At 43.6% G+C, this 1003335-nt stretch overlaps 15 protein-coding genes, 3 long non-coding RNA genes and 1 pseudogene across 60 annotated transcripts; 10 read left to right on the top strand and 9 right to left on the bottom strand.

Annotated features, from left to right (window-relative positions):
• Positions 1-8638: 8638 nt before the first annotated feature.
• On the bottom strand, positions 8639-19918 carry LOC128415895 (uncharacterized). 2 transcript variants are annotated; one of them, XR_008331099.1, is made up of 3 exons: positions 19090-19918; positions 11192-11267; positions 8639-10232 (listed from the first exon to the last, which is right to left on the bottom strand). It is a non-coding gene; the product is annotated as an uncharacterized LOC128415895 (long non-coding RNA). The 2 variants fall into 2 exon arrangements; XR_008331098.1 differs by lacking the exon at positions 19090-19918 and having other exon boundaries at positions 11192-13413.
• On the top strand, positions 16602-26466 carry ARTN (artemin). The gene is made up of 4 exons (XM_053392703.1): positions 16602-18152; positions 22414-22508; positions 23634-23826; positions 24554-26466. Exons 1-4 carry the CDS (start codon positions 17447-17449, stop codon positions 24973-24975), a joined length of 1416 nt encoding a protein of 471 aa, XP_053248678.1. The 5' UTR covers positions 16602-17446; the 3' UTR covers positions 24976-26466.
• A 1987-nt stretch (positions 26467-28453) lies between these two features.
• On the top strand, positions 28454-71849 carry IPO13 (importin 13). Of its 4 annotated transcripts, none has more exons than XM_053392695.1 (20): positions 28454-29429; positions 41257-41993; positions 50814-50954; positions 51690-51831; positions 54136-54302; positions 54533-54653; positions 56432-56579; positions 56773-56954; positions 57933-57959; positions 58525-58659; positions 59039-59182; positions 59720-59800; positions 60174-60311; positions 60695-60791; positions 62274-62326; positions 67336-67402; positions 67681-67739; positions 68112-68201; positions 68571-68752; positions 69543-71849. In XM_053392695.1, exons 1-20 carry the CDS (start codon positions 29355-29357, stop codon positions 69640-69642), a joined length of 2886 nt encoding a protein of 961 aa, XP_053248670.1. In that variant the 5' UTR covers positions 28454-29354; the 3' UTR covers positions 69643-71849. The 4 variants fall into 4 exon arrangements, with proteins under 4 accessions (XP_053248670.1, XP_053248671.1, XP_053248672.1 ...); XM_053392696.1 differs by having other exon boundaries at positions 59039-59186; positions 59724-59800; XM_053392697.1 differs by having other exon boundaries at positions 28455-29429; positions 69546-71849.
• A 3143-nt stretch (positions 71850-74992) lies between these two features.
• On the bottom strand, positions 74993-81161 carry DPH2 (diphthamide biosynthesis 2). 3 transcript variants are annotated; one of them, XM_053392699.1, is made up of 7 exons: positions 80986-81161; positions 80174-80343; positions 78924-79036; positions 78220-78440; positions 76745-77377; positions 75763-75945; positions 74993-75388 (listed from the first exon to the last, which is right to left on the bottom strand). In XM_053392699.1, the coding sequence occupies exons 2-7, from the start codon at positions 80324-80326 to the stop codon at positions 75264-75266; spliced, it is 1428 nt and encodes a 475-aa protein (XP_053248674.1). In that variant the 5' UTR covers positions 80327-80343; positions 80986-81161; the 3' UTR covers positions 74993-75263. The 3 variants fall into 3 exon arrangements, with proteins under 3 accessions (XP_053248674.1, XP_053248676.1, XP_053248675.1); XM_053392701.1 differs by lacking the exon at positions 80986-81161 and adding an exon at positions 80869-80891; XM_053392700.1 differs by lacking the exon at positions 80986-81161 and having other exon boundaries at positions 80174-80840.
• A 113-nt stretch (positions 81162-81274) lies between these two features.
• On the top strand, positions 81275-98014 carry ATP6V0B (ATPase H+ transporting V0 subunit b). Its single transcript, XM_053392702.1, has 8 exons — positions 81275-81459; positions 89911-89959; positions 90974-91057; positions 91749-91826; positions 92538-92607; positions 93231-93282; positions 94490-94680; positions 97406-98014. Exons 1-8 carry the CDS (start codon positions 81393-81395, stop codon positions 97430-97432), a joined length of 618 nt encoding a protein of 205 aa, XP_053248677.1. The 5' UTR covers positions 81275-81392; the 3' UTR covers positions 97433-98014.
• An 8782-nt stretch (positions 98015-106796) lies between these two features.
• B4GALT2 (beta-1,4-galactosyltransferase 2) lies at positions 106797-121706 on the top strand. Of its 4 annotated transcripts, none has more exons than XM_053392691.1 (7): positions 106797-106906; positions 114778-115154; positions 116453-116688; positions 117348-117538; positions 119247-119369; positions 119779-119883; positions 121428-121706. In XM_053392691.1, exons 2-7 carry the CDS (start codon positions 114845-114847, stop codon positions 121576-121578), a joined length of 1116 nt encoding a protein of 371 aa, XP_053248666.1. In that variant the 5' UTR covers positions 106797-106906; positions 114778-114844; the 3' UTR covers positions 121579-121706. The 4 variants fall into 4 exon arrangements, with proteins under 4 accessions (XP_053248666.1, XP_053248669.1, XP_053248667.1 ...); XM_053392692.1 differs by lacking the exon at positions 106797-106906 and adding an exon at positions 107129-107364; XM_053392693.1 differs by lacking the exon at positions 106797-106906 and adding an exon at positions 111345-111368.
• A 1464-nt stretch (positions 121707-123170) lies between these two features.
• Positions 123171-127979, bottom strand: LOC128415888 (von Willebrand factor C domain-containing protein 2-like). Its single transcript, XM_053392690.1, has 3 exons — positions 127153-127979; positions 124391-124520; positions 123171-123845 (listed from the first exon to the last, which is right to left on the bottom strand). The coding sequence occupies exons 1-3, from the start codon at positions 127498-127500 to the stop codon at positions 123661-123663; spliced, it is 663 nt and encodes a 220-aa protein (XP_053248665.1). The 5' UTR covers positions 127501-127979; the 3' UTR covers positions 123171-123660.
• A 248-nt stretch (positions 127980-128227) lies between these two features.
• On the top strand, positions 128228-139448 carry CCDC24 (coiled-coil domain containing 24). Of its 3 annotated transcripts, none has more exons than XM_053392689.1 (9): positions 128228-128330; positions 129695-129855; positions 131624-131808; positions 133497-133604; positions 135427-135513; positions 136497-136551; positions 137860-137929; positions 138137-138257; positions 138648-139448. In XM_053392689.1, the coding sequence occupies exons 2-9, from the start codon at positions 129700-129702 to the stop codon at positions 139015-139017; spliced, it is 1152 nt and encodes a 383-aa protein (XP_053248664.1). In that variant the 5' UTR covers positions 128228-128330; positions 129695-129699; the 3' UTR covers positions 139018-139448. The 3 variants fall into 3 exon arrangements, with proteins under 3 accessions (XP_053248664.1, XP_053248662.1, XP_053248661.1); XM_053392687.1 differs by having other exon boundaries at positions 128236-128330; positions 129668-129855; XM_053392686.1 differs by lacking the exon at positions 128228-128330 and adding an exon at positions 130470-130738 and having other exon boundaries at positions 129774-129855.
• On the bottom strand, positions 139385-194571 carry SLC6A9 (solute carrier family 6 member 9). Of its 3 annotated transcripts, none has more exons than XM_053392685.1 (14): positions 194552-194571; positions 184979-185124; positions 150175-150331; positions 149219-149350; positions 148260-148515; positions 147102-147234; positions 146227-146361; positions 145952-146055; positions 144987-145224; positions 144069-144203; positions 143862-143961; positions 142405-142505; positions 141882-142052; positions 139385-141774 (listed from the first exon to the last, which is right to left on the bottom strand). In XM_053392685.1, exons 2-14 carry the CDS (start codon positions 185006-185008, stop codon positions 141556-141558), a joined length of 1911 nt encoding a protein of 636 aa, XP_053248660.1. In that variant the 5' UTR covers positions 185009-185124; positions 194552-194571; the 3' UTR covers positions 139385-141555. The 3 variants fall into 3 exon arrangements, with proteins under 3 accessions (XP_053248660.1, XP_053248659.1, XP_053248658.1); XM_053392684.1 differs by lacking the exon at positions 194552-194571 and adding an exon at positions 193465-193815; XM_053392683.1 differs by lacking the exons at positions 184979-185124; positions 194552-194571 and adding an exon at positions 166787-166889.
• A 37908-nt stretch (positions 194572-232479) lies between these two features.
• Positions 232480-238625, bottom strand: LOC128415884 (Krueppel-like factor 2). Of its 2 annotated transcripts, none has more exons than XM_053392682.1 (3): positions 238366-238625; positions 235706-236687; positions 232480-234992 (listed from the first exon to the last, which is right to left on the bottom strand). In XM_053392682.1, exons 1-3 carry the CDS (start codon positions 238456-238458, stop codon positions 234817-234819), a joined length of 1251 nt encoding a protein of 416 aa, XP_053248657.1. In that variant the 5' UTR covers positions 238459-238625; the 3' UTR covers positions 232480-234816. The 2 variants fall into 2 exon arrangements, with proteins under 2 accessions (XP_053248657.1, XP_053248656.1); XM_053392681.1 differs by having other exon boundaries at positions 235706-236690; positions 238366-238623.
• A 50678-nt stretch (positions 238626-289303) lies between these two features.
• Positions 289304-290284, top strand: LOC128415107 (exosome complex component RRP4-like; annotated as a pseudogene).
• A 43202-nt stretch (positions 290285-333486) lies between these two features.
• Positions 333487-368832, top strand: DMAP1 (DNA methyltransferase 1 associated protein 1). Of its 2 annotated transcripts, none has more exons than XM_053392676.1 (11): positions 333487-333599; positions 335912-336021; positions 337052-337143; positions 338417-338612; positions 339756-339914; positions 341846-342013; positions 343211-343396; positions 347537-347608; positions 360125-360197; positions 361205-361488; positions 365799-368832. In XM_053392676.1, exons 2-11 carry the CDS (start codon positions 335920-335922, stop codon positions 365856-365858), a joined length of 1392 nt encoding a protein of 463 aa, XP_053248651.1. In that variant the 5' UTR covers positions 333487-333599; positions 335912-335919; the 3' UTR covers positions 365859-368832. The 2 variants fall into 2 exon arrangements, with proteins under 2 accessions (XP_053248651.1, XP_053248652.1); XM_053392677.1 differs by having other exon boundaries at positions 333495-333594.
• Positions 368833-369836: 1004 nt separating this feature from the next.
• On the bottom strand, positions 369837-587960 carry ERI3 (ERI1 exoribonuclease family member 3). 3 transcript variants are annotated; one of them, XM_053392678.1, is made up of 8 exons: positions 587933-587960; positions 558028-558296; positions 542825-542941; positions 536507-536566; positions 534193-534284; positions 506750-506822; positions 441026-441125; positions 369837-371259 (listed from the first exon to the last, which is right to left on the bottom strand). In XM_053392678.1, the coding sequence occupies exons 1-8, from the start codon at positions 587943-587945 to the stop codon at positions 371177-371179; spliced, it is 807 nt and encodes a 268-aa protein (XP_053248653.1). In that variant the 5' UTR covers positions 587946-587960; the 3' UTR covers positions 369837-371176. The 3 variants fall into 3 exon arrangements, with proteins under 3 accessions (XP_053248653.1, XP_053248654.1, XP_053248655.1); XM_053392679.1 differs by lacking the exon at positions 587933-587960 and adding an exon at positions 572887-572993; XM_053392680.1 differs by lacking the exon at positions 542825-542941.
• Positions 587961-588836: 876 nt separating this feature from the next.
• Positions 588837-600110, top strand: LOC128415883 (uncharacterized). Its single transcript, XR_008331096.1, has 3 exons — positions 588837-588876; positions 591045-591177; positions 600091-600110. It is a non-coding gene; the product is annotated as an uncharacterized LOC128415883 (long non-coding RNA).
• Positions 600111-600509: 399 nt separating this feature from the next.
• On the top strand, positions 600510-932008 carry RNF220 (ring finger protein 220). Of its 6 annotated transcripts, none has more exons than XM_053392650.1 (17): positions 600510-600536; positions 613723-614464; positions 723400-723474; positions 805804-805933; positions 825245-825301; positions 828084-828129; positions 842001-842096; positions 849876-849918; positions 862440-862483; positions 866276-866408; positions 889458-889554; positions 890237-890323; positions 892782-892837; positions 896426-896504; positions 916359-916467; positions 919214-919288; positions 928805-932008. In XM_053392650.1, exons 1-17 carry the CDS (start codon positions 600525-600527, stop codon positions 928874-928876), a joined length of 1953 nt encoding a protein of 650 aa, XP_053248625.1. In that variant the 5' UTR covers positions 600510-600524; the 3' UTR covers positions 928877-932008. The 6 variants fall into 6 exon arrangements, with proteins under 6 accessions (XP_053248625.1, XP_053248623.1, XP_053248624.1 ...); XM_053392648.1 differs by having other exon boundaries at positions 862440-862561; XM_053392651.1 differs by lacking the exon at positions 600510-600536 and adding an exon at positions 603780-603874 and having other exon boundaries at positions 862440-862561.
• Positions 932009-954891: 22883 nt separating this feature from the next.
• On the bottom strand, positions 954892-957493 carry TMEM53 (transmembrane protein 53). The gene is made up of 3 exons (XM_053392674.1): positions 957350-957493; positions 956839-956951; positions 954892-955658 (listed from the first exon to the last, which is right to left on the bottom strand). Exons 1-3 carry the CDS (start codon positions 957411-957413, stop codon positions 955002-955004), a joined length of 834 nt encoding a protein of 277 aa, XP_053248649.1. The 5' UTR covers positions 957414-957493; the 3' UTR covers positions 954892-955001.
• ARMH1 (armadillo like helical domain containing 1) lies at positions 957492-975454 on the top strand. Of its 18 annotated transcripts, none has more exons than XM_053392663.1 (14): positions 957635-957815; positions 958125-958172; positions 961797-961823; positions 962444-962662; positions 963075-963143; positions 963825-963991; positions 965587-965783; positions 966858-966942; positions 968215-968337; positions 969289-969361; positions 970362-970491; positions 971496-971573; positions 973027-973141; positions 975010-975454. In XM_053392663.1, the coding sequence occupies exons 4-14, from the start codon at positions 962457-962459 to the stop codon at positions 975072-975074; spliced, it is 1308 nt and encodes a 435-aa protein (XP_053248638.1). In that variant the 5' UTR covers positions 957635-957815; positions 958125-958172; positions 961797-961823; positions 962444-962456; the 3' UTR covers positions 975075-975454. The 18 variants fall into 18 exon arrangements, with proteins under 18 accessions (XP_053248639.1, XP_053248643.1, XP_053248638.1 ...); XM_053392658.1 differs by having other exon boundaries at positions 961674-961823; XM_053392664.1 differs by lacking the exons at positions 957635-957815; positions 961797-961823 and adding an exon at positions 957492-957545 and having other exon boundaries at positions 958122-958172; positions 962441-962662.
• LOC128415880 (uncharacterized) lies at positions 971783-976962 on the bottom strand. Its single transcript, XR_008331095.1, has 2 exons — positions 975480-976962; positions 971783-973200 (listed from the first exon to the last, which is right to left on the bottom strand). It is a non-coding gene; the product is annotated as an uncharacterized LOC128415880 (long non-coding RNA).
• Positions 976963-981157: 4195 nt separating this feature from the next.
• Positions 981158-1002946, bottom strand: KIF2C (kinesin family member 2C). Of its 4 annotated transcripts, none has more exons than XM_053392631.1 (21): positions 1002758-1002946; positions 1000821-1000915; positions 998727-998831; positions 995496-995544; positions 994308-994430; positions 994014-994133; positions 993400-993500; positions 992302-992397; positions 991112-991166; positions 990510-990672; positions 988753-988843; positions 988378-988441; positions 988034-988125; positions 987078-987220; positions 985859-986063; positions 985061-985171; positions 984480-984547; positions 983932-984040; positions 983739-983843; positions 983393-983516; positions 981158-981659 (listed from the first exon to the last, which is right to left on the bottom strand). In XM_053392631.1, exons 1-21 carry the CDS (start codon positions 1002819-1002821, stop codon positions 981580-981582), a joined length of 2163 nt encoding a protein of 720 aa, XP_053248606.1. In that variant the 5' UTR covers positions 1002822-1002946; the 3' UTR covers positions 981158-981579. The 4 variants fall into 4 exon arrangements, with proteins under 4 accessions (XP_053248606.1, XP_053248607.1, XP_053248609.1 ...); XM_053392632.1 differs by lacking the exon at positions 1002758-1002946 and adding an exon at positions 1002281-1002615; XM_053392634.1 differs by lacking the exon at positions 1002758-1002946 and adding an exon at positions 1002373-1002615.
• Positions 1002947-1003335: the final 389 nt, after the last annotated feature.

Below are 1003335 nucleotides of genomic sequence, written 5' to 3'. Positions count from 1 at the left end.
ACTTGTTAAATTTTTATCCAATACTTTCGTTTTCTGTTTGTTCAGCTTAAAGCCTGCTACTTGACCAAATACTTGTATTAACTCTAAAACTCTTCTCGTACTAGTGTCTGGCTCTTGTAAAGTTAAAACTAGATCATCTGCAAATGCTCTCAGTTTGTACTGTTTAGCTCCGACCTGAACCCCTTTAACCAGCTGGTCCCCTCTAATCATGTTTAATAAAACCTCCAGGACTGATATAAAAAGCAGTGGGGATATTGGGCATCCCTGTCGTGTCCCTTTTTCAATAGCAAATTCTTCTGTAACCACATTATTTACGATCAATTTTGCTTTTTGTTCAGAGTAAGTCGCACTTATACCGTTCTCAAAGCCCTGGCCTACCCCCATCCCTTGGAGATTCTTTTTCATAAAACTCCAAGAAATATTGTCAAAGGCTTTCTCCGCGTCCACAAATATTAATACTGCCTTAGTGTTAATATTAACTTCCAGTAACTCCATAATGTCTATTAAGTTTCTCACATTCTCTGATAAGTGTCTTCCTGGAAGAAAGCCCGCTTGGTCTTTATGAATCTCCCCCACCAAAACTCTTTTCAATCTTTTTGCTAAAATGTCTGCAAAAATTTTGTAATCCACATTGAGTAATGATATAGGGCGGTAGTTCTTGACCTGGTTCTTCTCAGTCTCTGACTTTGGTATAAGTGTGATATAAGCTTCTTTCCACGATTCAGGTGCCTTTTTCCCCTCTAAAATCTCATTACAAACCTCCTTCAACGGTTGTATAAGCCATTCTTTCAGAGCTTTGTAGTATCTGGAGGTTAGTCCATCAGGTCCTGGAGATTTTCCCAATTGCATACTTTGAATGGCTCCCTCAATTTCTTGATCAGTAATCTTCTGGTTCAAAATCGCTTTACTTTGTTCAGAGATTTTTTGTAATCCATATTTTTTAAGAAATTCTTCTATTTCTTTTTCGTTCACTGGCCCTTGTGCATAAAGTCTCTTGAAGTAACTCTGAAAACAATTTCTAATCTCATTTGGTTTATAAATGTTCTTTCCTTCCACTTCTAGATTTGTAACTGTATTCTGTTTTTGTCTCTTCTTCAATTGCCATGCCAGAAGTTTCCCACATTTATCAGCCGATTCAAATGACTTTTGTCTCATTTGTTTTATTTTCCATTCTATCTCTTGGTTCATCAAGTCCATATATTGTCTCTGATAAAACTTAATTTCTCTCAAAATTTCATGTGACTTTGGTTTAGATCTCAATTTCTTTTCCCCTTCTTTTATCTTTTCCAAGATCTTATCCCTCTTCTCATTATATCTCTTCCTTTTTATAGAGTTCTGTTGTATTAAAAATCCTCGCATGACGGCTTTACTTGCGTCCCAAATCACTCTTTTTTCCACTTGTGTTCTCAGATTTATCTCAAAATAGTCCTTCAATGCCTTCTGGGCCTTTTTATACACCTCTTCGTCTCTAAATAGGGAGTCATTCATCCTCCATCTAAAGGATCCAGCTGTTGTTGTATTCATTTCCATCTTTACGGCGTTATGGTCGGAGCAAGTCTTTGGGCAGATTTCCACTTTCTTTATCTTAGATGCCATTCCACTAGTTACCCAAATTTGGTCAATTCGAGTCCAGGTCATTTTTGCCTCAGAAAAGAAAGTTCCCTCTCTCTCAAGAGGATTCCTTGTTCTCCAAATATCAATCAGGTTCATGTTATCAGTCATTTCAAAAAAAGTCTTAGGTAGTCTCCCATCTTTGGAGACCACCTGTCTTTGTGCTTTGTCCATATTTGTGGAGACCACTCCATTCATGTCTCCCATTAAAATTACATTATAATCCAAGTAGTCCATTAGTGTCTCATGCAATTTCTTAAAAAATTCTGACTTCCCTTCATTCGGTGCGTAAACTCCTATAATCAGTAGTTTTTCTCCTTGAACTTGAATTTCAATTGCCAGATATCTTCCTTGTTCATCTTTAAGTACAAATTTAGGGGCCAACTTCTCCTTTGCATAAATCACCACTCCTCTTTTCTTCACTTTGTCTGATGAAACAAATTCTTGTCCTAATCTTTTATTGATAAGTAATTTTCGATGTACTCTAGTCACATGGGTTTCCTGTAAACAAATCAAGTCCAATTGTTCTTTTTTCAAAATATGAAAGACTTCTCGTCTCTTTCTAGGAAGGTTCAAGCCATTACAATTCCAACTTAAAAGTTTCAGAGACATCTTGTTATTTATTCGGTTGCCCCCACACCAGCTACACTTTGAGTTGCATAAAGTCATATTGATCCAAGAACATGAACAGGTACTGTAATGATGTGCCCACAGAGTGGAAACTTGGTAGCCTTCCATGAAATCTGCTTTCATTCTGCTTTCTTAGAATCATTGAGTTGGAAGTGACGCTGGGGATCATCTAGTCCAGCCCCCTGGAATGCAGGAATATGCTGCTGTCCCTTACAGGGATCAAACCCGCAACATTGGCATTATCAGCACCACACTCTAGCCGACTGAGCTATCCAGCTGTTTCTTGCATCTTTGAAGGGTGCAGAGTAAAGTGGAGCAGAACATGTTGGGCTACAAAGCAGGTAAAATGGTCTCTTTCCCTGTAAGCTAGGGGAAAGTTTTGCTGTTTAGAATGGAGGCGCACACTCATTTCCTCAACAGTTCTGAGACTGACTCTTAATAATTAGACCACTCCAGGGAGGCTCCCCTGAAAGCCAGGGATGGGTAAGGCTAGGGACATGATACTTTAGTTCCTCTCAACTGAAGAGATATTTATTTATTATAATGCTTAGCTGCATGGAACATCCTGAAAAGATGAGATGTAAATATATTTTTGAAAAGCAGAACTGTGTTCTGGAAAAGTCTGGTTTCTTGAAAGCGAATTGACAGTGCCTTGATGCAAATATCCATAGTGATGGACAAGTTTCTGCAACCTCCCTTTACAATGTGCAGCCACAGGACAGTTTTGGTATAGGATTGCCACCTTGCTGTAAGTCTGCTCCTCTATAACAGAAGCTTGCCTTGCAGACATTAACTAGTTTAAATGTTTCCCATCTATCTATATCCTTTTCTCCATCCAAATGCCCAATTTACTCAACTAGTTGATGAATTTTGGAGACAAACAGGGTTATGCAGGAGGGGGAGGAGAATGTGGTCATGGAACCAAGGTATGTTCTGAAAGCACATTGGGCAACCACTTGGCTGAAGCTAAGCATGTCTGGGTCTGGTCAGGGCTTGGATGGGTAGCCACCTAGGAATTACATGATGCGTTCCATGATGGAAGAAAAGCAACATATAAAGGTAAGAAAATAGTGTTCTCCCTGTGTATTTGGATGGAAAGTGGACAACTATTTCACTGAGCCTGGGATTGAGGCAGCCCAGAGAGAAGATAAAAAATTGATATGGATATGAAATAAAGAGAAACCTGCAAGTGATCATGAGAGGAGAGGAGAAAGCTGCAAGTGGATTGAGAGATGGAGGAGGAGATGCACAGAGAAAACAAGAAGGAGGTGGAACAGAGAAAGTTATGCCCATGCTGTCATCAACAGAAAAAAGGATTTCAACATAGCTTAAAGCAACACACAGCAGTCCTTTTCAGTACCGAGAAATCCCTACTGGAAACAAGTACCTCTGAGATGTCTGTTGAGGCCAGCTTCCACACTTCCAGCTGACGTACATACTGGGGAGAAGAAGGGACCATAGCTCAGTGGCAGAACACAAGTTTTGTGTGGGGAAAGTCCCTGGTTCAATTCCTGGTGTCTTGCACTGAAAAGGTCAGGTAGGAAGTGATGTGGAAGAATCTGCCCTGCAGAGCCACTGCCAGAGTAGGCAATGCTAGGCTAGATGGACAAATTGTCTGACATGACAAAAAGCTACTTCCTATGTTGCCAGCATGCTTAAAAGGAAAACATTCATGGAACTTTCAGTCCTACATGTGAAGCATTTGGTGTTTTCTGCCAGGTTTATATGCACATGGGTCTGGATCAGAAGCTACACTAAGAAAGAAGAAGTTACTTGCTGTTCTTGATTAGCCCAAACAGAGTGTTCACTATTTATTTTATTTTATTTTATTTTTAGTCATTTTTTGTTGTTTTTACATAAGATAAATGGGACACTGAGGCTTTGTCTAAGCAGAATGCTTCCTGACATACCATTTGCATTGGGATAGGCCACATAATGTAAATTTTAGGACAGCTTAAAATGTTAGGGAAAACATCCATTGTGTCAGTTAAGTAACAGAAGAGAATAAACTTGAGATAAATATTGCATAAGAAGAAGGTTGGTCTTGAATAATAATTTTGGATTCTTATCAAGCACTACAAGTTTATCCAGTTGATCAGTCAATGCAAGGCATGCCCCACCCGTGTTACAAGAACCAAATAGAACTTCAGTACCCAATTCACACAATACTTTATTAAGAGATTTACTGGGGTGATATAAACATAAAAACATCATGATTCTTAAAAAGAATTCCCAGGGCTTGGCTAAGTATTTACAGAGACTTGCCTGTGAAATTGGCCCTGTGGCCTTAAGCGAATCAGGATGTTAACAGGACTGAGACAATGGTCATAAAAGTCAAACCTGATTGTCCCTAAGGAAGGAAGGGGGGATGTCCGGAACATCAAGGTCTTCAAATGCTTTTAAGGCATTTTCTATAATGTAATCCTATAGCTTCTAACTGTGTGTCACCCATGCAAATCCTCCTTTGTGCAATATATATGTTATAGGAAAAGCCGTAGACCTGCTATGGGGAAGGAGAAACTAGCTCATCAATATGTGTTTCTGCATTCCAGCAGGCCAGAGTGAGGCAGCCACCTGAGGCAGCCGGTTGTGAGAGTCACGAAAGGACAATAAATAATTTGTTGTTATTTTATATTATTCCTGAGGAGAAGTGTTTTGTGAGATTTTCTGCCTCAGGTGTCAAAATAACTCAGCCAGCCTTGGGTACTAGGGGAGGGAGGGACACCATCTCTGTTTTGCCTTGGGTGAGTTCTGCATTTAAGCACTGAAGAAAAGTACAGAAACCACTGAGCTGTCAAGAAAGACGCCAGAGCTCAGACACGGATGAGATTTATAAAAACGAAAATCACAAAATACTTCTGTCTCATCCACCCTTTAAAAAGGTAAAGGTAAAGGACCCCTGGCAGTTAATCCAGTCACTAACGACTCTGAGGTTGTGGCGCTCATCTCGCTTTACTGGCTGAGGGAGCTGACCTTTGTCTGCAGACAATTTTTTCTGGGTCATGTGGCCAGCATGACTAAGCCGCTTCTGGCAAAACAAGAGCAGCACACAGAAATGCCATTTACCTTCCCGCTGGAGCGGTACCTATTTATCTACTTGCACTTTGATGTGCTTTTGAACTGCTAGGTTGGCAGGAGCTGGGACTGAGCAACAGGAGCTCATCCCATCGCAGGGATTCGAACTGTTGACCTTCCGATCGGCAAGCGCTAGGCTCTGTGGTTTAGACCACAGTGCCACCTGCGTCCCTGTATCCACCCTTTACTGTTGTTTAAAAGAATTCCCCTCACCCCTTCCCAATTATACAAGCTGGTGATGTGTGACATATGTTAATCAGCCTCCATTTCCCGTGGCTTCCTCTCTCACAACCCTGCTCTCCCTTCAGCTTACTAGTATGTTAAATTCTGTGTCTACGTATTCTAAAAAAAAAAACTGAAGAAAGGATGAGGTGTGGGGGGGGAATAGAAGGAACAACACAAAACACAGTGTTGATGGCAAATCACTTTTAACATTACAGACATTATAAAATAGGTGATTTGACATTTCTGCAGCCATCTTCTAAATGTCAGTGCCAACAGCAGTGATATCTGTGGGAGGAACCAACATACTGAGGCCTAAACAACAAAGAGCCTTGCGGCATTTTGAACTAACAACTACCTAGAGACCCTCCTATTGAGACAGAAAGGCAGGACATGAATGCTGTTAATAAACAAATAGACAGCTAAAGTCTTGGAGAAAGTCCTTTTCCAGTCTTGAGAGGCACAGAATATCTTTCTATGTTAAGGGCTACCTGTCTTCCAGTGTTGCCTGAGTGGTCTCCTTTGTGATGTCAGTGGTAATGAAAGGAGCATAGCACCTTAGCTGGGCCTGGGAACTTAAAGGAAAACCCCCCACTATTTTTGCTTCGAAGAAAAATGCCAGCTACTACTGATATTGCCCTGAAAGGGACAAGGAGTGGGTTCTGAAGTCTGGAACTTCAAACTCTATTATGAATCAGCAGCATTCTGCTGGTTGAAAGACTGGCTGCTTCTTGAGAATACAGACATTTTGGATTTAGAAGGTTTTAACAACGTTTTTGGGTGGCATGCATATCTGTGGTACGACAAGGTTAAAGCACACAAAGCATTTAAAAACCATATTGTCAGGAAAGCATTGTTTAATGTTTGGATTAGATATAAGGATTTACTGGAAAATAAAACCCCAAGGTGGTTGTCACCAATGGAGGCTAAGGCTCAGAAAAAACTCAATATGGAGGCCAAATGGCCAAAATATTGGGAAATTTTGGAGCAAGAAGGGGACAGACTGAAATTGCAGAGTTTTGAGAAATTAAAAGATAAAGTACGAGACTGGCTTCACTATTATCAGATAATGGAGGCTTATAATTTGGATAAGAAAGTTGGTTTCCAGGTGGAAAAATCTAAATTGGAAACAGAACTGTTAGAACCCAAAACTAAGACTTTGTCAAAAATGTATAATTTGCTGTTGAAATGGAATACTCAGGATGAGACGGTTAAATCTGTAATGATTAAATGGGCACAAGACATTGGACATAATATTATGTTTGCTGACTGGGAACAGTTATGGACCACAGGTATGAAGTTTACGGCATGTAATGCCTTAAGAGAGAATATTATGAAAATGATATACAGGTGGTACATGACCCCAGTCAAGCTTGCAAAAATCTATCATTTGCCCGATAATAAATGTTGGAAATGTAAGGAAAATGAAGGTACATTCTTTCACCTTTGGTGGACGTGCCCTAGGATTAAGGCTTTCTGGGAAATGATATATAATGAATTGAAAAAGGTATTTAAATATACCTTCTTGAAGAAACCAGAGGCCTTTCTCTTGGGCATGGTCGGCCAATTGGTGTTAAAGAAGGATAGAACGTTTTTTATGTATGCCACAACAGCAGCAAGAATACTCATTGCAAAGTATTGGAAGATGCAAGACTTACCCACTCTGGAAGAATGGCAGATGAAGCTGATTGACTGTATGGGATTGGCAGAAATGACTGGCAGAATCCGTGACCAGGGAGAAGAGTCGGCAGAAGAAGATTGGAAAAAATTTAAGGACTATTTACAGAAATATTGTAAAATTAAGGAATGTTGAATGATGCTGGATTGAAATTAAGTGGTTTCTAGCTGTAATGGTATAAAGGAATATGAAAAAATTGTTTTTTATAAGTAAAAATTTAAGGTTATAATAACCTAAGATGTTGGATAGAAAATAAGGTGTTTTTATAAGCTGTAATGCTTTGAGATAAGGATTTGCTGAACAAATAATTTGAATTGGACTACAAGAAGGGGAGGTATGAGGAGTTCTGAGAAATATGTCATTGAAAATTAAGTATTGTGAACTATATGTGTTTTTTAATTTTTTTGTTTTTTGTTTGTATAAAAATTGAAAATTTTAATAAATATCTTTAAAAAAAAAAAGGACAAGGAATGGGTTCTGGTTATTAGAAATTAACTCTGCTGAAGTTCAGACACCTTTTCCTCCAGCAAATCGCCTAAGAAAATACAACTTTTAAACGATTTGAAATTGTGAACTGCCTGAATGTTATTTCGGAATTACCCGTTTTCCCCTATAACTGTATATTTTAAATCTGACTGTCTATTAAACGACCTGCTTTAATGAGGGAAGATTAGATTCAAGCCATTACTTCAATGGCTCCTGATGCTCCTGTCAGAATGACTCATCAAAACAAAACAAACAAACCCACTCCAGTGACATTAACAGAGTTATAAGATAGGCTTTAATACAAGATCTATAAAATAAGCCACAGAAGAACTCAATATTTGAACAAACTAAGCACGTGTGGGGGAAAATAAACTAGGTTGCAGGCATTTTCAGAATTTGCTCTTAATTGTTTTGGGCCAAAGTAAGTTGTTGAGGTTGGTTGTTGTTTTTTTCATAAGAATGTAGAGAGGACCTTTTAATGCAAATTGCAAATCACGTACTGTCAGGAATTTATGTTCTTAATGCCTTTCTTCATCTAGGTCCCTAGGTACAACCCTATATATTATATATTGACTCAAAAGAATGTCCTAATAATGTGGTGTGGCACCTCAAGTGTTGGACTAGGTAGGACATGGGAGAGCAGTGTTTGAATTATCATTCAGTCATGAAGCTTACTGGCTGACCTTGGGCCAGTCACAGTCTTTCAGCCTAACCTACTTAACAGGATTGCTGTGAAGATAAACTGGAGTGTGTACCACCTTGAGCTGCTTGGAGAAAATGTGGGATATAAATATAAATAATTATGTTCGATGATGTTTACTCTGTAGTGTGTTTTGGATTGCAACTTTAGAGTATTGTATTTTGAGTTTTTCTTTGACTTACTTAACAAAGTTTGTGCACTCCAGAATTGGTGAGGAACACACAGTCTAGAGGGAATATTATTATGATTATAATTTATTAGGAAATGTCAGGACAATATTGCAAGGGAGGAAATAGTCTTGATGGGGTTTACCCAGCTCGTTACACATTTAACAAGGCTGCAGTTGGCACTCCTGCTGTTATGCTACAGAAGGAAAGCTCATTAAAGACCTTTAACTCCTGAAAAGATTTTTTTTAAGAAACATGTTTTTTAAAACAACTTCAACAACAGCAACTTTAAAAGTAACACCAGGGGGTGGGGAAGAGTGGTGCTTGTCACCAGTGACATCACTGACATTAACCAAAAAGTGCTTCTGACATGCCAGAACCACATTCCACACCAAGCATGCTGCTGCAATTGACATGCTATCTGGAAGAAGAAACACTTTCCTTTCTTTTTTTCTTTACCAGCAACAACAAGAAAAGCTATTTATTGCTAGGAAAATGTTATTTCCCCGCAAAACAAGTGATAATTTGGCCAACATTTCAGAATGATTCCCAAATCCTAGGCACACTAACTGAAAAAGAGCAGCACATTCCTAGCATAGAATGTAATAAAACCTACCAGAATGTTAAAAAGGCCCTAGAACATTCTCTGACCAGGCGAGGGGCAGAAGATGGTTTCAAAATTGATAATATAGCCCAGCCTTTACCATCCTAGTGCCCTCCAGATGCTTTGAACCATGTTGTCCATCAGATGCAAGATAAATGATACAGTATATTCTGTCCTCACTGTTCTTTCCCTTTTCTCTAGAACCTTTAGCAATTTCACTGCAATTCAACCCTCATATTAGCGGTGACTGAGGAAAGGATGAAGAGCATTTATGCTGATGACATGATTTGCATGTTAACTAATCCACTGGACACCTCACCAATGCTAAAATCAGAATTAGGTCAGTTTGAAAAAATGGCAGGCCTTAAAACCAATCTCAATAAATCATGGATCATGTACCACAATATAAGCCCAATGGAGCAAATTAAGCTTCAGCAAACACCTATTCCACATTGTGGGACTAATTTTTAGGGGTAAAAATCCCATATAAATTGAATAAATTATACATTTTAAATTATACTCTTATAAAAAGTTAGGAGCCTTGGGTTGATGGGATAAACTACATCTTTCAACTTCATAACTGTGTTTATTCAAATAATGATAATACCTAAAATTTTATATCCTTCCCAATTGCTTCTAATTTGACTTCCACCCAATTGACTCAAGAAATGGTAAATGATACTTTAAAAGTTTGTGTTTGTGTAAAAAAAAAAAAAAAGGTCCAGCCTGGCTATTATTATTATTTTTTACAGGAAATCAAGGGAGTGGATAGGGGCTACCACACCTAGCCTTATCTCACGATGCATTCCAACGATGTCAATGTAATTTTATCATCACTAAAACAAATAAGAAATGGATTGACCTCAAAGACTAAATGATATAAAATAAAATATGGGTACTCCTGAATTTCCAAAACAATTTTAGATAAAATACCGCAACCCATATACAAAGAACACAATATGGAAAAGGTTGCAGCGATGTCTATCTCCTTTGTGTTCACCTTTAACATCACTTGGCTTTCACACCCAAGTCCAAGATCCAGCTCTATGAAATCTCATCCTATTATGGAAGAAAAAACATTTATTTAGACTTTGTAGTTTTTATGCTAATGATAAACCAATATCCAAAGAACAACTAACAATAAATACAGGTGACTTGAGACTCTACTGGTTACAATAAATACAGTTCTCCCACTTATTTAGCATATAATGCTTTAATTGCACAAGCCACCAGACCGTTAACTAAATTTGAATTTATACTCTTAAACCAAGGGCATGTAGGAAGAGGCTTGATCTCTACCATGTATAGTATAATGAATTATTACACAACTACAGGCCAATTAGTTGGCCTGAAAACTGCATAGGAAAGAGACCTTAATTTCAACATTGAAGACTATGTGGAATGGTATTTGCTCAAGTAAACCCTTCGAGTCAATATCTGCTTATATCCAAGAATACTCTTTGAAAGTACAATATTACATAGATGGCACCAAACTCCTGTTCAGATCTCACACATAAACTCTCAACCTTCCCAGGTCTGTTGGAGGAGGGTGTGCTCAAAAGGGAACTTTTTTCCCTTTGTGGTGAGAATGTCCATGAAAGAGATATTTGCAGAAATGTCAGACATATTTAAGTTTCAGATTCAAGCAACCCCACACATTTATTTATTTATTTATTTATTTATTTATTTATTTAATATGTGGGATAATAGTATGAAGCAGTGTCCTTCAAAAGAGCTATTACTTGGATGCTGGCAGCTGCCGGAATTTCTGCAGCACAAAAATGGAAGACATTAAAGTTGACTCTTGCATTATGGTACAAAGATTTGCAGACTGGTGATCGCTGAAAAAATAACCCACAAACTTTGTGTAATTAAAGGCAAAGATTCTGCAGAGCACTTCTATGCAATATACTGGGACTTTACCAATAATCTACAAGATTCTTTACCTGCACATAAAAAGAAATCTGGACTTCATGATTAGAATATATTGTAAAATGAATGTATCGGATTATACTTACCCATCTTACATATGTATGCATCTCTCCTGTGACTTTCCAGATTTCCAGGCTGAATTCAGTTGCTCTTTGTTGTTACCTGCAAAAGAAAAAGTATAATAAGAATAATAAAAACTTCCCCATCAAATCGGATGGAAGTTTTCATCTAACACCTCTGGAAGCCACCAAGTTGGCAAAGGCTGCTATAGTTGTACCTCAACCAATCTCCTCTGAAACTATTCTAGAAAAATATTAGAATTTCTATTCTGGCAAGGAGGACAATTGATCCCCACAAACAACATTTTTCCTGTGCTACAGTATTTTAAGGAACAAATATGCTTTTGATGCTGTGTAGGCCAAGTGGCACCTGTCATGGTTTAACTCTTTACTCTTTCCCTGTACCTTAAGTAGATTCCATTCTCCTACCCCACTTTTTAAAATAAAATATGCTTACTGTATTCAAAAACTAAGTAGGAGGAGGTGTTGCATTTGCAATTGGTATTGTTCACCCCAATCTCCAAATGGCAAGAGACTTACCCAATGCTTACCCAGGTTTCCGGTTTCAGGAAAGAAGCTCAAAGGAGACAGTTATGTCTTTATTTACACACATATATACAACCTGAACATAGGATTGGCAGAGAAGGGCTTACAGCATAAACACACCAACAGATCTTGCCTCCTCATTAGGTTCCCAGGGGGATCCCCAATCCACAGCTTTTGAGTCCAGCACAGACCAAGCCTCTGTGTCTCCAGCTTCCAGCGTTAGCCAAAACTCTCTCTCACACAGCCCCTCTTGGCCTAACGTTTTCAATCCTAGGATGATGCGGCATCCAGTCAGGTGAGGTGGGAAAAGACCCACCCATTTGTCTCTATGACAACAGAACTCACTGTTTAAGATGCTGGTGATGAACATTTAGCTGAGCTAACAAAGGAACTGGTTTAACTGGTTCAACAGGTTTCATCTTACATATTCTAACCCAGGGGTAGGCAACCTAAGGCCCGGGGGCCGGATGCGGCCCAATCACCTTCTTAATCCAGCCCGCAGACGGTCCAGGAATCAGCGTGTTTTTACATGAGTAGAATGTGCCCTTTTATTTAAAATGCATCTCTGGATTATTTGTGGAGCATAGGAATTCATTCATCCCCCCCCCCCCAAAAAAATATAGTCCGGCCCACCACATGGTCTGAGGGACGGTGGACTGGCCCATGGCTGAAAAAGGTTGCTGACCCCTGTTCTAACCCCACAGATACAAGCTCTCAGGCCTGGAAGGGACCCATGGATATAATCCAGACTGCCCCCCCCCCATTCTATACAGTTTACTCAGCTATACAATGTAAATACAGAGAATGAAAAATTGTGCAAGAACATTTTCTTTATATTAACTTAGAACATCTGTCCAGTATCTGAAGCCGATGTCCAACTATTTCATTTCCAGAAGTAAGAAAACGATAAAGTACATAATTTGACCCATGTGTTTCCCCTTTAGCAACTTTTACTTGGTTGGTTAGGGGTTTTTTTGGCCAAGGGAATGTTGCACACTTTGCTCTACCCATGGTCCAATCATGTTACTTCGCTGTGTTAATTCTTAGGTTATACTTGCATGGCTGCCACTATCACAAATAACAGAATTCTTTGTATAGCAAGTTTTTGTTTTGTCCACCCAATAATGAGATCAGCTCCAGCTTTAGTGTACAATATATCTGTTGACCTTTTATAGTAAAACTTTTAACCAAAAACTATTAACCGTTCCACAGGTCCACCTCATGTGGAAAAACTATCCCAATTAGGGCCTTTGTCGCCAGCATTGTGGACTGGTTGTACTGCTTAGTTTTGGCAGTGGAAGGCAGTGGGTGATTTTAAATGTGTCCGCTCTGATTGCTAAAATAGATTTAAATGGTTAACACAGCTACACTTGAGGCTTTTTTGAGATGTGACTTTTATTTCTTCAGAAGGTCAGGCTAGCTGATTGCAAGCAATTTGCTTCATTTTATTTATAGTCCATCTTATCTCATGGGGTCAGGGCAGGAAACAATCATTTTATCAAAAAATGACAGGCATATCCCATCCTTGAAGGCATAGGAAATTGATACAAATGGCTTAGGGCTGTTGGGGGGCGGGGGCGGAGAATAATACTACTAATAATAATTTGAACACTAGTATGCTTCAAGGTATCAATAAAAGCTAACCCCATCTCACCCGCTCACATCCACCCATAGCAGGGTGTCAGCAGCAGTTTATAGATAGATAGATATACTGGTAGATATAGATATAGATATTAGATATGCCTTAAGCCTATATCTATATCTATATCTATATCTACATGCACTGCTGTTGCCTTGGTCCCTGACATGTCCCTGACAGCCTGCAACAGAGAAGATCATCCAAGATTTAGCACAGACCATAAATTCTGCAGGCAACCAGCTTTCTGTTCCAAAAACAGGGAGAAATATACCTTCTTCTTTAAATAGCTCTTGCATCCACTTTTGGGTTTCACTGTAATCAGACTCAGGCAGTCTTTACCATCTGTATATGTGTTATTTATCAAGAGGGTTTCTTCCCAGCCTCTCCATTTCTAGACCCCACAAGGCAGCTTATGGCAAACTGATTTAAAAATACATAGCAACAACAAACCAACGCTGATATTAAAACGGAGCAAAAATGGCAGCAGAGCCCCACAAGAAGCATATAGTTCAAAAATAACCTAAAAGTGCAGTGCTGATAAATGCGAACATAAAAGACTCTGTTACGCTACATTCCTAAATCCAGACAAAGGTAATCTGAGGTGTGGTATAAGTGCTGCTCTGCTCCCAGAGAAGTACTTGTGAGACAGTATTCATGCCACCGAGGGTCCCCAGGTATGTCCATGGAAAGCTTATATGAAGAGAACTGTTGGATCAGACAAAAGGCCCATTTTGTCCAACACTGAGTTCTCAAAGTGGCCAGCCAGATGTGTATAAAAAGCCTGCAAGTAGGACTTGAGTGCCAAAAACACCTTTCCCCAGCAACTGGTATTCAGTTGCATACTGCCTCCGACAGTGAAGGTAGAACATAGGGTGGTTAGTATCCATTGACAGCGTTATCCCCTGTGCATTTGTCTAATCCTCTTTTAAAGCCATCTAAGTTGGTGACCACCCCAACACCTTGTGGGAGAAAATGCCATAGTTTCACTAGACAGTGTGGGAAGAGGTACTTCCTTTCATCTGTCCTGAATTTCCCAACATTCATTGGATGCCCCCTTCCCTTTTGATTTCAATTGTTATGCTTTCTCATTTACAAAGTACCTACATTTTTAATAAACTCTGCACAGATTAAAAACATGACAGTCCCCGCTGGCAGGCTTACAACCTAAAAGGCAGGACCCAAAAAGGGGTGGGGGGGAAGGGGTGGGGTAGAAAGAGCAAAACAAACATCTCTGGCACCAGTTATTCTTCTTATATTTCCCAGTTGCAACACATCAAGTGAGGGGGTGGGGTTGGCACTGCTCCTTGCTGGGGCCAGGATTCAAATCTCCTCCTCCCTAAAAACCCAGTTTGTCAAGGATCTTGGGTCCACACTAGTAGATTTAGCACAACACCCTGGTTGGGTCTAAAGCTGGTGCTGGTTCTCTAAAGCGTTATTCCGCTGAGACTGCCTTGAGCAGGGCAGTTTTAGCAATAGGTTTACTTGACACTATAATGCTTATTAAGATCACTGCACAGCAAGTGTAAGTAAGGGAGGAGTGGCTACACTTTAACGAAACGGAGCTGTCATACAGGATAATCCTAACGGATTTAAGCAAATGTGCTCAGGGGTAAGACCCTATGTAGCTAAGAGTAAATAATGCTTGGCCTATATATAGCTGGCCCAGGGCAGGAGGTGGGGGAAGGGCCAGGTGCAGAGGCATCCCCCAGGCCCATTCTCTGGCCAGCAGTGGAAACCACTAATGAGCGTGCAGTTCCTCTCTGGAGCAAAGAATTATTATATAAACCCAGAGAGATTGGGTTGGCAATTTATCAAGCGATCCCAGTTTAGATCCTGTGCCAACAGCAAGCGCCCCATTTGGCTCACTCCATTGGAATAGCTAATTAGAGGCAAGAGAGAGCAGCTGAGGGCAAGTGCAGCCAGCAGAGAAACGGTGCAAAGGGGCTTACGATGTACAGCAGCGGCAGCAGGCAGGGAAGGGGACGGGATGTGAGAACTGGATGCAAGCTAGTGCCCTTGAGAGCTGCCTGGTGCCAGGGGAGCCAGGAAGGCGCAGGGAATACATTCCCTTCCCAGGCCTCCAAGGGGTAGGGTGCTTGGGGACCTGGGGTGGTGGTTCTGCTGAGCCATCTCAGTCCCTCCGCCGAGGTCCGGAGAAGAACATAAGAGTTGGAGGTAAGAACTGGGCTGTCTGCCCACAAACAGATTAGCAAGCTATACCCTCGGCAGCTATGTGGGAGTTAATCCATGATCCACTTGGCGTGGGGAGGGGGTTCGTGGGACATGTGAGCAACGCCAGTGGTGATTTCCAGAAAAGATCCAGGCTTCTCCTCCAGCCGGCAAGGAAAGACTGTGGTTCAGCGGCAGAGCCGAAGGTCCCTCATCTAGCCCCAGCATCTCCAGATATTGCTGAGGAAGGTCAATACTGGAGAACTGCTGCCAATCTATGTGTAGACCAGCCTTTCCAAACCATCAGCCCAAGCTGGGCAGGACTCATGGGATGGTGGTGGAATTCTGCTCTAGATAATAGCAAGCTAGATGGACCAATGATCTCTTCTTGGACTAAAGCAGCCTTTTATATTTTGAATGAGGAAGCGTTAATCAGAGTAACTGAGTCTTCCGAAGGTGCATATGAAAACCAGTGTGCCATATCTGCTTACATTTGTGTTGAGTCCCCAGCAGGGCCATCTTAAGCATATCTGGCGCCGTGGTGTAAAGCTCCCTCTAGCGCCCCCCGCCCCCATTTTCCAGAGCTTTTTAGGGAGGACGGCGCTGCCGGCGGGGCTGGAGGAGGCGGGCAGCGGCTGGAGGGTGGCTCCTCTGGCAGGGAAGAGGTGGAGGCTGGCCGCGGTGCCTCCCGGCTCAGCTGGCCGCTGCATGGCATGGTGGGCAAGGGCGGCGAGCTGATGCTGGCAGGTGCCGCGTCCAGCCTCTGCCTCTTCCCTGGCACCCTCCAGAACTTGGCGCCCTGGCGCCCTTAGCCTCTATGGGTAAGACGCCCCTGGTCCCCAGCAAAAGCAGAGTGGCCACAGGCACCAGCCTAGCTTAAGGAGAGGGCCCCTAGCACATGCTCCTGGGCCCTCAGGCCAGGATCTAGGGGCAGAAGACGGGGGTCCCATGCAGCAAAATGATGAAGGACCCCCAATGCATGACTTTATAAGTGAGCAAAGTCCTACAAATTATTACTATCTAAGGATGATGGGGCGGGGGATAGAAGACAGTTAACTGCTACTGAGCACCTGGAAGTAGGGACTGGGGGAGCTTGATGAGACAAGAGCAGAACTTGGCAGAACAGAACTGTGCGTCTGCCGTTCTGTCCAGAGAAAGGCAGCCGCGATTCAGCTACTGGGGTCAGGGATCAGCACTGCCAAGCCGCTGATCACCAGCACCGCACTGGCATGGACTACAGACCAGTTCCTGCTGTGGCACAACATCCTTGAGAAGTTTTGGTGGGCAAGGACTGCTCTGTACCTCCCCTAGCAATGGATGTAAGGAGCAACTGCCACGGCTTCCAGCCACTCATCTGCTCTCTCCTGCCCTGGGCAGCTCTGCCTGCGGGTGATGCAGCAGTAAGGACTGCCCAGCTTGAGAGTGCAAGCAAACGTCATGCCCAATACTGTGCCACCACGAGGGAGGATGCAGGTGAGAGTGAGTATGTGGGTGGCCCACGTCTTGCATGAGCAGCTGCCTCTGCTCACCTGCACCCTCCCTGCTGTCCCTCCCTGAGAGAGAGCGCAAGCCGGCAGAAGCTGCACCTTACTCTGGCTCTCCTTGGGCCCAATCCTCTCCACCATGTTGTCCAGAGAGCGAAAGTGCCCGCAGCCTCCAATCCCCCCACTCTCTGGTGGCAGCGAGGACTAGGAGGCAGAGAAGTGCCTCATGACCGTCGCCAGGGCGCCAGCTGCCCGAGGGCCCCAGGGGCCTCCGCGCCGGTCCCAGGGGCGGCGCCTGCGCCGGCTGCTCGGCTTGGCGGCCGGGGTGGGGTGCGGCGAGGTCCCACCCGTGGCTCTTTCTCTTGTCTCTCGGGCGAGCCCCGCCCTGGGGATCAGGTGACAGCGGAGGCTGGAATTTGACACCAGACTCTGCCAGCCGCGGAGATGGAGCCGGTGCTTTTCTTCCTGCCAGAGGCCGCCTGTCCCGGAGCCCGGCCGGCCGTAGGTCCGCTTCCCGAGGGCCGAGCGCCCCGCCGGGTCCCTGCCTCGCCGTGTGCGGTGAGTCCGGCCCGGCGTGGAGGGGGGTCCCGGGATCGGGGCTGCCCTGCCAACTCCGGCCCGGACGCCAGCCGTTCTAACCCGATCTTTCCCCGCAGGGGGGCGCTGAGCCCACCGGGCACCTGCCGGCCATGCAGGCGACGTGAACGTCGGGCGCCCGAGGGAGCGATCCCGGCGGGGCCGGGCTATGGCCCCCGGGGCCGGGTGAGCGCAGGAGCCGCCGAGGAGCCGCTGCCGCCGCCGCCGCCGCCGGGAGGTAAGGAGGGGGCTGGCGAGCTCGTGGTCCTCGCGGGGAAAGGGCTGTGGGTGTGCGCAGTTCTGTCCCAGAGCGGGGAGAGGCGAAATCTCTGGCCGTCGGGAAGAGAGAAGGGGCGCGGGGGCCCTCCTCTTTGCTCCCTCCCCGGTATTCCCCGTGGCTCTGACCAGGCCGCCGGTGACCGTGTGTCTCCCGTGCAGGGAGCGGATTCGATGCCCTGGAAGGCCCGGTACCCGAGGGCAGAGGGAGGCGCTTCCCGGCCCGGATCCTCGGAGCATGGTCCCCGGAGAGCCGCGCGCAGCAGGAGGCGCCCGATCTGCCGAGACGGAGCGCGCGGTGAGTGCGGCGGGCGGGAAAGCGCGAGCGCAGCGCCCCCTAGACTGGGGCGGGGGGAAGAGAGCGGGGCAAATGCGCGGCTGGGGGGGGGGCGAAGAAGCAAGACTCTGGAGCGGAGCAAGTAGGCAGGCTGTTCGGAAGGGGAGCGGGCGCTTGTCGCGGCAGGGCTGCTTCTCCGCCGCCGACCCGGGTAACTCTTGACGGACTTCGAGCGCCTCCGTTCTCCAGAGGGCCGCTTGCTCGGAGTCGGACCGCACGCTCGCTCGCTCTCTCGGTTCCCCGTATCCCACAGCTCAGGTCTGCCTCGTGGCTCCAGTCTTAAGTTTTCCAGGCAGCTCCTCTGGAGAGAATCGATGGTTGGGTGTGTTGTATGTGTGTGTGAGAGAGGCAGAGAAAGACAAGAGAGCCGGATGCAGGGTGTCTCTTTGCCTTTTCCCAGGCGGTCCACGGTCCTCTTCTCTTCTAGAATTTCTCTGCGTTTCCTCCAGTCCAAGAGTGGCTAACCTTTGGCCCTCCAGATATTGCTGGACGACAACTACCATCATTCCTGACCATTGGTAATGTTGGATGGGACTGAGGAGTCATAGAATCACAGAATCGTAGGGTTGCAAGGGACCTCCAGGGTAATCTAGTCCAACCCCCTGCAATGCAGGAATCCTGCTCATGTTACCTGGGTGGACTTGACCCACCAAAACAGCCAGATGCACTGACCCTACAGAGCCTAACAACTTCTAGCGAGCTCTCTGGGGCTGTTAGCCCAGGCCTATCAGGAAGGACCTCTCTGGCTTCCTCAGGCACTTCCAGAACATATTTCCACCAGCATTCAAAGGAGAGAGAGAGAGAGAGAGAGAGACAACACAATTTCTACATCATCAAAACTTGAGAAACTCAGCTCTTCCACCTCAGTCACTGAGCCTACAATGCTATGCAAACTTACCTGAGAGCAGCGGGACTTACGTCTGAGTAAACGTGCCAAGGATTGCACAGCAGGTCTGTTTTCCACTCTCCATCACCACCGGTGTCAGGCGGCCCACTCTTCTTTTCTGCTGTGGTTCCGATCCTGGCGTGACTTCTCTGTTGCTTCCTCGCAGATATAATTCCTGCTGTTTTTGGTTACTGTGGAATGTGGCGTCAGGTTGTGAGTCCTGCATTAGCTTGCTTGCTCACTTAGTCTTCTGACTGTGTTCGTTGTAGACACCAGGGACATGTTGGGCTGCTCCGGTGGCTGAGTGTCCAGAGAAGAGGCTCCAGAACTGACACTTTGGCATGCTGTTCCAGCCACAAGGGGTCCAGGATAGCATATGCATGGATGCTTTACAAAGTGAGCAGGATGTTCAGAGTTGTGGGGGTGGGGGTGGAGGAGAAGGAGAAGGAGCGGGGTGTATATTGGCTGCTCATCAGCTTCAAGGAAGACTTTGCTGCCAACATCTCTTTGTTTTGGAAAGTAAACATAAATCTTCAAACCAGCTTCCTTCAAAAACCCCTGCAGCTCTGCAACAGAATGCCTTAGAGTCACCACTTCAGATTGTTATGACAGTTCGAGGCACCAGAAAGATAATATTCTGTTCTCCCCGCCCGTACTAACCCATTCCTTTCTTACTAGCCATTGTTTTGTATATTTCCCTAATTACCCACAAATAGACTATGTGGTCCTATGTGCTCTGACTGCCTATTTGGCTCTCCCAGAACCTGTTCCAAACACTCCTCCCTGATTTGCGAAATGCAGCACAAGCAGCCCTTCATTTCTTAATCGAAACAGCTGCATGACAGGGGAAGATGCTGTTTTGATAATGCCCTTGCCCCTGTGTGCTACTAGGTGGCACATACCAGGCAGGAGTCTTCAGGAATACATTTCAAAGGATTTGTGTCATCCTTCTGACACAGCTTCTGAATTCATTTTGCAGCCAGCAGTCAATGGATAAGCCTCCCCTCCCTTCCATTCTTCTCAGTCCTCTTGGGTTTCCCTGGGAATTGAACTTGATTCCCCACCCCCATAATTCTGATCCAGGTCTGTGGAAGACTTGCATTAATGAACATGAGTCAAATTCAGGCCTCTGCATCAGAGGAGGCATGGCTTTTCCACCCAAAGGTCTTGGGAAAGCGGAAAGATGTCTTTGAAGCTTCCAGAGTTGTTGCTGGAAGCTGATGACTCCCAGAAGCTCTGCAATCAGTGTGGTTATTACTCTGTGCTGGGTCTGGCAAGATATGGAGGCAGATTTCCACTGGGCCTCAATGTCTGCATGGCTGGGGACTCTGCATACTAGGTATGGTTGCCTGGATGGCAGAAAATAAACAGAAGTCTGAATTCTGAAGATCAGTAGTATCTATTAGGATGTGCTTGGACATTGGACCCAGAGGATATAATTTCCACATTTCACAGGTTGATCTTCAGAAGCTATTCTTTTCTCTACAAAATCACTGGTAGGACCTCCCCACCTTCCAGGACAGACATGGATATTCTGTGCAGGGCTTAAAGATAGAGATGTATCTGTTTCAGTGGAAGGCTCATAGACTATAGAATTGTAGTGTTGGGAGGGGCCAAAAGGGTCCTCTAGTCCAGGGGTAGGCAACCTAAGGCCCATGGGCCGCAAGCAGCCCACGGGGGTCATTTAACCAGCCCACGAGCCGTCCCCTAACTGAGCAGCCCACTTGGCGAGTCCCCATGCGCTGTGCTAAACCAGCACAGCACGGCACAGGGACTTGCTTTCACAGTGCCGGAAATCACGTCTGCGCATGCTCAGACGCCGGAAATTGCGGCCATGCATGCGCAATCTGGCCCACGGAGGGATCTCTGCTGGAGTGAACCGGCCCAGGCGAGGTAAACCTTGCCGACCCCTGCTCTAGTCCAACCCCCAGTGATGCAGGAATTCTTTCCCCAATGTGAGGTTTAAACCCATGGCCCTGAGGTTAAGAGTCTCCTGCTCTACTGACTGAACTATCCCAGGAAGCCTGTCTTTCTCACAGCTACCCGCACTGCTACGTCTTTAAATCATTTTGGAACTCTCTGTTTCCCAGTCTGCGGAATCAGGGCTAGGTTCTCCCTCTTAGCCACTGAGATGAGATAAAAGGTTCCCCTCTCTGTGTGTGGTATGGGCAGTGTAAAAAATGCAACAAAACTCTGGTTCTCTGTTGCCACCTTGTGGGAATCTGATAAAGTGCACATCTCTGCAAACGACCAGATTTCCCAGATGTTCCCTCATGCAGGAGATGAATCCTGTCTGGTCAGGTCAGATCAATGCCAGTTGAAGGTAGTCTAATATCAAAGCTGGCTAATTAAGGTGGTGGCAACTTCAGATGGAAGGATAATCAAGAACCGAAAGGGTTTACCTTTGCATCCAGCCTCTACACAAGCTCTTTTAAAAGGGCTCAGCTGTTTAATACTCTGGGGAACCGCTCTCTGTAGTTGCAGGGCAGAAAGTAGTGTGAGGGCAGACTGTGCCTCTGATTAAATCTGGTGCTTCACTCAGTGCATTAGCTCTAACAATAAGCTTACAATCTAAAATTTTACACTGGGGTAAAACTGTCTGCAGTTGTGGGACAGGTGTGCTCATATCTCACAAATCATAGCAGTGGCATAATAAAGTACCCATGTTGGAAGCACTTACTGTCATAATAGACTCTTCCATGTGAGCCTTTCCTGGTTGCATGCCTTACAAACCCCAAGCCATTTGTGTGCGTGTCACCGTAAACATGAACTAGCACAAAACCTTCAGAAATTATCAGGCTAGGTCTCATCAGAGTTGGAACTGGCCAGGAACCTCTTTTGTCCCAGTCCTGGGTAGGTGCCTGATCTCTCCATGGTACCCCTCTAGAGACGATGATGAAATACAAGGAGCTGCAACACTTATGCCTGTTTTATTTATTTCAGCACCAGCATCCACAAGATAGTTGCTTGCTGTGGATATTGGTGGTCTTAGCTGATTCTAAGGAAATGGCTTGTTTTAATTTTTCATTGGCCAAGATACATTATTGGGACAGAGCCATGGGAATGTCTCATAGCCCAACCCTGTTCCTGTTACAGACTCATACCAGATCCTAAACTGCAAACTTTCGGGTCAACTATCTCTTGCAAGGGTCATCTGAACTGCTTTTATTTAGCTGAACTGACTCACTTATCCAGAGAGGCTTGCAGTGCAGGAAGGAGAAGTGTAGATCTAGACAAGGGTGATGTCTGGGCCACAGTAAGGCTGAAGGTGTAGAAATTAGGCTATCCAATTAGGAAAGAAAGGTCTGGTTCCTGAACTGTGTCTTTGTGTTGCAGGTAGGATGGAGTGGAGAGTGGAGGGGCCAAGGCACAGATCGGACAGATCTCCCTCTGCCTACAGGAGTTTGCCTGTCCAACAAGAGCGATACAGGGTGAGTTAGCCTCGCCAGAGGGTGTTTTCAACACGGGAGCAGGAGCCTCAGAAACAATGGGTAGGTAGAAAGACCCTTGTCTGCAGGAGGATCCCAGCTCTCCCAATGTATGAGAGATGGAATGGCTCCTTGGTACATCACTTGCCTTGGGTTTCCAATGCATGAATCTGGTTCTTTGCTGCTCTCTGTTAGCCTAGCCCAGTGTTTCTCAAACTTGGGTCTCTAGCTGTGGTTGGACTACAACTCCCATCATCCCAAGTTAGCAGAACCAGTGGTCAGGGATGATGGGAGTTGTAGTCCAACAACAGCTAGCGACCCAAGTTTGAGAAACACTGGCCTCTCCCCTTGTGGGAACCTTGTCTTGAAGGGCTGCATTGTACATAGCAGTTTTCTTAAAGGTAAAGATAAAGGTACCCCTGCCCGTATGGGCCAGTCTTGACAGACTCTAGGGTTGTGCGCTCATCTCACTCTATAGGCTGGGAGCCAGCGCTGTCCGCAGACACTTCCGGGTCACATGTGTGACAAGCTGCATCTGGCGAGCCAGCGCAGCACACGGAACACCGTTTACCTTCCCGCTACTAAGCGGTCCCTATTTATCTACTTGCACCCGAGGGTGCTTTCGAATTGCTAGGTTGGCAGGCGCTGGGACCGAGCGACGGGAGCGCACCCCGCCGGGGGATTCGAACCGCCGACCTTTCGATCGGCAAGTCCTAGGCGCTGAGGCTTTAACCCACAGCGCCACCCGCGTCCCAGCAGTTTTCTTACATAGGTTTAATTTTTATGTAGGCCAAAGCTTCTCCACTGCTCATGTGAACTTGCATAAGTCTTCTTTGCTGCATGCATCTATAACTGTAGCTTCTCACTTGGCATGCATGTGATGAAATGGATTCCTGGGCACCTTTATCTTTTCACATAATGGTGCAATTATGGCACATATACGTGGCCAGCATGTGTTTTCCAGCACAGAAGTGACACTCACATTAGAAGGTGAAGTAGCCTCGAGACTCCAGCACAACACATTGCCTCCTCATCGCACCTTCCTTTGTAGGACAGCCCTGTTGCATTCTCTGTGCCCTTGTTTCCATGAGGTGTGCTTACTGAGGTGTGCCATTATCTCTTTCGTAGGAGCGGGGTTTGTGGGGTACAATCACCCTGCTATCATTGTTTGCTGGTGCAGTCATGGCAACCCCGCAGACCTGGCACAACAACCAGACATTGGGAGCTGCCTCTGATGGAAGCATGGGCACTGCCAGCCCTGCCTCTCTGGAGGAAAACAGCAGGGAAGCATCATCACTGGGCACATGGAGCCACTGGCACGGTAGGAACCTGGCATGTCTCATGGGGAAGTGGGTGACAGTCTGGGGTAGTGAGGATCTGAACTTTTCCCAGTTGGATCCTCACCCGTACAGTGGTCCCCAGCTTCCTTTGTCTCAGGCACTGCTGTGATGCTTTGCCTCTCTTTAAATCTAAGGGAGCTGGGCATGTTTAGCCTGGAGAAGAGGAGGTTAAGGGGTGATATGATAGCCATGTTCAAATATATAAAAGGATGTCACATAGAGGAGGGAGAAAGGTTGTTTTCTGCTGCTCCAGAGAAGCGGACGCGGAGCAATGGATCCAAACTACAAGAAAGAAGATTCCACCTAAACATTAGGAAGAACTTCCTGACAGTAAGAGCTGTTCGACAGTGGAATTTGCTGCCAAGGAGTGTGGTGGAGTCTCCTTCTTTGGAGGTCTTTAAGCAGAGGCTTGACAACCATATGTCAGGCGAGCTCTGATGGTGTTTCCTGCTTGGCAGGGGGTTGGACTCAATGGCCCTTGTGGTCTCTTCCAACTCTAGGATTCTATTCTATGATTCTATGAAATCATTCCCCCCCCCCATGTCCTTTGAAACAGGCAGTCCATTTGCAGAGCAAATGGAAATAGGTATATTTCTGCCTGTTATCTTTTGGGCAGATTGAGCCCCATGCCCTTTTCCTTGATTCCCGGTGCCTAACATTCTCCCCATGTCCTCCTTTCTGCTCGCCCCTCTTCTTTTTTTCCTTCAGGGGGAAACGTGACCATAGACAGGCTGAGCTCTTCTGAACTGCTCAGGGCTGAGCGCTCCCCAGCCAGCTCCAGCAAGGCCAAGAAAGGATCCAAGAAAGCTGGTCGCAGCAAAAACAGCCGCTTCTGCCGCCTGCACAGCCGCCTGGTGAAGGTGCGGGACCTTGGGCTGGGCTTCGAGTCGGAGGAGATTGTGCGGTTCAAGTACTGCAGTGGGTCGTGCCAGCGAGCCCGCACCAACTATGACTTGGCCTTGAGTAGCCTGCTACAGCAACGCACCATCGTGCCTGGGCCTCATGACCACCCTTCCTCCCACCCCTGCTGCCGCCCCACCCGGTATGAGGACTTCTCCTTTATGAATGTGCGCAATGCCTGGCAGACTGTGGACCATGTCTCAGCAGCAGAGTGTGGCTGTGTGGGCTGAGGGGGCTGCCTACTCCGAGCTCGCAGTTTGTCACTGAGGCTGCAGCCATGCCTAGGGCCTTGCTCCATTTGTGGGGCATGAGACACAGAGAGACACAGTCTGTGGTGGGGCTTTCCAGGTCAGGCAGAAGCAGCACATGGACAATAAGCAGGAGGAGAGCATGATGGCCACAGCTCGAAGGTGCCTGGGCCTTCATCTCCACATCTGTGGAACATTTTCATAGGGTACTTTCCTCATAGCAGCAAGATGGTGAGATGGAGGCCAGCCAAGCCTTTGAGGACTGCAAACCCACACTGGGAGGAATTCTCCCCTTTAGGGTTTGGTCCGTCAACCGTGTCGTGCATTTGCTCACCCATCAAGTTGCACCCTCCAGTGGAGAAGCAGCACTGGGATTTCCCATACCTTTACTCAAGGGATGAAGGATAGGGATGTAGCCTGAAAGACCTGTGGTGCAAATGGGTAGGTTCTTGAGCATCAGTCCTTGCCACTTTGTCAGGCAGTGGAAAGAATTGGCTGCTCGCTCAGGTCACCTGGCCCTGTCAATTGCAAGGCTGATGTTCTCTCCCACTTTAAGCCCCCAAACCTTTCCCTGAGCAAATTGGTTTGCTCCATCAGAGAGCAGATGTAGTTGAACATGAAGGACAGAGTCACAATGCTTAGCAGCAGCATCAGGGTCAACCTACAACTGGTGAGCTTGTGCTCTGACGGTCCAGCGATTGCTACTGCTGTCAGTCTTGTGCTGGGATGTTCGGCACAGTTGTTGAGGACTGAATGGAGCACCTTCCTGGTTTTGTACTAAGATGGTGGTAATTCTTAGAATCTTTGACCTGGTTTGGGGAGCTTCTCCTGGTGAGAACAAGCCCTTGGCAGATGGGAGGCTGGTGGCTGGACCTTGTGGAGATCGAGAAGCACAGCTGATGGAAGTCTTATGTTTCCACAGCGTAATTAAGGCATCTATTGCTATAGAAAATGGTCTTATCCTATAAAACCAATGATGGTGTTAACATCCTGGTTTGCAACATTCCCTAACACACCAGCAGCAGCTTGGAGTTTGGCCACTACAGTTGCCAGGCCAACACTGGAAGCAGCAATAGCCCCTGCCAATCCCTGAGTCAGCCATCACTTGGTGCCAGCAGGGTGGGGAACTCTCTGTCCTAGAAGTGACACTTTCTGAACAAAGTTATTTATTCTCTAACTTATTTATTTATTTGTTTGAACCCCACTCCCCACCCTACCCACCCAGTGGCACCTATTTATGATGCTGAGAGTCGGGCCTGGTGTACCATTGAAAACGGGTGCTGATGTTATGTCCCGGTCTGTGACCAGCAGTTCCTACTCCCTTTTCCCTTCTTGGCCTGATCAAAGGCATTTCCTCTTTTTCCTTTCCTGATTTTTATATTCTCTACCCTTTATTTGCATTTGAATAAACTCTATTTTTGTACAGCAGCAACTTCCTGTAGCAATAAAGCCTGTTAAGGCAGTGAGAAATTGGCTTCATGTGTATCTGTGTAGGAGGGGGGGGAAACAACAAATATGCAAACCAGCTTAATTCATAAATATAGTTTCTGAAGCAAGTGTGGGCGCAGACAAGCATTTGACTATGTGCCTTGTCATCTCAAAGTTTATCACCCATGTGCCAAACCTCTTGTTTATTTATACGTGCTTGGTTGAAAGTGAGTTAAAAGGCCAGCAGATTGAACTCTGGCCAGCAGTGCCTAGGAGAATTTACTAAGAGCTGCTTCCTTTCTAGGTAAAAACCTGCAAATCCTGGGAGTCCTCGCACCTCAGTTTCATGGTAAAAAGAGGGTTTTGTGCAACAAACGTTAAGTAACTTTGTGAAAAGTATTACAGACTAGTCCATCTTAACATGGCAGTTGACGTTCCTTTATTCAAAACTGAATCCGCTGACATCCAGTGTTGGTAAATGGTTGCCAGATATTATAAAAATAAGCTCTAGAAACCTCTGAAATGCTTAGAATATGTTATTTTATTCATTTCTAACAACAGCACAGGTGGTAAAGAATAGATTGTGCTGCTGAGCTTCTCCAATTTGAGCCAAGGTTAAGCTGGCATCTATCAACACATTCCTGAAAGGAAAAAGAGAGTTCTGTTGGAGTGACTTTTCCACACTGAAAACAAAAATTATGAAAAGTAAGACCCCATTAAAACTAGAGACAACATTGTACAAATCACATCTCCCACACTGGTCAGAATAATCTGAGATGTTTTCAAACTTAGCAGGTAGTAAATATCAGTGGTAAGCTATTTTATTTATTAATTAATATATTTACAACCTGCCGTCTACACCAATCATTAAAAAGAACAAATCCAACTACCGATCAGGATTGGATAAACAAATAATAAAGAATCTTTAAACACAAGTGATGGTAATAACAAATTAGGCACGCATAACTGCATGTACTCCAGCAGTTAGTTATGCAAACACGTTTCACACATTACTAAATCCTGGACTAGTGCCTACCACACAAGTAGCTTAAGCAGTGTTTATACTGGCGCCTGTTGTGCAGTGTTTACTTAGAAGTTAGTCCTGGTGACTTACTCTGTCGAAGAGTGTAGGAGTGTATCTGTAAAGTAGCTGCCCCCCCTTTCTGCCCAGGTTCATAAAGACACCTAGTTTTGTTTTTTATGTTGCTGGGACTGGTGTGGTCTTAGGGTTTGGTTGTTTGTTGTTTAAATGTTTAAGCAGGGCTGAGGAACCTCAGGGATGGGGGCTGATTGTAGCTCTCCAAATTCTCTTTCCCGCCCTGAGACCTTCCAGGCCACATCCTTCACTGACTGGCCTATGGGCCTATGCCTTTTAGGGGACCCTCGACAATGGATCAAAATAATATTGACTTGGTCTTTTAAGAAATTACAAAAAATGTATTAGGAGATAATTTGTGAGCCCTCCCCCAATATTTCAACTGCCATGGGGCCTCCACAGGGTTTAATCCAGCATTGTCACTGACCGTGCTCTGTGCCCCCTTCAGCTTTTTTATCTGACCAGAACATGTCATTGAACTGTAAAAAGTAGCCCACTACGCAAAGGTGAGTCACATCCGATGCTCTGCCTTCTTTTACACCTGGCCCCACCCACCAATGCCACTTGAAAGGTTGTCTACCGGGATTGGGAATGCTTGTGTAAGTTGCTTTGAGTGATTTATGGGTTACCTAAGCGTTTCCATAACATTCTATTTTATACCAGCTGCAAATTTGCTGCTGCTACGAGGTACCTGGACCAGACTCCCTTACCGGGGTGCCACTTCCAACTTCGTCCGCCCCAGTCTCGCAGAATCCCACTGCTTAGCTGAGATTCACTATTTTTTCCCCGCCACCAGGGGGTGCAGTAGGCAGAGACTCGCCACACTGCAAGAACTACAACTCCCATGAGCACCCCTCGGCCAATGTCTCTCTCGCTTCCGGAGCTGAGAACTACAACTCCCATGATCCTTCCGCCACAAGCTTGGTCCTCAGCGGGAAGCGGCTGTTCTTGGCGCCTGACTGGAAGCGAGCGAGCGAGCTGGCAAGAGGGCTTTTGGCGAAGACAACCCGGCAGCGCGTGAGGCCCTCCCTCCCTCCGCTCTCACTGAGTGCCCCACTGGGTGCCCGGCCCAACTGCCAGTCAATTAGTCCGACTGAGCGGCCAGGGAGGCGTCTCGGCGGCGGCGGCAGCGGTTGCCGCCTCAGGCAGATAGAGCGACCCTCCTCGGGGGGCGTTGAGCGGGAGGGGCCGGGCGAGTACGAGACCGGCAGACGCCCTTCTGTCTGTCTGTGTCTGTGGCGGGTGATAGGCAGGTACCTCCTCCGCCATTAAGGGCAGAAGGACAGATTCCCCGCTTCCCCAGGAAATTTGCGTCAGTTTATCAAGCCTTTTCTGTGCTCCCTCCCTCCCAATAATCCCGCTCAAGGCGGGGCGCAGATAGTCCGTGCGCTTTACCGGGGCGGAGGCAGGTAGCTTCCATTCACTCTGAATCTTGTTGGGATATTCTCCCCTTATTTCCCTGCTGAGAGTCCCGTCTCCCCCACATCACCCTGTGGGGGGCAGCTAGGCATGTATCCCTCTTGCAGAGAAGCTGATAAGACATCGCGCCTTTAAAAAAAGAAGAATATTGGGAAAGAATCCGGCAGCCCCCACCCCTTTTTTAAAAAAGAAAAACCCTCCCATTGACAGGCTGAGCACACGTAGCACTCCCCTTTCCTTCGGGCGAGACACAGGCAGAGAGAATTGCCCTTTCTCTCTCGTTTGGGGGGCTGCTCTTCTCTTCTTTCGCCCGTCCTTCCACCCCAAGATGCTGCCGCCGCTGTCGCCGCCGCCGCCTACCCCCCTGTAGCTGAGCCCCAGTGCAGGGCGAGGCTCAGACCGTCGGCGTGCCGGCGCCATGGAGCGCCGAGGGGAGGCTGCCGCCGCTGCCCTCCCGCAGACCCTGGACTTCACCGTGGAGAACGTGGAGAAGGTGAGAGGTGGGGAGGAGGGGCCGCCTTAGGGTACCTGTGTTGGGGTTGTGGGGTGGCTTGGGTGGAAGTGCCTTATCCTGCACCCCAGTTACAGTAATTTCCGCACACGGGATTAGGAGCTTTCAATGTGCTCAGGCTTTTAGTGTACATTTGTCTCAGGCAATCCTGTCTTGAGTTCCAGTAGTTTTGTACTTCACCTATTCGGTGGGCATAGCTGCTCCCATCTTGATCTTTTCCAGGGGATTGAGAGTGCCCTTGGCATGTTATTGGTGTCTGACATTGGCTTCACGGTTTAATTTGCACTACTGTAGCCTCTGAATCCCATTGAATCGCACACACTCTCTTTGGAGTGGCAGTAATATTGGTCCTTATGTTATAATCTGGGAACCTTTCCTCCGCTTACCTCCTTCTGAGAGCGTATCATGATGAGCCTGGCGGGGGGGGGCTGCCACTACTGCTGCTGGCTTGAGGGGGCATTTGCAGAAGTAATGAGCATACCCAGGGGCATCTTGTTACTCATTGAATCCTTAGCATGTCATAGTCAGAACTCATGGCACTTTGGGCTTTCTCCTTTAGCTTCACTCCTCAGGAGATACCCTCTAGTTGTAGAAAGCAAAGTGGCCTTTAGAAACACACCTGGAAGATGAACTGTTGTCTGATGACTGCTTTATTCTTTTGGCAGTTGTGTAATCACCTGCCTCTGTTCTCTTTTAGATGTAGGTATAAATGTTCCCTAATTCACAGGAGTTATTTAAATGGTATTGTAATACTGGCTATGACTCCTGGCATCTCCATGTAAAAGGTTCTGATGGCAGGTGATGGGAAAGACCTCTGTCTCAGACCCTGGAGAGCTCCTTCCACTTAGAATAGTCTGTCATAGTATAAGGCAGCTTCCTATATTTACATGAATTTTGTAATGAGAGTAACCTTTTATTTTTGAGGGCCTCATTCCCTTAGCAGTTGTCTGTCGGGGACTGCATGCTGATCATGGGTGGGGCTGCCACCAGCTTTCCTTTCTCTTTTCTGCCACTCCTTACTTCTCTCTCTCTCTCTTTCTCTCCCTCTCTCCTCCTTCTCCTCCTCCTCCCTGGCCAGCAGGCTGGGGGCAGGGGGAGATCACTCTTGCCAGAGATGGCTTGCTGAGGGTTTTTAAAAATTGGTTAGCATGTGGCCCACCTCTGCTATAGGCATACCACAACTTCACTGGCAAATATGCTAGACTAGAGTGAGTGCCACCACTTGGTTCAAGGCTAAAGAGGATCTTACCTATGTAATTGTTCCACATTCCTTCACTGTAATGCTTTTGCAGCTATTTCTCAAAATTCTTTGTGGTGGCCTTGTGGAAGGCAGGCTGCTAATTAAAATACAATTGTTCTTCAGATTTATACAATGCATTTTTGAAAGATCAGAAATAACCATATACTGTAGACAAGTATTTTTGTTCCCATGTTGCAGATTGAATGTTGAAGCTGATGAATAGTAGCTTATTCAAGACTATCTAGTGAGTTTATGTGTGGATTGAAGATGGACTTCCCAATCAAAGCTCACACTCATAGTCACTACGGTATATTGCAGTAAAACAGCTCTTTATCTGTATCCAGGTAAACTATCCCTATCTCTGGAGTGTGATGTGCTGTATAATGGACATTAACAAGGAGAAGCAAGAAGAATGGATGCTGTGGTACTAGTTACTGAAAGGGCACCATATTTCTTGAGGCTCCATCTTAAGTTGTGGGGCAGTCTGTGTTATGATAATAGTGAAGATTTCACTTTGCCAAGTGATTGGTGTCTTAACTGTTGCTGCCTGTTTGTAAGAATAAAATTCTACACTTACAAGATAGAAAAGCATGAGCTTGGAGCTGTTTTTGAGAGGTTGTTAAGGAATGATACTTAGAAATATCTATAACTATGTGTTTTTGGAGATTTCACTCACGTGTAAGTAGAACTCCAATCTGCTCCCGTTTCCCACATTGGGCATATGTATAATTCATTATAATTGATTATGATGAATATAATTTATCTTTAAATGAAAAGGAACATTTCTAGCCTCCAGGTTTTTGAAGGTGGGCTTGAAAATGTGTGAACAATATCTGATGAAATATTGAAAGCCAGGGATACCTTGTAAGTTTCCTAGGGGCCATGGAACTGGAGCTCTGTGGCCTGCATAGCTCCATGTCTAGGAAAAGCAGAATAAGTGCACTCACTTTGAATAAGTTATACATACTGCAGAAATTTTATTTTCCTGGTTGAAACTGGGATACTTTGGCCTGAAAGAAATTAAAAAGCAGTTTAGGGTTAGTCCTAAACAGTTTATTTTTCTCCCCTTCTGTTGAGTAAAGTTCTGCAGGGTGGAAATTGTTATTTCTGTTAAACAACACACATCTTCCATTGTGGCTTTGTAGAGTGCTCTGTTGTGGACCTGTTACTATTCAGGCAGCTTTAACCTGCCTTTGCTGCCCATTGTATTTTCAGAAGCACTGGAGCAGCCACTCCCTATTGCACCCTGAATTCTGTCATTCTGCTCGTGTTAAATTGTCACACAGGTTCCAGGCAGCTCACTAGTAGGGATTATGACATTTAGCCCTCTTCCTAGCAAAGCCCAGATAGTGACAACTCGCCAAGGTATATCTTTAGCTGGATATGGACCCTGACTTGCTTCCCTTTCTTTCTTTATTAGATCCATAGCCAGGAACGGCAGACTCCTAGTCCAAGATTTTAGGCCATGATGTTAAAAACCTCCCACTTTCATAGTGCATATGGAATAAGGGTTTGTGCCTTTCTGCAAAGTTATGTAGCAGCACTAGCTTTTGTGGCCTAATCTGTTACTGGGTAATGCTGCTTTATAATTCCCTCTGGAAGGAACGCACAGGCAGCTTCTTTGTGTGAGCTGACAATAGAGCAAATGTTGACATCAAGAAAGGTCAGTACACCCCAGGTGGTGATTAGCTCAGCAAGTGCTGGGGTAGAAGTTGGAGCCATCAGGGGTGTGCCAGAATGGCTTCCACACTGGCTGGGAAGGGCTGTAGCAGGCTCTCAAGGATGCTTTGGCTCCCCACCCCCCCACCCCCGTCTGTCTCAAACCTTCTTTGCTTCGCTGCCTAGCACTGCTTGCATCAAGCTTTCCCGTAAGATACAACTGTTATGCTATAACAGTGGAGATTGGTTGGCTGAATGAGGAGGAAGGGTGTAAGCAGGCGATTGTGCCATAATAGTCTGTATTTAGTGCCAGTTTATGCTGCAGGAAGCATTGACTATTGGGGTCAAGATACAGGTTTTTGAGTAGGGTCAAATCTGCCATGCATTTGCCTCATCAGCCCAAGGCTTTTTTTTGCTGCAAGTGACAGAAAGTGGTACTCTGCCAGAGTAGATTCAGACTGCTTTCTTACACACGTGTTGTATTTTTGTAATAACAATCCTCTCTGGTCTTGAGGCTGCCTCTTCATGGCAGGTGCCACAGATCCAGGGAGTCAGCATCTAGCCAAACCAATATGCTCATGCTCCAGTTCAGCCCTGAGGTGACTGAGTAGGCTAACCAGCTTTTGCAGGAGCTCATAGATTTGATTTGTAGTTATCACTGTACCAGACATTTAGACCAAAGTAGTTAATGACATCTTGCTGTCACAGGCAGGGGTTGAACTAATACTGGGCACTTCTTTTGTATTCAGTGCAGAGCTACCCAACCTCACACATTAGTATATGAATGAAGAAGCTTAATTGGTTCTGAATGTTTGAATTATCCAGTTCAAAACTTCAGTGAGCAGGGGAAGCTTAGGAAAAGCAACACAAAGGACAAGGAAGTTAAAACAGTTATACCAATTAAAGTGCAGCTTAGATTTTAACCCTAAGGAATATTTATGGTACAGTGTTCAAAACATTGGGGTTTTTTGGGAAAGGTCTTTCTTACTCTTAGCCAGAGAGCAAACCAGGTAGCTTTTCTGTTTCTTAGCCTAGACTAGCTAGCTTTTCACACAGGAGTACAGACAGGATGCCAGAAACTCCAATGAAACCAGAGACATGCCCTTACATCTAAAGCCTTTTTGGTCTTGTGATAACACAGGCCCATTTGGCTTAGAGTGAAGTATTCTGGTTGCATTTCACATTGGATAAAGGCTTCAGGTCAGAGGCAAGGGTGTAAATTGCCATTTTGCGCTTTTTATAGGGTGACCCTAAGGAGGTGACTTATCTCCCAGCAGAAGCCAAGGGATGTGAAAATGTATAGAGGAATTATCTTATGCTGTGTGTAATGCAACAATTGTTTGGGGTACAGGAAAAAATGGTTGCACTTTCAATAAGTGATGTGTAAAAAATTCATATTTCTCTGGCTTCAACAAGTTGGTAAAAAATAGAAAAAATGAATCTGAACATGGGAACACCTTGGAAACACCACATTTCCACCACTGGAAGACATTGGGTTGAATCTGTACACACATGCACTCCACTCTTCCTATAGCCATCTTGATGGTACTTAGGCAGCAGTTCCTGTTAACTTTATGGCCTCAACATCAGACATAACCTTTCTGCATTTGTGTGATTGTGTTTATTCTCAATCCAGTGTGTTTTAATGGTTAAAGTGTTGGGCTATGACTTGGGAGACCAGAATTTGAATCTCTAGTCAGCCATGAAGCTCACTGGGTGATCTTGGATTTCTCAGCCAAACTACCTCACAGGATTGATGTGGGGATAAACTGGGGAGGGGAGAGCCATGTAGACCACACTGAGCTCCTCGAAGGAAAAGGTGATATATAAATGAAATTAATAAATCAAATCCTCCCACGTCCCCTGCTGTTCCCCTTTTCTTGTGGGCATGTGTGTGTATTTGAGGTGAGGGCTGTATCATCTAGGCTCTCTCCCTGGATAAAAAGGTTTTGGTTTCCATCACTTCTAATTTGAGGTGGTGAGCCGCAGGCCTGTGTGATGTGACAGCTGAGACAGCTGCCTTCAGACCAAGATATTGGGGAATAGAAATACAAGTGAATCTGCCTCTTTGACTCTTTAAAAATGCTGTTGCTGATTTACTGTTGTCAAAGTAGTCTGAAGATCCCCTTGTATGCAACTGGGAGTAGCTTTCCTGACCTGCTCCTTTTCCAGTAAATTTCCATAGTACTGTTGAGGATTTCATTGGACTTTCAGGGTATAGTAGCATTTCATTTCAAATGGAAGTCTGCAGAATGATAGTGGTCGCGAGTGCAAGCCTTAGCTCAAGTTTCACCGGCTGGCCTTGTTTACTTAGAATCATAGAATTGTAGAGTTGGATGGGACCCTTAGGGTCATCGCTACTCTAACACCCTGTAATGCAGAAATCTCAACTAAAGCATTAATGACAGATGGCTACCCAACTTCTGCATGAAAACTTCCAGTGAAGGAGAATCCACCACCTTCCGATGGAGTCTGTTCCAATTTTCAAGCAGCTCTTACTGTCAAAAAGTTCTTCCTAATGTTTAATTGGAATCTCATTTCTTGTGAATTGAATCCATTGGTTTGGGTCCTAGCCTCCAAAGCAGGAGAAAACAAGCTTGCTGCATCTTCCATGTGACAGCCGTTTAGATATTTAAAGATGGTTGTCTTTCTCATCTTTACATACCCCACTCCTTCAACCATTCCTCTTAAGGCTGGGTTTCCAGACCTTTGATCATTTGGTTGCCTTCCTATGCATATGTTCCAGCTTGCCATTATCTTTCTTAAATTGTGCCCAGAACTGGACACAATACTTTAGATGTGGTCTTACCAAGGCAGAATAGAGTGGTAATATTGCTTCCCTTGATCTGGACACTATACTTCTGCTGATAACTGGGTTATTTTGTCTTATGCCTGGTCTTATGAATCATAGTATCAGCACATGGCCTCTCCACTTGCACAGAGCTAGCCCTGGAAGTGCTGCTGTTGAGAGCAGCAAAGCAACAGGTCCAAGAACACACCATCTTTAGCTCTAACAGTTTTGGGTTGCCTGGCACAACCCTGTGCTGGCATCAGCTAAAAGTGACTTCCCCAAGGACATGCCTCTGCTTGATTTCCAGGGATAGGATGCTGGAGTATTTGGAACAGAGCAAACCACTACCTGTGCATATTGTGGCTTCTTAGGTTTGCTTTACACTGTTCATTATGAATTGTGTTGCAGAAGGTATTGGTGCTGTGCATGTTAGAAAGAAGTTTTTTGTTCCTGCGGTACAAGATGTCATTACTCATAGACAATGGGGCTTCTGTTTTTTACAGGGTATGTTTGAATTTGCTTACAAAGGATATTGTGTAGCCTGCGGTATTGTGTCGCCTGGTTTCATGGTTGCAACTGTGATCAATGCTGGTCTCTTGTGCCAAGCAAAGAGTCAACCATATATTCTGATGTTCTTGTATACCTCCTAGTTAACAGCAAGTAATAGGTGTTTCCTTCATGACGACAGATGGCCAATCATGCTAGCCCTTGTCTATAGCCCATTTTAGAAAGTAAGTGAAAGAGGCAGTTTGTGATGTTTCAGTTTGAGAGTTTATTTTTTAAAGCAATTTGCTAGCAAGAAGCAATCTCTGACATGGACTGCATATTTCTGTGACTTTTGTAGTCTTGATTCTTTTGTAGGGTTAACATTAACTGGGCATATGATCCCCTTCTTCTTGTAAATTTTGTGTATGTGTGTACACCCACACCAAGTGTCTGCAGTACTTTCCTCTTGTAAAGAAGCTGACTCTAGTGTACTAGAGGTGAAGAATGTAAATCCTTATGTGTTCCTTTGTCTGGAACTTCAGCTGCTGCTCTAACTGTAGGCTTTCTTTCTCCCAGAATCTGCATTCTTTGAACACTCTTCTGTTCCGAAGATCAGCCCTGGGTCATCACTCTTCTTCTGTCACTCCTAAATGTCAAGCTTCAACCACATTGCAGCTTGAGCCCTAGAACTCATGCCCCTTCCCTAGTTCTAGTCAGTAGTAGTGGCATACTCACTGTAGCAAGAGCTATTGCTAGAAGCTGCTCTTTTGTTACTGAATTAGCTTTTTTAAATAAACTTGTTTTCTGTCTTGTTTTAGTTGATTGTACTGTATGTAAGCTGTTCTGCAAGCCTTTTCTGTGAAGACTGGGTACAAACATTCTAAATAACACCATCACTACCATCTAGTCTTCTTAAGCTGTTGGTCTGTTGGTGCTGAAGGCTGGCCCATCTTCCTCTGTTATGTACTTTACTGTCTTTGGGGTGACAGTATGTTGTGTACTGTGGGGGTTGAAGGCAGTGGGTAATGCCAGCAATGTTTTCGACGTGTTGAAGGATGTCATTGGTTGCTGGCAAACATGTCTGGCGGCTTGGTTGGCACAGAACTCTATAATATGGGCCCATCAATATTTGGCTCAAGTGGGTGGGAGGAAAATGCTTGTTATGTTCACGCCTGTATTGTGGCAGAACTGAGACTGTGGTTGCAGCTGACTGCGCTCAGTACTGCGGAACCAGGGCAATGCTCAGCAACCTTTCCGCCTTCTACGTAGATTGCCTGTGCCCTCTACGCCATAGTGGAGAGGGCTAGGTCTTTGCTTGAATGAACAGATGATGCTCTGGTTGCTATGGTTCCTGTTGCTTGGTGGCAATTGGCTGTGCTGTTCAGGAGATCAAGATATTGGGTGCTTTGGACAGGACTGAAAGGAAAGCAACCCAGAATGCCTTCCAGGAGGTGAGGAGTGGTAGTCGCTGCAGAGTCAGCAGCAATACAGTCCCTCTTTGGCCCATTGGGGTCATTGGATTATGAGGCCATATCCTGAGTGTGCACAGTGTCATCATGTTGGTCTCCATTCACTTCAGTTTGATGGAGCAAGAAGTATGTCTCAAACAACTGCATCTCCTGCAATTCCAGGGAGAGAGATTGTATAGGGACACGGGATGGGTTTTGTGTGTTCACTAACCTGGAGTAGCCTCATGTACTCATGCTATCTTTAATTGTTGATATCTGCTGGAACTCCTCTTCTCACTTAGTCTCTGGGACTTTGAGAATTCAGCTTGCTGTTATTTACATAGTGCTGTCAAGGAGACAAACTGCTATTTTCTTACTCTTCAAAAGCTCAGAGGAGGCCTGGAAGGAGGAAGCACTGCACCAGGGACACTGAGCTTGTGGCAGTTGCTGCTGCTACTTAAGCATCAAAACCTGATATGTCACATTTTCATTCATGCTCCTTTAATAAAGCAAACCCAGTGCCAATCTGCTTGAGAGGTCAGAGAAAAGAAATGAATCCTGTTTTGGGTCTCTGGTTAAGGCTCAGGGTTTCAATAGTGTTGTCTCATCAGTTGAACTACATTAGTATACCATGTGCTGTGGTGTTCATTAGGTGAGTTCTTTCCCAGCAGTGATCCTTTGCTGGCGAGACCTCACTCTGTTGCACTGAAAGTGCCGTGCATGCTGGGCTGCTTACAAGATATAACGTTACAAACTTTGCCATTTCTATTGGCCCAAGAATAGCACAGTATTTCAGGCTTTCTTACGACACTCCATTCTGCATCCATTTCTTTAGTCACCGGATTGGACGCTGTATGCCAACTCCTTATGGTGTTGACAGTGGTGTAGCGTGGGTTGTCAGCACCCGGGGCAAGGCAAGTAATTTGCGCCCCCTAACCCGTGGATTTGCGCCCCCTAACCCGTGGATTTGCGCCCCCTAACCCTAACCCCCACATGTTGCGCCCGGTGTGGCCGGCCCCCCCCTGCACCCCCCACGCTACGCCTCTGGGTGTTGAACCCATAAAGCTGGTCTGAGGCTTGAGAAACCGTTATTGCCACTTTTAAAGTGCTCATTTGAAAGATCCCTACAATGCCCTTGCCTCCGTTGTCTAGAGGAAGGGGCATATGTATGCTGTTACTTTAAGATGCATTATCTGGAGCAGGGGTCAGCAACCTTTTTCAGCCATGGGCCAGTCCACTGTCCCTCAGACCATGTGGTGTGCCGGACTAAATTTTTTTGGGGGGAAATGAACGAATTCCTATGCCCCACAAATAACCCAGAGATGCATTTTAAATAAAAGGACACATTCTACTCATGTAAAAACACATTGATTCCTGGACTGTCTGTGGGCTGGCTTGAGAAGGCGATTGGGTCGCATCCGGCCCCCAGGCCTTAGTTTGCCTACCCCTGATCTGGAGGTTTTGAAGTCTCAGCAGGTCAAGTCATGAGACACTTGTGTAGGGAGACTGTAATATGGTTTAGTTTATGCAGCAGTTGAGCTCCTGTGTGTTTCTGTGACTGTGTTAGTTATGTGCTGACTACATACAGTAAGTGTGTGAGCAAACTTAAAGCCCGAGTGGTGTAATGTTTATTCATGTACTTATTAATGTTGGATTTCAGCTGTCATTTTGTTGCCAATTCATCCAGCTAGGGACAGCATCCTGGAGCTCTTCAGTCTTGCTGAGATTTCACCATCCTGAATAATTTGGCATCATCTGCAAATTTGGTTGTCTGTCAGTTTGCATCTTACTCCAGACCACAGTGGACAAATTATATAGCACCAATCCAAATACAAATGGGCATGGTTTACTGTCCTCCTTCATGAAAGCTGTCAAACTCTGCTTTCTGTTTTGGTGTTGGAGGCTCTTAAGAAACTTGGTTACCTAATGACAATCCTTGCTCAAAAATATAAATAATTTTAACCCTTATATTTCAATAGATTCTGGCTGCATGGGAACCTACTATAAAGTTCAGTAGTTAATAGGAATTTTATGTGTGTTTGTAGTCTGCTTCAGATTTGTACAAGGACCGAGTGCAGTCTGTGCCACATCTTGAGAAATATCATTGATTACAATTTGTGGAGAACCTGACACAAAGTCAGGCCATGGCTGCACAATGCACTCGTTGATCAGCAGCCTGATGCTTTTCTTTGTAGGCACTGCTTAAAACATCTGGAGCTATATGACTTCATATTGTATTTTTCCCCTTTGCTACACCTACCCATTAAAATATTTGCATTTATGTTTAGAGACTTCTTGTTTTTACATTTGATAAAACTAAACAGTTTTGTGGTCTCTGTTTTTCAACATTTTGCATTGTTAAAAGCAATGGTTCCCAACCTTTTTATTATGACGATCCACTATTAGAGTCACATGAGTTTTGTACTTTAGGTCTTCAACAGCTGTCGATTTCATGCATTTTAACTGCATGTTTGCCTATTTTATAACCATTATTTGAGGCATCCAAGCAAAAATTTATTTAATGCCCCTATTAATATGGAACTTGTTGAAATATTTATAATACTTACAGAGATACTCAGTTTTTATGGGAATGTAACCACCAATCACCTGGTTACAGAATATTGCTTCATGAGCTATTAAAAATATTTTAAAAACATGCTATTACACAAGCAGTGTTAGATATTTTGAACTATGAATATTTTAAATAGCTTTATTCACAATAAAGTCCATTTTGGCAAGTATAAGTGGGATGGCTGAGCTTGCACTTCGCTAATGAGTAGATCAATGTGGGGATTGATGGTTGTCAAGCATAGTCTCATATCGTTATTGATACATAGCCGGCTACTGTATTTATAGTATTTATACTGTATTTATACTGTCTTCATAGTAGTTATTGCTGAAATACCTGTCTCGTAAATATATGCACTATCAAATGGCAGCAGCACAGATTTTGCTTCATTGGCAAGCTCAGGATACTCAATAGTAGCTGAGTAATTTTGGTAACCTGAACCCAAAATTCAGAGAGCCTCACTTCCAAAAATGTATCTTTGAGGGCCCAGTGAGTTGTTCCTTTTGCACAAAGACAGGTTTGTGACATGAGTTGCAAATAGGTTTTGCACCCATTCAAACTTCTCTGTTTCTTCAGCAGAAAGGTAGTGGAGAAATCAAACCACCCTTGGCTTCACTTTTAACTTACTGGCAGTCTGCCACAAGGTACAGGGAGTTGTCTTGAGTGACTGCTATAGCTCGCCTCTGATGGGCAGGTGCACAGCTTTTCTGAGTGAGAGACAGAAAAGAATTTACTGTCTATGTAAAGAAAGACAGAAAAGAGACAGAAAAGAATGTAGGAGAGTAGGGAATGTAGGGAAGAATTTACTGTCTATGTAAAGAAAGTGAACTTCAGGGCTCGTTCACACTTCCATTGCCCCTCTGCTTCCTCTGGGGAAACCCTCTCGTTGCCACTACATCGTAGCAGATGTCAGTCGAATTTTCAGCAGATTGATGTTTGCTCCGACTCAGCAGTGAAGAGTGGGTTTTCCCAGAAAAAGTGGTAGGGCAAATGCAAAACCGCCAGGACGCATGCTTAGAAAGCATGGGACAAGGTGAAAACCTTTCAGACCTGTGCTTTCTAGGTATTGGACAAGTGTGGAGTATCCCTTAGCTATAACTCAATATATCCAGGAAACAGCCACTACCAAGATGGACCAGACTGTTATTCCCATATGTAAAATACAGAAATAAAAGGTTTTGGTTGGTGGGGAATATTGCATTGTGTGTTCAGCAAAGTGGCACTGAAAACTGGGTTCACCTAGATGTGACAGCACCATGATGAACAGGTATCACATCCAGAGGTACCACTGTAGTAATTAACACTTTCTGTTCACTGACTTAGAATACTCTTATCCTGAATTTCTTCTGTTGAGGGCAGTTGAGACTTTTACCAGTCCCCAACTGCTGTGTTGTACTTGATTGCATGGTTATCTGTAGTATCGTCCCCACTCAACCATATCTGCCCTCTTCTGATCTAAAGTATGGGAGAGCAAGGGTGTTACTCTTTTTTGTAGTATGGAGAAAGTTAACGTTTCATGCACCAGGTACCTAACAGTAAGGGATCTGGATTTGGCTTTTTACTGTCTTACAAGCATATATAAAATAGTGGCTAAGTTGCTATTTTCTACCTTCTAGGCACTCCACCAGTTGTATTATGACCCCAACATTGAAAACAAGAATCTGGCTCAGAAATGGTTGATGCAAGCTCAAGTCTCACCACAAGCCTGGCACTTCAGTTGGCTACTTCTCGATATGGACAAGGTGCCTGAGATCCAGTACTTTGGGGCCAGCGCCCTCCACATCAAGATTTCACGCTACTGGAATGACATCCCAGCTGACCAGTATGAAAGCCTCAAATCACAGCTCTTCAGCCAAATAACCCGTTTTGCTAGTGGTTCCAAGATTGTGCTGACCCGGCTTTGTGTGGCACTGGCTTCGTTAGCACTAAACATGATGCCAGAGGCCTGGCCATGTGCTGTTGCTGACATGGTGCGCATGTTTCAGGCAGAGGACTCTAATGTCGATGGGCGAGCACGCTGCCTGGCACTCTTAGAGCTGTTGACTGTTCTGCCTGAGGAGTTCCAAACCAGCCGCCTGCCTCAGTACCGTAAGGGGCAGGTGCGTAGCGTCTTGGCACAGGAGTGCAGTTCTGTCTTCCCCCTGCTAGAGCAATTACTACAGCAACAAGACTCTCCCAGCTTCATTAAACAGAAGGTGTTGAAGTGCTTCTCGAGCTGGGTGCAGTTAGAGATTCCCCTGATGGAGTGTGAGAACTTGATCCAGGCAGCCTTCACCTCTTTGCGCGATCCAGAACTCTTTGATACAGCTGTGGAGGCCATTGTCAATGCCATTTCCCAGCCTGATGCTCAGAGGTAAGTGTTGGTTCCAAATTGTGGGTCAGTTGTGGTTACAGTTGTGCAGCCTCCCCTGTAAGCTGACTGTTTCCACATGCAGCAATCAAGGGGAGAACCTGTAGTGACAGAACTTTCAATCAGCTTTCTGAACCACACTCTGATTCCAAAGAGGTTATAGAGTGTGCTTGTGTAGAGTTTCATATCCATGGACAGTACATAAATTCCTCAGGTCTTCTTGAAGATGGGGGGCAAGGGAGGAGATTGAGGAACTCTTGAATTGGCGCAACCATTGGCAAGCAAGCATCAACCTTTTGTGGACTTTTTCAGTTACTACGTATCAGCCAATAAAAACAGAATTACCTAATGCTGAAATTAAGCTAAAACCAACCAATAAGAACAGAATTACCAGAACTGAAATTAAGCTAAAACTAGTATTATTAACTTTTAAATAATCATGTGGTTGATTCTTGTGAGACAGAATTCTACCAGGCTTCAAAACAGACATTCTGTAGCCACAGCCAATCTACAAGAGCATCTGTTGGTTCTGTTCTAATTTCAACTAGGGAAGGATGTCATGCATCCTCTCGTAAGTTTCAAGAGAGTTCATGGAGTGGCCAGACAGCTCAGCTTTGGGCCCCTACCCATTAGAGTCTTGCATTGTGTCTTCATCCAGGTCTTAAATCACCTCTCTGTTAATTCATTTGCTGTGGCTGTTGGTTGTAGTTCTTTGTCTTGTGTGATATGAAAGGTAGTCATGAATGGAAAAATTCACCTTTTTTCTGTAGAGGTTCACTGGTGTACATTAATTCAGTAACCCCTCTGGGCACAGTATGGAATCTAAGTGAGTAGGGGAGTTGTCCAGGACTATTGGTCTGTTTCAAAATCTGTTAATGACTAGCAGAGCTAGAATCTGTTGTGACTACATTGGTGTGGTTCTGGGTGCAAACATAATTGGGAAGTTTCTGTCAGCAGACAGGGCCTGTGATATAGTTTGCTTCCTATCTCCTCTCATCTCTCTTTCCTTCTCTACTCCCAACACCCCTCCTTCCCTGGCTGTATTTGTTCATAGTACAGATTGCATCCTTGATGTCTGGGAGTGAGAGACCTTGCCCACAGGCTCATCAACAAAGCTGGGGTTTTTTTGGTTTTTTTTTAAGGAAATGAGTGCTGTGGTTCTTCAGGTGGCAAAACTATTCATGACAACAGATATTATAGGCTTGGAAATGTATAACATGCTCAATTTAGATAAAAGAAAATTATAGGGAACCTGATACCAGTGTTCAAATATCTAAAAGGATGGCAGAGTAAACCACTATTTACCAGTGCTGCTGGAAAAAAGAGAAACATTGGCCTTTAGTGGTAATAGAATAGACGGGTTAGATTTCAAAAATACATTTTTCATAAGAATAAAGGTGCAATAGAACAAACTCCTCAGGGTTGAAGTAGAGCAGGAGTCGGGGCTTTAAACCCGGAGGCCAAATGAGACCCTCCAGGTCTCTTTCTCGCCCTCAAGATGCTGCCCAGGCCAGGCCCCTTCCCCAGGCCACACCTCTCATCAGCTGTACTCCACTCCTTCCTCAAGTGCTTTTTTGGGGCTGAAATGTGTCCTTGAACTGTGATTGATAATGTCTCTTGCCTGGATGGGGAATGGAGAAATAGGTATGGATGTGTAAAAACCTGACTTTTGCTTAGCTGGAATGTGGTCTATTGTATCAAGTCACAGCTGTTGCTTTGTTCTCTTTTGCCTCTGACCCTATTTACTACTGGCATGCAACCTCTGGAAGGTTGCCCATGAGAGATATGGCCTTTGGGCTGAAGAGGTTTTCCCATCCCTGCTGTAATGTCTCATTCTATGCAGTTCTTATGAGAGAGCTGGATGAGCATTGGCTGTGTGTGCATGAGTTTAGATCTTAGAGTGGTGATCCAATTTAGCCATACTCTTAATAGACCCATTGAAATCAGTGGACCAGCCCATTGATATCAGTGGGTTTACTCGAATGAGTATGGCTAACATTGGATAATCACCTTTATAGTCTCTTGCATTTTCTTAGTGGTTGCCAAATTAGAATTATAAGGTCAGGTGTATAGTAAAGTAATTATTTCACTTGTATTCAAGTGTGTTGTGACACTGGGCCATATTCAACTAAACTGTTGCTCCAGCAGGAGCCAGTGCAATGACCACAATGGGACTTCTCCCTTCTCCCCCCCCCCATCATATACCCCTGTGCCATCCCCAGATCTACTCCAAAGGGTTAGAAGAACCCCCACAATGGGGCGGGGGCGGGGCGGGAGACGGTTTGTCAGACAAGCATAAATTCTTGTTCTGATGGAACAATTCCCTTAGCACTAAGTTGATTGCAGCCTATTCAAAATGGACCAGAAAGGGAATTTGTTAATCTTCTTTAGCAGTAATATTAAATTCTGAATTATGCTTACTGCTACAACCCACCATTTATTTAAACTCAATCTGCTGAATGACTTAAAAACCACTAGCAAGGACTAATTTAGATGTGTCCTAGTTACATGATTTGAGGTGGTTCAGCCACTACTAGCTATGCCAAAGTGGTACATACAGAAAGACAAATACCCCCAACAACCTTATGCTTACCATGAGGAACCAGCAATGTCTTGCTGGTCCTGATTATGGAGATCACACATACACAGATGTAGTTGCTGTGTAATGACAACAGGGAGCATGCTTTAGTACCAGGAAAAATATACAAGGTAGTCATATCATTCACATTTCATTGAAATCACTTAGGAGGTATCTACACATTTTGCTCATAGAGACTTTTTTTTAATGAAAGCTGAGTCTAGGGCACCTGCCCAGTGGCACCACTGGAAGCCTTCAGGGGTGCCATGTTGCCTGTAGCAACCACTACATGAAAGAGGATCTTTTTGTGGTGGCTCTTCCTCGTCATGGTTCATAAATCATCAACCCTATAAGCAATTACGAGAGCACTAAAAGGCAATCTGTTCTCACTGGCCTTTGCTTAAGACTGTGTTTTGCTTCATGCTATAGCTGGTGATTTTAGACTGTATTTTATGATTTCATAGAATCATACAAGTGTAGAGTTAGAAGGCACCCTGAAGATCATCTAGTTCAACCCCCTGCAATCCAGGAATCTCAACTGAAGCATCCATGACATATGACCATCCAGTTTCTGCTTAAAAACCTTCAGTGAAGGAAAGTCTACCACCTTCCAAGGGAGTCTGTTTAGCTTTGGGTTGCCTGAATGTTCATTATTTTTTAACTAGACTGGCTTTTCTGAAGCATTCTTATCATGGTTGCATTGTGCCTTGAGAGGGTTTTTGTCCTTAAAGGTGGTCTAAAAATATTATAATTCTCCCTGTCCCCCCCCAAAATAAGAGCTTAAGCAAGGTCAAAAGAAACTTAAAACACATCACTAGTAAATATACCATAACTGTGCGTTTCAGGGATCAGAATACAGGTCACGGAATAGCACTGGCACTCACTCTCAGTCGGTCAGTCTTTAATGTTTTAACCATAGGTTACAACAGAAGCACTCGCTACCTTAGGGAATAAGTAAACGTGTGTAGAAGCCCAAAATGATAGACACTGGGTGCCCTTAGGTGGCCACAAGGAAAAATGTGACATAGAGACTAGTTTGAAAATGGGTGGCAGCAGGGCAAGATAGTGGTTGCATAAGCTTTGTAGGGAGGGAGCAACAAGGGTTGTGTGTGTGCATGCAGTGCCATTGTTTTCTCTAGAGATCAGTGAGGAATGAGAGGAAGTTGAATAGCAATATGATTCTGGCTGGATCAACAGGATTAAGCTCTGTTTCTCCTTTCAGTCTCTGTTGCTCTTAAGAATCTTCCTTGACCTCTCTGAGTGTGCTGCTGCCCCCTCCCCCCATTGCATTGTCTGTGGATGCTTGCTGGCAGCCTTGATGCACATGCTTTTCTGTTGTCGGCGACCACTGGAGCTGGCGCACTTCCCCTCCTCCACCCACTTCAGTTTTTGCACACAGCAATGCAGAAATGGATTCATTTGAGTTGCCCCTCGGGGCATAAATGCTGCCTTCTTCCTCACCTCCTTCCTACGTTTGCAGCTTATTGAGCAGCCTGATCTCTCTACCCCAGGCTTCTAAACACCAGTGACATGACCACATACTTTTCCCTTTGCAGGATATTATATGCCTAGTGACTGTGGGGAGATGGGCATCTGTCTACTCGCTTAGGCTGCTTTCAAACCAAAACCTGGCATTCCGTGATATGTCCCAAGTAAATTGATATGAGGGTGGTCCTAATTGTCCTGAGAGCTTAAAAAAATGATAGAGGAATTGGGTCTCCAGTGCAGAACTCAGCCTTGAAGGTGATGCTAGCATATGGATGGCCTTTGAACTGTTTAGTGCTGCATGCATGCACATTGGTGTGTTCTTCCACCTGTATCTGTGGGCTGCATGTGTGGTGGGGGCAGGCATGCGAGTGCAGAATAACTGTGTCTCCAGATAATATGCCTCAGTAGCCAGGTAACTGACAGCTGGCCGATTAGCCGCCAGCACAGCCTCTCTCTGGGGGCCATCCTTTGCTCTTCCCCTCCATTTCCTCTGTGCTTGTTGTCATGGTTACAATCACTTATTGGCAGCAGCAGGGAGATTGACAGGCATGAAATTGCTTATATGGTGCTGGAATACTGCTGTGCACAGGGAGGCAGTAGCTGCCTGGATGCCCCCAGGAGACCACTGTATGAGCATTGTACTTTTGATTTTAGGAAATGGATATTCAAGGGTCTTGACTCTTTCAGCCTCCCCCCTCCCCTTTACCAACAGATTCTTCAGATGGAATAAATTCTGTGAATGGCATACAGCTTTAGATTTGTATTCCATTTCAGAATATGTTTCATCCTGAATGCATGAAAATGTTGACTATGTGAAATGTTGTGGGGTAATGGAACTATACAGAAGGAAGGACAAGCACTGAGCACTGTGAGTAGACCAGGGAAGCCAGAACAGGGAAACCATATGTAGATTATTTTCCCCTGAAGTTTGAGCAGAACACACTCATCCTTAAAATCTGAGTTCAGATTTTAAATTCACCTGTAGCTGGTAAATTCCAGAAGAGTAGTGATGTTGAGTTTTTGCACCAAAAACCAAAGTCCTTTACATTTATGTATTGGTTGAGGTTTAAGGGCCATATCTCAGTAGCAGAGCATCTGCCTTGCATAAGAGGGAGATAAAGAACTACAGAACTTTTAAAAGACATCTGAAGGCAGCCCTGTATTGGGAAGTTTTTAATGTTTAATGTTTTACAATATTTTATATGTGCTGGAAGCCGCCCAGTGGCTGGGGTATAAATAATAAAATTATTGTTGTTATCAAGAAGGTCCCAGGTTCAATCCCTGACATTTCCAGCTAGAGCCAGAAATGTCTCCTTGCTCAAACCTTCGAGAGCTGCTGCCAGTCAGTGTAGACAGTACTGAGCTAGATGGGCCAGTGGTCTGACTCGGTATGAGGCAGTTTCCTATGTTCCTGCGTGTGCAATTGGGCCTGTGCATGTATGGGCACCCACCTCATATATTAAGTGGTGTGTGTGGTGAGAGGGAAATGCACAGCTGCATCTCCACCAGAGTTATATTTTTTGATCCTGGTATCTAGTGTGTGCTCATTATTTTAAGTGTTTGGATAACCCTCACAAAGCAGTTTGTATAAATCATTTAAAATAACATGCTTCAATTAAAGTACAATGACAATGAACATAAACAGCAGGGGAAAAACAAAAGCCAGATAAAACCATCATTTGAGACTAAAAGACACTAAAGTGTATGGCTGAATGAAAAGATCCTCATTTGGTATGGAAAGTAAGTAGAATTAGCACCAGGCGGACCTTCTGGGGAGAGCATTGCAGAGACAGGGCATCACAGTAGAAAAAGCCCCATTGTGCATCACCATCCATCTTGCTTCAGATGGGGGAGGGCACAAAAAGCCTCAGAGGATCTTAAAACCCTGGCTGGTTCATGTGGGAGGAAGTAGTTACTGAGGTATCTTCATCCCAAGCTGTTTAGATCTTTAAATAGCACAGTGAATTTGCTCTGGAAATCAATGCAGGAGCCAGTGCAGTTGTTTTAAGACTGGCAAGATGTGTTCCATATATCTCATCCCAAGTAGTGCAAAATATGGCAACTAGGTTACTAACTGACTTCCAAACTCTTCAAGGTCAGCCCTATATACAATACATTGCAATAATCTGAATGGGATTTTCCTGGAGCATGAATAATTGTGGTTAGCTTGATTGTACCAGCCTAGAGTAGTAAAAGGCATTTCGTACTGCTGAGGTTACTTGGGCATCCAGAAGTAAGGCTAGATCTCATAGCACCTCCAGACTGTGTATCCAATCTACTAAGGCAGGCAAACCACCTACCAATAGAACTTGTCATGATTGAGCTTCAGGACATTGGTCCTCATGCAGCCAATTACTGGTTCCAGGCACAAATTCAGCACTTTTAAAGGCCACAGCACCAGCTGAATTAGAAGGAAAAATGATAGAGGTGGGTGTCAAGTGCGCCCTAAATTCTCAAATCTCACTCAGTAGTTTCATGTAGATCAGAGATAGAGAACACATGACCTTCCTGATGTTGGTGGACTCCCAACTCCCATCAGTCCCAGCCAGTGTGTGTAATAGCCAGGGATGATGGGAGCTGTACTTCAACATCTGGAGAACCACTGGTTCCCCATTCCCAAATAGATATTGGTATAACATGGGAAGGGCAGACTAGGGTTGTGTGGAACAACATGGCATGACTGTCATGGGTCACAGCAATAGTCCAGCACCATGACCTTCTAGAACTGATGATTCAGGTTAGTATGGGATCGCCAAAGTGTGGTTCCCCTGTTCTCCCCCAGTGCAGCCAATCTAGAAGGATAGCAATGTCAATAGTATTGAAAGTCATGAGGTGTATAGTTGAATTAGCAGGGTCTCATTCCCTTGGCATAGGTCACCCATAAGGGAGACTAAGACAGTTTCAGTTCCAAAACCAAGCTGGAAACTAATTTGAAATGGCCTCAGAAAATTAATGTTGCTCTGGGGAGCTCCAGCCCTTTTCAAACTATTTTCTAGGTTATAGCATGTGCCCTAAACAGTTACTCTTCTAGCATGCAGAATAATAATAATAATAATAATAATAATAATAATAATAATAATAATATAATCATCATCACCAGAATCATGCTAGAACGTAACAAAGTAGACTGAGTTGTGAAGCCTACCTCTCACAACATTGTTATCAAGGCCTCTTTCACTTGTTCAACCTTAATGAGATATGTTCTGTCATCTACCTACAAATCTGTATCTGTTATCCTATGTTATCCTATGTAGAAAATAATAGAGGATTCTTAAGATGGCTAGGACATGATGTTTGTTAGCGAATTTTACACTTTACATTATCTTTTGGTATAAAAAAGGATTGTTGATGGCTACCTCACTGCATCCCATGAAGTGTTACAATCATGGTTTCATCTTGCACAGACAGGACACAACTTAGTGTGAGCTGGTTCCTTTGGCATTCATCTGGGGAAAAGAATGCATCTAACTGGGTTATATGTTCATCTGCGCTCAGCAGATATTACTACACTTAGGCTTTATTGGGACCAGGATATGTTAGATTTTGTTGTCTTGGCCTTACTGTAAAATACTTTCTCTTCCATGGTGTATACAAACCTGCTTCCTATTTCAGGTATTTCATGTAGGCTCATGTCATGAGTTACAGTGGTACCTTAGGTTAAGAACTTAATTCGTTCTGGAGGTCCATTCTTAACCTGAAACTGTTCTTAACCTGAGGTACCACTTTAGCTAATGGGGCCTCCTGCTGCTGCTGCGCTGCCGCCACACGATTTCTGTTCTCATCCTGAAGCAAAGTTCTTAACCCGAGGTACTATTTCTGGGTTAGCGGAGTCTGTAACCTGAAGCGTCTGTAACCTGAAGCATCTGTAATCTGAGGTACCACTGTATTAGTCTTTAAAGTGCTACAGGACTCTTCATCATGAAAGTTCTAGGTATGTTCTCTCAGCAGTGTTTGTTAGCTTACAAGACCTTTAGATCAGGAATTTTGAAAGGTTTGTTGTGGAAGAGAAGGCCATTTAATGTAAGTTATCAATATTCTGTGCCAGGAAGAATCATTTAAGAGGTATAGCAAATCTCATATCTGAAAAATTTCACTTCCAAGAGGCAAAATGAGGATTGATGTATTGGTTAATGTGACAGTAGTTTGCATGCGACAAGCCTAGAGATAACAAAATACACTCTTTACAGTTGGCTTGGGTTTCCTGACTGATGTTGGCACTTTCAGAGTTGTGGAGTAGGGGTCTGTGTAAGATGCCCTTGGTGTTTGGGGCTTTTATATTTAGATAACAGACAAGAAGAGGATGATGGAGCTTCAAAAAAATCATGAGTTATGTGGTGGAGAATTCTTTTCTTCCTCCCAACACTCAGGGTCACTCACTATTGGAAAATTGAGGATAGACAAAAAGAAAATAGTTCTTCACACAGTGCACAACTAACTTGTGGAATTCACTGGTGCAAGAGATAAGCCACTTTATGAAAGGTCAGTAGCAATAGTATTTACAGAAACTCCAGGTTCACAGATTATATAACTCTGAGTACAGTTGCTGCAGAGCAAATTGCAGGACAGGACTGTTACCTTCATCCCATGCTTACGAGCTTCCTGAAGCATCTGGTTGGGCAGCATGGGGAATGGAAGGCTGGACAAAACTGATATCTGGCTTGATTCAGCAGGAGTCATCTTACATTTGTGATTGACGGTTCATTATTTTAGGAGGCTATATAGGCATAAAGCCTCCCATCTCCTCTCTCCCTTGGCAGGTATGTGAATACTCTTCTGAAGCTCATCCCACCTGTTCTGGGACTCCAGGAACAACTACATCAAGCAGTTCAGAGCAGGGATATGGAGACATCTCATGGGATCTGCCGCATTGCTGTTGCCCTGGGGGAGAATCATTCCCGGTGAGGAGAATGGTGATGGACTCTGATAGCAATGATCAGTAGAAAATGGAGCTATTTTGGGGAGTGTTCCCTCTGCCCTACTAGCTTTCTTTGTAGCTAAGCAGCCTATAAGTCTCCCAAACCTCATTCTAAAGCAGCTCAAAGATCCAAAGGGTCATATGGACGCTAATGTATCTGTGTATGATAGCAGAGATACTATACCAAGTGTGGCCAAACTTGGCCCTCCAGCTGTTTTGGGACTACAGTTCCCATCATCCCTGACCACTGGTCCTGTTAGCTAGGGATGGTGGGAGTTGTAGTCCCAAAACAGCTGGAGGGCCAAGTTTGGCCTTGCCTGGACTATACGGAACCCTTTTCCATCTGGAAGCCATTGAAGATCCTAAACCTACTGTATCTAGTCCACTTGCTGGGGTATTTGTTCCATGAGTTGGCCGAATCGCTTTCAGTTTGCTTCCTAGCTCTTTTCCTGTAGAGCACGCATCCCCAAACTCTGTCCTCCAGCTGCTTTGGGACTACAATTCCCATCATCCCTGACCACTGGTCCTGTTAGCTAGGGATAATGGGAGTTGTAGTCCTAAAACAGCTGGAAGGCTGAGTTTGGGAATGCCTGCTGTAGAGGGTATAGCGCACTGATATACTGTACTGTATTATCCCAAATGTGGGGTGACTGCTGTTTCTATGCACCTGCAATGGCAGAGACAATTCCTGATGCAGTGTGCCTACTATCTCCCACAGAGCTCTCTTGGACCAAGTGGACCACTGGCAGAGCTTCCTAGCACTGGTTAACATGATCATGTTCTGCACTGGGATCCCAGGACACTATCCTGTCAATGAGACCACGAGTTCACTTACACTCACTTTCTGGTATACACTTCAGGTAAGTGTTAGCCACCTTCATGAAGTGGACTTCTTCAGTGCCATCTTTATAGGTTTGTTCTCCGGCTTGTACTTTGGTTGGTGCCAGGCATGTTCTTGTACTAGTGGTTCTGCATGCCTCTACATGAAAAAGTTGGCAAGGCTAATAGCTAGCACATTAAAGTTGTTTATGACGATTACACTAATTGTTCTGCATATGCAAGCACTTGTCATGTAGATTGTATAGATATTGGCTCTGGATTGAGTATAATGGAATGTTCTGGAATTGTCCACTAGAAGCTCTGAGGCCAAACTTGATGTATGCTCTGTGCTTAATAGAGTGGAAATTCTTGCATTCTTGCATACATATATTGAAGGCCAGAGTGAGTGACAAGGATGTATAGTAATTCTGCTTACTGCATAAACATGGTGTATAAACATGGTTGTGTTCCAGTAATATGTTCTGTGGCAACAGAGAAGATGCTCAGATATACCCGTGAGCCTTAAATTCCCTTTAGGTGCTGCAGGTATTTATTTGCAGCTCAGACTCCACCATCTTCGAGAAGTGTGTAAACTAAACACCTCATTACATGAATCAAATTACAGTGGTGCCTCGCAAGACGAAAAGAATCCGTTCTGCGAGTCTCTTCGTCTAGCGGTTTTTTTGTCTTGCGAAGCAAGCCCATTGACGGATTAGCGCTATTAGTGGCTTTTAGCGGCTTAACGGCTTAGCGGATAAGCGGATAAGCGGCTTAGCGGCTTAGAAAAAGGGGGGGGGGAGGAAAAAAAACCCGCAGGAACTCGCAAGACATTTTCGTCTTGCGAAGCAAGCCCATAGGAAATTCGTTTTGCGAAGCACCTCCAAAACGGAAAACTCTTTCGTCTAGCGAGTTTTCCGTCTTGTGAGGCATTCGTCTTGCGGGGCACCACTGTATTCGCTATGAGGTAGATTTATCATCTTCCTCTCTTTCTGCTAGAGAACAACTTGACTGTGAGTACCCTGTTTTGACAGGAAGAGAGCTCCATTTAGTTTGCTGTCTAGTGGTGGCAAGGTGTTTCTTTACTAGAGTAACCCATAGTGCATCAGTGGCCTTATTGGAAGAGCCTTACAGATAATAGCTCTTTTCAGCTATGGAAGAAGACCAAGTTTGTTCTCTGTCTTGACAGGCAAAGTGCTGCTATTCCCAGTTGCAAGCACAATTAATGCAGATGCAGATTTGTCTGTTGTGGTGTATGCTTGCTGCTATGCTGAGACACAGTCCTTGAAGCAGTGCAGCCTGGTCTGACTTGCCCTCCCCACCCCCACACTTCCTTGGAGCCCAGAAGCTTCATTAGCATGGCAAATTAGCCTGACATACTCCTGCACTGCCCAAGAGCAAGGCTAGCTGTTGAGCTGCTGCTTCTCTGGGTGCCAGCTTGAAATGAGATGAGGTCATGCATTGTCTCAGTGTGTGACTGGCGCAGTACTTGAGTCCACAGGCACATCGTTCCTAATGAAGGGAACAAAACTGAAGCAGCATCTTTTATAGGCTGCTCAAGAACAGAGAGACAGCAGAAGACTTTTTCTGCATGGTCTAACCCACACCAGTACACACCTTTGCAGTTTCCAGTGGGTTCCCAAAACCTTTGGTAATTTTGTGCCAGGCAACCCAGGATCATCCTTTTCTATTTCCTTCATAAGCTCTGCCTAGTGTGAGAATCTTGAATCAGAGGTTTAGTGAAGCTCCAGGATTGTATTCAGTGACCCAGAATCCCTTCTTACTTTTCTTTTCTATACATCTGTTTTTGCATCAGCCTAGTTTATAAGGTAACCTTGTCCATGTCAGCCTTGAGCAGCATAGGAATACCCAGCTTTCTTCTTGGAGCAGACATTGCTATACTGTAGGGGGTGGATTTATTCCTTACCTGGCTAAAACTGTCTCTAAGGGAAAGAACAAGGTGTTGGTCACTAAAAGTAGAAGAAAGCAGACGTGGTCAGCTGCTTTACCTGCCTGTGATAGCTTCTGTGCTTGTCTAGTTGGTGTCAATGTGTTGAGAAGGAATGATACTACAGAGAGAGTGACCTGACAAAGTATTATGTAGAACTGCTCCTAGAAGCTAGGAAGGATCTTAGATGCATTAAGGAGAATATTTGAGTGGAGTAACTTGACTCTAAAATGTCATTTCTGGGTTTCCCATATAGAGATTCAACAGCAATGAGAGGTGATCCCCCCCCCCATCACATCAAAATGCTTGGGGGACTGATTGTGTTAACATCAACATGATTGCTGGAGTTCAGGGCTGATTTTTCCAATCTCCACTTGATGAATGATCTTTTTCTTTGCAGGATGACATCCTCTCTTTTGATCCAGAAAAACAGGCCATGTATCAGCAAGTGTATCGGCCTGTCTATTTCCAGCTGGTGGATGTGCTCCTGCACAAGGCACAGTTTCCCTCTGATGAGGAGTACAGCTGCTGGTCCTCTGATGAAAAGGAGCAATTTCGGATATACCGGTATGACCTTTTGCCTAATCATATCCCTTAGCATTCAGTTGGTGTGCAGTGCTTATAATCTGCAGAAGAGGAAGTTGATCATGCTTCATTAATGGGAGTAAACATTGAACTTGCCCTGATTTGGCTATGGGCTATAACTGTTTCAGCAATTTCTATCTAGCTGCTATTTGGTAATGTGGGAGTGTTTTGTAACTCTTTTTTTTCTATTGCCCATTTGCTCATTTCCTCAGAGTGGACATCTCTGACACCTTGATGTATGTGTATGAAATGCTTGGAGCAGAGCTGCTGAGCAGCTTATATGACAAACTAGGTCGCCTCTTGACCAACACAGAGCAGCCATCCTCATGGCAGGTGAGTGGAGAGCTCCACCCTCAAATGGAACACCAAGCTAGAGGAATGCAGCAAACACAGAGGCTGAATATGCTGCAGATTTTTAAGAAAGGATGGTACTAGTTCTGGTTAGACCTGGGGGGAGAGCATTGTGGAAGAGAGGTGCTAAGGTAAAGTGAAGGTGCAGAGTGTCTTGGTTAGAAGAACCATCTGTTAAATCTCAGAGCAGCATGTGTGGAAGGGCAATCCAAAGTCACAAAGCTCCAAAAAGTTGTTAGAAGTGTTGAATGGGTCTGAAATGTGTAAACCTCTTCCTTGTAGTGTACGGCTGAGTTGGTGGTTTATAAAATTGGGACTGAAGGATTGCTTCGATGTCCCAACTTCCAGCTTGCTGATTTCTCTCCTAGTGTAAGACACTGCTGGTGGTTTTTGCAATCATTCTGGCACACCTCCCATCACTGTGTGGCAGCAACCAAATTATGCAAGATACCTGACAGCAGGATTGCGGACTCAACAAATGCATGCTCAATTACATCTATTTTTCCTTATCATAGGGTTTGTGTTACCACATGTTTTTGTCACTAGTCTACAAGTTAGGTTTCTGTAGTGGGAAAACTGAGGAGTGTAGTTGTCCCACTACCTCCAGTGTTACAAAGAAAATATGCCTTTACAGTTTGCTGAAAGATGCTGAAAGATTCTTTGATATGTCTCCTGTGCCATGATGGGTGGTAATGCCAGGCTAGAGGTCTCTGTGTGGCAGCTAATCAGAATGTATCTGTTCACCTTGGCATGTTGACAGTGTGTTACTGGCACAGCAAACAGTGATGGGCGTCAAGGACCAGTGACCGCAGGGGCTCCTCGTTCATCAATGTGACAGCCAAGCAAAAACCCAGCCTAGCCATGATTTACAGTCCATGCACCTGGAAGACTTAAGACAGTAGCAAACATACCAGCACTCCAGCATACTAAGTATGCAGCCTCAGCAGTCCATATCTTGCTAGAATAGCCCTTGGTGAGAGGGAGCATGGATGCAGGTGTATCCTGCCTCCTCTTGCGGGTACAGGAAGGAGAGAGACTACACAATGAGCTCATCCACACTTGCACTTGCCCCGCCCCTTTCTCCCCAGGAAACCCACTTTTTACTGCTGAATCAGAGCAAACGCCAATCGATTTTTCTGCAGACTGGTGTTTGTTCTCATGGAAAGTGGTGAGACAAATAGGACAAGTGGAAAACCTCTTGGACCCATGCTTTCAAGGTATGGGACAAGTGGAAGTGTGGGTGAGCCCTGTGTGTTATATAGCCCAGCGGTTTCAGGATGTCTAGTTGGGGTTGCACTGAAGGATAGCAGGTGCTTTATGTTGCTGGGGAAAGGGGTTCCTTGACCTGAAGAATTTGACTCACTAGATTCGATGCCCCTGCAAAAAGCTTACTGGTGAAAGAATTATTATTGTGCTACTAAGTGTAAAGGATCAACAACTCATCATAACTTTTTATGGAAGTTAGCCCTGCATATTTTTTGTAAAAATGAAATCTAGGTTGGGGACTTTTTCAACATACTGTCTCTGCCTTCATTGCCTTCAAGTTTGATTAAATAAATTTAAAATATTTATATATCACTGTTCCTTTGGGTAGTGGTATTTGAACCACCCTTTGTAAAATTCAGCACCAACATGCAGTCCATGTTGCAAATCGGATGAAGGGAGGTATATACATTTAATAAATAAAAAAAATTAAAATATCTATGTGGGGCATTAGAGTTCGGCCTGGGCTCAAGAATGAAATCTTTTTTCTCTGGCAGCACACAGAAGCTTTGCTTTATGGGTTCCAGTCCATCGCAGAAACAATAGATGTAAACTACTCGGATGTAGTGCCTGGCCTCATTGGGCTCATTCCTCACATCAGCATCAGCAATGTGCAGCTTGCAGATACGGTTATGTTCACTATTGGTAAGAAGACTGGGTATGGGGAGGGAATGGGTGCTAAAAGGGAAGGTTAACCCAAAGAACCTCAGGCTGTTGAGGTCTTACAACACTATGGAACCAGCAGTCCATAGGCTGGATGTGGCCTGTAGGGCCTCTTCATCCAGTCCACAGTACCCTCTCCTTGCAGCTCCTGACTCTGCATTTTCTGTCTTTCTAGGAGCACTTTCAGAGTGGCTGGCTGACCACCCTGTCATGATCAACAATGTCTTACCCCTGGTGCTACAGGCTCTGGGCAATCCTGAGTTGTCCATCTCTAGTGTCTCAACCCTTAAGAAAATCTGCCGTGAATGCAAGTATGACTTGCCTCCCTATGCTGCCAACATAGTAGCTGTCTCTCAGGTAACTGAAATAATGGTCTAAGGATACATGGTTTTATGAGACAATGGAAGTTTAAGTGACTGACTAGTTTTGAGCTGTATGTAAAGGAGAGATCATTCAACAGGGCTTAAAGCAGTAGGAACATTCTGAGGAGGATATCTGCGTGTGTATGTGAGATTTAGTGGGGTAAATATTTATTGCACATTGTCAGAATGGGAATTCTGACTGCATGTATCAGTTAAAATAACTTGAATCTTATCAGTTTGAAGGTATGGGTGCATCTGTTTTGGCAGCTGGCAGGGTACGTTGACTTTGAGCTACTTCTGCAGTGGAAATTTGGTCAAGATTCAGCTCAGCCTTCTGCTTAACTAAATGCTGTCTTTGGTTTCCGCTTCACATTTCCTGCTAGAAGAGGAAAAATTATGCTTGCAGGGTGTGTGGAGGAAACAGAACTGTTGACCCTTGTTGCTGACATTATGGAGCTTGGGAGACAAGCTATATGAAACCGCTGCCTATAATGAATCACTGATGACTACTTATCCATTATGAAGCATCCTTGAGAAGGGTTGGCTTTCACTGTAGGAGGGAGAGGGTGCTTATTGATTATTTATTCAGCTATTTATAAGCTGCATTTTAAGATCAAGCCCTCACCGGTATGTAAAAAGATTGATGCAAGATAACAATAGGTACATCAGACAGGTGTACAACTACTATGAGAAAGCTGCTCTGAATCATACAAGTCTTTAACACTCTTCAGGAAAAGCAGTAGAGAGCTTTTCAAGGCCCTCTTAAAAGCATGTATGGAAGGGGCAAGCTTAAGTTAATCAGAAGGGAGTTAGCCTTCTCTTGCTTATCCACTTTTCCTTGAAATTTCATAGCGCCCATGCTCCAGATCAGTGTTTGTCTCCCAGAGTTGTCAGTTGATATTGTGGTTGGAGCATTGTTAAATGTTTCTGCTGTGGGGCGAGTACTCACTTTCTCACATCTTTCCTTCTATAGGATGTGCTAATGAAGCAGATTCACAAGGTAAGATACTTATACTCCTCCCTGGTGCAGAGGGTGAAAGAGTGTACGGAATATATGATTACCTATCAAGTTATTTCCGAAGTATTGAGCATTCCAGTCAATGAGAGGAGGATTAGAGGAATTGGTGAAATTGGATGCATGTCTCCCAAACAGAGTTTTGATCAGGAGTGGGGAATCTGTGACCCTCCAGAAGTTGCTGGCCATTGGCTTTGCAGGCAAGAACTGTTGGGAGTTGGAATCCAAAAGCATCTGTAGAGTCACACATTTTTCTTTCCTAGTTTAGATAGACATCCATTATGTTTCCAGGCATTCCAAAGCTGCATGAAAGAGTCTTATTTGTGTTTATCTGTGACTCAGGGCTCTGACAATGGCTATTTTGGTGCTAAGTTCTGGCACTAAACACAGGTTTCTGTGTTGAGACTTCCAGAAGGCATAGCTAAGACTTAAGCATTAGAGTTGACGAAGAATAGAGGGAGAATAAACTCCAACTGAGATGTAGTGTAGCATGACTTTCTGAGGATAATAGGAGAAACTAAGAATGTTGTCCATCTTGTTCTGTCCCCAGACAAGTCAGTGCATGTGGCTGATGCAAGCTCTGGGCTTCTTGCTCTCTGCCCTCCAAGTGGAGGAGATTTTGAAGAATCTGCACTCACTGATTACTCCTTACATCCAGCAGCTGGAGAAGCTGGCTGATGAAACGGTGAGCTACTTCACTTGCTTGGTGGTGGCTGTTTGCCAACCTTCTTTTAAGAAAGAATAGAGCCTGTTGTGTGTAAAACTCTACTCTTCTTCTTGCAAGTTGTGCCTTGTTTTAACCATACCTCCCTGGTCTTGCAAGCCTCTCATTTCTTATCTCTGTCCTCTGGTTTTTAAATTCCTTCCCCCTGCCCTGTTTTCCATTATGCTTCTGGAGTCAAGTATGGAGTGGGTGGGAATTGGCTGGGGGTGGGTGGGAATCAATCACTAGACTATGCTTCACAGTTGTGCTGTCCATTCTTGCTGCCAATCTGGGACATCTGATGTGAGTGGCCCATATCCTGGGTCTACTGTAACTGCTATAGTGATGCCTTGCCTTGCAGCCAAACCCCTCCAACAAGCTGGCCATCATCCACATCCTGGGCTTGCTCTCCAACCTCTTCACCACATTGGACATCAGTCATCATGATGATGATCATGAGAGCTCAGAGGTCAAGAAGCTGCCGGTGCCTCAGGGCCCCAATCCGGTGGGTGTTACATGTGTCTGAGTAGTTCTTTTTATACATTAGGGCATACAACTCCATGTTTATTTGGCTGTGTCTCTTCCCTGCCATGTAACTGTAGGCAGCTTCTTCTAACTTTTGAAGGGCAGTAGCATAGAATGGTTGAAGGGTTGTGAAAATAGGTGGTGTACAACATAGCACTGTGTGTGTGTTACTTTAACTATTGGAATGAGCCCGTGTAGATTAGCCACTTCATCACTGCATATTGTGAGCTTTTTGACGTGACTACTGAGTGATCAGAAGAGAGCTCAGAATGTCCCTTCAATTGTGTATATTTTCTTTGTGTTCGCTTTTAAAAAGAAGTGAGGCCAGCTGCACATCTGGTATTGTGAGACTTTTGAAAACTACTCTGGCATAATATGAGTTGTGGAGCAATCTCTAGAGAGGCCTCTAATACCATCTTTTCATCCCTGGATCTGAATGGTTGTGAGCTGTCTCCTCCTCCTCTAACTGTAGTAGACCAAGCCAGTTTCATAATTATCTTCTATCTTCTTCCTCTAGGTAGTGATGGTGCTGCAGCAAGTCTTCCAGCTTATCCAGAAAGTGCTCAGCAAGTGGCTGAATGATGCCCAGGTTGTGGAGGTAATGCATCTTCTAGGTTAAAAAACAAGCAACACTTTGCCCACATAGCTATAGTTAGATAGGAGATTCCCAGGTTGGCACTGGTGGTTGTTGGCAGAACTTGAAGAATGTATGTTTGTGATGTTGGATAAGTCTCTCTTTTCAGTTGATTCCCACATTCTGTTCAATTTGGTATTCTACTTTTAGGCTTAGGAGTTTGGCCGACCACGCCAAACTTACCTCACAGAACTGAATTGGAGGTGGGTGGAGGAAACTATATATGGCACCTCAGGCTTCTTTGAGGAAAGGTGAAGGACAGAATCAATAGATATTTAGCTAAGGAACAAGTTATTTAACCAGTCCTCCCTTGACGCAGCCCTTCCTCTTCCCACAGTCTGTGTGCTCCATTTTTGAAAAGTCTGTGAAGACCCTCCTGGATGACTTTGCACCCATGGTGCCTCAGCTGTGTGAGATGCTGGGCCAGATGTATAGCACCATTCCTCAGGCATCTGCCATTGATCTCACTCGACAGGTAAGTCTAAGTACTAGAATTCCTGGAAGCTACTAAGTTTACAATGGAGGCTGATTACTCAACAGATTAATTCCTACCCACTTAGTATCTTTAGCTTGTCTCCTTTGTTTTGTTCAAGCACAGATATTGCTCAAAATGTGTTTTCCCCCATACACACGAATTGTGTATGCACATATCTGAGAAGCTACTGTAGTGTTCCTATGCCAGCTGGTCTCTGTCTCTTTTGCTGTGTTAGCAGCAAGGGTCTTGTTGATGTTTTTAGGCAAAGAACAGGCAGCTAGACTTACACAGGGGATAGCTAGGGGCTACAAATATGGGATGGAATGGAATGGGTCAAACCAGACTGCTCTGGCTTCAGTCTCCTTTGTATTTTATATCCCCAGCTGGTTCACATCTTTGCCCATGAGCCTGCCCATTTCCCACCTATCAAGGCACTCTTTCTGCTCGTCACATCAGTTACGCTAACACTGTTTCAGCAAGGTACGTGTGCTTGGGCACCTTCAGTCTTGTGAGGCTGCCACGTTGAAAACTGCTGTTCCTGGTTTCAGCTGTTCAGACTCGACTATAAGGTGTGTGCAGGTGGGGGGAGGGAACACCTTCCTCAGGTCATGGCTGTGCTCGTTCAGTTCCAAAAGCTTTTAGCTGGTACAGATGAAGATGAAAAGCTCTTGCTGAGGTGGACTCTCTGGCATGCTTCTCCTCAGGTATCAGTGCCTGAGTGGACAGTAGTGCTGCCATTTCCCCCTCTTCCCCTGTCCTTCATGACTGGAAATGTGCCCTCCCCGTGTCAGATTCCTGGGTTACAGCCCCAAGAGGAAGATGAAGTGAGCAATCGGCTCTGAGTAGAAAGCAAGAATCACTCAGGAGTGTGTTGTAATGTCTTTCAGTTAACCCCATCATGGCTCTTTATGGAGTCGACCATATTCATCAGGGTGTTTTTTTTCCTGTGGCCTAAATAAAACATTTGTCATGTGGACTCTGTATCCTATCTCCCTGGTTCTCCAGCTCAAAGGATTCCTTTTACAGCTTTGTGAAATTCCCAGCAAGTGTTTGGACTTGCCTTTGCATGGAACTGCCATATTGACCCCAGCTGAGATGAAAAGCTTGGAATACATGTACAGATCCAGTCAGCATGGTTGGTGGGGTATCTGCTTCCTTCTCCAGGTTCTTGTTTGAACTCAGAATTGATGGGGAGCAACTAGTACTTGGAGTGATGCCCTGTTACTGCCTGACTGGGTCAGGCATAGCCAACATGGAGGAAGAGAATTCTCAGATCCAGGAAAGCTTATGTGATAATAAATTTGCTAAATTTATAATGCCACAAGGCTTTCTGTTTTGTGGAATGGAAGTATGCTTACCAGCAACCACACTGGCCTTTCCCTGCAGAAAATGCCAGAAAGTTGGGTTCTTCCCAACTAGGCAGGCATGTGGACATGGGTGTTAGGAAAATACTGTGTTGGGACTGTCCATCCGGCACTCTAGTGGATTTCCAATACTTTGTGCCTACTCCATGTCAATACTGGATTTGTTGTTTGACTCTGGAGTTGTCTTTCAGGACCAAGTAAATCATGATAACATGTATCCAGTTCAAATGTGCTCGTTCTCCACATGAAGCTGGTTTCCAGTTAGCTCCTGCTTCTCTCTTCCCTTGCTAGGGTGCAATGAGCTCTCCCCTTCCTATCCTTGGTGCTTGGCAGGGGACTCTGGGCACAGGCCTATTCCTTTGCACTTTCTTTCTGTTCTTGGGTTTCCAAGCTCCATGATTTTTGTATGTTTTGTTTCTTTAACTTGCTTCAAGCTGCTCATGTGCCTGCCCTCCTCAACCCACCCCCTTGCACCCTCCCCTTCCTTCCCTTACTCCTGTTTTCACTTGTAAATTCTTTCTGTATCACATAACTATATGATGTTGAGTTGCTGTTTGTATGATTTTTCTCTTCAGTTACATCTTTATTATATTTTTAGGGCCCAGGGATCATCCTGATATTGTTGATTCATTTATGCAACTCCTGGCACAGGTGTGTTTTAGTTTCTTATTCATTCACTTTCTGTTCTCTCTCTTTCTCTTTTTTAATTCAATTTAAACCTATTTTTAGCTTTCTGTTGACAACGTTTTTTCCTTTTAGTTGAATATCGAGTTTCTCCATCTGTTTCCGTGGAAGTTGAAAACAAAACATTCTCCTTTTTCATAGGTGTGAGTTTGCCCTTTCCATTCCCCAAGGGGCAATACCTAGTGATGCAACAAGGCTTGTAGGTTGGGTTTGTTTTCAGGTCATGTGGTGTAGCCTTGCCCAGAAGGGGGCTGCTGAAAAATTGGTAAATGTAGTTCAAGAGTTCTGGCAGCAGCATTCCAGTCCTGGTATAGATCTGCATGGTTTTCTGAAGTGACTCTGACTTCTTTACAAATGCTGGCAAGTCCATAGTTTCTGTTTATTAGGTAGGAGTGATGTATTCAGTAACTTGGTGGATCTGGGAGGGGCAGCTGATCTAATGGGCAAGCATAGCAGATGAGCCTTGTCACCCGTGTTTGACCCCAAAACCCTTCTGCACTCCAGCATTTCTGCCAAGGCTTCCTGTGTCTGGTGTTTTGTTTTCCCCCCCAGATTGTGCATCTTCCATAGAGCTCTGTCTCTAATGCTGTAATGACATCATGCACAGGGCAGGGCAAAGCAGTGGTGGTGGAATACAAACAGAGGCTGGTGGGTATCATTCCCTGGAGTAAGTGAAGGATGAAGCACCCCCAGCAAGTGGATTAGAATGAGCAATCCCTAGACTGAAAATAAGCTGCAGCACTAAGAACTGATGGAGCAGAATGGGGTGGGATCTTATATATTGATCTCCTGACTGTAATAAGATGCTTTCTCGTTGGCTCTGGTTTATTGTTGCCTAATGGGGTTTCTGTATACTGTGATGGGGGAAGTATCTGAGTGCTTAGCTCCCCCTTGTGGCAGTTAATACAGATGCAAATATGGGAGGCAATGTTGCTAATAGGTAAAGGTAAAGGGACCCCTGACCATCAGCTAATACTCACACTTCTCTTCAGTAACACAGTAACAAACTTCCAGAAAATTCTGAAATTTGACAACAGCAAATCGCAGAATTAAAATGCCACCCTTTAGAGTTCTTATTCTTGTTTTGTCATCATGTTAAGGGGATGTCAGCTATCAATGTACAGTTAAATATCAAATACTGAAATCAGTTATAATTATATAGGTGGAGCCCTATGGTGGATCCATGTTCTCAGGAAAGGGTTGGAACAATCTCATCCTAGGAGGGGGGTAGGGAGTAGCTTTAGCCAGATGAAGGAAAAGGAGTTGGAATGGTAGATGTGAAGAGAGGGACTAGGAGAAGCCCCTGGGGCATCCAGACACAGTTGAAAGCCCCACAGTAGCTCATGCAGTTCGACATGGAACAACTTGGGACCCCAGATCTTCTGACTGACTGCATCCAGATGAGATCTAATCACCAGCCAATATTCATCCTGAAGAATTAAAAAATGCAGCACTGTGTCTGGGACAGTGGGTGTCATAGTTTGGCCCATGCTGGAAATTAAAGCAGTAGTGTTTCAGTGGACTCAAAACAATGCTATTAATACTTTTTTATATTGTATGTCTTCCTCTCTTGCATATATACACACATATATACACACACACATACACACACACTTTCCTCCCTTGGTTGAATAAATATTGTTTGTTTGCCTCCATAAAATTTGAGAGAAGCTCAAATTAGAAGTTGCCTGGGTTTGGGCTGATTTAGCTACTAGTGCCCAGTATGTTTTGTTCACCGCTTCTTTTGGAGATGTGAAAGCTGGTGGTCTGGAGACACTGCACCCTGCATCTTGGGGTCACTGGCATTCTTATTGTCTCTTATTCTACTTCATCTGTGAGCCTAAGTCCCATTGCACTTTTGCTATCTCTCAGCATTCACATTAAAACTTAACACACACCCCAAAAGAGGAGAGAGAGGCTGCTGATATACTGGTTATTCCCCATATTGTCATTAGCACTTTCATTCTTTGAGTAAAAAAATAAAATACTACCTCCTGGTCCGCCAGTCCCACAAAACAGCTTACAATAAGATACAATAAAATTCTGAAGCAATATTCGAAACACTTGTAACTAAAAGATTAATTACAGTAGTCCAGCATTTGAAACTCTTCATCTTCCAACTGCCTTGCTAAAAATATGTTTGGGCCATGCACCAAAATGCATCTTAGCAGACTCTCTAGAGAGACACTTCCAAGGGCAGGCTGCCATCACCCAAAGAGTCATGCTCTTTGTGGCTACCAGCCTACATACACCTGTAGTACTTGGAGCAAGAACTCAACTAAAACAAAAGAGGCAGAGTGGATTTATATGGGAGAATATGACCCTTGAGGTAACATGGTTCCAAACTATGCATGGTTCTGGATTCTGTATGAGGCAAAGAGGACTGGGTTGCATTTGAAAGTGCAACTTCTGCAGTCTGCCATTTTCCTATAATTTGCTGACGGTGTCCCGTTGGCAGAATGTCACCTATACCCTTCTCTCTTGGAGTAAGCCTAAATTGGCAATGCCCTAGAAGACTTATGTTAACATTTGCTGTGTTTAACTTGCCCAACTGGTGGCCCATGTCCAGGCTCGTTCTGTCCCAACAACCAGGTTAAAAGACACTAGATATAGGAATATTTGAGAAGTCTGAAATCCTAGGGGAATGTTCTCCCCTCACGCTTAGTGTGGAGACAAATCAGTAGGAAAATTCTTCACAGCATCAGCATCAGGCATGCACTTTCTTTGAAGCCATCTAGTGAGACTAGAATACAGGCCTAGCAGAAGGGTCAGTTTGCTAAAATGAGAAGACCATTGAGTATGTAACAACACTGCTTGTCCATTCAAGTGGACTGGTACATTGTGAAACATAAATGTTGTGTCTGTGGGCAGAATTATGTAAGAATATATACCATTTTCCTTTCTTTGTTCAAAAATCAAATCATCTTGATTTGCAAGTATTGCCCCACTAATGCCTATATTATCCCTAAATCAAAAGACCAGCAGCCTAGGCTTAAATATAGATTTGAGCTTTCCTGAAATTGTGTGTGTGTACTGCCATGTAGAAGAAAAAAAGAAGTGAAGAGGAAAGGGAGATGCAAAAGAATGATCTTTTGTTGGAACAATTTTAATTGCTTAAAATGTCAGAACACTAGAGTCATTCCTCTAGCATAGGTGTTTACATGAAAATTTTAAATATGTTCTTAGAGGTCCTAGTTTTAGTGCACCCCCATAAGGTTGCTTTGATACAAAGGTAGTTGTTGAGAGACAAAGGGTTAGTGTCAAGTCATGAGCATATTGTGAGCTAGCACTGAGTTTCCTTTAACTGGCTGTCATTATGTGGTATATTGGCTAAATTGTTTATGGAGACCTGTATAGGTATTAATATAATTTATTCTGCATGGTTTAATTTGCTTCACTTTGGATATGAGCAAATGTTTCAGTAATGGAATACAAAGATGTGTGGGCTCAGACATTTGATTTAATTGGCCTTTTTATCTATTTCTATACTGATGGCTCACAATGCACTGTGTACTAAGCAAATCTGTTTCAACTTAGTTGGCTTTAACACATTGTGGGAGGAATTCAACATAGCACTATGGCAATCATTCTGTCAAAGCAAGCGCTTCATCTTGCCATATGGAATGATGCCCCTCTCTTCCTCCTGCAGGCTGTTTTGGGGGGCCTCCTGGCCCTTCTCCAGCCAATTTGGGTGCAGGGAGAGGGAAGAGGGGAAGCCCCATTGTGCTAGTTCTGCTAGTGGGGCTCATTAGTTGAAACTGGCCGTCAATATGTAAAAATGTACTTGGAGGGATGCAAACAAACGAAACATTCTTTACTAGGGTGATGGAATAAAAATCATTTTTAAAACTTTAGAGTATTAGCAATATTCCGTTGCAGTTTTAACAGTAGCATTTGCAATACAAGAGCCATTGAAAACTCTGCAGATTAGCACCAGGCAGATATTTACCATTGCATGACAGAAAGGGACATAACGTTGGATCATAGGAAGATGCCTTACACCAGGTCAAACCATTGGTCCATCTAGCTCAGTATTGTCTACACTGACTGGTAGTGGCTCTGCCAGGTTTCAGGCGGGGGACATCCCTAGCCCTACCTGCAGATGTCGGAAATTGTACCTGAGAGCTTCAGTGTGCAAGGCAGATGCTCTGCCACTGAATTACAGCCCTTCCCTTAACTCTCTTTGCTCCTTCCACCTGGGTGATGAACAAGTGGACAATCAAGGTGTGTAGAGTGGAAACTGAGAATGCAAAGCTTTGGAAGCTAGTCATTGCAGCGATTGGTATCCAGTTGCAGGTACAACAAGCAATACTTCTGCAGCCCCGGAAGATCGTGCTTCACTGACAAAGCACATACTTCACATAGCTATATGGGAGTATAAGTTGTTTAGGGCCCTGTTTGTTAATAGGTCTCACCTTGTTTTGCGAATGCCATGGTGGAGCAGATGTTTAGGTCATTCAGGAATGGAAGTAACAGTGGGGATTGCTGTCCAAGGTGCTGAAATGGATAGGCTCGTAAAATTCTTGCCTGTGCTTGCTGTCTATGGTGCTGAAATAAGCTGCCAGGCAGCAATATTTATATTAAGTCACAAGTAAAATCAGCCTTTTTGTAGTTTAACAGGAATACTGAAACTAGATGAGCCCCCTTTCCTGACGGTGTAAGAAAGGAATTCCCACATATCTGGATTTCTTCATTTGTAGCAAAGTAGGAATCCTAGTAGGTTGTTTCTAGGTAATGTTTCAATTACATGTGTCTTCAGAGGCTCTTAATTACCTGGAGTCCTTGATGCCCTTGACTTCAGAAGTGTCCTACTTATGTTCTTTCCCTTCCTGCCATATCTGACTTACTGTGCACCATGGCTGATGGCCAGGTAAGTGCACATGGGGGTCTTGGCCAGGGAGCTATTCTGTGGCACTTTTTTGCCCCGGCTTGCCAGAGCTGTGTTTATTGTCTGTGTATGTGTGTGTACCTTGCAGGCACTCAAACGGAAACCTGACCTGTTCCTGTGTAGCAGCCTGGATGTCAAAGCAGTATTCCATTGTGGTGAGTAGGCAGGCCCCGTAAGACTAAGCTATCAAAAAATTGAGCTCCCTTGATGCAGTTGGGAAAGCTGATTTAGCCAAATGAGGCAGTGTTTCTTAAAGGTTCAGATATATGACAACAGCCTGCATGTTTGATGTAGAAACACCCCTCCAATCAGACCAGCTGAAGCTCCATGTAAAGTCCTTACGCTTGGAGAAGGGAAGGCTCCTTTCCTTCCCGCTCCTGTGGAAAGCTTTGAATTGTGTTAGCTGAGTCCTGAAGTGTTGCTTTCCCTCTAGGTGTGATCTCCTTGAAGTTCCCTGAAGCACCAACTGTCAAAGCTGCCTGTGGCTTTTTTGTGAGTGTTTTGCTTTTGCTAGATCTGCCATTGGCCAATGGTACAGGCAGAGTTGCGTTTGGGCCAAGTGGCTTGGAAGCACTTGTGCTGGGACAGGATGGAGAAGCACCCAGAACTGGTGAGAGGGAGCCTCCTCCAAATTCCAGAAAGGAGCTTCTCCTTTCATAAGTTGCCATTTGGGCCTTTTTATTTTCTTTTGCAGTTGGGATTTTTTGTATGGAGGCATTTCCTCCTAACTGTATATGCCTCCACTCTGTTTGGACATGTATACAGGAATGTGCTTGTCTCCTACATGGAACTGGAGACAGATGGCTATATATCTGAGTTCTAGCAATACAGTTTGCATCAACTCCTTCTCACTGTTTCTTACAGACTGAGTTATTGCCACGTTGTGGGGAGATTCCACCGGTGGGACAAGTGGTACATGAGAATGGCAAAATGCTGCTGCAGGCTGTGCTTGAGGTAAGGAGTGAGGCTTTTCAAGCTAAGTCAGGGACAGTTAGAAGGAATAACTGGAAGGAGCCATGATCACAGATAAGCTGCACTTATTCCAGTATGTTTTATTAATTCAGCTCCCTTCTAACCAGAATATCCCTGAATGATTTGCAGCCTGATCTAGTATTTCGTGTCTGTCTTGGAAGCGTGTTCCACTAGGTTCAGTGGTGCTTACTCCCAAGCAAGTGTGCCACCTTGGCCACTTCCTTTTTAAAAACTATTCCTTGATGCAATCTGCTGGAGCCTTCTTAGGTTTGTAATGTAATGCTCCCTCCTGCAGTGCAGGCTCCTGGGAGGATTATTGTCTGGTGTTAACTGGATTTGCTCCATCTGCAGGGTGTAGGTGGCCAAGCCGCACGCAACTTGATGGATCACTTTGCTGAGATCCTCTTTGCTCTCAACAAGCACTGCTTCAGTTACTTGAGTGTCTGGATCAAGGAAGTGATGCAGCAGGATGGTTTTCCATCAGCCCGTGTCAGCCCTGAACAAAAGGAAATCTTCAGCCAGCAAATTCTCAGGTGAACTTTCTCTTGAAGACTTTTCTGGAAGACTGAGTTGGGGGAGATGTGTGAGCAGGTTTCTTGGCTCTTCAGCTTTCTATCTGTGCCCCCAAATTGTCATGAGTGATCATGATAGATACTGAGCATTTCTCCAGGTTCAATAGTCCTCCCCAGAATCTTCTACAATAAAGAGCTTGCTTATTTTTTTATTTTTTTGTAAATTAATTAAGATGTTCAGAAAGGTTCAAGGTATTTATATAAAGTAGAGGTAAATAGAAAAGGGCAGCACAGAAACTAAACATAAACTTGAGTTTTTATCCTTGTAGAGACATGGTACCTATCTTGGTGTTGCTTTGGTTTCTCCTTTAAGCCCCTGCTACTCCATGTAAACACCCATGAATTCACCAGCATTTAATAATTATTATAACAGGAACATAAGCAGAGCCTGCTGTATCGGGCCATTGGCCTGTTCTGGCAGGTTCTTCTTGTATTGTTATGGCTGGAAGAGCAGGATTCACTAGATTAATCCAGCCACCGATGAACTGAGATGCACTGGTGAACGATAATTTGCAGAACAGGAACATGAGTTATTTGAAAGAGGATGTCTTAATGGAGGGCAGCAATGATTATAGTAGCTGTGCGGACCACGTCTGCAGTACCCAGCTCTCAGTGCTGGGGATTCCATGGGTTTGGCACTGGGTGGTGCCCTTGTGTATGGGAACATCCGACTCAGCTCTAGCTGGTTTTTTTAAGTGACTCATTCACCATCCTTCTATATCAGCCTTTTATCATTATTTTTCTGTGTTAGCAGAGAGCGTGTGAACAAACGGCGTGTGAAGGAGATGGTAAAGGAGTTCACACTGCTGTGCCGAGGACTGCATGGTACCGAATACACAGCAGACTACTGAGGGGCCATGTAGCAAAACAGGAGCATGAACAGATCTGCTGGCTACCTGCCACGGCCTAATGCTGCTATTGAACCAGCTCATAGGACGATAACTGCAACTAACCTGCTGAGGCTGCTCCTCTCAAGAATGAGCTGTTTGTCCATCCCTCCTGCATGTTCAGAGGCAGCAGGCTACAAGGACTTGGAGCACAGGCTGGAGCTGAGGAGATTTCCTCCCCCTGCTAGACTGGTGCAATGATTGCCCCTTGTTTTCCCAGCACACTCCTGTAGACATATCTGTGGTATTGTCTGTTCCTAAAGAGTCTGCCTTTGCCCTGCATGAGGCAGCTTGTGTCTGACTGAAGTGGAAGGCCCTGCAGCCTTGAATTATATTAAGGCTTTTCTAAGCTGTGGTGTTTGGTGAATTGGGGGAAGAGATGTAACTTCTGGACAATATTGGGCAGGGGAGGGTAAAAAGCTGTAGCAGCTGCAGTTGCACTTATAGCTGCCCTAGCCTAACGGGTAATAAAGAAGAGTACGATGTCGTTTTGGACAAAGAAGAAATCCAAATTCTGCAACAAAGTATTGGAAAGAATCAAAGTTAGCTTCTCAGAAGGAAGCATACCTGCCAGCCTTTGCATTTCTTGGTGTGCTGGCAAAGTTGCGTAACCAGTTCAAATTTTCTTTTTGCAGTCAACAATCTATATGAGCATCCCGTGGAAGGCATATTATCATACTAGCCTGTAATATGAATGATAGTTTCTAGGTTCATTTAAAAGGGTTGCAGCCACCTTTACGTGCTCTGATGAAAAATATCCCTGGTTGCTTCTACAGCTGAAGATCAAGATGTGACAATGGATCTGAGGGTGTGCTACTGTTTATGGTGGAAGGATGGAAGAGGAGCAAATAATTTTCATATGGGGGACTGTTGGTATTGCAGGTTTGGAGACTAACCAGGTTGAGCAAATGTGCAATTCAGAATGACTCCAGGGCTAGTTTCAGTCTTACCTCCCCATACAACACGAGTAGGTTCCTAACTTGGGACTTGCTGTAATGTTTCCTAACCCTTGGTAGTGAAACTCAGTTTACATAAGAGCAGGTTGGGATGGCTTGAACCTTAGTCAATCCTTTCTATTTAACAAGAGCTTACCAAAGTAACTGTTGAACCATCTAAATAACAATAGCAGATACCAGTGTGGTAAGTACTGGAGCAGAAGTTCTCAAACACATTTGCAGGCTCCATTGAGGTGGTTTGTGGGGTGGTCAAAAGTATCTGTACTTGGCCCTGCACTTTATATTTTCTGATGATGGAGATGGACTTCACAGAACGTTGCTCACAAAAAAACAGGCATATCCATCGCATTAGAAATAAAAGACTGCAGTTATTTAGAGTATGAGTTATAAAACAAAAAAGTAGCTGGCTGAGCCCTGCACCATCCACAGCATTTTCCAAGTGGTCCATGAAAAAATGGTTTGAGAACTGCTGTACTAGAGGTTTATGTAGACATCAGCTGGAGCTTCTGCATTTCCAAGGCAAAACATATTCTTGGGGAAGAATATGCTTATGGGACAACAGAAACTGAAACAAAATCAGGCATCTTAAGTAAATGCAAAAAGTAGCATACTGACAATGCACTGTTCTAGGTCAAGTCTTGAAAAGTGAATAGGGTATACTGGTTTTTTTTCCCAAGTAAGGGTTGTTCCAGTTCAGGCAGATGAAGTACTCTGAATCTGGAAACAAGATAAGCATTTTGTGTAATCCTGGCTTGTTAAGTAACTGTTTTCACTGGTTAAAAAAGTCAAATTACATCAGAAACCTTCACATCAAATGTGGACTTAATGTTTAACTAATCAGTGCAACCAAGTAGTTTATGTGTTTTGATCAGAAATTGAAGTAGTGATCTGTAATTAAGTAATCTATAAGATGGCTTGGTGGCTTATCTTGAATAGCTGTGAAACCTTCACATTGCACATGGAAAGAACAAAGTACAGTTGGCTATATTAGGGAAAAAGCAGTACTCCAGTATTTCTATAGCAGTGGCCATGATTACACCCCGGTAAAGAGAAGTATCTACATTAATGCACAAAATAAGCAGTACTTGGCAGAGAATGTGCCTTCTAGGTTTGGGCATGTGGTACATTGCTGCACCTTCTCTCTTTCCACTGATTTCAGTGTTTCTGTCTGGTGTTCTTTGCACTGAAACATTCCTTTAAAAATTAGCATTTTGAGGCTGTGTGCTATACCTTTCAGTTATTTATTTGAAGCTCTTACTTCCATGCTGCTTATCTAAGCACTCCACATTTTGCCTTATTAGGAAAGGTATTGATCACTGGTGTGGTCATGGGCTGCTACAGGGCTTAGCATATGATGTTGCTGCTTTCCGGAACCTGATACCTATGCAACTGCTGTCCAGGACCTTGACTGATGAACTTGCATTGCACATGTCTTCATAGGTGGTATAAGTAGAATAGAAGGTACAAGCAAGAGACTGTAAGAGGCCATGGAACTGAATCTTACTTTGCAGCATGGAGCAAAAAGCAACATAATCATTACTAGCTTGTGCAAAAGACTGCCTGTTATACCTTTCTTGTGGTGTTTGGTTTTTTGTGTTTTTTTTTTGGTGTTTTTTTTTTTGGTCTGGTATGGCATGGCAGTTGGAGAATGGAATGTGGAGGTGATGTTCTGAAAATAGTGTTCAGAGGAAACAAACTTAAGGAGATTAGGAACAGTGCTCATGTCTAAACATGGCTTCTCCACAGTTATGCTGCATTTTGTAGTATGGCTTATGGAGTTGCATACTTCCTTGGTTATTCAGTATTCTTGTTTGCCCCACTCCTGTCTATCTTAGCCTTTCTGTCTATAACTCTTAAGCTATTGCTATGCGGTGGTCTCTTTCTTCACTTTTTGGACCATGTGTGAAGGGTAGAGGTGTGTGACTTCTCTACATTGCGGGTGGCCGTGTAAAACAGGGATAGCCAATGTGGTGCCCTCCTAATTATGATGGGCTACCATTACATCTAACTAATGGCCATGCTGGCTGGGGCTTGTGGGAATTGTAGTTCAACAACATCTGAAGGGCCAATGGTTAGCCACCCTGGTGTAAAATAACTCACCTGGCTGCTTCTAGGGCCTTGGCCTGCTACAGGATGCCCCTCTCACTTCAGCAAACTATTATAACAGCAGCAGAAGGTGAGCAGGAGCACCAGGAAAGCAGCTATGACATGGTATAAGCAGTGTTATAAACAGAAATATGAAAGCTTGGAGCTAAATGGCACCTTAAACTTAGGGTATGGGCACAACAACGGAATGTCTAGGCACACTTTTTTGTAACAAGATTGCAAAGCTGAAAATGAATGAACTGCAGCTAAAATATTATGTTCATTTTTCACATGGTCTATCCTTCTACTGCTCACCCCACTAATATTCTTGAGGGTCTCTTCTCCAGTCTTCAGAGAGTAGCTGGAAGTGGAAAGGTAGAAAAAGGTCCTTTCCTTCCACTCTGCAGTTTTAATCTGAAAGCTTAGGCACAGTACTGTACCCAGAGCTCAGAAGCTACTTGCGCTAATGGAATTCCATGTCGCAAAATGTGCCTAGAACAATGGGAATTTTGAACACTGGGTATAAGCTAGTCTTTCTTCTCTGTACTACCCTGTGCTATTTTATGCTGTGCTCATTTCTGGAGGTTCCCATTCTACCAGTTACTATCTCTCCTTCTCCCACTCCCATGACTTTTCTTTTTTGCTGGTATGTATCACAAGCCCCCACCCCAGGGATCATACATACGCAGCCAGATACTAAGAGCATTGGCCAGATGGGCTGTAATGTGCATAGCATACAGTGGCCCTCCTATTATCTGATAAACAATTATGACGTTGATTTGGGTGTATTAATGCTTCAGAAAAGTTGCCCAAATAAGGAGAAAGGAAGGATGCCAATGGATTTAAAATAGAACTTCATTTGGCATAGCAAGGTCTACAAATAGAGTTTAAAAATGGTTTTTTTATTGGCAAATTATTCTAAGTCTTAAAAATGTTACTAGCTTTAACTAGGTTACTAGGTTCTTGACTTAAGGGATGTATATATCCCTTACTTGGTACATCTTGTACCTTGTGCTCAATGCTGTTTTGATTCCTGATTGAATGGCAGATGTTTACACAACACAGTGCCAGCTGTGTTATATTTTTCTTCTCTATTAGGATATGGAATGATGTTTCTCCTTTCTGTTTGATAGGCAGTGTCATATAGTCATGTTCAACAGAAATAACTTTGAGCGTTATATCTGACATCTAAGGATGTCAGTGACTTATGCTTGTGGGTCGGAAATGACGAGTGGATAAACATATGCTATCCTGCTACTGGGAGGAAAGATGCTAGTACAAAACTCTTTCTCCAACACAGATCAACAGCCACCCCTTTCTTCATTCTGTGCTTTTAAACTCCAAAGAGCTGCAAAATATGTAACCTCCAGCTGAGCAGACAATGCATATTTTGTAGGACTATAACTGTATGGAGAACTATTGGGCTCCATTTCTACTTGTTTCTCTAGGATGCCATTGCCTCTCATGTTCTTGTGTGCTTCCCATAGGTTGCCCACTGTGAGAAACAGGATCCTAGGCAAGATGGGCCTTTGGTTTAATGCAGCAAGGCTGTTCTTATTTATTTACTACATTTGTATCCTGCCTTTCCTCCAAAGAGATATCAAGGAGATATATATACTTCTCCCCATTTTACCTTCAACCCACCTTACAGGGTTGTAGTGAGTTGAGTGGCCCAAGATCACCCAGTGAGCTTCATGGCTGAGTGGGCATATGAACCCTGGTCTCCAAAGTCCTGTTCAGCACTCTACCCACTATACTGGCTCTTTATCATAGGATTCTTATACCCCAGCTATTCAAAGCCTGGTTCTTGCTTCTGAGTCCTAAAATTCAATTCCTCATGCTATCAGCAAATCTAACTCTTCGAGGATACAAAATCCTAGCCTCAATAGGAAAACTTTTCCTGACTTCTAGTTATACCTTTAACACTGGACGGTGTGGATTAGATCAAGGTTCAACCAGAGTATAGAAACCTGCTCTCCTTCCTCAATCACACTCTTACCTGCTTTTCCCATGTATGAGAATACGGCAGAGGTTGAGCCTGGGCATGTAGGGGCACGATTGGCTTCCAAGAGTGCCCTAAGTTATAGCTAACTATAACTTCAACTTCCCAGTGGAAGCTGGATAAATGGGGATCTGTCGTATAATTCCACATGTGAATTAAGCTGCAATGCTACACACCCCTGTTCCCCCAACAGAACCCCAAATCTACTGTGCTGCCACTCTTAGCCCAGGGCTGCTTTATGTGCACAGATAAACACCAGCACAATTGAGAGCACAGTGAGAAGAATAGGTTTACTTAGCTTCTTAACATAAAAAACACCATTTGGCAGAACTACTGTATTGTAGATGTCAGCCAGTTAAAATGTTGATCTGTCCATCCACCAAGAGGAATGTCCAGGCCAGGGAAAGTGATATTCCTTGCCTTATACATGTGCCTAGTTGTGGGTAGGAGGGAGAAGGTTGTGATAAAAACCATGTTTGGTTATCTCATCTAGATGCAGAAAGGGAAGGCAACTTTTTCTCAGCATGGCCCGGCTGGAACTGTCATCCAGAAGGCTCATCTTCATATGCAATGGCAATCCCCCGTCGTCCAGCCACAGCTTTTGTGACTGCTGACTGCCCCAGCTGCTGCTCCAGCCCCCGCCAGCTTCGTGACTCCAAAAATGAGCCTAAGACAAAAAAGCAAACAAAACAGAAGAGCAATGATCATGGCATAAATGATTTCCCCAAGCTGAATTCCAGACACCACTCTGGAAGAGAACAGAGCTTACAGTATATTCAAGATTATGGATGAAAGAGCCCATGGGGCCCACTGCCCCACTCATTACTGCAACTGTAAAGGGAGGAAGGTGACTAGGCTGCTAATTGCTATTCTGACACTAGCATAAATCTTTGAAACATTCACCACATAACAGACTTCAAAACAGCCATTTTCATCTCCCAAGAACAACCATTAGTCACAAGAAAGGTCCTGACAGATGAGATTTGCCACCATTTGTGTGGACCGTTAACATAATCCGTTCCCGACCCCTCGGACACATACCTGCTGGGCTACTCTCAGCCATATGCATATGGCTGCGGCAGGTCACAGAAGTGCCAGAGCTTGGCTCTGGGTCTGGTGCTGTATAAAGACAAGTTGAGCGTAGCTCGCCGGTGATGAGTGAAATGCTGGGTTCACTGTCAGCCTCTGAAACCTTGTCTGGGAAAGGGGTGTGCGCACATGCTCCTGCAGGCAACAGCAAGGGAAAGAGTATCAGCTAAGCTTGGCCCATCCAGAATCATGCCCTGCTTTTACCCACCTAAGGATGATCAAGATGTGCAGAATTAGCACATGGAAAAACAGCAGTGGGTGGGGTTGGCATTGCTCGCCTGGCTTCCCAACATGATAAGAGCATAGCTACTCTGATGCTTCCTTTCCTGCACCTACACCACACTGAGCTCCCCACTGCCTTGCCCTTCATTGACCACCATTTCATATGGCAAATGTGGAGAGGACTATGGGAGGTAAGCATAGCCCAATTATATCTGCTTGCACAATGGAACTTCCCCACTTCCTCCTTTCCCAAATCAGCTCTGAAGGGTTAGGGGAACCCCTAGAATAGATTCAGGGCAAGAGGAGGGGGGAGTTTCATTGCGCAAGTGAAAGTCTTTGCACTGACAGGACATGTTACTATTTTGGATACAACCCTATGTATTTGAATTATCCCCAATGTAGAAATTGTTCCCTGCCGCTGGTCTGTCTTTGTGTGGGTGTAGGGAACTTTATGGTCATTGCTGCTGCAGCAGACTATGCCTTCAGGGCAGGCCCAAGAGCATTGGTAGAGCTGTGCAGCTTTTATGAGTCTGAAATTGCAATTCATCGTGAGACTCAAGTTATCATTATAATAAAGCAACTTTCAAACCCTTATGCCTGCAGAGAGAATTTTGGAAGTGTGTGACCAAACATAATTTCCAGAGTCTGGTGTGAAAGGAGCTCACTGGTTGTTGCCTCTACTCATTTCTCCAGTTACGAAGCCTAGTATTACCTGGTAGGAGGTGACGGAAATCTGTGACATAGCTGCCTGTCCAGGTCCGTGCTGGATTGCATGCCATCTCCAGCTCGTAGGGTGTGACCACAGGCCGGTAGAAGTCAGCTGAATCAAGCAAAGAGTTCTGTGGGCAGGCTACCAACACAAAAATGTCCACCTCTAGAAAGTTTGCCAGCTTTGCAGGGTTGGGTTTACCCACAGCCAAGGTATAGGCCCGTTTGCCTGCCCGCTGAATGATGCCACGCAGATGCTCCAGAACAGACAAGTAGTCTGCCACACCAAGAGTGCCCACCACAATGCCCACTACTTGGGCATCCCGTGCCCGCTCCACTAGATAGAGGCGTCGCCTCAGGGCCCGGTTCACATCCAATGTTTCCCGTCGGCCTTGTCCTGTCTGAGGATTAAAGGAGCTGAAGGGACACCGGTTCCAGCTCAGCATGAAGTTTGTGAGTTCTGGGCCTTCACAACCCACGTAGAACATGGCGTAGTTGTCAAGACCATGCTGACTGTCCACTACAAAGTGCCGCCCAAATTTCTTCACCAGCCCGGGAACTGGCTGAAGTTCCTTGTTATCCAGTTGAGAGAAAACTACATTGGGATAAATGGGGTGCAGCAGAGCGGCCAGGTTATCTGAGGGGAAGAGAAATGAAAGGTCATTCAGTTTAGAGACAATAACTGTCACATAGGCCTCACTGTTCCAAATACTCAGCAAGCCTCTTCCATGGACAGGGAAGGGCCCTTGTGCTAGACACTAGGTTTAAAGCTGTGATGGGGAACTCCTATCAGCCTCATGCAGCATAGCCAGTGGTCAGGGATGATGAGAGTTCTAGTCCAACAACATCTGGAGAGCAATAGGTTCCCCATCCCTGATTTAAAGGATGTAAACAGAGGGGAGTTAACTGAAAGCGAGTATTACAAGGAAAGATTACTTCTGTGGTCCTTTAAAAGAGAACAACCCCTCCAGCCGCCAAATCAGAAATATAAATTGGAACATTCACAGCAGTATTGTTTTGAATTTTCTCACTTTCATAGAATCATAGAACTTATAAAAGCCTCTTTGGCAGGTATCTGTGCATTAACTGACCACATTCCTAGTTCATTCAAACTACAAAGGAGTAAACACTGATTAATTTATGTGGTTTTGCCTTTGAACATTAGCATGCAGGTCTATTAGCTTTGCTCTGAAGAATGTTGTTGTTGAGGAAACTGCAAACTAGTATCCTAGTGGCAAATGAGGTGGGGAGCACGGAGAGAAATAGGCATTTCCTGGTTAATCCAGCCCTGAGGATAGTAGAGAGGGTTAAAAGCTGGGACTGAGTAACATTGGAAGGCAGATAAGACATAAAGGGCAGGACTGGCAAGGAGAGCACTGTTTGAGGTTAGAGGATGCCCGCTGTAGCTTTTTCCCATCCTGGCCTGATGTATCTCTTGAATACCACCCACCACCCACATTGTGATCCCCATGGTCTCACCAAGAGAATGAAAATAGGCCACTTCACTCAGCACAACCACATGAGCTAGAGGGTCTGGATGCAACTCCCGGAAGACTTCTGTGCAGCGCGCCACGTCTAGTTGTTTGCGGCCAAACACATGGAGCACGGGCAGCTTGCGGCAGGGACTCAAGCAGGCAGGGCCGTAGTGCACCACAGCCTCAGCGCCCACGTGCTCTGCTGCCACTTCATCCACGCAACAGCTAAAGAAAAGCAACAGCATTAGCTATGGAGGGCAGCTTTCCTCAAAACACCTACCACCTCTATCACACAGAAAAATGCTTCCTTTGTAGTAAATGGGTTACCATTGTAGAGACTGGATTTCCCGTCACCAGCTCACTCAGCATGCAAGGAGCCTCAGGCCTGACAGCAGATGGGAAAAATACTCTGTTACCAACACCCAAGATGCAGGAACTGGAGAGCAACTAATGATCCCAAAGTCCTACTCTCTTGTCATAAATAGTACCCCCACCCCAGCAGAGGCAGTCAAGAGACTGCTGAACATCCAGAGGCTGACATATTACTACAGAACCCCTTGAAAATGCAAGCCTGCAGTATAGTCCTATGCATGTTCTCAGCACTAAGTTCCATGTTTTCAATGAGGCTTACTCCCAAGTGTCTATAGGACTACGGCCTGAGCTTCTATCATGTGTTTATGTGGAAGGAGGTTCCTGCTGTGACCTCACCTGCCGTATGATGTGTCCCCCAGAATGTACATTTTGGCACCAGTTGCTGCTTCCATCTTGCTAGCAAGGCTTGCTGAATCTGGCAAGAGTTCATCGGGAAACTGAAGAGCAACCTACAAAACAAACCCAAGATAATTATTCAGGACATGTCCACTGTACACAGCTAGCAGTACTGTGGGTTTCCTGGGGAGTTAGGCTTTGAAGAAAAAGGTCCCATCCACATGGACAGGATTTTTTCTTGTAAGTCTAATTGCCATGGGGGGAGGGGTTTGAAGGGTGAGGGTGGCAGCACTGGGGAGAGGGTTAATTTACCCCCCCCATCTGCATTGTGACTCCCTCAAAAACCTGCATACTGAGTGAAATGAATTTCCTCTAAGCTTAATTGCAGCAGGGAAGGGCAAAGAGCAAAAGCAAAAAAAGGAGGAAGAATGGGTGGGGAGACAGAATAGAATGGATGGACATACATGTGTAAGCAGTGATGTGGGTTTGCCAGTCAATTCTGAACTGGAACAAAATCCTTCGAAAATTAGGATAGTGTGAACAGGGCAATATGTGATGCCCTAGAACACTGGCCTTCAACAGGTGGACTTGGACCCACTGGTGGGTCACGGCCTGATCCAAGATGGGTCACAACAGGAGCATAACCACCATGCAAATATATGATAAAAGATTAAGAAATAGTTTTCCATATGTATGTTGGGGTTAAAAGTGGGTCCTGGGTCTGAAAAGGTTGAAGAATACCTGCCTTAGAGAAGGGTCTAATTTGGTATTTTTATTTTACTTGTATTTAGCAAACAAGAGCTAAAAACTTGAAACTGCCAAGTTTGCCTAATGCTGTATTTGCAACTGGCATCCATTCATTGTTGATCGTGACCTTATGAAACATATTTTTTCCTTGTGGAAAAATAAAGCACCAGAAAGTGCACCTCACATCACTGGTGAAAAGGAAAAGGTGGGGGGAGAAGAGATGTGCCTTGGGCGGCCTCAGCTCTCCCATCGCTGGCATGTTCCCCCTGGGAGATATGGCCCTTGGGGGAGGATTCCACATCTCTGCCTTAAATACTGTAGTGTGTGAGCTGCTTCTACATATTTATTTGTTTGACATACTTGGTAAACAAAACTTTTTAAAAGTCCCCCATATTTAGTGCCCCAATACTTGATTATTTGGGGAGGGATGTCCACTAACTCTAGGGGAAGAACTGACATTCATGCCTGTAGCTTTCTGGCAAAAGGGCAAACTACTGTCTCACCTTAGTGAAGCCATTATCAGATACAAATGCAGCTGCTCTCTCTAGTTCATAGAACTCTTCCAGCCTGGTGGTTGGGGGACGTCCACTTGCTTCTGCAGGAATCACGGCCCGCTGCATAACCTCAACACCATCACTGCTGAATGCTGTTGCCATGGTGGCCTATATCCAAACTACAAAAATACAAGGTGATGCTCGTCCGCATAGCAATATCCCACTACTAGCAAGATGCTGGATGAGAATGGTCCTGAGCGTCAGTTCTCCAAGGTCATATTTACAGGATCATATTCTATATTAATCAGTAGGGAACCGACATAGCTAAAACCCTTTGTATCCATGCTTCTAATCACTAACACTGATTAGAATGCCTCCTTCATTCAGAAACATGCACTGAAATGGGTTTGGAGAGAGACAAGAAAATGGCACTGAAGCGGCTTGGGAAACAGAAGAACTCAGGAAGGCTCCTTACACAAAGACAGACCACCGGTCTCTCTAGTTCAGGGATAGGCAAACTCGGACCTCCAGAAGTTTTGAGACTACAATTCCCATCATCCCTGACCACTGGTCTTGTTAGCTAGGGATGATAGTAGTTGTAGTCCCAAAACATTTGGAGGGCCGAGTTTGCCTATGCCTGCTCTAGTTCCATGTTGTCAAGAGGACTGACTGGCATTTCGGGCAGAAGCATTTCTCAACCTTACCTGGAACTGCCAGGAATTGAATCTGGAACCCCTTTGCACACAAAACAATTGTATCCCCCCGCCCGCCTGCCATAAGAAACATTAACTACTGTGCCCCATTACTGTCACTCTACTCACCTAGAGGACCCCCCAACATCCACCACATGGCCACCAATACACTTCCTGGGTGGGGTTAAAGGCACCCAATGCGAACGCCACGCTCCTTTCCCTATCGGAACGCGTCTTTTTTCTATCGCTTCGCTTCTCTTTCTCTCTCCTACGTCATTAGCGGGAAGCTTTGCAGCCAATAAAAGATCCCGACACAGCAAGGCCCTCGGAAAGTAGAATAAACGGGAAGCCTATTAGCGCGGTGCATTGTGGGGGTTGGAGTTTCGCCTTCCTCCCATCCGACCAATCATCCCAGCCGGCGAGAGGCGTCAGATAAACTTCGTCTGGTCACGTGGAGCGTGGTTCCCGTCATTCTGTGGGTCAGGTGATTCTCGGTCGCGTTCAGTCCGTGCTGAGGACTCGCCGCCGCCGCCGCTATGTCCGGGCTCGCGCTGCTGTATTCGGGACTGGGGCTGACCGCGGCCGCCACCATCACCGGCATCGGTTAGTGCTTTGAACGGGGAGCTGGGAGCGCCGCTGCGAGGGCCAACGCCGAAGTCATCCTCTCCCCTCCCTTCGCCGGGGCAAAGGAAATGGCTGTGGGAAATGGCTTGTCGTGGGCGGGGGGCGCAGGGCGCGAGGGAGCACACTTGGGGCGCTGGGGGTTGGATGCCGCCCTCCAGGCTCAGCGAATGTTTTTGGGTGCTTCTTGATCCGCGGTGCTGCCTTGCCCTACGCTAGTTTGCCCGTCAGGCTGTTCTCGGGGTTGGGGGGCGAGGCGACATCCCTGCTGAGGGGAGACTCGCATCCTCCTGCTTGCGCGGGGAGAGCCGTTTTGTCTTCAGGGGGTGGTCCGGAAGATACTGTACTTGGTTCTCCTTGTCCATGACCTTCTCATAGGGAAGGTTTCCGGAGGGGCCTTCGCATGTAGGTTTCCCACGGCAGGCCCACCTCTTGTCGTTCTCCACATCCTTGGTCTCAAAAATAAAAATAGTTTAAGAGACGACTCCAGACTTCCACCATATTGGGCTCTGTGGTGCTCAGTTTGCTTCCTCATCTGTGAAAGCAGCGAAAAGGCGAGGGGTGGGGAAAGGCTTTCTTAATGGCTGTTCAGTGCCATTAAGTTGTGAATTTTGATGCTGTGCACACCAATGGCATTTTGATGTCTGAAAGTAGATCAAAAGAAGTGCATTTGGAGGAACTTTCTAAAAGTGCAGTGTTGTTTCCTTTTTTTATGTGGTGAAATTTGAGCAAGGCCTAGAGGGTGTAGCCTTGGAACCAGGGGACCTGTGGCAGAGTCTGAAGCTACTGTCCCTTGGTTATCTTTAGTATCAAAGCAATTGCACTTTAATGAACTCCTGACTAGCTATGTAAATGTTTATACATTGACAGGATTACTGGGTCTTAATGTTGATATATATCTTTTCCTTAACTACCAAACATTGATTTCATTGTTCATCATGGTTTCGATGTTAACCATGCTAGCATTGGTAAGAAGTTCTGCATGTTTTTGGGTGAAGGAGACTTGGCTCACCAATAGCCTGGATTCATTCTTGCTGGAGAGATATTTGCATTTTCTGGTAGTCTCTACATTTGTTCAGGTGATAATTTGTTCTTGGTGAGCCCATGCAGGTATGCTGTGTCCTTATTCAAAACAAGGAACAATTCAGAAAGTCCTCCATCATGAGTTGAATGACATATTTGTTCTTGTATTGTGTGGTTGCAATTTATTGGGAACCAAAAAAGCGTTAACACTGTTGGGGGAAATGTGTTGAACCATGCAAAAGGTGCACAGTGGACTCCTCCCCGCCTTCAGTTTGTTTTGTCAACAAGCTTTGGAGCAGTTGTCCTACAACAGTCCTGTCCCAGCTCTCTGGGAGCTGTTGGTGGCTTCAACTGGATTAGCCCAGCTGATTTGGTTAAGACTTCACCAGTCAGGGTTGAGGAAGGACAAACAGCAAACTAAGCTCTGACCTTCTGATTCAATCTCAGTTTCTTTAAGGTCATTTTACCAATTGGACACAGACCTTGCTTAGAAGCAGAGAGTTTCTTACTGGTTCCTGTTGGGACTAAGCAGTCTGCTCACGTATACCACTCTACTCAAACAGTACTCCATTTCCTTTTCTCCTTCATTATATCTTATTTGCAGCTAGGGTTCTTCTGCCCCTCCCCTCCTCTTTTTGCTACTTTTCCAGTGGTAAGTGTGACTCTTAGTTCCCCTTTCAGATCAGCATGGATGGGAAGAACAGAACTTCTCCTTTTCTAGCCATGATTAGTACAGCTGTACCAGGGAGGACGTTAACATTTTCCTTTCTTTTCAGTAGGATGTGAGCATAGATGCCTCATGGTGGGTCTCTGAGTATCGCCCTGTCTTGGCTTCTGTGGACCCTGAACCAAGCATGATTCTGTTATTACTCTGGGACATTCATGCACCTGAGCTAGGGTTTGTCAGACTGGTGGCTGTGGCCAGGAAGGAATGTTCTCCAAGTCATGAGACATCTGTCCCAAAATGTGAGAAGCTATTTGACCTATAGATGGGCTACATAGGTAGAAATACCTTACCCCATCCAAATATATATCTGGAAGGGACAATGAAGAACTCTTTCCTATAACAGTACTTCAGTGTTCTGCCTCATGACTAAACTTATTGGAGAGGAAGCAGAGCGGAGCACCACTTGAATGAATAAATGATGTATGTAACCATACTTGGGGGGGGGGGGTAGCCTGTCATTTGACCTTGCTACTATAGGGAAGAAGCAGTGTGATGAATGGAGGTTTATTCACTGTGCTGTCTCTTCTTTTTTATGGTAGCTTTGGGTAACTGTTGTTGCAAAACAGTGACTTAACTTCTCAGATGTGATTGAATGATTAATAACTTTGAAGAGTCTTAAAGGTTTTGGATCTTAACCTTTAGGATCACAATCTTTAATGTGAAGGATTTACTGAAATATTATTCTCTCTAGGTTTTATGCTCGAAACACTGTTACATTTTTATTTTTTCATCATTGTTAAACGATTAATAAGATCAGTTGTACAGGCCAGTTCTCAAAGCATCAGCAGAATCATGGCTTCACTGGTCAGTTTGCTGTTGTGCAACTCTACTTTGTGTAATAAACTACACTTAACTTGGTTTTCCATAGTGTCTCCTAACAATTTTGGGACTTTGTATGGGTTGTCTGGGGGGCGGGGAGTTAATTTCCCCCAAGAATTCTTGTAGCTTTAAAACTTTTTACATGCACTGCATACAAGGGTGTCACTCATGTCTTTTGGCAGGATGATGAACCATTTGGTCTTGGACTTAGAGGTAGGATAGGTTTGTGTTGCTTTTTATACTATCTGGCCCAAATTTTAAGAGGGCTCCTGTACCTCTAGGAGTTTTACAGAAAGTAGTGTATTTTCATCAATTGCTGCAGCACTGCGTTGGGTAAAACAACTCTGAAAAAATGCTACCTGTATTCTGAAATAATGCATTCCAAAATAGTATTGGGCCTGAAAGTGGTAGTTTGCTTCCTTTCTTTGCAATTGCATATTCCATCCTTGCTATGTGTTATATACTTGTAATATAAATCAAGGAGGAGAAAAGTGAATGACTACTACCACAAGGGTAAAAAACATTAATTGTGACACTTCAAGCAAGAGACAAAAATCTGGAGCTGGTCCTATTGGAAGTAACATATCAAGATCAGCATTGTGGAACAAATCCACATAAGGACAGGAAGCTTCTTTTGCCAGCTCACTTCACACTTTTCTTGTGAAGAAAAGTAGAGGTGTCCTTAGGGTTCATTTTTGGCCCTTGGGTTCTCCTGCAGTATGTAAAGAAGATCCTTCAAGCAGTGTGAGTAAACTACCGTTCAGCTGTGCTTTGTCTTATTATGCCTTTCCATTCCTGTATTCCTCCATTGTTGGGATGCCTTCAGATACCTGATTGCTGACTTCAAAGTTCTCATTGTGTGCTGCTTCTGAATGATGCTGTTGTAGTCCGTGAGGGTAGCTAGAATTACTGATATGTTTTCCTACCATGTTGTAAAGACTTGGGAAGGATTACAAGAACCCCTCTTTTTTAGTAGGGTTCTTGCACTCAGTGGGATATGCCAAGGTTGCCCACCACCCCAGGATGTTTTATTTAATGCTGCTTAGCATGAAGCCATTGGTAAGGAGAATTTTGAGCTAATATTTGCCAGATTTAAAATTTACTTGTAAATCGGTATGCATTAAAATATACCTTTGGTATAATATAATAAAAATATAACTATATTTTATGCAATAAATTATTATAACCAGAGAAAAAGCTTTAATTTATGCTAGTTGATCTAATTTTCTACATTAGAAAGGGGGACCATAAGTTCTCAAATTGTCCCATTTATTTGTCTACTTTTGCTTAATTGTACTATTTCTCTTTAATTTCGTTGCTGTAGCAAGATACCAAACTCTATCAAACCATTCTCATTCTGTTGAAATGATTGGAAATAAAACCCAAATAAATTTCCATGTTCTGATCTCACATCTTCATTAGGATATTCCAGAAAAATTATTAGCAGATTTATAAGTATGTGATATGCAATTATAATTATATAAATGCATCTAGTGGTCTTTCCTACCAAATTCCTAATTTTGTCTCATGTCCATCAGACATTAATATAACCCTCAACTGTTTCCCCACATTTCCAATATATTCCACTAATGTCTTTGGTTATATGTTTGGTGAATATTTGAATATAATTTGATGTGGTATCTTTTATAAAAAAAATATTAAATTGAATATAATCTGGAGCTTTGGGCAGTGATGTTATTGACATAACACCAAGCTGTATATGTTGTTAACTAAATGAACGGGTACTACTATTTTGGTTTTAGTTAACATTGACACATTTTGGTGGAGTGGATGGTTAAACAAACTAGATTTGAATTTAGGCAAGTTGAAGATAGATCTGGTAGATAGTTCTGGACTGGTAGCAGCCCTGCCTCTCTATTAGACAGAAGTGACAGTCACCGCATCAAACTAGTTAGGTGTCTAGACGTACCGTACCCTTAAACCATGTCTTATTTTTTGACAGGCAGGTTTGGGGGTTTCCAGGAGCACCTTTAATCAACTACATCTATTGTGTAGCTGTGTAGCTTTCTGGAGAGGAATGCTCTAGCTATGCTTTTTGATATTTTGTAACTAGTACTGTAGTATGGATCTTCCAGAAATTTTTGAATTAGATACCTTTCTGGGAAACTTTCTTATGCTATTAGGCTAATTTACACTGTAGATAATTCAGTTTGTGTTGGAAACTTTTATTACACTCCTAATTTAGCATGTTCATTTTTCTAATATTTTGTAAACAAAGCAAAAAAACTTGGGCATTGGCAAGCTTGCCTGTGTTTGCAGTTGGCATCCAACTCACAAAATGGGGGGGGGGAATTCCACAGCAAAATAAATCACTGGTAAATTTTCCATTCCACATCTTGGTTTGTAACTGCTGGGTTTGACTACTTTTTGTAAGGAAGACTGCAAAGTGCAGTTAATACAAAATGGCATCAGATTATATCTTATGCTAACTCTCTCAGTGTTGGTGGCATGGCTTGGCAAGGAAGGATGCTATGCCACACTCCCCTCTTCTCCAACCTTCTCCTGGGTTGCTCCAAAAGAACACTTTGCCTTCATGGGGCCCCGTTCCCCCCTTGTGCATAGACTATTAACCTGCGCAGCATACAAATTTGAATAGATTCTGCTCCTAGTTCTTACCTAAATGTCAGGAAGAGTGTAGCTCTCCCTGGGTGTATATGCCCATTATCTCTCTCTCTCTCCAGTGTTGCTTTCAAAGCCTGCGTGTGCAGGGAAAGGCAACAGGCTGTCGGCTCCTGGTGCCAATTTTTTCTGAGATCAGAGTCTGCTGCTGCTGAGTGAAGGGCCTGGAGTTGGCAGTGCCTGGGGCTTAAAGCTGTCGCTTGAAGCAGGCTGCACACCTATGAGCAGATAGGCTTCTGCTCACGGGGATGTGAATATGACCCTGATGAGCTCTGAGCCATTGAATAGAGTCTTCAGTTTCCTGACCCACTTTCTTCTGCTTCCCCATACATGGTTAATTCTACCAGACTTGTTTTTGGCGTGGTGTATTATATCAACAATGTCTACTGATAGGGACTTCACACCCTCTGTTGAACTGCCTTGTTGTCTAACACTTCCTAATGTCAACGCTATTTTTTAAAAATAGATCAAAGGGTCACCCTACTTGCATTCTCTCTTTAGTTATTCTCCATGGGAGCCAATCTATCCTTTCTTCCCCAGTTCTGTGGCTCATTTGTTCTCTGTCCTGCCCCATGATGCTCTGTTTCTGCAGCCTTGCTCTTTCTTTCTCAGCTCCTTCCCACCTCTGTGTCTGTCTGTGTCTTTTTTCACATTGTCAGGCTCACAGGAGGATAGTTCTGCCTGGACCTTGCAAGTGGAACATTTGCATCCTGTGACTGTCCCATCATATTCTATTCATATATCCCGAAATACAGTTCCCATCATCATGTCATTGACTCATCTTCTTCCACTCTGCTTCCCAGTCTGAGGTTGTGGGGTGATTTTCCCTTCCTGTCTGCAGTATGTGATACTGCTAACTTTTTCACAGCTGGTTTTCTTCCCCATGCATGTTCTTCATCCAGCCCTTTAAAAGGAGAAAATGGTTTTTGGATGAAAAAAGGCCCCTAGAGCCAAGATTGCTGTGGATGTGAAGGTACAGCATTCTTGCTTATCTAAGAATGAAAGCTGCTGGGGATCCTTTTGGTATTGTTAATAATAATAATAACATTTATCAGTTGCTTTATGCAATAAAAAGTCTCAAAGCAACTTGACAAATTAAATTACAACACCATTTAAAGCCAGAAAAGTTTAAAACAGCGAGAATATATAGTACATAAAATGCACATTCATCAACAAATTAATAAGGACCAAGTCCTACCCACCCCACTAAAAGATGGGCACCACCATAGGAGGCAACGTTAATTAACCAAAGGTCTTGGCTTGCTGCACCTAAAAATTGACAAAGATGGTGATAGGCGCATCTCCCTAAAAAGAGCATTCCACAGGTGAGGCGGTTGGGAACATCACAGAAAAGAATGACTGATTATACAAAGCCTTCATGAATAACTTTGCTTATTTGGGTTGGTCACGAGTAGTGTCACAGATGGATGTGCTTCAGACTGCAGCAGTTAGATAACATTTTCCATAGCAATGCCCATTAGGGCTACCACAAAGGGGCCATGCCCTTCCAGTTAGCTGTGTGAACATGGGGATTTTATTTTTTATACATAAACATAATATTTCAATGAATATTAAACTAAGAAACATTTTCATTTATACGTACAGAAAAAATGGGGCGGGGGCAGAAAAGTGTTTCCATTACTGCACACAGTAAAATCAGCAAATCTATAGACTTATAGATTCATTAAGCATTATATTAAATCACCCTGCTCCGTATTTATTTTAGGAATTACAGTACATCATTTCTCCTGAAAGCCGATATTTTGGCTAGATAAGATGATTCCCAGACTGTCACTGATCCTTCCCTGATGATATAGATTGTGCTTCCCATTGTTTGGCATAAATCAACTTTGCAGCAACCAATAAATTTGAAATCAGCTCATGCAATCTTTCGCATATTCTTCTGTTACATAATTCAAAAGAGGGAGGATCAAATGGCAGCTACATTTCATTTTATCAGTCCCACTAGCATTTCCCAAATTCTCTAGTTCTTATACAATTCCACTACCTGCAGAGAAAATGTTTTTTCCCCTGATGCTAAAAAGGTACCCAGTATCTGGTTTACACATTTCTGTGGCATAAGATGCCACTGAATTGCCATGTTATAGCAGTTTCCCCTTAAATTCAAGCACAACAAAAACATTGACCTTTCCGTAAATAAAAATGTCTGCACTTCCACAGAATTTTTGTAAGTTTCTTTTTCAGTTTGTCATATGCACTAATGGAAGATGAAACATGGGTGGTTGGTTTTTTTTTTAACCGGAGTTCATAGCCATTATCTCTCTGAACATTGCGTTTTCTTTTTGTAGAGTCAAATTATGAATATAGGGATAAAAGGCCATATTCTCTGCCTCCAAGATACCTGTGACTTCTTTATAGGCGATCATAGGAGATCTTCGTTACATTTTTCCAGTAAACTGAAACTTTCTAAATATTGATAAAGATCTAAATCACTTGTTACCCAAGCCAATGTGTTGTATCAGGAGCTGTTGTTTAGATTTTGAGGATAGACATAGACAAAGATACATTAATGATAGGTGGAATGGTTACATCTCTTGAGTTTTTCTATAACTGCCAATTGTGCCATTAGGAAGCTTCCATCATAGCTACACAGAACATCCTGCCCGTACATTGGTGGCTGTTATCTTGCCTTTGGCTGAGCCTGGCTTCTGCACGGGCCTGGCAGAAGTCGAAAGTGTTTGTTTGAGGTCCAAGGTGTTGTATTCCTATGTGGGTCAGTGCTGCAGCACTCAGAAGATAAAGAGTGAGGTAGCCAGTATGGTACCCCAAATGTTATTTTTGCACTACTGACTGGAGATGATGAGAACTGGAGTTGCACAGCATCTAGAGGATGCTCACATTGGCTACCCTGGAACAGAGAGGGGCAAGACTTCCTGTTAGTGCTGAAAGGATTTTAAAAAGTGTGCTGGTAGGAAGCCTGTAGGATAGGAGTCCTCTTCTGTCTCTTATTTCTAGTATGTAGTGACCTTTTGGGTCTTGTTAAACAGAGCACAACAGAAAGGAATAAGTGATAGTTTCCCCATGAAAGAGGTGATTTGGAAAGGGGCAATTTGTGGTGTAAGCTGTATGAAGACTATATAAACCCTTTCTGCTCTCCCTGTGGGGGGGTTCAGCACCGGTGGCAAGGTGTGAGCATCACAGATTGGGCTTTGAGGAGACCAAGCCAAAAAGTGGAATCATTCTGTGTTTCTCTTGTTTTTCAGGAATCTGCTACACAATATTTGACCTTGGTTTCCGTTTCGATATAGCATGGTAAGATGGCACTTTTTCCCAGAGGCTGGGGTTGGAGTAGCATGGGGAACAGTGGCTTATTGGTGTTTTCAGCAATATATTGGGGAAGAGAGCATGAGGAAAAGCAGTAATTTGCCTTTGCGTTTTCTTTTCCATGCGCGTGAATTACAGAAAGCCCAACAGTGCTCTGCTCTGAGGAGTGGTAGGCAGGCAGATGTTTGCATGGTTGCTTCCACAGGCAGGCCGTGTCTCTCCCCCCCCTTCCCCCATTGGTTGACAACAGTATTGATGGCAGTGTCCCATTTCACTAGTCGATGCTGCTAATTGCCTTATTTTGCCTGCAGGTCAGCTGGCTGCCTCTCCTCTTCGCCTGCTGTTGCAAGCCACTTGTCCCTGTGCTTAGCTAGGTTATAGGCCCTGTGCTGCTCAGATTCTGTTGGCACATCCGCACACACATCTTGAAGATTTTTGGGGCACTTTTTTCTGTGCTTCTGGACTATTGCTTGGGCCTGAAAACAGATGCTTCTCCATGCACCCACTAGTCTTAATGGTATAGGATTAGTGGTCTTGAGGAGTTGCCATGACCCATATCCTGCTTCTGCTAGTTCAAGAGCTAACCAAAGAGTGCTGTATTGAACAGCATCTTAAGCAAGTCTCTAGCTCACCCTGCTTTCATGGACCTCCTTTCCTGTTGGCTAAACTAGCCTAGGGTTGCTTGGGCTCAGCACAGCTTTTCTACAGTGTTGTTTTGTAGCCCAAACTATAACAAATAACACCTTTCCTAATGGGTTATGAAGTCTCCTAGTTACTGCTAAAGAGGCAAGGCCTTCTGGCTGCCACCCTGGGCAGCAGGCGTTAGTTCTCTTTTACCACTTACCAATTGTGCAGGATGGGTAGACTGACCTGACCAAGTTCTGTCCAGAAATGGGATGGATTGGTTTGACTAGGGCTGCTTCTCCCCTGCGGGTGCTATGACTTGATGCTATGATGGAGAAAGGAATAGAGTATTCATAAGGTAATTCCTCCTATGTACAGGTTCCTGACAGAGACCTCACCATACTTGTGGTCCAACCTGGGCATTGGGCTGGCCATCTCATTATCAGTGGTTGGTGCTGCCTGGTGAGTACTTCATCTCTCCCAGCCCCTAGCGATCTGTTAATGGACATCATTCCTCAACCAATACTGCTGAGCCCTACTTTGGGCTTCCATTTTGGGGGGTTAGTCCCAAGACACAGTCTGAGGGCACATGATGCAGCCACTTCACCAAAGGTCTGTGTCTGGTCACTGCCTGGAGGGAGATCCCCAAACTCTGTCTGGACCCTGGGATTGTCATCTGAGACCCTTTTCTGCCTGATGCATCAAAGGTAGACTCAAAGAGTGGTGATGAGAGAACAGGCCTTTTCTGCAGCTCCCCAACTATGGAGTGTGGCAGCAATTCTGTCATAGTTCAAGTACCGGACAGATACAGTTTTGTTTCCCTGGGCATTTGGGAAGCACCAATGATTGGATATTCCCCTTACTCTGCCTGCATTTTTAATATGCTTATGTTTTTTCATTACTGTATTCTATTATTGTTGTAAATCACCCTGGGAATTTTGGGATTCAATAAACCTAACCTAACTTCATGTACACCACCTTGACTTCTATGATGGAAGAAAGTCAAGATATAAGTGTACTTAAATAAGTGCAGTACTGGGCATTAATGAATAATAAAATGATTTTGGCAGGGTGCAATCTAAGCAAGCCGCCCCCCCCCTTTGCTGCCTATCAAGTACCACTCCTCTAACCGCTTCTGTAACTATTTTTTCAGGGGCATTTACATTACTGGATCCAGCATCCTTGGCGGTGGTGTCAAAGCACCTAGGATCAAAACCAAAAATCTGGTCAGGTGAGAGGACCCCCTTGTTCAGCATATATTCCACAGGTATAGGTACTGCAAAGTCCAAAAGCTCACTTGCCCATCCTTGATATGCCTTGTTTCCTGCTGCACAGATTTAAAAAAATTGTACATTCCTGAATTGGCTTCTGTGTACCGTAAAATCCTTGTGAGAGCTAGGCATTGAGTTTGATCCAGCACAGGTGTGGGGACCCTCAATGCTTGCAGGGCAAAAGATGGAACTGGGCACAGCAAAATACAAAGAAAAAGCAAATGAATAAAATCCCCTCTAGTTCAGTACATTACCTGTTCCTCACCCCTGGCTTAATGGGTGGGGTGTGAGAATAGGGGTGTTAGCACCTTGTGGAAGGATCTGCTTTGGGCCGGCTTTGCCTATGCTGGGAAAGACTCTGCCTTAAGTGTCAAGCAAAGACTTTAAACAAATGAATCAGCTTTACTTTTGGGGGAGCAAGGTGTGCTCTGAAACTTGCTGCTTCCTTGGTTGTCTGGTCCTTCTCAGGCTGCTGCCTCATCTGCAAGGTTACCACCTCATTCCTAGCTAGCCAGGGGAAGGAAGGAGGTGGTTGGGAAGCCAAGGAGGGTCCCAGTGGTAGATGTGCCATTGGAGGCCAGCCCATTCCTCCCTCTCTCGTTCCCTGGTCCCATGCCCACATTGTCACCCTTGAGATGTTGCAGCTGCTAATCTGTGTTTTCTCCTGGCAGCATCATCTTTTGTGAAGCTGTGGCCATCTATGGAATCATCATGGCCATCGTCATCACCAACATGGCTGAGGTAATGGGGGGGGCAGGGGCTGGCTTGTATGGGAGGGACACGGTTGTGTGCCAAGTCTCGCTCTTGGCCATGCTCCACGGTGAAGGGAGCTGAGCTGTTGCCAAATGGAGGAGGGCAAAGAAGGTAATCAGAGAGGTATTGATGGAGTCCAGGCAACTGTGGAGCCAAGTGCTATGCTGGGTAGAAGCCCAGTTGCAGGAGGCAATCCTGGCTCATGCCTCTGAGCAAAAGTTTTCTATCCTTGTAGGGGAGAACAAGCCCTGACTAATTGCTCTTGAAGCAGGGGCTGGTATTGACACAGGGACATAGTATTGACATAGAGAGAAATAGGAGTTATTTTCACCTGGGATAAATCCCACTACTGAGCCATAGATTGCCCAAGACCTTGGAGCAAGGTTAACCTGCATCTGGCACATGTTTAGAGTTATGAGCTTATGAGGAATGAGGCACCTTGGTGGGCCGCAGTCCTCTCAGCTCCCTTTCCCCCTGCTGTAATTCTGAAAAGGGTACGAGTTTATTTCAACTCAAGTCTGGATAGTTCCTATCTACAGTGACGTGCCTTAATGCCACATCTAATGTCTTTGTCAGAGACTTGCTTATTAAAATCCTTCCTTTCCTTGCAGCAATTTTCGGGCAGAACCCCTAAGGCGATTGGCGCCCAGAACTACCATGCAGGTAGGCTGGGTTTGTGGGGACTGGGGATAGGCAGGCATAATGGTTCTTGTCCTTGCGATATCATCAGGCGCCACTTGTTACGTAGGAAACCTAGGAGGCTGTCTTATAGCAAGTCAGCCCATTGGTCCATCAAGGCCAGTGTTCTCGACACTGACTGGCAGCAGTTTCTCAGGGGCTGCCAGCCCTACTTAGATGCACCAAAGATTGAACCTGGAACCTGCTCTATCTCTGAGCTGCAGCCCTTCCCTAGTTGAATTGTGTCTTGGCACAAGTTCACCTGCAGTAGGACAGCTTTTTTCCAATAGGCCACCGAACATTGTCTGACAAGCAGGGGGTATATGTATTATCTCCAGTTGATTTTCTGGCTTTGCAAAGCTCCCTACCGCCATGTTGCAGTATCTGATGTGCCAACTATATCTGTGCTGTCACCCTGGGGTGGTGGGTATATCTTCTTTTGTCATCACAGAAGAGACCGACACATCTTGACATATTTGCTGGCAGCAGCTGTCCTCTTGGATGGCTATAGTGGCAATGCTATTCTTGTGGCATGCCACAGATGCAAGCCTGAGCGAGGTGTGAGCTGGGCCAAGATGCTGTCTTTGGCTGTATCCTGTCCCAAAGTCTTTAGAATTGTGACATCTAATACCACTCTGTGGCCTGGGAGGCTTTCTAGTGCTCCAGAAATAACTAAATAAATAGTATATAGCCATTGTTCTGCTTAGATAGTGTTACTGTCACCACTCTTTGCTTTGCTGCATTTCCCCTGAGTGAGTCAGGAACACCTTTCAACTTTGTAAATCTGAACCCAGTAGTCTGGTTCATGGCTAAGGTGTGGCGAGGGAGGGTGACAGGGAGAGCTTTCTTCAATAAATAAGGAGCCCTTGCACCAGTTGCACTAAATTCCTAAGAACTGGTTTATTTTATTTGTGGATTAAAAGGTTTGCATATAGAAAGCAAGGGTTAATATACATAACATGCACCTTTTCTTCCTAAGGAAAAATCGGTTTGTGTGTGAGTTTGGGAGGGAAATTGTTACAATTTACCTTATTTCCATCTGCAGATAATGCATAACAAGGACAGGCTTAGAAGAAAACATAAGGGCCTTCATCCTAACAGTCTCTAAGGCCAGTCTTGTCAGGCCTGCAGTGATCATCAACTGAAAATATAACTGGGTGCCGCCCATTCCTAATACTCTTTCCTCTCATAGGTTTCTCCATGTTTGGGGCAGGCTTGACTGTGGGCCTGTCCAATCTCTTCTGTGGTATATGTGTGGGCATTGTGGGCAGTGGTGCAGCATTGGCAGATGCCCAGAATGCCAGCCTCTTTGTCAAGATCCTCATCGTGGAAATCTTTGGCAGTGCCATCGGACTCTTTGGAGTCATTGTGGCTATCCTGCAGGTGAGTCTCTCCGGCCTTGCTATCCCCAGACAGTCTTGCCCATTCCCACCTCCTAAGCAGAGGTAGAAGGAAGAATTTAGAGAGGATGAAGGTTTGGAAATGCCAGTAGTCATGCCTAGACTGCTCTTTGCAGATTAGCTAAACAAAAAATAATTTCAAAAACTAATTTGTTCCTTCAAAGGGGCTCTCATCTACTCTTAAGTTGCGCCCAATATTTACTGGTTCGGTAGGTTAGGTAGTTATCTCGCGGTGCTAGTGTTGCTTTAAGGAATCCCCAAGCCATCCCCACCTCTATTGCATCTGCAGAAAACAGCAGCAGCAGACTTTTTCAGGTGGTTCACAATTTAGCGGAACCACCTGCAACATCGGGGCCCAGTACGGGCCACATGTTCTCCTGCAATGATTTTGCAAAGTTTTTTGCAGATAAAATCGCTCAGATTCGGGAAGAAGTAGACTCCACCGTGGGAGCAGGGCCGGGGCAGGAGAGTGCTAGAGTTCTGTCTAGTCAAGTTGAGTGGGATCAATTCCAATCTGTTACCTCCGAGGATGTGGACAGGCTGCTTGGACGAGTGAAACCAACCACCTGTCTCCTGGATCCTTACCCATCCTGGCTTATAAAAGTTAGCCGGGAAGGACTGGGCGATGGGCTTCGTGGGGTGGTGAATGCTTCCCTCCGTGAGGGAGCCTTCCCAGACCCGCTGAAAGAGGCGGTTATTAAACCGCTTCTTAAAAAACCATCTTTAGATGCGGCCACGATGGCCAACTATCGCCCAGTCTCAAATCTTCCATTCTTGGGCAAGGTGATTGAGCGAGCGGTTGCTGAACAACTCCAGGCACGCCTGGAAGAAGCGGACCATTTGGATCCCTTCCAGTCGGGATTCAGGCCTCATCATGGGACTGAAACTGCCTTGGTCGCACTGGTTGATGATCTCCGGCGGGCTAGGGACAAAGTTGAGAGCTGTTTCCTAGTTCTGCTGGATCTCTCAGTGGCGTTTGATACCATTGACCATAATATCCTTCTGGACCGTCTTGAGGGGCTGGGAGCTGGGGGCACTGTCATACAGCGGTTCCGCTCCTTCCTCCTGGGCCGTGTTCAGAAAGTGGTGGTGGGGGATGAGTGTTCTGACCCCTGGGCTCTCACTTGTGGGGTGCCTCAGGGTTCTGTCTTTTCCCCCATGCTTTTCAACATTTACATGCAGCTGCTGGGAGAGATCATCAGGAGGTTTGGGCTGGGTGTTCATCAGTATGCGGATGATACCAGCTCTACCTCTCTTTTAAATCAGATCCAGTGAGGGCGGTGAAGGTCCTGTGTGAGTGTCTGGAGGCGGTTGGAGGATGGATGGCGGCTAACAGATTGAGGTTGAATCCTGACAAGACAGAAGTACTTTTTGGGGGGACAGGAGACGGGCAGGTGTGGAGGATTCCCTGGTCCTGAATGGGATAACTGTGCCCCTGAAGGACCAGGTGTGCAGCCAGGGAGTCATTTTGGACTCACAGCTGTCCATGGAGGCACAGGTCAAATCTGTGTCCAGGGCAGCTGTTTACCAGCTCCATCTGGTACTTAGGCTGAGACCCTATCTGCCTGCGGACTGTCTCGCCAGAGTGGTGCATGCTCTGGTTATCTCCCGCTTGGACTACTGCAATGCACTCTGCGTGGGGCTACCTTTGAAGGTGACTCGGAAACTACAACTAATCCAGAATGCAGCAGCTAGACTGGTGACTGGGGGCGGCCGCCGAGACTATATAACACCAGTCTTGAAAGACCTACATTGGCTCCCAGTACGTTTCCGAGCACAATTCAAAGTGTTGGTGCTGACCTTTAAAGCCCTAAACGGCCTCGGTCCAGTATACCTGAAGGAGCGTCTCCACCCCCATCATTCTGCCCGGACGCTGAGGTCTAGCGCCGAGGGCCTTCTGGCGGTTCCCTCATTGCGAGAAGCAAAGCTACAGGGAACCAGGCAGAGGGCCTTCTCGGTAGTGGCGCCCGCCCTGTGGAACGCCCTTCCAGCAGATGTCAAAGCGATAAACAACTACCTGACATTCAGAAGACATCTTAAGGCAGCCCTGTTCAGGGAAGTTTTTAACGTGTGATATTTTACTGTATTTTTGGTTTCTATGGAAGCCGCCCAGAGTGGCTGGGGAGGCCCAGCCAGATGGGCGGGGTATAAATAATAAATTATTATTTTTATTATTATTATTATTCAGGGCAAGGAAGAGGCAAGGCCTTTAATGGGTGTGTGTGGCTCAACCTTCAGTCTTCTTCAATGACAAGAAGCTTCCCTGTCCATAAGATCTACTATGGCTCTGTCTCTTCAGCCTCCCTCTCCACAACTATTGCCCCTCACTTTTGGCTGCTGCTCTGTGCACCTGTCCTGAACAGCCATATTTCCTCATGATCATGTACAGGTGGATGCATTTGCAGTGTTAAAAAGCTGCTACATGCGACAAATATGATAGCATGCCCAGTTTGCATTTCACAGTCTGTAATCGGTAGTTAATGGTTTACTGTGAAGGCACAGAAGGCTCCCAATTTGCTCCTCCCTTCTAGTCAGCAGGAGCAACAAATCACCATTCCTGGCCTGGGGGTTGCTGTTTGTTTCACTCCAAACACTCTTAAGCCAAAAACAAATCCTGGCATTATTCTTGGCAATAGTGGGGGTACGTAGGGGAGCTTAATTCATGGCGCCTGTGTTTTCTTACCTTCTCTCCTTTTTGTCTTTTGCAGGTGTCTAAAGTGAAAATGGGCGACTAAGCCCTTTGCCACCAGCCTGTCTGCCAGCTGCAGACTCTGTACATATTTATTTAATGTCTTCTGTTGGCTTGGGATGGAGCTTGGTGTATAAATTTATTCCCGTGATCTTTCCCTGCGAGGCCGTGGAAGAACCTGACCAATTGATGTGTGTGTGAGAAAGAATCTGTCCTCCTTTCCTTCCATCCTTTCCTGTTCCACTTCCCCTGAAGAAAGGGGCTGGATGGACCTAGGAGAAGGAGCCTAGAGTCTTCCAGCCCTTGCACTCTTTGTGGCAACCACTGCCAACAGCAATGCCATGTTCTGTGAAATAAACTCATCCGTGTCCCAAGTAGTTTCCCTTCCTTGTGCGCCCCGTGCTGCTGTGCCCCTCCTGCTACCCCGGCTCCTGCTGCCTCTGACAGTCCACATTTTCTGGAACAGCCAGTGGTACTGACTGAAGATTTGGCTCTGCAGGCTATGGGAGGTGCCCTCCTAGGCACATCTGTTCCATAATGAAGGGGTGCATAGGAGCTAAAAGTTGTGATTTTTTGAGTTCCCTGAAACTTCACAAATGATTGGTTAATTAAAATTAATTATGGGAAATGTCTTGTACTGTGATTAATAGTTGCTGTTTCTCTGTGGTGTGCCTGCTGTTCATCAAACTGCTCAATGCAGGGGTGGGCAAACTTCAGGCTTATCTGATTGTCTTTGTTTCTTTAACTGGAATCCAAAAATCTACTAACCAGGGGCAAAATATAGATTATTATTTTTTAGAAGGGGTTCCTCTGAGCCCATTTTGAATCCTAGGAATTGGTTTTCAGTACTAGAACGGAGCTCATAGTCCTTTTGCCCAAGTCTTCTGCGTAATTTTCATCATTTCAGCGGCCAGATTTAGATGGGAAAGGTCATTTTGTTATTTCCTTTAGACAACTGATAGTTGAAAAGCCCTGCTGATTGATTGCAAATCACTCAGAGGTTTGATAGAGCCTGTGAGGTAGGTGCAAAGGCTGTAACTGGCCCAAGGTCACCCAGTGAGCTTCATGACTTGAGTGGGGATTTGAACCCTGAAGTTTTAAAGTGTTGTAAACTTTAAGGGTTTTTTTCCTTTATAATGTGGTATAGAAATGAAATTAATCATCATCAACATCATCCCTGAGAAAGAAAATGAGACCTGGACATTCCATTGTGGCAGCCACAACCTAGGTTTAAATTACCATTTAGCGATTAGCTTATATATCTGAGTTTCTACACTGGACCCCCATGGATTGGAGGTTCCCTCTCCCAGGGTAAAGAGTATTCCTGCTACCTCTTCCCAGGGGTGGGTAGTTTTGCAGTCCTAGGACCATGAAGCATATTAATTTACAAAACTGTATTTGTATCCTATCTTGGGAGTTGCCAAAGGCAGCTTTCAGTTAAAGCAAAACTTAGCTGCAAATTAGAAGCCAGAGAGTCACTTTGCAGAATGGGAAACACTTCTTATGGTAGGATGAATCTAAAGATCTTATAGCTTAAGCCCTTAGCAGGATTTGCCATCTGTAATCCAATCCCATGCCAGCCTTACCTGGTAACTGTAAGGGTGGGAGGAAAGAGCTGGATTCCAGGCAGCAAAATTTGTTATTTTCCCTGCAAAGTTTAGATAGTCAAATGGGGGGGTGGTATTGTGATATATTCTTATTTTAAGGAATATATAAAAAAAGAAAACTGATTCTGTTTGTTTGTTTTACAGCAAGTCTTCACTGTTCTGATTGGCTCAGTGCTTTTGGAGAGCAACAGAGCTGTGCTTATTTTTCTACAGGAACTTAAAAAATTATGTGGCAGGGTGTTTAGTGTCACCTTTTGGGTTCCTTGCTGGGACAGAGCCCCACCCCGGGAGATTTCCTGAAATACTTTTGACAACTGTATATTTAGCCTCTTTTCCACGTTTCCCACTACTCTGAGTAAAAACACTTGAATTTACATGTGTGAGCCATTCTGCTGTTTGTTCTGAAGGCAAAGATGTTCCTTTGGGACACTCTCGGCACTTCTCAATGACATAACTGGTGTTCATCTAAATAAAGCTTTTAAGAACATTGCTAGTGGGGCAAGATCTGACCCATATAAGCTAGAGCAGGGCTACCAGATGGGGTTGCATGTTCCCTTGCTCTCCATAATTTGATTGTCAAACTGTAGCTTTATCAGCATGTGGTTATAAAAGTCATCAAAGGATAGAGAACATCATCTTTATGTTGATGATACCCCGATGCTCTCTCATAGGCTGACTGAAATGGATTCATTTAGTGCTTAAAAAATGATGTAGGTCAGGTGGTGGAAGAAGCCCTCCAGTGAATGGCTCTGTCAAGGACGTTTCCTTCACTTCAGATCTGTACATGTTTTGATAGCTAGATGTGATGGCTTGTGTAAATTTAGAGGACATAGATCCTCAAATTTCAGTTCAGCTTGATAACTGACAAGCCTAACATCTTGCTGTGGGGCAAAACGGATTTCAAAAGACAAACATTGTTTTGTCTAGTGCCACATACATTCTTTCCTGGTGATGTATTTACAAAATCTTTCCTATTTATTTATTTTTTTAAATAAATGTTTATTGGAATTTTACAAAACATAGAAATCAAACAAACACATATATCAAAACAGAAACAGAAAATACACACTTAATAAAGAAAAGAAAAAGAAAAAGAATCCACTTTTAAGTTTCAAGGTTCTATATCCCTCTTTTCCTGACCTCCTCACATCTCCCTTTTTTGTATTCCTCTTTATTCCGTCAAATTCAGCAAATTCTAACCCTCTTTCAAACCTCGTTTATAATTATATATTCCCACTTATTATGTCTCTGATTTCCCTTATCTTGGTCCTTTACTACACCCTATATACTTTGACATAATATTATTCTAGTCATACCCCCCTTCTCTTTTTTAAAAATTCTTTTTTCATACCTCTTTTAACCATATCCCAAATGCCATGTTACTTTCACATCCCACATCATTTTAACATTCAAACATTTTACAATATTTCTGTAGATATTGTACAGAATATCTACCACCTGTCCTCTCGACCCGTGCCCGTCTTGGCTGATTAGAGCGTGTCCAGACGAGGTGCGGGCCCTCCTGGGGGATATCATCAATTTGTCCCTTGGCACGGGGACATTCCCAGGGGAACTGAAGGAGGCAGTGGTGCGCCCGCTCTTAAAGAAAACATCATTAGATCCTTTAGATCTATCCAATTACCGCCCAGTTTCGAATCTTCCGTTCCTGGGTAAGGTGATTGAGAGAGCGGTTGCTGAACAGCTTGGTGGGTTTCTGGATGAAACATCGGCTCTGGATCCATTCCAGTCTGGCTTCCGCGCTGGTCATGGGACCGAGACAGCTCTGGTTGCCCTAACAGATGATCTTCGTAGACAGCTGGATCGAGGCGGGTCGGGGCTGCTGATTCTTCTAGATCTGTCAGCAGCTTTCGACATGGTCGATCATGAACTTCTGGACCACCGCCTTGCCGACGTGGGGATCCAGGGCACAGTCCTTCAATGGCTGCGCTCGTTTCTCTCTGGTCGGGGACAGAGGGTGGCGCTTGGGGGGGAATTGTCATCGCGCCACTCCTTGGTGTGTGGAGTACCTCAGGGTGCGATACTCTCCCCAATGCTTTTCAACATCTTTATGCGCCCCCTCGCCCAGCTTGTCCGGAGTTTTGGGCTGGGTTGCCATCAGTATGCCGATGACACCCAACTCTATCTGTTGATGGATGGCCATCCTGACTCGGCCCCAGACACACTGACCAGATGTCTGGAAGCTGTGGCTGGATGGTTACGTGGGAGCCGGTTGAAGCTAAATCCTTCGAAGACAGAGGTCCTGTGGCTGGGACGGGACGATATGGGATTGGGGGGGCAACTCCCATCTCTTGCGGGGGCGCAGTTAGTGCCAGCACCGTCCGTTAAGAGTTTGGGTGTAATCTTCGACACCTCCCTTTCCATGGAGGCGCAGATTGCAGCTATAACAAAGGCGGCATTTTTCCATCTCCGCCAAGCTAAGCAGTTGGCTCCTTACCTCTCTCGCCCTGACCTAGCCACTGTGATCCACGCGACGGTCACCTCCAGACTGGATTATTGTAACTCGCTCTACGTGGGGCTGCCCTTAAGACTGACCCAGAAACTCCAGCGGGTGCAGAATGCTGCAGCGAGACTCCTTACGGGGTCTTCGCTGCGAGATCACATTCATCCGGTGCTATATCAACTGCACTGGCTCCCGGTGGAGTACAGGATCAGGTTTAAGGTGCTGGTTTTAACCTTTAAAGCCCTATACGGCCTTGGACCCTCGTACCTACGGGACCGCCTCTCCTGGTATGCCCCACAGAGAAACTTACGGTCTTCAAATAAAAATATCTTGAAGGTCCCAGGCCACAGAGAAGTTAGGCTGGCCTCAACTAGAGCCAGGGCTTTTTCGGCTGTGGCTCCGACCTGGTGGAACACTCTGTCACAAGAGACTAGGGCCCTGCGGGACTTGACATCTTTCCGCAGGGCCTGCAAGACAGAGCTGTTCCGCCAGGCCTTTGGCCAGGGCACAGCCTGACTCCCTCCCTCGGCAATCTTCGCGGAGCTCTGGCCCAATAGTGGCCAGTGGCTTGAATTTAATTAATTTTATAATGAATGATTTTAGAGTGTTGTTTGTGTTGTACTTTTGTATTGTTTTATTGCTGTTAGCCGCCCTGAGCCCAGCTTCGGCTGGGGAGGGCGGGATATAAATAAAATTTATTATTATTATTATTATTAGATAATCCTTGAACTTTTTCCAATCCTCTTCCAAAAATCTTTCCTATTTAAAACATATAGGACTATAACAATATGTCCAGAATAGCCTTAACACAAACTGGAGTTGCTATAGGTGGGGATGAGGGATTTATTTTCCTAACCTTTAAGCTACGCTACAAGACTTACCTGCTTTTGAATGCAGCCCGGTGGTCCCTACACAACATTTCTTAAGCACTGAGATATGTATAACAAGTCTCTTCAAGGTCTGCATCTCAGTTACTTGTGATGGCTTCGTTTGCCTGCAGTTCATACTCTTAATGTTCTTCTCATTGTGATTGCAGCTTAGGGGGGGGGGGCTTTTCTTTACATAGATAATAACTCAAAATTTGACCTGTACACGTAACCTCAGGTCCTTGATTTTGCATACCCCACTTCTGTGTATTTAAATACAGTCATTGGGTGAGCAGTCAGTATCACAAGGTGAATCTTGATCCAAACAAAACACCTACATTCTGATTGTCATATGTGAAATCATAGTAACTGTCACTGTTCCAAGAAATGGGCTAGTTTGGCTTTATTCTCATTGGAAATATGCTGGAGAAGTTGTGAGGGTTCCTTCAGATCAGGACAGGTTGCTGTTCTGTGGCATGAGTAGGGCCTGCTACACTGTAGCTCCACATTTCCCCCCTCAAAACATGTTGTGGTTACTGCCTTGAGGTGGCTTATCTTGCAGAGGCATAACCCTGGCATGCCCATTGCTTTTTAGGAACCTTACACTGGCCTTGCGTGTTTCTGTGCTGCAGATAATTCTCTCTATTTAACAAATGTGTGTCCTGCACTGTCTGCTATGTGCCAGGCTGATGGTAATAAAAGCAGCTTAAAAGAAGAACAGATTCCGACTGGTGAGCAATGGAAGTGGCAGCACAATCAAATGCTTGAAAATAAAAACAGCAGCAAACTACAAAACACTTCAACTGATATTTAAAAGGCTAGGAAAATAAAAGTCTAGGAAATTAAAAGGCTATGTGCGTCACATCAAAAAGGCATTGTAGTTGGCACTAGGTGTGCTTTCTTGGGAAAGCATTCCAGTGATGTGCTAAAATGGTGGAGGCCCTTTCTGTAGTCCCCACCTGCTGTGTTTTTTCCTACACTGAAATGGTGTTGCCTCCTAGCACTATGTTAGGAGCTGTTGTCCTCAGGAATCTTGCCACACCATTTTTCTGAGGGTGTTTCTTTCCTTAGTGCCATGAGGTCCTGTGTCTCATGTGGATGACCTCTGAGGCGATGCAGACTGGGCCTGAGCCTATACAAGGAGTGAAAGTGAAGTCCTCCATTTTTCCTCTCTAGGAGGCTTAAGTACAATCACAGTGCTTTTGCTGGCTTAGTGTTGGCTCCCTGGGTGATTCTGCCACATCCCTGCAAATCTGCTGTAAGATGCAGAAAATCCACTCACTTTGGATGTTTGTAGAGTGCCCGGCATAAGGAGCCAAGCTGGCTCATCAGACTAATGAGCTGGCAGGGATCCTTGTAGCATCGTGGGTGGGTGTTGTGGGGAGAGTCTTCCAGGATATTTGTATCCTGCCTCCCACTTAATGAGCATGCAAGTTGCTGGGTGTGGTAGGAAGGTAAAGATTACCAGATCGAGGCACTAGGCTGGCATGCAAAGCTGTAAAGAAGAACTGGGGAGCTTGACAGCTCTCACACAGAGAGAGAATAATAAACACATGAGCCCCGCGATATTGCACTGGGACTGAAGGAGCTCAGATGTGCTTGGGCAAGAATGTTGGCATGGCTTGCAGAGTGCCTGGAAGCACTGAACTCATTAGGTTACGTTACATGATAGTTGGAGGGGAAGGCTGGGTGGGGCTGGGTGGCTGAGAGGGGAGAAAAACAAAAGAAGCTCTTTGTTCGGAACTTACAGGGTTCTCCAAATTCTAGTGAGGAACAAACAATACTTCCTGATGATTCTTGAGGGTATTAGGGTGTGGAGATTTTGGAGGCTAGTGTTAATGGCACTGTCTTGGCAACAGCAGCATGGTCCTATTGGCAGAGGTTATAGTTCCCTGGGGGAAAACATGGTTTGCATGCAGAATGCCCCAGGTTCAATAATTAGCATTTCCAACTGAAAAGATACCAAGTGGAGAAAAATAAGAACCTTGGACTGCCACTGCTAAGATAGACAGTGCTGTCTATTGTGAGTTCTTCCCAAGGCCTACCTGTGTAGTTGCAAGAACAGCCATTCTGAAGTGTAACATACAAACAAGTGGCATGTATTTGCTTGTCTCAGCTCAAAAATGTTCAGAGAGGGTGATGTTCCATCAGCCCTGCCATAGTTTACCCAAGTTAAAGTTCAATCCTATTTATTAAAGAAAAGGATACAGAGATGAAATAAAAAGAAAGATGCATTTGTATTAAATATATGTAACTATGACAAGTTCATCGTTCAAATTTCCTGGGCCTCTCACCACTGTTAACATGTAGCATGTCTGCCAAACCATATTCTCATTTAATGAGCTCCTTCTCTCCTAGAATGTCCTTTATGAAGAAGGCTCAGTTCACAGTTACCTGGAAATGGATCCCAAAAGCATTCTATAGTACAGCTGGAAAGAGAAACTTTGGGAGGAAGGAGTCACAAATTGAACTGAACTGGTGGGCTGGGGGGCGGCGGCAGACAGACAGACCAAGACAGAGAACATTTGAATGGTCCATGCCAGGTAGGAAGGTGACAGTGCACTAGCAGACACAGGTTGGATAACAGTCTCCTAAACATATGGACATTTTGGGAAACCCTAAGCAAGTTAATACCTTGCTATAGCCGATGAGTTACATTTTATGTATGCTTTATTTTTATTTATTTTGCATATTTTGATTACTGATGTAGTGCTGGAAATGAAGAGCCCAAATCTCTGGTGTTAGGCACATCTATACCCTACCAAATTCCATGGGTCTGATTATGCACCCCCTTATCCAAGTGATAGCCCAAAGTTCTTATTAATACAGAGCTTGCTTCAGGGAGAGGCAACTGCCACTTGCTGGGTTCTGTTCTACTCCAGCATGCCTAGAAGTGTGACTTCTGTGTGCCGCTTCTGTGGGCAGCATTGGCATCACCCTATCATACCTTCGGCAGCATGAATTTCCCTTGCATCTCCACTTCATTTCCAAGTTGCCTAACCAAGCACCAACATGGTGACAGCCACATTTTACATTTCTGGCTATATAACCCTGCTGAGAGGCGGGTCCTGTGAAGCCACATTTAGTGGAAACATTCAGTTAACACTGTCCTGGGGCCTCAGCAGATGTGCTTATAAACTTGCCACCTGACCATTATATGCCAAATTCAGAGAAGAGTGGAGAGGCACCAGGAAATGGAAGGACCTTCCCCTTTGCTTTTGCAGTACCCTAGACTTGAAAGGAATCTTAAAAGCGAGATTTATTTATTTTTTAATTCTAGAGAGCTGCAGATTGGAAGGAGGCCCAAACTTCCTTGTTTGTTGCATTTCACCAGTTGGACTCAGGCTCCTTGCTGGTTTTGGTTACCCTAAGTAACACCATATTCTAGCTTAAAACATGGCGGGCAGGACTAGTAAGTGGCCTATGATGAACCACAGTGCCACAGAAAATGGGTCAGGGTGGCGAGCTCTGTGGAAGGGACAGATGGGCCACCACCCTATCTCGCATGTCAAAAACTCACAACCACAGAAAACATTAATTTTGGAATACCAACTAAATGCTCCTTCTTTTTTTGATGTGGCAACCCAACTCCTCCTGTTCGGTGTACCTTTGTAAGAGTGGGGCCTAGATTTCTGCGTGCCTGGACCCTGCGTACCTGGGAGCCCTGCTGCTAAGTTCAAAAGTGAGAAAAAGGAGTGGGCTATTTAGAAGGGAGGGAGATGCATTCTGTATGCAGTCAAACCCGTTCCCTTGTTGTATCTTCACATGCTCCAGAGCCCACGACTGAAAACGTGTGTGTCCCATGGAGCTGAGCCCACAACGTTTAATATATGCGATTCTATTTATTTTATTTGCAATATGGTGTGTACAGTTGACATTATGGGAAAATATCATGGCGACGAACAGCATAAAATCAACAATAACATGAGATTCACAAAACAAGTACGAAATACATCACAGATCGGCAGAGGAGGTCAATACATCGCCGGTTCACCCCTCAGGTGAGCATCACCACCACTGGGTGATGAGATTCATGCCTTGGCTGGAGTGCGTGTGTGATGAATGGGTACTCCCCACCCCCTAGGATCTTCTCCTCTGATCGGGACTGAGAGCCGGCGAGGAACCTGTGATCTCCACCAATCCCGAAGACGCTCTCTCCGCGTTCCCTAATCTCCCACGTGACTTCTTGGAGAGCAGCCCCCCGTCCTGTTGCACTAAACGGGGCTGACGAGGGCGGCGGCGGCGGCGGCGGAGACGGCGGCCCGGGGAGCGGGCTGGCTGGGAATGGCTGGCCGGAGCTGGCAGGGGCGGCGCTGAGCGCGCAGGAGGCGGAGCTGCCGGCGCGCCCAAGCAGGCCTGATCCGCTCCCCGGTGTGGGCGCCGCTCATCGTCCTGCCTGGGCTCCGCTGTGCTGCCCGGGATGGGGCGCAGGAGCCGCTGTTGCAGCTGGCCGGGCAGCCGCCCGCTCTGAGGCCGGGCCGGGCTGGGGCCGGGGGAGCCGCCGCGCCGTCCCCTGAGCCGCCCGGCCCGGGCGCCGAGAGACAGCGGCACCACGAGCGCACGGCGCGGCCGGGAACGAGCAGGCGGTGAGCTGGAGCGAGCGGGGCCGAGCCGGGGAGGGAGTCCGCTGCTCGGGGGCGGGGAGCCCAGAGGGGCTGCACCCATCGCGGGCGGGCGGGCGGGTGGGCGAAGAGAGAGACCCTGCCTTTGCGGCCGCCAGCCTCCTTTTGTTGTGGAGAAGGGGCTGGGTGTGTTCCCAGCAGGTCTTCCTCACACGGCTCCTCTCGGCGCCTCCATCACCTGCACCCACCTCCGGGGTTCAGGGGCGCATCCCCAGGCGGGGCGCTTCCTCCGGCACCTCAGCCATGTTTCGTCTGATCGCCCACTCCTGGGCAAACTGGGCATTGTGTGGACCGATGGGCTTGGGCATAGGTGTGTCGAGAGGCGCGGATGGATGCTCTCGCGTGTACCAGTTCTCGGTGGTGTGCAGCGTAGATGCGTGTCTCTAGATAACAGTTGTGCACGGATGTCTGTTTACAAGCAGGTACGTGGGCGAGAGTAAAGGTGTGCCTCTGGCTGTCTGTCTGCGCGTATCTCTAGGATGCTGGCACTTGAGCCCCTCCCCCAGCCAGCCTCGCTCCCCCTCCCCCAAGATGGCTCCTGCACAATCCCCAAGGCGCTTCTTCGAGCAGAGAAAGGCTGGGGCTGTGTCTGGGCCGCCTGGGAATTGGGGAGGGGGGCGCTCTGGCACCTGCTGCACAAGCTTGTTCTCAGCCCCTCCGCCTCTGGGCCGGATCACTTTTGAGGTTCTTCTACCCGTTTGAGGTTCCTGACAAGACGGGGGATTTCCTGTTCCAGGCAGGGGGATCCGTGGAGAAACAATGTAGCCTTTCTCTTAGGAAAAGGGAAGGGGCAGCTGCTTTTAGGAACGAGGGGCCTCACAGCCAAGGCAGCCCAGGCGGAAAATAATGGAGCTTGTATATGTTTACCAGGCTGTGTGCTCTGTGTGGAACAGAATGGCCTTGTTGCTGTCTTTTGGATCAGTTTTGCAAAAAAAGAAGAAGAGAGGAATAAACACACACACAACAGCAACCCTTGGCTGGCATCCACTTACCTTTCCCAGAGCTTCCCCATGGGCTTCTCTTCAGCCAACTGGTTTTGTTGCCCCTTGGGAGCCCATATGGGACTAGGGGCTAGCACTATATATAGCCTAGAAATGTGTGTGCCTGGGAAGCAGGGGGCTCTGTGCTGCCTGTGCCTTCCTGCAGGCACCACTTAACGAATGTTTCACTTTCCTGTTTTCACAGATAGGTAGATAGGTAACTTTCCAAAACAGGTAACTGTTAGGGATGCTTATGCCAAGTCAGGTCAGCAAGGAACATTATTGACCCAAGACTATGTTTTCTGACTCCAGTTAAAACCTGGATATTTTTTAATGCCCACAAATTGTATAAACATTGGTGTCTGCTCTCTTTGGTAATCATCAGGCAGAAGACAAGACTGAATTTCCAGATAAATTATTCACAGCCAAGGAGCAGCCCAGCTGCAGTCTGGCTCCATTAGTGGATTGTTAACATTGCAAAAGCCCATCTCTCCAGCTTTGCTAACTTGTATTTTGCACAGCTTGCCTGCACTCTGTTTGTACAATGGGATATCCAGCTACATACTTAATCGAGGGGAAAGGAATGGAGAGACTCCTGTGAGGGAAAACACAGGCAGACCTGGGATGCCATCTCATTTAAGAGGCTGCTGTAGATAAATATCCTAGGAATAAGATGGTGGCTAATGGGCTCCTGCAATGTGTACTAGCTTCACAAATAGTCTTTCTTGCTCCTGAGATGAGCAGTCTCTGACACACGGGCCAAGTTGCCACTTAAGCAGTTTCTGACTTCTGCCTCTGTTTCTCATCCTCTTGCGTGAGAGGAGGCCAAGGGTTTTCTTGAATGCAGTGGATGTAGGTTGGCAAAGGAAGTATCTGAGGATGAACTCGGGGACCAGCAAAGCTCCTGGGAGGAGATAATTATATTCCTTTGGCAGCCACTCCACTAGCCAGAGTGCAGGAAAGCCATAATTTTGAAGGAATTACATTATGGACTACAACCTCTACCAGGCCCAGCTAGCATGTGCCATCTAAGGGCTGTTTGGGAGTTATAGTTCAAAACTTTGGAGGGTGCTATGTTGACAAGGGCTGCTTTAGGACAAGAGACATCTGGTTGACAGGTAAAACGTGGTGTTTCTAGGATGCCAATGTGTATCCACATATTCTGTTTTGAGATATTTTGTTCCTTAAGAGGAGCCATCTTATTGTGAACAAAGATGTGTTTGGACTGGTTTTCTCAATCTTCAGGTTCCCAGTGGCAGACTTTGGATCCCCAAATCTCAGTGGCACCTTGTGTGATGCTAAACTTTGGTGCCCCCCACCTCTCGTGCCCCGTTCTACATCACTGTTGTGGTGCCCCCTGTGGTGCCAGTGCCTAGTGCGGCCAAACTGGTCGCGCTACCGTAAAACTGCCTCTGAGGTTCCCCACACCCTTCCATTTAAGCAAGGCCTTGTTATCTTCACCACGAATAGAGCAAACTCTGGTGAGGTTATTCCTCCAGCAGACTCAGCAAGGCACTGGGATGCTGTCCTGGCACATGTTCTGAGAAATGGCTACTTTTGAGATTCCAGCTCTGCAATGTGGTTGAGTAGAGCAAGTGCACCCGGCCCACTGCGAACCGTTAGGAAGCTACATGGCCCTGAGACCAGTGTGATGTGCTCTGCAGCCCGCTTTGGCTTGGAGCATGACCCATATACAGCAGTGGTGCTGGTGTCGGTTGGTTTGGCAAGGAAGCTGCAAATTTGTATGGGGCTTCTTTCATTCCCCGAACCATCAGAATGTTGTCTTCTGCTCTTGAGCTCTCCTTAGTGTATGCTTTGTTGGGTGTGCCGTAGTGGCAGGTGAGATGTGTGAATCTCTGGAATGGGAATTGTTGCTTCAGCTCAGATGTTTATATTGTTCCTCTCATTGCACTTTCCTCATTGTGTCCTGGAGCAAGTAAGTAGGATGATTGGGACATGCAAGGTTAAAATTAAATGAGAGTGCCTTATAAATCCTTTTTCCACTCTGCTGCATTCACAATAAACATACCTAGGGGCATTACTAGTACCTTAAAATACTCAGGGCACATGCCCATGATATATATTTGCATATGTTAATTTCCGTTCATGTGTAGGTTTAAATTTAGGCTCGCTTTCAAAGGGAAAGCTAGCCTGCAAGCAAAGTGGTTTTGCAAAAAAAAAAAAAAAAGAGGCGGGCAAGAGATCTAGGACCTAGTGCAAAAGATCCAGGACTCAAGACTTCTGTTCTATCCCCATATAATGTCCCAGCATGTATTTCAGAAGTTGTGAAAAGCTGTGGTTTGTGTGCCAGGGTGAACGCTGTCATTTTAGTTCAACTCTTTTCAACCCCTAGCTCACAGCTGATATAAAAACTCCCTGCACATAGAAATGTGGATGTTTGGGAGAAATCCATGCTTTCCCTGACATTTACATTACTTTGTGCATGCATTTTTCCCCATGGGAAAGCATTCAACCTCGCTCCAAACCTTCAGGTCAGATGATAGATCCTTAGGAAGAGTGTTACAATTTAATCTGTTGGCTGTGTGATCTAGACCTGGATGAAGTGAAGATTCCTATCCGTTAGGGTTGCATCCAAAGCAGCATCAACAGAGTCCTGCTGGCACAGTGGCACTTCTGTTTCTTCTCCTACCCCTGGTGTTCCCCCAAAATCTTCTCCAGAGGGTACCCCAATCCTCCAGAGCTGATTTTGAGAGTGCATGTGGAGCTGAATGGGAGAGGAGGTTCCATTACATTAGCACAAGGTCTTTTGTACCAGTGGAACAGGAGCGTTGGACACTGCCCACAGTCGTTGTGAATTTGGAGGTGGAAGGGAAGTAGTGATGATCAACTGATTGTTGTAAAATGAATACAGGAGTGTTTTCTTGTGCATACATATTTTGGAAAGAGTGACTACTCCCACACTCAAAACCAAAATTTATTCTGACAGCTCAATTGGAAGAGCATGAGACTCATAATCTCAGGGTCAGGGTCAAGGGTTTGAGCCCCATGTTGGGTGAAAGATTCCATTGCAGATGGTTGGACTAGAATAGATAATCCTCGTGGTCCCTTGTATTCTATGATTCTGTTATTCACTGCTTCCCCATGTAAGGAGAGAGCTATTGGCTTCTTCCCTTTTTGTGAGGGTCATAGAACTCTATAGTGCAGTAGTAAGGCAGAAAGTCTGCTGTTTCAGTCACAAAGGATGAAAGAGATTTTATGGGATTAAGGTATGTGGGTGAATGTACTGAATATGCAGCTGTCTGACGTGCTAAATGCTTTGTGATTAGCCCAGCATTTGCCTGAATGAAACAGCTTATTATAACTTTCCTCTGTATTAAGCTGAGAGCCAGATGCTTTGTCGTGGTGCCTGAAGTAGTTACTTGAAAACTCCTATTTCCTTCCATCAGTGGCAGTGTGTGCAGTGAAATGTTTGACTTTGGCATAAGGTAAGACTCAAAATAAATAAATCTATTGTTATAGAGACTTTATTCTTCTTCTAACACAGGGATGCAGAACCCCTGGCCCTCCAGATGTTTCTGAACTACCCATCAGCCCCACCACAGAAATGGACAGTGGACAGGGATGATGAGTGTTGTATTCCATCAACGCCAGGAGGGCCAAAAGTTCTCCACCCCTGTTCTAACAAAACCTACTTACACACAATCCCATGTTCAGTACTTCCTAACATTTCAAACAGCTAGAATGAATTAAAGGAGCAGGTTTATTATTATTTTTAAGCTGATATTTCAGGGACGCAGGTGGCGCTGTGGGTAAAACCACAGTGCCTAGGACTTGCCAATCGTATGGTCGGCGGTTCGAATCCCTGCGGCGGGGTGAGCTCCCGTCTTTCAGTCCCAGCTCCTGCCCACCTAGCAGTTTGAAAGCACCTTTAAGTGCAAGTAGATAAATAGGTACCGCTTTATAGCGGGAAGGTAAACGGCGTTCCGTGTGCTGCTCTGGTGCAGGCTCGCCAGAGCAGCGATGTCACACTGGCCACGTGACCCGGAAGTGTCTGCAGACGGCGCCAGCTCCCGGCCTCTAGAGTGAGATGAGCGCACAACCCTAGAGTCTGTCAAGACTGGCCCGTATGGGCAGGGGTACCTTTACCTTTACCTTTTAACTTGAGATGATGATGATTATATATTTATACCCTGCACTTTTCCCTGACAGGGATTATGAAGGTCTGGGCAGGGAAACAAAAATATTTGGGGGGATACCCAGTTCCACACCAAAAAGCCTTCCCCTGCCCCTAAAAGTGAAAAAATAGACTTATGAAACATTTTCTTTTGGAATGGTGGATAGAGTTTTACCCCAAAAAATGATATCTAAAAACTACGTAATAGGAATACTTTTATGTAAGACTTTGTACAGTACAAGATCCTTACAATATTATTCCTGTACACTTAGAATAAGCAGGTCATGAGTTGCACACTGAAAGCACAATTCTCAAATGCAAAAGCAAGTTGCATTGCTACCTCTGTGAGGCACTGCAATTGACATGAGAAAGATCCAGTTACTTTGCTTGTGGGCTTCCTCTTGTTGGCACAGTTGTTGGGTTTGTTTCTGTGCTCTTGCCTGGGCCTCAAAGGACTGTGGGTGTGAGTGGAGAAAGTAGAGGTTTTAGAAGTCTCTGATAAATATGATGACAGATATTAAGAAGCGGAAACTGATGGCAATACCTCTGAAAATGAGACTGATTAAATTCCATGTAGTATCCATTGGTCACCCTCTTTCCCCCTCTCAGTTCTTTTTATGGAATTGAGTGCTTTATGTCTGCTTGACACTTTGGAGGTCTGGAGGAGACAATAATATTCTTTGTCTTGCTATAATGTTGATGATTTATTCTCTCTGTATAGTGTTTTGCCTGCTCCTCATAAACTGGCAGAACCAAAGAGATGCTAGGTTCCTTACAGCCTTCTTGACCATTTGGCCCACTATTGGTCTCTTCTGCTGAACATGTTGGAGCCTGTCTTTGCATGCAGGGAAAGTCTTTAACTTACTGAGGATTTGAGATCCATTGGCCACCCTTACCTGGTTTAGCTGGCCAGTTGAAGCCATTTCCTGGAGTGTGCCACTGTCACATTCTGACAGCCTATAGGAGCCACAGGTGAGAGCTGAGTGCAGGGTGGGAACCAAACACGGACAAACTTTCCCAGAAAGAGCATTATGAGTCCGCTGCCAGAGGTACTCCTCCTCCCCTAACACCCCTCAATCTGCATAGTGCATTTCAAAAGTATTGCAAATGTTTCAGGGTCCCCAGAAATGTCTATTTTGAGGTAGTGGTGGAAAAAACCCTGGGTTTTTTAATCATGGCTTCAATATTTCCAGAAAATTTACTTCTCTAATTAGACTTCAGACTCCTTGGGAATCCTAAGAGTGCCATCCTAACCATTCCTATTCAGAAGTAAAGGTAAAGGTACCCCTGACCGTTAGATCCAGTTGCGAACGACTCTGGGGTTGCAGCGCTCATCTCGCTCTATAAGCCGAGGGAGCCGGCGTTTGTCTGCAGACAGCTTCCAGGTCATGTGGCCAGTATGACTAAGCCACTTCTGGCAAAACCAGAGCAGCGTAAGGAAAGTCATTTACCTTCCTGTCGGAGCAGTACCTATTTATCTGCTTGCACTTTGATGTGCTTTTGAACTGCTAGGTGGGCAGGAGCTGGGACCGAACAACGGGAGCTCACTCCGTTGCGGGGATTTGAACTGCCGACCTTCCGATCGGCAAGCCCTAGGCTCAGTGGTTTAGACCACAGTGCCACCCGCATCCATCTATTTAGAAGCAAGTCCTATTAAACACAGTGGGGCTTACTTCCAGATAAGTGGGGCGAGGAGTGCAGCCCTGCTCTGCGTTCTGTTCTTTCTGCCTGCTTTCTGCTATTATCCTACAAATTCGTTGTCATAGATGAGGGGGGATCCTGCTGATAAGGATAAGATCAGACACTCTCCACATGTGTGCAATTGTGCCTTAGATCCAGCTTGCCTTTTTTTATCCCCTCCACACACACAAAAGGGACTCCAGCATGGGATGGCAGGATTTCAAAGTGAAAGTGGGACAGTCCCTCTTAAATAAAGCTCCTGTTGAGAATTGTTCCCTTCCAAATGCTGTGGAACTGGTGCCTTTTTCTGATAAGAGGTGTGATGATGGGTGATTGATCTGTGTTATCTGTCATGTCTGTGTGTGCAGGATGTAGGTCTTTGAGGGAGCAAAGGATAATTGAATACAGAAAAGGGGGCGTAGGGGGTGCTGGTCTGTTGTGGTAAAGGTCTAGTTCCAGAGCTGGTATCTGAGTTGCTGTTGGAGAGATAAGACAGGCCCTGATCCCTGGAAAGGGATGCATTGCCTAACTTGGATCATTCCCCTCTTGATTCCTGTGTCTGCCCTCCCCAAAGCTCAAGGGACACCTGCCCTTCTTTCATTTCTGATGTTAAGGGCAGGAGGATATCAGTGCTGGCAAGTGGGAAGCCCTCTCCTTCCTTCTTAATAACCCCTTGTTGAGTGCCAGCCCTTCATCTCTTTTGTTTTTGTTTCTTTGGCTGGGCTGCTTCTTGCCCATTTGCCAACATTTCTTTATAGGGGGAGATAGAATGTCAGGAGAGTTATTAGATTGAAAAAGCTCATCTACTTAGACTGGAATCAATGCCATAGTGTAAGCATGCATAGTCATTCTGCAGGTTGTGGGTGATGGTAGTGATAGGATGGCCACCCTTTCCCCATGAAACATGCCCAAAATTTGTGGGGAAGACAGAAGGGGTAGTACTTGCTTGCCTTTAACACACTGTGCTCTTATGAGAGTGTTTGGTGGGTGCTGCTAGTAGGGGAGGTGTATTTGCTGACCCCTCCATCTTTCCCAAACAGGCTTGGTGCCTGGGCCAGAGCCCCCTACACTGTGCCCCCCTGATGCTGGCTGGCCTGTGCCCAGAAGATGAGCAGATTGCTGGTGGGAGTGACCCTGGAGAGGATCTGCAAAGCTGTGCTGCTCTTATGTTTACTGCACTTCCTCATCATCATGATCCTCTACTTTGATGTCTACGCCCAGCGCCTGGACTTTTTCAGCCGCTTCAATATGCGCAACTCCTCCCGCACTCTGCCCTACGTCAACGTCTCTCGGCCTAACGGGACCGCCGGGCCTCTGGGCCCTGAGCTCCTGGCCCCGAGTGTGAAGTCCGTCAGTATGAACAGCACTGTCACCGAGAAGCCCTTACCACCTTGTCCAGAGATGCCTCCTGGCCTAGGTAAGATTACAGATGAGCTCTGTCTGCCTCATGCCATGTCCTACAGAAGGCCCTTTATTGGGAAACTGTATTGCACTTATTGGGTTTATTTGTGCCCTGCTTGCCACCTGCTGTTTCCCTGTCTCTGTTGCCTGTCAATGCAAATATGTCAAGTGGCTTTGGCTCCTGATAATAGGAACTAGAAGATCTAGGAATCTGCAGAACAGGCATGGTATTGCAAATCATAGGCTCCAATAGCCTCTACCATTGGAGCCAATCCTGCAGTGGAAAAACAGTTGGGAATATGTGGACAGTATTTGTTGAAAGCTGGCAAACTGAATAGTGTTCTTAGTATATTTACAGTGATCAGATAGCAGACTTTTTATTTCCTTTTTTGCCATGGCAACTCCTTGTCTCTTTCCCAGCCCCACTGTACCTAGCTGGTGCCTTTCTGCAAGTGGGCTACAAGTAATTGGGGAAAGGGCTCAGCTTCTGCACAAACATGGCTTAGTAGGGGCTACAAGGGTTAGCTCCTTCTTATGCTGATCTCTTCTAATGAATGCACGAAGTAGACCAGCTTTCACTCACCTGATGCCCTCCAGATGTATTGGACTGGCTGTGGCTGATGAAACTTGTAGCGCAGAAACATCTGGAGAGCACCTGGTTGGTGAAAACCAAAATAGAGCATCTCCTCACCCTAGGGGGCAAAACATTTAAGGCATAGAGAACTTAATACCCTTATTCCTGACAGGTGGATAAAGAGTTGAAGCATAAGCTTTGGTATAGTGGTACCTCTGGATGTGAACAGGATCCGTTCCAGAACCCCGTTTGCATCCTGAAGTGAATGCAACCCACGTCTGTGCGTGCGCAGGTCACAATTCGCTGCTTCCGTGCAAGTGCGTGACGTCATTTTGACCACCTGCGCATGTGCGAGCGGCAAAACCTGGAAGTAACGCGCTCCGTTACTTCCAGGTCGCCGCAGTGCCCAACCCGAAAATACTCATCCCGAAGCTACTTTAACCCAAGGTATGACTGTATTAATATTTAACTCGGGCTAAAACTTTTATTAAACAATGCAATCTGCAACAAGCAACAACCTTTCCTCTTAACTCTGAATCACTTAGCTGGGTATTCGAGTTAACTCTGCTTTGACTGTTTGCTGTCTCTATGCTTGATACATGTTTCGGTTTTTAGGTTTCTTTGCTGATTTTTTTCTGGGCAGTGCCCTGCCAACTTGGCTGGTGAAAGGGACATGAGCTGTTTGTGTAAGTCAAGAGGCTGTGGCTGATGCATAGATAATGGAATCCTTTCTCCTGCAGTGGGCCGGCTCCTTATCGAGTTCAGCACTCCCATGAGCATGGAGCGGGTGCAACGGGAAAACCCAGATGTGCGGGAGGGCGGCAAGTATTCTCCCCCAGACTGTGTGCCTCGCCAGAAGGTGGCCATCCTCATTCCGTTCCGGCACCGGGAGCACCACCTCAAGTACTGGCTGCACTACCTGCACCCGATTCTACGGCGCCAGAAGGTGTCTTACGGCATCTATATAATTAACCAGGTGCGTAGAGAATGATAATGTGGGGGCAGTGGTGCACTTGGGTCATTGAGCATTCTGGACTGAATGGTCTCATGGGCAACCCCTTCAGATGGTAATGTGCATTACGTCAAAATATGGTGTTCCAGCCCTGCTGTGCTCCAAAGCAGAAGGAGTAGGGCCTAGATATCTGACCCAAAATTCTGTCCTAATGGCACCACAGATGCGGAAGAGAGCAAGATGGTTGGGTTTAGAACATAGGTCCATCTGGTTCCCTTGAGAGGAACCTGATTAGGGAAAGCGGTATGTTAGTTTTCATGAATATATGCATCTCTGTTCTGATTGGAAGCAAAGGCTTCCTGCTTTGTGGGGGAAGCAGAGTGTGGGCCTTACAATGCACCATGAACTTTGCACCTATGGTAAGTGTGGAATGTGACGTAGATGCTTCTCACTTGCTTCTCATTTAAAAAAATCAGGCCTGCTCTCTGACATGACGATAAACCTGAAATACAGTTGGTGGGACTTTGCAAGATCTATAAAGGGAGATAGAACAGTTCTAGAAAAAAATAGAATGTTATTCACAATGAAATGTAACAAGAGAGAGGTCAGCCAGCTGCATCAGGTAAGAGTAAGAGGGTCGTGGCAGTTGATGTGACCCCGTCCTTCATTATCTTTCCATACAGTTTGGTGAAGACACCTTTAACCGAGCTAAGCTGTTGAATGTGGGCTTCCTAGAAGCCCTTCGAGATGATGAGAGCTATGACTGCTTCATCTTCAGCGACGTTGACCTAGTGCCCATGGATGACCGGAATCTCTATCGCTGTTATGACCAACCCCGGCACTTTGCTGTTGCCATGGATAAGTTTGGCTTCCGGTGAGTTTGTGCACTTTGATCTTTTTGAAATGCCAGTGGCCCCTTGAAATTGTTCAGAGTGTCAGAGGCAAAATGGAAGGACAAATGTATGACTTTATTGCACACATAACTTACCTTGCCAATGTAGCATAATTGAGACTGCCTTGTTGGAGACCGTATGGGGAGAAATATCCCTCCTGCAGTGTGTGCTCTCATTCTGTGTGGCTTGGACCTTGTGGGGACCTGTAAGCTGTGAAATGTGTTTCTTATCCAGATTACAGTACAGGAACCTCCCCCATTCTTAAGACTACCATGTCACATTTCTTCATAATTTGCAGGGGTTTTGTACTTAAAAGTGGAGATATACAACGGCTTTGGATGAATCCCAAGCCAATGCAGTGTGCTTTGCAGGGATTCTGGGATTGTCTGAGACAAAGTGGAACCTCTTCAGGGATCCAGAGACAAAGTGGGGATTACCCAAAGTGCCTCATGGCACCGTGACAACTCTGACAATTGTCTGCTGAAAGCAAAACTAATGTAGCTAACCTTAGTGTATAAGGAAAACACAAGGGGTGTGGAATGGCTGAAGTAGAACAAATGCCAGGGTAAGGGGGGCGGGATTTTGCTGTGACTGACAGGTCAAGCTTGTAACCAGAGGGAATGAGTTCACCTGGAGTCTTCAACCCCAGTGCTTTGTGAGGAGGAAAGGAAATCATTTTTAGTTCTGTCCCCTGACTCCCAAGCTTAACTTTAAAAGTCCCTAGTTCACAAAAATTGAACCAATTTGACTGCCATTGGCAAGTTTCATACCTAGGGAAACTTCTTTCATGTCTGCTTTCCGAACAATTGCCCTCAAAAGACATGGGAAGTTTAAGTGGACACTTTTTACCCATCCCCAAACTGTGAAGGCTGTCCTTGTGGGAAAACCAATGAAGCTATCGTTCAGAAATTTGACAGGATTCATCTTTCTTGGAGACTCTGATGCCTGCAAATTTCATCCAATAGTGGGGGAGGGGGAAAAGTTTCCTTAGAAAAAAACCCATCAAATTTCAAAGGTACCTGACAGAAAAAATCTCCACCCTGGAATTATTTGGCTGGCTGAATCTGCTGTGGAACAGCTAATGTGCCTGCAAATTTTATCCACTGTAAAAAGGGGGAAAGGTATAGCTTAAAAAACAACAACCCAATAGTGAACGAGGGGAAATGAAATCTTGTTTTTCCCAAACTCAGAAGCACTTGGGACTTAGGCATGTTGTTTTCTGAAGTACTGACTCAAGGTCCAAACTGAATCTTCTGTTTGGTGCACACCCCTAATTTAAACTTTGCTGCCTCTTATATGACTAGATGAAATGCTCCAGGGAAGTCCTTGTGATACTACATTATGGAATGGGCGCTTGCAAAACCTATATGAAGGTGATGTAAACAAGCAGACAGGATCCCCACGTGAATGTTCTGTGTTGCCTATATTCTTACCTGCCAAAGATGGCAAAAGGAGACGGAGGAGGTACAGTGTGTATAAAATGGAATCCTGCATTCCAGCTAAGGAGAAGGGAAATGGGAAGGATTTAGGAGAGACCTGATGCAGTGGGAGCAATGGGTGACATCACATGGCTGATTTGGAAACTGGGATTTAGACTGTGTCAGGTGTAGCTTGGACCACCCAGGTTCTGTGCTCCTGAACCCATTCGTGGCTTGACTGATTCCCATCTCTCCTGCTTGTCCTCTGCAGGCTGCCATACTCTGGCTACTTCGGAGGTGTCTCTGGCCTGAGCAAGACACAGTTTCTGAAGATCAATGGCTTCCCTAACGAGTACTGGGGCTGGGGTGGGGAAGATGACGACATCTTTAACCGGTGCGTGAGAGGCTGGGCCAAGCCTAGCCAGAACTTGTTCTCTGCAAGTTGGTTGTAGTAGCCATGTAGTCTGTTTTTCCATGTGGTGTCTCCTGGGAATGTGCTGAGTGGCAGGGAACAGCATTCTCTTCTGGGGTGGGGTAGCTGTGCAAATGGCAGGTGGCAATATGCAACACCTGCCTTTTCTATAACAATGCTCCCAAATCTGAGAGAGGAGGACATAGGCAGGTAGGTATTCCACAGCACATAACAATCAGGGCCAAATAGCAGGCCTGGGGAGCCAATACTCTGAAAGCCAGAAGGGGTTGGGGGTGCTGAGGACTGGAGGGTGAGGACTAACTCCTGCTTTATTTAGAGTTTGCCCCCGACCTGTCTGCTGATCTTTGAGCTGCACTTTTTCTTTGCACAGGATCTCGCTTAATGGCATGAAAGTGTCACGTCCTGATGCCCGCATTGGGCGCTACCGCATGATCAAGCACGAGCGTGACCGACACAACGAGCCCAATCCCCAGCGGTGAGAAAGACAATGTGCTTGCTAGCTCCCTACCTAGTCCATTGCAAGCTACATAAGGAGATGGAAAGCTCCCACAAAATTTCTGCACCATTTTCCAGGGCACATAATGGCTTTCCATCCTGATTTCCAATGGAAAATAATCTTCCAGACGCCTCTTCCCTTTTATAGCATACTACTCTACACCTCGAGGGACGCGGGTGGCTCTGTGGGTTAAACCACAGAGCCTAGGACTTGCTGATCAGAAGGTTGGCGGTTCAAATCCCCGCGACGGGGTGAGCTCCCGTTGCTCGGTCCCTGCTCCTGCCAACCTAGCAGTTCGAAAGCACGTCAAAGTGCAAGTAGATGAATAGGTACCGCTCCGGCGGGAAGGTAAACGGCATTTCCGTGCGCTGCTCTGGTTCACCAGAAGCGGCTTAGTCATGCTGGCCACATGACCCGGAAGCTGTACACTGGCTCCCTCGGCCAATAAAGCGAGATGAGCACCGCAACCCCAGCGTCGGCCACGACTGGACCTAATGGTCAGGGGTCCCTTTACCTTACCTTTACTCTACACCTCATGAGGGGCCACATTTGTTTGCCTCCCTGTAGAATGACCATGAGACAAACCAAGATAGCCTACAAGTCCTTAGCCTTCCCTCAGAGAGTGTTTTCTATTACTGCGTGTGCGTTCCTCTCTTTCTGACCTACCCCCCGTTTTAATTCCACTCTCTGCCTCTTACTTCTAAGAGACACAGACATGAATCAGAGTCCCAACCATGCACCAGGTGTGTTTGGTTAAATCTATGTTCTGCTAGTTTTAGGCAAGGAAAGAGAAATAGACTCCTGTCCTGTGCCCTACCATTTATTGTCTGGAACCAGAGAAAAGCCACAGCTGGCATGGTTTCAGGGCAATACACTAAACCGTATTTCATGAGACCCTGACATTCCACTTGAGAAGGTTGTGTGGTGGTAGTAATCACCTATCATGAGAACTAAATGCAGTCACCATCCATGGCCCTCCAGGATCCTATGATGCCATCACACTTTGCAACCTTGCTATATCATTTGACAGGGACTGTTGTTTTACAGCTGAGCTCTGGGTGGAGAAGCTCACTCTGTTACTTGGGACTTTCAACCTGGAAGGGCTGTGCATGGTGACTGTCCGTTCATGTGTCCAGAAGACACAATTTCATTTCGGAAGTCCCACAGTGCTTTGTATGCTGGAAATCTGACATAAGAAATTGCTTTATTGTGCGTAGATAATGTCACGTAAGGCTCTACCCAAAATCCTTCCAAGTGGCCTGAGCTGTCATTAGACTCTCTATTCCAGGCTTCCTCAAACTCAGCCCTACAGATGTTTTTGGCCTACAACTCCCATGATCCCTAGCTAGCAGGATCAGTGGTCAGGGATGATGGGAATTGTAGTCTCGAAACATCTGGAGGGCCAAGGTTGAGGAAGCCTGCTCTATTCCATTCATCAAGGAATGGCTTGTAGGTTTAACTTGAATTAACCTAACTGCCTACTTCCATGTGTAAGATGACTTTCTCTCTGGTTCTCCTGGCAGGTTCACCAAAATCCAGAATACCAAGGTGACCATGAAACGCGATGGCATTGGCTCGCTTCAGTACCGCCTGGTGGAGGTGGTTCGTCGTCCCATGTACACCAATGTAACCGTGGAGATTGGCCGCCCACCACCACGCCCCCCTCGGGGCTGACTCTTTGCTGCCTGGCTCTGCCCATGGCCCCATGCATGAGGAGCTGTGCGGATCCCAGCCCTGACTGGTTCAGAGGACTGTGTCCTGGCTTGGAGGAGCTGTCTGCCTCCTTTGTGGGGATGCGGGAAAGGCCTTTGGCTGAAGCCCATCTCCTGATCACTAGTCAGTTCTCCACAGTGCCCTTCACAGGTTGGGGAGGAAGTGTGAGTGTGTCATGGTGCCTGGCGCAGCGCTTAGGGGTCCTGGGCACAGCCAAGCCCCACTCCTGGCTGGAAGGCACTGAGAGCAGAGAAACCTTGTGCAGGTTCTTGAACCTCCCTATCCTCTCCCAGAACTTTTCACAGAGCGGCATCCCTTAAGGATCCCAGAAGTACAGTACAGGTAGTTGTTTTCCTTTCCTCTCAGTGTGCAAGAGTGCCGTTTGAGCCTTCCTTCCAGGGCGTGGCCTGGCCTTATGACAAATGCCAGCTCGCAAGGTGTCCATGTGGTTCACTCGTGCCCAGCTGAGGAGAAGCTCTTCCAAAGGAGAAGCTCTCATGGGCCTGGCCACTGCCCACCTCCATTCATGGCTTGGTGCTGTCCCCCTGCTGGGCCCTGGGTGTCACTTCTGGCTCCAGTAACACAGGGGTGTTTTATACAAAACCCTCATTAGAATACTTGAGTGCTTCCTGGGTTAGTGTGACAGGTAGCCTGTCTGTCAAGGGACAACAGGTCATTCTTCCTAGCAGTGTTTGCTCTTCTGTCTGTGAATGGGGAATATTGGTTGGGCAGTGTGTGCTTCACTTCTCAGCAAGGGTGGAATCAAAATGGCATGGTTCGGCCTACTCTCTGGTGTGGGCTAGCTTCTCTTTTTTACAGGCACCGATGGGCCTATGGCCATGGCTACTAAACAGAGGAAGGTGAAGTTGGCTTCTTGCTGCCTGTCCCCTACCTCTCACCTCCAACCCACTTACCCCATACCAACCCTCACTCACCAATCAACCTTCCCGCCATCTGCCAGGCAACCTGCCGTTGACCACTCATCGTGCCCTCTTTGTCAAGCTGCCATCTGCCACCACCTGAGGCCAGGCCCCTGGGTCCGACCGTCTGCTCATGACACATGGTGGCCGTGTGCCTAATTCCTGGAGCTAGGAAGCTGCTGGTGTCCCTCATCTCTGGTTATGGTGCCTGGCAGGTAGAATCTCCTGCGCCGGTCCACTTTGGGATGGCAGCTGGGCCAGGCTTGAAGCCAGGCACCAGCGTGTTGCGCAGCCCAGGTGTTGGTGACTTTTGTACATTTGAATGTTTTGATCCCTTTTCAAGCCTATGGTGAATGCAGCACTGGTCACTACGATCAGACTTTTGTATTCAATAAAGTTTCAAAACTTGGGAGACTCCTTGCCTATGGGATTCAGGTGGGGTCTGTGGATAGAGGCAACACTGCAGGTTTATGCAATCTATCTTGGCAAGGTACAAAATTAAGAATTAAATTCGTTTCCAAATGAATGGCACCTCATTGTGCTTCCCCAACATGTTTGTTTAAACCAGGGACTGGGTTTTCTGGCCCAGGAAACTCTGGGCGTAGTTACTCAGCCCAGAAGACAAGAGAGAACTATTCTACAAGGTTCTTTTATTGATGCTCACACACAGAGAAAAACTGTTAAATAGTAGCAAAAGATGCTATGTTTAGTTGAAGCTGGAGTGGGAAGGTGGTGGTGGTTGGTGGGTGATTCCCTAAATCATATGGGGAACCTCTAGCTCTCAAGATGTGGCTAAATTATTCCTAACCATTAGCCATGCTGGCTACAGCTGATGGGAGCTGGGAGTCCAGCTATATCTGAATGGCCACAGGTTGCCCACCCATCCTAAATAAAACGGGCTTTCTCATATGAGCTACTCCCCTGTGTAATAACTCTAGACATTGTCAAGGGAAAGGGGGTAGATCTGGAAAGGGGTCTGCGACTGGCAATTGCTTATGTGTATGGTTGAAGGAGTTGGGCCAGGGCTGGGTGTAAGGGCACACTAGGGCTTGTCTGGGTAAGCAGAAGCCTTGCAGGTCCTGAAGAATGGCTGGCCCAGGAATTGTTTGGTGTTTGGAGCAGCTCAGGTGTGATGTGCACCTGTAGCCCGGCATCCCCGTAGCCGCTCGCATTTAGCTAAGCGGTTTCCTTCCCAGTAACCGGCGTCCTGGCCATCATGACAGCGGCAACGGGTGCAGGGCCCCACCCATATGCTCTCCCCAGCAGGAATTACGCGTCGCTGGCTCCCATCCACGTAGCAGTTGGGCCCTGTGGAGAGACATGTCCATGTATTAGAGTCTGCCATTGTTTGCAGAAGTCTCATCATGACTTTTAGAAGCAGAAATGGCAAGCAGTTTAAAAGTACGTGTGTAGGTGGGGGCAACCCAGCCAGATGGGCGGGGTATAAATAATAAAATTATAAATTATTATTACTCCAGCCTTGCACCCCTATCCTCTACCGGGAGCTCACCTAGTGCCTGTTCGTCCACAGGTTCTGTGCTGCAGGCTGCTTTTGTACCAGGAGGACATTTTTCATTTTGGGGGGAGCCCCTCCTCTAACACTAGGGCCAAACACCTGCCAAATCCTTCAAGATGAGGTTGGGGCTACCAGGTGTCCCACCATCATTTCTAAGTAGGAGGCTTCCTGTTCAGTTAAGCAACCTTGTGTCTGGTCAGCTTGGCCCAATTCCTCTCACTTCCCTGCTCCAGTAGGACAGGGGCCCTGAACAGCGAGGGAGACAAAGTTCTCTCCCCCTTCTGGACAGCTTGAAGTGGAACACTTGTCCCTTGCTGTGAAGGTGTGTCTTTCTCACCGTCCTCACAGGTGGGGCAGCAGTGGCCCTTCTCGTAGACTGGATTGACACAGGGCGGAGGGGCACAGTCTGCCACTAGGCAACGAGCGATGCCATCTAGGTCACAGGTACACTGCTCACACTCTGAGGGCTGTGAGAGACAAATATTGGTCAATAGAGCAAGGCAGCTTTACGTGGACAGCACACGGTTATGATGATGATGATGCAGCTCCAGAACTATTTTGCATCAGTGGTGCAGAAGCTTATTCTTTTCTGAGACTTGCATTCCCTTGGGAATCTTCAGAATTGCATGCCAGTGGTGTGCTGGTTCAGAGTCAAAGTGGGTAGGGCACCTCCTCTGCTACCCTGTTTCCCTCCCCCTTTTCCTCCTAATGAAATTAGGCTGAGAGAAATAGGTTACCCATCCACCCCACACCACCAGGTTGCAGAATTGACTGGATTTTGCAGTTCCAGAATGAATTAGTCATGTCTTCTGTCTGTAACTTGCAAAAAGAGATGTGTGTATGCAAGCAGGTGGGAAACTCATGCCTCAGATACTTAATTGGATTAGGCTCCTGGCTGCATCTTTGCTTACCTGTATCTGTGCTTTAAGTATCAGGGGAGGGGGTGATCACAAAAGAAATATAAGGCCCATCATCTTCCTTTTTTTGTAATGTGTGAAGCAGCATTCCAAACTGAATGCATAGCCATAGCAGTACTGGGATTATACCATCAGATGGCACTATCAACCAAGAATTGATAGATAATGAGGGAGGAAAAGCTTCTGTCCCAATCTCCCTTGACTTTGTGTATCTTGTCAGCTCTGGCCAACTCAAGATTACTCTCAAATAATCATGCGGCTGGCCACTGGGGAAACTGACTGGTCATAAGAAAATGTTGACTAGAGAAAACTGTGAGTGAGTGAGAGATTGTCCCCAGTAGCACAGAACCATCAAGGATCCCAATATGCTAAAAAGGCCCATGAATGTGTTTTGGAACCCATTAACCAATCAAGCTCCTCCTTAAAATATCCAGCAAAGGATCCTGAAGTCATTTTCAGCACCTCACCTCTCATTCGCTTTCTCACTTGCAAAACATGAGGTAATTCTAGCCAAGCCACATGCTTTTGTTCTCTGCCCTAAGGGGAAAGTTCCAAGATTCTACCTTCTGTCAAATTCCCTCCCTCCTGAACTAATAGATTGGTTGTCTGATTTCACACCTTCAGGGTGGGTGATGATAAAGACTGGGCTCCACTGAAGTTCAAGTGGTTGCAAATAAAAACATTGGTCACTTGTTCTAGATCACTCGTCACAATACTTTAAAATAACAAAGCTGGAAGATGACATCAACATTTAACACCAAAAATCATATCTTAATGATGTAATTGTCCATGATCATCTTTATAACTCCAGGGAAGGAGATTGCACAACTTCACTGGCAAGTTGATATCTTGTTCTTACTACAAACCTACAGTACAAAGGAAAGTGTTTACCCTTCCTAATTACAGAACTTTTCTCTCTCTAGATCTACAGCACTTGTCTTGCTTGTAAGCAAATGCAAGATAACCTAGTTCCAGGAGGTGCTGGGAAGCAGCCCTATATTACTGTATCCACAACCCAGATGTTCTGGACCTAGAGCAAAATGGCCATCCCTAGTAAAGAACTGAGAAGCTTTGGCTGAGCAAAGTATTTTAGGGCAAGTTAGGCCCCAGCTAAATGGTTCTGGATAATCAAAAGCTTGCTTGCTATTATATGATATTTTGGTTGGCCATAATAAAGTTATTATTTGGGGGGAAATTATGGCTCAATATGGCTTTGCAGAAAGCGTTTACTTTCTGTGTACCTTTCAATAGAATTTTGTGTTTGGGTAAATGGGACAGGCCAAGAGATAAGTCATCAAACAGACACACAATAATTTGGTGTTTAGCTAATGGACAATTCACCTAGGAAGAACCCCACTGCCCATTCTTTGACTATATGTAGCAACTGGTCCTTTCTTCATCAATACACTTATTTTTTGCAAACACTCAATTCGTGCTATCCAAAGAGGCATGGAGCCCAGGAATGGAGGGCTTTGATCTTCCACCTGCAGCCTCAGGGCCAGAATTTGACTCCCTTCGGCTAGTGCAGGCTTAGTGCCAAAAATACTCCTTTCCCCACCCACCCTCAATTGTCCAAGTCAGCCATGCTAGAGATTGTTTGGTCTGACTCAAGTCCTAAAATAAACTACACACATTTTTGGCAGCAACAGACAATAGCCAGAAGCAAGGTCTGAACAGGTCAATGTCAGGCCTAAGAAATGGATGAAAATGAAATTCAATTAGTCAAAGGATGCTCAGCTAGGTACTACAGCCAATAAAATTGCCTTCTGAATTATCAAAGAGCTTTGGTTTTATGGGAACATCTTAACAGCACCTCCAGCTTCATAGAGCACTTTTGATTTGGTGCTTCTCACCCACTTTGGAAAAATGCAATTTATTAGTTTTGTTTGTATTTTCTTTTGCTTCAGCCAGTAATGAAGAAACTATAAAGACACAGCATTCCTGCTTCCAGTCTCTTACTCTCCTGCCTAGGCCTCCCTTTCAGAACAAGATTTAAGAAACAGAAGTGACCGCTTGCGATTCTTAGGCAGTGCCTTTTTCAGGAGCATTTGCCTTTTCTCCTGCTTTTGAATATCCTCACTTTGCCATCCATCACATATCCATCCCTGCCCACCTCGCTCTAGATTCCTTCTCATGCCAACCCATGCCACCCCTTTGCCTAATTCTCCCGTGAATGCCTTACCTGGAAATGCTGCCCCAGCTCATACACTTGTCCACGGTGCTCACAGCCAACCCTTTCGCAGCGTGGGCAGCAGTCGCTGGGGTAGTGGCTGACGTGAATGCAGGCAGGTGGCAAAGCGGTGCAGTCCGTGCGGGCGCAGGCGGGCCCCTCCGCTGTGCACTCGCACTGGGTGCAGTGGTCACTGTCCAGGAAATACCACTCCCCAACGTAGTACAGGCTCCCGTTGGCATCGCACGTGGTCACTGGCCCTGCCAGTCCTGGGATGGGCACCAGAGTCAGCAGCAGCGCTAAGCTCAGCTGTGCCAACGGAAAGGGCATCGCTGAACTCGAGGGACAGATGCCGGGCATGGGAGTTGGCGAGAGGGAGGAGCAGAGCAGCAGCAGCAGTAGGGAAGCGAAGCAGAGGAGAGCTGGCGGGAAAAGTGGGCATCCAGTCCGCCCCAACGCCGCCCGCGGGGTCCCGCCGGGAGGTTGCCTGCTGAAGCTGCGGCTAAGAACCGCCCTGGCGTGCCTCGGCCTTTGTGCAGCCGCCGCCCGGCCCGGCCCGCCCCTTCTTGCAACCCGAGCCCGCCCAGGGGCACAGCACCCCCTCCCCAACGGAGCGGGCGGGACCGGGGCGGTGGGAGGGACCTGGCCCCCTATCTGCACCTCAGGAAAAGCCTGCTAAGACAAGTCCACTGTGCTCCCTCTCCAAACCCCTCGAACACTCATCCGGGGAGCGAATGCTGCGTCTCCCCAGTTCCCAGTCTCCGTGGCCTCCAAAACACGCGCAGCGCTGGATCTCTCTCCCCACCCCCCTATTCCTGGGAACATTAATGGACAAAGAAAGAAGTTTCTCAATACTGTACTGTTGCCAAAGCGTAAAGCCAGTGGCACCCCTTCCGGATGAAAACTGGCCGACGTGTGGCTGCTCTTTACCTCCGATTGCTTGGGTGCAAGCGCGGGCGCGCCAAGAGCTTCAACGCGCACGTTTCCTTCCTCCGGGACCCCCGTCTCCACGCTCGACCGACATCCTGTCTGCCTCGTGGGCACGGCTCCTTTAAGAGGCGAGGCTTCAGAGGAACGCGGCGGGGCGTTTCCATGGAGACGGCGAGTTTATATTCCTGAAAGTTAGAAGGTGGAGGGGGCTCGGATAGGGCGAGACGCCTGGCCCTCCGCCCCTCCGCCCGGTGTCGCAGGTGAGGGCTACCGCAGAGTTATGTCCGTGAGTCCGTAGGGAGTGAGGAAGTGGGGGGAAAGTAAAAGGTCTGGGGCGGAAGTGGGCTCGGTGGGCCGAGACGTAGGTGAGCTAAGCACTGGGGAGCAGCTATGGGGAGGGATAATGGGCAATAGGTTACATTTGGGGCTATAAACAACTACCTGACATTCAGAAGACATCTGAAGGCAGCCCTGTTCAGGGAAGTTTTTAATGTGTGACATTTTAATGTATTTTTAATCTTTGTTGGAAGCCGCCCAGAGTGGCTGGGGAAACCCAGCCAGATGGGCGGGGTACAAATTAATAACAACAACAACAACAACAATAATAACGATTAACGGGAATTAGTGTGACTCTCGAGGTTAATGTGAGGGGATGAGTTTGGTATATGGAGAGCAAGAAAAATTATATGCTCTTATTCTCTGGTGGCCCACGTGGGAGAAAGGTGAGTGCAAGTAACATGATTTGTAGACAGTAGTGCAACTCAGGGGGAAAGTACAGAGCACCACAAAAATGGGGTGCCTCAAATGGCCATCTAGAGAGTGTCAGGTGATGGAATCAGGAACAAACGACCTGTGGCAGCACCTGGGCTGACATGGGCATGTTGTGGTCTGTTGGCGCTGATGGTAGTCACAGCGGCATCCTTATTTTCTACAACAGTTTTAGTCAGAGGGTGGTTAGCCAGGCATGTACATGGGACTCGATTCTATTTTTTACTTTTACTTTCATCCTTGGTGATCACCTCCCCCCAATAAATGTGTTTAACATCAGGGCAGCTGAAGCAAATTCCATTGTATTCCTGTAATGCTAGTGCTATGACTTAAGTGAGTTTAGAATGTGAAACTGTACATGCTCAGAGTATTTCACAACCATTTATCTATTGTGCTAATGTATCAGGAATGTAGGAGCAGTTCTAAAACATGGGAATGGCTTACCTTACAACTGACAACTGACAAATGTAATATGTAGTGGCTGTCTAATGGGAGAGGGGTGTAAAACCATGGACGTGGCCAGGATTTTAATTCGGGAGGGACAAAGTTGTTGAACTTTTCTTGGGAAATCATGGGTAAAAATACCTCATAAATAGGACATTGCGGGGGGCCAGGCTTCTGTTGGGGGGGCAGAACCTCAGATAATTGAATACTTTCAATGCGTTTCAATAATATTTGTGAATCTTAGGAGGGCAGCAGCCCATGTGTAAAACCATTAAGTTCAGTGTCTAAAATTACCTAGGTGCACCACTGCATGTTGCACCGAGTAGTTGTGATGTGGAGCTTCTACTCACTGTCTCATTGGCACAATCTTTCCCCCCCTTTAAAGCCTCATTTATCGTGGAATCGGATACAGCACCCATGTTGCCCTTGCCTGGTGCATCTGGGGAATCCTTGCAGTCCGTACCATCACTCTGGACAATGGTAGAGGAACAATTAGCACCCAGTGAGAGGCTTGAGGCGAAAGCTATCTTGGGTCATGGCCTTGTGGAACGGAGCTTGGAACTTCATGCTGAGGTTAAGTACCGAAATACTGGATCTCCTATTCAAAATGATTCACAAAAGAGCAGAACAAACAAACCACCCCTCTTACTACACAATTTAGAAGTGGCTGGTGACAAAGGGATGTCTGAATAAAGCATCAAATCTAGGTCTCATCAGCTAAAGAGGCAGCACTAATTTTGTAAGGAGATTTGACTGATGAAAGGGCCCGCCTTTCATGTCTATAGATTGAGTGGAGTGGACTGAGTGCTAAAATTGAGTGAAGCTAAGGGAGGGCTTATAAATTGTATTAAGCCCCCTTCCACTGAGCACTGGCCACTAGTTTTGGCATACATGCATTTTCATATAGAGTAGCATTCATGTGTATGATAATCTTGTATGGAGAAAACCTCTGGTTTGCCACTTACATCTGCTTTGAGTGCTGTTTAATTTAAGTGAAAGGAAAGCATATCTGAGAAGGCAAGTCAAGGAGGGGGTAAAATATTGCAACCACCCCCTCCCTGTTTGACAAGGTCCCCATTTGCCAGCTCCCAGCTCAGCTGGTTCCTAATGCTTGGCCAGAGCCCCTAATCCATGCTATTCCAGGCCCTTTGTTCTCTTCCAGCCATTCATGCCCTTTCTTTATTCAGCATGGTCCTGACTGCAGCTGAGAAGAACAGTAAACATCCCAGAGGCTTTTCACATGGTAATTGCCTTACCTCCTCCTGAAACCAGAAGAGCAAGCACAGCACACCCTGACAAGATGGCACCTTTTTCACTCTATCACTTCTTCATGTTAGAGCTTTGCTTGAGATCCAGCCCCCCCATTGTGATTAGTGACCCCCTCCCCAGCCTTTATGGGGTCTCTCACCTGGCTGTCTATTACCTCTTCATCACAAGCCTGATAAATGTAGCCCAGGTACTGCCTGTCTCCCTGCTGTGTTCTTGTATGTGTCTCCGCTCCCCTCCCCAACTGGATATCTGAGAGGCTGCCCAGGGAAGCAGCTGTACCATAACGTTCCTCTTGTGGATGTGTGGGGCCAGAAAGGGAGTTCTGGCACTCGCCTGCCTTACAAATATCCTGCAGATATTTTTGCGGCATGACCTTGACTTTCCTCATGGGGGGAGGGAGAGAATGATTGTGGGTGGGCTGTCTGCAGCTTTGCACCTTTTATGGAGTGTACAGACGGCAACAAAGTAGTGCCCTCTTGCCAGCTACATTGGAATGACAGTGTCCTGGCTGGTGTTCTTATCTTCTGCAGGCAACTTTGCCCACTTTCTGCAAAAGAGTTGTTTTTTTTTAAACCTAAAAACTTCACTCTTAATCCTAAAATACACTTCACATAAACTAATAGCCTCATAGTCTGTTCCCAGTCTATGGGAGATGCAACGTTTTACTGAATTCAGTGTGCTCTCACACACATTTATCACATTTGAGGCATCTTTTATTCCCTTGATGCATGACATACTTCCAAAAAGTTGTCAGTTCCCTGACTGTGGCCTTTATGAAATGTAATTGTCTACCATCAGGTGAGTAACTAACCCATGGCTAGGTATTGGTTTTCTTTTCTTGCAGGCAGGCACCTGGCTTGATTTCCAGGTGTGCAGAATACCAATACTGGAAATGGGAGTGCAACTTGTATTTTTAGGTTGTGTCAGTGCTTCATCATTTGGGGAGGTGGAGGGTGGGGGAAAGATTACTTTGAGAAAGTTACTGCAGTTTGTGTCAATGTGCACATGTGTGAATTTCTGCATGTGGCAATGCACTGTCCCTAATGCACTCCAACCCCTTCCCTATTTACAGGTGCGGACATTGTTGGAATTACATCAGGAGTTGCAGTCAGGCCGCCTTGGAGTGGAGCAAAGCCCACTGCAAGCGGATGACAGCTGGGCCTTGCTGGCAGCTCCCCCCAACCTCAAGGAGCTGGTGAGGGAGGAGATCCGCCTTCTTCTAATTGGCCTACAGCAGAAGGCATCGCAGGAGGGCAGGTACTGGAGATTGGAAGAGAAGGGACTTGAGAGAATTAAGGGCTGAGTTGAGGGGGAGCAGGTAGAAGGGAGAGAAGAAAAGCAAGCAGAATATCTTAAGACCTGAAGCCTATTTGATATAAGAATGAGCCCATTAGTTTCCAACTGATGTGGCTGGTGGTATTTATGTGTGTGGAATGGGTGAGTTTTATATCATCTTTTGGCCAAAGCAGTCTAGATTGAGGAAGCCATAACTATTTGTTATGAGAGGCTTAGAGTTTCATGGGACAAATCAGTTAGGAGGCTAGACAATAACTTGATTGTCTCTCTTAACAAGAACAGGATGGGGGAAACCTCTGATTCCACTCAGATATAAATAAGTCCAGTGCCACCTAGTGACTAAACTATATATTTACACTAGTGACACAGTATTCTTTCTCCCTTTGCCTTCTAAGGGTGACTGTTCCAGAAATGCTTACTAGGAAATATCCACTCCAATGCAATTTAATTGGCAGTTCCAGTATAGTTTCAACATGATTGCCACTCAGATGGCCAATGTCCAGCAAAAATAACCTGTGCCAAACCTATGTTTGCACCATACACCTCCATCTGTAACTTGCACTCCCCATTCAAGTGCAGCTTGTCAGTTTGTGTGTCTCTCTAGTCTTTTTTATCTGTAGAATTAATTCCAGCCTTACATTCCCATTCTTTGGGTCTCAATCATATAGCCTTTGTCATTCCCACTTAGCTCCCTTACATCATGCAGGAATCACATTGCTGAGCGCCTCTATCAAGAATGCCAGTCCTGCTAGTGCGTTTGTTTTTTATGGTGTGTTCAGTCCATAGCCTGAGGCTGGGATTATGTCCCACCTCCAGGTTCAAAGTGAGCATTCATCTGAGTGAGCACTGGGATCAGCACCTGCTGGAACCCTTGCCTGAGGATTTGCTCCCTGCCTTAGCCCTGTGTAACCAATGAATAGCTCAGTGAAGGCACGGATTAGAACAGGCTGGCTAGTAAGGGATGAGCTCTCAAACACCTGCAATTCTGCATTTGTTTACTTACTTTCAAATAGTTCCCCTCTTGTTGAATTTCCCTACATTGACATGAGCACAGGCCATGGCTCCCTGTGTGCTGCCTAGAACTGGGTGGTCCAATGAATGACCTGAGGGCTGCATGTAGCCCTCAAGGCCTGTTTTGTTGGCCCTGGGCAACATTTGACACCCTCCCCAGCCCTCATGCTGCCTTCCCAAAGCCAGATAAGCAAGGTACTAGGCTTAGCAAAGGAGGTGTAAAGGCTCTGGCAGGGTCCTAGAGTCCTCCTGTCTCCTGCCCAAAGCCTAATTGCTGCTTCCCTGGAGTGCTCTAGGACCCTCCCAAAGCCTGTTGTCTCACTTAGCTGGCTTTGGGAAGGCAGGGCAAGGACTGGGGGGGTAGCATCAAATTTTTGCCTCAGTCTCCCCACCGCACAATACAGTATGTGTTCTATTGGTTCTGTGTCAAACTACTTTTGTGGTCTACTTTGTATGGACAGTTGGACCTCACTGGGCTCTTTAGTCCAGCTTGTTTTTCCTTTTAGGCTTCTATTCATTCCAGCTACTGGGTGGTTTTGTGACCCAGCACTGCCACCAACTGGTCTTCTCTTGTCCTTGTCAGCCCAAAGACTGGGGATGAACAATTGCCTTATGGCTGTACGTTTTCTGCTTCACAGGAATCAAGATTGTGCCATCGCTAAATATAGCCCTCATGTGGTCACCTTTGCACTGAAGGCAAATGCTGGCAATAGTCAGTCTTCATCTGGGAGTAGTGCCCTAATCAGGTAAGACTGAAGGAAGCTGCAGCCTCCACACAATGAGCTTCTGGGCTGTGTTCTTACCCGGAACACCATAAACTGTATCACCACAGGAGGTCTCAGAATCCAGGACTGATTTTGTTGTAGGAAGCCTAACACCACAGAGTGCCATATGCCATAGACTTAGAAACCTAGCAGTGACTGGTTCTTTTTTGCATCTATGGGCGGTTAGGGGCTGATCACTATTAACCCATTTGATCCTCATACAAGTTCCAGGAGCGGGGACTTGCAATGAGTTGGCCTCCGTGCTGGTTTCAGTCCCATTGTGGCATTAATCTAGAAATGTGTTTGTATTATTTATATAGATATGCATATTATGCATATGTAGAATTAGCAGTGGTGTGCCCACTTAAATTATAAGTCTCCATTTTGGATAGAACCTTAATGTTAAGTCAGACTCAGCCAGCAAAGATGGGTCAATATCAATGGGGTGGGGTGGGGAGACTCACTGAGCAAGCAGAAATCTTTGTGCAGGGCTTCCACTGACAGAGATGTAGGTGAATCCCACCCCTAGTGTGTTTTCCTTTTATATCTAGTTGAAGAAACCAAGAGCAGGTTGGTATGCGGAGGTACAGTCTCTCAAACATCTTGGTGAGGTTCCTGGGCATATCAGCTCCAGTTTCTGTGGTGTTAAGTACCACCTGTAGGTGAGTTTCAGAATGAGTTCCCTTCTTTTGGCTGATATGGACTTAAAGGGAGGTATAGACCACATTCTAGTCCATTGGGTGGGGTTAATTTCATAGCCTATATCATGCTCCCATTGTTCTTTGATTGCATCAGTGTTGTGGGGATTTACTTTAGTTTGTTTTGGAGAAATGGGTGTGCTGTTGTGGGGATGTTTTCGATGGTATCCCCATGAATTTTTGTTCCTCTGCAGTTATGGTTGGCATGGTCAGCCCTGTTAGGAATCTTCTGATTTCCTGTTCAGGTGGGTTGCGGGAGGTGTATAGGTTGGCATAAAATTCTGAGGTTATTTCTTTGGTGGTGGATGTTAACGCAACCATCTTTTATAGTGACACAGTATATACTTGTTTTGAGTGATTCCCCCCCCCATCTGTTTGCTAATAGTCTGGAGTTCTTCCCTCCATATTCGTAAAAGCATTGTTTAGGGTATAGGATGTTAATCATTGTTTTATTGATTTCTAGAGAGTCAATTTCCCTTCTTTTTTGTTCTATGAATTTAAGGAGTTTTTTGGGCTCCTGTTTGTTTGTAGTGTGATGACAAGGTTGAAATGTCTTGTTCTAATTTACCAATTTTTGAGGAAGTTTGTTTTTTAAGGGATGTCCTCTCCTTTATGTAAGCTCCTCTGATGACCACTTTCATTGTGTCCCAGAGAAGGGGGGTTGCAATGTCGTCTACATCGTTGTCCTTAAAGTAGTTTTGGAGAGTTTTCAAGAGACTCTCTAGGTAGTTTGTTTGTGGTTAGGATGGGGCTGAAGGACCATGATTGGGTAGTTTATGCTTCCTCTCCTGTTAGGAGGGTTGCTTCTACTGGGGCATGGTCTGTGATTTTAATGTTCTGTGTCTGAGTCCTAAGAAGCATGCTAGTTCAGTTTGATGAATCCCTGTCCTGTGACAGCCATACAGAGAGGATGGGAGTACAACTCATTGAAAGAGACTAGGGGTCCTGGAAAGAAAATGACTGACATCCCCAACCAAATTCTGTTACCTGATCCTTGTGCCAGTGTCCCATTCAAGCTTTGTTTAGTGCAGGAATGCCCAATTGCAGGCATCAAGCCCATCTGGTCACAGGAAAATGCAAGTCTCACCCAATCTCTGTTTCCTTAGGCCATTATTCTCCAGAACCGCTAATCTGGAATCCTTCTGTAATAAACTGAATATTGCCCATATCAGTGAGGTAGCCTCTCAACTTCGGTAAGTTTTTGCTCTATTAGGTTTTTTATTTGCACAAATATTGTAAGAGGGAAGAAGGCACAAGAGGGTTACAGGTATCCGTTGCAGGTGTCTGGAAGGCAGATATAACAGAAGACCTTGTGTCTGAGAACAGTAAACTCACTGCAGAGACAGAAGGGAAGCTGGGGATGGCATTGTGTGAAAATGTGTGCAGATGGACCCAAGCAGCTTGTATTCTACCTTCTAACTCTCCCCATCAGCTGTCTCCCAGTCTGGCCTATACCACAATCATGAAGACAAGGAGGGGCAAGAGTCTCTTTCCAAACTTCCTCTGGGTACAGATATAGTTTCTATGGCACATTTTGCTCTGTGTAATTGCAAGGAGTGAAGCAGATGAAACAACAGTTGTGGCAGAACTTGGTGGGAAGGGCATAGCATAAAAAGGTGGGAACCTCAAGAGAAGGTCAAGAAGCAACACAGGAGTGTGGTGTCTAAGCCATACATAGTCTTGGCTCCCAGTGCAGTCTCCAGTGGGGAACACACAAAGGGCTTTGTAAAGATTCTTCCATCTTGTGCCACTGGGCATCCTGCATATTCCAGGCAGTATCTATAGTTATTGAAGGCAGCTTGCTCAAGTCCACCCTCAGAAATGCCAGAAAGTGTTCACCAGCCAGGAACTTGGGGAACTCTGAATAAGGAGAGCAGCAGAGTACAAAACAAGGTTTAGAAACACTGTCAGCATTAGAGATACTTGTACCTAGTTACGAACTGCTTCAAAGAAGTGTGGTTTTCTCTTCTCATCCCTAGCAACATGAGCTGCCATTGCAAGCAGATGGTGGCTATCCTCACATCTAACTTTCATTTGAATTGCCAGCCCCTACATTGGGAACGTAAACAAAAAGTGAGGAAGATGTGGAGACACCAAGTCTGCAATGCTGGCAATTGCTTTCTGTCCCAAATGTATCACCTCCTTTGGGTCTCACTGGCTGTACTATTTTTTCTAGAACCTTGCTAGAGGATGAGTGCTGTGATCTGGAAAGATACATCCCCTATTTACAGGTAAGGGCTGAACCCTTCTCATCTCAAGGAGGGTCTCTAGAGTTCCTCATAAGCAGTGTTTCTCCCATGTGCTTCCAAGCATCTGCTTCAAGTTTTGGCCAATAGGTCTGTGAGACTGGTTTTTGTTGCAGCTTGGGTGGAGCATCTGCGGCAACATTTCCTCAGCCCTTCTAGACTATTGTGTAAGAACAGAGGCAAGGCTCTGTGGGATCTGACCAAAGCCCCATCTAGTCTAGCACCCTGTTCTCAGATGCTTATAGAAAACTTGCATGCAGGATATCCCCACGGCACGTCATCTAAGTTGGCACCCATCCCTATATCTCATGGGGGCAAATTCCATAGTTACTTTTGTTTGTCCTGAATGTTGCAACCATCTTCTTCATTGGATGGACCCAAGTTCTAGTATTACTGCTCTCGTGTCTTCCCTCCTGCCCACGTACATAGGAGCTTGGTCTCAGAGCTGTATCTATGGCAGCCTGGGTTAGAACAAGCCTTGGGTCAGAACTCTTGAGAGGAGTGACAAGGGTGTTTGGCTTCCATACCAGTTCTACAACTGCCCAAATAGCTAGCTTTTTTGTCTCCTTCCCAAATCTGGGGGACAGGGAGCAGCTGAGGAAAGATGTGAGTGGCAGGAAAACTGTTATGATGATTTGGATGTGAAAACACCATCACATTGGGCTGCAGGACTGCTGCAAGAGTACTTCCTGTCACCAGTGTCTGATTATTATTATTATTATTATTATTATTATTATTATTATTATTATTTTAAAAACACACCTTTGCAGCAGTACACCCATAGTGCTGAGAGCTGCCAAGCTATGAAATCACAGTGACTTGTGACTGTGGAATCAGGGTCAAAAGAATTGTTGAACTGCAGTTGGCATGATCATCTAGTCCCAATGATCATCTACTCCAACCTCCGGCAATGTAGGCTATCCACTGCTAGAGCATCCCTGAGAAGTGGTCATTTAGCCTCTGCTTAAAAACCTCTAGCAAATGAGAGCCTATTAATTCAGCCCACTAAGTTTCTAAGTCAGCAACCTGACAGACTATTTTCCAGAAGAATATGAAACGAGCGTCATCAGCTGAAGGGACTGGATATGCTGGTGCCTATCCATTAGCTTTCTGCAATGACTGGGGCAACTAGAAGGCTGGGAGGAAAGTAAGGTATTTAATACGGGAAGACATTCCAACACGAGGAAAACCTGTAAGCAGAGACATGTACATCTTTAAGAGAAATTGTATAGTTAAAGGCGCAGCTTCTATCTTCTGTGTTGTGTTTCCTATAGCATTTTTCATGTTCCACAGTGCCAACTGGAGGAGGCGCATCAGCATGCTACAGAGCTGCTAGAGGCAACACATGAGCCCACCATGGCTGGTATGCAGAACCCGAGTCTCAGATAAGGCCAGGCTGGGAATTGGGGAAGGGATGCAGCATCATGGTGCCTATAGCCATCATCTTTAGGCAGGTGTTGCCAAGGAGTGGCGTTTGCAATGAGGCATGGTCTTTGTGAGTGCCAGCCCCAATGCTCTTCATGATTGTTGCTTCCCCCAACCCCCATGAAATAGGGTCTTCTCTCCACAGAATTACAAGAGGAGAAGCGTGCCATGGAACGGGATTTGCAGCTAAGCCAGCCTAAGCCAGGCACCAGCCCTTCCCTGATGTCGAAACATCTTGGGAGTAGCAGCTACCAACTGCAATTCAGGTGAGCCTGCAGGCACCAAAGCTATGATACCATGAAACTGCATAATATTATAACTGAGGGGTAGCTGTCAAACTGGTGCCTGCAGCAGAGAGGTGCAAGCATAGTTCAGGGTTGGTTTATTATTCTATGGCAGGGGTCACCAACGCAGTGCCCTCCAAGTGGGGCTGTTGGGAGTCTAACATCTAGAAGAGGGCATCTTGCTGGCTCTTTGTGCTGTATGGTCTCTAGCATACCTGCCATATTTTAAGTAAAAATTCTGGAGTTTGTTCTGTGCAGGACCCATTAGTTCTGCTGTAGTGACTAAGGCTTTTCTGTCCTTGATGCTTTACATGGAAAGATGCTTGGGCAACACCTCCTGCTTCTTGGTAACCCCTTCTTTTCCTTTCGCAGTGGCTTAAGAGGCTCGGCAAAAGGACCAAGCTTTGGAGAGATCAGTCCTGCTTCTTCACCAACTCTCAGAGACCAGACTTCTCCTTTATGCCATCAAGCACTACCCCGGCGGGGCCACTCGGCACGAGGGTCCTATGGATGGCCTCAGCGAGATGGTGAGGAACCCAACCAATCCAGGAAGGACAATGATGTTCTGTTGCCCAGACCTGTGCTGCCAGTGCCTCTGAAAGGGGGCAGGATTGCTTCAGCCTGCGGGCTGGCAGTCGCAGGGTTGGACCATGTCTTCCACCCCACGCCTCCTACAGAGCCATGCCCAGTGCCCCGTTTCTGCCCTCGCACTCGGCTGCTGCGATGCAAAGGACCCAGCTAGGGAATGGAGAGCTGCTGCCTTCCCTTAAGTACCCCATTTCCCGCTCCCATGCTGCAGAGTCTTCAAGGGACCTAGCCCTGCAGCATCCTGTGCCTCAAGAGTTGCTGCGGTTGCCTTTTGCTCATCCTTGTGAACAGGGTCAATGGGATTCCAGGGAAAGCGAAAAGGCAAAGAAATGCATACACACAACCTCCCCCAACCCATGAATGCAGATAAACTACTTGCAAGTGGGACCCATGCCAGTGAGATGCATCTTCTCCTTCTTGTCCACAACACAGGACAGTGGGCCTTGTGGCAGTGAGGCTGTGAACCCAACCCACACCTTCCCCATTCCTCCACGCACACCAAAGAACTGTACCACCCAAGGTTCAGGAATATAAATTTCATTAAAATCTATCAGACTTTAAAAATCTACAACTGGAAGAGTCACAGTATGGGAGACGCGTCACAATTATTGCTATGAACAATGAGGCGGCAATGCTAGCTGCCGCCTTCGACACAGGAGGAAAGGACAGACACGGAACCATGCATTAAATAGTGCAGCCTCAGCGCAGAGGAGGGAAGGTCTGGGGGCTTGCGGCTTAGGGCAAAAGTACCATCATGGCATGGAGCCATCTGTCCCCCCTCTCCCTCTTAACTGCTCACGATGCAGACGTTTGGCACTTGAATGCTGGCTGCTATGCCCTTGCCACCGGCTGGAGCAGGTACCACGTAGGTAGGAGCCAGGTGTGCCCTTGCTGTTGGCACCATGGCTACACCGCAGCAATCGTGCACGGCTGGGAGCTGAGGGGTGCCCCCCCGACATGCACTGTTTGGCATTGGTTAAGTGAATTGGCATTGGGGTACAAGACAGGATTGTGGCTGCCGGGGTCTCCTGTCTCCTCCACCCAGGCGTTTCTAGGGGGTAAAGTGCAGGCAGCAACACTGACATGGAAACACGGGACGGTGAGGCCGGAAGACGGAACCATTAGTACCTCCTACCCATCTGAGGCAGCACAGGCCCTGCTTTGTGTTAGGGAGAAAAGCCTTGGAGCTGGAGACGGGGCTGGTGCCTATGGCCAACTTCTCCAAAGCTTCACCATGAAGCTAGCAGCTTCTGCCCCCACCACTAGTGGAGAAGTGGGCCACATGGAACCCAGGCCTGGCCAGGATAGCCTTTAGGGAAGCTTGTGCTTTTGCTCTCTGTGTGTGTGTCTTTCCCACCTGCAATGGTGTGGGCAGGACTTGGCACATCATCTGCTCTTAGCACCATGGTTGGCTCTGTCCCTTTCCCTGTGGGATAGGGCAGAGCTAGGTCCCAATGGTCTCTTACCTTTGTGGAGACCCCATTCAAATTAATTTATTCCCTTTAGGGGAAGAGTGTAGAAAAGTGCTTCAGAATAACAGGCTTGGGGGAGCATCCAGAAGATGCTGTCTAGACCAGGAATGCACACCTGGGCAAAATCTGTCCAGTGGGCTGCATGTGCTGCCCAGAGTCTGTGGCACTGCCCAAGATGTCTATCATGGTAATACGGTGCATCCAGCCTCTCAGCTGTCGCTTTTTCTATTTGTGAGAGATGCTGTTTGCTTATGTTTCACTCTGCAGGTGTGCGATTCTGGATGGTGTGCAAATAAGGCTCAATATTAAGATCAGGAGGGAGACAAGTGCATATTTTTGTTCATGGAGTTGTGATCCTCCCATGCTCTTGCAACCCAATTAAAGAGAGCTCTCCTGCCCCCTACCCACCCACCCCAATCATTAACCTGCCAAATTCAATACATAGTTTCTAGCAGGAACGTTTCTTATCATGGGAGGCCATGGCGAGAAGTGCAAATTGGTAAGTGCTGGGGAAGCTAGCTTTCCTTTCCTAGGTGGGGAAGCTGGGAAGGTCTGTGCAGTGGTTGGGGGGGGGAGGTGCAGTCTTAAGTGCATCTCTGGAAAAGCCCTCGCAGGGCAACAGCCTAGCTGAAGGCTGCCTAGCCTGTGGCCAAACGATGCCTAGAATGTCAGGATTAACATTTACAATTACAACCAACCCTCTTGCCCTCCCCCTCCCCCCACCCCAATCCCCCATTTGCTTATCTGTGGGGCCAGTCCCCAGGGCCCTGATCCAGGGCAGTATGGGGCATACCACCCCCAATAGATACCAGACCCCCTGGGCCCAGGTGCAGCTGCCAGAATCCACCCCCAAAGGGGTTGCTGAGCCAGCGAGGCTCCAACCGACCCTCCTCCTGGTGCCCTTTCCCAAGGCACCCCCAACGGTTCAGCCAGTGCACACCCTCCCCACCCCTGACCCTGGTCCTGGTTGCGAATTGGGGCCATCCGAACGTGACTGTAAACATGAGGGTTACAAGATGGCACGGGGGCACTAATGAGGTGGGTGGGGTTGGAACTCACAGCCCCTCCCCCAGAGTCCGGCGCAGCCCGGGAGCCAGGGCTCCCCCACCCAGTGGGGGGGCGCTGTCATATATCTGAGCAGAGTAGGGTTTGGAGAACCAGGGCAGGTGGGAGAGGGGAGGTGCAAGGAGGGCTCCCTGCCCTGCCTCCCAGGCTCATGTTCAGATCTTGGAGTCCTGGCTGTGGGTAGAGCCGTTGGTTCCCACGGTGATGGCAACAGCCACGCCAGCCTCGTCGCTCTTGGGCTTCTCGGGGTTCAGCAGCTGCACCTCCAGCTGGGACTCCGTGGAGGAGCTGAGTACTGGCGCATAGCGGCCTTTCCGGTGCTCCATAAGGGCTGGGCCCCACTCGCGGCTGGGACGGGTAGCGTTTTTCAAACGCTGCAGGGAGACAGGAGGCAAGGGAGCGGGTTAGTGGTTTCAAAGCCCTTGGCCATTGGGATCCAAGGCAGGGGGCGCTCGGCTAGCCTGCTCACGGACAGCCTCACCTGCATCAGCGAGTCCCCTTCTGAGCGCAACACGCAGAACACGGCATAGATAGGGATGCAGATGACCGACGAGAGCGCCATAAGGAAACCGATGGAGATGGCCCAGGTGGGGTACACATAGGTATTGTAGGAGATCGGTCGGTACTGGATCACTGTAAACACGAGGATGAACTGAGGAGAGAGGGGAAAGAAGACTGAGTGATACAAAGCCCAAGGGGAGCAAGAGGGGGGGCGGCATCAGGCAACTGCCCTAATTCCACACCCTCCTGTCCTCCTTCATACTGGTTACGCTTATGCCCAATGTTACACTCACTGCATCTTTGGAAACCCCTCTTGCCTCTGCAGATGTGGCTCTTCCTTGTTGGTATTTCCCTTGTCTTCTTCCTTGGCACTGTTCTCTCCTGTACTGGTGCGCTACCTAACGTCTCCCCCCTCCCCCAACTCATATGTGAGTGGCTGTTCACAGTCCTCTCCCTCCCATTCTAGCCCCCTCTCACTGGGAGTGTTCTCGTCACACACTCACAAATATGATAACAGGAGAGATGAATCTCCAGCAGATTTGGAAGAAGATGGGTGGTGGGAAGCCCAGCATCATCTCAATGTCCTTGAAGTAGTTCCGGTGCCCTGTGTGGAACAGAGGCAAAGGGTGGTCAGAGGAGTGGCATGAACCAGGGATGTTGTAACTGGGCACTAGGGCCAGTTGCAGGTTTCCATGGGCCCTGTTGTATGTAGTAGGGTGTCTGTGGGACTCCACATTATAGATTGTGCACTTTCTCCCAGCATGATGGGTCTCTCTTCCCACCCCACATCATGATTCCACAGATTTTGCCTGCTTTGACAGAGGAAGCAGAGCACCAGATAGTCAGTTTGCCCCAGAGGTTCCAACTGCTTCATGGGAAAGGACCTGGATGAGACAACGGAGCCGAACCCTTGCACACAGCCAGTTCCAGGGTTGTGTTTCTTATGTGGGGTGGGAACTGGGCCCTCTAGTGGGCCAACTTCCACAGACAGGAGATACCCTTGTACTTTCCCACAATGCCCTTGGGTGCCTGATGTAGCTCTAGGGCACTGTGGGAAATGCAAAGACTTTCCCAGCTGGATAAATAGCTGTTTACAAGAGTGTCCACTCCTTAGGGTTTTAATTGTATTTATTGTTATTGTGTTTTTAATTGCTTTTAATTATTTTAAGTGTACATTGCCTTAAGACCAGTGGTTTAAGAAGGTGATCAATAAATTGTGGTGATGGGAGTGGTGGTGGTGGTGATGATATAGTGCTGCCTGCAGTCCCAGCTGAAAGGCATAGAGGATCCAGAGCAGCCATCAGCATTGGTGGGCCAAGAAATAATACTGAGGCCTCAGCAGTTGTCCAAGATTCCAGATGCTGACACCAGGCCTGCTCTTGCACAGTTTATTTTCCTAGCAACAAGCATTTCTCTCACTGGCGAATGGGAAATCAGGCCAGCATCTTGGACCTCAGCAAGTGCCTCACCAAACTGACCATTGGTAGAAGCCTTGTTGGACATGTTATCTTCAACAGAATCCGTATCGCCCTGCCTGAGTGACGTTACTCCTATATGGATTTGGGGACTAGGGAAAACATTGCCTTCATCGTTAGTCTGGAGAAACTAATTTATGGTGAAGGTTTCACAAGCCAAGAATGAGCAGAGGGTTTGCTGATTTCCCTCCAGAGGTACCACAGTCCCTTTTTCTTGTTGAATATAATTTATTCAATTTCCCTAACAATCCTAGGGTTCCTATCTGTCAGTCACACTGCAGACAGAAGGAAGATGTCTTGGTAGTCTTGACTACCAATGAAAGGTTTTGTTGGACTGTGGAATACCCTGCCCAATTCTGATTGGGAATGCCAGTCGCTGCCCAGCTTATTCCTGACATAGCTTCTAAAAAGGACGAAGTGCAAACGGCCCATATCTTGACTCGCTACCCCAGAAGAAGCATCCAGGCAACTCTCAGGATACTTACCATAGATGTACATGATAGAGACACACATGATGCACGAAATAACGACAAGTGAAAAGCTTGCTGCATAGTTGTCCATTAACAACAGCCAATAGATGCCAGCCTGGAGAATGGAGGGAAGGAAAGCTGTCAGTATGGGCAACACCTATTGCCTTCAGCTCAGTAAGGGCTGATTTCCCTAAGAATGCCCCCACTCCCTGTGCCCCATACCTGTGTAGTGAGTGGAACCCCTAGAAGAAAGCCCACTACAGCCACACCTAGAGTCACAAAGGTTTTCCGACGGATGATCCACTCATTTCCTATTTCATCCACAATGGCTGTGACCAGAGTCTCCAGGAGGCAGAACTAAGGAGAGAATTGACCAAGGAGAAACAGGACGTGAGGAATATTGAGATGGCTCCAACCTCTCCATCCACCCCCTTTAGCAACAGGACCTGCTGCCTTCCTCCTCCACCTGAACCAGTTCTAATACACTTTCAGGGCAAGGATCTGGACTGTTTGAGATGTGGCCCACCCCCTGTGATCAAAAATGCTTTCTTTGTTCTTTGGGACAACGTGGGCACAAATAACATTTTATATAACACCATTCTTATCTGTTCTTATTTTATCTGTAAGCCACATTGAGTCCCTGTCAGGGTAAAAGCTGTGATATAAGTAAATGCATGAGGATGATAATAATAATAATTTAAAAAAAAATGTAACTTTTTTGTCTGCAGTAGGGATAGCCAAAGAGATACCTTTCAGATGTTGTTAGATTACAATTCTTACCATCGTTGACCATTGGCCATGTCACATGGGGCGGATGGGAAATTTGTAGTCCAAAACATCTGGATGCAACCAGCTTGGCTACCTATCCCTAGTCCCTAAGCATGTGACTCAGCTCGTCCTTGCTCTACCCAGTCTGGAAAAAGGAGAATTCATTTCTGATGCAGTGCCCTGGGTGATTTCTGTCAAACCCTCCATCACCCAGTTCTGCAATGCCTCAGACACCAGTGCCCACTCTCACATATCCAGCCCTCCATTACTAAAGCACTCAAGTGCCCCAATTGCAAATGTGTCTGTTCTACATAGGTGCCTATACCTTCTCTCCCACCCCACAATATCTGATGGGTCAATTTCCATGATTACCTGTGTTCCCAGCCCCAGCAGGATGAGCATGAAGAAGAAGAGAACAGACCAAAGGGGCGAGATAGGAAGTAGTGTCAGTGCCTCTGGATATGCCACGAAGGCCAAGCCAGGACCATGGTCAGCCACCTTGGAAACATCCACACCTAGATGATTGGCCATGAAACCAAGGATGGAGAAGATGACGAAGCCTGCATAGACACTTGTGGCGCAGTTGGTGATGCTGATGATGATGCTGTCCCTGTTGGAAGTGGGAGGACATGTCACATTATGAGACACCAAGGAAAGGGTCAAAGAATGAGCCTTGGAGGTGGAGAGAAGGAGAGATTATTTCAGCCATGAAAAAATCATTGAATGAAGGAGGAAAAGGTCAAGCGAATGGTTTCATGGTATCTCATGTACTTTGTATTTCCTAAAGCTAAGCGCTTCTAGCTCTCAACAATATCAGCAGAGACCCTCTGTAGAGCCCCAGATAAGCAGCTCTGATTTATGGAGGAACAAAAAAGCGTAAGACACAAAATTTAAATTTTAAAAGGAGTAGGGAAAATCACCTCTTACTTCCCTTAACAAAGTGTGGCTGACATATGTATGAGGTAACTAGTCCACCGTGTTTAATTCTGAACATATCCCCTATATTAGGGGTAGCTAATCTGTGGCCCTTGGAGTACATCATCCCTGACCATTGGCCATGCTGGCTGGGGCTGATGGGAGCTGGCGGTCAACAACGTCTGGAGGACCACAGGTTAGCCACCTTGCCCTATATGTTTTGTTAAGGCTCTGGTGATGAAATCAAGTCCCTAGACTTCATGGTTTCATGGAACAACTTGAAAATGGGCAGCATCTAAAATTGAGCACCTCAAAATGGAAGGGGTGCACCTCCCTAGAGACACCTTCCAGAGACAAGAACTATGCCACGCCAACAAATAGTTTCAGCATCCTTTCTGGATTGCTTATAGAATGAATCTTACCTGTAGCAGTTGTTGTGGAACTTGTTATATGATGCCATGGTGATAAGTCCACCCCAGGCACAGCCCAATGAATAGAAGATCTGGGAAGCCGCATCTCCCCATACCTATGAAAGACAAGGAAAGGGCATTACCAGCACAGCTCCTTGCCTAGTTTACACAAGCCCCCAAACTCCTATGGTAAGGAGGGGAGGGGAAGAGGTGGTGTGATCATGAAATCCCAGAGATCATGTCCCAGGGGCAACAGCTCAAGCCTACCAGGCATTCCACACAAGTACCTTTGCATCAAGAATTTTGTCCCACTGCGGTGTCAGATAGTACATGATCCCGGTAACGGCTCCTTCAAGGGTTATCCCCCGCACAAATAGGATTGTCAGCACCACGTACGGGAAGGTTGCCGTGAAATACACAACCTGGGAGTCAATAGGAAAGTTGGATGAGAACATTAGAAGAGTCAGCTGGATCAGGCCAATGGCATCCTGTCCAGTGTTCTGTTGTCACTGCGGCCACTCAGATGCTTGTGGGAAACCTTCAAGCAGGACCCAAGCACAAGAGCACTCTACCTGCCTATGGTTTCCAGCAACTGGACAAAGATGTCTTCTTCCCCAGAAAACTTAGTTTCATCACTGTGTCAGTCGCAACAGGCTTGCAACTTAACTTTTACTCCCTGTCCCGCTCTTAAGGAAAACTTGCCACTGTTGCTACTGCTATTGTTGAATGTTTCTTTAGTACAACGTTTCTCAAACTTGCATCTCCAGCTGTTGTTGGACTATAGTTCCCATCATCTCAGACCACTGGTCCTGCTAGCTAGGGATGGTGGGAGTTGTAGGCCAACAGCAGCAGGAGACCCAAGTGAGGAACACTGCTTTAGTACCAACAGTCTGTTAGGCAGCATGATTTTTCTGCCTATATCATGAATCCGTGTCCCCTGCTTAGTCAAGGTCTAAGCACTGGGCACACAGCTCAGCCTCTTCCTAAGGATCTAGAAGGGCAATTCTGAAGTAAACGTTTCTCACAAGCAACTCGTTATGCCTGGATAAGAGAGGAGGGGTAGACTGTTCACAGGCATTGGGTAGGCCATGTTGGAGGGCCAGAGAGGTCATTGTGCTTTGGGTTTCCATGGAGAAGTTAGAAGAGAAGGAACACTACTTGCTTTTCCTGAGGACTTGACACCCTTGATGAGGCAGAGGAAGACGACGACCCAAGAGACGCCCAGACAACCCAGAAGAGGGAGCCGTACTTCGCCCAGGTTCCCAATGTCATCTGACAGCTTCAGCACATACCGCCTGGGGTAGAAGACAGCAGCACAAACCAGAGTTCATATGTGCTCCAGAAAACACACCCCAACCAATCTGCACCTGCCCAACCTGCCCCCACCCAAAGGTCCAACCCCAGACATTAGGGCTGCTGACATTGCCAGGAGTGACAGCCTATTATGTTAAATGCTGGCGTAATGGCCTTATGACATTAGCTGCTTTGATCAAACAGTTGAAAATCGGAGATAGGAACCTGTGCATAAGCAAGCAAGCAAGCAAGCGAGTGAATGCACACAATTTAGCACTAGCCTCAAGGTTTTGGTTATTTCTAGACCACTTGCATCATGAGACTTAGAAAAAGAAAAAAAATATCACAAGCATCTCTCAGATTCCTATGGGAACAGTCCATTTATAACCCTCCTCACAATATAAGAAACATTTTGGGGCCCGACTGGAGCTGAGGTCAATCAGAAGATGAATATAAAAATAATCCTCAACATATATTCTGTTCCAATCTTGTAATTCAAGAGGCAAAATACACAGGATGGTTTTGAACTTTTAAAGTGAAAATGCTGCAGGCTCATATCTACTATCATACCTACTATCATACCTACTATCTCCATCCCTTGGCTCAGCAATAAAGAGCCTGCCTTCTAATTATCCAGATGTGCTTGCCTCTGGCTGCAAATCCTTAGACACTCTCCCATCATTTATGACAAACAAGAGGTTTCCTCACATTCATTCTGATGACCCATGAAACTTTCAGGACAGCTGCATTCAAAACTTCTGTGCTTGGTCCCTATTTGGGGCAACATCTCTCCAATATGCAGCCTCCCTTAGAGACACCCAGTGATCCCAGGTCTGGAGGGTTTTGGTAACATCCTTAACAATTTAGGTAAGGTAAAAATAAGGCCATGATCTCCATCTGGCATATTTGAACTAAGATGTGTCCATGGTGGTCAGCTTGTCCTCTTGTGAGGCAGGCCCTCAGTTCCCGACTGACAAGCTGGTTCCCTCTTCATCCCACACCCATTTGCCCCCTCCATCATCATCACCTCCAGTATTCCTCACTGGGGCTCGTGCGCTTGGCCGTCTGGTTAAAGAGTTGTGTGAAGTTGAGCGATGACCCAGCTGAGCCATTGGTAACGTCCAACACACCAGCGCAATCAGGTGTGTTCCAGTAGTTGCCGCAGTACGTCCAGGGTAGCACCCGTGTCATTGATGAGAAGAAATAATAGAAGGCAATGCAGATCACAACGTTGTAGTAGATTCCAATGTAGCTGGACACAACCATCATACCATACCCAACACCTGGAGGGAAAGGAAAGCGTGAGCACAAGTTGCAAGGGGGAGAGCTCTAAGGCATCTAGGGATGGGAGTTTGCAGCCAAATAAAGTATAGGGCCTGTGCCAGTATGGACACACATACACTGAGGCTGTGGATATAAGGCACAGGCAGACAAATTGCAGCACAATTTGGGCCTGGTTATGCAATTTGTTGATTTATTATTTAACGTACCAAGATCTCAGCTTTCTGCCTAGTCAGCACTCAGGCCTGCATGCCTGCCCACCCCTTTCACACATTATGCTGCTGCCTGCCCTCCCTGGTTCACTAACAGCAAAGGCACAACTGCAACAAGGAACGTGGGATGCAGGTGGAGGGAGCACACTGGCTGCACAGATGCTGCATCATGCCCTGCATGGTCTCCTGCACTTACAACAGGTGAGACTAAGCATGATGAAAAGGAAGTGGTATTACATGTGCAGTATTACATGTTCTAAATTTTGCTTTTGAACTAATCCTGCCCAGAGATGCCAAAGGTCCACTGCCCCAAAATACTGATTATCTGTCTTAAATTGATTTTGCTCCTAGCAACTCCAGTTGAAATGCAAATACTGTACGGATGTGCGCACAAGTCTCTACCCACACATGGGGCGCAAAGGATGCAGACTGCAAATGTGTTTGTAGCACAATAACCAGACAGAATGTATGCACTGAATGTGCTGCCTCTCACCTTTGAACATGGGGCTAATCCTCCAGACACCAAGGCAGCCCTGGCTAGCAAACTGTCCGAACGAGAGCTCCATGAAGAAGAGGGGGATCCCGCAGAACACCAACATGATGAAGTAGGGGAACATGAAAGCACCTGGAGACAGAAGAGGAAATGAGCACCGGAGAGGAACCATAGCTCAGGGGTAAAGCACATGCTTTGTAGGCAAAAAGGTCCATCTCCAGCATCTCAAGATGAAAAAGCTCAAGACGGGATGTAATATTCATTTGTTGTACTTACATCCCACTTTCCCCTCGTTTAACTCCTCCCCCTGTGAGGTAGGTTAGGCTCAGAGGCAGTGATTGGCCTAAGGTCACTCAGGGAGCTTCATGGTCAAGTAGTGATTTGAGCCCTGGTTTCCCCCATGTCCTAGTCTGAGGCTCTGAACCACTATATCACACCGAGGAAAGACCTCTTCTACCTGGCACACTGGGCTAGATGGACAAATAGTCTTAGTACAAGGCAATTTCCTGTGCTTCAAGCCAGTGGAAAAGGAGCTTCAAAACCCTTAAGAAATGCAGAGATTTCCCCCAAGTGTCATATTCTGGGTGGGGAGAAAGCTGCCCAGAGTGTGGCATGGAATCCCAGTCCTCTCCTGCAGGAGGAGCCCTATACTCACCAGATAGTTGTGTATGAAGCTCCTAGGATACACCTTCGTCTGTGGGGACAAAGTTGCATCCCGGAACTAGCAGGACGCAGCACTGCAATTCCCACCACACACAAACACACACACCAGTGCTATGCCAGAGCACTGGGTTTAGTACCGGCTGGGGGCAGGGAATCACTCCTACCCTGCTATTTGCAACACTGCACACGCTCTAGCCCCAGACAGCGTCAGGGCCAGGACTGTCAGCAAATGTAATACAGAGTGGGTCCTATCTCTCTTGTGCTGCATGCACCCTTCCCCGGCCAATACTCACCTCCTCCATTGCGATAGCAGAGGTAAGGGAAGCGCCATACATTGCCAAGCCCAACAGCGTAGCCAACGCTCGTGAGAACAAACTCGATCTGGTTGCCCCAGTTGCCACGCTTGAGGTTCTCGTCTCGCTTAGCCGTCTCGCCAGGCACAGCACCATTCTGCCAGAAGAGGACAGTCAGTTATTGCAGGTAGGGGAATGGCAAGAGGGTGGGCGGAGGTAAGTTATCCTATTCCTTCCTTCTGGGTCTCCCCTACTGTCAATCCTGTAAGGTCTTCCCACAAAAAGAGGGACTTTAGAAGGGGCAACAGGCAGATAACAAAACAAGTCATATGGATGGGGAGACACACACACAAACACACACCCTTCTGTAACTTTGGATGCTTGCGCTGCTGGTGGTTTAAAGTCACTCCCCTTCCCCAGCTGGAGGCAAAGCAGGCAGGGGGCGGAGAGTTTGATTATGCTAAGGGGGCTGCTACCCCCTGCCTGCCCAGATGAATAGTCCTGGGTCAGGCTGTAGGGAAGCTGGCAGCTGCAGCACATACAAAGCAGGCATAAGAGGAGTCAGCACAAAGGAGCCTCTGTGCCTCTTCCCTCTGCCTGCCTACTGATGGAGCGCAAGAGGCCACAGGAAAGGCAAGCAGATCCCTTTACTCACTGGCAGGGAAGCTAAGCCCATCAGGGCATCAGAAAAGCCCTGCTGGACCCCACCAAGCCCCACCTAACCCAGCATACTGCTTCCATCAGTGGCCAGAACAATTGCTTTGGGAAGCCCACAAGCCAGGAGGGGGGCTTCATGAAGATACCTGGTGTTTTGTCCCTGGCACCTGATATTTACAGATTTATCTGAATCATTTATGTCATTACTTCATGAATGAACTCTCCATGTGGAGGTTTCATTTAAGCCAGAGGTTTTCAACCTTCTTGAGTCCATGGCTCCCTTGACCAACTACGTTCTTTCTGTGGCACCCCTGTGGGGCTCAGGAGCCCAGTTATGTCACCACTTGCTTGCAGAGCTGGCAGCCTCACACACTTTTTCGAACACCCCCCCCCTTGTGGAGTGTTCCCTCAGCCTCCTCTCCGCTCCCCTCTCCTTGGGAGTCCTCCAGGCAGCACCTTAAATTGGGAGGCAGCAGTGGCTGCAGCAGGAGCCGCTGGGCCTACATGGCAGATAGGCTCCCCTTCAGCACAGGGCACTCGGATCCCAGGCAAGCCTTGGAAACAGCAAGAACAAGAAAGGCCAGCGCAGTACCTGCCTGCCTGCCCAGCCTCCCAATTGTCTGTCCATTCCCAACAGCAAGGGCTGGCGGACTGGCTGGCTGGGCTCCCTCATCCACTTGCTTGCTTACTCCGAGGCTGCCTCAGCTCCTGGCAACCAACACCTCCTGGCCAGCCCCACAGGCACCAGTTGCCTGGGGAGCTTGTAGCCAGGGCTTCAACAAACAGCTATGCAAGCCTTTGGGAGGTAGATTTGAAAGGGCATCAGAGGAGGGAGGGAAGGAAAGAGGGACAGAGCCCAGTGTTGCCGGCAGCACACCTGACCATCATTCAAGACACCCCAGGGTGCCACAGCACACTGGTTAGAAACCACTGATTTAAGCCATTGTGACCGACTGCTGTTGAGACTTCGCATCCTGTAATTATTTATCGCCCTTTACAAAGCCCTATAAGCCAGTGACCATTACTGTATCCTGTGACAGGGAATGCCCAATGTTAACTATGTTTTGTGTGAAGAAGGAACAGAAATATACTCGTGCTTGTTCCTGGCAATCTCAGGAGGAAAACTGGATCCTCTCTTTGGCTCTTGGTAGCTAATTCAGAATATGCCCATTGAGCGTACAGTCTATGGATGTTTACATGGCATCACTAAATTGCCCTTTTATAGATGTTAAGTCCCTTTTATACTCACAATAAAAGTGGGGAAATTACTATATCTGACCTGTCAGCCCATAAGTGAGAGCTGTTCTATTAAGAACATATAATGGTACACAGACTACAGGCAACTCCCCGTTTGCATGAGGATTGAGTTCCGGGTCACTGCGCATGTCAGCGGTCACATGTAAGCCTGTTCCACCCCCATCTGGGGCCAAAAACAACATATGCACCAGCAAATTTGGGTTGCACAGTTATAACTTGTGTGACAAGCCAGCTTCTTCCCTGTAAGACTGGAAACTGGTGGGAAGAATGCACTAGAGAGTGGAGAGGGTGGGGAGAGAAACACTTGCTTTGACGCAATGTCATCTAATCTCCCCAAAAACAATTCCGAACCAATGGTCATTAAATAGCCAATGTTATCTCCCTGCAAACAAATCAGGGCGAATGCTTAGTAAACAGGTCATCTGGAAGGAAGTGCCCACGGTGTGTCTATCTGTGACAAAGGCTGGTTATTGGCTGTAGTAAAAGGATATCACCAGGAGAGGGAGCCTCAGTCCTCCTTAATCATACCGAGTCCTTTAAGGTCTGTCGGAGAAAATAAATGATACTAAAAAATCTTGGCCCATCACCCTAGAGTTCCCCTTCCGAATGTGTCCAATGCTAGCCCAAGCCTTAGACATGCCCCCAATTTCTCTATCCCCTAAGGGGCAGGGGGAAGAACAGAGGCTACTTGCCGCAGCGTTGACAGAGCCAAGGTCTGAGCTACCTTTGGAACAGTACGACTTCCAAGTGGCTGGAAGCACTCAGCCGCACACAGAAGAAGCCCAAGCACCACACAGGACAGGATGCTGTCATCAAGCGTAGCCGCTTTCCGCAGGACAAAAATGGAGCTTTTGTGCATCTAGCTCCAACCTGGCACCACCAGTTCCCTGTACTGCCCAAGGATAACAATGGCAGCCTTCAGATCAAAGGAACGGGAGATGTGCTGTGTCAACAACAAAGGCTGGCTTCTCTTCCCTTAGAGCGGATGGGGCACATCTGGCCGTGCTCTGGAGCAATATTTCTCTGGCGGCTCCTGCCTGTACCTTGCCCCCTCCTCCTACTGAGAGATGGGACATCACCTGAAGATGCTTCTGGGTTCAGTTCTCCTGCATGAGACTTAAGTGATCGTTAGTTCGCTTGCCTACCTACTTGAAGGGTAAATCAGAATTTGAAGTAAGTTGGGTCAGCAATTTGCAAAGACTCTCTGTCAACTGCCACTTGTAAAATTATTAACATCTTATTAAGAAAATTTCAGTTATAGAGAAAATAAAGTGATAAAAGAGAAGGGAGAGAGAGAAGTACAAATAAAAAAGCAAAAAAATAAAAAATAAAACATAAGAAAAGACATAGGATACACTAAATATAATCAGCTACACTCCCATACATATAGATATATCAGTACTATTATTGTCCAGATACATATATGGTTATTAATAATCTACTATATTCTGTATAATCTCATTCCAAATGTCAATATATTTCACCTATTATTCATAAGCAATTAAATAAACCATGACAGAGCTGTTTCTTTCCAGTTGAAGGAGAGATCTGTCAATAAGCAAAGATTGGGAGCAGGGCGTTGCAGCTGGCGCATCCTAGAATCCCTTGGTTATACGGATGGATGATCAGCCCTGTGCTAGCAGCTTTTGCATCTTGACTGTTTAAAGCAGGGGCAGGGAAACTTGTGGCCCTCCAGACACTGCAGGGCCGAAATCCCCACCATCCTCAACCAGGGATGCTGCGGTTTGTAGTTCAGCCACAGGTTTTCCCAACCCTGGGTTTAAACCTCCCCAACCCAATGCTGCTGCTTCTCATGAGGGTCTAAAGCATTTCCTTTTATCTTCTGAGAAACTCACATTGGCTCCTGTGGTTTGCACCTCACACCCAGCCAGTGATCCCTCCAGGTGCTGGTGTGTTAGGAAGAGGGTGCTGCACTTGAGTGCTTATGAGATAGGTCAGCTTTACTACAGGAAGGGAGAAAAGAGGGTATTGTAAAGAAAAAGTGGGTGTCCTAGGAAAGGAGCGCTTGGCCTTTGTGGGCCCTCCTGTTCATGGCTGGGGATCCAGCAGCAGCCTGCCCCTGCCCCATGTTCCAGGATGCTTTGCTGGGGAGGATGTTGCTCCCTGAGCCCCACTACTTCTCAGGAGCTCTGAGATGAACAGGCTGCCAGCAGGAGCGTTTCGCAGGAGCCTCTCCTGTGGATGCACCTCCTTTGCTCTCCCCCTGGTGCACGCAGCACACTCCACGTAGGCGCACGTGGCTGCCCGCTGATCGCAAACAATTGCTGTGAGCACTCAGCAAATGGAAGCCGTCGTTTCAGCTTTGCCTCCTGCCACTGGGATGGGAGGGGGCTGGCAGCCGGCGAGTTGTGCACCTAACCGTGTCATTCAATTAGAGCCAGCAGCCGCTCTGGCACAGAGCTGCCAAGGAGCCATCTGCTGCGCTAACTGGGGGGACTGGCAGGGTACGGGAGAGCCACGCCTGCTAGAAGTGACCTCTGCTGTGAGCCCTGGCCATGGAAGCCGGAGTGGGGATTGTGGCATCATGGGGACTCAGCGGCAGCCTAAAGGATCACCTCCAAGGATCTCCTTGTTCTGCAAGGGACAGGGAGACCCTGCACACAACCTGTCTCCAAAGAAAAGACTGCACACACAATACATTTATAGCACACACCCCCAAAGAATCCTGGGAGCTGTAGTTGGTTAAGGGTACTGTGAAGTGTAGCTCTATGAGGGGCAAACTACACTTCCCATTATCCTTAGGGGGGGTGTTTTAAAAGTATGGTATGTACACAGCCAAAGGTATACATTTGCCAGTGGCAATCAGGGAGTAATACCACATCCTAATATCCTTATCCCAGTCTTTCTCTGTATTCTTCACATCCACCCTTGACACGAGGGAGGCTTGAAGTCATTTCCCCATGATAAGTGGAGTCTTGGAGGGGCAAATGCAAAGAGGGAAAATCAGCAACACTTTGCACACACAGAATGCATCCCAACCATAGTTGCAAGACAAGGGAGTCAGGCCAAGAGACAATCCTGCATCATGGCAACGTTTGACCCAGCAGTTCCAAGGGCTGCTCTTATGGGGGATGTTTGTGTTTTAGGGGCAGAGAAACTGGCACTTTTGAAGAGCTGTGGCACAATATGACCTTTAACAGATGTTGCCTCTCCTCCATCAATTCTGAAATGAGAAACAGAATATGAACAGAGCCCCAGAGCATTCCAAGACTAGCAGTGAGATACATGTATTTATGCATATTTGTCCCAAGGTTTCTCTGCATGCTTGTTTACAGAAAAGTATGTGTGTAACTGTTACATACCTGCACATATATATGTGTATACATGCATCTAGCTATGTGCAAATAACCTTGCAGGGTTTGCTTACAGAGGGATAAGGTTGATGGCCTGAGCATTGCCAGCAACTTTCCCTTGGTGCCTTTTGGCTGAAGGCTAAACCAGCCCTGCCACATGGGGTCTTTAATATGGGTGGCTACTCTTAACCAAACAGCCTTCTCCCTCCAGATACAGTCAAGCTGTTACTGCATAAATGCAGCTTCTGGAGGGGCAGTTCTGTTAATCTGTTGCAGCAAAACCAACAAAGTGCCTTGTGGCATCTTAAAGACTGAACCAATTTATTACAACACTATTATCCTCATTTGGTACTGTAAATACACCACACACTCACACTGTGCATAGCAAGAAGAAGAAAAAGGACAATCAGTGGAGCGGAATGGCAATAAAATGCAAAAAGTACATGCAAAGACTGATTTGAACTTAAATGGGGATGGGAAGAGCAGCAGCATTCACAACAGCAGTAACTAGTAAAAATACAACCATCCTAGCATTGTTAATTAGCAAACTGTACTGGGACAGGAACCACTGTGTCTATTTATGCCCAAACGGATACAAGAAAACTTCTTAATAAGTTCTGATTCAGTCCTTTCAGCTGCTGACATCTCTCTTTAACATTTCCATGTTGAAGAGAAGCAGCTTCCAGGCCAGCAGTGGAGTGTGTCGGAAGAATTAAATGTTCGCTCAGTGGATTCTGATAAAAAGGCAGGTATCTCACCATATCAGACCTGGGCTAGCAGCTCCAGCCCACTTGGATGATGGCATATGTGTAATTTTATCTCAAAGAGTCCCCACAAAGACAATCTGAGGATTTTGGAGTAATAACTGGTTATTCCACTCCTGGCTTTAGTGGCAAGTTTCCTATTAAGGTTCTGGGTCTGTACCCACCTGAAGGAAGCTTCTTTCTTTGGCTTTGTAAGATGTGTGACACAATGGACAGCAGAGGCTCCTCAGTGCTTTTCCACTTAGACCAATAGGCCTTTCACCAGGGCACAGCAGGGAATCTGGGGCAGAGAGAGGAAGTGCTAGCACCCCCTCCCTTTCTCTCACTCGCGGAAGCAGGGAGTCCAGATGCTGTAAATCAAGCAACGAGTGCGTTTCCAGCTCCCCTCCCGCTCTGCCCCCCATTCCTTCTGCATTGATCGAGTCCTTGCCGGGCGCTTGCGGCCATTCATGTTCCCTGAGCATGGGCTCGGGACGAGATGTTCAGGCGGCAGCCACATGTGACCGCGTGGCACGTTCGCTGGCGCAGTTCATGGGGTTGCCAGCCTGGCTACACAGCACTTTGCAAGGAATTGGATACACAGCCTGGTAGCCTTCCCCATAAGGAGTCATAACGGTGCGGTAGCTGTGTCAGGCTGTTGCAGCAAAAACAGCAAGAATATTGCAGCATCTCAAAGACCTGTGGAATAGAGTCCACTTTATCAGATGCATGAAGCGTTATCCTGCATTTGTTGGTGGTGGGGGTCTCTCTCTGAGTGCATGTATGTATATCAGCTGTGTCTGCATGCCACAATAATGCTGTTGGAAGCGGAGTTCTGATTTGTTACCATGAAATAAACCAAAAATGTAAAGCCAACAACAAAAGTTGACTGCTGTTCACAACTGCCCAGAAATAAATATACCATGAATACGTTTGTTTGTTTTTACACTAAAACTTTGTCAAATCACTATACAAATCGTTATGTATGGCCAACACACAAATCCTCTCTCTAATAATTAGTAAACTAATTAACAATGTGGTAAGATGAGCTACTGTTGCTCAATTCTGGCACAGGTGAGAGAACGGAACTTTTCATAAATTACAGTTCAGCAGTTTCAAGCTGGAAGTCTCCCTCTGAAGTTCCTTTGCTCAAGAAGGTCAGTAACAGTGATCTGGGTGGTTGAAGTGTTCTCCCCCCGCCCCCGGTGGTTTCTGAATAGGGTGGCAGTTTATGATGTTCTAGTACTGTAACATGAAGCTCCAGGGTATCACACAACACAACTGCCTCTATCCTTTATATTCTACTTGTGCCAGCTTGACATTAAAGAATGACTCTACACCATTAGGCTGTGAAGAAAAATGGTCATAGTTCGTCCTACCAGTTCAGCTGCCCTAGCTGGTACACAGTTTTCCATGGCCAAAGGAGCAGCATCTCAAGAGTAAGGGCAGCACTATAGTTGGCTGCAGGTCAGATCCTCCATGGCTGACTTCTTAAAGCATGCTGCTCACTCTGAGTAGCCTAATCCAACTTGAATTGCAAAGCGAGCGCTAATGAGGCTTCTGTTCTGCTTAATTAATGGGAGCTCAGTTCACTCTGGCCACGTGGTGGTCTATTGGGCAGAGAACTCCCAACATGAGCTCAAAGAGAAGGCTGGAGTGAAACTCATGGAAGTAGCCCATTGACTTGGGCAACTCCCAGCATACACTTCTTAGCATGTTAGGATCAAGCCACTCTTTGGAAACTTTGGACCAGTTCATTTCACCTCCCTGAGGAGGAAATGTAGGGAATCGGTCCTCCACTGCTTCTGTTACTACTTCTTAGGGGGAGGTGAGTACCGAGGCTAATCCTCCATTACCATTGCCTTTCCTTCAGCCACTGGAAGAAACTACCAACCCTGCCATTTTGGGGCAGGCAAGACAAGCAGCGGCTATAGCAGAGCAGGAATGGGCCACACATTCCCTTATTAGAGGAAGACATGTGAATTAGTTCCCACAGTGGGTCAGAAATTAAATCAGTTGACTTTTCATGAAGAAAAACTGTCTTGGCAAGAAAACAGGTATTTGGCGGGTCTGGCCAAATCATGTATCGGTGGCAGCAATTTTACCTGTCGCACACAGACAGAATGTTTCACTGTTTGGGAAGATTTATAATGATATCCTCCCAGAACAAGGGCTGATTTAAATCAGTGCTTTAAATAGAGTTTCCAGCTTTCTAATTCATGTATTTACTCAGCAAGTGTATATACTAAACAGATGAAAGTCAATGAAATTCTATATATTTTATACTAAATTCTGCCTCAGCTTTATACTACTACCTAGGAGCATATATGGTCATGCAGCTTTCAATGGCGAAGTTAATTATTCTGTTTGGCATTCTTTCTATACATATGTGTAAAGTCACTTACTTGAATACTTTTATACAGAACTTTCCAGAAACAAGGGCTGGTAGTTACTGTATAGAAGAGCACTGTTTCTCCATGGTTATTTTAATTTGTTTTTTAACATTATTTTGTTTTTTCCCCATTTTGCCAGCAGGACTCCCCTGTAACAGGCTCTCATCACATTGCTAGGGCATGCAGCAATACAGCCTGCTCACGCATTCCCATCCAAGGCCTGCCAAGCATCGTCAGGAAGCATCCAGCAGCTCATTCGTGCTCCAGATCCAAGGGCATAAGAACCTCCTGGAGTGGGGCAGAATAGGAGAAGAACCATGTATGGGACCCTGGGGAAGAATGAGTTGCTGGGTATTCCTAGGGGAAGCAAGAGGTTAACCCAATAGGGGAAGGAACAGCTACACCAGCTTCTAGGGGGAAAGTTCCACACACCTTTCTATACTTGTGGAAGAGGATTCCATTTGGATCAGACATAAGAAGGTGATTCATAAATTAAAAAATAGCAGCAACAACAACAACCCTGGTCCAACAAACCAAAGAATAAGCTATGAGAACACAGACTCCTGCCTCTTCCCTTTTCTATTCCTTAATTCAACATTTCCTTGTTTCCTGAAAGAGTTTCCAACAATATATGAACTAGGAAATGATCATTTGAGTGATCCCTGTCAAGCAGGATAACAAACCATGGACTGCTATCTTGGTTTGTAGGGATCATTCAAACCACAGTTTCTTAGTTTGGACATCATGGTTCGGATGCCACCAGTTTAATAACTTAAGTAGTACTGAATTAAAGTCCATGTGGGATAAAAATGAAAAGTCTAAAACAAGCTGGTAGGCAGACACACACACTTTCATTATCAGTTTATGATTCCAAGCTTCTGTTCTGACTTTGTACTTGGCAGTTCTAGAGTGGCATCTGTCTTAGCCTATTGCAGCAACAACAAAAGGGTCTTGTGGCATCTTAAAGGACAACAAATTAATAAAGAGAATTACGGCATAAACGTTTGTGGACTACAGTTGATTTCATCAAGTACATAAAGTTGCAGGTATATCTTCACATGGTTATTTGGGGGGAGGGTTTTGAAGAATTGCAAATGCTGATGCCAGAGGTAGTAATAAATTGTGTAATTAACAGTGGTAATTTACAAAACAGTTGTTGCTGATAACACAGAAACCCTGACATTTGTAAGCTAGGTTGCATGCAGAGTGTGATAAACAAATAAGCAATGTCCCAAATTTCCAATTCAGTCAACAAATTATAGCACTGAACCTCTTGATGAATTCAGTGGTTTTACACTGCAATTTCTCTTTAAAGCTCTGTGATGTCCTTGGTTTCAGCATGCATGCACAGGGGCCTCCTGTACGGACATGGTGCAGCTATTTCATCACACTACATTGGTACAAGATGCCTTTGTGCAGGTATAAATGTATCACCTTACGTGCCAGACAATCATGATGAAAGCTACCAAGTTCTTGGTCTGCTGTGGAAGCACAGGTTTCTACCAAATTCTACCTCAGGTAGAATTGTGAGCACTCCTTAAATGCTGTTTGTTAAGTCTGGATTTCCTCCCCATACATAGGCAGTGCACCAGGAGTCATCATTCTCCAGACATTTAGCTTGCCTCTCTCCCATTACTGAAATGTTGTGGTTACTTGAGGGGGGAAATGCATTTTTAAATGTTCACCTCCCCAGGAAGGCTCTTTATCCCTGGTGTGCTCCTGAATATAGATTCTTCCTGGTGCTGCCACTATCCCCATATGAGTGCGGTACTATACCTTTCCTCACTATTTGTGACTATTGCGGAAATACCAAAGCCTCAATGGACAAAAGCAAATGCTGCAAATGTTTTCATATTCAGCTGGAGCCATGTTGGAACTGATCCTGAGCAATAGTTTGAGGTGGCAAAACTAGGGGAGCCATTTACCCTGAATCCCCATGGATGCCATTAACCTGCTTCTTTCTCTTCTTGCTCTAACAAAGCACAAAAGGGGAAAGTACCACAAACTTCACTTTTTACTTACAATGCTGGTGAAAAGTGTGTGTGCATCTATATTCACATACATGCATGATTTTGCATCCTCCTACCTGCACCCATCAAGTCAGGACTCATTCACACTTCCACATGCCCTGCTGCTTGCCCTCGGGGAAACCCAATCTTTACTGCTGAATTGGAGCAAACATCAGTTGGGTTTTTGTCCAGATTGACATTTGCTCTGATTTAGCACTAAACAGCAGGCTTTCAGGAAGTTGTGGGGCATAGGCAAAACCACTCAGACCCATGTTTTCCAGGCATGGGACAAGCGGAAGTGCGGAAGTGTAGACGAGCCCTCAGTTGCATAGCAAATGTGGTACAAATACATACTGAATTTGACCCAAGTGATGACACAGATCAGAGAGTCACCCATGGTTTCTCCTAGAGACACAGCAGGATTTCATAGGCATGAGAAGGGGAAGGAAGTTCTTATACCACCTCATGCTCATCCATCAGGACTCCCTGGCAAGAGCTACCTTTCTTATGCTAATTCACCTGTTGGCTCAACTGGTGGGCCTCATGGCTGAGCTTGTAAGGCCACTGGGCTGCTTCCAGAAGGAGGCTTCAATCAGGCAACAGGATTTATGCTAGAGAAGCTCCTGTCAGCTGCACAGCCCCTTCCGGCAAGTGGTTCCCAAGGGACATGCTGCCCTTGCGGTGGTGAAGGAAGAGAAGCAGGTCTGGGCTAGAAGCCAGGTGGCAAGGAAGGCTTAGCTAGGAGCCAAGGGAAATCCCTCTTTTGATCCCAGCTCACTCACTGCTTGAGTCAACTGGAGCCTCACCTGACCCCCACTCATTACCCCACAAAGCCTCCAACTCTGGGGCAGTGCAGGCAAGAAGACAACTAGCTGCTCAGCTTATATCAACAACAAGAAGCCTAGAGCATGCTGGAGTCAAACTGTTCACAACATGATGCCCTCAGTACCAAAGGGAACAGGGAAGATCATTTTGGAGTGCCAGTGGGTAGAGACTGGGCACAGAATGTTCATCCTAGGCTAGGAGCTGCACAACGTGTGTGTTTCTAAATATTCTAGTGGAAGTCAGGAGGAAAAGAGGAAGCAGCAGATATTACCAGAAAAGCTTTTCCCAATTCCCCCAGCCGTGCTGGTCAAAGGGCTCCCATGATCACCTTCACATACTGCACCTTTATTGCATTGAATCAGTGTTGTACTCAATATACAATGGGTCAGAGGGGAGATGACCTTTCTTAACTTATTGAGCGTTCTATGCTTCAGTCTGAAGCCCAAACATTTTAGTAAAAGTCACATAGGACATCCAGCAGAGGTGCTGCTACCCAGGTGTTCTGAAGGCACAGGAGGTCACCACTTGGCTGATGCTAAACAGGTTTGTGGCTGGATTGCCTGAGAACTACATGCATGCCTCCTTGGATCCCATGATAGAAGAAAGGAGGGATATAAGTGTAATAAAATAAAATAACATAATAGATGCTATTCACACAATATGTGAAAGTATATTTAATTGGAGGGAGATGCCTGAATCAGCAGATGTTGAAAGAGTGGATTATTATGCCAGTGAGAAGTTAACATTAAGAATAGTGAATCCAAGTATCAAATTAAATTTTATTCAGTGTTTAATGGACAGGGCTGATCTTTTCTTTTCTTTGCCTTCTTTTGCTACAACCTTTAGACTGCATTCACTATCATTCTATAGATTTTCTCCTTCTCTAACACATATCAAGTATGAGCACGGGGGGGGGGGGGCTTCTCATTTCATTTGCCCCCAAACTTGAATCCTTTTGGCGTAGGAAGCAGCACTTCCAAAATGGTGCTAGGCAATAAATTGCGGGGATGGAAGAGAGAAGCTGCTTTCCTAGGTGGGATGTTTTCTCCGCCTCATCCTTCTCTGGAATTGCAATAGGGTGGTGGCACTTTGGAAAAAAGATTACATAGATCAATCAGCCTTCCTCAGCCTGCTACCCTCCAGATGTGTGGGACTATAACTCCCATAAGCCTCAGCTAGAATGGCCCATGGTCAGGAGAGTGGGCATTATTGTCTACTAACATCCAGAGGGCCACAGATTGGGGAAGGTTGTCCTCCTAGATGGATGACTAAAAAACAAACTTACTTGCCATGTGCATCCTTGGTGCCATCTTGCAGGCACTTTCCCACCTGCCAGTTCAGGGGCTAGAGCTCTTAAAGTTAGGGCCCAGGGGTGGCATATTTTGGAGAAAATCTGCCACCCCTAAATTGCTCTTCAAATTCATTCCCTGTGATGGAGCTTTCAGCTTGCCTCAAGATTGATTCTTGTCACTCTGGTGCTTCTCTATAAGCTCACCTCAGCACTATTCTATATATTTCCTCCATAAATTATTTGCTTATATTACCACCCTCTTAATTCAAAATACTGTATGGTTTAATGGATGTTGAACTAAAGGGAGCCTGTTGAATGGACAGAGGCAGCAAATCAAAGGGTTGTGTCAAAAGTAGCACTGTCCAGCATGCCAAGAATAGCCAAAACAGGTAGAAAAGAATAAGGAACTGAGGTTGTGCATCCAAAAATAAGACTTATGCCACCACAAGTTCTATATACACACACAGCTCTACAAGGTGACATTGAATTGCATTTGGCCCAGTGCAATTCAAACATAGTTTTGAGCTGGGAGCAGGATGAATTCATTATGCAACCCATGACCTCAAAGCAGCTACAGAACCACCTGTATGATCTGTAGCAAGTTCATCAAATCAGAAATCTCACTTTGGGTAAACCTTTGAAAGGAAATGTTGCTCCACACTGCAAAAGAAGTCACCAATTGTGATGTCCCTCCCTCCCTTCATGTACTGATGAGCAAACTTCTTTTTAATCACGGAAATTATTTGTCTGCTTCACTGACTATAACAACGGTTTGGACTCCATCTGGCACCCAGGCTGAACCTTAAATTGCTACAGAAAGCAACTGAGGGTAAAACATATGACCTGATTAAATCTATGCATCAACCCATCAAATGCAGGATAAAAATAAATAGGCAAACTGAGGTTTTAAAAGAGGCATAAAGGAGTGAGCCGGGGACGCAGCACTCAACTCTCCTCACTCCAACCCATACACAAGCTGCAACCACAATCCATCTGGCCTCAGACTTCCTTTAATTGGGATAGATCAGCTTTGTTAGCTATCACATTCAGTGCGACAGCAAGGAAATCGACTGCAGTATCGGAGCCCCACAAGTCAGGTTGGGAGATAACACATACTGTGACCATCCAGGATTTTGGGTAGGTGGGATTAACTTAGTCAAGGTTTAGCCCATGTACAGGCAATTCGTGGCTCTCCAGATGCTGGACCACAACTCCCATCAACCCCAGACAACATGTCCAATGGTCAGGGATGAGTTGCAGTACAGCAATTATTTGGAGGGCCCAGTGGTAGACCTTAATTTTTAGGGCCCTGGAGCTTGAATTGTTATGGGAGCCCCTTTGCAACCAGCAATTAGGTCTGGATAACCACTGTTATCTTCTTCAGTTGGGTTGTTTACAATCTTTACAACATCCATGCTACTGATTCTCAAAACTCTGAGAACTATATACAAAAACAAATAAATAATCAATCTGAGCCATGCAACTCAAATTGAGTCTACTAGACCCATTATTTTTTTAAAGCAATGTGGATGAAAGTTGCTTCTGGGGCCCCTCTGGGATTAGGGGCCCTGAAATTTAAACTTCATTAGTTTCATAGTAGATCCACTCCTGGGTTCCCCCATCCCTGGTTTAGGCTCTTGCCTTCGGAAGGGGCAGTCAAGACTGATTCACAGAAAAGTAGCAATGGAAACTCAGAAGTCTTTGCCGAAGGGAGAGGAGGGGGTATCCTAATCATGATGGCTCTGGTTGTGATGCAAGCAATACATTTGCTTGCAGGTGTTGAGATTTGGTGAAGTTGGCGTTCCATTTTTTAGAGACAGTTCCTAGATATCATTCTTAAAAAGGTGAAACCTGTTTCAAGGTGCTATGAGAAAAAACCAGTAATAGGTCCCACCCCCAATAATCTTAATTAATGAGTTGGTTTTTCTTTTGTACTTGTAGTCATTCTGATACTTCATTTAAAGTTTCATAGTATATTTCTTGGTACATCCAAAACTAAGGGAACTGAACGTGACTTTCATTTTTTAAAGTCATTCTTCCTGGCTGTGGGACTTCTTCTAGAAGTGCAAAAATGCTGTGTTCCGCTTACCGCAAACCAAGTTGCAGAACTTACAAATTGCAGCTGGCTTCCAGTATTTGAAGTTTCTTGCTAGTATTGATATCTCTTGTAAAAATGATAGTATAACCAAGTCAGTATTAATACATTTTTTTAAAGGTTCAATTTCCTCTCTTTTAATTTTACTGCTGACAAATCACCAAAAATATGACTATTCGCCCTATACTATACTTTGTGTTGAAAGCCATGCATATAAAGGTATTGTTTGCTTGTGGCTGATGCAAGACATTTTGCTGCCTTTGGCAAAAGACAAAATGGCGTCTCACCATTCCATGTACAGAAGCCAACTAGATTAGTATTTAAATCTTATTTCAATACTAGCAATGGTATAGTGTCCACCATACCTGACGGCAGCAGACTACTTCTGTGGTTGCAGGATAGGTCACAAGGCAGCATTGTCCACAACAAAATGGTATGGTCTAGGAACTCACTAGGAGGAGAACCCAAGGGGCTGCTGTCATTGCACCCCAGCACCTGGTAAATTAGACAGTCACATCACTCTGTCTAATGGTAGGGCCGGCTTTGTTGACGCCTCTTCTTCTTGCTTTTAGTTGTTTTCACTTTTAAAAAGTTACTGAGAGCATGGATCCTGCAATCTGTTTTAGGAATCCCTCTGTTCAAAGGCTCAGATTAATTCCTTGTCCAAGCCCCTGACCACAGACACTGTCCCAGCAGAGCAATCAGTGCATCTGTATTTGAAGCTTCCCCTTTACTCCACACAGAGCATCAAAAGTTCTGGACAGGTGTTACTAAGAAAAGTGAGGGGAAACTTCTTGGCTCCATGGGCCAGATCCTTAGCAGGATCTGGTCTAGTCTCACAGGCCAAATTTGACAGGTAGGTGAGGCTTCCCACCTGTCAATCACCTGACTGCACAAGGGAATCAGTGCTTTGAGGTCTCAAAGCTATGACTTCAAAGCACCACATGCAGCTAATCCAGCAGGCTTCCGATCCACAAATTGGTGGTGGGCAAGCCTGTTTTCCCTTGCTAATTCACAACAAGGAGTGCACTTCAAGGTTCCTGATTGTGCATTGGCAGCTGCATCTTACCTGCCTCGCACCTAACATCGTATATGACATCAGGTGTGGGGCAGCTGGGGTGGCTGGCCGTATTTGAACCTCTGATGAGCCAAGTTTGGTCCGTGGGCCAGAGGTTCCCCACCCCTGTGCTAAAGTGTGCAGGAAGTGGAGTTACCAATAGCTACATGGCCTTTACAGCCCCTCATGCAGTAAATACTGTTCTCTGGCTCTCTCTAGAGGCCACAGGGAAACACAGCAGCTCCCCACACCTCCAGCTGGCAAATGTAATTTAATGTATATAAGCTGTGAGGGTACAATGGTGACCCCAAAGGTGTAGGGCCTGAGCAGTGCTGGAAAGCATTTTCTGCTACCGGACAACACAGACCATAAGGTGATGGAAGCGAGCACTACAAGAAAGCAAGGGCTAGAGGCCTCAAGAAGAAAAAGGCCACCTTACTGAAGTCCACAGCGGGGGGGATAATGCACATGTGCAGCCACAAAAGTTTATTCACTCACACCTACAACCATAACCAACCTTAAATGCAGACTTTCTGGCTTCATAAAGCGGATGGAATGGCAGCCAAGGAGCAGCCCCCCCTCCCTGCACTCCTGTATGTTTATGGGCTGGAGCCCCCAAACTGTTTTATGCATCTCCACCCTCATGAGAAACAGCCTGGCAGTGATGCCTGAGCCACATTGAGCCTGGCAATTCCTCACCTCTTTGCGCTGTCTCCCCGGGAGCCAGCACAAAGAGGCTTTGAGAGAGTGTGGTTACCAGCTTTCATTGAGTCTCCGGCATTAACTTCTCCCCTTTACCCCCTTTTTAAACTTGCTGTGGCAGCCGCAGCAACAGGACCCCCTCGCTTCTTTGTGGAACTCGAACACTCACACACACTCACACACTCACATGAATCCTTCCTCCCCCATTGGAAAAACGGCTCCCTCCCCTCCCCCTCACTTTAGGGCTTTAGGGAAGATTCCCCACTGACCTGCTCTTGGGGGCAGGGAACCCCTTGGCTGCTCATTCCCGGTATCCTGGGGCGTTGCTAGAGCTGTGGCTGTTTGCTGCCTCCTTCACATCCAGCCCCGCTGCTACTGGGGCGGTAATGTGCTTGCCTCTCCCTCATGAACTTGGCATTACTCTCAGCTCAGTTCTCCCAGCACCATGCTGCCCCCGCCTGCCCAGTGCCCAGCACCGCGCTGCCCAGCACTCGCCAACATTCTATACCCAGCCACATGGCTCCCCTCTACTGCTGCAATCTCTCCCTCTCTCACACACACAGAGGAGCCCACACTCCCAGAAGGACCTAGGATCACCCATTTCCTCTGCTATTAAGGCTGTATACACCCCACCATCACCAAATCCTGGGAACCATAGTTTATCCATTCACAGAGCTGCGATTCCCAGCACCTTTAATGAGCTACTTTTAATGTATGGCGCACATGCAGCCTAGTCTCCACTCTCATGGACAAAAGGTGGCTCCTCCTAAGAAGTGATAATCTACAGTACACAGGGAAAGCTCATCATGTTATCTGGGAGATCTGCGGTCGGATCTTCCAGTGCTTTGGTTTTCATTAAAGACTGGGTCAGGGCAGAACTGCTGTGAAAAGCAGCATGCAACTCCTCTCACTCAAAGCATTTCCCCTGAGGCTATTTGTACCACTGCAGAAAGTGCACTTGGTAAATGATGAACAAACGTGAATGAGGTAAAGACTCAGAGGGAACGAAGAAAGAGCGTGGAATCCCAGCAAATTCCACATGCTTTCAGGCTACAAACAAATGAAGCTGGAGGGTGCAAGGCAGTGTCAGGATATATTTGGCCAGCATGACTAAACCAAGCAAAATGAGCCTGGAGGTCTATCCCTGTCGTACAGCCCATATCCATTTGCTTTCCAAGGGTCCTATGTGGAATTGCTCTTGTGAGGCATGGATGTACTTCATTTTCCAAGTGTGGCTCATTCCTTCCCAGCATTCAGTATTCAGATCCCACTGAACCAGAACCTAGGAAGCTGCCATATACCAAAGCCAGGCCATTGGTCTAGCTAGCTGCGTAGTGTCTATATTCAACTAGCAACAACTCTTTAAGGTTTCAGCCAGAACACTTTTCCATCTCTACCTGGAGATGCTGGGGACTGAACTGGGTACCTTTTCTATGCAAATGGTTCCCATTATATCCACTGGCCTGTGGAGCCAGCTATAAGCACCTTCAGGTAGAGATGCAGCAAACAGCTCCAGGGCAGGGATCTGGCTTACCTGAAGTTGAGACTTACATGCACAGCAACATGGAAAGCTGCCGTATATCATTTAGCAACATCTGGATAGCTCAGTTGTTAGAGCATGGTGCTGACAATGCCAAGGCTGCAGGTTTGATCCCTGTTTGGGGCAGCTGCATATTCCTCCATTGCAGGAGGCTGGACTACAGGACCCCTGGACAGTTAAGTCCAGTCAAAGGCAACTATGGCTCATCTTGCTTTCAGGCTGAGGGAGCCAGCGTTTGTCCACAGACGGTTTTCCAGGTTATGTAGCCAGCATAACTAAACCACTTCTGGAGCAATGAAACACAGTGACATAAGCCAGAGAGCATGGAAACACCATTTACCTACCTATTTATCTACTTGCAAAGATCCTTAGGGTCCTTTGCAACTCTACAATTCTGTGATCAAGTCAGACCCTTGGGCCCACCTAGATCCCCCCTCCTGCCTTTCCCAGGGATTGAACCTGTGACCTTCTGCATGCAAAGCAAATGTTCTACCACTGAGCTACAGCTCCTCCCCAACATCCCCAACTCTGACATCCCCACCCTGACTTCCCAATTCTATTTGGAAATGGAGAGAACTCTGGGATGCAGGGCTGAAGGAGCATGTGGGGTCTCTTGCTCCGCTTTGCATCCAATAGTGGCGCAACCCTTTCCCATTTGCCCAGCAGGCACTCAGTGTGGTGAAAGAGCCAGCTCAGCCTGACCTCGCCTAATGAGGCCTCATTAGCAGCATCCAGCTGTTGGCTGCCCCTCCCTTTCAATTAGCTAGCACTAGAAGGAGGGGGCTGCCTCACAGATGGGCTCAGACCCCACAGCGCTTGGGCAAGCTGCCGGGCGCCAAGAGGGAAAGGCAGCCAGGAAGGGCTTAAGTTTTTCTTACTCCTGCGGTGAAGGAGACCCCACCCACTTCCGCCCCCTCCGCCGGCCACAGGCAGCCCCTCCCAAGCCCAGTGCGGGCTCAGCGCCTGTGCTTTCAGCCTGGCCCGGCTCCTTGGAGGCAGTAATACCTGGCACAGGATTACAGTCTTGCTGGAGTCTGCAGAGGCAGGCATCCTGGGCCCAAACAGATTTCATAACAACTCATTCACAGTGCTCACATACAGTATTCCTTGCTGAGCTATTTAAGTCTTGGCTTGGCACACACCCCTGGCCTTATAGGGACTTCTGCCTGCACCCACCTGTTGTAGGGCATCCCAAAAAGCCCAGCCAGTCACAGAGCTGAGAAGAACTCAGAGCTGTAAAGAGACAGCTCTGAGACGTGTACGTGTGTGTGTGTGTGTGTGTGTGTGTGTGTGTGTAGCCAGGCTTGAGTCTAGTTCTTGGCATGACAGTGTAGGTCTTGCCCCACAGCCAGCTTAGCCCTCTGAGGTCAATGGCAACTGTACGCAGCTGCCTGCCCCTCTGCAGGGGCCTGTATATAGCACCACAGTCTGCTTAGGATACAGCTATCTAGCACTGGGCCTGGACTGGTGTCGAAGGCTTGATTGTGAGAGCCAATGTTCCTCTTTCTCCTTGCCACCCTTGGATGTGTGTGTGTTCTGTAGCCATGCCTTGGCCAAGTAGCTCTGACACTCAGAGAATACCAAGAACTATGACAAGACGGTAGGTTTGAGGTCCCAGGTGGAAGATCAGTGCTGGGGCAGCCCTATGAAGCCTGCCTGCCTGGGGGTGGGGCCACCCTCGGCAAGGCTGCCCCTGAAAGGGGCACAACACCAAAGGGGGCAGCAGCAAAGGGGAGTTATCCACTGTGGGGGTGGAACGAGGGTGTGAGCCAGCCCCCTTGTGTTAAAGTTATTGTTTTCACGGGGATGTGGTTTTAACTTGGATGGGTGCTGTTTTATTGGGAGAGTGGCATTGTTTTAAATTGTTTTTAAATGTTATATGTTAAATTGGATTTTTCTATTTGTATTTGTGGGTGGGCTGGAGCATTGTTTAGGGGCTTTTGTTGGGGAATGTATTGTTTATTAGTGTCTATACTGTACATCACAATTGTTTATTGTTTTGATTATTTTTATCATATATTTTGTGCTTTGATTATTTTTCTTACGAATTTTTTGCTTTGTATATTGTAACTTTGTGTTGTGAACTGCAGTATGCAAATTTAAATAAATAAATAAATGGAAACCTTTAGGCAGGCATATTGCTGGATACATGGGTTCATGACATAAATTTGCATTCAATCTCCATGTGCTAACTTAAATGTATAGATATTTATGGGAAACTAAGGTAGCGGGTGACTAAGGTAGTTGGTTCACCGGTAGTGAACTCTGCAGTGTGCCCAGCTGTCCTATATGCAAACTGGTTTTTTAAAAGCCCCCCCCCCAAGAGGCAAAGGAGTAGGCGATCCAGAGCCTATTGCAAAAATCCTGGGGTTCAGCAATACCTCTGCCTGCAGGTTCTCCTTCCAGTAGAGAAGGGCTATAGCACAGTGGCATGCTGACAGTCCCAGGTTCAATTCCTGGCCTCTCCAGGCAAGGTAGAGAAAGATCTCTGTCTGAAACCCTAAAGAACCTCTGCCAATCCTTGTTGACCATACTGGGCTAGATGGACTGACCTGGTGTAAAACACTTTCCTATATGTGAGTCTGGGTTTTGCTCAGAGTAGACATTGAGTAAAACTAGCTATCACTCATTTCCTTAAACCATTCCATTCCTCACTGAGACCTTCTGACTTTGGGAACAAGAAGGAGAAAAACTGAAACTGCAGAGTTTTGAGAAACTTAAAGATAAAGTGCGAGATTGGCTTCATTATTATCAAATAAGGGAGGCTTACAATCTGGACAAGAAAATTGGCTTCCAGGTGGAAAAATCAAAATTGGAAACAGAACTGTTAGATCCCAAAACTAAGATACTATCAAGAATGTATAACTTGCTGTTGAAATGGAATACTCAGGATGAAACGGTAAAATCTGCTATGATAAAATGGGCACAGGATGTTGGACATAACATTATGTTTGCTGACTGGGAACAGTTGTGGACCACAGGTATGAAATTTATGGCATGTAATGCCTTAAGAGAGAATATTATGAAAATGATATACAGGTGGTACATGACACCAGTCAAGCTTGCCAAAATTTATCATTTGCCCGACAACAAATGTTGGAAATGTAAAGAGAATGAAGGTACATTCTTTCACCTTTGGTGGACGTGCCCAAGGATTAAGGCTTTCTGGGAGATGATTTATAATGAAATGAAAAAGGTATTTAAATATACCTTCCTGAAGAAACCAGAGGCCTTTCTCCTGGGCATGGTCGGCCAATTGGTGTTAAAGAAGGATAGAATTTTCTTTATGTATGCGACAACAGCAGCAAGAATACTCATTGCAAAGTATTGGAAGACACAAGATCTACCCACCCTGGAAGAATGGCAGATGAAGGTGATAGACTATATGGAATTGGCGGAAATGACTGGCAGAATCCGAGACCAGGGAGAAGAGTCGGTGGAAGAAGATTGGAAGAAATTTAAAGATTATTTACAGAAACATTGTAAAATTAAAGAATGTTAAAATGATGTTGGAATGAAATTAAGTGGTTTTAGCAGCAATGTTAAAAAAGAGTATGTAAAAATGGATGGTTAACAGGTGAAAATGTAAAGTTATAATATATTAAGATAAAGAATTAAGATAAAAACAAAGAGGGAAAGGATTTGCTGAAGTAACCACTTGAACTGGAATACAAAAAAGGGAGGTGTGAGGAGGCCAGGGAAATAAGTGAATGAAAGGCAAGACATTGAAAGATGGATTTACTTTTAACTGTTTTTATTTCTCTTTCTGTATTTTGTATCTTTTGTTTCTTTTTTCTATTTTTATTTCTTTTTTACTTTTGTAACCTTTCCTGAAATTCTAATAAATATCAATTTTATTTTTTTAAAAGAGACCTTCTGACTTTGTATCACAGTGGTATTAGGGTGCAGGAAGGCAGGGTGAAATCCACTCTGCGTATGTGCAGTGCTGCTAAATATATCCTAATCCCCACCATGTTTTAACAATGCCTCATCTTTGGTCAGTTCCGGCTCTTTGGGTGGATGAACCAGATATGCTTAGATTAACTTTCTGAACCTTTATCCCACTATCTTGAGATGCAAAGGTTCCCAAAATTGATTGAGGTAGTGGCCAAGGGAAAAGAGCAACAACTTATCCAAGTGGAAAGGGAAGCCTATCCAATAGTGCAGACCTCACCAACCTGGTGCCTTCCAGATGTTTTGGACTACAAATCCCATTGGCTGGAGGGCACCAGATTGGCGAAGCTGCTTTAGGGACATGTGATCCCTCAGAGCCATCCCAGGTTGCCTTTCCTCCAAGAACCACATGCCACATCCTGCTGCTGCTCTCCCTTCCTCTTGATGTCATCAAAGCCATCTCCATGGTAACCATTTATGAAGTCACCATGCACTGAGCTGACCATCTGGTGACAACAATGAGCAACAGAAAAGAGGGGAAGTTAAGATGGCACCACAAATGTCTTCTATTTTCTCCAACTTGGGCTCCCCAAGAACTTGATTCTCAGTCTCCCCTTTTGGACTCAGTCTGACCTGCCTTGTTCTTTAGGGACGCTCTTGTTGTCTTTACTGCTTTTGATAGAACGGTAAGCCTCACCACCTCCCCGACTATGGCTTCGAGCACCCCAGCTGTTTCCTGAGCATCAACTGTCCAAGGAGCCCAATGAGGCGTGAATGAGACAGCAGAACATGGCAGGGAAGTGCAGAGGAAGGGGGGGGGAGAGACCAGATGGGGTCTGGGGGGCTGCCATTGCTACACATGGACAAGGCATGGTCCAGTGATAAGCTGCCACGCGTGGGGGCAGTCGGCATGCAATACTAGCTTAGAACCAGTAAGTCCCACTCTGCAAAACCTACTTGCCACCACAGCTGCAAAAGGCAAATTGAGGGTCATGCCAGCAACAGAGTCTGATTCAGCCAGAAGGTGGAGCTAGACAGGACAGGCAGGATAGGAATCCTATGTCAGATATAAAAGCAAAGGGCAAAGGAGACACATTCATTCTTATTAGTTACATTCATTCTAATGCAGAGAAGGAAAAATACAGTTGGCAGAATGATAATGCTTTCCGTGCAGATACAAATGTCTTACATTTCAGGAAATCAGACACCAAACTGCAGGGTGAAACTGTGCTCTTGGGGATGGCTTATTTTTAATGGGAGATACTTATGACCAGCACACAGAAGGAACATGCTCAAACATCTCAAACTAGAACAACCGTGTTCTGCAAGGGCTACATAAATCCTGGATGGGTCAGTCTCAGGAAACCCAGCCTGGCTAAAAAATCTTGAGCTGAACGGAAGCTTAGTCATTCTTCTAAATTGGAAATATGTACAAAGACTTTATTCTACCTTAAACCATTTACAACAACAAACAAAGCAAGAAAGAGAGCGTCTTTCCATTTAAAACCACCACACAAGTATTTGTGCCATATCACAGAAGAGCTTCACACTGGGTTTGGGGTTCCATCTTTGAGTCCCTTTGCTGTCACTTCTCATATTTTCCTTGGAAATAAATCCAGCACAGGAATCATGGTGTACAAGTCCATGTCACCTACTATCACTGCTTAGGACAATGGTGTTCTTTGCTAGTCTCTGTGGTCCAATAATCTCCTTAAAGTCACATCATGTACTGTGTCAATCTACATCGCAATAACTGTGTTACAGGGCCACATACCTGTCTCTGGACATCTTTGGGGTATTGGTGGGTGTTGCAGTGGCCTATTACAGGTTCAACGGGGTGTGCTCAGGTGTATTATCTGCCAATGAACATGCATAAAGACTAAATGAATGTACACTGAAACTGTCCACAAAAGATTCTTTCAGTTGCAGACTTAGCTCAATTGTTTAGAACGATTCCCCTGTGTACACACACACACACACACACACACACACACACACACACACATGGCTTGCACCTTTTGGTTTCCATGCATTCACAACAGCACACACACCCACTTCATACAAAGGGATTTGCACATCTCTTCTCCTGATCCCCACTGGTATATCACCTTGAAGCAGGTCAGAGTTTCTGGCATGCCCTTCTTACTCCCAGTTTCTCAGTTGTGTACACGACAAGGATACATACACCCTACAGGAACCCAGGAAGAGTGGGAGCAAGCTTTGGAATTGTTTTAAATTCCTAGGCACGTATTTATTCTCAGGCTCAGCATATGAAGGATGAGAACAGGTCCTGACCAAAGGCTCCTACGGACAAGTAGATTTCCAGATGAGAACAGGAAGGGAATAAATCTGGCCACAGCCTTAGTTGCATCTGTACTGGATAAATGTAATGCATACACAGAGCTACCTGGAAACATCTGCTGGTAGTTCAAAATGCAGGAGCTAGACTTAACAGGTGCTGGTTTATTCGGGACATGCAACTCCTCTTTTGTACAAAGTACACTGGGTACTAGTTTGCTTCCAGGCACAACCCAAGAGCTGATTATTGCCTTTAAAGCCACTGATGGTTTGGAGCTTACACAGCAATCCAAACCCCTCTTGGGCCTGGCTATGGCGGGGTTGGATAGAGTGGAGCTACCTTTCGACTCAGCACTGATGCCTGAGCTTAGCCTTCCACTGGAGTAACTGCCCACCGGCAGTTTCTGCACCAGCAGCAGCCAGTTGAAATCCCCAGAACCTGGGTGTTCCAAGTGCAGGGAGGTAGTAGAGCAGCGCTGGCCCAGAATCTGCTGGATCTTGAGCTGGTCTTGCTGCCACCACCTGATGGCATCAGGCTCAATCCTCCTCCATGCCCCCCCCCAATCCATATGTGTGCTGCCACCACTGCGAGCAGCTGGGCTGCGGATGCTGCTGTGGCTCTGCTGCTTTGCACAGCCCTGCCAGAGGGGTGGGGAGTTGGGCTGCACTCATAGATACCTAAAGGACTGCCTCCTCCCATAAGAACCCACCCAGCTTCTATGTTCAGTGGGAGATCCTGTTCCTCATGGCCTCTCATCTTCAGAAGTACAGCAGGTGGAAACCAAAGAAAGGGCCTTTTCTGCCATGGCACCCACAATGTGGATTGCTGTTCCCTAGGATATTTCACTCACCCTCTTTTTATTTTTCACTCTTTTAGATACTTTTCTTGTTCTAGGAAGCCTTCACCATGCTTATTATGAGATTTTGTTTTGCTTCCCCCACCCCACCCCACCCCACCCCAGAAATTGTTTCTGTAATTTTACACATTTTAAAAATGTATATGTTTTATATTTTTAATACATTAGCCATCACGTGTTTCATGAAAAGGTAAAGATGGGTACGAATCTTAAAACAAATAAAATAAAGATTGGTCACACAACTGAGTAAAAGAATCTAAACAGATGGGCATATAACTTCAGTTGACATTTTGCTACGGCAATGAATTACTCAGAATGCAGGTGAATGCTGTGAACTGAAAATCTGGCCATAACTTCACCCATCCTCTTAAAAAGGGACAGTAAAGGCTCCTACCATTTCTGTTGTACAGTGTGAATGGGGGAGCAGTGGTAATAACTTCCGAGACAATAGCTGCAAACGAGTACTATATATTCCATTACAGACAGATGGAGTATGGGTACATTCCTCACTGTGTATGTGTGGGGCGATAGTTTCACCTATAACACTGAGAGTGACAGTAGAGTGGCATGCCATTTCTATTATAAAATAAGCTTGTCGCCTCATCCCTCACCCTCTACCTCCCAGGAAGCAGCAACAATGCAACTGAGGTGAGGTGAGCCCCACTACCCGTGATGCATATATCTCATTCTCTAACAATTCTCTATATCTCATATCTCTATATCTCATTCTCTAACACCCAGTCGGTGTTACCACTTCGTGGATGTGAAACCAACTGAAATAAGTGAATAAACTTATGCAACAGCTTTTCTGAATGTACGGGAACTCCCACAACAGCAGCTGACAACAGGTCTTGGGACACTTCCTTTCAACAAAAAGAAGAGTTTCCCATTTCTCATGTAGCTTTAGTAAAGCAGCCAGCAATGCTCTGCAAGATCAAAACTTAAAACCCAAACCTATCCCAACCTGTGAATCGCAGCCTTCCTGAACCACTGTGAAAGTCAGACCAGAAGATGCTCAAACATTCAACCCACGCCCAACACAGCAACATAGAATTCAATGGTAAGCAGCAAATACAAATCAGTCAACAAGTTTGGCTGCTATGGAACCTTTTGTCTGTGTAACCTCTTGTGGACAAAGGATTAGAAGATTAGAAACCTTTGTTCAATTTCAGTTCAGTGACGTTTCATTGCCATTACAATATACAAAACTTTTGGCAAAGTGTATTAGAAGGACTTGCTCTCTGAAGTGTTCGCCAGAAAGTACAAGTTACAGAGCAATCCTATGCATATTTACTCAGAAGTAAGTTCTACTCAGTTCAGTGGGGCTTAGTCCTAGGGAGGCATAGGATGTCAGCCTTAATGTACAATTAACTTACAGAAACCATTTTCACAAGATATGATTGTGGCTACAACTGTAGATGTTTTTTAAAAAACAAAATCCAAGAGCTGGAAAAATTCATTGGGAATAGGAGCTATACAGTGCCTTTTAGAAAAATAACTAAAAATAGAGGCCCCCATGTTTAGAGGCAGCAAGCTTCCAATTATCAGATGCTGGGGGCATAGAACAGGGGATGGCTATAGTTGCCTGTGGCTGTTTTATGTAAACTGTACTTAACCATTGGTTCTTTATTGGAAAACTCCCACTAAGAAATAGCCCTATTAAAGCAACAATCCAAAGAAGTACAGTACGTTTGTATATTCAGTTAGTTTTAGAAGATTTAGTCCCATTGATTTAAATGGGTCTATTCTAAACAGGACTGAGCCTGGACCCAATCCTATACTGTTGACAATATATGGAGCATCTTAGGAGGATTAAATATGCTGATTCGAAATTGTATATATGGAGATTAGATAACGCACATATGTGCAACTATATTCAGTCAAGCTTCTTAGAAGGTGAGTTAGAAGGGAGCATAGCCCAAAGGTGAAACCTTTTATTAGACCAACTTTTGTGCAGTAAAGAAACTGCAACCACTGGAAATAATACAACACTCTTCTCAGGCAGATAAAGGTTTTAGCATGATTTGAAGGGCAGCTTGCTAAACCAATAGAAACAGATCTAATTACCTTATTTATTTTTACATGTTTTAACTTCTCTGGGAGAAACCTGGCAGTGGAAGTTTATGCAAAAAGAAGCCAAGACAGATCTATATATCTTAAAACATATTCCACTCATATATCAGACCATTAGAAAGAAACCGTGATCAGCTTGAAGTTGTTCAATATGCCCAGCGTGCTTTCCCCCCTTAATCCCAAATAATTATTTTGCTGTAATCAGGAAGGAAAGTTTCCCTTTTTTCTGTTCCAGGTCTCCCATGTGAGGAAAAGTGTGAAAGTGGTATCTTTAAGCTACCAGTGTTTTCAGACAACTTCAAAATTTGAAGTTCAAAGAAGAAGAATGTGTGCGTTCAATGCTGGGGTGTGTGTTCTATCCTGGGGGATGGAGAGACCAAGATTAATGGAAACTACTATTCCAGTGCAGTCCATTTATTATCCAAATCAATGTAACCGCAGGGATAGGAGGATATGTATTTGCTTATAAAAAGCATGTCAAAGGAAGGAGAGGCACCAAGGATGGTGGCTTTCTGCACTTAAATACACCTTGAGCATGCAACATCAGAAAACGCAGGCATCCCCTCTTTCATTTCCCCCAAAAGGAAGATGTCTATGACAAAGGTGTCTCTCACTAAATGTAAATGAACTGTGAAAAAGACTACAAATTGAAATTGGAGACAATAGCTGTACCTGTCCCTCTTTGTCTGTTTGTTTTGTAACACAAAAAACTTTTAAAAAAACTAATTAGAAATTAAGAAAGAAAGAAAACTCAGACATAGTGGTACTGGAACATCTGGTTCTTCGGCACTGGCAAATACTCCATTCTCTACCATCACCATCAAACAGAGGTGAAACAGAACTGAGACGAGAGCATGGTTAGAATCAATAATTGTGCACTAAAACCACCACATTCTGTAAGCAACATGCCACAGTTTCTCAATTAAAATAAAGTTTGCATAAACCTATGCGAACAGAGTCCATACTTGGCTGGAAAATATTTTTTAAGGTTTTTGCAAAACTTGGATTTTTATCTTAAATTATTTATGGTAAAGAAGTGTTGGGATTCAGATAAGAGTAAAGAGGAAGAGAGAATATATGCAGGAGTTTGGTGTGGGGTGTAGCTGTAAGGAGTATGATAAGCTAGGCTTATTATTGTTTTGACCTTTGGAATCCTTAAACACTAATGTTCTCATCTGAATGTTCTGTATTCTGTGCTTTTTAAAATATGGACCATGTGTTTTCAATTTTTTCTCTGCAATCATGCAAGCTGAAAAGCCATTACTGAGAAGTAATACCACCAGCATGGCAGCAGGTAACTATCAGAAGAAAACCTGCCAGTAAGAAAAGAAAAAATAAATTCTAACAAAGTTTCTAATATTTAAAAGTCAAGATGTATGGAAATCCCTGTATATTTCAAACCATAGACTCTTTATTATTAGCAATTCAAATATGGTGGCCATCTTCCCTGAACACCATTTTAAAAAATAACAACAGTGCAATCATATGCAAAAGTAAATCCAATTATGTTCAGTGGAGCTTATTTTCTAGTAAGTGTGCTTAGGTCACGTTCTTAAGCAAGCTAGGATTCTTGGGATTTTAGCTATTGTGTTCCATGTTAAATGTTTATTCTTTGTTCTATGGCAGGCATGACCAAACGTGGCCCTCCAGATGTTTTGGGACTACAATCCCCAGCATTCCTGACCACTGGTCCTGTTAGCTAGGGATGATGGGAGTTGTAGTCCCAAAACATCTGGAGGGCCAAGTTTGGCTATGCCTGTCTATGGCATGACAACAGCCAAGCATATTTGCAGAACCCCCAAGGACTAGAATGCCAGCGTGATGAAGGTACATTGGTGGGACACTACAGATAGATAAGAGGTAACTCGGAGTCTAGGCAATCTTATGGCACATCACATATAATGCTTCAAGCAACTCTCTCTAAATTTCCACTCAGTTGATGCAGATCAGGGGGACAGAGAGAACCCACAAATCTTCTATCAAGCAGAGCATCCCTTAGAAACCCATTGAAAAGAGTGGTGTAATGCTTCAATATGTGTGTCAGGTCATGCTGGAGGGGTTGAGAGACTGGAGTGACAGAAGCCTTTGCCTGAGCAGACAGACAACTTGATGCAGTTGAGCCTCATCTACCCTTGACTACACTGTGAATATCAGCAACAGGGCTGGCGTGCCAGGTACATATAACACCTCAGGATACGATAGGTGCATTTCGAAAGGATGGGACCGGGTCCTATCTAGCTGCCTCATTCACAGGTGGCAGCTCTTGTCTCTGTCATGGGTGTGGGGGGAGAACATGGGGCAAGGAAGTGGGTAAGGAGGGAAAGAAAGAGGCCTGTGCCAGACACATACATCCTCAGGCGACTTTCTCAGGCCCCGCTGACAGCCCGGCCTCAATTCTCCAGGGCTGCTCAGGCAGAAAATCCTCACCAACCCCCCTCCTTCTGCTCCCCCCCTTATTATTCCAGCCAGAGGAGCTTCCGCAGCCTAGTAAAGGCTCAGCACCCACAGCGGGGGTGGTTTGGCCAGAGGCCGGCAGGCATGAGCCAGGCTTAAATCTCTTGAAACCCAGAAGTAAAATTCCCTCATTAGGCTTGAACCCCGCAGCTAAGTGGAAGACAACCGCCCGGGTCATCACTGCAGTATATGCCACGGACGCCCCTGCCCTCTTTACCCGCCCCGTCTGCCTAAAAATCCCCCAGCAGATGCTGCAAGCCCCCGGGCAGCCAGGGAATCTGCCCAAGAGTCAGGAGGCGCTGGCAGGGGTTGCTGTGCAAACAAAGGCAATGGCAAATCCAAGGACAAAACATAATGTCCTTAAAAACGAGCAAGTGAGAGAGTGTCTGGCACTGACTTCTGCTGGGCGGTTGGGAAATGCCACCCCCTCAATGGGAGAAAACACACACACACCCATCAGGCAGTGTCAGGGCAGCAAATGGGATTTGTGAATGGATCCCCGTTCCAGTGAAAAAGGCAGCTACCTCAAGAGCTCAGCATCCTCTCTCTCACTCTACTTAGTACCCTCTCCAGGATTCACTGTGTCTCCTGACATCTCCCTGGAAATCAGAGTTCCCAGCTGAATTAAAGGTACTGCAGTCCACTACACACTATTGCAGATCCCCCTTTACTGCCACACTAGCCATCCCCCTTTACTATCTGGGCCCCAATCCCACTGCAGGCAGCCTGGAGGGATGCTGTAGCTGGCTGGAGCCCAGGTCTTGTCCATCCGGACTCAGGAAGCAGCAGGACAGAGCTGTTTTTCTCAGGTCCAAGTCCTGCCCACATCCTGGTGTTTGCAAGCTGTACTATGATGGCCCCATTTGCAGAACTTGTGGAGGGGGAGCAGGATCCAAGTGATCTAAAAATGTCCTGCTGGCACATTTGCCCTCACCCCTGCATTGGACTCCCAAAATGTTGATACTGTCTTTCCCTGAGGCACTTGAAAGCATTTCCCAGCCTGCAGCAACCCCTCTGAGGTAGGAATGCCATACAGCATCAGGATTTCCACCCCAAACCCCCTTGATCAGAAAGAACCGAAACAAAATTCTCCAGAAGTTGGCTCCACAGCACAGCACTGAGAGGTAGAGTTAACACCTGACACATAACCGTTCCCTGTCTTACCATCTCTGCCTCTTTTCTGTAATTGCTGGGTGCTTCCACACAGCCTGCTCACTGAATATTCATCCTGATGCTTGTAGGGTGATCAGACAACATTGGTTATTTAATGAGTGCTCATTCTGATTTATTTTCTTTGCATTTTCTCATATTTCCTTATCAAAAAAAAGTCCAATCTTTCTAGGGAGTGTGGAAACTATAAGTCACAAAGCAATGGGTACTTTTTAAGTTTAGAAAGAAAGCAAGAAAGAAAGAAAGAAAGAAGGAAAGAAAGAAAAGAAAATAGAATGAGGCTACAATCCTGTTCCTCATTTTTTCTTACATTGTATAGAACTCTGGGTTTGAGGCAAGCACTGCTGCCATCCCCAGAAAGTAAAAACAAGGCCAGTCCAGGACTAAGAGTCACATACTCAGAAGGGCTGGAGTCAGAGTGCCAACACCAAGGAAATTTGAGGAGAAACATCCACACCAGTTTTGGGGAGCATTATATACACATACAGAACTATGAACACACAGTTCTTCAATGGCTGAACAGACCTAGATGCTTCTCAGTGGCCTGTCTTCCTCCTCCTCCCTGTTTTAAAATGAATGGTTCCTTCTTTCACCTTGTCCTAGAGCATTAGAAGCAGGAAATACACTGTCCCATTGACAGAAATATTATGTACCCACAGATTTCCTAGTAGCTGACTGAACTGGGCAGAGGCCAGATGGAGAAACCCCATTGCACCACAGATACCTGTAAACCTGGCTCTTGAAACACTGATCAATTCCACAAAATAGATGCTAGCACTATGGGTGAATGACATCGCTGGCCCATGCAATCATCTCACTTGTGGCTTTGTGCCCAGCTTGCTCCATCTCCCCAACCGGCTGAAAAACTGTAATTTTCCACAACGTCAGACTGCTCCACACGATGTCACTTTGGGTAAGAGGTAAATAGACCAAAGTTGGCACCTCTGGGCATACCTGGGCATTTGATCCGTCCAAACATCAGAACCCCAGGCACTGCTGGCTGATGTTGGCGGCAAAGAGTGCCAAATGAATGGAAAGGACCATCCAAGGCTAATTACCACTAGCACTTCTGGATCTCACTGTGTGTCAACAACACTTCCCAGTCTCTACTGCCTTTATGTTAATCCACAGCCAATATAGAGCAAAGGGACTGGGCAGCTGCATAGGTGGCATTTTGCAAAAATTCAGTCCAAAAGAGCCCCAGTTATGGATAGAGCCAATTTCATGACACACGTAAACATGCAACAAGATGGGGAACAAGACTTGGCTACTATGGCTCCAGAAAGAAGCAAGTGGCCCAAAACTATTCCCCCACCCACAACTGCATAATTGTCTTGCTCTGCACTACCTAACAGAAATAGGCATTATGACAATAGTTGAATGCTGTGCGATAAGAAAGTTATGTTTTGTGACAGACAATCCTTGAAAAAGCCAGGAAATATTCTCTTCTGAGGGCAAATCCTATGCAACCACAAGTCCGCCAATGCTCGTCAGATGAAAGAGAACTACCCAAGAGGACAAACTGGGGGGTGGAGAACAGGACACAAAGAGGTGAGAGAGGTGACCAACAGGGTTTTTATGTGCTATTGACACCACCACCCCTTGTTTGTCTCTTCTTGGAAATGCTTGTGGTTCCCAGACTGGGACATCCTGTGCCAAGGTCATGTTTATTTGGTATTTTGGGGAATGTGGACATTAGCAAATCAAGCCCCATCAAAAAGAAGTACCAGAGAGAGCTGTCCCATTCTTTCCCTGGACCTCAAAGAGAAGCTGTAGGCTCTGAGATACTATTACTGTCTTGGGATAGGCGATTAGTGGGTGATGGGTTTATGCTGCTATTTCAATTATGTCTAGGCAGCTCAATGAGGGGATTAGCTTCTTCTCTGTGGAAGCTCCGAGTGCCTGCTCCAGTGACCTAGAGACACTACATGAACTGCATGAGAGCAAGCAGGAAACTTCAACGCCAGGTGACTGGGTGGGGTGAAATGCAGGGGCATTTCTGATTCACCTTCCCATCATAGAGTTGGAAGGGATCCCAAGGATCACCTACTAGTCCAACCCCTTCCCTTGTCCTAGTAGCCTCTGCAAACATCCTCTTTCCCATTTGACAATACTGACTCCCAGAATTGGTTAAAGATTGACTCGGAATATATGTCGTACTCCAAAGCTACGCTGGACTCTCCCCGCCGCACATCCTCTTTCCCCCACCCCAGGGCACAAAACAACATTGACAAAGGACTCCAGAAACAAAAGTAGCAGCCAGAGCATTGAGCAACAGTATAAAAGTTGTGTCAAGGGAAGAAGGCAAGGATGTGCAAGTCATTATATACTATTTCACACAAAGAGCACTGCAATATAGCAAAAGAGGAGCAGTGCTCTTAGTGCCTGTGCATGTGAAAGCATGTGCACACATTTGCAGGCCTGCTGGGATGCTTTCTAACACCAAGTGCTGAACCTGGGCAGCAAAGGGTATGTGCACAGTCCAAAATGTCCCGCAACCAGGCAAATATGGGAATCTGAGTAGTTTTCACACATACCCTTTGCTGTCTAGGTTCAGCCAATCTGAACCGCACTTGGGCAGGTGGTTCACCCGTTTATCATCTCCTTTCATTTTGATTAATGCTGGCTGGCCTGACTTGGTTTCTAATCAGCAGAATCACATTCAGTTGAATGGAGATGACCCAATGGGCACAGCCCTTTACACGTGTGTTTGTGTGCATGAAAATATGTCTGTGCATGCATTGATGTATTATTATTTATTACATGTGTATCTTGACATTCCTCCAAAAAGACCCAGCAGGTCAGCGAGCAGAGCAGCAATAGCACAATTAAAACATCTAAAAACAATTCCAATACACATGCAGACATGTGGATTGAAAAAGCTATGGGAGGAAATAGTGTGTGCGGGTCACAGATCATACAGTGCTGTGCTGTATGCACGAATGCCAGGGTCTGAGTGCTCTGTGCTTGCAAAACGATGTTTTATGCAGGAAAAATATAAAGCAGCACATGAGAGGAAATGTGTAGAGGAATGCATGGACGTGCCTGTGAAATGCTGCAGTAGAGAAGACCTGCAATCTCTATGGATGGAATGCAAGGGGCTTTGGTGTCTCTGTGTTGCAGCTATCCAAACTCCCCTTCCCCCACATGTTCCAGGCCTGAAACTGGCACGGTGCCCCCTGGCTGGGGTGCAGGCTATTTCAGGCGTCTCCTGGGAGCCTCGCTCTCAGTAAATGTAGAAATCCAAAACACAAACAACACAGCGGTGTGGATGGGGGCTAACATTTCCCACCTGCAGAACTCTACATGTTTCCTTGGTAATGTCTGATGACTTGCGGAGCGGGGGGCTTTAAGGGAAGTAGCATCACTTCACCTATGAGAGAAGCGAAGAGCCTAGCTCTGGTAAAGGCACCTGCGGAAGGCACATCCTGCCTTCCACTTCCCAGGCTATTTGAGGGAAGAGGAAATGGACAGGTGCATGAGGACTTCTCGGTAGTTGTGCCCGCCCTGTGGAATGCCCTCCCATCATATGTCAAAGAGATAAACAGTTATATGACTTTTCATAGATATCTGAGGGCAGCTAAGTGTGCTTTCTTAGTTTGGGGAATTCCCAGACTCTACATCCACTGCCCTTCTGCTTAAGATTGTTGTGATGCATCTGCATCTAACACCTTTTTATACCGATAGCTGTAAAATATAGGGCTGCGATTTCCTGCACTTGACACATCTGAGGAACTGCCTGCGGGCTACATTATTTATGAAAACCTGGCTACACTGGAAAGCTTTATTGTATCTAATTCTCGCTTAAATGTGCTTTAGCAACTGATAAATAATATAAATTGATACTGTGCTTTAATGATTTATACTGCCTATTCTGAAATGAATGTACTATGTTATAACAGTATAGTATTAATGAAACAGACTCCTTTGTGGAGATTGCTGTATTATGATTTGAAACGAATTGGTACTGAGCTGTTTACGCTAATGCTGCTTTGCTGCGTTCTCATGTAGTGCATCGCTTTGGGCACATCTGTGCAGAAAAGCAGCAAACAAATTAAGTAACAATTCCTCACCATCACCCCCCCAGACCACCGAGACCCATGGATCCCTCTCCCCTGCATTCCAAGAGGGCAGAATATGCCAACTCAAACCTGACGTATTCCCCACAAACTCACCAGCAACCCCTCACTGCATTTTTCTGCCATGGTTGGGGGCCGTGATGTGAGCGCCCAGCTGCCCACTGTCCGTCTTGATGGCTAGGCTTCCCAGGCTACACAGAGAGCTCAGACAGAAGCGCAAATTAGACCAAAGAGACAGGAAGCTGTGGAGAATAAAACGGGCTTTGGTTAGAGAAAATGAAACAAGAGAAGACTCCTGTCCTCTAAATTAGGGGTGACAAAACTTTTTTGGGGGGGAGGTTCAAGGGCCGCATTCACTCCTGGCCAGTCCTGCAGGGGCCACATACTAATGGTGTGTGTGGCCTAAAGTTATTGCAGTCACCTCACATTTGCACACACACACACAGAGCTCCCCTCTCCAGCAGATCAGTGTGGAAGGAGGGGGTTATTGCTCATCTCTGCTCATCAGATGATTGATCTGATGACCACAGAATGAGAGATTTGCATCCCCATCAGGGTGCTGAGCAGAGAACTTGAACCCTCCCTGACCACTCAAGTTCTGTGTCTACTTTACTTCATCCACACCAGCACTACTTTTTTGCCACTGCCATCAAAATTAGGGGCGGGGAGGTGGTTTGGGAAGGTGGCTGGATCAGGCCTCTGGGCCAGGGGTAGTTACCCCTGCTCTAAATATTCAATGAGGGGAACACACACACAAACACACGTGACCAAGACTGGTGCATTTGCAGTCTCTTTTTACAGCAAAAATTACGTTGCCGTTTCCCAGTCTACATTCAGCATATGCCCAAAGATGGTAAAATGAGAGCAGGGCTGGGAGGGGATACAGAGTTTGGGTTAGCAGGCACTTATATCTGCCCCGTCATTCCTGGTTCCTTCAGCCTATTGCCATCTCTGAAGCAGGAAGAAGCTGCAAGAACCACACACGTGGCTGCAAAGAGTGTAGCCAGTGCTCAGGGCAGGGGAAGTCTTCAGGGCACCAAACACGCACAGGGGCACAGCTGCCACTGAGGACACAGATGGGAGGCAATTGCCTTCCACCCTGGTGCACCTAGTCACGTGCCAGGTCAGCTCTGCCATTGTGCTAGAGACCAGGTGGTACTGCCAGGCAGCGAAAAAGGGACAGCCATGGTGTCTGTGTGTCTGTCTGTGGCAGGGAAAGGCATCGCCCGAGATAGTTTGTAAGACACCAGCGACAAAAGTGAATTGGTTGTTGGTCATGAAGGGGGCAGAGCATGAAAGTTTGCCTCTATAAACTCTAGCACATGGGGAAAAGGGTGGGTGGGGAGAGGACAGGGTGGGTACTTAGAGGGACCTTGCTGGTGGCTGAGCCTGAGCCAGTGAGATAAGGAGCTGAATGAAGTGTGCAAGCCCTTCTCTACTGTCTCACACAAAGGGGACCCAAATTCCGAGTCATTTTTCTCTCTTCTGCGATGATTCAACTCCAGATAAGGTGACTTGGAGAAAGCAAACCTGAATTGACTTTTGTTCAGACCCTCAGCTCAAATGGCCCAGGTTCATGTTAAATGCCAGGGGTCAAATACCCCATGGAGACTGAATACCAACCACCCAAAATGCACACAGCAATGAGTAGTGTTAAAAATTCTTTTTCATGTACTATCACTGCACTTAGCCGTCACTCCATGGATACGGCTACTGTAAGGAAAGGGTCCTGGTAATTCTGTCTTCTCAGCTCCTAGCAGACCTATCTGAGCATCCACTTCTGCCTGTGCCTTACAATGGTGGGCCCCAGGTGCCCTCCCCCCCCAGGGGGCTGACCTAGCTGCATCAGACATTTCTGGTCACCAGGGAGGAAACATCACCTCATTCTCTTCACCTGGTCTCCTGCTAGGGGAATGTGCACATGGAAGCATGAACACCAGAGTCCTGGTCTTCTCTTCACTTCCATAATATACTTGGCTCTGAGTACCAGGATAAACTGGCACTGAAAGCAGAACTCGGCAACAAGAAAGTAGACACAATCATTAAGTCTCTCTAAACTATTGAATCGAAATTCAGAACCCAAATTCGGAAACACTAACGACTAAATAAAAAACATCAGGACCACAGGATCCGCGATTGAATATAAATTATGTAAACCAATATAATTAAGCAAATGTGTATGGCTTGGGTTTTTGCAAACGTAGAGCAGGGCAAAAGAGAGAGGTGTTTATAAATAACATGGCGGACTCACTAGTTTGGATGAAATGCAGCGAGCCATGGGGTTGGGTGGGAGGACAGCGCTCCATTTCAGCTTCAGGACAAGGCTAGATCCTTTTGCTTGACATTCTATGGATGCTAATTGTATTCAGCAAGCAATAAAGCTGAACAAATTGTGCTTCACTTCCTGTGAACAGGACAGTGAACACAAAACTGGGCCCTGGATATCTTATTGTAAGACAACTACTAAACAGCTGGCACATTCACTACAGAAAAACAGGAGGTGGTCACTGCCACTTTTTTTTTCAAATCTCCAGGACAGAGGTGGCAACCTCAGTACCACAGGGCACGTTTGGTTCCTGGACACTTGAAAGGGCAGCTCCTGAATAGTTAAAGACAGTGAACTGGAACAGAAGCTTCATGAGTATGAGCACACAGACTTGCCTCTCATCCCATTTCTTCCATCAACTATTTTCTCATGGATCAGTTAAAATATATTCATATTTTATGTTTATTAATTAAATTTCAACACCACCCTTCATCCAAAGATCACAGGATGGTTTAGAATATAAAAACACAAAAATATATAACATAATAACAGACAAAAACAATAACAACCCCCACCCCCCGTTTAAAAGGCTTTAATTAACCAAAGGCCTGAAAGAAGAGGAATGTTTTTTGCCTGGCACTCAAAAATATGCCATTCTTTGGAGACATGATTATATTCATACTTAATATTGTATAATTTTCAAAGCACTTTATACACACTGTCAGTTGCCCTTACAACAGCCATCTAGGGTACTCTGTATTATTAGCCCTGTACTGCAGACTGGAGAAAAATATGTCTCGTTCAACAGCCTCTACCAAATTCATGGAAGAGGGGATATTAAACAAGGGGCTTCCTGGTTCAAAGCTTAGTCATTTAGTTACTACACTGTGCTGTGTTAGGAGCTGGTCAGTGAAATCCCTGCCCTGGAACTTGTGTAGAAATGAATTCTCTCTACCACAAGAATAAGTTTCAAAGCTTTACTGCAGAACCATCTTAAATACTAGTTAAAATGAGATAAACATTGCAAAATAACAAAAGTAATACATTGGAAATAAGAAATGGGGTCTGGTCCTTTATGCAGTTCAGTAAACTTTTCTCTCTCTGAACCCGGAGAGAGATCCTAAGCTTGATCATCATTGCAGAGCTTCTTTGCAACCACTGCTGCTACTGCCAGCTATCTCCCAGAAACACATGCTGGCTTCTCAAGTTCCAACTTCCTGCTGTGAGAGCTCTGCGGCTCTCCTGTGATGAATCACCAGGTAGTTTACCTTATTGAATGAAAAAGTATCAGTCTTCTTATAGGGCGGCTTCCCATACATTTTTGTACCAGTGGTCTATGTTCACTTCTTATGGGTCCTTCCAGTGTCTAGTTACAATATTTCTAGCTGCTGAGAGTAAGTGACTTAAGCTTAAAGCAGCATGCGGACAAGCAAAGGAGGACACCTTCACCCCGGTGTAGCTCTTTTTGATCACATATAAAGCACAACAAGACAACGACCTATCCCACCCCAACAGCATACAAACTACTATGGCTAATCTGACCCAACAACACCCTCCCCCAGCTCACAGATACAAACAAACCACACTGCAACCAAGCAAGCTTTGAAGCCTCTAATCTCTCACAATGCCAATACACATAAATATATAAATAAAGGACCTACACACATGATGCTGACACAAAAACCTTGTGCAAACACTATGCAATAGAATGGAAGATCGCTATCCCCCCATCTCTCTCCTCCCCCTCTCTTTTCCCCTAACCACACAGTGTCTATGACAATAGTGTCTCATACCAAATGTAAATGAAATGCGAAAAAGACTCTATGAATCAAAGGCAGAGACTTTCCTTGTTCATTTGTTTGTATTCCAACACAAGACAATCTTTAACAAGAACCAATTCAAAAATATCAGCCTTCTCTGACATTTTTGCGGGAGTGAAACTTCTTGCCTAGGGTAAACTTCCCTTTACAGCATTTTAAATAAAATGCATTCAAACACAGCATGTGATGTATGTTAAACATATAACTATAACATGCTGGCTGCAATGAGGTGGGGTTTCACTTTGTATTAGAGACTGGCAGCATTAAATGAAGGAGTGATCATTACTCCAGCTGAATGCAAATGATAAGGGTGTGATCTTGTGCGCTGGGAAAGGGAACATTAAAAAAATGGTGCACTGCAATCTCTAGGCCTCCAAGTAGTGAGCTTCTGAAGAACACAGGGAGGGAACAACTGCCAAGTGAAGAAGAGGAGAGAGAGGTAGCAGTGGCAGGATACAAGGCCAACTATACTGTTAGGCAGAGAGAGGGGTTCACCTCAGGTGGCAGATTTAGGTTGTGGGGAGCAGCAAGGTTGGACAGCAGTTCTGTGTGTGCCACACAGCCCACACCAGACCTCTACCTCCAGGCAGAGTGGAGGATGCTAACATGTCACCAGTCTGGTTAATTTTAGATAGAGGTGGCACTGAGGCTCTCATGTTCTTCAACTTAAGCAGCAAAATGTTTTGGGCTAGCCCTTGTTTGATGTTTGAATTTGTTGGCATATTATTATTATTATTATTATTATTATTATTATTATTATTATTATTTCCTGAGGAGGAAGGAAGAAATACAACATAAGAAGTACAGACATAAGTTTAGAAGCAGCCAGAAAATTCAGCATCCTGCGAATTTTAGCTCTTGTTGATAAAGAGGTGGGTGGAAAGCAAATTTCTGGCAGTTCTGAAGGCAAATATAAGCTTGAACATCCAAGTCCCAAAAACCAGAAGGGAAATAAGCACACGATTTTGAGTTCAGGAGGAAGCGTGACAGCACCCTGCAAATCTCTTCGGAAATCAGGGAAATGGTGATATGCAAAAGGTGCAAATCTGATTTACATGCTTGCTACCACAAATTGTGGCAACCTCTGTGCAGATCTCTCTCTTAAAAAATAAATAAATGTAAGAGTATGCACAATCTTGGATATATGGCTGCTACACACGAGTTTTCAGCAGCCCTGTTTCAGGTAAAAGGTGAAGTCTCCACAACATTATAACCAGGAAACAGGCCCAGCATAAAATATGAGGCATGAGTAATAATCATCTCTGCTGCTTCACAGCCTGGCTCTCACAACCAGAAAGGTGTTTAAACCACCAGCCTAGCAAACAAATTGCCCTCAGGATCCTGCCCAGTGCACACTTGCAAATAAATGTTCATTTCACTTCAAGGAAGGACACCATAATAATCACACTCTTATGCTTGCAGCAAGGAACTAGCCAAAGACCCAAGGTGAAAATGCAGCATAACAAAGGACACTCTTGAGGCCAGAGGAGACGTTGTGCAACCAAAGGGACCCTGAGGAGCAGCTGGAACAGAGGCCCTTTCTGCTCCGGTGTCCTAAATATAAGGAAGTACGTGAATGATACACCCTCAAGCTGTCAGGGATCAGACAAGGGGGGGAAAGTATGCTCTGTGGGGAGGTGCAGGAATGAAGCGACACAGAAGGCATTATGTGATAGGGAATCTACCCCGTTCCTAAGCTTGAGTGACTTGCCCCCACTCTAGATAGACACCAGAATGATGGCTCCCTTTTCATACTTGAGCAGTCCTTGTCCTGCCAACAAGCAGCTACTGAATTGGGATGCAGAAAAGTTTTTCTGCTCTGCTATGCCAAAAGCACGGAAGTGCAATTAAGAAACCCTGCAAAATAGCAGGACATCTCACAAAGGGGACACGAGGGAAGCTGTGCCCAGGGATGGCACTTTCTCTCACAGCCACTTTGTCACTTTGTCCACACACTCTTTCTCTCTCAAGTGGACTGACCCACCCTGCCCACGGGACCGAATAAGGAGCTCTCCCCCCCCCGCCACACTCACTGCATTTTGGCCAGGGGGAGGGAGCACTCCTGCCAACCATGTCTTGGTTCACTGAATAGCCTTCAGCAGCTGTACGTCACAACTATAAGGGGATCAGAAGTCGTGCAAGAAAGTCAATTGCCTTGGAAGAGTCAGCAACGACTTTCGTGGGAGGGAACTTCTGAGAGCTGGCGGGAATATATCACACTTCATACTATGAAAAAAATCCTGGCCTTAGCTCAGCCCAAAGTGTTATTTTAACAGTAATCAGATCTCTACTCTTGCCACTGATTCACTACTCAGGGTTAGCATGACACAATAATGAAGACTGCCCTAGGATTACATGTCTGGCTACTCAAGCTGCTGAACCCAGATGCTGGGAAACTGAGGACCACCCAAACCACACTGGCAACGTCCACATCTCAGTGGTGCAAACAGCTTGATGCTGACATAAAAGGTAAAGGTAAAGGGACCCCTGACCATTAGGTCCAGTCGTGGCCGACTCTGGGGTTGCAGCGCTCATCTCGCTTTACTGGCCGAGGGAGCCAGCATTTGTCCACAGACAGCTTCCGGGTCATGTGGCCAGCATGACTAAGCCGCTTCTGGCAAACCAGAGCAGCACACGGAAATGCCGTTTACCTTCCTGCCGGAGCGGTACCTATTTATCTACTTGCACTTTGACATGCTTTCGAACTGCTAGGTTGGCCGGAGCAGGGACTGAGCAACGGGAGCTCACCCCATCGCGGGGATTCGAACCGCCGACCTTCTGATCCGCAAGTCCTAGGCTCTGTGGTTTAACGCACAGCGCCGACATGCATGAGCACTATGGTTATGTGGAACAGGGCAACCTGCATTTTTATCTCCTCAAGGATGGATGAGACTGTCTCAGAATGAAACATTGATCTGGGATGTAATCTAGTGACTCTTGCACGTCCCAGCCCATGAGTGTTGGTACTGTTTTGCTGATGGGCTGAAATGGAGATCTGGTGGAAGATTATTCCTCATAATCGGAAATAAAACATTGTTACAGATTCTTTTTTTAAAATAAGAACTCCAGGGGGTAGCCATGCTAGTTTTGTGACAGCATAAACAAAAAATAATATCACAGCAAAAAATAATTATACATTCATTCCCCGCTTTCTTCTTTCATCTGTATTCAGGGAGGGTCAACGTATATTTCACTTCAGGCATTTGACAAAGTGAGCTCCGACCCACAATAAACATGTAATTCTTTAAGGTGCCACAAGGGTCTTTGCTGTTTTGATTATTCAGAAGGAGTAATTTTGTAAGTTTGTTCAGTCTCTCTTTGTAACTGAACAGCCTCCATTTCTGAGTGCGAAGTGAGCTTTGTGCCTTTCAGTCCATCCTCAGGACTGAATCTATTATTTAGGCTCTTTGTTTTAGTTGGGCGCACGTTATTGTGGCAAGCTAGCAGCACATTCAACAAAGTTGTCTGCAGCCATCAAACCTGTTGCAATTAACAATATGTAAATTATGTGTAGATTTCCCCCCCACCATACCATAGGTACATTGTTGCATTAACTGATTTCCTACTGCCTGAACACCTTTAACTTTCATATTTGTAATTCTACAAGTCGTCATGTGGCCAAGCTAGAAAGAGGACATAGGATACTGTGAGGCAAGTTTAGGCTCCCAAAGTTGAGTGAAAAACTAAGTTCTTTTTCGGTATAATGTGCTTGTGCGTGCGTGTGTGTGGCGTGCACACACACAGAGAGAAATCCTGGTGGCACACCATTGACAAGTGCTGGCAAAAACCTCTCACTGATACTACCCCCAAGCTGATGTAGCTATTAAGTCACTCCTTCAACTCCAAATCCACACCATTCTCCACTTTCTATATGATGTCACAATACTGAACCCACCACAGCATCGGTTGGAGGAAGCACCACCACCCCGGCACACACGCACACACACACCCCGTGGGTGAAAACAAATCCAGAGAAGTCCGAAACACCTGGCCAGAGAGGGCGCGCGATCCCTTTAAAAGCAGCGGAGGGGGCAAGAAAACGGGGGGGTTACATCAGCTGCCACGTGGGAGCTGCTCCGCGCCCCGCCCCCGCACATGCCGGGGTGGAAAATTACAGCGCGCGGATCCCCCGGCCCCCGGGAGCAACTTCACCTCCCCTAGGCCAGAAACCCGCGGCGTCCAGACAGGCCGCGCGCACCCGCTCCCTTCCCGCGTGGCGGTTTCCGTAAAGCTCAGGGGTCCGGGACACCCTTTGACAGCCCGCCTCCGAGGCTGCCTGCTACAGGTCTCGCCTCGAGGCGGCTCCGGTGACAGCGGCGGATGGAACACACTGGAAGCCGCGCCGCCTCCGGACCTTCGCCGGCGCTTCCTCGGCGGCACCACGCTTTCCTACCACGCTTTCCCCGCCCCTTCGTTTCTCTTTTTCTCTCGCGCACACCGGCGCGCGTGTCTCCAAACCCAGCCCCGGGATCCTTTTCTCTCTGCCCGCGCCTTACCCTCGCCATGCCGCTCCCGCCTCCTCCTGCCGCTCCCCGCCGGTGCCTCGCCCGGGCTTTTCAGGCGCGCTGTCAAGGTGGAGGATCCTCTTATTGAGAAAATTGCATCAGCCCGAACCGTACTCCTTCAGCCTCGCCTCGCCTCGCCTCCTCTGCCGCCGCGCACCCAGCGAGCTCGCCTGCTGCGCGTCCCGGGAGCAGCGTGTCCGCGCGTGGCAGCCGACAGTCCCTCTTCTGCCGCGGGCTCGGGGGGGACGCCGACTTTAATGAAAGTTCTGGGAGAGGATTCCGAGGGGGCGGCAGCAGCAGCAACAGCAGCAGCGGCGGGCACGTCCCGCCTTCCTGGCCGGCTCCGCCCCGCCCGATCCCGCCCCGCTCGCTGATTGGGGCGATTTGTTTCCCCGACCTGCTCCCGCCCTGCCGCGCCGTGGGGCTCTGGGGAGGGGGCTGCGCAGAGCCCTGGTGGCGGCGGCGGAGAGAGGCGGCTCGGCGGGACCCCAGAGGCGGCCCCCTTCCTCGCGCGCGCAGTGTCAATAAATATCGTCGCCACCCACATGACAGGGAAAACATATACCTCAAAGGCATGCTTCGGCTTGGAGGCGCGCGCGCACGGGCCGCAGGGGGCGCGGACGCACAAAAGAAGCGCGCGGAGCAAAACAGATGGCTGTGGCCACGCGCGTACTCCGAAGGGGCACCGGCGCAACGCGCTCTCTCCCTCTCTCTCAGACAGACACACACCGACGCAGAGAGCCGGCTGGGGGCACGTACATTTTCTCGTGGAAACATGTGCGATGCCCTTGGCACATAGATGCGCAACCAGGAAGACATCCGCGCAAGCGCCCCTCCCTCTTAGGGCTCCCGCTAGCAGACCCGAGAAGCCCCCACGCGCCGAGCAGCACCTTGGACAGGCACGTACCAGAGAAGACGCGCGCGCGCGCCCCCGAGGTGCTTTGGGTGGACCCCGCGCAGCGGCTGTAGGTGCCTCAGGTCCTCATTCCAGTCATGCATCGGACGAAGCCGACAATAAACCTGTTAAGGCTTCAGGTTGCTCTCTAGGAAAGCCTCGTTGTCTTGGGCCCCTTCTTACCTGACGATCCCAGCGATGGTTCCCCAGCCTCGGGGGGCCGTGCCTTAGAAGCCTCGTGTCTTCCCTTCCCTGCCCTGCCCTATCATCTTGGGCCCGCTCCCACGAGAGTGCTCGATCTTCTTCTCCAGCCCAAGACCGAGGGCGCCCGGCTTGTTGCGTCTTGCAAGCAAAGGGATCGCATTGCTCAGCCTTGGTCAGACAAACGCGGGGCTCCCTTCTATGTACGAACTGCCCCAGGTGCTGTTAAGAGCCCACTTGAGGAGGGATAGAGCAGCGCCCCCTCTACCCTAGCCCCAGAGTATGAAACGCCCCCCCCCCGGTTAAATTGGTCCACAAATTTTGCTCGAGATTTGCGTGTTGCTACGTGGCAGCGATTCTTTGCTGCGCCAGGGAAGCGAGGGATTTTGCGCGCTGCCGCCCCCTGCCGGTCCACCCTGGGGCCTGCGGGTGGGGGCTTGGGGCAGGGAGCAAAGCTGCCTCCATCCATCCCAGGACGAAGATCGCAGCTTTGAGCCAAAGAGTCTGCTAATCAATTCAAACTAAACAAAAAAAGTTCCCAGGGTCGACTTCCCTCCGCCCCTGACTCTCGGCGCCCACCTGCCAGCAACAATCGCCCCCTTAAGCCGCAGCAAGGTGCAACTGGCTGTGACAGTGTCCCCCAGAAGACAAGTAGAAGTGTTTCGTGACGCTTCCTCGCCCGCCCCCCTCACCCCAAATGCAGATGCCATCATTGTACTGAAGTGGCATTTCTTTTATAGGACAGGCGCCACAAGTGCCAGTGAATAATGCAACGGATTCCAGCAATCATCGCTGTGACAGGTCGCTGGTGCTGCTGCTCCACCTCGCGTCACGGGGGGGGGGGGACACCTGTTGACCAAGAGAGCGCCTGCTACTGACCTCTGCCTCTTTCCTCCCCCACCACTGTCAGCATATCTCTTCCTTACATCATGAGCACATTGGGGGAGGAGGAAGACTACTTTCTGTCCGTCTGTTTTATCATGCAGAATCTGTTTGAAGGCTCAGCTGTACAATTGTACTAGGGATGGACTTCAGAGGGAGACTCCAAAGTAGCCAACTCCTGCTTAGCCATTGGCTGTTTTGAGTTCATTGCTGCGTGTGCCTCTTGCACCTTATGCAGAGTATCTCCTACTTTACATCTCTACTCACAAGCCTTAGTAAAGGCTAGAACCCCAGCTTAAGTGTGTTGGGGAAGTAGGAAAATCCACCCTTTTACCACTTTTTAATCACACAGTTGTCAGCACAGCAGAAGTATTACACAATGTTGAAAGATACCTAATCTCTGTTTAGACAGATAACATGCTTTCTAAGGGACATGTTCCAACAGCCAGGTATGGCAGCAAGCAGTGCTTTTTTGGGTATTAAAAAAATGAGGTGCCAGCACTCATATATTGAGACAAGCAAGACTGACCCGCCCATTAGCCTTGGTCCGGCAGCAGGCTGGGGACAGCTGGGAGGGGCAGCAGATCCAAACCTCTGAGGAGCGCACCTCCTGTGCTTGTTTCCCATGCGCAGGCTGGGAAGACGCAGGGCTGCTGCCACCTCCTCTTCTCTGACCTCCTTTTCTCTCTTCTCCACCTTTGGTGTTCCAGGGCTTACCTGGGCCTCCTCCAGGTTGAGGTGGGACATGGCAGCAGAGGGCTGGTGGTGGAGGAGGAGGAGCCTGCTGTGGCAGAGGTGTCATTTTCTGTTCTGCCTCAAGCGGCAAAATGTCTTGGGCCAGCCCTGGATACAAGTGCTGTGGGTGCCAGCACAAAATGGCTGCCACGGGCAGCAAAGAAAGAGTAGTGTTGGGCTGGGGGGGGGGGGAGAGGGAGCCCTGGCACTGCTGGCAGTCAGTTTGTGCATGTGAGAACATACGTGTTGAGGTCTGAAAACTCTCTCGTGTTTGTGGACCCAGGTAATGAGACTGCTGGGCAGGCAAAGGGCCTTTAACTCTGCCCTTCTGGGCAAGAAGCATGAAAGTAAAAGTTATGACTGAGCTTGTGGTTTCTGAATAAATGGATAAGCATGCACACGCTGCATGCAGAAACTTGTATTGGCTGCTTATTCGCATATCTCCCATCTCTGAGGTAAATAAAAGAGCAGGGCTTGCACACAAGCAGGCTTTTCCCCCGTTATCTAAGAGGAAATTAAGGAAGAGGGAGCAGCGTACATTTCAGTTTATCATGGAAACCACCAGAAATCCCCACCTCCCCGATAAGCAGGTATTTGGGGTGATGAACTTTTCCCAATTGCCTTTTTTCAGTACAACAGATCCTTATCTCTTACTTTTTTCCTGAAGATGGTATTTGCAGAAAGTGAAAGAGCTTTAGTGGGTATGGGGGTGTGGGTCCTTTGGCCTCCAGACCTGATGGTGGTAGGGAGCACTGGCATAGCCGGGGGGGGACAGGGAGGGTCAACTGCCCCAAATCAATAAAATTCAATAAAAATACATAGCAAACTGAGGTTCTGCACCCCCAACAAAAATCCTGGCTATGCTGGCAGATGAAGGTGATTGACTACATGGAATTGGCAGAAATGACTGGCAGAATTCGAGACCAGGGAGAAGAGTCGGTGGAAGAAGATTGGAAGAAATTTAAGGACTATTTACAGAAATTTTGTAAAATTAATGAATGTTAGAATGATGTTGGATAGAAATTAAGTGGTTTCCAGCTGTAATGCTTTAAGAGAATATGAAAAAAGGCTTATAAATGGGTAAAAGCTTAATGGCAAGGATTTGCTGAACTAATAAATCGAAGTAGAATACAAAAAAGGGAGGTATGAGGAGGTCTGGGGAAATAAGCTTAAGGAAAATAAGTAACGGAAAATCAATGTGTTTTTAACTGTTTTTATTTTGTATTTTTCTTTTTCTTTTTCCATTTTCACTGTAATATTTAAAAAAATCTTAATAAATATCTTATTAAAAAAAAATCCTGGCTATGCCCATGGTAGGGAGCCTTCACACATGAGAGGCCCCCACTGTTTCCATTGCTCAGCATCAAGCCCACATTCCTGATCAGCTCCCACATCAGTGCCTATTTCATAATACCTTTCCCTGCATTCTTAGAGCGTTACAATCCACTGCTTCTTGAATATGATCTACTGCTTTCCTTTGGGATAGCAGTAGATCATATTTAAGAAGTCTGTTTACCTCACATGTTGGCAGATTTCTACCTCTTCCCAAAGGATCCCCAAAGAGTTGCTTAAAGCTTGCACACCTCACACTGCAGCACAAATAATGGAGCCCCGTGGCTCCTGAACAACTAATAGGATATATAATGACTGTTTGTATGAGTGCGGAAGATTAGATCTTTATCTCAGGAAACTGTTGAAGCAGGTGCTTGGTACATATTAGCAGGATTGGCAATCAGAAGCATTTGGCAAAGAAATAGGAACAAACATTGCAGCGCTTCAGGTTATGCCGTACACTTGAAGTTCTTTAGAAGGCAAGATGAAAGGCTCAGGCTATCTCCACATGATGACCAACAAGGGATCTGTGTGATTATTTAACTAAGCACACTAGGTAAAGGTAAAAGACCCCTGGACAGTTAAGTCCAGTCAAAGGTGACTGTGGGGTGTGGCACTCATCTTGCTTTCAGGCCAAGGTTTTTGTCTGCAGCCTTTTGTCTGCAGACAGCTTTCTGGGTCATGTGGCCAGCATGACTAAACCACTTCTGGCACAATGGATCACTGTGACAAAAGCCAGAGCGCACAGAAACGTTTACTACCTGCCGCACCAGTACCTATTTACCTACTTGCACTGGTGTGCTTTCAGATTGCTAAGTTGGCAGAAGCTGGGACAGAGCAACGGGAGCTCACCCCATCGCATTTGAGCTGCCGACCTTCTGATTGGCAGGCCCTAGAGGCTCAGTGGTTTAGACCACAGTGTCACCTATATCCCTTTACCTCAGGGGTCAGCAACCTTTTTCAGCCATGGGCCGGTCCACCATCCCTCAGACCATGCGGTGTGCCGGACTATATTTTTTGGGGGGGAAATGAATGAATTCCTATGCCCCACAAATAACCCAGAGATGCATTTTAAATAAAAGGACACATTCTACTCATGTAAAAACACGCTGATTCCTGGACTGTCTGTGGGCTGGATTGAGAAGGCGATTGGGCCGCATATGGCCCCTGGGCCTTAGGTTGCCTACCCCTGTTTTACCTATTTACCCTTTACCTTTACCTATGCACTCTAGGCAATGCTAACTTGAAATATCCTGTCCTCATATGTTATTTTTTATGGTGGGGCTGGGGGAGTGGAATTAACCATTCTGCTGTGAATGTCCTTCTTAGTTTCTTTCTTAAAAAAATAATAACATACATAGCTGCAGCACTGGTGAAGGGGAGGGAACAGTAAAAACAAAAATTTAAGAGTGAGAAGAAGAAAAACTTTTCACAAGGCAGCAGGGCATTCCTGCATGGGAGGAGACATGCGTGAATGGGCATCAGTGATGTCCAGAAGGCCAGCTAATAGATGTATATGTCAGTAGCATAACCGTAACATATCCATGACATTCCAAACAGATGCAAAAGTGCTAGTAGTAGATGGGGCCGGAATAGCATTTTTTCTAATGGAGGAAAAAATGCAGCTTGTTGCCTAAAATGTATGCTTTCCTTTAAAGGACACGACATTTCAGGAAGGAGATTCCGTTTCCCCTGATTTCCCTGCAGTGAGTACACAAGCTGGAGGAAAGACTTGGGATCCAGTTCAGCAATCGCAACCTGCATTTGTACTGCTCAGTAGAACAGAATTGTTCAGAATGGTCCTCATCTGGACTACTTTGTTCAAGCTGAATGACACTGCTCCTTGCAAGATATGAGCAACATTTGTGAAGGGAGATGGAGAAGTCTGGAACTGTTTCCTCCAGAAATGAAAAGAGCAGGATGAGAAGATTAAGAAAAGGAAAGGTGGAGGGTGTGTGTGTGGAGAAAACCTTGCGCTGTTTTTTGGGGTGTCCATTCTCCTCCCCACCTCACATAAGGCAGGAACAGAACTACTGTATATAGAATATCCCCAACATACTTTCACCACCAAAATAAACCACCAATAGACTAGTGCAATAGTGCATCCAGGGATTTCCTTGTCAGAAATGCTTGAGATGGCTCCAAGTCAAGAAGTCTCTCTCTCTCTCTCTCTCTCTCTCTCTCTCTCTCTCTCTCACACACACACACACACACACACACACACACACAGCCCTACCTGTTAGGGGAAAACTTTCTAACACAGAGCAAAAAATGCATTCCAAAATTATCCACCATATTTGCAGGTGGGAAAAATGGAAGGAGGATTCACTGAAGATTCTACAGGGGGAAGGTGAATTCTCCAACAGTTTAGGGGGAGAGGGACCCAAAAAATAAAATTGACAACATTTCACAGAAAATGCTATTTCAAGAACTTTTGTCTCAGGTAATACTGAATGGAACTACTGTTAATCCATGTAGTTGGAAGAAACAATAGGATAAGAGAGAAGGTTTGGAAGGAATACAGTCCACACCCGTTGCTTCCATCAACAATATTAAAATTATATTAAAACTGCATGCAAAACATTTCACCTTATTTGTGAATGCTGGAATTGGAGGAGGGGGTTTCACTGAATATTCTCCAGGGTCCTGCTGTGATTTCTCCAAAAATATAGTTCTCAGTAAGTTTACCTGTAAATTCTTTCCTGACATTCTGTGTTCCAGTTCTAAAACTTCCACACATCTCATGAAATAGGACCTTGTCACTAAAAGCATATGCCAAAATAAAGCTGCTAAGCATTTACAGTGCCACAGAACTGTTGCTTTTGTTCCCTGATACAGTGCTAGGAAGATAAGACAAAATACATATAGCCAGACAGTAAAAATAATTCTTGTAGCATCACCTAAGTAGACCAGGTGAGCAGAGCAGGTGCGTTGAGCTTCATAGGACTTAGCAGGGTGACCAGAGGAGTGTTAATTGCCATCAGTTAAATACTGCTGTGGGAGATTGGGGGCTGGATCTCACTTATGGTTTCTGATGAGTTTCTTGGGTATCTATTGCATGCCTTGAGATGAATGCTGCACTGTTTGAAAGGATACATATTTGTATACACACATCCCTCCTTCAGATGCTTTCGTATTCACCACTGGACATGCAGTACACGGTCAGTCAGACAGGCAGCTGGACAAATGCCTGAATGACAGCGGGGTCAAGGACAGCTTAGGGTACTGTTAAAGGGCATCATGTTATCACTAATTTGTTTTTTATTTAAACCATTAAAACACACACACACACACACACACACAAATAGAAGGAACAGTAGCAGTGCTAGCAGGGGAAAGAGTTCTTTTAAGACACTGTCGTCACTATCCCCACTTTCCAAAATGCTGATTGACAGGGACAAGATGTGGTGTTTAAGGAACAGCAATCGTGGATCACTTGTAAAGTACTAGATGATGCATATTGATATGGCTGGGCTTTACTTATTATTTGACAGGTCTTGCTATACAAATGAGGTTGACCTTTACATTTTTGCTCCTGGTGAAATTTGTTTAGTTTTCCTTGCAGCACACTGCCAAATTAAGGTTAAGCTGTTGTTGTTGTTGTGGTTGTTGATGATGATGATGAAAGAAGAGCTACATATTTCTCTTGGCATTCTCTAAGCTTGGAGACAGCTGCAATATCTCAGTGTGTAATACTGAGCAATTAGGTAGAATACTCTCTGAAACATGTTCCCGCATATCTCTATAAATAAAAAGGACTAGAAGCTTGCTTTTCCCCCGGATTAAAGAAGGGGCCTGGAACACAGGGTGGCAAATTACATAAGATTGCCAGTGTATGCCCCTGCTCCCATAACTATGGTCCTGTGTACACTAGCAATTAACAATTGTGTCTTTTTTTAAAGCAACAACAACAGCAACAACAATAGTTTTTCATTATCAGGGTGTGTAATTCTGTGTCCCTCCACCATAACTACTTAAGAAGTGCCTTCTCATATATTGTTCTTTCAAGCCACTCCCACCAGGTAAATGGCCATTTCTGGGAAATAAACCTAGCTGTAGTCCTATGAGGATAAAATAGCAAACATACCAAACAAGACAAGCAGAGACTGGAGTAGGAAAGGAGAGTAAGTCTCACTGAAGGACAAAAGGCAGAAAGGTCTAGAGGGCAGGCAGCAGGGAGAGGGCAGAGAGAGAATGCTTTGGGGAAGTGGGAAAAGTGTATTGGGGCACTCAGACAGGATGATGGGTAGATTAAAATAAAGGTTCAAGGATTTATTGCATGTAGCAAGCTGCTTGCATTCAACCAGTCGTTATAAGCACCAGCCAGAGAGTTAAGTGTTATTTAAGTGTCATTCATATTCCAATTTTCTGTCTAAAAAACCAGCTTTAAAACTGTAAAAATAATGCAACCAAGAAGTTACAAGAACAATACGTAGAATAATAACATCGCTAAAATCACATAACAAAATAAAAGCAGCAGCCCACAAAACGTAGCAGGTGATCAGACATTGAAAGGTTCTTGTAATAAGAGAGGTTTTTTTGCATACCTTTTAAAGCATAAAGAGAGGGGTCCCAGTGGGTCCAAAGATTGATGCTACCACTTAAAAGGCCCTGTCTCTTGTGATACTGAGCATTCAGGGAAAGCATTGTGTAAATTCTAATCATTATATTATAACTAAGATGTGAAGGTCCTGTGCTTTACAGCTGCAGCTGAGCACCATGACTAAATTAAGATTTTAATTGGGGGGTTTCCAGTTTACAGCCAAACACTTATATGCTATAAATTATTCACTTTAAAAAGAGGCCAAAAAAACAACTCGCACCACTTGGGTCCTGTACCTGAGAAAGGAAATGAGATATGTTTCACCTGTGCCTTACCATTTATAACTCTATCTTTCTGAGCTGGTATCACAATATTGTTCAAGTTTCTATGAACCCTCCTACCCACTCTTGCACTGAAGAAACACATTTGCCATATAAAGCAGGAAGGAACTCAAACAGCACAGCTGTATACATGTCTTCTCTGTTTTCCCCAATGGGATTTACTCCCAGGTAAGTGTGTATAATATTGCAGCCTAAATGTCCTTTGCCCCTGAGTAGTTCTGAATGTATTTCATTTCAGGCTGTTGGTTTAGACTGTGTTCCATGTGAGTGGGTGGTATCTTATTTATTTGTTTGAAAAACCATTCCTATCTCACCTTTCAGGAAAAATAAAACTTCAAAATCCACTAGCAGCAGTCATGACAATCAGTTTGAAACTGTTTCCCTGCCGGTGGGGGGAAGTATAAATAAATACTAATAATAATATGAAACACTTTAAATAAAATATGAACTAAAACAGCAGTACAATGTAAGATGGAAGTGTGAAGTCACTGTATAAAAAGTATTTCATTTGTTTTGTTGCTCTCTAATTTTGCAGTAAGGAGGACCTGATTCACTTGATAAGATGAAAGGGCTCAGCTTGCTAAACAATCATATGGAAGGCCTGAACTTCGCCTTCCGTCTTCCCATTCCGCCAGAGGAAGGGCACTGTGAGGTTTCTACACTCTTGCAATTCAACCCAATAAAAGTACTTGTCTTACCTCCTCTAATTATAGCATTCTCGGGACCCCGCCCCTCGTTTCTGGTCTCCCCTTGGCTGGCACTCTCCTGCACAAACAGCCCAAACCTGGAGAGCTCAAGGTTTCTCCCACACCAATTGCCCATACGTCTTCCATCGGCAGGCCTGTCACAGCAATGATCTCCAGGCCCCATCTCGCCCTGCCTGCTGCTGAGGCTGCACAGACAGAGCTGAGCGCTACCCTCTGGAAACGACAGCCGGTGCAGAGACAGCCATGGCACACTCTCTGCTGCAAGCACAATGCCCAGGAGCACTGCCATGTGTCTCCCTTCCCAGCAAAAGGACTGCAAGCCCATCCTCCCTGGGATGACAATCGCCTCTATATCTCAGGAGAGAGCCTGAGTGCTGTGTGTTTGCCACTGGGTGTGCATGTGCTTGCCATAACAATGAGTGCTGTGAGAGGGGAAAGGTTTGCACCTAAGCAGGGCACGATTTTCCCTTCAGATCCTGTAGAATAGAACAAAAACCCTACCGAACACTACTGAAGCCTGCCTTGTTGAGGGAGCCGCATGCTCCCAGCTAACATGGACAGCAGAGTCCCAGACTGTAGTGGAAAACCATATACAGAAATCTGTATGTGTGTCTAACAAGGAAATATCTGTTTTAGCCTAGCCAAACTCTCCTTGTGTATCCATCTCTCTCTCTCTTCCTCCCCAGAGACATTTGGATGCTAGGGATCAACACCCCACAGAGCTATGTCAGATTTCTAGAGGAGTGGTGCAGATGTAATCTTGTCTTTCACAGAGCCTGCAGGGTGACTGTGCTGGTGCAGACTTCCCGCTGATGAGGCTTTCATTACTCCCAGCTCCACTTGATGGATTTCCTCCTGTAGAGCGTTCAGGATACAGGCCATGCTGGCTGGCAGAACGAAGAGATTTTGCAGGGCCAATGCTTTCATGGCAGGAGATGCTTGCGCGTAGTAAATGCAGTGTGTGGAAATAGTGGCTGCCATATACCAGGACATATTTGTTGCTGTATTCAGCACAAAAAAGCCCACTGTTAATGTGTCCATTTGTGAAGAGGGGCAGCATATTGAAAGGAAAGGACACAGTAGGCTAGCATGCCCTGCCAACTCCCACTTGTGTCTCCATTATGTCGTGGGGATATGGAACAAAGAAAGAATTGATGCCTTCTGAGTCATAGTCCTTCACACATGCTACTTGCCTCATTGTCTATTAGTTCCTGCACTTCTGTTCTGTTTTGTTTGGGGATGTGTCTTCTTTTATGCGGCTAAGATGATGATGAATGCAACTCAGCCACAACATTTCCCAGAAAAGCAGTCACTACTGCAGTGTCATTGCTGTCTCTTCTAATATTACCAGAGAAGCCACTTGTTGGTTGCCTAGGAAACGAGGTAGAAGATTTGGTCCTTAGGATGGATCAATTGTTGCCACCTGAAAGGAGAGGTTTCAGAAAGAACAAAGGGGGCAGAAAGATTAATGTCTGAGGTAAGGAACTTCAGTAGATCATTTTCTGTAATGAGTAAGCTCAAAAATCTCTCAGTGCACCTTCCAGTTGATGACCACAGGGCAGTTCTGATAGTTTTGTACAAGGCTGGATTAGCCCCACAGGGCTGGCAATGGCACCTGACTCTGCCCAAGCACAGGCAACCATCCATGCCAGTAGTTAATCACCCTCCCTCCCTTTCCAGACTGTTAGTTTCATTGCATTCTTTTCCACTTTCTTCTTCACAACTGAGATATGATAATAATACTCAATTTTTAAACTCAATAATGCATTGGTAGGGCTATCTCTATTCTACATTCTCCCACTCATTGCCCCAGTTTGTCATGAGGCGTGAGGGTGGCAATGGTGTCATGTGGGTTGTCAGCACCCAGGGCAAGGTAAGGATCCTCAGCACTGCCCATCAGTAATATGGAACAATGGGGCAATAGCTTGGCGGCCTAACCGAGTGGCAGCCACGGTGCCCCATGAGTGTTGAGCACGGCAGAGAGTGGGACAGAGGATTGGTTAGGAGCGAGTATCTTTCTAAAGCCCATGCAGACGGTGCCTTAGGAACTGGCCATCACTCAAATCCGCCCCTCCATCTGTCCAAGCAAACATTGGGAGATGTTCTGTGTGAGGGGGAGGGTGCACTATTTTCAATTTATGATTTCTACTTTCTCTTTTTTTCTTTTGAAATTTTGCACCCCTAAGAATTTGGCACCCAGGCAACTGCTCCCTTGAAAGGGAGAAATTGGAATAGGGACATTCTTTTTCATTTCTTCTTTCAGCTCTATGGGATTTTCAAGGTTCAGATTCATTCTACTATATTTTGGGCAGGGGTCCTGATCTGGGGGAGGGAGTGGGATACGACTCTTACTGAAAAATCAAAATTTGCCCCTGAACCTAGAAGGTTGGTGACCCCGGATTTGTAACCAGTATTGATACTGTTAAACTCTCTCACACACTGCTTACTTGGCCAGAATGAACTGGAAACCTGTGGCCAGCACCTGCTGCATTCTCAGGATGTTTTCACGGTTGCTGCAATGTGAAGCTGACAATCTAGAAGACTTGGACAGTACTGCTGGCAAGCAGAAGAAGGCATGCAAAATAAGGACGCAAACCCGTCTTTGTAACCTTTTCGTGCTGTGTGCCTGAAATGATACATGTAACAAGAGGCAGGGATTCTTCCCCCCCTTCCCTTCAGAACACCAGAAATGTGTCGCTTTGATCCGTGTTGCAATGCTGACAAACCTGCACAGCAAAAATGTAAGCTTGTGTGTTGACTCTATAAAGCAGAGTTAAAACATTGGAAGCATTCTGCTAACATTCTGTTTCGTGTATGTATTGATCAGGCTTTTTGAAAAATCACAAAGACTGGGCATTTACATGGCTCCTTACCGCATTAGAAGCAGAAGCATGAACACGCTCACTGCTAAAAAGGGAAGTCTTTACCAATGGGCTCTGCCTGTCATTCTGTTTCACTTTGTTTCCAAATTCTGCTGGTCTTCAATGTTGTCATATTGATATATGTGAAAATACAAACATGGCCACACAACTTGCGACCACCCAAACCTCACAGCTGGTCTGTCTTGTTCCTTCTTGCACTTCCTTTCAACACAGATGCAGAGACTACACATAGTAAAAGGAAAATACAGAATTACATTTTAAGTTGTCACAAAATTGGGTTGGATATGGGTTCCACCCTTAGACTGTTCTTGTAGCTACTTCCATTTTCTGATTCAAATCTGTGGTTATTTCGGGGCAGCCTAGAAACAAAGCAAGCAGCTTAGTGATGAGGAAATCTGTGTCACACAATTAGAAAATTGCTTCATTTCCAATCAGTGCATGTCCCATAGCTTTCTGCTGAAATTCTGTAAATTTTTGTACCATAAATATTCTGGTTTATTTTTTACCTCACTTCTGTTTATTTATTAAATTTGTATACCACCTTTCTGTTGTACTGCGATATAAGAGTGCCCCTCCAGACAACAATAATATGTAAACATTGGGGAAGCATTGCCAAACACCTAAGAAAGCAGAATGATGTATGGATGGTCCAGGATAAATCCACCACTGATGCCCTATTATTGCATCAATGGCATGTTGCAGAATACGCCATAAAGAAACACCAGTTTCCAGTGGCCCTGTGATGGACAGATACCCTCTCAGGCCAGATAAGTTGTCGGCTTCTGTGAAGGGGTGTTATCCAGGGGTGGGGGAAGGAAAGCTCATAGTTATTGGGGGTGGGGTGGGAGAGAAATACGTTCAGGCTGTGAATTTAAGGCTCATCCACACTTTTGCTTGACCCATATTTTGATCACATTGTGTACCAATTAATTCCCCCATGTCTGCAAGCTTTTCTCGTTGTTCCACAACTGTGCCTTGCAAAACCCCAGTCTTATTTATTGCATTTATTGATTGCACATTTCCTCCAAGAAGCTCAAGGTGGCATACATGGTTCTCCCCCTCCTCTTTTAACCCCCACAACAGCACTGTGAGGTAGGTTAGGCTGAAAGGCAGTGACTGGCCCAAGTTTCATGACCAAGTGGGGATTTGAACCCTGGTCTCCCCCCTAGCCTGACATTCTAACCACTATACCACCCTGGCCTGCTCAGTTAAGCCAAATCTCTCTTCTGATTTTCTGTGCATCTGATAAGATCCAATTTAGCAGGCAAGGTAGGATTTTCTCAAGGAACCAGCCATGAAACAATGAGGAAAGCTCTCAGACTCAGGGGAATTACATATGCTTCAGGTTACAGATGCTTCAGGTTACAGACTCCGCTAACCCAGAAATAGTATCTCAGTATCTAAGAACTTTGCTTCAGGATGAGAACAGAAATTGTGCTCCAGTGGTGCGGTGGCAGCGGGAGGCCCCATTAGCTAAAGTGGTACCTCAGGTTAAGAACAATTGCAGGTTAAGAACAGACCTCCAGAACAAATTAAGTTCTTAACCCGAGGTACCACTGTAATCAAAATACAGGTCAAGCAAAAGTGTTGCTGAGCCCTAAGAGGAGAGCAAAGTTGTGATGGGAAATTGTAGGGTTAACGTTAAGGTTTTCACTATATTGGGAGCAAAGGACTCCACCCTTAGACTGTGCTTGTGGTTACTTTGATTTTCCTACTCAGTCTTGTGTTTGCTTGTTCTTCAGCAGACAGCCTATGATTTGGGACCTATGAAATTTCATGAGGAATGTTGGAGGGTATGTCTGAAAAGTGAGTACTGTAAACCATGGGCGTGGCCAGGATTTTTGTTGGGGTGGCAGGCCTTTTGTTAGGGGGAGACAGAAGCTCAGTTTGCTATGCATTTTAATAGATTTTTAGTGATGGAGGGGCTCCTCCCTGCCCCCTCCCATGCTGTAAATGGAAGAGGTGGCTGGCTGTGGCCCCAGTTATGTGTGCCCAGAAGGCCCACTGCAAACTGGAACACCTGGCTGCTGAGTGCTCACTAGAATTGCTCCCCCCAGGGGGCTTTGGGTGGAGCCAATTTTCTAACTGGCATGTCATATTGGGCCTGTATCATGCCAGCTTCTCTTGTGATTTTGTGTGTTGACTGCCAGCTCACTAAGCAGCTTGGGTTCACACCCAACTCCACAGCTCAGTGGCCGACGTGCTGAGCATATGAGCAGTTCTCTCTTCTCAGTGCAACCCAATCCGCACATGCTAGCTGCCAGCAACTAGGGTCTGAATGCAGAAGAACCAGTTTGCTGGTTGGTCCAAGGTTAAGTTGGCTGCAAGGTCTGGATGCATTTCATGAAACTGTGGCCTTCCCCCCGCTTTATGTGCATTGCATTTGGAGTGCCAGACACACTAGGTTCAATGTTCCGCTGCCTTTCCTGCTCTGCTTCTCCTAGAGAGGCATTTGGAGAGCAGTTACATCCACTCACTCTAGCAGACCTTAGCAACACTAGCCTTCCCAGATTACAGGGCAAACAATCTAAACTGGGGAGCAGTTGGTATGGTGCAATGACAGTCCTGTCACCAATGAAACCGTACAAAAGTGTTGCTACAAAAGTTGCACCAGTATATACACCACATTGTATTTAAATCAAAGAATGTGCTGCTCTTTTCTTTTTCTTTTTCTTTTTCTTTTTTCCCCCCCACCCACTCACCCACCCACCCTCACCCACCCCAATGTGCTGCTCTTTTGATAGGCAAGCAACTACCATGGATTCAGTCTATGGTGAGTGTTGCTTGTGGTCTGTCAACAGAAGCACATATCTCACTTTATCCATTATCAGGCCAGTGGCGGAGCTTCATGCTCCAGCACCAGGGGGCAGAGAGCAGGCGGGGGCGGGGCTGGAGTGTGTCCCATGGGTGTGGCACACCGCCTGCAGGGGCGTGGCGTGTGTCCTGGGGGTGTGGCACCCAGCGTGGGTGGGGGGATAGCTGTGATGGCACCCCACCGGGATCGTGCTGCCGGGGGCGGTGCGCTCACCCCGCACTCCTCTTCTTCTGCCAGTGTATCAGGCTAGCTCTGAACCTAATTTTGCTTAACATGTGTCTCCAACTTCCACTTTTGTAATGTTCTGTAGGGACCAATCTAATCCACGGTCAGATCTCTCAACACCTTTTTTCAAAAACAGCCTGGCCTTACCCAAAATTGGATCAGGACTGTGGCATACACCATTGCCTTGAGTGAAATCACACATGCACACGAAGCTGTTAATACCCTTTCTGGGGCTTAGAGTAGATTGGGCGATTCAAGGGGGCTGAAAAATAACACTGACATCCAGTTAAAGACCTCTCATATATCATCTAGGTTGGTCCTAAATAGCAGAGAAATAAAAGATGATTGAGGTTTATTTGGGTTAAGTCTAGGCTTGATGCTTTTGAATTATGGTGCTGGAGGAGACTCTTGAGAGTCCCATGGACTGCAAGAAGATCAAACCTATCCATTCTTAAGGAAATCAACCCTGAGTGCTCACTGGAAGGACAGATCGTGAAGCTGAGGCTCCAATACTTTGGCCACCTCATGAGAAGACCCTAATGTTCCTCCCTGGAAAAGACCCTAATGTTGGGAAAGATTGAGGGCACAAGGAGAAGGGGGCGACAGAGGACAAGATGGTTGGATAGTGTTCTCGAAGCTACCAGCATGAGTTTGACCAAACTGCAGGAGGCAGTGGAAGACAGGAGTGCCTGGCCTGCTCTGGTCCATGGGGTCACGAAGAATCGGACACGACTAAACGACTAAACAACAACAACAACAAAAGGTTTCTAAATAATGGAGAAAATTGGGCAATATTGAAAGGGGAAAGTTTGTTCAAAACAAAGGACAACATAAAATTAAGATCTATAAGAAAATAAAGGAAACGTAAAATGCATCTCCCCCTAACATACCGTTCTACCTTACATTTGAAGGAGAAAGATCACATGGGAAGATATGGAGAAGTTACTAGTCCAAGAATTACTGAAACATATCCAGGCATGTATGTATTCACAACCTGAAGAGCAAAACAAGCACCTCTCAGCTGTATCCGGTTCTTGTGATCCAACAGGCATGCACAGCGGAACCCAAAGAGTAACCTATTGGCGTGCCCTTCTAGAGATGGAAGCACTTTTAATTGGCATGAAATCACGGAGTTTGTTACAGTTGGAGATTTAGGGTAGAATAACAGATGATTCAGAGCTCATTAAAAGTGTTTCAGTTAGATATTGGAAAACATATACTTGTGCCTGCCAGGATATTTTTGTGCTGTAAAATGAGAAGACCTGGGAGCTCAGAGACGTCATTTCCAAGAGGGGCCAAGCTGGTTGTTGTTTGCAAGAAGGAGCTGCAAAAGCATAATTGTGTTGCTTTTCTCTGCAAGCTGCCATGGCTGCTTTTGGGCTAATGTTTGTTTTTAATATGCTTGTTTTTAATAATTTTAATTTTAACCCTGATTTATGTTATAAGGTAACCCTGCTTGGTATCTGTTTCCTGCCATGGTGGGTGCAAGGGAGAGAAGGATCTGTACATTTCTGTCCTCTCCATTTCCCATTTTTCCAATCTTAAATTCAGTTATCCACCAACTTACAGCAATTTCTGATATAAAAATTTTTTTCACAAGAATTCAGCAGCATCTTAGAGCAAATGTTTCCTTTAAAAAGATGGTTCATATGCAGTTTTGACTAATGTACACATTTTGCAAGCTATTTTGCCCCTAAATTTAGTGGTCAGTTTCTGCAAAATTGGCAGAAACCATGCCTTTGATACCATGCCTTTGCAGAAAGACCCTCCAAATATTTCCAGTGCCTAGAGATCTTGCAGACATCAAGAAAAAATTCAGCTCAACTTTTCCCTTTCCCAACTCTGTTCTAGTTGTTACTGGAGGTTAACAGTGCCAGTGAGGACACTGGCAATGAAGCCTATGCTGTTATTTGGATAATCACTATGAACACAGTTCTTCAAAAGAGGCTACCGTAGCACATTCCCATCAAAGGTGAAAAGACATTCCTTTATGCTGCCGACATTTTGGGGGAAGATGTTTTCAATACCTAAGCTCATTCTACCTCATCCTATTCCTGCCAGTCGGGCTTTTGATGCCAGGGGACCCCAATCTTCCTTGTTAAACCAACTTGGGTTCAAACAAAAACGTTATGAAATGTTAACATCTAGTCATGACTCTTATACTGACCCCATTGGGATAGTGCCTCTCTGGGTACCATTTCCTCTCTTATCTTTCTGAAATGCAGGGCCAGTTGACACTTACCCTCTAGGCCAGGCTTCCTCAAACTCTGCCCTCCAGATGTTTTTGGCCTACAACTCCCATGATCCCTAGCTAGCAGGACCAGTGGTCAGGGATGATGGGAATTGTAGTCTCAAAACAACTGGAGGGCCGAGGTTGAGGAAGCCTGCTCTAGGTTTAGCAAGTATTTCCACTGTCTCCCCTCATTTCCATCTGCATCTCCATATTACTGAACTGCAAACAAAGATGTTCAGGTCTTTCCCCCTGATTGGCTCTGATTAATTTAGGACCCAGTGATGCGCATGAGTAATTCTTATTATGCTCTCCAGTGTGCATTTACTCTGTATTAGTTGACACTGATTTGCATTTGTCAGCATACAACTCATTCCCTGAGCTTGTTTAGGTCCCTCTGAAATTTATCTCTCACAGAAGTTGCACCCCTGCTTTATCCATCTCAGCTCATTTCCATCATCTGCCTAGCTCAGTCACACTGCTTTCTGATTTGTGGTGGCCGCTGCAAAAATAGAAAAGAAAGGAAACTTCTGGCTTTTCTTACCCAGGAAAATGGGTAACGCTCCATTGCAACAGAATGGGATCTGTGTGACACGGTTCCTGCACCTTCAAAAGTTGTGTAGCAGAGGAAATTTCTCCTGCAGGCTTCCATCTGCTGAAATGTCTGCACAATTAAAGGTGAAGGAGCCCTAGTCTCCTTTTTTAAACCTAGCCACCCTAGAGCTGTGTGAGCATATTTATCCCACCCTCCCTAGGTCTTTGGGAATGTTTCTGTACAGGTGAGATCCTAGGTTTGCCTCCCACCTTAATATTTGTGAACACAGAGCCAGGAATTCTAGTGCTCCAGCAATCAAAATGCTTTGTGCAGAGACCATAGTGGCTGGTGCCCATCACCCCAACCTGATCAGAAATCAGATATGCTGATTTCTACTTTTGGAACTAGTTCCTAAATGTAGGCTTTGTGAGATGCAGCTCTCAGGCATGCCCACAGTAAACAGTTACAACAAAAAGCAAAATTCCTTCTGAGGCAACAGCCAGTTTGAATGAAATTACATAATTTTAGTTCTTTTTAAAGTCTCAGACCATTCAATCCTTTTAATGGTCTCTCATGTAGAGACTTGAGGCTTTCTTAATTGGAGTACAGGCATGCAGGACAGAACAGAACTTCCCCTTCTTGACTGGGCATAGTCATGCTCCCCCCACAGTCTACTTTACGGCTTCCCTACAGAATTACCAGCTTTCATTCTGTTGGGAGGCCCCCCCCCTTGTGGATTGTTAAACTACTGGTTTTAATAGAAATGTCAAGTTGTGGTATGTGTTTTTCACTGTAACAGATTTTTGTGCTCTTCTCTCTCTGCTTGCAGCTGTGACTGCTAACCATCGTCAGAAATGGAATGCCAGTAGTGATTGCTTAATTCTGTCAGGGGCCCAGCAGTATCTATAAATCAGTCAGGAAGCAGGAAGTTACCCAAGACTGGGGATAGGGAAAACACAGCCCTCCATATGTTGCTGGACTCTAACTCCCATCAGCCCCAGCCAGCATGGCCAATGATCAAGAATTATGGGAATTGTAGCTCAGCATCTTCTGGAGGGCTTCCCATCCCTGCTCAAGAGCATGACCAGGAGACTTACAGCACAATCCCATACATGTCTAAGTCCCATTGAGTTCAGTGGGACTTACTTCCTGTTCCAGGTAAGTGAGGGTGCTAGGATTGCAGCCTTGGTATCATAAGAAGTTCAAGGGAGGTACAGACTCCAGAGTGGGTGATGGAGGCAAAAATCCTATACACACTTACACAGGGAGTAAGCCTGATTAATCTCACTGGGGTTTACTTAGGTGTAGAGGTGCATAGGATTGTGCTGTGAAGCACTGGGTAAAAGTGGAGACAAGCAAGGTCTAGCTATTGCAAACTGAATTAGCCAAGTAGACTTCTTTAGGCTATGTGCAGATAGAGAGTCATGAGACCTGGTCTAACAAAGGTGCCAGTAGACTCAAGTCAAATGAAACCAGTCATTTAGGTGAGGTAACTAAGGTGTAAAAATTTATAAGAGTAGGAATCTGGGCAGCATGACTTAACATGGCCTCATGAGAGGAGCAGTAAACCCCATTGCCCCAGTGGACATGGACTAGCTGTTGAGCAATTCAAGCTCTGTTCCCACTGGAGATACCAGAATAGTGTAACTCAGGCTCAATAAGATCTACGTCGAAGTAAACAATCATCCCAACTCACAAGCTCATATATGAGCAGCAGATTGGCTTTGTTTCCTCTTCCTACTCTTGCAATATGCCAGACAAATATTTCCCAATAATAAAAGAAGTAACACTGTTATGCTGTGTGCTCAGTACACTTCCTCTCCCCCAGCCCTTTCCTTTCATCAGGGACAGGGACTGCAGCAGCACTGTGAGACTCTTTGGAGGAAGAGCTGTGAGAAGGAGCAGAGAAGTTTGTTTATCCAGCTAGCATAGACATCTGGAGAAGAGGAAGGGAGCCAACATGGTGCCCTGCAGATATTGCAGGCGATTCACTCCCATCATCCCTAATCCTGCTGGCTGAGGCTGATGAGAGTTGGAGGACACCACATTGGCTGTCCCAGGGCTAGATTAGCCAGTGGGAAGCAGAATTCCATGATTTCATTGTTATTGGAGCCCTTCCGAACCCAGCAAATGCAAAGCATTTCCCCATATGTTGAATAGTGAGATTGCTACCTCTTTTCTGATAGGGCTCATGGACCTTTAACTGCTGCATGTTAACTGCTGTCCTGTCTCTGAGCCTAGGGGAGATGCCCCCTGCTGTATTTCTTCCTACCAGGCAGCTGATAAAGGCACAGGAGCCTGTCCTGGTGGTATACTATTTCATCACAGAACAAGGCTCTGTTTTGTAAGCTGTTGAGATACACATGCACACATTGGTATAATCCTGGTGCTGGAGTAAAGATATGCATGTGGTCACAGGACAAACATAACTGTATTTTGTCAGCATGGTGAAGGCACACGGCTATGGGAAGTTTGAACAAAATCTGTATCCCAACCAAAATTCCTCCAGTATTACTTGCTCAAGCTTTTTTGTAAGCACCAATGGCTATAACGCCTACCCTATTTACCCCATGATCTCAGGTAGAGGATCAATTGTGGCTTGATGTTCTTTGCTGCCCTCTGCTGGCAAAGTGAATAGAATTATTGGCTCAGAAAGCGGAAGATAAGCATTCTGCATGGGGGTCACCATTGGGAGCTTCCAGTTGGGAACCATCATTCAAGAGGATCCACCATACCTGCATTTCAAGTAAGGCAGCCATATGCTAAGTGTCATATTCAGAGCCATAATAAATAACAAGATGAAAGATTAAAAAAATTAAAAGATGATCCAAAAAGAACTCCCTTAAGAGAATCAAGTCTTTTCGTCTTAAGACAGTCTTTGAAACAATCTTTCAAAAGAATCTTAAGATTGTCTTAAGATATTTCATCTTGTTATTTATTATCACTACGACTGACCAACACGGCTACCTACCTGAATCTATAATCAGAGCCAGTCCATTTTTCACTGAATGGACAGTTATGAAGGGGCATCACACATGATAGTCTTGTCTTGTCTAGAACTGTCTTTTTAGATTTCTACAAGGTCCTGCAGCTACTAATAGGTGTACAACAAGCACAAAATCAACAAGTGTAGCTAACTTAGCTACTGCTTCCTCAGCAGTCGCAGCAGCACCTCATGGAAAGCTCTATCTGTTAAGCTGTTTGCCTTGTGTCTGTTAAAAATGTATTAGCCTTGTGTTTGTGTAGCAAGACTTAAAACTGAACCCCTTTCCCCCCTTTTGCTTGTAGCAGTTTTCTATTCCCATCAAATGGATTGTCTTTTTTTATGTACTACGAGCAGAATCCTCTCCAGTTTGTAGAGCACCTCTTAAATGTGGATTGAATAGGTAGCCTGTCGACTGTTACAAGTTCTGCTGGTGTTCAGCATAAGCAGGGAGCTACGCTACCACAAAGGAAAAATTGGACACCATGTGCAGGATGATTATGAGCGCATGTGCTGAAGTGAATGACAAGATCTGTCATCCTACAAGTGTTAAGAAGGCAGTGTGAGAGATCTTGCGCTTACCAGGAACATGCCCAGCCCCAGTAAGGACAAGTGAAACTGTCCCTCTCTATGGCGATTCCACATTGAGAGCAGCTTTGCCTCCTGCAATAGTTCTGCAGCTATTTGAACAGGGTTGGGGAATCTGTGGCCTATCAGATGTTGGAGATCACCATTAGTCATGCTGGCAGGGGATGAAATCCAGCAATACCTAGACGACCAACACAGGTTCTCCAGCCCTGTATTAAAGGCATAAGGAGCTTGCCAGCAAGAAAAATGGCTAACAGGTCTAACAGAGGTGAGAAGCAACCAGATCACACATTTCCCTCCCCCTTCAGTTCCGCAATTGTGTTAGCAGAAATGCATCCCATCTCTTGCCTTTCTGTAGACTGATTTGATGAGTCCCGGGCAGTAACTGCATTAGCTTCAAGTGTGATGTGAACTGGAGTTATTCTGGAGGCAGCAAGGGTGGGTGCCATTTGTTGGGCAAGGAGATGAACACACACAGGAATGTGCCATACATTTGGAAAGAGATATGTGGGGTACACACCATCCACACTGTCACATGAGGAGAAGGTATGACTGGGCTGTCCTTGGTTTCATTTTAGACACTAAATCACTAGGGAGCCTTACACAGCAATTCTATACTGGCTTACCCGGGAGTAACTGAATGAGAGCTCACTGAACCTTGTTTCTAAGTATCTAAAGGGCTGTCACATGGAAGATGGAGCAAGCTTGATTTCTGCTGCTCCAGAGGGTAGGACCAGAACCAATGGATTCAAATTATAAGAAAGGAGATTCCGACTAGACATTGGGAATTTTTTTCTGACAGTCAGAGCTGTTTGAGAGTGGAATAGACTACTTTGGAAGGTGATGGTTTCTCCTTCATTAGAGGTTTTTAAACAAGCTAGATCTGTCAGGGTTTTTTTTAAAATAGTTGTGATCTTTCATCGCAGGGGGTTGGACTAGATGACCCATTGGGTCTCTTCAAACTCTATAGTTCTAAGATTCTAAATAAACATGTATAGGATTCTGCTGTTAGGCAAATTCCTGTTCCTTTCAGTCACCCACCACCGTTATGAGGAAAATAATATTGGCCTACTTGGAGGTTGTAAGAATTACAGAGATTATGTCATACAAGATCTGGGGAGGCTGAAACCACCATGTTATCTGAGCAATTGCATTCACTGAAATATTGCATAATATTTGTATTGAGCTAGCAGTTTCCTTTCCCTGAGATACATACAGTTTAACCTTGTACTGTTTTCTTCTTGATAGTCCATTATTCTAGGCACTGTCATTCTTGCAGCTTCAAAATACTAGCTTTAGAGCACTGGATAAGTGCTGTGATTTCTATAGCAATCCCAAGGAGCCCCTGGATGAGGGAACAGAGCGTAACCCCCACTGCTCCTGGATGGCTTTGCCCATCCTTTGCAAGCCCTTCCCATTATGATGGGCACAATATGAAGAGCTTCCAGCCAAGAGGTCTGTATCCATTGCCCTGCCCTGCTTGCAGTGGGGAAGCTCAACAGCTGAGCTGTCTGCAGCTGCTCAAAATAACCTCCAACCAGTGCAGCACTATCATGTGACTGGGCCTCAAAAGGGGCCTCAGCAGCTGGGGTGAAGGCATCTGAGCTGGGCTGGCAGCTGGCACCAATTACTTTGAAGGATTTATGGAGTCCATGGGGCTAAGTATAGGGAGGGGGGCTCCACGCATGCAAGGAGTCCTTGCTCCGGTGGGTAGCACCTGCCGCTGGATCATCCTGGGTGTCTCTTGGGTGGTTCTTTTGTACCAGAATAAACAACCCGGAATAAGGCCGTGTACACACTGCCAGTTTCAAATGCTGCTAGGTTGTTCCTTTCCTCGATTTGCATTGAAGGTGGTTCGTGGAAAAGTGCACCAAAATGCAGAATTTCATAAGAAATGGCGGGATGGATACAGGATATAGATTGTGGTTAATATGATGTGTGTACACCACTGCCCAAACCAGCAGGGGGAGCACACAAGATGCAGAGTCAAGAGGATTGCCTCCACCGCCCAAATCCACTCTCTGGTTCTCTTCTTGCTGACAAGGCTTTTTATTATAACACCCACACATTTAAGGACCTGCTCTCAAGATAATTCAACATACACTGCATGTTTTTAAGGGTTTTTAATTATCTAGTTAGGATGGTTTAAATTACAGGGGTCAGCAAACCTTTTCAGCAGGGGGTCGGTCCACTGCCCCTCAGACCTTGTGGGGGGCCGGACTATATTGGGGGGGGAGAATGAATTCCTATGCCCCACAAATAACCCATGTTACTCATGTAACAACACACCAATTCACGGACTGTCCGTGGGCCAGATTTAGAAGGTGATTGGGCCGGATCCGGCCCCCTGGCCTACCCATGGTTTAAAAAAAGATGAATCCACTGCTTCAAAGATCAGTTAAGGGATAATTGTCCAAAACCTATAATAATCTATATAGTTCAGGATTCATGAACTGTCCTGAAGACACAAGTATGGTCCTGAAAGCAACAGTTTGAAACCACTCTCCCATCCTTTAAGTACTTCAAAACCAGTGTCTTACTATTCTAATTGTGGAAACAGAAAGGCAATCAAAATATACTTGTGATCATTAATACTTATAAAATCCTTGCAAATTCTTTCTCTTGCACAGACACACACACAAACATACATACAGTGGCACCTCAGGTTACATACGCTTCAGGTTACATATGCTTCAGGTTACAGACTCCGCTAACCCAGAAATAGTACCTCGGGTTAAGAACTTTGCTTCAGGATGAGAACAGAAATTGTGCTCCGGCAGCGTGGCGGCAGCAAGAGGCCCCATTAGCTAAAGTGGTGCTTCAGGTTAAGAACAGTTTCAGGTTAAGAACGGACCTCCGAAACGAATTAAGTGCTTAACCCGAGGTACCACTATACAGGTATCTTACACCTGTATATCAGATCAGGCTGGATCTCTGAAGTATCACCGCTCTCCAATAGGGGGAGGTATCTATACATGCCGCAGCAGAGATAGCAGGCTACAAACCTTTCCCTACAGCACAAATGGCTGACAGATTGCAAAAGAGGACAAAATGACTGTGATTTTGTGATAGCTGTGTTGAAGGGGGAAGTTTGGAACGTTCAGCTTGTCATGGAAGGATAAGAAAAGCATCATCAGTCTACACAACTCTCCTTTGCTGCCCGGTATGCTTGGAACTGTCTCCTAGATTATCTCTGCGATGCCACCTCTCCCTTCCATCAAATTCCTCTTCAAAATCCACCTTTGCTGTGAAGCCTTTTGCATAACCCACAGGCTCCCAGGCCCTCCTGAAACTCAGCCTAGTACACAGACAACTGGAACCACTGCTTGCCTGAGTACACCTGTCTCCATTTCCTTCCTCTGTTGGCTTCACCTGTGTCAAATTTTAGACTGTAAGGTCTTTGGGGCAGGGACCTGTTCCTTTGCACTCTGTAAAGAACTATGCACACCGAGGGCATTCTCTTAAATTCGTTTTGAATCCAAGATGGGCAGCTGTGTTAGCCTGCTACAGTCAGAAGAAAAACAGGAATATTGTGCCTCAGACTAACACATTTATTGTGGCACAAGCTTTTGTCTACAAGAGCCCACTTCACCAGATGCTACGTGTGCACACTCACACATATATATAGGGGTGAGGGGAGAATCTTGTAAACCATGGAGCTGAAAGTCCATGGAATAAAAAATATATAGTGTGTAACATTTCTGTGCAAAACACAAATAGCAGTGTGATCATTTACAACAGGAGTTACAGTGGTACCTCGGGTTACAGACGCTTGAGGTTACAGACCCCGCTAACCCAGAAATAGTACTTTGGGTTAAGAACTTTGTTTCAGGATGAGAACAGAAATCGCGTGGTGGCGGCGCGGCGGCAGCTGCGGGAGGCCCCATTAGCTAAAGTAGTACTTCAGGTTAAGAACTGTTTCAGGTTAAGAACAGACCTCCAGAATGAATTAAGTTCTTAACCCGAGGTACCACTGTATAGTGTTCCTTGCATTTTGCAGTCTTTTGGTTCCATAGTTTATTAATTTCCCCCCATGTACCCCATGTGTACACTACTGAGGGACCATGCATCTGATGAAGTCGGTTTAGGACACAAGACCTTTGCCATGATAAATCTGCTAGTCTCTAAGCTGCTATAAGAATCTTTGTTGTTACATCTATTAATGGCACAGGAGCCTTGTCCTTGGGATTTGGTTGCCCTCATAGTACCTGCCTGCTCAGGAAGACCTCATAGGAACTTGGCTGGAAGCCAGAAGAGTTGGGTGCCTCAAGGACTCTTTCATTCGGCACAGAGAAGCAAATACAAGAACTGTTTGTGAAATACAGACAGGTTAATTTTAGGAATATCCCGGTTTCTTTTAAAATGGAGGCTGCTTTAATCATCTGGCACAACAGGTCCTGAGATGGGAGGGATTCTGAGTTTTGAAGTCTCCACGTTCCCATGCCTTGACTCTGTAACAGGAGAAGCACAAGTGCAGTTGGCTGTGCAAAAGTGGGCCTGATCCAACAGTACTAACCAGAAAGGACATGAATCGTAAGAAGCTGTCATATTATCAGGTCAGATCACATGTCCATTTAGCTCAGCATTGTCTTCACGATGGCAGTAAAGCTTCATACTGCATGCAACCTTGTCCTTTTTACAGGAGATGGCCAGGAATCAGACTCAGACAGCCAGCATAGTGTAGTGATTAGAGCATGGGTAGGCAAACTAAGACCTGGGGATCGGATGTGGCCCAATCGCCTTCTAAAACTGGCCCACGGACGGCCCAGGAATCCATGTGTTTTTACATGAGTAGAATGTGCGCTTTTATTTAAAATGCATCTCTGGGTTATTTGTGGGGCATAGGAATTTGTTCATTTTTTCCCCCTCCCAAAATATAGTCCGGCTCCCCACAAGGTCTGAGGGACAGTGGACTGGCCCCCTGCTGAAAATGTTTGCTGACCCCTAGATTAGAGTGTCACCCAACTAGGACTAAGGGGAGTTGGGTTCAAATCCCCACTGAGCCATGTGTTTGGTTTTTAGTATGGTTGAAATGTTCTGAATTTATATAAATTGTATTGTTTGTATTTGCATTATTTTGTATTGACGTTGTTGTATTTGTGTGTATCTGTTGATACTTGAGCAGTGCCTCCCTGGAGAAAGGTCCAACTGCCTTATCTTAGATCCTAACTTAAACAGTTAAGGACTGCAATATCTCAAGGACTGCCTCTTTCCATATGAACCTACCCAGACCCTGAGATCATCTTCTGAGGCCTTCCTTTGTGTGCCTTCTCCTCGAGAAGTCCGGAGAGTGGCAACATGAGAATGGGCCTTCTCTGCAGTGGCTCCTCCCTGTCTGTGGAATTCTCTCCCCAGGGAAGTTCACCTGGCACCTTCATTATACACCTTTAGGCGCCAGGCAAAAACATTCCTTTTTAACCAGGCCTTTGGTTGATCTGTTTAACATCCTATACCCTTTTAAAATGTGGCTCTTTTCTGTGGGGGTTTTATTGGGTTGTTGTTTTTATTCTGATTATATATGTTGTGATTTTTCTGTGAACCACCCTGAGACCTCCAGGTATAGGGTGGTATATAAACTCAATAAATAACTGCTACTACTACTTTCTCCTCCCCTGACTGCCTATGAAATCAGCAGTTCAAAAAGGCCGCCTCCACCTTCTACTCTGCTTGAAGAACTTTCCTCATCCTCCAACTTCTTTCTTTTGGCAGATTGGTATGATTTAGCAATGGCGGGATTAACCCACAGGACAATGTGTTTCCAGCTTTCTCCTGGCCTGGCATCCATCCCCTCCCCCTGGCTCTGTTCCCAAGGGGTGAACTGCACATGCTGCAGCTGTGCTTTTAGAACATACATGTTGCGGCCCAAGCAGAGGAGGGTCCTGCAGCAGGAAGAGTGAAGGACGCCTGGCTTCACTGTCCATATCTTTGGCACATTCACTAAGCTCTTTAATTCCTGACTCTTTTGATCCAGGAGATCCTAGCAACCCTTGCAATGTGTATCTTCTCTCTGGTACCTGGCAGTCCTCCAGTGTTGGGGAAGGGCCATAGCTCATTGGTAGAGCATCTGTTTGGCATGCAGGAAGTTCCAGGTTCAATTCCCAGCATCTCCAAGTAGGGCTGTCCCCTGCCTGAAATCCTGGAGAGCTGCTGCCAGTCCATGTAGACAACCCTGAACTAGATGGGCCAGTGGTCTGACGCATAAAAAGGCAGCTTCCTTTGTTCCTAGCATCTTCCATGATCCTCACATCCAGGATCCACACCACTGAGTATTAAAGCCAGATCAGCCCCTCACTCAAATGCTGTTTTCCCTCTCTGCTCTCAGCAGGACTATTTAGGACAGGGCTTGTGGAACAATTGCCCAAGCTTCTCGCATTATTCAGGGCTTTTCCAGATGATCGGACTGCTGCACAATATATTCACAGTAGTTAGCTGCTTTGCTGTGCATGGTCCAGACATCTTGCCTCAAGGTAATACTTCTGTTGTGGGAGAAATACCACATTTTCAAAGCATCCAAACAGCAGCATTTTGTTCTTAGCGAAACACGTTTGTTTTCCAGCTAGTGCATCCATGGCCATTGTGAATGCTGAGTGTGATGTGGGTTGCACAGGAATTTGGGGTGGGGGCGGGGGTGTCACCTACAGGATGATACCCCCCACCCACCCATCCCAGATGGTACTGCTACAGGATGGTACCAAGAGCCAGCCATGGGGTGAAACACAGCCTTTCCCCTCATGCCTTTCTATCAAATTGGGCCAATGTAAGGCAGAGTTTCAACAAATGTTGAGTTGGTTACCCCAAACTCCCAGGGAAAAACGGGGGTGGGGGTGGGCAGAAGACATCCAACTGGAAAAAAGTGACTATGGCCAACATTTCAAGGGAGAGAATGAATCAGGAGGGTGGGGTGGGCAGAGAAAGTTTCTGCCACTGCAAGGCTAGTATTTGAGGCTTGCAAGTATTGTAGTGCCTAAAATAATTAAGGACTAAGTGTCCTTGTCTCACTGCAAGATGAAGAACTCGAACTCCCAGCTCTGTGTTGTTGTTTTTTGCCACAGGTTTTAATTTGTAAATCAGATTGGGTATGCAGGCCAGACACAGGTTACAAAGTGTGGCAGGTACACAAGAGGTGGCTAAGTGCAAAGTAAGACATTGATCCAACAAGCAACACACTCTGTCTGCACCTTCCGCTTGAAGAGCAGGACAGGCCCAGCTCTTAGGGTGGCAAGCAGCCAGAGCCCCAGAACTGGTCAAGGGAACAGGCACGCTTTGAGTGGGTTGGATCTGTGAGCTTGTTCATGCCATCACTGGCGTCTCTGCGTCCCTGGAGGCAGAGGGGTGTCGGCCTCAGCAACTGATTTACTCTGTCACCTCTTTGAACACATAGACTGCCTATGTTAATCTGTATGTTTAAGTTAGGATTGATGCAATGCTTTTAATTGCTATCGTCAGTGTTTATTTGCCCCCTGTTATATTTGCAAAAACAAAGTGTGTAAGACAGAGCTTGATAGTAGCTGCTAGTTTGTTTACCTGTGAGATGTTGATTTGGGAATAGCTTCTGATTGTATAACTCAAGTGATCACACCACACGGTGCATGCACACCATTTGAATGGCAATGTTCATTGACTTTGGGGGCAGTGGCCCCCTCAAATATTTTCGGGGGTGAGCGAAGGGACCTCCGCCCCAAGGAGCTGGCCCCTGTGTTTGGGGCCATACAGCACTGGGAAAACCCAGCCCGTCCAACCGGGGCAGAGTGGATGATATCCAGGGTGAAGTAACAGCTCATGAAATGTGACTTGTAGTCGAATTAGATCGCTTGTAATAAAACATGGAGCAGTTTCTTATAACTTTGAGTAAGTTAATCTGGTCTGTGACCGTTTAATAAAATTTGATTTGAACTTTGAGTAAGGGACGTTTTCACTTAAATGTCTGTGTCTCCCAGCACCTGTGAAAAATAACCACTACAGTTTGACTGTAACACTGTGTCAAAGCACGGAGCAAAGGTTTGCAGGAGGCCAGAGTGGGATTTTATTTTATTTTGCACGCTTGCATTGTCACAGGATTGAAAACCAATAAAAATATATGCTTTAAAAAACTGAACTGGAATGCACGGAGCTGCAAAGCATAAGGGGAGGGGGTTTGACCAGAAGCCTGCGCCAGCTGGCATTCCCTAGCAAGCGCTGAAAGCCACGCGGAGGGCAGTGCGAGCTCCCGGGTTACGTAACTCCGCGCTCCGGCAGCCTTACCAGCCGCGTCGGCTCAAAAGGAGCACAGTGCCCTCTGGTGGTTGCTCTGGATAACTGAGCATTTAGCAAGAGGCTGCGCTCCTTTGGTGCTCCTCCACATTCCTCTCTGCCCGACCGTTTCTGTACATTACTAGATGCTCAACGGGCCACGCAGCCAGATCTGACGCTGGTGAGAGCAAGGCGGGGTAATGTAAGTGTCAGGACCCAGTGGAGCCTTAATGCAGGCAGAGGCTCATGTTGACAAGGAGCTTGTTGCAGGAATCCTCAGGCACCTGGGAATCCAAGGAGAGGTGTCAACAGGGCCCCTTCAGCCAAGCACTTCTGGTTGCCAGTTCTTGGAAAATCAAGACAAACTTTGATTGATTGATTTGATTTGATTGAATTTAACTTCTTCCCTCTCAAAGGAGCCCAGGGCGGCCAATACATCAGTGTTAAAACCGTACAGTTTTTAAAAGAATAACATATTAAATAATAAACATCTAAAACAATTGCATACTTCCACAGCAACTGCTTCCAGGTTACAAGGAACAGAAAATGTTGACCTTCCCATTCCCCCATATGTAGCCTACAATACCAAGGTCCCTAATTCCCAGACAACTGTATACGGAAATTCATTTCTTAATGCAAACCTCTGTAGGACAAACATGCCAGTTGCACAATCTGAGCGTGTGGCCATGTTTTTCCTTTGCTATTTGCCCAGTGTTACAGCTCTGATCAGATTACAAATTGAAGGGTGAGATTATTAAGCCATGGGTATCACACTCGTACGCACGCACATGGAGAAGCAGGCTGGCCTCACCCTTAGGAAACATTTGCCTTTGGGCACCAGAGTCCACAGGGCAGTGATAATTTCAAGCTCTCCCTTGCTGCCTGATGTTCACATTTGGTGCTATCAGATCTTAGCTGCACTCAAACAGAGATTGCCCTATGGATGGTCACATCATAGCCTTCCTCTGCCTTGCTAGCATCGCATCACAATTTGCACCCAGTCTCCTCTGCTAGCAGGGCAGAGATCTCAACTTGGGGAGGCATGTTAAAGACCCCAGCAGAGAAAGAAGATACTTTGAGCCCACTGAGGGTAGCTAGTGCAACACCCCAACAACTTCAGCCTACCCTTGCCCAGCCCCCACCTGCCTATTTACTTACCAGCAGGCCAGAGGGTGGACCTAGCTGCTAGCTTCCTCCTTCATAGGGTCTATCCAAACTGTTTTCTCTGTGTGGGGGAGTGTATTCTACAACATATAATTAATAGTATATTAGTGGTAGATTTATACTGGACCACCTGCATATCATTCCACTTTACTAGTAGCTCTGCAGTGCTTTCCCCATGTTATTGCATTATTGACATCTTGAAGGACACCCTTGCACTATAGTGCAACAAAAGCGAGACAAAAATATTTTTCCCAGAACCTTTGGCATCATAAAGGTATAGGATTCCATCAGTAAGTACAGGACATGCACTGACTGGAAATGAAATAGTATGCACTGAAATAGTATGTCCACCACAAAACCTGTGCTAAAAGCAGGTTTGTGCATAGCTATCCCAAGACCTTCATGAGTGCACATAATCACGAATGCACACAAAAGGACATCTAAAGGAGCCATATAGTGTTGCCATTATAGATGTCTATATAGGAATGCAGGCAAAATGAGAATTAGTTGGTTCCGCCTCTCATTGACTCCAGCTCCATGTATCATTGGCCTTTTGACCTGTCAGTTCCAATAGGCACCAGGCACCAGTGTCTGAGCCAACACTTCAGTCTAAACAGCTGCACAACGCAGAGCCTAACAGGAGTCAGGGAAAGATAAAGAAATGTCTGAGGTAACAGCCCACAGAACTTACAGAAATACATGATCTAATTTCACTGTCAAACAGGTCATAACTCCTTTTAGAGGGCAATCTGTTAACCATTACTGAGGATAGTAATTTAGTGTCCTGATTGATATGCTCTATTGGGCAGCAAGAGCCCACTAGGAGAGAGCATTTACCTGGTGTCCGTAGCGCCACGATTTTTGATTTCTGCCATGAATCAGCTACGGTACCTCCATCTAGCATGCTGTTGAATTTAGTGAGCCATGGTGTGGCTTTATAGAAGTTGCTAATGAACCCATGTTCCCTGGGTGATTCACCACTTGTGAGGTGTTTCATAGTGTTAATAGGACTTGCTTCTGAGTTGACATTGTCAGGATTGTGCTGTTTGTCACCTCCCCCCCCAAAAAAATTAGAAAGCTACAGACAACATAGTCTTTCCTCCCATGCAAGGTGCTGATAATTTTGGTTGCCCATTCCTGCACCAAACTCTAAGATATCCTTTTTGAGCTACAGCAACTAGAACTGTACACAGTATTCCAAGTGTGCTTGTATAAGGGCATTGTGCTACAGGCAGTTTTGTTTTTTATTCCCATCCTAATAATCCCTGGCATGGAATTCACCACCTTCACAGCACACTGGGTGAACATTTAATTGAGTTGTCCACCAAGTTCCCTTTCATTGTGAGCCACTGCCTTTTTGGATCAAATTGGCCTATGTGTGAAGCTATTCCCCCCCCCAATCACTTTATTAATTTGCCATCTTGCTGCTCAGTTCAGCCAGCCAGAGAGGTCTTTTGAATCCTTTGTAGCCTGCTTGCGTTTTCAGTATCCCGAATAATGTGAAAATTGAGATGCCACAGATGAAACTGTGTGGCCAGATGACTCATGGAATTTGGAAGCTAGGGCTATCATGATGACTATGTATTACCTCCAGGACCAGAGTCCATAAGCCTCTGAATCCTCAGTGTTGCTGGGGAACACAAGCAGGAGATGGCTGTGGTGTGCTCATGTCCTGCTTGTGGACTTCTCAAAGGCACCTGGTTGAGCTTTGGAGGAACAGAATGCTGATGGAGATGGGCCTTTGGCCTGATCCAGCCCAACCTTGTTGATTATGTCTCTTTACTCCCCTACCTGGGGTGTATGGGGTGTTCAGGGAAGGGTAGTACCTCTGGTGGGGGACATGTCATGTTCCTTTTGGGGTAGTTTGTCCACCTTTGGTTCCCATCCAACGCAGCTCTCACCTTGTGGGTCCTGGAAGCTGTCAGCAAGTGACAGCAGCCACACCCTGGTAAACAGTTTTGACTGGCCGGCTATACCAGGTAACAGTAGCCAATGGATCTTAAACCCTCAGTGTTTAAGGGACTTACCCATGCATGTGAAGACAGGCTCCAGCAGACTGAGTGGACAAGACCAACAGTGGGCCCAATACTCAAGAATGTGGTTTCTGCACGTGCTGTAGAGGGAAGCGAGGGGCAGAGGGGCTTCTCAACCTCAGAACATAACCCATCTAGGAGGAGGAAAACTCTGATCCTAAACCTCCTCTGCCTTGTGCAATATCTTCGGGAGAAGAAAAGGCTAAGGAGTAAACCCTACACAAATCTGAAGCGTAGTCCCTAAGATGGTTGGATGGTGCCTTGTATGCCTCCTTCCAGCAACTCTTACAGCCCAGCTGATGCCAAAAGCACTGCTCTGCTTTCTTTTGGACCACTTCAGTGAGACTGAGGGGGGTGGGTCTTGTCATCTGTGCAGCCCAGGACCTCCATCTATACTGCTCAGGCTTGTGCCCCAGGGAGGTCACCAGTGCTTCTAATGCAGTGGTTTGACTTCAACCCCAGAGGTGCACTCCAAGGTCTCTTGAGACAGGCGGGTGCCAACAAACTCCCCTATGTGAATTTCTTTTTCCATTTCAGGACAGTTATTTACAGGGCAATCCTATACATGACTACTCAGAAGAACTAAGGCTGTCAGAATTAAACAGGGCTTGCTCCCAGGCAACTGGGGTAATGCACTGCCGACTTGTTTCTGGAAAGAATAAATACATACGATTCTAGCATTCTTATCGAGCTGTGTTGATAGTACACTATACAAAGTCTTCACAAGGGGGCATAGTTCTACTTTGGAAATGTAATTGAAGTTAGGACAAGATACAGTACAGCCTCTTTGCATCAAGACCTGCCAGCGACTGGTCTTGGTTCTACAAGTGCTGCTCCCTGGAGGCTACCTGGCATGCAGGCATACAGAACTGCTACACTAACTCCACCCAAAGCAGCTCATGTTTGTGATTTTTACAAAGCTAACACAGAGAACACCAGCCACTTCATGATTTGCACTGAGGGCCTCATTCACTTCCAATGGTTGGACCATCACGTAACGTATGCAAGCAGGCAGGATGAGCTGGTTCCACTCGAATTACACACCCCCAGCAGTTCAGTGAGCAACACCTCAGAGGCCAAGTATTGTGATTCTTTCTGCCCTGTTTATAGGATCAAGGCCTCATCACAATATCCAGGTGATTCATGTTTTCTGTCATCTTAGGGCATTGCTGTGCTAGTTGCGTTTTCATTTTCCCTTACCCCACAGAACAGGAGCTTATATTATCACCAAAGATGGTGGAGATGAGGAGCCTGTAGGCCCTTCCTCTTGGTACCATCTTCTTTCCCCTCCATCTTTCACATTTTGCATAGCTCTACTCAGTCCACCTCCCTCCATCCCAACACATAACATTCCCATTAGTACTGCTTTTTCTTTAGATGCCATCTGAGCATTAGACTTGTATCCTATTTCCAGGTGTTGAATAGTCTCTTTAAATGTGAAGGTTCATTATTGTTCCACAAGATGTGTATGTCTTTAAGGGCCAGAGCAAATAATGAGACCGAGTTTTACAGCTGTGAAACAGTATAGCAGGTGCTGCTAAGTTGTGTTAATTCAGCTGTGTCAGCAATTGGTTATAGTATATAAAGAGCAGCACCTAGCTCTCTCAGTACCCTGGGGGATGGGTTGGTGGTTGGGTCATGCTTGTTGATATATTTAGTGTAAAAGGAGTTTTTGTTTTTATTATTAAAACCTTGTTAAAGTTATTTTTGAGTTCCTTGTAATGCGTGGTCGCCCCAGCAAGCTTTCTGCAGCGCAACTAAACTGCAAATAGCCAACACCAGGGGCATACCTAGGGGTTGGCAAAACCAGCCCCAACCAGGGACTCAAGCCAGGGGTGGGACAAGAATCACTTATCAGATCATGGAGTGTATGATGTATATATGCAAGATCAAATGCGAGAGAAGTTTCCCGTCCTTGTTGCACCATGGCACAAAGGTGTGCATTTTATTTATTTATTTATTTATTTATTTATTTATTTATTTATTTGCCCTTTCTACTCACCTCGCCCTCACTCTGAATGCTTTGAGTACTTGAATCACGTAAAATGTAGTAATTTCTACAGTAGCTATTGTGGTAATGTGTTTTTTTTCTGGCACCAGTGCAGATACAGCTCCTTGCCAAAGGTGCAAAGGACCCTAGGTAAACCTCTGCCTATTTCAGTTTTAGAAGCTGTATAAGGAGTTTCAGAACAATAGACGCTCCAGCAGCCGAAGCTTAGGGAGTTTTCACCTGACCATCTTGCCTAAAACAGTAAATATTTGTATCCCACTCATTTTCGGTTTTGTTTGGTACACCACCTTCTCTCTAGTAAGCTATAAACACTATGGGAACAAATGCTTTATTCCCTCTTGCAAAATATATGAACAGAGCAATACACCACCAAAGATCTAAGTAACAGTGCTGTGGAAAGTAGGGTGTTGTACTCATCTTCAAAAAGAGGGAAAATTAAAGCTCATTTAACTACCAACTGGTAAGCTTGACACTGATACCAGGAAAGGTCCTAGAACAGTTAATTCAACAGTTGGTCTGTGCACACTTAGAAAAGGATGCTGTGATTATAAAGACCCAATGTGGGTTTCTCAAAAACAACTCATGCCAGATCATGGGTGTAGTCAAGCCGGGGCAGGGAGGGGCAGCTGCCCTCCCCCCAAATCAATAAAAAATACATAGGAAAGGTTCTTCCCTGCTCCCCTACGAAAAGGCTTGCTTCCCCCAACAAAAATCCTGACTATGCCCCTGTGCCAGATGAATCTCATTTCTTTCTTTTTTTATAGTTACAAGCTTGGTAGATCAGGGGAATGCTGTAGACATAGTACGGTATATCTTGATTTAAGTAAGGCTTTTGGCAAGGGCCCCCATGATAGTCTTGTGGAGAAGCTGGTAAATGTGGATTAAACAAGGTAATTGTTAGGTAGATTTGTAGCTGGTTGGCTGACCAGACCCAAACAGTGCTCAGTAATGGTTCCTCATCATCCTGGGGGGGAAAGTGACAAGTGGGGTGCCACAAGGTTGTCCTGGGCCTGTTGTTGTTCAACATCTTTATAAATGACTTAGATGAAGGTATTCAAGGGATGCTTATCAAATCTGCAGTTGACACCAAACTGGGAGGGGTAGTCAATGCCGCTAAAGAATCAGGATTCAAGATTACCTTAACAGATGGGAGAACTGAACCAAAACTAAGAAAAATAATTTCAACAGGGACAAATGTAAGGTTCTACACTTAGGCAGGAAGAACGAGCTCCACAAATTATAAGATGAGGAACACTTGGCTAGCCAGTAGTAGATGTGAAAAGGATCTAGGGGTCATAGTAGACCACTAGCTTAACAATGTGATGCAGAAACAAACAAACAAACAAAGCTAATGTTATTCTAGGCTGCATCAACAGAACTATAGTGTCCAGATCAAGGGAAGTAATAGTTCCGTTCTATTCTGCCTTGGTCAGACCACACCTGGAATACTGGGTCCAATTCTGGGCACAATTTCAGAAGGAGAGCAACCAAGATGATCAAGGGTCTAGAAACCAAGCCTTGTGAGTAGTGGCTGAAGGAGCTAGGGATGTTTAGCCTGGAAAAGAGGAGACTGAGAGGAAGTATGATAGCCATCTTCAAGCATCTGAAGGGCTGTCACATGGAAGATGGAGGAAGCTTGTTTTCTCCTGCTCTGGAAGGTAGGACTTGAACCACAATAGCTTCAAGTTACAAAAAAGGGTATTTCGACTAAACATCAGGAAGAACTTTCCGACAGTAAGAGCTGTTAGACATTGGAGTGGTCTCCGTTAGGAGGTTGTAGACACTCCATTTGAGGCTTTTAAGCAGAGATTGGATGGTCATCTGTCATGGGTGCTTTAGATGAGATTCCTGCATTGCAGGGGGTTGGACTATATGACCCTTGGGGTCCCTTCCAACCCTAAGATTTTATTATTCTATTATCTGTCATTCCACATAATTTTTTCCCCACAATAATCGCTGGCTGTGGATATTTGCTGAGAGCAGGGGAGGTAAACTCTGAATCCAGCTTTTCCAGTGTTACAGGATGTTTGTAGGAACTAAGAGGCTTAACTATATCAAGAGCAGTGGTGCTCTCTCTCTCTTTCTTTCACAAACACACACACACATACATACATACATACACTTGCCTGATTAATCAGGTATTCAGCTTATTCCACACCTCTTTCTCTGGTCTGTAAACAAAGACACTCCTTAGAGAAGTATCACACACACAAACCTGGATCTATTAGAAAATCTAATTTGAGGCCAAGATCATCTTCCATTTATCCAGCCAGACAAGCATATTTCAAAATTCAAGCAGAGCTGGCCAAGCTTCACACAAGGGACCAAATTAGTTTATCAACACACAAGTATAAAACCAGCCATCTGCACACCAAACTAGCTAGTTTGAAATCAGGTTATGCACTAGCGATTAACCAAATCCAAAATCATGTCAGCACTAGATTTAGTGAGTCACAACTAGTTCAAAGGCTTCCAGCAGGGCGAAATAAGATTTACACCGTCAACATGAGCAGAATCTAGCTCTCTCTGTTACAGCAAAGAAGTGAATAAAAGTTATCCTTTCTGGTAAGATGCACACAACTAACTGCATGCTTTCTTCAGATCTCGCTACCAACCAGCTACCCTAGAATACCCCCCACAGGATAGCTGCCCTTACTTCATTTTAAACCCCTTAATAAGTCTGCAAAGTTCTCAGGACAGATCGCTATGTACAGCCTCCCACTGTGCACCTAGCTAAGTAATCTACAACAGAAAAGCTCCCTCCACCAGATGACTGAGTGGATGGCCAGAGCCCATCATCCCTACAGATTCCTCTGTTCAGATGTGGCCTCCAGTTCCAGCCCGAGCTCATGAAACCCATCTTGTTTGGGACACTCATTTTGCCTGTGCTAATAGCTCCGCATCAAGTTTGCACAAGCCCAGCCCTTAAAATGAGTATGAGTGCCTGTGGGAGGGAGGGAGAAAGACCTGCTTGTTGGGCTTGGGACCTGCCAGAACTTAGTCACCCTTATTAATTTAAAGAGGAAGCCTTCGTGCCTAGCAAGGAGTGAAACTACCAGTAGATCCAGTGCGGGAGCTCAGCTGAGCCAGAGGGATGGGTCATGCCCAGCCTTGATAGAATTTGTGGAGGAACCTGTCCTCTAGCCACCTGGCATCACAGAGACTCAGAAGTCCTTGCTTCCTTTTAATACAGCTGCAAACACAATCCTGGTTCCTGAGTAGGGTGGCCAGCTACAGACAATGATGGGACTCCTGCGCCTTTAATAAGTGTGTAAAAGTGGAGATTTTAGCACGTACATAAACACCACTTACTTCCACACAACTATTAATGGCATAGGAACCCTATCCCTCTTTGCACCTGGCCACCTCATACCTGAATTTCCGTCTGTGTTAGGCACCCAAGCAAAATGGGGAGAAAACTGAAACTGGCACATCTGCAGGTTTCGTTAGTCCAAGTGTTACTGAACTCCCAACTCGTATCAGCCACAAGGGATTGGGAATGACAAGAGTTGCAGTCCAACCACTTCTGGAGGGCCACAGGTCCCCCACTCTTGTTTTTAAACCTAACTTGTGAAACAAAGAGCAGTTTCCTATTTTAAAAGATGTCTACCTCGCCATTTCAGACGCCGTCCTCCTGCCCACATTTTTTTTGCAGTTAAATTAGAAATAAACTACTTTAGTTCAGATTTTTTATTATTTGTCTGCATCAGATCAACAATCTTTAAAAGGTATGCATATAGAGAAAACTAACATTTTGCACGGTAGATTGCTCGATGGGCCCAAGCCAAACACACACACAATATTAACAATATAATACAGACAGGTGCAGTGCACATACCAGGGCTGAGGTCATTTACCTAGCCTATAAAAAAACAACAACAAAAAACAATAACAATACATTTACAGCATTTTAAAAAAGAATTACAACTTGTTTGCAGGAGCTACATATTGAGAGGGTCCTTTTCTCTTTGGAAAGAAAGTTTCAAGTATAGCAGAAATGGACAAAAATGCCCTTTACAAAAAAATGAAAAGTAAAAAAGCTGCCATGGCAGTTGTAGGAGAGGGATTGCAGCTGCAGCAGTACCTGGCTTCATGATCATCCTTTGGAAGGAGACACCAAAACAGATTTTAAAAGGTTATCAGTTAATCAACCAAATCATTAGCCTTGTAGAACAGATTGCTTTCATGATCCAAACAGCATCTTTGCTTTGAGCAAAGGAATGGGCAGTTCAGGACAAATGATTGCAAGAACAGAACCATAGTTTTCAGTTGTACTTTTACAAAAATGTCGCTAGTTAAATTCATAAATCTACAAGAGTCTTGGAGCATTCCTTGCCTTACACATTTGTTTAAGAAGCAAGCAAAGATGGCTTTCTTTCCCATTTACGAAGACAAGAGGTTGAAAATCATGTTACATTCTCACAAAGCACTTAGAGGTATTGCAACTAAGCAGATGTATGGACATCTTCTTGTCAGTTAAAAGCTAAGACAGTTTGGTTACAGTACTATGCACACTTATCTGCGAGTAAGCCCTGCTGAAAAAAAGTGGGATTTATTTTTCAGTAAACGTATAGGATTGTACAGTTAGCCAGCCAAAGCACAATTCTATATAAACTTATTTAAAAGTGGCTCCCACTGCTTTCAGTGTGCCCTTGAAAGCAAAGATCGCATCCACAATAAATTTAGCTGGTTGACAGCACCGAAGTAGTACACATTTATACGGCAACTTTTTCAAGGTTTCACCTATAAATATGCGATATCTCAATTTTGCAGGAAAAAAGTGTATTTGAATGTTAAGGCATTTTTGGCAATGCTTTAGCACCATCCCTGAGCAGGACAAGGGGGAGGGGGAATTAACAATGCAACTCTAGGCATACTTTGGGGTTAACGGCTGGAAAAAAAGACAGGATTCCTCTGCTTAATAAAAGTTGTGTAGAAGATGTAAGCCTGCGTGACAACTTACAACTATTAAACTATACAACTATACAACTAATTAAAGGTGCCGGAGTCTTGTCCTCATTTTCAGCTTGGCCACCTTAGAACACTTGCTAAACTCAATGGTGCTTTTTTTGAATGCATGGATTGTGCTGTTAGTCCCATTAAACTCAAATGGGACTTGCTTCTGAGTTAAGTATCAACAGGATTGTCTTGCACTACATTGGTCCTTGAAACCCTTCAGCTCATGCGATCTTCCAGAGTAAGTTTTGCCTTTTGTTCAGGGTTTATATTTTGGTTTTACAGCCTGTTCCAGAAGTGACCATCTTAGAAAAAAGAAAAAAGTTGACTTCCCCCTAGTCCCTTCCCTGGTCATTATATACATTGGCAAAACATGAGGTAACACCCCCCCATCTATCTTTGATTAAAAATTTTTAGTATGAGATGCAGATGTTTTAATTCACTGGGGTAACTTAGTTCAAGCCAACCTTTTTGGATCTGTCCCTTTTGGCACCATCCCTTTGAACAAAAGGAGCCAGCAAGTTTAAATTTGTCCCTCTTTTCCTCAAGGATACCTACTACAAAAAGGTAGTTCGACAAGAGCAAGCATTTTACATTACAAGATAAAAAATAAAGACCATTGTACAGAGCAAAACATTAAAAAGTTAAACTCGCTTGAGGCAATTGACATAGTCTTTGAACTATAGCTGTGTGCACACTGAAGATTTGGAATGGGAATGGCAGAGATATGCTGCCACAATTATAGTGCCCACACACAAATATTTCCAGTGCAATTTTTCATATACTCTGCTGCAGTTAGATCTGTGTAACTATTCACTCTTAAATACACAAACGTTTTCCATATTGCCATGGATGAACCAACTGGGTTTCCTCTTTAAATATTAAAATGTTTTACTAATATATACATAATTTACCTCTTCCAATAAGAAAATATTCCATCCCTTCATAAATAGAGTTCAGAGTCTCTTTGCGTCCCTGCCCCGTTGTCCTGTCCCATCCCCCTCTTCTTCATCCCTACCACATCCCACCCAGGTGCCCCAGGGAGCAGGCCATGCTTCACACATGCCTCTTCATGTGCAGGGCCAGGTGATCTGATCGGGAGAAGGCACGGTCACAGAGGTGGCACTGGAAGGGCCGGACACCAGTGTGTTTGCGGTAATGGCGTGTTAGTTCATCTGACCGTGCAAATTTCCAGCCGCAGCCTTCCCAGTTACAGTGATAAGGCTTCTCACCTGGAAAAACAGAAAAGGAGAGAAAGGTGAACTTTCTAGCCTGGTGAAAAGGAGTGCAAATGGCCCTGTCTCCACCCACCCTGGGGCAAACACTCGCCCAAATAAAAGATCGAGTGGGCCTATTCCAGGGAATGTGCTCTCCACTGATGTCACATCCCTGGTGAAAACTGGCCCCAACGATGTCCTACATTGGACATAACCGCTTTACATCAAACTAGCATTAGTTCAAACCTAGTCAGCGGTCTTAACTGGAGAGTTCTGTAAACAAACTTCCTGTGCAAACAACATGCACAGGATTGTATTGCATGCGCCTTTCCAGAAACAATTTAATTCGTGGAATAAAGCAACAAGGCGCAGTGGCGCTGTCCTGCCAAGCTCTGCTCCTGCAGCGTCCCCTGTATACAAGCCGCACATTCCCGGCAAGACATGATTGGCCAAAGCACGCCCAAGTGTCATATAAGATCAGCCTGGCAGAGTTTGCTGCCAGTTTTCGCACACTCTGCGAGTCTGCCCTGCGTCCAATTCTCCACATTGCTACACCCTGTGCGCCCACGGGGAGGGGGGGCAAAACACCTCCGCTCCGCTCCTCCTCTTGGGGAGCCCTTCTCCGCGAGCCCGCTTCCCCACATCCACCCACCCGAGGCGGTCCGCATCCCCCCCTAACTCCACTCCCAGCCCCGCGCCCTCCTGCCCGGGCCCTGCGCCCTCCTTACCCGTGTGGGTCCGCATGTGCGCCTTGAGATGCGAGCTCTTCGTGTAGGTCTTGCCGCAGCCGGCGAACTCGCAGTTGTGGGTGGCCGTGCGCTTGCGCGCCCAGGACCTGCGGCCCCTCTTCGGCTTACACTCCTCCGGGGGCCCCATCGGGGCATAGTAATCCAAGACGGGCGAGTTGGGCGGCGTTACCAGCAGCCCGTGCAGGCCCTGGGCGTGCGCGTTCAAGGACTCCCGGAAGACGCTGAAGTGTCCACGGAACTGGGGCTGCATCTGCCCGGCGAAGTTGGGCGGGAAGAGGTGGGCCCCCCGGGGGTAGTGCTGGGGGGCTCCCATCTGCGCGTGCATGTCGCCGGCCACCTGGCACTGGGCCGCGGGGCTCATCTGCTCGCTGGGGAAGCCGGAGGGCGCGTGCTGCGGGAGGGGCGGCTGCTGGTGCTGCTGCATCATGGCCTGCATCAGGAGGGGCTTGTGGTCCAGAGGAGCAGGCCCCAGGCAATCGGGGCTGCCGCTCATCATGCACGGCTGCACGTCCATCGGCTCCTGCTTGACGCGCAGGTGCTCCATGGATAGGCCCCGAGCTAAGCCTGGGGGAGCGTGGGCCAAGCCAGGGGCGCGCAGCTCCGTGTATTCCCGCCGCTGCAGCTCGCAAGGGCCCGGCCCCGCTGCCGAGTGCTGTTGCATGTCCTGCGTGAAGAGCTCGGCCATGTAGCTGTGGCCGGGGCTGGGCATGTAGGACGCGGCGAACTTGTTGGAGGGCTGCTGGTAGTTGGAGCTGTCGCTGTCGTAGGTGGTGCCGCAGCTCTCGGGAGTCTCGGGCAACGGGTAGTTGGGGTTGGGGTGCGGGGGCGCCGCCACCCCCGTGGGCTGCCCGTTCGTGGTGTGCGCCAGGATGAACTCCAGGTCGACGAAGTTCCCTAACTCGTCCGCTTCCCTCTTGATGGTCGCGGCGCCCTCCACGTGGGTGGGGATCCTCTGCTGCTGCTGCTGCGTGGATAGGAGCAGCGGGGTTATGGCGGGGAAAGAGTTAAGGTGCCAGGCGCAAACATGCTACTGGGGAGCCAAATCCAGACACTATTTATAGCACCCCCTAACCTGAAAAACGGGTTGCGCGCACCTTCCCTCTCCGATGAGTTTAAGGGCAGGGCGCGCCTGGCACTCAAATCACTTCGAATTAATACCAATCTGCTAGGCTCCACTGGATCCCACCCGGTCCCCTTGCTATGGTTCGGAGGAGCGGATCCTGCATCTACACAGCCTACTAGTACGCCAGTCAGGAATGAGCCGGGATCGCTTCCTGATCTCTCCAAAATGTACCCATCTCCTCTTGGAATGTAGTTAATTATGGAGGAGTTAATTGACTTGACCCCCCCACTAGCCCCGCCCTCTCTCCGCCCCCGCCCCAATATTTGATTGGTTCCGCTCAGCGAGAAGCCCCTCGCGCTGGAATATGACTGGTACGCTCCGTCTTTTGCAGATTACGGCGGTCTTTACCAAAACGTCTCGCGGAGAGTTAAGTTTAAATTTCTCGGCCGTCAAAAAAACTTCATCCCTGCATCCTTTCCAAGTCCCACAAAAATATGTTCAAGGTGTTTTTGTTTCTAGCTAGCCTTTAAATTGTTAGATCGCCCAGAAATTTTCGTGGGGACAAAAATACATTTTACACGCATATGCGTATAAGGGAGCCGTGACGACCTTTAAGAAGAAAAGGGAGATTTTAAGTGGAGGGTGGGGGGAGAGCAATGCTTAACCACCTTCCTCCTCCACTACCACGCTTTTCTGCTCAAAATCGCTTTCCCCAAGAGCCTTTTTCGTAGGGACACCCATTCCGGCTTCAAAATGCCCCTCTCCCAAAGTTTCTTTATTAGACGACCAGAGCTTGCACGCGCCGCAACTGCCCCTCGGGGGGCCTAACGCTGCGCAGGATCGGGACACAAATCAGGTAGGAATTCCAGTAACTGTGAGGGGCTAACTTTGCTACCGAACAATTCGGGCATCAATTCAGCCTGATCAGGAACTCCACCCTTACTCTCTGCACGTACTCCTGGACCAGGATAAAACTCGCTTATATACATTCTAGTATCCTGCCCGCGCTCCAAGAGGCTGAGTGCGGTATTTTAGCCTCACAGCTGTGAGCTGAGTTTAAGGCATGTGCCACTCCAAAATTCTTAAGATAATTTCGATAAGTTTTTTCTTTTTCTTTTTTTTAAGCGAAAACCTCAATAACGTTGGTGCCCCCAAACAGCTCAGGCAAGAGTTTTAAATTAACATTGTTGAAAAATCTTATTGCTCGCAGCCGATCCTGACCTGTGTCATTTTTATATGATCCAAAGTAGTTTATCCTCCTACGAGTGCAAAGACCAGGAACCTCTCCAGCAAAGCCAGGCAGGTTAGAAGTGGGGTGCAGCCTCAAGGCGCCGTCGCGCAGAGTTTCTAAGACCCCACCCCAAAATACACATCTGGATCCTGGCGGCGGCAAGGGGAGCAACGGGGGGCGATTAAGAACAGGATAACTGTCCCCGGGGGCCAAGGGCCCCTGCCCCGCAACCCCTCCAAATAGTCTCGGAGCGCCATTCCGTTAATATTAGTTTTAAAGGACGGGAGGGTCTTCCTTGCGCCTTGCCCCTCCGGCGCTTTCCCAAACAGTTCCGTGCGCCCTCACCTGTACTATGTCGGGCTGCCGGTCTTCCAGCGGCACCAATCCGGCAAAGGTGGAGATAGACGGCAAGACAGCTTCCTCCACGGCTGCGCTCATCTTGCACGGTGGCTTGAGCGGGAAAGAGCTAGGAAACTGCCCCGAGTCCGGCAGCTCCCCTCCAGGCACTGAACGAGCGCTGAACTTCTGCAAGCGCCAAAAAAAAAGAAAAAAAGTTTCCTTGCGTTCCAGTAGTAAAACAGCTGAGCTCCCGTGCGCTCTGATTGGCTGAGGCGAACTACATATTCAGGAGGCTCATCTTTGGAATTTATTACAAAGGAACGGCCACGCCCACTACAAAGGTCTCGGCTGTAGTCGTAGCTCGTTGACAAGCAAATGGAAATGAGCAAGAAAATCCCATTCTTGATAAAGGAAGGGGCACCTTCCCACTTTTTTTTAGATCCAGAAGCAGACCTACTAAGCAAGCGGTCTTTACTCTGGAGCAATTGTCACGGAATGCTTCCGGTAGGCACTTCGTAGGAAATCGATTCGGAGAGAGCAGCCTACTCTCCGAGATCCACGGTGCTCTAGTGATTAGTTAGTGTCCGCCTGGGTTTGCGGAGAGGCATGTTTAAATCCCCACTCTGGCCAACTGGCGATGGCTAAGAGACCACGCAGGAGGGGTTGTTGTATACGAGGATAAAATTGCAGTGTGTGTATGAGAGACAGAGAACATCAAATGCTGTACCCTGCTTTTCCTAGAAGGAGTGGTGGTGTGTGTGTGGTCGATAAATATGAGATACAGCTTATAACTAAAGTCAGGGTCCAGCTTCTAGGGGAAGCTGCAGCCTTATCAGAACATGACTTGTATCGTGATCCTATGCATGGAAGCTTGGACGTCGTTCTTCATGCATGACTGCAAATAACAGAAGTGCAGTTGGTGGTTGCCCAGTTAACTGTAATAGCAATGTCAGGGAGTTGTGTTTTGCCTCTGAACATCTCATGAAGCAGAGAAGAAAACAGCTACAATGAAGGACTGTAAGAAGATCATCATCAACCTTTTTATTCGACCGTCAGTCAGAAAAAAGTACATTTGTCAATACACAGTTAAAACATCCAGGAAGATTTTAGAACTTAGCCAACACTAAAATGGTCTAAACAGATAGCCCCATATCAATACAGTCAATTATAGTCTTGCGACGCTTAAAAGCTAAAAAAAGAAATTTGGCCACCAAGGAAGGTATAGCTCTAGTGACATTATTCAGCAAGTGTAAAACCTGGTTTTCTCCTGGTAGGAAGCTAAATTGACATAGGAGTGGGTCTATAAAATTTTGTCTAAGCTCTGCATAAGAAGGGCAAGTCAAGAGAATGTGTTCGGTGGACTCAACCACACCCATGGCACAATGACAGGTTCTCTGGGCATATGGTACTCCCCTGTACCTTCCCCACAATATCGCAGAGTCAAGGACATTTAATCTAGCCGCTGTAAGAAGTCTGCAGTATTCCACATAGTGGATTTCTGCAAGGTAGGGGGCTGGTATGGTCCGATAAATCTGGTCCCCTAGGAACATACCTGGTTTTACCTGGGCTATGTCCTCTTGTCTGGCAATGTCACTCAGTCTCCGGGAGATCACAGCTCTAGCTTGATTGTACGTCATAGACTCAAAGTAAAGGTGAGACAATCCGCAGGATTGAACTTCGTTAATGACCTCCCTTTCCCACGATGATTGGAAATCGTCCCTCAATATCAAGGGGGCAATACCCACTGGTTTAAAACAAAGCTTGAGCCATAGCCAGAGCTTCGTCTTCAAGGCCACATACCATAGAGCTTGCCAGCCGACCTCTAATCTCATAACCGCACCCACTACCGAGGGGGGAATCCTAAGGATGGCTCTAAGGAATCGCGTTTGGATAGAATCCAGTTTCAAAAAATCCCTACGGGAGCCTAAAGAGATGCCCACCAAAAGAAGGGGGAGGACTTTCATTTGAAAGAGTCTCAAAGCTATCTTCACTGATTGAGCCTGATTCTTAGCATATAGAGATCTAATCTGGATGGCTGCTTTAGATGCATTAGTTGTTATATAGTCTCTATGGGCGAGAAAAGACCTATTTGACCGTATTACTTGTCCCAGATATTTAAAGCAGTTAACCTGCTCTAGGGGGATCCCGTTCATCGACCATCGATGGAGTCTCGGTCGGGCAGAGAAGACCATGATCTTGGTCTTAGCATAGTTGGGTTGGAGCTCATGCTGATCACAGTATTCATGTAGAGCTTGCAACATTCTCCTCAGTCCAATAGGGGATCTGGCAAGAAGTGCGGCGTCATCCACATACAGAAGAACATTCAGAGATCGGCCTGCTAATTTGGGGGGGTGGAAAGCATCATTGGCCATGTGAGTCACCAGTGAGTTAATGTAAAAGCTAAACAATGCTGGGGCCAATAGACAACCCTGTCTTACCCCTCTAGTGGTGGTAACAGGGTTGGAGACTAGGCCTTTATTGTCTAGCCTGATTCTCAGAAAGGTGTTTGTATGGAGGCTGATAATCAGATGAAGGAGACGACGATCGATCTTTGTAGCAGCCAGTTTTGTCCATAGCTGCTTTCTAGAGATTCGATCAAATGCCTGCTTAAGGTCAATAAAAGCCACATGAAGAACCTTTGGGGCTTTGCCGGCATACTTTTCCGCCAGGTGATTCAAGGTTAATATTTGGTCTGTGGTAGATCTTCCAGGGCGAAAATCCGCCTGTTCATCGGCAATGATATTGTCGTCCTCCATCCATTTCAATAGTTTGTTTAGCAGGTACCCCGAGTAAATCTTCCCAATGACATTTAGCAAGCTGATTGGCCTAAAGTTGCTCGGCTCTGTACGTGGGCCTTTCTTATGTATTAATACAATCAACACAGAGCTCCAGCTTGAGGGAAATTTTGCTGTTTTGTTTATATGCGTGTAAAGTGCTGCTAAAAGTGGGATCCACCAATCTTTATTTGCTTTGATGGCATCAATGGATATAAGGTCATCACCGGGGGCCTTGCCTGCTTTAAATCGATCTATGAGAGTTTCAACTTCAGGGCATGTAACTGGGTCCCAATCGGGCAGTGCTTCCGGCTCCACCGTATCTCCGCAGGCATCATGGGCTGCATACAGATCGGCGAAGTATCTTTCCCAAGTGTCCGCTGAGATGTGGGGTTCTATTCTTGCAAGCGGCCTACCCAGGTATCTGGAAATTAACTGCCAAAAAGAGGCTGGATTTCTATTCTCTGCAGCTATCAAAAGGTTGTTCCAATTGTTTCTTTCTGCCTCGAGCTTCTTTTCCTTTAGTAGGGCTTCGTAACTTCTCCTGAGGGTGATAAGGCGGTTATTTGGCATGGGGTCATTTGATGCTCTGTATGCCAACCATTCATTATACAGATGATTCTTGAAGTTTTTGCATTCCTCATCGAACCATTTTTTGTGGTAAAACTGTTTACCATGCTTTGTGGGGGACCGAGCTAGTGTTGGTTTTAGAAGTTCTACTAAATCGTCATATATTGGTAGAGGCTCATCTGCCTGCATAAGGGAAGCCCTTTTTATTTGGAGCTGATCAGACCAGAGAAGTTCGTTCAACTGCTGGGCCGAGTTGGAGGTCCATTTAAGGGCTGTAGGTCTTATCTCCAGATGATCATTTGATAGGTGCACAAAGGAGTGCCTATCAAGTTGGTCAGCCAGAGTCAAGGAAATTTCTAGAGGGAAGTGATCACTCTCCAATCTTGTAGCGACCTTAAAGCTGGATATTTTGGGGGTAAGGTTGGGAGATATCCATACAAAATCAATAGTGGATGCACGTGAACCTGACCAATAGGTGAATTCGGCAGGGTAGTCCGAGCTGACTGCCCCATTTAGCAGAAGGAAATTGAGGGCCAGCAAGGTTTGCCTGCATTTGAAACCTGCGTAAGTGGCTATGTTATCTTTGAATTTCCTTGGTAAAAGATCTGTAGTCATAAGAGGTGAAGAAGGGTACTTGCTAAATTTAGAGAATAAGATTTGGTCAGTATGTGTAAGAAGATCTTACGTGCCCCCACCCCAATGTCCACAGCTGAAAATGGCATAGTTCCAAAGAACATACACCAACACCCATTAAAGCCCACAGTTATGTCTTATGCAGTTATGCTGCTTTATACTTTGTTACATTGTATGTCTAAATTAAATTGTTTTCTTCCTTTCTATAAGGTGTCCTGATTTTTCTTTTTGAACTGGACATCCTATCAGTATTGTTCATAAATTTTAAAAAGGGTATGAAATAAGAAAGGCAGATCAGGTGGATGAACAGGCATGTTTATCTTAGAGTGTTAGAAGGAATATTGAAAGTCATGTGCAGAGCTCAACAACCTATACCCAATCAAAATGTTTCACAGCAGACTGAAATCCTCCTTAAAAGTTCACAGAAAGGCATTCCATAACTGCCCTTGGACTCAGTTCAGAAATTCAGAGATGCCCATTGTAAAGGGATATTAGGGGTCTCTAGAAATACAGTTCTGCTATTCCTCTTCAGTAATTTGCTGTGGAAGTAGCATCTATAGCAAATGAGTTCTGGTTCTGATGCATGATTTTCCCTCTACGGAAGAAGGTAAGAGGCGAAACACACAGGGTGATAGACATAATGTTTGGCACACAATGTGTTTCATGGGTATCTCCACAAAAAGAATGATTAGAATTGAGTGAAATAATTTAAGAGAAAGGTCTGACTTCCAAGTTTAGAAACCAAACGGGGCAAATTCTTAGCCCCGCCTCCCAAAAGACAGCAGAAGGGAGATGTCACAATAGTGAATGAAACTCAAAATCATAATGAGATCAATCCTCTGCATGATTACTCAGAAGTAAGCCCTTGAAGCCTGTCAATGAGTTCTAAGCATAATGTGCATTAATCATCCTTTATATGCAAAACCAAAGTCGGTAAAAGTACTGGGTAAAACTGGGACTTTAATCTATATTTGTGATGGTGTGTAGAAATCAAGGGCTGAACATTTTTGAGCAAAAATGATGGATGGTATCCAACTAGGCCATACTCAGAGTAGACCCATTTAAATTAATGGACTTGAGTCTGTTGTGATTTTGTATGGTATGTACATATTAACAGTGTTCTGTGGACAGCTCCGTTGGTAGAGCATGCAACTCTTAATCTCAGGGTCGTTGGGCAAATGATTCCTGCATTGCAGGGGGTTGGACTAGAAAACCCTCCTGGTCCCTTCCAACTCTACAATTCTATGATTTCCTAGAGCTATAGAAAACAAGCTGTTGAAATTAAACAATTAAAATCATTTTTAAAAATAGACAATCTGCTGTTTAAATTACTCCTTCCTTTCTTCCTTGCCTCCTCTTATGTATAAAACTGCTACTCATATCACTTGAATGATGCTCTGTCGTAAATCCCAAACCTATTTTTTCTGTGAAGCCTTTGACACAGTCTCTATTTCCTATTGCAATTAAGCCTAAATATGTGTAAACTAGTAATGCATATTCTTCCCTTATTTACCCTGGCTTCAAGTTACAAAGAAAGGAGATTCTAACTAAACATCAGAAGAAACTTTCTGATAGTAAGAGCTGTACGACAGGGGAATAATCTCCCTCTGGAAGTTGTGGACTTCCAAGGAAGGATCCTTGGAGGTTTTTAAGCAGAGGCTGGATAGTCATCTGTCATGGATGCTTTAGCTGAGATTCCTCCATTGAAGGGGGTTGGGCTAGATGACCATTGGGGTCCCTTCCAGCTCTATGATTCTATGATTCTACATGCCCCTCTCCTTTCTCTGTTGTCTCCCTGTGATAGATTATAGATTATAAACCCTATGGGCAGAGACTTATCCCTTTGTACTCAATAAAGCCTCGTACACGCTGGTATTTATATAAATCTTCAACAAAATGTTGCATCGGGGAGTGTTCTAGGCAGTCAACCTTGGGTTTTAAAAGCCAGGATATTATAGATTTTTAAAAGTTTCTATATCATTGCTATTGAAAACAGCTGCTTTTTGTTTTATGCTCAGTGGATAATATGTTGTCCATTTATCTTCTAAGATATTTAAAAAATATTTGCAAACTCTTCAACATATCTGTCCTAACTTTATTTCCCCTAAGATGGACCTGTTGCCCAGTTTTGTTAGCCTTTCCAGCTAGGAGTACTTTTAGACCTTTTGCCACCTTTGTTGTTTTCTTGCAAACCCCTTTGTTGCCTGTTAGCAATTTTTCTGAACTGCAAGTGCCTAAATGAATGCAATACTCCACTTGCAACCTTCAGCTAGACCTGGGTGAGTACCATGTGAGTCTTAATGACAAAGAACACTTACTTCACTTATTCTTAGTCTTAGAAGTGATGCTTCTGCTGATAACAGAAAAAGACATTCACCATATTTGTCACAGAATCGTATTGCTGACTCATGCTTGGTTTGTTATCTGAGCTAACACTGATACCATTTTCAGCACTCTTGCTGCCTGCCTGGTTGTTCTCCTATATTATTCCCAAACATTTGTTTCTTCTTTGCCACTTCTAACACATATCCCACATCTAACAGATCTGCCTTCATGTTTCTTGCTGTCTTCTCATTTTGGTAGTTTATTAGCTGGGTTTTGAATTTTGAGCTTGAGCAAGTGATAAGGCTTACATTTCTCTCACACCTTAGGACTGAATCAGACTGCAGGGTCATATTGATTGGATTAGGGTTTTAGAGCAATATTAGCATCCCAATACTGAAATTACATCCATTAGCAGCATGAGATTGCCTGAGGCCACAATGCTAACCAAAATGGAAGTAGGGAGTAGAAAGGTGTGATTGGTAAACTATGGAGTAAATAATGGGTTATTCTAGGCATACAGATCTCGCATGTCAAGCTTCTTGAAGACCTAGCTCAAACGGGTTGAAGGAGAAAGTTCACAGATTTGTTGTGATGATCACATGAGGAGAGGGATAACTAACCATCCTTGAGCCCTTTGGAGGAAAGGTGGGATATAATAATAATAATAATAATAATAATAATAATAATAATAATAATACAGTGGTACCTCTGGATACGAACAGGATCCATTCCGGAGCCCTGTTCGTATCCTGAAGTAAACACAACCCATGTCTGTGTGTGTGCGGGTTGCGATTTGCTGCTTCCATGCACGCGCATGATGTCATTTTGACTGCGCATGCACGAGTGGCAGAACCTGCAAGTAATGTGTTTCGTTACTTTTGGGTCACCGAGGAGCACAACCCAAAAGCGCTCAACCTGAAGCAACTTCAACCCAAGGTATGACTGTCTAACTATAGCCCAGGTTCATATCAGAATACTCTAGCATGTTTGCAGTTCCTCCAGATGTAGTATCATCCACAAATTTTATAAAGTTAAATGTACGAGACCCAGCAGTACTTCTATGGAATGCCAGTGGCTGTTTATTTTCAGAATCATATTAATCAATTTGTAACTACCATAGAATCACAGTACAGTCGTACCTTGGATCCTGAATGCCTTGGCTCCCAAACAAATTGGCTCCCGAACAATTGAAATCCAGAAGTGAGTGTTCCAGTTTTTGAATGATTTTTGGAAGCCGAACATCCTGCGCAGTTTCCGTGGCTTCCAATTGGCTGCAGGAGCTTCCTGCAGCCAATCAGAAGCCGCACTTTGGTTTCCGAAAATATGACTGTATTGAAGAGTTGGAAGGAACCCCAAGGATCATCTAGTCCAACCCCTTGTAATGCAAGGATATGCAGCTGTCCCATCTAGGGATTGAACCTTCAACCTTGGCATTATAAGCAACACACTCTAACTAAGCTATCCCAGTTACTCAACCCATCCATTCCTACCTCTTCAATAAAGTAGCAGAAGACAATAGGAATGTAGTTTGGATTCATTAAGGCTTTGGATGTAAGCTTGAGGAAAGTGACATAAAAAAGTAATATAAATTCTACTTTTTCTGCCGCTTGTTTAGCATGCCCAGAGTTGAGCCCACCTACAAGAGGATGCGTGCACATCAAGTTGTAGAAACAACACCTGCATTTCCCTATGTGAGGAGATGCACAGGCTTAGTTTTAGGTGTCAAAACCCAAGTGTTTTGCTTGTTTTTCCCACCCCCTGAACAATAGTTTTAAATGTCTGAAGCAACTCAGACAATATAGCAATAAATGAAATAGGGAGGCAGGTGGTTGCTGCTGCTTCCAGGACTAGAATAGGGCCTCCCATCAATTATCTCTGACTTTCTGTTCATGTGTAAACTCATATCTAGTAATAGGAAATGCAAATATGCCCCTCCCCTCCGTGATAAAAGGTGCAAAAAGCAACATGTACTACACACATATTCAATAAGAGAGGAAATGTGAAAAGGTAAATTATTCTATTTGCTTACTACACAAGTGTGGGCACATGACTTCCCTATGTATATTATTTCCATTCTCTGTGTTAGGGCATCCCCACACATGACTTCATAATTTGAAGTATTGTATGAATGCCTCTGTAGTTCATGAATGGATCCTATCCTGTCTTGGTTTCTTGCCTACCTGCATGACTGATGGGGGAAGTTATGAGAATATCCCCTGATTTCACTATGGGGATGCCCAAGGGAAAGTACCTGCTTATTCTAATTACCTCCTCTGTTTCTGCACTGCAGCACCAGACTGGCAGTGCAAGCGCTGCTGCATGAATATGGCCTTACCTGCCAATCTGAAGCACATTTTCTTGGAAGAAGCCTAACAAGTGTCAGCTGCTACAAAATATTGCACTGTATGTATGCATACACCATACAAGAGATACTGACTTCATTTGCATACATGTGTGTGTGTGTTAACCTAATGCTCATGTCACAATAAACCAATTAGCCCTTAAACTGCCATAGCACCCTTGGTCTTATTAATTTTAATTACACGAGAATGCCTCAGAAATTCTCTGCATTGGAATGTTTATGTTTCAGTCCTGATCTGGTCTTCAGAGTTCCCTTCTTTTTTTAAAAAAACAACAGCAACAGACCATTCACTTCCAAGTATGGAATTTTTTTTTTCTAGATAACTTGAGTGTCTGCTGGTGATGTTCGTTGTATATTCCAAGCAGTGATAGTTTTATCACTGAGTACGGGGTCTCAGCTGCTGCCTTTTCCGTGAGGTACAGTAGCTGTATATATGTGTGGCAGGAGAGAGATAATTGGTTTTTTTATGATAGAGAGAAGTTTGCAAAAATGTTAAATAAGCAGCATTGTGAGTGGGAGAACCCTAACAGTGGTAGAACCTTTTGTGATCCATTTGAACATGCAGCAAGCACATCCCAAATGCAGACAGGGTTAAATGTTGTACAGAGTCCCTGTGACCAGTTAGACAGCTACTACTGATCTCAGAATATCAACATTAATTATTTCAGCTCTTCTGGCATGGGGTGTATTCCTTTTGACAAGCTGGGGCTTTCCATACCCTGGGCATGAAAGGCAGGCTCCTTCTCATATGAGCTCTGCTTCACCTGCCAATGTGCAGGATAGTTGGAAGAGTGACTGTCGCTGGGGATATCTTGGCAGGTTCCCAAACAGGGCATGGGCCGGCATACAGGGTGGTCTTCAGGCCCTTGAAGAACTACACAGGACTGTGCCAAGTAGCGATGCAAAGTGTCTTCTGCTTTCCCTCTTTAGCTGGGATCTGGCTTCCAGCCACTCAGTACCAAGAAGCTCCTTAGCTGTTGAGTTTGTCGAGGAGAGATAGGTCTTATCTCCCCAAGCCTCTTGCCAAGACAGGGTTTCCCATATCCAGTTACCTTTCTAAGAACTTTGGGTTGATTCTGCTGTTTGGAAAGTGCACAAGACCATTCTAAGTAAAGTGGATGTGCTAATAACCATCAAGAGAGAGGCACACTGGATTCACGAGCCTGAATCAAAAAGCTACTCTTCCAGTTACTCTCCTTACCAGACCATAATTATCCGGGTGGAGCAGGACAATAAATGGTTGCCTTAATCCAGAAAAGCAACAACTATGCAAATCTCTCCCCAAGAGATGCAGCACTCCTTCTCAAGGCACATGCCGGTCTCTACAAGGAAATTGGCTCCACACTATCCCTGTTGCTCATCTTTGTTTCAAGCTTGGAATTAATTCACTGACAGTGGCAGTGCAAGACCTTGAAGGCTCTTCTGCCTTCAGGGTAAATTCAAAAGAAAACAGGTCTCTAACCTGGTGAGCAGCAAGCTGCTTTGCTTTTGCTAAACCTAATTTTTGTGTATTAAAGTGACTCATTCAGCCAGTGAGCAAGGCACAAGCCTTAAGCATATTTCTGTCCCAAGAGTCAAGAATGTGGGGAAATGGTGTAAACAGCACAAAATGAGCACAAAGCTTTGGCATCAGTTTGGAGGGGATCCAAAATTTCAGGGTTACACATTAATGAAGCTGGTTTGTTACCTACAATCATTCATAGAAAATGGAAGCTACAGCACAACTCCTCTTAAATTATGCAACGGACAACCAAAAATCTCCAGTTTAACCAGATGCTTCAATAAAAGTGCCATCTATAGAAGAGTACCTTGATGTATGGTGTCATTGTGGGTGGAGAAAAAGTGAATTTGGATAATGGATATTAAAGAGAATTTGATAAATGAGGTTTGGGGAATGAGATGTTGAGGTAGAAAATGTGAGCCAGTGTGGCGTAATGGTCAATGCGTCAGAGTAGGACCGCAAAGGCTTGGATTCAAATCCTTACGCAGACAGTGGTGAAGGTCACTGGGTGACTTTGGACTGATCACTCTCTCTCTCTCAGCCTAATCTGTCTCACTGGATGTTGAGAGAACAAAATGGGAGGAGAAAACTATGTACAGTGCCCTGAACATTTTGGAAAGACTTAAATGTAATGAATTAGTTTTAAATATAAAAGTGGTGTCACCACTGCAAAAGCTGAGAATGCAATTCTAAGCATAATTACCTTAAAGTAAGTCCCTCTGAAATCAACTGGATATTTTTTGAGTATGTAAAGTTGGTTAGGATGAAGCTGCAACTGGGAGCAGGGAAGTATGGTAAGCCTTTACCTCAGCCCCTGGTTGAGCCTTACCTCAGTCCCAATGGCCTTCGGCCACCCGCTATCTCTTAGCTTCAGCACCATCGCCTCCCCTCTGCAATATGGGGATAATACATAATATTCATTGACTCTGCAGAGCTCTTGTTATGAGGATTACTGAGATGCTATTGTGAAGCATGCTGTATTGGTTTTTAAAACACACACCCTGCCACTAAGTTAAAAATGTGCAAGACAGCTTACAATGATTTCAAGGAGACTCACACTGACAAGGCTAGCAATACTGAAATGCTAAGTGTGTTTCTTGCAGTGGTGGCCTCTTCTAAAAGGGCATGTACACACACAAAAAGAAGGTCCAGAGGCAGAGCAGAGGTCTCAGGTTCAGTGTCTAACATCTCCAGGTAGGGCTGGGAATACCCACTGTCTGAAACCCTGGAGAGCATGGATACAGTCTGACTCGGTATAAAGCAGCTTCTTAACTTCCTGTGAGATGAGGTGGGCTGAGGAGCAACAAGAGAGAGTGAAGCCTTCTGAGTGTAAAAGGTAAAAATGTTTTTGGTTGTGTGTTTTTTAAAAAATCCAAAGCAAATTAAATTTTGCTGGATTTTGTTTTATTCTGCTTTCATCGGCTGCTTACGTCTCCCCACCCACAATTTAATTTCTGCTTACATATTGTGTTTTGTTTTTGTGTATTTTCAAAGCCAACCCAGAGGGATATAAGCTGTGCTTAGAAGTATGTCTGAACCAGTAAGCTCGGGTTTGGACAAAATACTAAGCTGAACCATAGCTTAGCTCTGGCTAGCATGGTGGCAGCAGGACCAGGAAAGGAGAGCTGCAGCTGCAGTATTCAGTCAATGAACTCACAAGCTTGCTCATTTGTTTTCAGCTGTGGTTTGGTTTAGCATCTCATGCAAGCTGGACAAGCATCAAGAAAAATGCAGAGAGCAAAACCAAACCCTGTATATGGCATTTATTGACCTAGGTAAGGCCTTTGACACTGTAAATTGTAATATCCTGTGGACTGTCCTTCTGAAAATTGGCTGCCCAGATAAATTTGTGCACTAAAAAGGATATACCAAGAGCTCAGGCCACAAGTTTCAATATAAGGAATAATTCCTACTTGAGAGTTGAAAAGAAAAACGTATATATTCTGCTAAGAATAACAGTTTGAAGCTAATAGTAAATTTAAACACAACGTGTAAGTACGATAGTTTTAAGGTAAAACGTTTAAGTACAGAAATAATGTAGTTTCAAATATGCAGTGATATAGTATAAAGGTACATAAAATACCAGTACACAACAATTATTTTGTACAAGTCTCAATGGCAGTCAAAAGGAGTCCATATTATATAGAATCAGAATAAAGAATAAAGAATCAAATAGGGCCGAAAAGGAGTATCCGGAGTGTGAATCAGATGTACGACTCAGTAGTGGTGACCAGGACAGGGCCCTGTTTCGGAGTAAACGCCTTCTTCAGCTGGTAATATCAAATAATATGTCAAAATAAATCAGGTTCTTCAATACTATAGATCATAAATATAATAAAGCATATACATTCTAAAGTGTATTAACACATATCATGATATTTGGTTCCATGCCTCGGTTTTTTGAGGACTATAAATCTGTTGGAAGTCTGTATCATTTAATTCTTTTATGTTTCTTTTTCGACATGCGTCTAGAGATAAGGATTTACAAGAGTTATTATTTCCAGTCAAATTGTTTGTGAAAAACGGACATCAAATGAGTGTTTTCTCACCTTAGATAATGGAATGCTCCCAAGTTTTCTTGCGTTTCTCTGTGCGTTTTCCATTAGGGGGTGAGATAATTGTCTTATATGTGTGTCTGTGGAGGAGGAGGATAGGCTCTCCCTTCTTAAAGGTGTAAACAGAGAAGGGATTTAAAGTCCAAGGTCATCTATAGTGTTTTTTAAAGGAAAGAATTGTAGTCTTGATGTTCATTCAAGCCCTTGGGGAACATCATTTCAAACAAATGAATATATTGTGCTTCCTGTTGTAACAATAGTCTATCAATATTTCTCCTGGTATATAAATCTACTTTAGGTTTCCAGATAATGAAGAAAACAAAATCATCCCCTGTATGTTTTTGCTGTATATAATTTTCCACCATTGGGGCTTTTAGCACTCTGTTACGGATCCGTGATCGATGTTCATTTATGCGTAGTTTAATTGGTCTGGTGCTTTTGCCTATATATATCTTGTGGCATGGGCACATCCATGCATACACGCTATTCTTCGTGTTACAATTACTAAAATGTTCAATCTGAAACTTGAAGCCGGTCTGTATGTTGGTAAACTCCTTTACTTGTAGTGCGTATTTGCATACATTGCAACTACCACATTTGTAGTGGCCTTTAGTTGATGCTTCCGGATACGGAAGTTGGTCCGATTTCACCAAATAATTCCTCAGTGATTTTGTTCTTTTTAGACCAATTATAGGTGGTTTTTGGCATCCTGGGATGTTGGATAACAAATGCCAATGTTTATATATGAGTTTCTTAATGCTAGAAGTATGTGGTGTAAATTGCAGTGATGTGAAGATACGATCTTCTCTGGGTTTATCCGAGGTTTTTAAAGTAAGCAGGTCTTTCCTGTTTTTCACTTCCGCTCTATCTTGAGCTGCAGCAAGAGTCCGTGATGTGTATCCTCGTTGTAATAAAGACTGTGTGAGTTGATAGGCCGCTATTTTATCGAACAGATGGAAAGCTCTTTAACTTGAGTAGGTTGAAAGCAAAGAGTAAGATTACCATAACTTCCATCATAGAGCTTCAGTATGCTGATGACAAAGTAGTGTGTGCACACCCAGAGGATGACCTCCAAACCATCCTAAATATTTTCGCAGAAGCTTACGAAAAGCTTGGCCTATCACTCAACATCCAAAAAAACCAAAGTGCTGCACCAACAAGCACAAAACAAACCCTCTGCAGTGCCACTTATCCAACTCAATGGTGTAATGTTGGAAAGTGTCGATCACTTCTCCTACCTGGATAGTTATCTTTCCACAAGGGCTGACACTGATGCCGAAATTCAGCATCGCCTGAGCTCTGCGAGTGCAGCTTTCTCCCGATTGAAGCACAGAGTGTTTGAGGACCTGGATATTCACAGGGAAACCAAAATGTTTGTTTACAAAACAATTGTACTACCAACCTTACTGTATGATTGTGAAATATGGACCACTTACAAACACCATCTCCAACTCCTCGAAGGATTCCATCAATGGTGTCTCCGTAAAAATTTACATATCACTTGGGAAGACAGGTGAACTAATGCCATTGTACTGGAAGAAACAAAGATCACCAGTGTCAAAGCAATGATTCTTCAACATCAACTTCACTGGACTGGTCATGTTGTTCGGATGCCTGAATACTGTCTCCCAAAGCAACTATTCTATTTTGAACTTTAAAATGGAAAGCGTCATGCTGGTGGTCAACAAAAGAGGTTTAAAGACTCTCTCAAGGCAAATCTTAACAAGTGTAGTATAAACACCAACACCTGGGAAACACTGGCCTGCGAGTGCTTCAATTGGAGAACAGCCTTTACCAAAGGTGTCAGGGGCTTTGAAGATGCTCAAACTCAGGATGAAAGGGAGAAATGTGCTAAGAGGAAGACACGTTTGGCAAACCCTCACCATAATCAGCTCCTGCCCAGAAACCTATGTCCCCACTGTGGAAGGACATGTGGATTGGCCTCCAAAGTCACTTACAGACTCACTGTTAAGACCATGTTTATGGAAGACAATCTTACTTGGCTACAAGTGATCGCCAAAGAAGAAAGAAGACAGTTGGCATGTGGCCCGTGACTGATTATTGTTGAAGGAATGCAGCCCTGAGTAGAAAGAAAATAGCCTGTTGGTGGTCTATTTGAAAGAGGTTTCATAGGGGCCAAGGTATAAAGTTACAGAATCCAAAAATAAGGTGTGTTTTTCGATTATGATCTCTGGTTTATGTGTTCCATAAAACTAGAGTACCTTTGAAATAAGAAATGCCTATCATGTTCCATGAAGTTGGATTGTTGCAGAATAGGAGACATAATTAAATGGGCATTATTTAATTATTTTATGCCTAGAAGCAGGTGAGCACAAAGGTGTGCATTTCTATGGGTTGTACCTTCCAATCAGCTCTTGCACCAGAGTTTTTAGACTTCAGTGAAAAAGAATGTGTAATTATTCCTCATTTCCCAGACCAGGAAACAAGGAAAGGATGTGAACAGACTTGATCCAAGTCACTACCAGTAAGGAGTAGTCAGCCCCTAGACCTTTTTGTTTGCCATGAAACACACTGGGTGACCTTAGGCCCATTCACTCACTTTCTCAACCTAAACTACTTCACCAAGGCTAGAATAAACTGGGAAAATTTACATCCATGTATACCACCTTGAATTATGTGGAGACAAGAAAGTGCTTATTTGTAAAATATTTTGCCAACAGAGCAACCCCGACTTCTCAGATGAACAGGGTGAGGTTTGCCCATGGGTACCTCCCCAGCAGCAGAGATGAGTTCCACCAGTGGAAAAGATGCATCTCTAGAGCCAGCCATGTTCCCAGTGGCAGTGGCTGGCATTAGGCCCCCAAACAGGACATTCCCTGGGGTTGAGACTATGGCAGGATAGCCTATGGCCAGCCTGGAGCTAGTGTAAGCAATTCCACCGATTAGAACCAATGGAGGAGGGAAGAAGAAGAAGAAGAAGAAGAAGAAGAAGAAGAAGAAGAAGAAGAAGAAGCAGCAGCAGCAGCTACAGCAGCAGCAGCTGCAGGGAGGGGGTGAAGGCTAAATAGGCCCACCTTCCATCTCCTCAAACAATCCTGGCTAGCAGAGCTTTGGAAGTGGTGATAGAGCTGCCGTTTCATACACATACAGCAGCCCTGCTTAGGGTTGCACTCAAATTCAAGGAATTTGCTGCCACAAGAAGCAGTAATAGCCACTAGCTTAAATGGCTTTCAAAAGAGGATTAGCCAAATTCTATCAACAGCTATTCCCCATGATAGTCCAGGGTCTGAGGCAGTCTACCTGCTGGAGAAAAGATGGAATTTTTAAAAAATATGAATAGTATTATTAGCATTCATAGCAGTAGAACCTGAGCTTACATATCCTACTTGGGACTTGCATACACCAGAAGCTGCTCTTCCCCAGAAGCGTTGGCCTCTAGGAGTTTGATTGTAGGGAATGGGTCACTTTGGGGGCGGGGGAGGCCCAGTCTCAAGTGCTCCACCTCCATGACTTTGGGTTTCACACACATACAAAAGATTTCTACATAGCAACCATTTCTCTTTGCTTGACTCACAAGTCCTTCTTATCTTTGAAATGGGTTGGGTACTTAGCATTACTGGTGATACATAACCTTTCAAAACAGCCTCTGAAACAAAAGAGAATACTTGGGTTCATCTACTACCATTACAGCCCCCTCAGAACAGCAATTAACTGTCTCTATGCCGTTGTTTTTAGCCAGCGTTGCCAACTTAAACTTTGTGCTCTGAAAGAATAGCAGGGCCTTTTGTGAGCATTGTCTAATTGTCACCTTTGAGTCAGTATAACCAAACCACATGTAAAGGCGGGTGGGTGTTCACATCATAAATGTGTCTCTTAAAAACAAAGCGAAGAAAAAACTACTGTCACGTAATATCGCATTCCCCAAAAAGAACTGCTTGAACTAACCATTTATCAGGTGTAGATTAATGCAGCCACAAATGCTGTGCCTAGGCAATGGGGTCAAAATGAAAGTAAAAACAACTAGAAGAAAATGAAATTCAACCTAGAGTGGCCTCAGATTAAAGGGAGATTCACTTATCAAGGCTTGGCAGGTCCTTCCCTTGGATGGAAAGAAAACAATCTTATCAGGAGCAGCATTCATTTTCATTTGTAAGGAGTTTCAGAGGTGGCAGGGGAACTCCAAACTTTGCTCCAACCCAGGGTGGTAACACACTCCTTTAGGGGGAGAAACAGATTGAAGTCCTGAAAATCAAATTATGTATGCAACTAGCTTTTCTGGAGGCTATTTGATTAAATCATTACTTGATTAAATCAAGTAATTGTTCTGATGGAATTTACCTGCAAGTTCAGTCACTGTCGTTGAGAACCATCACTATATAAGAGGCTAATTAATCTCTTTCCTCAGCCTATTCCAAAGCTATCTCATAAGTGTCTTTAGGATTACAGTCCTGCAGTTGGTTCAGTCTAGAACTATTTAAATAAACAGGAAAATAAATGGGGATTTCAGCTGGACTCATGTGACTGTAATGTGATTGGACCCCGGGGCTTCCAATAAAAATATTTGTGTGAAAATTCTGGGCACATGCTTATCAGAAATTAAACCAAATTGGAACTAATTTTGTACTTATTCAGTTTGTTTCTGTCAATTTGTATTCAAATGGTACAATAATAGAGGCTAAATAAGAGTGTCATTCTCTCCTTGGGACTAGAGAGAAGCAACTTAGTGAATGGGTCCTCCCAACACTTGTGCCCTTCTATTTTTTTTATATAAGATATTTATTAAAGTTTTCAATTTTTTATGCAAACAAAAAACAAACAAAAAGATTAAAAAAGACATATAGTTCATAATACAAACTTTTCAGTAACATATTTCTCTGACCTCCTCATACCTCCCCTTCTTGTATTCCATTTCAAATTATTTGTTCAGCAAATCCTTAACTTAAAGCATTACAGCTTATAATATCACCTTATTTTCTATCCAAACCTTTTTTTTCATATTCCTTTATATCATTACAGCTAGAAACCACTCAATTTCAATCCAACATCATTCAACATTCCTTAATTTTACAATATTTCTGTAAGTAGTCCTTAAATTTTTTCCAATCTTCTTCTGCCGACTCTTCTCCCTGGTCACGGATTCTGCTAGTCATTTCTGCCAATCCCATACAGTCAATCAGTTTCATCTGCCATTCTTCCAGAGTGGGTAAATCTTGCGTCTTCCAATACTTTGCGATGAGTATTCTTGCTGCTGTTGTAGCATACATAAAAAATGTTCTGTCCTTCTTTGGCACCACTTGGCCGGCCATGCCCAAGAGAAAGGCCTCTGGTTTCTTCAAGAAGGTATATTTAAATACCTTTTTCAATTCATTATATATCATTTCCCAGAAAGCCTTAATCCTAGGGCACATCCACCAAAGGTGAAAGAATGTACCTTCAGTTTCCTTACATTTCCAACATTTATTATCGGGCAAATGATAGATTTTTGCAAGCTTGACTGGGGTCATGTACCACCTGTATATCATTTTCATAATATTCTCTCTTAAGGCATTACATGCCGTAAATTTAATCCCGGTGGTCCACAACTGTTCCCAGTCAGCAAACATAATATTGTGTCCAACGTCTTGTGCCCACTTAATCATTACAGATTTAACCATCTCATCCTGAGTATTCCATTTCAGCAGCAAGTTATACATTTTTGACAAAGTCTTAGTTTTGGGTTCTAACAGTTCTGTTTCCAGTTTAGATTTTTCCACCTGGAAACCAACTTTCTTATCCGAATTGTAAACCTCCATTATCTGATAATAATGAAGCCAATCTCGCACTTTATCTTTCAATTTCTCAAAACTCTGCAATTTCAGTCTGTCCCCTTCTTGTTCCAAAATTTCCCAATATTTTGGCCATTTGGCCTCCATGTTAAGTTTTCTCTGAGCCTTAGCCTCCATTGGTGACAACCACCTTGGACACTTGTGCCCTTCTAAAAGCAGTTGCTCAGTTATCCTGCACGGTATGTATACAAATTAATAATACAGTATTTCATAAAGACATTTTTTTAAAAAAATCAGCATCCAGCATCAGGGTGGAAAATATGCCTCTTTAGAAACCTTTCTCTTTCCCCTGACTTTCTTATTTGTATTAATTCATAAAACTGAAGTTAGAATGATATTTAATATTGACTATTCACCCTGCTAAAGAGAGTTGTATAATCTACACCTATTATAGTCATGAATCTCCTTTGAAGCCTTTAATGGTTACAGACATACAAAATATCAATTAAAAATTTCCATACTAGAAAATTACAGCCCCACCTATTATTAGGAAGAAGATTTATTATTATGGTTATTTTCCAGGACTATAAAAGGCAAACAGACTGAAATGGCTAGAAGGGCACGAACTCTCCTTGTGTCTGTGTATTAGCGTGCACACACACACATGTTCAACTGCAATGCAATCAGACCTCTTGGCATTATGAACTGAACAGACATTACCAAACATATAATTAAGGCTACAGTCTCAAGTAAACTTACAAGGAGTTCAGACATTAAGCTGTATGAGACTTCTAAGTAAACAAGGTTATGATTTGATTATAAGGGTACAATCCAGATTCCACTGAAATCAACTGGAAAACTGCCATCGATAGCAGTGTAATATGGTTTCCCTTTATGTCTCTGCTGCCTACCCAGGCATGCACACACTTTCATGCAGAAGCACATGCATGCTACAGCTACTTGGACTATTCTATGTTGGAACTTTTTCACTTTGATCATGTTCCTTGATGCAGTGGTAGTTCTGCCACTTCACTGCGCATCCCTTCGACTCTTTGTTATAGAATTCACTGGCCCTGTGCATTTCTCTTTATATACCCCTGTTATTTTTAACTCTGCCTACGCAAATCCCAGATCCGGAATGAGCTGCGGCTCAGGGCCAAGGGGAAATGGACACGGCACAAATTTCCTGCCCTTTTTACCTCTCTTCCTCTATAACATGCTAAGAACAACTTTATTTTCTCCTACTCTTAACTTTCACTGTTCCAGGAAAGCTTGCTGGCAGCCTAAATGAGTATAAGAAGGAAGAGCCCCCAGGGTCCGAGTCCTTCAGATGGAGAACAGCTTAGCCCAGCCAGGCCCTGTGATTGTAGTGTCTTCAAGGGATGTTGAACACCCATTGGATAAGGGATCTGTCAGGACAAAAGGTCAGCCTGTGAAGCAACAGGTACAACCTGCATATGCACTGTCTCCAGGCCAGGCAAGCCGCAGGAGGAAAGCACAAAAGAATAGTCAGACAGATGTGCACACATCTAAGGGGGCAGGTGCATTTCAACCTGTCCAAACATATGAGTTGCCTTCCACCCTGCCTAGGCCACTTGCCATCCCAGCTGCTTCCCCAGTTGGGTGGAAGGTGAACCCATAGGAGCAAGCTAGCTTTTGTCTTCTCAGGTTAGGATATCTCTTCATCACATTGAGATAATCGCTGTTAATGGCATATTAACAGATATGTCCATGATTTGCAAGTAGTCAAATTTGCAAGTAGAGGCAATATGCAGAAAGCTCAAAAGAGGCCATAGCAGATGTTATCTCTTCGTTCAAGCACTCCCATTACCAACCCAGATATCAAAGTTTTATTACTAATACTGTTCTATAGTACATTTCAAGAGCTCTGAGTACTTTTTATATCTCATCTTAGTAATTCTTACAACCACCCTGGAAGGTAGGCCAAGTATTGTTACTTTCATATTACGCTGACTAGAGTAGTGTCTTTGTACTACTGCATAATTTGCCATGCTTTCGTCAAATCCACTGCATGGTTATCTTGAACCATGAAGTCTTCATAGTTGTCACACTCACATCGGTGGGTGTTATATATGTACACATTTGCCTGCTTGTGATACGTTAAGCCAGTGGTTTTCAACCAGTGTGCCATGGCACCCTGGGGTGCCTTGAATGGTCGAGGTGCTGCGGGCAACACTGGCCTCTGTCCCTCATTCCTTCCCTTCCTCCTCTGATGCCCTCTCGCGTCTCGACCTCCCAAAGGCTTGTGTGGCTGCTTGTTGCAGCAGCCCTGGCCATAAGCTCCCCAGGCAAATGGTGCCTCTGGGAGGCACCTCTCTTTTTTGCAGCTCAAAGACCAGGGGTGGCTGTGGCGGCTGCCCAGAGGACTCCCAAGGAGAGAGGAGAGGAGGCTGAGGAAACAGGGGCAACATAATTGGGCTCCTGAGCCCCGCAGGGCTGACACAGAAAGAATGTATTTGGTCAAGGGAGCCATGGACTCAAAAAGGTTGAAAACCTTTGCCTTAAGCCTTTAAGATAATAAGGGGAGCCTTGTGAATCAGGCCAAAGATACATCTAGTCTAGCATCCTGTTTTCTCAGTGGCCAGACAGATGCTTATGGGAAGCACTTCATAAGACACAGAGGTGAGCCTACTTAAAATCCAAATTTTAAATTAAAAATTAAATCAAGTGAATTTAGCACATTCATTACTTGATTAATGTCTGCCACCCAAATTGAGTGCAAATATACATATGATATCTGTAGAACAAGAGTGGTAACCTTTTTCAGACTATGCAGACGAGAGTGTGTGAACTGGCTATTTCATTGTAGCCAATAGCTCACGTCAACTGAAGGCCCCCCACAAATGTCACTGTTCATGTGAGTGTTTCCAATACATTATGTCATGCAGTCTTGAGCTGCCTTAAATCACATAGCTCAAAACTAAGTATGTTTACTCACCACTGAATTCTGTCCATATCAAAAGTAAATGGGCATAGGATTGCAACCTTATCAACGGGTGTGTGTGTATTTCACTCCAAATCACACTGTTACAGGTGTATCACACCTGCTAAAACAGCATTTGATGAGATTACCAGAGATGGCTTAATGCAAAGTTTAAAAAATAATTATCTTGACACTATAGAGTTGTTGGAGGATAGGTCAACCATGGCTACAAGCCATGGTTGGTTTGGTTCCAACTCCACTGTCAGAGGCAGTAGGCTTCTGAATATTGGTTGCTGGGAATGGACAGTGCATGAGAAGGAAGAGATTGAGATAAAGATGCATTCTGCTATAATGCCTGTTTTTCCAGGGAGCTTCAACAACTGAAGCTGGGAGCTTTTATAGGAGCTGAAGAATCCACCCATTCCTGGATCTCAGCCAGACCCTAATCTGGACAGGTTTCTTCCTCCTTTCAAGTAGCCTCATGTGCAGCTAGTGGTGGTTCTGGAGCTTCTGTCTAGCTCCCTGTCTCTTCTGCTGTTGGGGGAGGTGGGCAGTGGTGGGTCTGAGAGCCAGCAAGAAATCCAGGTAGCTGGTATGCGGACCTCCAGTCCTGGGGTAGGATTGTCCAGTTCTGATGGCTCCTCTGAGCCATTGGCAGTATGGAGATATGCTAGGGTTCTGTTGTCCCTGTTCCTCATCCAATGAGATCTCTGGTTCCAGGGCTGGGCAAATATGGCCCCTTCCAATCCAGAAAGCATGGAAGCAGAGTATATCCTACATTTTTTTTGGAATTCTAAATGGCTTCTGTTTGTGCCCGTTGGGAGAAAGCAAGAAATCAGCAGAGTGCACATTTACCACACCATGATGACCGCCTAGTCCTGATTCAGTTACTGAAAAAATGAACAGAAGGCATTAAAATCCTCAAAAGGAGACTTGACTGGCATACATTCTTTCTGAATCTATTGCCTTCTCCTCCAACTCACCTCTGTGTATTTTGGTAACACTGGAATGCAGTTTCCCAACCATCTTTTAATTAACAATGAATTATTATCTTATGGTATCTGGGGCATGGAAGATTCTTACGTCTTTGCAGTTAAGGTGGCAGATCAATATTTAAATAAGAAGGACCTTGTGGAGTTTTCCCATGGGATTCCTTTATGAAGATGGATCTTTGCCATGGGTACCTGTGAGTAGCTAGAAGATCATTTGTTCTATGGAATTGCTGAGTCTCTTAGGCAGTTATGTGGCAGTAGTGTGCTCTATACTGCAAGCCATAAAGCAAGGCACACCTGGCTTTCAAACTCAGTAGCCTCTTCTTACTCACCTGCTAGAGATGAAGGCTGTGCTGAATTGCAACAAACGGAAGCTGAGTGAAACACAAGTATATCCCTTACCATCAGGGATGGCTAACCTGTGACCCTCCTAGTGTTGGACTACAGTTCCCATCATGCTTGAGAATTAGCTATGCTGTCTGGGACTGATAGGTGCTGGAGTCCAACTACAATTGGAGGGCCAACTGGTTAGCAACCTCTGCTGTACATTTTCAGTTTCTCTACTGTTTTCCAGTTGCATGAACCCAATAGTTGCTGTGAAAGTTCATTCAGCACACAGGGAGTTAAACAATCACACAATATTAACTGCTCAGCTTATAATACTCCTACAGGGCAAGTTATCCAAGCACACACCCACACTATATGTAAAAAAGTTCTTTTAGATAACGAGTAAGAAAAACAACAACCCCAACTTAATATCAGACATGTAACATATGCTTGGGCATTCTGTTTGCCCTTTGCAGCACCACACACACACACACACACGAGTAGACAGCCTTGGTCAGGCACAAAAAGTCTAGAAGGAACAATATCCTTCTCCTGATCAGGGAGCAAGCCGCTTTCATGTTGCATTACGTAAAGCTTCCTCCCTCTGTTCCAGGAAGTGTCATTTAATTATCCAGCTTTCATATTGGTAAATAGGTTTGCTACACATCACAAAAGGGTTGCAATTTTTGGAAGCAGGTTTGTTCACTGTTCAGATTAGCTAATCTCTTGGGGCTCAGGTTCCAAAACAGTTTCGGTTGCTAATAAGCAAGAAAAAAAATTAGGGACATGCTTTTCGTCTTCTTTCTTTTAAGAGATCCATTGCTGTTTTCCTCACTCTCTTCCCACTTTCAAGTGCTTAGCAGGGAACTTTGGAGTCTCCATCTTCATCTTCATCACCTTCTGCCCATACTAAAAAAAAATAATGCACAAATATATGTCACTGAGTTCATTACCTGAGATCAGTCCCTTTCTTCAGTTTGGGCCATTTTATTCAGTTCTACAAGTGTGATTGGCAATAAAATGTGGTTGTATGGAGGGCTCCCATTCACATTTCTAGCCAGCCAGGCAATATTTTCTACGATGCTCTATTTAATTTTGTTTCCCTGGTTTTCTATTTTTCCCCACCATTCATCATTAGCTGGGCACTGAGCATTGGGCTGTTTTGGGGTTATAATTTCCCCAAGACACCCCCCTCAAAAAAAAAAGTTGTTGTGCTTCTGCAAGTTATGAGATTTCCCCAAGCCTGCTGAGTTCTCTTATGCATGCATTATGCCATTTTTAGCTATATAATGCTCAACATTTTTAGAATATGTTCACTTGCCCTAAAATAAATCATCTTATTCTCTCAAGTAGTGTGTTTCTCCTTAAAATATGATAGGTGTTGTTAATAAATGATTATTTATTAAATTTATATACCCCCCTTCACCTGAAGATCATGGGTGGTTTACAGTATAAAAACACAAAAATACATAACGTAATAACAAATAAAACAATAACAAAGCAATGAGATGGCATACAGTTTGTTTAATCATTCACTGTTAGTTGGCTTGCCTTTCTTGCTGCAAGAATGCTGCTGAGATGTTATGTTGCTATTTGCTTTTGCTTTCTTGTCAGTTTGATTTCCAGCATCCGGTTTGCGTTCTTTGAGCTAGACTTTTATAGCAGGCAATTGCTGCACATGTAGCCTGTCCCAGAAGAGGACAACCATTCAAAACCCTTAGTCCTGCTTTAATTCCAAACATGATACTCAGGCACTTATTGTAAAAGGGGTGCAGTGGCAGGAAACTTTAACAGTTGCTGGGGATCATGAATGGGAGAGTGCTGTTGCACTCATGCCATACTTGTGGGTTTCCAATTAACATCTGGTTAACCACTGGAAGAGCACTGGGAGGCTCTCTGAAAGAGTGTCTCCTCCCATGTCAAGATCAGCAAGGGGTTTTTGTGACTTCTCCCAGTCAAGGATATATGAAGTGAGGGGCCCAATAGCAGGGCCTTTTCAGTGGTAGCTACAAAACTCTGGAATGACCTCCCTATGGAAAAACATCTTGCTTTGTGGTTGCTTTAATTGAGGAGACAGGTAAAGATGCAACTTTTCCACCAGGAGAGGAAGTACGATATAAAGTATAGGCATTGCAGAATGATGTAATTGTTGGAACAGCTGAATGTTTGCTGATGTTACTTTAGTTTGCTGTTTAAATCACTTTAATGTTTTATATTAGGTATTTATGAAGTCTTTAATTTGTAAACTGCCCTGTGTCCATTTGGTAAATGGTGGTATAAAAATCTGTAAATGAATAAACAGAGTGCTGGACTAGTTGGTCCTTTGGTCTGTTCTTAACTGGTATATCCCACAAGCCAAACACAATTGACAGATGACAAATTCATCTTATGACTCACTTCTGGCCTTCTGGCATTTTTAGCTTTAGCCAGTCTTCCAAATACTAACATTACAAGAAGTGGGAAACTAGCAATATACAAATTCCATGGCCCACAGGTTTCTTTCCAGTCTTTCTCTTGGTCCAGAAAAAAAGCACCAGTCAATCTAGCTAGTAATATGCAGAAAACCCAGCGGTGACAGCATTATCTATCCCACTAAAGTTTTTTTTTGCAGGGTTACATTAAGGCTAAATCACTGAGGCAGGGTCACAGAGATAGGAGGGACCTACAACAAAATGTTGTAGTAGTGAATGCTCTTCAGGTTTCCAGCCAGACATACCTTCCTTCAGGGTACTTCACTGTGTTCCACATGAAGGCGTGTGCACACAAACACACACAGGATTCCAAATGACACAATATTCTATTGTCAGTCCTCACTGGTCTGTTTTTAAGGGAGTTTGTTTCATAAAATTTATATGCCGCTTGTTTGGGGGGGAAACCCCTCAAAGCAGTTTACAAAAGATAAGTTGGCCACTTAGGTTTTTTTGTTTTCTAATTACTTCTGCACACCTTGAGGTACTTCCTTCCTCAGCAATGCCGATGCCTCCCTCTTGTTTCTCAATGCCTTCCTTTGGGCTGTCAGTTATCATCATCAGAGGTGGCTGTTAAAAGGAGAGCATATCTTCTATCTGGAAGGGCATCTTAGGACTGCCTCTTGAGCCGGACAAGTCATGCACTTGAAATTCTCCTCACCCCCCTGCACAGCGCAGAAGGAGAAAAAGGTGGTTGGGAGTCTGAGGCTTTCATAGAAGGCAACAACTAGATGACTAGAAACATGTGAGGAAAGCAGCCAACAAATATTTACTTTCACAGAGGTCTGATGCTCTTAAGAAACATTTTCTTAAGAGAAGTCTCTCAAAATTCAAATACTTTCCTTCTCACAGTTTGCTTTCTCAGAACATTTTCCATCATCCCTCATGGTCAGGTTGATTGGATATGTTGTGTGTGTGTTTTATATGTATCTTAAAGCCACAACAAATATTGCATTAGGGTTCTTTTTTGTATGTATAAAAAAATCCTTGGCTGTTGAATAGCAGGTGTGGTCCTCACTCCACGCCAAAACCAACAGTCACTGTGTAGCAAATAACCCTATGAGCACAACACACACACACACACACACACACACACACACACACCCCAGAGAGATGTCAGTCAGAGAGAGGAAAGCAGGCAGGCTTCCTAGATAGGACTCATATGCTGTGTACACATTACTGTTTACTCTGGTTCAAATGCACTCCCACAGCTGGCTTTTGAATCCGTGTACACACAACGATACTCATGATACTCACAGCTATCCTGTAGTTTCTTGGAAACTACTGATGTTTGACGTGTTTCCCTTCAAATTAACTACAAAAGGAAAACTTCACTTCCCAGTTAAGCTGAGGTGTGTACATTTGTGTGTGTACAGATAACAGCACATGTACAGATAGCTGGCACATGCATGAATAGGAGTTTAGAGATGGTTTGCAGGGACAGGGTAACTGAACAGGAAATGTACATTGGGTGAAGACATCTGGTGTGCACAGCAATGTGCAAATGTGACTTGAAATGCAATGGGGTGGGGGATGGACAACCTACCTGTATCTTAAGTTGCTTAATGTGTGTATATGTTACCAGATTAACGTGCAACAAGGCTGTTTTTCCCTGCTGCATTCCAAGTTGCATTTGCATGTCACTGAGCACATCAGAGAGGGGGTGGGGATGTCTTCACATGATGCATATGACCTGATTGGTTTCTTTGCCCCTGCAACCCCCTCCCCCGGAATGCCTATTCATGAACTGGTGCATACACAATAGCTATCTCAAATATACACACCTCTGTTTAACTGCGAAGTGAATGTGGCTTAAGTTTTCCCTTTAGATTGAAGGTGATTTGAAGGAAAACACATCAAACAGCAGCATTTCTCAAGGAGACACAGGATAATTCTGCATCATGGGTAATAATGTAGGTACACAGATTCAAAAGCCAGCAGTGGGAGCACACTGGAACCAGAGTAAACAGTAATGTGTACACAGCCCACAGTCAGTTTGGAGATGGTTTGGGGAGAGTTAAGGACTAAAGGTAGAAGCAGAAGCTGGTAAAAGCTGTCTTGGAAAACTGCATTGTGAAGTCTTTCAGGAAATCGCTTGTATTTTTGTGTTTTAAAGTATGTAGGTGAGATAGAGAAAATGGAAGTGCCATGCCAGAAAGCTCAGTTCCGCTTTTCCTCAGAATCAGCCTTCAATTTATATCAGTATCAACAGTGCATAGAGGCATCCAGGATGTTGTCGGTGCTTTCCAAGCATATGGGGACAACCCTTGCTGTTATCACCTGCAAATGATCACATCCATGTATGTGCTGTCCAAACAAAACTAAGAGTCAATACCACCCCAACCTTTGCCAACCTGGTGCCCTCCAAATGTTTTCACAGCAGGGTGGTTCTGTTCTGGCTGGGTCTGATGGGAGTTGTAGTCCTAAACAATTGGTTGGTGAAGGCTGCCTAAACTCTAGTAGTAACATAGATTTGGTTCCCCATTTCACTCACCAACCTGCAAGCAGTAGGGAAAGTATAAGTTTGTTTGTGTGAGAGAATGTGTGTGTATGAGAGAGAGAATAAATTAACTCATTGACTGAGAGTGTGATGGGTGATTAAGTGCTCAGCAGCTAATTAAGGCTAAAATCTTATGCACTGGGAGTAAGTTTAATCGGACACAGTGGGACTTCCTTCAGTGTAATCATGTTTAAGAGTGTTACCTTCTTCAGAGAGGATAATGCTGTTATAGTACAGTCATTAACATGTTTAATCATTGTAAAATCTCAATGTATTCCATTGGGCTTATTCTCAAGTAAGAGTACATAGGATTGTAAATAAAATCTGCTGCAGCAAAAGTGGCTGTATTATCATCAGTTGCAGCTGCTGCGAATGGACACCTTGCTAATTTCTACAGTTCAAACTGCTGTCAGACAGATAGCCGATTTAAAGTTAGAAGCTTCACAGCTATTGTGTTGTACGCAACTATCTTTTACTCAGAGTAGACCCATTAAAATTAAAGGAGCTAAGTTAGTCATGGTCATAAATTTCAATGGATCTACTCTGATTAAATGTTAGTTGAATACAACTCATTATCAGCAGCTCACCAGATGGTAGTAACTTTCCGTTTTAAACTGTTGCAAACTGAGCAGGGTTCAGCTACAAGCATTTGAAAGTAGAGACGTGGCGGGCTTTGTGAATGGTGCGGTAAGTACTAGGCATTTGCACTGCTGGTGAAAATCCAGAAGAAAAGCACACACACCAAACACTCAAGGCAGATTAGAGTACATTTAATTGGTTTTGGTGGAACTCACTTCCATGGAAATGTGTCTAGGACTGGAGGCAGGTGAATGAATACTGCTTTGTGTTTCTTCAAAGGCAATACATATAAACCCTCATCTAAGTAGGCTTGTATCCTCCTGCTTGCACTTACATAATTTTAGATTCCTGGGTGCAATGTTGTAGATTTCTTGGAAAGATGGTGGGAAGGAATTGCTCTTTAAGAAGAGACTGCCACTGTCAGAAATGCTCATGGCAAAGGGGTGTGCAGAAAGCCCTGAGAAGATTATTTATAAACACAGCCCTGACTACTCCTCTCCAGGTATTTGCCGGAGGAATTGCACACCCTGCTGCAAACAAGCAAATATTAAATCTGGGGAGTACCAGCCATGTAAACACAGTCCTCTGGTGAGGCAAGCTGCCAGCCAGTCTCAGTAGCAGGCAGGACGTTTCCTGCGTAAAATGATTTGAGTCCTGAGGCACTGGGATTTTGCTGAAAATGTGTGAGGGGGAGGAAGCAGATTGTCTTTGCTCTGTGTTGAAGGGGTCAAGCCTAGTTTAGGGTACAACATATGCATTGCCAGAAAAGAGGAACTGCATCGCCTACCTCATAGAAAACAATGGAGAACACAGACTTGTATAAAATTTGCATATGCTAATGTATATGCATATGTGCACATTTAACAGCATTTCCTGTCATTTAAACAGAAATGCAACCATCTTACCATAGTAAGGACAGGGATCAGGGGACCTGTGTCTCTGTTCAATCAGCTGTCTATGGGATGTTGATCGCCAGCAGCTTCAAGGCCTCTGTGCTCACTTCAGTTCTTTATATTTAAACCTGACTTGGACTGGGCAGCTCTTCCAAGAGGACGCCTTAAAATAGAGGACTGTGCTCTTGCCAGTCCTTCAAATAGAGGACTGTCCTCCATATTGTAGGACACAGGGACACCGTAAGGCTGCCTAGTTGACAAGGCTACATTTCAAAGTGCTGGCCTTAACATCTGAAATCACTGTATGGCCTGGAATCAGTGCACCTCAAGAACCAGCTGCTCCCACCTAAACCAGGCCAGATTTTGGATCCTATTCAGAGGCCCTTCTTTGGGCCCACCTGCCTTCAGAGACAGGACTTTTTTGTAGTGGTGTCCTGGCTTTGGAATGCCGGCCTTATGGCATTCCATAATGATAACTTTGTTACCTTTTCAGCATCAGATAATGACCTTTCAATTTGCCCAGTCCTTTTAGATGCTGTTTTAACTCATTTAATCATACTCAGGCCTATAGTTTTATTATCTCAACAAACATGAATTCAGTCTCACAACAATCCAAAGGGGATACTTATAAACTTTCTAAAGCAACTTGTTCCATTCCCAACCCAACAGAATATTCTTTCCAATAGTCTGTTCCACTGGAACAGAGAAAACTACCTTCTTAAGACCATTGATCCATTTAGTTCAGTGTTGTCTATCTGGCAGTGACTATCAAAGGCTTCAGAGAGGAATCATCCCAGACCTACCTGAAGATTCCAGGGACTGAACCTGTGACTTTCTGCATGCAAAACCTGCCCTCTACCCATGAGCCATGGCCTCTCTACTAAAAATGCTATTCCTAGGCACTGGCAGTCATTCCTATAAATACTAACTAGACCTGACACGATTTGGCTTCTGAGATCAGAAGAGATGGAACTTGGATAGCTGTTTTATATTGAATCAGACCATTGGTCTAGCTAGCTCATTGCTGTCAACCCTGACCAACAGTGTATTTTCTGGGTTTCATTCAGGGAGTCTTTCTCATCTCTTCCTAGAAATACCAGCGATTTAACCTGGGACTTCTGCCTAAGCATTATTTCATGCTCATGAGTGTGGCGAACAGTTCTCCAGTCTCTCTATAGCCGCCTGCTGCATTTGAAACTGCTTTCAGTCTTCTTCCACTTTTAGTTTCTTTCCTCTAAATAAAGCATGCTGGCTGGTTTCTTCCACCTGTTTCTTTTGCAGCCTTTCTTAAAGCATGAAAGGGGCAGTCACTTGCTAATACGATGCTCCTCTCAGATGAGATGCTGCTCTCTCTGCTAGAGGTCCAGCGCCAAGGGCCTTCTGGCGGTTCCCTTGCTGCGATAAGCCAAGTTACAGGGAACCAGGCAGAGGGCCTTCTCGGTAGTGGCGCCCACCCTGTGGAACGCCCTCCCACCAGATGTCAAAGAGAAAAATAACTACCAAACTTTTAGAAAACATCTAAAGGCAGCCCTGTTTTGAGAAGCTTTTAATGTTTAATAGGTTATTGTATTTTAGTGTTTTGTTGGAAGCCGCCCAGAGTGGCTGGGGGGACCCAGCCAGATGCGCGGGGTATAAATAAGAAATTATTATTATTATTATTATTATTATTATTATTATTATTATTAGCCTGAAGTTGTTTATTTTCTATGGTGGCCGGGGAGGCAGTACTTAAGATATAAACTTTTGGTATTTGCAACTTTCTAGCAGCAAGTTACTGAGAAGCTACTTGGTCAACATCTTCCATTCAACTCAAGCATCATTTATATGCAGTCACACCCAGAAACGTAAAACCTGGCTGCACACTGATGCAAAACACTACAAGTCATGGCACACAGCCAGGGTATGGGATTGTGGTAGTTCCCAGGTTCTGGTATAGGTAGGGCAGTGTTACCTTATGGCCATACTCCTAGAATCATTCAGAGGTGAGTCTCGTGATGTAGCACACCCAGGGGGGTGTGGCAGGCAGACGGTGCACTCTGTAACTCTGCCAGTCTCAAAAGACTGGTGAACTAGAGCAGGGCACACACCCTGCATACAGCATTGTCTGACCAGGGAGGCCCATGTTTTATTAATGCGGGAAGGCCCTTGGTAGCAAGAGATGCTATATTAAAAGCCTTCCTTATCTGGGGATTCCTGGAGCAAGTCAAGGCAGCCTAGCTAACTTTGAATCTTGCTATATTCTTTGTGATTCAGTTGAATGTATAGAAATTTAATTAATAGCAATGATAATAATGTGAGAAAGTTCAGTTTCTGTCATGAGAGAACCATATTCCACCAAGCACATTGACTGGACTAGGTGTCACTAGATTTTAATTTGTACGCTGCTTTTCCACAGAAGGGATTGCATCGAAAGCGTCTCACACAAACAAGAATGTCAGCACTACGTGATAAAACATGTTAGCAAACACCCGTAAGCATTTCAATGACATTTCATTTCAAAACAAAATACTGACATTTCAGTAATATGGCAGTAAGTCATGGGAAAAAAATAAAATCAAAGAATTACCTGTCATCTCTGATAACTCTGAAAAGAGATTTTGTATGTGAAAACTTGTATTTGGCAAATGCTGGTAGGGGAAAAGCACATGCTTTTTCATTCAGAAGGGCCAAGTTCAATCCCTGGCAGCTCCAGGAACGGCTGGTAATAACCTCTGTCACACTCTGGTGAGCAGCCGCCAATCAGATAATTCTAAGCAAGATGGACCAATTGTCTGACTCAGTATAAGGCAGCTTGCTTAAGTTCCTGTTGCTGTTCTCTAACCGAAACAAACAAACGATTTCTTTGCATATGGTGTTTTAATCCCTCGTTTATCCTCCCCACCTCTGTTCCCTCAAAAAAACCAACAAAAAAACAAACCTAAGGCTATTTCTTCAGTTATCTGTATTATGTAAATCTACATCCTCCCCCCCCCACAACTCTGTAAGTTATTTACAAATGCTTGAATGGCTTGTAATCTTTTCCTCCCTTGTTCAAAAATAAATAAAAATGATTTATAAAAAGGAGAGGGGGGGAAATCCTTCAAATGAAGTACAGTAGTCAACAACAACAACAACACCGGTACCTCGGGTTACATACGCTTCAGGTTACAGACGCTTCAGGTTACAGACGCTTCAGGTTACAGACTCCGCTAACCCAGAAATATTACCTCAGGTTAAAAACTTTGCTTCAGGATGAGAACAGAAATCGTGCTCCGGCAGCACGGCGGCAGCAGGAGGCCCCATTAGCTGAAGTGGTGCTTCAGGTTAAGAACAGTTTCGGGTTAAGAATGGACCTCCGGAACGAATTAAGTACTTAACCCGAGGTACCACTGTATAAAGAAGTGCCACAACAACAGAGAGGGCCTCAACTGGAGTTTGCAAAAACACAATAATGAAGAGGTTTGTAAATCAGCTTCCAGCTCCCTTTTTATTTTTACCTTTGACACTGTGGCTACCCCTTAAACAAGGGACATTTTCAGTATCTTAATCAATCATCCCTCTCGTCTCATGATGGGACATGGGATTATACCTTCATTTTCTATAGGAAGACAACTTCAGTGTACCACGGGTCATACTAGAGAAGACACTCAGAGAGAGAAAAAGAGAAAATTACGAAGAGGCTGGGATTTTTTTGTTTATTTATTGGATTACTTGCCTGCCCCTCACCATAAGGTCCAAGGATGGGTTGCAATGATAAAATAGTATGTACAAAATTAAAAACAGTTAAAACAATTTACATCAGGATATTAACTATCAAAACCAGTTCAAAGTGGTTTTATATCAGAAGAGGAGGGTAGGTCCTAAAATGTATACTGTATCTGTCAGACACAGTTTAAGACTAGCAAGTCCTGCTATTTCTAGGGGTTGAACTATGAAAGATCTTGATTCCATTATTCTTGTCAGGGGTGAGAGAAATTTAATGTACACCATAGCAAGTCAGTGGTTCTGCCATTAAAGGTAAAGGTAAAGGTACCCCTGCCCGTACGGGCCAGTCTTGACAGACTCTAGGGTTGTGCGCTCATCCCAGCGCTGTCCGCAGACACTTCCGGGTCATGTGGCCAGCGTGACAAGCTGCATCTGGCGAGCCAGCGCAGCACACGGAACGCCGTTTACCTTCCCGCTGGTAAGCGGTCCCTATTTATCTGCTTGCACCCGGGGGTGCTTTCGAACTGCTAGGTTGGTAGGCGCTGGGACCGAACGACGGGCGCGCACCCCGCCGCGGGGATTCGAACCGCCAACCATGCGATCGGCAAGTCCTAGGCGCTGAGGTTTTACCCACAGCGCCACCCGCGTCCCTTCTTTGCATATGAAAACACTATGAAAAGTGCCCCAAAGTAGCAAGAAACTCTTCAAATGTTTCTCAATTTAAGTTAAGGCCTGAAATGTGTTAATTTAGAAAAGTACTGCTAGAGTTGTCTGATGTCCTATTTTTAAAGGACAGCTCCTGATTTTAGAATATCACACCCTCCTACTCAAGATGCAGCGAGGGGAATAAATCACCCTCTAGTTCCGTACAGATGCTGTCTTTATCCTCGTCTTAATTTAGTAGGAATAGGTTTCTGCGGCATTGCAGCAAGGGGGAAACAAAACAACCTCTAATGTTGCCTCTCCAGCTGGGAAGGCAACATCTTTCTATCAGAATATAATGGAGATTTCCACCTCTCTTCAGTCCAAAATGATATAGGACTGAAACACTACCCTACCCAGCCAGGAATCCAGGCAAAAAGAGGATTTTTCCACCAATATTTTAAATAAATCAGAACACCACGAGGTATTTTGCCTGGACGTCTGCCCTCCTCATGCCTCATTGTTTTGGAACAATATGAGCAGTTTATCACATGTTGTCCTCTAACCATACAATTCCACTTGTCCATTAAAAACTGCATTGTTTGGAGGGAAAAATTATAATCACAGCCAGCAAGGCTGGGGAAGACAGATATTGTGTGGCATTTCAGCTGTTGCACTTTCAAATGGAATCAGGGGGTCCTGCAGATGTTTTCCATTCTACAATGCTGGTGATCTAAAAGGAATCCCTCCCTCCGGTGTTGTAAAAACAAGGGATTTGAACATCAAAGAGTATAGAAATGAAAGGTCACATGAAGAATCAAGGGCAGTTCTGGGATCCAAATACCTCCCCCCTTCTTCAGAGGTGGTTTGGCTTCCTAGCAATACCACTTTCCTCACCTGATACCTCTAGAGGAGGGACATATCATAGCAATTGCTGGGCTGAGCCAGAACAAGTGCCCATACCGCAGAGAAATCTTTCTCCAGATCTAAAGCGCTCCTGAAAAAATGAGGTTCCATGTCCAGTCTTTATCATCACCAGTTTAAAAAGGATCAGGTAAGGGTTGCTTCCAATCAGAGGAGATTATTATGGGCTAGATGGACAAAAAGCCTGACCTGGTAAAAGATAGTTTCCTGTGTTCCGTTAAAATAAACATTTGTTCTGTTAATTTTAATTTTGGTTATAGTGTTGCATGGCACCCCAGTCTCTAGCAGTGCAAGATTCCAGGTGTTCCAGACCCTTACCTAAGGTTCATGTTTCCTTTTGGACTGTGGTGTCTTTATAATATATGCTTTATTTACACATCTATACAACCTGAGCCTGCGATGGAGGGGTTCACAGCATCAACACCCCAAAAAGTTATTGTTTCTCCCATAACCACAGCCTTGGATTCAAATAGAATCCAAACATTTCTCTCATACTTTGCCCCGACTTTCTCTCCAGCTTGCTGCTTTCCATCTAGGTAACATCACTGCTACTTTCAACTCGAAACTCTGGCTTTGTCTTCTAACTAATCACGAGCAGCCCCTCCCATTTTCTGTCTCACACAGAGCCCTTTCCTCCATTTCCCTTAATGGCCCATCACCCAGGCTGTCACCTCTACACAGGAAGCTAGTGGCTTATATGTCAAAACTTGCTGGATCCAAGGGACAGGAGAATCTCACATATAGCCTTCTTCTTTGGCAATCACTTGTAGCTGAGTAAGATTATCTTCTATAAACACAGTTTTAACAGTGAGTCCATAAGTGACTGTGAAGGCCAATTCTGGATCCACATGTCCTTCCACAGTGGGGACATAGATTTATGAGCAGGAGTTGATCATGGTGAGGGTTTGCCAAACGTGCCTTCCTCTTATCTCGTTTCTCCCTTTCGTCCTGAGTTTTGAGCGTCTTCAAAACCCATGACACCTTTGGTAAAGGCTGTTCTCCAATTGGAGTGCTCGCGGGCCAGTGTTTCCCAGCACATAGCCTACTTCCTCCCTAACAAACTCATAACAATATTATTATCCATTGCTGGATCAATGAATTTCATGGGAATAGTTGGACTCACCTATTTAAAAAGTCATTTTATACATCCTAAAGTAGCTATCTAGCTTTTTAATTTGTTGTTGTTTTCTGTTTTGTTGTTGGTAATTAATTAATTGCATGCATGTAGAGTGACAGCTGCTCTAGTGCTGTGCCTAAGAGACATGAGTTGCAAAGTCCTTCCCTACTTTGACTCACATCCTTGCCTTGAACTTTCTCCCAAGCCTTAGGCTAACCCCTCTCTCTTTCAGTTACAGACAGCCCCACTCCCATCTACAATGTATGTGGATTCATGATATCCCTGCCCAATCTATGCGGTCTTTGAGAAAGTCAATTTTAGCTGTCCCCCATGGCTTGTATGCACCAGGAGTCCTGCATTCTATATTGTGGGCCCAGGTTTATGGAACTCACTTCCAGTTGAGGTTCCAGACAGACCTTCCCTGTTGAACTTCCAGTACCTATTGAAGATTTTCTACTCAAACAGGCATTTTAAGAGTATCCTGATTTTATAGTTTTGAGCGAGTTGTTACTCCACTTAGAGATGATTGTAATGAAGCAGTATATAAATTGTCAAAATGAATCAAATAATCATCATCATCCTTACGGGGTTCATCAAGATAATGTATGCAAAGTGCTTTGAACAGTCAAGTACTAGAAGTAGGAAGGAAGTTTCTCAAACTTTGTGAGCTTCTTCGCGAGCTTCCCTAAATTGTATAAAATTTGCTTGATGTGTCCTAAGTGTATGTACTCAAAAAATATTGGCTATTATTCAAACCAACATTTGATAGTATTCAAGCGAAATATTAGAAAAAGGAATATCAAGGGAATGCAATTTCCAAAGAATTTTTTTAAAAAGGAAAGGAAAGTAACACCAGTGGAATAACTCTGTTAGGGCCAAATGAAATGTCAGAAATAGTGAGCAGGTTTTCAAATTTCCCAAAACTCTTTTTCAGGCTAGGAAATAGACACATTAAACAAAAAAAGCAACAGTAGGGGGAGATAAAACTGGAGCATGGAAAATCCTCTGTCTGCATTTTGCCAAAGTCTCAAAGATAGAAGATTGGTGCTTTGCAGACTTAATTAGGTTAGACCTCTCCTTTTGAAAGCAGAAAAGCCAAGCTATCAATTATGCAGATCTGTCTCTAATCTGTTATTCAGATTAAGATCAGACCAGTTAGTAGCTCATGGCAGAGTCTCTTTGTGTGCAACAGAGGACTGGCTAATGATGGCAGTACTTTGTGATCAACCTGAATGTTAAGTCAAAACATGTGAGGAGGTGTTAATGGGGAAATTCTAAACAGCAACTGAGTAGTGACTCAGCCCAGTAGGAATGCTTTGTATGGATGCTGTTGGGAACAGTGCTGGAGGCCCAGGGGAATCTCATAAAGTGCAACCCTAAACAATATGCTCATAATTAAGTCCCATTGATTTCAATGAGGCTTACTCCCAGATAGGTGTTTATAAAATGTTTGCAAGTTATATCATAGTTTCCCTGTGTGATATGTGTGACGGCACTGATCTTAGTAACTGGGCAGGTTGTTAAGGAAGAAGGCACTATTTTAGATATTTTAACTCTTTTGTGTATATGTAGTATAAGCATCTTGAGTTGGGCTAAAAAGCAAATTGACAAGCTGAACAGAATACTTAGTAGCCAGATAGGTCACCTGTTCACAGTCTTTCTGAGTCTATGCTGAGATGTATTGCATTATTCAAATTAGCATATGCAAAATTTATGTATATTATTACTATTATTATTATTAATGAGTCACTTTCCATGAGGCACTTTCCCCCCGCAAAGGCCCACTCTTCCATTATCTCCTGAGACAGACACATGCCAGCAACAATGAGGCATCCCAAAGTGATTTAAAATATCTATGTCCTCTTTTCTTCTTTTTCATTTTTTTATGATGCATTTTGTCTTCTTTTTTGGTGGTGTGGAAGTAGCCACTGGGTTCAGTTGATCATTTGCATGTGATAAATACTGCAGCAATGCTTCCAGAATGTAATTTCTTTTTCGTTGTCTTCTTCCAAGAGAGAGACAGGCTTTTACATGTCATAGGCATGTGGGAAATCGGTACTCATCGAGTTCCATCTCACTCATTTTGCCTACTATGATATGAAGCTGATCAGTTTAGCGTGGTTTAGCATCCCAAGTAGGCTGATTTATATCTCCAAAATGAAAGTGCTGATTATGTCAGCAGGGCCAGCAAAATACATTGTGCTACTTGAAGAAGAAGAAGAAGAGTTTGGATTTTATATCGCGCTTTATCACTACCCGAAGGAGTCTCAAAGCGGCGAACATTCTCCTTTCCCTTCCTCCCCCACAACAAACACTCTGTGAGGTGAGTGGGACTGAGAGACTTCAGAGAAGTGTGACTAGCCCAAGGTCACCCAGCAGCTGCATGTGGAAAAGCGGAGATGCGAACCCGGTTCACCAGATTACCGCTCGTAACCACTACACCACACTGGCTCTCAAGGCAGGTATATCAGCCTCCTCCTCCTCCTCCTTTAAGAGGTGTTACTTACATATATGTGCTGGTGCATTAGCAGTGGTGGCACAGGCATTCAAGACTTCAAACAACATTTGCAGAAGTATTCTACCTACATTGTCAGAGACAGGCCAGTTGCTGGGAACAAAAATGGGGAGAGCACTGTTACTTTCAGATCCTGCCTATGGGCTTCCATTAGGCATCCAGCTGGCCACTGTGAAAACAGAATGCTGGACTAGAAGGGGCTTTGGTCTGATCCAGCTGGGCACTTCTTATATTCTTAATGGCAAATACTGAAGTTTCAATGCAGCAAATAGTGAAATTTTAAACAGCTATTCTCTAGGACACCCTTTCACACAATTGCATTCTTTGGCTTGCAAACAAAATGGCAGCCTATTGGCCAAATGTTGCATAGGCAACATTCCATAGAGCACTTTAAGAGCCCTGCTGCCCTTTGCTGCAGCAGCCAAGTGGTGGCTCTCCTAGAGGCCACACCATAATGGATTGGGGGTGGGGGCAGCAATAGGCAGCAAGCCATCAGCAGTTGCAGCTCACAGCCCCATGGGCAAAGCAACAGCAGAGGGCCTGGGGGGCACTGATCCATCACCTCTCACATTGCTTAATGAGGGACCCACCCTATATGCCAGTCTTTAGATATTTCTATAGTAGAATGCCTAAGTACTTAGTTTCTATGTACTTAGTAGAATGCCTATGTACTTAGTTTCTCCTTTATGATGGTTATGTAGCAGTTTGCCCTATGGGGCTGTTTAGGTCTTGGTGTGATTAATGTATGTGATGCCAGATTGTATTTTCTTTATTCCGTGCTTTTATGTACAGCTCTTTTATTGTACTGATTTTAGTGTTGTTTTGTATCTATTTTATTGTATGGTGCCATCTTTTTTGGAGGTGCAAGGCCTGTGAGAAAACCTCTTCTGTAATGGCCCCCAAACTTAGAATTCCTTTCTTATACAGGTGCATCAGGCACCATCTCTTTGCAGCTTTAGCTGGTGATGCACCTGTTCTCCTTGACCTTTCTCTGTTGAAATGTTATTGTCAGTGCCTCTCTGGTATGTAATGGCATCACACTGCAGTTCACTTGGCCACAGACAGGTGCTTTTTGCGAAATACGGTGTGACCACAAACTGGGCTCTCAGAGCTGCTGGGTCATCACATCAGAGTTGGAGGGCGAGACAGAGGCAGTTGGGCAGGTGGCCCCTAGAGGGTTGGAGAGGTTTGGCAAGTGGGAGGTGTTTCTTTGGCAAATTCTATTGGGAGGGAAGGGGCTTTGGCAAGGGGTAAAGATTGGGGGCAGGTGGCTTTGTAAAGTGGAGTTGATGGGGGGGTATGCAGCGTTGGGGAACAAAGCAAAGAGGGGCCACAGCCGCTAGTATGTATGTGTGTACAGAGAGACAGACAGACAGACAGACAGACAGACAGAGAAAATGTTATGCTGTTGTGGGTGGGGTTATTTGATTTGTTTCGTTGAACTGTGTTATATTTTGTATTCTTCCATGAAAAGTTTGACCTGCTACATTGGAGTGTGTCAGGCTGCTGTTAAAGCTGTAGGAGCAGAACTAAGAAGAAACGAAAAGAAAAAGTGGCAACCTTCCTTGGATGGGGAAAACCCAGCAAGCATCCACGTGAGAGACCCTCCCAAGGTGAGTGATGCATCATCAACATAAACACCAAATTAGAGGCCTGAGCCTGTGGCTGAGACAGCCCTAATTACAAGTGGAAATGAGCCTTATAAAAAAAATAAGAACATGACAGGGTTTCACAATCCCTGCAGCAAAGAAACCAGGAAGAAAAGACAAAGGGTTGCAGGTCCACATTTTTGTCTAGCAGGAGCTTCTTTCAGATATTTCATTGTGCTATTTAACAATGAATAGTATATTTCAGTTACTATCAAGGGTAATTTATATAACTCTTTGGAAACGTGCAAAGAATTTTAGCATATTTATTTTGCACTGCCCTCAAAGTAACTTTATGAAGTAGGCTGCTCTTCCCTTTTCACAGGTAGGAATAGGTTCTTTTGTTCACTGTATGAATTCTAAATTAAATTGCCGCTGTCATCTGTTGCAATTCATTTAAGGATCTCTTCTTAGGTGTAGTAGATAAGCTCTTGGTGAAACATTTTGCATGAAAAAATAACCTGATAAATAGAAAGTAAAACTAGACGAGTAGATTTTAAAAAGGAAGAATAAATAATCTAATGTTATTTGGTAGTCTAATGCCAAAATAAGAAGGGCTTACAAGACAAATGAGCAAGGAACCTGCTTTCTACATAGCAAAATCTTTAGGCCATCTTTTTTTAACTTCTGCTCTCTATTTGGAAATCAGACTGTCTGCTGAATACAGGAAAGTTGCCTTATAGAAAATTGAACTGCTGGTCCAACTAGCTCAGTATTGGCTACACTGATTGGCATCAACTCTCCAGAGTTTAATTCAGACCTATTACATTGTTTAGCCACATAAGGAGACAAAAGGCTTTTCCAAATATCTGTTTTATTTAACAATAAATCCGTTGTCACTTTTTACAGGGGTCCAAAAAATAGCAAATTTATTTGTGGACAAACTGCATTTTTACCAACAATAAGCTGCCAGGACATGCTGTTTCTGGGCAAATTTCCCACAACCATTTTTCTCCATTACAGACTAGAACATCATGTGAAATGTGGTTGTATCTGTCATAGGAGCCTTTCGGTGTATGCCAGTGACATCATGACTGACCAGTGACATACTCTTCCATGGCTCCGATTCACTCCATTTTCAGAACTTTTTAAAAAGGTTGTGTAGAATTGAAAATAATTTTCCAGAACATTCCAGAAGAAGTACTAATGTAACTCTTCAATAGTTTGGAAATGGAAAAGCAAACAACAAGACTATCTTCACCCCACTGTACCCTGTAATTTTGCAACATGTTCCTGGGCTTTTGCATAACGAGGGGATGCGCTCCCCTCTTTCCAGTGCTGGAATCAGTGCGTATCTACTGAGGGTGAATGTTTTAAAAGCCCGAAGGAACAGACTATTTACTTATTCTACCACGTAGCTATCTTTAGTGCTGCAAGGATATTCAGTGCCCCCTTCAAAAAAACCCTGTGTGTATAGGTTATTGTGCCACTTTACTGGAGCTAAGAAAATAGAATCCATTTTCTGCCATCTGTAACGACCCAAATACAAAGCAGAAATGAGAGCAAAGTGCAGTATGCTATGCAGCTGAAATTGGAACTGTAAGATTATGTGAAAACATCACAGACTTCATGTGTATCTGATGAAGTGGGCTCTAGTCCACTAGCATTTATGCCACAATAAATTCATCAAGTCTTTCAGGTGCCTAAGACTCTTTGAAGTTTTGCTGCAACAGGAATTAGTATGGCTACCCTTCTGGGAAATATTATGTGTTTGGCTCATAAACACAAATAGCAGTTTGCAAATGCTGTTCTTCACTTTGAAGCTGATAAAAGTTCAGTATCTCACTTCTTCACTTTAGCCAATACAATGAGAAGCTACCGTAATTGGCCACATGCCTCTTTCACACGCCCCTCTTCAGGCAGCTAAGTCTCACAAGAGACAATCATGTTGGTCAATGCTGTAATTAGAAAATTATTGTGCTATGACTGGGCCTATGTTCTGGACAATCAGGGCCCTCCCTAAAATAAAGAGAATGGATCGTGCCAGTTGCAAAAGAAATGGACTTTCACCTATTGTCTGATTACACCTCTTAAATATGACGGTGATGACTTGTAACTTTTGTGTGAGACTCTTTCCCCCCTTTCCATTCCAGGGATGGGTTGGGCTACACAAGCAAGCATCTTGTTCACAGACATATCTATACAGAGTTGAAGGATTAACATCCCCTGCTCCTATCTTCATTACCACCTGCTGCTGAAGAGCCTTGACTATACTTAGGTAAACCTGCAGGGGTTTAAACTAGAAAACTGTACATGTATCTTTAACTAAAAGTGAGAAATCAATAACTGCATTTCCTACCCCATTTTTTTCGTTGGGGTAGGTGAACAGGGAGACAGAAGAACCAGCTAGGGTACACAGTGGCTTTCACCTTTTTTTTGCCCTAGGATGTGTAAAGGTATGTATCCTATCTCTGGCATAAACTCTCCAGTCTGACCTGAACGAACTGGATATAAGATTGGGTCAAGAAACAAACGTGTCAAGCAGGGCAAGTGTGGCTTGTAACACAATGCTCCAGCAGCATAGAGGTTTCCAGCCAGACAGCCATGTCCTCCTTCATGATACTCTGTTGAATAGTATCTCTTCCATTCCCCCTCCCATTCAGTCTTATCCCTCCACCCCAAGTCAGTATTTTATGGCCACTGAGAATGTTCAGCCTTTTCCCCTAATAATTTTATACTTCTGCAAACCTTGGGGTTTCAGCAAGTCTCTTGATACGTCCCTCTTGTACATGGATGGTGCAATTTCTACTACATAAGAGATCCACACTCCTAGATTTTGGAAACAGAGGGATTCATGACCCACTAAGCAACCTATGAATATTGTCGATAAATATAATTTTAGTAGCAGAAACACTAAAGGGCATCGTGGTATGTCTGGTTTGTGTCACCTGTGCCCCATGATTCTACTCTGTTCTTGGCACAGCAGCTACCATGATTTATTGTTATCTTTCTTTCTCTCTGCCTCATTTAATATGTTCCTTTGGCTTGAGCCATTTGGCTACTCAAGCTGTTTCCTAGAATATGCTCCCTGTCTTGCATCAGCAGTCTCTTGGATGAAAGGACACCAAGGAAAGGAAGTAAAGTGTTCAGCAATAAAGATGCTGCTGAGGAATGTTCCTTCATTACCATCTAATTGAACGGATGGGTGCTGAGGTCAATGAATACTTTACCTGAGAACTGGTGTGTGTGTGTGTGTGTGTGTGTGTGTGTGTGCACGCACACACCTTTTTCTGGGGAATTCTGTAGGCTGTCTATGTGGTGCTTACAAACAGGTTCTATTTGTTTGTTTAGCAGTTACCATTGCTGTGTGAGCCACTTAGTTTGTTCTAGTGATAGCACTTAAATGACCCTTCATTCTGCAGAATTAGAACCTGAACTTCCTGGTGCACAGCAGTCAAATAAGCCCTGGCCCGAGGACTTTGCAGGATTCACTCCTGTAATAGTTGTACGTTTTGTTTTATTTTCATCCCTCCTGGATTTCTGTGCATCTTTCTTTTTGTTTTGGTTTCCAGCTGTTGCATTAAATGCTAAGCTTCTGGCGGACACACCGTCAACATGAGCTGTTCCTTGTTGTTTTATTTCAGTCCTGATAAACTCAGTTAACCTTATCCTACTTGCATCATGAACTATGGACACTTCCTTCTCTCTGGACCATGGCAGCTGTATATAAGTGCCAGTGGGGCAGAACATCAAAGGGCATGCTTGGATCTGCATACTCATGGGCAAGAGACAAGGGCAAAGAAAAGAGCTGTCAACCTGCCACAGAGCTGTAAACAACCTCCAGTGACACCTGCCCATTAGTGAAGGAGACAGTGTGGGAGCTGGCAACCGGAGTAAGGCTGCTCCCACACAGCTGCATGAGTAACATACCTGAGTAATAACAGCATCCGAAAGGAAACTCACTGCAGCAAGCGTGGCTCATATCCCAGGAGGAAAGGAGCACCTCGCACCACATGCTTCCTGCAAAGTCCCCCTAGAGAGAATAAATACAGGGAAGACCTAGACCAGGGGTAGGCAACCTAAGGCCCATGAGCCACAAGTGGCCCATGGTGGTCATTTAGCCAGCCCACGAGCTGCCCCCGAACCGGGCTGCCTGCTCGGTGAGCCCCCTGCGCTAAACTGGCTCAGCGTGGTGAGGGACTCACTTCTGTGGCACCAGAAATTGTGTCTGCACATACACAGATGCCGGAAATCGCAGATGCGTGCACTCACACCTGCGCACAATCCGGCCCACAGAGGGATCTCCACTGGAGTGAACCTGCCCAGGCAAGTTAAACCTTGCTGACCCCTGCCCTAGACAGTCACAAGGAGAACTATGCGTCTTGGGAGCGGGGACTTAGTAACTGTTGCAGCAAAAGGGTGACCCAGAAAAATGTGAGGGGGAGGATTTTTAAAAATTTCCCACATTGGCATATCAGATATATTAGGAGTACCATCAGCAAAAGCATACAACCTTTCCAGCTCAAAAGAGAGAGAAGCCTTTAACCCTTCTTCAATAACAGGCTTGCTCCATCCTCCATGTGACTGGGTGTGGAGACTTGGGGGCATGGCAGGGGGTGCCACAACTATGATGTAGAAAGGAAGGCGAGAGGTGGTGGTGGGGTGCTGAATTTTAGCGTTGCACAGGGCGCCACTGGAATTTGAGACCCAAAGGTCCGCCGCTGTTCCCAGCCCCCAATAAATGCTGCTGAATGTGTGTGAGTCACAGCTATTCTGTAACAATAACAAGATTCGAGAGATTAAGCATTCTAATAAACATCCTTTTTTTTTTAAGGAAACTATTACAGTTAGTTTACTAACACACCCTGTTTTGGAAGCCAGTGCAAGACAGGTTAACTATTGTGGAATAAATTAGAACAGTGTAGAGGTGGAGGAGAAGAGCCTTCAGAAATGTACAATGGAAAGAGGGTTTATGGCCAGTGACCCCAAACTTGCAGCAATCTATGGTCTACCTCACAGGACTGTTGAGTGTGAAATCTGATTACCTAGAAGCAAGTGCACAATCGTAAGTTAAATTAACTTGTCTGGAAAAGCCTGTAGGCATCTCTGATGACAGCTCTAGAGGTATAAAAGAGAATTAAATTAAAGGATGTGGAATGCTCCCTTTAGGGAAGGCCCTTTATTTCAGTGGTGCTCATATGCTTTGGATTGAAGGAAATCTCTGGTTCAGTCCTGGAATCTCCATAATAAGTGATGAGGAAAACCTCTGGCTGGAGAAGAATGGCTAGATGAAAAAGAAGACAGGACTTCTGCACTTTTAATACTTGTGTATAAGAGGGAATTTCAACAGGTGCAGGTTTTTCATGCAAGTTTAAAGGCAAAGATATAGGTATTCCTGACAGTTAGGTCCAGTCACGAACAACTCTGGGGTTGTGACGCTCATCTCGCTCTATAGGCCAAGGGAGCCAACGTTTGTCCACAGACAGCTTCCGGGTCATGTGGCCAGCATGACTAAGCCGCTTCTGGCGAACCAGAGCAGCGCAGGGAAATGCCATTTACCTTCCCACTGGAGCGGTACCTATTTATCTACTTGCACTTGATGTGCTTTCGAACTGCTAGGTGGACAGGAGCTGGGACCAAACAACGGGAGCTCACTCCGTTGAGGGGATTCGAACCGGCAACCTTCTGATCGGCAAGCCCTAGGCTCTGTGGTTTAGACCATAGCGCCACCTGCGGTTTACATCTCCTGAAATTTGGTCTTATATACAACTATTAAAAGTGCAGGAAACCTGTACTCTTTTCCACCTGTCTTACCCCAGCTACTGATCACAGTGGGCAATGCTGGGCTAGGCGGAGAAAGCATGACATGGTATAAGGTAACTTCTTGCATCCCTTGGTAGGAGAACAGGGGTATTACCAGAGCATGCTCGTTTTCATTTGTGAAATAGTGAAGGGTAGGTTTTGTTAGATTCCGCAACCCCAAATATGAATACTCATACTGCTTAACTCAGAGGAACCTTATTCTGTGTAAATGTGCTTGGGATTATTTTGTAAGTGTGAGCTGCTCTGAGTCAGGAAGTCCTCAGCTCAGCTACAAACATGTTAAGGCTGCAATCCTACACACACTCTGTGGAACAATAGGATTTATTTATGAGTAAGCATAGGATTTTCCTATTTACAGTGCATAGGATTACATTGTAAGTGGTTGCAGGCAAGATCCTGTTTTAGTTCCTACACCTGCAATATAAGGGGAAGGGATATGGTAGTAGTCTAAACCTTATAGTGCTGTTGTATGTGAAGTTTCTGACTACCTAGAAACAACTGTGCAATATCATATTCAAGTAACTTGTTTGGAAAGGTCTGTACACTTCTGTCATGGCAGTTCAAAAGGTCTAATAAAAGAAGGTTAAAGGATATAGAAAGACATTTCACACAGAAAATTATATTTAGAGTGGTACCTCGGGTTAAGTACTTAATTCGTTCTTAACCTGAAGCACCGCTTTACCTAATGGGGCCTCCTGCTGCCGCCGCACCGCCGGAGCCTGATTTCTGTTCTTATCCTGAAGCAACGTTCTTAACCTGATGCACTATTTCTGGGTTACCGGAGTGTGTAACTTGAAGCGTATGTAACCCAAGGTACCACTGTACGCCTCATAAATGACAATGTTGATAATAGACTCATAGAGTTGGAAGGGACCCCAAGAGTTATCTAGTCCAATGGCCTGCAATGCAGGAATCTCAACTAAAGCACACATGACAGATCTGAAAAGGATTCAGAAAAGGGCCACCCCAATGGTAAAGCAATTGGAGTAACTCCCCTATGAAATCAATTATAGCATTTGGGGCTTTTCAGTTTAGAAAAAATGTGAGAAAAAGGAGACTTGATAGAGGTGTATAACTTTATTTGTGGCACGGAGAAAGTGGATAGGAGAAAAAAAAGAAAGTGAATAGGGAAAAGATAATATTAGTAGGACTGGTCCAATACATTTTGCCACCTGAGGCAAACCACAAAATGGTGTGCCCCACCCGGCCAGGGAATAAAGAAAGAGTGAAGAGCTACATCAGCAACCAGAGGGAAAATCAAATCAGCCTTACCCAATGGTTGAACTGGGACTCAAAGGCCACGGGAGGTGGGGGGGACCACTCTGAACCATGCAGGGTGAGTGCAGAGCCTAAGAGACCCCAGAAGGCAGCCCCAACCATTTCCCCCTTAGGGGTGGGAGGAGACCAGCAGTGCCTCCTATTGCCAACACGCCACTTTGGAAGCGGCCTGGCAGAGGGCTGCTGAGGAGGCGGCAGGTGCAGCCTCCAAGGAGTGTGCTGCCACCCCCCTCTGTGGATCCTGCCACCTGAGGTGGCTGCCTCACCTGGCCGCATAAGTGAGCCTGCCCTGAATATTAGAACCCAGTTGCTGGGAATCACAAGTGGGGAGACGGCTGTTGCACTCAGGTCCGGCCCACAGGCCTCCCAAAGGTATCTGGTTGGCTCCTGTGAAAACAGATGCTGGACTAGGTGAGCCTTTGGTCTGAGCTGGTAGAACTCTTATTATGTGTTTAGAAAAGACGCACAAGTAACATAGGCAACATACTTTTGTTTCTTGCTCCATTTTGTTTCCATAACCATCATGTGCTTTCATATAATGGCCTCAGCCTTAGCCTTAGACCAGGGGTCAGCAAGGTTTATCTTGCCTGGGCCGGATCGGTCCCATGGAGATCCCTCAGTGGGCCGGATCATGTACACACGTGAGCGCACACGCCCATGATTTTCGGCGTCTGCATGTTTACAGATGTGATTTTTGGTGTCTGCGCATGCGCAGACCGATTTTCGGCGCCACGGAAGTGAGTTGCCGCGCTGCGCCAGTTTAGAGCAGTGCAAGAGCAGGCGGCTCAGTTCAGAGGTGGCTCGTGGGCCGGTCAAACAACCTCCGTGGGCCACTTCCGGCCCATGGGCCTTAGGTTGCTGACACCTGCCTTAAACTATCCAGGGCTTCTGCACTTTTATGCAGAAGAGAAGAGGGCATTTCAGTAGGTGTAGCTTACCATGCAAACTTACATTTAATTAAAGTTGATTAACATGAACTATTGTGGATGTAGGATCATCTTTTTCATCTTTCACCTGGTCACCTTGCTCAGCCTATAGCAACCAAACAGCAGTCCAGAAGCTACTAGCTGAATTCAGATCAGATGCATTTAGCCTTCCTATCAAACTAGATTGGTTTATTGTGCTCTGTTGTACTTAGGATGTTGAGTGATCCCCACTGCCATGTGTGCATAAGGTCTGACTAGGAGGATGTGAGCCAGCCCTTTGCTTCCATCATTGTTTCTGTCTCTGACTGCCAGACCAGACTTTAATAGGTTCGTTCATACCACAGAACGCCGATCTAGAATGGTAAGGTGTTTTTATTAGGCAGTCCTCTATTTGAAAGATGAAGAACCATAAAAAGGGAGAGCAGGGACACTGAAATTGCCCATGGACATTAGCACCTAATGTCAGCAGACTAAGCAGGCACCCAGGTGACTTGGTCAAATTCTTGTCTGCTATAGCAAAATGTATTGGATTTTGATTCAAATTATAGCAATTATTTATAAAATCTCCATCTCTACCTGTAAAGTAGCTAATGGAAATTTTATATAAATTTCCATATGCTACTATATATATCTGTGTCCTTCTTTTAGGTGATTCATTTGCTTTTTTCAGTGATGTGTATGTGGCTGCCATACATTCCTCTATACCTATCTGTCAACAGAAGCTATTTAGATTCTATTTGCCTTTCTTTCCTGTATTGCTTCTGGACAAAAGGTGAGATGTCAGTGCCCTGGACAGAACAGTTCCTAGTTGCGAGATAGAGAATCTGCAGTACAGTATGGGAGCTAGTTCAAGTTTGGTGGCACCTTTTTCACGCTGTCCTTCTGTTGCAACTCCTGCTTTCCAGAATTTGTCAGCTGTGGCTGTAAAGTTGAGTATAACAACAGACCTAGTTAAAGAAAGGTTGCTAGGCTATGTGATGACTCAAACCTGAGCTGGCAGAACACGTCTTGGGCTGGTACCGCTCACTTGCCCATGCATGTGAGGGAGCAGTGAGTGGCCCCAATCCCTGCCTCTCCCAGGACCTGAGCTACCTTTAACTTCCCTTTCTCCTTTTCCTGCATGAAACCCTAGCGCTTGGGCTAGGTCTGGGCCAGACCATCTAAGTCAAGCAGACCATGATCCCTAGTGGGCTCAGGGGGAAAACCCATGTCCATGATTACCTGGATCTGATGCCTTCAAAGCAATGTGATGAATGAGATATGTTCTAACAGCTTTGCAACATATAGCCAACTTCCAGGAACTGCTATATTTTTCCAGAGTTGCACAGAGTTGATCAAGCACTATTAACTATGTAATTCTAAACATGCCTACTCAAGAATAAACCACACTGAGTTCAATGGGACTGACTCTAACGTAATTGTGTTTAGGATTGGAGCGAAAGAGATCGACTGTAGCTCAGTTCAGACTGGAATTTAGAGCGAAACAGAACAAAATGTATATTGAATTCTAAAATTACTTTAGTGGTTAGACTTTGAACATTCACAATTTAAGAAAGTGGCCAGAAAAAGTACAAAATGCCTGGTCTGGTTTTGCTGATTTTGCTGCCAGCGTGGTTTAGAAGTGGGAAATGTTATATTGATGTTAATATGTAGTTAATGGAGGGATAGTGTACCAAGGGGTCGAAATCGGGGAAAGAAGAAAACCTATTCTTTGAATTTTCAGTTGTTGGCAAGTTTGTCTCTGCCAGTTAGTTCTTTTTAGAAATCTCAACTTATTCGTACCAATTTCTCTACACTGCCAGTTACGTAACAGAACCCAATGCAAGTTCACACTATTGTGTAACATGGACCTACCGAAATGGACCACATACAAAGCATAGATCATTATCAGTTATTAATATCTGCAGTCCCAGCAACTACCTAGCTGCTTGCTGCAGTCTTATTCAATGTCCAGTGTACCCAGTTCCTTAGGAAAATAAATGAACAACAGCTCATAAGGAGGGCTCTCTCCTTTTTCTTCATGCTGGTCTCCGACTTGGTTTGCTCATGCCATGCTCTTTTCCATATTCCCTTGTCTCTACTGAAATGTATTTCATATTCAGATACATTTGTTGTCTTTGACAGCAGCACTCATGCACAGTCAAACCAGGAAACTGAAACAAGAATGACCAGATTGTATCTTAAAACTGGTTATTTTCCAATTAGAAAGCAAGACCCAGTAATTAACTCAGAGAGAAATTAACCTAAGGATGGAAATTATGTTCCTGCTACAAAACATACATCAGATAGTCAACATGTAGGAACATAGAACAGATGTTTCTGTATAAATAGGACTATAGAACAGAAGTTTCTCTAGGTTCTACTAGCGGGGAGTGCCCTGTGCTTCCCAGGAATTTGTAGAAATGAAAAAAAATAGTCTGATTTTTAAACAGTGTAATTTGTGAGTTTGGGCCATCTTGGGAGTTTCTACCATCTTGATTCAAAATGGTGTCTGGCATCCAAATGTTGATGAAGTTCCCCACCCCCCACCTTGGAAACCCTTGTGCCACGTTTGGTAATGATATCTCAAGAGGCAGCCAAACCTATGCCAAAAAACGAGCAGTCACACCAAAGCGATAGTTCATTCTATCTTGTTCCAAAATGGTACCTGGGATCCCAACATCAATGAAAACTGCCTCCCCCACCTCAGGAAGCCTTGTGCCGAGTTTGGCAACGGTGGCCAAACCTATAGAGAACAGATGGACAGACAGAAGAACCACTTTCCAATATACCGTATTTTTCGCTCTATAACACGCACCAGACCATAACACGCATGTAGTTTTTAGAGGAGGAAAACAAGAAAAAAAATATTCTAAACGAAATAGTGGATATATGATTTTTGTGGTTCATGCTGTGGCCACAGACATGTGATCTGACTGTGAGTTTGGAGTAGACCAATGCAAAAATCCTGAGGATCCATGTGGATCCATGCTTTGTAACCACGGAGGAGGGAAGGAAGGGGAACCATGGATCCTCTGCTCACGACAACAGCAGATCCCCCCGCCACCCGCAGGCATTCGCTCCATAACACGCACAGACATTTCCCCTTACTTTCTAGGAGGAAAAAAGTGAGTGTTATGGTGCAAAAAATATGGTATATAATACATTTTTTATTTCTGTACACTACTTAGGTATTGCCTGAATGTTTATAAGTTCTGAAATAAGTAAAATGAATGAATGAGGCGTGCATGCCAGGAGTTAAAAAGGCAGAACCGGAGGCAGCGCTTCAGGGAATCATGTGGCTGCATGCCAGCAGTCAAGATGGTGGAAGCAGCAGCAGCACTGGCCCCGATGACATCCGTGGAAGTGCGGCACCCAGTTCCCTGCCCTCGCCTGGCTCAGAGCTTCTCCAGCAGGGCGGGCAAGTGGGACAAGGGGACACCATCACCACTGACCCAGGATACATGAGAGGCCATGGAACATACCTGGGAGAAGAGAAGCTCATTGCCTCTGTGGCTGGTGTTGTGGACAGGGTGAACAAGCTGGTCTGTGTGAAAACTTTGAAAACGATATACAATGGCGAAGTCAGTGATATTGTGGTTGGACGAATCACAGAGGTTCAGCAGAAACAGTGGAAAGTCGAGACCAATTCCAGGCTGGATTCTGTCTTGCTCCTTTCATCCATGAATCTTCCAGAAGGGGAGCTGAGGCGGAGATCAGCAGAGGATGAACTGGCAATGCGATATTACCTGCAGGAAGGGGACCTTATCGGTGCAGAAGTCCAAGCGGTGATCTCTGATGGGGCTGTATCGCTGCACACACGGAGTCTGAAATACAGAAAGCTTGGCTAAGGTGTGCTCATCCAGGTGTCCCCTTCCCTCGTGAAGCAGCAGAAGACCCATTTCTATGATTTTAATTGTGGGGCTTCCGTTATCCTAGGCAACAATGGGTTCATCTGGATCTACCCAATACTCAAACAGAAGAATGAGGAGACTGGGGCATTCGTCACGAACCTAGAGCCAGTGCCCTTGCCTGACCGTGAAGTGATTTCCCGACTCCAGAACTGCGTTGTGGCTCTGGCAGAGCAGAAACTGATGCTCTATGACACCAGCATCCTCTACTGCTACGAGGCCTCCCTTTCAACTGAGATCAAGGACCTTCTCAAGCCAGAGGTGATGGAGAAGATTGTGCTGAAGACGCGTCAGAGACTGCTGGAACTGGAGGGGTGATTGGAGAGGGAAAGTGGTGAGGCAGTGATGGTCCTTTCCTTTCAGGGATCTAGCCTCCCCAAGGTTCTTTTTTCCAGTGTGAGATTTCATTACAAATCCCATACCGAATAGAAAAAGGGGAACTGTGGAAGCGATGAGAACTTTTGCTTTGATAATCTTGGTATCCTTTGTTAACCTGTGGCCCTCCCAATGAGGCTGCACTACAGTTCACACCCCCCCAACCACCAGCTGTACTACCTGCAGGGGCTGATAAGTTGGGTTCCAGCAGGATAGGAGTCCAACAGCTTCTCAATGGCTACTGCTTCCTCAGCCCCTGACCTAGCCGAAATGCAGCATCACAATCCTCTACATGTCGTCAGCATTGTAAAAAGCATCTATGATACTGTGGATGCTTCAAGCTATGTGTGTGCATGCGGGGGGGGGATTCTTTCTTTCTTCGTTTCTTTTTTTTTTACTGGAGATATTTCAATAAACTTTAGTTGTTAAAAAATAATAATGAATGAATGAATGAATGAATGAATGAATGAATGATGTAAGGATAAAGATATCCCAGATGGGGATAGCTTCTAGTATTGACCTGCTATGGGGTGGGGGGGTGGTGCATCAGATTAACCCATCTCATCTGTCTCTTTTCAGCCACTCTTTTCATTCTTTTCAGTACTTTCACATTCCGAACTCCAGGGCCTAGGCAGGCTGGGTCATCCTCTTATATACCTGCTGGGATTGACCAGGCATCTGAATCTCATAGCTCTCCTGTAGCTGCCTCTGATTAGTTATCATTAACTCTTTGGGGGAAATAATTAGCATCATACGTCATGTGCATGGAAGTTGCCAAACCAATTAACCAACTAGAAGGATTACTGTTAATAGCACCAGTTTTCATATAACTTGATATTGCTGGATAGTTTTGATGCAAAAGCATTTTTAGTTTGTTGTTGGGAACTTCAAGGTCCCTGCTCTCCCTACTTATGCTCTTTGTACTGCACCTGGAGACTCCAACAGAGAGCATTCCATGTCAAGAAAAAGGGCAAGCGGGCACTCTATCAAATGACAGGGCAGGAGTTACACGGAGCAGGGCCTTTTCACTGGTGGTGCCCATTGTATGCCTCGCTCTTCCAAGACTAGCTCTCTTTTGGCCTGTATTTTGGAGCTTTATAATTTAGGAAGACTTTGGAAGAACTGGTTGACAAGTCTTATCAGTTGCTGACGTATGAGCGGATTTTATTTGCTGCTATTCTGTGCTTCTGGTGCTCCAGGGTTTACACCAGCATAATAGAGTTGGCCAGGATGCCAGAAGGGATACAATTTATGAGCTTTCTCCATTATCTGCACAGCAGGGGGTGTTCAGTCAACAGTGCAAAGGCTGAGCTGAAGCATTCCCTGCTGGTTACATGCTTTCAGCAATAGGGGGTCGCGGTTTGGTGGTACCCAACTGGTTAGCTTTCAGATTCTAGAGCTCCCTATTGGTGGCTCTTAGGTAATTCACAAAATACAAAGTCCATTAATAAAACACTGTTCATTCATAAAGCAGTAACATTGCTACATATTAGGTGAATATTTCAGCGGCTGAACGTATAAGTTTTTGGCCATGCTGTAGTGTAGTGCTTATGTGACTGTGAATAAAAGGTGGCTGGGCTCATTGTCTCAGGGTTTGGGGGGGAAGAGGTGACAAAACTGATTTCCAATAAATGCCCCCCTTTATTTCCATAACAAGTCCTTGAGTCTGTACTCTGAATGGTGACGCCAGGGACCTAGAAGGTGCAGGGCTTGTCAGTTCAACCCCTGCACAGTCTCATCAGGGCTGACCTTAAGGCAATTGGAGCAACTGGGCCAAATTGGGCCCTGCAGACCCCTCCTAAGGGGGCCCCTGCACCAGGGCAATCTAGATGGATTTTATTTATATCTATAAGATTTTGCAGATTTTGGCTGTGAACTGGGGCCCTAAAAAAAATTTAAGTTGCGCCCCACTGCTTTAAATTGGGCCCCACTGGCTAGCCCTGAGTCTAATAGTTGCTGGGCCTGAGTTGCCCTGCCCTTGTATGAAGTCTTGGGTTTACAATTTTGGGAGAGGGGAGACTGCAGGCTGGTGAGGCCCCCTAGATTTAGAGGCCCGAGTTGTCCTGCCGTCACATGAAGTCTTGGGTTTGCAATTTTGGGAGAGGGGAGACTGCCCACTGGGGAACGGGACCCCCTAGATTTAGAGACCCTAGGCTTCCAGCACTGGTGTCTGCTACAGCCAGAACCATCCTCTCAGAGGTAAAAAGCAGTCAGTACAAATTGGTTGGGGTAAACTGTTGAGGCTTGGCGTGCGGTTTCAGCCCTTTTCTCAGGGTCTCCAGGGAAAGGAATAAAAGCTCTTTGAGTTTCACAAACAGATAATGTGTGAGTCATAGGGATTTTAGACTTGCCCTAATTGCTTAAAGACAATTTTCATGGCACTGCCTGCACACAAAATATAAGAAACCTCAATGGAGAAAATAAAGGTAGGAGGTGCTAATAGAGCCCCCTCCCTTTGTGCCCCTTAGTTTTTAAATGTATTTGTCTCCTCACAGTGTCATTATCACACAGACTCTGGGCCAGATTCAACTAGTGTGAACCAATGTGGTGTAGTGGCTGGAGTGTCAGACTAAGACCTTTTGGTCCCTCAATTTTGCACAAATCCAGAAAACTGTACAAGAAAAGCACATTTAAAAATTGTGCACCAGATACAGTACTGCACAGCAGTCTGAAAAGTGTGTGTTGAGATTTTACAATTGATTTTATTTATTTTCATTCGTAACTACTTCCGACATGCTCTTGGATGGAGGAGAGTAGTTTTATAAGTGTATTGAATTGATGATTGCCAGACTGTGTGCTTTTGTGTACTTTCTGGGCACTTTCACTTCCTGTGGCTTTTTTAAAAAACAAGGTGTACATGCCTGTCATTACTAAATCAGTTTAATAGAATCGGCAGGCAAGAACAAGCGCAAAAGGGAATGCCTACTGGTATGAATTGGAACGACCAAAGTTGCTCTTCATATACAAATTTAAATATTTGGGGGGGGGGAATGGATTAACAGCTAATTAATGCTCAGTTGTGGAGTGGGCAGGCCCTCTGATGACTGATTTGGCCTCTTTGACTGATTTGGCTTTTTATTTACCACTGTGTGTATCTTTTTTCAATTGACCACTGACTTGTTTCTATTTGGTTTTATATTGATATATTTTATGTGCCATTTTGTATCCATCTTGTTGTAAGTGGCCTTGTGTTAGATGTTCTTGTATAATGTAAGGAAGGATGCTTCTGTAATGCTCTCATAGTTGACAAATATATTTCTTCTTCCATTCATGGCAGGGCAATACTGTGCTACATTCCACCTGAGAACCACTGATTGGGTTAGGGGTGGCTTTGCTCATGTATGCACAACAGAGGGGCCTAACCTGTGGGCCTCCAGATGTTGCTGAACTACAGCTCCCATCAACCCCTAAAACATTGGCCATGCTGCCTGTGGATGATGGGAGTTTGACAACTTCTAGAAGGCCATTATTAGCCACCTGTGCGATACAGATTACTATCCAATTAGCCTTATAAGGACTTCTTCCCTTTTCAATAATTGCTTCATCCTTTCTTTAGGCCTGTTGAACTTGTTTACTGTTGATTAAATGTCCTAGATAGATAATGTGGTTCCCTCTGTTCTGACATCATTGACTCCCTTGTCTCTGGCACAGAGGAGACATTTGATCTCATTTGGCATAAGGAGCCCTTTCCATCACCTGTCCTAACCAACGATTGCTTCACACACCCCTTTAGGTGGAGCTTGTCCATACTTCTACCTGTGCTGTGCTTAGGTTTGCCTCTTTTCCCAGGGAAAACCCGCTCTTTAGTGCTGAATTGGAGTTAGTGTCAATCAGGAGAAAACCTGAATTGCTGTTTGCTCCGATTGAGCACTAAACAGTGGTTTTCCCTGGTGGAACACAGTGGGGCAAAGTAGCAGGGCAAGAGGAAGTGTGGGTAAGCCCATGCTTGAAAAAGACTTGTTCTGATGCAGCTCAGATGCTCTTTTTTGAAACATAGTCACATTGCCAAGTCCTTACCATCTCCTTCTCTTAGACAACAGAGCTCACTGCACACTTTGACAAAACACATGCACATCTACAGACATTTACTTCACACCTGTAGAATCTCTATGTTTTTTTTTTTAAGATTTACCAATTCCTACTTGCCCCAAGTTATGTTCCTGACATGCACATTGTTCTGTTTCTCTAAGAGTTGCTTGCAGTTAGTAATGGAGTCAAGAGGCTACTGCATTTGAAAAGGACGCTAGCTATCAGGACACCAGCTATTAACCATAATAATTGCTCTGAACCCTGGAACCATTCCGAGTGACCCTTTAACTCCATTTCCTAGTTGACCAATGTTTGGAACTACAGATGGATCTTCCAGTGATCTAAATCGATTTCAGAACAACCCAACATGGTAATTTTGGGCAGATTCCTGCATCTCAGGGAATTGGACTTGATGACCCTCGTGGTCCCTTCCAACTCTATAGTTCTATAATTTTATGATTCTACCATTGTTAAATGGAGTGAACTGAGAACTGGTTGGAGCAATTGTAGTTCCAGCAGATCTCTCTATGGAAATCAAAGTGGTAGGATACCTAGAGAAGAAAAATGCCATAGCATTTTGCTGTGTGCCTACTTGTAGCTTTCCCACACAATCAGAAAACAGCACAATAAAGTTGTTTCCCACTTGTTTTGCACAGTCCGTATATCTACCCCATGGTGGTACTTTTGTTATTCATTCATATATATATATTTAGTTAAAATATTTATTTCTTTTAAACAAATTTTTGAGAATTGTTGTGGCAGATCATAAAATAGTAAAATACATATAAAGTAACAGCTGCCAAACACAAAACAAAAACAGAAATGGGCAGATAGTCTTATCTGTAATTTTATCAGCTATTGCACTAAGTAATAGCATCTAATTAAACATTACCCAAGCATTCATGCCCTTAGCATGTCATATCCCTCTAGCCAACTTCATTTTGTCAACTTTCCAAATAAATCTATACTCCAAACCCTTTTATACCAGTATTTTTTGACAACTGTTTCTGAATCTTCCAAAAATTGACCTTCATTAGTTTTGCTGCCATTAAAAGTTATCAACACTTTAGTTTTCAAATTCTTATTGCAACTGGAGAAGAACTTTTTAAAAATTCTTCAGAGGTTGTGAATGCTTTTGTTATACAACTCCTGTGCAGAGGTGCTCATATAATCTTTTAAGTGGCGAGTGCTAGAAAGTATCCCTTCGCTTTTGCAGCAATGTCCCTACTCCCAATTTTGTGAAAGTTTTGTTTATATACTTTGTTTGCCCTGAACAATCTTTTGGAGGTGTTTCACTCCCCTTCTACCGCATTGGAGAGAGATCAAGACTGCTTCCATTCTAGGCATTTAGTGTGGAATTGCCATGCTCAGTTCACTCATTTTTTACATCTATACTATTTTTCCTTGGCCTCTTCCATCTTTTCGCAGATTACAGAAAGTTTGAGTTTGCCCCCCAGAAGTACAGAAAACTAGTGCAATCTCCCATAGCATAACACTTCCACCTTTTTAAATGGGTGGAGTTTCTACATGGCCAGTTGAGTATCAAGTAAATGAACCTATCACAGCTCAGAAACATTAATTCCAGTCTGGCTTCAAGCCTGGTCATGACACTAAAACTGCCTTGGTCACTCTGATTGATGACATTTTTCAGGAGCAGATGACATTTATGGCGGGGGGAGCACAGCGGGACTCTACTTGTTCTCAGTCTCTTGGCGGGTTTCCTTCTGGAGTGTAACTAGGGGTTGGGGGCACTGTGTTTAAGTAGTTCCACTCCTACCTTTAGGGTCATTTCCGGAAAGCAGTTGTGGGAGACTACTGTTCTGTGCCATGACAGTTGTCCTATGTTGTCCCACAGGGCTCCATCTTGTCCCCCATGCTAGTTACAGGTAACATTTATATGAAGCATCTGTGAACCATAATCAGGAGATTTGAAGTGTCAGCAATGTACTGGTGACATCTGGCTCTATCTCTGTGTTCCATCTGAATCAGGAGAGGCAGCAGAGACGTTAGACCAGTGCTTGGAGGCGGTGATGGGCAGGATGTGGGCCAATGAACTGAAGTTGAATCCAGAAAAGGCAGGTGTTATGTGTCCCAAGTTCTCATTTCTGGGAGGTGGGGAAATGGCCTGTCCTGGATGGAGCAGGTCTGCAGCTTGGGCGTGCTCCTGGATTCAACACTGTCACTGGAGGCTCACATGCTAGGGTTGCCTTTTTCCAGCTGTAGATGGTTCACCAGCCACAGCCCCTTTTGGGCAGAAATGACTTGGTCCCTATACTCCATGCTCTGATAACTTCCAGCTTGGATTATTGCAATGGGCTCTTTGTGGGTCTGCCCTTGAAGACAGTTTAGAAACTGCAGTAGCCACTTTGGCTGAAGCTCTAGTTAGGTAAAGGTAAAGGGACCCCTGACCATTAGGTCCAGTTGTGACCGACTCTGGGGTTGCGGTGCTCATCTTGCTTTATTGGCTGAGGTAGCCGGCGTTCAGCTTCCGGGTCATGTGGCCAGCATGACTAAGCCGTTTCTGGCGAACCAGAGCAGCGCACGGAAATGCCGTTTACCTTCCCGCTGGAGCTGTACCTATTTATCTACTTGCACTTTGACGTGCTTTCGAACTGCTAGGTTGGCAGGAGCAGGGACCGAGCAATGGGAGCTCACCCGTCGCAGGGATTCGAACTGCCAACCTTCTGATTGGCAAGTCCTAGGCTCAGTGGTTTAACCCACAGCGCCACCCGCGTCCCTTTGAAGCTCTATTTAGACCTCGCCTAATCCCAGTTTAAAACCAGCTGCATTGGTTGCCAGTTTGTTTTCAGGCCCAGTTCAAGGTGGTCACTTTAGTGTTTAAAGTCCTAAAAAACTCAGGGCACAAATACCTGCAAGGCTGCTTCCTTCATGACCGCCTTCCTTCCTTACAAATCCCCTTGGGTGTTAATATTGGCAGAGGGAGCCCTATTGGTCCTTCCATCACCTTCAGAAACTCGGGGTGGGGTGCCCCAGGAGAGGGCATTCTCTGTGGCAGCCCCAAAGTTGTGAACCCCATTTATTTATTTTTAATCAGTCTTTTAATTAATACCTAAAAGCTTTTCTGGCTATAATATTTTTTAAATATTAGTGAAGTGCTATTTCAATGAAGGAGGGCTATCACGCAACAGCATTATAATGCTATAATTTAAAATATGCTTTAAAAAAATTAATTGGTCAATACCATTAATCATCTTGCTAAAATGGCAGTTACTGAAAAGGAGTTCCCCACCGTTAAAAAAAAAAGTTTTATGGTATTATGACGATATGTTATTTCATTTAAGCAGTATTTCATTAATACAGTTGGAATAACCATTTTAGAACTAATTACAATATTGATTAAAATAATATTGATATAGTAGCTCCCACTGTAAAGGCTGCAGTGAATGTGAGATGAGTTTCAAACGTCTCCTCCAATGAAGTGGACCTCCTCCTTCCACACCATCATGGGGAGGGGGATTTATCGGTTTTGGGTTTTATTATGTATTTTGTGTTTTTATGTTGTATTTTTGTGTTGTGAACTGCCCTGAGATCTACAAATTCAATAGATAATAATGACATAAATTGATATATCATGCCCACTGTTGTGGATGGAACACAGGGTATGCACACATAGCAAATGTACAATACTCCCAATAGTGTGGAAAGTCAGTTGTAATTCTACTTACCAGCTTATGATGGTAGAACTATTATTGGGTTGGCCGAAACCTGTCTAAAAGTAGCTTAACTCTGTTCAGGTGTATAGAAATATATGCTACCGCTTCTCTCTCTCTCCCCCATGTTATTCCCCACTCTTAGTTTTTAAGTACAGTGGTACCTCAGGTTACATACGCTTCAGGTTACATATGCTTCAGGTTACAGACTCCGCTAATCCAGAAATATTACCTCGGGTTAAGAACTTTGCTTCAGGATGAGAACAGAAATCGTGCAGCAGCGGCAGCAGGAGGCCCCATTGGCTAAAGTGGTCTTCAGGTTAAGAACAGTTTCAGGTTAAGAACGGACCTCCAAAATGAATTTAGTACTTAACCTGAGGTACCACTGTACTGGGGCTTGAAGCATGCTTTGATAATCTTTTAGTGATCCTGGGAATATCTTCTTTGAAATGTGTATAAAACAGGCATGGTGAACCTGTCACACTCCAGGTGGTGTATTACGTTAGAATTGCATCAGAAACCCAAGCTAGTGTGGCCAGAAGTCAGGAGAGATGGGAGCTATAGTTCAACAATCTGTGGAGGACCACAAGATCCTATGAAAAACAGGTTTGATTGGTCAGCACAAGCATGCTTTCTTTACAACAGCTCTGTCCTTGCTGAGGAACCACTGGGTTTCAGAAGCTGCATCAGCATCTTACAGGCAATACTAGGCAGTTTGCCACTCACAAACTGTCATTCAAATAGTGTAACCCACAAGTTACATGGCTCAAAGACAAATGTATTTGGTTGGCAAACAGGTATAAAGGCACTTTACGCTAATAACTGGGTCATGTTTTGTACTGACATAAAATAAAGCCAGTTAGTGCACTGCTACAATGATACGTTTGTTGTTCAACTCTATAATTCCTTCCTGCATTCAGGACTGAAGGTAATATACTTTGCAAACATGGTGGTTTAGTTTTTCCTTCAAGCAACCTGCTCTTTCAGCTGCTGAACTATTCAAGTCAATAACAGTAAAGGTCCTGGGTGCTGTTCACCTTGTGTTGAAATGTTGCCAGCTCCAAGGGAATTATCAAGGGAGAGATACGGCATGCGCTGCGAGTGTCGTGAGCAGAAAATAGAACCATAGAATCATAGAATTGATAGAATGTTTGCTCTCTTGCCATGCAAGCAACCAGTTACCTCTGCTTCAGTACCCTGACCTGGCCCAGCCACCCCCCCTGCACTCCTAACCGCACCCATCTCTGCGGACCACTATTGCCACTGAGTCAGCATGGGCAGGAGCAAGGTTGATAGTGTGCTTATAGTTTCTGTTGTACTGTTTGGTTTCCATGATTACGCAGGCCTCAAGAGACAATCCTATAAAATCTGCTTTTACTATAAGAACTTATTAGTTAAAGTGAACTAGAAGGAAAAAATGCACAATTTGGGGTGGTTTTTTGTGTGCAATTGGTTTATTTCAATGATACAAACAAGTTAAGGGTAAATTAACTTAAGGAAGTTCACATAAGGGACTTATACTGCCAACCGATTCTTCTTGACACCCTAAAGCTTCTCTGGAAAGTTGAGGAGGCCTTTCTGAACCATGTGGTTGGGGTGCAGGGGGCTGCTGAGGGAAGAGGGACCCCTTCTAAAATGGGGTTCGACCTTAATATAACTGAAGGAAGTTTAAGGACGCCAAGTTCCCCATTCCTTCCTCCTCCCCTCCAGCTGCTCCACCCCATTCCACATTGTTCAGAAGGGCCCCCTCATCCTTTCTGGAGAGTGTTTTCAGTGGTTGCAGTTGGCTGTGGGAGGGAGAATGAAACAGCAAACTTTCCTTCCATAAACTTGCTTATGTTAAATATTTAGGTAGAGCTGTCAACTTTGGATTTCAAAATTTTTGTCTTGAAGCAGTAATGGGAAGATTACGGCTGAACATCTGGCAGAATCCTGATTTCTCCAGGGATAAGACAATTACAAAAAATAAATAAAACTCCCATTAGCCTCTGCTGATAGCATGGCCAACAGTCAGGGATAATGGGAGTTGTAGTTAGAAAAGAACAGGTTGCCTAAGATGACTCAGTAGTGTTATGAGGGGAATATATTAAAGTTGAACATTACGAGATACATTTAGGTCTCCATCATTGCTTTCCTATGTTTCATGGAAGGGAAAGGGAATATATTCATGGACTTAGCTCTGACACAAATAAAGATCTGTTTATTTATGGAGTATAGTTCAAATGTGCCTGCCTTCCACTGATAACACTGGAGAATATAAAAGATGGGAAAGCAGAGGAAGAACAATAAAAAAGCCAAGTTTCCCAAAAGGCATTGCATATGCTGCTTCCCTAAACTCTTACTGGCATTCCAGAGGCCATAAGAAGGTGTTCAATGACATGCTCTTGTTCGCTTCGCCTGCCCACACTCCTAATGAGCACCCTTGGGCATCCAATCACCTTGCAATCTCCCTTTGTTCTTCCAAGGTCTTGTTCCTACCAAGCAAACTTGTTTGCATGAGGACTAAGAGCCCCAGTTACTATGGCGTGCTCTGTCATGCCTGGTTCTCACGTGGCACATTAGCCCCATTGCATTTTCAACATTCCTGTTCAGTATGATTCATAAGTGCTTGTTTACCAGGATCAGCTGTTCTATGAAGATTTCAATGTTTCTTATTTGTCCCGATCCTACTTCCTCCACCATCGTGAAGTACCGGTTCATAACTACAGCTGTCGCTAATGGTCAGGCCAGCAAGATACAAATTATTGAAGGGATGCACACAGTTTCCAAGGCACCCCAGTCACAACGTACCTTCCAATTCTCAATCTCATTCCCTTGCCTAGTTTTAACACATGAAATGGTAGACCAATGTCTCAGAATGCATGTTTAGGCTTACGAGGCAGAATGATCTCTCTCTTTCACTCACACATATATTCCTTCAGACAGAAGACTAGCATGTCATGGAGAAAGCTTAGAAAGAAACACCCTCAGAGACACCTAGTAAAAAAAAGTGTGATATCGGGAAAAGGGGTGAGGATAGATGGATATATAACTCTGGAGATCCAAAGTTCCCATCTTTTTTTAAAAAAAACAATAACACACCTGTACCCATGGGAGGGTATTTAATGTTGGGTTATTAGGATATGTCAGGTCTTGTCCATTAATTTGATAAGGGTGAAAGAAGGTATTTTTTAAAAGGAAGGTCAGGTTGTTTTGTGTTACGTAGCTATTTTACTTTAAACTAAACAAGGGTGAAAGTAGACAAGCTGCTATAGAAGGAAACAACCCAGAGGACTGAATTGTAGGGAGAACCTTGTGGGAATCCATCTGGTAGAAGGTTTTCTGCCGATCAGCAGAATTCTGTTGTATAGATATTCTGAGGTCAATGCCTTTACTGCACGGTCCGTGGTCTCCTGATCTGCCTCACTGAGATTGTTCCAGAGTTGTGAGTTGATGTCAGCCACATTTGCTCTTCTGATAGGGTGGAGGGGGGCAACAGGGGAAAGAGAAAAAGATGAATCATTTTGATGCTATGGTATACTAGCAGCCACACCCTGGGCGCTGCGCCAGAAGCCAGGTATGGTAGAGAGAACAGAGGAGAGTGTTCAGCAGAGAAAGCTGTATACTGAAGCACCTCACCATTCGTGAGAATGATCCCTGGCCTTTCCACCCTATATGCTGCCAGTTCCAGGTTTGGAGAGCCCTTGCGCAAATCCTGAGACAGAGAGGAAGGAGCAGGCAAGTGAGCAAGTTGCCCATGGAAAGGAGCTCAGCCAGGGGAGCTCTAGGCAGTGGGCCTTGATGTAAGCCTCAACAGATGCCCATCCTCACCAGTGAATACCCACATGCCCATTCTGGAGAAAAGTTCTAGTGAACTTTTTGACATCTCAGTTGGTTCTGATAATCAGCAGTGGGGAACCTCCTGCCTAATTAGGCCTCCCAGGTCTCCTCATTTGGCCTGTCAGGGAGTTTTAGCTAAGCCACACTCACCTGCCCTATGCCTGATGTGGCAGAGCTGGGGGGGGGGAGGTTTTCAGGCACTACCAACCCTGCAAATAAATAAATTTATTATTTATACCCCACCCATCTGGTTGGGTGGTTTAAAGCCCCATGCACAATGCTCTGCAAGCACTACTAATCAGCACACGGTAAAAATGGTTCATCTGACGTCCTTGTGACAGCATATGATTGACAGGGGGGCAGCCATGTCTCTTCTGTGAAAACTGGACTGTAGGAGATGGTGGAGATAAGGATTTGGCCCACCAGTCAGATCCAATTCCTTACCCTTTTAATAAAAGAACTACACTACTTTTAAGGATTTGTTTTTCCCCCCTAATAAGTCAACACACCCTCCTCCAGTTTCCTGCACCCTACATTTTCTTCTTTGACCAGGATTCCTTTTCTTGCTTGAGCACTCATTTGTGGGAACCAAGCCATAGTGATTAATTCCCTAAAAGGAAGATGATGTGGCTGAAACCTGTCTGGGAGCCACCCTGATTTACAAGTCTTGACCCCTAATCTTGGGGACAGGCTCTGGTTTCTCAACAGTAAAGTTCAGTTCAGTTCATTTTTGAGTGGTTTTTTTTGGTGTGTGTTTTACTAAATACACTTTTTTTTTTTACTAAATACAAATTTAATGACAACAATAAGCCCCCCAAACAAAGTACAGTACATCTAGTAATATTTTAGTGCAGATATTTCAGGGTTGAGTTCTGGCACTCGAGACGTGTTCTGAGGTTGAGACCACGGGCTCTAAATGTGAGCCCTGGCTCATATTTAAGATCTAAATCCACTTCGCTGCTGGGCTACTGAAATACTTCCATGTGGAAACTGAGCCCAATCATTCCTGCTGTGATTGGCAGGGTCTTGTTTGCTCCTGTGTGCTGAATTCCTTGACAGAGCCAACATCCCCCTGGGCTGAAAAAAACCTGCCTAGGTTTGGAGTGAAATGTTTTGGCAGTGCGCCCAGTACTAAATCTACAATAGGTGAGTCACACCTGGACCTTGTGTATGTGAACCAAGTGTATTTGTGTCAAATTAATGTGTATGCATATCTATGACATGGGAGGGAGGGGAGGGGAGAGAGCGGCCCATGATTTTGTGCGTGTGATCTAACGAAACAAATAAGCTGATGGCCATGCCTCACATGGCTCAGTAGGGTGGAACAGGCTCAGTTTGTGTTAGAGAAAGTTTAGCATTAGAGTACTTACAACACTGAAACACATAAAAATGTCCAGATCAACATGTGTGTTGAGTCCTGGAGGTTCTTCTTTGGTAAACTGTAAAATAGCAGAAAGCATGCTTTAAAAATTAAATGTAATGGGATTACATTTTTCATTATTGTAAGGCAGTGGTAGCCAACATGGTGCCCTCCAGATGGATTCCCATCAGCCCTAGCCAATATAGTCAGGCATCATGGGAGTTGTAGTCCACAACATCTGGAAGGCACCACGGGAGCAGCCCCCGCTACAAGTTACTTTAAGGTTTACTAATTAGTGCGTGGATATTGCAATAAGTTTTATGGGTTAGGTCAATATCTTATTGTATGGATCATGTTGTTTTTCTCCATGACCAGAGGGGTATTGGTCTGGTGTATCAGAGGATCAAAGACTTGCTACTATTTTTGTAGCAGTGCCCTTGCATGGTCCTTGTTGCCAGTATCCTACAGCCACCCAATCAACATGAAAGGGGAGCTTTTTAGTCACTGAGATGTCTTCTCACCCTTTGTGCTGATTGGAGTCAATCAGAGTGAAAGGAGGTGAGCCAGCCACAGAGGATTGGCTCCTAGGTTTGCTCTTGAGAAAACAACAGGAAGAACAGTGAGCTGGAGTTGGTCTATATGCTCCAAAGCCAAGCATTTTGGAAAACTGAAAACAGAAGGTGCTTCAGTTTCAAAGATATGGTGTGGAAGTTCTGTTATGTGGAATGGAACTTCAAGGAAAAGACAACAAGTCACTCTGAAAGGTGATGGAGAACTACAAATAATTTCCCCATGTATGTATGTGTACAGAAAAGAGTAGATCTAGCTGAAAGACAGCACATGGGGATCTGCATTGATCATTGCAATGCACCCCTAATTATTATTAGTGTATAATTATAAGATTATTGTAAAATGTTAGAAGGGTACTAACTGTAGCTGTGAGGGGGCATGGCTATAAGAGGTGCAGCTGTGATGTAGGGTCCTTTCATGAAGATCACAGCTACACCTCTTATAGCCATGCTACTTTTGAATTTGCCACTACGCTACTTTCCATGACACTCCAAATGTCGAAAAATGGTTTGCTGGAGAAAATTGCCTGGACTGTCTAGTCAACAGTCCCCTGCATATGAAAAGCTGCTCACAACATGGTAATTTGAAGTAGTATCTATAATTATGTGGTGGCCTTAGCTATGTTTTATGGAGATTCTGCTACATTGACTTGGAAGGTCCCAATAACTCCCAGCTGCACTTGCCCTCCATTTCCCCTCTAGATCAACATATAAAAAATCCATGTTATCATGGGCCACAGAGAGCAGGTTCACTGCCTAACAGTACAAACAGATAGTTCAGGACATGTGAGTCAACCCTTGGAGAAAGCAAAATCCCCTGGGATTATTAGTTCGCCTGACCTGGGAAAAATTCTGGCCCAGCCCAGTTCCTAAGGTAATCACGAACATGAGCAATAGCCATCAACCTAGTCATTCCAAGAGAAAAATGAAGTCCTTAGTATAAACAGTTCTAACATAAATTTCTAAGTTTTTCTTTATAAATACTGCTACTTTGGGCTTACAGGTTTACAGTGTTTTCTTTATTAGCATCTTAGTTCTATACCTAATCCAGAACCCTCTATAGAGGAAGCAGGCTGTTTATCCTGAAAGGTGCTATGCAAATGGTATCATGTTATGGGGAAGCACCATGCAGTTACCTTGGACACATATATTTATGTACATAAACGATCATGTACACATACAAACAAAAACAGCAGCTGCCCAGAAACTTTTAAATGCATGTAAGAATGAACAAGGGAAATGAAATGAGGGGCATCCTGAACTCTACCTACTAGGAAGTATCTAAACCAGTCCCAAACAGTAAAGGAAGGAAAGAACAAACTCAAATAAGCAATTTTTGTATTTCTCAGATATTGTACAGATGAGTATTTAGCTTCACCTGTGTTACATCATCTAAAAAGTCCAACTCAGTTTTGACACTCTTTTTGGCCCCATGAGGGTGTAAATCAGCCTTCCCCCAACACAGTGCCCTCTTAGTTATTAGACTACAACTTCCATCATCCCTGATCCGTGCCAGGCTAATAGGAGTTGTAGTCTGAAACATCTGAAGGATACCATGTTGAGAAAGCCCGGTGTAAAATAAACAGTCTGTGGGGATTATAACAGGCAGGCGAGACATTCTCATGCCAGCCTCTTCCTGTATGAAGAGCCAACGAGAACCATGGAAATATATGGGCTATGAAGAGGCAAATGGAGGGCAAAGCAGGATGCTCTGCCAGTCCTCTGTAAATTAAATTCCCCCCCCCATCCCAAATCCTTGGAGGATCTCCCAGTTATTTGCTTATGCTGTCAACACTGCCCACCTGCCATGCTTGCTGAACAAGTCTTGTTGGAACTTGTAATGATTTCCTGTCTGCCAGTTAAACATCAGCTTGCTTGACCTGAGATCACCTGGACAGTTAGTTACTAGATTGCCCCCAAATGTGAGCTCATGTCAGTGCTTGGAGACAGAATAGTTGGCAGCTGATGTACCTGTTCACCTGCAGGATTTGTTTCCTGCTTCCAGACCTACCACACAGCACCCTCTGTTGGCCCAGAGCACAAAACAGCCTACAGGAAGCACTGCCTTACTGAGAGTCCATTTGAGGTGACGGACACCGCTGGCCAAGCCAGAGAAGTAGATCTCCTACTCTGGCTTGTGCACAGAGCATTCGTGGTGAAGGGACAGACTATCCTCTGCATGAGCATCATCAACTTGTTCTCTTAGTCACGTCAAAAAGAAGCCTGCCTCCTTGCCACTAGGAGCAGCTAGACTGGCTCAACTGGTCCTACCAAGGCTGGCATCCAATTCTATTATTCATTGAGAGTCTGCTCTTGCTCTCATCCAGGGCTGGCCATGTTCCATGTTCCTGGCAGACAGAGCAGAAATTACGTCTTCCTTGCTGTTAATAATTATTCAGAAAGAGTTGGGATAGTAAATAAAGCCAAAACCATCTACCTAGTATATATACCAGTGGTGCACAGTTGCACCCTGAAAACTGAGTGATACAAAATTGGCAAAGGTGATGCCTTTTTATTGGGCTAGTTTCTCTTTGTGCAAGAGAGTGCAAGTTTTCAAAACTCAGAGGCTGTTTAAGCAGCGAATGCTCCTGTACACAGTCCTGAAACATGACCCCTTAAGAATCAATTATTTCAGTGACAGAATGCTATTGCTAATGCTACCTCCACCCACCCCAACCTGATACCTGATTAAGACACAATTATAAACTGATACAAGCAAGAAAAAACACTAGAGAAGCAGACAGGAAAGCAGCAACCAAAAGATTTCAGGGCAAATTGGACTGCACTAAAGAGGTTTCTTGTTGCCTGTGTGAGACCCTATAAGAAGCTTCCTGAAAAGAAAACCATGCTGTTTCATACCCCAAAGCAGGACCTTGTTAATGGGCATCCAAGTGTCAGCTGGGCCTGATAACTACGGTCTGCAGTCATCTGACTGACCGCAGCACACCAAAGGGATGGTTAATTTCCCTGGCATCTCCAAGATGTGTTCAGGGAGACCCCTGATTGAGACCCTGGGAAGCCACAGCTTGTCAGAGCCAGATAGACCAATGGTCTGACTCAGTGTAAGGCAGCTTCCTATAAGCTGTTAGCATCCCAAAGGTCATGGGTTCAGTTTTCCAGCTAGGGTTGGGAAGAAGCCATTTCTGAAATCCTGGAGAGCCATGGCTAGTGTTCCTAATACTGCTGTTGGGAGCAGGAAGATGGGCACATAGTGTACAAGATGTCTCTATTTTTTTAAAATGGCAAAGGCAGCCAACTATTAGTAAGAGGACAGAGTAGGCCTCACACTATGGTGCAATTACATTCTTGGGAAAAGCTGGGGAAGATATATTTCCAACGTGTAAAATTCAGAGGTGATAAAAGTTAAACTATGCACATTGGAAACACTAACTTCATTTTTGTTGTTTTTATTAATTTGTTAAGAGGATTTGTAACCTAGTACTTGAAGCCACTCGCTCTCTCCATGGGGCTAATAAGGTAAAGGAAAAACAATAAAAACCAGAACAACAAATTCATGCAAGTATAAAACAGCATAAGATAGCAGCAGTAGTAGAAAGTTATGGCCAAATAAAATAATGCATAAAATGAAAATATCTAAAATGCCTGGAAAAATAATGAGAGTTTTTGCCTGGCACTGAAAATACATCAGAGTTAGCCATCTTATGGAGTGTATTCCAAAATTACGGTGCCAACTTCATTTAGTAAAGTAGGAAAAAGGCACCAATGAAATGAGAACAAAAAAGCTGGTAACCAAAATAATGCAACTTGTATTTTAAAAAAAGACGCTATAGCTTTTAGCCTCAGCTCTTTGTCAGGGGAATATTTTTAAAACAATGAAAGACTTGCTTTCTAGGCATGTAGAAAGAGCACTCTTAACAGTACAATCTTCTGAAAATTACTTCTGAATATACGTGTATAGGATCACACTGTCAATCAGATGGAAGTTACCTCAGTAGTACATGCATACCTGGAAACTATTGAAAGGTGTGGTATAAATCCCTAAAAGAAATATATAAAACATCAAACTGCCAGAAGTTGGATGTAACTGATTGCAGCTTATTGATGCATCTGTAACACAAACCAAGTACCTAGAAATGGCAGCTGCAAAAAACTTTTACCAGTCTGGCTTATACAGGGGCGGGCGGGTAGGGAAGCCGTAGCCCACCTGATGTTTCCCATCTGGCTAGAGCTGAGGGGAGTTGGTTTCCCCTTTACCATATCATTGATAACTGGCATGGAATCAGAGCAAAATAGTGTTGCGCACCACCCCAGTCTCCAAACAGTGTAAGATTCCAGGGGTGCCAGGTTCTTACCTGGGGTTTGGATTTCCTTTTGGGAATGAGGCAGAACAGAGACTGTGGTGTCTTTATGATATATGGTTTCTTTACACATATATACAACCTGAGCCTAGGATGGAGAGGTTCACAGCATCAACACACCAAAAGGGTCTTGTTTCTCCCATAGCTGTAGCCTTGGATTCAAACAGAAATCAAATATTGCTTTCTGACAACCATCTGCTTGCTGTTTTGCATCTAGTTCATACCACAGCAATCTCTGCTCTCAAACTCAGGCTTTGTCCTCCTCTAAGAGCTGGAGGGCCCCCTGCCCCACCCAGCTGTTGTATGGCAGAGAGCCCCCTTTCTGTTGCTCTCTTAATGGCCCATCACCTGGGTGATTACCTCACCAGGAAGCTAGCCTGGCTTGATTAGCTTTTAACACTTGCTAGGATTATAGGGGTCTGGCACCCACAAACTCATAACACTAGGTTGGAAAGTAGCCCCACCCAGGGCCCTGAAACTGGAATGGTTTAATTTGCTTAGATGATACGTCAATGGCTCATCCTAAAAGCTGATCCAGTAAAAAGATAATCTTTTCCTATTCTGACTCCCCTTTTGTAATATTTACTGCATGAACAACGCCCTGTTCATTTTGTCGGCAAGAGTCTCATGTAACTCAAGTTTATTCTACTTTGCTGAGACGTCTCTCCCTCATTCTTCACGGTGGGTGGGGCTGGGCTTGTGTGTGTGGGATCAATATTTCAGTTATGTTCTATATAGACAATAATTCTCTATGACAACCTGCAGCTGAAATGAATGTTGGGAAATCATAAAGAGCATGGAGAACATCTAAGGGAATTGGGAATTCCAAGGAATTGGCAGGGCGGAGAAGCCCAACAGGGAGAAAACAAAGAAGTTTTAGTTTACCAGAAAATGTCACAATAAACTAATGGAGGACAGGTCCATCAACAACTATTAGCTGCAATTGCCAAGTTGAACCTCCATGTTCAGAGGCAATTTGCCAGTACTAGCTCCCTGAAGGCAAAAGCATGGGTGAAATATTGTCTTCATGCTCTGCATGTGTCTTGGCCACTGTGTGAACAAGGATGCAAGACTAAATGGATCTTCCATTTGATCCAGCAGGATTCTTCTCACGTTCCTATGTTTTTCAGATAACCTCTTAATAATCTGTTAAAAGTACCATACTTTTCCGTGTATAAGACTATGTTTTTTTACTCTAAAATAATGTTCAAAATCTGGGCTCGTCTTATACACGGATAGTATCTCCCCTCGTTTTCTTAAATCGGAGTCCTCCAAAATAGGGGGCGTCTTATACATAGGGGCGTCTTATAGACGGAAAAATATGGTACATCTTTTTCTGGGTGGAGGTGGGCACAAAATTTTTTTTATAAGAGCCAAATTCTGAAATTAATTCAAATTGCTAAAACAAAGATTTTTGGGGAAAACATTATGTTTGTCAATTAAAACCGGACAAGGTCTCATTAGAAATGAAAGTGTTCTTTTTAAGGGGAATGAAGATTTAATAGCAGGATCAAATAAGTCCCCCATCACTTAACACTGCAAACCAATGCCTATGAATAATGATAAGTGTTTTCTGTAAGGGTTCAAAGTATTTCACACATACTGTCTCAATAATTATTGCAAGAACCCTTCAAATGGGCACCGAACTGCATGGGGCACCACAACAGTGCTGCAGAATGGAGCACTGTCATGGGCCAGGAGCCAGCTTTGCCTGCTGAACAGCAGCCCAAACGGGGAGAAGGCAGAGTGACTTCACCTGTGGCTGATCATCCGTCAAGGACACAGAGGAGAAGGTACTGATGGAGAAGGCTTCAGCCTTCTTAAGTAGAGCTTCCAGCAGCATTCAGATGCTGGAAACAATGCTTGTAGTTCCTAATCCTACCTTGCTGCTTCCTGCTTGTCTTGACCCTTGACCCCAGAATCATTGGATTCCCTGACCACTGGACCATCTGAACTGCTGTTTGCCTGACCCTAGGACTAGACCTGGCTTTGGATGCTGACTCTGCTTCCAGGTAAGTACACCTCAGAGACCCTTTTGGTTGACTGGCCTCCTACTCTACTGAGCTCTGCATGTTGCTGCTCAGCGAAGAGACTACAACAGGAGTGCAAGAAGCAGTTGGGGCGGGTACAAAATTTCAGCATTGCACAGGGTTCCACTGAAATTTGAGAGCCCAAAGTCTGCCACTGCTCCCCCTCCTATGCTAGTCCCACTGTGGACTCTCTCACCCTCCCATATGGTGACATTTGGCCTGACTAATGATAACCAGCCTAGGCTGATTGACATGCCAATTGTGGAGCAGGACCAGTTGCAAAAGAAATGTAATTTTTATCATTGTACAGCAGACTGGTTTCTAGATACACACATTATCTTTATCTTCCATTCAGCCATGCAAAAACACCCAAGGAGGGTACAAAGCAGGGCCAGTGAGGGGTGTGGCTTGGAGAATTCCAAGGGCCAGATAGAGAGGCTGTAGGGCCACATTTGGTCTACGGGCCTGAGGTCTCCACCCCGACACAGGCCCTTGAAGTTGGCAGCCATACAGGTCATACACTAAATTGCAGAGGGTGGATCCAAGCAACCTATTAACAGAAATTTCTTTTTGTGCTGAGAAGCAAATCGTTTGTGTGGATTAGCAATTGGACAGTTTGCTATCGCAAGCCACAATGAAGTGGTGATTTACAGAAATGACTCAAGCGATCATCATTCTTCTCTCCTGGCTTAATTTGCATGGTTAGAGACTACAGAGTGGAATGCTCTTGCATCAGAGGCACTCATTGCAGCACTATTTATTTCATTAAAATTTTACATCGCTTGATTGTAAACACCTCAAAGCGGTCGACAAAAGATAAAACAGTGAAATCAAGAAAAAAGTACAACCCTACCTTAAAACATACAGAAGTTAAAATACTAAAACAGGTTAAAATTACCTCAACTTTCTAAGCATCTGGGTAGGCTTATATAAACAGGAATGTTTTTAGCAGGTGTCAAAAAGAGTACAGTGGACGCTCGGATTGCGAACGTGATCTGTGCGGGAGGCACGTTCGCAACCCGCACATCTGCGCATGTGCGGGTCGTGATTCGGCGCTTCTGCGCATGTGCAAGCACCGAAACCCGGAAGTAACCCGTTCCAGTACTCCTGGGTTCAGCGTGGTCCGCAACCCAAAATCTCGCAACCCGAAGCATCTGTAACCTGAAGTATGACTGTACAGTGAAGGAGCCCGCTTGATCTCAATAGGCAGGGAGTTCCAAAGTATAGGCGCTGCCACACTAAACAACCAAGTTTTTACAAATTCAGAATGGGTGTTAGGTGCTACTTGTAGTAATGCCATTTCTGTCGATCGAAGCAGTCGAGTGGGCACATGTATGCTAAGGTGATATCATAGTTTCACTTATGCACAACCTTCCCCCTCAAACATTAATAAATTACATAATTAATCTAGGGTAACTACCACCCCCTTGCCTGTAGTTACAATCAATAAAAAGGTCACAATCACCATCTAACTTATAAATCTGACCTTCGTGAGGGGGCAAATTGCTTTATTTTACTGATTTAATCTATTATTTATTGTAAAAAAGTGAATCATCGTATAGGATAACTAATCTATTTTATGTGATTCTGGCTATGTGCCCCTTGCCTTGCACATATTGGTGAAGGTTTGTTGGGGCTGAGAGGCTGTTACTTCATAATTAATATGTTAAGAGGATCCCATTATACACTATTGCTTTTATTACCATTGCATTACATTGTGCTCTTCTGACATGCCTTATGGATTTGGGCCCCACCCCAGAGATGTTGCACTGTTGAACTTCATCACCTTTTGGCAGTTCTCCCAGCTCCAACCTGTTAGGTTAGATCAAGTGACTCTGGGTTGGCCTTAATTAAATGCCAATATTTTGAGTAGATGTGTATGGTGTCAGCATCTGCCCATGTGACAACAGAGCTGCGTGTGGGAGCAGGTTTGCAGGAGCCCAAGTGGATAGACCTGAATGTGTTGCCTCTGTGTGTATGTTGAGCAAGTGTGGCTGTGGACAAGCACTGTTGACATTCGATGCGTGGGATGGTTTGTTATGAAATGCAGGATTGTTACTGGAGCCCCTCTGCCATGGTGTCGCCACCAGTTGCTTCAAAGTGCTTCATATTTATTTAGCTTTCCAGTCCAAACCAGAGATACTATATCCTGCAGGACCTTGGTTATTTAGAGGGATAGCTAAACATTCAACATCTCCATGAATTAGAAAATAAAATGTAAGGGAACAAAGATGTTTTGCACAGGGAGGAAAGAAGAGTGGTAAGAATAATTAAGTAGGAGTTTGGTAGTATTATTGTACAATCTTAACTGTAAAGTAGGAAATTAAAATTTAAAAAAATAGGGCTAAGTGTCTAAAAAGCAACAATTAAATTTGAGCCAGATTTAGGAGTAAACTACAAGATTGGGTTGGATCTTTTCTGGACAAAGTTAGTTCATTAAATCCCACTGGTTGGATAGGAACTCAGTCATGATTAATTTTTCCCACTGATTCAGTGGGATCTAAGTTTAACTAACTCACAGCACAATCCTAACTATGTCTACTCAGAAATCAGGCCTTCTTAATTCAGTAGGGCTTACTCCTAGATTGGCTCTATCCCTTAGTCACATATCTTATACATACATATCTCTGCATGCTTATTTCCTTAGTTAATGAAAAGCAGGCTCAGGAGGCTAAGATATTGAGGACTAGTGGGCAGGCGGGGCACTTGAACTCCCCCCCCCCCCCGTTCGTCTTTTTATGATTGAAATAAATATTCCCCAAGTTGCCTTTACCACCACTTCTCCACTCAATAGGTCTACTTCTCAAGGCAGCTATTCATTTAATTCAATTACTTCATTACACTTTTGTATGTAAGGTATGGCTTGCCATTTAGGGACTGTCTTCATTAGGAAGCTGAACATGAGTCAACAGTGTGATGCTATGACACAAAAAGTTTGTTGTAGTGGACAAGAATTTTTAACTTGGACCCAAAAGGCTTAGGTCAAAATCTCTCCTCAGAAATTAACAGTGCAGTGAGGAAGGGCCAGTAGAACCAAGGGCCAAATGAAGCTTGTCTAGCTAATGTACATAAGGAGAGTCAACCTATTTCTCTAGAGAAAGCAGACTTGGGGGATTGAGACAACCATTCAGAGGAAAGGGGCCAAGCAGAGCCTCCCCCCATGTTGTTTTCTATTAAAAAAAAATAATCACCACAATCCCCAAGCTGCTATTTGCCCCTGACGGTGATATTGGGGAAAAGTGGCTGTGCTGGCGGTGATTTTTCTAGAAGGAAAAGAGCACAGGGGAAATGGTAAGACCTTTGTTTTAGATCTTAACCTGGAAAACCTGCATGCAACTGAATCTTCACATTCCTCGTAAGCACATGGCCCACTTTAGTTTAACCCTGCCAGCCAGTCAAATGGGCAGGGCCAGCTCTCAATAAAGGGTCTCTGCAAACCAAACTGCAATACCTTGCTAATGATGCCCCTCTGGCCAGTCCCCTTACTTCAAAGCCTTAATAGAGAATTGTACAGGGGGACTAGGGGGACTGTCAGGGATTCAATTACTTTGGAGGCAAAATTACAGGTTCCCAGCAATGGCGGGCCCTGGGTTACCTGTCTTGTGCTCAGGTGCAAGACAATTAAAGGTTTACTTCCTGCTGGGCCATATTGTAGCCCTGTGGTTAGGCTTTTGCCAAGACCTAGCAGACCCCATTAGGAAGGCCACAGGCCAGGGAAGCAGTTCTGCTTCGGCAACCCCTGCTGGGCTACAGGCATACCAGCCCTGCCCTACTACTGGGGGTGACCAGAAAGGGGGAGGCGGTTCAGGCTGCACCACAAAAGGCTCCTACAGGGATGGTGTCAGGCTGGACAATGAAGGCAGCAGGTAGTAATGGCTGCCTGTAGGGCCCTCTTATTTCAAAGGCACAGATGGCTCCACCAAATTCTTGGTATTTGATGCTCTCTATTGCTCATACACCTAAGCATAGCCTGCCCAGTGGGAGAGAAATATTACCAGTACAATGCTACAATGCTATCAACAGGACGAACTAATTCATAACAATTATTAGACCCTAGTTCCATACTCACAATGTGTATTACAATAAATAAATCAGTGGCCACCTATAAACGTGCATTGAGAAAGTGCAACCTCTAACCTTCTGCCAATATACTACAGTCTTTTTCAACCTGGTGACCTCCAGATGTTTTGGACTACATCAGCCATCAGGCCCAGGCAGCACCGTAATCGAAAACATCTGGAAGGCACCAAGTTGGCGAGTGCTGGCATACTAGATTATCATTTCTTACACGCAGCATAGCAAGATACCAATTCCTATATGTTCCCTTTCACTAATAAATTTGTATCTTACTTAATATGTGTGTGTGGGGCAACTGAATGATAGTGGTACAGGCAAGGCACACTGTGGGTCTGCAGCGTTTGCATCGCATCCAATGAAGACTCAAGAAGCACAATCAGTGCAGTTCAGTGGGGAGAGTTTTTATTTTTTGAAACCATCTCTCTGGTGTGTTATTGTAGCAGGACATGAAAAAGCAAATATTAAAAATGGCCTTTCGTTTGAACAAGAAGTTGCTTTTGACTGTTAAGTTGTAAGATGGCACATTGTTTCCTTCAAAATGCACCCTTTAATAACATAATGTTGTTGTAGTCCTCTTTTCAGCCATACTGTCTGCTGCTTCGTTCTGCCTGCCCCAACAGAAGCCCATAACCCCTCGCTTCTCTCTTAAGTCCAAGCACTGGAGGTGGAGGGTGATGTGTTTGCAGCTTAGAAGGAAAAGCTATTTAGTTAAGGATGCTGCCCTAGTACAGGATTTCCCAAAAGTGGGTCTCCAGCTGTTTTTGGACTAAAATTCCCATCACTCCTGACCATTGGTGCAGCTGGTTAGGGCTGATGGGAATTGTAGTCCAAAATCAGCTGGAGACCCAAGTTTGGGAATCCCTGCCTAGTCTATGGGTCAGCTGATGAGGCCTGGTAGGCCACAAGGGTATGGACACAGAGCTGGATAACAGGTCCTTTTGTATCCACTCTGCCAAAAGCTGGTCATCTACAAGAGGAGGGGGAGAGGACTACTGCACTCATGTCCTGTTTGTGAGGTTCTCATAGGCATTTGGTTGGAGTGTAAGGAACAAAAGGCTAGGTCCTAGCAGGGACCTACTTATGTTTATCCATTCCCCATATATCCATGAAATCCACTTTTCATTTCTGTCTAATTGAAATCTTTTTCCTACCTCTACCCCTCCCCTCCCACTGAGCTTTGAAGGGAGTCATTAAGGAGGAGCTGGTTGATTAGTATGGGGAGCATATTCAGCTCACAAGAAACTGGGCTTTTATAGCTAATAATAGCAGGCTACCGGAGGGTGTTATTTTGGTCATCCCACCCATTTCCCTCTGTTTTCCAGAAAGGTGGCACATTCTGCTTCTCATTGGGCAACAGCTGGATTGCAGCTTCTGTACCTTACGTACCGGTAGCTCCTTGTTGCATGCCATGCAGAGGGCAACAAGGAACTATGTAAGGTACATGCTCCACAGGGAAGTAAGAGGCAGATGGAGTCGTCAACCTGGGAAGGTAGCCCATCCAGGAGAAGGAAGGCCTCTTCTGCCTTGTGGAATATCTTTGGGAGAAGAAAAGGCTAAGGAGTAAGCCCTTCACAAACCCAGAGTGGCGTCCCTAAGATGGTTCCAGCAACTCCTACAGCCAAGTTGGTGGCAAATATATTGCTCTGCTTTCCTTTGGACCACATCAGTGAGGCCAAGGGGGGCGGTCTTGTCATCTGGGCAGTGCAGCACCTCCATACACTGCCCAGGCTTGCGCCCCAGAGAGATAATTTTGGTGCTGCTAATGCAATGGTTTGACTTCACCCCCGGAAGCACACTCCATTGTCTCTCAAGACAGACAGATGCCAACAACTAATATAATAAGTTAAGTTAGTCATGACTGTGTTGTCCCATATGTTATTATACAGTACATTAACCACTGGGGCTGTAGCTATGCTCATGTATAAAATTATAGAAGCTGCTGGCAGATAGGAAACATTTTTTTGTTTTGTTAGCACAGACTTGGCACCACGACTTATGAAGTGACAGGAACTACACATGTCCCTGAGTATTAGGCAAGGCTTTTGCCAACTGGATTATAAAGAAACTGCATTTGGTGCTGTAACCTTAGAGTACTTCTCACAAACAAAGGTGAGCTGGTAAACTTGTTTCTTGACTACATCACTGCAGAGCACAAGTAAGAGCTTATATCACTGCTTATCCATACAAAAAAAAAGCAAACAAACCCCCAAACCTCTGCACATAGAAAGGTCAATGCCAGAGAGAAGTATTCCAGTCCAGCCTTGTCCCTGACATGCCAGTTTTCTATATGCCAGTAATTTCTGTAGAAGAGCGTTCCATCATGTCAGCCTCCCCCTGTGGTGATACAGCCAAGAAACTGCTGCTTACGACAACCATTTCCTTCTGTCATACAGCCCAGGAAGTGTGTGTTTCTTCCTCCTTAAGCCTTCAGTTTATAGCATTCTTGGCCAGAGGTAGGAAGCCTGTGGCCTTCCAGATGTTGTTGAACTCCCAGCTCCCATCAGTTCTGTCTAGTCTGGGTTGAGGATGATAAGAACTGTAGTCCAGCAACATCTGGCATGACAGAGGCTCCCCATCCGTGATCTAGGCTTTGCATGACTAGGTCAAGAAAATGAAAATGTTGGAGTCAATTAATATATACTATGAACTTGGATGAATGGCAGATAAATTATAGGCACAAACCCATCTCACTTATTTATTTATTTATAGTCAACTCCCAATTTGCACGCATTAGAGTCACACACACCGGAAGGGGGTGGAACAGGCAGGATGGGGGAGGAACGGGGGGACGGGCTTACGTGTGGCCCGCCAGCACGCACAGTGACTCGGAACACAACCCCCAGGCAAATGCGGAGTTGCCTGTACACCATTTATATCCTGTACTTCAATGTAACTTTCAAACAAACGTAACAAATTTAACAAAAGAAATAAAAAGGTACACTTTAGTAATAATAATAAATTAAAGCATGGAAAATAGTGCAGCAAATTTAAACAACAAAATAAAGCAGCAAAAGCCCATTCAAAACAGACAATAAAATTAAAGTGCTCTAAAATACAATCTCTGTGGACAGATCGATTGACAGGGAAAAGTTGATCCCTCCAGTAGATTTTGGGGGCAAAATTCTGTCATGAAAATGGATTAATGGCTCACTTTTCTCAGCTGGTGGCAGGATGACCTGACAAGACCCGTATTAAATTTAGAGACACACCCACACTGCAAAGTCACATGTGGCAATATAACACAGAACACACTGGATCAGAGCAATGACTGAACCACTAAAAAGTGGCATATAAACAAACAGAGAGAAAGCTGAGGTAGAGGGGTTACTGAGCCAGGAAAAAGTAGCCACAGGGCGAGACACTCAGTAGCATGTCCTGAATGAAGGTCAGAGCAGAGGAGGAGGAAGAGAAGATCTCTTTGCCCCACACCTCCCACCAAGTGAGTCACACATAGCTGTACGCATTGGGGCTTTGCTGATTATTTTGGCTTTTTTGGCCCAGAGCGAGAAGCTCTCCATTCAGATCAAGCACATGGCTGCTTTTGGCTGGGAGCCCATCCAGCCGTCAAGCCCCAGCATGGCACACCAAATTTTTAACATACTTTTCCTGCTATGGTTTGGCAAGGTGCCACATTGCAAGATTTGGCACTATGACCTATGGCTTACAAAGTGACAGTCTCCCACTCAGAACAATGCAGGACAGGTGTAGAAGGGATCGAGAGAAGACGCATTGGCCTGTGGCCTAGGTAGTTAAGCTAGTTTGAAACAGGCGAGATGGCAACCCAAGTGGTAGGTTCTTTTGGCAAAGCCGCTAAACAGACAGGTGGGTGCAGTGGTATATTGATTGCTTTTGATCTTCTGGAGATAATTTGCTTTCCCCCTAAAGATCAATCTTCTGTCTTAATTATAATGTCTTATACCCATCCCTCCCCCCATGCGCGCACACACTGCTCTGATCAAATTTGGAGTCCCTTGCAGATGCATTAAAGCAATAAGTGCTGGATTTAGGGGGGTGCTGGCAGTCCCCCCCCACAGGGTGCCAAGCTGAGGGGGTGCATAATAATACAGTGGTACCTCGGGTTACATACACTTCAGGTTACATACGCTTCAGGTTACAGACGCTGCTAACCCAGAAATAGTGCTTCAGGTTAAGATCTTTGCTTCAGGATGAGAACAGAACTTGTGCTCCGGCAGCGTGGCGGCAGCAGGAGGCCCCATTGGCTAAAGTGGTGCTTCAGGTTAAGAATAGTTTCAGGTTAAGAACAGACCTCCGGAACGAATTAAATACTTAACCCGAGGTACCACTGTAATCATCATCATCATCATCATCATCATCTATATTTATATGAGTACCTACTGAGGAAATCTATTAAAAAGCAACTGTACCAGAAAAGAATGATTGTGAAAATAAGAAATACTTAGGGGAGGGGGTGCCAAATTTTGTCCTCAGGGCACCATATTACCAAAATCCACCCCTGGTTAAGCTAACAGTTTCTTATCTCTATACAGTATTGAGATTCCATAAGAGCTGGAAATTCACAGGTCCTGAAAGGTAACAGGGCAAATTTAATTCACAAACTTATATGTAGTATGTCTCCTGCCTCTTACCTGCAGTATGTATAATCCACTCCCTTCTTGTCTGGATGGCTGTTTTTCACATTCTATTGATTGGCACTCAAAGACTTAAGTTTACAATTAGTATGTATTAATTAATATGAATATGTTGATGACTCTGCTTTTTTCTCCCGTACTGCTATCTTATTTTTGGGTTATTAGGATTATTTTTATTAGTCTTTGGTTGTCCTTTATTTCCCTTAGGTTTTTTACTATACATTATAAGCTGCCTTGAGGACTTCATATGGAATGGCAGGGTAGACCAGTTTTACAGCTCCCAGTGCTCATTCACCAAGCAGTCTGAAATCCTCCAGCCCAGCCATCCAGCTGCTACCTAGGTGTAAAATGCACGACTTGTGCACCAGGCAGGGGCATCATAGGCTGAACAGGAACATGATGACAAGCAGAGGGGTGAGCTGGAGGGCAGCCTTCCTGTGCTTCTTCAGCCTCCAGCCAAAAATAAACCCCACTTGCTCTCCCAGTCTCCCTGGGTGGTGTCTGTTTATTTTCTGTAAGTGATCCTACAAGGAACAGAACTGTTGCCAAGGCTTCGTGGTGGAAGAAGGGTAAGCTATACTGAGGTCATTGTCCGCACAATACATTTTCCAACAATAGGAAAACGCTTTGTTCCAGAGAGAACAACGCCTGACCCAAGGTTAGGGCTGTAGAAACCATTGCAAAGCCAACATGATGTGGATATGTGCAGATGCCATTTGCTGCTGTTGATACAGAACGGCAGATTAACACCATACATTTAAAGCACATCCAATGCACATTTAAAGCATGTGCCTTCCCCTAAATAATCTTGGGAACTCTAGTTTGTTAAGGGTGTTGAGAACTGTAGCTCTTTAAAGGGGAAGCTACAGTTCCCAGTATTCATTAGGGGAAGCCATGAGCTTAAATGCATGGTGTGGATCTCTGTGTACAAATGTGTATTTATGCATGTATGTATGTGAGCTCAGAAGACATTACCTGGTACCTTCAGCTGAGCCCCATTACTTGACTGACCACTCAGCTAAATGCTTTTCTGCGCAGGAGGGTAATAGCTATGGCTCAACTGTTTGTCTCATTTTCCTACACAGTAGAGTAACAGCTTTGGCTCAATTCATTGGGAGTTTGTCAATGTGAAAAAAATGTGCTTATCTTTCTTCCAGCACCAAATCCCTTTAAAGTTCCTTGAAATACAGAAATTACAAGTAGAGGAATAAAAACCCAGTTAGTGGCAGGAAATTTTAAAATACTGCTAGCTTTGCCAATATAAAAAATAATAATGGATGTACTGCAGAAGATTTAAAGGGCTAAGCAGCTGGGCAAGGGAAGAGGCTGCCTCTGTCTGCTGTTGTATATGAAAACTGGCAAATCGAGGGATTCCAGAATAAAAAGCTAATATAACTCCACCCCGCTGTTGCTGGTCTACTCCTCACCCCTCAATTTGAGGCATGGTAGACTACAGAGTTGAATAAAGGTTTCCCCAGTCTCAGGATATATGGGCAAAAGGCCAGTAAATGCTTTTTGGATAGCCTGTTGGTAAATATTGATTCTCACATGAAAACAGAAATAAGAACTTTTAAAACAATTACTTATTTTGCATTTGCTCAGATAATAGTTGTATATATTTTATTGTGCTGTGTTCAGTTACACCCCCCCCCCTTGTCCTTTCCACCATCTCATTCTAGGACGCCACAGAAACTTGCTATAAAGGTAGAAAACAAGAGACACACCTAGAATGGGGAATGCTGGGAAAGAGCATGACAGCAGAGGATTAGTTCTTTTGTACTTTAATACCTACACAGTAATTGTGTTTAGATACTCTGGGTTTATAAAATAATTTCCATGGATTACCTACACAACCAGTAGGATTATGTAAAGACATTTTAAATGTGCTTGACATGATACCAAAACCAATGCTACAGTGAATTAATGTTTATGATGTAAATGTGTTAAGTGTGCAGTTTATGAGAGAAAACATTGCTGTCCAAAACCCCCACAAATCTGAAATGGAAAATATTAGAGCAGGTAGCCTAAGGCAATAAGTGCTTTATCCTAGTGGCTATAAAGGTATTGTTGACATCCATCTGTCTCAAGAGACAATGGAGTGTGCCTCTGGAGGTGAAGTCAAACCACTGCATTAGCAGCACCCAAGTGGCCTCCCTTGGGCACAAGCCTGAGCAGTGTATATGGAGATCTTGAGCTGCTCAGATGACAAGACCCCCCCCCCGCTCCCGCTGATGTGGATCAAAGGAAAGCAATACTGGAAGGAGGCGTACAGGGCACCATTCAATCGCCTTTGGGACTCCATCCCTGATTTGTGTAGGGTTTATTCCTTAGCCTTTTATTCTCTGAAGATATCCTGCAGGGCAGCAGAGGTTTAGGATCAGAATTTTCCTTCTCCTAAATGGGCTACCTTCCCAGGTTGACGAGCCCCCTCTTCCCCTCATATCATCTACAGCATGTGCAGAAATCATCTTCTTGGCCATTGGACCCATTATTGGTCTCGTCCATTCAATCCACCGTAGCCTGTCTTTGCATGCAGGGGAAGTCCCAAACTCACTGAGGGTTTGAGACCCATTGGTTACCCTCACCTGCTTTAGCTGGCCAGTTGAAGCCATTTCTGGGGTGTGGCTGCTGTCACATATTGACAGCTTCCAGGAGCCACAGGTGAGAGCTGAGTGCAGGGTGGGAACCACAGGTGGACAAACTACCTCAGAAGGAGCATGACGTGTCCCATACCCATCCCCTAACACCCCATATTAAATTTAAGGAATGCAATTACGGGGGTAATGAAATAAATTTGTAGATACTTGTCAGGAAAGTGTTATATTTTATGTCTTACCCTCCAATAGAGGGAGAGCAGCTGGGGAAACTCAGGTGAGGAGGAAGAGCCAGCAGGGCTGCAAGTGAGGCCCCCTGTCTCACCATCCTCATGCAGTGCCTGAGGCAATTGCCTCACTCTGCCTAATGATAGGGCTGGCCCTGCAGACAATTCAAAGACAGAACAAGCAATACATGCAGCATATTGGAGGGTTGATGTAGTTCCCCTTTATATGCTGTACAAATGCTTTGACTAGGGAAGGATGCTTTATAGGGGCAGCCAGCAACATATGAATAATTCCATAATGGATATACTAGTTATATAAAAATATGTAATGGCAATGCATTTCAGAAGGAAATAATCCACACGCTGAGTCAGACCAGTTTCACCAAACATTTTGCTAGATCTATCTTGTAAAAATGTGTAGGGTCTTTAAAATCCAGATACTTGTGACCAAGTGTTATCCTGTACAAATAACTTCCACAGGAAACCTGAAAGGGCATTTAGCAGCAAGTGGTGTATTTCAAAGTTAGGTATTTGTATTCTAAATGGATTTGGTAATTTATCTTAAAATCCCCTGTTACCAGTGAGCTAAAGTTTTCATAGGTCCTTGGCACTTCTTAAGATTTTCTTTAGCACATTTTCTGAAAAGGAAGAGCCTGCCTTCTTGGCCGCCGCTCCCACCCCTCACCCCCATGTTGAAATGAAGCACTGTGTTCTAGGCTCAGAAACAAAAAAAGCAAATAGGAACTATATCAAGACTCAGTTGTTTTGAAAACTTTTGAGCCCATCCCATTTGTTGCAGATAATGACTGAAAATTTATAAAAGGCTGTGTTAGTAGTAATAGGGTTTTTGTAACTCCAAGTGTCTGAAAGACCCAGCTGGTAAGGGTGGGGACTTGTGATATTTCCCAAAACATCAGCAATCCACCCCACTAAAAATTAAATGCTATACAAGGCACAAAAAGTTGGAATCCATACGTAAGTTGCAGTTTGAAGGCAGCCTGTTTTGATGTAAAGATAACTGTCATGGTCTTTGTGGCCGCATATGGACTTCAAGTTAAACCATAGTTCAGCATTACAAGAAAACACCTTGGTGGCCTGGTTCACACATAATGCTAAGCCATAGTTTGTTTAAGCCATAGTTTAACAAACAATGAATTTGTTTTTTGAAGGTTAACTGCTTTTAAATAGTACTGTTTTGTACTGACATGTTTTCTGCCCTGGGCACCAGTGGAAGAAGGGCAGGATATAAAATTAATAAAATAATATAAATATAAGTAAATAATAAAAAAGTTAACAAACACAGACAATCAAACATACTATTGTTGTTACTTCAAAGTTCAGTTTGTTTTGTTTGCTCTTGCCTCATGTTTATTGTAGTTTGGTGAGCTTCTGGAGTGGGATGATCAAACAATCTATGGTTAGGGTACTGGATTCATATGTAACACCAAGCCATAGTTAAAACAAACTTATGTTTGTAATCCATCAACCAGCTGTAGCTTCAGATTGTGGTTTGTTGGCAGTTAACAAAACTAGTTAAGCTGCTGGGCAGGGTTCACACATAATGGTAAGTCACGGTTTAATAAGCCATGGTTTAATGTTTTGTGTGAACCAGAGTCTTGGCTCACGTGCTCCTCCCTTGTCCCTCAACACAACTGCAAGGAGTTCTAAAACTTTTGCTTCCATTCTTGCTTAACCACAACTTGTCCTGTCATCTGAATTAACAAAGTGTGGTTAACCGTAACTACGGTTTGTTTGAAAGAAGCTTCAAGTCAAACATTGTTAACATTAATCAAAATGTGTTAATTCAGAGGATGGGACAAGCTGTGGTTATGTAAAAGTGGAAGTGGTGGCTTGCAAATTCTTCTGCATGGCCATGGCAGGGCAGGGCAGGGAGCATGTGAAACGGAGACTTACCGCAGCTCATTCTCATAATCCTAAGACTATGTCCAGGGTGCAGTGGTGTAGCTAGTTGCTCGGGTGCCCAGGGTGTCGCGTGAGCCCTGCGCCCAGTGGGCCACTGGGCGGGGCGAGCTGAGGCAGAGCATGCTATGTGGAGCCTCCAAGGAGTCCGCCCACAGCCTCCCCTTAAGCTGTAGGGCAGCTGAGGAGGAGGCAGCGGGCAGACGCAAGTCCTACACTGGCATTTTGGGCAGTGTGGAGCATGCAGGCACCTGAGCCACCACGTCACTTCCAGGAGAGACACATAGCTCGGGTGCGCTGCAGGCCCTGGTAAGTGATGTTACCCACAGTGTGGTGCCCAGTGTGCCCTGCCCCCCCAGCTATGCCTCTGGTTCAGGGAAACCCAGATTGGGCACCCCAGAAGTTGGGAGACTCACATAACTCTCAATTGACTCACTTCCTCTTTACCTGGACTCAGCATCATAACTGCAACCCCACTGCAATAGTTCTCCCTCTTCCACACTCGTTCTTCACAAACATTCCTTCTCTCTCAAGCAAATATTATTTCTGGACAAATACAGTGTGAATCAGCCCCTTTTGTTTTGCAGGCCTAGCTTGTCAGGCTGCTGTTTAATGACCCTCGTGCTGTGTACTGTAGGCTGTTCATTAACCTCTAGCCACAGATGGTGAGGAGCTGGCACTGAGCCACTGGGAACAGTTTGCCAGCGCTAACCAGGAGCTGCCTGTGACCTTTACACGGGGATGACTATGCCTACCACAGGGAATCAAGGAGATGGAGAATTTGGTGTGACCATTTAAGGAATGCCGCCTCCTAATAGGGGTAGTGTCAGGGCCTAAATGGACTTGTTCCTTTGCTTTTAAGGTGCAGGTTTTTAGAAATGAAAATAGCACCAGCTTAACAGAGTGGATAATTTTTTAAATTGCAGCAGGCTTGAAGAGGCTATTTAACCCTCTTCCTCACTTGCTGCAGCCCTGAGAAAAAGCCTTTCTCTGAAGCCACTATTTGCACCAGGCCTCTCTATGTCTGCTGCAATTCCAGAAATCCCCCAGGCTAATGCAATCGGTGTTTCTAAAACTCTGCAATCCTAATAATCATCACCCACCCCGTGATGCAATTTGCATTTTAAGAAACATTAAATGCCAATATGCTTTTAGCATTAACCACATCCAAACCATACATTTAAAGCACATGACCTCTCTGCAAGAATTTTGGGAACTAGATTCTTCCTCATAAATCCACAGTCCCCATGATTCTTTGGAGAAAGTAATGTGCTTTAAATGTAAGCTGGATGTGCTTTAAATGTATGGTGTGGATCTGCCAATCATACCTAGTTTGGCCCTTGGCATCTGAATATTATGCTATTGCAAGTATATAGCAGAGGTATTAAAACCATGACCCATGGGCTACATATGTTCTTTGTAGGCCAAGCCATACATTTGCATCATGTAAATGGATTCCACACAAAATTATTCCCTACACATGCAGTGCTGGTGATGACAGGTGCAGCAGCAAAGGACTCAGGTGTGAAATGTTATTTTGATAGCCCTCTGAACTCTCCACCCAGGTAATGGAATCAAACAAATTCGTTATTAATTAGTAGAGGGGATTAAATAATGACTGCTGCCGTGAGTCACAAGAGAGTACACAGACACACAAGGAGTGTCATTCAGTAAACACACTTGGGGAAACCTAATGGTAATACACACGCATATACTTGAGTCACTAAAAAGGATATACCAAGAACTCAGGCCACAAGTTTCAATATAAGGAATAATTCCTACTCGAGAGTTGAAAAGAAAAACGTGTATATTCTGCTAAGAATAACAGTTTGAAGCTAATGGTAAATTTAAACACAACGTGTAAGTACAGTAGTTTTAAGGTAAAACGTTTAAGTACAGAAATAATGTAGTTTCAAATATGCAGTAATATAGTATAAAGGTACATAAAATACCAGTACACAACAATTATTTTGTACAAGTCTCAATGGCAGTCAAAAGGAGTCCATATTATATAGAATCAGAATAAAGAATCAAATAGGGCCGAAAAGGAGTATCCGGAGTGTGAATCAGATGTACGACTCAGTAGTGGTGACCAGGACAGGGCCCTGTTTCGGAGTAAACGCCTTCTTCAGCTGGTAATATCAAATAATATGTCAAAATAAAACAGGTTCTTCAATACCATAGATCATAAATATAATAAAGTATATACATTCTAAAGTGTATTAACACATATCATGATATTTGAGATACTTGAGTCACAGCAGAATCACGATCGTTTACCTGGGGTGCAATATATGTGGAACTGGGAAAGAGACAAAGAGTATATGTTCCTTCCTCACTACCACATGAGAGCATTATTTTGGTTTCTCAGCCTCTGGTGCTATTCATCTTAAAGCATTATTTTGTTAATTACAAAAGCTTCCCCAACATTATAGGCATGTCCAGCAAGTTTACCATTGTGTGGTACTTCCCAAATATTTGAATTTGGACCCACCTATAGACATCATCTTCCCTCTGAGCCTTGCCCCCCACAACTTTTGGTAGGCAGCCATGTATTTAGTGTGTGATCACACAAAATCTTCACACACTAGTCACTGCTGCTGGGTGTAAGAATCTGATGACTGGGGCGCTAAATCAATACTGGCATTAGAAGACTGCTAAAACAGACTTCCTCTTTAAGCCAGCCTCTGAAGGAGACAGAAGCGGAGAGGAGCTGCTGTAGCCAAATATATTTGGCCTGACATTGTGCAACTTCCATGATAACAGCAATTTTATTGGCTGCAACCGTAAAGCTCTACTGCTGAGAAAGGAGAGCTTTGCCTGCTGCAGGCTCCTCTGCCTCCCTTGAGCTTCAAACCCATCCTTGAATCCACTCCTCGCAGTGTCCCATGCAACAGTCCGGGAATTATTTAAATGCTTTATATATGGGAGAGGAGCTTTATTTATTTATTTAAATTTATACACTGCTCGATTGGGAAAAAAATCCTCAAAGCAGTTTAAAAAATATAAAATGGTAGAATTAAGAAAAAATGTACACCCTTACTTTAAAACATACAAAAGTTAAAATACTAAACAGGTTAAAATTACCTTAGACTTTAGTCTAATTCCAGACATAGGCAAGATGCCTAAACCTAAAACATCCCCTACAGATGCTTACATAAGTTTAACTTATTAAGATGATCCTATCTAAGCATTCTTATGAAGAAGAAATCTTACTGAAGTTAAGGAGACTTAGTCCACAGTTTATACTTAGGACTGAGATGTAAAACTGCTGCTATTATATGTTCCTACATTGCCTTGAAAAACACTTATTCTCCACTTTTCCCCATTGTGGGTTCTTATACTCTAGGGCTATATAGTGCTGTTGATACATTGCTTTTCTGCACACAGCTGATGGAATTAAATGGGGTTCTATATGGCATCTAATAGAGTACTATTTCCTTATAAAACCCAGCAATGTCAGTCCTAACGGGCAAGTTCCTTCTAAATGTGCACTTCAATATGTCCTACCACAGCAAAGTCTTACTTCTCCTTACTACTGCCTCTTTAATTAGTAGCTTCTCTATTTTCTCTTTCTTTTAAAGTGGCTTCTGCCCCTTTAATTAGCTGTTTCCAGGGTACAGTGGAGTAGCTTTAATCACTGGGTATCTCTTTGCAGTCAGAGCAATTGCTTGCTTGCTTGCTTATTTATTTATTTTATTAGGCACATTTTTGCAATTTCACTCTTAAAAATAAAATGAATTAGAACAATCACGCATATTTGCAAACAGGAAACTAGTCATTAATACACACACTCCATGGAGCAGGAGCTAACTAATTACAGCCAATCCAGGGATGCCATGGGCACAGAAGTGAAGGAACTATTTACAAGGACACTAGCAGCTTTAAATGAAAGAGGCAAGGATGAAGCTAGCACAAATCATTTATGAAAAAAGGCAGGAAAACAAGAGAAAACATTAGAATGTGGTAGGCTGGCAGTGATGTCTGGATTCTCTGTAAAAATGGTGAGTGAATGAATACTGTATTATGGAAAACACAGCTAATATGGAAGCAATGGCTGCACATGGCTCGGTTCAAGACTGATATTTCACTTTTCTGCAGAAAGCCCCCAAATTAGCAGGGCCCAAAGATACAACCCAAATACATTTTTAAGGTTAAATTGTGAAAAGGCAATGCATTTTATAAAGATGTGTTGTGGTTATTGTCGGTATCATTTCGTATCTCCTAATAATAGTAATGTTATCAGAACAAAATAAACAAGGCATTCATTTTAGAAGCAAATAAGCTTGTGCTTTTGACATGCATACCTAGTTCTTAGGATTGTTTAATTGTTCAGAACAATAGTCAAGCAGTTGTACAGAGGCAGAAAGCTGGCCAGAGATATGAGTACATTATCGCTTGTGTGGTCGGGGGTGGGGGTTCCTCTCCTCCCTAAATGGTGTTCCTGTTTGGCTGGTTTGCTTGAGCGATTTGAAGCACATACAGGCGAAGGATGCCATTTCACTCATGGCGAGCCATTCTTAACTTACATTTGAGGTTGAAGAGGCTGGGTTTTGTTCATTCCAGCTGCAATGATTATACTATTATTTGAACCTATCCCACTTACCTGGGAAGAAGTCTCACTGAAATCAATGGGACTTGATTCTGAGTAGGCATGTATAGGAAGTTTTTTTTAAAAAAAACCCAACCCCAACACTTTCCGTTATTATTTTCCTCCTCAAGCTACACATGTCCTTTTACCTTTTGCCATACATCACCCAGAATCTGTGTGTGTTGCTGTCTTCTGAATTGTCTTCAGTTAGTATGTCTTCTTTTTAAAAGCAGCAGTAAAGGTCAAATTTATACACCACATCCTCACATCTCCCAGTGCATATATTGCCCTATCCCAGCTAAGCCTTTCTATTTATGCTTGCTGAGAAGAAGCCCTGTTGGCAGCAATTAAACTGGAATAAGTTACACCAGTGTAAAGGACAAAAACAAACAAACCCCAGGGTATGTTATGGGCATAGAGTTGGCATGATGGGGCTGGAAGGGATAGTGGGGCAAGAAAGTGAGTAGACAGAAGGTTCCCCCCCCCCCCGAGAAGTTTCCCCCACCCCAAACACACACACTGAGGACACCTAGCCCAAGAGACCCCCAGAACTTGGAGCCAGCACTACATTAATTTGAAACAAGCTGTTGAACTAGAATTTTATTCAGCAAGTCTGCGCTTGGGCTTTTATGATTGAGGTGCAGCAGTAAGTCCCTGTTTGTCGGCGTTGCACTACTGATTCATATTCAGAGTATAATTAGCTGCTCTCTCTCACACACACACACCTACACACACATAGTGTCTGGGACAGTTTTTGGCAAATGGACTCTGTTTTCCCTTCAAGGTCTGGCAAGTTGCCATTTAAAGAAGGAATGCTGAGTTCCTTTTCCCTCTGATATTTAAGCAGGAATTAATGCTGAGAGGAGAGGCGGACCTGGAAAGGGTGATATTGTAGAGCAAATAGCTAGAATCAACATTTTGGCCCATTAACAATAAGTCTAAGGCTGTGTACACACTATACCTCTAAAATACATTTGAAGCACATTTATGCCTGCAATGAATTCTGGGTACTGTAGTTTGTGCTGGGAAATTGTAACTCTGTGAGGGGTAGACTACAGTGCCCAGAATTATTTTGAAGAAAATAATGTGTTTTAAAGGCAATGCTTTTTTTTCTTTCTAAAATAATGTTTAGGGGTACTCTCATTTTCCTACTCATATTGAAATACTGCCCCTCAATGAGGGCAAACTTAGATTCACAAAATGTTTAGGGGTATGCGTACCCCCAGAAAAAAGCACTGTTTAAAGGTATAATGTGAACATAACCTAAAACACATTAAGAAGGTTTAGATGCTGAACTGGTATATGGAGCCCACGGGAGAAATGATGCTGGGTGACTTGAGGAAAGGGGCTAATCAAGAGGGGATAGCTGCCAACCTGTACTTCTACAGCTCAAAGTCACAGCCTCTCTGGAGGTCTATCTCAGGTGTAGGGGTTGTTCGTAACATATCACTTTTATTGACCTAGGTAAAGGGAGCTCTGTTTCAAGAAGCAGGCAAGTGCACAGAGTGGACTTCAGTTAGTAGTTGGCAGGAAGTTTCTAACTATCTTTGTTTATTGATGCACACAGTGTATTTATACTATAGACAGAGCCTGGGTTACTCCCAAATTCGAGAAGTTGTGTACAGGAGATGGTGTACAGGAGGGGTGGGGGCTTACCAAAGGGTATTGTGGAGGACAGAGAAAGGAGTTAAGGGTTGAAAACTAACAAAAACCACTGTGCAAAGGCAAAAAGGCTCCTGCATACACAGAAGTGACCCAGCTGGAGAGAGTGTCCCCTGGGAGCTTGCACTGAATTTGGATTGAAGATAAAAAGAGGCTTTCAAATAATCCAAAGTGTGACATTCTAAAATAGTTTCCCTAGCAAGGTTGTGAGAACAAAGGATCTAATTCATTTGAAAACTCAGCAGGGTGTATTTGAAAAATATTCCATGTGAGGTCTATCTGATGCTTCCACATTTTTTCCTGGTGCTTTCTTATTTACTCCCTGAAGTTTTAAAATGTACACCCCTGCCATACATGTCTGCGAATTGTAGAACTCACAACCACCATAGCTGAAGCACCCAGCTTATGAACACTCAGCTTTTGGATGTGGTTTGACAGATCGCAGGATTTCTCCAAGTGATGTTTAAAAATAAAAACCTGCAGGAGTAAAATGGACTAATTTGGACTATTATTAACATTATTATAGTTACTAATTTCATTTAAGAATTGCTTCCTATGAGGCATTCTGAATCAATATAAAATAGAATAGCAGCCATATATAAAAAAATTGTATATATAAAAACCATTTAAATAAAACAATTATATATATACAAAACCAGTTTAAAACAACAAGAGAACATACATAAAATCAATTCAAATCCAAGACAGATACCCAGTGCTTTTTTTTCTGGGGGTACGCATGCCCCTAAGCATTTTGTGAATCTTCATACTTTTGTCCATTTACTGTACTGTATTCCCCCCCCCCCGATTTGAACTATAATGGTGATTTTCTTGAGTCAAAATGAGAGTACCCCTAAACATTTTTGTAGAAAAAAAGCACTTCAGATATCAATGGGGATGAATATTTTAGAAGGCTTGTTGAAGGAGGAATTTGAAGCTACATGTCACAGAAGCGCATCTCTCTCAGTTAAAAAGCACACATAAGGACACTTCTCCCACCCCCTTCCCCACAGAGAGGATAGCGCCAGTGTATTTTGTGGGGGTGGGTGTTGGCTGGATTACACCTAGCATTAGTAAAACATGGATAGCAGGTGGGGGGGGGAACCTCAGGCTTGGGGCTGAATGCAGGATTCTCCTCAAGCCAAAGCTCCTCCTCAGCCACACCCCCATTCTCCAGGCCACACCCCTCACTGGTGCTGCTTTGTAACCTCTTTGAGGGTTTGCCTGGCTGGAATGTGCCTTTGAAGTCTCTTCATGCCTCTTACTTGTCTGGATGGAGACTAGAGAGGGGTGTGTGTGTGTGTATAAAAACAAGCCTAGCGTACAAAGCTAAAAATTACATTAATTGCCCCACCCACTTTTGCCTCTGTCACCACGTGGTCCCTGGAAAGTTGCCCAGAAGGGAATGAGGCCCTCAGCTGAACATGGTTTGCTATCCTGACTTAACACTAAGTATGCATTTTAAATTTCTTTTAATATATACAGTATACAGTTATGCTCCTTGGTTCAGGACTACACCAGAAACTTATTAACATGGTCAGAAAAGAAATGAAAGCATTGAGGCAGTAGTGGGTGTGGAAAGGAGAAGAGCAGAAATTGATGGTTGATCCTCCCACCCCAAAACACCAAAGCAAATTTTCTGTGACCCCCGAGTGGAGCAATTTGGAGCCCAGTTTCCTCAACTTTTTGGATTATCTCCATATTGGACAAAGTCAAATTTACAGGGGAAAGCATAGATTTTTGTGTTATTTGACAGCACAAATTAAGCAACCACACAGTAAATTCTGTGTGGACAAGCCCTTAGTCTCTCTGTGGAACACAATACTTACACATGCTACTGAGAGAGAAAGACAGGACAAATACATCCACTCTCCACCCCAACAATGAGATGTGATTGCATATGTGAATACATTTTGGCAAAACTTACGTCTGCTCAGCAAAGGATGCACCCCACAGCTCAGCATGTGAGAGTCTGTGTTCTGGCAGAGGGAATGTGATCGCCAGCAATGGTTCTTTCTTGTGGTGAGTGCTGCTCTCTTCTGGTGAGGGTGCATACATGCACTGTCTGTCTCTATTTGCATAAAATTGTCCAGGAAGTTATTGTGATTTTTCTATCTCTGCAGTTTCTTTCTCCAGGCAGGAAGGAAAAGATTCTGCTGAAAGCTTACTGAGCATGTAACCTGACACAGAATGTTCCCTGGATAGTGTGGTACCTGCAATGAGCATGTGGGTCTGTCTGTCTGTCTATCCATCATGGGTACAGTGAAGAAGTATGAGCAAAGGGAAATAATTATTGTGCATCAGATTGTTTTTACTCATATGTACAACTAAATACCATTTGTGGTAAGTAAATGCTACTTTCAGTATTGATATCAACATATGGAACCCACATTGATAGGGTAGCCATCATAGGAGCCAACTCCTAGGGGCTGAGGTCTCTTCGTGCCCCCCTAAAATATTTCAGGGGCTCCCTGCCAAGTTGATGGGCATTGCCATTCAAATGGTGTGTGTGTGTCTCATGTCTTGTGATTGATTATGTGGGGAGGGGCTTACCCAGACCCCCCTATTTTATTCAAGTTGGCACTCCTGGTGGCTATGTGTCCTACTTTACAGAGGATGCTCCTCTATTTCCCACCCTGCACTTTTAATTAGACCTGGAAAAGAACTGGCTGTCAGTAAAGTTGGAATAAAATCAGAGTGACATGATACGCCATAAAACTGACTCTCATAAAAAGCCTCATAACTTCAGTTTGAACCAGCTGCATTTTTGGGATGCTTTTTGAAAGCAGCCCTATATAGAACACATTGACATCTCAGTGTAACTAAAGGGTGTGTTACCCTGACTAGTTTTGCTTTTTCCAGAAATCAGTGCAACTGGCATGATAACAGCTGGGCAAAAGTAGTCCTGGCCACAACAGCCATTCAGTAACCTAAAGCACTGGATCCAGGAGTGCCCAATTGCAGAAGTCGGCTGCAAATTACTGCATAGACTCTGTGAGGAGTCTGCCCTCCTCCCCTCTCGCAGTTAACCACTGTCTCTTCAAATTATTGCATAGATTTTCCAGGGGGTCTGTCCTCCTCCCTTGGATTTTTCTCCTCCTTTGATGGACTACAGCTCTCATCACATCCTTTGCCTTTAACAGAGATACTGGGGAATAAATTGTTTTGTCTGTTTAAATCAGACTGGATGTGTTTGATTTGTAGCTATTCTATGGAAATACCACTAAGATCACTTGTGGGAATAAATATTGTACTAAAATTCCTAACTTTTTTAAAAAGAAAAACCGTTATGGCGATCATCCAGTTTAAGAATTTATGCAGCGTGCGTTAAGGGGAGGACGGAAAACATGCTGTAAGATGTTACAGGCGCAGTAGCATCCCCTGCTTTTACCTATATTGTAAAATGTAGCTTCAACATACAGACAGCCTTACTTTTTAGTAGCGATGCTCTGACATCGACTGAGGGGCGTTGCCTCTGTTTGCCATGCCCCTTGTATAGTGAAAATCGCATCAGAATTTGACGCAAACAAAGCAATCGTCATCCGCATTCTACTTTATATCCGCATTCTATTACTATAGTGATATTTGTTTTACGGCTACTCTCCACCCTGTACTTTATCGTCAAAATTTTAGAAAGTTTTTTTCCACTTCAAGCGGGGAAACGGAACCAGCAAGTTCGAACTCTGGACGCTAGCCGAGCCACAATTGGTGTTGCACGTTCGGACCCAAGTGGGAAACGATTCTCGGATAAACGGGGACCGGAAGTAGTATTGGGATTCCCGTATCGGCGCTGCACAACCGGTGTCCGCTGCTGCTGGTTTAGGGTTGGTAGCGCGTGAAAGGAAAGCGTGAGGTACGGGGGAAGGGAAATGGGAATGTGCGTGAGGGATACGCTGGGAGTTGGGACTGAGTAAGAAACCGTGAAGAGCGGGAAACTTGAGGCGCGCGGAGTTGATATACACGGTTTGGGGAGCCCGGGGCCATTTGAGCGGGTTGCAGCGTATGTGGAGGAGAGCTGGGGGGTGTATCTTTCATTAGTATCCGGTGTCTTTTCCCTTGGGGCTCCGGAACTCCAGAGCTACCATAGGACAAAGTCCACGCCAAAACATCATGAAAAACATATATTTGTCGAAATGTAACGCTATCTCAATACTATTCCAGAAATATTGTTCCATTCCTAATGCAACAATTCAGGCCGAAGATTGAACTCCCGAATTCCAACTAAGGCTGCCGTCCTAGCCCCACATGCTTGGGAGTAAGCTCCATTGAGTTTAGGAGGACTTCTGTCTGAGTAGACATACAGTGGTACCTCGAGTTACATACGCTTCAGGTTACATACATTTCAGGTTACAGACTCCGCTAACCCATAAATATTACCTCAGGTTAAGAACTTTGCTTCAGGATGAGAACAGAAATTGTGTTCCGGCGGCAGCAGGAGGCCCCATTAGCTAAAGTGGTGCTTCAGGTTAAGAACAGTTTCAGGTTAAGAACGGATCTCCGGAACAAATTAAGTACTTAACCCAAGGTACCACTGTAGTTAGGATTGCACTTGACGTTCTTATCAGGGAGCAGCGGGGCGATCTAAAGTGCAGCCAGGCAGTAGTGGGAGAGGACAGATGGGCAGAGATACTGCCTCCTCTGCAGCCCTGTTGTTCACAGTGGCTTGGGCAGAAGGCAAGAGGGCAGGCAGAAACCTGCTCTGGGAACTGCTATAGCTTTCAGGTCCGATGCCATCAAGTGACTGCAGGAGTGGACAAAGCAGCAAATAAAGTCCGTGTTATTGTGTGGGCTATCTTTAGGCCCATTTTTAATAACAGGGATTAAGGTTTGTGCACGTATATTTCAGTGGCCCACTTTGCACATCTCATTATACCATAGTTTACAACAAATAATGGTTTAATGTGAATGAGCAGCATCCTGGTGCAAATGGATCAAAATTTCCCACAGCACTCTTCCCCCGTTCCTACCAGTGCTGTGCTGTGGATATGGCTCTACACAAAGCATGAGTGTACCTAAGATTTGTTGTGGTCACCCACTCATGTTTCATTTGGAGAGGAACAAGCCACGAGCCCAGGTTTGGATCACATAACTAGCCAGACCCTGACTTGTTTTGTCTGCAGTGCAGCAGGAACAGAGTAGGAATTCTGTGAGAATGTTTGAGCACTTGTCATGGATGTAGCCAGGATTTTTGTGGTGGGGGCAGGCCTCAGCTATGTATTTTTATTGATTTTTATTGATTTTGAGGGGGCAGCTGCCCCCCTTGGTTACGCCCAAGGCACTTGTTCATTTTAAACTATAGTTTGTTTTAAACTATGGTTTAATGTGACATGCAAACCAGGCCAGTATCCGCTTCCTAATGCTTGTCTACCTCCATATTTCAGAATAGTTGTTTATATAAACAGAATTTTATAAACAGAATTGTTTTGTTATGGTTTCTTATTCAACTTCCTTTTCTATTTTATGTCGTGTCTGGGCCTGGATACCATTATATATTGGACAGTGGATGCAAAGGAGCTCTTTTATTTAACTCTTGCTAATCAAGTTTGACACCAGGCATGTGTGTAATCTACTAAAATTTCTAAATTTGGTTTGGCTAGATTACATAGATGTGATTATGTTTATTTTTTTCCTGCTTCAGAGATTCAGGTTTTCAAATAATTTGTCTGCTGCTTTTGACATAGACTGTTAGGAGGGAATGGCAAGAAGATTGATTTGTATATAGACTTGTAGTGATGGTGATAGCGAGGAGCAACCATAGTAGACACAGTCACATAGCTGACACGAAACGCCCATCCCTAGGATTCTAAGTCTTTATCAGATGCTGCCTGTGCTTTTCACATAATATAACATAACATAAATATCAGGTTCTGCAGTTTGGTGGAAAACACACGGGTGCATGGAATAAACAAAGCTCTGGTCATTAGTCCCATGGGTATAGAAGTTTCATGTGCCTGCCAAGACTGTTGCAGGTGCTTGTATTTTCGGTAAGTTAACTGTATGGAGAAGAGAAAATTAATTCCTAAGTAAGTAAGTAAGTAAGTAAGTAACAAGCAGTCTGTTGTATGTAGAGGGAGTCAACAAATTTTGCAGCTAATTTTCTGAAGGCTAGTCTGTATCCTTTTGGTATTCACTTAATTTTTAATTATGCCTTGATTTTTATTTCAGGTGACAAAATGACTACAGGAGCTGATGTCCGGGATATATTGGAACTGGGGGGCACAGAATCTGAGAACATAGGAACTATTAATAAAAAAGATATCATCAATTCTGATAAGGTACAAAAGGGGTGAAGAAAGGGGATAGGAGGAGGAGAAGCTTTGTGCTTGTAATTCTAAGTTATGTGCATGCAACATGATCTTCTTTTGGATCTTGCCAGCATGATTGCTGCATACAGCAATATTGTTTACCCTATTCTTGAACCAGTTGTGAGGCTACATTCCTCTTAAAAAATAGAAATAAAAGATCAGATTCTTTTTCTTTTTTTGAAATATGAAATATAACACATTTTTCAGCATCCTCATTCTGTGCTGTCCCTATAGTTCTGCATTTGAGTGTCTAAAGAAATTAATATCTCTGTACCTGCTGGTGAAAGCAATGTGGTATCACTTATTTCAATTTTGTTTCATCTATATACAGCATAAAGCTGGGATGCATAATTTGAATGTCCTTTTTGGGCATAAGGAAAATAGCAATCCATTCTACTTTTGTTAATGATATTTACATTTACATTCTTTACACTAGGATTTGCAGGGTCTCAGGAAACCTCTCAGGCTATATTCAATGAAGGGCTCCTCTCTCTTGCTTTTTGCTGCTTCCTGTTTATATTTGCAGCATTGTTTAGATTGTTGAGTATAAATGAGAATCACACCTGCAGCAGAATGACAGAAATGTGGAGGGATGGGAGAATTAGGGAAAGTTGGTTTGTCTGCGGAACTTTGGGAGGTCTGGTTGACACTGCAGGTATTGTCTGTCATCAAATAGAAATTCTGCTACCCTCTTAATCCCTACCTCCAGAATGTTCCTGCATTTTGAGAACTATGAGTAAAGTAGGAAGTGAAGACTTTGCAGGAAAGCAAAATATAAACAACATCCTCTTGCTGCTCATATGTTTTTGTACTGAGAGTTTAAGCTTGACTAAAGTTAGATCAATAAAGCTGGATTGTGATGTTTTGAGGCATTGCATAGGAGAGAACAGATGCAATCTGTCAGATGTAAAAATCAGAATAAACAGAGACTGATGTTTATACTCCCACATAATTTTGGTGTTAAGGTTGCACAGCCTTTGATAAAAACCTTATTTTTCAGAAAAAATCCAAGAAGTCATCGGAGACCCTCACATTTAAGAGACCAGAAGGAATGCACCGGGAGGTCTATGCTCTGCTGTACTCTGATAAAAAGTAAGTTTTGTTACCTGGATAGTTGGTGTTTTCCTTAAACCAGCCTCTCATCTCCTAGGTATTTGACAGATGAAAGCCTTGACAAGTCTGTTCTTGAAAATTTACTTTCTCCAGCTTTCGATAGTGTTTTTACCTTTAGCCCCTTCCTAGTATCTATGACTTGCTCTACTGGAAGTGCTGTTTCAGCATTTTTGATCTCCATAATCTAAATGTGTGAAGCCTTTTTGATATGTAAAAATTTCAGATGTTGAGGGCATGGAACTCTCCTTTTAAAAAGAATGTTGGAAAATACTGAACTATTTACTGTCTGGAAGAGCTATAGTTTTTGATTCTGAATTTTCATTTTGGGTTCATGAACCTTAGACAATGGAAAGTTCACATGAATTGTAACAGATTTCTCAACTCTCACATTCTGTTTTGTTCCTTGAATTTATCTGTATTTTCAAACGTTCATCTGTTTGTGGTAGATGATGAAGGAGAATCAGAAGCAAGTAAAGGGCAAGAGATATCAGAGGCTGAATTGTAAGAAGGCCGTGCTATTATGCCTTGCCTAAATAATGTTTTAGGAGCACTATGCTTCGTGGATTCCTAGATTGAATGAAAGAAGCAGATTTTCTGTATCCTGCAGTATTTGAAAGTGTATAACAGGAAACTATGGTATTCCATTATGAGAATGTGCTGTGATTAGCCTTTAGCTTGTATTTAACTTCTAAGAGGTCTCTTCCTTGCTATCAGGAAAAGTCACACCTTAGAGGTGATTATAAGACCAACTTTTTGGTTTTTTTGGTTGGCTTTCTCATCTTTTGTAGAGGAATTGAACAGATGGGAAAAAATGGTCACTAGAGCTAACCTTGCTGCCCAGTGAGCCTTTAATAATACCACCAGCTCCATCTTTTATAGCTTCAAGCAAAGAGGCATCCTATTCCTGAAACATACTTGTTCTTGGGATCTGTCTTAGGAGATCTTTGGACATGCTCTTTTTTTAAGGTCTAACAGTTCCATTTGCCCTTTTTTTACACTTCATGCCAGTGAACATGAGCAGCAACTTGAGGAAGTGGAAAACCAGGTTCCGTGTCAAGAGCAGCTGCAAGCAGAGCTGCTACTAGCCAATGCACACCCAGGCTAAATAACGGGGTGGGGGTGGGGGGACAGTGTCCTAGCTTTACACTGATCTTTAAGCATTCCTCAGAGATCATAGAAGGGGATTAAATATGCAAAATGAGCCTCATGCAGACAATAGGTTCCATTAATTTGTACCTTGTCTTTGTTTCAGGGATGCACCTCCCCTTCTTCCAAGTGACACAACGCAGGGCTACCGCACAGTTAAGGCAAAGCTGGGATCTAAGAAAGTGCGGCCTTGGAAGTGGATGCCTTTCACCAACCCTGCTAGGAAGGATGGGGCCATGTTTTACCACTGGAGGAGGGCAGCAGAAGAGGGCAAGGATTACCCTTTCGCCAGATTCAACAAAGTATGGAAGCTTGATCAGAGCTTGTATTAAGTATGAAGCCTTGAACAGAGCTTGTGAAATGGGAGTGAGTGGATAAATTTGTCCCAAAGTATCTCAAAGGACATCTCCAAATACCCTCTTTCTTTCACTTGCTATCTCTAGGGTTAATTCTCATACCAACTTCAAAAGTGTAAGACTGATTATGGTATCACAGGACATTAAACTCTGCAGTATTTTTTAAATTTTTAAAATACTTGAGTACTGTGGGGCATGTGCACTGTTGCTACTTATCAGTGTTCACACTGAACGTCCTGATTTGGAAGGCATCTAAGTAACATTGGATAGTGTCTCAAAGCCACAAGTTAGCATGAAAAAGTCACAAAAAATTAGCAACACCCCCACAAACACACAAAATTATGTGAGGTCAGATTGGACCAGGAGCATTGCAAACTTTATTATACTGTGACATCTGAAACTGAAATTCTTTCCAGTAGAGTTGGCACCCCCAGGGTAGAGTTGAACATTTGTTAGATTCCCAAACAAGCTTTGCACTTCTGCTTTTTATACTTCTGATGTAGTGCCCCGAGTGGAGGTTGTGTTAGGAGAGAGGCACATTCCTCAGATGTGATTATCACGTGTACATCTTCCCCCTGTGTTATGTTGAAAGCAGAAAAAGTAGATTATCAACTGGGAACACATCTGTGCTGTTCATATAAGGAGATAGCATTGAGTAAAGGTGCAATTGCCCCCGAGATTGAGGGGGCCCGCCATGTGTGACATCACATGCAATGTTGCATCGTCAGGAGGAGGCCGAGTGCTCTGAAGGAACCGGCCACTAAAGCTGCGCCACATTCGGCTGTGTGCTTAGCCTCCTCTGCCCCTTAAACATTGGGGGCCCAGGATTGAGTAACAGATAAAACTAATGGATGGAACTAGCGGCCCCCACTGTATCATTTGGGTGGCAGCAAAGATGGGACGCGGGAAATAAAGCTTACATTTTGAAGATACTTGTGATTGGGGCATAGAAGAGGGCAACTGGATTTCTTTCCTGTGAAATCGTGGGTTTGTTTTACCTCAAAGTAATCCTGCTAGATGAAACAATCCTGCATGAGGGGGAGCATGTTGTGCAAGCCGTCTCATTCAGTCTGTTCTTTCCTTCTGCAGACAGTGCAAATTCCAATTTACTCAGAACAGGAGTATCAGATGTACCTTCATGATGATGCTTGGACCAAAGCTGAAACAGACCACCTCTTTGACTTATCCAGACGGTTCGATCTTCGCTTTGTGGTCATTCATGACCGTTATGACCACCAGCAGTTCAAAGTAAGTACCTGTCAGCTAATACCGTCTACAGTGAAGTTGCCATGGTGCAGTTTGTTGAATAAAACTTATTTCCAGTTGAAGGATCTGCAGACATGGACAATGCAGTGTGCTGGTTAAAATAATACATGCCTGTTAAGGGTTCCTGAATTATCTTCCTGAAGTTTTGTGTGAAACATTATAAGCACCAGCTGCATTGAGTAAGAGACTTACAAAAGCAAGGGAAAGCTGGGTTGTTAAGCTCTGAGAGGCATCTCAACAGTGTTTATTTGGAGGTGAGATAGCTAGGACAGAATAGGGATTCTGTTGGTGTACTACCCACCCTGTCACTCAACAGTCTCATTTCTAGCAGGAGTAGTCTTGGTGTTGGAGTCCTCTCAACTTGTTGTGCTGGAGAACTTCAACATTTGTGCTGATGCCTTGTCAGGACTGGCTCAGGTTTTCATGGCTGCCATGACAACCATGAATCTGTCCTAAGTAATATCTGGCCCTACCCATGCTGCAGGGCACATTCTGGACTTGGTTTTCTGTGCTGGATTGGATTATGGTGATCTTAGCATGGAGGAACTTTCTGTTAGTTCCACTGTCATGGTCAGATCACTCCTTGGTGGGGTTTAGACTCGCTGAAGCTCATAACCTTAGTGGGTGTGTGGGTGTGATTAAGATGTTCCACCCTAGAAAGCAAGGTATCTGGAGTGTGTGTTGGCATCTCAGATCATGGATGAGACAGATTATCTAGATCTATTTCAATCTGGTTTCAGGCCTGGTTATGGGAGCGAGATGGCTTTGGTTGCCTTGGTGGATGACATGCCAGGAATTGGACAGGGGGAGTGTGTCCCTTTTGGTTCTGCTGGACTTTTCAGCGGCTTTCAATACCAACTTGGGATGCCTTGTTGGAATGCAGCTTGCAGCAGTTTTACAATGGCTTTGTTTCTTCTTGGAGGGGTGAACCTAGAAGGGGGTGCTGGGGGACTCCTGTTTGACACATTGGCTGTTGACCTTTGGGGTCTCTCAAGGTTGTGTTCTGTCCCCCATGCTCTTTTACATGAAACTGCTGGGAGAGGTTGTCTGGAGCGTTGAAGTTCAGTGTCACCAGTATGCTGTTGACACCCTGCTCTATTTCTCCTTTCCACCTAAATTCAAGGAAGTTGTCTTGATTCTAAACCAGTGTCTGTCATCAGTGATGGACTGGATGAGGGCGAACAAATAGAAACTTAATCCACACAAAACAGGTGCTCCTGGTCAGTCAAAAGGCTGTGCTGGATGGAGTTGTACTCTCCCTGTAGACACATGTGTGCTCCTTTATTCAGCCCTGGGCCCTCTCTTTGGGAGCCTCTCTTACTCCAGCAAAGGAACAATCAGCAACCCACTTTAAGCTCCAAGTAGCTCCTTTGAATCCCCACCCTTACTTGCCCAAAACCTGATGTCATGTGCAAGGAGAAGAACTAAGTTGATTAAGCTAGAAAAAGAATTTTAGGGTTTCTGCTGCTGGGTAATTGATTAAGTGAGGTGAGATGGAGAGTGTTGGTGAAGATGTTGCCATGGAATCAGGGGACATGGAACAGAGGATTTTGGAGAATGGCTATATTTTTAATAAAATTGTATTGGTGAGGGAAGATCCCAGAATATGCAGTCCTGTCTTGATTTGTGATTATTGAATGAAGAGCAACAAAGCCTTGTATGTAGCATGGGACCACGATATTGTGATAACTAAGCCTGGATACTACTGCCCAGAGAGCGCTAAGTTATTGGATGCTTTGCAGATACTAGAAATAAATAAAACTATTTCCTGTGATAGAGTTCACTCATTGGCGCTGATTACAATCATTTTCCTAACATTTCTCTGATGCTTTGTTCATGTTGCATAACTTTAAGCTATTTTTTCATGGTGTTAGATTTCTTTAAGCTCAGTTGTATCCTTGTTCTCTCCTTAGAAGCGGTCAGTGGAAGATTTAAAGGAGCGCTACTATCACATCTGTGCCAAGCTGGCCAACATCCGTGCTACCCCAGGCACTGACTTGAAAATCCCTGTTTTTGATGCTGGCCATGAAAGGCGCCGGAAAGAACAGCTAGAGAGGCTATATAATCGGACACCAGAGCAGGTAATGTCAGGAAATGTTGCAAGGGAGTCTGGCCTCACATTATCTTACACTGGATCTGTAGCAATAGCTCGTCATTTCTGGGTACTCCCCAGTGCCCTTCAGGGCTGCTAATGTGACTCCTGTTGGAGGTAGTAGTAGGTGCACCTGCCATCCTTTAAGCGTGATTTATCAAGTAATGGGCATACACATATTAAGTGATCAATGTGAATAATGGAATAACTACTAGAAAACAAAGTGTGTTAAAATATGTTTTATTTGAGTTTTGTCTGAGAAGGATAGAAGCATAGTGCTGATTACGCTTGTCAAGTTCTATCTCTGGATTTCAGACAATGCATTTAGCATATTTTTCTTTTCAGTAATGCAGTGGTGTTCACACTTTTTTCAAAGAGGGCCAGATTTGATGAAGTGAAGGGCTGTGAGGGCCGACCAAAGGGCCAACCAAACTTGTTGACCTTTTTTTAGGATTGAAGTTGTTGAGCGGATTAGGTCCCCGAAACTACTGTATGGGTACTTGCATTACCTGGAGAAAAACAGTTGCTTTCATGAAACACCCTAGACACGCCATCATTTTGTAGCTTGTAGTTTGTCTTTTGTAGCTCGTAGTTTGGTGGTGAAGGTGCTGGCAGCAACTGCCTGATCTGGTATTGGCTGAGAATGTTAATAAACATTCATATTTCTGAGGAAATGAAACAAAGTGAAAGGTAGGTTTGACTGTGTTAAACACACTCAGAAAGCTCTGTGAGCAGGAGTATCTGTGAGGGTATAGCAAGGGCAGCCTGTGTGCTGAAAATGGGGGAAGGGGTCAAGAAAGGAAAGGCAGGGACTTGTAAATTATGTGTGGTGGAAGAAAGTGAGACTGTGAAGAGCCCTTATATAGGCAGGAGATATGAAAAGAGAGACAATGAAACAGTGACATTAACAACGTAGAATCTATATACTACAGCCTGCTATATACATTGTGAGAGCTTTGGAATCTGATTGGCTGTGGAATCTAGTGTTTCAAGGCTTCATGAGCCTTTAAAAATTGCTTGGGCGAGAACATTGTACTATTTGTTGCTGCTTTTGTCTCTCTAGTAGTATATTACTTGGCTCCCAGAAGACCACAGGGCAGGTGAAACCCAGGCCAGAAGCACATCTGTTGCCATTAAGTGGCCCCTTTGAATTGCTTTTCCAGTCATGTTTCCGTTTCACCTGTAGGTGGCAGAGGAGGAATATCTAATCCAGGAGTTGCGGAAAATCGAAGCCAGGAAGAAAGAGAGGGAGAAGCGAACACAAGACTTGCAGAAACTCATCACCGCCGCTGACACCACCACTGAACAAAGACGTGCAGAGCGCAAGGCACCCAAGAAGAAGCTGCCACAGAAGAAAGAGACGGAGAAGCCTGTAAATATCTTGTGCCTGCCCTCTTTGTTAGGGCTCTACCTTGCCATTTGTCTGCCACGGCCTGGGGCAGGGAGTGAGGGGTGGTTTGTCGGTCCTCGCCATATAAGCATTGTTTCTGTGTTTTTGTTTGTTTCTTTTTAGACCCTCATATCTCTTGGGGTGTGGAGAAAAGTTGGGTTTCAATCATAGCAAGCTGCAGAGGGATTTTGGTTAAGCTGGAAGGACTTGAAAGTGCTGCACTAGGAAGGAGAGAAACTGGACTCATGCAAAGCCCTCTCAGAGAGCAAGCAGTTCAGTGGTTAGTGAATACACAGCAAGGAACTTGCTCTTCTTTGTGCCATGCAGCATAGCAACACAAGGGGAGATTAGGGAAATTTGAAAGAAGCACATTTTTCAGCTGATTTCTTCTAAAAAATTACAATCACAGGATGAGGTAGTGGTCAGACTCCCTTCTCGGGTTTCCCAGAGCTTCTGGTTCTGGCATAATTGACAGGCTTGCAGAGGAATTGAAGCTCTTCCAATCTAGGGTTAAGCCAATATTTTTGAAATGTTAAAGAGAATGATCTTTAGTTGATGTTCCTGCCCTCACCTAGAACAAGTGTTTTTATGCCTTCCTAAAACCTCAAGATGGTAGGTGTAAATGGATAACATAAGGAGCAGCATTGACATTCATTTATTTATAAAGAAAAAATTATATACCACCCATACACAGAACACCAAGGTGGTGTACAAAAAATACCAATGTAAATGCAATGCCTCTTTGCCTCTACCTTTCCTATGTTCAGTTGTGAACTTCTCACTCATTCTATGAAATATTAGACCACAATATGATTTACATGTAGTGAGTGGTGGAACAACGGAATGTCTTAATAATATATGAAATGTCTAGCACTGTGTTTTATTTAGAATACACTGTGGAATTACCGCATTGACGCCATGCAGTTTCTGGGGAAAGGACTCTGCCTTTCAGATGGCTCTAAGGAGGGAGATGAGTAGGAAGAAGCCACTACATACTTAAAAAAGAAAAGAAAAAAAAGTGTGCACCACTTTGTGTCACTACAGGCTTACTGCTTGTTAGGACTGCTCTGCTGACTTGGGTTGGGCTGCCCTGAAGGTTTGTGGTTTCAGTTTCCCTTTGCCTCTTAGTCAGCCAGATTGTTCCATGCCATGCAGCATGTGGAATCAAATAGCCACTCAAAATGCTTGAGGCGTGTTTGGCTGTCTCCCCCAGTATTGCCTGGGGCCCTTGTGCCTGCCTATAGGTAAGCACCTCAGGGCTCCTGAAGGCAGCTTCTGTTGTTGCACTAGTGCTGTTTCAACCATGACAGAGTCCATTAGGAGTCAATTACCAACTGTAGCAGGGAAACGTGTGTGTGTGTGTTTTTTGGAAAAAAAAAAATGCATTTTAACTAAGAATTTGAATTGAGGGCTGTATCAGCATCATCTCAACAAAGGGAAGTCATTTACCAAAGAGTCAATTGAGGTTGAAGCATTTACAGCTCATGCTGGCGTGTGAGGGATAGCAACCTGTTTAATTGCTCTGATGTGAGGTGAAGACAGACTGTGCAGTGTGGGAAGGAGTTCGTGTGTCCCTCATTTTCATTAGGGATTAGGCGGATAATTGTCAAGGGGAGATGGCAGGGGCATGCCCAAAACTGCTCCAGGATTCTCTTGAACAGAATAACATGGAGAAGTTTGGTTGCATCAGTAAATTTAGTATGGAGCGGAGTCTGCAGGTCCCAGCATGCATTGCTGCTGATGCGGTCGGTGTAGAGTTTATCTGTACCCCCTCCTGCGGCCATCACGGTGGTCCATCTTTCTTGCTTTGGCTTCAGGTCACCCTAGGCACTAGGTTCAATTTATTAACTAGGGACTGCAATAAAGTGTTCTTTAATACTGTGTGTGTCAGGCTAAAGAGCCCCCACAACAGATTTTGACTCTTTGGTGAAGGGCCAAATGATAAAGGGAATTTGTCATATTATCTTCCCTCCGGTGTCCCGAAGGGATAGAATAACTAATTTGTTGTAATCAACACAGTTTCCTGGGCTGTGAATGGGGGCTTTCCTTTGTTTGCAATGTGGGAAATCAAATGGCATAGCTTCAACAGGTTAGGTCTTGGCCAAACACAAGTAAGAAAGTTTGCTGCTAAATGACGGGAGATAATTCCCTGCTCAGCGAATTATCTCAGTGATTATTGTACTAGTCATCAGTATTTCCTTGGGTTCACAGAATATATCAGTTGTCTCATGGATGGTCCATGGTATATTTCTTTACAATATTGAAATTTCTGGGTGGAAAGGCTTTTTTTATTATTATTAATAGAAGATGTTCAATAGAATGATGTGTTGGACTGGTAACAATTTTTTTTTTTGAGAAGCATATATGTATCCAAACATATATGTATCCAAATCAGCCCCTGTCTTTTGACTTCCAGTCAGCTTTAACAGCTTCCTAGGATTACTATAGCTCCCTGTTAATTAAGCAAGACCCACATTATTTGGAGGCAAAGATAAAGGGATCTGCAATAGAGCTTATTATGTTGGGTTTCTTTCTTCCTCTGCTGAGGATATGCACACACGCTTTTAAAATTATAGCTTAATTGTCCAAGAATTTATTGTATTGAAGCATTTGTGAATCTGCAGTGTTTAAACAGCGGATAAATTACATGCTTAGCTTGTAATGGGAAAATATTTGGCTAGAAGAGAAAGACATTATTCCTGGTGAAAAATGCAAGGCACTGTGAGATGGGTATATTTCCCCACAGCATGAAGTTCATGCAGGGAACAAATGGCTAGAACAAGAATAGTAAAGTTGTTTAGTACAAATGGTACAGAAGTTAAATAGTTAATGGAAAGTGATACAAATCCTGGTTTATTGGCCGTAAACATGGAACAGAAAACATGCAATGATCAGGTGGGGAAAGTTTAAAGATATTCTTAAACAAATCTTAGATTCTCAGGATTTTGAGAAGTCATAATTTTGCATTTCAGAGTTGCACTCCAAAATATATCCATACTTGGGACAACGCAGGGTTTTAAAACCTGCTTTATATCCAGGTTTGTAGTTATACTAGTGTGTTGTGAGTTCTACAGGTCAAGACTATAAGGTTGCATCCAGTGTAGTGTTAAGGTGAATGTTCTGTCAGTTCAAGGGTTTCCTTTGCTCAACTGAATGTTCTTTTCTCACCTGATGCGTCCCCAATTCTGTTCTGGGGGTTCCCCCAACCCTCTGGATCAGATTTGGTTCACAGGAAAGAGGAAGGAAGAAATCCCATTGTGCTAGAGCTAATCCTTGTGCTTGTGCAAGAATTTAATTGACTATTGCTATAATGCTTTAGGGCTGGGGGCCAGAAGGCATACCCTCCAATATTCCGCATGAAAATAGGGACATTCTATGCTTTAGAAATGTCCCTATCTTCAGACTGTTCAGGTAGCAATGGGCATTCTACTTTATGCAGCATAGTAAAAAGATTGAGGCTAAAATAATTCACAATGGATCAAAGCAAACAGATTTTAAACCAGTGAGCAAATCAGTGTGGTGGTTGACTAACTTTGTGTAAAATGATTCATGAAAGTAATTTTATCTATTGGAGTCTGTTTTCAGGAATTGGGCAAAACAAAGATGTAGAAGTTAATTGAGGTTTTGGAGACCTAGGAGACCTGAATAGCATTCTTACAGTCCTAGCTAGTGTGAGGCCCTGTAGATTTTAGCCTAGTAGAATCTTTGTGGTTCATCCAGAAGAGACTGCTGTTAGGGTAGTGCTGCTTTTAAGGACAGTGTCACATGTTATGTCAGTATAGTTTGTGCTATTTTGTTTCGCCTAGCGCTATGAAACCCTTTCCATGTCCCACTGGTTGTTTTAGATGCAATTTGCCTCCATAATTTTTAGTACGTTCCTAGTATGGCTAGATTTGTACCAGCAGAAATTGTTGATATCTTAACATATCAAAGCCACCTTTGGCAATTTAAAAGGCATTAAAATTAATGGGTGCAGTTCTCAAAATCCATAGTTTCCCCCAGTCTTGCTTAGCAGGGCCTTCTTAGTGCAGACATTGACAGCTGCCTCTCTGTCAGAGAGTGGTCCTTGTACATCCTTTTGCATTTCCTTTTCTAAACATATGCTGTCTCTTTCTCTTTTAGGCTGTTCCAGAGACTGCTGGCATCAAGTTTCCGGACTTCAAGTCTGCAGGTGTCACACTGCGGAGTCAGAGGGTAGGCTACTATGTTGGTCGTTGGAGCCCTGTGTGGATGCTTGATTGCTTTCATTTCCTATTTATTCTCCTTTTAAAGCTGTTAAAGGTCCATTGGAGTTTGGGCTGTAATATCAGTGTGGGTTCTGGCTGGTCTCAGAAATAATAGCTGTGTGTTTGCATTAGAGGCCCACTAGAGGTGCCAGTTGTGCATGGCTGAACTTGTTTCTTTGCTCCTTAAGCCTCAACTGTTCTGACTATGTCTCTGCGCTCTTATGCTTCCATCTGAGGTCAGGTTATCATGCCTGATAATGGGACCCCAGCAGAATATGTAGCCAGGAGAAGAGTCCTGGGAAAATCATTGGGAAATGGATCACAAGCTAGCTCTGTCTTCTGCAAACTGCACTGTTCCCACGAGTAGTTTTAAAATAAAAATTAGACATCTGGATTTTGCAGCATTCTTCATGAGAAGAAGCAGTTGGGACATGGAACTAACTTTCTGCCTCTGAAGTTAATCAGAGGGCATTTTTAATATTACAATGTTAACTCGGCAAATAACTTTCTGTTTCCCCATTCTGTTGCTTCATTCTCCCCCCCCCCCCATTTACATAATGGGTCTTTTTTATAAAAGATAAACGAGGCAAAGGTGTTAGGTGCAGCTTAGGGCTACTCACTGCCCAGCAGTCTCCCTGCCTGAGCTGACAGAGCTGGTCTCAGAGCCTGTGTTGAGGACTCCCAGACTGCTGGTTCTGGGGGACTTCAACATCCATGCTGAAGTAACTGGCTCTGGGGTGGCTCAGGGCTTCATGGCCACCATGACAGCCTTGGGGCTGTCCCAACATGTCATTGGCCCAATGCATGAAAGTGGGGGATATTGACACAAGTCCCTTGTCGTGGTCAGATCCCTGTTAAGATTTAGACTTTCAGACCTTTTCCCCTGTGCAGAGGCAGGGGATCTATTAGGATGGTCCACCCTCAGAGGCTGATGGATCCAATGGGTTTCCAGTCAGCGCTGGGGTATTTTCCAGCTGATATGACTGGTGCTCTTGTCAAAGCCTCGGCCAACCTCTGGAACATCTGAATGGCTCGGGCTATTGACATGATTGTACCTGCTTTGTGGAGCTTGCTTGGCTCCCTGTTATACTCCAGAGCTTAGGGTAAGGAAACAAGATGGGAGATAGCTTGAATGTGAGTGGAGGAAAACTCCAGTTGAATGCAGCTGAACACTGGTGAGGGCTCATCATTGAGCCTACACAGTGGCAGTGAAGGCAGCAAAGAAGGCATACTTTGCTGTCTCCATTGTATACCTGTTGAACTGTCAGGCAGAGCTTCTTGCATTCTGGCCTGAAGGAGGTGATAGAACCAATGGTAGCTTACTGTGACTTGTTTGCAAAGCATTTTGAGGACAAAATCACCTGCATCCGCTGGTAGGATCTTGAGTTCACGAGTACAACATATGAATTTCAATATCCTGAGCACTGTCTAGACCTGTTGTGTTGGATGAGTTTTAGTTTGGAAGGCTTGATGTGGACAAGGTGCTTGGATTGATCAGGGTGACTATTTGCGCTCTGGACTCTTGCTCCCCTTGGCTGATAAAAACTAACAGGGAGGGGATGGCTGGCTGGGCCAGGCAGGTGATTACTGCCTCCTTGCAAGATGAGGTGGTCCCTGCCTTCTTGAAGGAGGCAATGGTGAAATCATTCCTCAAGAAACCCTCCCTGGATTCGGAAAATCTAAGTAACTACCAGCCAGTTGTCAAGCTCCCCTCCTTGGACAAGGTTCTTGAGCAAGTGGTTGCAGATCAGATCCCTTCCTTGTTACTGAGCAAGCTAATCACTGATGGCGTTGTCAGGGTTGTGGCTTTGCTGTATGACATGTCTTAGAACTCCTAATACAGTAGGAAGAGCGAATTGGCTACAGTGCATATATGAGAAATCTGTTGCTGACAGTAGGTTAATTGGTGTAACTTTGGGATATGCGTTGGAATGCTAGTTGGAGCAGCAGCAGGGAGGTGAGTGGCTATCGCTTGGTTCAGCCTTAATAACAAACCATGGTTTGTTTGCTTTGAGCATGAGCCTTGGGTTTACATGGTCTTCCCACCTCTTTGCAAGTGAGGAGAGGAGATTGAAAGCAATTTCTTGTTTTGTCCAAACCTGAGGAAACTGTAGTTTCTCCCCTTTCAAAAAGAAAAAAGGAAAGATGGGAGAGTGCATGAGACTTTCGTTTGAAACAACTGTCTCAATCAGGCCAAAGCATTGAAGTGAAATGTTCTGGCAAGGTCACCAGGTTTTCCACAGTCTTCATCATACTCCAGCATGGACGGGGACTTTGGCTTATTGGGCGGGCCTGGGTTTAGTTTTGCAGAGATCCTAGACTATTAATTATTTGAGTCCCTCCTTCTGAACTCAAACCTGTACCATCTTTATCAGCTTCATTTTATGCTCAACATCGTAAGCAAGATTTTATATTTTTGGTTATTTTCATGCAATTATAAAACTAAAGATTAAAAAACCCATCCACCAGCAAGGGTTTCTCATGTTCTATATTATTAGAAGTACTTCATTAACAGAGTTTGTCTTTTGCCCAGGACCATTTCCCCCCCCCCCCTTCAAAGATCTTGAGATGCCTAAAATTTAAGACCATAGTCATATGCCAAGACTGGTCATTGGTAAATCTACCTCCATTACTGGGCTATGTTGGCATTAAATATCAACATTGTTTTGGCTAGGGAATCACTGGGTGAAAGGATATTGGGTGATGAAAATTGACCTTTGACCACTCATTTAACCTTGTCTGAGGTCCCAGTTCTTGCATTAGGAGTGTAGCCCGGCTGCCATTGCTTTGTAATTGGATCCTTTGCTTCGCTGGCAAGATTCACAGGGCAGAATTGCATCGAATGGGGGGATAAAATGCTAAGTTAACACCAGTGCACTAGTGCCCAGGTGTTCCTGCAGCCATGCTATATCCATAATCTCTTAATTGGGCCTCTGTCTTCAAGGGTTAATAGTTTTCTCTATGCTGCTGGCACTCATGGAGTCTGGAGGCTTTACCAATATTTGTGTGGCATTTCCAAAGCTTCTGCAAGTGATTGTGATTCTAAGTGTTGGCCTGGATTGGAAAAAGCTGGCTTTATTGGGCTGTTATTTCTGCCAGTATGTGCTTTGGTGTCAGCACTCCCACCTCTGTTTTTGATTGACAAGGTTTGGAGATGGTGTGCAGTGTGACATATGCAAAGGTGAGCAGACATGGAAGCCCTGGGGAGCAATCGGGAGAGGATTTGTTAACTGCCTGGATTAAGTCCTCTTTCTAAACAGCTTGTTCAGATTTTCTTCTGCAGTTCGTTGCAATGGAGAAGCAAGGGGCAGCTTTGTATCTAAGATCAACGTGATGTTTTCTGCATAATAGTGAGGGAAACGATTTGCTTGAATATCATAAAAAAACCAGTGCTCCCCCAGTTCTGGCTTAATGAAGATCTTACAAATTAACAGATTTGTTTGGAAGTGCCCTGATAATGTCCTGTATTCTTTCCTACTCCTGATAATTTCCTTAATTCGATAATAGTCTTTTAAAGCTTGCAGAGTAACCAAGTGCTGGCAATCAGGAGTTTAGAGAAATTTGAAGGGGGGAAAAGCAGTTATCACTACAAGTTCTATATAGATCTTTTGCTTCTACAATTAATTATCAGAAATTAACAGCTGAATTTGGTTTTCAAAAGACCTGATCATTGTAGTCCTTAAAGAATTGAACAAAAGCAATCTTCCCTTCCTCAATCTAGACCTCTTGGGAAGAGTGGGGTGTAGTAGTCACTTTGAAAAAGGTGCAGTTTTGTATGATTCAAATATATTGTGTGCCAGTGAATTTGAAATGTGTGCACAAATTTCATATCTCCCCTCACTTTTTTGGGGGAGAAATTAATTTATTCCTGTAGACTTTCATGCTGCCAGCTTAGAATAGAATGAAGGCTTTAAATTTGTGTTCTCTCTGAATGTGGACTTCTTTTATATTTAACCTTAATATTCCCTCTGTGTTAATATACATTTTGTCAGGCACTTTTGTTGATACGTTTTCTTGCTACCCTATCCCCCTCGCTAAAGAGAACATTGGCAAGGAATAGGTGTGTGTTTGGGTTCTGCTTTGGGGCTCTTGCCCTGAGTCTATGGGATGAGGCAAGAGGTCTGGACTCTAGACTGCTAAGTCTTTGATAATGAGGCAAAAACAGTAGGATAAAAGAAAGTTCTTCGCAGCCTCAGAGCCAGGGAGCGCACTGGGAGATGCTGTGGCGCAATTGTTTAGTTCACAGCTGGACACTTTCCACCAAGAAAGGCTTCCAGCCGGCAGTTTTACTTGTTACCTGCTAACTAGGATCTTGTAGACAAATTGGTGGTCAGACCAATTAAAAAGAAATAGGGGGAGAGGGAGCTTTCATTCCCATTGATTCACACATCCACCCTCACTGGCTTTTAAATATTTACTAGCCAACTGAGCACTTTTTTAGCACTGATTAATGAGGTACAATCTACTGTGGTGCTTGCTTTCTCGGAGCACGGGGCTGGGGTGGGGGCTAGGATTGTACTACGCATTCAAGATAAACGAGTATTTTGGTCAAAGCTTGGCACGAGGGAGGGGGGCGGCTTAGGTATGTGTATATATTAAATGCATGTTCTCAATATTTGATTTGTTTCGCTGTGAAGCGGTTGTGTGCGCTGCCTGTTTACTCTTCACCAGAGGCCCTTGGCCATGCGCCTTCTCTCTGACATTAATGCAGAGCCAGACCTCATCAGCTGCTAACGGGGGAAACATCTGTCTTTCTTCGCTTGATCAATACTGTCCCTTCAGAGGCCGAGCCTTGAAAGCAGTTACATAAAATACCAGTAATATTTATTTGGATTTGATAAATTTAATTACTTGGAACAATTAATAATTTATCTCTTTAGTATTGACTGTGCTGCAAGGCATTTTGGTGAGATAAGCTGATGGTAATCAGCACCTTCTTATTAGCCGGAAATTGTATGTTGCCACGATGGGAAAAGACTTCCAATGGTTAGAAAGATGAAGTGTTCTTGTTGCTTTTACTGACACATTCATGTAGTAACAGCGTGCAGAGCTAGACTCCACTACACAAATGTGTGAGATAATAGCTTGGGACATGGAGCACGTGGCAAGATGGGCGGAAAGTGTGATTTGAATGTCATCTCTGTTTTACTAACAGATATTGAGCGCTGAAGCAATACGACTCAGAAGTATTCTTCTAACCCTTCATCAGTATGTCCAGTACTGCACTGGTTCTCAGATCTTTTACTTATGGGAGACTGGTTTTAAAAAATGTGGGGCTTGTGTAATACTGTCATGCCAGTGGATAGGATTTCCCCTCCTCCCCATCTGCTCCAAAGGGTCTCCCAGCTCTCTGGAGGGAATTTGGGGAGATTGCAGAAGGAGGAAAGGAAGGGTAAGCAGAAGTTTTTGTCGTGCAAGTGTGATGCCACAAATGGCTGTCACCCTTGATTAATTGAAAGATGAGATTTCATAAGCTAAAGCTCCTGATCACAAATGCACCAAATGGGCAATGAAGGTTTCGTATGAATGTGCAAGTGTGTGTGCACCCACTTACCCCCTGCATTTGGGGCCAAATTTAAAGTGCTGGCTTTAGCGTTTGAAGTCCTAAGTTCAGGTTATGTGAAGGACTGCCTGTACCTGCATCAGACTGCCTGAGCTTTATGATAAGTTATGGACACCATATTTTCTGAACTGTAGATCAGAGGTTATGGGTATCAAGAAAAGGGCCTTTTCAGTGGTGATCCCATAGTTACAGAATATGACCCCCGCCCATGAAGTGACTTTTACTTGCTTTCAGAAAAGGATCCTTAAGATGTTCTTATTTTAATCATCTTTTTAAATTCTTTTTTAAAAAAATAGTTGTCTTTTACTGCTAACTTTAAATGACTTAATTATATGATTGAATGCATATGTTCTATTACTGGTTTTATATGCTGCCTTGGGAGGACAATTGTCCTGCCAGGTGGAATGTAAATCTTTAAATAAACAAATACCTGATACCTGAATTACTAGTTTTGCTAATAATATTTGTATATATGTTTATTAATTCTGCCTATGGTGCACTTCTGAGATTTAGCTCTAGGCAGAAGGTTGGACATTGAAAGGCTTCTGGTCCTTTCAGAATATTGGGTTTGGGGCATGTACCCATGTAGTAAGGTGTTAAGTTTTGTTAGAGCCCATTATTTGCCAGAATTATTTCTAGGCATGTGCCAGATTGCTTAACACAGCCTGGAAGTAATTTTTGCAGCGTAATCTTGGAAGAATTTGGTCCCCAATCAGAGTCAACCTTCCTGTGATTTGCGTATAGTAAAATGCAGCTGTGAGTGAAAGAATTTCCTTAAAAGTGAGCTGTCATTTCAAAAATAACCTAGAATCCACATAAAGGAAAGAACAGCTGAAAAGCGTAAATACTTTGCATAGCTGTGAACAATCAAATACTAAAGGAAGAACTCTACTCAACCTGCAGCTGTGACTGAAAAATGCCAAGAGGATGTTGGGTCACATAAAGGAAGGGAAACCCATATGGAAAATATCCTAATGCTCCTGGACAATTTGATGGTTCCCTCTTATCTGGGTAATGTCTGCATTGCTGCTCGCTTTATCCTTCAAAGGAAATTACTCAGTCAGAGCTTGAGAAGGTGATTTCACAACCTCCTTGGGCAGCCTGTTCCATTGCTGTAGTGATCTGACAGTTAGGAAAACCTTTCCTAATGGATGACTTAAATCTAAATGCTTTTAATTGAAATCCTTTGTGTCTTATTCCTAAAAGACATGGTGAAGAAAAGTTCTCTCTATCTTGCGAGTTGAGGATGGAGGTGGAAACCCACCAGGAATGCCTTTCTGTGCAACCCTCACTGAAATGAGTTGAAGTTGCACAGCAGGACAGTATTTGTGTGTAATTCCCATTGATTCCAGAGCCGCTGGCTCAGAACCCAAAGTGGATCATGCTCTGCATGTGAATTTTTAGATATGGTTACAGGAAATCTAGGACAGCATAAAAATGGCTGATGGTATGCATTTAGTAGATTATTGTTTTACAATAAACCTTGAAGAGTGGCAGACAAAAATCTGCCCTTTGATCAGGTTTAAATACAACAGAGGATGAGCTCACTTCTCTAGGGTGACCATGGCGTGGAATTTAAAGCCAGTTTGGACATTTCTGTGAGTGAAAAAGAAAGCAATCCAGGGCTTGAGCAATTAACAGGAAATAAAAAAACTCTAGTTCCAGGGATGTTTCTAGTGCCTGATTGGAAGCTGTAGAAAAAAGAAGACAGATTTTTCTGATACTTGTTGCTGCAAGAGTCTGGCACTTTTGTTTGAATGCTTTGCAATTGGACCATGGACTTCAGTTGAGCCCAGATGTGGTGGCACTCTCCTTGCAGAATTTTATGAGACCTAAATGTATCTCAATCAGTGTTCTGAGCAGGCTTAAGGAAAATGGTAATGGTTTAAATAATACGCTCATAATAGCCCTTACACACATGCTTACACATATTCTTACAGTGTCTGGTAGGATCCTTGATCATTGTGGCATAGAATGTAAGCACAAGTTCTTCAGTAGCAAAACCCATGAAGAAATGTACTAGCTGTGCAGGACAAGTCGGAGCCTTCTTTGTGGTGGCATCCTATTTGTGGAGTTTTCACTTATTAACAGCAGATGTGGCAAACCTTCATAAAGACAAAGGGTTGCATTCCCATCTGTGAAAGCTTCTTGAGGGCCACATGCCAGTGGCAAATGAGGCTAGAGGCAAATGTGGGCCAAGCAACAAATGTAAATGTTGTCTTTATACCATAAACTAGTTTCTACACACACTGACACACCCACACTGCTATTCTCTGTCAAGACAAGCAAGAGGCATTCTCAGAGTTCAAGGACACATTCCAGCCAGGCAAAGGGTATGAAGCAGGGCCTGTGATGGGTGTTGCCTGGGGAGAGTCCTGAGGTTCGGCCAGAGAAGCCTAGAGGGTTTCATTTGGCCCCAGGCCTGAGGTTCCCCACCCACAGCTATGTTAGGCACCTACAGTGTGACCATGTGAACAGCAAGTGAGGTGTACCTGTTTACTCAAACTTTTTAGGTTTTAAACAACTGACTGATTTAGCTCTCTTCTCCTTTTTAGTTGTCTTTGTTGGTGTAAGAACATATTTTTTGTTTTACTGCTTTCTAAAAATAAAAGAGGGCTTGGAAGTGTGCCAGGTTTGAATATTCTTACCTGTATTGGTTCATTGTCTTACTCTGGCAACCAGGAGGTTGTTTACTAGTCTGCTCCCTGCCAGTCTCATTGGTGGTTCAGGGAGAAAGTCCCACCTACTTGCCCCTCTGCAAACTTGCTCTCTTCTTCCAGTCACGTGGCCTTGATTCATATATTGGTGTGTTGCCCTTTTATTTATTTTTCTCTTTCTGCACAGTTCATGCATTTACTGGTTGTTTATAGCGAGGACAAAGGCTCAGAGTCCCTAAATCAAAAGTGATGCTGGCATAATTATAAGCACAAGCTGGCGTTGCAAAGAGGGCTGCAGGGAGAGGTTGTCAGAAGACGGGAGAATCCAAGATATATTAACCTCAAAAATTCCAGCTAATCACTTCTTCAATGTGAGCAATCCATTTTTTGAGATATGATTATTTGGGGACTTTAGTAATAATAAATAATTCTAATAGATTGTTACAAAGAGGGAGGGCCTGACACTACATGCTTTTCAAGAATCCTTCCATTGCACTTGCTTAACAACGAACTTTCTCCGGGGTTGCAGTGGGGTGCTAAGGGAAGCACTTTATTGCCTAGTGGAAAACAGCAGGTTGTGATTGGCCACCTTTAATCTAATGTGGCTCCTGAAGGCTTTCAATCTGCCATAAGTCCCAGCATGCAGTGTTGCCATTTTGAGCTGAGATGTGTTGCAAGATACAGAATGGTCGTTTCAGATATGTAGCCTGCAGATTCCATCTAGGTGGCTAATGGCCACCAGCATTTTTTGGAAGCATCTTTGTCAAACTGATTCATTCATCCCAATGTTTTGTTTCCAGCTCTATCCAGTCAAAGAGCAATGCTAAACAGCTGGATTATTGCATTAATCTGCCCCCATTAAAGATCCATGCAAGACTTGTCTGGGAAGGAAATGGAGAAGTGTGCGTAGGAACAAAACTGCACATGCTACTAATATCAACTTCATACTTGATTTTACATCAGCCTTCAGTCACATGTACATGTACCATGTACCACATGTACCAACATGTGACTATTGACATCCCCAGTTTTGCTCATAAATTGATACAAGCATCCTTTTGAAGCAGAAAGGGTTAATTGACAGAGTTGGGAATGAAGCTGTATCTCTTCTTATCCAGTGTAGCGGGATCTCTGATGAAGGGCTGATGCGGAATGTGGACTCTTAATGCAGGGAAACGTCCTTCCTGCACATTATTAGGGCAATAACTTGGGACTCCTGGATTAGAGGAACTTTAGTGAGCTCTGTCACAGGCACTGTCGTGTCAGAAAGGCACTTCTGCTACAGGCGTTGGGTTACCCAGATCTCTTTGTGGGCAAATAGTGCTGAATCTCACTCCTGAACCTAGATAGGTCTCTGAAGCAAGCAGAAAAGAGCATAGAACATCAACAGTTTTAGTCACAGGTCCTGCTTGAGGAAAACACCACACATAGCCAGGGGAATAGGTCCTCGTGGTAGCCAAAACCAGCACCGTTTATCAGAGTCCTGCATTTTGTAGCCTTAGAGTTCTGTCAAACTTTATTGCACCTAAAATCTTGCAAGATTTGAGAATTCCTGCTCTTCTTAACTGCCTGTGCTTTTGGCTGCCGAGGTGAGTGGAGCATTGGGCCTTCCCCTGCCGTTGAGACAGCCAGGCTAACGGAGCCTACCTAACAGATTATCAGCGCCCTGTGAGTAATAGACTCCTCATTTAGTTTTAATACATTTTGCATAGAGAGCAATCAACCTTCATCAGTCTTAAAGATGAATTGGCTTAGCCAGCTAAATTTTAAAGATATTAGTTCGACAGCAGCCGCATAAATCATAACGTTTTCTTAATGACGGTAAAATTAAAATATACTCTTGCTTGAAGAAGCCAATGGAGCTTTCATGTTCACAGGCCAAATCCTCCCCCAAAATTAAAGGAAAGCTTAATTGATGTTCTCTAAAGCCGAGTAAACTCAAAACAGTCCTGCTTCTCCTGAGTTGGCCTCGTATTTCTTCTGCGGTCTATTGGTAGATCTAAATCCATCCAGACTGCTTCTGTCCCTTCCTATTCTTGAAGCTGCCAATATATCAGGCCAAAACATAGCAAGGCAATAATCCTGGCTGTTTAAAGACCCTGGGTCCAGCTGTCAGCCCTTCCTCGCTTGTCATTGATGGAGCTCTGATTGACACATGAAGGAGATCCTCCTTATTTCCTTCTACTAGTATATAGAAGACAGCATATCTGGAGCTGTGATTAGCAGGGAGGAGTGAGCTAGAAACCTAACAAAGCTCTTTCAGATAGGAAAGGTGCTTATTCTGAATGGAAAGCATCACATGGCTTCCCCCCAGGTCTCAGCCATACAAGTGTTGTTCTACTGGCTAGAAAACCTATATAGTGAGGTGGGTAGATTTTCTAAGGATACATGAAGAGCCTCAAAACAAGATGTGATGAAATAGTGTTGCCTTGTGAGGAGGTGCTGTTCTCTTAAGCAGGGTACCATGTGTTAAGAATCTAATCTTCCATGTTTTATTGTTGACCCTTGTTGGCACCCTCAGAATCCCATTAGACATCTCATTCTGGCTACTTCCATATACTCTAAGGCAGGGTTTCCCAAACTTGTTGTTGGACTACAACTCCCATCATTCCTAGTTAGCAGGACCAGTGGTCGGGGGTGATGGGAATTGTAGTCCAAAAGCAGCTTGAGGCCCAAGTTTAGGAAACCCTGCTCTAAGGGAACCTCTGCCTGCTCTTTGCAGATTTCGGAATTCTTCACAATCCCCGTTTCTGGCCTGAAGTTCTGAGAACCTACTGCAAAGGAATGGGCACTATGGGGAGTAGTAATGACTAAGAGAAGGCAAAAATTATTGTTGCCTCATGAGAATTCTGATAGTGCCTACCTGAAACCAGGCCTCTGATTGGCTTACCTTGGCAGCCAGTAGAAATCTGTTTCCCTCTCACCACTGCAGTTGATCCCTTCACTTGTAGGTGAGGCTGATTTATGTGAGTATCTGTGCTGCGTCTTTCCTGATTTTAGGCTGACTGTTTTTCACAAGATGGTTGTAACCATGCTGTGATTGTCCATGAGGTTGGCAGCCTTGGTGGTGTGTCCCAGCAGTATTTGTCAATGCAGAGAGACACTTTACATGATATAATCCTCCTGCGAGTTGGTAATGTGAATCTGCTCTAAATTATTTAAGTGGTCAGAGGCTGGAAGCAACTGGGAAGTTTTTCCAGTTGTTTCCTACTCCCAGTATCTTCATGACTTGGAAGTGGCCCTTTGAGAGAGGCTGATATCTGTATTTCCTATTGAAAAATCAAGGAGCACCGACCTGATCCTGGAAACTGAGCAGTGGTGCAGGGATCAACTTTCTGCTTGTGTAAGAAAAGGGCAAAGGGCAGAAATGGAAAGAGGCAGGTATCCAAAGTCGATGCCCTTCCAGGTAGTCCTTGTTATACTTGGGTTTTTGGAAGCCCAAAGGGTGTGTTTGAAGGCCATTAGCTTGGCTAGTTTTCCCTGCATGCTCAAGTCCCCTTTTCCCACTTGAAATTGTGCTTGAGTTCTTTGTACTTTTCTTTAGCTGCTTCTTCTGAGTTGCTCCTGCCTGTAGGGTTGTAGTGAGGGTGGTTTGGGTTTTTTTGAGCTAAGCGTGATCTCATGCCCAGCTTGGGTTCCCTGCCCCTGCCTAATACTTCCCTGCTCCCCATACCCCCCTCAGCTCCACTGTGAATGTGTGTTCACACTTCTGCCAATTGAGTTAGTGTGTGTGCTCTTTGTGCCTCTTTGCGTCTTTTGTTAGAAAACTGGCTCTGTAAATGAATCCCACGGCTCTGGGCTCGGCAGGTAAAGGGAGAAGGAAGTCTGTTAGTGCACGAGTCTAATCAGGCTGGCAAGAGCAAGTAAAGTAGGGCAGCATCGCACATTAGCTGCTGTGTAATTGAGCTCTTTGATGGGCAGGGCACTGCGGGAGAGGGTTCGAAGCGGAGCAGAACTTTTGTTGTTAATTCAGTTGCACATGGAAGCTGTAAAGCTGTGCATCTCCGCATCTTGGCACCGGGAGGAACTGAAAAGCCCTTGCGACCAGGCTTTTCAGTCCCTGCCCTTGGCCCTCGTCTGCAAACTTTCAGGCCTTCTTTCTGCCTCCCTCTCCCAGCACTTGATTTCCCTTTTCTCTCTTTCTTTCTTTGGCTCGCTTTTTTCCCCGTGCACTATAAAAAGCAAAGCTCCCTTGCCGTTTGAACTAGGCGGCTGTGAGTGAGGGCTAGCTCAGAGCTGTGTGGCTGTTACCTTTGTATTCCAGATGAAACTGCCGAGCTCCGTGGGACAGAAGAAGATTAAAGCCTTGGAGCAGATGCTGATGGAACTCGGAGTAGGTGAGTAAAGAGGGCAGGTAGAGAGAGAGAGAGACCCATGGAGCAAAGCCTTTGTAGTCGAGAGGGGCTATTTTTCCCCCCAAGTAATACAGCCAGTTCCTTGAATAACACTATGTGAATGGGTTTGAAAATAAGATCTTATGTGTTTTGTTAAAAAAAAAGAAGCAGCAGCAGAGGGGTAAAAGCCAGAAGATGATGCACAAGAATATCCCCCCTCAAAAAATTCCTCCCAGTCGAAAAGTATTTGAACAGAGTCTTTTGTCTCTTTCTCTCTTGTTTGGGTTCTTTAAGCCATCGAGAGTGACAGCCCAGTATTAAGGAGGCAAATCTCTTCGTGCAGGGAGAGGTACTGTGAAAGGGGTTAGTGGCCATTGTCTGTGAGACTCTGCCTGGCTTTTGTGCTTCCTTGTTGCTCCTCTTCTGGATGGGTCCCACGCGACTTGTGTGGGGATATGCCTGGCCTGCACTTTTTGGCTAAGGGGCAAAATACAACCCCCCCCCCAGCCTCTCCTGGGTAGGGGAGGCAGTGGACTCCCTGGATTCAGCGAGAACAGTAATGCTTGGCTTCAGTGGCTTGCTCAGGTTGTGTACTAACGGGGTTGCTCCTCCTTTGAAGAGGAGCTTCTTCTAGACCATCCCAACCTTGGGTCTCCAGCTGTTTGGGGACTACAACGCCCATCATCCCTAGCTAGCAAGACCAGTGGTCAGGGACGATGGGAACTGTAGTCCAAAAACAGCTGGAGACCCAAGATTGCAAAATACTGATCTAGACTGTCCTCACATCCCTGGCTTGGCACAGCAGTGAAGGCTTGGCTGGCAGTGAGTCTGATGCAGGCAAAACTTCCCAGTTGTGCTACATCTGAGTTAATAAAGGACTCTACTCTTTAATGCTTTTTGCTTTAGCCAGTTTGGACTGAACCAAGACCTACAGAGGAGCATTGGAGCAGTCTGCAGCTGGCAAGGGACAGAGTTCACTTGCTTAACTTTCTTCCTTTCGCCTCCTCCAGACCTGAGTCCGATGCCGACAGAGGAGATTGTCCAGATGTTCAACGAGTTGCGCAGTGATCTGGTGCTGCTGTATGAGCTCAAGCAAGCATTCGCAAACTGTGAATATGAGCTGCAGATGTTGCGGCACCGCTATGAGGCATTGGCCAAAGCGGGTAGCACAGGGCCCAGCACAGATGGTGGCTCACATGCTGATGGACAGTCAGGCTTGTGCACTGAAGAGAGCAAGGGTGACGCAAAGGAGCAGATCATTGATGTGGTGGGGGCTCCCCTCACACCCAATTCGGTGAGTAGATATTGATGTTGGCATGCCCTTGCACCCCTTTAGGCCTGCTTGAAAAAATAACACTGCAAACCAAGACCTTTTAAGGTCACTGGGGAATCATAGAATTGTAGAGACCCAAGGGTCATCTAGTCCAACCCCCTCCAATGAAGGTCTCTGATGGCCATCCAGTCTCTGCTTTAAAACCTCAGAGAGTCCACCACATCTTGTGGGGGTCTGTTCCACGGTCGAACAGCTCTTACTGTCAGAAAGTTCTTTCTGATGCTCAGTCAGAATATCCTTTCTTGTAACTTGAAGCCATTGGTTCAAGTGCTACCCTTCAGAGCAGGAGAAAACAAGCTTGCTCCATCTCCTCTCAGTAAGGGAGATCCTCTGTCTTTCCGCTCCATGGTTCTATGGCCAAGAAAGTTTTTTCCAGTGGAGTAAATGGGATTACTCCAATGACGTGTGCTTAACATGGATATGATCAGATCATTAGTCAGCTGGCCACCAAACCCTTCTTGCTTCCTTGCATAATGGCTGTCCCAGTATGTTGGCACAGCAGTGTGTCAGGATGTTTTTTTATTAAAAAAAGTGACTTTTTTGATATTCAAGTAACTTTCTCTGTAAGCTCTAAAGGTGACATGGAGTTTTGAGTAACAGCTCATTCTTAGAGGCTTCTCCTACTGAATGGGCTTCACCATACTATTGAGCCCCACATCTCTGTGTCATAAATGCTCACCTGCTTTGGGGGGCGGGGTCAGCAAGCCTCAGCAGCAGGCCAGTTCAGAATCCTTTTCTTCCTCTAGAGAGTTTTCACTGATTTGTGTCTGTTTGCAAAACATTGCACTTATGTTTCCCTAGTGCTGTTCTTTTCCAACTCCATGCTTGGAATAGGAAGAAAAAGAATGAAGGCAGCACCAGGAGGGTTAATGTGACCTGGGCTCTGACATATTTGAAAGAAATATAATCAAGTTAATTCACTGCAAGGCAAATTTGGTACCTAAAGGGCCCCCCTGTTAAATACAGCTCTGACCTTTACCGGCTGGTTACACAAAGACGACACAATTAGATTAGTCCAAGACAAAAGGTCAAGCGCATTCACACTGTGACCACTTTATGCTGTCTTTGGAGGGGAAAGAAATTCCACCCAGCAGGAGGGGGGCATCTCAGGGAGGTTCACGGTTGCTGCCAAGATGGAGGGGAGGGGCATAAGTATGTGGGGGAGAGGTGTCATTGGGGTGTGTGTGGAATGACACTGCTGCCAATCAGAGAAGCTGCCCCACTTTCGATGGAGTGTGTGTCGCTCTCCCTGCCTTTCAGGGAGCTGATCCTGCTGCTGTTGGAGTTATTTGGGCATAGAACCATTCTGCTCCATGACTAAAGCATCCGGAGTATTTTTCCTACTGCCTGTCTCTATGTATATGACACCACCTGAGTGAACAAGTGGACATTGGATTAAACATGTGGTCAGTGAGCGGTAATTTTCTGCAATTCTCGGACGTGGGAGCCATTGTTGTTGTTGTGGCTGGATTATTGGGGTTGAACATGGGAAGCCTGGGTTCAAATCACTATTTGGCTATGAAGCTCACCAGTGACCTGGACAAGCTAGCATCTCTCAGGCTGGTCTACCACATAGAATTGAATTGTTGCTTGGCTAAATTGTCATTCTGAGCTCCTGTGTGGAAAAGTGTAACAAATAAAACACTCTCTAAATGCTTGCAGCTCCAGTAGTGTGGCCTTTCCCCAATCCATGATATGCAGAAAAGACAAGAGCACAGAACAAGCCTGGCAGTGACACGCAGAATGAAGTTTATTAGGACTTTACACTGGCAGCCAGGGTGATTCTGTAGACTAGAGAACACATAAAATATCATGCCTGTCTCCAACAGCTCTTGTTAAGTTCATGGATGCCTGGCATGGAGCTACTATGTATGTGGGGAAACACATCTTGGCTTCACGTTTCACCATGTTCTCTGCATATTAAAAAGTGCCTTGTTTGGTGTTTTCCAAAAGTTCTAGCTTTCAGTTTTCTGCTCCCTCTCCTGACAGCACCTCCTTCCCAGTAATGAATTTGGAATCCTCCCCACTGTATCCTGCATTAGCAACAAACCCACCCACCACATGCTCTCTCACCCCAAATAATATATACAGGCATTTGAACCATCTGTGAATGGCAACCAAATTGCTGGTCATTGGTGTGGACCTGAAAGACTACACAGGAACCTTACAGGAGCAATTGTTCCTTCCCCAAAGCTTCTTCAATATTTCACTTGGGGTGTTAGCTCTGTTACAATGGAAAGTAGACTCTTTTTTGTAATTCTGTAGGAGAGATGGTCTAGCATTCAAGCATCTGCACGTGACACCACTAGGCTTTTAGTGCTACATTTCCCTCTCATCGCAGGCTGGAAAAAAATAGAAGAGAATATCCACCTTCATAGGCTCAGCTTTTGGCCACCGGACTGCCAGCCCAGTGCACCCCAGCCTTGCTTAGTCTGCTGTGGGCATGTCATGATGCCCACTGCTGGCAGCCCACAGTGAAGGGAGCCTTCTCCCCACCCCCACCCCAGAGCATTGCTCTGCTGACCCAGGAGGGACGCTACTCTGGGCCTTTGCAGGGTGAAAGGTGAGTATAACTTGGGAACAAATTAGTTCCAAGCAGAAGTGCAGCCAGTTACTCCAGATTAGAGCCTTTGATTTGTGCGACTCAGACTCCACTCGCCCATCCATAATGAGTTGACTCTCCTCAGAATTCCTCACATCAGCGCACTTTGTTCCTGGGCTCACAAGTCAGCCCATTAATGGGGAAAGGAAAGGACCTTGCCTCTAAGAAGTCTCAGGTTCAGAGTCAGAATCATTTGACTTTTAAGCTGCCTTTATCTGAACTCCTGCCGGCTCCTTGTTTTCTGAGCCTGCTTGAAAGTGAGAAGTTACATTGTTAACATCAAACATCCTTCCTTCCAGATGGAGTTAGAAAGCTCGCTTGCGCGTCTATATAAATGTGTATCTGTATCATGATACGTGTGTGTTTTATAATATATATTTTCTCATTTTAAAATCATTCCTTTCCATTAACAGGGAGCCAGGTTCCCAGGCTCTTGTAAATTACAATGTAGAACATTTTTCCTAACCAGACACTTTCCGTTTTTGCCCACGGCGACGGGCAGAGCCAAGCTAGGGAAGGTGATTAATATGAATTTGTGACATATTTGAAAGATGGCTCTTTTGCCATATAAAGATTATCAAACACATGCGCTCATCCCCATTAATTCGGCAGCCTCCCTGGGAAGCTCTCGGGCCCCCACTCCTTTGTTTCCAGGTTGGGCTGGCTGCTTTAAATGTACCTTTGCTCCTAATTTCCCAAAATTCTAGGTATTGTTTTTCACAGGGTGCCAGTTAACGAAGTGGTGCGCTTTCCCCACTAATCAAAGCTACTGAAGGCAGTTAGGCATGCATTTTCTGCCATGGAGATAGTTGCATCCCCAAGAAGTGTGGGGGCTTCATTATTAATACAGGCTCTCAATCATTTATGCCTGAAACATTTAAAACAAGGAAAGGTGGTGGATGGCAGCCTGTGGTTCCCAAGAGGGCTCATTTTAATTTCTTTCCTCCATTCACCGTGGACCTGGAAAAGGAGATGGTGGTGGGTTGTTGTTGTTTTTTGTTTGTTTGTTTAAATGCCTTTCACTTCCTGCATTGGCCTTAAACTGCCAATGTTGCTTGATAATTTCGGTGGATCATTTCCCTTTTCTCTGCATTGCACTCTCCCAGTTGATCTGTTGAGGAAACTTCAGGCACATTTAGTACAATTTGCAGACATCCCAACTCTTTGCTAAGTTTTCACTGTGTGCCCTTGGGAGGGGCCTGCGACTGATTTAGGGGTCATGCATCAGCCAGTGGAATCTGCTAATACCGTTAAATGCTAATTCACAAGCTTCAGGCAGGCTTGTGGTTACCTCTACTCCTTCCCTTTATGTGTCAAACCTAGAAATACTGGCTCTGGAAAGGTCTGCCCCATATCAGGGGGTTTGTATTGGAACTTTCATCCTCTTTCCATCCCTTCCTTAGTTTTGTCACTAGAGTTATTTATAAGACCATTTTATGGTGAAAAAACAAGCTTACTGTTGTGCCTCAAAGTTCCTCCAGGGCTTTTAAGCACCAGGCCTGGTCCAGAGTCTTCTCGGGTGTTGTGTGGTGGTTTTCTTCCTGAATTCCTTGTCTGGACACACCCAATACCTTGGGTTCTAGAAAAGGGTTTGTGTTGCATCTAGCACTGAGCTGGATGGTCTGACCTCTTGTTAACACCTGTCTTTCATTTCTGCTTCTTGGAACAGAGAAAGCGCAGGGAATCTGCTTCCAGTTCATCGTCTGTCAAAAAAGTGAAGAAGCCATGAATAGCCTGAAGTTCCAGATCCTGGATGTCGGAGGATCAGGACACTGACTGCAGGGGCAAGATGGCTGCATTTGCCAGTATGCGTACTTTATGCTATGGGATTCCTGCAGTGACATTGCCCTCTCTTGTTCCAGAAAAGGGTGTTGCTGCCCCAGGTAAATGGGTTGGACTTCCTTGCATTAACAGCCTCATTCTGGTTGTTGCTGTGGTGATTGTGTTGTCTTTCCTATGTCTGATTTTTGTAAACTTCCTTGTAAATACAGAATCCATTACCTCTTGTTCCGTAATCTGAATCTAATCCAGCACTTGTGGGTGGGCAGAAGCACCTTTATGGTGGTAGGAGCTGCTTTTGTCTAGATCTTGAGCTGGAGTAGGCAGGTGCTGGATCATCCGCTAGATCTTATGGATTAGAATAGTTTTTATGACACATGTGAGGCAGGAGGGGACAAATGCCCACCTAAGACTCCCTAGTATAATGCTACACATGATTAACTATCTCACAACTGCAAGGAAGACTCGGTTGTAGTAGCAGAGACTGCAATGCAGAGCTACATGGATAAATTATTTTATTGAAAACTTATCTTTGCAATAAAAGAGACACATCTCAGGCTGCTTTGAACACTGAAGGTCTTCCACCTTTTGCAGTGCCACCATTGAAGCATAGTCTTTTTTATGGTCCTAGTTGGGCACTAATTCTCACACCACCATCCCATTCCCACTGGAAGAAATGCTTGCTTGTTTCTGGCTTATTCTTACAGAATGTTCTTCTGGATGTCCACAAAGTTCCTATTTCCCTCAGTGTTTCATCTAATTATAGAACAGTTGCTTGACTCATGTGCCCTGCATATGAATTAAACAATAGAGTTGAGGAAAAGAACCCCATACTGTATCTTAGGTGATGCATTCATTCATTGCAGGAGGTATTTCCTGCTCTGATGAGAGGGGGTCATGCCTCTGCCAAGATGTTGCCTGCTCTCCATGTATTTTTCTAAGTCCTTATACTAAAAATAATTTAGATCTTCCGTTTGATTTAAGCAGTGGCACTTTTTTAGTTAAACAAATTTTCAATATCAATTTAGCGAGCCAATTTAATGCTGCATCCCTAGTTTTCTCATCTCTCAGGTAGGTGAGGCACCCTCCCATATCTGTTAAGAGTAGCCAGAATTATTCTGTGTTATTTTGTGGACATACATACCCATCCCGAGTGTCGTGGTGAGTTCTTTGTGCTAACATAAAAAAGTAGTTCTACAGACTCTTTTAACAGGACAATCCTGTGTGTGTTTACTTGGAAGGAAGTTCCGTTTTGTTCAGTGTGTTCACAGTTGCCTTTTCCTGTTGTAGCCTGCTGCATGCAGACCAGTATCTCTTATATCCTCCAGAGGTGACTTGGTGTGTGAAAATTGTGTTGATTAGTGACCAATGGAGCAACCAGCTGTATGCATGCTGGTTTTCCAAGAACCAAGAAGCATCCATTTCTCATTGCTAGACTCAGCTTCAGCTGTGAAGGTTTGGTTTGATAGTGTAGGGTTGAATATTCGAAGTCAGTATAATTAAGCCTGTGTATACAATTGCAGGAAAGGCTATGTTTTGCTATTAAATATAGAATTCAGCACCAAGAAGGAAGTTTCTAGCCCATAAGCTTTTACAAAGGTCACCTTGAAAGTGTGTGAGTATCTCTGGTGAGATCTCTGAAGCCATAGGAGGGCTAAGTAGGACTTCTAGTGATCAGACTGTGGTGTTTTGCATAGCTCTTTACCCTTCCCTAGAGTAGCAAAATAAATTATGCAAAATGAGCAAATATGTGCACATTTGCATAATGCATACAGGCCATGGAATTCCAGTTTTAATTTTAATTTTGATGGGGTTTTTAGTGCAGAACACAAAGCCCTAGGAATAACCCTTGCCCTCAGCAGGAAGAAATTGACTGGCTACGTCTAAGACTTCAGTCGCATGTTCTCCAGTGTGTGGCAGGCAGTGAAGCCAGTGATACCCTCAAGAAGAGCTAACTGTAAGTAACTTTGGTTTCACCAGTGTAAAAATATAGAGTGCTGGCCTATGAGGTAGCCCTCCATTCTGGTCTGGAGTTTCTCCAGCTTGCTGACTCTTTTAATGACTGAATTGTACTCTTCTCCCCCCCACCCCCGCCCAGCCCTTTCAGATATTCATCTTCCATCAGAAACATGTTGGAAGAAGGGCTATGATACTTTTGGCCTGCTGCTGTCAGATCTAACTCATGCTCTACCTTCCCCTTCCCATTTCAAGTGCAACTGGGAATCGATAGTGCATGACAACGCCCTTTGATTTACATTCTTGCTGGCAGAAAGAAAGGTCAAAGGCCAAGTTCTTCGTTTTCATAGAAAACTAATTAGACGACTCCATCGACACTGAATCAATAAAACTGATCAGGTGATTACACAGAGGGAGCCATTAAAATCCCTATGACCTTTGATCTCAAGTCCCTAACCTGAGGTGGGAAAGGCTCAGTTATATTCTCTAGTGCTTGGAGGACAAACCTCTCAAAGTCAGATGGACTGGCCTACAAGGCTTCAGTGGGGGGTGGTGGACACAGGCTTTGCTGACTCTGCTGGTTGTATCTAGTATGTTCTCATTTCAACCCCTACTGCATGAATGGTCATGTGGATGGAAAGGCATGGCAGACATAGATAAAGGGTTGATAAGGCAATTACCTTCTGCAGTGGTTCCATAAAGAGAGAGGTAGCCCTAACTGGAACAGACCCCCAAACTGTTCACTGCTACAATGGGAGGGGAAAGAGCAGAGACCAACACTGAAAGGGGATCGTGATTTATTTGGGGCTTTGTCTTAAGCTACGGAGTCAATTAGTATGTTCTCCAAGCAGCTTGCTTTGTTTTCAATCTCCCATTTGTCATTGTTGTCTAAATCATAAAAGATTGTTCACATTGGTGCATAAGCCATCTTAGGTCATGTAGCACTAAACAAACATTTGGTAATTATTCATTGGCCTTCTGTGTTCAAGTTTATTTGACTTCTATAAAATGAGTCATGATTTTTTTAACATGTAGCTCCAGGCTTTGCTCTGTTTTACATGGTATATTGTCGTAGCTAACGGAGAGAAAAGGATGGAAAACCATATAAACTTCAACAGGGGCCAGTATCTAGACCTGAGTATTGCCCTCTGTGAGCACCACTTCTACCTGCAGATTGGGGAGGGTGCATGAGCCAAAGTGTTCTCCTGTGCCCCTGTGGCCCAAGCAGCCTGTGCACTTTGTGTGCTAAGCATCCTTGATGGTGCAATGAGCTGAGGTGATGAGATGTAAATATTTGGCTTCTTCAGGATCCTCCTTTCATTGAGGGGCCCTTCAGTAATGTTAAAAAGATGGTATGAAAACATTTTAATGGTGCCCACTGATTGGCAGTGGGTGCAAATACCACTTTCAGCAAAACACAGCTCTACTTGGGAGCTCCAAATCTAAAAGGTGTCAAATGCAAGCTCCACTTGCTAAGGAAGAAGCAGGATCAAACTTTAAGGTTCCTGCTTCTTCCTTTGCAGCTGTATTTTTGCCTGACATCACATTATGTCAGGTGTGAGGCAGGTGAGTGTGACTTGGACAAAATGGCCCCTGAGGCCTGATTAGGGCTGTGGGCTGGAGGTTTCCCACCCCTGGTGTAGAGCACAGGGCAGGAGGCTAACTATTGTGAAGGAAAGTATGAGCTATTCTCAAGATACTTTCCTGGGGAAGAACTAATAAGGAAGCAGCTTTTGTTTTGGCTACAGATGGGAATATGTGGGTGATTTTCTCTCATGAAGGTACATGATACTTGTGTCACAAAACAATCCCAGAACGCAAATCCATTTAAGGATGGGAGAAACATCTGTGCAGTTACTGCCAGATTGCATGGGCAGTTGAAGAGGTATTGGGAAAAGGAGTTTACTTAGCAGCATATTTCAGATAAAGCCTCCCCCCGGCCCCACTCCCTTACAGCATACAAGGAGCCAGGTTCCTTTCCCCCAAACTTTATTCATGTGGCACATTTACAGCAAGGATGGGAATAACGAGCCAATGAGGAGGTCAGGTTGGGTTCAGCTGGAACATCCACACACCATGCATTATTTACCGGTAAGGCCCAGTGCCTGTATCAGCTCACAGCCTGACTCTTGGTGTGGCTCCCAGGTAGGTGGCAGCTGGAGCCTATCCATCTGGGGATCCATTCAGCAAAAGCTAGGGCAGAAGGTTTCAGGAAAATACTGAGCTGGGAGAGGGCGATTCATTCTTTATTTCCCTCTTCCCACACTGGACCAAGGTGATGGGAATAGGATAGGAAGAATAGGCCACACCTCTCAAAGCAACAAGTCAGTTGCAGCCGTTGTAGGAGGAGGAGGAAGTCAGGTGAGCAAAGGGGCAGTAACAGAGATGTCAGTCAATTTGCAGATCCCTGCTGGGTAATGGGAACACAGCCCCCTGCTGGGCTAGCAGTAATGGGCACGTCCACTGCCTGCAATGGACTGCATGCTCCATAGGGGGGCCATGCGCAAGTGCAGGGTGGATGCACAGTAGGGTTCCCCATGTTCTGAGGAGGCATGAGCAAGGGATCACAGGGTTCAAGAAATGCAGGACATGGCGATGAGCATCAGCCAGGATGCTCCTGCCTACGATAACCCCTGCTGAATGAAGCCCCAGGGAGATAGGTGGCTCTTGGTGGGCAGGGAATACAGGCACTTTACCTTGAACAGAAAGAGCCGAGCTTCCTCAGATCACATACAGAAGGAATCAGAGGGTTAGTGTTTATTCAAAACAGAAGGGAAGGAGGGAAGAAGCCTGCCGAAGAGGGGGGGGGCTGTCTGGATGCTGCTCAGTCAATATTTAGCTGACACGCAGGAGACACAGTAACAGATTCACACAGGAAAAGGGGAGGGGGGCTTGACCGCGGTTGTTGCGATATTGGACTCAAAGTAATAAGGGCGAGTGCCCCAAACATGGCGCCACGGTCTTGCTACAGGCGCAAATATGAGCAGAGAGAGAGAGAAAGATGCCAATGGAAATCGGAAGCCAACAAAAGGGAAAACAATCTACGTCTCTAACCATGTGGAGCAAGCGCCCTAGGGGGCTGCAGGCTGGGCCAGGCCGGGCAGGCAGCCGGCCCCAGAGAGGGAGTCACGTCAGGCCTACACAGAGATTCCAGTTCCATATATACAGCCTCTACTGGCAGAACAGCAAAACTGACGGAGTCGTGGGGTTGCTCGTTCCTCTGTCCTCTTTCTGTCGTTCGAATGCTCCAGCCCATCACGCCCAGGTAGCAGGAGCCGGCCGCATGCAGCCCTGTCTGGCCGGCCCCAGAGATCAAAAGGGCTTGGAGGTCTGCTTGAAGATGAACCCTCTGTGAGCCAGTGTCTTCATGATGTTGGCAATGTTCTTGCAGTCATCTGCCGGTCAAAGGAAGAAAGGGCGTGAGAACGGTCATGTTATTCGTCTTCTTCTTATTTATTTCATTTCTATACCATTTCATATTTAAAAGAAAAATCTCAAAGCGGTTTGCAGAATATTAAAACATCAATAAAACAATGTTGAATTGGACAGGTATGAAAATGCTTGGAAAAAAGGATCACACACATACCCCATACTTATAGGCAGTGCTTTGCTTCTAGAAAAAAAGCTGCCGGTATTGGGTATCCTTGAGTATCCCCAGGAAAAAAAGCACTGCTTATAGGCATACAACAATCCACACATAAATGCTGACCTTTCGCAGACATATGTGCCCATAAGCATGCATGCATGCATGCAAACACCTCTATGATTCATGCACACCCTAGATGTGCTGTGGTAGTACTGGCAGCATGGAATGTGCTTCTTGTCTCTGGGCTCATCCACACACTTCTGCTTGTCCCACCACTTTCCCCTGGGAAAACCTGCTCTTTACCACTGAATCGGAGCAAATGCCAGTCAGGATTTTGGTGTGTTGATGTTTGCTCTGATTCAGAGGTAAAGAGTGGGTTTTCCTGGGGAAAGAGGCAAGGCAAATGGAAAACTGCTCAGAGCTGTGCCTAAAAAGCATGGGACAAGCAGAAAGCCTCTTGGAAAGCTGAAGTGTGGATGAGCCCTTTGTCTCAGCCCTACTTAAGCTTCCTGACTATGGCAAGTAGATCTTCACAGTGCATTCTGCTATTTCCAATAAAGTGGGGTATGGTTTAATTCAATTTTACAGCCCTCCTCCAACTAGCCTAGGCTGCAGCCTTTTACTGCTTGGCTGTGCCCCCACCCACATGAATGAGCTCTGGGAGTTTCCAGTAGGTCCCAGCTCTTGAAAAATGGAAGACCACTGTTTTAGAGCAAGGCTGCAATATACCAGCTACTCATTTTTGTATCAATTCAAGTGGAACAACTACTTCCTCTTCGAAACAGGAATAATGTTGCATGTGGTAATCCTGATATGATATAATTGAGGCTAGGTCTAGCCTCGATTTAGTATTTTAAGGAGATTTTTCATTTCATATCTCATAAAAATACATCCAGATAATATGAGAACTCAAAACATACATTGCAGGTTTGTATCATTTAATTTGTTTTATAACATTAAAAATATAGTTAAATAGAAGTTTGGGATTTCTCACTTCGAAGAGAAATGAACAAGGAGCAGTTTTGTATGACTGTACAGCTTTGGGAGTTATTGACCACTTGAAAATTGAAAAAATTTCAGTTTTGTGAGCAGGGACACATCCTATTGGGGGAAAAACACATTCTGTAACACCGTATGGCCCTGTTGATTTCTAGCACTGGAGCATGCATATCTTAGTTGCTAGTCTTAAATGCCAGGTTGACAAAGACAACAAACACCATACAATGGTTGTGCTCCACTACAATAACACTTAACCTGTGGAGAGATCTAATAATACTCATTAGAGGAGGGCCCAGTGGGCAAAATGTCCACATTTCAAATTCTGAGGAAGTGCTATGGGTGCCAGCCACAAAATGGCTGCCGTGGGAGCATGGCCTAACACAAAACTAGAGCATAGTTATTGCTGCTTTCCCCCACCGCCAAGACAACCTCATGTTTTCCGCGGGAAGTGAGCTATGTCCTGCTGGTTCTGATATTGACCCCCTCTCTGTGATACTGTTGCTGTCTAATAACAATAGGGAGTATTCCCCAGTACCAGGAAAAATATACAGGGTGGCCACACCACACTCTTGCACACGCACATGCACACATTCACCATACACGTACAGACATGCACACATCTCTCATTCACTACGTCCACATTGCAAGCCCATCTTTCCCCATCTCTCAGCCCAAGTGCATCTTTCCTTCTCTCCCTCACCACATTCATATATACTCCCATCTCCCCCACACGTACACCTCTCCCCAACTGCACCTTTCTCAGTCACACACACAGCATGCTTGAGCAATCCACCCACCCATTCAGAAAAGGCTATCCACAAGCAAAGGGAGTGCCTACCATTTCAATCCCCGCCCAACCTAAATAAAACCAATTTTCACGGGGGTCACCAGCCCCACCACCCGCAGGCATCGGGCATTGGGGAGGGAGAAGGAAGGCTTTGTGGGTGCTGTGCGGCCCACAGAGGCCGGGTTGGCAGCCCCAGCATTAGAGCAACTTCATCAAAACAGTAAAGACGAAGAAAAGGGCTCAGCTCCATGGACTCAGCTATGTTACTGTTCTACCAAGATATCTTGAATTAGGTGTGCAAAAGATTTTGATGATGGTTTAAGTAAATTTCCCTGCAAAATGCCCCTTTATCTAATTTATACAAAATGAAAAATTGCAAATCAACAGAGTTTGTATTATTATTTTTTGACAAAACAAAGGGGGCAGGGGTTTGGAGACATGAAAGGAAGCTGTGAAGGGGAAATCCCCCGCTCACATTCTCTAAATGTTTGAAATAGAAGATAAAACTCCTGGCAACACCACTCACCTATTTTTTCATCCTGAAGCATTAACAGAAACTGGTCGCATTTCTTTCTTTTCAAAAACCAACAATGAGGGATAGAAACATGCTTTTAAAGTTGTATTTCAGATTTTCTAGATTCTAGGTTCTGTATTGCATGACACACTAAATAAAAAGCCTTGATTAGGGCAAGAGCTATAAATGTAGCTTTCCTGCACACTTTTGGTGTGGACTTTCATCACAGGCCCCCACTAGTTCCAGTCCAGCTCTTGCACCTTTCCTCATCTTTTATATTGAAAGGATGACAGAAGGATGGACCGGTAAGTAGAGCAAGCTCCATTCTCTTCTGAACTAACAGGGAAGCGGGGTTGGGCTGGCTCGCATTATTTACCTGGGACTAAACGCAAGCAGAGTTTGCTAAAATAGAAGCAAGCCTTAAATTGATTCCTGGTGTCTATATTTCATGTTGAAAATTGGCTTGTAAATCCATGTTTTGATCTATGGTGGCCGTCTCCTTAAGAAAAAGCAAGAGTAAATGTGTAATTTCTCCCTTGACAGCACACGGTGGCGAGGCGATCCTTCTTCCCGCTCCCCTCCGACTCGGGACAGCTCCGCTGCCTCCCATCAGCACTCTTTCTTCCTCGCCCCACGCCTTGATGTCTCCATTTCATTAGTGTGCGCCCATTCATCACGCTGTTACCGTAAGGGTGACTTTGCCCACTTGCATGTGGCAGGCAGGGCCTGGATGACATGGGGTGGCGCTGCCACTCTGACGGGGGGAGGGAAGCAGAACACCCACCCACACCCCTGCTAGTAAATGGATGTTGTGGCAGAAGGACAGCTGCATCATTACTGATGTGTAAATGATAAAGCAGCGCCTCCACATCCGTCTCTTAACTGTAAATCCAGGGAGTGCTTTATAATCAAGCGGCAGCGATAATAATGTGAAATTAGGTCTCTCTATCAAAGGGGGGAGGCCTTTTAATCACGGCTTAAAGGGTGCAAGCGCTGTTTATCATAATTGAACTGTATCCGGGCTAATTGTGGCCATATTTCACTGTCTAGGAGACAGGCACACCAACTGAGGAATGAACGCCAGGGGCCGAATGGAGCAGGAAGCTGCCACCCAACCTGTCTTGGCCCCAAAGTGCAGGAGCTTGAGTATTTGGGGAGGGTGTCAACAGAGACACGAAACAGCCCCCCATCTACCTTCCCCCTGCTTAACCTATTGAATGCTGGTAGCACAACTGGGGGGAAACAGATGGCATTCTGCTGTTCAACTGCGTTGGGAGTTTACACAGCTAGGCTAACAAAACCAAGAATTTTTTTATCAAAAGCAACTTGAAGATGAAAATTCTGTGTTTAAAAAAAATGGAAATCGGCATACACCAAGGTGCATAAATTAGTCAGATTGGTAACAGCTGCAAAGAAGCAGCAGAATGACCACAGAAATGGGAGGGGGGCAAGGGACCTTATATAATGAGCAGAGCTTGCCCATTTGCAATGCAACCCTTACCATGTCTACTCAGGAGTAAGTCCTATTGAATTCAGTGAGGCTTACATCTAGGTAAGTGGGGATAGGATTGCAGAAAAAAGTCAGAAGGGCTATGATACCCTTCTGTAAGAGTACCCTAGAGAGTAAGATAGATTGCAATGGAACATGTTATGTGGTGTGTAGCTGCAAGTAGTCAAATAGCCTACAGTTGAAGCTGTAGGCTATTTTTGGCCTCCTCAACACTTAATTTGCTCTGTTTATGAGTTTGAGGCACACCCCAAAAAGAATTGGGTGGGGGAACATCCATCAGCTTCATGTCTCACCCACGCTCATCCAGAACACATTCAAAACAGGGATTGGCCATATTTGCAACAAGTCACTACTAGTATCACTTTCACCAAACTTACTGATCTTCAATCAGAAGGAAGGGCATAAAGGCATAAAGATAGAAGTTTGGCTAGGTGCACACCTGAGCATTAGCTGCTTCCTAGTACAGCTATCTGGCAAAGTATGTCTCTACTTAATGGCTGAAATACGAAGCAAATAGATCCACTTCTAGATGTACAAAATGTCTGATTATCTGCTGGACATTAGCTCCCATAACTTCTCTGCCTTGTACAAAGTCTAATGGCTCGTCAAATCCGTGGTGATCTTCAACATTCTTGCAGTATGTTTTTCTACCTGAAGAGCTCTGATTCCTCTCTGCCCTTGAAAACATCATTGATTTCCAGCTAAAGAAACCTGTGTTGTCAGGAATTGTGGAGGGTATCTCTGAGGGGTTCATATTCTTGGAATCTATGGGTGAAAGCAGACCACCACCAATGGTCTCTCTTGATATGTGCAAAGATTTTCAAAGGGGCAAAAAAAAACTTTAAACAATGGACCCTGATAAAAACTTTGTTTACAATTATAGGCAAAACTGAGGAACCACTATGACTTAGTGGAACAGAAACATGGACTTGGTTCTGTAGGCTCCGTATGTTCCCTCTTCTCTTGAGAGATCTCATTATCTGAGTAGATAGAAATGTCAAGAGTCTCAGCCTATTGCTTGTCTACAGTGGGACTTCCTCTTTCATACACCCTCTGGAACCTGCTCTTTCATGCCCCCAGTGCCTGTTGAAGGGGATACTGCAGGCTATCTTTCCAGATGTTCATTCCTTAACCTCTATAGTTGACCTAAACTGACCTACACCTGCTCAGCCACTCGTAATTTCCTCAGTGGGTACACACAATGAAAACATCTGGGGAGGGGGATTCTTGCTTCCAAAGCTCACTGTTTTGGTTGCTCCCCTTTGGACCATCTTCAGTTAATATTGTCTTCTCTCTCTGTATGCCCCTTGACTGAATCCATACTGACCTTTCTACATCAAATGTTGAACTTTGATCCCCACCACCCGACCATTGTCTATACTGGGGGTTGTCATCCCATACCTGAGCACCCAAGGCAGGAGAAAACACCTGAGGATCCAAGGCAGAGGAAGTCTGCCTTAAGATTCTCTTATCTTAGCCGCAAACCCTCTTCTGCAATGTGGTGATAACTATACTGGTCTAATTCATAGGGCTGTTGTAAAGATTATTGAGATACTGTACAGGAAGAGTTCTAAACACCTGGAATACATTACACTAATTACTATAGTAATTATTATACATAGCATCCCAGTACAGGTGGCAGTCTGAATGAGATCACCAAAGATGGGCAATAGACAGATCTCCATACAGATTCTATTAGGTCTCCAGTAGCTAGAAGCGATCAACTGGAAGTACCCTAATGTGGGTAACGTTCTGCTACGCATTTCTACTAAAAGATCCAGAATTAATCTGAATACTCACACATCAAGTTCTTTGATTTCTGACATCATATTGCAACTTGCATGTGTGAAACAGTCATCACAGATTGAATGCTACAGTCAGAGCTTTCATATTGCCCTATATCTCCCATTTAAAAAAGTTTTCAATGTAGGTAATTCACAAATTTGCCTGGGAGCAACAGGTCAAGTGAGAAGCTACTACATAACACACATGGATATGTGAAATAAATTTCCATTGCAGGAAGATTCAGGATACTAAGTCATTTGCCTGACCCATTGTGACTGTTCTCAATTTCTTGCCATCTGTGGGCTATTCTTTCTGGGCAAATTTACTCTGGCTATGACCACATCCTGTGCCATTTGGTTGTGTTAGTGCAAAGAAAGCCAAGCTGCCAGCTTTCCAACCGGGACACTCTTTTGTGCCCCTCTATCTTAAACCAGACTATGCCAGGTGTGTTTCAGACACTCGGTACAGGTGGCTCCTAACAAGCCATTGCAAAGCTCACTTGCCACAAGTCATTTAGCAAGACTGACTTCAAATCAGCACGAAGGTAAACACGCTTATTACAATTATCCGTGTACAAAAAAATCAACAACAGCCGAACAACTTTCTAATATGCAATTACAGCCGCTTATTGATTTTACAATGTAATCCGCTCCGATTGATTTAATAACACAATTATAGGCTGGCTCCCGGGATATTAGTGCGGGAGATTTTCATAAACTCCAAAGCAAAAAACTAAGCGGCTTTTAAAACAACACCGTCAGATGGCTGTTTGGGGAATTATTAGCCATATGAAATCTCCTAAATCTCCTCATTGTTACCTTGAAAGAGTATTTTCTACAAAAATGGCAACTAAGAATAGGAGGCCACTGATCATGCAGCATTGGGTGCTTTGCTGACACTCAATCCATTTCAAGGGTAGACACAGATGCCAGACTGTCCACATTTGAACCAGCTCTTCAATGCACAGCTCTCGTGTCTAGCTGTGCAATCCCTGCACTATAGCCAGACCTGGTTCAGTTTGCTCTTGCAGGGTATATTGTCTCACCCCAATTTGAATGACTTTGTTGCTTGTGCTCATCCTTTGCATGGTGGGTTGAAGGGTTTCTGAACATTCCTCTTTCCTGTACTTTTAATACTTCCTTGCAAACAAATTAAAGACTTTGAGAAAGTTCTCCTAAAAAGATATCCTTTGCATGTCACTGTACCCTATACTATATTCCTTCCACAACTAAGTTGGACCATCCAACACCCTGGGAGAGTCACACAGAGCCAGCTTGGAGAGAATATATCAGATTGCACAAAATGAAACCAAACCTCTGGACTCACACCCAAGCTACCTTGTCTTGATAGAGAGAAGTGAACAATTCGGAGCCATCTGATTGATACTGGAACTGCTCACCCTCAGCCAATATTGCTACCTTTTCTTCCACTGCAATGATTCCTTGCTGCATTTGCACCAGGTGGGTGAACCTGGTTGCTTTAAGCAGAAGGCAGGGAGAGGCCACCCTGGCACTACAACAATCTTAGCTGAATCTGTGTAAGAGCCATAAAAAGAAAGGCCTGCCATGTGGGGAACATCCACAACCATAAAGACAGAGACCTACACAACTGAGCACCTTCACTCCTAAATGTCCAACCATCCCACCTCCCCAGCTGAGAATGCCACACGTTTGTTTGGAACTGACAAATGCTCCCTTTGTAGGCCTGCCCACTGGCACAGAATGGCTCCCAAACACACAAAACGCACATGCTTAGCTCTTTCCCCGCAATGTATTTGCCAGCTTTATGGGCCCATTTTTCTTGTCAAGCTGACAGCGCTGCTAAGTGGATTTCTCTCTGATATGCGGACAGATTATCACATTACCCCAATGTCCAACACAAACATATTACTTTATATTCAATAGCTCTAATGAATATAAACTGCTTTTTCTCTTTTTGGGAGGGGAAGGAGGCTGGTGGGAGGGGGCAATCTATAGATTTTTAATGAGGGCTGCTATTTACTCCCTCCTCTTTAAAACAGGCTGAGGTGCAGCCTCTGGCTGGAAAATCAATGTTGTTATTGTTGGAATATTGTATATTGATATTGTAATAATAAGATGCAATTGATTTAGGGGTGCGTATGGATGGGGTCAACCCAGGGTTACTCTGCCTAGAGTGTGGTGCTGTCTCTCAAAGTGGACCATTTGTTTTAGGCAACCCAATTCCCCATTTGAACGCAGTGAATCCTCCCATCTGCACCCCTCCAAAAAGAAAAATGTTTGCAAACGGTAGCATAGCACTGGTGGCAGCCCCCAAAGAAGGACCAAAGCTCTGCTAAGGAAAAAACAAACAACACCTGGTGGTCTTAAGAGTTGATTGTCTAGGGTCCCAGCCCCTGAGGAAAAGAAAGAGGGGGAAATGAGAGACACTCCTAGAATTTCAGAAAAGGTGGACCCCTCTGGGCTGTGTGTGGAAAGCAAAAAGATGAGTTGGTCAAGCATGGGGACAGGGCAACAACTTTATAGTTTACATGGCCAAAAGGCTAAAGCCTGCCCTGCCCTTGTGTAAAGGAGAGTTTAGATTCTGGCCCCAGCAGATGCAGACACAGACCCAAATGTGAAGTGTGTGCAACAGATGACCCTGCACAGTAGGGACAGCGAGGCTAGAGATGCTGAAACAGTCCCTCATGAAATCCCAATGAGATGCTGGAACTAACTGGTCTCTGCGCCCGGCCTTGGGAAATGTGCTCATTTGGAGGGAAGCTGGCTGCACCTGCATTATAGCCACCAAGACGGATCACCCAATGGCCTGCGCTGAGCAGGTCCATATTTAAGCTGTCCCCATGCTTTATGGTCTGTACAGGAGCTGATGCAGAGGCAGCGAGAGGCCATTTGTCACTGCTGGAATGGCAGATTCCTGTTAATGAATAATATCGCTGCTCTCTTTGTACAACAGCTCTCGGCACTGGGGGGTGGGGGAGGACGTTCATTGGGCTGCCTGCCTTGCTTCTGGCTTCCCTTTATTTGCCTTTGTTACCCAACGAAAGAGTCTGCTCAAGCAACCTGTGCGCCGTCACCCACTGTCACAGTATCTCACAACTCTGCCAACGCAACTGGAAATAAGGATGTTTTCTGTCTTGCCATCATCCCTGTAAGTCCTAACCTTGCTGCCTGCCAGTTTGCTAACAACCAGCGCCAGACTGAAATCCATCACTCTGTGACCGATGAGCTGCCGGATGATGGCTGTATTGTTGAGAGAGCACCAAGATGCCCCCCACTGTCCATGGGTGGCTTGCACCTGTGCCTCACTCACATTGGTCTCAGCCCCGTCACCCCTTCCATGGGCCAGCTTTCTCTCAGGTTTTTCTCAAGAGCATCCCTAATGTATCACAGGTCAGAGTGATACAACAGGAAAGACAGGTGCTTTCTGGATCTAGTCAAGCATGCCTTTTCAGCATCCACTGGCAACTGATCTGCAGACTTCCAGGGCAAAAATGAAAGGCAAGTTAGGGCAGAGTGCATTTTTCTTAGACCAATGCCTCTTGTAGGCTGAGGCAGGTTCTTCAAGGTTCAGGAGCTTCTCCCCCCAAGATGGACCAATGAAAGACAGCATATGCCTCAGCTTCACCTACACTCATTTACTCAGAAGCAAGCACAGCTGATTTCTATTATTTCACTTCCTTGTAGAAAAAGAAACAGTAGTTAGGAGGTCTAAAACTGTCACGACTGCCCCAGCCCTTTATCACAGATAGAAAGTCGTGGGATTCTTCACAACTGCATGAACACAAGCTTCCTTCAAGCCATATTAATGATGTTAGATATTATTTGGTTGTGTCTGATTTGGTTCCACTTTTTGACATCTTATACTGAATACAAAACAGAAAGCAACAAGAATAAAAATACAAGAACAAAAATGCAGGAATACAAGAATAAAAATAGAAGTGTTTAAAGCAACATGTTTCTAGTCCTCATTATTCACAAAGGAACAAAATCACTAAAATGCACCTGTGTCAATGAGGACACAGAGCTGCATGAAGTAAATAAGACTGGTCTCATGGGAAACACTCGTCCCCTTCTCCCCACCCCAATATCCTCTCTGCTTTCTGATCCTTTATTATTAACCACAAATGTAGTAATTTTAGGCTGCTGTCCTGCATGCTAATAGGACCCTCTGAAAAATAAAACAGGATGCATGAATGTGCAAATGTCAGGTACTAGTTTAAGCTTTAGCATGCATAATGTTTTTCAATACATATTGCTTCAGTTATTCTCAAAACGACCCTATCAGTTTTGCAAAAGGTGGGGGACTTAGGCAGGATCCACACTAACAGTTTCGCCACATTTCATTTCAGAGAGGTTCCTCATTGTCCCAGGACACATATTTCTGTCTTTCCTGTAAATGCACACTCCTCACAGAATTGTACTTGGTTTTTAAATACATTTTTCTTAGACAACATTGAATTTGTCACATTTCTGATAAGTTTGATGTATTGTGATTTAAAAGGCAGCCAGGGCAAGGGGAATGTTGAAGCAGGATATAGTTTGGATAATATCATCTCCTTGTGGTATTTTCCCTATAATTTTCTCTACTACTTTTTAAAAAATAGTATTTTGCAAAACCTGCAATCAGAATAAAATATAACAGATTAAGAAACTCTATTCGAATTCTAATGTGTCATATTTGCATCATTTCTAACCAAGGGCACCCTACTGGTTCAAGTTCCAGGTCAGATGCAAAACTAACTCAAGTGAGCTCCCTTTGCTGTCTCAAGAAAAACCACGACATTGCTGCCTGTCCACAAATAAATTCTCAGCCTTTTAATCAGCCTTGTCTTTAGTCACAGGGGATCACAACAGTGCCAGTTTCAATCCCAGTGCCCTTTCAAAATATAGGAAGCTGAGAAAGGGTTGTTGCCACCATAGGATCAGAACCCCTTGAAGTCAGCCAGTTTATCTAGCCTGTTTGCCCTATTTGTGTCCAAGTTCCGTAAATTTTAAAAGGGGGGATTTATTAAGGATGATGGGATAATGAGCATATGGAATAAGCTTGTTAGAACCAAATACTAATCTCAACATACTATAGTTTCAAGTACGATCCAAAGCAAATACTAAATTTCTCTATAGCTCTCATTGTTTCACCCATACTTCACAATCCTTTGCACCCTCCTTTATTCCCTGTTTGGGATATTTCACTGCTCAAATAGTTCAAGCCCACACTTGTTTCCATATAACTGTAAAGATCAATTACTCATACTGGCCCATAAAGAATGAAGTCCTAATGCTGACTTCATCCAATCACTGTGTACTCTGTGAGGAACATCTAACAGATAATGGAGTTAGCCTGAGCATAAACTGCTGATCAATTAATGTGTTTTTTGGGGGGATGGAATCATGGCTCAGTGCTTAAGCACATGCTGAAGGGTTCAGTTCCTAGCATCTCTAGTTAAAGGGTTCACAGGTAAACTGGACTAGGAAAGGCCACTTCCTAAAACACAGGTAACTGTTGCTGCCAACTGGAGCAGGCAGCACTGGCCCAGGTGGATCAGTGCTCTGACTCAGTATAAAAAACACATAATATGGCCATAGAAACAGGCAAGGAACCTGAGTCATAAAACAGGGCATCTTAGAAGCCATTCCTGTGAAGCTGATTGTCACGTAGACCTGTCACTTTTAATCACAAACCTCTTTGAGGGAAATGAACTGCTTGCTACATGGAACAGCCACACTGTAGTACTTTTTAAATAGTCACTACTGTGTGTGATAGCTTCTTTGCATAAATCAGACCAAATTACACCACACTTAGCTCTCAAAAAAAAGGGACGCGGGTGGCGCTGTGGGTAAAACCTCAGTGCCTAGGGCTTGCCAATCGCATGGTCGGCGGTTCGAATCCCCGCGGCGGGGTGAGCTCCCGTCCTTCGGTCCCAGCTCCTGCCCACCTAGCAGTTAGAAAGCACCCCTAAGTGCAAGTAGATAAATAGGTACCGCTTTATAGCGGGAAGGTAAACAGCGTTTCCGTGTGCTGCGCTGGTGCCGGCTTGCCAGAGCAGCTTCGTCACGCTGGCCACGTGACCCGGAAGTGTCTCCAGACAGTGCTGGCCCCCGGCCTCTTAAGTGAGATGGGCGCACAACCCTAGAGTCGGACACGACTGGCCTGTACGGGCAGGGGTACCTTTACCTTATAGCTCTCAAAGCCTCAGCCACCAACTAGATGCAGCCGCTGCATGTGTATTATCTATGCAAGTTCTTTATGTGTTTACACACACAACAGAAATCTGTGGCTATGAGTTCCACAGTAGAATAGCATGTTTAGTAAAAATAGCACTTGCTGAATTAAAAAGATGAAGTTAATGGACTAACGGAATATGAAATTCCTTCCACAAGACAGTCGCAATGCCACCAGAATACAGAATGATGACAACAACGAACCAGAAGTGAGAATTAAATTGGGGTGTTCTCTCTCTCCTCCCTCATACTTTCAATATGGCCCCAGTGAGAAGGTCCCTGGGACTGCCGGCAGGTATCTCAGATAGTGCTGACGGCAGATGGACAGAACATTAAGAATAACTTACCTCATTATCTGCAATTACATTACTGCCACACACCTCATTTCTTTGCAAAGAAAAGAAAATTAGTTTTATATTGACTTCATCCTAGCACTTTTCCCAACCGGCCACTGGATAAACCACTCATTGTTTGAAGGCGGGGATTTGGGACATAGAGTGGGGGGTGGGCTTTGATGCTTCAGTGAATAACAATTTCTCCTAACCTGTTGCCTAAAGGTGAGACTCCTCTCATACACAGGAGTCCATGTTTTTGTGTGGAAGAATAGGCCTGAGTGGTTTAGGAATGAGACACAAGTTACTAGGGCTTGATCTTGGATTATTAGCCCCTGAAATGAGAAACTTCAATTCACAAATCACCCGTGTGGTAGTCAATGGCATTCAAAAGGCCCAGCCTGGAGGTGAGAAGTTCTCAGGCCATATAGGGATCTGTGTCTGCTATACACAACATGCTTCATTTCCATTTCCTGTCTGGCCCCTGCCATGGGATGTCACCTTTCCAACGTACATAAAGACCCCAAACAATGGCCTGCCCTCAAGGGCTAGCATGCCTGAGAACCGAAATGGGGGAAGCGTGCAGGGAAGGGGCAGCAGGTTACAATGGAGACATTTCCCCCTGTGTCGGCATCCTGCAACCTCTCCATCCATTAGCCGTAATTGCTGGCAGCAGAATAACAGCATTTTTAAAAGCAGAGCTTTGCTCTGCTGGGCAGAAAGAAGGGGGAACATGCTCTCTGCTTCAAGGTGCAAATGCCAGGCTCCCATCTGTCAGGAGGAAGGGCAGACGGAGCCACCCGAGGGCCCGTCACATATCCATTTTGCTCGAGAACATGGGAGGGTCCTGCATGCAAAGGGAACACTCACAGCCCAGGAATCCTTGAGCAGGTAGAAATCATGCCCAGCTCTGGGCTAAACAAGTTGCCCCCTGCTGAGAGATGAAGAGGCTGACAGTGATTCACATCTTCATTTACAGCCACAGAAAAAGGCTAGACCATCCTAATGGCTCACCACGTTTATCCATGCAAATATATACTATATCTCGCCTGCATCCAACACAATAAGCTAAATTTAGGTTTTAAGCCACCATCCAAGCCACTCTAAATACAGGTTAATGGTGGCTTGCTAGAATCCTAATCTGTGCTGAATTCAGCCTGTGGTAGCATATGCTATACTACAGGCTTGGGATGGATAGCAATGTACAGTACAAAAGTTAGAAGTAGACAGTCCTTTCCAGTGGTTACTATGAGCTGAGATGTTTGGCATAAATCATCCCTGAGGCTCAGTGAGGAAGGCACTCGGCCTGCTAAATTTCTCACATAGTGTGGGTGGGGCTGAACTCAGTTGTGGGTGGTGCCATCACTTTTCAATGTCTGCCTCCCACTTTGGGGGGGGGGCTGGCCCTTGCCAGAGGTCTGACCTCATCACTTGTAAATTCCTTTGAAACTAGGCTGAGGGTTTCCCAACATGCCAAAGACCTCTTCACTGAGGACAAAGAAAGGCAACTTTTTGGAGAATGGCCAAAGTATTGTTTGGATTGCCATTTAGTGGCCTCGGTTAACCTGGCATTGCAATGAGGTAGAAGGCTGGTGAGGCTCAAATCCAGTTGCCATTCAAAACAGATGTATAAATAAATACCAGCCATCACATCGCCTGAATGATCTACTGTTCTATGTAGTTGTTTCATGTTTATCCTGGGATTTGCCACCTAGTGAGCATCATGGCTGAGCAGAGATCTGATCTTGGGCTTCCCTAATCCAAACCTCCTGTTAAAGTCACTATCCCACAGTTGCTCTCCAGCAGCAAATTACCATATTGTTTTAAGTGGTGGATTTAAAGGGGGATAAATTCTCTTGAATTTCAGAAGATAAAGGACCTAAATGGATAGTGTGTCTACTAGTGAAATAGGGCAGAAAATTTGGATATTGACACAATACAGACTGTTTAGTTTAGTTTACAAATAAACTAAAGAAGTCAAATAAACATGCAAAACCATCTGTAGTCAAGTATGGGCATCTTAAATGTCAAAAAAAAACCAACAACAACAAAAACACCTCACATCAGTGCTTTCCATCATGTACCTGTAAGGTATATACTGAAATCACGCACTAGCTGGAGTCCATACTGCAGGTGGTATGTCCTTATGTCAGTAAGGAGTGTCCGCCCACTCCTTACTATGCATGCTATTGGGAACAGCAAAGCAAGAGATGTTTGCCTCTCTTTCTCAACTGGTCACTGAGAAATTCTTATTTCTCAAATTCTTATTTCAGCTGCTCTTGTGCTGGTTATAAGGAGCTGCTTTAGACAGTGCAATTGGCCCTCCTCGCCCCATAATATCTACCATACTTTCAGGAAAAGATTGTTCCCAGCTAGGAGTTCACAGTCTTGTTCACCATTCTTGCCATACTGCCATACAGCCAGGCTCTAGTAAAAAAGAGAAGCCCAAGTCTCTGCTGAAGGGAGAAGGAAGAGATATGTTGACTAGTCTCTGCCTTGCTAGGGATTCCAAGTATAGAGGCAGAACAAGTACAGATGGTGACCATTTTAGGCACGATCACTGATGTGTGGGTCCTTTTGGACCTGGAAGAAGTCACAATGGGGTGTAACAGGGCACAAAATGGTTGTTGCCTGTAAACTTGTTTCCACCTCCCTTGTCTAGCTCTGCAATGAAGCAGGGGCAGAGGGATGTAGAGGCACATGGGCTTGTTTGAACCTGCCATGTATTTTGAACACCCAGCAACTACGTAGTCAAAGCAAGCCTCTTCTCACCTCCAGTTCCAAGATGGAGAGGGCAGGAGGTTATTTTCACACTGTGCAAAATGCTCTACCACCACTTCAGCTCCGGACTTCCAGCTGGAGAAGGAAGCAGGGGAATGCTCTCGGATTTGTGCTATGTTTCAGGGGTCCAGTATGCGGTCAAGGACCAGGCCCCACCTGATGATGATACTCTTGGCACCAACAAATTTTAGGTTGGCCACCAAGGCAAGAAATATTTACTGGCCTCTGCTCCCAACTCTAGTACCTGAGATGCCAGAGATTGAAACTGATAACTTATCCATGCAAAAAGAATTGTGCTCTGTCGCAAAGCAATGATTCCTCCCATGCTTCTCTTAATGACAATTATGATTATGTTAAGAAAACAGTCACTGTTGGCTTGATCCCTAGGATACACCTGTGCATAGATGAGTGTCCAACAGCCAAGGCATTTGTTTTCTCCAGCATTTCCTTCTTTCCTGGCCAGGCCTGAAGAGTAGCTTCCTTGCTATACCCTAGGAGCTACATTCCTCATCAGCTTTCTTTCTCCCTGGCCACCATCCAAATAAAAAAAGAACATCCCATGACATCATAATCCCTTTCACTCACTCAACATTTATATTTGTTAAACTTTTTAGCAAACTTTCAGATTTTTGTGTGCATTTGAAGTTCTCAGGATTTACTCAACATCTTGACCCAGTAGTCCAATCAAGCTGGGCCTATTTATTAATCACCTCCCAAGAAGCATCCCAAAATGACTGAACAATAAAACATCAACAGCAAAAACATATAAAAACAAGTTATTTATTGCACTTTTAACCCACTCTTCAATCAAAAAGGCTCCCAGAGCAGCTTATTTATCAAGACAAAAGTCCCTGCACTCAGGTTTATAATCTAAAGCATAATAAGATAAGAATAGCCTGCTGGATTCAGGCCAGTGGCCCGTCTAGTCCAGCGTCCTGTTCTCACAGTGGCCAACCAAATGCCTATGGGAAGTTCGCAAGCAGGATCTGAGCACAACAGCATACTCTCCTCTTTTGATTCTGAGCAACTGGTATTCAGAAGTATACTGTCTCCAGCAGTGGAGGCAGAACATAGCCATCATGACTAGTAGTCAATGACAGCCTTATTCTCCATTAATTTGTCTAATCCTCTTTTAAAGCCATCCCAGTTTCAGAACCCAGTTCTGAAAGTTACAGTTCTTATGATGATCAGCTGTGATAGAAACAGTTCAGGTAGACTGACGGAAAGGCTGCTGCTAAGTGATGGTTGGGAAAGCACCAAAGGCTGCTGGTCTCTCGGCAGAACCAATAGAATAGTCCTGCTTCCCTTCTCTCCTTCTGCTCTGCAGCCGGATTCCACCTGCCTTGCTTTGATCTGGAGGGTCAGAAGCTGTGCTCTTTTGCAACTTAAAGTGTTTGTGTACCTTGGACTGCACTGCATAAGATTACCTTTGGGTCTTGTATAGCTTTGTAATAGTATGGCTATCATTCAACCCAAGTCACAGCTTGCAAACTAATTCTGGGGCTCATATATATAGAAAGGTGCTTTCAAGGCATGTGAGGAGGAAAATTCTATCAAGTCTCCCACCATCAGCCATTTCTAATAATGAGATGTGCCTCCTGTTGTGACTGGATACTAAGGAAAACCAGTTCCTAAAATGATGTAATTTTGTATGCATTGTTATTTATTCTATGATTTGGCTGCTTGCTTTTTATTTTGTGTTCTATACACCATATCTGTACGGTGGGTTATAAATACTTTAATAAAATAAAAATAAATCATAAATGTACATCAGCTTTGTAATACGCTATTATCTTCATCTACCTTAAGATTCATAAATGCTTTCGTAAATTGGAAAAATCCTGTAAGCCAGGCCCCAAATGCAGCCATTATCTCTATTAATATATTTATTTGTATCCTGTCCTTCCTCTAAGTAGCTCAGGGTGAAATATATGGTTCCTCTTCCCTTCTATGATCACACAAGTCACATGAGTTAGGTTAGGCTGAGAGGCAGGAAAAAGGCCCAATGTCAAATAGCAGGCTTTGTAGCTGAGCAAGGATTTCAACTCCAGCCTTCCTGGTCTAAGTCCAACACTCTAGTGACTGTCACTACACCACATTAACTCTCACGAGGCCACAGGCAGCTTTTGCTGCATGCTTGAGGTGGCCTTTGGCCCCAGCAATTCTTTATGGGATGCTATTTTCCACAACTCCTGAACACAGTCGTGTTCTAAAGAAAAAAAGTCTCAAAGAGCTGTATTTCTGTCAACCAAACCCACATTGGGGCTTTCTGACGGCTGTCTTAACAATGGCAAGGCTGGTGAGACATCTTCATTAAGCACAGTCTCAGCCGCTTGCAAGGTCTCCCAATGAATGTCCACCTGCCCTTTCGGACTTACTCTTCTTCACTGCTTTTCCTAAGTCCCAACTCTTTACTGCAGACAATTTGAACACTGAATTTGTACTGTTGCAAAGAACTCCAGCATTGGAACCACCAGCACCTTGAAATTACCATATGACAGGACACAAGCTGTAATAAAAATATCTTTACCTGTCAGTGAAAGACAGTCAGAGAAGGAGCCACCCACATTTTGTGAAGCAATGTCTATCTCCTGTTCCCGTAAAATACTGAAGCATATAATATTTATTCACAGAAATGCAGGGCATTCTCCTCCAATGTGGTACCCACTCTTTGGAACTCCTTCTTCTGGCAGATCAGACTGGCAAGGTTGTGAAGAGTTGGTGAAAAACTGCACACCAAGGTGTTTGTGGCTTGTGGGCTTTCACGACTGTTCTTTGTGTTTTTCAATAGTGTTTTATTATGATGGGTTTAGATAGCCTTGAGTTCCTAGCAAGGCCTAGAAAGAGTTCTGAAAATGTTTATGCAGAAACAAATAGATGAATAAATGCAGAGTAGACTACCTGGGCATATAGTGGGAGGCCAAGGACCTGCACTGGAGAAAAAATTACTCCGCCTCTGTGATTAATACCACTCACCCAGCCCTGATGCATACATAATGCTGCTCAATAGTAATGAAGTGTTAACAGAGCCATTTCCTCAGAAATTCCTTTTTATCTTTCCATAAGTCTTTATAAAGGCAGAAGCAACGGCATTTCCCACCTGTCAGGATATTTGTGGAATGGGACAAGTCACTTACAACACTTCTGAAAGTTCTGTTTTATTTATGAAGGAGTTGGACAGACATCCAGTTAAGAAAAACATCAATACATTTAGCCTGGTAGGTTCTACAGAGTTTTCTTGAGTCTCAGGAAGACGTCCTTCTCAGCCCTGCTATGTGAGAACTTTTTAACCAGATAACCCAAGGAATCTATCTGTGTCTTCATATGAACACTGCCAAGCTGATGTTCTTCCACGCTCCTCTCACCTCAGAAGTTTCTCCAGTGGCAGACACTAGACTGGGACCCAGCAACATAACCTTATGCCAAGTCAGTCACTGGTCCATCCAGCTCATTGTTGTCTATACAGACTGGCTTGTGGCTCCCCAGGGTTTTAGGCAGAGAAGTTTCCTCCAGACCTACTTGGAGGTGCCAGGCACTGAACTTGGTACTTTTTGCATGTAAACCATGTGCTCTTCTACAGAACTACATTCCTTCCCCTTGTAGTGAGGGCATGGTCCACAAACCTGAAACCACACTTGGAGGCAGTATACGCCTGAAAACCAGTTTGTGGAAACCACAGGAAGGTAGGCAAAGTGCTCACATGCTCATGCCCTGCATGCAAGTTTCCCACAGGCATCTGGCTGGAAGCTATGAGAACCGGATTCTGGACTAGATGGGACATTAACTCTTCTTACATTCTAATGAGATGCTACATCTGGTCTCTTCTCTGTGCTACACTCAATTTTATAGCCACAAACTCAAAAAAAAGTCCACACTGGGGCCACTGAAAGTGCTTATGTGCACAACAAGAATGATGGGAGAAAGAAACGAACCAGCAGCTGACTGCAAATATAACCTCTGTTCACCAGAAAGCTCTCTGTAAACTCTGCCAAAATGAGAGCTGAGCCTTGCAGCTACACGGAAGCTTTGCAATATGGGCATTGCCTATTCCTTTGTATAAAGACAGAGATGGCAATCCTGGAAGTGAAAAGCCATGGCATGGTCAGATACAGTAAGGCTAAAACTGTGCCCCCTTCCCCTCCATGAGATAACGACCAGGCTGATATTGAAGGATAACAGTGGTTCGGCAATAAGAGGGGGGGGAAGCAATTTCATCTTTATTAGTGGGAGAATTCTCTTTTAGTAATAAGCACACTTCAAATAATTAGCGTGTTTTACGTAATAATGAAATTATGGAAATGCAGTCCACTTATTCAAACAAGTCACCATTACCATATTTTTAAATATTAGACTTAATTAGAGTTTATCACTTCACAGAAGTACGAGGAGTGGAGATTTTTTTTCCTACTTTGCGCAAAAAAAAATCCTCATAAAGTGTTTATTAAGAGCGGGTAAGAAGGGGATAATGATGTGTTTGGAAATTAAGGCAATCAAACATTTAATGCTATGCACTCCTGTAGGCAAAAGCATTCAAATGAGTCAATTAGACATCCATTATCCAGGCACGATTAAACACGGCAGAACGAGAGGCTGTCCGCCCCAGTGCCTGTTTGTGCTGAGGACTTATGCCCACTTAAAGCTGGCTAATAAAACACTAAACTTGGAAGAGGATGCAAAATGCGGGTGGGGGGGGAGGCAAAGGAAGGAAGGTAAGACATAAGGAAGTGGATTGCCAGGATGACAGGCAGGCCATGAGAGGAGGGACAATGATGTAGTGGTGTCTTGTGGACCAGGGTTTCATAAATCACAATAATTAAGTTAACACGGAAATCAACTTCACCATCCCGTTAAATTACAGCATTTGCATATTAGGGCTCAAATGAAGTCTGTGTTTTGGCAGGACAAGGAGCGGGCTGGAGAGAGGGGGAAAGTAGGGTGGGAGGGGAGGAAGGAGGGAGCTGATAAGGGATCCATTTATTATGGTGAATAACTAATTTCAGAATTTATAGTGCTGGATTTTCGTCCCCATGCCATTTATATTACCGGTGGAAATTAAGGGGCGGGCAGGAGGCTGGCTGGACATCTTTCTGCGTTATTGCTTGTCTGCCATTTGCAAATCATTATTAATTGTGGCCCACGCACATGGTGCAGCAGGCCACAGCGCCTGGACAGACAGTGCCAGCACACATATCTCTTCATCAGGCCCCCAGCCACTGGCCCTGAGAGGCAATTACCCCTCCCTGATTGGTATCAGATAAGGAGGGAATTTTTACAAATTAGAGAATAAATAGGATTTCCACACATGGAGCAGAGAGGACTTGAGAGGCGGTAATGAAAAACGATACATCACCATCAGCTAGACAATCCTATTCATACAGTCCTGTATTATGCTCACCACTCATAAAAATCCCACCAAATGACAGACAGACACCGACAACATGTCTTGCAAAATCAGACACACTCCCCACCCTCAGAGTTTCCTTGGGCAGTTATCGGGGACCTTTCCCTCCAAAATGGCTACCACTAGAGATGCAATCCTGCCAACAGCTGGTTTTTTCACATAAGGATTTCCCTGGACTAGTGAAGCCATGCCTTCAGGTTTCAACGTCCTGTCCCGTAACTGGAGATGTGAGGTGTGGACTGTGAGTATACAGCGTGGGAGATGCTCAGTTTGCACATCATCCTTAAAAATACTTCTGTGTTAGCACTTCACCTAGACCAGGGCTGAACCCAGCACTGAGAGGAATGAGCTGGAGTTGCACTGAAGACTGATTACCAGTTTTCCACCAGAAAGACCAGGGCAAACCTAATGAATATATTTTAGAGATACAAAATTTTCTCCATCATGCCAAATTTGACTAGCAATTCTGTTTTGTTTTTAAATTCCCATAGCGTATTAACATAAGAAAACTGATTCTGTTGCAAATCACAGCCTTGAGTGGACTCCCTCTTACTATCTCTAAACTATGCCTTAATTCCCTTGGAATCTGTTTGGCTTAATTATATCCCAAGAGGCATTCATTTCTGCACTTCAGATAGAATTTTGGGGGTATACAAAGCCTGGCTTAGAATAGCAGCAAAAATATCTGCAGGCTTTCTAAGTGACTTCCTTGTAGTGCAGCATAATGTCTCTCTCCTGGGAATTAGTATACCACTCTGCAAGGGAGCATTTTTGTACTATACAGTTTCTATAGGTGTTAAGACACTTTAGAAATCCAGCATGCATCCGAGCAGGGAGGCAAAGAGCACTCAGAACTCACCAGTTGCCCAGGATCTGGGCCAATCCAGAATGACAGACCCAGTTCCCTAAGCATGTCCCCTCTGTGAAATGGACTTGGACAGTTATTAATCTGGGCTTGGTTAAGAGATTTTGCTATGACTTGTTTTAAAGGTTTCCACATTGGCTGATGTACCTATCCAGACCTCAGTCTAAGCAAAATTATGAGAACACCTCCCCAAGTATGACTCATCATTTGACAGCACTAATTCTGGTCCCTATAATCCACAGAAACCACTTTCACTTCAGAATATCCCTTGGTCCCACACTGCTCCCTTTACAATGCTCCTCTAATGTCAGAGAGAGGAGAAGAGGGGCATCTGCAAGGAGACAGAAAGCAAACTGGAATCTTCCACCCTGGATTTGCAGTTAGTCCTCCACTGTGGAAACCATTATATTAATAGCCCTTACAAGGTTACTGGTTTGATCCACACATGACTATGTTCAATTATACCCTTTAATTAACCCCCCTCATAATTCTACAGCCACATTTCCTGGTCTGCAATATTTCAGAGAAGAATCTTAGGGCCAAATAAATGGGAGAACATTTCAGGCATTAAGCAATTAAATGAATTTTTGGAAGTATAGATGTTAAGCACGAGAGCCTCAATCCTGATTGAGATCCTGTTTGGAGGAGGAATTTAAACCCTTTGCCGTCACTGCAGTCCCAATCCAGACCAGGCCCCCATACCTGCTACACCAGCTATATTCACTTAAATGAACATTCATACAATTGCTAACTGAATGGTACCATGGTTAAGTTGGCCCACAGGCAGTTACCAGTATATTTTGGCAACAACACCATTTTCTGTGCAAGCTCCAGTGAAATAAATGGCAACTGAGCCAAAGCATATCCATGTTTTTGAGCAAGCCCCATTCATCACAGGGGCCTCACACAGAAGATGCTCAGGCTTACTGTGCCATAGGTTGAGTGGCTGTGTGATGCTATGGAGAACAGCTTAAAAAACATACCTAATCACCAGAAAGGACCCCAAATGGGATTTAAACTGGGGCAGAATTTGTTAGAAAACAATTGTCACAATCCGTTATTTCCTCAATTTTCTTGTGCATTTAGATGCCTAATTGTATGTGCCAGCTTGATTTAGCCATTATTCCCCAGTTTTGCTCTGGTGGGTATTGCCAGGAGCACTCATTCACACACACACACACACACACACACACAGGCAGAGAGTGTAAGGGTCAGGGGTGAAGCAGGAGCCAATACTCTTAAGCTGAAAGGATCTCCATCCTTCACTGCTCCAAATCAACCAGCCAGGTGTTTGACTGTCTTGGCAATGGGGATGGATTGCCATTTCCGGCACAGAAGCTGTTCTACATGCAGTTCGAAATGCGTAAGGGAGCTCAGAGACTGGGAGTTGGGGGAGGGGGACACGGTGAAGGTCTGCACTATGGAAAGATACGTCGTTAGGTAGTGCCTGAAGCACGACTGTGTTTAAAATGGTAACACCAGGGGAATTGCCCGTATTCGTCTGTAACTATTGCGGGGGAAAGGGTTTGAGTATGGAGACTGCTAGCCCCAAGTGATCCAGTGCATCTCTTTTTGAACAAGAGTACAGTGGTACCTAGGTTTACGAACTTAATCCGTTCCTGAAGTCCGTTCTTAAACCAAATCCGTTCTTAAACCGAGGCACGCTTTCCCTAATGAGGCCCCCCTGCCACCGGTGCCCTTCCACCATTCAGCTTCCATTTGTAGACTGAGGTAAAGTTCGCAAACCAGATAGTTCGTAAACCAAGGTACCACTGTATATGTGGGCGCGGTACTATTTTCCACTCCCTGATCTTCCATGGATCTCCTGTGTGATCACAGACAAGAACATGCTCTGGGCTACTTCCCGAGCTCTACTATAGGTAATTCTGATTACAAAAAGTGGGAGAACACTGAACTTTTCACAGCATAGTTCCATGAATCTAGTGGAGAAAGAGGTAAGAAGTCACAATTCAATAGCTGAAAATGTTATTCTAAAAGCAACATTGGGAAGGCAGAGTGTGGGGCAAACAGCAGTAGTGTATACCTGCCTGCAAGGACATTGCCTCCTCTCTCACTAGAAGAAATGGCTAGAGCAATACTGCTTCTGGTATACAGCCATATATTCTCTAGGGGAAGGTCAGACCTCTGCTCGCTGTAAAGGAGTCATGTCTTAGCACTTATCCTCACAATATTTATGGCAAGTTTATGCCTGGCTGTTAAAGTCAGCAGTAGTTACTGCTGATAAAGGCAGGGCTCTGCTCCCTGGAACTTTCTGCCCTTGCTAAACTGCTCATCGCTGTCTCTTGGCTGCTCCTGCTGAGAACCTCACATGAACACTGGGGTTTCCTTTCCAGCAATGAGAAATTTCAATACTCACTGCAGAAAAGCACCAGTCACCTCTGCAGGCACTGAAGCGCCTCTGGGTTCTATGCTTGGATTGCTACAAGCAAGGACCGGCTTTTTCTGTCTACACTTGCACCATGTGCTAGGGACTATAGCCTGGCCTCATGGGTACCTTCACAATCAAAGACTTTAAAATGAAATTATAATGATCACCCATTCATCTCCACTGAAGCCCCACTGGTCTCTTGTGGATATCCTGGGTTGCAAGAGGAACCTGGTCCTAAATATTAACAGGTATTTTTGCTTTATTGGTATCTTACACAAGAAGTATGTGACGGGCAAGAAGTGGTGAATCTTATTTTCCCAAATAGCTGCTTGCATCCTTACCGCCAGATAGAAAGGAGATGCACCCTTTGAGTAGGGTAGGTGGTGAGAACTGGTCTTCCAGCTACTCCACTTGCCCGTTATTTTTACCTTGTCAAGAAATTATTTTTACCATATTCATTGACTTGAGAGCAGGTGCCCTTCCATCCCTTTCCATCCACTGCTCATGAGTGGGATTCAGCTAATAAGACCATTAATGGAATCCCTATGCAAGGGCTTTCATTTGTGCAACAGGGGCTTTCCCACCTGCACCCCCCAAAATTGGCTCTTGGGCAGGGGGAGAACCCTCGGAACAGCCAGCTCAGGAAGGAAAGGGGATATTGTTCAGTCTGCAAGCCAAAATGCTTGCCCTGATGCAACAATCACCTTAGCACGGCACTGAATCCCTCCCCACGTCTCACCAGCAAGCCTTGAACAACCCCCTGGTCACTTCCTGGTTCAGCTGAAGCTACTGGGATTGGGGCCCTAATTAGGAAGAGACATCAAAGTCAAAATGGGAGAATCTGTTAAGTAGAGCTACTTCTCCCTGAGAGTGACACACCATGACAAGAAAAAGGAATGAAAGGGAAGGGTTGCAATTCCGGAGCTTCCAAGAGTCCTAATATAAAGTTTTCTGCTTTAAAGCCAGGCGAGATGGCCTAGTTATTGCGTTGAAAGGCTTCGGAATGAAACTGCAGAGCTACACTCAAAATCTTTCAAATAAGCCCAGCTTCATTTTGGCAGGTCCAGCAAGGCAGAGACACTGATTGCACACAGAAGGCCAGCTCTCTTTATCTTGGAGGGAGACCTGCCTATTTTTAAACATTAGCTCCCAATCCTCAGTCCAGCCCTTTGTCTCTCTTGCCTTCGGAAGGACAGATCAAACGCCAGACCCTTGCCATTGTTTCTCTCCCAGCGAGAAGGATGCAGAGCTGTAATCTTCCCACAAAGCCACACGCTTCAAAGGAATCAAAAGTGCTTATTAAAAGTCCTGGGAAACTAATTTAATAACATCCCAAAGGGCTGGAAAAATCAGCACCGGAGGCTCAAAATATAGCCAGGGGTGAGGAACTATTTTATCTAGCTACAGATGCACAACAGCCTCCTGTGCTCAAGAGGGAGTTTCTTCCATCTCCACAAGGGAAGAATCTACATTTGTTTTGTGCCTTTAAATTATTTCTCTGGTACTCTGCCTACTGATCATTCTTTGCCAGGACTACTTCTAAAAATCCACAGCTCTTCATCAGACTACACGAGCTCTAATTAACTGATCAACATTATCAGTAACCTCAAAAAACTTTTATTATGAAAAGCAACCAATAATGTTATGTATCTCTCTGGGTCCCCACCAAAGACAAGGACCACACATTCAACAATAGCCCAGAATTTACAAGAAAGCCATTCTAGGAGGTAACACCATATATATGTGTGTGTGTGTGTGTGTGTGTGTGTATTTGCAAGTGTGGGGAGACAATAGATTAATAAATCGAAGCATAGGATAATTTATTCGTTAAATTATTACTTTAAGGATTAGCTATGGGCACTGCTTTTAGAAATAAAGTTGATGCTTAAATTTACCTGGTTTTGCATATGCCTATACAGTCGTACTTTGATTTTCGAACCATTTAGTTCTCGAAGATTTTGGCTCCCAAATGCCACAAACCCGGAAGCGACTGTTCCGGTTTGCAAACTATTTTGGGAAGCCAAACATCCGACGGGGCTTCCGATTGGCTGCAGGAAACTTTGGTTTCCGAACGTTTTGGAAGTCAAACGGACTTCCAGAATGGATTCTGTTCGACTTCCAAGGTACGACTGTATTGAATGGCTTAGCATAGGCATAGGCAAACCCGGCCCTCCAGATGTTTTGGGACTACAATTCCCATCATCCCTGACCACTGGTCCTGTTAGCTTGGGATCATGGGAGTTGTAGTCCCATAACATCTGGAGGGCCGAGTTTGCCTATGCCTGGCTTAGCATATATTATAACCCCCAGGGGTTGTTGGACTAGAATTCCTTCAGCTACAGCCAGAAGACCAATAGGGATGACAGAAGCTGGAGAAGGAACCATGTAGTTCAAGTGGTAGAGCACCTGCTTTCCATGCAGAAAGTCTTGGATTCAATCCCCAGCATCGCCAGGAAAATGCACAACCCCATATTCTTAAACTCCAACTACCTTAAGCAAAAGCTTGTGCATAAAGCTGCCAATCCCCACAAACAAATAACTCCCAGAAAATAAATAAGATAGAATCAGACAGAATAAAGATTTGGAATAATTGTCTACATCAGTGAAGCTACAACATTCTTGTAGGAAATAAAAAATGTTGGATTGTGATGATGTCCTAACAAGATTATCTCATGCCCAAAGTTGGCCTCGGGTTCTAGCAGCCCTCAAATGTCAAAAGATGACTGATCAAGAAAGTTATTAAGATTAATATACAGAAAAAGTATTGTTTCTTCCAACTTCACATTTACATGAGGTTAATATGGTGAAGTTGACCCAGGAAAAGAAAGCTGCATCTTAGAATCTTGCTGAGTGTCACCATGATAACTGATTCAGGCTGAATCTAAAGAATCTAAAGAAAAAACAAGCCTGCTGCCGTTGAAAGTCTCCTTCTTTTCATCATATGCAGAGTTATAGCTGTGGTAACAATTGAATTCATATAACTACCGTATTTGGAACATTTGCAGAACTTCACATACAGTACACTGCTTTCTTGTAGTTCTTACAACAGCCCTTTTAGGTAGGCCAGACTTCTTTTTGCTTCAGTAGGCATTTTAAGAAAGTTTTACTGATTAATTTTCTCTATTGTATCTTTCTTCTAACCTATGATATTAAGTGGATATAAATTGCTGAAATAAATATTCTTATCAGCAGAGCACAGACTGGGGGAAGAGGGATGGAGCTGAAAGTTGGTTGCTTAAGTGAGTTTGTAACACTGCCAAAACGCAAACAGAGAAGTTTGCAAGTCACAGCTCAGTCTCTTAGTCACTATGCTACACCAGCTGATTGATTTATCAACATAAGGGGGCATGCAACAAAATGTTGCAACACAACATAAGGGGGCATGCAACAAAATGTTGCAGCATCTTAGAGCAGAGCTTTCCAAATTCTTCATGTTGGTGACACCCTTTTTAGACATGCATCATTTCATGACACAGTAATTCAGTTTTACTAGCAAACTGGATGTTAAACTATCAGATAATGGAGGCATATAATTTGGACAAGAAAATTGGCTTCCAGGTGGAAAAATCAAAATTAGAAACAGAACTGTTAGAACCCAAAATTAAGATTTTGTCAAAGATATATAACTTGCTGTTGAAATGGAACACTCAAGATGAAACGGTGAAATCTGCTATGATTAAATGGGCACAAGATGTTGGACATAACATTATGTTTGCTGACTGGGAACAGTTGTGGACCACAGGTATGAAATTCACGGCATGCAATGCCTTAAGAGAGAATATTATGAAAATGATATACAGGTGGTACATGACCCCAGTCAAGCTTGCAAAAATATATCATTTGCCCGATAATAAATGTTGGAAATGCAAAGAAACTGAAGGTACATTCTTTCACCTTTGGTGGACGTGCCCAAGAATTAAGGCTTTCTGGGAAATGATCTATAATGAAATGAAAAAGGTATTTAAATATACCTTTCTGAAGAAACCAGAGGCCTTTCTTCTGGGCATTGTCGGCCAATTGGCGCCAAAAAAGGACAGAACGTTTTTTATGTATGCTACAACAGCAGCAAGAATACTTATTGCAAAGTATTGGAAGACACAAGATCTACCCACTTTGGAAGAATGGCAGATGAAGGTGATGGACTATATGGGATTGGCAGAAATGACTGGCAGAATCCGAGACCAGGGAGAAGAGTCGGTGGAAGAAGATTGGAAGAAATGTAAAGATTATCTACAGAAATATTGTAAAATTAATGAGTGTTAGAATGATGCTGGATTGAAATTAAGTGGTTTCCAGCTGTAATGCTTTAAGAGAATATGAAAAAAAGGATTATAAATAGGTAATAATATAATGGTAAGGATTTGCTGAACTAACAATTTGGGGTGGAATACAAAAAAGGGAGGTATGAGGAGGTCCGGGAAACAAGTTAAAAGAAAATAAGTAACTGAAAATTTATGTGTTTTTTCTTTTAAATTTTCTTTACTCTGTATTTTTGTTATTGTGTTTTTTCTTTTTTTATTTTACTGTAATATTATAAAAAATCTTAATAAATATCTTATTTATTAACCCCTTTTCAGTCCCGGGAGGAGCCCAGGGAACGTTCGTGTGCCACACCTACACACTGCAGCCGACACACTAACGTGTCACAACACACAGTTTGGAAAGCTCTGCCTTAGAGGAATGCTTCTGTTCAAGGCTCTAGAGAGTCTGGACTGAGAGACAAGCAGACCTGCCCCGGCCTCTCGGGAAGCTGGGAAAGTTTCAGGAAAGGTACCCTGGCAAGACCTTCCCCTCTGGTGTTACAGCAACAGAGAGCTGCTAGCCCCAAACCTCAGTATTTTATAACTATTTAGCAGGGAACACACAGTTATGGAGATGGGAAAAACATCTCATCTCATCCAACACTAACCCCACCCCAGTACTTACTATAACTTGTCAGGGGCTTGAGCAGGTCCATTCCTTCTCTTCTTCTGCCTTCCCATAAATGCTTTGTCCTCAAATGGCATATGATGATTCCATGTCTCAAACAGTTCTCAGGCACAAACTTAATTCATAGACTCACACAGTTTGCCTGACCTCAAGTTTCTTTAGGTCATGTCCAAGTGGGTCTTTAAAAGTAATTTTCATTTAATATAATCCACAAACTGTGTACTTCTGTGTACCAGGGGTGTCCCCTGAGTAGGCAGAAGTCACTACCTTATTTTTGAGTGGTTTTGTTTCAATTCCACACCAAGAGGGACTCAGCTACCTGAGCTCATTATTGAGAGCCTAGATAGCTCAGCTGGTTAGAGTGTGGTGCTGATAACAGCAAGGTCGCAGGTTTGATCCCTGTATGGGACAGCTGCATATTCCTGCATTGAGGGGCTGGATTAGATGACCCCCAGGGTCCCTTCCAACTCTATGATTCTATGAGCAAGTGGAATCTGTAGCAAAATGTATCAGTGTATCCCCGCCTCTCTTCCTGTTCTGGCGTCTGTGAGAAAAGAGTTTTGAAGTGCTGTTTAGGTCTCATTCAGGAGTATCAGGAAGGATGAAGACCCTGAAGCCTTCTCCTGCCACACTATAACATAAAGCTAGAAGGCTCAGGTTTGGGCCTGACTGCTAGGCCTGAACTCGCCTAGCACAGGGGTGGGACTTTTTAGATGTGATAGCATGCATCCCTCAACCCAAATCTTCCCTGCATAATGATAAAGCTGCAGCTTTGCGCTTGAAGAGACCTCTGAATTTTTGAAGCATTCTCCTTCCCCATATAAAGTTTCTACTCTGTCTCTCAAATGCCTTCAACATTCCATACATCCTGGAAGATTATAGATCCTTGTCAGAGTGTTCTGAGCCCTCCCCCCTTTAATTAACAAGAATATACTATACCTAGGAAGTCCCTTGAGTATGCAGAAACCACTAACTTATTTTTGGGTGGACCCACTTATAGAACCCTCATCCACCCAAGTTCACTATTAGAAGGAATGGTGATACTCATAGGAATGGGATAGGGACTTTATCAGAATGCATGTCTTTCTGAGACTGCACACACAAAACAGAAATGCAGAAACTAAAACAAATGTGAGGTTTCACTGCTGGATCCAAGGCATCAAACTAGGCAGAGCATGAAGCTGCCTCTATCACAATAATCCTGGCATGTGGAAGTCTTAAGTGGAGTACAGTGGTACCTTGGTTTAAGAACAGCTTAGTTTATGAACAACTTGGATTAAGAACGCTGCAGACCCGGAAGTAGGAGTTTTGGTTTGTGAACTTTGCTTTGGAAGCAGAACATGTACTGCTTCCTGTTGAGTGTGTTCCATTTGTAAATTGAGTCCCCCGCTGCTATGGGAAAGCACGCCTTTGTTTAAGAATGCTTCGGTTTAAGAATGGACTTCTGGAACGGATTAAGTTTGTAAACCAAGGTACCACTGTATGCAGTTTCATTCCTATGAAAACTGCATTATTTTGTTGTTTAATTATCAGTTTATTCAACTACACATGGAGATTCTGAGGGCGGGGGGGGGAGCACCATGATTCCATAAACACTAGAAGAGAGCCACTCTGTCTTCAGAACTATTCAGAACTATTCAGTACCATTTAGCCAATGGGTGTTCTTATTCTATTAGACATCTTCTCTGAAGTACCAAGTTCAAGCCTACCCAGCCTGTGACGTGCCAGAGAACACTTAGGTCCCAAAGAACCTTCTCTGGAAGTTGGAGGGAAGGAACTCGCTTTGTGGGCATGCTACAGCTCCTGCAAGCTAGCTAATATATGGCTTTTGCAAAACTCTGCTCAGAACGGTGAGAGCAGGGAAGCCGTCACCAGCTGCCCCTGTTTAAGGGGGTCCGATCGGGGAAGAGGCCATTTGGGACTGCCAGAGCCGGCTACCTTTGAGAAGGGAAGAGAATAGAAGTGTCGACCCCCATTAGTAGGCTGCTTCACTCCGGATCATTAAATATGTATATCTTATTACACGCCTTGTTAGAGGATCGAGCTCTATTGACTGATAATAAATTCCAAGCCTCATCCCAGCCATAAATTTATCTGGAGACGATGAAGACTCAATAATCTAGTCATGCAGATAATATGATAGGGCCTTAAAAAGATCATTACACTGGATGTCAAAATTAAAAGTGAAATACACTTTATTAACACTGTTTCCACACTCAGGCCCATTACTCGTTCTAGGCCCTATTCCCGCCCATCCAAACCTGCTGACTGATGATTTGGGGCCAGGCAAAACAAGCCCCCGGCCTCCTGGAACTATGTGAGTGTGCAGCTAGCGCAGTGCTTGATTTCTAAAAAGACAGAAGCCAGGGTTGATGGAAATGATAGTTCTGCTCTGAAAGACTTTACTCCCTGATTCAGATACATTGGGGTAGGGTTAGCTGTGTTTTTTCAGTAGAAACACAAAGATGTTCTGAACTTGCTCTGTTTATATAAGGTGCATGTTCCAGGACTGCGCTCTGGCTTTGAAAGCATGGTCCACAGCTGATATTGGCACATCCTGGCCTAAGTTGAGCCTGACTATACCACCCTCACCATCTAGATGGGAACAAGCTGCAGAGCTGGCAAGTCCCATTGAGTGCTAAGAGAATCCCAATAGAAAGCACAGCACAAGCCACATTGTTCAAGCTCCACCACCCGAGAACACATCAGCAACAGCGCAAAGTCACAGGTCTTGCCAAGGCCACAAACAGAGCAGTATGGCGGGCTCAGAGGCTTCAGGCCACCCAATGCCTTCTACTCCCCAGCTAGCTACCCCTCCAGACATGATTTCTCGCTTCTAATCAGAAGGTCACAACCATTTAAACCCCTTTGATTAGGGCTGGCGGCTCCTGCTCTTCTTGTATTGGCCCCACTGGCCTCTTTGTGCTCCTGCCTCCGGATCAATTGTATGTATCAAGTTTAAAGTGGTTCCACCAAGGGCTCACGCACTTCAATTCCACTATACACCCCCCTTTCCCACCTTCCTCTCCAGACAAACAAGGTGGAGGGCACGCGAATCGATAAGGCAGCACAGATCAGCTGCCAGGAAACCAATCGCAGATCAGATTGAAACTGACTTCTGCTTGTATCTTACCAGCTCTCTCTACAATAGATTGGCTTGCAAAATCCGATGGAAAAGGAAGACAAAAGGGAGGGGGGGATCCGATAATACTCCTTGCCATGGCTGCTCTAATCTGTGACAGCCTGAGGATTTGCTGAAAACCATTATCACATCACAGGCTCCCTCCTCTCCTCCTCCGATAAAACCCTGGCTAATCTGTTTGTTGCAAGGACTGAACAAATGCATTTAGCGAAACAAGGAATGGGGATTCCCCACACCCACCTCAGGAAATGTGAGCAGGACCTGGTCAGGTTGAGAAGCCTGTTGCAGGAAGAGACCCTAAGCATAGACTGGTGGGAGGGAAGCAGAGCAGGTGTATTCTGCTTACCTCTACAAGGCAGTTTGGTTTGCCGGTAAATACTGGTGTTAACTGCTGTGAGATTTCTAAAAGTTTTGTCTGGTTCAGGAACACTAGTCACTTAGGGAAGCTTTTAATGTTTGATGGATTGCTGTATTTTAATGTTTTGTTGGAAGCCGCCCAGAGTGGCTGGGGAAGCCCATCCTGATGGGTGGGGTATAAATAATAAATTGTTGTTGTTGTTGTTGTTGTGATGTAATTGACTGTAATTCCTTGGTTTTGAGAATAATCCTTCATGATTTGCAGTGTTTGCATCACAGCACCCTGAGTTCTTCTTGAGCTCAGATTTTGACCCGAGCCTGGGAAGAATTCCTCCCTCCCAACCACCCGGCTCCTATTAAGGCCGAGCAGGAAATTTCTTTCCCCTCTCCAGTGCCTGGATTGCTGTTTACAACAATGCCAGGATCCTTAGAATATGCAGTTTTCTCAGGGTAGACAGACACCTTGGAAAAATCTCAACAGCTGCTGTATCCCATTATCCCAGGCATGGCAGATTGGGGAAAGGAAAATACAACCCTCCCTCATACTGCCCAAGAGGTGGGGGAAGAGACATGCCACTACATCAGTAACTATTGCCATGTAACGAACCTGAGTGGCTGCCTTAGAATGGCCACTGAAAAATAGGAGGATTAGTATACTTTATCTTCTTTTAGTTCCCTTAGTTAAACCTCTTTATGTTTCTGGCTACCTCATTTGTATGTATAGTTTGACATGGCAGAAAGGGGCAGGGGTGTGTGTGTGTATTACACATGTTTGTTGAATGCCCTTTAGACAATGTTGCCAGTCCTTGAGTTCTTTTATGCACTCTGGGAACCAGACACCTAACTTATTTACTCATGTAAGTTGCAGGGCACTGGCTCGAACCATCCCTGGGACCTCAATGCCAGTTTGGTATGATGCTTCTTCCTCCCTCCTGCTGCCAGTTGGCTGCTACAGGCTCTTATTACCTGTACACAGAAAATGTGACAGGAACAAAAGGACTCTGGGATCTGCTGTTATTGAAAGGGCATGTCATGCAACAGAAGCATTCAGGTCTCTTGCACTCTGCCTACAGGTCCATGTTTCTTCTACAAGTGTGTGCTGTGTGTGTATGCATGTTGTGGAGGAGATGCCTGGCCTATAAGCTAATAATTCGGAATCCTGCCTGCTCTGTTCTAACACTGCTTTGCCAGCGGCAATCTCACACAATCCCACAAGATTTAAGGTTCCCTCACTTGTTATCTGCAAAAAGCAGGCTCCATGCATTGAAGACATAGTAGGCTCTGCTGCTGTCCTTGTCCTGAACACCACACTGCTCCCCAGCTCCCACACCCCAGCCAAGCAATAGGTACATACTGTAAAAAGGCTTCCACAAGAACAGGATTCCAGACTGTATACAAGTCATGCATGGTTTCTCTGGTGCATATGTCCACATTCAATGTGTGGACACCAGGGAGTAGGACTGCAGAGCCATGTGATATTGGAAGACAGGGCCAACTTGCTACCTCTTCAACAAGTGGAGTCCCCTTCATGCAGGTTAATGCATCAAGGAAGTTCTAGACATCACATATAGGTAAAACAGATAGACAGAAGTTTGCATAGACATTCTCAAACACCATTAAGCCTCAGGTTTTTTCCTCATGGTGATAAGCTTACAGGGCGGGCTTCTTGGCCATCCCTCATGCTCAAGCTCTTCTCACATAAACAAAAACAAACACACACTTACTTTGCTCAGTGTAGAGGACAAGGCTTCCACAGGTAGTTTGAACTGAGATGACCCTTTTCATCATACAGATATACTGAACTATGTTCTTTCAACAGAGAGGATTCATATTAGGCTAGCAGTCCCATATGTGTTGCCCCTGTACTTTATCATACAAATGTTTGTGTGTTGTAGCCACATAGGAGGAGGAGAATCGGTCACAACTGAGCAAGAACAGCTACTTGCTCAGTGCTGAATGATTTCTAAGTTATTTGCAAAACGTCAGCATAGGGGCTGGATTGGAAAGGGCAGACCAGGGACCGCATACTTTTCCTGATATCCTCCAATGTGAGTGTGTGGTGTACGGGGAAGGCCATATCTGAGCTCCACAAAGCTACGCCCTCTGGTGTCTCTTCATGTCTGATTCTGTGGCTACGAAACAAGAGAAAGGGAACAGGAGCGTGCAGAGCTATCTTTCTCTCCGTGATCTCATGCCTTCAGGCAATCAGTTAACCCAAGCGCCATCTCCCCCTCCCTCCTCCATGTAAAATAATGCTCAACAAAGCTGGGTGGGCGCAGGGCGGCATTGCAGCAGTATGTCAAACAGAAGGACATTTTCCTTCTATCTCAGCTGCTGCCCCAGGGTACATTCCACCTACATTCAATCTTTACTCCACTACACATGTTTCCTCTCCAGCCTGGGATTATTTTTTATCATCAAATTACTGTAGCGATAAGATAGACTCGATGTGATAGCCAGCAGAGGCCCCCGACCTCATTGCCTTCCCCCAGCCCGGCATCACCCACCATGCCTGCACCGCAAACAGGCAGAGTGCTTTATTCAAATGTCATCAGGGGGTGAAGATACGCCCGTCGGCTGCCTTATTCACTGGCTGAGACCAAACAGCATATGACAGCAAACGCCTGGGAAAAGGAGGCGGCTGTTAGCAAGTTAGCTAGGTTTTGCCAAGGCCTTTGTGGGGCAGCAGGGAACTTTCACACACTCACACTTTTAGCACAAATGTAGCTGGAGCTGCAAAAATGATACAGGCAGAGGTGCAGGGCGACAGGAGGAGCGAGCAGTTACTGTTTAAGGGCAATATTCAGTAAAGGCTAGATACCAACAGCCAGTTTGTTCCACCCATCTGTGCATTTTTATACTAACAATGCTAGCAACAGGGGACACTTGTGGCCTAGTCTTCTGCTAATAGCAGCCATCGCAGCATGGTGGCTAAGAGAGAGAGAGTCACAAATCAGGATACCCTTGGTTCAAATCTTGGAAAAAATAAAAGAGGGTGAGAAGAAACTGAGAGCGAAACCAAAGTCACAAGAGATTCTGAGAGATATAAAGTTATATCAAGTGCAATATATGAAGATGATGAATCAGGAAATTGAATGGAAAATTAAACAAATGAGACAAAGGACATTTGAATCGGCTAATAAATGTGGAAAACTGTTAGCCTGGCAAGTGAAAAAAAGACAAAAGCTTAATACTATTACTAACTTGGAAGTGGAAGGAAAGAACATTCAGAATCCAGTGGAAATTAGAAAATGCTTCCAGAGGTATTTTAAACAGTTATATACACAAGGGCCACAGAAAGAGTTTGATATAGACCAATTTTTAAAAACAAATGGGTTACAAAAAATCTCCCAAGAAAACAAGATAATGCTGAACCATAAAATTACAGAACAGGAGGTAGAAGGTGTCATTCAGAATATGCAGTTGGGCAAATCTCCAGGGCCGGATGGCCTAACCTCAAAATATTATAGATCTCTGAAGGATTGGATAATTCAACCACTAAAGGAGGTTTGTAATGAAATTTTGGAGGGGGAAAAAGCGCCAGAGTCGTGGAAGGAAGCCTATATTACGCTTATACCGCAAACTGAGTCTGAAAAGACACAACTTAAGAACTACCGCCCCATATCTCTGCTTAATGTGGATTACAAAATATTTGCTGATATTTTGGCTAAAAGATTAAAAAAAGTATTAGTGGAAGAGATACATAAGGACCAAGCTGGTTTTCTCCCAGGTAGACACTTGTCTGACAACACGAGGAATATAATTAACATTTTGGAGAAGTTGCAAGTGAACATCAATACTAAAGCAGTTTTAATTTTTGTAGATGCGGAGAAAGCCTTTGATAATATTTCTTGGAGTTTTATGAAGAAAAATCTTCAGGGGATGGGGGTTGGTCAAGGGTTTGAAAATGGTATAAGTGCAATTTACTCAGAACAAAAGGCTAAACTAATAGTTAACAATGTGGTGACAGAGGAACTCAAGATAGAGAAAGGGACACGACAAGGCTGCCCAATTTCCCCATTGCTCTTTATTTCGGTCCTGGAGGTTTTGCTAAATATGATTAGAAGGGACTGTCTGATTAAAGGTATACAGGTCGGAGCCAAACAATACAAACTGAAAGCTTTTGCAGATGACTTAGTACTGATGTTACAGGAGCCAGAATCTAGTACTAAAAGAGTATTAGAACTGATTCAAGAATTTGGTCATGTGGCAGGATTTAAGTTGAACAAGTTAAAAACTAAAGTTCTTGAGAAAAATTTAACACCGGTTGAGAAAGAGAGGTTTCAGAAGGAGACAGGTTTAACATTGGTTAAGAAAGTAAAATACTTGGGGGTTAATATGACTGCTAAGAACTTAAACTTATTTAAAGATAACTATGAGAAATGTTGGTTAGAAGTGAAAAAGGACTTAGAAATATGGTCAAATTTGAAGCTTTCCTTGTTGGGCCGAATTGCTGTTATAAAGATGAATGTATTGCCAAGAATGTTATTTTTGTTTCAATCATTGCAAATTTTGGACAAAATGGACTGTTTCAAGAAGTGGCAGAGAGACATTTCTAGATTTGTCTGGCAGGGCAAGAAGCCCAGAATAAAATTTAAAATACTAACTGATGCAAAGGAAAGAAGTGGATTTGCCCTGCCAGACCTTAAACTTTATTATGAATCAGCAGCATTCTGCTGGTTGAAATAATGGCTGCTTCTTGAGAACACAGACATTTTGGATTTAGAAGGTTTTAATAACGTCTTTGGGTGGCATGCATATTTGTGGTACGACAAGGTTAAAGCACATAAAGCATTTAAAAACCATATTGTCAGGAAAGCATTGTTTAATGTCTGGATAAGATATAAAGACTTACTTGAAAATAAAACCCCAAGGTGGTTATCACCGATGGAAGCAAAGGCTCAGAAAAAGCTCAATATGGAGGCCAAGTGGCCGAAATATTGGGAAATTTTGGAGCAAGAAGGAGACAAATTGAAATTGCAGAGTTTTGAGAAATTAAAAGATAAAGTGCGAGACTGGCTTCACTATTATCAAATAAGAGAGGCTTATAATTTGGACAAAAAAATTGGCTTCCAGGTGGAAAAATCAAAATTGGAAACAGAATTGTTAGATCCCAAAACTAAGATACTTTCAAGAATGTATAATTTGCTGTTAAAATGGAATACGCAGGATGAAACGGTTAAATCTGCTATGATTAAATGGGCACAAGACGTTGGACACAACATTATGTTTGCTGACTGGGAACAGTTGTGGACCACTGGTATGAAATTTATGGCATGTAATGCCTTAAGAGAGAATATTATGAAAATGATATACAGGTGGTACATGACACCAGTCAAGCTTGCAAAAATATATCATCTGCCCGATAACAAATGTTGGAAATGTAAAGAAACTGAAGGTACATTCTTTCACCTTTGGTGGACGTGCCCAAAGATTAAGGCTTTCTGGGAGATGATCTATAATGAATTGAAAAAGGTATTTAAATATACCTTCCTGAAGAAACCAGAGGCCTTGCTCCTGGGCATAGTCGGCCAATTGGTGCCAAAGAAGGATAGAACTTTCTTTATGTATGCAACAGCAGCAGCAAGAATACTTATTGCAAAGTATTGGAAGACACAAGATTTACCCACCCTGGAAGAGTGGCAGATGAAGGTGATGGACTATATGGAACTGGCGGAAATGACTGGCAGAATCCGAGACCAGGGAGAAGAGTTGGTGGAAGAAGATTGGAAGAAATTCAAAGACTATCTGCAGAAACATTGTAAAATTAATGAATGTTAAAATGATGTTGGATTGAAATTAAGTGGCATTAGCAACAAGGTTAATAAGAATATGTAAAAATGGACTGACAATGGATGAAAATATACAGTCATAATATGTTAAGATATAGAGTTAAGATAAATGAAAGAGGGTAAGGATTTGCTGAACTGACTATGTGAACGGGAATACATAAAAGGGAGGTGTGAGGAGGTCAAGGAAACAAGCAAACGAGCTTAAAGATATCAAAAAATGGATTTGTTTTTAAGTTTTTTCTATCTATTTGTTTTTTGTACTTGGTATTTTCTTTTTTTCTATGTATTTTTGTATTTTTTGTACTTTTCCTTATTTCTTTTTTTTTGTTTGTTTTCCTTTTATTCTGTAAATCTCTGTTTTTTGTAAAACCTGAATAAATATTTTATTAAAAAAAACCAACAAATCTTGCCTCTGCCATGGTCTCACAAGATGGCCTCTGGCTAGCCACTCTCTCTTAGCCTCAGACCCCCCAACAATCTACAAAATGATAATACTGACAGACATTATACTGGGGCCGTTGTAAGGATTACTATTAGACAATACACGTGAAGTGCTTTGACAACACGCTTGCTAAAGGCCGAACTAGATAGACATGAGGTTGATGGCATGATTGAAATTAACATGTATTGTCTTAAAAAATAAAATAGTTGCCAATTGAGAGACCTGAGGGAGGGGGGCTGGTTACTCCCCCTCCCCATACATTGGTCCTGATGAAACTCCTCCTTGCCCCCACAAGCCACTATTTACTCCAGGAGGGAAGTTTCATTTGCTTGAAGCTTCCTTTTCAAGGCAAACAGCAGCTTAAAAAGCAAGGGGAGGATTTCAGTGAGATCAGAGTAGGAGGAAGGGTTAATCCTGACTGTCAGGGACTGCCATTGGAACAGGGGAGGGAGGCAGAGGGGCCGTTGGGATACAGAGAGCCTCCAAAACTGAGGAGCAGTTCCTCTTCCAGCACTGGGAAAAGCCACATCTCCAATGCAGAAGAGGGGGAAGGGGCCAGCCAAGCGAGGAAAGGGCTCGAGGATGCTGCAGAGAACCCCAGTGCCTCATCTAGCCAGGCTGGCCAGGAGGGAGGCACGCCCCTTCCGTCACCTAGCTTGCGCAGAGGGGTGAAACGCAAGGAGGGGAGGAGGAGGCTTGGGGTGCTGAAGTTCTTCTGTTGGGGGAGAAACCGGAAGGGGCCACTCCCGGATTCTGCAAGTGACTGAGACGGACATGAACTTGGTAGATCTGCACTGTAAATAGTTTGCACAATAAAACCTGTAAAAGCCAGGTCAGAGTCCTGCCTGGTTACTCACGAGCAACCACCACCACCACCTGACACTGACAGTTCCCATCCTGATTCTTTCCCTCAACCACATGGCTACTATTTCTATTTTGTAAGATTAGGCATATTGATTGCAATCACTCTAGGAATGGCATGCCTAGTTTGGCCCTGATGGAACCCTAGCTCAAGTAAAGCTGGTTCCCATATAGAGTACCAGATTTGTTACTCCCCTTTCAAGTGCATTATTTAACAAACTGTATGCCCAGCTTGACACCTTTAGTGTCTACTTTTCACTGCAACCTTAGATGGCTAGAAATGTAGCAGCTGCTTGGAGCCAAACAAAGTGTAAAGAGACACACATTCTTAAAAACGTGTGTGTGTGTGTGTGTGTGTGTGTGTGTGTGTGTCAGACTCCTGAGCAAACAATAGCTCCCTATCACAGTTTCACATGTGCTTAAGAAAGCATTTGTGCCTTTCACACTTCATGTCTGTGCTACACAGGAAATACTATGTCCTTACAGCAAATGCAACTGCCATATAAAGTGTGGAACGTCTCATACAAGGATCTCAGAAAGCTTAAGAAATAGACTAGAAGAAACTCCTCTAAATGCTTACACAATAGGTTGGGGGGGGGGGAATAACAAGGAATTGTTGCTGTCTCGCATCATTCAGAGCATCCCAGCACTGGGCCAATTTGTGTCATGCAAAAACATCATAGGAAATGGTGCCCCACCTGCTGTTTTCAGTCTCACCAGAAGTCTCACTATTCATCCTTGACTGAGCAACCCAAGAGGCTCAAGTAAGGCAAATGACAGGTAGGGGATCCAAAACAGATGGAAGGACCCACCTGTGCTTGCAAAGCCAAGGAAACTCAGTCAGGCCTTTGTGATGAATCTCCTCTGCTTCTTGTTTACTCCAACCCCTTCTCTGAACAACTGCCTGCCCAGCTGCATGTCAGGGCACTCCCTCTAATCCCTATTAATTTAAGCAATGCTGGGCTGCTGCTCACCCCAAACTCTTTATTATTTATCAGGTTTGTTTATTTGTAGCTAACAGGTAGTGCTCAGCGTGGGCCCCCAGGACAGAGACAGGGGCCGTTAATCATATTGGCTCCCCCGCCATCCGCCATCCGTCAATTACTCCTGCTTCCTTTAATTAGTAATGAGGACTAATATCCCTGCCTCGCACACAGGCTGGAGTGGAAGTCCCCTCCAGGGGAAGGAGAGAGTGAGGGCCAGGGGAGGATTCGAAATAAATAAGGGAAATGGGGCTCCTCTTTCTCAAGCAGCCACTAAGCCCCAGGCTCCTGTCACTCCTGGAGAAACAAGCAGCCCCCAAGGCCCTTATTTATCACCCACTTGAGAGTGCCTACTGCAAAAGGCAAGCAGGAATTATTTTTCCAAGCAGCAGACCCCTCTCCAGTTGATGCAGAGTGAGGAACAAGACAAGCAGCCTCAGTCACAGAGGTATGCAAAGAAGATCAGCAGGCCAAGGTTCTGCTCACACACAGAGGGCTTTCAAAATGAAGCTGAGGGCAAGAAAGCTGGATGGGGCCCAAGCTCTGAAATGTTGGCCATCCAGAACTATAGTCCTGGAAAGCAAATACATTTTCTGATGCCCCTCAGTTCTGACCCAAATCTCTGTGTGTGTGTGTGTGTGTGTTTCACCAGTAAGCCTCACTCTAATTCATCCCAGACCCAGCCTCTGTGTCCAGTCTAATTCCATGAATCCCTTGCAAGTCCAACCACACTCCTTGCTCAAAATTTTAATGCCACACAGTTCTGATTCATGCTTCCAGCCCCAAATTATCTTCTTCACAGTTTAGGAGATTGGCTATAATTTCCATGCACAACCTGCTATCCCATACAAACATCAGGGGAAAGTGCCTGGGGGGGGGGCATGAACACCCGTAGCCTTGAAGCCCAAACAAGGAGTGCCCCAGAGTAAGAGGAGGAATGAATTTTACAGCTCTAAATTTCTGACTCCCTCCTTACAAGATCGCATTAGACATTTCCTCTTATTGGCATGGAATGGTATCCTCCTATATGTTTCCTTTCTGAAGAAACAAAGTCTAGACAGAATAACGTTGGAGGAGGGGAGAGAGGAGTGACTGAGAAAGTCTAACACTAGATTAGAGATTGAAACTATTTACAGAATAGCTGCCACATCCAATTGTTCTTCCTGTGAGCTCCCAAAAGGTAGTGGAGGAAGAAAGTTAAGTCAAATGGTCATTAAAGCTGGCTGTTGTGGGGAGTCTTGTGTGTGAGTAGGTTTACCCAATGCCTCAGGCAGCATAGGATACAAATTATGCCCTTGTGATTTATTGACTGGGGAAGTTTTTACACTGCAGCCCATTAAAACAGATGGCTCTGTTTACAGCTTGGGCTTCATGCCGTAGAAACCTACACTGACTGGATGTTAAGCTTATGATGACTCTGCAGGTGGACATCTCATTAAACATATCTGTATGCACTGTGCTCAAGATCCAAGCTTCATGAGCCCTTAGGGAGGTTTTTAATGAGTTTAATAAGTGAGATAGGTTATCAACTGTTCAGGCCTCTTGGCTCAATGGATCTGTAGGAGAACATACATAAAACTCTACAAATCAGAGCTATGTAGTGGTAGCTGTTACCACTTGAACACTAAGGTAGGGTCAACAATGGCCAGACCAGGCCCGATTTTGCCCTCCAAGTTTCAAGGGATTAAGGAGTCTGTATGACTACTTTCTCAGTTTTTCAAATTCTTCTCACACTTGAAGGGCTCTGGGTTTGGCATGGAGACTACTGTGGTTTCTCCAGAGTAAAAAATCTGAAAGAAAGTTGCTTGTGTCATAAGGCAGTTAGGGGTCAGAGGTTTGACTGCCAGGAGAGTGGAGAGTGCTTGTCCTAGCTCGGAAGCTGCAGGGCTGAGGCTGCCCAGGGATGATGGAATATCCATGCTTCCAGACCCTCAGGATTTTACAGTGCCTTGGATCCAGAGATCCCATTCAAACATGTGGTCAATTACCCAACACCCATATCTACAGTTGCCTGAACTTGTTGAAAAGCTACTGTGGTGGCTAACCTATTAAATCACTTTTCATGGAGGGCTGCAGCTACTCTGTGGTGGTAACTAATGGAGGCAATGTGTGTGTGCAGGAGAGCACAGTATCAATGCAAAACTTCCTGCTGCCATGCAGCTCCACTAGGTACCACTGCTGTTGTTGCCACTACCTGAGGGTGAAACAAATGCTCCCTTCTCTGATCACAGAACCAGGCCCCATGTGGGGAGAAAATAGTTGGGAGGGAGTATGCTGGAAAGCAGAGCAGACAAGTGCAGGTAGGAGCTCTCAAGATGGTAAAACAAACTTTTCTTAATTAATGCAAACTTTCTAGTCCAACATATTTATGAAACCCACTTTGCATGGTAATGTTGACAACTGTACAAATCCTTCTGGGCATGGAATAAACTACTTGTGTAGGCCACGATAGCCAGCTATTCCCCTCCAAATTGTCTGGGTGGAAGTATGGGATGGGAAGAAAGAAACAGGCAGAGTTGGCATTTTCACCACTAATTCTCTCCTAAACAGGCTGCATCTCTCAGAAATGAAATTTTGTAGGCGATTAGCTCACAATGTGAACTTAATCGCTTTGGGTATTTAAAAAGCCCCATTAAATTAAATGGCCAAGATATTGAGGTTTAAGCAGTGGCTGCGTCCAATGCACAGTAACTCCCAAGCTCATTACCAGCATTGCCAATTTTGCAGTTGGAATTACAGACCCATGAGAGGCTGAGCTATTTAATGCCCATTCACAGAACACAGCACAACAGAGCTTTTTGGGGGGGATGAAATGGCTGCAATAACACAAAGCTTGTGGCAAAAATGGCTAATGTGACATTCATGTGTAAATAGGGATGAATTGAACATGCCATGGGGGGGGGGGGAGAGATAGCTACCAGTTACCACACACAAATCAGAGTTCCAAAACCAGGGTGAAAAGGAAAAATAAAGTGGCAGCGGCACAAATGCCATTTTGGCAACATATATATGGAATGGGAAGTTGATACACATGGCAGCTTAGTGATGAGTCCAAACATAGTGAAAGAATACTGTTGTGCATGTTATGAATATGTTTGCTGTCTGTTCTCTAGTGCCTATCCATTAGGAAGGGATGGGGATACTCCCACTTCCCAAATCAAAGAAATTCAAGTTTGCAACCAACTTTTAACATTCACACAATATGTTCCTTGAGGCCAAGAAATAACCAAACACAAGACACATTTGTGATCTTGCATGTGACCCTGTAGGACACAGCAGCAGCGAGGCCCACAGGAGAGCTGGCACAAAACCAAACAGATTGTTGTTTAATTCCAGCTTTGAGGAAGAAATAGTTGAATGACTGAAGAGGCTGGGCTCTGCTTTACATTCCTCTCTGTAACATTATTGAGCTGTAAGTGATTGCAATTTTACCTGACATTGTTCATTTAAATTATTTACACTCCTCAAGTGTAGATATGCAACTTTTCTTGAAATGCCTTGCGAGGGGAGATTGGGACAACAGCTTTAAAATTACTTGCATCTATCACTCAATCGCTTTCAAGTTGCACACACCACTCCGGACTTAATGACATCATTTCTGCAGTCACAAATCTGTCACTGATTTTGGTTTAAAGCCAACAGGATTCCCTGTCTGAGAGCTGAAATTACCAGGCTTCTCAATGATGGAAGAAACTCATCACTCAAACTACACTCTTCCTGCAAGTTGTGAAAAGTGAGGTTTCCTCTCTCTCTTGTGGCATGAAACATGTTGCATTGTAAATGCTATGGAATACAGAATGGACAAATGAAGCAACCCAATCCCTCACTCTAATTCTATACTGAGTACAGCCAATATTTGCCAGAGGATGGGGTCAAGTAAGGAATAAGACAAGACAGGAGAATCCAGAAATCAACATGGCTTATTATCCTTTAAAGAAGCTCGGATTCCCATACTGCCTCCCCCCCAACATTAACATAGGAATTAATTCCAGCAGGTCAGTGGCTAGGGAGAGGGAGAGGGAGAGAAAATCTACACTATTAACCTTCTGTGGCTGCCCACACCAAAAGAGCAACTGCATCAAATAATTTGCATGAGCTTGCCTGTGCATAAGGTTAGCTTTAGAGGCCCAGCTCCTAGTCTATCTTTACTGAATATTGGATTGATGAGTACTACAGACAGTGCTTTTTCAGTGGTGGTACCACAGATATTCCCTGCCTGGGAACAATCACCCTCTCTTTAAATTCATGAAATAGGCCTTTTTATTATTATTATTATTATTATTATTATTATTATTATTATTATTACTACTACTACTACTACTACTACTCTGGCAGGCATTTTCTATTTGATCTTTGCAGTTCTAAGAAAAGAATGGTTTTAAGCTCAATGGTTTTATTGTGGTATTTTTAGTCTCATTTTATTATTTCCGATATTTTTTATACTGAAAGCAACTTTGATTAAATCGGTAAAAAAGCTGAACAGAAATAACTTTACATACATGCAAACTAATGAGCCACCAAACCCTTTTGGAAAGCCGAAGCAATGAGTGCAGTGCTGGTACAATTAACTCAAGCAGTCACGAATCTTTGCTTCTGCCATTGATTTCGATTCAACTCCAATTTTATGCTTTGACCTTCTCCCCACAGCCCTTGCTCCCAAACCAACAAACAAATCTTATGCAGTTTTCTGTCTGTGAACAACTATAAGAAATCCCAGTGAACAATAAGAGCACCTAGGAAGAAGAGCACCCCTCTGGCTTTGGTTTGTTTTAAGCTCTCAGGTTTCTGTGTAGAAGCCTTTTGGCTGAGTGGTGATGCAAAATGAATATTGTGAGCTGCAGTATGGCTTCCTCTGCTGCCAGGAAGATATTATTCTGATGAAAGTAATTCAACTTTAGCAGAGAAATAGCCCCTAACAGAATTTGTATCTACAAAAGCTCATGCAAGTTATGGTTTCAAAAGATGATCCAAGAAGGAAGATGAAAAGGCAAAACAGTCTATTTGTCTAACCACAGACTTCTTCACTGCCAATCCTTGGCCAAACAAGTGGATCAGAATGATTCCAAAATGCATCCCGATGCACAGAAGCCTTTTTCTTCAACTGCCAGAAAATGGTTAGCAATGGAAGGCCATTTAAAGTAAACGCAGGGTCTCTTCCAACAAGCCTGACTGATTCAAGATTGGCAAGAGGTGCCTGTGTGCCCAAGCATAACCAATCAGGGTTCAGGACAGGGCTGGCCTTCACTGTACCATTTTCCAGATGTAAAGCAAAGGGGCGTTCCTAATGGTTTATAATTGTGTTGGAAAGATTTTGCTTGTCCCTTGAGTGGGAAAGGTCATGAACCATAGCTACTGCCCAACTGCTAAGTAATGGTTGTTTTTAATCTAAATTGTACAGATAACAAAGCTGGATTCCATCCAAGACTGTTCATTACTATTCCATTCATCATGTGACAACCAATGCTGCAATATCTGCCAGGAAGGGGAAGAAAAATAATAGCAGTGTTGGGGGGCTGCTGTCAAACACAACCAGCCTAGCAACAGGTATGAGTGCCTGAGGAATGGGAGAAGGGCACTGGAGGTTAGCTTCATGTTAACATAATGAAACATGAAATCAAACTTTCAGTTCATAGGCAAAGGGCAGGCATATAGTCCAAATAAAAGCAGGTAGTGCTGGGTCCTGATCAAACTAGGTAGTACTATTCTCTGGAGTCCATTCACTCTCCACAACACATGCATTGTGACAGATCCACCAAACTTAGGAGAGGTCTAAGAGTTGAAATTTTCTACATCAGTCCTCAATGCTCTGTCCTGAATAGCATGCCCAGCAGTGGTGCCTGCCAGTCCCCTCCTTTCTTCTTTCCCACTGCTTAATGGAATATGAACCAATCATTCAGAAGGAGTTGCACCATCAGGGTGTAATGCACTAATGGGTAAGAGAACAGATTAGGGCACCACTTATGTTACATCCCCATCGAGGTGGAGCAATGGGTTGGATCTCCTGGAATAATATTACAAGAGGCAGAGATGGAAGGCCTTCACCCCGCAGAGTTTTGTTTCTGTTCAGCAGCAATTTACCATGTGAAGGGACTGGATATTTATAATTATGCTCAGAGTGGCCACTTTGAAAAATCTATATGTCTCTAGGCTCTGCGTACATCACCATGTCAGCTCTCTGAACAGAGGCATCCATCAGCTACCACGCACCACAGATCTTGGAGAGCACTTGAGAAATGCTTAGTGAGGCCTGTGTCCCACCATCCTGGCTGAGAAGGCATTCTGGTCCAAAGCAGCCACCTTAGCCTGGGCCAATAAAGTAGGGCATTGCAGCCACACCACCACCAAAGAATAAGACTCAGTAACTGGAGCCTTGGTCTTGTCCAGGAAGTGATGTCAGCATCACAGGATTTTAGTCTTAGCATCTGTGAAGTTAGCAGAATCTTGTTTTGTGCTTTCTCCAATCATACTAGGTATACTGGCAGAATATGGAGTCAAGATGTACAATGATGGAGGGGGAAATCACTCAAAGTGACAAAGATGAGATACAGAAACTCATGTCCACATCTATTTATCCATCCATCCATCGAGAGGCAAAACCAGGTGCAAGGGGACTTTTGGATGACATCACACTGGCAGGATCCTTCCAAATACTTTTCATAATTCTGTCTCCCCCAAGCAACTCTCATCATAAAAGTGAAGACATCAAGGTCCAATGGAACTTCTTGAGAATGTAAGAATCGTCCTGCTGGCTCAGTCTAGAGGCCCATCTTGTCCAACCTGTTATCACAGTGGCCAGCCAGCTGCCTTGGGGAAGCTTGCTAGCAGAACATCAGTGCAACAGCACTCTTGATGGCACTCAAAGAACAATGACCTCCATCCCTTTTATTTAAATCGTGTGTTTTTCCCAGGATGTGGGTGGATATGCTCTAACTAACCTGCCACGCTTCTGCGAAGAGTGAAGAAGAGCTGTTATCAGGCACAGAGAGGGCTGGAAGCGGACGCACCATGCTTCCTTCCCTAACACTCTGCCCAGGCTGTTCTTAAAAATTTATTACTCTGTTGCAACATGAAAAATAAGACAGAGAAGCAATCATTAGTATAACTATAACTCCCCGTGCAATAGTCACACTTGTAAATTGAGATTTATGATTGCAGCTGCCGATATTTTAGAGCAGGGTGCCTGCGCCGGCATCAGCAAAGCCCCGCTGCTCGCTGCCCCGGCGCTGTTACAGTTTATCACAATCTGCAGAGATTATTGCAATGAATAATACAGAACAGGCTGGCAGTGAAGAACTATTCCCGATCAAACGCTTCTGTAAACAACTGAATAAATAATATTTCTCATCCCCTCTTTGAAGCCCTTGCGGGCCTGGGGAGATCACTCATTGCACAGTAGAAGAGCTAAGGGCTTGGGGAGAGTGGGGGGGGGAGATGGTCATTAGATTAAATGCAACACCAGGCATGCGGTGGAAGCTCTATGAAGACCAAGCTCTATCAGTCACAGCTCGCAAAACCTCCACTTGTTTACGGAGGAGCAGCCAGTGAAGAAGGGGCATGACTAAGACTGTATCACAAGTCTGTGGCAGAGAACAGATTGAATACCCAGTCTTCTGAAATCTAGCCCAGTGAAATTGAGAAATAATCAGCTAGGATTGAGCCAAGTATTATTTCAATACATATCTACTTGTTTAAGTAAATGAAAAGATCACATTGAAAGACAACAGAGAAAGAGGCAGACAAGAGAAGGAGGAATTTGCTCACAGGCAGGTTCAGGAGCAGGTGCAAGTATGATGAAACGACATCCCCCGAGACACACCAGGGCTGCCTCTCAGGCCATGTAGAGTTTGAGGGTATGCAGGGAGGCCAGACTCTCCGCATGCATAAATGTCAATAAGTAATGTAACATGATGAGGATTATGTGCCAACAACTGCAAAAAGGGCATATCTTGCAGGATGTTAAAGGATAAAGTTCACCTCTGGAACAGCCTTCAATTTTTTCACTGCTACAGCAGAGCCATTCCTGTCTCTCTTTAACCTGTTCTGTGTGGTTTCAATGTTCAGCATGACAGCTCAAGTATTGGGGAGCCAAAGGGGCTTTAGGCCAGAGCTTTCTATTTTGACACCTTTTTTCGTCATCTACTACTGAATTATTTCAAGAAAGGCACCCCATTCAATTTTTTAGTCATCCCAGTCTAGGAGACTGGATGGAAATATGGCATACATGTTCATAATATTCATAGTTAACAAGGGAACATGGAACAGGAACCAAAGGTTTGTTCTGGGACATGAGCACACAGTTTTTGCGGGGGGCGGGGCTGAAAACCCTGCACCACCACTTTGCCTTATAGAAAACAGGCAGTTTTGGTGCTGCCTGAAAAGGTCTTATGGTGAGTGTGGGAATGGGAGAAACCAAGTCACATTATTTAATTAATTGCTGTAGAATAACTAATTTCATTAATAGTGATGAAAAACGAAATAGCTTTGCAAAATGCACTTGAATGTCTGGTGCCCCTAAGATGGTGTGAGAGCAACAAGAGAGAGATGCATACCAGTAGAGCAGAGCAACTCCCAAGGGAAGTTCTGCCTCATTCAGGCTTAGAAAGACAAAACAATCCTCCAAGGTCATGAAGGTAAGAGGCAAGGATTAATCTGATTCTTTGGGCCTTGGCTGTTATTTTAGAGAGCTTGTCTGTCTGGATTGCTCTAGCTTCCTCTCTACCTCCAGAAAAAAAAGTGAAGAGGAATACCTTTTTATAAAGTTTCTCAACAGTTCTGACTTACACCTCTATTCAGATTGCTGCCGTCGTTATTCTCACTGTCTTCTGGCTCTCCTTTACTCATTTTTCTCCCTATCTTACTTGAGAAAGACACCCTAGCTATATTCTGAATTTGTACTTATCTTCTCCTTGGATCACCATTAAGGTTGTTCCAAATTCTGTCTTTCCCAGGGTCTTAGGATCACTTTACATTACACTGATGCTTTTAAACATGTTTCACCATACAGTCCAACAGCTTGTTTCCGATGGCTGAGACAATGGATTTAAATGTTCATACCAGAGAAAGATATTTGTAGTATCAACTGCTTAGACCACCACTTCCATCCCATTGCCACAGTGAGTTCCAAGATGATGATTCCATAGCCAAAGGAGTCAACTAACTTCTACTCAGAGTTGACCCATTGAGATAAATGACCATGACTTAACCTAAGCGGGTCTACTCTGAGTAAGTTAGTTGAATACAGCCTTGTATATAAAATTTAGAAGGATATCTTGTTAATATTATCTCTCATCCCAATTGACTACTAATATTTCATAGATCCCCTTAGGAAATGTTGTGGCACCAAGTCTGGAAGCAGATACAGATTGCAGTTCCTGTTCTTGCATGGTCTGTATTGGCCCTAGTTGTGAACCATACACAGAATGGGCCTTATTCCTTTCTGAGTTTTAGCCAAGTCCTTGGCTATGTTCTTTTTCAACCATCCCACCAAGAACTAACTGAGATAATTATTAAAGTCCTGTATATTTGCTGGGCACTTACAACCTACTACAGTGGTACCTCGGGTTACAGATGCTTCAGGTTACAGATGCTTCAGGTTACAGACTCCACTAACCCAGAAATAGTACCTCGGGTTAAGAACTTTGCTTCAGGATGAGAACACAAATTGTGCGCTGGCAGCGCGGTGGCAGCGAGAGGCCCCATTAGCTAAAGTGGTACCTCAGGTTAAGAACAGTTTCAGGTTAAGAACGGACCTCCAGAACGAATTAAGTTCTTAACCCGAGGTACTACTGTACTTGGAAAGGTATCAACAAATGAATGGCAAAAGTCTGGCCCCTGGAAAGACATTCTCCACTACACAGACACTAGTAAAGAATGCACAGTTTTCTGAGGCTGGCCAAACTCCCAAATACCCCAGCTTTTGTGAGGCCAGGAATAACTTCACTTTGCATTCTGAATGCGATCCAATCATCCCACTTTCCTCAAAGGGCCCCGGTGGGACAAGGGCCCAGTCTCAGCGGAGAGAGGTGGTGAGTCTGTGCTCTATGAGCAGGAATCGGTTCCAATTAATCCCCTCTCAGCTTGGCCTGCCCGCTTCATTACCTCCCCTTGATGAGAACCATCAGTGGGGCCTGTATGATTTTGCTAATTAGCCTCACTTCGTTTATCATTTCCATTTTCTCTCAGCGACGCACGGCTTGCTGGGCGACAGCTTCATCTCCTGCTGAAACAATGCGGCCCCTTCTGTGCCTGTCTCACTTAGCGCTGTCACTGCAGCCATTATGAAATTGGGGTTTCATTTACACACTAATTAAACATTACAGCTTGTTCACAATTACAACACGGGGATGAGGAGGTAACTAATTACTTAAGAAATGAGCTAACATTTATCTCCAATTCTCTTTTTTATCAATCTCCCCTCCCCACTCCCTCTGCAATCAAGATTAGATTGTTGTTCAACAGAGATGGTGCTGGAGGCCCTTGGTAGCCTCAACACATGCAGCCCCCCTTCTGAGAACACTTTGCGGGGTTCGGTCGTAGGACAATAAATCAGTCCCTAATTGCTGCTAAGGTTGCAGGGGACCACCAGAGTCACTAACACACCAGACAAAGGCTGAGGAAGCAAGCACCTTGGCACTCGCCCTAAGTATTGTCAGGGAGGGCGACTGAGTTGATGCATGTGTCTCCCCCACCCCACCTCAGATAATAATAAGAAAAATACACGGGGACCAGCATTTTTCATCTGGGGAAAACAGACTAATTCATTGCTAATTTACCTCTGAAAAAGGCCTCTGACCCCTATTCTTAATCACTGCTTTGCATCAGGCGCTGCTCTAGATGTTAGTGATTATGCCCTGTCCTTCATTAAGGCAGTAGCCCAGCCCCACAATATTTACTGACTTGCTCCCCTCCAAGTGGTCACAGTCTCGGGCTCAAATATGTGTTTGTATTTGTGCTGTTATAATCCAGAACCAGGCAGTACAAGCAATGAGGAAAATCAATGGTTCTTTTTATTTCCCCAGGGAGGCGTAGACGGGGAGTTAACTGCCACGACAGTTTGGGCTGGAGCCAACACCACTGTTCCCTTCTGATTTGGTCATTCCTGTCACATAGGGAGCCAAGCTAGTCTTCTTGCACCGTTGCAACAGAGACTAAGCTGTTTGCCAAACAGTATTCACCCCCTTCCTACCCACAAAAAAATTACCTTACTGAGTAAAGCTAAGCTTTTGGTTTAACTTGCCTACTTACCTGTTTAAAATTAGTTTGCTTGTAACACTTTTTAAAAAAACACTGAAGTACTTTAATGAAGGTTGGTGCGCATGTTCTAAATTTCAAGTTTTAAAACCAGCTCAGTCCCCATACCCATCCTCAAAGTCAGAGAGGGACCTGCAAAATATTATGGTATTTGCCTAAAAGGCAGAGACATCAGGAAGAATGTTGGTGTGCACTTTGGAACATTTTTTTAAAAAGGGGTGCAGATTACAAAATATCTTGGTACATGATTATTTAAACCTAAGTTTCCCACATACAAATCAATATTCTAGCCGCAACACCACAAATGTTTTCATACACTCCGTTTACAGAGAAAAACAATTGTAGATGCACCATTCCATCAAAAGCCAGGGATCCTAAGAGCTAGGGCAATATTGCAGGAAGGGTTGGATGGGCCAGGCCCAGAATAAAACCTTTTCCTTGAGATGGGTTTCCAGTCAGGCTATCAGAGCCGTTGCCAGCATTTATATATCCAAATAGGTACAAGCATGACTGTGGCGCAATATGAGAGGCCAAGAAGGGAAGATGGCCCAGGGGTGGGGGTGGAGAAGGGGCACAGATGCAGCTAACTGGCAGGGTAGGCATGATGTCTGTCTACGTTCTCAACTACAGGGGTTGAGATGGACCTTGCACACACTCTGATGTGTTCAACTCAGTGACGGCCAACTCATCTTGAAGAGACATTTTCTTCAGGGAGGAATTAACATTTACAAATGAGACCTATTAGAGTAAATAAAGGCGATTGTCATTTGGCTCAGGAGGCAATGGAGACCATAGGCTTAGATACAAATCTGATTAGGGAGATGCGCCATTTGGAGGGGGAGGCAGCCTTTGGCACTGATTGGGTGTGTGTGTGTTATTTATTTATTGACTTGGACACAGGAGCATTGTGCATTTAGGCTAGGCAAAGCAGCAGAATGGCAGGGGACATGCTTATGAGGCAGATTTGGAATGGACTAGGCAGGTTGGTGAGGAATATTACCACAATTATCAGGTCAAAATAATCAGGACATGGGGGCACTAAACAGAATGACAGTGTTGAGACCAACAGTATATCTTCCTTTGCAAGGGTTGCGGGTGGCGTTGTGGTCTAAACCACTGAGCCTCTGGTGCTTGCTGATCAGAAGGTCAGCGGTTTGAATCTGTGCAACTGGGTGAGCTCCTGTTGCTCCATCCCAGCTTCTGTCAACCTAGCAGTTTGAAAGCACACCAGTGCAAGTAGATATATAGGTATCACTTTGTCAGCAAGGTAAACAGTGTTTCCGTGCGCTCTGGCTTCCGTCACGGTGTTCCGTAGTGCCAGAAATGGTTTAGTCATCCTGGCCACATGACCCGTCTGTGGACAAATGCCAGCTCCCTCGGCCTGAAAGCGAGATGAGCGCCACACCCCAAAGTCACCTTTGACTGGACTTAACTGTACAGGGGTCCTATACCTTTTTACCTTACATTACTTTTAAACTAGCATACAAAAATAAATAAATCTGTTACTGAGTTGAGTGGTCTGATTAGAACGCAATAATGCCCTCATATACCGTGTCATGCTGGAGTAAAAGGCCATAAGCTCCAATAGATTTAATGGCAAAAACAGCAAGAAAGGAAAGAGGAGAGGAAAGACAAATTAGGATCACCAAAGTAAAGCACCAAATGCTGTTGCCTGCAAACCCAACTGAAGAAGAAAAATGCCACCATACCTGAAAATGCTTCTTAACTGTTTTGGTAACCTGAAGAGGGTCTTTCCTAGTAAAGTACCAGAACAGTAGGGAGGCTGACCTGGAGCCAGTTCCAAACAAACTGAAATTGGGGGTGAGGTGCTACAACTTTTAATCCACGTTTCCCAGAAAGAAAGTCTGATTTATGCAAATAGAAATGTGGAGCTTCTTGAAAGACGTGACAAACCAATCGTGCGAAGTAACTTGCTGCCTGTTTTTCTAGTGATACTCACCACATCATCACAAAACCACAAAGAAAGAAGATATGCACAAGGCCTGGTGAAAACTGGAGTGGCAGAAGATTTCACACTAACAGCTTGCCACACACAAGCATCACCCAGGTTCACTGCAGCCAGTGTTGCTTGTGTTAACTTAAAAAAATAAATGCCTGGACATTATGAAGGTTCCCAATTGTTCCTTGGCTACATAATCCTGGAGTGTACCATGGACAGGGGTAGTTTTGGCTCTCACGAGAGAGCGCTTTAGGAATGCTTAAAATATATGGGCCTAGAAATAGTTAAAGAATGAACAGGGATGGGGCTCTGTGGACTTTAATAATAGTAACTCCTCATTCTCATAGTTTTTATCCTTCCTGTCTTTGGCCTACAAAAAATTCTCAGCTAAACTACTGACACCGGCTGGGAGCTTAGAACTCCCAAATCAAACAGGGCCCTTGATTCTCCAGCACATAATTGTGCTGCCCTTTCACCCCCACCTTCAATCAGTGCCGTTTAACTATCTCGTTTAGCCTATGCGACCCACCCCTCTGCTAACTAGCAGCCATATTCTTCTCATTAGGACAGAGGCTGCTCTTGCTTTACAGACAAGTAGAGACAAATCTGTAATGTCTCTCTCAACACAGTTATATATAGAAAGGGTTTGACGGGGGGGGGGGGGGTCAGGCAATCATGGTCTCCCACAAAACAGCCCAGCTTGCATCTGTCTCAGCCTGAATAATAAACCAGAAAAATTACTGTATTTACCCTGCTCTTATTCCAGTAAATAAACATCAGCGGGGGGGGGGGGCGGTGGTAGGGAGGTTCACTCACCACAGAGTATAGCTTTATACAAAATGGCTGCCCTTACTGTGGGACAAAATGTTTCCAAGGTAAAGAGACAAGCACTCTCACAAAGCCTTGGGTAGTCTTTGTTCATCAGGAGTCCCTTTCTCCAGAACAAGAAAAATTATGACTTTTTGTTCAAGAGCAAACTGTACCTCTCTGCAGTAGTGCAGCTAGCAATGCTGGGGGAAGTTGGGTTAATTATTCATTCTGTGTACTCATCCTCTGCCTGAGAGGTTCACTTTTAAACTTCTCAGTCTTATGGGTCACTCAGAATCCAGAAAAACCCAAGTATCACTATGCCAAACAAAATATCCCCAATCCTTCTGTAGTCTATTCCACCAATGAAGCATCCATATGCTATTATGTACACAGATCTATTCTCTTACGTACCATTCCACTAGCTCTGTATTTGCTGTATTGTAGCTGTCAACTATCGGGCATAGAAAGCAGAAAGATTCTCTTCAGCCCAATGACCAGGACCTCTGACATGATAAATCAGCATCACCCAAGCCAAAGTATATCAACTGTTATGCTCCTGTTGTTCCAGAAATTTTTGGAAGCCCAACATGAAAAACTGAGAATGGAATACACCAATCTTCTGCAAACTGTATCTCAGTAACCATTCATTGGCCAATATCTATTACTTAGTTTTCAGGCCACAGGAAATACAGGGCTTCCAGGTACCATCCAAACACCAGGCTCGAGATTTTACATTGTTGAAGGACAGAACCTCAAGTATAGCTTTGAGAGCTATTGAAATGAAATTATATTAAAACAATGTTCATCCTTTCCCACCCTATACTGACACCATGTTAAGGTACTTAACTGTATAAACAGATTTTCAGAAATACATCAGTGGAAGAACTGGTTCATTTCCTTACTCCAATACATGTAGGTGTGTTTCTTTGGTAGAGACCTATCAGTAAATAATATAATAAGTATCAATAGAAATAAAACCAGCAGCTGCCCCAAAGTGATTGAAGTTATATGAGACAAAGATGTAGATCAGTTAATTAGGTTTTCCTCCTTTTCTGATGATGAGAACCCCAGCTTGGGGGGGGGGACACCTTACTTCTTCCTAAAAGCTGGTGGCCTACCACAGAACATGTCTTTTGGGTGGTGACACCTATTCTTTGAACTCCACCTCCTAACACAGTGCAGCAGACTCGAGAACTTGCCCCTTTAAAACCTTCCTTTACAGGCCTGCTTTTTATTACAAGGGCTTGGGTTTTTTGTTTTTTTTCATGCCTACTTCAAGTTTACCATGTTGTTCTTTTTATTAACAACACAAGAAGAGCTTGCTGGATCAGGCCAAGGGCCCATCTAGTCTGCCAACCTGTGCTCACAGTGGCCAACCAGATACCTATTGGAAGCCCACTTGCTCCGCAGCTGCAGTTTCCAGCAACTGGTAATTCAGAAATATACTGCTTCCAAATTTTGTACTTTTTCTGCATTGTTAAAATTCGCTGAATTATTAATTGTACCTCATTGTAGAGTTTATTATTATTATTATTTTAAAAAACATGTTGCAAAATAACAAGTGAAAAGGTTAGGTTTTTTCTTAAATTGGGGCAGCTACTTGTTGCAGAAATGCATGGTTTTGGTCACGTTACTAAGATTCTATACTGATATATACCAGAAGCCATGTATTTGAGCTTGAAAGTTGGACAATCTTTCCCAGGCCTGCAAAAGAGCTCTGTGATGTTTTAAAGCTTGTCTCTTCTTCCAAGAAATGGTAGTCCAATAAGAGATTCTACTTGACCCACCTTGTCAGTCTCTTGCTTGCATCCTGGGACTAATACGGCTGTGATCAGCTATTAAAAACATTCCAAGTTCATTATCTTGCAAAGACCAGCCAGGACATGGGGCAGTGAGGCTTAAACCAATTAACAGAACACTTCAGTTTTTAAGCAAGAAGAAGCTGTGAGTCAGGTCTTCAAGAGAGGGATGTCAATGCAACAGGAAGAAACATGTCACGGGTCACAGCAACTCTGAACAGAGGGGCCTGTTAGATCTTAACGATGGTTGGGAAAAGCTGGTCAACTCAGGTCAGATAGTGCTGTTGCCAAGTCTGGGCTCTGCCACAGAATGCTTCCAAAGAAAGAAAACTTGAAGTTTTCAAGAGCAATATAGAAGTCAGCCAGATCTCCCAGAAAACAGGAATCCTGCAAGCAGCACAGTGCGAAAGTGAATGATCAAGCTCCTCATATACTGGCAAAAATCTCATGTAGTCCCTAAACAAAATACCTGGTGAACGTATGCAGGAAGTTCACCTATGATTTTAGTGAAAAGAAAACAAACAGATGAAAATAACAGAAATGAGTCAAAAGGACTAAACAAAAAACCCTGGACTTAGTTTTAACTAGGCACACTTAGAACAGCTCTTTCTGTTAGGCTGACAGAAATAAATACATAAATGGATGGTTAAAGAGATTATTTTGTCCTGACCATGAACACTTAAGAAGAAAATGCTCAACATGAAAAGGCCTCTTTCAGAAGCAAATGGTGTCAAAGGAAAAAACCTTATTCTAATTATATAATTAATATTATCATACCACCCAGCTTCATATCTTGCTTCTGAGTGAAGTTCCATAGAACCAGAAATCAAAGGCAAGGGAGGGCCTAGTAGGTATGCAGAACAAAAACAGGATGTGTTATGAATTCCAAAGACAAATTCCAATTTGAGAAGTATTTGGCATCTCTAATTATAAAAAAAATCTCTGAGCCCAGTTTTTAAACTGCTCTCCTTTCCTCATCTCAAGCCAGGTAAGACAAGAGGAGAAGCTGGTAGTTGTTCTGGGCTTCAAAACTTCCAATAGATGAATGATTGAAAATTCAGTAATACACACTCAATCAAAACACTCATAGGTAAACCCTGAAAGAGATAAAACATCACGGCAGAGACAGTCAAGGGTGATCAATTTTGAATGAAACCATTTTTTGGCCTTAAAATCCAGAACATTGTGTGACGACATCCACCTGTCTCCAGTTTGAAAGTCCTGATAACTAGTTCCAAACAGAGCAAACTAAACTTATGCCCATTTAGCTCAGTGGCTACGGTAAGTCAACATCCCATTATTAGCTGTCCATCAGTCAATTGGCTTTAGGTGGGAGAACTATGTTTAAAAGATCACGCTATACCTCACACATGCTGGGTAGCAAGACACCCCTTACTGTCCCCCTGTCCAAAGGGAAACTTCTTTAAAGGCCTATTTCAATCCTTGCCAACCCTTTTTTGCTAGAGGAAAAGGGGAGGGATAGTAGGAAGTTAAAGAGAATTGTCTTGCTACTCAAAGCCTTTAACAACTATTTTTAATATCAGGCTGAGGAGCTGGATTTTGAAATGAAACAGCCAGTTCCCCTTTGATGCAGGAACTACAGATCTTGAAACAAGGTCCATTCCCTCCTCCTTCACTAACTAACAGCCATATTTCTCTCATTAAAAGGCAATCTGACTGTATTTCCAAACTTCTTAACAAGGCGATCACCGTAATTTGAGGTTTCTATTATCCCTGTCCTATTTCAGTTGGATCGAGAAGCAGTGTGCTCTTTGGGGGCTGGGGGGGTGCAGTTGCCTCTGTTCACCACCCTCTCAAACTGCTGCCAGTGATAATGATGACTTGTGAATATTGATTAAACAAGACTACCGAGAGGGGGATGTTGGCTTTTTTTTTGTTCTGGGTGGAAGCAGATAATAAGAAATAAAATATAAGCCAAATCAAAATGAAGTTTGTTTATCTCCCATCTAGAGTTTGGTCTTATACCTCCTGGAGAATACAAATTAATCTGATGCACCCTTTCTCCTTCCTATCACTTCCAATCTCCCATCACCCTGTCCCCTTCCCAAACGCACAGAGCCACAGCTCCAAAACACCTCCCTCTTTGGATCGTTCTCTGCCCGCCCAGCACCCTCACTCCTCTGAGCCAGCTCTGCCAGATGGATGCAATTTGCATAATATCACCAGCAGAGGCTGCAGGATCAACAGGGGTCAGGCTCTGACATCTCCAGCACAGTCTATCTCCGAGTGCTAATTTGGACTGCATTGATCTCTCTTTCTGATTTCTTTGTCATTTATGTCTGCAGCAGTTTGACAGGAGATATGGAGACAGGCAAGGTGGGGGGGAGAGAGGCAAGTGGGGGGAGGCAAGGAGAGAAACAAAGATTGTAGTTACAGATGTCTTTAAGGAAAGAAAAAGATTAAGCCAAGGACTCCGCTGAGGGTCGAAGCTCAGAGACATCCTAATTACCTTGTTCTTAGGGATTCTTGTACAGACTTAGAGGGGGGTCTTGTCATGGAACTTGCAGGAAAGGAAACTTGTTAAATTGCAATGGAGTGCCTCCAGTTGGCTGCTATCCACACACCCCCACAGCCCACCCCCATGCCACACCTCTCAGTGGTTTCTCATTAGGTAAATGCCGGGCTGCTAAAAGCCAGAATCATCCACCAGCACATCCTCACCTCCATACCTCTCCAGAATGTCTCATTAAAGACAAAAACAAGGCCGCTCCATAATGCAGCCAGGTGCCAGCTCAAAAAGCTGGCAATGAGCAATCTCCCTGCCACACACCCATGGTTTGGAATGTAATGGGGAAAGTCCAGCCCCTCGCCCCAGCACCATCAGTGCCCAGCCACAATGCAGGATGCTTTCTGCTTTGATTATGTTTTCACATTGTTTTATGCATTTAATATTCAACTTTAATGTCAACCAACTTGAGGGCCTTTGATAGACAGAAAAGATGTGGGAGGGGCCAAGCATGCTATAAATACTCTCCTTCTTTAAGCAAAGCTCTGTTAGATGCACCTATTCAAAACATTCCATTTACACTCATTTTTATGCACTTTGCATGATCTTTTGCCTGCCCATTTCCCAAAGCATCAAGATTCAACATGTTGGTAGCCAGCCAGCATTTGAAGTAGGCCCTAATATCTCATCTTCCCCAAGTCCCCTGTCTCTCCCACACAGAAGGCTTGGGAGAGGAATTCAGTCTCTCACCACATAATAGGCTTGAACCCTTTCAGAAACAGCACTGGGAAATGTTTCTATCCACTTGAATAAGTCTCCAGATCACGGTGCAAGCAAACTACATCTCTTTACCTCTCTTTCCCCCAAGTTCTAAAGAAGATTGGAGAGGGAAGGGATCATTCTAGCATCCTGCACAGGATTCACTTATGAGTGTCTCCCAGACCAGCATCAGCTATGGAGTCTGCACAACCTGTTTCCTGATTTGGATGAAAAGCTATTTTAAGAGGAGGAGGAGGAGGAGGAGGAGGAGGAGGAGGAGGAGGAGGAGGAGGAGGAGGAAGAATATTAAAAAATGAGTTTTTCCAAAGTCTCATGCTCTTTGTGTGCATGTGTGAAGCTGTACAAAACAGCTTCACAAACTCTGTTCCTAGCCTTTTCTAATGTACTGACATCACCTCAGTCCTCAGCTTCAGGGAAGGCAGGTACAGGATATGTGTTTGATGTGTTGCAGATCCAGCTTGTGAAAATCCAGACACAGGCTAAGGATGACCCTCTCCTAACACTAGTCAGAGTCTGAGGTCCAGACATTCAGTGACATGAGTGAGCACATTTAGACAAGGCTGTTCCATGCCCTCACCAAAATCCACTGTTTAATCCGGCTAACTGCTGGGGGTTTTTTCTTCTAAAAGGAGAAGCACTTGAATATGCATGTGTTTGTGTGGTTTAAGCAACATACACATGAATGAAAAAGTTTCTTTGCAGCATTCCTCCCCAATAGTTTTGAAGAAAGAAGCTGCACTAATGACTGCATGCAGCAAAAAACTAACAAACCCATATGGTCTGGACTGTATCACTAGCAATCAAGCTAAAATGGCCACTGCAGCTCACTTGACAGGGACTATCATGGATAGCCTACCCAAAATATTATGGGTCTACCTTTGCCATTGCTGGGTGTGGAAAGTATGTTGCAGTGAATAGCAGAATGACATAGAAAGACAAGAAGTCAACACAAACACCCAATCATATTCTATCATCCCACCCCCACCCCCGGCAACCCAGTTTCTTTGTTAACCATAGGAAACAGTTGAAAGGCCTTGAGTCCTCCATTGTAACATGCATAGGAATAGAGCAGCAGTGATAAGAACATGCCCCCTGCCGCTGCCAGGAAAAAAGAAGCGCTGAATCTTTGCTAAAAAGGGCTGAACGCTGGCAAGAGTGTTCTGTCACTTTTGCGCACAGTAATCCACTGTGCCACTGAGTCCCATCAGAGGGATTTTGAAAACTTAAATGACTGAAAGCAAAAGAGCACCAGCTCAAGGTTCCCAGCCAGCCCAGACATCCTAATTAGCTTTACACACACTCCCACTCGGAGGGGAGAGAGCACACACACAAAAAGGACTGTCACTTTGCTTTTTTCTCTTTCTAAAAGCGTGTCTGCGCTTACTGGCTTTCCCACTGTGACACCTCTCACAGTAGTTAATTAGAATCATGTCACCACGTTAATGCGCTCTGACTGGACGCTGACAGACATTCGGCCTGTATCCTTCCCAAACCCCCTCCTCCCAGGCCAACAGTACCTACGCAAAGCACCTCTCTGCTTCCAAAAACCTCTCCTCACATCCTGGGCAGAAAGGGCCTTGTCTCGTCCACCCGCCTGCCAGCCCATACTCTCTCCTTGCCAGAAATATCTGCCATATTGCCTCACTCACGGAGCATCCGCTTCACCTGTTTTGAGCTTCCTGACCTTTAGCAGCACTAATTCAAAATGACACTGCTCATTTGATGACATTTCTGATGATTTTTATTTTAGTCTCTTTTAATTATTTAACTCTGGAGTCTTTGGCCCTATCCCTTAGGCTGTGAGACAGTTGGCCCCCTACCATAAATCTGGTCTAGGGCCACACCCCACTCCTGCCCATTCTCTGTGAGTAAGGGGCACCACAGTGAATCAAATGTAGAGCAAGATGTTCACAACAGACTGATGTGATGTAGTTTGAGAAACCTTAAAACTGGGAACTGGGCCATATCAGTCGCAAGATCTCCCGCTTATGTCAGAAAACCATTGCTTGGAAAGCTATCAAGGGATCAGAATTTAGAAATGCATTTTCTTTTTAAATACAATCAGATTCTGAAGAATCTGAGCAGCTACCAACTTCATCATGGCCATGCACACTTCAAGACTGAGCTGCATCTAACAAAGTTGTTCTGTTCATGTAAGGACTTCTGTTTGCACAATAGAACTTCCTCTCCCTCTCCTCACCTCATGTACCAATCTGCTCTCAAGTTTTCCCCAAACCACCAGGGCAAATTTGAGGAGTGGGGGGCATGCGGGGAAAAGAGACGGAGGGGAAGTTCCTTGCATGAACAGGCCAATTTCACTGGATTCAACCATCTAAGAGGATTTCACTACAGTTTGTCTGGAGCTGCTGCCAGGTAATGCATAGAAGACCATGGCACACAGGTCTTCAGGCATGCTAAAATTAGTATGTTTTCAGTGCCTTGGTTCTCTCTACCTCGAAGTCAAACAGTATGAAGGAAAGATATGCTATTAGATCATGTCTTTAATCCCCCCCCATATCACATTTTTCAATTCAATTCAATTCAAAATGCTTTTTTTGGCTATTAGAAAAACTTTGAAATATTTATATCTAAAATTATCAAGGCACACTAAGCACAAATGAAACAAACTATTTAGGGCAGCAGAATATATTCCAATTCAAATTTTTCCACAGTATCCACATTCACTGTTTGATACCCAAGACGAGTATTAATGAGAAGAGTATATACCCTGAAATGCAGAGAGGCCAAGAGAGTGCACAGAAACAAGAAAGAACATGCACAGTAAATAAAGTCCAAAAAGACTAAAACAGTGGATGAAGTGAAGCCAGGGCTCCCTTGCTGAGTGGTATGGAGTTGGTTGTGTGCTGACTGAATCTGTTAACAAATGAATATGCTGTCTCCTAGGTGAGCAGATCCAGGATGTGATGAACAAGTTGTCAAGTCTTATCAAGTTCACCGATCATTATCCTTTCTTGCTTTTCCCCAAGGGAATGAATTACACCAGAGACAACTATGAACGTATCACATTCGACTACAAAACTCTGAGGGGGGTGGTGAAGGACCTTGGGGCTCAGGTGATGTCCTTGTCAATTCTTCCTGTAAAACAGGAATGGGGAATCTCCAACCCACCAAGCCTCTCCATGTGGCTCCTGACTCTCTCCCCAGGCTATGTCCCCTTTCCCCTCATTGACTCACTGCAGTATGTCTCTCAGGAACCACAAGCGCTGAAAAATCCTGTAGATAAAAGTGCAGACCATTTTTTCCCCCTTGCGCATTGCTGCAATGTGTCCCTAAGCTGTGGTAACAGAAAATATACAAGGGAAGTCCACCTTCCTGGGCAGAATGTGTCCTTCATTGTGAAAAACATGCTTATGATTTTGCCTTCTGGGATGTTGTGCTCCTATGAGCTTCCCTAACAGTTTGGCCATTGTGGGGACAGCATAATAGACTATACAGGCCTTTGGTCTGGTCCAACAGGGCTGTTCTTATGCTCCACTAATCACATATTCCTCTTTTGGCTCCACTCCTTCCCTATTTTAGGTCTGGCCTGATTGCTCGTGTAGCACAGCCCCTGGGAAGGAATTGGTTCTTGGGCTAAAAAAGTATTATTTTGGCTGCAAAAGGCAGATGACACAAAGAGTGGGGGGGGGGATGAATACATCAGGTGAATAACTAGCAATGCAAATGCTGTTGAGAAGAAAGGTTGGTTTTTAGGGCCACCAGCTTAATTTTCCTCAGTAAAGGACTACTGGAAAGTAGCAGGTGAACCTGATCAGGAAGGTTTTAAACTGAAGCCTGAAGTTAAGTACCCCATCCTGGTACCACCAGTGATGAAGGGACGGCTGCAAATCTTCAATATAAAGGTAAGCATTAGAGAAAGATATTTAGATATTATAGGAGAAACTGCAGGGGGAGATGGCCGATGTGGGTGTATAGCAAAACACACAATAAAACAGCAGGAGACACATTGCAGCAGATTATTTAAGGTTTTTTATGTCTATACACTACTGCACACAGCAGTAGTAGGAAATAAACAAGATGAGCTTGAACTGCTTGTAAAGCAAGGGAACTACGACAATAGGTATTAATGGGACTTAGTGGGATGGCTCCCATGACTGAGATGTAGCAACTGAAAGATACAGCTTGTTAAAAGAGGACTGACACAACCAAAAGGGAGGGGGAGCAGCCGTATGTGTCTGTACCTGCACAGAAAAGCAAGAAAGTGAACACAGTGGGTCTATGGGGATTATATGGGTAGAATGAATTGGGAAATTAGTGAAAATAATACAGTAATGAAGTCTGCTACAGACTCCACACCAATGTGATGAGTAACACATTACAGATGTTTCAGGCAAGGAGGAATTAGTAGTAATGGGGACCTACCTTGGTATCTACTGTGGAGCAAACTCTGCTGTTTATTTATTTATTAATTACAATTTATACACGGCTTGATTGCGGGGGGGGGGCACCCCAAAGCAGTTTACAAACAGATAAAACAATAAAACAGAGAAAATTCACAACCATACTTTAAAACATACAAAAATTAAAATACTAAAACAGATTTAATTACTTCAACTTTCTAAACATATGGGCAGGCTTGTATAAACAAGAATGTTTATACCAAAAAGAATATGGTGAAGGCACCTGCTTGATCTCAATAGGCAGGGAGTTCCGAAGTGCAGCTGTTGCCAAACTAAATGATAAGAGTTCTTACAAACACGGAAGGGGCATTATGTGGTAGCTGTAGTAGTGCCAATTCCACTGATCAAAGCAGTTCAGTGGAGATTGTAAGGAGGCATAACAGCAATCTTCAAATATCTAATAGGCATGCCCTCTTAAACAACCCAACAGTAAAATCAGCAGCAACTAGGCCCCTGACAACCTTCGAAAACCTCCTCCTAACAACAAAGGGAAATGGTAAAGGGACGGTATCCGCAATATACAAAATACTACTCCAAAACCCCGCAAATCCCCTAGACGCGATCAAAAAACAATGGGAGAATGACATAGGCTATGAGATTAACCCCACTCAATGGACCAGAATGTGGTCTAAACCCCCCTTTAAATCCATATCAACGAAAAGAAAAGAACTCACACTGAAACTCACCTACAGGTGGTACCTAACACCAAGGAAACTAGCGCTAATACACCCAGGAACCTCACCAAAATGCTGGAGAGGGTGCACCTCCACAGGCACATACCTCCACATGTGGTGGGAGTGTCCCAAAATTCAACTATTCTGGACAACAGCCATACAAGAAATATGTAAAATAACTAAGCAAGTAATAGACATCACCCCAGAATTGGCTCTACTAAACATCTTCCAAGACAACAATGCCCATTTACACCACAAAGAACTCATAACCCACCTGCTCTCAGCAGCCAGAAACACCATAACCAGACACTGGAGAGACCTGTCAGGAGTAAGCATGGACCAATGGTACCAAATAATATGGGAAACAGCCCTACTAGAAAAATTAACTAATAAACTGAAACTGACACGGGGACAAACAGAAGAAGACGCCTTCACCCCGGTATGGCTCCCCTTTATCACATACACAACCCAACAGGACAATGACAATAATCCACCAACAGCATACAAATCAATATGGCTAACCTGATCCAAAACACACACACACCTCACTCACACACGAAAACAAAGATCACCACAGCCAATCACAAGCAAACAATCACACCCTAGGCCAACCCCAACCTCTCTCACCACCAAAGGAACACAAGTGAACAACACAAGCAACGCTGACACCAAACTCTACATACATTAAACATAATAGAAACACTGCCACCCGACCCCACCCCCATCCATCTTCCCTCTCTCCACCCCCCTTTCTTTTTTCTTTTTTTCTTCTTCTCCCCCTAATGCCTCAACAAATGAAACGGATTTGTAAAAATGTTACATGGAAGAAGAAGAAAAAATACGAGGCACTACACTTCTGTAAAACAAGAAAATCCTTAATAAAAAATATTTTTTTAAAAAATATCTAATAGGCTGTCACATGTAACAAGCTTCTTTTCTCCTGCTGCAGAGGCTAGGACCCAAACTAATGGCTTCAAGTTACAATAAAGGAGATTCTGACTAAACATCAAGAATAGCTTTCAGACAGTAAGAGCTGTTCAGCAGTGGAATGGACACCTATGAATGGTAGTGGGCTCTCCTTCCTTGGAGGTTTCTCAGCAGAGGTTGGATGGCCATCTGTCATGGATGATCTAGTTGAGATCACTGCAGGGTTTGGACTAGATGACCCTCAAGGTACCTTACAACTCTACAATCTGTGAGCAGTTCAACAATGGAACTAATTAATCCTAAGATCTTCAAGCAGAGGTTGGACTGCAATCTGTTGGGGGTGGTTTAAGCTCAGGATTTTCAGAATCAAGGAGGGCATTGGACTAAATGCACTAAGAAACTAGATTTCTAAGAGGTTGTTATGGACTACCAAAGGGCAGCCCAACGTACTAGCTTCCAGAACAAAGAACATTGCATGACAAGGTATGTCATTCCTACAGTAAACAGCCCCAGCTTGCTGGCACACACAGCAAGTGCATGAACACACCCACACAGGCACAATCATACCTGTCCTTTTACATTAGACATGAAAGCCTGCCTGTGTCTCTCCAAACACAAACTCTATATACAGAATGAGGAGTTTGTAAAGATAAGAGGCTGCACCATGGCAGCTCCCCATGGGGCAGGCGGGTGGCCAGCTTGGTGGGAGTTAATTAGAATCTTGTCACTAAGTGAATGCGCCCTGCCTGGACTATGACAGATGCTCCCCTCTGACACTGGGGGCCAGGAGACAATCCACATCAAGCTACTGCAGGATGACCCTTTTAACACAAAGAGTAAACTCACTGCACAGCAAGTTGAAGCTCATTAAAACTGTCTACTCTGTGAGCATCCCATTAACCTCCCTGTTAAAAACACGCAATCCCTCTTCTTCTTCTGCAGGCCTAATTAATGCTCAGGATCAGGAACAATATAACACCCTAACCTTCCTAGATTTCCAATCAGTAAATGAAAAGAGAGAGGGGAAGCCAGAAAGATACAGATGCATCACCTGCACTTCACACCATATTGGTGGTTGACCCTTTCAAATAGGTAGGCTTTCCCATGAGGCTTTCGTGAGTTAAGGGAGATGGCCTGTGCATAGCCAGGGCAGTGTAATCAGACTGCCATTTGCACTACATGCTTTGGTTGGGCAGCTTGTAAGGCATCTACATTCGATTTCCAAAATTGCTCTGCATGCTAGGGTATATGTGTGCACACATGCAGTTCTCAATTCCTTCCCACACTCCAAACAGCCCCATAGTCAGTTCATGGGTGCTAGCTTTTTGATTCATGCAGCAATGAGTAGATTAGGCTACTTGCATATGCACTAACTAGGGGTTTATTGGGAAGGAAGTCAAGTTGTATAGACAGAAAGGAAGGAAAACAGGTAGTCCTTGGCAAATCATCAGCAGAGTTGTCTAACTGGTGTTCAGCACTTGCTGAACAATGAAGGCGAAGAGGCTCCCTCAGATCTCAGTCCACTCTATTGTAGGGTGTGTAAAGCAAAAACAAACAAACAAAACTGCTACTTCATGGCAACTCGGCCTAGAGGCCAGCATACAACTATAACTGCAGGGTCCTTCTTCGACCCTTTACCACAGGAAGGGAAAGCAAAGGAACTCTATGCCACTACAGGGATGCTAAGTAAACCATGCACAGCCAGAAGCGATAAAGCTTGAGGTGACTTGCATGGGAGAAGCTGCTCCCCAAGATATGCTAGGCACAAACCATTTGGGCTTTTATAGCCACCACTTTAAATCAGGCCTGAAAGATAATTTGCAGCCAAGAAACTGAGGAAGAATTGCCTTAATATATTCTCTGTGCCCATTTCTCAGAAAGCTCACCACAGAATTCTGTGCCTGATAAGAGTTTCCAAATCATTGTCAAGGACAGTCCTGTGTAGACTGCACATTACAATACTTTATCTGAAAGGTTACCAAAGAATGGAGCAGAGTGAGGACAGGTATGTCTCCCAGGCTCCCCCAGCCACTGTATCAGAGGAAGAAAGTGAGAGATTGCATCCAGAACATGTGATCCTTCCCTACAACAGACTGCCAACCATCACACCTGTTGTCTAGATTCAGTCTAGCATTCATCCAGCCCAGAATGTGCTGCTGCTGCTCCTTGATGTGATGAAAAAGAACAACAACAGAGCTGAATCTCATCAGAATATCTAATTTGAAGTTTGCTTCATCTCTAGTGAGACTACTCCACCTGCCAATCAACCCCTCTTTCACTATTTCTGCACCCTATCGGGGCTCCTGGCCTCCCCAATTGAAGTGCTTGAACTGAAATGTTCTAGACCAAACTAACATGACATTACACCGTTTATGGCAAGTAACACTTACTAAAGTCACTGTCAAGCATTCGGAAATCATATACCGTATTTTAGGAATATTTTTCTATATAAATGCGCAATGGTTACTGAATAGGTCCAGAGAAAAAAACACATTACTGTCGTCCAGTAATGGAAAATATTTATTAATTTTAAAACTACACTTGACACACATTGTTAGGGTCTACACAAATTGTAAAAGAGCCACAACAAGCTTGAACGAATCACAACTCCAAAAGCTGCTTTACCATTGTTTGCAAAATGGAGTATGTTTGGGAGAGTAGGGAGACATACTTGGCACAATACTACAGTGAGAAGGAAAACTTCCCTTGTTAAAATGAGAAGTCAGGCTTGACAACCTTACTCAAGGGCTAACTGCTGGGCTCAGAGCAGATATGGCGCAGTGTTTAACCTCAGCGCTACAACCTCAGATGGCATGCAAGTGCATCACACCAAAAGCAGCAGCAGTAGCAGCATGTGCTCCCACCTCAAGGCTGTTTAACTGAAATGAAGAAGCAAGAGCCCCTGGAAAAAAAAGTCAGTCAAGAAGATTGGGGAAAATAAACCACTATTGTGCACTGCTATCCAGCAGGGCAAAGCCAACTAATGACAGTCCGATAAATGTACAAGGTAATTAAAGGAAGTGACAGATTATATTCTAGGGATGTTTGTTGCTTTAGTGTGGTAAGAGGAGACACTATAAACACTCCTATAAAACACAGAGAGGAGATGAATGGTTCTAAGGGGTCCCTAGCAACAACGTGATACAGGTTTTGCATCAGGCTCCCCCTCCAGCCCAATTTGTGGGCTTTTCCTACAGCGTACATATATTGCTGAAATGAATTTACACTCAGGCACAGAAGCAAAATTTCAATGCTACATCCTATCAATGAAGCAACCAGATCCATAGTTCAAAAGGAGCTTGCTAATTAAAAGCTGGTAAGCTTTAAATAATTCATCTCCTTAACTCATATTGATTTGGTAGTTTAGTGGTTAGGATCTTGAAACAATATTAAACAGCTTCCTCCAGGCTCGGGTGGTGGGTAACTTTCTCACATAAGTCTCTCACCCTAGGAAATGTAAATGCACAACAGCAAGAAGCAGACAGAGGTGGACACGCCTAGGCAGGGGCAAAGGAAAGGAGAAATGCAACTAGTCGGATTAAAAGGTCAGACATTAGAAGGGTTTTACATAAAGAACAGGAAACAATGAACAGGTTGTATCAATATCCCTCAATCTGAGAGCTTTTCATATTTTCCTGGACTGGCACGACACACAGGTTCCTAAAGAACAAACCCTATAGTAATTCTCCCGCGCACAGGACAAGGAAGCACACAGATATATATTGGCCCATGCCAGCTAGGACTGTCACATTATATATTTTAGGACTTTGGGGCAAAAATTCAGAGAAGTACAGCAAAAGCTGAAGAGAAGTACAGTATATACTCTCATAGCTGTATGCTAGCAGGACTAACAAACAGCCAGCTCTCCAAAACTTGTTGGATCCAGAAGGTGGGATGATCATGGCTAAAACACACACACTTGAGTAGAAAAAATGGATTCTAAAATCAGGGGCCAAGTGAGGGGTGGTTTGGCATGACCTCAGGAAGGACCCTACCATGATGATCTGGCAAAACCCCACTATGGGGGAAGGAAGACAAAGGCATTGCACTTCTGAGGCATCATGTTCACCGTTGCCTCTCAAATGCAGCAGCAAGTGTCAAGTGGCTTAGAAACATATATAGAGGTAATGGATCTGGATGCTAGACTGACAAAAGAGAAACGATATCAAAGTGGAGCATGCTTGTTTCTCTACTACCAGCTCCTTCGGGATCCAGCATCCTTTTGTATTCCAGAGGTAGTGGCAGCCCTAAACCTATGTGCTCAAGTTCTTGCCACACCAAAGATAGTGATAAGCTGGCTTCCACAGATAAGAAAGCCACACATCCTTGGGAACTGCAGATGAGCATGCCACTATACATTATTCCACAGAGAAAAATGCACCTGGACTGGAGTGAGAGAAGGAAGTCATGTTACTGACCTATCCCACTGTGAGGCCTTCCTATGTGCTGTAGGTTCAGGCCTTTGTTCATGTCTAAGAGTCCATTCTTTGGCCAGCTCCCCATGGCAAAGCTGTATGCCTGCAAAAGAAAGCATAAAAAGATATTTTAGATAATTGTACAACAAGAGGATGGCTCAGTATCACAAGGCCAGACCCTACTGAAGCATTGTAAAAATTTACATAGTACCTTTAGGCCCTCTCTTTCTGATATTTGGCTGATTACTCAGACACAACACACAATATGATCTGCCCAGTGCTTTTACTTTGGGCTTTCCATCTCCACATAATTCTGCAAATACAATTCTTACTCTCTTGTCTCAAGCTTTCCTTCTATCTCTTGCAACTTAAATCTGTTTTAGTGCAGATATTGTTGACTTGCTGTCTTAGTTTATTCCAGGTCCCACAACACAAAATGCCAAGTTCTCCACATTTTCTGCAAACAGAATGTTGAAAATTGAATTAAGCAAATTTTCATTGACCATTTCCACTAATAAATCAATCAGATTTGATTTGTTGTACATAAACACCATTTACCATCAGCAACATTGCCAATAACTCATTCAGAACTGTGCCACCCACACTGATTAAAGTACTCCAGTCTTAGCAGATGCCAACAGGAAAGTGGAAAAATATAATGCCAAGCAACAGTCATAGAAAAAAAGCAAATGCATAAAGCAGGTGATGAGGTATACAAAGATTAAATATGACATTCCCCTAAGCTGTACTGAGTATCCCTCTCAGAACCCTCTGAAATCTTTATCAGTCACTCTTGCATCTTTTCAGATTTTTCTCTGCACCATGAGGGCAACACACATTTTTAAATTAAACCTCAGAGTCTATCTGACATACCTCCTGTGTCATTCCTTCTGCTCCAGAGACAGATGAAAGCCTTTTTCTTATTAATTTACAACCATGTGAAATTTTACTAATCAAAATATAATCAGGTTAGGTTCTAAAGTCCATTATTAAATTGGGTGGGGAGCTGGGAGAGAGAATTTGCCTGCTGGTGGAAGCCACCTAGAAGAAACCCCAATTATTTGTTTTCCAATAATGAGAACAAGCTTTTGACTCCCGAACCAACTATGACATTGTTAGTCCTAGATCCCAAAGGCACCCACAAAAGTTTCTGACTAAACAATGCAATTGATGTTCTACCAATACAAAGGGATTCTGCCCCGGAGCCTCTAAAGCCAGCCTTTCTCAACCTGATGCCTTCCAAATGTCATGGACTGCAACTCCCACCAGCCCCAGCAAGCATGACCAATGGTCAGGGACTATGGGAGCTGCAGTCCAGTATATCTGAAGGGCACCAGGCAGAGGAAACTTTGCACTCTTTCTGATGCTCCTATATGTTTGATCTCTAGCCATAATGTTTAGGGACTTGCAGCTCTGTCTGAACCTGATTACTTTTGTATTGCAGTCTACAAGAGTTATCTAAAGATGCTATGCGGATTTCCATTTCAACAGCTAAGTTGAGAGACCACTCCATACTATGCACTGTAACCACTTTGAAGAAGGTTGGATAGAAACATAGTAAGAACAATAAACTCTGGAACTCGTCATCAGTCATTCCCCCCCCCCACGCACTCTGCCTTGAGCTTAACATATTTAAGAAGACATTTGAATGCATTAGTTAAGCAATAGTTATTTTTCTATTTGCTTGAATCCCTCAAACAAGTTTAAGGATTGCAGGTTTTTGTTATAAAGATATTATTTTTGGCTCAGCTATTCTAAGTTTAATTATGCCTAAAAATAAACAATGCTTAGTGCTATAATATGAATCTAAGCAGTTGGGTGAGGAAACTGATCATGTTCTCAGCTAAATACTGTTAAAGAAAAAAAGGTTTAAACTAAATGCTCCTGTTATTTTTCCAGGTATCCATTAAGGCAAAGTTTCTAATTAATAGATGACAGGGACAATGTTCTTTTGGAAAGAAGGGTCCAGCATAACAACTTGTGAGTAGAGTTCCATTTAGAGCTCCATTTTGACTCTCACCCAGCTTGTGCAAGAGCACGGGTGCAGTTTAGTTTGGGTAACTGGCTCTTGGCAGCCACTGTTCCTTCCTTCATGCCTGAACTGAGATTCCAAGAGTCCCTTCTTTGAGGCCCAGGAGATAACACTGCTGTTTGCCATCTGCTATTTCCAACTCACTCCATCTCATCATGCAGCGATTGTCAACAGCACTTCTAGCACATATTAGACCACAAGGCAAGGCATTCACTGTTCACATCACTGAACTGTCCAGGTGCTATACCTGAATAGCTTGGGAACCATGTGCTGCTCCCAGGCTACATTTCAGCTCACCCTACAATAATTATAGAGGAATATTTGTTCATGGGCAGAAGCTTGAATACCCAGGGTTTATCTGGAGCAAGGAAAACACCTTACTAGAACAAACTTGATGGAAGAGGATCCTAGACTAGTTCACAGAGGGACAAGGTAGAAAAGAAATGAGCAAATTTAAGCGTACAATGTGGAAAAGTGCACTAACAGCTACACAAAGCCTCAGGGCCTTAAAACACCACAATAATTATGATCTGACAACAGCATAACTTCTCCATCACAAGGTATTACAGAAGCTGTGTCATTGTGCGATACTAATGGTGCAAGGCTTAGCTATACTTAAGTGCTGGGCTGCCATGTGAGCCATTGTTCCCAGACAAGATCATGTCAATCCACAGAATATATCACCACCAGGTCCACTTTATCTCAGCTACCCCAGAAATAGGCAAAACAGGGATCGTAACAGAGTTAGCAGCTATCCTTTTCCTTACCTGGCTAACCACAACTTGGAGAAGATAACAGCCACGGTAGTGTCTGAGGACTGGAAGGGGGGAATTAAGCCCAACCTTGCTCCTGTAATCACTAAAGTATTTACTGGGTCAGCTTGTGGGGGAACCCATACCTACTATACTGTTAAGTGTTTGAAAATTACTCACTGGGGAATCTTCATCTAACACAAAACGGTCTCACACTAGTTTAAAATGCTCCTCTATCTGCTGGTGCCCAAATACTCACAATATCCACCTTTCTGGTATGCAGAGAATTACATTTTTCTAAGAGGGACACAGAGGGACCAATTTCATTTAATATTTGCTTTCAGATATCTTTCAGCATAGTATGTACTGTATTTCATTCTCTTCTATTAGCTTTTTCTAAGCCTTCAGAGAAACTTTAGATCAAAATAAAAGCGAACAAACAGTGCAACATCATTAAAATCAACCTCCTTACATTTGGTATCCTCAAATCTTCTGGTAACACTGATTTCCTTACAAAAGGGGTCCAATGTTCTATCTGGGAACTTAAGATTTCTTAGCCTAGGACTGTTGAACACACAGAAGAACAAGCCTTAGTGTATAATTCTGCCCCCTGTCAAGCAGTGACAGAGCTTGATGTCCTCTATGGGGAGCTGGCTTTGGGCACTAGGCCTGGTGGCAGACCACCACTGCATTATAAAGATGTCTCCAAATGTGACATGAAAACCAGCAACATTAACCCCACCATGTGGCAATTCATTGCAGATGACCACAGTGCTTGGAAGCAATCCGTCAGGTTGCATATCCACAGCAGTGACCAGAGGAGGAATTACTGCTGGGATGAGCACAGAGAGAAGAAATCTCATGGTGGAAGCCTTCATCTGCCCCAGCTGCAGTAAAATATGTCTCTCCCTTATTGGTCTCTAAAGCCACAGTAGGTCCTGTAACTCTCCAGTGGTTTGACTTAACCCCCAATGGCCCACTCTTGCAAGACAGACGGATGGCAACAAAATTAACCTCCACTGTACACAGTTCACTGAAAACTCCAACTCCACATGCAGTGAAGAGTGCAGAACTCTACACATCCGGATGGAATGTGTAGAGTTCTGTACATCCCATCTGAAAAACACAGAAAAAACTGCAACAAAAATGATCAAGTGCTGGAGCACATTCTCTATCAGTAAAGCCTTTGGAGCTTTTTAGTTCAGAAAAAGGACAACTAAAGGGAGCCATGATAGGAGCTTTATAAGATTAATAATGACACAGAGAGGATGGATAGAGATTTTTCTCTTTCTCTCTTAATATTAGGACTCAGGGTTGCCAAATGAAATTGATCAGCAGTAGATTCAGAGCAGACAAAACGAAGTACTATTTCACCTAAAACAAAACTACCTTAGGCAATTTACTGCCATGGTATGTAGCAATGGCCACTACCATACATGGCTTTTAAAAAGGACCAGACAAATTCAGTGGGAGAACAGGTCTATCAAAAGCTATTCATCATGGTAGCTAAGTGGAATCTCAATGTTTAGAGGCAGGATACCTTGGAAGGCATACAGTGTGGGAAGACTCATGACTTCTAGAGGACTTCCCAGAGTCCTCTGGAAGGTCACTATTAATATCATCTAGACTACTGACCAGTTAAAACACACACACACACAAAACACACTAAAATACCCAAATACAATAAAATAAAACTAAAACTGTCTCAGTACAATTATTAAATATGGCTAAATTGACCCCTGCCCATTTATCAGCCTCCAAGTGGCTCCCCTGAAGGCGAAACTCCATTTGGTGCCATCCCTTTGATGACTAGCCACCAGTGGTGACCTCTTACAAATAAGCCCAGCAGTGAGTCAGAAACACAGAAGTCAGCCCTTACTGGGTGGGGCAGATCCTCACTAAGATGCTGGCTTTGATAGGCTCTTGGTCTGATCTAGCAGATCATTTCTAATTATCTTATTCCCATTTTAAGGGCATGCAGAGCTGACTGCTTTGGCACTCAAGTATTCTACTCACAGAAGTTTTTGGAAAAGCATCCTTTATGAGGCAGTCACTGCAAGGGAAGCAAGGAGTGAACACCCCAAGGAAAGCATTTACAGTCCCAATAGCCACATAGATACAGAGCTAGGAGACTCCTGCTGTACCACCTACAGCTCTCCTGACTAGCAAACTCTCTCTTTCAAAGCCAGTGTATTTAAGGCCCCTCCCCACCAATCAGTGCCACTGCTGAGATGTCCCTGGAGTTCCATCACAGGGTTTTGGGTAGTTAATTTATTGCCACGTATGTAGCCATTTATGCTGCTTTGTTACTCCTGCCTTAGCAAAACACAGGGGCTCCACAGGTAATTAATAGACAACACTGCTAATCCTATTGGGAGATGATTAGCAATTAAAACTCCTAATTAAGTCTATGCATAATTCACTGAAATTACATCCCTGTGTACACAATAGAGAGGTTTCCTTCGCCTTTGACAAATACGCACTGATATCTTTATTACTCATTCAAATCACTGTGGCCCAGGATCTGGTCTATTACCCACAAGGGAGACTGAACTTCTGGTTTTCTTCCTCTTCTGTTGAGCTGTACTTCATCCTTCCATCCCCTGCCATGCAGCAAGAAACTTCTCTTTTTTTATTATTTGGATGGGGGGAGCTGTTCCACCATAATACCAGGAGGGAAAAGCAGCTCAGCTCTTTTTAAATAGGCACAGTGGTGCCCCCTCCTGGCTTTAACTTATATTTGGAAGGTGCCAGAAAGGAAAGTCGTGCAAGCAAGTTAGTGGAAGATACATTGGAAAATTTAATCTTCAACAAAGGGGCAGAAAGCATAGCCAAGAAGGCGAAATGGTAGAACTCTCTCAGCCTCATCCAAGAAGCAGCCAGCAAAATTAGGCTTCACTTACTAAGTACTGTGCAAAAGTTACCAAGAATTTGAGACTCAGAAGCACTTCACACATTACACTTTGCTTATATAGTTCTGCATACTTCTGTGCATGGAATATCACACACAAAATATATACACTATAAAGAATACAAGTGTCTATTTCACTGCATGTTTCCTTCATGCATGTTCTTCACAAATGATCATATAGATGTTTTATAATAATATTTCTTCCTACACATAAAGGCAAATTGCCTCACTCTCTGTATGGCATGGGTGCATCCATACTTTGCTGGACTAATTGCATCATATGAAAAAAGACATGGTATCAATATGATCATAGGAAATTGTGCTAATCTGAAATGGAAGCCTCATCTCTACATTGCATAGAATAATGCAGTAATGAAGAGGTAAAATGGACTATCCCACTTTAAGCTGTAGATAGGGGAGCATTCAAAAACGTGATCTGTGTAAAAGCATCACCTCCCTGCAAGCGGAAAATTAGCAAATCAGGAGAAGTAGTTTTCCTTGATGTGCTAGTTCCTTTAGTTAAATGAAGAGGTGCTTTTGTTCACGTGGAAGAGCATTCAAAACTTGAATCTCCTAATTGTGGCTTGACATACTGCAAGTACCACCTCAGGATTCTAACACCTTGTTCGGTTGCGTCCTACACACGTGTGTGCATATTCACACTTATGTGGCCTTAGAAACAAGCACATTAAATGACCCTGAACCTTAATGAACAGAAATTGTCACCTAAACAAAATCCAGGCTGACACCAGAGGGTGTCAAAGCCTGTTGATAGCAGCTCACTGAGGCTCCAGGTCAAGATTTCCGCCCAGGTCTCATAACAGGAATTGCTGGGCGTTGGGCCTGGATCCTCATATAGATAAAGCATGTACAATACAGCCCCACTTCACATTCTCTAGGTCTATCAGCTTATATGGAAGAGCCAGTCTTCTAAGGCTTACATCTGAGCCCTGATCCTGAGTCAGGATCAGGACCACAACTGGGCTTTTCTTTGCATCACATTCTGCTTTGCTCATCAAGGTCGTTGAGAACGGCAGGAATACCTGAGCAAACTTGTTAAAGAGGCAGCATGGAAGGTGGCCTGAGCACTGAAGGTCAAGTGTGCCCTTATGCATATTCACAGCTGCCTGCAGGATCGATTGGGTTTTAATTGTTTTTCCTGGGGTTTTGGAAGGAAGTGCCAGGGGCATTGATCAGCCCTTGACGAAGCCACTCACACTTGGGGCCTCACATAGGCTGTCACTTTGGTACAGGCAGACGGAAACGAAGGAGCTAAGAATGAGAGACAGAAAGCAAAACATGCCACTTGAGAAGGGGATGCTGCCACAGTCTGCGCCGAGTAGAAAACAGGGAGGGGAGGCAGGAGCTGCGCGCGGAGATGTGTGACCAGTGAATTGTATTTGAAAATAAAGTTTTTAATTAAAATGGGCAATTCTGAGCCGCCTGCTGGCAGCGGCCAAGCAATCAGGAGACAGGAGCATGGCTGTTTAATATTTAAACACAACGTTTAATCTTTAAACAGGAAAGTTCTTCTTCTGACTGTTAAAGCCTCTATTAAAGCAGGATGGAAAGGGCTTCACAGCGACTGCCACTGGGGCTTCCCAGACCATCTAAGGGGCAAGACAGATGAAAGGGGGAGATGTAAAAAGAAAGCGCTCTCTCCGGGTACACATCCCGTAACAGGAAATCCCATGTACTGTGAGTGGAGGAGAGACAGAGTCAAATAACCCAACTAACTATTCATCATCCAGGCTTCAGAAAAGGACTGGGGCAGGGAGGCACAGAAAGGAACAGGCACATCCCAGTACCTGTAGTTTGCTTAGTTTCACCCACAGCCATTAATAATGAAAGGAATTTCAGCTTTAGAGAAATAGATCTCACGTTTTTACTGCAAATTTCAAAATATACTAGATTTCTATATATTTCCTGGAGCCCTATTTAAATTAATGCTACCAGCCCACAGTGGTATCAGGAAAGGCTTAAAAACATAAAAGGGAAAATAGTCTGGTCTGCCCTCCACTTGCACACGGGAGTGAAGAAGTGCAAGCACAACACGGGTCTCTCTTGATTCTATTTTTATTGTCATGTAAACACATCCATTAATATTAGATTTTAACAGGACCTCTTTATTTTATGAACTCATTTATCCATTGTACAATCCTATTAGGATGTAGCAGAGCCTCCAGGTTAGCTAAGGGGATATTTTCCTGGGTACAGTACTCTCTCCAAAGGACACTTGTGACTATGGTACATTTGCATGCCACAGTTCTTTCATTCCTTCTTCCAAAGTGTGTCCCCTGTCCGGAAATGGAGATGTTAGTTAATATGTTCGTGCACATGTCATCAGGAAGGTTCCTCTGCACAAATGGTAGGCATTGTCCAATATTTTCTCAACAGCTCTGGGAGGCAGCATAACCACACCAAATGCAAACCAAGCCTTGCTATTAGTGAAAGCCCCATCATAGGGGCAGACACAGAGGAAAATTGAGGCACAGGAAGGATTCGGCACTCTACAAAATGAGTATCTAGGTTTGGCACCCAGCCCTTCATAAGACAGCACAGCTGCAAATACATTTCAAACTGAATCTTATGTCCAGTGTGCCTTTTGACTTGCCTAAGGAACAGGCATTTCATTTTCAATAGAAAACCTTTATTCACACCCACAACTGTGAGTGCATGTTATCTGCATTCTCCCCAAATCTTGTATGATGTTGACAAGACTATTTACAAAAGACATATCTTTTTTTTAAAAGATATTTATTGAGATTTTACAAACAAAGAAAGTTACAATATAAAAAAGAAAAAGAAAAAAGACAAAGAAAAAAGATACAAAAATACAGAAAAAAATACAAAATATGTGAAAAAATAAAGTAACAATTAAAAACAAATCAAACTTTTCATGTCTTATAGTTCAATTACTCGTTTCCTGACCTCCTCACACCTCCCTTTTTTGTATTCCAGTTTACATAGTTAATTCAGCAAATCCTTTCCCTTTGTTTTTATCTTAATTATAAATCTTAAAATATTAAACATCATATTTTCATCTAATTATCAATCCTTTTTTTGCATATTCTATTAATTTTGTTACTAAAACCATCTCATTTCAATCCTGCATCATTTTAACATTCATTAATTTTACAGTGTTTCTGCAGATAGTCTTTAAATTTCTTCCAATTTTCTTCCACCAACTCTTCTCCCTGGTCGCGGATTCTGCCAGTCATTTCCGCCAATTCCATATAGTCTATCACTTTCATCTGCCATTCTTCCAAGGTGGGTAGATCTTGTGTCTTCCAATACTTCGTGATAAGTATTCTTGCTGCTGTTGTAGCATACATAAAAAAAGTTCTGTCCTTCTTTGGCACCAATTGGCTGACCATGCCCAGGAGAAAGGCCTCTGGTTTCTTCAGGAAGGTATATTTAAATACCTTTTTCATTTCATTAGATATCAATTCCCAGAAAGCCTTAATCTTTGGGCACGTCCACCAAAGGTGAAAGAATGTACCTTCATTTTCCTTACATTTCCAACACTTGCAAGCTTGACTGGGGTCATGTACCACCTGTATATCATTTTCATAATATTCTCTCTTAGGGCATTACATGCTGTAAATTTCATACCGGTGGTCCACAACTGTTCCCAGTCAGCAAACATGATGTTATGTCCAACATCTTGTGCCCATTTAATCATAGCAGATTTAACCGTTTCATCCTGCGTGTTCCATTTTAACAGCAAGTTATACATTCTTGAAAGTATCTTAGTTTTAGGATCTAACAGTTCTGTTCTGGTTGCAAACAAAGAAATGTCTTTAAAAGAATCAGCAGCTCAGAGGTTGGGTATATGGGGCTCATCAATCCATTCTCCAATAAATAATGTAGCTAAGAAGGCACTAAGTACGTCCAAGTAACAATTCCAATCATCAAGATTCCCATGTTCAGGTAACTCTGGGGCTGTATAATATAAGCCTTGCAACAAAGCCAGCTGAAAAGAAAATTCTACAATGCCCTCTCTGCCCACTCTCTAGGATGCTAGCAAACTTTGTACATAAACAGGATATCTCACACAGCCTACCCATCTCAGTCAGAAAGGCATGTACAGCCTTCCATGCTCAGCTCTACATACACCAAGTATGTTCCTTTTTAAGCACTTTAAACAGAGGTGCTGCTACATTCACAACTATTCGAGTATTTTTAAATCACTTACAAAAGCAGGATTAAACTATCAGAAATTCCATTTAATAGGACAAATAAAGAAATAACAATAAACTCCATCAGACCCAGGAAGGCAGGTTTGATTTTAAAAAAAGGATCAGAAAAAAGGAAGAGAGGGATAAAAAAAAAGGATAATGTGTGTTTACTCAAGCAAAGAAAAAAATATTTAAGTGATGTAGGAGAGAAGATTGCAGTAACTAGTGAAGAATAACATCGTCTGCTTTGCTGTCAAATCACACAAAAATTTCAGTAATAGATTCTCATTCTGACACTCAATTCAATTCGAAGGTGATCCTGCTTTATCCCAACACATCAAATATTAAACACTCGTATTAGCCAGGGTGCTGTCGCCTTCCCCGGCTTAGAGACACGGCGTAGGAGGGGGAGGGAAAAAAAGGGGGGGACCCTTCTTCCCTTCACTCACTATAATATTCTCAATGTTATCTAAACATGCCTTCATACACTAGGCTCCTTATCAATTCTATTTGGGGGAGGGAGGGGTACTTAAAATGGTATTAGTTGTGGGGAGCTGTATTATTCTGATTTCCAAAAGCTTTTCAATTTTGTGTGGAAAAAGCTTAAGAGGAAGCTGGGAAGGGAGGGGAAAAGGGGGGTGGGGAAAAGAGCTGGAGCAGGAGAGCGAGAGAAAGTCTAAGAAAGGGAAAAAGCAGCCAGCAGCTCTCGTTTGACGGATGCCTTTCAACAAGGGCAGTCTAGCTTGTCAAAGCCCAGGCTGGAGATGAATTGGCATATCTATTCAGCCTGCCTCTGGATGTCATGCAATACAGTTTCATATTCCAAGATAAGGCATGATAAGCAATTGCTGCCCTGACACCAGCTCCATCCACCCCTTGCCTTCCTGAACACATGAGTGTGCACCACATCCCTCTGCTCAGCTGCTAATAAGCGGCACTCTGCTATTTTCAAATGCCTAGGTAAAAAAGTACCTGGAAACATCCCAGAAACTCCCCAAACACACACAGAAACCCACAGCAAAACACTATTAAAACAGTTAATGTTTAATTACTTTCCTTCCAATGTGCACTTCATGCTAAGCAGGCGTGGGGCACGCATGCAAAGCACTCAGAGTGGTACAGACACAGAACAGCAGGAATACCTTTGGGTGGAAATGCCTGCTGATTCAAGGGACAGGATTTGAGCAGAATTAGACCTGCCAGATTCAGAGCATGACCCAGCAGAAGTGGAAGGTTCTGAGGAACAGACAGAGGAGGAGGTGGTGGGCAGAAACAAGAACACGGGCCAGCTAGAATCCCTAAAGCAGCTACTGTAAATAGACAAAACGATGGCTGGGTCTTCCTCAGGTGAGGAAAGATACCAGCTGTCAATAGATATCAGAGCCTTTTCTTCTGTGGCAAAACTAGACAAGATGGTGGGAGTTCCATGACCGTACCCTCCCATGCTTTGTTTTGTAAGCCTAAAAAGCATCCATGGGGAGGGGATTGGGGCCACAGCCCTTGAGGGAATGTTAAACTTCCCTCATACCATTCTAAATCCCTGTGAAGCTGCCATTTGCCCAAGTGGAAACACATAGGTGCCTGTACAAATTCCCCCACAGGGCACATATATCAATTGGGAGAATTTATATCCAGAAAGCAGCATGGGGGAGAAGGGGTTAATCTGCCCTCCCACCTGTACTGTGGTAATTGCCGTATTTTCCTATCTATAAGACGCCCCCTATTTTGGGGACTCCGATTTAAGAAAATGGGGGGGGGGAGATGTATCAGTGTATAAGACGCCCCCAAATTTTAGACATTATTTTTTAGGAGGGAAACCTAGTCTTATACACAGAAAAATATGGTAATTGGATTAATTCTGTTGCTGGAAGAACTCTGATAAAAGAGAGAGACTGTGTCTCCCATCAGAGGATGACTGTTTCCACCTGCCATGCCATGCTGAAATTACCCATTTTTATTGGTAAATATTATATTCTCTTAATTGTCTTTTGATATCTTTTAAATTAATTGTTAATTGTTGAATTGTTAGTGTTAGGATGTAGTGCTATATCTTTAAATATGTATTATGTTTATTGTACTACTGTATTTAGACTGTCTATTTTCAATGAACCACTTTCAGCAGAAACATTATCTGCGAAAACATGGTATATAAATAAACTGATGGTGATTATTGGGGGAGGGGTGGAATCACTTGGTTGCTCTGATGAAGGGGGGGAGGGGAGGCCTCAACATGAACAGGTGAATTCCCAAAGATGCATGAATGGAACCACATATATAGCCACTAAAGAGCATGGGGCTGCACGATGGCAATGCACCATTCAGAATTTAGAGATTTTTAAAAAAAATATTAAGCAGTATATTAATGCTTTAAAATAAATCAATAGATACAAACATGCCTCTCTCCTTCTACCTGCTAGGCTCAAAGAGCCAAGAGAAAGACAAAGAACTTCCCATAGCACAAGTCTATGTAGCCTGTGCTCTGCAGTTGTATCTGGGACTGTCATTGTTCCTCTTCCAATCATATAACCTGCAGTTTTACAGCTGGAAGGCAGAGATCTCAGAGTGTTACCTCCACAGCTTAAAAAAGAGAGACACTGGGGTGAGGTGGGACAAAAGGCACAGAAAGAGATGGAGAACCACCCCATGCATCCTGAATTTACATGTTTTACTGCACTGGTGGATCCAGCACCCTCTGTCACTGGGCATACCTGTCCCAGAGTATTAGGGTCAGAAAAAAAGGTCTCTAAAACATATTGACCCAACCTGTTAAGACTAATACAGCCAGGGGCATATAAAGTCGGGGGAGGAGGGGGTGGTCTGCACCGGGTGCCACTCGGGGGGACGATGACACAAGATGGCCCCTGCCTCCCCTCAGCTGTAGAGCGGCTGAGGGCATGCGCAGTCAGTATGGGCACGGCTCACAAACTGTCCATACGGGCTGCCTCTTGCACGGCGTCCATACAGACTGCCGCGCATGCACACTCCATATGGGATGCCGCACATGCGCACTCTATACGGACATCGTGCGTTCGCCACCAGGCAGTTTGCCCGGCCCCTCGGCGTCTTGCCCCGGGTGCCAGAGAGGGTTCCTCCGCCACTGAATACAGCCACACCAGAAAGAATCTATTTCATATGAAAGGCTGGGAAAAGGTATTATATAGAAAATGACAACTCACCACAGGTTGACTTGGTCACCCCTCAATATCCCCCTGTAGCATTCCTAGTATCAAGTACTTAAAAATTATGAGTCATCCCTTCAACCCACTAACCATGCATAAAGCGGCTAATGGATTAATTAAGATTCTAAAATGCTTAAAAAGTCTTTATCTCTCTCCTGAGTTCTGGAGGCATGTTTTAAAACTTTTCTACATAGTGGGAGGTAGGGGATTGACTCCAGGGCTAAGACTTACCCATTTTTGAAAAAGAACAACAACAATATGTTGTTTGGGATTTAACCAAAATAATGTTCAGCATTGTCTTTTATCTGTTTGAAAAATAAAAATAAAAAGTGCCTACCTGGAAAATGCCAATTTTAATGTATATGTCATTAATTCAATTACCATATGTGCTATTAAAGTAAACAATTGCAGTATCTCAGAACAGCATATACTTTTAACAGCCTACAATTAAAGTGCTACATTAAAATATTAAGAACCCTGTCGGCCTGAGGGTGTAAATAGGCTCCATGGAATATTCTAAAAGTGCATTAGCCTGAGTTACAAATTCTATTCACAAGATGGGCTGCTTAAAAAGGGACACCCTGTCAAGTAATTTAGGCACTACCATGACGATACATCGGATCAAAACACACTCCAAAGAGAATTCTCTCTAGGTCTATGGGTTCTCAACAGTTCATTGAATTTGAATCATTCCTTATTAAGAGTTAGCCGACAATCTGGACTAATGCACTGAGTCTAAGAACTGGTCCAGGGCACTACAAAATATGTGAGTCTGGTTAGCGATCTAGAACACTGGTTACATTGCAATTTAATTGTTATTTGCAGAATCTAGCTTTCTACAACAAAATACAGTGGTACCTCGGGGTTACAGACGCTTCAGGTTACAGAGTCCACTAACCCAGAAATAGTACCTTGGGTTAAGAACTTTGCTTCAGGATAAGAACAGAAATTTTGTGGCGGCGGCACAGCGGCAGCGGAAGGTCCCATTAGCTAAAGTGGTACCTCAGGTTAAGAACAGTTTCAGGTTAAGAACGGACCTCCAGAACGAATTAAGTTCTTAACCCGAGGTACCACTGTATTGTGCTTTTGTCTACATCAGAACAACACCTGCTTTCTTCTTCGTCATCATAATCATTGTAAACACAAATTTAAAATCATTTATAACTGCAGAGAAACATGTTATAACACATCACCACTTTTTGTTAAGAGTTCTTAAAGCACAACAGAATCTGGGCATACTTGCCTGTCCCTCCCCATTAATCCATGTGGCTACATGCATTTTCTTCTATTTTCTTTTATACCCTCCACCTCCCCTGCACAAGATCTCTAGTTGCCAAAGAATTTCAAATTATGGAAAAAACCTGTAATCTGAAAAAGAAAAATTGGTGTCAGCTTTCTCGGTCTGGGTAGGATACCTTCTGGCCAATGTGCTTCTGTGGGTATATGTTTGGAGACATACGTGTCAATTTCTCTCTCCACATCATCATCTTCTTTAACCTGGCACTGAATAGATGGAAGTGTGCACTTTCAGAGTGTACATTAGCTTAAAAACTGGAACTTTAGGGAGAAAGGTTCAGAATAGCCCAAATCCTGATGCGCTAGGTTACTACATGCAGGGAGGTTTTTACATGGGAAAGCATTAAAAAGTGTTCCCCTATCTGTAGCCTGGTGGAATTCCAGACTCTACTACCTCATTCTGTGTAAAGTGTAGAATTGTTTTAAACTGAGCATGTACTCTGGCACAGGACCAAATGCCACTAAAATACCACCAGTAGTGCAGGACCAACAATTCAACACCAAAGTTTTCACTATGATTTAGCAAGGCATATGAATATCAGTAGACGTATCACCTAAAACAGCATCTCATTCTGGCTGCAATTCACCTTGGTTCAAAAGAAGAATCCAATGCTTGTGTTGTTAAGACTGCAATATTATGTGCTAGCCTTTGATTTTGGTACTTCAGCATCCATGCCTCAGCTACTGTTGTGCACCCAAGGTCAGAAGGCACATAAGGCCACCAACGTGGTGAAGCTAAGCAAACCTTGTCTACATAGCTGACCATTTGGAAACCATGTTAGTTTACTTGAGTTCCTTGATGAAAAATAGGCAGGTTATAATTGTGAGGAAAAATAAAATACCCTGGCTAGCCCTAAGTACAGCAAGTTGTACCTCATTTACATATGCACACATATTTAATATTCAATATGTTTGTGTTATAAAGTTTTATAGCTAGTAGAAAAATCCAGGAACCTGGAATCTGTAGTATGTCCAGGGTTATAAACTAAACGTGATTCCTAACATCGCACACACACACCCCCCCCTCATAATATAGACTAAGAAAGATTATTTGATACTAGTGGGTGCTGCTTGATATAAAAAGGCATGAAAGAAACAAAAGACAGAGACCTGAGAAACAAAGCCCATGCTGTCAACAGTCACTAAACAAGAATACTTCCATGCCAATTGCTTTCATTCCACTGTTGCTGCAGTCATAGTCTGTAAAATAGAATAAACTCAAGTTCATGAAAGCTTACACCACAATCCATTAGTCTTAAAGGTATCACAAGCCTCTTAAGCCTCTTTTGCATGTAATTAGTCAAACTATGACTTAAATGTCGCCACACTACTTTGGGTTAACACTATGTCCAAGACTGGGTTAACGGTATGTCTTGCTCCAAACAAACAATGAGCTGTAGCCAAGGTTTGTTCCTGGCTTACGGTACGCAGTTCATTTGGAATGAGACAAACCACAACCTGGGGTTCAGGCGCAATGCTAAACCAAACCATGGCTTAGCTCTTAGGAGCAGGCAGAGGAGTGAGGCAGGTACAATTTTCTCACTGTGGAGCAGCAGCATTGTAATTCCCTTACGTTTTCCAGGCCTGCCTCTGGTTTTGTTTCTCAAGAAGGAAACTGGTCAGCCGGAGATTGATCTCTTTCATTACATGCATGAAGGGAAGTCTGGTCCCCCAAATATGTTACTCCTTAAAGGTGCCACAAGATTCTTTGTCCCCTTCACAATTTAAACCTGATACTTCCCTTCCCTCAGCATGCACACACATTTTCACTTAATCTGTGTTAAGACGGGGGTCACCATTTAAAACACTGAGCTCTCAAGCCAAGTTCTATTTTATACCACACACGCAGAGGCAAATACGTACACACACACACTTTCTAATTTCCATGCAAGAGGGAAGCAGGTGCCCACATTCCCGTAAGCACTCCCATCTCTCATTTCCCCCCCTGCCTCCGCCACCCTCCTTGGATCCTGCCCCATTAGTTTAGTGCCCAGCCATCTGCGACGTCTCCTGTAATGCTCTCCCCCCTGTGTATCAGGGAGCTTTTCCATTAGCGCCTTTAATATTCTGACACCTTAGCACAGGCTGCTATTACATTCAAACACGGATCGCCCTGTGAAATTACATTGCCAGGCTTGCTAAAATGGAATTGGGTATAATCAGGCTGCTCCATGCGCTGTCAGTCCCATCACAAATACAACGCAAAGCAGGCTTATGGATGGGCTTAGCAGCTGCTACAAGTGTATTTTTTTAATAGATGAAGTATCCCTTATTTAAAAGCATTTCCTTAAGAAGAAGGGGGAACGCACACATACACACGGTGGAAAGACAAATCAAAAGCTGCGTCACTGTGTTACCAATACCTCAGGTCTCTTAAAAAACTGTTATTTACTACGGGGCTATCTGTTTATCTATAACTATATCACATACACAGCGAGGAGGAGGGAGAGATAAAGGTAGTTAAACAGACAGCCAGTGAGATATGTGCCACCAGGAATTAATAGCTAAATAAAAAGCCCCATTATTTACTCCAAGGAGGAGGGAGTCTGGGGCGATCTCACAGGTGTCTTGCTCAGATGCTAACATACAATGTGGTGTTTCTTTACAAGAATCTGGTTTGTAAAGACCAGTGCATACTGCCTGCTAATAGTACTACTGCACCTTTGCATGTGTCATCAGGGCACACATAAGTAGATTTACCAAAAACATCCCAGAATTGTTTATTCATGAAAAAGCATTGCATGTAGTTCAGGAAGAAGCTTAGAGATGGATAGCACTGTATCTTTGGGGTTATGGGAAGAATAAAGGATATTCAGATTGTGGGTGGCTAGGCAGAGTATCAGCCTTAAGTACTGGATACAAGAGCCCAAGGTAGGGAATACCGTATTTTTCGCACGATTGGACGCACCGGACCATAGGGCGCACCTAGTTTTTTGGGGGGGAACTAAAGGGAAAAAAATTTCCCTTTATTTCCCCCCCCCAAAAGCAGGTCAGGGAAACCGAACCAGGTCGAGGAACAGCGGGATAGTGGCGCTGCGCCTCCCTGCTGTCCCCCGAGCTTGTGGGGCTGGCTGATGTCTGCCTGGCGCGAGGGGCGCTCTGATTCAGGGCGCCCCACCCGCCGGGCAGCAGGCTGCTATCCGCAGCTTGGGGAGCCTTACAGGGAACTCCTGCAGGGCTCCCCACCCTGCGGATGTCTGCCCGGCGCGAGGGGCGCTCTGATTCAGGGCGCCCCACCCGCTGGGCGGCAGGCTGCTATCGCAGCTTGGGGAGCCTTGCAGGGAACTCCTGCAGGGCTCCCCACCCTGCGGATGTCTGCCCGGCGCGAGGGGCGCTCTGATTCAGGGCGCCCCACCCGCTGGGCGGCAGGCTGCTATCGCAGCTTGGGGAGCCTTGCAGGGAACTCCTGCAGGGCTCCCCACCCTGTGGATGTGTTCCCGAAGCGCCGGGCGCTCTGCTTTCAGGGCGCCCGACGCTCCGGGAAGCAGGCTGCTATCCGCAGCCTAGACATCCCTGCGGGACCTCCCGCAGGGTTGCCTAGGCTGCGGATGAGTTCCCGAAGCGCCGGGCGCTCTGCTTTCAGGGCGCCCGACGCTCCGGGAAGCAGGCTGCTATCCGCAGCCTAGACATCCCTGCGGGATCTCCCGCAGGGTTGCCTAGGCTGTGGATGTGTTCCCGAAGCGCCGGGCGCTCTGCTTTCAGGGCGCCCGACGCTCCGGGAAGCAGGCTGCTATCCGCAGCCTAGACATCCCTGCGGGACCTCCCGCAGGGTTGCCTAGGCTGCGGATGAGTTCCCGAAGCGCCGGGCGCTCTGCTTTCAGGGCGCCCGACGCTCCGGGAAGCAGGCTGCTATCCGCAGCCTAGACATCCCTGCGGGATCTCCCGCAGGGTTGCCTAGGCTGCGGATGTGTTCCCGAAGCGCCGGGCGCTCTGCTTTCAGGGCGCCCGACGCTCCGGGAAGCAGGCTGCTATCCGCAGCCTAGACATCCCTGCGGGATCTCCCGCAGGGTTGCCTAGGCTGCGGATGTGTTCCCGAAGCGCCGGGCGCTCTGCTTTCAGGGCGCCCGACGCTCCGGGAAGCAGGCTGCTATCCGCAGCCTAGACATCCCTGCGGGATCTCCCGCAGGGTTGCCTAGGCTGCGGATGTGTTCCCGAAGCGCCGGGCGCTCTGCTTTCAGGGCGCCCGACGCTCCGGGAAGCAGGCTGCTATCCGCAGCCTAGACATCCCTGCGGGATCTCCCGCAGGGTTGCCTAGGCTGCGGATGTGTTCCCGAAGCGCCGGGCGCTCTGCTTTCAGGGCGCCCGACGCTCCGGGAAGCAGGCTGCTATCCGCAGCCTAGACATCCCTGCGGGATCTCCCGCAGGGTTGCCTAGGCTGCGGATGTGTTCCCGAAGCGCCGGGCGCTCTGCTTTCAGGGCGCCCGACGCTCCGGGAAGCAGGCTGCTATCCGCAGCCTAGACACAGCTAGCGGAGCGCTAATCCCGAAGCTTGGGGCTGCGGAGCTCAGCGCGCCCCAAGCTTCTGGGTGCCGGCAAGGTCTAGACGGCTAGCGGAGACCTTGCCGGCACCCAGAAGCTTGGGGCGCACTGAGCTCCGCACGCCCCAAGCTTCGGGATTAATGCAGCGCTCCGCTAGCCGTGGGAGAGCTGGGTCTCCCATGGCTAGCGGATAGCTTCCTGAAGCCTGGAGAGCGAGAGGGGTCGGTGCGCACCGACCCCTCTCACTTTCCAGGCTTCAGCGAAAGCCTGCATTCGCTCCATAGGACGCACACACATTTTCCCTTGCTTTTTAGGAGGGAAAAAGTGCGTCCTATGGTGCGAAAAATACGGTAACTTCCTGCAAATTCAACAGGTAAATTTCCACCATCGTAAAAACAATTAACCGGGAAATCACTAGTGCCTCAAGTAATTTGGTGATCATTTGTCCATGACTGCTAGTTAAATGTTAGAATTCATAGAATAACAGTTCTCTCGTTGTCAAGGACATTAAAATTAAACTAAAGCTATGGAAGACCAATGAGACCCAGCACAAATACATCATAGTGAATCCAGACAAGAGCCCATCGCCTAAGGCAGGGACACAGCCAATTGATGGCCATAGGCATTGTCAGGACTGGTTGTTGTCCTCTTCAGATCACCACACAAACGCTTCTTGTCCTTTTATAACTTTTTATTGTGTATTAACAAAATAATCTTATAAACAGTTCTTAACTATTATTCCTCAGAGTCACTTCTTTCAGATACCTTCTGAGCTCTGCTTCTCCATGACCAGCCACCCTCAAAATGGCGAAGGCGCCTTTCCCTTCGCTTTCCCGCTCTTTTTTCTAACCTCCTGGCTAGAGCTGGCCTGTATCTCCCCTCCTCCAAATCTGAGCTAGAACTTAACCCTTGCCTTTCCTGTGAACAGCCGGTCCCTCCCTGTTGTTCCTCTTGCTCCCTTCTATTAGATTCACTGCTCTCCTTCCCCCCTTGGGGAATGCTTTCTCCCTCTGATAAACTGAAAACTTCTAACTCTTCCCTGACAGGCATGATGTTGTCAGGCTCCTCCAACCCATTACCATACTGGTTCTTGACTGCTCTACTAGGCCTGGAGTGCGAAAGAGGGAAATCCAAAGGGAAAAGCGGCTTTGTTGCTTCTTCCATCATATGTGGTCACTACTCCAAGAGCCCTATTAATAGCAAGGCTCACAGGAAAGGGAAGAATAGAGGCACCTCTGCCTGTATGGAAGCTAGAATAGGAATCAAAGTTCCTTTGCTCTTGGATCATTTCTCCACTGTACACTAAATCTAGCAATTCTGTTATAGAAGTGGGAAAGGCTGGTTCTCCAAACAACTTTGTTGTGGAGGGTTCAGCCCCCAGAAGTTGGCCACCCCAGTTTCAGATTCTAAGGTTGAAGGTATTCCTGGGACCATCTTTTCTAACTGGTATGCCTAAGATACCACAGTTACAGAACACTAAGTCCCACTGTATACATTGCTCTCTCTCCACACAAGTAAAGGGATGTTCCCAAGGTATTACCGTACTTGAAGGCACATGGGGCCACCACCTTGATGAAGCTAAGTCAGTCTGTGTCTTGCACCTGGAGAGAAGATCACCTGTGAACCACATGTATCCTTTTTTGGGTTCCATGATGGAAGAAAGGTGGGATATAAATTTAAGAAAATAAGTAAATGCATCAACAATCAGGTCAAAAAAATATTTCTTTCTTATCCACAATAGGAATAGGAAATTTGTGCCTCCCCCATAGGCTACTATACTACAACTCTTACCATTCCTGAATTGGCTTTGCTAGATAGAGATGACAGGAGTTTGAAACAAACTACATCTGGAGGGCCGTAAGTTCCCCATCCCTGGTCTACAAGCATGTGATTTACATATTGGGAAGTCAGAAATGTAAGACTGCCATTTATACATTATATAGCATATGCTCTGGTAGAAAAAGATAACATCTGAGGCTACCTAAGTCTCTGTTTGAACACACCAAGGGACATCAGCTGCATTACTCCCATTACACACTGTTACCTTCAGGGCATTTTTCATACTGATCAGCCTCACCCAACCCACAAATATCCATTAGATTATTAATTAGATGTAGCTCCCATGCTAAAGAGTCAGGAACTGAAATCCCAAATTTAAAACGAACAAATAAATCCTCAAATGGCTCTTCAGGCAACCCTGAAAAATGAGAAGGCAGTGCAACAGGATTGAGCATCAAACAAAAAATGGTAGAAATGATCACAAAGACTGTGATTATTAGTAACAGAGACAAAACATGCTGAGAGGCAGCACAATTGCTATGCCAGGAAGTCATGCCTCACCAATCTATTACAGTGCATTGAGGATGGCAACAAATAGGTGATCCAGATAATAATGTGGCGCTTTCAAAAAGCTTTTGTCACATTTTTCCACCCAAGAAAAGGATGTTAGGTAATCGTGGATTAGAAACAAATTACTTTTCCTGTATCAGCCACAGGTTAACAACTAGGAAGGGAAGAAACATATGGTGAGTTTTATTTATGATTTATTGATTGCTTTTGTATCTCACCTTTTCTCCAAGGAGCTCAAGGTGGCACACATGGTTCTCCTCCTCCTCATGTAAACCCCACAACAACCCCATGAAGTAGGTTAAGCTGATAAGCAATGAATGGCCTAAAATCACCCAGTGAGCATCATGGCTGAGTGGGGATTCAAACCCTGATCTCCCAGATCCTAGTTCAACACTCTAACGACTACACAACAATGGTTCAGTGGCCCCACTGTGGTACCCTCCAGATGTTTTTGTACTATCACTCCCATAACCCATGACCATTAGCCATGCTGGAACTGATAGGAGCTGGAATCTAACATCATTGGGAGAGTACCACACTGCTGATCCCTGCAGTGGAGTTCCCCCAGTGAACTAGTGGGACTACTTTCAACAGAAAAACACCACATTGGCTAAGATTTGAGGCCAATGCAAAATTATTCAGAGAGAGGGCAAAATCAATGATTAACAGTTTACAGTAGAATCATGAAAAACTGGGTAATAAGTTTTGGTGTGTGTGTTTTATAGACTGGTCACAAACAAGTGTCACTCATTACAACAAGCCATTAGCACAAATATGACAATTAATACGTGGTCACTTTGGGCATGAGGCTTGTGCTCTTTTGGGGTCAGGAGTCCATTCCATCCTGCTGTCTGCACCAACAAAACAAAATGAAATAGGCATCTAGGTACCAGGAGGACCCAGTGAAGTAGACTTGCAAGATATCAAGAGATTGGTTCTGAGAGCTTGGGATGTTTTTCTCTGCAGGCCAGAGACTAAATCATATGGTCTGTCAAAATTAGCTGGAAATTCTGGAATATTCATTAAGAGCCTTTCAGAGCTAGCAGCAACATATTCATGAAAGAAGGAAAGGGCAGAAAATAGAGGGAGGGGAAACAGGGGCAAAGAACCGAGTTCAATATGGATAATCAGAGCAGTGTTTCATGTCATTTCCTATCTAGCTTCCAGAGCACCTGAACTGATGTCACATGAAACAGATAGAAACTGAAGTAGCCTGAAGAGCACATGCAACCTGTGCCGGTGACATTTACACTGGGCTACCTTGCTATGTGCTTTTCTGCAATTGTTGATTCAAGTCAAAATTTGGATACATGTCCACGAGCAGTACTACATGAGGAAGCTAGAGATTGAATCAGAGCTGGAGCAGAAGATGAGCAAGGAAGCTGAACACTCAATGGGGAGCAGTTGATAATAAATAGTAGTAATAATAATAATAATAATAATAATAATAATAATAATAATAATTATTTTTATTTATACCCTGCCCTCCCCAGCCAAGACTGGGCTCAGGGAGGCTAACACCAAATATAAAAACAATTGATTGAAATACAGCTTAAAAACAAGATTAAAATACAACATTAAAACATTAAAATGCAGCCTCATTTCAGTGGAAACTCAATCAAAAACTCTTTTAGAGATGAAAACGTCGAGTCTTCACCAAGGCTAACTATCCAGACTGGTCCTACATGGGCCAGAAAAAAGCCAGGGAAGTCCCCAAATAAGAGTTCCAACACAGAAGGAGAAATGAAAAAAGAAAGAGGGGGACGGAATCAAATTGATTCCAAGCCAAAGGCCAGGCGGAAGAACTCTGTCTTATAGGCCTGCGGAAAGAAATCAGATCCTGCAGGGCCCTGGTCTCATGAGACAGAGCATTCCACCAGGCCGGAGCCAGTGTTGAAAAGGCCCTGGCTCTGGTTGAGGCTAATCTGACTTCCTTAGGGCCCGGGACCTCTAGGGTGTTGCTATTTATGGACCTCTGTGGTCCATAAGGTCCTCTGTGGGGCATATCAGGAGAGGCGGTCCTATAGGTACGAGGGTCCTAGGCCATGAAGGGCTTTAAAGGTCAAAACCAGAACCTTAAATCTGACCTTGTACTCCACCGGGAGCCAGAGCAGCTGGAAAAGCACTGGGTGAATATGCTCCCATGGCAGAGACCCCGTGAGGAGCCTCGCTGCAGCATTCTGCACCCGCTGGAGTTTCTGGGACAGCTTCAAGGGCAGCCCCGCATAGAGCAAATTACAGTAGTCAAGCCTGGAGGTGATTGTTGCATGGATCACTGTGGCCAGGTCAGGGCAGGAAAGGTAAAGGACCAACTGCTTGATGCAGCGAAGGTGGAAAAATGTCGCCTTGGCTGTTGCTGTAACCTGCGCCTCCAGGTTAACCTTGCAAAGGTCCAGAGAAGACCACGAGGCTTACATTCTCACTACCAACTCCTTCTTTAACTGGTCACCTTCTGGGTTATGATTCATAGGTGAGTCTTCTTCCTTCTCCCACATACAATCTCAAATACTCAAATGAGTCCACTGGTGATGAAGCCTTCAGGAAGCCAGACACACATATACCAACTCTAGGATTCCTATTGGGTTCATGCCACCTTTATTTTTAAGGGCTGGGTGACAAAGGGGAAGAATCAGGATCAAAGCTAGATTGGGCTGTGGTCTAACAAAACATCCATGAGCTGAGGCACTTTCAGCTGCTTTGGAACTTTTGTGGGTTCCTCCAGAGCCTCAGTTGTATTGGGGTTCTCTGCAGGGTCCTATACCTCTTCCTCAGAGGAGGTCTTTCTGAGATCTGGGTGGAGTGGGATCCTGACCATAGGTGAGGTCAAGAGATGATAATATGCTGCAAGCATGGAGCAAGAAGCTTACAATGCATAGAGGAAATTGAAGTGCTGCTAATTAAGGAAGCAGAATATAAACTTGAGAGACTTCATATTTTTTCTAGTCTGGTATGGATACCAAAGTCCAAGAGACACACACCTTTGCCAGTTAAGAAAAGCAGCTATTTAAACACACAGAGAGAGAGAGAGAGTAGGAGAGAGAGGGGGGTGGATCCTTTCACCATAGCAAGTCCAGGAGAGAGTCTAGGATAACCAGACAAGGAACAGGCACATCAATCAGGCAAAAGCAAGGTAGCATAAGACTAAGGAACACAAAAGAGTTAGCAAACAGGTTCAGGGGATGGCAAGGAAGCTCTAAGCAGGAAGGTTGACCAGCAGCCTCTACCTTTTTCCTTTTAGTTGGTGTTGGCCTCTGGTAAATGTTTCCAAGATCTGAGCAGCAGGAAGCTATTTCCAAGAATTTGGGACTTCAATTTGATTCGAGTATAGAACATCCAGTAAAAGGCAAAATTCAAACAATGAGGCATAAGAATATAAAACTGACAGACAGAATCAAAGGTGTGTCGTACAACACTAAGCAGGACCAGGAAAACAATTAGAGAGTGGCATGGGACAATGACAAAAGGTGCTAAAATAAGGAGCCACTGTTGTGGTAGGTAGATGATCATTATGTGCTTGCAGAAACAATGTAGCATGAAAGACCGAGAAACTAGCTTAAAGATGCAACAATATGTAAGGATTCAGAGCACTTGGAGAGCCTCCAATTCACAAGTGTGAACAGAGAGAGCAAAGGTGCATTAGCGGAAGGCATTAAGAGGAAACAGGAGTGAGAGGAGACCAATGGCATGGCCTTGTCATGCCAAGTTCCAAACAGAATCCAGCACAGCTGGTAACAAGCTACAGACGTCTTCCCTGCAGCCTAGGGAAGCGGGCAAATGGGCCTGCGGCCAATCTGCTCCCTGTAACTAGAGAGAGCCAGTGTCTGTGTGTGTGCATTCATGTTCCGCTTGAGCTGAAGCTCGGTGTTAAATTCAATGCCTTGAGTATTGATTTCCTCGCACATGCAGAACTTTGTTAAAGGGTTTGTTGTGAACTGAGATCAAAGGGAGGTTAACTCACTTCTCATAAGTGATAAAACAGACCTCAAGAAAAATTCTGCCACCTGGTCAATCCTCAGAGGACAGCAAGCAAGAGCTGTTAGTTACTCTTGTGCTGCCATTGTAAGGCTGCAAGCCATGAAGCTTCTGAATAAAGCTGGGATAAAAAAGAGCCCAACTCCTCACAGTGCCCTATATATCATCATGTGGAAATTCCAAAACCATCCTCACCATTTCATCTCTAATATCTCATTCCCAAAGTGAGAGGAAAGGAGTTCATCAACTTATATCTAGGAGCTAGCAAAGGAGATGCTTCTGTCCTTGTCAGTTGTGGCTTCTTAATGAAGGGTGTCTCTAATCATTGGAAATTTATATTAAGACTGGAATACATGTCTTGTATAGCCCCTAGTACTGGCCAAAGTCAACGTCATATTACTAGGATAAATGCATCAGTCCAACCGAGTAAGTCTGCTTGGTTTTAGTTTCCTTCTTAAATATCTTTAGACAAATGAACCACATTCTACTTCTATAATTTATATAATATCATTAGTATACACAGCACTTTTATAGAGTTGCCTAAAGTAAAACGTCAGTTGCCAACACCTTTGCATTATATAGGACACCTTGGATCTTTTAAACAATCCAAAGCAGGTTTTCAACTCTCTCTATCACAGCTCTGCAAAAGAAGCAGCCTTGCTGGGGCAGCAAAACTACATAATCTGATAGAACAGCAGGGGAGATGGGGAGAACAAGCCTCGTAAGTAATAAAAAGGGGGGAAATAATAATGTAGGGAGATGAGCAAAGTGGAGTGAGGAACCTTGCTGGTCTTTTGTCTCTTTTATTTTTCAGCTAGACAAGCACCCTCACGCAATAGTCACACGGTATGGAAGAAGAACCAAGTTACCTATTGACATGGATACTGGTGGCTGCCAGAATTTCAGCTGCCTCAAAATGGAAAACCTTAAGGGACTTGCAACTCTTGCTGTGGTATAAAATAATGTGGATTTTAGCACTAGCTGAAAAAAGAATGCATGAATTAAGTGTCGCTAAAGGCTTGGAAGATCCCGAAAATTTCTATGCTGTTTAGTGGGATTTTATCTCTCTCTCATACACACACACACACACACACACGACAAATACAGACGTACAGGACTCCCTCTCAACAGTACAACATGAAATCTGGCTTTCCTAATAGTCTTAGGTATTCCAGATATAGTGTGCTGGTTTTTTGTATTTGTACTTCTATTATTTTTATTCCATTTCTTTGTTTGACTTACTTCAATAAAAATTATTTTAAAAACCAATCAAATCTTAAGCAATAATCAATAGGCGCTGGGAACACTTGTATGATCACATTTGATACAGGAATTGCAATAGAAAGATTTGCTTTAGTTTAAGAGCAGTGGGAGCCTTATTTTCATTGTACAAAAATGAAATTCTAATACTGAAAAGAGTGAGGGAAGTCTGGATCCCACACTACAAATAGGTAACAATTGCATCTTTATTGCACACGATATGTATGTGCACTCAAACCTGAGCCCTGCAGGTTTAAAATCTCAATTGCCCCACCTTGTGTTACCATCTAGCTTCTGCCTGGATACTTTATCTGAATCAAATGCCGGCAGTGTTTATAGAGCAATTGCTGTGTGTTCTCCACTTGCACAGTGATGAAGATTTCACTTAAACTCTCAACATCTGCACATTTCAACTAAATTAGGCCATTCGCTATAAAAGAACACAATGACAGTAATGGAATAATAACAGCATTAATAAAACACAACAATCCTTGGATGAGGAGCAGATGCATTCACAAGCTTCAGAGACAGAGGGAGAAAATGAGGCTGTTTAGAAAATCATACAATGCATATTCAGGTCTTGGGGGGGTGACCAACAACGAAGACAGGGTCAGGAGAAAATTGTATTTTAACCTTACAAGAAATTCTTCCTGACTCCAGAAAGTTCTATTCTCACCAGAGGAAAAGGTTTCCTTGGAAAAACATAAGTTTGTAATGGCCATCCAAGGAGCACGAACACACACACACACACACACACACACACACACAGAGAGAGAGAGAGAGAGAGAGAGAGAGAGAGAGAGGTGGGGGACCTGCAGCCCTGGAATCACATGCTGCCCTTAGCCTAACTTTAAAAGCCCTTTTCAAGCAATCAGTTTGAACCTCTGGCAAGAGCAGCTGCCAGACAAGGAACACAAGGAGCAGCAAGGAGAGAGACAGAGATCAAAAGGGTGGCAGGAAGTGAATGTTAAGGGGTGGCCCTGCCCGCAATCACTACTAGTTTCTCGCTTCATACCACCATGTGGCTCTTGAAATATCACCTGTGAGGCTGTGTGGCCACCAATAGCAAAAAATAAAAAATAAAAAATCCTCATTGTCCTCTCCTTATCTACATTAAAGTACTCCAAATTCTACTGTTGGGAAGCCTTGTGGGCCAAACAAAATATGCAAAAGGGCAATTTGCAATAATCTACAGGCGGTAATAAAGTTCACTAGCTGGCAAGGGTTCTTGAACTGCACTGGGCAAACGAGTAAATGACGAAAAGGTTTATTTAGGGGGGAAACAGAATACAAAATGAGGTGCACACCACACAAAAATTGCACGGAAACTGAGTTCGAATACCAACTCAGAGATAGAAAACATTATGTCAAGACAAAATTCTGAGTTAGCAGAGCTAAAATAGAGTCAGTAATCAATTGGCAGGTAAATATTTCCACCATCAGACAGCAAAGCAAGTCTCCCCTTCATAGCAATGGCTTAGGAAAATTAAATATCCTCCAAAATGCTGTTTCCCAAGGAATAGATTCATACCTTTTATCAGAGGCGAAAGCCCAGTTTCAGTTGTAACTAATGACCAGTGAGCCAGATGAGACCCAAACTCGAAAAGGTGACTCACATATTAAAACCTGATTCTCAATGTGGATGATGATGATGTGGGCGTGTGGGTTGGAACTGGTAAGTAGATAGGAGGCCAGGTGCAGTAGCTTCTTCAAAGATCCCAGATGCTTCACTTGAAACATAGCCTCAATCTGCCACCTCCTCCTTACCAATGCCAATCAATATCCCACAATTTGAATGCCTCCTCCTTCTTTGTTCCACTCTGCCATATTTTGCAATTAGGTTGCAATATCTGACCTGTTGTTTTTTTCAGTGGAATGTTCCCCAAAATGACAGACAAGCCTAATTTGCCCAGTTCATTCAGTTAATTTGCTAAATTTGGGTTTGGCATTCCAATGAATGAAGGTCTGTACCCAGTTTCCAGAAGCTTCAACAAGTTACACAATGTTGCGTTCTGATCTCTATATTTGAAGTGGTCTCACACGTTCACTTCACCAACTACTACTTGGCAAAGAAAGTGATTAAGGTTGTGATTTGCAGTTTATTTAAAGGAGTGGACACATGGAGGTTCAGTTATTTTAAATACCCACAGCTACCACTCTTCTCAGAAGTGAAAGGCCGAAACGTGCTTACTTTTATTCCCTTTTCTTTTATCAATGTGCTCCTTTAACTTTTATGTTCTGAATCATTCTGAAATTGCCTTTGGGTTGAACAATAACATGAAGGACATTTTGCCAGCTTCTTTGTGAATTATGAGCATGCCAAAAAACATCCCTCCAATTTGTGAACAGAGGAAATAATGGTCTCCCCCTTATCTGCCCCATCCTCTCACATAATAAAGCAGCAAAAATAAAACACGTAGAATTCTAACACTCAACATGAAGCTGCAATCATTAAACAAACATTGTAATACATGATAATTCAGCCCAGCCAGAAAATGCACCTATCATGCATGCAGGGGTATCATAGTCCTGTTTTTTTCCTGCCAAGTTATCTAGTCTGGCTCAGTATTTCTGCCAATATTACCAGAGGCAGTTAGCATTGCTCTAAGAGCAATTTTTGCAAGGGTGGGGGAGACAATATTTCACCTGTTTAGTTGCAGCTCACCTAAATGCACAAGCTGAGCGCACTATCTCTACTCATAATTTCTTAACAGAGCTAAGAGAAATGGGGGAAATGAAAGAGACCAAAGAACCAGTTGCCCAGGACACAAACAAGGTTGCAAAAATCTTTGTTGACACTACAATTTCTTCTTCCTCTGCTGATTTTTAGCCATCTCTGCTTCGCCCCTGAGGTGCCTCAGGTGATTGAATGAAATACAACCCTCAGCTCCAATAAGCGTATTTCAATTACATCTGTCAACACATAACGACGTAATGATATATCATGTGATATTAAATCCATGGTAATCATATCAGTGATTTTTTTATAGTGTGCTAATCATGTTATTACATCTCAATAATTAACAACAGAAGATCTGGAAATCTCCGTTACTGTGCTCATTATGTCCTAAGCTGCATACGAAAAGCCCATAGGATGCCAGGAGGGCAGAGACTGGACATCTTAGGCTCATGAGGCAACTGTCAGGCACTGAATGGGAAGAGCAAGAACACACCAAGTGTGAGATGATGGTGATTATTTTTGCCTCTTGTGTCTTCTAGAATGAAGACAGACAAGTCAATGATGAGGGAGAAAAGAGATGAGCAGCAATGCTACCACTGTGTGTTTCAGACTGAAATCATCGTTAGTGGCTATCATGATTAAATCTTAGGTTTAGGTAAGGAAGAAGCACAGCAGATAGTGACCCTCTGTGTCCCCAACCAGTACAGATCTGCTCAGCAGCCAGGATTCTCCTCCCTTACCTGCCTATGGTAAAACTAAAGATCAACCCGCTTGGACTTTTATGTGACTAAAAGGGTGGGGAACGCAAGCGTCAAAATTAATTCAGATTACAGCATATCATACCCTCCAGAAGAGGGCAACCTACTGCCTTCCTCCAATGATTTTGTGGGAACTCGTCCTTAAACCGTGGATCAGTGCTTTATTTACATGGGAACTGTTTGCTCAGTGGGCCAATTGATCCATTCTGTAAGCAGGAAATCATAGTCTTGGAGAGCAAGCTGAGTGCCCAGGCTGCACACTCCTAAAGTCAAGATGGCTGTAAGATGTACAGAGAGAGATACAGAGATTATGTGGTTCCAAATCCAAACTGGGGAGACTTGGGGAGAATAGTGTTATTTGGGAGGTGTATTCCCAGCTTGCCTGGAAGAGGGCAAGGTATTCAAAAGTTACCTGAGGGAGAGAAGGCTACTCTCTGGCTGCAATAGAGCTTTTACACTTATCCCATTTGCAGCCTGATCAATCTAGCAGTTTCCACTCATGAGCTGATCTGAGAGAGCCTCATTACCTGCCTTAAAGTTGCAGCCATGCACTTAGCTCTTAAAGATGGGATTTCAGGAATATCTGACTGATCATTTCTCTTCTCATTTATTTCTGCTGCCCTGAACCAATTCAACCTGTAAAGTCGAAAGAGGAAGAATAAGTTGGAACATATTTGCAGAGCTCCTGCCACACTCTGCTCTTGACTTCCTGCATCCTTTTGCAAATCACCCCTACTGGATGCCATGCAAGTGGGGAGCTATGCCTACCAATTGTGTCAAATGGTAACAAGGAATAGAAGATGCCCCACTCCATTGCTGGCGAAGGGAACAGAACACTATCAGGGAAGCCCATTGAGTCGCAATACCTGAGAATCTCTCCCAAGAAGTATGAAGCTTGTCACACTGACAAGACTACTCTTGCCTCAGTGAGACAGAAACTGCTAGCCTTCTGTCTGGAAGCAGGGAAAAGCAGTGTCTCTCCACCATGGGAGGCTACAAACCAAATTTAAATAAAATAAAAAACAAGTTTTGTTTCTCAGGAACAGATTTATGGGCCAGATTTTGGACTGTATAGTATGGTCATACCCAGTGCTTTTTTTTTCCTTAAAAAATGTTTAGGGGTACTCTCATTTTGACTCAAGAAAATCACCATTTTATAGTTCAAATTGGGAAAAATAAATACGGTAAATGGACAAAAGAACAAAGATTCACAAAATGTTTAGGGGTATGCGTACCCCCAGGAAAAAAAGCATTGGTCATACCATTGGTCTTAAAATATCTGTACATTTTGTGTGTGAATCCAAGAAGCTGCTTTATCCTGAGGTCAGATCTAAGGCCAACCGTAGTTATTTAGTGACCGATGTGGTACAACCCTCTTTTGGGCCTAAATCACTTCAGCTTTGATACAATAGGTTTCTTGTTTGAAGACCCGCATATATACACATCCAATACAAAGAGAACATCCCTTGTAAAAATCCTCCTCTCTGAGATTGTCAGACAAGACAATTAGCCATCTCTGAGGTGGAACCATTTTTGTGTAATGTGCACACAGGCAACTCACCATGCGAAAACCATGTGACAAGGGGCCTATGAAAGCCTTGCACTGTGTCAATCACAGTACATTTCATCTCATCAGCAGTTCTTGGCACTAGGAGAACAGAACCTGTAGATTACAAGTCAACAAGCACAGTATCTCAGTCAACACTACAAGGATCCACTTTACCGCCCGTTATTAGCACCACCTTGACATTGCCTGTGAAAAGGGTTCAGTGACAGGAGTATACTCTGTTAGGGGACAGTCCACAGGAGCAGCTTCCCCTGTATATGGAGGACTATGGCCTATCCTCGGAATGCAGCAAGAGTGGAATGCATTGTGAGCCAGGGTAGACATTAATAAAGCCACAGCCATTTCTGTGACCACAGCAGCACTTTACAAGAACTGATCCTGGTTGCCCTTGTGTAACAACCCAATTTCACAGAAACATTTCCCTTTGCAATCATGATTGAAGAGAACCTGCATTTGTACATAAGGGAGAAACAGCAACAGTAAGTAAAGAAGAACAACGCTATCAGGAAATGCTTCATTACTTTGTACTTTCAGTTAAAGCAGGCAAAAGGGAGACCATTCTGCTTACCCATACAAATCTTTTACATACAAGAAGTGCTGGAAAAAATATTCAAGTTGCATATGTCAATCCAGTTCCATACTTTTTTTCTTGGTCCCTGCCCTCTTTGCTTTTATTGAATGTCATCTGATGAAGAGTTGGAGAGGGGGCTCAAACGTGTGCACACTGTTTTGTAAGATATTCAGGTTGTTGTAACAAAGGTATTGCTCTAATAAAGATTTTGAATTTTCTCCTATAGGCCAAAACAGCTACCTTGCCTGTGGCACCTGCAACAGTGCCAGCTTCACAGATTGAATCCATTGTTAGTCTAAAGCAATCCCACAAGTAAACTGGTTTCAAGGTGTTCAAGACTTTATAAACTATGAAATAACTTTGAGGGAACTCTTCCCACACTCCATCTCTTAAGACTCCAACCAGACGCAAATATGGATAACTTGGTTAACCATCTTGTTTTCCTCTTCTTTCCCCAACTCTCCCAAACTGAGTACCTTAGCATCTAACCCAGGACTGGAGAAACTATCGCCTTCTTGATATCATTGGACTACAACTCCCATCATTCCTGACCACTGGCAATGCTGGCGGATGCTGATGAGAGCTGGAGTCCAGCATCTGGAGGGCCATACGTTCTCTGTTCTTGATCTAGCCTAACGAAGGTTTCTGAAGAACTACAAAACATTGGCTGACCTACAAAACCTATTGACCTAATGTGTATTTTGGAATTTATTTCTAGGTAGAATTTGATGTGGACACCACACTTGCTACACTGCTAGAGCTTTTATTTAATTTTCAGTAAACGTTTGCCTCCTTGAAGTACAATCTTTTTAATAGTGGGCATGCCTCATTAACTCTGCCTTGAGAATCAGAAGCAGCAAATGCAGGATGGTGTGGTACTACTGGGGAGGGGAATGTCCATTATTTTGCTGTTAAAGGGAGACTTTCAGAGAAGTTCCTGCAAGAAACCATTTTGTTTTCCCTAAGTTTGAAATCACTCATATCATCCCAATTCCACCCTACTCCACATGTGACCAACTAACAATAATGAAGTTGGTCAAGACTTGGAAACAACTTATATAAAGCTGAAACTCCTGTCCATCAATGTTTGACCCGACCTAAATGGAATTCAGGTTATTCTCTGAACCCAGTTCATCAACCTGGTCAGTTTTCTTCTAGCAGGTGGAAAACCTTGGTAGGAAACTGTATGTACTCTAACCACATGCAAAACAGGGATGTACTAAATAGGCCCTTTGCTAATCTGGGGTGAAGCAAGTGGGGTTTAATTTTTTGCATAACTCACCGTCAAATCCCTACGAATAGTATGAGAAGAATATTTTCTTTTTTTTAATATTGCTTAATTTCTGAGATGGGTTACTGACCATTTGTTTTCTAGCTTATTTATGCATCCCTAAGGACTAGTGACATGAAAAGTAAAATAAAAGAGAGTCTGAGAATTCTGAATTCTGAGTTTCTTCCATATAGCCATAGTCATACAGAACACACATAGCTTTGTCTATATGAGTCAGGCACATGGAGGGAAATGTTCCTGTGTGGGTCTTCAGCCAGCACAACAGCATACAAATTTTAAATACTCAAGCTGTTCAAAGGATCAACAGAAGGCCCCCTTATCACACTCATAATTTAGAATATAAGCTCTTGTACATGATACAATCCCACACCACTGGACAGTGTGTGAATACTGCAACCACAGGGGGTGGGCATTGTGGGAAAGGAGAGATTGACAATATAATGGAACACTCTCACCAGACCATTGCCCACACTCCCATCAGGGAAGCAATTAGGTGGTATATACCTAGGGAATCAGTCCCACACAGTTGCAACATTCACATCCACTTCCCAATGGCATGGGATAACACCATGATGCAGCATGGATGAAGGGGGGAATACTTTATTAAATCAGCTATAGTGGCATTGACACTTTAGATTCACAGTTAAACTAAAGAGAGAAAGACCTCATACTTTAAACGTACTTCCAGACAGCACTGCTTTTCATGGGCAGTTGAGCATTGACTGTGTCACTACCACAGTGAATCTGCACAGCTTCAATCGGGGGCGGGGAGGCAGAATAATACAGTCGTACCTTGGAAATCGAACGATTCCAGAAGTCTGTTCGACTTCTGAAGCATTCGACTTCCAAAGCGTGGCTCCTGCAGCCAATCAGAAGCCGCGGAAGCTCCGTTGGATGTTCGGCTTCCAAAAGAACGTTTGAAAACCAGAACACTCACTTCTGGTTTTCAATCGTTTGGGAGCTGAAATGTACGAGTTACGACTGTACTGGCAAAAGCTGGAAGAAGGAGGAAGAGGACTGATTTTCACATGTGTAAACCAACGTGAGTGTGCAATACTGAAAACTCACCACTAGGAGATAAGCATAAGTGGAGAAACTGCAGATGGAATGGAATCGCAAACCAATAGCCACTGTTAAGACTTGTGATGATCTTACTATCCAGCCCCACTTAGAAAACACACCATATAACCAGTAGGTAATCAGCCAAACCACCATTGATGCACCATTCCAAGTTTAGCTCTGACTCCTTCCTTGCTACCTCTCCCCAAACATTTAAACAAGGAACCCACGGCATGTCCAAAAGGTCCAAACCTTTCCAGATACATTCCAGTTTGAAAGCTGAAACACACCATCACAGTCACGCATTACTAACATGCCAACGCAGAGCTTTCATTGGCTTTCCCCATTGCTCTGTGCCCAGAACACACATTCCAGCAATCTCTCCACTGCAGCTTGCATTGCTGGGGCAGCCATGACCACAGCCACAATCCCGGGAAGGATCCTACCTCTGCACAAGGCTGTCCAAGAACTTGACAGGGCTCTGTTTGAAAAAAGCTGTTGAAAGAAATGATCTCTTTAAGTGCAATGGGGAGATATTTGTCTCTGATTTACCCTTGGCTTTTTGCTCTGGTTCAGGTAGGAGCGGCGTGGGATGGCTGGCAGATCTGAGAGCATGGCACGCCCCAGCGGGCAAAGCGCGCAGTGCGGAGGAATGCGAGAGTCAGTTTGGAGTGCTCTCCATTTATCAAACTCATGCAGCCCGCCAGCAGAGCGAGTCTTTCTATCATTACACCTCTCAAAATCCGATTCATACCACTAATCCTGCCTTCATTCCCCCAGATTAATAACATCTCTTTCAACCTTCACAGTGTGATAAATAGACAAAGAGAGAACAAAAGGAGAAACAGAAGTGAGGGAGAGAGCCAGAGCAACTCCAGATAATAAAGAGAACCAAGAAAGGGGAAAGGAGAAAAAAAAAAGCGAAGAAAGAAAGAGAAAAGAAAAGAAAAGATATCTGACCTGACTCTGCCATCTACCTTAACAGAACCTCAACGAGAGCCGGCTCAGCAGAGCTTTAGAGAATGTAAAACATTGCTCAAAAGAGAGAGGGCTCGTTAGCAGCAACTGCCAGCCCGGTGTTTGGCTGGAATCCTTTTCACTTCCAGCTTCGCTTTAGGTCGTAAGTGGTAATAAGTTTGTTGGTTTCTACTGCAGCTTCCCAATCTGCTCCCTTTAAGGGGAGATTTCCAGCGCATGCTCGCTTTTTCTTTTGCACAACCAGCCAGCCGCCCGCAGCCTTGCGGTAGCCTAGCACAGGATGCCACAGGTCAGGATGAAGATGTGTTAGAAGCCCAGAACTTGAGGAAACTGATGTTTCAGGTGGTCTTTTTCTGGTAGCAAAGGACCAGATAAGAAGGGATGCCAAGCATCAGCATGGAGGGGCACCAGCAGAGGAGACAGTGCCTGCGTGAAGCCCAAGCAGCTGACGTCAGAATGATTACATCCCTCTAATGCACAAACACTGGTTGTTACTTGTCTCCTTCTGTCAGAATAGGGCACTCCAAGAGGACAGAATATTGAAGAGGCGATTCCAAGCAGCTGGGCTTCATGAAAAATAATGCCTTCATTTTGTAATGAGTATTAATAAATAAGAGAGCATCTAAGAAATACTAAAGAAATAAAGTCTGTGGGGCTCAGTGCAGGAAGTACAATATCCCAGTGGTCTGGTATTGCTGGGCTACATGCTCAGGTTCAACTGCATTCACACAAGCCTTGCAATTAGTTACCCATGGCAAGTGATTATCTATTGGATTTGATATTTATATACCTGGGTCTATTTGACCAAAACCAACCCAATACCAACTAGTAAGCAAGTGACTAGCTTTGCCAATGAGAAACAAGAAAGAGGTGTCAGCACGCTAGGGGGAACTCTGAGGTTTGCAAACATAGGTGGCTTTAACACGAGGTTAAAAAACATACGGAAGGGGCCCCAAAAACAACCCAATGAGGACTGCTTTCTCTCTCACCTTCAGTTTCCCCTTGTTCAAATAAGGGAAATTGCGGGAAGGAAGAAAAGAAATAATAGAATATATCCTAAAATTAATGTCAGGAAAAATTAAGGTTGTAATGTGTTATGCATAGTTAAGGTGTAGGCAAATAAGTCTTTCCACTGAAGGTTCAATTCCTTTCCTGTTCTCTCCCTGTTAATTAAGATCATTAAGGCATATATATTCTCTTGCTGCGATGGTGCCCAAACCACTTTCCCCTGGAAAAAAGATGGAAACCATTGACATTGACTAGAGTAGTCTCTACGCAGTAAACTGTGATGTTATATGCCTACTCTAAAGCATCTGGAACTGGACACTGTTAGAAATAATATAGCTATAATACTGGGCTAGATGGGCCATTGGTTTGACCCCCAAAAGATTGTTCTTATATTATGCACTGCTCCACTGATGTTTTAATAGTCTTTCATATCTCATCCCATTAACTATCCTGCCCCTGCTTAAATCCCTCAAAAAGCCTCATCTCGATCCTGTGCCTAACCTCCCTCTGTCTGCAAGGACCTTGGGTGTGCACTGCTTCATGCATCATGTGGTACAGAGCTAACACAGCATGTGCCAAATCACATCTACCACAGGTGGATTTTAATGCCATGTTAAATGTTGAGGCAGGATACTGCCCCCTTTCAGATACTGCCGCTTCCAAAAAATAAAAATAAAAAAATCCCCCACAGAAGGCTAGGGTGGCTTTTAAAAAACTATTCTATATTACTTCAAGCTTTGAAGTACAGAGAATAGCAACACTCACATGCGGGTTGATTTTTCTTTTTAAATGCTGCCTTTATCAGAATAAATCTTTTCCTCCTCTGTATCACTGGAGATAGATAATCAAGTCAAAAAAGAAAGTCTCTTCTAACAATAGATTTCTTTTTCTTTCTGAACTTCAAATGGGAAACTCTTATCTCCAGCCACAGTTGACCAAGAGAAGAAAAGAACAGAACACACAGGCACACTCACCAAACCTTCCATTTACTCCAAAGGCCATGCTAACTCCACATACCCGCACCACTTCCCCCTCTGCTTAACAGAGAGAGGCATTCAGAACATTTTATAGGACGTATTTACTCACTAGAAACACACTTGAAACAGAATGCTCCTTTTTGCTCAGAAGATGAACTTTGGTCTCTAAAATGGTATCTCGCCAGGTAAGTGTAGCTGCTCTGAGCATGAGAGATTTTCAAAGACATCTTCCATACCCAATCCTCTCTGACCAGCACTGTGAGCTTCCCAAAGGTATCTGGGGATCCATTTCCCATTTTTTCCAGTTCTTCATTGCCAGGTATATCTGGGGGACTCCTTTTGTTCCCATACAAAACCATTGTGGCCTTTAACCCTTTGAATTATCACTGGAGGTTACAAATCTCCTTAGGAAAATCATGGGGGATTTCATAAGGCACTGATTTGGAGAAACATAGGGGCACGGGTGGCGTTGTGGGTAAAACCTCAGTGCCTAGGACTTGCTGATCGTATGGTTGGCGGTTCGAATCCTCGCGGCGGGGTGAGCTCCCGTCTTTCGGTCCCAGCTCCTTCCCACCTAGCAGTTCGAAAGCACTCCTAAGTGCAAGTAGATAAATAGGGACCGCTTTATAGCAGGAAGGTAAACGGCATTTCCGTGTGCTGTGGTGATGCTGGCTCACCAGAGCAGCTTCGTCACGCTGGCCACGTGACCCGGAAGTGTCTTCGGACAGCGCTGGCTCCCGGCCTCTTGAGCGAGATGAGTGCGCAACACTAGAGTCGGACACGACTGGCCCGTACGGGCAGGGGTACCTTTTAGGGCTAACCTACACTTAGCTTTTGCCCCGCTATTTTCAGGCACAGGCCCATGCTTAAAAACTCTGAGTCCGAGCCTTTGTTTGTTTCTGCCTGAAGCTTGTTTGTTTGTTTTTCTGTCTGTTTTTGCCTTGCTCTTTAGCACTCAATTGGAGCAAACCTCAATTCGAGTTTGAGCTTTAAAGAGCAGGTTTTCTGAGAGAAAGCTCCAGAACAAATGGGGGAGGGCGCCTCTCTCCGATAAAAAAAAAATCAGATATAAGTAGTTTAAGCCAGTGAAAATATGACCATATACAGCTACTAGCCCAGAAAAAATACAATCCCAAAACAAAATACTACAATTTCCTTTGTAATTTGTTCAAAATATCAATTATTCTACTAATGTCTATGGAAACACCACTGGCTTTCTCTGAGGAATCTGCATTAGAACAGTCTCAGAAGCCTCCCTCTCATGTGGGATGATCTATCATACAAGGTACCCTCACTTCAAGCTGCCTGATGACTGATGTTCCACTAGCAGCGTGTTGGGATTGGCTGAGCACCCAGACAAATGCTCTATAATCCCTTTTTTCCTCTCCTCCTCTGCCAATGTCTCCCATGAGAGGTGTGATGATAGACGGTGACATAACTGACTGTTCCCAATCAAGGTAATGTAAGTAATGACAGCTGACGTGATTCCTGGAACGTGTTTCCAGTGGTCGGCCTATCTGCTTTGCCTACTATAGCAGAACATGGCAGCGCGTACGGAAAGGGGGGAAGCGGGGGAAGAACCTTAGCACAGGTCTTAAAAAAGTTAAAGAGTGCCTACTGGAAGCTCTAAACCGAAAAACTGCATCAAAACCAGAAGTACCACAAAGGCCCCATTAACACATAATCTGCCCCAGGAAAGAACTCCAATAACCTAAACTTCTCTCATGCTTTGGTGGGAGTCCAAGAGGTGAAACTGTGTGACTAAGTGGTACCCACAGTCATGGTGACATGAACACCTGCTACTTGAAAACCTCCAAGCTCAGAATGGCTTCATATGTTACAGAAAAATGTGCCGGCAGGGAAGCAGAGATGTGGGGAATACGTGTCTGATTTCCACAGTTCATTCAGGCTCTGAAGCAGCAGTCCACAAATCTTGGCTGACATTATTAGTGACCATTCCCAGCCCTACGACTCCCCTGAGTTTTCTGACATACACAAAAGGATCTATGGGTAAAGAGCAGTGGACTTCTCCCTTTGCACCAAGCTGGGAGACACCCCAAAGCAGTAAGAATATCTTTGAACCCTGCAACCCAAATCCCAGCCCAGTACAGAGGACTGGAGGAAAGGGAGGGGTTAATGTCTCACTCCACAACAGGCAAAAAGCACTTCCCCCAAAGGTGAGAGAGACTTCCCCACTCCACCCCATGGCATAAAGGAAGGTGACTGGGCTGCAATTCTAGTGGCTTTGGTTTGATAGGCAATGAGTCATGTGCAACTCTGGGGATGTCTGTTGAGTCTGCAAACCATAAAGGCGGCAGCAAAAGCTGGCTGCTGTAGCTAACTTGATCTTAAAATGACACAATTGCTGCTGCACCTTATCCTCGTATAGCTTGGGGTTAGTGAGCCTGTCAAAGCAACAGCAGGGAGGAGGAATGTGAATATTTTCAGACAACAAATGTCATGGACGGGTTGGACACAGAGGAATGGTGGGAGGAACCAGCCAGGGTACCACCAAGGGAAGGAGGAGGCTCAGAGCCCGGAGAGTGGTGGTGGGATGACAGTGAGTGATTGGAGGGAGAAGACTGGGAAGAAGAAGTGTCGGGAGCTGAAGGGGTAACAAGGCTTAGTGAGCTGGGAGAGTCTGTGGCAGAGGCAGAAGCTGAAGCAGGCAAGTGGAAAGAGGGAGGCCAAGAGGCAGAGATGAGTCAGGCTGGTGAAGAGTCACGAGTGTCTCCACCTCCTGCTGCAACTATTTCCTCTCACCACTCGTCTTCCAGAACCAGAAGAGGCATGAAAAGTGTTGAGGAGAGGTTGGCTGCACACAGGAGCAGTCTTTGATTGTTTGGGGAAAGCCCTGGAATGGAGTGGAATCATAGGCTGTGAGGAGGTGAGGACATACAGCCTTGGCAACTGATTTTCATGGAGTGAGACCACCATGAATGAGCTGATGTGCTCATTAGGCCTGACACTCAGCCAGATCTGTGAAATCGTGTTTCTGTTAATAAAGAGTTAACTCCAACTTTGAACTGTGTGATTATTGACCAGCACATTGCTATGACAACTAACAATGTAGGCCCCAAATACCTGAAAGACTACCTCCTTCCCTACAGGCCCACCTGGGTGTTAAGGTTGGAGGGGGGGCGTGTCTCAGAAGTTCAAGTGGAGATGCCCTGGGAGAGGGCACTTTTCATGGCATTCCCTCTCCACTATATTGCCTTTGTCATATGCTAAAGACACACATATTTACTCTGGCCTTTGACACCCACCATATATGTACATTGTTTAACTTATTTTAATAAAGTATATTTATATTGTTATAATCTGCCCTGGAACCTTATGGTGATGCTTGAGCAAGAAATCCAATAAAACTAACAACAACAAGTTAGCTTGCATAATTCGCATGGCGACAATCCATGGAAAGTATAATTCAACATAAATATATAGTCCACTCTCAGTTGCCTGTTAAATAACAAATGAAGTATGCAACGAATTGGTGTCTACCCACAAGAAATAGCCAACATAAATTATTGGGAGTAGTGAGCGTTGTGTGTATACTGAATCTATACACACAGCATAAAGAACCTGAATTTTGGAACAAGGCTAATTTTAAGAGCAACACATTGGTAGCCATCATGGTTAAGAGAAAAAATGCAAAAATACTATTGCAAAAGGCTCTGAATGGTAAGAAGGCAAGGCTCCTGCCATTTAAAACCTTGTTGTCTTTCCTCATATGTTCCTTGGACCAGGCTGTCCTACCACATAATTATCCCCAGCTTCACCTCATTTCTTACCCTCCACCACCACCAATTCCTTTCATACAGTTGGAATTCTGCAAAAACCAAAATCTTGAAATCAGTATGAAAATAAGTTTATTTCATGCCAACTAGCACCGTTTAGTCACTGGGCAGAAATCAAATTTCTTAGGATGAAATGAAAGCCTAATGTGTGCCCAGGAATATGGTCCAGTGGGGCATATTCTCGCTCGGAGTTCAGCCAAGTCATTGGTCTGCACAGTCTCTTCAAAAAAAGTCTAGCAAATATACCATGTGATTTAATATCTGCAGCGTTCCAAAGGAGAAGATAATGGGCTGGATTCAACTAAATAGTTACACTAGGCGGAGCCTGCAGAATGGGATTCCCCCTCTCCCCTCATAGCTCTAGGGGGTCAGGAGAACACCCAGAACAGTGCAAGCAAAGAAGAAAGGCAGGTGAGTTTGCTTGCCTGATGGAACAGCAATGCTTGCACTGGCAGAGCAATCTCCTTAGCGCAACTTTCAAATCCACTCAATCTATAAAGCCCAAGTATAGGCATCAGAGGACTGGAGTTCTACTCCTAAATCTATCCTTAAACTTTCCGAGTCTCAGTGGGAAATATTTAATATCAGTTTTAGCTCCCTCGCTATAAAGGTTGCTTCTAATATTAACAAATGCAAAACACTTGGGACCCCTGGATTGGGAAGGACTATGGAAGTCAAAAGGTTATGTGCACTATTTAATTTCTTTCTGCACTGGAAAGCTATGGAAATTTGTATGGGAAGATAGTGAAAATATCAGTAAGTATTTGAAAGTAGGTAATACAGAATAATCTGAGCAGTGCTTAAAGACAAATAGGTAAGAGAAGTTCTATTAATAATAGAATCTCAGCAAATACAAGAGGGTTGGTCCAGTTAGTGCTGACCAAGGAGAACTAAACTCGCTCGCCCTCCTTGGGCACATCCATGGAAGAACCCTTACAAAGTTGCAAGTTGCTCATCGTATCTCACCCAGAAAAAAAATTGCATGGAACGTGCCATCATTTACCTCTTGCGCTATTGCTCAGCAGAGCTAATAAATCTTGCATGAGCAGAGCAGATTGTAATTTTCTAATATGAAAAGGCATTTGGATTGAAAGAGGGAGGGAAAGATAAAAGTGATTGAATCCCAAGTAGCCCAGGGTCAGTGACAAGACACTCCCAAGAAGCATGGCTCCGTCTTCTCTCTCAAGCTTTTCATACATCCATTTCTCCCTACTCTCCACATGTTCTGTCTTAACTTCCCTTATTGACAGCACATTGCTTTAAATGGTTACACAAGTTATCATTTTCCCCTTCTGATCAATCTGAATTTTCAGGGCAATTACCCTCTTAATCAATTATTGCCACCCAAAGCCCCTCAGATTCTTCCTCAGCCAAGCAGTTACACCTCTCTGGTGCAGACAGTACACACAGAAGCAATGAAGCTGGGGGCAACACCAGCACAGGCAAGTCCATCTTACGCTGACACACCTGCCTGCTGCAAGACTGGAAAAGTGTGAAGGCCACTTCAAGGAACACCTGATGAAAAGAAATGAGCATGTGTAGGTGGAAGGCCATTAGAGAAGGAAAGCAATATGTAAGGATCCACAAGTAAAGGGGGGAACCAATCGCCTAGCTGGAGAGTAAACAAATTTATGCAGCCAGGCTGCCTGTAGGCCATGAAGAAGCTACATGATTAAGCACTGCTTAATCCCTAGAAAGGCAAATAAAGAGCCACAATATTTGACAAGGCCCAAAATCAGCAGTCCAGCTGCTTCAGTACCTGTCCATTTCACAACAAAACCTATATTAACCACACCACTACTCAACTGACTTCTGGCAGCTTTGTTATGACACAATAAACGTGAGTTGAACTCAAGTCCAGGACAATGCTGCACTGACCCTCTCAACCCACACCCACAACCTAGTACGTCTTAAGAATCTGCAAATTTCATACAAGAATCTGGTACATTTCCCGTTAATGGCAAAATTCCACTTTAGTAACTCTTAAAATATAAAATCTGTTGGCTAGAATTGTTTGATTAAGCAATTGTTCTTCCTTAAATCACACTGGTTGCAGAAAGCAACCTCTCTCAAAGCGTGCTGTTTGTTTGTTTTATCAAGGATACAGATACCAACTACTCTTTCTGAATTTGTTGTGCTACATTCTTTTTCAACTAAAGCTCAGATTAAGTTATGCCAGCAAGATTTTACTGAGTAAACACAATCCTGTTCCAATGTGGAATTTGTATACACTCTTCCATCCTGTAGAATCTAGAAAAGCAGAAGAAATCTTGTGGAATCTGCTTCAGCTGCTCCTACTATCCCCAAGTTCACTTTAGAGGCAACACCATCAACATTTTGAGAAGGACAGCTGGTGTTCTATAATGCTAGTGCTAATAGTGCTAACAGATTTTTTCCAGGTGCTGCAAGGTCTTTGCCAATCTGACCCACAAGATAAGACGATAGATCCCTGGAAGCCAGCTGTGACATGCGTACCACGCGTTTTGAAGTTAAAAATGCTTGTATGCATTTCAACTTGATCTCTGCTTTATGTGCAAGTCCATGAGTGAATACACCCAGAGCACCATCTAGTCTTGTTTTCAGTTGTGGAGGATCAATGTTGTTGACAAGGTGCTTGGAGAACTGCAATTAACCTGTTTGCTTGCCCCTTGCCCCTCCGAGATTTTAACATCAAATGGTAGAGGATTGACCAGCTGAATCCAGGAAGTTATAAGTGTCTCAGCCGCATTAAAAGAGAGGGTCATAAGGCCACTCTTGAAAAAATCCCCTCTAGGCCTCTCAGTATCATTTCAGTTATAAGTTAATCATAAATATTCCCTTTTGGGACAAGGTACTCAAACAGACAATAACATAAGAAGAGTCCTCCTGGTTCCAGGAAGCTCATCTTCTCCAGTATCACTGTTCTCACAGTGGCCAACCAGATGCCTATGGGAAGCCTCCAAGAAGATCCTGAGTGAAACAGCAGAACATAGCCAGCATGGGTAATAGTCACTGACAGTCTTAGTGGCTCTGATTTGATTTAACATTATATTATGTTTTCCCCAAAACAAATGTTGAACTCAAAGCGGCTCACAATATTCACAGTTATCATCAAAACAAACACATTGCAATCACTCTATCAAACACAATAGCATATAAATAAAACAAAGAGGAGCAATAAATTCACCAAAACAATTTATACAATTCAGTAACTCCAGACAGTTTTGGATAACAATGATTCCAGCCCAGTTTTGGCATTAAAAAGTGAAGCTCACCTTCATGTGCCTCCTTTACAAGAAGAGAGAAGGGCTTTTTTTAGCACTAGAGCCCACATAATATTCTACCTGGAGCCAACATTTACATTTTTTGGCACCAGGCAAAAATGTTTTTGCTGAATCATGCATTTTTAACTGCTGGAAATGAATTTTGTAAATTTTATTCATTGTTTTATTATTGTATTTTGCTATGAGTATTGATTGTGCAGTGCCCTGAAATCCAAAAGGGTGAAGAGGAGAATAAAAATGCTTTAAATAAACAACCCTCCTGGTACATTTTGTAGCTTTCAGAACTATCAGCCACGATATCCTTCTTGCTTGGCTATATGAGATGTGCACTGGGGCCACTGGGCCACAGTGGTTCCATTCATACCTAGGTGGCAATTTCCAGAAAGTGATATTGAGGGACTACTACTCTGCCCTGTGGCATTTACAGCAGGGTTCCACTCCAAGTTCTATTGAAAACTACTGAGCAAGTTCATCTGGGGATTTGGGGGTGTAATGTCATTAATATGCTGAGGCTCAAAAGTGGCCTATATCTGCCTAAAAATAAATGCATATATAAACGTATGACATTCAGAAGTAGCTGGGTGCAGAATTCCCTACATGCCATTCAAAGTTGCTGATAAACTAACAAAGTGCCAAGGTTTTTACTTAAGTTCTTCATAACTGAACAGTTCACTTTCCATTCTATGGGTTACACAGGAAATCCATGCTCAAACCTCCTTCCCACGACCCATTCTCTATGGGTCCTGCTTCTCCAGATGCACTTTGAAATATAAATCTTGCCCTTCTTCACAGAGGAAAAATACCCAGGATCCCTGGCATCTTCATTTTAAAGGTTTTTGGTGTCTATTTGAAGGCCCACTGTCACTGGGCCAGATGGTCCAAGTGTCTTGACTCCAATTATAAAGACAACTTTGGAAGATTTCAGATTAGTGCTTGAAGGGTAAACAAGCATGTAAGACATAGACATTAAGACAGCCATCCTGTAGTAGCAGTATTCTCAAAAGGCAAATATATTTCACCCTTAATTTAGGTAGCTTTGAGGATGATGCTCCTGCAGAAGGAGCACTGGCTTCACCCATCAGGCTGGCAGCCAAAAGGTGCCTGTAGACAGGAGAGCCTGGAAGGGCCAGCATGTCAGCAGGCCAGTCGCCGGCAAAACGCCTGACTGATGGCCCTGCGCTTCACTAGCTATTTTACATGGAGCATGGCTGATCAAAGCTATCCCCACTGTGTACTATGGAGCAATAAAAATAAAAAAACCCACAGGAAGAATTCCTTAGGCAGGTAATGGGCACTTTATTCCTTTTTATGGCACTAAACATAGGCAGCTGGCATAATTACACTACAATAAAGGCATAATGTGCACCCAGCAGAACGAATGCGAGGCTTCTGATAATTAGGCAGAGCAAACAGTCTGGGATTCAACCACATGGTTTTACTTGGTCTCCTGGATCTGTCTGAGCCCAATTCCCAAAGCAGGCCAAGTCTGTCCCCCATGAAATCTTAACCCAGCTCAACTTTTTCCTGGCTAGGATTGCTCTCTTTATTATTGCTTGTTTCTCCAATCTCACAAGATAAGAAGCAGAGCCCCAGCTAGGAACCCTTAGCTCTACTAACAGAAGTGTATCAATTCAAAAGAATATATGGAACCTAGATGGTAACACAGAGTTGTGCCTTGGGTCTCTGTACTGACATTGGTATAAAAAATTTTTTTTGGACAGCTGTATGCACCCAGCTCTGAGCAGGTTATAAAACAATACAGCAAAGAGCAGATGTTGTACCATCAACCACTGCCCAACTACTTATATGACAGAAATGGGGATCAATGAGAATAATACATGTTTGAGGGTGACTTGCTTTGAGAACCATGGCAGACACCCAGGATCTGTTGGTACTAAGGACTAACCTATCAGTTCTGAAACCCAAAAAAAATTGAAGAATGGAAAAAGATAACATCAGGAGCCTTCAGAGCTATAGAATTCTCCTACCTATTACCCCACAAATAGCAATTCCTCAGGTGTCAGGGTCTAATTAAGAATGATGATGATGATGATGATGATGATGATACCACCTTGCTGGACAGGTTTATAATCTTAAGCACTCACAACATGCAGCTGAGATCTAGGAGAGTAGCAAAATCTGAGCCAGCATTTCTAAACAGTCTTTAAAATATTAATCAAGAAAAGAAGAAGCAGATTTGCAAGATTGAGCAGAACTCAAAGTTTAGGGCTCAGCATGCTTGGATCATTGCAAGAGTTTCCTCAAGTGTAGGGAAAAAAACCTTTTTAGCGTGAGCATGTGCATCTGGGCTCTAATTGTCATTGCTGAGAGTCAGTGTTACTACAATCTAGATTCCTTGGGGAGGAGACCCATATTTTTCACCCTACTAACAAGCCTCAATAACATAATCAGTACCCCTCTTTACAGCCAGAGTTGTGAGATCTTTCAGACATTTCTATTAACACCATTCTAACACTTCAGAAAGATGTTAGCTGCAACCCTGGCCTTGGGACAGCCCTCAATGACACACACTATGCTGGCATGGTTTTTACTAAAAACAGGTAACACTATGTTCCAAGAGTAAAAGGAGGTATTGCATTCTCCTCTATAGGAGAAATGAGGGTTACATGCAGTCTGGGAAGCAAGCAGGGGGCAGAGAAAGAGAAAGGGGTATCATGCCCACTTGGGCTCCAATCCAAACCACGATGTCTTTTAGCCCCTTCCACTGATGGCATGTAGACCCCACATTAAATTAATGAAGGGAATACAGGTAAATTGAGTCACTTAAGAGTCTGTCCCTCTCCCTCTCTGACTCACTCATGTTTCTAAGCAGTATACAGGAAACACAATAAAATACAATAAAAACAAGTGATAAAATCAGAATTCAATTAAAAAGTCTGCCTGGAATTTTAAAAAAGTGGCCCAGTATACCTGAAGGAAAGTCTCCACCCCCATCGTTCTGCACGGACACTGAGGTCCAGCGCAGGGGGCCTTCTATCTGGTTCCCTCACTGTGAGAAGCAAAGTTACAGGGAACCAGGTGGAGGGCCTTCTCGGTGGTGGTGCCCACCCTGTAGAACACCCTCCCATCAGATGTCAAGGAAATAAACAACTATCTGACTTTTAGAAGACATATGAAGGCAGCCCTGTTTGGGGAAGCTTTTAATATTTGATGAATTATTGTATTTTAATATTTTGCTGGAAGCCTCCCAGAGTGGCTGGGGAAACCCAGTCAGATGGGCGGGGTATAAATAATAAATAATAATTATTATTATTATTATTATTATTATTATTATTATTATTATTATTATTATTATTACCACCACTACTACTATTATTATTATTATTGAACACTCTACTCACCTCTGTATTGCCATGAAGGAGAAACTGCAAATACTGAATCTCAAAGCATTGTATTTTAACCTTCAGTCCCACTTCCCGCTCCCTAAGGGAATGAAAGCTACAAAGGACCAATGGGACCTTTGCTCAGCCAGAATTCTTTATGTGTGCCACAGGAAGTGGAAGTGTGGGGGAAAGAGGAGCTTGTGCATGATTTACCTTCCAATCTCTTTCCTAAGCCTTTTAACCCCTTCATAGCACATGAGTGGCTAATAAGAATATGAAATGGATACCAGTCCCAGCAATACGTCTTCCCTTTCCTTCTGTCTACCAGATTCCATCTGATCATTTTCCACACATGTGGCAAGTGCCTCTCCACTCTCACCTGGCCTGGAATGCAGCCCACGTTGCAGGATTATTGTAAGACATGCCCTGCCTTTAATCCCTTCTTCTCTAGTCTTGCTCTAGTATTGACTGCGGGGGAGGAAGGGTCAGGTGCGAGGTCAAGCTTGTCTCTTTCAACACTGGTACGCGACAAGCATTCCAGCCTCACAGCCGATTTCAAGATACACTGAAATCCAGCAAAGCAACCAGAAGGAAAACAAGGAGTTCTATAAGAGACTATGGGGCTGGGGCAGGGCGAGGGCATGAGTAGGAAGCTAGGACTGTTGACATCTACCATCTAACTTTGGACTGGTGTCTCCTGAGGTCTGGCACTTGGCATCTAACAGATAATGACGGTGTCGGGCCAGGCCAAAGAATTATATATCCATATACACAAGCGTACAAGAGAAAACATTTTTAGAGTGAGTATGCGCCCTTACATTCCCATGGAGGCTATACTTTGCAGCTGTGCTTAAAAAGTGATGCTGCACAAAATCCCTCCATGTCTGAGAAGCTAATGACAAGAGGTATGGAACTGTACACTAACATATCAGCACAAGACACCCAAATCTGCAATTCCTGATCCTTTTGCATTTTGGGTCATACCTTCAGCATATGGGTATCTTGACCAGCAGGTGGTCTTTATGATAGTGCAAAAACATTTATGTGGGAGTCCACATCTTTTTCCAGAGTTTAGAGGTCTAGTTGTTTACTAACACAACAAGTACCATTTTCTAGACAAAGAAAACTAACAGAACCATGGTATTTTAATTGCATACTTTTTCAGCAGCAATTTACCCACAGCATTTTTGTAGTCTTCCTGCCACAGGCTCCATTATGACTCTTCTTGAGTTGGTGGTCTATAAAAGATCAGACTTACAAAAATGTCGGTCTGTTTCAGCATCCTAGACTCTCACAATCTCGTCTCAGAAAGTGGCTGTCTTATATGCACTGAGCCCTGCATCGTTAGTGTTCATAAGCAATATCTAGTATCTAGTGTGTCTCACAGCAAGTAGACAGCTCTTGCTCGATCTATAGGCAATTCTTGTAGCAGCTGCCCTGCATGCGATATGATGCAGTTTGGACATGGGCAACTTCACAACAGGGCTTTATATTACAAGAGTCCCCAGTCCTTCTTCCCCAGTTGGGCGGATCAAAATGAACTTTTAACATGGCTTTTTTGAGTGGGGGTCAAGGTTAACTAATTTATGAAATACTCTTTGTCACTCTGAAAAGTTTATGGTGGATTGAAATGGATATGATTTGGAAGCAAAACATGATTTGAAAAGTATATTCATTTTTACTGCTATGAGGCAGCCTAGACAAGGAAGACCCAACTCACCCCAAGTTCAAAGATATTTTCCTCTCTCCCCAACCCCATTAGCAGAATATGATTGACCCTTAATATATCCTAATCTTCTAATGAGATCTGAATATATAAGGTCTGAAATAGGGTTTAATTTTACTCATTTGTTTACTCATTTATTCATTTTATAAACCTGATTTGAATTAGGTCACTAATTTGAGCCCCAGGATTTTTGTTTGCTCTGTTGAAACCTATAACCTTTTCCATTTTTCTTTCATAATATATTTCAGATATGAACCTTACTGGCAAGGCATCACATAGTATTACCTGTAAAGAGGCCTGTTTGTTTGACAGTATCCCAGCCAATTCCATCTTTACAGATGCAAACTACAGAGCACAAGGTCTAAATAAAATTTCAGAAATAGTCATATAAGGTGTCTAAGCTCACACGTCCCTTCACTGTGGCACTGTGCAGCAACAGCATTCAAGCAAGTATAACAGGAAAAGGTCTACATTCAATTAGCCTAAGAAGCACCACATTAACCATCACAGACAAGACCAGATGGCAACTAGCAGGACTGTAAGCACACAGAACAAATGCTCAGGCAAAGTAAAGGAAAGCTGGCTGAAAAAAGCACTGCGCCAACTACTATACTGTTTGCTGTCAAAATACATTGTTTTAAAAGTTTCAGAATTGGGGGGGAGGAAAAAGCATTGTGGGGAATGTACCCAGAAAATCGGGGCCTCAGATCATGCAATACATTAGCACATCTGATGCATGGTTCACATAAGACCAAATTTTCAGGTTTGGGTCAGGCCAGGCCAGGCCAGGCCAGGCCAGGCATTGGCGATGTATAGCTTAACATGCTGTGCTTTTCTGGTTAATGATCTGGATGGAAGCTAGTCTGATATGTGAATGTGACTAACTAGGGATTTGCTTTCCCCAGGATTAATTGGGAAAACTCTTTTCTTTCTTAATCCAAATAGCAAATTTATGGTAACAGAATCAAGTATGACTCTAGGGTGGTTTGAGCAGGAGCTAAACTCTTCTCTCTCTCTCTCTCTCTCTCTCTCTCTCTCTCTCTCTCTCTCTCTTCCCCTCCCCCACCCCAGGTTCATTGGATCTCCTAAGTGGCCTTAGACAAGTTACTTTTTCTCATTTTCAGCCCAGGGAATCTACGTTGCTGGAATCTTAGTTATCCCTACATTACTGAAATATTAGCAATACCATTTAAAAAAAAACAGCATGAAAAAGATATAAAGTGAACAACTGCCACCCACTTACAAATCTGCACAGAGATTCAGCCAACCTAGCCAATGATCCAACACAGTAGGCAAAGGCAACTGGGACTTGCAAATTCCACATTCTCTTGCTGTTCCTAGGACATCTATCAATCAACAGTCTTTTGTAGTACATGAGAATATCCCCACAGGAAATACTACCTGACATAAGTATGAAGATCTGTCACCAGTGCCTTGTTCAGCTGGTATAGAATTGAATTCATGCATGTTTGCCCCAAAAGTTGTGATAATCCTACAACTATTTTCTTAATATGCCCAAGGCCTATGTAATTATCATTTATATAGATCCAAGAGGTTCGAGCGGATTACGGCTGCTGCTGCTGCTGCGCGCATGAGTGTTTGGGAGGACCGCTCCCTCTCCTGCCAACTCCATCCGGCCTAGGGGGCGGGGCCTGCACTCACTGCCACAGCATAAGAGGCCTGAGAGAGACCTCCGGGACACGGCTGCTGCTGCGCGCGTGAGTGTTTGGGAGGACCGCTCCCTTTTCTGCCAACTCCATCCGGCCTAGGGGGCGGGGCCTGCACTCACTGCCACAGCATAAGAGGCCTGACAGAGAGACCTCCGGGACACGGCTGCTGCTGCTGCTGCGCGCATGAGTGTTTGGGAGGACCGCTCCCTCTCCTGCCAACTCCATCCGGCCTAGGGGGCGGGGCCTGCACTCACTGCCACAGCATAAGAGGCCTGAGAGAGACCTCCGGGACACGGCTGCTGCTGCGCGCGTGAGTGTTTGGGAGGACCGCTCCCTTTTCTGCCAACTCCATCCGGCCTAGGGGGCGGGGCCTGCACTCACTGCCACAGCATAAGAGGCCTGAGAGAGACCTCCGGGACACGGCTGCTGCTGCGCGCGTGAGTGTTTGGGAGGACCGCTCCCTTTTCTGCCAACTCCATCCGGCCTAGGGGGCGGGGCCTGCACTCACTGCCACAGCATAAGAGGCCTGAGAGAGACCTCCGGGACACGGCTGCTGCTGCTGCTGCGCGCGTGAGTGTTTGGGAGGACCGCTCCCTTTTCTGCCAACTCCATCCGGCCTAGGGGGCGGGGCCTGCACTCACTGCCACAGCATAAGAGGCCTGACAGAGAGACCTCCGGGACACGGCTGCTGCTGCTGCTGCGCACATGAGTGTTTGGGAGGACCGCTCCCTCTCCTGCCAACTCCATCCGGCCTAGGGGGCGGGGCCTGCACTCACTGCCACAGCATAAGAGGCCTGACAGAGAGACCTCCGGGACACGGCTGCTGCTGCTGCTGCGCGCGTGAGTGTTTGGGAGGACCGCTCCCTTTTCTGCCAACTCCATCCGGCCTAGGGGGCGGGGCCTGCACTCACTGCCACAGCATAAGAGGCCTGACAGAGAGACCTCCGGGACACGGCTGCTGCTGCTGCTGCGCACATGAGTGTTTGGGAGGACCGCTCCCTCTCCTGCCAACTCCATCCGGCCTAGGGGGCGGGGCCTGCACTCACTGCCACAGCATAAGAGGCCTGACAGAGAGACCTCCGGGACACGGCTGCTGCTGCTGCTGCGCGCGTGAGTGTTTGGGAGGACCGCTCCCTTTTCTGCCAACTCCATCCGGCCTAGGGGGCGGGGCCTGCACTCACTGCCACAGCATAAGAGGCCTGACAGAGAGACCTCCGGGACACGGCTGCTGCTGCTGCTGCGCGCGTGAGTGTTTGGGAGGACCGCTCCCTTTTCTGCCAACTCCATCCGGCCTAGGGGGCGGGGCCTGCACTCACTGCCACAGCATAAGAGGCCTGACAGAGAGACCTCCGGGACACGGCTGCTGCTGCTGCTGCGCACATGAGTGTTTGGGAGGACCGCTCCCTCTCCTGCCAACTCCATCCGGCCTAGGGGGCGGGGCCTGCACTCACTGCCACAGCATAAGAGGCCTGACAGAGAGACCTCCGGGACACGGCTGCTGCTGCTGCTGCGCGCGTGAGTGTTTGGGAGGACCGCTCCCTTTTCTGCCAACTCCATCCGGCCTAGGGGGCGGGGCCTGCACTCACTGCCACAGCATAAGAGGCCTGACAGAGAGACCTCCGGGACACGGCTGCTGCTGCTGCTGCGCGCATGAGTGTTTGGGAGGACCGCTCCCTCTCCTGCCAACTCCATCCGGCCTAGGGGGCGGGGCCTGCACTCACTGCCACAGCATAAGAGGCCTGACAGAGAGACCTCCGGGACACGGCTGCTGCTGCTGCTGCGCGCATGAGTGTTTGGGAGGACCGCTCCCTCTCCTGCCAACTCCATCCGGCCTAGGGGGCGGGGCCTGCACTCACTGCCACAGCATAAGAGGCCTGACAGAGAGACCTCCGGGACACGGCTGCTGCTGCTGCTGCGCGCGTGAGTGTTTGGGAGGACCGCTCCCTTTTCTGCCAACTCCATCCGGCCTAGGGGGCGGGGCCTGCACTCACTGCCACAGCATAAGAGGCCTGACAGAGAGACCTCCGGGACACGGCTGCTGCTGCTGCTGCGCACATGAGTGTTTGGGAGGACCGCTCCCTCTCCTGCCAACTCCATCCGGCCTAGGGGGCGGGGCCTGCACTCACTGCCACAGCATAAGAGGCCTGACAGAGAGACCTCCGGGACACGGCTGCTGCTGCTGCTGCGCGCGTGAGTGTTTGGGAGGACCGCTCCCTTTTCTGCCAACTCCATCCGGCCTAGGGGGCGGGGCCTGCACTCACTGCCACAGCATAAGAGGCCTGACAGAGAGACCTAGGGGGCGGGGCCTGCACTACCACTACAGTTTAGAGGCCTGAGCAGCTACTGGCAGCAATGGACAAAATGGTTGTAAATGTTTTAACCGCTTTTAATTTGCAGCACTTTAAATGGTGGTTGTTGTTTTTTATAATATTATATTATTTCATTATTTTATTTTTGCTTGGGGTGGGATAAGCATTTAGTCAGCATTATTGTTTCTTGTTTTGTTTTGTTTTGTTCTGTTTTGTTTTATTATTATTATTATTCTGTTAAATTATTATATAGTTTGTATTTTGCTTTTTAAGGGGAAGGGTCATGGCTGCCTGGGAGTGGGCCTCAGCCAATAGATTGGGTGGGGCAGGTTCCACAGGGGGGGATGTATTGGGACACCCGATCTCAGTGATCATGGGCAGGAGGAGGAGTTATGCTAAGACCAGACCATGTCATTACCGAGGAGGCTGGTTTAGTCGTTGTTTGAGGACTATCCCTGCCTCCAGGTCTGGTCCTGACCGGAAGGATACAGTAATCAGCAAGGGAAACCCACATGACCTGAAAGTGTTGCTGTGCAATGCCAGGTCAATGATGAATAAAACCACTGCCATCCACGACCTGATTGTGGATGGAGGATTTGACCTGGCATGTGTGACAGAGACCTGGTTGGATGAAGCAGATGGGCCTGTCCTTGCCGCTGCTTGCCCACCAGGTTTCTCTTACGCACAGCAACCCAGGTCATGTGGGCGGGGAGGGGGGGTTGCAGTGATTTTTAGGAAGTCATTAGTCTGCACCAGGCGTCCTATTGGGAAGACCCAGTTTTCTGAGTGCATGTTCTGGAAGTTGGGCAATAGGGGCAGTACAGGATTCCTACTGGTGTACCGACCTCCCCGCTGCACCAAGGATTCCCTGCCCGAGCTGCTTCAGGTCGTGGCGGATATGCTGGAGACACCTAGCTTGGTTGTCCTGGGGGATTTTAACATCCATGCCGACACGACCTTACAAGGGGCCGCTCGGGACTTCGTGGAAAGCATGGCCTCCATGGGGCTGTCCCTGAATAAGTTTGGCCCAACTCATAGCCGTGGACATGCCTTAGACTTGGTGTTCACCTCTATGGATGTTGGTGATCTGACACTAACTAAAAGCGAAACGAAAGAAGTGCCATGGTCAGATCACTTCCTGGTGCAACTGGACTTCTCCGCAACCCTTCCCCTCTGCAGGGAGGTGGGACCGATTCGGATGGTCCGCCCCCGCCACTTAATGGATCCAATTGGCTTCCAGAGAGTGGTAGGGGATGCTTTATCCCAAGTTGATGGCCTTTCAGCTGATTCCCTGGTGGCACGCTGGAATGCGGAGTTAACCAGGGCTATTGACTGTCTGGCTCCGAAGCGCCCTCTCCGATTGCATGGAGCCCGGACAGCCCCGTGGTTTTCCCCGGAGCTGAGGGTGATGAAACAATCGTTGAGACGGCTAGAGCGCCGGTGGCGGAAAACTCATTCTGAATCAGACCGGACACGGGTTAGAGCTCAACGTCGAGCCTACCAAGTGGCAATGGCGACGGCGAAGAGGGCCTTCTTCGCCGCCTCCATTGCATCTGCAGAAAACAGCAGCAGGAGACTTTTTCAGGTGGTTCGCAATCTATCGGAACCACCTGTACCACCGGGGCCTGGTAGGGACCCCAAGATCTCCTGCAATGCTTTTGCCAAGTTTTTTGCAGATAAAATCGCTCAGATTCAGAAGGAGGTAGACTCCACCGTGGGAGCAGGGCCAGGGCGGGAGAGTGCTAGAGTTCTGTCTGGTCCTGTTACATGGGATCAATTCCAATCTGTTACCTCCGAGGATGTGGACAGGCTGCTTGGACAAGTGAAACCGACCACCTGTCTCCTTGATCCTTGCCCATCCTGGCTGATAAAAGCAAGCCGGGAAGGGCTGGGCGATGGGCTCTGCGGGGTGGTGAATGCTTCCCTCTGTGAGGGAGCCTTCCCAGACCCGCTGAAAGAGGCGGTCATTAAACCGCTTCTTAAAAAAACATCTTTAGACCTGGCCAATTTGGCCAACTATCGCCCAGTCTCAAATCTGCCATTCTTGGGCAAGGTGATTGAGCGGGTGGTTGCTGAACAACTCCAAGCACGCCTGGAGGAAACGGACCATTTGGATCCCTTCCAATCAGGATTCAGGCCTCACCATGGGACTGAAACTGCCTTGGTTGCGCTGGTTGATGATCTCCGGCGGGCTAGGGACAAAGGTGAGAGCTGTTTCCTAGTTCTGCTGGATCTCTCAGCGGCCTTTGACACCATCGACCATAACATCCTTCTGGACCGTCTAGAGGGGCTGGGAGCTGGGGGCACTGTCATACAGTGGTTCCGCTCCTTCCTCCTGGGCCGTGTCCAGAAAGTGGTGGTGGGGGATGAGTGTTCAGACCCCTGGGCTCTCACTTGTGGGGTGCCTCAGGGTTCTGTTCTCTCCCCCATGCTTTTTAATATCTATATGAAGCCGCTGGGAGAGATCATCAGGGGGTTTGGACTGGGTGTTCATCAGTATGCAGATGACACCCAGCTCTACCTCTCCTTTAAATCAGAACCAGTGAAGGCAGTGAAGGTCCTGTGTGAGTGCCTGGAGGCGGTTGGAGGATGGATGGCGGCTAACAGATTGAGGTTGAATCCTGACAAGACAGAAGTACTGTTTTTGGGGGACAGGGAGCGGGTTGGTGTGGGGGATTCCCTGGTCTTGAATGGGGTAACTGTGCCCCTGAAGGACCAGGTGCGCAGCCTGGGAGTCATTTTGGACTCACAGCTGTCCATGGAGGCGCAGGTTAACTCTGTGTCCAGGGCAGCTGTCTACCAGCTCCACCTGGTACGCAGGCTAAGACCCTACCTGCCCGCAAACTGTCTCGCCAGAGTGGTGCATGCTCTAGTTATCTCACGCTTGGACTACTGCAACGCGCTCTACGTGGGGCTACCTTTGAAGGTGACCCGGAAACTGCAATTAATCCAGAATGCGGCAGCTAGACTGGTGACTGGGAGTGGCCGCCGGGACCACATAACACCGGTTCTGAGAGATCTGCATTGGCTCCCAGTACGTTTCCGAGCACGATTCAAAGTGTTGGTGTTGACCTTTAAAGCCCTAAACGGCCTCGGTCCTGTATACCTGAAGGAGCGTCTCCATCCCCACCGTTCAGCCCGGACACTGAGATCCAGCGCCGAGGGCCTTCTGGCGGTTCCCTCATTGCGAGAAGTGAGGTTACAGGGAACCAGACAGAGGGCCTTCTCGGTAGTGGCGCCCGCCCTGTGGAACGCCCTCCCATCAGATGTCAAAGAGATAAATAATTACCTGACATTCAGAAGACATCTTAAGGCAGCCCTGTTCAGGGAAGTTTTTAATATGTAACGCTGTACTGTTTTTAACACTGATTGGGAGCCGCCCAGAGTGGCTGGGGAAACTCAGCCAGATGGGCGGGGTATAAATAATAAATTATTATTATTATTATTATTATTATTACAAATAACAATTTAAATAGTCACCAATAACTTAATACAAATCATAGAATCATAGAACTGTAGAGTTGGAAGGGACCCTGAGGATCATCTAGTCAAGACTATAAACCCAAAATTATATAACAGAGTATAAAAGGACATTTGAAAAACCAACAACCAGGATACCATAAGAAGATAGTAATTCAAATGTAAGTTTAACTTTAAAAACCTTAACACTTTTAACTTGGCCAATGAAAACCTTTCAAAAATGTTAAAAGCATACAAAATTGGGTTCCAGGGGGCTTGGTGACCATCAAGCCACGCCTGGGAACTTCCTGAACTTACCTGGTGGGCAGGTGTTACTTTTAGTACCCTATCCCTAACTAATGTTAAGGGCTTTGGGAAAAGAGACATTCCTCAGGCAACTAGGACCCCAAATAATGTCTAGAGATAGCACAAATTCTCCCCAATAATTCTCATTCAAAATACCTGGAAAACTACTACAGGCAGTTGAACAATTTTAGTTAAAGGGAGAAATGCACATCACCACGGAGATTTGGCATTCAAAGCTCACCTTTCCCCACCATAAATCCAACACTGATTTATAAATTTATGTTTACACATCCAAGTTAAGAATCAAGTAGATCCCTTGTGGAGTACACTGCAGCAGGATAGAAGGGACCCAGTATCTTTAAGGCCTTTCCTGGGTGCCCTTTCCGTTTCCAATGACTACCCGCTAGCTCTCTCCCTTTGATTTAAGAGTTCCTCTCGTGGCCCTGACAGTAAGGTATTTCTGTCCCACAGATTATAACTCACTCTAGGCTATTATTCAACTCCCAAGCCCTGGCCCTGCTGCATTTAGTCCAAACATAATATCCTTCATGCATATATTATCTGTCTCCCTATTATCTGGAATCATTTCGGAATTAAATTTCAGTCCTGCAATATTGGCTCGAAGAGCGGCTCGCTTTATGGGCTAGTCAAAGGTTAGAATACCAATCAAAATAACATTGCCGATGCAGCGAGACATTTTAATATTCCAAAACCCGGTAATTGTAAAAGGACATAATATTTTTTCCCTGATTACCCCAAAGGCAACACATGTTAACAAGGCGAGGGAGAGAGTGAAAGGATTTCCAGAGTTCAAGACAGCTGTGTGACAGATTTAAAGGCAAAGTAGTAGAAAGCTGGCCCCATGCAGCCTTCCAGGAGGGAGGGAGGAAGAAGCACACCTGCCCCTATTGATCAGATCAATGAACCCAGTGTCTCTCTCTCTGCGATTGGCTAGTTACCAGTATCATTTGAGCTATCACATGACTGTCAAGCTGATCGCATGCGCTTCGGAAAGCTGCTGGGCTAAAGGAATAGTCATTACATAAGATAACAACCCACAAAATGGCACAATGAAAAATACTAATTCAAGTCCAGGAAGTGCTGGAAGTTAGAAAGCAGGCAATAAGATAACCATGGCAAGTGTCGTGTTATGATTTCTGTCAGCAGCAACAACAAACATTCTGACCCTACTCCTGTAGTCCTTTTAGTTTTTAGGATCAGTCTCTGAATTAGGCATATGTTTTAATGTTAAGCAAATGCTTCAGATCAAAACTTGCTTAGCTTAGTAATTTGCCATGCAAAAACTAATTATTTCCACTATCTGTGTCACTTTGGGCCTTCAGTAAATTTATGTGAACCTAATGTCAATCCTGTTTGACCAGACAAACGATCCACCTAGCCCTATGTCCCATCCTTGACAAAAGCCAAATAAAGATGCTTGAATAAATATATAGCAGCAGTCCATTCTTGGTCATCCACTCCCAATCACCCGTTTTAAAGTTTAGAGACATCCTAAATATTAGAATAGATGCCCTGAGCATGCTAATAAAGAGCTATTGATATTCTTATCTTCCATTAATTCGTCTAAGGGGTTTTATTATTATTGCCCAGCTGTACTGATAGCAGAGAGTTCCACAAATAAACTGAGGGTTGTGTGAAAATAGTTTATGTGCTTGTTTTAAACCTGCTGCTTGTTAATTTCATTGGAGGTTCACTGGTTGCAGTAACTACTTGAAAGGGTAAAAGGTCTGTTTCCTGGCTACTATTTCTACTCCACTCACAGTTTTATATACTTCTGCTTAGAAAAGTAATAGATAAGAGTGGGTATTACGGGAAAGTCCAAATCTTTAACCCTTCCTCATATATGTAAGGTAGTGCATACCTTGATGATTTTTTCTTGAGGTGGAATCCAATGCTGCAGAAACAGCCTTCAACTTGTGCAACAGGACTTCACCTTTTTCTCCCTCACATACCCACAAAATTTACTCCTCGGGATCCCACACCTTCTAAAACAGATTTTGAGGGCATGTGGAGGACTGTAGGAAGGAGAAGGCCATGTCCCATTGTGTGAACACAAGTTCATTCTGCTTGCACACAGACAGCACTGAATATAACCCTCTATTCCTTTTCTCAATTACTTGGGTCTTCCTTTCCCCCCTTTTTGAAGATGGGGACAACATTTGCCCACCTCCAGTCTGTAGAGACCTCACTTGTTCTCCAATAATTCTCCAAGATAATAGACAAAGGCTCTGAAAGTACATCCACAAACTCCTTTAGTATCCTTGGATACAGCTCATTAGGCTCTGGAGATTTGAATTCATTTTAAATAGCTAGGTGTTCCCTTACTACCTCTTTTCCTATCTTGGGCTACAGCTGCCTCCTTACATCATTCTGTTATCACCAGGTTGGGCATCGCTTTCCTTTTGGGTGAAGACAGAGGCAAAGTAGGTGTTGAGTAGTTCCGCCTTTCCTCTGTCACCCAATAACATTGCTCCATGTTCCCCACACAGAGGATCTACCACTTGCTTGTTCTTCCTCTTACTTCGGACATAGCCAAAGAAACCGTTTTTTATTATTTTTAACCTCTCTTGCAAGCCTGAGCTCATTCTGAGCTTTAGCCAACCTGACTTTCCCCAATGTGCCAATGTGCAATTCATCCATGTAGCCTACACACTGTGCTAAGTAACACACACACACACACACACTTAGCAGAAAGAAAACAATGTCAGTTAATATTAAGAATAAGAATACTCCATAAAACATAATTTAAACATATGGATTAATATAAAATGCCCATATGTCCAAATAGATATCCAAACAAGACTGGCAATTATAAGATATATGTTCAAATGTAAAAAAGGCAGTATGATCTTCAGATCACTGAGTAATTAGTGGTGGGTCTTTAACCTTCCAATCTTGAATACAAATCTCTTTGCAACTATAGGGGGTCAAAGGATTGACTTTTGTTGTACATCTGTTAGTTACCACATCACAGGAATATAATTTAGAAGTGCATAAATATAAAAAAATATAAAGGCTTTTTCCAAAGAAAAGTAAATACGAACAACAATTTCTGACCAAAAAGGCACCACAGGACACACCCGCATCATAAACCTAAAAGAAGTATTATCAGCATTACATCACCAGGATGTATCTGAATGGGTTAGCTGTATATCACTAAGGTTTTAACAGATCAGTGAACCACACAATTGTGCAGAGCATGAATGCAATTCATCAATGAGGTTGCTGGACTAGAGTCTACATGTGATAAAAATGCATTCGGTTCTGCGTTTGGTACTAAAGTTGAAATTGGCAACACTGCACCATCATCATGTGACATACCAGATGGACTCTGGCCCAGCAACCTCATTAGCTAATGCACCCATATGCTCACAGATATACATATACACAGTTATTCATACACCCATAAGGTTTATGAGGTACAATGCATGCAACATTGCACCCCTGCTTCCTGCCTTCTGCCACAATGGAGACCCAAACAGCACAGATTGCCCAGGACGACAATAAAAGCTATTTTGCTTTGTTTCCATGAGAGCATCCCTTTTGCTCCTTGTTAAGTCTTAATCAAAGTTATTTTATTACGCAGCCTAAGGAGCTGCACCTTCTTGTTGGGCAACTACTGCTACTAATCGTTTATATAGTACCATCAATGCTCATGGCATATTCCAGATCAAAGTGAGAGAGATGGATCCCTGTTCTAAAGAGTTTACAGCATAAGATTCAGTGGTAAAATGCAGCTGTCTGACCCAACTGAGCGGAAGTCTTAGCAGACAGATATTTGGAGACGGGTGCTTTGGTACATACCTACATATGGCCTCCCTCCTCCTTGTAACTATGAGGGAGCAAGCAGTTTTGTGGTTACAGGCCCTCAGTGTCAAAAAGACAAATTGAAATGCATGTTATATTTAAGCCTTGCAGCATACAAAATTGCTCTTCTGTACTAGGCTTTACCCAAGCCACTGCTTTATTCATATGTGTTTACCCTTTCCCCATAGACCCTCTACAGTTCCAGCATTTGTCAGTCCCACTACTGCTTCCTCCATCCTGGCCTGCAAGCACCCTTAGCTCTTCCAAACTTGGACATCACCATCTGAGACACAGTATCCTTCTTAAAATACCTTAATTTTGATCCACAGCACCTCTGCTGCTCATAAAGACAGCTTTTGACAGCAGCAGAAGGGAAGCCAGTCAACAGCACTCAACCACTATCTCAATGGCTGCCCATCGAGAAGGTTTAAGGGGAGATCTGATATATAAGAACATTCTAATAAAATCCATATCCCCCAGTAGCCCCCGCCAATACAGATCTAGTCAAGGCAAAGAGCACAATAAACTCCCTGCCCTAAGTCCTAACTAAACTGACAGTTCATGAAGGATACAAGATCGCTCAGTGACATTAAAAATGTCAGCAAGAGGCCGATGCGGTTTGGCAGACGGGAAGCATTTGCAGGCAGGGGAAAGTAAAACTTGTGACAACGCATCCAGCTATAAGCAGGGCATGTTCTCATTGCTGCTGATTTCTGCCCACCCTAAGGTCTTGCATTTATCCAGCCCTTGCATCCATGTATAAGCTATTGTTAAGCTGTACGGGGGGGACGGGACCTTTTACATTCAACCTGTTTCTGAACTTGCAATGAAGTCTAAGAATGCCTTCCAAATCCCACCGGAGTGGCTTTCCTATCTTACACATCCAAGATGGCTTACTGGAAGTACTTGTCAGCTAATGGTGGGAAGCTGGACAGATCTTCTGCCTGCAACAGCAGTTGTCATCAGCAGGACACTCAAGGCTACAAGGTATGAATCAGCTTCCTGCTGGTTCCAACTTGGAGAATAGAAAACAATGAAGAGAGAAGATGCAGGTGGTCTGGCTTCAACTGAAAGGAGCTCACCAACACAATGTGCTCATATTAGATGAGGGGAACAGCTTGGGCATTTTTGCTTTGCTTCTTTGCAGATACACAGTCTAGTGTCCTTAAAAAAAGCTACTGTGTCTCCTTTCCAACCCATGTAGTAAGACTATCTTCTGCTGTTTACTATGCACTCATGCCTGTAGCCTGTGATATAGATAAAAAAGACTGTGCTGACCTAACTACCCACACTAGTCTCTAACATGGTATCCTCATGCACAACAGAATCAAACTATGTGTCTGTTACAAATGCAGCTAAGTGTGTCTAGTTCCAGGGTTATGACTAAGCTTACTAAGGCAGAACCTATCACTGAGTACTCACCACTTACTCCATCCTATCCTCATTAAGATGTAATGATAAGCCATAGCTTATCTTAACCATGGTTTGTTGAACAAGCAAGAAATTGGCTCACAACAAGCCCTTTGTCTTCTCTGTGCATTATCTGTGTTATCATCTATGATTGGCTATACAGAACACACGTTTTCTCCTCCTTTGAATTTTTCAGCCACTCTCTCTGAAGCTCCCCCACTTCACCCATTCTTAGACACAACCCACAGAGGCTTGCTACCATCTTTTCCTCTCAGACCTCCTGTACAAAAGGGTATCCTGCTACAGGTGTTCTGCTAACAGTCCAGTTGGCTTTTTTTACCAAATTTGCTAGCACATCAAAAAGACAATTCATCTGTATGAAAGAGATATGTGAAACTTCTCCATCTGACACTCAACCTTCCAGCACCAGCTCTAAAGTATATCTCTTACCTGCTCCCCCATCTTTAGTATTCCAACCTCCTGTCAAATGTATAAGGGAAGATTTTTGCCATTTATTCTTATCTGATGAACCAGCAAACCCAGATGACTCCTACCCCATTTTACTTCTGACCTGTAAATTAGCAACTCGACTCCCCAACTATGAGCCACGTAAAAAGAACTACAGTGGTACCCCGCAGGACGAACGCCTCGGAAGACGAAAAACTCGCTAGACGAAGGAGTTTTTCATTTTCTTAGCCGCTTCGCAAGACGCATTTCCCTATGGGCTTGCTTCGCAAAACGAAGCTTGCCCCGCAAGCTCCGGGGATAGCGGGGAAGCGCAGCGCGTCTTCCCTGCTGTCCCCGGACCTCTTTTGAAGCAAGGGGCGGCGGGGAGAAGATCGCTTCTCCCCATTGCCAGCCCCACAATCTCCGGGGACAGAGGGGAAGGCGCGCGCCTTCCCCTCTGTCCCCGGACCCCTTTTGAACCAAGGGGCGGCAACGGGGAGAAGCGATTCTCCCCGCTGCCCCTTCCCTTGCTTTAAAACAGGTCCAGGGACAGAGGGGAAGGCTTCCCCTCTGTCCCCGGACGGTCTCCATAGGAACGCATTGATTGATTTTCAATGCATTCCTATGGGAAACCGTGCTTCGCAAGACAAAAAACTCGCAAGAAGAAAAAACTTGCGGAACGAATTAATTTCGTCTTGCGAGGCACCACTGTAGCTTACTATGGACAGGTTGTATCAGCAAACGCCAGCTTCTATTGCACACCTGAAGACTGCTGAGGTCAGAGGACCAATCTCTGACTTCCACCCCTCCTCAGACTCTGCCTTCACCACCTGTACCCCCTCATCCAATTATGGTACAAGTTTTGGTTCTTTGTTTATTTGTTTGTCCAGTTGAAACAACAAAAATACATTAAATCCATCTGAAAATCCTGCTAGCAACCGACCTAACAAGGGGCGGTAGTTAACCAAGTTTTACCAAGTTCATCAAGTTATTTAATTTCAATGGGTCTACTCTAAATGAAACTTAGTTGAATACCACCTGTTATTTCTAAAGTGCTGTGAAATTTTTTTTGCCTAGGGTTGGAGATTTTTCAAGCTTGAGGCTGAAACACTCCTGTCTCTAGGCAGTTTGGAAAATATGGGGGCCGAGCACTTAGACCATTTCTGTTCTTTCCACATTTTGCAGAACAAGTGAGCTTCTATTTCCTTCTGACAAAGCCAAGTATGGGTCACCACACTTGACAAGAGAGTGAGTGGTTTTCTAAGTGATGTTAACCCCGATCTTGTCTGTTTTATCTACATGAGCCCTGATCTCTACTGCTCTACTGATCCTCTGTCCTGGGGTTTCATGCTGCTCCCATTCCTGCCATACTGAAGCATCATGAATTCTGATCAAACATCAGCACCATGAAGCTATTCCCTGAAAGAGACATAAAATTTCCCTCTGCCTGCATGTCAAAATGGATTATACATAATAAAGAAAGCAGGCTTCTAACAGTCTGAACCCGATAGCCCAAAATGATAGCAAAAAAGACATAATGTATTGTCCCAAGGGCAGGAGGTACAACACAGCTAAGGGTTTCAGCCAGCTAATATCAAACATCACCACGCAGAGCGATTTGACTTTTTTGTATGTCCATCAACCTGCTGGTTATATCACTGCTATCCATTCACCAGAAGTTTAGTGAACTTCAAATGGCGATCATTAATGGTCACTGAACTGCACAACGCCCCAATGTGCTTTCAGATTGCATTTGCAAAAGCCCAGCAATAAGGCAAGAGATTTGCTCTGACAGCAGGAAACCCTTGTCAAGCTCAGTGAGGAACATGCTGCCAGCCTCCCCCTTGTTACATTCAGGCCCTACCCTGATTTGACAGAACAGAAAATGCTTTTTATTATTTTTTTTTAAAAAACTATTACCATTCAGAATGCCACTCTTGCTTTCACTTTATTTATTTTTTAAAAAACAGGCAAAACAAAATAGGAAGAGCCAAATTACACGAGCATTTCATAAAGCAAGCTCCTACATATGGTTTGAAAATACAAAGCTGCTGAATTCAGTGGCACCACTCATGCCATTCATTAACAGAATACAGAAACTGTTTAAAGCATTGTAACATTTCCTTGCACAACACTGGGTTTGACTTTTTTGCACCAATTGCCTGTTTCCACTACCTTACTGTCTCCTTATCAACACGGGGGTTGGGGGACGGCCTTTTCCATGTATGCAATTCTCTTGTATGCCGGGGGAGGGGGGTCTCTAGAGAAATACAAAATGCCTGAGTAGTTAATCCATTAGGTTTGAACGAACGAGAGAGGTATCTGTGCTTAAAGCTCCGGTGGTCATACTGCTAAGCAGTTTGGGTCACATAATTTGGAGCAGGCGAGTTGTTGTTTCAAAGGTTTGTACGAAGCAGAAAGTCTTAAGCAGGTTATTTTTCTATGCACTTTCCAGACCTTTAGCACTGAGAAACAGCTGGCTAATATTCACTGGCGGGCAGGGGGAGGTGAGAGGGAGAGAGACTTAGAAGCCCGGGTGGGGGGTGGAGCAGACTTGGATATGCTCCAGCTGACCCAGCCTTTCCCAGAGAGATGCTGAGTTATTATGCATAGAGGTGCTATGTTAGGGTGGCCACAATGGGATTCTCCTCAGCTGCAGACCATATTCCATCAAGTACAGTAAGACTCTATTAGGGGAGATACAATAGGAACTTCGCTTCACCCGGCCTCTGAGAAAATAACTCCTCATTTCAATGCAAAACAGCCGTGCTTATTAAATACCTCCTTGAAGGAGCCAAGGAAGGGAGAAGGGGAAATGAAGAGGCAGCCAAGGGGTGGTGGGGAAAGGGAGATTTGCAATGAAAGTACCTTTTTGAGATTAATCCACTGTTTGAAGTAATCAGCAACTGGAAGCCCTAAGTATTGGCATTGTCCAGGTAACCTGTAAGAGAGGAGAGAGAACAGGTTGGATTCCATTGGAGGAGCCTGACAGCACAAAATAAACTTTATTAAACACTTCTGGTTTTGAGAAAGAGGATAGAATAAAATGCTCTAGCCTGCATTTCAGAATGGTCCCACACATTTGACAGAGGCCACTCAAACACAGGAGCCCAACCCAAACCCAAGCTTGGGATGGCTAGACAACAGGCATTATACATCCAAGATACTAGACATTTTCATTGAGGACTTAGAAGTTGGCAATATGTCGCCCAAATTTCACATGCAACCCATGAACATAGCAATCATTTTTAAAAGGTGTGTAGGCCTGGTTAGATAAAACTAATCATCTTCAACTAGTGGTTAGTTCCACAAGAAGATTAGCAAAGCAGCTCAGTATGTTCTGGTGAGCCCGTGGGCGTATGACTTTAGGCACATGCCTTTCTTTGGTTGTCCCCACCTACGTTCATGCACTCAACAACAGTCAACTGTGGCTGTATTCGCATGTAACACTAAGCCATGGTTTGTTTTAAACAAGCCATAAATTGTTTCACAAATAAACAAACAACCCATAGTTTGCTCCCCCAAAGCTTGGTATGTTTTTCCAGCCATTCTTGCCTCATGGCTCTCTAATTCGGAAATGTCTGGGATGGACAAACAAGCCATGGTTAAGTTTTTGGTTTGGCATTCTGCCCGAACCCATAGTTAAAACAAGCCATGATTCATAAGCCAACAACAAACCACAGCTTCACATCACAGTTTTTGTCAGAAAGTAAACCATAGTTAGTCTTCAAGGTGATCAAGGGACTGGAGCAATTCCCCTAAAATGAAAGGAGGCAACATGTGGGATTTTTTTAAGCTTAGAAATAAGGCGAGAGAGCGGAAACATAATAAAGGTGTTTAAAATTATGCATAGTGTAAAGAAAGTGGACAGTAAGAGGCTTTTGTCCTTCTCCTATAGTACTAGAACTCCCAGCCATACTGTGAAGCCATACTGTGAACAACAGACAAAAGGAAGTATATCTATACACATAGTTAAACTATGGAATTTGCTCCCATAAGATGTAGTGATGACCACTAACTTGTACAGCTTTAAAAGAGTAGATAAAACCATGGAGGATAAGGCTAACAAAGGCTACTAGTCGTAATGGCCAAGTTCTAAATCCACTGTAGGTGGCTTATGTTTCTGAATGTTACGAAAAAGGAGCAATACAGAAGCAAGCACCAGGTGGCTGGAATGGTAAACAGGATATGGGTGTTATTGGATTGTACCGTGGGAACCAGGCACAGTCTGAGAAGTGCTCTGAGAGCCGGATGTTACCTCAGAGCAGCACATGACCCTGTACTGGAAGTACATGGGTGGAGTTTATTCTCTCTCTGCAGTGGGGCAGCAGAGTGTGCAGACATGTTTTCTCTGTACTGGTGAACGACAGGAATAAAGACATGTAAATATATTTCTGTCTGTCTCTCTCCCCCTCCCTGGGAGAGGAGTGAGGGGGAGTGGTGTGTTCTCCTTCACGTTGAGGAGAATCGCCGATTGGAGACCTCCTTTGATCTTGCCGGGAGTCGCAGACGGGAGGTCATAAGGAATCAAGCCGGGCACCTGGAGGGTGGCCAAATTCCTCTGGACTAAGAGCTAAGCTGGAGGCTCTGACTTATGGCTTGATCCCGACAACTGGTAGCAGACCGGTGGTTATCTGATCTATGAGAATCTGCATGAGAGGTGAGAGGTCGATGAATCGTTGCCATCCTCTGCACCTAAGGAGATAAAGAAAAGCGTCTGCCTGCAGCCAGAAGCTGAAACAGACAGCTGGACACCGAGAGGAGTGTGTTTCAAGGCAACGGAGAAGGTATGCTGCTTTTTGAGGTAGAGAAAAATGAACGCAGAAAGGCTTATTTTCTGGTTCACAAGGAAGAGCTGCGTTTGAAAAAAACAAGCTCTGAGGGCAAGCTTGCATACCAGGAATTCCTGTGGTTTAGATAAGGAGTTCCGTCCTGAGCAGGTTGCTAGGCAACGTCTGCCAGTTACTGAGTGGCCTAAAAAGAGCCTGGGAAATCGAAAGTGTATCTGCGCAGCTGTGCAAGGGTTTGGAAAAAAACAGCCCAAAGGCAAGCCTGCCAGTGAAGCAGTAAACAAAAACTTTTGGGAGTTTACTGGCTTGGAAAGTGAAAGCTGGCTTGAGATTGAGAGAAAGCTGACCCTTGGATTCAGCTTGGATGCCAAGAAGGGGGGAGTGCCCCTGAGTGCCGTGGTTCTAGAAGAACACAGCCGGCATGCTGCACTGGAAGTAAAGCACAGGGGGAGGGAGGAACGGAGTTCTATTTCCCCCACCGATGAGGCTACTGGAAAGGATGCTGTAGCTTTGAATGTTGTCGAGTGTTACAATTGTGGACAGGCTGGGCATCTTCAGCGGAACTGCAAGAAGCCACGTCAGCCAAAAGGAGCGAAGGGCCGCTCAGCAAAGCCTGAGGCGTCAGGCAAAGGTCGTACCAAGCCTATGGTGGAACCTGCAAAGGCTTTGATGGCGAAAGGAACCACGCCAGATGTTGGGAACGCGTTTATTATCGACACTGCAGCGACCGTCCATATGTCCCCACACAAAGGACTCTTTTCAACGTTTAAGAAGCAAAGCTTCACTGTGACACAGGCCAATGGTCAGGAGCTAGAAGCGGCCGGCGTGGGGACTGTCTATCTTAAGAGTCTGGACTTGACAATAAACAATGTTTACTTAGTTCCTGAATTGAAGTTCAATCTGCTGAGTGTTTCGCAGATTGCAAAGAGAGGACTGAAACTGTCCTACGATGCTGAGAGCTGCAAGATCTACAAAGATGGAGAGTTATATCTTTCTGCCAAACAGAAGGATGGACTTTATTTGTTGACTTTTGCACACAGTGATTACATGGAATGTAATTCATCTGTGTCTAACCTAGTTTCTCTTGCAGGTGTGAGCAAGAAGAAGACCGGGGTCAACAGGGCATTTCAGCGGGTGTATGCTGATGTGATTGGTCCTCTAGAACCATCTAGAGGCAATGCAAGATATTATCTTGTGTGTGTGGATCATTTCTCTAACTATGTCTGGGTTTATGTGTTGAGAAAGCCACAGGAAGCCTTGGTGAGGTTTCAGGAGTTTTGTGACAAAGTTAAGAGTATGCATGATGCTAACATTGATTGTCTATTCACAGACGAGAAGCAGATTTTTCTTTTACAGGATTTCCAGAGGTTCCTGCAGAAAAAGGGGATAAGACACAAGATTTCTGTTTCAGCGGAAGCGTGGAACAGGGGTGTCTGTGTACGGGTGAACAGAGAATTGCAAAAGGGGATGGAAGCGCAATTGCTTAGTTCACATCTGCCACATGAGTACTGGGCCGAGTCTCTGATGTCGTATTGTTATACGAAGATGAGAAAGGTTTCAAAAGAGTTGGGAAGTTCTCCTTTTGAGAAACTGTTCCACAGAAAACCTTCTGTTGCCCATTTCAAGGTTTTTGGGTCTCATGTGAGAACAGAAGCTCCAGGTGGAGTAAAGAATGCCAGAGGCATTTTTGTGGGGTATGAAAAGGGTCTCTACAGAGTAATTTTGTCTGAATCTGGTCAGGTGATTCTCACAAAATTTCTAGAGAGTGCTCCTGAACAGGAGAGAGTGATAGTACACACATTTCCCACTGAGGACGATTCAGATGATGATGATTTCACTGATTTCAGCTGTACAGAAAGTGATGACACTGATAGCTCGGAGAGCTCAGTTGTCACAGTCATTGAGAGGAAGTCTCAAACAATAGATAGGCCTTCACAACTGAAGGATGAACCACTGTTTACCATTGGAACTAGTTCTCCAAAGAGTCCTGAGACTGGACCAGTGAGCAGAGAGGATCAGCACCTCATACGTAGGTCTGAGAGAGTTACAAAGGGTCAACCACCCAAGAGGTACTCAAAAGAGTTTGCTAACTTAGCTGTTGCATGTGTTGCTGTTGTAAACAACCGAGGACAGGTTGGAGCTGTGTCTAAGTCAGAGACAAAGACACAACAGAGAGTTGCTAGCCAAGGTAATGCAGATGCACTCATTCCTTGGAAACCAGACAACCAGAGAGATACACTGGGGAAACCAGTGGCGGGGAGTTCCAAGGGTGGAACTGAAACAACAGGGGAGTGTTATGTGTATAACAACTGTTTGTTTTCTTCTCTGGATCATGCTTTGCTTGCTGCAACACGCATTGATTCTTTTGGGGGAGGATGTTACGAAAAAGGAGCAATGCAGAAGCAAGCACCAGGTGGCTGGAATGGTAAACAGGATATGGGTGTTATTGGATTGTACCGTGGGAACCAGGCACAGTCTGAGAAGTGCTCTGAGAGCCGGATGTTACCTCAGAGCAGCACATGACCCTGTACTGGAAGTACATGGGTGGAGTTTATTCTCTCTCTGCAGTGGGGCAGCAGAGTGTGCAGACATGTTTTCTCTGTACTGGTGAACGACAGGAATAAAGACATGTAAATATATTTCTGTCTGTCTCTCTCCCCCTCCCTGGGAGAGGAGTGAGGGGGAGTGGTGTGTTCTCCTTCACGTTGAGGAGAATCGCCGATTGGAGACCTCCTTTGATCTTGCCGGGAGTCGCAGACGGGAGGTCATAAGGAATCAAGCCGGGCACCTGGAGGGTGGCCAAATTCCTCTGGACTAAGAGCTAAGCTGGAGGCTCTGACTTATGGCTTGATCCCGACACTGAATACCAGTTGCTGGGAAATCCCATGTAAGGAGAGCACTTGGGGGCTTCACATAGGTGCCTGGCTGGCCACTGTGAGAATAGAATGCTTGACCAGATGGGCCTTTGATCTGGTCTATTAGAGTTCTTCTTATGTTTCTGAATAATTAGTTGATGGTATCCAATTTTAAATGTTTACATGGTTTTACTATATATATGTATGGCTGTTATAAACCGGCTTTGACTTTTTTATGAATAGCGGTATACAAATATTTAATGTTCTTATGAACTCAAGTTGTAATAGATGGATGGCACAACAAGGCATTGTCTTTGCCAAACTATGCACCCATAAATTATGCCGGTGCTTGCAGCTGGACCCAAAGATGCCAAGAGTACCAGAAGTAGGCACAGCCAAGACATACCTAGGAGATCACAAACCATCCTCACATTTCTATTCTGCTGTAACAACAGTCATCAGAAAGTTATCAGCAAGAGAGTTATCAATACATTGGCAAAATTAGCTAGGGAACTAAGGACTATATCATAGCTCCACAATCTCTCCCATAGTAAGAACTTGTGTTCCCCAAACAGCAGGCATGTCCTAAGCCCCACAACTCCCCCCCCCCTTTCTGCTACTGGAAGGGCAAAGAATAGGCATTGTGTCCATTATCTTGGAATGTAGATTCATTTGTTCCCAATCAATTTGATTGATATGGGGTAGTTAACAGGTCATAATGCTTATTAATGCTTTGCTAAAGATTTTTAGAGATGCCCTGAATGCTGGATGGGGTATGAATTAGGCGAACACAGAAAAGACCCAAAATTAATTAAATAAGTGATTAATAGATCCATTTACACATGGTAATTACTGCAATCCAAGCAATTGGATATGCAAATTAGGCACGCACTTTGTACCCAGCACTTTGTTGTAAACTCCTACAAAGAAAGAAGGGATTGGACAGGGCAGTGCAGTGCAGTGCTGGTTCCCTGGTGTTCGTAGTGTTGCCTCTAAGGGAGCACAATTCAGTGGATCTAGAAACAAGACTTTCACCTACAGTCCGCATCTAGACCTCAATAACATCTTCCCATACACACATGCTATACTTCTACATAAACATAAGAGTTCTGGGGCAAACTGCTTCCAAACAGAAGTTTTGTAAGGGTCCAAGTTATCCTTATCTTGAAGTACACACAATTTTGTTACTTTTCCTTCTCAAATAAAAATACTAAAAAGTATGAGCTAGCAAACTATTGCCTTCTAAACTCATACATGTGAATCCAGACTGCCTTTGTAAGTACAACTTCACAGTTTAAAGAAGCTTCAATAAGGTTGTTGTTATTATTATTATTAATTGACAACCTGTCATGATAGTTACTGTATTTACCACCTCCAGGATCAGAGGCAGCATTCTTGTTTTAACTGCTTGTAATATTGTATTTTAAAATTGTGGTATCCAACCTTTGTGAAGAGAGAGTAAGAAAAATAAATAAGTAATTAATGTCACTGAACACCAGTTGGTAGAGACCAACCACACATGAGGGGTCTTGTCCTGATGTTGTCCTTGAAGACTTCCCAGTGTTTGGTTGGCCACTGCAGGAAATGCTGACTAGACAGGCCTTTGGTTTGGTCCAGCGGGGCTCTTATCTCTATCATCTTTGTTTGCATTAATAAAAGAATTACACAGATATATTCAACCCAGAAACAAATCTACTAGCTGCTCTTCACGATCTCCAGCATGACTTTTGAGGCCTGGATGGCTTAAAGGACAGGCTTCATTTACCACTGTGTATTCCAAATTCCTAGGGACGCGGGTAGCGCTGTGGGTAAAACCTCAGTGCCTAGGACTTGCCGATCGAAAGGTCGGCAGTTCGAATCCCCGCGGCGGGGTGCGCTCCCGTTGTTCGGTCCCAGCGCCTGCCAACCTAGCAGTTCGAAAGCACCTCCGGGTGCAAGTAGATAAATAGGGACCGCTTACTTGCGGGAAGGTAAACGGCGTTCCGTGTGCTGCGCTGGCTCGCCAGATGCAGCTTTGTCACGCTGGCCACGTGACCCGGAAGTGTCTCCGGACAGCGCTGGCCCCTGGCCTCTTAAGTGAGATGGGCGCACAACCCCAGAGTCTGTCAAGACTGGCCCATACGGGCAGGGGTACCTTTACCTTTACCTTATTCCAAATTCCTACATTATGTTCTGCAGTAGGAAAAAAAGTTCAGCGGCAACCTAAATACTGTATGTGTCTAAAGAATCTGAATTTTATACATCCTGCTAGCCATGTAAGAGAAACACACACCCCTGACCACTGAACATCCTATTCACTCTTTTTATATTTCACTCCTGCACATTTTAATTTTCCTCCCAGAGCCATAAGACTGAGAAAATTAAATTTAAAAACTAGAGAGATTTGTGTCAAATTCTAGCCCAGCATAATGTGAGGGAAGGCTTCTAAAATACACAGGGCAGTCTGACGGGCTGCAGAGGAGAATGATACGCAGATGGAGACAAAATCATGCAGCCCTCTTTCTTCCTTTGAAGCCAACTCTCCTTTCTTTCAACCAGGAAAGAAGAGCCCAGCTTGGCGGTGATAAACAGCCATGCTTTGGTTATCGCTTTCCTTAAGTTGAGGAGAGGCAGCTAGTGATGGATGGACAGGAATTTGGTTATCAGGCAGGGCTGTCAGCCAGAGTTGCAGATAGCGCACACACATTTAGCAGGGCATCATTATGCAATGGCATGGAGCTAAAATATGGCCAAGGGTATTGAAAGAATGAAAGAACAGGATTTAGAAAAAAACTAGCAAATTGAGCAACAATAAAGGAGCGCAAGGCGAGGACGTTATCGTCCTAGTGACACCTTTTATCTCAGTCTGGTTAGCGAGAGAAGGGCACAAATTGGTCCTTCCTCCACCATTGTATCCTCTTGTACAAACAGAGGCAGATAAAATGTGTCACCAATGTGATAGCATATCAATTTAACCCTAATTATCCAGTGGGTCACGCTAAGAAATAAGGGTTTCTCATTTCAACAGGTCCCTCGGTTTCTGCTATGGAGGAGCCACATTAATAACACAGGGGAGAAGGGGGGGCAACGAGAAAAGGAGGGAGCCTGTAATTGAATTCAGTCACTCAGGTGGTCCTAGTGTATAAAAAATTAATGTACAACTCTCCCAACTAATCAGAGGCGGTTAATGTCCATCTGCTTCTGGGTTCAGAAAGTCAGAAGCCCAAGAAAATAGGGCCATTTCCTACATGCTGGATTCATTGATACCGAGCTGGCTTTTTAAAGAGTCTCCTCCTTTGGAAAAGATATGGGGAACATTAAATCTTGATATTTATAGACCCAGTCAGGAGGCATTAATAGAACCTCATATGCTGTCATGTTCTGAAAATATACAGAAAGCTTTGTCACCACTGCTTCAGTAAAGGCCTTTCCGCATGGGTGGTGGAAGGAGAGGAGGTTGTGGAGGTAGTAGAAGGAAGGGGACGACACTGAGGTCTGCTGCTTTGTGGTCTAAAGATAATTTCTGAATGAAGTTACACCATGTTCTATTTTTATTTACTTATATATTTAAAGCACCAATGTGCTGCAGTAAAGATGCTTCAGGAAATCTGCCATATTGCTTATAAAGTATGTGAAAGTAAACATGAAAGCAGAGTGACACAATCTCTTCCTCACACTTTAGAGGAAAGTCATATATCCCTTATACCAGGCACGTCCAACAGGTAGATCATGATCTACCGGTAGATCACTCGATGTCTGTGGTAGATCACCGGCTCCCCCCAAAGAAGCTCAACAACTTTGGCCCCCCTAAAGAAAGCTCAACATTCTTGTCCTGCATCCCAAAGAAAAGGGGCTTCCCTCTCCCCTAAATAAAGCCCTACAAAGTTGACCTGAACCCATAAAAAATGGGCCTTCCTCCTTCCTAAAAAAAAAAAAAAGCTTAACAATTTTGACCTGAACCCCCAATTAGATCACAGTCTATTGGGAGTTGGCTGTCCCTGCCTTATACCATTTAGATGGACTATAAAGTAAGAGAACAAAAACTATGGCCATTCATGTATTCAGACCTATAGATGTCTATAGAAACCCAGAAAGCCTAACAATGCAAAAAGCATGTGCTACTCAAATGCGCTGCTATTCCTTAATGCAATAATAATTCTTCACTTCAATTTACAGGTGGCATTGTCTTACCCCAGGACAAGTCTTTGGATGGTAATGGAAAATAGCCAGTGAGAAAGGGATGCTTTGTCTAGTATAACCAACTGATACATAGAAATATTAGATGCAGCTTTTAAGAAAACAAAGAAAAAAGAATGAATCTACTGCAGAGGAGAGGGAGTGCTTACTAGTAAGTGCATGATGTTGTGCCAAGCTCTGACCTGGAGCAGGACATCAACTCCACAGAGAAGAAAGCAGATCTATCACCAAACAAATAATAAAGAGAGCAAAAAGTGCCCCCCCTTGCCAGCTCTGAAGAGCCCTTTCCTGGTTTACCAACAGAGGATCTTCTCAAGGCCTCTCAGAGTGGGTGCCATTCTGAGCGTCATCAGATGACCCCCCCAGTGGACTCAAAGGGAGAGAACAAATTGCAGGCACCTAAAACATCCAAGCCTTCCTGGACTCTACACCCTGAATTCAGAGTCTTGATAATCTGATGTTAGTTGTTTTAAAAGCAGGTTTCTAGCCCCCATACAAATGGAGAAAATCTAAAATGTGCCTGTGGCAGATCACCACCACTCTAGGTTGTATGTTACAACTGCCACTGCACAACATATTTCCAATTATTTCCAAGCTTAGTGCAGGACTTAATAGCTTGCTGAAAATGTGATAAAAAGTCAGTTTTGTGCTCTTCTGAATTGCAGTAAATGAGCTTCAAAGCTCTGCAAAGTCACCTAAATGCCTTCTACAAAGAACACTTACTTTTTGCTCCTGTGTCCCCACAATAGACTTAATTACTTTTTTGAGTCATCTTGGTAGCATCCAAACAGCCAGAGGGGTGGCTGTGGTTCACATTTGCAAGTGACAGCATCAGGATGAAATATTCTAGCTTGGAAGTGCTGGGATTAATGCAGCACTCAATTTTCAGACCAACATGAGACAGATCTCCCCTTTTTCTGCCCTCAAATGTGTCACAGCATAGCCAAACTATACGATGCATGTCAGCCTCACACATCAGTGTGCATGAAGCAGAAACATGAGAAAAAGAAAATGGAAAGGCACTTCTACTGTCAATAGAAACTGATGAATTTTTGCTTCTGAAGGGTCAGTTGGAGTTGCCTCTTTCTCTCAAAGTTCTACAGTGGAAAAAGTCACCTGAGCAAACAGTCAAAGACCTATTTAGCTTCTTGCCCTGGAATTCCTCAAGTGGCCATAGATCCAGGTGATGCCCAGAAATTCACTAATGCAACAAGAACGTCACCACCTCAGTCTGCTCAGGTTCCCTCACACATAAATCGTCTCGTCTCAACTCCCCGGCTCACGAGCGCCACACTTCTAACTTTACAAGCATTCCTCACATCCCCCATCACTTTGTAAGCCCTCAATCTGAAAAGCCATTAATGGCAACAGCCTTAGTGCACAACATGAAGGTCAGTGAAAGTTTTGCCTGCAAATGTCAACCTGTCACCTCTAAATATTAATGAGGGCTGACCAGCAGCAAAAATGCATCCATGCTCCTTTGGTAACAAGATAGATACATTATAGTAAGAAAGGAGGAGGAAAAGAGCATAGCTGGAGCAGACAGAAGCCAAGTTTCAGGGCCACAGGTGCTGATCTGAGCAGTTTTGATGTACAAGCCTAGCTCCCCCTCCACAACACTATCTAGGAAGGTAACCATTTCCAGTATAAACGCCACACACGAAAGTATGATATACACCAAAACAGAAATACCTAATTCAAAGACCTATTGACATGAACTGGATATTGCTTCTTAACTTGTACTTGCAGCATATTTGCTAACGACTGTTTTCCTCTATTTTAAGCGCCGTCTTTGCATCTACTTTGTAAATGTGCCTGGAGTTCTAGTTAAAACAACAAGCACAATACACAAATATAAAAATAAGAGGTCAAGGAAATAAGTAGCCTGAGATATGGACTATCTGCAGCAGTAGTAGCCAACACAGTATACACCAGATATTGTTGGACTATAATTCCCTTCAACTTTAACCATTGGACATGCCGGCTCGGAACATCACATAGGCTACCCCGGATCCCATTCAGAACAGACATTAAAGGTTCTTTGTACAACATGGTATTAACAGCAATTCAAATTCCTTTTGGCCAGGTTGGGGTGGGATGGGGTGAGTGTGTGCAAGTAGATTGAGCAAAGGCATCTCTCCATCTAGCCCTGCTGATCTCCACCAGTACAGAGCTTCTGCCCTTGGGTTCCCCGCTGGTGGCAGCCAGCAAAAAGTCCTCCAGTTAGATGTCCTGGGGGCCAACCCCACTGCCATTACATGACAGCTTTGCAATCTCCCTTCCACCTCTACCACCCATCCCAGTCGGCATGTTTTGCAGGGATGCAAACCCAACAGTGTCCTCAGCACTCCTATAAAGCCTCACCAGGCAACAGCTAGGGTTAGGATTGCAACGTAAGTCTCTGAATGTTATTTTTTTTAAGTCTCTGAACTTTGAATTCTTTTCAGAGAACACATTTTGTACTTGGGAACCTCAGTTTCTATAATTATTCCACTAAAGTGGATTCAGCAAACTTTCAGATTTTCAGAGGATCAGAGTTTCAGGATTCAGGAAAAGCAAAAGGAAGAACTTCTTCACACAATGCATAGCTAAGTAACTGAATTTGCTACCACAAGATGTACCACAAGATGGTAACCATCTTGGAAGGCTTGGAAGGGTTCAAGCAAATTTGTGGAAGAAAAGGCTCCCAATGGCTCCTAGTTGCAATGTCTAGTATGCCTCAGAATAAGCTTTCCTTCACAAGCAGGATGACTTGAATTTTACATTTTTTAAAAAAAGTTAAAGTTCTTAGGAAACAGATAACAGGGATTTCCTCCTATGTGTGTGCTTTTCTTTTTATTTTACTACAGTTTTAAAAATTGTTTTATCCTGTCTCTACTGCAGCTTTTTATTGGCTGCTTTTACTGACTTATCTTAATTCATTTTGTTGTTTTACTTTTATTGCTTATTTTGTACACCACTGTGAATAAATTTTCATGCAGAAAAGCAGGATGTAAATAACATGAAATAAGACAAATCTTTCCTGTAATACAGGAGAATGCCAACTTATGAACCTAGGAAGTTGCCTTACACAGAGTCAGACCATTGGTTCATCTAGCTCAGTACTGTCTATGATGGCTGGGAACAACTGTCCTGGAAGAGGGTTTTCCCAGCCATCTCTGGAAATACTGAGGGTTGAACCTGGGACCCTTTGCATGCAAAGCATGCGCTCCATCACGGAGCAACAGTCTTGCACCCAGCTCTTGCATCTTATACAGAACTATACATAAGCTGCACATAAAAGATTCAATAATTCTGTGCCATGGTAACTCAATCTGTGCACCAAAAATCTGCAATATTCTGCAAGACAGACATTCTACATTATGCATTTTCTTAATTTTGATCATTTAACTCTGCTCCTGATGATCATGGAGAATGGATAACAGTTATGCAGGGGACTACTGTCTTGTCACCTGACCATCAGAAATTCTGCTTGACGCCATTTCCTGTATAAGAGAGTTCATTAAGCAGTCCCTACATGTTTTCAAGCCTATCTTCACAACTGTGAGGGCTAGATTTGCTTTTTTTATTTTATTTTAAAGTGAGATAAGATCTTCAGTATACCAAATGGTACATCAGGATACCAAGGTTAGCAGTCACATAATGGACAGAAAAGTCATAGAATCATAGAATTGTAGAGCTGGAAGGGACCATGAGGAACTAATTCTAATCCAACCCTGTACAATGCAGAAATCGTCTTGCCCAGCGTGGGGCTCAAACCCACAACCCTGAGATTAAGAGTTTCATGCTCTCTTGAACATATAAACATCATTAAGTTTAAACATACAAAACTGAGTTATGCAAGAGTCCGACACTTGATTCATCTAGCTTAGTATTGTCTCCTATAACTAGGAGTGGCTCTTCATGATCTCAGACAAAAATCTTTTCCATCACCTGGTTTCTGAGTGCTTTTAATCAGAGGTGTAAGGGATTATACCCGGGTCCTCCTGCATGCAAACATGTGTTCTATAAATTGTGGCCACTTCCCTCCTCCTTGCTGATATTTAAAAAAGGATTCTCTATCTTGAAGTGTCCATTTTCATTGGGGGTGGGGGTGGGCTATGCCAAAGCAAACGAGAGTTAATCAAAAACAGACATAGAAAAAAGTCAAACACAAACAGGCAGCTGCACGGATGATTAGGTTGCAAACACATTTTGAGAAAAACTGTTTGTCAAGGCCTGACTAAACCCAATACATGAAGCATCTCTCACTTCCTTCCCACCAAAGTTGTCAACTGCCTCTCCAGCTAACAAAGCATGCCGGAGAGCCAGAACGTTGCCAGCCCATCACCCATGCCTTCCCAAAGTGAACATTAACTTCAATTTGAAAAAGCTGATAGGAGAAAACAGAAAAATCAAGCAGAACATGGGCACCCTCTCCACTGAAGAGTCAGGCACTCTTAAAAGAAGAGAATGACAGAAAAACGCAACAGAGCCAAGCAGAAAGCTGCACAATGCCAGCGAAGCAGCAGGTGACAGCAGAGCTTAAAATTTCTCCTGGGTTCTGGAATCTCACAGCAGGCAACCTCTGGCATTTGGGCCCAGACAATGTGAGGTGAGCTGTGTTCTTGCTGTGACAAAACACCCCGCCCAGAAACAGTCACCATTAGCATGTGTTCTGCCAGTGAGAAACCCCCAGAGCCAAAGGACAAGTGCAGCAATTAGAATGCAGGGAGGGAGGGGGGCAGGAGCTGTTTAACTGCACGACCCCAGAGGTCAGTGCATCTGACTCCTAGCACTTCCATAAATATTACATGAATTGGGGGGGGGGATGTTTTAAGCTTCCCTGAACGAATTCTCCCTTTGACCCTTCCCCTCATTCTCACATTCTACATGCAGCTCAACATGTTAGCAACGTTATGTACACATGCAAAAGGCCAGATAATAATTTGTGTAAATGAAGGGAAGTGGATAAAAGTGTTGACTGCAGGAGTGACCTAGAAAAAGCAGGGATCTCCAATACCCATCCGTGTTCCATATGCAACAGTTCTTCTATATAATGCATTTATCATCTGCTCGGAGTCAGTGCCTCACAATCAGATCCATCAAAGCACAGGACACCGGGAAAGGGAAAACAAAACTTTCAGCAGTACATGGATCATGCAAGATATGAAGAGTCAACTTGCCATATGACTGTAATTGCATTCCGTCACCACTGAACCTCATCTACCATTGGTAGGGATGCCAAATGAACTGGTTTGCTCTGAATTTCAGAGTGAACTGACCTGATCTGCATCTCCAGGATTAATGCACAGAATAAAATGTGATTTTGTGGTGTTTGATTTGTTTGTGCACCTATACACACACAGATGTGAACCTATGGCCACCCGCACCCCCTCAAGTGTTTCTTGGCATATTCCTACAACTTTTCTTTGAATAAAAAAGCTCTAGCATCTCCACAGCTCTTTTCGGAATATATATACACACATACCAGCCCTGTTTTGCCTTTCTTAAAAAGAAAATTAAAGTCACCTGAACAGTCTTCCCCAACCTGGTGCCCCCTGATGTTTTGGATTACAACTCCCTTCATTCCTCAACACTGACCATGTTAGCAGCGGGTGATGGGAGTTATAGCCTAAAAGCATATGGAGGGCACCAGTTGGGAAAGGCTGCACTAGAGAGAAGAAACTGAATCCTTCAGGAATTCACCTAGCATGAGGCTCTCACCAAACCATCCTGCTTCCATGTAATATAGTAATCACCAAGTGACTCAGTGATCCTAGTGTACCTCTAAGCCTGATAGCTATTTGACCATTTAGACATTTCCCACACTGGTGGTATGAAGGCAAGGTCTGCAAGTATCCTGGAACTGAGAAAGAGCCCCAGCCTTCATGCATCTCCTATGATCGTGCTCTAATGCTCCTTGACATCCCTCTGAAGACGGTGAGCTATTTGTAGTCACCACCATGATTTGTTAGTAATTATTTTCATGGTGTCACATTGCTGTCACACTGCTAACAAAGAGACAGGCAGCCTGAGGCTGCTTGCAAGAGACACTCAGAAAATGTGGCGGGGGGTGGGGGGGTGGGATTGTCAGGCACCCAAAGACTCTCTTTGCTCAACAGAGCTTTCGAACCAGAGCCCTTACAATAGCCTAAAATCAATGGTTCCTCAGAAGCAGCAAGCCAGCACTATCTTGCACTTTGGCCACAGAGGCTGAAATTAATTACTATCCTCCTCCGCACTATCCCTGAAACAAAGCCAACAAAGCCAGCGGGTTCGGGGTAGTTTTAGATTTCCTTAAGCTATTAACGTGCTAGAGATCTAAAGCAAAGACACATACAAAATGTGGGTGCAGATGACTTTAGCTATATCCTTTCAAGCTGCATTTTTTCCCCAAGCACTGCAAAACCACTGCGAAGTCTACAGTATCCCAGTATCGGCAAATATGCTAATTTATACACAGTGACAATGTGCTGTATTTCTTCAGTCTGGCCGCCTTAGCTGTTTAGCATTTCCCAGTGCTAAGGGACAGTTGCAGAGAGAGAGAGACACTGTCACAGCCTAATGGCTTGTGCCCGTTACCTTGCCCTCGTGTCACTGACATCCCAAGAACTTCCTATATGCCAGCTCCATCCATCCATCTTGCACCTGTGACTGTAATACTTCAGACTGACTTGTCAATCAAAGGTAATCATCCTTCCCCCACTATCTGCATTGCTTGCTTGGTCCCATGAGAAATGCCAGCAGTTCTAAGACCTGATATGTTGCACAATACAAATACAGTCAAATGAAAGTGAGCTGCCACACCAGCTGACCCTTCAGGCTGCCTTGATTCCAGCTGCATAGAATAAGGGTGAACATGGCTCCTTGAGCAACCCTAAATGTTCACAGCATCCAATAGGTATGATCTTCCTTCTGCTCAATGTAACAGCTTGCACATCATACATCACGACAACAGAAGAAAAGTGCCAAAGAATTCTGAGGACATTAAAACTAATTGTAGAAGCTTAACCTGGAGAGTGTGTGTCACATAAAGACAAGTTGCGAAACTTACCATATGCTCCAAAAATTGATACGTTCCCCCCCCCTTTGAATGGCCCTAATCACTACTCAGAACGTTTAAACGGTCCATAAAATGTAACTGATGCAGCAGCTCATGGGGCTGAAAAATGATGTCACAATTCAAGAGGATGGTTTGACCTTATCTGTACCTGCAGAACTAATAGAAGGAGGATGTTGGTTCCAAGTTTGCACTGTTTCCATAAGCCACCAAAGTCCTAGCACAACGATAGCTAAAGAACATGCAGATACATTCACACCTCAAAAGGCAGAAATCGTGAAACATTGTTCAGACAGCCTGATAATGTTGGCATCGATGCAGCATAGAAAGGATAAATAATTTAACTTCAGCCATACCTAATACTCCTTGCTATTTAACTTTGCCCAGAATCCATTTTGCTTGTTGTCCCCGCCCCCATATGAACTATCATATACTGCTTTTTCAGCTTCAAAGTACTGCCTCCAACAATATTGAAGGTTCTTGGTCAAATACAGAGGTCAGAAACCTTTTTCAGCCGTGGGCCGGTCCACCGTCCCTCAGACCATGTGGTGGGCCGGACTATATTTTTTGTGGGGGGAATGAATGAATTCCTATGCCCCACAAATAACCCAAAGATGCATTTTAAATAAAAGCACACATTCTACTCATGTAAAAACACCAGGCAGGCCCCACAAATAACCCTTAGGGCCTTAGGTTGCCTACCCCTGGTCAAACACATAAAGCGGAGCCTACAGCCAAAACAGATCATCCTGTATTCTTAACAGGTTTCATCTCTGACCTCTGCCTTTCACTAACAACTTAAACAGATAACTGCCATTTAACTCGATTTTGCTACAACCTAGCCAGCCAAAGAACACAGAGCCCTAGAGTTTTCAGCATCACACAAAAAAACTCCAGATCTCTAGAGCTAACAGAATGGAAAAGGAGCTCCAAGATTATCTACCTAACACGACACACTGAATTATCTAGATCACATCTGGCAACTTAAGACCCATATGCCAAATACAAATTAAGGGCATCCTTTCTGTAGCTTGTCAAGTATTCACTGCATCACACAGCATGCTAGCTACCACCTTACATTGTATTTTATTACACTTTAGCCCAGTATATCTTTCAGGAAATAGTTCTGTCCATTTGACAGAATGCAGTGTCAGCAAACCCAAAGTGTAAGTTCTCTTCCCTATCATGGTCCAGAAAGCTTCAGCAGGTACACAATCCAACCTATGCTCAAAAAGTCATCCAGCAGAACGCTATGCTAACTGATTGTGTCTCCCCATTCTTATTAAAATATCATCAAGGAAGGAAGTTGGTCAATAACCTCAAAAAAACACCTATATGAATATATGGCAATATGCAAATATAAACATAATTGATGAATAATCAATTACAAAGCTGGTGAAAAATCAATTTAAAATATCTAATCGGCTAACTTTCCTATTTCTTGATTTTCTTAGGCCTCATGTGGAACATGCATCAACAGAATAATGTCCTGATTAAAGGAAGTAATAGTACCGCTCTATTCTGCCTTGGTCAGACTACACCTGGAGTACTGTGTCTAGTTCTGGGCACCACAATTTAAAAAGGATGTTGTCAAGCTGGACAAGATGATTAAGGGTCTGGAAACCAAGTCTTATGAGGGATGGTTGAGGGAGTTGGGTATGCTTAGCCTGGGAAAGAGGAGACAAAGGAGATATGATAGCCATCTTCAAATATCTAAAGGGTTTATTTACTTCTTTATTAAATTTGTATACTGCCCTTCATTCAAAGATCTCAGGGCGGTTCACAGGAAAAATACAAAATAAAAACACAACACACATAATAAAAATAAGAACAAAAACAAAACAATAAACCCCTTCACCCTCACTCCCTCCCCTTGCTGCTGGTGTGATACAAATGACTAATGCAGTATGTGTGGGTTAGTGGGCTGGTATTTCATTTATCACAGTTTTAAGGGACAAAAGCACACTCACAGTGACATAAAATAAATGCTTATGGACTAGTAGCTTTTACAGACTTCTGTATGGCTATGCTACCCTATAGTACAACCTCTGCCAGTCTCCGCATACTTTTTCTCAGTGTCAACTACAAGAAAATAGGACAATGCCACCACCCCCCATTATGAGTAATAAATTAATTTTTATTAAATAACTAATCACTCTCTATCTAATATTCTACCCTAGATATCAGTTTCTCTTATGTTTCGCCCCCTTTCTTAGCGTTTTACTATCCCTTGTGATACTGTTGTCTGGCTTCATTCCCATGGTCTTAATTTCCAAACCAATACCACTGTGCTCTCTCAACTTACACTGTGTCAAAGCTCATTATGCTTTCAGCTAACACACCACCAACCCCTTCAGATACAGGGATGAAGCTCTTACCCTTTGTGTATAGAAGATTAGACAAGCTGAAGTTTGCCGTCCATAGCAAGGTAATCCCTACGTGAACGGCTTAGTTACAAGCATCTCACCCAAAACCAATTCCTAGAAACCACAGGGAGAGGGAGAAAGGGGGGAGGAAGACACTTGCAGGATTCGACATACAACCCTCCATTCCCAAACAAAGCAAGAAAAAGAAAGCAGCAGAAAAGGTTAGCATGCAGAGCCATAAAATTAGAAAATACAGGACTGAGAAAGCAGGTGCTTGGATTACAAAACTAGTTTAAGTTTCCTTTTGTCTTGAAAAGTGAGAGATTTGGAGGTAAAATAATAGTCAGGGGTTTAGAAGCAGCTCACTGCCTGCAAAAGGTTCAATTTGGCCTCCCATGCTCAATGATATCTTTATGTATCTGCTGGGAAAAGTCATCTAGAGGTTTGAGTTGAAGTATCACCAAAACGACACGGTGGCGGTTGGCGCTGTGGGTTAAACCACAGAGCCTAGGACTTGCCGATCAGAAGGTCGGCGGTTCGAATCCCCGTGACAGGGTGAGCTCCCGTTGCTCAGTCCCTGCTCCTGCCAACCTAGCAGTTCGAAAGCACTTCAAAGTGCAAGTAGATACCGCTCCGGCGGGAAGGTAAACGGCGTTTCCGTGTGCTGCTCTGGTTCACCAGAAGCGGCTTAGTCATGCTGGCCACATGACCCGGAAGCTGTACGCTGGCTCCCTCGGCCAATAAAGCGAGATGAGCACCGCAACCCCAGAGTCGGTCACGACTGGACCTAATGGTCAGGGGTCCCTTTATCTTTATCACCAAAACGAAATGGCATTCATTTCTACCTGTCTACCCACGGGAGGTTGTGGACCTAGACAAGAGGAGGTGCTGCGGATTGGAAAGTGACCATCTCCAGATTCAGCTGTACAAGTAGTCCTAGATGGGACTGTGGCCCCCAAGGAACCGCAAAAAAATCCAGAACAGGTTTAACAGATGCATGGGAAGAGGAGGGAGGGAAATTTACACTGTGCAAACAAACATCCTTGCATTAATGGAACTATTGTGTTGGCTACCACTAATGTTCTGTCGATTTTAACTCTAATGGGGAAGTTATGGCCTAAATTTTAAAAAAATATTTAATTTTGCAATGTTGCATGTTGGTAATTGGTTGTGAGCCACTTTGTGAAGAAAAGTGGGGTATAATATTTTTAATAAATAAAAGCAATAGCCAGATGAAGCAGAATTCAGTACATACACAGTACACACATAGGTCTTCTACTTGTTTATTCCAGAACATATTATGCTGACAGCAATTTTTATGGTGAAGCATGTGATGTAGCAGCATAGGTATTATATGTACTCGGAAAAACAAGCCAAGGATCAGCACTTAACCATGGTTTTCCATTCATGTATGAACTGAAACAATGCTTAATGATTTCAAGACAAGCAACTTTGAACTAAGGCTTAATATCCTGGCTTGTTTTGAAGCCACTAACTATACTTTCCAGATTCACACATATTGGGGAGCTATGATTAAGTAAGGAATCTTGTTCTGTTGTTTGCGTGAAGGGAGGAGCTAAAGGGCAGAAAAGGGACTGCCTGCAGCAGTTGCGTACTGCTCATGCATATCTTAACTTTTAAAAAGAGAGAATACTTGGCTTAATATCATGCGAAAAGTGGTCTATCTGCTAAGATTCTTAGAGGATTGTGAATTCTGCATTTGCATGGCTTGACTGCAGAATACCCATAATCCTGCCCTTAATTCGCCATTGCTACACCTGTCATGTAATCAGTTGTGAGATCTGACAAATTCTCCAGGCAGAAATTTTAACTGCTTGGCATTATTCAAAGCAACTTATTTGTGTGACTGGTTAGGTTTGTGTGGTTCTTTTTAAGATGTAGATTTCTTGATTCGGGAGCAAAATCCTTCACTCAACGAATACAGGGCAACAAGCACAATAGCACTATTCCTAAAAAGTCACACATCCACCAGTATTAGCATCTCGGGAAGCAGTCTTTCACACTAGAAGATATTAGAACTGTGCATGAGTCGACAGTATTAACAGTAAGGTCCAGTGTAGCATGAGCAAATGCAACATGATACCTCCTTCTCCTCCAATCTGTAGCATGTTGCACACCTCCAAAATCTCCAGAACAGATTTTAGAGTCACAGGTGGAGACTGGAAGGTGAAGGAAAGAAAGCAGAATTCCTGCTGCACACATGGATTTCAGCAAGCAGGTGGATCTTACTGGGTGCCGCCATAATACTGGACTTCAGTTAACTTAAACCTAGAACATGGTTGGTAACTTAAGACCTTGGATCTATGAAAGTCAAGTGGTTTATTCTCTGAGCTTGTAATAGAGAGCTTCTGCCCTTTCCATTGTTCTTGATATATTCTGAACGTGGCATCGCCAACTCTTCTTGTAAAACTTGGACAAGGGAAAATTAAAAACAGTAAAATCAAATTAAGCAATGGTATAATTCACTGCTAAGGATTCACTAATGTGCATCCCAAGAAATGCACCAAGAGCTATAAATGTTTCTAGTATGTTTTATCACCATATTAGAAAGCGAGCATTTGCTTTTTAACCACTTACTTATCAAAATAAAAACTTCTGAGCAAGTAGTTTCCTGGAGAGAAATGAATTAGTCAAGTCTTTCCTGCCATGGAAATAATCAGATACGCATTTTCATGTCTTAGAAATTTAGCTTTTGCAGGTGGGACTTGTTCTGCTTCTCAACCTCAGCCCTAAACAGTACTTAATAGTCTGTTTGGATCAAACTAAAGGTTCATCTATCCCATCATACTCTTTCCCATAGTGGTCACTGAGATGCTTTGGGAAAGCCCACTAGAAGCAGAGCGTGAAGGCAACAGCCTTCCTCTGCTGCTGCCCACAGTAACAAGTAGATTCCATTGAACTATCATGGCTAATAGGCATTACAGACACATTTGCCAAATCCCCCTTTGAAGTCAGTCAAGCCAGTGGCAATAATGACATCTTCTGTCAGACAGAAGATGGATCTCTAGTCTGACCCAGCTTGGCAACTATTATACTAAGTTATCTTGGGTGCTACTCCAAGTCAACACAAAAGTGAAGTTCCTTCATGATATAAATGGGGTGCAGTATGACAGCCTGTTCCTTGTATGTGTGGAGGACCTTCTCAGGGATGCCTACTATTTTTCTATTATATGCAGGTTGTGAATAAGAGCAGAATGAACAGGGTGGAGATCAAGCCTCTATATCAGCTTCCAGAAAATCAGACAAGGTTGAAATATCTATGCTCTACTTCTGGTTCTCCTGGATGGTAATGATGAAGCTAGACAGGCTGAATTATCCAGGATATAGCACCATGCATCAATATAATGATATAGCAGACAGGAAAGAATGACTCACCAGGTGCTGGTTTGCTTTGAGGAGAGAGATAAAGAATACAATGCCATCCCACCATACTGTTGGAACAGGGAGATTTTCTACAGAGATACAGGGCAGAACAGGGAGGCTTACTCAGAGGGAAGCCTGGTGTGAATAAGCCGGAGGTAGTTCCCTCATCTGGCCCCTCCAAGGAAGCAAGGCCCAGTGGTTTGTAACACAAAATACACAATTCACTGCTCATAACAAACAATACACATCGCAGTTTGCTATAAATCCCACGCTACACTGGTTTCCAAGAATGAGCTGCTTACCCCAAGTCCAAGCTTTGCCTTGCAGTTTCACATTCTCAAGTAGCTCCTTGGAATCCCCTTCCCACAGCACTTGTTCTCAGGCCTAAGGTCCCATAAGCTTAACAAGGCTGAATCTCCACTCACACATTTCAGCCTGGCAGGTCTGGTGCCTCTTATCTCGAGCTTCAGGTAGTTTCTTTTTAATTAATAGCATTTCTGTATCGATGGAGGAAACTCTAACACCCAGAATGAATGGCCCTCTCTCATTAGATCCACTGCTGTCATGATGTATTCAAGCTGTGGAGGAGAATTCATTTCCTCTCAGGTGCATGGACTTTTCTTTTCCTTAGTGGGGGGAGGTTTTTAGAATGAGTGACGGTATTTGCCAAACCTGACATGAGACTACGTTGATGTGAAATGCCTTTGTCAGGACAACCCTTCAGAAAGGTGATGTTCCCACTCAGGGGCTTTTTCCTCGTTAAAGAAATTGCATCTTAACAAGGAAAGGAGGCTAGTAAGCAGGAGGAGAACAGCTGTCTTCCTTTTGCCAATCCGATTCCTGCTGATCAGTGGGGGCTGGGAGTCAGGAAATCCTCCCATGCACATGTTGGGTACAGAATCAGCACCTGGTTTCTGACCCCAGGGTTACAATGAGCCTTCTGGGCAACTCCTCACCACGTATTCCAAACAGGTCCATGATACTATTCTGACCTAAGCTCATGACTACTGGATATTCACTTATGCCTAGCTGCTGTCAACATCTAATGAAGAACCCTGGAACCCTGAAGCTAAACAAAATAATGTGACAGTATGCCAGCTACGAATCTACTGGAACAGAAACAGCCTTGCTTCAGTTATCCATTACCTGGTAACTTCCTGTGTGGACTACTGCAATGCACTGGGTACGGGGATGCATTTGAAAATGGTTTGGAAACTCCAGTTAATTCAGAATATGACCATGAGACTGCTAACTGGGACCAGATGATTTGAACACATCAAGCCAGTACTTCACTGCCTTCACTGGTTCTGTTTCTAGGAGGAGTTAAAAGATACTGAAGAACTCTTTTTTTTCTATCCCTACACATACCTACCTAAGACTTCAGATTTTCTTCAGGTCCATCTTCATGTGCCCCTACCAGGTGAGGTGCAGGATGTGGCCCCTCGGATGCTGCTGAACTACAACTCACATTCTTCCTATCAGCCATGCTTGCTGGGGCCTTTAGGAACTATACTTCAGCAATATATGAAGGGTCACAGGTTAGCACCCCCACTGCAACAGCAAGCGATAAAATCTTAGAATTTTTTTTCTGAAACACTGAAAGAAAGAGGATGGAAAGTACTGAGAAAGAGCCACTGATTCTTATTCCAACAATGAATTGGAACTGTAAAAAAAACCACATGTTTGCTCCTTGTACTAAAATAACCATTAAAGAGAAACACAAGATAGAGAGCTCCCTCAAGTGCAGAAGATATATTTTCAGAAATATATCGTTTAATTTTCCTGTTATTATCTGGAATAAAAAGATTAATACCTGTTAACCTGCCACATATTTTTGCAACTTATTTGATACTAGTCTGGCCTTTGACTTTTAAAAAATCTGGATCTGAACCAGTATGATTCCTGAAAACTCACACACTCATCTATCATAAGCAAAACAGCTGTTTATCCTTTGCACAATAATGACATATTAGTTAGCTTCCCTCCAGTGCACTCTTAGAATATAATTGAACTTTGCTGAGGAATACATCTGAGGTATGCTGCACATCCAAGCTACTGTGCCTCTTTTGGTCCTTGAGGCAGCATATCAGCTCTTCACCAATCCCATTTGAAAAGAGATGTAGCTCAGTTCTGCTTTGCTAAATCTTATTTGGCAATGTGTCTAAACACATGCAAACTTAATTAGTTCAGGAGGGAGCCTCAGCATTCATAGTGATGGATAAAAGTAAATGGGGAAATGAGACGAGTCAGGGCTGGCAGCAAGCGCTCTCTCACTCAAGCTCAAGCCATGTTCGCCAACATGCTGCTAATCAGATGTGATGGCACTAAGGCTTCCGCAGCCCATCTCCACTGGGACAAAGTGACGGGCTGTTCATTAACAGGTAGCTGCTGAAGCCCTTACTTTCATGAAGCCGGAATCACAAAACCACAGGTTTCCCACTTGGCCCCAGAAACATCCAAGGATTAGCCTCTGAAACTGTTGTGTAAAATAACATTTTAAAATAAGATGAAATGCATGGTGGGGGAGATGAGCCATTTACAACATCTTCTGAGGCTACAATGGAATGTTCTCTCCCACATGAATGAAAATGCATGTAGAAGATACGCAAAGAATGACGTTAACAAACTCAAAAAGGATCTGTGGTGTCTCCTGCTGGCCATGAGGCCTCAAATCCACATTGCAGGAAGGAAAATCCTCATTATGTTCTTTCCCCTCACAGAATCATAGAAGTGTATGATATGTTTGTCCTAGATATATTTTGTAAGGCTTCCATAATAGAATTATACACCTCAACTAGGCCTGCACACACTTGAACTATTGCTTCTTGTTCTGTATTTAATGATCCTGGTCTTTCTTCTCTATGTCAGCCTCTTCCACATTCTATTTGCAAACAAGTGCAAATGGACCTGATAAATCTCAGCAAAGCTAGTTCACTCAGCTTTTATGTTTTTTATGCATTTCAAGCTCTTTACCATCTTTGATGCTCATTCAAATCCTTTCCAGTTTTGTTTGTATCCCCCTTAAAATGTGACAACAAAAACTAGACAAGCTGCTCCAGATGAGCAGCACCTTCCATCCTTTTTGGAAGCATTTCTGATCATGTGATATATGAATTTGGTTAAATAACTAAATAAAAATGTGGACAGGACACAACAAAAGAAGATTCACTACCAGGGAGTCTAAAAAGTTGACAACCAGAATAAGTAACTCCAAATGCTCCAGGTAAACAACTCCAAATGATGCAGGTAAGCAAGCTAAGGTATATATGTTTATTTTATTCTGGAAGCTTGGAGGCATGCACGACAACAATCTGAGATTTTTGCAATAAAGACTGAAGTGATGGTGAAAGGTGGCAATGATTCTGGAGGCACACAAAGGGAAAAGATAAGAATTAAACACAAAAATGTCCTTATGGAGTACCAGAATCAGCACTGATACAATGACAATTCCTTACCTAATCCCAAAGACACAGGCTATATAGATATGACCTAAGGGATCACTTCGCCATCTGTAGGGACACTGATCCATCACATATGAGAAACTCACCTTCATTCACCTTCACCAATCAAGTTACCTTCAGACATTTTGGACTACAACTCTCCTCAGCCCCAACCAGCACAGGTGGCTGGGATTGGTGGAAATTGCAATCCAAAACATCTGAATGGCATCAGGTCAGGGAAGGCTTGACTTGCCCACAAAGGTAACTGTGTTGCAGATTTAGGGCCAGATGCTCTAACACCAAAACAAGATGTAGAGTAAGTTGTAGGGATAAATAATGTATATTTAGGCCAATGAAATTCTGAATTTTCTCATACTGATGCTTTAAAGGAAATTAAGCCCTGCTAAATCTCTGCAACAAGGTCAATCTATGGTGGCTCTAGACAGGGCTTCAAAGAGGGCTCAGATACAGACTGTTCTGCTAACAAATACAAAAAAGTAATTATTTTGTCTAAAAAAGAGCAACACCTTTTCTTTCCACATTGGGTCTTTTGCTGTCAGTTCAGCCCCAATTTTTCAAGTTAGCACTAGTAACCAGTCCAAGCAAGTAAGTGCTCAAGAATCCTTCTCAATGCTGAATAGAATAAGCATGGATTCTCTCCGGCAGCATGCCCTCTTATGACTTGTAGAAATTCACGTGTGATTGAAAGCCAAGCAGCACAGCTAAGAAGTTGTGGATGTCAGGTTAGCACTGTATATGGCAAGTGCACAACCTTTTTCTTGTAATATAAACGGCATCACTCTGCTAGAGAGGCAAAGATCGGGTCACATGAGCCCCAGTGCTTTCTGTCTGTCCAGATATTACTGATAAACAGGGATAAGTGGCTTTTATGTACATGCACTCAATTAAGGAACATAATAACCCACTGTAGTTGAACAGATTCAAAATGGTTGTGGTGTCTCCTGCTGGCCACTAAGTCTCAAATCCTTCTTCACACTGGGTGTGAATGAGAGGACCACAAAGGAAGTACACTTTCACATGCCACATGGTGTATGCCATGAATGGCTTTAAAAGGAGGTTAGTAAAATTCATGGAGGATAAAGCTATCAAGGACTCTAAGTCATGATGGCTATATACTGCCTACAGGATCAGAGGAAGAATACTGAACACAAGTTGCTGAGGAACAGGAGCAGGGGAGAACCCTTGCTTTCATGTCCATGAGTTTCTGCTTGACTAGTGTGGAAAACAGGAAGCTCAGCTAGATTGGCTTTTGGTCTGATCCTGCAAGGCTCTTATTCTGTTCTTAACCCCTTTACATCAGTATAATGCCAGGCACCTTGTGTAGTTCAATAATACAAAATTGTGGCAGACCAAGTCAGGGAGTTACAAAGACATGGAGCTGTATCAGTTCCTCCAGTATTAAGTTGTATTGCTGTTGACTGAAGTGAAGTGCTGTAGCTGATTTTCTATAGAAGGTGTCTAGGAAAAGAGAGCTCTTGGCTAATAAGGCCCCAAACAATGCAGATTAAAATATATGTCAGCATCACAACTATTGTTTTAATTTAATGTTGATGTACAGAAGCTGATATCTTTCAATATGAAAGTAGAGAAAGACCATCCCCTTTTAAACCTGCTGACAGTCTTATTGGGGGGGGGGGGATAAAAATGAATCCTATACATTCATCTTTCCTCAAGCAAGAAATACAATGTTCCTTGCTCTTCAAGTTAGTCATCATTTCTGAAAGAAAGGATCTTCAAACAGACAGTAATGTGGTTCAAGAAAAAATGCACCTGCCATTATCCTGCACTCTGTCTGTTTACAATATGGACTATTTAGACAGGGGGGAAATGCTGAGATGCAGGAATGCATCAAAGCATGCAACTTCTAGGGATACGCAGGGACCTCAGCATCTTGTGTATCTGACCAAGGAAATGATGGGTGCCACCTTTACTCGCAAATGTGGCATGCTCCATAATGTCCCCTCCGAGATGGCTAAGTGCTGGCACAGAGGCAGAGGGAGAGAGTGCCAGGCATGATATGACCATCACTAGACATGTATCAGTACCACACCATTTGAAGACATTTTACTTCCAAAAGGGTGTGCTACCTAGAAAGTTAAGATACAGGAGAAATGGTAGCACACACTTCCCTTCTCCAAAATAGGGAAGATACATGAAAATCCTAGCGCAGGAGGAAATATTGAGAAGTGGAAAGAGTGCTCATAGCATGAATGCATAATCCTCCATCCCATACTCACATTACTTTCAAGTCCCAGTCTCCACAGGTTACAAAAATCGACTTGACGCTGGGATCCAAGAGGCCTTCCTTTGCCATCCACTCATCGACCCTCTGAAAGAAACAGATGAGCTTTCTGAGACATGGAAAAGAGACACAACAGTTAAATGCTGATAAGCCTCACAATCACAAGAGAAGAAAATTGTGATCTTATCCGACACGGCTGTCCCCCCTCCCATCTCATTCTGTTCCCCTTCTCATCTCTATGAAAGTATGCTTGGACCTTTGAAGATTTCTGATAGGAGACATCAAGCGGCCAGAGAAGGGGTGATCTTATCAGGAATCACAACACTTCTGCTTACAGAATGGCCGTCACATTTTAATATTACTTGGCCATTTCCTGTGTGTCTTGAATAGCCTTCCCCACGCCATAATACAGATAGCTTGTTAAATCAACAGTTACAAAAGGTCCTTTTTCAACATACCCTAAGCAATTGCCTACAGAATCATGTTCGGATCTGAACAAGCTGGACTTTTAATCAAGCAATCAAATGTGGAATAGCAGAGTACAAAAATAAGGGTTCTTATCCAAATCAGTAGGGAGTGAGAAAGCCTTGCAAATAAATAATCTTGTAAACATAATTATTCCACTGTTTTATTAATCTAAGAAATATCAACTTATTCTCTGTAATAGGTGTAAGGACACATTTTCCTCTTTCCAGAAGCAGAAAAGTGGTACAAGAATATAAAACAAGGACAGCAGATAGGGCACAGGGATCAAAAGGGGCCAACAACATGGGAACAGGCTATATAGTAGGAGCACTGGAAAAACACAAGGAACCATGCAGGGCATTAAAATAACAGGTACTTTCACTATATTGTTTTCTGTGCCTGCTTAAAAAAACCTGTGTTCCATTATGCTCACACGAATTTAATTTTAACATGCAATTTTAACAAGTGATTTTAGTACGCATAATTGTTTTAAAATTACTGATTTTAGTTTACATTTTGTAATGTATCTTGTTTTTAATGTTTGTCTCTTGTTAATAACTTGGAGGTATTTTGCTTGAGTGGTGTACAAATTTCATTAAATGAATGAATACCAAAAAAAAAAAAAAAAAAGACCCCAGGCACATTCTTGACACCTCCAGATACAGGTAGCAAAGACTCCTGTCTGAAACCCTGTAGAGCCACTGCCAGTCATTTTAGGCAATAGTGATCTAGATTGTCCAGCGGTCTGACTAAATATAGGACAGATTCTCATGTTCTCAGCAGGGTGTATCAACCCTTTGCTGGAGCTGAAATTCTTCAAGTGCCAACGTTACTCAGTAGCTCCACCCTTCTGGATGGAATTGTAAAATATAATTGTTTCATCCTGAGCACCCTATGCAAATTTCTTCACTTGTCTTATATTGAATGGGCCTTCAGGGTCTCGCTGGTGGCCCTAACCACAGAAAGGAGACCCAAAGAGTAGTAAACTATGAAGGTTCATTCCACCTGTCAGGGGAGGTTTTTGAGCAAAGAGCAGAAGAAAAGTCTTCTTATCCGGGCCAGCTGAGGCTGCTTCTAATGCAGTCAGGAGGAAGACTCACAACTGAATAGCATCCAGGGATTCATAGCTGTCCCCTTTCGCTTCACTCAGGCAATTTCAAGCTACCCCTGAAGCAAGAGAGCACAACTTTAACCTCTAATCAGATTTCCTTACACTAGCTGTGGTTACAATTGTTTTGATTAAGAACCATTAGGCACAAATCCTGATGGGAGCAACACATCGAGCTGCAGTCAGAATAGGCTCTCCCTCCTGGAGGACTCCATCCATAGATGCCAAACAACAAAAGCTATTGATTGTAAAAGTACTTTCAGCTAATTAAGCCTTAAATGCGGCAGGAATTCAACATTAAGCAGATGGAACTATTAAGATTATCTCCTGCATTCAGGACCATCACAGACAAGATTTCATGGGCACTATTCTTTCTGTTTATTACTGAGTATTTAAGTAGATATGTCCATTAATTTATCATCTTTCATGCAGTTGTCTTAATGCAACATTGCTGACCCCTGAAGACCATCTCCTGTAAGAGAGTCCCCCCAACACACACCTCCCCTCATGACTTCTGGCAGGAGTCTGGACATGCTGTCAGTACCTTTGACAAGAACAGCTGGAAATGACAGATCAATGGTTCAATATTCTCAACAGCATGTCACTGATGTGACAGCAAATGTTATTCTAATGAAGCTGTAATCATAGTCAAATTACGTGGTTCAATACACAGGAAGAGGAAGGGGGAAGGGAAAGGAGGTGTCAGAGGTCAGGAACTAAAGGTTATTAGGCTTACCTCAAGCACTTGCTGGAGACTGGGCTGTCCATCCACCATGGCTTGAATAATTCCAGTCAGCTGAAACAAAGGAAATGGAGAAAACAAAAACAAAGAAATCAGTGATAACACTAAAAAGAATGGATTTTTTCCCCTGCTCTTCTCACTGATACTGCAAAATACTGCTGTGCTGCATATAGATGATACCAAAGAACTGGCACTCATAGAAATCCAGATGAGGGATCTGCCCGAAGCAAGGAAGAATACTGTTCTAAGCTTCACAGTCAGCTAAGTTTGAGATTTTAAAGGAGACCCAAACACAACAGTTATCCCAGTTATAACAGGAACAGTCTTTGGTTAGAACAGCATTTTCTCTCAGCTGAGATTTATTTGAGGCCTGTATCTTCCTCTTGCAGGCTGGGGCTCCGGCTCACCAGTTTGATCTATCAAAATTCATAGAACTAAAATTATTCCTTGCCCAGGCACAATCAATCTTGCCCACATCTCTTCTCTTCTTGTGGACAATAATTTAGCTAATAGAGCTGACATATTCAGGGGATGAGTCAGAAGGATCCTCCTCTTTCAATTCAAGGTGTTGGACTAGATGACATCCATGCTTCCTTTCCAGAGCCACACTTCAGTGATTCTATGAACCTGTTCAAGATGTATGTTCAGTGTCCTCCTCAATGTACCAACTGCAGTTGGTGGATGAGAGAGAGAGCCTTTTCAGCTGTGGCATCGAAACTGTGGAACAGATCCACATGCATGTTCATGCACTCTCTCAGCCTCAAACTGTGATTCTGAGCAAGTCAGTGTCTCTTACTTACACTCTAGTTCGCTTCTCATACGGTAGGGCAGAGGTTTTCAAGCTTTTTGAGTCCATGGCTCCCTTGACCAAGTACATTCTTTCTGCGGCACCTCTATGGGGCTCATGAGCCAAGTTATGTCACCCCTTGCCTGCAGAGCTGGCAGCCTCTCACCCTTTTTCGAACACCCTCCCTTGTGGTGTGTTCCCTCAGCCTCCTCCCCTCTCCCCTCTCCTTGGGAGTCCTATGGGCAGCCACAGCTGCCATGCCTGGTCTCTCAGCTGCCCCCCCTGCCCCAAAGAGAGATGCCTCCTCACACTGCCCCACATGGGCCTGGGAAGTACCCCCTCGCCAGCCCCAGAGGCACCATTCGCCTGCAGAGTTTGTAGCCAGGGCTGCTGCAACAAACAGCTGTGCAAGCCTTTGGAAGGCAGAGATGCAAGAGGGCATCAGAGGAGGGAGGGAGGGAGGGAAGGAAGGAAAGAGGGACGGAAGCCAGTGTTGCCCACGGCACCCCTGACTATTATTCAGGGCACCTCAGGGTACCACAGCACACTGGTTGAAAACTACTGCTTTAGGGAATGGAAGAGAAGAGGCGACAGCCTTGCTGTTTGTCACAGAAGAACGGTTGTCATGTAATGATACAATGATATCAGGACCAACAGTGCTATATGTATACTTTCTCCAGAGTATCAAATATTTACCTTAGGAGAGCCCTGCAGTTGGTGCACTGGTTTAATAGAATAAGTAAAACGCCTGCCATTATAGTGTGCAAGTTTTTTCAGTGCCATTCCTACTGCATCCCTTATTTACATTTTACAGCCCAAGGTGTCTTCGGACACTCCCGTACACTAGTGATTAACACAAGAGAAAAGGACCATAAATAGATAAATAAAATAAACCTCTCCGGAAAAGCGAGATGCTCAGGGCATCAGTGGTGCTGCTTTCCTGGGAATGGAGGAATAAGTATCAAAACATTATCAGACAGGAGTACAAAGCTATCTTTCCAATTTTATAGACATTCGCAAATTTAATTTGAGAAGAATACTTTGCATTTTTAAAAAGCGCAAAGACATCATTCTCAGTACTCTTCTTATACTTACACTGTTATTTCAAGAAGATCACCCATGGGTCTACATTAAGCCTGAAGCAAATAAGCTTCATAGTTAAGACAGAAACATAAGGTTGTGTTCAATGCCGCTGTTCCATTTGCACAGCAGACTTCCACTTATGCAAGGAAACTTCCCCCTCCTCTCCCCTGCAGCCCCCCACCACCTCAAAATCTGCTCCAGAAGGTTGGAGGGCCTTCGCAAGCTGATTTTGGGAGTGCACAAGGAGAGGCATGGAAGGGGAAGTCCTGCTGTTCACTTGCAGAGTATTGACTACAACTCAATAACTCTATAGCAGTGATAGCCTAGAGTGAAAGGGTGGGGTGATCATTTTGCTTAACAAAATACACCAAACTGATGACAAAAACACAGAGGTTAGTTAGTCCCAGGCCTCTGTTCTGATACAGGAAACCCTAATCCTTATGTACCATTGGGAGATGCTTAATAATAAAAACTCCATACACAAACCCTTCACAACTTCCCTCCCCCCATCCCACCAGGGTGATCTACCACCATGTGCCCTGTGGGAAGGATTCCAGGAGTAGAAGGAAGGCTGCTGCAGCTGGACTATTTCCTTCCCACAGGATCCTGATGGGTTTTTAATAGTATTGTTTATTGTATTTTTAAAGTATGTAATTGAATGTTACTTGTAAGCAGCCTTGGTAGGATTTATATCTCAAAAGGGAAAATATAAATAATTTAAATAAATAACACTAAATAAACACACAATTTGACACTTTTTAGTAGATTTATAATGGGGAAATTTCTTTCTATAACCAAATCTATTTAGCAAGCAGCTTTATTGTGAAAGGCTGATAATAACCTGCACCCCACAAAAGCCAGATTGTCACTGAACCTCTATTCTAAGAATTAAGCAAAGGCCAGACTTGCATTTGTATTTCTTTTTTGCTATAAAACTTCTGTTTCCCTCTTACAGTGCACAACATTCTTCTCTATCCCCATTCATTCTTTTTGGTTTAATGCAACTAACTGTAAAGTGGTTTGAGTCTATAGTAGGGATACATAAGGCAAGTGAGCTGGTCAGTCTTCAGGATGGGGAACCTGTGGTCCACCCAATATTGTTGGACTCCATCAGCCCCAGCCAGCACTTTCAGTCCTGTTTCCCAACTGAAACAAAGCCCAGGTACATGAAACATTTTGACTCTCCCTCTCCTATTGCCTCTCCCACAACCACAAGCCAGTTCTCAAATATTCAAAATTTAGACTGTAGACTCCTCAGGGGCGTGTGTCTTGCCATTTCTTTATGTTGTAAGTGCCACTGGTGGTGCTATACAAATAATAAATAATATTAGATAGAAAACATGGTGCAGCACCAGCAAGCAAGATTCCATGCTTGTGTTTCTTTGGCTGGCTATCATTGGAGTGTGTGTGTGTGTGTGTGTGTAAAGATTAAACTCCAATTAAACTGTTATTGAATCTAATGAATACCAAATACCTGACTAGCTGAATAAGCAGCTCATAATGGAAAATTATTTTCTTGCAGTAACATCCCTAGAATGGTAACATATACCTTTTAGGGGAATTTTTTAATTTTCAGAATGCAACGTTCCTCTAGGTGGACTCCTGAAGTTCATCAAGTCATTATTAGGTGGAATTTTAAGAAGAGAGGGGGTCAGAGAGGCTGCATTCTTGAAACTCTTTTAATATTAATCCATAGTTTAATTAGGTAATAGCAGATGCCTACAGGCTTCACATACTCTTGAAAAGGAAAATAAGTGTGTATGTTAACCATTCTATGCCTCTTTCATTCCTTTTCTGTGTTATGAGAGAAAAAAATTCCCTAACAACCAAAAATGGACTGCAAAGAATAGAGCGACATGGACCAGAATCCAAATCTATTCTGTATATGGCATGGCTGTTCCTGCAAGTCCAGTTGAGATGTCTATTACAACATGTTCCCATATTTTCTGGAATCAATTTCAGTTTATGCACCCTGATGATGTGAACAGTTTCTTGCTCTCTTGACTCCTGTCCATTCTGGTTGGTGAAAGCCAGTTGAGGGTGGGGCCCAACCAGGTAGGTCCAGGGTGTGGTGAACACATCTTTGCACAATAGAGTGGTGCCTGCTGCCCTTAAACAAGCAGTAGTGCATCCACCCATAGAGAAGCCCACTCTGGACCCTGCAGTTCACAGTAACTATCTCCCAGTCATGAATGCCCCCTCATGGACAAGGCGGTAGTGATAGTGGTGGTGGTACTATTGTAGGAGTTCCTGGAAGAGTCAATCTATTTGAAATTGGCTCTAGGAATCCCACAAGATTCCCTCTTTCTGTCTTGTGATTACCACCAGTATGTTTCAGCTGAAAATATGAAAAAACAAATAGTTCATGCTCAGGTTTATGCTTCTCTGACCCCAGGCTAAGAAGAAAACACCTACGGTCTGCCCACCTGGCTTTAATAGTAGCCAGAATTTGATCACTTTACACCACAGGCCATTGTGGAAGAATACAGTGTAGTATGGAAAAAAGAAACTATGTAAGTTGGTCCATGTCTTCAAGCTCCCTCTGTTGACAAAGTATTTCTCGCCCTGTCAGCTAGGTTATCTAGGAAAAAAACCAGCATTAGCCCAGACTCACAATTCTGTTTAATTCCACATCAGTAAAATAGATCTCATGGTGCTCCAGGCAACAAGTCACATTTTTCAGATAACTCCACAGAAATTTGGATAAAGGTGTGCAATTAGTCAATTTGCCACATATGCTTCCCTTTGCCTTGGCAAGCCCTGCAGCTTTCCCTTATGGAAATGGCGAAGACAGAAGAGGGCAGCACACCAGACACACTTTCAAGACAATGTCAACAGCATGGATTTTCCTCTGGTGTTTATCTCGTACACCATCGTATTTCTAGCTTGAGACAGTTTGCTGATTACATAAGCACTTGTCTCTGGCGTACCATCAGATAATCGGACCTGGCCTTTCTGTGCAGACAAAAAGACCTATAAAGCTTACTGTCTATAAGTAGCGGTGCAGAGACAAAGCCTTTTACCAGCATTTAGCAAAATCAGTGCTTTGGGGAAAGCATAGAGGAGGGTTGCCGTTCACAGCTATTTAGACAAAAGCTTACAATAAGAGGTGAGAGAGAGGATACACAGGGGAACAGAAGAATAAGGGGCTCATTAGGTGACCCCGGAGCTGTGTAGCCTGCTGCCCATGCTATCATTCACCACACTAGACACTACCATGACAGCTAGAAACGCTGGCAGAAGATGGGAAAGGATTTAAATACCCTTGAATGTCATACAAAAGGGAGAAGTTGGGCCATGTTCACCTTGTCCCATCATAGTAACATGCAAAGACATGACATGCACCTGTTGAAATGATACCATGCATGCATCTGCTCAAAATGCCACATTTTGTATGGAAAATTGCAAGCAGAATTTCTGCTTACATTAGAGCAATAGCCTCCCCTTTCCCCCATGCCATTTCCAATTGCTGTTTTTGATACAGAAGTTGATCTAGGTATCAGGATCCCAGCACTGAATAGATTATGAGCATAAAGTACAGTAGTTTGTCTTGAATATTTCACTGTACCACAACTTCTTTTCTTCTCCATTTTAAAACTAGGAAATAACTAGGTTATTTTGGTGAGGAAGCCAATACACCAGACTTACCAGCAAAGTTTTAGCATTATATGAATTAGCCTGGAAAGTTGATGGCATACACTCTCCCCTCTCTTCCTTTCATGTGTAGCAATTCCCTCTCCCTTTCCTAACTTGCAGCAAACCATAATCCAGGGTTTAATTTTTTAAACATTATTTTTACTCTTAAAAAATGCTCCAAGAAAGGAGAGGGGGAAAGTGGCTTCATGATTGGCACAAGGGCCAGCCAATCAATGCAATGCAAATCCAGCTTCTGTTGAACATCAGAAAAACAGTTTCCCCTGAGTTTAGTCTGGAGCAAATGATTTTACACGCACTTCAGAGTGGGCTCACTGGTAAAATTATGTACATCTAGATGCATCCTGAATTTGGCAGCCATATTTAAGCAATGCACAAACTACTTCCTGCTGAACTGAAGTTTTTCCATGGGAACTGGACAGTGGCAGGAAGGCAATAAGGAAACCGGGGGAAATATGTTGAACCAGTGTCAGTGGCTACGGCTGTTTAAGGTACAAATCTGATCCTGCTGCAAATTCTCACTAGTTCCAAAGCTTGTACTAGAAACTGCCTAAACATTTTCCACCATTTCTCCATGATGAGGAGAGCTATAAAATGAGTTACAGCTATCAATCTTAGCTTTGCAAAAATCAAACTCCCTAAACTACTTCAATGATACAAGTATCTCAGCAACTAACTAATGCATTCTAGTGCACTAATAAAAACAAACAATAAGCTAAGAGTTCAGCAACTGCAGGGAAACTGCAGCAACAAGAAATATTCAACTCTAGGAAAATGAAGTGTTTTACCTCTGTGCAGAAAGGTGTGAGCTGTGGATGGACCACTGGCTGCACATACATATGGAAGGTGGATTCAATCTCCATTGTCCGACCATTTAGCTTCAGGATGGGGAACTCAATGATCTCCTACAATAAGAAAATTAATACATTAAATGTTACTTTTAAGAAACATTCAGGAAAGTTAAAAGGCAAGCTACAACTGAAAGGAAAGTACACGTAATATCTGACAAAGAGCAGTAGTCAGGATGGGAACAATGGCTTGAAATCGAAACCGAAGAACTACAAGCAGAATGAAATGAAATGGGGATTTCCTGCCCCCTCCATCCTGCTGAGCCCCCTGCGCCCCTCAAAAAACCACTCAGGAGGGTCACTGAATGCAACACAGAAGACTGCAGCAACATGAGCAGAATTCCCTGCTGTAATGGCTCTGTTGGATGGATCCAAGGCAAAGGGATTTTTCTCAAAGGACCTCACCGTTCTACACAGATGGGCAAATTTGGTCCAATTTATTACTGCATCCCTTCTCCAGGACTTATTTTTTGCAGCCACAACACTCTCAAAAATCTTGCACTGAAGCCAACCACACACTGGTTAGGGCAGGAAAGGCAGCAAAGAAGGCCTATTTTGCTGCTGCCACTTCATCCTCTGCTAGTCAGCTGTCACTCTGCTTTGCAGTGATCTTAATGCCCTAGTTGGTAGAGAACCATATGAGGTGTCTAATGTCACAACTGGCTGGGCTTTGTGGGATCAGCTTCAGTTGATGCAGCCTGAGGACGTTGACAAGTTGCTTGCGGCTATGCATCAAAACTACTTACTTGAGCTCAGTTCCTCAGTGATAATAAAACTTAGCCAGAAGGGCATGGCTAGGTGGATCCAAGCATTAAATGGCAGGGTGGTGTCTGCTGCTGTGAAAAAGGCAGTAGTGTGTCTATGCCTAAAATTGTTCGCCCTGCGCACACTAGTCTGGCTATCAACTGGTTTCTAATACACCTTTCTTGGGAAGTTGATTGAGAGGGTTATGGTGTGTGCAGCTGCAGGCATGCTTAGATGAAACTGATTATCTAGACCCATTTCAGTCTGGTTTCAGACCTGCTTTTGGGAACAAATCAGCCTTGATCACCCTAATGGATGGCCTTTACTGGGAGAGGGCTAAAGGGAGTGTGGCATTGCTTCATCAGCTTGATCTCTGTTATTTTTATACCATCAACCATGATATTCTCCTGGACTGGCTCCGTGGGATGTTCTGGAAGTAAAAAATGCTATTGCCTGCTATTGCCTGTTTACTACATTTCTGTAGATCTTATTAAAATAGTTAGCATTAAATATTATCATTACTTATTATATGTGGCCATCTGTTACATGATACTTTGCAAAGAGCAGGCTTCACAAGTTCCTACCCAAGGGGGCTTTAAACCTAAGAATACACACATGAAATAGAGGAAAGGGAGAAAAATGTACATTGCATGTAAATATACAAATAAACTTCAGCTCACATACCACAATATCATCCCATTTGTCCCAGGTGCAAATATCTAGAACTGTAGGCACAGCCTGTTGGGTTTCCGCTTTTGAGAAACTCTTCCACAGAAACTCAAGACAAATGTTAGACTATCTTCCACCCACACACCATATCCATATATACACAAACACTCATGTACATAACCCTGTACACTGTAGACATTATTATGTTCTGTGGTAAATTTATACTGATAAAAGGGAAAGAGAAACAACAGCATGTTCAACTATTTGAAAAATCAAAAATTTACATGGGCTTGTTAATAAAAAGTTTAAGCAAATGCAGTTATGATAGATTTAGCAATTATTAAAATATACACATGGAATTTAAAAAAAACACCCAAGGAATAAAAACGATAAACTCCTTTGTCTCTTTCCTCCACACTCCACCCCCTCCTGAGTTTAATGTAAGAGGAGTGACAATTTGCTTGGTGTCTTTAAAGGATAATTTGTCTGCGTTATTTAATAGAGAAGCATGATGCTGGGGCTCTGGAGTGCAAATGAGCCCACTGAGTGATAGCCAAGCATCGAGCCTCTCAAATCACTTGTGGAGAAAAGAGAGAATAAAAAAAATTGCTTTTTAATATTCAAAAACAGTTTGCAAAATTTAATCAAAGCACAGCAAAAGCTAACATTTTTACCACTTTGACATTTTTATTAGTGCTTTCATAAATTTTTAAAACATGAATAGAATTAGTTTAAAAACAACAACAAAAAACTGCCTGAAAACATCTGGAAGAGGGAAAAGACGACGAAAGAGAAAAAGAAAAGCTCCTCTGCCAGGCAACATTTGCATCTTAAGAAGCCAACTGCTGCTGTGCAGGCGCTGAACAAAGCTTTTGGGCCCTGACCATACCACCACTGCCCATCATGACTTGTGAGGCTATAAATGTCAGGCAATGACATCAGTATGCTGACAAAGCAACATGTATACAACAAACAACTTTAAGATTTTGTCTGTGTATCCCTCCTTTGGAAATAAAAAAGGAAGATAAAGAAAAAAGGAACCTATGATTAAATTCTGTAAATACTCGTATCAAGCTTTTATTTGGTGGGCACCAATATAGAATTTATTAAAACCTAGGAAATACAGGGCTCTAATCCTGCAAACTACATTTAGGAGAGGCAGGTATCACAACACCACCCTCTATATCAGAGGCAGGAGAACTGTAGAGAAATAGGGGGAGTGAGGAGAATTTTTCTATTTACAATTTAAAAGTATGAAAAAAAACTGCTTTTCAGCATTCTGCTATTATAAAGCAAAGAAAAGTATACTGCTAGGAAAAATAGATACTATTTGTCAGATGAAATGAATTTTAGTATAGGGAATCTCCATGATGAGGGCAGACCATTTGTACAAATTTCAAATAATTCAGATTAAAATGCCTTAGTTACAGCAGTTTACAAATTTTGGCTGGGGTGATTTTTGCCACTTCCAACTTTTTTGTTTGTTTCTGGCCAATAGATAATGTATCTTTTAAGACAACAGTAGTACATGACCAGGACAAAATTCAATAGGTACAATTTTACCACTTGCTATAAACACACACTAAATTCCTGTTCAGTGATCAGCAATTACATGAAGGGTGATAACTGTTACAGAAGGTGCACTTCACTGCATTTCCTTTAAAAAGCGGTGGGGGGCATTTTAGAAATCAAAAGATTTTTAGTTTAAGAAAGGCGTTCAGGCACCAAAAAATATAGAGATTGAAAATTAAGGGCTTGCACCTTAACTTCTGCAGAATGTAAGCTTTCTAGTCTTCCTATAGGCTCACATGCTGCATTCATATGCCCACAAGTCGAGCAGAGTATGTCTGAAAAATTGATGTGCTGATAATGCCCGTTAGTAACTTTGCTCAATTTACTTTTGATTCAACATGCACATGAGCGGGGTCTGCAGTTGATAACAAATTTGCATGAGCTTAGTTGTCGTAATTTAACATAGCATATATTGTATTAAACAGAAACATGTCACTGCTCCTATTTCAATACAACCACAAGCTGTAACCAGGGTTTGTTGTGGGGCTTGGAGAGACAAGCCACAAGTCTTTGTTTGGATACCATGCTAAGTAAAACCCTGGCTTAGCTCACAGGAGTACAGAAAGAAGACTGGGAAAGGAGTCGATGGCAGATGTTCTTCTCCAGGAACGTCCTGCTCTCCCTTCATCCTGTGCAATTCACCTCAAGCAACACTCCTCAGGTAGAGAAACAACATATGGGTATACACCCCACCTTCAAGTTTCCCTTTCCCCATCACGCTATATGCCCCCTGCTCACCCACGAGCCTCATGCAACACACAGCAAGAAGTGGACATGGTCTGTCAGTGATAGGGCTTTTAACAGCATCAAGCCTGCCTAAATCTCTCTCTTCTACTATCCCTAGCAGGTCAACTCGTGGGACAACAGACAGACCCAGGCACGCAGCACAACTTCAGGAGGGCTAGTTTAAAACAGCTGGAGGAAATAAAATGAACAAGTCTGAAAATTTTTATGATAGCCCAAATTATTGCTGGCCTATGAAAACTATCAGACTACAAAAGACTGACAGGGAAAAAATCAGATGCCCTCGGGAAAAATACAACAGCTTTACTTTCCCACCTCCTTTTCTTGGCTTTCTTGAAAGGAGCAGAAAGGGCCTTCCCAAAAGGCTGTTATCCCAAAGATTGGGGGGGGGGGAGGCAGAGAGAGAGAGAGAGCGAGGGAGGGAGAGAGAGAGAGAGCGCAATGACTTTTTCTTCCAATGTCTGACAATGTTTGTTCCACCGGTATCTACAACAACAGATACCAGCCCTATGAAATCAGCACCACTGCTCACTAACAATGTTAACCAGCCCCACAATGAAATGTAACCTGCGACACCCTGCGCTACTTTCCATTTAAAACTTCCATTTGAAGCACAGCAGAATTTGGGGAGCCTGCTGTCCATCCTGCTAATAAAGACAAGTGTTGGGACCTTTAAAGCTGCCATTCATCTTATGCCTTTATTAATTTCCATTTTTCTAAACCCATGATACATCATGAAATTAGGAGCTGACATTCCTGCAGAAACAAAAATATCTATCAAACATAAAGAGGGAGAAAAAGCGCTCCATTACCCAGAATTTATGGCTTAAAGCCGATCTGTTTCCACTTTTTTTACAAGCATATGGTTTGTTTTAGATAGCCAAAATGTTATTACAGATCTAGAATTTCATTAGGAGCTATTATGAAATGGTAAGCACTTACACACACACAAACAACAGGCTGTGTTTCAGAGCACATAGACACAGACTGGCAACTTATCCAGCTTTCAAGTACCAGAATACATTCACACTGTCAACCCAATTCACAAAGAATTGATGGGAAAAGAAGAACAGAGAGAGGCTGGAAGTTCACGTGGTTGACCTAGCTTGAGCAAAGGGAGTTGGTGCTGCAACAGTACCACCACATGAGGTACAGGGACAGTTAAGAACGTTTCTGACTGAACCAAATTGGTAGTGCAAGTACAAAAAAAAAGCATATTTTGGAAGTTCAATCCACCTTTGCCTTTCCACCAATTTAAACACTCTCTTTCTTAGCATTCCTGTTTGGTTTTTTTAAGTGAATCATGCCACTTAAATCAGGCACGTTCCATCAGCAGAATATTATCTGTGTTCTGGCCACACCACCTCTCTTCCAAACTCTGACCTAACAAAGGAAATTCCCACCCCCTGCAAAGTCTTTTGCGCTGCATTAAGCCTCAGATTTTGCCCACTGTTGACAGATTAGCAATCCAGAACATGACACTCATTTGCTTAAAGAACCCCATGACACCAGCACCTCAAACACTGAGCCTAGTCATCACACTGCACTTTCCAGGCAAGCAATAACTGTTGTATGCCCAAATTGTGCACTGTCTATTTTTGCTTTAGGATTTTGCCACAATGCCAGCACAAGTTCACTACAACATGAGATACTACAACTATTACTCAAGGAATTATTATGCCATTCCCTTAAACTATAAACAGAGCGAAACCTGTTTCTGTCTGCAAAGCACACTGTCACAATCTAACTAAAAAGGAAGGCAAGGATTCAAATTGCTGGTGATGAAATAATAATCTTTTTAATTCTCTCTATCCATTATTATGAAATCTGTCTACAATTACTTGATTTGAAAACGTCTGCACATAGCCCCAACTCATGCACAAACATATTTGCATTTATATGGTGGGAACACAGTTTCTCATAGCAATTCTAACCTATAAGAGAAACACTAAAAATCAGCTCAACACACACACACACACACACACACACACACACACACACAGTGTGTAGAGAATAAGTTATAAATACTCTTACCAAACATGCCTGCTTTAAATCATTTTGTACACAAAAGTCTGCAGTACTTGCGTTCTAAGGAGTTGGCAGCCCATGAAGTGTTTCTGACCCACCACCCTCAGAGGAAAACACACACACACACACGCACACACACAGGCAGCCCCCTTATGTAATTTGCCTACCCCACAAAAAGTCGTCAAGAAACAGATGGGAGGCTGAATCTCAACTGGCCTGTTGAAAACTTAAAAGAACTTCCCTTTCCAAGGGATTAGGAAAATTCACGAGGGCCTGTGATTTCAGCACTATAAACCCACCCTATATTTCACTCCACCCTCCTAAAGAAAAAAAAAAGCACAACCTCCTTAGCATGATGTCGCTAAGACAAGGAAAAGGGGGGGGGAACCTAAGGCTCTAGAAACTGTGAGCTTTCTTGCTGAAAGGAAAAGCTACAAGCTTAACTACCTAAACAACTTCTGAAGAAATCTTGACTTGGGAACACAACGAAAAGAATTACACCGATATCCACAGCGGAACACTTTGTCCACAATATTGGAGGACCTTATTAGATTACAGAAATAAAATACCCACAAAACATTCAGACTCTCAAATGTTTATCTGAGCAGTGGGCAAGAAGCACTCAAAGATCAGTATAAATTTATTGGCAGTGGATAAGATTACCCTATTCAGTTCAAAAAACCGCAATTGAGAATAATGTATTTCTGCCCCCCGCAACCACCCTTGCCATTTTTATAAATAAATATAAAAAAATGAAAGATGCCATGGGAAAATCAGAGCTGACTGTTCTTCCTGAAATAAAAAAGCCCAGTGCCGCTGATAGTAAGAGATGTTTCTGATAAGAGAAAGGGCAGCGTTCCTTACTTAAAAGACATCCTATTTGCACCTCCAAGAGAGGAAGGAAGTCAGAGTTTCAGCGGCAGCAACTCATTTCATTCAACAGTTTTTCTCCTATTCTTTGAAAAAGACAAGAAAAAGTCATTTTATGTACAAGGAGCTTGTTTCTTAAACAAACACTTGTGTTTTTGATTTACACCACAGGCTGCTCCTAAATAATTTATGGCGGGTTAAATTTATTGCATAGCCCTGGCCGGCTGCAAATTCGAATTGCCAAATAATTAGATTTTAGGGCAATGCTTATAAATTATCCGCCGATTTGTCCGGACTTGTTTGTCAGTCGCTTTGTGCTCCAGGTCATCTTTGGCATTTTGCTGTTTGTGTTTTAATTGCTGATTTACACTTTGACAGATGAGAGTTGATGCCTCCAAGTTGGGGAGGGGGAGTAAGAGATGTGACAGAAGAATCGGAGATCGTAGAAGGCAGGGGTACCATCCCCCATCTTTTTTTCAAAGGCAATTAGAAGAAGGGACAGCATGTGGACAGTACTGGCCTAGTGAATTTTTAATTATTATTTTAATGAGAGCTGGCTGAGTTGAGCAGTCCTACACTGGCCTCCAGGGGTAATGGACAACATGGCTAAACAGCCGTCTGCCCCCACCCCACAGAGAGACACACAAATACACCCTCAAAAATTCTACAGAACTGACCACACAGACTCATTACAAGAAAGAAAAGCCACTACTGTATTAGTTTAATGAAGGGTCGTTAACTATTCCAACACACATTTACATATATTGCCATTCCAGCTCAACACATCTGTCTTGAAATACTTAAACCGGTATGTTAATCAGGTATACCAAAAAGCCTTTCTAGAGAGTAGTCAATTCCAAATTACATTTGCTGCAGCTACCTGGAAAAAATAAATATGCATACTATATATGTAACAACATGCACACAGAACATAGAATTTTAAATTTAACTGAATTGTCAAATGTATATGTGCAGGAGAAGCAAGAAAATGCCAATTACATAAATGCTTAAAAGTTCCATGAATAAGGTTTAACAACACAGTAAAGTGGCATGAGATAATGAACCAGACAAAGACAATTATATGCTAATTTCTGCTGCCAGAGTTCTGAATTCTATGCTTTCCCCTGTAACTTTTTCAATTCATAACCTTCGCCATTTCACACCATTAATAAATCCTAAATTTAACATACTAACTTAAAGTACTGTGTCCCAAGCATCTCCTCCTCTTAATTCTACAATATGATTTGGTTGCCCTTACACTCTTCATAATATCTAGCTGCATTCACTCTGCAGTAAATCATTGGCCTTTGATACTTGAGGTGTGTGCTTTTAGAACTCATCCTATTCCTTATAATTGTACAGTAGTTTGTTTTAACTGTTTTTAAGTCTGAAGTTCAAACTGTTGAAACCTGCCCTGGGACCTGCTGGAGAAGGGCAAGTAATAATTTATTACTCCTACCACCCCCCTTTTAAACACAAAATCATTATCATTCAAAAATTTTGGAACCTCAAAATGCAGTATAGTAACCATCCACTGAGGTCACTGTTGAATCACAAACCATACTACTTAGTGTGAGCTGAAGTTCACAAGTTTAAAATTAATACAATTTTTCATAAATGAAACAGGGGTGAAGTGTTAAAAAGAAAATTTATGCAAAGGCCTATAAGACTACACAGGTTGCCTTAAGTGAAGAATCCAATCTGTATAGTTCAACCAACACTGGAAACAAAGAGACAAAATCTGAATTTTTAAAAATGTTTAGAAAGAAGGCAGGAATCAAGAATGACTCTTCAACAGGTATTAAGAAACAAGTTTAATATGGACAGAATGCCGCAGAGCTTGGGACCCTCAGGCCCATAGGCTGAATGCAGTCCTACAGGCCTCTATCCAGTTCTCAGGGCTCTTCCCCAGGTCATGTTCCCTCCACAAATACTTCGGCCTGGCTGGAATGTATCCTTCAACTGTGATAATGCCTCTTGCTTGCCTGCATAAACCTCTGATTTGTGTGTGACTAAAATGTAGCCTGGTGCACTAACGTAAGAGCCACATCCACACCCACTTTTGCAATACTGGCATGTTGACTCCAGAAAAGCTGACCATGAGGAAATCCAGCCTTCAGGCTTACCCCTGAAGTAGATGGGATACCCATACACAGGCAGCCAGGACACCTTTGGTGAAGGCTGTTCTCCAATTGGAGCACTCACAGATCACAAAAGCAGAAGAAGATGAGGAGGAGGAGACACAGGCACTTCTTGTACTATTACATATTTCTTTCCTCTAAAGCAGGAATGGCTAACCCCCAGTTCAGGCAATTGATAACAGGTCCCCAAGGAATTTCTTCTGGCCCCAGAAGATCAGAAGATTTTGTCAGCTCTAGTAAAAAAGGGAGGAAAGTAGTCATAGCACTCGTTAATAATCCCCTCCTCAACTAATCTGCACAGATCTACTGAGAAGAGGCTGTGTGCCTGTATGTACAAGCAAGATTGTGTATGAAAGAGTGTGGTGTGGCCACAAAACCCACCACTGACACGCAACCCTCATCGAGTGTTGGTCAAGGGTGAAAGTGGCCCTCAGACCAAAAAAGTTAGTCATCCCTGCTTTAAGGCAGATGGTGGAGAATACTGTTTAAGATAGGATACCAGGCTCAGTAAACTGCTACCTTTATCCTAGCAAGGCTATTCTTATGTGGGAATACGACAGAGTCATAAAATGGAATGTGCAAGCGAAATGGAGGAACCAGAGTAATGTAGAAAATAATATTAATGACCTTGAATGTCAGGAAAACAGTATGAACCAAAGTATGTCTCCGAGTCAATTCATATAACCACTGGATGTGTATTAGCTGCTTGAAATTCCTTTACATGCCAGCTCACTGTCCCTGGCTAGCCGCTCCATACAAATACCACCAGAGCAAAAGTCACATGTCAATAAACAAATGCTACATTGGTACCTGGTTTTCCATATATGGCACTGTCTGTACACCATTGTCTTGTCACAGGAAAAGAACTAGCGGGCAGGAACTTCAAGTAGTTACCACATATACGAAATGGTTGTATGAGGTTTCTGAACTCCAAAGAATGTAGTGCATGTGCCTGAGGCATAGACTTAGACAAGGCAAAGAATCTAGGGACACACACGCTTAGACTTATGATCAAGAATGCCACCCATCAGACTGTATACACTACAATGCAACTACACATGGCTCTGGAATTCTTGGGGCACTTTGCTGCCTTTTTAAAAACTAAATTGCTTGAAGATTGTTACATAGAACAATTACACTAGTAGCAACGTTACATTAAAAAGGTAAAGGTACCCCTGCCCAGTCTTGACAGACTCTAGGGTTGTGCGCCCATCTCACTCAAGAGGCCAGGGGCCAGCGCTGTCCGGAGACACTTCCGGGTCACGTGGCCAGCGTGACATCGCTGCTCTGGCGAGCCAGCGCACCACACGGAACGCCGTTTACCTTCCCGCTAGTAAGCAGTCCCTATTTATCTACTTGCACCCGGGAGTGCTTTCAAACTGCTAGGTTGGCAGGCGCTGGGACCGAACAACGGGAGCGCACCCCGCCGCGGGGATTTGAACCGCCGACCTTTCGATCGGCAAGCCCTAGGCACTGAGGCTTTTACCCACAGCGCCACATTAATTAAACATTAAACCAACTAGCACTGCTACAAGCAAAAAAAAATAAATACAGTGGTGCCTCGCAAGACGAAATTAATCCGTTCCGCGAGTCTCTTCGTCTTGCGGTTTTTTCGTCTTGCGAAGCATGGCTATTAGCGGCTTAGCGGCTATTAATGGCTTAGCGGCTTTAAGAAAAAGGAAACAAACTCGCAAGAACTCACAAGACGTTTCGTCTTGTGAAGCAAGCCCATAGGGAAATTCGTCTTGCGGAACGACTCAAAAAACGGAAAACTCTTTCGTCTTGCGCGTTTTTCGTCTTGCGAGGCATTCGTCTTGCGAGGTACCACTGTACACCCTCACTAGATGAGATACATTGGACACTGCCTTTTTCTGCTACTGGAGCTGAACATTTTCTTTTACTGCAGATTTTAAGCTATTAACTAAATTTGTGAACGCTGTTTTCAAAGCTCCCCCACAAGGATCTGGCAAAGTGGGGCCTTCTCACTGGCAGAGGAAGGAGAGGGAGCGCACCGCCCCCGGCAGCGCAATCCTGGTGGGATGTGATCGCGGCTGCCCCCCGCCCGCGCTGGGCATCCCGCCCCCGCAAGCGGCGTGCCATACCCCCAGGACGCCCGCCAGCCCCGCCCCCGCCTGCCCTCCGCCCCCCGTGGCCGGAGCATGAAGCTCCGCCACTGGGCCACTGCCTTATACCAAGTCAGACCATCAGTCCACCTAGCCATACCTGAAGATACCAGGGATTAAACTCAAGACCTTCTGCATGCAAAGCAAGCGCTCTACCACTGAGCTATGGAAGAGAAGTAGGTCCAGCACTAGCAACTGGAATACCTGGGAATTGGGCAAAGAGGACTAACCAGCAATGCTCTCCCCAGCCCTTCCCTTTTGCTGCTGCCAGCCTCCTCTAGAGGAAAAGAAAGGGAGTCAACTGTAAGCCTTGTAGGAAGTCCCTGCCCGCTCTGAACTGAACTTAATCCAGGCTGCTGTAGGCTCCTGAAGTGCATTTACTAGCACCAGTTTTGTGGACCAACTTAATTTCAGTTTTTTTGGCATCTTTATTTTGGTTGTCTTAATTATAGATGTCATTATAATACAGAAATTACCCAATGATTGTTTTTATCTTATTTGAATGAATCAAAACCAGTGCAGCTGCTGCTTCTCTGCTGGTGGTGGAGGTGGCAAGGCACGTACGCTGCCCATGTGGGCACCTCCTCACTTCACCTCATGGGCAGAACAGCCCTGGTTCTAGGCTACTTGCTCCATATCCCAGCTTTGCCATGCCTGGCCCTCTATTTTATTTCTGACTTATCGCCCTGATCCTACAGACTGGTCCCAAACACAACTCCTGGTCCTCATTGTGTAAGCCATCAGGAGTAAGTTGCATTCCATTTTTTAAGACGATGGCTTTCTCAGAATAAACCTGGAGTTATGCCCTGAAGCTAAACCTCTTATGCTGAAGTTCACAAGGGCAATGGCTGGTTAGTTCAAGTGTTGCTGTTCTTCAATCTGTCCTGAAGTCCAGGGCTCTAAAATGAAGCTCTTTAAATAATTTTCAGCAAAGGATTCTGCAAGCATAGGTTAGCTAATCTACACATCAGCTTGTTCTCCAAAAGCACCTCTATATTCACATTAAATGCACACAAGTAAAGATATATAACTTTGACACACAGAGCAAGTTCTCATTTTTAGTAAGATATTTTTGAGTAAAGTCTCTTTAGTGTCTCTACAGGTTCCAACAAAAAGCATAGCAAGACAGCCCTGGGCAAAGGAATGCATGGTGCAGGTGAGCCCTGGGCACAGTTGATGAAAAGATCCAATTGAATAACGTCCAACCTTAATGCACTATCTTCCCCACAAAATATATAGCCAAGCTGCAACGGCACATATTGTTACATATTCCACAGCAAGGACTTGGGGGGCATAGCTCCTTAAAGTTGTAGTAATAGTATTCCACTCATGCTCCATTTTTACTACCAGCTGTAAAATAGCTCCACATGCATCATGGTTTTGCATCAAAATGAACACAAGTCCAAAGGGACACGCTAGAGCAAATTTACAGCTTTGACAGGACTTTGCACCCAAGGCTGGGTGCACAGGAAACAGCCAGAGAAAAGTTAAGGTTTTCCTGCAGAATTACTCTCAAAAAATCAACCGCGCCTTCCCACAGACACACAGGAGTTTTGGAAGATTGTTTTTAGCCAGTTTATTTCAGGTTACTGTAAGCCTGTGACTTATGTGCATTTAACTTGTGAACATTCAGCTTTACGTGTGTGGCAAAAAAAATAATACGGGGCAGAAAGGGGCCAAGATTCCAGGAAAAAAGACTTTGGCAATCCCACCCGCCACTGAACCCAGTGGGTTTCAACTATACACAATTTTGGCTTCAGGCACAACCCCCAGAATGTAATGCCCGTGTAAGTTTCGGGCTTACTGTAGTTCCTCTCCACACAGCAAAGTAACATGAAAGAAGGCACATCTACAAGATGGCTAATATTGAGCTGCATCTTCTCTAAGAACTGAGGCACAGATTAAAAACACTCTTTGAAACAAAGTAAGAAGAGGGCCTAGAAAGGAAGCTGAAGATGGTAGCGTGATTTACAGTGAATATCACTCCAGTATTCTCCAGGGCACCAATTATTGGGGAATGAGAAGGAGGGGACCTTAATGAAATCTACACCCCCCACCCTCCAATTCCCCCCCACACCCATTTAAGCTAAGCAAGACCCAACCAAATTAGTATTCTATACCTTTAGGTAAGAGGACAATACAAAAGGGTTGGACCCTTGATCCACCACAACCACCTTCAAGCATTATGGTCCCATTAGAAACAAACAAATAAAACAAAATCAGGAGGAAAGTGCTTAATATAGCTTTAAAATACTTGAATGCTTAATGCATATTGGAATAAACGCACTTTTTCAGCCCAATGAAATAATATACTAACCTTATCGGCTCACAATTCTAACTGCAAACCTGAATTAAAAACAGCGAGATGACATGGCTCTACTGAAACCCACAATCCTGAGTGTTCATTACCATGCTGACGAGGAGGCTCATTTTGATTTAGCAACCCTTTCCAATTCAAAATATTAAGCAGGGAGACTAGAGATCTCCATAGCCATAACAGTATAGAAATCTCAGCTGCATAATACATAACAGTCATATGCAATATCCTGAGAATCTCCACTTTCATTTTTTAAATTAATTTTCTTGCCCTGCTTAGCTGTGAATAATGCTGGATTATTCGCATTTAGAAGGGGAAACCAGAAGGGATACATATTGTTTGGGCTTCTGGTGATCATGAAGGACTAACGCATCTCCCTAGGTCTACCTGCACTCGTACTGCCTCCCAGTATCCCAGGTGTTTCTTTCCCTTCCACCGCTCTGCCAGAATAACTTCCCAAACTGTAAATGCTACCATTTTTAATTAGACTTACTGAGCAATCCTAACACCAGATCAGCTTGCTACCTGGGAGTTAGGACTGTGGGGATGTGGCATGTCCTCTGCTGACTGAAAGGAGCTCCAGCGGCTGGGGCCACATCTACTGCAGAGGCCATTACTACACCAGTGAAAAAGCACTTATCTACTGTTGGCAGTGTTCCCACTGACAGTAGTCAGCATTGGGGCCCCAAACAGGGTGTTCTGGGGCAGGAGTGCAATTGAGGCAGCCTTGTAATCACTGGATCCCAGGCCCCTCCCCATTCAATGGGCATCCCCTAGGAATGGTCCTCCCATCCAAACAAGCCTGGAAATAGATCTTCCAGTGAGGGGGGCGCTGGCCAAAATAGACAACCATGAATGCGGGGAGAGGTAAGTATGCCCCCCACACCACTCATCCTGGACTGTCCATGCCAGCAGGGGCTTGGGAGTGATGGACCATCCACCGCTTCACTCCCCATTCCTCCCCACATCAGATTGCACTCTTAATCAAGTAACCTGAGCAAACAAATAAATTTGACTTTCTGAATAATTTTTTCATTTTTTATTGCAGAATATTAAGTATGTGTTGCATAGAAACACAGACCCAACTGGCAATATGGGAACCTACGCAGTGTTTCCAGATGTATTTTCCACGAGGATGGTAAATTCTAAGCAAAATTGCGGAAGCAAGTTGTGCAATCAAGATTTATCCAGAGGCCCAGAACAGCTGGAAGGTACCTTTTAAAGTGGTAAAGAACATTGGACTTCATAATTACCACTGAGTGAGAAAAATGCAAACAGGAAAAGTCAACAATTTGAGGTGCTGTAATTCCAGCTCCTCTGTCAAATCCAGCATACATTCACACTCAAAGCCGTTTCACTGTCTTGCAAATTAGGGAAGTTGGCTATTCCCACTGAAAAGAACACAGGCAGTGTAAAGGACAATAAATGCAGTATCACAACTTAGAAAAGATGAGCTTTCCTCCAGAGTCCATGCTTTCTTAGGAGGAAAGGCTCAATAAAAAAATGCATCATGAAGCTCCTCATGCCAAGAGAAAAACAAAGAGGTGGAACAGCAACTTACAGGAGTGAACAAAGGGAAAACATATGACAAATTATTATGAATTTCTCTAACGCTTTTAAATGCAGAATATGTTTCTGTCTTCATAATGACCCTGTGTAGTAAGTAGTTTCTCATTTTAAAGATGAGGAACTGAGGGTGTAAGAGTGGATTGCCAAAGTGTGAGCTTACGAGGAAGCCTAAGATCTGAATATTCTAATCCAGATTCTACATTATCTGCTAGTGAGATATAGATATCTCAAAAAAGGGAAAGAAAAATGCTTAGGAAACAACTACTCTTCAGATGCAACATGTTGGAAGACACAGATTGCAAAGCCCTCAATGCCAAACAGAAGGTCTCCTGTAGAAAACTAGACAAACTAAAGCCAAACAATTACCTGTGGATGGATTTGCGGCTTGTCACATGTGGCCTCAAAATCCAGCACTAAGAAGTAGTGATACCTCTGTGGGGGAAAGGATGACATTGCTGCCATGGAAGCAAAGCCGTGAGACGCCAGTTTCCCGGTTGTAGTGGAACCGTACCGCTGGGGAAAAAACCGCAGAAGGGAGCGCAGAGTATTCCTCACTCTTGGGAGTAACTTGAGGTGAAGCCTTGCTGCTGTGGTACGGACAAGTGCTACCATTGAACACCTAGCAGCATCTGGAACTTGAGAGAGAGAGAAAGAAGCTGGTGTTACTCCCAGATACACACTTTATAGATCAAAATTTGTATTTCCATGATGGCGGTAAAGTATTTGGGTGGAGAGCTGGAAATTAACTCTTATTAAAACAATATTTATTTAAAATACGTACACCCTGCCATTGAAACAAAGTATCCACAGCAACAACAAAATAACAAGAACAGTAAAAATGCAAGAATCAAATTATTAAAATATCATATAATGCAGTTCAATAAAACAGCAGGAGAAATAAAAACCCTTTATACACCTCCCTTCTCAAATGCTTAACCCCTGCCCCCCAAAACCCTTTTTTAATACTTGCTACCAAATAGTGAAAATAGAGCTAAGAGAGCATCTGGTGAGAACAGTAACCATGAGCAGCCAACACTAAAAGTTACTATGCCTGGTCCAGTTCAGACTCAACAATTGATATGACAAATGGAATAGCACATGGGTCGGCAAACTAAGGCCTGGGGGCCGGATCCAGCCCTATTGCCTTCTGGATCCGGCCCGCGAATGGTCCGCAGTGTGGATTGGTGTGGGAATTCTGATCTAACGCTGTGCCATTCCCCCCCACACACACACATTGCGGCGGTGCCTCCTCCCTCCCTCCTCCTGGCTTCTCCCCACCCTGCCTAGAGGAGGAAGGGGGCTGGGCTTTGTTGAGCCGCGGTTGGCTGAGTGCCATTTTAAGCAGCCCCTCTCTGGAGCCAGCCCTTTCACACCGCTCATCGTCTGTCCGCCACCGCCAGCCCCTGCCACTCGCAAGGCACAGGTAAGCAGCCACTGGGGCTCATCCAGTGCTGTGGAGAAGGGAGGGGGAGAGTCGTGGGGGGGATTCCCTCCCCCCAAAAAATATAGTTTGGCTGCCCACAAGGTCTGAGGGACCAGCCCTCAGCCCTCTGTGGAAAAAGTTTGCTGACCCCTGGAATAGAATGAGTAGAGTTGCACATAAACTAGGAAAACACATGTTCAGCTCCCTTCTAGAGTATGAAGCTCACAGGGTGACCTTGAAGAAGTCACAATCTCTCAGCCTAACCTATCTCAGAGGATACAATGCAGGGAAGACTATGTACATACAATGAACTCTTTGGAGGAGCAAGGTTGTTGTTGTTTTAAAAAATTTTGCTGCTATTTGGCATCACTGCAAACTATGTATACATATGTTTAATAAACTTTTAAATCATACTGATCAGTGACTACCTTCAGTGCTACTTACTCGTACCATATTTGTGCAGCTTCTATAGCAGTAGCTTATACTACAGATGTCTAAAGACAGCCAACTGTAAGCTTCACCTGTTAACTCATTCTGACCACAAGAGACCTGCATACACATACCTAAGACCTTGGCACTGAACCCTCCTACCCACCCCCAACCAAAAAAAAAAAAATCCTTCTCAAGATGCTTGATCTTCAGCACCTTTCCTAAATGGATCTCCAAGATAAAGTTACAGCCTTGCAGAGGTTTCCTATAATATTGTACCCTGGAATACTGAGCAAGGATTAGAAGAACACTCGGCTTTCCACGTTGAAAGCTCAAACTGAAAACAAAGAAACAGAGTTGAATCCAATGATGCATGAGCAGAGTCTCACTAGTGCAATGACACTTTCCCATCCTCTCCTTGTGTGCCACCAAAATGTGCTCTGGGGGGTTCCCAAACCTCTGGAGCAGATTGGGGGGCGCTGCAGAGCAGAGGAGAGGGCAATTCCATTGCACAACAGAACAACCCTAAACTTTTAAGACCCTTTGAATCATTTGTCTATACTCAAAACTAGCATAAGGTGCGGGATGAAATTATTCAATACCTTAGTATGTTAGACCAAGAACACATCTTAAGTTGGCTGAGTCACCCTTACTAGACCCAACAATACTAACTGAGCAATACCAGCACCACACACACTACCTAAATCCATAGCTTTTCAGTAGGTCTTACTGTGCCATAAAGTTCATCCCCAAAGGCCCTGGCAGGTTAGTGCTAGTTCTTCTCTCCTGCTGATGGAGGCTACTTGCGGTGGAAAACTGCAAAGCTTTAGACCTACCCTCCATTGGTATGTACATTATTCACATCTTCCTGCTGCAAGCAGGAACAGGAAAGACCCTTTGATGACCATTAGGTGGAACAGAAAAGACTTTCCACCAAAAACACAAAGGCGGGAGGCAGAGTCCCTTGCAAACATTAGGGTTATTTATACAACAGACACCAACTGCTCCTCTGTACCCGTTAGTCCATCAGGTAAATAATGCACGTGCCAAAATACACACTTAATGAGGTAAATAATATGCCTTAAAGAAGAACTAAAGCTGTATTTACCTGCGAGACCAGTGAAGGGCCAGATTAGAAGATAATTGAAGATGAGCAGGTCAGGTAAATACACATTTTATAACCTTCACACAGAAGGATTTTTGGTTAGAGAGATGCACTCACATGCACACAGAAAGGTTAAAGACTGGGCCACTTTGCAAGTGGAGATTTTTACAGAATAGGCTGGTTCACACTGTGGTGAATTAGCACCGGGGGAGGGGGAGAGAGAAGAGGGGAAATAGCAGAAGTGAAAGATGTTGCTTCCATAAAGCAATGGACCAAGCCTCGGAAACTGGAAAGCCAAGCTACAAAAATAATAAGCAGCTGCCCTTGTAGCCTAACATTATATTTATCCTAGAGGTTCCTTGCCATAACTACCATCTTTCCATCTAGCGCCTTTTATTGTCATTAATAAATACATTACAGCCAAATAGAAGTTAGTAACAGTCACTTCCAACCCATCATAGAGTAACATGTATTTGAGAGAGACGCCTTTTAAATCTTCAAAGCTGCCAAGCTGTGTAGCTGTAGGGCTATCAGGCAGATGTAATGCTCTGGAGTAAAACAGCTTCGCTAATATTTTACTGTGGCAAAACCCAGGCCCTCGCCAACTGTACAGGGAAGTATACAGAACAGCAAGAGCCATTGTATCAAATATTAAAATATATCCAAGAAATGCATGCAGCTGTACCCAGCACCCAGCCACACATGCTTATTTCATATATATATACACCTCTTACACATAAATAAATTTTCATGAGCATGAGCAATTATAACCCTATTTTAGAATCTAGCTCTGTGATTCGTACAGGGGCTAAGACAAATTGCCCCTTTCCCAGCCAGTAACATGAAACAAGTTTAACTGATACCTTTCTTATTGAATTGAGATGATGGGATGTCTCCCAAACCTATTCATGTGTAAGGCTTCCACAAACAACTGCTTTGCTTCATATTCTTATATATGAAGCCTGCACCAGAGCTTGCCATCCTCAAGGGAGAAGAATCTCAGTCATGGAAGAAAAGTAAAGGGCAGAAGTCCATAATAATCACACATATCCAGTGCTTATTTTCTTGAAAGAGAAGTGTCAGGGTTCATATCTGTCTGGATATCCATCTTCTAATATGGAACCCCTGCTCCAGCTTTCAGATTCATGATATACCATGGGGTGGGAGGACCGTGGTTCCTTTTGGGTTAAGGGAATTCATTCTACATGGGCTGAGAATTCTCCTTCATCACCATTTAACTTCACAAGTTCTAAAGTACTGCTTTTAAAGCAAGTGCCAGCACTCATTGCACAGATTCAGAGGGGAGGAGTTGGATGAAATTAAGAAATGCCCATGAGAAAGAGCACACAAATGGCAATACTGACATTAAGACTTCAACAAGCTACTTTAGAGAAGGGAAGCAGCAATAACATCCCAGCAGTAACTGTCTCTATAACAGCCCCAAACTTTGAAGAAGCTTTTTTCCCCAGAAGCCAGCTCATATGCCATTTTAAACTAAATTTCAGTGTTCATGCACATCTCCTCAGACTCACGAAGTGGCATCAGTCCCCAGATACCATTCTGATTCTGAACAGTTGGTGTGGTACTGACTAAGGGTGGGTGGGTGGGTGTGGGTGTGTAGGATCCCAAGTTCAAGCTGGGAGGATAAGAAACATTAACAAAATCTGTGTGTCATAGTCTTTTTTGAAACATGTGTGTTCTGCAACCTGTATAAACTCTGACTTGGTTTGGGCCTGCCTGGTGCAATTTGGCCCATGAGGCTATTTCCCTCAAAGCAACACCAACCCACCCAGCAGCTGATATTGCTGGTGGCATCAGCTGGTGGGCGGGACTTCCTTAAAAAGCATGCTCTGCCCTGATCCCTTCAACCTCCAAAAAGGATCAGCATGGAGCAAGCTTTCCAAAGAATCAGCAAAAGCAGGTAGACCCAATTTTGTCTTCATCACTGTGCAACAGAGCAGTCACTGCCAGAGTTGGTCACCAGCACTGCCAGAGACTGTTCCATTGCACAGCAATGAATAAACAGGTGATGTTTTGCAGCACTCTTTGAAACAGTCTCCTCCCTTTCCCTTTAAAGACCACTGGAGCAGTGCTTCAAAGAGCACCTGCTTAAGGGCAATCCCCACCCTCCCATGCTCAGATGGGATTGCAGGGTCTGCCTTAAAACAGGTGCTCTTTGCAAATGTTCCCCACTCCCTTAAAGAGTGCTCCAGCGATCTCTAAAGTGGGGATGAAGCTGCTGCAAAGAAGAGTTTCCAAACACTTTTCAAGTGTCTTCACCATTCCTTTCAAGTGCTGATTGCCACAGGTGAAAATCACATAAAGGGGGGGGCATGGCACAAGACTAGGGGGCCACAGAGGGAAGTGAAGAAAACAGAGAAGTGACTGAGAAAAGAAAACAGAAAAGAAAACAGAAAACAGAGAAGTGAAGTATTTGATAGAATGAGATTTCTGTTGTGCAAATTATTTACGCAGCCTAACGCGGAATCGCCTTAACATAATGGACAGAGGTGATCTTTAGTTATCCCTCACAGCAATAGAACAAGATATAAAAAAAGCTTGTTTCTGGTCATCAAGCACAAAGGTCACATTGATCAAGAAATACTTAATAGTATAATTTTTATGTAATTGTATTTTGTACTAATTATAAAAATTATAAACAAAACATGTTCTATTTACAAACAAAACATTTATATGGTTAGCTTTCTACCAGTAGGATGGGGGAACCACAGGAAGGAAACAAGGTCGGAAGAGGGTCATGGTCCGGAAAAGGTTGAGAAACACTGATTTATAGCTTGTCAGTTGTCCAGGAGAGCTAAACCACAAGCCAAGATTTGGATAACACAACAAGACAAGCCATGGTTTAGCAGAGCATGGCACAGTAGAGGAACTGGGGAGAAGCAATGCAGCTGAGATCTCCTCTCCAGAAGCTGACACATTAGAGCTTAGCCATGATTTGGCTTAGCATGACATGTGAACTAGATCTCTCTCTCTCCCTATCTCCCCATCATGAGTCACGGGGAAGGAAAATGAACTATTCAGGGACCTGAACACCTATCCTCCGACAACAGAAAATCCAGTTTAAACTCACTCATGCAGTTCCCACAACTTCATCAAGCATCGTTTCATGTTTTCAACCTGTCACAGGTTCAATATCTATAATTTCTTCAGTAAATAAATGAAAGCTGAACTTCTGAGTTTTCAAAAGATCATTAAGAAATAAAATGAAACATCATCTAGATAAACACACAGAGAGAATGACGTTTTTCCTGCATGTCAAGGGTCAGATTATAACCTTTGACTGAGCAAAGCATCCCAACTGGCCAGTCATGTCAATATTTCATATATATTCTCCAACTATTACTACTCCATGTTGCTATAAAATATGGCTAGGCATCATGAAGTACTTTAACAGAGTCAGTGTGTGTGACATGGAAAAATGTACAACATTCAAACACCCAATAACTCGGGAAATATCCACCTGGAGGAGTGCAAGATAAGACATTTATAGACCATTACAGATTATAGAAACTTGTCCATGATTTCATCTCCTGCTATTGGTAACTTTTTCTTATGAAATACTAGAACGCTTTAAAAAAAGAGGAGGGGTTAGTTTGCTCAATACATTCTGGCACCTAGGGCAAGTTTGTCTGTGTTCTTGGTCACTAGTACTGTATATCATACAAATAATCCTCTCATTTTTCTATTGATCGGAAAGAAAAGTACCATATGTCCCTAATCAACAGCTCCTTTCAGATGTTGCCTCCACAAGTAGACTAAACATGTGAAGAGGAGTCTTGCAACTGCCAGTCTCACCTCCAATGCACCCCATTTTCCCTATCCCCATCCTCAACTCATAAAGGTAGGTGCACAAGAGGGGCTGCCTACCCTGTATAGACGTAGGCACTCCACATACTGTGGAGGGTTTCCAATTGCATTGAGCATGTTCACACATACAGTTGTACAGATGATGGTGCCCCTTCTCGGATCTTTAGCCCTATGCACAAAGCCTGTATGTGGAGCCAACATGTACAGTTACACGCCCCACATTGACTCTGTGCATTGAGGGAACATGCCAAAGGAACTAATAGCATGTGCATATTTAAAGCATTTTTATACATTTCAGGAACTAGAAATTTCACAGATAAGAAAAATGAAAATTATATCTGATTCAGATGTTGAAAGGTGCTAATAATGTAGATGTGCCTGAGGTTGAGGTACTATGTAAATAACAGAAATTTACCCACCCACTCTTCTCAAAATAAATGAGACAAGCTTTTTAGAACACAAATATATCAATCCAATAAAATATTGAAGATAATTTAAAAGTATTTCAGAAATATTTTACATTTGAACATGGCAACACTGGGGTGTGATGAGCCATTCCAGTTGGCTGCATTATTAATTAATAATGATGTGATAATAATTAATAAAAAATAGACTGCTAGAAATATTAAGAGGATACAATATCTTAGCTATAGAAGACACAGGTTCGTGTGTGTGTGTGTGTGTGTGTGTGTGTGTGAGAAAAAACGGTCAGAGCTGAGGCCCATGATAGCCTCCACACACTGTAGGTGAAATTAACTTGGCACTTCCAATTGTTCTAGAAAGTTACCTGACCAAAATAACTACCTAAAGATTCATGAAGATTCACTTAAAGCTTAATTATATTTTGTATTTTGATATCCCTGTAGAACAGAAGCAATATTGTATTGAAATTGGAGCTTGCAGGAGCTGGGAGATTTCCCTTCTTTGGCAGGAGGTAGCGATTCAAATGTATTAATATCCCATTTCACATATTCCAGGGCCAAGCTCTGGCACAGAAACCAGGTTGCAGGAACTAAGCCCTGGTAAACTCTGGCTCAATTGAGCTCTGATACTAAGCTAGATGGTGTGACCCAGGAAGGCACCACTTATGCTGCATTATGTTCCCAGCTGCACTACACTGTTTGCCAAGGGGCTACTGGGAAGCCCTGGCACCAAGGCTGCTACACAGCTTGGATATATCAGAGGAAAAAGTAATCGAAATAGGGACTGTGTGTGTGTGTTTGTGTGTACACATGCACATCCATCCCCAAGAGAAAGAAGAGGGGGAAACAAAGGCAGACAATGGCAGGGAAGAGAGACCTCACCTGCCCCGTGAGAAATGCTTAATGCCTGCCTTGCAGTTACAAAGTACAAACAAGCAATGAATGATACTCAGGCATGCAACTAATTTTTGCAGTGAGACATGTTAGCCTATGAATCTTCGTTTTATGGGATGTTTGTGCATAATACTAATATTTAAATTTTACAGGCAAGTGTAATTAAAACAAATCAAACCCATGCATGGGCATAAATGAGACAGATTATTCCAATAGCTGGTTTTCAACAAAAAACCACACCAACCCAGATAAATTCATACAACAGTCAATCATTGGCGTTTGTTGGCACCATTCTGTAGCCAAGTGCTGCAAGGTTGTTGTTCTTTTGTGTAATTTACTAAGGTTATATGCCCTTTTCTTCTTTTTGGTCCTGTCACCATTAAGTCCAATGAGGCAGCATATTGCATCTTCAAAATATACACCAATCCAAAAGCAGCACCTTCATTCCATCCCCATAATACAAGATCATATTTGCACTGTAGTGTGTACAACCTCTAAACTGTTGCTTTATACATGAGATAACCCACCCATTAAAAGATTCTGGGTCTCAGCCTGAGGGCAGTTTGTGATGCACACGGAAACCGACCAGTTGCAAAAGCTTGCACTGGTATGCCAAGAGCTGGAAGCATCCTATGCCAGAAAAAGTCCATGGATGCAATGGAAAAACCAGCATTCACTTTGTAGGGATGTAAGGCCATAACAGCCTTCTCAGGGGTAAGCCTTTCACTTCACCTAGCACTTTCAGAGGGACATGTACCTACATTTCTACACTGGCAACATTGTCACAGTAGGAAAGCAATAAATGAAGCCCAAGTCCACTTCCACTAATCTCCATTCAAATTGCTTTTTTTCCTTTTTTTTTAATTTTATTTAAATAATAAAGCAAAAACAGAACACTAAAAGAAGAAAAAGAAATTGAAAAAAAGTTCAAAAACATCGAAAACATACTTATTGCATATTACTCCCCCTACCCACCCGCAGCTTCCCTCCACCACAATTCAACTTCTTTAAATCTCTATAAAATTTCTAATATGTACATCATATTAGCTCCACCTATAAAAGGGGCTTCATCACCACCATCGAGGAAAAAATGTATATATTAAAACATTAAATTCAGAATGTTGTGGTGGTTTCAGAACTCAAAGTGTTCAGAATATTTTTTTTTAAAAAAATCAGATAAAGAAGGAAAAGAACAGAGGGTTATGGAACAAATGGATGTATGACCATGGTGCCATAACGTCCTCTCCTGCTTTCTCCTTGTGGCAGGAACAAGTGTGCCTCTGTTAGGATAACTAACCTATGGTGAAAATTAAGATAGAGACTCAGTCTGTCAGGAAGGATTAAATCATCTTCATTTATATGCTAGGGTGTATGGTGTAATACCTCTGGTGGAGGACATGTTGTGCTCCTTCTGGGGTAGTTTCTCCAACTTTGGTCCCCACCCTGCACTCACCTGTGGCTCCTAGAAGCTGTCAGCATATGACAGCAGCCACACTCCAGGAAAGGGCTTTGACTGGCCGGCTAAGCAAGGTGAGGGCAGTCGATGGGTCTCAAACTCCCAATGAGTTAGGGTCTTCCCCTGCATGCAAAGACAGTCTCTGGCAGATTGAGCAGACGAGACCAATAGTGGGTCCAACAGTCAAGAAGGTGGTTTCTGCATGTGCTGTAGAGGGAAGTGAGGGGCAGATGGGGCTCATCAACCTAGGAAGGTAGCCCATCTAGGAGAAAGAAAACTCTGATCCTAATCCACCTCTGCCTTGCAGAAGAAAAGACTGAGGAGTGAACCCTACACAAATCCAAAGTGGAGTCCTTAAGAGGGTTGGATGGCACCTTGTATGCCTTCTTCCGGCAACTCCTTCAGCCAAGCTGGTGTCAAATGTATTGCTCTGCTTTCCTTTGGTCCACATCAGTGAGACCAAGAGGGGGGTTTTGTTGTCTGGGCAGCCCAGGACCTCCATACACACTGCCCAGGCTTGTGCCCCAGAGAGGTCACTTCGGTGCTGCTAAACCAGGTTTGACTTCACCCCCAAAGGTGCACTCCACTGTCTTATGCCAATAGTATTCTGAACCCATAAAGCCTACAGTCCAGTTTATACTTAAACACATCTTGAGTGTATTTGAAAAATGTACTCATTAGTATGATGACTGAATGCAGTTAAACTGGTTTAGTGAGACATGAACAAGCCTAGCCTCCTCTTAGTTTTGCACATTGCCTCCTTCCCACATGTACAGGATGTTCTGAGGAGAACTTCAAAAGCTTTCACTTCTATTTTTGAATAACCATAGCTTATCATGACATTTGCACCCAACAAATTGTGGTCATTCTTAACTATGGCTAGTTTCAGAGAAGCTAACTTCAAACCAAATTTCCTGAAGCTGGTTTACTTGAAACTAGCCACAATTAAGATTAACCTCCATTTGTTGTGTTTGGATGGTTAATTAAAAGAAGGAGAGAGAGCAGGAACCCAGGAGAAATCTAGGCTCATGGATGTCACACTAAACATAGGTTAGTGCAAGAGTAGGGAACCTTTTTCAACCCTTGAGTCAAGCCGTTAAGTCTCATGCTCTAGCGACCAAGCTATCTTACTGTATCTAATGAAGATTCAGTGAAACCAGTGTTAGAAACTCGGATATATAAGCTAGGCGCCAAATGGCTCCTTAAACCAGGATTACAGTCACCAAAATGGAATGTCTATTGCCATTTTGGGGCCAGGTGGTTCAAAAGATGTATTTTTCAATATGACTTTTTGGTTCCTGAAATTCATTCTGATTGTGCAGATAAAATATAAGAGATGCAATTCTACAGAATGTGTTGTGTGTGAAAACAGTCCAGATCCAAGGATGGTGGAGATGTCAGGCACCATCCTGGTCCCTGGGCACCTTCACTTGGTCACAAGTGGCCAATAGCCAGGTGCAAAATGCACATGGTGAATTTTGAACACTGAGTGAAATCCACAGGTGCTAATCTTAGCTTCAGGGTGCAGAACTTTTTTGGCCCAGCAGACCAGATATTTATCTTCCTCCACTGCCACAGGCTGTGCTCAGTGCTTCCCAAGCAGAGGGCTTGCGAAGAACTTTGCACAGAGCTTCTGAACTGCCCGACAATCAGCATACCTGTCAGTCAGCTCAGGACAGCAATACCTCAAGGACTGCCTCTATCCATATGAACCTACCCAGACACTGCAATCATCATCTGAGGCCCTTCTCCGTATGCCTCCTCCATAAGAGGTCTGCAGGGTGACAACACGAGAACGGGCCTTTCCTGCAGTGGCTGCCTTGCTGGTGGAATGCTCTCCCCAGAGAGGTTTGCCAGGCAAAAATATTCCTCTTCAACCAGGCTTTGGGCTGATTAATATTCTACGGCCTTTTAAATGTTTTTTTTTGGGGGGGGGAAGCTACTGGTTTGTGGGGGAGGAAGTTGTTCTCATTTTATTACGTATTTTGTGTTTTTTATCTTATATTTTTACATTGTGAAACTGCCCTGATATCTAAGGTATACTAAACAAATACATAAATAAAATAAAAAAATAAGTCATATAAATGTAAATATGGCTTGCCCAAAATAGTCTCATAGGCCAAATGGGGAGGAATGGTGAGCCAAATTTCACCTGCACGCCTTATGTTACCCCAACACAAAATACTGGATCCATGCACAATTTATATTTTGTCTCTTGATGCAGACAAGATTCCCTACATCAAAGAAACTATGTGTGTACCATAATTAATAGAGCCAAAATGAAGCTAGGCATTAAAATGTTCTCTTAAGGAACAAAACCAAATGTGAAATCCTTCATCCAAAAGAGGTATTAGAACAGGATTCAGCTGCACGGGGGGGGGGGCGGTTAGAGAAGAGGTCCAACATCGTTATTCTAACAGCTTGGTAAACCTATATGAATATTCCTAGCTGATCACATTTATTTTCTTTTTACTAAAACAGGTTTCTGCATCTAGTTATACAGTCCAGATTCCAGTAACTTCCATTATATGGCACAATCCTACATATAGCTATGGGCCAAAATGGCTAACTACCCTGGTTTAGAGTTAGTATAGAGGAATAGCAGGGCATCTGTGCATTTAACAGCTGTGTGGCAGGCAGAAATTCTAGTGTGGAAATACAATTGTGGGGAAAGCCTCAACTAATGGCATTCTGTCTGACATCTTAGCACTTGTATGTGACCCCTAATTTATTTGGCCCCTCTGTACCACCTGCAAAGTGATCACTGGTTTGCCTATGATAAACATGCAAATTTTATGGAAATCAATGGCCTCTTGCCAGTAAGTTGGAGGGACTAAATAACATGCAGTGTACTAGGTACAGAAAACCCTACAGGCACCCATGAGCCATATTTTGAATAAGTGAATCATGATGGTCAAAGGAGAGAATTCACTGAACATTTTATATGCAGGAAATGTAGAACTGACCTACTGTAAAGCAATAGAATAGGTAAGTAAATATTCCATCCTATAACTGAAGAAGAAGTTTTTAAATAAAAACTTTATTTAAAAAATCAACTTAGCTTCGGGTATGCTTGGAGCATATCTGAAACCACAGGTTTTCTTACCACTCCCCAGTGAGCCATTCACTTAACAACTTTTGGCACATTGATTATTTTTCAAACAATATAATGAGCAAAATCTCACATGCCAAACTTACATACAAGTGTCCTGAGCATTAAAAAGGACTACAAAAAATGTTTTAAGTAACACTACAAAAATAGAAAAATGTCTCACAAGGCAACTATTTTCAGAAACTCCCTAACAAAACTCCTCCTCCTAGCCACCCACTATCCCATTTGATATAAAGTACAACTCAGTTAACCATGTCTCTGCTAGATCCTCAAGACAAACCTGTGTAGATTTCAAATTGTGCTGTAGAGATCCCCGAAACTTTTCATAAATTCCCAATGACAAAATCAATAATGAAAGCTAAGCTTTCCTGAAGCACAGTATACCCACAACTGTTTATTAAGTGTTGGTGCATTCTGGAGTGTGTTCTCAGCTCGTGTAGAATGATTGCAAGGCCCAACTAGATTGTCCAACACCACACACAAAGTGTGCGACTAAACACACAATCCAGCTACAGTGGTACCTCGGGTTACCAACACTTCAGGTTACAGACTCCGCTAACCCAGAAATAGTACCTCGGGTTAAGAACTTTGCTTCAGGATGAGAACAGAAATCACGCAGCAGCAGCAGGAGGAGGCCCCATTAACTAAAGTGGTGCTTCAGGTTAAGAACGGACCTCCAGAACGAATTAAGTTCTTAACCTGAGGTACCACTGTACTCTACAACACACAAAGATATTCTTCAGCAAACAAATTAATGTGGGAACAAACTCTGGAAGCCACTGAACTAGAGGCAACACCACAGAAGCCTGGCAATGGTATTGAAGAAATCTAATTCAAGAATCATGGCAAGCTAGAAAGAATGCTAACTCATACCTCTCCATCAATATATCAATACAGTAGTACCTCGGGTTAAGAACTTAATTCGTTCTGGAGGTCTGTTCTTAACCTGAAACTGTTCTTAACTTGAGGTAGCACTTTAGCTAATGGGGCCTCTTGCTGCTGCCATGCCGCCACTGCACGATTTCTGTTCTCAACCTGAAGCAAAGTTCTAAACCTGAGGTACTTTTTCTGGGTTAGCGGAGTCTGTAACCTGAAGCGTCTGTAACCTGAAGCGTCTGTAACCCGAGGTACCACTGTACATGCATTTCTATGTGAGATTCTTATAAATGGAAATGTGGCAAACAGGGTACACTGTGAAGGCAAGCACTGACAGAGTGCTCCTCCCAACAATGTTTTACTCAGAAAGACATCTCACTCAATTCGACAGGATTGAATTCCTGGTAAATGGTTTAAGATTGCAGCCTAAATGTGCAGTGGCAGGCTCCTTGTCCTTGTCTTTCTCCAAAAGTATACTTCCCCAAAGTCCACACTTTTATATATTTTAATATCTACCACCTATCCATGCTTCTACTCCTCAGTTACTGGTGCAAGTTATGCATGTGTGTGAATATAGATTAAATGGTTAGTTTTTTCCAACTCTAGAATTCCATGGAACACCTGCAGCTGTATCAAATACAACCCTTCCAATATTTAAAAAGAAATAATTTAATTAACAACCCCAATCTACCTATCCCCCCAATTCCTCCTGTCACTACAGTCCATTGCCTTAGATTCTGGCTTGGTCTCTACCAGATCTCAATTCTCAATGCATCCATACCTGACATAACCCAAACATAGCATCATCACTTCTGACCCAAGTCTTAATTCTATACTGGCACACCTCTCTTGCCTCACTCTTCCAACTCCAGCTTTTCTCAACCTTGGGTCCCCAAAATGTTGTGGTACTACAACTCCCATCATCCCTAGGCAGCAAGACCAGTGGTCAGGGATCAAGGGAGTTGTAGTCCAGCAACATCTGGGGACCCAAGGTTGAGAAAGGCTGAACTAGATCCCTTGTGCAGTATAGGAACAACCTATAACCCACTTAAACCAAATCCCCTTGCTTCCAACCCCTGGCCCAATGCAATCTGCCCTCTAGATCGGATATACCCTCGTGTCTCAACACTACAAGAAGATCCTAGGCACAGGAAAAAATACTGCACCAAAGGCATCCAGCCCCCTCCCCGCAAACCACGGCATTGCTACTCCGTGTTCGCAGTCTCCTATGCAAATTCCTATATGCTCAAAGGCACGCGAGCACACACCGGCTAGCACAGGCCCAGCACCCCCCAATGCACCTTTGCCAGCCAGGCCTTACTGGGTTCTCCCTTGCATCTACCTCAGCCCATCCCCCCACTCGATCTTGGTAACTCCGTTTCCCAAGCGCGTCCCGCCCGCGCTGACAGGGGCACCGGCGCCCCTTGATCCAAATACTTGGTGAGATTCCCTCAGCCCATCGCTCCAGGCCGAGCTCTGCCGCCCAATGCCGCCTGCTCAGCTCCCCCAACCCTGGCCGTAGGGCCCAAGCGGGCCCTTAAAGCCCCATCCAACACGCCCCTCAGCTCCACGTCCTTTAGCTATCTCCCTATCTAGCGACACCCGACACCCCCGCCCCCCAGGACGGCCCCGGCCACCCCCATCCCTCAGCACCACGAGTCCCCAACAGCAACCACTCACCTTCGCGCCCTCTGACCCTCGAACTCGCTCTAAGCGGCAGCCGTAGCAACCAACCACAACTGCGGTTCCCGCCCTAAGGGGCGGGATTCATGGATTCGGACATGCGCACACTGAGTTTGCCGCGCGCCGCTCTCTCCTGTGGCATCATGGGAAATGTAGTTTTCAGACCTTTCAGCAAGGCGGGGAGGCGGAGATGTGTCTGGCTGGAAGCATCCCGGAGCTCGCCCTTCCAGAGAAGGCAGGAACCCTTGGAATCATAGAATCATAGAATCATAGAGTTGGAAGAGACCACAAGGGCCATCGAGTCCAACCCCCTGCCAAGCAGGAAACACCATCAGAGCACTCCTGACATATGGTTGTCAAGCCTCTGCTTAAAGACCTCCAAAGAAGGAGACTCCACCACACTCCTTGGCAGCAAATTCCACTGTCGAACAGCTCTTACTGTCAGGAAGTTCTTCCTAATGTTTAGGTGGAATCTTCTTTCTTGTAGTTTGGATCCATTGCTCCGTGTCCGCTTCTCTGGAGCAGCAGAAAACAACCTTTCTCCCTCCTCTATGTGACATCCTTTTATATATTTGAACATGGCTATCATATCACCCCTTAACCTCCTCTTCTCCAGGCTAAACATGCCCAGCTCCCTTAGCCGTTCCTCATAAGGCATCGTTTCCAGGCCTTTGACCATTTTGGTTGCCCTCCTCTGGACACGTTCCAGTTTGTCAATGTCCTTCTTGAACTGTGGTGCTCAGAACTGGACACAGTACTCCAGGTGAGGTCTGACCAGAGCAGAATACAGTGGCACTATTACTTCCCTTGATCTAGATGCTATACTCCTATTGATGCAGCCCAGAATTGCATTGGCTTTTTTAGCTGCCGCGTCACACTGTTGGCTCATGTCAAGTTTGTGGTCAACCAAGACTCCTAGATCCTTTTCACATGTAGTGCTCTCAAGCCAGGTGTCCCCCATCTTGTATTTGTGCCTCTCATTTTTTTTGCCCAAGTGCAATACTTTACATTTCTCCCTGTTAAAATTCATCTTGTTTGTTTTGGCCCAGTTCTCTAATCTGTCAAGGTCGTTTTGAAGTGTGTTCCTGTCCTCTGGGGTGTTAGCCACCCCTCCCAGTTTGGTGTCATCTGCAAATTTGATCAGGATGCCCTTGAGTCCATCATCCAAGTCGTTGATAAAGATGTTGAATAAGACCGGGCCCAAGACAGAACCCTGTGGCACCCCACTAGTCACTCTTCTCCAGGATGAAGAGGAACCATTGATGAGCACCCTTTGGGTTCGGTCAGTCAGCCAGTTACAAATCCACTGAGTGGTAGCATAGTCAAGACCGCATTTTACCAGCTTCTTTACAAGAATATCATGGGGCACCTTGTCAAATGCCTTGCTGAAATCAAGGTAGGCTACATCCACTGCGTTCCCTTCATCTACCAGGCTTGTAATTCTGTCAAAAAACGAGATCAGGTTAGTCTGACATGACTTATTTTTCAGAAATCCATGCTGACTATTGGTGATCACAGCATTCCTTTCCAGGTGCTCACAGACTGTTTGCTTAATGATCTGCTCCAGAATCTTCCCTGGTATTGATGTCAGACTGACTGGGCGGTAATTATTTGGGTCCTCTCTTTTCCCCTTTTTGAAAATAGGGACAACATTTGCCCTCCTCCAGTCTGCCGGGACTTCGCCTGTTCTCCAGGAATTCTCAAAGATGACTGCCAGTGGTTCTGAAATCACATCTGCCAGTTCTTTTAATACTCTTGGATGCAGTTCATCTGGCCCTGGAGACTTGAATACATCTAGACTAGCCAAGTATTCTTGTACTATCTCCTTAGTTATTCTGGGCTGTGTTTCCTCTGCTGAATCATTTGCTCCAAATTCTTCAGGTCGGGCATTGTTTTCTTTATCGGAGAAGACTGAGGCAAAGAAGGCATTGAGGAGTTCAGCCCTTTCTGTGTCCCCTGTTTGCATTTCACCATCTTCTCCTCTGAGTGACCCCACTGTTTCTTTGTTCTTCCTTTTGCTACGAACATACCCATAAAAGCCTTTTTTGTTGCTTTTAACCTCTCTAGCAAGCCTGAGTTCATTCTGTGCTTTAGCTTTTCTGACTTTGTGTCTACACGTGCTGGCTATTTGTTTGAATTCCTCTTTGGTGGTTTCCCCCCTTTTCCATTTTTTGTACACATCCTTTTTTAATCTTAACTCAGTTAAAAGTTCTTTAGATAGCCACCCTGGCTTCTTTAGGCACCTTCCATGTTTCCGTCTCATTGGTATTGCCTGAAGTTGTGCTTTTACTATCTCCCTCTTAACAAACTCCCAGCCATCATGAACTCCCTTTCCTTTTAGTATTACTGTCCATGGGATCTCACCCAGCACTTCCCTAAGTTTTATGAAGTCGGCTTTCTTAAAGTCGAGAAATTGAGTCCTAGTATGCTTGGCTGCTCCTTTCCGCTGTATAGTAAACTTCAGAAGAGCATGATCACTCGCGCCTAATGATCCTTCCACTTCTACCCCACTAACCAGGTCATCAACATTGGTTAGGACCAGATCTAAAATGGCTGTTCCTCTTGTAGCTTCTCCCACTTTCTGGACAATGAAGTTGTCTGCAAGGCCAGTGAGGAATCTGTTTGACCTTATGCTCTTGGCTGAGTTTGACATCCAACAAATATCCGGGTAATTGAAGTCCCCCATTACTACTATCTCCCTTCCTTTTGCATGCTTGGCCATCTGTTCCAGGAAGGCATCATCTATGTCCTCCGTTTGGCTTGGGGATCTATAGTAGACTCCCACAATGAGGTCACTGTTATTCTTCTCTCCCTTAATTTTGACCCAAATGCTCTCACTTTGGCTTTGAGGTTCTAAATCTTGGATCTCTTCACAGGTATACACATCCCTGACATATAACGCCACTCCTCCTCCTTTCTTGTCTGGTCTGTTTCTCTGAAATAGGTTGTATCCCTCCATTATTACATTCCAATCGTGGGACTTATCCCACCAGGTTTCAGTGATGCCTATTATGTCATATTTAGTTTGCTGTACCAAGAGCTCAAGCTCATCTTGTTTATTTCCCATACTTTGCGCATTAGTGTACAGACATTGAAGTCCATTAATCATTCCCCCGTGTCTCTTATTTAAGGATTTTTTCCTCCCACCACTAGGTCTGCGTGCTGTTTGCTCCATTCGGTCTATGACATTTGGATGATCATCTTCATCAATTGATAGACTCCTACCTTCAGGAGCACTGTCTCCCTCCCCCACATTAGTCAGTTTAAAGCCCTCCTGATGAGGTTTCTGAGATTTTTTGCAAAAACATTCCTACCAACCGTTGTGAGGTGCAGCCCATCGCTTGCCAGAAGTCCATCTTCAAGAAACTGCATTCCGTGATCTAAGAATCCAAACCGTTCCTGTTTACACCATTTGCGAAGCCAGTTGTTCACTTCCACTATTTTTCCCTCTCTCCCTGGGCCACGTCGTTCAACTGGGAGGACAGATGAGATGACAATTTGTGCATTTAATTGCTTCAATTTCCTGCCCAGAGCCTCGTAATCTCTTTTGATCTTCTGGAGGCTATTGCTTGCAGTGTCATTGGTTCCCACATGAACCAAGAGGAAGGGGTATTTGTCAGTGGGTTTTATGATTCCTTGCAGTCGTTCAGTTACATCTTGGATCTTAGCCCCGGGGAGACAGCACACTTCCCGAGACATCTTGTCAGGCCCACAGATCACTGCTTCTGTTCCCCTCAGTAGGGAATCCCCTATCACCACTACACGCCTCCTCTTAGGTCTGGTCGGGGTTCTTCCGTGAGCTGTCCGTTCCAAGGTCGCCTGCACATTCCCTGAAGACTGCCTTTGCTGCTCGTCTTCATATACCTGATCGACTGTAATGAGGGAGAGATCCTCAAATGGAGTCTGCTCTTCGTCTTCCATGCTAGGGGAAAGGACCTCAAAGCGATTGCGTATTTCTAAACAATCAGAGCGAACCCTGGGCCTCCTACTTCTTTGAGTCACGTTTCTCCATATATCTGGCTCCTGTGTTGGTGAACTAGCCTCCTTCTCAGGGGAGTCCCCTGTCTCCTCCTTGGTGGAGACGGTGTGCTCTGTTGCTTCCAAGAAGAGCTCCAGCTCTCTAATTCTTTGGAGCGTAGCTACACGTTCCTCCAGTTGCTGGACTTTGTCTTTTAAGAGGGCAATCAACATGCAATTGCTGCAGGTAAAGCTGCCTGCAACCTTTGGCAAGATGGCAAACATTGCGCAGGAACCACAGGCGACTGCAGCTGTTCCCTCACCCTCCATCTTGAGAAGGTGTCGTTGGGGGTGACTACAGCGGTCCTCCATCATAAAAAGTGTGAAGACAGGACAAATAAATCCCCCCAAATAAACCTATATCTCCCCCAACAAACGTTTGAGACTAGCTCCCCTAAATCTAAAAGATGGATCAAACTGCGCGCGCCGCTAGGCGTGCGCCGCTGCCCTACAAGCTCTGACAAGCTCCTCCCACAGCTAATCCCCTACCTCAACAGAAGCCCTGCCCCCTCTGACCTTTGCACAGAGAAAGCAGCTAATCAGCCACAAGAAACTCACACAAGAAAACCCTTTTTGTTCCTTCTTCAGCCGCTGCTGAATGGAGATTAAAGTTATGGCTCGGAAACTGCTTTTAACACACGGGTTTCATATCATTTATGTGCGCTCAGATTTGTCTTTAGCAAATCTTTTGAATTGTAGATTTCAAGCACTTTGTTTTAATTCAGACATCTCGTTGCAGGACATTTCTCTTTATTGGGGAAAGCCTCACAAAAGTAAGCATATTTAGAATTGGGTTAATAGCCGTTAAAAGCGTGTTATGTGTATTTAAATATATGCTAGTGAATTTTTTTAAAGTTTTATATTTTTGTACTTTAAATATTAACTTTAAAAGTTTTATGTAATGCAAACATAAAGTATGTATATAATAAAGTTTAATTTTAAGCGGGGATAAACCAAGAGTTTTAAATGAATTGTCAAGTCTTGTTCTCCTTGGGATAGCACCCTTTTAGATAAGACAATAGCTCATCCCCATGTGTCAGTGGTTTTGTATTTACACACCTTTATATTTAATGCCCCTTTATTTTCTACCTTTTTTGTAACTTTTCAGTCTAGTAACATTTTAACAGTTTAAAACTGTTGAGCAATACATCCCTTTTACTACTTAATAAGTAAGAGGAAAATATAAAACATATGTAGGATATGTTCCCATTTTTAATGGAAGGTGAGAAGCAGGGTTTTTTGTGGCTACCCACTGAAGATGTGTCTAACCTAGCTTTTAAGACTGCAATCCTAATTATGTCTACTGAGAAGTAAATCCTGTTAAATTCAATAGGGTTTAGTCTCCAGTAAGCAAAGTGAGGATTGCAATCTAATACAGTAGTATTATGTTATATTATGATTTATTTTTGTCCTGTTTTGTGGCCCAAAGGCTCCCAAAGAGGCAACCAGCATATCAATGGGACACACACACACACACACACACACACACACAATAAATACAACACATAAATCAAAATAATCTAAAATAGCAAAATTACCAAATAACCCCCAATCTCACTGGATAGTGCAAATATAGACATGTCTACTCAGAGGTAACTCAAATGGGGCTTATTCTCAGAAAATTGCAGCCTTAAATAGCAATCCTATATATACCCCAACAGGGTGGAACACAACAGTAAATCAACCACAGCATCTGAAACTCTGTAGGCTCAAGGAATCATAGCATTGTAGAGTTGGAAGCGAGCCCAAGGGTCATCTAGTCAAACCCCCTGCAATGCAGGAATCTCAACTAGATCATACATGACAGATGGCCATCCAACATCTGCTTAAAAACCTCCATTGATGGTGTCCACCACCTCCAGAGGGAGTCTCTTCCACTATTCAATAGCTCTTACTGTGAGAAAGTTCTTCTCGATCTTTAGTCTTGATCTCCTTTCTTATAACTGGATTCCACTGGTTTGGGTCCTAGCCTCCGCAGCAGGGAGAAACAAGCTTGCTCCCTATGATAGCCCTTAAGATATTTGAAGATGGCTATCACATCTCCTCTCAGTCTTATCTTTCCCAGGCTAAACATACCCAGCTTCCTCAACCACTCCTCATAAGGCTTAGTTTCTAGGCCCTTTATAATCTTGGTTGCCCTCTGCACACGCTCCAGCTTCTCAATATCCTTCTTAAATTGTTGTGCCAGAACTGGACACGGTACTCCAGGTGTGGTCTGACCAAGGCAGAATAGAGCAGAACTATTACTTCCCTTGATCAGGACACTATACTAGAATAGCATTAACCCACAATGTCACGGAAGACAGGATTCAAGATGATCTTAACAGATTGTAGAACTGGGCCCAAACTAACAGAATAAATTTCAGTAGGGACAAGGGTTTGGGTCTACACTTAGATAGGAAGAAACAGCTGCACAAATACGTTATGAGGCAGAGAGGGGAACCCATAACATAATGTAGACAGAAAGCTAAGAAATGGAGCTTACCTCTCACCTCATTATGTTTGACACACACCCCAAAAAAGAAGACAGAATGGCATTGAGAAATAAAGGGTCTCATTGTTACTTCCGGAAAAACTCAACTCCCTTTCTGTCCATCTGTACACACACAGACCCAGAGGAATAAAGAGGGCTAATGCTGGTAGTAAAGTTCCTGGCATGGTCTAGCGTTCTGCTAGGTCCAGTGTCAGTGTGTGGCACCATGAGGCCAATGCTGCAGCCCCAACATCCCACAAGGCCCACTGTACTCCTTCAAATGTATTTGTTTACACCTTCAGTCATTGAGGGACCTGTGCCTAAACCATCACTACTATCTTAATTCCCCCACAGTGCCTCTAGACTCCTGACCGCTTCAGCTTGTGACTCTACATTCCAGCCCAGAGGAATGAAGATGGTGACAGATGCAGTCTTCTGGTCTGGTGCTCCCCTCAGCACCAGCAATATAACCAACTACATTCCGCTTGGAGAAGACCCATTAAATTAGTGGATCTAATATGATCATGCTTATTGACTTAATTGGGTCTGCTCTGATCAGGACTAGCACTGGATGCAGCCCCTAACGTAGAAGCATATCTTTCAGTAACAGCTTCTTTTCCCCTCTTCCACATCTGAATGTAGCAAGGAGAACAGACGTCAGAAAGGAAAAATGTGGGTTAAAAATATATATACCGCCTTTCAAAATAAAATTATTCCCAGGACAGTTTACATAGTTATTTATTTATTAATTACATTTATATACCACCAGGACTTTTTTCAGCTGCAATTCACTGGAACTTAGTTCTGACACCTCATAGATCGCTCCTATTGCCATTATAAGAGAACAAGGGAGGTGTTCCCTTATACACTTCTTTTTCCAGAAAAATAGTACTGTATACAGTACCACCTTTTCCTCCAAGGAGCTCAAGGTAGAATACAATTCAAACTCCCCCCAATAAAACTACTTAAAATATCATAATCATTTCAACACAGTATTTATTAATTTGTTAAAAGCAATATGCCAAACAGTAGTTCAGCAGAGTACTGAATAGCATAATACCACAAGTTTGTGCTAATTCTGCTTTACTGCTTCACTACTTTCTTATTCCTGATTCTTATATTTTCTTGGTTCTATTTCTGGCATCTATTTTGCAGAGCCTAACCTCTCATCTACATTTTCCATGTAATCACCTTTGATTTTATTCTCAACTTGGCTTGAACCTATGATTCCTGACTGTCTGGCTACTATCTTTGGCCCACTCCTGTTATCTCCATGCTAGGTGCAGTAGTATCTCTAGTTACAATCTGTGTCATACCAGGAAGGGCTAAAGAGGAACAGGCAAACTGAATTAAATGTGGGCAGGGCAGACCAGGCAGTCTGTCATAGGCACTGTCAGTGCATCCTATGTATTGGAAGACATCTAATTCTCTGATCAATGGTTTGGTTTGAGGATTAGGAATGAACTTTATGGGCAGGTGCTCTCTTCTCCCCTCACATTGGTTTGATTAATAGAACTTCCTGATTTGTCAAACATTTTGCTGCACACTGTGGTTTGAATAATCCCTTAGGTAATTCTTTATCTTCCAAACTATAGTTTGTAGGACTGTAGAATGAAATACCTTATTATTTCTATATATCTATCTATATTATATATATATATATATATATATATATATATATATATATATATATATTATTTCTCTTGGAATCCTGGAGGACCTCTGATTAATACATGGGATTTGGCACTCTCAAGAGAGGTTTCATAGGGATTGGCCAGAGCCGTTATGAGGAACTGAAGACCAAAGTGCCAACTATGGCTCTTCTGGATGAAAAATAGAATATGGAGTAACCGTCCTCCACTATCTGAGGCCTCTTAAAGAGGGATTTGTGGTGGGTCCTATATCAAGAAAAGCTGTTAAAAGCACAGGAACTGTGCCAGATTGGGTGCGGGGGAAATCCTCTTGTAGAAAAGGCTTTGTTTTAAAGCAGCTTAATTAAAATTATGCGTAAGGGTTACAACAGATAAAGTTATATGTTCAAGGGGTAATATAATTTGGCAGAATAAGGGCAAGATCTCGTATCTCAACAGCACTCAAGTCAGTGGGAGGGTGAAAAGCAGGGAAAGAGATGGAATAACTTGAAGAGCTTTGTATGCTCTTTGGCAGTTTTGGTCCTATGCTGAGAAATTGGGATGGGATTTAGGAAGCACAGGAAATTGCAACCGATGGCTGCCATTGCCTCAGGCCAGGGTGGTCTGCCATAGGTCCCCCACCAAATTTAGTACTACCCCATCGAGAATTAAACTTAGAGCTCTTCAAGAGCTTCAGCATCAGCCAGAATGGATTACACAACCGTCTTGTTTCTGAAAACAGTTTCCGTATGCCAGCATAATCACTTTGGCTGAGTACAAATATTGTGATGATGTCTGTAATACCCATAAGGAGAAATCTGATATTATGCTATGTTCTGTTTAACAAGTTAATAATGTGTCGGACCAAATCCTTAAGTTCCTAACTTTGCCAGTGGGACTAATTAACCATCTTGGAGGGAATACTAATATTCACAGTGAACATTTTTATATTCTTGTTGTTTCTTGCAACCATGCCTTTAACTGCAATGTGTTTGGCTTAGAGACATTACTTTGAAGATATTTATTGCCTATTTTCTCTCCTCAGTTTTTCTGCTGCTTTAATTTCCACCAAGATATTATAGGAAGTGACATCAGTAATAACTGTCACAGAGGAAAGGTGTTTCTATGTGTTGATGTTAGAAAAAAGATGCAATCCCACAGATCTGTCCAATACCCCTGAGAATGGCTGTAGCATGAAAAATGGAAAAGTCCATATTAGGCCAATACCTTAATTAGACTGATCAAAATATCGCAAAATAATGTGCAAGCCTTTGAGTTCTCCATAACGTCATCAGGTTAGATTGTAAATGGAGAGAGGGGAGAACTGATTTATTTTATGTTCTTCTTGTTATTATTCTGAAATGGAGGTCAATATGAAATATTCAGCAAAGTGAAATACACCTTAAATGGGTAACAAAGACAATCAGGATGAGGATGAAGACTAGTTTTAGAGTAACTAAGTAGGTTCCACTAAATCCATAGTTCCTCTCATATGAGTTGTTGTGGGTAAATGCGTAAAAAAGGAAAAATGGGTCAGGTTGCTAGGAGCCTGAAGGTTGCGAGTGAGAGCAATGCCATATGTACACCACTCCCTGGTTCCATATTCAATCAGGAAAAGAGATTATAATATTTTCTACATCCATAATTATGCACTGAAAGATCAGCATCCACCATTCTTTAGCCACACTGAATCTGAGTACAAAAGGGTGATGGAAGTGCATTGAGGAGTAACTAATCCAAGTTTTTACTTAGACTTAACAAGGGAGATATTAGATTTTTCTCTCTAGAACTCATGCATTTGGTAAAAAGGCTGCTTTGTGACTCTGAGGCTTCAATCCTATGCTCCACTGAACACAGAGGGACTTACTTCCAAGTAAGCGTCTAAAGGATCAGGCTGCAAAATATTGTCCTGTCCAAGGAAAGTGTCTAAACAAATAGATTTTATAACTGAGGATGTGTTTTTTGTTTCTTTTATTTTCAGATATGCCTGAGTTTTCCTTTCTCTGCTGAATAAACTTTATTTTATTTTTAATCAGTACTATTTCTATGTAATCTAATGGTTTCAGCCTAGATACTCATAAGCCATAGCACACTTTTTTTCCTTGTTACCTGATTAATACTGTATGTAGAAGGGCTATTGTGAGACTGGAAATCTTCTTTGAATAATCAAGAAAAGATGCATGGACTTCACATCAGTTCAGCTCCTTCTTAAAACTAGATGTAGCAGTCATAACAAACAAAAGTGTATCCCATAAGAGTCACCTTCTCATTTTCCCATCCTGAGTTACATTCTCAAAACCACAACAGGGAATAGTTATATAGATTTAAATATGTGGTAAAAATATGGCATCTATTTTGTGTCAGAATTGAAACTGGCTAGGCTAATTCTGTACTAAGTCAACCTCAGTCAGGTTATGTTAAGTTTACCAGCTCATCTAAAAGAGCTCTTTAGTCTATGAAGGGATTCCAGAGATATGATAACATCAAGGTATGCCTAACAATATCATAAATTTTTTTGCTTATTTTTGTCATATGTGGATTATGTTGCCTTTCCATTTTTACTCCACGGCTAAAGGCTTCTCAAGAGCACCCTTCTTGTGCAACACAAAGCATAATTGTTGGCCAGCCAGAAGCATGATTACCTCAAATCATAGATATGGGGAGATTTGGTTGGAACCTTCGCCAGGGCTAATTAATTTAACTTGTAAAGTTTGGTTCAAAACTAGAAGGCCCTCCTCTTGGAGATCTTGGGAAGCAGAAAAAAAAGCAAAATACAAAATTGGACCACGTTACCTAAGTGACCGCCTCACCCCATATATTTTGTAAACTAGTCTGAGGTTGTTTTTGTTTTCTTTCTAGAATCAAGCAGTATATAAAGTTTATGAATTAAATAAATATGTGTAATAAATGTATCCCTGCTTGGCAACTTCTCAGATGAGAAGAGTACAACATGCCCCAGAGATGTACTTAGTTTGTACTTGAAACTGAGCTTTTTAGTGTTGCAGCTCCACCACCCAGGAATCAATTCTCAGCTAAAATTAGACAGACACCCAGCATCATTATATTTAGGCACCAACTGATTATTATTTTTAAATAAGGCTTTCATTGTGGTGTGACAGAGTCATAAGAACATAAGGAGAGCCTGCTAGATCTGACCAATGACTCATCTAGTCCAGCATCCTGTTCTCACACTGGTCAACCAGATGCCTATGCAAAGACCAAAAGAGGGATCTGAGAGCCGCAACTCTATCCCCACTTGTGATTCCCAGCAACTGGCATTCAGATGCATACAGCTTCCATCAGAGGAGGACAGTCATTTATGAAATATTATTGTACGTCTGTTTTTATTGTTTGTTTAATGGTCTTAAATTTGCTATTACAATTTTGCTCTCAACATTTCAAGAAACAGGGCTTGAAGAAGTCACATGGTTAACACCCTGAGTAGACCAGCCATTGTCCTAACAAGGGAGGTGACTCCTTTTTTTAATTATGAACTGTTACTGGTTCTGCACGGAGAGGGAGGGAAAGGGAGGGAGGTAGCAGGGAATGACAATATGAATAAATTGTTCCATTATTTCAGGGATGGCCAACCAAGGGATAGTGGATTAGAGGGATTTTATCTAGCCTTGGTGGACCTCACCATCTTGAATCAATATGTGGCACATTTTTGCCAAAATATTAAATCTTAACCAAAGCTGCTCTCAAAAGCAGTGAAAAATGAATAATGTGATTGGAGAGTTACACACTTTAATTTTATATTTATTTTTGTGCCTGAGCAAATGTGTTCCACAACTGAAAAGTACTAATTGTGGTGCTGATTTTATGGTAGAGCCTGATCAACCTTGAAGGAAGCAGATTCTTCAGCAAAATTAACTTCCAGCCTCTACACTATGGCCCAGGGCCAGGGCCAGTGTGGCCCCTATCAACGCAGATTGGCCATGCATTCATTTGCCAATGTACTTTTCTATACTTCAACTTCTCATTTTCTGACTAACCGTATCTCCTGCTGTTGAGTTGGTAGGAAGGTGATAGTCCTTGCAATCCTTCTAAAGTGAGATCTGTAATCTGGAGGGGGGGGGGAATGAAAGAGGCTACTGTTTCAGTCCCTTGGAAGTTCCTCACAGAAAAAGCAAAACTCTGTCCTTTAGAACTGAGCTGTATCCATTCATCATATCATCTAGAGGTTGCCTTCTGATGTGGCTCAGGTGGAAACTGGCCGGGGCAGGAGGAACACTGTGTGCTAACGATAGCCTGACCACTGTTGTCAGTGTGCTGATAACCTCTGGGTTGGATTACTGTAATATTCTTGAGGTTAGTCTGGAAGCTGTAGCTGGTATAAAATGTGGTGCCTTGACGGCTTGCTGGGACAGAATATCACCAACATGTTACCCTGCTGTTGGAAGAATTCCACTGGCTGCTAAATAGCTGTACGGCTTGTTTTGATGCATAAAGTCCTATACAGTTTGGGACCAGGATACCTGAAAGATCATCTCACCTCTTATATATCCAGTCAATCACTGCACTCTGTAAGTGATGGCCTCCTGCTTATACTGTACCATATTAACAGAAGGTCCATTCTGGATAATAAAGGAACTGAGCCTTTAGTGTTGTGGCACACACCCTTTGGAATTCCCACCCCTTAAATATTAGGTGCATTCTCTGTTGTATTGTGCCTATGAAAGACTTATCTCTTCCAACAAGCCTTTTATTGGTGAGTGTGTGTGTGTTTTCCTGGATGCCATTCATTAATTTATTCGGTCATTCATTCATTTTCTATACCACCCTTCAACCGAGGATCATAGGACACTTTACGATATAAAAGCACAAAGATACACAATGTAACAAAAGCAATACCCCCCCCCCCGTCCCAGTTTAAAAGACCATAGATTGTTTAATTAGCTAAAGGCCTGGGAGAAGAGGAATGTTTTTGCCTGGTGCCTAAAGATATGTAGCAAAGGTGCCAGGTGAGACTCCCTGGGGAAAGCATTCCACAATCAGGGAGCCACATTTGGGACAATCCCAGCATAGATTTTAAGTCACAAAATATGCAACAAAGTAAAACATGAGAAATATAGACTTTTAGACCTTTAAAATAGATACTTTATAGTGATTTATAAAATATCCCTTTTTAAAGTTTCTTTCCAAAGTTTCCTTCTTCCCTCAGCATAGGAAAAGACCACGTTTTGTAAGTTAAAAAATGGTTTACTTACAAACTCTACAAAGGTCAGATTCATGTTATTCAGAAATAGTTGCACATGCAGTAAAACATAGCTTACTTACAAAGTGTTGAAAGTTCCTAAATTATTCGTATAGAAACTCAAAAGAGAGAGAGCGCTGTGTGGACTGAGCTGGAACAACTGGCTCAAACTTCTTCATATACTGAGGTTCGCAGGTAGACTGGGGGGAAAGAAAGGTTTGATTACCTAGTTCCTTCTGAGGTGAGGGGAAGTGGACATAGCTAAGCCTGGCAGGTCAGCTTACTGTATGATATTAACCGCTTCATGCATTAATTAGACTTCAGCACATTGGTTATATGAGGATGGTTATCCCACACCTTTTAGGTAGAGAATTTTCCCAGTCTCTACTTCAATTGGAATTGTTTGTAAGATGCATTTATTGTTTTATTACTTGTTTACTACCCTAGGCTCCTTTGGGATGAATTTATATTTAATAATAATAATAATAAAATAATAATAATAATATCATCACCATTTGTACTGTTGAAAAAGCAGACAGGTCTTCCTTTTGCATTGTGCAGCATTGCTGGATGCCTGCCATTCAGGGATGTTCCCTGGATCTCAAACAATCATTACTATTGTGACCTGCGACTGAACTAAGAGACAGATGTCCCTGACTGAGTAGGCCAGTGTAGTAATGTGCTACCTTATCCCTCATGCCACCAACTTGGGTCTATTTAATTTTCTCTTTGATTTTAATACAGATTTATTGAAAGTTTCAGTTATCAAAACAAACTGCAATGGCAAATTGGTGTTCGTCTGCAGCCCTACAAGCACCTATAAACCTGCCATGGCATGAAATAAATGGCACTATATTGGAGGTCAGTTATTGCAATAGTAATCCTCCTGGGATTTCCACTGTGCAGTTTAATATTTTTCTTATTACCCTCTTTCTTCATTGCTATTTATGTCTTTCTCTTTACATTCAGAGTAACATGCTGCTGTCCACCTCAATAGGCAGAAAGTCACCTCAAATAAACCTGTGAGCGATGCACAGCCAGAAATCCCCAGAAAATCTGTCTAAGAGAGGCCTCATGACACCAGGGACAACCTTTTTAAAAAATATTCCGGCTGGGCCCACTGCTTGTTTTTCAGCGATACCGCCAAAAGCTCTCTTTTCTCTTCTTTCTCTTTCCTTCACAGCAGAAGTTGGTCCTTTCAGGTAGTGTTGTCTCAAGTTCTGTTAGGACAGCAGGAGGTGCTAAGTAGTGCCCAGGCCTGAGGAGAGGTGCTGCAGGTGGGGAAGGGTCTGCTAAGTTGAATACCAACATGACTTTCACAACCAAAAGACAAACAGAACCACACAGCAACAACTGGAACAACAACCACAACAGCAGCAGCAGCAGCAGGAGCTGTGCTGCAACCGGAGACAAGATTAAGGCCTAGGCAGCCTTCTCCACAGGAGACCCTCAAGGTAACATTGGAGCCGCTCTGGATGTGCTTCCTTTCTATCACCATGATGTGGAGAGGAGGGGTGGAAAGGAAGGAATTATACTTGGCTGCCATGCCAGCACAAAGAAAGCACACCCTCATGAACCTCACTCCTGTCCACCCCCCCCCAACCAACCACACTTGCAGTGGGCACTATTATTTCCATGTGGCTGCCTTTGGGATTTCACAGATTGCTATCCAATAGATGCTGATTATATGAAGGAATCCCTGTGTTGCTGAGAGGCCAAACTCACCCTCTTTCCCCATATGGCACCTCAGAAAGGAACCAAGACTCCCCTACCACCGCCTCTCGTGAAGGAACCAAGGAACTGTGCACTCTTGATTTCCGGAAAGGCCTCCCTTAGGACTGTTTTCTCTGTGTCTAGTGTTTATTCTCAGAGATGCTCAGATAGGGATTGCCTTCTCTGAACACTAGGGGTCGCTCAGCAGGTCTCTTCCTGCATTTCTCACAGGCTCTGCTTCTGGGCCTAGTCACCCTTGCTGCAGGGGCCTTTCCTACAGCAGGGTGGTGGTCAGACAGAAATTGAGAACTTCAAACTGTTACGGTAAATTCCGGGTGTGAGACTGCTCAGCCACCCGGCTCGTCGGACTAAGTCCGCGGGCCCTAGCGGAAGAAAATGAGCTCAGCCGGAGACAGGAGCAAGATGCGGAGATCCAAGGTTTATTGCGCAACAGGTTCAAGGCGAGATTGAACAGCGAGAAAGGGGTGACATGAACTTTTGAAACTCCCTCCATGTCCCAGAATACAGTGCAAAATACATCCCAGTTACATCATGAATACATTAAGGAGAGGTTGGGTTACACCGGATTAACATATGGAGGAGGGAATATGCAGAGCTGGAGATATGCGCAGATAAGTGCTTCCTGAGTGCCGGTGATGGGAAGACAATGGTCCATGTATGCATAGTCTGCCACCTGGCATTGCCCGGAGGAAAGGCTTGGCAGAGCACCTTACTTGAGGGATTATGGAGGACAGGGGAGGTGTCATAGAGTCCTAGAGAAATTGAGCAAATTGGCACGTTGATTTTCTATGGATTTTATAGATTTTAGTCCCTTTTGACATTGACAATTGGGAATAAATGGATATATCGTAGCGAAGAAGAAGGTGAAGAAGACATGCCCCCCCCTTCCGTAACAAAACATTTACACATGTGGAAGCTACTGCTGCAGGAAATAGGTTTGGCTCAGCTCAGACAAACTCCTATCACGGACTGGGGAAGGAGCGACAACCCGCTCTGGGTGGCAATGGCCAGCCCAGCGCATGAACACTCTCAGGGAAACATTAGCTGTGGGATAAACAAAGGGTTGTGGGGAGACAGGCATCTAGCAGGAGGGAGGCCCACGGCAACAGGGAGCAGCAGGGCAGAGTGGGATAAGGTGCAGACCTGGACAGATGCCCTGAGCTGAGGGAGGAGAGGAGGGCAGGCAGCAAGCAGGAGGGAATGCGTCATCAGTAGGGGGCAGGGCATGTGAGTCAGAGGGTGTTATGTACTGAGTTGAATAGGATCCAAAAGGCAGCAGTCTGATTGGTCCTAGAACAATAGGATCCAAAAGGCAGCAGTCTGATTGGTCCTAGAACAATGCAGCAGTATGATTGGTTGGCAGGAACTACCCAATCATTCTCCAGATAGAAGTGAATCCACAACCTGATTGGCTTACAGTAGAATTCCGGAATTAGCCAATCATGTGCAGCCCATTGTGTAAATAATGTATATAAAGCAGGTACTTTGAGGGGACATTCATTCATTCCTCCTCACCACTATGAGCTGAATAAAGAGCATGAAATCACTTTGCGACTCTGAGTATATTTCAGAGGGGCAAAGAGGCCAGGAGGGGGTTTGACAGTCTATTGAGGCCAGGCTTGGTAGCTTTATGTCCCAAAGTATTTCCTGGCATTACTATGCTGCAGTACCAAGGGGTGCAAAGCCACTTCTCTCTCGTCTCCCCTTCAGGTGCCCTGGTCTGAGAGACTCCTGCCCAGCCAGGCTGACATCCATGGGCAGCTACCACACCAGCACCTCATTGTGTTGTATGGCACATGCTACCTTTGCTGCCATTTTCGGGGAGTGTGCCATGTCCCCCCCCCATATGATTGAGGCAGTGGAGCTGCATTTTCAACGTTCACAATGCACATTTGATCACTATATGTGCTGAGCAGTGAGCCTGGCTGTAGCATGCATTGTGCTCTGGCACATCCATCAGATAAGTGCCTCAGCAGGCAGCCATGGACAGTGGGACGGAGAAGTCAATGGTCAGTGACATCCCACATGCCTTGTCAGCCAAGCCAGGGGCAGAGCGGGCAAATGCCAGTGGTAGGCAAGGCCAAAGTCAAAAAGCAGGTGGAGGAATGCTGGTGATTCCTACCTTGGAACACTAAGCTACATTCCAGCCATGCAAAAAGTCAGAGTTTTCCACATACACATCTCTCCATCAAGGCAAGCAAGAGGCGTTGTCATAGTTCAAGAACACATGCCAGCCAGGCAAAAATGCTTGGTGTGGGGCAGGGCCAGTGAGGGGTGTAGCTTGATAAGAGGGGTTATGGCATGGGAAGAGGATGTGGACTAGGAGAGTCCCAAAGGCCAGATAGAGATGCCTGGGGAGCTACATTCAGCCCCCAGCCAGATGTCCCCCCCCAATAATATGTTTTTCTCCAGTTTAAAAGTCAATAACTTTTAAACTGTAACTACACTGGATTGCCCTAATTCAGGGGCTGTCCTGCATACATCATTCAGAATTACCAGCTCAGCAGTTCCCGCTTCAGACTGGAGCATCTGAGGCTTTGTTATATCATTAGGGGTTTATTCTATTGCAACAGCGGCATGTGCAGCTGTGCCTATGAGGACAGTCTTGGAGGAAATACACTGTTCTATACAGCCAGATGATTCACCTTTGCACATAAAGAAGTTTTGTTTTTACAGCTCTTGTTAAAGACATTTTCTCATCACGGCACCAGACATATTAAAGCCCACAATAAATTACACTCCCGCCCACCTAGAGCTCAAGCACACTGTTAGTTAAAGTTTCCTACCCAAACTTCATTTGCCTGCTTGTTGACACTGGGGTGTCCTAATGGTTTGATGAATACTGCATTTTTCATATCTATAGATGCTATGGATTGGTTATATCTATACTGAGCACAATTTTGAGGTCAGGGTGAGAGCTAGGGTCAAGTTGGACGTATGATTTTGGCTTTGTTTGGGTTTCATGTTCGATGCACAACAAAGCAAATGATCCCTGAGATAAACTCATTCTCAGAAAACCCTCCAGAGAAAAGGTCTATGCTACAATTTTTTGAGGTCACTTGTCAGTTGTTTATCCACTGTACACCTTCTCTTTGTTTCACAGAATCACTGCTGAAGCTGTACATCTTTGTGATGGTGCCCTTACAGGAATGCAAGGCAAGAAGACTACACGGAATGGAAAAGGCAACAGAAGGATGCAGAGGATACTGGAAAAGTAGAGCTGAGCAACCATCATTGTGAGCCAAACTTAATTTCCCATAGTCCCACATAAATTAGGGGTGGGAATGTTAGAAATGTCGATCCTATGTGAACCAGGTCAAATTAAATCACATTTCCAGGCTAGGGAAATTACTTTTGCCTGCAGCAATAGAGAATGGCACACAGCACAAATTAAGGCAAAGAGCCTAGTGCCCCTGGGCTGGCTGCACTTGTATCCACTTAATGCACAACGGATGGAATCTGTAATTAGTGCATTGCAATGGATCCATGTGGGACACTTGCTGACTGTCTGGTAGAAGGTTACTTTGGCAAGGGAACTGGAAATGGGATCTGTCACAAATCTCTTTCTAGTTCGGAACTAAGCCCACCCTGGATCCATAAAGAGGTATGCTCTTTCAATCTCTCTTGATGTCCCAGGCAGGATTGCAAAGGGTCTGTGAAAGACTCCTGTTGGAAATTGTAGAGAGATGCTTTCAGCTAGTATGGACCATCCTAAGCCAGATGGATCAATGGTTTGATTCAGCATAAGGCAGCTTCCTATATTCTTCTTGTTGGGAGGCTACCAGCAGGGCTGACCCAATACATTTTAGCATCTGAGGCAAACCACAAAATAGTGCTCCCCACCTCTGTCTAGGGAAGAAGGGGTGAGTGAAGATGTACATCAGGAACAAGGGGGCAGAATAAAGATCTACATCAGGAACAAGGCTGGTAGGAGACCAGCAGCACCTCCCCAGAGACTGATATAGAGGTAGCATTGTGGTGGCTGCCAAGGAGGCGGCAGATCCAGCCCCCAAGGAGCATGCTGCAGCTGTCATTGCCACCACAACAGCAACAGCAGGTGATGCATTCCTTGGAAGCTGGATCTGCTGCCTCTATGAATCCTGCCACCTGAGGCATTTGCCTCACCTTGCCTCATGGATGGGCTGACCCTCGTAGTCAGGATCAAACCATTAGGCAGGGCTTAAGAACTAATCAGTAAGATAAAAAATCAAAGTGCACAAGAGCATGTTGGTCAGACAGAGTTCCATGGAGAGAGGTAGCCCTCTTAATACTCTTTCCTCCTGAGAAAGAGCCAATGGCCAGCTTTGGCATAGTAATTCAGGAAAATTATTGCCTGAGAAGATGTAGTGATAGTGCTCATCGCATTACAACTATCATTTTACTCAGAAGCCATAGTGATGCAATTTGCAACATAGGACAATTGTCAGCATTTCCTCACATGCTACCACCAACCAATGTTTAGGGTGATCTTCAGTGGCATGCTAAGAGTCAATTATCAGTTTACTATAAATTGACATGGCTGAAAATCATATGGACAGCATTTCCCCATGGTTAGATAAACATAATATATTGAGAATTAATGTGTTTTGGTTAGTTGGGTGCATCCACAAGTTTCTTTCCCCCATGGCTGCCACAGATTATTGTCAGAATCAGCATTGAGAGTACTTGGAGATTTGTATGAGCTCATTAATGTTAACTTAGTGCTTTTGCATAATCTAGCACAGATCAGATGCTTTAGCCTTCACTGGGTTGTCGTTCCCATTTGTTAAAAAATGACAAATCATACTCACTCTCCAAAACAAATCACAATAATTCCTTTATTGAAGCACTTCTTTGTTCTCCTTGAAATGTTCCCATGATGCCTATATAAAAATGGACAAAGACTGGGTGGCAGGTCAAAAGGGATCACTGATCACTTGTATTGCTCCACTCTTTCCTCAGATTAACTGTAATTTTTTTACCATTTGCTTTTCTTCTCCTGTATTTAGGCTTTGAGAAGGGCTATATTTCATACTCTGTAGGTTGTCTGATGCAATCATCCCCAGGTCTGTGGCTGGGATTCCTGAAGGATTATAGCTTTGCTTAAAAGTAATATTTTTATTTCCTTTGTGCTTTTCAAGCCCTTAGAGTTATGCCATAGTTGGGTTTCGAACAATTCTGTACCATATGGAAGAGTAAACATGAACTTGTTCCTCTTAAGGCTGTGTTTCTCAAACGTTTTGAACTTGGCCCCCTTTCTAAAACTACTGCACCTTCTGCCAGCACCAACCATCTGCTGAGCGCACAGATATCCTTGCATGCATCTGAGTGCATGCATTCTGCTGCAGTGCATGGAGATATATGTATCAAGAAGGAAGGATATTAAATATTACTTCTGTTACTCAGTTGGTAGAGCATAAAACTCTTAATCTCAGGGTTGTGGGTTCAAGCCCCACGTTGGGCAAAAGATTCCTGCATTGCAGGGGTTTGAACTATATGACCCTCATGTTGTTGTTGTTTAGTCGTTTAGTCGTGTCCAACTCTTCGTGACCCCATGGACCAGAGCATGCCAGGCACTCCTGTCTTCCACTGCCTCCCGCAGTTTGGTCAAATTCATGCTGGTAGCTTTGAGAACACTGTCCAACCATCTCATCCTCTGTCATCTCCTTCTCCTTGTGCCCTCAATCTTTCCCAACATCAGGGTCTTTTCCAGGGAGTCTTCTCTTCTCATGAGGTGGCCAAAGTATTGGAGCCTCAGCTTCACGATCTGTCCTTCCAGTGAGCACTCAGGGCTGATTTCCTTAAGAATGGATAGGTTTGGTCTTCTTGCAGTCCATGGGACTCTCAAGAGTCTCCTCCAGCACCATAATTCAAAAGCATCAATTCTTCGGCGATCAGCCTTCTTTATGGTCCAGCTCTCACTTCCATACATCACTGCTGGGAAAACCATAGCTTTAGGGCCCTTCCAACTCTACAATGCTGTGAATCTATTACCCTTTGCCTGCTCCATCTAGACAGACAGATGACAGAGGTGTAATTTAGGGAGTCCAGGAAATTTAATTTCCCACCTGTATTTCAGGCAACATATGTTTATTATGTACTCAGAAGTTCTTATATCTCTGGCCCATTTACTCGTTCCACACTTGGACAAGACATGATTGTATCTGATTAAATGGATCTAGGTGCTAGATTTGTATGTTTGTATTGCAAAGAGCTCCAAACTGGCTGTGAAGAGCTCCAAAATAACAAATGAGCTTCACTGTGAAAAATTATGCGAGACACAAAGGAGCAAAAAATCCTTACTTCAAATATATAATGAAGAGGTTCAAACTGGAAGTAACTGACCAGAAAGGGATTTTGGGGTCAGGGTGGACAGTTCCATTAAAATGTCAACCCAGTGTGCAGCAGCTGTGAAAATCAAATTTATTAGGGATCATTAGGAATGGGTTAAAAATAAATACTGTATACAAATCTATAGTGTAACCAAGCTTGGAATATTAGTTGCCATGCTTTAAAATGATATTGTAAAGCTGGGAAAGGTGCAGAAAGGGGGGGTGGCAAAGTGATCAGGGAATTGGAACAACTTGCAAAGAAGAAAGGTTACAAAGCTTGGGGCTAATTAGTTTAGGGGGAAAGGTAACTAAGGGAGGGTATGTTATAAATGTATTAAGGCTTTGCATAATGTGGGGAAAGTGCTCAGAGATGTGTTTTTTCTCTTTGTCCATAATACTAGAATCCAGAATAAAGAAATTAATGGAATCAGTTCAATAATCTGGAATGAAGTGAGATTCAGGACAATCAAAACACCATACTTTTTCAGGCAGCCCATAGTTAAAACTATGGAATTTGCTTCCACAACATATGGTGAACATAAAAGGGGAATTAGATAAATTCATGGAGGATAAGGCCATCAATTGCTATTAATCATGATGTCTATGTAACACTTCCAGGATCAGAGGCAGTAGGCCCCTGAGTACCAGTTGAAGGAAGATGATGGCCTCACAGAGTAGTTGCATCCTACTTTTCAACTTCCACTGGGGCACCTGGTGGAGAAACAGGATGCTGAATTCAAAGGGTCTTTGGTCTGATTTAGTAGGGCTCTTTTTTACATTCTTAGATTCACCAGCTTCTCTGGAAAAAAATGCTAAAAAAATAAATAGTGACAATTATTTTTTTAAAGGAACCCCAGAGAAATCTCTTTAATTACACCTTTTTGCATGTAATCTTTAATATCTACATGAGTGGGCTTTCAGATCTTGATAGTCTTTCTTCACCACCACTTCATCCCTGAATTATGAATTCATCACTGACAGGCAGGCTTTGTGGGGCTGGCATAGAGGAGAGAGGAGGAGGAGGAGGAAATAACAGGGCTTGCTTGGTTTCACATATTGATCTGAAAGGCTGAAACTGAAAAACTAATTCCTCCTGGATTCCTATCCACCAGAGCAGAAGTGGTTTCATTGAGTTGAAGGCTTGGATTCTTATTGTATTACAAAAGATCAGAGACCAACAGAGTATCATGAACGTTCCTTGTTTCAGTATGCTAGGTTTAGATACCATCTGTTATTTTTGGGGATTTAGACTAGGCAACCCTAATTCCTAAATTCTGATTCTTTCCAGCAGAGGGCATGGGGCAAACACACTATTTTAGCGGGTAGTGATCTTTAAAAGCCTGTCCAAAAAACAGGGCTTAATATGAGCTAATGTTCTCTAAAGGTGGGTCCCATAATTTGTTTTCCATCTGGAGCTCAGCCCTGGACATGTGCATTTGCATCCTGCTAAAAAAGAAGTAGCAGCTCCTGGCTTCTGCTTGCACTGATATTTCCAACAGTCCAACACAAATCATGTTTACTTGAAACACCCATCTCATTGATTTAAGTGGAATTGGCTTTGAATTAAATATGCTTAGAATTACTAGTCTTAAAGAGATACAGAACAGAAAATCCCTATATTACATATCACTTTCCAAGCAGGTATTTTTATACTGTTAGATAACTTCCTTAGCTAGAAAATAAGTTAATCTACTACAGTGTCTACATTAAAACAGACTAATCAGTGTGAAGTTAATGCCAGATACTGGATCCATATCACAACTAGACTGCTTTCATGTGTAGGTGTGCCAAGACCCAGTTGACATAACCACCTTGATGTAGCAGTGCAGCCACTACAAATTACCATCTCCAGCGTATTGGCCAATCTTGTGACTTCTTCAGCATGTGTTGACATGGTGAGTCTGTACACATCTTAAAGCATTTTATGTAATATACAGTCTGTGGTCTTTTCATGTGTCAGAGCATTCCCTACTTTAGGGAGAAAATTACAGCTCCTGGGGGCTTCACCACCTTATCAAAATGGTTGTGGGAATCAGCCTGTACCTGAATGCTTTCCAGTTCCTTATTTCTCTCCAGAAACAAACAGCAGAGCCAGGGGTTCAGGAGAAAGCTCTGCTTTGTTTACAGCTTCAGCCTGAAGTAGTTGCTTGGCTGTAGTAGTTGCTTTGCCTATAAAGGGAAGAAGAACTAGTCATAGTCTGCCGGTCAGTCTGGGGGGCTATGTCAGGGAAATGGGGGTTATTTGGATTCAAAGTCTTCTCTGTTCCACCCCAGCATCAGAGCCAAACTCATGCTTTTTTTCATTTGAGTCAAAGCCTGGCAGGCCTCAGCTGTCCCCTTTTCACCCCTACCATCCTCAAACCATGCCACCATGATGAGGTTTCCAACCATTGACCTCCTCTTGTTTGTAATGACCTTTTGGTTTAAATGTTTAAAATGAAAACATAAAACAAGAATAGCAAAGTTAACAAGATACAATATCAAAGTGCACACAGCAGTGTTGGCTACAGTGCCTCAAGATGTCACATTTCAAGTCAATAGGTAAATTACAATAAAATATAGTTATAAGCCAGAGTGGACTGAAATTACAGAGGGTTATCTTTAAGCAGAGTCTAACCTTTGAATATAACTTATTCACAGTGTTATCTGACCTGATGGATATAATATAAAGAGCTACTATATTACATCAGATTTATCTCTCTTAGCAATGCTGCTAATTACTCAGTTTTGATATACCAGTCATTCTGATAATGCCATATCCCCAAATTCTGTCTAGCTGACCTTTCATGGTGAACCCTGTTGTCTTCCAATATTAACCTCCTTATCTGACTGTGGAAAGGGGGTTCCATGGTATCCTAAGACCCCTCAGCTGCCCTCACATACAGCAGAGAATTGCTCCCTTCATCTGTAATGGTACTATTTTACTGTAAGATGCATACCTAATTAAAAAGGAAAAACTCCTGCCTGTAAAAGCAACAACTTTGAACAACTTTGATTCTGGCAAGGGTGACTGAGGCAAAAAACATAGCTCTGCTCTGCAAGTGAAACCTAAGCTCCAGCAAGTTCCAAGAGAGGTCTTCAATGATCAAACTAAATCCACATTTAATTGTATGCCTGAAAATAATAACCTTGTGTTTAAACATGTGGAACATAAACTCTATATACAAAACCTTTTGATCCTTCCAGCCATAAGTGCTGGCTCCCTGGGGCCCTGGGTGCCCGAGCACCTACAAAATTCTCCATGAAAGGGCTGGGCACCCACAAATTTCGGCTCCAGGACCATGCACACTTCATGGCACCCACAGATCTGAGCACCCATGGTCATGGGGCCAAGCTGGCACTCCTGCTTCTAGCTGATGACCTGTTGTTTCTTACCATATTGACCCAAATATAAGCCGCACCCGAATATAAGTTGCACCTTTAAAATTGGGGGGGGGATACAAAAAAGAAAAAATACCCGAATTTAAGCCTCTCCATTCCTCTCTGCTCTTGGCTGCATACTGGACAGGGGAGGGGGAAGCCGCACTGTGTTGCCTTCGGCTTTTCCCCTTCCTCGCTCTCTCCCTTCTTAGCCTTGGGGGAGAGGACGGGGAACCAAGCATGGGGCGGGCGCCTCTTTGCCACGCTCCTGGCACTGTTTGCTCCGTGCTCCTGGCTGCATACTGTAAGGTTGTGAATATAAGCCGCACTTTCACTTTTCATGATTGGAATTACGGGGGGAAAGTGAGGCTTATATTCAGACCAATATGGTATTTAATGTTTTGGTTATTTGGAATAGCATATCAGAAAAGCCAAATTAGGTCAGACCAATGGTCCATCTAGCTTGCAGTCCTTTCCTTAGCAGGAACCTTCCTAAAGAATCCTAAGCAGTGCCCATATCCAGGTGCTTTAGGATGTTCTAGCTCCTAAACATAAGGATGCACTAAAAGCAACATGATAGATGCCTATAGAACATGATATAGCAATAAACTTGTTGGGGGTTGTGTGTGTGTGTGTGTGTGTGTGTGTGTGTGTGTGTGTGTGTGTGTGTGTTCTAGTGGTTCAAAAGAATGTATCTGCTAAGCCCATACCCTTGCAGTGAGTTATAAAAAGGGAAGGAATGACTAGAGTCATTACATTTCTGAGTACCAAGGCTTCTTCCTTAGGAATAAGAGAATCCAGGACTGTAATATTTAATTCTTTCCTATGATTTGTCATCACCGTAGTAGGGTATTAAAGTACCTGATCTCAAGAGCACTTAAACATATGTTCAACTTTTCTCAAAAGGGATTATTAATTTGGATAAAGTTTCACATGTATTTTGAATAGTTGAAGGATTTGAAGCTCTTGTAGTCTCCTTTGGATTTGGAAAACATGTTCATAAGAAAGACTGCACTTATAATTGTCCCTGACTAATGTGAAGCTGATATATCCAGTTCCCTCCCTCCTCCACTCTTTCTAACAGACACACAAAATCTGCACTTCTGTGCATACACACTTCAAAAATCATTGAATGTAATTTTAAGTGGGATTCCCCACCAATAAATATCCTTCCAAAGTTGGAAGCACTGCTGACAGCATACTTATGAATTTGGAAATACAGAAGATCACTACCAAAAACATATAGGAACCAATTTTTATTTTAAAATATTTATATGCGGCTGTTCTGGGGAAATGTTGCTTTTGTAATATTTTTAAATAAGGTTCTGAAGCTGAAAGCTATATCTTACGTTTTGCTGACATGGAATAGTGATTGATGTGTCTTCATATTCATTAAAATGTTTTCTGTGGGTTGTTTGCATATCTAGCTTCTGAAACATCAAAAGACTTCAGATTGAACTTGGCAAATTCACATATATGTTACAGATGTAATATGAGGACTTGGCAATGGAATCCAAACCCTTTTTTCAGCTGGACTGGGTGTACATGGAGGGAGTGTATTGGGCAGAGTTGCCCCTCCACCCAGCCCAGCCAATCTTAAAGTTGAAGAGTATACAAAATAAAATGGATATGTGCAATTATTATTACATGTTTGACATTTGAAAAGCTGAACAAAATTATTTGAACACAATTCTGAATTCCGTAAAAAAAAGGCATGTAATTTTATTTTTTTTAAATGTACCAAATGTTGTTGACCCCATTATTTTAATGTTGAAAAGTAATGAAATTACATTTATATCTAATTATTTTGTGGGACTACCAGTGGTCTCCCATTGGTCAATATCTGCTTTGCTTCATCAATAGTGCTGTATCAGGTTCTTCCAGATAATTTACTGGACCCAATGTTGACATTATTATTATTATTGTTATTATTATTATTGAAGAAACCAACATGTATTCTTATTAATTTACATTTTTAAGGTTCCTGCTGACAATACTAAATGCATCTGACTTCCTATCCTCTAGCATGCACGTATCATACTTTGCCTCGTTGTTGACATTTTTCAGTAGTATGCTTCCCTGAGTAATGTTGCTGGGACTGCCATAATATGGCCATTTGGAATAGTACAGCTGCTCCTGCTGTTAACAAGGAAGATGTAAAGTGCCTAGAGAGTTCGCCCCCCAGCCACAGCATCTCACTGATTTCAGAGGCTTGGAATGTTGCATCATTTTTATTTTGGAATATTGTGTGTGTAAAAGGGGAAAGCTTATTGCTTGGCTCATTTTATTTCCATCATCCCAAAGTTTAATCACATTCAGGGTGGCAGTGGGAAGGGTGATGATAAGCTAAGAGGTCTGACTCTGAGGTGACATAAAGTGTGTGCTTCATAGCAGCCCAGGAGATGTGCAAAAACAATGGAAAATGTGCTGACCTCAGCTCAATTGCAACAGCATACTAAAAATTCTGCTTGGTTTCAGGCTTCTGGAACGCACAGTCATAATAATAATAATAATAATAATAATAATAATAATAATAATAATTTATTATTTATACCCCGCCCATCTGGCTGGGCCTCCCCAGCCACTCTGGGCGGCTTCCATAAAAACAAAAAATACAGTAAAATATCACACGTTAAAAACTTCCCTGAACAGGGCTGCCTTAAGATGTCTTCTGAATGTCAGGTAGTTGTTTATCGCTTTGACATCTGCTGGAAGGGCGTTCCACAGGGCAGGCGCCACTACCGAGAAGGCCCTCTGCCTGGTTCCCTGGAGCTTTGCTTCTCGCAATGAGGGAACCGCCAGAAGGCCCTCGGCGCTGGACCTCAGCGTCCGGGCAGAATGATGGGGGTGGAGAAATGGGGATTTCAGCAGTTTCCGGAAAGAATGTGCTAGTCCAAGGACAATGTATTTGGATGACTTTAATGGTGAGTGTTGTTTATTGGAGGGATCCTATGCAACATGCTTAGAATTGGAGTCTTTGCAAGGAGTGAGTAAGGTAGGTTGTCTCAATAGATCAGGTAAGTATGAAGAGGGGAGTAGGCAGGAAAGTTGGTAGTTCTAAATTAAATTAATTAGGTAAAGGGCTGCAGGACAAGGAAATGGAGCATGAGCAGATGGGCAGAATATGATGTAGTATCTGTGAGTTGCACATGTGAGGTGCTTTGATGAACAGACAAATTCAGCTAGCAGGAAGGAAAAGCAATACAGTATAGGAACAGGAAAGGACAGAAAAGAACCAATCACAGTAGGAGCAAAGCAAAGATACAGTAAAACTACCTGGGTCTGTGGAGGCCTATAATTTGCCAAAGACGTGCAGCAGCTCATGGTTCTCTGAAGTCCACCAGTGGCTGATTAACCGGAAAAAAATGAGACACAAACTTATAATTGTTGCACTTTTCTGTTCAGGGGACTAACTGCATTTGACTTTAGAATTTGTAAGTTTTGTTAAAATGCAGGCACTTTGAAAAGGTCTAATACAACTTTATTGTTGAAATAAGAATATAAATTGTAATTGTGAACATTTCACATTTTTTTAAAGAAATACATTTTCACTAAGTCAAACAAGTATCCAGACTAATAAACAATTTGAGAAAATATCTATAAGATTATGCAGGTAACTAAAAACTATAGCAACAGCAAACAGTTATCAATAGTTGAGAAGGCATTGCCTTGTTTTGCTATTTAATTAATGGCTGATTGAATTCAAATATTAAGGGCAACAAAATTGCTGGGTAGGGCAATCTAAAATCAGAAAGTCAACAAAAATATAATTAGATAAAGCAGCACTTAAAAATCATTTTAAAACAGATAGAAAACTACCCCTCCCCTCAAAAATCAGCAATAAGGAATTCCAGAAAAAGAAAAAGAAAAAAATCTTACAGCAAGCCAATCTAATTCAAACACATAATCCAGTGACACAATGACATACCTATGTTATACTATAAATATTGCAAATATATTGCAAAACCCAATGACATCCCATTTAAAAAAAGATTTACTGGGTTAAGTCACATACATAAAATTAAAGTCATCTGTACAGTGAAAATGGAAGTTATGGGGTTTTTTCTCAGATGGATTTGCAATAAAGATAGGTGCCCATCATGACGTTACAAGATGTGGACACTGAGGACCTGAGTTAGGGAGGTTTGTTGGTCACCGGTTCTCCCTAGTGTTATACAGTGTTATACTGTGGAGGGAGCGGGTGGCTCTGTGGTCTAAACCACTGAGCCTCTTAGGCTTGCTGATCGGAAGGTCGGTGGTTCAAATCCATGTGACAGGGTGAACTCCTGTTGTTCTGTCCCAGCTTCTGCCAACATGACAGTTCTAATGCACACTAGTTCAAGTAGAGAAATAGGTACCACTGCAGTGGGAGGTAAATGGCATTTCCATGCACTCCGGCTTCTGTCAAGGTGTCCCGTTGCTTGATGTTTTCCTTGGGAAGGCTAGGCCCTAGTAGCCCTAGTGTAAGAGCCTCCACTGATAAGATCATGGCTAGATGGACAGACACCAAGCTGCTTCTGAATTTCTTGCATAGAGCTGACTGCTTGGTAGAAAAAAAGAAATATGTCAGTGTTCTCCCTCATCTTTGTCAACTGCTCAATCATTAGCACTGAATGATCACAACTCTGCTCTGCCTCTTTGCTCTCCACGAGGACATGTTGATTTAGTCAGACTGTGTTGCATCTGTCAGTGTCTTGCATGGATTTTCTGATGCTTAATGAATTTATTTTGTAAAACAAACACCTTCTTGCAGTCCACACATCTATGGGTTTCTAACACATTAAGGTTGGGGTTCAGGCACAAATTATATTTTTGTTTTTACTTCCTTTTTTTGAGAATGTGTTTTCTCACATTTGTTACGTGTAAAAGTTTTGTTTAAGAGTAGCATTGCTGTGAGGCTTGATTTCTTACTGAGGTTTCCCCCACAAATCAGTCATTTATAAAGTCTTGCCTGTTAATAGATCTTAAGGCAGGCATCCCCAAATTGCGGCCCTCCAGATGTTTTGGCCTACAACTCCCATAATCCCTAGCTAACAGGACCAGTGGTCAGGGATGAGGGGAATTGTAGGCCAAAACATCTGGAGGGCCGAAGGTTGGGAATGCCTGTCTTAAGGTGTTTCACAAGGGTAATTTTCACTTTAAAGTTTTCCCCACACCCAGTATACTTGCAGAATTTAATTCTTGCTGGCACTTTTGGATAGATAATTACAACCTTCCATATTTTGAGTTGTATTGTAGGACAATATTGCTGTCTTTCCTGATATTCAGGTTTTGCAGAAGCTTCTATTCCCCCATCGTTCAGCCCAGACCCTGAGATCCTCCTCAGAAGGTCTTCTACTGGTTCCTTCACTACGAGAAGCGAGGTTACAGGGAATCAGGCAGAGGGCCCTCTCGGTAGTGGTGTCCTCTCTGTGGAACACCCTCCCTTCAGATGTCAAGAAAATAAACAACAATCTGACTTTTAGAAGACATCTGAAAGCAGCCCTGGATCGGGAAGTTTTTAATGTTTGATGTTTTAGTATGTTCTCAAATATACTGTGAGCTGCCCAGAGTGGCTGGAGAAACCCAGCCAGATGGGCAGGGTATAATAATAGCAATAATAATAATAGCAATAATAGTAATTCCAACCAGGATTAAGCAGAGGATGTAATCCATCCCTGAGTTCCCACATTATGTTTCTCTTCAACCATCACTCATGTCTACCCTCGCATCACTCATGTTACTTGCAACAGATGTAGGCAGTGTATACCAAAAGTTTAAAGTGGATCAAATGCTTCCCTGGTGTGCATGTTTGTTGCATCACCCACAATATCTTGTCCTCATTTTCAAAGTGCAGCACTGGACTTTTTGGAAGCCCTTTGGAAGCAACTTTGAACCTTGCTTAAAGAGGAGAAAGTATTTTCCATTTAATGGAAACTGCTTCTCCTGTCCTGCCCTGCCCTGCCCTGTTCCTTAAACTTCTGATTTCAGCAGTTTAGAGGATCAACACAAAACAGCTTCCAAAAGATAATTTCTAAAAAGTGAGAACTCTGGCTTAAAATTTGCCTGGAGAAGTTCTCAAGAATCCTGAAGCACCTGGAAGCACTGACATGGACCATAATCACCTGTGTGTGAGCAGCTTATCAAACATCACTAAGCCTGGTTTCCTGTTGTTGGATACCCCAGCTCAGATGAACAGAAAATCCCAATCCTGTCCAGGGAGCAGCAAGGCAGAGCAGTTGACTGACTGCTGCATCCCATCCCATGTCTGCTGACTCAATAGGTGAGTGTGCATTTCTTTCTGGGTTTTTTTTTATTTTACTTCAGTTTCAGGCTGGTATAGTTGAAGAATTAGGGCTCTTTGGGGCACCAGCAGCCACATGGGGCCCATGTGGCTGCTGGTGCCCCACATCAACCCCTGGGCAAAGCTCTCCAAACCAACAATGCTCCTCTCTGGCAACAGAGGCCAGTGGAGCAGTAACAACACTCTGTCCTGCCTGCCCCACCTTCTACATTGTAAGGGCATCTGATCCAGCATGCTGTTCTCACAGTGACCAACCAGATGCCTGTGGGAAAACCTCGAGCAGAGATTGGGCTCTGCTACAATTAATACATTTTACAACAAATTCTGAACACAGGCAGTGAAGGGAGGGTGCAGTTTGCCTCATGATGCAAGTTACAGGTCAGAGAAATCCTGTTGATGATGGAGGTAAGGAGCCCATGGTCCAGACATTATGGGACTCTGGTTCCCACCCCCAACCAACATGACCAATGGCCAGGGATGAATGGAGGTGCAATCCAACAGGTTCACTATCCCTGGTACTGAAAATAGATATGGGGTTGAAAGGATTCCTTTGTATCTTAGCACAATACTTCATGTGAACATGACAGTAAAACACAGTGTTAAAGTCTTGCACCTGCCACCAATTTCTACATGCAACAAAGGACATCACCAACCTAGCCAGCTTCTAAATCTGTTTTCCAACACGTCTTACTTTCCAGTGATGGTAAGGAACGCCATGGAATGTCGCCGAGGCAATTAGATCAGTGCCTGACAAAGTTTGTTGTTCTAAGTAAGGCTGATGGTAGCTAGGTGGTGGTTCTGTGCACAAGGAAACGGTGATGAATTTGGATATGCTGTGAATCAGAAAGTCCGGAAGAAGGAGAGCTGGTAATGATGCAGTGAAACACAATAACAATTTTTAAGGGTCTGGAATTACTTTCATATGGGGAGAGACTAAAATGTATAGGGGAAAAGGGAATATGACACACAACAGTACTAGAACCAGAAGCGCCAGTTAAAATCAATACACATAAAGTAAGTAACAAAACCAGTCTATGTAAAGAAGCCTCATAGCTCTGTTGGTCTCTGGAACTAACTGGTTAAAAAAAACAAACCCCACTAGAGCAGAGGTTTTCAACCTTTTTGATTCCGCGGCTTCCTTAGCCAACTACATTCTTTCTGCAGCATCCCTGTGGGACTCTGGAGCTCACTTATGTCACCCCTTGCCTGCAGAGCTGGCAGCCCCTCACCCCTTTTCGAACACTCCCTTGTGGTGTTCCATCAGTCTCCTCTACTCTCAGCCCAGGTCTCTGAGCTGCCCACCCCAAAGAGAGGTGCCTCCCAGAGGCACCGTTTGCTTGTGGAGCTTGTAGCCAGGGCTGCTTCAATAAACAGCTGTGCAAGCCTTTGGGAGGCAGAGACGTGAGAGGGCATCAGTAGGGAAAGAAAGAGGGACAAAGGCCAGTGTTGCTCACAGCACCCCTGACCATCATTCAAGGCACCCAGAGTGCCACAGCACACTGGTTGAAAACCACTGCACCAGAGTAACAAGAAAGTAAAGGACTATCTCCTAAGGTGGACAGGCCAAGAGTCCCATAGTCAGGCCGTGTATCAAATGCACCTAATCTCTTATGGTACTCAAGACCAAGTGCTGCTGCCTATATGACTCTCTTACTATTAAAACTCAGACCTGTCATGGTGTTGTTCACAAGAGACACTCATGCTAGAGAGTAAGTTCTATTGCACTCAGGGTGCTTCCAGGTATGGGGCTTCGTATTGTAATAGGGTAGTTTAGATATTGCAAATGGGTTGTTGGCAACAGTTTTTTTAAACTTTACTCTCCCCTCCCACCTGAACAGGTAAATCTGGATTAAATAAGGGTTAAATGCACACTGGTGTTTTGAAGCTATGGATGCTGTGAAAACTCTGCATGCATCCCACTATAAACACTGGCAGTACCCTCAGTGTATCTTACTTATAAGGACAACTTTTAGCCTATAACACATTTTCACAATAGAGTTTGGAAAGGACCTCTGAACTTCACTTGGGATATGTGTGCAGTATGTAGGTGTTGTCAATTCAGCGCTGCAACCAGAGGAGAAATCAAATGTTGTCCTGACCTGTAGCAGCCAATGTAGGCTTGACTTCAGAGTTACAGACTAATTTAAGCAAGAGGTGATTTAAATGTAAAGGTCGTGGGGAATATCAAGGTACTAAAACAAACAAACGAGATCATCACCTTTAATGTTACATGTGAATATGTCTATGAACAGACAGATAAAAGCGGTACCATTAGCACTGCAGGCCAGTTTAAGCCTTTACAAAGGAGAATGTTGAATGCTGTTGATGTGGGAGAAAGAAGAGCTGCTTTTAAATCGAAGAAATCACAGAAATGGAAAGGCAGATTTAAGCGTTACTGGTGAAAAGAACTCCATCCTAGACGGGATGTGCTCGCTCACCCCCAACCACCCTGAGTTTGAAACGCGAAAACAGCTCGACCCTAACCTCCCCGACCCCCCTTCGCCAGCTCCCAGCCAAAGTTCATGCCTTGCTCGGTGTGGGGCAGGAGGGGGGGGTGACGGACGGGCTCATCCCTGAGCAGCTGTGCGTCCCAGCTGTGGACTCCATTTCCCAGGCTTCCTCCCTGCCCTAATGTATTCCGTTCTCAGGCCGGCTCTGTGCCTGTGTGTGTGTGTGTGTGTGTGTGAGAGAGAGAGAGAGAGAGAGAGTGTGTGTGTGTTTGAGAGCGAGAGCGAGCGTGAGTGTGTGTGAGTGAGAGAGAGAGAGCAGCTAGGAGTCCCTGGGAGAGTGGAGGCTCATTCACTGATTAGAGGCAGCTTCGAGAGGCAGCGCTGCGCTCTCCTTGGCTCCCAGCAGCCGTGTCAGGCTCCTGCTCACTCCCATGCTGGCCGAAGGCGCTTGCACACACGCGCCGGGCTTAGCACGTCCGGCTCTCCTCCCCGCGCAGCAACAGACCAGGCTCTCGCTCTCCGCAGCCTGACATTAAAGGGGGACGCCACCTCTCGAGGAATTTCCACGGTGAGTAGCGGGAGATCCCAGGGGTGCATGCGAGGAAGCCAGGGGTGCATGGTGCATTGTTTGTGCGCGCGCGTGTTTGTGCCTAAACGTATGTGTCGACCTAACTTTCCAGCAGGGGATCTCCGGGGTTTCGATTCAGTTCTCTGCCCTCGTACTTTCCCCCCTTTCTTCTTCTTCTTCTTCTTTTTGACTTCTCTTGCAAATGCGGGCGCCGATGTTTCGAAAAGTCAAACTTTCTGAACCAAGTTTGCCTCTCCATTTTTTTCTCCACGCCCAGCTCCTCGGCGCAAAATTCCCACGGAAGAAGATGCTCATCGGGGTCCAGGGGTGGGGATGCTGAAAAAGCGCGCACGCGGGGGGGGGGTTGGAATCTTAATGAGTGTGCTTTTTAAAAACAACAACAAAAATCTGATCAATATGGTGCCCCCTCCCGTTTTAAGGGTAGCTGTGTTCCCGGGACTCTCCTCCTCCTCCTGCTGTTTATTTTACTGGGGAGGGGGTGGGAAGCAGGCGACACGGGGAGGGGGCTGGGTGGGATCAGGTGCCGGGGGAAGAAGCCTGCAAAACGCAGCCGAAAACCGCGCGGCTCCAATTAGCGCAAACATTTAGTTTTAAAAAGGAGAAAGAGAAGAGCGGGGGGGGGGCGGGGAGAGAGAGAGAAGCGATCCCTGTGCAAGCCCGGGAGATACTTCCCGGCTTTCCTTCGTGTGTCCCACGGTCTTTGGCTGAAATAACGCAGTTTCCCCAAACAATACCCAAGACTCGGGGTGGGGGGTGGGCAGAGGACCTTCGTCGAAAGGGGCAAGCCTGCTAGTCTTCCTCTGACACAACCTAGGTAGATATTATTTTTTGCACAAAACTCAAAATGTTTAAAAATCCAGCATTTGCCCTGTGCGTAGAAAGCACCGCATAGAGTCAGGATCGTCTTCCCCCCCTTCAGCTTTCAGTTTTACTACGGAGCGGGCGCACACGTGAACTTTGAGTATTAGAAATTACATAACCGCAATTAAGGCGTACTTTCCGCCTTTTTTTCCCTCCTCCTTTTGTCCCAAGTTCCTTTTCGCTGCCGCGATGGTTGCGCACGTGAAATGCTTGCAGTTTGGAGGAAAGGTTGAAGTTCGGACAAACAACTCTCCTTCCTTCAAAGAAAGTCCCTCTCCGCCTACATTTTTATCTCCGAGATGCAAAACAATTTTTTAAAAAATTAGTCGTTAGTTGTATGTTTGCAATTATTCTCCTGCAATGAATAGCATAGCAAAAGCGATGTTGTGTTGTAGGGTCAACACCGGTGCAAGCGAGCAAATAGAGAACCCGGCTGGAAACCCGGTTGGCGAGAGGAAGTGGAAGGAAATTGGAATATGCATGTTTAGCTGGGCTTCCTTAGCAAAACTTTCTTCACATTTTCAGCCCGAAGCCGGGGAACGGCCAGCTTTTGAAATGAAACAACAGCAGCCGCTGCTTGCAGCGGGGTAGGGAAGTCAGTACAGAGGTTGCAGGGAAGGGGAAATAATTCCTCACCTTGTAGATCGAAATACATAAAAAACATCTGCTTGGGCACAATGAAATCATTAGGCAATGTCCAGTTCAGGAGTTGCATTGAATGCTTTCGCCTTCCAGGCAGGAAACGTGCAGGGAAGGAATTGTTGCAATAAATTCAAACAGCACGAGGCATCCGCACATTTGATGAGCTTTGTTTAGTATTTTAAAAAGAAAACGAGTCTTGAACAGACTGTAGAGATTGGGGTGAAGGGAGATAGATCTCTGCTCCCACTCCACCCGCCCCGCACATATTTCCTGGAAGGAATGAAAAATTTGATTCCTTTGCAAAGTTGCGAAACCGATTTTGCACAGTTATTATTCTTATGATTTTTTTTTCTTTTGTCAATGCAGAGCATTTGGCGGGGGTGTTCAGTGAAAAAAGTGACCAGGCGTGGCCGAGCGGGCGTATTAGCGGGGAATTAGTTTCCGATTCCTGTATCTCTCCAATGCACTTTCTGAAATCTGTACCCACTTTTTTCTTTTATATCCCCGATGTGGAGAGGACAGTGTGCATATAAAACATGGTTTGAAGTTGTAGTAAGCCGACCGAATTCTTTTCGTGCTCAGTTTAGGCACCGGGAAAAGGACAAACACCTGTTTTGATTTGCAACTGCAGAAAGTGGCAGAAGGGCGGGTTAATGCTCCTCCTATGAAATTAATTCTGCTTTTGTTGGAAATTGGAGATTTCTGGAACAGAACTTTAAGATCCAAATCGATCAAGTATTATTTCTCTACCAGAAAACTTAAGAGTTTGAATAGTTTAATTTTACACTCCCCCCCCCCCGACCGCTTAACTGGGGAAGCGTGCGTCCATCTCGTGCCCCTTTTTGGGTCGGGGCTGGAGGATGAGATGAAGGCCCCACAATTTGCAGATCAGAACCTCCTTACTTTGTGTCGTTTACCGATGGCTAACAAACGCCTTTTGGCGGCTTCGACTTCTGCAAGTTATTACTTTGCTTAACAAAAGAAGGATGCATTTTGCAGGGGTAGGGTGGAAATCTATTATCTGTTTTAGTACCTTGGCCCGTCCCCGCACTTGAATTTTATTTTCCTTGTTATTTTTTTGTTGTTGCAAAGGGGGGGGGGAGTCGCAAAGCGAATTGGGGAGAGGCGAGGCGGCCCCTTTGTTGTTGCGCCAAGGGGCCCGATTCACCATCGGTTTCATAAAATGTGAATAGATCTTCGTACTTTCCGAACTGGCATTTTGGACGCCGAAAAGGCACTGCCCTTATTCCGCCTCGCTCCCTATCCCGGCCACCGTCTCATAATCTAGTTTGGACACTCAAAATTCCAAAACCATCCTGATGTTTAGTGACAAGGAATACAGACCTATAGATTTTCTTAATTCAACACTGGGATCTCCTGCTTGTTCTTGTCCTCAATCTTGCATTTGTTTTCATTTATTAGGAGGAAATCCAGTTTAGTTTGAATAGATAATCCAGTTGCACACTTTAATTCCCCCCAACAGCTGGGATAGTTTTGTTTTATATTATCAGGATTTTCTCAGTAGGAATAAATCTCCAAATTCCTGCTTCTAAAATTATGTGATTACAAAGTAACAAGATCTCAAACCTGTAGTTTCCAACTCTCTGTTCTTTCCTAACAGCTTGAACTCTTAAAGAAAAAGTTATTTATTTCTCTCCGCAAACTGCAGGGAATTTTTTTTTTATTCCGTTATTTTATATATTGGAATTGGGAAATAGCAGGAGGATCACAAAAATGCAACCTGTTTTAGTAGTACGGGATGTGTGATTTATATGTTTTAATTAAGAATGGAAAAGTAATTTTTTACACAGAAACTCTGCCTTTCTTTTCTGGGTTCTGTATATTAATATAAAATTTATATTAATTAGCAAATGAGTTTTCCACCTGCAGCTTGTGACCAACTCTGTTTATCCACTTGCATGATGGCTAGAAGGATGCATGGTGAATTCTGCATTATCTTAGCCTCTCTTCATTTTAGTAGTTCTCCTCTGGGGTAATTAAAAATAACATTATAATAATTATTAAACAGAGGAAGCAAAACCTAAGCTGTGCATAACATGTTAGATTTTGTTCTAAGTTGTGGGTTTGTTTGTTTTTGTTATGAATAAAGGCTGAAGCTTTTAATTGGGATTCTCTTGGTCTTGCCGCTTCACTTTGCATTTAAGTAAGCGGTGCAAATGACGGGTGTTCTTGCAAGGAATCATGCTTATCCATAAAGCCAAATGGTGATTTTGAAAATATAAGTAAGCAATTTTTAAAAATTATTATTATTATTATTATTATTATTATTATTATTATTATTATTTGTGTGCTGATCTAACTCGGATACCCAGTGGACAGTTTATGTAGCTTCATAGATTTATCTCCACCCCCATGGCCTCCTCCACTCCTTGTTTAGTTAATTTAACAAAGACTTTTTGCAATCTGTTTGGAGTTTGTCTGATGCCATGGAAAAGTATCTGCTGATTTATTTGGTTGCTTTTCGATTTCTGTCGCTAGACCGTCTTTTCTCTTCCTTTCAGCGAGGATGTCAGCTGTTATTACTTCCTATTGATCCCTTTGCAAAGTGAGAAGTGAACTAAAATTAATGTCAATTCCACTGCTTGGATCAATAGCTGGAGTTATTTTAATCTGGATTTGCACAGGGTGCTAAATTAAAAAAATCAGCATAGAGGCAGAAAAGTAACAGTTACTTACTTTGGCTGTGCCCGCTCCCTTCCAGTCACCCAAATGTTTCATCAGGCTGGTTATCCTGCAATCCATATTTTTTTAATTAAGCAGGTCAGTTAGTTTTCTTATTTTGGGTTCCATATTTAAAAACCAATGACATTTTGACATTGGGAGTGTATTATCTATAGATTTTCATAATGACTGGCCTTGCCGCAGCCTCATCTGTACATGCTCCTAATGATGGTGGTGATAGGGGATAATCGTGTGGGGCAAAGAGATGGTGGGAAAGACGGTAAGAGACAAGGAGAAAATGGGGGAGAAAAGGATGCAGGAGGGTTTTTTAAAAAAAATAAACTTGGCTTGGTGCAATATCGTAATACGTTGATTTATTCTCTATGTAATGAAGTTTGCGAACGAATAGGGCGATTGGAGTGATTCACAGTATTCTACAAGGAGTGTCAAGTGTAGCTTCCAGATTACTAATTTATGAAATACATTTAACGTAATGAGGTGACAGTGGAAGTAAAAATAGAAAAGCAGGCACAGAGGCATTAGTAGTGTGCTCTCACCCCCCTCATTTATTTAAATCCTAGAAAGGCTATGGTTTTCCCTCAGTCCCATGGGTCAATTCAGATATTAATAGTGTATTTATGTATTTATCTGGGTAGGGTGTTCCCCTCCCTTTAAAAATAATTGAAAATGAGCATTCAGGTCTCCTAGCCCCTGCTTCACCTTCACCTATTATTGCAGTTTTTTGTTTTAAATTTGTTTGCTTGCTTTTCTGTGACAAATCAGCTATGCAGAAAACAGTGCAGAAGGTAACTCCGAAAGAAGGCCGACCAGATTCTCCGTGGCATCTTTCTGTCCATGGCTAGTACTTGACGGAAAGTTATTTAAAATTTGGAAGCGACCAAAACTTTGTTAATGTGAGATCTATAACCTGCTGATTTAGCCCTGATCTGTATCAGGAAGGGAGCCAAATGAGGAAGAGGCGAGATGATGCCCTCTCATCTTCACACTTAATAACAGTCACTGAGCGTCTGGATACAGAATGGGAGAAAAGGAAATGTTACTGCTGGACAGCATGAAAGGCGCAGTCAGGATTCCACAGAGTTTGTTAACCTAGCCTTGCTCATTCACAGAATACAAAAGCCACTCCATTAGAAAAGAGACTCTTTCAGTAAGTTTTATTTGCTATGTCTGACCTTCTGGATCTAACAGGCACATTTTGTAACAGCTTTTTTATTATATGATTTTTTTGTGGCCTTTTGAGTGCCGCAAGGCTAGCACATTGTTTTAAAGTAACAGTTCTCTTACATTCAAGTGCATTGTGGCACTCTGAATGGTTGGCAGTGGAAGCTTAAAAAGTGGAGGGGGGTGGATTCTAGGTTGAAGAGGAGAGAACGTGATTTTGATTTCAACTCTAAAAAGGGTTAGAGGGAAAGTTAATGTTATTATTTATACTTACATGTAAATGTAATGATCTGTACTGATACGTTGCGAGTGGGGATAATAGGTTACTTAGAATTTGTAAGTAATTTCAAGGAAAAGCAAGCCTGGACGTTTTGTTAACATTTTTCTCTAAATGCTAATGGCATATCCAGGACAGTTTACAAATCTACTTAAGCATGAGCGCATTAGGAAGTAAAATTACTGATCCGTTTTGTGCTGTCCTCAACCTAAAAGGCAGATGCTTGCAAGAGATCATATGGCACTGGCTCCCATTATGATTTTAAATATTGTCAGAGACGCCAAGCACTTTATTGATGAAGTTGCTGCTGCTTTCCTAAAAGCATACAAACACCACATGGAACAATTCAGAGAAATGTATAAGAGAGGCATGTTTATGCCCACATGCACCATTGAATATAAAGTGAAATCAATAACTTGTATGTATATCTGCACAGGTAGATATTCACATGGGCCTCTACAACACAAAACAGATACGGTTTCTACATTATTTTTTTCTTAATGGGCTGTGCAGATATATGCAGAAATGCTTGTTTGTAAATTGTGAATAACTTACCAGATTTTTAAAATAGTAATTACTTTCTTTAAACATAATCACTTAAAATTGCCACCACTGATTTCCACAGTCCAATTCCCCCCCCCCCCGTATTTTTGTCTGTAAGGAGTCAGGTCATTTGCCTTTCATTTGCTCATTAAAGATTGTTTTCATCCCATATAGCCCTTATTCAGAGCAGTCAGTCCCCACAAACCACTCATTCCTTAATCTGAACATGCACTAGTTTCTTGCCCTTCTTACAGCAGAAGGTGAGGTCAGAGCAAGATGCACTACCTGCATGAACCACAGAGTAGTGTTGGTGTGTGGAAAAGTGCCCCATTTTATCTACTTTTAGTGGGGATCTTCTGTTGACTTCAAAGTTTGGTGCTAAAGCTGGTAGCAGGAGAAAGACTGAGAAAGACTTGTGCTGACACACCCTTAGAGGGAGTTAGAGACCCTTCTAGTTATTTGTGAACTTTCCTGAAAGAGAACACATGGAGGTTTGGTTCTTTGCTCATACAATTTTCTTGTTGCATTCATGATAGGCAACTGTCCAGGACTGAATGGCAATTAACTATTTCCTCCCCTTTTCCCTTCTTTTTCTCCACAGCTTTGGAACAGTGATGAAGCCCCAGTGAGACCCCCCAGCTCTACACCCAGACGTTGCTTTGTTTTCCATCCAGGGAAGACCATTTTCCTTGCGGCCCTGTCAAGGAAAGAGACTCCGATGGACTTACACCGGGCAGCCTTCAAGATGGAAAACTCCTCCTACCTTCCCAATCCTCTGGCATCTCCAGCCCTGATGGTTCTCGCTTCTACCGCTGAAGCAAGCCGCGATGCTTCCATCCCTTGCCAGCAGCCAAGGCCCTTTGGTGTTCCAGTATCGGTGGACAAGGATGTGCACATCCCGTTCACTAATGGCTCCTATACTTTTGCCTCCATGTATCACCGACAAGGTGGTGTGCCAGGAGCATTCACCAACCGTGATTTTCCACCTTCCTTGCTGCATCTGCACCCCCAGTTTGCTCCCCCCAATCTGGACTGCACCCCAATCAGCATGCTGAACCACAGTGGCGTTGGGGCCTTCCGTCCCTTTGCCTCCACTGAGGACAGGGAGAGTTACCAGTCAGCTTTTACACCTGCCAAGCGTCTGAAGAACTGCCATGACACTGACTCTCCCCACCTTCGCTTCTCAGACGCTGATGGCAAGGAGTATGAGTTTGGAGCCCAGCTCCCATCTGGCTCCCCCGGCTCCCTCAAAGTCGATGACACGGGGAAAAAGATCTTCGCTGTCTCTGGCCTCATTTCGGACCGGGAGACCTCATCCAGTCCCGAGGACCGAAATGATAGATGTAAGTACCTCAACTTTGCTTAGCTGGGGCAGAAAAATGTTCAACAGCTGTGTTTTGCAATGCTAGGAGGTGTCATAATACTTGTGCTCCTGTTTTTTTCTTTAAACATAGGATGATGGATTAAAGAGGGAGGGGATTGAAGGGAATCTATGCAAGGAAGCAGTTATTCTCATACTAGATCGGGATGCTGAGTCACAGAAAAATGACCAACATTCCAGAAATGGGAGGGAATCTCTATGTTGTGAATGCATTGGAGGTTGTCGCCCTGTAGTTACGGAGGAACATTTGTTCCAGACCACTTGCCTATTCCATGATTGTTGCCCTACTGTCTTGTTGAACTCCTTTCCCTCCCTCCTGCCCCAACCCTTTCCCTCACATATTTGTCTCCGGTTGTAATCAGTGCACCATTATTTGCTCCCCTGATCAGTGTAAAGGCATTATTATTGAATGTTTAGCGTAAGCTAACTTAAGCCCTTTCATCAAAGCGGAGAAAGAAAGAGAGCTGGCGATGCTCTAGGCAAGGAGATCACCCTGCCCCAATATCTCTTAAATGGGCAGAGATGTTTCCTGTAGTTCCTTCTTCAAATTCAGAAGTGGTATTATTTTTTGCAGGCCGGGAGCCAAGCTGAAGCCAGCCTGCGTAGTATTTGTTTGGGGAGCAATGCCTGTTGCAGCATTCCTCTCTCACAGCTCACCCCCTTGGTCATTAAGTGCCATGAGCTCCCCACCTAAGAAGTGGAAGATAAGGCAGTATTTGGCTTATAATGGTCCGCTCCAAATTCAAACGCACAGCTTAGATGTTGAGCTGGGATTCCCCCCCCCCTTTTGTTTGTTTTTGTGGGACCTTGCCCCCTCCCGCTTATTTTCCTCCCACTTATTTTCCATGGAAGAATCAGCAATTTATTTATTTTTTTTAAAAAAACTTCTACGTAGCTTCCCAGTTACCCCTTGGATACCATTTTTCTTCTTCTCCTTTATGATGCCGAGGAGAGTAATAGAGACGTTGTTGCGCTCTCTCCCCTGTCGGTGCTGCTTCCTCGGGCTGTCTCCTTGAATTAGGCACTGTGTTAACTTCCCAGTGCTACGAGGCATCTGCCGAAAGCCTGCGTACCTTGTCAATAAAAGTCACCATAAAATCAACCTGCCTTGTAAATCCATCGCTCTTTGGTTTTGAAATATGCCATGAGTGTGTCTTTTATGTCAACGTTTGTAAGTGTGGAATGATTCCCTCTTGAAGACAGAAGCTACATGTTGCACTACAGACGTGTGTGCTCTCTTTTGCCCTAGAGCGGCTTAAGCTGTGTGAGAAGAACTACTTGCATGTGCTTTTTGGTCTTTGATACCTGTTTGCAACAGCTAAATGTGTGTGTGTGTGTGTGTGTGTGTGTGTGTGTGAAGTAGGGAAAACATTAATAAAAGGAGGAAAGGAGAGATGTATCGTGTTCCCAATTATATGTATAAACTCCATATGAATATAAAACTCACTCAGATCATGCACACTGGAAGATAAAAATAGTGTAAAAAGCTGGCTTGCCAATTCAATATGTCTAGAGCATATTGAAGATTGCATGTTGCTAACCTCCTGTCAAAAACTAGTATAAAATATCTTATATTAATAATTTGACAATATTTAGAGAGAGGATATGACGGTGGGCACATCTGTGTTTACATGTACTCACACACATTGTCTATCTTCCTCTGTTCAGAAAGGACGTATCTTCCTTTCACTGACTTTGTTGGTAGGATACTGATGAATTCCCAGATAGTAAATAGATGAACCTCATTAAAATATGCCATCTAACGGGGATGGGGGCAGGGGTGGGGAGGGCTTAAGGAGGAAGTTTTAGAAACACACATTGAAAGTTGGAATAAAATCTGTGCAGATGGTTTGAAATGTGTCAAGATACAGAACGTTTTTCTTCCTTGATTATCCATTTGTTGCCATAAAAAACATATAAATTATTTTGAATTTATAAAGCTCTCGTGGGAGCAAAACAAAAAATGACTTTCTACCCAATAGGCTAGGTAAAGTGCATATTAATGGAGACTGACCAGGTTTAGCTCTAGTCCCGAATATTGCCTCTCATCTAGTTAAAACTTTATTTTAACAGGCAAGGGTTTTAGAGGCATTTTATTGAAACTTCGTGCATGCGTGTGAGCGAGAGAGCATTGTTGCAGCTACTTACGACCTTCAGATACCCTTGGCATGTTTAGATATTATTTCATAGGATATATATTTGTGGACATTTCAGTATTTTGGAGAAGAGTGGGGTGTATGTTCCATGTATGAAAGGTTCTTTGTTGATAGCTGATAGAATGTGTCTGAGGGCTGAAATAGCTTTCTGGTGACAACTCAGCTCGGAACAAAATTAGAGATATTTGCATGTATGTAAATGTGTCCTTATGGCCTTTATAAATACCTGGTCATTGGCCCCTGAAAAGCTGTCTCCGTTTTCTTGCGCAAATAGTATATACAAACCTTTCCTGTGAAACAAGGATTCTTTTCACCACCACCCTAACATACATTGCAGATAAATGGTTGTATAGACAGGCTGGTCGGCAAAAGTGTATTGATGGAGGTAGTAAAAGCCATCAGATCAGCAAACCCTTTATGCCTCCAATAGACACCCTACAGAATTGCCGGACTGTACTGTTTATTTGTATTCTCCCAAATACTGCAATGGAATCATACCACATGACGGGTGAATAACTTTAATTGCAACACATAACGTTCCTTGTGCCGCCACCAACAGACTAAATTCCATTTTTTGTTTGTGTCTTGTAATTTCAAAGTTGGATTTCTCACTAACTGGTTCATTTGATTTTAAGAAGGGGAATGCTACACAGTGGGTTTGTAGGGTGTGGTTTTTTTGTTTGTTTGATTAAAAAAACACCTAAAGACAATGCTGTCCAAGATGTTCTACAATAGAAATAACAGGGCTTGATGAAGGAAATGTGTGGCTTTGTAGAGATATAAATGTGGGAATCTCATTGCATTAATTAGATACTAAGTGATACTTGCGTATTTATATTCCCATGAGGCTACATTCTTATCTCTGTTAATTAGTGTTGTAAATTTGGATTGATTCTCATACCCTCTTGAAAGTCGTTTAGGATTTACTTTGGTATAATAGAGTTTTGGGTTCTGGCTCCAGAATATGTTCTGAGGTTTCACGAAATAGCCTAGTTTACGGGGTTCAACTTCAGATTTCAGTTTGGATTCAGCACTTTACCAGTGCACAATTGTACCCCAAGTCAATGGCAGAAGTTAACGAGTGCATCATATGCCTTTAACATATTTTTGCTAATTATTATTTTGCAATCCGCTTCCTGGAGAGAGGTCCGCAGTACGTTAGCAAATACACTTCTTTCCTCTGGATCCCTATGGTTCCAGGAAAGTTGGAGTCTCCAGGAGTTGGGCATGATCCTAGGAGGGTTTGTTAAGGCAAATGTTTTGTCCAGGTAGCTCTGTTTAGATGTTCATTGAGCATGCTAATGACATTTATGGAACACTGCTTACATTGCATTTGTGTTGCACAGGCATCTACAGACACATTCCATGGGGTTCTTCAGACAAACGTGTCCATATTAGTGTGGAAGTTTCCAGCTGGAGTGGATATAAACGTATCCCTGTGTGACAGATATCTATAACTCTCCTTTTAAAAACCCTCTTTATTCTTTGGCTTCTAAAATAAATTGTCCTGACTGCTCCCCACAGACTAGTTGCCGCAGTGTTTCCTCTCAGCAGGGGGAACTGGCAGAAAGGTCCACAGCAGCACCTGGATCATGCAGAACAATTTTTTTTCTGCTGAGCAAAACCACTTGGTTGTTGCAGTTCCCTTCCCTCTGTTCATTTTGGGGAACTCCAGAATGCATTATCTCCTGTATCCCTAGAGTTACTTGCAATCTCTGCCCTTAAGTTTGAGTCTACAAATGATGCTTATTTCTGTTTGAGTCACTTTTATTCTTTATTACAGCTATTTCAAAGTTTAGCCTGTTGCAGAAGAATATTTCTGGACCTTGCTTTCCACATAATATGGAACATAGTTCTTTCTCTCTCTTTAGTTTGAAGAATCATATTTCCAGAGCCTCTTCTTGGCTCTTTGGTTCTTTCTAGCAATTTAGTACCAAGTGCCCCTGGAATGAAGCATGTAAACAAATGGCCAATCCAGGAGAGCAGGACAGGGAATAAGGCACCATCGACTTCTTCATACTTCATTATTTTCTCACAATTTTGCGTCACAGTAGGGAGTGAACTTCTTGTTTGGGCGGCTTTTGAAAATCACTTCAGTAACTTGTAGCTTTGAAACTAATGAATGGAAACATCTGAGAGCAAATCAAAGCACTGTTCTGTTTAAATGCCAAACAGGAATTAATAATAATATATCAATTCCTGGTTTTTCTTTTCTTTTAGCATATTATGCAACGAACTCAAGTTTCGCTTCAGCTGTGGCTCCTTCAGCAGAGCACGTGTTGTCCAGCTGTTTGCATACTAGGGCCTATACTAAGGGAGGGATATGCATTCTAATTATTCCATGTGCAATTTGTAGACATGATGTTTGATTGGGTTTTTTATTTGTTTGTTTACTGCTATATACTGCTATATCTTCAAGCTTTTCCTATGAAATATTTTAACTACATTAAATTAGGAGCTAGAAGGAAAACCATGTTGTGAATAGCTATTTGGGATTAGGATTACTTTCGAACATAGTGAAAACAGCTATCTTTCTAAAGAGTTTTGTGTGTGCATGTTTGTGTGAGGGAGGATACTACAGGTGAGTTTTAAATGAGTGAAAACTGGATTGTGAATACAGAAAAGACCGTCCTGACAGGTCAGCTTTTGATGTCAGTTATGCCAGTTAAAACTCATGGATTTCAGTAGCATCGTTCCCGATTTGTACTGGATTTCAGTAGAATTGTTCCAGATATGTACTGGTTTGTCATACCTCAGACTTCAGTGGAGCCCACAGCCAACCTCTTTCCTACACCTTTATTTCTGCATTTTGGCTTCAGCTTTCCCTTACTCCCCCTCAGCAAACTGTTGCCGTGACTCCTTGTCATGTCCGTCTCTTTTAGTTGTATTGTTGGAATAAAGAAATGTTTGGGCCGTTAAAGTGGCGGAGAGCTGCGTGTGAGCTGCTCCAGTTCTGCCGGCTGCAGGACCATCTGGCCCTGGCTCGCATCCGCTGGTCTCCAGCTTCTCTTTCTCTTTATGTTAGCTAGGGCTATCTTGCACACTTGGAATGCCTAATCACCATGGTGAGAGGATGGGCCTTGCTGCCTGCCCCTTCCCGTCAATTGTCATGCAGAACCGATCGGGACAAGCGTTTTCTTTGCGGCAGTCGCTTGCCCGTCTTTGCCTGGCTCTTGGCAGAAGGACGGCTTTTAATTGATCATTTGTGGGGGAGGGCTGGGGTTGTTTGAGCCTCTCAAATGTTTCCCCACACAGTCTCTACCACCCGGCCAGATTTCTCATTTGTTGGGAAATGTTAGTGATTTAGCTTTTCCTTCGTCTTCCTTTTGGACTCCTGCTTGTTGCTGTTTTATGGGGAACTCTGAGGGCTTGTAACTGTGACTCCAAGGAGCACTGAGCAAGATATAAATGTTGTGTTTATCTATCCACAACTGGGAAGGGGGCACATATGGGCACTAAATGTTTATTGTCCTTCTTTCCACTGTGTGTTCATGTTTGTATTTGCATGAACGCTTATGGATTTATTATCTATGGGCAGGGTGAACTCAATCTATTTTGCTTCATGAACAAATCCAACCCTTTTCACCAATTCTAAAAACATGCCCCCAAATCTGGTGGTTGAATCCTGTAGAGATTTGATTAAATGCTGAACTTGACAGAGTTTTCTGTTAGAAGAATATTTTTAAAATATATATACAGTATATAGAAAGAAAAATTCTTTTTTGGATTACGGAGCACTGGAAGTGAGGGATAACCTGTGCTGACTTTGAGGCTTGTGCTTTTTGTGTAATTTTTAATGCCACAGTTTCTTTTAAGTATAAAAGAAGAACTGATGACCTCGAGCACTGGTCAGCCGAGTCAGCCCTGCAGTTAGGCAGAGTGGGCGACTTGCCTCAGACAGCAGTTTTTTGAGTACAGTGCAGCAAACTTCTCAGTTGATGGTGAGGAGAGGGAACTATTTTGATTTTTTTGCCTCAGGTAGCAAATTGTATTGTGGTGATGAGATGGTTTTATTTATTTTTAAAATATTATTTCAAACTGCAGATTTTGTCGTAGGCTATGATTGTGCCGTTTGCCCCTGAAATTTAAGAGCATTCAAACAGGTATTTATACCAATAAACAAATATTTGGCTGCAGTACAGAATATATCTCTTCAGCTATATGTTTGAATCTACACTTAGCTACTGCTATTAAAATAAAATGAGCAAGTGAATGACATGGAAGCCGTTCATCTTGGAACCCTCTTCCTGCTTTGTACTGTACTAATATTTTTATTTAGTAGCATGTACATTTGGCAGCACAGTCTATTCAGAAGTAAACCCCATTGGCTCCAGTGGGCCTTACTCCCCAATTAAGCCACTATAGGATTGCAGCCTCTGTCACCTTAAGGAAACATCCATGGTAATTACAAGGTTTTCTCTCGATTCATTTATCCCTAAAGACTATTGGTAAATGTAATACTATAAAATCTGTGTAAAAGTTAGTTAAAATAAATAAAACAGAGATCCTTTTGAGAAGATCAGTTAACAATGCAGTAAATGCACACTTGTTACTTAATCGTTGCAGGGTGACTAGGCACCTTTCCTCAAGGAAGCATTTCTGTTGCGGGGATATCACATTTCGCCAGCATTTAAATGCAGTTTTGTCACAGGGAAAGCGTCCTGCTCTCCTCATGTAGTGTATCTACGGCAATGGTGAATTTTATGTGAAATGGGATTGCGGGATTGCTTGATACTTATTGGACAGAGCTGATGACATTCTTAGTGGTGAGTGTCGCAGTTTCCAGACCCACTTAAAAACATAAACAAAGAACAGCAGAACCATACTTGATCATCTCTTAAGTGAACACAAAATATAATGTTACTGGTAGTGGATTAGATATAGTTGCTGTATCATTATGGATTCACATTATAAAAAATCTGTAAAGACTCAGATAGCTAGCAGAGCACTATTCTATCCATAAATGAGGGGCTGTTTGCATATTATGGTTGCCGCATAGATACCACTTTGAAATGCTCTGCATAGTGAACTATTTGTGTGCAGTGGCTTGTCAGGTGGGTTTGGTGAATTTTAGTACCACAAGCATCTGAGGTCTGCTCATAGTGAGCCATGGATAGTCCACTCTTTGGTAATAGCTTCCATTCAGTAATAAGAAAACAATCATGATACGGTTTCTTAATATAGCAACCCCTTTCTATATTCTATTAACAAAATGGAATTTAAAATGTGAACATTGCTTTGGGTGCCTCATGGCACCCAAATTTATAATTTATAAATATTAGGAATAACAAATAAATAACAGATGTATGCAGAAGACTTAAGTTAAATAGTTGTCTCCCGATGGCTGGCTATCCCTGCTGTGCACACATAGTGCAAGGAAGTGTGAGACAATAAAGAGATGAAGCAACATTTTATTTAGGAAGACTGCTAATGCCACAATCCTGTTCACACCTACTTGGGAGTAAGAGCTACATTGGTATATATGTACAGGATCATGCTGTAAGGTTTTTTGAGACAAAAGGTGTAAAGCTATTATTTTTCTATTAATGTTCCTGTGGAAAGCAGGTGTGTTTTTTTTTCACCTCAAATTTCGCAATCTTTTGTCTACTGCCATGTTTGTACGTATCATAGCTAATGAACTTTGCCCTCGCCATATTATTCAGAAGAGAAAAGTCACTTGAAGGTTTTACAACTGGATTTGTTGTTGTTGAAAACCCTGGTGACATCATTTCTACAGTGTGAAATTGCATCATTACAGTTGTGTACTTACTGTGAAAGAAAAGTGTGTGTCAGATGGATCTGCCCTGGATGTTAAGTTTAACTAATCACTGTAACACATGTAATTCACAGAGATTTCAGTCGATGAACATCTTACTCTGGCGTATTCCTATAGACTGCAATAGAACTTCATTGAGAATATGCTGGTGTAAGTAGTTTGTGGATTGTTATAATTACATATTTCAAGTTAACGGCAAGTTCGGTTCTCCTCCTCCTTCTGAATACTGAAGTATTTACCGTGCTAGTGCTGTGGGCTAGTGTTAATAGCTGCTGCTTCATGAGCTGAATACTTTACTCAACAAGAGTTTAATGATGTTAATTTGGCATCTTTATCAGATCTTTTAAAATGAATAAACAGTTTGCAGCGTCCGCTCCTCCAGCCTTGTAGTCACTGAAATGTTTCTGTGGCAGGATCTGGCTACATTTTGAATTTTGACAAATGCTGATGGCTTGTGTGGAATGCAAACAGTGAGATAACATTTGCTTTTATATTGGACCTGCAGCAGTGCCTATAACCTGAAGCTGGGGAAAGGCCCAGGGCATTTGGGACATGATGTGACAAGGACTAAGTATGCTTCTGCAAGAGGTGCGCATCTATGTGATAACGATGTACACATTGACCCATATGAGGCACATTAAAATATTTAGAATGCTAATGTTTTTAGAAATGCCCTTCTCACCATTTTCTACTGCAGTAGAAGATTCCACCCTCAGAAGACCTCTGATGTGATGTTTATTCATGGCAAAAAAGTCAAGTGGCAGCTGTTGATGCACTGTGTTAACAAGCATGACAATTTGCAGGGAAAATGCATGCATACCAGATAATTTGCATTAAACAGTTACATTTCTAGGCACCCAATCTTTTGAATTAAAAATGGGTGGTATTCAAGTAGGTTTTACTCATAGTAGACCCATTGAAATTAATGTGGCTAAATGTGGAATGCCCTCCCATCAGATGCCAAGGAAATAAACAACTATCTGACTTTTAGAAGACCTCTGAAGGCAGCCCTGTTTAGGGAAGTTTTTAATGACTGGTGTTTTAATGTATTTTTAATATTTTGTTGGAAGCCACCCAGAGTGGCTGGGGAAACCCAGCCAGATAGGCGGGGTATAAATAAATCATTATTATTAATTTTATTAAATTAGGTCAATTAATTTCAAAAGGTCTCCTGAATAAAAGTTAGTTGAATAATACCTGGTGGATTTCAACATCACAGGTAATATTAACTATATTTGCAAATCTGTTTTAAAAAGCCAAGACGAAAGCCTGTTCTCCGTGCCATTTTGAATGTGTTGTTAAAGGTTTTCTGCTGGGCATTATGTAATGGTCTTTTATAGTTTAGGCTGCTCCCATTTACTAACCTGCCAGTGGCCTTTTCCTGCTCCCTTTTATAGGAGCTGATAAGAGTCTAGAACCAAATAAAGCAGGGGTTCTTGTGGCCTCCGATGAGCTTTAATTCCTCAAAGTAAGGAGGTGCAGAGGCCATGTTCCTGATGATTGATAGTTTGTGAGGATGGCGAAGACTGGATAATTTATTTGGTATTGTGCTGCATCTTCTCCCTTCTTCTGTCACAGAAGCACACAGCTGGTTACTGAGGTGGGACACTTCCATCTCAGGTACTCATCTATGGGGCAGGAAGAAGCATTGGCAGTAGGGATGTTGTGTATAGGTGAACTATTTGCCTATCTTTTTACTGCTGTTTCCTCCTGTTACTGCTGTGCAGGAAGACAACCTGTAGCTGTGTGCTTGAGATGGAAGCTACACAACCTCTTCTTGTCTCAAGGCTTTGAGGTGCTTCATTTTCCAGTAGGAGATGACTGGCAATGCAGCAAATGGCAGGAGCAGAGTAGCCAGCCAGGAACTGTAGCATATACTACTCGATATTCTAGAACCACACATTTTTAATGCGTGTTTGTCTTTTCCCTTATTCTCATTCCATTTGACTATATAGATATAGAAGTACTAGATTTTATTGGTGCCAAAGTCAGGTTGTGCACAACCCAGTATGTCAGATGACCAGATGAGGTAACAACCCTTCAATTTGCAAGGGGAAATGACAAGTAACAACTGGTTGGTTAAAACTTATATCTCATCTACATCAGATTTGGTCATTGGCTGTTAGAGAAGATAAACATTTATGAATGATAAATATGATTTCTGTTTTTTATTGCTTCAATATCTTCATTTGTTAGCACCTTTTCCCTTCATTTAAATACATTCCATTTTCAGTCTGAAATTTGTGAAAATGCTATTTTCTCTTGCCTCACCTGAGCCCCTATGCAGCTCTGTGGAATGGTCATTTCCTTCTTATTTACGCTTCTAAGTTGTATAGAAGGATCAAGACTAGTATTGTTTTGACTGCTTATGCTCTGTTTGGCTTTGTCCAGGCTTTCCAGGATAGTGTAGGGTATCCTCTCAAGTTTTCATTTCTGTTTTGAAAGATAAAGCTGGAGGCCCCTTTTTTGTTTACCAGTCACTGTACAAAGCAGATGCTGACAGTGATAATAATGTTTACTTGCATTTGTTATAACTAGGACTGGAAATACTTTGCATACATCAGTCTTTTATAAAACTTCCACCCTACACGGAGCTGGTTTTATTTTCTATTTTTAAAAGTATTTCAATGTGCTGGTATTAAACTTTCTAGGTACCCAGGCAACAGGTTCCTGAGATTTGTCCGGCCCTGCTCACAACTCAAAGGAAGCAGCAAAAACAGGCAGACTGTGGTATTTCTTTATACTTTACATGATTTCTGCAGATTTAATGGCTGTTGGATGATTTCATGGCTTAACATGAAGTTCCCTGGACATAGCACTGTACTAGATGGTCCACTGATCTGCTCCCATTTATACAGAAGAAAGAAAGCAGTTGTGTTTTGCCTCGTTGCAGAAATTGTCTGATTAAGTACAGTACAGAATGTGGAAACTCAAAAGCACTTTGCTTTCTAAGAAACTAGCCAATTAGGCTATAGCTAAAATTGATTCCTGTTTGGAAAGAGTAGATTAATTTATCAAATGGTAGGGTCATTTCAAGTTTGGGGTTGGAAGTGAAAGACGTTACTATGGTTTTACAAGTTAGATGATCCACAAAGGCTGTAGTAGTTATGGAGTTTTGAATGCCGGGGAAAAAAACCTGAAACAAAGGAAGCAGACGCAAGAGACATTTTTGCTGGGGTAATGCTGGAAGCTGTGAGGAATCCACTGCATTCCTGGAGGCAAAGCGAAGAATCCAGTTTCCTTCCTATACCGTAAAATCTCTTTTTCACCTTTAAAAGAAAACCTTGAAACAACAAGACTGGCTGCCTTAGCTTCCTTCCTGACACACCCAACCATGTGATGCTTCTGTATATTCTTGCTTTAATCATGGCTGACTGATTAACAGACCAAATTGAACCTGATCAAAAGGTGAAATAGGCAGTTAACCCTTCTGTCTAATTTAAGTGGTTTACTTTCCGCTTTGCTTGCCTTTAGCCCTTCATTCCCTAACATGTAGCACAACCCATGCCTCTGTTCGGAAGAAATTCCTGTTTATACTTCTGCTATGACCCTCGGCACCTGAGAGTCAGTAAGAAGTGGCTTGTATAGATTTGGTTTGTGCTCTTTGTTTGGGTTCAGTTTTTCTTTTTCTTCTTAATACTCTAACTAGCAAAGGATTTTAATACTATCTCCTTCTCTTCTTTGTACATGATACATTTTAGGTCCCGATAAAAAAGCAACAGCCCCTTGCATAGAAACCTGTTGTCGTGGTGCTCAATTTTCTCTGCAACAGCAACATAAGAATTCTCTCTTCCAGCTCTTTCAGCCAAACAACATATCTCCTCAAACCAAGGATTATTACATGGGATGAATGCAGTTGTTCTCAACACGCAAGCATAAACACCTATTTAATAGAAACAGTCATAGAGTTGGAAAGGATCCTAAGGATCATCTAGTCCAGCCCTCTGCAATGCAGGCATATGCAGCTGTTCCTTAATGGGGAATCAAACCTTTGATCTTGGGTTTCTCAAGCTGCATCTTTGTGGTTCCATACAATTGTTTATATATGGATAGATATGTTTTGCTGGGTGGGATGGTGAGTGGTGAATATGTGTGACTGGATAGATGAATTGAAGTGGTGTGTGTATTTGTGTGTGAAAGAGAGGGGAGTGTGTGAGAGTTGACTCTGGCCCTGCCCACCATTGGCATTCTCCCAAAAAGTTTACTCTCAAGGAAATGCAGCCATTGGTGGGGGGAAAATGTTCCCCAGTCCTGATCTAGTGCTTCACTTCAATTCTATCTCCTTTTCTCTCTATCTGGCCAAAGCAGACATGATGTAGAAGATCCACCATGGGATTGCCATGGGATTTTTGGTGTGGGTTAATTTTAAAGCAGCCATAGTGTTGATCACAGTAGTAGTGTTTGGTAGGAGGAGATGTTCAGTCTTTTCCCTCCATGCAGTTTTCCTGATCTAAACTCCCTCCACTTGTCCCTTACTACCACCAGTATAGGGAAAAAATATAGGTACAGTATATGCACCTTTATAATAGGTTATGTAAATTAGGGAAGTGGTATGGAGAAAAAAGGTTTTTTAAAACAACAAAAAACCTTTGCTGCTATCACAGCTCCAATAAATATCAGGACACTGACACACACACTTTAAAATAAACAAAAATCTTGGGAGATCTACTTGTAGATCTCCTGTGACACATCTATTCTGGCCCTAAGCTAGCTTTGCTAGCTGTGATACTTCATCTTTTCTTGGTGAAAAATGATAAAACTTTGATCCTTCATGAAATTTGGGAAATATGCAAGTTTGGGTATCTTACAATAATTGGCAAGGCCTTTCCCCCAACAGTGTCAATTATGCAAGTTTCTCCTCCTATTAAAAGAAATTATTTCCTCCTTCCTTTTTTTGTATTGTGCAGGTCATAATTTCATAGATCAGAGTTGGGAATTACTGTTTCATTCTTAAAAATTACCTTTGTGGACCACATGATGGAGCAGGAAACCCTTCTGGTCATGACCCAAAACAGCACTATACAGGTGCACATTTATTGTTTTTGTGGATTGAAACCTGGTGGTGTTTATCATTACATTTTAGTATTCATCATTACTGACTACCTTTAACTTTAGCTATCCAAGCAGTAACAAAGTTCCCTTATTTTTTTGAGTGGTGCCCAGTGATGCCTCACCTGTATCATGAGAACTTGAATGATGACAGCAAGAGTCAGGGCTGAAGAATTTAGGAACAAGGAAACAGCCTTATACTGTACTAGATAAAATTGTCCATCTACCCCAATAGTCTCTTCTGGCTGGCAGCATCTTTCAGGCAGGAGTCTTTCACATTCCCTGTTTCCCTGATCTTATAGATGTGGCTGTTGAAACTGTTTCTGCTGTGAATTCTCCAAAGCTCTCTGGGGGTCTAAAGCCTCTTCTAAGTTCTCAGCAGCTGGCAAAATATTTATTTTTGGGTACGTACAAATATCCTAATTTGAGGCAGTGTAGGATGTTCAGAGCGAGGTGGAAATGTTTTCACTTAACTGTTTGATGTTGCAAGATATTTCATTCTCCATCATGCCAGCGTGTGGGTGTCTAACATTCTGGGCTTGTACAATTTTCTTACTGTGATCAACCCTGTAGTTTGACAATGATTTTTCCAACAGGTAAGTCACAAGAGGCTTAGCAGTTTCTTTCTCTTCAGGAGGGACACTATTGCTTTGTGATTTTCCTGGAGTCTGTGAAATGTGTCTACAATGTCCAATGGTGAGTGGAGCATTCAGAAGGATGTATGATTAAAAAAAAATCCATGGAAGCAGGGACTTTGATAAATCTGCAGGCAAGTTTTCGAAGATTCAAACTTCTCTTCTGTCATGATAAATAATCTCAAAGGCACAAAACATGTATCCAGATAGCATTGGTTGTCTGTCTGAAGAGGGGTATATAGATAAGATTTAGCAAAGCACAGATTATTGTACTTAACACCTACTTTCAATAAAATATTGGGTAACTTTCTTTCTCTTCTAAGTGAATGTCTGTGTGTCTGTTTTTTTCCTGATCTCTATGTGCAAATTATATATAGTTTGCCACTAAATATTGTAAAACATTTTCCTGGTTCTGAAATGCATATTTTAAAATGATAAAAAGGCAACTGGGAGGTGGTGGGATAGAATCTCAAGCACCTAATAGGCTTATCCCTAACACATAGGTGGGCTTTGCTATACCTAAACCACTGCTTTCTGACCCTTAATTCGCTTACTCTTGCAGCCATCAAAGAAAGGAGACTCTATAATTTCCTTGTGTTACTTTTTCATCCCTTATCTGTTACAGGAAATGTTTCCTAATATCTTATCTACTTGATCTAAATTCCCCATCACCACTGGTAGAGTTTTGGAATCACCTGTTGGTATTGGCCTGTAGCCTAGGAACCACACATTTGTAGCTATTTTTCTTTATTTTCTTCTAGGTTTGTATCTTGCCTTATCGCTGAGGTCTCAAGCTGGCAAACAAAAACAAATATTAAAAACAACCAGGAGAAATAACAATAAAAACAGATGCCATCAAAAGGACACTTGAGATTGTGCTGGGCACCTAAAAGAGTATAATGCCAGCAGTTGATGAACACAATATGAGAAAAAGGTTGAAATTTTGAGTCCCATCCCAGAAAAGACCGTGTCTCATTTCTGGTAGCTGTGGACTGAACTTCATGTGGCAGAAGCACTTGGACAGACAGGCTTATATAGGAGAAGATAGTCCTTCAGCTACTCAGATTCTAGGCTGATCAAGGCTTTAAATGCCCAAACCATCATGTTGAATAGTACTTGGAAGCAGACTAGTAGACACTAGCATAGTACTTTACTTTACTTCACTTCACTTAGCATAGGTAGTGTCCTTCATCTGTTAGGATCACAGTTTGGTATACAAAATTCATTTTAAAATGACAACGAACCTAATCTTAAAAATAAACCAATGACTGCAACCAAATGGTTAAAACAACAATCCAGTGACTATATTTCTGCAGCAAACCGAACATTTCAGTTTCAGCTAGTATCATCAAACAGCTCAACTCAATATCCTTCCATGTTCATCCCAGCCTAGATGCAAGGGTAAGTTTCAAGGCAATGATGGAGCCTCACAAAGAAAATATGCCATACGTGCCTCCAGGGAGTTGCATGTTCATAGTGAATGTTGCCAGTTAACAATTTGGCCTTCACATTTTGATCCTGGTGTAATTTCTGTACTGTCTTCAAAGTCAGCTCCATGTGCAATTCATTACAGTAATCTATCTTGGATATAACTAGGCCATGGATTACTGTATCTAGATATTTTTTCTTCAGAGAGAGATGTAGGCTGTATGCTACGCTGACACTGGTAAAAGACTCAGCAAGCTATCATTGTGAGCACCCACTAATAAAGTTAGATTAAACAGAACTCCAGACTGGGCCTCAATACATTTCAGATTTTAAGACTTGCTAATTGCATTTATATCATTTTCTTCCTTTAAGGTGTTCAGGGTAGTAAAGGAGTGATCCATCCTCTCCCCCTTACTGTCCCACAACAAAGCTGTGAGGTTGGTTAGGGTGTAAGAGCATGACTGTCTCAGGATCACTCGGGGATCTTCATAACTGATCAAGAAAAGCCTAGGTCTCTACACCCTCTATTAGGAGTTTCCCGTGGTAGAATTCTCATCAGAATCAGTGCATTTTGTCTTGTCACTTGGGCATCAATAACTAATTTTAAAATTTGCATTTGTCATTGATGCCCAAGTGACCAGACAAGAATTCTTGGTGTGGCTCTTGATGGAAGAAGCAATGTGGCAGCAATACATGCTTTCTTGCAAATAAAATCCCATTGTATGTGGTACTAGTGAGCAGTGGTTCTATATCTTTAGAACTGAACATTGGAGTGCCTACAAAAGTTTCACATAGAATTAGTTCTGGGTATTTTTTTCCTGCAAAAGGTAATAATTTTAACGTTTATCTGATCCTTTTCAGTTTTGCTTTCTTTATATGTGGCTCTCAGTATTGTATAAACTTAGCCACGTCTTAACCTCTTTTCCCCATCTGCGCGTGTGAACTAGACTCACCTTGTTCCACAACATAAGCTGTGGTGTGGGAAATAGCCATTATTGGTGACAGCTGCTTGAGAAAGTCTGAGAACAGTGGGGAAGCATGCCATTGGGCCATGGTTCTGAAGGCAGCCATGCTCTAGATTACATTTCAGGAGCCACTCCTAGGCATTTTCAGTAGCACTGCCCATTCCTGCCAGCTGCTCCCCCCCTTCCTCTGAGCATGGTCAGTCAAGCATGCTAATTTTCCAGCAGAAGTGTTGTCATAATTAGGCAGCTTGTCTGAGGGTTTAGTGGTACTTAACCAGATGTGAAAAGGCTGGTCCCCTGGTCCTGGCTTGCTCACAGGAGCTTTTGCCAGATGCCTTGTCACTGATGTTCACGCTGCCCGTAATGGGCTGCCAAGCTCCCTTTCCCACTGCTTGCCTCTCCTTTTATGCTAAGCATGCATCTGAAAACTTTGTCCACAACCCTCTTATTTGGTTGCCTTCTTAATAAATTTGAAACAACTAGAAAACGGGGCCTGTGTGAGGAGGTTAGAAATCCCTTGTACAAAGCAGGAGAGAAATTTAGGTGGGAATAATGATAGAAGCATTTTTACTAATAGAGAACTACTTTCAAAGAGCAGTATATGAAAATATATGAGGCAGGGCCATAGCTCTGTGGTAGAGCATCTGCTTTGTGGCCAGAAGGACCCAGGTTCAATGTCTAGCATCTCCATGTAGGTCTGGGAGTGTTCCCTGTCTGAAACCCTGGAGATCTGCTTTTCAGACAGACCCACATTTCCTTCTGGGCAACCTTGTGGCGGGTGGGACCTGAGGCAAAAGTGGGTAAAGCAACACCCCTCCCCCCGTATCCTCCCCTCAAGCAAACATGAGGCATTATTGCAGTCCAAGGATATTCTGCCCAGCCAGAACTGTTCAAGGAGGCCACAGTGCAGGGCTGGTGAGGGTTGTGGCCTTGGGACAGAGGGCTTGGCTGAGGAGGAACTATGACCTGAGGAGAAACTCAAGATCCAGATAGAGAGGCATTTGGCCCCTGGGCCTGAACAGAGGAGGATTTATGGCAGCCCTACTGGTTCCTCCGCACTGGACACTGAACCTAGGGGGTTCTGAAGGGCATTGCAACTATGACATAGTGAATTAAGCAGAATGGAAGGTGAGAGGTGGGGGGCACTGAATTTTGACCTTGTACCGGGCTCTGCTGAAAGATTGAAAGAGCAAAGTCTGCCCCTGGCTTGAGGTTCCCCACCCCTAGTGTTAAGCAGAGTTTAGTTAGTCAGGGTGACTCATATTTTCATACCAAGTGTGCCGCAAAAGTACTTCGGCACAGAAGCCACGAGCTACACACTGCCTTGTCATGCTGGGGTGGGAGAAATGAGGCCAAAATTTGACACACACACTTACACCCTTGCATTGCCTTCCCAAACCCAGGAAAGTGCTAACTGGGCTTTAGAAAGGAGGTGGGAGGACTCTAGAACCCTGTCAGAGCAATCATGCCTCCGTCCCAAAGCCCATCTCCTTCATTATCCTGCTTTGGGAAGGTGGCACAAGGGCTGAGGGGCGTCACACGTTGCTGAGGGATGCGTGTGGTCCTTGGGCCATGCATTGGACCACCCAGAGCTAGATGGACCAAGGGTCTGACTCTCTAGAAGGCTGCATACCCATTACTGTTTACTGTGGCTCCAGTGTGCTCCCACCACTGGCCTTTGAAGCCAAGTGCACCTGATGTCGGCCACAATCTATGTGTATCCTCTCTGTAGGGGACCGGGGACCCACAACTTGGCTTTGTTTTAAGCTGCTTAGCCTAAGACAGCTTCCTATGTTCCTATATATATTTTGGAGAAGGGTGTAAACACCTTTTGTAGTAGTAGTCTGTCTCCAGAGATAGGACATCTCTGATCTGTATGACGCTCCCCTGTTTAGCCAGTCCTGTCTTTAGGCCCAATTCATATGGTCAGTTGAGGTCACAGTGGCTGGCTTCCTCTGACAAGCACAGCATTCATTTCATAAAGAACAATAGCTGATTGGTAATGACTTTTCATACAAGTAAGTATCCTATGATAATTACAGTTACACATGGTAAACAGGGTGGTGAGCCAATCCTGTCATTCTAATATTAAATTCCTTTCTTGACAGAAGCGTCTCCTGATGCATCTGAGGGGTGTGCTGGATCTAGCTGGTGGGAAATAGGGTAATTTGCTATCAGTAATTTTATACCTCTTCTCCTGGTAATGAGAGACTAGCTTTAACTTTGGTATAGAATATTATGAAACAGCCCCCAGATTTTCCAAGCAATGCATTTAAATCAACTTCAACTAGGTGTAAATTGGGCACATACTCAACATCAGCTAGCATAAAAACTTTGAGACACTTTAATTATTCCTTGCACAATCCAGGGTAGTTAAAGAGTGAGAAAATAACGGATTTCTCCCCACTTCTCAATGCATGCTGATGGATGGATTGTAAATGGCTGGCTACTACATAGATTGCACCCTAGGTTAAATGCACAAGTCTGAGATTTCATTATTTTTTCACAAGAAGTGTAGGGTGTGTGTGTCTGGTTTTGTTTTGAAGCATTGATCCAGGTTACCTTAGTATCAAGATACTCCTTGGGGGTCCAGTTGGGCGTGTTGCACACGTTCTCGCACAAAAAGTCTTTGCTAACTAGAGAATGAGCACTTGTTTTGCAGGGAATTTCTGCATTTTATGAGTACTAAAGGGGGGTGAAATTTGGTGTGCCTTGGTTTCTGAAATACCTGAATGTTCAACCTAGAGGGAGCTCTGTTACACAGAGAAGATTAACTGCTATTCACACAGCAGTTGCTTTTACAGAATCCAATTATTACTGTTGTTATTTAAAAATTTTATGTGGCTTTTCAGCCAACCCCCACCCCATAGCCCCCTTTATAGATGGATAATATACTAGCTACAAAAACTTTCTTGGTTCCTCTCATTCTTCCATTTTGTTATATTATTGGAATGTCAGCATGTCATCCATAATGTTACAAAGTAGCGTTTTCTGATAGTTTTCTTGGGTCATGGTTTGTAGCAGCCATGGCTAGTAATAAAGCGTGACCTCTGAAGCTTCTGGCACAGCAAAGCTGCCGTTATCCCAAGTGCAGCACTTTAGCATTGCCTTCAGGAGTGAACGGAAGCTGTTCACTTATATGGGAGAAAGGAAAAGAGTGCGCTTTGGGGTTTGTCCTGTGCTATACCTGAGCCTCATGCTCCGGTTTCTGGGTCAGAGGTCAGGTGCCCTTGAGTTTCTTCCAAAGTACAACCTATTTGTCTTGTCCCATAAAACTTAGTGGAAGCCATTATAAACTGAAGCACTGTTTCCATAGCCCTAGCCCACCATCACAGTCCTGTGCTGAATTCTATTTCTGCTTAGAGTTACATTCCAGAGTGAGATTCTCCTCTTTTGGTGTAATAATTAGGATCAAGCAAGTGGGGATGAGGATGCTAGCTTCACTGTTTCCTTCAAATGTGAAGATTTGAAGTGGGAAGCCTGGTACTCGTAGGAGCTCTGCATGTGAGTTTCAGTGGACAGGGGTGGAAGAACGGAAATTCATTGATCACCAGAAGCATGCTGGCGCCTTCTCCCTGCAGCTCCTGGACCTGCCTCCAGGTGAGAGAAATAGAATGTTGTTCCACTTTCCCCATTGTTAGTTATTGGGCCACTTCACTGTCAGGTGTGATAGGCAGGTGTCATCCCCAAGTGTAGCATTTTGCATTTCCCATAGAGACAGAATGACTGCCATTATCTGAGGGTGCGTCCAGAAGAGAGCTCTTATGTGCAGTTGAAACATCACTCTTAGGACCCACCTTGTTTTTGTGATTGTAATAATTTTAAACTGTTCTTAATATTGCATTTTAAATGGTTGTAACTTCTCCTGGGATCTTAAGGTGAAGGGAGGATAAGTAGGAGTAGGAGTAGCAGCAGCAGCATATTTTAAAAGCCCAGTTAATTTCAGATACAGTTAAGAGTGGGATAAGAGACGGTATTATGATAGAGCAAGTTGGCATTTTGCAGAAACATAATCAGTTGCCTTTAATTTTCATTATAGTAGCAATTAACTCAGTTTGGTGTTTAGGGTATGTTCTGTCTTGGAAGGTCTAGTTGGGCAGGAGGCACAGCCTAGGGTGGGCAATGCTGATTTTGAAAACACTGTCGAAGGGCAACAGAGGCCTTTGAATTCACCAGAGCTATCTTTGAAAGCTGCGCTTTTCTCTTTCTGCTAACAGGAAGTTAAATATATAAATCATTATTCAGGCATCTCTTCAAAGTTTGTCTGACTTGCTGAATTTCTAATCAGACAAAAATCAGAAAATGAAAAAGAAGAAGAAAAAAGGACAACACAAATTTAATTTTTTATTTTTTTCTCTTGCCCGACTAGGAAAGTACTGCTACGGCTGCAGCTGTACATACCTCTTGTACTCCTTGCCTCTCCACATACACCCATTCCCACCCCTCCCACATGGAGCCTTAGGCCTTTCCTAAGCTGCTTGGCGTGGTCTCACTTTCTTCAGCAACATTCTAACTTCTAAGAGGCTTAATAGCTAGGGAGATTTGGAGGGGAGTGAAAAGGTGGGGGTTTGTCTCTCTTTTTCAGCCCTGGCTTTAAGGAGTTTATTTTCTTAAGCTTATTGGGAAGAATATCGAGTGGACTAGTAAGGAGGTTGTGACGGGCAGGCTTTTTCCAGGATTTGGGAATGTTAAATGCACATGCTGCATTGTGGGCAGTTTTCTTCAAAAATTTCCTGGGGAGTTTCTAACCACTTCTCGTAGCTTATTTGATCACTTAGCTCATTTCTGCAGCCAGGTTGATTGCCAGTGAAATTAACTCTCTGTCCTCATTGTGTAGGGTGGGGTGGTGACAGAAATTACCTCAAAAAGAAAAGTATAAACCGTGTCACATAAAATGAAGGAGAACCAGGATAGTGACAGTACAAAGAAATGACAGGACAAAGAATGCCCCTCTAGGGTGAGAGGACTTCTTATTGTGAAACTTCCCCGACTTGATGCCTTCCAGATGTTTTCAACTACAGCTCCCATCAACCCCAGCCAGCATGGTAAGGGATGACTGAAATTGTAGTTCTAAACATCTAGAGGGTTCTGATTGTGAAAGGCTGTTGCAGTGGAATGAACCACTGTTGTTACTTTTAACTTGCTTTGTGTAAGCTTCTCTGAAAATGTGTTTTCATTAGAGGATGGGATATACATTCATAAAATGAAATAAGTGATTGCCCATTGGACATTACAATGAGATATTCAGGGAACTCTGGGACTCAGTTTGTTTACCAACCCTGAGTGCATTGTGGCAATGCCAAGAAGGAACAAAAGTAAGATGGCAAAATTTGGGTCACACTCTGTCACAAGACAGGTCTTCCCTTGATTATCTTACACGAGCTCTTAAGTCTGTTGGCATCCTCTGTATCGTGTTAAAAGGTAGCTCACTTTATTATATTATTGGGCAGTGTCCAGGTAAGTCATTTGTGTAGCCAGGTAACTAACATATGGATGCTCAGTTCTGAGGGATGACAAATAATTTGCTCCAAGGCAGCTCTTTTATGGGATCTTACAATTAGCAATTAAAGCATAAAAAATAGTTCCAGGCAGCAACTGCTAAATAAACGCTTGTCACTACTGCTGACTGGGGCTGCTTTATTTCCCTGTGTGTTTCCGCCTCTCTGTATAACTTACAGTGCTGTAAATGCACAGCAGCTGTTAATATGATTCTGTCGATACATTTACCATGGTGATTTGGCAGTATTTGGCGACTGTGTGAAGAAATCACTCACTGGTTGGAAGGCAAGAAAGACAAGCTGTCAATATCTCAGAAGAAATGCTAATAACCCTGGTGACAAATTGTCCCAGGAAGTCTCGAAGGGTTAAAAAAGAGAGAGCATTTCCAGAAATGAGGATTCTTGTTTTTGCTCAAGTGAAGAGAACTCATCTCTCCTAACGCTGCTACCAACTGCTCTCTTGCTCTAGTTACTGGTTGTTTTACCGAATAAATATTCATGGGCTTGTGTGAGTTGACTTAGACATGCTACTATATAGATTAAAGTGTGAGGGAGAGGAGATTCCTCGCAATGCGCTTCTGTCTGATTTGGAGCAATTCCTGATTCCCATTGCAGCCCCACACCCTCATACTGCATCCCATACCACTGAAGAAGCTGCCACAACCCACTCACCCAAGGAAAGTCTTGTCGAGGAGTTGTCTGCAAGGGGGACAAGGGAGTCCCCTTTTTCTGATCTTCCATTCATTCTATGGATCTCAGGATTCAGCCCTTGATGTGAAGTGAACATTTCACACAATCCCCATCACCATCCACCACCCCTCACCCTTTGTGTTAGACTTCCAATCTACTCAATTGCAATTTCTTTCCACTTCTATTACTTTCTTTCACACATACTAATTTCATACTTCTTTTTCTATTACACATTGTTATCCATCTTATTTAGTATTCCAATATTTGAAACGAAACTTGTTTATTCTATTAGGAGTTCTGATTTTTCGATATAGTTTTGCAAGTATCTTTTAAACACCTTATCTGTGGGATTGAGTGTAGGTATGTTGTAGGTATGTAGGTATGTTGTATGAAATGTATGTTTGTATGTGTATTAATGTTGAATTATTTTAACAATAAAAAAGTTTTTTAAAAAAGAAAGTCACACCTGAAAAAAAACAAAAAACATTTCACACAATCATTTATAACTGTTTTTAGACCCCAAAAAGAGCCCTTTAGACAAGCCTTAGATGAAACAAGGGTTCCTCTCCTCTCATTCCACATTCCACCTGCAGAGGCTAATAAGTTGGGGTTTTTTTAATAGTGTTCCCAGATAACTTCTGTTTAAATATTTCTTGGAACATAACAGTAAATCAAATTACCACCCTTCACAATTTAATCACATGACTCAGGGTTTTTAAAAGAAGATTGTATCAGCATGAAATCAAAGGAGAACAAAGGCTTTGTTTCTCAAATTTCTGCTCCTTAAGTTTGGTGGAGAAAAACCTGAAAATGTGACCATAGGGCACAATAAAAATTAATAAACCAAAAGCAAAATGTCATTATTCTTAAACCACTCCAGCCTCTAAAGAGGTAAGGAGCCCTTAGGAGGGATGAAACATGTATTTTACAAATACCCTGAGCCCTGGCAACATACACAGTGCCTAGGTTGCAAATGAAAATATGAAAAATACATGATCACTGCTTTAATGTGTGCTGCATGCTTTCGAAATTGGAGATCCATCTGGCTCCCACATCTCTGATTTAGGAGTTTAGGATGTTTAGCAAGGTTTTAAGAAAACTTAGGAAGGAAAGAAACCACTTCAGAAGGTGAAGAGCCCTTAGGCTTTCTTAGTACAGGCATTTCCCCACTTATGCACGATTGACTTGTGCGCGTGGTGCCAGGAAATAAATAAATAAATAGATTCAAACCTGGGAACGATGGGAGAGAGCTGGAAAGTTCTTGTTGCTCATCATGAGACCCTCCCCACAGGCCGAGGAGGATGTCAGTGAGCCAAAAGTGCAGAAATAAAGATTTTAAAGGCTTATTTTTTTAAAAAAAAATTATGGGCTCCAAAATGGCGCATGGGAGCTCTCGCTGATGTTGCGCTATCCCACTCAACAGCTGTTGGGAGGGAAGCTGTGTTGCAGCGGACTTGGACACACGGTTCCCTACATTTTCTCACACTATGGAGGCAAAGGTACAGTATAAAAGAAAAGGGCATTTCTGATGCCTCTTAAATCACCCTAGTTCCCTGCTTTGACGAGGCCCCCCACTTACATGCATTTTGCTTATATGCACGGACAGGGATGGTGGGCATTCTAGAAAGCATCCAGATTGGGAAAGGATGCTGTAGCTCTCCTAGCCTTGCTTGTCTAGAAGCTTCTGTGACCATGCTTGTTCCCTGTGTCTTTGCATGTCCAAAACTTTGACAGGTCTGATATAACATACAGGTTTTTAATGAATGGTTTATTTCCTCTCATTTCCTCTTCCATGTGCAAATGTTCAATGTTCCTTTTCATCTGAGGGAAGATCTAAGCATGAAAGGGTGCTGGTTCCACTGAGCCTGTCTCAGCCCCTTAACTGTGTTTATTGATGTACTCATTGTTCTATTAGCATTTTGGTGTTTTTGCAATCATGGCGATAAACAGATCCATAACTGTATCTTGCGGGTGTAGCTGCCCATGTACATTTAGATGCTGATGAGACCTCCATACAGAAAGTGTCTCCAGATGTGCCTCCTTGGCAGTGTGATACCAACATGCAGCGTCCCCTGCAACCAGTGGCTAGGGGAAAACTGCAGGGTACTGGGGCAGGGAATAGGAACAAACTTTATCCCCCCAAAAAAGTGCTGGAAAGCGCCAGATTTTGCTGATATTAAGTTATAATTCAAGGCAGTGAACATGTGCTCTGCTGGCAGCAATAAAGATTCAAATCATAAAGTTTTACAGTGGAACGGTTTCTGTAAAAGCATCGTTACAAAGTGGGAACCGTGCCTTTAATTCTTATGACATATGGGACCGCCTGCTTCATTTTGGTCTCAGCACTGTTTAGTGAATCGGTTGGGGTGGTGCAATGGGGGGCGTCTCTGTAACTGAAGTCAGGTTTCTTTTCCACCACCCTCCCCCTTATTCCCTGGTAACTCAAGTTCCTTGAGAGGTGCTAAAGGCCGCGCTACAGAAGTTACTATATCTTCATGATTTAACATTTTCAAAACAGGAGTTTGGGGATTTTAAGGGTGGAATTTTCTTATGTGTTTTCTTATGCAGGGAGCTGAATAAGGATTCGAACCACCAATTAGAATAGATTTAATTTCTCTCCATAAAGAAAACAGCTTTTTTGTCTTTGTGGTATTGTCTTAATCACCACTGTCTTTTGTGTGTCTACTCCAGAGCATAGGTTCTCAAAATCAAGAAATCAACTGTAATTTTGCACATACCCCTCCCACACCACATGTACTGGGACAAAGAAGCATGGTTGGTCTCATATTTTTTCTACCTTTGGGATATTGTTTCTGGTGTGGGAAAAGCAGATGAAAGGAAAGTCCATAGTGTGTCTCATAGGTCTCTGCCAAGTTTTAAGCCCCTTGGGATGGAGGGTTCTCAGGATAGGTCCATTGAGCATCAACCCTTGCTATTAATGTGGAAGGAATTTACAGTCCACCTTCTTATATTGCACTGATTAGAAGGGGTGTGTGTGATGGACTATTAATTGCCATCCTGATCCAATGTAGACCCTTACTGGGAAGGATGGAGGAGGAATTCGCATATCTTGTAGCAACTCTTCACATCTCCCAGCTTCAGAATGCAAGTAGATTTAAAAGACTACTGTAGTACCATTAATATTTCATGTAGGATATATTTTGAACACACTGCGACTAGCATTTAGCCCACAATAACTATTAATATCAATAAAATGCAGTCTGTGGAGGTGCATTTACGAGCTTCGTTGTTTCTCAGGTATTGTTGGAAGCAAGGGTGCAAGCTGAAGGTTGTGACTCGGAACCCCCTGCTGTGAGTTTGGTAATTCTGTATATGTATTGAACTATTTAGGGGTAGCATTCTGGCCCAGAGGTGGACCACAGCATTCCCCCCCCCCATAATTGTACAAAATAATAGGGTGCATCTGTTGGCTTGTGCACATGAAAATTCATCAGGTTGCTTACACATAATGAGAGAAAGGTCATATTGGAGTGAAAAATATGATATGGGGCCACTTTTTTGTCCAAAAGCCATATTGTGCTGATCTGTCCTATGAAGTATTTGGTGTCATGATATTTTGACTTTTCTTTGGGGCAGGATCTCTTTAGCCACTAGAAATGCAGCTTCTGCGCCCCCTAAAGAGTTATGCGGTACACTGCTGCGCAGGGTATAGGAATGATATCAGCCATATGTACGAACATTTCAGTTGGGTCATCATCATCTGAAATATTAATGACTGAATTTCAGGATAGAAGATTAATACATTTAGGTTTCAGGGAAGAAATATCCTTCAAAACCAATGAATAGTTGCTGACAGGGCAGTGGTAGGCAATTTAATCTGTACCTAGGATACTGGACAGACAGGTTCTAAAACAGCCAAAAACTGTTATTTCCAAATGGAAACAGGAACAGGTTGGGTGTGGTGGGCTAAATGCTAGAGCCAATATATTTCTAGAGCAGAAATTGGTAGTTAAATTAAATTGCCTGTGAAATTGCCACCTAATCATTTATATCTCGCTCTTCCTTCAAGAATCTTGTGATGCAGATTAAGAGTTTTCCCAGTTTGAGGTAGCTTAGACAGAGGCTTGAATGCTCAAGCTTATGCAGGGAGCTGAATAAGGATTTGAACCCAGGTCTGACTGGACCAGATACAGTTGTCTATCCAGTGTGCCAAGCTTGCTGTCATCGATCAGACACAGGTGACAGATGAAGCAGTTAGAGATGAATAATATTTTTTTAATTTCAGTACTTACTTTGTCTGTGTTTATCTTGTGTTGAAGAACTGACTTACAGGGCAATCCTAGCCAAACTTACTCAGAAGTACAGTGGTGCCTCGCAAGACGAAATTAATTCATTCCGCGAGTCTTTTCGTCTTGCGATGTTTTTCGTCTTGCAAAGCACGGTCCGTCGCAACTGCGCCTCTTCAGCGGCTTTAAGAAAAAAGCGAACGAACTCGCAAGACGTTTTCATCTTGCGAAGCAAGCCCATAGGGAAAATCGTCTAGTGAAGCAACGCAAAAACCGAAAAACCCTTTCGTCTATCGAGTTTTTCGTTTTGCGAGGCATTCGTCTTGCGGGGCACCACTGTGTTACTGAATTCTGTGGAATTTATTCACAGGTAAGTGGGGCTAGGACTGCAAACGAAGCTGTACTTGGTTTGCATGTTTGATGGTTTCTGTTTAAGGCTAGGGGTTCTCAAAGCTTTTATGAGTTAAACCTGGGATTCTGAAGAGTAGTTCTTTAGTAGAGTCTGAACAGAGCCTTCCTTACACAATATGGGGATGGGTGCTCTGGGAATAGCTTCTGAGCAATTGCTCCCTACAGAGTCTATGATTGTAGAGCAGCCATAATGATGGTGCACAAAAATTACATAACTCTCATTGGCTTGAAGCAAAGAGAAAAAAGTATGAATTTGCCACTTACTTAGGTCTAAGGATGCTCTTTTGCCAATAGTTATTTACTGTTTACATGTCACACACTAAGCTAGGATTGGCTTGCTAGGCTATTTTTGGCTTGTGAGGGTGCAGTGAGGATGGCTCAACTCTATGAGGGCAGCATGCCAGCGGCGGGTATAGCCAAAGCTGCCAGTGCACACTAATGCACAGATGTACACACTCTCATTGCACATACAACCCACATTCACCCACCCACCCCATGGTTTTCCAGTGATCAGCAGAGAAGCAGGGGGTTCCTCCTCATTACATAACTGGGAACAGAGGTTCCATTTCTTCTAGCCCAGTGCTGCAATGAGATCAGTCTCCAAAGAGGATGAGCGACAGCACATCTTGGGTTTGTGTGCTGTCCAGTTCTCTTTCTCTGGCACAGTTGCAGGGAGAAGGTAAAAAACTTCCACTTCCATTTTACATTGACCATAATTTAGTGTTGCATCCAAATCTTAAATTGTGGCTAGTCTTATCTAGGTTTGATGAAACAAAACAAATTCATAAGGTGGAGCTTAACTTTGACTTGTTTAAGCAAACCATACTTAAGGTTAACCACAGTTTGTCTGGTCTCAGGCATGATTACTAGTTGTAGGAAAGCAAAAACTTTTGAACTCTTCCCACATCTGCACTGTAGGAGGATCACTAACTTGTCCTTGTAACACTAAACCATGGTTTACCATTTCATGCTAACACAGCCATTATGTCTGTCAGTGCAGCTGTCAACCATTTTATTGGATTTTTGTGACAGTGCAGCTGAGTATCCCTATGTACACATGTTATGGCCCCAATTAGATTATGGTGTGCAGAAACCAGGCACTACTGAACTTCTCCTAATGTGTTCTGCAACAGTCACAAAAGTGTCTGACTGGATTTGCAGGACTCAGCAAGGGATGGTATGGTACTGCTTCCTTGGAGGAGCAGATCGATAACAGAGGCTGGTGATACATGAGGGAAGTTAGGGATGGATAATCCGCTGAATTTACATGACCCTGACTGGCCTGTGAAAGGCTGCAGTTTTGTTGGGCAATTTTCCATTTACTTGCTGCCCATTGTATTTTAAAATTGCCACAAGACTAGTTTGGGTGCGTGGCAGGGAAGCTGACTTTTGTGGTTCAAAGGAGGCATATATACACTTCAGAAAGGAATAGAGTTCCTAACTATAAGAGGTTTGTGTGTGGCTGATCTAGCACATTCCCATTCTTGCCAAATTCCTGGAAGGTCCTACTGTTTTTGTGCTTTTATTGTAATTACATTGCATTGCTTGTTGTTTCTTGTGGCCCTTTGAACCTTTCCTTTAGGATTACACCACCTGCTCCTCCAGCTTTGTCACTTGTATGTGTTAATGTGAATACTGGTTTAAAATACACACCAGAAGAGTTAATAAGATATTGAAGACATGCTTCTTTGTTGTCCGTCAGTCCTAATGGCAAACTCAGGTGGTGAACGCTGACAGGACTGGAGCCAAAAGGGGGCCACGGAGCAGGAGAAGGATATATGGTGCAGGTCTAATAGCATGCTTGGGGAACCCACAAGGTTGCCATAACTTCAAAAATATTTTAAAAGTCAGACCTAAGAGTTCAACATCGCCTTCTGCAAGATCTTAATGAGCACTGAGCATGGAGTTCTGAATGTCAGTTGGAAAAGGAAAAGAGAGGGGGAGAGGGAATGGACTGGAGTATCCTGAAGTATGGCATGGCTGACTGGCAATCTGCACAGGAGTACTCCTGTTAGGAGGTGAGGAAAAGTCCAATAGAAGATATGCTACAATAGGGGATACCCTACAACATTCAGTGTAGGCCCCGTTTGTCTACTTCAAAACCTGCAGTTGGTGACACAGTATGGATAACATGATGCTGAAATTATGTGCAGTAAACATTTCTGTATACAGTACTGATATAGGACTGCACCAAGCTGTTCTTACGTTACAAAATCAAATAAAAAAACCTCCGTTCAACATTTAGGTAAGAGACCATTTGGGAGGGGTTAAATCCCTTCCCCACCTTACCTCCCCCTGTTTAATGTCTGAAGGAGAAGTTTTGGATTTGACCCTCCCCCTCCTTGGCAGCTGGCCAGTTTATGAAGTAGATAGAAGGAGACAATAGAGTTGGTGTCAAAAAGCTTGAGGTGATTCTGTCTGCATCATTTTGAAGAAAGAAAGAGAAAGAAAGAAAGAGAAAGAAAGAAAGAGAAAGAAAGAAAGAAAGAAAGAAAGAAAGAAAGAGACTACCTTCAAAATGGGCAAGTCACATTTTGGACTGTTCAGTAGCTTTTAGTGCAAACATGTATAAATTATTTGTGTGCAGTGTCACTGCAGATCTCTTTCCTATCTGGGGCTTTAATTTTTTTTATATAATGATAAAATAATAAAAAAAACTAATTAAAAAGGGCCTCGGCCAATAAGGAACTTCACAATGACAAAGCAGCACATGTGCCTGCTTAAAACATTTTTATTTAGGCAACCCTATCCAGTCATGTAGATGTTAGTGTGTTTTGGTGTTTTTCACTGTTAATTCTAATTACCTTTAGATGTTTTTAAATGTTTTAAACTGTTTTTATTGATAATATTAGTATTTATTGCACACCACTTAGAGGCTTTTCTACAAGCAAGTTGTATATAAATTCTGTTAAATAAATAATACATGAAGGAAGTGCTGCGATAATTCTGTGCATGCACACTGGAGAGAAAAAATACAAATGGATGCAAGATGGCATTTTCCACTTTTTGTGAGAGCATGTACACAAGTCCTTTTAAAAAATGTACATCATGTTTAAAATAAGATGTAAAATGCGTAAACACTTGTGAGTATATTATTATTGTCTGTATGACCTACATGCCTACATACATTTTGGGCCTACTCAAGGCCCAAGTTCTTTTCACTGTTTCCTGAGAGAGAGGGAGAGAGTACCTGCTGTTTCCAGCTTTATGTAAAGTATAGAACTCCCTCCATGTTTATCTACTTAAGAAATTAGGCTTCTCAACCTTTGCAATAAAACTATCTCACCCCCCCGTCCCCTCTCAGATTCATTTGTTGTCATCACAGTGGTACCCTCCTTACTGTGTTTTAATTCCAGTCTCTAATCTCAGCGCTTCTGTGATAAATTAATTGTAATGATAGAGGCCACAGTTACGAGGGTTGCTCCGCTTGCTTGTAATCTGAGCGACAGGTTTAGGGCCTGCTTTATTTAAGATGCAAGGGTAATTACATGGGAGTTCGCATATGCAGGCAGAGAGATATGATTCATTCTCCCGGCGACGGCCATGACACAGCTGTTTGTCGGATAAAATAGCGGAGCCGTGTTGTTACAAAATGTTCTCCTTATTATACCTCATTAAAAACAAGGCTGCGATAAGTCAGTCCTGGCAATGAATAAAACGTATTGCCCCCTGTAAAAGCTGATAGGAAAAATGGGGCTCACCCAAGCAGTATCGGGTCATTTATTTATTTTTGAGACCTCTCCCATTCCCTTTACTTTATCCCTCTTTCTGTACTTTTGAGGCCGCCAAAGAGATATTATTTCCCCCCACTTTGTCACCCATTGATTTTGTTCCCTTTCTTGTGCTACCCTGCTTTTTCCCAGTGTTAACTGACAAATACAGAAAGCAGCCAGAAGCAATTAGCAAAGACTTTTGCCAAGAACAAAAGAAGGGATTTGTTCTTCTCAGCCCAACATAAGTTGTTCCTCTTCACCTTTATCAAGAGCTACAGGCATCTGGAAAGGTAAAGATCTTTATGGGGCTTGACTCTTTCAAAAGCAGGTTGAAAAAGAAAAATACCCTTCCTTAAAGGCAAGAGAAAATATCCCCTCTATTCTCTTTCCCTGCCCCCCCTCCCACCTTCCCAGCTTCCTTTTTTTGCTTTTCATTTTTAATAGCCTTAAGTTTAAAGTGTTGTGGGTTTCCCTCCTCTCTGTTCTTTGTTACTCTGAAAGAAAACAAAAAAGTTGAAACAATAAAAAGGCAATGTGGAAAAAAGTGAGTGACTTCTGAGAATGGCATCAGGGTGAGCTGTCGAGGAAAGGGCTCTCTGAACTGGCTTGCTGGAGCAGCTGCATCAATCCTGCATCTGCCACAGTTCCTGGGTGCTGGCGTTCAAAGAATGGCTTTGGTTTGTATGTGCTTGGATTTCTTTTCGAATACACACTTTAAAGTATTGTGCTCTGCTGGGCTGCCCAGGATTTGGATTAATTATTAATTTCTTTGTCACTTTTCTGGCCTAAGGGTGCTTTTTAGGCTTGATTTTTACTGATGGGAAAAATCAGATCTGTAAGGCTGAAAATCCTCTTCATTCTTCTCAACCTTTTCTAACATCTCCTAGAACAGGGATAGTCAATGTGGTGCCCCATCATTCCTGGCCTTTTGCTATGTTGGTTGGAGCTGAGTTGTGAGTCCAAAATGTGGAAGACTATTTGTTCCCTGTAACCTGCACCAAAAAAGTGAGCATGAAGTTACCTGTCTGTACTGAGGAAAACTGAGGCCCATGCTTACTTAGTATTTGATCTAGCCAGAACTGCTTGCAAGGTATTTCAGTTTATACAAATGTAAAGGAAATGTAAAGGAAGGGGGTGGAAGCACTTAATTGGTCAGTCAGCTAATTAACCCCAGATTATCTATAATGTTCTTAGGAACCTCACTACACAATGAATTGCCCCCAAAATTTATTACCTGAATGCAAAGAGGGTATAGCTTAATTGCGACAGAAATTAAAAAGAATAATCTGTAGAAACTGGTTTATGATGCATGGTACCTCCTGTAACAGCAGCAGCAGAGTAGTAGTAGTAGTTGTTACTATTATTTTTTCAATGCTTTTTCCAGAAAATAACATATTAGAAAAGCATAATACAAAAAGAAGGGAAGGAGCAAAAAGTTGTGCAAAACTCAGGAAAATTAACGATACATAGTAATACACAAGTGATTTTTGTGTAATCCTACCCAAATAGATACCAAGATTATTAAGTTTATAGCAAAGAAGCTTAAGGCAGTATACATCACTCTCTTACATTTTATCTTCACAATATCTCTGTGAGAATTTAGGCAGAGAGGTAACAACAGCCTTAAGTTTGTCTGCGAATTTCATGGCTGAATGGGGATTTGAGCCTAGGTCTCCGCCTCTAACCACCTTACCACACAGGCTCACATAACTGTGATTAGGGCTGGGTGATACTGGGTTTTCAACATCGTGGTGTATTGCCAGCCAGTCATCTGGGTTTGGCGATATACCGCGATGCTGAAAAAACCTGCAATGGCCCCAGCTTGTGAGATGCCAGGTGAAACTGCTGCAGCTTTCATCGTGGAAGCTGAGATGCTTTCATCTAGCACATCGTGGGCTGTGGCCTATACAGCTGGTCCCAGCCTGCTGCTCAGCCAGGGGGCAGAAAGGCTCCTGCCTCCAGCTGAGCGAGCCTTGAGGGCCCTGCCGCTCATGCTGGAGCAGCAAGGACCTTGGGGCTCCTTGGCCAAGTTCCCTCTGCCTTCACTTGTATGGGGGGGTGGGGTGCGTGAGTTACCTTGCCAGCTTGCCCCCCACTCCCTGAAGACGGACTAAGTGACAGTAGCCAAGTATACAGAGCCTGCCTTCACTTTCACACGTGTAGATGCGCTATCTCTTTCCTCTCATGGGGGGTCATTCACCCCTGGAGGAATGACACAGCCCACCCTCCTGGGAGAAGTTCATAAGGCACGGGGTGCAAAGCCACCCTATCCGCGCCTTGCAGAGAGGGGCTGTTGGAGGCTGCTGCCCAGCGCTGGCCCACCAGCAGCAGCCAAGAGCCCCTACACGGTATGTCGCTGGTAAAACTGCCGCCATTTGAGTCACTCTGCCTCCAGCTCCCATCTAGTTTGTTCATCCCTCAGTGCGCTGGAGGCAGAGGGACTCAAGTGCGGTGACATTTTCACCAGTGATATACCGCTGAGTGAAGCTGTCATTGTGGTCTGCCCCCACATACCGGTCCTGGGCGATATATTGATATATCACCCATGCCTAACTGTGATAAAAGTTTCTTCCTACTTCTGTGTTTCCCGTGATCCCAGAACAGCTAGTTGCTGTGGCAACAGTATCTTTATTTGGTGCAGAGAACCCCAACCTGACATGGTGGCAACAGGTGCCAGGTTGGTGGTGCTCATGTATTTTTTCGGGGCATTTTGTTTGGAATTTTTTGGAAATGGCAAGCACTTTCTTCACCTGTGGATGGGTTTTACTGAATGTGTGTGTGTTTGTGTGTGTGATATGGAAGTGAGAGAGTGAGATGGACATGAGGAGAGAGAAAGGAAAAAATACACGCAGGGTTCCTGTTCCCGGACCCTGCTTGTCTCAGTGAAGTGCGCATAAGCGCTCCCTCATTCTGCCCTCTTCCATGTCCAAAAGGACCGTGAGCCTCCAATCATGCGTCAGCTGGATGCAGCTAAAATGGTTGCTGCCTGTGTGGATATATATGTATAAGTATTGTATATGTAAAGTGCTTGTGTGTGAACGATGCATGTGTGCCTGTGGTGCTGTATATACAAGAGAGAGTAAGTGTGGTGTGACCACCCCGATTATTTTTCCTGGCACTGGGGTATGTTCCATGTTGTTATTAGACAGCAACTGTGTGTGTGTGTGTGTGTGTGTGTGTGTGTGTGTAAATCAATATTGTGTGATTTCCATAGTCAGAACCAGCAGGACATAGGTGACTTCCTACAGCAAATATGAGGTTGCCTTGGGTAGGGGGCATTTGTTGGGGAAACAGCAATGACTGTACTCCCTCTAATTGTGTGCTATGTCATGCCCCTACAGCAGCCATTTTGTGTAATGCCATGCCCTCACAGCAGCCATTTTGTGACTGGCACCACAGCACTTTGTCAGAATTTGAAATGTGCCCGCTGGTCTAGGATGATGGCTGGCATCGAACCAAGCTGTGGCATAGATCTGCCACAATGATGTGTGTATCAAGTCTGAGTCCATGTTATGTGAATTTTGTTCCGCTGATCATTGCTCTAGACCAGATGCTTCATTATTTGTGGTGTGTCTTGAGGGTTTGACGTAGGTAGAGACTTCTATTGTACCTCTTCCTAGCTGAATTGTAGATTTGCTTCCTGTTACTACACTGTATTTTGAGCTCCTGTTGCAGTTTAGTAGCACCCCACAGCTTATTAGCAGGTGGTAGGGTGGCCATATGAAAGAGAGGGCAGGGCTCCTGCACCTTTAGTAGTTACATAGAAGAGGGAATTGTGGCAGATGTAGCTTCCGTGGCATTAAATCTGCTGAAATTTTCTCTTTAATTGTCTCTTTAGCTACACAACTGTTCAAGATGCAAAGCCTTCCCCTCTTTTCTTTTGGGCATTGTAGCAAGTGGATTTTTAAACGTAACTGTGTGAGTTTGCTTTTACTGGCCAAGTAGAGGTTTCACAATTCAAACCTGAATGAACTTCCCGAGTACTTTCCTTAGGGCATTTTTAGCAAATTTGTAAGGGAAAGGACTTGATTAAAGTAATTATTGAGACAAATCTTTGTGGTTTTATCTTTCAAATTAGATGAGAAAGTCCAAAGTAGCTAGGGCAACTTGTTACTTGACCTCTATAACTCTCATAATCTCTGCATGCAAACCTCTTCCTAGCTCTCTGGCCCTTTCTTCATAGTTCTTGCGTGGAATTGAACGTTGCACTATTGCAAATATTCTGTCTGTTCAAGCATTTCAGCTTGCCAGACAAAATGTCTCTCCTTCTCACGCTGTGTGCTGTCCTGGGTGTTTTCCTGATCCCACCAGAGCCATTCCCAAGGGGCATGTGGTGGGGATATGCGAAAGGCCTATTGCACAAGTGGAAGCACTTATGAAGGGCTTCTGCTGATGTGGCTCATTAGATGAGTTCTGCCCCTTAGTCCCAAGCAGGATTGCTATGCCTTAGTTCAGGAATGGTCAGCATATGGAGCCAAACGAAAAATATACTCTGACTTGGTGAGCCCCAGGTAAATTGCAGTTTGGTTTAAGGTGATCAGTGTAATTTGCACAGAGGTTATGGCATCATCCCATAATAGGTAGAAGTGTTATCTTTCTTAAATGACAGTGGGATTATTAAACTTTATTGAAAATAATAATAATTTTCTTACCTATATCCTGCCTAACTGGTTGTGTTGCCCCAGCCACTTTGGGGGGGGGGAATGTGGGGGGAATACAATTCCGACCTTCTGAACTCTTGAAATGCACAAGTTGTGAGATGCGGAGAACAATGGATTTGGGTATGCTTTTATATAATTTCTTTTTGTGCTGATTTCTGTAGCCCAAGGGTAAACAGGAGCTCCTGGCAGGTGAGCCACTGCTGCTTACTTAGGAAGGGGAGAGGCAAGGTGGTGAGGAAGGTGCAGGAATGCCACACTGACTCCACTAGTGTGTTGGTACAGTCTCTGCTGCATTACCCCTCCCAAGAAGCAGCAGCAGCTTGCCCCCCAGGAGGTCAGGTCAGCATTTCTGCTCCACCGCACTGTCCACTAGTGGGAGTAGACTCTAAATCGCTTCGGCTACCTTTGCTGTGCCAAGGCCTTGCACCCTAAAAAGTTTATCCATTTATTGATGGGTAAGTCACTGTACAGAAAATATTTGCAACAAGAAAAGCCTTGGTGGTTAACTATGTTCCCTCTCCTATTCTAGTGCATATGTGCAAATTCATTTCCAAACACAAATGCAGTCACAAAGTCTAGAAATGTTCGAACGGTTATAGACTTTAACAGTAACCATCGTTACAGGTTACTACTTTGTAAAAGGTATACTTTTATTGTGTATTATTTGGATTCCACATCCCTTCAAGTTACGCTGTTGATCCAGACACACCCCTATCAACACTGTCTTATAATTGCTAATTAATTGTACAGGCTGTGTTCAAATAAGTTTTACTCAGAATAGACCAATTCTAATGTATGAACATGACTCAGGCTGAACCATGTGTCCTCTAAGCAGTACCTGATGAACAGCATCATGAGAGGGCTGTTTCCAGCTACCCCACCCTTTGCCGTTAGAGGCCTTATAAGTCGCTGCTACAGGAAAGGAACACTGGGAGGGGTGTTTCTAGGACTAAGATGAAACTGTGATGCTCCCTTGTTATTTTTGATAGTGGATGCTACATGTTGTTTAACTAAATCTAGTTATATTTCTAGTACTGGAATGCTGGTTTTTGGTACATTATTACATTTGTTATTATTCTGCTATGTTATTATGAAATTGTTTTCATAGTGTTTGTTTGAAATGCACCCGTTTCTTTGTTGTGAGCAGCTTTTAGCATGTTTTTCTGGTGGAAGAGCAGCATACAAATTAAATGAATGAGAATGCTCAGCTTGCAGAATGTGACCTTGTAGGATGCTGAAACAGAGTAGTTGGTCAATCTCTGTAACCCCCCCCCCCCATATATACACACACACACACATATATATGTATATGTGTGTGTGTGTGTGTGTGTGTGTGTGTGTGTATATATATATATATATATATATATATATATATATATACACACACACACCACTGCCTTTTGTTTAGGGTTTTCCTATAAGGAAAGGAGTCTGTTATCCTTAGGGTTTATTCTGCAAGGGCTTAAACATGGCAGGGCACACTATGAGCTAATAGTTTAGATACGTTTTCAACTAAAGAAGTAGTAACTGGAATTTGGATTTTGATGGTCAATCTTTAAAAAATAAGATTTTTGGTGTTGAGATCTTCAAAACCTCAATAGTGCAGCAGGAGAAGTGTTTGTTTCATAGATTCTGAAATCCTTTAATCAAGGCACAGTTGCTTACTAAATGCTGCTAAAAGGGCTGGATTCCATGTATGGAAGGACAGGCTGGTTGGCCACACAACTGCTTCCACTCATTGACCACAACTACCTTTCAACTTCTGAAAGGTAGAATTAAGAAGAGTGGCCATGTTAGTTACGAATGCAGTGGGCTTGAGTGCCTGTGAGTGAGCACAAAATCCAATCCCTCTCGTAGTGCTGACTTCAGCATAGCGGATTGAGGTCAACTGCCATAGTCACCAAATGGTGTTTGCTCTCAACGCCTCAAGAAGCAGGTGAGTAAATCTTGTGGCAAGCTTTGTTACTGTGGAGCTCCTTTGTATTGCACACAAAAGTCTCCCAACTCTTTTATTTTTGGCATGTGTGTGTGTGTGTGTGTGTGTCTGTCTGTCCTCTGGAGCCCCTAGATCACCAGCAGTAGCAGCAGTGGAGAGGGGACAATAGGCTTTGTCAGGGCTGGGTTTCCCTCTTACATCGCCTCTGTCCTAGGGAAGGGGGGAGCCTGTGCAACTCAAGGAGGCTTTGTCTTGCTGGGTTTTATGCACTCTCTTTTGGAGGTAGGGATGGGGTGGGGGAGCAGTGGAACTCCTGAATTTTAATCAAGTTGAGCTTTGAAGAATTTAAGGGCGGGGGGGGTGTTGAGAAGGAGGGGAAAAGAGGGGGTTGTTGAGGAGAGGTTACTTTCTAAGTCAGACCAATATGTCTGTGAAGGGGTTCCCCCCCCCCCACCAACATTTGCAGCACCCCTTTTGGCCATTGAAGCCTCAGGTTTAGAGTATGTTTTTTTCAAGATTTGGGGAAAATGGGTGGTGGTGATGGTTATGCTATTTGATGGAAGAGTGGTAGGCAGCTGCTTTGTAACTGTACAGCAGTGGCAGCAGACACTTGTGGCTGTGTGGAAACTTCTGCCTGAAATGTGGGTATCTTTGAATGGCCTCATCTCTGTCCAGGGAAACACCAGCCTAACTTCTTTCTCTTGCTGATGGCAGATTTGACTAGTGTCGGCTAAAATAATTCAATCAGCTCAGGCTGTCTTTTCTCCTTCACTGAGAATTCAGGCTGGCGACAGCATAGATCATAGCAGCCTGCTTTGGGATAGCTGCCTAAATGCCAGGCAAACTATTATGGAAATACCTGATCCTGTCAGCATGCACTTAGGTAGAGTGTTAGGACTGGACAAATTTGTGGAGGATAAGGCTATCAATGGCTACTACCCATGATGCCTGTGTCCTGCCTCCACAGTCAGTGGCAGTAACGTTTCTGAATACCAGTAGAATCCATGCAGTGTGTGGGCGTGCGCGCGCGCTCTTGTGCTCAGGTCCTTCGTGAAGGTTTTCCACAGGCTTCTGGGTAGTTACTGTGCAAACAGGATGCTGGCCTGGATGGGCTAATGGCCTGATACAGGAGACTCCTCTTACAGGCAGTCTAGGGGTAGAACTATCAGCTCCCTTCATTTTTAGTCTCTGTTGCTCTTAATAGAACTCAGCAGGGAGAAAGTTGGAGACAAAACTAGAATTAGTTGGTTACTTCTCTCATTGGCTCGGGCTACATCTACACTCCCTGGCATAGCTGTCAACTTTTCCCTTTTTAAAAGGGAAATTCCCTTATTCCGAATAGGATTGCTTGCAAGAAAAGGGAAAAGTTAACAGCTATGCTCCCTGGCTGCTGCCATACTAGTCCCAGTGGGCAGCAGCCACCACTGTTTGAGAGGCAAAGGGTGGAATGACACACTGTGCAAACCTTTCTGAAGCCCCTGATCAACACTGAGATAGCAGTGTAGGGCTGGTAGCAAGGGGGCTTACACTTTCCCTTCCACACTGTGGTTCCAGTGAAAACCCCAACCCAAAATCTGCTATTTGTCATAGGAGGGAAGATTCCCTTACCTAACAAATAGCAGCTTCTGACAGTGGGTGTTTGTTGGAACTGCAGCATGGGAAGAAAGAGTTTTAAAAAGATTTCTAGACTGCTGGCCATTAGAATAATTCTGGAGCTATAGACAAGGGAGTGCCTAGAAGTATCACTTCTCTTTCCAGCTGCTTTGTGTACTCCTGCTAACATCTCCAGTGATACTGGTCTTCAGGGCCACTAGCAGGATCTTCAGCTCCTAGCATAGTATTTGCATTCAGTCCTCACCTCTCTGCTCCTGAGTGGTGGAGCTCATAGATGGCTATACGACAGATCTCTGAAATGGCACTCTGTAATCTAAGAGTTGGAAAACCATTTTCAGCCTGAAGGGCCACTTTCTTTCATGGGAAGCCTTCTAAAGGCCACATCCCAGTAGTGGGTGGGGTCAGAGGTAAATATGGGCAGAGCAGTGCCTGTGGCTCTGTAGGTCCAATAAGCTATATTCCAGCCTTGCAAAAATCAAAGGTTTACACACACACACCCTTCATCCAGGCAAGCAAGAGGCATTATCACATTTGAATGACACATTCTAGCAAGGCAAAAGCAGAACAAGGTCATTGAGAGGTGCAGCTTTGGAAAGGAGATTGGCCTAGGGAAAATCCCGAGGGCCAGATAAAGAGGCCTGGGTACATTTGGTCCCCAGGCACAGGCTCTACAGTTTACACCCCTGTCGTGATCGATTCATCTGTATCCCCTCCCATCTGCAATCTGCTCATCTTATATATGTTGCTCTCTTAGTCCATTTTCACATCAGCTGCTTTGCACTATTTTTCTTTGTACAAACCTTCTGAACATTGTTCTATTTTAATTTCTTTCAAATTTACATTTCTGTCACTTTAAACCCTTTGAAGCAGCCACATTAGTGTAGTATTGCCACACAGCACAGGAATGTGATTCTCCCAGTACTATACAAACCTGTGCCACTTTTTTTCAATCTCCTCTCAGAGTCTCTGTGTAGATGGCATGGTATCTTATTGTATCCGTGCTTGACTTTATCATTCAGCTGCCTGAGAAGTTACTTTCCTTTGTTTTGGGCAGAGTCATTTAATATGAAAGCAAGTTCCAAGGCATCCTTGCACTGTGATTCTTTGTCATTGTTCTTGTCTTCAATAGGACCTGTTATATGCCCTGAACCCCAAGGACTTGCTTCCATTGATGCCTTTTTCTCTAGGTCAGTTGAGCTCCTGCTTTCCACTAAGACACAGCTGTCCCTATGGGATTGACACTGCATCATGGCTCTAAGAAGATTTACAATATCCATGGCAATCTTTCATAATCACTGATGCATGCACGTTCCATGTGGGCAAGAGAAGTGCCTGTGTTGGAGCTTTCATATGGCTCCTGTTTTCTGGGCTCAGCATATCCTATGGCTCCTGCTCTCACTTCCTGCCATATTGAAGTGGCAGCAGTGGGAAGTGCAGAAATTGGGTGCTTTTAGACTGATGGGGTTGTTGCCAACTTATTTTTACTCAGAGTAGACTCATTAAAATTAATGGAACTAAGTTAGTCATGTTCATTTATTTCCGTGGATCTACTTTTGACTAGGAATAGTATTAACAACAGCTCATAGCTCTTAGCTCTAATCAATCACTGCCCTTCTGTTATAAGCTACATGTGAAATTGAAATGGACTTCCACATTTCAGGGGGTATGAAAATTGTTTGTGTGTACACCCCAATTTGTTCTGCCTCTACTAGTGTGTGCGACATAGCTGTGTCAGTAACATGGCCTACAACTTTTTTAAAAAGTTGTTTTAGCACTAACTTGGGGGGAGAAACTCAGCACAGAAAAACATTTATTATTTATACCCCACCCATCTGGATGGTACAGTGAAGTAAATGTTAAAATTTTCACTAAAATTCTTAATTTCATTTTAGCACTGTTTCACAAATATTGCAATGATTTTAAAAACGAAGCAGAAAAGGTATTTTGGAGCAGTTTTAAAAAAGGAAGGTGATACAATTATGTTGGCAAGAAAGTTAAAGTGTGCTGAAAGAGGTGAGTAGCACACAGCCACCCCTCTCTAAAAAAGATAGAAGAATAGTGCTGAGGCAATCAACACCTGTGGAGATTGTGCTCCTATTCTGTACATCCCCAAAATTCAAATTTTCTGTGGTCAAAAAAAAGGGATGGAAGAACCTTAAGGAAAGAACCACTGTTTAATTACAGTGTCATGTAAAAGTCCTATTAAAGTGAATGACCAATGTGTTGGTATTGCAGAGTAAATATCCAGTGGGGAAGAGATGAGTAATTTGTGTAGCTACTAATAAGTAATACTCTGACAAACACTAAATGAGATGGTAAACAGGTGCCAGTAAATCCTGATCTGCCGTCTACCAAGCAGATCTAAAGATTCTTAACAAGATCGCCTGATAATTATCAAGAGAAATATATTCTGTTAATGCCAACCAGATTAATTCCTCCCAGGAGCTGGGGGAACTGAACAGACTGGTCTGATTTGTGATTTTTTTTTATCTTTGATTCATATTTGATTGATTGAGTGATTGAATGATGGAGTAACTGATGCCATTAAAAAAAAATAGCATTATTTTTCTTCCATTGAAGATGAGTTGACTTCCCTTCTGTTCCTGCAAATAACTTTTATTTTTAACATGAATTGCTCTGGAATTTTGGCATTGGTGCTTATTCTCACAAGTAATTCGGATCTATTTTCGGATCTATTTTTAATTAAGGTTCAAGTTGATAACTACCTGTTATGGGCAAGAGTTAAGTCAAAGCTATGCTAGTGGTCTTCACAAGTTAGATGTATTATATAATACCTAATGAAGCTGTATGAACCTTCCTTCCTTCAAGTAAAACTATAATGCAGTTTTAATGTTAGCAACCACCAACAAGAATAGCAGCTCTAACTTTAAAGCCATTCTTAGTATTCTTGCTTGACTTGTGTTTTGTACATATTTGGCCTGCTATATGCCTCCTTTGCTAGGCGCAGAGGCCTTACAAATTTCATTCCCAGCAGTGCTGGAAATTCATGGGTGGTTGAGTTAAACCTGAGATTGCATCCCACTTTACCTTGTGTTTCCCTCCCCACTGTTGTCTCCCTTAATTCTTTTATGTGGTTTTGGTCCCACCTGATTCTTGCTTGCTGGATCGCTGCCCCTCTATCTCAAGGCTCAGTTAACTTTCCTCCTGCAGCACAGGTTAAGCCTGTGCTAAGGGATTCTCCGGCACACCCTGCTTGCCTTGCTCTGTTGCCGACAGCTTTTTTCATTATTTATTTAATGTCTTGTACCGTAAATAATGGTGACTTTATGGTTATTAGGAACGGGTTAAGGTACATGCGGGCAGCACCAGGCTGCCTTCAAAAGGAGCAGCCCCGGCATAAAATGTTGTGATAATTGCTTTACTGCTGAGTGCTTGGTCTTTATTTTGTGTCCGATTTGTCTCTTAAGCCAGCGTAACATTCTCCCCGCTGCAGGAGAATGCCGAGAGCAAATTGAAGGTCTGAGCGTGAACAATGCAACATGGTGCACTGCTGGGTTTTTCTTTTCCCTTTCTTCGTTCCTCTGCCGACCACCCCAGTCCCCCTCCCCTTCTAGCTCTCAGCCTCTTTGCAATTATTACACCTCCCCAACCTCTCCACACCATCTGAACTTAAGAGATACCATTGGTTCATCTGGCCCCAGCATTCAGCCCCCTTGAATGACCTATCCTGGATCCCTCAAAGGAAAATTTAGTAGAAGCCATAGAATTGTTCTTTAATAATTCACTGTCTATAAGTTAACCTCATTTCTAGCAACTAGAAGTTTGGGGACCACTAGAGCATGAGGTTGAACCCCTACGCCACCTACTCACCCATGTGGCTGTTAGCTGCTAATGAGCTGTTTGGTGCCCCCACATGCTCTACCTCAAGGGCAATGGGAAACAAAGGTATGCAGGTGGTGGAGGTAAGGGGCAGTGCCTGTTTGAAGGAAAAACAAAATAAAGGATGAATAATTAGCGGAAGTTTTCTGTCGTCCCCCAGGATCTCCCAAATCTTGTCATCACCAGATTGTTTTTAGATTTTTACTGACCTTGTACCACTGTAGGCTGGCAAACCGCTGCAAAATAAATGTTTAAAATGTTTTTATGTGCCCCAAACTATTTCAAGGTATCCTCCCAAAATTGCTTTATTCCTTTTTCCTCATTGCAAGAGCGTCTGCTGCACTTATAACGCTTCATCTGCAACATTTACTATACATTCGCTGCTGAAGAGATCTGATCTCTTCCCAAGTTAGTAGCCAAAATGCTGAGCTCCTGATTAGATAGGAGGTCTTGGCAGTTTAGAATCTAGTGGCTGTTAAGGCTCTCCAAGCTCAGGTCCAAGTGGCAATTTCATATTTATGTTTGGAGACACAGTGGCAAGAGGTGCTCTAACACACTTACACTCTTTTTTAGATCATGTAGCCAGACAGGGGAAGCCCAGGGAAGGTGGAATTCAGTTTCCCTCTTCCCTCTTTGAATAGACAACACTATGGCATTTGGAACATTTTCATTATGAAGAATACTGTTTTTGCAGCGAAGGGGGATTATTGACAGTGTCGATTCAGCTGGGCGTTAAAGCTGAAATTTCTTGATCATGGGCTCAATAAGGAACTTCGCTGATTCACTGCTACTGCTTTATCTCTCCAATATTTCAACTTATTCTTTGCATTATAGTGGTGTAAAAAATAAGTTTCTGACAGCTGTCAGGCCTCCCTTGTTAAATCTTGACAATGGATCTGATGGCAGATGAGTCTGTTTAAGAATGGTATTACATTAGACCATTTCTGAGTTTGCTAATATAAATAGGCCATTTGCAAATGGCCATGTAAGTAGGGCTTACAAGTTCTATATTCATGTTTCCCATCAAAAATTGCTTATGGTTCTTTTCTGTTTCTTTGAAGAGTTGGGCCAAGCCCCCATGAGTTTCCAGATAGATAATATCAGTATGACATTGAGGGTGTCTACTCGATATGGCAGAAGGCAGGTAAACAATGCTAGGATGTTTAGAAAGGCAGTCATGAGCTTCAGCCAACCTTTCTGCTCTTATTGTCTTTTTAAATGTCTCCTGAGTTTTCAGGCATTCCTGTTCTGTTCATTAGTCCCAAGCTTTGTTCTCTAATATAGGAATTAGGCAGATTAATAAGAAGAAATCTTTGAGGTTTGGATCATGTTGGGTTTGTGAGAGCTTTGTGTAATGCCAAGGGTGAGTAGACTGAGAAGTTCATTTTTGTGTGTGAAAGAGCCAGCTCTTCAACTTATTGGGATGCAACATTTTGCAGAGAAGAGGGCAGAGTTTTTAGTTTCCCAGTATCTCTAGATGTGAACTCATTTAGCAAAGTACTCAGCCGGTGGAAGTAGGATTGCTTCTCCCAGTTCCTTGGGACTATGAGGGCTTCAGCCAGAGAATGCTAACTATCTATCTTGGCTGGAGTCTGTAGGCTGCAGTCTTGGCAAGGGGCGAATGAGTGTTTGAAATCAGATTCAGATAAGCCTGCTTCATCAAGAAAATGGGGGCTGCTAATTGATAAAGAAAAGGGCATAAATGAAAATATGAATGTGAGCAGCCTGGGAGGATTTGTTGTTGGATATTGAATAGCTTCAAAATCTTTTACAGTTGGTGTCTCGTTTGAGTAATCCGTTTAAGAGGATGCTCTCTTTGGCTAACAAATGTGGGTACTGAGGGAGAGAAAGCAGTAGGGATAGTGGGGGAAGGCAGGAGAGAGGCAGTCCTGAGATTGGGGTGGCCCTGAAGAAATAGTGGCTTTAAAATAAATAAATAAAGGCAAGAAGCTTCCCAACTCCATTATGGGCCTGTAACCGGCCACCAAAGTCAGCAGCAAAATGGCTAGCGCTTCAGCCTCTTCAGGCTTAATGTGTCCTGTTTTCTGACCCTGAAACATTCCCTTTATGAAAGGATCAAGTTGGGAGCATTGTCCCAGTGCCTTGAAAAGAGCGGCACAGAATGTGCTTTTGTGTTAACTTGCCTTTTTTTTTCATTTTCTGAGCTACTGCCTGCTGTGCTCCCCCCCACCTTTTTAAAGGCGACTAGGCAGAAGGGGGACGGGACGGGAAAGAGAGGCTGGGAAGGACAGTGATACAGACAGAGACTGTCTTGATGAACCATCTGTGCTGGGGTGTAGTCCAGTGGAGCTGAAAAATTAAACAGCATTTTCAATTAACTTTCTGTCCCTCTTTCTCCAGTGCCTTTTCTCTTCCCTTCCCCCTTCCTGGTTTTCTATGGAAGTTTTTATTTTAACCCTTTGAAAGCTGTTGCAGGAGTGGGAAGATGTTTGCTTTTAGGGCAGGTCCTCTGGGAGTAAATCCATGAATTGCTAGGCAGTGTCAGATGGTTGTACTCCATTAACTCCATTCCCCGTTTCTTACAGAAGTATTACTCAGCCCCTCCACTTTTGCAGAGGCTATAAGGCCTGTACCTATTCTTTGTTTTCGTATAGGCTCAAACCTTAAGGTTACTCTTTTTGAGCCATCCCATTATCGAGACCTTGTTCACACTTGGGTTGCTGTAACTGTCACAAACTTGTCCTTGTTTATTGTTACAGGGAATTGTGCTTCTTTTTTTCTAAACTTACACACAGTCATGTTGTATATAAGTATTTTCTGTTTTCCATTTATAGACCTGTTACACACTGAGGCAGACCAAATGACTGCTACTAGTGCCTCCTCAGTGATATAGTACAAATGGGAGTGTGGCCCAGGAGTCCATTAGAATTAGGTGAGATGGATAGTGAGGGTTAATTTGCTCCCCATTATTGAGGTGTGAATAGCTAAGGATTAAGTATCAATTGCCCCTGAGTGGCGGTGTTCACACTTCAGCTAATGAGCTACTGTGCAAGCTGCACATCTCACATGAATAAGTAGTAGGGTTACAGTGCCAGTTGGAGGGCACTGCTGGTAATTTTGCCACCACCTCAGGGATTGACCCCAACCCCAATACTGGAATTTCAGCAGCAATTGGTGCTGCTACACTCATTTTCCTCCTTCCTTTTCTCCTGGCTGTATACCTGTCTCACACAAGGAATTTATGTGTTTCTGGCTGGGCTGGCAATGGTAATGTTTGAGGGTTGCCATTATGGCCCAGGGTGACCTCGACTGGCATGTCCTTGTGTTTAAAGGTAAAGGTACCCCTGCCCGTACGGGCCAGTCGTGTCCAACTCTAGGGTTGTGCGCCCATCTCACTTAAGAGGCCGGGGGCCAGCGCTGTCCGGAGACACTTCTGGGTCATGTGGCCAGCGTGACGAAGCTGCTCTGGCGAGCCAGCACCAGCGCAGCACACGGAAACGCGGTACCTATTTATCTACTTGCACCTGGGGGTGCTTTCGAACTGCTAGGTGGGCAGGAGCTGGGACTGAAAGACGGGAGCTCACCCCACTGTGGGGATTTGAACCACCGACCATGCAATCGGCAAGCCCTAGGCACTGAGGTTTTACCCACAGCGCCACCCGCGTCCCAGGTCCTTGTGTTTAGGTAAGGTAAATAAATAAATAAGGTAGATAAATAGGTACCACTGCGGCAGGAAGGTAAACGACGTTTCTGTGCACTCTGGTTTCCATCACGGTGTTCTGTTGCACCAGAAACGGTTTAGTCAAGCTGGCCACATGACCTGGAAAGCTGTCTGTGGGCAAACACTGGTGCCCTCAGCTTGAAGTGATCCCACTGCATCCCAATAATCACCTTTGACTGGACTTAACCGTCGAGGGGTCCTTTACCTTTTTACCTTTACCTGTGTTTAAATTTTTTGTTAGTGAATAGCTTTATGATTACTTTCAAGGGAAGATGACTAAAACAGCATGTCTCTGTCCTAGAGTTGGATGCCACTTTAGCCGCAGTGGTGCAGATGTCTCTGTACGACTTAGCTAAATCATGCTAGTCGTCGTGTAAACATACTCGTTTATAAAATGCTTCTCTCATTGCATCTGAGATTGGTGATTCTTCTTAAGCTCCCTGGCATTGTGCGTCTTGTACTTTGTTGAGCCAAAGATAGCAAAAGTTGTGGACATTCATTCCTAGGTTATCCCAAAATAGCTTCTGTAGGGTTTAAATCCAGCTTTGAGAATAGCAAATCCCTGTAGGCAAAACTGTGTGTGTAGCTCAGCACCTCATTTTGGCTTGCATTTCCTTTGCTTTGTTCGAGTCTTGTCCGCTGAAAGTCTGCCCTCTCAGCATCCATCCCCTTTCCCAGGTCATTAATAAGTGTATTAAAGAGTATGGTGCTCAGGGGCTCTCCACAGTTAATCTTCTGCCTGGACCAAAAGTGGCCGTTCATTCCCACTCCCAGCTCCTCTCTTTCTTAGGCACTTTCTGACCCGTGACAATACTTTGCCTCCCACCCTACATTAGCTTCGTTTCTTTAGTAGCCTTCTCGTCAAAGGCTTTTTGAAAACTCTATATAAATTATGTTAGCTAGTTCTCCTCTATCTGCTCTTTGGCCTACAGACTGATACAATACCAGAAGATAAAGACAGAGTCTATTGTCTTTTGCAGATGCTGTGCTGGTTTTGTTAGCATCCTAATTGTGATTGTCATCAGGATTTATAATTCTTTAATTTTCGAAGTCAATCTACCTGTCACTCAAGGGTGTGTAGCAGCTCAAGGTTCCCATGATTCTACCTGCTTTATTTTTCAAAACAGATTTGAAAATTGCTAGACTTGAGCCTCATGGCAGATTTTATGGAGTAATGTGATGTTTTTATTAGTAGGTGAGCCTTCCCAATGGACTTTTTGAACATGATTCATAAATCAGCCCTTTTTTAAATGGGTTAATAAGGTGAAAGTAAATTGGCTACTTTTTGGTTTTCTTCCTTGAGTCAGGGACCTGACTTTTAGCAATACTCTTTCAAATGGGATGTATATGCATGGTGGAAGTGGCAGTAGAATAGAATCATAGAGTTGGGACCATTAGTTCATTATAATAATATAATATAATTAATATAATATAATATAATAAGGATTGTGTGACATTATTATTTTTCTACCTTTCGCTCATTTTAGAATGGTGTTCAAAGGTAGTTCAAATAGAGCAAGCAGCATTCTTAGGCTGAAGTTCTATACTTGCTTACCTGAGAGAAAGCTCAGTTGAAGTTAATGGGAGTTATGTCAGAGTAGACATGTCTGGGATTGCTCTACATAGAATCATAATGGTAGAGTTGGAAAGGACCCTGAGAGTCATATATCCCAACCCACTGCAATGCAGGAATCCTACCCACAGCTGTCCCTGTCAGTGGGTCTAGCTGTTAAACCACCAACCTTTTGGTTAACAGCTAGACCCACTGTGCCACAAAATTGCATGACTAATTTAAGTGTTTTGTGAAAATACTCTGTAAGACAGTTCTTTGGCATATCCCTCAGAATCATGTTCATTTCTTAATTAACAAGAAAGTAAATGAGTAGCATCAAATTTGTAGCATACTTTGACAATGATGTCACTAAGTCAAAATGGATTTAAAACCAAGTTGCAGATTATACAAATAAAATGTTTAATATAGAAAAAAATAAAATTCATTTCATATGTAACATATATCTCGAAATACTGCATTTTCCTTCCATGTCTTCTTTTGCACCTAGGTCAGCCAGCCAGATGGAGAACTACTGAAACAGTCATGGTCTTTCTCCAAACACACACACACACACACAGAGAGAGAGAGAGAGAGAGAGAGAGAGAGAGAGAGAGAGAGAGAAGCTGCTGAAACTACAAAGGAAATGTGTCTTCAGCACACTTGTTACTCTCTTTTCCACATACAGTCCCTTTGAATCCAGGCCCTCCCAGCAGCTTGTTACAAAAACCTGTCATTATCTCCTGTAACACCATGTAACCAGTGCTGTCCCAAGACACTTAAGCACCTGAGGTGGAAAATTCAAATGGTCACACACTGACACTGTGATAAAACAAAACAAAACCCAACCAACTCCAGCCAAGCAATTTGCTACCTGTCAGTGGCTCCCAAAATCTGTATCACAAGGTTACTATTTTGGTCTACCTCATGGTAGAGCTAATATCGGTTTAATTGGAAAGAGTGTCCTGTGTTTTCTCATAGGAGACCTTGCACCCTGATCCTGAGCATGTAAATTCCAAACTGACGGCTGATTGGGCCCAAGTAAAGGCAGGAGGCCATTGCCTTCTGTGACACTTTTCAGACCTGCTATTGCAAATGTGAAATAATAATAATAATAATAATAATTTATTATTTGTACCCCGCCCATCTGGCTGGGTTTCCCCAGCCACTCTGGGCGGCTTCCATAGAAACCGAAATGTGTGGGAGAGAAACCGGCAGCCAAAAAAAACTCCAGGCTCAATCTCTCAGCTGGGCAGGGTTAAGAGGGTAACAAAGTCTATGTCCGCAGAGAAGGCAGGCTGGTGTGCTAACCATTGGAGCGCTGTGACTGGTTGAATCACCACCCTCACAATGGGTCAGGCTACAGTTACTATGGACTGCTGCTGGCATGACAAAGATGGGGGAGTTAGAGGAGGCGTGGGGAGGGAAAGTCCTCACTGAATTGCTTAAAGGCATTCTTGATTTGATTTAAACAAAAACAAAACACTAGCAGGCTGGGTGGGTGGGTGGTTGGCAGGCAGGGACCTCCCCTCCCTTCCCCCTCTCTCACACTCGGGTGGGGAGCTTTCATTCTGCTAGGTCAGCCCTTCGTCAGTGGGAGCCAAAGTGTCTGTCATGTTCTGGCTTCCTTTCTCTCCATGAAAGGGTGGGCGAGACCTTTGCATTCAAAGCAGTAGTGGTTCTGGGAGGTCCCTTTCCTCTCTGGGTATGGGGGGCGGGGTGGAGAGGAGGACAACAGTGGCACTGATGTGCAGAGGCTGATCCCACTTCCTTCAGAAGGGGTGCAAGAGATCAGCAAGTTGGTTTTTAGACCGGGCCGGGAAATGAATTCTCATCTGTCCTGCTCACTCAGTCATTTTTGTCTCCAGGGCATCCCCTTAACAAAGCATTGTATTAACTATAGTATCTGATAGAGAATCCACTTCCAGGGCTGTATTAGAATTGATGGATTGGGGCCTTTGTCCCATGTGACTTGTCAGGTGTTCTACCCCAGCCCAATCACTCTCATTTTCCTTGCTGTCAATCTAGCTTTAAAACTCCAGTCCCAAGTGATTCAGATGTAGACCAGATCCGCCACAAAAATATCCTTCCCTTCCCTGACGGTTTGGCAGGGATGCTGCTGCAGGAAATGCTCTCTGTTGCTCCAGACCTCTTCCTACTGCCTATATTTTTAGATTTGCACCTATATTGTTGTTTTGGTAAAGTGTACCCTTAAAATACGTAAAGTGTGAACGGGACAAACAGATGCTTGAAAAATAGACCTGTCATGTAGATAGACTCATCAGAGCTGAGATTGACTTTGGCTCCCTACTGAGTGTACGCCACTTCCACATCTTTTTTTGTAACCTACAATACGTTGGGAAGAATGAGAGTTAACTGTACCTTTAGTAAGTGGTGTGGCATAAACCGTCTTGTAACCAGGCCAGACATGGTCAAATATACAGAGTTGTCATTGCCTCAGACTTCAGGAAAAATAGCACCCATCCTCTCCATATTTGCTGCTCATTTTCCCTGTAATATAATGTCATGTGGTCAGGAGTCCAGTTGCAACAGAAGAACCAGTTGTACTCGGGAAGCCTTGCATCTTTGGCCTTTTGAGGTTCTCTGCGTTGGTTTGGCTATTGCTCAGTACTTCTTTAAACAGTCACCTCTGATGACATTTATTTACAACATTTATTTACCAACCCATATCAATTTGATACAGGCACCAGTTTAGAATTATATTTAAGCACAATAAGAAATAAATACATCCATTAAAGCTGTAATAACATAGTAGGATACAAAATCTGCCAACACCTCTAAAAAGCCTGTCTAAACAAGCAATCAAAGTCTTAACCTGGGTCCCAAATGCTAAAAAAAGAATATGCTCATGGAGATAGAATTCCACAACTGGAATGCCACCCCCTAACCACCCCCCAAATGCCCAGTCTTTTGTTGTCACTGCCTTTCTCGTGCTGACGGGCACCCAGAGAAGGACACAAATAGGATGTACACATACAGTATTAGGACTCGAGCAGAATGCTGGAACAGAATCATGTCCCATACTGTTAGACCTGGTGCTAGGGTTGCTCTAGGAATGTCTTAGCTTAGGACTGGAGGGGTGATACTGGGATACAAAATCATGGATTAGAAAATAATCAAAAGGTCACCCAGTCAAACGTTCCTTTCCTATAGTAACCTACATTCACAATTTCTTGTCACTCTAACTACCACAGAAATTAATTACATTTTACAGTTTGTAGTGTTATGCAAACAGAGACCAGGACAAAACAAGATGCATTGTGACATGTGCATGCACAATTAATCTATTTTCCTTTTTTAATGCAGATGGTTCGAGTAAGTGAGTCAAGCTATACAATGCTAGGGCTGTCAAGGTAGACACAGGCAGTTTGCTGTGGTGGGCAGGCTCTGGCAGGTGCTCTCATTTACTTATCATGATTCCATAGTCTGTAGATAGAGGGGGCAAACAAGAAATGGCAGGATAGCAAGTATTCTTTATGGAAAAGATGGCAGAAAGCTGGCTAAAAAGAAACTCTCCTCCTTTCTACCAACACACTGACAGCTAGGTATCTCTGGATCCTTACACAGGATGGCAGAATTCCTCTTCTAAGATTATAGGTAATTCAACTTTGGGCTGTCTGGCAACCTCATAGTTAAAAATGTTGCCCATTGCTTTCTCTCCTTTTCTCCCTCTTCTTTCCTTTTTCTCCCCCTCCTCTCCTTCTTTCCTTTTCAGAGTTGACAGGGGCAAAATAAAGACACTTAAAAAAAAACAATTTTGTTCCTTCTGGGAGTGATGGAGCGAGAGTGAACAAAGATTATAGCTCTGTGTGCTAGAGACCTTCGTAATGGGGGGAGCGGCAGTGACATAATGGCAACCTAATGGCAGTAATTGCCCCTGGTTTTGACAGGGCCTATATCACGGCTCAAGGAAAAAAGAGATGTTTAAAGTAAAAATTTACACAAAATTATACGGTTTGGGGGGTGAAAACGGCTGTTTGTTTTTTTACCATTCTGTGTTGGGGGATTTTATCTCCCCCTGTCCTTTTCTCTGGGGATGTTTCTTGTGCCCATGTTTGTTGTCCCTGTTTTGTACATGTGTATTTATATCCATCACTTAATCTACACAAACAATTGATCTCCTCTGAATTGTACAAGTTGTTGTTGCCACTGCTGGGAATGGCACTTTAATGTGCCTGCAAAAATACCACCTGTAGAGCTTTCCTTGGGATTGGTGGTGGAAACATGAGGTGTGGGCTAAGCCTCCTTGGTCCTGGCCAGAACAGCAATAGCAGAAGTTTGAAATGGAAGTTAAGCTTCATATTGATTTGCAGCCTTGATAGCTTAAGTGACTCTACTCTGTAAAGAGGACAACTGGGCTGAAATATGTGTTTCAGGCTCTGCCCACATAAATAGGTTGTTGTGTTGTGCAAATAGGCTTATGGCAGATGGCACTCTGGCAAATTACTCATCACTGGAGCCGTGCAATTTTTGAACACTGCTTTGGTCCCACCCACACTTGCAGATGAGGATTGTAGTGCACCTAGTTTCCCCACTTTCCATGTGTTTTGTCACTGTTATGAGTCCTATTAATTTTTTCAGCTTCGGTTACTTCCAAGTGGAAGTTCATTGTGCAAACTCAGCAGCATGTGCATGCAAGTGTCATGCAGGGTCTATATCAAATCATCATCAAAATGCCAGCCCATACTTTCGTTACATTTAATTCAGATTTTCCCATATCGCAGAAAATTGGCTAAGTAAAAGATAACCAGTTATACATCTGCAGTCATCATTGGTGTGGAATTTTGGGCAAAAATCGCATTATTTTGGGCAGGCAATATTGTCATGTTTGTATGGTGATGTGTATGGTGTTTTCTATCGCCACTTCTGCTTGTCCCTAACCTGAGCACAATCTAGCCATTTTGTTTCTGGTGACTCAAATGTTTTCTTTTTGCTTGTTTCTGAAGGGACACCCAAAAGATAATTGCAGTACATGTATCAGCCTTTTAATAAAATGCACAGGCCTTGCTCAAGACGGTTTTTGTTTTTATATATATATATATATATATATATATATATATATATATATATACACACACACACACACACACACACACACACAGTATTTTTCGCTCTATAAGACCATAAGACGCACCTAGTTTTTGGAGGAGGCAAACAAGAAAAAAATATTCTGAATCTCAGAAGCCAGAACAGCAAGAGGGATCTCTGCGCGGTGAAAGCAGTGACCCCTCTTGCTGTTCTGGCTTCTGGGATAGCTGCGCAGCCTGCATTCGCTCCATAAGACGCACACACATTTCCCCTTACTTTTTAGGAGGGAAAAAGTGAGTCTTATAGAGCAAAAAATACGGTATACACACACACACACACACACACACATATATATATATATTGCCCGATCAGGAGTTCCCACTTCCAGTGTGTTGTGCTCTGCATTGTGGCAAGGCAAGGCCCAACCATGGTGTAAGATATGGCAAAGGGGAAAATGGTTCAGTCTGGACTCAAGGCAAGGCAGGGATCGGTCTGTCCTCTGGGGAACACAGAGTCCTGAAGTTGTTCCAGTAAGGAACTAGCGGAAACTGGGCCCTTATATACTACTTGCAGTAGCAGCAGCATCAGGTGCAGCCTAATTGTTGGTGCCACCTGTGCAACAAGATGCTGCTCTGTTTAAAGCCCTCAGCCTGTAAACTGCAATGGAGCAGGGGAGCCTTGGACCTTCTGCAGCAGTGTCCTCTGAGTCAGAGGATGGCAGTGCCAAACCCTCAGGCTGGAGGAGCATTGACCCAGCAGATTCATCTGAGAGCGCTTCTAAGGCTTGCCCTGCAAACCCTTCCACTTCTGCTTCGGAGTCCTTGTCTTCACCTGCTGAAGATGAGGAATCTGACTCCAAAGTCATGACAATTTGCTGTGTGAGGAAGAAGCCAGAGTGGGACTTCTCTGGGCCCCCTAGAGATGTGAAGGCCTGGGGGTGGGGAGCAGAAAAAAAGGGGAAACCCTGTTTCTGTGCCATTTTTTTCTGGTTCCCTCCCACACACAGCTTTTTAAAAAAATGGTGGGAAATGTGAAAATGGGGACGGGACTCCAGACCTTGACAACCATAGGGTCCTTACAGCCTTTATCAGCATCTCTGGCTCTTTTGGAGATCCTATATCAGACAGCTCATATTTAAATGGTGGCGTGGAAGAGCTTGATCTGAATGGTTTTTGTGACTAGGTAATTGAAGGAAGAAGGGATCTTTCAAGGGTTCCTTAGGAAGAATGGACCATTTTTAGTTTAGCCATTAAGCACATCAAAGCTGCTGTGCAATTATTCTAACTCCCTGAATGTTTTTCATCATTCTCATGCAGTAGAAAGGGACAAGGCTTTCCTGTAACACTTTTGAAACTGAGGAGAGATGCTTGGTAGCCTTAGCTCCTAGTAGCTACCAAACCAAATATGGTGAAAGCAATGATGGGGATAGGTATGGGGAGCAGCTGCTGATGGTCATCTGGCCACATACAGTCAATATGTTGCCCACTCTGGTCTTTTGCAATAGCAGAGTTCACAAGCCTACTTACTTTTCAGCTATCCACTATAAGACTCATGTACTCCAAGTAGAAAACAGCCTAAGCTAATAATTTGGTTCCTGCAATTACTTCCAAAGTTGATAGGCCTATTTTTAGGACCTCTGGTGTACATTATGAGTAAACATAGGATTGTGGTACATATGATTGAAAAATTTGTGGACAATGCGTCAAGAACAAACGTTTGTACTTGTGCTATCTACACACTCCCATTTGCTCTGCACCCAGTGCATTCCCATTACTAGTTTGGGAAGTGGTGTACACATGATATTATCCGAAGTCCAGCTATACTGTATCCATCCTGTCATTTCTTATGAAATACGTACTGCATTTTGATGCATTCCCCCCTCCAAACCAGTTTTGATCTGAATTGAGAAAAAACACACAACCTAGTTGCATTTTAGCCTGGTTACAATTTTGAAGTCCATTCATTTTTTCAGAAAGGATTGGAGAAAGGCCAACATTAAAATATTATAATCTCTGTTCTTGTCCATAGTTGTTTAGATATTTCTGGTGACAGATTTCATCTTGGAACTTGTGCTTGAATAGCTGCTGAATGTGCACCTGACTGGCTGTATGCAAGTGTGTGGAACTCATTTCCAGTCCCGGCTCAAAGGTTTGCACAGCGGCAGGAGATGGTGAGGGGAAAGAAACATCTGTTCAAAACCAAACACGGCCTCCTGTTAAATGGCCTAGAACGCTCCTGCTGGTGGGGTCCGGGGTGGGAAAGTGAACCAATGCTGGGAATGTTATGTCTGGAGGAGCTGGATAGGGGGTGTATGTCCGTGGCAGGAGGGGGGCTCCCCCTATATCCTGAGAGCTGGTCACATCTGGGGAAGTCGTCTGGACCAAGTTGATGGCTCCCTCAGCTCACCTGGCTTTAATGACTCGTGATGCCGCAAGAAGTGGCCTTGTAATGGCCATTCCATGCTTGGCAAAGGAAAGGGGATGAAGGCAGCCTTGCTCAGATTTTTTTATTCCCATTAGGGACCTGGCACTTTTGCGGTAGAGTTGCCTACAGCTGGACAACATGAATATACGCATCCCCTCATTTTTTTAAAAACAGATTCATGGAAGATCTGAGAATTTATTAACAATCTATTGTATGAGTATTGCGACCTGGATTGCTTCATCAATGGATTTCGGTTTGTTTGTATTCTAATTGCTCATTTTTAAATATTATTACATTACGGCTCATTGCTCTCAGGATATTTTTATTTCACTAGATTGTGGGTGATTTTTGGTTAGGTATGTTTGGTCACCCTGACAGTATTCCACTTGAACGCTGCCCTAAGCCGGTGTACTGTCATGAGGTGCCCTTTGAGTGGGCTGCAGCGTGATCACAGGACAGTAGGCCTTGGAGTTTTTTGGCTATATTCTCTGCACCAAAGAGCCCCCACTTTCACAGACACTGAGTCATCAACCTTCTCGGACACCAGACACACCTTCAACCCAAACTTACATTTTTTTGCCATGGTGGGAGTGCTGTTTTAGTGACCCACTTATGACCAGGTCTTGACTTGCCAGTTGGAGACCAATAGAGTATGTGGCTTTGAACCACAAGGTATCATATTCAAGTTTAACTAAACTTACCAGGTGTTAGAATCAAACCTGGACAGTAACTGGTGACCCATAAGGTTTCTGATGGTCAAAATCCCAAATTGTTTGCATCAAACCATGACATCTAGCAAATCTGTCTAGTGCAGGTTGGGGAACTCCCATTCAACCTTCTCTGCAGTTTAATGCAGAAGAAAGCCCTATTTTGATTAACAGGGAATGAGTGGTTGTGATTGGATCACCATGCTAGAAAGTCTGTGACTGAACTGGCTACTTGTTAAGAATGTCTAAGTTGTTTGTGATGCAGTTGCATCTAGCTTCTTTTATTTTATTCTTGTAGCTAACTGCTTCTTATTGCCTCCCCCTTGTAGGCTCAAAGGTACCTTCTGGTACCAAGTCATTTCCTCCACTCATGTGCTTTGACCTCTTAGTTTGTTCTAAATTTGTATTTATTAAAACATTTCTCTCCTGCCTGTCCACTTGAAAACCCACAAGGCAGCAAGCAAAACTTCATTAAAACCTAGTACAAATTTTAAACAACATTAATATGCTAACAGCAAGAAAAAATCTACAGCCATTCAGCAGAGCATCGAGCTATCAAGAGCAGTAAATAAGTGGCAGCAGAATACACGCAAGACACCAAAGGACCACTTGAAAAGGACCAACTTTGCCAACAGCCCAGACCATAACAGAGAAGGACTCATGCTTTGAGGAAGTTCTACAGTGTGAGTGCCACTGCTGAAAAGGTTATATCCCATGTGCCCATCCACTATATCTCTGATGAGAAGACAGGGTGGCATTCAACTTAACTCTTAAGTGGGGTATGTGTGTGTGGAACAAGGCCTGCTCATGCAATGAGACTTTCCCTTCTTTCCTCCTCCCTGTGCATGGCCCCCTCATGTCCACCAAACCTGTTTTGGGAGTTTACCCAGTCATCCAGAGCAAATTTAGGGGAAGTGGGTGGTGGGAAGTCCTGTTCTGCAAGGAGACCTAGTTCCACGCATGCAGCAACTAACTTGAATCCCGCCCATGGAGCAGGGCCTCAATGGAAGATTTTAATGTGTAGGTAGGTTCATGAGGGATAAAGCAGTTGTTGAAGTATTCCAGGCCACAGACCTGTTTGGCCATTTATTTGACACATTTCTATACTGTACTATATACTATACTACCTTTTGTCCCTAAAGGACTCCCAAGGCCCTTAACAACGACTGAGGTCTAGCTCCAAGGGCCTTCTGGCAGTTCCCTCATTGCAAGAAGTAAAGCTACAGGGAACCAGGCAGAGGGCCTTCTCAGTAGTGGCACCTGCCGTGTAGAATGCCCTTCTGTCAGATGTCGAAGAGATAATTATACAACCTTCCGTAGATATCTAAAGGCAGGCTTGTATTGGGTTGCAACCCAGTCAGATGGGCAGGGTAATAGTAATAATAATATTACACACACACACAAACACACACACACAAACACACACACACACACAGAGAAAAACAAAACCAAGTTTAAACAACCAAAACAGTTTGGAAAAAAAAGTAGGATTAAAGCATAGTAAAGGGTTGCTGGAATAAAAAAATACATTGATTTCATTTAACAAGCTGAAATAGGAAGCCAATCTATTCTCTCTTGGGAGTGAGTGCCACAAGTGGCAGGCCAGCACTGAAAAGGCTCTGTCTCGCATCTCTCTAGCTTTTCCTATCTAGGTGGCTGAACATAACACAGGGCCTCTGAAGATGAACCCAGTTGAGAGGCTGCTTTAAGGAGGAAGAAGCGACCCTTCAGCTATTTTTAGATTAAACAAATGGTGGTCTTCGTTCTGTTGCTTGTTTTCAGTTCTTGATCATTCTTGCAACCCCCTCTCCTTTCATGCTGATTTTGCATACTAAAAGACAGGAACATCTGGGTGGCCCCAACTTCACTACATGTGGGAAATGCAGGACATGGCAAGAGGGATGGACTTCTTTTCTTCTTGCTCTGTATAGAGTGTCACCTAAAGCTCATTGCCCAGTACTGGGTTTTTCTGCAAAAAGTGACCTCTTTCAGACAAAGGATTCAGCAGTTGTTTCTGGAGTATTCAGAGATGTCTGGGGTATTGGGGTGCAGAAGAAACAATATAGCCAAAGGAAGTAGGGCACTAAATAGAACTCCTGGTCTTTGACTGGCCTTTGTGTCCAAGTGGCACACTGTTAACTTTGCTGAGCATGTCACCTCTGTCATATGGCTGGAAGTCCCATTAGTCACTGGATAATGACATCTTTTGAGTCTAAGTGCATATTTTTGACCCAGCTTTCCTCACGGCGTTAGCAATGTGGGGCTCTTTTGAGTTTGCACCTGCTTCAGGCTTCATTGTTCCAAGGTGGTGGGCCCTGGTTTTAAAGAGGCCCAGCATCATTGCTTCAAGAAAAAAGGCTTTGCTGAAATGCAGTTGGATCAGGATTTGCATATGTAGATACAGGGTAGAGCGGGGAAATGCTTTGCCCTTTGCCTGCTGGAGACTGTCCGAAACATCAGTGGGAAGCAGGAAAGTTCCCCTAGCAAGGGGCTCATAAAGCTGCAGGTGTGGGGATGTTGTTATTTAGTCTGCCGCCATGGAATGCGACGGTTTCTTTTAGGCTTGAAGAGTGGTCTACAATAATTAGTCCATTACGACTCTCTCACCCCGAGCGGAGTGGAGGGGGCAGCCCACCCTCAGACTTCTCTGAGTTTCACATCCTGAATTTTATGAACCCAAATTGTTGGGGGCATAGCGTTGTGTGGGAGGGGGTTGAGGGGGTCAGATGCAGTCATCCCCCTCAATCACTCTGCATTTCTATGGCAACCGAATGCTATTCGGACACTTTGCATTTTGACCAATTTGTGAAAGTTTCCGAGGGAGTGAGCGCAAAGTGAGCTGTAGTTTCTTTACTGCGCTTGAACCGTCTCCACTGCTTGCCCATTTTATTACACGCTTATCGCCTCTTTCCCTCCCGCTTTTGAAATTGATTTCCTTTCCTTTCTTTCCCTATTCAGGGCCTAAACGCTGAATGTTCGATATTTCATTTGAGGCTTGCTAATCGCATTACTGCCCTTGACGTTTTACAGATATCATATTATGGGCCCAAATTTGGCAAATTATTAGCGCTGTAATGTATAGCTTGTCAAAGGTATTTAAGACACTAAGAGCCCAGGGCTTATCAGGGTGAGCAGAGAGCGCTTGTTGAGCTTTTGAAATGCAGAGAGGCTGTTATAAAACACACTGGGTGATTCTTTTTTTTTTAGCCCATGAAAAAAAAAGTCGACAAAGAAAGAAAATGGAAGGGAGGAAAAAAAGTGTCATCCATTTATCAGGGTTTTCCAGGACTGATAAGCAGAATTCTTCTGTGTGCGTTTCGCTGGAAATACGAGAAGCATTAAAAAATTTCACAAGCTGTCTGGGAACAAGGAACAAAATCTTTATTGAAAGGATGTAGCAATCATTTTACTGCCGTCTATCTCCTGGGGAAAAGGCTGTAACCAGCAGCTCCCCTACTGGTCACCAACTCGTATCATTGGGATCTTTAGGCATGGCAGCCCAGATCAGTCTTGCTGGGTGTCTCTTTGCTCCTGCTGGAAACTTCAGGACATGTATGTTGGTAAGTTCTTCAGAACTACAGGATCCTGAGAGCACTTCTGATGCTGGAACCCTGTTGCCTGTTGAGATTGGTAACTTTTTCACAATACCCAAGGGGCATGTAGAAAACATTCCATTGCACACAAGCTGTGGGGCTGGTCTTCATTGGCTTGAAGCATCTGTTTTACACAGACACCTTCTTTTCATTTAAAGAATTTTCATAATGATGATTGTGCCTGTTTACTTACTGTCCCTGCTTTAGTTTGCCTGTCGGCATCTAAGAATAAAACGACTTTGGTCTTAAAGCCAAATGGAACAGATCTAAGTTGGCTACTGGCCAGTCCTAGTCCACAGGTGAAAGTTATGAAAGCATGAAGAACTAACATTGCTGAGTGGAGGATGCTTCTGCCTCTTTTCTAGGTAGATAAGGGCTGAGTCATGTTAAGAACTAGGACATTCTCCTTGTATGTGCATCACTTGCTCCCTTTAGCTCAAAAGTAGAGAAGGAGGTAGATGAGCCAGGGTCGCCCTTTGCACTCACCATTGTGATGCTAAGAAGCTGTGGAGTTCGTAAACATTCCCCCCTCCTTTTGCAGTTCTCCTGGGGAGGGGGCAGTTCACTCCCTGCTGGCAGCAGAATGGATATCATGGCCCTTATTATGGAGTTAGACAGGCAGAGCCCAACCGCAGAGAGCTGTCAGTCCCACTTCTTGGTGACAAAAACAAGCCATAAATAAGCAAATGCTTCACAGCAAGGGAGCCTGTATATGTGTGTGTGTATGTTGAAGAAAGGGGAGAGAGATAAAGAGAAAGAGAGAGAATAAAAGAGTGTGTCTGTGTGACAGTATTTTTATTCTGTGTATTTGTGCCTGTACGGAAAAAGTACCTGCTGTGTGTGTTTTGGTGCTTTGACTGTGTATGTGTGTTGTGCTTGTATATGTGTGCACATGTGTATGTACTTAAATGTGTTTCTGTAGCTACAAGCAAGCAATAATTTTGTAGATTTTTTTGCATTAGTGGAGATCCAATAGTACCTTATTTGTATAGGTGCAAATTAGTTTTTGTCCTGTGGCACTGAGGGCAACTATATAGCTAGGGATGCTTATATGCAAATGTTAAAAGGCCACACTGTGTTATATTTACAAGAGACTTGCATTTATTCATACACTGTGTATTTCAGCTTTTTGTGTATTTCAGCTTTTTGTACAGCATTTTGTGACTAGCAGAAATGTGTGTGTACCTTGTGTGCAGCTACGCTTTGAATGGTGAGCATGAGACAGCATAGACATTTTTGCTGCCTGATACAAACATTTAAACTGTTTGAACTGTGTAACCTACAGAATATTGCAGATCACTTCCTTTAAGCAGGATGCACCGAAATTTACTGATTTCAGGCTCATCCACACTTCCTTTTGTGCTGCGTTTTCTAGGCACAGGTCCGGAATTTCTATGTCTGTGCCTGAACACTGCTTTCCCTGGGAAAAATCTGCTGTTTACCACTGAATCAGAACAAATGACAATTAGTGGTAAACAACGGGTTTTCCCCGGGAAAGTGGTGGGACGATACAAAAAACCTGCTTGGACACTGACCTAGAAATCCCAGACCTGTGCCTAGGAAGTATGGCACAAAATAAAGTGTGGCTAGATCCCTTCATGATGCATCCTGAATACAAAAGCTGATCTTCAGAGTTTCATGGATCTCTTCCTCCACCATTACTACTCACGTAAGTAAACTACATAGCTGAAGCTCATATCACATGGCAAAGGAAATGTCAATTGCAACAAGAGAAGGGGGACACAAGTACGGCATTGCCTTTGCGAGTAAGGAGGTAGGAGAAAAGCAAGTATGCACATTAGATGACACTGGGAGGGTCACAATATAGCACAGTTGCTTTGTGTTCTCTTGTCATGCCACACTTGTCCCCATAGGAGGAAGTATAATTTGGGTTCCATATGCTTCTACTAGAGTCTGGAACAGTGGACATCAGTGGTACAACCTGCCTAGTGTCTCCTCACTTGCATGCCCCTCTCCACTAGCCATGCTATAAGCTTTTGGTTGAACCAGTGCCAGTGCCAGCAGCTCCTTGCATGCTGAGTAAAGATGACTGGGGGACTTGAGTTCAAGGGAAGGAGAGGGAAGGAAGCTCTCCCTCCTCTGAGGTGAGAGGCTTCAAAAGATGTTGAGGGAGATCAGAAAGTGAGATAAAAGGTTAATATGAAGCAGTAAAAACAATTATTGTTTTTATTATAATGGTGGAGGATAAAGAGAAGAAAGCTGTTATAGAAGGAACAAGTTAAGAAATTGCTAGTTGATTATGCCAAGCTTTGCGTCCATCTGCCACCATTTTGAGACTATCTGTGCCCCTGCACCACCATTTTGTAACTGATAGGCCTTAGTAATTTTAAGTGAACCCTGGGGCTTCGGAGTTTTTTAATCTGTGTATTAGAGGACATGGCTACAGAGACCTTAAGGCCTTAGGTCTTCAATAAGTAGTTTCTTATGAATCAAAGAAGATGATATTTGTTGAATTTCACACTTAAAAGTACTTCCTTTACTTTTACTGTGAATCTGTTTCGTGCAGGAGGGATGAGTAAGTGCACCTCTGCCCCCTGGAGAAGCAAAGAAGGTGTTTATACCCAAGGACCAATAGATTTCAGGTCCCTAATGTCCAAATCCTTATGACTTCTGGAATGGTTCCAGCACTCTACAAAGTATTGGCCCTAAAAAGAAACAGTGATGCGGTGAGGACACCCTCATTCTTTGTCATTCCATTTGTTGGAGTAGAGATGCTTTAAGCCAGGTCATCACCCAGTACCAAAATTTGAATAGCAGGGGTTTTACAGATCTTGAGTTAGGTGTGTGTGTGTAACATCGTCTGAAGCTTGTTTTTTCTGTTTCACCCTAGACTGGAACTGGGGAGGAGGAGGAACTGTAGAAAGGGCCCTTTTCTTATGTCTGGAGTTAGTTCACTGGAAGTAAATAGCAGGTGTGTAAGATGAAATGCAAGTCTTTGTGAAAGATCAACAGTCAGAAAGTAAGGCTGAGGTCTTAAATATCCAGATCCTACCTCTCTGCTGGTTGGTCTTCGTGTCCCTTCACATTCAATGCCTCTATTTTCTACTTGTAGTTAACACCCGTCCCTACACACACACAAGGGAATTCTATCCATGCAAAGGTTTTATATCACCCGCCAGCATTGAATCCAAGTGGATTAATTAATTCATGTCTGTAAAAAGCTTGTTAAGTGCTGTAGCGATGATTATATTGTGGAGTGCCTAACAACAACACCCCCTTCCGGATTCCCAATTTGACTCTAAAACTGGAGTAAAGAAGATAGACAGCCAAATAGGGGCCATACTAGGAGGGCTTTAAACTTTGTTGCTCTGTCTAGGCTGAAGTTTGTGCTTCTTTTCTCTCTCCTTTTTTTGTGTGTTTTGTTTGGGTTAGCGTGGTTGTGTTCCTCCCCTCCCGGCAGCTGCTCAGGATGCAATATTTCCCCCTCACGCACTCTCTCCCTTATGAAATGGCGTGTCGGTAAGTGCTACTTAAGAAAACACATGTTCTCCCCCTTGAAAGCAGCCCCCCCTCCCCACACCAACACCTTTCTTTATTCGACCCAAACCTCACCGAAGGGAATTCGCAACAACTGCGGTGATAAATCCGCCCGCAGATAATTGGCAAGAAAACAACACTTGTGCAGTATATAACGTTTTATGGTTGTTTCATGTACTTTATTATAATACTAATGAGCAGTTATATATCAGGAGCTAACTGCACGCCGGATTAGCTTGTTAGCATGATATGAAATGGCAGAGCAAATAGTCTGGGCCTCCTCGTCCGCCTGCTCGCTCTTCCCCTCCGCCCTGCTTGCATTCCCATTTGCACTGAGTAATTAGTATGCAAATTAGAGCCCAGGACCACACAAGTTCTAGTATATTACAAGGGCTTTATTATACTCTTGTGAGTGTATGATGGAAATGGCCCATGGCAGTGTTTATCTCACTACCTCTCTCTCTGTCTGTGTCTCTCTTGCTTTCATCCATACCTAACATTGGCCAAGAATAAACACACATTGCTCTGGGCCCGTCACGTTATGGGTCCCTGAAGAACTCACCAGCTTGGCTTTGCCCCAGCAATGGGATCTTCTGTCTGGAAATGCCATATCAATGATGTTCATGATAATAATGTTGATGTTGGTGGCTGTGATGATGATGGTGGAATGGTGGTGGATATAGCCCTTCAAACTCACTCAGCTTCCGTCGGCAGCGTTAATAACAGGAAGACCGGGGAATATTTTTCTGAGGCAAACACTACTCTTTCTGTTTAGTTTGCTGCAACCACTTGACCACTCTCTATGCTGAACCACTCTCCATACATGCTCTCTTGTCCCATTCTGAAATTGCTGCAGGTTTCCTGTTAATCTGGGTCAAGAACCTTTCTCTGTGAAAGCAGGGTTGTATTCTTTGGATCTCTTGTGTGAGATCCAAGGTACTGAGGGAGCCGAATGGCTGTGCCTTTCTTGCTGTTGGCACTGTGCTCCTCTCTGTACCGATTGTCTTTGCTTCCTTGTTCGAAGAACAAGTGCAAATATAGCAACACAACTTTTGTGTTGGCTTGCCAAGTGTGTCAGTCAGGCGGCAGAAGCAGGCTGGGTAAATCTGGTTTATATGGGGAAAGCTTCTGAAGAGACCTGATTTCAGATGCCAGTAAGATGAAGCTCTTGTATTGATCAAAGGCATTGGACTGATACGGAAGGATCCATTTGATAGAGCATAAAAATAAGAGAGGATTGGCAGTGGGACTGTCTTCTGGGTATAACTGATGGACTACCTTCTCAAGAGTCATTTTCACATTCAAGACCAAGAGGCCCTTGAAAAATTGCAGGGGCACCAGGTTTTCTGGTTTTGGTCAAATGTGCCCCCTTTTAGCCATGTAATTCATGATCCTAAAGAGCTAATCCAGCCAGAGGGCTTTGGCTTGGCCTAGAGAAACCACTCTGCCTTACATCTTGTGGTGTGGTGTCTAAATGTACAAATATTTTTTGAGCTTTTATTCAGTCCATGCAAACTTATTGTTTAGTGTGCTGTGCTGTTATTCAGAGGTATTACCAGCATTTCATTGTGTACACACATCCCAAATTACAGCAGCACCAAAAATGTTACCATAATATAATTTCTCATGTCCTAGTAAACCAAAATCTGGGCTTACATGGGAGCACTCAGACTACTGTTTTAAGATAGATATATTCCACCCCAGCTGGCTAATTATTAATAATTTGGCACAAATTATTGAATGTAGGGTTGCTGTATTTTCAAAAGTGAAAATCCAGACAAAGTTTTTGACTTTTTTGGGGACGGGGACATTCCCCCCCCCCAAAAAATGGACTTTTTTATTTTTAAGGCATTTTTCTTTAAAAATCACCCTAATTGCCATATGTCCCCAGACATTTTGCTGATTCTGTGAAAATCCACCCAGACACCATTTTGACGGTCTGATTCCTGTACGTATGGCAGCCCTATGAATATAAACTGCAAAATAAGTTTTTAAAAAAACAAACAAACACCCACCCTTCAATGCTGAGGAGGAATAAAAGCTTTGGGTGGTATTCAATTATTGTGTCTCATCAGCAAAAGGATTCCTGCTTTCACGATGGGGTTTTGAACCCGGGGCCCTACCCAAATCTGCTCCATGTGTTTGGAAACCTCAGAACAGAATTAAGGCACATGCACAGGGAGGAGAGGGAGAGAATGTTCTGTTGCATAAGCAAAAAAAATCTATGGTGTAGCACTGCATTGGACATAACGATTCTGGTGTATGTAGTTTGCCCTTGTAGGAGAGCATCTGCAGGTATGTTTTGTCATCTAGAATAACCCGCCTTTGCTGAGTGGGTTGTCCATGCCGGTAAGATGACAACAGAGGGCAATTTGCATAGGGGCAATTTGCATAGGGGCAGATTGTTCACCTAGAGAATAAATATCAGCAGAGATGTTGCCATGTCTCTTAGCTGTGTACTTCTACAACAGAGCTTTGAAGGTCTTTGAGATCTAGTAAAGAACACGGAAGAGCCACAAGTCCCCAAGAAAAATGAAAAAACAAAAACAAAAAACCTTGACTGCATTAATACTTAGCATAAAATACATGGAGGGAGGGGTAGAATCTGTATAGCCGGCAGTTTTTGCAAAGCGCTGAAGTACGCCACACATCACCCTCTGACAGGCCCTGATGTTAGCTCCCAGAATGGATCACAGGAGACTCATTAGAAAAAACAAATATTATCGCACGCTGTGGTGATTTATGGGGAAAAAGGAAAAATTTTGTGTTGTTGCGTCCTCGCTTTCCTCTGCCTTCATGCAGGAAGGTTATTTATGGCACCGGGCCCTTAGCAAGAAACAGTGAAGCTGTTGCTGCTACAAACTGCTTGGGTTTGATTTTTATTAGCAACTTAAATTTTTCTTGGCCCAACCCCTTGCCCCTGTTGTTATTAAATTGGTCTCCTTTGAACATAACATTAAATTTGATCTTTTTGCTAGCACCCAGTGTCATGTAGCAGATTGGGGAGGGGCAATGAAAGGAACTGCTAGAAAATGTTTGTTTCCTCTCATTTGTGTAGCACCATTTTAATTCAGAAATGCAAGCATACAGTTATTGTCAGAGGAGCAACTATAACAATATTTTCAGTTCCAGCCTATTGTTTTCCACATCAGTTAGAATTAGCCTGTTGCACTTGAAGCTGCAGTTTGAATTCTCCATAGCTATAGAAACATAACTTCAGGCTTGCAGGATCTACTTGGTTTCTTACAAGAACTCAGAGATCCACCAACTAGAGGCAGATGTAAAATGGTAGCCAGAGTGGAAGGTGTTGGTTTTTCCAACAGAAGGTGGGTGGCAGCGAAGAGCCAATTATCTATTGCAGAGATTTTCAACCTTTTTGAGTCCATGGCTCCTTTGACCAACTACATTCTTTCTGTGGCACCCCTGTGGGGCTCAGGAGCCCAGTTATGTCACCCCTTGCCTGCAGAGCTAGCATCCTCTTACCCTTTTTTGGGCACCCTCCCTTAGGAGTGTTCCCTCAGCCTCCTCTCCTTCCTCTTTGGAAGTCCATTGGGCAGCTCCTGCTGCCACCACCCCTGGTCTCTGAGCTCTGCCCCCCCTCAAAGAGAGGTGTTTCCTCACACTGCCACACAGGGGCCTGAGACTTGTATGTCCATTCCCAACAACAAGGGCTGGTGGACTGGCTGGCTAGGTTTCCTTGCCTGTTTGCTTGCATACTCCAAGGCTGCCGCAGCTCCTGGCAGCCAGCACTCCCAGGGTAGCCCCTGAAGCACCATTCACCTGTGGAGCTTGTAGGCAGGGCTGCTGCAGCAAACAGCTGTGCAAGCATTTGGGAGGCAAAGATGCAAGAGGGCATCAGAGGCGGGAGGGAAGGAAAGAGGGACAGAGGCCAGTGTTGCCCAGGCACCCCTGACCACCATTCAAGGCACCCCAGGGTGCCACAACAAGCTGGTTGAAAACCACTGATCTATTGCATTAATATGACCTGACCATACAATTACTAATCTACATCTGAGTTGCTGTTGATCAGTTTTTAAAAGCACAATCTGGGGTGTGTGGGAGCTGGAAGCCCTTCTGTTGTTGCTATTGTTAAATATGTTGGAAACGGAAATAGTTGTTGATCTACTGCAAATCACCCAGAGATTTACTAATAGATCCTCATCTGCATTTTGCTTACCCCCTTTACAGAAGAATAGAGCTTCCCACATTTTAGAATGTATATCCTAATATGAGTTATTTTCACATTGCCACCCAAATGAGTAGCATGTTAATTCAACAATAAAGTTTTTTAATGGTTTTGTCATGGTCATCTGGTCCCAATCCAGTCTGTGGGGTTTTTTTTTTGGGGGGGGGGTTGTAAAATCTACTCCAAGAAAATAATAATAATAAAATACATGGAGATAATACTTGAGCACACTTAGCATGCTTACTTATTTTCTTTTGGCCCCTTGGCAAGCCATAGATTTCTCTGGCATAGAAAGAACAACAGACAAGTTACATTTGATGGCAACCATCACATAAGCGTCTCTAAGGAATGCATGGGGTGACCATGCCATTAGCGCACAGAGGTACCTCTATGTATGGGCCCTAAGACTAGGTCATACAGGATCCTGGCATGCACATTCTGCTAAGGAGTATGGCCCCAACCTACCATTTATAATATTCTGCATGAAGTGGTACTAATGCATGTGCATTTGTATGTATGTGTGCCCTACCTACACAATTAGAGGTGGGTGGTTGTTCTACACACACACTAAATTCACACCAGGTTCACATTAAATGACTGCACAGCAGTGGGGCCTGATCCTGTGGCTCATTTGTAGTCCAGTGCATGTTGAACATGTTGGGACCTCATGTGAACTCTTTCTGTCTCTGTTGGGAAAGAAAGATGGAATATATTTGATTTGGGAGTGTTGTCCAACTATAACACCTGCTCATAAGTCTGAGAAATTTGTATTGACCAGCTCACTTCCCCCAGATGTCTCTTTTTATCCAGCTTGAAGAATAAAAGCTGTTGATTTCTCTGTACTTAATGATCAAAGGTGTGTGTACGTTAATGCCTCTGCTGGGGGTCTTGTGGTGTCTGGTCATCCTGGCAGATTGAATAGGGGTGAAGCTAAGAGATAGGTTTGAAGTGGTGGGGGATGTGCAGGTGGGAATTTCTCCCAGATTTCTCCCAGATTTTAAGTCTGGGAAGGGTTACCAGGACAGTAGTCTAAACCTCAGTTATGATGCAATCCATCGAATTCACTACAGTAATTAACTTGAAAAATACAGTTTTCAAATTTTTATTTCTTCTAAAACAGTCTACTCGGTTAGAAAGATCTAACTCATGGGGAAGCCTCTTGTCCAAAGGCTACTCTGTGTCATTGCTAAAAACTAAACTGGTTTTTAAAACTTTTTTATTGCTTAACTTTATTGGGTTTTAACATGTATATAAGTTTAACACTTGAAATTACCAAAGTTGAAAACTATTCATGTCACCCCTTTCTTCCTGTCTGATTTTGAATATAAATGTACCTCTGTATCTTTGTCCTGAATCCACAGCCCTTTAGTTTATAGTATCTTCTTCCTGTGACAGTCTTTAAAACTTGTTATTAAATTACCTATGAAGTTAAACAAAGAAGAACTCCATAAACCTCTCACAATAAAGTCAAGATTCTTTTATCAAGTGGCAAGTCATGCTTGACAGGGGGTTCCCTCCCCCAGTATTGATATGGCTATCAAGTTGCAGTTGACCATGTCTGCCCCTTTCAAGGCATGTCTAGTTAGCTATGTGCCTAATGAAACCACCCCACTTCCTTTGTGCTTTAGGATGAGGTGGATTGTGGGGGGCAGAGAATTTCTTCTTAGTGCAGATGCACAGGAGGATACAAGGTAACCCTTTTGTTTGCTGTGGGAAGAGTTGGCACTTTGTTCTTTGTCTTTACGATGCGTTGCATAATGGCAACCTGCAGCCCTTGAATAGCTTCAATAGACATCACTCTAATGATCCCATGGTGCTCAGCAGCACAAGTGCTACGCTCAACTCTTGTAATGCATACTGTCCTCACTCGTTTCTGCCAGGCTCCTGGGCACTGTTGCTAAGTGTCCCCAGGGCTGGAGTGAGCATGCCAGCCCCCCCTTCCCCGATCTCTCTGGGTGGCTAGGCAGTCCCATTTTTTTTGCCTGGCTGCTCTTTTGCTAAGCACCCCTGCAGTGATGCAATAAGCTTTCCGGAGCAATGGTTATCGGTTGGCCTTTTACTCTTTTGTACAAAACCCAAATGTCCTCCTGTTCTTCCTTCTCAGCTCCTCCCTCTCCTCCCCCTCCCATCTGTGATTGCCTTTCAATGGAAGGGCCAGCAAAGGAGGGGTTAATACCCAGTGGCACCTGCAGCTTGGCTGGTGGTGTTGACATGAGGAGGAGGGGAGATTCTTGGTGGGTGGGGGGGCAAGCAGAATGAGGAGGGGGAATGGTTGGTGGCTTTATTATAAAGAGCTCAGCAGGCCCTGGGCTCCCATTGTCCAAGTGGCAAATAAATAAATAGGAGAAAGCAAGTCTTCCCTATGGCTCCACCACGGGAGGTTAACAGCTGGGCATGACATGACAAATTGGACCCTTTTTGGTAGAGATGGATCCTATCAGCCCTGAGCAGTAGAGCTTAAGCAGGAGGGAACATCGCAAAGGGCTTGTTTAACTTTGGAAGGGATTTTCCTTCCTTGCTGCCATGTATGTGGCTTTCTTCTCTTAAAAAGTTTACCCCTTGAAGTAACAACATTATGGGCTTAATGTCAGAATAGACCACACAAGCCCATTTGGGGATGGGAAGGGATAGCCCTTTATGTTTCTTTTCTTTAGTCAAGAAGCCCTCTGCAGGGAGCCAGAACCAGATCTGTAAATTAGGTGCTCACCTCCACCACACCCCATTTCATGTTTCATACAGTCTACTTGTTTCTTCCACTGGGATTTTTGAAAGGAATATAGTTTTCTGATGAATTACAAAACTTTAGATTTAGACTGATACAGTGGTGCTGGGACGGGGGAGGCTGGGGGTGGGGCGTGGTCCTAGGTGCATTTTTTTGATGGGGCACAACCAGACACCCCTTTGACAAGCTCCCTCATCAGAGCCTGAAACAGCTGAAATACACCAGATGCAGCTCCACTCCCAGGTCAAGCCTGACCCAGAGGTAGAGAGAGGAGAGTCGCAGCAATGTTGCTGTCCACTCTCCTCAGTTGCAGTGCGCCAGCCGCAGTAGCTCCACCCCTGGGTCAGGTCTGACTTGGGGTTGCAGCGAGCCCCCCCCCTTGGGAGTGCACCCCATGCTCTTGCCCCAGGCAGTGCTAGCCTATGCTTGACTGCCGCCAGTTGCCCCCCGCCCCACAAAGAAACCCCAGAGCATGCTATGGTTGGTTTCTTAGCATTAGAATCCAATGGATGCCATTTTAAAACTCGTGGGATGGATTTGCTTGTTAACAGTAAGCACCTCGGAAGCTGCTTTATATTGAGCCAGGCCATTGGTCCATCTAGCTCAGTACTGCCTACACTGACAGGCAGCAGCTCTACAGGGTTTCAGGCAGGAGACATTAGCTCTATCTGGAGATGTTGTGGATCGAACCTGGGACCTTCTGCATGTGAAGCACATGTTCTGCCACTGAACTGTGGCCCTTCCCCTATCTGATTTCTGAATTTTGCCTCATTTAGGAAATGAAAAGTGCCAGGCAGGAGTCACCCACCCCATTTCTCTGCCTGCCCCACCTCTGAAGCCTCACTTACTAGGGTCACGTGGCTGTGGTTTTTGGGTTTCGGCAAGATATTCCAAAAAGCCTGTGAGATCTCACTGGACACCACAGCTGCTTCTCCTTGCTTCTTTAGTGGTGGTGGTGGGGTGCAGGTGGGGCAACCCCACCACCACCACAGAAGTGAGGAGAAGCAGTGGGGGAAATTGTTTGGAGCAACCAAATTCAGAGAGGTAAGGCCCAGAATGGTACAGGGTTCAGAGCCTTCTCTTCTGTGTGCTTGTCTTGCTGTTAAAGTATGGTGACCCCTCCCCTACTTTCTGTGAGTGGACTGGACAAGTGAAAAATGTCTCCATCACATTTAGTTTTAGCCTAATTCACTTGCAGAGGTGACTAGTGTTAGATTTTCTGGTCCTGTTCTTCGCCCCACCCTCCAGCCACATTGAAAGGTATTCCAGACTTCCCAGAAGAGGACAGTAGAGACAAAAAGTGACGTCTGGCTACTGAGTGCTGATGGGGGAGGCAAAAGGCTAAGATTACAATGCCTGGAGAATACTTTTAGCACTAATTTAGAGCTGGACAAGCATGAACTTTACAAAGCATGTATTCCATGTCCTTCTAAATACATTACTGAAAGCAAATTCAAATCTCTGGTGTAAATCTATCCTTTAGAAATTTTAAGAAACATAGAGCAAGATCACTGTTTTTTGAAAGTTTGTACAATGAACCCCCCCTTTTGTGTGTAGGAATTTGTGACTGTGACTGTTGCTTTACTTAGGTGTATAAATTAATGCCTCACACTGCCGCCCCCAGCAAAAATAACAAAGGGTCTCGTGGCACCTTCAGTACTAACAAATTTATTATGACGTAAGCTTTTGTGGACTCAAAGTGCTTAAGTAGTTTTCAGTGCAGATAAAAAAAAAACAACCTTAGGTGTGAATGTGACAGATATTTTAAATAAACCTCGTTGGGAAAATAAAATCCCACAAGGCTAGGCATGTAGTAGAAACAACTTCTGAAGGCATTCAGCACTCCCCCTCTTTCTTCAGATCTAAATAACTTTCTCCTCTTGTCCCTCATTCTGCAAGTTAGGGTATAGGGTAAGAGATAAATATATATAGGAGAGAGAGAGAGAGAGAACTTGGAAGAGAATGGCAGAGCTGCCACTTGAGCATCAGTATACAAGTTTCCTAAGCATTATAAGATGAAACTCTGAATCTCAGCATATGCTTCCTGGGGGTAGACAACATGCCTTCGTTCTGCAGCATGCAGCTGATTCTGTGGAGCCCACCCAAGGGAATAATAGTACTACTTTCCCACTTGCATTCCAGCAGTTGAGACTGACCTCAAGACGTGGGGAAAACATTTTCTTTCAAATAAAACAAAACACCAGTCCCTCTATTTCTGAAGTTGACAAGCATATATGAATGGCCCCATTTATGTACAAGGAGGGGATATTTGCAGACTTGAGGGAACCCCAAGATTTACAGAAGTACAAAAAAATTAACAAATAAAATACTCAAAGGGGAGACAACCCCCAGTTGAAAAAGAACTGAGCATGCTTAGTTGCTGCATAATGCTTATTCATTGTTAGAGCTTGGAAGTGCAAATCAGGGAAATGGGAAGTATATCCTATACAAGGGCATGGCTGGCTGACTGGAACTCTGAATAGGAAAACTCCATGCTGCAACATTTTGTTGCAAGTTCCACTTGTAAATTTCTGGTTTTCTGTGTGTCCAGAGAAGGGTCTGTACACCTGATATATTATTTTGGACTGGGCTACATGTGTAGGTACATGTAGATGGGGTGTGTCTTCTTGTATGCATTTGTAGCCCTTTTGTTCATTATATGCATTTTTAAATTTCAATGTTGAATCAATGTTGAAAACTTATAGGGGCTGAGGGAATTCTGTTTTTCTAGTTCTATTCTGGGAAACCAGAGCACCCCTCTCTATGCTAGAGTAAGATGCCGACCCTGTCCTTCTAAGCAAGAGTTGCTATCGCAATAGTGAGACTGCTTCCTCAACCCATCAAATGGTCCCTTACCCATTTACGGTAAGAAAATTTTCCTTTCCCTCACAACTTCACCTGGGGCCTTACACATAAATACACAATATCTCTCTCTCTCTCTCTCTCTCTCTCTCTCTCTCTCTCTCTCTCTCTCTCTTTGTGTCTCATATCTCCACTCCTGCCCATAAACGCCACAGTGAGGCCACAGCCTGATTGAATTTGGAAGCCTTTGTTTACAGACGTCTGGCTGGACAAGAGGCTATTTATTGAATTTTCCATGAAATGTTGCTCCCTTAATGCTGTAAAGAGCAGGCTGCCCACATCAAGAGGGAGGTTGTGTTAACAGATCAGGTTACTCTAAGATGCATTGTATGCCTGTCCCACACTCTTTCTGCATGCTCAGGCAAGCTTAAGTGTGTGCCTGTGTGTATACATACACATATCATTGGGGACTGATGTTGGGATTGCACTATAGTGGGAAACTGTCTTTTGCCCATGGAGTTGTATCTTCCTCACACCAGAAAGGACTGGTAATTCCTTTCAAAGGGACTCTGTCATTACAAGGCTAGTTGTGCTGGTACATCACCTTCACATAGGGGTAGAATGTGCTGTTGAGAAAATTAATTATATAAGATTGTATCCCAGATTCTAGCCCCACAAGCAGAAATTCATGATGAAGTATTTTGCTTTCTGCTTTTTGGAAATTTTGGCAGCCTAAGTATAAGACTGGCCAATACTCCAATATTTGGGAGGCTTGGAGTGTTCCTCAAGAGCAGGTGGGGCTTGTGCCTGATCAGTGTCTGGGCAATGGTGGCTATTTATGGGAGTTAACCAATAAGCGTGATCTGTGTATTCATAGATGCTGTTATGCAAAAAGGAACATCATAGAATGCATTACAGCAGAGATGTATTTTGTGATGCAGGCACTCTAATTTTTTTTGTTTTTGTTAGATGTCTTAAGTTAAAAAGAAAAGAACAAATTAATGTGACCAAATATTTTGGTGGAAGGAAATTACCAGTATGTTGTGTGGGCTGCTTATAGATTAAGTTTTTTTTGCAAAGCATGTAAAAGATCCACACCACATCTTTTGACCTCTAATCCTCTTTCACAGTGGGGTGGGTGTGAGTTATATTCTGCCTAAAATAAGCTAAGTCTACAATTTTCTCCTGTTGCAGTTATCATTACATGGGTTTCCTCTCCTCCTTGGAAAGAGAAAGTTATGTATGCAAATGTATATTGAAAGGCTCTGAACTGAAAGCCCCAGGATTTCCAAGGAAAAATAAAAGGGCTTCGGAGAGTCCATGTGTTCACCATGTTAGAAAAACAAACCCCCACAAATAGAGCATGCCAAACACTGTGAAGAGGAGGTGATTTCAAGGAGAACTGGAGGGGTGTGTCCCCAGCATCACAGCATTTTTTTGGGTCTTCCTTCATTGGTGCAGGCAGGAGGGCAGGATGGTTGTGGGATTGTTTTCTCAGACTTGATTGGTTTATTTATCCTTGGACCAGACTCCCATCTGGTCCAACTTCAAACGGGAGCTGTGGCAAAGCTACTGGGAGAGAGCAGCTGAGGAAAGCATAGAAATATTCCTGGAAATAGAAGTGGCTGTGTGTGAAGGGGAATGGTCAGGATCGGCTCCCAGAGCCAAGCTGTATGACTCACTGTATTTTGCTTGCCTTTATTTATTTAATGAAAATGTTTATATACCATTTCTCTTTAATATGAAGATGGTATATAAGAAAACAATTCAATACAAAATAGCAATTCAAAATACAATAAAAGTAATCCAATTACAACAGCATACTACAGTTTCAGTAACCAGGAATCATTCAGTTGATAGGTTCCAGCTGTATGTCAGGGGAGAGTTCACTCCACAAGCTGGGAGCCACCACTGAAAAGGCCTACCTCCAGGTTGCTGCAACTTAAACCTCTGCAAGCTAACATAACCTAATAGGGTTATCTCCCAAGATCTTAGTGAATGGACAGGTATATGTGGCAGAAGGTGTTACTTTAGATGGTAGTCAGTGTGAATCCTTTTAACAGTTTTAATATGTGCACAGTAGTTTGCCTCACTTAGCATCTTAGTTGCTGCATCATGAGTTGCAGCTTCTGAACCAGTCTTAAAGACAATCCCACATAGAGGGCATTCCAGTTGTCCAGTCTTGAGGTTACCGATGCTAGGCTATCTAAGTCCAGGAATGGTCATAACTGATGCACGCTTAGACACTGAGACATCCAGTGAAAAAGATGAATCAAGGAACACCTCCACCCCAGGCTACATATCTTCAGGGCTACATATCTTCGGGGGGAGTACAAGCCTGTCTTGAACAGGTATACTCTTCCAGGACTTCAGTCTTATCAGGATTCAGCTGCAGCATATTGCCTGTCTTTCTGCTCACTACTGCTTCCAGACACCATCTCTGAATCATTCCTGATTCAAATGTAACAACATGACAGAAAGAAAGCTGGGTATCATCAACATACTGAAAATATTTAGCTCCGAGGCCCCTCAAGACCACCCCCAATAGCTTTGTATAGATTGTAAATTGAGAAGATGATTCCTTGCAGCACCCCACAGCATAACTGTCAGGGGTCCAAAAAGCAGTCATTCAGTGTTACTGACTTAGACTATCTCCACAGGCAGAGCAGAATGCAGGGCTTCCAACTCACAAATTATGGAGGTGGTCCAGGAGGAGACAATGGTCAATGATACCAAAAGCCACTGAGAAACTGAGCAAGCATAACATGCTCACATTCCCTTATCTCTCCCAATCATCTATAAAGGCAACCAAGCTTTATTCCATCCCAAAATCATGTCCAAACTTAGACTGAAATATTAGATAATCAATATCCTCCAGTAGTTCAGCTGAACTGAAACCACCCTTTTGAGCAGCTTACTCAAAAATAGGATATTACCAACTGAGTGTTAGTTGTTTAAAAAAACGTACAGGATGCTTCTTTTCCAGATGCAAGTGCACTACTTCCTCCTTAGGAATGGTAGATGCTACTCCCTCATTCTTCATAACCTGGACCCACTTGATTGGCCCACTTTGGATAGATTGAATCAGCCATCTTGGGCAGGAGTTGAGAGAGAAGACAATTAGCTGAACAGTGACAAGCAAGCCGCCCACAGTTTCAGACAACAAAATCTAAAACTGATCCCATAAAGCCTGATCAGACAATACATTGAATAATAATAATAATAATAATAATAATAATTTATTATTTATACCCCGCCCATCTGGCTGGGCCTCCCCAGCCACTCTGGGCGGCTTCCATAAAAACCAAAAATACAGTAAAATATCACACGTTAAAAACTTCCCTGAACAGGGCTGCCTTAAGATGTCTTCTGAATGTCAGGTAGTTGTTTATCTCTTTGACATCTGCTGGAAGGGCGTTCCACAGGGCGGGCGCCACTACCGAAAAGGCCCTCTGCCTGGTTCCCTGTAGCTTTGCTTCTCGCAATGAGGGAACCGCCAGAAGGCCCTCGGCGCTGGACCTCAGCGTCCGGGCAGAATGATGGGGGTGGAGACGCTCCTTCAGGTATACTGGACCGAGGCCGTTTAGGGCTTTAAAGGTCAGCACCAACACTTTGAATTGTGCTCGGAAACGTACTGGGAGCCAATGTAGATCTTTCAAGACCGGTGTTATATGGTCTCGGCGGCCGCCCACAGTCACCAGTCTAGCTGCTGCATTCTGGATTAGTTGTAGTTTCCGAGTCACCTTCAAAGGTAGCCCCACGTAGAGCGCATTGCAGTAGTCCAAGCGGGAGATAACCAGAGCATGCACCACTCTGGCGAGACAGTCCGCAGGCAGATAGGGTCTCAGCCTACGTACCAGATGGAGCTGGTAAACAGCTGCCCTGGACACAGATTTGACCTGTGCCTCCATGGACAGCTGTGAGTCCAAAATGACTCCCAGGCTGCGCACCTGGTCCTTCAGGGGCACAGTTACCCCATTCAGGACCAGGGAATCCTCCACACCTGCCCGCCTCCTGTCCCCCAAAAACAGTACTTCTGTCTTGTCAGGATTCAACCTCAATCTGTTAGCCGCCATCCATCCTCCAACCGCCTCCAGACACTCACACAGGACCTTCACCGCCCTCACTGGTTCTGATTTAAAAGAGAGGTAGAGCTGGGTATCATCCGCATACTGATGAACACCCAGCCCAAACCTCCTGATGATCTCTCCCAGCGGCTGCATGTAAATGTTGAAAAGCATGGGGGAGAGGACAGAACCCTGAGGCACCCCACAAGTGAGAGCCCAGGGGTCTGAACACTCATCCCCCACCACCACTTTCTGAACACGGCCCAGGAGGAAGGAGCGGAACCACTGTATGACAGTGCCCCCAGCTCCCAGCCCCTCAAGACGGTGCAGAAGGATGTTATGGTCGATGGTATCAAACGCCGCTGAGAGATCCAGCAGAACTAGGAAACAGCTCTCACCTTTGTCTCTAGCCCGCCGGAGATCATCAACCAGTGCGACCAAGGCAGTTTCAGTCCCATGATGAGGCCTGAATCCCGACTGGAAGGGATCCAAATGGTCCGCTTCTTCCAGGCGTGCCTGGAGTTGTTCGGCAACCGCTCGCTCAATCACCTTGCCCAAGAATGGAAGATTTGAGACTGGGCGATAGTTGGCCATCGTGGCCGCATCTAAAGATGGTTTTTTAAGAAGCGGTTTAATAACCGCCTCTTTCAGCGGGTCTGGGAAGGCTCCCTCACGGAGGGAAGCATTCACCACCCCACGAAGCCCATCGCCCAGTCCTTCCCGGCTAGCTTTTATAAGCCAGGATGGGCAAGGATCCAGGAGACAGGTGGTTGGTTTCACTCGTCCAAGCAGCCTGTCCACATCCTCGGAGGTAATGCCTCATTTGGACCTGCTACAATAGAGGTGGGAAACTGAATCTGGTTAGTAGGACATATTCTCCCACCTCCTGTGGGTCTCGTAAATCTCCTGATGTCAGATTACCTTTTTTGCTCATATAGGAATGCAGAGCCATTTTTGTTTTGTTGCTACAGATTTTGCATACATGCACACATACAAGCCCCAGTTTGGGCATGATGACTTCCTTGCCAGTCCTACTTTCTCCCCTAACCAGACACTGAATACCATTCTAAATGCCTGCCCACCCCATGTCAGTTATGGATTGCCACAAGAATCAGGAACTTGATTCTGCTTGCCAGCCAATAAGTGGTCATTGGCTGCCATTTCAAAAGACACAATGGAGTTCAGTGAAGCAGGGGCTGATCCAGTCTATACACCAGGATGGAGGTGTTTTGCCTTCCTACCCAGAAGCCTGCCTGTGAATTTAAAAGTAGTGCAGTGTAAGCCACAGTTGCATGTACGTGGATCAAATTTGGTGGCAGGGCCTACGTGGAGAATGCAGGAGCTGCCTGAGACTCATTTTTCTATATTACTTGAGTGAACAAGCAGTTGGCCATGTGCCAAAGACAAGCAGCAGCTGGAGGTCACCCCTTCTTTCACTCTCTCACTCTCGCCCAAGCAAACCTTAGTCCTGTTAGGTTTCAGGCAGGGTGAAAGGGCAGGAGGTAAGCAGGAGACCGTGAGAGGGAAGAGCAAGAAGCAGCTGGAAGAAGGAAATGCTCAGTTCCTGTTCTTCGGGTCATTGCCTAGAGCAGCTGGGCGGGCCACTTATTTTCTTCTCATCAGCTCCCTAAATCAGAGAACCTATATGGACTGTTAAATAGATTTTTAAAGTGAGTACTATAGTGCTAACTATATCCTTGACACTAGCATAAGTTTCAGGTAGCTTTCACAGGTGAACTGGGCAAGTGATCTGGGGCCAGGACTGGAGGGAAACACAGAGTATTTCTGCTGAAATAATCATCACAGTATCTTTATAGCCTCAGTTCACATCACCTCGCATACAGAGTCCATGCACAGAGTTGCTTGTGAGGAGCTCCACACACTTGCCCATCAAACAGAAGATTGGTGTTGGGTGAGAGGAGGCCTGGAATGACATCAAGCAAGATTAGAACTGCCTCAATGGCAAATCTATTCCTGAGAGCATCAGTCATCTTTTGTGTTGGCCATTTGAACTTGATAGACAATAAAATAAGAGTTCTGATCAGAAATCTGACTTGCTCTGGCAGGACTTGTCTACAGAAGGGGAAAGTACAAAGAGAACCCTTCCTTGCCACTGACTTTTTGGCTTGCAAGACTTAGGGACACAGTTGTGATTCAGGGATTTTATCCATCTTGACTAATACTCATTGAGGAATTAATCATTAACTGTCTTTTTTTAAGCTTTAATAAACCTTGCTTCCCTCCTTTCCTTTGAAGTGAGCTGCACAGATCTGATAGCTTCCATTAATTTGCTATGGGCCTGCTACACATTGATAACTTGAATATCTTAAGACCATGTAGGCCTCAGGGCTATATAACAATGCACTCTTTCCTTCAGCTGGAAAGTAGGTGGAAAAAGAGAGCTAGTATCATTCCTAGGAGTTAGACAAAGGTGTTTGGTTGCACTGTGTGGGCACATTGGAAGGAAAACTTGCAAATAATGGAGTCAGTCTTTGCAGAGGCTGGGTTTCCCGTCCCTTCACTCCTTAGCAGTCCCTGTTAAATCTGATCCTTTGTTTTAAGGGTCTGCCTGGCCCTTATGGGCAGCTGCAAATGGCAGTTTCTAAACGATCTTCACGCCAACTCCGTTGGTGCAGCAAAAACATCAAAGCCTATAATTCACGCCCTCCTGCGTGCTGTGCCTCACAAATGTTGAACCTTTGATGTGTACACCCCCTTTCTCCTTGTTACCTGCACATGGGGGCTAGTCTGTGTCGACTCTTTGCAACAAGATGCCAGACCTGCTCAGTAAGGCAGTTTTATAGGGCATCTGCTGTCATTCAGTGTTTTTGCCCATTTGACGGGACATCTGTGCAACAGTAGAGAGGGGGAGGGAAGGTGGGGACAGCTGCTAAACAGCACCTAGACCCTTTCCCTCAGCATACACACCTGCAAAGAAGTGGATAGACTTTGTACCAGATGTACCATGTCCACTCTTTAACAATTCATGCTGTGGCAGAGAACCCTCTGCCTATTGCCCTGTGCCTATTAATGTTCCCCTCAGAGAGCTCCATGTCTTACTTCTCTGCTTTGGAGTTTGAACTTGGTTGCCTATACTAGGAAGTCTCCTTTTGTGGGGGGATAGGGGATGTTGGCATTTGCTCCATGATTACTGCTTTCTAGAACAATGAAGAAGAAGAAGGAGAAGAAGAAGGAGGAGGAGGAGGAGGAGGAGGAGGAGGAGGAGGAGGAGAAGAAGAGGAGGAGGAGGAGTAGTAGTAGTAGTAGTAGTAGTAGTAGTTTGGATTTGATATCCCACTTTATCACTACCCGAAGGAGTCTCAAAGTGGCTAACATTCTCCTTTCCCTTCCTCCCCCACAACAAACACTCTGTGAGGTGAGTGGGGCTGAGAGACTTCAGAGAAGTGTGACTAGCCCAAGGTCACCCAGCAGCTGCATGTGGAGGAGCGGAGACGTGAACCCGGTTCCCCAGATTACAAATCTACCGTTCTTAACCACGACACCACACTGACTCCCAATGATGTTCAATTTTCTGAGAATGACAATGTTTGCTATGAGAAGAACAGGAATGGCTGACAAGCTTCTCTGAATCACCACTTCTGCCATTTGCAGCTTTCTCTCTACTGTTTTACATCCTTTTGGGAGGACTGGGCATGTTCTGTTGCAGGAGTGGAGAAATGCAGGAGGCCAAATACACCTCTTCAGGCTGGTTGGACAGTGTTCTTGAAGCTACCAGCATGAGTTTGACCAAACTGCGGGAGGCAGTGGAAGACAGGAGTGCCTGGTGTGCTCTGGTCCATGGGGTCACGTAGAGTCGGACACGACTAAACGACTAAACAACAAAGTTTGTGTAGGTAACAGTGAGGTCCAACTTTCTTGGTTTGGTCCCTATATAAATTGAGGGTTCAACATCAAAGGTGTCCAAAATTCTCTCAATTGTAGGGATTTAGAGGCAGGTGTCTGAAGGGTTTCTTTTATCATCAAGGGTAAGAAGTTTGAAAAACAATACTGTAGAAGAATAGATTGTTTAAATAGTTCCTGTATACTACTTAGATGTTTTACTACAGTCAACTAGTATATAATTTTAGTTAAATAAAATAAATAGAGCAATGCAGAACTGTAACAGCTCAATTTACCTTTCTTCTTGCTCCCAGTCCACCCCCATGAGTTTGCCTCAGTATGAAAATTCCTGAGTGGAGGAGATGCAGGCTTTATTTTGTTTTCCTGATGTTCCCTTACCTGCTCATTTCCACATTTTATGTGCTCTTTCACATGATGTAAAAGCCACATCTGGAAGTCTAGTGGAATCTAAGAGAAGTTGAGCTCTGATTTCCATGTTAATGGTTTCCAGAAAAAAATCCATTTGCAACCCTGTAAAAAAATCCATTTGTAACAGGAAGGGAAAGGGAAAGAACCCCTGAATGGTTAAGTCCAGTCAAAGGTGACTTTGGGGTGCGGCGCTCATCTCGCTTCAGGCCAAGGGAGCCAGCATTTTCCACAGACAGCTTTCTGGGTCATGTGGTCAGCATGACTAAATTGCTTCTGACGCAATGAAACACCGTGATGGAAGCCAGAGCACATGGAAATGCCATTTACCTTCCCGCTGCAGCGGTACCTATTTATCTACTTGCACTGGTGTGCTTTCAAACTGCTAGGTTGGCAGAAGCTGGGACAGAACAAATGCAACAGGTACTGCAGTGCAAAAAGTATGTTAGGAATTGGGACAGAAGGTCTAGCACTATAACCAAAAAAAGCTAATGAAATAAACCTCTTGTCTGAATGTAGTCACAGCTTCACACTGAAGCTGGACACTGGATGTATGCACCTGTTTATAGGGTCTGTAGGCCACCTACAGACAGCCGGGCACTTGCATTTTTCAAGAGAAATGTGCTGAAAGCCCTGCAAGTTCTGTGGGACACTAGGCTGTGAATCATGCAGTTTGCCTCTTTATTTAATCACATTGAGCTGGTTTAGTTCTCCAATGTCAACATATATTATCTACTTTTAAAAGGTTCTTTACAGGCTTAGGAGTTCTAAATATCATTTATAAATAATTAATTTCACAATTGAGCTTCATGGAAGAAGGATAGCTCTTCATTATAATACCTGTGCCTTTTGAAATATCACTGTTATTTATTGTGGCACCTCTGTATCAGAAGGAATTAGTGTACAGTACTCTGGAGGCTATAGTGTGTAATCTTGCATCGTTTCCAACAGGAGCTGATGGAGAGACTAGCTTAAAATGGTGGGTTCTTGTCACTTAGATTTTTTAGGAGCAGGCTAACTGCACTTGGGATGTTATGTAACCCATGTGGATCAGATTTGGCATGATAAGTGCATGTCTGAATCCATTCTAAGCTACCGGGGCTTGTAGAGAAGTTGTTGGAGGTCGCTCTTACTGGCTCGAGAATCCAGTGTGCCCCTTTGTATTCATCTTTAGAGTATCCCATTGGCCAATTTGGGAATAAGAATTGGGCCATTTTAACTCTGTAATTAACAGCAGATTGCTATTGTAGTGGGTGGAACAAGCTGCAAACCTGATCCTCCATTTCAGGAATGAGATGGTGGTGGTGGAAGGGCTGGAATTCTCCATCCCTCCCATATTATTTGTCAAATTATGACCAGTTAGCTGATGATATAAGATGACATAATAAAAAGCATTGCTTAATAGTTTTTTTAATTAATCAGGTTTGTGTTCTGTGGCTGTGTTTTTACCAGGGCATTAATGCACACATGGGTGTTGCCCCATTTCCTTTCCTACCTCCTTTAACTTCAAGGGCCAATTTTATTATTATTTTTATGCTTTCTTTTGCAAGAGCAGTTCTGTGCAAAACAACATACATACATACATACATACATACATACATACATACATGTATATGTATGTATGCATTTACTATGTAAGTGCTTTCAGCAGCAACCAGTAGAAAGAGGTGCACTTCATCCACTGCTTTGAGCTGATGGAAAGAACATGACTAGACGATGAGCACCCAGCAAAATGTAATCACATTCATTTTACAAAAACAACAACAGCACTGCAGTGCATCCACACTTGAGAAACATGGGATTTTATTTTGGATTTCCTCCTCTTATTGGATTATCGACCCATTGGGAAAATACAAATTAATTGAGGGGAAGTGCAAGCTGCCACTTGGATAAGGACAGTGTCATGTGGATGATATGAAAAAAACATGCACACGTGGATCGCGTCCACTTCAAACTGCTGTGGTACATACACTGTGATTTCAAATAATGGAGGATTATTCAGTGTATATTATTTTTGATTAATGCTAGAAATGTTATACTGTACATGCAAGGTGCCAATGGAAGAAAAGGGGAAGACATATGACCACCCCCCTTCATAAACAACCTTCTCTTCTCTGCATCTGGTTGTAACCTTTCTGACATTCAGCACATCCCTGCCCTGCTTTGTTTTGACTCCTGACAAGCCTTTCAATTTGCTCTTTTCTTTGAAGAGCTGAGAAGTCATCAGTAGCCCCTCTCCTGCTCTCTCCTCTCAAATTATTGAGTGCTGGTGTTGAGTTTCAGCCCTGGCGGACATGAATGGGGCAGCACCATTGATCCACAGGGCTCAAGTTCAGCTGGCTGCCAGTGTGACCCTATTCCTGAGTGGGTTGTGGCTGCCTCAGCTTACAGTGGCTCTTGCTTCTTTATGCAAAGGGACAAGAAGGATCCTGGGGTTCTTTGTGTGTACATGCATATCTATGTATGTGAACTGTTATTGTATCATGAGATGGAAAGGCAGGTGCCACAGCATGCTTGAAGCTGGGAGTCAGGCAGAATGAACAATACTTGGAACAAGGCTATGCTGTGAACACTTCAAGGAAGTGTGCCTGTTTCAGTGTACATGTGCAGCATGGGGTCAGCAGCTTAATTTTAATTCCAAATATTTGCAATAAAGCAAATACTGGCATTTGGTCCCTTATCCTATATTTATGTTGCTTCTGCGTCCCCGCCCCCAGTTCCCTATTGCATAAATGTGCATTGAGTTCTGATTCAGAGAATCACAAAATACTCTTCACAAAAGAGAGTTACACCAGTCATCGAGGAAGGGTTTTGAATTTCTTTATTTGTAGGGATGGAAAGACTTCGAGAATGTGGGTGCTAAGAAGGAAATTGGCTCAATACTTTGTAACAACTTAGACATCTAATTTCCCTAAAGTGAAAGTGGTAAGATCACTTGCCAACTACTTGACAGACCTGACGGAGCCCAATTTGAGAAGAGCGTTTACCATGGCCCGTTTCCATTCTATACCCACGGCCTTCTTGCAGGGGACTTACTTTAAGACCCCCATTACTCAGCGTCTTTGTCCATGCACAATGAATGAAGTAGAGGACTTCATACACTTCTTTTTCTACTGCCCTATTTATGAGCTAATAAGAACTAAGCTCCTCCTCTTGATCCCGCCCACCATCACATCTAAGGAAGACTGTTTGAAATTCCTTCTTGTGGACGCAAATCCCCAAATTTCACGTGGGGTGGCAATCTTTATAGTGCAGGCTTTGAAACTTAGGGCTACACTGACTGGGTAGTGGGTCCCAGACCTGGACCTGTTTTAATTCTTTGTATTACCTTTTTAACCAAATGTGCCAAGCCTATTTTGGGGCCATTATATGTTTTATATACATCTGCATTTTAGATTCCCGGTGCTGGCAACTAAATTTTTATATTATTGTTTTAGGGTAATTTAAATGTTACAATGCCCGTAATATCGTCTGAATTCTGTTTTATCAGGTTATTTCTCTCTTGCTTTTTTTTGCCTTATCTTGCTATGGCTGTATGCTAATGCAATAAAGGTTTGATGATGATGATGACATCTAATTGTTTGTCAGGCATCTTCGTGAGGGCAAATCCATTGGTCTAGATAAAAAGTTAGGACTTTGCAGTACCAGGTGAGAAATGTGAAAAAGAAAGATAAATCTGTGCTGTATTGCTCAGTGGGACAATTACTGTGTGTAATTTTAGCCTGAAAATAACTTCTAGATGAAGGGTGTGTTTAACTCTTTTTCTACGCAACCACTTTCTCTCTAAAACTCAGCCCAACACCTGTTTCCCCTCTACCCCCACAGAGTTCCTGATCCATATTTGAGAGGTTTACATGGTTTTACAACCCTATGAAGAAGAGGAAGCAAGTGGGAGTGGTGGTGGATTTCCTCTCCTGTAGCTTTGTCTATATGAATCACCATTTTCTCAGGGTCCATTACAATATGGTTGCAGTATAATGCATAATTTGGCCCTTTGCAGATCTCTGGGTTCCATTCTTACTTGTTGTTAAATCTGTCTCCAGAATCTTTGACCTTGCTGCATATCTTTATACTACCACATCTAATCTGGTCCAAGATCAAAGGTTGGCTTTTTAGAGAAGTTCAAATGCAAGCTTATGAAATATAGATTGGTTTGTTTCTGATAATAATAATAATAATAATAATAATAATAATAATAATAATAATAATGTATACCCTTCCCATCTGGCTGGGCTTCCCCAGCCACTCTGGGCGGCTTCCAACAAAATATTAAAATACAGTAATGCATCAAACATTAAAAGCTTCCTTAAGCAGGGCTGCCTTCAGATGTCTTCTAAAAGTCTGGTAGTTGTTGTTCTCTTTGACATCTGGTGGGAGGGCATTCCACAGGGCGAGTGCCACTACTGAGAAGGCCCTCTGCCTGGTTCCCTGTAACTTGGGTTCTTGCAGTGAAGGAACCACCAGAAGGCCTCAGTGCTGGACCTCAGTGTCCAGGTAGAACGATGGGGGTGGAGACGCTTCTTCAGGTATACTGGACCGAGGCCATTTAGGGCTTTAAAGGTCAGCACCTTTAAAGTTCTAATGTATTTTGCAATTCTTGATTCTCTTAATAGAAGTCAATGTTGAATCCCTTCCATCTTCTTTATAGTCCAGTCCAATGAATTCCCTTTTTATTTTCCTCAGTACATTTCTGTTTTTGTACGTTAACCATAGTCTAAGCAAAGTAATAAATCTAAGCACACACATATTCCTTGCTGTACAGCCTCTGAGACAAATAGAGGAAAGTGTTCTTTTTCTTTTTTGCTATAGGTCCTGCTGCCAGAAATGGTTGACTGACCAGTCAATGAGAGCCGTTTTTTACAGCTTCCCCCCTGTTATTTGGGACAGCAAGACTTTAGTCTTAGGCTAGAATCACAGGGAAGTATTTCACATTGATTAGCTAGTCAGTGATGAAAGATGCCTAAAGCAAGACAAAATAAGGTAAATAACTAGTTTTGAGAAAGTCAGTAGAGAACAGCTGTAGACACTTCCGTGTGTTTCTTGGAAATGATATTTTCTATCTCACTCTGCCAATGGAGATAGCAAACAATGTGTTGTTGGCATCCATTTACCCTGAGAGACAATGGAGTGTGCCTCCAAGAATGGAGTCAAACCGCTGTGTTAGCAACACCGAAGTGACCTCCCCAGGGCACAAGCCTGGGCAGTGTATATGGAGGTCCTGGGCTGCCCAGACGACAACCTTCCTCTTGGCCTTGCTGATGTGGTCCAAAGGAAAGCAGAGCAATATGTTTGGCACCATTTTGATTGCAGGAGTTGTTGGAAAGAGATGTACAAGGTGCCATCCAACTGTCTTACGGACTCCATTCCAGATTTGTTTAGGATTTGCTTACTAGCTTTTTCTTCTCCTGAAGATATCCTGCAAGGCAGCAGAGGTTTAGGATCAGAATTTTCCTTCTCCTAGATGGGCTACCTTCCCAGGTTGTTGAACCCCACCTGCACCTCACTTCCCTCCATAGCACGTGCAGAAATCACCTTCTTGACTGGTGGATCCACTCAATCCACTGGAGTCTGTTTTCACATGCAGGGGAAATCCCTAACTCACCAAGGATCTGACACCAATCGGCTACCCTCACCTGGTTTAGCCGACCAGTTGAAGCCCCGTCCTGTTATTCACTAATGTTTCTCCTGTACTGGCCAAACCTGGAGACAGAGGGTGGAATTCAGTATCATGCTATTACAAATGTTCTGTCTGCACAAGTACATCTTCTTGCTAGATTAAACAATCCCCCCTCCCCCCCATATGCTGTACCGGGGGGTTCTTCTGACCCTCCTATCAATTTCTTCGGGTGCACACTGTGGGGAGATGAGAGAAAGCTCTAAAGTGCAAGCAGAAGTCCTTAGATAGCGCTTCTGCTGATGAGGTTCATTAAATGACTCCTGCTCAGTGTTTTAGTCTGGGTAAATGTTTGGCCCAGCAGGGCTGTTCTTGTGTATATGATGTGAAATTGAGTAGCTCTCAGTTCAACTAGAACTGTGGGTTCGCCTGGCCATACCTATCACATTCGTTATATCAGGAGCTTGTTTTGGTCATGTTTCTAAGGGGGGAGAGTGCAGCTGTAGTGGTGACAGGTTTTGCAGCTGGCCTGGGAGGACCCAAACACGTGCTTTTAAGAGGAAGGGAAAAGTGCAGCTTTTATTAAACAATAGCATATCTTCAAATTGGATTATGGCAAATTTTCAGGGACACCACAGCATTGATTGGCTGGCCTGGAGTGGGAGAGGCTATGCATAGGCACGCCAGCGCGTGTGCAATCGGATCTCTTCCATTAGACTGATCAATAACTGCTGTGCAAGGGTGGTGGTGGTGTGGAGTGTTGACAAAACTGAATAAATATAGATGTGAGAGCTGAGAAATTGCATTACAACCAGAGGGTCCAAGCACAACACACATAACCCTTTCACCTCGCCACCCAGATTCCTGGGAGGGTTAACTCTTTCAAGGGCAGGGGCATGGCACTGGAAGAACCAAAAGTAAAGAAACACTGTCACAGACCGGGGGTCCCAGACCCTTCAGCTTTTTTGACAGCTGCTCCTTGCTTGCTACCCTTTTTTCTCTTGTCTTCCCATCTGATGAGAGAAGCCCTACACATCAAGTGAGGGAGTAGAGAACCCAGTCTACCCTCCCATTGCTTTATCCTTTCAAGAGGCAGCCTCTGCCTTCTTCAGGATTTACCTCTACCTCATTTCCATGACTTCCTCTAAGACTGACAAGCATCAGGAGGCATCTGGAAGCCTGCAGCCTTTTATCATGCCCATTGTCACTCACCTTCAGGACCACCACCCCCAAGCTGATTACCAGTTGAGCTACTTGCAAGCAAGCAAGCAAGCAAGCAATTTAGCAGCTGCTTCTCCACACACTCCATTGCCATGGATGTCATGCTATGGAGTTCTGTTTTCCAACTCTGCCACTCTGGACTACAGTTATTTTGCTCTGCAAATGCTTGGTCAAGAATCAGTTCAGCAGGGATGAAGGAGTGAGTGCCTGTCCCTGGCAAAAGCCAGGGTTATTATTTTACACTGCTCCTTAAGTAGGAGAACATGGTGTTGAATTGCCATGCTAATGATTCCAAGTTCTTGTCGAGTAGTGGGAATGATTTGGGCTAAGATGTGTGGTGTATATATTTTGTGTCTGTGTGCCTACAGTGAACTCACATTGCAAACCATGCTTATTGAGGTCTACACCTACAGGCGTTGTTGTTTTTTAAAAAGAGATACAAGTTGCAGCAATGTCCCACTAGGTGGTAAACTTGCTTCTGTTTGCACCTGCTATAGATTCCCTTCTCTCAACACCCTGTGACCTAAACAAGTCCTGCTGAGGCAGCCATATTGGGCCGTCTCTAATTAGTGTTCATTGAACATACTGTTTTGCTTTGGCCAGACAACACAGCAGTGACCTCTTGACCTTTCATTTTGGTTCAGAGCCCCCTGACAGCTGTGAACCCTGGGAATGTCTTCTGCTCTTTTCCCCTCTCCCTGTCTCATCCTTCTCACCCAGTGGCCCCAGCCATGCTTGGATGAAGGTGCTGACTGGGGTGGCATGTAGGCCAGGAGATAGCATCTGCCTCCGTAAGCTCTTTCCTGAATATGATTTAAAGTAATAAGTGAGGAGGAAACCTGTAATAAAGTCAGCAGCACTTTGCTCATTAAGGGGAAAAAGACTATGCTGGGCTAGGAATAATATTAATTAGACAGATATATGAGGAGCCGGGAAGCCTTTCAGAGATATATATGGTGCCTCCAAGATGGATAAATGGGAAAAGCAGCATCCACACTTTTGGCAAAAAAGAGATTTTGGGGGTAGAGTGGGATGGGCCTGAAGGCATTATGTAAACTAGGGTGACATTACCAAGAAAGGCACACTTCCAAAACAATCTGATAATATCATTCATAGATAACTGATAACTGATCCCTCAGGGACTGGCATGTTTAAGGTTGTTTTGTGGTATCTCGTTCCAAGAATGATGCTGTTTGGGCTTAGCTTATCCTGCCAAGCTCAGAGAATGACACCGGTGTATTATAACTTTTGTGTTCCTGGGTTATAGTTGGCCCAACTTTTCTCATGGTTGATTCTCAGCTTGCTTCCTTAGTACCCTCTCCCCCTCCCTGCCCAAGTTAAATATAGCAGCTGACTTTGGAGGTGATTAGTAATAAAAATTTAACAAGCGTCTATATGAACGTCTTTCTGTCACTTTTATGAGCCATTTACCGCTGGGGAGATATACCTTCCATTTCCCCCTCACAAGAAGTTCCAAAGCTCAGAGACAGCATACCGTATGGCCAGCCCTCCTCATTTTGACAGGTAGTGGAGGAAAGGAAAACAACATGCCCAGCTTGCATTCCCAGCCAACACTGCCATTTCCCTCTGCACAGACTTTCAGGTGTTCTCCATTCCCCAGTGTGCATGGCTCTGAAAATCAGTGAAGCAGCACAACATGCCTTCTACTCCTCTTGCCTTCCTTCAGTCTTTGTTTCTGTTTTGAAGAGCCACCTTCTACTGGATAGCCCTTGCAGAGGTGAAGGTAGATCTGGATCGACTGGTAGATCTCTAGGTGATTTGCAGAAGATAGATAAGGATACCTGACTTCAAATAGTGTAACAACAACAGCAACAGAATTCACACCCTCCACTCTGAATTATACTGCTGAAATGAAGAAAGCTTAGGAGTGTTATTTGTGTGTAGAAGGGCTATGGTATCAGGTCAGGTCTGTATTCAAAATCAAATTTATGGGCTCAGAATGATTCAATCCTACATGTATGTCTTTTGCACTTGGCTCTGGATGATGGAATTGAAGTCTGCTTACCCCTTAGAGTATTAACATACGTAGATGAGTAATGACTCTAATATGAAGAATTGCTATGAGTACAATGGTAATGCTGGAGTATTCAGGTGTCTTCCTATTCTGTCCCTTGGAGAAAGCCCACATGGCTTATATGCAGTTTTGGGTTGTTTTTATGCTTTGAAAGCGCTGCACTTCTTTCATACTTGTATTAATTAGCATTTATAAGATTGTGGTCCATGTTGCACAAATTGGTATTTTGGGAATATAGGCCGAGTGGATCTGGGTAGCATTTGGCCCTGTCCTGTTTTGGCTAGGGTGGAAAGCCTGTGGGATACCAGAAGTGGAATCCTACTTTCTCTCCTCTCCCCTTCCAGTTGGCTCAGGAGTTGGGAGAACCCGCAGAACATCATGCCAGGGGAGGAGATGGAAGATTGTTCCATCAGGCAAGCTGAACCAAATGCATGAGCTGAGGGAACAATTGTCATAACACTGTTGAATATATTCAACCTGAAGAGGTGAAAGTGAGCAGGAGTTGGAAGAGAGTTGAATGTAATGAATCACCAGCATATCAGGAAGCAGGATTATTGGGAAGCAGAGCAGAAAGGTATCATGCACCTATATCTGTAGCTGCTCTCCAGAGCCTAGGATAGCTCAGAGAGTGGCACTGACATTTATCTGACAAAAGCTGAAACTTGATGGCAACTGCACTAAGCCTAGTCCCACAGGTGCAGCTGATGGAATTTAAAGGACCTGGTTTGTTGGAGTGAAGCTGTGTCAGTGAATGACAGGACACATGGTCCAGAGTACTTATCAGAGCCACCTTGTCTGCCTAGTTCCTCCTTGTCTTTCATTCATTCCTGACCAGAGAGCTCAATGGCACCCCTGGTCTCCCTTTGCCAGCAGTACCATGCAAACTGTGTCATGTTTTATTTAAGGGAGGCTGTACATGCTGTTTTGCCAGGCATGTGGCTATGTCTAGGAGCCCTTTGAGTATAGGGAGATATTAGTTGCAATGGGCTTTTTCCATGGCAATATGGAGTAGAAACTGGGATATAGGAAGACTGACTTAGAAGTAGACAGAAAGAAGTATGGCTCTGCCTATGCTGTAGAACGTATGATCATTCTAGCCTCATTCTGCTGCTCCAGGAGGAGGTCAAGAAGGCAAAGTTACCAGAGAGGTGAATTATCAGAGGGAGTGGTAACAATGGGTCAGGCAGCTCCAAGCAGGGGGTAATAGAGTTAAGGGGCAGCATCTTGTGGGGAGCCCGGCATTAAAGCAATGAGTAGAGCTTAATCTGCCCCGAGCAAGGGCAGTGAGGTCTTTAATATTATGTCAGGCACATGAGCTGCGCTGGCGGGCTATCCTTCACAGCAGCTAATGCCACTGGGATAACTGAATTAGCCCCTTTTCTGACGGGGAGAGCATGGGGTTGGCGGCCGGGCGATCGTGCCTTGCAGCTGCGAGAGAAGCGAGCAATGGACTGCAAATTCAATCAGGTGAGCGGGACTGAAGGACGCAGGTGTTCCCTCACTTCTAAGCAACCTCTTCTCCAGCTCACCAGGCTTCATCCCAGTCCTAAGAGTCCTGATGCTCAGTCCCTGTCCTATTCCAAGCCACTAGAACCTGAATCTTGGCTTCCAGTACTTCTCACCCCCTTTCTCCTCCCAGTGAATGCAGCAGTTCTAGTATTCTAGTATTCTGCGCCTCTCACTCTGCAAGAATTAAGGACGTCTTGTCTGATTCTCTAAGTTTTGTGAAAGTGATTTAGCTAAGAGGATAGTAGTCTCATCTTGGTTATCAGAAGAGGGAACCCAAGCAACTCCCAAGCAGAATACAGTGGTACCTCAGGTTACAGACGCTTCAGTTACAGACGCTTCAGGTTACAAACTCCGCTAACCCAGAAATAGTACCTCGGGTTAAGAATTTTGCTTCAGGATGAGAACAGAAATCGTGCAGCGGCGGTGCAGTGGCAGCAGGAGGCCCCATTAGCTAAAGTGGTACCTCAGGTTAAGAACAGTTTCAGGTTAAGAATGGACCTCCGGAACGAATTAAGTTCTTAACCCGAGGTACCACTCTATTGCTGATTATGGAGTTCAAGTGCGCTGGATGCTAGTTCCTCCTTGCTTACTGTTGTTTTCAATTGTAGGGCTAATTCTGTTTCATGTCATGTGGGTTGGATATGAGAGAGTAAAAGCACTAAATAATAATTGTGACAGCTGTGGTGTTTCCCATTCTTTCATGGGATTCTGCTCTGCTGCCTAAGCTGAGCCAAACGCACACACACACACCCCGGTGTAAGTTAAGTAGATTGTTAGGATTCTTGTTTCTCACAGAGGGTGAGGAACTGGATCCAGCTGGTGATCTGGATAATTACGTCTCCCACAGAACAACATTGACAGGTGGGTTGAGCCACCCACGTGTTGATCACCTGATGTTATTATGGCACCAAGGGACAACTTCAAAGCAGTTTTCGGTAACCCCAAACCAGCTGATCAGTAGTTACAGTGAGTTGCTTTGAAATTTGTTTGTGGGGTGGTTTGGATTCTGACAACTCCTGCAAACAGACACTTTTTCTCTGCAGATCTGCAAGCAGGCTGCAAACAGACAAAGTGGGGCTTGCAGAAAGCTCATTTGAAGGCACATTGTCAGTGCCAATCAGTTTATCAACACTGATGAGAGTCCCATTGACTGCTCTGGTTGGTTGGCTCCTGTCTGTCTTGGGAGACAATGAAAGAGAGGTGAAGTCAAACGGGTGGATCGTTACAACACCTGCTTTGACCGTAGAGACCAATATGGGAGAGACACGTTTTGTTGTAGCTGGGGCAGATGAAGGCATCCGGTTGTGCTGTTGCTGGTGTACCATGGTGTTTCTTCTTTCTGCACTCCTTCCAGTGGTCATTCCTCCTCTAGTCTTTGCTGTGGATACGCAAGATGATTGATTGTCTCCAGGTGCTGTGGTTGTCTGCAAGGGATTGCCACATGGTGGGGTTAATGTTGCTAGCCGTCATGTCACGTTTGCAGACATCTTTGTCACACAGAGTTGGTCTGCCAATGGGCCTGCTCCCCACAGAGAAGCCAGCTCCCCAAAGAGCATGTCCTTGGGGATCCTGCCATCTTCCATTCTGTGGACATGACCAAGCCAGCATGGATGTTGCTGAGACAGGAGTGCAAACATGCTGGGAATATGTGCGTGGAGAGTTCCCAATGGGGAACTCCTAGTGCTTCCAATCAGCTGATGGTTCCTTTGCAGGTGGGACTCGCTGCCAGCGCCAATCAGGAGCTCACTTTAAGTTCCCAAATATTATTACTATTATTTATTCAATTTCTATACTTCCCTTCATCTCAAGAGCCCAAGTCAGTTCACAACATAAAAATACAAAATGAGAATCCAAAATATATAAAAAACCAAAAACAAATCAATAACCCCTTCCCACAAACCTGTTTAAAAAGCCATAGAATGTTAATCAACTCAAGGCCTTGTTATAGAGACACATTTCCCCCTAGGGTCTAAAGATATGTAATGAAGGCACCAGGCAAGCCTCCCTGGGGAGAGCATTCTACAATTAGGGAGCTACTGCAGAAAATGGTCCCATGTGCACCCTTGTGAAAAGACCCAGCGTGTGCACACAAACCCTATAGGAGCGTTCACTTGCATACTCAGTCTCCTCCCTTGAGATGAGAACTGTGCAACTGACTAGACCTGCCTGATTCTTTAAAAGCAGAGCAGGAGTGGTGTGTTAAGTGTTGGCCAGCATCTTTGCTTATGCCTAGCCATATATCCTAGAATTCTGCTGATGAACCGTTGAACCTTGTATCCTGTACTTAAGAGTTGATGCTGAGACTGAGTGGTGATTTCATCAGTTAAGTTTTGGAATTTCCTGAGCCAAGAGTCTGAGTCTTTCATTTGATGATGGGAGCCAGGACAAGCTTAGTCTAGGCCTGTTTCCTACCTCACCTCACCCCTTTTGTTAATGTGCAGGTATTCTAACTAGGCCTCGACGATGTATTAATACATCATCCAGGACCAGTTTGAGGGCCAGATTGCAATGACGCCTTCACCTAGCAGTATGTCGCGGGTGGGGCTTGCCTGCCGCCTGGCACCTTACCTTCCTTTCCCTGCTTCCTCCTTCCTCCCTGCCAGGCGCTGGCAATGTTGAGAGTGAGGCAGTTTCACCCGAGCGCCCTGTGGGGCCAGGGCCTATGCTTCTTGTTCCTCTCTCCACACCAGGTACTGGGAGTGGTGGTGGTTTTACATGATGCATTTTGATGTTGAAAACCTGATATTGCCCAGCCCTAATTTAACCTAGGGCTCCTTGAAAAATCTGTCTTACGTTCCTCAGGCCTGTACTGCGGTAACAGTGCTCTGCCGGTAAACCTTTAAAAGGAAATACAGTGAGGGAGGAATACATTGGAATTTAATCTTATTTGTATTATTTGCAAGGAGGATATTACTGTGTCAAGTATTTTCAGTTCAATAATATGTATCATTTAGTCAAAGGACCCCTTGACAGGTGATGATTTCATACATTTAGACATAGGAGAACTGCATGTAAATCATCATCTGTGACAAGCATATGTATTTCTGTTGCCTTTCTTAGCATCCTGAATAAGAATGGGTGTGTCTGTGTCTGTTTATTTCACATTTTACTGCAAAACAAACCTAATTCACATTTTCTGAAGAAATAACACAAACCAAAACACAACTATCCTTCTAAATTTGCCCTTCTCTGAATTGTGTGGTGCAGGGCAAATATTGTGCATAAAAAAGAGCATATCAGGAGAATGTGTACATAAAAATGCACATATTGGTGAAAATAACATAGAAAAATGCATTATATGAGGGGAAATTGTATACAAAATGTGTGTATTAGAATAAATACACACTAAAATGCCGATATTGCAAGGGGTTGGGCTAGGTGACCCTTAGAGTCACTTTGAACTCTACAGTTCTGTGATTTGAAGACAAATTCGTATAAGAACTTAAAAAAAAACCAACAACCTGCAAGTTCATGCGAAGATGTGGAACTGAACTCCATATTATCTGGAGAAGCTGAAAATGACAGATTCGCCCATCCCTTGTCCCAGATTCCTCAGACTTGTGGTAGCTGCTTTTTGCTTCCTTAAGGAGCACAACTTATGCTCCTTTCTCTGTTTTTCCATTAAGTCAGAGAAGCCCGGCTCATCAGAGGTGTGTGGCAGGAGTAGATAATCCAGTTTACCCTCACCCTCAATAGTTTCTTTATCTTCATTCCCTCCCTTTCCATGACTTCCTCAGAGGTGAGGACTCTGGAATCTTTTGGCCTCTCATCAGCCCCACATGTATCCCTATCTGGACTGACTTCTGGCTGGGCTGCTCATGAGCAAGCAGCTGGCCTTTCCCACAGTGTGCATTTCACCAAGTCTCCTCTTGGTTGTATGCATTGGAAAGGCAAAGTCAATCACAGTTCTCATCCTGTCTGTGTACATTCTGCAAAACAGATCTTTTGGCCACACATGATGGTGTGAAATTATATCTCTATAGGGAAATGTTGCAAGCAAACATTAGACCGTACCCTGCCTAAACAAGAGCAAGAAAATCATCTCCATGTCAAGATCAGTTGTGCTATGTAGCACAAGAACTGTGTTTCAAGTTCTGTGAAATAAACTCAACAAGCTTATCCAGTCTCTAATTCTCTTCATATATATATCTATATATCTATATATCTATATATCTATATATCTATACCTATACCTATATCTATATCTATCTATCTATCTATCTATCTATCTATTATTAAGTTTTCATATTTTTCCTTTGTCACATTCATATCAAATCATATAATCACATACAACTTTGCTCATACCGAGCATCGACTCCCCCCACTCCCACTCCCAGGCTTTCTTAAGCAATCACAATCCTCTTAGCATTTCTTTATCACCCTATTTACCTTCTTACTATACTTTAAAAAAATACTTTAGTATTTGTAAATCAGTTTCAAAAATTATCATTACAAAATATTTTAAATCAAATCTGCAAACGTTCTCAAATGTTTACAATGTTCTTTCATATATTGTATAAATTTACTCCAGTCCTTTTCTTTTCTTTTTTGATTTTATTGTTACCGTTCACATTAACACACCATACAGAAAAAGAAAATAAATTTACATCACCATCAAAGAAAAAAGAAGAGAATTAATACATCAACTAATAACCTTCAAAACATAAAATAAAATTGGTCTTTTTCTATCGACCAGACTTCCCGTCTATTCCTTATTACAGATTCTGTATTATTTGTTCACTGCCATTGCATAACTAGTTTTGTTCAAATTCAATATCCCTTGAGCCATTCATAGGTTTTACCACATTCTTAACACTGCTACTAAAATTATTTGAACACTGCATATGACCTTAGGCTACTATTATTATTTTTCAAATCCATTTTTAAAACTTTCCATTTTGAGATAAATACCTGTTTTGTTTTTGTTTTTTCTGACATGCTGTCTAATTCCGCGTATTCAGCCAATTTTTGAATCTATTCTAATCTTGACGGGACTTTATCGTTTTTCCAATTTGCCGCAATGAGAACTCTTGCTGCGACTGTAGCATATAAGAAGATCTCTTTAGCCTTTTTAGGAATATCCGAATCTGTGATTCGCAAAAGGAAAGCTTCTGGTTTCCTATTAAAATATATTTTAAACATTTTTTCCAATTCTATGTGGATGTCCTCCCAAAACACCTTGATTTCTTTACACTGCCACCACATATGGAATAGAGTACATGGCTTTTCTTTACACCTCCAACAGTTATTTGGGACATTTTTGAACATCTTGGACAATTTCCAGGGGGTTAAATACCACCAATGCTGCATTTTAAGAAAATTCTCTCTCAGAGAGTAACAGGCTGTAAAATTCCAATTTGTTTTAGACAGGCTTTCCAACTGCTTCATTGTTATTGAGTACCCAAAATCTTGTGACTACATAATCACAGCCGCTGTAACATCCTCCTCCTTTACTTCTCAGTCAAGGAGGAGTTGGTATACTTTAGAAAGTGTTTTAATTCTGGAGTTCACCAAATCCTATTCAAATCTAGAAGTCTCAGTGGAAAAACCCTTTTGTTTGTCAATTTTGAATGTCTCAAATAATTGGTGATACTGAAACCAATCAGAAAGGCACTCACTTATTTCCCCGAAGCTTTTTAATTTCAATTGGTTATTATCCTCCTTTAGAAGTACTTTATACGTTGGCCAGGGTTCCTGGGTATTTTTTCTCTTGACCGTCTTATACTCTGTTGGCGGTATCCACCAGGGTACCTTGGGTTCGAGCAGGTTTTTATACTTCTCCCAAACCGTCATTAGGGATTTCCTAATAATATGGTTTGGAAAATTCCTATGAACTTTTGCTTTCGCATACGTTATGTACGCATGCCATCCTCATCGATTGTCATAACCCTCCAAGTCTAAGAGGTCTGGGTCCTGCAGCGTACACCACTCCTTTAACCAGGTGAGACTCGAGTCCTTTTCAAACAGTTCGTCACGTTGGTTTCGGATTTTCCCTGTCAGCTTTGCCAGTTCTGCATATTCAATCCTTTTTATCTGCCATTCTTCCAAAGTTGGAAGTTCCTGCTGCTTCCATTTCTGTGTTAAAAGTGTCCTTGCAGCCATGGTAGCATACATAAACATATTTAAATCTACTTTTGGAATTTCTTCTCCCACAATACCCAATACAGTCTCTAATTCTTTGGTCATGTTAAAACACACAGTTTTTCCTTTATAAAAATTACAGCTGCAGTGTGAATCAAGATCAGGACTATGATGTAGGGATGCAGGATTTATCCCTTTACTTCTGTGCTGCACTTCTGGTGAAAATTGGCCTTTTGGTGTTGCTATTTTGTACCAACGAGAAGCTGCCATTGGAGCCCAAAAGTTAATTTCTGCCGCTGAACAGATGCCATTTGGAAGATAAAGGGAAAATAACTTCAGTCACTCAAATACAATAGATCACTATTTTCTAGGTATCTGTGAAAGTATATAAAACCCCTGAAGAAGGCATTTTGGCTGAAACACATTGGGCTATTTATAAAAGTTCATGCAGTCTTTCTTTTTGGAAGCTAATGAGTGTTTTTACCCAAAGGCGAACTACCTGCTTTACATTCTATGGCAATTCAGTGACAAGGAGGTGGTATTGGTTGCTAATGTGGTATTTAACTGAGCTGAAGGAGGCTGAACAAGGGGCAGAAGATGAAAATTTCAGTGGAACATTTTCAAAAAAGGAATAATTTAACCAGGGGTGCCAACTTGAAAAAAATATTGGGGGGCCACATAATCACATGACACAACACACCATCAACAATGCCCATCAACTTCAAAGGGGCCCAGCTCCCTCAAAAATTTTACTGGGGTAGTCCAAGGAACCTCAGCCCCTAGGGGTTGGTTCCTGTGAATCTAACCATTCCTTGTCAAAGAAAACAAGTATTTCCCTAAACTGTTAGAGCTGAAACTTCACAAATTCACTTAGGCACAGTTTCCGTATTTTGCTGTACTTTATTTAATACTTTTGTGTTTGTTTTGTAAAACTAAAATAAGCTACAAAACCTCCAATTTTCATATTAAATACAACTGAGTCTGAACATCTCCAGCTGTCTTTAGCAAGTCAGACCATTCGTGCAGTCTAACCCAGTTGTGTCTGCACTGACTGCCAAGCTATCCAAGGTCTTAGGCACAGATATTTCCCAGACTTTGCTATCTATGATCTTTCAAATGGAGATGATGGGAACTGAACCTAACATTTTGCACATCCAAATCATGTGCTTGTACCATGGGACCAGTGACTCATCTTCTAGCTGTGACTAGAAGTGGATGGACAGAGGAGAGCATACAACGAAAAACATAACTGCAGAGTGAAACATATTCACCAGGGTTAATACATCTGCCCTATTCACTTTACCCTTCTGGTAGTTCAAGGGGAAGAGTTGGTGTGGGAGTTGGAGGCCTGAGGCAAGAAAGATAGCAAGGAAGGTAAAATGGGGTAAAAAAACCCCTATCTAGGGCTTGGGGATGGAAGTAAGTGAATGGGCATGGGAGGTTTAGAGGCTAGCAAATTGGGTTAGGGAGGTCAAAGAGTGTTGTCTATTGGCTGTAGGATCTTGTATATATCAGCCATTTTAATCATATAGATCTAATTATTTCAGTTTATATCTTAACAGGTAAGATCTGCCAAGTTGGGATAGTGGTGGCAAGGAAAAGGCAAGGTTGAACAAGGCAAAGGAGGCTTATCACAGACTAGTTTTGTTGTTTTAAACTAGGGAACAAGACTGACTTAGAAGCTTTAATAGGGACAGGGCAATACTACTTGCTCCAGCTGAGAGGTCTGATTTTCTGCCTCTTGTCACTAAAATATCCCTGCCTGACTTCACTCGGGGCCTGGTTCTGAACCTACTATGGAAAGCTCAGGTCCTCACAATAGCTTTATGAAATAGATTAGACACAAGGCTACCCATCAAGTTTTGTCACTCAGTGAGTGTTTTAACCTGGTTCTCCTGACCAGACCGAACCTTCAATTTACTCCAGTATGTGTGCTTCATATACACAGATGCTTAGTGTAAGTACAAAGTATTCCTTCTTCATGGTGATAATACCCTGTTTTTTTACCTTCTTCTTGCATTTTGTGTTCTCCTAGAGGGCTTTTTTTTTAAGCCCTTCCTTTTGCTCCACCTCTCCCCACTCTCCAAAAATGATTAGAAAGAATTATTGCCATTAGGACGTCTTTCCTGGTGAAAGGAGAAAATCGCCTCATTCATAATTTATACCCTCAATTACTATTAATAAAGAAATATTTCAGCAGGAGATCGCCTGGGAAAATTACACGTAACATTGCATTAACATTCTATTTGAACATTTTCATCACATTTGTTATAGAGTTAATAAGAGGGATATGCTCCCCTGACTTCTTCATGAAATTATGGGCTGCCTGTGATAGTTTAATCTTTTAGACTTTATATAATATATTCACTTTGCTAATTGAGCCATCCAAGGAGCAGTTAGGGATGTTCTTAAATGGGGAAGACAAAGTAATCAGGGCCGCGACTTCCTGACTAAAGGATCCTCTTCCGGAGATGAAGAGCTGTATGTCTGAGCAAGAAGTACATACACTTTGTGTCTCCCTTTGAGACCGTTGAGGGCTTATAGAGCCACTTCGTGCCATGTCCTTTCCAAATGTAAGGCCACATTGGGCACCTGATCGTACAAACGTGTGTGGTTCTAGGTCTGCACCAGGGAGAGCAGGAATCAGATCATCTGACCATGTATGGCTAAAATTAATGAACCAGGTGCTATGTTAAAGATGAGATTAACATAAGAGATAATTAAGTTACTGTAGACATCTACTGCACATCATTTGCTTATAGGATTCTGCTCTAAGACTTAAGCAGAGATGATGAACTTGTGACCATCCAGGTGTTGGACTCCCAATTACCATCATTTGCAGCCAGCATGGTCAATGGTGAGGGATGATGGAAACTGTAGTCCAACAGTATCTGGAGGACCATAGGTTCCCCACCTCTAGTTTAGGAGGCTTCCTGAGCCCAAGATTGTACCCTTTGACTACCTGGACTAATAACCTTGGTAGTATGACCCCACCTTTTACTGTTCCCCCCCGTCTACCCATGTTTTTACACACACAGCTGCCAATTGAAGATATCAGTTCAGAAACCTGATAGTGGTCTCTAGGACACAAAAGTGCTTTAAATATTAAATTTGTTAGTTAAGGTGCTTATATAGGACTCCTTTGTTATTTTTGCAGCAGACACACAGCCACCCTTTTGTATTAATAACTGTCATAGAATCCATAACTATGCCCCAGTTATTAGCTCAATTATGCCAGTGTCCTTCCTATCTCTTACTAATGCTGTAGGCCCATCATGTGATGTATAGAGTTGTACCATCTTAGTCGAAGCATGTTGCCTTTCACACCTGTCAAATCCCTTCTAGGTTCCTGTGTTTTGGCAAGTGATAATAAAAGGTCCCTTTTATATTTCAAAGGTGGTCCCAGAGGTGTGGTTGATGGTAGAGTTACAGTCTGAACTTGAAGGCAATTCTAGAGATGTATTGGAGCTGCCATGGAATTGTTTGACATTGTTCTTCTCTTCCTCAATTGGTTCTTTTTCTGCTTCTAGGATCCTTTTTGTCCTCAGCCAAAATACTTCCCTAGCCTTCTAATTCTTCTCTTCCAGCCAGCTTGCCCCCAGTCTTCTGAGACCAAGGCCAAGTGGGAGTATCTGGGATGGAAATGAAGTCCACAAAACCTTTAAAAACAAAACAAGACTTTTCCAAACTTAGTGATTAGCATTCTTCATAGGATACATTCTTTTATATTTGGGTGTAAATGAATTTGGCATTTCAGATTGGACAAGTGGGATGTTAGAAATGAATTAGAATGAACAGGAAGATCACTTAATTAATACTGCAGGAGGTGTCCATTCTGTAAACAGAAAACAGTGGATATGGAGTTCACGAGAACACACTTGAACAGGCATGACAATACCACTCTGCTCCTTCCATCCTAGATAAGAAGGCTTCCTCATCACACCTCAGTGTGATCACGTTTGTCCCTGTAACATCACAGGCAGGGTAGGCAAGGAAATGGAGCACAGTGCATAGCTTGTAAAATGCCATTGGATGAGATTAGAGCAGGATGGGGCAACAATGTAAACAGGACAAGCTTTGTAAACACAACTGCAGCTGGGATAAATTTAGCTGGTTAGGGTTGCAGCCATAGCACTGCAGGACACTGTGTCAGGGCATTCTTGCTAGGAGGGGAAACTGGATAAACAAACACAGCTTGTCGCTTCTTCTTTGCTTTGTCCCTCAATTGTGTCCCAACATTGTTATTCCAGTTGGACAATTGTGCCGCACACTGAAGGAACCAGGCATAAATTTATGGGTATTTTGATGTTCTCATCCCTTTACGTTACTTGTGCTTATGGATATTTGCTTATGAGTGTGGGTCCTTTCTGACTCCTGAGAACCAAACTGTGCCCACCAAATGTTATCCAATTCAAATACAATCTCTTGAACGTTCAGGAGTGTGTGCAATCTGCATACTGTGTGTGTATTTTATGCATGGTTCCTTAAATATGTACACTTGAAGGAAGAAACTCTTGAGCCAACACCAGGAGCAGGGGTGCCAACTTGAGTAAAATATGAAGGGGCAAGTAAGCCCCGCCCCACACAACTGATCACATGACACAGTGTGCACACACTATTTGAATGGCAATGCCCATCAACTTTGAGGGAGCCCAGCCTCCTCAAATATTTTATGAGGGTGGGGGCTGAAGACGCCTCGACCCCTATGAGTTGACTCCTATGACCAGGACTATAATTAAAACACACAAAAACACAAACAGACAAACTCAGAGGTAGCATTCAGAAGTATGGAAATACCTTTGAACATTATGCTACATTGTATGGGGAAATATATTCCAAGAAGTATTTGGCTGCTATAGATGTGTGAACTACAAAGACCTTTAACTTGCTATCTCAAGATATCTGAGGGTCTGTCTATGTTAACTTATAGGGAGAGCACTTTAATTCCCAAGCCTTCATTACAAGGCATTTTGGAGATGAAAGTCTTTAGAACTTTCTGAGTATGTAGATAACTTGCACACATACACTCAAAAGAAAAAGCCAGATAAATTTTATCGGCTTTTACTCTAGAAGCAATATGCTTTAAAGCAAGATATGCAGTGTAGTGCTGGTCTATGCTGCAAGGCCATCTGATTTTCATTTCTTATCACATGGATGCCCGCATTCACCATTTCAAGCACATGCATTCTCACACCTACCTATTGGCAGAAAAATCTGCATACCCATAACATGCTGTCCACATTTGATATAAAATCCAATGACATGTGACATTTGGAAAAGGTCACCTCTCCCCCCAGAATTCATAATCCTGCTCCAGCCAAAGAATCCACAAGGTCATCATCTCTTCAGTGGGTCTATTGATTCCTCGGGGGGGGGGGGGATGAGAAATGGGATAGGGATTTCTTTATCCATCCAGCAAAAGGGGCTGAGGATGGAGAGGTTGTAGGATAATTACTAGGTGATGGGGGAGTTGCCTGTTAGTCTGATGACAGCTTCAGAGATTGCATGAGAGAGGATAATTAGCTGAAAACAATTCAAGAGTCATGGACTCCATATAGAGCAGGTATCAACTACATGTTCATATGGAGTTATGAAGTAAAGGTCAGGCAAGAGGGGAGACTGGTTTTGCACTTGAGTCATGCTTGTGGACTTTCCATAGGCATCTGGTTAGCACTGTGAGAATAGGATGCTAGACTAACACGCTTGGCAGGCTTGATAGAGCTTGCAGGCCAAGGCCCATGCCTGACCCTAGAGTGGATTACTGCAATGCATTTACAGGTAGTTGTCTGAAAACAGACTTGAAACTTCAGCTAGTCCAAAGTGAGATAGCTAGACTGTTAACTGGGACTGGCCTTTCTGATCATATGTGAGTATTTGTTGTTTGTATCTGTCTGTCTTGTGACACAATGGAAGAGTGCACTTTTGTTGTAAAGTCAAACCTTTGGAGAGTTACAGTGCCTGCTGTGGCTGTAGAGGCCAATGCAGCAGAGACACGTTTTATTGCAGGTAAGACAGATGAAAGCATCTGGCTTTGCTGCTACAGGTGCATCATGGTGTTTCGTTTATCTGTGCTCCTCCCAGTAGTCATTCCTCCTCTGGTCGCTGCTGTGGATACACAAGCTAGCTGACTCTAGGCACTTTGATCATCTGCAAGGGATTCCCATATGGCGGGGTTAATGTTGTTAACCTTCATATCTCATTTTCAGACATCTTTGTAACACAGAGTTGGTCTGGCAACAGGCCTAATGCCTGAAGCCAGCTCCCTTTAGAGGACGTCCTTGGGGATCCTGCCATCTTCCATTCTTTGGACATGATCAAGCCAGCATAGACATCACTGAAACAGACACGTGAACATGCTGGGAATGTGGGCTTGGGGGAACACATATTTGTTTCAGACTCAGTCCTGGAAGGCATTGAGGTGTTGCTACTGTCGGGTGTCAGTTGCCTACAACTCACTTCCATAAAGCAGTGTGCTCAATGCTCAAGCCTGGTAGACCTTCATCTTGCTATTAGTTGTTAGCATCACATTTTCCCATACCCTTTTGGAGAGGTGAGCCATTGCCCCAGCTGCCTTGCCAATACGCTTGTCCAGCTCAGTGTCGATGGAAAGGTTGCTGGTTATGGTAGAGCCCAGGTAGACAAAATAGTTTACCATCTCAAGCGTGTGGTCACCAATGCTGATGTGTGGAGTGCTTGCAACATCCCAACCCAGGAAGTTGGTCTTTGTCAAGCTGATAGTGACGCCGAACTAGGTGCAGCCTTTTGCAAAACAGTTGATGAGTCTCTGTAGAGCGGTGTCAAGGCTGTGTCATCTGCAGACATCATCTCTCAGATAAGAACCTTCCACACTTTTGTCTTGAATAGACCCCTGCCAATCCTTAAATGGAAGTATGCACCACCTTCAGTTGAGCTGAAGGCATAGGAAAGCAACAGTGAAAAGAATATGCCAAAGTGTTGGAGCGAGAACACAGTCCTGTTTCACACGGCTATTTATAGGGAAGGCGTCCGAGGATGAACCTTCATACTGGACGGTGCTGTGCATGTTCTTGTGGAAGGACACAATCATCTTGTGGAGCTTAGGTGGGCATCTTATCTTGTTGAGCAGTGTTAAGGGTCCTTTTTGGCTGACAAGGTCAAAGACCATTGTCAGGTCTATGAAGGTGATGTACAGGGGGCATCTCTGCTCTTGGCATTTCTCCTGGTGCAGTGAGAAAATAATGTCAACTGCTGACCTGAACTCTAAAGATGCATTATGACTTGGGATAGGCCCTCTCAACGAGTAACTGTAATCTGGTGAGAACTATGTGGGCAAAGGCTTTCTCTACAGTACTCAGCATGGAGATACTATGGTAGTTGTTACAATCATGGCAGTCACCTTTGTTATTATAGAGGGTCAGAATGCCGGGGTCGTGCAAGTCTTGTGGCACGGATCCTTTCCCCCCAACTATTCCCATGTGAGGAGTGGGTCAAATTCAAAGTGCTGGTTTTAATGTTCAAAGCTCAAAATGTCTTGCGGCCAGGTTCCCTAAAGATCAACTCCTCTGACACTTACTTACACTGACCCTAGGACCTTTAGTTTTTCTCAGGGTGCCAAATGAGGTATGGTGGGTGGCTGTCAGAGAAATGGCATTTTTATTGGTGACACCCGAATGCTCTCCCCAGAGAGACTCACCTGGGGCCTATGTTATGGTCTTCCTAGTAGCAGATGGCGACCTTTTTATTTTCCTGCTGTAAGACCTTAAGTGGCTTTACCTCAGTTGTGTGAGTGTAAGTTTTATTGTTGCTGGATTTACTTATTTATTTTAATACCATGGCTGGCTTTATTCCACTTAATTTTTATGGTTTTTAGTTTTTATTGTTAACTTCCCATAGGACATTGTTAATTGGGTGGTATACAAAGGATGCAAATCAATCAGTGGATCAATTTATATAGTCCTGGGTTTAACCACATGCTCATGGTGGTTGGATGAACATAGCAGTTGTGGCTTTATTACTATAGAATCAAGAGTGTGTGACGAACACCCACCTGGACTGTAATTTGTTTTTCCTTAGCAATTGGTTATTGCTACAGGCAGTGGTAACCCTAGCTCTCTTGTCTCTTTCCTCTCCTTTGCATATTTTTGACTCATGCTTCTTCCAAGAAGCTCAAGGATATTGTATCCTCACAATAAACCTGTAGATGTACTTTAAATTGCATATTTGTGATACAGGTTTATGTGAACTGATGTCATATTTCTGGTGTGTAGTCGTGAGCAAGATCAGCCTTCATAATCACATAGCTGTCTAGGTTTGCATACATCCAGACTGAAAGTAAGTACATGACTCCTGGGGAGGGCAGTATGGTCAGTGTTCCTGCAGAATTTGAATGGACTGTCTCTTACTATGGTACCAATCCGCATGGCACAGTTAACAGCAAATAGATAGTATGGCTCTATGAAGCTGAGCAGTACATCAGCATGCGAGCTTCCTGGCACATTCCTGTTGAATGCTGGAATGTATAGGAAGCATACAGAAAAGGAAGCCCAGTGTGCCATTGTACAACCTTTCAGTCTTACACTTTGGGAAGCAAAGAGTGTACTTCTTTAGCTTGCTCCTCATTCTTCCAATGTGCAGCACAAATACTTGGGTATCAAGCAAAATGCCAGAAATCAAACATACTGCAAGAATGATTCCCAAATAAATGCAACGTCTTTATGGAAAGCTCAGTCTGTAGGCCATTAAGCCATACAACAACAGTAGATTTTGTACCCATCTTTGCAACACACTATATTTTGTACCCATCTTTGCAATCAAAATGAGGTCCAGTAATTAGAATTCTGAAGGTACCAGAACAGACATTCTGCAGTAAATTTGCCTACCATTGAAAGACAAAAGGCTGGATTCAGTTATGAAGGTGGGCTAATGGGAGCCAGTGCAAGGAGTTCCGCTAGTGCAATGGAACTTTCTCTCCTCTCCTCCCTCTGCATGCCCCGCAACCTAAATTGACTAAATGTGAACTCCCAGAACAGCACAGGGAGAGGAGAGGGGAAATTGTTTCATTGGGCAAACTGAAATGCTTGTGCTGATGGAATGATTGGAAAAGTGTAATGATGAATTTCTCCCATAATGTTTGTGCTAAAATTGGATTGTAATTTAAATTGGATGGTAATTTGATTAATTGTAGGAATGCTATTAAAATGCATAATTATCAAAACAGATTTCAGAATACCCTTTTTACCACAACACACTGACTGAACCTAGCAGAAGGGCCCCAGTTCCAAAACTAATCTATGCCTACTGAATTATTTTGAGATATCTAGTGGGCATCCAGGAAAAAAATGCAGATTATAAAACCAGTTTATTTCTGGATTGGGAATTGGGGAAGTTTCCTACTCCCTAATTACAAGCCACACCATTTGTACAATTCTTAAATGTCTTGTTCTATGTCTTATTTTCCTCTTGGCAATAATGGAGCAGCTGTATGCTGTTCACGTTTACAAGTCTAGATCAGATGTAACACTTGCTGAATTTAAGGGTTGCAATTGGGAGTATACCTCACTGATTTTCAGGCCACCATGTGGGAGAGCATTCCATACTCCTATTGAGGTGACTTTTCAAAGCAGAGAGGACTATTGCGGATGTGGCCCTTTCGTGCTGTCCAAACCACTGTGAGTTATGGCTTCTCCAGCCTCTAATTATGCAGTCAGCCCCCAGTCGCCTGTTCCTAACGAGGCTGACAGGCTAATCTCTCAAGAGCCCTTAATGTGTTATCATCTCTCGCTGGGTGACCTCATATTTCTAACTGCTTTGGTGGGGGGAGGAAGGAAAAGTGTCGTCTGCTCTCCCCCCTCAACATAAGCCCACATCCTCAGGCTCATCTGTTCAGGCAAGGGAGATCAGCCCATCCATCACCTACCCCGTTGGGCTATTAGATGATTAAAGGCATTTTTTATAATATTTGGGCGAGTTTTCAAAGCTTCTTGCAAAGTGTCTGATTAACACCCGTTTTAACCCCTCACTGGTCAGACTGCAAACCCCAGGAACAGGGGAGATGCACGTGGGAAAGACTGTTAAGAGATGCCTGCCTTCAGCAGCGTTTGTTTTGTCTGCTCATGCCCAGATCACTGACAAGGTGTGATTCATGGTCCCTGGACACCTGCAGGAAACAGTTCTTCCTTGCCAACTGGGACCTGGTGGTTTATGAGGTTTTAACGGTTCCAGGGGACAGGAAATGGGACCCTGGTTTGTTATGCAACAGGCTGTGCAGGCGCTGATTATGTCTCCTCTTGGTAGCAGATCCATTAGTTGCCCTTAGGAGCTGAGGGTCAGGATGGATTGCAGTTCTGTGACCCAGCAAGGAAAGCAGCTTGAGATGTGAACCCCACACAATCTTTGGCATTTTTACCTTATCCACATGCCTACCCTTGTGCCCATTTCCTAGGTTCACCCACACCTCAGGTCACACATTCCTTCCAGATCTGTTCCTTTGGGTAGTTATCTGTTGCAGCTAAAGGCATGGAGACTGGGAAAGTGAGCCATGGGACAGAATTGTGCATGGTAGTGGTCTCTTTGTCTACCAGAGCCCCCTTTGGATTTGGAACTTTCAGCCAACTCTGCTCAGGTTTTTCTCTACATTGATGAAAGTTAAGGTACACAGGGTTGTGTACATATGTGATGCAGCTGCACAGCATGTATAGTCATGATTAAGGCCCTTTGCATGGAGGAAGTGTAGTCATTAAAGGGCACTGAGTAACAAACACAAAACAGAGTTCTGGAGTTAAAAGTTGATCATGTCTCAATTGTAAAAAGTGCCAATATTTTAAGAGAGAGGGTAGCTGACTTTTAAGAGAGAGGCTAGTTACTTGGGGAAAGGGTGGTTTTTCTGCTTCATGCTGTCTGTACATTAAAATGTTATGCCTACTCAAGGAGCATACAACTTTCTTTAACAGGTTTTTGAAGTGCAAAGTATATATGGGTTGAACATTCTTTCTATGGTTTATCTAGCCTTCAAGGCAAATATTCTGATGGATGATACCTTATGGGAAGCTGTTAGTTGTTGGGGGCTTTTGAGAAATGGTCTATTCACAAACGTTCCTTTTGTGCTTTGTTTGTAAGACCCCAGCACTTGAAGCAGAAGCTTCAGATGCTTAATCCCATGACGCTTGCTGAGTTTGGAAAATCTCTGCTGTTAAATGTCACTTGCTCAGTAGTAGGAGTCAATTGATTGATTGTCGTCCTTTGTGATGCTCATTGTCATATTTCATAATCTCAATTTCTTGTCAATTGATTGCCAGATAGAAGCGACAGCCAAGGAGGGCCACCAGCGTCTGCAGGGGCCAGCCAGCGCATGGCGTTAACTTTCCCTCTCTGTAAGTGTTCCCTTCTTTTATTACTGTTGTGGGGTGGTTCAGAAAATGAATAGAAGAATAGTTTGGGTAGATGATAATAGTCCTGGGGATAACTGTGCTGTTAGCATTATCAAACATGTCACATTTTTCAGGCAAGAAAAGAGAACATTTATTTTTAATAAAGGTGTTTTCTGGTGCTTGGCTGAGAATAGCACCTAGGAGTCCTGGCTCCCCAGCCCTCACTGCTCTAACTTCTAAAAAGAGCTGGGAATAAACTGAGCATTGTCTCATCAGGGACAGTTAATTGTAATTTGTGTAGGCATGTTTTAAGGAAAATGTTATTATACAAAACAGAGATATTAGTCTAAATGTTGGTAGGGCTGACAATTATGGGTGGAAACTACTTGCAAACTGTGTTCAGGGTGGTAGGTGGGATATATTATTGTTATGGGAGGTTCAACGCCATGTAGGCAAGCCCGATCAAAGCTCTGCCCTCTCCTCCTCTCACGCAGCTGGGAAGACTTCTGCCAAGATTACTTTCAGTTTCAAATAATCTCATTTTAATGCTACACGTGAAGCAGGAATCTTGGTATTCAAACCACAGTTATCAGGACTGGCCCAAGGCATTTTGCTTCCAGAGGCAAAGGACAAGATGGTGCCTCCTCCTCTTCCACATACAGAAACCAGCTGGACTGGCAGCTGATCTTACTTCAACTGTATGACTGTATATCATCCTCCACTGTGCCTGAGGCAGCAGGCCAGGTTAGGGAGACAGTTTAATTTATACAGTTCTCTCCTCCAACAGAGGGGGAATGTCTGGTTTGAAGTTGTTTTGTTTAACAATGAACCAGTGTTCATTTAAAATCAGGATTCCTGGTTTGCACATGATGCTAAAATGAGATTATTTGAAACAGAAATTTATGCCAGTAGAAATCCTCATCCCAGCCATGAGGTGGTAGGGGAAGAAGGGAGTGCACAACCTGAATGCTTTGCTTGGGCTTGCTATGGTTCATCCATGCCACAGTTCCTAAACCTTTGTTTACTGTTACCTGCAAACCAGCCATTGCTTGGGTGGGTCAGACAAATAATTTATCCTGCATTAGACAGTTTATTTTTTATCTATTTAATTCATAAAATTTATATACTGCTAAATAGCAGAAAAAATATCCAAGTGGTTTACAAAAAAGATAAAACAATAAAATAATCACTTTGAAAATTGCAACCATAATTTAAAACATACAGGTTAATATCGCAATAAAAGAGACTGAAACCAATTAAAAATCCTACAAACTTTCTAAACATCTAAACAATGACTGTCAACAGATGCTACTGAAGATATGCAACTGTTTTGCAGTTATGTTAACTCATGACTGTGTGTATTATGCTTATACGTACAATGTTAATTCATGACTGTTTGTATTAGGCTTCTATTGGGCATTAGACCATATATAATTTGAATTCTACCATAGAACCTACAACAGGGAAAGCTGCTTATACTGAGTCAGACCATTGGTCCATCTAGCTCAGTATTGTCCACAGTTATGACTGGCAGCTGCTCCCCAGCTTTTCAGAATGGAACTTTTCCCTAGCCCTACTTAGAGAAGCTGGAGATTAAAACTGGGACCTTTTGTATGAAAAACAGATGCTTTGCCGCTGATTTGTGGCCCTTCCCTTCAATTGCTCACCAAGAACCTCAGCTTTTAATTTATTAATTTTTATAGACTTCTGAGTTTCAGGAAAAACTTTGGAAGTGTATTGGAAATGTCTGATGAGAGCTTAGAATGCAATGGATGTTTTAAACAGGGCTTTATAAGAACAGAGCTGCCTTTCTGCTCCTTGATCCCCTGTCTTCTTCAGATTAATGTTACTCTTCTTTCTTTGCCCTGTGCCACAACCTTTCCATTGCTTACAACTTCTGAATGCAACAAAGCTCCATGTTATACAACAAGATTTACTTAATGCAGATTAATTGAGCAATCTGAATGCCTAATTTGCCATGCCAGGGGGGATTGGGCTGGATCCCCTGAGGATTGCTGTCACGTAATGGCAATGGGTTTATTCCAGGCCTTTTTGCTGTGCCAGACATGAAGGTGGTGCAGTGAAGAGGAATTTCACCACCAGCAGCTTTTGACCTGGCGAGTGCAAACAGCAGGGCTGTGCTTGTGCTGCTGCTGCTGGCCAGGGCTTAAGACTGTAGCCTAAGTCCTACATTGTGTGCAACCTATTTGTAAAACACAATTTCTACATGAACATGTGAAATGTGATTGATCCATTGATTAAATTTATAAGCCCACCCTTCACTAAGCATTGTCAGCCTTGTTTGAAGTAGGGAGGGGGGCTTCGCTTCACTTGCCCCCCCCCCATTTGCATTTTACAATGAAAGCCATTGAAACCAGAATCTATTTGATGGTCTTCTCCCATAATTTAGGACATCTTTGGAAATTCCACCCCCATATTGTTCAGGGTGAAATTAAAGTGTGCGCACTAGACTAATAGGTAAACCGGTTTGGAGAGTGGCTGCTCAGATGGCTCCACCTGGTTCCTATGGCAGTGTTTTGTGTGTCTTCCACCTCCCCCCACCCCACCCCCACTCCAAACAACCTTTACTGGAAAGCATATGGAAAGGAGAGCAGCCGACCTTTGGCACATTTATTGACACTCCCAGAGTTCATACTGCAACTCTACAATCTTTCCCTGAGATTATTAAAAATTAATTGATCACTTTTATATCCCCCCACGGTGCCCGACACTGTCGCTGCGAGAGGGGCCAAGGGGAGGAGGGCGTGTGCAGGCGTAGCAAACACACTGATAAATGTTAATTACTCTTTTATGGCCCTTGTCAAATTCCAAAGCAAGTCATAAATTCATTAAACTCTAACGGATTAAGCACATGCAGCTTATTTAGCCGCCATAAACAAGATCATTTGTATGTTGGTTTTTCCTTTTTTATTGCTTCAGCAGCAAAAAGGAGAAAAAATTGACTCAGGAGCTCCTGATGGGTTTGAAAAGTTGGGCAGTTAATATCCTGCTGCTATTGTCTCTTATTATTTTGTATACATATGGCTATGTACATTTGATATTTGGCATGATAAATTATTACTGTCTTATTTCCGGATAACAAGAGATAATATAGTAATATACCTTTTAGAGAACCAAATTGCATTGGTGAAAATTCATTCTGGATTTCAAGTTCTTCAGCAACAAATAGATCCAATTCTTTTGCCAGTTGACATTGATCCCAGTACAAAGCATGACCACCACCTATTTTGTATCTCCCCTGTCATTACACAATGTATAGTATCAATATAATATTATGGTAGTTCTAGTAAAACATGCTTTCTTTTATGAAATGGTTTCTGCTTGAATTGACCGCTTTGGAAGTATGCTCCACATTTTCCTAGGATTCAAAACAACAGTATTTTGACTCTAAGGAAATAAGATGATTTCCTAAGCTGGAGCATGCATTACCCTACTACAGTCATAAATGTTGCCCCCAGAATGTCATGAGAACCTGTTGGATAGAACACCAGTCTCACTTAATTTCATTGACCTTAGAAGAAGAGATGTTCCTAATAAGAGAAATGAAAAGCTGAGGCAAAGGCACTTGACTGAACTTGTGCATAAGACTGAAAGCTCAGGACTCATGGTTCAGTGTTATAGCCTGCACAGCTTGGTTCTGGTCTTCTAGTCAACTAGTTGACTGGGTCTTCCTTGGAGGAGAAATGGAGCACTGCAACAAAATAAGTTCAGTATACTTAAGCTCCAGCTACTGGAACAGTTGTCTCTGCAAATTCCCTGGAGTGTGGATTTTTAAGTACTGACAGGAGATACTGAAATGACAAAGGTTGGAACTTAGAGGTTCCAAAAGACAAGGGCTTGCTACTGAAAACAGCAGCTATTTGTTCAGGTCTCCCCTCCTCCTCAACATCTGGTACAGCTTATCCTGTGTCCTCCTGATATCATTATGCTGCATTTTCCTGTCCCAGTTCTACACGCTTCTGCCACTGGTAGAACATTGGGACATGAGCAAAGTTGCATTACACATTATGGAAACAGAGTCGACATTGGCTGCTATTTTCAGAAGCAGACTTTTGTTCTTCCAGAATGTGTTGTTCTGCTCTGAAATGTGACCATTCAAGTCACAGGGAGACTTGGATCAAGCCTCAGCTGATCCTCCTTGACACAAAAGTCAGTGGTGAGTCTAATTAGCACGCCACATTATAGAAATGTATGTGAAAAGTTCTAATATTCATGCCCAAAATCACCATGCTTTTTCATGGCTGGCAAAGAGCCCTTATTTTGCATGCCTCAAAGTCTCAACCCCCCAAAACAGTATGGTTGCCTGGAGTTGCAAACACCTTTGATTCTGTGCATGGCTGCCCCATGTGGTGAGCTATCAGAACTGCAGCTTTTAACATCTACATGGCAAAGTATTCTTAGGATTTAGACTGGCCCTATCCACCAAGGCTGGCCATTGTGTCCTAAGAAGGGCTCTCAAAGTCTTCCTGCTTGGCTTGGGCATTACTTGAGTAGCAAGCTCTTTCCGGCTCTCTTTCTTTTAGGTGTTCCTCAGCCCTTACTCCTTGGTTCAGCTCTTGGCCCTCAGTTAACCTATAACGGATCAGCTTTGACAGATCAATCTTAATTTAATTTTTTTACTGCAACAAAACATTATAGAACACATACAGGAATCTATTTTGCAAGACTGCAGATATCAGTCAAAATGGTCAAAGTGCTGTCTTAGATAGACAGGACCATAACAGCCTATCGTTACAACAAGTGAGATCTGGGGTGGTATAGTGGCTAAAAGACTGGGGTTGCCATCCTAACCCACTTATCTGGGAGCAGATGCCAATGAATTCAACATGACTTGCTTTTGAGTAGATATGGTTAGGGCTGTGCTGTGTGTGACTAATCAGAAAATTTTCAGTTCAAATCTCACTTTCCCCATGAACTAACTTGATTGCATTAGGCAAGTGATTCCCCCCTGCCCCCCCATTTTCTGCAGCCATCCATCTCCAATATAGGAATGATGATAGCATTGAGCATTACAAGGTTGTTGTCTACAGCAAGATAATGTATGCCAATCAAGTGCTTTGAACATCATAAAATGTCCAAAGCACATAAACACCCCTTGCTTTCTGCTTAATTATAATAAGTAGAACCCCAAAACTTCCATTGGGACAAATTTGACACCACTGTTTTCTCCTCAGTTAAAAAAAGGCCACTAATAAGCATCCAGATATGGCATTGGTCCTGGTCCTACCCATTGGTGCATTGGAATATCTGTGGGGCTCCCCTTGCCTCGAGACATAAAAATCTGCCCCCATGTTTGATGGATTTATGAGCACAGGGGTGGGCAGTCAGGGGTTAATGGAAGAACTGTGCCCTGTGCTCAGCGGTAGCTAACAGCCACTAGCTAATAACTTTATGGCTTCAAAGCAAGGCATTTATCATGCTGAAGTTTGTTTATGCACTAGTTATACAGCACATTATGGCAGATCTAAGTTGGACTGATAAATTCTAAATGACAAGCAAGGCTACTGAATGGGGCTTGCCGAGTCCAAAAGACCAGTAGCTTTTTCCTGAACTCTGCTTCCAAGATAAGAATGTTTTCGCTCTCTATTGTTTAGTGTGCACAAAAGTGCATAAATTTGATGTAAAAGAAGACATGGATAATGTCCAAGACTTTTGCAAACCTCCCATCTTGTGAACAAGAGCTAGCACACTCGTTTTCTGCAGTACAGAAGTGGAATTATGTGGCCAGAATAAGTACAAATCAGGCACAATTGTTCCCCCCCCCCAAATGTCTCTTATTTATGTCATTTAATCTATCTGGACGAGGGGTTGGGACCAGCCATCAGGAATGTTTGCAAAGAGCAAGTGTTGAACTCTAAGCCCTTTTCACAAAGCATTCCCTAAAGAACCCTTTGGAATTTTGAGCTGGCACTGGCACTTTTTGCATATTTTCAGTTTTCCTATCAGCATGCTGACTATAAATTAAAATCAAACCTGAAATTCCTGTTCCATAAGTGTTAATTCCAAGTATGATTTTGCTTTGCAAGGAACAATTCTTGCAGAATGGAATATCTGTGGAATGCTGAAGGAAAAATGTTGGCATATTCTATTTTGATGGAGACATTCTACATACTGCATTATGACAAACCTAGGATTGCAACCCAGTGTACACTTTATGTACACTGTACATATATGCTGTATGCCAAGAGTAGCCAACATGGTACCCTCCATACATTGTTGTATTCCAGTTCTTGCCAACCCTAGCTAGCATGGCCAGTGATCAGGGATGATGGGGTATAATCCAGTCTCTGGAGGATGTTGGAACTCTGGGGTGCAACTCAGCTTGCTGAGAGGGGTTTGCATGGTGTTAAAACAGAAACAGAAGGGAATCTCCAAATTCCCACACTGTCTCACTGCTCTTTGCCTGTGTTGAGTATATATTTGATCTTAGACTGATATTCCTAGGTTGCTGCTTTCACTTCTGGTCTCCCCTTCACTTCTCTTTTGGATCCTTTTGGGAGAGGTCACCCTTGCTTTGTCTGCCAAGCACAAAGAGGACATCGTGTAGGCTATCACTTTTCATGTCTTAGTCTCATTGGCACATTGCATTATATGGTATGCATTTAATAAATTTCCCTGTGATGTATTTACAGAAACAAACATAGGCATAGATATACTTGTCAGTGGATTAAGTGTGGTTTATCATATAAAAGTGGAGTATAAATAAATAAAATTAATAAACTGGAATAAACACTCTGGCCTCACAAGACAAGGAATGGAGATCTTGCAAGGTGGATGGAGACATGAATTCTTGGGCCCCAACAATGGAAGAGGTAAGGCACAGTAGTAGAATGCTCAACACAGGCTCTGCTTCTGTGTGGTGACTGGTACTGCAAGCAAGATCCACACTTCCACTGCGTGTGTATCCAGATTCCCACCAGTTTATGGGGTTCCCACAGTGACCCATTTGTAGATTGGTTGGATTGTGTAGTCTTCATCTATATCTATGGCAGTGTACTGATAGATGTATCCTGATCTGAAATGTTTTGTGTTAATATTTGTATACATTTGCATGTTCACCCCTGAATTGCCTGATAGTTCCTGCATGTGTGTTCCTTGGATACATAAATTTGTTCGTTCATGTGACTGGAGAGGTTTCTCTCCATAGTTGTGTATATGTGTAATGATGTGTATGGTGGGGATCTGAATTATATTGTTCTGTGAATTGTGATATGGTTACCTCCTGCTTCATGGCTGTGCACATATGTTTGTGCATGTACACATAGTCTGCTCTGACAGCGTGGTTACATTGTGTTCGTGGGTTGGTGTGCAAGTCTTTGTATGTGAGTGCCAGCCCTTGTGGGCTGTAAATCCTGCTGCCCAGCTGAGGAGGTTGAGCGGTTTATTGCTCAAGGCCAGGCCCATGAATCAGGCAGAGGTGTCGGAAGACGCATTAACTCGTAGCCTTTGCTCAGTTGCTGTGTGGTTCCAGGAGGGGCCCTGGAGGCAGCGATTAAAGGCGGCACCTTCCCCTTTCAGTTTTATGGTAAGAGGAAAGCAGTAAATTAGAGGCCCAGAGGCTTTAGGGAAGGCCTCGCCCTGACATTGCTACCTGCTGCTGCCCTGACAGCAAGCAAGTTAGGCCCAGTCCAGCCCTGGGACAGAGAGCTTTCCAGTGGACTGAGGAGCGAGATCTGTAGTGTGAGAGAGCTGATTTGTAACAACTTTCCTTGGATAACTTTGAGTTTGGGCCTGTATACAGGTGCCTTTTCCAGCACAACAAACATTTATTCTTCTTTACAGGCAAATACACATAACACACAGGCAGTGCCACAAACTCTGTGTATGGTATATAAGGCCCCAAAGTGTAGAAGTTTCATAACATGGGAATCACCCAGTTGGATTGGAAGTAGAAAAGCTGTACCTGTGAATGTTGACAAAAATTGTGACATGTCTGTGATGTTCACTTTGGAGACCAAGGACAGGGTGAGCTTAAGCAAAAGGATAACTTAAGGGCAAGTAGGTCCTGTGCAATTGCTTATAGAGTGATGTCCACTTAACCACTTCAGTATCTTTAGTTCTTCCTACAAAGGACTTATTCTCATGTTGCTATTGTTGTTAATATTGTACACATATTTTATCCTCGCCTGAATGTTTTCTCAAGTAATGGAAACCTGACAAGGGGTGCTTGGTCCTCGCCTCTTAGGATGGTTTGCATTCCCTGGTTTGCCAATTTCTGCATTCATTTAATGTTGAGAAGCATGGTAGGGGATATGGGAGACACAGGCATGTTGTAAGACTGAGAAAAATAACAGAAATTTACAGCCACACATTTAAGAGGTGACACCAAACTGTGTGCTTGCCTGCAGGACTGCTCGTGATAGTGTTATGCAACACAGTAGAAAGAAATCCATAGGTGATTAGTGAGTTGTGTGAGGGCATTGTTTGCTGATTGGACATTTATGGGAAATTGGAGTAAGTAAAGAGAAGAGGGAAAAGGATGAAAGATGAAGAATGTTAGACATATCCAGCTGAAGAAAAAAAGTTTACTTTATTTAGCTTGAAACTAACTTCCATTTAATAGAAGCTGCCTTCATTACTTAGCATGTTAAGCCTTTAGATCAGGCTTCCCTCTTGAAGAATCACTGTGGACTTTGATGCATGCCCTATGAAGAACTTGAAGACTGATTGCTTTATCGTAAAATATGATCCATTATGTGAGACTCTTATTTAAGAAGAACATGATCGATTCTTTTGTCATCAAAGTTAATTTCTATGAGTCAGTGTCTTAACAAACACATGGTGACTGCTACTGTGGTGTCACAACTTGTGGCATTGGTGGTGTGGCACAAGGCAGTCTGGAATACCAGCACAACATCATGGTTCAAACAATGGCCACCTTCAACGTTCACAGGGAGTTGTATCCAACACTGCAGGCATGAAGTTTTGCTCATGCACTGGGATTTCCCCTCCCTGTCTCCTTCAGTCCCCTCCCCCATCCCCAAATGTGCTCTGGAGGGTCTTCCAACCCTCTGGAGCAGATTCTGAGGGTGCATTGGGGACTGCAGGGGAGAGGAGAAGGGAATTTTTTGTTGCACAAGTAGAGCAGCAGCAGCATTAAATATGAAGCAACAGGGCTGGAACTAAAGATGCTACTAGAAGCCCAGAGCTGCTGCCACTCAGTAACTCTCCCCACTTCTTGGTAACATCTAGTATAACCTAACCTTTGACATGGTGTTATCATGTTGCCTGTTTTCCCCCTCTGTCTCCCTGACAGCCAATAATATAATGTAGGAATGGGGATATGCACAACACAATCACTTTGAGTTACATAATGTGTTACGTTAGACCAGCTTTCCCCAACCTGATGACATCCATGTGTTTTGGACTTCAGCTCCCATCAGCTACAGACAGCACAGTTGTAGTCTAAAACATCTAAAGGGCATCAGATTGGGGAAGACTGTACTAGACATTGCCAGGAAGAGGGAAGAAAGATGGAGCAGCTGCTGCTCTGTGTCTCTGATAACGTCTTCCTTGTGCATGACAGTGTGAGGTGAAATATTTGTATGGGGCTTTGCAAGTGTTCCAGTTTTGTCATCCATTTTATCAGGTTGTACCAGAGGCGTCCCTGGTGCCTGGGTATGTCTTAATACCCCTAGCACCACTGTAAGATGTCTGCCAAGGGAAATGTTTCTTTTTTTCCTTTTTGTATTGCTTGCCTTTTGGCCTAGAAAGGCAGCAGCCTCTTTTCCTCTGAAACCTTTTTATGACTCCGGGTATAATTAACTCAAGCCATAAAAAATTTTCGAATCCAAATAGATATAATTAACATTTAATGTCACCGGGTTTTTTGTGGATAGTCAAGACTATTAAGAAGTGAGTATTGATTGAAGAGGTGAAGCAGATGTTTCAGTTATTGGATCAGGACATCAGAGGGAAGAGGGAGCCAGGAGGCTGTGCTGGAGCTGATCCAGTGACACTTCTGTGCCTCCTGGAAGAGATTGGTGTGCTAGGAAAAAGGCAGAGATTTTGTAAGTATTTTGCAGAACTCCTCCTCTCTTGCACTTGGCCTCCTCCTCCTCCTGCTGCATAAGGGAAAGACAGGGGAAGCAACATCTGGCTGGTGGCAGCAGCCGCAGCAGGAGGAGGCCAAGCACAAGAGAAGAGGAACCTCCAGCCATTGAAGCTGCGCTGCTGCCACACTCGGCTCCTGCCGCTGTCCCAACATCACGTGTGCTCCATTGGCCTCCTCTCAATCTTCTGCGCAAGTAGGTCCCTCTGCCTTTGAGCATGGTTGCCTAAGACTCCTGCTGGCCAGTCTGTATGTCAAGAAAGTAAACTGCAGAGGTGCTTTTTTCTGAAGTCAAAGCTGCTTGAGGTATAAATTCAGAAATAGAAAAAAGTGAGCAGTATCTACATAGAGTCAAACTACACCCCACAAAGTTTTAGCCATATGCTTCAGTATTGCACCCAATAGTCAAGCAACTGTTTAATCCAACTATGGTAAACCAAAACCAAGGTTATTCTGGTAAGAAGGTTGTTAGATAAGGGAAGGGGGAAATGGAATTGCTCTTTGGCAACATTGGATAGAATTGCAGATCTAGCCTACAAAATGGCTAAACTAAATATGACATGTTAGCTGTTGGGGTGCTAGCCTTTGAGGATTGGGGAACTGGAGGAAGTGGTACATTCCAGGAAGGCCTGTACAACAACATACCTGTACTGTGTGTTTGAATTCACTTTAAATTGTCAGAAACCCTTATTTTAGTTATTAGTTACATTTCTTTCACACACACTCAGTTTTAAAAATGCTGTCAGGAAGACTTTAGAGCTGGAGGGCCCCTGTATTCCTCAAGATCCATCATAGCACCTCTTATTGGTCATGTCATAACTAAAGTGATCTTGACTGGACAGTTGCTGCTCATCTCCCACTGGCAGCTGTTTAATACCGATGAATGGTAACAACTACCTGGCATGGGCTGCCAGATATCTTTTCCCTTCCTGGTTCTTATTTAGCTCCCTAACCCCTGGCCTCAATCCTGACTGATTATGCATCTGTTTTCCCTGGTCCTGCAGCATATCTGATTTGAGCCTGACCCCTTGGGCCAAGCCTTGCCTCCTTGCTAAATCCTAGGGCTCTTTAGATTACATTCTTGGCTGATTCCCCTGCCAGACCTGCTTGGGAAGTGCCAGGCTGGGTGAGAGAGTGATGGCATGCCATATTTTGTGTGCTCCCTGATCCTGAGAGCAAGACTTCCAAGCCCTGGGATTGATTGGGGCTTCTGATGCTGACAGATGACATGAGCACAGGAACATGAGGCGGGTCAGCAGAGCAGAAACCAGCAAATGCAAAGAAACAGGCTGCATTGAGTTTAATAAATAAAAACAGTGACATGCTGTGCTAGAGCTAAGAGTAGGAGGCTAGCCCTGCACCAGCAGCTTCTGGCACCCCTCTGCAGCTGACACCAACGTACCAGCTCTGGATTCACCCCAAATGCCCTAGACAGCACAGAGCTGCCTTTCTCTGCCCACACACAAACTCTGATTGTTTGGGAGCATCTCCTGCCCTGAATGTTTTGTGTTCCTTGTACTGATCAGTGATTATCATGGTAAGGAGGAAGGAAACACTGTTGGTATCTGTGTGCTGGCATCTCCATAGAATTTATTCACCTTTGCTCACATGTTTTAAGATACTCAAATTGGTACAGCACTGTAGCTTTCTGAGTTCTTTAAGTAGCCATCTTTCATTCCTCACCTGACCATTGAAAGTAGGAGCCATTCTTGTCCAGTATCCAGAAAAATATAAAAAATGTATACCAAAAATTAATGGGATTGGGCTATTACAACAGAGGACCATTTTCTACTTTTCCCACGTTGACAAGACCATCTGGGTGGACATTTTAGCCAATATAAGGGCCTTCTCAGATCTTCTTCCTCCCCTAATAATAATAATTTATTATTATTTATACCCTGCCCATCTGGCTAGGTTTCCCCAGCTACTCTGGGCGGCTCCCAACAGAATTAAAAACACAATGAAACATCAAAGATTTAAAACTTCCCTAAACAGGGCTGCCTTCAGATGTCTTCTAAAAGTCAGACAGGGTGGGCGCCACTACCGAGAAGGCCCTCTGCCTGGTTCACTTCTTGCCGGGAGGGAACCACCAAAAGGCCCTCGGAGCTGGACCTCAGTGTCCGGGCTGAATGATGGGGGTAGAGACAGTCCTTCAGGTATATTGGGCCAAGGCTGTTTAGGACTTTAAAGGTAAGCACCAACAGTCTGAATTGTGCTCGGAAACGTATTGGGAGCCAATGTACAAGTCTCTATGCATTTTGATGTGAAGGAATTGGAATTGCAAAGTGAAATTTTGCCTATATGGATTCCAGAACTTATTTTTTAAGGGACAACATCAAGGGGAACTTGGCAGCAGGGTGGAGACACAAGGCCTTGCATATTTTCTATGTAACCTCAGAAAAACTTCCTGGGAGGCAAAGGAGGCAATTTCAAACTGCCCTTTTGGAAGAGGATTATAATGTGGAGAGACAAAGGGGTGGGAGGCCTCATGTGTCTCTCCCTAATCTAACATGGCAGTGTTGGTGGAGATTACAGATATGAACTTTCCCGAGGAAGCCCTCTTGGCACAAATGGACATGTAGCCACACTCGGGCAATGTGTTGTCCACCCACACTTGGGGAGGAGAGGCAGAACTGTCCACAACATGGCAATATATGTTGCAATTGGAGTTGAATCCTAACAATTCTAACTGATGTAATAAAGTGTCAAGTGACTGAGTATCTGACCTTGTAGTTAACTTGATGCATTAAACTTGTGGTTTGGTCCTAGCAATCCTGTGGGCATATTTTTCCACCTAATCCTGCAGCAATCCATAAATTATGGATGAGGTTGTCCTGTGTTTGTGTGTTTAATAGAAGTTTTTCAAACTGTAAACTCTAACAGGTAGGTTTTCAGTATTTGATATTTCAGGCTGAGAAACTGGTGAGTACCCCACTTTGCACTTTTGGGATAGGGAAGGCATCACAGGGTCACTGTTGGAGAGGGATGAGGGACTCAAGGTGTTATACACCAAGCTCCTTGAGACCTCTGGCACACTTAAGTGCATGCACTGTTCTTCTGACCATTACCAGCCTGCAGACCCTTCAGAGGATTCAGCTGTCATAGTGGAGAAGACTGCCTGGATAGAAGTAGAGTCAAAGCAATACTTCACCATGCTACAACTCTCTGTGAAAACTGGGCAGTATCTCCCCACTTTTCTTTGGGGCAGCCTTCAAATACTTCCGTTGCCAAGGCCTTGTGGGTATCTGAAGGGGAGGCAGCTTGCATTCAGAAAGGATCATTTTGGGGGATTTGGGAACTACCTTCACCAGTGCGTCTGCATTAAGAGATGGGTTTTGCAGAATTTGCTGCTTCCAGGTAAATTCCAGTTCCAGGGTTTCATAAAGTTCCCATTGAAACTGTAGCCAGCAGCAACTGAAATCATATTGCAGCACTTCATCTAGCAATGTTGCAGTTATCTTTCAGTATATGCTTTCCCCAGCATAGAACCCTTGCATGTTATAATCGTTTTTGCTATTAACAATGCCTTATTGGCATCCCAAAGTTACCTGTAGATCTGCAGACATGGCTACACTGCCTCCCCTCTCTCTTGCAATTGGAGTCTGTCTATACTATAATATCAGCCTGTTTCTCTTTAGAGTTGGATGGAGTTTGAGAAGGTTTCAGGCAAGGGTCTCTACCTGCCTACCTGGAGTGAACCTTGGACCTTCTGTATGCAAAGCACCTGCTCTACCACTGAGCTACAACCCTTTCCTAAGATTAACTAGATTGCACTGAGTAATTCATGAAAGCCTTTTAGAGCAGTCCATTCATGTTTTCTGAATGCTCATTCTTCCTCTTCTTGCAATTGCAAACTCAGTCTTTTGGTACTTCAAAAATAACCCATGCATCAAGACATGTCAATATGGTGCAGTGTGTCAAATAAAGGGGGGAAAGAGCCTTAAAATTGGATAGCGATAGGGACAGATTTAATTTCTGCAGAAATCAAGTAGCTGGAGAAAACAGGGTGGTGGGTGTGGTGAACAGGTATATAGTGCAGTGATGCAGATTCAGTTCCTCCTGCTCACCAGTCTATGTTGTAATAGAGTTGGGGTGGAAAGCTGGCCAGGATGAATGTCAGCATGACAGGTGCAAATTAGTTGTAGGAAGAGTTTATCTTTTTAGGTTGTAGTCCTATATATACTTACCAGTGACATGCAGTTAATTTTTTTCATAGGGGAACAGTTAAGGCCAGAGGCACCAGCATGCAAGGGGAATGGGGGGGGGGCACAACTTCATGCCTGTGATATTGTGAAGTCCTGACATTGTGCATATGAGCATCGCGCCTCCCTAAGCCTATCAGAAACTTGGGCTTTGCAAAGAAGATGCCAGAGCTTTGACAGGAAGCTAGAATCCTCCTGTCTCCTTCCGAAAGCCGATGGGCTTTGGCAAGATGGCAGGACAGATCTTGGACCCATCAGAGCTTTGCACCTCCCTCCCTAGGCTGGGCAGAAGCTTCCCGGGCTTTGAGAAGGAGGCACCAGGGGAACATTTAGGGGACTAGCCTAGTTCCCTTAGTCCAATGACCGCACGGCACTGATACTTGTCTGTGAATTTCTCACTGAACTCAGTAGGACTTACGGTACTTCTGAATAGATATGCATAGGGTTGCTCAGTTAAAAGGTTTTATGCAAAACCACTCAAAAGGAGAATATTAAATAGTGAAGGACCACAAAATAAGTTGCAGGCCGCATAACCCCCTTGTGTAAATATCAGCTGCAGCGCATGAAGAAAGCTGCCCTCTTAGATCTTTAACGCTCAGTGGTAATGGTGGGATGAGCTCCTGAAAAGACACAGGTGCAAGAACAATGATTGCACAAGTGATCTCCCAATCTGTTGACTTGGCTACACATTGACTGACGTTGAATCAATTGCTGAATAGTCCAGACCACCCTGGCCATGTAGCAAATCTTAAATTGTCCTAGAGACTTGTACCATGATAGACACAACTTGCATAGTGGAAACCACTGGTATTTTTCTCAGGATATTTCAAGTTCCCCCAATTCTGGTCCTCAAGACTGAACAGAGTACTTTTAAAACATATATATTACATATTTGACTGAACACAGTACTGTAGATGATGGCTAGCTGGGCTGCATACAAGTGCATTGACTAGTTCTTCTTTATCTTTAGATTCATTATATCCCTCTTTTTGGCCAAAGTCTTTGAAGTGGCTCACAATGAGACCATCATATAAACTACAGACAATAAAACAAAATACTTATCTTAAAACATAGTTGTTAATACCACTAATGCAACCTTAAAAGTAGGAATTGAAAAACAATAACAAATAATTTTAATTCAGGGTTCACGAGTTAAACATCAGTCCTGTTTGACTCGGGGGGGGGGGAGTGCATGCTGGAAAAGGTGAAGAGAGAAATTCCCTGAGCAAGTTTGGGGTGCCACACCTGAGAAGAACCTAAATCTTATAGCTGTCTGCTGTACACCAGACAGCAGGAACACTTAAAACAGGGTTTTCCAAAATTATATTAAAACACGGGAAGGGACACGTGGAGGATATACTCCTCCAGATAGCCAAAACCCAAACTGTTTTATTATCTCAGTTCCCACCTTATTTTGGTCGACATTTCTCATGCTTATTTTATCATGCAGCAAACCCTTCTCTATTGCTACTATTTAGTCATTTATTTTCCTATTTTGTATTTGAGGTTTTTGGCCTGTGTTATCATTTTCTTGGAATTTAATTTTACGTGTCCAGTACTCTCAATTTATCAAGAGGGTCTTGAATGTTAATATTTCCTTCCAAAGTGTTCATGGTCCCTTCCAGCTTTGTGTCATCGGCAACTTTGATAAGTGTGCCCTACTCTTTTATCCAAGCCATTAATAAAAAGGTTGAATAGCAACATGCTTGAGATAATCTAATTACATTACTTTGGGCTGGAATGCATTCAGGATTAGCTCTTAGCCACTGGGTCACATTCTCTTCCCTCTGCTGGATCAAGCACTTCCTTCAAACTTTGGTTTAAGCTTGCTCCCCTGAAGCCAGAGATCTGAGAGTGATAGCATAGTCTTGCATTGGTGGAAGATGCAGGATGGCGGGTGAGCTTGTGGGGCAAGGCGCCTGGGGAGCTGTTCATCTAATTCCAGGAGGAGAAGTGTGTCAGCCTGAGCAAAATTGGCTGGCTGCTGGATTTATTCATTTTCCCTTGTCTCTGCCTTGTGGCAGGTGTTATGCTAAGAGCCTTCGCCGTACAGCCATCTCGCTAAAGCCCAGGGCGGCTTAGCACTTTAAATGGTTTTGCTGCCACTGCAGTGATCCATGCTTGTCAACAATTTGAGAGCCCTGGAGAGTGTCCACACAAACAAGATGGTAGAGGAGGAGGAAGCAGCCAGCAGCAAAGCTAAAGCAGGTACAAATGCATCCAGCCTAGACATGAGGATAAGCTATTCAGCTTCTCTTATTGTATTTGAAATGTTACTTACCTATGTATGAACTGATTTATATTGGAATCCTAGAAATATCTCTCATCTCTGCACAAAAGCATCTTCCATTTCTTCTTTTCCAATGGCTAAATGTTAAGCACAGAGCCAAGGTTAGGACACTTAAATGCCAACAAGCAAGTAAAGTCAAGTTTGAACAATTTCTGCATTCAATGACCAGCATGGTAGGGGACAACATTTCCACTCACCCCAGTCTTTATTTACAAGGCCAGGGCAAGAAATTGTATCCAGGAAGATGATATTTCCAATTGAAAATATTACCTAGCTACATGACTGGTATGGAATATAGCCAAGCACGCAGACTCCTAAACAAAACAACCTGAGCTCTCGATGCCCAGGGTGTCTCATAAAGTTTCTGAAAAATCTAAGTCATTTACACACAGGTGTTTGATGTGGATTCCCAAGGTAGCTAGTTCACTGTATCCAGAAGGAAGTTAAATTTTGAAACAGTGATCAATACAATTAGATTGGTGTTTGGAGCACTGAAACTTGCTCCCAGAAACGGAATTGCTTCTATGGAAGTACTGTATTAAAGGCATGTGCAGCCAGGCTGAACCAAACGTGGTTGGCCTCTGAAGCCAGCTTGTGGGGTTCAAACAGTGTTGTAGATCTTGTTACGTGTTAGCATCAGGTGCTTTATCATTAATATTTTTATTTATTTACTAAATATCTATGCCACCCTTCATCTGAGGATCACAGGGTGGTTTACAATATAAACACACAATAATGCATACCACAATAACAATAACACAGTACCCCCTCAATTTAAAATGCCATAGATTGTTTAATTAGCCAAAGGTATGGGAGAAGAGGTGCATGAAAGGAGTCACAATGTGGGCTATACTTTTCTTTTTATGCTGAAAGCACACAGCTGTTTAAAGATTTTGTAGCCAGCTCCAGTTGCCTGATATTGATGGGAGAATCATGAGACTTCAAAAACAGAGGGGGTTCATTGGTTTTTTGTTTCCAAATCATTATCACATGAAACACCTATGCTTGGTCAAAGACACTTTGAAGGAACTTTTATTTTATTGACATTTATATCTTAATACTCATGTTTTAAGGTGTGTGCCCTGCTCTCTTGAAAATGGTTAAATGAATGCATATTTCACTATGAAGACCATGCAGGGAGGGGAAAAACAAAGCTACTGACCAAAAGTTCATCTGAGCAGCAAATTGGACATAAATAATCATACTCTTGACTGATGCTAGCACATGGGTGACAGACAAATTAAGACCATGAGATTTTGAGGGTCATGTCAGTAAGCACTGGGTGTATCTCTTGGTCAGTGGGTTCCCTCTTGGGTACAAATTGTTCTCACTGGACTAGAATCTGTGGAGCAAATGGCCAACAATCTATAAGCCACCTGGCCATTACATAGGTATCTAGGCCCTTTTCCATATTTTTATGTTTTGTTTTGCTAGTTCTGCTTGCCATCTCAGGTGGTGCTGGTGGTAAAACAATCTCCATGAGTCAAGGCAATGGTGCTGTGGCCTGCAGAATACCTAGCGTCATATTCCTCATATCTGGCAGGATTTGATATGGTTTCAGTTATCCAGCACAATGGAAAATTGTTAATCATATGACTCTTTCCCAAGGAGAGGGAGAAATGACTTTAACAGCATTGGTGGGTTAACGGCTTGGCCTCACTGATATGGCAAGGAGTTCAGTTCATGTTTGGTTTTAATAACCATCCCTTATTGCTAGCAAAAAAGATTCAAAGCAAACAGGCAACAGGGCAGTCAGAAGCCCTGTTGCCTACAACTTTTTCTCCCAGCCCACCCCATACATTTACCTAACGCTAATGAGATGTATTGATTGGAATGATGGGATTTGTAAAGGTCGTGGGGTGACAGTCCATAAAACCAGCTGTGCCGGATCTGCAGCATCAGGGCCGATGGGTCTGGGGGGACAGATTAAGCCTTTGCACTGCAAGAGCTGACATCAATTACCTTGCAGATGTGTGAGCAGTTATAATGTATCTTCCCATGAGGCAGTTAACTCCACAGAGGTTCCTTTCCCCTACTCAGTTCTCCAAAGCCTGTTGAGTTATCTGGTTTAATCTTAGTAAATCAGAAAGGGAGAGGGACACAGAACTGCTTGTGCCATACCCTCTTGGGAAGTGCTGGCCCACTTCCAATGCCTTTGTCATGTGCTGTGAATTCTGACTGAGTGATCAGCATAGATATGGTCCCGGAATCTAGACTGCCAGTTACCGTTTTGCATGATAGACACATGGTGTTTCTTTAAAATCCTGGCAAGAATGCAGTGTGAACTTCAACACACACATACACATTTCACACCTGTAACAATAGATGACTTCTCCTTACCATGTGGCAGGAGATGCTTTCCCCTTAATGTTTCACTCCAGAACATGTGGAATGGTAAAAACGGTGAGAAACTCTGGAACACAGTAAGGGATTGGCTTGAAGATATTTTTGAAGACGGAACTTAAGGTAACTTAAATAACTGTCAATGCTTATCACTGCATTTGTTGTAAAACTGCCACTACCCATAAGCTCAGTTTGCATTAATCAGCACACTTTAGCCTGCATACCCTTAAGGAGGTGTTCCAAAATAAGGTATTTAAAATGCAGTTATCTCTTTTTACTAGTCCTTAAGATATTCCTGCCCTATGAAATTTCAGTCATTTGTGGTCAGCTTCTAATTTTTGCTTGTTTTTATTTTTGAAATGAAGAAATTGCTGATTAGAATCATGACAGCTTCTCTCTAAGGGCATGTCTTTGCAGATCCCATTTTTAGATCTAGTACTCAGTTATCATCTAGTGAAAGATATCTCATTTGAATTTGCTGTCTACTACTAATAAATATTTTTTCAAGGCCTATGAATGTGTCTTACTTCCAACCCAGCCAGGTTATACTACATGTTGAAAGTAGGGCAAGTATCAACAATATCTGGCCTGCCAGTCAACATAAGCCTTATAGTTTACTTCTTTTGGCCCACTAATTCCTGGTCTGGATTATTAGTTGTTCTTTTGATGCTATCATTCCAGACCTAGTTCAGGATTTGGTGGAAAGCCACATTCCTATTTATGTTGATTTGAATTTGGTGCATGAAGGCAGACCTAATCCCAGTTATTTCATTATTTAGCCCTTTGTTGACTTCCATCCAAGTACTAAAATCCAAGCACTTAATCTCTACAGGTACATAGACCAGCGTATGCATCTATTCTAGTAATCACTCTCTGTTGGTGGGTAGAGATTGATACTTAGGAGGACTTCAGATCCTTACTGTTAGCAGCAGGTTTATTATGCTGAAATGATGTATGGTATGCACATGGTCCACAATGTACCACAATGGCAGGTCTGAGGCAGAGGGAGTTATTAGCCTGATCCTTGTTGTGATCCAATGCCATAGATGGTACTACTGCTCTTTAGTCCAGGAGGATCTTTGGTACAGCATAATTTTTTTCTCAGTACAAGCACCTTGTTACTCAAGTTGCATTATGTAGTCTTATCTAATTCTCTTACTCAAATGAGCTAGTGGTAGGTGATGTAGTTCAAGCTACGTCACCTACCACTAGTTCATTTGATCTTTGTTTTCCTTCCTTGGAACCTCGCCATGCACTTTTGGGGAGCAAAGCTGCTTGCCTCTGGCTCTTAGGGCACTTTGTTGTTGGTTTTGAACTGAACATACAATAATAAAAAATAATAAAAACTGAAAAGTGTGTTTTATCTTAATGTGCACATTTCTAAACTTATTTTATCTTAAAATATATACATTTTACACATTTTAGTACAGTTTATAAGTTGAAAACAGTATTGCAAAATTTGAAGAAGTATGAAATCTGAAATATAGTTACATTCATCCTTAGCCAAAGAGGTGTAGACTGCAGGGGAATTCATAGAAATCAAATTCTTCAGCCATCACTACTTTGCCTCTGAACATCAACAAACCTTCATACAACATATTTTCCCCAGAGGGAAAAGCATCTGGTCCTCTGTTCAAGGTGCAGTCAAAAGATACAGGCTACTGCATCTCACATTTAGTTTCAGCCTTGGATTGCCCTGCCTAGGCAATCCAAGGTTTGCCACATGATGCCACATCATGGGATAGAGCTGCTTCCTGTGGCTACTGTAGTCCTACTAAAATCCTCTAACCACAATAAACCAATGAAAATACATTTGTGGGCACCGGAAGACTCCACCTGATTTAGAAATTTTCCCCAGAGTATGTTGCCATGGGGGAATTTAATATTAAATCCCAGCAAACACCCTCACCCTCTGCTCTTAACTCATCCATGAATGTAGCAGCATCTGTTCCTTCTTCCACCCTGCCTGTGTGTGTGTGTGTGTGTGTGTGTGTGTGAGAGAGAGAGAGAGAGAGAGAGAGAGAGAGAGCGAGAGAGAGAGAGCGCTCTTGTGGGCTTGCTTGCTCTTTCTCTCTCCTGCTTTTGCTCTCTGCGCTGGTAATGAGTGGTTTGCAGTGGGAACTAAATGAAGTTGATTGCCCACTGGTGTCTGCCATTAGTGGTAATTAGTTAAAACATCAGAGTATAAACAGTAAATTGGATCTAATAATTAATACTAGCACTCAAGCATATGAGATAGACTGGGAGAGAAGCAGCAGCTTGTAAAATCAGTCGGGGATGTTTTAATTAAAAAAGAAAGAATGTAAGTAACACTGTATTGGAAAAAAGGACAAAAGGCATTGGGGCTGCCTGCGCTCATTAGCAGCCTAAGATTCTGTCTGCTCCAGGGCGCAGAGGAGGGACTTCTAGCCCCCAGAAAACTCCAGGTGTGGAGCAAAGCAGGATCTTGGGTTTTCCATTGCATGCTGAAGGAGAAGGCGGAATAATTCCTCTGGCAAGTTAATTTCTGGACCAGCGTGACATTTATTGGGGTTTCCCCCATCTTGGGTTAGTAGAAAGGTTTTGCAAATGTAACTTTTTTTTTTTTAAGCTTGTAAAATTGCAATATTTTCGCATGCCCACCAGGGTTTCCTGTTTTCAAAATCATAAAATTCGCAACAGGTCCCAAGTTTATACTTTTTAAAAAACAAAATATTTTTGATAAGGGCAAAATATTATTCTTTTTTTTTTTTTTTGCTGAATACCAGAAGGTCTACATATGTAAAATGAGAGATGTAAAGGAATTAAAATAAAGAAAAGCAAATTACCTAAACAGGGCTGCAGTTTTACACACAGTTAAGCATGATGGGCAGAACAAACTGTAACAAGGCAACGTGTGGCATGAAGTACCATGTTCACCAGCCCATATTTACAGCCCTAGTGGCCAGGGTAGAGGATAGGGTGGGTTTTTTGTTTTGATTTTGCTGCACTATCTGCCGTCTGGAACAGCAGATTGAGCACCTCTTCAGGAAACAGACTGGCCATGGATCCTGTGGATCTGTCTCTTGCCATACTTCCCCCCACTCCACCCCGTGATGCTCTGTTTTGTGTTCTTCTGCTGATCACCTCAGGCAGTAGCTTCCCAAATGCCTGTGAGGCCTCCAAGTCAGCTGAGCTGAATGGTGAGAAAACACTGCCTAATCCAAACCCCTTCTAGTGATGCTGAGCAAGGGATTAGGATTGCACTGTTGAAGGTTTTTTATTTCAGTATAAATGAAGCAACCTTTACTGTTGTTTCTGAATCACAATCAAGCATGCCAAAAAGGACAATGAAGTCAGAGTTCATAATAAATCAGAATTTGTTTCATACTTGGTGCAGCTTCTTTCCACCTTTGAGCCTATAGGTTTGGGGAGCATGTGCAGTTGTCTGCAGTGCAGTCTATTCAGACAGAAGTAAGTCCTACTGAATTCGGTGGGACTTTCTCCTTAGTAAGTGTGTACAGGATTCCATACCTTTCTTTCTTTTTTTTTTTTTACTGAAGTTGGCTTTGTGCACATGTGCGGTTATTATCTTGAGGACAAAGCATACGAGGCTGACCACTCCTGAAATAACAATCAGTTATGGCCACTGGTGCCCTGAAGATCATTCGAATTTCCTAGTGTATATCTGCACAGTTCTATATTCACAGATCTGATGGACTGTTTCCTTGCTTCCCATCTCAACTATCTTTATCCAGAGCTTAATCTGCTAGTGGCCTGCACTGTTGATGCAGAGTGGCATGGAATCAGGCAAAGATTTTCAGTCCACATAGCTGGCTTCCTACAGTGAATGCAAGAGTGACGTAGAAGAAATAGTACCTGATTTTCCTGATGATGCATTGATGTTTGTGTGCTGCTGAATATGCTACAAACTTCCTTCTAACATTCTTCCATTCGTGTAAGTCTTAGAGCCATAGAATTGTGGCGTTGGAAGGGACTACAAGGGTCATCTATTGATCCCATAATGCAGGAATCTTTTGCCCAACGTGAGGCTTGAACCCATGACCTGACATTAAGAGTCTCATGCTCTTCCGAGTGAGCTATCTCTGGCTGTACCATGTTCACCTATTGTAGGTCCAGTCTGTGTTCCAAAGCTACAATTCCAGAAAGAAGAAGGAAAGATCTAACTTGGAGGCCCACATTTTTTAACACATTGATGGTGGCTGATATGATTATAACAAGGGACCTTATGCTTCATCCTCCTTTCCTCCCCCATTTCCTTCCTGTCTGAGAATTCATCCACTATCCCAGGTCCAGTGCCTTAGGCTGTCACCAGAGAGAGAGACATAATAAATAATAGTAGGAGTGAGGTGGTGCCACATTATGTCTTCATAATGTACCGAGTGTCTGTGCTAAAAGCATTAGTAAGAAGGTGAGATATCCCTCCACTGGGTAGTGAATAAAAGCTCTGAGTGTGTGTGTGTGTGTGTGTGTGTGTGTACGCATGCATATATATATATTCATTACAGCCCTGCTCTTCCTCAAATTAGCTGGAACTGGCAGATTCCTAAGAAATGGCCTTTCCCCCCTCCTGCTCGACACACAGAGGTTTTATGCATTTCCAGGAACTGTGGTATTAAACCTGGAGATGTTGAAATTGTTGTGGGACTAGACCTGAGTTGTATTGTGCTGAATTTTTCTGGATTTTGATTTTCACACAAATGTTCCAGGGTTGAGTGAGGAGGAACTAAAATGTTTATGACAAAACCTCTACTTCCCACTTTTTAAATGTGTCTGTTCATGCCCATTCACAGATACTGCTTTTTCAATCTGTTGCTGCTTTAAAGGTAAAGGTAAAGGACCCCTGACAGTCCAGTCGCGAACGACTCTGGGGTTGCAGTGCTCATCTCGCTTTACTGGCTGAGGGAGCTGACGTTTGTCCGCAGACAGTTTTTCTGGGTCATGTGGCCAGCATGACTAAGCCGCTTCTGGTGAAACCAGAGCAGCGCACAGAAACACCATTTACCTCCCCACCGGAGCGGTACCTATTTATCTACTTGCACTTTGACGTGCTTTCAAACTGCTAGGTTGGCAGGAGCTGGGACCGAGCAATGGGAGCTCACCCCGTCGTGGGGATTCGAACCGCCAACCTTCTGATCGGCAAGTGGTTTAGACCACAGTGCCATCCGCATCCCTTTGTTGCTGCTTTAGGTCAGTGCAAAAGGGGACACATCTCTGTTGTACCTGAGTTTTCCACATAGTGCTGAAATGACTTTCATTGCCTGCCAGCACTGTGAAGATCCCTGGTCCAAATGTAGTTGTGTTCAGTGCCAGATCTTCAAATTTTGCCATAGAAGGCAAAAGTCTGCTCTGGCACCCACCTCTCCCTGATTGTGAACAATGGGCTGTAAACCTGTAACCCCAAATTAAACAGAGGGAGGAAGCCACAGATCCTGAAAAAGTCCTACAGACAGCCTTTTACAATGCTTAATTCTTTGATGCACCTTAACGTCTTTTACAGTAATGATTTTCCCCAACCCTAAACCAAGCTAAGCAAGTTTGCACCTAATACTTAGGTAGAAGACTTCTAGGGAAACCATACCCAAGCTTCCTTGAAGGAAGGCTGGATAAAGTTTAGCAAATAAATAATTACGTAGTACTTTGTCACTTAGCTCAGTATTGCCTGAACAGACTGGCAGTAGATCTCCATGGTTCTCTCCCAACTCTACGTGGAGATATGGGAGATTGAACCTGGCACTGTCTACTTGCAAAATAGATGCTCTCCCACTGAGCTATGGCCCCTTCCCCCTTGTGAATCTTGTATTGATTTTGAGGGGAAATCCCAACAACACAGATGAAGTATTTTACTCAGGATGGCAGCAGAGGAGGAAAGTGAAAACTTTGCCTCTCCACATTTGGATCACATTAAGAATCAGTGATTGATTAGCTAATGGGGGTGATTTTAGTAGGAAAATGGCACAGGATTACCACCCACCCAGAGCACTGTAATCCTGAACTACTCTTTCTGCTGCTGCTATCTCCCACTAGTTCTGGCCCACTGCTCATTCCTTCACTAACTTTTCCCCTCCTCACCTTCCCATGAGCATAGAACAAACCCTGCATTGTTTCAGGCAGTGGCAGGTATGAGAAAGGTAGGGGCAGGGTACTGTTTGCTGCCACCCCTAACCTGCCACCCTGGGCAGTTGCCTCCACCCCTCAATTTGGGCCTGGTTATGACTCTAGGACAGAAAGTGGGTGGGGATGCACATAAAATGTATAATCCCCATCTAGTTCCTGCCCCAACTAGGGGCAGGAGTGTTAGTCTGGTATAAAATAATAGAATCATAGAACTGTAGAGTTGGAAGGGACCACAAGGGTCGTCTATTCCCTGCAATGCAGGAATCTCTTGCCCAATGTCGGGCTCAAACCCATGACCCTGAAATCAAGAGTCGAGTCTACTGAGTCATGCTCTACTGACTCAGCTATCCCAGATATGCTACTTTCCCCCCTTTTCAGTAACCCTCCCACTACAAACATTTTCACACCCTTTTTTGGATGGAAAGAATTGCAAAATGCATCTCTTGCTTCAGTTCAGAAGTTTCCTTAGGCAGCGGCTCTCACTTAAGTGTATGCTTTGAGGGCGCTTAATATTACACACTGTGCATCCTAAAGCATTTCAAGCAGATTCTCTGAGCCTGGCACCATTGCCCCTGCTCTTTGAGGTTTGAGGCACTGGGAAGGGAACACACCCAAATCAGGAGGGCCAGACCAGGAGGGCTGCACATGCACGGTTGTTAATCATCTTCTGAATGCACTAACGATGCTAATGCTGTAAGTGACAGTGGCCCATCTTTAGGGCCATGATTTAGGGGCTCTGAGCGGAAGCCCAGCTCTAGGGAGTAAATGCATGAATTCTCCACTGATACTAAACCTCCTAATAAATCTTGCACACACCAAAAAGCCCTAAGCACTAAATCCCAGAATCCGGTAATTGAAACCCTCCAAGCTCATGGGGATGAAAAGGTAAATTGCCCACGTGTGTTTTTATTATAGTTTACCTGATTATCTCCCAGGGAGACAAAGGAAAGCAGGGTCTTCAAATTAACACACCACATTTCACACTGTGGAAACAGTATCTGTAACATGAGCATATGGCTGAAGGACTGAGTTCTATGCAGCAGGGCCTTGGGATAACTGCAATTTCACCTGATAAATATCCAAACCCGATGTTACACTGTTGCCTCTGTATTGCATCTCTTTGCTGTTCTCCATTGCCCTCTGCTGCCTGCTCTGTGGGAGAGCCAGATGCATTAGGAATGGCTTATAATATTGTTCACAATTGTGGTTGTGCATTTCATTCATATAAAGAAACAATCTAGTGCTCTGCTACAATGCTAACTATCAACACAATGCTGCGGATATTAAACATTATAAAGTTCAGCTTGCTATAGAAATGGTTAAGTTTATCTTCTTAATCACAAAAAGCTGGATGTGAGACGCAACATAGTGCTATTGGGTCTCTGCTGGCACAATGAGACTTTGCCTTCCTCTCTACCCCCTAAAGCCCCTTGATCCAGAAGGTTGGGGGGACCCTCTGGAACAATTTTTGGAGTGCCCAGGAGGCTGGATGCCATGCTAGATCATATTATCCCACTTTATACATTGTAAACTAGGATTTAGGAGAATCACTTGTCCAGAGCCATTTAACTAAGTTTGTGACTGAGCAGGAATTTTATTTCAGTTCTTGTATTTCTGTAAACCTCACTGTTGAGATGGGTTGGTAGCAAGTGATGATAAAATCTATTACTGTGCCTGTGTGTTTGGGATGTATTAGTGGCAGTTTCTTGAAGGAAGCCCTCATTTAGATAAAGAATAAAAAAGGTACAATACCCCCCCAATCTCCTAAGAAAGAAAAGTGCAAGCCAAGGATACATTGGTCCATTTCTTCTTACATTGGTCACCAGCATAGCACTAGATCACAAACCTACTAGGAAGTCTTTCATGATATAACTCAGAGATGGGGCACTCAGAGTCAATGGCAAGATGGGATGCTCTGCTGGGACATATTGACCAAGACATGGACAACGCCAGTGCAGTGGCTTGTTACTGTGGTGCTCTCAGGTTTTTCCTCAGTGTTTCAATGTTTCAAATTCTATCTATCAGAGTGCTACAGTTCAGGGTAATCCTTATAGATCTACACTGTTCGATGAGATCATGGTTCTTGGATCTCAGTTGTCTCAGGTTCAAAATCCGTAGCATATATCTTCGTATTGGGACGTTCTGGTATCCAGAGTGAAAGGGGCATGGTCCATGAGAATGTCATCTTCACTTTCTGTAATAGACTCTGCGACCTGATGTTTTTGGGAGATGAGACAAAAAAAAAAAAGCTGCATTCCTTTTTAAGAAACTAGCAGGTAATGTCCTATGGCTCCTACAGACCACAGGGTGCTATGAACTTGGCATTTTGTCACGAGCTCCCAGCATTCAGTCTAATGTATTCTTCTGCCATTTAACTAACCCAGATTCAACATACCCAGAACTCTAATGGAAGCCATTGTGAGGGCTCTAGCTAACAACAGTAGGGCTCCCTCCCCCACACCTCCCCAAAATATTCTCTAGAGGATCAGGAGGACCCACCCCCTGCAGAACAGCATGTGGGGAGAGAGGGGGGAGGTCATTCCATCTGGCAAGAAGAAATGTTTGTGCTGACAGAATGATCAGAAGAGTGTGATGTTGACTTCCTCCCACCTTGTTGAGGTGTAAACCCAGGAAGTGTCGAAACAGACTTAAATGCATCACACAATATGTTGTGAGCTAATGGCAAAAAGCTAATTTTGCAGCACTCTGTGGAGCTACAGTATCCCATTTCCTCTAGCACCCCTCTCATTGGATCTGTTGCCTCATGTTTGTCTTCTTCAAGCCCATTAAGTTCATTTCCTTGAAGGTTCTCACCCTTCTCACATGGAAATATTCATGCATACAGCTGTACTTGCAATAGCTTCCTTTCTAGAAATACAGAGCCATGGCAGGGGGGAGTGGAGGAACTCTGTATGCATCATATAGGGGATGGGGCTAGTTGGTGCAGCCCCCGTGCGCCCCCCCCTCATACTTGCTCACCATGTAAGAATGATTCAGGGTTGGGTTGCCAGTTCTCTTCCCCTCCTTTTCTTCTATTTAGTTCCATATTCTAGATTTTTGTTGGCTTCTGTTTTATAAAATTAATAAGCTGTAGCTATATCTAAAACTGGAAGGCAACTTCTATATGGAAAGAGATTTTCAGGTAGGCTGACTTTACCTGCCAAGTAGTCTGAGGGGCTACTAACCCTTTTGTTATGTACTGAGTTGAATAGGATCCAAACTGCAGCAGTCTGATTGGTCCTTGAACAATAGGATTCAAAAGGCAGCAGTCTGATTGGTCCTAGAACAATAGGATTCAGAATGCAGCAGTCTGATTGGTCCTAGAACAATGCAGCAGTATGATTGGTTGGCAGGAACTACCCAATCATGCTCCAGATAGAAGTGAATCCACAACCTGATTGGCTTACAGTAGAATTCCGGAATTAGCCAATCATGTGCAGCCCATTGTGTAAATAATGTATATAAAGCAGATACTTTGAGGGGACATTCATTCATTCCTCCTCACCACTATGAGCTGAATAAAGAGCATGAAATCACTTTGCGACTCTGAGTATATTTCACTGGCGACGAGGATGGGATCCCACTGAGCTGACTGCCACACACAGCACCGCAGCACTGCCACCTGCCGCACCGCTGCCTCGCACCGTGTATCCAGGCTTCAGCTCTGGGACACAAGGAACTCAGAATGGCAACCGACAGCAGCTTCTCGCCGTTCAACCCAGCATCTGGAGACTGGGAAGCGTACGCCTCCCGTTTCACCTTCCTCCTAGAAGCCAAAGGGGTCACCGACGAAGAAGACGCCAAGAAGAGGGCGATATTCTTCAGCGTCTGCGGAGAGGAGACGTTTGAAATCGCCCGGGCTCTCCTTGCGCCTGAAGACGTCGCTACTGTTCCATACAAAACAATAATGGAACAGCTGAAGGGGCACTTTTCGCCACAGCCCTCAGTGGTGGCTCGTCGAAATGCCTTCTACGCAAAGCGGCAAGCCCCTGGGGAAACCATAACTGGGTTTGTGACCTCTCTCCGCCAAGCCGCCTGGTTCTGCAACTTCTCAGAGCTGGAGAACATGCTTCGGGACCACCTCGTCGGTGGCCTGAAGGATGAGAAGCTGCAACAACGCCTCTACGCTAAGACCTCACCGACGACTCAGGATCCAACAGGGAGGAGGTGCACCGAGTACAGCAGCGCACTCAAGCAGCCCACATACCACAGCTGCCTCGACGAGAAGGAGGGAACTGCACAAGCTGTGGAGAAAGTCACGAGAGGAGGACCTGCCGTTTCCGCAACGCAGAGTGCAGGCAGTGCAGAAAATTGGGACACATCGCCCGGGTGTGTCGGGCTCAGCCCACCCAACGCCAGGCATCAGATGACCACCAATCCAAGAGCCCCAGGTCCCGGGGCCCAACGCACCAAGGCAACTCGACGGAACTCACGGACTTCCAGGTATACCAGTTGCCCCACCCCAACGTAGAGAAAATTTATGTAGAGGTACAGATAGAGGGGGCCCCATGCCGCATGGAGCTTGACACGGGTTCAACTCTATCCATAATCTCGGCAAGGACCTTAAGGAAACTGTGTCCTACTGGGGGTCCCAAACTCAGGCCGGCCCCATTCACCCTCCGGGACTTCCAGAAACATAAGGTCCCCACAATGGGGGTGGGGACCTTCAGGGTGCAATACCGAGGGCGGACGCGGCAACTGGACTTGCTTGTGGTCAAGGGCCCCTACATTAGCTTACTAGGATTGGCATGGTTTGGACCACTGGGGCTAGCCGTCACCGGGGTGAACCACACGAGCTTACAAGTGGACGTGGACGCCATATGCAAGGAATTTCCGGGGGTTTTCGATGGGAAATTGGGACAGTATACGGGCCCCCCCATTGCTCTACAGCTTGACCCCGCAGTACGACCGGTCAGGCTCAAGGCCCGCCGGGTCCCGTTCGCTCTGAAACCCCATATAGACGAGGAATTGGACCGACTCGTGGAGCAAGGAGTGCTGGAGCCGGTGCCTAATGCCCCCTGGGAAACCCCAATCGTCACACCCGTCAAGCCTAATGGTTCGGTCTGCATCTGTGCAGACTACAAATGTACCATAAACAAGGCCCTCACAGCCCATGCATACCCAGTGCCAGTGGTCAGCCATGTTCTTGCCACCCTGGCTGGGTCGAAAATTTTTGGCAAGCTGGACTTGGCCCAAGCATATCAACAGCTGCCAGTAGATGAGGCCACAGCAGAGGCACAGACGACTGTGACGCACAGAGGAGCATTCGGGGTAAAGCGGCTGCAATTCGGTGTCAGCGTGTCACCAGGCATATTCCAGAATCTAATGGACTCTCTACTTAAAGGGATTCCTGGCGTCACCCCCTTCTTCGATGATGTGTTGATTGCCGGGCCCACACCAGAGGAGTTTGAGGACCGCCTCCGCACCGTTCTGCACCGTTTCCAGACGGCGGGTCTCAAGGTGAAGCAGGAAAAATGTCTACTAGGAGTGCCTCAGGTGGACTTTCTGGGATTTATGGTGGACACAGAAGGGGTCCACCCGACTGGGGACAAGGTACGGGCCATTTGTGATGCCCCAGCGCCCAAGAACAAGACTGAACTTCAGGCCTTCTTGGGACTATTGAACTTTTACCATTCCTTCCTTCCCCACAAGGCGGCGGTAGCGGAGCCCCTACACAGACTCCTGGACAAGCGGGCCCCTTGGGTGTGGGGCCAGCGCCAGGAGGCCGCATTCCAGGCAGTCAAGGACTTGCTTGTCTCAAACTCAGTCTTGGCACACTTCGACGAGAGGCTGCCGGTGGTGCTAGCATGCGACGCCTCGCCCTATGGAATTGGCGCTGTCCTGGGAAACCAACTCCCGGATGGAAGAGAGGTACCAGTGGCATAATTTTCCCAGACACTCAACGCAACCGAGCGGAACTACTCGCAAATCGACAAGGAGGGTCTGGCAATCGTGAAGGGAGTAAAAAAATTCCATGATTTCTTGTACGGGCGGCCGTTCACCGTGGTGACTGACCACAAGCCGTTGCTTGGCTTGTTTGCCTCTGAAAAGCAGACCCCCCAAGGGCTGTCTCCTCGCGTCCTCAGGTGGTCAATTTTCCTTGCCAGCTACCAGTATGCACTGATTCACCGTCCGGGGAAGGCAATGGGCCATGCGGACGCCCTCAGCAGGCTACCACTACCGGAAACAGGCCCCGACCCAGCACCTGCACAAGAGGTTATGAGCCTGGAGCTGCTTCCCGACCGCCCCATTCAGGCACAAGAAGTTGCACACCATTCCAAGAAAGATAGGGTCATCTCCCGGGTCCTGGACTGGGTGTGGAGGGGATGGCCCAGCAGCAGCCCCGGGCCAGAATTCGCCGGCTACACAACCCGCAAACATGAACTGTTGGCCCCCAAGGGGTGCCTGTTATGGGGAAGCAGGGTCGTTGTTCCCCAGCCCCTCCGCAAAAGGGTCCTCACAGCCCTACACGAGACACACCCAGGGGTAGTAAGAATGAAGGCCCTTGCCAGGAGTTATGTGTGGTGGCCGGGGATCGACGGAGAGATAGAGGCCTGGGTCAAACACTGCCAGGCCTGCCAAGAATCCCGCCCAGATCCCCCAAGGGCCCCGGTCCAGTCCTGGGAGTCCGCCCGAGCACCATGGTCACGCCTGCATGTGGACTTCGCATGTCCACTTCTACGTCCGCAGCCATCCGGGTACTACGCAGGCTGTTTGCAACCCACGGGCTCCCTGACACTCTTGTCTCAGACAACGGGACTGCATTTACGTCAGGAGAATTCCAAACCTTCACAGCGCAGAACGCCATCCGCCACATCCGTTCGGCGCCATTCCACCCTGCCACCAATGGCCAAGCAGAACGCATGGTGCGGACCACCAAGGACACCCTTCGCTGCATGACGCAAGGGGATTGGGAGTACCGCCTTGCCACATTCCTTCTAGCACAGCACAGCACCCCAGCTCAACGACTGGCCGGAGCCCCGCTGAACTACTAATGGGTCGGCGCCTTGCAATCAGATTGGACCGCCTTCACCCCGATAGACCTCAGGATGAGGTAGTGGTGGGGGAAGGCAAGAACCCCCGGACCTTCGAGGCCCAGGACCCAGTGTACGCAAAGAATTTTGGGGCAGGCCCATCATGGGTACCCGCCACAGTCACCAGGGTCACTGGCCCCGTGTCGTATGAGGTGCTAACGGATGGGGGGCAATGCTGGCGCCGCCACTGCGACCAGATACGGCGACGATTCCCGGGAGAAAACCAGGAGGAGGAAAGGGCAGAGGAGTCCCAAGGGAACAGAGGGGCAGTGAGGCCCATAGAGCACGAGGGGCCAGCAGGAGTGGCAGAAGCAGTAAATACAGAGAGGACCTGCGAGGCTGAAAGGACACCGGAACCAGAACCACGACTGAGCGAGCCGGTTGCGCCAGACCAAACAGCCCCATCACAGCCAGCATCTTTGGAACACGAGCCAGAACCTGAACCCCGGACCAGGGAACACCCCAGGCCGCAACGCACACGTAGGCCGCCGGCGTACCTCGAGGACTATGAATGCGACCTCCCGGGCAGGACTGGAACTTAGAGGGGAGGGGTGTTATGTACTGAGTTGAATAGGATCCAAACTGCAGCAGTCTGATTGGTCCTAGAACAATAGGATCCAAAAGGCAGCAGTCTGATTGGTCCTAGAACAATAGGATTCAGAATGCAGCAGTCTGATTGGTCCTAGAACAATGCAGCAGTATGATTGGTTGGCAGGAACTACCCAATCATGCTCCAGATAGAAGTGAATCCACAACCTGATTGGCTTACAGTAGAATTCCGGAATTAGCCAATCATGTGCAGCCCATTGTGTAAATAATGTATATAAAGCAGATACTTTGAGGGGACATTCATTCATTCCTCCTCACCACTATGAGCTGAATAAAGAGCATGAAATCACTTTGCGACTCTGAGTATATTTCACCTTTCCTTTCTTACTGGCTGTCCTGCCAACTGTATAGAATGAACTTTCATGGTAAGAACAAATTCCTTTGTGTTCCGCCTTTTATATTAAACCTTGTTTTTCAGGAAATCTCTACTGTCATTACAGATCAATCAGAATGCTCATGACTATCAGTTTTCGACCAGGTGGTGCAGCTCAAAAGATGCATATAACCCTGGGAGTGTTGGCAATGAAATGTCAAATTAAATGAACTGCTGATAAAGACAAAAATATACAAGCAAAGTAAAATGCAGAGACAGATTTGCTTACGCTTTTGAATTAACTGCTACCTTTTTCAAAAGATCTTGAAAATTATTATGGCTAGTTACAAAGAACAAACAAAGGAAGCTTAAGAGAGAAATATTTACCCACACACAATTGATCTTCGAAGGGCTGTGCCACAAGTGTGGCAAATGCCAACAGCATAACTGAGTTCTAAATAAGATTGATGTAAGATGAGGATATCATTTTCTAACAATTAAGATATCTGGGCCATACTTCCTTTTAAAATGGGTGTCCTTAAGTATTTGACTAAAAAAGACTGGAAATAATCAGCCTTTATAAAATCTTTATCCAATTCCTGTCCAGAGTGGGTTACTGGAGTTGCTGTTCTTATGCAGTAAGGGTGGTTTAATCCTTGTTGGTCTGTTTGCTTTGTGGATGCTTGTTTTGAAAGAGATGCTAAACATTAGAGTTCTCCACCATGCCCTCATTTTCTACCTTGGTCCCTTGAATCCCTAAGCAGCTTCATAAAACGCACTCTGAAACTTGAATAGAGCTGGGGGCACATTCCTGGAAAAGTGCTGGAATCTTGCTGAATTTGAGGGGATGTGCATATTAAAACACTCCAGCTCGAGCCTTATGGAGAGGCACCCGCCCATCATTTCTCAGGTCACCGCTTGGCTAATGGTCTATTAATTTGTTCAGTCATCCCATGTGAGTCAAACTCAATTTCTGGTCTGTGATTCTTCCCTGTCAGCAATGTGATTGATTGGACGTATGACTGTCAGCGGCTGCTCCAGATCCGACCCCCACCCCGCATCGTCCACCACTGCTCACCAAGATGTCTTCCCACCGCTTTGGCAGGCACATAGACACACCTACACCTACACACACAAATCTCTCCTAAAGAGCAGTCCGTCTACTGCTGTATACCCAAGGATTTGTCTCTAGCAATGAAAAATGACAGAAATATTTAAGGACAAATAAGGTTTACAAACCCAATTGAAAATTATTACAGGGAGGCCCAGGCTGCAGATGGGCCCAAGCTGATGTGCAGAGGCAATCAAATCGAATTTCCTTATCGCGTTGTTATTTTAGGGCGTTATCTGGTGCCGTAATGCAGTTATAAATTCAATTTTGCTGCTGAGCATTTATTGTTTACCATTGCCTGTTTGCTGGAAAAAATGTAAACACTTCACGGCTGTAAAATTAATTTCTGGCCTGAGAACTAAGGTAGGGGGTCGGGGATGGAAAGATGGAAAGAAAATAAGAAATCAAAACGGAATGTAAGGATAGAGCATGGGTTGTGTGCTGGCATTCCTGTATTTCTCCCCCCCCCCAACACATAAACCTAAGTGTTTTTCAGTTCCTTCCTTTTGCCCACTTGCACCTGCTTCATTTTGCAGAATGAGAAGTGAAGTTAGGAGCCAACCATTTTAATTATCAGCTCTGTATATGAATGCTGTGGATATATGTGCATATTATGTACATACTATGATTCTCATAGTCATCAAGTCTCTCCTGCAGCAAACTCTGGTCTAGAGCTGGGCAGGGTGGGCTTAAATCTGAGAGGTTTGGGTACAGAACCAGATCTAACACTGCCATGCACTCACTGAGTGGCCTTGGTCAGTGCACTGTCTCTCCACTTCAGTTTCCCATTTGTGGAATCATCTCCCAGCAAATGATCATGAGCTGGGATAGAAGATGTAACAAATCCTGTAACACACTTTGCAAACATGATATGCCATGTAAAGCAGTCATAGAATGGGAGCAGACTGATTCCTCCTGGCCAGTTCTCCAGTGCCCTCTTTCAGGAGAGGCTGATACTGGAATAGCAGGGAACACCCCTTAGAATCACCACCCATAGTCTCTTTACAGCGACCCCTGTTGGAAAATGTGGGACGTGTCACATGATTCTCCAATCCTGAATCAAGTGCACCTACTCCTTAGTATGAAGCTGGACCATAACCTCCTTTCCCCTTCTCTGTTCCAGTGTCCCGTTCTTTCCCCTACCCCCATTCAGGCTGAGCAAAGCCAGGAAATGCAGGTTGCTGCCAAAGAAAAGTTGAAGGTCTCCCATTAATTCAAGACTAAAAATGACAAATTCATCTTCTACGACAATTAAATGAAGTCAGTAATTGATGCTAATTGATATTCAGCTGGGAGGGCTCTTACTGCTTCACTGCACTCTGTCGTTTCGCATGCCTGCTCCCCCTTCTCCTCCGCCGTGGCGTTCCACCACCACCCCAGGCATCTGTGCTGCTTGCTAGGAACCCGTCCCAGTGGCTACTCTTTGCTCTTCCACATGTTCGGCATTCTCACCCAGGAAAGTCATGTAGGCTTCATCGGACTGCGGTTTCGGCTTTCTCCGTGGATACCTCCCCCCACCAAGGCAGGTAAACTCCAGGCCTAATAGAGTTGGCAACAAAGGGTTTATAGCCCACAGCTGTGTAAGTTCCCACTTAATTTTTATAAGCCCAGCATAAGAGCCAGCAGGGGGTAAAGCACACTTGGATTTTCTCTCCTTAAAATATTATGGTGTTAGCACTTTTCTGCAAGACCCAAAAGGAATGACAAGGGGGGGGGGCAGAGAGACCTGGATGTGTATGTGTTTGGATATATATATATATATTTTACGAGATTCCTTTAATCTGAAGCCAATATGTCAAAATCAAATTAAGCCTTGGAAAGGGAATGGGCTCCGTGTGCCAAGTGAGCAAGCTGGATAGTAAATGTGCAATTGTTTCTGGGACTGTTATTAAGGCGACATGACTGTTGCCCATTAGGAAACATGACATCACTTCCTCAGGAAATAGCACAGAGTTGGAGAGAGAGGCATTCACAGCCGGTTGTGTCAATCAAGTTTGTGATGAGCAGGAAACAAAAATAAGAGCATAGGTCTCACAATAAGGGGCATGGGTCAAAAGTCAGATGGACCCTAGTGGTTCATTCAGCTTGGCTGACATTCCTTTGCAGCCACAACAAGAAACTACATTTCAGCTTCTAAAATATGTACCCTCTTTTATCTCTCCTGATTATTGTGTAATGGATTGGTCAACAATTTACATTATGAAATACTATAATAGGTTTGTACATTATAAAGTTATTATAGAAATCGGTAGCACTTTCCTGTGAGTTTTCAAAGCATCTGTAGCACTATCTTGCAGAAGGGTGATCTGTCCCCATCCATTTAGTTGTGGGTTAATTCTGATGCGTAGGATGGTAATTTAGAAGGCAAAACCCCACCCTGAAAGTTTCCATGAGAAGTGACTTTGTCAGTGGTCTCTTCCAAGATCTTTATTGCAAGGAAGAGTTTCAAGTAGTAATGGAGCTTCAATGATGCAATTTCTGAGTCCTCTTTTAATGTCACAAATAAAAACACCACACAGCTTTCCTTTCAGGTCATTTGGGGTGTCCGCTGCCTTTTGGGAGAGCCTTTGGAATATGGACAGAAATGGCCCATGTGTTACTTACTTGCTAGCTTGCTATGCCTTTGTGTGGCTTGGTGCAAATCAAACTCACCCCACTGCCTGTGGGATTCAAAACAGTTTGCATGATGCTATATGCTCTTAAATTTACCATGTGGTGCCACTGAGGCCTTTTAATATTTTCATTATAGACCAGGCAAGTATCTCTGGCAAATTTCACAGACCAGAAGAAATTGAGATCTGGTCCCTCTCTCCAAGAGATTCTTAGTTTGAATGTATGTTGTTTATATAACAACTACAAGAGCATGGTACTACAGGAACTGCAATCTCCTTTTTGCACCAGAAACCTAGGCCATTTGAACACCTTCTGTTGGCTGGCAATCCACCATGCAATGTCAACACACAAAAGTTGCAAGAGAGCGGCATGTAAGAGAGAACATGATGACCAAGGCAATGTGGATGAAGCAGGCAGTTCCCAGACGCCCCATGCTCTCTGGTTTCCAGGAACAAAGAGGGAAATAAATAAAGTGATCCAGACAATTTTGTATTAAGCATACACGACATGAAGGCTTCTCTCCCTTCCCTCCTCTCCTTACTAAGTTCTATTAAACCTGACAAATTATGACATACAGACATGTAATGCAAACTGATCCATTATACATTTAAATATGCTGCACAGAAGCAGCGGGGAAGCAGTGTCTGTGTGGGTGGGAGGGGGAATAGGAAGACAAGTGTATTACATGGATAATGTATTTGACGTATTAATAAAACAAGCAGCATTGCTCCGGCCAGGCAATGGTCGAATGCCGATAGGCGATGATGGATCACAGATTGATGGAATCCAGATGTTTAGAATCATAGTCTTGGGGCCTTTCTCATATTGACTAAAAGTAAAAAATGCAGCGCTGTCAGCACATTAAGTCTCCCTGCCGCTCTTGGAGGCTGCTGAAGTGATTATTTATATCTGAAAGCCAGCAGTACCCAACCCCCAGTCTGCTTCCTCTTAGCTGGGCCACCTGGCTGCAAGGTGTGGGGAAAACCTGGCCCTTGTCCCTTACCTCCCAGTGAGGTCAAACTCCAGGATGTTCTCTGCCAAATCAAAAGCATGAACCAGCCTATGGAAATGAAACATTTTAGGTTTCCTGTTCTTTCTTTACAATGACCTGTTTGCTTAACACTCCTTTCAAACTTTTTTCTCAGAATATTTTCATATAACCAAAATTAGCCCTGATTTGATACGAAAGGGTGAGTTTTCTCCTGAGACAAATGTACCTGCCTTGGGAACAGTGGCAGAGGAAGTGGACGGGGGGGTCACTCCGGGTGCTATCTCTGAGGGAGGTGACAAGCACGCACCGCACGGGAGGGTTGCCCCGCTGCCCCCGGGTGTGGCGGCGTGAGCCGCTGCCATCACACCCTTGCAGCCGTGTGTGGAGGATCCTTCCGTCGCCACTGCAGCCGCAAGCAGAGGATCCCACTGCTGTCCATATGGCACTCAAGCGACGCCGTCAGCAAACTGCCCAGTGGCATACGTGCAGCGCCGCTACATACGCCACATGTGTGCGCGCCATACATAGCGGTGCCGTGCATGTGCCGTACATATGGTGCATGCGCTGCCAGGCGGTTTGCCCCAATACCCGCATCAGGTGCTGGTTAGCCTTCCTTTGCCCCTGCTTGGGAAATGGACCTATTGTCATCCCTTTTAGGACAGATTGTGATTTTAATTTATGTAAACTGCACTAAGTGGGGCGTAAGCCTTAGAAAGTTGTGCCGGAAATTGTATAAACAAAGCAAACTTTCAAAGTGAACGGCACACAGGAGCAAAGGGACTTCCTCTTTCAAGGAGAAGGTGTCCATGCAGAGTGTTGAGATTGAAATAGTTTCAATCCAAACTGCTTCCCCTGGCCCTCTTGGCTGCATTAGGAAATTTCCATCAATGCTTCCTGTGAGCCCCAGTCAGCTGATTGGTCCTGAGAGGGAGTCCACCTTGCAAAGGACCCATTGGTAGCTCCCCATAAGCTCCCATTTCTTCCTTTGAAGCCATGTCTGTACCTGCCCCACACCTGGCATCCGATATGATGTCAGCTGCAGGGCAGGCAGGTGTGATTTGTGGGAAACATCCTCACAGTCCAAATTGGGACCTGTGCCATACCTAATTAGCCCTGTGGGCCAGAGGTTCTCCACTCCTGGTTTAATGAATCAGGGCAAGGGCTCATTCTATAAAAATCTGAGTAATTCATCCACATTTGCTTATCACTTCATTACCATTTTGACTAGAACTTGACACTGAGCCAGTTGGGCAAGTGCAGCCTTTGCCAACTTGGTACCTTCTAGATTATTTTGACTACAACTCTGATTAGCTCTAGCCAGCACAGTTGGGATTTGTATCCTAAAATATCTGGAGGGCACCAGGTTGGCAATAGGCTAGTGTTTCAGTTACCTGGCTCTCAGACTCCTACAACTCATGATACTTTGCTCTGAACCCCAGTGCTCAAAAAATTGTGTGAAATGCTCAGCTTCTGAATCTCAAAATGCTTCAGTCATGGTTACAGACAAAAAGCTGGGAAATGTGACTGTTAAAAGCTCATAAAGCAGAAAGCAAATAAAAAGGCCTTGGATTTATTAGCTTTTAAAATCTTGTGATTTTAAAACCACTATTTTTGATTGGGTATAATCTATTGACTTTTGATGGTACAGCAGTCCCGTCGTCAGGCTTTATCTATTGGTGCAGTTCATGTGCATGCTTGCGATTTCACCCTGGCATCTGGCTGACCACTATCAGAGGCAGAGTAACCTTGCTGTGACCCTTGCCTGTGAATTCTTATGTCCTGGTTTTTGCTTTTGCTCTAATTAATTCAATTTCTTTTTCACTTCCCCCACTCAAAAGAAAAACTCAGGGTTGCATTAGATTCAAATACAGTCCTAAAAAAGGCAGGCTTCCAAATCAGTGTTTAAGAACATAGTGTTGCATGCTACCCTCAATCTCTGCCAAGCAGTAGCAAGATTCCTGGGGGCTCCAGTCGCTTACGCAGGGTAGCATTTCCATTGGGAAATTGAGGCACAGCACAGACTAGTGTTTTTAAGGGGGGAAATGTGGTTTTTTTACACATGTTTACATACAGAGCCTTCATTGGAGGGGGTGCAGAACATTATGCCCCAAAAGTATCTCTCATTGCTCCTATCATAGCTTCAGGGAGCTTGGGTTCAAAGTCATGACCCTGGTCTCTTGGTGCAGCCTCCTCCAGCCAGCGCCACTTGGAGTGCTCCTTACTTCTTCTTTGTTCTCAGAACATCTTACCAAAAAACCTCTGTGTTGCATCACACCCATCGGGCCCTTGCAACCTCCCCCTCCGTTACCTGTAGGGTCTTTTGTTTTGTAGGTGGCTTAGTGGCGAGGCCACAGTCTTCCTCTGCCCCTCTGTCTGGCAGAAAAACAAGCTTAGCATGTCAGCTCTGATTAATTCCAGCACCCAATAATCTAGAGGGGGGAAGCCGGCACCCAGGGATCTCGGGAATCCCTGTTCCCCCACTAAACCATAACAATAAGAAGATTCTGCTAGGTGATGCCAATGGCCCATCAAGTCCTGCATTCTGTTCTCACAGTAGCCAAACAGATGCTTGTAAGAAGCTCGCAATCCAGACATGAGTACAACAACACTCTGCCCACCCACCATTCCCAGCTACTGGTATTGAGAAGCATAATGCTTCCAACCATGGAAGCAGAACATAGCCAGTATGGCTAGTAGCCATCAATAGCCTTATGCTCCACAAATTTGTCTAATCCTCTTTTGAAGCCATCCAAGTTGGATGCCATTATCCCTCTAGAACAGATTCCATAGCTTAACTATGCAGTATATGAAGAAATGCTTTCTTTCATCCATCCTGCATCTTCCAACCTTCCAATATCTCTGCATTCTACTGTTACGAGAAAAGGAGGAAAACATCTCTCTATCCTCTTTCTCCATGCCATGTATAATTTTATAAACTGGTATCTTGTCACCTTTTCTCTAAACTAAAAGGCATCAAATGCTTCAAAGCTTTCCTCATAGGTGAGTCATTTGTTATGTTAGTTACACTTGGGAAGGCTCATAAGTGCTACATTTTTAAAAACAAGCAAACATCAGGCTGCATTCAAAGCAACCTGTTCATAGCACAAAAACAGAATCATTCTTAATACAAAATTGTTCATGTTCATCTTCAATATGCTGCTTTCAATCTAGATTGATTCTAGATCCTGTCTTCCTTCCCTTCACATGTCCCAGGGGAAGGGAGCAAGAAGTAGTGACTGTGAAGTATATGGCCACCCTCAGTGTCATTGAGCAGATGTGGATACACCCCCAATTACTGAGACCACCTACATCTGTTTTCAAATGGACACACTGCAAAGTAATGCAATATCAATCTGCAATGAGCTTTTATTTTTTTGAATAGAACAGCATTTTCAATAAGCAGTTTGCAAGGGCAAAATATATGTTATAGATCTAAAATGTGTGTGGACTTGCACAGAAAAAACAAGTACTGTCTCTATTGATTTTAGAGTAAAATGTTGTGTGTAAGCAGCCTTAGTATTGGAGGATCTCAGAAATTAAACTGGGAAGTGGAGCTCAGTTCTTGACTTATTAAGAGTTCTGTGACAAGTCAAGTGAGTATCTTCTTTAATTAAGGATATTTCCCAAATTTTGGATATGCATTCCTTTAGTGTGCCTATCAGTAATTTCCCCTTAGTCTCTGAGACCTTAAGGGGCAAATAAGCTCTGAGCTTCTTGCTGCAAATTAGTCTATATTTTAACATTGGGCTTAAAGGAACTAGGGTCCAGATCTGCGGGCCAAACTGACTTGGGGACGCAAGGAGATGCATAGGTTTGGGAGAGAAATCTAACAATGAGGAAGGTCATTTCTGGTTTTAAAATAAAACATGCAACAGCATAGATTGCATAGTATTGTTAAGATTTATTGGAAGACAGGGAAGGCTCCCCCTCCTTCCTGAGAGAAGGATGGTGGGGACAGGAGAGTGACAAAGTATGCCGTTCCAGTAGAGTGGGAGATGGTCTGCTTTAGCTCATTAAATACTGCAATAAAATATTAATAGTTATTGTCCCTCTATTTTTTGTAATTATAATCGCAAAGAAGGATCTGCTGCAACTCACTAATGTATTCCCAGCAGTGGGTTGCTTTTTAATACCGCAGCGGGAGGGTTAGTGGGGAATAGAAACCTTAATATGTGACTAAGAAACTAGTAGTATGATGAGGGTAACTAGTACCCCAGCCCTAGATGTTTTTTGTCACATATCTTCCTCCAGCTCAACCAATAGGCAGAGTGAAGCAGCTGGCTCTGGCATCAGTTGCTTGGGAGTGGCAGTTAAGTATTGAAAGATAGAGTTGTAGTGGCCAGTCCTTCTGTCCTCAGTTTGTGATATTCTGTTGTTGCAAGCATAGTTAGTGAAGCTGGGGATAAAGTTCCCTTCCTCTTTCTCTGGCTCCAGAGCTCCCCTATGGGTAACCTATGCATTACAGAAGCGTAGAGCACTGATTTGCATGCAGAAGCTTCTGGTTCAATTCCTGGCATCCCCATGTAGTGCCAGGGGAAAAGGGCTCCTTTTTGAAACTTTGGAAAGCTGCTGCCAGTCAGTGCAGACAATACTGAACTAGATAGACCATGAGTCTGATTCAGTACAAGGCAGCTTCCGCTTCTCTTTTGAAATGGCATATGGTACCTCCAAGTATTAGACCAGGTGTGGAGAACATTTGTCCTCCAGATGTTGCAGAACTACAACTCCCATCAGCCCCAGCAAGCATAGCCAGTGGCCAGGGATGATGGGACTTGTAGTACAGCAACATCTGGAGGGCCAAAGGTTCCCCAGGCCTGTCTCTTCAGGGTGGAGTACCAGCTCTTCTGTCTTTCCTAACCAGATTGTGCCTTTTCTTAGTTTGTGTTTCATGTATGGCCATGGCCAAAAGTGCTACAGTAGCATTTCCAGGCTGGAGGGCAAGTCCTCCACTGCAGTTGAGGAGAGTACTATATCTCCTATATAAGCTTCTCCTATGTCCAGTTATGAACACTTACTTTCATGTTGGCTCAGCAAATCTTAGAATCAGGTGGTGCTGTGAAGTTAAGCATCTTTACATGGAAGCTACTTTTACTGCAATAGGTTGGTGAATTTGCATGTGGTGAAATTATTGTGTGATGGCTTCAGCAGATACCCAGCTAGCAGCTGAATCCATATCTACCACAGCGGCACTCATCTTCCCAAGATAAGATGAGCTGCAGTATAACTTATAAATGTGAATGAGTTGGGAAATATACAGATGACAAAGCGGTTGCACAACAACATCACTATGTGCTAAAGTCCAACATCTATTCAACACACATTCCCAACACACTAGTTACTTGGCACTCAGAGTCAGTTCATACACTGGCAGGCAGCCAGATTCCCCCTTCCCCTTTTTTCCTACCCAGATTGCATCATGCTTGTGGCAAAATGGGTTATATAAATAGTGTGTCATGAGCACAAATTGCAGTTTTGTATGCTACATTCAGCCAATGCTAGAAAACTTTGCAGTGGACTGCAAAATCATAGGCTATACTCATCATTAATTACTCAGACATCCCATTACCCAGGAGCACAGTGCATCTGGCCATGTGCCAAATGGCGATGCAAATTGAATCCTCAAATAAACATTGCTTTAGATTGTTGTAGCCTTTTCAGTAGTTCTGAAGTTCCAATCAGTGCTGCACTTCCTTTTTTTTTTTAACCTCTGTTCTTACAACAGAACAATTTCTGACTTGCACATTTTTGTCATGAAATTCCCATTTTGCAGTCCCAGCACATAATAGGGTGCAGGACGGACCTTGCCTCAGGTAGATGTTTGCGAACTCTGTTGTGCTGTAAGCTACCACTTTGCATGGCTCCATCTCTAAGGCAGGTGAATGATCTTTGCTGACCCCTGCTGGGTATAATACATGTGTGCAAAGCAGGTTATCTTGCTTGATCTTCAAGCTGTGGTACCATTATCAATTAATTCTGTACCTGCTTTGTATCCCTGTCACTTTTTCCTTTCTTACATCCATGTTGTTTTCTTTACATGTTCCTGCATCTCTGTACTCCTGCCTTCCACCCTTGCCTTCAGAAGGGTTTCTTACTTGCCTTTAATGTTGCTTATTGCCTGCTCCAGATGGGCCATATTGACTGAGTTTGGCTGATCCAGTCCCCAGATTCCTTTGTTGTTTCCTCCTTGGACTAATTGACTTCGAGGCTTCATACCTGCAAGCCCCTTCTACTGAAGTGGGTCTTGAACATATGACTCGACCTGGCTGAAATTAGAGTTGAATCCACCTACAGCTTGCCATATGATAAAGCAGTACCTAACAATTCCACAAAATTGGGGGGTGGGATTTCATCAGCTATTGATGTAAAACTGATGTTCATACATATGGAAAAGAACACACATATGTAATACTTTCTTCCTTGCCTAAAAACCCGAATGAGGCTTTCTGGCATGTTGCTCATAATAAGCTGTGTTTTGAAAATTCCATAATTTTCATCTCCTCATCTTCTCATGCTCTGCTTGGACTGTGGGGGCAGCATCATTTTCTATTGCTTTGTTTGACCTGCAGAGGCAGTATATCCATATTTCTTGCAAACTACCCAAAGCTTATTGCTGCCAAGGTTATTTTAGCCTACCTTATTTTGTTTTCTGACCAGGCTAGCATATCTACTTGAAGGAATGGTGCAGAGTTTCTGCAACCCAGCCACACATCTCATATCCTGAGTTAAATCCTCCATCCAATATTTACATTGTTAAACTTAATGTTGCCAGCATATTCTTGAGGTACTAAGTAGAAAATTCTTAGTTCTTTTCTGTGGCCCCTATGTATGCACACTAACCAGCTCTGTGCCTGTGCAGAGTAAACTTGGCAGAGTAAACTTGGAAACTTCTTCAGTTTTAGCCAGGGAACTGGTGCTTCTGACCTCTTCTTCACAGAAAGGGGAGGAATGCATGCTTAAAGCTGAGAACCTTCTTGCTCAATTCTCTTTAACTGTTGCATAAGCAAGAGCTTTGGAGAGCACTCTGCAGCATTTAATCAGTTCCCCCCTTCTTTTGGACCACAAGTTCCCCCAGTTTGTTTGCTTCTGTGTGTATACAAAACTTTAGTTGTCCACATTGTAACCACATTGTCTGTGATGAAGTGGCTGCCAGGGCCACTTTGGTGGTGGTGGTGTCGGTGGGAAGCTCCCCATATTGTCTGGCCATGATAGACATCTATCATAAAACCCACATTTTACCACTGAATTGGAGCAAATGGCAATTGGGTTTTCCACAGGGACAAATAAACCCTGCTTGGAGAAGGAGCTTTAAAGTGCGGACTTTTGCCTGGAAAATGTGGCACAAAGTCTGGATAAGCCCTCAGAGCTGTTCTGTATGTAAAGGTGTGAGTCCAAACTGTGCTTGCTCAGTGGTTAGGGAAACATATTCTGTGCATGCTCAGAGATACTTTTTCTTTGTTATTACTTAGCCTTGCTCCAGAGATTGAATCCTGGCACAAATACGTAAAATGTGGCAGCACGATACAAGTCAGCCTGTCTGTATCAGTACATCTGCTGCACCCTCCTCCTCCTTGTTTCCACTTGTTTCTATGTGAATAAAGTGGTTGGCTTTGCATACTTTCAGTCAAGCACTTTCACATCTCCAGCTACCAGTTCTGCCCCCCAAAGGCCTTTTTTTCAGTAGCTCTTCGCACGTGTGTCTGGCTTATTGTACTGAGCAGCCAGTTTCTCCCAGAAAGACCCTGGCCATTGGTTGCACTATCCGGCAGGCTCACCTGCACAGAAGGTCTGGTCCCATCAGCCAGCAGGCGGAAGAGAAACGGTGGTGACAAGCTGCTAAGCGAGGTGGAATTAGGAGGAATGATAATAAATGTAGATGGTCAGGCGGGAAAATAAAATGATCCATCTTTTGCATGTTCGCCAAGGTGGCTGCCCCCTCCCCATGCCCGTTCAATCAGAGCCTGTCAGACCTCCGGCAGCTTGGCATTTTTGTGAAGAATCTCTTGGCTAAAAATTGTTGTCATTCCTATTTCCTTGTTATCAGTCGTCAGCACCTCGCCAGCGCCCGGAGATTAACGCCGAATCACCGGGCAAGCATCCATCCCCCAGGAACCTTCTCCATTACGCCAAGCTCAACGGGTCCCTCCCGCCTCACCTCCCCCATCCATCATCTTTAACGCTGACAGCCCAGCATAGGCCTCTCAAATTTATCTCGCTGCGTCCTGGGCAGGCTCTATCCGTCAAACCAAGCAGGGCCTCCTCTCTCCCCTGGTTTGTTGGGGGGGGAGGAGGAGGAAGCCGCCCGCGTGAGGGACTCGGGGAAAGATTGGTCCGAGATACACAATTAATCACGGCTCGTATCAATTTGGTTGATTTACTCCCTGGAGAGAGAAGGGGTGTAAACACGGTGTGTGCAGAGGCAGCGTGGAGACATAATGTGTCTGTCTATAGGAAAAACATTAACAGATCATCCCTGTGGCTGCTGATTGATGGGGCTGATGGAAGAGGGACAGCCTAGTGCTGGCAGTAGTGACAGACAAGAGGATGCCAAGGTGTTGGTCCCACTTGAAAGAAGTATCCTCTTACCAAAGGCCACCTCTGCATATAAACTAGGCTCCACTAATCTGTTGAAATTGCTGTCCTGTTCACGGAGGCAGTGTCTCTTTTCCTATTTTTAGGGCCAGGTATGGAGGGCCCAATTTTAACTGCATAATGTTGCAGTAGCTAATATGGCATCTGGCAGAGAATATATTTGTGTCCCTTCCCATTCTGTCCAGTGGGTTTTCTAGTAACATAAATAGCACTCCAATGTTCTGGGGAGGTTATGGAAGGGCATGTTCACACACAACATTTTCTAGAGTGCTTATCTTCTCTGACAGGTGAAACCCTTGTATTTAGAGAAGGAGAGCAAGGAATACAGTGGTACCTCTGGTTACAAACTTAATTCATTTCGGAGATCCGTTCTTAACCTGAAACCGTTCTTAACCTGAGGTACCACTTTAGCTAATAGGGCCTCCCGCTGCTGCCATGCGGCCGCCGCGTGATTTCTGTTCTCATTCTGCGGTAAAGTTCTTAACCCGAGGTACTACTACCAGGTTAGCAGAGTCTGTAACCTGAAGTGTTTGTAACCTGAGGTGTTTGTAACCCAAGGCACCACTGTATAGGCAAGACAGGAGAGCCTCGCCTAAGAAGGTGAGAGGGATGAGCTGACAGACATCAGGCTATAGATCCAATAGATTCCCTGAAGAGCTCCACTGTAACAACTTCCAGGGAGCCAATGCTGATATTTTAATGGAAAAAATAAATACGTTGGGAGGCATCCACCAACCATGTTCAGTCAGTGCAAGAATTTCCGCTTACGCAATGGAACACCCCCACTCAGTTTTCTCTGTGCATGCCTCGCGTCCTCCCCAAATTTGCTCCAGAAGATTAAGAGCAGGGTGCAGTGAAGTTTGGAGGCAATCCAAAAAAAATGCTTCAGATTCTTTTTCCTTGTCACATTGCACTATGGAAAACGAGAACAAACAAGAAAATGACACTGAATTGACACTGTGGTACTGAAAAGAATACATATAAGATCTGTGTTAAAAACTTAGTTGCATACTTGAAACTAGTTTTTGAGCAAGTGGTAAGTACCTTTTGTCCCCCCTCCCCAATTATATCCTTTCCTTTTGGGCTAATAGAAAACCAGCCCATTTTCCTGGCCAAGATTCATTGCTTTTCCTTTGCCAGCTGGTGGCCTTGGCACAGTCATCCTGTGCCCCAAAGTTGCTCACCTTTCACTGTGGTGTTTCCTGGATGTAACCTTGTTGCCTATGAATGGCCATAATGTAGTATGGGGGAAAGACCGAACTTAGTACCATGCATGTTGGGCCTAGACAAAAAGAATATTAGGACCAATATGCTGGCCTATCTAAATGGATGCCAAGAAGATGAGGAGCAACTGTTTAATACAGATGTTAAATACAGATATCCCAGATTCACCCACCACCTTGTTCCCTGCTAATTTATAGACCAGCCTTCTTCTGATTTGCCATCCAGTAGAGCTTTTCTGGGTGCTGCAAGGCCAAATCTGGCCTATCTGGCCAAAAAGAGATGACAGAACCAACAGTAGCTCACTGATTTGTTTGCAAAGTATTTTGAGGATAAAATTACTTGCATCTGCCAGGATCTTGACTCCTCTGTTACAGCAGATGAATCTGTCTAGTTCTGTTGTGTTGGATGAATTTCAGTTAGTAAGAATAAAGGATGTAGACAAGGTGCTCGGATTGGTCAGGCTGCCACTTGTACTCTGGACCCTTGCCTCTCTTGGCTGATAATAACTTGCAGAGGGAGGGGACAGCTGGCTGGGCCAAGGAGGTGATTAATACCTCCTAATGAGAGGGGGTGGTCCCTGCCTGCTTGAAGGAGGCTGCGGTAAAACTATTTCTCGAGAAACCCTCCCTGGGTTCAGAAAATCTAAATAATTACTGGCCAGTTGCCCATCTCCCATTCTTGGGCAGGGTTCTTGAGTGATCCAAGTGCTCCTGGATTAAACTGATTTTCTAGGTCTATATCAATCAGGGTTTAGGCCCAGTTTTAATTCTCTTTAACCTCTCAGCAGTTTATGAAACCATCGACAATGATATCCTTCTGGAGAGGCTATCTGAATTATAGGTGGGTGGCACTTCTTTGCAGATGGTTGTTTCCAGAGCATGATGCTTGAGGAGTGCTCTTTGACCCTGTGCAGCCTTCAATGTGAGGTTCCTCAGGGTTCAATTTTATCCCCCATAATGTTTAACATCTACATAAAACTGCTGAGTAGGTTCATCTAGAGTTTTGTAGTATGTTGTCAGCAATATGCTGATGACACACAGCTCTATTTCTCCTTTACACATGCTTCCTTCCAAACTTATTTGTGCATAATAGCTGGTAGTGAGTGTACACCCAACGCACAGTGTGGTATAGATTCTGTGTGTGAGTTGTGCATTAGTGCATAAGCAGTGTAAAGCTGATGTGGCGAACCGTTGGCCCTCTGGATGTTGCTGAACTACAACTCCCATAATTCCTGGCCATTGGCCATGCTTTCTGGGGCAAATGGAAGCTGTAGTTCAGCAACACCTTGAGGGCCAAAGGTTTCCCACACCTGCTGTAAAGCCACATCACCCATGCAAACACACCAATTGTAAGGAGTTACCATTTCAAAGAATCATAGTACAGTATTGTAGAGCTGGAAGGGACCACAAGGGTAATTTAGTCTAACCCCCTTCATGCAAGAATCTTTTGCCCAACATAGGGCTCAAAGCCATAACCCTGAGCTTTAAGAGTCTCATGCTCTACCAACCCGAGCTATCCTGAACAGAGCTTGCAGATCATAAAGAGTGAAACTCCTGCTTTGCTGGTCCAATTCTCCTCCAACTGAATATCATTGTCAAATCTTCCTTACTTCCCCACATTGTCCTTAGGCAGATCTGGAATTGCTTTTGCAATAGCTTCTTTTTATTCCTCTCTCTCCCCCCCCCCTCCAAGGTTAATCACGCCTGGAGAGTTTTTTTGTTTTCTTTTATTTTTGTGGAAACGATCCATAATTTTGTAGTGGCTGTTTCAAATATATATACGAGCTGATTTTTTACAGCTCATTTTTATCACCTTTTTATTATCTTGGGTCAAAAGCTTTACTGGGTTGTATTCAGGGAGTTATGCAAACTAAGAGAAAATACCATAGCAAAACTATAGATTTTCTCATTAAACTCTGCTTGGACATGTAGTTATTGTAGTAAAATTCTAGTAACTATTACGGTGCCTAATATAAAATTATAGTTTGACACCTTGACGCCAGTGGCCCTGCCTTCAGTTCAAATTAACCCCTCCTGTGCTGGAATAAAAGCTGGCTTCTGTGAAAGGAGATATCCAGTGGCTCCCTGGAGGCCTATGAATGGATTGATCGCAATACTGCTGCCATGTAGAAGCAACCATCCGATTCTTTCCAAGCAGCTACAGCCCTTACTCAGCAGCAGGCCAGGCATCTCTTTCTGTATTTGTTTCAGAGGAGGGAGTAGGGCAAGTGGCCTTTAACAAAAGGGATGCTAGTGTTTTTTGGAAAATATAGTCTTGATAGGCTATTCAGCTTAGGATACTAGAAGCTGATGCAGCAATCCGCAATACACTTATTCTGGAGCAGTACCACCAATTGTTGTGCATCTCGCCTTGACCTCTAGTCTTGAGACACTGTTTATTTCTACAGTGACCTGGAAGTTGTGCCTTCTGTCCAGAAAACTCTGGAAAGCCTGTGTGGTATAGTGGATTAGAGTGTCAGACTGAGGAGAAGCAGCTTCAGAGCTCTCTCAGCCACAAAGCAGGGCACATGGGGGTACTCATCGTCTCGCAGCCTCATCTTCTATACAGGGTTGTGGTGAGAGATAGATGGTGGAGGGGAACCATATATGTTGCCTTGAGCTCCTTGGAGAAAGGTGGGATATAAATTTAATAAATAAATAAAAAGTTGTCTCAATCTTGCATGCATGGAAGATGCTAAGGAATAAACAAAAGACACTTTGAGCGTGCTCAGCACATGCTTCCAAGGCTGTGTGCACATTACTGGCTAAAAACACATTGAGGTGGTTCTTTTTCTAGATTTGGATTGAAGCTGCTTGGGGCTGTTCGAATGCATTGCCAGTGATCCTGATGAGCCTTCAGACCTTGACATCCCAGCCACGGGACTGGAGGTTTCCACACTGGTTGTCTGGGTTCCTTGCTGGCTCCTGGATCTCCCCTCATTATGTCCACGAGCATAGGAGTTGGCATGTGAGGCAGGAGCTTTCAGGGATGCTGGCAAAGTACCTGTCTTGCCACACATGAAGGGGGGAAATGCATGTACGCACCTGCCTAATCAGAACCTGGCTAAGAATTAGGAAGGGGTGAAGTCTCCAGTTCCAACGTCAGCTCTCAGTGTGAACCCCAGCATTCCTGAAGCAACAGCACTCTGCCATTCTTGAACTTGGTAACGGACAAGAAGCTGTTGGAGCTTGGCTGTCCTCCCTTACTTGCATAGAACCTTAAGTGTGGAGAGAGGCCTGCATATAGAAACACCTCATTTTTGCACCAAAAGATTGTGTGAGCATGTCTAAGTTACCTAGGCATGACTTCATACTGAAGACTTGCTCCTGTGCTCTACCCTGTCTGAAGCATGCATGCTCAGACTGTGTGCGAACTGGATCGATCCTTTAATAAAAGTAAAGCTTAGCATTCCCCCCCCCCTTCAGTATTAATTTCCTCTTCCGGTTGCCCTGATAGTTTCATTCCCTTGGGTCTGTGAGGTTATACGTTGGGAGTGGCTGTATGTTCCTTCAGCACTGTCCACATGATTTCCTAGATAGTTATGCAAAAAATCCTTGACCAGCATGGAGACAGTACTCCCAGCTGCCAGATCCACATGATGACTTAGTAATCCATTTGTGTCACCATTCTATAGTAACCTGACTTGCAAATTCTGTCCTTGCTCTTGAGGTTTTCCTTGTGTTCAGCTTGGCTAGAAATGAGACCAGATAAACAGTAGGGGTATGTATAGCAATATAATTATTGCTTTATTTAATTAAGCTAGTGAAAGTCTACTCAAATGGATAGGTTACTCTGGCTGGAAATGCAAAAAAATGCAAGGTTTTATGTACGTTAGTTGTGCTCAGCTTCATAGGAGAGGCTTTCTTCAGACAGTGTCCTATCTGACTGACTGTTCTAAAGAAATTTGTATTGCGTGTAGCCAGGCTCTGGAAACATTTCCTTTTGATTGTCTTATTAACATTTTAAAGCCACATAGATAATAACCTGGGGTAGCATGACAGTTCAGCAACTTCGTTTGAGGGAAACACTTAATCATATTTATTATGTAAACACAGCATGCCTTGCCCCCGTTAAATTATTAATAGTACCATTAACATATTTACATATAAATCTTATTGCAATTGATGAAAACTGTGAACAGAACCTCACACTGTCTCCCCTTTGTAGAATAGACTCTCTGTATTTTACAGAGACCCATTTATTAAAGGGACAAAATACTTTTTTTTGGCTCAAAGTTCATGTCGAAAATGTTGCCTCCGCAGTTTTGGAAATTGGCATTAATGTGAAACCCAGTGACACTGATTTCTTCCCCCCACAATCTTCATTTCTTTTCAAAATGTCATTATTATATAGTGTAATTAATGGAAAGGATTGCATTGCATTTCAGTTGCTCTTGTAGGATTTAAAATTTTTTGATGAATAAGAACCAGCCCCCTGCTAATATAATAAGGATGGCTGATAGTTAAAGGAAAATATCAGAATTTCATTATTTTCCTTTGTATTGATAATTTTACTCTAATAGTCTTAGAAGATAACAAATGCAGACAAGCTGATATATTTAATTGGATCAATGTCTGGGGAATTTCAAAAGCTTTCATGGGAGTCCATCATGTGTATCTTGCAAGCCACATATCCCTACACAAATCAAGGATAGTCCAGTGACACTATCCCTTTCCTAGCCATCTTCTCCTTAGCAACAACTATAAAAAATAGAACTCAGAACCTATCTTCTCTCTTTTTGTTTTGTTTATTGTTGCCTTTAAGCTTAACCTGGTGTGCTGAGCATGCCAACTTGATTGTATCATCTGCAACAAATTCTTTGGGGTTTCTTTACCATTGTAGAACTGTCCTACTCTAGACCAGTATTCCTCAACCTTGGATTCCCAGATGTGTTTGGATTACAACTGCCATCACCCCCAACCTCTGCTTTATCTGTCTGGGGGCTATTGGAGCTGTGGTGCAACAATATCTGGGGACCCAAGATTGAAGAATATTCCTTTAATCATCCCTCCAAGACTGAATCCCTTTTGGAAAGTAAGGAAGCATTTTATATTTTCTTTTTTCTTTTCTTTTTTGTATATATTTTTTATTAAATTTTCTGTTTTATCATTTAAAATACTCATTTTACATCCTTACAATATCAGTGACTTCACTTCTTCTCTTTCCATGGGTCATTTTACATATCATAAATCCCTGCATATTTTACAAAAACTATACCATTCAGTATTTCATTATTACATCCATCAAAACATATTTACACTGTTGAATTTATCTTAATGCTGTCAGTGTTTTCAGATTTGTACACAAATTATTTCCCATATATTCAATAAATGTTTTCCAATCTTCCTTAAACCTGTGTTCTTCTTGTTCTCTTATTCTATATGTTAAGTCTGCAAGTTGTGCATATTCTGTCAACTTAAGTTGCCATTCTTCTTTGGTTGGGACCTCGCTCGATTTCCATTTTTGGGCTAACGAAACACGGGCTGCAGTAGTAGCATACATAAATATTTATATTTTCTTCCACTAGGACTAATTCCTGTTCTTGGCATAGCCATGTTACCCTAGACTCCCTGTGCTTCAGTTTATTCTCCTGAAGCTTTGAACCATTAGCATGAACAGGAAGGCAGTGGCAAAGAATACATGTATCTACATACTCCCTATACTCACCTTGTTCTGAATGCTGACTATAAATTCTTTCTTGGAAAAAATAAGTATTTGATATAAGTGTTTGATCCTCCCCCCCCCCCCCCAGCAATTTCTCATGAAACAGGCACTTTCAGAAAAATCATAAGAAAGCAATTGTTTCAAATTGGTCATTTGGGACTCAAATTACTAATCTAATACATTTTTATGGAGGTTTGCTGAGAGCTCCTATAAAATACAGTCTGTGAAGCTGCCCCAACATACCAGCATTTTGAGTCTGACAGATCGAACCCAACAATCTCTCTGGGCTATTCAGGTTTAGGACCTGTGAGGCTGTTGCTGCCACCATGATAGAAATGTTTATATTCCTTCATCAATAGTGCCTGCCTTGCCAAGAGTTTTAAATTCTTCTGGGGTGGATTTTCCACCTTGCCCTGATTGGGGGTGGGAGGGGGGGACAGAAACGGAGCATTTGAAAGGAGAATTGAGGAGCACTTTCTAGATGAATTCCCTCCAGTTGCACCCTGTCTTGCCACCAATTTGGGATATCGAAATCCGAGTTCTTAGACTAATGTAGTTATTGGCTCATTTCTCTTTTTGTCTAGATAGAGAAGAGGTTGCTGTAGTGAGAAGAGTGTTGGGTCCCTTTCTACTACGGCTCTTTAGTGGTGCTGAGCCATTGATATTTTGTGGTCAGTGTGAAATAGAATTAAACTTGTGATTCCACATGATCATTTAGGGCCCCTGTGAGTTTTTGCAGGAATATTCTGCAACATGTCGTTGGCACAATACTCGTGGGTTAGGATTTACACAGGGCCATTCACAAATCATACCACTTACGGTATTTTTTGCTCTATAAGACTCACTTTTTCCCTCCTAAAAAGTAAGGGGAAATGTGTGTGCATCTTATGGAGCGAATGCAGGCTGCGCAGCTATCCCAGGAGCCAGAACAGCAAGAGGGATTGCTGCTTTCGCTGCACAGCGATCCCTCTTGCTGTTCTGGCTTCTGGGATTCAGAATATTTTTTTCTTGTTTTCCTCCTCCAAAAACTAGGTGCGTTTTATGGTCTGGTGAGTCTTATAGAGCGAAAAATACGGTAATTCGTTGTTCTGCAATGCTTCCCCACATTATTGCCATCTGGAGTGGCACTCTTGCACTATAGCACAACAAAAGTGGGATGACAACCCCACCCACCCATACCCTGGGAACATTTGTGGTATGACATTTCAGCAGGAGGCTATGGGACACACCCTGATTGGAAACAAATCTACCCTAAAAATATTGCAGGTGCAAACAATAGTGAAAGAGACATAATGCATAACTGCTCCAATATCATCATGAGGACAAATCATTATGAATGCATGATCTGAAGAGTTCCATAGTGCTGTATTCTCCCAAAGAATTCCAGTATGCCCATTAGCTATGGGCGAAATCCTAATGTTATTTATTCGGGAATAAACACCACTTGCTTTGATGGGACTTAGTCTCCAGAAAGTGCATTTATGATTTCAGTTTTTGATCAGCAAAGGTTTCCCTGAGGTATGTTTTAAAGTAGTGTCTGCTTTTCCTGGCTACTAGCTCTTTATTAGTCATTTCCTAATTATACCCTTCAGTCAGCAAAAATCTCCCCATTTAACATTGTTTAAATCAGCCCCCTCTCCCTGTACGAATTCCCTTCTGACCTAGCCCAGGAAATAACCAGTTAAAGAGCCAGTAGCCAGGAGAAACAGGAGTGGCTGAAAACCACATTAAAAAGGTAGATCTTTACTGAAATTAGCCCTTTTCATTAGTTGTTCTTGAACTCACCAGCAGAATTATTGAAAATGGTTTTTAAAAAACAATACCTGGATCATCTAAAATAAAAATTATGCAGTTGTGCTTTACAGTGGTACCTCGAGTTACAGACACTTCAGGTTACATACGCTTCAGGTTACAGACTCCACTAACCCAGAAATAGTACCTCGGGTTAAGAACTTTGCTTCAGGATGAGAACAGAAATTGCATGGCATGGCGGCAGCACGGCGGCAGCAGGAGGCCCCATTAGCTAAAGTGGTACCTCAAGTTAAGAACAGTTTCAGGTTAAGAACAGACCTCCAGAACGAATTAAGTTCTTAACCCGAGGTACCACTGTATTTTTAAAAATCATTAAGTTTTATTTATACACTCATGTTTCAGTAAAAAAGCAATATCGGATTATGATTTTTTTAAACGACGAAATTCCAGCTGCCTGGGAAAGGACCACATAGCAAGGCATGTAAATACAGTGGCATCAGGAAATGCAAGCAAACAATACAGGGCATCAGTAGTAGTTTGTCATTCTATGCTGGACAGGTTGGTGCTGCAACTGAAACTGCATTCAAAGTCAGAAAATCACCACAAATCAGGTGTTTCAAAAACAACATGTAAAACATCAGAATTGTAACAGGTGGCCAGTAATACTGTCTGAGGGCTTATCCACACTTAATTTTTGTCCCACTCTTTCCAGACACAGGTCCATGCTTTAAAGCTCTGTGTCTGAGTGTGGGGTGTTGTTGTTTTTTGCCCCAGAGCTTTCACCACAAAAATGTGCTCTTTAGCAGTCAGTTGGAGCAAACGTCAGTTCGAATTTTCTGTGGATTGCCATTTGCTCCAATTAAGCATTAAAGAACAGGTTTTTTTGCGGGGAAAGCTCTGGAGCAAAAGAAAAAAAGAAAAAAAGAGTGTTTCTTGAGATCTGTGTAATAACCATGGGCTGGGGGTGCACGTTACTACTTACTTTGGCTCCAGTGTGCTCCCACCACTGGTGGTTCAAGGTGAGTGCACATGGCATTAGCCACAACCCATCTGCATCTTGTAGTTTCTTGAGAAATACTGCTGACTGATGCACTTTCCCTCAGACTGGGTTACATCCGATTCAAAAACGTAAGTCACAGTTAAGCTAAGGTTTGTACGTTTTAGACATTTTAGATGATGGCTCATTTTAATAGGTATTAATAGGAGCTGCAGGCACGGGGAAACAAATCTGGTAATAGGTTGTGTACAACACCACAGAATGTGACTTGACAAGGGGAAATGATCTCCCTGCATTTTAAGCCGCTAATTTGTACATGCCTTTAGTCTTAGACCAGGGAGAGGTATGGTTAGCGCTTTATTCATCCAGGCAACTTTGTGGCAGTGTTAGGGAAATCACTTTGGAAGAGACAGTCCAGGAAAGCAGTTGAAGAAGACAGTGTGGTTCCTCCATCCTTTGGCCATGCTGAACATTTTGTTTGGTGCATGTTCATGTACACACAAGTGGATACAGAAGATGAATGTTCTTGACATGTGGGGCTCCAGTCCATTATCCTCATCTTACCCTTTTCTTGACTTTTCCTCTTTCCTTGCTTTATCTCTTGCCACTTCCCCCATTCTACAACTGCTGCTTCCCCTTCCTGTGGTTCTTCATGTATCAACAAGCTATGGCTCCTGGTGTAACAAGACCAGGCTAAATCTGCTTAGCCTTGCCCCACGTGTGCCAAAGCAACAACCACGTCTTGCAGAGTTGTCGGTAAACAATACCTTGCCTCTTCTCCCCATAGAAGAAATGGAGAGTGCCAGAGTGCGCCATGAATGACCACGAGCCATCTGGTCAGTGTCCTGTCCCTGATGAACCACTTACTTAAAGCTTCATGGGGAGTATATGGGAAAGAAGTCTGTGATGCAAGTATCACCCTGCCATCAATCTTTCCCCAATGTTTTAGCATACGTATGCATACTTTCCTAAGCTTAAGTCATAGAAGGTCAGTTCCCCCCACCCCGCTTTTATGGTTGTTGTAAAAATAATTAAATCAGGAAGTGCAATCCTGTACATGTCTAGTTAGATGTCTCATCGAGTTCAGTGGGGCTTGTTCTCAGGTTAGGAGGTATAGGATTGCAGCATGGACCTTCTAATATTCTTCTATATAAATCATATAGCAGTCAGTTCCACAGTTTAATTTCTTTTATTTGCTATCTGATTGTAAGCATGGTTGAATCTTGTTGGTATGTGTCAAATCTTCTGTTGCTGATATGGAGAATTCTGCATTACTTTAGTAAATTAGACACTAGATTATCTTTAGCCGTTCTCCAGTCCTGTGTTTCTTAACAACGGTTGAGCTTTAATACATGCAAAATTATAAAGCTTAGGATGTGTTGACATCCTGCCTTTTTGTGATCCAGGAGAGGTGGAGAGAGGGCCCAGCAGACTATAAAAAGAAATCAAACAGTGAAGAGAAACAACCCCTGAGCTTGCCAAGGAGCAGACTCAATATTGTCTTTTCTGTTCTCCGACTCATCCCCCCCCCCCTTTCTTTTATGAGCTGCTCTCATTGGCAGCAACATAAAAATGTGGTTGTAAGGAGGAGGATTGTTTTGATAGCGCCTGCTATTCTGGACTAGACAGCTGAAGAAGCACCGGAGTGGAAAAGTAAAAAGATGGAGAGGAAATTTGCAAGGAACAACTGGGGGGAGCTGAACCAGTCTCAGTCTTTCTCTGGGACAGTTTACATTGGCAACCTTTGTGGAATCCAGTAAGCTGTGCTTCTCTCTTGAACATACAAAGGTTAGATAATACTTTGACATCAAATGACTGACACGTTTCAAGGCGGGCAGAGCTTTTTCTCACTAATTGTACCTTCCATAATGCCAGCACTGTGTTTGTGGAAGGGAAGGGTTTGTGACTAAACCTAGACTAGGCATGATGATGATGATGATGAAGATGAAGATAAAGATGATTTTATTATTTATGTGCCTTGTATCCTAAGACTATATGTTACTTATATACAACAATAATAACAACTGAAAGTAATCACACTAGGCATCCCTCCCAGTACACATTTCTTACCATAAAGTGATCACCTTAAAAAAGCAGCTAAAAGCCATCCACTGAGTAAGCCAGCTACATATATCAACATTCAAATGGCACCCCAAAAAGCCAATTCTACTCATATATTCAGATAACCTGGTCCCAGTTGTAAGTATGGCCACTTAATTTTGAGCCAGTTGAAATGTCTGAACTATCTTCAAAGGCAGCCCTATTTATTAGGCATTACAACAGTCTAAATTTGTGGTTACCAGAGCATAAACAACTGAAGTCAAGCTATCCTCATTGAGATAGGGGTGTAGTTGGGTCACCAGGTGAATCTAGCAGAAGGCACTTGGTGCCACAGAGTCCACCTGGACCTCCATGACAGTGATGGATCCAGGAGTAGCCTCAAAGTAGAAACCTGCTCCTTCAATGAGAGTGCAACCTCAGTCATAACTGGGTTATGGTTAGGTTCTCCCTGTCCAGATAAGTGTGTACCTGGGTCACTAGCCGAAGCTGATAGAAGACACTCAGCACCACTGAGCCAGTGTGGCGTAGTGGTTAAGAGTGGTGGACTCGTAATCTGGTGAACTGGGTTCACGTCCCTGCTGCTCCACATGCAGCTGCTGGGTGACCTTGGGCTAGTCACACTTCTTGAAGTCTCTCAGCCTCACCCACCTCACAAAGTGTTTGTTGTGGGGGAGGAAGGGAAAGGAGATTGTTAGCTGCTTTGAGACTCCTTCGGGTAGTGATGAAGTGGGATATCAAACCCAAACTCCTCCTCCTCCTCTTCTTCTTCTTCACCTGAGCCTCAAGTGACAGCAAAGGATCCTGAAGCTACATAATCGACCCTTCAGAGGGAGTGTAGCCCTATCAAGGGCAGGCAACCTCCCATCCATCCAGTCCAGGGAACCACCCACTAACAGAGCCTCAGTCATATCTGGATTGAGCTTCAGTTTGTCTCTCATCCAGTCCATTACTGATGCAAGACAACAGTCCTTCATCTCCACTGCCACACCTTTCAACTCTCAACTTTCTATTTTCAACTTTCCTTCTACCTTCTAACTAAGCTTGGTCCTTCAAACTAACAGTGAGCCAGTGGAGGGGCCCCACCCATTTGCCACCTCGCACAGAGCCCCTTAATGGCCCATCACCCAGGCAAGCACCTCAACTTAGGAAGCTAGCCTGGCTTATATTTTAACACTTGCAGAATCCAGGGGTTAGAAGGGTCTCACATACAGCCTACTTTCTCCCCCTCAAGAGCAAGAAATGCTTTGAAAATAAAATGTAAGTTTGAGTGGTTTAGTAAAAGGCTGGCTTTCCCAAGAGAGTCCTGTGAGCTGCAAAAGTGCTATTCAGCTTTTTCTAGTTTTTTGGGGGTGCGGGTGTCCTTTGTAATCTGTTGAGGGCCTCTTTCCAACTGGCACTCAGGAACAGCAGATTTTGCAAGTTCTACATTCCTTCCCCTAAATTAAACCTTTGTTAGCTCTCTTGGAATGCTTATACAATTCTGTATTTGTTCACGTGGAATCTGATGCAGAGACACTCCCTCAACCAATCAATTTAAGTTGACTACTGCAAAGCATGGATAATAATTATAAAGAAGGGAACAATATTTTTATCCGTTCTGTGCATAACTTTACAAACCAGTTTCGTGTCCCTTGTTACGGTAGTTGCATTTTCCTTGAACTATAGTAATGGGGATCCTTTAGGCTTCCTGATGTTGTTGGACTCCAGTGTTCAGGGATGATGGAAGCTGTAGTCCAGTAGCATCCAGAGGGCCACCAGTTCCCTGGGGTGACCAGAACTGTGCACAGTATTTCATAAACTTACATAGTCATTATGATAGTGGCAGCCTTATTTTCAGCCACTTTCATTATCCTAGGATGAAATTTGCTGAATTTTGTTTCCTGCCCCACACTGAGATGAGGATCCAGGTCAGGGACCCTGTCATAATGGCTAGGCGGCATTAACACTGTGTGTGTGTGTGTGTGTGTGTGTGTGTGTATCCCGCTATATTTGCATTAGAAGAAGAAATCCTATTTAATGGGTTTTACAACCACACAAGCCAATAAATAGCATCCTGTTGCACAAAATCTTGATACATTATTCTGACTGACTCACTGAGCTCTTCACCCTGATCCTTACCCACTTACACACTGCCATCAGTATGTGTACAGTTCTTTATATAAGTCCAAGAGGATAGGTGTCCTTGCTTTGAAGCTCTCACCATCTAAAATCCATATCACAAGCAGTTACATCCCATAACAGTGTTCCATAGGTCTATAGTGAGCAGTGAGAGAGAGTTATATTTTTATTAGTTTATAAAGCCTGCAACATGTTCATTTAACTGCCTTCCCTCTAGCTCTTTGTATTATGTGAAAATGTATTTAACTTTTTCTGATTAATTTATTATTTTAAACATCTTCGATGTTCCTTTAGCTATGTCATTTGAATCATAATCATCGTTTTGGTAAAAGCCTCGAGCCGATCATTTCATTGCTGTTTTAAATGACTATGGTGCCTTTTTGTTTTTCGTTCAGCAAGAATATGAATAAGTGCTTTTGCAGATGAAATTAGTGGGCAGAAATGGCTCATTCTACCATCTCACTTGTAAAAATATATCCTCAAATAAGAGGAGTGTTGTTCATTGGGGGGGGTCTGACTTTTTAAAATTACAAATAATGTAACAAATCTATAAGTATTTACTCTGTGAAACGTTTGAGCTGAGCAGTGTAAATCATTGCTGATTTACATATAGATTTGTGAGATGTGGGTGCTTCATATCTCTTGGACCCCAGGCTGACCCCTCTCCGCTTAGTATAGGCAGCACAAGAGACCGACCTTTGCCAAAGTTGTCGTCCCCCCCCCGGCACACCCACCCTGGGCAGTTATTGGGCACATTACGCCACTGATCCTCAGGAACAGGTCCAGTGACACAGCCCTACTCTCCTTTTTCCAAGGACAATAGCCCTACACATTGCGGTGATTATGGTTTTCTGACAAGTAGACTTGGTCGGTTCATGCTGGCACATCCAAGAGACAGAGGTGGGGTCTACCCAGCTGGCTCAGTATCCGATTCAGCTTTAGGTGCCTCCCCAGTTGCCAGGGAAATAGTGCTAATATGAGGCAGGGTAGGGGCCAGTTCAGACAGCTCTTCCTCCTCTACTGAAATATCTAGCACTATCTCCTACGTAGGTGCCAACTCCCTGAGGCCCTGGCTGCCCAAGCCCCCACCAATTTCAGTCCCATGGCCATGCACGCTGAATGGCACCCACAGCCTTGGGCACTCATGGTTGCAGCACCAAGTTGGCACTCCTGATCTCCTGACAGGCTACTCAGCTGCTCCCCAGCACCAAGCTCAGCACTCTCATCCAGATCCTCCTTCCCCTCTGAACAATCATGCCAGGGAGTCTCTACAGAGCTCAAGACAGTAATAAAATTGTATAGTTTCCACTTTGTGCATGTATGAAGCTTTGTCTGAAGCATCCAGTGGAAGTCAGTAAGAGAGTCAGATACTGAGTTCAGAGGGCCCTTAATTGGAAATAGTCACACTTGTCCTAGCACTGCTCTTGCAAGGACAGCACCCTCATCCCACTTTTAATGATAGGAAATGGTAACTGCATCTATTCTCAGATTTGGAATATTGGTGAGCTGTCTGAATACTGTACGTAGATGTGTTTATTATCTGAATACTGTATCCTTTGCAGGGTCAAGATGAAATCTTCTCTTAGTGGAACAACACAGGCACAACTCTTTGTAGTCAAGCTCTCAAGACCACCAAAGGTTTCTTGGGACATGCTGTTGTTTGCTTATCTCCCTTTGATACCCTCAAGGTTTAGGTGGTCCTTATTTTTATGGCTAGCACTTAACAATCTCCTGTTCGCCTCCTGCTGATGAGACTTTCTCTCATGTCCATCTTGCTGGGACAATGTTTGAGGAGTTATTTATGTTAGCCAAGGAAGAAAGGCCCCTTGGGAGAATGGAATCTTGTGGCAGGAGGTGAGTCTGACACAACGTCTCTGAATGGGAATGCATGGTAAGAATTGGAAGAGGAAAAGGGAGGGCTGCCAAATTACAGTCTCACTTTATGTCTAGCTCTGTGTCCAAACTTCAGTTTAGACAGTGGCATGAGGAACTTAGGATATTTCCAGATCAACACACACACACACACACACACACACGCCTTACAGTGACAAGTGAAAACCATTCAGATTTACACCATTTTAGCTGGTGTCAAAGAGTTGTGAGGCCTTCAGATCTTTGTAAACTGAACTTATAACATAAAGCTAAGGCCTCCGCTTGGTACTACTGGCCAAGAACATCTGTGAACATCAAGCTGCTGAATCAGTGTGTCTACAAGGATTAGGGGTGCAGGTGAGTCAACATGGCTTTTAGCTCGTTTTGCACCCTCTTTTAAGGACCAGCTCAGCAATTCAAAAATATCAGCTGTTGGACAGTCCAAACAACACTTGTTACTGTGGCGTTGATCTAATCCCCTATTTGCAATCTGAAGTGGTACAATTCAGGAAAGATTGTACCATGTCAAATTTCCCCCCAAAAGTATTAGATTCCTATTTTTTAGTATCTGGGATGTAGGATATCCTTGCTTGGTTTCCAACGTCTTCTGTCCTTCAGGGATAAGTTTTACACTCATAGAATTGGATGATTGACTGTTGAGTGTCAGCACCAACATTTAACATAGTTCGCCTCAAGTGAAAAGGAATAACATCAGCAGATTTTAGAGGAAGTTGGAATCCTGAGGTAAAATCAACAGCATTGTGAAGGTTAGCATAAGGAACATGTTGACTTATTTTGGATTGCTACCTCTACCATTTCAGTATTCTGATCTCCATTCCATGTAAAACAATGGCAGGCTCCATGCTACACATGGGATGCACTCTCCCAAAAGTTCCAGAGGTGCCTTTCTAAAGTCCCCTGCACAACCAAGTAATGAGTCTTTGTGAGACCTGGACACCCCAAAATTTCCAGTTGTGCACCAACACTGAGAAAGATGTGTGTGTTCAAAGCTCTGTGCTGGCCCTTTGCCCAGGAATATTCTCAGTTACCATTTCTGCCAAATGAATGTGCCACTTCAAAGAACCCGCCTAGACCCCCTGCCAATTAACAACAGAGCTGGCCTTTGTTAGCCACTAAAATAATATTTCCCATCCTGCAGAGAGAAGCAAACCAACAGCTCGATCAGGGAACCAGACTCAGCCAGTGGAGAGAATGATGCAGAGGGCCTCATGTATTGGGAATCTATGCAGGCAATCACAGCAAGCGGCTGTTGCCTGTTTTCACCACACTGAGGCTGAGCTGCAATGTTATTCCAGTTTGCCAATGACACTTTCCAAAGCTCTTTATCCTCCCTTAGCTTTCCCCAGCCCCCACCCCACCCCCTTCCTGTTGTTCCTGTTCTCTCCAGTTATTGTCAATGCTGTAATAGAGCGATCAAAGTGCAATAAGCTAAACATGACCCATTAGCGGCGTCACAGGCATTTTTTGATTTTTTTTAAAGAAAAAAATCAAAGGCATTTATGTTTGCTTATTATGCACTTTAAACCCTGGCAATGTGATGTGATCAGAGAAGGAGAGAGAAATAAGAGAGATCCCCCCCCCCACACGCTCTGTCCCTCTGCCTGCCCTTCCCCCTCCCCTCATGTTGGTGCTCTCTGTGTTCATTAGTGGCCACAGCTGTGCAGCCGGCCAATTACTTGGAAATAATAAGTACATTTTGCAGTAAATTAAATATTAATTAGTGCTTGGCAGGTTGTTGTTTCTCTCCTTATTCCTGCACCACCCTCTGAAAAAAGAGGGGGAAAGAATCATTGGAGAATAAAGCATAAATTGGCCTGTTTGTGCTGACATGTCAATAACAGGGTGACACAATAGAGAGGTGGTGTGGTGTAGTGGTTAGAATGTCATAGACTAGGACCTGGGAGACCAGGGTTCAAATCCCCACTCAGCTATGAAGTTCAGTAGGTGACCTTGAGCCAGTCACTGTCTATCAGCCTAGCCCACCTCACAGGGTTGTTGTGAGGATAAAATGAGAGAATCCTGTACACTGCCTGCAGCTACTTGGAGCCAGTGGTGGCTGGCCCCCATTGCAACTAGTAGGGCAGAAGGCATGGAGCTCCAAACAATGGGCAGATCCAGAGCCAGTGACAGACAGACAACTAATTCTAGCGCTGTCCCCTGCTAAGTTCTACAAGGAGCAGAACAGAGTCTCAGGAGGATGAGGCTGACATCAGTTGTCCACCCCACCCCCCGCCACCGCCTTGACTACTTGTAAGCAGGAAGGCAGGCAGGTTGGGCTGGCTGAGGGCAGACTGGGATTCTTGGGGCAGTGCCCCATTGGCCCTAATGAACCAATCTCCACTGCTTGGAGGAAAAATGGGATACAAAAAATATGGGATCTACCCTGCTTTCAGTGCGTATATGTAGGAGCAGTTGGGGTCAGTAATGGGCCTCATCCCTTTGCTTGGTTGTGTCTAAGGCAGAGAACCATGTTCCTCAACTCGAAACCCACAGACTTAATCAGCCTCACTGTTTCTTCTCTCCTGGCCATCATTGCTACTGAATCCTTCCCCATTACTGTCACTGGCCACTGGCATCCCAGTCCCACCACCTGCCATTTTTTTCCAGGGGCAGCAGAAGTGTTTGGGTAGGGCATCAGGAAGTGTAACTTTTCTTCCTATTATCTTGCAGTAGATGAGAGTCACTTTTTATTCCATTTTCTTTCCATTCCTTGTCTGCAGAGATTGTGATATGTTTTCATCTAGGACTGGCTGCATGGTTTCCGGTTCAATCTTTGCTTCAGTGAGCTTCTCCTTTAGCAAAATACTGATTTGGGATGCAGTCCAGCCAGAGTTAAGCATTATAAGTTCCACTGATACAGTGGGGAAATTAAGCATGTGCTTTACATGCTTTGATTGAAATCAGTGGGATTTAAGCCCTTAAAAAAAAAAAAAGTTGACCAGTGTGTCTTCTTTAGTCTCTTCACTGATTAATTCATCTGCAATGGAAACGGTATGATACAAAGAGGAAGGAAATCCACAGACCATCCCCAACTCTTGATCTGTTTCTGTTCCCATTCAGCAAGTAAAAGTATCACTTTAGACAGAGTGGAAGAAGACTGGCTTTCTGTCACAAACTACAAGTGCAAAGCTTGAATCATTTGTACCTTTGAGCAGCCTTTCTCAACTGGTGTAGTGGTTCAGTCTACACTCTATTAACAGATCCATGAATGGAAATGAAATGGTGATTCAGGGGATGGCTGTTCCAATTAAAACCCAGGCAGGCATTTTTACAAATATGTACCTAGTTTCACAATAACCAAGCTGGGTTCATGTTATGCCTTGCTTATGTTCAGGTGCCAGTGAAAGCACAGCTGGCCAGTGTGAGGTTTCGGATTTTCAGTGTGTATCTTTTGTACTGGCTATCATTTATTTGTGTTTCATCTTGTGCAAGCTTCTCCTTCCCTGCTGAGAAGTGTGTAACGCCAGGGGCTCTTTGAAGACCTCTTCCTATAGGGGAGCCACCACCAGCATCCTCTTTAAACATCTGCCTTTTTGAAAACATAGCCTCCTTTGCTGCTAGCGTACCGTATATATGTGCGTGTGCTATTGCAGCCAAATATTTTAATGTTTTTGTAGCATTTTTGCTCAAAAATACTATATCACTAGTATTTGTATATATGGGTGACCAGGAATTATAGAATTAGATGCTGGCTTTTTAACAAACATAATCTGTATTGGCTCTTGCTTTATCAATGTCGCACACTTCTCACAGTCAGATACAATAAGATCATCACATAGAACCACAGAATTGTAGAGTTGAAAGGGACCACAAGGATCCTCTAGCCCAGTCACCTGCGATGCAGGAACCTTTTGCTCAATGTGGGGCTTGAACCCACAGCATTCGTTCTCTACTGATTGAGGTATCCCAGTTTTATTAATAAGAAAAATGCCCATCACTACAATAGGGGGGTGAGAAGAGAGGGAGAGGGAAAGTAGACACAGTGCTTGAATATTATAAGGACCACTGGGGAATCCAGTGTGTCTCTGTTGAGATGCAATGCTCTTCCTCTGGCTCCCTGTCTGTGGAATGGAGAGCGGTCAGCTACTGTCAGGTGTAGAGAAAAGGTTTTGTTCTTACCACAGAAGCATTCAGTGTTTTAGTAATATCCAACCATTCATTTATAAAGGAGAAGGTAAAATTAAGGTTGCTCATACTTGCATAATCTCATCCTGGGTATTCTTTCAGTACAGCTCTGAGGCAGAGTGATCCAGTGCAGTTTAAAGAAAAAATATTTTTATAACATAGTTATTTATATTTTCCATATTATAGTATGATTGAGGCAGAAGAAAGTTTGTCAGGACATTTAGGAGATTTAAAATGTGCTGCAGTGGTTAAAGTGACTAACTAGGACCAGGGAGACCCAGAATCCAAGCCCAGCTGAGCTGTGAAGCTAACTGGGTGAACTTGGGCCACTCACTATTTGTCCACTTAGCTTACTTCACAGAGTTATTGAGAAAATAAAATGGCAGGGGAAATATATAGTGCTCTGGGGATTTTGGAGAAACAGCAAGACAAATTAAACGGATTTTGTTTCAGAGAAGACAAAATATTCGGAGCAATTGAGCTTAAATCCTTCCTTCCTTGTTTGTTGGTTTCCTTCTTTTCTTCCTTCCTCGCTGCTTCACCCCTCTTCTTTTTTTTAAATTTGGTTCCCTACTGTGCTGCCCCCTGCTCCTGCCCTGTCTGTGAGCTTTCTAAATTCACTGAGGTCTTCCTCAAGGTGAAATGAAGGTGCCTGGTTGTGTTTGGTGGTGCAAGAGGGGGCAGCGTGGCGATGTGGCCTGATCTTGTGATTAAACAAAGGATTCAGCCAACATGTGTAAAATTAAGTGATCAAGAGTTGATTACAGAGTGCATTGATTGTGTACTGATGGATTAAACGGAGTCGTGCTCAGGATGCGATTTTCCAAGCTGGAGAGAGAGTGCGAGCAATTGACGTGCCGGCCAGAAGGACCTACCTTCTCTTGAGCTCTGCCTTTTCTACATTCTCCGGATAAATCTGCAGAGAGGCCTCTGGAATTATAATCGATTATCCATTTCTCAAAGTCACTTAGGGGCCCTGAGCTACAAGCTAAAGTGCCGGCACTGCGAAGAAGCATTGGGTATGCGCCGGCATGAGCGGATGCCGACGCGAGAGGGATATGTGGCGTTGACCCTGCCTGCTGCAAGCTGATGAATCTATTTTCTTGTAGGAAATAGTTTTGACAGTTCAATATCTGTGTTTTCAGTATGTGTGCTTTCCCCTCCCCCTTGTCTCACCAAGCTAGTGGGAGGAGGGAGGGCAATGCTGCGGGAAAGGAATGGAGAAGAAAGAGTGGAGGGCTCTGCCCCGTCACTGCTTCAAATTATAGGCATCTCAGTATATCACCAACCTAGCAAGTTGCCCTCTAAGTCAAGGACAAGTGCTGCCTACAAGGATGTCTTGTGGGAAAGAACTGGAGCTGCTGCCTTGTGCAAGATGGTTCCTGAGTGTCACACCTACAAAGAAATGGAACTAAAAAATAATAATAATAAGTGGCTCCTATCTCACGATGTTCTTTGCATGAACTTTATGCAGGGAAGACTGTGTTAGAACATTTAATGCTACAAACATAAGGGTATATAGCCTTCCACAAGTCTATAAATATCCCCAGCTAAGGGAAAAATAGAAACTCTGGTGGAACTGGGAATCATTATATTGGGGACTGGTTGGTGCCACCCTCTGAAACACCCGTTTCTATTGGTATTAGAGATGGAGTGCAAACCAGGAAGGAATAGGGATTGTGTATACTCTGTAGCTGGAAAACTACAGAGCTGTAGGCTGTCACCCATTTGTGCCACATCCATTCTAGAAATGAGCATGTAGAATTGTAGCCACCACACAGGTTTTGGGTTTTTGTCTTGAGGTACCCTATGTGCCTCTCATCCTGTCTGGTGGTGGCATTGGGCTACAAAGTGATCTTGATTCTGTTTCCTCCAGATTGCTAGTCCATGTAGTCTTTATAATGCTTTCTCCTTTTCAGAGGATGTAAGCCATGTTGACCATTCATGAGCTTTTCATTCCTTACTTGTCAGATCTATATATTTTAGTTCAAAAGCCTGAAACGCACATTTAGAACTAGAGGGAGCTAGTTAGTTCCTCCAGTTGCTCCACTGTTGTTGTTCCTCTAAAACAGTTAGAGATGGACTGTGCGTAGGATATTTTAGTTTCCACTTCTTTAAATAGTGTGAAAATTTATGCCATCATTGACTAGAAAAACATGATAACTTTGGCCAATAGGTGTTGCTTTTTTAGATAGACCCCTGACCATAGAGATACTTGGAGTTTTAGCATGCCTTGTGTATACAGAAGACTCAAGGGCCAATAGACTAGTAAGAGTGAGACCAAATATATTTGTAAACCCTACATTTGAACACAAGTTAAAGAGGAGATGAGTTTGCCTTTTCCAGATCTATAGTGTGGTCCCATCTGGAATGCTGTGTACAGTTGTGGTCACCCTATTTCAAAGAGGATGCTGTAGAGTTGGAAAAGATATAGAATGGGGCAACCATAGTGACCAAGGGATTGAAGCATCATCTCACCAGGAAAGGTGTAAGTGTGGGACTTCCTAGTTTGGGGGGAGGGGAGATGATGATGGGGAGACGATAGAGGTTTATAATATTAGGTATACTGCAGATTTCAAGATTATCAAATGAAATTGATTGGCAGTAGACTCAAGATAGACAAAATAAAGAACTTCTTCATACAATGAACTCATTGCTGCCAGATGTGATGGCACTAGCTTAGATGCTTTTAAAAGGGGATTAGACTAATTCATGGAGGATAAAGCTATATAAATGCCCACCAGTCATAATGGTTGTCTTACCTCCAAAATCAGAGGTAGTATACCTCTGAGTACCATTTGCTAGGGATCAGCAGCAGTTGTGGGCCGTTGTTTTCCTGCCCTGGCTATTGGCTTCTTAGAAGCATCTAGTTGGCTATCATGTAGAAACAGAATGTTTGGATAGAACGACCTTTGCTGGGATCCAACAGGACTCTCCTTAACCAAGAGAAAGTAATTTCTGGCATGGTGTTTGAGGAGTCCTATGCTACTATTGTACAACATACAATTAGCTCTTATAACACCAGTCTTTGCACCATAAGCCCTACCTAGTCAAACTATTCAAGTCAGGAGGGGTGGATGGGGAGGTTCCCCTCACAAGCAGAAGGCTACATTAAAATCCATGGTCATTGCATAGTCATCCATTTTTGCCTTCCTTTAACATTTGAGTTAGTGGTACTTTTAAGCTTATTTACATAATCAGGAGAGCCAGAGATTTGCAACAAATGTTCTATGCAAGCTGAGGAAGTGTAAATGCTAAAATAAAAGCATATGCTCATGAAGATATTGGTCCCACACCAGCTGCTGCTCTTTCAGTGGCTTGATCCATCTGATTGTTGCCCACATCTGCGCTCCCTTCCTATACTTGTCCCTGATCTCGGTTAGCTTCTGAGGACACTGGCAGAACTTATGTATTTAACTGTCCCTCTTGCCAATACTCCCATAAATCTTCTGAATAAGATGCTAGAAAAATCTTTGCTGCACCAGAGACCACAACCATGAACCTTCCAGCTTCGGCTCAACATCCAGCATCCACTGACAACAAAAGATATGGATTGGCCTTACTACACATTTACCCTAAACATGAGAGTACAGAATCTGTGATCGGATCTCCCTTTTCTTTTAATTGAAATATATGCCCTTTCCTACACCAAAAGATGCTCAAAGTTGTGTACAAGTAAAGGAAAATATTTGGAGGAGGGGGAATTAAATTAAAACAAGTATGAACAGTAAATATGAAGAAGAAAATAGCTTGTCCACATACATTTCTTTCAATGGGGCTAGGGGAAATTTTAATCAGAAAAACTGTGCTGGGGAAAAGGGTTAAGCCCATGGGTCCAATCCAAAATCCATCTCTTCCCACTGCAGCTTCCGTTTGCTGAAATTTAAAGAGGTGGGAGGTCTGATCTACTTTGGCCAGGGGTAGGAAACTTTTTTCAGCCCAACGATCACATTTCCTTCTGGGCAACCTTCTGAGGACCACATGGCAGTGGTGGGAGAGGCCAGGCAGCAAATGTAAATTTTGCCTTTATACGGTAGCAGGAGGCATTATCAAAGTTCAAGGATCCCTCCAAGCCAGACAAAAAACACTCCTGGTGCAAAGCGGGGCCAGTGAAGGATGTGTCCTGGAGAGAGTTTTGTGGGTTAGATAGAGAGGCCTGAGTTTCCCCTCCTCTGACTGACACCCATTGATAGAGGCCACAATTCCCTTAGGGATGGAAGACAGTTTCAAAAACAAGCACGCACAAACATACAGACTCTCACACACAAACACCCCCCTTCCCCAAAAAATATGTATATGATGCACTCACAAACTCTAAATCAGCAAGTGCATGGAGGAGGTCAAAGAATTGACTAACAGTTGAGCCTCGTGCTTCAAGAGCTCCTAAATCTCTGACATAAACACAAAGTGAATTATGTAAAATGGATTCTTTTAAGATTGCTCCAATCCATGTATACTGTTCTCTGATGCAGTTTGACACTGCTTACTCTAAGAGACAGGATCTTGAAGAAGATAGACAAGTCATTTGATCAAATCTGGCAGTTGCTCTTTTTATGATCACTCCTTTGCCTAGTAGCAGAAAACTTCTAACTTCATACAAAGGAACTGTAACAACTGTCTACTAAATCCTACAAGCTTAGTAATGCACATAGCAGCCAAGCAGAGCAAGGCCAATTGATTACCAGTGTTCTGGAGCAGCATTTCCCAACCCTGGATCCCCAGATGTTGTTGGACTACAACTCCCATCATCCTTAGCCAGCAGTGCCAGTGGTCAGGGGTGATTAGAGTTGTAATCCAACAATATCTGGAGAGTCACAGGTCCCCCATCCCCACTGTAGAGGAATCCTCACCCAGTTCTTGCTCCCATAACATCACCTAGTTCTCATGGCAATTGATCATCATTATTACTCTGGATTCTCTTGCATTTGTCTTGCTGCAGTTTCTGTGAATCATCTAGTAGCCAGCTGTACCAAAGACCGTGCTTATGTACCCACCCCTTTGTCAGGGCAGAATCTCTCTTACAAAAGCAAAACTCCATGTTACACCATCAGAAACAGTTCAGGCTGCTTAGGAAGGAAGCTGGTGTTTCATTTCATCTGTGGATGTATTTATCATTGTTCTTATTTTTGAGTACCTCTTGCAAAGTGATCATTAGCCTGAATAAAAAATAAGTGACTGGGCCATGCATATAAAAGTTATGTGTGGTGATCCATTATGACTCAGTCAGGTGTTTGTTAGAAACTGAGTGTGAGACCAAGGATCAAAGCAGCTTCTAATGATTTAGAACTAAAGTCAAACTTTCTCATGAACAGGCTGCTCCCCAACATGGAAAGAGTGGTCTGGTGGCTTCCTTTAAAGCTTCCCCCCACCCCCTTTAATTATTGTTTTATTGAATAAGCTTATAACATCTTCCACAATACTAACATAAATGCACCAGTAACCTAGTAAAAGGAAAGTGAAGCCTGGAAAGGAGAGGGAACAGTTAAAGGAAATACAAAGAAAGTTATACATAGGAGGTTATCATATCATCAAGTGAAGCACCTATACAAGCCAGTCAATATGTAAATTTAGCATTATTCATATCCCTTGCCCCAGACACTAGGCAAAGGTCTCTATATATGCTGACCATATCTGCCTTCCTTTGAAGCTTGGATTTCTTCAGATTGACCATGGGAAATGACATAGAATGAGGTGACAAGTGTGGAAAGTTTAGTGTCAGTGAATCTAGGCTTGTTACCAGTTTTCCATTCTTTCTCTGCTGGGATGAGGGCAACACTTTCCCTCCATTGCTCATGGAGCTGGCTGCCCAGGTGGGCTTAGGGAATGAAGAGCTCAGGAAAGACAGGCTGGTGTGTGTGGCTCTTTCTTTCAGATCTCTGCCACGGTGTCTTCTTTCTTTCTTCCTTCTCATCGAGAATTCATTGTCTTTGTCAGCCTCTAGTTAGCTGGCGTGCGTGCGAATCATAAATTACACAGCCTGGGCCTCTACTAGGCTTCAGCACAGACAAAAAAATTGCACTCCATCACTGTGTCGCCCAGCTTTTAGCGGTATTGATCAACGCAGCCCCCTCCCCCCCTTTCATTTTAACCGAGCTGGTTAAGTGCAGTATCTTATTTTGTGCTGGGACAAATGAAAAGAATATTAGCAGGGGTTGAAATATATCTCTTTTTTATCTCTCTGCTACTTTTTTATTGAATCTCTCTGAGTAGGTGGCTTTCCGCAGGATGACAGCCTCCTGACAGGCCCCTCATTAGAGACTAGACAGTAATTGTGATGCATTTCCCTGCACGGCCTTTTCACTTCTTTCCCCTTCCCCCCTTCCTCCTCTCTCCCTTTCTCCTGATTTGTAAAGTGATTGGATGTACAGACTCGCTCAGTTTCTTAAATTATTGCCCAGCTCAATCCATCTTCCTCTTGCTGAGGATGGGCAGCTGTGGGCTTAGAATCAGGAGCTGGAGACTCAGCTCCTTGTGGCAGAAACAGAGCGCTGACCACTCCTGGACATGGAATATTGGGCTGGAGGGGCCATGGAGTTGGCACTGTTCAGCAGAAGCACAGACCTCTGCTGTCTGAACTCACTGGGTACCATACCTGTGACTGTAATCCTGACAAACTTGTGCTCTTCCTTATCTCTACATAAGTCTCAGTGAGCATGGAACTAAGCTTTAAACTAGGGTGGAACTAAGCCTTCAGTTAAACTCCCCCTTCTCTCCAACCTCTAGTTCAACTCACCCTGTATCCTGACATCATTAAACGGTGTGATTCTCCACCACACTTGTGACAAGACACACAGTAAGTTGTACTAGGCATTGTCAAAAGGGGAACCTGCCATTTTCAGAAGTAGCGCTGTGTGTATTGTAATGCTTAGATCCATCCTCCCTAAGGTCCTGGCTATTTGAATGTTGTAGTAGATGTTTTTTCAGGACGTGAGGAAACAAAAGATGTGATTCCTAAAATGCTCCAAATTAGTAGGCAGTTTTTCATACACGGTTCAATAAGCAGTTAAACAAATGGCTAAGCTTTCTTTTTTGGGGGGTGAGGGGGTCGTTCTGTTTGAGAATTTAGAAGCATAGAAGTGTAGAGTTTGAAGGGAACCTGAGGGTCATTTAGTCCAACCCCCTGCAATGCAAGAATCTTAGCTAAAGCATCCATGGCAGATGGCCAATGAACCTCTGCTTAAAAACATCCAATAAAAAAGAGTACACCACCTTCTGATGGAGTTGGTTCCACTGTTGAACAGCTCTTACTGTCAGAGAATTCTTCCTGATGTTTAGTCTGAATTTCCTTTTTTGTAACTTGAAACCAATGCCTTGAGTCCTACCCTCAAGAGCAGGAGAAAACAAGCTTTCCCCATCTTCCATGTGACAGCCCTTTAGACATCTGAATATTGTTATCTCCTCTTACTCTCCTCTTATCCAGGCTAAACATACCCAACTCCCTCAATTGTTCCTCATAAAACATGGTTTCTAGACGCTTTATCGTCTTGTCAGGGACTGGCAGGGCTCCGAAGTGTGTGTGGTGGAGACAGCGGTCAAGGGGAGTGACCCAGGAAAGGGGACCAGTGACATATGAGGTTTGACGCTGCCCACAAGGCAGGACCCAGGGCAGGGGGAGGAGGGGGAGAGTCAGGGCAGTCCAAGATGGAGGAAAGCACATGGAGGAAGAGACTGTTCAGGAGACAGACGGGTGAGTGGACTCCTCACCTTCCTCTGCCCCACTGTCTCCTCGAACAGTGACAACTTCTGTGCAGGAGGCGTCTCAGGTTGTGGGTGCACAACCTGTCAGGGGAGGGTATATAAGCTGGCAGGGAGGAGGGGTCTCACTGTTGCCGCAACTGATCCACAGGGTATAGAATTGTGTGGGACAGTTGCTTAGTGGCTAGAGGCGTGTGTGCATCTGCATCTGGAGCACGACGAGAGTTGTTGTAAATCAGTTACAGGAATTGGGTGGGTACCAGAATCCCATTTTTAAGATGTCATATTATGGGGGAAAGAGTAAGGGGTCTTTAGTGAAATCCACAAGCCCCACTCCCTGCTTCCACCAATTTTAGCCAAATCACAATGTGTTTCCCCTGCAGTCTTCTAAATCTGTAGCTAAGAAGGACATCACAAAAGTTAAGGGGGCTGGGCCCAGTCTCACCCACTGTAATCCAAGCAGTGGATTTTCTCATTGGCTTGTGCTGTCTAGGGATAAGTTCTCTGCTGGTACTTTAATTGTATGGTTGTGGTAGGCTGAAATCTGAGTGATACAGACTTAATGTATGGAAGATGCTGTTTTAGGGTTAGGGTTACTGAGGTTACTGTTCAAGGCTTTTGTGTCCATTTCTCTCTTTGGATTTTATGATGTACTCAAGGCCAGGCAAGGTCAGTCAAACACTGTTTTTGCGTATTCTGCATTTGCCCCTTTCCCGCTGACCCTTGTCTCCTGCCTTGCTTTTGGTAGTATTAACTGCCATTGCCCGTATGAGGAATAGAGGGGAAAGGGGCGGCACTTAAAAGGCAGAAAAAACTAAAGTAAGACATTTGTTGAGGTGTGTACTTGTGTCCAGCGGAATGAACAAAAAAACCTCTGTGCCTAGAAAACATGAAACAGAATAAAACATGGACCAAACAGAAGTGTGGATGTGCCCATAGTTGCATAAATCTATTCTGAACTTCTAACAGAAAGCATGACCAGACTGTGATGTAAGTTGTCTAGGGAAGTTACAGAAGCAACGTCACTTTTCTGTCTTAAGTTTCTACGGGTTTCTGCCTTAGAGAGCCTTTGTGGTTCCTTCCCACTTGATACATCAGTATGCAATGGTATTTAAGTGTACTATGCGATAACTAATTTGTTTTGACTAGCAATCTATCTTGCACAGCTTTACATCGGCTAAATTTGATCTCCCCCTGAGTCTGCATCCCTGTGCTCTTTTGGATGCATTATTTTGACACCTGAACAAATTCCTCTTAATTGTCATGTAATTATCATCCTCGGGAGACAGTGACTGCTGTGCACAAGAAGTTCGGTGTCCTCTTTGGTGCCAAACAAGAAATTGCCAAAAGAAGAAGGTACAAGAGAACTCAGAAGAAACTTGAGCTGATATCAGTAGCCTGAACAATTCAGCTTGCCTTATAGGGGCTGGATGTTTGGGCAAGTTTGTCAGATCCCTAGGGGAAAACGTCATTAAAGGGTTGGATCTAAATGCTTAGAATAGAAACAAACAAGCAAACTGTATATGAGTGCCTCCTTACAGCCATGAGCTGGCAATGTTTCTGGGTGCAGAAGCATCATTTGGTTGCTCCAAAGCTAATGTGGACCTTCCTTAGAATGATTGTTTTCTGAGCTGGAGGGAGAGGCAGCTTGTCAGGGCAGATACCTGCTATCAGCCCAGGAATAACAGCAGGCCCATCACCAAGGGAAGAATAATCCCCACAGAACCTTCAAGAGCTTGATTACAGACCCTGAGGCTGTGTCAGCATTTCTATTATGTTTCTGCCACTAGGCTTCTTCGCAGCCTGTCAGGCAACAGGTCTCTGGTATGGGGAGAGGGCTGCTCATTTATTCTGGGGCGTTTCAGAGTAAATGATTTGGGTAGATTTGTTAGGTCAGACACATGTTTATGAAATGTGAGAGAGCGAGAGTGAAATTGCTTTGCTTTGCTGTTTGGCTGGAAAGCAGCCTTTGTTGCTGAAAATTAAGGGTATGTTGTCACAAAGCATTGGCTATCAGATTGCTTCCATGCAAAGCACCTACGAATCTGTTTGCATCCTGGAGCATGTTGCCCTTATCCTTTCAGGCTCTGTGTAAACATGGCAGATTACTGTGGTATTGGGGAGCATCTCCACACCTACTATAACTCACAGATGCCCACAGAGGGGCAAACACAGTAAGAGTGTCTGCAGCACTGCTTCTTTGAGTTTGTGTAGAAGTGGCAGGAAGTGGGGGGGGGGAGCAAGCTGTAAAATATTTGCACCTTAAAATTAGAGAAGCCGGGACACTGTCAATACAGTCATTCAGACCCAAGTGGTGTGATGACATATTTGCCCTGATTTGCAATATAGATTCTTGGGTATCGCTTCAACAAGGAGCCACAGCTCAATGTGCATTTGCTTGGTGTAGTTGTGCATGTTTGTGAAGTCCCGTCATGCACAACCATGCTGGATAAAAAAAAGGTAGTGCAGCCAACGCCTTAGTTTGCATATAGGAATCCTTTCTTTTTTTTCCCCTTTGCTAAAAATATATTTTATTGATTTTATGAGCTGAGTACTGAACATAAAAAGGATAAACAGTTATCTAGACAGAATACAGAGCTTAGTTAATGAAGAAAATAAGTATCAGCTGAAATTTGTAGTCACTTATATTCTAATATAGGCAGTCAAATAAAGGTGTTTCTCCATAGTGTTCCATGTGATGATGGTGGAGGGAAACCATACTCAATTGATTTTACAAAGTCAATGCAAGCATACCATATTGCATAGAAGGTGTTCACTTTCACCCTGGTGTGTCGTTCCTTTTGTAAAATGGTTAACTTTGCCATAAGGGTGATGTCCCATACTTCTGAGAACCAAGCTTCAAAAAGGTTTGTATCTAGAGACTTCCAATATGTTGCTATCACTAATTTAGCTGCAGCTAATAAGAGCAGAGTAAGATAATTATTGGTTGTATCTTGGTTTTGTGAAGAATCCTCTTTATATAGATATTGGTTAGAAAACAACTACAGCAAACCCCTTTCCACTTCATAGCTATGCACTGTCTCCCATACAGCCATATTTTGTATTATTACGCCTTACCCGTTTAGCATGCATTATTATTTAAATGTCTAAAATTCCAAGAATACTCAGATGCATCCTATGTGTATTCAGAAAGCAGTCTGTACTGTATACACACAGTAAATTTTCAAAATGCTTATTCTACAGTTGTCCCACAAAAGTGGTGGTGACATCTCTGGAATGCTTCTGGAATAAACTCATTTTTTTATTCCAGTATGGGGCATTACTACAAGTATCCCCTCCAGCCTTTTGTGAAGAGATGTTTTATTGTTATGACATCTACACAATGTGCCTGTACCTTAATTTGGCAGCAATTTTGGCTACATCTAACAGCAGAAAGGATGAAAAAGCCACTGGGGACAGGAAATTGTCCCGCTGCAGACCCATTGGCCCTGCAAATGTCTTCATATAACCTGAGACAATTCTAGGCACATTCATACATGCAGAGGTTCCTCCTGGGTAAGTGATAAAGTTGCTCAGTTCTCAGTGATGCAACCACCATGCCTCCTTCTTCACAGGCTGCCAGCAGGTGTGTTCTTGTTGTCCAGACAGACCCACCTAAGGCTGTGATGTGTGAAGGGATTTCACAGAGCTGCTCTTGTGGTTTCTGTGTTGAAGTACCAACCCCCCTCTACTCCGCTTTCAGGACAGGAAATATTCAGTTTCAAACACTTAGAACGAAGCATTTATTTGGAGCCCAGGGGAGTCTGCACACACAGGAGAGGGACGTGGCTGGCCCTTTTCATCTTTGCAGTGTTAGCAAGCCAAGGGCTGCAGGGGAGAGAACAGCCGTGCCAAGGAGGGTAAACACTGGAGATGAACCCTGCTGAGTTACAAGGGGCCAAAGGGAAGGGAAGGACAGGCAGGGAGGCCAAGCAAACACAAACACAGCTGCCAAAAACAAAGCTTGAAAGGGGCCATTTGAAGCCTGCAGCCTTGGCTGAAATATGGGGGCGTGGGAGCTCCTGGCACAATGGCATACTCAGACTTGGCACAGACCGGGTAGTGTGGTTGGTTGCTTGGCACCACACTCTCAGCTGCCTTCTTGTTTCCTTCAACAGGCGTAAGTTGGGAAGAAACAGAAAACTGTACCTGGTGGGTTCTGCGGGAGGTGCCTCTGTAAGGAGCAGATGTTATCTTGGGTGCTGGTTGACTCACAGTGCTAAAGTCACTCTGGCAACCCTCTGGATGAAATGATTTCAAGTGTACCCTTGAAACGGGTCCTTTTTCCTACAGTGAGTCTGCAATCTCTCCCTCCCAGTGTCACATAAATTAAGTGATCTGAAAAGTCCATTTCAATCTTAGGCCAGCAAACGATGGGCACCCATACGGGTTACTAATCTAGTAACTAGTTTTGTTTTTATGCCGCCCTCTGCTGGTGATCAGATGATCAGCATGCGGGACTGTAGTTTTTGGCAAAACCTTGGCTTCGTATTTTAATTTTTTTAAACAGCTGAGAATGTGTGGGGGGTTTTCTTACAAGCAATTTAAAATCATATTTTTTTTCTGCCAAAACAAGGAAAATAATGAAGAGATTGCCACCAGAAGAAGATGGGACAGAAACCCTATTAGTTGAAGAGCATTGAATTGATTGTCCTTTCGTGGCTCTGGGTCACATCTAGTGGTGATGGACAGAGAAGCAGCTCCAAGGAGCATTTCATGCTCTTGCAGTGCTGTGGGAAGGGGACAGCGAGATCACCCTGCATGTTTACCCATCCAACCATGCAGACTGCAGCAGGGATCCAGCAGGATTTCCCGTTTGCTCAGAGGCTGCCTGTTTGTTTTAGGAGGGAGGTCTCAGACACCAGCATTGTTACACTAATGGGACTATAGTTATAAATAGCAGCCAGTGGGGGACCTTCTAGGGTTATTTTGGACTTTGACCACACAAAAGTGGAAAGGCTCCAAGAGGAAGCTGGGATTGCTCACCCTCCCAGTCAATGTGAGATGATTGTTTAGGTCTGGCTATTATTGAAAAGCAGCAGGACTCTGTGTGTGATGGAGCAACAGTGAGCACTGCAAAACAGGCCAGTTGTTCTCCTTCTGATCCATAGCAGGGCTTATAGCAGGGGTGATGGTAGTAAGGACCAGCAGTCTGTCTCTGTTCTGGAAGAGGAGTTTAACAGTGCCTGAATAAGAATAATCTGAATAATTTGCTGTCATGAACTGCAGCATATTTTGTTTATTTATTACAGTTATGCCCCCTCCAAGGAGCTCAAGGTGGCATACATGGTTCTTCTCCCTCCCCATTTTATCCTCACAACAACCATGTGGGGTAGGCTAGACTAAGAGTGAGTGACTGGCCCAAGGTCATCCAGTGAGCTTAATGGCTGAGTGGCCATTTGAAGCCTGGTCTCCCAGGTCTTAGTCCACCCCTCTAACCACTAAGCCACCCTGTTTGTTTGCTTCTGTACATATTCAGTCTAAAGTGAGTGTCACTGGACAAATCAAGATGGCATGTAGTCTTATGGGCAATGCACTTTTTAGCATGTCAGTATGCAAAATTAAAAACAACTTATTGAGTTCCTTGAAAAGGAGAGGGGAAGAGGCAGAGGAACCAGGGGCCTACAAAAAAGACCTGGGACTCAGGTTCTTTGGGCTACCTCATAACAGCACCTCTTTACTCCATCCTCATATAAGACTTCTACTGCTCTCCTCCACGCCCCTGAACTCTAATAATTCAAACACTGTTTGCAGCTTTAGTTATAAAAGGGAACGATGGTGTGGTAGTTTACAGCAGGGGGAGAAGAAGCCTTGAGTAAGGTGCCCTCAGTTCAATGCCCTCAATATGTAGAGAGAGAAATAAAACCCTAATTCCCATAAAGGGTTCTGTGGTGCACTTAGTGAGTGTATTATATAGTGAGGACATTGCTGGTGAAAGACATCTCCCCTGAAGCATGGCCTTGTGCATAATTTGAAGGCAAGGATGAGTCAAGGTTATTTCCAAACTTATTTCAGTCCTGTTAAAGCGCCTCCCCCCTACACCTGTTTATGTAGCCCCGGCAAAGTGCTTGTGCCAACATTTTCTCCTTTGGGAGGTCTATTCCTTTCAAGGGGATTCATTTAACTGGGCTGTGCTTTTTGCTTGGGGCCATAAAATGGCACCTTTTGGCTTTTGATTGGAAGGCCATATTGCACGCAGCCTGCTTTATGGCGCATTACTGCCTCTCGCGCGGATTTAACCAATTTGATCCATGTCTAATACATAAATAAATAATCCAGCAGGAACGCTTCACATTAGATGACAATAGGAAACTATAAAGCATGCTTCCCTTCACGGCAGCCATCAGATCTGGGTGTGCTACGCCCTCTAACGACCAGAGCAGCTATCACAGCTATGGAGCTCATGCTTGCAGCCCTGCAACTGTCTAATAATGTCTCTGGTCACTTGGTTGTTTGCCTTTAAAACATATTTATACATTATCAGGGTGCTTCATATTCTAAAGCAGAGTGTAGTAACATCTCTGAGCAGGGAAAGAAACTAGCTGTAGAACATAGAAAACATAGAAAGCCAAACTGCTGCCGGCTTCTCAACAAAATTCAGTTGTGCTGCAATAGGCCATGGAGGTCTTTCTGAGGTGATTCAAATGGTACAGAAATCACTGTCCCTGCTAGTTCAGAGCTCTCAGTATCTTTTGAGGTTGTGACTGGTTAGATTTGTACCAGAGGAAGAAGCCGAATAGGGTTGGTATAATTTCTAGTACTAATAAATCACATTTCATCACAATCGTTTATTTGTATGTCGCCTTTCTACAGTTAAACTCAAGGTGGCTTACAACATCAAAAAATTTACATAATTACAAAAATATAACACAACTTAAGTTATAAGCAATAAATGAAAACATCTTAATACATATATAATAAAATAAACAATCTCTACATAATTCATAATAAGGTCTAACAGTAAAGAGACAAAAGCATTATTCTGTACCAGTAACAGCATTTCCAAAATGAAATCTTGACTCCAGCAAAAACTCTCCATCCTGATAGCCTCTAGGCATCTTGAGCAGCAGCCCTGCAGGATTCACAGCTAAGATGGTCTCTGACCGTTTTTAGTAGCAACAGCTGTTTCTGTGGCTGGAATCAGTCAGCGACCCACCCTCCCAGGCCAGGTAGAAACAGGCCAGCAAAGCAGGAGCAGGTCTTGCAGTACTCACAGCAAAGATGGTCTTCTACTTGGGAGACCTTCAAAAATACCCGTATATTTCTTAGGTTTTCAGTATCCCTTCTGTTCATCAACACACACACACACACGTGTACGTGACAAGTCATTCAAGGAAGTTGCTTGTCTTTTCTGAATCATCTCAAGCTTACAAGGAGCCATGTATATCCAGTTTCTCCCCTGAAAGTTTGTTTACATGGCTTGAGTGCTAACTTGAGTGGTAGAAGTGCTTTAGTTCTGCTCGTGGAAGGTTACTATGACTTAATCCTTACTTGCACTTTTGATAGAAGTCTATTTTAAAACCACATTGTTTCTGCCTCTGCTTAGTGCCTTCTGAGGTTGTTCCAACCAGAGAAATCAATGGCATGGTTCCTAGCAGGGCGATTGGGGACAAAGAGTTAGAATATTGATACTGAGTAAAATATACTGTTGTAAGACTCTCTCACTTTTAAGGCCGTTTCATGCAAAATGAATTTCCTTCATGGATATAATTCCCATGTAAGAAAACTGGGTGTGTGCCCAAGGACCCCATTATAGAAATACATTGTGTACTCTCAACAGTTCTGTAAGGAAGTGATATTTATGTAGGCAAATTGGCTGGGGAGGGCGGGGTATAAATAAAAATTATTATTATTATTATTATTATTATTATTATTATTATTATTATGTGGTGTTGCCCTCAGTTGTTGTAGTGCCTGTGTATAGGTAACGTTAGAAAAGTGCAAATATGTTATTGCTGCCACTTCAAGCAGTGGTATGCAGCAGTCATAGTCAGTCAGTCTGTCTGTCTCTCTGTCTCATGGTAGTAGGAGGTGGGGCATCTTGCTTCTTGGCCGATGGTGCAGAAAGAGGCTGCCCTAGTAATTTCCCCTAGCTGCTAGAAGTGCTCCTTCTCTCCCTTTAATTGCCTCCTTCAGCCATGTTTAATTATAGGACAAGAAGCTGAAGTTAATTTCTTCAAGCTAACTTCCCTCAGCACCTCCCCACAGTCACCCCTTTCCAAGCTTATAAGGGTCTAATCCTAAGCCAGGGTCAGCTGCTGCAGCCCATTGCATAGGTCCAAAGTTCTGCCGAACTTAGCCAATGGTGTGCGGCCTAAAAGTGCATTCCTGAAACAAACAAGGAGCGGCATTCAGAAAAGCCAGTGGGTAGAAGAGACACAAATTGGCTACTGAGCTAGTAATTGAGGCTACAGATATTTGTGGGTTGTTGTTTTTCTAAAACACTTTCTATTTCCAAACTGTAAGAGTGGTGGGATGGTACTAATGAATGGATTTGAGGGTACCTGAAACTCAATACTCTATCTTGTGTTCCATTACAGGCAAAAAGAAGGCAACACTTTTTGACAGCCAGGCTCCCATCTGCCCCATTTGCCAGGTCTTGCTGCGCCCGGGTGAGCTGCAGGAACACATGGAGCAGGAAATGGAGAAGTTAACACAGCTCAACATCAGGTAAGGACAGCCAGGGTCTTCACCAACCCACGTACTACCACAAGCATCAGTGTGCATAACTCCAAGACACAGCTAACGTGGGTCCTATCCCTCTATAGTCAGTGTGGCATGTACCAGCTGAGCAATCTATAAATTTGTTCTTGCATACCTTGGTGAGGAGTGTTTAACTCTTACTGCAGATTTTTAGAACATTAAACTATCTGTGTACCCTTCTTTTGAACATGTGTTTTCAGTCCCAATAATCAATCAATCTGAGATGCTTCTCCCACTCCCAAAAAGGAGGAGGGAGGAAACTTTAGGTGTTGCAAAATATTCCCCACCAAGGCTCTCAGGCAATGTTATTTTCCTGATTGATCAAACCACACAAGATTTATTGTGAGTGCAACACATTTTTGGGGATTCTTTCTCAAGGGCACTTTTTAAAAAAACAACTTTGACACACCAGGGGCAGAATTAGGTAATCTTTGGTAATATGGTGCCCTGAGCGAGCCCAAAATTTGGCGCCCCCAAATGGATCTTCTCAATTTTGCGCCCCCTCAGCTCGCTGCCCTTTTGTGGGGGAGCTGCCGGCACCGCCCTAAATCCGATGCGGGGGACACTGGGAATACTTCACTAGCTCTCAGGCTGCTTCTCTCGGTAGCCAGACCTGCCTGCATTGATGTCTCTGGTGCTGCTTCACTGGTTTCAGGGAAAGCTCCACGAAACTCCCAGCATGCATTTTTATCTCTTAACCTGTAGATTCCATACTGGCCTAGCCTGCCAATGAAAATGAAATTGAAAGGTTTGAAATCTCTGATGCCCTCCCCCCAGCTTTCATCGATTGCAAAACAAATGTGTGATCTTACCAATATGGAAAACAACACTGCCAAAGAGTTTTGGTGGGGAATTACTGCCTCTCCAGGTTCCCCCTTTCGTGACTCCTATGAACAGCAGCCTCCTTTTCTCAGGCATTCTTGCCTCCCCAGTGCAGCAGAGAAGAGGTTAAGCGTGTGGACACAAAGGTGGAGTCCACCAGCCCACCTCCCAGAGGCTGCCACCTGCCCTGAGGCTGCCTCTCCCTTGCCTGCTGCTGCTGCTTTCACCAGTGCAGCAAAAGTCCTCTGTGTTTTTTTTAAAATAATAATTGCATTTTAACTGCTAGCAGTTATTTAGGAAATCGCTGCAGCCAAGGGTTGGCAGATCCCTGGCCTTCCCTTAATAAAACTGCAGCCTGGGAGAGAGCGTGTTTATTTCAATTATTAATGAATTCCCCGGTCATTAAAAGGTGAAGAAAGAGATCGGGCTGCCGATGGCAGCAAGGTGATGTCATCAGGTGGCTGGGAACAGTAGGAAGCAGGGAACAACCAGGTTTTGGACCGCCCAGCACCTCAGCAGACCACCCCTCAAGGTTCGAAAAGAGGGCCCAGCTTAGCCTGGAGTCTTTTCTCAGTGTAACAAGGGGGATTATTGGACACAGGTGTAAGGAACCAGTTTCCACAGGGTATAAAAAGAGGGGCCTACTGATTCCAGGCTGGACCAAGACCTCCCAGATCCATACCAATGTAGGATCCAGTACCGAGCCAGAATCTGCCACTTCTCAGATGGGAGGGAAGAGGAGTGGGGGGGGGGAGGCAACAGCCAAGTCATTTATCCCATGTGACACCCGGTTCCCTTGTGCGCATAATTTATGGTGTAATTTGGGCTGCATCCAACTTAATAAAGGGCCACAGCAAATTAACGAACAGGTTTAAATGAACAGAAGCAATTAGCGCTCAGAGGAGCCTGTGGAAAGAGCGAGGCTAGTCTTGGAGTGGAGCTGGCCGAGAGCAGCCTGTGGCTGGCGTGAGGCAGGGAGGTGGGGGGGAGGTGGCGTTTAATGGGAAAGGAAAGGAAACACTAAATCATAAAGGCTGACAAGGGCCATTGTGGGCCAGCTGACAAATGAAAAAGAATGGCATTATTCCTTTAAATAACCACGGCAGTTAAAGGGGGAGACAGCTTACTCCTAGCCCTTGCCCGCTAAGGCTGCATGCATGGGGAAGAGCAATAGCAGGGTCTTTATTAATTATTAACTAATGACTCCTACCATGCTGCAATAGATAACGCTCAGTCTCCTCTGCAGATCAGGCCCCAGGGGCTAATCACCAGCCCGCTGCCGCATCCTGCCCCAGCCTGGCAGTGGGAACAAGCCACCTTAAAAGTCAGGCTGCTTTTGTGTCTCATGGGAACTGGGGTTCAGGGCTTCCTTGCATAGAACATGGTATATAAACATGGCCCTCTTACATGAACTTGCCCATCTTCAGCACAAATCTCACTGTGTGTGTGCATGCATGTGTGTGTGTGGTGCTTTGTGTATTCAAGATGGTGGCACCATCCTTCCAGCTTGTGACCCTGGGCACAGAAAGGACTTGGGAAACAGAAGCCATCCATAATGAGAAAGGGAAGCTAATAACCAATCTCAAATAAGCCAATAAACTTGAAAATAAAATGTAGGCGTATAAATGTGATGGGCTAGAGTACAGGAGCCCAACATACCTCTCTGCCAAACTCCAGTCGTTACCAAAATGGCCCAGCAGCTGTTACTAATCACTGTGGTATGGGAAAATCATCCTGGGAAGTGGGAGAACCTCGCTTGCCAAAGGGAAGGATCTTCTTCTTTTTTTAAAGGGAAGATGTGCCCAACCACAGATTGTTGTTTCAGCTATTAAATAAACATTAGGGTAGAGGAAACCTCCTGTGGTGTGGGATGAAAAAAGCAGTCTTCCCTGGTCATGGCCACACAAAGAATGCCCTGGCCCATATTGTCTTCTCAGCAGGGCATCGGTGTGAACACTGCACAGTAAAGTGATTTGGACATTACTCAGAAGCATTTAACTCCAGTGTTTATGAAAAGCACCAGTGGCTCCATGGTTTGTGGCCTCTAAAGGCTTGTTTACACAGCCAAAAAGATTTAGAGGTAATGATTCCAGGGTTATCATCTTGAGGTAACAACCTTTATCTGCATTAACAAGGCACTGGGGGATGTTACAGCTACATCTCCTTACTGGTGTTACTCAATATATGGCATTTTTTCACCAGAGATTATGACTTCAATTTAAATGATATTTGTTTGTTTTCCCATTTATGACTTGCCTTTCTTCCATCATGGAGCCCACATCCTTTCACTAACCAGACTCAGATCTGCTTAGCTGCAGTAACGTTACTGTACCATATGCCTTCAGACCATGAATTGGATGGGAGAATTGGATGGCGTGTTGAGATTCCTGTATTGCAGGGGGTTGGACTAGATGACCCTCAGGGTCCCTTCCTACTCTACAATTCTATGATTCTATCTCTTGGACTTGAGATGTATAATCATAGTATCTTAGAACAAAAGAGAGGAGTGTTGTTTCTATTTTTAATTGAGATTGCTGAGTCTATATCACCTCACTTCAGTTTCTGATTCAACCCTTGCTTGGGTGAACAAATCAGTTTTCATCCCCAAACAACAGACTTATCTGTTACAGCAGGATTTGTACCCTCTACCAGAGAAAAATAAATTCAACCTTGGCTTATTTGGGACTTTGTCATGAACTTTGAATGACAAACCTTCCTCTTCACGCATGCCTTACTTCTTTTTGTTAGTTTTGCTTTAATTATCTCCAGAATTAGCACTGCTTCATTTTGTAAATCCAGTGTAGGAACACTCTAGCAAGGCATTTTTTTAAACCCTCAACAGGTGTGAAGCAAGTTGCAGCTGTCTCACTGGCCATGTAGCCCAGTTGCTTATTAGAATCTGAGCCAATTGGCCACTGCAACAGCTTTGCCCTTGCTCTGGCTATGTACACCCTATGCCATTAAAGCACATCTGAAACACATTCTTTCCCCTCAAAGAGTTACAATCCCAGTGAACCTTAACAAACAACAGTGTTCAGAATTCTCTGAAGAATGTGCTTCGAATTTGCTCTAAAGGTATAGTGTTTGTACATGGCTGTTTATCCAGTGAATGTGCAGTCTGTTGCATTTGTGCCTGATTGGACGTCCTGCATATTTTTGAATGGGAGGTGAACTGGAGCACAACGGTTCCTCTGAGCAAGGCTATCCTCTGCGGGTTGAAGCGCATGTGACATTGGTAGCCTGCTTTAGTATTGCCCAATAGAGGGGAAGTGGCTGAATAAGCCCTAAAAAGAAACTAGATAGGCAACTATCCAGAGTGTTTTAGTCTGAAGGAATCTTGCTGGGGCAGGGGATTGGACTATATTGCCTCCAATGATATTTCTAATATTCTTTAATTTAAAAGCAGTGCCTAGCACCTACCTTGCCACAAAATGTTGCATCTATTTCCAAAACTGCCCTGTAAAAGTAAGATAGAAGCTTGTTTGTTTTTCAGAAGGACATGCCAGCGTGGACGGAGTTAATCCCCTCCAAGCCGAAGCTTGTAGTTTTGTTTTCTTTCAATTTATATCCTTCGCTTAAAAAGGGAGGGAGGAGGGGGAAGAAACGCCCGGCAGGTGACATATTCTAAGAGGGAGCAGCGAAATCGTGTTAACCACTTCAAAATCTCATATATTCAATCGGCCTCTGGCAAGACATCTGCCTAATGTTAGCGCTTAAATATCCTTTTCCATTTTACATGCATTCAAGTCTCATTTGAGTGAAATGAAACGGTATTATTAAAGGGAGATTTTGCACAAATGGCCTGAATTTGACATGTCAAGTTCAATGAGGCTGTTACATATGTAATGCTGAGAAGGGGCTCCGAGGCTCCTGGCACTTGAAACAGCGCCAGTGGCTCAGAAATGAAATTTGCATGCAGCCCTTTCTCTCCCCACCCTTCCACTGCCTCCCACGGAATGCCAAGTAGCTGCTCATGCAGTACACAGCCCTGGGTTAGGATCCGGGGACAAGGCACAGTGCCCCATGGTGAAGCACTGAAGAGATCGAGATGCTGGCCCCCCAAGCTCTATAGCTGACTTAAGATAAAACATTAAAAGAATCGCTGTGTTGAAAGGTGCCCCAGCTGCCCTCTAATCTGCCTCCACCCAGCCACCCAGTCATGGCAGAATCCTCTGGATCCTTTATGCAACTCTTGCAAATGGCCTTTCAGTCTTCTAATGTAAAGATGATGAGATTCTACAGTGACCTTGCTTATTTCCAATACATTTGCACATTTAAGCAATATCCAGGCATGTCTAATGTCAGTGCCCAGCTTTATCAGCACCTAGCGTTGGCAGGTTCTCATGAATTGCTAAGGGCCCACTCAGCCAAGTTTCCAGTCCTGATGCAAATCCCAGTTTACCTTCCTTCCAGCTTTCCAGGTGATCAAGAGACTAGTGAGAGGCTGCACTCAAGGATAATGGAAGTGTCTGAGCACTCTCATTGGAGAGAGGCGACTTTCGTGGTACTTTTCTCCTTAGAGGGGGAGGCACAAAAACATTAAGCCCAAGCCCTGCTAACTCCCTACCCGCCCATCTGTTCTATTGCTGCTGAATTAAAAGTGAATGGGAAGGTATCCTAACAAAGCTAGCTAGCACTGTGGTTTTCTAACACTCATTGATTCAGGCTGTGCCACCTGCACTGATCCTACAGGTTCATTTGTAATTGTGGATTAGCACAACCTGAACAGTTTATGAGTGCATTTGCACTGATTCATCATATCTAGCGCTCAGAAAATATTTTGTGTTAATAAGTGGCCCTACTATTTAACCAAAATATGTGGGTTGTACAGTGGTACCTTGGGTTACATACGCTTCAGGTTACATACGCTTCAGGTTACAGACTTCGCTAACCCAGAAACAGTACCTCGGGTTAGGAACTTTGCTTCAGGATGAGAACAGAAATCGTGCTCTAGCGGCGCGGCAGCAGCAGGAGGCCCCATTAGCTAAAGTGGTGCTTCAGGTTAAGAACAGTTTCAGGTTAAGAACGGACCTCCGGAATGAATTAAGTACTTAACCTGAGGTACCACTATATTTAGTGTAGAATTAAGCAGATAGTTCTGTCAGCGCAAGGATTTCTCCTTGTTCAGTGAAACAATTCCCCCCGTTCCTCCCCCAGCATACTCCCTAAATCTGTTCTGGGATTTCCCCTGACACTCTGGAGCAGATTTGGGGATGGTATGGGGCACACAGAGAGAGGAAGAGAGGGGGGGGGATTTGTTTTACTAGTGCAACTACTTCACTGAATACCACATTGTTCCTCTACATTCACAACACATGCAGGAAGTTTCTTATTTAGATAAATGGGTCATGATGTAGGACAGAAGCTGAGAGCTTTGAGATTCTGTAGGACAACTAGATCCATAGTATGGCTGCATCCTTACATCAGGGCTGGGAAACCTATGACCTTCTAGCTGTTGCTGGACTCCAACTCTCATCAGTCCCAGCCTGCATGGCCAGTGGCCAGGGATAATGGGAATTGTAGCCCAACAATGTATGAAGAGCCACAGATTCCTCACATATGACAGGAACCTTAGGTGGCCTGAGATTAGTCTGCTCATTTATTTTTGCTGAGCCGTATGTCTGGAATGCACACCCAGTGCTTAAAATCCTCCTTCCTCCTGTATCAGTATTTTGGTATAACATTGCCAGCATCCTCCTATTCCATTAGCACTATTATGCAGACATAACAGGAGATAGTAGAGAGAATGAGATTAAAAACAGGGCTCTTCCAGATAACCAGTGTACTGAGCGCACACACACAGTGCTTTTTTCTGGGGGGAAGCAGGGGTACACATTCCCCTAAAAATTTTGTGAATCTAAGTTTGGCCTCATTGAGGGGCAGTATTTCAATATGAGTAGGAAAATGAGAGTACCCCTAAACATTTTTTTAAGAAAAAAAGCACTGAACACACACACACACACACACACACACACACACACACACACACATCATACAACATCACTATTGAGCATTCAGTTTGAGCAAAGGTTATAGCATCACCTGACATTGCCATTATCTGACACTGTATTTTCCCATCACTTTTCTTACCACAAAAAATTATGTGGCTGTTTTTTGGAAGTGAATTTATTGTGCAAGAAAAGAGCACCAAATTCACTTTAATTGTGCAATCTAAATTTACTAGTATATGATAGAATCATACCTGCAAAATAGTGACAGTCTGGAAGTTGCCACACTGAGTATAATCACTGAGCTCAGTCTTGAGTTCAGGTAAGACACTCCAGTTTGAAATATTGGTGTTTTCTACACTTCTGTAATCATGAGTTGGGTTGATCCACTAGGAACTCACCTATAGGGAGCTTATGGGCAGGTATCACAAAGTTCCCTGGATAATCCAGCAGTTGACTGCGCCAGCCCTCTTCAGAATCCTCCTGAGAAGCTAATCCCCAAGAGGTGTGCAAGATGTAATCCTTTCCCCCCAATAAGAATAAATGGGGTGCATAAAACATAAATAAGTCCCATTGTCACATGCCATGCATCAGGGTCACTGCTCTCACCTCTCGGCTCTCCTAGATTTACGCCCAGTGACATAAACCGGCCAGGCAACGCACTGGTACCTCCAAAGCAACCAACACTCAGGTCTTACAGAGCTTCGAGCGAGGGAGATTAGAGACATTTATGAGTGAGGGCCTTTTTTCTTTCACAAAGCTCCATTGAAATACCTAGTAAATCTCTCACCTTAAAAGCAACCTGACAACCAAGCAGAGATCTAAAGAGACAGTGACTAGCCAGCATTACTCTCAGTGAGAATTAGACCCCGGTGGCCCCCCATCTCCCTCCATTCGCTAACTTTTTTCTCATTAGTTTCTCTTTGATTCCCCCCACCCATCAGCTTTTTAACATTTCATCCTTTCTTTCTTTCTTCCCTCTTCTCCTCCCCCTCCTTCCCATGGTATCATGGCGACATCTCCAAGCCAAGTACTTTTAATTTCGCCTGTGGCCCTTGCTGACACCGTGGATATGCACAGCAAGTTAAATTCCCGCCTGATCAATAAAGCAGAAGCCGTGTGTCCGACCGGTCGATACTTTTTTATCTGTCTTCAGCCCAGTCCTGCTGATGACAGGCCTCTTGCGCATTGCCAAAGACACTCAAGGGCAACCGGGCTTTCAAAAACACGAGCACTTTAAATATATATATATCATTATTATTATTATTTTATTATTATGTTTATAATCTCCTCCAAAAAAATCCTCTAGTATATCCCTATAGGAAGACGGAAAACAGTTCACAGTTTTTGGCCTTTGCTTGAAACATTTTTATGATTTATCTTAATTTTTAATTGAAAAAAACTTGTGAATTAATTGATTTCTGGGGCTTGCCAATTAACATTGTAATTGGGTGCATGATAAATTCTGAGGCAGTGTAATTTTTTATTCTTGTCACCAAGAGGGGCTTGGTGAGGGCAGCTTTTTTCTGCATGTCCCCTTGCATAGAATGTACTCTACCTCCAAGGTACAGCCTTGCTTACTGCTAGCAGCTTCTTCAGAAAGAGAGATCAGTAAGCTTTGCAAAATGGGATCTCTCAAAGGCATAAATTCATGCCTGGTAGATCTGAAGGAGAGGGCAGTTCCCTCACAAGGTTCTTTTCCTTCTAGTTTTCCCTTCCCATTCCACAGCATATACCTAATCAATGCTTCCTCCATTCAGTTATGGCTTAGAAAAGTGAAAGTCTTGAGCTCTTGCTCCTGAAGAGTAGTGTTGCCCAGTTGAAACTCTGGGAATATGCATATACCTTTGGATCTCCCAGTGCAATAGCAAATGAGGTAGCCACAGCTTATTCCATCCATTCTTTCTCTTTCTTTGCACACTTGGAGCCCTGCTTGCCCTGCTTGCCACACAGCTGGTGGGTAGAAGAAGGGGGGCAGAAAGACTATGGCTACATTGTCTCCCACTTCTTGGAGGTGGTGGGGCTTCAAAATATACGAATATTTTGCAGGACACAACCTGGCAATACTATCTAAAAATGAGTTTGGCAATGGAGAGAAATAGAGGTGTTGTCAGGGCCTGGTCATTATGCTTTGGTAAGGGAATATGCATCACCCTGCTATGTAACATTTGAGTTGGCAGGTGGAGGAGATGCTCATCTTTAAAGTTTAGAGGATACTTGTGGACCATCACCCAATTGCACAGGTTAAAGGCCCTTTTCCCAGTCTCATTCATTACCCATTACTCAAAGACCCTGTAGGCAGAACAGAAAGAAGAGGCGAAGAGGGTATACATAAAGAGGAATGGAGATTCAGGCCTTTACAATTTTCAACCAATAGAAGACTCATCAGCTTCTTCATAGTCCAGTGCTGTTAGCTGAAAGGTAAAGGTTACCAGAACGCCACTAGCGAGGAGATACGGTACCACAAACCTGTGTGTGGCACAACATCATTGGAGTCCAGCAGAGTCCACAAACTGTGCATAGACCAATGCTATCACTAAACCTAATGTGGTTTAGTCTTTGCCTCATCCCTAGTTTATGTTCAGTGCAGATGAAGATGATTAATTATTATTATTAATTTTGTTTAGGAATCATTTAATTTATTAATCATTCCCATATATAAAACAGTTATAAACATCAAAATAGTTGACACAATTGCACACATAAAAACAATTTTATACAAAACAATAATAAATATAAAAAGGGGATTAAAACAACTATGTTCACATACATAAGATCAATTCAGGTCGCAACCTGGATAAAGATTTTGGAAGGTTTGTTGAAAGAGGAGCATCTTTATCAGGCATTGAAAAGGCAAAGAGAAGGCTGGGCAACCCAGACAAATGGGTGGAGTACAAATAATAAAAATATTATTAAAAATTATTATTACTTGTCTGGTATGCAGTGGGAGTGAGTTCCAAAGGATAGGTGTCACTACACTAAAGGCCTGATTCTGGCATTGAACAGAACAGACCTCCTGATAGGATTCCCTCTTCTTCAGAAAACAGTAATTGGGTATGTAAGGAATGAAACAATCTTTTAGGCATCTTGGTATTTGTACACCAATACCAGCACCTTGAGGGATGCGGGTGGCGCTGTGGGTTAAACCACAGAGCCTAGGACTTGCCGATCATAAGGTCAGCGGTTCGAATCCCCATGACGGAGTTAGCTCCCATTGCTCGGTCCCTGCTCCTGCCAACCTAGCAGTTCGAAAGCATGTCAAAGTGCAAGTAGATAAATAGGTACGGCTCCGGCGGGAAGGTAAACGGCATTTCCATGCGCTGCTCTGGTTTGCCAAAAGCAGCTTAGTCATGCTGGCCACATGACCCGGAAGCTGTACGCCGGCTCCTTTGGCCAATAAAGCAAGATGAGCACCGCAACCCCAGAGTCGGTCACGACTGGACCTAATGGTCAGGGGTCCCTTTACCTTTTTACCAGCACCTTGAACCTATCTCAGTAGCTAATTGGCAGCCGGTGTACATACAGGTGTACATGCAGTCAATAGGTTTTACATTGATTGCTTCAGCCTTTGAAGGCATCCTACTTTCAGTGGGGAAATTGACAGTTATGCTGTAGTTAGCTACTGTGCCTTTATTCATGAATATGTCAGCCTCTCTCCAGACTTATGCTCATATCATCAACTTTCATGCTTCTCCATTTTCTTGGGTACAGGTATGCTACCTTTAGAGTGGTGTGTGCCCAAAAGAGTGTAAGTGAATGTTTCTTTTTCAAAGGAAAAGGCCAAGTAATTTTTACTTCGGGTTGAGTGTGGCTATCTTTTCTACAAATTCTTCAACTATGCCTCTGTCAACATCCTGTGGTTTTGACAGGATCCTGATACACAAAATTTGCAGAGCAAAAGCTTTTTCTGGCATAGATAAAAGTTGTTGGAGGAGCTTCACCTCCTTAATTGCCGTGTCACAGGCTTCTGTTATAAGCACAGGAGCGAGAGGAGTTTGTTTTTTAAGGGTGGCAAGTTGTTTTGTGTTGTGATTTCAAACTTCTGTTCTTGACAAGGGAGCAGGTGATGCTGTGGTCTAAACCTCTTGGGCTTGCTGATCAGAAGGTTGGCAGTTCAGGTCAGCGTGACAGGGTGAGCTCCTGATGCTCTGTTGCAGCTCCTGCCAACCTAGCTGTTTCGAAAGCATACCAGTGTGAGTACATAAATAGACGAGAAGGTAAACGGCGTTTCTGTGCACTCTGGCACTTGTCACAGTGTCCCGTTGCACCATGCTGGCCACATGACCCAGAAAGCTGTCTGCGGACAAACTCCGGCTCCCTTGGCCTGAAGCGAGATGAGCGCTGCACCTAATAGTCAAGATTGACTGGACTTAACCATCCAGGGGTCCTTTACCTGTACCTTTACCTTGGCAAACTGAATTCATGCCCTGCCATATTTGCTATTGAGATGGGTCAGAGACCTGATTGTGACATTAGTGAAAATGGAGACATGGTGTGCTATTCAACTAAGTTTTTATTCACAGAAGACCTATTTAAATTAATGAACATGATTAAGTTTGGTCCATTAATTTCAGTGTGTCTACTCTGAATAAAATTGAGTTGAATACTACCCATGTCCTTTGTTGTTGCACCTCTTCAGTACTGGGACATTGAAGCTTGGCCTAACTTTGTGGCTGAGATTCTGAATGTGACTGAGCTTGAACTAGGCCTCAGAACACAAAAGTTCAAGCTCCACCACATTCTCCCTGTATGACATTAAGTGAATCTGGCAACTCATCTGGGCCTCTGTTCCCCATGTGTATAGAAAGGTTAATAGAGGTTGTAATTTTAAATTTGTCAGTGATTGTGAGGCCACTTGGACATTTAGTTGTTGAAGGGTGTACCATATGATGAGCAGGTAAGCTAACAAAGTGAACCCAGGTGCCCTGGTGAAGGGCAGAGTAGGGAGAAACATGGGCAGCAGAATAGATTGGGCAACTAAGCTCATGGAAAATGTCTCTAAGTCTTGTCCCCTGCAAGCAAAATTCAACTGTAGGCCAGTCCTTTTGGTGGATTAAAGCTACCAGCTGGAGGATAATTATTCCCCCATTACAGCTACAGTAACAAAGATCAGTCTCCACATTCCCTTCCCCCCTGGCTTGTATCTTGTCTTTATTTGTCAGACTGGCTTTATGTTTCCCCCTCCTGTCGTTTTCTTTTCTGGGAAGAGTTAAGGAGCTGAATTTGTTGGGTTTCAACCCATAAGGAAAGGCAAAACAAAGCGGAAACCAAAATATAGCCATTTGGTTAAAAGAAAACACACACCCATGTTTCCCTTTACAGTGGTACCTCGGGTTACAGACGCTTCAGGTTACAGACTCTGCTAACCCAGAAATAGTACCTCGGTTTAAGAAATTTACCTCAGGATGAGAACAGAAATCATGCGGCGGAAGCAGGAAGCCCCATTAGCTAAAGTGGTACCTCAGGTTAAGAACAGTTTCAGGTTAAGAACGGACCTCCAGAACAAATTAAGTTCTTAACCCGAGGTACCACTGTACTTTATCACTGAGTTGATCTTATGGTGCAAGTGATTGCTTCATGGATTCTTATCCTGAAGCTGCTGTGTACAAATTGGAGATTACTGGCTATCGTGAGCTTGTGCAAGTGTTATTTTGTGTGGGGTTCCCCCACTGATAAATATAGTGCAGGCTAATGGTCACTGGTCATCCTGATTTACAGGTTCTTGGTTAGGGTTGTAACAAGAGGGCAAAAGATCACTATGGTCTGATTTTAGTGTGGGCAAGTGGAGTTTGGCTGCTTCAACAGATGTACCATTTCTACCCTGCTGCTGATTTGGGGAAGTGCCAAGATGAGTCTCTTGGGGCTAGCATTTGCTTAGCATTGAGTGCCAAGCTTTTTAAAGTCTACCCCATTCCCTGCAGCACTACCCTCCCATTTTGTGATGGTAGATTTGTTTTCTGCTTAGTTCTTTGATGGTCAGGTGGTTGCTCTCTCCAACACAACTGTACTATTGCTATAGTAATTCTACTATTACTATTAATCAAATTTTCTATACTACCCTTCATCTGAAGATCACTGGGTGGTTTACAGTATAAAAGCACAGAAATGCATAACATTATACAGTAACAAACAAAAGCAATAACCCCTCCCCATAGACTTTCTCACTGTAACAGAATTGCCTGTGCTCCAATGTGTGGACTGACTATTCTGCTATTGTCTCTGAATGGTAGAATTAGTGCAAGGATAGAAGTGTGGTTGGGACATTCATTTACTTACTGTTGTAACAAGCCCTCAGAAACCTTTACTCTATACTTTCTAGGCAGAAATCCCAAGTAGCTGTTTGCTGTGATTCAGTTTTAAAGAGCAGATTTTTGGGGGAAAGCTCCAGAGCAAAAAATAAAAGGGGGGTGTGTGTGCTCGGACACAGAGCTTTAAAGTGTGGACCTGTTCCTGGAAAGAGCGGAGCAAATGGTAAGTGAGGATAAGCCCTAAGTCAAAATGAGTAGATGCTCCCTCTATAATGTGGAGGTCAGGTGGAACTGAATTTATTGAGAAAAAGCTCCAATCCTAGCTCAGACAGCAAAGCACAGAGGCTACACCTGCCTTAGAACCACTTTCCAGGCAACTCTTACTTAAAGCTTTGGGTTGTTTCCAGATAACTCATCAGCCCGAGGATTTCTGCTCATGCAACAGAATTGTCCCTGTTTTTGTGTGCCCCCCGTTCCCTTCTCAGATCTTCTGTGGGTGGTTGGGCAGAAACCCAGAACAGATTTAGGAGGGCCTGGGAGAGGGGGAGTTCCATTGTGCAAGCATAAATCTTTGTGCTGATGGAATGAGCTAGTTGGATACCTGTGGCTGTACACTATGAAAATATAACAGGGAAGGATAGCAGGCGGGAAAGAGAAGGGTCGTTGCTCAGTAGAGGAACACATGCCTTGTGTGCAGTAGGTTACAGGTTCAATTCCCAGTATCTCCAGTAAGAGCTGAGAAAATATTCCTGTCAGAAATCCTAGAAAGCTGCTGCCAGTCAAAATAGAGTCTGTACTGTCTGTATCAGTACTGAGCTAGATGGGCCAATGATTTGACTCAGCATGACAGCTTCCCATATTCCTATGCATCTCTCTCTCTCTCTCGCTCTCTCTCTCTCTCTCTCTCTCTATATATATATATACACATATATTTAATACATATTGCTGTCAGATTTTTAAATACTGCCTGCATTCATGAAGGCTATAAATGAACTTATTTTATATGCAAGTTTGTGTCAAAGCAAGGGGACGCGGGTGGCGCTGTGGGTAAAAGCCTCAGCGCCTAGGGCTTGCCGATCGAAAGGTCGGCGGTTCGAATCCCCACGGCGGGGTGCGCTCCCGTTGCTCGGTCCCAGCGCCTGCCAACCTAGCAGTTTGAAAGCACCCCCAGGTGCAAGTAGATAAATAGGGACCACTTACTGGCGGGAAGATAAACGGCGTTTCCGTGTGCTGCGCTGGCTCGCCAGATGCAGCTTTGTCACGCTGGCCACGTGACCCAGAAGTGTCTTCGGACAGCGCTGGCCCCCGGCCTCTTAAGTGAGATGGGCGCACAACCCTAGAATCTGTCAAGACTGGCCCGTACGGGCAGGGGTACCTTTACCTTTACTTGTGTCAAAGCAATGGAACCAACCAACAAAACTCCATGTTCTCTGCTAGTGTCCCTCATTTCAATTAGGTTTGAAGCACATCCATTATCAAACTATAAGCCAGGATGATTGACAATTTTACATTCATGCTCATGTCATCCTCAGATTTTATTTGAGCTTCTGGGAGGCTGAACTGAAGAAAAGTAAAAACAGACTTTTAGACCACTTTATGTTTTATCTAAAAGTGGCAGTGTGCAGACTCACTGTACTTATCCCCATTTGGCAAGCAATATTTTTCTCTCATGTTGGAGCATTTTCCCAGTGACTACTAGCTGATATAGTCCACACACACACACACACACACACACACACACAAACACACGAACAACGAATCCCTGCTTCCTTCATGTTGAGCCTTCCCATGGAACAGTCACTGATTAAAAGTGACATTTAAAATTTCCGGTTTACTTTTTCACTGCCTCTGTTTATTGCCTCTCCCCCTCCTTCCCGCACACACACACACACTTCATATGGTTGAAGCCAGCTCACTGCCCCTATTCCATTGTAGCACCTTTTGCTATTGGATGTCATTGTGTAAGCAGTGCATTCCAAGGTAAAATGTTGTTATTCCAAAAAGGAATTCTTATCAAGAGGCTTAATTTTAAACGCTTCCAAAACCAATAAGGCAGGCTGCTATTAAGATGCTGAATGAGGTGTCAAGAGTTTCACTCACTCACTTGGTGTCAGCTGGAGCTAGGAAAGCTCATGACCTCTTTAAAGCAGATGCCTCAGGATAACCCTCAGACTGCCCGGTGAAACAACTCGCTTAACACTGGGAAAGACAAGGTGTGAATGTCCATGTTCTATGCATATTGTTCATAATTTGGATATAAGGAACAGTTTTATACTGAATTAGGCTAGTGGTCCATTTGGCCCAGTAGTGTCAACTGCTCTTCAGGAAGACCAAGTGGGGCCTCTACAAGTAGAGCCATCAGATGTCAGGCAAGACTTGGGAAGGGAGTTCATAGTCATGCATCTCTAGATAGCTGGGACTCTTGTGCCATTGACAATTTAGAACACACTTTTAACTAGTTTGTAGAAAAGCAATCAAATCAATGTATTTTTATAACAGCAGAAAATGAGGTCCACTCTAGATTGGAGTACTAAAAACTATATTTATTGCATGAAAGAGAGCAAGTAAGATGATGACTTATGTGGACCAAGTGGTGATCATAGAAGCAGAAGTTGCAAAGTTCCCCCCCCCCGAAGATTAAATATTCAAGAGGATAATAGATGGTAGAGTTATTGTATAACTCCCATTCATTTCCATGTGGTTTCTGTTGGAGAACTTCCCAGTTGACTTGCTCTTTGCCAAATATTAAATTACTCTTTGCAGTCTGAGTGTTCAGGATCAGTTGTGTTACAAACTAAGTAAAAGTGTGATCCTATGGCTTTGGAATGACATCCCGGGGGCCATAGGATACAGCAGATCTTCTCCACCATTGGTGGAGAGGGAGGTCTGCCATCAGAGAGGGACCCCAGGATGCTTCCTTATAGTGGTGGCAGAGAGCTGTGTTGTTGGTACTCCAGTAACAGAAAGAACAAAAGTGTGGGTTTCCTGGGCACATTGGGGGAAGCTTTGGATTCAGTGGATCTAAAGCTCCCTACTGGGCATGCCCTTGGAACAGGAAATAATGATTTCCCTCCCATTAGAGTCTATGGAGCTTTCCCCACCCACTGCTGATGTGAGCCCAGCAGGGCTGGGAATCTGGTGTTTCTTCTTCCCTTCCCCAATAGGATTGCTTTGTAAATATGTGCTTCTGCTTCATAACAGATGTGTTTGCAACATAGCCAAATGCTAACACATATATTTGTGTGTAGAAAGTAGATCAACATGGAAACAATAATTTTTCTTAGAAATCAAAGCCGCAAGAACGAAAATCTTACCCACAAACTCCCCCTTAGCCTCATTAGGGGATGATAGCTATTCCCCATCTGTTAATTCCTGCCTCTTTGTGATCTGCTGCTACCTAAAAGGGGCAAGTAAGTTGTGCTATCATAATGAACTGGATAAACAATTCCCCAAACAGATTAAAACTAACTGTAACTTGTAAAGGGTGGGAGGATGGGGGCTATGTAGTAATTATATTTTATTAGCTAGCAAAGCACCATTTTTTGCTTTCAAAGGATAATTCTATGTAAATCATCTTAATTAGAAGTGTCAGACAAACCTGTGAAGATCATAGTTAGCAAGTAATTTCCTATGTATGGGTTATAATTTAAACCACATGGATCGCTCGCTGTGTGGCAATATGCTGGCCATGAAATAATGTGGGGAGTGTTGGTTGAGGTTATTACTATGTAAATGTGTGATCATTTCAGACCGCTCCTGACTTGCTTAGTGATTAAAGAGAATTCTGAGGTCTCCAAAGATTGTGCTCTTTGCAAGGGCCTGGAGCAGAAAACTTTAAAAGGTGCTGGAAAGTGTTTGAACTTTAAAGGTCGTGATTTCCCTTTTACCATTTTTAATTTGCCACCACTGTTTATGGGAAGGAAGGTTTCTCTTTGCTTATGGCCTCTCACTTTCCCAACCATCAGGCTAGCGATTAATGATTTGCTCTCGGAAGGACTGGACAAGAGAGAGTGTTGCCACTTTACACAATACATTTACCTATGCACATAACTTACCTGTGTGTTTAAAAACACGATCTCTGACTTGGTTCTTTAATACCAGAAGAAAATGGAGGCGTCAGCCTGTTCTGGGTTTGGTGTTCTTATAATGAAGCAACAGATATGCAATACTTGTAGGAGGAATGGTCCCTTGGCCTGACCTGGTATGACTGTATTAATGCACTGAAGTGTGACCCACAAAAATCACATTCTAATTCTCTAGATGAATTAATCTGGACTAGTTACCGCTTGTTAAATGATCTTCAGCATGTGCTGTTACTACTGAGAGTAGAATCAGAAGCACTTATACTCCTCCTCAAATATTGTCAACTTGCTTTAACTGTGCTCATCATCTTGAGGCCCTTCTTTGTGTGCTCCCTACACAAGAGGCCTGGAGGGTGGTAACACAGGAACGGGCCTTTTTTTGCGGTGGCTCCGTTTGTGGAGTGCTCCCCACAGGGAGACTCGCCTGACACCAGGCAAAAGCTTTGGCCTTTTAACTATCTGTGGTCTTTTAGAAGTGTGTCGGATGTTTTTAATGTATTTCTCTTTCCTTTTGGTTTTCATGTATCCATGTGGGGTGTAATGTCTGTTTGTTTGTTTGTTTGTTTGTCCATTCATTTGTAAGTTGCTTTGAGTTGCCCTGGGCATTGAAGCAACTAATAAATTCAATAAATAAAAATAAGAATCATTCATTTCCTCGCTGCATCATGGAAAGGAAGAATTGGTTAAATACCATAAAGCATATTTAACTGCCAACATCATAGGAACCACATTCCCTTCTGGGCAGTCCTCCGAGAGCCACATGTCAGTGTTGGTTAGGGCCAGAGGCAAAAGTGGGCAGAGCAATAAATGTGAAGGTAACTTCTGTATGGTAGGCTAGTTTCTTCACACTCACGCATCTCTCTCTATCCTCCATCCAGCCAAGCAAAAGCCCTCAAGGAAGGAGCAAAGCAAGGCTGGTGAGGGGTGTGTCTCAGGAGGATGTATAACCTGAGGAGAGTCCTGAGGGCTATAGAAAGAAGAATGGTGGGCCACCATTGTTTCCCTGCCCTGAGGAGAAGAGTATGGTGTCTCCACCATTTTAAAAACCACTTTTGACAATCATTTAGTAAGGATTGGTTAGAAAGAAAGAAAATAGTACAAAGAGAGCAATACTAACTGGAGGGGAATGACATTAAGTAATGGGCAATCTAACACTGGCTTATGCTGGCCAGGGTTTTTTTCCTTTTTTTGTTCGGGTGGCTCCTACTTTTTTTAATTTCTGCTTTGGCTTCCCAGCAGACATAGTTGAGGGACCCAATCCTGGTGCCTCCCAGGGGAATGAAAGAGCTGTGAACCTGGCACACCCCTAACCGCCTCTGACTCAATCCCAGAACACCCAGTTTGGGGGGCTCCCCACAGTGAAAACATCTCCAATGAATCTAGGGGTTGGGATTGCTCTCTAAATAGGTAAATATCTCACACATGCCAACACACACAACACACTTCCCTTTGGTAAGGAATTGGATAACTTGGCCTCCTACCTCCCTGAAGCGTGCACAAAAGACCAGCTTTTTGTCAGTGACCCCAAAAAGCACATTGGTTGCTATTGAGAAGGGAGGTAGAATTGAGGTTGAGATGACTTTTGGTCTTCAATTTTTGAGGGGGCTGTGATTGCGACAAAGAAGCAGTGGTGGCATGGGAAGCTTTGCAGTCCCCAGGAGCCAACACCTTCAAAATACCCTCCTCACTTCGTTTTTCTACACCCAGCCATCTGCCAACAAAAGGCAGATTAAAGCTAGCCAAATTCAATTTCTACTCACTGCTGCCACAGCTCGACATCTGGGACTAAAGTGTCCCCGACAAAGCGAACATGACAGCCACATTGCTTTTTTGTCACATCCAGTAGCATGTTGATCTTCTAAAAGTCTCATAAAAATTTATTGATGTCTCCCATATTGCTGTGATTGGGAAGAAAAGTGTGTGTGTGTGTGTGTGTGTGTGTGTGTGTGTTAATGCTTCTAGAATAGATCTGATTTGATATGTCTTGTTCTATTGTCAGCATCTGTTTAGCAAGGCTTTTTAATACTTTCTGGCTGCCGATCAGTCATCCCTAGCTTGGGATGCCGACTTGCATACAAATTTTATTATTAAGTACAATTCCTTCTCTCCCCACTATCCTCCCCCCCACACCACCCTCCCCTCTACCTATCCACCCATCCATCCATCAACCCCCCCAAGGCTAAGAAGAGGGACCTCCAGCTGTGGGAGCCCTGCAAGCGCAAGACATCAGCTTGGGTAACATATTTCAGAGCCCCATTTTTGCCTGTTGCAGGTGCTTTGTATCAGTAAATCGAATCATGGGGAAATCATTTATTTCCTAATGCTGTTTGTGGCATGTTAGCTGGAGAATTTACATGAGAGAGATTACTTTAATAACCAAAAAAATTACAGTGCGGGGTCTCCCCGCCCCGTCGCCTTTGATATGTAATTGTTTCAAATTTAACCTGTCTGGAGTGAGGGTGAAAGGCATTATTAAATCTGAAGCATCTTGCTCCAGGGAGGGCGGGGAGGGGGAGGATCACCCTAGTGTGAACCTCCTTCCAGCCGTTAAATAGAAATGGAGTGAAATTAACAAATCAACCAAGCAGAGAGAAAGAAGGAATTCCTACAGCCTGGAGAAAGGCCCTTCTAATTTTAGTAATTTGTCTCTCTTTTCTCTGCTCCACATTCTCCTCCTGTGACCCAGTCCTGTGTGATACCTAATGCTCTTCATTCCTGCTAGCGTCTCTGTACATTAATTTTGTTCAAGGGCTGAGGTCCATACTGGACCAAGGGTCTCAGGGAAAATGTGAACTGCAGAGAAATGTAACCATTTATATTTAGAAATGTAATTCCTTATCAGGTATCCTCTGACTAATAGGGACTGTAATCAGTCACAGAGCAACAAGGCAGTGTATATGAATGACTGTACCCAGACAGGGTTATACCAGGAAGGTGCCTGTCACATCAGCGTCCCACAGGACGCTAACTTTGCAGCAGGATTTCTGGTCAAACAAGGTGGCAAGTGCTTGTAGAGTTTTCAACCAGTTTCTGTGTCCCATAAGCAGTAGGAGCAGGTGGTAATGCGTTGTGAGACAAGTTATCCACAGCACAGCTAACTACTTTTCTGCATGGCAAGTAGGTCTCTTAATAGTTTCCCAAATCACCTGTTTTTTCAGCACACTTTGGTTTCAGTTTCACCCCTTTACCTGCCTCTCCTGGACTGGGCTGTGGTTTCATCCAAGATCCTGTCTTACCCAACATGGCCAGTTCAAGAAGTCATCAGGGTTGGGAATTTGCCAGGGCCCAGAACCAGTAAGGGGACAACTAACTGAAAGTGAATGCCACCACTTTGACTGTCATTTGCTACTAGGATTGACTAGGTTTGGAAGGGACACTAGAGCAAACCCTTAACAAAGTCAAGGTGTTTTTTGTGTTTTTTTAAGAATCTGGCTGAGATTTGCCAAGTGTGTATGCCATTAGTTCTGACTAGTTTGCATGCCTTCCTTCCTTCTGCCCTTCAGGGCTGTACCCTCAACAGCTTAATCAGGGTACCATAGAGCTCCCTTTGTGCATCCACTCTGCAATGTGGTAAAGTGCTACCCTTCGCTCCAATCACTAGGTAATACCACTGCTACCCTGCCTATGAGTCTTCTTTAAGCTAGTGGGTGAGCAGCCTTTGATCTTGGGAATGGGGGGATTGCCAGCAAACTCACTCCACTTGCCGCTGGATGCCAGAGCCAGCCTAACCTCTTCTTATTCCCCGTTGGCACAAATCTTTGGAGTAAGTTACCTCTCAGCCTGGCTCATGGGTCACAGGCCATAGAGTGCCTTCCAATTGTTTTGCAAAGCAGTGAAGCCACTGCTGCAACTACAGCTGGACTGCTCACAATGGCAGGTCATGAGGGGAGGATAATTGGCTTTGGAACACCCTGTTTTGGGGCTTTCTTCTGGCCTCCATCAGTGTGGAAGAGGGAACAGCATGAGACAGGCCACATATACAGGAGCCTTGAGAGATGTGGTATTTGGGGGCAATTGTTGCTTTGCCTAAGTGTGAGGAAATTGGCAGGATCTACTCTTGGGTTCCTATCAGACAAATTTAAGTTAAGAGAAAGCACTGTTGTGGGGGAATGCTTGAGGTATGTCTATCCAATCTTTCAGCAATGGAGTCTTTGGTGTAAGAAGAGTTGTGAATGGATGTGCAGTGGTTTGGGCAGGCCATTGTAACACGGGCATGAGAAACCTCCAGACCATCATGCCTCAGAACCAGATCATGTAGGTCTTTGCAGCCCATTCCCCAACCTAATGGTATGCCAACTGCCTCACTCCATGCTCTGCTTCCAATTTGGTTGCCTCCCTCCCTCCGATCTTGCTGTCCCTCATTCTCCTCTGCAAAAATGAATGAGGAGAGCCAAAGAGAACAAGGAGAGTTATTAAAGGGTCCTTATCCAAGTTGCCCAAGAAGTCTCCAGAAGCTGGTGCCAGTCCAGTTAAATGGCCATGGTTTCAAATTGCAACACTATGTGTTACTTCTGTTTATGATACTTAATGGTATATTTTCCCAAAGGGCCAGGCCTGCCTCATAGTGGACATGGAAAGCTTTATTATGCTACAAGAATAATGTGGGTGTAAAAGGCAGATGCACTTCAGAACTTCTGTGATGCCTAGAGTATGATTTTGGATACAGGAAGTCAAAGTTATATCCTTGCTCAGCTTCCAAGTTGACAGGGTAGCACTGAGTGTCACTGTCTCTCAGTCTAATCTGCCTTGCAGGGTTTTTGTGAGAACACCAATCCTGCTCTGAAGAAAGGGTAGGATTCAAATGTAATATATAAATAATAGGGATAGAAAGTTGGGTACAGTGTGGTGGTGATGGTCTTCTATGTGGAAAGTGAGTTCCTAGTTGTCCGGATCTCATCATAGAGGGCTTTACAGCACCAACCCCGCCCCCCTCAAAAGGTCTGAAAAGTCTTACCTTGTAGAATTTATCTGCCCACTTTCAGTATGGTACTGATACTCTTCTTTTCTCTCTTGACAGTAAGAACTCTATATTGAAGGATGTCATGGCTCCAGGTACTCCCAAGGTAAGTGAGCCAAATTTGGTCACATATTGTTTTCCAATATCCTCCATGCCCCTACAAACACTGTTTCTTGGTCCAATTTGATCTTCCTTTCATAATCTTCATAACAGTATGTGGTATCAAACAGTTGTGTAGTCCTGTACACAGACCCTGAAGTTCCCTGGGCAGAGGACAGTCACTTAAGTCTTTATTTCTGCATCCCTCTTTATATTAGTGCCTCAATACGTAGTGGGCATGCTTAGAATCCATTGCAAAACCATTTCAGCATTCTAAAATACTTCCAGATTTTACTAGAATTGGCCTTTGGGTCCCTGCAATTGGAGATTAAATCATCTTAACTTCACACTGCGTGCTCTGGAACCAGAGACACTAGTTTGGTGAAGTGGATGTCTGCAGCAATTCTATCTTCTCTGTCTCCAACCTCCATCTGTAATGTGTTAGGGGTGGGGTGTGCTTAGCTGTGGCTAAACAAATGTGTATGTAGTGGCAACTGCAGGGTCATTGCCGAATAATGTAGGAAGTGGCCTGTCAGGGAAGAGTTAGAGTTAGAAGATTCCAGTTTCCCAGAGGGAGAAAGCATTCCCCAAGGGGGGGAGGAGAGCAGTGAATTGAAGAGAAGAGAGCAACAGGAACAACAGGGAAGGACCAGCTGTTCCCAGGAAAGGCAAGGGTTAAGTTCTAGCTCAGATTCGGAGGAGGGGAGATACAGGCCAGCTCTAGCCAGGAGGTTAGAAAAAAGATCGGGAAAGCGAAGGGAAGGGTGCCTTCGCCATTTTGAGAGTGGCTGGTCATGGAGAAGCAGAGCTCAGAAGGTATCTGAAAGAAGTGACTCTGAGGAATAATATTTAAGAACCGTTTATAAGAATGTTTTGTTAATATGCAATAAAAAGTTTTATAAAAGAACAAGAAGCATTTGTGTGGTGATCTGAAGAGGACAACGGCCAGTCCTGACATGGCCCTTAGAACCAAGCAGAAAAACTTCATAGGTTGTTGTGCCACCTGCTGTCATAGGCTACTAGTAATGTGTGCGCCACACCCTATACAGTGTGGTCTTAGTGCTACTCTGGCAGATCATGAGCTGCCGTTCCTGATTCAGAAACAAATATACACAGCAGAAGCAGGCATGCAAGTAAAAGGGAACACATCAATTAAAAATCAAGAATCTTCTTATTCGCCTTTGTGCCTCACAAGGGAGTAGGAAAGAGCAGCATGAAAAGCAGCTCTTGTACTGTGCATTTTGGTTGTGCTCATTGCTGGATGGTGATAACTCATCTGTCCGAAACACCAAGCCTGAGGAGGCGTTCAATAGGCAGATTAGTTGTTTGGAAGTAAATATAGAGAGTTAGAGACAGTCACCAGATAAGGAAGAAAAAGGCCTTTTCTCCCAGCAGGGATTGTGCCTTTGAAGCTTCAAGCAACAAAGAATCCCATTTGCTTTGAGTGAAGGGATTAAGGCAGGATAGTTGAGGGGTCCTGTGTAACCAAGATCACTTGTCTGCTGTCGCCACATGGCGTCCCCCTCCCTTCACTCTCCCACCATCACCTAAGAATGTTAAGAAGAGGGGGCTTTTGAATTCTTCTTACAGCCTCTTGGCCTCAGAATTGTTATTCTCAAGTGGCACTTGCTTGAAGAACAGGCCTGCGTGATGCAAAAGGTGCTGCGCTTCTCACTTAATAGCTAGACTAAGTGTAAGTCTGCCTTGGTCTTCAACTGGTGGGTCAAGATTCCCTATCAAGTCATGGGCTGATCTAAGGTGGGTTGCAACAGCAGTGCTACCACCATTTAAGTATATGGTGAAAAATAAAGAAAGAAGTGTCCCTTAAATATATGTTTAGGTTAAAAGTGGGTACTGGGTCTGAAAAGGATGAAGAGTAGTGGTCTAGAAACACCATTCTCTGACATAGAAGTCCTTCCTCCTCAATCCCTGGTTTGCTGGGATTCTCTATAGTTATTTAGTGGCAAGATAAATGGGTCCCACTCACATGTTTCTGGAAACAATCTTGGCATTGAAAAAGACCTGCAAATTGGCCCTGGAATGATCCAAGATGCCAAAAATTGTGCAAAGAAAATAGGCAAATTTACTTAAATTTCACATTTTATGTAGGCTTGCACATTTTGGATTTTAATTTTCAAAATGGGATCCCGCCCCCGGCCACTAACAGTTGACTAAAATAAACGTTTGGGTGCAAGTTTTGAGACACAAGGATTATTTGTTGAAGATGCAGTACATAATGTTTGGTAGTGCTAAATGCTTGGGTTTAAGAAATGTTAGGATTTAATTAGAACTGGTATGTTAGGACTGGTAATAGCCAGACTTGTGTGTATTTAAATTGTGGTTTAAAGGTAAAGGTAAAGGTACCCCTGCCCGTACGGGCCAGTCGTGTCCGACTCTAGGGTTGTGCGCCCATCTCACTTAAGAGGCCGGGGGCCAACGCTGTCCGGAGACACTTCCGGGTCACGTGGCCAGCGTGACGAAGCTGCTCTGGTGAGCCAGCACCAGCGCAGCACACGGAAACGCCATTTACCTTCCCGCTATAAAGCGGTACCTATTTATCTACTTGCACTTAGGGGTGCTTTCGAACTGCTAGGTGGGCAGGAGCTGGGACCAAAAGACGGGAGCTCACCCCGCCGCGGGGATTCGAACCGCCGACAATGCGATCGGCAAGCCCTTGGCGCTGAGGTTTTACCCACAGCGCCACCCGCGTCCCTGAAAAATTGTGGGTTATCCACTGTTAATCCCCTGGAATTAGCATATGGAATTAGCATATGTGAAAGGTTAATTAACCTAGGCACACTTCCTGGGTTGGGTAATATTCACAAAAACAACAAGTGTCAGGCTTCTTTGTGAGGTGATGGGCGGTGGGATAAGCAATTAGAGAGATCAGATGATTAGGTATTAACACAACACAGGATCAAAGGAAATAGGAGTGAGAACACAAATGTGTGGTCTCTTTCTGAGGAGAGTAAAAAAGGAAAGCTGATAAGCTATGGTGTTATTTCCTGGGTGCAGTGCAAGAGAGGCTGCAGAGAAAAGGATGGGGCTCTGCTTACCAATGTTGTTACTATGGAATGAGCTGGTAGCTATTGGGATGCTACTGCTGTGAGCCCTACCATTGACAACTCCAGGTTGTATATATGTGTAAATAAACCATCTATCATAAAGGCACTACAGCCTTTGTTGAACCTCATTCCCAAAGGAAACACTAACCCTTGATAAGCATGCCTGAAACCCCGGGAATCTTGCGCAGCCGATTGGAGTGGCGTGTAACAGTGCATTGAAGTTTAAAAAGAAGAGAGGGAAGGGATGGCAGGGAATTCTGATGCTGCATTATTGTTTCTAGTGGTCTGCCCAACCACTAACGTCCTCTGAGGAGGAAGAGTTTGATGAAGCTGTTTCCAGATATCTCACAGTGGATAGATTCTTTACTAAATTTTCTCTGTACTTTAAGCCAGAAAAGGCACTATGTACCTAGATTCCTCCATCAGTGTTCCTGAATCCCTAGTAACAGCTTTGCCATGTACTTCTGTGATGACCTTGGGGAAATCACATAATACCTCAGGGCTTCATCTCTAAAAGTGATAGACGATAAAAGATTAATAATTAAATCTGCTCATTGTGGCTGTAGGGGAGAGAGAGAGAGACCAGAGAACTGTCCATGTATATTTGAAATATGTCAGCACTTAGGGCCGGTATTCATGTGGGAGAAAGACTGGGGGAAAGATTGGGTAGTTGTAATTAAGTTTGGAAACATATCCACTAAGGCTGTGATCCTAAGTATACTTTATTGGAAGTGAGCATTCTTGAAATCAATTAGTCTTACTTCCAAGCACATGGATTTCAGAACAGAATTCCTTCCTTCCTGTCAACCAACAAACCAAATGGATTTCCACATATTCCACATATTTCCACAATATATTCCACATATTGAAAACTCACAGGAGACGTGGAAGACACTCTGGTGCTGGTTTTTAAAAACTAGTTCGAACATAACCATATAGAGTGTATGACGGATGATCTGTGTGCTCTAGGCTGAAATGAGGTTTAGTTCTGACTTCTGTGTCCAAAGTTGAGTGGAAAATAGTACCAAGAAACACCTTTCTTGAGATTCAAGGAGGGTGTCATAGCTCAGTAGTAGAACACACGTTTTGCATGTAAAATGTCCCAGGTTCAGTCTCTGGCAGGGATGACAATGAACCACTGGCAGTCAGACTGTAGACAATGGGCTTACCCTAACTTCCTCTTCTATCACTGTCTTTCCCCCGGGGGGGAGGGGTCACTTATTAGTGTTCTAACAGAGCAAACAGCAAGAGGGGGGGGAGCAAACAAAAATGCCCAGGCACCAGTGGCGGGGTGTAAGCCAGCGCTACCTGGTATGGGTGCGTGGGGCGTGCCCCCCAGGGGGCGGTGCACAGAGGGCGGCCTCCCATGCGCCAGTGTCCAGGGGATAAGAAGGACATGGAAGCTGCCACCTACTCGCCTCCTACTCTTCGCCGCTGAATCAGGGGCAGAGCTGTGGCCAGGCACGAGCGCATCAGCCAAGGCGCAGCTCCTTCTCACATGGAGCCAGGCTCTAATGAAGGAGCCTGCAGTGGGGGTGCCCGTTTGCACCCAGGGCCACGCCCCCCATGCTACGCCTATGCCAGGCACAGAACTTTAAAGTGCAGACCTATGCCTGGGAAAATTAGGGCAAATAAGTGTGAAAAAGCCCAGAGAGCAAAGTTATTGGGATTCCTTGCATGGCAACATGCTAGCATGGTCAAGCCTTTGCCTTCCTCAGCTTTCATTGAGGCATAGGGAACTGTGCACTGTTCTCTGGTGTAACTCAAACAGTGGTTCAAATTGCCAGAAGCTGAAGTTGGCTTTCCTCCTTAATTGCTGCTGTGGCTTCCTGAAGACAAACAAAGGAGCCAGTGGGAGTATGTGAGTTTACTGGGCATTGGGAAAGTGTCAGAGAATAAAAGATGCTGGTGGTGTTCGCGTCTTGAGATGCTGAGACCACTGGTGCTGTTACAAAGCACCGCAAAAGCTGGTATCACTCATTGCATTCGGGTTACAGTTCCCAAGTGATAACAGCTATTAGCAACACTTTGACTGCTTCCCCACCATGCAGGGGAGGGCAGGAGACAGAAAACATGTCAAGCCATCACCTCCATGTTAAGTGATAAGTACCTATTTAGATGGCAGAGTTAAAGTCCAACGCATCAGGCAGGAAACACTTTGCGCAGGAGAGAAGGGAAAGGCCAGAGCGAGATGTAAAAAGCAGGGTTAGGGTATTTGTTGTGCTGACAGCAGCTGTGATTGATTGTTTAAGAGAAATAAACTGTCTGTGTTTTCGGAGCTATCAAAAAGCAGGAGCCCCGCACTTAATAGTCTCAAATGGGTGGCCTTGAAAGGAAACAAAGTGTCACTGCTGCCAGCTCACCGCTTCCCAGTGCTGACATCTGACCTGTCTCTGAGACAGGGAGGGGATAGTTTTAGGAGAGGCAGCAATGAGCGTATGTTACAATCTTGATGTGTTTTCTTGGCCGTGGGATGCTCCCAAATCATAGGTGTCCCTCGCCTTGTGCTTGCTTCCACCCGTGTCCCTGGGGTCAGCATGGCACACTCACATGTTTATGTAAGCACATACATGTATGCATCTGACATGCATGGGCACTTCTTATACACATACACACAGAGTGAGCAGTCATTCACCTAGCCCAGGCATGGCCAGGCTTGCAGAGACTGGTCCGTTTTTTTACCAGCACTTTGAGCTCCTGCAACCAGTACCAGAGGCAAAAGGATGGCTCCAGGGAAGAAACCAGTTACCTATCTCCACTGCCCCACACCTACCCTGGCCACTTTAGTCTTGCATAGCCAAGTACAAATATCTGAACTCTGCAGTAACTCTGGAACCCTAGCACCTCAGTTTAAGGTTTCTGCTATTGCTGATGTTAAATAACTGAGAGGCAGAACCTCCTGCTGATCTGCTATGTGATCTGGCTATCTACCAGTAGATTCTGATCTACCTTCTAACATGCAGATGATAAAACAATTTTGAAACCCTCACACCTGCATGAGTTTTTCTTGCCTGTGCGCATGAACACATAGGCGCTCACACAATCATTCGGAGATATATTCAAGAGCACCAAGATCTATCCTGTATGTGGACCTATACCTCATTTACACTACCCAAGTTTTTGGGATGGGTGAGTAGAGGTAAGGAGGGATTTTCTTGCTCTCTTGTCTCCCACAACAGGTAACAGGGAAGGGGAACTGGTAAGCAGCCATTGTCACTGTCCTCTTCCTTCATTTGAAAGAGTCTCAACCCCACCTCTCCCTTCCTCTTTTACCCGTGGCTCCCAAAGTGGCCCATTCCTATATCTTTTTCCTTGCTGAAGAGGTGCTGTAACCTCTTGAAAGAGAGCACAGATATCCCTGTTTGCAATGAGGATGTCTCATGCTGTCCCCTTCCATTCAAGCTTAGTGATCTATTGACTACCTCCCTCCCCATTTCCAGCTCCCCTGCAAGCACCCCCATCAGCAAGCATTTTGAATCAGGTTGCGTTCGCTTGAGAGTGACATTTTCACAATCACAGTTGCAACATCCTATAAGGGCTTATTGGTTTCGGTAACCTGATAGCAGTTTATCTAGTGTTATTGTCAAACAAATTATTACAGAACATCTAGTCAAACAAACTATTTATGGCTTGCAGAGAAAGAAACCTTGGAGGTAACTGTTTCTCTGCCTTTCTAACTGGTTGAGGTGGTTACTTTGTTAACAGGAGTATTTAGGCTGACTTTTCTGGGTAGGAGCACCACACACCATAAAACCAAAAGACTCAGGGCTCATCCCCACATCCTCTAGTCCTGTCTGCTTTCTCCTGGGGAAAACCAATCTTTAGTAGTGAATTGGAGCAAATGGCAATTTGGGTTTGCTCCTATAGAACTTTAAAGAGAGGGGTTTTGCAGGGAAAGCTCTGGAGCAAAAAAAGAGCACTCAGACATAAGCTATGAGTTCTGTGTAATAACTTTGGACTGTGTGGTGTGTGCACATTGCTGCTTGCTTCAGCTCCAGTGTGCTCCCACCACTGGGGTTTGAAGGGAAAGGATTGTGGCAAGGGGAAAACTGCTCAAACCCATGCCTGGAAAGTGTGGCTCAAGCAGAAAAGTGTTCAGATCTGTGCTTTCCAGGCACAAGACAAGCGGAAGTGTGGATGAGCCCTGAAACAGCAAATAGTACAGTATCAAAAAAAGCAGCATTAATGTCTGAAAGCCTGCATAAACACAAACACCCAAGTTTTAACCTGATGTCTAAATAGCTTTTTACACTTTAAAATGTCAATTTATAGCACTTTTCCTGACTTTGTCAAGAGTTGTTCACTTTGGTTGCCATTGATAATAATTTTTCCTCTTCCAATCTCAGTCTGTACAGAATTGTATGGGGGGGCAGGCATTTTTACATAGGGGCAGGCATTTTTCTCTCTGTACAATTCACTCTGAGTGCAGCATCAAGCTATGTTGCTCTCAGGGGAACTTGCTGTATTGTATTCAAAGTGTGCAGTGGCAAAAAGGAAGGAGCCCCATGCACTACTAGCTGCTCCAGAGTGTAAGCAGCTACATTACCCAGGACTTTTTAAAGGGCAAGGGGAAAAATACCATACAGAAATGGTGCTGTAGTCATTGGACACCTCTTAAAGGGATCTACAGAATCGAGTGGATTCATGATCCGATGCTGGTCATGATCCATCCAGATCAAATGAGGTGAGTCTGTTTTGGAATAAAACTTCTGCAGATTCCTTCCCCATCATATATGACAAAAAGAGTACACTAGTTTAGGATTGACTAAAGCTGCTGTTTAAAGATACGTTAGCCTTGTGTGAAGGGATACCCTTGATTGAGAATCCACAACTTTCCTTGACAACCCAGTCCCAGTTTTTAATCACTTTCCCCTGCTGAACAAACTGCACCTTAATTTCTACTTTCAATCTGTCCGGTAGTGCTCTCTCCTTGTGCTTTCTGTCGCATATTATAACTGATATTTCTCTCTTAGCTTGTTCTTCAAAGGGGGATTTGTCAAGTTGGAAAGCATTAGAGCAGAAGCAGAGAAGAAGGACCCCGTTATTCCTATGAGCTAAGGAGGTTGTTGCTTGGAAGCTGGCAGGGGAGGGAAGCGAGGGTGAGAGCAAGCCTTGGAAAAGATTGATGGCCTCGTTGCCATTAAGAAAAAAATTAGCCGGTGGCGGCTATCATATTAAAGGGTGAAGAAGCCGTGAATTATTTTCTTAAAGATCTTATCGCTTACAATGATAATTTTACCTTCCAAAAGGCCACTTTTAATGAGGCGAGCCAGGCAAAAAGTCATGATTTAATGCCAGATTTTTTTTCCCAAACACATTTTACTGCTTTTTTGTCCATGTTTAAAAAGCACCGGTGACCTTTTTTTATTTAGCGTGCCCCAGGTGTAATGCTGAGGCTGATCCTCTTAGGGTTTATAACCTCAACAGAGAGTGCCTTTACCCAACGGAGGGATGATTTAAAGGAGGGCTAGAAATATGAGGCCTCACTGGTACTCGCACAAGTCTCTTGCTTTGCCTTTCCAGAGTGAAATGGTGGCTTGCCTTGGAAATGGTATAGGGAAAGGAGCTCTCGCTGAGAAAGGTTTGGTCAGGTTGTTGGTTGCTATTACAGATTAGTGCTTGGGAAGGAGGGGAAGGCTGGACTTCAGGGTGCTGGTCCTGCACAATTAGCACAATTACCAATACATCTGCATCCTCCATACTAGATTGCAGAGTAGGGTAATATAACCAAAAAGCTCCATTGCTATGTAGAAGACAAAGCCAAGAGAAATCTAGGGTGAAATTCAACATCTTGCTATTGCAAACATTCTGTCTCCACAAGTATATCAGCTGGCCAGAGAGAACAATCCCCCCTCCCCATATGCTATTCTGGGTTCTTCTTACCCTCCCCCCAGCCAATTTCACAGTGGGAATAGTGGGAGGAAAGCCCTGTTGCAAAGGCCTTCAACTGATGGGGTTTGTTAGGTAAATCCTGCCCCCCGATATTTGGGCAATCTTCAGTGGTTCCAAGATGATTGGTGACTTGGAAGCATTTATTCTCCATGACATTTTGGTGCCATTCCACTGGTTTGGTTCAATAGACAATATTATATTCATTTAACAGCGTTCTCTGCTTTTTGATTTCAACCATTTTGCTAGGAATGTCAAGTTTCTTTGAGAGGACAGGAAAGTTTACCCAGTGTTGAGAGTGTCCAGGGGGCATGAGGAGACATAATTTTTCCTTGTACATAGTAACTCCCTAGGGAACAAAGGCTGCTGGTGTATCACAGGGTCCAATCACAAGAGTTCAGGTTGCCTTTTGTGGTTTTTTGTGGGGTGGGTTGAATTGACTGGCTTATTTCTTTTAAAAAAAAACACCTTCATGATTATAGTGTCAATAGTTGTATAGTGTATAGTTGTCCTGTACCATTGGGTTAATTGATTTGGAGGGTTGAGGATTTGATGAAATTCTCCAACACTTTTGTTTATTTAGAAACTCAGGGATGGGGAACCTGTAGCCCTCTAGATGTTTTTGGACTCCAGCTCCCAATAGCCCCAGCCAGCATGGCTAATGGTCAAGGATAATAGCTGTTTTAGTCTAGGAAAACCAGGAAGGCCTCAGGTTCATACTCTGCCCTCCGTTAGGTAGACTAAGTACAGATTATCTCCTGTTTTGGCCCATTGTCTGCATGAAGAAAGAGGTTTTCTGAGGAGAGCATGAGCTGGGACCTAATTTTTCAAAGTAGATGTGAATCCATACCTTCTCCTTCAGGATTTTCTTTTCAAACAAAAATACAGGAAAACAGACTCCATGCAGGAATAAGGGAACCCAGAGTCCATTGGCCACATTTGAATGGGCCCAGTTAACATTTCGATCACAATCCACAGGTTGAAGAACACTGCTCATTAGTCAAGAGGTTATGTGACCTCAAATTGTTATTCTTTTGATTCAGAAAGGTGCAAATTGTAAGCACTAAAACAATGGACCTTTCATATTTTCTGGTGGCAGACAATCTGCAACAAAGAAAAGACTTAATCTTCCTGTCCCTCAATCTATCATCCATCCATCCCTTCTTCTTGTTTCCTCTTCACCCTCAAATCCATTTTTTACCCACTCTCAAAAAGATGGTTGTGGTGTCATTGGGGTGACCCACCTTTGATCAAATCTGAGTCCAGCTTTGAGCACAATCTACCAGCCAACAACCAAACACTAATGCTGGTAGGAAGGAGGAAGATGGGCATTTAAAGCTGACAAGATTTCTAATTCTAAACCTTCTGCTCCCATTCCTCCCCCTCCATCCCATCTATGTGCCTGATAATTCTGACGCAGCCTAAATGGAGAAGCAGTTGCCATTCCACCTTGGTGAAATGAGAAACACAAATGAAGTGCAGTTTGGTGCTAGAGCAGGGGCTTGACTCACTGATACAGTGTTTAACATGCTGCCGAGGTATTTAGAATAGAACCGCTTGCTACAATTTTAAGAAGACAGTTTATTCATCTAAACGGCAAGCGTATGTAGAAGAGGGTCTGAGATTGACATCTTTGGGATTAGTTTAGCCCTGCATTTTTTCTGGAGGTCGTTGTCATGGTGCTCAGGAGGTTTGTCGAATAAATGGGGCCAGCGTTCTTCTTGGGACCACATGCTAAAAACTAATACATAACGTTTAATTTACTGTCTCCGTAGCTAGCCCAGCCATTTTTCAGATAATAATATTGGATTAGAGCGACTTGCAAGGGTGGATGGGAGTGGGCAGGCAGGCATGTGGGGGCTGATGAGGAGCAATGAGAGTCGTTGTTGAGGTTCCTTGAAGCAGAGTCGATGGCTTGTGCACTTTTATTTCTTCACAGAAGCAAATTGAAAAGGGAAGTATCTTTAACTCCTGCGATCAGGTTGTTACATGCAATCTGAGAAAGAAGGCAAGGGTTTACATTGCAACCAGAGCCCTCCCTGATGTCAAAATGTTGTATCTAGCCTATTATGATATGGGGAGAAGGATCCCATCCTTTTGCTATCTTGGCCCTTTCTGATACAAAAGATGGTCACATTTTTGCAAGGTGGGTACTTCTCTGAAAATTGTTTCTTGCTGCAGTTAGAAGACCAGGGTATTTGTTCCTCAAATGGTTGGTTCGTGTAAGATTTTATAAACATTGTTTTATTTGCCTATTTATTTAATAAACTTACACCCCTCTTTTTCAAATAAATTATAATAAACTACATGATCACAAAACACAAGGAAACATCAGTTAAAACAGCAAAACAGTAACAGTTTTCACCCCCTGCCAAAGTGACCACTCCATTATCTCAAAAGACAGGGGCTTTCAGCTGTCACAAACTTATTTGGGTTTAAAGTGTCTGTGTATATGACTAATCTGAGCTGAAGTTGAATCAGTCAAGATTATAAATCCAAACCCAACTATAAGGCTGTGGTAAGTTTAGTGAGGAGTTGTTGGTTAGTTTTTGCACGTTACGCACCAGCCCAGAGAAGTTAATGTAATTGGGTTGGCAAATTTCCTAGAAAATAGGCTAATAGCCATTGACATGCAAATATATGGACACTTTAAGTTGTTCACTACTTAGCTGAGCTTATTTTACAGAGCTCAGATGGTTTGGAGTGGGTGGGCACCTTGCCTTGGGTCACCGCTGGGGATGGGGGATAATCCAGTGGTAACAGAGAAGTGGGTGATATGAGGCTAGGCTGGTTCAGAAAGGCTTTGCTTTTTTAAAAAAATAGTGGCCTGAATAGAGTTACTTAGAGAGTTATCAGCTAGATTAATGGGAAAAAGAAGAAGACTATTTCAAGTATAACAAGCAGCCTTGTAAATCACAAAAAAATGGAAGTCAAATGAGATAACCTGTTTGTTTGCTTGTTTGTTTGTTTGTTTGTTTGTTTGTTTGTGGGACAATTCTTTGCTCTCCTAAAGGGCAGCTGAGGAACTATAAGATTGGTAGAAGGGCCACAATGCTAACAGAGAGGGAGTCCAGCTGCCCAACTGACCACCAGTGAGTCAGAAAGCTGACAGTCCCACTGACAGTGTTTTGTGAATGATGAAGACCAAAGCAGGACGTGATCAAAGGTAGCAGGGGAGGGTGTAGATCCACAGGATACTAAGCTCCATCATTATCTTGACATATCCCCCTCCAAAGAAAGGAAGAAAGGAAGAAAGAAAGGAAGGAAGGAAGAAAGAAAGAAAGAAAGAAAGAAAGAAAGAAAGAAAGAGTTCCTGAAACGTCCTGGAACTAAAATTGTGGTTAATGAGGGGGGAAGAAGAGTGAAAAAAGAAAAAGCTATCTCCTGTTGCTGAGCATGTGCACTTCACCTGCTCACCTGCTGTTTGTCAGTGACCACTGATTTTTTGGGGGGGGGGGCTGCACTCCACCTGAAAATGAGAACATTTGCACAAATGACAAAGTATATGCAAATCTATGCAAATGGTGGAGAGCCCAGAAAATCCTGTTAGCATCCCTGTTCTCAGTAAATGAACCTCCTTAAAATATTTTCAAAGCGCTCTATCATTTCCCATAAATCTTTTTTGTGCATGGAATTTATACCTCTGCCATTGCTCTGAAGTTTGCACAGTACTGATAACCTTCACAGTTTCAAGTACACTGCTGACCATTTTGCCTGCATAGCTTGAAATAAAGGAAATTCTGTGTTATTTGGGATATTTCTGAGATTAACAGTATAGGAAATCCTGTACTGTAACAGTATAGGAAATCCTATACTGTAATTAGAAAAAGGTTTAATAATATACTAATATTTGTAATTACTGAATGGATCTGTGCAGTTGAATAGTGTTTGGCACCAAATGCTTCTCCCCACTGATTCTGCATTACTGCTTTTATGTCTTTTTGTTTGAGTACATTTTCTGAGAGATTTTCATGCACATTAAAAGTTAGGAGGTGCAACTGAGGTGCTTTTGCTTGTATCCCTGTTTAAACCCTCAGATAGTATTTAAATGGCTAAGAACATGCAAATAAAAAAGTTTTCTTTAACAAAAGCAATATTTGGCATGGGCTTCTTAGGGAGCCTCATATGTGGTCATTTGACCAAGGCACTGCTCACCTTTATCCTATGCATTTTTGGTGGCATCTTTCTTGTCCAGGTGCAGAGATAGTATTGCACATTCTTTTATAATCCCAGATGATGTATACTTTACCTGTATGTATAATTATGTAGTTTCCCAATGTGTATGCCAGTGATACTGGAGTGGAGATGATGGGGGAACATTATTTCATACAGTGCCTTTCACTTAACCCAAAAATTCCAAGTTGCTGTCTTTACTTTTTCCAAATCATCTCTCTTTCCCTAATGGGCAGTAGTTCCTGCAAGATGTAGTTGTGTACTGGTGTTTCTATGTCATGACTGCCAGTGTTGTTCTTCAGTGATGTATTTCCATGTGAGAGATACAAAGCTAAATAATACAGCTACTTCTGCCACTAACACAAACTTAGGAGCACAATGGAGGACAGAGGAGGGGCAATGTTCATGTATCCATTCCTAAACATAGGCACTGTATGCAAGTCACCACACATGAGGCCCAGAAATGATATTCTTGTTTGTCCCATACTGGGTGACAGGTTTGGCATGAGGTGAATATTTAGCTCTCTGAATGACTTCCTGCATCATTCTCAAAAGCCATCTCAAGAGTTATCACACCACATGTCCATCTAACTTAGAACATGTCCCTCTCTATAGCTGGTTGTTGGTGATCATGTTTTCTTAATTAGCATTTTTTACTATTACATATCACACATCCTTCTACGCTGCCTCTTGAGAACAAGGAACCCTTTGCATTGTTAACTGCTTCTCCCTTTCCCCACTTCTTCCACAGTCAATTTTGTTGTCAGCCTCAATCAAGCGAGAAGGAGACTCTCCAACAGCATCACCTCACTCCTCAGATGATATCCATCACTCAGACAGATACCAGGTGAGAGAGCAACCAGGAGGACTCAGCTGATGACTGGAAACCTGGAGTTACTAAGTGCCACTACTAGTTCTTTCAGTGCTGCCATTCAAGTCCTTAACTTTTTAGCCTTTTATGTTTTTCAGGGATTATAATATCCCACTTGTTTAATGCATATGTCCTTGCATCTGGGAAATCTTGCGAAAAAAAGTACTATGGTATACAAACGTTAAATAATACCCTTAACAGGTTTGCACCCAGTATAGCTTTCTGGTTCCTAATACTTCTTGGTGCATCATGGCATAAAATACAGTTGTTAAGTATATAATAATGATAATGATAATGATAATATTTATACCCCACCCATCTCTATTTATACCCCACCCACTCTGGGCGGTTTACAGCATATCTAAAAACATAAAATCTCCCAGTACAGAGCTGCCTTCAGATGTCTTCTAAAAGTTGTCTTCTAAAAGTTATCTCCTTGACATCTGAAGGGAGGGCACTCCGCAGGGAGAGTGCCACTACTGAGAAGGCCCTCTTCCTGGTAAAGGTAAAGGGACCCCTGACCATTAGGTCCAGTCGTGACTGACTCTGGGGTTGCGCGCTCATCTCGCTCTATAGGCCGAGGGAGCTGGCGTTTGTCCGCAGACAGCTTCCGGGTCATGTGGCCAGCATGACTAAGCCGCTTCTGGCGAACCAGAGCCGCGCACAGAAACACCGTTTACCTTCCCGCCGGAGCAGTCCCTATTTATCTACTTGCACTTTGACGTGCTTTCGAACTGCTAGGTTGGCGGGACCTCTGCCTGGTACCCTGTAACTATTATTGAATAATGTTAGTTTTAATTTTGATATTACTGTATTTTGTAAATGGATGGAAAATAGGACTAAGCATAATGCCCCAATTAGCCAGAAACAAGTCACCACCAGTGGGACTCCATTCTGAAAATCATGTAAATGGAATTTGCAGGTGTAAAAAGTGTTGTAGCCTTGTCAATTTTATCGGTCAGTAAGTTTTGTATAGTTTATTAAGGTGTGAAGACAAAGGTTATCTGCTGTAGTATGTCCAAAGCCAACACAAAGGTTATCTGCTGTACTGTGTCCAAAGCCAATAGAAGGTCACTGTACAATTACAGTTCCTATTAGAGTCTGAAATATGCGCGCGCGCACACACACACACACACACACACACACACATATTATGGGGTGCTGCCCATCATCTCTATGGGTATATGGGCTGTACTACTAGTTGGAATGCAGCCACTGCATAACTGCTAATGAATCAGTAGTGGTCTGAGGCTGGGATGAACGTTTGTGTCTATTGTATGACTAATATATCTAGCATTATATGTCTTTTCTTAATTGTTAGTAACTCCGGCCATAGTCATGGTTTATATAGTTCAGACTCTGCCAGAGATATGAAGTGCTCACACTCTATACTTTCTGCTAGTTCACGCTCTCAAAAATGAATCAACACTGTTCTGAATATTGTCAAATACAGATAAACATTGCTAATAGTATTATTCTGTATGCAGTAAGTGATCCCAGTTTGCATTTGATGGCTTTACTTTTCACAACAGGCACTTCACAGAGACTCATAAATTCTTGATGGAGAGGCAAATGGGAATTATAGTTTGCTTTTATAGGGTAGAAGACTGGAGGATGATCCTTTTTTGTATTTTTTACTGCTCTAGAATTTGCAGGCCAGAGTAGTACAAAGCAACTCCAGCGAATAACTAGAATATGACTAGGGAAATACACAGGCTTCAGAGATAAATCTCCTCTGGGAGCTAATCCAATGGGCTTTATGCAAATAAAATAAAATAAAATTCTCCCCTTGATTCCAAGAGCTGCAAGCTGAGCTTTTCACGTGCTGGATGTGTGCCCTGATTATATATTTCTTTAAAACTGCAGTGCTGGTAATTTTGCATTGCAAGTTCTTTTTGGCATTTATGATCTGCTAGGAAATATACTGTATATATTAGTGAGAGATTGGGAAGCAAACTTTTGCTTATGAGGTTGTTCTGAAGGAAATTTCACAAAGTTTGCACTGATAAGCTCTGTTGGTGGCTTAGCAAGGACAGAAACAGTTCACCATTTAGCCCATAGTGATCACATGAAAACTTAACCTGATGCACCTGCAATTACATGGGGGAGCTCTCTGTGATAAAGCAAATATTTCCACATCCCTGCTACCAGTGATATGTAGAGAACGTATATTTTATGTGGATAAATGGTGCAGTCAGCTGCCATGAAGTTACAAAAGGTAGGTGCAGATTACCATTTACTATGTAATTGCCACTTGCAAACACTACAGCATGCATGTGTTTGCAGGTGGCAATTACATAGTAAATGGTAATCTGCACCTACCTTTTGTAAAGCATCAACAGAGCTGTCCTGTCCAAGCTTTCTAAAATTCCTTACAAAATAACCACATGAACCACAGCCATACATTTAGAGCTGTCAGAACTGGGCCATGGGTTGTGGTCTGCAGTTGGGAACATTGACTCAGGATCCAAGGGAAGTGAGGATTCAGGGTCAGAGAATAAAGACTGAATAGCAATTAGTACCAGAGGTGAAATCAGAAGACAGGACTCAGGAACATAGAGTAATCAGGATCAGCAGACAAAAAACCAACGCAGAGCCAGTAGGAGTCAGGACCATAGTAAAATCAGGATCAGAGGGTAAACCAGAAGGCAGAACTAGGATACCTCCACATGACCTGTTTATTGAACATTCATCCTTGTTTTACTCTAAGGTGCTACTGGAAGGATTTTTTTTTATTTTGTTTCATCCTGGTTTGTTTGCATTGTTATATGGCTTCCTGTCAATCATTTCCAACACTTTCTAGTGTATTGCCTCATCACTTTTCGCACCACCAAAAGTCCTTTTTCTAAAGTGGGGTTGTTGTGCAAGAGCACCAGAATGCTTTAATCTACTTTAATTGTGCAAACCTAAATTAGCTGGTATGCAATTGAATCTTTCCCGCAAAATAGTAACAGTCTGGAATGGATCTTAGTAGAACAAGCAAAGTTCTACTGAGACAAGAAGCCCTCTTGTTTTCCTTCCTGTCCAGGCTTTAATAGTCATTCTGGAAGGTACCTGCCCAAGAAGTTGTAGTGATTTTGCTTGCCACATGGGGTAATTAATGGTCAACAGTTCCTGAAATATGTATTTAGATCTAGTTGGATACAAATGTAATATGGTAAAGCAAGGGAAAATTCAGTAGGAACAGAATTAGGAAGTGAAGCATTATTATAAGAGCTGAAAGCTTGATCAGAAAACTAGGATCTAGTCCAAGTTATAATTTGGCAGCCAAAATTAGTTGCTAGCTCTCTCCTACTTGGCTGTTTGGCACCTATCCTGCATTTTTCTGTGTTCTCATAGAAAAGGGGAGAAATGTTTTAAGTTAACAGTGTTGTCCCACATGCATTTGATTTAAACTAGAGTTATAGAAAGGCTACTACAAATATTGTTGTGGAATTATGGTATAAAGAAAAAGAACAGATTATGTTGCAATTGAAACTGTCCCCTCTGCATTTGCAGCTCAGGCCCAGAAGCCTTGAATTGTTTTCAGAGAGAGCAAGTGAAACTGACAGGAAGTTGTTGGTTTTTTTGAGTGATCATGTTGAGTGAAATAGCAACGGCAGGATGGTTGAGGAAAAGAGGTGAAAGGAAGCAGAAATGTAGGTAGGTAGGTAAATGAGAGGTTTGAAGTTGCTCTGGCTGCATTAATCTGACATCTCTTGAGTAACACAAGGAGAACAGTATTGCTTTTTGAAAATGGAATTTTTATACTGTGTCCTTTCTTCCCAGCTTTCTGCATAAGAATAGGATTAATGACATGACTGTTTCTTGACAAAAAGAAAGAACTGTTCCAGTTAAAGAGTATGTTAGCATTCTAACACAGAGAATCAATTTAGGTCAGGTCCTATAAAATATTGGAGCACTCCTATCTCTCCTTGTAATAAATGTGAAATGAGGATGCTAAGCACTAGACAGAGTCAGGTTCCAATATTCCAGACCAGGGTTTGGATAGTAAGTAGAGTGGAGCTGCTTGGTAAAAGTGCAATTTGCCTGAAGAAAAATCCATTAAAAATACGATTTCACCCTCTCTCTAGGCAGTCAAACTGAGAGGAGGAGCCAATCTCATTCAGCCCAGGTACATTCTGCCTTTGGCAGAATCAGTAGGCTATAGCTCCTTCTGTAAATGTGCCGGCCCATGTTCCCTCCACCTTCCATAGATATTGCCAGCATGTACAGTACTAATCAGGCCATTAAAATATGCTTACATTATCCAGTTTATTACAGAGATTTGTTTTTGCTTTGCACAAGTACACACAATGCCTTTGTTGGTTGCTGGCTGGCTTTATACGGGCTGATCTTGTCTTCCAAAGAGTCATAATAAGCACATCCTTTGAAGATGTGCTTAAACAGTAGAGTGAAGGAATTCCCAATGGTACTCCCTAAACTCCAAGATACGTTACAGTATTTTGCACCCAGAAATATAAAGACTAGTATATTGTGATGTGCTGCATTCTTGCACGAGTCACTGAGGGATAGTCCATTGGCAACTCAAGTGCATCAGATAATGTGGATAAAGCTTCTAAAGAAGAGGCTCAGTGTACTAGAACGAAGCTGCCAGCCGAGACTTCACTTGAAACAATTGCCCTCCTCCTCTCTCCTCAAAACCTCAATAATATGTATTTTACTACTTGTTTTAGCTTACAAACTAATGTCTTAACATCTGTGAAATATAAAGTATTTCATTCATATATCAGTTTGTGACAGATGCAAGGCATTCGCTGTTTCTTAAAATCAGTGCAGACTTAGCATACAGAGGTGCTAATTAGGAATATAAATAGACAGCAGACAGTTGAGATTGCCCAAAATACTTGATTTTTCTCTCCCCCCCCTTCAAAATCATACTGTCTACTTCTGTGCATATTGACCTAAGATATCTTATCTGCAATTGACCGCAGTGAATTATAATGAATATAAATGGGAACAGACTACAATAAAAAATTAGTAATCTCTCATTTAAGACTGTACAGCTAGTGTCCCCACCTTGTAGGGGAGCTGTGCAAGAGATATCAAAATGAGTTAAAAAGTATAAAATAGCAGAGATCAGAAGGGTGCAGACCTATCCCAAATTTCATCCCTTAAGTTATGTATTTACTGAAAAGAAACATGGAAAAGCCCGGTATATTGAAATAATTCAAAAGCTTAGGAAAAAAGCATTTCGAGAGGCTTACAGTTTTTAAAGGTGTTTTTTTTTTAAAGCAATTTAGGCCTCAGGATTGCAACACTGTCACACATGTTTGCCTTTAAACACTTGGATAGTCTTTGATGGCTTCAGCAGGATTGCTAATAGGATCAAAGTGAATCACTTCCCTTAAGTGTTTGCAGGATGTGGACCCTAGCTGGCAGGATAAAGGCCATTTTATAGATTTATCATTCTTGCAATCACTGACTGTGACTTTAGAGTCATAAAAGAATAAAATAATGACTGCCTTGTCCAATAACATGTTGTATTTGGTAAGGTTTTATCTTCATTTCATCCCTATAGAGAACTTCAGCTCATCACTGCCTTTTGACAGGAAAAGGGAGGAATGCTTATGTTTCTAGGAGTCTACAAGACCTGCACACACCACTTTTTGTTAGCCCTTTTTATTATACATGCACACAGCAGATAAAATACTAAGTATTTCACATAGCTTAATAAAAAGCCAGACTTTCCACACATGCCAAGAACAATTTACTGGATGTGATTCTAGCAACGTCCAGTGATACCTATAGCAATTTTTTAGAAAAGAGGTGCCTCTCTCAATGGAGACATCAATTTATCAAGAGGGGTACCTTTATACAGTTGCAGCTTGTGTGCAAGTGTGCACTGCTGGGTTGTTGGTTTCCTCTGCTTAGCCTCACAACTATTATTGCTGAGGGTTCTTAAGGTTCAAAGTTACGGAGCTGCTTATACCTGGGAAGTTACTTTATTGGTGCAGGGCACCCAAAAAGGTAGCTTGTCTTCTACAGAAAGTTGGAGTGGGTTCCTGCACTTTTTGTAATAGAAATAAGCCATGCTTTTTCCCCCTAAAAAAATGTTTAGGGGTACTCTCATTTTCCTACTCATATTGAAATACTGACCCTCAATAAGGCCAAACTTAGATTCACAAAATGTTTAGGGGTATGCGAACCCCTGCATCCCCCCAGAAGAAAAGCACTTGGATATAAGCTTGAACTGTCTGTTTACAACGGTGGCAATATCGGGGCTGCTAATTGCAAAGTGATCTATCCAAATTTTGTTAGCTTGAGCGGCTAGCTTGCCATTTTCCTGCTCATTTCTCAAAGTCTCGGCAAGTTAAATTTCTGCTTGGGGAGCAGACTGCATCTTGTCAGTAGTTGTACAGGAATGCATGTACACGTATAAACACTTAAGACACAGGGAGGCAGCCTTGATGTGACGACAGGGGTGTTGCACGCATTTAGCAGTGTCCCTGTTTCCTTCGCCGACTTGCCGGAGGATTTGCTTGCGTAAAAGAATGTACCTTCCGTGCTTCTCTTCAAAACACAGACGTCCGCTACGGGGGCAGATTTTGGGGGAGATGCCGAGCGACGAGAGAGGAAGTGCTGCTTTGTGCCGGGGACGTTTATAGCCCAGCGTGGGGATTTGGGGAGTGAGCAGTTGCGTCTCGGGAATCCGACTCCTCGTGGTGTTAGAGGAGGGGTTGAGGGAGATCGCATCAAGCCGGATGGTATTTGCGGCGCGAAGAAGGAAGCGTGGTAGCAAAAGCAAAAGTCCCGAGTCCCAGACCGCTCTTTGCCGCCCCGTTGCCATGAGAACAGCTTCCTCCCCCTGAACTCTCACCCCGCGCAGGCCGCGGAGACGCCTGGTCACATGATCGGAGCTAACATGGCGGCGGCCGCTGTTATGGGGAGCTGATTGCAGGTGCCGGGGCCATTGCCTGCATCCGCCCTCATCCCCGGCCATGCAGAGCGAGAGAAGGGAACCCGGTGGTCGAGAAGAGGTGCGAGCGGGGCGCGTCTGAGAGGCCGGAGTGTCTCTGGGGCCGGAGCCGCTAGGGCAGGAGATGGGGCTTGTTTACATCCGAACGGGGGTTGGGCCATCATCCCTGAGGTGGGAGGGGTCTGCTTATATCCATATCCGTAAACTTGGAGGGTGCAATTTTTTTCATTTAAGGACGAGGCATACCCTCCTCCCATCTTCGGGGCCGTGCAGAACGGCTTTGTTTATCTAAGGATGACACGGGTCCCTGGAGGGGAAAGACCAGGAGGAGGTTGTTTATCTTTGGTATCTAGGAACTAAGAGCAATACAGGTATACTTGTCCATTTGTAAGGAGATTAATTTATAGCTAAGCCAAAGCTAGACAGCATTCTGCAGGCTGCTTTTCCCCATACAGTAGTCTTGTAGGCTGAGGAATTAGGGAGTGGGGAAGTGGTATGGAACCTTGCAAGCAGTTGGGATGAACGGGGCGTCTACATTTGGGGTGCTGTGGATATCTATATTTGGACAACAGCCAAATCAGAGGAAATGTGGGTGTATTTGTGTTTGAAGAAGTTATCTGGGGAAGATTAAATTGTGGCATTGGTTTGAATTGGTAAATGGAGGCAACGCCCAAAAGGGAAGTTTGTCAGGTAGATGAGAGTGCTGTGGTGGATTTTTCTAATCTAATTCCCCCATACACTTCCCAAGACTGCTTCTCAGAATGGGGTAAATAACACTGTGGTTTTCTCACCAGCAAGTTCCTAATGCTTTTTTGCTCCTGATCTTCTCTTAACAGACATTCTTGCGAGTGAGGGCAAACAGACAGACCCGGCTGAATGGTGAGTGCAGCAGAAATCCTGTACCATTTTCCCCCTTGTTCCAAGATGAAGACTTTCATTATCTGGGCCTAACAAGTATAATGCTTCCTTTCTTTACAAGATTCCTGAACTAAATATGCCCCAAAGGGTTAAAGCTTCAAATCAATCATTTATATTCCTAACACGTTTTGTCCCTCTCTGAACCCTGTCTTAAGTTGCTGCCCCTGGGTTACATTTATGTAGGCCTCCCAATGACATTGCTTTTCAGGCAGCTTGCAAACATAAAATATAATGCGGTAAAACAACAATTGCAGGAAATTATTGTCAGCAAAGGTAAGAGAGAATCATTTACTCAACATTATTAAAAACACACCATGTGGAAGCAGTAGATTACAGTTCAAAACTTTAAAGAATCACAGATCTGAAAATGCTTGGGAGAATTATTTTTTTAAAGTATTTTACTTGGCATTGAAATGGCCATAAAGAGGTGGGAAGCAGGCCTCTCTGAGGAGGGTGTGCCACAATTGGGGTACCACCACTTCTTGTTAAATGGCCTGGTTGATATTGCAAAGGAGAAATTATCAATGCCAAGTAGAAGAATTATTTTACTGCTTGCCGTTTTAGAAATAATGATTTTCTTATGGGTGTAATGAGATTAGTCTTTTTTTCCCAATGGCATTGTTTTCACTTGCTTACCTGCTATAATCTTCAGCTGTCAACAATACCTGCTTACAGCTAAAAAATACATACAACTATAATTCCTGTTTGTTTCATTTATTACAACTTTTTTTTTAATTCCACCTTTCTTTCAACACCCTCCCCCAATGCTGTTTTGAAACAATGTGCAGGATAAAGGCCTTTAATATCTCACCTGGTTATATGGACCTGATACCTCAGTAATTTGCAACTTGGAGCTGAACCTAACTATTACTACTGTGTATGTAATAGCAGATTCCATAATTTTTGGTCTTAGGATAGACCTGCCTTCAGAGAAGTAATTAATGCAAGATGTATTTTGTAATTTTTATCCAATAGTACGTAAAACACAGTGTATTGTCACTAAGCAGGAATAATTTTTCAAATATTTTATATAGTGACCCTTTATTTTAATTGATTCTACTTCCACTGCCAGTGAACAGAAAAACGTACTTTTATCATCTTTAATTTGGTCAAGAGTAAAGATTATGAAAATTCATCCCTGAAAAGTTAAGAGCAACTTTATTTTTTTTTAAAGATATTTATTGAGTTTTTCCACCTTTATACATTAAAAAATCAAAAAGAAAAAACAAAAAAGTTAAAAACACATAAAGTTTACAATCCTTATTTTCAATAACATATTTCCCTGACTTCCCCACACCTCCCCTTCTTATATTCCAATTCAAATTGTTAATTCAACAAGTTCTTGTCCCCAATTTTTGACCTTTTAATATTTAATTCATTTTTTTTAAAAAAAACCAATTTTAACTTATAAACATCAGTATTTAAACATCAGTGCTCATTCTTAAAACTTTTTTCTAAAGTCGACCCAAATTCCCTTCCACGAATTCCCCAATTTTCATACTAATAACAAACAAAATAAAAAAAAACAGATTATTATTCTGCACCCTTTGGATTCCCAAACCCCACCCCACCCCTTTCCCGGTTTCAATCCCCAACAAATGTCCACCAGTCTTAGTCTACTATCAGCCTGGAGACCTCACGTCCGAGGCTCTCAATTCTCTCTCAATTCCTCTCTGCCGGTTTTTTTTGGTAGTCCTTAATATTAAACACCAGATCTCGGAGAAGCTCTGTCCCGATAGGGTCCATATTTCTTCCAGCCAGACCTCCATACTTAAAAGTGGAGCCTGAATCTTGTTTCTTACTCCTTTTAAGTCCAAATGTCCCAAAAGCTCCAACTTTCACCTTAATCAAATTTGTAATCCATAGGTCTTCAGATCTCCACATAAGGAGATCTCTCCATTCTTCAATCTTCAATTCAAAACAGATTTTCATCATCCAGTACTTATTTTCCTTTGTAGCCATCATGTCAGGCCTCTGGCTCTCCTTTGTCATCTGCAACATTACATCTCCTCCTTCCTTTTCCTCAGAAACAACATATATCTCTTTCTCCACACTCTCAAATCTTTCAAGTTTCTCTTCTTGTCCAGCTGCATGGACTTCATGAGTCAAGTCCTTATCAAATTCAATGGATTTGTTTACTGTTAAGTCCAGAGTTGCAACATTTGTAGCCAAAACATCAATTTGGCCTTGTAACTTTCCCAAGAGAAGAAACACTCTGTCCAATTTAGCTTGAATTTTTCCTCCTTCAGCCATTCTTGTAATGTCCCAAAATCCCCTCTAGAGGGATTTTGGTTACTTTATCTTCCTTCCAGTTCAAATCCAAAAATCAAGTTAGTTTGTATCAGTTCTTCCTTGTTTTCAACAAAATATAACCAAATTGTAGCAAATATATCCAGCATAGCAGAAACAAAGTTCTCTTTTTCCTTCTTGACAGCTAATTTGACAGCTGTCAAACTCTTCTATATCTCCTCAACAGGCTCTCTCGCGGATCACTCCCGGGTCCGGGGGGGTGGCACTTCAGCTCTCAAAATTAGCTCTTATCCTCCAGTGAAATTACTTATACTGCCAAATCGTGAAATTAATGTCTTTTACCCAATAAAGAAGAAGAAATTCTCTCGACCTTAGTTAGCTAGTCCTTGCTTTAGATTATTTATAAGACGGGGAGGCGGACTTCCTGTTTGCGCCTTCCCCGATCGTGCCTAATTAAAAAAATTTTTTTTCTTTACAAATCCAATTTCCGTATTACTCACGGGTTGTTGTTTTTAGAGTCCAATTGTTCACAAGAAGAAGTCAGCGCTCTCTGACCATGGCATGCGGCTTCACTCCGCAGGAGAAGCAGTCGACTCTCAGCACCGCGCCGCTCACCCCGTTCCGAAGCCTTTAAAAAGGCTCCTTCGCGGGTCGGGGGGGCGCAAATGGTGCCCGAGTCACCAAGTTCACAGGCTTCAGCGCCTGTGATTTCTGAGGGTCCCCACGTCGCCGCAGCGGCAAGACCCAGATCCTGCGGAGCCGATTCCCTCCGGAGCTCGGAGGGAATCCGCCATTAGCCGATGGCGCTAACCCGGAAGTCTCAAGAGCAACTTTAAATTATCCTGACAGCGCAAGAGGAAATTTTCCTTGAATTCTTGAATGCCAGCAAGATTCAGAGCTGTAACATACTATGTTGGATAAAAGGAGAGAGCTCTTAAATTAATGAGGACTGTGCACTATGTAGTGAATACACGTGATCTGACTTTCACATACACAACTACAGTATATTTCTGCTACTGAATAATTCTGGGATATGATTAATGAATACAATTGCAGTATTCTATTGATCATCTTGCAAACATTCCTTAGGGCACTTGCAGCTATTACTGGAAATGATTATTGCAGAAATGCTAATATTTTTCAAAAGAACATGATCATTTTTGAAAGCAGACCTAGGTTTTGCCAAATATATTGTATGTTGGCTGTATTTGGACATAATGCTAAACCAGCATTCCCCAACTGGTTGCCTCCAAATGCTTTCAACTTCATTTCCCATCTTCCCCAACCACTGAGTACACTGGCTGGGGTTAATGGGAGTTGGCATTCAAATTTTTTTGGAGAGCATCAGATTGGAGAAGGCTGTGCTAAACCATGGTCTTGCATTATAAGAACAAACCTCCATAAACCTTGGGCCAATATACCCAACCCTCCCCTCTGGCTTGGCTGTAACAGGAAGATCATCAGCAGTTTAACATGTTGTGTAAACCGTAAGCTGTCATTAGTTTTAACTGTGGTTGGCTTAAATAAATTATCATCACAGACTTACGATATGAAGTTGTCTTGTTTCCACTAACTATAGTTTGACCTAGTTCAGAGGACACAGCAATCTACAATGCATCTAAAACCAGCATTGAAAGTTTCCAAACTCTTTTGCATGGCTGTGGTAGTGATAGGGGCATGAGTCCTGGGCAACCTGTTGTTCGTTCTCACAATGCTAAAGTGTGGTTTAATATTGCATCTAAACCATTTCATTGTCTCTGTGTTAGATCATTGTGAGTGTTTGGTGTCCCAGCATAAACACATCACTTGCTCTTCCTCATAATCTTTACTAACTGCTGTGTTGTGTTAGTTGTATATCTTATGGTATTTGAAGAGCAGCTAAAGTTATAGGATAGTTGGGAGTCTAAAAGCAGCAAGGAAAAGACTGGAGCTTGGGTCTTAAGTTCTACAGTGCTTTGATTTTGCTTTGATTTGTTAAGTCACATAACATACAAGATTCACATTCCTCTTTCAGTCCCCCACCCCACCTTTTCTATGTACATGAACACCATTACAATTTCATTCTTTGGAATACTGTTATTAGTCAAGCAGAACTAGCCCAGCCATAAGCTTAAGTAACAAGAATAATTATCTGCCTAGGATTAGCAATATATGAGTAGTTCAGAATCCTTCAGTTGGAGATTGCTTTACACTTGCTAAACAACTTAATCAACTCTTGTATTTTTGTTCATCCTTCCTTCAGGTTATTTTTAGTCTAGATTGGCACTTTTTGTAGACATAGGCAGTTCATTTATCTTTTTACTTTGGGGTTCCACTGAACTCTTGGGATAGAAATCTGTCATTGAGACTGTATTTTGCCACACCACTGTTTCCAAAGTCTCTCTCTCTTTGTAGTCTTTTACAAGGACTTGGTCAAGATGTCTTTGAAGATCCAGGTGTGGTAAAATTCTCTTTGCAGATCCTCCCCTTCAACTAACTCATTTTTTTGGAAAATCAGTAACACTTCCAGCAACACAGAGGTTATTGTAAAGAGAATAGAAATCAACTGATCTCTGCTGAGTGGAGGAAGTGAGTAGATTAGCTTGCTATTCCTCTCTCTATACTTTATGTGAATGGGCTAATGTCTGTACCTTGGAGAGTGCTGTTGCAAACTCATTCCCATGGAGACACTATAGAACAGAGTATTGGATTAGATGGGCTTTTGGCCTGATCCAGGAGGACTGTTATTATGGTTTCAGCTGATGGTCTAAAGCTGATGGAAGGCACTCTGCATCACTGAAGTCACCTGAGCCTCAAGGGACAGCAAAGGATCCAGAAGCACCACCAAGATGTATCCGCTCCTTGAGAGGGGGTATAACTCCATCAAGAGCAGGCAGCCTCCCTTTCATCTAGTCTAAGGAACTACCCACTAACAATGCCTCTGCCTTATCTGGATTGAGGTTCAGTTTATTGGCTCTCACCCAGTCTATTACTGAGGCAAGACAAGTCCAGCACATCCACTGCCACACCTGCAGATGTAAAGGAGCAGCAGAGCTGTAAGTCATCATCAGATTGCTGATAATGTACTTCAAAACTCTGGATAACCCCAGTCAGCAGTTTCATGCAGATGTTAAAAAGCATAGGGGATAAAATTGAACCCTGAGGAACCCCACACTGAGGGCTCCACATTGCTAGAGAGCACTTCCTAAGCATCACCCTCTGGAAACAACCATCCAAGTAGGACCAGAACCACCGCAAATTGGTGCTGCCCACCCCTATCTCGGACAGCTGCTCTAAAAGGATACTCTGTGTGATGGTATCAAAAGAAGCTGAGAGATCAAGAAGAATTAACAGGAACACATTTCCCCTGCTTTCCTCCTGACAGAGATAATCATTCAGTATGACCAAAGCAGTTTCTGTGCCAAAACTGGACCTAACCATCAGTTGAAATGGCTCTAGAAAATCAGGTGAATAGGAGGCTTTGCCTGTACTGGATATTGCATAAGATAAAATTTACTTTTATGTTTCTTTTGTTTGTTTCTACTCTCTATTCCATGACTTGGTCAAAGGCCTTAGAAGGTCCTTTATGAGAAGCCATGTTAGAAGAGTGCTAGTTTTTTGGTGGTTTTTTAAAAAAAGTGGGATGCAAATCTAAAAGCTTACGCAGATCACAACAGCTGACTCTCTTCATTTTCCTGTGCCTCAAATAATTTAGCAAATAGTGATAGCTGCAAAAGGTGCACCACCTCTTTTATCAGCAGAATTAGAGGTGTTGAAAAGATATGTCTTTGAAAAATCTTTGACCTTGATATTGCTTTCCACTTTGAGTAGTTGCATGGAAAGATGGGGGTAGTAAATTACACATACCAAGGGGTGCAACAGCAGATCTTTAAGGATGGGCAGCTTCACATGAGACAGTCCTTCATGTAGCTTGGTTTCAAGCCGTTTAAAGTTTTATAGGTAACAACCAGCACTTTGAATTATGTTCTGAAATGGATTGGAAATTAATGTTGCTGATGGAATAAAAGGTTCACATGATCCCATCACTTTGAAGTGATGAAGAACTAATGTGATCATTCCTCAGATACAATCATGTACACTCTACCAAACATAGGACCTTCATTTTTACTTCATGTAAATAAACACTAGTTTGCCCAGTAACTCTCAAACCTTGCTTCAAGCTATCAGTCATGAACATTTCAGTTTGTTTTTGTGTTTGACTTGGTCTAATCCCACCTGTTCTGAAGCAGAGCAGAACAATGCTGGAAAGGAAAAAAGACAATTTTGTCCAGTGCTCAGATCCCTATATTCCCATAATTAATCATATAAATTGTCAAGGCTACTTGTCACTAAAAAAAAAAAAAATTTCTTATAGACTCTTTAAAAAAAAACAGCCTCTAGAGTTAAAAAAGAAAAGGAAGAATGGAAGAAAGCATGCAAAATGTATATAATGTGGGGGGAAAATGCAAGGCCTAGTTATAAGAATGCCCAAATAGTGTATATATCACTCTATTAATTAGTTGTAAAGTAACATGTTTTAGTGGTCACATTTGCACCAAGTTTTAGAAAATATATGAAGAACTATTAATGAGGAAAAAGATACTAAAATTAATTATTTGGCATTTTTAAATGATTAAATTAAAAAAATGGCATTTTAAATTATTTAAATCAATTCACCCTGACTAAAGTATGTCTTAATATCCAGAAATCCTAATGCATCTCACAACAAACTGTTCAGGTATCTTGTTAGACCTCGTATCAGCACTGTACTTGGGACATGCATCCAGTCTTGTACAGCACAAGAAACTGAAAAGGAGAGGACTTGAACCAGTAATGATTGGCAAGCAGTCAGGACTGAGTGAGGAATCCGCCGGCATTGCATCTTTAGCAGCAGCAGGCAGATGGAATCTGCTCTAGAAGCTTCAAGATGAATAAATGGATAGAATAAACAAGTTAGGAGGCTAGAAGGGATATTGACTGGGCCTCTTTAGCACAACTGGGTGCCTAGGATAGGTGGGGCACAGAGTTCAAGCTTGGGTTTTTGTGCATAAATGGCAGACAAAACATGGATCAAGCATATACAAGATAGGTATGTAAGATAACTCAGTATGAATTCCATGCTTCCACCCAGCAGCTGAGCTCAGCTTCAGAAGAGTTCCAGGGATCTGCTGCACTGTACACATGGAGGCATGGCAAGATAAAGGCAGGGGATTTGTGAGAAAATGAAGCAGAATAAGAAAAGACTTCAGAAAAGGAGGAGTGCTCCCATGCCCAGTAAGAATCATGAGAAGCCTACTTGTTTCCTAGAAAGACCTGTCAATCAGGAGCATAACACATGATAAACTCCCTTAATAGAGCAAGAAAACAAGAGCCTGATAAACATGTCAGTAACATAAAACATGTCAGTAACATAAAAGATCGAACTAAGCATTAGTTCTTCTCTCTATGAGAGCCAGTGTGCTATAGTGGTTAAGAGTGGTAGACTCGTAATCTGGGGAACCGGGTTCGCGTCTCCGCTCCTCCACATGCAGCTGCTGGGTGACCTTGGGCTAGTCACACTTCTCTGAAGTCTCTCAGCCCCACTCACCTCACAGAGTGTTTGTTGTGGGGGAGGAAGGGAAAGGAGAATGTTAGCCACTTTGAGACTCCTTCGGGTAGAGATAAAGCGGGATATCAAATCCAAACTCCTCCTCCTCTTCTTCTTCTTCTTCTTCTTCTTCTTCTTCTTCTTCTTCTATCTGCAATACCTCAAGGACCACTTCTCTCCATATGAACTTACTTGGACCCTGAGATCATTTTCTGAGGCCCTTCTTCATGTGCCTCCTCCACAAGAGGTCTGAAGGGTGGCAACATGAGAATGGGCCTTTTCTGCAGTGGCTCCCCATTTGTGGAATGCTTTCCTCAGGCTAGCACCTTCATTATACACTTTTAGGAGCCAGGTGAAAATGTCCCTCTTTAACCAGGCCTTTGGCTGATTGACATCTGATGCTCTTTAAAAGTGTGTTTTGGAAGTGGGGATTGTTGAGGAGTTTGTGTTTTTATTATGTATTTAGTGTCTTTTATGTTGTGAACTGCCCTGAGATCTACAGGTATAGGGTGGTATACATTTTATAAATAAATAAATAAATTGGATCAACAAAATAGAGGCTGTCACAGATGAGTGCTCAATGTGGAAGGGCAGGTCTCCCTCTGTATTTTAGGGTCCAGGCATAACAGTGCAGCTGAAGTAACTTTCTGCTGCAACTCAAGGGCCAAAGTTAGTGTAGTCCAGGGTGAGCCAACGGCCATAATGAAGAGGGAAATTTGGCAAGATAGATTGCTTGACATTATGGACACGCTGGTGCACTGGCATCATTACTGTAATATAAGTGGCCTCCTTGCATCCTGGGTGAGAACTGGAATAAAGAAGCTTTTTTAAGAAGAGGTCCGCACTTAAATGAGGGACATTTAAGTGAAAGTCTTTTTTTCATGCTGTTTTATATTCAGATTTTTTTTTTAAAAAAGCCCTGTGACTTAAGGGTAAGGAAAAATCAACCCAGCCCCCCTCTTTGCTCCTGCGACAGGAATACAGGGGAGAAGGATTAGCGAGCTAATTAGAAATGATTGCATCTATCAGCACTAATTAACAATACTGTGGTCTCACTTGTGTGTTCTTTTGAGCTGTTCTCCTTCGGGACAGCTCAGCAGTTGCCCCCCTTCCTCTGGGGCTCCTCCATCCCTCCTACGTTGATTAGAAGTGATAGTTGAGCTCTATAGTAGCAATTGGAAATTCTGTTCAGTGGCTTTCAAACAGCCCCCGTTTTTTCTCTCTCACACTCCAGATCCACCTCTGCCTGTATCAAGCTACTGCAAAAGGTGTTGGAACAGAAACTTTTTGTTAGCTCTTCTTCACTCCATTTACACTTTTGTTCATGCTGCTCTTACTTTGTGAGCAAAGCAATTTTTCTTTGCCCAGTGTCTCATGGGTCTCTAAGGTGGACTGTGTTGCTTAGAGCCCCTAATGCTCTTATTTGCTGGATGTTGTTGAAAAGTTTGCCAGCTGAGGCACAAAAATCCTTTGCATTAGTACTGTGTGTGTCATGATAGCACACAAGCAATGATGGCAGAAAAATCTGCTGACGTATAACCGGTTCAAAAAGATTAAGGATCAGTATAATGACAGGTCTAAAAGTTTTGCAAGAGCACTTAAAATTCAAGTTTAGTTTTTCATTAAGTGGACTTTTAAGTTTATAGAAATGATTATTCATGGACCCTGAGTTTTTATGAAGTGGTTTTCAAGTTCTGTTTCCGTTATTCTCACACCAGACTTATGGAATAAGTTACATTATGTCCATAGGGTTTGCAGTAAAATGTTTTACAAATCATGCCACTGGGAGTCAACAGGGAATGTTGCCCCAGCTGCTCCTTGAGGGCAATGAGAAATATTTCTGAAATCCAGGTGGTTTGAACCATGCCTCATACATATTGAGGATCTGAGCGAGTATGACATCGGAGGGGAGTCGTTATTGGCTCTGGATTTGGTAGTTGAGACCCACAAATGCAAGTCAGGTGGGTAAGACATACAGATTTAGGACAGATTTGCAAATCATATTCCTTGGGTGAATTAGGATTACCTTCACTTGCCAAAGTGAGAGAGCCCTGTGTGCAGCTTCTTGTGGGAGGGCTCTTGCTTCCACCTTGGAGAAAATGGGAAAGAAAAGTCCAAGAAAGCAACCTCTCTAACAGAGACCTGCCGAAGATGGAGCTGCAGTCAGGAGATAGTGCCTGAAACTGTTTCCTCTTCCTCGTTTCCCAGAAGTGTGAGAGAAATAGTTAGGTGTGCCCCATCCAGAATGGACTATCTCTCTTCAGAAGGCTGCATCAACTCTTCTCATTCCTGTACTCATTCCCACATGCCAGAAAGGAGCTTTGTTATTCTAAACACAGTGCGTTAGCTGTTTAGACTTGCCCTCTTTTGTCTTCCTTTCCCTGCTGGAGAAGGGGGGACAGAAACTTTGAGTCCTCTTAGCTCCACTTCAAGTATGATGGAGTTGGCTTTTTTGTTTCTTGAGAGAGTGTTTTAGTTCTAAGTATAGGAGGGAGAAAGTGGGCAGGTGCCCGTTAGCACTACACTGTATAAACAGCCTAGTGATAATGGTAGCTGCACCTCTCTGCCCTGTGTTCTTCAGGTGGGGAGAGGAGCTCTAGAGTAGTTGGAGTGAGGATAGTGGGGATGGCTCAGGCAAATGGATTGCAGGTGGATGTCTGATCCTCCTCTGCTGATTAACTAGCCTGTATTGCCAGCCCAAAGTGCTTGAATTTGCTTATATGTTAACTCCAGAGAAAAAGGCCCCAAACTGAAAAAAAATTAATACCTTTATTGAGTCAACATTGGTCTGGTTAAAAGCTTTTGCTGGGTTCCTGTATTGCCTCCTTGGATTATGACTAAAAGCCTACCCTGCTTATGGCATTTGTCTTACTTTCCAGTGCCTCCCTTAATTTAGTTTTTGGCTCCTTTCTTCCCACTTGGTGTGTGCAGCATCTCGTTCTCGCAGTGCAGTTGCAATACATTACAATTTCTGCAGCAAACTGGCAGGCTCATAATGTCAATAATTGTTACTGCATTAAGTGACTTCTCTGTCATGTCATCTCTTGTTACTACACAGAATATCCTTGGGCTCTTATTTTGGTCTCTGTCAGAATTCTGACCTTCCCTTATTAAGTTGTTCATTTCCCCTGTCTGTGATTGAAATATCTGATAATATTTGCTTAAAGCCACCTCTCTTAATGATCAATGTTGTTTTAATGCAAATTTTTCAGATGTTTTGTCCACATTTAATGAGGGTTCAAATTAATCAGCAGTTTGGTAAAGAAAAAAGTTCACCAGAGGGGCATGTCTCTTGAGCCTACAATAGAATTTTCTCCCCAAAAAGCAAACTTCAAGCCCCATAATTGGAATTACTTGTATATATTCTGCATTGCTTCTGCTTGTAGTCATTTTGGGATGAGGTGTAGGAGATTAGGGATAGAATCTGAAATTGTAGGATTGAGCAAAGAGTACAAATAGGGATAGAGGGACATGGTGCTGTTCTAAGTGAAATCTTCTGAGCACAATTAAGTCCAGTATAGTCCTGCTGTGATTTCTAAATATTTACTGGAAACTGCCTGTGTGCGTTTGGGTCTTTTCTCCATATTTCAAAGCCTGCTTACCTTTTAAGCAGAAGCTCTCTTTCATAATTATAGAAATCATTTTGACAGAAACCCTTCTTTCTGACATCTTCACAGCTGTGCAGATTACTAGGCTCTTGGGGCTTCCCATTTATACTGATTGGTGTCTTTTCTTAGAGCAAGCTTCAAGTAGTCATGTTAGTCTGCAGAAGTGTTTTGTGGCATCTTTTATAGCAGTTTGAAAACTGTTCTCTAGTCAGTATATTGTAAAACACAACTATTGAATAAGTCTGATTAGGAACAACGGAGGCAAAAATAAAATTGATGACTTATCCTAGGGTGGATTCAGGAGGCGAATAGGACCCAACTAGTATCTTCATCCCGACAGTGTGGGTTTTGCATTTGCAGGAGATGCTGAACATGAAAATAGTGGTTCTTAGGCTTTCCCAGGGGAGGAACAGTATTATAAAGATAATGGAATCAGATATGCCCTTTTGAGGGCAAGGCACTTGGTTTGTGTTTGACTTAATTTCTACTGTGCCGTGAGGATGGTCGCTGTTTTTGTTCACTAGGGGGGCATTTGGTTAAATTCATTAAAGGTTCTGTAACTGCACAAGATGAAACTTGAGCACAGCTCCTCAAGATGAAGCAGGTGGAGTGTGGTGGGGAGGAAACCACTGAGGCTCGGTGGAGGAAAGAGCAAATGTTTGCCTTGAAACCTTGCATCTATATCACACTCACTCTTTGTAGCTTTCAGTTATGCATATTGTTTAATACCTACAAAGCACCTGCAGTTTTAAAGTTCCCTATATATCTTAAATTAAGCTCACAGATTCACAGTCTTAATAGACATAATACAAAAGAAAAAAGAAGGGAGAAGCAAGTGAGCATTGGAGCAGCAGGTCCTTTATTGGCCAATGGATGGGGCCAAGTTGGTCTCCCCATTGCCAGTGTTCTTTCTGAAAGGCATGAGATGAAGCCTCACAGGGGCTCTAGGCTTCCTGGCTGACATCAGAAACTAGTATGTTCTTCCCTTTGGTTCCTCAGTCACTGGGCAACTATATAACCCATTGTGTTTTTCTTTTCTCTCTGCTTTCCTCGCATAGCTCGGATTGGAAAAATGAAACGGAGGAAGCAAGACGAAGGACAGGTATGTCCCCTCTGCAGCCAACCTCTCTCAGGATCCGAGGAGGAGAGGAGTAGGCATGTCGAACAATGCCTTGCAAAGGTAGAAGCACTGAGGGAACCCTACTGCCTCTCTCTCATTTCTTCCTACCCTCTGCTACTCCTGTGATCTGGGTAGAAACCAAATTTGCAGATTGAAGTCCACATGGCCATGTAGATCTGTACTTGAGTTCTATCTTGAAGTTTGGAGTTCTGTCTTGAAGTCTGGATTTGGCAATCTCATTACCCTAAAGACAGTTTTCCTAACCTTTCAAATGAGAAGGGATAGCAGGTGCCATTTTTGACTGTTAACTAGGAGACCGCCTGGCTTACTGCTAGACTTTGGTTATATCAGACAACTCTGGTTTAACCAAAATCCGGCAAAGCTCAGAGATGGACATAGATTGGAGAGAAGATGGTTATCAGAAAGTTTCTAATAGACAGTAGTTTTTCTCCCTCATATAATAACTAGAATCCTCAGTCATCCTATGAAAGTGAATATGATGCAGCACATAGTTAATCTGCAGAATTCTCTGCCACAGGATCTAATGATAGCCATCAACTTGGATGGCTTTAATTTTTTTTTTTTTATAAATTTTTTTTTATTGCTTTTTTCCAGAATCTAAATCCATCATCAATAACACAACAAAAGCGGTTTTACAGAAAGAAAAAGAAATTAAACAAGAAAAAATTCATTTTTCGAAGTCTTTTTTTTTTTTTTTCATCATCCACTGGACTTCCCCATCTCCTCCATCCCTGCATTCTTTATAATAAATATAAACAGCAAATTAATACCTTGTTTCCTGTGTTTTTGTATTTTCATCTAATTATTCACTCTGAAATTAAAACTTTTCTCAATCATTAACTTTGTTTCTATCAACTCCGAATTTCAATACTGAAGCAAATTTACCTCAAACCTTAGCAAATTTTTAACATTCATATATCTTATAATGTTTTTGTAAATAGTCCTTAAATTTTTCCCAATCCTCTTCCGCAGCCTCTTCTCCCAGGTCTCGGATTCTGCCAGTCATTTCGGCTAGTTGCATATAGTCCATCAGTTGTGTGTGCCATTCTTCCAGTGTGGGTAGCTCCTGTGCCTTCCAGTATTTAGCTATGAGAATTCTTGCTGCAGTCGTTGCATATAGAAAGAAGGTTCTGTCTTTCTTAGGTATCCTCTGGCCCACAATGCCCAAGAGGAAGGCCTCTGGTTTCTTCTGAAAGGTATACTTAAATACCTTTTTCAACTCGTTATAAATCATTTCCCAGAAGGCCTTCACCCTCGGGCATGTCCACCAGAGGTGGTAAAAAGTTCCTTCAGCCTCCTTACATTTCCAACATTTATTATCAGACAAATGGTATATCTTTGCAAGTTTGACTGGGGTCATGTACCACCTGTACATCATTTTCATAATATTTTCCTTTAAGGCACTACATGCCGTAAATTTCATACCGGTGGTCCATAACCTTTCCCAGTCCTCAAACATAATGTTGTATCCAATATCTTGTGCCCATTTTATCATGGCTGATTTGACTGTCTCATCTTGAGTATTCCATTTAAGCAGCAAGTTGTACATTCTTGAAAGCACTTTCGTCTTAGGTTCAAGTAATTCTAGTTCTAATTTTGATTTTTCCACCTGGAAACCAATTTTTTTATCTTTTTTAAAGATCTCTAAAATTTGGGCATAGTGAAACCAGTCTCGCACCTTCCCTTTCAATTTTTCAAAGCTCTGCAACCTCCAAGTGTCACCCACTCTTTCTATTATTTCACAGTATTTTGCCCAGCCACCCCCCATATTAAGTATTTTTGTGGCTTTAGCCTCCATCGGTGATAACCACCTCGGAGTCTTGTTTTCAAATAAGTCCTTGTATTTAGTCCAGACAGAAAACAGAGATTTCCTTACAATATGGTTTTTAAACAACTTATGAGACTTTACCTTGTCGTACCACAAATATGCATGCCACCCAAAAGCATTGTTGAACCCTTCCAGATCTAGGACATCAGTGTTTTCTAGCAAAAACCAATCTTTCAGCCAGCAGAGGGATGCAGCTTCATAATACAACCTTAAGTCCGGCAGGGCAAAACCCCCTCTTTCCTTTGCATCTGTTAATATTTTAAATTTTATTCGGGGCTTTTTGCCCTGCCAGACAAACTTCATAATGTCCCTCTGCCACTTTCCAAAACATTCCACTCTGTCCACGATCTGTAGGGTCTGGAACAGAAACAGCATTTTTGGCAATACATTCATCTTTACTGCTACAATTCTTCCCAACAAGGAAAGTTTCAATCTTGACCAGATTTCTAGATCCTTTTTAATTTCAGACCAACATTTTTCATAATTATCTTTAAACAGATTCAAATTTTTCCCAGTCAAGTTGACCCCCAGGTATTTCACTTTATTAACAACGTTTAGTTCTGTTTCCTTCTGAAACCCATCTATTTCTAAAGGTGTCAAGTTTTTTGCCAAAACCTTAGTTTTTTGTTTGTTTAACTTGAATCCCGCCAACTTGGATGGCTTTAAGAGGGGATTAGAAAAAATCAGGATAAGGCTTTCAGTGGCTACTAGTCATGATGGCTTTGTATTACCTCTGGTATCAGAGGCAGCATGTCCCTGAACACCAGTTGCCCACAAGTGTGTTCTTGTCCTGCTTGCAGGTTTCCCTGTAGGAATCTGGTTGGCCACTGTGAGAACAGGATGCTGCATTAGATATGTCTTTGGTCTAATCCAGCAGGTTTCTTCTTCTGTTCTCTGATTTTTGAAGGAGGTGTTTATTTTTTAGTGTGGGGTTGGGGGACTCTGGTAGTACAACTGCACAGTATTAACGTTCTGAGCTGATTTCACTTAGGTTCTGGTCTTCCTGCAGGATAGGTGACACTACTCCATCAACCTATCATTCTGGTCATGGTGGCTTTTATAGCAGCCTCTGATACAGCTGACTGTGGACTTCTGTTTTTCAGTTAACATACATTGCTGGCATAACTGGAGTTGCCTAATGGTGATTTGAACCATATTTTCAGGGTTGCAGTAAAACTGGCGATAAGATGATTAGGCATTGCCCTTGAAATGGAGCATTCCTTGAGGTTCTCTCCTATTGGCTGTATTGTTTGGTGTATTTGTGTAGTCCTGCCAGTGTTTTATTAATAAATAAAAGTATTTTTGTAGCAGCACCTTCATAAACTTCAAGCTGTGCTAAACAGTTATCCAATAGCAACAGCGATCCTGAAACTTGATGTAGAGTGTTACCCTTTTGCTCCTAGAAGAGTTGCAGCTCCAGCTCCACTTTTTTGCCTTATCTAACTTTCTAGTTTTGCCTAGTTCAAATAGTTTCTAAATTTGAGGCATACTTTCCACACAGTAGCAAAGCTTATATGTGTGAAAGAACTTAATTCCTTTCATTGCAAGGAAGTATAGTTTTGATCAGAAACTGAATTGGGAAGTCTTGAATTCAAATTTGGCCATGAATTCAGTATTTGGCCTTGGGCAATAATGTCACAGCCTCTGTCCCTATGGTTAAATGGGATACTCACCTCATCCCACACTACCTTGGGGGAGCCAGTAATATAAAGTGAGCACTCAATAAGCAGCAATGAATGTGGATGACATTCTTTTTCCTGCTTCGTTAGCTTTTGCCAGTACCCTGTGTCAACATGTGCTTGCCACTTTGTCCACGATTAGCTTTGTCTATACAGCATGCATTGACAGGAATACTACCTACTAGCACCATTTTTAACCCAGGACACTGAAATGATGCTTGGTGCTTTATTCTTTTCGCTTAATAGAGGGAAGGCTCATGCATGATGGAGGATGATGCAGTGGACATTGAAAATGAAAATGGTAATCGCTTTGAAGAATATGAATGGTGCGGGCAGAAGAGGATACGTGCCACTACTCTCCTGGAAGGGGGATTCAGAGGTAAGCGGGGCATTGTGGGGATTGCTGAGATGTGCTGCCGACTGAACAGTGCCCAGATCCCCTCCCTATCATCCCAAGAACAAAACAGATTGCTAATATTGGAGCTATTGCCCTCCAAACTGTAGCCCAGGCTAAGGGCTCTTTCCCTCAGCAGTTTTTGTTCATGCAAGTATACCCCCAAAAGTTATTCCCATGACAGACATACTGTCTTCACAATGACAACATGTGGGTGCTGATGACGGTTGAAGCAGCTTGTCATGCATGTGTGACTCTAAAGGAACATGGATGTAAATTTCATCATAGTAATGATCTGTGGTATTAGCATTAACAGAAATTTTATGTTATTTGTCTCCTACCAGAAAATGCATTCACAAAAAGCAATCATGCCTTACAAGATCAAGATAGTAAAGTTGCTTTTGTAAATTTCCCTTTGTAATTCTTAACTGTTAGAGATTGCTTAAGGGAAGTGACTTTGCTGACATGGTCAGGAGGAAAAATGTTTTTTCCCATTCATTGCATCACTTGCCATTGAATGTTTTTTAAACTGTGTAACAGGCCAGGTGCTTGCTTCTCAGTGTAGGTGGGAAGTTGCACTTCTGCCAGCACCAATATTTATTTTCCTATGGCTATGAAAACGGCATAAAATAATAGTAGTTATGAGTAAAACCCTGCTTAAATTAGCCTTTGAGGAGGAAATGTGGCCCAAAGTTGGGAGACAACAGGAGCAGCTACAGGACAATCAGTTTCAGCAATATTGTGCATATTTTAAAAAAATGGAAGTGGAGAATGAAATTGTAAAAAGCCCCAGTCTGGAGTGACGAAAGCTGGTTTATCAGCCGCTGGTGATGTATGGAAGTTGACAGCTAAGTCACTTTAGCACCTGCATAAAATATTAAAGGGCCGGTTATGCATTTATCACTCCATCTTTTTTAAGGCTGATAAATGAGAATTCAGCAACCTGCCATACACCTCCAGCACTGCAGCCCTCAGGGCTCCCAGACAAACACATCTTATTTTTCCTCCTTCTATTCCTTCCCCTGTGACAGGAAAATCGGCTGCAAAAGAGAGAATGAGTTATGGCAAAATGTGACCTTTGTGAGTTTTATTGGTGAATGTAATTTTAGCTGTGCACCTGACTCCTTTCTTACATTCAGCCTTTTGCTCTGTGTCAGAATTGACTAAACTGTCTGGTGTGAACATTGTGATTCTGTAGAAACAGTGTTCCACCCTTCTTTGACCAGAGAATCTAGTACATTGCCTCATCAAAGTAAAAGTTGGCATCCTCTTGTATTATCATAGATTGCCCTGGATTCTAATTTAAAATATCCCAAGGAAAATCCCACTGGGAAAGGAAATCAGGCATGAGTTACTAGGGCTCTTTCTTTCCTGTTTTCCTTCACACTTTAGTCTATGGATAAATCTGTACAAAAATAGATAAATGAGACTTGAGAGGTAAGCAGCACCATGACAGATATTCAGGAGTTCAGCCATATGGGGAAAGTATATTCTTTTAGCTACCAATATATTCAGAATTTTGTCTACTGAATTGCAGTATTTTTTTTGCTGTCCCGTGGGTTCATTGCACCCACAAATTTTATTCATAGTTCTCATTCAGCTGATTGACTGTTGCAGGAATGTGTTAACTTTTCAGACCCTGGCTAAGCCTATGGAGTTGGTCTTCCTATGTGCCCCGAGGTCTGGGAGACAGAAGCAGTTAAGTTCCTATGTAACCAGGAATGTTGAGCAGTCTGCAGTTTTGTGCACAGTCTTAGCATGGAAAACATAGACAGCTAATGTAAATTATCCCTGTCTTTGTTTTTGAAGTGGAAATATGGATGCTCGTCAGTCATTTTCACTGCTGTTTTGTACCCTTTCCTGAAATACTTTGGATTAGTTTCTCAGCCTTTTTGGTAGGGATTATCATTTTGCTTGTTGGCTTTGTCAATTAAGGAGCAATGGAAGCCATTTAGATATGTGTAAAGAAGCAAAATCTACTCTTCACATATTCCCTCGAGTGTTTTCTTGATCAATCTATTGGCTTGTTTTTACCACATGATGTTTCTAAGCTATTGTCTCATTGTGATAGGTTGAGACAGGATAATTTGCATTGGGTTCTGCTGTTGCAGTGTTAGAAGATGATGCTAAAAATGATTGAATAAGGTATTCCATAGTGGATATAATTGAAAAGTGTAATTCCACACTTTATAAAGTGGAATAGTACCTTTTGTAGCCTTTAAGGCCTAATTCACCTTTAACATAAGAGTTCACTTATATTGACCGGGTTTGGATGCAACACTTGGCCATAAAGTGCACATAGGTCCTGCTATCGGAAGGCTTGCCATCTGAAATTTCAGTCATCTGAAAACAAAAAATTACACCCAAACCTTGCTGCCCAAGTAGCTCATTCAGTTATCTAAATAGCTGGAGTTTGCTTATTTCCTTGCTTACTTGTGTTTTGCTGGTCAGTGGCAGCCATTTTGATTAGAAACCTGGGACGAACGGAGGAAGGGAAAGAGATTGGGACAAATCAAGGAGCAGGAAAGATTGTCTTTTGCTAGTTGGCTGCAGCAGTTTGGGGTGGAAACCAGGGAGAGAGGGAGATCAGACAATTCACAGATTTGAAATGTTCCCATAGGAAATAATGGAAATCATCAGCTCATTATGTGGTTGCTTGCCTAATGAATGATTTCCTGGGGACCCATTGTGTTCAGATAGCAAGGCCTGCATGTATAGATACGTGAATTAGTATGTTCATAGATGTGTGTTTGTGCATGCAGTTCAAGCACTCACTGCTGTGGTCCTCTCTTCTCAAAGCTGGGAAACAACTTGCAGAACTGCTGGCTTAGCGTCATGTCCAAACAAGCTCTTTTGGCTTGTTTCTCATTAACAAACCACCACCAGGAAGCCAAGGGTAATTCTTTATTTCTTGATTATAGTTTATTTGAGATAAAGCAACCAGGAGCACTGGTTCAGGTTTTGGTTCAGCTGCTGAATCAGATGCTTCTTGGTTTGTTTCCGTGCACCTGGAAGGGAGCAATGAAGTGGGAAGTACTTGATTTGTTTAAATGTGGTTTATGGCCATCATTGCATCCCAACATGACCAGAGAGAGAGAGAGAGAGAGAAAGTGTGGGGATACAAGAGGCCTGATAGAGCTAGATGAGCTGTGAGGATAGAGCTTAGACCTAAGAAACAGGGCACTTGGTAGTACAATCGATTCACTTTATCAGTTTCCGCTTTCAATAAGGTAAGAAATATGATACAGCTGTTTGTGGTAATCGGTTAGCTTGATGTGTTCTCCCCTTGAATTTAGGTTAGTGCAGGCATAGGCAGACTCGGCCCTGCAGATGTTTTGTGACTACAACCTCTACAATAACATTTGAGGAAGATCTCAAACAGAACTACACCCCACCCCACCCCAGTTAACTGGAAGGAGGCATGGTTAGAACGGTGAATTATACAGAGGTACAGCAACACCCTCTGTGTGGGTGATATTTTAGGGCAGCATTCCCCAACCTGGTGGTCATCAGATATTTTTGGACTACAACTTCCATTAGCCTAGTGGTTACCAACTTTTTTGACTACTAGGTGCATTTTAATTTTTGAGTGGGTTTGTAGGATATTCACAGAACAGCATGTCACCACGACATAGAGGAAGTAAAAGTGGAATCCAACATAGTACTAAGTCTCTCATTCAATCAACACAAGACTTTCTCCTTGCACAAAAGAACCTTCTCCCCCTGAACATACCCTAAATTTATTCTATGGGTTCCCCCTACTCTCTGGAGCAGATTTAGGAAAGAGGGGAATGTCCCATTGCACAAGTTGAAATCCTTGCATTGATAGGGCATGGTAGTTGAAAACCACCCTTAGTGTTCATTTTGTTTGACAATCTAAGTATTTGCAGGTTGGACAATAGTAAGTATACATGATACTGTTGTGACATTTGTAATACTTGACCTAAAAACCACATTTCTCTATTATTACTATTTTACATAGAAGAGTACACTTAATTCAGTCCCTCAATAAAGGTTATGAATTCAGTGTTAAGAGAATAAATAATTTAAGATGTAATTTTAAACTGTTTTTAAGGGGCACGCTGTGCCTGATATTTAAAAAACTATGATTTAAATAATATTTGATATAAAAATTGTACATTGGTTGGTTCAACTAGTGCTTTACCAGCAGTTTTGATTTCTGGATGCTGAAACTTTTGAGTGTTAGGCATAGTACAGCAGCAAACTGTGCCCAGGTTGGAGAATTCAGACTTATCTCACAACATCGTAAAGTTTTGTTGGAGACTCCCCTGTCAGTGGGGCCTGAATTTATATCTACTGAACTTGATGAAGAATTGGTCCTGTGTTCTGCGTCTAATGCTCCAGCCTGCATCCTACTTGCTGAAATGCGGGAGGCATTGGGTTTCTTCTCACTTTTCCCCCCTTTTAAATTCCCTGCATTTGTAGCAATCCCTCACTTGTTCTAAAGAACAGCTACTCATTTACTGTAGCTGTTTACATTGCAAGGTTATCCCTTTAAAGAATTGCAGAGAGAAGTTGGGGGGGGAGTGGAATGCCTTTTTTTTCTTTGAAAGCTTAGCAGTTTTGTCTGTGCGTCTGTTATTTGTGAGTGGGAGGGAGGAAGAGCGGGTGAGAAAAAAGTGCTTTATCCGAAAAGAATCATATTGGCTTTGTGCTGATAGAGGCTGCTGTCATCTCTTAAACGGCTTAGCCCAGTCAAAAGGCTAGCGGACTTAAAACAGTGTCTTACACGAGGATCGATGGAGAAAACACGGCAGTGGTAACTGTGAGGAAAAAAGGGTGAATGCAAGAGAGATAACAGTAATGATTCCATGGAGGGGAGCTGGAGGCAGGCTTGCTCTTTGTAGGAACCTTGCTTCAAAGGAGTCTGAGCTGCCTGGTCCCCAGGATGTTGCTGCCTCTGTGTATCTAAGAAGAGAGCCCAAGCCCCCTCCCCGTTTGCTGGAGCAAATGGGCTAAGTAGATTAAAGCAGGATAGGTTATCTCTTCCCCCTATGTTGTATCACTTTTAGGAGATTTTTTGGTCAATCAGCATATTGTGTCATTCCTTTAGCCAAAGGAGGTGAGTTGGTGTTGGGAAGGGGGGTAAGAGTCTAAACTGCACAGTGAGGGAGCCATTGGGAAAGGGGGAGTTGGGCGGAGGGGGGGTGAAACGGTATGTCAGTTTATCGATCGCACCTCAGCCAGGAGAGCTGCAGGCACAGCTATGCGGGCACGAGCAGCAGCACTCCTAATGTGATTGAAAGGCAGTTAAAATGGCGGTGACCTTTTCAGGGGGAATTAGATTGCCTGCCAAGAGTGGTTAGAGGGAGTGATAACGCCAGCTTGAGGAAGCTGTCCAGGCAACTTCAAAGAGAGAGAGACAGAGACAGGAAAAGCAAGTGAGCGCAAGTCCCATTTAAACTCTGAGCTGTACTGTCTGATAGAGCCAAGATTGCTGTCCTCTCTAGATATGAAGGGTTTGAAGAATGTAGTCAAGTTCCCTGTCCTTGCCCTTCCTGCACTGCACCACCTTGTCAAGGAAAGCAACAACTGGCCAGCTGTCTATTCACCTGACACTCTTGGGGATTTCAGTTGCCTTGAAAATAATACACAGAGGCAAAGCCCTAATGACTGAAAGACAGTATGCAAGGCTTCCTAGAAGAGTGATTACTAGAAACCTTCCTATGAGGAACTGTGTGGTATATTCTGAATTTGGAAGGTCTTTCACTTACAAGCAATTCAAAGGTGCTGGTGTTCCTACTAAATGAGAAACCCCATTGTTCTTGGTGTTCCAGGTTTCTTTGTCAAAAGATTACTAACCAGCTGGGTGGCTCCTAAATTGAGCCTTCATGGCCAGAGGCAGGATCCTTTGGAGTACCAGATACTGGGGCCAACAGTGTAGGGAGGTCATATCTTGCCGTTCAGCTTCATGGGGGCATCTGGCTGGCCTCTGTGGGAAGCAGGATACTGGACAAACCCGTGACCTTATCTAGTAGACCTTTTCTTAATTTGGAGATTGAAGGACTGGCTCAGGAGCTTAACTTCTGTGCCAGAGCAAAGTATTTAATAGATGGTATTGTCACCTACACTTGTTATGACTATTTGAAGAGTCAGATGAATTGCTTGGCATTTCCTGCAGATGGCTGTCATCCCACTCTTGGCTTACAGCCTGCTTCTCCCTTTAACTTCAAATGCTTTTTGCTCTGAGCACTGATGTCACAGCAGACTTTTTGCAAAATAAACTGCAGAAGTGGCACCACAACCAACAACAATAGTGATTGTACTTTTATGTGTGTAGAATCCAGAAGCATGCGAAGTAGGTATCTAGGAGTGGCACATGTCTGTTCCTACAGTAGGGGGAAATACAATTATGATACGTAATAGTTTTATAATATGAACATTCATGGAAACCCTGCACTTGACATATGGAAATGCATAGTCTCGTCTCACTCGAGCTGTTTTGTTTTCTAATCATTTTGAAATAATCTGCCTCTAGCAAAATGTGGATGTCATACAGTTGTTCTGCTAGGAATCTTAAAATATACAAAGGGTGACATCCCGCCTACTTTCTTTTGAAATTACCAGCTACATTTTCTTGTTTTTTCCCCTCTGGAGCACAAATAGGAAGATGCTTTTCTTTGAGAGCGCCTGCAAAGCTAACAGGCGTGTGCCTGATTTCCATCATCCAGTTTGTTCAGTTAAAGTTGCATTTAAGGTCATATCAAAGAGAGCTGGCAGTGGCATTAGACAATGAGATTTCCCAGAGGACTGACCAGGAAATAAAAGGTATCTGTAGTGTGTACAGATCCTTGGATGAATGAATCTGTAACTAATATTTGTTATCCATGGATTTGAATGGACTTGGCAGAAGGAAGGAGAGCTGTCAGTGGAGCAGCTTTCGAATTTCATATCTATGACGTCCTTAATGTCTCTCTCCTTCTCCCAGTTTTGAAAATCTGTTTCAGATATTGCTCCTTGGTAACATGCTCTCTTTTGCCTTATCCCACAAATTAAAAAAATATCCCGGACTGTCTGCTTCCATAGTTTAATGCTGTTCTTTTAAAAAGAAAAACACAACAAAAACAACAATATTTCATTTTATTTATTTTTTAATTTATCAGTTCAGAAACAAGTACACTGTGTGTCTTGAACAGTTGAACAAGAACCAGTAAAGACAACTAAAGGAATGCTCATGTTATTTCTGCTCTTGTTAGCCCCTACAGATCTTTTCTAGCCCTTCTGCTGCTGCACAAATGTGCATACACAACACTTTGTTTTCTTGGTTTGCTTGGATAAAGATGAAATGCCATAGAATGAAACTCCCTTACGATACAAACTGTAATATGTATTTGTTTATATGTGCATGTCTCTCTCATTTATACACTAAGCAGCATGTTCGCTATTGCAAGGTGCCTGCCACATAGCTATCTCTTGTTTCACTCAAAGGCAGAAATTGCTCAAGACTGCTAACTAATCTAGTCTTGCTTGTCTTGAGCTGGCCTGCAACAGTTTTCCTTGTGTGATGTGGATTCCTGTTGTAAGCTTTTTGTGTATACTGCACTGACATGCAAAAGTCCTGCACCAAGGAAATGTATCTCTCTGCAGAAGATAAATTGAAATACCTGAATGAATTTACTTCGTGCAATCATCACAGGATTTCTGAAGCAGAATTTAGAACCCTTTTCCCTCCTTTGAGCAGTAGTGACTTTAAAGATGTAGATTTAGCGCAGAGAGTTTTTTTTTTTTTTTGGAACAAAACACACTTTGGAAAGAAATTCAAATTGTAGTTTCTTTCAGAATGGCACCATGAATAAGATAAGTAAAACCGACACAATCCAGAAGATGGAGATGTAATATGTTTGGTGCTTCTGTGCTATCAAAAGAGAAAGAGAAAGACAGAGAAAAGAGCCATTGTATTTCCTAAGAGCCCTTTCACTAACTGAGGAATCCCATGCAATTGTTATATGTCATATGCGTGATATCATCTGTTGGCTAAAGCTGAATCCTAACCCCACTTTTCTGGGAGTAAGCCCCACTGAATTCAGTACGATTTTCTTCAGAGTAGGCATGGTTAGGACTGGGTAATAGTCTGAACCAGAACTCAGGAACCAGGTCCTTACTTTTCAGTGCAGAGTTTTAGTCTCATTTGGGATATTAATTATTAGTTCATCTTAGATGCCTAACAGTTAAGCAAACCCTGTCTTGGCATGGTCTACCTTTCTATTACCTAAGAGGAGGCAGGATGAGCATTAGTGGACTCCTCTAGTTTCCAGTCTACCAAGTGGGAAAATTTAAGTATTTGAAAAGTTAAGTATTTGAGGTGTTTAGTGAAATACGATTTAAGGATTTGTGGTATGCTCATTCACACACATAGTGGAAGATGATATCTGGTTGCCTGATGAACCACCCAACCTTAGAATTAATACGGTGCTTGGGAAATACTCTTCTTTTCTTAAACGACATACAAAACTTTATTGAAATTAGTTTTATGACGTTTCTAGTTTACAAGGCAGAGAAACTACTCAACATCCTAAGTAGCTTATACTGTACAATGAAATGCTGGGAATATTTTTTTTAATGTTGTTTATAGTTCAACACTCTGACGTATACTGCTACATTGTATAATCTGTAGCTACCACCAGCCACTTTGTCCCGCTTAATGCATCTAATGCATTCTTTTGTGAACCTCCCTGAGATCTGTGGATGAACGGTAGTATGCAAATTCAGTTAATAATAATAATAACAATCATAATGAAGTATCCTGTATAAGTTTTTTTTTCACAATAAATCGGCAAGTTGCTAAAGTTCTGGTGTACCTAGGACCTTTTTTGGCAACAGCACAACGGCAGAAAAAATTGCTATAGCCTTCATGCTCTGTACCACTTTATAAGTCGTAAGAGAAAGATATAATTGAAAGTTTTTCTACTTCAGCAACTTGCTGTCTTTCCATACAGAAAGATATTTTTTTTAACCTGAGAGATTTTAAAGGTTCACTTGGTTGCTTTTGTCACCCCGGAAGGCTATACAGTGTGTATTTCCTGAATGCCTGTTCATTTCCATTCAAATTTCTGGAGTTTTGAAAGCGTAGATGACATATTTGAGGTCTCATTTCCTCATGAACATGGTAGAATACAACACAGTGTTAAAACTTATATTTGAGTATTTATTGTCTGACTACAACACAAGCATAGGGAATCTGAAATGAAAATGACAGAGACGTGCAGCATTAATGTGTTGTAATGTATCTTTGTCCCCTAAGAGGAATATTCCTGTTCAGAGGCAGACTAGGGCAAAAGCTTGTAATACTTTCTGAGTGTGGGAGCACACACTTTTTTCTCTACTTGCCTAAAGCCATCCCCACTATGATATTTAATTCTGAAGGGCTCAGGACAATCTATGTACCATTTCTTGCTGCCTATCTTGGGGAGGACAGTTTCTGGAGAAGGAGAAGGTATACTTGGGGGGGGGGGAGTTATTGTGTAGTGCCTCAATTTTTCTTCCCTGATAATATAAGCTACTAAGCAGCGTGAGCAAACTGATTCCCTGTCTTTCTCCCTCTGGTTCCTTTTATTGTATTTTATTTGAATTGACAAACTCAACTTCATAGGTCCTAAAAGTTCACAGGTGCTTGTTGTGGTGACCCCCACCCCCATCCCAGTTTTTCTTTTTCAATTAATTTAGAAACTACTATACTTCTGTATACCTAGGACATTCCCATGTAGAAACTACTACCTTATTTTTAGGTGAGTCAATTTTGCTTATGAACAGGGTTGCCCAAGTGGTATTTTTTGAGGTGGGGTGAGGAATAATAGCAATGTATTTATAATGGCCTTGTGGGATGGATAAGTCGGAATAAGTTCAAGTTACAGAAAGACAGGCTTCAATTAAATATTCGGGAAGGTTAAACTAGGGTTCACTGCTCTCCTGTAACCTTAAAAAAGCAGGATAAGTATTGCATGAAAATAATTCTGGTGCCTATTGCATGACAACTTGTGGCACCACTATTTCATTAGACAGTGCAGTTTAAATAAAGGGAATAACTGATGCTTTATCTATTGCATGCAAGATTATTGAAACTTGAAAGAGTTTAAGGCGAATCTTAGTATCTGTTCTCAGTTTACTCAAATGCAGCATTTGAGTAAACCATTTCCTTTATAGCATAGCCCTCATGTGCTGCAACAGGGGAGGAAGAGATTAACCGGCTGTCGGGGGACAAAATTTGATTGTTAGGTGCACTAAATTGGCAGGAGGAATCTAGGGTAATGGGGTGACATTTAAAAGTACTCCATGCTGGAAACTGAGTAGGTTCCAAGTTGAGAACATACATTTTAATGTACATTTTCTTGGCTGTTGGACTAGCAGGCATGAGCTCATCTACTCTTGGTTCTCACAGCATTACTGAAACAATATTTTGTGTATGTGTGCACCCCCATGCTTGGTATGAAGGTTCTAGTCCGTCATTTTTTTCTCCTTATCCCCTCTCCTCCCCCTGCAAAGCCATCTGCCTTGAATACAGCTTCTCCTGTGAGCTTTGGGGTTGCCCTTCAGCCTCAGCTGTCAAGATATTGATTGACGCAATTTTAATAGCATTTTAAAATACAGTTGTTAAGTTGGGGCAGTGGGACTCTTCTCTTACTCCTCCTTCCTACACCTCCACCACCACCAAAGAGGGGAAGTGTGGTTTTTCAATGACTTTAAACTGCTTCTTGTCTTTGCATGTCGTCTCTTGCACCAAGCGGTGAAACGCATTATCGAGTAATGCCCAGAAAGTGGTTAACTGCGTTTGACACACGCCAACTCCCTGCCTCCACACTGGATAATTGCATTGTCAACTATTCAGTAAAGTGGCAGGTGACACTGCTGCCGGATTGATTGTCCTAGCATTGAGGCTCCTAAGACTGTCAGCTTCCCAATCGATAGCGTTTACACAAGACACTGTGACTGCATCTGTAACTAATTTCAGTTTGAAACTTGCAAGACACTGCGCTGCCCCTGTTTTCTGGCTACATGTGTTTAGTGACTTGCTTCCTTTCTTTGGACCACAGGCTTTATACCATCCTGCTTCACCCCCCTCCTTCCTTGGAAAGTGCATTCCTGTTTTTATTTTGGTGTAGCAGGTGAAGAAATCGATGCTGTGTGCTGTGCCCTCAAAAACAGGCAGAATTACTGCAGATGGCTAACTAGCAGCTCCAGTTTTGTAATCAATAGCCTGATCAATTGATTAAATTAACACTGATTTTCTTCCGTCTTCCTGGCCTATATGAAAAATTAGTTTGCAGTGAGCATGCAGGTTTGGCTTATAAAATACAGGCCTTGTTATGCTATCCCATGACTCTTTTCTATCAAGTTTGAGTGCATTGTTATTTAAATCAGTGGACAGCAAGACATGCTGCTTCCACTAGTGCCTTTAAATGGGGACATTGCTCTGGGTTGCTTACCAAACTTGACTACTTCATGCTCGGCTGCTTTAGAAAAGTCGTCCCCTCTGCTTTTCCGCCTTCCTCTGTTATTGGCAGAATTGCAATGTGACTGTGATCCCTGTCAGTGGTGCTTATTGATCCAGTGATGTGAACCTGTTTAGTGATTCAAGATTACTTTAATTCCCCTCTTTCCTTTTTTGTTTTCCCTCGCTCCTTACATGAACAAAAATTCCCCTGAGCCACCTTCATGGAAATTACGCCAATGATTGCTAAGCCTCTGCTTGCAAATTTCCCTTTGTATGGCAGCCTTCCACATACAAGCACACAAATGCATGCACGCCTCCTGCTGAACATTAGCCTGGCACAGAACTGGAGGAATTGCCATAGCAGCTTGGATGTGGGATCCTCTTTCCAGCTGTATCCACTGTGTGATGGAGGCACAAAGGGGAACTTGTGTAGTGCTCTCAGCCAAGTTCTGAGGTGCTGTTTACAGGAGGAAAAATCCTTTTGCAGGCAACCAGCTTGCCCCCTGAGGCACAGGCTTGATGACTTTCACCTTGGCATGCAGCAGTACCACAAAATATTAATGGCCATAAAATTATACAGCCCCCTCTTAAAGTCTCCTCCTTGGTGTGTTAGTAAAGATGACTACAAGCAGTTGGGATGCAGACTTGCAGCCTAGGCTCTGTTTTCTTACAGCGTGAAAGATGACTTTAGAGTGGCAGCTCTACTACAATGATCCATATGCATGGCCTCAAACACTGAAGACCTATGTGTGTATTTTATAAATCCCATGATCCTGATGAAGTTATTTCATAGCAGCCAGTGAAAACCAGACTTTGCATTTTTCTGTGGTCAGGTTAGTTTTCCATCAACCTGGAGTCATGAACATTACTAATCCAATTCATCTTTACCTGATCGTTTATAGTGCAACAGGGTAATAGAACAATGCAATTTAATAACTAATTCCAACAAACATTAGCCATCAAAGGTTGACTACAGCGATCCTTTCCTTTTGCCCTTTCTTTTTAAAAGAGTCAAGGCAGTTTGCTTTTCCCCAAGCCATTTTTAAAGGAAAGCTACATCCGTGCCACTATGCTCTCTTGATGCTAGTTTGGGGATGTTTCGGCAGCTGAGGAAACAAACACTGCCAAGAGCTGTTCCCAGGAAATGTGTGTGAGGCCTGGCAGCATTAAAACACTTTTATTGCTGCTTTTGGGGGGTGGGGGAGAGTTATTCCTTATCCAGGAAGGAGCAAGCAACACTTTAGGCAAAGCAGGTGAATGAGCTCAGCCAGAGGTTGGTAGATGTTGTGGGAAAAGTAATTAACAAAACCTGCTGTTTTTTTAGTCTTTAACTAGAGACTGTATTTTTTACCAAATCTCTCTATATTACCCACAAGCGCTGTAAACACTCCTCTGATTTCTGGCCATTACAGCCTTGGACAGGTCTGTGCACCAAATGAGAGGTAGAGCATAATTCAGTTTTTGGATTTTTTTTATATTGTGAAGAATCAAGTGTTGTGCCTTGTGCACCTTGAGCACATTAGGGACCAACACTAAAGACTCTTCCGTCGTAGGAGCAGGACAGCCAAGATACGCATGTCATAAGCAGATTAGCTCTTCTGCTCTGCACTAGAGCATTGCTAGAGGTTCTTCTGGCAGGTCATTATTTCATTTGTTGCTTATTTATATTTTGGATTTATATCCTGTCAGTTTTACTCAAAAAGAGCCCTCTAGGTGGCTTACAATTTAAAATCAATAACAATACACAGCAACGTATCCATAAATGACAACCAGTGACACACAGTTAAATTATAAGCAGTAGCAACTTCAGTAGGAAGTAATCATGTGTGAGCAAATTTGGAATAATAAATAGTGAGTGAAAACAAATAGTCGATTCTTAGCATTCCGGACAGTGGAACTCTAAAGCCATTGTGTGCTACTACTCACAATGCCTAAATGATAATCAGACAAGTGGGAGATTTACCCCTTAAATTCTGTAAAGAATAAAACAGATTCTGTGCTTTATTTGCTCCAGTTCTACTCTTCACTTATATAAAGATGATGTACAGTCTCATTTCTGTACAGAATCTGTTTTTACCATTAGAAAGTTGCATACATAATGGTAAATAACCAGCCCAACTAAGGATACAATTGTACCCCAAGACCATTTTTTTTTAAAGTTTTCTTATTGCTAAGGAAATAAGCAAAGCAAAGTGAATTACAATGCAACTGCTACTTATAACCAAGCAAAGCACGGTTCACGTATGGCCTTGTTATGATGCACCATTGCCTGTACTCCGTGCCGGTGCCAGATATTTTGTACCCTAGGCAAAGCTAAGGGACGCGGGTGGCGCTGTGGGTTAAAGCCTCAGTGCCTAGGACTTGCCGATCATCAGGTCGGCGGTTCGAATCCCTGCGGCGGGGTGCGCTCCTGTTGCTCGGTCCCAGCGCCTGCCAACCTAGCAGTTCGAAAGCACCCCCGGGTGCAAGTAGATAAATAGGGACCGCTTACCAGCGGGAAGGTAAACGGCGTTCCGTGTGCTGCGCTGGCTCGCCAGATGCAGCTTGTCACGCTGGCCACGTGACCTGGAAGTGTCTGCGGACAGCGCTGGCTCCCGGCCTATAGAGTGAGATGAGCGCACAACCCTAGAGTCTGGCAAGACTGGCCCGAACGGGCAGGGGTACCTTTACCTTTACCTTTAGGCAAAGCTAACCTTGCACACACGCATACCCCCCAAAATGGCTAACTTCAGTTTACAAAAAATGATGTATTGTAGAAATCATAAAATTCTTCAAAATATAAAATATTACTAGAAATTCATAAGCTATAACAAAAAACAATCTGTGTAAACTGTGCCCCTAAAAGGTCAGCACTGTGCCCCTCTGAGGTCTGTGCCCTAGGTGGCTGCCTAGTTGGCCTAATGATAGCACTGGCCTCCCTTTACTGAATCCATGGTTCTGAACCCCACCTATGAGCAAAATTGGAATATATTTTTGTTTCTCTAGATTGAGTTGTGCAAGACACCGTATATGTTTCAAGTTTGAATCAGGTGAAATAATATGTTGCCTATCTTTGTGGTAAAAGCAGACTTAAAATACAGGTGGCAGTTTTGTGCACATCCAATTGATTCATGACTGCTGATGCCTGGGTACTTTTGGACTCCATCAACATTTGTAGGGCCCAAGAACAGAATTCCCATGCAAATTGGTCGCCACCTGTATTTATCTTTTTAGAGAAGATGGGCATGCTTGTATATAAAGACTTTAAACTATTTAAAGCGTGGAATGAGCTGTCCATGTTTGTGTGTGTGAGAGAAAGGGGGTGGGGACTTTCTGCGTCATTTCATTCATTTATTTACATTTATACCCTGCACCCTCAATTTAAAGTCATGTTTTCTAAAGCTGAAAAGCTAAAGCAACAACTAAGCTATAAACACCAATATTTTTAGGAAAACAGAAATATATTTAATATATTTGCTAGGTACCTTGATGATAGTAGTAAGAGTGCTAGGTAGGTCTCTCTGAGAAGGGTATTCCAAAGGAAAGGCACCATCATTGCAAAGACTGGCTCTGTTACCATCTGCTGCACTTCCATTTGGTGGGGGCTCCAAGAGAAGAGACAACAGAGGACAATCTCAGTAGATGAGCAAATTGATCCAAGATAAAGTAGTGAAACGGGTATCTGGATGCTGGGCTTTAAAGGTTAAGAACAACCTTTTGAATTGAACTCGGAATGTTACCTGGAATCAGCAAAGCTCTTTCAGTACAGACAAGATATGATCTCTACAGCTGGCCCCTGTTGGCTGTTTAGCCTCAGTATTCTAAATTAGTTTCAGTAATCCAACCCAGAATTTACCAGGAATTGGCTAACTATGATTAGACTTGCAGGGGTGGGGTGTGGGGTGGGCAGTTATCAGCTTGAACTGATAGGTCTTTTGTGCTGCTGAGGTTACTTGAGCCTCAAATGATGAATCTGAAAACACTCATAGTCTGTGTACCTGATCCTCTAGAGAGAGTGCAATCCCTTCCAGAGCTTGTTGAATACCACCTCTCTGCACCTCCGTCTTGTCTGGATTGAATTTCAATTTATTGACCCATATCCAGTCCATTACTTCTCCCAAATACCAAATCAGTACTTTTCTGACTCAGTTGGGGGAAAAGTAGAGCTATTATTGTATAACAGCAATATGGAATGTTCCATTAGTCCTTATTGTTACTTCCAGCTTCCGGAAGTGCAGTTCTATTGCAGCCCCAATTTTATTCGCAACACAAATATAATGGTGTTAGGGCTTTGCAGCAAGAGGAAAAATATTTACATCTTTTAAAAAATATGTGGGTTTTAGTTCTGGAGTGATGGAATACAAATTCTTTCATGAAAAATAAAATTATTGAAATGGAATGCAGGGAAGATGTAGTTACGCACTTTACCAGTGAACATTCATGTGAGCCCTTACTCTGTATGACGTATAAAATATATATTTGTTTTTAAAGGGCATGGGATTTTATCTTACTAGCATAGTCATGGGTGCTGTTAAACATACAGATGTCTAGCAAAATGGTGCTTCTAGGTTGCACTTCGAGTGGGGAGGCATTAGATTTTTAGGAAGTAAAAGGCCATGTATCTTCCCATCCCAAACGTTCTAGTTTGATCATGATTGAAAAAACAGACCCACACATTGCATGCAAAAAGAGGATGGGGGAAGCGAAAATATGTCACAAGAGTGGAAAAGGAAAAAGATGTTGTGTTTATAGTCACCCAAGAGACTAATGCTGAAGTCACCTTCATTAATAAGATAATTAATTCATTTTAATCTAGGTATGCTTGTCATATCATCATATTCTGTGGCAGTGAATGCCACAGACTATTGATGCACTTCTGTTTTGCTTGTAAATGAATTTCATCACACCCTCTAATCTAGAAGTATACCAAGTAGTAGGTCAGGGTTCTCTATTATTTCCCCCCCCCAAACTATTCATAATTTCAGTAACACTTATGTCATGCTATATATCTTATCCACTCATACAGAAGAACCGTGGAAACAGATTATAGAAAAATGGTTCTTTAGAAAGGCATAAATAATCATGTTTAAACTCAGAAATTGGAGAGGGGGAGAGCTGTCTAATGTGTGCAGTTTAGATCTAGCCTGCTACACATGTGAAATGGGCCTCTTTACTCATAGCAAAGGTCCTGTGCTCATATCTCTGTGGGGCTGTTTCTTGCTCGGAACTCCTAGAATGTTCAGCATTAACTCAATTTTGGTGCTGGGTCCAGCTGCTCCAAGGCCAGGCAGAGCAGAGCTGTGTACACAGTGCTCGAGGGCTACTATGCTCTCAAGGTAAGTGATCTTGATAGGTACATTCTGACTGATGAGAGAGTTTGTCTCCCGAACTGTCACAGGGTTTATAGAGGTGCCACTCAACAGTGGTGCTGGAATTGCTTGTCAGAGCAGCCGCCTACAAGAGCAATGGGGATCGGAGACAGAACAGTAACTTTGTTTTTTCTTGGCTTAATGGCTCCCGAGTCTGACCTGCATGCTCACTCTTGTTTGTCTGGACCTTTAGAAAGGCATCTTGGATTAAGACTGTCAGAAAATGGTGTTGCTTTAGCTTCAGTAGGGTTAGTTATATCACCAAAAGTAAATGGTATTCAGCCAAAAGCTAGCAGATTGGAAGAATGAGTTAGCAAAATTATTTTCTCTAAGGAATGCCAAATTGGGAATTAAGAAGCCTTATGACACAATTTTAATAATTTTAAACGTCAGTGATGAGGCAATATACTTGCCTCATCCGAAAGCAAAAATATGCTTCATCCCTTTAAAACTTCTCCTCTTCTTCTTCTTCTTCTTCTTCTTCTTCTTCTTCTTCTTCTTCTTCTTCTTCTTTGAGTCTATTTAAGCTGCTGCATAAATACTAGTTAATAACACGATAGCATGCTTTGTGTTCTTTTAACCACCTCAGATGAGAAGACATCAAAATGGGCCTAAATACACAGCATTTTATTCTGATTAGTCATATTTGGAAGAATGTGGTGATGCCCAATGGCTTTAACAGAGATTTAGCAAATTCTTGGAGGATAGCCCTGTCAGCTGCTACTGGACATGATTACTAAATGGAACCTCCATCTTCAAAGGTGGTCTCCTGGGTACCCATTGCTGGGGCTAGCAGCACAGGAGGTTGCATAATTTGAAAGTACTGAATGATAAGAAAGGGGGAACTTGATCTGGAACAAAGTTAATCATGACCTCTACTGGCCTCTGGGGGCTGGGTTTGGCCAAGATTCTGCCTTGGAATCTGATTTGTATCCCATTCAACAGCCCTGGAATATGTGAAATGTAAGAGAACACATCTAAGCACTAGTCTGCTCAATCTAAAGTTTAAGAATTTCTAGAACAGCAGGCATAGGTTCTAAGTAGGCTTCATACCCAGCACATATCTTTTTGAAAACAAAACAATGCTCTTTCCCAAGCAGAGCCCAACCATCCTCTCTGAACCAGTGCAAAAAAAATTAAAAAATGCACCTCCTCTTTCTCGCACCTGAAGTCCTGACTTGAAAATTCATTGCTTTCTGGCTGCTACAAGGGAAATGTTGCCAGTGGTGTTCAGGATGAGATTGCTTATGGCTGACCAGGGAACTGAGGAAGCAGTGAGCTAGCCTAGATGAGTGAGTCTTGGGGATTTCATTGATGCATGCATGCACAATCCCACATCCTTCCTGCAGCTTTCTCCTCTACATAAGTGGTTACTTTCTAAGTGAAAAGGTGGTAGGACTGGAATAAGCTTTGAAGTGTCTGAGAGCAAAGGTTTTCTGTTTTATTTTACAGTTAGAATTTGAAGCAAGGAGTAGGACTGCCCTTTTGTTGATAACATTAAGAATTGACAGGGAGGCAGCAGGAGAGGCTTATGCAGTATGAGTCCATTACCAGAAAGGCCCTGATGCCTACCAATTAATAGATCTTGATGGCTGATTCACAAGCAGGACCCAGGCAGATTCATATGGGTACAGACTTTTCCTCAAATAGCCTACAAATTAAGAAAGAGATATGCATTTATAAACATGGAGGACAAATTGGTTTGAACCCTAAAAGCTAGTATGATTATGTCAGGTAAGAGGTCTGGTCTCCCTGAAATGCATTGCCCCAAGCAAGCAACCATTTGGGTATAGTAGAACCATTAGCCTTATGGGCAGGGAAGTCATGGAATTGCCTTCAAGCATTTTTGTTGGAATTCTTCTCTGTCTTGGACTTCCTGTCCTTTTCCCCACTCAGGGTGGAATTGTGCTTGTGCCAAAGACTAGTAGTGTGGTTGGTTTTTTTTAGATCTTTACACTTCATTTGCACGTGTGGATGCACATATGTGCACACATAGCAGCTATGATCCTATTGGGTTGTCCTGCTTTTATAAACCCCATTTAATTCATTTATAAAGGTTCTTGTCCAGAAATCTGGTTTGAATGAGCCTGAGATGAATAATTAATGTAAATCGGTTTAGACCTCCAATATTTAAACAGCTGCTGGCGTGTTTTCACTGGCTCTGTACAGTGAAAAAATGTGAATGAGTTGGGACACAAAAGTGTAACAAAAGCCTTGACCCTGTTGGAATCGTCCCTATATCCATCCTTATGCTGGGCACAGGGTCCCTTTTTATAGGTAGTGTCAGCCATGTAGGAGTCACTCTTGAGATTCTGGAGATACTATAATGTTACCCAGTGGCAACTCAAGAATTAAAAAAGAAATAAATCTCCCTCAGTTACTGCATCATAGAGCAGAGACCCATGACTTTCTGAAGCTGGCAGGTAGATTGCTTATGCATCAAGTCTTCCTGTAGATGCATGAACTTGTTTTGTTCCACACAATGAGAACTCCAGACCACTTCTGCCACCCATAACACTTCTGTTGTGCTCTCCTGATGAAGCATAAGAAGCTTTACAGACTTAATTTTCCTTCTCTGGCAAAGTCAGTTGACTGGAGGACAGAAAGGTAGGATGCTAAGTGTTGACTGCAGTAAGTAAATTTCGTGTGCATACATGCACAGCATTCCAAAATATGAAAGAAAAAAGATAGGCGAGTAGAACTTTTATGCATAATGAGTAATGCAACATTTTCTTAATTTACATTTTCTGGTTGCAGAATTTATTAATGTATTTAACGAAATGTATATACCACTTGCTAGGCTTCTTGTAAAGGGCTTAGAAGTTTTGCTGCAATCAAGTGGTATGTATGTTTTGTTAAATAAAGTAGTGACAACATTCCCCATGTGTTCTGCAGTATCACCAAATCTTGCAAGTGATTCTGTAAGTCAGTATGAGATTTTTCTTTCCTTCCTTTTCTCTTCTCTCCCCGCCCCCACCCTGTGGCTATGGCCATTTCTGGCCAGCCACCCATTTCAATTTTTAAGCCTCTTAAATACAGTACTATGGGCTATAGTCAACTAACTTGTTGGGCAGGTTGGCATAGCTTGGGCAAAACAGCCTGGCAGACCAAGATTGGGCCAGGATTTGACAATATTTACTGGGTTCTAACAAGAATTTCAGAAAATAAAGTTTCAACAGAGAGAAATCTGATCAAAATTCTACTTACGACTCTTCCTCCTATCAGGAACCCATGTTAGCCTTGCCCACTTACTGACTCATTAGGACTTAATTTCAGGCCTGGTTGAAATGAAACTATGATCATACTTTAGGTTCCTTCAAGGTGCAGCCCTAGTATTCCATATAACAATTTGGACTCCGGTGGCATCATAGGCTTCTCTCTTCTACTTTGCAGTCTTTGAACTGAGCTTCCTGAGTACATATAGAAAAATGCAACTGTGAAAAGGAGATTCTTGTCTCTGACTTTGTATGGTAAACTTTTGTTGCTTGTACTGTGTTCTGGTAGCTTAATTTGACATATAGGACAAGAAATTGGATTTCCTAAAAGCTGCTTCTTTCTCCCCATTTTTGTATCAATTCTGTTACTGAAGTGAAGCAGAGATGAAATTCATTTCTATTCAAGATTTCCTCCAGCCTCAAATCTTGTTCTACATCTTTAATATAGATGGCATTCAGATCACAGCCCAGGTCAAGCCATAACTTCTGCTTTGTATTTGAGAGATGGTGGGAAAGAAAGAAGCTTGTGTGTTTAGAGGCTGGGCTTTTTAGAAATTACAAGCTAAATTATACCTGATACTGGCATACTGCAGGCCAGTATCTGTGTGACCTCATTGTCTCTACCAGTGTGAAATAGCATTCATGCTCTTTGGGCAACTATGGAAAAGTACCACAGTCTTTAGCAACTCTGTCCTGTTTTAAATCTAAATAAACTGAAAAGTTGGTACTTGCTAGACAAACCATTGCTGAGGAGGCTTCAAAATCCTGGGCAATTTGGGGTACTTCCAAATGTGGGCGTTACAACATAAATAAGTTATAAAAATCCAGTTTTTCTGTGTGTGGCTTTTAGCAGATAAGTTTCCACAAATTCCATTTTTTTCAGTCATGAATATTCATTGCTATTTCGTTTTCTACACCAGTGGGTAGAACTTGATGGAAAGTATCTGGGCTGTTTTTCTGTCCCTTATGTCAGTCATTCCCCATCCTTTCCCCCACTCCACTACTGTTCTGGGGATTTTTGCAGGTATTTCAGTTCCTGTGCATGCACATCTTTAAAGAAAAGCAAAAACCCAGGAAGTCTGCAGGAGCAAACATTAGCAACCTTAGTTATCATTTTTCACAGTGGACAAAATGGAGGTGTGTAAAGGCTAGCCAGGATTTCTCTATAAACTGTATTGCCAAATTGTGTGTTGTCTTGAAAACATGGCATCCAACTACCATTGCAAAATAGCAGAAAATATCTGAGCTAACTTCTTTTGAAAGTAGTATTCTAGAGCAAAAGTGAGAGAGGTTGCTGATTTTTTTTCTTTCCAAACATGTCCCCTTCCTGGAAAGTTGCTCTGGAAGCTCAGGGGACCATCTGAAACAACATGGGAGATGGCACTGAAAGGTGAAGGGAAAATCTGCAAAATATGCCACCACCCTCTTTCTCCTAGAGGAGGAATGGAGCCCTTCCATTTTCAGAGGTTGAAATAGAAACTTACTCATAGAAAAATAAGTTCCACACTACAGCCCAAAGTGGGTAAACAAAACAATTTTGCTTTTAAATCCTTCATTTGAGCTGTATAACACTGAATTATCTGAGTGCAGAATCTGGGATTCTAGCACAGAATTTTCGACTGCCCATAAGAGAGTTGTACAGACAAGTACAATATTAGACTTAGGGGCTGGTGCAACTGAAAGGAATGAAAGGTTGATGGAGGGATTTTGCATTTGTGCATAAAGTCTAGATGCCAGATTTATGACTAGGATTGGATGCCTCTGGTAATTTGAGACGAGGATATTCCTTATAAAATCACTCGATTTTTGCTTCTGTCCATTCAATACTAAATATACTCCTTTCTTTGAAACACCTCCAATAAACAACACCTTTGTCCCCTTGGCTCTCTGCTCATTAAAATCTTTGTGATGTGATCTAACCCAGTGCAAGGGCACGGGGTGGGGTGGGGGTGGGATGGCAAGCAATTCAGTTTTGTGAAATTGTAAAGATCATGAAGGAAGTGATGATAGTGTTTGGAACCAGTTTCCTTCCTGCACACAAAAGTATTCTGCTTTACATATCAGTTTATGTGTGGTCCATCAAGCCTGCATTGAACCCTTATTTCTCACTTCCCCATTTTTGCATTTGGAGTCTATAGAATTCTTCTGTGGTATACAAGCCTGGAGTGTGTTTTTCATCTCCCATATTAATTGGATGTTTCTACGCATTTACCACCTCCTGTTTGCAACCAACCTAATAAATCACAGACTTGCTAGTTTTTGGCTTGAGTACACTTTTTCTGTTGCTGAGCAGTTCTGGTTCCCAGTCCAGTTTATCTCTGACAGACTGTGTCATGACTCACAATTCTCTTTGCTCCCCCAGCCGCTCTGTCTCTCTATATCACGGGTGTCAAACACAAGGCCCGCGGGCCGAATCCGGCCCGCCAGACTTCGTCATGTGGCCCGTGTAGCCGCCGGCGGCCGCCAGCCTTCACCTTTTATTCTCCCCCTTTTTTTTTGACACAAGAAAGCCGCCTCTTCAGCGCATGCGCGGCAGCCTACAAGCCAGAGAACGTTTGCCCTCTAGCGGCGCCGGCTGTTCTACACAGGAAACCTCCACTTTACATGCATTCAGGAAACCTCCACTTGTTTTTATATTGAGCGCATATTGAGTCCTATAGATACAACCGGCCCTTTGAGGGTGACCAAACTACTGATGCGCCCCCCGATGAATTTGCGTTTGACACTCCTGCTCTATATAGAGAAAGAGATTTATAGATCAAGATATATCGTGACCTCTCTTCATACTTATGAAATTATACAATGTTACCATTGTATTACATACAGTTGAGACAGGGAGATAGCCTGGATCAAACCATAGCTAAAATGAGCCTGGAGGAAAGTGACTGCTGGAAACCTATGCAGCTAAAAGACTGCTTTCTCTCTCCCGTGCCATATTTCCCCTCCCCTAGATTTGCCCAGGCCACATTTTGTTCCTCTGTGCCCTGTGGTGACACATTGCACATCTTTTCTTTTCCTTCAGGGTCCGGGTTTGTCATGTGCAGCGGCAAGGAGAATCCAGACAGTGATGCTGACCTTGATGTGGATGGAGATGACACACTGGAATATGGAAAGCCACAGTATCATTTTCTAGAGGTGCTGAACTCCCACCAAGACTGTGGCTCTGCTGTGCCACTAAAACTCTTGCTGCTCTTGCCTGATTCATACGTTTTCATTCAGTTAGGAGAGGATTCCACAAGTTCCCTGTTCACTGAAATTGCTCTGTTAGCAACTTTATTTACTAGTCATGAGCTGGGTAGTAATTTCACCAGTTCCAGCATCTAATTCCTCGCTGAGGAGAGATGATTTCCTCCTCTGCTGTTTTAAGATGAGCATGTTCTTATTATCAAACAGCTGTTACTGTGTTTACATGTTCCTTGTGGTGAAAGGAACCTTGTGGTCTTTGAAATGCATTCTTTAGTACTTCAGAATTTCTGGTGCCATTCTAATTGGTGCACTATATTGAATTTGTATGGTGTGTGTGTGTGTGTGTGTGTGTGTGTGTGTGTGTGTGGAAACTAGCCTAGTGTGGAAAGGTACCATTCACATTCATTGATCTGCCCATTTTGCATCTGCCCCTGCCCACCACTGCTATGGGGCCCCCAGAAAAAGTTACCCAAAAGGAAATATGGCCCTTGGACTACAAACAGTTCCTACCCATCCCTCAAAGGAATTCTTGGCTGCTCTGCCTTGATGGCTTGGGATAAGCAGTGAAAGCTTCTTATTCATCAGGCTGTGCTCTCCTTAACCCTCCATGCTTAGATATACAGAGGCAGATATCATTCCATGCACTGGGGAAGAACCAGGTGAAGCCAAGGAGAGAGAGGCGCTTCGAGGTGCAGTCTTAAAGTAAGTGTGGACTTTTAAAAGTACTGTCTGGGAGTGGAGCAGGACATGCTTCATGGTGTTGGGTGGGCGGTGAGGACGTTTCTCAAAGCAGATATATCATATCAGTGTGAGATGCAAGGCAGGAAGAACTTCGGAAGCAGCTACTTGCAAAGAAAATGGTTACCCATCTATAACACAGCAGTAAAGTCCCACCCTACTCCTTGGCCACATTTATGCCAAAGGTAGTACTTCTTGTTCTTTGAGAAATTAAATCCTGACTCTGGACATAGCACCTTGTACATGGGGCATTGTGCATGGGAAAAAACTCTCAGATTGCTCATTAGAAATATGAAAATGAGGTAGATTTGTATAATACTGATGAGCTTATTTATTTACAATTGAGAAATATAGGCTTTGTACAATTTAGAATTTTTGATAAGACCCACATTATGAATTTTTTACAACAGGGCAGGGTGCAAAAGTTTTTCATTGTGTGGATAAGGAAAGGAGAAGGGCTGGAAACCCTGTTAAGCATGCTTGTGCCCCATTTGAAATAAGTAAGACAAGTGCATACAGATCATAGAATTGTAGAGTTTGAAGGGACTACAAGGACCATCTAGTCCAAACCCCTGCAATACAGGAACATCAAACCCATATACTGAGTCAATCATTGGTCCATCTAGCTCAGTATTATTCACATCAGCCTTTGCAGATGTTTTCTACAACTTCCATCAGGTGCAGTCAACACATCCATGCTGACTGAAGCTGATGGGAGTTGTAGTTCAAAACAAACTGGAGGGTACCAGGTTGGTGAAGGTCAGTCTACATTAAATATTTGAGGCTGTCTGTGGTTTCATATAGGGATCTTACCTGCAAATGTCAGGGACCTTTTACATGTAAATAATGTGTTCTGTCACTGAACTATGACCCTTCCCCTTCAGTGGATTAATTTTGATTTTTTAAAAAACTACTAGCACTCCTTGACCAGATCTTATTAAAGATAGGGAAGCCTTTTTCCACTGGTTAAGGTGGTACTCAAGAGTAGTTTTTTCAAGAGACTCTGGCAATTACAAATTACAGTGACTGAACCACTGGCAAAAGCAGCTTAATCCCCCAGATCATTCTGGATTCTGGTCGGATCCATAAGTGTCTAGGAGTTGACCACCTTAATGGATCTCAAGGTCCTTTCAGTGCTGATTATGTATTCTGGGCTGCTGTCTGCTAGAGTTCTCCACAGGCCTTGTGTAGAAGATTCTGGAAAGCATTTCAGGCAAATAACTGAATGGGTGTTAACAGAGAGCTAAGAAATGGATTGGTTTTTCAAGCCCTCTGCCCTGTGTGGAAACAGCACTTACATTGCTCCAGTCTCTTAGGCTGAGTGAGCCTTGGAGGTCAAGGTTGAAGAGATTGATAGAGCAGTGAAATGAAGTTTTCCTACTGCTTAGCTTGTTACAAGCAGTGGCCTGAAATCAGATTTCACTTCATAGAAACACATATCTGCCTCATACTATTGCTGCCTCCAGTAATTTGAATTGACAGTGACTAATATTTGATGTTGAAAGGAAGGCAGAAAAGCTAGGGTGTTAGTGGGGAGTTCTGATGGTTAACCTGCCCTATCCCTATAGCCCATAGTAGGTGGTAGCAATAATTTAAGCAATGTAATAATAATTTATTATTTATACCCCACCCATCTGGCTGGGTTTTCCCAGCCACTCTGGGCGGCTTCCAACAAAATATTAAAAATACAGTAAAGTAACAGTAATTTTAAATTACGAAAAAAGTGAGAGTATCTGTAGTTATGCTTAAATTTAGCCATTTAAAGTCTGCTTGAGTGCTTCTGAAAAAAATGCTTTTTCAAGTATAGGTGAGTCTTGTTGGAAAAGAATTTCCACAGTTTGTAGTGAGTTACGGAAAGCATTTCTGCATGCTATTCAAAGCTTAGCATGTGGATGACACAAGTAAAGGGAGGTGTTGGTGCACTCTTGGTAAATCTTAAGAAAGTGATAGAACAGAAGATGAAAGGTGGGCTCTAAGTTCTGTAAATGCTTAAATCAATTAAGAACTAGAATCTTGAATTGCATGCAGAAGATGACAAGGAGTCAGTAAAGATGTAACAGTGGTGTAATCCACTCTTAACCCACCATTGCAGTAGCTGCATTCTGCGCTGACTAGAACATGTCTTATCTCCCTTCCAGTGGATACATAGTTATGGCTGGGCCTGTAAGGCCTCTGTTCAAGTTCATCTTCTGCTAGGGATTCATTGCATGGGCGGACAGATTTTTTTCTCTGTTTCCCATATGTAAAATGAAAATAATAGTGTCCTGCTTTAACACAGTTGTGAGAGTAATCACAAATTGATTGTAAGGCAATTGACAAACTTTAAATATTATGTACATAATCATTCCTAATAATGGTGAGAAGAAATGCATGCTGTGGGATTTTTCCTGGGACAAATTTTCACTGCTGTCTCTTTTTCCAGTGGTGGCACGCCTAGTACCCGAATAACACCAGAATTTTCTAAGTGGGCAAGTGACGGTGAGTGTAAGATATATATGTGGCAATCTGTTGTGTTGGCTTGCATAGTGACAATCGGTATTTTATGGTGCAGTTTTAGTATTCAGCATATTGGGAGTATTATTATTCCTGTGTGCCCAACACCAGAGATCTGAAGTAGTGTAATAGAGTGGTTACCAGCTTTTGAGTTTTGATAGGAGAATCCATGCAGCAGTTTAATTTGTGCTCCTGGAGATGGAGACAGGTTATTGCCTCCATTTTCAAATAGAAAAAACTGAATGGAGTCACCCAGAGAAGATTATGGTGCATTATTTCTATCCCACACTTCTGCTAAATGCCCCCAGAGTGTTCTGGAATATATCCCAAGTCACAAGAAGTTTGAATATGATTTTCTGGCTTTGAATCCTGTGACTAGCCTGCAATGCATTCTCATTCCTCTTGGTTTGGAGGATGATTTGAGAGACATGAAAGCTTTCCATTTATTACCATAATTGTGTTTGAGGTTATTATGCATTCTGAGATAGCAAATCCCGCCCCCTGCTTTTTTGCCTTCTATAGATATGCATGCCAGTGTCACAGTATTTGTTTATATTACTAAATGATCAGCCATTAATATTTTTCTCAGAAGCCTTCAGAGGTAAGGTGTATAATTTTCGATGTGTTTTGGTTTTTCACCCTTTTAATGCAATACTTTTATCTGGCTTCTGTTCATATTCTGCATTTTAGATACCGTACATTTCTCTCTATAACACGCAGATTTTTTCTCCTAAAAAGTAAGGGGAAATGTCTGTGTGTGTTACTGAGCGAATGTGTGGTCCCTGGAGCCGACCCTCCCGAGCGCAGGGGCAAAAATCAGGCAAAAATCCAATCGCACGCATCAGGGAGAAGGGAGCTCCGTGAGAGAGGAAGCTGTTGCTTTCCTGCATGCTGCCTCAGGGTCTTACTGCCCACCCTCTTCTGTTTTGGTTGCTGTTTGCTCAAACGGAACAAAGAGCAGGCAAATCCCCTCCCCTTCAGGCAACCCCTCCAGGCAAGCAGAGGGGAAAGGAAAGGATCGCGTCCTTCCTTCTAACTCCTCTCCGTGCTCCGGTGCTGCTGCGTCCAGGGAAGCATTTTAGGGACTCGCAGGCAGCCAGAAAACATGCAGGTGGGAGAGAGAGAGGGCTGGCTTGGGTGGGTGTGTGTGGGAAAACTTTTGCCTTCCTTTCCTCCCTCCCATTAAACCCCTCTCCTGCATTCTTAGCCAGCTGCTTCTCTGCACACCCCTCTCGTGCTCCTTGTCCCTTCTGTGTTTTTCCTTCCCTCCCCACTTAAAACGTGGTTACAAAGCACGGATCCACATGGATCCTCAGGATCTTTGCATTGGGTCACCCCAAATTCACCATCAGATCACATTACATGTCCATGGCTACAGCCTGCACCAAAAAAATCATGCACCCACTGTTGCCTGGGGCTGCAATGGTGCAAAAACATGGTTACAAAGCATGGATCCACATGGATCCTCAGGATCTTTGCATTGGGTCACCCCAAATTCACCATCAGATTACATAGCATGTCCATGGCTACAGCCTGCACCAAAAAAATCACGCACCCACTGTTGCCTGGGGCCACAATGGTGCAAAAACGTGGTTACAAAGCACAGATCCACAGGGATTCTCAGGATTTTTGCATTGGGCTACCCCAAACTCACCATCACATCACATGTCTGTGGCCACAGCATGAGGCACAAAAATGATACATCCACTGTTTCATTCAGAATTATTTCCCCTTGTTTTCCTCCTCTAAAAACGATGTGCGTGTTATGATCAGGTGTGTGTTATAGAGCGAAAAATACGGTACATGATCTTTATATGAATTGTTTTATTTTCTTTCTGGTAACTGCGTAGAAGCAGTGGACTGAAGAACAGGATAAAACTTTTCATAAAAAATGTAAAATATTTATTTTAAGGTATAAACAGGGCAACGTTCATGAAGTCCCACCATTTTTATTCTCTCAACCTTGTGAGATAGTTTGGTTTTTGAGAGAAATTGCACTTCTAGGAGCTTGATGACTAGGGTGTCCATAGTCCAAATCCCTCTCTCTCTCTCTGATATTGCCTCTCGGTTGCTATAACTATTGACAAGTGACATTTACATACAGGTTAGAAAAAAGATGGGGTGCTAATAGAAAGTATGGCTGGAAGTTCCCAGGCAGGATGTATTGATGGGGGGGAGAATTCTGCATTTGGAGTAGAGGGATATTTTAAATAAGTTTGGCGATCATTATCTTCTGGGGTTTTTTTCTGTGTGATTCCACATTCTTGTTTGTGATTTCACACCATTTTCTTTATCCATGGTATTAAATAATAAAATATTATCACTATGGAAATTAGCTCAGGAATTGGGACAATACTGTGCAAGTAGAGTTCAATTCCAGTTAAACTCCTGAGAAGTTCCAATGCTAGCTGTCCTGCAATGATTTTGATTTATTATATTTCTGTGCTGCTTTTCATTCAAATGAATCCCAAAGCAGCTTACAAACAATAAATAACAGCAACATAGTAGAACATAATGGAACATCACAAATACAGCATAAATCATATAGAATAATTAACAAATAATCAATGAAGCAATTATAATAAAAAATAAGCTAAACATCACAGTTAAAGCAAAAGTCATAGTATATGATTAAAAATTAATACAGAATTTATAATCTGTAAAACAATAACATTAACAAAATAGCAACCCCAAAAAATAAACTAGGCACTGTTAAGTTTATACACACACACTCCACAACCCCATGACTTTCACGCTATTCAGCACATTAAAATACACCTACACATAATGCCCCTGGCAGCAACTCCTTTCTGAAGGTTCCTCGGGATGGAAGTGAGGCAGCAGCTGCACCTGTAGAGCAAAACCAGCTGCCCCCTGATGGCAAACAGTCTCTCTCTTCTCACAATTCTTCCTCTGGAAACAGTGCTCCTGCCCTCATGATTTCAAAAGGCTTGTGAGAAAATTCTCAGCCTCTTCTGACCACAGAAATGGCGTTACTTTGATTCCTATGTGTGGGTAAACCTGTCTGGCTTGTAAACACGTTTCTTCCAGAAAACCCCTTGAATAGAAAACCTCTAGAATCCTAACTGCAATTCACAGCATTGACAAAGAACAAATTGCACATACAAGCCATTTACCAAATCGATTTCATGAGAATTGCTCAAGGAAGTTGAAGTGGATCCTTTGTGTCTAACTGGTTTGAAAACTGCTCGTAATTCCGAGTGCTTCGGTTTTGGGTGAACAGTTGCCAGTGTAAAGCAGGAAATTGATGGATTGCTGCAATTTGTCATAATTTGGCATCCCAGCCTCATTATTTGCTTTGAGTAATCCATGGCCCTATCAATTCCAGAACTACTTTGTGGGCTATGAGTTCTGCAGGTCTGCCATACTTGGCAAGTCATGAATGCGTCTTGAGTGATACAACAGTACTTGTCACTTGGACACTCCAGCATGTTATTGGTAGTTTCTTCTTGGGAATCAGCACTAGAACAATTCACCAACTATTTGGTTTCTCTGACTTTTTGTGAATAAACATTTCCCTTCACTGATCTGGGCTCTTCCTTACTTTTGCAGAAATGCCATCAACGAGTAACGGAGAGAGCAGTAAACAGGAGCCTATGCAAAAGACCTGCAAGAATAGTGACATAGAAAAGTGAGTATGGCTCAGGAATGTCTGTCTTTGTTAGGGATGGCAAAAGAGACTGCCAGGAGCTTTCTATCAAAGGGGCATCACTATAGCACTGACATGCTGCTTATGGCTTTCCTTTCGTAGTTCCCACGTTTCTCATGTGAAACATATCCAGCTTTTAAACTCACACACAGCATTATCTCTCCCCTAGCTGAAAGTCAGATAGGTGTCCCCCCCCCCATTTTTGCTTGTTTTTCATTCTTCATAGGAATTCCATGTCTGTAGGACAGAGGAAAATCCATTTTGTTTGTTGGCTCTAAAAGTGGAAGGATGATTTTATATTTCGTTTCTAAGTCCCTATTGTAGTTTCTACAGCTTTAGAGGGATGATGGCAAATCTTCCCCTTGTGTTAAATTCTCAACAGTATCAAAGTGCTGCCCTTTTCCTTCCCTTGGGATGTGTTATTTTTCAGAAGCTTTACTTGATATGGCCTGCCTCTGGAAAAGAATAAGATTATCTTAACCTTCATTTCCATTGGGGATGAGTCACATGGGACTGGATCTTTTGCTTCACCAAAGTGCAGGGGCAAGCCTAAGGATGATACATGATGCTGCACTGTCTCCTTGCAGCAAGGCAATGCTATGTGCAGTAATATCCTATGTCATTTTTGTATGCTCCTAATTAGCAGAGACAAAATTGAAGTCTTAAGCATAGAAATAGGCTAAGGTCATGAGAACAAAAATATGAGACTATAGATGCAAGTTCCTTAGACGACTGCACCATGTTTCCGATGTCCCACAGTGCATACAGGATTATTAGCCAGTGATTTGTGTGAACAAGCCCAAAGTCTCAGGGCAATTATCTACCAGAACAAGGTGTTGGGGGGTCGAGTTGAATTCTCTGTTATTGTAGTCCAAAGCAGAGATGGGTATCCTGAGACCCTCCAAATGTTATTTTACTCCTAACTCCCATCACTTCCACCTGGGGTGGCAAATGGTCAGGGATGATGGAAGTTGTAGTCCCAGAGCATCTGGTGAGACATTGGTTCCCTATGTCTGCTCTTCTAGATTAACACTCTAGATTGGGCTACAATTTTAAATGAAATGCAGAAGGAAATATATTGCCTGCCTCAGCCTCCTGCATTTGTGTGCCTAGGAATTAAAAGCTAGGATTATAGGCTGTTCAGGACTTTGGAGGCAGAAATCAAGAGAGGGGTGAAAGGAGAATTTCATGATTTGATTAGGCATGAATGTTAGTTGCCAATGCATGCCAGCTTCCTTTGCAGGGATTTAGCTGCTTGTTGCCATTTTTTCACCTATCGCTTAGCCATCTTTTGATACTGCCTTCCATTTAGGAGACAGGAGAATTCAGTCTTCTTCAGCAGTCTGTGCCAATAGCATTAGTTACCAACACTTATCCCCCTCAGATCCTGGCCTCCCAAGCAGAGGTTTGACATTTTCCAGAACGATCAGTTGATGTCATCTTGATCAGATAATTTTAAAAGCTTTATTCAGTGTCTCTTGGCAGACCCCACATTCTTTCCAAGGTGGTGCATGCTAGAATTCGGAGTTGTAAAGTATGGCACCCTCCTCTTTGTGACAAGTTAGGACCCCTTGTAGAGAGAACTGAAAACTTCCTGACTTCAGAAGTCAAAAATTACACTTGGATACTCAGCCCGCTACTTTTCTTAAGAAGGTAAAAACCAAATGCCATTTATTGCACTTTACAGCAATTTCTTGGTTCATGAGAAATCCCTGGTGGTAAAGGGTTACTGCTTTTTAGTTAGAGACTTAAGTTCCAAAGGGAACAGAAAACAAAATGTTTAGAAGCAAAGGTTCCAGCTGTGCTGTCCCTGCTCCTCCGGGAGTTGTGTGTGATAAATAGTTTGTGTTGTGATGGTTAAGGAGCTAGAATGTTGTGTGCGAAAGGGTGGGCTCTGTTAAATTAATTGATAAGTGGGATCAGACCTTGGGGCTTGCAGAAAGGAAGGTGTTCTTTTATTCTTACTGTCTGGCTGCTTTCACCTGCACTGCCAAGCCGTGATGTATGGTGACCCAGTCCAGCTAGCTAAATTGATTCATCTCCAGTTCCTGGTTCTTAATCTAGAGCTAAATTGGTTTCATTTTTCTTGTTTTGGGTGGTGATTGTGGTGAGCTCTCCATGGGATCACTTCCTTCTGTTCATAACTTTAATTTTTGCTTTTAAATCTGGGCATTATTGATTAGTGTGTTAAGCTCCATGTAATGTCTGATTAGCATTTTAAAAAGTGTTTAGAAGCACATGGTTTATCACCTGTGTCAGCTGGGCTGTCCATTTAGAACAATGGTTAATGGAGTTAGCAGTGATTCTCTTTATTGATCCTACTTTTATAAGAATGACATTCATTTTCTCTTCCCTTTCCAAAACAAAGTCTAGGCATGGAGCGTATATTTTTAATTAGCTAATACAATACAGTAAACTGTCCTTGTTTGGGCGCAGAGCTAATGTACTTGGGTTGAAAGTTAATGGAATGTGTGCTTCAGGCTGCTTGTAGCTGAATCACTTGCATGCCAAGCAACTTACCTCAGTTCAAGAGAAATGTATTTGCTGATGGATTCTTCTTTGTATCTCATTCATCTCGTTTTTTGTTTGAATTTGATATGAAAGCTGCTATTGGCTCAGATCAGTCAAAATGGAAAATTGTGATTTGTTGTTGCATCTGAACTGGGTCGCTATGACAAGAAAAAAATAAAGATTTCTCTCTTTTTTTCCCCTTTAACTGCATGTGATGATTTCTATATGTAATATAATGTAATATATTTTTAGTTGTTTTTTTTTAATGAGGATATTGCTTATAGCTGATGGTTGTAGTCTAGAAGATACTAAATAGAGCAGCGTGGGATGAAATGCTCAGCTGTAGAAAAACCATGTGGGGTTCAGCTTTGGTTGTGTTGGTTGATGTTCAAACTGGTTTTTCTAGTCTTCAGTGCTTGAGCATGTATTCAGAAGTGATAGAATAACAGGGCTAGAAAGGGTTTACTGAGCTGTACAGCCAGCACAGGCATGCAACAAGAGCATCTGGTATAGGTTTTGCTAAGCTTAAAACAAGAACCTTTCAGTGCCTGGGATCCACCTTGGCTCCTGAACAACATGCAACCTGGGACTCAATATTCTATCTTGTGTGCTTTTTAAACTATATTTATTTTATTGTTTAATATGTTTCATAGATCTTTAATTCCCCTTTTAAGAATAATCTCTTCACAAAGCACCAAACATTTTATACATAAGCCACCTATATCCACCTCTCAGTCGCCTTATTTTTCTCCATCTCTTCTTTACATCAGTCTTTCTTCTGTAGTCACAGAGAATCTATTACATGCTGCTAGACCTTGCTGTACAGATGCAAGTGTGGCTTAGCCATCTGGACGGGCAACCAAGCCTCAGCTAGGGAATGCAAGAGTTTAAGGAGAGTCTAGTTAGCCATCCTGACAATAGTTATTCTGTACTCAGGAAATCCAGCAGGCAGTCTAGTCAGTCTAGTCAGTCAGTAATGACTGCAAACTAGTCCAGCAAGTCAGAAGCAGAATGCTGTAGCAGCAACTGCTTTTCTTGACAGGCAGATGCTCAAATTATTGTGAATAGCTGAACCTTGTAGTAAGGCAAGTGTTTTGCCTCCTTTGTTAATTCCTGTGGGACTGCTTTGTGAGGGATTTGGGTATTGGTGGACTGAAAGGGCTGTCACATGGAAGATGGGGCAAGTTTGTTGTCTCCTGCTCCAGATGGTAGGACCCAAACCAACAGATTCAAGTTATGGTAAAGGAGATTCCAACTAAACATCAGTAAGTACTTTGTGATGGTAAGAGCTGTTTGACAGTGGAACAGACTCCCTCAGAAAGTGGTGGACTCTCCTTCCTTGGAGATTTTTAAGAAGAGGTTGGATGGCCATCTGTCATGGGTGCTTTAATTGAGATTCTTGCATTGTAGGGGGTTGAACTAGATGACCCTCAGATTCCCTTCCAACTCTACAATTATATGATTCTATGATTTAAGTTAAGAGGCTAGTGGGGAACATTTCTTGGGGGCCTTGTGAATGCACATAGAGGTTGTGTGGAAGAACTCCACAGGGAGTCTGTGTCTGCAAAGGAGCTAATTCCTCTGAGCATTCATCCTGAACTAATCTGGCAAAGTTGATAATAATGGATGAAAGCTTTTTGACCCATAATCCTGCCATACACTTTGTAAACAGGGTCTCATCCGTCCTCAAACAGTTTCCCCCCATCTATTCTTGCCACTGGAAAAATTGTCCCAATTCATTGGCATATGAAACTTTGAGACCATAAAGTAGCACAGAGGTAAAATGAAGCAGCTGCAAGCCACCAGCTTTCCTGCTGTTTTTTTCTTCCAAACAGCTCTCCCAGTCTTTTTTGGTGTTTCTCTGTCATTCCACAACAGCATCCACCATCACCTTTCCATCCAAGCTTTCTCTATAGCCTCTCCATTCATTCCTAGGCCAACATGCTTCTCTTTCCTCCCACTATTCCAACTCCCATCCATCTCATTTTTAATATGGGATGCTTCTACTGAGTCAGGCGTCCATCTAGCTCAGCCAGCAACCCTAGGGCTTTGGACTGAATGCCAGGGGTTGAACCTGGGATATTTTGCTTGCAAAACATGTGCTTCACCAATATATGATTGGAGGGGGATGGAGCAGGAGCAAGCCTTTTGGGATTGTTTGGGCCTGCAGTTTCTGAAAAATAAACTACTCAAGAGCTATTAGTGGCTCTTGAACTTCAGCTTGGGATCCCTGCCCTAAGCCTTTCCTCTTGGAGTCTAATGCCAATGCATCTTATTCTGCCATCAGAATCAATTCCTACCTAGAAACAATTCTGCTGCTCCTCCTCTACAACAGCTTTTAAATTAGTTTAAGACTTGATGTCATGTTTTCCTTCTTTTGGTAGTATCTGCTTAGATCAGCCAACCTTTTCTGTCATTTCGGCCCTCCCTCCTGCATTGCTGTTCCCTGAATCTTAGCAGTGGTGCTAAGACTAGCCCACCTGTGTGTAGGCTGCAAACTCGGCAACGGCTCGTTTTCTCCTCCCTGAAGATGCGAGCCACGTTGCCTGGTGCCATCTTGAAATCAAGGCTTCCTGGGGTTAAGAAGCCAGCCTCTTAATTCAGAGTGCCAATGTTCAATTTTGCTTTCTGCCACCAAACTAGATTGCAGGCCAAGGAAAGAGTCTGGGTTAGTGCCCCACTGGGTCACCTCCCATTTGTTTTCCTCAATTTTGTGTTGTCATAAATTCATTCCAGCCCGTTGTGCTTGATCAGTTTATCTCTGTTGGGGCAGGGAGCCCTGCTAGCATGATATATGACATGAAACATTGTAGCCAGCCTCTCCATGAATCACTCCAGCTGTTTGTTGTCAGCATGAAAAGCAAACAGGCCAGGGCTGCCGAGTGTTGACTAGGATGAGCTCAGGTTGGGAAGAGACATGACGTATGAATGTTTATTTAATAATTCTCTAATATTTCCAGCGGAGTGTGGCTGTGCCTTCTGAGGTTGGGGGGGGGAGGGGGCGGTTGAAGAGGAAACTCTAATCTGTCAGGGTGGGTCATAAATCAGGCAGACAAGATCATTAATCAGGAATGGAGCAAAACTAGAGGGAGGTGGGACTCGGCTGCCGTTCCCAAGAGCAAAGGGGCACGCTCTTCTTTTCCATAAAACAAATCTCATTTTGGATGCGGCTCCGGCTGTGTCGCTTACATAAGAGCAAAGCCAGGGCACTGGGCCAGTTAAGCAAGCGTGTGTGCTACCTTTGTCATAAGCCTTGGCAATTTGAGCTCGCCAAGCATTAAATCCCTTTATAATTATCTTCTTTATATAACTCTTCATGCTCCTCATGGTTGATTGGGCAAGGTGCTTGTTTGGTTTAGAAGAGGGTTTTAAAAAAGGGAGGTCAGTGTGTGTGTGTACACTCACATGACAATCTTCTTCTTTCTTTTTTACTCAAATCCATTTTCTCGAATCCACTCCAAAAGTTAAGCTTTGGCATATTATCCTACAAGAATAGAAATGGTGTTCCAGAATTTGGCTCCTGAGATAAAACCAACTTTCTGGCTTTCATAGTCTGACAATTGCAGAAGCTAACTTCCTATGACATTGTTTAAAAACAAAACCCCATTTCTAGCTTTTAAGGATATGAAAAATGTTGCAGGTGATATCTGTCTACTCAGGTGCTGATGGGAGGCTCATGAGGACCTAGGGCTCCCATTCTGTCAGTAGAGGGAGCTGAGCCATTTGTAGAATTGTAGAATTCAGTGGAGAAATTGGGTTTTCTCCACTGAAATGATGGGGAAATTGTTCCAGGCAGGGGTGCAGCTATAGAGGAACGTTAGCTTGAAGAACAGATGATTGATTTAATGTATGTGGCAGAAATGAGAGAAGTTCCCGCTGTGGAAGAATAAGAGTGGGAAAGTCCCTGCCCTCTTTTCAAACTGTTCTGTAGCTTAAAGACCACCTCATTCCTTCTGTTGCACACTTTATACCATATTTCCAGACATTGCCTTCTCTGTTTGCTAATATTATAGTCCCTTGCCAGATTTCAGCAAAATTCTGTTCTCAGGAAATATCCAAATAGGACAAATGGAATAAATTGTATACAGCTAAACAGATGTATACAATTGTAATTATTTTGTCTCAATATAAAACTTTGGCTATTTTGACCAAACTGCGGGAGGCAGTGGAAGACAGGAGTGCCTGGCGTGCTCTGGTTCATGGGGTCACGAAAAGTCAGACACGACTAAACAACTAAACAACAACAACAACAACAACGTGTTCATTTAAATTATGGATGTGGGGGATGGGGTGAGGCAAACTATTTAAAGGGACTATTACTATTTAAAAGGACACAGCCACTGGAGCATGGCAGATGCTGCCAAGTGTGCCTTAGAAAGCCATAGAGTTAATGCAGATTTTAAAGAGAACTCTGGGGATGGGGCCATGCCTCAGTGGAAGAGCATCTGCTTTGCATGTAGAAGGTCCTTGGTTCAGTCCCCGGCATCTCCAGATAGGTCTCGGAGTAGCCCGTTTGAAACCCTGCAGAACTGCTGCCAATCAATGTAGGCAGTCCTGAGCTAGACGGGCCAATGGTCTGACTCTTTATAAGGCAGCTTCCTACATGAGATTTATTTGTGCTTAATTCAGCAAGTTGTTTCAGAGCAGAAAAATGGCTAATATAAAATTACCCAAGATGTTATCTGCAAGCAGTTCCCAATAAATGTTTTGGGATTAATAGGCTAAAAATACAGAAAAAGCAGACACATGCCAAAAATAAATATTCAGTAACACCACAAGCATAGCTGTTTACATCTGGAAATCCCAGTTGCCTGTTGAGTTTGTGACTCTTTGCAAAATGTAAGCCTCAGTTAGCCAAGGTCATTAACTGTTCAGTACTACTTCCTGCATTAATCATCTTCAGGGCATATGTAAAAGAATCTGTGGGTTTGGAGGAGAATTTAAGGCAACAGTAAGCAATTCACACTATTTTACTGGGAAAAAAGGGTGGATGCTACTAGTGTGTCTGGTACAGGATTTGGCATCCTATAAACTTGGGCAATTATTCACGATGGGGGGGGGAGTTTCATGGTAGCCCAGAGTAGGTTTACACTAATGGTGTAATACACCATCTGCTGTAATTTCTCTTCAAACAGAGTTCTAGCCTAGCATACAGAAGAGATCAACCCCATTTACCTTTCTCAAAAGCATTTTGAGTTCTTAGTTGCAGTTTTCCTTGGGATCCACTTGAGAGAAAAACTCCAGCACTTCTGAAGAGTAGGGCAACTAGTGTGGGAGGCCAAATCAATTCTCCAAGGTAGCACAAGCAGTAGGACTTTCACTGCAGACTTTCAGGGGCAATAGAGAAACAAGTGAATCTCACCCACCCACACCCCTTGCTAGGGCTCTTTAGCACATAGTTATTAGACATTAAAATGAAGAAGTTGGATCACCCTCATAGTATGAACTAAGCTGAAAGTTGCAACCCTTTGATAATAGATATATTGCTTTTATATCCTCCCCTTTTGAATTAGATGCTTTGTATTTGCTATTGGTTTTATTTAAACAAATTAAGTTTAAAAAATTGCTAAAATGTGTCCTTGAACTCATGCTTATCTGGATGGGGGATAGAGAGGAGAAAGTGAGGGAGTTTAGAAACTAAACTGCTGCACATTGGTAAAATGTACATTTGTTCCTTCACTCACTTTTGTCTCTGATCCTGCCTACCACTGGCATGTGGCCCCCAGAAGGTTTCCCAGAAGGGATGCGGCCCTCAGGCTGAAAAAGGTTCTCACCCTTGCACCAGGGTCATTTGCAGCATGAAGCACTGGAGAGCGCCACCCTTCCCTCACCCTACAGCTGGAATATTTCCTGCTGGCTCAACCAATAAGTAGATTTAAAGGGGAAGTGGGTGACTGGATTGTACAGAGGAATGGTTTGGAAGGAATAAACTGAGAATTCTTTAGCTTGGATTCTAGTCTGAGTTTGAGAATAATTCAAGTCTCCTAAGGCTCACTTCTTCTTTGGTCAGATTCAAACCCTCCAAAACTTCTATCCATAGGAGTTCCAGAGCTATGGATTTCACTGGCATCTCTACTCCTGGAGACCACTACTGTAATCATAATTTCTGTGGGGTCTAATGTCGCTCTGTGCATGTTCCACAGTACTTACTGAAGTTGATTGTATTGGGAGCATTTAGGGTTTAGATGGACTATGGCCAGAGTAGAGGTTCAAGCAGTCGGTTGAGAATGCAAACAGGTGCACAGGATTTAAAAATAGAGTAGACTGTATGACGCTGCTAGTGGCAAGTGGCATTCCACTCCCAACCCACGTTTTGTGGACGAGGTTTATTTTACTCTTATTCTATTGTTATTTTCAGGCATTGTACATTCCATAATTGTATTGCTCAAAGTACAAGAGTCTTCATGTATTTTTGCAATGCTGTCTATCAGTCCACCTCCCCTACAGCAATACCTTTACATTTTGTGGATCTTTTGATATGATTTCATTTATTCAAAGGAATTCCCTTTCAAAAGGTTTTAATTGTCTGGAAATGCCCTTCACCTTTGGATTTTCCTCCCTCTCCCCCAAACACATTGAACCCCTGGTGTTCAGGTATCTTTTCGATCCTATTTTCCCCCCTCAGTTATTTCAAAGTTTCAACAATGCTGTTAACTTTAATTTGTAGAGTTGCTCCCTGCAAGTGAAAAATCGATGGGGGGCTATCACAGTGTGAAATTCGACTGTCAGTCTTGAGCTTATGGAGTGAGTAAGACATCTTAGAAGGGGGAAAAATCACAGTCTGTGCAGTGCTCAGCTGGGCTATTTCAAAGAGAAGGCAAGGCTGATGGGCCGTTGGAGAGTATTTCAGTTAGATGGATGATGATTCTCTGTGAAATACTGGAGTTAGCCTACAGGTAAGGGAAACCAGAGGTTAGAAAATACAACTAGTTTCCCCTGAAGAACTAAATTACACCTTGGGAACCTTGAGCTGTGTCATACAGGAACTAAAACCTGTCCCTAAAATCGGCCATTGCCTCTAAACAACAACCAGTAACAAATTAGTCATCATAACTTGCGGTGTTTCAGTTTTGCTCCCTTGTAAAGTTTATAATAAGCTCTTTGGGGCAAGTATTCCATCAAGTGTATACAGCACCTAAAAATGATTTGTATGCTTCAGTATAGGATTTGTGTGTTGTACATGACCACAGCGTAACTTAAGATGATGGACTCAATTCTGAATCTTGGCCATATAAGTTGCTGTTTCCTGTGACAGCCTTCCATGCCAGTACAGGGGCAGATTGCATATCTGACAGCAGAAAGTGGTACCCAAGAGACAGAATGAACAGTATAAAAAAGAAGCTCTGAGCTGCATGAATCACATGTGCTTTCCTTGCACTGTATGATATCTATTCTTATATCCTGGCTCAGAAGTCTGCAGAACTCTGCTCCCATCTACCACAGCAGTTTAAACCTGGGGGTGAGAACACTTTCCCCAAAAGTGAGTGGGCAGGGCCAGAAGCAAAAGTGGGCAGAGTAATAGCTGCATCTCTTACTTTTGTACAGTAGGCGACATTCCTACTGCATGGAAGTCTGAGGTTTCTATACACACCACAGACACCCCTCGATCCAGGTAAGCAAGCAAGAGCACATTCCACCCAGGCAGAAGCACTCAAGGAGGGTGAGAGCACAGCTGGTAAGGGATGTGGCCTTGGGGGAAACTCCTGAGAGCTGGGTAAATATGCCTGGAGGGCTACATTTGGCCCTTGGGACTGAGGTTCCACCTGATTTAAGCAGGGGTTTGTCCAAACAGGTGAGGATCAGAAACTAAGATTTTATCTTGGCTTGTTTGGGCAAATAATAATCCAAACTGCTCCTTGCAGTCATGCCAGAAAAGGAATGTGGGGAAGGGGGAACTCATAAACCTGAGGCTTGTTCACATACCACTAACCTATGATTTAGTTAATGTTACAGCCAGATGCAGCACTATTGCAGCCCAAGAACAGCTCAAATTAAGGGAGGAAAAGATCAAACTGGTGGAGTCCTGTTCCATTCTGATCTTTTGTGTTGTAGCTGCCCATTCTCTTCCCATTTGAGGATACCGTATTTTTCGCACCATAGGACGCAGTTTTTCCGTCTTAAAAACTAAGGGGGAAAGTCTGTGCGTCCTATGGAGCGAATGCAGGGGGGGAGGCAGGCAGGAAAAGCCCCCAAGAGCCACACACAAGCTTCGTGCGGCTCTTGCAGGCTTTTCCCCAGGAGGGAGAAGGGACTGACGCAGCCAGTCAGTCCCTTCTCCCTCCTCTAGAAAAGCCTTGCGCAATCTCTCCAGCCGGGGGGAGGCTGAGCAAGGCTAAAGAGGGAAGCCCAGGCAGCGAGCGCGATCCATCCCCTCGCTGCCCGGGCTTCCTCTTTAGCCTTGCGTGCCTCTCCAGCCGTGGGAGGCTGCGCAAAGCTAAAGAAGCCAACTTTTTAAAAATCTCTCTATCTCTACCTCTTTTTCTTTTTTTGTCCTTTCTCCACCCCCTTCTTTTCCTCTGGATCAGTATTTTTATCTAGATTAACGTTTTAGTTTGGAGGGGGGGATATTATAAAAAAGGAAACTTTGCAGCTTTTATTTTAGTATACAATAAAAACAGATTAAACAAAACACAAAAGAAGGAAATAGCACAGAAGAAGAGGAGAAAAGGGAAAGCCATTTACCAGAGGTAGATCTTAACCCTTGCCTCACCTGGGAGCTTCTCTGGGCAGGAATCCCCTCGGCTTAAGTGGGGTGGGGGGAGAGTGGCAGGTAGGGGGGTACCTATCTAGACAGTGAAGCCACGTGTCTCTCCAGTGAAAATTGGGAGTGGGCATTGTGTGAAGTGGCTGTGGATCTCCTGCCGCAGAAGTGTAGGACTGTATAGAGTTGGGAGGGCCACCCGAGGGTCATCTAGCCCAGCCCCCTCACAATGTAGGAATTACAGCTACAGAACGCCAGGCAGATGGTCCCCCAACTGCTGCTTAAAAGCCTCCAGTGGTGGAGACCCCCAACACCTTCCGAGGTCATAGAATTACAGGGTTGGAAGGGAACCCCAGGAGTCATCTAGTCCAGCCCCGGTGGACAGCGGGCATGATCCATCCCGTTGCACAAGGCTAAAGATGCTGCGCAAGGCTAAAGAGGAAGCCAAGGCAATGAGTGGGATGGATTGCGCTCGCTGCCTTGTCTTCTTCTTTAGCTGCACTGGAGAGGTTTAGCTCCTGGCTGGAGAGGTTGCACGGCTATGGATCCCGCTCGCTGTCTTGGCTTCTTTGCTCTTTGGGGCTGGGGGGGGGACCCAGGCTTCCCCCGCAGCCCCGAGAAGCTCTGGGAGAAGTGGGCATGATCCATCCCGTTGCGCAAGGCTAAAGATGCTGCTCAAGGCTAAAGAGGAAGCTCTTTGGGGCTGGGGGGGGGAATAATATTTTTCCCCCTCTAAAAACTAGGTGTGTTCTGTGGTCCGGTGCGTCCAATAGAGCGAAAAATACGGTAAATGTGATGAAGCAAAACATGCAGAGTTGTGGTTTTTTTAGTGAAGCATTGTAAATTAATATTTTTACCATGTAAATTCACACTGGCTAATGTGGGTGAAACATGTCTCATGTTTCACATCCCCCCCAAAAAATGTTTGTGTGTCTGTTACTATCACCAAAATTAATGTGGCCTTAGTTTTACTATATTTTGCCCCCCTCCTATTAAAAGGCAGCTTCCTAAGGGCTAGAAGTGTGCTGTTTTTTTGCAGAAATCTCAAATTTTCAGGACATTGAAATCTGCACCATTCATTTCTGCCTTGCACATCCAACTATAGCTTGGTATAAGGTGGTTACTGGAGTTTTGCTCAAATCTTCTCCCTTTCAGTGGTTCATATTTGCGTATAATAAGAGCATAAAAGCTAGGGCCTTGAGACCCCACAAGCTTCACCTTAATAGAAAGGCTTTTGTTGATTATCTGGGTGTTGTCTGTTTCCATGCACAACTCTCAACATAGCAATAATACAGCAGCCTGGTGGCAGCCTTCCTTCTTCCTGAGAGGGAGCTGTCAGGAGAGCAAGTTGATGTCTTTTCTGATATGGGTCTTTGTGCAAAAAATTAAGCCGTTGTGCAGGATTTAGATGCATTTCCTCAAAGTAGTACTTCTCTTGTTGGGAAATTGCATTTCTTCATCATTCAATGAAAATATGCAGTCGTTTTTTCTGCACCGCTAGTGCTTCAAATATAAAATACCCTTGATAATTGCTGATGGTGAACAGCACAAGTCCTTATCCTTCATTCCTGTTATTTTGTGGCCTTTTTTCTTTAGATTTTAATTTACTAGAGAACAAATGTTCCCATCGTGTAGCACTGAAATGCAGAAGTTTATGTAAGAGTTCAATTGTTTTTCAAGGTGATAGACACCAGCAACACTGCCCTTTCCTCCTGCGGTAATGCCTGCCCATTTTATGAACATTTTTACTTACATTTGTTCAGTTATTTAGTTCTGTGAATTATTTCAAGTTATTCAATGCATGTCTCTACCCTTCTTTTTTTTGTTTTTAAAGTAGGGAAGAACACAATTACAGAGTTCCTATGAAGCAACACGCACACAAAGTGGAACAGGCGCTTCTGGTCACCAGCTGCTTATCAAATTTAGAGTTAGTTGTTTGCCAACTATCTTGTAGATGCATGATTGCCCAGATTATGCATAAGAACTTCAGTGCAAGCTTAGCCTTTCGGTACCCTCCTCTTGAAATAAATTAACAAAAATCCTTCTCGGTGGCTAACAGATCTCCACATCCCTGCTGATTCTTCTCATCGTGCTGACTCGGAAACTTCTTCCTGCTTTCATTGATTGTTGGTGCCATCTGTCTGCAGTTTGATGGGGCCAGGCACGTGAGTCCCGGAGGCAGAGAAGGCCGAGTGCCAACTCCCAGACTCACTCTCTGGTTCTGCAGAGACATTTTGGGCTCCATGTCAGTGAAGGGATGGGGGGCGTGAAAGCAGCATAATGAATTCTTCTGTAGGGAAAATCTTTGGGGAATCGTTACCAGGTCCTAGCTAAATGTAGCTTAGAATGCCTTCTTGTGGCAGTAAGCTTCCCCTCCATGCCACTGTGATAGAGCATGCAAGTGTAAGAAGAATAATTCCTCTGCGGAGTAGAGCAACGCAACATGTTTGCTTTGCATGAAGATTAAATTAGTTAACAGAACTCCAAACTTGGCAAGCAGCTGGTGGCATTAACAAATTGTGCAAGCAAGTATAAAATAGAGGCACTTGTGACGCAGAGGGCCTCTGCTTTGCAGACACGCACCCTTGCATGCAACTTCTTCCAAATTTTCAGCTTAGAACATGGAAATTAGGCCACAGAACACTACATTATTCATAACTTGGCAACCAGGAGCTAGGGCATGTTGCCAAACTAAGTCACCCACTGAAAGTACAGGTGAACAGCATTCTTAATATATTGTACTACAGGAATGCACAATTATCAAGATGGGAGGACACTCCTCTTGGAGAACAATATATTAGCATCCCTGCCAATTCCTCAATAGAGGCAGCATTCCTGCACAGAATTCCAAGTCAGCCTTTTTCAGAGAGGTTCATCTAAAAAGATACATAACTGAAGACATTTCAGGAAAGCCAGCTCCTTTATTGTAAGAAAATAATTGGGCATTTTGTCATTTCACCTCAATTCGATAATTTAGCTGTTAATCCACTTTCCCCCATTTGAATTAGACTGGAGTAATCCACACCTATTTTAATTTGTATGTAAGGAGAAATTTTAGTCTTTCTCCTTCATACCAGTACGCATTCTCGTTTGTGTTTGCCACTGCCTTCCAGTTTGTTGATTCTGTTATTCCAGTTAAGTACCAAGAGGGCATGTGTGCACTTGCACCTTGTTTGCTTGTTTTGTGGAAAACTGAGGGATTAAAAGAAAAAAATTAATATATATAAAAGCCTAAGTTGCTGAGTCACCCTAACATGCTGGAAAAGAAATTAAGGCAATTTTAAATTCTCAGCACACACTTTTCAGACTGCTTGTCAGTATAAATGATGTAGAAATGTTTAATGTGCTTTGGTGGTGCAAGTAAAGGAGAAGTAGGTTCTTCTTGGTCTCCAAGTACCTGGTAATGCTGCTGCAGACACACCCTTTTGAGGTTGTTGATCACTCCAGAAAAAAGGGGAAATGGAGGTGTCCAGTTAATGGTTAAATCTTGGGATCACTTATGCCACTTATGAGTAGGCAGTGAGGATGTTTTGCTTCACTGAGTGGTCCTGATGAAGATTTGACTTTGATCCCAGATAGAGGGAGGAGAGAAACAACCTGGAGCAGCCCAGCTTTTAAAAATTCTCCCCTCTCCTTTGAAGGGAGACATAAGAGCCCTTGTCACATTTCCCAGAGAGACACCTTAATTAGCTATGTGTTTTTGAATACTTTTTGGGAAATACATGACTGCTTGGCTTGGCTTACATGAAATGATTGGGGCAAGTTGCCAATTTCCTTTGCATGGTGCAGTTTTCTGATTTTGTGCAAATCTGAGGGATCAAAATGAAAAACCCAGGCACTTTTCAACACAAATAGTTACAAGCCCAGCCAGTAAAGAAATGAAGTATTGCGGAGGAAGTAGGGTTGTGCCCCTGTGCACAGTTCTGGAGGTTCTCCTGAACCACCCTCCAGCCATTTTTTTATGGTGGGGGGATGAAGATACTGCACAAGCAGAAGCCCTTCTGTGACAGGGCTCCTTAGGTGGATCCTGCCCTGACTTTTTGTTGCAGCAGACTAACAATATTACTCCTCTGGAAATAGTTTTTACCAATTCTCCACCAGGCATATTTTCTAGCACATTTTTCCTTGTGCATGCATAGCTGTCAACTTTTCCCTTTTCTTCCGAGGAATCCTATTCAGAATTTCCCTTAAAAGGGGGGGAAAGTTGACAGCTATGTGTGCATGTGATTCAGCTGTAGTGACATCTAGTAGTGTGTGTCAGTAGTTTACTAATTATTGCTACTACTACATTAATTTTGTATGCCACTTTCCCACATAGATGTACTGTCCCTTAGTGTTGCATTACAGGTTGACTGATTTTTCTCTCACAGGTTTATGCCCCCACTTATTCTGGAAATGACAATCTATTGTGCATCTCTGCTCAAAAGCAGTTCATCATCTCATAATTTTATTGTGAACAATACTTTCTTTTGGCGGAGGGTTGCTTTGGATGCTTATCTTTTATTTAACATAAAGTTCCAGGAAACAGTCCTGTATCTTAGCATCTATTTCTCGCCACTAGAAAGAACAAGAGCCTGTGGGTTGTATGAGAAAACCTGAATTTTGTCTGAATTCTCAGACTCCTGAACACCAAAATAAATGACTGTGAAAAGAGTGAAAGGTCCAAGATTTCAGGTGTCGGAAGTAGCCTATGAAGTTTTATTGGTGTTGGATATAATCAGTTCTAAATGTGTTTTACAAGGGACATATAAACAGCAGGGCTATAAAATTTATGGAATGTTATGTACAGTGTGACTATTTATGAAGAGGAAGGAAATTTGTATTCAGTTGAAATAAACCGGAGAGGGAAGATGGGAAGAAGACTACAACAATGAGACAGTACACACACACACACACACACACACACACTTGTGCTCATATCAGACCCAAATAATAATTAGAGGGGCACTGTGGTCATGGCCCTTTCTGAGTTGCTAGACCTGCAGATTTGTGGAAGTAGCAAAACTTTCCCTTTTGATTATTTTATGTTTTGTTTTTCTCCCAGTGGCACACCAAGGCAGAATAAGGTAAACAGCCTGTTGCGTCGTCCTTGGGAGTGGGGTGGAGATATTTTATCCTATGATTCTGCTCTAGTGCTTGACATTCCTCATTTGATTCAAGTCCAACTTCTGGTGTGAGACAATTCTCACAGGCTAAAAGTTTGATATATTTAGTTTGATAGGTTTTAAGTTTCCTTCCTTTGCATTTTGGTGTCTCTCTGTTCTTGGAGTCTTCAGTCTCCCCTCACAAAGCCCTGCCTGTTTCTGCCCTCTCTTTTCCAGCTTCTTCTGCCAGAGGCCCAGATTCCCTTCCAGGCAATCTTCCTGGGGTGTGTACAGTAGGCTAATTTCTACACAAACTCTCACAACTACCTCTGTCCTCCATCCAGGCAAGCAAGAGGCATAATCAGAGTTCATGGACGAATTCCAGCCAGCAGGGGTGGTGAGGGCTGTGGCCTAGAGAGGGTTCCCAGGCGGGGGGTTTCCCACCCCTGTAATAAAGGAATAAAACACTTCTGAATATGATAAAAAAAGCTGGCAGCATTACTTTGAATTCATTAACTGGCCATTCCTGCAGTGGTAATGAAGGGATAGTCTCTTTCTGAAGCCAGTTACTTATGTTAAAGCCTGACTGAACCTTCCATGCTGGAGCAACTATGTGGACTTTGGTGTGCTGGCTGAGCTGGAGTAGAGTTTGTACTTGTTCAGGCTTACTCTATGTCCCCTTCTCAGCTTTGTTAATAAATGTATATTTAACAATGTCTGGAGCATATGAAGTGATAATAACTAAATCAATACCTCCCTCATTGATTGTCCAGGATCCCTCCAGCGTGACGCATGCGGCAATGCAGTAATTTTCCAGCTAACTAACACCCTGATCTACAGCCTCACTATTGATTGACCATTGTATTGGGCAGGCACTGAGTGTTGTTGCTTATGCCTCTATTCTGCCTCCTTCTCTGATTCATTCGTTTATCACTGGACAGGGATGATCATCTGAGAGACTTTCACAAACTGTCCAGCGAGGGGAAGCCCATTAGACTCCTATAAACAAACCATTTCATGTCATTGCCTGCCTCTTCCTGACCAAGGTCTAATTCCTGTTGGTTGGTAGTGTGGTTTGTTATGATTGGAGTTGCTGCCCAACTCACCTGGCTAGCAGTTGCTCATTTCTTTAGTGGCTCCCCACTTGTGGAATGCTCTCCACAGGGAGCCTGACCTGGCACCTTCATTACGTATCTTTAGGTGCCAAGCATGAACATTCCTCTTCTTCCAGACCTTTGGCTAATTAAATAATCTACAGCCTTTTAAACTGGGTGGAGGGGTAATTGTTTTTGTTTGTTACTATGGTATGTATTATTGTGCTTTTATATGGTAAACCACCCTGCTATCCTCGGATGAAGCAGTATACAAGTATCATCACCATCACCATCACCATCACCATCACCAAATAACATTGGTTTCAGACATCTTACTTAGATTGCTGGAGAGGTGAGCTGGCCTAAGCTATGTTATAGTATTGTTCCTGCTAGATGTCTTTGCTCTTGATACTTCAATTCATGGTTTAGCCTACCCCATGGGTCGGCAAACTAAGGCCTGTGGGCCAGATCAGGCCCAATTGTCTTCTAAATCCAGCCCGCGGATGGTCCAGGAATCGCTACGTGGGTTGCCAGCGTGTGTTCTTTCTCCCTCTCCCTCACATGGTGGCGGTGGCACCTCCTCCCTCCCTCCTGGCTTCTCCCCACCCTGCCTAGAGGAGGAAGGGGTCTGGGCTTTGTTGGTGGTAGCCCCTCTCCGGACCCCTTTCATGTGCCACTCATCTTCCCACCACCACTGCTCACAAGACACAGGAGTCGCAGTTGGCTGAACACCCCTCTTGAGCATCCACCATTTAACGCAGCCCCTCTCTGGAGTCCTTTCGTGTGCCGCTCATCGTCCCTCGTTCATTTCCCACCCCGTAAAAAAAATATAGTCTGGCCCCCCCACAAGGTCTGAGGGACAGTGGACCGGCCCCCTGCTGGAAAAGGTTGAGGACCCCTGGCCCACCCTATTCTGGTACTGAGAGCTACATTTGTTAAAGTAGCAAACAGAATGGAACAATTGGTATCTGCAACAAAATGTTGCAGTGTGGAGTGCTCCTGTTCAAGGTTCCAGCTTTCCAGCCAACCACACAATTTTCTAGGATACTCTGTTCTGCTTCTCCCATCTTCCCAACACCCCACCCACTCACACAGTTGGTCAGCCATGCCAGGTGCACTGGTCATACACCATCATCATTGGGTTGTTCTTCCAAGGTTTCCACTTTGTTTCTCAGGTTTACGTTTTTCTCCCTCAGCAAACCTTGGGGTTTCCCAAGTCTTCTGATGCCTACCTCTACTGCCATTTTGTCTGCACTTTGAATCCACACATGGACTATGAGTTTTCTGTTAGTATCTAAGATAAGGATCCTGTTTTGCTATAGAGGTTGGTTGGTTTCTCCTGGAGTCTGTGCCCAAGCCTTGCAGTTAGTTCCCACCAGAATGGGTATTTGTACTTCTTAGGCTGTGTACTCATGTAACAGAGTAATCTGTGGTTGCTTGGCTCTCTGTCATAACTTGATTTATAATATTCCCTGGTTGACAGGGCAGTGGCTGTTTTGAGGAGAGAGAAAATGAAATGCTCGACTAAAGAAACATAATTGTTTTGTGTGGCATAAATATCAATTTATCCGGTTTATTTCGTTTCCTTCATTCTAATTGCTATATTTGGGTTTGGATGCTTCTTGATCTCTGCAAGGTTTGCAGTTACTGATATAATATATTGGTTGCTTTTTTTATCCATTGTCAAAATGTGGCAGTGATTTTAATGCTAATAGCCAAGTTGCGCAAATTAAAACTTCTTGTTACAGCTACGTCCCTTTAGCTAGAACATTCCAGTGTTCAAGTTTCATGGGGGCATCTGGGATCTTGCTGCTTTCCCTCAGCTTTTTTTCTATTGCATGGGTATGTTGCAGCCGTTGCGCAACACTACACTTTCAGATGTGCCCGTCCCCCTCATTTATGTTAATTTGGCATCATCTTGCTTGGTCCTCTTGGAAAAGGGACCAACACAATTTCAATACAGTGGTACCTCGGGTTACAGACGCTTCAGGTTACAGACTCCGCTAACCCAGAAATAGTACCTTGGGTTAAGAATTTTGCTTCAGGATGAGAAGCGGCAGCAGGAGACCCCATTAGCTAAAGTGGTACCTCAGGTTAAGAACAGTTTCAGGTTAAGAACGGACCTCCAGAACGAATTAGTTTGTGATCATGCATGCTCTCTCACCTCCTCTGGAAATACTATATGGCATTGATCCACTAGGACCGGGTTCGTGTATTCTGTACCCTGCTCCTTGACCTTTGTTCTTAAACCTGGTGGCTAAAGTTGATTCTCAAGCCTCAGACAGTCTCTGCTGCTTTGATTCTATTTCTTGAGTTACTTTTACCAGGAACCAACATGCAAGCTGCCATCATGTGGCTTTGCTCTACAACATTTGGCACATATGAAATCAGTGATTTTTTCCCCTCTTAAGAATTCAGCCAGCCCTGACTTTCTCATCTATTTTAGGATTACAGAAGACTCAGCAGTGACAACGTTTGAGGCGCTAAAGGCTCGTGTCCGCGAATTAGAAAGGCAGCTTTCCCGTGGGGACCGCTATAAATGTCTCATTTGCATGGTGAGTAGCTTGCCAGTTGTGGTCATGAATAAGAAAATGACTCTGTACCTCTGCCTGCCCTATAGGAAGGTGGCACAACTGGTGTGGAGAAACTAAAACCTTGTCTTTTGTCCCTCGATTCTGGATGAAAACGGCACAGCTCGGGAATATGTTTCAATGTGTGCTGCTGTGGTGTGGGCGACATATTGGACCCTGCAGAGCTCCGTGTCCATGTTCCTGTCTCCCTGCATATACTGTAGGGTTAGAATATGGCCTATTAGCCAAACTCTTTCAAAGTTGTTGGTTGTCTACTACACCCTGATGAGGAGTGCCTTGGCTCTTATGATTCACTTACTAAAGTGCTGAAGCGCCCTCTAGTGGCTTGGTGTCTGTAACTTTTTACATCTCTGGTTGCAGGGATGCTGGTATCTTTCCTTCAAATTGTGTCTCTATTTAAGCCCCTCCAAGCTCCCCTCCCCCCCAAAAAAGGAATAATGGTATCACTTGTCAGGTAGATACTGGTAAGTGTGCGTGTTTCTCCTGTTAAATTTTGAATATGATTCCCTTTTCGGCCCTTTTAAAGCAGGGATGGGGAATTGGTAGCCTTCTATATGTTGCAGGACTGCAACCCATATCATCCTAAATTGGCTGGAGATGATGGGACTTGGAGTCCAACACTCCAAAGGTTTGCCACCACTGCTCTAAAAGAGTACTGCTACTGGCACTGTAATTGCATAGTTTTAATATACTTTTGTGTCCCCCACCCCCAATAAAATAAAATAAAATAAAATAAATGTCAAAATTACTTGCAGATCATTTGGGATAGAAAGGATATAGATATTTATAAAACTGTATTTTCTTAAAATAAGAAAAATGGAAAACTTGCTCTCCTCCTTTGCAGCAGTGACCTCCAATTCAGCTTACAATATTCGCTGAAGAATGAACATTTCTCCTGTCCATACTATTTATTGGGAAAGGCTTTTCTTCCTGCAACAGCTTATCTTTCCTTCCTCCTCATCCCCCTGCAATATTACATTTGTACAGTTGTCACACTATTGCTGCAGGACTAGGGCTCACATCTGCATAGCATCAAGGGGAAGGTTGCTTCCATTACTACAAAAATAAATAAAATAATTACAATTCTTGTACAAGTCCTTAGATTTAATGTTTTAGTTTTCTTTGGTTATGAAAAACAACTGAAATAAACTGTGGGTGCTAGGAAAGAAACTCAAACGACAGAGTAACAGAGTGAAGTGCCTCTTTTCTGTTGTGAAAAGAATAATCATACAATAATTAGCTATCATAAAAGATACTTGGCAAGTCTTACTGTAAAATCAGGATATTCAAAATAAGGATTGATGCTGTTTCGGGCAAGCAGCTGTCATAAACCTGTTGATTTTTATTCCATTGTTGTTCCCATTTGTGGAGCAAGAGGTGATTACTATAACAGCTTGTTTTGTTTCCATCTACAAGTAAACATTGTGCTACATTGCAGTTGGATTATTAATACCAATACAGTGGTACCCTCAGTTGCAGACAGGATCCGTTCCGGAGCTCCGGTCGGATCCTGAGGTTTACACAACCGGAGGTGCCTGTTCTGTGCATGCGTGTGGTGCGGTAGAGCGCTTCTGCACATGCGCGTGTGGCGAAACCCAGAAAAATACTTCTGCGTTTGCCCCGTGCATATTCCAAAAGATACGTAACCAGAGGTGCTCGTAAGTAGAGGTACCACTGTACTGTTATTATTTCTTACACTTTCTTAGGTGAGGCCTTCTAAAAACAACCTTGAGGCAATTTGCAATATAAAATACAAGCAATATAAAAATATAGAAGAATTAAAACAGAGACCACAGCAACCAACTAGTTGATATAAAATCTGAAAAGTCAAATGACCAGCAGAACGTAACAATATTAACAATCATATGCCTGGGTGAAGAGGAAACTTCCTAGCACCAGAAATATATTAAGTTACTGACAGACAGACCTTGATGGATAGAGCAGTCTGTAAACATTCTATTAACACTGAAAATTTCTTTTGTCTGAACTTCTCATATGGAGGGTACATGGATGAGGGTCTTGGAAGATGACCTCAGGGTTCATTCTGGTATGCCTCTTTCAGAAGAGGCACAACTCTTTGAGGTTATGCTGCTTTCCATTTCATGCCTAGCCCACTGTGTAAGGAGTGTGATTACTATTCGGCGCTGTGGGTTAAAGCCTCAGCGCCTAGGACTTGCCGATCGAAAGGTCGGCGGTTCGAATCCCCGCGGCGGGGTGCGCTCCCGTCGTTTGGTCCCAGCGCCTGCCAACCTAGCAGTTCGAAAGCACCTTCGGGTGCAAGTAGATAAATAGGGACCGCTTACCAGCGGGAAGGTAAACGGCGTTCCGTGTGCTGCGCTGGCTCGCCAGATGCAGCTTGTCACGCTGGCCACGTGACCCGGAAGTGTCTGCGGACAGCGCTGGCTCCCGGCCTATAGAGTAAGATGAGCGCACAACCCTAGAGTCTGTCAAGACTGGCCCGTACGGGCAGGGGTACCTTTACCTTTACCTAGTAATTAAAGCACAATATTTAAAAAGTTTAATCCCCCAGATGTAGTGTATTCTCAGCTGCATGTGAATCTGAAACTATGCTGTGTGGATCACATGAGAAAATGAAGGTGTACTGGTACAGTATGTCCTCTACATCCTGCCCCAAGAGCTCAGGCTCTAATAGGGGATTTCTCAAAAATTTTGAGTATATGATGAGGCTGTCTCAATTTTCTTTCCACAGGACTCATACACGATGCCCCTGACCTCCATCCAGTGCTGGCACGTGCACTGCGAGGAATGCTGGCTGCGGACTCTGGTGAGGCTATTAGTTTCTTGGGTGGTGATTCATACATTGTTTCTTATCCTCAAGTATTTTCTCATTGCTCTCAGCCTTTTGGCTAAGATCAAGTGTAGTATTTTCCGTAGTTCAAGTTACAGTTGGATTGGAGTCTTCCCCAGGGATTCAGTGAATTTAATTTAATTTAGGGTGTATGGATTCTCCCACCTCCTTCTCTAACACTAGTGGCAGGATCATACACCTTCTTGTTAACTTGGTTGCATGTGATTTGGTTGGAAAGGTACTCGGCCTCATTTCCAACATCACAAGTTGGATGATGTGAAGGGTATCCCAATGAGCTCTGCACATTGGGCAGTATTCCCTTGAGACTCTAGCCCACTGGTTTTCACTTTGCACCCCTGCTTCACCTACCCATCCCTATAGCCTCTCTCAGCCCTTTTGAAGAAGATGCAAGAAACTGCACCACTGAGTGTTGAGTATTTAGGTCATGTACTAGAAAGAAAGCATGCTCCAGGAGTATGACTAAATAACTATGGAGGTGCAGGATTCAGATGAGATTGCAGACAGGCGTGGAATGGTATCTGTGGCTGTGTTTAAAAACTGCTAGCCATATTGTAAAAGTATAATGTCTCTCTCATACGTTTCTATCACACTATTATGACACATGCAGGCTCCTCACCCACCCCGGCATTCATTGTAAAACCAATAGGATTAACAGGCAGGTGCCCTCAGTGCCACTTTCACAGACTCTGAGACACCCCATATTCCTGACAGAAGCCTGGATATGTATTTTGCCACCCAACACCTTTCTGTAATGTTAACTTGGATGGTAAGCTTGGATGGGCTTGGATGGTAAGGTGTCATCAGTTAAATATTGTAGGGGGACCTGGTCTGAGGAACAAATATGCTTCCCTAAAGAGCCCCTAAAGCTGCTGTTTAGCAGTGAACGTTTGCTGTCCTAAAAGCACATCAAAAATAGTAAAAAATAAAATTTATTTGAGGTGCACACAGAATATTACAGCTTCTTCAAGTAACTTTCAGCAGGGTACAAAACCCAAACAGAGTTGTAAGCTTTGACGTGGAATACATCTCTTACTGTCTCGCTTTTGAAAAAAACTTAACTGTCTTTGGAAGTGAAACTGGAAGGAATGTTTTACTACACCTTGATTTAGAAGTTGCTAGGGCTACTGGGACCCAGGTGCAGTTAATGGACAGGATCCAGCTTGTGGGCTACCAACTGACTATCCTTGATCTTATTAGCTGACAACAGTTGCTTTCTGAAACTAGGTGTTCAATGGTTTTGTTCCTTTTGTTTAGTAAAGCATATTTGCATGCATACCGCTTAAATTAGATGGAACTTGGTGGCCTTACTGCTGCCCCCTTCCCCATCCCAAAGTTTCAGTCCGAGTGCCTTTTTGTTGTTGTTCATAAGATATGGCTCCCAGTACTTTTCCGAGCACAATTCAAACTGTTGGTGCTGACCTTTAAAGCCCTAAATGCTCTCAGCCCAGTATACCTGAAGGAGCGTCTCCACCCCCATCGTTCAGCCCAGTCCCTGAGATCCAGCACTGTGGAATGCCCTCCCATCAGATGTTAAGGAGATGAGTAATTACATAACATTTAGGAAACATCTGAAAGCAGCCCTGTATAGGGAAGCTTTTTAAGGTTTAATGTTTTATTATGTTTTTATATATGCTGGAAGCCAGCCAGAGTGGCTGGGGCAATCCAGTCAAATGGGTGGTGTACAAATTATTATTATTAATTATTATTATTATTATCATCATCATCATCATTATTATTATTAAATTAATTACTTAATTACTTCTACTACTACAAATAATTCTTGAAGCAAGTCTTAAAATGCTTGCCTCTCTTTCCAAGGGAAGGTAAAAGGATCACTAAAACTCCAGAGGCAAGGCTAGAGCATGTACCTAACCCCTGGGTAGTATCCATACATTACTGTTCCTGTATATTCCCTTTGTGTGTATCTTGAATGAGACACAGGTAGGTCCACATCTATCTTCTTTCTTTCTATTTGAGTGCCATGCAAAGCATTCCTGCTGGTTTTTTTTTTACTGCAACAACTATATTTGCAAAAGGGAACAGTGCTGAAAATTGGGATAGCATTGATGGGAGGAACCCGTTCAGAGTGGTGCCCCAACACAGCCTGTGCATGTTCCCTGCACTGACCAAGCACAACGTTCAGAGTTGGGAATTGCGCAGGGGATGTAATTAATAAGCAGCCGCTCATCTGTTCCCCAGCCCTTGCCTTTTCCCTACAGCCCGCAATTTATTAAAGCGGGGCCTTTTGCGAGGCAGGCTCTCACTAAAAAACCTCTCAGCCTATGTTCGCATGTTTCTAATGTAACCATTAAAACGTAGCCCGAAGACAGCAATAAAAACCCTGGAACGCCTTAGTGCTTTTGTGTCTTGATCAAAGTCAATGTGTGTAATCTCGTTAAGGCTGCCCTTCCCTCCTCCTCCTCTTTATGAATTTAATGGCACGCGGCAGCTGGGCTGGGTGTTTCATACTCTCTGACCTGCATTGTTCTAATTAAGGTATCTCCTTTTATTTTGGGCACAAAAGAGACGCTTGTGTGTGCCTACTGTGTATGTGTGGTTTTTTAGAGTAGCAAGGAACCTTGGCGTAATGGATTTAATAATTGCCACAAGTTACCTTTCTTTGGATGCAAAGCTGGCTTTCTTCCCTCTTGGTGAGGAGAGTGCCGCGAGTCCTCTGTGTGCAGCACACATGGAAAAATGTGCTCCGTAAAGAGGGCAGCATATTTCTCATGTTGTGCAATAAACAATTTGTTGCAGTTAATGGGAGTTATGGGGCGAGGCTGGCTTGCTGGGCTTCCTGACATGTTTGAACATTTCTGGAGATTTGCCATTCTTCCCCCCGTTAGGGAAAAAGTCAAGCTTTTCCTTCTGTGTCTGTGTTTTATATGACCAGACTAAATGTTTGCTTGGACTTCTTTGTACTGAGGACTAAGTAAGGAAACTGGAAACAAAGTGGGCACGAAATTCTTAAATTTACATAGGGATGAACATATGTCTCTGCCTGAGCCAAAGCAGTCTCTATTCACTAACACAGGAATCACTGAAGAGCTGACCTGCAATATTTCCCTTCATTTTTGACTGGCCTCCCAGAAATGACTGTCACGTTCTTCACTCTGGGTGACAGTTTTACCTGCTAATCATTAATATGTCATTTTCAATGCATAAAGTTATTTTCCATCCTTATCCTTTTCATCTCCCCAAGAACAACCATGTTTAGCTGCTTTCCCATTTCCCATCTGGGAACTATAGCTGTAACAGCCCTGATATTGGAAATACAGTTGCTGCATTTGTTGAAAGGAAACAGAGTTTAAAAAGGCAGTGGGAATAAAAGACTACCCACAGCGATGAGAGATTTGGACCCAATTTAATCCTGTTTTCTGGTCAGCTGGAGCAACTGCTTCCAAAGTAAGAAAACAGTGCAGTCTGGGACATAGAGAGTTATTAGGGTGAGGAAACTGAAGCGGGAGAAAAGGATGTTTTCTTTGCCTCTTCCTCTCCATGTATAAAATTAAGTTTGTAGCAGAAATACTTGTTTGCCTTCAATATAGTGACCCAATTTAGATGTAAGGGAGGTAAACAAAGAGCCCAGGTTTGGACAGCACACTAAACTATAGCTTAGCCCCAAAAAGCATGGCAGCAAGGGAGGGAGGAGCAGAGCAGCTGTAATTTCCTCTCTGAGAGCCTGCAGGTTAATGCTAAACCATGGTTTGACTTAGCATTATGTGCAAACTGAGCCGGTAGCAAAGCTTACCAAGTTGCATTTGAAGATGTACAGGTAGCACTTGTCTCTAGTGCATAGCAGTTGGGGTTCCTGTTGCCTGCATGGCTTCCTGGCAGACCTTGTGGATAATTATCTTCTCCACGTAGAATACTTTTAAGAGAGGGAACATACTTTGGCAAGTAAGATGAAACAATATTAGGCTACACAGACTAAAGTCTGATTCAGAATAAGGCAGCTTTTTAAGTGTATACTGCTCAAATATTCAAAACTCTTTAAAAACATCAAAATGCTGGAACTGCATAGAGCCCAAGCAAATTTATTATTGTTATTTATTAAATTTCTATACTGTCCTTCAGCCAAAACATACCACAATAACAAACAAAAACAATACCCCCATATGCACACAGTTTAAAAGGCCATAGATAGTTTCAGTTAGCCCAAAGATGTGGGAGTAGAGGAATGTCTTGCCTGATGCCTAAATATATGTAACTTATGCATGGATTATATGACTGTATTCATTGATAGATAGATTTGAGTTTTGTGCAGGATTTTGAATTGTTTTAGCCCAGAGTCCTTCTCCTCTCTGTTGAAGATACATGCATCAAGTGTCTGATAGTTGGTATGCAAACCCTAGAAACAATGTAGACCCCTGACTGCAGCATACAATCTAGAGCAAAAGTGAGGAGCCTGTGTCCCTTGGCCTAATCTCATGTGGGTGGGGGAGCCCAGAGGGACAGAAGGAGAATGGGGTGTTGAAGGAAGTAAGCTGAAAGGTAACAATGGAAATGGGAGGTGGGTCCCCTGTAATTGATCAGTACAGAACTATAGTAAGAGTTATCTGCCCCTCTCCTGGCTTGCCTGCTGGGCAGGGAGAAAGTAGGCGATTTGAAGAAAGGGAGAAGGGATGGCCTGCCCATTCTTGCTTCTGGCCATGCCCACTGCCCAGTATGTGGCTCCTGGGAGATTACCCTTGAGAGATTTCTGCCCTTTACAGAAAAATAAAAATCTTGATGCAGAAATTGACAAAACATATAGGGGGAAAGTGAAAGAAAAGGAAAGAAGTGTCAGTGAGGATAAGCCAGGGCGTTTAACCTCACCCCGATGAGTACATTGTTCTTATAACCTTTCCCTGCATCTCTCCTCTCTCTTTTTCCTCCATACACCCTATGCAGGCTTGGGTGAACGGCATAGCTCAGGTGTTAGGATCATGATTTTGCTTCTTGCCCCTCCAGAATCTTGTGGTCTTGGTCCTCTCCCTCCTTTGGTATGTGTTCCTCTTTTTCCCCATCCATAACATGGTGATTGCATAGTTCTCTTGGGCAAGGCATTGATGAGCTTGTAACCTTTGAGTGAAATTTGTTCTCTCTAATCTCTTCAATGGCAAAGCTCCCGCCTCTTTTGCAGATTAGGCAAAGGAATTATCGTGCGCTGCAAATGTTCAGTTTTCCAGGTTTTGAAGAAAATTCTCCACCATGTTCTCAAAGCACTGTTCCTTCCTGACATAGTGTGAGATATAATGACTTTGCAAAGTGGGTAGTACTCATTATTTTTCAAAACTCCCCAAAGTGATTAGCCTGCATTCTAGATCAATCACTTGCCAAAATTTAATTAAGAATGCGTGGGGGCAAATAAAACCCTTCTCTTCATCATTCCTTTTTGGTGCCGTGTTTCAGCCCCGGAGCTACGTTTTGCAGCCGGGTTTTATAAACCCTGGAAAACTGGGGTTTATAACGGAAAAGCTGAGGTGGCCTTCAGTGCAGCATACACTGCTGTTACCCATCAAGGCTTTTCCATGGGGCCACGATGAAAGGAGCAGGAGGACATTTCAGATATTTTTTTTCCATGTTCAACAGGTGTGGCTTATTATTCCACAGTATTTTTATTTCAAGGGAAAAGTTTAGTAACCCCAGCTGGCAGGTGAGCAGGATGGGGTTGGGGGAAGGAAGTCCTTTTTCACTGGCTCCATGCCAGGGCATGTGTGAGAGGCTTGTTTAATTGCTTCTGTAACGAGTACTATATGCAGGGTTGAGAAATGTTTAAATAGAAAAGTGAGCCTGTGAGTGCCTTAAACTTCTGTTGCGCATAGCCCACATCCCTGGATGTAATCAGCAGGCCTTGTAGCTTGCCATTCAAAATGCAGTTTTTCTGTGTGACTGGGGTGGGTGGGCTGGGGCGAGATCTGTTCTTGGAATAAATTGTTCATGTTAAGCTTCCTCAGAGTAGGTCAGTATAAGTCCGCAACCTTTGTCTTGCTTACCTTTTTGTGTGCAAAATACCTTTATAACTCATATTTCATTTACCCTCATAGCATCTGCTGTTATAAACTAGGCTGCATCATCCACAAAAAATTGAGACAAGTTTCCAATACCTGAAGCTAATATTCTGGGTACTGCTTTTGGCTCAGTTGGGTTACATTTTGTTGCATAATCACAATTGGTATATAGGTAACATGAAATATGGGTTGGGGCTCATAAGACATGGTAGAGGTAAGAGGGGTGGGAGTGGTTCTGAGAGAGCCATTAAGTTCAGCTACTGAAGCCTGTAGCATAAACTTGATGTTTTCATGTTCTCTGCAGCCATGATGGCTACCTACTTGGGAGCCAGCACTGATTTCAGCATAGTGGTTTACTAGACCTGTTGCTGATCAAGGAGGCATGGGGCAACTAGCACAGGGGAATCTAGCTGCAGGCACAGATTTGGCAGGGTCTTTCCTCCCTCCTCTAGCAACAACTGTATATGCCTCTACTTTGTGTATATTGACATACTAAGGCAGATGGGGTGAAGTAATATAGTACTTGTTTTTAAAATCCTGGGATTGCTTATCAAAGGATTTTGCTCAGATTGTTTTACAACTTTAACTACCTTTGGATACTAATCTTTTAAATCCTGGTAGCTTCATCACTTAATTCCATTGCCTCTGTATTATACAGTTCTCAGAGTCTACCTCTTGCATATCTTCTCCATTTAATTAAATATTTATAAGTGACACTTTTGTGAAAATACAACAAAGTAGTGTACACCATTCAAAAATTACAGCCTGTGATTCCAGAGCTACATGGTGCATTCACAACCACAAAAGGGAGGTTGGATTGCAGACAGAGGATGAACTGATCATTTTTCTAAAGTTAGGTGCTAATATTTGATTCCCTCTCATTGCACTTCTTAGCTGATGTCCTAGGCTGCATTTGCTTTCAAAAAAGACACATACAGTGTTGCCTGTCGCTCTTCTCATCTGCTGTCTGTCACACCTGCCAAATCAGATGATGACTGGCATATCTTGACCCATATTCAGAGACTTAAGTTAACACCCCGACCTGTTAGGTTAATTGATAAATTGTGTCAGCCATTGTTTTGCTTCATTCAGTTTTCAACTTCCTTTTTCCTTGCCCAGGTTTCAGTTTCCCTTAGTGGTGCAGATGAATTCTTTATGTCTGTTCAAATGGAAGATGAATTTTCTGTGTTTGGTTATTGAAGGGATTAATAATAATAATTATTTATACCCACCCATCTGGGAGGCTTCCAACAAAATATTAAAATACAGTGGTCTGTTAAACATTAAAAGCTTCCTTAAACAGGGCTGCCTTCAGATGTCGTCTAAAAGTCTGGTAGTTGGTCTTCTCTTTGACATCTGGTGGGAGGGCGTTCCACAGGGTGGGTGCCACTACCGAGAACGCCCTCTGCCTGGTTCCCTTTAACTTGGCTTCTTGCAGTGAGGGAACCGCCAGAAGGCCCTCAGCGCTGGACCTCAGTGTCCGGGCAGAACGATGGGGGAGGAGACGCTCCTTCAGATATACTGGACCGAGGCCGTTTAGGGCTTTAAAGGTCAGCACCAACACTTTGAATTGTGCTCGGAAACGTACTGGGAGCCAATGTAGGTCTTTCAAGACCGGTGTTATGTTGTCTCAGCGGCCGCTCCCAGTCACCAGTCTGGCTGCCGCATTCTGGATTAGTTGTAGTTTCCAGGTCACCTTCAAAGGTAGCCCCACATAGAGTGCATTGCAGTAATCCAAGCGAGAGATAACTAGAGAATGCACCACTCTGGCAAGACAGTCCGCAGGCAGATAGGGTCTCAGCCTGCGTACCAGATGGAGCTGGTAAACAGCTGCCCTGGACACAGATTTGACCTGTGCCTCCATGGACAGCTGTGAGTCCAAAATGACTCCCAGGCTGCGCACCTGGTCCTTCAGGGGCACAGTTACCCCATTTAGGACCAGGGAGTCCTCCACACCCACCTGCCTCCTGTCCCCCAAAAACAGTGCTTCTGTCTTGTCAGGATTCAACCTCAATCTGTTAGCCACCATCCATCCTCCAACCGCCTCCAGACCTTCACTGGTTCCGATTTGAAAGAGAGGTAGAGCTGTGTGTCATCCACATATTGATGAACACCCAGCCCAAACCCCCTGATTATCTCTCCCAGTGGCTGCATGTAGATGTTGAAAAGCATGGGGGAAGAGGCCAGAACCCTGAGGCACCCCACAAGTGAGAGCCCAGAGGTCTGAACACTCATCTTCCACCACCACTTTCTGAACACGGCCCAGGAGGAAGGAGCGGAACCACTGTATAATAGTGCCCCCAGCTCCCAGCCCCTCTAGACGATCCAGAAGGATGTTATGGTCGATGGTGTCAAAAGCCGCTGAGAGATCCAGCAGAACTAGGAAACAGCTCTCACCTTTGTCCCTAGCCCGCCGGAGATCATTGACCAGTGCGACCAAGGCAGTTTCAGTCCCATGGTGAGGCCTGAATCCTGACTGAATCCTGGCTTCTTCCAGGCATGCCTGGAGTTGTTCAGCAACCACTCGCTCAATCAGCTTGCCCAAGAATGGAAGATTTGAGACTGGGTGATAGTTGGCTATATTGGCAGCATCTAAAGATGGTTTTTTAAGAAGCGGTTCAATGACCGCCTCTTTCAGCAGATCTGGGAAGGCTCCCTCACAGAGAGAAGCATTCACCACCCCACGAAGCCCATTGCCCAGCCCTTCCTGGCTAGCTTTTATAAGCCAGGATAGGCAAGGATCAAGGAGACAGGTGGTTGGTTTCACTCGTCCAAGCAGCCTGTCCACATCCTCGGAGGTAACTGATTCGAATTGATCCCAATAAGGTTCTCAGAGGCTGTAGTCAGACTATGCGTATTCAGCAATCACAGAACTGACTTTGTGTGACTTCATTTTGGAGCTCCTTCTTTCTAGCACCTTTCAAGTTTCCAGCATTCAGTGTTGCAAGATGAATCATACCTGGGCAGCAAAAACGCCTCTACTTCTCAAGCATTTTCCTCCATCTCTATCAACCTGGTTCTTGCCAAAATATTTTGAACACACATTTAATTTCATACATGTGCCATTGTTTTTCCCATGTTCGTGCTTTCTGCTCTGCCTGTTGGGAACAGCTTTACTCTGAAGCCGACAAAGTGTGAGGGATAGCCTTGAGGGCCCAGTGCCAGAACAAGTAATGTGAGAAGTGGTCCATGGAGTCAGTTTGAAAATGAAAGCAAAAAGACGATGGTAGCAAATAAACTATGCGTCAGGTCCTTCATTTCTCTTCTGGTCTGCTACCAGCTGCCATTAGTAGCAGCTTTATGTGAGGAAAGAGAGTCTGCCTCTTCCCTAGATTGAAGTCTAATTCACATAGTCTGCTTCCTGCAATTATGGGAAATAATGTGTAACTTCTGACTGCTTCCCTTTCTTACTCTATAGTGACGTGTTTGAGGTAGGGTTCTTTCTCTTTCTAACTTTCTCCCTCTTTATCTCCCACAGGGTGCCAAGAAGCTGTGCCCTCAGTGCAATACCATCACCTCTCCAGGGGACCTCAGGCGTATCTACTTATGAAGGACATGGCTGCTCAGACCAGGGATTTGGGGGAAAGAAATGGCAGCAACAATGAAAGACATTTGAAAACAAAACCTAGAGACTCCAAATGTGAACTAGAGGCTGAGGGAGCAGCGCAATGCCTCTGCTTCCAAACCTGTCACTGGTGCCGCCAACTCCACGGGAAGGCCAAACCAGAATCCTTATTGTGAATCCCCGCCTTTTTTTACAGACTGATGTTCCACACCTGTCCCATTTCTTCAAGAGTGAGGTTCCATCTTGGACGACTTTCAAGCCTTTCCAGGGGAGTGTCTTGACAAGCCAACCTGGCCCAACCCCACATGCCAACTCAAGTAGGGACTGGATCTTCCACAGCAGGAACTGTCATAACCTGTCACTTGTGTTCTCTCCCCTCCCCTTTTTTGTGGTGTTCTAGTGTTTTTTTAGAAGTCAGAGAGAAAGAGAGAGCCTACACTTGCAAACCCACAAAGGCAGAATGAAGCACATGTAATATAGACTATATGTTTACAATGTTGTGTATAAATGGGATAGACTCCAACATTACATACTAATATGTTTCCCTTTTATTTTTTCCTTTGTTCTTGGGTTGTACTTTTTTTAAAAAAGAGAAAAAAATAAGCAGAGAACATTAAACCCATATTTTTCTTGGTTCTACAAAGTTTTGGCATTAAAGTCATTAGTTTAAAAGAAATATAAATATATATATATATTATACATATATATAATATAAATGGTTTAATGTTCTGTGGTGTATATTTCCTCATTCAGATATGACGTTAACAGCTTCTAGTAACAGCTGTAGTTTTTGCCCGTAACACAACTTCTGGGGGAAGTAGGGGAAAGTAGCTAATGGGCTCTTTTTATCAAATCTTTATCACACTGAAACAGTTTTAATTTTTCACTGAGGGGGAAAGCAAGAAACTTGCAGATCAGGCTTACAATGCTTTACCCCATTGCCAGCTGGGAAAAGGACAGAAGTTTACATGAAGACAGAAGAGCAAAAAATAGGTTGGCAGTGGTGGTTATCAGAATTCAGGGCTGTAAGTTTATCTCTTAAAAACTGAAGTCTTAGTTCAAGCATATTGTCTCTGCGCCTGCTCTGTAGCCCTTCCTGTGATGCAAGAGTAAATGCAAAAACAGCTGAAAAAACACCATATTCTAGCCATCCAGTATCTGAGCGGGGGGGGGGGGCACAGGAAGTACTCTAGCACTTCCTCCATTCTACTTCCTCATGAAAGATGATGTGTTTCACGAGTTAGGCAGGTTCTGTATCACTCTGGCATACTGTTTTGCCATGCCCAGCCACTGCCAGTCTGCCTTGCTCTGAAATGCTTTTCCATGCAGGTGCAGCATGATGTCCTAATTTTTCAGAGGCTCAGGTCCTGTAATACATCAGGTTCCAGTTTTGAAAAGAAAAGAAAAGAAAGTGGGGTATGTGTTGGCTTTTTGTGACACTGGTTTCGTTTCCTCCTGTTATCTCTCCTACTTGTACTGTGGCAATAGTGGAACTCAACCCAGGCAGGTCCACACAAGGTTGGATTTAGTTACTCCCTCTTCGCCTGTTTCTGCAGCGTTCCTGACATCAGCCTTTTACTCAGACCCCTGTTCTGCATTTGAAAATATCTCCAGCTGTGGCTCACGTATATTCTGCTTACTACCTGCCTTAATCAGAAACAAGCAACTGACATTTTTAAATACATAGCCAAACAAGCCGCCTGCATTCCACCCAAGGGAAATTTTACAGGGTTGCCGGAAGCTTGAAAGCGGAAGCAAGCACTTTGCTTGGCAATAATTTGGGTAGGCAAATGTCCCTGTCATGAATCACCTTTTAAACTGAGGCAGACTGCTGCTCTGGGATATCCTGCAGTTATTTTGTTCTTTTTCTCTAATCTGTGACTTAAGCACTAGAAAGTCATGGTTGCACTAAAACATCTGGCTGTCAGTCATGCTGTTGTCAAAAGGATTGGTTTTATATGAATGAGACTTCTACCACAAGAGAGTTCTATTTTGCAGTACAGGATTCCATATTCCTGTTGCAATTTGGCTGATAATGTGCTACTGCTGTCTACTGAATGCAAGCTGGAAATGGCTATTATCAGCAGGGTCTTGCTGTTTGACTTCACCCTGTTCAACACACACTATTGTCTAGTAGGAAATAGTTTCATACCCTTAGAGCAGGCACAGCCAACATGATGCCCTCCAGATATTGGGACTACAACTCCAAATATCCCTAACCATTGGCCATGTTGGCTGGGGCTGATGTGAATTGGCAGTCCCCTAGCAGCTGGCAGGCACCATAGTGGCTATGACCGCAAAATTCTAAGCTTCCATTGTGTCCAAAGAACTTCTGAACTGCTATGTCTCACTCAAAGTGTTTCTGACTGCTGCTACATAGGAACGAGTCTGAGGAAGGGCCATCTGCAGCCTGTATTAACAGGAGAAACACATTTTCAAGCAGCAGTTGATTGGCATCATAAATAGGTAGCAATAGTTTGCAAAAGGCACAAAGTTTCAGCAACTGCCTTTGCTCACGATGGGGCTTCCTCCACTGGTATAGCACTTAAGCCTTCCCAAAGGCAATCAAATGAAATTTGTCATGGTGGGGATGTCTGAATTGCACCCAAACCTGCTCACCTTGTACAAGCAATCTCTGCTCAGGCATTTAGGACAGAGCTATATTTCTCCCATATCTGTTTCAGAATAGGCAGTGCTGAGGCAGCTCATTTTTGATTTCCCAGTCTGGGAACAATGAGCTTTCTCTGGTCCTGTGGACCACCACTAAGCCAAATGAATATATATAAACCACATATAACTAGTAGGCTTTATTTTTAAAGTTGATTTGTCCCTGCTTTTTTTCTTGAGAGGGTAGGGAGGGGAGAGAAGACCTGATGGGAAGATGCAAGGACTTGTTACCTCCTCTGGAGCGAGGCACATTTTGCAAAACTCTGTGACTTCGTCCTCAAAAAGCTTAAAAAGAAATGAACTATCTTTGCCCAAAGATTCCCAGCTGCACAAGGTGATATTCAAGTTGTGTCTATGATTGTGTGTCGATGTATATTCTATAAAAAGGTACTTGTCATTCCCGTTTGTAAACTACATTGACATTAATTAAATGAGTATAAAATCTTCCAAGTTTGCCTCCTGCCCTCTGCTTGCTTCCTGGTTTCATCCCTGGTTTTGGCAATTGCATAAACATATGATTCCGCTCCTGCTGCCCTCAAAACATGGTAGCTGTTAAGTCACATTCATCCAGGACCAACTGAATTATCCACCTGCTCCAATGCCTCATGGCGGGGGCAAGCAATCTTTTTTTATCCCAAGGGTTATATTCCTTCATGGGCTTCCTTCCAAGGGGCTGCATGCCAGTAGTGTTCCATGTTTTGACTTTTCCTTAAAATATTCTCAAACCATTTGTGCAAATATGCAAGGAGGCTCTAATGAGCCCTGTCAGCAGAAGCCCTGTGCAAAGACTTCTGGTTGCCCAATGGGGCTTCCCTCCTACCTCACAGTTGGCTTTGGGGAAGATTAGGAGAACCCTTAGAGTGGCACGAGGCGAGTGGGATCATTCCATATGGCAGGCAAACTGAAACATTTGCGCAGAAATGATCAAGAGGCTGGAACAGTGCCCTTAAAAAGGGAAAGTCAAAGTTTGGAGCTCCTAATAAAAAAGGTTTGGGAACCTAATAGACAGGGAAAAAGTACTCATGATGTGTAGAGCGTGCTCCTCTATCTCAAATCTAGAGTCCAAGGTCATCAAGCAAATCTGAATGTTGGGAGATTCAGGACAGACAAAGTATACTTCTTCACCTAGCGTGCACTTAAGCTGTCACTAACTTTAAAGAGATGATAAAGCTAGTAAAAAGCTAGTACAAAAAAGCCAGAGCTGCTTGTTTTTCAAACCTGGTTTCTAAATATTAAAATGTTTAGCATAACTCAAGTTATTTTAAGTTACAGAATAAATAAAACAAGGAATGGGGACGCTGTTGCAGCCACCACATTTGTGAAAACTATATACATAATCCCATAAATCATGTAGCTAAATGCTGAGTTGGAAGGCATCTCCTGAGGTCATCTAGTCCTGCCACCTCTTCAATGCAAGGTCTATATAGTGCAGAATGAAATGCCTTCCTAGATAACAGCTAATTTAGCCTATGCTTAGACCCCTCCAGCAAGAGAGACAGTCATGCCTAAGAATGTGCAAAACCCCATTGCCCATTTCCCTGAAGTTTTGGGCTGTAACTTATTTGTACCTTGCTGACAACCAATACTGTACTATCTGTACACAGATCAGCCAGATCTACTTATAGCATGGAATCTAATTAGTAACACTAGGTAAAGGCCCATGGAATTTCACAGGGCTCCAGCTCTTTACCCTCCCATTCTCATTCTCCTACTCATATCCCAAACTTCAAACCCTAATTCAGGCTTCCTCAACCTCGGCCCGCCAGATGTTTTTGGCCTACAGCTCCCATGATCCCTAGCTAGCAGGACCAGTGGTCAGGGATGATGGGAATTGTAGTCCCAAAACATCTGGAGGGTTGAGGAAGCCTGCCCTAATTACTATCAAAATCCTACATCTTGCCAAACAGAGGGTAGGGGCCAGATCAGGAGAAACAAACATGTTCATCCCCTTGTTCTGCTTGCAGCAAGGGTCTCGGAAAGGATCTCACCAAGGAGAAGAGGTACTGAAGGAACAGCATGAGGCAGAGAATCAGCAAGAATAGGATATGAGCAAGTTGTCCAAATAAATAGCTGCTTTCCCCAATTGAGGGCATTTGTAGGAGCATATAATAAACTATGCATCCCTTCATTCACTGTCTTGAGACTGGAGCCACACATTACCCTGCATTGCATGGTCCCCAATCCACATCTGCACAGATAGTGAAAACATGGGGGCAGAGGGGCACTTGTAGATAAGAAAGAGTGGTTGGGTGAGTCTTGAACCCTATCTGTGCCCAGAAACTTTCCTGTATAAATCCCGCCCCCCAGGAGGGTCTGAGTGTACCTAGGCAAAAATGAATAAAGCATGCCATGAGGTATTTGCAAGGGAGTATTAGACACAAAAAGGGTAAAGCACGCTCCCTGTCTGCTGAGTCTCCTCTTGCACATGCTGCCCTCAACATTATAATGCAAAGTCAGGGCTGCGAAACTCCATGATTATTATTTTTTTAAGTTATTTACTGAATTTATATAGTTGCTCGCCAATAAATATTCTCTGGGCAGCTTGCAAATACAATATATCATGCTAAATACAATAAAAGCAAAAAACTTGTTACACCAGCCCAGATTTAAAACACAATTAAAAAGTCTAGGTGAATAAAAAGGTCATGGAACATGAAGGTGGCCCTAGACTTTTGGAATTCACCTGTCCCCCCCTCCCCCCACGGTTTTAGTGCCTGATGCAAATTGAGCTGCAGAGATGGAGAGGGTGGCTTGTTAATAGCATGTTGAGTTTATAATGGGCTATTTTAGTGCTAGATACTTTTTAGATTACAGTATTTTGAATGATGCTTGTTTTAAATGTTTTAAAATTGGTAGTTTTGTGAATATTTTTTCCTTTTAAAAAACAGGTATAAATTTATATGAACTTAAACTATAGTTTAGTTCTCTCTCTCTCAAACACACACACATTTGCAACATTCTTAGAGTTCAGGGTTATGAGAATATACCTATAAAATGAAGGCTCTCAACAAATACCATAAAAAAGCATTAGCTGAATAATTGAGAATTGACAAAAGTTTAGGGTTAGAGAAATGTGGTTTGAAAGAGAATTAAGAATCGAGTTTAACAAAAATACAAGATTGGTTTCGGGGGGGGTGTCCAGATTCCATGCCTGCTAGTGTTTGTTTTAAACACAATACCATTATGCATTTTTTTCTGGGGCAGATGGGTTGACACTTAGAACGCTCTCAGAAAACCCACATAAATGCTACAGAAATCTTCTGATGCTATAAGAAATTGAAGCTAGACTGCAATCCCCAACTGGCTACTGGAGTTCCTGCCTTACAAAAGATAAAGCATTCCTGTGCTAAGCTGCTGCTTTTCATTCAAGCAGGTAGTGGGAAATCTCTGGCCCTTGGGTCCTTAGGCCATTCCCCTCAGTGGTCTTACTCTACACCCTCTTCAGGTGCTTGTGTCTGACTGAAATGCCTCTGGCAGAACAATGGGCAATACCTCTTCTGGGAGACGCCTTGAGATGCTAACAAGCAGATGTATGATGATGAGGCTGTCTCCCATTTAGGGGTGTCTCGGCCCATTTCGCCACCTGAGGCAAAATGGGAAGGTGCTGCCCTGTGTGTGCACACTGCCCACCACCCCTGTTGAGGCTTCACTATCCATGGTTATGCAGCTATGCCTTCCGGGTTCCAGCAAGATCTCTCAGGCTCTCACAAGATCTCACCAGAAGCCGCCACAGCCACTTCTCCAGCAGAAGCAGGGGGGGACGGGGGACAACAGAGGCACCCCTTGGATTCCACTGCCTGAGGCAGCTGCCTCAGTCTGCCTCATGGAAGAGCCAGCCCTGCTCCCATTGTTTGTCCCCCATACAGTAATTGAAGCACACCAGCTGCAACTAAGGTCCTGTAAGGCAGTGTTTCCCAACCTTTTTCCAACTGTAGCCCCCTACCAACTTTGTTTCCTTCCTGTGCCCCCGCCCCAGGCGTAGTAGCCATGGAAGGCAAGGGGCATGTGCCCCCCAAATAAGTAAAAATGAATATAAATCTGAGGTGCTGCCTCCCCTAACAAAAGCCTGCCCCCTAACAAAAATCCTGGCTATGCCCATGCCCTTCTGTTGTACGAGTAGAAAGGTAGCTATTTAAATGTTTTGTTTGTAACTAGAACATGTTTTATTTATATTTTGTATAATTTATACAAAATACAATTACATAAAATGATAGGAACATAATGAAATATTGTTGAAGCAGAAAAACAGAGACTAATAGAGCTGGAAGGGACCCCAAGGGTCATGTTTCTAGCCCAACCCCCTGCAATGTAGGAAACTCAGCTAAAGCATCCATGACACATGGCCAGCCAACCTCTGCGTAGAAACCTCCAAGGAAGGAGAGTCCAGAACCTCCTGAGGGAGATCCATGCATTATAAAAAGTAAACAACACTTATTTGACACAGAGGGGGAAACCTACAGATACAGTCCAAAGGCGCACAGGGAGTTCTGTATATATGGGAGAATTTTAAAAAGCAAGTGGTCTTCACTGACCTGGTGCAAAAAGATCTTGTCATGCGGAGGAGCCCTGGCTGCCCAGATAAAACACTATAGTCTCACACACCCTTACCTAGGAGTAAGGCCCACTGAACACAGTGTGGCTTTCTTCTGAGTAGATAATTATTTACAAGATGCAAATCAGCAGCACCATCCAACTCCGCTTGGTTAAGTGCTGGGGTGGATTTCACCCCACACCTTGCAAAGCCCGGCTGATGCTGCTGACAGGCCCTGCACCCCTCAGCAATATCCAAACGCCTTGATCCACTAGGCGCTGAGGTGGATTGCACCCTGCACCTTGCAGAGTCAGGCCCGGGCTGCCACCTGGCTCAGCACTGGCAGCAGCATCAAAGCTAACAGCAAATGCCAAACAACTTAGAGGAGTTTAGAATCCAAAGGAGTTTCCAGGACACCAGTTCTTATCTTGCCTCTCCAAAGTGACAACATTTCAGAAACCAGAGGCACAATCTGAAATTCAGAGCTACTTCTCAAATCCCAGGCACCATCAAGAGCAATAACAAGCTAAGCAGATCAAGGTCGGGCAGCAGCAGTTGATTCCTGAAATGTGACTGTTTTAATATCTGTCCTGGGCTTTGTTGCTCCCTAGAGCCAAAGGGGTGGGAGAGGAGGATTTTCCAGTTTATGGGGCAGAGCGAGAAAAATCTTAGTATTGACTATCCGTAAAGCGTTTATGACTTCACATTGCACACACTGGATTGTGAGTGAGTTTGGAAAGTGCAATAACTGCCTCATCTAGCCCTCCTTGTTTGGAACCGCTTGTCCAGCAAATGGTCAGCTTTCCTTGCAGCAAACAAAGCCCCATCCCAGGTGAACTCAACCTCTTGTTTATTTTCCTATCACCCAGTAACCAGAGTGATGCACTCCTAACAGTACAAACCTTTACAAACCAGAGCAAACAGAGTATGATACAGGTTCTCCAAACTGGGGAGAAATAAAGGTTTGAGTAGGAATTCAGCCAAACCAAAATATTGAGTGGATTTCACCATGGTACTAAGGCTGTGTCTGTACAGCACATGCCTGTGCTTCTAGTTTGGCAACTCAGGAAGAAAAAATCACTCTCCTTACCTTAGAAAGTCCTCCTTTCAACAGCATGAAGCCATGGAAGCAGCAAAGTCTTTTCTGGGCCATCACCAACCATATAGGGAGACGGGTGAGCAGATGCAATAGAGAACAAGGCTCCTGTTAACTTTTAACAGCTGCACTGAAGAGGGTTGATCCAGCATGTGACCTCTGGGGAGTGGATGAGCTGCACAAGTTTATTCAATCCCTCAAATTACCACAGTGAGGCTGCACCTTGATAGTGAAAGCATGTCAGGTGTGCAATTTTACTGGCAAGCTAAGGTGAACTCATCACTTTACTTACTCCAATTCTGTGTAGATCATTAGTGCATAACATGGGTCTAAATTCTCACACAAAACTCCTTATTCTCTCAGTGAAAGGCAGTTTTCAGATTCTTCTTGGGGTCTCCATTAGTAAATCAGCACTAGACTCATCATGCATCTGCGAGGAGTAAACAGGACTATCAGTTCCAACCACGACTTCCAGGGAGGCTTGAACCTTTGTACCCCTCCTTTTAGTGCTAAGCTTTCGCTTCAAGTAATTATTTGTACATTTGTGAACATTAACAGTCTTAGTTTAATGTTCACATTAACAGTCATAATTTAAATCATCCTACCAAAAGGTGAAGCTAAAAATAAGACCAGGGAAGTATTTGAGTTTGTCTTATTCTATTTTCGAGGTCTGAGGAGTTCATATCCTGCTGTGCTCACCAGCTGGGTCACTGGCACCAAACAGCTTCTTTATATCAAATTAGGAATAGCCCAAAATATATCAGAAACAGCTGCTCTCTCTCTTAAACTCTGAGAATTTTTAAGGAAGTGGGCAGATATTAGATCTTGGGAATTAACCTCCATCAAGCCAAGTCTGGCTCCATGGTGCCCCATAAGAAGCCCTGAGAGACAGGCCAAGGGACTGCTGCTCCTTCCAGAATCCTTCAGCCACGTGCCTACCTCTTCGTCCTGCCTCCCCAGCACATAGTTCCCTGCTGGTATATGTTCCCTTAAGCCCTTGTGATGGCAGGTTGGGGAGTTTATTTTCAAGATCTAATTCCACACAATAAAAACTGTATCGGGTCATAAAGAAAGCAGCTCTCTCATTCCCATTCATATGCTCAGTATCAATAGGTAGTTAGCTCCCTGGAGCTGCTGCTCCATTATGCTCAGGCACAGTCCCTCTGAGCCAGGGTCATTTGAACAGGTACAGTCTTTATAGCCCCTGCTGCCAATAGAACCACAAAGTTGTATTCATGCTCACCCCATGTTTGAAAGAGAAGAGGTTATTTTAATGTTGCAATCCCCCTCAACAGACCCCTACTACCAGATTCCCCATTATCATCAAGATTTTGTCAGAACATACTCCTATAGACCACAACTGTTATTTCAGATCACCATGCTGCATTCTGACAAATATCAGGCTGGTGTATGGGGGGGGTAGGAGCAGAGAGTATTCCGGGAGTTAACATTCACCTCCTGACTCCTCCAGAGTTGCAGAAAGGTTGACCAGAGAAAATAGATCCATGCAAATGAAAGCAGATCACACACAGAAAGGCTTAGAATTTGGGAGGACCACTTTACCATCCATCAAAGTCGGCCTAGCTCATGTTGCTCAACATCAAATATCCCAGGGCCTCCCGTGCTTCTATGCACTGTACCACAGGGCAAATGCAGAGTAGTGGAAGTGTTAGTCGGTCTTCTGTGTGGATCAATGCTGACATCTGCTGGTAAGAACAGTCTTTCAAAGCAAGAGAAATTGCAGTCAGCAAAAGAGACTACATCAGGGTGGTTCAACCTCTCAGACCAAGGGGGCACTTCAACACAGAACTCACAGGCCACTGAACTTAAATTTTCATATTGTAAATTAAAATACAGCGGTACCTTAGGTTACAAACACCTTGGGTTACAAACACTTTGGGTTACAGACTCTGCTAACCTGGAAGTAGTACCTCGGGTTAAAAACTTTGCCCCAGGATAAGAACAGAAATTGTGCGGCAGCAGCACGAGGCCCCATTAGCTAAAGTGGTACCTCAGGTTAAGAACGGTTTCAGGTTAAGAATGGACCTCCAGAACGAATTAAGTTCGTAACCAGAGGTACCACTGTATGTGCAATATACTGAATATTATTTAATATACACAATAGATTTAATGTATTTATTTATTAAACAAAATGTAATGCAAAAATTATTTTAGGCGGCTATGCACAGCTTCCCCACCCTCTCCTCCTCACAGAACACGCAACCATTACAGGAAGGCTGTGAGGAAGGAACCAGCAGCAGGGCGGCTGCCACCATCGTTAACTTCACTCTCTCTCTCTCACACACACACACACACACATACACACCACCACCCGACAAGAGCGCTGCAGGACAGCACAACCTGCAGCCCCCACTCTTCCCTCATCTGCCCATCTCAACCCCCCATCATCCACAACAAGCATAGATAGGAATGACAGACCAACATCTGGAGGGCCACAAATTCCCCATTCCTATTGAACTTGTGTACATTTACTCAGGAGTTTGTCCCATTTATTCCACTTATTCCAGAGTAAGTGTGCCTGGGATTACCGCCTATGTGCCCTTAACAAAAGCTTCAGTTGTGGTATGCTAAGATCCAGAAGCAGCATAACAGCTGACATGCCTGCCTTTTCTTTTTGTAGCCACTCTGTCAACTGCTCCTGTGCCCCCAAAGGAGACACAGTAGCTATGTTTAGGCAGGCACAGTGAAACAAGGACACCTGAAATGGAAAGGAGTGAGCAGACTGGAGTCCAAGCAGCAGCAGAAGGGTGAAGAGATCAGGTGGCCAGGGGCACCCACTGCCCTGCTCCCCAGCCCAAAGGCAGAGATGGTAGGAGTCCAGCAACATCTACAAGGTCACATGTTTCCCATCCCTGCCTTAGGCACAAAATCACCAGGCATTGCCATGCAATAGGTACAGAGAGTAGGGGTGCCAACCTGAATAAAATATGGGGGGAGCAGGTAAACCCACCCCACATAATTGGTCACATGACACAGCACACACATACCATTTGAATGGCAATGCCCACCAACTCTGTTGGGCCCGGCCCCCTCAAATATTTTAGGAGGGGCAAAGGGACCTGCCCCTAGGAGTTGGCTCCTATGACAGGAAGCATTTCATTTGCATTCATCAATAGCAGCAAGACATAGGCTGGTCAAATTTCTTTTTCTGGTACAGTTCCTGTATCCTTAAGAGCTGGATAACAGGCAGCAAGATGCTTCCCTCCACTACTGAATCCACACGCCAGGAAAAGCTTGACCTGCTGAATGTCTGCTTATCATACAGCTACTGAAAACTGAAGTCCTGCCAGAAAAGAGGTAGCAACCCTTAAAAGATGACAAAAGGTGTTGTGGTAGGACATATTAGAACCTCACTGACTTTTCAGGTTAATATTTTTTAAAATCGTAATTAAATTATAAACATTCATTTAAAAGCCAGGCTTAATCTTTGCAAGTCTAAGATGTTTTCAGTCCTCCCATGGTCTTCAATAAAGACATGAGATAAGTGGGCATATCTGTATGGTTTTAAGATGGTTGTTAACTGCCCTGGGCTCCAATAGGAGGAAGTGTGGGTACTAGTATAATTAAGAAATAAACAAGTGCCAAATATAATGTATGCCTAGGGCAGATGAAGCAAGTGTCTCGTTTAACCCTTGGATTTTAACATGAGGGATTATCGGGGGCAAAATTCCTTGGAATTATGGAGAAAGATAATGGCAACGAGTTTAAATTAAGAAATACTTTATGAAGAGCTATGAGTCATCATGCAAGGCAGAGATGCCTCAGAATTAACTGTGAGTCCATAGGATCTTAAGGGAAGGCAAGCTGGCGGGGGGAGCTGAGCAAAGTCCCTTTAACTGAACAGATGACAACCATCCTCAAAGAATTCTCTAGTGGCCCTTTGCCCACAGTTGCAGGCAAATTCTAAAGAAAACGAATGCATATTGAGAATCAGAGTCACTGAAAGATGAGGAGGGATGACTTTAAAAATTATGTTCAACTCAGAAATATTTCTGACAATGAGAAGCACTTGAAAGGCAAGAAGAGATGACAGAAACTGCTACCCTTTGCATCTCGCAGCTCAGTAAGCAAACAGTGAGAGTGATTACTGCTGTATACAAATGTAGCAGTTTTTGTGCATTTGTCCACTAATAGAAGAACTATTTTCTCAAAAATTACTGTTGTTTTTTGCCAATATGTTGAAGTTTAAGAATGCTGAACAACTGTCAAATTGCTAGGGATTTTATACTGTCACAATATTATTATTATCTTACTTACGCTGCATTGTAAAATATCAACAGTTAAAACTTCAAACCAAACTCAACAAGAGACTTGTTCATAGTGTTGGAAACCACATCTATCAATGATGGGCTTTTGATGCTTTTTATATTTCCAGTTCCGGATACCCACCACTTTTTTCCTACTTCTTCAATCTATTCTGCATGTAACCTCCTTGTAACTTTGCATTAATTAGAATTCCTAGTGGATAAATAAACACCACCACCACTTTGGTCTCCAGTTCAGCTGGGCACATACAGATAATGCTCCAAAAGGGGATGTGCATTTCCAAAAGACTCATCTAGTCAATTAAACGGTGATCAGATAAGCACTGAATGTGCATCCGCACCAACTGTGGTTATGGAAGCCTGATTCTCCATGTGCATTGCCTTTGCCCAATTGGGGCATTTACCTCTCAAAACTATTCACATCCACACTCACTCTTCTTTTCTAGAGATCAACCTATGCCTGTTCCCTCACCCCTTTCAAACCTTTATAGCACAGCCTTTCCTCCCAATTTCTCCTATTTTCATCACCTTCCCAAAGTCCCAGAATAGACATAATTCCCTTTGGTCACGACAATACTAGACTATTATGTTGTATGTCACACGTTCACACATGAAGCCAATCTGAGGGCGGTCAGCTGATTGAGTTAAGAATAAATATTTGTTGAGTTTTCTGACAACCCCTTTTAGAGAATTGACACCTCCAGGACTAAAGCTATCAGTCTCTAAATGCTGAGAAAGAACAGAAAGGGACCAGATTCATAACCACAACTCAGTCTCTTGATGATAGTCTCACATCTTCTTGAGTTGTGTTGAAAAGATGAGGCACCCCTTTCTGAAGCACAAAATGTTATTGCTGTAAGAGATGGACAAGCAGCTAAACTCTGAAACTAGCCAGCACAGGCATTGCCCATATTCCTATTTCATCCTTTGCTAGTGCTCCCCGAAACCACCTGCTTAGTCTTTAATGGTTCCCTGATCCCAGCTGAGAGCTGAGAAACCGATTAAGATTGACTGGTATGTGCCTGTCCCGGCTGTCCTTTGACACTGTCGATACAGCCCGGGGAGGTCAAAGGTTAACGTCACACTTAGTGCAGTGAAGGAGGGTGTCAGGTTTGTTAAACACTCTGGTAATGAAGTCAGGGCAGCTGCATTATTTTGTCATTTCCCTGGCCTGAGAGAGGGAGACCCAGGCACAGCCCAAACAGATCTATAAGGGCTTACATTAGAAGAACACAGGCTCAGGTGTAGAGTTACATGGGCCCCAGTACCAAGTCAAAGAAAGGCTGGGAATCAGGGGCTGGAGGTCAACAGCTCTGCTGACTTGGAAGATGGAGGTGGCGCCATTACTGCAAGTGTGCAAACATCATGCAGACAGGTCGATCCAAGACACACATACACAGGCACTCAACCACCTTTCTGTGGGTCTGCTTTGGGGGAAAGGCGATTCCTAGCTTGAGTTCTTGCCTCGGATTACCCACATGAGAAGCAAATTACTGCCTCTCCTTAGCCTCAGCCAAAATCCAGTTGTAGTGCCACTTCTGCCAGAGGCACTCTCCAACATTTTCTGTCCTGGAATTTTTGTGTGTTTCACAATAGTGAGGAAGACTATTGGTGGGGCAGACACTCCCACACACACAAAGACAGCAGAGGACTGGTTGTGAAGAACAGCCATGATTTCACTTGTTCCAGGGCTAAGCCCCAGCATTAAACAGGATGGGGACAGGAGTTTGTGTTCAAAGCCAGTCCTGAGGAATTGAAGCCAAGTAGCAAGCTAGCATCAGTATTCTTCATTATAATTCAAAAACCAAAGCGACAATAACAAGAAAGATGAGGGAAGTTATAAGGGAAGAAAAAAGAGATTATAAACACGACAGATGAATTTAGCATCTTGGGCTTCCACTGTCTCCCAAGGTGGCTTTAGACAAATCATCCCACTCCACAAAGATAATAGGGTTCAAATGAGGGCAAAGAGATCCACTCTACATTTCTGGTCACTACCTGGATGCATGTAAATGGAGGTGCTGAAATAAATAATTAACTACTTCCTGCCCAGCCTGATAGAGCATTCATGGGATGGGAGGAGGGACATAAATCTCACAGATTGAGCAGCTAATATTTTATTTAAAATATCTTCAAAAAGAGAGAGATGATCTATTGAATGTATTGAGAAAATGCTAATGCATAATAGCACGTGTCAGGAGGCTCGTCCATCACTCTCTGCCGCCATTCAGGAGATCCATATCTAATTAACGGTAATGAATGAGGGAGCCACGCTGAGGACAAGCCACCAGTTTGTTATGGAAATCAGGCAAAACAATTAATTAAACAAACCGTCCTTGCCATGGCAGTCCAGCCTCTGGGTCCTGACTTCTGTGCTGTTCTATCTACCAGCAAATGGGAGGGCAAGGGGAGGAGAGAGCTACACTCTTAGCTGACTGGGGTTTAGGGTACCCACTTGGAACTAGAAGAATGCATGTTCAATTCCCACTTCCACACATACACACACACACACACACACACACACACAACCACCAGCTCATTGGCTTCTGGTCAACTACTTCAGGCACAGTGATTCACTAACCACAGTTCATGGGCATGGGCAGAGTGACCCTGGCCATGGCTACCAATTAAAGTGCTTCACACTCAATGTAAATCCTGTTTCTAGGGGGAGAATGGCACCTATGTCCTTATACTATAACAATTATGGTCCTGTTGACTCATTATAATCCACAATGAAAAACAAAATCTAAAATGCATTAGCTCTAGACTGAAACATCCATGTATTTGTGGCAGAAGCAAACAGGGTGTGGAGACAGCAATCAGGCACTCGTCCATCATGCCTAGATCCAACTCTAGCCTAGTGCTGCTGCTAGGCCATGTCAAACCCTTTGAACAGTCATGTATATTATAGCAGTTTTGAAGCACACAATTAACATTTCTCTTCTCTGCTGTAATTCCATGTTTTTCAACTGTTTCTAAATTGCTGTTTTGTTAGAGCAAAGCCCTCTCCCAAACAGTCTGTCAACCCTGATTAAACAACAACAAATCTGAGCATTTACATATTCACATTTTAAATCCACTTAAATCATAGCACTATCATAACTACAGAAATACAATGCAGTTTGCTTCTGCTTACCTGATGATAAACACATTTACTTGGGAATAACTATCATTTCGTTGTAGAAAAAGGTTGTGTCTTTTTAATGTAAAAATAATAAAATGAACACCTGGAACCATGTATATGACTGCTGAGCTGCTTCCTGACTATAACATATATTTCAAAGTAAGAAGAAAGGAAGGATGCTATAGTGCCCAGTATCAGACAGCTCAGTTGGTAGAGCATGAAACTCTTAAACTCAGGGTCATGGTTCGAGACACATATTGGGCAAAAAGATTCCTGCACTGCAGGGGATTGGCCTAGACGACCCTCGTGACCTCTTTCAACTCTACAATTCTATGATTCTAAGTTGGCCCATGTGCTGATGCTGGACCTGTTTGCTGCTGCCCTCATCACACGCAGTTCTCTGGGTGGCCATTTGGGGGCCTCCTGGGCTGCCTCATTAAGCTATAAAGGAAGGGGAGGTAGAAGCCAGGCATCATAATTCAACTCACACCCAGGTGAATCCCTTCCTCAAGGACAATTATGTGCTGGATTTTAATTATCATTGGTATAAGATATTTATCCCTTTGAGCCGCTTTGGAAGCCACTTTGTATCTCAAAGGCAGGGTAAAAATAGATAAAAGTGACTTGTAGTTTATCAGATTCAGAGTAGATTTGAAGTCCTTGAAATACGAGAGGTCCTGCTTGTATCTGCAACAGCTAATTCCTACCTAGCTTCCAAAGATATCTCATTGTGTTCCATAAGAAAAGACACAGATGCATTTAGAAATTATAACTATGGGGCACAAAACAGAAGAAAACTCATCCAAGAGCAAGCACATCCATAGCTTACGGTACGTGTCTCTGAGTTCTAAATCAAATACCCCATCACCAAATGGGATCAGGTTACAGATACGACTGCAAGTGTGCATAATGGGTGGAAATGATGGGTTTGGATGATCTGAAAAACAGCAGTCACATTCCACATTGATTTGCAATGCAGCAAATCAAATGGAAGCAAAACATCGAACGAGAGGTCACAAGATGCTATACAGTGTACCTCGGGATACGAACGGGATCCGTTCTGGAGCCCAGTTCGTATCCTAAAGTGAACGCAACCCGCGTCTGCGCAGGTCGCGTTTCGCCGCTTCCGCGCATGTGCGTGACGTCATTTTGACTGTCTGCGCATGCGCGCGGCAAAACCCAGAAGTAACGTGCTCCATTACTTCCGAGTCACCGCGAAGCACAACCTGAAAATACTTAACTTTGAAGCACATTTATCCCAAGGTATGACTGTACATTATCAGGTCTGTGCACATTCTATAAGTAAGATGTACACTGCAGTCCTGAATATGAGACAGATGTTGGCTCCAGATCTCAACTTTCTTTCTATTGCTAAATTTTCAGACTTCCTTGGGGCAGTGAAGCTCAAGCAGTACCTGCTGAAAGCTCAAAAATATGGGTGAACCATAAGAAAGGGTTAAGTGGGTAGGGAAGACATGTCCCACTCCTTAAACCTTGCCTGTAATTTCTGTTATCAAACCCTGACCTATGCATTTCCAACCTCATTCTCGAACACCACAGTTATTGCTAGTTTTCTACAGGTTCAGTGGGAGCCCAAATTAAACATAGATTGCAAAAAAAAAAGCCATGTTCAAATTATTGTCCATGGCTTCATAACACATGCATTTATAAAGATGTGGAAAACGCTGTCACTATGTGTTCCTCACTTGCCTCAGCCCACCTTCTGTTCCACACCAATTCCATTGCAAGCATCCTGGCTTGCATTAAGGCAGAGTTATTATTTATGTATATCTGAGCCAGAGAATTCTGGTTTAATGCTAACAAACCAGGATAGCACGCCAGATTCTTCAGTTTGGACATAACAGGGAACTCTGACTTAAAGAAAGTCAGGATCTTCACACGACGGCTGGTACATTATGAGAGGAGAGGAGGTGCAGTGGCCATGGCGGCATGAACAACAGCTTATGAAGCTATGGATAATCATCCAAACATAGCCAATATACACATGCATGTGTAATCTACTTCTTATTGAATAAATATTTTTTTAAAAATACAAACACCTTCATCCCTTTTATAATTGATGAACAGGATGAGCCTTGACTTTCTGCACCTGAAGAGGAGTAGGGGAGAAGTGGAAATGAGGCACCAAGCAGGATCTTTGAAACACAGCGGTTAGGGTATGCAAAACTTCATTTGCACACACATCACGCCAGGCTGGAATTCATGCCTTGCTTCCGTGCCCCTGAACCCTGGATCTCTGTCCTTACATGTCAATGGCTCCTCAAGATCTCTGTGCACATAACACAGATTTCCAATCAGAGGTGTGTACTTGGCTCCTGGTCTATTGACACTGAAGCAAGAAGGGCTCAAGGTTAATTCCTTATCAATACCCTATTGTCAGCTCGTTAATCAAAGTGAGAGGTCAGAGGCAACTGAAGTGTGAAGACAGCAGAGATGGACACTAGCTCCACCACTTCCTAAAACCCATCTTTATCTTTCTCACTGTACTACTGTGGTACCTCGGGTTAAGAACTTATTCGTTCTGAAGGTCCACCTGAAACCCGAGGTACCACTGCCACTGTATCCCCAATTTGGGCACTTCAGGTTTTCCAACACATTTTGGTCCTGTGACACATCTACCAGCTCTACTAACACAGATATTTAAATTAAGCTTGAGATTAGTGATCACATTAGCATAAATCCTAAAAAGGCTGGAAACCAGTGGGTAGAGACTTGTACTTAAATCATAGTTCATGATCTATCACTGATGTAGACTTACTATATGTCCCTGGGGAACTTCCTGAATTTGTGCCTCAGTTTTCCAGTGATCAAATGGAAGAATATTGATTTATTCACAGGGTTGCAATGGGGCAAAAATAAAGCCTGTAGATCAATTAATATGCTATCTAACGAAGTACTAAAAGAATATATTGTTTCATGCCACCCTAATCTCTGAGCAGTGCAAGATTCCAGGGGTTTCAGGTAAGCACCTGTATTTCCTTTTTGGAACGAGGCACAGTGGAGACTGGTATCTTTAGGATATATCGTTTATTTACACATATATACAACCTAAGCCTACAATGGAAGGGTTCACAGTATTGACACTCCATGCAGGTCTTTGCTTTCCCATAGCTGCAGCCCTGGACAGACACCAGCCATGGTTCTGACTCTGCAGCTTGCTGACTTTTTTCAGATTGTAAATTTTCCTCCAGCTCACATCACAGCCAACACTGAAAACCCAATCCTAAACATTACTCTACTTCAAACTCTGGCCTTTGTCTTTCTATCTATCTCAGAGCTGAAGGATGGCCCCCCCTCAAAAGCATCTGGCACAAGGCCTCCTCTCCTTGACCATTACTTTCCCTTTGTTCTTGGTTAATGGTTAGTTTCCCAGGTGATTAACTCACGAGGAGACTGGCCTGGTTATCATAAAATATAATCTGAATCCAGGAGTTCAGTGCCTTCTATCCAGTGTAATACAGTGGTACCTTGGGTTAAGAACTTAATTTGTTCTGGAAGTCTGTTCTTAACCTGAAACTGTTCTTAACCTGAGGTACCACTTTAGCTAATGGGGCCTCCCGCTGCTGCTGCGCTGCCACTGCGCGATTTCTGTTCTCATCCTGAAGCAAAGTTATTAACCCGAGGTGCTATTTCTGGGTTAGTGGAGTCTGTAACCTGAAGCATCTGTAACCCGAGGTACCACTGTACCGCAAACATTGATTAAATTCTAACAGTTACTGGATCTAGGAATTTAGGAAAGTATGGTACCCCTGAATTCTCCCATCCACAATTTCTTTTACCTTGTACCACTCTACCTTTATTATTTACTGGGGAATGACAATACTCTTCCTAACCAAAGTTGCTGGGCAATATCACAAACGTTTATGTCATTCCATGCCAACCTTGATCGCACAATTATATTCTCTCCCTGAAATGTATGTTCTGTGGCCAGCTTTTTTATTTCACTCCATAGCCAAAAGGGTACTTAGAGTGGCTTGAAAGTTCACTAGTAACCCTTGAAACAGCGCATTGACTAGTTTGCATTCTTTGTCTAATAACAACACAAAATAAAAGAACTTGGAGTAGACCTCATAAAACATAAAAAGCTCTGCTGGATCAGATCAAAGGTCCATCTAGTCTAGCATCTTTTTTTCCCCCAGTGGCACAACCAGATACCTCTGGGAAGCACACAAGTAGGGCATAAAGACAACTGCCCTCTCTTGTCATTGCTCCCCAGCAACCAGCATTCACTGCCTCTGAATATGGAGCTTAAAAAAAACATGATAACTAATAGTCTATGATAAATCTATCCTGCATGAATTTCTCCAGTTCCCCTTTAAATTCATCCAAACTAGTGCCATCCCCGCATCCTGTAAATTGCATTACTGTAATTAATTATGCATCCATTAGAAACAGTATTTTCTTTTGTCTATCCTGAATCTATTGCTCAATTTCACTAGATGACTATGAGTACTAGTATTATAATTAAACCATATCCACTATCTGAACACTATTTTTGTGAAGACCTCTCTTTAGTCGTTTAAAAAACAAACACAAAAAAGCACGGAAGTCCCAAACATTTTAGTCTTTCCTCATCCCTGATCATTTTGGTTGCCCTTTTCTGCCTTCACATTCAGGGTTTAGGAAATAACGTTATGAGTGATATGATCTCTTGAAGCACATTTCTCTGGGGCTACTTTCCCCCAACATAACATGTCCCTTACAGTGTTTCACACAATTCAGGTGCTATATAAACACAGTACAACCACCATTGCTAGGTTTGGGGGGCAAGGGAAGAGGAATAAGTAGACAGCATAAAGGTGCTGCATTAAGATCTTCCTAAGCTCTTTCCTCAGTTCTGTAGGTTTATTGTGCTAGCCAAAGGCCATGACAAAAACATGGGAACACAGGCAATTTCAAATACAAAATATAAATCAAGGCATCTGCTAAAACAAACAGAACCATCAATTCCTAGCAAGACTATAATCAGGGAGCACTCCACTACTACACAAAGTGTATTCAGACTTAGACCTCTGAATCCCCATTACAGTTCACAGCTATTTTGTCCGATTCTTTCTTCCTAATCTTCCTTGCCGCCAACACAAAAAGGGCCACTTTATGAGTCACTAATGCATTGCAGTCACTCAGTAACCAGTGAACCCACTCCATCAGGGGAAGACTGCTTCCTTGAACAAACAAGGATTTTAGAAAGTGATTCCTTGGGCCTGTGTGTAAGGGGCAATATAACAAAAAATGAGTATCTTCTAATTGTGATTGCCCGCATATACATAGTCTATCTGCGTATGGAATATTGTGGTAATGACTATCCAACATTTGAAACTGCAACTCAATAAAGGCAGATCTTAATGGTACAGGCAGAAATATAGGTAAGGAACTGGCTCTGAAATGCTTTGTTTTCAGCAGAGGGAAATACGAGAAATATTTAGATGATTTAATCACTTGTAGGTCCCTTCTGGATTCTATCCAGTAGAACCAATCCCTTAGTTGGTGCTTATTCCATCTTCAGAATTTCATTCAGCTCCTGAAAACAAGAATGAAGACTACATTGACTGTTTAATTTCCCCCCGTCTGTGTTCCCAGTTCTATATAATGCTCATTGTGTAAGAATGCAATTTTTTTCAGGCTTTAACACAGGTGTGGGGAACCTTTGGCCATTGTCCATGCTTGTTGGGGCCAACAGTTATAGTTCAGCAACATCTAGAGGGATAAGTGTCCTGCACCCCTGCTTTAATTGCTGCTCCAATACCTTCCAAAGTTTCTGGACCACCCTGCTTCTTATGACTGAATGCCTCTCCCACACCAGTACAAGGTTTTTTCCTCAGCTTTATAACAACAAATTAATATAACAGGCAAATGAGGAAACACGAAATGAATTTTCTTAAATGGGGTTCTGTTGCAGACACAATGTGAAGTTGCTCTCTTCCAAAGTAATCCAAGCTGCATCAGCCTATTTTCCAAAGCAGAGTCCAAATTGTACCTAGTCTTCAGTGCACAAACCTAGCATTTACTGCACCAGGTGCAGAGTACCATTCCCATTTACACAGACTGACATATATTTTATATTTTTAGAGTCTGACAAAGATATTGTGCATATAGGCAATCTGTACAACTAAACAGTTCTGCAAGGACTTAGCTGTGCAATGAAATTTCCCTGCCTTCTACTCTCCTGCACAACCTCTAAGTCTATTTTGGGGATACCCGCAAACCTTCAGGAGAGAGAAGAGTGAAGTTCCATTGGGTAGCTAAAAGTCCTTGTGAACTGTTTAGTCGGATGCCATCTTGAAAAATTATTTGCCTAATTACATATGTACTGGTGTTGAAAAATATGACTGATCAATGAGATGACATCAAATATCAGCTTCTAAACTGATCCATCTGCAATGAAAATTATGATTCTCATGTACTCCATTGAAGCATACCTAGAGACAAAATACTGGGCAGAAAAACTGAATATGGACTCTCCTCTTCTACGTGTACAAACAATTCTCTTCCTACATTGCTGATAAATGGCTGCTTTATTATCTATGAAAGTCAAAATAGTTCAAATGCAAAGGAGAAACAATGCAACTGTTGGATGAGCAAATGAAGCTTAGCTGCTGTTATGAAAAAGCTTAATAGTTTAATCAAAGGGCACTCTGATGCTATAAAAAAGGACTCCTGACCCTTTTGCTGTTTTGACTTAGAACCACTAGAGAGCAGCAAGTCATACTTTCCTCCTTTACTCCCAAAAATCTATGCTACAACAGCTGGAGAAATTCCTTCTACAAAGAAAAAAGGATTTTTATCAGGGAGGGAAACCGCGACCTAAAGCCAACATCTCCATCGGCATCCTTAAACAGCCATTCAGAGCCCTTACTTCTGGTCTCAGGTGGTAGAACCTACACAAAGGCCACCACTAAAAGCCAAAGATTATTGCAAGTTACTAATCTATTTTAGTCAATTTCACAGATGACACACCTGGGGTGATGGGGTGGTGAGGAGAGTAGCAACACAATTTTTATTTTTTTTAGAAGTCCTGTTTGTGTTATTAACTCCTCAGGGAAACACTTGGCACCATCATTGTCAGTTTTTAGGAACCCAGCTGAGACATTTTGATTTCCATAGGCTTTCGAGTTTTTGAGATAATACTTGTGTATGAATTTAGCCTCCACTGTAGTGCTCATCTTTTAGTTAGGTAAACAAGATTTATCCTTTTTATTGTATTTGTGAATGAGAACTTTAGGGGGGGTTTCTTTTTGCACCTTCTTTTTATTTTTATATTATATATTGATATTTAAGTTCCTTTGAGATGCCTTTTTTATAAAACAACAAACTAATGGAATAACTAAACAACAACAACCTTTGCAGTAATTAGTTTAATTGCTGCTTATGTAGTGTTTTGTTTTTATCAGTGCTGCTTTCAGTTTTAGTCAGTCTAGAAGATAGCCTGCTGCTATCTGATTTGGTTTTTATTTTTATTCACTGTGATATTTTCAAGGTTTTTTATTGCTATCCTTTGGAAAATGAAAAGTGGAATATAAATGTTTAAATTTAAACAAACTCACTCAAGCTGTGGGAAGCTTGCAGAAGTTCAAGTGAAAGCAACTGTCAGTGCAAACAGCACAGACCACCACAGGCTTGATAATAACAAAAAAGTAGGATGCACCCATTATGTATCATATAAAATGATCCAGCCCAAATATCTCTGCAACACAGCATAATTTGTCCTATAATACAATTTAGCAAGATCTTCATAAGGTATTCTGTCCTCACAACAACCCTGTGAGGTAGGTTAGACAAAAATGTTGTGACTGGCCCAACGTTACACAGAGATTTTCACAGTTGAGGCTACAATCCTACACACATTTGTCTTAGTAACTTCAACAGGACTTAACTCCTATTTCAGGGCAAAACTGAACTGGTTTGCTCTATAAGCACATGAACTAAAGTCCATCTGGTTGAAGTCCAAATCTGACATCCAGTGTATCAGAAAGAATAAGACATTAAAACACAACACCATGATGCCCATTTTGTATTATTCAGCATAAATGCATCTGCAAACATTAGAAAGCCCTATTTTTAATTAAAGGCTACAGAGTGATTCCTGGAATTAGATTTCAGTCTCTTTTTCTATAGGTGTGCAAACAGCTCAGTTCTTCCACTCTGTGACAATATTGTGGGAAAGAAGCAGTAAAATGAATTGCATTCAACAAAGGTGGCAATATAGGGTTTTTGTTATTAACAGATAAAGTATGAATGAACTACCTGTAAAATCTATTTGAGAGAAGCCTTAAAATCTCCTAATACCACATCTGCAGCTAGGGCAGCTGAGGGACTATTTATATTTAGGGCTTTAAAACCCTTATTCTTCAGGAGTCTCACTAAAGGTTTAGATCTAGTCGCCTATTATTTCTGAGTCACCTAGCTTGTTATCATCTTAAAACACTTTAGTACATATCAAACAGCAACATGTTTTCCTCTCCAGTTATTTCCCCCAGTACAGAGTTATGAACTGGGGGCAAAATACCCTGAGCTATTGACCCATTGATAGGGGAGACACATGGAAACTCACAAGAAGATAGGTAAATCCACCCATTTGAAACATAGTAATTACCATATTTTTCGTCCCATAGGGCGCACCGGCCCATAGGACGCACCTAGTTTTTTGGGGGGGAAATAAGGGGGGAAATTATTTTCCCCCCAGGCGCGGGGCTGGGGCGCGGGAAGCCCGAGCTTCCCCCGACCCCAACCCCCAGAACAGGCAGCTCTCCGCAAGCGGTGGGAGAGCTGTGCGACTTTGAACAGCTCTCCAACTGCTTACGGATAGCTTCCTGAAGCCTGGAGAGCGAGAGGGGTCGGTGCGCACCGACCCCTCTCGCTCTCCAGGCTTCAGCGAAAGCCTGCATTCGCCCCATAGGACGCACACACATTTCCCCTTCATTTTTGGAGGGGAAAAAGTGCGTCCTATAGGGCGAAAAATACGGTAGCTACAGCAGCTCGCCTAGAACTTCAGTCAATAACTTTCACTGTTTTAAAAATTTCTACAATGGACACATGATCAAGTTAATGTAAAATGGATTAGATACTAGAAAACTTTCTAGCCACCTCTGTACTCACAAGACAAGACAGCAAAGATTGTTTCACCATCCCTCCTCCGTACTGTTACCAAAGTTATAGCAAGTTTTCCTGGATCAATATGGAATAAAAGAGTGCGATTTCATAAATGCAATGCAGAAGACAGATCCAGAAAAGAGATATGCACAACTTTAGATATGTCCTTTTAATTCTTTGTTATAGTCTATAGCTTAGTTGATAATATGGAGTCACTAGCCTGGCTTTAACTCACAAGAAGCCTCCTCCTGTCCTCAGCTAAAAAGTACTTGGCCACAAGGCAAGTATAAGAGAGAGAAAAGCAACCCAGAGATGGTGGTGGATCAACTAACTGCAGAGTTGTATACAGCAGCACAGAAAGGAACTGATTTTGCTTCACAAGGTGAAACCTTGAAGAGGTGGAAGAAGTTAATGGAAAGATGAAATGAACATCGGCAGGGTTTTACATTGAAATTCTACATACATCAAAACACAGAATTTAATATCAGCCACAGGTACATTTGAGAGCCAGTGCTTACTAAAATCTCAGAAACCAAACAGGAAGCTATATAAGATTTCAAATAGTTAGGGACGGGCTTCAGCACCCAGTACAGGTCCTTGCTCCCCATGATCAGGAGAAGCAGGGTAAAATACAGTGGACCCTTGGGTTACGTTACCTTCGGGTAATGTAACTTTTGGGTTGCGAACACGGCAAGCCCGGAAGTGTATATTTCCGGGTTTCTCTGCGCGCGCATGCACAAAAACGCTCTACACACTTCATGCATGCAAAGAAGTGCTCTGCACACAGAAGTGCTCTATTGCACTGTGCGTGTGCGCAGAAGCGGCGCCTCATGTTGCGAACTTTTCGGGGTACATAAGGACCCCCAGAACGAATTAAGTTCGTATCCAGAGGGTCCACTGTATACACTGTATACCAAATGAGTGTATGCAAATGTGTATACTTACATAAAAGTTGCAGAATTTCGTTTTTCTTAGCTCAGAAGTGTGCATGTTTAAATGCACAGATAACACACAGCCTATTAGAGTACTTTCCAAAGCCCATGAGCCAAAGTCAAGAATGAATATATTGCAAAATGCATCAGTGTGGGTTTGCTCATATTTATCCTACAGTCCCCACTCTCTGCTACTCAGCTATATGACAATTTCAGACATTCAGGTTCAGAGAAATACTTTGGCTTGCATTAGTGAGAGGCAGCAACAGAATTTTATCAAAAGCAATGATGAACGGTTTAGAGTATAGTATTAGTGGGAGAACAGGCAGATACTAATACCTTCACATCAGCCACCAAGTGAGCCTAAGTGCTCCCAATGCAATTGTACATAAAGGAGGTGCAATGAGTTGTGTATAAGGTGGGATATGCTCGCAGGTGGCTGACATGATCAGTGTCCACAAAGTCCACAGCCTTAACAAGGACCTGATGCTGCTTCCGAGCCTCTATCATATTCTCCACATCACTTGCTTGAATAACAGAATCCGCCTTGGAGTAGAGGTATAGCTCAGGCCATCTAGAGAGTTGCTTCGACATGGCATCATAGTGGCTCTCATGTACAAAGCGGGTCACAGGATACAGTACCATCCGCCATGTCACCACCAGAACTGCAAATGTCAGTAAAAGGGCATACTTAACACATACATTGTATGATGATAGGACAACTGAGAGGGCACCAAGCGCACCCCGCAGATTCTTCCTGCCAGGAGCACTGTCAAACACAGTACCCACTACCCTTAGATGCTGGAACTGCTGGTGAGTGTGAAGAAGCTCCACAATGTAGCGGTACAGCATGACACCTCCATTGCTGAAGACATGAAAGAGCAGGGGCTTCGTCTCTACTTTGTAGTCAAAGAGGAGCTCCAGCAGCTTCTTTGCCAAGTTCTGCAAGGAATTTATACCCAAGGATTCTGAAAAGAAAATCAATCTCCAAGGAGCCGTATAGCGGATCACTACACATCCCTGTGAGGAATACACAAGTTTTAGTGTGTGCCATACAGTAAAAAGAACAAGAATTGGACAAGGTGTGCCAAGAGAAATATTCATATACTGCATATTTGAGAATTGCTCTCAATTTTCACTCCAGGAAATGGTAACATCTTAGAAGCAATACTCCTATATAGACTAGCAATTAGGTACGTTAGGTTATCGAAAAGGGTGAGTCCTGAGGACTGAGTAACAAACTAAATTATCTGCAGTGGACTACAGTAATGGGCAAATGAAGCTCTTTCATTTCAAGTCAGTGACTCATCCAAAAAAACCTTAACTCCAATCACAAATCCCATACTTGTCAGCTGACATGCTTATAGCATGTTTTATACCAGTGTTTGAGCAAGAGAGTGGAAAGGAATCCATTATAGCATGGCTATAACAGCAGGTAGAGAGAGACAACTGCTCAGTCTCAGCCTTTAACAAGGGAACCACATTTCAGTCTAAAACATCTATTATTGGAAAGAAATAAAGTGAACATCAGATAGGACTTCAGTTAATTTTCAGAATCTTTGAAGAGCTAGGCAATAAACACAAAATAGTAGGCTTTTGAATGTCCCCTAGAATACATTTTAAAGAGGATGCCAAGCAAACTTCTTAAGCTAAAGTTGCTACCAAAACTAAACACTTCAAATATTCCCAAGCTTTCCGTTAACATAAAAGAGTTGAAAAAGATTTCAATCAGGCCATACAGAAAATTCAACTTTGAAATCAGTCAAGCTACTCTCTGCGACTTATTATGTATGTATGTAATTTGTATACCACCCTTCATCTGAAGATTGCAGGGCAGTTCACAACAGAAAAATACAAAATACACAATAAAACAAAAACAAACCAATAACGCCCCCTCCTACAACACACATTTTAAAAGCCATAGAATGTTAATCAGCCAAACGCCTGGTTGAAGAGAAACATTTTCACTTGGCACTAGAGTCTACTCTACGCAAGTCCTGGGAATGATCAGGTCAGGAAATTCTCACCCTAGAATTTTCGCTTTTTGAGTAGTTCTTTTATACACAATGTTCAGGTGTGCCACATGCCACCCAAAGTACAATCCATCCAAGTGTTCTTGATGTATTTCTGGATTGGCCACAAATTATTCTTTCTCTGAAGAACACTGCAACAACTGCAGTCAAGTAAGTTCACTACTCACCTCCTGAAGGTAGATGGTGCTGTACTTCTGCAGGTACCTATCCTTGCAGCCAGCCCACCCAAGCAGTATCACCACGGGCAGATTGCCTTTACTTCTCTTTGCAGCACCCGACTCTGATAAAAAGGAAGGAAGATTAAAAGTCTGCCTTAGTCTTAACGAAAGGACTAATGTGCCACCAGACACGCAAAGTTTTGGGGGCTGCAGCCGCCTCCGGAGAACATCCCTGCACTTGTCAGGAGATTCCTGGGTAAGATGTGCGCGTGCGCGCCGCTTATTTGCGATTAATTCATACTTCCAAAGGCGAAGTACCTCGGCAATGGAAGCAGATTTCAGGGCCAAGCCAAAGGGAACGCTGCCTAAAATCAAACTCTTAAAAAAACAAAAAACAACCCGACCCCACGAAGACAGCCCTCGCCTATTTCCAGTTTCCACCTTCAGCACGTCGGTCACACCTTCCTTTTCCTCTCCACCGGCCGTACCAGCGAAACCTCCCAAACCCTCGCACACTCACCAGCATTTCTCTCCCGCGGCGTCGGGGGCAGCTCCACTACGAACCCCAACTCCTTGGACCCCATCCCTACGGCGGCTACCTCAGAACTGCCGCTTCCGCCTCAGCCCCGCCGGAAATGCCCGCCCTCTTCGAGTCGCCTGACGAATCAGGAGCAGGCGAGAGCGCGCGCGGCTGCTCCGTGACCCCCACTTCGCCGGTAACCGGGATGGTGCTTAGCAACGCAGCGGCCTTAGCAACCGAGCGGCCACCCCTTTGCATATACAGTATAAATACACACACACACACACACACACACACACACACACACTCACACTGCCCGTTTTCGTCAAAAACAAAACAAAACCGAGCTGCGCTTCTTCGTTGACAGGTTTGCCAGTGGGTCCCCGCTGGAAGTTTTGAAGCAGCCCAGGAAAGAAGGAACAGTGGAGGCTAGAGCAGTCTGTATATGGCAAGAGCAGAACGAGGGGTGTGTAGGGAATTGTGAAGGCTTCGAGACTGAGAGGGTGGTGGGCAGAGACCACGAACTGAGAAGCTAGAATTCAAGCCTGGGTCTCTGAACGAGGAGAAAAAGGCACTTGACACTTTGCTGCATTATTCGTTTATTCTGCATCTCAAATTCCAAAGCTGAGCTCCAGCAGAAAATCAGGGTGGGAGAAAACAAGCCCCACCCCACTCCGCAAGAACATATTTCTGGGGATGCAAAGAAGTTTTGCATTTTGTTGTTTATGTTTGCCCTGGCAGGGTTATCATTTGTTTTGTTTTGTTTTCCTAGCAGGATTCCTGTGACTTTAACAACTGCATGATGGAGTAGTTCAGACACTTGGTGAGTTGAACCTTAATGTCTTTCTGCAGGAAACTCATCACAAATCTGAACTACAATGGACAACAATTTTTAGCTCACAGCTTATCTAAATTTTAGATTCTAGAGCCTACAGTATATTGTTTTTGCCAAGCACATCACTATGAAGGATTCTAGGTTGGGTTGTTTTCATTATGGCTATTTTTGAATGGGTTAAGATGATTCTAATACCAGGCAGAGAGGATCTCCTTTGGGGAGTACTGTAATATAATTAGTTCTTTCAGGGAAGAAGAGTTAGAATGCATTCCTAACCATTCCTACTTAAGAGTAAGTTCATTGAATCCAACAGAGCTTACTGCGAGGTAAGTGAATTTATGATTGCAGCCTTAGTTACTGGGAAAGATTTTAACATTGTATGTACCAGATGTGAAAACACAGAGAAATGAAAGGGATATCTTCTAAAATGATTTTATTCAGGTAACTAGGCTAATTGATATATGAAGAAGTTACTGTCCTTTGGCTAAAGTATGTGCTTTTTACTTTATGTCCTACAATTCATCAGGCATATTGATTGTACGCTTCTGCTTACATAGAGCGTTGGAGAAACTGAGATTGGACTCCACTACGTGGTTGGATCACTGTGTCTATTGGATCTTTAGTTTATATAATAGATACTTAGTGGTTATGTGTATTTATTAACACCTCCAGGATCTTTATAAACTTGACATCTCATGAGAAATAGGAAAAACCCACAAATTTCAATAACTTTTTGAGACATGATATATATGACCAAGCCCATAAGAAATATTTTTAAGGTGGAGGAATTTTAAAAGCTTAAGTTGTTAGAAATTAACAAATTGCAAAAGATACTACTGGGACAGGCTCCTTCACTAAAGATGGGAGCCGGGTAACATAATCAATATTCTGAGTGTTTAGAAGTTTCTGTTTTCTGATACTAAAGAATATATAAAAGCTTAAAAAGGACTGGTAGTTTTCCATTAGAATTCTGTGAGCACTTCTCAGAAGAACTTGTACCACATTTAACTCCATTGTTTAACAATATAGTGAGGTGCCCAAGGTTGAAACTCCTGATATATGTAGGGAGGTGATATTAGTAGTTATCCAAAAGCATTTTGCCCCTTGGGGCAATCCTGTTCATATATTAGATGTGAAAATGTTTACTATATTTCTCAGTGGAAGGATTAATTATACTCCTATACATTTGCACACCCTATATTTAAAGCATATTTATACCACTTTAACAGCCATAGTTTTCCCCAAAGAATCATGGAAACTGGAGCTTACCCTTAAATGAATACAGTTCCTAAGATTCTTTGCAAAAGCCTTATGCTTTAAACGAATCAAATGCTGTGATTATGACCCATAATCAGGTTGTGAATATCATTCAGTTTCATGAAATGCCCAAAATCCTAATCATTTTTCTCTGGATATGGACAGTACATTGGATTGCTTGAAAAAGATTGCCTTAAAAGGCTTTCAAATAAAATGAATTTCAGGGAACGTTTGGACTGAGAAGTAGCATTCATTCATTCGCTTTTCTGTGAGGGGTCCGTAGCCATTGCTCTGAAAGAGATTAAACAGGTTGCTCTTCCTGCGGACAATACTAGGTTGTTTTTGAAGAACCTGCTGCAGTTCTTGCCTGCTCTGCTCAATAACCTAAGAATGTATAGTATTATTCAACCTTTAAATCACCTTAGACAAATCAGAACAGTGGAAGGAATTCAAAGTCATGCTAAAACAAAAGTTCCATCAGCACAAACATTTTTGCTTGCCTGATGGAAATACCTCTCCTCTCCTCTCCATGTTGTTCTGGGCGTTCTCCTGGCACCTCCCCAAGCTAATTTGTGGGGATGGGGGTGCACAGGGGAGGGGAGGAAGGAAAGTCCCATTGCTTAGTTAAATCCAGCCCTTTAACACCCAAGGTAAAAAAAGAAATAGTATTTTGCATTGAAAGAAAATGTGTGGGGTCAGTAGCAGTGTTTAAGGCTCCAGATTACAAATAAGCTTCAAGACCTGAAAAATGGAAGTTTTGTTTTTACACTGTTCAACATTAAGGATGCTGTACATATTTTGAATGGCTGTTAAGGTCTCTCAAGGGATGTACAGCAACACTAAAATGGCAGTGTTTCCTAAAGTGTTAGATCTGTTTCAGATTGTGCTTATGGTTCCATTAAAGTGGTTAACAGCTTGGCAAAAATATTATATGGCAAGGCAAGAAGCCAAGGATTGCTAGATTTACTATGCATTAGCCAATTAAGCATGGTGGGCTTCCTGTTCTGGATTTCACATTGGATTGCTATGCTGCTGAGTTTTGTGATTTCATTAGTTTGGTACAAGTGCCAGAAAACAAATATTGGAAGAAGATGGAAAACAAAGGGATAGGTAGGTTTTTCTTTCTAAAGATAGACTTAAAACCTGGCAGCATTATGTCCCTGACTTCATATGGGAGAAATGGAAAGAAAGATTACCTCAGATGTCTCCCCTCTTCCTTTTTTAAAATCCTCCATAGCAGCTGTGTTGGCAGCACTCAAATGTATACCCAATTGGCATCTTGGATAAATAGGCAGTTTCTATTTGTGGCTCAATATATCCTTGTACACAAATTCAAATGTCTACAAATAAAAAGGCTGGTGAGAGAGAAAGCTCTTGAAAACACTTTCTACAGAATTAAGTGCTTTTGTCATTTAACAATATGTACACATGGCAGATTTCTCATGTTCTGAGTTCAGCACGTGAACTGGTATGTTTTTACCTCACTGACATCCAGAACCTATCTGTGCAGATGGCAAACTTATGCCAGTCTCAATCTTTTCCAACTCAATCCAGAAGGCAATTGTGGGCTGAAGTCCCTATGTGTCTGGATTGCAGAAGATAGATGTGGAACATATCATACCTTTTGAGAGTTTCTCTGTGGCTGTGCCTTTAAAAATGCATTTTCCTTTGTTGGAAGCCTGAATCTCTTTGTGTCAACTATGAATAAAGGTAAACATATTCACAGTAGGTGGTGCCATTGAATCTTCAAATAAGAACATGATGTGGCCATGCAGCCTTCTCCCCTGTGACTGACTTCTGTGTATCAAGTGCTGCAGCCAAGTAGATGAAGATTTATCTTTAACAGTCAAAGGACTCATTGCTTCCTAGAAAAAGGAGGGAATATATGCCCCCATAAAAATATGGAGATGTTAATTTAGAATCAAACTAGCAATTGTTTCAGTTGGAAAGTTCTTTTAACTAGATCAGTGTAGAGGACACAGGTGCACAATATGGAGCTATAATTTATAGTGAATGTCCCAAGATGAAAAACAACTTCTGCCAAAACGCAAATATCAGCTACAAGGCTCACGAGTAAGATTTCACAAATATTCTGTAAATCAAGTGAATGAGACTCATGTTTCACCTCTTCCTCTGAAAGGCTGCTACAGCTGTTCCCTTGTCAGTGCTAACATTTGTTATGGCTAATAACACTTTCAATCACAACTATTTGAGGAAAATTGATTTATTTAGAACCTTCTCTCCTGTGCTGAAAATACTCTGCCAAGGACAAAAGCTCCTGCAAACCACAGGTTGTTAATTCCCTGATGGATTCCTATGCATGTCTCAGCACTGCTTCTTTATACATTTTTGAAGGGGCTGTAAAGAAAAAAAATGAGATAGGTAAGGTCTTCTTTATATTTAATGTTGCCTTTATCATAGCAATTCTGTAAATGTTACCCCTCAAATTTTTGTATGTGAATCAAATTTGAGTTTCATGTGCTATCTATAGGATAAATAAGATTAGTGGGGCAGTGCTGACATAACTTCCAAGATATCTGTGTTGAGTTTTTGCCTTTCAGACTGACCTACTGAATCCATTTTAACTAGGCTCTTCACCAAATGCCAAAATTTGGTAACTACAGAATGACACTGCTTGTTAAAGCCTACATTACTGAAAGACTTGTTAGTACCTTGACAAAACAAACTAGGCTTTAATATGGTTCAAACTATGGCTTAAAACAAGCATGGTGACTTGCTTTAAATTACTATTTTAATGTGAGATGCAAGGTGTGCCAGTGCCAAAGTCAGGCATAGGCAAACTCGGCCTTCCAGATGCTTTGAGACTACAACTCCCATCATTCCTGACCACTGGTCCTGTTAGCTAGGGATGATGGGAGTTGTAGTCCTGAAACATCTGGAGGGCCGAGTTTGCCTATGCCTGGTCAAAGTAGATGGGGCTGGTGTATTCTCTGATCTCACAAATGCATAGGTCTAAGGTTCTCTTCTCTTCTCAACAGAAGGACACAACCAGTCATGACTTCCATAAAGGAGCAGGCAGCCATCAGCAGATTAATAAGTTTTCTACAGGAATGGGACAGTGCTGGCAAAATTGCTCGAAGCCACATTCTAGAAAATTTTATGCTAACCAACCAAGGCAAGACAGGTCCAGAACTGGAAATAGAATTCTCTCAAGGAGCCAGTTTGTTTCTCGCCCGTCTAACTGCTTGGCTCAGGTTGACGTATCCTCTTCCTTGGAGATCTCTTGTTAAAGTGTAACAAGAGCCAGAAAAGAAAGCAATAATTTCTCCATTAAAATTACCAGAATTGGCTACATATTGGTTTGATAAATTATATTTATTTTTATACCAGTTATTAGTATAAATTGCACCAACTTTTGTTATATTTAGGGCAATTGTGCTCCAGTTATGGTAGCAGAATTTAATAATCCTGGACTCTGACTTTTCCTGCAATATTGCCCAATGTCTTAAGTTTACAGAAAACTTTGCAAGTCCTACTTCAGACATGTCATTCCTCTAAATAAAGTATGAACTCCTGCAAAAGGGCTGAGGTGGGTAGGGAGAAAATCAGATTCAGCTGAGTTTTAGTGTGCCAGAATGTATTTAATTTAAAGCCTTCACAAACTCACAATAGTTACATGTATGGAACATGCCTAGAGCAACAATTGAAGTCCATTGGCATCTTCCTATCAGCTGCAAGTGGGTGAGTAAAAAATATACCATTTCTATATTTGGATAGGATCCTGAGGTTTTTAGCACATTATGTTGGTGTGAAAGAGGTAGTGAGAACGTGGTGTTTGGGAAAATGTAATCGTATTATCAAAGAGATTGGTAAATATAAAAAGCTCTGCTTTCTGTGGCTTGGTGCTTCTTTGTCTGTTGCCTAAATAACCATTTTATCAAACATGAAATCATGCAACTTGCACACTGGCATGGCTTCAGGAATAAAAACTACTCCAACAACCATAGGGAGTGTTCTTAGGTGAAGCATTCCTATAATCTCCTTGGCTGAGATACCAGGTTGTAAGTGTTGGATTTGGGAATACCTATGCCCAGTTCTGTATAAGGAAAATGTGGTCAAAGTTTTCTTCCCCCGTAAGATGACTGGAATTGCTTTAGTTCATCAGCTTGCATTCCTGTAAACAATGGAATACTATTTAGTGAATGACTGAAGTGCAAAGTCTTTCCCTTGGCAGCTCTGCTGCTTTAGTAAAGGGGTTACCAAAGTGGTGTTTAGGAAGAGAAGCAGTGGAGCTGCCAATTACTTTGCCTATGAAAAGAAACTTAACTGTTAATAAGTGTTAAATAATAACTGAAATCATATTATGCAACCTTGTTGCAAATAGACTTTAGATCTGTTGCTTTCTTCTCCACATTTTTTCAGCCAGCGATACATTATTGAATTCCTGGAAGTTGGTGGTATCCTCACATTGCTGGAAATACTTGGGCTCAACCAACTGAAAGAGGAGGACAAAAGGGAGTCCATAAAGCTTCTTCAGTTAGTAGCAAGATCTGGCAGGAAGTTCAAAGAGATTATTTGTGAAAGCTATGGTAAGGTAGATTGTGACAAATGAGATGTACTGCCAGATATTTAAGTGAAGTGGTTTTCTGGCCTCAGGGTTTTCCCCATAGAGCTCAGCTTATTCTTTCCACCCCAGTGAATACTGCTGATAGAAAAGAGTTGCTTTCTTCTTCAGTATCTCACCTGTCACAAGTTCATCAATAAAAGGGCATGGAAACATTTGATTCTCACAAGGATCTTACTTTGTAGTGTTTTCCTTTCATTGCAGTATATAGCAGCCAGGATATTTCTACCCGTAGAAGATGAATAGATCTCTGAAACATCAGCATATTAATATCTCTGTAAAGTTTCCTTTCTAGGGTAGAGTAGGATGAAGTGTTTTAACTACAGTATTAAAAATTAGTGTATGGGGAGTTAAACACAAATAAATTCAGCTGGGAGGGAATATAAACTTTTTTTAGTATCTACCACAAAGTCACAGTGGATGCTTGTTTACTTCATTGCTCCACTGAAATGGATGAGTGTGATATATGTCCATCCCAGTCCAGCAAGGGAAAGCTATATGTGAAAAGTACACTGTAAATGGGGATGCATATTTTGCATCTGAATGTGCATTCACATAGGAGTGCTCAATGAATCTCATTTAACTGGTTGAATATGGCTTTTCATGCAAATCTGAAGCTGCATCCAAATTCAGAGCCAGTCATTGCTGCCCATAACTAGTTGTGTGAGCTTGAACTATATTGATTAGATTGGATTTATATTCTGCATTATCCCACTGGCTCAAAGCAGCTTACAGTGGCTTTCCCCCTAAACCTTAATAGTCCTGTCCCCTAAGCTCCTACTTCCTACTTGCTGCAAGCCATATATAAGAGAGAGGCGTGCACGCTCTCTCTCTCTCTCTCTCTCTCTCTCTCTCTCTCACACACACACACACACACACACACACACACACACAGTCTTGTGTTTACTCAGAAGTGAATCCCACTGAGTCCAGTTTGGCTTACTCCCAAGAATACAAAGTGCATGTTTAACAATTGTAACCTTAGACCAGCACAATTTCAAAAACAAGGACTGATTGAAACAGGGATTAAATCAACTGAATAAGGAGGCTATTTATTATTTATTTATTCATTTGCCCTAAAGTCTACAGAATTTTTACATAAATGGGCAAATACTTGAAAACTCAAAGTCTGAAAACCATTGCATATTTTAGCTAGTGTGAGCTGCAATGGCTTCACTCCACTTTCTTTTCAGTTGTAGACTCTGAAGGTATATGGAAAACAAGATTTACTTGAAGATAGCCCTGTACATTGATCCAAAATTTTCCATACATGATACCATTTTTGAAACCCATTTAGTGATTAAATAGATGTGATGTTAAGTGTGTCTTTACATAAATCACACACATTTTAAGAATTGCAAATAGCAATTGGTTACAATCATGTTCACTATTAGAGTGATTGCCTGCCAATGGTACTCTGCATATTTATCAATGTATAATAAGGGTGTCCTTTGTTACTTACAAAATACTTGTATTAAAACTTAAATACAAGCTAAAACATGGGGCTGCTTAGCTGACACTATCTAGCCTGCGTGTTCAGAAAGCTTTTTTCCTTTATAGGTGTACGATCAATTGCTGAGTTTTTTGCCACCTGCAAGTCAGAAGAGACTCAAGAGCAAGTACAGATTCTTCTGGATGCTTTAGGCCATGGCAACCCCAAGTACCAGAATCAAGTGTACAAAGGGCTGATTGCTCTTCTAAAGTGCACCTCTCCAAAAGCCCAGCAACTGTCCCTACAAACATTGAGGACAATACAGGTGAGCAACAACAAGATGGAGTGGGGGGGGGGAAGGCATGGGGTTGCAATCTTTGTTTCATCCACTATGTGGAACTTCTTCCCATCATCTGTTACAGACAACATGCATTTTTTCCTCAGGGGCATCTGTGTTTCTAGCCAGTGCAGGGTCTACAAACTGCACATATATATTGCTATTAACAATTAAATGGATCTAAGTGCCAAATACCATGCCAAAGGAACCAACTATATTAGGCAAGAAAGGCTAACAGATCTGACCTGAGTTTGATAATTGAAGTATAAGTAATGGAGATATAAGTAACCCAAATACATTGCCTTAAAATACAATGTTTGTAATTGTATTTAAATAGGTTTAAAGGGAGTTTCTTTTTAAAAATTACTGAAATCCTATTCTGCCCCCATGTCTAAAATCTGAAATAGTACCCCTGAAAATATGTGGGTTTTTTAGCTAAGAACTGTCAGCTGTAGAACACACCACCCCAATTATGGCTAGATCTAGAAGATTAGGGACACATAGAACTTATTGACACCTCCCTTAACCATTCTAGCTAATGATTATTTCTAATTAATGCACTTATAAAACTGATTGGTATAACAGATTCATGAAGAAAGAGTGGTCTCCCTAAATACTGCCCTTGCATCTTTATGGTTCATTGCAGCATGTTGTCTGATCTCACAGGGTGAGAGTTAACATTACTGCATTAGAGAAGTTGTTTTTTTGTTCATTTTACAGCTCTTGCACCCCAAGTTGTTTATATCAGCACAGCTTTAATTTGCAACAGGGAACTTCAATCAGTTACAGCAATCTTCCTTTTACATTCTTACAAAATGAATTGTCTCCCCTCAGAGTGTTTCATGTATATGCTAAAATATCGTCTGACGTGCTCCTAAAAGGGATTTGCATCACCAGGTCAAAATATAATCTTTTGTCTGCTTGATCATGCTGAAGATTTGGGTAGCCCAGCTCTTCCTTGTGATCTCTTGATTGTGACCTATATTTTTCATGCTTGTTCTGTATTAGAGCATACTAAGACGGGGTCTCAAATATTCTTCTCTTGCTCGTTTACTTTGGCAGACAATTGTGGGAGATGCCCATCCAAGTATTGTGGACTCAGTGCTTAGTGTGCTCCGTTCTCTGCACCTGGAGGTGCAATATGAGGGTAAGATGACTCTATGCACTCACCTCCACTTTTGAAGCCAACCCTCAAATCGTTGAGTCCAGGTGACTACCACATACTGAAATTGAAAATCAGTTTTAAAATAATGCACCAGTGAGCCAAATGTCTATAGGAAGGGAAGAACCCTAATAACTAAGGCATTCATGAAAAAGCAAATTTTATGTAAGGTACAGCACAAGGTAGCCTACTTACAAGGCATACTGGTCTTTGGCTGGTGCCAAAGCTGGATGAATCCAGTGTGTGTTCTAATTTGCATGGAAGCTACCACAATTTTCTTTTTTAATGCTATATTTGCTTCAAAACAGATAACTTACAAATTCCCAAGTAGCATAAACAACATGTCTTCAAAGCAGGTGACTCACTGGCCTTTATTCCATACAGTTAAGCTGTGTGGTTAGTGCTACCAATTTTTTTTTTAACTATACGCATTTTATGAAAGAACCAACAGGCGGTGCCTTTACGGAGGGATTGAAGTCTTTAGGAACTTGAGAACTGCACAATTAACGTGCTATATTGCCTAGTGCATTAACAAATCCACTTTAAAAAAAATTGAGTGTTCTTTGTCCTATAACTGCCATATAAACGTAAGAAGGACCTGCTGGATAAGGCCAGTGGCCCATCTAGTCCAGTATCCCATTCTCAGTGGCAGCTAGCAGCCTATGGAAAGCCCAAAAGCAGGACCTGTGCTCTCCCCGCCTATGATTCCCAGTAACTGGTAAACATACTGGAACAAATGATTAACAAAGTTGAACCACCTTTTAGGCTTTGTGTAGGCAAATTATTCCCCAAGAAAAACTGAGCCTTGCTCTGTGCAACAGGAGCTACCTTACTACTATTAAAGGTAAAGGTACCCCTGCCCGTACGGGCAAGTCTTGCCAGACTCTAGGGTTGTGCGCCCATCTCACTCAAGAGGCCGGGGGCCAGCGCTGTCTGCAGACACTTCCGGGTCACGTGGCCAGTGTGACAATGCTGCATCTGGCGAGCCAGCGCAGCACACGGAAACGCCGTTTACCTTCCCGCCAGTAAGCGGTCCCTATTTATCTACTTGCACCCGGGGGTGCTTTCGAACTGCTAGGTTGGCAGGCGCTGGGACCGAGCAACGGGAGCGCACCCCGCTGCGGGGATTCAAACCGCCGACCTTTCGATCAGCAAGCCCTAGGCGCTGAGGCTTTTACCCACAGCGCCACCCATGTCCCTACCTTACTACTATTACTCTGTGACAAAGCACCCACTTTAGTATCTTCCTTCTTCTAGCGATTCAACTAATCAAGGACCTCATGGCATATGATGTGCGGCCAGCTTTGCTAAAAGGACTGGTTGCATTGCTAAAGCCATCAAGACAGGAGACTGCCAAAATGCAAGCCAGAATCCTGGAAGGTGAGATCCACAAATGCTGCCATTTGGACCCACTTATGAAGATGTTCCCCACTTCTACATCTCCTTCCCTATCTCTAGAGTATATTAGTCTAAGGCTGTGTTCACATTCTCGTTTACTGTGCACTCACTGCATTTCTGGTTTTTGTGTTCACAAGATGTTAGCCAAAATGCATGTTTACTGTACTTCATACTACTGTTTGGTGCATTGTTTCTCAAAAAAGCTTCACACCAATTGGAGTTATTAAGCTGTTCCCAATTTGTCTCCACCCTTGTATGAACATCTCTGCATAGGGTAAAGATATTCCTGCCTGTCAACATTCTCAGGTGCGTATAGAAAAAGGAACAAATTGAAGCTGTGCAGATGTAAACAGCTTGGGGTGCAAGAGCTATGAAATGCACTGAAAAAACAACTTCACTGCTCTCTAAGGCAGTATTGTGAACACACACTTACTGTAGCATTAATATTCTTCATGTGTTGAGAAGGGAAGGCATATATTTTAACAACTAAAGTCCATCCTCTGTTCCTTTTCTTTTATCGTGGGGCCCAACCTCTTTCCTCATTCATACCTGAAAACCTCTATCAAGTTCCAAGTTTGCTCAGAGCGGGACTGTAGGGGTATGGAATGAGAACCCATTGTGATAGAACAGAAATTCATCTCAATCACCAGTCTGAGAAACTGGAGCAGGGAGGGCTGCAGGCAAACATTGACATCTTTCAAAGCAGACCCAAACCAACATTCCCTGCTTACCATCAAGGAATCAAATTTCTGCATGGCGTGTGAAACAGTAATTAGCTGGTGCTAGCCTTAGTTAAACTGTGCTGCTGGATAGGTACTGAATGAATTTTCTGTGCAATTCAGTTCTTTCTGGACAGTGTTTTAGGTCAAAAGCAAAGCTTTGGGGCAGCTATGAGACACAGTACCTGACTCCTACATTGTTTCCTACATACAGAAGCTGGTACATTACACCTGATGGAGTCCTTGCCAGCATATATTCAGCAAGCTGCCGCTGCCAAAGCCATTGGGTAAGAGATTATGATGGGTTACTGGAACCAGTTGCCAACACAGAGGCAAACTGTGAAACACGCTTAGCCCAGTTTTGGGTAGGCCACAGATGCAAACTAGAAAACACCTCACTTACTGTGTGAAAACAGCCACCAGTCCACAGTCCAGACTGGCAGATTATATACACCTGCTACTCAGATGGAGGCAGTAGGGCACTGTTTTTATATATTTTTAATTGATGGTGTTAACTATATGTTTTAATCATACTATGATATCTACTTGCTGCATTTTGTTCCAAGAACCTCAAAGTAGCAATTTTAGTCTCTTAACATAGCACACTGGCTAAGAGTGACTTGCATTGCCCAAGGCCAGCAAGTAACCAAGCATATCTATTTGAAACCCTCCCCACCCCCATCCAAACATTACTACAAAATGGCTTTCAAGGGTTGAAGTTGAATCCATGCCTTCTGCTTCTTGATGCAACATTAGACAGCCAGCATCACATCCAGTCCCTTAAAACACATTCAGAACTAGAATACCTATATAATCCAGCCACTATCCTCTTACCTTTCAGAGTTTATAACATGAGCTAGAATAGTCAGGTTATCAATGGAGCTATACATAAAATATCCTCTGAATATACAGCTCCTCTCTAATCATTTTACGGTTATCATCTTCAGCACTAGACAAAGTATTTGCTGCTTAGCCAAATTCATGTCACCATCCGCCTTACTATGCTTAGCACCATAACAACTCATTCAATACAACAGATTTGCCCAGTCAGCTTATTTTCTTGGCAGCGTGTGCAACAGTGCAACAGGAAAGCTGAACCTATTTGATGTCTCCTATTACTATTGGATGTCTCACTGTCAACCAGCTGGTAAAGGGCACAGAACAACCTAGATCTCTCTGGCGTGTAAATTAGTGGGATGCTCTCTCTGCTCTTAAACCCCCTTCCCCCTCTCTTATCTGTTTATTGAAAACATTTTTATCCCACTCTTCAAACACTCAACTTTGCAGAATTCTGGCCCAAGACTCCAGAGATGTGGCTGAGGAGCTGGTCTTCTTGAGAGTGGTGCATGGTCTCATGTGTGCAATGGGCAACAAAGATCACACTAATTGCCAGAGGCAGGCCAGCATTACCCTAGAGGCAAGTGACTTTGTTGAAAAGGAGGGAACTGGGAGTAGATGTCTACTGTCACTTTTTCAAAGCTCTCTAACTGAAGGGGTTGTTTCGGTGGGTGGAATGGATGGATTGGATGAGATAAAACGTTAGTCAGTGGATTAAGCACTAAAGAATACAAAGATCAGACTATGACAGGAGTAAGTAAGGGTTTCTTAGAATTTAACATGCATGGCTTGTAGATGTTGGAAGCATGGGAGCAGAAACTGCCTGTATATTTAAGCCAAAATATACAGAAGTATTTTAAAACTGTTTCTAATGTATTTTAATGCCCTGGGAACTTAGGGTGAAGGGCGGGTAATTAATAAACTACTACTACTAGAGAACTGTGCTGGGAAATTACGGTTGAGGCTAGAGCTTTGGAAAGGGATAACGGCAGCCCCCCACTAAAGATTCTGAGTGATGAAGACCAGAACAATAAATACTAATGAAACCTGGATAGTAAATATTAGATTGCAGAGTTTTATACTCCTGTAGCTTACAAAGGGCTGCATCCAACATTATACAGTCAAACATCGGATCCCGAACACCTGTGTTTTGGAATGTTTTGACTACCAAACTCCGAAAACCCAGAAGTAAATGCTCCGGTTTTCGAACGTTTTTCAGAAGCCAAACATCCAACGTAGCTTCCGCTTGAGTGCAGAAAGCTCCTGCAACCAATCAGAAGCCGCACCTCGATTGTCAGACATTTCGGAAGCCAAACGTTCGACAACTGAGGTTTGACTGTACAAGCTAAGTTTCACTTGTGCAATGGAGTCCTGTTTCCTCACCTCTCTGCATTCAAAATTTGCTCCAGAGTATACCCAACCCTCTGGAGTCTGGAGAGTTTAAGGATGCATCATGGGCTGGAGACGAGGGAGAAGTTATGTTAACTCAAGCAGAGGTCTGCTGCACAAACAGAAAAGCAGAGTTAGATACAACCCAAGGATTATTCTTATTTTCCCTATGAATTAAATTGTATTCCCCTGCAGCATTTTGTAAGGATGTTCATAGTGGTGGAGAATCAAACCCGGAGCGCCATGGGAGAAAAATTGTTCGAGCTCTTTATGGTATGTCTTGTCTAGCCTCTGTACTAAGGTTATGGGACTCAGATATGAGATGTTTTATTTGCCAAAAGCAACAGTGAGATTTAAGACAAAACACCTGAAATCCCAAACCACTTTTCTGAATTGTTCAGAAGTCTTGTCTTCCCCCAGCAACTATAGTAAGAATCACTATCTTCTGTGGCATAGCCAGTGTAGACAAGATCTTCAGTAACTGTTAAATTCAAATGAATGCTTTAAGAGAGCCAGAGTTCAGAAAGGGTAGTGGTATCTTCTTACTACTTCTGCCATTGTAAAAGCTGCTTTCTGTTTACCAGGTTTCTCTTATCCTCTTATCTTAAACCACTTAGAAACCTATTTTAAGAGCATTAAGCAGTATTTAAATTAATAACAATCTTGAAGAGGAGGAACAGAGAAAGTGGCACAGTAGAGGGAAAGCACAGCTCTAGACCTTTTTTTCAGAATAAGGCCAAGAACATCATCTGCCAGAGTAATTGCAGAGCAACACTGCTGCCTCCAGCATATGACTGTGGTGATGAGGCTTTCCAATTTGCTTATGACAGATTAACCAAAAAAGTCTGAGAATGAAGAAAATAATCAAGCAGAGGCCTAAAATACTTAACTTGCCTCTTTAAACCACAACACCATCCGATGCAATATTCCAGCCTTCTTTCCGTACTGTGATTCATCTTCCTAGCAATTTTTGCTTTTCCATTCCTAAGTAAACATATTCAACCATATTTCTCCATTTCTGTAAAAGTTGTTCTGAACATTGGATTGGCAGATTTTGAAAGAAATTAATTTGGGAAGCCTGCATATTTTAAAGTGTGGATTTACTAGTAAAGCTAATTCTAATACAGCCTCTGTCTTCATAGCTGCTTATGAAGGTTATAATAACCAACCACCTACAATTATTGAATGATGTTTTATACGAAGTCTCAAAACTATTTACAATAAATATTTTTTATTTTTCTAAACATTAAAACACAAGGCATTAGTACAGCAGCACTAAAGTCCAGATTGAGCAACTGCAACAATATAATTAAAGCTGCCCCCTATGTCAAAGAATAAAAATGATATTCCCTGGTGGCAAAATGATAATAAAATTGTCATCAGGTGTGCCTTTCTGGAGAGAGCATTTTAAAAAGATGGTGAACTATTACAGAGTAGGCCCATTCATCTTTCTTCTAAATTTTCCAAATATCCAATTTCAATCAAAAGCCAGGCAGCCATTAGTCCTTTAGCTAATTAAAAAATTCCAAGAAGTTCACTGTTCAGATACAGTCATCCTAGCCTTTGAGTGAAGAGACATGTAGAGACAACTCCATTAGAGTGGCCTTGTTTCAAGGAAGAGATGCCAATGAACCATCAGGAATTGCCCTCCATTTATTTCCAGCCCTGAACCTTGGAAATTTCCTGCTTTTCAATAAAGTGCCTGTCTTACCTTTCTTCCCTCTAGCAAGATGCTACAAACTTGTACCTGAATATGGATGCTGTGCAGGCTGTTATCCTGGCCACCAATATAGTCAATATTCCGGAATATATTTTGGCTCAGGCAAAAATGGATATTCCAGGTATGTTGGGCACAGTAGTGGACAAAATAACTTTGGAATATGTAGATACCTCCTTAATGCTAAAAAAAGGGGGGGGAGGGAAGGGAAATAATGGGATGACATATTGTGTAGGCAGGTTGTGAATAAGTACAAAAATATGAAATGGGACAAATTAGTTCACAAGAAAAAAAGTACTGTGTCTACTCTTGAGAGTGATGTGCATGTTGGCATGCAACCCTTTGAGGGCTGGCAAAGCCTCAATGTGGCTCTCAAGCAAAAAATGTTAGCCACCCCTGTATTATGCATTTATAATCTTTACGGCTTCGCTTGTGCATACTGCATTTTATTTTATGGAAACTGCCATGTGAGGATGCTTAGCCTGGAGGCGGTTGGAGGATGGATGGCGGCTAATGGATTGAAGTTGAATCCTGACAAGACAGAAGTACTGTTTTTGGGGGACAGGGGGTGGGCTGGTGTGGAGGAATCCCTGGTCCTGAATAGGGTAACTGTGCCCCTGAAGGACCAGGTGTGCAGCCTGGGAGTCATTTTGGACTCACAGCTGTCCATGGAGGCGCAGGTCAATTCTGTATCCAGGGCAGCTGTCTACCAACTCCACCTGGTACGCAGGCTGAGACCCTACCTGCCCGCGGACTGTCTCGCCAGAGTGGTGCATGCTCTAGTTATCTCCCGCTTGGACTACTGCAATGTGCTCTACGTGGGGCTACCTTTGAAGGTGACTCGGAAACTACAACTAATCCAGAATGCGGCAGCTAGACTGGTGACTGGGGGCGGCCGCCGAGACCACAGAACACCGGTCTTGAAAGACCTATACTGGCTCCCAGTACGTTTCCGAGCACAATTCAAAGTGCTGGTGTTGACCTTTAAAGCCCTAAATGGCCTCAGCCCAGTATACCTGAAGGCGCGTCTCCAGCCCCATCGTTCTGCCCGGACGCCGAGGTCCAGCGCCGAGGGCCTTCTGGCAGTTCCCTCATTGCGAGAAGCCAAGTTACAGGGAACCAGGCAGAGGGCCTTCTCGGTAGTGGCGCCCGCCCTGTGGAACGCCCTCCCATCAGATGTCAAAGCGATAAACAACTACTTGACATTCAGAAGACATCTTAAGGCAGCCCTGTTCAGGGAAGTTTTTAATGTGTGATATTTTAGTATTTTTTGGTTTCTATGGAAGCCGCCCAGAGTGGCTGGCGAAACCCAGCCAGATGGGCAGGGTACAAATAATAAATAGAATAGATAGATAGATAGATAGATAGATAGATAGATAGATAGATAGAAGGCAGCTTACCAGTACTTTAAGTAAATACAGTGGTACCTTGGGTTACAAATGCTTCAGGTTACAAACACTTTGGGTTACAAACTCCACTAACCCGGTAGTAGTACCTCAGGTTGAGAACTTTGCCCCAGGATGAAAATGGAAATCACGCAGCGATGGTGCGGCAGCAGCGGGAGGCCCCATTAGCGAAAGAGCACCTCAGGTTAAGAACAGTTTCGGGTTAAGAACAGACCTCCAGAACGAAATAAGTTCGTAACCCGAGGTACCACTGTATCTTGTTTGTAAAACAGCACAGTGGTACCTTAGTTCCCGAACTCAATCCATTCTGGAAGTCCGTTCGACTTCCAAAACATTCAAAAACCAAGGCACGGCTTCTCATTGGCCCTGGAAACAATGCCGACAGCCAAAACGGATATTCAGCTTCCAAAAAACATTTGCAAACCAGAACACTTACTTCCAGGTTTGCGGCATTTGGGAGCTGATTTGTTCATCAACTAAGTTTTTTGGGAACCAAGATACCACTGTATTTAAAAAATAAGCTACCATACTTGGTACTGAAGTAATGAACTGAGTTATAGTTCTTGAACTCTTTTTCCTCCTTCAGAGAGAAACTCAACTGCAGAAGATGAAGAGGAACAGCCATCTCAAAATAGAGAGTTGCTGCTTTAGTTAGTGACCTCTCAATTGTCCTCATTTATTGGGCTGTTGTTCATTTTCATCTATTTTTTTCATGCATTCTGTTTCAGGCCCTACTACCCATCCCCATGAGAAAAAGATGCAAAGCTCCAAGTGCCTTATGACAGGTGACTTTGAGTCCCTGTCCCCCTCCCTTTTCTCAAATCTGAAATCTACTTAGTTTGGTTATCAACCACCAGACACATCAATTGCTCTAATTGTTCTTCAACAGCTGCCTTTGCAACAACACAACCATAGACTAATTTGTGTCATACTTATGAAAATAAGGAATAATCCCTTGTACAGCCACTTTGAGTTCTGAGGAGGAGACAGGATATCTATGTAATAAATAAAAACAGTACTGAACAACTAAATTTAAGTCTCTGTGATCATACATACCAGACACAATACCTCACTCCAATTTGCAGGTTCAACTGAAACTGAAATAAATGAACATACAGAAGATACATGGGCATCTGGTTAGCCATTGTGAGAACAGAATGCTTGCAGGCTGCTCTGCTCTTACACCGTGAACTCTAAATCCCCTTGCCAACTTATTTTTGTGCAGACAGACTGAACCCTAATGTAGTAGAGCATCCAGAAGTCTACCATAAGACCCAATGTTCTTTTCTTGAGAAATATTATTAAAGGCAAAACATTTACATGATTTGCAAGCCAAAAACAGAAACTGCCATTCTCTAGCAGCGCTACTGGGAAAGCAGCAATGGCTTCTCTAGTTATGCATTCAGCAATATAAACACTCTCTTGAATACTTCATAGCTTTACAGATATATAAAGGGATTTTTGAAGTAATACAGCTCTTTATGAGAAATTAAGGAGCAATCGTATGCTTAAGCCCATTGATTTCAGATACGGTTTTGTATAGGATTTGGCTGCTCTTTTCCTGAAGTGTACTTTAGCACAATGGATAGTATGTATGCTTACAGATCAGGCCTATCTACTTCATAGAGATGGAGATAAAATGTTGAAACTTCATATCAGTTGTTTCCCAACTCCTAGCTCTCTTCTCTTGGAAAGCATGCTATGCCATTAGCATCTCCTTAGCCACTTTGTATGCCTTAGATTTTAGGAATCAATTAACACTTGCATGTAGTAATGACACCCTAAATTCACTTTATAATCGGCAATGCCAGCAGACAAAATTAGCAGCATCATTCTCATCCTTTGAAAGCTACACTGATACATCCATGCATATATCAGACTTTTCCTCATAGGGTGTAAGCACATACCATATATAAATAAATAAACACACACACACACAACTTGTTTAACACTTTGGGGAAGGATACTGAAGCATACCCACACACTACTTTGCTCTTGAGTAGTCCAAATAGGTGCAAATTTTAAACTTCACAGTTACAATGAAATGGCCCAAACAGTTGATACTTTTTGCCATTCTACTGATAAAACGCAAAAACTCAGAAAGGCAGAAATTAATTTCCGTTTCAGAACAGACTGACACTATAATTGATTTTATTCTGTGATCGCCCTGAGACCTCTGGGTACAGGGCGGTATATAAATTCAATAAATAAATAATAATTGTAAAGATTTTTGTAGACTTTTTTCAAAATAATAGCCATCAGAGATAGTTTTCTTTTAAGCACATGATTAATGCATAAAACCAATAAAATTGTTTAACACTGACAGATTTCAATACCAATGTTTGACTAGTTTCAGAAGTCATAAACGGAATTCTTGCCTCTACATGAATGAAGACTATCACAGTCCAACACATTGACTTAAATAGATATGATTATGGTCATTGTCCATTTGCAACATTTATAACAGGAACAGCCAGGAGCTGCGTACTCTCAGGTCTGCGTGAGAAAATACCCAGACCTCCCAGGGACTAATAACATTTGGTACAGCCAGGAGCTGCGTACTCTCAGGTCTGCGTGAGAAAATACCCAGACCTCCCAGGGACTAATAACATTTGGTACTATATGGGCCTAGGTTGTTAAATTGCACACATGAGGGTAGTGTTCCCCTCCACGAAGCCTTTGGAGAGCAGCAGTTGAAATAGCCACAGAAGCTAAGGAGTGGAGTCCTTTCTATCCAAGTTGGCTACCTTGGTCTTGTCAGGCAGAGTGGCTGGGTATAAATATTTTAAATAAATCCACAATGTTTTAAAAACATTTATTTATGCAGTTTTAACAGCCTTTATACACACATTGCACAGTATCCATCCCTTATCTCTTTTCCAGACTTCCCAATCCATCTCTCTTGTAGATTAAATTGTATATTGTACCCTCTAAGATAATCTCCAAAATACCTCCACTCTACTCTTCTCTTTAACTCATCCTTATTCCTTAGTTTTGCAATCAAGGTTACTAATTCTACATATTCTATCAGTTTGTTTTACCAAGTTTCCTTCGTGGGTATCTCTACTTCTTTCCAATTTTTTTGCATATATTATTCTAGCTGCAGTGATTGCGTGCAGAAAGATATTGAGTGCCTTTTTTGGAATGCCATCACCTATTATCCCTAACAGGAAGGCCTCTGGTCTTTTGGGAAATGTGAATTTTAAAATCTTTAATTATTCTTTAGAGCAGGCATCCCCAAACTCGGCCCTCCAGCTGTTTTGAGACTACAATTCCCATAATCCCTGACCACTAGTACTGTTAGCTAGGGATGATGGGAGTTGTAGTCCCAAAACAGGTGGAGGGCCAAGTTTTGGGATGCCTGCACTAGAGTATTTACACGACCACCACATATGAATCAGGGTTCCCTCTACCTTGTGGCACTTCCAGCATAAATTAGACCCTTTTTTATACATTTTCACTAATTTATTGGGCTGTCAAGTACCACTGGTACATCATCTTTTGTAGGTTTTCCTTAATAAGTTAACAGGCAGAAAAATTCATGGTTTCCCCCCCATAATTTTTCCCATGTGGACAATTCTATGTTGCAACCAATATCTATGGCCCATTTTGTCATTGTCGCCTTTACCATCTCATCTTTGGTCTCCCACTCCAATAACACCTTATAAATTTTTGAGATTAATTTATCATCCTTTCCTAATACAATTTTTTTCAAATTCTGAACTCATTTCCGCCAATCCCTTTTCCTTATCTCTTTAAAATACTGGTAACTCATTCACCTGAAAATACTGAAACCAATCTATAGTATGATCCCAAATATCTTCTCCTTTTTAAGGGTGAACTCCTCCTTCTATAAACTTTTAAGTGGCCCATTAGTCCATATTCAACCTTTTTGCTGAGACCACCTCAGTTGGGGATATCCATCTTGGGGGTTTTCTCTCTAAGAGATCTTTGTTTCGCTGCCAAACCGTGTACATACTTCTTCTTATGACATGGTTTTGGAAACCTTTGTGCACCCTTGATTTGTCATAATGCAGATATGCATGCCATTCAAAGTGTAGATCAAAACCTTCTAGGTCTAAAATGTTGGTATCTCTTAGCTCCATCTATTCTTTCATCCAACAGAGACACGCTGCCTCATAATAAAATCTAAGGTCTGGAAGGGCAAAGTCCCCTCTTTCTCTTACATCTGTCAGATTTTTATACTTAATTCGGGTTTCCTTACTACCAAATGAAGTTTGTCACGTCCTTCTTTCACATTTTAAAACAGTTTGGGCTATTACCACGAGTGTTTGAAATAAGATCATCTTGGGCAAAACATTCATTTTGACTGCGGATATTCTTCCTAACAAAGAAAGGTTCAGTCTAGTCCATTTTTCTAGATTCTTTTTATTTCATTCCAGATTTTAACATAGTTATCCTGGAAAAGGTTTAAATCCTTAGCTGATATCCATATCCCCAAATATTTTTCTGTTTTAATTCCCATAATATTCTCAAGTCTTTCTTTTGCCTGTAAGTCTAAATTTTTTACTATCATTTTTGTTTTTTCCTTATTTATATAGAATCCTGCCAATTTGCCAAATTTTGTTATAGTTTCTATTGCCCTTGGGACACTTTCCACCGAATTTTCCAACATCAACACGTCGTCTGCAAAGGCTTTCACTTTGTATTCTCTCTGCCCAACCTTAATTCCTGTTATTTCATCATTTTTCATATTTCTCTAGTTAACACTTCTAATACGTATTAGGATAAACAACAGTGGCAACAGGGGGCATCCCTGCCTTGTCCCCTTCTTGATGCTACTTTTTTCTGTGACATTACTATTTATTATTAAGCTAGCCTATTGCTCTGTGTATACTGCATTTATCCCATTAGAGAATATGGCATTCAGAACAACATTCTCCACTAATTTCTTCAGGAAGACCCAGAACACATTGTCAAAGGCCTTTTCAGCATATAAAAATATCAGTGCTGCTTCTTTTTCATTTCTTTTTTCCAAGTATTTGATCACATTTCTAGTATTATTCCTTGGTAAAAAAAACCTCATGAATAGGTGATTCTAGGACCACCATCAGCTTTTTTGCCATTATTGCAGTGTACAACTTGTAATCATTGTTCAGTAAGGAGATCAGCCTGTAGTTCTTGGGTTGGAGTATATCCTGGTCTTGTTTGGGTATTAGAGTAATGTAAACCTTCTTCTACAATGTTGGTATTGTTCTCCCTTGTAAACTTTCATTCATAAGATCTTTAAGGGGCGTGGTAATGTTTCTCTTAATGTTTTATAATATGCGACTGAAAGTCCGTCCAGACCAGGAGGTTTGCCAGACTTTGCCTGCTTGATAGGTACATCTATTTCCATCATTGAGATGGGGGCATTCAGACTATCTACTTGGTCCTTTGTTAGCTGTGGTAGATAACATTTTTGCAAATATTCTTCTATGTCTTTCTCACTCTCCTTTCCATTCACATACAAAGTCGAGTAGTATCTTAAAACTTCTTTTCTGAATTCTTTTTGGTTATATATCCTCTCCCCTACCATTATCTTGTTTATTATATTGGGGTTTTACTTTCCCAGCTTATTGGCAAACTCAAATTGTTTTTGTTTTAAAGCTTTTTAGTCGTTGCTCTATTTCATTCTGTGTGATCATGGCAAATTGTGTTTGTTGTATTTTCAGTTTCTGAATACAAACTTGATATTTTCATAACACACCATTTCCTTCAAAATTCTTTTTCTTCCTCTTTTCTTTCTATAAATTGGATTACCAGCATGTCACATCCTGATCCATTCCTTACTGGAGTTCCTTAGTTGTTTTATCGTTTTCTGTCAACACCACCGCATTAAGTCCTCTAATATTATTATCTCATTACATCTTTCAAACAATTTGCCTTCCAGCTCTCTATAGAACTCCAGAATTTATTTATTTTTCATTTAGCTAGCCTACAAGGTGATTAGCTCCACTTTCTACACATACCTGTGTTAGTAATTTTTTTTTTAAACAACCTGGGAAAAGGTCAGATGAATTCAATCTTGTCCTCTCTTCCAGTTGTTCCATTAGCAAAAATGGTAGAGTCCAGAAGTTTTGACTAGCGTTGACCACCCACATTTTTCCAGAACCCCTGATCATTTCTCATAAATAGGGACCATCTTTCCTTAAAGTTCAACCAAAATAGAAACAACCTTGGCTGTCATCACAACCTAGCTGGACTAGGATTGCCTAATGTGTTCAAGTTACAGTCCTAAACTTTCTTTCCATGCTCCTGTAAATATTTAAGGGCGGGGGGCAAAGATCCACCAAGTTCAATAGACTTACTCTGGTAAGTATACTAGTAAGTACAATTGCTGCCTTCCTCTGAAACAAAACAAGTTGAAAACCAAGATAAAAGGCCAGATTCAGCTAAATAGTTGTGCTAGTGCAACAAGTCATGTTAATAGGAAGATGGGAAACTGGTCTACCTGGCAAGCAGAAATGTTTGCAATGACTGAACAAACATAACAGCACAATGCTGAACTCCTCCCATAGTATTTCTAAGTAAAATATGTTTATAACCAGTCTTACCGACAAATCTCAAATTCTCTTTTAGATGTAATAGATAAGGTTGAAAGTAAGCAAGCTGTCCTTACCAAGTTGTTGCTCTCCAAGCCAGATGTGCATACAAATCCAACATATACAAGTGGCCTCCAAGAACAGCAGAAGACCTGCAGAACACACTTCAAACCCCTCACAATACAGGACTTGATGCATTCAGAAATATTTATTTATAAACTGCTTCAATTACTGATTATTTATATTTTAAAAAGTCTCAAACAGCAAAACCAGTTCAAGATTCACTGGATTGCATTCAATGTTAACATTTCAAAAGTATTTAGTGAAATACTTTATTTACACTAGAAAAATGTACAAGCTTACCAAGAGACACCAAAGCAACTCTTCTTCTTAGCCTTCAGTTGTGAAGAGGAGCAATGGTCCCAGAAACATCACATTCTGGCAGAGTACTTTCCTTTGCCTGCATAAAGGATAGCACCCTCTCCCCAAAACAGGGAACCCTCAAACAAGATAGGATGAACCTTCTGCTAGCATTTTAAATACAGTTAACAGCAAACCAAAGAAGTGACAGACAAATAGAGAGGGAAGAAATTCATTTAACAAGTGGGTAACTACTGAAGTGGCCGCTTATTCAGATGCTTGCTGGCTTGTTCTTCCATCTGCATGGCAAGGGTTAGTTCTTCCAGAGTGTCTATGGAAGAGGAAGACAGAGAAGATAGACGTCAGCATGAGACCCCTTTGGAGGGCATCCAGAAAACAAAAAAAGAAACACACATCTAGACACTCCATTTCTTTCTTTCTGACCACTCTGGTGGCAGCAACAGGATCCAGCCAGCAGGCAAGAGCCTGAGTTCCCTTACCAGAACGAACCATTTTGACAAGAGGGCGAGGCCCAGATGTCAATCACCTGACACCCCACTTCAAAACTGGGCTGCAAAGAACAATACCCAAAGGCCTTGCTCTAATTGTCAATCAGCTGATTGGAGCTTACAGCAAGTCCTGTTTTGGGCAGGGATCAGCCGCACTATGGAGTTCCTATTTGGAATTCAGATTGTGCAGCCAGTCTCTCCAGGACTTGCTGTCAGCCACTGCTGTCTTGTCCCATTCAAGTATATGAAAAATATCTTGTGGCAAAATAGCATTGTGTATGACTGAAAACAAAAGTGAAACTAATTTTTTTGCCTCAGGATAATGTTTGCAAAGAGAGCCACCTAGTGAATGCTTTGTAAAATGCCTATTCCTTTAGTTCTGGAACATCACAGTACAGTGTAGGGGTTATCAACATTTTGGGGCCCCACAGGCACATTTGGAAAACTGAGAAACACTCCACAGCAATGCATGAACCCACCCGAGTGCAACTGCCTCACTCAGTAACAGTGCAACCTCTTACATTCCACGCCCCACACTGAACACTTCTCTTACAAGGACAGCATTTCAGAATTAAGCAGCTCCATACTGACCCCCCCCCTTCCTCTCCAAGGATGTGCACTAAGAGAACAGTGGTGATTCTCTTCCAGCCTGTGGCAATGTATTCCTGGGAATCACACACCATGTGTTTAACCAGTCCAATAGTCAACCCACGGTATTGCCCACCAACTCTACACTTTAGCATGACAAAGCTCCTTATCAAAGCGGAAAGAAAGTATAGTATAGAGGTGCGCAAACGGCAAGTTGTAAGAAAGCATAATTTATTACACTGCACATTATTGTTGATCACTGGGCATGTCTGTTAAAGGCACTAAACTTAGCTTTGAATTTTTGAAGTTTTGCAGAGCTTGAGTCAACATGATATGGTTTTAAGTCCAGAGTTAAAATCAATTAATACATGCAGCTAATCTTTTGTAAGGGAGGCAGGCACAATGCAATAGTAACCTAAACTCTACCTGAAATTTCCATTCCTATACCTGTCTCTCATGCAATCAGTTTGGCAGAAGACCATCTCTATTTTATCTTTCTACTATTCCTTTTTTCTTTTTTATACTTATACATCATACAAACAAACATTGAATAAAACAAAGAAATAATACAAAACAGAAGAAAACACAAAAACAAAATTACAAGGATATAAACATAATAACAAACTACAATCGGAAAAAAGAAAAGAAAAAAGTGACTTCCAACTAACTTCATGTGGATCTTTATTCCTCATATCACTGGTTGTCTGTAATGATTAAATTTTACCTTCTCCTTTCCTTACCACTAATCATGGTAAAGCCTTATACCTCTCCCCAGCCTCCATCATCTTATGTGGCAAGCAATTTTGGATAGCAACTGCATTGCTTCTATATTCTATGGCAGTTTTTGTAGCATAGCTGAACATCCTGTCACAGGGACGTTGAAAAGCCAACTCCCAAAAGCACCAAGCATTTTAATTTCTATGCTACTTCCTGCAGTGTGTTAGTGAAATACAGCACCCTCCAGTACCTTTCAGGCAGAGGAAATTTTTGGATCCTTCATTTACGAAGCACTGGGCTTGATACACAAATGCCTCCAGGTCATATTCTGGTTGTTCCGCAATATCCAGGAGACAGTTGCAGTCGTTCATTTTCTGAGTACGAAAGGTGAGGAAAGTTAGGAGTTTCTCTTACAATTATGGAACAAACTCATGTTACTGGAAATATTGGCTTAAAATTTGCACTGAAATCGTTGCATGCTACTTGATCTAGGATAAGCATCATTTCAGCGTCACAATTTCAGTTCTTCAACAGTAAAAGCCACTTGAACCCAGAGACTATCAAGAAGATTTGGCGCACTACCCACCAATACATACCTCCCTGACATCCTTAAGCTCCTCTATTGCCTTCTCCTCAAGCTCACTTATCCGGGTGACAGCGTCACGGAAACTGGACAGATGAGACAGCTCATCATCAGAAAGCTGTTGTTTTGACAAGAGAAAGTATTAGCACAGCCTCACTAAGCTCTACTCGCCAATCAGATTGCCCTCCCGTTCAGCACATGCAAACCTCATGAAGGTGGGCCGATTCTTCCTCACTGATATCCACCTCTTCATTTTCAGTTTCCATGCAGTTCTGTGCTTCTCCAGCTGTTCCATTGTGAGGGAGCTCCTTCACTCTGAGAACAGAAGGGAAGAATCCAGCCTTGGTAAAGCACTTAATGGCCTGTATACAACACAGGTGAAGCCTGAGGGTGGAACTCTTCCAGTCATTCTGTCTGCGCAAGCATTCCAGCTTGCTAGACAGAACAATACCCCGTCCCCCCACACCCTGTTCTGGAGGTTCTCCCAACCCCCACAAGCTAATTGATTGGGGGCCACAGAGGGGAGGACAGGGGGAACACCCCATTGCACAAGCTGAAGCTCATGTGCAGGGCTTCCACTGGTGGTGCTTGTTAGATGAATCCCACCCTTAAAGTGAAAGCCTGAAGCCATTTGAAAACTGCAATTCTAAAACAGTTTTTCCTTCCACAAATACATCATGACTAAGATCACTTGTATGACCAACAATTTACCCCAGTATTAAGGATGAGATTTGTAAGTCCAGAAATCACTCACCTATCAGCATACCGCAAGGTATTTAGGGTATATTCACAGGAATTCATGCCTGGGGAGATCATTGCAATCTGAAAGCAAATAAAATAATTAGCCACCTGTATTCATCTCTTACTTTCTATACAATTACAGTCACTCACATCCATCCAGCCTGCAATGCTGTCCCAGCAGTTCTGCTTCACTGATCCCATCAACAATGAAGCACCTTAAGTTTTCTTGCACCTTCATCGTATTTACTTGGAATTTAGACTCCACAGAAATCTATAGGCTTTTTCCAAGCAAACATGTTCAGGTTGTCACCTTAATGCAACTATGACCCTGAAGGAGAGCAATTTTAACATCTGTATGTTGATAAGCTTTGCTCTAGATTGCAACATACCAACTCATGAACCAGTGCAACAAAATATTTTATCAGGAAGCTTGTTTTGGCTTTCTGCATAAATCAAGAACTGGGTATAATTTTCTTAAGAGACACTGGCATAGCTATTTTACTTGTTACTAGAAACAGAATAAGATAAAATCAAGTGGTAGCTTCAGCAAGTTCCTGCCATTTCTATAATCACAAGGCCAGCTATTTAACTTACCATACAGGTTCTGGAATTTGCTCCAATGAAGGAATCCCTCAGTACTTGGGTAAGTTTGCTCTCCCGAAAAGGTGTGTGTTGTTTATTCTGGCCTAGAGCGCGGATACATTCCTGGGGATAGGAGGAGAAATAGTCATATTCACCGGTATGACAATTTATCGCACTGCCCTAGACTACACTACAATACCATCCGCCTAGTTGCAGCCAAACTCTTTAAACTTTCTACTAAAATGCCAACAGGATGTTTATTGAAAACTAACTTATCTTCAGGAAAAATCACAAATAGCTTCTAATCTTTTTTGAACCACTTGATCAAATCAAACTTTTATAGAGTTAGAATTGGAAGGAGGTTCAAGAGTCATTTTAATTTAACTTCCAGATAGCGGTAGCCAATATAGACACTGCAGTTTGGCATTTTGGTATCTGTCTATGCAAGCCAGTTGCAATGCTCAGGCTCCTGGTGAGTTTCTAATACAGCTTTCCATGCTGAATGTTGCTGAGCTCCTTTTCACAAATTATTCCTAGTCCTCTCATTCTTCAGTGGCTATTCTACAAGCTCCCCAAACAGCTTTGTCATAACTGATTTAGCAAGTGTCTTCTATAATAAGAGTTGCAAATCTGTCTCCATACATCTTGAGTCGGTTTGTCCAAGTCTGCAGAACTGAACAGGCAAATAAACAGTGCCAAAGAGGCTGGTAGTAAGTAGCCCAGTCCTGGATTTATGCCATCAGCTGTCTATTCTGCTCGTCTAAAACTGCCACAAACTCTTATTGCCTGTGCCATGGAGTTACACTGTACCTTCAGTGCTAGCAAGCTCTTGTTTATTTCTGCTGCTTCCAACCGTGTCTGCCGATCATTGCTGGAGGTATCAGCACCTCTTTCATTCCCAGCCAAGTCCACTAAGGAGAACTTGCCATGAAGTTTTCGTTTTCTGCGCAGAATAATTTGAAAACAAGCATGGGAACGCGAGGAGCTGGCGTTTGCAAATGTATGCCCGGATGTCCTACAACACAGATAATAGTGTTCATTAGATCATGGGTATGAAATATAATTATATACCAACTGTTCCATATCTTCACCTCAGAATATGTCAGTATAACTTGTATTGTCTGTACCTTATCTATTATGTTCCAATTAATGCTTCTACTTCCAAGTCTAATGTGAATTTAATATATTAAAAGGGTACTAGCCTTTGCAGTATCTGCATGGATCTAAGCATGGGGTCTCCAACCAGGCACCCATATGAATTATGGCAGACATCCATCCCACTTGGTGTCCACCAAGCCCCTCTGCCCCTCCCTAGTGGGAGAGTGTTTGGGGGAGGTTGCCTGGTTTTTATTTGATGGAGGAAGAGTCTGAGCATTACCAGTTTTTCTTCTGTCATGTCTTCAGGATTTTTAGATTTGTAAGTGTGCCGTGGAGCCCAAAAAGGTTGGAGACAACGCCTAACGTCTGCATTGGTTGATTTTTGCCTATTGGTTGGTTGATTTTTGTTCTTGTTCTTATGATGTATTTTGTGCTTTAATATTGTATTTTTATGTTGTGAACCACCCTGAGATTTGCTAATGAAGGACAGTATACAAATTTTAAGACGTAGTAGTTCTTCAGTGTTTTGGTGTTCTGGTGACATGAATGACTCTCCCTTCACAGTCCCCAGTCACTTTCTCCAAACTCTCCACATCTATGAATCTCTTTCTCTAGAATTGCATTTTGTAGCAATAAAAAGCCCCTAAGGTTTCAAAGACTGGAGATAAATAGTTTATAATAAAATCAGGTTAATTTAGAACATACAAGTTCAGTTTTACTGGTGCAAAATTTAGGTTCCTATACAGCTCTTCTTGTTTTACCACCAGAAGACTAAAGGCTAGTTCCCACCCTTTCTTGCAAATTGTCTTCTAAGTAAAGGTAAAACCGATTATATAGTGTCAACTGCTCCTTTTCCCTAAGAGTTAAGGGGGACATGCTAAATGGTCAGATCTACATCCTGCATTACTATTAAGCACGCAGAGCAACCAACCTGCAGGCACTGCCTATCTCAATCATCCGGATAACATCCTCAGCACAGTTCACTTGCATTTCTTGCAGGCCAACGACCTGAACCTGCTGTTTGCCATCCTCCAGCACTCGCAGCTTTGCTTTTTTGTTTAAGAGATCGAATAGCTGAATTCGAAAAGAGGGAAATACAAAAAGTTGCAGAAAGTTCAGGTGCTAGAAGTGTAGCATTTGAGAAAGCTGCTTCAAAAGGTCTCACATTTTAAAAATCCTCCTGAAAGCCTCAACATAAAGCTTTCCAATAAAGAAGGGTACAATACATTTATGCATAATGGACTGGAATGTCACTGCAAACTCCCCATGGCTAGGAACCATATGCCGAGCACCACAAAGATTCAATGACACCACATTTCCCATGAATGTAGAGACTGGACTAGGTATTAAAATCAAGAAACTAATGCATGCAAACTGAGGAGTGGCTTAAGAGGAGCTCAAACCTCTCTTCCAAGAGCCTGGATTTTCTTAAGAATGTTCACCTCGTAACTGGCGATGGTCACATTTTTTTAATGTAGCTTGTGGTGTAGCCTCAAGAGCAGTGGGTATATCATATCTCATTCTCAAAAGGACTCCCTCTTCTCAGGTTAAGAAGATTTGTTTGATTCACCCAAGTGAACATTAATTCCCAGTGCAAGACCATGCAATGTAGTGTAGTGCTCTGCTCTTAAAATGTTTCAAAGATTTCCATTTAGCAGTGTTTAAGATTATACAAACTGTAACAAAGCTGTAAGCCTAAAAAGTCTAAAATGGCTTATAATGAGAAGACACCTCTCAGCACTGCTAGGCTACCCCAGCTGCAGAAGGGGGATGTTAGTCTAATACTCCCTGCCATCACCAGATTATATATAGAAGATACCAACTCATCTCCAGCACTCTCAGATCTCAGGAGATATGAAGAATATTTAAAAATACACATGGCCTCACCTTTCCATTATATATTTCAAAGAAAGTCACGTACACTTCCAGACCTAGAGCCTTGTATCTTGGCTGGTTCTGAAGAAGGAAGACATCCTGTGCTGGTAAGGGAAAGACATTTACAGGACAATTATCAAGAGCTCTATGTGCTTTGGGGTCCTTTCTAGAAGTTCTTTTACAGCTTATAAAGTGGTTATCTAAAGCATTTGCTGTGGACATTAGTACTTAATGTATACCATTTAACCAGAAGTTAAATTGGAAGAGCAGGCTTCACACAGACCTTGCATATTACAATCTATTTTTCCTTATGTTTCCAACTGTTTAAATAAAATTCAAATGAAAATGGTACATACATGCAAAAGCATATATTCCTTTAGAGGCCTTCTGAACTTTCCCAGAGAAGTCACCTCCCATAGTCTAAAAAGAGAAAATATATTAAGAGACGGGTTCTCAGCAGTTATAAGGGAATCTATTTTCTGCAACTTTGATTACAGTATTTGCAAGCACAGAAAATCAATGTTTAAAAGCAGTGGAATTCAGTCTCTGCAGGATCATGCAACAGCAGCCTACGCCCAAAAGCTCATTTAAAAGCCACGTAAGTACAGCAGCTATGACTATATAGATAAATGATGTGATAGGGCCTTAAGTTCATCAAACTAAGTCAGACTGAAAAAGTTCATTAATATCCTGCAACACATACACACATCCCTCAAGTACAAAACACTTACATGGGTTTTTCCACTTCCAGTCTGACCATAGGCAAAACATGTGGCTTTTCCTCCCTCAAATATGGTCTGCACAAGTGGTCTAGCAGTGAACCTGGTCAAACCATAACAGGAAAATGCAAAATATGAATGAATGAGTGAAACTATCACAGTACAAGTGAATTCTGAAAACTCAAATCACCATAAAACCATTTACAAGAGCACCCACAAAAATAACTCCATTATAGCTTAATAACTCAAACACTGACAAGATCAGAAGTCCTGAAATTTGCTTGATCACAAGAGCATTGCAGGCTGAATAAGAGAAGTTCCACTAGGCTCAAGAGCTAGCATTCTACACTTTCAGCACTCAAGATATAATGTTGCTTTAGAAGGGGCTATCAGAAGTTCTTGGGTTTTTGAACCCTTTGCTACTATGTATTATCATGCTACTGCTGCACTGGTAAGTTGATGAGGGCTGATTAGCAGTACCGTTATTCTATTCATCTGATTTTGTGTTTTATATCATTTTTTGTAAACTGCTGTGTGACCTTTTTTAAAAAAATTAAAAGTGAGATATAGCTGTAGTGCTAGCAGAAAAGATTATGCCTACTCCCTGAGGACAGGAACAATCCCATTAGAGCTGAAGAGTGAGGCACAGAGGTTCTGCCCCTATAGCTTTACACCTCTGCTTTAGAAGCCTCAGGAAAACCTTCTCATCTCAAGTACTTCCATAAGTAGGGATGGGGAACCTCTGACCTACAGAACACACTTGGCCTGTGAGGCCATTCTGGGCAAGTCTTGCCCACCCTGCACCCAATGCCATGCATGATGTCAGGTATGGGCAGGTAAAGGCAGAGCTTTAAAATAACAATTGGGAGCTTCAAGTGAACTCTCAATTGTTCCATTTTAGCAGCATCGTAAATGGAAACTGCTTCTCCCTCCCAGTGCTACACTTTGAACTTCTGGTTTGGCTCCAAGAGCAGCAGAACCTATTTGAAAGCCCTTTTGCAAACAGTCCCACACAGCTTTTCAAACATACAATGCAAAGGGGCTTTCAAACAGTCCCAACAATCCAGATTTCATAGCAAAGAATCAACCAACATCATAGTGACGTCAGATTTGGCTCACCAGGGGTGGGGAGAAAAAGATCTAGCCTACTGGCCAGAGAAACTTGATCACCTTTGCTGTAAAGGACTTCCCTGTATACTACAAAGACTGATGTTTAAATACTAAGGGGGATAAAGTTTCTGCTCCCAACACTGAGAATGAACAGATTTGGGAAAGATAGTTAATATGTTTTATTTCTCAAGTCTCAAGGATTTCCAGTTATTTTGCCTAACAACAAACTGATTTTGTGCAATGTATTAATTGATCTTTAGTGTGGAATTTTTCTGGTTCCTCAGGAGGAATTATTGCAGAATGTCAGATTTCCAGTGCTGCTTCAGATTCACCACCTCCCAAGCCCATCACATGCCCCTTACCCATGAAGGAGCTCCATGCAGCAGATTCCCCAGGTAAGGATCTCCCACCTATCTAGCAACCTCCGTGCATGCAGTGCCAGCATATAAATGATGCACAGATATGAGCTTATACAAGAGCAATAACGTTTTTGAAGTGGCATCTGCTGCCTGGAGTGCCTGTATGGGTTAAAATCTTTGACAGCTGCATGAAAGAAGCTTCACATGTGAACTGGCCCTCCACGTCTACTGTCCCATTTGCCAAGTGTCACAACTCTGTACTCTTCATTCACTGCCATTGAAAGGAAAGACATGCATTACCAATAAACCATTTCATTGGAAGCTTTTTCATCAAACGAGAAGTCAAATCGAAAAGCTTGGTTTTCAAGGTATTTCGTCAGATCCACCTTCACCTTTGGTTCATGCACTAGGATGCTGTTCTTGCTGGCAACAGTAATTATATCACACTCTTTCTTCCCAAGTTCTGTTTAGGAAACAAAAGTAGTTCACACTATAAAGTTGAACCCTACTGATTTGCAGTGTTTTGTGGAACTGACAACCTGAGCAGGAAAGCAAAGGTTGAACAATTTGGCATGGGATTTTTAATAGGCGATGAGCAGCACAAGGGAAGCACTGAGGTAGTAAAATGTTAATTGAAAGAATTAAACATTAGAGGGAGTTGACAAACTGTACAAGCATCCTGCTAGAGGTTTGCTAAAGAGGTCTTCTGGTATCTTATTCCTCCCTCGTTGGAGCAAAATACATGACACTGTTTTTAAAAGACAACCATTTTCAGCACTAACAAAGTTCCAACTGACAGAAACCTGCCATAATTTCGGCACTGACATACTCCACAGAATCCAGCATAAAGAACAGTGTTGGAACAACCTGTCAATTGCTAAACTCCACAGATGCCACTTTACCTTGTTTATTTAAGGGTCGTTTCCTCACACAGACACAAATTCTATGTTCTTCTATCTTTAAAAAAGGAAAGAAAATTTCACATTAAGACCAGCTCTTTGGTATCTTTATTCACTAAGCTGTATCAGAGAAGGTGATGATGGGATACTCTGCAACACCCAACAATATAATGCAATTCCCTAGCATAAGAAAGTTTTAAGAAGTAAGAGTTTTTGCTGCAGTTATGAAGACTTGTAACATCACTGACAATATTAGCCTTTTTCAGTAAGTCATATAGCCAACAAAGCTCCCATTCCTATGTAGAATGGCACCAGCTGTCATGTGCAGTTTTCTTATAGAGATAGTTATGCATATATGCAAATAATGTTAATGTGAAATACTACAAAACAACTATGGCCCCAACAAAGCATTTTTCAAAACCCTGTACTGAACTCAGTCATGAAAATTTTAAAAAATCTTTTTCCATTGTGTTTTTCTTTATTTGCAATATATATATTAGTCATAAACATTGATTCATGCAAAGTTTATTTTTGTTATTTTACAACCCCCCCAGGATGTTCCAAATGTCTATTTATTATCATTTAACTTAACAACAACAATCATTCCACAAATCACCATGTGTTCTTGGAGGCCTACAACCACATTTATCAACATTATATGTGATAAAAATATACCAGGTTGATGAAAAATAGATATCATTTATATGACTTGTCTAGACAAAGCAGGCAAGTAGAGAAAGTCAGTGTGACCTTCTAGAAGTCACATGCTTAATGGAACTTTAGCCCAATGATAGCTGTTCCGCTCCCTTGAGTGGTTATCACTTGTGAAAATTTTAATAATTTGCCAAGTCGCAGTATGATCCAACAGCCTACCTAGTTCATTGAGCACTAGATCTCTGTTTAATGTTCAATGCACATTCTTTGACACCATTTAAAAATTCTTCAGGACATACAATCAATAAATGAGCAAGATTACTTTGATAATCCCAGATAATACATTGAGAGTTCAAGTGGAGTCCCATTCTTTAATAGTTTACTTCAGTTTCCTAGATCTTGATGTTCATAAAGTATTTGTTACCTCCTTAAAATATAGCAAATGTACACCAATAATTGTGTTTATTTGAAGATGAATACTAAATAAGAAGACACTTGGAGGGGGAAATGTGGCTAGTTAGTTGCAAGTATTTACTTACGGGGTCATTCATTGATATCGACTGACAAACAATATTGGCTCTATATTCCTTGACCATCCGTGCAAAATCCCAGTTTGGACAACTACTGTCATATTCCTGTAAGGCAAAGTAGTAATTAACTTACAATCTTGCTATAGAAAAAATTATGCAACTTTTCTTCCTAAGAATGTGCAACACTACCAATTAAGAAATAAAGTACAGAGAGTAGGAAAGGTCTTCCTTGGGGTAAAAGTTTCACTTTATGCTTTCATCCACTGTTATTAAAGCTTCACTACTATACATTTTTATAAAGCTTTCCCCCCCCCCCTTCCAGTTCTAAATGAGATTCCTTGAACTCTTAAGTTCCAACTAGCTGCTCTCCATTAAAGGTAAAGGTAAAGGTACCCCTGCCCGTATGGTCCAGTCTTGCCAGACTCTAGGGTTGTGCGCTCATCTCACTCTATAGGCCGGGAGCCAGCGCTGTCCGCAGACACTTCCGGGTCACGTGGCCAGCGTGACAAGCTGCATCTGGCGAGCCAGCGCAGCACACGGAACGCCGTTTACCTTCCCGCTAGTAAGCGGTCCCTATTTATCTACTTGCACCCGGGGGTGCTTTCGAACTGCTAGGTTGGCAGGCGCTGGGACCGAGTGAAGGGAGCGCACCCCGCCGCGGGGATTCGAACCGCCAACCTTTCGATCAGCAAGTCCTAGGCGCTGAGGCTTTTACCCACAGCGCCACCCGCGTCCCTCTGCTCTCCATTACGTAGGTCTAATTGTAGCCTTGATATACTTAAAGTATGGCAAGCAACTATCGATTTTTCTTAGACAGGTTTTAGAGAAACTGCCCAGGCAGTTTTCCGTAATGTGTCTGCCATAAGGACCTTTCAAAACTAGAACTAGGAATAAAAATCTAGAACTCAGTTTGGTATGCTAATTGCTTTGAACTTTGAGAAACCAGAACTAATTTCGTTCCATGCAATGAGAAAAGCTAAATTGCTTAATTTAGTCAGATTACATAGAGAACAATGATGAATATCCATGCTCTGCATGGCACCCAAGATACAGCTATTGAATGAAACATCCTGCAGAATGTTTCACAGGCAAGTGTCACATTCTTACCTGTGCCCGCTTATTTCTTATTTCAGAGAACTGGGCCCTTTTCTCTTCCCTCTTATTTTTCATTTTGTCCATCTCTTTTACAATGTTAGATTTCCTACGAGCTAGAAGAAGCAAGAATGTTATTACTGCTACTGAAATGAAATGGCCTACATCAAAAAACTGATCTTCTGTCCACAAATCTCCCAGAGGAAGTCTTAAAACAAAAATAAAAATCAGGAGATGTATCATTTTATTGTTGCGTACATTTCTACAGTCATAGGTGATATTTAAGACAACAGGAGTGTTTAGGTTCTTCAAGTTTCCTTGGAAGTCATCCACTTTGGCTGGAAGCCCTTCCTGCCAATGCTAGATGCATGGAAACTTGTGGTGATAGTGAGCTCTCTGTAAATGCCAAAATACACTTGAAACACTACTTCCTGTGTTCAGGAACTAAGCTTTTATTTAAGCTTGTATTCAAGACTGAAGACCAGTTCAACCTAAGCTTTAGTGTCCATCCTCAACTATATTCAAACCTCCATTAAGATGGTAGCACAAAGCTCTCTACCAGACTAAACAAAACTATTGAAGATATTGATTTAAAGAGCCATGAAGCAAGCTGGGAACTATATTCCTACCTTGAATTGCAGCAGAGACCATTCTCAAAGTCTGTGGAGTGTCTTCTGTCATTTCATTGCCATTTGGTTGTACATTACATCGATCAGTAGAATAGCTGACCCTAGATCGAGTTCGTACAACTGTTGAGACGGGAAATCAGTGGTTAAAAGCATTACTCAAGGCAACACAAGAAATAGTGAGGGTTTGTAAATTTACAAGGTCCTTTTATGCATAGAGGGGAGAGCTGCCCTACCCGTGAACACTTGTGCGATACAAATGCAAAATCATAACGTATTGTACTTATTCCTACTCACCAGGAAGAGCAGAGTGACTTCGTGTTCGTACAGGAGCAGGCAATTCCACCTCCATATCGTTTTCCAGAGGGCTGTTCTGAGTTTCTGCTATGACAGACATCTTGCTAGCTTGCGATCGCAGTACTAAGGAAGCAAGGGGAAAGTGCCATCAATTACCAACTTAATAATATTCAGCAAAATTGACTCCAAAAATGTTTGCGTATTTTTGTGTGTGCACAAAGCAGTACAATACAACTTCAGCAAGCATTTGGGAACTACTAGAGGTCAGTTTGGTAAAACCCAGTTTAAAGGCTGTATTTAACTAACTTTTACTTGGAGTACACCCAATGAAATTAAATGCCACGACTAACAGATCCTATTAGTTGAATACAACCCCAGAGAACAGTATAAGGGTGGTATTTAACTAAGTTTTACTTGGAGGGGCAGATGTGGCTCGTCAACCTGGGAAGGTAGTCTATGTAGGAGAAGGAAAACTATGCAATTTTAATAAGGTATTCAGAAAGACATGTTTCTAAAACCTAAATTAGAATAAAGGACTTCAAAAATGGAAAGGTGAGGGAGTATTACCACAGAATTGATGAGCAATATAGAGGCAACAAGATACTGCTAAGATTTATTTCCTGAACATAATTCAGAAAAGGAACCGCCTCCGGAACATATAGTTGTTGTGATACAGAGTAACCAAACTTTTATTTTTTTTTAAGTTCTAATAAATGCTTTGGGATGAACAACCATTAGTATTATTTTATTACCTACCTGCCCTTCACCCTATGGTCCCAGGGCAGATTACAATAAGTCAAAGTACAAAATTAAAACCTGTTTTAAAAACTTACAAGTACAAAAAATACACCACCACTGCAATATAGAGAGTGGGTCCTTATTAATATTAAGCATGTATCATGACACTTCTGTATGGGCAGCTGAGGGAGAAGAGGCATAAGCACAGGATAGACCTGCAGGGTCAAAGCTACAGGTGACAGTGGCTATATAGAACGTCCAAAAATAAGAAGTGAGGGCAGAATCAGGCTCTGTAATACATTTACTAGGATTCATATGTCTTCCAATTCCCAGTCACCAAGTAAATCTGAGACAAAATTGCTTCAAAATCAGATGCAGCGTACAGAGTTCTTTTCCAATAGAGGGCTAAAACTATTCATAATATCTCAAAGCAAATAAATTTGTTTTTACCTTCTTTCGGAGCAGGAATTTTTGAGAGTGTTGTTCTGCGGGTTTGCCTCTGAAGTAAAAAAAAAGTATTGTAGTCTACTGAATATTAGCACAGACCCCACTTTGCAACATAATAAATTTGGAATATTAATGGAATTGTTTTAATGAGAATTGCTAACTGCCAACTTACAAATATTGTAGAGAACATAGAAATACATAATCTAAAAATTACAAAACTCAGAAAATTTTAGATGTTCTATTAATTTCTGTGTATTCCCCAAAATATGAATCAAAAAGAATTTTAGGACAACCAAATTGGCTAATTTGAGCCAGGCAGATTGAGAGTAGATTACAACTAAATATTTCAATGGATTTTTAACTGTTAACTTGAATGTCATTGGAAAACTACTAGCAATGTTTATCAAACATCAAATGCCTCCCACAGGAATTTAGCTTCTGATTAGTTAATAATGCAATTATAGTTATCTGGCAACATAAGACAATTCAAAAGGCTTATACTTCCCTTCCTACATGGGGATGTAAACAACAGCTAGCTGAAAATTAGCTCTTGAGAAAAGGGATACACTGGCAAAGGAACATGTGCAAACCATGCTTATGATACCATACAGAAACCAGGTACACAAATAATCTAACTGAAAATAGAATAGGGCTTTGTTACAATGAAGAAATCCATTTTCATTTTTATCTTCATAAAATTCCCTAATTGTCATTACAAATAGTTTGGCAAATGCTTAAAACCGTTTGGCCTGTTTTATAACATATTTAAAGAACCACCAACACTTTATTTGGCTGATTTGTTTTCATATGCTTGGTGCTCCTGCTGAAGGGGGTGGGAGGGAGATTTATACAAATTCCTTCCCTGCCTCTGCAACCTGCTGTAAAGATGTACCAGAGAGTTGGGGGGACCTTTCAAAATAGGGTGGTAGGTAGTACAGAAACAAGAAGTGGGAATTAGTGAAAAGCACTACTATACTGTTTTGCCAATAGGTACTGCTGGATATCAGCCCCTTCCATTTATGAAAGGAGATACAGTACTGTACTTGAATACAACCACACTTTTCTCACCCGACCATTCCTATGAATGAAGCAAAAGTTAAGTTCAATTCCCCAACCAGATGATGTTTCTGCTGTATAATACTGCCTTCTATTAAATATGGATAGCAAGATTTTAACATGTATGCTAGGAGGGGTACTAAATGCTACTTTAAAAAAGAAAGTCATCAAACTCAGAGATTATTAGGGAAATAACCACTATAAAATTGCAGAAGAAATGGTTAATTTATTGATGGTGAAGTTTTGACAGGATTAAGTTTTAAAAGACATTGTTCTGCCTCATTTATATTAACTGGCCCTATCTGCTATCTCACTAGGTAGGTATAATGATTTCCCTGTAGGTGACCCGATGCAACAAAAAACTATCAAATCAGAATGCAGAACTTGGTTTTATATCTGTATGCTGCTTTTCCAGCAACCAAGCTGAGCTCAAAGCAGCTCACTATAGTATCAGATGAGTCAGCCTCAAGTATTTGCAGCCAAAGAATCTAGTCTTAAGGATGCAGAGAAAATAAGAATTTGACTAAGCATTTTGCGATCATGACTATGATCTAAAGGACTGCTTGAAAAATATATTTGGATGAACTTGCTACCAACAAAGGCGAACACCAGAAAAATTGAAAACCACATGTTTCTCTGTATAATGATACACTTCTAGCAGAGACCCAAGAACTCAAATGTGGTCTTGAAAAGAAACTTATTACATGCAGCATCCAACAGAACAGTTCCATTAGTGCAGGGACTTTTGGCTGTGCAACAAATGTCCCTTCTCTCTCCTCTCCCTATGCACCTCCTGCAATCAGCTCTGGGGGTTCCCCCAACCCTCGACATGGGCTCAGGGAGAGAGAGCAGAGGGGAGGAAAATGAGGGACAGTTCCACTGTGCAAGTGGAAATCCTTGCACTAGCAGTGCTAACATAATAGACAAGCCTTTGCTGCTGTACAAGGAGGGCACTAGGAAAAGGGTATGACAGAGGACGAGATGGTTGGACAGCGTTCTCGAAGCTACCAACATGAGTTTGACCAAACTGTGGGAGGCAGTGGAAGACAGGAGTGCCCAGCGTGCTCTGGTCCATGAGTCACGAAGAGTTTGACACGACTAAACAACAACAAGCGCGAGCATCAAGCCTGTACCTGCTCCGGAGGCTTATATTTAAATCACCTGACATTATATAATGTCAAGTGATTGACAGCTGTGCAACCCTTCCCATCTGTCAGAATGGACCACTCACCCAAAAATCCCCTACCCCTGGACTATATGATAATGTGCACAGGGTAAGCTGCAGAAATTGACTGCACATAAGCCATAGTGAAGTGAAAGGGCAAATCATCCAAGATCATGACAATAGAGCAACAAGTGCATGGGAAAAGGCAATTTGGACAGTGGTAGAAAGCTTCAGGTAGGGCAGTCCTACAAAGCAGTGGAGAGCAGGGGCTTCTGTATGTCCAAGGACAAAAGAAAAACCAGTATTTTCAAACCCAGGCCTTCAGGAAAAGCTGCAGGACCTACAATTTCCTCCCTCTTGGCAATTATCTGACACAGAAGCCCCATGTGCTTTTGGACATGGTTCCATTAGCTTTACGTCTCACCATTTGCCTAAGCTAACACTCTGTCCAAAATACTCTTTCTACATATTGCCCCACCATCTCTCTCCTTTGCCCAGCAGATTTTCCCTTTCAATTGTCATTGCCTCATTCCTAGTCCTCTGAGGCAGTGTGCATATCCGTATCCCTAGGGCTCCTCTACCCAATGTCTTGCTCCTCCATCACAAGAGAGTTTGGCCATACTGCTTCCCCCCAGCACCACTGTTCAGGTAATATAACTGCTATTAAAACATGGATGCAGAAAAGCTTCAATTAGCACTTTTAGAGGATAATAGAATAAAGACATTGGGGGGGGGGGAATCAGAAATTATCCCCAGGAAAGTACATGAATAGAGATGCTGTTTGTATACTTTTTTTAAAAAAAAAGAATTAAAAATGCTGAAAGACGTAAACTTCTTTTGCATTGTTAATCCATATCTTGAGACCTCAAATCAATATAGAGGCAAGCATGAAATAGTAAAATATTAAAAGATATAAAAACAACTCATGAAGTTTCAACCCATCTTTAAAATTCAGTAAGTTCAGATTCTTGCTGCTTGGCAAGTATCAAAGGAAAAACTCCAGGATAACCTACCTGTGTGGTTACATTCTCCTGGGCAAGATGGCTTTCTTTCGCAGCAGCAACAACTGGAGATGTAAACAGCTCTGGATTTATTGCTACCACATCATCAAGGTCAATCTGCAAAGGGAAAACAGACACAAAACACAGGATGAGCCATTTACCACATAATTAATCATCAGCCTTAAGGGTATGTGTTAAGCAATCTACCACATGCCTAAGCACCAGGACCACCAGTCAGCAATTTGTTTGGCATGACCAGTTTAAAGCAATGAATTCACAGCTCTCATAAATTGATATATAAAACAAGTTGCCCATCAATATAGTGTTCCAGGAGGCTCTTATTTCACAAGACACCAGCAAAGCCCATTTGCTACAAATGCTTTAATCTCTAGTAGCTAATCTTAGTACATCCCAGTCATTCCTTGATTTCCGCTGTAAGCTCCTAGTATTTGTAAAGCAAATATTACTTACTGAAACAAATTCTTAGACTGTCATTCCAAAAAATGAAGTGTTTACTAATCTAAAACTAATCAGTTAGGCTATGCAACTGATTTCTCCCTCTTAGCTTTGTGAATGTGCAGAGGTAGAGTGAATAAGTCATGCCCCACAGCCCATCTGCTTTACCTTAAGAATGACATCATAATCCTATTGCTAGTGCTGCAATATTCTAACAGTCATTTTCCTGAGCTACAGAGGCACCCATAGAGCAGGTAGGAAGTATGAATTTGAAGTCTCCAGATCAACTATTCAGCTTCTACACGTATCAAACCATGTTGGGAAATGTTGCCTTATTCATTTAACACAACAAGAGTTTGTTTTGTGGTTAACAAAAAAGCTCTGAGTAGGTGTTTAGTATATACACTTATTGGCTAACATTCAGCCTGATCCTAGTCATGTTTACTCAAAAGCTAGGCTCTACTGAGCTCAATATATTCACAACTTACTCCCAAATGAGTAAATTAGTTTTGCAGCCTATATGATACAACTTTCTAAGCAAAAGGGTGTCATTATTTTTAGGACCATTTCTGCATTATACACCATTTATCAGGGTAGGCTGAAGGTAGGCCATGATCTACTGGATAATTTTTATAGAGAATGTTAGTCCTTCACTTCATCCAACATAATAGATATTATGTTCTTAATAATACACATCAAGATCACTTAATACAGCAACATCTTAATTGGTAAGATCCCAGAATGCACTCTTGCTTTGCATAATACATTTTACAGACGCAGATGAATTATAAAATTCAATTTAAAAAAAAGTCAAGCACTATCCTAGAAAACCACACTGTGCAGTTTAGGTGGGACTCCCACAAGGAAAAAGAATGGTAAATGAAAAAAAAAATCAAGTTGGAGGTAGAGAAGGAATTATTTTTGAGGATCATATGGTGGAAAGGCAGGATATGATTTATTTAATTGGCATATCTACAAATATGCATTCAAAGACATGCAAAAGGGTTTTTAGAGTTGGAATTCTTACTAATTCTGGACAAAGAAGCACCACGTGTATGATGCAGGAGGTAGGTTTTAAACCAACATTTATTGAAGATTTCCAAATATATGGTTTATATGATGTCTACTCAATCATAAGCGCCTTGCTGGATCAAAGCAAAGGCAAATCCAGCCCAGCATTCTGTTTTCCAGTGGTTAGCCATATGTCTAAAAGGAGCCAACAGGCAATTGGTATTGCTGGAGAATCATTGCTGAATTGTATGCACCTCAATAGCTCATAGGCCCTATTATGTTCAATAGGACTTATATGTAAACATGTATTGGACTACCAATCCTAAATGGAGGGTGGAGTGGAGAGGGAATGCATTGATGGACAATATGCCACTTCTAAAGTCTACCAACTCGTACAGGCAGGGCAAGTGAAGGGAGAACCTGGAATTTTACTTCTTATTCTCTGGCAGTTAAACAACCTGTGGAGCTTTCTGTGGCCATAGCTATGGTCTGCAGCTTAGACACCTTGCTCACCAGAGGAAAGGCACCTCCACCTCATCCTAACTCCCTTCAGCCAGCATATCTAGGGGTTAGGGTTGCTCTTAGCCTCAGCTGCTTGACTGCATAAGTAAAGAATGGGGATATATTTCAAATTCTCACCTCTTTCCCTTTGACAGTGTTATTTTCTGTCCATTCTACAGATACCACCATTTTTTCCAGACTCACTGCCTTGATTGTGGCACCATGGACTGCACCTGAATAGGGGGGGAAATCATTTCAAAAAAGGCTAGTTTCCTCAAATCAGAGAACCACAGAGGAACTAGATGCATTGAAATATCAACTAATCCGAAACATGCAAGTGAAACTTGTCACAAAAGTACAAACACATCTGTGAGCTTCCACTCTAAGCAGAAAAGTATTAATGGAGTACCATAGGTAACGATTTGCTGCCCTCTTTTGAGAGACAGTTCTAGGTAATATAATTTTTTTGCAGTAATTCTTTCTCTTCTCCCTGGGTCATTTCCTTGACAGTCTTAATAAGTTTGCTTATGCTTAACACCAACTTGGACAAAACCATTTTCTACATACTAACATGGCCTACAATGTAGGAATGATATAATGATACATCACAATGTCTGAAATAAGGATATATCACAGTCTGAAATAAGGATGGAGCTATGTAGAGGCATTGACTGGCTTCACAGTTCTTCCCGCATCATGATTTTTGCATAATGCACACACAGACACATCATGATTCGCAATATATTGCCAGGTGAAAAATTATGAAACAAATATCACAATATGAACATCAAACTAGTTTTAGATGATGTATCAATATATGGCCCAGCCCTACTACTATTCCTAGAGAAGCTCAGTAGTTTTTTGGCACCCCCCTCCCCCAAAACACGGTTAGTTATACCTCTGCTAGCTATTGTTGATAGTTTCCAGGTAGTACCATTACCAACAGAATATGCCTTCTTATATCCAAAGGTCAAAATTTATTTTAGAAAAGTGTCTGCAGAAGAGGCGAGGAATCCCCAGCCAAGGGGGGCATAGGTGATTCTCCTAGCTTCTCTAACCAGCCCTTGGGACTCTCCCCAGGCTCTGTTTGGTACCCACTTTGAGTGCTTTTGTCTGGCTGGAATGTATCCTTGAAAGTGATACTGTAATGACTCTTGCACAAATCTTTCAATCCAGAAAAGCATGTGTGGATAGACAAACCTCTAGCTTTTGCATGGCTGGAATATAGCCTACTGTAGAAAGGGTTCCAAATTCTTATCTGTCCACTTTTGCCTGTGGCCAAGGTTTGCACCTCCACCCCCCAAAAACAAGCAAATCAATAAAAATACTTAGTTAACCAAAGTTCTGCCCCCCCCCAGAAAGTCTGTCCCCCTAACATAAACCATGGCTATCCCCATGCCTCTGGCCCCTGTAAATTTGCCCAGAAAGGAATGTGGCCCTCAAATGGAAAAATTGTATGTAAAAAGTTGTTTGAAAAAAGTCATTAAACCATTTCGTAAAACTAATTGTTCACTATAAACTGAGGCAAAGTGATCCTGTGAACAGCTGCATTAGCAGCTTGTTAGCTTATAGGCACAATTCAGAGTTATGTTATTCACCTATAAAGCCCTTAACAGCCTGGAACTCAAATTACTAACGGAAACGCCTCATCTTATTAGCATTGGAGTGTCGGGGAGGGAAAGAATTTCACCAGATTTGTATTCAACTACGCAACGTCTGAGGCAACTCTACTGCATGAGGGAAACTTGTTGCTGTTAAACAAGTCGGTGGATGGTCAGTGCCAGGATGGGAGACCACCGGGGAACAGCGTGCAACGCCTTCTTTGGTTCCATGACGGAAGAAGGGTGGGAGATAAGTACTGGATAATGAAATAAAAACCAAGCAGGGGCTTCTCTATCTGGCTATATGCTGGGTCCCTTCCTATCAGTAAGTTCCATTGCACACCAGAAGGAAGGCGAGCATGCGCATTAATTCTACAAAGCCCCAGAAGAGGCTGAAAACTTTGGCTACGGCAAGAGGAAAAAGACACACCTAAACAGATCGCGATTTTTGTCAGGTTCTAGCCCTTTACTTACCATTACTACGCTGAATATTAATCACTGACCCGGGCTGAAGGCATCTATAAACGCTTGGGTCCATAGTACTGGAAAAGTCTGGTTCTCTAGCGTCAGCAAAAAAAAGGAGCACCTCTCACTTCACAGACCGGTATCGAAAAGAAGCAGCGAATCAACTGCCGCCGTTTTGAACGGGGCGCGCCGCAAAGCCTGCCGGGAAGCTACGTCTGTCAGGTGACGTAAATGCCTACAAAAAAACTACATCTACCAGCACGACTTGCGGCGCCCGCCCCCTAATTATTTCCCCATGTTTTCTGGAGATTTACACTTCCGAAAATGACGTGCAAGCCAAAGTTAATGACATGGAGCCTACCCGGAGGAGCGTTCTAAGGGGGAAATGGCCTCTCTTGTGATGGAGAAGCAGCTATATAGGTAGACGAATGACGGGGTCTTTTAGTGCAGATTAATTGGTATCTCGTAATTTTTAACTTTTCCGTTTTCAACCTTTTTTGCGTTTTGCCCGATTCATTTATTTTTGCCTTTTGGTATACAACTTTTCCTTTTTTGAATCTATGGGAATCTCGTGACGATTGCCAAAA

This window comes from Podarcis raffonei, chromosome 6 (genome assembly GCF_027172205.1).
Source record: "Podarcis raffonei isolate rPodRaf1 chromosome 6, rPodRaf1.pri, whole genome shotgun sequence".
NCBI classification, from domain to species: Eukaryota; Metazoa; Chordata; class Lepidosauria; order Squamata; family Lacertidae; genus Podarcis; species Podarcis raffonei.
The sequence above is the reverse complement of the archived record's forward strand: the minus strand, read 5'-3'. Positions and strand labels throughout refer to the sequence as shown.

Bases quoted from the DNA above. Each gene is read 5' to 3' on its own strand.
- ARTN (XM_053392703.1), top strand. From the start codon at position 17,447: ATGGAGCCGGTGCTTTTCTTCCTGCCAGAGGCCGCCTGTCCCGGAGCC. The intron at 18,153-22,413 runs GTGAGTGCGGCG...TTTGTGTTGCAG, and splicing joins CTGCCGAGACGGAGCGCGCG to GTAGGATGGAGTGGAGAGTG. The intron at 23,827-24,553 runs GTAGGAACCTGG...TTTTTCCTTCAG, and splicing joins CACATGGAGCCACTGGCACG to GGGGAAACGTGACCATAGAC.
- IPO13 (XM_053392695.1), top strand. From the start codon at position 29,355: ATGGAGCGCCGAGGGGAGGCTGCCGCCGCTGCCCTCCCGCAGACCCTG. The intron at 29,430-41,256 runs GTGAGAGGTGGG...TCTACCTTCTAG, and splicing joins CCGTGGAGAACGTGGAGAAG to GCACTCCACCAGTTGTATTA. The intron at 50,955-51,689 runs GTGAGGAGAATG...TATCTCCCACAG, and splicing joins CTGGGGGAGAATCATTCCCG to AGCTCTCTTGGACCAAGTGG.
- DPH2 (XM_053392699.1), bottom strand. From the start codon at position 80,326: ATGGCAACAGCATTCAGCAGTGATGGTGTTGAGGTTATGCAGCGGGCC. The intron at 79,037-80,173 runs GTGAGACAGTAG...TTTGTTTTGTAG, and splicing joins CTGATAATGGCTTCACTAAG to GTTGCTCTTCAGTTTCCCGA. The intron at 78,441-78,923 runs GTGAGGTCACAG...GCTTTTCTTTAG, and splicing joins GGGGACACATCATACGGCAG to CTGTTGCGTGGATGAAGTGG.
- ATP6V0B (XM_053392702.1), top strand. From the start codon at position 81,393: ATGTCCGGGCTCGCGCTGCTGTATTCGGGACTGGGGCTGACCGCGGCC. The intron at 89,960-90,973 runs GTAAGATGGCAC...TCCTATGTACAG, and splicing joins TTCCGTTTCGATATAGCATG to GTTCCTGACAGAGACCTCAC. The intron at 93,283-94,489 runs GTAGGCTGGGTT...TTCCTCTCATAG, and splicing joins CGCCCAGAACTACCATGCAG to GTTTCTCCATGTTTGGGGCA.
- B4GALT2 (XM_053392691.1), top strand. From the start codon at position 114,845: ATGAGCAGATTGCTGGTGGGAGTGACCCTGGAGAGGATCTGCAAAGCT. The intron at 115,155-116,452 runs GTAAGATTACAG...TTTCTCCTGCAG, and splicing joins AGAGATGCCTCCTGGCCTAG to TGGGCCGGCTCCTTATCGAG. The intron at 119,370-119,778 runs GTGCGTGAGAGG...TTCTTTGCACAG, and splicing joins GATGACGACATCTTTAACCG to GATCTCGCTTAATGGCATGA.
- LOC128415888 (XM_053392690.1), bottom strand. From the start codon at position 127,500: ATGCCCGGCATCTGTCCCTCGAGTTCAGCGATGCCCTTTCCGTTGGCA. The intron at 124,521-127,152 runs GTAAGGCATTCA...TGTCTCTCACAG, and splicing joins AGCTGGGGCAGCATTTCCAG to CCCTCAGAGTGTGAGCAGTG. The intron at 123,846-124,390 runs GTGAGAAAGACA...GTCTCTCCACAG, and splicing joins CTGCCCCACCTGTGAGGACG to GGCCCAACTGCTACGTGGAT.
- CCDC24 (XM_053392686.1), top strand. From the start codon at position 130,523: ATGGTAATTGCCTTACCTCCTCCTGAAACCAGAAGAGCAAGCACAGCA. The intron at 131,809-133,496 runs GTACTGGAGATT...TCTGCTTCACAG, and splicing joins AAGGCATCGCAGGAGGGCAG to GAATCAAGATTGTGCCATCG. The intron at 136,552-137,859 runs GTAAGGGCTGAA...CATGTTCCACAG, and splicing joins GATACATCCCCTATTTACAG to TGCCAACTGGAGGAGGCGCA.
- SLC6A9 (XM_053392683.1), bottom strand. From the start codon at position 166,822: ATGAGCAGCCAAGGGGTTCCCTGCCCCCAAGAGCAG. The intron at 146,362-147,101 runs GCAAGTAGTGTT...ATTGACTCCCAG, and splicing joins GTGTCAAGTCCTCAGGAAAA to GTTGTGTATTTCACGGCAAC. The intron at 146,056-146,226 runs GTACTTGTGTGG...TGTCTTTCATAG, and splicing joins ACAAAATTCTTGATGCAAAG to GTATGGGGAGATGCGGCTTC.
- LOC128415884 (XM_053392681.1), bottom strand. From the start codon at position 238,458: ATGAGCGCAGCCGTGGAGGAAGCTGTCTTGCCGTCTATCTCCACCTTT. The intron at 236,691-238,365 runs GTGAGGGCGCAC...CTATCCACGCAG, and splicing joins GGCAGCCCGACATAGTACAG to CAGCAGCAGCAGAGGATCCC. The intron at 234,993-235,705 runs GTAAGGAGGGCG...CTGTTTTTCCAG, and splicing joins GCACATGCGGACCCACACGG to GTGAGAAGCCTTATCACTGT.
- DMAP1 (XM_053392676.1), top strand. From the start codon at position 335,920: ATGACTACAGGAGCTGATGTCCGGGATATATTGGAACTGGGGGGCACA. The intron at 336,022-337,051 runs GTACAAAAGGGG...CTTATTTTTCAG, and splicing joins ATATCATCAATTCTGATAAG to AAAAAATCCAAGAAGTCATC. The intron at 337,144-338,416 runs GTAAGTTTTGTT...TCTTTGTTTCAG, and splicing joins CTGCTGTACTCTGATAAAAA to GGATGCACCTCCCCTTCTTC.
- ERI3 (XM_053392678.1), bottom strand. The intron at 542,942-558,027 runs GTAATTGTTTGG...TTCTTATTGTAG, and splicing joins AGCCGCAAATCCATCCACAG to GAGATCATTGAGTTCCCCAT. The intron at 506,823-534,192 runs GTGAGTATGGGA...CCTCTCTTACAG, and splicing joins GACTGGGACTTGAAAGTAAT to GTTACCTGGACAATGCCAAT.
- RNF220 (XM_053392648.1), top strand. The intron at 805,934-825,244 runs GTAAGGACAGCC...AACCCCCCCAAG, and splicing joins TTAACACAGCTCAACATCAG to GCTAAGAAGAGGGACCTCCA. The intron at 919,289-928,804 runs GTGAGGCTATTA...TATCTCCCACAG, and splicing joins AATGCTGGCTGCGGACTCTG to GGTGCCAAGAAGCTGTGCCC.
- TMEM53 (XM_053392674.1), bottom strand. From the start codon at position 957,413: ATGGGGTCCAAGGAGTTGGGGTTCGTAGTGGAGCTGCCCCCGACGCCG. The intron at 956,952-957,349 runs GTGAGTGTGCGA...CCTTTTTATCAG, and splicing joins GCCGCGGGAGAGAAATGCTG to AGTCGGGTGCTGCAAAGAGA. The intron at 955,659-956,838 runs GTGAGTAGTGAA...TATTCCTCACAG, and splicing joins GCACCATCTACCTTCAGGAG to GGATGTGTAGTGATCCGCTA.
- ARMH1 (XM_053392664.1), top strand. From the start codon at position 962,457: ATGACTTCCATAAAGGAGCAGGCAGCCATCAGCAGATTAATAAGTTTT. The intron at 963,992-965,586 runs GTAAGGTAGATT...TTTCCTTTATAG, and splicing joins GATTATTTGTGAAAGCTATG to GTGTACGATCAATTGCTGAG. The intron at 966,943-968,214 runs GTAAGATGACTC...TCCTTCTTCTAG, and splicing joins CCTGGAGGTGCAATATGAGG to CGATTCAACTAATCAAGGAC.
- KIF2C (XM_053392631.1), bottom strand. From the start codon at position 1,002,821: ATGGACCCAAGCGTTTATAGATGCCTTCAGCCCGGGTCAGTGATTAAT. The intron at 1,000,916-1,002,757 runs GTAAGTAAAGGG...CCCCCTATTCAG, and splicing joins TAATATTCAGCGTAGTAATG to GTGCAGTCCATGGTGCCACA. The intron at 988,844-990,509 runs GTAATGCATGTC...TGGTTTGACCAG, and splicing joins TCCAATGAAATGGTTTATTG to GTTCACTGCTAGACCACTTG.